Below are 1,101,891 nucleotides of genomic sequence, written 5' to 3'. Positions count from 1 at the left end.
TTCTGGCTTCCTGTCAGGCATATAACAAGCTTGAAATTTGTCACTGGTTTCTAACGCTAAGTAAAAAGCTGAACAAACTCAAAAGTCAACAACTTGTTAAAATCCCTCAGAGATGGCTGGGCACTCCATCTCTGAGTGGACTCTTGACCCCATCCTCACTCATGACGCCATCCTCAACCTGCTATGGAGCTCACATTCTCCGGTCACTTTCTAGAGAGTTCTAGCTTCCTGACAGGCGTATAACAAGCTTGAAATTTGTCACTCGGTTCTAACACTAAGTAAAAAGCTGAACAAACTCAAAAGGCAACAACTCATTAAACTCCCTCAGAGACGGCTGCGCACAGTGGCTCACGCCTATAATCCCAGCACTTTGGGAGGCCGAGGCGGGCACAAGGTCAAGAGATAGAGACCATCCTGGCTAACATGGTGAAACCCCGTCTCTACTAAAAATGCAAAAAATTAGCCAGGCATGGTGGCGGGCCCCTGTAGTCCCAGCTACTTGGGAGGCCAAGGCAGGAGAATGGTGTGAACCCAGGAGGCAGAGCTTGCAGTGAGCTGAGATCATGCCACTGCACTGCAGCCGGGGTGACAGAGCGAGACTCTGTCTCAGAAAAAAAAAACCCTGTTAGAGAAATGAAGAATGCTTTTGATGCTTACTGGTAGACTGCACACAGCTGTGGAAAGAATACCTAGCTTGAGGATGTGTCAACAGAAACTTCCAAAACTGAAACAGGAAAGTTCAAAAAGAGTGGGGAAAAAAAGTGGAACAACATATTCAACTTCATATTTAATATTTTGTTTTGACAATAGCAATTTTTAAATTTTGTAGCTGTGGGACAACTACAAAGACTGTAATGTACACGTAATGGGAATACCGGTGGTTTTGGGGACTAGTTGGAGTTGACCAGGTGGGTGTTATCTGATGGTTTTACTGCCTGTGCCACCTATAACTGTTTCCTCATGATGATGTCATTTTCATAAGTTGGAGATCTTCGTGTGGGGAGACACAAGAGCCATTGCCATCTCACTTAGACTCTTCCTAATTCACACAAACTTAAACTCTAGTGGTGTTTCCTGAGCTTAAGAGAAAATGAAGAAAGCATTTCACATACCTGTTTTGAGGTCCTCCCCATTTTTCCTAACTCTGCACAGAATTTAGAAGCAGGGAGTTCTTTCTATATTTACTAACATAACACACATCACTTCTTTTAATTTGACATCCTTTCTCCCTTTATGTAATTGATGCACTGACCAGTTCGGTCCTTTCAATGGGACTCTCTCTACTTAAGGAGCTGCTAATTTCAAATCACCTTTGGCATCTTTCTTTGAGCATAACGTGATCCTGCTGGAATTCACGGCACACCTAAACCTTATTTTGGTCTCAAGAGAAATACTACTACCAGCAATTGATCTTAGATGTTTGGACCATCAGTAAAAATTTCCACTTATGAAAACATTTTAATGTTTCCTCCAAATTTTTTTTGTTACTAGAGTCAGAATATAACATGAGGTCTAAACTCCTGACAAATTTTTACGGAAAAATTACACTGTTACAAATTGAGCATCGGAAATCCAGAAATCCACAATCTGAAATGCTCAAAACTCAACACTTCTGACCACTGATGTGATGCTAAAAAGAAGTGCTCACTGGCGCATTGTGGATTTTAAATTTTTCAGATTTGGGATGCTAAACCAGTACATGTACTGCAAATATTCCAAAATAAAAAAATAATTAGACATCCAAAACACTTAGTTTCAAGCTTTCTGCATAAGGAGCACTTTATCTGTATGAAGTATAGGCATGAGGCTGTACAGGAGATCTCTAGAACCTCCTCTTCCTGCATAACTGAAACTGCACACCCACGGAACAACACCCTATTCCCCTGATCCCAGCTCCTGCAAACTACTATTCTACTCTCTGATTCACTCTGGAATCCACTGATATCAGGTACATAGAGTAGTCAAACTCAGAATCAGAGAGTAGAATGTCTAATGAGAGAAAGTATCTGCAAGACTTCTTCCCAAATATTGGTCTAATATTCACCAAACACATATGGTCCATGAGGGCCAGACTTCCGTCATCAGTTCATGATCGCCCTTTCCACCAGTCAGTTCTGCATTTGCAAAGATCCACATGTATTTCTAGAAAGATCCACATGGTCCTCAACTGCCCTCTACAGGGGGAAGGGAGCATCATGGACCCAGAAGAGAGAACATGGTCTTGGTCCAAAGCTATCAGCTCTTGCCTATCCCCTTCACTCTTTGTAGGTCATTCCTTGGACTCTGCTCTATCTTTAGAGTCACTAGCTCAACTCAGTCACTATGAGACACCTGGGAAAACTGCCCCACCTCGTGGCTCCACTGCCTGATGACTGAACTGACCTCCAGGCTTGACTCTGGTCTCCCCTGTTTTATGCTAGAATACCCAGTCCCAGGCCAGGCTTTCCAGTACCCAAAGGTTTTAAGGACAATGGGAAGTTCCATCATCCATCTCTAGGATGTCCTTGGCAAGGGAAGCTGCAGAGAAAACATACCTCAGTGGGCAAAGTGAGACTGAAACTAACAAGATTCCAGCACTGCATGCTCCAAGTGAGGACCACAAGGTGGGCCAGGCAGGCAGTTGGAGACGGAGGGACACACAGAGGCACCAGGGGCTGTGACTGCTGGTCCTGTGTCTTTCCATGACCCAATGCTGCTGCTCAATTCACACTTGAGAAAGTCTGTGCTTCTCCCACATGAAGCAGGCAGCCTCACAATCTCTGAGCCCTCAGATTGCCATGCATCTGTCTTGTATCACACACACCTGCCATGGGCTTTTAAGGACTTGGGTGGGCTGAGAGGTGGGAAATGCCAATTCTGATTGAAAAATGCCTTTGGAGGAATCAAAGGCGCCACACACGGCAATCTTCACCCTGTTTTCTGCACAGTGGAGACTCCTAAGCCCTCCATCTCCAGCAGCAACTTAAATCCCAGGGAGACCATGGAGGCTGTGAGCTTAACCTGTGACCCTGAGACTCCAGACGCAAGCTACCTGTGGTGGATGAATGGTCAGAGCCTCCCTATGACTCACAGCTTGAAGCTGTCCGAAACCAACAGGACCCTCTTTCTATTGGGTGTCACAAAGTATACTGCAGGACCCTATGAATGTGAAATACGGAACCCAGTGAGTGCCAGCCGCAGTGACCCAGTCACCCTGAATCTCCTCCGTGAGTATCTTCTGTTCCTCTGTGAGCCAGGCTGCCATCCCAAATACACGTGGCCAGAGGCCAGGCCTCTCTGTCCCTCTCAGGTCCAATACAGAGACCTTTACCCCTGGACATCAAACCTGGCCATGACTTTGTGCCCCAGGCAAACCAGAGTAGACCTAGGCTTCATCAACAATAGGAGAAAAGAGGCTGCTCCTGTCATGGGAGACTCAGGGTCCACAGCTTGTGATGGGAGAAACAGGTGAAGGTCTCAGGCTCCAGATCTGTGAACACAGTGGGGATTTGGCTGGGACTTCAATGTTGTGACTTGGCTCACAGGGTCACTGTGATTGTGGCCCTTCCACAGACCAGGATTTTCCCTTCCCTCTGACAATAGTGCCTGTGACATTATTCTCTTTACTCCACATGGCCTGGATGCCCCCACCATTTCTTCCTCATACACCTATTACCATACAGGGGAAGTCCCCAAGCTCTCCTGCCTCACAGACTCCATCCACTGGCAGAGCATTCTTGGCTGATTGCTGGGAAGTTCCAGCAATCAACACAAGTGTTCTTTATACCCCAAATCACTAAAACATATACAGGGATCTAGGTCTGTTTCATCCATAACTCAGCCACTGGTGGAACAAATCTCATAATCAAGAGGATCATAGTCCCTGGTAAGTGGATCCCTGGAGCATTGGCAATATGTTTTCCAGTGAAGTCTATCTAGCTATCAGGGAAGAGCCACCTGCCCTCTGCAAAGGGAGAGGGAAAATCAAAAACCCAGGACAGGGAATATGTTTCTACTCCAAAACCACCAGCTTTTGCCTGTCCCCTTCACTCTTTCTAGATCATTCTTTAGACTATACACTAACAATGAACAATCTGAAAGGAAATTAAGGAAATAATTTCAATTCACATTAACATCAAAAGGAATAAAATATTTTGGAGTAAGTTTAACCAAAAAAGTCAAATGATTATACCCTGAAAACTACAAACCATTGCTGAAAGAAATTAAAGACGATATCAATATATGGAAAGACATTTCATTTTCATGGATTGGAAGAATCAATATTGTTAGAAAGACAACATTACCCAAAATGAGTTGCAGATTCAATGCATCCCCTACCAGAATCACAGTAACATTTTTTGCAGAATTAGAAAACACTGTCCTAAATCTCACATGACAGGCTCTTATTAATGACTGACACAACACAAACACTGAGAAAAAGAGGTAACCATGAAAAGGTGGAAAGTTCTGATGACATAGAAAATAGCAATCAGCCTTTCTCACATCCCAAGGCCTTCAAAAATATACGAGTGCAGCATGGCCACTGTGGAATTCACCGAAAACTGATCACCAAGCTAGAAACGTGGTGAGAGAAAAAAAAGGGCAAGAATATCTTTGGCTTATCACCTCCCACTTTTGCCTACTAATCTGATGCTGAAAAGAAATGCTCACTGGAGCATTTTAGATTTTGAATCTTTCAGATTTGGGATGCTAAACCAGTAAGTATATGACAAATATTTCAGAATCAAAAAATGTCAGAAATCCAAAACACTTTTTGTCCTAAGTCTTATGCATAAGAAATACTCAATCTGTGTGAACTATAGGCATCAAGCTCTACAGCAGTTCTCTAGAACCTCCCCACCTTGCATAACTGAAACTGCACACCCATGAACAACTTCTGATTCTACCCACTCCCAGCTCCTGACAACCAGCAGTCTCTTCTCATATTCACTCTGGAATCCACTTACATGAGGTCCCTAGAGTAGTTGAACCCATGGAATCAGAGAGTAGAATGTCCAATGAAATAAAATATTTGCAAAACCTCTCTCCAAATTTGTCTCATATCCATCAAACACACATGGTTCATGAGGACCAGATTTCCAGCAGTTCATTCCCACCCTTTCTACCAGTCAGTTCTGAATTTGCAAATGTCCACATGTATTTCTGGAAAGATCCACATGGTCCTCACCTGCCCTCTGCAGAAGGAGAGGAAACTTAAAGAACCCAAGACAGGGAACATGCTTCTGCTCCAAAGCCACCAGCTCTTGCCTGTCCCCTTCACTCTTTCTAGATCATTCCTTGCACTCTGCTCTATCTTTAGAGGTCACTGGTTCAAGTAAGTCATCATGAAACACCTGCAAAAAACTGCCCCACCTTGAGCCTCCACTGCCTGATGACTGAACTGACCTCCAGCCTTGATTCTGGTCTCCCCTGTGTTATTTCTGCTGAAACATCCAGTCCCAGGCCAGGCTGCTCAGTATCTTCAGGGTTGCAGGACAAAGGGAAGTCCCATTATTACTCATCTCTAGAATGTCCTTTGAAATGGAAGCTGCAGAGAAATCACATCTAGGGGGACAAAGTAGGATGGAATTTGGAAGGGGCCCAGCAGTTGCATATTCCAGGTAAGGAACCCAAGGTGAGCCAGCCAGTCAACTGATTAGGGAGGGCCTGGGAAGGGTACCAGGGGCTGTGACTCCCACTGACGTGTCTGTCCATGACCCAACACTGCTGCTCAATTGACACTTCAGAAAGTCTGTGCTTCCCTAAGACAGAGAAGGCGGCCTCACAGTCTTTGAGCCCTTAGATCATCATGCATCTATCTTGTGACAAAAGCACCAGCTATTGGCTTTCAAGGACTCGGGTGGAATGAGAGGTGGGAGATGCCAACTCTGATTGAAGGATACCTGTGGAGGAATCAAAGGTGCCACACAGGACAATCTTCTCTCTGTTATCCACACAGCGAAGCTGCCCAAGCCCTACATCACCATCAACAACTTAAACCCCAGGGAGAATAAGGATGTCTTAAACTTCACCTGTGAACCTAAGAGTGAGAACTACACCTACATTTGGTGGCTAAATGGTCAGAGCCTCCCGGTCAGTCCCAGGGTAAAGCGACCCATTGAAAACAGGATCCTCATTCTACCCAGTGTCACGAGAAATGAAACAGGACCCTATCAATGTGAAATACGGGACCGATATGGTGGCATCCGCAGTGACCCAGTCACCCTGAATGTCCTCTGTGAGTATCTTTTGTTCCTCTGTGGGCCAGGACACCAGCTTAAATCCAAACCACCAGATGCCAGGCCTCTCAGTCTCTCTCCGGTCCAAGTATAGACACCTTTACTTCTGGACATCGGAGCTGGCCATGACTCCCTGCCCTGGGAAATCCTGGGTAGGCACAGCCTTAACCAAGAATATAAGGGGAGGGGATGCTCTTATCATGGGAGACTTGGGGCCCACAGCTTGTGATGGGAGAAACAGGGGAATACCTCAGGATTCGGCTCAGTGAACATAGAGGGGGTTGGGCTGGGACTTGAGGGTGTGTCTTGGCTCAGAGGGTCACTGTGTCCCTTTAAGAGACCAGGAACATCCCCTTCCCTCAGATGACATCACCTGTGGCTTTATTCTCTTTGCTCCAGATGGTCCAGACCTCCCCAGAATTTACCCTTCATTCACCTATTACCGTTCAGGAGAAGTCCTCTACTTGTCCTGTTCTGCGGACTCTAACCCACCGGCACAGTATTCTTGGACAATTAATGAAAAGTTTCAGCTACCAGGACAAAAGCTCTTTATCCGCCATATTACTACAAAGCATAGCGGGCTCTATGTTTGCTCTGTTCGTAACTCAGCCACTGGCAAGGAAAGCTCCAAATCCATGACAGTCGAAGTCTCTGGTAAGTGGATCCCAGCATCGTTGGCAATAGGGTTTTAGGTGGAGTCTATCTGGCATTCAGAGAAGAGTCAGGAAAACAATTGTATTCCCAGCCTGTGTCCCATGGGCACAAGCAAATCCCAAATTCTCCTCCTGAACCCTCCAAATTTGTCTAAGAACTTCGAAAACTTTAACAAACAGGCTGATATCTTCATAATATTCCCAGCCTAGACCAAGCAGGAAGAACATTGATTTCATTGAAATAATTGATAATAATGAAGATAATGTTTTTATGATTTTTATTTGAAAATTTGCTGATTCTTTAAATGGTTTGTTTTCTACATTGATGGAATTTTTCTCTTTTAATCTATCTACAGCTTATAGCAGTTCAATAAACTATACTTCTGGGAACCGTAATTGAAACATTTACTTTTGCTTTCTACCTGACTGCCCCAGAATTGGGCAACTATTCATGAGAATTGATATGTTTATGGTAATACACATATTTGCACAAGTACAGTAACAATCTGCTTTCTTTGTAACATGACACATTTGAAATCATTGGTTATATTACCAATGCTTTGATTCGGATGTTATATTAAAAACATAGATAGAATGAACCAATATGAACTGCAGGCAAAGTCTGAAGTCAGCCTTGGTTTGGCTTCCTATTCTCAAGAGGTTTGTGAAGATTTAATCTCAGATTCCTTATAAAAACTTAGAGAAAAGAAAATTTTAGAAGACAGCCTACATGGTCCATTGCTACTCTTGCTGCACTTATGTAAACAATCAGACCACATTTGAAGAAACTCCACCTATTTTGCAAACAAACTTATTCTACTGAAATTATCATTGGTAAAAGTAGAGATGCCCATAGAGGGAAAAATTATGTGGAAAATAAAAACTGTAGTATACCTGTTATGAGACTGCAGCTCTGTTCATTGTTTCTGTGTTTTTATTATCCACCTGTAGACTGGACAGTTCCCTGAATTCTACTAGTACCTCCAATTCCATTTTCTCCCATGGAATCACTAAGAGCAAGACCCACTCTGTTCCAGAAGCCCTATAAGCTGGAGGTGGACAACTCAATGTAAATTTCATGGGAAAACCCTTGTACGTGAAGCATGAGCCACTCAGAACTCACCAAAATATTCGACACCATAACAACAGATGCTCAAACTGTAAACCAGGACAACAAGTGGATGACTTCACACTGTGGACAGTTTTTCCCAAGATGTCAGAACAAGACTCCCCATCATGATGAGGCTCTCCCCCCTCTTAACTGTCCTTGCTCATGCCTGCCTCTTTCACTTGGCAGGATAATGCAGTCATTAGAATTTCACATGTAGTAGCTTCTGAGAGTAACAACAGAGTGTCAGATATGTCATCTCAACCTCAAACTTTTACATAACATCTCAGGGGGAAATGTGGCTCTCTCCACCTTGCATACAGGGCTCCCAATAGAAATGAACACAGAGATATTGCCTGTGTGTTTGCAGAGAAGATGGTTTGTATGAAGACGTAGGAAAGCTGAAATTATAATAGAGTCCCCTTTAAATCCACATTGTGTGGATGGCTCTTGCCGTTTCCTAAGAGATACATTGTAAAACGTGACAGTAAGACATTCTAGCAGAATAAAACATGTACCACCTTTGCTAATACTGTTCTCTTAAAATAATTTTAAAAGAATGGGGTGGGCCCTCCCATGTGTCCAGGCCAGTCTCTGAACAGAATCCTCCATCTGTGGTAACAATGCCTAAGAAGATGACATGGACTTGGTCCTGATATGCAGCCATTCCTCTATACCCTTCCCCTGCTGCAGGGCCGTACAAGCCCATGGCCCAAATCTTCAGCTGCAGAGCTGAGACAGAACATGGGATACCTGGCATCCCTTACCTTCTTCCAGTCCACTGCAATGTCTACTGGCATGGCCCATTTACCCCTGAGGACACCCATCTGCTGACCCATAGTTTCTAAGAGTCAGACTTTCCTGGTTTCTCTGAGCCCCAGCTACTTTCACTCTGCTGAACCCTTCTTCTCACCACAGGTGGCAATGCCTTAGCAGACACCTCTTTCAGCTGCAGCTAACAGGTAAGCCAAGACCCAGACCCCAGAGGATAAACAAGGATTTCAAAACCTACTGTGTCCAACGGAGATGCCCACTTGTGGGTGGCAAGCCACCCAGGTGCCAAGGCAAGAGACCGAGGGCACAAGCTCTTCCGGTATAATAAAATATAAAAGAAGAATAGTTATACCAGATATAGATCTTAGATATGATTATATATGAATATCATTAATCATTACTTGGTAGCAATTACTCTTTATTCCAATATTATAATAATCCTCATTTCTATAATCATAACCTAGGAAAAGCCAGGCCATACAGAGACATGAGCTCAGGAGACATAGTGAGAAGTGACCAGAAGACAAGAGTGTGAGCCTTCTGTTATGCCCAGACAGGGCAACTAGAGGGCTCCTTGGTCTAGCGGTAATGACAGCGTCTGGGAAGATGCCCATTGCCAAGCGGACCCTGGTCTAGCAGTAGCCTCAGTGTCAAGGAAAAACACCTGCTACTTAGCAGACCAGGAAAGCTACTTAGAGTCTCCCTTTCCCTGGGGAAATTTAGAGAAGACTCTACTCCTCCACCTCTTGTAGAGGGCCTGACATTAGTCAGGTCCACCTGCAGTTATTTGGAGGCCTGACTGTCTCCCTATGATGCTGTGCTTCAGTGGTCACAATCCTAGTCCACCTTCATGTTCCAACCTGTTCACCTGGCTCTGCCATTTAGTTAGCAGAAGCAAATTAGTGAAAGTACTAAAAGTCTCTAATAAGCAGAAATAATGCTGTAAGCTCTCTCTCTCTTTCTCTTCTCTCACTCTGCCTTGGTTGCCAGGCAGGGAAGGGCCCCCTGTCCAGTGGACATGTGACCCCTGTGGCCTTACCTATCATTGGAGATGGCTCACACTCCTTATCCTGCCCCTTTGTCTTGTATCCAATAAATGTCAGTGCAGCCTGGCATTCGGTGCCACTACCGGTCTCTGTGTCTTGGTGGTAGTGGTCCCACAGGCCCAGCTGTCTTTTCTTTTATCTCTGTCTTCTGTCTTTATTTCTACAATCTCTCATCTCCACACACAGGGAGAAAAACCCACTGACCTTGTGTGGCTGGTCCCTACACCAACTATACAGAGACATAAAGAAGTAGAGATGTATACCACTCCCCCAACAACATTGTATCCCAAAACAACATCCTCTCTGCCCCTCATTGTGGAATTCACTGTCTCTTACCATGTGGGCTAGTGCTTCCAGGGTCTCATAATTCTTCCACAAGAGGCAATGCACACTTTAACGTAGCACTTCAGCAAATAAAGTGGTAACAGTTTACCTACTTAGATAAAGTTTCTTAAAATGTTCTCCCAAATTTCCCCCTGAAGAAGACAGAAACGGCTTTCCCAGTTGTGAAATATTGGCCTCCCCACCTTTCAAAAAAGGACCCCTGAATAGCCAAAACAATCTTGCCAAAATAAATTGTAGGACTTGAACTTTCTTATTTGAAATCTCACAAAGGAGTACAATTATTAAAACAGAAGCTACTGGCAAAGAATAGACATAAGCTGCTGGCAAAAGAATGGACATAAAGACAAATGGGATAGAACTGAGAGCCTAGAAATAAACCCTCACACTTATGGTCAATTACTCTTTGAAGAGTGTGTCAAGACAATTTAATGGAGGAACAATTCTCCTTTCTAATGATAATGCAGAAACAACTAGATAACCACATGCAAAACAGTGAATTTAGATAACTCTACCTCCCACCATATCAAACAATTCTCTAAAAAATTGATCAGTGAGTTAAATATAAGACCTATAACCATAAAAACATCTTAAAATAGACATAGAGGTAAATATTGATGACCTCAAATGTGCAATGGATTCTTAGCTATGATACAAAAGCATGAGAAAAAAAAGATAAATTGGGCTTTATCAAGATGTGAGCCTTTTGTGCATCAAAGGAAATCATCAAGAAAATAATTAATAGACACAGAATGAGAGAAAATATTTGCAAACCACATATAGGCAGTTTTCATGTCCAGATAATATCAAGAACTAGCTACAACTCAATAACAAAGGGAGAAACCATCCAATTTATAAATGGACAAAAGACTCAAATAGATGTTTCTTCAAAGAAGATATACAAATAGTCAAGAAGGACATGAAAAGATACTCAACATCATTAGTCATTAGGAAAATACAAAGTCAAAGCTGCAATGAGATACCACACCACACCTACAAAACTGGCTACAATTCTTTTAAAATGTTAAATAACAAGTGGCAGCATTATGTAGAATTTGGAATCCTCATACATTGCTGGTGAGAATATAAAAAAGTACAGCCACTAGGAGAAACAGTTTTGCTCTTCCTCAAAAAGCTAATCATAGGGTCCTGGAGCCAAGATGGCCGAATAGGAACAGCTCTGGTCTACAGCTCCCAGCGTGAGCGATGCAGAAGACGGGTGATTTCTGCATTTCCATCTGAGGTACCAGGTTCATCTCACTAGCGACTGCTGGACAGTGGGCACAGGACAGTGGGTGCAGTGCACTGTGCATGAGCCAAAGCAGGGCAAGGCATTGCCTCACTCGGGAAGCACAAGAGGTCAGGGAGTTCCCTTTTCTAGTCAAAGAAAGGGGTGACAGATGGCACCTGGAAAATCGGGTCACTCCCATCCTAATACTGTGCTTTTGAAATAGGCATAAAAAAAGGCGCACCAGGAGATTATATCCCGAACATGGCTCAGAGGGTCCTATGCCCACAGAGTCTCGCTGATTCCTAGCACAGCAGTCTGAGATCAAACTGCAAGGTGGCAGTGAGGCTCGGGGAGGGGCTCCCGCCATTGCCAACGCTTGCTTAGGTAAACAAAGCAGCCAGGAAGCTCAAACTGGGTGGAGCCCACCACAGCTCAAAGAGGCCTGCCTGCCTCTGTAGGCTCCACCTCTGTGGGCCAGGCACAGACAAACAAAAAGACAGCAGTAACCTCTGCAGACTTAAATGTCCCTGTCTGACAGCTTTGAACAGAGCAGTGGTTCTCCCAGCATGCAGCTGGAGATCTGAAAATGGGCAGACTGCCTCCTCAAGTGGGTTCATGATGCCTGACCCCCGAGCAGCCTAACTGGGAGGCACCCCCCACTAGGGGAAGACTGACACCTCACATGGCCGGGTACTCCTCTGAGACAAAACTTCCAGAGGAACGATCAGACAGCAGCATTCGCAGTTCACAAAAATCCGCTGTTCTGCAGCCACCGCTGCTGGTACCCACACAAACAGGGTCTGGAGTGGACCTCTAGTAAACTCCAACAGACCTTCAGCTGAAGGTCCTGTCTCTTAGAAGGAAAACTAACAAACAGAGAGGACATCCACACCAAAAACCCATCTGTACATCACCATCATCAAAGACGAAAAGTAGATAAAACCACAAAGATGGGGAAAAAACAGAGCAGTAAAACGAAACTATAAAAAGCAGAGCGCCTCTCCTCCTCAAAAGGAACGCAGTTCCTCACCAGCAATGGAACAAAGCTGGATGGAGAATGACTTTCATAAGTTGAGAGAAGAAGGCTTCAGATGTTCAAACTACTCTGAGCTCCAGGAGGAAATTCAAACCAAAGGCAAAGAAGTTAAAAACTTTGAAAAAAATTTAGATGAAGGTATAACTAGAATAACCAATACAGAGAAGTGCTTGAAGGAGCTGATGGAGCTGAAAGCCAAGACTCGAGAACTACGTGAAGAATGCAGAAGCCTCAGGAGCCGATGCGATCAACTGGAAGAAGGGTATCAGTGATGGAAGATGAAATGAATGAAATGAAGCGAGAAGGGAAGTTTAGAGAAAAAAGAATAAAAAGAAATGAACAAAGCCTCCAAGAAATATGGGACTATGTGAAAAGACCAAATCTACGTCTGATTGGTGTACCTGAAAGTGACGGGGAGAATGGAACCAAGTTGGAAAACACTCTGCAGGATATTATCCAGGAGAACTTCCCCAATCTAGCAAGGCAGGCCAACATTCAGATTCAGGAAATACAGAGAACGCCACAAAGATACTCCTCAAGAAGAGCAAATCCAAGACACATAATTGTCAGATTCACCAAAGTTGAAATGAAGGAAAAAATGTTAAGGGAAGCAGAGAGAAAGGTCGACTTACCCACAAAGGGAACCCCATCAGACTAACAGCGGATCTCTCAGCAGAAACCCTACAAGCCAGAGGAGAGTGGGGGCCAATATTCAACATTCTTAAAGAAAAGAATTTTCAACCCAGAATTTCATATCCAGCCAAATTAAGCTTCATAAGTGAAGGAGAAATAAAATACTTTACAGACAAGCAAATGCTGAGAGATTTTGTCACCACCAGGCCTGCCCAAAAAGAGCTCCTGAAGGAAGCGATAAACATGGAAAGGAACAACTGGTACCAGCCACTGCAAAATCATGCCAAATTGTAAAGACCATCAAGGCTAGGAAGAAACTGCATCAACCAATGAGCAAAATAACCAGCTAACATCATAATGACAGGATAAAGTTCACACATAACAATATTAACTTTAAATTTAAATGGACTAAATGCTCCAATTAAAAGACACAGACTGGCAAATTGGATAAAGAGTCAAGACCCATCAGTGTGCTGTATTCAGGAAACCCATCCCATGTGCAGAGACACACATAGGCTCAAAATAAAAGGATGGAGGAAGATCTACCAAGCAAATGGAAAAAAGAAAAGGCAGGGGTTGCAATCCTAGTCTCTAATAAAACAGACTTTAAACCAACAAAGATCAAAAGAGACAAAGAAGGCCATTACATAATGGTAAAGGGATCAATTCAACAAGAAGAGCTAACTATCCTAAACATATATGCACCCAATACAGGAGCACCCAGATTCATAAAGCAAGTCCTGAGTGACCTACAAAGAGACTTAGACTCCCACACAATAATAATGGGAGACTTTAACACCCCATTGTCAACATTAGACAGATCAACGAGACAGAAAGTTAAGAAGGATACCCAGGAATTGAACTCAGCTCTGCACCAAGTGGACCTAATAGACATCTACAGAACTCTCCAACCCAAATCAACAGAATCTACATTTTTTTCAGCACCACACCACACCTATTACAAAATTGACCACATACTTGGAAGTAAAGCTCTCCTCAGCAAATGTAAAAGAACAGAAATTATAACAAACTGTCTCTCAGACCACAGTGCAATCAAACTAGAACTCAGGATTAAGAATCTCACTTAAAACAGGTCAACTACATGGAAACTGAACAACCTGCTCCTGAATGACTACTGGGTAGATAACAAAATGAAGGCAGAAATAAAGATGTTCTTTGAAACCAATGAGAACAAAGACACAACATACCAGAATCTCTGGGATGCATTCAAAGCAGTGTGCAGAGGGAAATTTATAGCACGAAATGCCCACAAGAGAAAGCAGGAAAGATCCAAAATTGACACCCTAACTTCACAATTAAAAGAACTAGAAAAGCAAGAGCAAACACATTCAAAAGCTAGCAGAAGGCAAGAAATAACTAAAATCAGAGCAGAACTGAAGGAAATAGAGACACAAAAAACCCTTCAAAAAATTAATGAATCCAGGAGCTGGTTTTTTGAAAGGATCAACAAAATTGATAGACCACTAGCAAGACTAATAAAGAAGAAAAGAGAGAAGAATCAAATAGACACAATAAAAAATGATAAAGGGGATATCACCACCGATCCCACAGAAATACAAACTGCCATCAGAGAATACTAAAAGCACTTCTATGCAAATAAACTAGAAAATGTAGAAGAAATGGATAAATTCCTTGACACATACACCCTCCCAAGACTAAACCAGGAAGAAGTTGAATCTCTGAATAGACCAATAACAGGATCTGAAATTGTGGCAATAATCAATAGCTTACCAACCAAAAAGAGTCCAGGACCAGATGGATTCACAGCCGAATTCTACCAGAGGTACAAGGAGGAGCTGGTACCATTCCTTCTGAAACTATTCCAATCAATAGAAAAAGAGGGAATCCTCCCTAACTCATTTTATGAGGCCAGCATCATCCTGATACCAAAGCCGGGCAGAGACACAACCAAAAAAGAGAATTTTAGACCAATATCCTTTATCAACATTGACGCAAAAATCCTCAATAAAATACTGGCAAACAGAATCCAGCAGCACATCAAAAAGCTTATCCACCATGATCAAGTGGGCTTCAACCCTGGGATGCAAGGCTGGTTCAACATACGCAAATCAATAAATGTAATCCAGCATAAGAACCAAAGACAAAAACCACATGATTATCTCAATAGATGCAGAAGAGGCCTTTGACAAAATTCAACAATGCTTCATGCTAAAAACTCTCAATAAATTAGGTATTGATGGGACATATCTCAAAATAATAAGAGCTATCTATGACAAACCCACAGCCAATATCATACTTCACAATAGCAAAGACTTGGAACCAACCCAAATGTCCAACAATGATAGACTGGATTAAGAAAATGTGGCACATATACACCATGGAATACTATGCAGCCATAAAAAATGATGAGTTCATGTCCTTTGTAGGGACATGGATGAAATTGGAAATCATCATTCTCAGTAAACTATTGCAAGAACAAAAAAACCAAACACCGCATATTCTCACTCACAGGTGGGAACTGAACAATGAGAACACACGAACACAGGAAGGGGAACATCACACTCTGGGGACTGTTGTGGGGTGAGGGGAGGGGGGACGGATAACTTTAGGAGATATACCTAATGCTAAATGATGAGTCAGTGGGTGCAGCACACCAGCATGGCACATGTATACATATATAACAAACCTGCACATTGTGCACATGTACCCTAAAACTTAAAGTATAATAATAACAAAAACAAAAGCTAATCATAGTATTCTCATTTGAAACAACATCCATTCCTAGGTATATACCCAAAGTACGGACTCAAACAGGTACTTGCATGGGAATGTTCATTGCAGCATTATTCAGAAAAGATAAAATATGAAAACAATCCAAGTGTTCATCAACACATGAATAAACAAATATGGTGACACATACAACAGAATGATAATCTGCCATAAAGAGGAAGGAAGCTCTGACACCCGCTGGAACATGCATGGACTTTGGAAACATTATGCTAAGTGAAATATGTCAGAAATGAAATAACATAATTGTATAATTCCATTTATATGAAACATCAAGAATAGGCAAATTCATAGAGACAGAGTAGAGATGATCAAGGTCTAGGGTGGAACATACAGGGAGTTATTGTTTAAAAGATACAAACTTTCAGTTTAAAATGATAAAAATTTTCTAGGGAAAATAGTGGTGATGGTAATTTAACACTGTGTGTGTGGTTAATTTCACTTGATTGTGGATTTTAAAGTGGTTAGAATAGCACATTATTCACAGAACTGTGAAAAATAGATTTCTATTATTTAATTCACCCAGGCTAAGGTGTTTGTTATGGCAGCTGAAGCCCATGAATACATCATCTGACCCAGTGTTTTCAATGAAAGGCATCAGTTTTTCAATCAAGTTAGCTGGAAGCTCCTGTCCCCAGCAGAACCAGAGACCATAAAACAACAGCTCCAGCAGGGGCTCAGCCAGCACAGGTCCCACAAGGCAGCGTCAATGTCAGGCCCTGGATGGCATGTGAGGCCACAGCAATACAACCACAACGTGAAAGTGTAAGTATTTTTACTACTTACAGACACTGGGGAGCACTTGGCACACCTGGAGACCACAGACACAGAGGTCAGTGAGCCCAGGCAGGGAGGAGAGAAGAGACCGGTAAGCCAATGCCTTTATTAAGTCCAGGGTGTTATCTGACAGATTTCCAGCAGGGAGCTTTAATGGATGTGTTCAAAGCAAGCAGCAAACACTGGGACCAGGAGCTCATGCTGTGACTGAGAGGTGGTCACTTTAAATGTGAGGGTGAATGTCAGAATTATCAGTTTAAAGAAAGCAGCTGGAGAGAGGAGAGCCCAGCACACCAAGCAGGAGAGATGCCTCTAAGATTTGATCTCTGGACACCAACTGGAGCCACTTGAACCAGATACAGTATTGAAAACTGCCATGGTGACCAAGCCCTGCCTCTGATTTGAGGCAAATAAACTTACACCTTAAAAAATGAATGCCAAGGCAACATGACACTATGAGCATCATGACATCCAGGGACACCAGCAAGGTGTGGTACTGTGCCCTGGAGTCAGAATCCTGGGTTCTGGTCCCTGGGAGTGAGAAAATGAAAGTGACTTGTCCCTGTCCCTCTGACATTGATATTCCCACTCTGCTGCTCCCTCTTCTCCTCCCAAGCCCACGTGCACTGCTCAGCCCTAGACATCACTGCCCCCAGGGTATATACAGTGCCGCCTACTGCATACAAACACGAACTCACAGAAAGTGACAAAAATCTGCGTTTGGGACATCTGATTGTGAAAGGGAGAACAGTGAACATAGAGCCACAGAGACTGGGACTCACGGGGCTGGAAGGGTGATGGAGCTGTAACATAACATATGTGTGACCTAGTGTGAAGTGTGCAGATCCATGTGGAATAAAACATGCAGCCTGGCCTGGGATTGCTGCCGTTCACACTTCCCTCCCTGTCCACCAGAGGGCGACAGAGTCCCTCCCACCCTGGAGCCTTCCTAGGGGATGCCAACCTCCCTCAGCGGAACCCACAGCCCAGCAGGATCCACCCTCATCAGGGTCACTTCGGCCTAAGTCCTCAGCTCTCTCCATGCTCCCCACACGGACTCTGTCAGCTCCTCCCTGACCTGGTGGCCACCAACCTAACACCACTCCCCCTACAGGTAGCTCCTCCCCACACACCTGCTCCTTCCCTGGGCCCAGCTAAAGGCATCTCCCAGGGCAGCACTGGTGCACGCGACGCTACACGGGGTGCTTTCCCCTCGTGGCCTCCCTCCATCCTCATCAACTCTTTCTGTCACTGCTCTCTAAATACCCGCCCCTGCTCCATCTGTCCTCTTCTCTGGGGCATCCCAGGCCAAGCCTAGCGCCGACACAGAACAGCGGCTGCCTGAGGACCCACAGCCTCCCCGGGAATCAGTCAGGCACCCTGTGACCTGCCTGCCCGCTGCACCCCGGGGTGCTCAGAGTGCGTGTGATGGTCACACACAGGCACCATCCGGGATGTGGCCACCTACCCCCAGCTGTCCCTTGGGAAGACAGACCTCTCCTGTGTGCTTGCTGGGAGAAGGGGGGTGTTATTGCTCTTTGATCCCAGAACACAACTCACCCCCACACACCCTCTCAGGTGTGAGCAAGGTCCCTCCAGACAGGCTCTCTGGCCACTGCCTCTTCCTCCTCTACAGAGAGCAGCTTGACCAGGTCAAAACCCTCAGGATAGACCCCTGGGTATGTCAGCACATGGAGGGCTGAGCCCATCATGGCCACGGAGTAAGTTGGGATGAATCTCTCCACCTCTAACCCCTGCCCTGTCCCAGGCTCCCCCTCCTGCGTCTCAATGAGCCATGTCCCACGGGGTTCCTGGGTGACTCCCCACTTCCTCCTGCACCACCAGGGGGAAGGTGTGGTGACCACAGGACAATCAGCTGGGCAGAGAAGAGAGGACATCAAAGATGGTCAGGAAGAACATGAGAAATCCTGAGCTTCAGCTCAGCCGCCAGACCCGAGGGAGCCATAGACTGACCAAGAACTGTCCCTTTGACTATGGGAATCACAGCCCCCAAAGAGCAACCAGCACAGGCCTCTCCTCCCAAGAGGCATGAGAGATTCACCCTGCACACCTCCAGGTAGGACACTTTCCTCTGTGACACCCAGGTCCTCAATGTCCATCCTTGGAAGCTGCAGCCAAGCTAGACACGATTAGAGAAAGGAAGGGTCCTTCTCACCAGGCAACACACAGCTCACACACAGCACAATGGGGCATCACTGTGACAGGGACCTGGTGCAGCTCCAGCCTCCTGCACTGCAAGGGAGAGCCAGATGGGGATGAAAGAGGGCAAAGGGCATGAATGTGCACCGCAACCAAGACCCATGGGGACACCTGGAGGCTGAGGCCCAGGACTCTGCTTGCCCAACCTGCAGGGTATGTGTGTGACTGTGGGTCTGTGTGTGTCTCTTCTGTGTGTGTGTGGGGGGGGGGGTGTGTGTCTGTGTGTGTTTGTGTCTGCACAAAGTGTGTGTTGAGGTTTGGTGAAAGAATCACTGCTGAAAAAGGCAGAGGCCTCCACAATTCCCAGGGACCTGAAACACAGACAAAAGGAAAAACAGAAGGAGGGACAAGGAGGCAGGATGTAGAGAGGAGGGGACAGAGAGGTGTCCTGGGCCTAACCCCACCCATGAGCCTGAGAAGTGCTCCTGCCCCAGGAAGAGGCTCAGCGCAGAAGGAGGAAGGACAGCACAGCCTACAGCCGTGCTCAGGAAGTTTCTGGAACCTAGGCTCATCTCCACAGAGGAGAACACACAAGCAGCAGAGACCATGGGGCCCCTCTCAGCCCCTCCCTGCACACAGCACATCAAATGGAAGGGGGTCCTGCTCACAGGTGAGGAGAGAACTTCCTGGGAGAGGACAGGAGGAGGAAGCAGAGTGACTGGATGGGGTCTCCTGGAGAGGATGGGGTTCTAAAAAATGAAAGAAGCCAGCACTTTGGGAGGCTGAGGCGAGTGGATCAGGAGATCAGGAGTTCACGATCAGTCTGGCCAACACAGTGAAGCCCTGTCTCTGCTAAAAATACAAAAATTTAACCAGGTATGGTGGTGTGCTCCTGTAATCCTAGCCACTCGGGAGGCTGAGGCAGGAGAATCACCTGAACCCGGGAGGCAGAAGTTGCAGCTAGCCGAGATAGTGCCACTGAATGCCAGCCCGGGCGACAGTACGAGAATCCGTCACAAAAAAAAAAAAAAAGAAAAAAAGAAAAAAAAAAGGAAAGAACGCTCTGTTGATGCCTGGATAGGGGAAAATACACCAGAGAGGGACAGGGGTCAAAATAGGAAAGTCACATTGAACCGGAATTGGTAAGAGGTAGGAAAATCTTAAGTGTTCTGTTTTCCTGATTAATCATCAGAGGCCAGCACATTTTGAAAAATGATAATAATAACTATATCAGATGACACTTCAAATAAAAATATAAGCAGGACATGAAATGCTGTCCTCAGCAAAAAACCTCAACAATTGGGAGAAAAAAAACACCCAGGGCATGGAGGGCCCTGAGAACTCTCACATCTACAGGAGTCTGCAGCCTGTTCCAGGCACTGGGGTGCAACCAAGATCACAAAAGTCCCTGTCCTCACGGAGCTCACGCTGTCATGGGGGGGAAGACAGACATGCAAAGAGATCTAGAATGTGAGGTCAGGTGTTGACAAGAACCCTGGAGGGAGCAGAGCAGGGAAAGGTCAGAAAGGGAAGACCCAGGGTCTCTGAAGCAGGCATCAGGAAAGAAGTCTAACGATGCCCTGATGTAAGCAGGACCTGAGGGCAGTGTGGAGGGGGCCATGCGGACCCCTGGGGAAGAGGATTCCAAACAGAAAAATGCCAAGGTCAGAAGTGTTGAAGGAATGGGCGTCATGCTGCTGACCTTGACCTAGTAGGACAGTAGGACACACACACATACACACACACAATCACACATGCCGCTTTTGTGTGTGTGTGTGTGTGTTTGTATGTGTGTGTGTGTCTGTGTTGTCAAGGCTGAGGACTGAAGAGACCTTCTCAGGACCCAGGGCCCCATGTTTTCACACCAATACACAGGTCTCAATATTGACTGATGCTCTCTCCACCTCCTAGCATCACTTTTAAACTTCTGGAACCCACCTACCATTGCCCAAGTCACGACTGAAGCCCAGCCACCCAAAGTTTCCGAGGGGAAGGATGTTCTTCTACTTGTCCACAATTTGCCCCAGAATCTTACTGGTTACATGTGGTAGAAAGGGCAAATAAGGGACCTCTACCATTACATTACATCATATGTAGTAGACGGTCAAAGAATTACATATGGGCCTGCATACAGTGGACGAGAAACAGTATATTCCAATGCATCCCTGCTGATCCAGAATGTCACCCGGGAGGACGGAGTATCCTACACCTTACACATCATACAGCGAGGTGATGGGACTAGAGGAGTAACTGGAAATTTCACCTTCACCTTATACCGTAAGTGATTCCACATGATCCCTGGGTGTTGGGGGACAGGGGTCACTTCTACTTCACACACACAGGATTGTCAGGCCTGGACTGTGCCTGTGTCCCCCTCTGCATTATGTCCCATGCTGGAGTTTGGGCATTTAGTGCAGGACACACACAGAGGAGACAAATTTCAACAGATCAGAATTCCTTTCCCACATCCAGACCCTGCAGACACTCGCTGCAGAGGAAGGACAGTCTGATGGGGGGACTCAGCAGGAGGAGATCAGTCTCAGCCAGGCACCTCATGCCCTCTTCATAAATTTGACCCTGAGAAAGACCCTGGATAACTGAGTAGGGCTTGGCCTGAGAGGCCACCTGAGATACTCTCAGAGAAGCTCAGCCCTAGAAGCCTCAACCCCAGACCCTTGTCCCTAAATCCTTGCTGCAGATAAATCTAAGGAGCCTGTACTGGGGCTGGGTTGTGGCTTCTTGGGCAGGGCTTACTGGGACCAAGGGTTTTCCAGCTGTCTGAGGACTGTGTCTCCTGCAGCTGTTCACCAGCTAGGGCTCAGCCCTCAGAGCCTCATCTGGGCAAGGACAGAGCTTTCTTCACCTGACATTCAGAGTGGAGAGGACAGAAAGACAAGCTTTGTAGGCCATCAGCCAACTGCCTTGGGAGGCTCAGGACAGTCCATAGAAAGTCTAATGTTCCCGGAAGCAGAAACAGAAGAGAGAAGGTGTAACTGGTAGCAGCTTGTCCACAGGGATCTGACATAAATGTGCTTTCTCATGGAAGCAAATTAATAATAAATGCTGTTTGTGTGAACACCTCCACTGTGCCAAGCATTAAGTCAGGTGACTGTGAATACTTTAACATTTATTCACAGATAGCATGAAAAGCCACAGTCCATTTGCCAGTTAACTTATTTGATTGAGAGAAAACAGAGGCACAGGAAGGCACAGTCTTTGAACCAGAGTCACACAAACCCAAAGGGGAGATCAGGGTCACATGAGGTCTGTCTGCAGCCACAGGCCCATCCTCTCCTCCACCAGAAGTGAGGGCTTACTGGGTTTCAAGCACCCCATAGTCATTTATTGGCTCAAATCCTCTCTTCTTAGGCATCCAAACCTCAGAGGAGTGAGAGCAAATGGTCAGCTGATTAGTCTGTACTCCAGAACTAAATCACCTGCCTCAACCATCAGAGTCAGTGCAAAAAAAATGTCCAGGCCTCCCCCTCAGATCTTAACCCCCATCACTGAACCTGAAATCCTGTGTTTCCCAAAGTGTCCATGTTACTGTCATGAGAGGATCAAGGAGAGGACCTTGTTTTCTTTCCCCACTCACACCCTGCACCAGCACAGGCCCAGCCAGAGACACATACTCAGGAGCTCTCACATAACAAATGAAGGAATCAAATGAAGAAATGAATGATCCAAAACCTCTTTAGAGACTGGATCTTGGATGCAGAATCCTAGGAGGTCCTAGCCACACCTGTCCCTTGTCCTTCAGAGGCTGACACCCATGTTTCATCCCCCTACTACCTCTTGCCCCTAAAGCCACCCCACCTCATGCAACTCTGAAGCTCTTTGGCCACCGGAGGGTTCTCAGGGCTCCTTGGTCCTGGACTGAGGAAATGGGGGCACCTGGTACCTGGGGTCTCTGAAGTCAGTGTCTCCCTCACTGCTCACTGCCATGGTGTCTCTGCCTCTCTCTGCTTCTCTGTGTCCCTCATCTTCCTCCCACTTCATTCTGACTGGCAAGCCCTGTCCTGCACAGCTTCTTCCTCCACACCTAGGCCTTCCCCAGACACTCCCTCTAATTAGTCTGGCAGTTCTGTTCCCTTCCTGCTAACACTGTGGCCTGGCCCACCTCCCAGGAAATAGGAAAGGTGTAGAAATCACCTGGAGTTGCCACTCCTGCCGGGCTTTATCTCCAGCCAATGTCCCCAGGTCACTAAGAGAATGAGCTTCCAATGTATTCCCATCTAGGGCTCTTTCCCTTTGTGAGGCTGACCTGTGGACAAGACCATGGGACAGGGATAGGCAGTTCTCCATCCACTGTTATCATTGCCAGACAAGTTCTTCTGGCCTTCTGCACACACAGACACAAACACACACACAAAAAAAAAATTATTGAAATGGTGGTTTGTAGTAAAGAAAGATTTTAATGACTCCAAGTCTGCCAAACAGGAGGACAGAGGTTTATTATTACTCAAATCAGCCTCCCCAGTGGATCAGGTGTTAGACATTTCCAAGGATGATTTCAGGGACACAGGACTAAAAAATGAGTACTGCTGATTGTTTGGTGATGGAATCATGCGGGCGGAGGGAAATGAACTGTTTGTGCTTGAATCCACTTCTAGGTAGGGACCACATGGCTGGCTGAGCCATTAGTCATGGGTATGGATGAGGTCAGCCAGTTGCCAGAATGCAAAAGAATGAAAAACATCTCAAAAGACTAATCTCACGTTCTGCAATAGTGATGTTATCTATGGGAGCAATTAGTTACAAATTTTGTAAACTCTGGCCAAATGACATTTGATCAGTCAGGGATTATAGAAACTGTGCCTACATTGTAGCAGAATTCGGTTCCCTCCTATAATCTCAATCTCATGGTCTTTCACTAGTTTTAGAAAGGCAGCCCCTGGGCAAAGTAAGGGTGTTAGTTTTATGGAGGTACTATTATCTTTCTTGTTTCAAAGTTAAACCATAAACTAAATTCCTCCCAATGTTAGCCTGGCCTATGCCCAGGAATGAGTGAGGACAGCCAGCCTGAGACTAGATGCCAGATGGAGTCAGCCACGCTAGTTTCCTGTCACTGTTGTAATCTTTGCTCTGACTCACCAGGGTGTCAGAGGCTGGACAGGCCTGCAGTCCCCAAAGCCCATGGGCTCATTTCACTCGTGACTCCATCCTCAACCTGCTGTGGAGCTCACATTCTCCAGTCACTTCCTAGAGACTTCTGGCTTCCTGTCAGGCATATAACAAGCTTGAAATTTGTCACTCGGTTCTAACGCTAAGTAAAAACTGAACAAACTCAAAAGTCAACAACTCGTTAAAATCCTTCAGAGATGGCTGGGCACAGTGGCTCATGCCTATAATCCCAGCACTTTGGGAGGCCAAGGCGGGCACAAGTTCACGAGATAGAGACCATCCTGGCTAACATGGTGAAACCCCGTCTCTACTAAAAATACAAAAAATTAGCTGGGCTTGGTGGTGGGCACCTGTAGTGCCAGCTACTTGGGAGGTTGAGGCAGGAGAATGGCATGAACCCGCGAGGCGGAACTTGCAGTGAGCTGAGATCATGCCACTGCACTCCAGCCGGGGTGACAGAGTGAGACTCTGTCTCAGAAAATAAAAAATGCTGTTAGAGAAATGAAGAATGCTTTTGATGCTTACTGGTAGACTGCACAGAGCTGAGGAAAGAATCCCTAGCTTGAGGATGTGTCAATAGAAACTTCCAAAACTGAAACAAGAAAGGTCAAAAAGAGTGGGGAAAAAAAGTGGAACAACATATTCGCCTTCATATTTAATATTTTGTTTTGACAATAGCAATTTTTAAATTTCTTTGTTGTGGGACAACTACAAAGGCTGTAACCTACATGTAATGGGAATACTGGTGGTTTTGGGGACCAGCTGGAGGTGGCCAGGTGGGTGCTATCTGATGGTATTACTGCCTGTGCCACATACAACTGTTTCCTCATGATGATGCTGCTTTCATAAGTTCGAGTTCTTCCTGTGGGGAGACACACGAGCCATTGGCATCTCACTTAGACTCTTCCTAATTCACACAAACTTAAACTCTAGTGTTATTTCCTGAACTTAAGAGAGAACGAAGAAAGTATTTCACATACCTGCTTTGTGCTCCTCCCGATTTTTCCTAACTCGGCACAGAAAGCAGAAGCAGGGAGTTCTTTCTATATTTACTAACATAACACACATCACTTCTTTTAATTTGGCATCATTCCTCCCTTTATGTAATTGACACACTACCCAGTTTTGTCCTTTTAACGGGACTCTCTCTACTTAAGGAGTTGCTAATTTCAAATCACCTTTGGCATCTTTCTTTGAGCATAATGTGATCCTGCTGGAATTCATGGCACACCTAAACCTTATGTTGGCCTCAAGAGAAATACTACTACCAGCAATTGATCTCAGATGTTTGGACCATCAGTAAAAATTCCCACTTATGAAAACATTTCAATGTTTCCTCCAAATTTTTTTTTGTTACTAGAGTCAGAACATAACATGAGGTCTAAAGTCCTGAAAACTTTTTATGGGAAAATTACAGTATTACAAATTGAGCATCTGAAATCCAGAAATCCACAATCTGAAATGCTCAAAACTCAACACTTCTGACCACTGATGTGATGCTAAAAAGAAGTGCTCACTGGCGCATTGTGGATTTTAAATTTTTCAGATTTGGGATGCTAAACCAGTACATGTACTGCAAATATTCCAAAATAAAAAAATAATTAGACATCCAAAACACTTTGTTTTAAGCTTTCTGCATAAGGAGCACTGTATCTGCATGAAGTATAGGCACGAGGCTGCACAGGAGATCTCTAGAACCTCCTCATCCTGCATAACTGAAACCGCACACCCACGGAACAACGCCCTATTCCCCTGATCCCAGCTCCTGCAAACTACTATTCTACTCTCTGATTCACTCTGGAATCCACTGATATCAGGTACATAGAGTAGTCAAACTCAGAATCAGAGAGTAGAATGTCTAATGAGAGAAAGTATCTGCAAGACTTCTTCCCAAATATTGGTCTAATATCCACCAAACACATATGGTCCATGAGGGCCAGACTTCCATCATCAGTTCATGTTTGCCCTTTCCACCAGTCAGTTCTGCATTTGCAAACATCCACATGTATTTCCAGAAAGATCCACATGGTCCTCACCTGCCCTCTACAGGGGGAAGGGAGCATCATGGACCCAGAACAGGGAACGTGGTCTTCGTCCAAAGCTATCAGCTCTTGCCTGTCCCCTTCACTCTTTGTAGGTCATTCCTTGGACTCTGCTCTATCTTTAGAGGTCACTGGCTCAAGTCAGTCACTATGAGACATCTGGGAAAACTGCCCCACCTTGTGGCTCCACTGCCTGATGACTGAACTGACCTCCAGGCTTGACTCTGGTCTCCCCTGTGTTATTTCTGCTGAAGTACCCAGTCCCAGGCCAGGCTTTCCAGTACCCAAAGGGTTTAAGGACAATGGGAAGTTCCATCATCCATCTCTAGGATGTCCTTGGAAAGGGAAGCTGCAGAGAAAACATGCCTCGGGGGCAAAGTAAGACTGAAGCTAAGAAGATTCCAGCACTGCATGCTCCAAGTGAGGACCAAAAGGTGGGCCAGGCAGGCAGTTGGAGATGGAGGGACTCAGAGAGGCACCAGGGGCTGTGACTGCTGGTCCTGTGTCTTTCCATGACCCAATGCTGCTGCTCAATTCACACTTGAGAAAGTCTGTGCTTCTCCCACATGAAGCAGGCAGCCTCACAATCTCTGAGCCCTCAGATTGCCATGCATCTGTCTTGTAACACACACACCTGCCATGGGCTTTTAAGGACTCGGGTGGGCTGAGAGGTTGGAAATGCCAACTCTGATTGAAAAATGCCTTTGGAGGAATCAAAGGTGCCACACAGGGCAATCTTCTCCCTGTTTTCTGCACAGTGGAGACTCCCAAGCCCTCCATCTCCAGCAGCAAATTAAACCCCAGGGAGATCATGGAGGCTGTGATCTTAATCTGTGATCCTGCAACTCCGAACGCAAGCTACCTGTGGTGGATGAATGGTCAGAACCTCCCTACCACTCAAAGGTTGCAGCTGTCCAAAACCAACAGGACCCTCTTTATATTTGGTGCCACAAAGTATACTGCAGGACCCTATGAATGTGAAATACGGAACCCAGTGAGTGCCAGCCGCAGTGACCCATTCACCCTGAATCTCCTCCGTGACTATCTTCTGTTCCTCTGTGAGCCACGCTGCCATCCCAAATACACATGGCCAGAGGCCAGGCCTCTCAGTCCCTCTCAGGTCCAAGTACAGAGACCTTTATCCCTGGACATCAAAACTGGCCATGACTTTCTGCCCCAGGAAAACAAGAGTAGGCCTAGGCTTGATCCACAATAGGAGAAAAGAGGCTGCTCCTGTCATGGGAGACTCATGGTCCAGAGCTTGTGATGGGAGAAACAGGTGAATGTCTCACTCTCCAGATCAGTGAACACAGCAGGGATTTTCTTGGGACTTCAGTGTTGCGACTTGGCTCACGGGGCAACTGTGGCCCTTCCACAGACCAGGATTTTCCCTTCCCTCTGACAATATCACCTGTGACCTTATTCTCTTTGCTCCAGATGGCCTGGATGCCCCCACCATTTCTTCCTCATACACCTATTACCATACAAGGGAAGTCCCCAAGCTCTCCTGCCTCACAGACTCTCACCCACTAGCAGAGCATTCTTGGCTGATTGATGGGAAGTTCCAGCAATCAGCACAAGTGTTATTTATACCCCAAATCACCAAAACATATAGAGGGGTCTATGTCTGTTTCATCCATAACTCAGCCATTGGTGGAACAAATCTCATAATCAAGAGGATCATAGTCCCTGGTGAGTGGATCCCTGGAGGACTGGCAATATGTTTTCCAGTGAAGTCTATCTAGCTATCAGGGAAGAGCCACCTGCCCTCTGCAAAGGGAGAGGGAAAATCAAAAACCCAGGACAGGGAATATGTTTCTGCTCCAAAACCACCAGCTTTTCCTGTCCCTTTCACTCTTTCTAGATCATTCTTTACACTATACACTAACAATGAACTATCTGAAGGGAAATTAAGAAAAGAATTTCAATTCACATTAACATCAAAAGGAATAAACTATTTTGGAATAAGTTTAACCAAAAAGGTCAAATGATTATACACTGAAGACTACAAAACATTGCTGAAAGAAATTAAATGCAATATCAATATATGGAAAGACATTTCATTTTCATGGATTGGAAGAGTCAATATTGTTAGAAAGACAATACTACCCAAAGTGAGTTGCAGATTCAATGCAACCCCTAGCAGAATCGCAGTAAAATTTTTTGCAGAATCAGAAAACTCTGTCCTAAATCTGACCTGACAGGCTGTTATTAATCACTGCCACAACACAAACACTGAGAAAAAGATGATGCAGCCATGAAAAGGTGGAAAGTTCTGATGACACAGAAAATAGCAATCAGGCTTTCTCACATCCCAAAACCTTCAAAAACATACGAGTGCAGCATGGCCAGTATGGAATTGACCAAAAACTAATCACCAAGCTAGAAATGTGGTGAGAGAAAAAAAAAGGGCAAGAATATCTTTGGCTTATCACCTCCCACTTTTGCCTACTAATCTGATGCTGAAAAGAAATGCTCACTGGAGCATTTTAGATTTTGAATCTTTCAGATTTGGGATGCTAAACCAGTAAGTATATGACAAATATTTCAGAATCAAAAAATGTCAGAAATCCAAAACACTTTTTGTCCTAAGTCTTATGCATAAGAAATACTCAATCTGTGTGAACTATAGGTATCAAGCTCGACAGCCAATCTCTATAACCTCCCCACCTTGCATAACTGAAACTGCACACCCATGAACAATTTCTGATTCTCCCCACTCCCAGCTCCTGGAAACCAGCAGTCTCTTCTCATATTCACTCTGGAATCCACTTACATGAGGTCCCTAGAGTAGTCGAACCCATGGAATCAGAGAGTAGAATGTCCAATGAAATAAAATATTTGCAAAACTTCTCTCTAAATTTGTATCATATCCATCAAACACACATGGTCCATGAGGACCAGATTTCCAGCAGTTCATTCCCACCCTTTCCACCAATCAGTTCTGCATATGCAAATGTCCACATGTATTTCTGGAAAGATCCACATGGTCCTCACCTGCCCTCTGCAGAAGGAGAGGAAACTTGAACGCAGGACAGGCAACATGGTTCTGCTCCAAAGCCTCCAGCTCTTGCCTGTCCCCTTCACTCTTTCTAGATCATTCCTTGCACTCTGCTCTATCTTTAGAGGTCACTGGTTCAAGTAAGTCATCATGAAACACCTGCAAAAAACTGCCCCACCTTTTGCCTCCACTGCCTGTAGACTGAACTGACCTCCAGGCTTGACTATGGTCTCTGCTGTCTTATTTTTGCTGAAACATCCAGTCCCAGGCCAGGCTGCTCAGTATATTCAGGGTTTCAGGACAATGGGAAGTCCCATTATTACTCATCTCTAGAATGTCCTTGGAAATGGAAGCTGCAGAGAAATCACGTCTAGGGGGACAAAGTAGGATGGAATTTGGAAGGGGCCCAGCAGTTGCATATTCCAGGTAAGGAACCCAAGGTGAGCCAGCCAGTCAACTGATTAGGGAGGGACTGGGAGGGGTACCAGGGGCTGTGACTCCTACTGATGTGTCTGTCCATGACCCAACACTGCTGCTCAATTGACACTTGAGAAAGTCTATGCTTCCCTAAGACAGAGCAGGCGGCCTCACAGTCTTTGAGCCCTTAGATCATCATACATCTGTCTTGTGACACATGCACCAGCTATTGGCTTTCAAGGACTCGCGTGGGATGACAGGTGGGAGATGCCAACTCTGATTGAGGGATGCCTGTGGAGGAATCAAAGGTGTCACACAGGACAATCTTCTCTCTGTTATCCACACAGCGAAGCTGCCCAAGCCCTACATCACCATCAACAACTCAAAACCCAGGGAGAATAAGGATGTCTTACCCTTCACCTGTGACCCTAAAAGTGAGAACTACACCTACACGTGGTGGCTAAATGGTCAGAGCCTCCCAGTCAGTCCCAGGGTAAAGTGACCCATTGAAAACAGGATCCTCATTCTACCCAGTGTCACGAGAAATGAAACAGGACCCTATCAATGTGAAATACGGGACCGATATGGTGGCATCCGCAGTAACCCAGTCACCCTGAATGTCCTCTGTGAGTATCTTTTGTTCCTCTGTGGGCCAGGACACCAGCTTAACTCTAAATGACCACAAGCCAGTCCTCTCAGTCTTTCTCCGGTCCAAGTATAGACACCTTTACTTCTGGACATCCGAGCTGGCCATGACTCCCTGCCCTGGGAAATCCTGGGTAGGCACAGCCTTAACCAAGAATATAAGGGGAGGGGACGCTCTTGTCATGGGAGACTTGGTGCCCATAGCTTGTGATTGGGGAGAAACAGGTGAATACCTCAGGCTTCAGCTCAGTGAACATAGAGGGGGTTCGGCTGGGACTTGAAGGTGTGTCTTGGCTCAGAGGGTCACTGTGTCCCTTTAAGAGACCAGGAGCATCCCCTTCCCTCGGATGACATCACCTGTGGCTTTATTCTCTTTGCTCCAGATGGTCCAGACCTCCCCAGAATTTACCCTTCATTCACCTATTACCGTTCAGGACAAAACCTTTACTTGTCCTGCTTCGCGGAATGTAACCCACCGGCATAGTACTCTTGGACAATTAATGGGAAGTTTCAGCAATCAGAACAAAAGCTCTTTATCCCCCAAATTACTACAAAGCATAGAGGGCTCTATGCTTGCTCTGTTCGTAACTCAGCCACTGGCAAGGAAAGCTCCAAATCCATGACAGTCGAAGTCTCTGGTAAGTGGATCCCAGCATCCTTGGCAATAGGGTTTTAGGTGGAGTCTATCTGGCTTTCAGAGAAGAGTTAGGAAAACATTTTTATTCCCAGCCTGTGTCCCATGGGCACAAGCAAATCCCAAATTCTCCTCCTGAACCCTCCCAATTTGTCTCTACAGACTCTCTTCTTGTTTTTGTTTTCTCATGGCTGACCTTGTGTCTGGCCTAAGAAAGTTAGGGAGGGGGCTTTATCAGCCCTGAGCCCTATGTGGTAGAAGAGACTTCAGAGACGGATGAGAAGGAGAGTCCTCAAGATCAAGTTGCTTCTCGATGTCACCAACACATCCCCTTCTGCCACGTCTTTGTTTTCTTGTACCTCTTCCATGAGCTACAAGGAACATCTGAGGCTTTGAAACAAGCTCACACTGTTCCCCCAAATGAGACGGGGAAGCCCCTTGGGTGAGGGAGGAGCAGCTCAGACTCTGCTTCCTGCTCTGCTCCAGGCTCCTCTGGTGACTGGCCCTGCCTGACTCCACCTGGGGTGGGACCAGCATGTGTGGAGAAAGAGCCCTGGTGGCCTGTCCTGAATTTGGCTAAATCGAGCTGCCAGTTGAAGCCAAGCCTCCCCCGGGCCAGGCTGCAGGGAAATAAGAAGAGAGGGAGCCTCAGGGCAGACTCCTGAGCTGCGTCCTGGCTCTGAAGTCACCGGCTGTATGAGGCTGTGGGCACAGCATGTGGGACACAGCACGGAGGATAGTGACTGATGCAGAGCTGGAGAAATAGGGAGATTCACCCCTGGGGCTCTGCATCGCAGGAAAGGGGCAGTGCCAAAAAGTGTGTAATTATAGAGAGGGTAAGACTACCAAACACTTTATATATATCTAATATAAGACTTACCATTAACTATTTCTAAGTGTGCAATTTAGTGTTGTGTAACCATCACACTATCCATTTCCAGAACTTTTTCCTCTTACCATATTAAACCTCTGTACCCAATGAACAGTAACTCACTCCTTCTCCCCATAACCCTTAGCACACAACATTCTACATTCTGTCTCTATGTAACTGGCTATTCTAACTATCTTTTATAAATGGAATTATATGATAATTATCCTTTTGTGTCTGGCTTATTTCAGTTAGCATAATATCTTTAAGGTTCATCCATTTTGCACGATGTATTGGAATTTTATTCCTTGTTAAGGTTGAATAACATTTTAATTGTAGATACACCTCATTTGCCTACCCACTTATCTTTCAATGGACTTTTTGGTTGTTTCCATTTTTTGGCTAGTGTGAGTAATGCTTCTCTGAACATCAGAGTACAAATATTTCTTCAAATTTCTTTCAATTCTATGTGGAGTATGTCCAGAAGTGGAATTGCTGGATCAAATGGTAATTTATTGTTTAATTTTTTGAGAAACAGCCACACCACTTTTTACAGTGGCTATAACATTTCCCATTCCCATCAAGTGTGTGAGGTGGTGTAACATTGTGGTTTTGATTTGCATATCTCTAACTATTCATGATGCTGAGGAACTTTGCATGGGCTTATTGGATATTTGTATATCTTCCTTGGAGAAAACTCCATTTTAATCCTTTGTTCATTTTTTAATTGGGTTTTTGGATGTCTGCTGTTGTTGACTTGTAGCTTTTCATGTATTCTGGAAATTAATTTCTTATCACACATATAATTTGCAAATATTTTTATCATTTCATGGGTTGCCTTTTTACCTTCCTGATAATGTTCTTCGATATACAAAAGGTTTTGATTTTTGTGAAGTCCAATTTATCAATTTTATTTGTTGCCTATGCTTTTGTTGTTACAACCAAGAAATCATTGTGAAATCCAGTATCATGGACCTTTTCTTCTAAGAGTTGTATAGTTTTTGCTCTTACATTTAGATCTTTCATGTATTGTGGGTTAATTTTTGCACATGGTGTTAGGTAAAGGTTCCACTCTTCTTGCCCTTGGATATCCAGCTTTTCCAATATCATTTGGTGAGAACACTGTCCCTTCCCCATTGAACGATCTTGGCACACTCGATGAAAATCATTTGGCCATATATGCAAGCATTTCTTTCTAGGTTATTATATTTCATTAATTTCTATGTCCTCCTTTATGCCAGTACCACACTGTATTGATTACTGGGGCTTTGTAGTAAATGCTGAAATCAGGAAGTGTGAGTCCTCCAGCTTCATTCTTCCTCTTCAAAGCTGTGTGTCTATTTAGAGTCATGAGATGCAATATAAATTTTAGGACAGATTTTTCTTTTTCTGCAAAAATGTCACTGAGATTCTGATAAGAATTGTATTGAATCTGCAGCTCACTTTGGGTAGCACTGTCCTCCTAACCAAATTGAGTCTTCCAATTCATGAAAACAAAATGTCTTTCAATTTATTGATGTCTTCTTTCATTTCTTTCAGCAATATTTTGTAGATTTCGGGTATAATCATTTCACCTCTTTGGTTAAACTTATTCCTAAATATTTTATTCTTTTTGATGTTAATAGAAATTGAATTTTTTTTTCTTAATTTCCCTTCAGATTGTTCATGGTTAGTGTATTGAAATACAACTGATGTTTGAATGTTGATTTTGTATTGTGCAACATTACTGAATTTATTTATTAGTCCTAATAGATTTGTTCCATCTTTAGGATTTTCTACATATAAGTTCAAGTTATCTGTAAACAGAAATAATTTTACTCCTTCCTTCCAATTTGAATGTCTTTTTTAAAATTCTTGCCTAATTTTTCTGACTAGACCTTTCAATATTATATTGAATAAAAGTGTCAAAAGCAGGCATCCTTGTCTTCTTCCTGCTCATACAGGGAAAGCTTTCAGTCTTTCTCTATTGAGTATGATGTTAGCATTGGGTTTTTCACATATTGCCTTTATGTTGAGGTGGTTTCCTTCCATTCTTAGAATGTTTTTATTATGAAAAAATACTGAATTTCATCAATTACTTTTATTGATTCAATCTTATTACTGATTATAGTTCTATTCATATATTTGTGTGTTTCTAAGAGTTTGTCTACTTCATATAGGTTATCCAATTTATTAGCATACAATTATTTATACTACTTTCATAATCATTATTTTATTAGAATTGGTAGTAATCGCTTCATTTTTCTTTTTTTTTTTTTTTTTTTTTTTTTGAAGAGAGAGGGACAGGCTCTCACTCTGTAGGCCACCCTAGGATGGAATACAGTGGTGTGTCTATGGCTCACTGCAGCCTCAACCTCCTGGGCTCAAGCAATTCTCCTTCTTCAGCCTCCCAAGATGCTAGGACTACAGGTGCATGTCACCATGCCCAGCTAATTGGTTTTTTATTTTTTGTAGAGACAGCATCTCCCAGGGTTAACTATGCTGGCCCAAACACTTGGTCTCAAGAAATCCTTCCGCTGTGACCTCCCAAAGTGCTAGGATTAAAACACGACCCACCATGCTCAGAGTCCATTTTCATTTCTGATTTTAGTAATTTTAAACTTTTCTCTTTTTTTCTTAGTCAATCTAGTTAATGGTTGTCAATTTTGTTGATTTTATTTTGAAGAATCAACTTTTGGTTTCAGTAATTTCCTCTATTATTTTTCCATTCTCCATTTTATTTATATCCACTCTAATCCTTATTATTTCCCTCATTCACTGTGCTTGGGTTTAGTTTGTTCTTCTTTCATATCCTGAAGTATTAAAGTAGGTTGTTGACCTGAGCTCTTTCTTCTTTTTTAATGTAAGAGTTTACAGTTATAAATTTCTTGCACAAGACTCAACTTCTCTGAACCTCTGATTCCTCACCTGAAAACTGCAATGAGGCTACTTTCTTCATACAATTCTTTTAAAGGTTTAATACAGTCAATGAAACAAGATGCCACACACAGAGGAACCAATGTCAGCTACCATATTACTACCATTATCATTAGCCTTGAGGTCAAATAGTCCTAGAATCAAATCTCAGATCCACCTGTCACTAGCCATATGACACCAGGAAAGATTTTACACCACGCTAAGCTTCTGTCTTTTCATTGCCAAAATGGAAATAATGTCTACCTGACAGGGTTATTGTGTGGCTTAAATGAGATACAGGTAAAGTATTGAGCACAGGGCCTGGCACATAGGAAGTGCACCTCAACAGTACCTTCCTTTTTCCATACATATGGAAAAAGAGGTAACACATAGAACACTAGAACATGGCTACTGACTACTTGTGGGAGAGAAAGAAAAAAAGCTAAGTGCAAAGAATCAAGCCTGGTATGTTAGTTTTTACCAATTGAGATGCATCCAAGATGGGATTAGACATACAAGATAATTTATCAGGGAAGACACCTCTGAGGGAATGTGGGGCAGGCATGAAGGTAGTATGGGAGAACCCACAGACCACTATCCAGGGCTGATTCCTGTGAAAAGGAAAGAGAAATAAGTTTTAGGTACCAATGCAATTCTAAGAGTTTTTGCAAGGCTGATGGGGAATCCTCCAACCAGTCACCCATTGGAGTTAAAGAGATCCTCAGAGAACTAGGCTTGCTTTCACACCCTTCCTGGGAGCCTGTAGGAAAGAAGCTTTCTGTGCAAAGGAGGTGGTGAATTTGAAATGTACTGATCTGGGCCTTCTGTAAATCAGGTGCCTGCCATGGAGACCTGGCAGGGTCTCATTCGTGACTGCCATAACAGAGACACTGAGAAAAAGATGCAACCATGGAAAGGTGCAAAGGTGGCAAGTTCTAATGACATAGAAAATAGCAATCAGCCTTTCTCACATCTGAAAGCCTTCCAAAATATCTGAGTGCAGTAGAGAATTGACAGAGGACTGATCACCAACCTAGAAGTATGGTAAGAGGGAAAAAAAACTGCAAGAATATAATCATCTCCCATCAATTTTCCAACAGAAATAATGTAGTCCTTGAAGAAACAATTATAGAGTACCTCATGCTACATGCCTGTTCCTCAAGCTCCCCCATGTAAAATAACATCATCTTCATTCCTTCTTTTCTTTTCTTTCCATGACAGCTCCTCCAGGAATAGGACGTCTTCCTTTCTTTACTCCAATAGAGCAGCGGTGATGTCATTTCTGTATTTCAGGAAGACTGGCAGGTATGATGGCCTTTTCTCTTATCCTGGTTCCTGCAGGGCTGACTGCCATGCTTGGGAGAGGGAAAAGACTTATTTGCTTGTATCTGGGACTGCATCTCCTCCTTCCTCCACTAAACTCCTGCTTCTCAGCACTAATTCCTACAGTTCCCTTTCTCCCTGGCCTTTATGCTCCCTGTACCCCACTGTCTTTTAGACATAATTATCTCCAGCCTCTGCTCATTTGTTTCTCAGATTCAAATGAGAAACACAATTTCACATGATGAAACCCTCTTCGTTACTTTTAACATCTCTCAATACTGTAATTCTCTCAATTCCCATAAAGCTCAACCACTTCTCAAAGTATTGCTTGACTTCTTGTCTCCAGACTTTGAAATCTTCCTTGCATATGACTGCCTCATTACCTTTCTAAAATCTAGTTAATTCACTTAATCAAGAATCTCCAGTGGTCTACTCTAGCCACTTTGATAAGTTCACATTTCTTCTATTTACTAAGCCTTCTCACTTCCTTTACCTCTACTTCCTAGTATAATTCCTTCATCCTAATTAGAACTGTCTTCCTACACATCCCTGCCCCTTCACCCATATAGACATAAAATTCTTAGTTCCAATGCTATGTCTAAAAACAGTGAAATCCCTTCCACCATCTGCACTGCAGACTTAACCACACCCTTCATCACAAGCAACATCTGACCTCGTGGAGAACAAAGACTTTAGGATTAACATGTGAACCTGAGACTCAGGACACAACCTATGTGTGGTTGAGACCTTTTCCTGATGACCAGTTCATGTGTTTAAAAAAGATACAGAAATGAAGAAGGCAAGGTCCCTACGCCAGGAGACATAAAGCCTAAGACAGGAAATGAGACCTGAAAATAATCATGATACCAAAATAGAAAAAATTGAATGCCACAAGAAATCAGAGAAATCTGATGGGAAATAGAGCTACACATTGGAATCACTGGAAAACATTTTTAAAAGTGGATGCTCAAGCCCCACCCATTAGTTCCAGTTTAAAGGTCTGGAGACGGACCCAGGCATTGGTAATTTTTAAGTCTTCCCTGACACTACTAACATGTAACAAGGATGGAGAACTCTTATTGTAATAGGTAGAACTTAAAACTAAATCAATGATTTTCTGCTGGAAGTACTGGAATTACCTAAGGACCTTTTTCAACATACATAAGACTATACTTTTTTGGTCCTATTTATGAATGGGCTACACCAACAACTCAGTAATCCTCTTGAGAAACAGAAGCTGAACGGAAAATCCACCTTATTTTATATATTAAATTTATAGAAAGCATTTTCAAATAAGGGATAATTGATGCTAAACCTTCTCTAAATAATATTTATGGGAATGTTAATAATATGAGTATTCTAGGCTGGGCGTGATGTCTCACGCCTGTAATCCCAGCAATTTCAGAGGCCGAGGTGGGCAGATCACGAGGTCAGGAGATCGAGACCATCCTGGCTAACACGGTGAAACCCCATCTCTACTAAAAATGCAAAAACAAAATTAGCCAGGTGTGGTGGCAGGCACCTGTAGCCCCAGCTACTCAGGAGGCTGAGGCAGGAGAATGGCATGGACCCAGGAGGCGGAGCTTGCAGTGAACTGAGATCGCACCACTGCACTCCAGCCTGGGTGAGAGAGTGACACTCCATCTCAAAAAAAATTTTTTTAATGAGTATTATAAAAATTATATGAAATTTCTGGAAATCAAATATGTTATCATAGTGTCTTATGCCACAGAAGTAACTAGATTTCTATGTGAGCTGTGTCTTTACCATAATAAATTCTCATTAGATTTTTAACCATAGTCATTTTAAATCTTTGTCATTCCCAGACAGTTGCTTTGATTCTTCCTCAAAGTATTTACCATCAGCTACAGTCCAAAATTGCTTTTTCTTCAAGGAGATTTATGGAAAAGACTCTGACAAGGACTCTGGAATACAAGCTCCTGATAACTTCAAGATCATACCACTGGACTAAGAACTTTCAAAATTTTAATGAACAGGCTGATACCTTCATGAAATTCAAGACAAAGAAGAAAAAAAACTCAATTTTATTGGAATAAATAATCAAAAGGATAATGTTTTCATAATTTTCTATTTGAAAATGTGCTGAGTCTTTGAATGTTTTATTCTCCAGATTTATGAACTTTTTTCCTTGAACAATTGGTAAAGTATACTTTTGTAAACAAAAATTGAAACATTTGCTTTTGCTGAGTGCCCCAGAATTGGGAAACTATTCATGAGTATTCATATGTTTATGGTAATAAAGTTATTTGCACAACTTCAGTAAGGATCTGCTCTCTTTATAACAGGACACATTTGAAAACATCGGTTATATTACCAAGGCTTTGACTGGGATGTTATATTTGAGAATATACATAGAATAAACCCATAGGGAATGCAGGCAAAGTCTGAAGTTGCCCTTGGTTTGGCTTCCTAGTCTCAAGAGGTTTTTGGAAGTTTAATCTGAGATTCTTATTAAAAACTTCTAGCAAAGCGAAGTTTAAAAAGAGCCTCTATGGTCCATTGCTACTCTTGCCGCACTTAGGTAAAAAGTCTGGGCAAGTTCGGTGAGACTCAACCTATTTTGCAAACAAATTCATCCTACTGGAATTATCTTTGGTAAAAATAGAGACTCCTATAGACAGAAAAACTATGTTGAAAAGCAGAACTGTAGTACACCTGTTACCAGATTGAACCACTGTTCATTATCTTTGAGTATTTATAATCCACTGGTAGACTGGACTGGACCCTGAATTCTTTTAGTTCTTCCAATTCAATTTTCTCCAATGAAATAATTAAGAACAAGAGTGGCTCTGTTCCTGAAGCCATATAAGCTGGAGATGGACAACTCAATGTAAATTTCATGAGAAAACTCTCATGTCTGAGGTGTGGGCCGCTAAGAACTCACCAAATGTTCAACACCATAACTTAGAGACACTCAAACTGCAAACCAAGACAACAAGTTGATGACTTTACACTGTGGACAGTTTTCTCAAGATGTCAGAACAAGACTATCAATCATGATGGGAATCTTACCTCTCTTAATTTGTCCTTGCTTATGCCTGTCGCCTTTGCTTCCCAGAATAATGCTGTACTTAGGATTTCACAAGAAGTAGCTTCTGAGAGTAAGTTAACAGTGTCAGATATATCATGTCAACCACACTTTTATTTTATAAGATGGAGTTTCGCTCTTGTTGCCCATGCTGGAGTGCAATGGCACATTCTTGGGTCACTGCAACCTCCACCTCCTGGGTTCAAGTGATTCTCCTGCTTCAGCCTCCTGAGTAGCTGGGATTACAGGCATGCATGACCACACCCAGCTAATTTTGTATTTTCAGTAGAGACGGGGTTTCTCCATGTTGGTCAGGCTGGTCTTGAACTCCCGACCTCAGGGGACCCACATGCCTCAGCCTCCCAAAATGCTGGGATTACAGGCGTGAGCCACCGCACCTGGCCCACACATTTTTACATACCAAGAGATCCTTTAGTCCACCCAAAGGCTGACATTAGCTGCATCTGTAACACAATGTTTTCCTCAAATGTATGGAGTTTTTTTTAGGCTTCCACTTCTATACTTGCCTATTCTCGCTCCCTGTTTTAATTTAACATAGACATGCAATGCTAGATAATAGAATTGCTCTCTATCAGCTGAACAGAGGGGAGCCTGTGCAGTTTCTGACGCTTCTTGTTGCACATGGATAAATACATTGGGTATTACAGACTCAGTTGTAAAAATCATTAAATGTGCTGCCTAGTTAAAATGACTAGACTCTTCTGGCTTCTTCTTTGATCTATCCTATTGTAGTTGGTTTGCATCTTGCCTAAGGTGCATATTCCAAACTCTTGATATTTTCCTCCTGATAGTCATACTGGTAGTCTCCCTCGTGTGGTGCAATCTACAGATGTTTTCACTGGTGTGCAGCCATTCTTCAAATATCAAATGGTTTCTCTTGTGCTGGAATTACAAAAACTCAAAGAAATGTGTTAATTATTGGCGAGGCACAGTGGCTCACATCTGTAATCCCAGAACTTTGGGAGGCCAAGGCAGGCAGATCACAAGGTCAGGAGTTCGAGATCAGCCTGGTCAATATGGTGAAACCCTGTCTCTACTAAAAATACAAAAATTAGCCGGGCATGGTGGCGCGCACCTGTAGTCCTGTAGGGAGAAGCCCTGAAACTATTGCTACAGAACAAATGATGAAATGCTCCTGATTATTGTAAATATAAAAGAGCATGCAGGATTGTGTAAATACAATGCCAGGTTGGGCTGCCAGAATGAGCCTACAGCACATGATGTGCTTCTGTTACATGGATGGGAGATAGAATTATGAGTTTAGAACATAGATTACAAATGCAACCTGATTGGAATACTTCTGATTTTTGTATAACTCCATTCCAACATAATGAGTCTGTTCACAACTGGGAATCAGTAAAATGCCATTTACAAGGAAGTGAAGATAATTTAAGTTTAGACTTAAGCAAGCTAAAAGAACAGATTTTTGAAGCTTCTCAAGCACACTTAACTGCTTTACCCAGTGCTGAAGTTTTAGACAGTATCTCTGAGGGGTTATCTAATCTCAACCCCATTCAATAGGTAAAATCTTTGGGAGGATCCACTATCGTTAATTTTGTTCTGTGTATAATTTGTGCTATTGGTTTATTGTTCATGTGTAAAATTGGAAAAAAATATTCTTCAATCCAATCGTGATCAGTGCCAAGCTATGATTGCTATGGTTCATTTAAATTGGAGAAAAGGGGGAGATGTAGGGAGACCCCCTGAAACTATTGCTATGGAATAAAAGATGAAATGCTCCTGATTATTGTAAATACGAAATTGCATGCAGGATTGTGTAAAGACAAATGCCAGGTTGGACTGCCAGAATGAGCCAACAGCACGTGATGTGCTTCCCCCTGCAGAGAGCCTATGAACGGACATGCAGTCAGGGAGGTTTCACATTACCAAGATTCCTATCCCAGAAAAGCAGATGTCCATAGCTCTGGGAATGGAATGCGACCCTTGTGGAGAGCCTATAAATGGCCCTAAATCTCTCACTAACCTACCCCCACTCTCACTAAACTTAATAATAAATGCTGGTATATCCAGTGCATTGGCAGCATCGCAGGACCAGAAGGCGGTGACCCCTCTGGACCCAGCTTTCACTATCTTGTGTGTGTCTTTTATTTCTCAACCTGCCGATCTGCCTGAGAACAAAGAAAGAGCCCCATTGCATTGCAGGCTGCAGGCCAGATCCCGCAATATAGTCCCAGCTACTTGGGATGCTGAGGCATCTGTAGAGGGAGAGCTGCCCCAAATCATAAATCACAAATAAAAGCCAATTACATCTATAACTAAATTAGTTATAATTTTGTCTTATCACACATGTTCACAGGAAGCAATGGCCAGTGGAGTCTCTCAGACTGCATCATTCTCACCCTGAGCCTCCTGCCTTGCTCTTTCACTTACAAGGACCCTTATGATGAAACTGGGAGCCACCCAGATAAGCCAGAATAAGCTTTCCTTCTCAAGATACTCAACTTCATCACCTTTGAACAGTGTTTTTGCCAAGAAAAGTAAATGCATGTGTTCCAAGAGTTAGGATGTAGATTTTTTTTTTTTTTTTTTTTTTTGAGACAGAGTTTCACTCATGTTGCCCTGGCTGGAGTGCAGTGGGACAATCTAGGCTCACTGCAATCTCCGCCTCCCAGGTTCAAATGATTCTCCTGCCTCAGCCTCCCAAGTAGCTGGCATTACAGGCATGCGCCCCCACGCCCAGCTAATTTTTGCATTTTTAGTAGAAACGGGGTTTCACCATGTCGGCCAGGCTGGTCTCGAACTCCTGACCTCGTGATCCACCCGTATCAGCCTCCCAAAGTGCTGGGATGACAGGCGTGAGCCCCTGCATCCAGCCCGGATGTGGACATGTTTAAGAGGCCATTATTCTGCCTCATAAGGGTCACTTTCATAAACATCACCCACAACAAAAATGTTTTGCCTTCCTTCCATGTCTCACTTTTCTGTCGGCACAAACCACAGTGAAACACACTAGCTCTGCTATGAAGTGGCTGGATGACCCTGTGCCACTCATTTGACCTCCCTCAGCCTCTTTCCTCATCTGCAGTGTAAGGCTGACTCTTACTGCATCAGAAAATGACAGTGGAAGAGTAAATTAACATGTGTAAGACATTAGTCACAGAGCCTGGTACCTGATGAGCCCTTGGTAAACATTCCTTTCAGTCCTTTCCTTTCACCTTCCCATTTTTCTTGCCCGCACCCATCTTCTCCTTCAACTCCTTTCTCTTCAGTAACTTACTCAGTCTAACCTGCCAATTAAAGAAGCCACACTAACCATTCTCTCATGACTCTGCTGGAATGTTCTTGTGATGCGGTCTGCTATCCACTCGAGGCAATAGGTATTATTTATATGGAGAGGTCTGTTTGCAACAAGAAATCCTTTTTCTGTTCACACAAAATTTATACACAATTTCTCTTAACTTACACGTACCAGTCTCAATTCTACCCTGTTATTTCATACACGTACTTTATTATTTTATTCTTCAGTCTTTCTCCTTATACCTTAAAAATTAGGATAGTACTAAAACAAAAATAATGGCCTGGGCCAGAAAAGGGGATTCCTTTAGCAAGATGAATGCTTTCCTTTTTCAAGATGAATGAATGCTATGTGCCAGGCAGCCCTGAAGCCCATTTCTGGGTTTGGCTTACATCAAAGCCATTTGACTCTAGGACACATTTTTAGATTCCCAGGAGATAATGATTGTCACGGAAGACACACCCACTCTGAGTATTCCTACTGTTGGGTAAAGGAATGTTTACAGAATGTTGTGCATTCTGTTTACTCCTCCTAAATTCTTCCACTCCTGGAAGTTAAGCGTCCCCACTAATCAGCTTCATCTCCAGCTGGCCTGCCTGGACTCTGACCAGAAAATATCTCCCCACTCTGGATGGCCAGGGTGGCACCTTTGTCTATTCCCATAATTATAATAGCTCACACTGATGCAGCATTCACTATGTACCAGGCACTATCCTGAGAGCTTTCCAGTTAACTACGGTCCTCACCAAAAAATCCCAAGTACCACAATCCCCATTTTTACAGATTAAAAAAAAAAAAAAAACTGAGGCAGAGAAGTATGTACCCACTGTCACCTAACTCCATAATTCAACCTCATCCTCCACTTCATCTGATAAGAGGACACTCTAAGATTTACAAGGTCTCCTGAATGACATCCTTCTTCAAAAATGATTTTTGTCCCATTCACTTTCAGGATTTGACAAACAGCCAGCATTTTGTTTTCTATCTCACCCTTCACTTATGCACCTGTTCCATAAAACTACACTCACAACTGCACAGCCCTGCATAAAAGCTAGCTTTTAGAAACCTCAATCTCTTTTGGAAAAAACAAAGGCCAGCTACCAAGTCTCACAAAACGTCATTGTTTATTCTATTGTCAACTATTTGCATGGCCATTCTCTGGACATAAACAAGTGCACTAGAAACAGAAAATGTAATGAGAAGAAAGTAGGAGGAGGGTGAGTTTCTAGATAGACACACAGGGAAAAGATTTTGAATCCAGAAAAATTCATACAATGCACCCAGTGTGTGTGGCTTTGAGCAATGACAGCTCTACCTGCCACTTTCCACTGCTGTTGGCCTCTTACTTCCTTCTCAACCTGCCCCTCCTGGTCTTGCTTTCTTAGACCTATACAAACAACCTGGGAACTGGGGTCAGATCAGAGCACACAGCACTGAGTGGTAGGGTTGGGAAAGACAGAAAAGGAAGACAAGTGTTTGGCTCATGAAGATATGACTCATCTAGGTACACATCACCTAGGCAGGCAATAGATTACTGAAGGGCTTTGCAGGACTCCTGGTGGTTATCCAGAATGACTGACTGAGGCAAGAGTCTTGACCAGTTGAGTTTTATTGAGCCAGAGCCTGATAGTGCACCCTGGGAATACATGAGTTGCAAAAAACCTCTGTGGTTTGTGTTTTCTCTGAAGAGGTTTCAGGAGGCTTAGTATTTATACATTTGATTAAAGGGGAGAAGGCAGGTTGGAAGAGATGGAGTGGGCAGAGAAACAATTGATCTAATCTTGTCTTTCTTCTTTGCCTCAGAAAATAAATATTATCAGAATGAGAGTTAAAATACTTCGGTTTTAGGAGCTGGATTTGGATTGCTCACTTAAAGTTACAATTGGCATGTCCTTCTTTTACAAAGAAATATACATCTTGAAAGGTTTTGAAGCCAAGAAAAAACAATTTGTTCAGGGAATCATCTGGAGATGCCCGAGATCTTTGGCTTTCCTGTTTACCCCGTTCCTTTCCTTTCCTTTTTTTTTTTTTTTTTCTTCTTTTAGAGACACAACCTTGCTCTGTCACCAAGACTGGAGTGTACTCACTGCAGCCTTGAACTCCTGGGCTGAAGCAGTCCTCCCACCTTAGCCTCCCAAGTATCTGAGACTATAGGCATGCACCACTGCACCTGGCTAATTTGATTTGTTTTATGTTTTGTAGAGACGTGGTCTCCCTTTGTAGCTCAGGCTGGTCTTAAACTCCTGGTTTCAAGTGATCCTCCTGCCTTAGAGTCTCAAACTGCTGGGATTACAGGCCTCTGCCAGCACACCTGGCCCCCCAATTCTTCAAAAGCTTTCAGATAAAGCATCATAGAAGACATGACTTTGTGACTGTATGTTTCATCTCATCCTACATCACTAGGAAGGCTCATTCTTAAGAAGTCATGCCCCATGGAAAAGGGGATGAAGACAAATCAGAAAAGGGCAAAGGGAAGTCACAGCAAAAAAGGGACAGTATAATCCTGGAACCTTATTAAAGTCACACAACAGCTGCTTCAATTAGAGCAATTCGTTTGGCAAACATCACTCTAACCCTATAGACTAGGTTTTCTAGAGTTTCTGAAGCATCTTCCAATTGCAATGGCAATGTGACACATTTTTCTGAATTGCAGTCTGAATACAGTGTTCATGTGTACCTTTTGTGTAGTCCACACATCAGCAGGCACAAAGGTTGTTTATATATAAGTTGCTATGATTTATCCAGAAGTTTACATAAGTCGTCGAGTTTCAGCTTGCAAGTTTTAATCTATCCATCTGACAAAAGGCTAATATCCAGAATCTACAAGAAACTTAAACAAATATACAAGAAAAAAAACAAATAAGCCAATCAAAAATGGGTGAAGCAGATGAACAGATACTTCTCAAAATAAGACATTTATGTGAGCAACAAACATAGGAAAAAAAGCTCATCATCATTGGTCATTAGAGAAATGCAAATCAAAACCACAGTGAGATACCATCTCATGCCAGTTAGAATGGTGATCATTATAAGGTCAGGAAACAACAGATGCTAGAGAGGATGTGGAGAAATAGGAATGCTTTTACACCGTTCGTGGGAGTGTAAATTAGTTCAACCATTGTGAAAGACAGTGTGGCGATTCCTCAAGGATCTAGAACAAGAAATATCATTTGACCCAGTAATCCCATTACTGGGTATATACCCAAAGGATTATAGATCATTCTACCATAAAGACACATGCACACATATGTTTATTGTGGCACTATTCACAATAGCAAAGACTTGGAACCAACCCAAATGCCTATCAATGATAGACTGGATAAAGAAAATGTGGTACATATACACCATGGAATTCAATACAGGCATAAAAAGGGATGAGTTCATATCTTTGCAGGGACATGGATGAAGCTGGAAACCACCATTCTCAGCAAACTAACACAGGAACAGAAAACCAAACACCGCATGTTCTCACTCAAAAGTGGGAGTTGAACAATGAGAACACATGGACACAGGGAGGGGAATATCACACACTGGGGCCTGTTGAGGGGTGGGGGACTAGGGGAGGGATAGCATTAGGAGAAATACCTAAGGTAGATGATGGGTTAATGGGTGCAGCAAAACACCATGACACATGTATACCTATGTAACAAACCTGCAGGTTCTGCACATGTATCCCAGAACTTAAAAGTGTAATTAAAAAAAGATAAAAATTTAAAAAGCACAGTTTTAATTTATAATATACCAAAATGGAAGAAAAATGGAAGAAAATTCTGAAACCATTAGTTTTGAAATTTGTAGCCAGGAAAAAATTTAGGATTCAGTCCAAATTGTAGGTAAATAACAAAATTTAAAAAAAATGAACAGATCTAAAATGTAATAACCATTTTTCTGTTGTTTCCTTCTGAAAAATAATTTTCCCCCTCCTGTCTCCCATTTTTATGAAATAGAAATCATATGGGACCAATATATTTCCAAAATAAGTTTTAGTCTTATACCTGGATTGTTTACATAAAGTGCAGCAAGAATGTAGATTCAAGGCCTCTATGAATACATAAATTTTATATATATATATATATATAAATATAAGAATATATATATTCTATCATGTAGAATGGCACTAAACTATATTAATGGCAGCAAATCTGTACAAGTCTGTAGCAGCCTCAATTCTTGCTTCTTCAGAAGAAAGAATTCAACTAAGTGTCATAAGGCAGAAGAAGAGACTTAGGCAAATTTTAGAGCAGGAGTGAAAGTTTATTTAAAAGCTTTAGAGCAGAAATTAAAGAAAGTAAAGCACACTTAAAACAGGGCCAAACAGGTGATGAGATTTCAAGTGTGTGGTTTGACCTTTGACTTAGGCTTTTGTATGTTGGCATAATTCTGGGGTCTGCATCTCTTCTCCCCTGATTCTTCCCTTAAAGTGGGCTGTCTGCATGTGCAGTGGCCCACCAGCACTTAAGAAGGGAGCCTGTGTAGTGTGTTTCCTGGAGTAAAGTTGGAAAACAGAGACCAAAATAAAAGCTATGTATGGAAATAAAATTGGTCTCCTTATAAAATCCTGTTATAAATTTCTATCATTTTTGTGTTACCTTGGCATCTACTTTTAATCTTCCTTGAACACACCCAAACTCCTTCTCTCTGTGTGTGTGTGTGTGTGTGTGTGTGTGTTTGTGTGTGCTTTGAGATGTAAATTTACTACCTACTTTCTCTAAAACTCAGCAAGGGCTTCCTCAGATAAATGTTAACTTTTTCTATTTACAAAAGCACAACTTAAATCCAGCTATTTTTTTTAACAGTGAGTTTTATGTGTTCATGCATAAAGTTTTAAAATCAAAAATCTGAAGTATTTCTGTCTCCCTCTATCTTTATGTGCACAAGTATATGTTCTATGCTGTATCACATATCACATATGTATATGTCCATACCTATGTTTATATATTGTTTATACATGGTATCAAATTAATGTAAAAATAAATGGGTACTCATCAATTAAGTAAATAATACCAAATGCTTTTCAACACATGTGATTTTAGTAATCTTCAATAAGGGAAGAACACCTCAAATGAGCATGCATACCCACCTGCAGCCTCCTTAAAAAAAAATTATCAGGCCAGGCACGGTGGCTCACACTTGTAGTCCCAGCACTTTGGGAGGCCAAGACGGGTGGATCACAAGGTCAGGAGATCAAGACCATCCTGGCTAACATGGTGAAACCCTGTCTCTACTAAAAATACAAAAAAAATTAGCCGGGCCTGGTGGCAGGCGCCTGTAGTCCCAGCTACTCGGGAGGCTGAGGCAGGAGAATGGCGTGAATCCAGGAGGCGAAGGTTGCAATGAGCCCAGATCGCACCACTGCACTCCAGCCTGGGTGACGGAACAAGACTCCATCTCAGAAAAAAAAAAAAAAAATTATCAGCCAAGAATTTTGTATCCAGCAAAACTAAAGTTCATAAATAAAGGAAAGATAACAGTCTTTTTCAGACAAACAAATGCTCAGAGAATTTGCCACTACCAAGCCAGCACTACAATAACTGCTAAAAGGAGCTCCAAATCTTGAAGCAAGTCCTGGATACACATCAAAACAGAACCTCTTTGAGCATGAATCTCACAGGACGTATAAAACACAAATACAATAAATAAATGAATAAAACCAAGGTATTCAGGCAACAAATAGCAGGATGAATGGAACAGTACCTCACATCTCAATACTAACATTGAATGTAAGTGGCCTAAATGCTCCACTTAAAAGACACAGAATTGCAGAATTGATAATAGTTCACCAAGCAAGTATCTGCTGCCCTCAAGAGACTCCCCTAACCATAAAGTGTCACATGAACTTAAGGTAAAAGGGTAGAAAAAGACACCCCATGCAAATGGCCACAAAAGTGAGCAGGAGTAACTATTCTTATATCAAAAAAACTAACTTTAAAGCAACAGCAGTTAAAAAAGACAAAGAGGGACATTACATAATAATGGAACAGGGAGTGGCATTTGATGCTTGGTGTCATCCTAACCCCCACAGTCCCTGTAGTAGTTTGCTAGGGCTGCCATGACAAAATACTGCAGAGGAGTAGATAAGCAACAGGAGTTTATTGTATCACAGTTCTAGAAGCTAGAAGTCCATGAACTTTCCTCCTCTGTAAGAGGTTACAGTGCTTCCCATGAGCTCATATATATGGCAGAGGGAGATACAGAAGGAGCAGGTGCCACGGGAGTCTGATTCACCCATTGGGTCACTGGTGCCCTGGGACCTGCTTGAGCCTGACCCCATACACAGCTCTCCCTGGGATGCTGGAGGCTGCTGTGCACGCCCCAGGTAACTCAGATGTCACCAGGACACGATGTGCCACTCAGGTCCTAAAGCCCTTGGTGTCCTATGGTCAGGTATTCCAATTCCACTAAGCCCAGGGATAAGCCAAGAGCTGCTTCCTGAATGAAGAGTTACCTGCAGGAGGAGGCGTGGTCTTTCTCTAGAACGTCCAGTTCTGCACGGTGAATCTTTTGGAGCTTGTGAAAGCCTGCATAAAATAATACACTGCATTTGGAACATAGATGCTCTTACATTCATTAATTTCTTTTTTTTTTTTTTTTTGGTTGAGATGGAGTTTCACTCTGTCATCCAGGATGGAGTGCAGTGGTGCCATCTTGGCTCACTGCAACCTCCACCTCCTGGGTTCAAGCGATTCTCCTGCCTCAGCCTCCCAAGTAGCTGGGATTACAGGTGCCTGCCACGATGCCTGGGTAATTTTTGTATTTTTAGTAGAGACGGGGTTTCACCATATTGGCCAGGCTGGTCTCAAACTCCTAACCTCAAGCGATCTGCCCGTCTAGGCCTCCCAAAGTGCTGGAATTAGAGGTGTGAGCCACTGCTCCCAGCCTCATTAATTTATGAGTAGGCTCTTCCAGGAGTTATTGAGAAGAATATTTTACAATTCTAAGTGGAATATTTTAGCAGGAAGGACCGTGGTTTATTTCTACGATAATTCTGTTGTGGCTTAAACAGTTTGTTCTTTTATAATTTGGGGTATTCCCTCTACCACCTATTGTTTACTTTTGACCTTTGATATTTACCCTATGCAAATTCATCAACCCCTGATTTTACTTCTTCAAAGCCAGCATGAGGCTAGTCAAGCCTGGTTTCCTCTCACAGGAAGTAAGGCTTTTGCCCCATGGTATTTGTGTAGCCAGGTTACAGGAATTAAAAATCTATTGCAAGTGACAGTAATTAAAAAAAAAATCAAGTGCGGGCTACTCTGGAAGAAGAAACATTGGAATGTAGATTTTATTTGTTTATTTGCAGAGAGATGAACCAGCTTATACTCATTTGATTTCCACATTATTCATGGAGAGTCTAAAATCAATTTCTGGGAACAAAAAACCAACTTGAAAAGCTGTTTAAATTCTGTTAGTGGGACTTCCAAAGGTACAAGGGTTAAGAAAAAGAGAGGAGAAAAGAGAAAAGACGGGCAGGGAGAAATGAAAAAGTGACACCAATGTGAGCCAGACAATGGAGATGGAGAAAAAGCAGTCGAGAGGGACAGAGGGCACGGTGGAGGTCTGCAGGATCTGAAGATCCGCCTGTCTTCTCCGGACGCTCACCTCTTACCTGATCCCAGAAACAGACTGAGCTTTAACTCTGACCACACACTCCTCAGGGTGACGGAGAGTGGGGCCACCTGCACCCTGCCAGCCTTCCACAGCCCCTCTGCAAGGGCTCTGCTCCACACTCTACACGTGCTCTGAGGCCCCTTATTGCAACATATGACTTCCTCGGGCTTCCATTCCCTCCACCGCCTCTTTCTTCTCGCTCAAGCATCTTCAATGGTCTGGATACGTTTCTTTGCTTCCATTTGTCACCTTCCACTCACTCGTCCTTGTCCACTTCCATCTTCCCCTTTCTCTAACATTGCTTGTACTGAGATCAGCAACATCCTCCTTTATTGCTAAACCTGCCAGGAACTCAGAGGTTAGTTTTGCATCCTTTGACACTGAGGGCCACTTCTTTTCCTGGAATAATCTCTGTGAGGCAAATATACATTTTTAAAAACTTTGTTTAGCCTGTTGCAAAAAGATAAAGAGACTCTCCTCTTTTCACTCAGAGCATTTTCTATTCATTCATTTATTCATTCATTCATTCATTGACAGAGTCTCACTCTGTCACCCAGGCTGGAGTGCAGTGCTGCCATCTAAGCTTACTGCAGCCTTAACATCCTGGGCTCAGGTGATCCTCCCTCCTTAGCCTCCTGAGTAGCTGGGACTACACGCACACCCCACCATGTCCAGCAAATTTATTATTATTGTTGTGTGTGTGGAGATAGGATCTTGCTGTGTTGCCTAGGCTGGACTTTGAGATCATTTTTTTTAGAAGAGGTGTAATTGAAAACTCTTTCTCTATCCCTTGAAGATGTATGCAAAGCTTTCTAAAGCATACATAAGTATCTTGCCTGCCTCACAACCCAGAATTCTCCTCCTCAAGGCCATAGGAGACCTCTCTTTGAAAGGCAGGCATCCGGGCAGAAAGCACCCCTGTCTCCCAGTTTCTGTGAGAAGGAAGGAACCTCAGTTCTGGGGGCATCTCACTCCCAGTTGCAAAACTACCTCCTGTCATAGATGAGAGGTTTCTTTTTCCTGTGGATAAAGCCAATTAACCACACAGAGAATCAACACAGTTACTGGGTGAATTTAGGATGAACTACGTGTGACAAATGGTGCCGTTGAGTCCTCTCAACTGGGAACTAGTCACCATCTATCTGGAGACCATGTGTGTAACGGGTTGCACCTGCTTGGCTGGATACAAAGGTGGGATTTCTTTCTGTCTTTGTCATCTCTTAGCAGATTGCATCACATTTTGGCTTAATGCTTACTCAATCATAAGACAAGTTTCTTTTACTTCTATGGATGTGAGGGGGGTTTCTGGGCTGAGCAGAAATTTGTTTCTTAATTATATTTTTCCAGCAACCCCCACCCAACCTACCCCACCTTCTCTGAAGCTACTTCCCCCAGGCTTTAAAGGAGGCTGCTCCCCGGGGTTCCTCCCGGGCCCTGCCTCTCCTGGTTCATCTGATCTCCCACCCTCGAGGCATCGTAGATTCCCTCCCTTCCATGTGCTGATGCCTCTCGGATCTCTAACTCTAGGCAGAAACCGGCTTCTCAGTTCCTCAGCTCAAATACCCACCTTGGGACGGGCTTCTGCACCGGGACATCCCGCCAGGAACTCTCCCGGTGGAACACAGTCCATGTTCTCTGGCTGCCCTGCAGTTTTTAAATGCCACCAGTACACATGGGGAATGTTCTGCCTTCGCAAGGAGGAAGCTGGAAAGTTCATTTTCCCAGCACTCCTTGCAGGAGGGACACCGACACGGGTCCAGGCTTTCCCCATCAGGTGCTCCCGTGAAAGACTCAGGGTCCCGAACAGCACCAGGAAGCAGAGGGTGCATGACACCGATTTGTTATTGTTTTTGTTTTAATTTTTTGAGCAGGGATGGGGGACCGAAGCTTCTGGTGTAGAAGCTTCTGGACTCCAGCGCCAGCCTCAGCAGTGCAGGGTGCAGGGTGTGGTTTCTGCCTCCTGCAGTAGCCAGAAGATCTTGACCGGAGCTGTCCTGTGCCTGTGGTTTGTCCTTGCCCTGGGCCCTGTGGCCTCCAAGCCGGATTCATGAGGGCCCTTGGAGCTTGGTGACCTTCCTACCCTCTCCTTTAACCGGTCCTTTTCTGATTCTTGCTGGAGTGAGCTGGGCGGTTTTCTCTGAATCTGCTCCTGGGGTTCTCCCTTAGGGAAGGGCACCCTAGGCACCCAACCCCTCAGCCGGATGCCCAGCAGATGTTATCATGCTTCCACTTTCCTTGCCCCTTTATGTCCTGTGGTCACTCCTTTCTGTCCCTTCCATGTCCTACATCTCTCTCTGCTGTGTCCTGTCTTCTGCACCCTGTGGCCTCCACCCAAGTTTGCATCACCACCCATTCCTCCTTGAATGAATACAGTTGTCTCCCCGGGTCTCCCTGTCTCCATAGGGGCCAGCAGCATCCGAGCCAGCTTCTTCTCTGTGGCAGAGATGATCTTTTTCAGGCCTCCTCCGGCCATGGCCCTTTCCTGCTCCTCTTTCCAGAGCTCCCAAGTCCCCGGGATGCACTCCAGCTGCTAAGAGAGGCCTCGAAGGTTAGGCGATGTGGCCTCCACAGTCCTCCTGAGCAGCCACCCCACCTACCCTCATCCTTCAGCCCCATTACATTTCCTTTTTCTGTTTGATTTTTTGAATAGGTGTTGTATTTAGATGGCTCAGTAATTTCCATCTGTGTGTATCTGTATATGTGTGCAGGCATGAAGAGCCTGTGTCTCATCCCTGTTCCCTATGCACCCAGGTCCTAGCCCCACGCCAGCCCCAGTGGCCAGCTGTGCTGTTCATGACCTGCAAAGCTTTCTACAGCTGTTTTATGCAAAACAATAGGAATTATTGTAAATTATTGTGAAATATATATAACATAGAATTCACCATTTTAACCATTTTTTTCCTTTCTTTTTTTTCTGTCTTTTTTTTTTTTTTTTTTGAGAAGGGTTCCTCTTCTGTCACCCAGGCTGGAATGCAATGGCATGATCTCAGCTCACTGCAAACTTCACCTCCCGGGTTCAACCACTTCTCCTGCTTCAGCCTCCTGAGTAGCTGGGACTACAGGTGCATGCCACCATGCCCAGCTAATTTTTTGTATTTTTAGTAGAGCGGAGATTTCATCATGTTAGCCAGGATGGTCTCAATCTCCTGACCTCATGATCTGCCCACCTCGACCTCCCAAAGTGCTGGGATTAGACGCAAGCCACCTCGCTCGGCCCATTTTAACCACTTTTAAGTGTACATCCAGTGGCAGGAAGTACATTTAGGTTGTTGTTCAACCACCACCACTGTCCATCCCCACCCAGAACTTTTTCATATTCCCCAACTGGAATTCTGTACCCATTAAACACCAACTCCTCTTTCCCCCTCCCTCCAGCCGCTGACAACCACCTTTTCATTTTCTGCCTATGCATTTCATGACGTTACGCACCTCTGTTAAGTGGAATCATGTAGTAGTTGTCTTTTTGAGTCTGATTATTTCACTTAGCAGAAAGAACTCAAGGCTTAATCATGTTGAAGCACACATCAGAATCACCCTTCTTGTTACAGCTGAATCCCATTTGTTTGTACGCATAGACCACTTTTTGTTTATTCATTCATGGATGGATGGACACTGGGCTTGTTTCCAACTTTTAGCTATTGTGAATAATGCTGCTATGAACAAAGACATGCAAATATCTGCTGGGGCCCCTGCTTTCCGTTCTTTTTGGAATACACCAGAAGCCGAATTGCTGCATCTTGTGGTAAGTCTATGATTAATTTTTTGAGAAATGACCACAGTTGTTGTGCCATATTACAAACCCACAAACACTACACAAGCATTCCAATTCCTCCTCGCCAACACTTTTCTTTTCTGTTTTCCTTTTTTTTTTTTTATTGGGAACAACCATCGTAAAGGATGTAAGGTGGTATCCCACTGTAGTTGTGATTTTTATTTTCCTAATGATTAGTGATGTTGAGCATCTTTTCATGTGTTTATTGGCCATTTGTAAATTAATTTTACATTTCCTCCTTTGTAATGCAAGAGGTAGCACACCGTGCATTGTTCTGCTTCTTGTTTTTCTCACTGTGCAGTGTATCTTGGAAACCTTTCCCGGTGCACAGACAGAAGGATACCTCATTCATTGCCACAGCTGCACAGTATCCATGATGTGGATCATGGCTCATGACCCAGTTCCCTACGGATAAACGTCAAGGTCGTTCCTGGTCTGTGGCCATCACCAACACTGCCGCGACTAGTCTAGAATGGGTGCCATTTCATGCATTTGCAATTCCCAGAAGTACACTGGTTAGTCAGCAGGTGAGTGCATTGGTGAGAGGATGTGACTCCAATCTCAGGAAATATGGAAACCTTCTTCCCTTTCTAGCTGCAGCACCCCTAGTCTGGACAGCATATGGAAAGCACCCATGATCATTTGAAAATCACAAAATAACTCTAAATTTCTGCACAAGTAGGTCATCTACCACTTGTCATTCTAATCCCACACTAGGCACTTTAAGAACATGCACCCCTGGGCTTTTGCTACACTCTTTTCTTATGCTGGTACCCACCTTGTGGTGACTGAGGGTTCTCTTAATATCCCCAAGTCTGAGGAAACTGAGGCACAATTCGATTATCCACTTATGAAGTGGTGAATCTGTGGATTAAACTTATAAGACATATCCACTTCACACTCCAGAAAACTTCATCATTCCCAACATTATTGTCTTCCACCATTGGGAAAGAAATATTTTCCTTGGTAATTAGAGGAGAAAAGGTGTTTGGTGTTTCATTGTCACTTTCCTGGTGTGGAAAGTATCTACTTGCGGGTCTTTCCTAGGGCCAGCGAGTCCTAACATGTTTGAACATCTACCCATGCTATTTAAGGCAGCACACCAAACACATTCCTGCTTCGACTGCAGTATCTGTTTCATCAAGAAGAGTATTTTCCTTAAATAAGTTTGAGGTGCCTACTACTTGGGGAAATACTAAGCCTTTGGTATGCTTCTGCTCATCTAGGCATGAGACGGCTCCATCATTACTTTGGTCTTCAGTTTTCTGAATCTGCTTCTGGAAAACACTGCAAAATGTCATTTTTGAGAACTGCTGCTTTGCAAATACTTTTCATGCCTATGTGATGTGCTGTTATTCTCTCTCATTTCCTTGCTAACGTACAGTCATGCATATGAAGCAAGTTATGAGCCAGTTAAGACTGGATCTGAGTCAACTAGATTTGCATGCATTTTCAGCCACAGTACAGGTTCCTAAAAGTCATCACATGTCTAGTCTCAAAGTACTTATAGAATAGCATCTGATTATTATTAAGTAGATTTTTTAAGGCCTCTCAAGGATAAAGATTTGAGGTGTTATATCCATTGCTTTCCTCCCTCACACTGTTTTTGACTTTTAATTCTTCCCTTTCTCCACTTTAATTTCTAGTCTCCCACTGCTAATTCTCCATATGACCCATCCCCACCACCACCATCCTCAACAGCCACCAGTGAGAATTCTTACTACCTGAACTTCACTGTGACAAAAATCAGCCTTGGACCTGTGGGCTAAATTGTTCCAAAAGTCCTGATGAAGTTCTCAGATTCAGGCAAAGCTAGGTCTCCTGATACCCTGTCTCAGTCAGTTTTGCATTGCTATAAAGGAATACCTGAGTGAGGCTGGATAATTTATAAAGAAAAGAGGTTTATTTGGCTCACAGTTCTGCAGGCTATACAAGAAGCATTGCACCAGCATATGCTTCTGGTGAGGCCTCAGGGAGCTTCCACTCATGGTGGAATGGGAAGTGGAGCTGCTGTGTGCACAGATGACATGGTGAGAGAAGAAGCAAGAGAAAGAGGAGAGGAAGGTGCCAGGCTCTTTCTAACAATCAGCTCTTGCAGGACTGAAAAGAGAACGCACTCATTACCATGAGGGCAGCACCAAGCCATTCGTGAGGGATCCGCCCCCATGACCCAAACACCCCCCTGTAAATCCTCATCTCCAACATTGGGGATCAAATTTCAACGTGGGGTTTGCATTTTCCTGCAAACTCATGTGCTGTGCACTCCCTCATGTCATCTATGAATGATCACCTGCCCCAGGACTTCCTTGAAGGAATAGCTCAAATTATTTTCTAAGAGTTCTGGGGGTAAAAAAGCAAAAAAACTAACTCTACTGACACCCTTCTTTGTCTCCCAGTGTTTATGGAGCGTAACCAGTGTTCATAGCCCTCTGCCAGGCATCGCAGATACAGAGGTCAAGGAGATAGACATAGCCCTGCCCCTGTGGAACTTGTAATATAGTTGGGGAGACATATGAAACCATTGCTCATGTAAAGGTCTGATTGCCAATTATTACACAGGCTAGCAAGGGAAAGAACAGAGTCGATGACAGAACGGCTCTGGGCACCTAACTTAATTCAGGTCTTATAAGGCCAAGGAGTGGGCCTCACTACAGAAATGGTGTGGAAGGTGAAATCAGGAAGCAGTTGAAGTCCAGCTTCTGAAATGTTAGAACACAGACTCATCATACAACACAGCAATTCTATTCTTTGATGTCTACCCCCCCCAATAAAAATGAAAACATATGTCCACCCAGAAACTTGTACATGCATGTTCACAGCAGCTCTATTGATAATAAAAGGAGGAAATGACAAGAAACTACCAAAAGAGAACAATGTGAAGGACTGGGTGGAAGCTGGTTCTTCAGTGAAATCTCACAAATTCCAGTGTTTCTAGTACTTCTTACCAACACTTACATGTATTCACCCTAATTAGCTCATGTGAAAAGGATCCTCCTGTATTTCTTTTTTTTTTTTTTTTTTTTTTTTTGAGACGGAGTCTCGCTCTGTCGCCCAGGCTGGAGTGCAGTGGCGGGATCTCGGCTCACTGCAAGCTCCGCCTCCCGGGTTCACGCCATTCTCCTGCCTCAGCCTCCCAAGTAGCTGGGACTACAGGCGCCCGCCACTACGCCCGGCTAATTTTTTGTATTTTTAGTAGAGACGGGGTTTCACCGTTTTAGCCGGGATGGTCTCGATCTCCTGACCTCGTGATCCGCCCGCCTCGGCCTCCCAAAGTGCTGGGATTACAGGCGTGAGCCACCGCGCCCGGCCCCTCCTGTATTTCTAACAAGTGTAATTTGGAGAGTAGATAGATCTCAGGTGAGGACTTTGGAGCGTGCCAAATGAATTAATGGACTCAGTCCATTCTCTAACTTAATATCACTCGCTTATTTAACAATACATGATGTTGGTAAGAAGAACCAGCGGAGGACACAGGAAGCAGAAGATGAGCTCACATCTGTCCATGATTTATATTGCATTTCAGTTTATGTTGTCATTGGAGACTCAGTTTGTGAAGGTACGCCAATCCTTGCTTTGAAGAAAATATACATCTTTAGGGGATGATGGGTCTTACTAGATGAAAAGATAATAAATGAAAAGAGGGAGAAGGCAATGCACTGTGGCCCCAAGAAGCCAGAGAAGACAATTACATGAACATGGACATCAACTACCAAATGTTGTATAGGTCAAAAAAGAAAAGCAAAGGACTGGAGACCAAGCAGAAGGGCTCACACCCCTACCAGCTACTCAGGAAGATGAGGCCGGAGGATCTTTAGAGCTCAACAGTTTGAGATCAACCTGGGCAACAGAGTGACACCCCTGTCTCAGAAAAAAAAAAAGAGAGAGAGAGGAATGGGAAGTAGAAGCTGAGATGATATGAGGGTCACCTGTGGCTTGGACAGGATTAATGCAGGGACCATTGGACATCAGGGACAAACTGGAGAAGGTTGCACTGAAGAAGCAGAGATCATGAATGTAGAAAGCTTGAGAAGTTTTTCCAATCAGGAAAGTCAAGACATGGGGCTGTCACTACAGGGCAAAATGGAGCCTGCAGGGAGTCATGCAAAATTATTTGTCTCTTTTGAAGTTTGGTGTGACATGAGGGATTCAAAGAGAGTTGACAGAGGAGGGGAAGCTTTTAAACTCCAGATGATGAAAGAGCTCAGAAAGGAATCTTAACTTTCTTCCAAAGGGGATGAGATGGACGGAGTTTAAATTTCTCTTTAAAAAATGATGCCTTCAAGGGAACAATAAGAGGAGAGCAGGCTAAGAGGTCAGCCAAGTGGACAAAAAGCATGCTTTTTACACTTAAATGTGTGTAGTCCTGCAAGTGTAACACAGCCAGATAATTCCAGAGCTCCTGGGTCACCATTGCCTCTATCTTCTCAGACTTCACTCAGCAGAAGAGATGTTTGTTTATGGCTCCACCCAGGAAGCAACTGCAACCTCCTATGACTTCAGCATCTGAAAAGCACTTCAGATCCAAACTCTCACTTCCTGCCCTGAATGGAGCTCATCCCCAATCCCCTGTCACTCTGCATAAGATTCCAGGGTGGCATTTTCAGATGTGGTCATTAATCTCCTTTTAAAAATGCAAATCCCCTCAGAATGTGACTCTGCTCATCACCTGTTTAATCAGATCGCTTCCTTCTCATTTGTAGCTGAGAAGTGCTTTGAAGAGGGAAGCAGGGAAGAGGGCAAGGAAAGAAGGTGAGGATGAGAAGCAAAGCACTTTTGAAGAAGCAGCACAGCAGGGGAGGAAATAGGTTTGAGTGGGTACTTGTTAGGATGCTGGAGAGGTTGAGTGTAACAGGCCAGAAAGAAAGAGGGAGCTAAGAAGAGGGTTGTCAAGAGATTTGGAGAGGGGGTCTCAGGAAGGGGATGACAGTAGACAGCATGACGTCCTGAGCACTCATGTCTGTTATTCAGTTCTTGGGTGGAGGAGGTAAATGTGCATATGGGAAGACAGGATTAGAAAACTACCATCTGAGCTGTTGGGGGCCTTTCTTGAATATCAGAGGAGCCTGGTACCATTCTTAAAAGTAGAACACTGCATGCATGCTACAAAATTCAAGCACTTATTTTCCTTGCACAATTCAGGGCCTGCTGTCTTCTTTGAAAACTCAGTGGCACCACTACTGTGGGCAGCACAAATGTAGCAAGATCAGGTTTGGAGAGCAGCATGCCCTGTACTCTCCAGGGAAGAGTGTCCAGTGTCTGGAGGCAAATCACTGCGACCTTTTTTTGTCCCCCTGCCCTTTCCTGGGACACTTCCACAGGGCAGCTTTTCCATGTGTGAAGAGCCCTGTAGTAGCAGGCACTTGGCTGGCTCTTTTCTATGGTGGGCACAGATTGGATGGGAGTATCCTGTCCTGAACCAGCTCCTAGAGCAGACCCCCAGCTCTGGGTATTCACAGGTGCCCACACATGAGGGTCTGCATATGAGGGTGATGTTGTGTGGGTCCAGCTTTCCAGGGAAAGCAGAATTGGGGCCCAAGTTCATAAAGAATCCCACCCCCACACCAGTGCCCAGGGTGGGGATGCAGGTCAAGGGGATGACCACGGGTGCTGGGAGAGTTTCTCCATGCTGAATTTTCAGCCTTTGTTTGGATAGAGAGTTATATGAAAATGGCAGATGTCTGTGTGATGGTCCCTTACCTGTGAAGGTCAGAGGTGGTGAACTCACAGAAAGAAACCCAAAATTCTGTGTTTTAGGATGGGAATGGTTAATATTCCTCCTCCTAACCCAACCATGTTATGGCCTGGAGGGCATATTTAAACATTATTCTGTGCCATTTTCTGCACTGATTGGAGTCTGCATTTCTCCCGAAGAATGTCAATATTATCCCCCAAATTAGACACTCACTCATAGCAGCACCCATAAAGATAAAGTTTTGAACTCAACACTGGATAGTCATTTCCAAACCAACATTGTTATACATTATTTAAAGAAAGTCTTTGCACTCCCATTAGGCTGCTCAGGCAGCCATAACAAAGTCCCACATATGGGAATGCTTAAACAGCAACAATTGTTCTTACAGTTCTAGAAGCTAGAGGTCTGAGATCAAGGTGTCAGCAGGGATGGTGCCTCCTGAGGCCTCTCTCCTGGGCTTGTAGATGGTGTCTTCTCCCTGTATCCTCACAGGGTCATCTCTCTGCGTGTATCTGTGTCCTCATCTCCTCTTCTTATAAGGACACCAGTCCTATTGGATTAGGGCCCACCCATGTGACCTCATTTTACTTTAATTTACTCCTTAATGACCCATCTCCAAATACAATCACATTCCAGGTACTGGGTGTTAGGATTTCAACATAAGAGTTTTGGGGTAGGTGTGGCACAATTCAGTCTGTAACATTTCTGTTATATAATGCACTTGTAAATATCAGATTAATTTTCAAGTAAACCTTGTTGATGGTTGCTCAAATCTGCCTTTCTTTTAAAAATATCTGTTGTGAGATATTCAAAGGAAAACCTTCCTTCATTAGAAATGAAGGGACACACCTGTAATCCCAGCACTTTGGGAGGCCAGGGCAGAAGATCGCTGAGCTGAAAAGTTAAAGGCCAGCATGGGAAACATAGGGAAACCCAATCAATACAAAAAAAAACTTAAAAATTAGCGGGGCATGGTGGCAAACACCTGCAGTCCCAGCTACTCAGGAGGCTGATGCAGGAGCATCACTTAAGCCCAGGAGTTCAAGGCTGCAGTGAGCTATGATTGTGCCACTATACTCCAGCCTGGGCAACAGAGCAATACTCCATCAATCAATCAATAAATAAATAAATACAGAAATAGATCCCATCTCTAAATAAATAAATACATACATAAGTGAATGAATGAAATGAAGGCACAATCCGAGGAAAGAACAATATTCATCCCAATGGGATCTTGAGCTCTGAGTAAACCTAGGATTTTCTTCCATCCTTTAAATGTATGACTTTTTTTCGTATAATTTCCTTTTTGTTGTGTTAATATAAGTATATGGTAACATGATGTGACTAAGTAATATGTATTCATTTCTTCCCAATCACAATGGTATGAGTTTTGAGAATAATATTGGTCTATTTATCAATTTTGAACTTTTTTTCCCTACCCATTGCCCTATACCACTGGGAAGAATCCCTGTTCTTTTTAAACCTTTTAGTTTGTTTATGTCGGTCAAATGCTACAAGCAAGAGGTATCAAAACTAATGCCTTTCTGTAATCTCTCAGAAATCTACACACTTCACCTAATTTTAATTATTTTTAAAGATTATATTAAACATCATGAAAATGAAAAGAACCCCCTATGTGTTCACTGTTGGGGGCTCTAAGGGTGATTTATACAACAAATTGGAATCCTCTGTCGTGTATCGCCAGCCTAAGTCACATGGCCCAGATGGATGCTCCCTAATATTTCATGTAAATATCTGCTAGGCTCACCTGGGCCAAATGTCTGCTGCACTCATCTGGGCCAACATTTTGGGAACTCCCAAGAGAAGGCTTTCTGCACAACAGCATGTTGAGCTCAAGTGGGAAAAATGTACTCTATAGCACTGATAAAATGGGAGGGAAAGAATAAAATGGAAGCTAAGGTAAAAGTATATATATATATCTGCATCTTCTGGTGCATTTCAATCAAATACCTTAGAATTGAATGTGGCTGTGTATATAAGCAATCTAATTGTTTTGGATTAAAGAAAAAAATGATGGCTATATACATCCCTCTAATAGAATTACAGTTCCTCATCAGGTTTGTTCCTGTAGCTCCTCATCCTCATTAATAGCATTTTTGTATAGTCTGTCCTTATATAGCATTAAAACTGCCATCATTAGACTGGTAAAATTTTCTGTGCCTTATACCTGTGACTTTTTGGACTTGAGTAGATTGGACATTCCCTTCAGTGCTCCCCTCACCCCATGAGATTCACTGGAAAGAAAGAAAAAGGAATGAATTTGAAAGAAGGAATTTATCTTTTCTTTTCAAATGGTAGTATAAATATATTTTTGTCTCATTTCCTTTATGAAACCAATCCAAAGCAAACAAGAGAAGAAGAAACAAACAAATGTTATCTTGAATGAAGCTACAGATCCCCTATAACACTGGATAACAGTAGATGCAGGAAGATAACCAAGTGTATGAGAAGTGGATGGAGGTATTTGGGAACTCCAAGAGAAGGTGTCTTTCTATGTGTGACTCAGGCAGAGTGGACCCAGCTCATAGTTATCCAAAGTGGATGGGTGGCACACATTGAAAGGAAATGTGTCTATCCCATGCTTAGAAAGTTAAGATCAAGGTTCATGGCCTGGTTTTGGAAGCCTACATCATGTTTCAATCATGGTATAGGATAGAAGGAAGAGTCAATAAGATATAAGCTACCTGGCCGTCTTTGCCCAAAGCTGTCTGGTGAAGATAAGTCAAGGTGAAATAATCACATTAAAATGTTCTGTAAAATGCACAGCCTCCTTGTGAGCCCGGAAGATATCCTGCTATGCTGGACCAGATAACCCACAGGCCAAGTCCAGCTGAGAAACATCCTAGAGATAACAGACTGAAACCCAATCTTCCCGTTTGTTTGGCACTTTCTTCTTCCCCTTTCCCCAGAGCTTTGCCCAAAATTCTAGTCCAAAAAGATGAGGAACAATGCTACTTAAAAAGGGTGGAGCCAGTGGGGGGCCTTTAAAATGATGCTGAAATAAAAAAGAACAGAACATGATTTACAAAGATGAGAAATGGAAAGATTATATACCACAACGCAGCCAAAAACCATGAACAAAGTTATTTCTAAGGAATCAATTAAAGACACTATTGTTTCTCTGAAATGAGAATTTAAAGAAGCAATATAAGGCTTTAAGGAAGAACTGATAATACATTAGGTTAGACGGGAATGAAAAGTGAGTGGGTAAAGCCTCAGAAATAAATTAGTAATAAATGAGAATGAAAAGGGAGTAGACAGAGTCTTGGAAACAAATTAGAAACAAATGAGAATAAAAACGGAATAGGCAGAGCCTCAGAATCTCAGAGAGAGAGAGACAAAAAGAGACCAAAATCAAAGGTCATGATAGAAGCAGCAAAAGGGAGATGAGACACCACTGAAGGAATTCGAAGGATGGTTTTGAGAAGAAAAAATGAGCATGTGAGATGGAAAAGAACGAAAAGTAAAAGACGGAAGACAGAGATAGAGAAAAAGAGGGGGATGGGAGGGAGTGGTAGGGAAGAGATCAAATATCTATAACACTAAATGCCTTGCATGGGTTAAAAAATGAATGGAACATGAAAACAAATTTTCAAAGATACAATTCAAGGTGAAATTCCTGAAATACAGTGAAATTTGAATCTGCAGACAGAAATAGCCCAAGAATTACAAGGCTGTGTTTATATTGAATAATTAACAAATACCCCAATAAATTCCTGGTATTTGAAGTTATGGAAAGAATTCTGTGGATATTCAGAAAAAAAAAAAACCTAGGAGACTAAGATTTCTTTATGGGACACATGAAATGCTAGAAGACAGTGGGGCAAGATATAAAAAGTCCTGTCCCTTTTGTGTTGCTATAAAGAATACCTGAGGCTGGATAATTTATAAAGGAAAAGGGATGATTTGGCTTATGATTCTGGTGTCTGGAAAGTTCAAAATTGGGCATCTTCATCTGGTGATGGCCACAGTCTGCTCCCATTCATGGCAGTAGAGGAGGGGAAGCCAGCATGTGCAGAGATTACATGAGAGAGGAAGCAAGAGAGAAACCGGGGAGGTGGCCCGCTCTTTTAACAACCAGGTCTTGCAGGAACTAATAGAGGAAGAATTCATTCACCATCAGGAGAGGACATTAATCTATTCAATGGGAGGGATCTGTCCCCATGACCCAAACACCTTGTATTAGGCCCAGCCTCCAATATTGGGGACTAAATTTCAACATGAGCTTTGGAAGGGTCAAATATCCTAACCTTAACAGTCATCAGGGAAAGAAAATATACCCCAAGAATGCAACCAAAAAAACTTCCATAAACTTCAAAGGCTACAAATAGCTATGTACAAACATACAACACAGGAAATATATATTCATGAAGAAAACACATAAGTAAAGGTTCGATCCTCAGCAACTGAGAGGAGCTGTGTCTAAAAGATTTCTTGTAATCTTTAAGGATGCATTATGGTTAAATCTGTGCAAACTATGGTCACAGAGAAGAAAACAAATACCATCAACTGTGACAATGTACAGATAATGTAAGTAACCAATTAAAAATAAAATAGCAAGTGCAGTTGAAACTGAAACTGACATCAAGGGGACACTGATTTTCTCATTTTTAGTTCCAAGATTCCAATATACGTTGTTTTAAAACTTATATCAGGCAAAACTGCATGTACAGCATGTGTATTCATTTCAGAAAAATAATTGCATAAGTGGTTAATGACACCAGGAAACCTAATTTTTGCAGACTATATATATATATTACCTCAAAATAAGAATATTATAGCATTATATTCATTTTAAGAATATTTAGTAGTAAACCCATATGTATCTTATAAAAAGTTATAGTCCTTGTTGACTTTCTGTCTCGTTGATCTGTCTAATGTTGACAGTGGGGTGTTAAAGTCTCCCATTATTAATGTGTGGGAGTCTAAGTCTCTTTGTAGGTCACTCAGGACTTGCTTTATGAATCTGGGTGCTCCTGTACTGGGTGCATATATATTTAGGATAGTTAGCTCTTCTTGTTGAATTGATCCCTTTACCATTATGTAATGGCCTTCTTTGTCTCTTTTGATCTTTGTTGGTTTAAAGTCTGTTTTATCAGAGACTAGGATTGCAACCCCTGCCTTTTTTTGTTTTCCATTTCCTTGGTAGATCTTCCTCCATCCTTTTATTTTGAGCCTATGTGTGTCTCTGCACGTGAGATGGGTTTCCTGAATACAGCACACTGATGGGTCTTGACTCTTTATCCAATTTGCCAGTCTGTGTCTTTTAATTGGAGAATTTAGTCTATTTACATTTAAAGTTAATATTGTTATATGTGAATTTGATCCTGTCATTATGATGTTAGCTGGTTAGCTCGTTAGTTGATGCAGTTTCTTCCTAGTCTCGATGGTCTTTACATTTTGGCATGATTTTGCAGTGGCTGGTACCAGTTGTTCCTTTCCATGTTTAGCGCTTCCTTCAGGAGGTCTTTTAGGGCAGGCCTGGTGGTGACAAAATCTCTCAGTATTTGCTTGTCTCTTAAGTATTTTATTTCTCCTTCACTTATGAAGCTTAGTTGGGCTGGATATGAAATTCTGGGTTGAAAATTCTTTTCTTTAAGAATGTTGAATATTGGCCCCCACTCTCTTCTGGCTTGTAGGGTTTCTGCCAAGAGATCCGCTGTTAGTCTGATGGGCTTCCCTTTGAGGGTAACCCGACCTTTCTCTCTGGCTGCCCTTAACATTTTTTCCTTCATTTCAACTTTGGTGAATCTGACAATTATGTGTCTTGGAGTTGCTCTTCTCGAGGAGTATCTTTGTGGCGTTCTCTGTATTTCCTGAATCTGAACTTTGGCCTGCCTTGCTAGATTGGGGGAGTTCTCCTGGATAATATCCTGCAGAGTGTTTTCCAACTTGGTTCCATTCTCCCCGTCACTTTCAGGTACACCAATCAGACGTAGATTTGGTCTTTTCACATAGTCCCATATTTCTTGGAGGCTTTGCTCATTTCTTTTTATTCTTTTTTCTCTAAACTTCCCTTCTCACTTCATTTCATTCATTTCATCTTCCATTGCTGATACCCTTTCTTCCAGTTGATCGCATTGGCTCCTGAGGCTTCTGCATTCTTCATGTAGTTCTCGAGCCTTGGTTTTCAGCTCCATCAGCTCCTTTAAGCACTTCTCTGTATTGGTTATTCTAGTTATACATTCTTCTAAATTTTTTTCAAAGTTTTCAACTTCTTTGCCTTTGGTTTGAACGTCCTCCCGTAGCTCAGAGTAATTTGATCGTCTGAAGCCTTCTTCTCTCAGCTCGTCAAAGTCATTCTCCATCCAGCTTTGTTCCGTTGCTGGTGAGGAACTGCGTTCCTTTGGAGGAGGAGAGGCGCTCTGTGTTTTAGAGTTTCCAGTTTTTCTGTTTTGTTTTTTCCCCATCTTTGTGGTTTTATCTACTTTTGATCTTTGATGATACTGATGTACAGATGGGTTTTCAGTGTGGATGTCCTTTCTGTTTGTTAGTTTTCCTTCTAACAGACAGGACCCTCAGCTGCAGGTCTGTTGGAATACCCTGCCGTGTGAGGTGTCAGTGTGCCCCTGCTGTGGGGCACCTCCCAGTTAGGCGGCTCGGGGGTCAGGGGTCAGGGACCCACTTGAGGAGGCAGTCTGCCGGTTCTCAGATCACCAGCTGCGTGCTGGGAGAACCAATGCTCTCTTCAAAGCTGTCAGACAGGGACATTTAAGTCTGCAGAGGTTACTGCTGTCTTTTTGTTTGTCTGTGCCCTGCCCCCAGAAGTGGAGCCTACAGAGGCAGGCAGGCCTCCTTGAGCTGTGGTGGGCTCCACCCAGTTCGAGCTTCCTGGCTGCTTTATTTACCTAATCAAGCCAGGAATTGAACTCAGCTCTGCACCAAGTGGACCTAATAGACATCTACAGAACTCTCCACCCCAAATCAACAGAATATACATTTTTTTCAGCACCACACCACACCTATTACAAAATTGACCACATACTTGGAAGTAAAGCTCTCCTCAGCAAATGTAAAAGAACAGAAATTATAACAAACTATCTCTCAGACCACAGTGCAATCAAACTAGAACTCAGGATTAAGAATCTCACTCAAAACCGCTCAACTACATGGAAACTGAACAACCTGCTCCTGAATGACTACTGGGTACATAACGAAATGAAGGCAGAAATAAAGATGTTCTTTGAAACCAATGAGAATGAAGACACAACATACCAGAATCTCTGGGATGCATTCAAAGCAGTGTGTGGAGGGAAATTTATAGCACTAAATGCCCACAAGAGAAAGCAAGAAAGATCCAAAATTGACACCCTAACATCACAATTAAAAGAACTAGAAAGGCAAGAGCAAACACATTCAAAAGCTAGCAGAAGGCAAGAAATAACTAAAATCAGAGCAGAACTGAAGGAAATAGAGACACAAAAAACCCTTCAAAAAATCAATGAATCCAGGAGCTGGTTTTTTGAAAGGATCAACAAAATTGATAGACTCCTAGCAAGACTAATAAAGAAAAAAGAGAGAAGAATCAAATAGACACAATAAAAAATGATAAAGGGGATATCACCACCGATCCCACAGAAATACAAACTACCATCAGACAATACTACAAACACCTCTACGCAAATAAACTAGAAAATCTAGAAGAAATGGATAAATTCCTTGACACATACACTCTCCCAAGACTAAACCAGGAAGAAGTTGAATCTCTGAATAGACCAATAACAGGAGCTGAAATTGTGGCAATAATCAATAGTTTACCAACCAAAAAGAGTCCAGGACCAGATGGATTCACAGCTGAATTCTACCAGAGGTACAAGGAGGAACTGGTACCATTCCTTCTGAAACTATTCCAATCAATAGAAAAAGAGAGACTCCTCCCTAACTCATTTTATAAGGCCAGCATCATTCTGATACCAAAGCCGGGCAGAGACACAACCAAAAAAGAGAATTTTAGACCAATATCCTTGATCAACATTGATGCAAAAATCCTCAATAAAATACTGGCAAACCAAATCCAGCAGCACATCAAAAAGCTTATCCACCATGATCAAGTGGGCTTCATCCCTGGGATACAAGGCTGGTTCAATATATGCAAATCAATAAATGTAATCCAGCATATAAACAGAACCAAAGACAAGAACCACATGATTATCTCAATAGATGCAGAAAAAGCCTTTGACAAAATTCAACAGCCCTTCATGCTAAAAAATCTCCATAAATTAGGTATTGATGGGACATATCTCAAAATAATAAGAGCTATCTATGAGAAACCCACAGCCAATATCATACTGAATGGGCAAAAACTGGAAGCATTCCCTTTGAAAACTGGCACAAGACAGGGATGCCCTCTCTCACCACTCCTATTCAACATAGTGTTGGAAGTTCTGGCCAGGGCAATTAGGCAGGAGAAGGAAATAAAGGGTATTCAATTAGGAAAAGAGGAATTCAAATTGTCCCTGTTTGCAGACGACATGATTGTATCTCTAGAAAACCCCATTGTCTCAGCCCAAAATCTCCTTAAGCTGATAAGCAACTTCAGCAAAGTCTCAGGATTCAAAATCAATGTACAAAAATCACAAGCATTCTTATACACCAACAACAGACAAACAGAGAGCCAAATCATGAGTGAAATCCCATTCACAATTGCTTCAAAGAGAATAAAATACCTAGGAATCCAACTTACAAGGGATGTGAAGGACCTCTTCAAGGAGAACTACAAACCACTGCTTGGGGAAATAAAAGAGGATACAAACAAATGGAAGAATATTCCACGCTCATGGGTAGGAAGAATCAATATCGTGAAAATGGCCATACTGCCCAAGGTAATTTATAGATTCAATGCCATTCCAATCAAGCTACCAATGACTTTCTTCACAGAATTGGAAAAAACTACTTTAAAGTTCATATGGAACCAAAAAAGAGCCCACATCGCCAAGTCAATCCTAAGCCAAAAGAACAAAGCTGGAGGCATCACACTACCTGACTTCAAACTATACTACAAGGCTACAGTAACCAAAACAGCATGGTACTGGTACCAAAACAGAGATATAGATCAATGGAACAGAACAGAGCCCTCAGAAATAACGCTGCTTATCTACAACTATCTGATCTTTGACAAACCTGAGAAAAACAAGCAATGGGGAAAGGATTCCCTATTTAATAAATGGTGCTGGGAAAACTGGCTAGCCATATGTAGAAAGCTGAAACTGGATCCCTTCCTTACACTTTATACAAAAATCAATTCAAGATGGATTAAAGACTTACATGTTAGACCTAAAACTATAAAAACCCTAGAAGAAAACCTAGGCATTACCATTCAGGACATAGGCATGGGCAAGGACTTCATGTATAAAACACCAAAAGCAATGGCAGCAAAAGACAAAATTGACAAATGGGATCTAATTAAACTAAAGAGCTTCTGCACAGCAAAAGAAACTACCATCAGAGTGAACAGGCAACCTACAAAGTGGGAGAAAATTTTCACAACCTACTCATCTGACAAAGGGCTGATATCCAGAATCTACAATGAACTCAAACAAATTTACAAGAAAAAAACAAACAACCCCATCAAAAAGTGGGCGAAGGACATGAACAGACACTTCTCAAAAGCAGACATTTATGCAGCCAAAAAACACATGAAAAAATGCTCATCATCACTGGCCATCAGAGAAATGCAAATCAAAACCACAATAAGATACCATCTTACACCAGTTAGAATGGCAATCATTAAAAAGTCAGGAAACAACAGGTGCAGGAGAGGATGTGGAGAAATAGGAAGACTTTTACACTGTTGGTGGGACTGTAAACTAGTTCAACCATTGTGAAAGTCAGTGTGGCGATTCCTCAGGGATCTAGAAGTAGAAATACCATTTGACCCAGCCATCCCATTACTGGGTATATACCCAAAGGACTATAAATCATGCTGCTATAAAGACACATGCACAGGTATGTTTATTGCGGCACTATTCACAATAGCAAAGACTTGGAACCAACCCAAATGTCCAACAATGATAGACTGGATTAAGAAAATGTGGCACATATACACCATGGAATACTATGCAGCCATAAAAAATGATGAGTTCATGTCCTTTGTAGGGACATGGATGAAATTGGAAATCATCATTCTCAGTAAACTATCACAAGAACAAAAAACCAAACACCACATACTCTCACTCATAGGTGGGAATTGAACAAAGAGATCACATGGACACAGGAAGGGGAATATCACACTCTGGGGACTGTTGTGGGGTAGGGGGAGGGGGGAGGGATAGCATTAGGAGATATACCTAATGCTAGATGACGAGTTAGTGGGTGCAGCGCACCAGCATGGCACATGTATACATATGTAACTAACCTGCACAATGTGCACATGTACCCTAAAACTTAAAGTATAATAAAATAAATAAATAAAAAAATAAATCCAAAAAAAAAAAGAAAAACAATTTTTTTTTGGTTTAGCATCCTTTGAAACTTCATCATCCATAATAAAGCCCTTGTGTACCTATTAGACTTTGGAATTTGTATAGTTTTCTTGGGGTTTCAAAGAATAAGATAATCGGTAATGAATGATGAAAATCCCCACAATCCTTTTACATTAGGCAGCAGCATGATGACCTTCATTTAATAGAGGACAGAGATTAAAGGACTAATCCTGAAGTCTGTCTGTGTCATCAGTCGTGGAGCTGGCAGCAGGATTTGGACTTCTGTGCATGTTTTGGTGCCAAATGATTTGCCTGCACAGGAAATACGAGGAATGATTTAAGCTAAGTCCCCACTTGCAGTGCTCATATGGCTGGATCTGGTGAAATTATCAGGGGAGAAGTAGCAAAGTGGCATCTTCAGAGATGCCTCATCACTCAATATAACTGAGTAGACAAAGGGAGTTCACTGAGCTATATTGTCCCAACACACCACTTGTGTCATGCACTCTGTGTGTGTGTCAGAAACTGCTGGTGTTTTACTTATATTGCATCATTTAACCCTAACTGTGATGACTTGGGGGAAACCAGCTCAAGTTCCACATAGAACTGATATTTACAGGGTTTTTGAATAAACATAGAAATTGACCCATCTGGTCTTAAAACTTGAAACTTAACATTTGTCAGTCATCTGAGTTAGGAAACAGACCTTCAGGCAAGAGACTGAAATTCACCAAATCACCATCAGACAATGAGACACCAGACCCCTCATTTATCATGATTGCTTCCTTACCCCTCCTTAATTGCTGTTTTCCCTGCAGGTAGCTACCTCCCTTCCCAGCTATATAAACCCTCCAATTTGAGTCGGCTGGAGAGATGAATTTAAGACTGATCTCCCACCTCCTTGGCTGCAGCACCCAAATAAAGCCTTCTTCCCTGGCAATGCTCATTGTCTCAGTGGTTGGCTTTCTGTGCAGTGAGCAAAGGGACCTAGACCCAACCCCTGGTGTTTCAGTAGCATGGGAAAACCAAGGCATGTTTTTATCTCACAGAGCTAGGATTTGAACCTCAGATTCTGGACCTAGTGTCTTCTTGCCTGGCCACTGTGCCATTGTCTATTTTTCTGCTTACTTGCTCCTTGAAGGTGATTCTGCATGTTAGAATCACCTTCTTCCAGTGGAAAGTCTCCCTCTCCACCTATTCTTGTGTCAGTCTCATGTGTAGCCTGCTCACTGTCATCAGGCTGAAATTCTTTAGCAGAGAGCAGTCACACCATGTTCTTGCTCCTGGACCCTTTGTGGCTTCTGGTGAAATTCACACTGAATTTTGGAAAAGGCATTCAACCCCAGCCATGATTGAAACCAAACACACATTCTAGTACCTCATACAACTTCTTGTGAAATCAATGGCCCAGTATTAGTGAAACATCACTGGTATTCAAAGATTGCCTTCTCTACCTAAACAACAGCAAAAAAAAATTCAACCCAATTTAAAAAAATAGGCAGATGACCTGAATAAACATTTCTCCAAAGAAGATGTACAAATGGCCAGCAAGCATAGAAAATATTGATCAGTATCACTAATCATTAAGGAAATGAAAATGTAAACCACAATGAAATTATACCTTATGCCAATTTAAATGGCTACTCTCAAGTACAAAGCAAAAGCCCCAGAAAATAGTAAGTGTTAAGGAGACTGTGGAAAAATTGGAACCCCTGTGCACTATTCATAAGAATTAAGATGGTGCAGCCACTGTGAAAAACATTATGGTGGTTCCTCAGAAAACTAAAACTACAGGTACTGTATGACTTGGCCATTCCACTCCTGGGTATAAACCCAAAATAATTGAAAGCAGAGACCCAAACAGATATTGGTACCTCCATGTTTATAGCAGCATTATTTACAATAGCCAAAATGTGAAGGCAAACCAAGTGTCCATGGATAGATGAATGGATAAACAAAATTTGGTCCATCCGTACAACGAAATATTATTCAGCCTTCAAAAGGAAAAAATTCTCACATATGTTACAACATGGATGAACCTTGAGGACATTATGCTAAGTGAAATAAGCCAGTCACAAAAAGATACACAGTGTATGATCTCATTTATATAAGTCCCTAGAGCAGTCAAAATCATAGAGACACTGGAATAGTGGTTACCTGGGGTGGGGAGGAGGAAGAATGAGGAGTTAATGTTTCATGGATATGAATTTTCCCTGTTACACGATGAAAAATACTCTCTGAAGATGGTTGCCGCGGATGGTTGCACAGTGCAAATGTACTTCTCAACTGTGCACTTAAAAATTTTTAAGATGGGGTCAGGTGCAGTGGCTCATACCTGTAGTCCCAGCACTTTGGGGCTAAGGCAGGAGGATCATTTGAGTCCAGCAGTTCGAGACCAGCCTGGGCAACATAGGAAGACCTTGTCACTCCCAAAAATATAAAAATTAGCTGGGCATGGTGGTATATGTTTGTGGTCCCAGCTACTCAGGAGGATGATGTACAAGGATTGCTTGAGCCCAGGAGGTGGAGGATACAGAAAGCCATGATTGAGCTACTGCACTCCAGCCTGGGCAACAGAGCCAGACACTGTCTCCAAAATAATAATAATAATATGGCAAATATTGATGTGTATTTTATACCACCATTAAAAAATTAAAACTGCTCACCCTTGCCTCACTTCTGTACCTCTGCTCACTTTCACTCTTCCTGCTTCCATATCCTTGCTTTTAAATTCTACCAACTTTTTAAGGTCTAGTCCAACATGACCTCCTCCATAAAACAGTCCTTCTTGCAAACTGTGGAATGGAACTCTACCTTCTCTGAACAGCAATCAGTTTACTTAGGTTTTGATAGCCCTTGACTCACAAGTCCATACTTAGCGCTGCTCCAGGCAGGTCACACCACCACCCCTAGTGGCCCCCACAAGACTGTGAGTTCCCTAGGGGTAGAAGTCATATTTCCAGCCTCTCTTCATCTGCCGATTGACTTATACATACATAATAAGCATTCGAGTTGAAGAATTTGATAGTTATTTTCCTTTTTGTCAGAACTTTAGGGAAGATACTGGAATTGTCTCCTGTGCTTCTAAGGCTTTGCATTCTTTCATCATTGGACTATATATGGTTTCTCAGATAGCAATTTACATTTTGCAGAAAGACCTCAAACTCGCCTAAAGCTCTTTGAATGAATCCAGATAAGCTGTTTCCTAAAGAAAGAACCTCCTGACTTCCTAATACTCCTTGCATACCCTAATCTTTAAACAATGTTTCTAGCAATAATTCCATTTTCCACATATGTAGCAGAAGATCTGAGTATCATCTAAAGATAAAATCACTATTTTTCAAATTTTATTAGGTTTCTGCTTAATGGAGAATTATTGCTGTCAGTACATCAGATCTAAACATATGGTCATTTAAAGGAATAAAAGGGAAACCTTTCATTATGATCTCTATGTTGTGGTAAGTTGCATATGTTTGTATAGAAAATTTTGGAAAATGAGCAAACTGTTTGGGTTGGATCAACTATTTCATATCAGTCTTTGTTTGTAAGCCACGTTATTGTTAAGGAGTCAGTCAGAACCACCCATTTTGGTAATTTTACCTGGCTCATACTTGGCAGACCTGGCTGTGAGCAGGGTTTAAAATTGGCTTACTATATGGAATTATTTTTAGGACACCTTCAATGCACTCTACACTGAGCTAAAACAAAAAAAATATGAGGCTTAGCTCCTGACTCTGGACAATCTAAATCTACATTTGTTACATCCAAAGCAAATAATTTCATTTATTTATTTATTATTACATAAGGAGTTCATTCTTATTATAAAAAGCATGAAACCGGCAGGAGAGGTGGCTCACACCTGTAATCCCTGCACTTTGGGAAGCCAAGGCAGTGAATAACTTAAGTCTAGGAGTTCAAAACAAGCCTCAACAACATGGTAAAAGCCCATCTCTACAAAAAATACAAACATTAAGCATGCATGGTGGTGTGTGCCTGTAGTCCCAGCTACTCAGGAGAGTGAGGTGGGAGGACTGCTTGAGCCTGGGAGGCACAGGTTGCAGTGAGCTGAGATTGTGCCACTGCACACCAGCCTAGGCAACAGAGTGAGACCCTATCTCAAAAAATAATTGGCTAAAACCCTTGCTGTCTTTATTATTTATTCCTTCTCCTCTTTTTTTTTCCATGACAGCTGCTTCAGGATAAGAAAGTTCTTTTGGTCTCTCAGTTGGGGCCACTGTCAGCATCATGACTAGAGTACTGGCTGGAGTTACTCCCTTTCTTATACCAAACTCTTATCAGAGTTTTAGCAATAGTCATTTTACATGTTGGTCATTCACAGATAGTTGTTTTGATTCTTCCTGAAACATTTGCAATCAGCTACAGTCCAAAATTGCTTCTATTTCAAAAGATTTATGGAAAAGATACTGACAAGTACTCTTGCATACAAGTTTCTGAGCAGTTCAAGATTATATCACTGGACCATCTATAGACTTTCAAAACTTTAACAAACAGGATGATGCCTTCATGAAATGTGCCAACCTAGACCAAGCAGAACAAAAATACTTTCATTGAAATAAATGATAATGTGGATAATGTTTTTATAATTTTTATTTGAAAATTTGATGATTCTTTAAATGATTTTTTCCAGATTTATGGAATTTTTCTTCTTTTAAGCTAGTTATATCTAAAGAAATTTGGTAAAGTATACTTTTGGAAACAATAATTGAAGCTCATTGATTTTTGCTCTTTACCTAACTGTCCCAGGACTGGGAAACTATTCATGAGTATTCATATGATTATGATGATACAGCTATTTGCACAAGTTTAGTAAGAATCTTCTCTTTACAAAAGGACACATTTCAAAACATTGGTTATATTACCAAGGCTTTGACTAAGATGTTATATTTGAGAATATACATAGAATGGACACATATGTACTGCAGGCAAAGTCTGAAGATGGCTTTCATTCGGCTTCCTCATCTCAAGAGGTTCGTAAAAGTTTAATCTGAGACTACTTATAAAAACTAGCGAACCAAACTTTAGGAAGAGCCTCTGTGGTCCACTGCTACTCTTGATGCGCTTATGTAAAGAATCCTGGCAAAGTTTGATAAGACTAAACCTACTTTGTAAACAAATTTGTCCTACTGGGATTTTCTTTGGTAAAAATAGATATGCCTATAGAGAGAAAAATAATGTTGAAAATAAAAAGTGTAGTATACCTGCTATGAAATTGCAGCTCTGTTCATTGTTTTCGAGTTTTTATTATTCACCGGTAGACTGGACTAGACCCTGAATTCTTCTAGTTCCTCCCATCCAGTTTTTTCTTATTGAATCAGTAAGAACAAAATCTGCTCTGTTACTGAAGTCCTATAAGTTGGAGGTGGAAAGCTCAATGTAAATTTCACAGGAAAACCCTCGTGCCTGAAGAATGAGTCACTCGGAGCTCACCAATATGTTTGACACCATAACTACAGACACTCAAACTGAAAACCAGGGTAAGAAGTTGACAACTTCATACTGTCAAAAGCTTTTCCCAAGTTGTCAGAACAAGTCTTCACATCAAAATCAGGCTCTTACCCCTCTTAATTTGTCCATGCTTATGCCTGCCTCTTTCATTTGGCAGGATGATGGTATCATTAGAATCTCATGTGAAGTAGCTTCTGAGAGTAGCATAACAGAGTGACAGATATATCATGTCACCCTCAAATTTTTACATAAGATATCATTTAGTCCACCCAATGGCTGACATTAGCACCATCTTTAACACAATTGTTTCTTCAAATGTACAGTGGCCCCTTTTAAAGTTACATTTTCAGACTCACTTGTTCTCACTCCCTGTTTTAATTTAATGAGCCGTCGAATGCTACATAATAAAATTGTTCCCTACCAGCTGAACAGGGAGGAGCCTGTGCAGTTTCTGACACTGATTGTTGCACATAAACAAATACATCGAGTATCATAATGACTCAATCACAGAAGTTACCAAACATACTACTTGGTTAAAATTGCTAGACTCTTCTGGCTCATTCTTTGATCTATTCTATTTTACTTGGTTTGCATCTTGCCTAAAGTGCATACTCCAAACTTTTGGTATTATCCTCCTAATAGTCATACTAGTAGCCTCTCTGGTGTGATAAATTCTACAGGTTTTTAAATTCTACATTTTGGTGTGGTGAATTCTACAAGAGTTTTTAAAAAGTTTTGTGTGCAGCCATCAACAAATACCAAAGGGTCTCTCTTTGGCTGAAATGACAAAAACTCAAAGAAATGTGTGATCAGGAAGACATCATAAACTCATAAATGATGGAAGCCCAAAATGATGGTTACTGAGATGAATGCCAATGCTTTAAATTTTGGTCACACTCTCACCTAAGTGAGAGCCTAGAGACTCCAAAATAGAACGACTCATGCTAAATGCTACAGTCTACAACTGAAGTTTTAATGAAGCAAAGAGATACCAGAACAGACCTTTGTTTTTTGTTGAAAACAGGAGATTCCACTCTACCTGAGACAGCATAATAAAAGTTTCCTCTGCTTTAACTTTTACAGAAAAGAGACCTGAAGTACCCTAATGTTAACCAATTTATTTATTTATATGGCTTTGTTTACTGGTTCCCACTTGACAAAACCCACTGTTTTGTTATTGTATAGCCCAGGGAGGGCTGTCACTATATTTGTAGAGTGAGAGCTGCCTCAAATAATAAATGAAAAATAAAATCTATAACTACATTAGTTGTAATTTTGTCTTTTGATGCATGCTCACACCCAGCATTGGCCAGTGGAGTTTCACAGGCTCATCATTCTCACACTGATGCCCCTGCTTTTCTTTGTCACTTACAAGGACACTTCTGATTACAATGGGCCCACCCAGATAATCTAGAATAACATCTACATCTTAAGATTTTAATTTTATCACCCCTGCACTGTGTTTTTACCAAGAAAAGTAAATGCACAGGTTCTGGAGCTAGGGTGCAAACATTTTAGGAGTCCATTATTCTGCAAACACAGGTAACTTTCATAAATGTCACCCACAGCAAAAACTTGCTTTGCCTTCCATGTCTCACTTTTCTGTCTGTGCGCAAATGTCAAGGTGAAACACACAAACTCTATGAAGTAGCTGGATGACTCTAGACCACTCATTTGAGCTCCCTCAGCCTCTTTTCTCATCTTCAGCAGAAGGGTGACCCTTTGAGCATCAGAAAATGAAAGTGGAAGAGTAAATCAAAAGTGTAAGATATTAGTCACAGAGCAAGGTACCAGATGAGCCCTTGGGTGAACTTTTTTTTTTTTTTTTTTGAGATGGAGTCTCACTCTGTCACCCAGGCTGGAGTGCAATGCTGCATTCTCAGGTCACTGCAACCTCCGCATCCCAAGTTCAAGTGATTCTCCTGCCTTCAGCCTCCTGAGTAGCTGGGATTACAGGTGCATGCCACCACGCCCGGCTAATTTTTGTATTTTTAGTAGAGATGGGGTTTCACCATGTTACTCAGGCTGGTCTCAAACTCCTGACCTCGTGATCTGCCCGCCTCGGCCTCCCAAAGTGCTGGGATTACAGGTGTGAGCCACCATGCCCAGCCGGTAAACATTTTTATCAGACCTTTCCTTTCACCATTCCATTTCTGTCACCCTCACCCATCTTCTCCTCTGACTTTTTTCTCTTCAGTGACTTACTTGGTCTAATACGCTGTTTAGCATCAAAAGCCACACTACAAATTCTTTTGTGACTCTCTTAGAATGTTCCTGTGATGCCCAGAACCTTGGAAGCCTAAGCCTTACATCAGTGTGCCCTGAATATGAGATATGGGGTCAATGGAGATTATTTTGGAGCTTTAAGTTTTAAAGACTGTGCTGCAAGGTTTCAGACTTTCATGGGGCATGTATCCTATTTCTTTCAGCCTATTTCTTCCCTTTGGAATGGGAGTATTTACCCAATGCCTAGATCTCCCTTGTGTCTTGAAAGTAACTAACTTGTTTTTGAATTCACAGACTCATAGGTGAAAGGAACTTGCCTTGTCTCAGATGAAACTTGCTATTTTGGGCTTTTGAGTTAATGCTGGAATGAGTTAAGACTCTAGAGATGGTTGGGAAGCCATTCTTATATTATTAAATATGAGAAAGGCATGAGATTTGGGAGGGAAGATGGAGAGAATAATAATTTTTTGGACCTTTACCCCCACCCAAATCTCATGTCAAATTGTAATCTCCAAAGTTGGAGGTGGAGCCTGGTTGGATGTGATTGGATCATGGAGGTGGTTTCTCATATGTTAACACCATTCTCCTTGGTGCTGTTGTAGCAACAGTGAGTTTTTATCTGGTTGTTTACCAGTGTGCAACCCTTGCTCTCTTCCTCCAGCTCCCATTATATAAGATGTCTTCCTCCACCATTGGCTTTCTCCGTGATTGTAAGTTTTCTGAGGCCTCCTCAAAAGCTGAGCAGATGCCAGAATCATGCTTACTCTACAACCTGCTGAATCATGAGACCATTCAAACTTTTTTCTTTATAAATTATTCAGGTTCATTTATTTGTCTGTAGCAATGTAAAAACAGACTTATACAGCCTTATTTTCAGTAGAAAAAAACTAGGGAGTAAATCATTCTAACTATGTACCAGATGCAAAGCCCAAGACAAAGAACAGAGCTATGAAGAAAATGCCTGGATAATCTCACCTCTCCCAGCATGGCCAAAAGGCACAGCCAGAGGCTGGGATGGGTTTTGTCCCCAGTTCTTACTATGGTCACTCATCTAGAACTCAGAATTTAAAGCTTCAAATATAAAGACATAAGCTCACAGACAAATTAAGAAAATGTATATATATGGAAGCAACTGTTTGATGACCTTAAAACATCTAGTAAAGACAATATAAACCTGCCTGCCAACAGACCTAGGCAAAAACGTATAAATTAAATTATGAAGACGTTTATACTTTATTTTCCAACAATTTTAAAACTATCTATATTCACCAAAGGTTATTAAAATCACATGTATAGAAAAGCATTTTGGCTTATTCACTTAATTTGTGAGTACTCATTTATTTTTACATTAATTTGAAACTATGTGTCAACAGTATATAAATGTGTGACATATACATATATGTGATAAAACATATAACATATACATGTTCACATAAAGATAGAGAGAGACAAAAGGATTTTAGAATTTTGATTTTAGGACTTTAGGCATGAGATCAGTAAAACCCACCAGTTTAAAGGATAGTTGGATTCAAATTGCTTTCTTGTAAATGGTAAAGGTTAACGTTTATCTGAGGAAGGCTTTACCGAGTTTTAGAGAAAATAAATAGCACATTTACATCTCAAAGCAAAGAGAGAGAGAGAGAGAACTTAAGCTTTTTCAAGAAAAAATTTGGTGTGTTCAAGGAAGATTAAAAAGAGATGCCAAGGTAACACAAAAATAATAGAAATTTACCACGGGGTTTTATTTATTTATTTTTTAGTATACTTTAAGTTTTAGGGTACATGTGCACAACGGGCAGGTTAGTTACATATGTATACATGTGCCATGTTGGTGTGCTGCACCCATTAACTCGTCATTTAACATTAGGTATATCTCCTAATGCTATCCCTCCCCTCTCTTCCCACCCCACAACAGGCCCTGGTGTGTGATGTTCCCCTTCCTGTGTCCATGTGGTCTCACTGTTCAATTCCCACCTATGAGTGAGAACATGCGGTGTTTGATTTTTTGTCCTTGCGATGGTTTGCTGAGAATGATGGTTTCCAGCTTCATCCATGTCCCTACAAAGGACAGGAAGTCATCATTTTTATGGCTGCATAGTGTTCCATGGTGTATATGTGCCACATTTTCTTAATCCAGTCTACCATTGTTGGACATTTGAGTTGGCTCCAAGTCTTTGCTATTGTGAATAGTGCCGCAATAAACATATGTGTGCATGTGTCTTTATAGCAGCATGATTTATAATCCTTTGGGTATATACCCAGTAATGGGATGGCTGGGTCAAATGGTATTTCTACTTCTAGATCCCTGAGGAATCGCCACACTGACTTCCACAATGGTTGAATTAGTTTACACTCCCACCAACACTGTAAAAGTGTTCCTATTTCTCCATATCCTCTCCAGCACCTGTTGTTTATTTAGAGATGTAGCTTTTAATTTGGTCTCTTTTCTTCAACTGAATCACTGTGCTCAAGGTAGAGCCCATTAAGGAAGAGGGCCAACAAAGTCTTTGCAATTTTTAGATTCTAATCATTTAAATATGTAAAAAAGGGCACCAGTTGGAAGGGACAACATTTAGACATTAAAAATCAAGGATTTCACTGAATCCCAGGTCCCCAAGAAGAGGACAATGCAGTGGGGACCATACTGTGCAACACTTCCACAGAGTACTTTGCTACAAAGGCATTTCCCTAATTGTTTAAACTGTGTCTTTTGCATCTAAACATGCAAGGAAATGAGTAGCCCTCTGAAGCCAGAATAATTTATTATAATCACTGTTAGTCACTTTCAAAACCATAGCTCTTACCACTGACCCAGCAACCATTACACACACAAGGTCAAATATTTTTACAGTTCAAAGTAATGTAAAAGGCAAAGAGGTCAGGTAACACAATGGAGAAAAGAGCAGAGTTTTAGACCTGAGAGAAATCCGTTCACTTGCAACTCTTGGGGCTCCATGACAAAAAAACTATGGTTACTTTCCTACAGGAGAGTCTGTGTCTTCTTTTCTGTTTTCCTAAAGGGGTCCTAATACAGGAGTTATTGAGAAATTATTTTTAGGCAGCTAGAAAGGGTAAAAGAATTCTTGGTGGAATTTTCCTTTAATAAAACGCAGCCCCCAAACCATTTCTAACAGAAAACAGACTGAATGATCAGGCTGCAAGCATAGATAAGCATATACAGATGCAGGCAACTAAGAGCCAGGTACTCCCAATATGGCAGTTCCTGCACTTTTTTCCTTGTCACCATATGTGCAGGTGTCATGATGACCACCAGGTAGAAGCCACAATGGCATAATAAAAGATTAAGGTGGGAGGGCCAGTCTTTTCTCGGGCTACGTAAACAGCACACCTGGTCAAAACAATACCCTGGACCCTATGTAAATCAATCACTGCCTCCTCAAGTCTCTGTACAAAATCAATTGCATTCCACCACAAATTGGAGACCCTCTCTCGGGTGACTGCTTTCTCAGTATGAGAAAGCTTTTTCTCTCTCTCTTCTTTATTGTCTGTTAAATTTTTCACTCCTAAACCCACTCCTCACGTGTTTCCATGTCCCGAATTCTTTCTCAGTGTGTGACAAAGAACCATGAATAGATTCCCAAACAGAGCCATTTTATTTGGGAGTTCTCATCTGGGATTGTGATCAGAACAGAAGATAGAAACATCAGAATGGTGAGTATGGAGCAAACCTCAAATCTGTCCTTTAATTTCAAGGTTCTCTTCAAACTAGTTTCCTTTCATGGAGAACCTCACCATCACATGACGCTGGGGGATGTCATGGAGCAGCTGAGAATTTCTGGCCAGGAAACACCCTGATGTTATTCAAAGGCTTCTGGACTGAACACAGCTTCCGGCAGCTCATCCAGATGTTGGTAATGGGTCTCCTAATTTGCTATCCTGTTGCAAATTTGTTCTTCCTTTCTATCCATGGTCTCTATGTCTCCTGTTCTTTTTGTGTTTGCAATATGTGGAAATTTTTACGGTTCAGGGAAACAGTTCTGTTAGGAAAGATCGGTACATGGTATAATAACTAACCCAATAGGTCCCTCCCTCTCTCTTTCTCTCTCTCTCTCCTTCCTTTGGTAAGCACTTGGTATTTCTAAGCCAACAGTGTCACCTAGTGGAAACATAAATCCTCCTTATGAGGCACATTGTTGGTCCTTTGCCATAACACTGCACTTTTCCAATTCTCTCTTTTTGCACTGATAGAAAAGCCCTTTCTGTGAATGGGAAAGCTCTGCTTTCAACAGTTAGGAGTAAAATGTCTTCCATAGCCAAATTTTAGTTCCGATACTGTCCCATCAGCAGGAAAAACTGCCATTAGGTCCCTACGTTCATTTAAGGTACTTATTCTATCTCCAATTAGAACAGTATTTAATTAGTAAGGACATTTTAAGAACAGAGTCAACCAGGACCACTTTTCTGAGGGTAAGTGTTTTAGCATGGGCCATAACTGGCAACTGGCACATTCCCTCTCTTAAAGAAAGCTTGCTCAAAGGCAACTATTACAATTTCACCAGAGATCCATTTTTCAGGAGGCCAGGCAGATCACAGGCAGATAAGCTAAGGCTGCATGGGTAAAGTGTGGCTAATGTCATCACTTCATTTATCCAGTTCCATGGCTTAGAGGGCCACACCTACAACCATGGGTGGCAAATTTAACACAGTGCCAGGACTCAGGAACCAAGGAGAGAAAACAGTTGGGGGGATGCTCCCACTGTCTTCCACATGACTCTGGGTAACAATGAAAGAAGGGGGACTATAAGGACACTTTTATTCTCACTTCTTTTTCTCGATGGCTAACAGAGCATCTTCAGTTTGCACCCCTCTGGAGTGCACTCTGAGGCACTAGAACTCTTTTAACCTCAGGACTTTGAAGAGAAAAGCAACTCATTCTATTTTGCACAATGACAGGGCATTTTTACTAAAACTTTAGAAGCATTGTAACAGCAACCCAGATTTTTTTAACAGCCATATCAGGAAGGCCTATAAAGAATAATCCCCTAGAATTAGAAAAGCAACTTCCCAGGGAACCATCTGAGAAGAATCCCCATAATTTGGGGTCCCTCCAAGTTCCCTTCTCATTACAGGACCTTAGGCAAATAAAGTAAGACTTAGGCTGATTTTCAGACAATCCTGATAGGTATATAGAAGCTTTCCAGAATTTAAGTCAGGTGTTTCACCTCACATGGAAGGATGTTATGCTGCTCCTAAACCAAACCCTAACTGTAACTGAAAAACAGCCAGCTCTACAAGCACCAGAGAATTTTGAAGATGAGCAACATATCTCCTATAATACACCAAAAGGGAAGGAAGGAGATACAGAAAGTGAAGAAATAGCAGAAACACCATTCCAAATAAGAAGTGAAGCAGTACCTCTTGGCAACCCTGATTGAAGCCCCAATAGCTCAGCAGATGAATGGAAAAGAAAAACTAAGGCCAGACCTCTTAATTCCTCTAAACTGTCTATGATAGACTCAAAGCCAGAGGAGAATCCTGCAGCCTTTATGGATAGGTTAAGAGGGGCACTATTAGCACACACCTTTTTATCTCCTGATTCACTCAAGTGACAGCCCATTCAAAAAGATAAGTTTATTATACAGAATGCTCCCAATATTAGAAGGAACCTACAAAAGGCAAGCTATAGTAGCACATAGCACCTTGGAAAACCTTCTGAGGGTAGCCACTTCAGTCTTTTATAATAGGGACCAGGAGAAGGCCCAGAAGAAAGAGAGAAAGCTCAAGAGAAGGACAAAGCCTCTAATAGCTACTTTGCAGAGTTGCAAAGTCCAGGATCCCAGAGGTGTATCCACTAGTTGCTCTCGGTGTGGCAAGCCAGGGCATTTTTAGGAAGGAGTGTCCAAACAGCAAGAGGAAGCCACCTTGACAATGACCAGCCTGTGGTGGAGACCACTGGAGATGCAACTGCTCCCAGAGTTGGAGGTCACTGGGTTCAGTACCAGTCTCACAGTGGTCCAGCAAGACTGATGGGTCCTGGGGCTCAAACCCCTGGCTCCAGCAGCTCAAACTGCCATTACAGCACAGGAGACACAGGTCATTCTGGAAATTATAGGGAGGAAAGTAGACCTCCTTCTAAACACTAGATCTAGTCTCTCTCTTTTCTCCTTTCTTATCCAGGCCTCCCCTCTTCCCATAGCACAACCATAAGGGGTGTCTCAGGAAAAATTCTAATCCAATATTTTTCTCAACCTCTTATTTGCCATTAGGAGGACCTATTGTTTACATCTGCTTCCAAACCACTGTCACAATAGCTCTACTAGTCAGAAAAGCCTCCAAATTAACCCTAGGAAAGAACGGTTTACATCCCCACTTAATGTGGCAAAATTACTTTCCTCTAGAGGGAGCTCTTAGCTAACAAACAGCTGGTAAAGCAAGAAATATATATGGCAGGATAAGCAGTAGTCACTCTAAATAACATCTCCCTTCAGGTGCAGGTGCTCAATCAGCTAAACAAATGGTTCTTACAAGAGCACTTAAATTAAGCAAGGGAAAGGTAGCTAACATTTACACTGATTCCAAGTATGCTTTTTGAGTTCTTCATGCTCATGCTGCCATTTAAAATAAAAGGCATTTTCTTACCACTAATGGATTTCCTGTAAAATATCACCAAAAAATTAACAGGTTATTATCCTCAGTTTTCTTCCATGAGAAATAGCAGTGATACATTATAGGGAACATCAAAAGGGGAACAGATGATGTAGCCAAAGGAAATAGGTTCACTGATCAGGCAGCTAAGTCACTGGCAAGGCATCAACACACCTCAAAGCCTTCTAATCTAGGAAGACTCCATAAGATAAATTAAACCTCAGTACCTTCCTGCAGAAATAAAATAGGCCCCTTCTCAGGGTATTCTTTCCAGTCCTCAGAATGGCTGCAGTCAGAGGATAGCAAACTCCATTTGCCAGCCTTCAGCCAATGGGAAGTCCTTAAAATCTTTCACCAAGCTTTTCACCTAGAAAAGGATAAAACTTATCAGTGTGCTCACAGATTATTTTCATATAGAAAATCTCTACATTGGTTAAGCATGTAACCTCTCTACCTCACTTCCAACAGGAACTGACACATCTAGCAAAAGCCCAACCCCAGGAAATAGGACCACCCTTATTTAACCCAGATTTGGTATTAGCAGAAACTCTCTTCTCTCTCTCTCTCCCCTTAAGTGGTTAAAATGGCACATTTTATATATACACACACACACACACACACACATATATATACCCATATACATATATATACATATACATATATACATATACATATATACACATATACATATATGTGTATATTTATAGAAATGTATCTGTATATTAAATTTATATAAATAGTCAAATCTAATGAATATAAGTATGTATGTGTTTCTATATACACACTCAACCACAATTTGGTGAAAAAAAAAAACCCACTATGTAAAACACACCCATCCTAATCAGAGAGCCCTCATATACTTCCATGCAGACCTCTCATGACATTATCTGCAGACAGGTTCAAGAAGTTAGGGACATGAAACAGTCCAGGAAACAGCACATGCACAACATAAATGTATTTGCAGAGACTGAGAACTAACCTGGAGGCAGGAACCTCAGTACTGCCAGGACACATACCCTCCCTCCATGGATTCTGACTTTATCTGACCAAGCCCACTATCCAGATCTTGTTGTGGGGCTGGGGTAGAGAAAGTCACAAAGCCTGTTCCCTGGACACTCTGTGTGACACTCAAGACCACCCCCACCCCATCATTAGGTCTCCCCACACAGGTCTGACCATCAGGCATCGTGAGGAGGACTCTAGCATGGGCTCAGAAATCACACAAAAGAATTAGCCACAGAGAGAAACACTGAGCTAGAGGAGCTGGTTGCTGACATGGAACAGAGTCCCTGCAGTTCACGAGTCCAACCTGGTCTGAATTCCCCTCAATTCATAAGCCAGGCACCCCTGAGAAACAGCTTTTTCCCATGGTCTCCTCTGTGGTAACACACTAGGGTCCCTCGCTTTCAAGATTCCAGAGATGGAAGAAACCTGGACAGCACACATCCCAGCTTCACCCTTCCTCTCTCTCTTCCTCCCTCCCAGGAATCAGGGCTCGGGGCTCTGGGCTCAGAAGGAAAGGCAGAGCCCAGTGAGGCCAGAGTTGGTGAGACATCTGAAAGGTGTTCAGTGAAAAAAGTGCATCCCCCTTTCATTCTACCTGATGAGCCCTGTCCTGCACAGCTTCCTCCACCCTGAGGACTTACCCAGACACCCTCTCTAACAAGATTGACGGTTCCATTTCCTTCCTGCTCACACTGAGGCCTGTCCTGCCTTCTGGGAAATGAAAAATGCACCAAAATCAGCCAGAGTAGCCACCCCTGCCAGGATCCATAATGAGGCAATGTCCCCGGGTCACCAGGAGAATGAGCTTCCACTGTGTCCCAGTCCAGGGCTCTTTCCCTCTGAGAGGCTGACTCATGAAACAGGCCACCTGAAAGAGATCAGTGACTCCTCCATCCATTCTTACAATCACCTGACAGGTTCTTGCCCTCTGCACAGGCAAAGCCAATTTATTGTGAAGGTGATGTGTAGTAAAGAATGGTTTTGCTTAGCCCAAGGCTGCCAAAAAGGAGGACAGAAATTTATTATGACTCAAATCACCTTCCCCAATGGCTCTGAGGTTAGAGTTTTTCAAAAACTTTGAAGGGGCAAAGGTCTAAGGAATAAGTACTGTTGACCGGCTGGAGATGAAATGATGCACGTAGGCAAAATGGTATGTATTTGTTGAATCTGCCTCTGAGTGGGGGCCACATGACTGGTTTAGCCATTGGTCATGAGTCTAGATGAGGTCAGCTGGTTGCCAGAATGCAAAAGTCTGAAACATCTCAAAAGATAAATCTCAGATTCTACAGTAGTCTTGCTATCTATAGGAGCAACTAGGAAAGTCACAAATCTTGTGACCTCTGGATACATGACTCCTGAGAAGTAAGGGATTATAGAAACTATGCCTGCATTTTAGCAGAATTTGGGCCCCTCCCATAATTCGTGGTCTTTTCTTAGATTTACCAAGGTAGCCCCCGACAAGGAGGAGCTAATTTTAGGGAGGGACTATTATCATCCTTGCTTCAAAGTTAAACTATAAATTCCTCCCATGCTTACCCTGGCCTATGTCCAGGAATCAGAGAAGAGGGCCAGTTTGAGACTAGAGGTGAGATGCGGTCAGCCAAGCTAGCTTCCTCTCACCATCTTATGCTTCGCAAAGGTGGTTTCACTTTCTTCATGGACTCACCAGGGGGTCAGAGGCAGAAGGACAGATCTGCAGTTTCCAAAGCCCATGGGCTCATTTCACCCATTTCACTCATGACTCCATCCTCAACCTGCTGTGGGGCTCATATCCTCCAGTCATGCCCTAGACACTTCGAATTTCCGTCAGGCATGTAAGTAGCTTAAAAATTTTCACTCAGTTCTAACAACAAGTAAAAAGCTGAACAAACTGAAAAATCAACAACTCATTTAGATTTCTCTGGAAGCAAGGTCTCAGTGCTAACTGGCCCACATATTGGAGAGACCCACAGGCAAATACAGAGCAGCGCACCGTACCTGAGCAGAAACACAGGCACAGAAACCTCAGCGGGAACAAGTGCTGGGGTCAGAAAACCTGAACTCTAATTGAGGAAATTCTGGAGGCTCAGTGTGGACACAGTGCAGAGATAAACACACCAGTGGATGGATTAGTCTTGGGAGTAGGGGGACAGATTTATGACTCTTAGCTCCTGGAGCTCTACCAGTTTCTCACAGTCAATATCCAAAAAGAATCCACATCCTTCTTCTAGGAAGAAGGGAAAAAAACACTTGGAAAGTTGTCAGTGAATTATATTCTTCTTGGTAAGACCTAAATTTAAGAGAAACTATTTTACTGCAGCCTAATTAGCTGGGGTTTGATGGGAGCTTAACTGGCCAGGGGGAGGGGAAGTATCCAACTCCAGCCTCCTCAAGTCATCATATCCCACCTAATGGAAAGAAAAACCTGAGAGGCACTTGTGACATTCACAGCCCAGGACACAGATCTCATCCAGAACCACAGAACCCTTCCCTCCCAACACTCACCACCGTGTCACTGAATGCCCACCCACTCAAGTCCCTTTTACCCAGTACATCATGTGTGGTTTTCAAAAAAATACAAGACAGACTATGGCAAAAAAAAAAAAAAAATGCAGTTTGAAAGACAGAGCAAGGATTGGAACCAGACACAGATGTGGTAGGGATGTTGAAATTATCAGACTGGAAATTTAAAACAACTCTGGTTAAGGATTATGATGGAAAAAGGAGACACCTTTCAGGAATAGATGGGTGATTTAAACAGAGATGGCTATTCTAAGAAAGAAGCAAAAGAAATGCTAGAGATTAAAAATACTTTAAGAGAAATAAAGAATGCCCTCCATGGGCTTACTGGTAGGCTGCACACAGCTGAGGAAAGAATCTCTAGCTTAAGTGTGTGTCAATAGAAACTTCCAAAACTGAATCAGCAAAGCTTAACAAGAGTGAGAAAAAGTGGAACAACATATTCAGCTTCATATTCAATATTTTGTATTGACAATAGCATATTTTATATTCTGTGATTGTATTTTATATTTTGTAGCCTAAAAAGCTGTAACATACACATAATGGGAATAATGGTGGTTCCTAGGACCAGGTGGAGCTGGCCAGGTGGGTGCTGTCTGATTTACTGCCTGTTTCATTCACACCTGTGTATTCATAATAACCACATTGTCATAAGGTGGGGTGCTTCGGTTGGGGAGATGCATGAGCCACTGCTGCCTCACTTGGGCTCTGCTCAATTTAAACAAAGTTAATCAAACTCTAATTGTTTGACCCTGCTCAATTCACACTTCACCAATATTGCTGCTCAATCCACACTTCAGAAGTCTGTGCATCTCCCACACAGAGCAGGTGGCCCCATGGCCTCTGAGCCCTCAGATCATCATGCATCCATCTGTCTTTTGACACACAGACCTGCTGTGGGCTTTTAAGGACTTAGATTTGCTGAGAGGTGGGAGATGTCAACTCTGATTGGAAAATGCTCATGGAGAAATCAGTGGTGCCACACAGGGGAATCTTCTCTGTTATCTGCACAGCGAATGTTCCCAAGCCCTATGTCACCAGCAACCCCACAGAGGATGAGGAGGCTGTGGTCTTAACCTGTGAACCTGACATTCATGGCACAATCTACATGTGGTGGGTAAATGGTCATAGACTCACACTCAGTCCCAGGCTAAAGATGTCCAATGACAACAGGATCCTTGCTCTACTCAGTATCACAAGGAGTGACACAGGACTCTATGAATGTCAAAGGAAGAATGTAGTGAGTACCAGCCAAATTGACCCAGTCACCTGGATGTTCTCTGTGAGTATCCTCTTTTCCTTCATGGACAAGGCTGCCGGCCCAAATCCACATAACATGAGGCCAGGCCTCTCAGTCCCTCTCAGGTTCAAGTATGAAGACACTTACCCCTGGACCCCCAAGCTGGCCATGACTTCCTGCCCCAGAAAAACCTGGGTAGGCCCAGGAGGGGAGGGGCTTCTCTGGTCTTAGGAGACTCTGGTTCCACAGCTTGTGATGGGAGAACACGTGAATTTCTTAGACTACTCCAGTTCAGTGAACACAGAGGAAGTTTGGCTGGGACTTCGGGGTTGTGACTTGGCAAAAAGGAACACTGTGCCCCTTTCACAGACCAGGAGCTTCCCATTCCCTCTGATAACATTACCTGTGGCATTATTCTCTTTGCTCCAGATGGCCCAGATGAACCCACAACTTATTCTTCAGACACCTATTACTATCCAGGGTCAAACCTCAACCTCTCCTGCCTCATGGGCTCTAACCCATCAGCAGAGTATTCTTGGCTGCTGAATGGGAATAACCAGCAAATAGGACAAGAGCTCTTTATCCCCCAAGTCACTACTGAGAATAGTGGGGACTATCTGTGTTATGTCCATAACCCAGTCACTAATGGCAAAAACTTCGCAACCAAGAAAATCAGAGTCCCTGGTAAGTGGATCGCTGGAGCATTGGCAATATGCTTTCAGGTGAAGCCTATCTGGCTTTCCAAGAAAGAGCCAGGAAAACATTTTTATTCTCAGCCTGTGTCCCATGCACAAAAGTAAATCCCAAATTTTTCTCCTGAACACTCCCAATTCATATCTACAGATTCTCTTCCCTTTGTTTGCCAGATTTCTGGTGGATGACCTTGGGTCCAGCCTGAGAAATGTAGGGAAATGGCTTTATCAGCCCCAAGCACTATGCAGTGTAAGGGCCTTCACAGAGGGAGAAAGAGGAGGGTCCTCATGGTCAAGCTGTTTCTGTCACCAAAACATCCCTTCTGTCTCCTTTGTGTGTGTGTCTGTGTGTGTGTGTACTCCATGAGCTGCGATGAACATCAGAGGCTTCAAAACAAGCCCACACTTTTCTCCAATGAGAGGAGGAAGCCCCTTGGTGAGGGAGAAGCAGCTCAGACTCTGCTCCCTGCATTGCTGTGGGCTCGCCCAGTGACTGACCCTGCCCTGACTCCACCTGGGCTGGGGCCAGGGCATGTGGATAAGGTGCCTGGGTGGCCGGTTCTGAATCTGGCTAAATCGAGCTGCCAGTAGAAGCCAAGCCTCCCATGGGTAAGGCTTTAAAAAATGGGAATAGGGCTGTGTCCTGGCTCTGAAGTCACTGCCTGTCTGAGTCTGTGGACAGAGCTCCTGGAACACAACACAGAGGACAGTGAGTGATGGACACTTGGAGAAATAGGGAGATTAACTCACAGAAGCTCTCTATGGCAGGGGAGGAACAGCGACAAAAAGTGTGCATTTACAGAGAGGGTAAGAGTACCAGACACTATACATCTAAGACTTACTATTAACTGTTTCTAAGCGTGCAATTTAGTGTTGTGTTACTATCAACACTATCTATTTCCAGAGCTTTTTTTATCCTACTATACTAAACCTCTGAACCCAATAAATGATAACTCTCATTCCTTCTCCCCTTAACCCCTGGTAATCACCATTCTAATTTCTGTCTCTAAGTAACTGACTATTCTAACTATCTTACATAAATGGAAGTATATAATAATTATCCTTTTGTGTCTGGCTTATTTCACTTCGCATAATGTCTTCAAGGTTCATCCATTTTGCACCATGTGTCAAAATTTTATCCCTTGCTAAGATTGAAGAACATTCCAAAGTATGGATATACCTTTTTGTTCATCCACTTATCTTTCAATAGACTTTTCAGTTGTTTCCACCCATTGGCTATTGTGAGTGATGCTGCTGTAAACATCAGTGTACAAATATCTGTTCAAATATTTTTCAATACTTTTGGCTGTATGTCCAGAAGTAGAATTGCTGGTTCAAGTGGTAATGCTTTAATTTTTTTTAAGAAACTGACATACCATTTTCTTTTCTGTTGTTGATGTTGAGACAGGGTCTTGCTCTGTCACCCAGACTGGAGTGCAATGGTGCAATCTTGGCTCACTGCAACCTCCACCTCCAAGGTTCAAGTGATTCTCATGCCTCAGCGTCCTGAGTAGCTGGGATTACAGGCGCATGCCACCATACCCAGCTAATTTTTGTATTTTTAGTAGAGATGGGGTTTCACCACACTTGCCGGGCTGTTCTCAAACTCCTGACCTCAAGAGATCCACCCATCTCGGCTCCTAAAGTGCTGGGATTACAGGCATGAGCCGGCCGTGCCATGCCATTTTTTCCACAGTGGCTATAACACTTCCCATTCCCATCGGCAACACACAAAGAGCTTCAATTTTTCCACGTACTTGAAAACACTTGTTTTGTGATGTTGTTGTTCATGTTGTTTTTATCAAAGCCATCCTAATGTGTGCGAGGTCATGTATCACCGTGGTTTTGCTTTGCAAATCTCTAAATATTAGTTATATTGAGAATCCTTGCATGTCCTCATTGGCCATTTGTATATCTTCTTTAATAAAATCCCTCTTTCAGTCTTTTGTCCATTTTTTAATTGGGCTTTTCTGTTTTTGCTGTTTTTGATTTGTAGTGTTCTTCATGTATTCTGGAAATTAATCCCTTATTAGATATATGATTTGCAGATATTTTCCCTATGTCATAGCTTGCCTTTTTACATTCTTGATAATGGCCTTTGATATATAAAAGTTTTTAATTTTCATGAAGTCCAATTTATCCCTTTTTTGTTGCCTATGCTTTTGTAGTTATAACAAATAAATCATTCTGAAATTCAATATCATGAAGCTTTTTCCTTATGTTTTCTTCTAAGAGTCTGGTAGTCTTCACTCTTCCATTTAGGTCTTTGATCCATTGTGGGTTCATTTTTTTGTATATGGTGTGAGGTAAAGGTTCAACTCATACTTGTCCATGGATAGCCAGCTTTCCCAGTATCACTTGTTAAAAAGACTGTCCTTTCCCCAAGGAATGGGCTTGACACTCTTGACACAAATCATTTGGCCATATATGCAAGCTTTCTTTCTGGGTTCTCTATTCTATGTCATTCATTTCTATGTCCTCCTTTATGCCAGTACCACACTGTATTGATTACTGTAGCTTTGCAGTAGATGCTGAAATCTGAAAGTGTGAATCCTCCAGCTTCCTTTTTCCTTTTCAAGATTGAAGTTTTTAATTCCATCTTGGACATGCTGCACTCAGATATTTTTGAAGGTTTTGGGATGTGAGAAAGGCTGATTGCTATTTTCTATGACTTTAGAACTTTTCACCTTTTCATAGTTGCATCTTTCTCCCAGTGTCTCAGTTGTGGCAGCCATGAATGGCCTCCATGGCAGGGACTTGACTGACAGAGGGCCCAGGTCAGGGCATTCCAAATTCACCTTATATATGATAAGTCTATATGGATATACTTATTTATATATGATAAAATTGGCATTTATATTACATATGTGAATTTTATATATAAATGGCCTAGTGTTTATGTGTTACCTTTTTTCATAGATATGGAAATATGCATATATTTTAAATTGTTATATATTCTATATTTTTAGATAATTATATATTGTATATAAATATATACAGAGAAATATGTATATGCTTTTTCCACATATATATAGAAAAAGAGAACACATAAAACACTAGGAGGCTGTGGACACAGCACATGGGACACAACACAGAGGACAGTGAGTGACACAAACTTGGAGAAGTAGGGAGATTTGGCCATAGGAGCTCTGCATGGGAAGGAAGGAAGGGGCAGTGACAAAAAGTGTGTATTTATAAAGAGGGTAAGACTACCAGACACTACATACATATATAACATATGTCAATTTTATTATATGTAAATGTCCTGGTGTTTTATGTGTTACCTCTTTTTCCATATACATATATGGAAAATATGTATATGTTTTACATTATTATACATTTTATATTACACATTTTATTATATATATTACATATAAATAAGTATATGGAAATATATATTTTTTTCCTATACACATGAAAAAAGGGTAACACATGAAACACTAGGACATGGTTACTGGCTACATGTGGGAGAGACAGAAAAAAGCTAAGTGCAAAAAAATCAAGCCTGGTATGTTAGTTTATGCCCACTGAGATGCATCCGAGATGAGATTAGACATGCAGGATAATGTATTAGGAAAAATGCCTGGGAGGGAAAGTGGGGCAGGCATGAAAAAAGTCTGGGGAACTTTGGGACCACTATGCAAATCTCATTCCTGTGAAGGAGAAAGACAAAGATTTAGCTACAGTTCAAAGAGAGCATGGGAAGACTGATAGGGGGTCTTCCCACAAGTCACCCAGGAGAATAAAACAGAGTCTCATAGAACTGGGCTTGCTTTCATATCCCTGCTGAGAGCTTCAGGAAAGTGAGGACTCTATGCAAAGTAGGTTGTCAGTTTGGAATGCACTGATCTGGGCCTTCTGTCAATCAAGTCAGTTGATTATTAATTAATCAATTATTAGCTGAGAGTGCTAGAATTACCTAGGGAAATTTTTCAACATACATAAGCCTATACTTTCTCGGCCCTATTCATTAATGGGCTCCACCAAGGACTCAGTAATCCTCTTGAGAAACACAAGCTGCCATGGAGACCTGACAGAGTCTTATTCATGCCTACCACAACTGACACACTGAGAAAAAGATGCAACCATGAAAGGGTACAAAGTTCTAGTGACAGAAAATAGCAGTCAGCCTTTCTCACATCATAAAGCTTTCGAAAATATCTGAGTGCAGCATGGTCAGGATGAAATTGACAGAAGACTGATCACTAACCTAGAAACACGTTGAGAGAGAAAAAAACTGCAAGAATATAGTTGGCTAATCATCTACCAGCAACCGTCCCACAAAATTAATGTAATCCCCGAAGGAAAAAGTAGAAACTACTAAATACTTAGTGATGGTTCCTAAGGTACCACGCTGTAAAATAACATCACCTTTATTCCTTCTCTTCTTTTCTTTCCATGACAGATACTTCAGTGAAAGGAAGTTCTCCTGGCCTTTCAGGTAGAGCCACTGGCAGCATCATGATTGAAGTACTGGCCAGTGTGGCGCTGATCTAGCAGCCCTGTTGTAGTTTATTTCAGGAAGACTGGCAGGTATGATGGCTTTTCCTTTTGTCCTGTTTCCTGCAGGGCTGACTGCCTTGCTTGGGAGAGGGAAAGGACTTCTTTGCCGGTATTTGGGACTGGATCTCCTCCTCCTCCCACTAAACTCCTGCTTCTCAGCATTTATTCCTGCAGGTCTCTTCTCCCCTGTTCTTCATGCTCCCTGTACCCCACTGTCTCCTACAAGTGATTATCCTCAGTCTCTGCTCATTTGTTTCCCAGATTCAATACCTTATAAAACCCTCTTGATCCTTTTTTATAACATTTCTCACTTTTGTCATTCTCTCCATTCCCACAACCTCAACAACTGCTAGAGGTACTGCTTGACTTATCTCCAGTCTTTGAAATCTTCCTTGTGTATGACTGTCTTATTAGCTTCCTAAATTCTAGTTAACTCACCTATTCAAAAATCTTCAGGGATCTACTCTTGCCTATTTGATAAGTTCACATTTCTTCTCTTTACTAATTTTTGTTGCTTTAAATACTTCTATTCCCTAGTATAATTCCTCCATTCTAATTAAATCTGTCTTTCTACACATCCCTTCCCCTCCACCTGATATACACATAGAATGCTTAGTTCCAATGCTATGGCTGAAAACAGGGTGATCTCCCATCTACCATCTGCAGTATGGGCTTACCCATACCCTTCATCACAAGCAACCTCTCACCTCCCAGAGAACAATGACTCAAGCATTAATGTGTAAACCTGAGACTCAGAACACAACCTACTTGTGATTGAGAACATTTTCCTGATGACCAACTCATATGTTCGTGAAAGATACAAAAATGAAGAAGGCAAGGTTTCTACCCCAAGGAACATAAAGCCTAAGATAGATGATAAGACCCAAAAAATAATTATAATACCAAAATAGAAAAAAGTGAATGCCAAAAGAAATCAGAGAAATCTGAGGGGAAATACAGCTACACATTGGAATCACCAGAAAACATTTTTTTAAATGGATGCCCAAGCCCCACCCATAGGATCCAATTTAATGGTCTAAAGTGAGACTCAGGCATTGGTAATTTTTAAGTCTTCCCAGATGCTACTAATGTGTAACCAGGATAAATAACAGCTGTTCTAATAGGTAAAATTTAGACCTAAATTCATGATTATTAGCTGGGAGTATTGGAATTATCTAGGGAAATTTTTCAGCATACATAAGCCTATACTTTCTTGGCCCAATTCATTAACAGCCTCCACCAAGAACTCAGTAATCCTGTTGAGAAACACAAGCTACATGGAAAAGCCACTTTATTTGATATGTAAAATTATATGAAAAGCATTTTCAAATCATAAATGGTAAAGGATGCTAAACCTTCTCTATGTTATATTTATGGATATGTTACTGATATGATTGTTCCAGAAATTGTATGAGATTCCTAGAAATTAAGTATGTTATCAGCCACAATGTCATATACTACAGAAGTAACTAACTTTTTATGTGAGCTGTGTTATCAATGAATTCTCATCAGAGTTTTAACCATAGTCATTTAAAATCTTTCCCACTAACAGACATTGTTTTTATTCTTCTTCAAAGCATTTCCAATCAGCTACAGTCCAAAATTGCTTCCTTTTCAAGGAGATTTGTAGAAAAGATGCTGACAAGTACTCTTTAATACAAGTTTCCGATAACTTTCACATTATCCCACAGGACTGTCTAAGAACTTCCAAAAACTTTAACTAACAGGCTGATATCTTCATAAAACTCTCAGCCTACCAAGCAGGAAAAACATTGACTTCATTGAAATATTGATAATAATGAGGATAATGTTTTTATGATTTTTATTTGAAAATTTGCTGATTCTTTAAATGGTTTGTATTCTACATTTATGGAATTTTTTTCTTTTAATCTATCTATAGCTTATAGCAGTTCAATAAACTATACTTCTGGGAACAATTATTGAAATATTTACTTTTGCTCTCTACCTGACTGCCCCAGAATTGGGCAACTATTCATGAGAATTGATATGTTTATGGTAATACACATATTTGCACAAGTACAGTAACAATCTGCTCTCTTTGTAACAGGACACATTTCAAATCATTGGTTATATTACCAAGGCTTTGACTGGGATGTTATATTTAAGAATATACATAGAATGAACCAATATGAACTGCAGGCAAAGTCTGAAGTCAGCCTTGGTTTGGCTTCCTATTCTCAAGAGGTTTGTAAAAGTTTAATCTCAGATTCCTTATAAAAACTTAGAGGAAAGAAAATTTTAAAAGAGACCCTACATGGTCCATTGCTACTCTTGCTGCACTTATGTAAAGAATCAGACCACGTTTGAAGAAACTCAACCTATTTTGCAAACAAACTTATTCTACTGAAATTATCATTGGTAAAACTAGAGATGCCCGTAGAGACAAAAATTACGTGGAAAATAAAAACTGTAGTACACCGGTTATGAGATTGCAGCTCTGTTCATTGTTTCTGTGTTTTTATTATCCACCTGTAAACTGAACATTACCCTGAATTCTACTAGTTCCTCCAATTCCATTTTCTCCCATGGAATCACTAAGAGCAAGACCCATTCTGTTCCAGAAGCCCTATAAGCTGGAGGTGGACAACTCAATGTAAATTTCATGGGAAAACCCTTGTACCTGAAGCGTGAGCCACTCAGAACTCACTAAAATGTTTGACACCATAACAACAGCCACTCAAATTGTAAACCAGGACAAGAAGTTGATGACTTCACACTGTGGACAGTTTTTCCCAAGATGTCAGAACAAGACTCCCCATCATGATGAGGCTCTCACCCCTCTTTACTGTCCTTGCTCATGCCTGCCTTTTATTTGGCAGGATAATGCAGTCATTAGAATTTCACATGTAGTAGCTTCTGAGTGTAACAACAGAGTGTCAGATATGTCATCTCCACCTCAAACTTTTACATAACATCTCAGAGGGAAATGTGGCACTCTCCACCTTGCATACAGGGCTCCCAATAGAAATGAACACAGAGATATTGCCTGTGTGTTTGCAGAGAAGATGGTTTCTATAAAGAGTAGGAAAGCTGAAATTATACTAGAGTCCCCTTTAAATCCACATAGTGTGGATGGCTCTCACCATTTCCTAAAAGATACTTTGTAAAACGTGACAATAAGACTGATTCTAGCAGAATAAGACATGTACCACATTTGCTAATACTGTTCTCTTAAAATAATTTTAAAAGAATGGGGTGGGCCCTCCCATGTGTCCAGGCCAGGTCTCTGAACAGAATCCTCCATCTGCAGTAACAATGCCTAAGAAGATGACATGGACTTCGTCCCGATATGCAGCCATTCCTGTGTACCCTTCCCCTGCTGCAGGGCCGTACCAGCCCAAGGCCCAAATCTTCAGCTGCAGAGCTGAGAGAGAACATGGGATACCCAGCATCACTTACCTTCTTCCAGTCCACTGCAGTGGCTACCGGCATCGCCCATGTACCCGTGAGGACACCCATCTGCTGACCCACGGTTTCTAAGAGTCAGACTTTCCTGGCCTCTCTGAGCCTCAGCTACTTTCACTCTGCTGAACCTTTCTTCTCCCCACAGGTGTCATTGCCTTAGCAGACACCTCTTTCAGCTGCAGCTAACAGGCAAGCCAAGACCTAGACCCCAGAGGATAAACAAGGATTTCAAAACCTACTGTGTCCAATGGAGATGCCCACTTGTGGGCGGCAAGCCACCCAGGTGCTGAGGCAAAAGACTGAGGGCACGAGCCATTCCAGTATAATAAAATATAAAAGAAGAATAGTTATACCAGATATAGATCTTAGATATGATTATATGTGAATATCATTAATCATTAGTTGGTAGCAATTACTCTTTATTCCAATATTATAAAAATCCTTGGTCTATAATCATACCCTAGGAAAAGCCAGACGATACAGAGATAGGAGCTGGGGAGACATAGTCAGAAGTGACCAGAAGACAAGAGTGCAAGCCTTCTGTTATGCCCAGACAGGGCCACTAGAGGGCTCCTTCGTCTAGCGGTAATGCCAGCGTCTGGGAAGATGCCCATTGCCAAGCGGACCGTGGTCTAGTGGTAGCCTCGGTGTCAAGGAAAAACACCCACTACTTAGCAGACCAGGAAAGGGAGTCGCCCTTTCCCCGGGGGAGTTTAGAGAAGACTCTACTCCTCCACTTCTTGTGGAGGGCCTGACATTAGTCAGGTCCACCCACAGTTATCCAAAGGCCTGACTGCCTCCCTGTGATGTTGTGCTTCAGTGGACACGCTCCTACTCCCCCTTCATGTTCCATCCAGTACACCAGGCTCTGCCCTTTACTTAGCAATAGCAAATTAGTGAAAGTACTAAAAGTCTCTAATAAGCAGAAATAATGCTGTAAGCTCTCTCTCTTTCTCCTCTCTCTCTCTGCCTTGCCTGCCAGGCAGGGAAGGGTCCCCTGTCCAGTGGACATGTGACACATGTGGCCTTACCTATCATTGGAGATGGCTCACACTCCTTATCCTGACACTTTGTCTTGTATCCAATAAATATCAGTGCAGCCTAGCATTCGGGGCCACTACCGGTCTCCGCATCTTGGTGGTAGTGGTCCCCCAGGCCCATTTGTCTTTTCTTTTGTCTCTTTGTCTTGTGTCTTTATTTCTACAATCTCTCATCTCTGCACACGGGGAGAAAAACCCACCGACCCTGTGTGGCTGGTCCCTACACCCACTGTACAGAGACATAAAGAAGTTGAGATGTATACAACTCCCCCAACAACATTGTATCCCAAAACACTGTCCTCTCTGCCCCTCATCATGGAATTCACTATCTCTCACCATGTGAGCAAGAGCTTCCAGGGTCTCACAATTCTTCCACAAGAGGCAATGCACACTTTAACATAGCACTTCAGCAAATAAAATGGTGACAGTTTACCTGCTTAGATTAAGTTTCTTAAAAGATTCTCCCAAACTTCCCCATGAAGAAGACAGAAAAGGCTTTCCCAATTGTGAAACATTGGCCTCCCCACCTTTCACAAAAGGACCCCTGAATAGCCAAAACAATCTTGCCAAAATAAATTGTAGGACTTGAACTTTCTTATTTGAAATCTCACAAAGGAGTACACTTATTAAAACAGAAGCTGCTGCCAAAGAATAGACGTAAGCTGCTGGCAAAAGAATAGACATAAAGACAAATGGGATAGAATTGAGAGTCTAGAAATAAACCCTCACACTTATGGTGAATTACTCTTTGAAGAGGGTGTCAAGACAATTTAATGGAGGAACAATTCTCCTTTCCAATGATAGTGCAGAAACAACTAGATAACCACATGCAAAACAGTGAATTTAGATAACTCTACCTCCCACCATATCAAACCATTCTCTAAAAAATTCATCAGTGAGTTAAATATAAGACCTATAACAATAAAAACATCTCAAAATAGACATAGAGGTAAATATTGATGACCTCAAATGTGCAATGGATTCTTAGATATGATACAAAAGCATGAGAAACAAGAAAAACAAGATAAATAGGGCTTTATCAAGATGTGAGCATTTTGTGCATCAAAGGAAATTATTAAGACAATAATTAATAGACATAGAATGAGAGAAAATATTTGCAAACCACATATACGCAGTTTTCATGTCCAAATAATATCAAGAACTAGCTACAACTCAATAACAAAAGGACAAACCATCCAGTTTATAAATGGGCAAAAGACTCAAATAGACATTTCTTCAAAGAAGGTATAGAAATAGTCAAGAAGGACATGAAAAGATACTCAACATCATTAGTCATTAGGAAAATACAAAGTCAAAGCTGCAATGGGACACCACACCACACCTACAAAACTGGCTACAATTCTTTTAAAATGTTAAATAACAAGTAGCAGCATTATGTAGAATTTGGAATCCTCATACATTGCTGGTGAGAATATAAAAAGGTACAGCCACTAGGAGAAACAGTTTTGCTGTTCCTCAAAAAGCTAATCACAGAATTCTCATTTGAAACAACATCCATTCCTGGGTATAGGCCCAAAGAATTTAATCCAGGGACTCAAACAGGTACTTACATGGAAATGTTGATTGCAGCATTATTCACAAAAGATAAAATACGAAAATAAGGAGTAGGAGCCAAGATGGCCGAACAGGAACAGCTCCAGTCTACAGCTCCCAGCGTGAGTGATGCAGAAGACGGGTGATTTCTGCATTTCCATCTGAGGAACCGGGTTCATCTCACTAGGGAGTGCCAGACAGTGGGCGCAGGTCAGTGGGTGGGCGCAACGTGCGCAAACCGAAGCAGGGCGAGGCATTGCCTCACTCGGGAAGTGCAAGGGGTCAGGGAGTTCCCTTTCCTAGTCAAAGAAAGGGGTGACAGATGGCACGTGGAAAATCAGGTCACTCCCACCTGAACACTGCGCTTTTCCAATGGGCTTAAAAAACGACACACCAGATTATATCCCGCACCTCTCTCAGAGGGTCCTACGCCCACGGAGTCTGGCTGATTGCCAGCACAGCAGTCTGAGATCAAACTGCAAGGCACCAGCACAGCTGGGGGAGGGGCGCCCGCCATTGCCCAGGCTTACTTAGGTAAACAAAGCAGCTGGGAAGCTCGAACTGGGTGGAGCCCACCACAGCACAAGGAGGCCTGCCTGCCTCTGTAGGCTCCACCTCTGGGGGTAGGGCACAGACAAACAAAAAGACAGCAGTAACCTCTGCAGACTTAAATGTCTCTGTCTGACAGCTTTGAAGAGAGCAGTGGTTCTCCCAGCACACAGCTGGAGATCTGAGAACTGCCAGACTGCCTCCTCAAGTGGGTCCCTGACCCCTGACCCCCGAGCAGCCTAATTGGGAGGCACACCCCAGCAGGGGAAGACTGACACTTCACACGGCCGGGTACTCCAACAGACCTGCAGCTGAGGGTCCTGTCTGTTAGAAGGAAAACTAACAAACAGAAAGGACATCCAAACCAAAAACCCATCTGTACATCACCATCATCAAAGACCAAAAGTAGATAAAACCACAAAGATGGGGAAAAAACACAGCAGAAAAAATGCAAACTCTAAAAAGCAGAGTGCCTCTCCTCCTCCAAAGGAACGCAGTTCCTCACCAGAAACGGAACAAAGCTGGACGGAGAACGACTTTGACGAGCTGAGAGAAGAAGGCTTCAGACAATCAAATTACTCCAAGCTATGGGAGGACATTCAAACCAAAGGCAAAGAAGTTGAAAACTTTGAAAAAAATTTAGAAGAATGTATAATTAGAATAACCAATACAGAGAAGTGCTTAAAGGAGCTAATGGAACTGAAAACCAAGGCTCGAGAACTACGTGAAGAATGCAGAAGCCTCAGGAGCCGATGCGATCAACTGGAAGAAAGAGTATCAGTGATGGAAGATGAAATGAATGAAATGAAGCGAGAATGGAAGTTTAGAGAAAAAAGAATAAAAAGAAATGAACAAAGCCTCCAAGAAATATGAGACTATGTGAAAAGACCAAATCTACATCTGATTGGTGTACATGAAAGTGACGGGGAGAATGGAACCAAGTTGGAAAACACTCTGCAGGATATTATCCAGGAGAACTTCCCCAATCTAGCAAGGCAGGCCAAAGTTCAGATTCAGGAAATACAGAGAACGCCACAAAGATACTCCTCGAGAAGAGCAACTCCAAGACACATAATTGTCAGATTCACCAAAGTTGAAATGAAGGAAAAAATGTTAAGGGCAGCCAGAGAGAAAGGTCGGGTTACCCTCAAAGGGAAGCCCATCAGACTAACAGCTGATCTCTTGGCAGAAACTCTACAAGCCAGAAGAGAGTGGGGGCCAATATTCAACATTCTTAAAGAAAAGAATTTTCAACCCAGAATTTCATATCCAGCCAAACTAAGCTTCATAAGTGAAGGAGAAATAAAATACTTCACAGACAAGCAAATGCTGAGAGATTTTGTCACCACCAGGCCTGCCCTAAAAGACCTCCTGAAGGAAGCACTAAACATGGAAAGGAACAACTGGTACCAGACACTGCAAAATCATGCCAAAATGTAAGGACCATCGAGACTAGGAAGAAACTGCATCAACTAACAAGCAAAAGAACCAGCTAACATCATAATGACAGGATCAAATTCACACATAACAATATTAACTTTAAATGTAAATGGACTAAATGCTCCAATTAAAAGACACAGACTGGCAAATTGGATAAAGAGTCAAGACCCATCAGTGTGCTGTATTCAGGAAACCCATCTCACATGCAGAGACACACATAGGTTCAAAATAAAGGGATGGAGGAAGATCTACCAAGCAAATGGAAAACAAAAAAAGGCAGGGGTTGCAATCCTAGTCTCTGAGGAAACAGACTTTAAACCAACAAAGATCAAAAGAGACAAAGAAGGCCATTACATAATGGTAAAGGGATCAATTCACAAGAAGACCTAACTATCCTAAATATATATGGACCAAATACAGGAGCACCCAGATTCATAAAGCAAGTCCTGTGTGACTTACAAAGAGACTTAGACTCCCACACATTAATAATGGGAGACTTTACACCCCACTGTCAACATTAGACAGATCAACAAGACAGAAAGTCAACAAGGATACCCAGGAATTGAACTCAGCTCTGCACCAAGTGGACCTAATAGACATCTACAGAACTCTCTACCCCAAATCAACAGGATATACATTTTTTTCAGCACCACACCACACCTATTCCAAAATTGACCACATACTTGGAAGTAAAGCTCTCCTCAGCAAATGTAAAAGAAGAGAAATTGTAACAAACTATCTCTCAGACCACAGTGCAATCAAACTAGAACTCAGGATTAAGAATCTCACTCAAAACCGCTCAACTACATGGAAACTGAACAACCTGCTCCTGAATGACTACTGGGTACATAACGAAATGAAGGCAGAAATAAAGATGTTCTTTGAAACCAACGAGAACAAAAACACACCATACCAGAATCTCTGGGATGCATTCAAAGCAGTGTGTACAGGGAAATTTATAGCACGAAATCCCCACAAGAGAAAGCAGGAAAGATCCAAAATTGACACCCTAACTTCACAATTAAAAGAACTAGAAAAGCAAGAGCAAACACATTCAAAAGCTAGCAGAAGGCAAGAAATAACTAAAATCAGAGCAGAACTGAAGGAAATAGAGACACAAAAAACCCTTCAAAAAATTAATGAATCCAGGAGCTGGTTTTTTGAAAGGATCAACAAAATTGATAGACTGCTAGCAAGACTAATAAAGAAGAAAAGAGAGAAGAATCAAATAGACGCAATAAAAAATGATAAAGGGGTTATCACCAGCGATTCCATAGAAATAAAGACTACCATCAGAGAATACTACAAGCACATCTATGCAAATAAACTAGAAAATCTAGAAGAAATGGATAAATTCCTCGACACATACACCCTCCGAAGACTGAACCAGGAAGAAGTTGAATCTCTGAATAGACCAATAACAGGATCTGAAATTGTGGCAATAATCAATTGCTTACCAAACAAAAAGAGTCCAGGACCAGATGGATTCACAGCCGAATTTTACCACACGTACAAGCAGGAACTGGTACCATTCTTTCTGAAACTATTCCAATCAATAGAAAAAGAGGGAATCCTCCCTAACTCATTTCATGAGGCCAGCATCATCCTGATACCAAAGCCAGGCAGAGACACAACCAAAAAAGAGAATTTCAGACCAATATCCTTGATCAACTTTGGTGCAAAAATCCTCAATAAAATACTGGCAAACCAAATCCAGCAGCACATCAAAAAGCTTATCCACCATGATCAAGTGGGCTTCATCCCTGGGATGCAAGGCTGGTTCAATACACGCAAATCAATAAATGCAATCCAGCATATAAACAGAACCAAAGACAAGAACCACATGATTATCTCAATAGATGCAGAAAAGGCCTTTGACAAAATTCAACAATGCTTCATGCTAAAAACTCTCCATAAATTAGGTATTGATGGGACATATCTCAAAATAATAAGAGCTATCTATGACAAACCCACAGCCAATATCATACTGAATGGGCAAAAACTGGAAGCATTCCCTTTGAAAACTGGCACAAGACAGGGATGCCCTCTCTCACCACTCCTATTCAACATAGTGTTGGAAGTTCTGGCCAGGGCAATTAGGCAGGAGAAGGAAATAAAGGGTATCCAATTAGGAAAAGAGGAAGTCAAATTGTCCCTGTTTGCAGACGATGGGATTGTATATCTAGAAAACCCCATTGTCTCAGCCCAAAATCTCCTTAAGCTGATAAGCAACTTCAGCAGTCTCAGGATACAAAATCAATCTACAAAAACCACAAGCATTCTTATACACCAACAACAGACAAACAGAGAGCCAAATCATCAGTGAACTCCCATTCACAATTGCTTCAAACAGAATAAAATACCTAGGAATCCATCTTACAAGGGATGTGAAGGACCTCTTCAAGGAGAACTGCAAACCACTGCTCGATGAAATAAAAGAGGATACAAACAAATGGAAGAATATTCCATGCTCACGGGTAGGAAGAATCAATATCGTGAAAATGGCCATACTGCCCAAGGTAATTTACAGATTCAATGCCATACCCATCAAGCTACCAATGACTTTCTTCACAGAATTGGAAAGAACTACTTTAAAGTTCATATGGAACCAAAAAAGAGCCTGCATCGCCAAGTCAATCCTAAGCCAAAAGAACAAAGCTGGAGGCATCACACTACCTGACTTCAAACTATACTACAAGGCTACAGTAACCAAAACAGCATGGTACTGGTACCAAAACAGAGATATAGATCAATGGAATAGAACAGACCCCTCAGAAATAACACCTCATATCTACAACTATCTGATCTTTGACAAACCTGAGAAAAACAAGCAATGGGGAAAGGATTCCCTATTTAATAAATGGTGCTGGGAAAACTGGCTAGCCATATGTAGAAAGCTGAAACTGGATCCCTTCCTTACACCTTATACAAAAATCAATTCAAGATGGATTAAAGACTTAAATGTTAGACCTAAAACCATAAAAACCCTAGAAGAAAACCTAGGCATTACCATTCAGGACATAGGCATGGGCAAGGACTTCATGTCTAAAACACCAAAAGCAATGGCAACAAAAGCCAAAATTGACAAATGGGATCTAATTAAACTAAAGAGCTTCTGCACAGCAAAAGAAACTACCATCAGAGTGAACAGGCAACCTACAAAATGGGAGAAAATTTTCACAACCTACTCATCTGACAAAGGGCTAATATCCAGAATCTACAATGAACTCAAACAAATTTACAAGAAAAAAACAAACAACCCCATCAAAAAGTGGGTGAAGGACATGAACAGACACTTCTCAACAGAAGACATTTATGCAGCCAAAAAACACATGAAAAAATGCTCACCATCACTGGCCATCAGAGAAATGCAAATCAAAACCATAATGAGATATCATCTCATGCCACTTAGAATGGCAATCATTAAAAAGTCAGGAAACAACAGGTGCTGGAGAGGATGTGGAGAAATAGGAAGACTTTTACACTGTTGGTGGGACTGTAAACTAGTTCAACCATTGTGGAAGTCAACGTGGCGATTCTGCAACTAGAAATACCATTTGACCCAGCCATCCCATTACTGGGTATATACCCAAAGGACTATAAATCACGCTGCTATAAAGACACATACACACGTATGTATACTGCAGCACTATTCACAATAGCAAAGACTTGGAACCAACCCAAATGTCCAACAATGATAGAATGGATTAAGAAAATGTGGCACATACACCATGGAATACTATGAAGCCATAAAAAATGATGAGTTCATGTCCTTTGTAGGGACATGGATGAAATTGGAAATCATCATTCTCAGTAAACTATCGCAAGAACAAAAAACCAAACACCGCATATTCTCACTCACAAGTGGGAATTGAACAATGAGAACACATGGACACAGGAAGGGGAACATCACACTCTGGGGACAGTTGTGGGGTGGGGGCAGGGGGGAGGGGTAGCATTGAGAGATATACCTAATGCTAGATGATGAGTTAGTGGGTGCAGCGCACCAGCATGGCACATGTATACATATGTAACTAACCTGCACATTGTGCACATGTACTCTAAAACTTAAAGTATAAGAATAATAATGATAAAAAAAACACTATTAAACAGAAAAAGAAAAAAGAAAAAAATGAAAATAATTCAAGTGCTCATCAACACATAAATAAATAAATATGGTGACACATACAACAGAATGTTAATCTGCCATACAGAGGAATGAAGCTCTGACACCCGCTGGAACATGCATGGACTTTGGAAACATTATGCTAAGTGAAATATGTCAGAAACAAAATAACATAATTGTATAATTCCATTTATATGAAACATCAAGAACAGGCAAATTCATAGAGACAGAGTAGAGAAGATCAAGGTCTAGGGTGGAACATACAGGGAGTTATTGTTTAAAAGATACAAAGTTTCAGTTTAAAATGATAAAAATTTTCTAGGAAAAATAGTGGTGATGGTAATTTAACACTGTGTATGTGGTTAATTTCATTTGATTCAGCATTTTAAAGTGGTTACAATAGCACATTATTCACAGAACTGTGAAAAATAGATTTCTATTATTTAATTCACCCAGGCTAAGGTGTTTGTTATGGCAGCCGAAGCCCATGAATACATCATCTGACCCAGTGTTTCAATGAAAGGCATCAGATTTTCAATCAAGTTAGCTGGAAGCTCCTGTCCCCAGGAGAACCAGACGCCCCAAAACAAGAGCTCCAGCAGGGGCTCAACCAGCACAGGTCCCATAAGGCAGCCTCAATGTCAGGCCCTGGATGGCATGTGAGGCTACAATAATACAACCACAACGTGAAAATGTAAGTATTTTTACTACTTACAGACACTAGGAAGCACTCGGCAAACCTGGAGACCACAGACACAGAGGTCAGTGAGCCCAGACAGGGAGGAGAGAAGAGACCGGTGAGCCAATGGCTTTATTAAGTCCAGGGTGTTATCTGACAGGTTTCCAGCAGGGAGCTTTAATGGATGTGTTCAAAGCAAGCAGCAAACACTGGGACCAGGAGCTCACGCTGTGACTGAGAGGTGGTCACTTTAAATGTGAGGGCAAATGTCAGAATTATCAGTTTAAAGAAAGCAGCTGGAGAGAGGGAAACCCAGCACACCAAGCAGCAGAGATGCCTCTAAGATTTTATCTCTGGACACCAACTGGAGCCACTTGAACCAGACACAGTATTGAAAACTGCCATGGTGACCAAGCCCTGCCTCTGATTTGAGGCAAATAAACTTACACCTTATAAAAATGAATGCCAAGACAACATGACACTATGAGCATCATGACATCCAGGGACACCAGCAGGGTGTGGTACTGTGCCCTGGAGTCAGAATCCAGGGTTCTGGTCCCTGGGAGTAAGAAAATGAAAATGACTTGTCCCTGCCCCCTGACATTGATCTTCCCACCCTGCTGCTCCCTCTTCTGCTTCCAAGCCCAATTGCAGTGCTCAGCCCCAGACATCACTGCCCCCAGGGTATACACAGTGCCGCCTACTGCACACAAACACAAACTCACAGAAGGTGACAAAAATCTGCGTTTGGGACATCTGATTGTGAAAGAGGGAGAACAGTGAACATAGAGCCACACAGACTGGGACTCACGGGGCTGGAAGGTGAAGGAGCTGTAACATAACATATGTGTGACCTCGTGTGAAGTGTGCAGATCCATGTGGAATAAAACATGCAGCCTGGCCTGGGATTGCTGCCGTTCACACTTCCCTCCCTGTCCACCAGAGGGGGACAGAGTCCCTCCCAGCCTGGAGCCTTCCCAGGGGATGCCAACCTCACTCAGCGGAACCCACAGCCCAGCAGGGTCCACCCTCACCAGGGTCACTTCGGCCCAAGTCCTCAGCGCCCTCCATGCTCCCCACACGGACTCTGCCAGCTCCACCCTGACCTGGTGGCCGCCAACCTAACACCACTCCCTCTGCAGGGAGCTCCTCCCCACACACCTGCTCCTTCCCTGGGCCCAGCTAAAGGCATCTCCCAGGGCAGCGCTGGTGCACGCGACGCCACACTAGGCGCTTTCCCCTCGTGGCCTCCCTCCATCCTCATCAACTCTTTCTGTCACTGCTCCCTAAATGCCCGCCCCTGCCCCATCTATCCTGTTCTCTGGGGCATCCCAGGCCAAGCCTAGCACTGACACAGAACAGCAGCTGCCTAAGGGCCCACAGCCTCCCCGGGAATCAGCCAGGCACCCTATGACCTGCCTGCCCGCTGCACCACGGGGTGCTCAGAGTGCGTGTGATGGTCACACACAGGCACCATCCGGGATGTGGCCACCTGCCCCAGCTGTCCCTTGGGAAGGCAGACCTCTCCTGTGCGCTTGCAGGGAGAAGCGGGATGTTATTGCTCTTTGCTCCCAGAACACAACTCACCCCCACACGCCCCCTCAGGTGTGAGCAAGGTCCCTCCAGACAGGCTCTCTGGCCACTGCCTGTTCCTCCTCTACACACAGCAGCTTGGCCAGGTCAAAACCCTCAGGACAGACCCCTGGGTATGTCGGCACATGGAGGGCTGAGCCCATCATGGCCACGGAGTAAGTCAAGATGAATCTCTCCAGCTCTGAACCCCTGCTCTGTCCCAGGCACACCCTCTTGCGTCTCAACGAGCCATCTCCCTTGGGGTTCCTGGGTGACTCCCCACTTCCTCCTGCACCACCACGGGGAAGGTGTGGTGACCACAGGACAATCAGCTGGGCAGAGAAGAGAGGACATCAAAGATGGTCAGGAAGAACATGAGAAACCCTGAGCTCCAGCTCAGTGGCCAGACCCCACGGAGTCACAGAGTGACCGAGAACTGTCCCTTTGACTATGGGACTCACAGCCCCCACTGAGCAACCAGCACAGGCCTCTCCTCCCAAGAGACATGAGAGATTCACCCTGCACACCTCCAGGAAGGACAGTTTCCTCTGGGACACCCAGGTCCTGAGTGTCCATCCTTGGAAGCTGCAGCCAAGCTAGACACGATTAGAGAAAGGAAGGGTCCCTCTCACCAGGCAACACACAGCTCACCCACAGCACAATGGGGTGTCACTGTGACAGGGACCTGGTGCAGCTCCAGCCTCCTGCACTGAAGGGGAGAGCCAGATGGGGATGAAAGAGGCCAAAGGGCATGAATGTGCACCCCGACCCAGAGCCATGGGGACAGCAGGAGGCTGAGGCCCAGGACTCTGCTTGCCCAACCTGCAGGGTATGTTTCTGACTGTGTAGGTCTGTGTGTGTCCTTCTGTGTGTGTGTGTGTGTGTGTGTGTGTGTGTGTGTGTGTGTGTGTGTGTGTGTGTGTCTGCACAAAGTGTGTGTTGAGGTTTGGTGAAAGAATCACTGCTGAAAAAGGCAGAGGCCTCCACAATTCCCAGGGACCTGAAACACAGACAAAAGGAAAAACAGGAGGGACAAGGAGGCAGGACTGAGAGAGGAGGGGACAGAGAGGTGTCCTGGGCCTGACCCCGCCCATGAACCTGAGAGGTGCTCCTGCCCCGGGAAGAAGCTCAGCGCAGAAGGAGGCAGGACAGCACTGCTGAGAGCTGTGCTCAGGAAGCTTCTGGATCCTAGGCTCATCTCCACAGAGGAGAACACACAGACAGCAGAGACCATGGGGCTCCTCTCAGCCCCTCCCTGCACACAGCGCATCACCTGGAAGGGGCTCCTGCTCACAGGTGAGGAGAGAACCTCCTGGGAGAGGACAGGAGGAGGAAGCAGAGTGACTGGATGGGGTCTCCTTGAGAGTATGGGGTACTAAAAAATGAAAGAAGCCAGCACTTTGGGAGGCTGAGGCAGGTGGATCATGAGATCAGGAGTTCAAGATCAGTCTGGCCAACACAGTGAAGCCCTGTCTCTACTAAAAATACAAAAATTTAACCAGATATTGTGGTGTGCTCCTCTAATCCTAGCTACTCGGGAGGCTGAGGCAGAAGAATCACGTGAACCCAGGAGGCAGAAGTTGCAGCTAGCTGAGATAGTGCCATCGCACGCCAGCCTGGGAGACAGTATGAGACTCCATCTCAAAAAAAAAAAAAGAGAAAAAAGAGAAAAAGGAAAGAAGGCTCTATTGGAGCCTGGATAGGGGGAAATACACCAGAGAGGGACAGGGGTCAAAACAGGAAAGTCACAGGAACCAGAATTGGTAAGAGGTAGGAAAATCTTGTGTTCTGTTTTCCTGATTAATCATCAGGGGCCACCACATTTTGAAATATGATAATAATAACTGTATCAGATGACACTTCACATAAAAATATACACAGGGCATGAAACACTGTCCTCAGCAAGAAACCTCAACAATTGGGGGGAAAAAAAAACACCAAGGGCGTGGAGGGCCCTGAGAACTCTCACATCTACAGGAGTCTGCAGCCTGTTCTGGGCACTGGGGTGCAACCAAGATCACAAAAATCCCTGTCCTCATGGAGCTCACGCTGTCATGGAGGGGAAGACAGACATGCAAAGAGATCTAGAATGTAAGGTCAGGTGTTGAGAAGAACCCTGGAGGGAGCAGAGCAGGGAAAGGTCAGAAAGGGAAGACCCAGGGTATCTGAAGGAGGTGTCAGGAAAGAAATCTAAGGATGCCCTGATGTGAGCAGGACCTGAGGGCAGTGTGGAGGGGGCCATGCGGACCCCTGGGGAAGAGGATTGCAAACAGAAAAATGCCAAGGTCAGAAGTGTTGAAGGAATGGGGGTCATGGGGCTGACCTTGACCTAGTAGGATAGTAGGACACACACACATACACACACACAGACACACATGCCGCTTTTGTGTGTGTGTGTGCGTGTGTTTGTATGTGTGTGTGTCTGTGTCTTCAAGGCTGAGGACTGAAGAGAACTTCTCAGGACCCAGGGCCCCATGTTTTCACACCAATACATAGCTCTCAATATTGACTGATGCTCTCTCCACCTCCTAGCATCACTTTTAAACTTCTGGAACCCACCCACGACTGCCCAAGTCACGATTGAAGCCCAGCCAACCAAAGTTTCTGAGGGGAAGGATGTTCTTCTACTTGTCCACAATTTGCCCCAGAATCTTACTGGCTACATCTGGTACAAAGGGCAAATCAGGGACCTCTACCATTACATTACATCATATGTAGTAGACGGTCAAATAATTATATATGGGCCTGCATACAGTGGACGAGAAACAATATATTCCAATGCATCCCTGCTGATCCAGAATGTCACCCAGGAAGACGCAGGATCCTACACCTTACACATCATAATGGGAGGTGATGAGAATAGAGGAGTAACTGGACATTTCACCTTCACCTTATATCGTGAGTGATTCCACATGATCCCTGGGTGTTGGGGGACAGGGGTCACTTCTACTTCACACACACAGGATTGTCAGGCCTGGACATTGCCTGTGTCCCTCTCTGCATTATGTCCCATGCTGGGGTTTGGGCATTTAGTGCAGGACACACACAGAGGAGACAAATTTCAACAGATCAGAATTCCTTTCCCGCATCCAGACCCTGCAGACACTCGCTGCAGAGGAAGGACAGTCTGATGGGGGGACTCAGCAGGAGGAGATCAGTCTCAGACAAGCACCTCATGCCCTCTTCATAAATTTGACCCTGAGAAAGACCCTGGAGAACTGAGTAGGGCTTGGCCTGAGGAGCCCCTGAGATACTCTCAGAGAAGCTCAGCCCTAGAAGCCTCACCCCCAGAACAGTGTCCCTAAATCCTTGCTCCAGATAAATCTGAGGAGCCTGTGCTGGGGCTGGGTTGTGGCTTCTTGGGCAGGGCTTACTGGGACCGAGGATTTACCAGCTGTCAGAGGACTGTGTCTCCTGGAGCTGTTCACCAGCCAGGGCTCAGCCCTCAGAGCCTCATCTGGGCAAGGACAGAGTTTTCTTCACCTGACACTCAGAGTGGAGAGGACAGAAAGACAAGCTTTGTAGGCCATCAGACAACTGCCTTAGGAGGCTTAGGCCAGTCCATAGAAAGTCTAATGTCCCCAGAAGCAGAAACACAAGAGAGAAGATGTACCTGGTAGCAGCTTGCCCACAGGGATCTGACGCAAAGGGGCTTTCTCATGGAAGCAAATTAATAATAAATGCTATTTGTGTGAAACCTCCACTGTGCCAAGCATTAGGTCAGGTGACTGTGAATCATTTAACATTTATTCACAGATAGCATGAAAAGCCACTGTCCATTTGCCATTTAGCTTATCTGATTGACAGAAAACTGAGGTACAGGAAGACACAGTCCCTGAGCCAGAGTCACACAATCACAAAGGGGAGATCAGGGTCACATGAGGTGTGTCCGCAGCCACAGGCTCATCCTCTCCTCCACCAGAAGTGAGGGCTCACTGGCTTCCAAGCACCCCATAGTCATTTATTGGCTCAAAACCTCTCTTCTTAGGCATCCAAACCTCAGAGGAGTGAGAGAAAATGGTCAACTGATTAGTCTGTACTCCAGAACTAAATCACCTGCCTCAACCATCAGAGTCAGTGGAAAAAACATGTCCAGGCCTCCCCCTCAGATCTTAGCCCCCATCACTGAACCTGAAATCCTGTGTTTCCCAAAGTGTCCATGTCACTGTCATGAGAGGATCAAGGAGAGGACCTTTTCTTTCCCCACTCACACCCTACACCAGCACAGGCCCAGCGAGACAGACACACACTCAGGAGCTCTCACATAACAAATGAAGGAATGGAATGAAATGAATGATCCAAAACCTCTTTAGAGACTGAATTTGCATGCAGAATCCTAGGAGTTTCTAGCCACACCTGTCCCTTGTCCTTCAGAGGCTGACACCCATGTTTCATCCCCCCACTACCTCTTGCCCCTAAAGCCACCCCAGCTCATGTAATTCTGAAGCTCTTTGGCCACTGGAGGGTTCTCAGGGCTCTTTGGTCCTGGACTGTGGAGCTGGGGGCACCTGGTCCCTGGGGTTTTTGAAGTCAGTGTCTCCCTCACTGCTCACTGCCATGGTGTCTCTGCCTCTCTCTGCTTCTCTGTGTCCCTCATCTTCCTCCCACTTCATTCTGACTGGCAAGCCCTGTCCTGCACAGCTTCTTCCCCCACCCCTAGGCCTTCCCCAGACACTCCCTCTGACTAGGCTGGCTGTTCTGTTCCCTTCCCACTAACACTGTGGCCTGGCCCACCTCCCAGGAAATAGGAAAGGTGCAGAAATCACCTGGAGTTGCCACTCCTGCCAGGCTTCATCTCGAGCCAATGTCCCCAGGTCACTAAGAGAATGAGCTTCCACTGTATTCCCATCCAGGGCTCTTTCCCTTTGTGAGGCTGACCTGTGGACAAGACAATGGGACAGGGATAGGCAGTTCCTCCATCCACTCATAATTGCCAGGCAAGTTCTTCTGGCCTCCTGCACAAAAAAAAAAAAAAAAAAAAAAAAAAAAAAAATTATTGAAATGTTGGTTTCTAGTCAAGAAAGATTTTAACGACTCCAAGTCTGCCAAACAGGAGGACAGAGGTTTATTATTACTCAAATCAGCCTCCCCAGTGGATCAGGGGTTAGAGATATTCAAGGGTAGTTTCAGGAGCACAGGACTAAAAAATAAGTACTGCTGATTGTTTGGTGATGGAATCATGTGGGCGGAGGGAAATGATCTGTTTGCCCTTAAATCTGACTCTAGGTAGGGACCACATGACTGGCTGAGCCATTAGTCATAGGTATGGATGAGGTCAGCCGGTTGCCAGAATGCAAAAGAATGAGAAACATCTCAAAAGACCAATCTCACGTTCTACAATAGTGATGTTATCTATAGGAGCAATTAGTTACAACTTTTGTAAACTCTTGCCAAATGACATCGGAGCAGTCAGGGATTATAGAAACTGTGCCAACATTTTAGCAGAATTCAGTTCCCTCCTATAACCTTAATCTCATGGTCTTTCACTAGTTTTACAAAGGCAGTCCCTGGGCAAAGTAAGGGTGTTAGTTTTATGGAGGAACTATTATCATTCTTGCTTCAAATTTAAACCATAAACTAAATTCCTCCCAAGGTTAGCCTGGCCTATGCCCAGCAATGAGTGAGGACAGCCAGCCTGAGACTAGATGCCAGATGGAGTCAGGCATGCTAGTTTCCTGTCACTGTTGTAATCTTTGCACGGACTCACCAGGGTGTCAGAGGCTGGACAGGCCTGCAGTCCCCAAAGCCCATGGGCTCATTTCGCCCATGACTCCATCCTCAACCTGCTATGGAGCTCACATTCTCTGGTCACTTCCTAGAGACTTCTGGCTTCCTGTCAGGCATATAACAAGCTTGAAATTTGTCATTCGGTTCTAACACTAAGTAAAAAGCTGAACAAACTCAAAAGTCAACAACTCGTTAAACTCCCTCAGAGATGGCTGGGCACAGTGGCTCACACCTACAATACCAGCACTTTCGGAGGCCGAGGCGGGCACAAGGTCAGGAGATAGAGACCATCCTGGCTAACATGGTGAAACCTCGTCTCTACTAAAAATACAAAAAATTAGCCAGCCATGGTGGCGGGCCCCTGTAGTCCCAGCTACTTGGGAGGCTGAGGCAGGAGAATGGCGTGAACCTAGGAGGCAGAGCTTGCAGTGAGATGAGATCATGCCACTGCACTCCAGCCAGGGTGACAGAGTGAGACTCTGTCTCAGAAAAAAAAAATGCTGTTAGAGAAATGAAGAATGCTTTTGATGCTTACTGGTAGACTGCACACAGCTGAGGAAAGAATCCCTAGCTTGAGGATACGTCAATAGAAACTTCCAAAACTGAAACAGGAAAGTTCAAAAAGAGTGGGGTAAAAAAGTGGAACAACATTTCAACTTCATATTTAATATTTTGTTTTGACAATAGCAATTTTTAAATTTTGTAGCTGTGGGACAACTACAAAGGCTGTAACATACATGTAATGGGAATACTGGTGGTTTTGGGGACCAGTTGGAGGTGGCCAGGTGGGTGCTATCTGATGGTTTTACTGCCTTTGCCACATACAACTGTTTCCTCATGTTGATGCCATTTTCATAAGTTGGAGTTCTGCGTGTGGGGAGACACATGAGCCATTGCCATCTCACTTAGACTCTTCCTAATTCACACAAACTTAAACTCTAGTGGTGTTTCCTGAGCTTAAGAGAAAATGAAGAAAGCATTTCACATACCTGTTTTGGGGTCCTCCCCATTTTTCCTAACTCTGCACAGAATTTAGAAGCAGGGAGTTCTTTCTATATTTACTAACATAACACACATCACTTCTTTTAATTTGGCATCATTCCTCCCTTTATGTAATTGACACACTACCCAGTTCGGTCCTTTTAACGGGACTCTCTCTACTTAAGGAGTTGCTAATTTCAAATCACCATTGGCATCTTTCTTTGAGCATAATGTGATCCTGCTGGAATTCATGGCACACCTAAACCTTATGTTGGTCTCAAGAGAAATACTACTACCAGCAATTGATCTTAGATGTTTGGACCATCAGTAAAAATTTCCACTCATGAAAACATTTTAATGTTTCCTCCAAATATTTTTTGTTACTAGAGTCAGAACATAACATGAGGTCTAAACTCCTGACAACTTTTTATGGGAAAATTACAGTATTACAAATTGAGCATCCCAAATCCAGAAATCCACAATCTGAAATGCTCCAAAACTCAACACTTCTGACCACTGATGTGATGCTAAAAAGAAGTGCTCACTGGCGCATTGTGCATTTTAAATTTTTCAGATTTGGGATGCTAAACCAGTACATGTACTGCAAATATTCCAAAACAAAAAAAAATTAGAAATCCAAAACACTTTGTTTTAAGCCTTCTGCATAAGGAGCACTTTATCTGTATGAACTATAGACATGAGGCTGTACAGGAGATCTCTAGAACCTCCTCATCCTGCATAACTGAAACTGCACAACCATGGAACAACGCCCTATTGCCCTGATCCCAGCTCGTAGAAACTCCTATTCTACTCTCTGATTCACTCTGGAATCCACTGATATCAGGTACATAGAGTAGTCAAATTCAGAATCAGAGAGTAGAATGTCTAATGAGAGAAAGTATCTGCAAGGCTTCTTCCCAAATATTGGTCTAATATCCACCAAACACATATGGTCCATGAGGGCCAGACTTCCATCATCTGTTCATGTTCGCCCTTTCCACCAGTCGGTTCTGCATTTGCAAACATCCACATGTATTTCCAAAAAGATCCACATGGTCCTCACCTGCCCTCTACAGGGGGAAGGGAGCATCATGGATCCAGAACAGGGAACGTGGTCTTGGTCCAAAGCTATCAGTTCTTGCCTGTCCCCTTCACTCTCTGTAGGTCATTCCTTGGACTCTGCTCTATCTTTAGAGGTCACTGGCTCAAGTCAGCCACTATGAGACACCTGGGAAAACTGCGCCACCTTGTGGCTCCACTGCCTGATGACTGAACTGACCTCCGGACTTGACTCTGTTCTCCCCTGTGTTATTTCTGCTGAAGTACCCAGTCCCAGGCCAGGCTTTCCAGTACCCAAAGGGTTTAAAGACAATTGGAAGTTCCATCACCCATCTCTAGGATGTCCTTGGCAAGGGAAGCTGCAGAGAAAACATACCTTGGGCGGCAAAGTAAGACTGAAACTAAGAAGATTCCAGCACTGCATGCTCCAAGTGAGGACCACAAGGTGGGCCAGGCAGGCAGTTGGAGACGGAGGGACTCAGAGAGGCAACAGGGGCTGTGACTGCTGGTCCTGTGTCTTTCCATGACCCAATGCTGCTGCTCAATTCACACTTGAGAAAGTCTGTGTTTCTACATGAAGCAGGCAGCCTCACAACCTCTGAGCCCTCAGATTGCCCTGCATCTGTCTTGCAACACACACACCTGCCATGGGCTTTTAAGGACTTGGGTGGGCTGAGAGGTGGGAAATGCCAACTCTGATTGAAAAATGCCTTTGGAGGAATCAAAGGTGCCACACAGGGCAATCTTCTCTCTGTTTTCTGCACAGTGGAGACTCCCAAGCCCTCCATCTCCAGCAGCAAATTAAACCCCAGGGAGGCCATGGAGGCTGTGAGCTTAACCTGTGATCCTGAGACTCCGGACGCAAGCTACCTGTGGTGGATGAATGGTCAGAGCCTCCCTATGTCTCACAGGTTGCAGTTGTCTGAAACCAACAGGACCCTCTTTCTATTGGGTGTCACAAAGTACACTGCAGGACCCTATGAATGTGAAATACGGAACCCAGTGAGTGCCAGCCGCAGTGACCCATTCACCCTGAATCTCCTCCGTGAGTATTTTCTGTTCCTCTGTGAGCCAGGCTGCCATCCCAAATACACGTGGCCAGAGACCAGGCCTCTCAGTCCCTCTCAGGTCCAAGTACAGAGACCTTTACCCCTGGACATCAAACCTGGCCATGACTTTCTGCCCCAGGCAAACCAGAGTAGGCCTAGGCTTGATCAACAATAGGAGAAAAGAGGCTGCTCCTGTCATGGGAGACTCAGCGTCCACAGCTTGTGATGGGAGAAACAGGTGAATGTCTCAGGCTCCAGATCAGTGAACACAGCTGGGATTTGGCTGGGACTTCAATGTTGTGACTTGGCTCACAGGGTCACTGTGATTGTGGTGCTTCCACAGACGAGATTTTCCCTTCCCTCTGAAAATATCGCCTGTGACATTATTCTCTTTGCTCCACATGGCCTGGATGCCCCCACCATTTCCTCCTCATACACCTATTACCATACAGGGGAAGTCCCCAAGCTCTCCTGCCTCACAGACTCTCACCCACTGGCAGAGCATTCTTGGCTGATTGATGGGAAGTTCCAGCAATCAGCACAAGTGTTCTTTATCCCCCAAATCACTAAAACATATAGAGGGGTCTATGTCTGTTTCATCCATAACTCAGCCACTGCTGGAACAAATCTCATAATCAAGAGGATCATAGTCCCTGGTAAGTGGATCCCTGGAGCATTGGCACTATGTTTTCCAGTGAAGTCTATCTAGTTATCAGGGAAGAGCCACCTGCCCTCTGCAAAGGGAGAGGGAAAATCAAAAACCCAGGACAGGGAATATGTTTCTGCTCCAAAACCACCAGCTTTTGCCTGTCCCCTTCACTCTTTCTAGATCATTCTTTAGACTATACACTAACAATGAACAATCCGAAAGGAAATTAAGGAAAGAATTTCAGTTCACATTAACATCAAAAGGAATAAAATATTTTGGAATAAGTTTAACCAAAAAGTCAAATGATTATACCCTGAAAACTACAAAAGATTGCTGAAACAAGTTAAAGACGATATCAATATATGGAAACACATTTCATTTTCATGGATTGGAGGAATCAATATTGTTAGAAAGATAATATTCCCAAAGTGAGTTGCGGATTCAATGTAACACCTAACAGAATCCCAGTAACATTTTTTGCAGAATTAGAAAACACTGTCCTAAATCTCACCTGACAGGCTCTTATTAATGACTGCCACAACAGATACACTGAGAAAAAGAGGCAACCATGAAAAGGTGGAAAGTTCTGATGACATAGAAAATAGCAATCAGCCTTCAAAGGCTTCACATCCCAAAGCCTTCAAAAATATACGAGTGAGGCATGGCCAGTATGGAATTCACCGAAAACTAATCACCAAGCTAGAAAAGTGGTGAGAGAAAAAAAAAGGGCAAGAATATCTTTGGCTTATCACCTCCCACTTTTGCCTACTAATCTGATGCTGAAAAGAAATGCTCACTGGAGCATTTTAGATTTTGAATCTTTCAGATTTGGGATGCTAAACCAGTAAGTATATGACAAATATTTCAGAATCAAAAAATGTCAGAAATCCAAAACACTTTTTGTCCTAAGTCTTATGCATAAGAAATACTCAATTTGTGTGAACTATAGGCATCAAGCTCTACAGCAGATCTCTAGAACCTCCCCACCTTGCATAAATGAAACTGCACACCCATGAACAACTTCTGATTCTCCCCACTCCCAGCTCCTGGCAACCAGCAGTCTCTTCTCATATTCACTCTGGAATCCACTTACATGAGGTCCCTAGAGTAGTCGAATCCAGGGAATCAGAGAGTAGAATGTCCAGTGAAAGAAAATATTCCCAAAACTTCTCTTCAAATTTGTCTCATATCCATCAAACACACATGGTCCATGAGGACCAGATTTCCAGCAGATCCTTCCCACCCTTTCTACCAGTCAGTGCTGCATTTGCAAATGTCCACATATATTTCTGGAAAGATCCACATGGTCCTCACCTGCCCTCTGCAGAAGGAGAGGAAACTTGAACGCAGGACAGGCAACATAGTTCTGCTCCAAAGCCACCAGCTCTTGCCTGTCGCCTTCACTCTTTCTAGATCATTCCTTGCACTCTGCTCTATCTTTAGAGGTCACTGGTTCAAGTAAGTCATCATGAAACACCTGCAAAAAACTGCCCCACCTTGAGCCTCCACTGCCTGATGACTGAACTGACCTCCAGGCTTGATTCTGGTCTCCCCTGTGTTATTTCTGCTGAAACATCCAGTCCCAGGCCAGGCTGCTCAGTATCTTCAGGGTTTCAGGACCATGGGTAGTCCCATCATTACTCATCTCTAGAATGTCCTTGGAAATGGAAGCTGCAGAGAAATCACATCTAGGGGGACAATGTAGGATGGAATTTGGAAGGGGCCCACCAGTTGCACATTCCAGGTAAGGAACCCAGGGTGAGCCAGCCAGTCAACTGATTAGGGAGGGACTGGGAGGGATACCAGGGGCTGTGACTTCCACTGACGTGTCTGTCCATGACCCAACACTGCTGCTCAATTGACACTTGAGAAAGTCTGTGCTTCCCTAAGACAGAGCAGCTGGCCTCATAGTCTTTGAGCCCTTAGATCATCATGCATCTGTCTTGTGACACACGCACCAGCTATTGGCTTTCAAGGACTCGGGTGGGCTGAGAAGTGGGAGATGCCAACTCTGATTGAAGGATGCCTGTGGAGGAATCAAAGGTGCCACACAGGACAATCTTCTCTCTGTTATCCACACAGCGAAGCTGCCCAAGCCCTACATCACCATCAACAACTTAAAACCCAGGGAGAATAAGGATGTCTTAAACTTCACCTGTGAACCTAAGAGTGAGAACTACACCTACATTTGGTGGCTAAATGGTCAGAGCCTCCCGGTCAGTCCCAGGGTAAAGCGACCCATTGAAAACAGGATCCTCATTCTACCCAGTGTCACGAGAAATGAAACAGGACCCTATCAATGTGAAATAAGGGACCAATATGGTGGCATCCGCAGTTACCCAGTCACCCTGAATGTCCTCTGTGAGTATCTTTTGTTCCTCTGTGGGCCAGGACACCAGCTTAAATCAAAACGACCAGAGGCCAGGCCTCTCACTCTCTCTCTGGTCCAAGTATAGACACCTTCACTTCTGGACATCCGAGCTGGCCATGACTCCCTGCCCTGGGAAAACCTGGGTAGGCACAGCCTTAACCAAGAGTATAAGGGGAGTGGACGCTCTTGTCATGGGAGACTTGGGGCCCACAGCTTGTGATGGGAGAAACAGGTGAATACCTGAGGATTCGGCTCAGTGAACATAGAGGGGGTTGGGCTGGGACTTGAGGGTGTGTCTTGGCTCAGAGGGTCACTGTGTCCCTTTAAGAGACCAGGAACATCCCCTTCCCTCAGATGACATCACCTGTGGCTTTATTCTCTTTGCTCCAGATGGTCCAGACCTCCCCAGAATTTACCCTTCATTCACCTATTACCGTTCAGGAGAAGTCCTCTACTTGTCCTGTTCTGCGGACTCTAACCCACCGGCACAGTATTCTTGGACAATTAATGGGAAGTTTCAGCTATCAGGACAAAAGCTCTTTATCCCCCAAATTACTACAAAGCATAGCGGGCTCTATGCTTGCTCTGTTCGTAACTCAGCCACTGGCAAGGAAAGCTCCAAATCCATGACAGTAAAAGTCTCTGGTAAGCGGATCCCAGTATCCTTGGCAATAGGGATTTAGGTGGAGTCTATCTGGCCTTCAGGGAAGAGTCAGGAAAACATTTTTATTCCCAGCCTGCGTCCCATGGGCACAAGCAAATCCCAAATTCTCCTCCTAAACCCTCCAAATTTGTCTAAGAACTTTGAAAACTTTAACAAACAGGCTGATATCTTCATAAAATTCCCAGCCTAGACCAAGCAGGAAAAACATTGATTTCAATGAAATAATTGATAATAATGAGGATAATGTTTTTATGATTTTCATTTGAAAATTTGCTGATTCTTTAAATGGTTTGTTTTCTACATTGACGGAATTTTTCTCTTTTAACCTATCTGTAGCTTATAGCAGTTCAATAAACTATACCGCAGTTTATTGAACTGTAATTGAAATATTTACTTTTGCTTTCTACCTGACTGCCCCAGAATTGGGCAACTATTCATGAGAATTGATATGTTTATGGTAATACACATATTTGCACAAGTACAGCAACAATCTGCTCTCTTTGTAACAGGACACATTTCAAATCATTGGTTATATTACCAAGGCTTTGACTGGGATGTTATATTTAAGGATATAGATAGAATGAACCAGTATGAACTGCAGGCAAAGTCTGAAGTCAGCCTTGGTTTGGCTTCCTATTCTCAAGAGTTTTGTAAAAGTTTAATCTCAGATTCCTTATAAAAACTTAGAGAAAAGAAAATTTTAAAAGAGAGCCTACACGGTCCATTGCTACTCTTGCTGCACTTATGTAAACAATCAGACCACGTTTGAAGAAACTCAACCTATTTTGCAAACAAACTTATTCTACTGAAATTATCATTGGTAAAACTAGAGATGCCCATAGAGAGAAAAATTATGTGGAAAATAAAAACTGTAGTACACCTGTTATGAGATTGCATCTCTGTTCATTGTTTCTGTGTTTTTATTATCCACCTGTAGACTGGACATTACCCTGAATTCTACTAGTTCCTCCAATTCCATTTTCTTCCATGGAATCGCTAAGAAAAAGACCCACTCTGTTCCAGAAGCCCTATAAGCTGGAGGTGGACAACTCAATGTAAATTTCATGGGAAAACCCTTGTACCTGAAGGGTGAGCCACTCAGAACTCACTAAAATGTTCGACACCATAACAACAGATGCTCAAACTGTAAACCAGGACAACAAGTGGATGACTTCACACTGTGGACAGTTTTTCCCAAGATGTCAGAACAAGACTCCCCATCATGATGAGGCTCTCACCCCTCTTAACTGTCCTTGCTCATGCCTGCCTCTTTCACTTGGCAGGATAATGCAGTCATTAGAATTTCACATGTAGTAGCTTCTGAGGGTAACAATAGAGTGTCAGATATGTCATCTCAACCCAAACTTTTACATAACATCTCAGGGGGAAATGTGGCTCTCTCCACCTTGCATACAGGACTCCCAATAGAAATGAACACAGAGATATTGCCCGTGTGTTTGCAGATAAGATGGTTTCTATGAAGAGGTAGGAAAGCTGAAATTATAATAGAGTCCCCTTTAAATGCACATTCTGTGGATGGCTCTCGCCATTTCCTAAGAGATACATTGTAAAATGTGACAGTAATACTGATTCTAGCAGAATAAAACATGTACCACATTTGCTAATACTGTTCTCTTAAAATAATTTCAAAAGAATGGGGTGGGCCCTCCCATGTGTCCAGGCCAGGTCTCTGAAAAGAATCCTCCATCTGCAGTAACAATGCCTAAGAAGATGACATGGACTTGGTCCTGATATGCAGCTATTCCTGTATACCCTTCCCCTGCTGCAGGGCCTTACCAACCCAGGGCCCAAATCTTCAGCTGCAGAGCTGAGAGAGAACATGCGATAACTGGCATCCCTTACCTTCTTCCAGTCCACTGCAGTGGCTACTGGCATGGTCCATTTACCCCTGAGGACACCCATCTGCTGACCCACAGTTTCTAAGAGTCAGACTTTCCTGGTTTCTCTGAGCCCCAGCTGCTTTCACTCTGCTGAACCCTTCTTCTCACCACAGGTGGCATTGCCTTAGCAGACACCTCTTTCAGCTGCAGCTAACAGGTAAGCCAAGACCCAGACCCCAGAGGATAAACAAGGATTTCAAAACCTACTGTGTCCAATGGAGATGCCCACTTGTGGGCAGCAAGTCACCCAGGTGCCGAGGCAAGAGACCGAGGGCATGAGCTGTTCCAGTATAATAAGATATAAAAGAAGAATAGTTATACCAGATATAGATCTTAGATACGATTATATATGAATATTATTAATCACTACTTGGTAGCAATTACTCTTTATTCCAGTATTAAAATAATCCTCATTTCTATAATCATAACCTAGGAAAAGCCAGGCCATACAGAGATAGGAGCTGAGGAGACATAGTGAGAAGTGACCAGAAGACAAGAGGGCGAGCCTTCTGTTATGCCCAGACAGGGCAACTAGAGGGCTTCTTGGTCTAGCGGTAACGACAGCGTCTGGGAAGATGCCCATTGCCAAGCGGGCCCTGGTCTAGCAGTAGCCTCAGTGTCAAGGAAAAACACCAGCTACTTAGCAGACTGGGAAAGCTACTTAGAGTCTCCCTTTCCCCGTGGGAGTTTAGAGAGGACTCTACTCCTCCACCTCTTGTGGAGGGCCTGACATTAGTCAGGTCCACCCGCAGTTATCTGGAGGCCTGACCGTCTCCCTATGATGCTGTGCTTCAGTGGTCACACTCCTAGTCTGCCTTCATGTTCCATACTGTTCACCTGGCTCTGCTGTTTAGTTAGCAGTAGCAAATTAGTGAAAGTACTAAAAGTCTCTAATAAGCAGAAATAATGCTGTAAGCTCTCTCTCTCTTTCTCCTCTCTCTCTCTGCCTCAGCTGACAGGCAGGGAAGGGCCCCCTGTCCAGTGGACATGTGACCCCTGTGGCCTTACCTATCATTGGAGATGGCTCACACTCCTTATCCTGACACTTTATCTTGTATCCAATAAAAATCAGTGCAGCCTGGCATTCGGTGCCACTACTGGTCTCTGCGTCTTGGTGGTAGTAGTCCCCCGGGCCCAGCTGTCTTTTCTTTTATCCCTTCGTCTTGTGTCTTTATTTCTACAATCTCTCATCTCTGCATATGGAGAGAAAAACCCACCGACCCTGTGTGGCTGGTCCCTACACCCACTGTACAGAGACATAAAGAAGTAGAGATGTATACAACTCCCCCAACAACATTGTATCCCAAAACAACATCATCTCTGCCCCTCATCATGGAATTCACTGTCTCTCACCATGTGGGCAAGTGCTTCCAGAGTCACAATTCTTCCACAAGAGTCAATGCACACTTTAACACAGCACTTCAGCAAATAAAGTGGTGACAGTTTACCTACTTAGATTAAGTTTCTTAAAAGATTCTCCCAAATTTCCCCATGAAGAAGACAGAAATGGCTTTCCCAATTGTGAAACATTGGCCTCCCCACCTTTCAAAAAAGGACCCCTGAATAGCCAAAACAATCTTGCCAAAATAAATTGTAGGACTTGAATTTTCTTATTTGAAATCTCACAAAGCAGTACAATTATTAAAACAGAAGTTGCTGCCAAAGAATAGACATAAGCTGCTGGCAAAAGAATGGACATAAAGACAAATGGGATAGAATTGAGAGCCTAGAAATAAACCCTCACACTTATGGTCAATTACTCTTTGAAGAGGGTGTCAAGACAATTTAATGGAGGAACAATTCTCCTTTCTAATGATAGTGCAGAAACAACTAGATAACCACATGCAAAACAGTGAATTTAGATAACTCTACCTCCCACCATATCAAACAATTCTCTAAAAAATTGATCAGTGAGTTAAATATAAGACCTATAACCATAAAAACATCTTAAAATAGACATAGAGGTAAATATTAATGACCTCAAATGTGCAATGGATTCTTAGATATGACACAAAAGCATAAGAAACAAAAAAAAGATAAATTGGGCTTTATAAAGATGTGAGCATTTTGTGCATCAAAGGAAAATATCAAGAAAATAATTAATAGACAAGGAATGAGAGAAAATATTTGCAAACCACATATAGGCAGTTTTCATGTCCAGATAATATCAAGAACTAGCTACAACTCAATAACAAAGTGAGAAACCATCCAATTTATAAATGGACAAAAGACTCAAATAGACATTTCTTCAAAGAAGATATACAAATAGTCAAGAAGGACATGAAAAGATACTCAACATCATTAGTCATTAGGAAAATACAAAGTCAAAGCTGCAATGAGACACCACATCACACCTACAAAACTGGCTACCATTCTTTTAAATTGTAAAATAACAAGTGGCAGCATTATGTAGAATTTGGAATCCTCATACATTGCTGGTGAGAATATAAAAAGGTACAGCCACTAGGAGAAACAGTTTTGCTGTTCCTCAAAAAGCTAATTATAGGGTCCTGGAGCCAAGATGGCCGAATAGGAACAGCTCCAGTCTACAGCTCCCAGCGTGACAGACAGCACCTGGAAAATTGGGTCATTCCCACTCTAATACTGCGCTTTTCCGATGGGCTGGAAAAATAGCACACCAGGAGATTATATCCCGCACATGGCTCAGAGGGCCTTATGCCCATGGAGTCTCACTGATTGCCAGCACAGCAGTCTGAGATCAAACTGCAAGGCAGCAGCGCAGCTGGGGGAGGAGCGCCCACCATTGCCCAGGCTTGCTTAGGTAAACAAAGCAGCCGGGAATCTCGAACTGGGTGGAACCCACCACAGCTCAAGGAGGCCTGCCTGCCTCTGTAGGCTCCACCTCTGGGGGCAGGGCACAGACAAACAAAAAGACAGCAGTAACCTCTGCAGACTTAAATGTCCCTGTCTGACAGCTTTGAAGAGAGCAGTGGTTCTCCCAGCATGCAGCTGGAGATCTGAAAACGGTCAGACTGCCTCCTCAAGTGTGTCCCTGACCCCTGACTCCCGAGCAGCCTAACTGGGAGGCACCCCCCACTAGGGGCAGACTGACACCTCACACGGCCGGGTACTCCTCTGAGACAAAACTTCCAGAGGAACGATCAAACAGCAGCACTTGTGGTTCACGAAAATCCGCTGTTCTGCAGACACAGCTGCTGGTACCCAGACAAACACGGTCTGGAGTGGACCTCTAGCAAACTCCAACAGACCTGCAGCTGAGGGTCCTGTCTCTTAGAAGGAGAACTAACAAATAGAAAGCACATCCACACCAAAAACCCATCTGTACATCACCATCACCAATTACCAAAACTAGATAAAACCTCAAAGATGGGGAAAAAACAGAACAGAAAAATGGAACTCTAAAAAGCAGAGTGCCTCTCCTCCTCCAAAGGAACGCAGTTCCTCACCAGCAATGGAACAAAGCTGGATGGAGAATTACTTTGATGAGTTGAGAGAAGAAGGCTTCAGACGTTCAAACTACTCCAAGCTACAGGAGGAAATTCAAACCAAAGGCAAAGAAGTTGAAAACTTTGAAAAAAATTTAGACGAAGATATAACTAGAATAACCAATACAGAGAAGTGCTTAAAGGAGCTGATGGAGCTGAAAACCAAGGCTCAAGAACTATGTGAAGAATGCAGAAGCCTCAGGAGCCGATGCGATCAACTGGAAGAAAGGGTATCAGTGATGGAAGATGAAATGAATGAAATGAAGTGAGAAGGGAAGTTTAGAGAAAAAAGAATAAAAAGAAATGAGCAAAGCCTCCAAGAAATATGGGACTATGTGAAAAGACCAAATCTACGTCTGATTGGTGTACCTGAAAGTGACGGGGAGAATGGAACCAAGTTGGAAAACACTCTGCAGGATATTATCCAGGAGAACTTCCCCAATCTAGCAAGGCAGGCCAACATTCAGATTCAGGAAATACAGAGAACGCCACAAAGATACTCCTCGAGAAGAGCAACTCCAAGACACATAATTGTCAGATTCACCAAAGTTGAAATGAAGGAAAAAATCTTAAGGGCAGCCAGAGAGAAAGCTTGGGTTACCCACAAAGGGAAGCCCATCAGACTAACAGCGGATCTCTCGGCAGAAACTCTACAAGCCAGAAGAGAGTGGGGGCCAATATTCAACTTTCTTAAAGAGAAGAATTTTCAACCCAGAATTTCATATCCAGCCCAACTAAGCTTCATAAGTGAAGGAGAAATAAAATACTTTACAGACAAGCAAATGCTGAGAGATTTTGTCACCACCAGGCCTGCCCTAAAAGACCTCCTGAAGGAAGCACTAAACATGGAAAGGAATAACCTGTACCAGCCACTGCAACATCATGCCAAATTGTAAAGACCATCGAGACTAGGAAGAAACTGCATCAACTAACCAGCAAAAGAACCAGCTAACATCATAATGACAGGATCAAATTCACACATAACAATATTAACTTTAAATGTAAATAGACTAAATGCTCCAATTAAAAGACACGGACTGGCAAATTGGATAAAGAGTCAAGACCCATCACTGTGATATATTCAGGAAACCCATCTCACGTGCAGAGACACACATAGGCTCAAAATAAAAGGATAGCGGAAGATCTACCAAGCAAATGGAAAACAAAAAAGGCAGGGGTTGCAATCCTAGTCTCTGATAAAACAGACTTTAAACCAACAAAGATGAAAACAGACAAAGACAGCCATTACATAATGGTAAAGGGATCAATTCAACAGGAAGGGCTAACTATCCTAAACATATATGCACCGAATACAGGAGCGCCCAGATTCATAAAGCAAGTCCTGAGTGACCTACAAGGAGACTTGGACTCCCACACAATAATAATGGGAGGTTTTAACACCCCACTGTCAACATTAGACAGATCAATGAGGCAGAAAGTTAAAAAGGATACCCAGGAATTGAACTCAGCTCCGCACCAAGCGGACCTAATAGACATCTACAGAACTCTCTACCTCAAATCAACAGAATATACATTTTTTTCAGCACCACACCACACCTATTCCAAAATTGGCCACATACTTGGAAGTAAAGCTCTCCTCAGCAAATGTAAAAGAACAGAAATTATAACAAACTATCTCTCAGACCACAGTGCAATCAAACTAGAACTCAGGATTAAGAAACTCACTTTAAACTGCTCAACTACATGGAAACTGAACAACCTGCTCCTGAATGACTACTGGGTACATAATGAAATGAAGGCAGAAATAAAGATGTTCCTTGAAACCAGCGAGAACAAAGACACAATATACCGGAATCTCTGGGACACATTCAAAGCAGTGTGTAGAGGGAAATTTATAGCACGAAATGCCCACAAGAGAAAGCAGGAAAGATCCAAAATTGACACCCTAACTTCACAATTAAAAGAACTAGAAAAGCAAGAGCAAACACATTCAAAAGCTAGCAGAAGGCAAGAAATAACTAAAATCAGAGCAGAACTGAAGGAAATAGAGACACAAAAAACCCTTCAAAAAATTAATGAATCCAGGAGCTGGTTTTTTGAAAGGATCAACAAAATTGATAGACTCCTAGCAAGACTAATAAAGAAGAAAAGAGAGAAGAATCAAATAGATGTAATAAAAAAATGATAAAGGGGTTATCACCAGCGATTCCATAGAAATAAAGACTACCATCAGAGAATACTACAAGCACATCTACGCAAATAAACTAGAAAATCTAGAAGAAATGGATAAATTCCTCGACACATACACCCTCCGAAGACTGAACCAGGAAGAAGTTGAATCTCTGAATAGACCAATAACAGGATCTGAAATTGTGGCAATAATCAATCGCTTACCAAACAAAAAGAGTCCAGGACCAGATGGATTCACAGCCGAATTTTACCACACGTACAAGCAGGAACTGGTACCATTCCTTCTGAACTATTCCAATCAATAGAAAAAGAGGGAATCCTCCCTAACTCATTTCATGAGGCCAGCATCATCCTGATACCAAAGCCGGGCAGAGACACAACCAAAAAAGAGAATTTTAGACCAATATCCTTGATCAACATTGATGCAAAAATCCTCAATAAAATACTGGCAAACCAAATCCAGCAGCACATCAAAAAGCTTATCCACCATGATCAAGTGTGCTTCATCCCTGGGATACAAGGCTGGTTCAATATATGCAAATCAATAAATGTAATCCAGCATATAAACAGAACCAAAGACAAGAACCACATGATTATCTCAATAGATGCAGAAAAGGCCTTTGACAAAATTCAACAATGCTTCATGCTAAAAACTCTCCATAAATTAGGTATTGATGGGACATATCTCAAAATAATAAGAGCTATCTATGACAAACCCACAGCCAATATCATACTGAATGGGCAAAAACTGGAAGCATTCCCTTTGAAAACTAGCACAAGACAGGGATGCCCTCTCTCACCACTCCTATTCAACATAGTGTTGGAAGTTCTGGCCATGGCAATTAGGCCGGAGAAGAAAATAAAGGGTATTCAATTAGGAAAAGAGGAAGTCAAATTGTCCCTGTTTGCAGATGACATGATTGTATATCTAGAAAACCAAATTGTCTCAGCCCAAAATCTCCTTAAGCTGATAAGCAACTTCAGCAAAGTCTCAGCATACAAAATCAATCTACAAAAACCACAAGCATTCTTATACACCAACAACAGACAAACAGAGAGCCAAATCATCAGTGAACTCCCATTCACAATTGCTTCAAACAGAATAAAATACCTAGGAATCCAACTTACTAGGGATGTGAAGGACCTCTTCAAGAACTACAAACCACTGCTCAATGAAATAAAAGAGGATACAAAGAAATGGAAGAACATTCCATGCTCATGGGTAGGAAGAATCAATATTGTGAAAATGGCCATACTACCCAAGGTAATTTACAGATTCAATGCCATACCCATCAAGCTACCAATGACTTTCTTCACAAAATTGGAAAAATCTACTTTAAAGTTCATATAGAACCAAGAAAGAGCCCACATCGCCAAGTCAATCTTAAGCCAAAAGAACAAAGCTGCAGGCATCACGCTACCTGACTTCAAACTATACTACAAGGCTACAGTAACCAAAACAGCATGGTACAGGTACCAAAACAGAAATATAGATCAATGGAACAGAACGGAGCCCTCAGAAATACTGCTGCATATCTACAACTATCTGATCTTTGACAAACTTGAGAAAACAAGCAATGGGGAAAGGACTCCCTATTTAATAAATGGTGCTGGGAAAACTGGCTAGCCATATGTAGAAAGCTGAAACTGGATCCCTTCCTTACACCTTCTAAAAAATTAATTCAAGATGGATTAAAGCCTTAAACGTTAGACCTAAAACCATAAAAACCCTAGAAGAAAACCTAGGCATTACCATTCAGGACATAGGCATGCGCAAGGACTTCATGTCTAAAACACCAAAAGCAATGGCAACAAAAGCCAAAATTGACAAATGGGATCTAATTAAACTAAAGAGCTTCTGCACAGCAAAAGAAACTACCATCAGAGTGAACAGGCAACCTACAAAATGGGAGAAATCTTTGAAATCTACTCATCTGACAAAGGGTTAATATCCAAAATCTACAATGAACTCAAACAAATTTACAAGAAAAAAACAAACAACCCCATCAAAAAGTGGGTGAAGGACATGAACAGAAACTTCTCAACAGAAGACATTTATGCAGCCAAAAAACACATGAAAAAATGCTCACCATCACTGGCCATCAGAGAAATGCAAATCAAAACCACAATGAGATACCATCTCACACCACTTAGAATGGCAATCATTAAAAAGGCAGGAAACAACAGGTGCTGGAGAGGATGTGGAGAAATAGGAAGACTTTTACACTGCTGGTGGGACTGTAAACTAGTTCAACCATTGTGGAAGTCAATGTGGCGATTCTGGAACTAGAAATACCATTTGACCCAGCCATCCTATTACTGGGTATATACCCAAAGGACTATAAATCACGCTGCTATAAAGACACATACACACGTATGTATATTGCAGCACTATTCACAATAGCAAAGACTTGGAACCAACCAAAATGTCAAACAATGATAGACTGGATTAAGAAAATGTGGCACATATACACCATGGAATACTATGCAGCCATAAAAAATGATGAGTTCATGTCCTTTGTAGGGACATGGATGAAATTGGAAATCATCATTCTCATAAACTATCGCAAGAACAAAAAACCAAACACCGCATATTCTCACTCACAAGTGGGAATTGAACAATGAGAACACATGGACACAGGAAGGGGAACATCACACTCTGGGGACTGTTGTGTGGTGGGGGGAGGGGGGAGGGATAGCTTTAGGAGATATACCTAATGCTAAATGACGAGTTAATGGGTGCAGCACAACAGCATGGCACATGCATACATATGTAACAAACCTGCACATTGTGCACATGTACCCTAAAACTTAAAGTATAATAATAAAAAAAAGCTAATCATAGAATTCTCATTTGAAACAACATCTATTCCTAGGTATATACCCAAAGAATTAAATCCAGGGACTCAAACAGGTACTTGCATGGGAATGTTCATTGCAGCATTATTCACAAAAGATAAAATATGAAAACAATCCAAGTGTTCATCAACACATGAATAAACAAATATGGTGACACATACAACAGAATGATAATCTGCCATAAAGAGGAAGGAAGCTCTGACACCCGCTGGAACATGCATGGACTTTGGAAACATTATGCTAAGTGAAATATGTCAGAAACAAAATAACATAATTGTATAATTCCATTTATATGAAGCATCAAGAATAGGCAAATTCATAGAGACAGAGTAGAGAAGATCAAGGTCTAAGGTGGAACATACAGGGAGTTATTGTTTAAAAGATACAAAGTTTCAGTTTAAAATGATAAAAATTTTCTAGGAAAAATACTGGTGATGGTAATTTAACACTGTGTAAGTGGTTAATTTCACTTGATTATGCATTTTAAAGTGGTTAAAATAGCACATTATTCACAGAACTGTGAAAAATAGATTTCTATTATTTAATTCACCCAGGCTAAGGTGTCTGTTATGGCAGCTGAAGCCCATGAATACATCATCTGACCCAGTGTTTCAATGAAAGGCATCAGATTTTCAATCAAGTTAGCTGGAAGCTCCTGTCCCCAGCAGAACCAGACGCCCCAAAACAAGAGCTCCAGCAGGGGCTCAACCAGCACAGGTCCCATAAGGCAGCCTCAATATCAGACCCTGGATGGCATGTGAGGCCACAGTGATACAACCACAACGTGAAAGTGTAAGTATTTTTACTACTTACAGACACTGGGGAGCACTTGGCACACCTGGAGACCACAGACACAGAGGTCAGTGAGCCCATGGAGAGAGGAGAGAAGAGACCGGTAAGCCAATGGCTTTATTAAGTCCAGGGTGTTATCTGACAGGTTTCCAGCAGGGAGCTTTAATGGATGTGTTCAAAGCAAGCAGCAAACACTGGGACCAGGGGCTCACGCTGTGACTGAGAGGTGGTCACTTTAAATGTGAGGGCAAATGTCAGAATTATCAGTTTAAAGAAAGCAGCTGGAGAGAGGGAAACCCAGCACACCAAGCAGGAGAGATGCCTCTAAGATTTTATCTCTGCACACCAACTGGAGCCACCTGAACCAGATACAGTATTGAAACTGCATTGGTGACCAAGCCCTGCCTCTGATTTGAGGCAAATAAACTTACACCATAAAAGATGAATGACAAGGCAACATGACACTATGAGCATCATGACATCCAGGGACACCAGCAGGGTGTGGTACTGTGCCCTGGAGTCAGAATCCTGGGTTCTGGTCCCTGGGAGTGAGAAAATGAAAATGACTTGTCCTTGCCCCCCTGACATTGATCTTCCCACCCTGCTGCTCCCTCTTCTTCTCCCAAGCCCATGTGCACTGCTCAGCCCCAGACATCACTGCCCCCAGGGTATACACAGTGCTGCCTACTGCACACAAACACAAACTCACAGAAGGTGACAAAAATCTGCATTTGGGACATCTGATTGTGAAAGAGGGAGAACAGTGAACATAGAGCCACACAGACTGGGACTCACGGGGCTGGAAGGTGAAGGAGCTATAACATAACATATGTGTGACCTCGTGTGAAGTGTGCAGATCCATGTGGAATAAAACATGCAGCCTGGCCTGGGATTGCTGCCGTTCACATTTCCCTCCCTGTCCACCAGAGGGGGACAGAGTCCCTCCCAGCCTGGAGCCTTCCCAGGGGATGCCAACCGCCCTCAACGGAACCCACAGCCCAGCAGGGTCCACCCTCACCAGGGTCACTTCGGCCCAAGTCCTCAGCGCCCTCCATGCTCCCCACACGGACTCTGTCAGCTCCTCCCTGACCTGGGGGCCGCCAACCTAACACCACTCCCCCTGCAGGGAGCTCCTCCCCACACACCTGCTCCTTCCCTGGGCCCAGCTAAAGGCATCTCCCAGGGCAGTGCTGGTGCACGCGACACTACACTGGGTGCTTTCCCCTCGTGGCCTCCCTCCATCCTCATCAACTCGTTCTGTCACTGCTCCCTAAATGCCTGCCCCTGCTCCATCTGTCCTGTTCTCTGGGGCATCCCAGGCCAAGCCTAGCACTGACACAGAACAGTGGCTGCCTGAGGGCCCACAGCCTCCCCGGGAATCAGCCAGGCACCCTGTGTCCTGCCTGCTCCCTGCACCCCGGGGGGCTCAGAGCACGTGTGATGCTCACACACAGGCACCATCCGGGATGTGGCCACCTACCCCCAGCTGTCCCTTGGGAAGACAGACCTCTCCTGTGTGCTTGCTGGGAGAAGGGGGATGTTATTGCTCTTTGCTCCCAGAACACAACTCACCCCCACACGCCCACTCAGGTGTGAGCAACGTCCCTCCAGACAGGCTCTCTGGCCACTACCTGTTCCTCCTCTACACACAGCAGCTTGGCCAGGTCAAAAACCTCAGGACAGACCCCTGGGTATGTCGGCACATGGATGGCTGAGCCCATCATGGCCACAGAGTAAGTTGGGATGAATCTCTCCAGCTCTGAACCCCTGCTCTGTCCCAGGCTCCCCCTCCTGCATCTCAATGAGCCATGTCCCCCGGGGTTCCTGGGTAACTCCCCACTTCCTCCTGCACCACCACGGGGAAGGTGTGGTGACCACAGGACAATAAGCTGGGCAGAGAAGAGAGGACATCAAAGATGGTCAGGAAGAACATGAGAAACCATGAGCTCCAGCTCAGCCGCCAGACCCCAGGGAGCCATAGAGTGACCGAGAACTGTCCCTTTGACTATGGGACTCACAGCCCCCCACTGAGCAACCAGCACAGGCCTCTCCTCACAAGAGGCATGAGAGATTCATCCTGCACACCTCCAGGAAGGACAGTTTCCTCTGGGACACCCAGGTCCTGAATGTCCATCCTTGGAAGCTGCAGCCAAGCTAGACACGATTAGAAAAAGGAAGGTTCCCTCTCATCAGGCAACACACAGCTCACCCACAGCACAATGGGGTGTCACTGTGACAGGGACCTGGTTCAGCTCCAGCCTCCTGCACTGAAGGGGAGAGCCAGATGGGGATGAAAGAGGCCAAAGGGCATGAATGTGCACCCCGACCCAGAGCCATGGGGACAGCAGGAGGCTGAGGCCCAGGACTCTGCTTGCCCAACCTGCAGGGTATGTTTCTGACTGTGTGGGTCTGTGTGTGTCTCTTCTGTGTGTGTCTGTGTGTGTGTGTGTCTGCACAAAGTGTGTGATGAGGCTTGGTGAAAGAATCACTGCTGAAAAAGGCAGAGGCCTCCACAATTCCCAGGGACCTGAAACACAGACAAAAGGAAAAACAGGAGGGACAAGGAGGCAGGACTGAGAGAGGAGGGGACAGAGAGGTGTCCTGGGCCTGACCCCGCCCATGAACCTGAGAAGTGCTCCTGCCCCGGGAAGAGGCTCAGCGCAGAAGGAGGAAGGACAGCACAGCTGAGAGCCATGCTCAGGAAGTTTCTGGATCCTAGGCTCAGCTCCACAGAGGAGAACACGCAGGCAGCAGAGACCATGGGGCCCCTCTCAGCCCCTCCCTGCACACAGCGCATCACCTGGAAGGGGCTCCTGCTCACAGGTGAGGAGAGAACTTCCTGGGAGAGGACAGGAGGAGGAAGCAGAGTGACTGGATGGGGTCTCCTGGAGAGACTCCTGGGGTTCTAAAAAATAAAAGAAGCCAGCACTTAGGGAGGCTGAGGAGGGTGGATCACGAGATCAGGAGTTCAAGATCAGTCTGGCCAACACAGTGAAGCCCTGTCTCTACTAAAAATACAAAAATTTAACCAGATATTGTGGTGTGCTCCAGTAATCCTAGCTACCCGGGAGGCTGAGGCAGGAGAATCACGTGAACCCGGGAGGAAGAAATTGCAGTGAGCCGAGATAGTGCCACTGCACGCCAGCCTGGGCGACAGTACAAGACTCCGTCTCAAAAAAAAAAAAGAATGGAAAGAAAAAAGAAAAAAAGGAAAGAAGTCTCTGTTGGAGCCTGGATAGGGGAAAATACACCCAAGAGGGACAGGGGTCAAAACAGGAAAGTCACAGGAACCAGAATTGGTAAGAGGTAGGAAAATCTTAAGTGTTCTGTTTTCCTGATTAATCATCAGGGGCCACCACATTTTGAAAAATGATAATAATAACTATATCAGATGACACTTCAAATAAAAATATAAGCAGGGCATGAAACACTGTCCTCAGCAAAAAAACCTCAACAACTGGGGGAAGAAAAAACACCCAGGGCATGGAGGGCCCTGAGAACTCTCACATCTACAGGAGTCTGCAGCCTGTTCCAGGCACTGGGGTGCAAAGAAGATCACAAAAGTCCCTGTCCTCACGGAGCTCACGCTGTCATGGGGGGGAAGACAGACATGCAAAGAGTTCTAGAATGTGAGGTCAGGTGTTGAGAAGAACCCTGGAGGGAGCAGAGCAGGGAAAGGTCAGAAAGGGAAGACCCAGGGTCTCTGAAGGAGGCGTCAGGAAAGAAGTCTAAGGATGCCCTGATGTGAGCAGGACCTGAGGGCAGTGTGGAGGGGGCCGTGCGGACCCCTGGGGAAGAGGATTCCAAACAGAAAAATGCCAAGGTCAGAAGTGTTGAAGGAATGGGGGTCATGTTGCTGACCTTCACCTAGTAGGAGAGTAGGACACAAACACATATACACATGCCCCTTTTGTGTGTGTGTGTGTGTTTGTATGTGTGTGTGTGTGTCTCTTCAAAGCTGAGGATTGAAGAGACCTTCTCAGGACCCAGGGCCACATCTTTTCACCCCAATGCATAGGTCTCAATATTGACTGATGCTCTCTCCACCTCCTAGCATTACTTTTAAACTTCTGGAACTTGCCTACCACTGCCCAAGTCACGATTGAAGCCGAGCCAACCAAAGTTTCCAAGGGGAAGGACGTTCTTCTACTTGTCCACAATTTGCCCCAGAATCTTGCTGGCTACATCTGGTACAAAGGGCAAATGAAGGACCTCTACCATTACATTACATCATACGTAGTAGATGGTCAAATAATTATATATGGGCCTGCATACAGTGGACGAGAAACAGTATATTCCAATGCATCCCTGCTGATCCAGAATGTCACCCGGGAGGACGCAGGATCCTACACCTTACACATCGTAAAGCGAGGTGATGGGACTAGAGGAGAAACTGGACATTTCACCTTCACCTTATACCGTGAGTGACTCCACGTGATCACTGGGTGTTGGGGGATGGGGTCTTTACTTCACACACAAAGGATTGTCAGGCCTGGATTGTGCCTGTGTCCCTCTCTGCATTATGTCCCATGCTGGGGTTTGGGCATTTAGTGCAGGACACACACAGAAGAGACAAATTTCAACAGATCAGAATTCCTTTCCCGCATCCAGACCCTGCAGACACTCGCTGCAGAGGAAGGACAGTCTGATGGGGGGACTCAGCAGGAGGAGATCAGTCTCAGCCAAGCACCTCATGCTCTCTTCATAAATTTGACCCTGAGAAAGACCCTGGCAAACTGAGTAGGGCTTGGCCTCAGGGGCCCCATGAAATACTCTCAGAGAAGCTCAGCCCTAGAAGCCTCACCCCCAGAACCATGTCCCTAAATCCTTGCTCCAGATAAATCTGAGGAGCCTGTACTGGGGCTGGGTTGTCGCTTCTTGGGCAGGGCTTACTGGGACCAAGGATTTACCAGCTGTCAGAGGACTGTGTCTCCTGGAGCTGTTCACCAGCCAGGGCTCAGCCCTCAGAGCCTCATCTGGGCAAGGACAGAGCTTTCTTCACCTGACACTCAGAGTGGAGAGGACAGAAAGACAAGCTTTGTAGGCCATCAGACAACTGCCTTAGGAGGCTTAGGCCAGTCCATAGAAAGTCTAATGTCCCCAGAAGCAGAAACAGAGGAGAGAAGATATACCAGGTAGCAGCTTGTCCACAGGCATCTGACATAAAGGTGCTTTCTCATGGAAGCAAATTAATAATAAATGCTGTTTGTGTGAAACCTCCACTGTGCCAAGAATTAGGTCACGTGACTGTGAATCATTTAACATTTATTCACAGATAGCATGAAAAGCCACAGTCCATTTGCCATTTAGCTTATTTGTTTGAGAGAAAACTGAGGCACAGGAAGCCACAGTCACTGAACCAGAGTCACACAAACACAAAGGGGAGATCAGGGTCACATGAGGTGTGTCTGGAGCCAAAGGCCCACCCTCTCCTCCACCAGAAGTGAGGGCTTACTGGGTTCCAATCACCCTATAGTCATTTATTGGCTCAAATCCTCTCTTCTTAGGCATCCAAACCTCAGAGGAGTGAGAGCAAACGGTCAACTGATTAGTCTGTATTCCAGAACTAAATCACCTACCTCAACCGTCAGAGTCAGTGGAAAAAACATGTCCAGGCCTCCCCCTCAGATCTTAACCACCATCACTGAACCTGAAATCCTGTGTTTCCCAAAGTGTCCATGTCACTGTCACAAGAGGATCAAGGAGAGGACCTTGTTTTCTTTCCCCACTCACACCCTACACCACCATAGGCCCAGCGAGACAGACACACTCAGGAGCTCTTACATAACAAATGAAGAAATGGAATGAAGAAATGAATGATCCAAAACCTCTTTAGAGACTGAATTTGCATGCAGAATCCTAGGAGGTTCTAGCCACACCTGTCCCTTGTCCTTCAGAGGCTGACACCCACGTTTCATCCCCCCACTACCTCTTGACCCTAAAGCAACCCCACCTCATGTAACTCTGAAGCTCTTTGGCCACCGGAGGGTTCTCAGGGCTCCTTGGTCCTGGACTGTGGAACTGGGGGCACCTGGTCCCTGGGGTCTCTGAAGTCAGTGTAGCCCTCACTGCTCACTGCCATGGTGTCTCTGCCTCTCTCTGCTTCTCTGTGTCCCTCATCTTCCTCCCACTTCATTCTGACTGGCAAGCCCTGTCCTGCACAGCTTCTTCCCCCACCCCTAGGTCTTCCCCAGACACTCCCTCTAACTAGGCTGACTGTTCAGTTCCCTTCCCGCTAACACTGTGGCCTGGCCCACCTCCCAGGAAATAGGAAAGGTGCAGAAATCACCTGGAGTTGCCACTCCTGCCAGGCTTCCTCTAGAGCCAATGTCCCCAGGTCACTAAGAGAATGAGTTTCCACTGTATTCCCATCCAGGGCTCTTTCCCTTTGTGAGGCTGACCTGTGGACAAGACCATGGGACAGGGATAGGCAGTTTCTCCATCCACTCTTATAATTGCCAGACAAGTTCTTCTGGCCTCCTGCACACACACACACACACACACACACACACACACACACACACACACACAAATGTATTGAAATGGTGGTTTGTAGTAAAGAAAGATTTTAATGACTCCAAGTCTGCCAAACAGGAGGATGGAGGTTTATTATTACTCAAATCAGCCTCCCCAGTGGATCAGGGCTTAGAGATTTTCAAGGATAGTTTCAGGGGCACAGGACTAAAAAATGAGTACTGCTGATTGGTGATGGAATCATGCGGGCGGAGGGAAATGATCTGTTTGTGCTTGAATCCACCTCTAGGTAGGGACCACATGACGGGCTGAGCCATTAGTCATAGGTATGGATGAGGTCAGCCGGTTGCCAGAATGCAAAAGAATGAGAAACATCTCAAAAGACCAATCTCACGTTCTACAATAGTGATGTTATCTATAGGAGCAATTAGTTACAAATTTTGTAAACTCTGGCCCAACGACATTTGAGCAGTCAAGGATTATAAAAACTCTGCCAACATTTTAGCAGAATTCAGTTCCCTCCTATAATCTTAATCTCATGGTCTTTCACTAGTTTTACAAAGGCAGTCCCTGGGCAAAGTAAGGGTGTTACTTTTACAGAGGAACAATTATCATTCTTGCTTCAAAGTTAAACAATAAACTAAATTCCTCCCAAGGTTAGCCTGGCCTATGCCCAGGAATGAGTGAGGACAGCCAGCCTGAGACTAGATACCAGATGGACTCAGCCATGCTAGTTTGCTGTCACTGTTGTAATCTTAGCACTGACTCACCAGAGTGTCAGAGGCTGGACAGGCCTGCAGTCCCCAAACCCCATGGGCTCATTTCACCCATTTCACTTGTGACTCCATCCTCAACCTGCTATAAAGCTCACATTCTCCGGTCACTTCCTAGAGACTTCTGGCTTCCTGTCAGGCATATAACAAGCTTGAAATTTGTTCCTCGGTTCTAACACTAAGTAAAAAGCTGAACAAACTCAAAAGTCAACAACTCATTAAAATCCCTCAGAGATGGCTGGGCACAGTGGCTCATGCCTATAATCCCAGGACTTTGGGAGGCCGAGGCAGGCACAAGGTCAGGAGATGGAGACCATCCTGGCTAACATGGTGAAACCCCGTCTCTACTAAAAATACAAAAAATTAGCTGGACGTGGTGGCAGGCGCTTGTAGTCCCAGCTATTTGGGAGGCCAAGCCAGGAGAATGGCATGAACCCAGGAGGTGGAGCTTGCAGTGAGATGAGATCATGCCACTGCACTCCAGCCTAGGTGACAGAGCGAGACTCTGTCTCAGAAAAAAAAAAATGTTTTTAGAGACATGAAGAATGCTTTTGATACTTACTGGTAGACTGAACATAGCTGAGGAAAGAATCCCTAGCTTGAGGATATGTCAATAGAAACTTCCAAAACTGAAACAGGAAAGTTCAACAAGAGTGGGGAAAAAAAGTGGAACAACATTTCAACTTCATATTTAATATTTTGATTTGACAATAGCAATTTTTAAATTTTGTAGCTGTGGGACAACTACAAAGGCTATAAGATACACGTAATGGGAATACTGGTGGTTTTGGGGACCAGGTGGAGGTGGCCAGGTGGGTGCTATCTGATGGCTTTACTGCCTGTGCCACATACAACTGTTTCCTCATGATGATGCCGTTTTCATAAGTTGGAGTTCTGCGTGTGGGGAGACACACAAACCATTGGCATCTCACTTAGACTCTTTCTAATTCACACAAACTTAAACACTAGTGGTGTTTCCTGAGCTTAAGAGAAAATGAAGAAAGCATTTCACATACCTGTTTTGGGGTCCTCCCCATTTTTCCTAACTCTGCACAGAAATTAGAAGCAGGTTCTTTCTATATTTACTAACATAACACACATCACTTCTTTTAGTTTGGCATCCTTCCTCCCTTTATGCAATTGACACACTAACCAGTTCTGTCCTTTTAACGGGACTCTCTCTACTTAAGGAGTTGCTAATTTCAAATCACCTTTGGCATCTTTCTTTGAGCATAATGTGATCCTGCTGGAATTCACGGCACACCTAAACCTTATTTTGGTCTCAAGAGAAATACTACTACCAGCAATTGATCTTAGATGTTTGGATCATCAGTAAAAATTTCCACTTATGAAAACATTTCAATGTTTCCTCCAAATTTTTTGCTGTTGTTGTTACTAGAGTCAGAACATAAGGTCTAAACTCCTGACAAATTTTTATGGGAAAATTACAGTATTACAAATTGAGCATCGGAAATCCAGAAATCCACAATCTGAAATGCTCCAAAACTCAACCCTTCTGACCACTGATGTGATGCTAAAAAGAAGTGCTCACTGGCGCATTGTGGATTTTAAATTTTTCAGATTTGGGATGCTAAACCAGTACATGTACTGTAAATATTCCAAAATAAAAAAAATTAGAAATCCAAAACACTTGGTTTTAAGCTTTCTGAATAAGGAGCACTTTATCTGTATGAACTATAGGCATGAAGCTGTACAGGAGATCTCTAGAACCTCCTCATCCTGCATAACTGAAACCGCACACCCACAGAACAACGCCCTATTCCCCTGATCCCAGCTCCTGGAAACTACTATTCTACACTCTGATTCACTCTGGAATCCACTGATATCAGGTACATAGAGTAGTCAAATTCAGAATCAGAGAGTAGAATGTCTAATGAGAGAAAGTATCTGCAAGGCTTCTTCCCAAATATTGGTCTAATATCCACCAAACACATATGGTCCATGAGGGCCAGACTTCCATCATCTGTTCATGTTCGCCCTTTCCACCAGTCGGTTCTGCATTTGCAAACATCCACATGTATTTCCAAAAAGATCCACATGGTCCTCACCTGCCCTCTACAGGGGGAAGGGAGCATCATGGACCCAGAACAGGGAACGTGGTCTTGGTCCAAAGCTATCAGCTCTTGCCTGTCCCCTTCACTCTTTGTAGGTCATTCCTTGGACTCTGCTCTATCTTTAGAGGTCACTGGCTCAAGTCAGCCACTATGAGACACCTGGGAAAACTGCCCCACCTTGTGGCTCCACTGCCTGATGACTGAACTGAACTCCGGACTTGACTCTGTTCTCCCCTGTGTTATTTCTGCTGAAGTACCCAGTCCCAGGTCAGGCTTTCCAGTATCCAAAGGGTTTAAAGACAATTGGAAGTTCCATCACCCATCTCTAGGATGTCCTTGGCAAGGGAAGCTGCAGAGAAAACATACCTCGGGCGGCAAAGTAAGACTGAAACTAAGAAGATTCCAGCACTGCATGCTCCAAGTGAGGACCACAAGGTGGGCCAGGCAGGCACTTCGAGATGGAGGGACTCAGAGAGGCACCAGGGGCTGTGACTGCTGGTCCTGTGTCTTTCCGTGACCCAATGCTGCTGCTCAATTCACAGTTAAGAAAGTCTGTGCTTCTCCCACACGAAGCAGGCAGCCTCACAATCTCTGAGCCCTCAGATTGCCATGCATCTGTCTTGTAACACACACACCTGCCATGGGCTTTTAAGGACTTGGGTGGGCTGAGAGGTGGGAAATGCCAACTCTGATTGAAAAATGCCTTTGGAGGAATCAAAGGTGCCACACAGGGCAATCTTCTCTCTGTTTTCTGCACAGTGGAGACTCCCAAGCCCTCCATCTCCAGCAGCAACTTATACCCCAGGGAGGACATGGAGGCTGTGAGCTTAACCTGTGATCCTGAGACTCCGGACGCAAGCTACCTGTGGTGGATGAATGGTCAGAGCCTCCCTATGACTCACAGCTTGCAGTTGTCCAAAAACAAAAGGACCCTCTTTCTATTTGGTGTCACAAAGTACACTGCAGGACCCTATGAATGTGAAATACGGAACCCAGTGAGTGCCAGCCGCAGTGACCCAGTCACCCTGAATCTCCTCCGTGAGTATCTCCTGTTCCTCTGTGAGCCAGTCTGCCATCCCAAATACACGTGGCCAGAGGCCAGGCCTCTCAGTCCCTCTCAGGTCCAAGTACAGAGACCTTTACCCCTGGACATCAAACCTGGCCATGACTTTCTGCCCCAGGCAAACCAGAGTAGGCCTAGGCTTGATCAACAATAGGAGAAAAGAGGCTGCTCCTGTCATGGGAGACTCAGCGTCCACAGCTTGTGATGGGCAAAACAGGTGACTGTCTCAGGCTCCAGATCAGTGAACACAGCAGGGATTTGGCTGGGACTTCAGTGTTGCAACTTGGCTCACAGGGTCACTGTGGCCCTTCCACAGACCAGGATTTTCCCTTCCCTCTGACAATACCACCTATGACATTATTCTCTTTGCTCCACATGGCCTGGATGCCCCCACCATTTCCTCCTCATACACCTATTACCATACAGGGGAAGCCCCCAAGCTCTCCTGCCTCACAGACTCTCACCCACTGGCAGAGCATTCTTGGCTGATTGATGGGAAGTTCCAGCAATCAGCACAAGTGTTCTTTATCCCCCAAATCACTAAAACATATAGAGGGGTCTATGTCTGTTTCATCCATAACTCAGCCACTGCTGGAACAAATCTCATAATCAAGAGGATCATAGTCCCTGGTAAGTGGATCCCTGGAGCATTGGCACTATGTTTTCCAGTGAAGTCTATCTAGCTATCAGGGAAGAGCCACCTGCCCTCTGCAAAGGGAGAGGGAAAATCAAAAACCCAGGACAGGGAATATGTTTCTGCTCCAAAACCACCAGCTTTTGCCTGTCCCCTTCACTCTTTCTAGATCATTCTTTAGACTATACACTAACAATGAACAATCTGAAAGGAAATTAAGGAAAGAATTTCAGTTCACATTAACATCAAAAGGAATAAAATATTTTGAAATAAGTTTAACCAAAAAGTCAAATGATTATACCCTGAAAACTACAAAAGATTGCTGAAACAAGTTAAAGACGATATCAATATATGGAAACACATTTCATTTTCATGGATTGGAGGAATCAATATTGTTAGAAAGATAATATTCCCAAAGTGAGTTGCGGATTCAATGTAACACCTAACAGAATCCCAGTAACATTTTTTGCAGAATTAGAAAACACTGTCCTAAATCTCACCTGACAGGCTCTTATTAATGACTGCCACAACAGATACACTGAGAAAAAGAGGCAACCATGAAAAGGTGGAAAGTTCTGATGACATAGAAAATAGCAATCAGCCTTTCTCACATCCCAAGGCCTTCAAAAATATACAAGTGCAGCATGGCCAGTATGGAATTCACCGAAAACTAATCACCAAGCTAGAAAAGTGGTGAGAGAAAAAAAAAGGGCAAGAATATCTTTGGCTTATCACCTCCCACTTTTGCCTACTAATCTGATGCTGAAAAGAAATGCTCACTGAAGCATTTTAGATTTTGAGTCTTTCAGATTTGGGATGCTAAACCAGTAAGTATATGACAAATATTTCAGAATCAAAAAATGTCAGAAATCCAAAACACTTTTTGTCCTAAGTCTTATGCATAAGAAATACTCAATCTGTGTGAACTATAGGCATCAAGCTCTACAGCAGATCTCTAGAACCTCCCCACCTTGAATAACTGAAACTGCCCACCCATGAACAACTTCTGATTCTCCCCACTCCCAGCTCCTGGCAACCAGCAGTCTCTTCTCATATTCACTCTGGAATCCACTTACATGAGGTCCCTAGAGTAGTCGAACCCATGGAATCATTGAGTAGAATGTCCAATGAAAGAAAATATTTGCAAAACTTCTCTCCAAATTTGTCTCATATCCATCAAACACATATGGTCCATGAGGACCAGATTTCCAGCAGTTCATTCCCACCCTTTCCACCAGTCAGTGCTGCATTTGCAAATGTCCACATGTATTTCTGGAAAGATCCACATGGTCCTCACCTGCCCTCTGCAGAAGGAGAGGAAACTTAAAGAACCCAAGACAGGGAACATGCTTCTGCTCCAAAGCCACCAGCTCTTGCCTGTCACCTTCACTCTTTCTAGATCATTCCTTGCACTCTGCTCTATCTTTAGAGGTCACTGGTTCAAGTAAGTCATCATGAAACACCTGCAAAAAACTGCCCCACCTTGAGCCTCCACTGCCTGATGACTGAACTGACCTCCAGGCTTGATTCTGGTCTCCCCTGTGTTATTTCTGCTGAAACATCCAGTCCCAGGCCAGGCTGCTCAGTATCTTCAGGGTTTCAGGGCCATGGGAAGTCCCATTATTACTCATCTCTAGAATGTCCTTGGAAATGGAAGTTGCAGAGAAATCACATCTATGGGGGCAAAGTAGGATGGAATTTGGAAGGGGCCCACCAGTTGCACATTCCAGGTAAGGAACCCAGGGTGAGCCAGCCAGTCAACTGATTATGGAGGGACTGGGAGGGGTACCAGGGGCTGTGACTCCCATTGACGTGTCTGTCCATGACCCAACACTGCTGCTCAATTGACACTTGAGAAAGTCTGTGCTTCCCTAAGACAGAGCAGCTGGCCTCACAGTCTTTGAGCCCTTAGATCATCATGCATCTGTCTTGTGACACACGCACCAGCTATTGGCTTTCAAGGACTCGGGTGGGCTGAGAGGTGGGAGATGCCAACTCTGATTGAAGGATGCCAGTGGAGGAATCAAAGGTGCCACACAGGACAATCTTCTCTCTGTTATCCACACAGCGAAGCTGCCCAAGCCCTACATCACCATCAACAACTTAAACCCCAGGGAGAATAAGGATGTCTTAGCCTTCACCTGTGAACCTAAGAGTGAGAACTACACCTACATTTGGTGGCTAAATGGTCAGAGCCTCCCGGTCAGTCCCAGGGTAAAGCGACCCATTGAAAACAGGATCCTCATTCTACCCAGTGTCACGAGAAATGAAACAGGACCCTATCAATGTGAAATACAGGACCGATATGGTGGCATCCGCAGTTACCCAGTCACCCTGAATGTCCTCTGTGAGTATCTTTTGTTCCTCTGTGGGCCAGGACACCAGCTTAAATCAAAACGACCAGAGGCCAGGCCTCTCACTCTCTCTCTGGTCCAAGTATAGATACCATTACTTCTGGACATCCGAGCTGGCCATAACTTCCTGCCCTGGGAAGATCTGGGTAGGCACAGCCTTAACCAAGAATATAAGGGGAGGGGACGCTCTTGTCATGGGAGACTTGGGGCCCACAGCTTGTGATGGGAGAAACAGGGGAATACCTCAGGCTTCAGCTCAGTGAACATAGAGGGGGTTTGGCTGGCACTTGAGGGTGTGTCTTGGCTCAGAGGGTCACTGTGTCCCTTTAAGAGACCAGGAGCATCCCCTTCCCTCGGATGACATCACCTGTGGCTTTATTCTCTTTGCTCCAGATGGTCCAGACCTCCCCAGAATTTACCCTTCATTCACCTATTACCATTCAGGAGAAAACCTCTACTTGTCCTGCTTCGCGGACTCTAACCCACCAGCAGAATATTCTTGGACAATTAATGGGAAGTTTCAGCTATCAGGACAAAAGCTCTTTATCCCCCAGATTACTACAAAGCATAGCGGGCTCTATGCTTGCTCTGTTCGTAACTCAGCCACTGGCATGGAAAGCTCCAAATCCATGACAGTCAAAGTCTCTGGTAAGTGGATCCCAGCATGCTTGGCAATAGAGTTTTAGGTGGAGTCTCTCTGGCTTTCAGAGAAGAGTCAGGAAAACATTTTTATTCCCAGCCTGTGTCCCATGGGCACAAGCAAATCCCAAATTCTCCTCCTGAACCCTCCCAATTTGTCTCTACAGACTCTCTTCTCCTTGTTTTTCTGTTTTCTCATGGCTGACCTTGTGTCTGGCCTGAGAAAGGTACGGAGCGGGCTTTATCAGCCCTGAGCCCTATGTGGTAGAAGAGGATTCAGAGAGGGACAAGAAGGAGAGTCCTCAAGATCAAGTTGCTTCTTGCTGTCACCAACACATCCCCTTCTGCCACGTCTTTGTTTTCTTGTACCTATTCTATGAGCTACAAGGAACATCCGAGGCTTTGAAACAAGCTGACACTTTTCCCCCAGATGAGAGGAGGAAGCCCCTTGGGTGAGGGAGGAGCAGCTCAGACTCTGCTTCCTGCTCTGCTCCAGGCTCCTCTGGTGACTGGCCCTGCCTGACTCCACCTGGGTGGGACCAGCATCTGTGGAGAAAGAGCCCTGGTGGCCTGTCCTGAATTTGGCTAAATCGAGTTGCCAGTTGAAGCCAAGCCTCCCCCGGGCCAGGCTGCAGGGAAACAAAAAGAGAGGGAGCCTCAGGGCAGACTCCTGAGCTGTGTCCTGGCTCTGAAGTCACCGGCTGTATGAGGCTGTGGGCACAGCACCTGGGACACAGCACGGAGGACAGTGACTGATGCAGAGCTGGAGAAATAGGGAGATTCACCCCTAGGGCTCTGCATGGCAGGAAAGGGGCAGTGCCAAAAAGTGTGTAATTATAGAGAGGGTAAGACTACTGGACACTTTATATATATCTAATATAAGACTTACCATTAACTATTTCTAAGTGTGCAATTTAGTGTTGTGTAACCATCACACTATCCATTTCCAGAACTTTTTCCTCTTACCATATTAAACCTCTGTAGCCAATAAACAGTAACTCTCACTCCTTCTCCCCCTAAACCTTAGCACCCACCATTCTACTTTCTGTCTCTATGTAACTGGCTATTCTAACTATCTTTTATAAATGGAATTATATAATAATTATCCTTTTGTGTCTGGCTTATTTCAGTTAGCATAATATCTTCAAGGTTCATCCACTTTGCACTATGTATTGGAATTTTATTCCTTGTTAAGGTTGAACAACATTTCAATGTATAGATACACCTCATTTGCCTACCCACTTATCTTTCAATGGACTTTTCAGTTGTTTCCATTTTTTGGCTAGTGTGAGTAATGCTTCTCTGAACATCAGTTTACAAATATTTGTTCAAATTTCTTTCAATTCTATGGGGATTATGTCCAGAAGTGGAATTGCTGGATCAAATGGTAATTTATTGTTTAATTTTTTGAGAGAGAGCCACACCACTTCTTACAGTGGCTATAACATTTCCCATTCCCATCAGCAATGCACTAGAGCTCCAATTTTTCCATCTACTTGAAAACACCTGTTGTTTTGTGTTGCTGTCATTGTTGTTGTTTATCAAAACCATCCTAAAGTGTGTGAGGTGGTGTAACAATGTGGTTTTGATTTGCATATCTCCAAGTATTCCTGATGCTGAGGAACTTTGCATGGGCTTATTTGATATTTGTATATCTTCCTTGGAGAAAACTCCATTTTAATCCTTTGTTCATTTTTTAATTGGGTTTTTGGATGTTTGCTGTTGTTGACTTGTAGCTTTTCATGTATTCTGGAAATTAATTTCTTATCACACATATAATTTGCAAATATTTTTATCATTTCGTGGGTTGCTTTTTACTTTCTTGATAGTGTTCTTTGATATATAAAAGGTTTTGATTTTTATGAAGTCCGATTTATCCATTTTATTTGTTGCCTATGCTTTTGTTGTTACAACCAGGAAATCATTGTGAAATCCAGTATCATGAAGCTTTTCTTCTAAGAGTTGAATAGTTTTTGCCCTTACATTTAGATCTTTGATCTATTGTGGGTTACTTTTTGTACATGGTGTTAGGTAAAGGTTCCACTGTTCTTGCCCTTGGATATCCACCTTTCCCAATATCATTTGGTGAGAAAACGGTCCCTTCCCCATTGAACGATCTTGGCACACTCGATGAAAATCATTTGGCCATATATGCAAGCATTTCTTTCTGGGTTATTATATTTCATTAATTTCTATGTCCTCCTTTATGCCAGTACCACAGTGTATTGATTACTGGGGCTTTGTAGTAAATGCTGAAATCAGGAAGTGTGAGTCCTCCAGCTTCATTCTTCCTCTTCAAAGCTGTGTGTCTATTTAGAGTCATGAGATGCAATATAAATTTTAGGACAGATTTTTTTTTACTGCAAAAATGTCACTGAGATTCTGATAGGAATTTTATTGAATCTGCAGCTCACGTCAGGTAGCACTGTCCTCCTAACAATATTGAGTCTTCCAATTCATGAAAACAAAATGTCTTTCAATTTATTGATGTCATCTTTCATTTCTTTCAGCCATATTTTGTAGATTTCAGGTATAATCATTTTACCTCTTTGGTTAAACTCATTCCTAAATATTTTATTCTTTTTGATGTTAATATAAATTGAAATTTTTTTTCTTAATTTCCCTTCAGATTGTTCATGGTTAGTGTATTGAAATACAACTGATGTTTGAATGTTGATTTTGTATTGTGCAACATTACTGAATTTATTTATTAATTCTAATAGGTTTGTTCCATCTTTAGGATTTTCTACATATAAGTTCAAGTTATCTGTAAACAGAAATAATTTTACTCCTTCCTTCCAATTTTAACGTCTTTTTTTAAATTCTTGCCTAATTTTTCTGACTAGACCTTTCAATACTATGTTGAATAAAAGTGTCAAAAGCAGGCACCCTTGTCTTGTTCCTGCTCATACAGGGAAAGCTTTCAGTCTTTCTCCGTTGAGTATGATGTTAGCATTGGGTTTTTCACATATTGCCTTTACGTTGAGGTGGTTTCCTTCCCTTCTTAGAAAGTTTTTATTATGAAAAAATATTGAATTTCATCAAATGTTTTATTGATTCAATCTTATTACTGATTATAGTTCCATTCATATTTTTGTGTGTTTCTAGGGGTTTGTCTACTTCATCTAGGTTATCCAATTTATTGGCATACAATTATTTATAGTACTTTCATAATCATTAGTTTATTAGAATTGGTAGTAATCGCTTCATTTTTCTTTTTTCTTTTTTTTTTTTTTTTTTTGGTTGTTGTTGTTGAAGAGAGAGAGACAGGCTCTCACTCTGTAGGCCAGCCCAGGATGGAATACAGTGGTGTGATTATGGCTCACTGCAGCCTCAACCTCCTGGGCTCAAGTAATTCTCCTTCTTCAGCCTCCCAAGATGCTAGGACTACAGGTGCATGTCACCATGCGCAGCTAATTGGCTTTTTTATTTTTTTGTAGAGACAGGGTCTCCCCAGGTTACCTATGCTGGTCCAAACACCTGGTCTCAAGAAATCCTTCTGCTGTGACTTCCCAAAGTGCTAGGATTAAAACATGACCCACCATGCTCAGAGTCCATTTTCATTTCTGATTTTAGGAATTTTAAACTTTTCTCTTTTTTTCTTAGTCAATCTAGTTAATGGTTGTCAATTTTGTTGATTTTATTTTGAAGAATCAACTTTTGGTTTCATTAATTTCCTCTATTCTTTTTCCATTCTCCATTTTATTTATATCCACTCTAATCCTTATTTTTCCCTCATTCACTGTGCTTGGGTTTAGTTTGTTCTTCTTTCATATCCTGAAGTATTAAAGTAGGTTGTTGACCTGAGATCTTTCTTCTTTTTTAATGTAAGAGTTTACAGTTATAAATTTCTTGCACAAGACTCAATTTCTCTGAACCTCTGATACCTCACCTGAAAACTGCAATAAGAGTGCTTTCTTCATACCTTTCTTTTAAAGGTTTAATGCAGTCAATAAAACGAGATGCCACACACAGTGGAACCAATGTCAGCTGCTATATGACTACCATCATCATTAGCCTAGAGGTCAAATAGTCCTAGAATCAAATCTCAGATCCACCTGTCACTAGCCATATGACACCAGGAAAGTTTTACACCACTCTAAGCTTCTGTCTTTTCATCGGCAAAATGGAAATAATGTCTACCTCACAGGGTTATTGTGTGGATTAAATGAGATACAGGGAAAGTATTTAGCACAGGGCCTGGCACATAGGAAGTGCCCCTCAACAGTACCTTCCTTTTTCCATATATATATATATGGAAAAAGAGGTAACACATAAAACACTAGGACATGGTTACTGACTACTTGTGGGAGAGAAAGAAAAAAAGCTAAGTGCAAAGAATCAAGCCTGGTATGTTAGTTTTTACTGACTGAGATGCATCCAAGATGGGATTAGACATACAAGATAACTTATCAGGGAAGACACCTGTGAGGGAATGTGGGGCAGGCATGAAGGTAGTACGGGAGAACCCACAGACCACTATGCAGAGCTGATTCCTGTGAAAAAGAAAGAGAAAGAAGTTTTAGGTACCAATTCAATTATAAGAGTTTTTGCAAGGCTGATGGGGAATCCTCCAACCAGTCACCCATTAGAGTTAAAGAGAGCCTCAGAGAACTAGACTTGCTTTCACGCCCTTGCTGGGAGCCTGTAGGAAAGAAGCTTTCTGTGCAAAGGAGGTGGTGAATTTGAAATGCACTGACCTGGGCCTTCTGTCAATCAAGTCTCTGCCATGGAGACCTGGCAGGGTCTCATTCATGACTGCCACAACAGAGACACTGAGAAAAAGATGCAACCATGAAAAGGTGCAAAGGTGGCAAGTTCTAATGACATAGAAAATAGCAATCAGCCTTTCTCACATCTGAAAGCCTTCCAAATATCTGAGCACAGTAGAGAATTGACAGAGGACTGATCACCAACTGAGAAACAGGGTGAGAGGGAAAAAAAAACTGCAAGAATATAATCATCTCCTATCAATTTTCCAACAGAAATAACGTAGTCCTTGAAGAAACAATTATAGAGTACCTCATGTTACATGCTTGTTCCTGAGGCTCCCCCATGTAAAATAACATCATCTTCATTCCTTCTTTTCTTTTTTTTCCATGACAGCTCCTTCAGGAACAGGACATCTTCCTGGCCTTAATCCATTATAGCAGCCGTGATGTCATTTCTGTATTTCAGGAAGACTGGCAGGTATGATGACCTTTCCTCTTATCCTGGTTCCTGCAGGGCTAACTGCCATGCTTGGGAGAGGGAAAAGACTTATTTGCCTGTATCTGGGACTGGATCTCCTCCTTCCTCCACTAACTCCTGCTTCTCAGCACTAATTCCTGCAGTTCCCTTTCTCCCTGGCCTTTATGCTCCCTGTACCCCACTGTCTTTTAGACATAATTATCTCCAGCCTCTCTCTCTGCTCATTTGTTTCTCAGATTCAAATGAAAAACACAATTTCACATGGTGAAACCCTCTTCATTATTTTTAACATCTCTCAATAGTGTAATTCTCTCCATTCCCATAAAGCTCAACCACTTCTCAAAGTATTGCTTGACTTCTTGTCTCCAGACTTTGAAATCTTCCTTGCATATGACTGCCTCATTACCTTTCTAAAATCTAGTTAATTCACTTAATCAAGAATCTCCAGGGGTCTACTCTAGCCACTTTGATAAGTTCACATTTCTTCTATTTACTAAGCCTTCTCACTTCCTTTACCGCTACTTCCTAGTATAATTCCTCCATCCTAATTAGAACTGTCTTCCTACACACCCCTGTCCCTTCACCCATATAGATATAAAATTCTTAGTTCCAATGCTATGTCTGAAAACAGAGTGAAATCCCCTCTACCATCTGCACTGCAGACTTAACCACACCCTTCATCACAAGCAACATCTGACCTCGTGGAGAACTAAGACTTTAGGATTAACATGTGAACCTGAGACTCAGAACACAACCTATGTGTGGTTGAGATCTTTTCCTGATGACCAGTTCATGTGTTTAAAAAAGATACAGAAATGATGAAGGCAAGGTCCCTACGCCAGGAGACATAAAGCCTAAGACAGGAAATGAGACCTGAAAATAATCATGATACCAAAATAGAAAAAATTGAATGCCACAAGAAATCAGAGAAATCTGATGGGAAATAGAGCTACACATTGGAATCACTGGAAAACATTTTTAAAAGTGGATGCTCAAGCCCCACCCATTAGTTCCAGTTTAAAGGTCTGGAGAGGGACCCAGGCATTGGTAATTTTTAAGTCTTCCCTGACACTACTAACATGTAACAAGGATGGAGAACTCTTGTTGTAATAGGTAGAACTTAAAACTAAATCAATGATGTTCAGCTGGAAGTACTGGAATTACCTAAGGACCTTTTTCAACATACATAAGACTATACTTTTTTGGCCCTATTTATGAATGGGCTACACCAAGAACTCAGTAATCCAGTTAACAAACAGAAGCTGAATGGAAAAGCCACTTTATTTGATAAGTTAAATTATATAGAAAGCATTTTCAAATAAGTGATAAGTGATGCTAAACCTCCTCTAAATAATATTTATGGGAATGTTAATAATATGAGTATTCTAGGCTGGGTGCGATGGCTCACGCCTGTCATCCCAGCACTTTGGGAGGCCGAGGTGGGCGGATCACAAGGTCAGGAGATCGAGACCATCCTGGCTAACACGGTGAAACCCCATCTCTACTAAAAATGCAAAAACAAAATTAGCCGGGCTTGGTGGCAGGCACCTGTAGTCCCAGCTACTCAGGAGGCTGAGGCAGGAGAATGGCAGGAACCCGGGAGGCGGAGCTTGCAGTGAACTGGGATCGCACCACTGCACTCCAGCCTGGGTGACAGAGTGAGACTCCGTCTCAAAAAAAAAATTTTTTTAATGAGTATTCTAAAAATTATATGAAATTTCTGGAAATCAAATATGTTATCATAGTGTCATATGCCACAGAAGTAACTAGATTTTGTGAGCTGTGTCTTTACCATAATAAATTCTCATTAGATTTTTAACCATAGTCATTTTAAATCTTTGTCATTCCCAGACAGTTGCTTTCATTCTTCCTCAAAGTATTTACCATCAGCTACAGTCCAAAATTGCTTTTTGTTCAAGGAGATTTATGAAAAGACTCTGACAAGGACTCTTGAATACAAGTTCCTGATAACTTCAAGATCATACCACTGGACTAAGAACTTTCAAAATTTTAATGAACAGGCTGATACTTCATGAAATTCAAGACAAAGAAAAAAACCCAATTTTATTGGACTAAATAGTCAAAACAATGTTTTCATAATTTTCTATTTGAAAATGTGCTGATTCTTTGAATGTTTTATTCTCCAGATTTATGCACTTTTTTTCTTCAGCAATTGGTAAAGTATACTTTTGTAAACAAAAATTGAAACATTTGCTTTTGCTCCCTAAGTGCCCCAGAATTGGGAAACTATTCAGGAGTATTCATATGTTTATGGTAATAAAGTTATCTGCACAAGTTCAGTAAGGATCTGCTCTCTTTATAACAGGACACATTTGAAAACATTGGTTATATTACCAAGGCTTTGACTGGGATGTTATATTTGAGAATATACATAGAATAAACCCATAGGGAATGCAGGCAAAGTCTGAAGTTGGCCTTGGTTTGGCTTCTTAGTCTCAAGAGGTTTTTGGAAGTTTAATCTGAGATTCTTACTAAAAACTTCCAGCAAAGGGGAGTTTAAAAAGAGCCTCTATGGTCCATCGCTACTCTTGCCGCACTTAGGTAAAAAATCTGGGCAAGTTCGGTGAGACTCAACCTATTTTGCAAAAGAGTTCATCCTACTGGAATTATCTTTGGTAAAAATAGAGACTCCTATAAAGAGAAAAACTATGTTGAAAAGAAAAACTGTAGTACACCTGTTACCAGATTGAACCACTGTTCATTATCTTTGAGTACTTATAATCCACTGGTAGACTGGACTGGACCCTGAATTCTTTTAGTTCTTCCAATTTAATTTTCTCCAGTGAAATCATTAAGAACAAGAGCAGCTCTGTTCCTGAAGCCATATAAGATGGAGATGGACAACTCAATGTAAATTTCATGGAGAAACCCTCGTGTCTGAAGTGTGGGCCACTAAGAGCTCACCAAATGTTCAACACCATAACTTAGAGACACTCAAACTGCAAACCACGACAAGTTGATGACTTTACACTGTGGACAGCTTTTCTCAAGATGTTAGAACAAGACTATCAGTCATGATGAGACTGTTACCTCTCTTAATTTGTCCTTGCTTCTGCCTGTCTCCTTTGCTTCCCAGAATAATGCTGTACTTAGGATTTCACAAGAAGTAGCTTCTGAGAGTAAGTTAACAGTGTCCGATATATCATGTCAACCACACTTTTTTTTTTTATAAGATGGAGTTTCGCTCTTGTTGCCCGTGCCAGACTGCAATGGCACAATCTTGGCTCACTGCAACCTCCGCGTCCTGGGTTCAATTGATTCTCCTGCTTCAGCCTCCGGAGTAGCTGGGATTACAGGCATGCGCCACCACGCCCACCTAATTTTGTATTTTCAGTAGAGACAGGGTTTCTCCATGTTGGTCAGGCTGGTCTCGAACTCCCGACCTCAGGTGATCTGCACGCCTCAGCCTCCCAAAGTGCTGGGATTACAGGCGTGAGCCACCGCACCCAGCCCACGCATTTTTACATAAAAAGAGATCCTTTAGTCCACCCAAAGGCTGATGTTAGCTGCCTCTGTAACACAACTTTTTCCTCAAATGTATGGAGTTTTTTTTAGGCTTCCACTTCTATACTTACCTATTCTCACTCCCTGTTTTAATTTATTTTTTAATTTAATTATTATTATTATACTTTAAGTTTTAGGGTACATGCGCACAGTGTGCAGGTTAGTTACATATGTATACATGTGCCATGCTGGTGCGCTGCACCCACCAACTCATCATCTAGCATTAGGTATATCTCCCAATGCTATCCCTCCCACCTCCCCCCACCCCACAACAGACCCCAAAGTGTGATGTTCCCTTTCCTGTGTCCATGTGTTCCCATTGTTCAATTCCCACCTATGAGTGAGAATATGCGGTGTTTGATTTTTTGTTCTTGTGATAGTTTACTCAGAATGATGATTTCCAATTTCATCCATGTCCCTACAAAGGACATGAACTCATCATTTTTTATGGCTGCATAGTATTCCGTGGTGTATATGTACCACATTTTCTTAATCCATTCTATCATTGTTGGACATTTGGGTTGGTTCCAAGTCTTTGCTATTGTGAATAATGCCGCAATAAACATACATGTGCATGTGTCTTAATAGCAGCATGATTTATAGTCCTTTTGGTATATACCCAGTAATGGGATGGCTGGGTCAAATGGTATTTCCAGTTCTAGATCCCTGAGGCATCACCACACTGACTTCCACAATGGTTGAACCAGTTTACAGTCCCACCAAGTGTAAAAGTCTTCCTATTTCTCCACATCCTCTCCAGCACCTGTTGTTTCCTGCCTTTTTAATGATTGCCATTCTAAGTGGTGTGAGATGGTATCTCATTGTGGTTTTGATTTGCATTTCTCTGATGGCCAGTGATGGTGAGCATTTTTTCATGTGTTTTTTGGCTGCATAAATGTCTTCTTTTGAGAAGTGTCTGTTCATGTCCTTCGCCCACTTTTTGATGCAGTTGTTTTTTCCTTGTAAATTTGTTTGAGTTCATTGTAGATTCTGGATATCAGCCCTTTGTCAGATAAGTAGGTTGTGAAAATTTTCTCCCATTTTGTAGGTTGCCTGTTCACTCTGATGGTAGTTTCTTTTGCTGTGCAGAAGCTCTTTAGTTTAATTAGATCCCATTTGTCAATTTTGGCTTTGGTTGCCATTGCTTTTGGTGTTTTAGACATGAAGTCCTTGCCCATGCCTATGTCCTGAATGGTAATGCCTAGGTTTTCTCCTAGGGTTTTTGTGGTTTTAGGTCTAACATTTAAGTCTCTAATCTATCTTGAATTGATTTTTGTATAAGGTGTAAGGAAGGGATCCAGTTTCAGCTTTCTACATATGGCTAGCCAGTTTTCCAAGCACCATTTATTAAATAGGGAATCCTTTCCCCATTGCTTGTTTTTCTCAAGTTTGTCAAAGATCAGATAGTTGTAGATACGCAGCGTTATTTCTGAGGGCTCTGGTCTGTTCCATTGATCTATATCTCCGTTTTGGTACCTGTACCATGCTGTTTTGGTTACTGTAGCCTTGTAGTATAGTTTGAAGTCAGGTAGTGTGATGCCTCCAGCTTTGTTCTTTTGGCTGAGGATTGACTTGGTGATGCAGGCTGTTTTTTGGTTCCATATGAACTTTAAAGTAGTTTTTTCCAATTCTGTGAAGAAAGTCATTGGTAGCTTGATGGGGATGGCATTGAATCTGTAAATTACCTTGGGCAGTATGGCCATTTTCACGATATTGATTCTTCCTACCCGTGAGCATGGAATGTTCTTCCATTTGATTGTATCCTCTTTTATTTCATCGAGCAGTGGTTTGTAGTTCTCCTTGAAGAGGTCCTTCACATCCCTTGTAAGATGGATTCCTAGGTATTTTATTCTCTTTGAAGCAATTGTGAATGGGAATTCACTCATGATTTGGCTCTGTTTGTCTGTTGTTGCTGTATAAGAATGATTGTCATTTTTTGTACATTGACTTTGAATCCTGAGACTTTGCTGAAGTTGCTTATCAGCTTAAGGAGATTTTGGGCTGAGACAATGCGGTTTTCTAGATATACAATCGTGTCGTCTGCAAACAGGGGCAATTTGACTTCCTCTTTTCCTAATTGAATACCCTTTATTTTCTTCTCCGGCCTAATTGCCATGGCCAGAACTTCCAACACTATGTTGAATAGGAGTGGTGAGAGAGGGCAACCCTGTCTTGTGCCAGTTTTCAAAGGGAATGCTTCCAGTTTTTGCCCATTCAGTATGATATTGGCTGTGGGTTTGTCATAGATAGCTCTTATTATTTTGAGATATGTCCCATCAATACCTAATTTATTGAGTTTTTAGCATGAAGCGTTGATGAATTCTGTCAAAGGCCTTTTCTGCATCTATTGAGATAATCATGTGGTTTTTGTCTTTGGTTCTCTTTATATGCTGGATTACATTTATTGATTTGTGTATATTGAACCAGCCATTCATCCCAGCGATGAAGCACACTTGATCATGGTGGATAAGCTTTTTGATGTGCTGCTGGATTTGGTTTGCCAGTATTTTATTGAGGATTTTTGCATCAATGTTGATCAAGGATATTGGTCTAAAATTCTCTTTTTTGGTTGTGTTTCTGCCCGGCTTTGGTATCAGGATGATGCTGGCCTCATAAAATGAGTTAGGGAGGATTCCCTCTTTTTCTATTGATTGGAATAGTTTCAGAAGGAATGGTACCAGCTCCTCCTTGTACCTCTGGTAGAATTCGGCTGTGAATCCATCTGGTCCTGGACTCTTTTTGGTTGGTAAGCTATTGATTATTGCCACAATTTCAGATCCTGTTATTGGTCTATTCACAGATTCAACTTGTTCCTGGTTTAGTCTTGGGAGAGTGTGTGTGTCGAGGAATTTATCCATTTCTTCTAGATTTTCTAGCTTATTTGTGTAGAGGTGTTTGTAGTATTCTCTGATGGTAGTTTGTATTTCTGTGGGATCGGTGGTGATATCCTCTTTGCCATTTTTTATTGCGTCTATTTGATTCTTCTCTCTTTTCTTCTTTATTAGTCTTGCTAGCGGTCTATCAATTTTGTTGATCCTTTCAAAAAACCAGCTCCTGGATTCATTAATTTTTTGAAGGGTTTTTTGTGTCTGTATTTCCTTCAGTTCTGCTCTGATTTTAGTTATTTCTTGCCTTCTGCTAGCTTTTGAATGTGTTTGCTCTTGCTTTTCTAGTTCTTTTAATTGTGTTTTTAGGGTGTCAATTTTGGATCTTTCCTGCTTTCTCTTGTGGGCATTTAGTGCTATAAATTTCCCTCTACACACTGCTTTGAATGCATCCCAGAGATTCTAGTATGTTGTATCTTTGTTCTCGTTGGTTTCAAAGAACATATTTATTTCTGCCTTCATTTGTTGTGTACCCAGTAGTCATTCAGGAGCAGGTTGTTCAGTTTCCATGTAGTTGACCTGTTTTAAGTGAGATTCTTAATCCTGAGTTCTAGTTTGATTGCACTGTGGTCTGAGAGATAGTTTGTTATAATTTCTTTTCTTTTACATTTGCTGAGGAGTGCTTTACTTCCAAGTATGTGGTCAATTTTGGAATAGGTGTGGTGTGGTGCTGAAAAAAATGTATATTCTGTTGATTTTGGTTGGAGAGTTCTGTAGATGTCTATTAGGTCTGCTTGGTGCAGAGCTGAGTTCAATTCCTAGGTATCCTTGTTGACTTTCTGTCTTGTTGATCTGTCTAATGTTGACAGTGGGGTGTTAAAGTCTCCCATTATTAATGTGTGGGAGTCTAAGTCTCTTTGTAGGTCACACAGGGCTTGCTTTATGAATCTGGGTGCTCCTGTATTCGGTGCATATATATTTAGGATAGTTAGCTCTTCTTGTGAATTGATCCCTTTACCATTATGTAATGGCCTTCTTTGTCTCTTTTGATCTTTGTTGGTTTAAAGTCTGTTTCCTCGGAGACTAGGATTGCAACCCCTGCCTTTTTTTGTTTTCCATTTGCTTGGTAGATCTTCCTCCATCCTTTTATTTTGAGCCTATGTGTGTCTCTGCACGTGAGATGCGTTTCTTGAATACAGCACACTGATGGGTCTTGACTCTTTATCCAATTTGCCAGTCTGTGTCTTTTAATTGGAGTATTTAGTCCATTTACATTTAAAGTTAATATTGTTATGTGTGAATTTGATCCTGTCATTATGATGTTAGCTGGTTATTTTGCTCCTTAGTTCATGCAGTTGCTTCCTAGTCTCGATGGTCTTTACATTTTGGCATGATTTTGCAGTGGCTGGTACCAGTTGTTCCTTTCCATGTTTAGTGCTTCCTTCAGGAGGTCTTTTAGGGCAGGTCTGGTGGTGACAAAATCTCTCAGCATTTGCTTGTCTGTGAAGTATTTTATTTCTCCTTCACTTATGAAGCTTAGTTTGGCTGGATATGAAATTCTGGGTTGAAAATTCTTTTCTTTAAGAATGTTGAATATTGGCCCCCACTCTCTTCTGGCTTGTACAGTTTCTGCCGAGAGATCCGCTGTTAGTCTGATGGGCTTCCCTTTGTGGGTAGCCCAAACTTTCTCTCTGGCTGCCCTTAACATTTTTTCCTTCATTTCAACTTTGGTGAATCTGACAATTATGTGTCTTGGAGTTGCTCTTCTCGAGGAGTATCTTTGTGGCGTTCTCTGTATTTCCTGAATCTGAATGTTGGCCTGCCTTGTTAGATTGGGGAAGTTCTCCTGGATAATATCCTGCAGAGTGTTTTCCAACTTGGTTCCATTCTCCTCGTCACTTTCAGGTACACCAATCAGACGTAGATTTGGTCTTTTCACATAGTCCCATATTTCTTGGAGGCTTTGCTCATTTCTTTTTATTCTTTTTTCTCTAAACTTCCCTTCTTGTTTCATTTCATTCATTTCATCTTCCATCGCTGATACTCTTTCTTCCAGTTGATCACATCGGCTCCTGAGGCTTCTGCATTCTTCACATAGTTCACGAGCCTTGGTTTTCAGCTCCATCATCTCCTTTAAGCACTTCTCTGTATTGGTTATTCTAGTTATACATTCTTCTAAACTTTTTTCAAAGTTTTCAACTTCTTTGCCTTTGGTTTGAATTTCCTCCTGTAGCTCGGAGTTATTTGATTGTCTGAAGCCTTCTTCTCTCAGCTCGTCAAAGTCACTCTCCATCCAGTTTTGTTCTGTTGCTGGTGAGGAACTGCGTTCCTTTGGAGGAGGAGAGGCGCTCTGCTTTTTAGAGTTTCCAGTTTTTCTGCTCTGTTTTTTCCCCATCTTTGTGGTTTTATCTACTTTTGGTCTTTGATGATGGTGATGTACAGATGGGTTTTTGGTGTGGATGTCCTTTCTGTTTGTTAGTTTTCCTTCTAACAGACAGGACCCTCAGCTGCAGGTCTGTTGGAGTACCCTGCCGTGTGAGGTGTCAGTCTGCCCCTGCTGGGGTGTGCCTCCCAGTTAGGCTGCTCGGGGATCAGGGGTCAGGGACCCACTTGAGGAGGCAGTCTGCCTGTTCTCAGATCTCCAGCTGCGTGCTGGGAGAACCACTGCTCTCTTCAATGCTGTCAGACAGGGACATTTAAGTCTGCAGAGGTTACTGCTGTCTTTTTGTTTGTCTGTGCCCTGCCCCCAGACGTGGAGCCTACAGAGGCAGGCAGGCCTCCTTGAGCTGTGGTGGGTTCCTGCCGCCTTGCAGTTTGATCTCAGACTGCTGTGCTAGCAATCTGCAAGACTCCGTGGGCATAGGACCCTCCAAGCCTGGTGACGGATATAATCTCCTGGTGCACCGTTTTTTAAGCCCGTCGGAAAAGGGCAGTATTCGGGTGGGAGTGACCCGATTTTCCAGGTGTCATCTGTCACCCCTTTCTTTGACTAGGAAAGGGAACTCCTTGACCCCTTGGGCTTCCCGAGTGAGGCAATGCCTCGCCCTGCTTCGGCTCGTGCAAGGTGTGCGCACCCACTGACCTGCGCCCACTGTCTGGCACTCCCTAGCAAGATGAACCCGGTACCTCAGATGGAAATGCAGAAATCACCCGTCTTCTGCGTCACTCACGCTGGGAGCTGTAGACCGGAGCTGTTCCTATTTGGCCATCTTGGCACCTCCCCTTTTTTAATTTAACATAGACATGCAATAATAGATAATAGAATTGCTCTCTACCAGCTGAACAGTGGGGAGCCTGTGCAGTTTCTGACACTTCTTGTTGCACATGGATAAATACATTGGGTATTATAAAGACTTGGTTGTAAAAATCAATAAATTTGCTGACTGGTTAAAATGACTAGACTCTTCTGGCTTCTTCTTTGATCTATCCTATTGTAGTTGGTTTGCATCTTTCCTAAGGTGCATATTCCAAACTCTTGATATTTTCCTCCTGATAGTCATACTGGTAGTCTCCCTCGTGTGGTGCAATCTACAGATGTTTTTATTTGTGTGAAAATATTTGTGTGCAGCCATTCTTGAAATATCAAATGGTTTCTCTTGGGCTGGAATTACAAAAACTCAAAGAAATGTGTGATTTATGGGCTGGGCGCAGTGGCTCACATCTGTAATCCCAGCACTTTGGGAGGCCAAGGCAGGCAGATCACCAGGTCAGGAGTTCGAGATCAGCCCGTTCAATATGGTGAAACCCTGTCTCTACTAAAAATACAAAAATTAGCCAGGCATGGTGGTGCACACCTGTAGTCCTGTAGGGAGAACCCCTGAAACTATTGTTACAGAATAAAAGATGAAATGCTCCTGATTATTGTCAATACAAAGTTGAATGCAGGATTGTGTAAAGACAATGCCAGATTGGCTGCCAGAATGAGCCTACAGCGCTTGATGTGCTTCTGTTATATGGATGGGAGATAGAATTATGAGTTTAGAACATAGATTACAAATTTAGTGTGATAGGAATACTTCTGATTTTTGTATAACTCAGTTCCAATATAATGAGTCTGTTCATAATTGGGAATCAGTAAAATCCCATTTACAAGGAAGTGAAGATAATTTAAGTTTAGACATAAGCAAGCTAAAAGAACAGATTTTTGAAGCCTCTCAAGCACACTTAACTGCTTTACCCAGTGCTGAAGTTTTAGACAGTATCTCTGAGGGGTTATCTAATCTCAACCCCATTCAATAGGTAATATCTTTGGGAGGATCCACTATCGTTAATTTTGTTCTGTGTATAATTTGTGCTATTGGTTTATTGTTCATATGTAAAATTGGAAAAAAATATTCTTCAATCCAATCGTGATCAGTGCCAAGCTATGATTGCTATGGTTCATTTAAATCAGAGAAAAGGGGGAGATGTAGGGAGACCCCCTGAAACTATTGCTATGGAATAAAAGATGAAATGCTCCTGATTATTGTAAATACAAAATTGCATGCAGGATTGTGTAAAGACAAATGCCAGGTTGGACTGCCAGAATGAGCCAACAGCACGTGATGTGCTTCCCCCGGCAGAGAGCCTATGAACAGACGTGCAGTCAGGGAGGTTTCACATTACCAAGATTCCTATCCCAGAAAAGCAGATGTCCATAGCTCTGGGAATGGAATGCAACGCTTGTGGAGAGCCTATAAATGACCCTAAATCCCTCACTAACCTAACCCCGCTCTCACTAAACTTAATAATAAATGCTGGTATATCCAGTGCATTGGCAGCATTGCAGGACAAGAAGGCGGTGACCCCTCTGGACCCAGCTTTCACTATCTTGTGTGTGTCTTTTATTTCTCAACCTGCTGATCTGCCTGGGAACAAAGAAAGAGCCCCGTTGCATTGCAGGCTGCTGGCCAGATCCCGCAATATAGTCCCAGCTACTTGGGATGCTGAGGCATCTGTAGAGGGAGAGCTGCCCCAAATCATAAATCACAAATAAAAGCCAATTACATCTGTAACTAAATTAGTTGTAATTTTGTCTTATCACACATGTTCACAGGAAGCAATGGCCAGTGGAGTCTCTCAGGCTGCATCTTTCTCACCCTGACCCTCCTGCCTTTCTCTTTCACTTACAAGGACACTTATGATGAAACTGGGAGCCACCCAGATAAGCCAGAATAAGCTTTCCATCTCAAGATACTCAACTTCATTAACTTTGAACAGTGTTTTTGCCAAGAAAAGTAAATGCATGTGTTCCAAGAGTTAGGATGTGGATTTTTTTTTTTTTTTTTTGAGACAGAGTTTCACTCATGTTGCCCTGGCTGGAGTGCAGTGGCACAATCTCAGCTCACTGCAATCTCCGCCTCCCAGGTTCAAATGATTCTCCTGCCTCGGCCTCCCAAGTAGCTGGCATTACAGGCGCCCGCCACCACGCCCAGCTAATTTTTGCATTTTTAGTAGAAACGGGGTTTCACCATGTTGGCCAAGCTGGTCTCGAACTCCTGACCTCGTGATCCACCGTCTCAGCCTCCCAAAGTGCTGGGATTACAGGTGTGAGCCCCTGCGCCCGGCCCGGATGTGGACATTTTTAAGAGGCCATTATTCTGCCTCATACGGGTCACTTTCATAAACATCACCCACAACAAAAATGTTTTGCCTTCCTTCTATGTCTCACTTTTCTGTCTGCACAAACCACAGTGAAACACACTAGCTCTGCTATGAAGTGGCTGGATGACCCTGGGCCACTCATTTGACCTCCCTCAGCCTCTTTCCTCACCTGTAGTGTAAGACTGACTCTTACTGCATCAGAAAATGACAGTGGAAGAGTAAATTAACATGTGTAAGACATTAGTCACAGAGCCTGGTACCTGATGAGCCCTTGGTAAACATTCCTTTCAGTCCTTTCCTTTCACCTTCCCATTTTTCTTGCCCTCACCCATCTTCTCCTTCAACTCCTTTCTCTTCAGTAACTTACTCAGTCTAACCTGCCAATTAAAGAAGCCACACTACCCATTCTCTCATGACTCTGCTGGAATGTTCTTGTGATGCGGTCTGCCATCCATTCAAGGCAATGGGTATTATTTATATAGAGAGGTCAGTTTGCAACAAGAAATCCTTTTTCTGTTCACAAAAATTTATACACAATTTCTCTTAACTTACACGTACCAGTCTCAATTCTACCCTGTTATTTCATACAGGTACTTCATTATTTTATTCTTTGGTCTTTCTCCTTACACCTTAAAAATTAGGATAGTACAAAAGCAAAAATAATGGCCTGGACCAGAAGAGGGGATTCCTTTAGCAAGATGAATGCTTTCCTTTTTCAAGATGAATGAATGCTATGTGCAAGGCAGCCCTGAAGCCCATTTCCAGGTTTGGCTTACATCAAAGCCACTTGACTCTAGGACACATTCTTAGATTCCCAGGAGATAATGATTGCCATGGAAGCCACACCCACTCTGAGTATTCCTACTGTTGGGTAAAGGCATGTTTACAGAATGTTGTGCATTCTGTTTACTCCTCCTAAATTCTTCCGCTCCTGGAAGTTAAGCTTCCCCACTAATCAGCTTCATCTCCAGCTGGCCTGCCTGGACCCTGACCAGAAAATACCTCTCCACTCTGGATGGCCAGGGTGGCACCTTTGCCTATTCCCATAATTATAATAGCTCACACTGATGCAGCACTCACTATGCACCGGGCACTATCCTAAGGGCTTTCCAGGTAACTACAGTCCTCACCAAAAAATCCTGAGTGTTATCATCCCCATTTTTACAGATTTAAAAAAAAAACTGAGGCAGAGAAGTATGTGCCCACTGTCACCTAACTCCCTAATTCAACCTCATCCTCCACTTCATCTGGTAAGAGGACACTCTAAGATGTACAAGGTCTCCTGAATGACATCCTCCTTCAAAAATGATTTCAGCCCCCCTACTTTCAGGATTTGACAAACAGCCAGCATTTTGTTTTCTGTCTCACCCTTCACTTATGCACCTGTTCCCTAAAACTACACTCACAACTACACAGCCCTGCATAAAAGCTAGTTTTTATGGAAACCTCAATCTCTTTTGGAAAAAAGAAAGGCCAGCTTCCAAGTCTCATAAAAAGTCATTTTTTATTCTATTGTCAACTATTTGCATGGCCATTCTCTGGACATAAATGAGTGCACTAGAAACAGAAAGTGTACTGAGAAGAAAGTAGGAAGAAGGTGAGTTTCTAGACAGACACACAGGAAAAAGATTCCGAATCCAGAAAAATTCACAAAATGCACCCAGGGTGTGTGGCTTTGAGCAATGACAGCCCCACCTGCCACTTTCCATGGCTGTTGGCCTCTTACTTCCTTCTCAACCTGCCCCTCCTGGTCTTGCTTTCTTAGACCAATACAAACAACCTGGGAGCTGGGGTCAGATCAGAGCACACAGCACTGAGTGGTAGGGTTGGGAAAGACAGAAAAGGAAGACGAGTGTTTGACTCATGAAGACCTGACTCACCTGGGTACACATCACCTAGGCAGGCAATAGATTACTGAAGGGCTTTGCAGGACTCATGGTGGTTATCCAGAATGACTGACTGAGGCAAGGGTCTTGACCAATTGAGTTTTATCGAGCCAGAGCTTGATGGTGCACCCTGGGAAAACATGAGTTGCAAAAAACCTCTGTGGCTTGTGTTTTCTCTGAAGAGGTTTCAGGAGGCTTAGTGTTTATACATTTGATTAAAGGGGAGAAGGCAGGTTGGAAGAGATGGAGTGGGCATAAAAACAATTGACCTAATCTTGTCTTTCTTCTGTGCCTCAGAAAATAAATTATCAGAATGAGAGTTAAAATACTTCAGTTTTAGGAGCTAGATTTTGATTGCTCACTTAAAGTTACAATTGGCATGTCTTTCTTTTACAAAGTAATATACATCTTGAAAGGTTTGGAAGCCAAGAAAAAACAATTTGTTCAGGCAATCATCTGGAGATGCTCGAGATCTTTGGCTTTCCTGTTTACCCCTTTCTTTTTCTTTTCTTTTTTTTTTTTTTTTTTTTTTTTTTTCTTTTAGAGACACAACCTTGCTCTGTCACCCAGACTGGAGTGCACTCACTACAGCCTTGAACTCCTGGGCTGAAGCGGTCCTCCCACCTTAGCCTCCCAAGTATCTGAGACTATAGGCATGCACCACTGCACCTGGCTAATTTGATTTATTTTATGTTTTGTAGAGACGTGGTCTCCCTTTGTTGCTCAGGCTGGTCTTAAACTCCTGGTTTCAAGTGATCCTCCTGCCTTAGACCCTCAAAGTGCTGGGATTACAGGCCTGTGCCAGCACACCTGGCCCCCCGATTCTTCAAAAGCTTTCAGAGAAAGCATTGTAGAAGACATGACTTTGTGACTGTATGTTTCATCTCATCCTACATCACTAGGAAGGCTCATTCTTAAGAAGTCATGCCCCATGGAAAAGGGGATGAAGACAAATCAGAAAAGGGCAAAGGGAAGTCACAGCAAAAAAGGGACAGTATAATCCTGGAACCTTATTAAAGTCACACAACTGCTGCTTCAATTAGAGCAATTCGTTTGGCAAACACCGCTTGAACCCTTTCAGTTGTATGTTGGCTCACCTGTAATGTCTGGAGCAGTCTATAGACTAGGTTTTCTAGAGTTTCTGAAGCATCTTCCAATTACAACGGCAATCTGACACATTTCTGAATTGCAGTCTGAATCCAGTGTTCATGTGAACCTTTTGTGTAGTCCACATCAGCAGGCACAAAAGTTGTTTATATATAAGTTGCTATGATTTCTCCAGAAGTTTACATAAGTCGTCTAGTTTCAGCTTGCAAGGTTTAATCTATCCATCTTACAAAAGACTAATATCCAGAATCTACAAGAAACTTAAACAAATTTACAAGAAAAAAACAAACAACTCCATCAAAAAGTGTGCAAAGCACAGGAACAGACACTTCTCAAAATAAGACATTTATGTGACCAACAAACATATGAAAAAAAGCCCATCATCACTGGTCATTAGAGAAATGCAAATCAAAACCACAATGAGATATCATCTCATGCCAGTTAGAATGGTGATCATTAAAAGGTCAGGAAACAACAGATGCTGGAGAGGATGTGGAGAAATAGGAATGCTTTTACACTGTTGGTGGGAGTGTAAATTAGTTCAACCATTGTGGAAGACAGTGTGGCGATTCCTCAAGGATCTAGAACAAGAAATATCATTTGACCCAGTAATCCCATTACTGGGTATATACCCAAAGGATTATAGATCATTCTACTATAAAGACACATGCACACATATGTTTATTGCAGCACTATTCACAATAGCAAAGACTTGGAATCAACTCAAATGCCTATCAATGATAGACTGGATAAAGATAATGTGGTACATGTACACCACAGAATTCGATGCAGCCATAAAAAACGATGAGTTCATATCCTTTGCAGGGACATGGATGAAGCTGGAAACCACCATTCTCAGCAATCTAACACAGGAACGGAAAACCAAACACCACATGTTCTCACTCATAAGTGGGAGTTGAACAATGAGAACACATGGACACAGGGAGGGGAACATCACACACTGGGGCCTGTTGAGGGGTGGGGGACTAGGGGAGGGATAGCAGTAGGAGAAATACCTAAGGTAGATGATGGGTTAATGGGTGCAGCAAAACACCATGGCACGTGTATACCTATGTAACAGACCTGCAGGTTCTGCACATGTATCCCAGAACTTAAAAGTGTAATAAAAAAAGATAAAAATTTAAAAATCACAGTTTTAATTTACAATATACCAAAATGGAAGAAAAATGGAAGAAAATTCTGAAACCATTAGTTTTGAAATTTGTAGCCAGGAAAAAATTTAGGATTCAGTCCAAATTGTAGGTAAATAACAAAGTTCAAGAAAAAAAGAACAGATCTAAAATTCAATAACCATTGTTCTGTTGTTTTCTTCTGAAAAATAATTTTCCCCCTCCTGTCTCCCATTTTTATGAAATAGAAATCATATGGGACCAATGTATTTCCAAAATAAGTTTTAGTCTTATACCTGGATTGTTTACATAAAGTGGAGCAAGAATGTAGATTCAAGGCCTCTATGAATACATATATTATATATCTATGTATAAATATAAGAATATATATATATTCTATCATGTAGAATGGCACTAAAGTATATTAGTGGCAGCAAATCTGTAGAAGTCTGCAGCAGCCTCAATTCTTGCTTCTTCAGAAGAAAGAATTCAACCAAGAGTCATAAAGCAGAAGAAAAGACTGAGACAAGTTTTAGAGCAAGAGTGAAAGTTTATTTAAAAGCTTTAGAGCAGAAATTAAAGAAAGTAAAGTACACTTAAAACAGGGCCAAACAGGCGATGAGATTTCAAGTGTGTGGTTTGACCTTTGACTTAGGCTTTCGTATGTTGGCATAATTCTGGGGTCTGCATCTCTTCTCCCCCGATTCTTCCCTTAAAGTGGGCTGTCTGCATGTGCAGTGGCCCACCAGCACTTAAGGGAGCCTGTGTAGTGTGTTCCCTGGAGTACAGTTGGAAAATAGAGACCAAAATAAAAGCTATGTATGGAAATAAAATTGGTCTCCTTATAAAATCCTGTTATAAATTTCTATCATTTTTGTGTTACCTTGCCATCTATTTTTAATCTTCCTTGAACACACCCAAATTCCTTCTCTCTCTCTCTCTCTCTGTGCTTTGAGATGTAAATTTACTACCTACTTTCTCTAAAACTCAGCAAGGGCTTCCTCAGATAAATGTTAACTTTTTCTATTTACAAAAGCACAATTTAAATCCAACTTTTTTTTAATAGTGAGTTTTATGGGTTCTATGCATAGTTTTAAAATCAAAAATCTAAAGTATTTCTGTCTCCTTCTATCTTTATGTGCACATGTATATGTTCTATGTTGTATCACATATATGTATATGTCCATACCTATGTTTATATATTGTTTATACATGGTATCAAATTAATGCAAAAATAAATGAGTACTCATCAATTAAGTAAATAATCCCAAATGCTTTTCAACACATGTGATTTTAGCAATCTTTAATAAGGGAAGAACACCTCAAATGAGCATGCATACCTATCTGCAGCCTCCTTAAAAAAAATTATCAGCCAAGAATTTTGTATCCAGCAAAACTAAAGTTCATAAATAAAGGAAAGATAACAGTCTTTTTCAGACAAACAAATGCTCAGAGAATTTGCCACTACCAAGCCTGCACTACAATAACTGCTAAAAGGAGCTCCAAATCTTGAAACAAATCCTGGAAACACATCAGAACAGAACCTCTTTAAGCATGAATCTCACAGGACCTATAAAACAAAAATACAATAAATAAATATATAAAACCAAGGTATTCAGGCAACAAATAGCAGGATGAATGGAACAGTACTTCATGTCTCAATACTAACATTGAATGTAAGTGGTCTAAATGCTTCACTTAAAAGATACAGAATTGCAGAATTGATAATAATTCACCAAGCAAGTATCTGCAGCCCTCAAGAGACTCCCCTAACCACAAAGTGTCATGTAAACTTAAGGTAAAAGGGTAGAAAAAGACACCCCATGCAAATGGCCACAAAGTGAGCAGGAGTAACCATTCCTATATCAAAAAAACTAACTTTAAAGCAACAGCAGTTAAAAAAGACAAAGAGGGACATTATACAATAATAACAGGACTTGTCCAACAGGAAAATATCACAATCCTAAACATATATACACCTAACACCAGAGCTCCCAAATTTATATAGCTATTACTACTAGACCTAAGAAATGAGATAGACAGTAACACAATAATAGTGAGGGACTTCATTAGTCCACTGACAGCACTAGACAGGTCATCAAGACAGAAAGTCAAGAAAGAAACAATAGATTTAAACTATGCCCTCGAGCAAATAGACTTAAGAGATATTTACAGAATATTCTACCCAACAACCACAGAATATACATTCTATTCATCAGCACATGGAACTTTCTTTAAGATAGGCCATACTATAGGCCACAAAACAAGTCTCAATAAATTTAAGAAAATTGAAATTATATGAAGTACTCTCTCAGACAACAGTAGAATAAAACTGGAAATCAACTCCAAAAGGAACCTTCAAAACCAACCACATGGAAATTAAATAACTTGCTCCTGAATGATCATTGGGTCAAATATGAAATCAAAATGAAAATTTAAAAATTCTTTGAACTGAACAATAGTGATGCATCCTATCAAAACATCTAGAATACAGCAAAGACCATGCTAAAAGTTCATAGCCTTTAATGCCTACATCAAAAAGACTGAAAGAGCACAAATAGACAATCTAAGGTTACATTTCTAGAAACTCAAGAAACAAGAACACACCAAACCCAAACCCAGTAGAAGAAAGAAAATAACCAAGATCAGAGCAGAACTAAATGAAACTGAAACAAAATAATACAAAATATAAATAAAATGTAAAGCTGGTTTCTTGGAAAAATAAATAAAATTGATAGACCATTGGCAAGATTAACCAAGAAAAGAAGAGAGAAGAGCCAAATAAGCTCAATCAGAAATGAAATGGGAGCTATTACAACGAATGCCACAGAAATACAAAAGATCATTCAAAGGTACTATGAACACGTTTATGTGCATAAACTAGAAAACCTAGAGGGGATGAATAAGTTCCTGGAAATGTAAAACTCTCCTAGATTAAATCAGAAAGAATTAGAAACCCTGAGCAGACCAACAAAAAGCAGCAAGATTGAAAAGATAATTAAAAAATTAACAACAAAACAAATTCCAGGACCAGACAGATTCACAGCTGAATTCTACCAGACATTCAAAGAAGAGGTGGTACCAATTTAATTGACACTATTCCACAAGCTAGAAAGAGAGAGAATTCTCTCTAAATCATACTATGAATCCAGTATCACCCTAATACCAAAACCAGGAAAGGACATAACAAAGAAAACTTCAGACCAATATCCCTGGTGCACACAGATGCAGAAATTCTTAACAAAATACTAGCTAACTGAATCCAATAGTACATCAAAAACATAATCCACCATGATCAAGTAGGTTTCATACTAGGGATGCAGGAATGGTTCCACATACACAAGTCAATAATGTGGTACACCACATAAACATAATTTAAAAATCACATGATCCTCTCAATAGACACTGAAAACGCACTTGACAACATCCAGCATCATTTTATGATTAAAACTCTCAGCAAAATTGGCACACAAACCCACAGCCAACACGATACTGAATGAGAAAAAGTTGAAAGCATTCACTCTGAGCAGGGGAACAAGAAAAGGATGCCTGCTCTCACCACTTTTATTCAACAGAGTACTGAAAGCCCTAGCCAAATCAATCAAACAAGGGAAATAAATAAAGGGCATCCAAATCGGTAAAGACGAAGTAAAACTGTCTCTGTTTGCTGACGATATAATCGTATACCTAGAATACCCTAAAGACTCCTCCAAAAAGCTCCTAGAACTGACAAATGAATTCAGCAAAGTTTCTGTATACAAAATTAATGCGCACAAATCAGTAGCTCTGCTACACACCAACAGCAACCAAGCAGAGAATCAAATCAAGAACTGAACCCCTTTTATGACAGCAGTTATAAAAAAATAATAACTAGGAATGTATCTAAACAAGGAGGTGAAAGACCTCTACAAGAAAAACTACAAAACACTGCTGAAAGAAATCACAGATGACGCAAAAAATGAAAATGCACCCCATGCTCATAGATGAATAGAATCATTATTGTGAAAATGACCATGCTGACAAAAGCAATCTACAAATTCAATGCAAGTCCTATTAAAATGCCACCACCATTCTTCACAGAACTAGAAAAAACAATTCTAAAATTCATATGGAACCAAACAAGAGCCCACATAGCCAAAGCAAGACTAAGCAAAAAGAACAAATGCGGTGGTGTCATATCACCTGACTTCAAACAATACTCTAAGTCCATAGTCACCAAAACAGCATGGTGCTGGTATAAAAATAGACACATAGACCAACGGAACAGAATACAGATCCCAGAAATAAACCTAAATACTTACAGCCAACTTATCTTTGACAAAGCACACAAAAACATAAAATGGGTAAGGGACACCCTATTCAACAAATGGTGCTGAAATAATTGGCAAGCCGAATGTAGGAGAATAAAACTGGATCCCCATCTCTCACCTTATACAAAAATCAACTCAAAATGAATCTAGGACTTAAATCTAAGACCTGAAACTATAAAAATTCTAGAAGATAACATTGGAAAAACCCTTCTAGACATTGGCTTAGGCGAAAAGTTCATGACCAAGAACCCAAAAGCAAATGCAACAAAAGCAAAAATAAATAGGTGAGACTTAAACTAAAGAGCTTCTGCACAGCAAAGCAACAGTCAGCAGACTAAACATATAACCCACAGAATGAAAGAAAATCTTTGCAATCTATATATCTGAAAGATAACCAATATCCAGAATCTACAAGAAACTCAGATTAGCAAACAAACAAACAATCCCATCAAAAAGTGAGCTAAGAATGTGAATAAACAATTCTCAAAAGAAGACATAGAAATGGCTAACAAACATAAGAAAAAATGCTCAATATCACTAATGATCAGGGAAATGCAAATCAAAACCACAATGTGATACCACCTTACTCCTGCAAGAATGTTCATAATCAAAAAATGAAAAAATAATAGTTGTTGGCCAGGCGCGGTAGCTCACACCTGTAATCCCAACACTTTGGGAGGCCGAGGTGGGTGGATCACCTAAGGTCAGGGGTTTGACACCAGTGTGTACAACATGGTAAAACCCTGTCTCTACTAAAAATACAAAAAAATTACCCGGGTGAGGTGGCACATGCCTGTAATCCCAGCTACTCCAGAGGCTGAGGCAGAAGAATGGCTTGAACCTGGGAGGCAGAAGTTACAGCGAGCCAAGATCATGCCACTGCACTCCAGCCTGGGCGACAGAGCAAGACTCCATCCATCTCAAAAATAAATAAATAAAAATAATAGATGTTGGTGTGGAAGCAGTGAAAAGGGAACACATCTACACTGCTGGTGCGAATGTAAACTATAAATGAGTGGATAAAGAAATTGTAGTATATATATATGATTGAATACTACTCAGCCATAAAAGGAATTAATTAATGGCATTCGCAGCAACCTGGAAGAAACTGGAGACTATTATTCTAAGTAACTCAGGAATGGAAAACCAAACACTATGTTCTCACTCGTAAGTGGGAGCTAAGCTCTGTATCATCTAAGAATGATACGATGGACTTGGGGAAAATGGTGGGAAGGGGGTGAGGGATAAAAGACTACAAATTGAATTCAGTGTATACTGCTCAGGTGATGGGTGCACCAAAATCTCACAAATCACCCCTAGAGAACTTATGTAATTAAATACCAAATCCCTAAAAACCTATGGAAATAAAAGATTTACAGATTTAAAAATAAAATAAAATAATAAAAAATTTAAAAACATAGTTCCTAAAAAATGATGCTTCTAAAATGTAAAAAAAAAAAAAAAAAAGTCCCTAGAAGGTCATATACCAGAAACTCTATTATGTTGCCTCTTAATGTGTATATTTGAGCCCACTTGCTCAACTTCTGAGAACTTATTGGGAAGCTGCTGATCACCTGTTTCAGGTGTTTTCTATCTATTGTGAGACTATATCTCCCTGGCACTACCTGCAACCAATTATTACTTTAGAGACAGTTAACAACCACCTGACTTGACCATCACCTGGTGATGATCACTTGACATTTCTAGTGTGTGGGGGTGGAAAGCTCTCTCCTGCCCTGCTCATGTCTAACCAGCTACCTACTGTGACACTTTCAGATTTTCTTTTTTTTTTTTTTTTTTTTTTTTGAGATGGAGTCTCGCTCTGTCACCCAGGCTGGAGTGCAGTGGCACGATCTCGGCTCACTGCAACCTCTGCCTCCTGGGTTTATGCCATTCTCCTGCCTCAGCCTCCTGAGCCGTTGGGATTACAGGTGCCCGCCACCATGCCAGGCTAATTTTTTGTATTTTTAGTAGAGACGGGATTTCACCGTGTTAGACAGGATGGTCTCGATCTCCTAACCTCCTGATCCGCCTGTCTCAGCCTCCTAAAGTGCTGGGATTACAGGTGTGAGCCACCGTGCCCAGCCTCAGACTTCTTCATATCAGATTTTAGGTAGGACAAACAGCTGATATTTCTGGCTTTTGATTTTTTTTTTTAACCAAAAGTATCCTCCCAAATGAAACTAATAAGCCTTAACCAAGATTATGGCTTAGCCAAGGATGTATGAGGCATCTCCAAAGAGGTCAAGGAGCACCTCAAAAACTCAAAAATCACACAAATATCAGAACAAGTAAGGCTGGTTCCCTGACCCAAAATTAAATCCAGGCTGCAGCAGTAAAAGCATAAGATTTTAACTATTCAATGACAAGGTAAAGTGGCTTCTATTCTTATTTTCTCAGATGATCTAAGTCAAGCAGTTTGAGCTTACAAAAAAATAACTTTGTTTTAGGTGAGATTTTTTGCTCTGTAATTTAGTCAAAAGAAATTTTAAGGCTAGCCATAACACTATCAGGTGTCTTTCTTTGAAATTCAATCCTCTGATCAACTGTTTGGAATAAGAGATCTCTAAAATATTTTTTAACTTAGATGTCCCAATTTAAAGAATCCATCTTCTGGCCATGGACAATTAGAATTTCCAGTGGTGTATTGATTCTAAGTGACTCAATCCAACAGCCTCTTCAGTGAAAAGCCAATCCCAATGATCTTTTCCCCCACCACAAAATAAAATATGTACTCTCAGGAATAGGCTTAGGAAAGCAAAAGACTCTTGTTGCCACAGCCCTATCCAAGCAACAAGACTTGGGAATGACAAAAGTCCCTGATGGATGGGACTTTTTTATTTTTTTTTTTTTTATTTTATTTTTTTTTTGAGAGGGAGTCTCACTCTGTCGCCCAGGCTGTAGTGCAGTGATGCAATCTCGGCTCACTGTAAGCTCCGCCTCTCAGGTCCACGCCATTCTCCTGCCTCAGCCTCCCGAGTAGCTGGGACTACAGGCACCCTCTACCATGCCCGGCTAATTTTTTTGTATTTTTAGTAGAGACGGGGTTTCACCGTGTTAGCCAGGATGGTCTCAATCTCCTGACCTCGTGATCCGCCCACCTCGGCCTCCCAAAGTGCTGGGATTACAGGTGTGAGCCACCGCACCCAGCCTGGATGGGACTTCTTATGACAAGCCCTCCTGGGAGCTTAACACATTTGGAAAACAAAACAAATAAAAAACCTCAGGGTCTCAGCCATGTTACAGCTGGTCACCTAATGTGACTCAAAAATGACTCCTCCCCCTGATGGTGGAGACCAAGAGTGAGTGCTCTGACTTGGTCACAAATCAAGCCCTCAAGGACATATCACAAGATGAGAGAAAACTTTATCCAGTACCTCCCTTTATGAGCAACACAGAATGAAAGAGATAAAGGAAAAGACTACTTCTGGGAGGAAATGGATTAAACAATCAAAATACTCATACCCCAACATTACTAAAAAGTACACCAGAATTACTACACCAAGACTAGTCCAACACAAATCTCCCATTAATCAAAATTTGGTGGAGGAAACAGTGATTTTTACCATCCAATTGGAAAGAATGCACAGAGGGAAGCCAGGAAACTTGAGACTAATACATTTTTACCCTTTAGCTGGCTGATTACTTTTCTGCATTTCTGCATGTCCAAAACGAGGTTATGGAGGTAAATCAGGTTTTAGTGGTAATACAGGTAATGGGAGAAAGAAAGGAAGTTCAGTTAGCAAAGCTGGTCTTGTGTCAGTAAAACCTTGCAGGTAGCAGCCCTCAGAGAAAAATCAATGCTAAACTTGTTTATCTTTAAGGTATCAGATTCAGTCCATTTTTCCCAGATCCAGATAAGGGAAGACATGCCTGCATTAATAATGATTCTCTATGATGTAGATTTTTTCCACAAAAGGCAACTGTGCAGGGCCACTTCTATTTGCTGGCCCTCTGACAGACATGTCAAAATTTGTCAAAGAAATATATTGCGGGTTAAAATATTGTTATTTTCTTCAACAAACAGGTGTTTCTAGAGGTGGAGTTGGATGTTCTGCCATTACAGAATTTTAGCCAGTTTAAAGGCCTGCTTCACCATAATTTAGAGCTCCTGTTAGATTTGGATTTGACCAAGTGAAAGGTGTTCTGGACATTAGACAAGGTGAAGAGTTGGTCAAATCCAAAGGAAGAATGATAAAAACCAAAAACACAAATAGCGACTGCACTATTTACATACTGTTGAACACTCTAAGCATAAGGAGAGGTTAGAATGAAGTAGTAATAAGCCTTATCCTGCAGCTACCAAATTCTAAAAACCCCAAACCAGCTCCTTAGTTGAGCAGGGACCAAGCTGTAGTCGGCTCTCCATTGTCACAGGAGCAGGAAACTCATGTTCCTTTTAGGAAGTGAGCAAAGCTCCATGAGGAGAGGAGTTCCATGAAGAAACAAAACTCAGATCTCAAACAAAAAAATCGGAGAGAGCAGGGACCTCAAGAGAAAGTAGGATCCAATTCTCAGAAAGTCACATGACTGGTCACAACTAAAGCTCTATAGTTGGTACTGAGCATGAACAAAAGAAGCACTGCAGGTCAAAGGTTCTAAACTCCATTAAGAGGACCCCCTTCATGGTTGGCAAAATGTTAACCAAATTGAGTGCCTGATTCAAGTGTCTGAATCAGTTGAGGTTTGTGTCTGAATCAATTGAGGTTTATTGGACCAGAGCTTGAGGGCATACCCTGGAAAAACACAAGTTGTAGAAACCCTCTATGGCTTGTTGTGTCCTTGAGGTGGTTTTCAGGAGGCCTGGCACTTACACATCTTCTTAAAGGAGGGAAAGCAGGTAGGAAGAGACAAGTAGGGGGAAGAATATTTGGTCTCATCTTGTCTTTATTCTGCACATAAAAAGAAAAAGCATTATCAGTGTAAAATCTGACAGACTTTAATAGCTGGTAATGTAGACGCAAATTTTTCTCTGTTCTGCGAGAGGAATAGTATAAAAACAGTCTTTTAAGTCAATAACAATTATAGACCAATCTTGAGGAATCGCCGCGGGGGAAGGGGTCCCATAGGCTGTAGATTAGCATTAATAACACGTAAGTCATGCAAAAGTTTCCATTTGCCAGACTTTTGGGAATGACGAAATGGGCGAATTCCAAGGGCTGTTAGATGGTTCTATATGGCCGGCTTTTAATCGTTCCTCAACTAATTTATGGGCTCTTTGTAATTTTTCTCCCTTCAGAGGTCACTCTTACCCAATTAAGATTTTGAGAGAGCCATATCAGGGGTAGCAGAGGAAAAACAGTGGCCATAATTATAATTTAAATTTAACTTAAATTTTAACAGAGAATTATAATTTGGGATGTTCCTTGTATACAAAGAACACATGCGATTTTACCATGGGCCCCATGTGGAGCCGGAGGGCAGCCGGGCGGGTCCTGGGCGGCCGCCGCACTGTGCTTGTTTAGGCGCCACTTTTTGTCTGTGCGGCTTTTTGTCTGCACCGCTCCCTCCTCCCACCGCGGTGCGGATGCTGCTGGCCTGGCCGAACCCTGTCAGCTTGGGCGCTGCGAGCTTTTTTGCAGCTGAGGCTTTCCTTTCGCCCTCCGCCCGCTTGGCTGCGCAGCTTCGGCTTCTAATGCCTTTTCTCCCTTTTTCATTATACTTTAAGTTATAGGGTACATGTGCACAACGTACAGGTTTGTTACATATATATACATGTGCCATGTTGGTGTGCTGCACCCCATTAATGCCTTTCCTTATCTCTTTATAAACATACACCTGATTACCTTAGTGATTTTGCATCACCGGGCAGGCTAAAAGCTCCCCTTCTAATGCCGCTTGCTTAAGACAGGGTCCCATAGCTGTAGTGTATCCCTTGTCTTTTTTCTTATTTATTGGAGGAGGGGTCTCAGGCAAAACCTTCGTTTCCTCTTTGTTATTTTGGCCCGGTGATAGTGGGGCTGAGGGACTCAGGGGTGGTAAAATAGGTGACGGTTCTTTCTCCTTCCCCTTTTTAGGATCTTCTGTGTATAATGGGACCAGAGTCGCCCTCACTAAAGCCCACAGCGTTAAAGATTATACTGGGACCCATTGCTCTTGCGCACGAGGTCAGGAGATCGAGACCATCCTGGCTAACACGGTGAAAACCTGTCTCTACTAAAAATACAAAAAAATTAGTCGGGCGTGGTAGCCGGCACCTGTAGTCCCAGCTACTCAGGGGGCTGAGGCAGGAGAATGGCGTGAACCCAGGAGGCAGAGCTTGCAGTGAGCCGAGATCGCGCTGCTGCACTCCAGCCTGGGCGACAGAGGGAGACTCTGTCTCCAAAAAAAAAAAAAAAATTCGGCCGGGCGCGGTGGCTCACGCCTGTAATCCCAGCACTCTGGGAGGCCGAGGCGGGCGGATCACAAGGTCAGGAGATCAAGACCATCCTGGCTAACACAGTGAAACCCCGTCTCTACTAAAAATACAAAAATTAGCCAGGCGTGGTGGCTGGCGCCTGTAGTCCCTGCTACTCAGGAGGCTGAGGCAGGAGAATGGCATGAACCCAGGAGGCGGAGCTTGCAGTGAGCCGAGATCGCGCCACTGCACTCCAGCCTGGGCGAAGAAGGGAGACTCGGTCTCAAAAAAAAAAAAAAATTTCTTCCCACTTGTTCCCAAAGCTCTATGTCTAGTGTACCTTCTTCTGGGAACCATGGGTTAAGTGATACAATTTGCATTAGGTCCCTTAATTGAGCCTGCAAAACCGAGGCTCCAGTGGCTTTAAGCAGCTGTTTGAATACTTTTATATACTGCTTCTGTTGTGCAGATAACTGTTGTCCCATGATCAAACCCTAGCCGCAACAATTCCCTCGAACTTGGAGATCCCAAGCGGGCACCAATGACCTACTGACTTACTGACTTACTGGCTTACCAAGGGCACAGTCTTCTTCGTTTTCGAGGGTTCCCGATTCTTTGCAGCTATACCTCAGACCTGGGCACCAACATGCCAGGTCCTCACACAGGGCACTAACTGTCTGGGTCCAACCAGCAGACCCTGACCCAGCAACGGATGAACAAATACACTCAGACACAAATATCTGGCGAAAGAGCAGGCTAGGCGGCCGAGTCACTACTCACCGATACCAAGAAGGGGCCAGACCCTTCGGGTAAAGAGTTAGCAGCTGCAGCCCTGATCAGCCAGCGAGGTTCACATTTATTTAGTACAGATTAAATGACAAAGGTCTTGAGTAAACACCACTAGAAGGTAATTGACATTGCCGACCTCCCGAGTAGTTCCCCGAGCATAGGATTAAATGTTGGTTTTAGGTCCGCCTGAGTAAACAAGCTATTTAGATAAACTCCTCTACATTCCTATGTATCTACACCCTAAGCTTTTAAGATAATTCAGCTGCCTTCAGCCAAACCTTTTACTAAAGCTATGCAAACCACCCGGCCTTCCAAGAAGGTTTGTGACTATTTCCTATAACTATCTTTATAATTTTTCTTCTAAAATCTTTCCCACCACCTTGACTGAACTCCCACAGTTGAGAAGTCAGGGAAGGGCATTACATAAGCAAGAAAAAATTCGAACAGTTTTGGACATAAGAAAGTAAAATGTTGGTCAGGTCTTTCAACACAGATCAGAAAAAAGGGAGATCAGGGCTATGCTATGAGGGCACTGAATGGCAGCCTACATAATGGGAACTTCATCCTACAGATAAGAGAAGTCACTGGAAAGCTTTGAGGTCACAAACATGACAAACAGCATTTCCAGGAAGATTACTCTGACAGTATTAGGCAAGATAAGCTGGGAAATGGTCTTCAACTTTGGCAACTTAATAGAAATATCTAAAAGATCTATATTTCTTTTCTTTTTATGTTTAATTTTGAAATAATTTCAGACTTTCAAAAATGTTCCAAAAATAGGCAAAGTCCTCATATGCTTTTCATTCAACTTCCCCAAATATTAACATTATAGATATGCACGTAATCATCAAAATCAATAAATGATTATTAACACTGTAAAATGAATGCCTGTACAGACCTTATTCAAATCCCCTCTATCTTCTAACTAATGTCCTTTTTCTGGGCCAGGATCCAATCTGGTATCACATATTGCATTTCATTGTACTGTTCTCTCAGTCTCCTTTAATCTGGGAAAGTTAATCAGGATTTCTTTTACCTTTAAGACCTTCACATTTCTTAAGAGTGTTGGTGACTTATTTTGTAGAATGACCCTCAGTTTGGACTTTTCTAATATTTTCTTATGATTAAACTCAGGTTATATGCTTTGTACAAGAATACCACAGGGGTGATGCTGCACCTTCTCCATCCATCATATTTAGAATGCCCTAAGATGTCGTTATCTCTGATTACTGGGGATGTTAACTTTGATCACTGGGCTAAAGTTCCTCCACTGCAAAATGACCCTTTTCCTTGAAAGCATTTTTAAACAACCAATCCCTGGGCCACACCACACATCAGCGAAATCAGATACACTTGAGGGATGGTACAGGCATTGGTAGGCTTTAAATGCCCTGCAAGTGACTCTAATCAGTATCCAGAGTTGGAAACCTATGGCTTAGACAGTGAAGATTAGAATCCTGAAAATCAGCTAGGAGACCATTTCTAAGGCTTCTCTTTAACAACAACAAAAAAAATTAATTCTAGACAAAAGCAAATACATCTGGATTTTGGCATGGACATATGGTAGAGAAATAGAGGAAAATTAGAAATCACCTGATGGGAAAAGTGATGAGTGAGTAGACTGCAGTCCAATTAAAAAAAAAAAAGGCAGAATCAGGTGTGATGACACTTGCTTGTAATTCCAGCATTTTGGGAGTGAAAGTGGGCAGATCACTTGAGCCCAGAAGTTTGAGACCAGCCTGGGTTTTCACCAGCCTGGGTGAAACCCCATCTCTACAGAAACAAACACAAAAAATTAGCTAGGCATAGTGGCAAGTGCCTGTGATTCCAGCTATTCAAGAGGCTGAGGCAGGAGGATCACTTGAGCTCACAAGGTTGAGGCTGCAGTCAATTATGATCTTGCCACTGCACTTCAGCCTCGGTATGAGAGTGAGACCCTCTCTCTTAAAAAAAACAAAACAAAAAAACAGTAAAAATAATGTTCTAAGGTCAGATCTAGTACAAAAACTTCATCTTATTCTGTGATGTTTAGATGCTATAATTAAAACAGAACATGGAGGTGTTTCCATATGCATAGCTGAAAGATTCCATACTTTTTATGCAGCTGCATCATATTCTGTTGTATAGATATAAGGTAACCTGTTTAATTAGCATTGTGCTGGTGAAAGTCTAGGTTGTTCCCAATATTTTGCTGTTAAACAATACAGTGAATAACTCTGATTAGGTGTCATTTTTTATGACTGTGACCGTGATAAATTTTTCCCAGTAAAGTTTGGGAGGCAAAAATATATATATTTTAAATTTTCACATGCATTAAGAAATTTTACTCTACAAGGTTTGCACAAATTTTTATGTTCCAAGAAAAGTAGGGGAGGGTAATATCACCTCAGTTGCTCTCACACGAAGGTCGTGAGTGACAGGACCTTTAGGGACACAGGCACACGGCCGTATCCCTGGTGCCCACACAGGGCAGGTGCATCTGGATCCTGGGAAGCTACAGGAAAGGTGAGGGTGCCCTCTAGAGGACACCCTGCTAAGGATCAGAAAGGGGCCAGGGGAGTTGAGAAATTACAGCAGGTCTTAAACTAAGGGCAAGTTCAAGTGGAAGGCATTAAGCTTCAAGGAGCAAGCTGAGGTGAGAAAGTGGTAGAGACTGATGGAAGGAGAAGGTAAAAAGCTCCAGAGAAGCTAGGGGAGGCATATCAGGGCTCTCCACTCCTCCTCAGCATTGAACATTGTAGTGGTCATGCTGGTGGGGCTCTGTGAGCTCTAGAATGTTCAGCACTATCTGGGGACTCTACCCACTCAAGGCCAGCAGGACTCCCTCCCCCAGCTCTGACAACCAGCAGTGTCTCCAGACTTTGCCAAATGCTTTTCCGAATGAAAAAATTGCCCGTGGCAGAAGCATTAATCTACACTAATCTATAAAAGCAAATCACCACTAAAATCCATCACCTCTTGGTAGAAGAATTACAAGTGTGAGAGTGGTAAAATTGAGGTCTTCAATATCGATTGAAATGGCTTTTACTTAATCAGCAATTTGATGTCCCAGAAGGCATGTTTAGAGATGATGCCACATGGCTGCCTGTACCTCACAGCAGAAATGGTATGGGTTTTCCAAGGGTCTGTAACCATGAACCGGAAAGGTCTGTAACTGCGAATGGGAATGACACCCACTGGGTTACATTACAAAGTGGGATGTAGGGAATTCTGTAGATATTGGGAGAAAAAAATATACAATGTAAACCCAAACCCCATTCTGCTTCTCTCACCATCTTAGGGCCATCTTAGCTATCTATGAATGGTAGCATAGGGATTTTTGTATATTTTCAAAATTGTATACTGTTGGATCATCTTTAAAATATTAATAAATCCCAAAATGGACCAAGTAACTGGACACTGCTGGAGTCTCACTTTTGGCCAGGAGAGCTGACAACATCCTGCTCCCCCTGTCCTGGACACTGTCTGACTCAGGGGCCTAAATGCTCCCTTATTATGGAGAAAGAAGATGTTTTGAACATTCTCACCATTCACCCATCCACCTCTCACACCCGTCGACCTCTCAAACCTCTTGCCCACTCTTGGATTTCATTCTTAATTTACTGAGCTCTATTTCTGTCCCTCATCCATTCCAACATGTGTTGGGTCCAGGTGGTGGCTTCTGCCCATGATTTTGTAAAAAAAAAAAAAAAAAAGACTCTCAAAATTACTTTCCCTGACACCCACCTCCAGCCTGACCTCCACCTGCAGCCCCATGATCATTATCAGCAGCATTTGGACACTTTCTGGTAGTCAGATGCTTTCCATCTCTCATTAGGAAATGTGACTCTCTCCACCCTGCATAAATATTTCCCAGTAGAAATGAACACAGAGATACTGCCTGTGTGTTCCCAAAGAAAATGGTTTCTATAAGAACATATGAAAGCTGCAATTATAGAAAAGACCACTTAAAACATACATTATGTAGATGATTCTCACCATTCCTTTAAGAGATACATTGTAAAACATGACATTAATAATTATTCTAGAAGAATAAAGCATGCATACTGTTTTCTTAAATTAATTTTAACAAGGTGGCTCCTCCCATGTGCCCAGGCTGGGCCTCTGTACAAAATTCTCCATCTTCAGTGGCAATGCCTGAGAGGATGACATGGACATAGGCCTGATATGCAGCCATTCCTGTCTACCCTGCCCCTGCTGCAGGACAGTACCAGCCCAGGGCCCAAATCTCCTGCTGAAGAGCTGAGAGAGAAAATGAGATACCCAAAGCCTCTTACCTTTTTCAAGTCCACTGCAATGGGTACCAGTGCAGTCCATTTGCCCCTGAGGACACCCACCTGCTGGTCTTTGACTTCTAAGAGTCAGACCTCCCTGGCTTCTCTGGGTCCCAGCTGCCTTCACTCTGCTGAGCCCTGCTTTTTCCCATGGGGGTCACTCCCCTGCCAGGCATGTCCTCCAGCTCCAGCTGACAGGTCAGCCAACCCAGAACCAAGAGAATGAACAAAGATTTCAATATCTAGTATGTCCAGCAGAGATGCAAGTTGTACAAAAAAATAAACAAGTAGAGATGCACACAGCTACCCTGACAACATTGTGTCCCAAAGCAATGTCTTCTGTGCCCCTAATTATGGAGCTCACTGTCCTTCACCACATGGGCAAGTGCTTCCAGGGTCTCTCAATTCTTCAACGGGAGGCAACACACATTTTAACACAGTACCTCAGCAAAGGAAGTGGTGATAATTCACCTACTTTGATAAAGTTCTTGAAAAGATCCCTAGACAGCAAAATTTGCCTCCAAAACAAGACAGAAAAGGCTTTCCCAATTGCAAAACATTGGCCTCCTTGCTTTTCAAAAAAGTACCCTTGAAATAGCCAAAACAATTTTGCCAAAATAAATTGCAGAACTTGAACTTTCTTATTTGAAATCTCACAAAACATTACAACTATTAAAAACAGAAGCTGCTGGCATAAGAATACAAATAGAGACCAAAGGGATAGAATTGACAGTCCAGAAATAAACCCTCACCCTTAAAGTCAATTGCTTTTGCACAAGGGTGTCAAGATAATTTAATGGAGGAACAATCATCCTTTCAAGTAATGGTGCAGAAACAACTAGATAACCACATGCAAAACAATAAACTTAGAGAACTGTACTCCAACCGTATCAAACAATTATCTAAAAATGGATCAGTGAGTTAATTATAAGATCTATAACCATAAAAACATCTTAGAAAAAGACATAGGGGTAAAACTTAATGACCTCAAATGTGCAATGGATTCTCAGGTATGACCCAAAAGCATGAGAAACAAAAAGGAAAAATAGATAAATTGGGCTAAAGATGCAAGCCTTTTGTGCATCAAAGGATATTATCAAGAAAATAAAAAGACCAAACACAGAATGAGATAATATTTGCAAATCACATAGACAATGGTTTCATGCCCAGAATATATAAAGAACTGCTACAAATCAATAACAAAAATACAAACCACCCAATTTATATAAATGGGAAAAGGACTCAAATAGACATTTCTTCAAAGAAGATATGCATATCATCAAGAGGGACATGAAAAGAAACTCAACATCATTAGTCATTAGGAAAATACAAAGTCAAAGCCACAATGAGATACCACATTACACCTACAAATATGGCTACCATTCTTTTAAAATGTTAAATAACAAGTGAAAGCCTTATGTAGAATTTAGAATCCTCATACATTGCTGGTGAGATTATAAAAAGGTACAGCCACTAGGAGAAACAGTTGTGCTGTCCCTTAAGAAGCTAATCATAGAATTCTCATACAAAACAGCATCCATTCCTAGGTATATACCCAAAGAATTGAATCCAGGGACTCAAAGAGGTACTCACATGGGAATGTTGATTGTAGCATTATTCACAAAAGATAAAATATGAAAACAATCTAAGTGTTCATCAACACATGGATAAACAAATGTGGTGACACATACAACAGAATGTTAATCTGCCATAAAGAGGAACAAAACTCTGACACACACTGGAACATTCATAGACCTTGAAAACATTATGGTAAGTGAAAAATGCGAGAAGCAAAATGACATATATGTATGATTCCATTTATATGAAACATCAAAAATAGGCAAATTCATAAAGACAGAGAGTAGACTAGAGATTATCAAGGTCTAGGGTGGAAAAAATAGGGAGTTATTGTTTAAAAGATACAGATCTTTAGCTTAAAATGATAAAAATTTTCTAGGAAAAATAGTGGTGATGGTAATGTAACGCTGTGTGTGTGGTTAATTTTATTTGATTGCACATTTTAAAGTGGTTAAAATGGCACATTATATATAAATTTAATATATATTTATATTTCTATAAATATACATATATTTATAGAAATATATATTAACATCTAACACATATAAATATGCATGTGTGTCTATACATACATTCTACTACAGCTTTTTGAAACGTCTTTGGTGAAAAATAACTCCACTATGTAAAACACACCCACCCTGATCAGATAGCTTTTATATACTTATATGCAGACTATTACCTTATCCACAGGGTGATACAAGAATTTAGAGACATGAGACTGACCAGCCAACAACACATGCAAAACATAAATGTATTTGCAAAGAGACTGAGGGTTCATCTGGGGCATAGACCTCAGCACTGCCAGGACACACACCCATGCTGGGGATTCTGACTTTATCTGACCCGGCCCACTATCCAGATCTTGTTGTGGGGTTGAGGCAGGGGAGGTCATGAAGCCTGTCCCCTGGACACTCTGTGTGAGCACAGAAGACCCTTCATTAGGTCTCCACACACAGCCCTGACCATCAGGTATTGTGAGGAGGACTCTAGAACAGGCTCAGGAATCAGGCCAAGAGAATCGGCTACAAAGAGGAACACGAAGTTGAAGGAGCTGGTTGCTGACATGAAGCAGAATTCCTGTAATTCACAGGTCCAGCCAAGTCAAAAGTGCCGCCAACTTGTGATCCAGGCCACCCTGAGAAACAGCTTTTTCCCACAGCCTCCTCTGTAGTGACACATCAGTGTTCCTCATTATCAAGCTTCAGGAGAGGGCAGCAACCTGGACAGCGCCCATTCCATCAGACTCCCCCTGGAGATGGAGGTCACTGAGATCAGAATAAGTTTCACAGATGGTCCAATGGGACGGATGGGTCCCAGGATTCAAACCCCTGGCTCCAGCAGCTTAAGCTGCCATTACTGCACAGGAACCCCAGGTGATACTGGAAATTAAAAGAAGCGTGGACCTCCTTCTGAGCACTGGAGGCAGCCTCTCTCTTCTCTCTAATCCAGGCCTCCCCTCTTCCTGTAGCATGACTGTGATAGACATCTCAGGAAAGGTTCTAACCCAGTATTTTTCTCAACCCCTTAGTTGTAGAGTGGGAGACCTATTATTTATACATGCCTTCTTAAGTATGTCTGAAAGTCTCACTCCTTTATTAGGTAGAAATATTTTTAATCACACGGGGGCCAACATCCTTACAGCCCCAGGATAAACACTTTGTCTCCCCCAGTGGAAGCGAATATTAATCCAGAAGCGTGGGCCGTTCAAGGAAGAATAGGTTGAGTCCTCCTCAAACCCTGTAACAGCCCCTGCAACACCCCAATATTAGGAGTGCAAAAACTCAGTGGGGCATGGACGCTAGTTCAGGACCTCTGCCTCATTAATAAGGCCACAGTCGCAATTCATCCTGTGGTCCCTAATCCCTATATCTTGCTAACTCAAATACCTGAGGGAACTAAATTGTTCACAATCCTAGATATAAAGGATGGCTTTTTCTGTATACCATTACATCCTCACTCTCAATACTTGTTTGCCTTTGAAGATCCCTCTGGCCAGACCACCCAGTTAACATGGATGGTGCTGCCTCAGGGATTTTGAGACAGTCCTCACTTCTTTTGACAGGCGTTGTCAAAGGACCTCTCTGAGTTTTCCCATCCTCAGGCCAGGCTCTTGCAATATATGAGTGACATGCTGCTCTGTGCTGCAACTGAGGAAGCTTCTCAGGAAGGCACTGAAAACTCTTCTTAATTTCTTAGCAGACAGAGGTTTCAGAATCCAAGGCCCAGCTCTGCCAAACCTCAGTGAAGTACCTAAGCTTAATAGTGTCTGAAGGGACCAGATCATTAGAAGAAGAAAGGATTAAGTCCATTTCCTTTTTCCCACTCCCTAAAACCCTCAAGCAACTAAAGATTTTTGGGCATCACAGGATTTTGCAGACTATGGATACCTGGGTACAGTGAGATAGAACATCCCTTATATCACCTCATAAAAGAAACTCAAGTGGCTAAAACTCATTTTCTAACCTGGGAACCTGAAGCTCGAAAGGCCTTCAACCAGCTAAAACAAGCCTTACTTAAGGCACCATCTCTCAGCTTTCCCATAGGTAGGGCCTCCAATCTTTATGTATCAGAAATGCAGGGAACAGCCCTGGGAGTTTTAACTCAAGCCCGAGGACCAACTCAACAGCCAGCGGACTACAGCGGAGCAAAGAACTTGATTGATTTGATGGCTAAAGGATGGCCAGCATGCCTCTGAGCAGTTGCCACAATGGCCCTACTGGTATTGAAGGTCACCAAATTGACCCTTTGAAATGGCCTAACTCTTTATACCCCACATAATGTAGCAAGATTGCTGTCTTCTAGGGGAAGCCTTCAGCTAACAGACAGCTGGCTCCTTAAATATTACGTTCTGCTGTTAGAAGGGTCTACAATCCAATTGAAAACTTGTTCTCACCTAAACCTAACCACTTTCCACGCTGAGGAACCTGAACATGACTATGAAGAAGATGTGGTAAAGACCTGCATAGCCAGGGAGGATCTCAGGGAACCTCCTCTAGAAAATCCAAACTGCAGCCTCTTCATGGATGGAAATTTCTTTGGAAAGCAGAGTCCATAAGGCAGGATATGTCATAGTCACTCTGAATGATGTTACTGAAAGTGGGCCCCTCTCTCCAGGCACAAATGCTCAACTAGCTAACTGATAGCTCTTACAAGAACACTTGAATTAAGCAAGGGAAAGGTAGCTAACATTTACACTGACTCCAAGTATGCTTTCTTAGTTCTCCATGCTTGTTGCAGGAAGTCAGGGACCCCAAACAGAGGGACCAGCTGGAGCCATGGCAGAGGAAAATAAATTGTGAAGATTTCATGGACATTTATCACTTCCCAAATAATACTTTCATAATTTCTTACACCTGTCTTACTTTAATCTCTTAATCCTGTTATCTTCATAAGCTGAGGATGTACCTCACCTCAGGACCCTGTGATAACTGTATCTAACTGTATAAATTGATTGTAAAACATGTGTGTTTGAACAATATGAAATCAGTGCACCCTGAAAAAGAACAGAATAACAGCGATTTTAGGGAACAAGGGAAGACAACCATAAGGTCTGACTGCCTGCGGGGTCAGGCAAAAAGAGCCATATTTTTCTTCTTGCAGAGAGCCTATAAATGGACGTGCAAGTAGGGAAGATATCACTAAATTCTTTTCCTAGAAAGGAATATTAATATTAATACTCTGGGAAAATAATTGCATTCCTGGGGGGAGGTCTATAAACGGCCGCTCTGGGAGTGTCTGTCTTACATGGTTGAGATAAGGACTGAAATATGCCCTAGTCTCCTGCAGTACCCTCAGACTTATTAGGGTGGGAAAAAAAACCCGCCCTGGTAAATTTGAGGTCAGACCAGTTCTCTGCTCTCAAACCCTGTTTTCTGTTGTTTAAGATGTTTATCAAGACAATACGTGCACAGCTGAACATAGACCCTTATCGGTAGTTCTGTTTTGCCTTTTGTCCTGTTTCCTCAGAAGCATGTGATCTTTGTTCTCCTTTTTGCCCTTTGAAGCATGTGATCTTGTGACCTACTCCCTGTTCTTGCACTCCCTCCCCTTTTGAAATCCTTAATAAAAACTTGCTGGTTTTGTGGCTCAGGTGGGCATCACGGTCCTACCGATATGTAATATCACCCCCAGAGGCCCAGCTGTAAAATTCCTCTCTTTGTACTCTTTATTTCTCAGCCAGCTGAAACTTATGAAAAATAGAAAGAACCTACATTGAAATATTGAGGGCAGGTTCCCCTGATACATGTTCATGCTGCAATTTGGAAGGAAAGAGTCTTACCACTAATGGATCTCCTATAAAATACCATCCGGAAATTAACAGGTTATTATCCTCAGTTTTCCTTCCACAAGAGGTAGCAGTAATGCATTGTAAGGGACATGAGAAGGGAAGAGATGAATTAGCCAAAGGAAACAAGTTAGCTGATCAGGCAGCCAAGTCAATGGCAAGAAAGCCTCAGGATCTTAACACACTAAAAGGCTATCTAATCTGGGAAGGCTCCATAAGAAAAATTAAGCCTCATTACTCCCCTGCAGAGATAGATTGAGCCATCTCTCAAGGGTACACTTTTCAGCCCTCAGGATGGCAATAGTCAGAGGATGGCAAACTCCACTTGCTAGCCTCCAGCCAGTGGAACACCCTTAATATCCTTCACCAAGATTTTCACTTGAGAAATGATAAAACTTATCAGTGTGCCCAGAGATTGTTTTCAGGAGATAACTTATTAAAAACAGTTGAGCATGTTGTTAATGCTTGTGAAGTCTGTCTTAAAAATAATTCCAACAGGCGGCTTCTTCCTCCTCAAACTTAAAGGATGAGAAACTATCCAGGGGAGTACTGGCAGACAGACTTCACCCACATGCCAAAGACGAAGGGCATCCAATACCTCCTGGTATAGGTAGATATTTTCACTAACTGGGTAGAAGCATTTCTATGCCTTACAGAAAAGGCCTCTGAGGTAATAAAAGTGTTAGCTAATAAAATAACTCCCTGCTTTGGTCTACCTAAGTACCTCAAAATTGACAGTGGCCCCTCATTTAAGGCAGCCATCACACAGGGGGTCTCAAAGGCATTAGGCATACAGTGTCATCTCCATTGTGCTTGGAGACCCCCATTCTCAGGAAAGGTAGAAAAGACAAATGATATTATCAAAAGACACCTCAGAAAATTGTTCCAAGAAACCCACTTTCCTTGGGTCACTCTTCTTCCCATGGCTTTACTGTGGGTAAGAAATACCTTTTCAAAGTTAGGCCTAAGCCCTTTCAAAATGCTGTATGGATGACCTTTCCTTACCAATGATTTTCTTTTTTTTCTTCTTTTTTTTTTTTGAGATGGAGTTTTGCTCTTGTCACCCAGACTGGCATGCAGTGGCACAATCTCCACTCACTGCAACCTCTGCCTCCCAGGTTCAAGCCATTCTCCTGCCTCAGCCTCCCAAGTAGCTGGGATTACAGGTGCCTGCCACCATGCCTGGCTAATTTTTTTTTAATTTTTAGTAGAGATGGGGTTTCACCATGTTGGCCAGGCTGGTCTCGAACTCCTGACCTCAGGCAATCCGCCCGACTCGGCCTCCCAAAATGCTGGGATTACAAGCATGAGACACCATGCCCGGCCTTACCAATAATTTTCTATTAAACCTCTGAATTGGTTAAACATGTAACTTCTCTGGCTCACTTTCCACAGAAATTAACACAACTAGCAGAAGTCCAACTACAGAAAATAAGACCACCTTTATTTAACCCAGGAGATTTGGTATTAGGAAAGCTCTCCTTTCTCTCTCTCCTTCCCTAAGCTCAAGCTGGGAAGAAATTTACACTGTTCTTTCAACACCCTCAGTGGTAAAAGTTACAGTTATTGACTCTTGGATACGTGACGCTCGAGCCAAAGTCTGGAAAGCTGAGGGAGCAACTCCTGACAGCCTAGAGGAATGTCCCAGATATCAATGTGAAGAGAGAGGAGAACTTAAGCTAAAAATCATAAGAGATAAGTAAATGAGTGAGGTCTACTCATCCTCCTCAGTCCCACCCCTACCTCACCAGATACTTTGTCATTTCTACCTTTCCTCTCAAGATTCACCACCACATACTAGAACTTCTTTTTGACACATACTTGCAGGGAGATTTTGATTATCCATGGGATTACATTTGTAATTTCATAGACCCCCAAAGGGAAATTCTATATCTTGGGGAGTAAAATTTTACATGAAAATTATTTACTACACCACCCTTGTGGGAATTGTTATACTCACTCTACTATTTGCAGCATGACTATACACTGTGGCACTCACAATGTGAAACTCTGGATGGAAAATTCTAATTGCTGTAATATTCTGCTTAATTATCATCTTTATAGCAGGACTAATCATTACAGAAAAGATTTAGCCAAAGTTAACACTAAAGTTACTCCCAACACCCAATCCAATGCCACTTATCCAAAAAAAAAAGTTTCTATATTAACACTTCTGGTGAGGTGCAGTGACATCTGGTGGAGGAAATCAGTATTACAACCCATCGGAACAGCTAACAGGTATCAAACTCTACTGTCATGGTTGTGGCCTGTAGTACCCCAACTAATAATGATAATCTTAATACTCATATTCAAATTCTATACTCTAAACCATCTTGTAACATTTATCTCTTCTCATCTAGAAGCTATTAAACTCCAAATGGTGCGGCACACAATGGAACCACACATGGACGTGCATCTCTTCTGAGGACACTTAGATTGACCTCAGGAGGAGACTTAACTGTTGTTTCCCACACTACACCCCTTTTCAGCAGGAAATAGCCAGAAAGAGTCATTGTCCAACACCCCTTAACAGCAGTTAGGGTTACTACTCCTAAGGGGGGAAATATGATACAGGAGATAGAAAGAAGATATTTAGGCAGATAGTAAAAGCAACAGAGTCCTTGGTGAAATTTCCCTTTCAATAAAAAAGCAGCCCCCAAATCATTTCTTTTCTAACAAAGAGCAGCCTGAAAAATCGAACTGCAGAAATAGATAAGCAAGCTGGAATCTTGCACAGGTGAATGCCAGCAGCTGTGCCAATAGAAAGGAGCTACCGGTGGGTGGGGGGCAGACATGTTCTACATGGAGGTTCCATCTTTCCTTTTTTCACCACATGTACGGTAAAGAAACTGGCAACATGGTGCCAGTCAGGTAGAAAACCCATCTGCATAATAAAAGATTAGGGTGGGGGCGGCCAGATTTTCACACCCTATGCAAATGGCACACCTAGCCCTAACCAGCTTTTTGCACCTTATGCAAATGGAACACCTGGTCTGACTAATATCTCATGCCCTTCGTAAATCAGACACCACCTCCTCAAGCTCATCTATAAAACCTGCTGCTTTTCACCACAGAAGCAGCAACCCATTTCTCCAGGACCACTCTCTGCTGCAGAGAGTTCTTCTCTTTCTTTCACCTATTAAACTTCCACTCTAAACCTAGTTTTCTGTGGCCATGAGACAATATATCTTGGGAATTTACCCCAGACAATGATGCTGCTTCACTTTTCTGCTTTTCTTATTTGTTTCTTGAATTTTTTTTTTCAGGTGACTGGAATCATTTTAAATCATGTGCTTAGTCTCTCTGTTCCTTTCTTAACAATTGTTCTTTTATTCATTCCTCTCTTTATCTCCCTCTTGCTACCATTGATGCCACACGAAGGGACCTAAAGAATTCTGAACAGCCTGGGACCACTTAGGAAAAACAGGAAAGATGCCACAGACTTTTCTGTTTGGGAAGATTCTGTGTTTTTCCACATGGAACCCCAAGAGTTGCGAGTGAATGGATTCCTTTCTGGTCTAAAACCCTGCTCTGTTTTCTGTTGTGTTACCTGACCTCTGGCTTTTAGGGTCATCAGCGATTACTTTGTACTGTACAAATACTTCATCTTGTGTGTGTGCTGGCTGCTGGGTCAGTGGTAAATCTATGGTTTTGGAGGTGACTAACAGTGGTTATAATAAATGAATACTACTTCAGAAGACTACTTATATCTTTGCATGTTTAGATAAGAAAGACACAGTTCAAACAATGAAAAAAATGCCTTTGTAGCAAAGTAAACTGTGGAAGTGTTGCACATTATGGTTCCCATGGCATTTTACTCTTCTTGGGGACCTGGGATTCAGTGAAATCCTTGATTTTTAAAGGTCTAGGTCCTCTCCCTTCCAATTGTGTCTTCTTTTCACATATTTAAATTATTAGGATCTAAAAATTGCAAAGACTTTGTCATCCCTCTTCTTTAATGGGCTCTGTCCTGAGCTCAGTGGTCCAGTTGGTAAACAGAGACCAAATTAAAGCTACCTATTAAAATAAAATTAGTTTCCTTATAAAATCTTATGGTAAATTTCTATCTTTTTTGTGTTACCTTAGCATCTATTTTTAACCTTTCTTGAACACATCCAAAGTCCTTCTTGTAAAAGCTTAAATTCTATCCCTTTCTGTGTTTTGAGAGGTAAATTTGCTACCCATTTTTTCTAAAACTCAGTAAGGGCTTCTTCAGATAAATGTTACCTTTTTCATTTACAAAGGCACAATTTGAATCCAACTGTCCTTTTAAAATAGTGAGTTTTACCCATCCCATGATTAAAGTCCTAAAATTAAAACCCTACAGTCTTTTTGTCACCCTTTATCTTTATGGGTAGATGTATATGCAATATGTTACATTACATATATGTATATGTCTATCCATATGTTTGTATATAGTTTACACATGGTATCAATTTAATGTAAAGATAAATGAGTACACATAAATAAAGTAAATAAGCACAAATGCTTTTCAGTTCATGCAATTTTAGTAATCTTTAAATAAAGATAGTTTTTAAATTATTGGTAAAATAAAGTAGAAATGTCTTCAGAATTTAATTTAGATATTTGTGCCTGGGTCTGTTGGCAGACAGGTTTATAATGTCTACTAGATGTCTTAAGGTCTTCAAACAGCTGCTCTGCATATATACATTTCCTTAATTTGTCTGTAGGCTTATGTCTTTAGATTTGAGCTCTTAGATTCTGAGTTCAAGTGATGTAACCACAGCAAAGCCAGTCCATGTCCCAGCTATGCCTCTTGGCCGTGCTGGGAGAGATTCCAGGCATTATCTTCATAGCTCTGTTTTTTGTCCTGAGCTTCACATCAGGTACATAGTTAGAACTGCTTACTTTCTAGTTTGTTCTACTGAATATAAGGGTGTATTAGTCTGTTCCCATGTTGCTACCAAGAAATATGTGAGACTGGGTAATTTATAAAGAAAAGAGGTTGAGGCCAGGCATGGTGGCTCACGCCTGTAATCCCAGCACTTTGGGAGACTGAGGCGGGCGGATCACAAGGTCAAGAGATCGAGACCATCCTGGCTAACACGGTGAAACCCCGTCTCTACTAAAAATACAAAAAATTAGCCGGGCATGGTGGTGGGCACCTATAGTCCCAACTACTCGGGAGGCTGAGGCAGGAGAATGGAGTGAACCCACGAGGCAGAGCTTGCAGTGAGCTGACGTCATGCCACTGCACTCCAGCCTGGGTGACAGAGTGAGACTCCGTGTCAAAAAAAAAAAAAAAAAAGAAAAAGAAAGAAAAAAGAAAAAGAAAAGAGGTTGAATTCACCCATGGTTTGGCAGGCTGTATAGGAAGCATAATTCTGGCACCTGCTCTGCTTCTGAGGAGGCCTCAGAAAACTTACAATGCAGGAAGGCAAAGAGGGAGCAAGGCATCTCACATGATGGAGGCAGGAAGAAGAGAGCAAGGGGGAGGTGCTACACATGGTTAAACAATCAGATCTCACAAGAATTCTCAATCATTATGGCAGCACCAAGGGCAATGATGTTATATCATGAGAGACCTCCCCCATATTTCAATCACCTCTCACCAGGCCCCACCTCCAGCATTGGAGATTACAATTTGATATGAGATTTGGGCAAAGACACAGATCCAAACCATATCAAAGGGTTACTAGGAGCTTATTATGTAATCACACTATGTGATTAAAACAGATATAGACAAAACAACCCTATATGCAAAGTATATTATAAAAAGTAAAATATGTTTTTAGTTTAAAAAGGTACTAGAAGAAATGGATAAATTCCTGGACACATACACCCTCCCAAGTCTAAACCAGGAAGAAGTCGAATCCCTGAAGAGACCAATAACAAGTTCTGAAATTGAGGCAGTAGTTAATAGCCTACTAAGCAAAAAAAGCCCAGGACCAGATGGATTCACAGCCAAATTCTGCCAGAGGTACAAAGAGGAGCTGATACCATTCCTTCTGAAACTATTCCAAGCAATAGAAAAACAGGGACTCCTCCCTAACTCATTTTATGAGGCCAGCATCATCCTGATACCAAAACCTGGCAGAGACACAACCAAAAAAGAAAATTTCAGGCCAATATCCCTGATGAACATCGATGCAAAAATCCTCAATAAAATATTGCCAAACCGAATCCAGCAGCACATCAAAAAGCTTATCCACCACGATCAAGTCGGCTTCATCCCTGGGATACAAGGCTCATTCAACATATGCAAATCAATACACATAATCCATTACATAAACAAAACCCATGACAAGAACCACAGATTATCTCAATAGATGCAGAAAAGGCTTTCGATAAAATTCAACACCCCTTGATGCTAAAAACTCTCAATAAACTAGGTGTTGATGGAATATGTCTCAAAATAATAAGAGCTATTTATGACAAACCCACAGCCAATATCATACTGAATGGGCAAAAGCTGGAAGCATTCCCTTTGAAAACCAGCACAAGACAAGGACGCCCTCTCTCACCACTCTTATTCAACATAGTATTGGAAGTTCTGGCCAGGGCAATCAGGCAAGAGAAAGAAATAAAGGGTATTCATACAGGAAAAGAGGAAGTCAAATTGTCTCTGTTTGTAAATGGCATGATAGTATATTTAGAAAACCCCATCATCTCAGCCCAAAATCTCCTTAAGCTGATAACCAACCTCAGCAAAGTCTCAGGATACAAAATCAATATGCAAAAATCACAAGCATTCCCACACACCAATAACAGGCAAACAGAGAGCCAAATCATGAGTGAACTCCCATTCACAATTGCTACAAAGTGAATAAAATACCTAGGAATACAACTTACAAGGGATGTGAAGGACCTCTTCAAAGAAAACTACAAACCACTGCTCAAGGAAATAAGAGAAGACACAAACAAATGGAGAAACATTCCATGCTCGTGGATAGGAAGAATCAATATCGTGAAAATGGCCATACTGCCCAAAGTAATGTATAGATTCAATGCTATCCCCATCAAGCTACCATTGACTTTCTTCTCAGAAAAAACTACTTTAAATTTCATATGGAACCAAAAAAGAGCCCGTATAGCCAAGACGATTGTAAGCAAAAAGAACAAAGCTGGAGGCATCATGCTACCTGACTTCAAACTTACTACAAGGCTACAGTAACCAAAAAAAAATTGTACTGGTACCAAAACAGATATATAGACCAATGGAACAGAACAGAGGCCTCAGAAGTAACACCACACATCTACAACCATGACAAACCTGACAAAAACAAGCAATGGGGAAAGGATTCCCTATTTAATAAATGGCATTGGGAAAACTGGCTAGCCATATGCAGAAAACTGACACTGGACCCCTTCCTTACACGTTATACAGAAATTAACTCAAGATGGATTAAAGAGTTAAACATAGGCCTAAAACCATCAAAACCCTAGAAGAAAACCTAGGCAATACCATTCAGGACGTAGGCATGGGCAAAGACTTCATGACTAAAACACCAAAAGCAATGGCAACAAAAGCCAGAAATGACCAATGGGATCTAATTAAACCAAAAAGCTTCTGCACAGCAAAAGAAACTACCATCAGAGTGAACAGGCAACCTACAGAATAGGAGAAAATTTTTACAATCAATCCATCCGACAAAGGACTAATATCCAGAATCTACAAGGAACTTAAACAAATTTACAAGAAAAAACAAACATCCCCATCAAAAAGTGGGAGAAGGATATGAACAGGCACTTCTCAAAAGAAGACATTTATTGACCAACAAACATATGGAAAAAAGCTCATCATCACTGGTCATTAGAGAAATGCAAATCAAAATCACAATGAGATACCATCTCATGCCAGTTAGGATGGCAATCATTAAAAAGTCAGGAAACAGATGCTGGAGAGGATGTGGAGAAATAGGAACATGTTTACACTGTTGGTAGGAGTGTAAATTAGTTCAACCATTATGGAAGACAATGTGGCAATTCCTCAAGGATCTAGAACAAGAAATACCACTTGACTCAGTAATTCCATTACTGGGTATATACTCAAAGGATTATAAATTATTCTACCATAAAGACACATGGACACATATGTTTATTGCAGCACTATTTACAATAGCAAAGACTTGGAACCAACCCAAATGCCCATCAATGATAGACTGGATAAAGAAAATGTGGCACATATATACCATGGAATACAACACAGCCATAAAAAAGGATGAGTTCATGTCTTTGAAGGGACATGGATGAAGCTTGAAGCCATTATTCTTGGCAAACTAACACAGGAACAGAAAACCAAACACCACATGTTCTAACTCGTAAGTGGGGGTTGAACAATGAGAACACATGGACACAGGGAGGGGAACATCACACACCGGGGCCTGTTGGGGGATGGCGGACTAAGAGAGGGATAGCATTAAGAGAAATACCTAATGTAGGTGATCGATTGATGGGTGCAGCAAACCACCATGGCACATGTATACCTACGTAACAAACCTGCATGTTCTGCACATGTATCCCAGAACTTAAAGTATAATTTTAAAAAAAGAAAAGAAAAAGTAAAAAAAAAAAAAAAAGAGTCACCTTCTACTGCAGATGAGAAGAAGCTGAGGGAATTTAAGTAGCAAACCTGCACGTTCTGCACATGTATCCCAGAACTTAAAGTATAATAATAAAAAAAAGAAAATAAAAAAAGTAAAAAAAAAAAAAAAAAGAGTCACATTCTACCGCAGAGGAGAAGAAGCTGAGGGAATTTAAGTCAGTGGTCCATGGTCATCCAGCCAGTTCATAGCAGAACTACTGTGTTTCATCTTAAAGTTTATGCACAGTCAGAAAAGTGAGACACAGAAGGAAGGTAAAGCTAATTTTTGTTGTAGTTGATGTTCATGAAGGGTACGTGTGTTACACAGAATCATGGCCTCCTAAAAATGTCCACATCCTGACCCCTGGAACCAGTGCATGTTACTATATTTGGCAAAAAGACTTTGAAGATGTGATGAGGTTAAGAATCTTGAGATGGGAAGGTTATTCTGGATTATCTCAGTGGGCCCAGTGTATCATAAGGGTACTTGTAAGTGAAAGAGGGAGGCAGGAGGGTCAGGGTGAGAATGATGCAGCGTGAGAGACACCATTGGCCATCGCTGGCTGTGAACGTGCATCGAAAGACAAAATTACTATAGATCTATAATTAATTTAGTTACAAATCTAATTGGCGCTTTTTTTTTCCTGAGACAGAGTCTCGCTTTGTCGCCCAGGCTGGAGTGCAGTGGCACGATCTCAGCTCACTGCAAGCTCCGCCTCCCAGGTTCACACCATTCTCCTGCCTCAGCCTCCTGAGTAGCTGGGAGGCACCTACCACCATGCCCGGCTAATTTTTTTTTTTTTTTTTTTTTGTATTTTTAGTAGAGACAGGGTTTCACCATGTTAGCCAGGATGGTCTCGATCTCCTGACCTTGTGGTCCACCTGCCTCAGCCTCCCAAAGTGCTGGGTTTACAGGCGTGAGCCACCGCACCCGGCCAGATCAAATTGGCTTTTAATTGTGATTCATGATTTGGGGCAGAACTCATTCTATAAATACAGTGATAGCTCCCCCTGGGCAATACAATAACAGAACAGTGGATTTTGTCAAATGAGAACCAGTAAACAGAGCCATAGAAATGGATTGGTTAGCCGCCCCGTCCGGGAGGGAGGCGGGGGGTCAGCCCCCTGCCTGGCCAGCCGCCCCGTCCGGGAGGTGAGGGGCGCCTCTGCCCAGCCGCCCCTACTGGGAAGAGAGGAGCCCCTCTGCCTGGCCAGCCGCCCCGTCCGGGAGGGAGGTGGGGGGGTCAGGCCCCCGCCCGGCCAGCCACCCTATCCGGGAGGGAGGCGGGGAGGTCAGCCCCCAACCCTGCCAGCCGCCCCATCCGGGAGGGAGGCGGGGGGGTGAGCCCCCCGCCCGGCCAGCCGCCCTGTCCGGGAGGTGAGGGGCGCCTCTGCCCGGCCGCCCCTACTGGGAAGTGAGGAGCCCCTCTGCCCGGCCACCACCCCGTCTGGGAGGTGTACTCAACAGCTCATTGAGAACGGGCCATGATGACAATGGTGGTTTTGTGGAATAGAAAGGGGGGAAAGGTGGGGAGAAGATTGAGAAATCGGATGGTTGCTGTGTCTGTGTAGAAAGAGGTAGACATGGGAGACTTTTCATTTTGTTCTGTACTAAGAAAAATTCTTCTGCCTTGGGATCCTCTTGATCTGTGACCTTACCCCCAACCCTGTGCTCTCTGAAACATGTGCTGTGTCCACTCAGGGTTGAATGGATTAAGGGCGGTGCAAGATGTGCTTTGTTAAACAGATGCTTGAAGGCAGCATGCTCGTTAAGAGTCATCACCACTCCCTAATCTCAAGTACCCAGGGACACAAACACTGTGGAAGGCCGCAGGGTCCTCTGCCTAGGAAAGCCAGAGACCTTTGTTCACTTGTTTATCTGCTGACCTTCCCTTCACTATTGTCCTATGACCCTGCCAAATCCCCCTCTGCGAGAAACACCCAAGAATGATCAATAAAAAAAAAAAAAAGAAAAAAGAAAATTGGAAAGGCTTCAGGATTGTCAGTTAAATATAATTGTTTTTTCCTGGGTCTACTGACACACAGGTTTACATTGTCTCCATTACTTTTTTTTTTTTTTTTTAATTTGTTTTTTGTTTTTGAGCTGGAGTTTTGCTCTCATTGCCCAGGCTGGAGTGCAGTGGTGAGATCTCAGCTCACCACAACTTCTGTCTCCCAGGTTCAAGTGATTCTCCTGCCTCAGCCTTCCGAATAGCTAAACTACAGGTGTATGCCACCATACTTGGCTAATTTTTGTATTTGTAGTAGAAACAGGATTTCACCATGTTGGCCAGGCTGGTCTCGAACTCCTGACCTCAAGTGATCTGCCCACCTTGGCCTCCCAAAGTGCTGGGATTACAGGCGTGGGCCACCGTGCCCAGCCTATTACATGTTTTAAGATCATAAAACTGCTACTTCTGGAATATTTCTTAAACTTGCTTGATTTGTCTAAATTGAGCTAAAGCTGTAAGGTCTGGCTGCTGGGCTCCCTGAAACCTTGCACATATCTTACTGTATGACTGTATTTCGTTTTGAGTCTCTGGATTCTGGGGTTTGGACAGATGACCATAGTGAGGCCCGCAGAAATATGCATGTCCTCAGTGTTTGGACTGCCAGCTGCAAGGCAGAGCCAAACCCAATATGGCCCCATCATCCCTGGCTCAGCTGTGCTACCTGGCCATGCTGGAAGGGGTTTGATCTTCCAGGAATTTGCTTCACAGCTCTTTCCTGTCCCAAGCTCTATGCCTGATGTGTAAATTCAGGACCCAAAAGGGCACAAAAAAGCAATAACTACTAAATATAAGGAAAACAACTCTGTATACAGCATGTATAAAGAAAAGCAAGATATATTTGGGGAGATAAAAGTTGTAAAGGCATTAAGATGTGTGTTTGTTGAGAAAAAATAAATTTGTGCATTTAAGAAGTTAAAAAAAAAAAGAAATGGATTGGTTAACATCAATGTACTTCAGGTCACTTTTTTTGTAAAAGTTAAAGCAGAGGTGACTTCCTTATTATGCTGACTCAGGTAGACTGGAATCTCCTGTTCTCAGAAAAAAAAATGGTCTGTTTTGGAATCTGTCTGCTTCCTTAAAATTTCAGTCGGAGTATGTAGCATTTAGCATGAGTGGCTCTGTTTTGGAGTCTCTAGGACCTCACTAAGGGACCAGAACTTAAGACATTAGCAATCCTTTCTATCACCATCATTTTGGGCTTCCATCATTCATAGGTTATAATGTCCTCCTGATCACACATTTCTTTGAGTTTTTGTAACTCCAGCCAAAGAGACACTATTTGATATTCAATGGATGGCTGCATGCAAACATTTAAAAACTTTTGGAGAATACAACAGAATACAACACACCAGGAGACTACTAATATGACTATCAGGAAGATAATACCAAGAGTTTGGAATATGCACCTTAGGCAAGATGCAAACCAACTAAAATAGAACACATCAAAGAGTGAGCCAGAAGAGCCTAGCCATTTTAACCAAGCAGCACATTTGTTAATTTTTGCAACTAAGTCTCTATAATATCCGACGTATTTATCCATGTGCAACAAGAAGTGTCAGAAACTGCACAGACTCCTTCCTGTTCAGCTAGTAGTGGCCAATTTATTAACTAGCATCCCATGGCTGGGTTAAATTAAACAGGGAGTGAGAACAGGTGAGTCTGAAGGTCTAAAGTCTAAAAGGGACCACTGTACATCTGAAAAAACAGCTGTGTTAAAGATGCTGCTAATGAGCCTGAGGCTCTCACCAGAGGCAGATGCCCAATTTTGAACTTTACAGCCACCAGAATCATAAGCCATATAAACCTGTTTTCTTTATAAGCTACCCAGTCTCAGGTATTTTGCTATAGCAACATAAAATGGACTAAGACAAGTATACAGCTGTTAAAAGACTAAGAGATTTTTTATATCCTGATGTGGAATGACCTGCAAGATGTATTGTTAAATGAAGAAGCCAGATGCAAACAGTGTGCCTCAAATGTTTACCATTTACTTTTGAAAAAAAGAAGAAAGACTAGACCAATGTGCTTATAAGATGTGTTGGTGGTATAGTGGGGAGCATAGCTGCCTTCCAATGTGCTTGTAAATATTAGGTTGGTGCAAAAGTAATTGTGGTTTTTGCCATTAAAAGTACGGGCAAAACCGCAATTGCTTTTGCACCAACCTAACACATAGAATATGTCTGGATAAGACATAAGAAACAGATATTCCTGGTTGCCTCTGCAGAGGGAAACCAGGTGATAGGATGGAGGAGGGATAGGTGTTATGAGGGACACTTTCAGTATACGCTTTTCTACCTGTTGAAATTTGTACTGTTAATGCATTACCTGTTCAAACAAGTAAAATTTATGATTATAAAAATATACACTAAATCATTAAAAGTGGTTATTGCTGAAGGAAAAAAAAGATGCTGCTAATGTCAGCCATTGGGTAGACTAAAGGATCTCTTATGTTATGTGGAAATAAGGGAATGAATTCATCCCAGATTCAACACTCTGTTAAGCTACCCTCAGAAGATACTTCTTGTGAAATTCTAATGACAGCATTATCTCACCAAGAAAAAGAGGCAGACATGAGCAAGGACAAATTAAGAGGGGCAAGAGCCTCATCAGGAAGGGGAGTCTTGTTTTGACATCTTGGGAAAAGCTGTCCACAGTGTGAGGTCATCAACTTCTTGTCCTGGTTTGCAGTTAAGTGCCTCTAGTTATGGTGTCAAATATTTTGGTGAGCTCTGAGTGGCCCATACCTCAGACATGAAGGTTTTCCCATGAAATTTACATTGAGTTGTCCCCCTCCAGCTTATAGGGCTTCAGGAACACAGCAGATCTTGTTCTTACTGATTCCATAGGAGAAATTGGGTTGGAGAAACTAGAAGAATTCAGGGTCCAGTCCAGTCTACAGGTGGATTATAAAAACTCAAAAACAATGAACAGAGCTGAAATCTCATAAAAGTTGTGCTACAGTTTTTCTTCTCAACATAATTTTTCTCTCTATGGGCATCTCTATTTCTACCAAAGATAATACCACTAAGGCAAATTTGTTTGCAAAATAGATTGAGTCTCATCAAACTTGGCCTTTACATTAAGTGCAGAAAGAGTTGTAATGGATCACATAGGCTCTTCTTAAACTTTGCTTTGCTGGATATTTTTTATAAGGAATCTCAGATTAAACTTTCAAAAACCTCTTGAGACCAGGAAGCCAAACCAAGGCTTACTTTACACTTGCCTGCAGTATCTGTGGTTTCATTCTATTTATATTTTCAAATGTAATATCCCAGTCAAAGCCTTGGTAATATAACCAATGTTTTCAAATGTATCCTGTTATAAAGAGAGCAGATATTTATTGAACTTAAGCAAATATCTGTATTACCATAAACATATGAATACTCATGAATAGTTGCCCAATTCTAAGGCAGTCAGGTAGGGAGCAAAAGTAAATGCTTCAATTTTTGTTCACAAAAGTATACTTTGTCAAATTACTGTGTGCTATAGATTGGTTAAAAGAAAAAATTCCATAAATCTGGAAAACAAACCACTTAAAGAATCAGCAAAACTCCAAACAAAAAATCATAAAAACATTCTCATCATTATTATTATTTAGTCCAATGAAATTGAGTTTTTTCCTGCTTGGTCTTGGCTGGCAATTTCATGAAGGTATCAGAAGAACTTGGAAGTTCTTAGACAGTCCAGTGGTATCTTAAATTCATCAAAAACTTGTATTAAAGAATCCTTGTCAGAGCCTTTTCTGTAAATCTCCTTGAAGCAAGAAGCAATTTTGGACTGTAGCTGATTGGAAATACTTTGAGGAAGAATCAAAACAACTGTCTATGAATGACAGATTTAAAATAACTATGGTTAAAAATCTGATGAGCGTTCATTAAGATAAAGACATGGCTCATATAGAAATCTAGTTGCTTCTGTGGCATATGACATTATGACTGATATTAGATTTCTATGAATCTCATATAATTTTTGGAAGACTCATATCAGTAACATACCCATAAATTAACATTGAGAATACACGCCAAGTTTGATGAGACTCAATCTATTTTGCAAACAAATTTGCCTTAGTGGTATTATCTTTGGTAGAAATAGAGATGCCCATAGAGAGAAAAATTATGTTGAGAAGAAAAACTGTAGCACAACTTTTATGAGATTTCAGCTCTGTTCATTGTTTTTGAGTTTTTATAATCCACCTGTAGACTGGACTGGACCCTGAATTCTTCTAGTTTCTCCAACCCAATTTCTCCTATGGAATCAGTAAGAACAAGATCTGCTGTGTTCCTGAAGCCCTATAAGCTGGAGGGGGACAACTCAATGTAAATTTCATGGGAAAACCTTCATGTCTGAGGTATGGGCCACTCAGAGCTCACCAAAATATTTGACACCATAACTAGAGGCACTTAACTGCAAACCAGGACAAGAAGTTGATGACCTCACAAACTTATCATTTGACAATGCTTCCCATATAATTTAACATATCAAATAAAGTGGCTTTTCCATTTAGCTTGTGTTTCTTAACTGGATTACTGAGTTCTCGGTGTAGCCCATTAACAAATATGGCCAACAAAGTATAGGCTTATGTATGTTGAAAAACCTCCCTAGGTCATCTAGCTAAAAACCATTAATTTAGCCCTACGTCCTACCTATTTAAACAGGAGAGTTCACCATCCTGGTTACACATTAGTAGCATCTGGGGAAGCTTAAAAATTATCAATGCCTGGGTCCCACGCCAGACCACTAAATCAGAAGGTATGGGGAGTGAGGGCTTCAGCATCCATTTTTAAAAAATGTTTCCCTGTGATTCCAATGTGTGGCTGTATTTCCCATCAGATTTATCTGAATTCTTGTGGCATTCATTTTGTTCTATTTTGGTATTATAATTACTTTTTTTTTCTTTTTGGCTGTAGGTTTATTCAATGCAAAATAATCCTCTCCAATTTTTCTGAGGTGGTTGACCACGTCCACATCCAAATCCGCCTCTAAACTGGAATTTGGTTGCTGACCCGGCCCCAGCCTCGGTTTTCTTGTCGGCACCAGGGGGCACAGCACTCCGTCTGTAGGTATCTCTGTCGGTTTCCTCTCTTTTGAGTCTTGCAGGTGGCTCACCCTCCAGACCTTTAGGCGGAGGCCTGCCAGTCTCTGGACGGTTGTGGCGTAGGGTGGCAGGCACAATCTCCAGGGGCAGATGAAGATAATCACGGAGATACTGGATGCCTTCATTGGTAAGGTACCAGTAGAAATGTCTCCAGGCAAACTGTTCCTTCACGTAGTCTCAGGACTTGAGAGACTGCATGGCCTTCATGACATGAAGGTTGGGCACATTCTTGTCTGCCAGCTCCGGGTGCTTAGGCATGTGGACATCCTTCTTAGCCACCGTGACTCCTTCCTTAAAAAGGAGTTCATGGCTGGGCGCCGTGGCTCACACCTGTAATCCCAGTACTTTGGGAGGCCAAGGCAGGTGGATCTCGAGGTCAGGAGATCGAGATCATCCTGGCTAACACAGTGAAACCCCGTCTCTACTAAAAATACAAAAACAAAATTAGCCGAGCGTGGTGGCGGGCGCCTGTAGTCCCAGCTACTCGGGAGGCTGAGGAGGGAGAATGGCGTGAACCTGGGAGGCGGAGCTTGCCGTGAGCCCAGATCACTCCACTGCACTCCAGCCTGGGCGACAGAGTCAGACTCTGTCTCAAAAAAAAAAAAAAAAAAAAAAAGTTCATAAATGGCAATCCGACTCTTCTTAGGCATTAACATCTTGGTGGCTGTAGGGTCCAGGGCCGGAGTTTATAATTACTTTTAAGGTCCTATCTTGTGTCTTAGGCTTTATGATCCCTGGGGTAGGGACCTTGCCTTCTTCATTTCTGTATTTTTCATGAACACATAAATTGGTTATCAGGGAAAGCTTCCCAACCACATGTATATTGTGTCCTAAGTCTTAGATTCACACATTAATGCTAGAGTCATTGTTCTCCATGAGGTCAGAGGTTGCTTGTGATGAAGGCTGTGGGTAACTTTGCAGTGCAGATGATGGAGGGCGGTCACCCTGTTTTAGGCATACAATTTGAACTAATAATCCCTTGTGTATATGGCATGGGTGGGCAGGCATATGTAGGGAGACAGATGTAATTAGGATAGAGGAATTATATAAGGGAGTGGTGGTAAAGGAAGTAAGAAGGATTAGTAAAGAGAAGAAATGTAAACTTATCTAATAGGCCAGAGTCGGCCCCTGTAGATTCTTGAGTAGGTGAGTGAACTAGATTTTAGGAAGGTAATGAGGAAGTCATATGCAAGGAAGATTTCAAATACTGGAGACAAGGAGTCAAGCAGGAATTCAAGCAGTTGTTGAGGTCTATGGGAATGGAGAGAATGACACAAGTGAGAGATGTTAAGAAAGGATCAAAAGACTTTCATAGTGTATTGAATCTGGGAAACAAATGAGCAGAGGCTGGGGATAATCACATCTAAGAGACAGTGGGGTACAGGCAGCATGCAGACCAGGGAAGAAGAGACCTGCAGGAATTAGTGCTGAGAAGCAGGAGTTTATTGGGAGGAGGAGGAGATCCAGTCCTGGGATATAGGTCCCTCTCCCAAGCATGGCAGTCAGCCCTGCAGGAAACAGGACAAGAGGAAAGGCCATCATACCCGCCAGTCTTCCTGAAATGCAGAAACTACACCAAAGCTGCTATATCAGAGCCACCCTGGCCAGTACTCCAATCATGATGCTGACAGTGGCCTTAGTTGGGAGGACAGGAGAACTTCCCTGTGCTGAAACATCTGTAATGGAAGGAAAATAAAAGAAGGAATAAAAGTGATGTTGTTTTACACTGGGGTGCCCCAAGAACCAGCTCTCGGCATGGAGTACTGTACTTGTTCCTTCAAGGAATAAATTATTTGTATAAGAAGGCTGATGAGAGATGATTAGCCAACCACATTTTTGCCATTTTTTCCTTCTCTCACCATGTTTCTAGGTTGGTGATAGTCTTCTGTCATTCCTTCCTGGTCTTTCTGCACTCAGATATTTTTGAAGGCTTTGGGATGTGAGAAAGGCTGATGGCTATTTGCTATGTCATTAGAACCTTCCACCTTTTCATGGTTGCATCTTTTTCTCAGTGTCTCAGTTTTGGCAGCCATGAATTAGACCCTGTCAGTCTCTATGGCAGGGAGGTGCTTGACAGAAGGGCCAGGTCAGTGCGTTTCAAATTCACTACCTCCCTTGCAGAGACCTCACTTCCCAGGGCCTCCCAGCAGGGGTATGAAAGCAAGCCCAGTTCTGTGAGACTCTGTGTAACTCTAATGGGTGACTGGTGAAGGCACTCCCCTTCAGCCCTGCAGAAACTCTTTTTGAACTGCATTGCTATCCAAAATTTCTTTCTCTTTATCTTTCACAGAAATCAGATCTGCGTTGTGGTCTGAGAGCTCTCTCAGGCTTCTCTCACACTTGCCTTCCTTTCCCTCACAGGCATTTACCCTAATAAATTCTCTTCCATGTCTAATCCACTATTGGCTGCATCTGAATGGGTTAAAAACTAACATTCCAGGCTTGATTCTTTGCACTTAGTTTTTTCTCTCTCTCCCACATGTAGTCAGTAACAGTGTCCTAGTATTTTCTGTGTTACCTCTTTTTCCATATTTCCATATGTGTGTGTGTGTTGGGAAAAGGGATTGTGGGGTGCCTGTATAAACTGGCCACAAAAATATGGGACAATAAGCTGTGGAAAGCCACAAGAGGCCTCTGAGGAGGAAAGCCTCCTAATTGCCATCATATTCCCATGTTCAGAGTGAGACCTGCTTTCTTATCTATAAACACTGTGTTCAAGGAGAAAGACACTCCTTTGAAACACTGGAATGTGGACAGACATGCAGGTTCCCAGTTAAGCCCACTCCCACTAGCTACTCTCCGATAAGTTAAAGATATGCTGTTTGAGCGCAAAGGAGATTCATTTAAACTGCTATTGCTATAGATTACACCTATGACATACTGCCTCCCTTTCACTGTTTTGCCCTGAACATCTGCTTCTTAGATCTAAGTAATTGTACTCAATAAATAGTATGGAGACCAGAGCTTGGCACCTTTTGCAGCCTCCATTTTGCAACTGGCCCCCTGGCTCCCACCTTTATGAACTCTTAACCTGTCTCTGCTCATTCCTTTGTCGCCACCAGACTTCAGGTACCCTACGGGTGGTGTTGAGGCTGGTCTCCAACAGTGTGTTTGTATTTACATAAAATACCTTTTACACACACACACACACACACACACACACACACACACATTTTTGGCGTATGTTTCTTTATTTTTGTTGCAACCATTTACTTTTAGCCCTTACCAGTCAACTCAGGCTGATGAATAATGCTATGTTAGCTATGACTGAGGGGCAATTCCTATGTGCCGGATTCTGTGCTAAGTACTTTGCCTGTATCTTACTTGATTCATACAATAAACCTGCCTGGTAGACATTACTTCCATTTTACAGATGAAAAGACAGAGGCTTGGAGTAGTGAAAAAACTTTTCAGATGTCATATGGCTAGTGAGAAGTGAATCTAAGATTTGATTCTAGGATTACCTGACTTCAAAGCTAATGATAATAGTAGTAATATAGCAGCTAACATTAACCATTTGCTGCGTGCATGGCATTTTTCTGAAGGTTAAATTGATGATTACATTAAACCTTTAAAACAATAGTATAAAGAAAGCGCTGTTACTGCAATTTTCAATTGAGGAGTCAGAAGCTCAGATAACTTAAGAATTTTGTGCAAGAAATTTATAACTGTTAACTCTCATATTAAAAAAGAAGAAGGATCTCAAGTCAACAATCTACTTTACAACTTCAGGATATAGGAGAAGAACAAACTAAACCCAAACACAGTGAATGAAGGAAATAATAAGGTTTAGAGTCGATATAAATAAAATGGACAATAGAAAAACAATAGAGGAAATCAATGAAACCAAAAGTTGGCTCTTCAGAATAAGATCAACAAAATTGACAACCATTAACTAGATTGACTAAGAGAAGAGAGAGAATATTGAAATTATTTAAAATCAGAAATGAAAATAAAGTCTTGGCATGGCTCATGTTTTAATCCTATCACTTTGGGAGGCCATAGTGGGAGGATCACTTGAGGTAAGGAGTTTGAGACCAGTCTGGGCAACAAAGGGAGACGGTGTCTCTACAAAAAAAAGTTTTTAAATTAGCGGAGCATGGTAACATGCACCTGTAGTCCAAGCTACTTGGGAGGCTGAGGTGAGAGCATCACTTGAGCTCAGGAGGTTGAGTCTGCAGTGAGCCCTGATCATGCCACTGCACTCCAGCATGGTGTGAAACTATAGAGTACAAGCCTGTCTCTCTCTCTATGCAAAAAGAAAAGAAAGGAAAATTTAGATATTACTATCAATTATACATAAATAATGATTAGAAAAATACTAGGAATAATTGTATACCAATAAACTGGATAAACTAGATGAAATGGACAAATTCCTGGAGACATACAAAATATCTGAATAGACCTATAATTAGTAAGAAGATTGAACAACTAAAAGCATTTGACAAAATTTAATAATTTTTCATAATAACATTCTCCATATGAATGAAAAAAAAACACCTCAACATAATAAAGGTAATATGTGAAAAGCCCAAGGCAAACATCATATTCAAAGGAGAAAAACTGAAAGCTTTTTCTCTATGATCAGGAACAAGACAAGGATGCCTGCTTTCACCACTTCTATTCAACATGGTATTAGATGTCCTAGCCAAAGAAATTAGGCAAGAAAAAAAAGATTCAAATTGGAAAAAGTAGTTATATTATCTATCTGTTCACAGGTAACTTTACCTTGTATGTAGAAAAACCTAAAGATGAAAAAAACCTGTAAGAATTAATAAATAAATTCAGTAATGTTGCCGGATACTAAATTAACATGCAACATCAGTTGTATTTCTATAAACTAATAATGAACACTCTGAAAGGAAATTAAGAAAAAATTTTCATTTCAAATTAACCTCAAAAGGAATAAAATATTTAGGAATAAGTTTAACCAAGGAGGTAACAGAATTGTATGCCGTAAACTACAAAACATTGCTGAAAGAAATTAAAGACAACACCAATAAATGGAAAAACACTTCATTTTATATGGATTGGAAGACTCAATATTGTTAGGAGGACAATATGCAAAGTGAGCTGCAGATTCAATGCAATTTCCACCAGAATTTTAGTGACATTTTTGGCAGAAATAGAAAAATCTATCCTAAAATTTATATGGAATCTCAGGACCCTAAATAACCAAGCAACCTTAAAAAGAAAGAACAAAGCTGGAAGTCTCACACTTCCTTATTTCAGCAAAGCCACAGTAATCAATACAGTGTGCTACTGGCATAAAGGAGGACATAGAAACCAATGGCATAGAATAGAGAGCTCAGAAAGAAATGCTTGCATATATAGCCAAATGATTATCAACAAGTGTGCCAGGACCATTCAATGGGGAAAGGACAGTCTTTTCAAAAAATAATATTGGGAAAGCTGGATATCCATGGACAAAAATGAATTGAACCTTTACCTAACACTGTATACAAAAATTAATCCACAATGGATCAAGGACCTAAATGGAAGACTGAAAACTACCAAACTCTTAGAAGAAAACAAAGAAAAGAAGCTTCATGACATTGGATTTCACAATGATATATTGGTTATAACAACAGAAACATAGGCAACAAAAGAAAATGCATAAATTGTACTTCATAAAAGCTAAAATCTTTCAAATTTCTTTTTTTTTTTTCCGAGACAGAGTCTCGCTCTGTCGCCAGGTTGGAGTGCAATGGTGCGATCTCCGCTCACTGCAAGCTCCGCCTCCTGGGTTCATGCCATTCTCCTGCCTCAGCCTCCCAAGTAGCTGGGACTACAGGCGCCCTCCACCAAAGCCCGGCTAATTTTTTTTGTATTTTTAGTAGAGACGGGGTTTCACCGTGTTAGCCAGGATGGTCTTGATCTCCTGACCTCGTGATCCACCCACCTCGGCCTCCCAAAGTGCTGGGATTACAGGCGTGAGCCACCGCACCCGGCCAAAACTTTCGAATTTCAAAAAACATTATTGAGAAAAGTGAAAAGGCAACCTATGAAATGGGAAAAATATTTGCAAATTATATATCTGATAAGGGATTAATTTCCAGAATATATGAAGAACTATTACAAATCAACAACAGCACAAATCCAAAAAAAAAATTAAAAAATGAATAAAGGACTAAAATAGAGATTTCTCCAAGGAAGATATACAAATAACCAATAAGCACATGTAGAGATGCTCGACATCACTAATACTTAGAGATATGCAAATCAAAACCACAAGTATACTCCACCTCACACACTTTAGGATAGCTTTGATAAAAACAACAACAGCACAAAGCAAAAAGTATCTTCAAGTAAGTGGAAAAATTGGAGCTGTAGTGCATTGCTGATGGAAATGGGAAATGCTATAGCTGCTGTGGAAAATGGTATGGCTATTTCCCAAAAAATTAAACAAAGAATTACCATTTGATCCAGCAATCCCACTTCTGGACATACACCCAAAACAATGGAAAGAAATCTGATTAGATATTTATGCACTGCCATTCACAACAGCATTACTCACAATAGCCAAAATGGTGGAAACAACTGAAAAGTTTATTGAAAGATAAGTGGATAGAAAAATGAGGTGTATCCACACATTGCAATGTTATTCAATCTTAACAAGGAATAAAATTCCAATACAAGGTGCAAAATGAATGAACCTTGAAGACATGATGCTAAGTGAAAAAAGCCAGACACCAAAGGACAACTATTATATAATCCCATTTATGTAAGATAGTTAGAATAGTCAATCACTCAGACACAGAAAGTAGAATGGTGAGTAGTAAGGGTTGTGGGGGAAGGAGTGAGAGTTATCATGTATTGAGTACAGAGGTTTAGTATGGTAAGATGAAAAAGTTCTGGAAATGGATAGTGATAACGGTTACACAACACTAAATTGCACGCTTAGAAATAGTTAACGGTAAGACTTATTTTATATATATATATATATATATATATATATATATATATATATATATATATATATATATATATATATATATATATATATATATATATATATATATATATATATATATATATATATATATATATATATATATATATATATATATATATATATATATATATATATATATATATATATATATATATATATATATATATATATATATATATATATATATATATATATATATATATATATATATATATATATATATATATATATATATATATATATATATATATATATATATATATATATATATATATATATATATATATATATATATATATATATATATATATATATATATATATATATATATATATATATATATATATATATATATATATATATATATATATATATATATATATATATATATATATATATATATATATATATATATATATATATATATATATATATATATATATATATATATATATATATATATATATATATGGTGCCTGGTAGCCTTACCCTCTCTACAAATACACACTTTTTGACACTGCCCCTTCCCTGCCCCCAAGGGTTAATCTCCAAATGTTTCCATTGCATATCACTCACTGTCCTCTGTGCTGTGTCCCATGTGCTGTGCCCACAGCCTCATACAGCCAGTGACTTCAGAGCCAGGACACAGCTCAGGAGTCTGCCCTGAGGCTCCCTCTCTTCCCATTTCCCTGCAGCCTAACCTGGGGGAGGCTTTGCTTCTGCTGGCAGCTAGATTTAGCCAGATTCGGGACAGGCCACCCAGGCACCTTTTCCACCACCCTGTTCTCACACCAGGTGGAGTCAGGGCAGGGCCAGTCACCAAGTGAGCCTGAAGCAGAGCAGAGAGCAGAGTCTGAGCTGCTTCTTCCTCATCCAAGGGGCGTCCTCCTCTCATTTGGGAAAAAGTGTGAGCTTGTTTCAAAGCTTCAGATGTTCCTTGTAGCTCAAGGAGTAGGTAAAAGAAAACAAAGAGGTAACAGAAAAAAAAATGTGTTGGTAATAGAGAGAAGCAACGTGGCCTTGAGAATCCTCCTCCTTCCCCCTCAGTGAAGTGCTCTGGGGCTGACAAAGCCCCCTCGACATATTTCTCAGGCTGGACCCAAGGGCAGCCATGAGAAAGAAAAACAAGGGGCAGGGAGTCATATAGATGCATCGGGAGGGTCCAAGAGAAAAATTTGGGATTTCCTTTTGTCCATTGGACATTGACTGAGAATAAAATATTTTTCCTCACTGATCTCTAAAAGCCAGATAGACTCCACCCAAAAACATATTGCCAATGATGCAGAGATCCACTTATCAGAGACTGTGATCCTCTTGACTGTGAACTTACTGAGGTCAGTGGCTGAGTTACGGACAAAACAAGCATAGACCCCGCTATTCTTTGCAGTGATTTTGGGGATAAAGAGCTCTTGTGTGTATTGCTGGAGCTTTTCATTGATAAGCCAAGAATACTCCTGGTCTGTAGAAAGGCCACAGTGTCCCTCTGAGCCAAAGAAGAAGAATCCTTAAGTCCCAACCAAACTCCTGCTGTGTCCACTGAGCTGGAGTCTGAGACATCCACCTGTTTCCCCATCACAAACTGGGGACCTCAAGTCTCCTGTGACAGGAGCATCCCATTCCTCTCTTATTCTTGGTTAAGGCTGGGCCTACCAAAATTTGCCTGGGGCAGGCAGTCATGGACAGCTTTGATATCCAGGGCTGAGAGTCTCTGTTCTTGGACCTGAGAAGGACTGAGAGGCCTGGATTCTGGCCATGTCAATTTGGGTTGGCAGCCTGGGCTACAGAGGACATCCAGGGTGACAGGGTAACTGTGACTGACACTCACTCGATTCCAGATTTCACACTTATAGGGTCCTGTGTAATTCCTTGTGACATTGAGTACAGTGAGGGTCCTGTTGTTATTGGACAGCTGCAGCCTGGAACTGGCCGGGAGGCTCTGACCATTTACCCACCACAGGTAGGTTGTGCCCTGGGTCTCAGGTTCACAAGTTAAGGCCACAGCATCCTTGTCCTCCATGGGGTTGGAGTTGTTGCTGGTGACGGAGGGCTTGGACAGCTCTGCTGTGCAGATAACAGAAGATTGCCCTGCGTGGCACCTTTGATTCCCCCATGGGCATCTTTCAATCAGAGTTGGCATCTCCCACCTCTCAGCCCACCCAACTCTTTAAAAACCCATGGCAGGTGTGTGTGTCACAAGACAGATGCATGATGATCTGAGGGCTCAGAGACCATGAGTCTGCCTGCTCTGTCTTAGAGAAGCACAGGCTTTCTCAAGTATAAATTGAGCAGCAGCACTGGGTCATGGATAAACACAAAAGCAGAAGTCACCGCTCCTGGTGCCTCTCCTGGTCCCTCCCTGACTTGCTGCCTGCCTGGCCCACCTTGGTATCCACACCTGGAATGTGCAGGTGCTGTGCTCCTTCCAGCTTCACAGTCCTACTTTGCCCCCCACCCCCACCCACCACCACCCAGTTGTTTTCTCTGTGGCTTCCCTTTCCAAGAGCATCTTAGAGATGGGTGACAATGGGACTTTTCACTGTCCTTAGCCTGGGACTGGATGTTTTAGTAGAATTAACACAGAAGAGACCAGGGGCAAGCCTGGAGGCCAATTCAGTCATCAGGCAGTGGAGCCACTAGGTGGAACAATTTTCACCAAATATTTCATGGTGAATGACTTGAACCAGTGACCTCTGAAGATAGAGCAGAGTCTAAAGAATGATCTAGAAAGAGTGAAGAGGACAAGCAAAAGCTGGTGGCTTTGGAGCAGAAACATATTCCCCCTCCTGGGTTTTTGATGTTCCCTCTCCCTTTGCAGAGGGCAGGTGAGGACCATGTGGATCTTTCTAGAAATACATGTGGATGTTTGCAAATGCAGAACTGACTGGTGGAGACAGGGAACATGAACTGTTGGAAATCTGGTCCTCATGGACCATGTGTGTTTGATGGAATATGAGACAGAAATTTGGGAGGAAGTTTTGCAAATATTTTCTCCTGTTGGACATTCTACACTCAGATTTCATGAGTTTGACTACTCTAGGGACCTCATATAAGTGGATTCCAGAGTGAATCAGAGAGTAGAATGGTGGGTGCCAGGAGCTGGGACTGAAGTGAATAGGGAGTTTTTCAATGGATATGCAGTTTTAGTTATGCAAGATGAGGAGGTTCTAGAGATCTGCTGTACAGCTTGGTTCCTACAGTTCATTAAGACTGAGTAGTTCTTATGCATAAGGCTTAAGACCAAATGTGTTTCGGGTTTCTAACTTTTTTAGATTTGTGAATATTTGTAGTATGCTTACTGGTTTAGCATCCTGAATCTGAACATTTTAAAATTCAAAGTGTTCCAGTGAGAATTTCTTTGGAGCATTACATCAGCAGCTGATAAATGTTGAATTTTGGAGTATTGCAGATTTTGGATTTTTGAATTTGGGGAGCTCCATGTGTAATACTGTAATCTGCCCTTAAAATTTTGTCCGGAGTTTAGAACTCATGTTATGTTCTGACTATAGTAACAAAAAAAAATTGGAGGAAACATTAAATTTTTTCCATAAGTAGAAATTGTTATTAATAGTGCAAATATCTAAGTTCGATTGATGGAAGTAGTATTTCTCTAGATACCAAAATAAGGTTAAGGTGTGCTGTGAATTCCAGCAGGATGGCATTATGCTCAAAGGAAGATGCTGAAGGTGGTTTGAAATTAGCAACTCCCTGAATAGAGAGAGGCTCATGGTTCCTGTTAGGAGGACAGTACCAGTCAAAGAAGAAGTCTTATGTGTGTCAATTACAATACATAAAGGGAGGAAAGATGCCGAATTAGGAGAAGCAATGTGTGTTATATTAGCAAATTTAGAAAGACCTCCCTATCCCTAATTCCTGTGCAGACTTAGGAAAAATGGGGAAGAGCCTGAAACAGGCATGTGAAATGCTTTCCTCATTTTCCCTAGACCTCAGGAAACACAACTAGAGTTTAAGTTCGTTTAAACTGGGCAGAGTCTAAGTAAGATGCCAGTGGCTTGTGCATCTCCCCACCTGAAAGACCCCACCTTATGGCAATGGCATCACGATGAGGACACAGATGTGTGTGAAACAGGCAGTAAGCCCATCAGATAGCACCCACCTGGCCACCTCTGCCTGGTCCCAGTATTCCCATTATGTGTATGTTACAGCCTTTGTAGTTGTCCCACAACTACAAAACATAAAATATGCTATTGTCAATACAAAATATTCAGTATGAACTTGAATATGTTCTTCCACTTTTTTGTCACTCTTTTTAAACTTTACTGTTTCAGTTTTTGAAGTTTCTATTAACACACCATAAAGCTAAAGATCTTTTCCTCAGCTGTGTTAAGCCTACCAGTATACACACTTTCAAAAGCTTATCAAGGGCATTTTTCATTTCTCTTACAGTGTTTTTTATCTCTAGCACTTCTCTTGGTTCTTTCTTAGAATATCCATCTCTCTACTTATGTCACCCATCTGTTTCTGCATAGTGTCTAATGTTGCCTCTTAGTCTGCCTTGTATGGTTTTTTTGCAAATCAGACATGATGTACTGGGTAAAAGAAACTTGGGTGAGCAGGCATTCAGTGATGCTGTGGTGAGTGAGGCATTCAGTGATGCCATGGAGGGAAGGGTTCTGTGGTATTGCATTAGAGCTGTGTCCTGGGCTGTGAATGCTGTAAGTGCCTCTCAGTTTTTTCTTTCCCTTAGGTGGGACATGATGGCTACAGGGGGCTAGAGTTGGCTATTTCCCCTTCCCCAGGGCATTTAAGGCTCCTATCAAACCCCAGCTGATTAGACTCTGGTAAAATAGTTTCTCTTAAAGGCAGGTCTTGCCCAGAATAGAATTCACTGGCATCTTTCAAAGTGGTTTCTTTTCCCCTTCCCCTGCAGGAAGGATGAGCTGATTTTTACTGGGTATTACTATAGGAACCTGGTAGTGCTCCAGAAGCTAAGAGTCACAAACATGTCCCCCTACCCCCAGAAGTAATCCATTCCCCTGAGTGTTTAACTCTGGATCTTGTTCACACTGACCCTCCAGCAATTCATTAGTGACAGTTCAGGTTTTTCTGACCCCAGTACTGGTTCCCACTGAGGTTTCTGTGCCAGGGGTTTCTGCTCAGGTAAAGTGTGTTGTCTGTCTTTGCCTGTTGGTCTCTTCAATATATGGGTCAGTTAGCATTGAGACCTCACTTCTCTGTGGGATCTAAAAGAGTTGTTGATTTTTGAGTTTGTTCAGCTTTTTACTTGTTGTTAGAACTGAGTGACAAATTTCAAGCTTGCTATAGGCCTGACAGGAAACCAGAAGTCTCTAGGAAATGACTGGAGGATGTGAGCCTCACAGCTAGCAGGATGAGGATGGAGTCATAAGTGAAATGGATGAAAGGAGCCCGTGGGCTTTGGGGACTGCAGACCTGTACCCCTGCCTCTGACCCCCCTGCTGAGTCAATGTAGAGAGTGAAATCACCTTTGCAAAGATTAGGACAGTGGGAGCAAGCTAGCATGGCTGACTCCATCTGGCCTCTATCCTGACTGGATGTGTTTGCTCATTCCTGGAAATAAGCCAGGCTAACACTGGAAGGAATTTAGTTTATAGGTTAACATTGAAGCAAGGATGATAATAGTCCCTTTCTAAAACTAACTCCCTCCTTGCTCAGGGACTGGCTTTCTAAAACTAATGAAAGACCATGAGATTAGGATTACAGGAGCAGCCCAAATTCTGCTAAACTGTAGGCAGTTTCTGCAATCCCTTACTGCTCAGGACTCATGTGTACAGAGGTCACAAGATTTGTGACTCCCCTAATTGCTCCTATAGAAAACATCACTATCGTAGAAACTGAGATTTATCTTTTGAGATGTTTCTCAGACTTTTGCATCCTGGAAACCAGCTGACCTCATCCAGACCCATGACTAATGGCTCAACCAGTCATGTGGCCTCCACTCAGAGGTGGATTCAGAAAATACAGGCCATTTTCCCCATCCTCATGATTTCATACCTGAGCAATCAGCAGTACCCATTCCTTAGACCTCTGCCACTGAAACTATGCTTGAAAAACTATAACCTCTGAGCAACTGGGGAGGCTGATTTGAGTCATAATAACCTCTGTCCTCCTGCTTGGCAAACAGAGTAATTAAAATCTTCCTTTTCTACAAATCACCATCTCAATAAATTGGTTTTGTCTGTGCAGTCGGGCAAGAAGAACTTGTCAGGTGATTATAAGAGTCGATAGAGGAGCTGTTCATCCCTGTCTAGTGGCCTGTTCCACATGTTGGCCTCATAAACGGAAAGAGCCCTGGATGGGGACTCAATGGAAGCTCATTCTCCTGGTGACCTGGGGACACTGGTTCATGATGGAGCCTAGCAGGGCCTGCAGATCCAGCTGAATTTATGTGCCTTTCCTATTTCCTGGGAGCTGAGCCAGGCCACGGTGTAAGCAGGAAGGGAAACAGAACAATCAGCCTTTTTAGAGGGAATGTCGGGGGGAGTCCCAAGGGTAGAGGAGGCTGTGCAGGACAGGGCATGGCAGCTAAAATTAAGGAGAAAGAAGATGAGAGACACAGAGGAGCAGAGAGAGCCAGAAACACCCATGTCAGTGAGCAGTGGGGGTTACAATGACCTTAGTGACTCCAGGGACCAGGTGCACCTAGTGCTCCAGACCAGGACCAGGGAGCCCTGAAAACCCTCCCATGGCCAAGGAACTCCAGAGTCACAGGAGGTGGGATGGCTTTAGGGGCAGGGGTTCAGAGGGATGGAACATGGGTCTCAGCCCCTGAGAAACAGGGAATGGGTACGGCCAGCAATTTCTATTATATTAGGATTCTGCATCCAGGATCCAGTCTCTAAAGAGGTTATGGATACTTCATTCAATCCCTCTATCCTTCATACAAGAACTAGAGTGTGTGTCTCACGTTGGGCCTGTGCTGGCACAGGGTGTGAATGGGGAGAGAAAGCAAAGTCTTCTCCTTTAGCCTCCCATGAGAGTGACACTGACACTCTGAAAAACACAGGATTTCAGGTGCAGTAAGGGAGATTAGGATCTGAGGAGGAAGTCTGGACATTCCTCGCACTGACTCTGATAGCTGAAGCAGGTGATTTAGTTCTGGAGTACAGACTAATCGGTTGTCCATTTACTCTCACTCCTCTGAGGTTTGGATGCCAAAGAAGAAAGGATGTGAGCCAATGGATGACGGTGGGGGTTCCTGGAAACCAATAAGCCCCCACTTCTGCTGGAGGAGAGGGTCATGTGACTCTGATCTGCCCCTCATGTTTGTGTGACTCTGGTTCGGTGACTGTGTCTCCCTGTGGCTTAGTTTTCTCTCAGTCAAATAAGCTAAATGGCAAGTGGTGTATGGCTTGCTATGTTGTTGGTGAATGAACTTTAAATCATTCACAGTCATCTGACCTAATGCTTGGCACAGAAGAAGTGTTCATACAAACAGCATTTGTTATTATTTGCCTCCATGAGAGGCTACCCATAGGCCTGATCCCTGTGAACAAGGGATGCTAGGAACATCTTCTCTCTTCTGTTTCTGTCCCTGGGGACACTGAACTTTCTATGGAGTCTACTAAGCTTCCCAGGGCAGCTGGCTGATGGACTAAGAAGCTTGTCCCTCTGTCCTCTGTACTCTGAGTCTCAGGTGGAGAAGGCTCTGTCCTTGCCCAGATGAGGCTCTGGAGCTAAACCATAGCTGGTAAGCAGCTCTAGGAGCCACAGCCTGTGGACAGCTGGTAAATATTTGCTTCCAGTAAGCCTTGCCCAGGAAGCTACAACCCAGGCCTGGCACAGGCTCCCCAGGGTCACGTGGAGTCAGGATCCTGAGACACAAGTCTGGAGCTGGGGCCTTCAGGGCTGAGCTTCTCTAAGAGAATCCCAGGGTGTCCCTCAGGCCAGGCCTTGGCCCAGCTCCAGGGTCTTTCTCAGAGTCAGGTCCATGGGGGAGGCATGAGGTGCTTGGCTGAGACTGATCTCCGGCTGAGTCCCCACATCAGACTGTCCTTTCTGTACAGTGAATGTCTCCAGGATCTGGATGCAGGAAAGGAATTCTGATCTGCTGAAGTCTGTCTCCCCTCTGTGTGTCCTGCACTAATGTCCAAACCCTAAAATGAGACATAATGCAGAGGGAAATAAGGCACAGCTCAGGCCTGACAATCCTGTGTGTGTGAGGTAGAACTGAACCCCAACACCCAGAGGACATAAGGAATCACTCACGGCGTAAGCTGAATTGTATGGTTATTTCTTCATTCATAAGATTTAGCTTTATAACTTCAAGGGTGTAGAATCCTGTGTCATTTTGGGTCACGTTATGGATCAGCAGGCATGCATAGAAGTTTATCGTCTCCTGATCACTGTATGCAGGCCCTGGGGTAGTTACTTAAGTGTCGATTACATATCCTATAATTTGGTGGTTGGCAGCCACTTGGTCCCCTTTGTACCAGTTGTAGCCAAGACAATCCTGGGGCAGATGATAAACAAGTAGAACAACTTCCTGCCCCTCTGCAGCATCAGACAGCAGGGCTTCAACAGTGACATGGGCAGTGGTAGGCAGGTTTCAGAAAATTCAAAGTAAGGCTAGGAAGGGGAGAGAGCATCAGACAATTTGGGGACCTATCTATTGGTATCAAAAGATGGGACCCTGGGTGTTGAGAAGGTCTCTTCAACCCTCCACCTTAGAGTGTGTGTGTATCCTACTGGGTCAAGGTCAGAAGCATGACCCTGATTTTTTCAACACCTCTGACCTTGGCATTTCCCTGTGTGGAATCCTCTTCCCCAGGAGTCTGCATGGCTCCCTCCCCACTGCCCTCAGGTCCTGCTCACATCAGGATGTCCTTGGGAGACTTCTTCCCTGAAGCCTCTTCTAGAGACCCTGGGTCTTCCCTTTCTGACCTTTCCCTGCTCTGCTCCCTCCAGAGCTCTTGTCAACACCTAACCTCACATTCTAGATCTCTTTGTATGTCTGTCTTCCTCCCCAGGAGAGTGTGAGCTCTGTGAGGACAGGGGCTTGTGTGATCTTGGTTGCATCCCAGTGCCTGGGACAGTCTGTAGACTCCTGTGGATGAGTTCATGAGCGTTCCCAGTGCTATACACATCCCGGGGTTTACGCTCCAATTTCTGGGGTTGGTGGCTGAGGACAATGTTTCATGCCCTGGTTATGTTTTTATGTGAAGTGTCATCTGACATAGTTATTAATATCATTTTTCAAAATATAGTGGCCAGTGAAGATTAACCAGGAAAATAAAACACTTGAGATTTTCCTGCTTCTTACCTATTCCAGATCAATGTGATTTTTTTTGTTTTGACCCCTGTCCCTCTTCTGTATCTTCTTACCTATTCAGACTCCAACAGAAGCCCTCTGTCCCCTCTCAGAGCCCCATCCTTCCAGGAGACCCCAGCCAGTCACTGTGCTTCCTCCTCCCGTCCTCTCCCAGGAAGGCCTTCCTTCACCTACCTGTGAGCAGGAGCCTCTGCCAGGAAACATGCCATCTGCAGGGAGGAGCTGAGGAAATCACCATGGTCTCTGCTGCCTGCTTGTCCTCCTTTGTGGAGATGAGCATGGGATCCAGAAACTTTCTGAACACAGCTGTCAGCTGTGCTGTTTTCCTTCTTCTGCACTGAGCCTCTTCCCAGGGCAGGAGCATTTCTCAGGCTCATGGGCGGGGTCTGTGCCCAGGACACCTCCCTGTCCCCTCCCCTCTCAGTCCTGCCCCCTTTTTCCTCCCTCCCCTTCCCCTTCTGTCTGTGTTTCAAGCCTCTCAGAATTGCTGAGTCCTCTGCCTCTTTCACCAGTGATTCTCTCACCCAACCTCTACACACATTATGTGCAGACACACACACACACACAAAGACACACACACACACACACAGAGACACAGACACTCACAGTCACACACACTTTGTAGGCTGGGTGAGCCCAGCCCTGGACCCTCAGCATTCAGCCATTTTCATGGCTCCAAGTTGGGGTGCACAGTCACTCCCCCTGCCCTCTCCCATCCCCATCTGTCTCTTCCCTTCAGAGCAGGAGGACAGGCTGCACCAGGACCCTGTCACGAGGACACCCCTACTGTGCTTTGGGTGAGCTGAGTGCTGGCTAGCGAGAAGGACCCTCCCTTTCTCTAATTGTGTCAAGCTTCCTGCAGCTTCCAAGGATAAACTTTCAGGACCCTAGTGTTCCAGAGGGAACTGTCCTTCCTGGAGGTGTACAGGGTTAATCTCTTATGTCTCCTGGGAGGAGAGGCCTGTGCTGGTTATTCACTGGGGGCTGTGAACCTCGTGGTCACCAGGGACAAGTCTCAGCCACTCTCTTGCTCCCTGGAGTCTGGTGGCTGAGCTGGGGTTCAGGCTCCTCCATGTCCTCCCTGACCATCTTGGGTGTCCTCTGTCCTCTGCATGGCTGATTGTCCTGTGGTCACCCCACCTTCCCCATGGCTGGCAGAGCAAGGAGTGGGGAGCTGCCCAGGGACCCTGTAGGACACAGCTCTCTGAGACCTAGGAGAGGTAGCTTGGGACATAGCAGGGGCTCTGAGCTGGAGACACTAGTCCCGACTTACTCTGAAGCCAGGATGTGCTCAGCCCTTTTCATGTTGACATCTCCTGGGGTCTGTCCTGAGGATTTGGACCTGGTCAAGCCCCTTTGTGTAGAGGAAGCACAGGTAGTGGTCAGATAGCCCATCTGGGAGGACGGTGCTCACACCTAAGAGGGCGGGTGAAGGTGGGTTGTGTTCTAACCCAGGGAGCTCATGCTTACTCCCCACCCCATACACACCGGAGAGCTCTGTCCTCCCTCCTGACTTCATGAGGGACAGCAGGGGACAGGTGGACAAATCCCAGATGGTGCCTGTGTGTGACCGTCACATGTGCTCTGAGCCTCCTAGGGTGCAGAGGGCAGGTTACAGGGTGTCTGGTTGATTCCCATTGGTACTGTGGGCACTCAGGCAGATGCTGTTCTGGAAGCCTGGAATGCCCCAGAGAACAGGAAAGATGGAGCAGGGGCAGGCATTTAGGGAGCAGTCACAGAAGGAGTTGATGAGGATGGAAGGAGGTCACGATGGGAAAGTGCCCAGTGTGGCATCACATGCACCAGCACTGCCCCAGGAAAAATGGGGTGTGGGGGCAGGAGCTGCCTGCAGAGAGAGTGGCCTCAGGTGGGTGGCCGCTGGGCTGCAGGGAAAAGCTGACAGACTTGGGTGGGGAGCTTGGAGGAGCAAGGAGGACATGGGCCAAGTGACCCTGGTGAGGGCGGACCCTGCTGGCCTGTGGGCCCTGCCAAGGGAGGTCAGCAGTCTCTAGGGAGGTTCCAGGCTGGGAGGGACCCTGCTGACTTCTGTTGGAAGATGAGGGAAATGTGGACGGCAGCAGCCACAGGCTAGGCTGTGTTTTATTCCACATGGATCTGCACATTTCACACAAAGTCACACGTCTGTTATGTCAGAGCTCCATCACGTTCCAGCCCCGTTCCATCACGTTCCAGTTTCAGTCTCTGTGGCTGCAAGTACGCTGTCCTCCCTCTTTCACAATCAGACGTCCCAAACACAAATTGTCATCACCTTCTGTGAGTTTGTAGTTTGTGTGCAATGGGCTGCACTGTGCATGCCCTGCAGGCAGTGATGTCTGCGACTGAGCACTGGGTGGGGGTTTGGGAGCAGAAGAGGGAGGTACAGGGTGGGAAGATCAGTGTCAGGGGAGGAGAGAGGGAGCAGGGAAAAGTTATCTTTATTTCTCACTTCCCTGGGTAAGAACCCAGGACCCTGACTCTGGGGCACAGCACCATACCCTGTTGGTGTCCCTGGGTCTTGTTTATGTTGTCTTGGCATCCATTTTTTAAGGTGTAAATTTAACTGCGTCACATCAGAGTGATTCCCATGTTTGTCACCATCACAGAGTTTCCACTGCTGTACCCGGTCCAAATGGCTCCAGTCGGTGGCCACAGATAAAATCTTAGAGGCATCTCTCTTGCATAGTGTGCTGGGCTCCCCTCTCGCCAGCTGCTTCCTTTAAACTGAAACAGTTGTGACATTCGCCCTCCAATTTAAAGTGACCACCTCTCAGTCACAGTGTGATCTTCTTGCCCCAGTGTTTGCCTGCTTTAAACACACCCATTAAAGCTCCCTTCTGGAAACCTGTCAATAACACCCTAGACCCAATAAAGCCATTGGCCTACAGTTCCCTTCTCTCCTCCCTGCCTGGGCTCTCTGACCCCAGTGTCTGTGGTCTCCAGGTGTGCCCTGTGCTTTCCAGTATCTATAAGTAGTTAAAAACTCTTACACTTTCACATTGTGGTTGTGTCACTGGAGCCTCACCTGCCATCCAGGCTCTGACACTGAGGCTGCCGCATGGGACCCATGCAGGCTGAGCCCCTGCTGGAGCTCTTTTCATGGGGCCTCTGATGCTGCTGGGGACAGGAGCTGCCAGCTAAGTTGATGGAGAAACTGAAGAGTTTGATTCAAAATAGTGAGTCAGATGATGTATTCCTGGGCTTGGGCTGCTATTAAAAACACCGTAGCCTTGGTGACTTAAACAATAAAAATCTATACCTCACAGTTCGGGAAGCTGGGTAGTCCAAGGTTGAGGTGTCAGCTGATTTGGTCCTGGTGAGGGCTTTCTTGCAGATGCTGCTTTCTTGCTGTATCTGCACATGGTGGAGGGTTGGGAGGGGGTGGAGGGACAGAAAAAAGGAGAGAGAGAGATCATTTTCCTGTGTCTTCCACTTTTTATAGGGGCATTAATTCCATCATGAAGCTCCTACCTTTATGACTGACTCTTATTCTAATTATCTCCCAAAGGCCCCACCTCCAAATTTTTTTTTTTTTTTTGAGATGGAATCTCACTGTGTCACCCAGGCTGGAGCGTAGTAGCGTAATCTCGGCTCACTGCAACATCAGCCTCCCAGGTTCAAGCATTTCTCCTGCCTCAGCCTCCCAAGTAGCTGGAATTACAGGCACCCGCCACCACACTCAGCTAATTTTTGTATTTTTAGTAGAGATGGGGTTTTGCCATGTTGGCCAGGCTGGTCTTGAACTCCTGACCTCAGGTGATCTGCCTGCCTCGACCTCCCAAAGTGCTGGGATTACAGGCGTGAGCCACCATGCCTGGCACCACCTCCACCACCTTCACATTAAAAATGAAACCTTCAAAATTTGGGAGTGTACACATTCAGTTCCTAGCAGGGGAGGTGGGAGTTGCTTCTCCTCCTGTTCACACCACCTGGCCTTCCCTGCTGAGATAGCCTCACAAAGGCTCACACTGGGCTATAGCCCCACAGAGCCTGTCTCCTCCTCTCCTCTCCTCTCCTGCCCATTCCTTCCTGTGCCACCTTCTCCTGTGGCCCCACCTGCTCCTGTTCCAGGCAGCTGTCCCTAGGTCCCTACCCCATTCACCATGTCTCCTCTCACTGCCCTCTGCCATTTCTGCTGAGCCCTGAGCCCCAGGGCGCAGATGTTATGGGCACTATCCAAGTTGCTTTTCTTTCTGGACAGCTTGACAGTGAGAAACCTTGATGTGTTACCAAGGAGGAGGTCCTTGGAAAAAGCTGCTTTTCAGAGGTTCCTGGATCATGGCAGGAGTGGGAGTGGGGCTGGGAACTTAAGACTAGGCTAGACCTGTGAACAACAGGGACCCTGCTCTGCGTTAGCAACCAGCTCCTCCAACTCTATGTTTCTCTCTGTAGATGATTCTCATGCATGATTCCTAATCCCTTGCTAGAGTCCCCCTAAAAATGCCTGATGACCAGAGCTGTGTGTGGAGATGTAATGGGTGTTGCCCGTGTACTCACACAGAGTGTCCAGGTGACAGGCTTCATGACCTCCCCTCCCCAAACCTAGCCATTCCAAGTGCCAGGTTACCTCCATTCTGATCTCTAGCACTACAGATAGGTTTTGCCTCTTGGGAACTTTATAGAGGTGGAATCAGTCTTCATTTTCCCCTCTGCACTGGCTCTTCTCTTGCAACTCTTTGTGTGAGATCATCCATGATTTATGCAGCAGGAATCCATTTATTTTTCATGTTGTAAATATCCGTTAGTTTGAATGCACCACAGTTTTATCCCCTGTAGTGTTACACATTCAAACTGCAACACTATTTGTGTCTTCTGAATCATGTTAATGTGGACATATCTACACATGTATTTTGGTGGTCTCATTTATTTCCTTGGGTGTAGAGACCATTGTATATGCTGGGACATCTTCTAAGATAGCTACAAATTATAGATTCTCTTGTTAGAGAGCTGAACACATCTAAATTCCCACCAGCAACATCTCTCTGTAGAGTTGTTCCAACTCTTGGGATTGTCAGCCCATTGAATTTTAGCCTTTCTTCTGTGGTTGGGATGAGATTTCAAAATGGTTTTAATATGCTTTTCCTAAGTAAACAATAGTGCAAATGCATCTTTTCATGTACTCACAGGCCATTACACATGTTCTACCATCTGGTGCCTCTTAAGAGTTTTCCGCCATTTAAAAACATTGTGTTATCAATCTTCCTCTTACTGTTTCTGTTGGATTTTCATATGTACCTTGGCTATGGCTTCTTTGTTGTATAGTAGATACACAGATCTGTCTCTGTATGTCTTGTGTATGTAGAAGAAACGAAGAAAATTAGGAGCCTTTTGAAGAATATTCTCAATAATTTTATTGTGAAAAGATTATCGGCTGGGCACGGCGGCTCATGCCTGTAATCCCAGCACTTTGGGAGGCCGAGGCGGGTGAATCACGAGGTCAGGAGATCGAGACCATCCTGGCTAATACAGTGAAACCCTGTCTCTGCTAAAAATACAAAAAACAGTAGCTGGGCATGGTAGCGGGCACCTGTAGTCCCAGCTACTCAGGAGGCTGAGGCAGGAGAATGGTGTGAACCTGGGAGGCAGAGCTTGCAGTGAGCCGAGATCACACCACTGCACTCCAGACTGGGTGACAGAGCAAGACTCCATCTCAAAAAAAAAAAAGATTAGCATGTGGTGTGAATTACAGATGTAGATTTATTTTTTTCCACTGTAGAAATATTCATCATCATCCCAAAGTCATCTGCTTTTTCTGAGTATCCACATGTATGTATGTGTGTTTGTGTATGTTTGTGAATATTTAAAATATTAAGTAAAATTTCAAGATTGGGGCCGGGTATGGTGGCTCACACCTGTAATCTCAGGACTTTCAAAGGCCAAGGAAGAACTTGAGCCTAAGAGGTCCAGACAAGCCTGGGCAGTATGATGAATCCCTGTCTCTACTAAAAATAGAAAAAAATAGCCAGCCATGGTGGCATGCACCTGTGGTCCCAGCTCCTTATGAGGCTGAGGTGGTAGGATCACTTGAGCCTGGGAGGTTGAGGTTGCAGTGATCCATGATTGCACCACTACACTCCAACTGGAGAAACAGGAATGAGGCCCTGTCACACACACAAAAGAAATTTTTTTAAACATAGTTATAGGACAGGTCAGAATTTCCATTTATTCCTGTGCTACTTTTTATTATACCTAATTTTCTAGGAACTTGTCAATTTTGTTTAAATTATCAATTAACTTAGTGTTGTGAAATTTTGAAAAGAAACTTTCAACTTCTGCCGCAGATGAGATTACATCCACTCTCTCTCACTGCTAAATCTGTTTCTTTTTTCTTTCTTTATTGTTTTGTTAATGAATTAGTCCAGAAGTTTAAATAACTTATCTTTTTCAACAACATTATTTTTGGGTCTATTCATGTTCTTGTTTTTTTTTAATTTGTCTTCTAGCTTATTGTTTTCTACTTTTAGGTTTCTTATAAGTTTTATTCTCCTTGCTTTGTTTTTCTCTCCCTTCTTAAGGTGAGGATTAACTCATCTTTAATCAATCTTTTCTAGTATAAGCCTTTTGGGTCATGAATTCCCTGGGGCTCCACTGTGGCTGCATCTTACGAGTTTTGGCAAATGAACTGTCAGTCAAGTACCAAGTATTTGAATGTTCATCACTGTGTCTTGATTGACATGTGCTTTTAAAATCTCCAAATGCCTAATATTTAAAATTCATGTTTTAGAGAATAGTACCCACATTGCACAGTATACTAAATAGGTGATTGGGTAAAAATGATTCAATGCTATTAATATTTATATTAATATTAATATTTGCTAATATATGACTTAGTTCAGTCTTCATAAATGTTCCATGTGGACTTGAAGAGAACATCTATGGTGCAGGGCATATGGACGTAGTGTGCTATTCTTGCTGCCTGTTGATTGTGTGGTTCAAATGCATATTCTTGTAGAGATTATGAATTTTTGCTAGAGTACTGACAAAGTCTTTTAAGTGACTTATTGTGAACAACATGGACATTCACAGTGTTAGATGGATAACTGGTAACCATCTTGAACAGGACAACATATTACTGGACATGTTCCAAATGGATAAAAATTGAAGCCAAATCAAAGCCACTAAACCACCCCAAGGTGAAGAAAGACTTTCTCATTGTGTAGCCAAGAAAGAAATATTGATATACCTGAACCTTTCAAAAAGAGTGTTCATGTGGAAAAATTCTCTGTAAGAAAAGCAAATAATATCTTGCAATTATAATAAACAGATAATAAGCTCATATATAAAGAACACATAAAATTAATATAACCAAAATGTAGCAGAAAAGAGGGTAAATATATAATAGTTCACAGAAAAAAATGTTCATTCTCATTTTTTTCAGTGATAACTTTTATTTAACACTGTATTGGAGTTCCTACCCAAAAGCAGTAAGAAATAAATGACAAATAAGAGGTACAAAGGTCGGAAAAGTAGAAATAAAACTGTCATTATTTTCAGAGAATAGCATTGTTTATATAGAAAAATCCTAAAGACTAATAAAAAAGTAGAAATAAGAGAGTTTAGGGAGCTGAGTACTATAAGAATAGACTAAAATATATTAATTTCTGTATAGAAAAAACAGGCAGCTAGATAGTGTAAAGGGAATACAATAGTGTCAGAAAATATAAAATATTTAGGACTCAATCCAACCAAAGACCAAAATCACTGCAATCTCTTCAGACAAAATTATAACAATCAACAGACATTAAAGAAGGCCTAAATAGAGAAATATACCATACTCATGGATCCGAAAAAATAAGTATTCTAAAGATATCAATTCCATCCAAGTAGATCTTTTGAATAAATATAAGTAGTTTCACAGCATTGATTACAAAGTTCTTGAGACTGTAAACTTGTAAAACTTTTCTCTTTATTCTTCAACTTTTATTTTAGATTCAGAGGTTACATGTGCACACCTATCCCCTGGGTATACTGCATAATGCTGAGGTTAGGGGTATGAATAATCCTCTCACCCAGATATTGCGCATAGCACTCAACACTTAGTTTTTCATTTCTTACTCCCTTCCTTGCTTCTCCCCTCTAGTAGTTCCTAGCTTCTCTTTTTGCCATTTTTATGTCCCTCAATATCCAATATTTGTTCTCACTTACTAGGTTATGGTTTATGGTTTTCTCTTCCTTTGTTATTTGCTTAGGATAATGGCCTCCAGCTGCAAACATAGTACTGGGAAGGAAATGATTTTTTTTCTTTTTTTATGGCTGCCTAGTATTCCATGGAGCATAGGTATGGATTTCATCATCTAATCCACTGTTGATGGACAGCTGGGTTGATTTAATAGCTCTGAGACTTGTGAACAAAACACCCTCCTATACAGAAGAGAAACGGAAGTTGATGTCCTGGGACAGCAAATGTTAAAGTAAAATTCTGTGGCCTCAAATGTCCCCATATCCACATTTTTGATAACACAAAACATGGGAGCAAAACTCCACTCAGAGTATCCCTTAATGGTCACCAGAATGTTAACCATAATGAGTGACTGAGGCAAGTGTCTGAATCAATTGAGGTTTCTTAAGCCAGAGCTTGAGGGCACACCCTGGAAAAACACAAATCATAGAAACCCTCCATGTCTTAAGTTCTCTCTGAAAAAGGTTTTTAGGAGGCCTGGTATTTATACATCTCCTTAAAGGGGGCAAGGCAGGTAGGAAGGGACAAGTATAGTAAAGAATAATTGGTCTCATCTTGTCTTTCTTCTGTACTTAGAAAGATAAGCATTATCAGTGTGAAATCTAACAGGCTTTCATTTTAGAAGCTGGACTTAGATTGCACACCTAAAGTTACAATTGATGTGTCTTTGTTTTATGGATGGATATACATCTTGAAAGGCTTCAAGGTCACCAAAGGACAATTTGAGGACAGTCATCCAGAGATGCCTGAGGTCTTCTTGTAGGGGTCTGGCTATTGAACACTGCTTTCACACAAGATTGTAAATTAACAGTTGTTCACTGGGTAAAAAGATGGTAGCATTGCATGACTCAGTCTCCAGGCTGAACTATCCCTTTGGTGTAATGAGTTTGAAAGTCCTGAGATTTTTGTCTTCTCTTACATAATTTTAAAAGTTGTACTTCCTTAACGCTGTCTGACTGAGAGCAAAGGAATGGGTGCAGAAAGCATCACAGCTATCTCTCATTTAGAATCCCATTGACCTTCCCTTTTTCCTCCATTGGGTTACATTCCTGTCCATAGATCACTTATTTAGTTTGTTGTGTTCTTGGAAAAACAAATCTCAATTGAACTCCTTAAAGCCCTAAGCACTCAGTTCAGTTCAAGGTCATCTTAGTGATGGCCAGGTACAAATATTTTTTAAAAGCTCTACAAAAAAAATTTGATAAGAGTCTTCACAGCACCCACAACACATTTGGGGACCACTGGGCTACAAAAATGATGAGGAAGGAAGCTACTATGTGCTGGGAACCTTTATGTTTGCACCTCATCCAATGTTCACAATGACCCTTTCAGTAGGCACTATTATCCTTCTATCCAAAGACATCAATAAATTGTCCCTTATATCAGACCTGATAAAAATTGGAAACAAAACTCAGACTCACTTATTTCTGAATCTAAAACTTCTGCTTTTAGCAAAAGAAACTATCAACAGAATAAACAATGTACAGAATGGGAGAAACTATTTGCAAACTGCATCTGATAAAGGTCTAATATCTATCAGCTATGAGGAACTTACACAAATTAAAAAGAATAAAACAACCAGTAGAAAGTAGACAAAAGATATGAACAGACACTTCTCAAAAAAGACACACATGTGGCCAACAGCATATGAAAAAAAGCCCAATATCACTGATCAGTAGAGAAATGCACATCAAAACCACAATGAGATACAATCTCACACCAGTCAGAATGTCTATTATAAAAAATGCAAAAGATAACATGCTGTCAAGGTTGTGGAGAAAAGGGAACGTTTATACACTGTTGGTGGGAATTTCAACTAGTTCAACCACTGTGGGAAGCAGTGTGGCAATTCTTCAAATAGTTAAAAACAGAACTACCATTTGACCCAGCAATCTCATTACTTGGTATATACCCAGAGGAATATAAATTATTCTACCATAAAGACACATGCACACAAATGTTCACTGCAACACTATTCACAATAGAAAAGGTATGGAATCAACCTAAATGCCCAACAATGAAAGACTGTACTTTTATATGTGGTACATATACACCATGGAATACTATGCAGCCATAAAAAAGAATAAGATCATGTCCTTTGCAGGAACATGGATAGAGCTACAGGATATTAACCTTAGCAAACTAATGTGGGAAAAGAAGCCGAATAGTACATGCTCACTTATATGTCTGAGCTAAATGATGAGAATACATGAACACAAAGGGAAACAACAGACACTGGAGGCTACCAGAGGGTGGAGGGTGAAAGGAGGGAGAGGAGCAGAAAAAAATTACTATTGGTTACTAGGCTTAGTACCTGAGTGATGAAATAATCTGTATATCAAATCCCTGTGACATGGGTTTACCTACATAACAAACCTGCACATGTAACCCTGAACCTAAAATAAAAATTTTTTTAATCCCTATGAAATTCAAACATCAATTTAATCTCTAATCCTTCTCCAATTAAAATTTAAAAATTTTTTTTACAAAGGAAACCTTTTTTCCTTTTTTTTTTTTTGTGAGATGGAGTCTCACCCACTGTGTCACCCAGGCTGAAGTGTAGTGGCACGATCTTGGCTCCCTACAACCTCTGTCTTCCGGGTTCAAGCAATTCTCCTACCTCAGCCTCCAGAGTAGCTAGGATTACAGGTGTGGACCACCATGCCCAGCTAATTTTTATACTTTTTTGTGGAGGCAGGGTACCACCATGTGGGCTAGGCTTGTCTCAAACACCTGACCTCAAGTCATCCACCCACCTCGGCCTCCCAAAGTGCTGGGATTACAGGCGTGAGCCATCATGCCTGCCCTAAAAAAGGAAAACTTTTAATAAGCATACTAAATTGGCTTTTTTTCTAAAATATAATAATAATAAAATAAAACTCACGTTTCACTCCACACCATTATATCTACCAGAATTCAAAGTGTGGAAAGTTAGCTGCTTCTAATAGAAATGACCATACAGGATTCAATGAAGAGACAGAGTCTGAAGTGGGCCTTGGGACAAAGAACAACTCAAGAGACTGAGAAGACAGGCAAGGGTGCTATATTAACAAGGAAAAGAATTGGAAAATGTTTAGACATGATAAAGTAAAATGTGGTCCTTCAATGCAGATCAAAGAAGTAGATTGATCAAGGGGCCATTCTATGAGGGCTTTGAATGGCAGGATAAGGAATGGGAACTTCATCCTGTAGATAAGAGAAGTCACTGGAAATCTTTGAAAAGGACACAAATATGATAAACAACATTCCCAGGAAGATTATTCTGACAATTAGGCAAGATAACTTGGGAAATGGTCTTAAACTCTGGCAACTTGATGAAAATATCTGGAAGATTTCTTCTCCTTTTTTTCCTTTTTCTATTTTGAAATACATTCAAACTTTCAAAAATATCCCAAAAATAGTCAGAGTCCTCAAATGCTTTTCATTCAACTTCCCCAAATATTAACATTATAGATATCTACCCAATCATCAAAATAATAAATGATCTCTGACACTGCACAATTAATGAATCTATAGACCTTATTCAAATCTTCCCTATCTTCCCACTGATGTCCTTTTTCTGGACCATGATCCAATTTAGGATCACAAATTGCATCTCTTTGTTCTGTCCTCTCAGTCTCCTTTAATCTGGGATAGTGCCGAAAATTTCTTTAGAGTTCATGACCTTAACATTTTTGAAGAGTATTGGCGAGTTATTTTGTAGAATAACCCTCAGTTTAGGCTTTTCTAATTTTTTCTCATAATTAAACTCAGGTTATGCACTTTGGGCAAGAATACCACAGAGGTGATGCTGCGCGTTATTCATCCATCATATTAGGATGCCCTAAGATGTCCATGTCACTGATTACTGGGGATGTTAATTTTGAGCACTGGGCTAAGATTGCTCCACTGCAAAATTACCATTTTTCTTGGAAGCATTTTTTAAAAACCAGTGCCCAGGACATACCACACACCAATCAAATCAGACATTCTTAGGGGAAGTCACATGCATGGGTAGGTTTTAGATGCCTTATGGTGACTCTAACCAGTATCCATGTTTGGAAACCTACAGCTTAGACCATGAAGATTAGAATCCTGGAAATCAGCTAGGAGGCCATTCCTTCGACCGCTCTTTTTACAAGAACATCCAATTCTAGACAAATAAATACATCTGGACATTGGCATGGACCCACAGTAGAGAAATGGAAAGGTTAAAAATCCCCTGATGAGGCTGGGCACAGTGGCTCACACCTGTAATCCCAGCACTTTGGGAGGCTGAGACAGGCGGATCACGAGGTCAGGAGATCGAGACCATCCTGGCTAACGCCGTGAAACCCCGTCTCTACTAAAAATACAAAAAATTAGCTGGGCATGGCGGTGTGCACCTGTAGTCCCAGCTGCTGGGGAGGCTGAGGCAGGAGAATGGTGTGAACCTGGGAGGCAGAGTTTGCAGTGAGCCGAGATTGCGCCACTACACACCAGCCTGGGCGACAGAGCAAAACTCCGTCTCAACAAAAAAAAAAAAAAAAAAAAAAAAAAATTCCCCTGATAGGGAAAGTAATGAGTGAGTAGACTGCTGTCCCATAAAAAAAAGAATGCAGGGCCAGATGTAGTGGCTCAAGCTTGTAATTCCAGCATTTTGGGAGGCCAACGCTGGTGGATCACTTGAGCCCAGGAGTTCAAGACGAGCCTGGGCAATATGGTGAAACCCTATCTCTACAAAAACAAACAAAACACAAAATTATATGGGCATAATAGCACATACTGTGGTCCCAGCTACTCAGAAGGGGGAGTTGGGAGGATCACTTCAGCCTAGGAAATCAAAGCCACAGTAAGCTATAATCACACCACTGCAAATTCAGCCTGGGTGGGAGAGCAAGACCCTGTCTGAAAAAATAAATAAAGATAACATTTTAAGATAAGATCTAGTTCAAAAAATGCATCACATTTTAGGTTGTTTATATGCTACAATCAGAACAGAACATGGAGGTGTTTCCATATGAATAGCCAAAAGATTTTCTACTTTTTATACAGCCGTATCATATTCCATTGTGTAGATATAAAATAACCTGTTTAATTAGCATTATACTGGTGTAAAATCTAGGTTCTTCTCAATATTTTGCTGTGAAACCATCACTACAGTGAATAACTATGATTAGGTGTCATTTTTCATTACTGCAAATGTAATAAATTCTTCCCAGTGAAGTTTGGGAGGCAAAGAGAAATATATTTTAAATTTTGACATGCATTTAGAAATTTTACTCCACAAGGTGTGTACCAATGTTTATGTTTCCAAGAAAAGTAGGGGATGGTGCTATCACCTCAGTTGCTCCCACACATTATGTGATCAAACATGTGTATTTGGGGACATTTGAGGCTGAGGTTGTATTTTAACATTTGCTGTCCCTGGACCTCAAATTTCATTTCTCCTGTGTATAGGAGGCTGAGTTGTGTTCATATGTCTAAGAGTCATTAAATCAATCTAGGTGTCCATCAAGAGTAGATTAGATAAGGAATCCCTACCTACACACCATGGAATACTAGGCACCCATTAAAAAAGAAAAAAAAATCATTCCTTTGCAGCAATATGTTCACAGCTGGAGACCATTATCCTAAGCAAATTAACACCGGAAGAAAAATCTAAAAACCATAACCTGATAAGAGGGAGCTAAACATAGGGTATTCAATGACATAAAAAATGGCAACACCCCCTCTGCCTCTCCACCTCCCCACGGTCTCCCTCTCCCTCTCTTTCCACGGTCTCCCTCTGATGCCCAGCCGAAGCTGGACTGTACTGCTGCCATCTCGGCTCACTGCAACCTCCCTGCCTGATTCTCCTGCCTCAGCCTGCCAAGTGCCTGCGATTGCAGGCGCGCGCCACCACGCCTGACTGGTTTTCGTATTTTTTTGGTGGAGACGGGGTTTCTCTGTGTTGGCCGGGCTGGTCTCCAGCTCCTAGCCGCGAGTGATCCGCCAGCCTCGGCCTCCCGAGGTGCCAGGATTGCAGACGGAGTCTCGTTCACTCAGTGCTCAATGGTGATCTCGGCTTGCTACAACCTCCACCTCCCAGCCGCCTGCCTTGGCCTCCCAAAGTGCCGAGATTGCAGCCTCTGCCCGGCCGCCACCCCGTCTGGGAAGTGAGGAGCGTCTCTGCCTGGCCGCCCATCGTCTAGGATGTGAGGAGCCCCTCTGCCTGGCTGCCCAGTCTGGGAAGTGAGGAGCGCCTCTTCCTGGCCGCCATCCCATCTAGGAAGTGAGAAGCATCTCTGCCCTGCCGCCCATCGTCTGAGATGTGGGGAGCGCCTCTGCCCCGCCGCCCCATCTGGGATGTGAGGAGTGCCTCTGCCCGGCTGCGACCCCGTCTGGGAGGTGAGGAGCGTCTCTGCCCGGCCACCCTGTCTGAGAAGTGAGGAGCCCCTCCGCCCGGCAGCCGCCCCGTCTGAGAAGTAAGGAGCCCCTCCGCCTGGCAGCCGCCCCGTCTGAGAAGTGAGGAGCCCCTCCGCCCAGCAGCCGCCCCATCTGAGAAGTGAGGAGACCCTCTGCCTGGCAGCCGCCCCGTCTGAGAAGTGAGGAGCCCCTCCACCCGGCAGCCGCCCCGTCTGGGAAGTGAGGAGCGTCTCCGCCCGGCAGCCACCCCGTCCGGGAGGGAGGTGGGGGGCAGCCCCCGCCCGGCCAGCCGCCCCGTCCGCAAGGGAGGTGGGGGGTCAGCCCCCGCCCGGCCAGCTGCCCCGTCCGGGAGGGAGGTGGGGGAGTCAGCCCCCCGCGCGGCCAGCCGCCCCATCCGGGAGGGAGGTGGGGGGTCAGCCCCTGCCCGGCCAGCCGCCCCGTCCGGGAGGGAGGTGGGGGGTCAGCCCCCGCCCGGCCAGCCGCCCCGTCCGGGAGGTGGGGGGCGCCTCTGCCTGGCCGCCCCTTCTGGGAAGTGAGGAGCCCCTCTGCCCGGCCACCACCCCGTCTGGGAGGTGTACCCAACAGCTCATTGAGAACAGGCCATGATGACGATGGCGGTTTTGTGGAGTAGAAAAGGGGGAAAGGTGGGGAAAAGATAGAGAAATCAGGTTGTTGCTGTGTCTGTGTAGAAAGAAGTAGACATGGGAGACTTCATTTTATTCTGTACTAAGAAAAGTTCTTCTGCCTTGGGATGCTGTTGATCTATGACCTTACCCCCAACCCTGTGCTCTCTGAAACATGTGCTGTGTCCACTCAGGATTGAATGGATTAAGGGCGGTGCAAGATGTGCTTTGTTAAACAGATGCTTGAAGTCAGCATGCTCTTTAAGAGTCATCACCACTCCCTAATCTCAAGTACCCAGGGACACAAACACTGCGGAAGGCCGCAGGGTCCTCTGCCTAAGAAAACCAGAGACCTTTGTTCACTTATTTATCTGCTGACCTTCCCTCCACTGTTGTCCTATGGCCCTGCCAAATCCCCCTCTGCGAGAAACACCCAAGAATGATCAATAAATAAATAAATAAATAAATAATTTTTTTTTAAAAATGGCAACAGGAGAAGCTAGGAACTACTAAAGGGGGAGGGAAGAAAGCAGGCAAGAAATGAAAAACGAAATGTTCAGTGCTATGCACAATACCTGGATGAGAGCACCATTTGTACCCCAAACCTCAGCATCACACAATATACCCAGGGAACAAACCTGCACATGCACCCTCTGAATCTAAAATAAATGTTGAGACAAAAGGAAAGTTTTACAACTTTTTGGCCTCAGAGATTTGTAATCAATGTGGTGAACCTATTTATATGTAATCAATACATCAATTCAAACAGAATTGATATCTTTAGAAAATTTATTTTTCTGATGCATAAATATGGTATAGTTCTCCATTTAGTAAGGCCTGCTTTAGTGTTTCTTGATTGCTATAATTTTGTCTGAAGAGATTGTGTGCATTTTGGTTTTGGTTGAATTGATTCCTAAATATTTTATATTCTCTGGCACTATTATGTTCTCTTTAATTACACTATCTAGTTGTTTGTTGTTAAATTAACATATTTTAGTCTATTCTTATACTACTCAGCTCCCTAAACTCTCTTATTATTTCTAATTATTTCCATTAGACTATTTTGAATCTTTCTATATAAACAATGTTATTCTTTGAAATTAATGATGGTTTTATTTCTAGTTTTTTAATCCTCATACCACTGATTTATCTTTCATTTCTTATTGCTTCAGGCTAGGAACTCTAATATGTTAAATAAACATCATGATCTTGAAAACAGTGAGCATTAACATTTCTTCTGTGAACTGATTTTCATATATTTGCCTTCTGCTATTCTTTAGTCTTGTTAATTTTGAGTATCCTTTATATAATAGCACATTACCTGTTTATTATAATGGCAAATAGTTTAAGATAGTATTTGTTTTCCTTAAAGAGAATTTTTTGACGTGAAGACTCTTTTCGAAATTTTCATGGGTATCAATCTTTTCTTCCTTGGCTATACAATAACAAAGTCCTTCCCCACTTTGAGGTGCTTTGGTGGCTTTGATTTGACATTTAAGTTTTATTCATTTGGAACATGTCCAGGAATATGTTGTTCTGTTCAAGACAGTTGCTAGTTATCCACCTAACACTGTGAATGTCCATGTTGTCCACAATAAGTCACTTTAAAGACTTTGTCAGTACTCAAGGAACATGCCTAATCTCTACAAATGATACACATTTCAACCACACAATCAACAGGCAATGACGATGGCACACTACAGCCAAATACCCTGCACCATAGACGTTCTCTTCAAGTCCACAAGGAACATTTATGAAGACTGGGCTTACTCATATATTAGCAGATATTATTGAATAATTTTTACTCAAGCACATATTTTGTATACAGTTCGATCTAGATGTAATCGCTATAACATAAATTTTAGAAATTAGAAAAATTAGACATCTGGGGATTTTCAAAGCACGGGTCAATCAAGACACAGTGATGAACATATTAAGTACCTGGTACTTGACTAACAGCTACATCTACCAAAAGTCGTAAGATGCAGCCACAGTGATGCCCCAGGGAATTCACAACCCAAAATGCTTCCACTGAAAACATTGATTAAAAATGAGTTAATCATCCAAATAAGAAGTGAGTGAAAAACAAAGCAAGTAGAATAAAAGTGTAAGAAACTTAAAGGTAGAAAATAATAAACTAGAAGACAAATTTAAAAACCCAAAGCATTCAAAAGGTTATTTAAACTTCTGGACTAATTCATCAACAAAGCAATAGAAGAAGAAGAAATAAACTGCGTTAGCAGTGAGAAAGAATGGGTATAAACGCAGCTGTGGCAGGGTTGAAAGCTCCTATTTAATAAATGGTATTGGGAAAACTGGCTGGCCATATGCAGAAAACTGAAACTGGACCCCTCCCTTACATCTTATACAAAAATTAACTCAAGCTGGATTAAAGACTTAAACGTAAGACCTAAAACCGTAAAAACCCAAGAAGAAAACCTAGGCAATACCATTCAGGACATAGGCATGGGCAAAGACTTCATGACTAAATCACCAAAAGCAATGGCAACAAAAGCCAAAATTGACCAATTGGATCTAATTAAACTAAAGAGCTTCTGCACAGCAAAAGAAACTATCATCAGAGTGAAGAGGCAACCTACAGAATAGGAGAAAAGTTTTGCAATCTATCCATCTGACAAAGGGCTAATATCCAGAATCTACACAGAACTTAAACAAATTACAAGAAAAAAATCAAACAACCCCATCAAAAAGTGGGCAAAGGATACGAACAGACACTTCTAAAAAGAAGACATTTATGCAGCCAGCAAACATATGAAAAAAATCCCATCATCACTGGTCATTAAAGGAATGTAAATCAAAACCACAATGAGATACCATTTCACACCAGTTAGAATGGTAATCATTAAAAAGTCAGGAAACAAGAGATGCTGGAGAGGATGTGGAGAAATAGGAATGCTTTTACACTGTTGGTGGGAGTGTAAATTAGCTCAACCATTGTGGAAGATGGTGTGGCGATTCCTCAAGGATCTAGAACCAGAAATACCATTTGACCCAGCAGTCCCATTACTGGGTATATACCCAAAGGATTATAAATCATTCTACTATAAAGACACATGCACACATATGTTTATTGCTGCACTACTCTCAATAGCAAAGACTTGAAACCAACCCAAATGCCCAAATGCCCATCAATGATAGACTGGATAAAGAAAATGTGGCACATATACACCATGAAATACTACGCATCCATAAAAAAAGATGAGTTCATGTCCTTTGAAGAGACATGGATGAAGCTGGAAACCATCATTCTCAGCAAACTAACACAGGAACAGAAAACGAATCACCGCATGTTCTCACTCATAAGTGGGAGTTGAACAATGAGAACACATGGACACAGGGAGGTGAATATCATGCAATGAAAAAGTAAAACTGCATGCCCTACTTGGGAACAGAGAGGGAAAATCCACAAATGAAATATGACCCCAAAAAAGTCAGGATTTACCACATTGAGTTTGTTCCCCAAAAATGAAAGGTGAGTTTAACACCCAAAAGTCAACAATTGCCTTTACTTCAAAAGATTAACTAGAAAAAAAATTATTAGCAGAACAGAAGCAAAATGACCTTGCATGAAATTCCACATCATTCCATCCTGATGCAGACAGTGCAGACATGAGTGGCAAATGATGAAAAGAGGTCCCTTTTTTCAGGCCCTGAGAGGAGCCTGCACCTGGTGGCTGCCACATTCCTTCTGATTCTTCCAGGCAACGGCCCTCCTTGAAATCCCTGGGAGGACTCGTGCTCCACTGGGAAAGGCCCCATGTGGAAAGCTCCACAGCAGCTCTGTCAAAGCCCTCAGGCACAGATCCTGAGTGACAGGACCTTTAGGGACACAGACAAATGGACATGTCCCCAGTGCCCACACTAGGCAGGGGCATCTGGACCAAGTGTGAAGCTCCCTCACCTGGACCCAGCCTCTCCCCAGTGACTTGGGCCTTGGGGTGGCTTCAGGTCTCCAGTCCATGCCACCAAAATCTCCAGAGTGACAGTCCTCCCTGGGGTCCATGATGCCTGTCCAGGTGCTGCTGCCTGAGTAAAGCTAAAGAATGCGGAGGGCTGGAGTTGTGACAGTAAAAGCAGCCATATTTGTCTCAAAATTGAAAGGGAGGGCATGAGCTCCAGGAATGGTGAGGGTGCCCTCTAGTGGTTCCCTCCTGCTAAGGAGCAAAAAGGGGCCAAGAGAGTTGAGAGATCAGGGCTGGCCTTGGACTAAGTGTGAGTTCAGATGGAGGGAACTAAGGTGCAAGGAGGGAGCTGAGATGGGAAAGCAGTCCAGAAAGATGAAAGGATCAGGTCTGGGGAAGACCCAGGGAAGCTAAAGAAGGGCACAGCAGGGTTCTGCACTCCTCAGCATTGACACAGGGGTGGTCATGCTAATGGGGCTCTGTGAGCAGCAGGGTGTTCAGCACCCTCTGGGAACTCTACCCACTCAATGCCACAGGACTCCCTCCCCCAGTTCTGTCAACCAACAATTTCTCCAGACTTTGCCAAATGCCCACTCAGAGGGCAAAAGTGGCCCTGACAGAATCAGATCTACACTAACCTCTCAAAGCAACTCACCAGTAAAATCCTTCATCTCTTGGTGAAAGAATTGTGAGTATGTGAGGGGTACAACTGACATCTTCAGTATCTGTTGAAATGACTTTTACTTAATCAGCAATTTGATGTCACGGGAGAAAGCATGTTTAGAGCTGATGCCACATTGCTGCCTGTACCTCGCAGCAGAGAGGGTACGGGTTTTCCAATGGTCTGTAACCACAAACCAGAATGACACCCACTGAGTTACATTACAAAACGGAATATGGAGAATTCTGTAGATATGGGGTGGGAGAAATAAAGCATGAAACCACACCACAAGACACCAAACAGTCCACTCTGATGTTCTCACCATTTTAGGCCATATTAGCTATCTATGAATGAAAAGTCAATTATCTTATTAAGAAAAAATACCTTATGCAGAATAAACTTATAGCATAGGAATTTCTGTACATTTTCAAAATTGTCTACTGTTGGATCATTCCTTAAATATGAATCCATCCCAAAATTCCACCCCATCTGCCCTCTCAGGTGTGAGCAGTGACCCCCACATGGGGTCTGCTGCCACTGCCTGTTCTTCCTCTACACTGAGGGCCTTGACAAGGTCAAAACCCTCAGGACAGACCCCAGGGAATGTCAGCACAGGGAGGGCTGAGCCCATCCTGGCCACAGAGTAAGTCAGATTGAATGTCTTCAGCTCTGAGCCCCTGCTCTGTCCCAGGTTCTCTGTCCTGGGTCTCAGAGAGCCATGTCCTGTGAAGTCCCTGGGCAGCCCCCTACTCCCTGCTGCATCAGCCTTGGGGAAGGTGGAGTGACCACAGGACAGTCAGCTGGGCAGATGACGGGACACCAAAGATAGTCAGAGAAAACATGAATGGGCCTCAGCCCCAGCTCAGCAACCAGAACCCAGGGTGCAAGAGAGTGGCTGAGACCAGTTCCTGGGACCACAGCCCCCACTGACCAACCAGCAGAGGCCTCTCTTCCCAGAAGGCATGAGAGATTCATCCTGCACACCTCCAGGAAGGACAGTCTCTTCTGGGACACCCGGGTCATTGAATGTCCATCCTTGGAAACTGTAGCCAATATTGACACAATGAGAAAAAGGGTCCCTCTCACCAGCCAGCACTCAGCTCACCCAAAGCACAGTGAGGGTAGATCCCTGTGACAGGGCCCTGGTGCAGTCCAAGCCTCCTGCTCTGAACGGAAGAGCCAGGTGGGGATGGAAGAGGGCAGAAGGGGTAACTGTGCAGGCTGACCTGGAGCCATAAACATGGCTGGATGCTGAGGACCCAGAACTGGGCTCACCCAAACTACAGGGTTTCTGTGTGACTATGTGTATCTGTGTGTCTCTTTGTGTGTGTGTCTGTGTGTCTGCACATAGCATGTGTAGAGGTTGGGTGAGAGAATCACTGCTGAAGGAGGCAGAGGCCTCAGCAATTCCCAGGGGCCTGAAACACAGACAGAAGAGAAAGGTAGAAAAGAGACAGGGAGGCAGGACTGAGAGGGGAGGGGACAGAGAGGTGTCCTGGGCACAGACCCCAACCATGAGCCTGAGAGGCGCTCCTGCCCTGGGAAGAGGCTCAGCGCAGAAGGAGGAAGCACAGCACAGCTGACAACCATGCTCAGAAAGTTTCCGGATCCCAGGCTCACCTCCACAGAAGAGAACACACAGGCAGCACAAGCCATGAGGCCCCTCTCAGCCCCTCCCTGCACACAGCGCATCCCCTGACAGGGGCTCCTGCTCACAGGTGAAGAGAGAACTTTCTGGGAGTGAACACAAGGAGGAAGCAGAGTGACTGGCTGGGGTCTCCTGGGGAGGACAGAGCTCTGAGCGGGGACTGAGGGCTTCTGTTGGAGCCTGGATACGGGAGAGGACACCAGAGAGGAACAGGGGTCACAACAGGAAAATCATATAAAACTGGAACTGGTAAGAGGTAGGAAAATCTTAAGTATTCTGTTTTCCTGGTTAATCATCACTGGCCACTAAATTTTGAAAAATGATAATAATAACTATATCAGATGACACTTCAAATAAAAACATAACCAGGGCATGAAACATTATCCTCAGCCTCCAACCTCAGAAATTGGTCCAGGACATGGAAGACCTTGGGAACGCTCATGAGCTCATCCACAGGAGTCTGCAGCCTGTCCCAGGAACTGAGGTGCAACCAAGATCACACAAGACCCTGCTCTCACAGAGCTCATGCTTTCATGGGAAGGAAGACAGACATGCAAAGAGATCTAGAATGTGAGGTCAGGTGTTGACAGGAGTTGTGGAGTAAACAGAACAGGGAAAGGTCAGCAAGGGAAGACCCAGGGTCTCTAGAGGAGGTGTCAGGGGAAGAGTCTCCCAAGGATGCCTGATGTGAGCAGGACCTGAGGGCAGTGGGGAGGGGGCCGAGCAGACCCCTGGGGAAGAGGATTCCAAACAGGAAAATGCCAAGGTCAGAGATGTTGAAGGAATGGGGATCATGCTGCTAACCTTGACTCAGTAGGACACACACACACATACATACTCAAAGGCTGAGGGGTGAAGAGACCTTCTCAGGACACAGGGCCCCATCTTTCCCCCCCAATACATAGGTCCCAATGTTGACTGATGCTCTCTCTCTCTCTCCTAGCCTCACTTTTCACCTTCTGGAACCCACCCACCACTGCCCAAGTTACAGTTGAAGTTCTGCCATCTAATGCGGTAGAGGAGAAGGAGGTTGTTCTACTTGTCTACAATCTGCCCCAGGATATACTTGGCCACAACTGGTACAAAGGGGAAACAATAGATGCCGACGACTGAATTGCAAGATATGTAATACACAATGAAGTAACTATCCCAGGGCCTGCATACAGTGGCCAAGAGACAGTATACCCCAAAGCACGCCTGGAGATCTGGAACATCGCCCTGAATGACTCAGGATCCTACACCGTGCAAATTTTAAAGGCAGATCTTATGACTGAAAAAGTAACTGCACAGATCAGCGTACACCGTGAGTGATTCCTCATGACTTCTGGGTGTCGGGGGTCAGTTCTACTTCAAACACACAGGACTGTTAGACCTGGACTGTGCCTGTGTAGCCCTCTGCATTATGTCCCATTTTAGGGTTTGAGCATTTAGTGCAGGACACACACAGGGGAGACAAACATCTGCAGATCAAAATTGTTTCCCCAAATCCAGACCCTGCAGACATTCACTGCAGAGGAAGGACAGTCTGATGGGAGGGACACAGCAGGTGGAGAACAGTCTCAGCCAAGCACTCCGTGCCTTCCCCATGGACATGACCCTGAGAAATTCCTTGGAGAACTGGGTCAGGGCCTGGCCTGGGGGGCCCTCGGGGATTCTCTTAGAGAAGTTCAACCCTGGAAGCCTCAGCCCCAGAACCCGGTCCCAGAATCCTGACTTCATGTGACCCTCGGGAATGTGTGCCAGGGTTAGGTTGTGGCCTCCTGGGCAGGGCTGACTGGGAGCAAAGGTTTACCAGCTGTACAAGGGCCATGGTTCCTGGAGCTGTTTAACAGCCAGGGCTCAGCACCCAGAGCCTCATCTGGGCATGGACAGAGCCTAGTCCTTCACCTGAGACTCAGAGTGCAGAGGACAGATGGACAAGCTTCTTAGGCCATCAGCCAACTGCCCTGGGAGACTTAAGAGACTCCGTAGATAATTCAATGTCTTCAGGGGCAGAAACAGAAGAGAGAAGATGTTCCTGGTAGCATCTTGTTCATCATGGATCAGGCCTAGATATGCTCTTTCATGCAGGCAAATAATAATAAACATTGTTTGTGTGAACACGTCCTCTGTGCCAAGCATTAGGTCAGGTGACTGTGAATAATTTAAACTTCATTCACAGACAACATGACAAGCCACAGACCATTTGCCATTTAGCTTATCTGACTGGGAGAAAACTGAGACACAGGGAGGCATAGTCACTGAACCAGGGTCACACAAACACAAGTGGCAGATCAGAGTCACTAGAGGTCTGGCTGCAGCCACAGCCCCATCCTCTCCTCCACCAGAAGTGGGGATTTGGGGGTCCTGGGGACCCCACAGTCATCCATTGGCTCAAATCCTTTCTTCATGCTTATCTAGACCTCAGAGGAGTGAGAGCAAATGGACAACTGATAAGTTTTTACTCCAGAACTAAATTGCCTGCCTCAATGATCAAAGTCAGTGCAAGGAATATCCAGTCCTCCCCCTCAGATCCTAATGCCCCTCACTGGACCTGAAATCTTGTATCCCAATGTGTTGGTGTCACTCCCATGGGAGGATAAAAGAGAGGTCATAGCTTTCTCTCCCCACTGGCACCCTGCAGCAGCACAGGCCCAATGTAACATACACACTCAGAAGCTTTCTCGTGAAGGAGGGAGGGAATGAATGAAGGAATGAATAATCTATAACCTCTTTAGATACCTGATTCTGGATACAGAATCCTAGGAGTTTCTGTCCACACTGGTTTTCTGTCCTTCAGGGCCTGAGACCCATGTTCTATCCCTATGAACCCCTACTCCTAAAGCCACCCCATCTCATGTGACACTGAGGCTCCCTGGGCATAGAAGGGTTTCCAGGGCTCCCTGGTCCTGGACTAAGGAAGTGGGGGCCCCTGGACCTTGAGGTCTTTTAGGTCACTGTAGCCCCCACTGCTCACTGCCATGGGTGTCTCTGCTCCTCCATGTCCCTCATTTTCCTCCCCCTTCATTCCAGCTACGATACTGCACCCTGCACAGCTTCCCCCACACGTAGGCCTTCCCCAGACACTCCCTCTAACAAGGCTGACTGTTCTGTTCCCTTCCTATTCACACTGTAGCCTGGCCCACCTCCTGGACAATAGGAAAGGCACAGAAATCAGCCAGAGCAGTCACCCCTGCCAGGCTCCATCATGAGCCAATATCCCCAGATCACCAGGAGAACAAGCTTCCACTGTGTCCCCATCCAGGGTTCTCTTCCTCCGTGAGCCAAAACATGAAACAAGCCACTGGAAAGAAATGAGCAACTCCTCAGTCCACTCTTATAATCACCTGATGGGTTCCTCTTGCACCCTGCACAGACAAAACCAATTTACTGAGATGGTGACTTGCAGTTACAAAAGATTTTAGTTAGGCAAAGACTGTCAAACAGGAGGACAGAAGTTTATTATTGTACAAATTAGCCTCTCTAGTGGCTCAGAAATTAGAGGTTTTCAAGGATAGTTTCAGCTGCAGAGGTCTAAGGAATGAGTACTGCTGACTGGTTGGGGATGAAATCATGCAGGTGGGGAAAATGATCTGTTTGTGTTAAATCTGCCTCTGGATGGAAGCCACATGAATGGATGAATCATTAATCATGGGTCTGGATGAGTTATGCTGGTTGCCAAAATGCAAAAGTCTGAGGAACATCTTAAAAGACCAATCTCAGGTTCTACAATAGTGATGTTATCTATAGAAGCAATTAAGGAAGTCATAAATCTTGTGACCTCTGTACACATGAGTCCTGAGCAGTAAGGAATTGCAGAAACTATGCCTACATTTTAGCAAAATTTGGGACCCTCCAATAATCTTAATCTCATGGTCTTTCATTAGTTTTACAAAGGCAGTCCCTGAGCAAGGAGGGGGTAAATTTTAAGGGGGACTATTATCATCATTGCTTCAAAGTTAAACTACAAATTCTTCCCATGGTTAGCCTGGCCTATGCCTGGGAATTAATGAGGATGGCCAGCCTGAAGCTAGAGGCTAGATGGAGTCAGCCATGCTAGCTTGCTCTCACTGTCATAATCTTTACAAAGGTGGTTTCAGTTTCTACACTGACTCACCACGGAGTTAGAGTCAGAAGCACAGGTCTGCAGTCCCCAAAGCTCATGGGCTCAATTTGTAACCACCCAGTGGGTTCACCTTGCCCACTGCCTAGACAGAGACAATTTATCAAGACAATGGATTGGCAGTAGAGAAAGAGTAATTCATATAGAACTGGCTGTGCAGGAGACCAGAGTTTTATTAGTACTCAAATAAGTCTCTGAGCATTCGGGCATCAGAGATTTTAAAGATAATTTGGTGAGTGGGAGAAGGCAAGTGAGTCAAGAGTGCTGATTGGTTGGGTCAGAGGTGAAATCATGGAAAGTTGAAGCTGTCCTCTTGTGCTGAGTCAGTTCCTGCATGGGGGCCACAAGGTCAGATGAGCCAGTTTATTGATCTGGTTGGTGCCAGCTGATCCACCAAGGGCAGGGTCTGCAAAATACCTCAAGCACTGACATGAGGGTCAAAATCTTGTAGCCTCCAGCTGTGTGACTCCTAAACCATAATTTCTAATCTTGTGGTTGTTAGTCCTACAAAGGCATTCTAGTCCCTAGGCAAGAGGGAGGTTTGTTTGGGGAAAGAGCTGTTATCATCTTGTTTTAAACTATAAACCAAGTTCCTCCCAAAGTGGTTCTGCCTATACCCAGGAAGGAACACGAACAGCTTAAAGGTCAGAAGCAAGATGGGGTTGATTCAGTTAGATCTCTTTCACTGTTTCAGTCATAACTTTGCAAAGGCATCTTCAATCCCTTCCTCTGAGTTTTAAGACACTTTAAGATTAAGGTGTAGGCTATGAAGATAGAAAAAGGTCATCAATTGCTCTGGCTTCCTGCTGACAGGGGACATAGTGGGAATGGGAGTTGATCCCAAGGTGAGAGGAGTGAAACCACTTTGCAGCTGTCTAAGCATACTCATGTGAGCCACGCTAAAGCTCCAAGGCTTGCATGACCAAGGCATTAGTACTCTCATTTACAGTTTCAGTATTTAAGTTAACAGCATAGTATAAGGTAAATAATGACTACTAGGATGAAGAGTACAATTCCCAATTTTAAAGGTAAAGTTTTGAAAGCTTTAGTTTGGGAACCTGAAGCCCACTAAGAATCTATGATTTGGTCCAAACTGCAGAATAAAACTCAAGAACAACCAACAACAGATGTACTATAGAATTTCTTTTAAAGCATAATTTTTCTCTCTCCAGACCCCATTTATTAAAAACAAATCATAATAGAAGTGTACTCTGGAATCCACTTATATGAGGTCCCTAGGGTAGTCAAACTCATGGAATCAGAGAGTAGAATGTCCAATCAGAGAAAACATTTGCAAAACTTCTTCCCAAATTTCTGTCTCATATCCACCAAATAAACATGATCTATGAGGGCCAGATTTCCAGCATTTTATGCTCCCCTTTTCCTCCAGTCAATTCTGCATTTGCGAATGTCTACATATATTTCTAGAAAGATCCACATGGTCCTCACCTGCAGGGGGAGAGAAAGCATCAAGGACCCAGGACAGGGAACGTGATTCTGATCCAAAGCTACCAGCTCTTTTCTGTTCTCTTCACTTTTTCTAGATCATTCCTTAGACTCTCCTCTATCTTTAGGGGTCACTGGCTCAAGTCAGTCACTATGAAACATCTCAGGAAAACTGCCCTGACTTGTGGCTCCACTGCCTGAAGACCAAACTGATCTTCAGGCTTGCCCCTGGTCTCCCCTGTGTTATTTCTGCTGAAAACATCTAGTTCCAGGCCAGGCTACCCAGTATCCACAGGGTTTAAGGACAATGGAAAGTCTATCAACACCCATCTCTAGGATGTTCTTGAAAGAGAAGTCACAGAGAAAACACACCTAGGAGGGCAAAGTAGAACTGAAGCTGGAAGGGGCCCAGCAGCTGCACGTTCCAGGTGAGGACCCTAAGTTGGGCCAGCCAGTCAGCTGGACAGGGAGAAACCAGGAGAGACACCAGGGGCTGTGACTGTTGGTCATGTGTCAGTCCATGACCCAACACTGCTGCTCAATTTACACTTCAGAAAGTCTATGCTTCTCTAAGACAGAACAGGTGGCCTCATGGTCTCTGAGCCCTCAGATTGCCATGCATCTGTTTTCTGACATACACACCTGCCATGGGCTTTCAAGGACTCAATTGGGCTGAGAGACAGGAAATTCCAACTCTGATCAAAAAGTGTCCATGGAGCGATAAAAGTTGCCACACAGGGCAATCTTCTGTTTTCTGCACAGCGAAACTATCCAAGCCCTTCGTCACCATCAGCAACTCCAACCCCGTGGAGAATGAGGATACTGCGGCCTTAACCTGTGAAACTGAGATTCAGAACACAACTTACCTGTGGTGGGTAAATGGTCAGAGCCTCCCGGTCAGTCCCAGGCTGAAGCTGTCCAATGACAACAGGACCCTCACTCTACCCAGAGTCACAAGGAAGGACGCAGGAACATATGAATGTGAAATCCGGAATCTAGTGAGTGCCAACCACAGTGACCCAGTCACCCTGAATGTCCTCTGTAGTATCTTCTGTTCCTCTGTAGCCCAGGCTGCCAGCCCAAATCCACATGGCCAGAGGCCAGGCCTCTCAGTCCCTCTCAGGTCCAAGTACAGAGACCTTTACTCCTGGGCACCCAGGCTGGCCATGACTTCCTGCCCCAGGCAAACCTGGGTAGGTCCAGCCTTGACCATGAATCCAAGGGGAGGGGCTGCTCCTGTCATGGGAGACCTCAGGGTCCACAGCTTGTAATGGGAGAAACAGGTGAATTCTCAGACTCTGGCTCAGTGACCACAGCGGGGGTTTGGCTGGGACTTCAGGGTTGTGACTTGGCTCAGAGGGACACTGTGGCTCTTCCACAGACCAGGAGCTTTTCCTTCCCTCTGATGACATGACTTTTGGCTCTATTTTCTTTGCTCCAGATGGCCCAGACGACCCCAACATTTCCCCCTCTTACTCCTATTACCATCCAGGGGAAAACCTCAACCTCTCCTGCAACACAGCCTCTAACCCACCCCCACAGTATTCTTGGCAGATTAATGGGAAGTTCCAAAAATCAGCACAAGAGCTCTTTATCTCCAAAATCACTAAAAAGAATAGTGGAATCTACATCTGTTTCGTTCGCAACTCAGCCACTGACAGCAGGTGTTTCACGATCAAGAAGATCACAGTCACTGGTAAGGGGAGCACTGGCAACAGGTTTTCAGGTGAAGTCTATTTGGCTTTCTGAGAAGAACCAGGAAAACATTTTTATTCCCAGCCTGTGTCCCATGGGCACAAGCAAATCCCAAATTTTTCTCCTGACCCCTCCCAATTCATCTCTACAGACTCTTCCTTTTGTTTTACTGATTTCTCACGGATGAACTCAGGTCCAGCCTGAGAAACGTAGGAAGGAGGCTTCATCAGCCCCAAGCCCAATGTAGTGGAAGGAGCTTTACAGAGAGGGAAGAAGGAGGGTCCTCAAGGTCAAGTTTCTTCTCTATTTTACCAACACATCCTTTTCTGTGCACCCCTTCGTTTACTTTTACCCACACTTGAGCTGCAGGGAACATCCAAGGCTTGAAACAAGCTCACATTTTTCCCTCAAATGAGAGAAGAAAGCCCCTCAGATGAGGAAGGAGTAGCTGAGACTCTGCTCCCAGCTGTGACTGGCCTTGCCCTGACTCTACCTGGGGTGGGGCTGGGGTGTGTCAAGAAGGTGCCCAGGTGGCCTGTCTGGAATCTGGCTAAACTGAGCTGCCAGTGGAAGCAAAGTTTTCCCCTAGGTGAGGATGTAGAAAAATGGGAAGAAAAGGAGCCTTGGGGCAGACTCCTGAGCTGTGTCCTGGTTCTGAAGTCACTGGCTGTATGAGGCTGTGAGCACAGCACATGGGACAAAGCACAGAGGACAGTGAGTGATGCACACTTGGAGACACACAGAGATGCATGGGAGGGAAAGGGCAGTACCAAAAAGTGTGTATTTATAGAGGGTAAGACTACCAGCCACTGTATACCCGATGTAAGACTTACCATTAACTATTTCTAAGTGTGCAATTTAGTGTTGTGTAACCATCACACTATCCATTTCCAGAACTTTTTCATCTCACCATACTAAACCTCTGTACCCAATAAACAGAAACTCTCACTCCTTCTCCCCCTAACCCTTGGTAACCATCATTCTACTTTCTGTCTCAATGTAATTGGCTATTCTATCTTTTTCTTTTCTTTTCTTTTGAAGACAGACCCTTAAGAGTAAGGGTCTGTCGCCCAGGCTTGAGTGCAGTGGCATAATCTTGGCTCACCACAACCTCTGCTTCCCAGGTTCAAGCGATTCTCGTGCTTAAGCCTCCTGAGTAGCTGGGATTATAGGCACACACCACCATGCCTGGCTAATTTTTGTATTTTTAGTAGAGACTGGGTTTCAACATGCGGGCCAGGCTGTTCTTGAACTCCTAACCTCAAGTGATCCGCCTGCCTTAGCCTCCCAAAGTGTTGGGATTACAGGCGTCAGCCACCTACAAATGAAATTATCTAATAATTGTCCTTTTGTGTCTGGCTTATTTCACTTAGCATAAATGTCTTCAAGGTTCCTTCATTTTGCACAACGTATCTGAATTGTATTCCTTGTTAAGATTGAATAACATTCCAGTGTATGGATATACCTCAGTTTTCTATGCACTTATCTTTCAATTAACTTTTCAGTTCAGTTCATCACAACAACCTGTTGGCTGTTGTCAGTGATGCTGCTGTGAACATCAGTGTACAAATATCTGTTCAAATTCCTTTCAGTTCTTTGGGTATATGTCCAGAAGCAGAACTGCTGGATCAAATGGTAATTCTTTAATTTTTTGAGAAACAGCCATACCATTTTCCACAGCAGTATAACATTTTACATTGCCATCAGCAATGCAATAGAGCTTCAATTTTTGCACCTACTTGAAAACACTTGTTTTGTGGTGGTGGTGTTGTTGCTGTTGTTTTATCAAAGCTATCCTAATGTGTGTGAGGTGGTGCATCCTTGTGGTTTTAATTTGCATATCCCTAAGTATTAGTGATGTTGAGCATCTTCGCATGTGCTTATTGGCCATTTGTATATCTTCCTTGGAGAAATCTCTATTTTAGTCCTTTGTCCATTTTTTAATCGGGTTTTTGGATTTTTGCTGTTGTTCATTTGTAGTAGTTCTTCATATATTCTGGAAATTAATTCCTTATCAGATATATGATTTACAAATATTTTTCCCACTTCATGGGTTGCCTTTTCATTTCACTTTCTTGATAATGTTCTTTGATATATAAAAGTTTTTAATTTTCATGAAGTCCAATTTACCCATTTTTTTAGTTGCCTATGCTTTTGTTGTTATAACCAAAAAATCATTGTGAAATCCAATGTCATGTAGCTTTTCCCCTATGTTTTCTTCTAAGAGTTTTATTTTTGCTATGACATTTAGGTCTTTGATCCACTGTGGGTTAATTTTTGTACATGGTGTTAGATAAAGGTTCCACTCATTCTTGCCCATTGCTATCCAGCTTGTCCAATATCATTTGTTGAAAAGACTGTCCTTTTTCCATTGAATGGTCTTGGCAGCCTTGTTGATAATCATTTGGCCATATATGCAAGCATTTCTTTCTGGGATCTCTATTCTATGCCATTGGTTTCTATGTCCTCCTTTATGCCAGCAGCACACTGTATTGATTACTGTGGCTTTGTAGTAAATGCTGAAATCAGAAAGTATGAGTACTTTGCCTTTGCTCTTCATTTTCAGAATTGTTTGGCTATTTAGAGCCCTGAGACTCCATATGAATTTTAGGATAGATTTTTCTGTTTCTACAAATAATGTTACTGGGATTCTGATATAAATTTCTTTGAATCTGACGTTTTTGGATAGTATTGTCCTCCTAACAATGTTGAGTCTTCTAGTCCATGAAAACAAAGTGTCTTTCCATTTACTGATGTCATTTTTAATTTCTTTCAGCAATATTTTGTAGTTTTCAGGGTAGAATTCTTTCACCTCCTTGCTTAAACTTATAAATATTTTATTCTTTTTGATGTTAATGTGAATTGAAATTTTTTTTAATTTCCTTTCAGATGGTTTATTGTTAGTTTATAGAAATATAACTAATGTTTTCACGTTGATTTTGAATCCCGCAATATTGTTGAATTGATTTATTAATTCTAATGGTTTTTTCTATCTTCAGAGTTTTCTAGATGTACATTCAAGTTATCTGCAAACAGAGATAATTCTACTCCTTTCCAATGTGAATGTCTTTTTTCTTCCTTGTCTAATTTTTCTGACTAGGACTTTCAATACTATGTTTAATGAAAGTAGATAAAGCAGGAATCATTGCCTTGTTTCTGATAATACAGAAAAAACTTACACTCTTTCTCCCTTAAGTATGATGTTAGCATTGGGCTTTTCACATATTACCTTTACTATGTTGAGGTGGTTTCCTTCCATTTATAGTTAGAATGTTTTTATTATGAAAGAATATTGAATTTTGTCAAATGCTTTTATTGGTTCAATCTTATTACTAATTGTATGTCTACTCGGGTTTTCTTGTGTGTTTCCAGAAATTTGTCCATTTCATCTAGGTTATATAATTTATTGGCATACATTATTCACAGTACTTTTGTAATCATTATTTCTTTAGAATTGGTAGTAATGTCTCCTAAGAGAGACAGGGTCTCACTCTATAGGCCAGCCCAGGCTGGAATGCAGAGGCACAATCATGGGTCACTACAGCCTCAACCTCTTGGGCTCATGCAATCTTTTTTCTTCAGCCTCCCAAGTAGCTGGGACTAGAGGTGCATGCCACTATGCCCTGCAAATTATGTTTTGAATTTTTTATACAGACTGGATATTCATGTGTTTCCCAGCCTGGTCATGAACTCCTGGCCTTAAGTGATCCTCCCACACACCTCTGAAAGTGCTAGAATTAAAATATGAGCCACCATGCCCAGACTCCATTTTCATTTCCGATTTTAGTAATTTAAATCTTCTCTCTTTTTTCTCAGTCAATCAAGTTAATGGTTGTCAGTTTTGTTGATCTTATTTTGAAGAACCAATTTTGGTTTCATTAATCTCTTCCATTTTTTTATTCTCCATTTTATTTATATTCACTCTAATCCTTATTATTTTTTTCATTCACTATGGCTGGGTTTAGTTTGTTCTTCTCCTATATCCTGAAGTTGTAAATTATGTTGTTGATTTGAGATCTTTCTTCTTTTCTAATGTAAGAGTTTACAGTTATAAATTTCTTGTACAAGATTTTTAACTTCTCTGAGCCTCTGATTCCTCAACTGAAATTTGCAATGAAAGTGCTTGCTTCATAGTATTGTTCTAAAGGTTTAATGTAATTATCAATGAAACCTTCCATAAAATGCAGAGGAAATGTCTTATAAATGTTACCTGCTTTATTACTACTATTAATATTAGCCTTGAAGTGAGGCCTAGAGTCAAATCTCAGATTCGCCTTTCACTAGCCATATGACATCAGGAAAGTTTCTTCACCACTCTAAGCCTCCAGCTTTTCGTCTGTAAAATGGAAACAATGTCTACCTGACAGGTTTATTGTACAAATCAAATAATATACAGGTAAAGTATTTACCACAGGGCCTGGCATATAGGAGGTGCCCCTCAACCGTAACTAACATAGCATTAATCACCAGCCTGAGTTGACTAGTGAGGGCTAAAAGTAAATGCTTGCAACAGAAATAAAGAAACAGATGCAAAAGGTATTGCGTGTGTGTATGTGTTTGTGTGTGTGTGTGTGTAGACAAGGTATTTTATGTAAATACACACACACACACACACACACATATATATACGTATATGGAAGCACAGGTAACACAGAAAACACTAGAACATGGTTACTGACTACATGTGGGAGAGAAAGAACAAAAGCTAAGTGCAAACAATCAAGCCTGGTATGTTCATTTTTACCCACTGAGATGCAGCCAAGATGGGATTAGATATGCAAGATAATTTATTAGGAAAAATGCAGGTGAGGGAAAGTGGGGCAGGCATGGAAGGAGCCTGGGAAAGCCCTCAGACCATGATGCAGACCTGATTCCTGTGAAGGAGAAAGACAAAGAAGTTTTAGGTATCAAGGCAGTTCTAAGAGAGTTTCAGCAAGGCTGATGGGGAGTCCTCCAACCAGTCACACATGAGAATAAAACAAAGTCTCACAGAACTGGGCTTGCTTTCATACCCCTGCTGGGAGTCCCTGAGAAGCAAGGTCTCTGTGCAAAGGAGTGGGTGAATTTGGAATGCGCTGACCTGAACCTTCTGTCAATCAAGTCCCTGCCATAGAGATCTGACAGGGTCTAATTCATGCCTGCCCAAACTGAGACACTGAGAAAAAAAGATGCAATCATGAAAAGGTGGAAAGTTCTAATGATGTAGAAAATAGCAATCAGCTTTTCTCATATCCCAAAGCCTTCAAAAATATCTGAGTGCAGAAAGGCCAGGACAGAATTGACAGAAGACTGATGGCCAACATAGAAACAGTGAGAAGAAGACAAATTTCAAGGATATAGTTGGCTAACCACCTCCCAGCAACTTTCCCACAAAAATAATGTATTCCTTGAAGAAACAAGTAGAAATTACTTCATCCTGAGAGTTGGCTCCTGGGGCACTCCACTGTAAAATAACATCACCTTCATTTATTCTCTTCTTTTCTTTCCATGACAGCTGCTTCAGGATAAGGAAGTTCTCCTGGCCTCTCAGCTGGGATCACTGTCGGCATCATGACTGGAGTACTGGCTGGGGTGGCTCTAATATAGCAACCCAGGTGTAGTTTCTGCATTTCACTAAGACTGGCAAGTATGATGGCCTTTCCTCTTGTCCTGTTTACTCCAAGGATGACTGCCATGCTTGGGAGAGGGAGAGAACTTCTTTGCCTGTATCTGGGAGTGGATCTACTCCTCCTTCCACCAATCTTGTTTCTCAGCACTAATTCCTGTAGGTCTTCTCCCTGGTCTTTATGCTCCCTGTACCCCCACTGTCTTTTAAATGTAATTATCCCCAGCCTCCACTCATTCATTTCTCAGATTCAGTACATTGCCAAAGACTCTTGATCCTTTTTTAACATCTCTCACTTGTGTCATTCTCTCCATTCCCATAAACCTCAACAACTGCTCGAAGTCCTGCTTGACTTCTTGTCTCCAGACTTTGAAATCTTCCTTGCATATGACTGTCTCATTACCTTCCTAAAATCTAGTTAATTCACCTAATCAAGAATCTACAGGGGTCTACTCTGGCCAATTTGATAAGTTCTCATTTCTTCTCTTTACTAATACTTCTTACTTCCTTTACTTCATCTATTCCCTAGTATAATTCCCTAGTATAATTCCTCCATCCTAATTAGAACTGTCTTCCTACACATCCCTGACTCTCCACCCCATATATAAATAATATTCTTAGTTCCAATGCTATATACAAAAACAGGGTATCTCTCCTCCACCATCTGCACTGCAGACTTACCCACAACCTTCATCACAAGCAACCTCTGATCTCATGGAGAACAATGACGCTAGCACTAATGTGTAAAGCTGAGACTCAGAACACAACCAACATGTGGTTGAGAACCTTTTCCTGATGACCAATTCATGTGTTCATGAAAGATACAGAAATGAAGAAGGCAAGGTCCCTACCCCAGGGAACATAAAACCCAAGAGAGGAGATAAGACCTGAAAAATAATTATAATACCAAAAAAGAAAGGAGCGAATGCCACAAAAATTCAGATAAATCTGATGGGAAATATAGCTACACATTGGAATCACTCAGAAACATTTTTCAAAATGAACGCTCGAGCCCCACCTATGAAGTCAAGTTTGATTACTTAAAGGAATCTACCATTCCAGTCAAAGCCTTGGTAAAAATAACCAGTTTTTCCAATTGTGTCCTGTTACAAAAGAAGACAGATTCTTATTGCACTTATGCAAATAACTATATTGCCATAACTTAAGAATACTCAGAGATAGTTTCCAAATTATTGAGAAAATCAGGTAGAGAGAAACAAATATGCTCCAAATTTTATTCATGGGAGTATGCTAAATTGTTAAAAACTGTCAATAGCTTAAAAGAGAAGTTTCTTTGACTCTGAACAGCAAAACAAAGGATTAGCAATGTTTTCAGCAAAACATTAAAAAGATCACTCCAGTCTGCTATTATTTCAGTTCACGCAGTTAATTCCTGTCCTGCTTGATATTAATGAACATTTTAGCTCTTCAAGAGTTCTGAACGTTTTTCCTCTATTCTGATGTCACCATCTTATCTCCAAACTTATCAGAAACCTGCATTCAAGAGCACCTGTTAGACCTTTATAGCTGATTATAAAATCACCTTTTAAAGAGGACCAAAACAAGACAACTGTTTGTGGATGACAAAAAGTTTTAGGGTAGCCATAGTTAAAGACACAACTGACAAGGAAATCTGTTAACTCTGTGTCACACAATAATTTAACATAACAATAATAATTATTACTTATAATGTACACTAAGATATATCAGAATTATAGGAGTCTTCCATAACTTTAGAACACATACCAATAACATATTTATACAAATATAGCCCAAAGAAAGCAAAACACCATTTCATATGTGACAATGCTTCCTGTGTGATTTTATGAAATATTATGATATTCATAATACTTGATTAATAAGATTTTATGAAATATTCATTATGTTATTATGAAATAGAATTCCAGATTACTATGTTATTTATTTTGCCAAAAATGATGACTCATAAATTTTAAAGAAGCAAAAGCCTTTTATAACCCTTTAGAAATTTTGCCAAAGAACAGATTAGCACCTCAGGAAAACCTTGTTAAGCTTTTATTTCAAGAATAAGTATTTCTTTTTCTTTTTTTCTTTTTTTTTTTTTGTTTTTTGAGATGGAGTCTCGCTCTGTCACCCAGGCTGGAGTGCAGTGGCGCGATCTCGACTCACTGCAACCTCCGCCTCCTGGGTTCAAGCGATTCACCTGCCTCAGCCTCCTGAGCAGCTGGGACTACAGGCGCATGCCACTATGCCCAGCTAATTTTTTGTATTTTTAGTAGAGACAGTGTTTCACCGTGTTAGCCAGGATGGTCTTGATCTCCTGACCTCATGATCCACACGCCTTGGCCTCCCAAAGTGCTGGGATTACAGGCGTGAGCCACTGTACCTGGCCAAGAATAATTATTTCTACATAGGCCTTTTGGATTGATTTTGATGGAACTCTGTTCCCCAAGGAATCTCAGATGAGACTTTTTTTTTTTTTTTTTTTTGAGACAGAGTTGTGCTCTGTCGCCCAGGCTGGAGTGCAGTGGCGCGATCTCGGCTCACTGCAAGCTCCGCCTCCCGGGTTCATGCCATTCTCCTGCCTCAGCCTCCTGCAGATAAGACCTTTTAAAGCTAAGCCCAGCCATAGGTTTGCATCCTTAAATAACCCCGAGTTGGGTGATCCTCTCCTCTTAAAGTCACATAATAAACTTGGAACTCCTGGACCTGTTAGAAAGTGACATTCTTTACTGACCATAAGTCATGAACCCTGTACAGGGACCGTGTAAACAAGGGTATGAGGCCAGTCTCCTCCTGGGGCTTTTATTGGTTCTCCAAGTGAAGACTGACTCCTTCAAGGGAAGCATAGCCTTCCAGTCAAAGCCTTGGTAAAATAATCACTTTCTCCAATTGTGTCCTGTTGCAAAAGAAAAATGAATTCTTATTGCACTGATTCAAACAACTGTATTGCCATAGGAATACTCACAGATAGTTTCCAAATTTTAGAGGAACCAGGCAGAGAGAAACAAACAGGCTCCAAATCTTGATCACAGAAGTGTATACCTTACTTAATTGTTAAAAGCTGTAAATAATTCCAAATAAGTTTTCTTGACTCTGAAAAGCAAAACAAGAATCAGCAAAATATTCCAAACAAATGTTGCTTCAGCTTTCTGAGTTCAGTTCATTTAGTTAACTCTTGTTTTGCTTGATATTCTTGAACATTTAAGCTCTTTATGAGTCCTGTACATTTTCCTTTATTCCAATGTTATGATCTCCAAAGTTATCAGAAGCTTGTATTTGAGAGTGCCTGTTAAAGTTCTATAGCTCATTATAAACCATCTTTGAAAAGGATTAAAACAAGATAACAATTGTCTGTGAATAGCAAAATGTCCAGGGTAGTTACAGTTAGAAACACAATCACGCAGTGGCTCATGAATGTAATCCCAGCACTTTGGGAGGCAGAGGTGAGTGGATCATGAGGTCAGGAGATCAACATCCTGGCTAACACAGTGAAACCCCGTCTCTATTAAAAATACAAAAAATTAGCCGGGCGTGGTGGTACGTGCCTGTAGTTCCAGCTACTCAGGAGGTAGAGGCAGGAGAATTACTTAAACCAGGAGGCAGAGGTTGCAGTGAGCCAAGATCATGCCACTGCACTCCAGCCTGGGCAACAGAGCAAGACTCCGTCTAAAAAGAAAAAAAAAAAACCTTAATTATTATTGATAGCATATACTCAGACATTAGAATTTTAGAAATCCCATACAATGTTGGAACATATATTAGCATTATTCACCAAGATATAATCTAAAAAAGATTGAGCATCATTTTGGCAATCCCATGTACCTAAACATCTCAAATAATCCTATTTACCTCTCTTTCCTGGACACTTCAGGGGCCATCTGAAATATTTGAAAAGCCAGGTGCCATGGAAGACAATTTTGAAACTGAAGTTTGATTTTGGGAAGGTTGTTAAATGTTCAAGGTGTTTTAAGACATTTCTACTTCATTCTACCAATAATTTTAAAACTATATTTATAAAAGATTACTATAATTACATGTATTGAAAAAAGCATTTGAGCTTATTTACTTAATTTATGAGTACTCATTTATCTTTACATTAATTTGATACCATGTGTAAATAATAAACATATGTATAGACATATACACATATGTGATACAACATATATACATGTCCACATAAACATAGAGGGAGACAGATGTTAGTGTTTTGATTTTAGGAGTTTAAACATGGGACCAGTAAAACTCACTATTTTTAAAAAGACAGTTGAATTCAAATTGTGCCTTTGTAAATGGAAAAGGTTAACATTTATCTGAGGAAGGCTTTACTGAGTTTTAGAAAATGGGTAGCAAATGTATACCTCAAAGCACAGAGAGATTGAGAATTTAAGGTTTTACAAGAAGGAATTTGGGTGTGTTCAAGGAAGATTAAAAATAGATGCCAAGGTAACACCAAAATGATAAAAATTTACCATAGGATTTTATAAGGAGATAAATTTTATTTAGATATGTAGATTTTAATTTGGTCTCCGTTTTCCAACTGGTCCAGGGAGCTTGGAGAGGAGCGCATTAAAGAAGAGGGCCAACGAAGTATTTGTAATTTTTAGATCTTAATAATTTCAATGTGTAAAGGGAGACCCAGTTGTAAGGGACAGCATCTAGACTTTTAAAACTCAAGGATTTCACTGAATCCCGCGTCCCTAAGAAGAGGAATATGCCATGGGGATCATACTGTGAAACACTTCCATAGTGTACTTTGCCAAAATGGACTTTTTCTAGTTGTTTAAACCATGTCTTTCTTATCTAAACATGCAAAGAGATGAGTAGCCCTCTGAAGTAATAATCACTGACTAACCACTGTTAGTTACCTCAAAAACCATAGCTCTTACCACTGACCCAGCAGCCATTACACAAGGAAGGTCGAGTCTTTTTACAGTACAAAGTAAACTCTGAGCCGGGCACAGTGGCTCAAGTCTGTAATCCCAGCACTTTGGGAGGCTGAGTTGGGCGGATCATGAGGTCAGAAGTTTGAGACCAGCCTGACCAACATGGTGAAACCCTGTCTCTACTAAAAATACACTAAAAACACAAAAATTAGCCGGGTGTGGTGGCATGTGCCTGTAGTCCCAGCTACTTGGGAGGCTGAGGCAGGAGAATCGCTTGAACCTGAGAGGCAGAGGTCTCAGTGAGCTGAGATCGTGCCATTGCACTCCAGCCTGGGCGACAGAGAGAGACTCCATCTCATTAAAAAAAAAAAAAAAGGAAAACAAAAAGTAAACTCTGATCCCCCAGAAGCCAAAAAGGTCAGTCAACACAGTTGAAAAGAGAGCAGAGTTTTAGACCTGAGAGGAATCCATTCACTTACAACTCTTGGGATTCCATGAGGAAAAACTGTGGTTCTTTCCAAACAGGGGAGTCTGTGGCATCTTTTCTGTTTTCTTTAAGGGGTACCAGGCTGTTAGAAATTCTTTAGGTCCCCTCATGTAGCATCAAGGGTAGCAAAAGAAAGGAGGAACAGAAAGGAACTGAAAAAGAATCCTTGAGAAAGAAACAGAGAGACTAAGTATATGATTTTGAAAGATTTCAGTCAACTGGAAAAAAACTTTTAAAGATACAAAAAAGAAAAGCAGAAAGGCCTTGAGGCCTTCAAGCCCTTTCTGAATGTATATACAATATGAATATATATATCCTATATATTCTATAGGAATATCTATATCCTATACATACATTCTATAGGAATATCTATATATCCTATACATACATTCTATAGGAATATCTACATATCCTATATATATTCTATAGGAATATATATTCTATATGAAGATATATATTTAATATAAAATAAATATATGGCTTGAAAATCAGCTTTTAATTAAGCTGACTTTTAACAATAGAGCTCTTTTTAAAAATTCTTTGCTTAGCAGCCAAATGTAGCTGAGTCATGGCACCAAAGAATATTAGCAGCAGCAAATCTGTACAAGCCTATAGCAACCTCAATTCTTGCCTCTTCAGAAGAAAGAATTTGACTAAGGGGCATAAGGCAGAAGCAGAGACTGAGGCAACTTTTATAGCAGGAGTGAAGTTTTATTAAAAAGGTTTAGAGCAGAAATTAAAGGAAGTAAAGTACGCTTAAAAGAGGGCTAAGCAGGTGACAAGAGATCAAGTATGAGGTTTGACATTTGACTTAGGCTTTTGTATGTTGGACTAATTCTGGGGTCTGCATCTCTCCTCCCCTGATTCTTTCCTTGGAGTGGGCTGTCGGCACGCACAGTGGCCTGCCAGCACTTCGGAGAGGAGCATGTGCAGTGTGTTTACTGGAGCTGTGCGCATGATCACTTGAGGCTTTCTTCCCTTACCAGTCAAAGGTCCCTGGAAGGTCATATACCAATTAAACTCTGCAATTTTGCCTCTTAATGCACATGCTTGAGCCCACTCACCCAACTTCTGAGAACTTATCGGGAAGCTGCTAATCACCAGTTTCAGGTGTTTCCTATGTATTGGGAGACTGCCTTTTTCTGGCACTGGCTGTGGCCAATTATTATTTTAGAAAGACAGTTAACAACTGCCTGACCATCACCTAATAGTCACCTGATAGTCCTGATGCGGGGGACGGGAGGCTCTCTCCTGCCCTGCTCATGTCTGACTAAATACATGTAACACTTTCAGATTTCTTACTATCAGATTTTAGCTAGGACAAACAGGTGAAACTTCTGGTTTTTGAAACTTTTTTACCAAAAGTATCCTCCCATCTGAAACTAATAAGCCTTAATCAAGATTACGACTTAGCCAAGACTTAGCCAAGGATGTATGAGGCATCTCCAAAGAGGTAAATGAGTACCTTAAAAAGTCAAAAATCACATAAATATCAAAACAAAAGAGGCTGGTTCCTTGACTTGAAACAAAATCCAGGTCAGGAGTGAAAGCATGGAATTTTAACTATTCCATGAAATGGAATATTGGAGTGGCTTTTATTCTTACTCCCTCAGGGGATCTAAAGCAAGCAGTTTGAGCTTACAAAAAAATTTAACTTTGTTTTAGGTCAGATTTTTGCTCTGAAATTTAGTCAAGAGAATTTTTAAGGCTAGCCAGAACACGATTACGTGTCTTTCTTTGAAATTTGATCCTCCTACCAACTGTTTAGAATAAGAGATCTCTAAAATACTTTTAACATAGGAGTCTGATTTCAGGAATCCATCTTCTGGCCATAGACAATTAGAATTTCCAGTGGTATATTGATTCTAAATAGCCCTCAAGTCAATAGCCCTCTTCAATGAAGAAGCAATTGTAGAGGTCTTTCCCCCAACCCCAACAAAATAAAATATTCACTCCCAGCAATAGGCTAGGATAGCAAAAGACTCTTGTTGCCACAGCCCTATCCAGACAACAGAAGTTGGAATGACAAAAGCCCCTTATGGATGGGACTTCTTATGACAAGCCCTCCTGGGAGCTTGACACATTTGGAACAAACAAAACAAAACAAAAAATCTCGGGTTCCCAACCATTTTAAGGCTGGTCACCTAATGTGACTCAAAAATCACACACTGCTGATAATGGAGACCAAGAATGAGTGCTCCCACTTGGTCACAAATCAAGCCCTCAAGGGCATATGACAAGATGAGACAAGGAATATGACAAGGAAACTTTATCCAGTACCCCACTTCATGAACAACACAGAAGAAAAGAGATGAAGGAAAAGACTGTCGACGAAAAGAGCCAAACTCTGTAAAGTATTTGAGGAGATTTAGTCTGAGCCAAATATGAGTGACCATGGCCCGTGACCCAGCCCTCAGTAGGTCCTGAGAACCTGTGCCCAAGGTGGTCGGGGTGCGGCTTGGTTCTATACATTTTAGGGAGGCATGAGACATCAATCAAATACATTTAAGAAATATATTGGTTTGGTTCAGAAAGGTGGGACAATTCAAAGTGGGGACTTCCAGGCTACAAGTAAATTTAAACATTTTCTGATGGACAGTTGGTTGAGTTTGTCTAAATACCTTGGATCAATAGAAAGGAAATGTTCAGGTTGAGATAAAAAATTGTGGAGACCAAGGTTCTTTTGAAGTCTTATAGTGGCTGCCCTTAGAGACAGCAGATGACAAATGTTTCCTATTCAGACCTTCAAAAAGGTGGTAGGCTCTTACCGAATTTCTTCAGGATTGGGAGGGCCTGGAAGAAGAAGACCTAGCTATGTTAACAGAGATTCTTTACAGATGCACATTTTCCTCCACAAAGGACAGCTTTGCAGGACCATTTCAAAACATGGCAAAGAAACATGTTTTGGGGTAAAATATTTTGATCTTCTTTGTCACATAATGTTATGCCAGAGTCAGACTGGAAAGTAAGTCATGATATTTAGGGTTAAATGAAACCCATCTGCTGAGAATTTATGGTTTGTAGGGTATGACTTCCCAGACCACTTAGATAGGAATTTGGGCAAGATAAAAAGATCAGAGCTTAGTTAGCAAGACTACCTCTGGGAAAAAAGGGATTAAACAATATGAATATTCACACCCAAAAATTACTAAAAAGTATACCAGAGTCACTACATGAAGACTAGTCATAAACAAATCTTCCATTCCCATTAATCAAAATGTAGTGGAAGAAACGCTGATTTTTACCATCTGATTAAAAAGATTGCACGGACAGAAGCCAGCAGCCTTGAGTGTAATAAATTCTTACTGTTTTGCTGGCTGATTATTTTCTTGCATTCCTGCATGGCCAAAAACAGGTTATGATGGTAAATCAGGTTTCAGTGGCAAGACAAGTTATAGATGAAAGAAAAACTGTTTTTTTCTAGCAAAGCTGGTCTTGTTATGTAAATGAAACCTTGTAGGTGGCAGCCCTCCTAGAGAATGGATGGTAAATATTTCTTTTTGATATATAAGTTAGAAGATTCAGTTGGCCTCTCCCTCTCCCTCTCCCTCTCCCCATGGTCTCCCTCTCCCTCTCTTTCCACGGTCTCCCTCTGATGCCCAGCCGAAGCTGGACTGTACTGCTGCCATCTCGGCTCACTGCAACCTCCCTGCCTGATTCTCCTGCCTCAGCCTGCCGAGTGCCTGCGATTACAGGCACGCACCGCCAGGCCTGACTGGTTTTCGTACTTTTTTGGTGGAGACGGGGTTTCGCTGTGTTGGCCGGGCTGGTCTCCAGCTCCTAACCGCGAGTGATCCGCCAGCCTCGGCCTCCCGAGGTGCCGGGATTGCAGAAGGAGTCTGGTTCACTCAGTGCTCAATGGTGCCCAGGCTGGAGTGCAGTGGCGTGATCGCGGCTCGCTACAACCTCCACCTCCCAGCCGCCTGCCTTGGCCTCCCAAAGTGCCGAGAATGCAGCCTCTGCCCGGCCGCCACCCCGTCTGGGAAGTGAAGAGCGTCTCTGCCCAGCCGCCCATCGTCTGGGACGTGAGGAGCCCCTCTGCCTGGCTGCCCAGTCTGGAAAGTGAGGAGCGTCTCTGCCCGGCCGCCATCCCATCTAGGAAGTGAGGAGCGCCTCTGCCTGGCCGCCCATCATCTGAGATGTGGGGAGCACCTCTGCCCCGCCACCCCGTCTGGGATGTGAGGAGCGCCTCTGCCCCACCGCGACCCCGTCTGGGACGTGAGGAGCATCTCTGCCCGGCCACCCCGTCTGAGAAGTGAGGAGCCCCTCCGCCCAGCAGCCGCCCCGTCTGGGAAGTGAGGAGCATCTCCGCCCGGCAGCCACCCCATCCGGGAGGGAGGTGGGGGTCAGCCCCCGCCAGGCCAGCCACCCCATCTGGGAGGGAGGTGGGGGGGTCAGCCCCCCGCCCGGCCAGCCGCCCCGTCCAGGAGGGAGGTGGGGGGGTCAGCCCCCCGCCCGGCCAGCCACCCCGTCCGGGAGGGAGGTGGGGGGTCAGCCCCCCGCCCGGCCAGCCGCCCCGTCCGGGAGGGAGGTGAGGGGGGTCAGCCCCCCGCCCGGCCAGCCGCCCCATCCGGGAGGTGAGGGGCGCCTCTGCCCGGCCGCCCCTACTGGGAAGTGAGGGGCCCCTCTGCCCGGCCAGCCACCCCGTCTGGGAGGTGTACCCAACAGCTCATTGAGAACGGGCCGGGATGACAATGGCGGTTTTGTGGAATAGAAAGGGGGGAAAGGTGGGGAAAAGATTGAGAAATCGGATGGTTGCCGTGTCTGTGTAGAAAGAAGTAGACATGGGAGACTTTTCATTTTGTTCTGTACTAAGAAAAATTCTTCTGCCTTGGGATCCTGTTGATCGGTAACCTTACCCCCAACCCTGTGCTCTCTGAAACATGTGCTGTGTCCACTCAGGGTTAAATGGATTAAGGGCGGTGCAAGATGTGCTTTGTTAAACAGATGCTTGAAGGCGGCTTGCTCGTTAAGAATCATCACCACTCCCTAATCTCAAGTACCCAGGGACACAAACACTGCGGAAGGCTGCAGGGTCCTCTGCCTAGGAAAACCAGAGACCTTTGTTCACTTGTTTATCTGCTGACCTTCCCTCCACTATTGTCCTATGACCCTGCCAAATCCCCCTCTGCGAGAAACACCCAAGAATGATCAATAAAAAAAAAAAAAAAAGAATTTTCCCAGATCCAGATAAAGGAAGACCTGCCTGCATTAATAAAGATTCTCTACAGATGTAAATTTTCCCATGAGAGACAGCTCTGCAGGGCCACTTCTGTTTGCTGACCCTCTATCAGCCACCTCAAAATTTGTCAAGGAACTATACTACTATACTTTGGGTTAAAATATTTTTATTTCCTTCAACCAGCAGGTGTTTCTAGAGCTAAAATTTGATGTTATGCAGTTGGGGTTTTTCCATTTTAGAGGCCTGGTTCATCATAATGTGGAGCTCCTGTTGGATTTGACCAACTTGGAAGGTGTTTTAAACTCTAGACACGGTGAAGGGTTGGTTAAATCCAAAAGAAGAATGATAAAAACCAAAATCACAAAAAGCAATTGCACAAATTACATACTGTTGAACACTCTAGGCATAAGGAGAGGTTAGAGCCAAGTATCAAGAAACCTTAACCCTTAACCTACAACTACCAAATTCTAAAACAAAACCCCAAACCAGCTCCTTAGCTGAGAGGAAACCAAGCTGAAGGCTGTTCTCCATTGTCACAGGAACAGGAAACTCATCTTCCTTATAAGAAGTGAGCAAAGCTGGGTGGGACTACAGGGGCATGCCATCATGCCTGGCTAATTTTTTATATTTTTAATAGAGACAGGGATTCATCATGTTGCCCAGGCTGGTCTGCACCACCTAGGCTCAAATCCTGCCTCAGCCTCCCAAAGTGCTGGGATTACAGGGATGAGCCACAATGCCCAGCCACCCATCTTAAAATCTTACTTAATAATTACAATATTTGCACACATGCAAACATATGCACACGTGTGCATACTCACAAAAAGCAGATGATTTGAGATGACCATGAATATCTCTACAGAGAAAAAAAGATAAATCTACATCTCTAATTCACATGACATGACAATCTTTTAACAACAGATAAAATTCATTGACATTGAGAATGTCTGTTCTTCAAAAGGCTCCCAATTTTCCCTCTCTCCTACATACACAAGACGTATACAGACATGTGTATCTATCTAAATGACAAAGAAGCCACACCCAAGGTACATAACAAAATAACAATAAGAGAAAGACTGACAACACAATGTTTTTAAATGGCAGAAAACTCTAAGAGGCACCAGATGGTAGAACATGTGTAATGGCCCATGACGACATGAAAAGATGCATTTACACTGTTGTTTATTTAGGAAAGGCATATTAAAACCATTATGAAATCTCATCCCAACAACATAAGAAAGGCTAAAATTCAATCGACTGCCAATAACAAGAGTTGGAACAACTGGACACGGAGATGTTGCTGGTGGGAATTTAGATGTGATCAACTCTCTAACAGGAAAATCTACAATCTTAGAAGTTCCAGCATATGCAATGGTCTCTACACCCAAGGAAATGAGTAAGGCCACCAAAATATGTGTGTAGAAACGTCCACATCAGCATGATTCAGAAGACCCAAATAGTGTCGCAGTCCAAATGTGCAACAATACAGGGGATAAAACTGTGGTGTATTCAAACTAATGGATAATTTACAACATGAAAATAAATGGATTCCTGCTACATAAAACATGCATGATCTCACACAACTAGTTGCAAGAAAGGAGCCAATGCAGAAGGGAAAATGAAGCCTGATTCTACAGCTATAAAGTTCCCAAGAGGCAAAACTCATCTCTGGTGATAGAGATCAGAATGACAGTGACCTGGTGCTTGCAGTGGCTGGGAGGGGCGCAGGAGTGTCGCTTGGTGCAGACAATGTGCTCTGTCTTGATCTGGACAGGGCTGTCATTGGCACACACAAACATGCAGACATTATGCTATGTCCATGTTACTTCACCAAACAAGAAGTATAAAATCTCTTCAGTTTAAATTTTTAAAATCTACAAAACAATCAAAGACCAGCTCCTATCAACCTTACACAACACTTCCAGAGAAAAAGAAAATAAACAATACTCATTAACTCATTTTTGTGGAAGTAGAACCTTCTTATCAAAGGCCAACCAGGAAACAATGAAAAAGTAAAATTGCAGGCCCTACTCAGAAACAAAGACGGAAAATCCACAAATGAAGTACGACCAAAATGAGTCAGAATTTACCACCTTGAGTTGCTTCCCCAGAAATGCAAGGTTTAACATAGTGTTTTAACATCATGTTAAAATGCCACACTTTAACATAGCAACGTTAACAATTGTTTTTACTACATCAACAGATTAGCTAGAAACAAAATTATTATTAGCAGAACAGAAGCAAAATGGCATCATTCCATCATGATGGAGACAGTACAAATACTCTGGGCAAATGATGAAGAGAGGTGCCTCTTTTCAGGCCCTGGAGGGAAACTACACCCTGGTGGCTGTCACATTCCTCCTGATTCTTCCTGGTGAAGGCCCTCCTTGAAATCTCTGGGAGGACTCGTGCCCCACTGGGAAAGGCTCCATCTGGAAGTTTACACAGCAGCCCAGCCAAGGTCCTCAGGCACAAATCCTGAGTGACAGAGGCTTTAGGGACACAGGCGCATGGCCATGTCCCCAGCACCCACACAGGGCAGGAGTGTCTGGACCCTGAGTGTGCGGCCCCGTGCACGGACCCAGCCCCTCCCCAGTGACTTGGGCCCTGGGGTGGCTCCGGGTCCCCAGTCCATGCACAAAAATCTCCAGAGTCAGGCTCCTCCCTGGGGTTCCTGATGCCTGTCCAAGAGCTGCCCCGTGAGCAAACCTAAAGACTGTTGAGGGCTGGGATTGTGCCAGCCACGCTTGTCTTAGAAAGGAAAGGTAGAGCCTGAGTGCCGGGAAGGGCGAGTGCGCCCTCTAGTGGGCACCTCCTGCTAAGGAGCAAAAGGAAGCCAGGAGAGTTGAGAGATCAGGGCTGGCCTTGGACTAAGAGCAAGTTCAGGTGGAGAGGACTGTTGGGCAACGATGGAACTGAGGTGAAGGAGTGGTCGGGAGAGATGGGAGAAGCAGGTGAGAGGAAGCCCCAGGGAAGCTGAGGAAGGGCACCGCAGGGCTCTCCACTCCTCAGCAATGACATTTGGGGTGGTCATGCTGGTGGGGCTGTCTGTGAGCTCTAGGATGTTCAGCACCATTTGTGGGCTCTCCCCCAGCTCTGACAACCAACAATGTCTCCGGACATTGCCAGATGCCCCCTGGAGGGCAAAATTTCCCGTCCAAATCACTGATCTATCTTAATATCTACAAACAAGTCACCAGTAAAATCTTTCATCTCTTGGTAGAAGAATTGTGAGTGTGAGAGTAAAACTGACATCTTCAATATCTGTTGAAATGATTTTGACTTAATCAGAAACTTGATGTCTCAGGAGAAGACACGTTTAGAGGTGATGCCACATGACTACCTGTACCTCACAGCAGGAAGCGTGAGGCTTTTCCAAGGGTCTGTAACCACAAATCGAAAGGGTCTACAGTCCACCTCACTCATGCCTGTAATCCCAGCACTTTGAGAGGCCAAGGCAGGCGGATCACGAGGTCAGAAGTTCGAGATCAGCCTGATCACCATGGTGAAACCCTGTCTTTACTAAAAATACAAAAATTAGCCTGGCTTGGTGGTGTATGCCTATAATCCCAGCTACTCAGGAGGCTGAGGCAGGAGAATCGCTTGAACTCAGGAGGTGGAGGTTACAATGAGTCGAGATCATGCCACTGTACTCCAGCCTGGGTGACAGATTGCGACTCCATCTCAAAAAAAAATCAATTCTCTCATTAAGAAGAAATATCTTATGAAGAAGAAATTCATAGCAAAGGAATTTCTATATATTTTCAAAATTGTATACTGTTAGATTATTCCTTAAATATGAATCCATCCCAAAATAGACGTAGTAGCTAGACTGTGCTAAAGTCTCATGCCAGCCCTGTGAGCTCACAGCATTCTGCTGCCCCTGCTCTGGACACTGTCTCAACCTCAGGGGCTCAATATGGGGTAGGAAGGTGTTTTGAACATCTTCACCATTCATCCGTCCACCTCTCACACCCATTCCAATCTCAAACCTGTTGCCCACTCTTGAATTTGATCTTTAAATTACTGACCTCTATTTCTGTCCCTCATTCATCCCAACATGAGGTGGGCCAAGGTTGTTCCTTCTGCACATTATTTTGAGAAAAAGTACTCAACATTAGTTTCCCTCACCTCTCTTGAACTGACCTCCACCTGCAGCCCTATAATCATTACCAGCAGCTTTTAGACACTTTTTCTGGTAGTCAAATGCTTTCCATCTTTTATGGGGAAATGTAACTCGCTCCACCCTGAATACAGAGTTCCAAGTAGAAATGAACACAGGGATATTACCTTTGTGTTCACAGAGAAAATAGTTTCTATAAGAATGTATAAAAGTTGAAATTATAGGAGAGTCCACTTAAAACACACATTGTGTTCACGGTTCTCACCATTTCCCTAAGAGACATGTTGTAAAACATGACATTAATAATGATTCTAGAAAAATAAACATTGATCACATTTGCTGATATTGTTTTCTTAAAATAATTTTAAAAGAATAAGGTGGTCCCTTACATGTGCCCAGGCCAGGCATCTGAACAGAATTCTCCATCTGCAGTGACAATGCCTGACAAGATGACATAGACTGTGGCCTGATATGCAGCCATCCCTGTCTACCCGCTGCCTGCTACAGGACACAACCAGCCCAGGCCCCAAATCTTCAGTTAGGGAGCTAAGAGAGGACATAGGATACCCAGTGTCTCTTACCTTCTTCCAGTCCACTGCAATGGGTACCACTGTGATCCATTTGCCCCTGAGGACACCCACTTCCTGGCCCCTAGTTTCTAAGAGTCAGACCTTTCTGGCTTCTCTGGGTCCCAGCTGCTTTCACCCTGCTGAGCCCTGCTCCTCCCCTGCCTTGCCAGGTATCACTTCTAGCTCCTGCTGACAGGTCAGCCAAGATCCGTGCACCAGAGGATAAACAATGATTTTAATATCTACTGTGTCTGGTGGAGATGTGGGTTGTACAGAGAAATAAAGAAGTAGAGATGCATACAGCTCCTCCAACAACACTGTGTTCCAAACGATGTCGTCTCTGCCCATCATCATGGAACTTGCTGTCCCTCACCACATGGCCAAGTGCTTCCAGGATCTCTCAATTTTTCCACAGGAGGCAATGCACACTTTAACACAACACCTCAGCAAGGGAAGTGGGGATAATTTATCTATTTAGATTAGGTTCCTAAAAAGGTCTCTAGACAGCCAAATTCCCTCCAGGAGGAAAGAGAAAAGCCTTCCCCAATTGTGAACCATTGACCTAGTTGTTTTTCAAAAAAAAAAAAAAAAGTACCCCTAAATAGCCAAAACAATCTTGCCAAAATAAATTGGAGGACTTGTACTTTCTTATTTGAAATCTCATGAACAGTACAATTATTAAAAGGGTGTGCTACTGGCATAAGGATACACACAGAGACCAATGGGATAGAACTCAGAGTCCGGAAATAAACCCTCATACTTATGGTCAATTGCTCCTTAACAAGAGTGTCAAGATAATTTAATGGGGTATGAATAGTCTTCTCAAATAATGGTTTAGGGACAACTGGATAACCACATGAAAAACAACTTATGGAACTCTTCATCCCACCATATCATACAATTACCTCAAAATTGATCAGTGACTTAAATATAAAAGCTAAAACCATAAAAATGTCTTAGAAAAGATGTAGGGGTGAATCGTGATGACCTCAAATGTGACAATAAATTCTTAGATATGACATGAATGCAGGAGACACAAAAATGAAAAATAGATAAATTGGGCTTTATCAAGATGCAAGTATTTTTTATATCAATGGACATTATCCAGAAAGTGAAAAGACCAGACACAGAATGGGAGAAAAAAATTGCAAATCTTATAGACAAGGGTTTCATGTCCAGAATATATAAATAACTGCTACAACTCAATAACAAAAAGACAAACCTCCCAATTTATAAATGGGAAAAGGACTCAAATAGACATTTATTCAAAGAAGATATACAAATAGTTGAGGACATGAAAAGACCCTCAACTTCATTAGTCATTAGGGGAATAGTTACCATTCTTTTAAAATGTTAAATAACAAGTGGGAGACTTATGTAGAATTTAGAATCCTTATACATTGCTGGTGAGAATACAAAAAGGTACAGCCACTATGAGAAACAGTTGTGCTCTTCCTCAAAGAGCTAATCATAGACTTCCCATATAAAACAACATCCTTTCCTAGGTATATACCCAAAAAATTGAATCCAGAGACTCAAAGAAGTACTTGAATGGGAATGTTGATTGCAGCACTATTCACAATAGATAAAATATAGAAACAACCCAAGTGTCCATCAACACATGAATAGATAAACAAATATGGCGATACATACAACAGCAAGTTAATCAGCTATAAAGAAGAACAAAACTCTGACGCACACTGGAACATGGATGGACCTCGGAAACATTATGCTATTGAAATATGCCAGAAACAAAATGACATATGTGTATGACACCACTTATATGAAACATCAAGAATAGGCAAATTCATAGAGACAGAAAGCAGACTAGAGATTACCGAGGTCTAGGGTGGACAAAATCGGAAGTTATTGTTTAAAAGATACACGGTTGGCCGGGCGCGGTGGCTCAAGCCTGTAATCCCAGAACTTTGGGAGGCCGAAGCAGGCAGACTACAAGGTCAGGAGTTTGAGACCAGCCTGGCCAAAACAGTTCAAACCCCATCTCTACTAAAAATACAAAAAAATTAGCTGGGCGTGGTGGCACACGCCTGTAATCCCAGCTACTCTGGAGGCTGAGGCAGGAGAATCGCTTGAACCCAGGAGGCAGAGGTAGTAGTGAGCCGAGATCGCGCCACTGCACTCCAGCCTGGGCAATAGAGAGAGACTTTGTTTCAAAACAAAACAAAAAAAAAAAGATAAAGCGTTTCAGTTTGGAATGATGAGAAATTTCTAGGAAAGATAGTGGTGATGGTGGTTAATTCCATTTGATTGCACATTTTAAAGTGGTTAAAATGGCATAATACATAATAAATGTATTATGCATATTTGTAAATATGTATCATATATGTATATGTAAAACCCACCCTGATCAGATAGCCCTCATATACTTATATGCAAACCCTTCATGACTTTATCCAGAGGGAGATCCAAGAATTTGGAGACATGAGGCTGCCCAGCCAACTGCAGATGCACAACTTAAATGTATTTGCAAAGAGACTGAGAATTAAGCTGGGGGCACAGACCTCAGCACTGCCAGGACAACACCCTCCCCATGGATTCTGACTTTATCTGACCTGGCCCACTATCCAGACCTTGATGTGGGGGTGGGGCAGGGGAGGTCATGAAGCCTGTTCTCTGGACACTCTGTGTAAGCACACAAGACCCCCCATTAGGTCTCCAAACACAGCTCTGACTCTCTGGACATTGTGGGAAGGAATCTATCTTGGGCTCAGGGAGCACACAAGGCAGTCAGTTACAGAGAATAACATGGAGCTTGAGGAGCTGGTCGCTGACACAGAACAGGTTCCCTGCAGTCCATGGTCCAGCCCACTCTAATGTACCCACCCCACTACAATCCAGGCACCCCTGAGAAACAGCTTTTGGGCCTCCTCTGGGGTGACACATCAGGTTCCCTCACTGTCAAACTGTCCACAGAGAGCAGCACCTTGGACAGCACCCATTCCAGCTTCACACTTCCTCCCTGCCAGGGATCAGTGTTCAGGGCTCAGAAGAAATGGCAGAGGCCAGTGAGCCCAAAGATGGTGAGAGGGGCAGCAACCCAGGGGCAGCTCCCTGGAACGAGAGCAGGTGGGGCCACACGGAGAACGTGGTGCAGGAAGGAATACCCAGGAATGGGCAGGAGAGGAGTCGAGGACACAGGCTCTGTGGGTCTGCAGCCTAGGGTGAGATTATGAGTGTGAAGCCATCTCAGCAGAAAAGGCCAGGTCCCATGAACAGGAGGGAAAGCAGCTCTCACCTCCCCTGCTAGAAACTGAATAAGTCAGCCTGTAATCCCAGCACTTTGGGAGACCAAGGCAAGTGGCTCATTTGAGGTCAGAAGTTTGAGACCAACCTGGCCAACATGGGGAGACCCCATCTCTACTAAAAATACAAAAATTAGCCAAGGCGTGGTAGTGCATGCCTGTAATCCTAGCTACTGGGGATGCTGAGGGAGGAGAATCACTTGAACCTGGGAGACAGAGGTGGCAGTGAGCCAAGATCATGCCGCTGTACTTTAGCCTGGATGACAGAGTGAGGCTCCATCTCAAAAAAAAGAAAAAAGAAACTTAATGTGTCCCCCACAAAATTGTTGAAACTCTCATCCTTAATGAAATGGAATTTGGAGGTGGGGTCTTTAGGAGGTAATTAGAGAATGACTAGGTCATAAAGCTGGGGGCTTCATGATGGAATTAATCCCCTTATAATAAAAGGAAAATACAAGAGAATGGCATCTCTCCTTCTCCCTCGCTCTGTCTCTCCACCCCTTCAAAAACCCGCACCATGTGCAGATACACAAAGAAAGTAGGCATCTGCAAGGAAGCCCTCACCAGGGCTGAGTCACCTGTCTCCTTGACCTTGGATTTCCCAGCCTCCATAACGATGAGAAATAGATCTCTATTGTTTAAGTCACCCAGGCTATGGTGTTTGTTATAGCAGCCCAAGCCCAGAAATACATCATCTAGCCCAGGGTTTTGAGTGAAACTCTTCAGGTTCTCTATCAAATTAGCTGGCAGCTCCTGTCCCCAGCAGCACCAAGGCCTCAAGAAAAGCACTCCAGCAGGGGCTCAACCTGCATGGGTCCCTTGGGTCAGCCTCGATGTCAGGCCCCAGATGGCAGGTGAGGCTTCAGTGAGTGACACAACCACAATGTAAAAGTGTAAGAGTTCTGGACAGGTGTACTGGCTCATGTCTGTAATCCCAACACTTTAAGAGGCAGGTGGATTACCTGAGGTCAGTAGTTTGAAACCCGCCTGGCCACCACAATGAAACTCCATCTCCACTAAAAATACAAAAAATTAGCCAGACATGGTGGCACAAGCCTGTAATCCCAGCTACTCGCGAGGCTGAGGCAAAAATGAACCCAGGAGGCAGAGGTTGCCATGAGCAGAGATTGTACCGCTGCATTCCAGCCTGGGTGACAGAAAGAGACTCTGTCTCAAAAAATTAGAAATAATAATAATAAAATAAAGTGTAAGAGTTTTACTACTTACAGACATGGGGGAGCACACAGCACACCTGGAGACCACAGACACAGAGGTCAGGGAGCCCAGGGAGGGAGGAGAGAAGAGTCCTGTAAGCCAGTGGCTTTACTGGGTCCACAGAGTTATCCGACAGGTTTACAACAGGGAGCTTTAATGGACAGGTTTAAAACAAGTGAACACTGGGTCAAGGAGATCATACTGTGACTGAGAGGTGGTCACTTTAAATTTGAGGACAAATGTCAGAATGATCAGTTTAAAGGAAGCAGCTGGAGGGAGGGGAGCCCAGGAGAGATGCCTCTAAGATTTTATCTCTGGCCACCAACTGGAGCCTTTTTGACCGGGTACAGTATTGGAAACTGTCATGGTGACCAAGTCCTGCCTCTGATATGAGGCAGTTAAGCTTACACCTTAAGAAATGGATGCCAAGGACACATGAAATTATGAGCACTCACAACACCCAGGAACACAAACAGTGGGTTGCTGTGCCCCAGAACCAGGTGCTGTGCCCCAGAATTTGTCCCTGACAACAAGAAATGAAGATGATTTGTCCCTGCTCCCCCTGCTCCCCTAACATTGATATTCCCGCCCTGCACCTCCCTCTTCTGCTCCCAAACCCCTGCCCAGTGCTCAGCTCAAGGCATCATTGCACCCCGGGCATACACAGTACAACCTACTGCACACAAACACAAACTCACAGAAGGTGACACAAAATCTGCATTTGGAACATCTGACTGTGAAAGAGGCAGGGCAGTGAACTTGCAATCACAGAGACGGACTCATGGGTCTGGAATGTGATGGAGTTCTCCTATACACCAACAGTGACCAGGCTGAGAATCAAATCAAGAACTCAACTCCTTTTACAATACTGGAAAAAAATACTTAGCAATATACCTAACCAAGGTGGTAAAAGATCTCTACAAGGAAAACTACAAAACACTCCTGAAATAAATCAGAGATGACACAAACAAATGGAAATACATCCCATGCTCATGGATGGGTAGAATCAATATTGTGAAAATGACCATACTGCCAAAAGCAATCTACAAATCCAATGCAATTCCCATCAAAATACCACCATTATTCTTCACAGAACTAGAAAAAAAAATTCTAAAATTCACATAGAACCAAAAAGAGCCCACACAGCCAAAGCAAGACTAAGCAAAAAGAACAAATCTGGAGGCATCACATTACCTGATTCCAAACTATACTATAAAGCCATAGTCACCAAAACAGCATGGTACTAGTATAAAAATAGGCAGATGAAACAATAGAACAGAACAGAGAACCCAGAAACAAACCCAAATACTTACAGTCAACTGATCTTTGACAAAGCAAACAAAAACATAGTGTGGAAAAATGACACCCTATTCAACAAATGGTGCTGGAATAATTGACAAGCCACATGTAGAAGAATGAAAGTGGATCCTCATCTCTCACCTTATACAAAAATCAACTCAAGATTGATAAGGACTTAAATCTAAGACCTGAAACTATAAAAATTATAGAAGATAACATCAGAAAAACCCTTCTAGACATTGGCTTAGGAAAGAGTTCATGACAACCCAAAAGCAAATGCAATAAAAACAAAGATAAATAGCTGGGACTTAATTAAACTAAAGAGCATTTGCACGACAAAAGGAACAGTCAGCAGAGTAAACAGACACCCCACAGAGTGGGAGAAAATCTTCACAATCTATACATCTGACAAAGGACTAATATCTAGAATCTATAATGAACTCAATCAAATTAGCAAGGAAAAAACAAACAAACAATCCCATCAAAAAGTGGGCAAAGGACATGCATAGACAATTCTTGAAGAAAGATATATAAATGGCCAATAAACATATAAAAATACTCAACATCACTAATAATCAGGGAATGCAAATCAAAACCACAATGCAATACCACCTTTCTCCTGCAACGATGGCCATAATAAAAAATAATAGATGTTGGTATGAATGTTGTGAAAAGGGAACACTTCTACACTGCTGGTGGGAATGTAAACTAGTGCAACCATTATGGAAACCAGTGTGGAGATTCCTTAAAGAACTAAAAGTAGAACTACCATTTGATCCAGCAATCCCACTTTTGGTATCTACCCAGAAGAAAAGAAGTCATTATACAAAAAGATACTTGCACATGCATGTTTATAGCAGCACAATTTGCAATTGCAAAAATGTGGAACCAACAAAAATGTCCATCAATCAATGAGTGGATAAAGAAACTTGGTATGTATATATATGTGTGTGTGTGTGTGTGTGTGTGTGTGTGTGTGTGTGTGTGTATGATGGAATACTACTCAGCCATAAAAAGGAATGAATTAATGGCATCCTCAGCAACCTGGATGGGATTGAAGACTATTATTCTAAGTGAAGTGACTCAGGAATGGAAAACCAAACATCGTATGTTCTCATTCATAAGTGGGAGCTAAGTGATGAGGATGTAAAGGCATAAGAATTACAAAATGGATTTTGGGGACTCAGGTAAAAAGGGTGGGAAGGGAGTGAGGGAAAAAATACTACAAATTGGGTTCAGTGTATACTGCTTGGGTGATGGGTGCACCAAAATCTCAAAAATCACCACTAAAGAACTTACTCATGTAACCAAATACCAATCGGTTCCCCAAAAAACCTATGTAAATAAAATATATATTTTTTAAAAAAAGAAAAAGAGGGGTAGATCTTGATGACTTCGAATGTGGTAATGGATTGTTAGATATGACACAAAAGCATGAGCAACAACAAGGAAAAAGAGATAAATTAAGCCTTATGAAGATGCAAGCCTTTTGTGCATCAAAGGACATTATGAAGAAAGTGAAAAGACCAGGCACAGAATGGGAGAAAAAATTTGCAAATTACATATAGAAGAGCTTCCTGTCCAGAATATATAAAGAACTGCTACAACTCAATAACAAAAAGACAAACCACCCCGTTTATAAATGGGCAAAAACTCAAATAGACATTTCTTCAAAGAAGATATACAGGCCGGGTGCAGTGGCTCATGCCTGTAATCCCAGCACTTTGGGAGGCTGAGGCAGGTAGATCACAAGTTCAGGAGTTTGAGACCAGCCTGGCCAGCATGGTGAAACCCCACCTCTACTAAAAATACAAAAATTAGCCCGGCATGGTGGTGCACGCTTGTAGTCCCAGCTACTTGGGAGGCTGAGGCAGGAGAATCGCTTGAACTCAGGAAGTGGAGGTGATATATGAATGTACATATATACACTCTACCACAATTTTTTGAAAAGTCTTTGGTGAAGAAAACCTACTACGTAAAACATACCCACCCTAATCAGATAGCCCTCATACACTTACATGCAGTCCCTACATGACCTTATCCACAGAGAGATTCAAGGATTCAGAGACATGAAACTGCCCAGCCAACTGCAGATGCACAACATAAATGTATTTGCAAAGAGACTGAGAGTTAAGCTGGAGACACAGACCTCAGCACTGCCAGGACTCTCACCCTCCCCCATGGATTCTGACTTTATCTTACTTGGCGCATTATTCAGATCTTGTTGTGGAGTTGGGGCAGGGTAGGTCATAAAGCCTGACCCCAGGACACTCTGTGTGAGCACATGAGCCACACACACCCCATTAGATCTCCACACACAGCTGTGACCATTGTGAGGAGGACTAACACAGGCTCAGAGATCACACCAGAGAATCAGCCACAGAGAAAAACACGGATGTGGAATGTGATGGAGCTCGACATAACATGTGGGTGACCTCGTGTGAAATGTGCAGATCCATGTGGAATAAAACACGCAGCCGGACCTGGGACTGCGGCCACCCACACTTCCCTTCCAGTCCACCAGAGGGCGACAGAGTCCCTCCAGCCTGGAGCCTTCCCAGGGGCTGCTGACCTCCCTCAGCGGAACCCACAGCCCAGCAGGGTCCACCCTCACCAGGGCACCTCGGCCCACGTCCTCCTTACCCTCCAAGCTCCCCATACGGACTCTGTCAGCTCCTCCCTGCAGCCAGGCAGCCGGCAACATGAGGCCGCCCCCTCTGCAGGCAGCTCCTGCCCCACACACCCAATCCTTCCCTGGGCCTAGTTAAGGCATCTCCCAGGGCAGCGCTGGTGCACGGGATGCCACACTGGGCGCTTTCCCCTCGTGACCTCCCTCCATCCTCATCAACTCTTTCTGTGACTGCTCCCTAAATACCCGCCCCTGCTCCGTGTGTCCTGTTCTCTACGGCATGGCAGGCTGAGCCCAGCGCTGACAGAACCACAGCTGCCTGAGGGCCCACAGTGCCTCTGGGGAATCAGCCAGGCACCCTATGACCTTCCCTCTGCACCCCAGGAGGCTCGGAGAGTATGTGATGGTCACGCCCAGGCACTGTCTGGGATGTAGCCACCTGCCCCCTGCTGTCCTTCGTGAAGCCAGGAGGGAGGACAGCGCTCTCTCATGTACACAAGCTGGGGGGCAAGGAATGAGCTCCCTTTGTTCCCAGAACATGGCCCACCCCTACCTGCCCTCTCAGGTGTGAGCAACGTCCCCCCAGACGGGCTCCCCGGCCGCTGCCCATCCTTTCTCTACACAGAGGGGCCTGACCAGGTCCAAACCCTTAGGACAGACCCCAGGGGATATCAGCATGGGGAGGGCTGAGCCCATCCTGGCTGCAGAGTAAGTTGGGATGAGTCTCTCCAGCTCTGAGCCCCTGCTCTGTCCCAGGCTCCCTCTCCTGGATCTCAGAGAGCACTGTCTTGTGGGGCCCCTGGGCAACTCCCCACTTCCTGCTGCACCAACCATAGGGAAGGTGGGGTGACCACAGGACAGTCAGCCGGGCGAAAACAGAGGACACCCAAGATGGTCAGAGAGAACATGGAAGGCCCGAGCCCCAGCTCAGCTGCCAGAACCCAAAGAGCAAGAGAATGGCTGATACCTGTCCCTGATGACCACTAGGCCCACAGCCCCCACTGACCAACCAGAACAGCCCTCTCTCTCAGGAGGCATAAGAGATTATTTGCCCTGCACACCACCAGTAAGGACAGTCCCCTCTGGGATATCCAGGGCATTGAATGTCCATCCTTGGAAGCTGCAACCAAGCTTGACACAATGAGAGAGGGGGAGGATCCCTCTCACCAGTGAGCACACACCTCCCCAAAGCTCAGTGGTGGTGTCCCTGTGACAGGGTCCTTGCGGAGCGCTGACCTCCTGATCTGAAGGGAAGAGCCAGATGGGGATGGGAGAGGGCAGGGGGAGCGACTGTGCACCCCGACCTGGAGACATAGGCTGCAGGATGCTGAGGGCACAGGGCTGTGCTCACCCAGTCTCCAGGGTGTATGTGTGACTGTGTGTGTCTCTTTGTGTATGTGTGTGTCTCTGTGTGTGTGTGTCTGCATAGTGTGTGCAGAGGTTGGGTGAGAGAATCACTGCTGAAGGAGTCAGAGACCTCAGCAATTCCCAGGGGCCTGAAACACAGACAGAAAATAAAGGGAAAGGAGGGACAGGGAGGCAGGACTGAGAGGGGAGGGGACAGAGAGGTGTCCTGGGCACAGACCCCGCCCATGAGCCTGAGAAGTGCTCCTGCCCCGGGAAGAGGCTCAGCACAAAAGGAGGAAGGACAGCACAGCTGACAGCCGTGCTCAGAAAGTTTCTGGATCCCAGGCTCATCTCCACAGAGGAGAACACGCAGGCAGCAGAGACCATGGGGCCCATCTCAGCCCCTTCCTGCAGATGGCGCATCCCCTGGCAGGGGCTCCTGCTCACAGGTGAGGAGAGGACTTCCTGGGAAAGGACAGGAGGAGGAAACACAGTGACTGGCTGGGGTCTCCTGGGGAGGACGGGGCTCTGAGAGGGGACAGAGGACTTCTGTTGGAGCCTTAATAGAGGAGAGGACACAAGAGAGGGGAAGGGGTCACAACAGGAAAATCACATTGAACTGGAATTGGTAAGAGGCAGGAACATCTCAAGTGTTCCATATTCCTGGTTAATCATCACTGGCCACTACATTTTGAAAAATGATAATAATAACCATACCAGATGACACTTCAAATAAAGCATAACCAGGGTATGAAACATTGTCCTCAGCCAACAATGTCAGACATTGGCAAATAAGCCTCAGGAAGCAGAGGGCCCAGGGAATGCTCAGGAACTCATCCACAGGAGTCTGAAGCCTGTCCCAGGCACTGGGGTGCAGCCAACACCACACAAGTCCCTGCCCTCACAGAGCTCACACTCTCCTGGGGAGGAAGACAGACAAAGAGATCTAGAATGTGAGGTCAGGCGCTGACAGGAGCCCTGGAAGGAACACAGCAGGGAAAGGTCAGAAAGGGAAGACCCAGTGTCTCTAGAGGAGGTGTCAGAGAAAGGGTCTCCCAAGGATGCCCTGATGTGAGCAGGATCTGAGGGCAGTGTGGAGGGAGCCGTGCAGAACCCTGAAGAAGAGGATTCCACCAGGGAAATGCCAAGGTCAGAGGTGTTGAAGAAATGGGGGCTGTGCTGCTGACATTGACTCAGTAGGACACACACACATACACACACATAAAAACACACAAACTCCAAAGCTGATGTCCCCATTTTTCTACTCCAATACATATGTTGCAATATTGCTTGATGCTCTCTCCCCCTCCTAGCCTCACTTTTCACCTTCTGGAACCCGCCCACCACTGCTCAGCTCACTATTGAAGCTGTGCCATCCAATGCTGCAGAGGGGAAGGAGGTTCTTCTACTTGTCCACAATCTGCCCCAGGACCCTCGTGGCTACAACTGGTACAAAGGGGAAACAGTGGATGCCAACCGTCGAATTATAGGATATGTAATATCAAATCAACAGATTACCCCAGGGCCTGCATACAGCAATCGAGAGACAATATACCCCAATGCATCCCTGCTGATGCGGAACGTCACCAGAAATGACACAGGATCCTACACCCTACAAGTCATAAAGCTAAATCTTATGAGTGAAGAAGTAACTGGCCAGTTCAGCGTACATCGTGAGTGATTCCCCATGACCTCTGGGTGTTGGGGGTCAGTTCTACTTCCCACACACAGGATTGTTAGGCCTGGGCTGTGCCCATGTCCCTCTCTGCATTACATCCCACTTTAGGGTTTGGACATTTAGTGCAGGACACACTCAGGGGAGACAGACTTCCACAGACCAGAATTCCTTTCCTGCATCCAGACCCTGCAGACACTCACGGCAGAGGAATGACAGTCTGATGGGGGGACTCAGCAGAAGGAGATCAGACTCAGCCAGGCACCCCGTGCCCTCCCCATGGACCTGACCCTGAGAAAAACTCTAAAGAACTGGGTCAGGGCCTGACCTGAGGGGCTCCCTGGGATCCTGGGATCCTCACAGAGAAGTTCATCCCTGGAAGCCCCTGCTCCAGACCCCTGTCCCAGGATCCTGACTCCAGGTAACCCTGGGAAACCTGTGCCAGCACTGGGTTGTAGCCTCCTGGGCAGGGCCAACTAGGAGCAAAGATTTACCAGCCATCCAAGGGCTGTGGCTCCTGGAGCTGCTCACCAGCCAGGGCTTAGACCCCAGAGCCTCATCTGGGCAAGGACAGAGTCTTGTCCTTCACCTGAGACTCAGAGTGGAGAGGACAGATGGACAAGCTTCTTAGGCCATCAGCCAACTGGCCTGGGAGGCTTAGGAGACTCCATAGAAAGTTCAGTGTCCCCAGGGACAGAAATAGAAGAAAGATGTTCCTAACAGCAACTTGTCCAGCAGGGATCATGCCAAGGGGACCCTCTCATGGAGGCAAATAATAACCCGTGCTGTTTGTGTGAGCGCCTCCTCTGTGCAAGCTTCAGGTCAGGTGACTATGGATAATTTAATGCTAATTCATAGAAAACCTGGCAGAAAATATCATTTTCCTATTGAGAAAGAAATAATAATTCTTTTTATTTCTTTTTTTTTTTTTTTTTTTTTTTGAGACGGAGTCTCTGTGGCCAGGCTGGAGTGCAGTGGTGCGATCTCAGCTCACTGCAACCTCTGCCTCCCGGGTTCAAGCGATTCTCCTGCCTCAGCCTCCCGAGTAGCTGGGACTACAGGTGCATGCCACCACCCCTAGCTAATTTTGGTATTTTTATTAGAGACAGAGTTTTACCATGTTGGCCAGGATGGTCTCGATTTCTTGACCTCATGATCCGCCTGCCTCGGCCTCCCAAAATGCTGGGATTACAGGCATGAGCCACTGCGCTCAGCCTATTATTTCTTTTAATAGAAGCTTATTATTGAGAAGAAACGGAGGCACAGGAAGACACAGTCACTGAACCAGGGTCACACAAACACGAGGGATAGATCAGGGTCACATGAGGTCTCTCTCCAGCCACAGCCCCGTCCTCTCTTCCACAAGAAGGCAGGGCTTATTGCGTTCCACGGACCCCATGGTCATCCATTGGCTCAAATCCTTTCTTCCTGAGCATCCAAAGCTCAGAGAAGTGAGAGCAAATAAGCAACTGATTCATTCGTACTCCAGAACTAAATCACCTGCCCCAACTGTCAGAGCCAGTGCGAGGAATGTCCAGGCTCCCTCTAAGATCCTAACCCCCCTCACTGAACCTGAAATCCTGTTTCCTGATGTGTTGCTGTCACTCCCATGGGAGGACAAAAGAGAGGACTTTGCTTTCTCTCCCCACTCACACCCTGCACCAGGACAGGCCCAACATGTGACACACACTCGATCGTTCTCTCATGGAGAGGGAATGAATGAGAGAATGAATGATGCAAAACCTCTTTAGAGACTAGATCCTGGATGGCCAGGCAGGTGCTGTCTGATGGGCTTACTGCCTGTTCCACACACATCTGTGTCCTCATGATGGCACCATTGTGATAAGATGGGGTCCTTCAGGTGGGGAGACGCATGAGCCACTGGCGTCTCACTTAGACTCTGTCCAATTCGCAAAAACCTAATCCAATTCTACTTGTGTCTCCCGAGGTCAAGAGAAAATGAAGAAAGCATTGCGCATACCTGTTTTGGGCTCCTCCCAATTTTGCCTAACTCTGCATAGGAATTAGGGGCAGGAAGCTTTCTAAATTTACTAACATAACACACATCGCTTCTCCTAATTTGGCATTGTTCCTCCCTTTATGGAATTGACACACCTAAGACTTCCTCTCTGACCGGTTCTGTCCTCTTAACAGGACTCACGTGCCTCCCTCTACCTGGGAGTTGCTAATTTCAAGCGAACTTCAGGATCTTCCTTTGAGCATAATGTGATCCTGCTGGAATTCACAGGACGCCTAAACCTTATTTTGTTATCAAGAGAAATACTCCTTCCACCAATTGATTTTAGATCTGTGGACAATTAATAGCAATTTCTACTTATGGAAAAAAATTCATGTTTCCTCCAATTTTGTTTTTGACTATAGTCAAAACATAATATCTAAACTCCTGACAAATTTTAAAATGCAAATTAGAGTTACACATTGACCATCAAAAATCCCAAATCTGAAATGCTCCAAAATTCCACATTTTTTGGCCACTAACGTGATTCTCAAAAGAAATGCTCACTGGAGCATTTTGGATTTGGGATTTTCAGATTTGAGATGCTAAACCAGTAAGTATACTGCAAATGTTCAAAAATTTATAAAAGTTAGAAATTCAAAACACTTTTGGCCCTAAGCCTTATGCATAAGAAATACTCACTGTATATGAGCTATAGGCACAAAGCTGTACAGCAGATCTCTAGAACCTCCTCATCCTGTGTAACTGAAACTGCAGACCCATGAACAACTCTCCATTCCCCCCACTCCCAGCCCATAGCAACCACCATTCTACTACGTGATTCCATGAGTGTGACTACCCTAGGAACCTCATGTAAGTGGAATCCTACAGTATCTGTCCTGTCAGTGGCTTATTTCACTCTGTATAATGTCCAGTAGGAGAAAATATTTGCAAAACTTCTTCCCAAATTTCTCTCTCATAACTGTCAAACACCCACGGTCCATGAGGGCCAAATTTCCAGCACTTCAGGCTCCCCCTCCCCACCCGTCAGTTTGCATTTGCAAATGTCCACATGTATTTATGGGAGGATCCACAGCTCCTCATCTGCCCCCCGCAGGGAAAGAAGGGACATTAAAAACCAAGGAAAGGAAACAAGGTTCTGCTCCAAAGCCACCTGTTCTTGCCTGTCCCCTTCACTCCTTCTAGATCATTCCTTGGACTCTGCTCTATCTTTAGAGGTCACTGACTCAAGTAAGTCACGATGAAACACCTGGGAAAAACTGCCCCACCTTGTGGCTCCACTGCCTGACGACGGAACCGACCTCCAGGCTTGCCCCGGCCTCCCCTGTGTTATTTCTGTTGAAACACCCAGTCAGGAATTAAGGATAGTGGCATGTCCCATCATCTCCCATCTCTAGAATGTTCTTGGAAACAGAACCCTCAAAAACACACCTCGAAGGGCAAAGTAGGACTGTGAAGCTGGAAGGGACCCAGCACCTACATGTTCCAGGTGAGGACCCCTAGGTAGGCCAGGCAGGCAGCCGGTCAGGGAGGGACCAGAAGAGGCACCAGGATCTGTAACTCCCAGTCCTGGGTCTGTCCACAACCCAGCGCTGCTGCCCAATTCACATTTGAGAAAGTCTGTGTTTCTCCCACACAGAGAAGGCGGCCTCATGGTCTCTGAGCCCCGATCATTGTGCATCTGTCTTGTGACACACACACCCACCGTGGGCTTTTAAGGACTCGAGTAGGCTGAGAGGTGGGAGATGCCAACTCTAATTGAAATTTGCCTGTGGAGGAATCAAAGGTGCCACACAGGGCAATCTTCTCTCTGTTTTCTGCACAGCGGAGACTCCCAAGCCCTCCATCTCCAGCAACAACTCCAACCCCGTGGAGGACAAGGATGCTGTGGCCTTCACCTGTGAACCTGAGACTCAGAACACAACCTACCTGTGGTGGGTAAATGGTCAGAGTCTCCCGGTCAGTCCCAGGCTGCAGCTGTCCAATGGCAACAGGACCCTCACTCTACTCAGTGTCACAAGGAATGACGTAGGACCCTATGAATGTGAAATACAGAACCCAGCGAGTGCAAACTTCAGTGACCCAGTCACCCTGAATGTCCTCTGTGAGTATCTTCTGTTCCTCTGTGGCCCAGGCCACCAGCCCAAATCCACGCAGCCAGAGGCCAGGCCTCTCAGTCCCTCTCAGCTCCAAAAATGCAGATTCCCCACCCACCCCTAGAAACCCAGCTCGTCATGACTTTCTGCCCCAGGCAAACATGGGTAGGCCTAGCCTTGACCAAGAATAAGAGGGGAGGGGGTGCTCCTGTCATGGGAGACTTGGAGTCCACATCTTCTGATGGGAGAAACAGGTAAATGTCTCGGACTCTGTCTCAGTAGAAACAGCGGGGGTTTGGTTGGGGTTGGTTGGGACTTGGCTCAGGTTTGTGACTTGGCTCAGAGGGACACTGTGGCTCTTCCACAGACCAGGAGCTTCCCCTTCCCTCTGATGACATCACCTGTGACTTTATTCTTTTGCTCTAGATGGCCCAGATGCCCCCACCATTTCCCCTTCAGACACCTATTACCATGCAGGGGTAAATCTCAACCTCTCCTGCCATGCGGCCTCTAATCCACCCTCACAGTATTCTTGGTCTGTCAATGGCACATTCCAGCAATACACACAAAAGCTCTTTATCCCCAACATCACTACAAAGAACAGCGGATCCTATGCCTGCCACACCACTAACTCAGCCACTGGCCGCAACAGGACCACAGTCAGGATGATCACAGTCTCTGGTAAGTGGATCCCTGGAGCACTGGCAGTATGTTTTCTGGTAGAGTCTATCTGGCTTTCAGAGATGAGCCAGAAAAAAAGTTTTATTCCCAGCCTGTGTCCAACAGCACAAGCAAATCCCCAACTTTTCTCCTAAACCCTCCCAGTTTATCTCTATAGACTCTCTTCTGCCTGTTTTTCTGATTTCTCTTGGCTGACCTCGGGGCTGACCTGAGAAACGTGGAGAGGGGCCTTCGTCAGCCCCAGAGCCCTATGTCATGGAAAGGACTTCACCAAGGGGGAAGAAGGAGGGTCCTCAAGGTCAAGTTGCTTTTCTTTGTCACCAACACATGGCACCCCTGTTTCTGTTACCCCTTTGTTTTCTTTTACCTATGCCATTAGCTGCAAGAAACATCCAAGGCTTTGAAACAAGCCCACAACGTTCCCCAAATGGGAGGAGGAGCCCCTTGGATGACGGAGGAGCAGCTCAGACTGCTCCCATCTCTGCTCCCAGCTCCCTGGTGACAGGCCCTGCCCTGACTCCACCTGGGGTGGGACCCAGGTGTATGGAAAAGGTGCTCAGGTGGCCTATCCCAAATCTGGCTAAATCAAGTTGCCAGTTGAAGCCAAGCCTCCCCCCAGTCAGGCTGCACAAAAATGGGAAGACAGGGAGCCTCCGGGAAGACTCCTGAGCAGTGTCCTAGCTCTGAAGTCACGGGCTGCATGAGGCTGTGGATACAACACAGAGGACAGTGAGTGATGCACACTTGGAGACACAGGGAGATTCAGCCACAGGGTCTCTGCATGAGAGGGAAGGGGTAGTGCCAGTTGCCCAGGCTGGAGTGCAATGGCACTATCTCGGCTCACCCTCCGCCTCCTGGGTTCAAGCAATTCTCCTGCCTCAGCCTCCCAAGTAGCTGGATTACAGGCATGTGCCAACACGCCCAGCTAATTTTGTATTTTTAGTAGAGATGGGGTTTCTCCATGTTGATCAGGCTGGTCTCGAACTCCCGAACTCAGGTGATCCACCCGCCTTGGCTTCTCAAAGTGCTGGGATTACAGGCATGAGCCACCACTCCCAGCCACCATTAACTATTTCTATGCGTGCAATTTAGTGTTATGTAACCATCACCACCATCCATTTCCAGAACTTTTTCATCTTACCATATTAAATAAACTTCTCTGCCCAATAAAGAGTAACTCTCACTCCTTCTCCCTCTAACCCCTGGCAACCTCCATTCTACTTTCTGTCTCTATGTAATTGATTATTCTAACAACCTTATATAAATGGAATTATATAATAGGTGGCCTTTTGTGTCTGGCTTGTTTCACTTAACATAATGTTTTTAAGGTTCATCCATTTTGCACCATGTATCAGAATTTTCTTCCTTGTTAAGATTGAAGAACATTCCATTGTATGGATACACCTCACTTTTCTATCCACTTATCTTTCAATGGACTTTGCAGTTGTTTCCACCTTTTGGCTATTGTGTGACTAATGCTGCTGTGAACATCAGTGTACAAATATCTGTTCAAATCCCTTCCAATTCTCTTGCATATATGTCCAGAAGTGGAATTGCTGGATCCAATGGTAATTCTTTGTTTAATTGTTTGAGAAACAGCCATACTGTTTTCCACAGTGGCTATAACATTTCACACTTCCATCAGCAATGCACTAGAGCTCCAATTTTTCCACTTCCTTAAAAACACTTGTTGTTTGTGTGTGTGTGGTTTTTTTTTAATCAAAGCCATCCTAATGTGTTTGAGGTATTCTATCATTGGGGTTCTGATTTGCATATCTCTAAGTATCAGTGATGTTGAGCATCTTTGCATGTGCTCATTGGCCATTTGTATATCTTCCTTGGAGAAATCTCTATTTCAGTCTTTTGTCCTTTTTTAGTTGGGTTTTTGGATTTTTGCTGTTGTGGATTTGTAGTAGTTCTTCATATACTCTGAAAATTGATCCCTTATCATACATGATTTACAAATATTTTTCCCACTTCAAGGTTGCCTTTTCACTTCCTCGACAATGTTCTTTGATATATAAAAGTTATTGATTTTCATGAAGTCCAACTTACCCATTTTTTCTTTTGTTGCCTATGCTTTTGTTGTTATAACCAAGAAACCACTGTGAAATCCAATGTCATGGAGTTTTTTTCCCTGTGTTTTCTTCTGAGAGTTTTATAGTTTTTACTCTTACATTTGGTCTTTGATCTACTGTGGGTTAGTTTTTTGTATATGGTGTCAGGTAAAGGTTCAGCTCATCTTTCTGCATGGATTTCCAGCTTTCCCAAAATCATTTGCTGAAAAGACTGCACTTTCCCCATTGAGTGGTATTGGCATCCTTATCAAATATCATTTGGCCATATATGCAAGCATTCCTTTCTGGGCTTTCTGTTCTATTCCGCTGGTTTCTGTCTTCCTTTACGCAAGTACTGCATTGTATTGATTACTGTGGCTTTGTAGTAAATGCTGAAATCAGGATTCAGCATTTTTTTTTCAAGGTTCCTTTTTTCATGATTGGTTGGCTATTTTGAGTCCTGAAATTCCATATGAACTTTAGGATAGATTTTTCTATTTCTGCAAAAAAATGTCATTGGAATTCTGATAGAAATTGTGTTGAATCCATAGCTCACTTTGGGTGGTATTATCCTCCTAACAATACCGTGTCTTCCAATCCATGAAAACAAAATGTCTTCCCATTTTTTGAGGTCGTATTTAATTTCCTTCAGCAATGTTTTCTAGTTTTCAGAATACAATCCTTTCACCTCCTTGGTTAAACTTATGCCTAAGTATTTTATTCTTTTTGATGTTAATGTGAATTAAAATTTTTTTCTTAATTTCCTTTTTAGATTGTTCATTGTTAGTGTATAGAAATGCAACTGATGTTTGCATGCTGATTTTGTATCCTGCAACATTACTGAATTTATTAATAAATTCTAACAGGTTTTTTTCATCCTTAGAGTTTTCTACAAAGAAGTTCAAGTTGTCTGTGAACAGACAGATAATTTTACTTCTTCTTTCCAATCTGAAAGTCTTCTTTTTTTCTTGCCTAATTTCTCTGGCTAGGACTTGTAATACTATGTTAAATAGACGTGGCAAAAGCAGGCATCCTTGTCTTGTTCCTGATCATAGGGGGAAAGCTTTCAGTCTTTCTCTATTGAGTATGATGTTAGCCTTGGGCTTTTCACATACTGCCTTTATTATATTGAGATAGTTTCCTTCCATTCATACTTAGCATGTTTTTATTAAGAAAGAATGTTGAATTTTGTCAAATGAAATTTTTATTCAATCTTCCTACTAATTATAGGTCTATTCAGATTTTTTGTGTGTGTTTCTTGGAATTTGTCCATTTCATCTAGGCTATCCAATTTATTGGCATACAATTATTCATAGTACTTTTGTAAACAATATTTCTCTAGAATTGATATATAATATCTCCATTTTCTTTTCTTTCTTTCGTTTTTTTTTTGTTTGTTTTTTTTTTTTTTTTGAGAGAGAGAGAAAGACGAGTCTCACTCCTTAGGTCAGCCCAGGCTGGAGTGCAGAGGTGCGATCAAAACTCACTGCAGCCTCAACCTCCTGGGCTCAAGCAATCCTCCCAACTCAGCTTCCCAGGTAGCTGAAACTACAGGTGCATACCATCATGCCCAGCTGAATTTTTGTTTTAATTTTGTAGAGACAGGGTCTCCCTATGTTGCCCCAGCTGGTTTCAAACTCCAGGCCTCAAGCAATCCTCCCAATTTGCCTTCCCAAAGTGCTGGGATTGAAGGTGTAAGCCACCATGCTGGGAGTCCATTTTCATTTCTGATTTTAGTAATTTCCATCTTGTCTCTTTTTTTCTTAGTCAGTCTAGTTAATGGTTGGCAATTTTGTTGATCTTATTTTGAAGAACCAACTTTTGGTTTCATTGATTTCCTCTATTGTTTGTCCATTCTCCATTTCATTTATATCCACTCTAATCCTTATTACTTCCTTCATTCAATATATTTGGGTTTAGTTTGTTTTTCTCCTGTACCATGAAGTTGCAAATTAGGTTGTTGATTTGAGATGTTTCTTCTTTTTTAATGTAAGACTTAACAGTTATAAATTTCTTGCACAAGATTCTTAACTTCTCTGAGCCTCTGATTCCTCAACTGAAAATTGCAGTAACAGTGTTTGCTTCATAGCATTGTTTTAAGAGTTTTATGTAATCATCAATGAAACCTTCAGCAAAATGCCCCACACAGAGGAAATGTTTCATAAATTTTAGCTGATATATTACTACTGTTATCATTAGCTTGAAGCTGAGTAGTCCTAGAATCAAATCTCAAGTCTACTTCTCACCAGCCATATGACATCAGGAAAGTTTTTTCACCACTCTAAGCCTCTGTCGTTTCATCTGTAAAATGGAAATAATGTTCTACCCAAGAGAGTTATTGTATAAATCAAATGAGGTAAAGTATTTAGCACAGGGCCTGGCCCATAGGAGCTGCCCCTCAACAGTAGCTAACATAGCATTAATCATCAGCCTGAGTTGACTGGTGAGGGCCAAAAGTAAATGGTTCCAATAGAAATAAAGAAACAGATGCAAAAGGTTGTGTGTGTGTGTGTGTGTGTGTGTAAAAGGTATCTTAGGTAAATACACACACATATAAAAAAAAGGCAACACAGGAAACACGAGGACATGGTTACTGGTTACACGTGAAAGAGAGAAAAAAAGCTAAGTGCAAAGAATCAAACCTGGTATGTTAGTTTTTAACCCACTGAGATGCAACCAAGATGAGATTAGACACGCAAGATAATTTACTAGGAAAAACACCTGTGAGGGAAAATGGGGCAGGTGTGAGAGGAGCCTGGGAGAGCCCTCAGACCACGATGCAGATTTGATTCCTGTGAAGGAGAAAGAAAAAGAAGTTTTAGATAGCAGTGCAGTTCTAAGTGAGTTTAGGCAAGGCTGATGGGGCGTCCTCCAACTAGTCACCCATCAGAGTTAAACAGAGTCTCACAAAACTGGGCTTGCTTCCATACCCCTGCTGGGAGCCCCTGGGAAGAGAGGTCTCTGTGCAAAGGAGGTGGTCAATTTGGAATGCACTGACCTGGGCCTTCTGTCAATCAGCTCCCTGCCATAGAGACCTGCCACAACTAAGACACTGAGAAAAAGATGCAACCATGAAAAGGTGGAAAGTTCTAATGACACATAAAATAGCAATCAGCTTTTTCACATCACAAAGCCTTCAAAATATCTGAGTAAAGAAATGCCAGGATGAAATTGACCGAAGACTGATCGTCAACCTAGAAACATGGTGAGAGGAAAAAATCCTGCAAGAATATAGTTGGCTAATCACGTCCCAGCAACCTTCCCACAAAAATAATGTATTCCTTGAAAAAACAAGTAGAGACTACTTCATGCTAGGAGCTGGTTCCTGGGGTACCCCACTGTAAAATGGCATCAACTTCATTCCTTCTCTTCTTTTCTTTCCATGACAGATGCTTTAGTACAAGGAAGTTCTCCTGGCCTCTCAGCTAGAGCCACTGTCAGCATCATGATTGGAGTACTGGCCAGGGTGGCTCTGATATAGTAGCTCTGGTGTAGTTTCTGCATTTCAAGAAGACTGGCAGGTATGATGGCCTTTCCTCTTGTCCTGTTTCCTGCAGGGCTGACCGCCATGCTTGGGAGAGAGACCTGTATCCCGGGAATGGATCTCCTCCTCCTCCCAATAAACTCCTGCTTCTCAGCACTAATTCCTGCAGGTCTCTTCTTCCCTGGTCTGCATGCTCCCTGTACCCCACTGTCTCTTAGATGTGATTATTCCCAGCCTCTGCTCATTTGTTTCCCAGATTCAATACACTATGAAAGTCTTTTGATCCTTTCTTAACATCTCTCACTTGTGTCATTTTATCCATTCCCATAGACCTCAACAACTGCTCGAAGTCCTGCTTGACTTCTTGTCTCTAGTATTTGAAATCTTCCTTGCATATGATTGTCTCATTACCTTCCTAAAATCTAGTTCACTCACTTACTCAAGAATCTTCAGAGGCCTACTCTGGCCTATTTGATAAGTTCACATTTCTTCTCTTTACTAATTCTTCTCACTTCCATTCCCTCTACTCCCTAGTATAATTCCTCCATCCTAATTAGAACTGTCTTCCTACACTTCCCTGCGCATCTACCCCATATACACATAGAATTCTTAGTTCCAATGCTATGCCTAGAAACAGGGTAATCTCCCATCCACTATCTGAACTGTGGAGTTGCCCACATACCCTTCAAAGCAAGCAACCTCTGACCTCATGGAGAACAACGACTCTAGCATTAATGTGTGAACCTGAGATTCAGGACACAGCCTACGTGTGGTTGAGAACCTTTTCCTGATGACCAATTCATGTGTTCATGAAAGATACAGAAATGAAAAAGGCAAGATCCCTACCCCAGAGAACATACAGCCTAAGACAGGAGATAAGATATGAAAAATAATCATAATACCAAAATAGAAAAAAGTGAATGCCACAAGAAATCAGAGAAATCTGATGGGAAATATAGCCACACATTGGAATCACTGAGAAATGTTTTTTTAAATGATGCTCAAGCCCCATCCATAAATTCTTACCTACTATCTGGAGTGGGACCCAGGCATTGGTAATTTTTAAGCCTTCCCAGATGCTACTAACATGTAACCAGGATGGAGAACTCCTGTTCTAATAGGTAGCACATGAGGCTAAAACAATGGTTCTTTAGCTGGGAGTATTAGAATTTCCTAGAAAACTTTTTCAACATATACAAGCCTATATTTTGCTGGCCCTGTTCATTAATGGGCTCCACCAAGAACTCAGTAATCCAGTTGAGAAACAGAAGCTAAGTGGAAAAGCCACCTTATTTTATATATATATATATATATATATATATTTTTTTTTTTTTTTTTTTTTTTTTTTTTTTTTGAGACGGAGTCTCGCTCCGTCGCCAGGCTGGAGTGCAGTGGCACAATCTCGGCTCACTGCAACCTCTGCTTCCCAGGTTCAAGCAATTCTCCTGCCTCAGCCTCCCGAGTAGCTGGGATTACAGGCACCTGCCACCACGCCCAGCTAATTTTTCTATTTTTAGTAGAGACGGGGTTTCACCATGTTGGTCAGGCTGGTCTCGATCTCATGACCTTGTGATCCACCCGCCTCGGCCTCCCAAAGTGCTGGGATTACAGGCATAAGCCACCACGCCCAGCCTTACTTGATATGTTAAATTACATGGAAAGCATTGTCAATTGATAAGTGGTGCTAAACCTTCTCTAAGTTATATTTACGGTTATGTTACCGATATGAGTGTTCCAAAAATTATGAGTTTCCTAGAAATCGAATATGTTATCAGTCATAATGTCATATGCCACAGAAGTAACTAAATTTCTATGTGGCTGTGTCTTTATCATAATGAGCTCTCCTCAGAGTTTTAACCATAGTCATTTTCAATCTTTGTCATTCACAGACAGTTGTTTTTATTCTTCCTCAAAGCATTTGCAATCAGCTACCATTCAAAATTGCTTCTTCTTCAAGATTTATGGAAAATACTCTGACGAGTACTCTTGAACACAAGTTCCTGATAACTTTAAGATCACGCCACTGGACTGTCTATGAACTTGCAAACAGGCTGATACCTTTGTGAAGTTGCCCACCAAAACACAGAAGGAAAAAAACATGAATTTCATTGAACTAAATAATAATGAGGATAATGTTTTTAAGATTTTTTTTTTTTTTTTTTTGAGATGGAATCTCGCTCTGTCGCCCAGGCTGGAGTGCAGTGGCACGATCTCAACTCACTGCAAGCTCCGCCTCCTGGGTTCACACCATTCTCCTGCCTCAGCCTCCTGAGTAGCTGGGACTACAGGCGCCTGCCACAACGCCCGGCTAATTTTTTGTATTTTTAGTAGAGACGGGGTTTCACTGTGGTCTCAATCTCCTGACTTCATGGTCCGCCTGCCTCAGCCTCCCAAAGTTCTGGGATTACAGGTGTGAGCCACCGCGCCCAGCCCGTTTTTAAGATTTTTTATTTGAAAAATTGCCAATTCTTTAAGTGTTTTCTTTTTCAGATTTATGAATTTCTTTATCTTTTAAGCTATCTATACCTTACTGCAATTTGGTAAAGCAGACTTTTGTGAACAAAAATTATAACATTTACTTTTGCTCCCTACCTGACTGCCACAGAACTGGGCAACTATTCATGAGTATTCATATGTTTATGGTAATTCAGTTATTTGCACAAGTTCAGTGAGAATCTGCTGTCTTTATAATGGGATATAGTTTAAAACATTGGTTATATTACCAAGGCTTTGATTGGGATGTTATATTTGAGAAAATACAGAGAATGATAGATTAACGGAGTGTCTAATCTATCGTGTCAACCCCAAATTTTTACGTATGAGATCCTTTAGTCCACCCAATGGCTGACAGTAACAGCATCTTTAACACAACTCTTTGTTCAAATGTACTATGGTCTCTTTTAGAGTCAGACTCCTAGACTCACTTGTTCTCACTGTCTGTTTTAATTTAACCCAGGCATGCAATGCTAGATAATAAAATTGCTCCCTATTGGCTGATCAGAGAGGAGTCTGTGTAGTTTATGATGCTTCTTGTTGCACATGGATAAATATATCGGGTATTATAGAGTCTCAGTTGCAAAAATTAACAAACATGCTACTTGGTTAAAATGGCTACACTCATCTGGTTCATTCTTTTATCTATTCTATTTCAGTTGGTTTGCATCTTACCAAAGGTGCATACTCCAAACTCTTAACATTATCTTCCTCATAGTCATACTACTGGTCTCCCTGGTGTGCTGTAATCTCTAAAAGTTTTAAGTGTTTGCGTGCTGCCATCCATCAAATATCAAATGGTCTCTATTTGGCTGGAACTACATAAACTCAAAGAAATGTGTGATCAGGAGGATATCATAACCTATAAACAATGGAAGCCAAAAATGATGATAACTGAGAGTAATGCTAATGCTTTAAGCTTTGGTCACACTCTCACTTAAGTGAGAGTCTAAAGACTCCAAATTAGAGCCACTCACACTAAATGCTGCATACTCCAACTGGAATTTTAAGGAAGCAGATCTCAAAACAGACCAATGTTTTCTGAAAACAGAAGATTCCAGTCTCCCTGAGTCAACATCATAAGGAAGTCCCCTCTGCTTTAACATTTACCCCAAAAAGAGTAACCTGAAGTACCCTGATGTTAACCAATCCATTTATTTCTATGGCTCTGTCTACTGGTTCCAATTTGACAAAACCCATTGCTCTGTTATTATGTTGCCCAGGGGGAGCTATCACTGTATGTGTAGAGTGAGAGCTGCCCCAAACCCTGAATCACAATTAAAAGCCAATCAGATCTATAACTACATTAGTTGAAATTTTGTCTTCTGATGCATGTTCACAGCCAGCAATGGTTAGTGGAGTCTCAGACTGCAGCATTTTCACCCTGACCTTCCTGCCTCACTCTTTCACTTACAAGGACCCTTCTGATTACACTGGGCCACCCTAGATTATCCAGAATAACCTCCCCATCTCAAGAGTGAAGTCTTTTTGCCAAATAAAGTAACATGCACAGGTTCCATGGATAAGGATGTGGACATTTTGGGGAGGCCATTATTCTGCCTAACACTGGTAACTTCCATAAACATCACCCACAACAAAAATTTCATTTGCCTTCTTTCTATATCTCATTGTTTTGTGTGAATCACAGGCAAGAGCACAAACTTTGAGGTGAAACACACCAGCTCTGCTATGAACTGGCTGGATGATCCTGGACCACTCACTTCACCTCCTACAGCGTTTTCTCATCTGCAGCACAAAGATGACTCTTACTGTTATCAGAAAATGACAGTCAAAGAGTAAATTAAGATGTGTAAGGTATTAGACACAGAGGCTGGTACCTGATGAGCACTTGGTAAACATTCCTTTCAGTCTGTTCTTTTCTCTATCCCATTTCTCTCATCCTCACCCATCTTCTCCTTCATCTCCTCTCTCTTCATCGACTTACATACTCTTAACTTGCCATTTAGAAAGAAGTCATGCTCCCCATTCTCTCGTGACTCTGCTAGAATGTTCTTGTGATAGAGTCTGCCATCCACTCAAGACAGCCCACATTTTTTATACAAAGAGGTCTGCTTAAAACAAGAAGTCCTCTTTATGTTCACATAAATTTATATGCACTTTCTCTTAACTTACGCATACCAGTCCCAATTCTGCCCTGTTAATTCATACATGCACTTCCGTATTTCACACTTCTTCAGTCTTTCTCTTTACAAACTATAAACAAGAATAGTACTGAGACAAAAATAATAACCAGGGCTACAAGTGGGGATTCCTTTAGCAAAATGAATGTTTTCCTTTAACAAGATGAATGTTTTCCTTTGACAAGATGAATGCTATGTGCAAGGCAGCCCTGAAGCCCTTTTCTGTACTTGGCTTACATCAACGCCATTTGAGTCTACGACACATTTTTAGACAATAATTGTGACAGAAGCCACACCCATTCTGGGTATTTCTGCTGTTAGGTAAAGGCATTTTCACAGAATCTTGTGCATGAGCTACTGCTCCCCAATCCTTCCACTCCTGAAGTTAAGCTGCTTCTGCTTAACCATCTTCATCTCCGGTTGGCCTGCTAGGACCCTGGCTAGAAAATACCCCCTCATCCTACACGTCCAGGGTGGCACCTTTTCCTATTCCCATAATCATAATAGTTTGCACTGACTTAAAACTCAGTATGTGCCAGGAACTATCCTAAGATCTTTCCATGTAGTTAACATCTTCACAAAAATTCCTGGATGTTATCCCCATTTTTACAGATTAAAAAAATGAGGCAGGCTGGGCACGGTGGCTCACAACTGTAATCCCAGAACTCTGGGAGGCTGAGGCAGGTGGATCACAAGGTCAGAAGTTCAAGACTATCCTGGCCAACATCGTAAAACCCCATCTCTACTAAAAATACAAAAAAAATAGCCGGGCGTGGTGGCAGGCACCTATAGTCCCAGCTATTCGGGAGGCTGAGGCAGGAGAATGGCGTGAACCCTGGAGGCAGAGCTTGCAGTGAGCCAAGATCGTGCCACTGCACTCCAGCCTGGGCAACAGAGTGAGACTCCATCAAAAAAAACAAAAAAACAACAAAAAAAAAACGAGGCAGAGAAGTAATGTACCCAGTATCACACACCCAACTCCATAATTTAACCTCATCCTCCACTTCATCTGGGAAGAGGATACCCTGAGATTTCCAAGGTCTCCTGAATGACATACACCTTCCAGAATGATTTTTGCCCCCTCTACTTTCAGGATTTGACAAAGAGCCAGCATTTTGTTTTCTGTCTCACCCTTCACTTATGTACCTGTTCCCTAATGCTACACTCACAACTGCACAGCCCTGCATAAAAGCTAGCTTTGAGGAATCTCAGTCTCTTTTGGAAAAAAACAGAGCCAGGTTCCCAGTCATTATAAAGTCAGTTTTACTCAATTGTCAACTATTTTTACAGCCTTTCTCTGGTCATAAAAGGAGTTCCCTATGAATAGAAAGTGTAATGGGAAGGAAGTAGGAGAAGGGTGAGTTCCCATTATGGCCACAAAGAGGAAAAGATTCCAAATCCAGTAGCAGTCATAAAACACACCCAGAGTGGGTGGCTCTGAGAAATGACAGTCCCATCTGCCTCTTTTCATGCCTGTTGGCCTCTGATTTCCTTCTCAGCCTGTTCATCCTGGCCTTGCCTTCTTAGGCTAATACTAATGGCCTGGAGCTGGGGCCAGACCAGGGCACACGGCACTGAATGAGGAGAGGGAGGTAGAGGAGGCAGAAAGGGAGAAGAGTGTTTGACTCGTGGGGACCTGATTCACCTAGGTACACATCACCTGGGCAGCAAAGGGATCAGTGAAGGCCTGTGCAAGACTCATGGTGGTCATCCAGAATGATTGACTGAGGCAAGGGTCTTGACCAGTTAAGGTTTATTGAGCCAGAGCTTGAGGGTGCACCCTGGGAAAACATGAATCACAGAAAACCTCTGTGGGTGTGTTCTCTCTGAAGAGGTTGCAGAAGGCTTAGTATTTATATATTTCCTTACAGGGGGGAAGACAGGTAGAAAGAGATGGGATAGGTGGAAGAATAATTGATCTCATTTTGCCTTTGTTCTGTGCCTGGGAAGATAAATATTATCAGAATAAAACTTAACAGGCTTTAGTTTTAGGAGCTAGATTTTGATTGCACACCTGAAGTTATAATTGACATGCCTTGTTTTATGAAACGCTATACATCTTGAAAGATTTTGAGGCCAGCAAAGAACTATTTAGAGGGCAGTCATCTGGAGATCCCTGAGGCTTTTTGCCTTCCTGTTGCCCCAACCCCGCCTCCCACTTTTTTTTTAAGAAGCAAGGTCTTGCTCTGTCACCCAGGCTAGGGTATAGTGACATGATTGTAGCTCACTGCAGCCTGGAACTCCTGGGCTCAGGAGGTCCTCCCACATCAGCCTCCTGAATAGCTGAGACTACAGGCATGCACCACTGCACCCAGCTAATTTATTTTAGTTTATTTTTTGTAGAGATGTGGTCTCATTTTGTTGCTCAGGCTAGTCTTGAACTCCTGGCTTCAAGCGATCCTTCCACCTTGGCCTTTCAAAATGTGAAATTACAGGCCTGTGCCACCACACCTGCCCACCTCCAACATTCTTCTATATCTTTCAGAGAAATTACTGTTAAATACATGACTTTGTGGCTATGTTTCATCTGATCTTACATCACTATGAAGGCTCATTCCTAGGAAGTCATCTCCCATGGAAAAGGGGGTGAAGTCAAATCAGAAAAGGACCAAGGACTAATTACAGCAACAACAACAACAACAAAGTATAATCCTGGAATCCAACTGAGGATACACAACTGCCTCCTCAATTAGAGCAATTCTTTGGGCCATGATCACTAACACTTTCAGTTGCATGTTGGCTCACCTCTAATGTCTACAGCAGTCTATAGACTCATTTTTCTTTTTCTTTTTTTTTTTTTTTTTTTTTTTTTTGAGACAGAGTCTGGCTCTGTTGCCCAGGCTGGAGTGCAGTGGCGCGATCTCAGCTCACTGCAAGTTCCGCCTCCCAGGTTCACGCCATTCTCCTGCCTCAACCTCCCGAGTAGCTGGGACTACAGGCTCCCGCCACCACACCCAGCTAATTTTTTGTATTTTTTAATAGAGACGGGGTTTCACCGTGTTAGCCAGGATGGTCTCGATCTCCTGACCTCGTGATCCACCCACTTCAGCCTCCCAAAGTGCTGGGATTACAGGCGTGAGCCACCACGCCCAGCCTATAGACTCATTTTTCTAGAGTCTCTGAATCATCTAACTGCAGTGACAATCTCACAGATTTCTCTGAATTTCAGTACAAATCCAGTATTCGTGTGACCCTTTCGTGTAGTCCATGCATCAACGGGCACAAAAGTTGTTTATATATAAGTTGCTGTGACTTCTCCAAAAGTTCACTTAACTTGTCTAGTTTCAGTTTGCAGGGCTTGAAGAAAAGCACAGTTTTAATTTCTAACATTCCAAAATGGAAGAAAATCTTGAAATCATTACTTTTGATATTTATAGCCAGGAAAGAATTTAGGATTCAGTCCAAATTATAGGCAAATAATAAAACTCAAAAATAATGAACAAGCCTAGAATTTAATAACAGTTGTATTGAAGTTTTCTTTTGAAACACAAATTTTTCTCTCTCCAGGCTCCCATTTTTATGAAAGACAAATCATAGCAGGACAAATGTATTTGCTAAATAAGTTTTAGTCTTATACCTGGCCTGATTATTTGCATAAAGTATGGCAAGAATAGTGGTTGGCCATAGAGAGTCTTTTTAAATTGGCTTTGCTGAGACTTTTTTTCATAAGGAATCTCAGATTAGACTTCCAAAAGCATCTCAAGGCTATGCAAGCCAGTAATTTATCTGTGCCTGTAGATACCTGCATGAATTTGGTGAATTCCTCTTTTCTTGAGGTCTCAAAATAACTTGGGGGTTCCTGGGCCTATCAGAAAGTGACATTCTTTACTTACCACAGATCATTAACTTTTTATAGAAACTGCATAGACAAGGTAACCAGGTCAGTCTGTCCAAGAGGCTTTTTGTCAGTTCTATAAAGTCAATCTCAATTCCTCAAAGCATTCTGGTCATATCTGAAAATATACCATTTCACTCAAAGCCTCTATAAAATAACCAATGTCTCCAATTGTGTCCTGTTATAAAAGAAAACAAATTCTTATGGAATTTATGCAAATATCTATATTGCCATAAATTAAGAATATGCACAAATAGTTTATTTTTGTAGAAATTGGGTAGAGAGAAAGATAAATCTTTCAAATTTAGCTCACAAAATTATACTTTACCCAATTTGTTGTAAGCTAAAAAGCTCAAAAGAAAAAAAAAAAAAGCTTTTTTGACTCTGGAGAACAAAACATAAAAAAAGTCAGCAATGTTTTTTTTTAAAAAAAAGGTCATGAAAAAATCATTTTAGTCCTGTATCAATTTATCCTCATGTAATTAACTCTTGTTCTGCTTGATGTTGGGTTAGCAATCATCATGAATGCATTTTTTTTAACTAAAGTCCTGGGTTTTTTTTCCTAGTCCAGTGACATGAGCTCCACAGTTATGAGAAGCCAACATTTAAGAGTACTTGTAAGAGTCTGTTCCACAAATATACTTCAAATGTGGTTCGAGGACAGCAAAAAAACAATTTGTGAGGGAGGTCATCCAGATATGCCTAGGGCCTTTTCATCTTCTCCTGGGGCTCTGGCTAATGTACAATGCTTTGACACAAGGTTGTAAAGTAACAGTTGTTCATTTGGGGAAAAAATGGTGGTCTTGCATGACTCAATCTCCAGGCTGAAGTATCCCTTTGGTGTAATGAGTTTGGCAGTCCTGAGGTGTTTATTTTCCTTTACATAATTTTAGAAGTTGTACTTCCTTGATATTGTCTGACTGAGAACAAAGGGATGGGTGTGGAAGGCATCACAGCTTTCTCCCATTTACAATCCCATTGTCATTCCCTTCTTCCTCTGTTGGGTTACATTCCTCTATTGATAGATAACTTATTTACTGAGTTGTTTTCACAAAAATCCAAACGTCAGTTGAACTTCTTAAAGTCCTAAGCATTCAGTTCAGTTCAAGGCTATCTTAGTTGAAGGATCTATAGAAAATTTTGATAAGAAAGTTCACACCACCCGCAATACCTTTGGAACCACTGAGCTACAGGAATGAAGAGGAAGTAATCTGCTACCTGCTGGGGACCTTTATGTTTGTACCTCATCCAATGCTCACAATGACCCTTTAAATAGGCACTATTATCCCTCTATTCCAAGACATCAATTAACTTGTCCCTTATCTCACCTGATAAAAGGTGGAACTAGGACTCAGACTCATATTTCTGAATCCAAAACTCATGCTTCCAGCAAAAGACACTATCAACAGAGTAAACAGACAACTTACAGAGTGGGAAAACATATTTGCAAACTATGCATCTGACTAAAATGTAATATCCAGCATCTACAGGGAACTTAAACAAATTTACAAGAAAAAAAAATTCCCACTAAAAAGTGGGCAAAGGACATGAACACATTTTTTTTTTTTTAGTGCAGTGGTGCAATCTCGGCTCACTGCAACCTCCGCCTCCCGAGTTCAAGAAATTCTCCTGCTTCAGCCTCCCAAGTAGCTGGGATTACAGGTGCCCACCACCACACCCAACTAATTTTTTTGTATTTTTAGTAGAGAAAGAGTTTCACCATATTGACCAGGCTGGTTTTGAACTCCTGACCTCAAGTGATCCACCCACGTCAGCCTCCCAAAGTGCTAGGATTACAGGTGTGAGCCACTCTGCCTGGCGAACAGACACTTTTCAAAAGAAGACATACATGTGGCCAACAGCATAGGAAAGAAAGCTCACTATCACTGATCATTAGAGAAATGCAAATCAAAACTACAGTGAGATACCATCTCATACCCGTCAGAATGGCTATTATCAAAAATGTCAAAAAAAAGTAACATGCTGGCAAGGTTGTGGAGAAAAGGGGGTGCTTATACACTGTTGGTGGGAGTGTCAATTATTAGTTCAATCATTGTGGAAAGCAGTATGGCAATTCCTCAAAGAGCTAAAAACAGAACTACCATTTGACCCAGCAATCTCATTACTGGGTATATACCCAGAGGAATATAAATCATTCTATCATAAAGACACATGCACATGAATGTTCACTGCAGCACTGTTCACAATAGAGAAGACATAGAATCAACCGAAATGCCTCTCAATGGAAAACTGCATTTTTAAAATGTGGTACATATACACCACAGAATACTATGCAGCCATAAAAAATAATGTGATCATCTCTTTTGCAGGAACATTGGTGGAGCTAGAGGACATTATGCTCAGCAAACTAACGCAGAAACAGAAAAACAAATACTGCATGTTCTCACTTATAAGTGGGGCTAAGGCCGGGCGCAGTGGCTCACGCCTGTAATCCCAACACTTTGGGAGGCTGAGGTGGGTGGATCATGAGGTCAAGAGATTGAGACCATCCTGGCTAACACAGTGAAACCCCGTCTCTACTAAAAATACAAAAAAATTAGCTGGGCATGGTGGCAGGCACCTGTAGTCCCAGCTATTCAGGAGGCTGAGGCAGGAGAACGGCGTGAACCTGGGAGGCAGAGCTTGCAGTGAGCGGAGATCGCACCACTGCACTCCAGCCTGGGTGACAGAGAGAGACTCCGTCTCAAAAAAAAAAAAAATTAAATTAAATTAAAATTAAAAAATAAGTGGGAGCTAAATGATGAGAACACATGGACATAAAAAGGGGAACAACAGACATTGGGGCCTACAAGAGGGTGGAGAGTGGGAGGAAGAAGAGGAGCAGGAAACATAACTACTGAGTATTAGGCCTAGTAGCTGGGTGATGAAATAATTTGTACATCAAACCCCTGTGACACAGGTTCACCTACATAACAAAGTTGCACATGTACCCTGAACCTAAAATAAAAGTTTTTTTAAACCACAACGAAATTCAAACATCAACAATTTAATCTCTAATCCTTCTCCAATGAAAATTTTAAGATTTTTTTAAAAGAAAAACTTTTAATGAGCAGAATAAATTGATTTTTTTCTAAAATATAATATAATGAAATAAAACTCATGTTTCACTCCACACCATTGTACCTGCAAGAATTCAAAGAAAGGAAAGATGACTGCTTCTAACAGAAATAAATATACAGGCTTCAATGAAGAGACAGGGTCTGAAATGGGCCTTTAGGACAAAGAACAACTCAGGAGGCTGAGAAGACAGGCAAGGGTGTGATATGAAGAGGGAAAAGACTTAGAAAATGTTTGGAAATGAGAAAGTAAAATGTGGGTCAGGTCCTTCAATGTAAATCAAGGGAGTAGATTGGGGCCGGGCTATGAGGGCTCTGAGTGGCATCCTAAGGAATGGGAACTTCATCCTACAGATAAGAGAAGTCACTGGAAAGCTCTGAGAAGCTCACAAACGTGACAAACAGCATTTCCAGGAAGATTACTCTACAATATTAGGCAAGATAACTTGGGAAATGGTCTTCAAGTCTGGCAACTTAATAGAAATATCTAGATTTCTTCTCCTTTTTTTTTTCAAACTTTTCATTTTGAAATAATTTCAGACTTTCAAAAATGTTCCAAAAATACAGTCCCCATATACTTTTCACTCAACTTCCCCAAACATTGTTTTAGATAACCACAGTGCAAACATTAAAATCAATAAATTATCGCTGACATCATACAGTGAATGAATCTGCAGACTTTATTCAAATCCTCTTTATCTTCCCTCTAATGTCCTTTTTCTGGAACAGGGTCCAATGTACAATTACACATTGCATCTCATTGTTTTGTCCTCTCAGTCTCCTTTAATCTGGGACAGTTCCTCAGAATTTCTTTTGCCTTCATGACCTTAACATTTTTGAAAAGTATTGGCGTTGTTATTTTGTAGTTACCCTCAGTTTAAATTTTTCTAATTTTTTCTCATGATTAAACTGAGGTTATACACTTCGGTCAAGAAAACCAAAGAGGCGATTTTGTGCCTTCTCCATCCATTATATTAGGATGCCCTAAGATGTCGATATCTCTAATTAATGGGATGTTAACTTTGAGCCCTGGGCTAAAATTCCTCCACAATAAAATGACCGTTTTCCTTGGAAGCATTCTTAAACAACCAATGCCTGGGCACACAATGCACCAATCCAGTCAGACATACTTGGGGAAAGCACAGACATTGGTACATTTTAAATGCCCTACAAGTTACTCTAACCAGTATCCAGGAATGGAAACCCAAAGTTTAGACAATGAAGATTAGAATCCTGGATATCAGCTAAGAAGCCATTCCTTGGGCTGCTCTTTTCAAAAAGAACATCCAATTCTAGACACAATTAAACACATATGGACTTTGGCATGGACCCCTGGTAGGAAAATGAGAAGGTTAAAAATCCCCTCACTGGGAACATGATGAGTGAGTAGACTGCTGTCTAATAAAAAGAGAAGGCAGGGCCGGGAATGGTGGCTCACACTTGTAATCCCAGCATTTGGAAGAGGCCAAAATGGCTAGATCACTGGAGCCCAGAAGTTCGAGACCAACCTGAGCAATATGGTGAAAACCCATCTCTACAAAAACAGACAAACAAATAAACAAAACAAAAAATTAGCTGGGCATGATGGCATGTGCTTGTGGTCCCAGCTAACAAGGAGGCTGATATGGGAGGATCACTTGAGCCCAGGAGGTGGAGGTTGAAGTGAGCTATAGTCCACTACACTCCAGCCTGGGTGTCAGAGTGAGACTCTGTCTCAAAAGAGAAAGAGAGAGAGAGAGAGAGAAAGGCAGGGCACTAAGTAAAGTGACCAGCCCTCCTGGCCTATTTTCTCTCCAGATATCAGAAACCCTGGCTTCAGTAATAGTGCACACCCATATATTTTATCCTCATAAGCCTAACATGAACTCCTAATTGCCACTGACAGGGACAGAATTATGAATCATGTGATCCAAATATACGACCACACATGCAAAGATGCACACTTCCACACAGAGTTGAATGAACAATTGATAGACTCCAGATTGAAAGTACATGACCTCCCTTAAACAAACCTGTCCTCCCCATTTGGTCCTTTGTCCTTAATCTCTTCTGAATCTGTTGTAAATTTTATGAAATAGGAAAGTGTACACATCTCCTGCCACCAAGCTGTTTAAGTTAGAAAATACTGTGCTCAACTTCCTTAGAGTTATTACCTTAGGCTTTCCATAAAGGGATATCATCAATAACCTCCTCAGAGGGGCCACCTGATAAGATGCAAAAGAAAACGCCAGTTTCACCAAAACCCAGAGGCAGGAGTGACCCTGACAGGAACAAACCCTAAGGTATTCACTTGCCTGCCCAGGGTCTGGTGCAGCTGGCGCAGGAGGAACTGCTGCTGGCAATAGCTGAAAAAAAAAAGAGATGGTAGCTCTAACACTCAGGGGGTAGTAAGAAAGGAGCTCACTCAATTCACCTTCAGTTTTCACACAGCCAACACCCTTCCAGCCTCCCTATGGGGTCTCACTGGGACATAATTAAATGCCAATACATGGGTGAAACAATTTATAGAAGGGTGGGATCAATTGGGTCAGAAATGCTCATAAGGCCGGGTGTGGTGGTTCATGCCTGTAGTCCTAACACTTTGGGAGGCTGAGGCGGGCAGATCACTTGAGGTCAGGAGTTCGAGACCATCCTGACCAACATGGTGAAACCCCATCTCTACTAAAATACAAAAAAAAAAAATTAGCTGTGCATGGTGGCATGCACCTGTAATCCCAGCTACTCAGGAGGCTGAGGCAGGAGAATAGCTTGAACCCAGGAGGCGGAGGTTACAGTGGGCTGAGACTGCGCCACTGCACTCCAGCCTGGGGGACAGAGTGAGACTCCGTCTCAAAACAAAACAAAAAAGAAAAAAGAAAGAAAGAAACAAATGCTCACAAAAGAGACAGGGTTCAGGTTAGGCCTTGAATGGTTCAGCCTTAGGAAAGCAGAGACATGGAGAAACATAAGCCAGGGAACCAGGTGTCAGGCACCACTGTAGATGCTAGTTTTTTTTGGTTTTGGTTTTTTTTTTTTTAATTATACTTTAAGTTCCAGGGTCCATGTGCACAATGTGCAGGTTTGTTACATATGTATACATGTGCCATGTTGGTGTGCTGCACCCCATTTACTCGTCATTTACATTAGGTATCTCTCCTAGTGCTATCCCTCCCCCTTCCCTCCACCCCACGACAGGCCCCGGTGTGTGATGTTCCCCACCCTGTGTAGATGCTAGTTTTAAAGAGGGTCCGAGGAATGACAGTGGGCTTGCAGATGTTATTTTATTTACTCTCTCAATCAATACATGAAATTATTTCAGAGGAGGATGCTCATCCTCAGAAAGGGGAAGTAACTTGCCAAGGTCGGTGGTGGGTATGGGATTAGAAACTCGGTGAGTCTAACACCAGAGACCATGTAACCACCACTACCATTGAGGGACCTGAACGAAGTATGTGTAGGGAACAGGAAGGAGCAGGGAGAGCTAGAGCAGAAAGAGTCAGTTAAAAAAACAGGGAAGTTATGTAAGCTTGCTAAAGGGGGAATCACATGTTGTAGAGGCATGAACAGTAGACACCGAGGTTCAAACTTGATCTTGTGATTATAGAAGAGCCCCTCAAGGTTTTGAGGAAGGGCAGACCCAGTCAAAGTGAAACCTTGAGCCAAGATCAGTGGGTGGTGGAAATGGAGTTCTGGGTTCCTAAGGTAAAGAGATGCCACCAACAACAGTGTAGGGGCCACGTGATGCATGAAACGAGAATTGGACGGAGAAGCTGAAGCCCTGGGTTTAAATGCAAAAAGTCATGCAGTGAGGGCATAGTTATGGAAGGCAAGTTATATTCTCTCTCTGTAGTTTGGTCTCTCTTCAGCCATAAATCACATGGAATGAGAATTAATCTCTAAATGACCCTCAAGCCTTGCTACTCAAAGTGTGGTCCACCAACCAGCAGCAATGACATCATCCAAAAGCGCCTTAGAAATTGAGAATCTCAGGCCCCACCAAAAGAATCCGAATCTGTATTTAATCAAGATCTTCAGGTGATCCATGAACACATTAAGATTTGTGAAGCACTTCTCTCCAGTGTCTTCCAGTTCTAAAATGCAACTATTTCACACTCAACTATGTCACCTCACAAGAGAAAAATAATAATGAAGTTTACCTTTCACCTCATTCATGACCTTTTCTTAATCCTAAAAGCCTCTTAGGCTTGCCCACATTCAGGTAGAGGTTTTAGAAAACACCAGAGAGGGCCGGGTGCGGTGGCTCACATCTGTAATCCTAGCACTTTGAGAGGCCGAGGCGGGCGGATCGCAAAGTCAGAAGATCAAGATCATCCTGGCTAACACGGTGAAACCCTGTCTTTACTAAAAATATAAAAAATTAGCTGGGTGTGGTGGCACGCACCTGTAATCCCAGCTACGTGGCTACTCGGGAGACTGAGGCAGGAGAATCGCTTGAACCCGGGAGGCAGAGGTTGCAGTGAGCCGAGATCGCACTACTGCACTCCAGCCTGGGCAACAGAGTGAGACTCCGTCTCAGAAAAAGAAAAAAGAAAAAAAAAAGCAGCAGCAGCAGCACTGCCACCTTGTGGCCATCATTAGTTAATGCACTTAACTCCTGGGGTAAAAGAGGGGATAGGGCTGGCAGGGGCAGCCTGCCAGAGGTAGTTGGTGAAGTCCAAGTCACGGACTGGATAAGAGAATCACAGCTGCCCACATGACTGAAAGTAACTGTCATAGAGAGCTCAGCCTGCATCATTGAGCAATGTCCCATTGCAAAGGACATTTTTTTAATATGTGATATCAGTGGAAAACCACATTCCTAGCCAAGCTCTGCCCTTGTTAGCTTAAAAATCATTCTGAGAGGTATTTTCAGACACCCAGCCCTGGCTTGAATTCTGCCAGTAAACTTGTAATTTTCCAAGGAAACTTCCTTTACTGTAACAGTTCTTTTTTGTCTTGAGTCAAAAGGTGTCTGATTCACACTCACCAATCCTCATCTTACTCTCCATAGGCTGAAATAAGTTTAACATCTTTTCATACAACTGACCTTCAAATACGGGTAAACCATCCCATGCACCACCCACCCAATCTTCCCTCGGCCATTTCCCATATAGGGTCACCTGAAGCCCCACACCCTCTGGTCACTTTCCCATGGTCAAGTGAAGTGCAGCAACCACAGCAGACACTCCAAATCCTAGGGGTGTTCCCCAGAGCAGCAGAGCCCCAGGACCCCCGTCCCTGTCCTGGCACCTCACCCCTATCTAGAAGCCAAATGCCACATCAGCTGATCTGGGGACGCTGACTTTTCCTGCTTCTGCTGCTGCTCAGTCATCCCACACCTGTGCAGATGTCTACTTTTTATTCTGTTTTATTTTGTAAGAAATATTTATCGGAGGGCGGGGCGTGGTGGCTCACGCCTGTAATCCCAGCAATTTGGGAGGCCGAGGCGGGCGGATCACGAGGTCAGGAGATCGAGACCATCCTGGCTAACACGGTGAAACCCCTTCTCTACTAAAAACATTAAAAAAAAAACATTAGCCAGGCATGGTGGCAGGCGCCTGTAATCCCAGCTACTCGGGAGGCTGAGGCAGGAGAATGGCGTGAACCCTGGAGGCAGAGCTTGCAGTGAGCCGAGATCATACCACTACACTCCAGCCTGGGCATCAGAGTGAGACTCTGTCTCAAAAAAAAAAAAAAAAAAAATACTTATCGGAGTCTGCTGTGTACTGTCACTGGAGAGACAAAGGTGAATCACACCTGGTCCCTGCCTCACAGAGCTCCAGGCTACAGATGGAACCCACTCAAAGTCAGACCATTACTATTCAGTGACAAACATGATGACAGACATCAACACAGGATTTTCTGACCCATCTCACCAATGCCCTGTGAAATACCTTCCACGCTTGGTTTTCTGGGATCAGTTTTCTTCATTTCAAGCTCAAAGTGAAAAAGAGAATTCAAATGTTCCCGATGGTCCTCTGTGCAGTCATAGCTGGACCCGGCATGTCCTCCTGGTTAATCCAGGGTGCTCAGGGCTCCCACTTCACTCTGAGCGTCCTCGCTCCTATCGGAGCTCACCATGTCTGCACCTGCAGCAGCCAGGTGGCTGCACACTAACAGAAAATCCAGCAAGTCAGAAAACTTGATTTACTCCTATAACTTTGAGGCTAGTGACCTTGTGACATTGAACTAGTCCTATGACTTGCCTGCACTTTAATTTCCATGTCTGTAAAGTGGGGCAGGTGCATTCGGTCACCCTAGGTGCAGCTATATAGTGAAAGCTCCTCAGAGACAGCAGCACATCTGATCTTCTCAGCATCCACCATCTAGCAAATACCAGGCACACACTAGGCGCTCAAAGCCTCACTGAATGTGTGTGTGAATAAATGACTATATGAGAGCCATGTGGATCATGGACAGAGTCAACAAATATTTTTGAACGTCTACCAAATACACTGCAGAATAGGGAAATAAGCAACCCAGACAGGACACTGTTTTCTCCTAACTTCCCCTGACCTCCTTCCTGGGGGAGGGAGGGCCTCTGTACATCAGAGAGACTCTTGACACAAATAATGTTCTTGAAATGCATTATAAGAAGTTGTCATGTTAACAAGAGGAAAGTCCATTTGTTTTAGAGGTGTTTTAATCAATGGATCTGAGGGACCCAAAGCCCCCTGTGATGAGACACAGGATGTGATACCCACCCCAAGTGCATGGAGGGGAAACCAGATGGAGTGAACTGACAGGGAGCAGGACCTGGGAGAACAGGGGGGTAAAGAGATTGAGGGACCCAGAGGAAGGTCTGAGGAGGAGCTCCCGGCCCCTGTGGTGGCCTCGGTGTGGACTGATGCAGAACTCAGCAGCATAAGTAAAGCGGCCGCACCAGGCTCCATGTGTACGTGGGATCGCTTTTCAGTAAGATTTTCTTTCTGCTCATAGGCTGTACTTTCACACATTTTCTAATACACAGGCTGCACTTTTACATATTTTCTAACACATCAGGCCCAGTTAACAGGTTACGAAACGATCATTCCATTCAACAGTCAATTATAGAATACTCCCAAAGTGCCAGGCTCTATGAGTTCAGGGAATACAAAAATGAACACAAACAGCCCCTACCCTCAATGATCTCCATACAAAGAGCTCCAAAGAGTGCCTCTCCTACAACACACCCCTGCTCCACACAGCCGTTCTCTCTGCCCTCCACCAACCCAAATCCTACCCTGCCCTGTGAGGCCAGCTCAAGTTCCACCCAACTCGGAGTCCCCCATGCACTTCTGCCACTTTGAGAGATTACTGCACTCATATCTCTAGGCTTTATAAAGTGGATGTCATCTCCCTCATTAGACTTGAGGCTCCTGAAGGCAGAGATTATTTTTAGAATTTTCAAGAAAGAAGTCACATCAGTGGTTTGCATCAGACCACGCTTAGGCCCTGCCTGACCCTTCAATTCACACACAGGCTCCACTGCCTAGCACAGTCCCTGGCCCCTGCACGTGCTTTATAACCCCTGCAGTAGCAAAGCCCACAACCAACTCTGTGACAAGGCAACAGGCTGGGATAATTTGAAAACACAGAGAGAAGAACTGTCAAACAAAAATCAAAGGGCTTTGACTCATGGCTTGCCTCTTCCCTCCTCTCAGGGAAACAAAATCACGCCACCTGTTCTCACTCCTGCCTCATTCCAGGCCTCTTCATATTCCATGATGATCCTTGCCTATAAATAACAATTCCTGTGTTGTGAGCCAAATAGTGATTTTCCATTTCCACCACTCCTTCTACATTTATTAACTGGAATTCTGCTACAAGAAAAAGCTATTTCTGCTTCCTCATTTATTTAATTTATTCAATTATTTATTTATATCAGCATGGATTCATGGGTATTTATGAACTGGAATCCATTACTATCATTATTTATTATGTTGTTCATATTGTCCCAAAATTGACCATTGAGAGTTCCTTGGAAATCTGTGACCTTTTGACACATCCCCACCATTTTTCGTGCAGTTCCTTATTTTCTGGCCCCACAAGGAGCTCCAGGTTCCTCTATGCTTTCCTGACCCAGCCCTGGAATCAGCTATTTCTCCAGGGAGCCCTGGTTCCTTTCATGGGAGAACGATGTTTGCAGGCCATCGGCACTGATAGGCCCACGGTTAGAAGGTGCTGGTGCTTCTGTGCTCTCTAGTGGTCAGATCTGGGAAATACACACTCACACTAGTTTACTGTTACCCACATTTTAGAAATTAGGTAAATGAGGCACAGAAAAGTTACACAACTTGACCAAAATCGCAGAGCAAATAGATAGTAAAACTGTGACATGAAAATAATGACAGATGCACCACAAGTCCTAACAAGCGAAAAAGTAACTTATCACACATGTACATTACCAGAAAGCCACAAGCCCAATATTCCAGCATAGACACTCTCTCTGGAAAATAACCAGAATCCCACAGCAATAACCACAATGATAACCATCATGTACTCAACAACTGCCTGGGCACGGGGCTCCCACAGCAGCTCACTTATTCCCAACAACTCTGCAAGGTGGATTTTACCATCCTCCTTTTACAAATCAGGGAATCAAGGATCACAGAAGCCAAGTGACGTGTCCAAGTTGACATAGTTAAGTGATGGAGCCAGTAATTGACCCCAGGTCTATCTGGATATAAAGTGCATGCTTATGCCACTGTATCAGCGTTTCCCAAAACTGATTTTAGGTGAAAGTTAAATAAGCTGTTTTTTAATTTTAATACTCATGTGTTTATTTTAATGCATGTTAGAAAAACATTTAAGCACACATCAAATCTGTAATTTCATGGACAATACTGCATAAGACAAGGATGTTTTGTCTCCAACTCCTGGCCTCAAGCAATCCTTCCACCTCAGCCACTCGAGTAGCTGGGATCACAGGTGTGAGCCACTGTGCCCTGATAAACAAAGATGTTTTGTAAACTAAATTTATTTAGAAAAAAATAGTATGGGCTGGCCACGGTGGCTCATGTCTGTAATCCCAGCACTCTGGGAGGCCAAGGTGGGCAGATCACTTGAAGTCAGGAGTTCAAGACCAGCCTGGCCAACATAGTGAAACCCCGTCTCTACTAAAAATACAAAAAATTAGCTGGGTATGGTGTCGCATGCCTGTAATCCCAGCTACTCGGGAGGCTGAGGCAGGAGAATCGCTTGAACCTGGGAGGCAGAGGTTGCGCATTGAGCTCAGATCGCACCATTGCACTCCAGCCTGGGCAACAAGAGCAAAATCCCATCTCAAAAAAAGAAAAATAGTATGAAGTAAATAATAAATGTGGAACAAGCTGTAGAGAAAATCATAAAGGTGATCTAGAAATGTCTGAGGTCTGGATGACATAATACTACAGCAACGTGCAGCTTCATTCTCAGTTACTCCCAGGAAATTAGGGCCACATAGCGCTGCAGAAAGAACAAGTAAGACTCTTAGACCTGGGCTTTAGCCCCAGATGTGTCCATTCCTAGGACCCCAGACATCTTTGTGACCTCCTTGCTGGGAGGAAATCCAACCTTCCCAGACATTTAAGAACACTAAGAAGACCCTGAATACACCGAGGGATTTCTTTGTCATAGAGACAACAAACCAGGTTCGGGGACCCCAGGGACTCTCTGTGTGGTGTTGACAGACCCAAGGCCAAGACACAGCAGAGATCAGTGCTGGGGAGGGTGATTTGTCCTGTTAAGGGACAGGGGTCCAAATAAACCTTGCTTCTCAAAGCATAGTCTGGGGAATGTAAATGAAGACAGAACGGAAAAAAGAAGAATGGACAAGAAGGCAGGACTGAGAGGGGAGGGGGCAGAGAGGCTTCCTGGGCAGAGCCCACCCCCACCCATGACCCTGGGAAGTGCTCCTGCCCTGGGAGGAGGCTCAGCACACAGGGAGGAAGGACAGCAGAGCTGACAGTCACAGCAGCCCTGACAAGAGCGTTCCTGGAGCTCAAGCTCTTCCCTCAGCCCTCCCTGCAGAGGGCGCATCCCCTGGCAGGGGTTCCTTCTCACAGGTGAGGGGAGGACTCCTTGGGAGTGGGTGGGAGGAGGGAGCACAGAGACTGACTGGGATCTCCTGGGGAGGATGGGACTCTGAGGGGGGACAGAGGGCTTCTGTTGGAGCCTCAGAGGAGAGGACACCAGAGAGGGACAGGGGTCACACCAGGAAAATCTCAATGATCTGAAGCTGTTAATGGAGAAACAATCTCCACTGTTAATATACTGCAAGTGAATCATCACTGATCAATAAATTCTGAAAACTGATGACAATAAAATGTTATGTCAGGGTAACACTCCAGAAAAAAACAGAACCAGGGCCACTAAACACTGTCCTTACCCACAAACCTCAGGCCATGGAGGGCCCTGGGAACACTCATGAACTCATCCACAGGAGTCTGCAGCCTGTCCCAGACACTGGGGTGCAACCAAGATCACAAAAGTCCCCACCCTCACGGAGCTCACGCTCTCATGGGAGGAAGACAGACACCCAAAGAGATCTAGAATGTGAGGTCAGGTGCTGACAAGAGCCCTGGAGGGAACAGAGCTGGGAAAGGTCAGAAAGAGAAGAGAAGAGCAAGGGTCTCTAGAGGAGGTGTCAGGGGAAGGGTCTCCCAAGGATGTCCTGATGTGAGCAGGATCTGAGGGCGATAAGGGGTGGGGGTTTGTGCAGACTCCTGGGGAAGAGGATTCCAAACTTGGAAGTGCCAAGGTCAGAGGTGCTGAGGGAATGGGGGTCATGCTGCTGACTTTGACTCAGCAGGACCCATGCATGCACGTGCACGTGCACGTGCTCTCTCTCTCTCTCTCTCTCCAGGGCTAGGGGGTGAAGAGACCTCCTCAGAACTCAGGGCCCCATCTTTCCATCCAAATACATAGGTCCCAATATTGACTGATGTTCTCTCCCCCACCTTAGCCTCAGTTTTAACTTTCTGGAACCCACCCACTACTGCCATGCTCACTGTTGAAGCCATGCTGTCCAATGCCACAAAGGGGAAGGAGGTTCTTCTACTCACTCACAATCTGCCCCATGATCTTATTGGCTATAACTGGTACAAAGGGGAAAGGGTGGAGGCCAACCACCATATTACAGGATATGTAATAGGAACTCTAATAACTACCCCCAGGGCCTGCCCACAGCATTCAAGGGACAATATACCCCAATGCATCCCTGCTGATTCAGAATGTCACCCAGGACACAGGATTCTACACCCTACACGCCATAAAGATAAACCCTGAGAAAGAAGAAGTATCTGGCCAGTTCCATGTATACTGAGTGATTCTCCCACAGCCTCTGACTGTTGGGGGTCAGTTCTACTTCACATACATGGGATTGTCAGGCCTGGGCTGTGCCTGTGTCCCCTTCTGTATTACGTCCCATGTTGGGGTTTGAACATTTACTGCAGGACACATACAGGGTAGACAAACTTCAACAGATCAGAATTCCTTTCCCGTATCCAGACCCTGCAGGCATTCACTGCTGAGGAAAGACAGTCTGATGGGGGGGACTCAGCAGGGGGAGGTCAGTCTCAGCCAAGCACCCCATGCCCTCCCTATGGACATGACCTTGAGAAGACCCTGGAGAACTAAGTCAGGGTCTGGACTGAGGGGTCTGTGGAATCCTGTGGAGCCCTGAGGAGCCTATGCCAGAGCTGGATTGTTGCCTCCTGGGCTGACCGGGAGCCACAATTTACCAGCTGTCCAAGGGCAGTGGCTCCTGGAGCTGGTCACTAGCCAGGGCTCAGCCCCCAGGCCCTCATCTGGGCAAAGACAGAGCCTCAACATTCACCTGAGACTCAGCATGTAGAGCACAGATGGACAAGATTACTAGGGCATGAGCCCATTGCCCTGGGGGACTTAGGTGACTCCCTTGTAAGTTCAGGGTCCCTAGGGGGAGGAACAAATAGAGGATGCTCCCAGCAGCTCCTTCTCCACCTGAAATCAGGCCCAGGGCCCTTTCTCTTACAGGCAAATAAGCATATGTAAAAAGTAAAGTAGAGGTTCCTCTTCAAAGACTTTCCTCCCTGTCTAATTAGGAATAAATAGCAACCTCTCTTAGAAGCAAAATTTACTCAAAGACGTGTGCTAACATTCTTAAATATCTGCTAGCTGTAATAAAAAAAAAAAAAAAAAAATGTATTTTATGTTCTTAGCTCCCACAATTTAGCCTAAATATTTGCCCTGGCATGCTTATACTGGTCCAAGCAAGCATTAGGTCATAGCCTGCTCCTCTTCTTTATTTGAAGATGGTTTTTACCTTTCTCAGCATTCCACAAGTTACTTCCTCCTTCCTTTGTTCTCCTCTGCCTTTGCCTCTTTTAAAAAGTTCTAAGTTGCTAGCCAATCGGGACAAATACAAAATGTGACATCCTGTTCCAGCCAGTGGAAACCGGACACAGCAGTAAGGTAGACACGTCAGATTATAAATGACCCTGTCTCCTTTGTTCGGTGTACTCTTGTCACAAAATTGCTGGCGAGTATACCCTTTCTACAGAAAATATAAAAATGGCCTTGCTGAGAAAATTAAATTTATGTTCAAGTGCTATTTCTTTACAGCACTGGGGAACAAGCATTTCAAATACATACATGCTGTTCATCTGGGCAGCTGCTCTGTGCAGAGCTGAGATCAAGTAATTGTAAACATTTTGAGGTTAATTCATAAACAACCTTGTAGCCAAATAGCATTTATCTTATTTATTGAAAGGAAAATGAGGCACAGGGAGACAGTCACTGACTAGGGTCACACTGATATGGCTCTGATGACTGGAGCAATACCAGGATCCTCGGTCTTGTGCCAATTTAGATAAAACAACACAGACACATGTGGAGCAAAGAGTTTAATAGGCAAAAAAGAAGGAAAAAGCTCCCCCATACAGGGACAGACGGAGGGGGGTTCCAAGCAAAGAGAGGAAACCCTAAGTGCAGCAGAAAACAGCCAGTTATATGAGGAGGCCGGAGGACGTGGTGTCTGATTTGCACAGGGCTCAGGGGATTGGTTTGACCAGCCATGTCATTCACGTAGCCCAAGAAGAAACTGGCCCTCCACCCTGGCCTTTTAATATGCAAATGCAGGGAGCCTTGATGGTTCTACACACGTGGGGATATGTGAGGGCAACCGTGTTGCCAGGCACATATGGGAGCAAGGGCAAGAAGAGGGCAGGAATCCCCATGTTTGGGTGGACCCAGTTTCTAATGGCCTTCATTTGTATATCAAAGCTTGCCAGCCAGGCTCTAAGAGCTGGGGCTTTTCTGCTAGACAAGCAACATTTCTGGAACTGCTTTAAAAGAAACAAAAACTGGCCAAGCAGTGGCTCATGCCTGTAATCCCAGCACTTTGGGAGGCTGAGGTGGGTGGATCACCTGAGGTCAGGAGTTGGAGGCCAGCCTGGGCAACATGGTGAAACTCCATCTCTACTAAACACACAAAAATTAGCCGGGCATGGTGGTGCGTGCCTGTAATCCCAGCTACTGGGGAGGCTGAGGCAGGAGAATCACTTGAACCTGGGAGGCGGAGGTTGCAGTGAGCCGAGACCATGCCACTGCACTCCAGCCTGGGCAACAGAGCAAGACTCCGTCTCAAAAAAAGAAAAAGAAAAACTTCCCAAGGACCCCCTTTCCTCTCTATCTCCCTAAAATAATTTCCTAATAACTCCTATAACAACACAGTCCATAGGTGGCAGATTAGAGTCATGCGAGGTCTGTCTGCAGCCACAGCCCCCTCCTCTCCTCCACTGGGGTTGTGTGAGGCTGCTTGTTATTAGGCATCTGCAGACCTGAGACCAGTCATGGGTTCATCTCCCTTCATCTTGGGCATCCACAGTGCAGAGGGGGAGATTCTGATCTGAGGAGTGAGGAACAATAGGAGAATTCACCAGTTTTTATCTGGAACTAAATCCCTTGTGTCAACTATCAGGGTCAGTGTTACGCACGTCCGTGTGAAGAGACCACCAAACAGGCTTTGTGTGAGCAACGAGGCTGTTTATTCACTTGGGTGCAAGTGGGCTGAATCTGAAAAAGGAGTCAGCAAAGGGAGATGGGGGTGGGACAGTTTTACAGGATTTGGGTAGGTAGTGGAAAATTACAGTTAAAGGTAGTTATCTCTTGTGGGCAGGGGGCGGGTCACAAGGTGCACGGTGGAGAGATCATGAGATTCATTGTCCGGGGGGGAATGTCACAAGGTCAATTGATTAGTTAGGGTGCGGCAGGAACAAATCACAACGGTGGACTGTCATCAGTTAAGGCAGGAATTGGCTGTTTCACTTCTTTTGTGGTTCTTCAGTTGCTCCAGGCCATCTGGATGTATACGTGCAGGTCACAGGTTATGATGGCTTAGCGTGGGCTCAGAGGCCTGACAGTCAGTGCCGGGAATATACCAGGTGTTTGACCTTGGGCAAGACACTCAACCTCCTAGGCCTCAGTTTCCTCATCTGTAGAATTTTAACAAACACTTGGATCTCAGGATGGTTGTGAGGATGTTTATTTGAAGATTAATGTAATTAAAGCCCTTAACAGGGTAGTGCACAGAGCCAGGGCTCAATCAGTGCTATCAACTAGTATTATTATTTTTATGAGCTTTGTTATTAGCTAAGTCAAGGAGACCTTGGTTAAAATTTGGTTGTATCATGTACAAGTTCTGTGACCTTCCTTGACTTACTGAGGCACTGTAAGTCTCAGATTCTAACTCTGCAGATGGGAGTGAAGCCCCCCTCCCTCAAGGTGATAGGAGGATGAGATGAGCTGTAGGTAGGTTGGTGCCCACTGTGCCTGGCACATGGAAGACCCCCGAAAACAGTCAAAGAGCATCATCCCCGCTCATCAGCATTGAGTTGACAGCGAGGGCTAGCTCTGTATGACAATCATGGAATGGAAAAGAAGAAACAGAGGGAAGACTGGGTGCTGTGGCTCACGCCTGTAATCCCAGCACTTTGGGAGGCTGAGGCAGATGGATCACCTGAGGTCAGGAGTTTGAGACCAGCCTGGCCAACATGGTGAAACTCCGTCTCTACTAAAAATACAAAAATTAGCCTGGCATGATGGCACATTCCTGTAATCCCAGTTACGAGGGAGGCTGAGACAGGAGAACCATCTGAACTCGGGAGATGGAGGTTGCAGTGAGCTGAGATCGTGCCACTCTACTCCAGCCTGGACGAGACTCCATCTAAAAAAACAAAAGAAGAAAAGGCCAGGTGCGGTGGCTCACACCTGTAATCTTAGCACTTTAGGAGGCCGAGGTGGGTGGATCAAGAGGTCAAGAGATCGAGACCATCCTGGCCAACATGGTGAAACCCCGTCTCTGCTTAAAATACAAAAAATTAGCTGGGGGTGGTGGTGAACGCCTGTGATCCCAGTTACTCAGAAGGCTGAGGCAGAAGAATCGCTTTAACCTGGGAAGTGGAGGTTGCAGTGAGCCGAGATCACACAACTGCACTCCAGTCTGGCGATAGAGCGAGACTCCGTTTCAAAAAACAAAAAATAGAAAAGAAAAAAGCGGTAAGAGGCATGAAGTGAGAGGAAGAAGGGATTTAAAGGCACAGGAGCAGGGCGAGGTGCAGGCTCCTGGGGGAGAACGTAGGAGTCGGCGCATCCCAGTGTTTCAAGCCTGAGACACAGAAAATGGTGCAGCCACAGAGAGCGAGGGAGTCAGCTATGAGGACAGCACAACAGACCACACTCAAACTCCGTGGCATTTCCTTCCTCCCTGAACAAGCCCCTGCCCTGCAAGGCCCCTCATGGTTCCCCCTGGAACAGACTTGGGCTTCATCCCCTTTGCCTTCCCCTTTCTGCAGAAAAAAATGCCCCAGGCCTTCCTGTGGGGGCCTTCACTGGCATCGTGACCAGGGTTCTGGTCGGGGTGGCACCGGTGGCCACCCTGGCATGTTTCCTGCTCCTCGTCAGGACTGGAAGGTACTACAGCTTTTTCCTGGCCTCCCTCCCACCCCCAGGCTGACCCCAGGCCAGGAGGAAGAAGACCCCCCCCAGTATTCAGGGCCAGGCTCTTTGAGCCCTCCCCAAGAGATCCTTCCCTCTCATTCTACAGCTCCTCCCTCACCAGCTGCTGACCCTGGGCTGCCTCCTCAACAGCTTCCTCCTCTGTGAATTCGGCCTGGTTAAGGTCTCACCCCTGAGTGTGGTCCTAGTTCCCTCACACAGCAAAGCCACAGCTGCCTGGAGGAAGGGAGCGGGGGAGGGAGTGCTCAGTAACCCCGGTACCTCCTGCTGTTTATTGAATCCATCCACCAAGTGAGGGGGGATTTGCAGGCTCAGGATCTGAGAGGGAGTCCTGGGCATGGTCACACGGTGAAGGATGTAACAGCTTGGACAGGCTGGGTAGGGTCAGTGCCCCCATGGCTAATGCAGTTCCCGCAGCCCCTGAGCTGTGAGACAAGAGAACCTGGGTGCCAGGATGGCATGTCCTGGAATGTCCTTTATGTCTCTTGCCAAGGGGTAGAGAGAGAAGACAAGGCTGTTGTCCCATTTCAGCATCACTGGCCCTGAGAGCAGGGTCTGGCCACAGCAGGGACACTGAGTTCTGGGAGAATCCAAGACACCTTTGGTCCCCTCAGTGTCCTGCACATGTGCCTGGCCCTGCTTTCCCTCTGGGGACTTAACCCTTCCTCTCAGGCAAACCCCCATGATCTGGTTCCTTCCCTGGGCCCTCAGTTCCTTTCCTGCATCCCTGGGTCAATGTTCTCCTGGCCCAGCATCTGGCTGAGGGTCCTTCCCCTCTGGCCAGGACAGATGTGCCTTTGTAAAGTCTTTGATCCCCTCACCTGGCTCAGCTCCTGATACAGAACCAATGGAGAAAGGAGATCTCCATGCCCCTCTTTGGAAATAGGGTCCCCTCTTCATCCCCTGTTCTAACTCCAGAGTTTGGCTTTTAATCTTGTACTCCTCACAAATAAGCCTGACCTCTCCTAGGGCCAGTGGCCAGCATGACTTTAGAGAGCAGCTCCCCAGTGTCCCTTCAGCCTGGGTGTGGCTGGCAACCCCTAGGCCTGGCCCACAGTGTCCACTCCTGCCAGTCACCCCTGAGGTCCTCTGATCCTTTCCATGGGGCTTCAAGGAGGAGTCTCATAAAACGTCATTGCAGGGGACCCCAACTGGCCAGGTCAGCCCTGACCTGTGGGCTCTTGGTCATGGGTCACCTCTGCAAACTCACTTGCTCACTTGGCCCCTAAAATGGCTAGAGGGGTCTCTCCTGGTAAGATGCCCTGTCTCCCTGACTCTCTGGGAGTTCAGGACCCCAATGCCCTCCTCCATGAGAGGCCCAGGCTCTCCTCCCACCCAGCTGCTGACTCCTGTCTGTGTCCCCCAGGCCATGGTCCCTCAAACAACTCCACCTACCCTGTAAGCCCATCCCCTCCCCAGCCCCTTTCTACTGGGGTCCCAGCAGTACAGGTTCAGGGCAGGGGGACCATCAACCCCACAGCATAGCACAAACCCACCTTTCCCCAGAACAGTCAGGTCAAAGTGAGTGCCTCCGGCCAGGATCCAGGCCTCCCTACATGGCCAGGACCACCCATGCCCTGTGCTGACCCCACCCCGGGGCCCTCCGTCACCTGAGGAGACCCCTGGAGTGCAGCAGGTGCAGAGTGGACACTGGAAGAATCAGTCAGGGGCCCACATTAACAAGGGTGCAGGGTGGGCCCAGCCAGGACAGGGGTCGGGGTGCTGTGTCCACACTGGGAGGCTGAGCTCAAGGGCAGAGCTGGTCACTCCTGAGGGGAAATGACCATAAGTAGACCCAGGGAAGTAAGTTCTGGCCGATCAGAGACAGGAACCTTCCATGTCTCTCCCTCTCTGTCCCCTGACATCCCCTCTCTCCCCTGCCCAGGCCCCGCTACCCGACCCCAGGACAGCCGCTCCCATCTATGAGGTGAGTGTGGGTCACAGGTGTTCTGGTCCCGCAGGCTCCAGGGGGACCCAGGATCTGCCCCCACCCACACCTGGCTGAGCTCTGAGATTCAGGAAACTGCAAACACAACAGGGGGTGGTGAGCAGATGAGGAAGGGGCCTGGGAACAGGAACCCCCTGAGCACAGCCAGGTTCAGCATCAGAGCAGCCCTGGATGGGCCCAGAGCCTGGGAGACACCAGACTCTGTTCTCAGAAAGCCACAGGGGTCAAGGCCTCTTCTCTTTTTTTTTTTTTTTTTTTTTTTTTGCAGGAATTGCTAAACCATGACACAAACATTTACTGCTGGGTCAACCACAAAGCAGATGTGGTTTCTTAGGTTCCTCTGGGAGCTGCTCCTGTGGGTTGTTGGAGCGTCCCCGAAGCTCCCAGCCCTGGGGATGGGGAAGGACATGGAGCCTGAGCCAGAGAACCAGCTCTGAGTCCTGAGGAGACACTGGCCTGGGGACAGGGAGGGATGGGAGTCCCTGCTGAATATATGGAGACCTCAACAGACTGCCCTGGGCTCTGGGTGGGTCAGGACAAAGGCTTCCCATCACCACAGGAAGTGGGGGCTTGCAGGGAAAGTGAATGGGCCTGTGGCCCACCCGGGGTCACCTGGAAAGGATCTGAATAAAGGGGAACCTTCCTCTCATTGGCTCTTTTTCTGCTCGTGAGAACTTAGCAGAAACTCACCTGAAACTCCACGTCCATTCTCTCCCAGCTCACACAGGGAAAATATCTCCACCTTTTCTCAACCCCAGTCTCTCTTTCCTGGGAGACAGGAGTAGGGGGTTGGGAGTCAGGCTGGGGTGGACCCTACACAGGAAAGGGCAGGATTCACAGGAGCCCTGCCCAGCCAGCCAAGCACTCAGCTGTCTTCCCACTACCCCAGGGACCAAGGCCATGCACTGCCCCAGCCTGGGTTCCTCTGTGAATGCATGTGGGGTCTCAGGAGCGTGGAAGATGGGGCCATCTGATGTCCACACAAAGGTGAGCAATGCAGGAGCATACATGGGTGGTATAGATCGTGGCTGTGACCCCCACACAGCCTCCAGTGTCCTGAGCCCTCCTGCCCTCTTCACCCAGGCCCTGGCGGCCCTGTCTATCACTGTCCTCCACAAGTGAGTTTGCCTGTCCCCAAATCCAGGATCCTGGATGCTTAGCCCTGGCCACCAGGTTCTCCTCTGTCCCAGTGGCCACTGCTCAGGACATTTTTACCCCTGGTGGGACACAGAGAGGGGCTGTCAGAGTAATCAAGGTGGGGACAGACCAAAAATTCAGTCCTCGAGCAAGGTCCTCCAAGGCATTACCCAGGACTCTAGCCCCTCATTTCCCATCAGTTCCCAATTTACCCCCTGGCGTGGATCTCATTGAGCAAGCCTCCTTTCCACACAGGAGCATCCAGGTCAGAGGAGCAGGGCTCCCCAACCTAAAGCTCATGCAGGCTCCCATGGTGACAGGACAACCTGTCTGCTCCTCTACCTGGCCCCTCCAGCCCTGCCTCACCTGCAGCTCCTCCACACACCTGGGCCAGCGGTTCTCAGCCCTTCCCTGAGGGCCCCTGGAAGGGTGACAATCTCATGTAGGTTCACTTGGACCGGGCAGCACCTTCCGACAAACAAGCCAGTCCCTGCACTAAAGCACAGAGCCATGGTTCCCAAGGGTGTTCTGCCACTGCCACAGGCTGTTCATCATGAGATGAGAGGTAAGAAAACAACTGGTAATGGGTTGATTTACCTCAGGATTTGCATCAGGATTTAACTCTAAATGACCCCTTATCCCACCTGCACACACCGTCAGATGAGGAAAGGTGACACCTTTTTAGTTTCTTGTTGATGCTATGACAAATTACCACAAGCTGAGTGACATAAAAACATGAACCAAGGCGCCCTCATGGCTGTGTGCTTTCTGGAAGCTCCAGGTCAGAGTCCGCTTCTTCTCCTTTTCCACCTCCTAGAGGGTGCCTACATCTTTGGTTGTGTCCTTTTTCTCCATCTTCAGAGACAGCAGTGCAGCATCTTGAAACCACTCTGTCCTCTGCTTCTGTCTCCACATCTCCACCCACACCTGCCTCCCTCTCTTACTTATAAGAAAGGGGCCTTGTGGTTATTTTGGACACATCTTGGATAAACCACAATAATCTCCCTGTATTAGTCCATTTTCATGCTGCTGCTAAAGACACACCTGAGACTGGGCAATTTACAAAAGAAATAGGTTTAATGGACTTACAGTTCCACATGGCTGGGGAGGCCTCACAATCATGGCAGAAGGTGGAGGACCAAGTCATGTCTTACATGGATGGCAGCAGGCAAAAAGAGAGAGCTTGTTCAGGGAAGCTCCCCCTTATAAAACCATCAGATCTCATAAGACCCACTCACCATCACAAGAACAGCATGGGAAAGACCTGCCCCCATGATTCAATTACCTCCCACAACATGTGGTAATTCAAAATGAGATTTGGGTGGGGACAGAGCCAAACCATATTATTCCACCCTGGCCCCTCCCAAATCTCATGTCCTCACATTTCAAAACCAATCATGCCTTCCAAACAGTCCCCCAAAGTCTTAACTCATTTCAGCATTAACTCAAAAGTCCACAGCCCAAAGTCTCATCCGAGACAAGGCAAGTCCCTTCTGCCTATGAACCTGCAAAATCAAAAGCAAGTTAGTTACTTCCTAGATACAAGGGGGGCACACACATTAGGTAAATACAGCCATTCCAAATGGGAGAAATTGGCCAAAACGAATGGGCCATAGGCTCCATGCTAGTCTGAAATCCAGTGGGGCAGTCAAATCTTAAAGCTCCAAAATGATCTCCTTTGATTCCATGTCTCACATCCAGGTCATGCTGATGCAAGAGGGGGGTTCCTATGGTCTTGGGCAGCTCCGCCCCTGTGGCTTTGCAAGATACAGCCTCCCTCCTGGCTACTTTCATGGGCTGGCATTGAGTGTCTGCAGCTTTTCCAGGCACATGGTACAAGCTGTCAGTGGATATACCATTCTGGGATCTGGAGGACGGTGGCCCTCTTCTCGCAGTGCCACTAGGTGGTGCCCCAGTAGGGACTCTGTGTGGGGGCTCCAACCCCACATTTCTCTTCTGCACTGCCCTAGAAGAGGTTCTCCATGAGGGCCCTGCCCCTGCAGCAAACTCCTGTCTGAGCATCCAGGCGTTTCCATACCTCTTCTGAAATCTAGGCGGAGGTTCTGAAACCCCAATTCTTGACTTCTGTGCACCCATAGGCTCAACACCACATGCAAGCTGCCAAGGCTTGGGGCGTGCGCCCTCTGAAGTCATGGCCCAAGCTCTATGTTGGCCCCTTTCAGCCACAGCTAGAGCAGATGGGATGCAGGGCACCAAGTCTCTACACTGCACACAACACAGAGACCTTGGGCCCAACCCATGAAACTTTTTCCTCCTAAGCCTCTGGGCCTGTGATGGGAGGGGCTGCTGTGAAGAACTCTGACGTGCCCTGAAGATATTTTCCCCATTGTCTTGGGGATTAACATTTGGCTCCTCATTACTTATGCAAATTTCTGCAGCCAGCTTGAATTTCTCCTCAGAAAATGGGATTTTCTTTTCTACTGCATTGTCAGGCTGCAAATTTTCCAAATGTTTATGCTCCACTTCCCTTATAAAACTGAATGCCTTTAACAGCACCCAAGTCATTTCTTGAATGCTTCACTGCTTAGAAATTTCTTCCACCAGAAGGCTGGGTGTGGTGGCTCATGCCTGTAATCCCAACACTTTGGGTGGCCGAGGTGGCCAGATCACCTAAGGTTAGGAGTTCAAGACCAGCCTGACCAACATGGAGAAACCCCATCTCTACTAAAAATACAAAATTAGCCAGGTGTGGTGGTGCATGCCTGTAATCCCAGCTACTCGGGAGGCTGAGGCAGGAGAATCACTTGAACCCAGGAGGCGGAGGTTGCAGTGAGCCAAGATCGTACCATTGCATGCCAGCCTAGGCAATAAGAGTGAAACTCTGTCTCAAAAAAAAAAAAAAAAAAAGAAAAAGAAATTTCTTCCCCCAGATACCCTAAATCATCTCTTACAAGCTCAAAGTTCCACAAATCTCTAGGGCTGGGGCAAAATGCCACCAGTCTCTTTGCTAAAACAAAACAAGAGTCACCTTTGCTCCAGTTCCTAACAAGTTCCTCACTTCCATCTGAGACCACCTCAGTCTGGACTTTATTGTCCATATTGCTATCGGCATTTTGGGCAAAGCTATTCAACAAGTCTCTAGGAGGTTCCAAACTTTCCCATATTTTCCTGTCTTTTTCTGACCCCTCCAAACTGTTCCAACCCCTGCCTGTTACCCAGTTCCAAAGTTGCTTCCACATTTTGGGGTATCTTTTCAGCAGCACCCCACTCTATTGGTACCAATTTACTATATTAGTCTGTTTTCATGCTGCTGATAAAGACATACCTGAGACTGGGCAATTTACAAAAGAAAGAGGTTTAATGGACTTACAGTTCCACATGGCTGGGGAGGCCTCAAAATCATGGCAGAAGGGAAGGAGGAGCAAGTCATGTCTTACATGGATGGCAGCAGGCAAAAAGAGAGTTTGTACAGGGAAACTCCCCCTTATAAACCTATCAGATCTTCTGAGACCCACTCACTATCACAAGAACAGCATGGGAAAGACTTGCCCCCATGATTCAATTACCTCCCGCCAGGCCCCTCCCACAATACATAGGAATTCAAGATGAGATTTGGGTGGGGACACAGCCAAGCCTTATCACTCCCCATCTCATGATCTTTCCTTTAATCTGTAAAGTGTCTTTTACCATGAGACTTATTCACAGATATGGGGATGAGGATGAGCACATCTTTGAGAGGTTCTTGTTCTGCCCATCACTCCTCTCAAGGCCATTTTCTCATCATCATTCACTACAAACTATACATGGGTACCTGGATGAGGTCATCCTGACTGTAGTGATGTCCCCAGCACCCTCCAGGTCCTGAGAGAGAGAGACAGAGGGCTCTCCATGCCCCTAGTACCTCTCTATCTTTTCCTTGGTGACATGCTCAGTTGTTAAGAATAAATGAAAGCAGAAGTAACTGGGAGATCACAACTCATTAGCTCTTCAACAGTTCATGGACATCAGCACCCTGGACAGTGACTCAGTGCCCGCCCCCCCCCCCCCCCCATTCCCAGGCATCACAGCAGGCAGCACATGGATGGAAAGAGACTGCGGGAAAAGCTGCCTGTATTAGTCCGTTCCGAAGCTGCTATAAAGAACTGCTGGAGACTGGGTAATCTAAAAAGGAAATAGGTTTAATTGACTCACCTTCAGCATGGCTGGGAAGGCCTCAGGAAACTTACAGTCATGGCAGAAGGGGAAGCAAACATGTCCTTCAAATGGCAGCATCAATGAGAAGAATGAGAGCCAACCAAAGGGGGAGGCTCTTTATAAAACCATCAGATCTCATGAGAACTTACTATCATTAGACTAGCATGGGGGAACGACTCCCATGATTCAATTACCTCTCACCAGGTCCCTCCCACAACATGTAGGGATTACGGGAATTACAATTCAAGATGAGATTTGGGTGGGGACACAGCCAAACCATATCACTGCCCATTCTATTCCACATGAGAAAGATGCAATGAGGGAGAAACATTTGTTGCAGGTGCCTGGACGTTAGGGTTGTAGGCACATCTGTTGCCACTCCCTGCAGGGCTGAGTGCTGCACCCAGGGTGTGGTCTCTGGGAGGCTGAGTGCCTGCTCCTGCCTCATGATGCATCTTTCTGCCCCTGACACTCAGGCCACTGTCTCTGCCTACAAAAGGTGGGAATTTTTCATGATTAATTTTTTACCCTCTTGCCTGACCCTGGAACCACACACATCACCCTGCCTGGAGCACACCCTGAGCACAGCATCCTGCTCCTCCAGCCCCAGCTGAGCCCCTGGGAAGCGGAGCTGACCCAAGCCCCTGGGCTCCTCTACCAGCTCCTCCAAGCCAAGCCTTATCACCCCCATCTTGCTCATTCCTGCTTACATCACACCCACAGAGAAGACTCTGGCCCTACAGACCATCCCTGCCCTTCAGGGACTCAGGTCCAGCCAATCCAGTGTCCCTTCTGGGCACACACAGCACTCAGAATCCCCAGTGTAAGGGTCACCTGTGGGCTCAGGGGTTGGGGGATCCTGTAACTTGCATGAGTCAGAGCCCTCCTCACATCCCACATCTGAGCAGTCACCAGGGTCCTCTCTGCCCTGTCCTCATATCCAATGTCTCGATGACTCACTCAATGTCCTGGGTCACCCTTGTCATCTCTCCTGGACACAGCCACAGCTCCTGACAGGAAGAGTTGAGGTTCAGTCTCTCCAGGAATCCCTCCCACTCTGACCACTTGAACCTGCTCATTCTCATCTGACCCTCCCCTCACCAGGGGTCTTGTGCTCTCGATCCCTGGATACCTGGGTCCTTGTCAGGCAAACATCATAACAATAACAACCACCTGAACCCTGAAACTGTCACCCAAGGCACATGTCTGATGACAGTCACCAGGTGAGACACCTGTGGCTTCACATACCTGAGGCTTCACTGTAAAGAGGCTTCCTCATCCCTTTCCTTTCATCCCTAGGGTCAGTAAGCACCACAGGCTGCCTCGGACCACCAGCCCCTTCCCCCAGACACAGCATCAGATCTATACTGACCCTCTATATGGAGAGGCTTTGGGGAACAGCAGACACTAGGAAATCCCACTGACCCAGGTGTCACCCACAGCCCCACCCCTCCTCATATCAATGGCAGGGACAGACACGTAACACACCTCTGCTCACCGCCCAGCCCCCAAGATCAATCACAGTCTGCTTCTCCCTTCACCCACTACTCCCCACATCTTCCCTCCCCAGCTGCAGCCTGGATGGCCTCCCTGCTGTTCTTGGTCCATGAAGGCAGGTTCCAACCTCTGTATCATTCCCTTCTCTTCCCTCCCCTTCCCTCTCCTCCCCTCCCCTCCCCTCCCCTCTCCATCCCTTCCCAGGAGCCCACATCAGCCTGTCCACCTGCCTTACAGCCAAAGCCATCAGCCACTTGCTCCCTTCCACCCTCCCCAACCCTGTACATGGAGGTGACGGCCCCTCCTGGAACACCCACCACTCACTGTCAGCCTTCAGTGGTAATCACAGGTTCTACAGGGGTCACCTGTGGAACCAGAACTCTTGGAAGGACGAGCAGAGGGAGCTGCTCAGGACATCTTGGGGCTCCTGGCATCTGGTCCACCACATGGACATAATCAATAGCACTTAGTGAAAGGGTAAGTGGTGGATGACTAAGTGTAAGTGAAGACGGTGTGTGGGCAGAGGTAGGCACAAGAACACGGGCACTTTCTACTTCAATCATTATTCCAAGAAAGGTGGGGATACTGGAGATGGACATTTTCATATATTCCTGATGGGACTGCAGTACTTACAACAACAACTTTGGCCCATGATTTTTTAGGTCTTGTGGAGGTTTTTGAGATGGAGTCTCGCTCTGTTGCCTAGGCAGGAGTACAGTGGCATGATCATAGCTCACTGCAGCCTTCAACTCCTAGCTTCAAGCAACCTCCTGCCTTGGCCTCCCAAAGCTCTGGAATTGCAGGTTTGAACTCAGCCATCACACCCAGCCCTGGCCTCATTGTGTTCAGTGTGCATACGCTTTGACCACTATCCCACTTCTGAGAGTCCCACTGAGCGGTGAGCTCTGAGAAGGCAGGACTGTGCCTGCCCTGTCTCTGTTAAAGCCCTTGACCTGCCCACAGCCTGGCCAGGGTACTTTATAAGAGCTGAATGAATGAGTTCCTGGATTAATACTCCACGTGGGGAAAAGATATGTGTATGAGGATAGTCACTGCAGAATGTCTTGTCAACATGAAGAGTGGGACACAGCGTCAAATCCAATAGGCGAGTGGATAAAGCATCACAGTGTAGCCATGCAATAAAATAAATAAGGGGAAAGCAATGAAAAGGCAAAGAACATCAACAGATGCTTTTCAAAAGCTTGAACATATGGACCAACATGCATATGAAAAAATGCTCAACATCACTAATTATTAGAGAAATGCAAATCAAAACCACAGTAAGATACCGTTTCACACCAGAGTGGCTATTATTAAAAAGTCAAAAAATAACAGATGCTGCTGAAGTTGCAGAGAAAAAGGAATGTGCTGGGCACGGTGGCTTACACCTGTAATCCCAGCAATTTGGGAAGCCAAGGAGGGAGGACCACTTGAGGCCAGGAGTTCAAGAGCAGCCTGCCCAACAGGATGAAACCTCGACTCTACTAAGAATACAAAAATTAGCCAGGCGTGGTGGTGCACGCCTGTAGTCCCAGCTACTTAGGAGGCTGAGGCACAAGAATCACTTGAACCCAGGAGGTGGAGTTTGCAGAGAGCTGAGGCTGTGCCACTACACTCCAGCCTGGGCAACAAAGCAAGACTGTCTAAAAAAGAAAAAAGAGAGAGAGAAAATGGAACGTTTATACACTGTTGGTGAGAATGTAAATTAGTTTAGCGATTGTGAAAAGCAGTATGGCAATTCCTCAAAGAGCTAAAAACAAAAGTACCATTTGACCCTGCAACCCCATTACTGGGTATACACCCAGAGGAATATAAATCATTCTACCATAAGGACACATGCACACGAATGTTCATTGCAGCACCATTCACAATAGCAAAGACATGGAATCAACATAAATGTCCATCAATGGTAGACTGGATAAAGAAAATGTGGTACGTACACACCATGGAATACTACACAGCTACAAAAAAGAATGAGGTCATTTCCTTTGCAGAAACATGGATGGAGCTGGAGGCCATTATCCTTAGCAAACTAACAGAGGAACAGAAAACCAAATATCACATGTTCTCATTTTTGCATTTTTAGTAGAGACGGGGTTTCACCATACTGGGCAGGCTGGTCTCGAACTCCTGACCTCGTGATCCACCCCCCGCCCCCCCCCCAGCCTCCCAAAGTGCTGGGATTACAGGCGTAAGCCACCATGCCCAGCCGCATGTTCTCACTTTTAAGTGGGACCTAAATGATTGGAACCCATGGACACAAAGAGAAGAACAAACACTGGGGCCTACTTGAGGGTGGAGGGTGGGAGGAGGGAGAGGATCAGACAAAACACCTGTTGGGTACTAGGCTTAATACCTGGGTAACAAAATCATCTGTACACCAAACCCCTGTGACATGCAGTTTATGTATATAATAAACCTGTACATGTACCCCTGAACCTAAAATAAAACCTCTAAAACAGAAAAAGAAACACAATTGGAGCAAATCCACATGTGTTGAGAAAGGAAGTGTCCACCATACATGCTTCACTATAAAACAACATTACCAATTAATAATATAATTCATTAATGTTTGGCTGTATAAACAATGAGTGGGACAAATGAGAAAGTATTATTGAAAGATTCATACCAACTGCAAACAGTGGTTACATCCTGGAAATGGAATTGGAGTGGGGTGGGGTCAGGGATCTGACACATCATTTTACAAGCGCTTATATTGCTGGAATTTACAATAAGTGTGCTTTCTTATGTGACCGTTTTTTTTTTGTTTGTTTTTTGTTTTTTTTTGAGATGGAGTCTCCCTCTGTTGCCCAGGCTGGAGTGCAGTGGTGTGATCTCAGCTCACTGCAAGCTCCACCTCCGGAGTTCACGCCATTCTCCTGCCTCAGCCTCCTGAGTAGCTGGGACTACAGGCGCCTGCCACCATACCTGGCTAATTTTTTGTAATTTTAATAGAGATGGGGTTTCACCATGTTAACCAGGATGGTCTCAATCTCCTGACCTCATGATCCACCCGCCTCGGCCTCCCAAAGTGCTGGGATTACAGGCGTGAGCCACTATGCCCAGCCACCTATATGATTTTCAAAATAACAGATGAAACCATTTCAAAAGACTCAAGAGGTGTGTGACATCCTCGGGCCCCAGAGCCCAGGCCTCCTCCAGCCCCAACACTGTTGAGTCCCCTCTGAGATGGCCCTTTGAGGTCTCCTCATCCCACCACTCAGGTACAGAGACACCGAGACTCCCAGGAGGGGATCCTTGCTGCAGATCCCACAGCAGACAGGGATAAAGTGAGGTTCTGTCCAGCCTGACACACATACTGAGTGAGCACACACACTATAGGCTTGTCCTGGATAGTGGGACAGTCCCTGCTATACAAGCACCATTCAGTGGACACTGGGAGTGAACAGATGAGACCAAACCGCCCTGCAGGTCCTAAGACAAGGGCAGCACAGAGCCCTAGGGGACATGGGTCCCATCCAGCCCTGAGCCTCCCCCTCATCTCATGGCCTCTCCCTCTCCCTGCTCCTGACCCAGGAAGAGCCACATAATGTGGGGGATTCAGTGCAACCTGAAAATGCAGTATCCTTCTTCAAGACAGGATTAAGAGGGTTTCAACACAGCCACAGAAGGGCACTATATTAAGTGCAGGACCCTTCTAAGCACAGGCCCCCATGTGATAACACAGGTCACATGCCAAGAAGCTGGCCCCGTCCTACCCTCCTGCCTCAGGTCTAGATGCCCACATTTGGGAGTGACCTCAGGGACTAAGAAGACAAAAGTTAACACAGCTCAAGAAGAGACACGGCTCTACTGCTTCCTATGCCCCTTACTCTGTTCAACTCTTCTGCAGACCCTCAGGGCAGACAGCCCCTTAGATGATGTGACAGGGATGGGCCTGGCCTCCTCCCTGGCCAGGAGAACACTGCAGGCAAAGGCCTGTGGAGTGCTGAGGTGACCCAGCCCTGCACTGACTGTCCTGCAGGGGGAGGCTGTTGTCCATCTCTGCCCAGGGCTCTGCAGGTGGAGCACTAATTTGAACCCTGGTCAATGCCTGGTTCTGGACGCAACAGGTGAGTCTAAGCCCTGAGACCATCAAGATGCGGTTATTGTGCCTCTGTCCTGATGAAACCATCTGTGGCTCCCACCATCTGTGGGACACAACCCCCACCCCCCTGCAGGTGTCCCTTGATACTGCCTCATGCCATCCTACCTTGGGTGATAACTATTCCCTGAGTCCCCAGTATTCCCACTGGGCATATCCCAGAGGTCTGCATTCACAGACTTGATGCATGCCCATGACAATGGTCAGATTTTAAAAGGAATTATAAGAAACGTGCACTGAGGCCGGGCGCAGTGGCTCACGCCTATAATCCCAGAACTTTGGGAGGTGGAGACAGGTGGATCACCTGAGTTCGAGACCACCCTGGCTAACATGGTGAAACCCCATCTCTACTAAAAATACAAAAATTAGCTGGGTGTGGTGGCACCCACCTGTAATCCCAGCTACTCAGGAGGCTGAGGCAGGAAAATCGCTGGAACCCAGGAGGCGGAGGTTGCAGGAGCCGAGATAGAACCACTGCACTCCAGCCTGGGCGACAGAGCGAGACTCCGTCTCGAAAAAGAAACATGCACTGAAGTAAGAAAGTGGCAGGGCATCAGACTTTGAACATCTGAGTTTAGTGTAAGCTTGTTTTAAAACACCAGAGAGGCTGGGCGCGGTGGCTCACGCCTGTAATCCCAGCACTTTGGGTGGCCGAGGCGGGCGGATCACGAGGTCAGGAGATCGAGACCATGCTGGCTAACACGGTGAAACCCCGTCTCTACTAAAAATACAAAAAATTAGCCGGGTGAGGTGGCGGGCGCCTGTAGTCCCAGCTACTACTCGGGAGGCTGAGGCAGGAGAATGGCGTGAACCCCGGGGGGCGGAGCCTGCAGTGAGCCGAGATCGCGCCACTACACTGCAACCTGGGCGACAGCGAGACTCCGTCTCAAAAAAAAAAAAAACACACACACACACACCAGAGAAGAGCTAGAATCAAAGAACACTGCGAAAGAAAATATATGGAACATGACAGTGTTGAAATTTTGTCTAGACACATTAAAAACAAACGATGATTTTTTTTAAACAAACCAGTTTGGCATGACCTTTTCGTCTACAATTTCCTCACTGTCCACCAGAGGGCCCCAGCCTAGGGCCTTTCCAGGGGGCTGCTGACCTCCCCTCTGCGGGGCCCACAGGTCCCAGCGGAACTGTCTCTTTGAAAGTACATTTATTTCATGCATCTGCAGTTGTCTGGTCAGTCTCATGTCTAAATCATTGGATCTCTGCACAGAATGTCATGAGGGGTCCGCACATGAGTTTGAGGACTATTTGCCCAGGGTGGGTATTTTATATGGTGGGGTTTTTTTCACCAAATACTTATTTAAAACTGTAATAAAATATACATATCAAAAAATGTATCTTTTAACCATTTTAAACTGTACAATTAAATGGAATTTACTACAGAGCCCTGATGGAGGGCTCCTGTAGCCCCAGCTACTCAGGAGGCTGAGGAGGGAGGATTGCTTGAGGCCAGGAGTTGGAGTCTAGTCTGGGCAACATGGTGAGACCCTGTCTCTAAATACACAAGTGGAATTAACTATATTCACAATGTTAAACCACCATCATCACTAATTTTTCCAGAAAATTTTCATCACCCCAAACAGCCAGACAGTAGAATAGACGCCTACACCATTTGTCCCCTCACCCCCACACCACTGGAACACTACATTTTAATCTGCACAGAGAAAAGCACTGTCACAAGAACCAAAACCAGGGGAGCAATCACAGTACCTGGTTTTAACTTCATATCGCTGAAAGAGGCATTGGGCCAGGTGCAGTGGCTCATGCCTGTAATCCCAGCACTGTGGGAGGCCAAGGCAGGTGGATCACTTGAGGTCAGGAGCATGAGACCAGCCTGGGCTACATAGACCCCATCTCTACTAAAAATACAAAAATTAGGCCGGGCGCAGTGGCTCACACCTGTAATCCCAGCACTTTGGAAGGCTGAGGCGGGTGGATCACAAGGTCAGGAATTTGAGACCACCCTGGGCAACATGGTGAAACCCCATCTCTATTAAAAATACAAAAATTAGCCGGGCATGGTGGCACGTGGCTGTAGTCCCAGCTACTCGGGAGGCTGAGGCAGAAGAATCGCTTGAACCCAGGAGGCGGAGGTTGTAGTGAGCCGAGATTGCACCACTGCACTCCAGCCTGGGCAACAGAGTGAGACTCCGCCTCAAAAAAAAAAAAAAAAAAAAAATACAAAAATTAGCCAGGTGTGGTGGCGCACTTTCATAATCCCAGCTACTCGAGAGGCTGAGGCATCAGAATCACTTGAACCCAGGAGGCAGAGGCTGCAGTAAGCTGAGATTGCACCACTACACTCCAGCCTGGGCGACAGAGCAAGGCTCTGTCTTACAAAAAGAAAGAAAAAAGGCACTGAAGAGGGCCGGAGAGAGGCCACACCACCCCTCACCCATCCCCCACCAACCCGCAGCAGCCCTGCAACATGGAGAGAGAATCTGCACTTTGGGAAGGGTGAGTGCGGCCACTGGAGGACCTTACATTGAATTCAGTGCTGCCCCATCACAGCAAAGAATAAAGGCATGCTGGGCTCAGCCAGTGCCCACACAGAGAGGCAGTACTTGGACCAGCCCTAGCCAGACAGGTATCACCCATCCCAGCAGTCGGAACTTCAGTTTTTCAGCAAGCCTCCCCACGGTGGGCTGATGTGCTCTGGAGTCCTAGGTAAACTTAAAAGGCAACTCCTAGTTAGGCTGGGCTTAAAGCCAGTGGACTAGAGTGGCGTGTAACCAAGGGAGACACCAGCTGGCATGGCTAAGGGAATGCTTTCACCACCCCTCCCCCAACCTCAGGCAACGCAGCTAGAGGCAACGAAAGTGACTCCCTCCTTCTGCTTAAGGAGAGAAGAGAGAAGAGTAAAGAGGATTTTGTCTTGCATCTTGGATACCAGCTCAGCCACAGCAGGACAGGGAACTGGGCAGAGTCATGAGGCCCTTATTCTAGGCCCTAGCTCCCAGATGACATCTCTAGACACACCGTGAGCCAAAAGGGAGCCCACTGCCTTGAAGGAAAGGACCCAATCCTGGCAGAACTCATCACCTGCTGACTAAAGAGCCCCTGGGCCCTGAATAACCAGTAGTGATACCCAGGTAATATGCAGTGGGCCTTGGGCTCTGAGACATGCTGGCTTCAGGGGTGACCCAGTGCATTCCCAGCTGTGGTAGCCATGGGGAGAGACTCCTTCTACTTGAGAAAAATAGAGGAAAAAGTAAAGGGGACTTTGTCTTGTGCCTCAGGTACCAGCTCAGCCACAGTGGGATAGAGTAACCAGCAGTCTCTTGGGGTCCCCGAGTCCAGGCCTATGTTCCTGGAGAACATTTCTGGACCTTCCCTGGGCCAGAGGGGAGCCCACTGCCCTGAAGAGTGAGTCCCAGGCCTGGCAGCATTCACCACAAGCTGATGGAAGAACCCCTGGGCTTTAAGTGAACATCAGCAGAGGACGGGTGGAATCCCCTGTGGAACAGTGGTGGTGCTGGAGAAAGGGGAAGGAAGAGCAGGAAGGACTTTGCATTGTTTGAGTGCCAGATTAGCCACAGTTTGTTTATTCATTTGTTTGTTGCAATGGAGTCTCATTCTTGTCGCCTAGGCTGGAGTGCAATGGCATGATCTCTGATCACTGCAACCTCTGCCTCCCAGGTTCAAGCGATTCTCCTGCCTCAGCTTCCTGAGTAGCTGGGATTACAGGCACCCACAACCATGCCTGGCTAATCAGCCACAGTTTTTGACTCCAATCCCTGCCTCCCAGACAGCATTTCTAGACACATCTGAGGCTTGGGAGACCTCACCACCCTCAAGGGAAGGGCCTTGGGCAAGACCCAGTGCGGTGCTTAGGTCTGACCCAGCACAATCCCAGTGGTGGTGGCCACAGAGTGCTTGCATCACCACACTCCCAGTTCCAGGTGGCTCTGCACAAACGGAGAGATTCCATTTGTTTGAAACAAATTAAGGGAAAAGAACAAGAGTCTCTACCTGGTAATCCAGATAATTCTTCCAGATCTTATCCAAGATCGCCAAGGCAGTACCTATGTAAGTCTGCAAAAACCACAGCATTCTTGGGCTTGGGACCCAAGTGCCTTCAAATACCTGGAAAGCCTTCCCAAGAAAGACAGGCATAAACAAGCCCAGACTATGACATGAAGACTACAATAAATACCTAACTTTTCAGTGACCAGACACCAACAAACACCTATAAGCATCAACACCATCCATGAAAACACGACCTCACTAAACAAGCTAAATAAGACACCAGGAACCAATCCTGGAGAAAGAGAAATATGTGACCTTTCAGACAGAGAATTCAAAATAATTGTTTTGAGGAAACTCAAATTCAAGACGACACAGAGAAGGAATTCAGAATCCTATCAGATAAATTTAACAAAGAGGCTGGGCACAGTGGCTCGTGTCTGTAATCCTAACACTTTGGGAGACAGAGGCCAGAGGATCACTTCAACTCAGGAGTTTGAGACCAGCCTGGGCAACAGAATGAGACCTTGTCTCTATAAAATAAATAAAATTAAAATGTTAACAAAGAGATTAAAATAATTAAAAAGATTCAAGCAGAAATTCTAGAGTTGAAAAATGCAATTGACATGTTGAAGAATGCAACAGAGTCTCTTAATAGCAGAATTGATCAAGCAGAAGAATTTGTGAGCTTGAAGACAGGCTATTTGAAAACACAGAGGAGACAAAAAAAAAAAAAAAAGAAGCATATCTATAAGATCTAGAAAATAGGCTCAAAATGGCAAATCTAAGAGTTATTGGCCTTAGGCCAGGCACGGTGGCTCACGCCTGTAATCCCAGCACTTTGGGAGGCCTAGGCGGGTGGATCACGAGGTCAGGAGATGGAGACCATCCTGGCTAATACGGTGAAACCCCGTCTCTATTAAAAAATACAAAAAAATTAGCCAGGCGTGGTGGCAGGTGCCTGTAGTCCCAGCTACTCAGGAGGCTGAGGCAGGAGAATGGCGTGAACCTGGGAGGCGGAGCTTGCAGTGAGCTGAGACTGTGCCACTGCACTCCAGCCTGGTGACAGAGCAAGACTCCATCTCCAGGAAAAAAAAAAAAAAAGTTATTGGCCTTAAAGAGGAGGTAGAGAAAAAGATAGGCACATAAGGTTTATTCAAAGGAATAATATAAGAGAACTTCCCAACCCTAGAGAAAGATATCAACATTCAAATACAAGAAGGTTATAGAACACCAAGCAGATTTAACACAAAGAAGACTACCTCAAGGCGTTTAACAATCAAACTCCCTAAGATCAAAGATCAAAGGATCCTAAAAGCAGCAAGAGAAAAGAAACAACATACAATGGAGCTCCAATACATCTGGCAGCAGACTTTTCAGTGGAAACCTTACAGGCCAGGAGAGAGTGTATGGCATATTTAAAGTGCTGAAGGAAAACAACTTTTACCCTAGAATAGTATATCAGGCAAAAATATCCTTCAAACACGAAGGAGAAATAAAGACCTTCCCAAGCAAAAGCTGAGGGATTTCATCAACACCAGACCTGTCCTATGAGAAATGCTAAATTTAATCCTTTAACCTGAAAGGAAAGGATGTTAATGATGAAGAAGAAATCACGTAAAGGTACAAAACTCACTGGTAATAGTTAAGCACACAGAATAGTATAACACTGTAATTGTGGTGTATAAACTTCTCTTATGTAGAAAGACTAAATGATGAACCAATCAAAAATCACGACTACATTAACTTTTCAGGACACAGACAGTACAATACGACATAAACAGAAACAACAAAACATTAAAAAGTGGGGTGACGAAGTTGAAGTGTAGAGCTTTTATTAGTTTTCTTTTTGCATGTTTGTTTGTTTATGTAATCAGTGTTAAGTTGTCATCAGTTTAAAATAATGGTTTTAAGATAGTATTTGCAAGCCTCATAGTAACCACAAATCAAAAACCATACAACAGACGCACAAAAAATAAAAAGCTAGAAATTAAAGTATACCACCAGAGGAAATCACCTTCACTAAAAGGAAGACAGGAAGGAAGGAAAGAAGAAAGAGAAGACTGCAATAAATAAAAACAGAAAAACAAATAACAAAATGACAGGAGTAAGTCCCTACTTATCAGTAATAACATTGAATGTAAATGGACTAAATTCTCCAAAAAAAGATACAGTATGGCTGAACGGCTGAAAAATAAGACCCAATTATCTGTTGCCTGCAAGAAACACATTTCAACCATAAAGATACACATAGACTGAAATTAAAGGGATGGAAAAAGATATTCCATGCCAACGGAAACCAATAAGAGAGTAGGAGTAGCTATACTTATATCAGACAAAATAGACTGAAAGACAAAAACTGTTAGAAGGGACAAAGGAGGTCATTATACAATGATAAAAGGGTCAATTCAGCAAGAGGATATAACAATTGTAAACATATATGCACCCAAAACTGGAGCACCCAAATATATAAATCAAATATTAGAGAAATAGACCCCAATACCATAATAGCTGGAGACTTCAACGCCTCACTTTCAGCATTAGACAGATCTCCCAGACAGAAAATCAACAAAGAAACATCAGACTTAATCTGAACTATAGAACAAATGGAACTATAGAACATTTCATTCAATGGCTGCAAAATACACATTCTTCTCCTCAGTACATGGATCATTCTCAAAAATAGGCTATATATTAGGTCACAAAACAAGTCTTAAAACATTCAAAAAAATTGAAGTAATATCAAGTATCTTCCCTGACTACAATGGAATAAAACTAGAAATCAAAAACAAGAGGTATTTTGGAAACTATACAAACACATGGAAATTAAACGATATACTCCTAAACGGCCAGTGGGTCAACAAAGAAATTAAGAAGGAAATTGGAAAATTTCTCAAAACAAATGATAATGAAAACACAACATACCAAAACCTGTGGGATACAATGAAAGCAGTACCAAGATGGAAATTTATAGCCCTAAGTGCCTACATCAAAAAAGAAAGAGAAGAACTTCAAATAAATAACCTAAAACCTAACGATGCATCTTAAAGAACGAGAAATGCTAATAATGAGAATATATAAGGAGCTCAAACAACTCTATGGAAAAAAATCTAATAATCCAATTAAAAGAAGGGCAAAATATCTGAACAGACTTTCTCAAAAGAAAACATACGAATAACACACAGGCATATGAAAAGGTGCTGAACATCATTGATCATCAGAGAAATGCAAATCAAAACTACAATGAGATATTATCTTGCCCCAGTTAAAATAGCTTTTATTCAAAAGACAGGCAATTAAAAATGCTAGCAAGGATATGGAGTAAAGGGAACCCTTGTACACTGTTGGTGGGAATGTAAATTAGTACAACCACAATGAAGAACTGTTTGGAGATTCTTCATAAAACTAAAAATAGAACTACCATACAATCCAGCAATCCTACTGCTGGGTATATACCCAAAAGAAAGAAAATCAGTATATCAAAGAGATATCTGTACTCCCATGTTTGTTGCAGAGCTGTTCACAACAGCCAAGATTTGGACGTAACCTAAGTGTCCATCAACAGATGAATGAATGAAGAAAAGGTGGCACTTATACACAATAGAGTATTATTCAGCCATTAAAAAATGAGATTCTATCATTTGCAACGATATGGATGGAGCTAAGGGTCATCATATTAAGTGAAACCAGGAACAGGAAGAAAAACATCACATGTTCTCACTTATTTGTGGGATCTAAAAATCAAAACAATTGAACTCATGGAGATAAAGAAGAGAAGGATGGTTCCCAGAAACTAGGAAGGGTAGTGGCGGGACAGGGGAGAGGTGGGTATATAGTTAATGGATATAAAAAAATAGAAAGAATGAATAAGACCTACTATTCAATAGCACAAGGGGATTATAGTCAACAATAATTTAATTATACATTTTAAAGTAACTAAAAGAATGCAATTGGATTGTTTGTAACACAAAGGATAAATGCTTGAGGGGATGGATACCCAATTTTCCATGATATTATTATTATACAGTGCATGCCTGTACTAAAATGTCTCATGTACCTCATATATATATATATACACCTACTATGTAACCACAAAAATTAAAGATTAAAAAAAAATAATTCCCCATTGCTCCCTACCCCCAGATCTTGATAATCTCTAATCTACTTTCTGTCTCTGAATTTACTTATTCTTGATTTTTCATATAAATGGCATCATACACATATGTCACTTTGTTTCTGGCTTATTTCACTTAGCATAATGTTTCCAAGGTCCATCTATGTTGCAGCATATGTCAGAGCTTCACTCCATTTTAAGGCTGATTGACATTCTGTTGTATGTATCACCATATTTGTTTATCCATTCATGTGTTGATGGACACTTGGGTTGTTTCTACACTTTACCTATTGTGAATAATGCTGCAGTGAACATTCCCATGCAAATATCTGTTTGAGTCCCTGTTTTCAATTCTTTGGACATATACCTAACAATGAAATTGCTATTTCATATGATAATTCTGTGATCAGCTTTTTAAGGAAAAGCCAAACCGTTTCCCACAGTGACTGTGCCATTTTATATTCCCACCAGCAATGTATGAGGATTCCAACTTCTCCACATATTGCCAACATTTCTTATTTAACATTTTAAATGAATTGTAGCAATTGTTATAGGTGTGATGTGGTGTCTTACTGTGGTTTTGATTTGCATTTCACTAGTGACTATTGATGCTAAGTGTCTTTTCATGTGCTTATTGACTATTTGTATATCATTTAGACAAATATCCATCTGAGTCCTTTGCCCATTTTTGTTGTTGTTGTTGAGATCGAGTCTCACTCTGTTGCCCAGGCTGGAGTGCAGTGGCACAATCTTGGCTCACTGCAAGCTCCGCCTCCTGGGTTCACCCCATTCTCTTGCCTCAGCCTCCCAAATAGCTGGGACTACAGGCGCCTGCCACCACGCCCGGCTAATTTTTTGTATTTTTAGTAGAGACAGGGTTTCACCGTGTAAGCCAGGATGGTCTTGAACTCCTGACCTCGTGATCTGCCCGCCTCAGCCTCCCAAAGTGCTGGGATTACAGGCGTGAGCCACCGCATCCAGCCCCTTTGCCCATTTTTAATCAGGTTTTTGGGTTTTTGTTATTATTGAGTTGTAGCAGTTCTTTATATTTTCTGGACATAAAACCTTATTCATATAATGGTCTGCAAATTTTTTCTCCCATTCGGTGGGTGATCTTTTCACTTTCTTGATAATGTCCTTTGATGCACAAAAGGCTTTCATCTTGATAAAGTCCAGTTTATTTTTCCTTTTGTTGTTCATGTTTTTGTGTCATATCTAAAAAGTCCATTGCCACATCTGAGGTGATAAAGACTTATCCTTATGTTTTCTTCTGAGAGTTTCTTATGATTTTAGCTCTTATACTTAACTCATTGATCTGTTTTAATTTTTGAATATGGTGAGAAATAGAGTTCCAAAATTTCATTTCTTTGCAGGTGGTTATCCAGTTGTCCCAGCATCATTATTTGAAAAGATTATTCTTCCTCCATTCAATTAACTTGGCACCTGTACTAGTCGGGGTCCTCAGAGAGACAGAGAAAACGGGATAAAGATATAGTTGTAGATATAGAAATAGATCTAAATATATGAGGGGATTTGTTAGAGGAATTGGCTTGTGTGAATACGGAGGCTGAGAAGTCCCATGATTAGCCAGTTACATGCTGGAAAACCAGGGAAGCTGGCAGCATGGCTCAGTTCTGACCAAAGAAGCCATGGTGTACCCTCAGTCCATGGCCAAAGGCCAAACAACCTGGAGTTCTAATGTCCAAAGACAAAAGGAAAAGGGTGTCCCAGCTCCAGGAGAGAGAAAGAGAGAATTCACCATCCCTCTGCCTTTGTGCTCTATCCAGGCCCTCAGCCAAGTGGATGGTGCCCACCCACAGTGAGTGAGGGCAGGTCTTCCTTACTGAGTTCACTGACTCCAATGCCAGTCTCTTCGGGAAACACCCTGACAGTCATACCCAGATACAAGGCTTTACCAGCTATGAGGGTGTCTCTTAATCCAGGCAAATTGACACCTAAAAAACCACAGCACCCTTGTCAAAGATCAACTGACTGTAAATGTGAGGGTTTACTTCCAGACTGTCAAATCTAATCCACTGGTGTAAGTGTATCTTTATGCCAGTTCCACACTCTTCAGATTACAGTAACTTTGTAGTAAATTTTCTTTTTTAAAAAATGTGCATAATCATAGGGTACAAGTCCAATTTTGCTATTCTGATATATTGCATTGTGGTAAAGTCAAGGCCTTCAGTGCATTCGTCACTGGAGCAAGGCACACTGTACCCACCATATAGTAAGTTTTCGGATAAGGAAATGTGAGTCCTGGCCAGGCGCGGTGGCTCACGCCTGTAATCCCAGAACTTTGGGAGGCTGAGGCAGGCAGATCACCTGAGGTCGGGAGTTCGAGATCAGCCTGACTAACATGAAGAAACCCCGTCTCTACTAAAAATACAAAAAATTAGCCGGGCATGTTGGTGCATGTCTGTAATTCCAGCTACTCGGGAGCTGAGGCAGGAGAACCGCTTGAACCCGGGAGGCGGAGGTTGCGGTGAGCTGAGATCGTGCCATTGCACTCCAGCCTGGGCAACAAGAGTGAAACTCCATCTCAAAAAAAAAAAGAAGAAAGAAAGAAATGTGAGTCCTCCAGTTTTCTTTTTCAAGACTGTTTCAGCTATTCTATCTGTCTTTATTTTTTGTTAATGTATTTCAATAGTTCTTAATGGGGACCATTCCCTGACCTGCTTCCAGGGAAATCTGGCAATCTGGAGACCTTTTTAGGAACTTGAACTAAGTAGAAAAAATATTTTTTTTTCTTTTTTTTAAGACAGAGTTTCGCTCTAGTCACCCAGGCTGGAATGCAATGGCGCAGTCTTGGTTCACTGCAACCTCCGCCTCCTGGGTTCAAGCGATTCTCCTGCCTCAGCCTCCAGAGTAGATGGGATTACAGGTGTCCACCACCACGCCCAGCTAATCTTTGTATTTTTAGTAGAGACGGGGTTTCACCATGTTGGCCAGGCTGGTCTTGAACTCCTGACCTCAGGTGATCCACCCACCTCAGCCTCCCAAAGTGCTGGGATTACAGGCATGAGCCACCGCGCCCAGTCAATATCCTCATTTTATTTGCTGAGTTGCTATGTTAAAGTGTGAGTTGCCTGCCATGAATGAATGAAGAGACACTTAAAGCACTTGCCTGCATGACGATGTGCACCACCTTCTCTCTCCCCCTGTCCTGTGCCCTCAGGCCCTCTTCACCCAGGCCCAGGTGGCCCCATCCAGTGGCCTCTACAAATGGATTCCTCCTCAAGCTGGCCCACAGACCTTCCTTCCAGCAAGTGACTCACCTGCAACCTCCTCCACACACCTGAGCCAGCGGTTCTCAGTTCTTCTCTGAGGTCCCCCAGGAAGGGTGATGATCTCATGTAGGTTCACTCGCATTAGGTGACACATTCTCACAAACAAACTGGTCTGTGCAGTAAAGCACACAGCCACAACTCCTGAGGATGTTTTGCCATTGCCAAGTGTTGTCATGAGATGAGAGGTAAGAAAACAACATTTCACATCATGATTTAGCTCTAAATGACTTTTTTAATTGTATTTTTTAATTGACACCTAATAATTGTACATATTTATGGGTCCATAGCGATGTGATACATATAAGGTACAGTGATAAGGTCAGGGTGATTAGCATATCCATCATCTCAAACATTTAGCATTTCTTTGTGTTAGGAACATTCAATATCCCCTTTCTAGCTACTTGGAACTATATATTATTGTTAACTATAGTCAGGCCGGTTGCAGTGGGTCACACCTATAATCTTAGCACTTTGGAAGGCCGAGACGGGAGGATTGCTTGAGCCCAGGAGCTCGAGACCAGCCTGACCAACATAATAAGATCAGTCTCTACAAAAAAATCAAAACACTTGGCTGGGCATGGTGGCTGTAATCCTAGAACTTTGGGAGGCCTAGGCGGAGGATCACTTGAGCTTAGGAGTTCAAGGCCAGCCTGGGCAACATAGTGATACCCTGTCTCTTTATTTAAAAAAAAATTGAAAAATAAAACAAAAAATTAGCCAGGCGTGGTGGCGTGCACCTATAGTTCCAGCTACATGGGAGACTGAGGCAGGAAGATCACCTGATCGCAGGAGGTTGAGGCTGCAGTGTACTCCAGACCCTGTCTCAAAAAAAAAAAAAAATCTGTAGTCATCCTACAGTGGTATAGAACATTAGAACTTATTCCTCCTCCTATCTAGCTGTATTTTTTTTTTTTTTTTTTTTTGAGACGGAGTCTCGCTCTGTCGCCCAGGCCGGACTGCGGACTGCAGTGGCGCAATCTCGGCTCACTGCAAGCTCCGCTTCCCAGGTTCACGCCATTCTCCTGCCTCAGCCTCCCGAGTAGCTGGGACTACAGGCGCCCGCCACCGCGCCCGGCTAATTTTTTGTATTTTTAGTAGAGACGGGGTTTCACCTTGTTAGCCAGGATGGTCTCGATCTCCTGACCTCATGATCCACCCGCCTCGGCCTCCCAAAGTGCTGGGATTACAGGCGTGAGCCACCGCGCCTGGCCTTATTTTTTTTTAAGATGGAGTCTCACTCTGTCGCCACACTGAAGTGCAATGGTGCAATCTTGGCTCATTGCAACCTCTGCCTCCCGGGTTCCAGTGATTCTCCTGCCTCAGCCTCCAAGTAGCTGGGACTACAGGTGCCCACGACCACACCTGGCTAATTTTTTGTATTTTTAGTAGAGACGGGGTTTCACCATGTTGGCCAGGATGGTCTCAATCTCTTGACCTCATGATCCACCCGCCTCGGCCTCCCAAAGTGCTGGGATTACAGGCATGAGCCACTGTGCCCGGCCTATCTAGCTGTAATTTTATATCCTTTAACACATCTTTCCCTGTCCCTCCCTTCCTCTACCCTTCCCAGCCTCTGGTATGCTCTGTTCTACTTTTTCCTTCCATGAGATCAACTGTTTTTAGGTTCCACATATTAGTAAGAACATGTGATGTTTAACTTTCTGTTCCTAGCCCACTTCCATTCATGTTGCCACATGTGACAGGATTTCATTCTCAAGCCCCCAAAGGCACCTCACTGGGCCTTTGTTTTTTTGTTTTGTTTTGTTTTTGCTTTTGTTTTTCAAACCTCTGGGACAGATGGCTCCTTCTAAGGCAGCCCATCCCCCTGGTGGACAGTTCTCTCCAATCTTGACAGAAGTCCTCTGGACAACTCACGTCCTCTCCCTGGGCTCATCCTGCACCGCATGGAGCTGGGCAGCCTGGGGACCCGCAGTGAACAGGACCTGGGGTGACTTGACCTTGAAGCCTGGAGGTCAGAGCCCACATCTGCCCAGGGGTCAGGGCCAGCTCACATCATGTAGACCCTGGTCAGCATCCCTGGGGCAGCCCTTGACAAGGCTGCAGGCCTTGTCTTGCCCTCCAGGGGGAGACATTGCACACAGACAACACTCAGGAAACATTCCCCTGGTCATGAACCTGGCTTTGCTAAGGAGGTGAAGGTAGAGCCCACTTTCCATCCCTTGCTCCAAAACACCCTTCCAGGCCCTCCCATGTACCTGCTCTGTCCCTTCCTGGGTCCTCTGAGGACCCTGTTCTGTGAGGGGTCCCTGTGCAGCTCCCCATTCCCTCCTGGCACCACCTGTGGGGAAGGTGCGGTGACCACAGGACAATCAGCCTCGCAGAGGACAGAGACCACCCAGGATGGTCAGGGAGAACATGGACAGGCCTTGAGCCTCAGCTCAAGGGAGGGAGGGTCCCCCTGAAGTCTTCCCCAAGGACAGTAGAGCCCAGAGCCACCCACCTCCCTCTATCACAGTCCTCTCTTCCCAGGACACACAGGACACCTCCCCCTCCATATCCGGGAGCTGCAGCTCCACCTGAGACCCCTGGACTTGGGTCTCTGTCCCTGGGTTAGAGGCCAGGCTGGTGACACTAGAGACAGAGGGCTGGTCCCTCCCCAGTCATCCCCCAGTGAGCCCCTTTCCATCCCCCAGAGCCACCTCTGTCACCTTCCTGCTGGGTGTCTTCCTACCTTCCCAGCACACTGAAGAGCATGGGGAGACCTGGCAGCTCACTGTGTTGCAAAGAAAATAATTACCACATTTGGATATGCCAGGGTTCTCTGTGTGCTGCTGACAGACCCATAGCCAGGACACAATAGAGGTCAGTGCTGGAGAGGGGGGATCCTCCTCCCCTGATGGGGACAGAGGTCTCATCAGCCTTGATTCTCAAAGTGTGGTCTGGGAAACCAAAATGTAGACAGAAAGGAAAGAGAAAGTAAGGACAAAGGTAGGAATGAGAGGAGAGGAAACAGAGCTTCCTGGACAAACCCCGCCCCAGCACACATGATCAGACAAAGCTCTGGGCCCCAGGGAGGAGGCTCAGCACAGAGAGTGGAAAACAGCAGAGGTGACAGAGCAGCCGTGCTCGAAGCGTTCCTGGAGCCCAAGCTCTCCTCCACAGGTGAAGACAGGGCCAGCAGGAGACACCATGGGGCACCTCTCAGCCCCACTTCACAGAGTGCGTGTACCCTGGCAGGGGCTTCTGCTCACAGGTGAGGGGAGGACACCCTGGGAAGGGGCGGAAAGAGGGCGCACAGAGAATGGCTAGGGTCCTCTGGGGAGGATGGAGCTCTAAGAGGGGACAGAGGGCTTCTCTTGGAGCCAAATAGGAGAGAGGACATGAAAGGGATAGAGATCATAAAAGGAAAGTCTCAGTGATCTGAAACTGTTAGTGAATAAACAATCTCCCATTTTTTACCTTTTCCAACTGAATCATCAATGAGCAATAAATTTCAAAAACTGCTGACAATAATCACAATTTAAGTCAGCGTGACAATTAAGGAAAACATTTTAAAAGGGGCATTAAACAGAGCCCTGAGCCACCAACCTCAGATATTGGCAAATAAACCCCAGGACATGAAGAGCCCTGGGAATGCTCACTAACTCATCCACAGGAGTCTGCAGCCTATCCCAGGCACTGGGGTGCAACCAACATCACACAAATCCCTGCCCTCACGGAGCTCACGCTCTCATGGGTGGGGAAGACAGACAAGCAAAGAGATCTAGAATGTGAGGTCAGGTGTTGACAAGAGCCCTGGAGGGAACAGAGCAGAAAAAGGTCAGAAAGGGAATACCCAGGGTCTCTAGGGGAGGTGTCAGGGAAAGGATCTCCCAAGAGCACCCTGATGTGATCAAGATCTGAGGGCAGTGGGGAGGGAGCCATGCGGATCCCTGGGGAAGGGCATTCCAGAGAAATGACAAGGTCAGAGGCACTAAGGGAATGGGAGTCACACTGCTGACCTTGACCCAGTAGGACACACACACACACACACACACACACACACACACACACACACACTCCAAGGTGGAGGGGTGAAGACACCTGCTCAGGACCCAAGGCCCCATTTTTCTACCCTAATGCATAGGTCCCAATATTGACTGATGCTCTCTCCTCTCTCCTAGCCTCACTTCTAACCTTCTGGAACCCGCCCACCACTGCCCAGCTCACTACTGAATCCATGCCATTCAATGTTGCAGAGGGGAAGGAGGTTCTTCTCCTTGTCCACAATCTGCCCCAGCAACTTTTTGGCTACAGCTGGTACAAAGGGGAAAGAGTGGATGGCAACCGTCAAATTGTAGGATATGCAATAGGAACTCAACAAGCTACCCCAGGGCCCGCAAACAGCGGTCGAGAGACAATATACCCCAATGCATCCCTGCTGATCCAGAACGTCACCCAGAATGACACAGGATTCTACACCCTACAAGTCATAAAGTCAGATCTTGTGAATGAAGAAGCAACTGGACAGTTCCATGTATACCGTGAGTATTTCCCCATGACCTCTGGGTGTTGGGGGGTTAGTTCTACTTCCCACACATGGGATTGTCAGGCCTGGGCTGTGCCTGTGTCCTCCTCTGCATTATACCCCATGTTAAGGTTTGAGCATCTAGTGCAGGACACACTATGGGACAGACATCAAAATACCGAATGTCTTACTCTGGAGTCCTGATCCTGCAGACATTTGCTTCAGAGGAAGGACAATCTGATGTGGGTAACTTATCGAGGGGAGACCAGTCTCAATCTAGCCCCCCGGGACCCTCCTGGTGAACATGTCCCTAAGAAAGACCCAGTAGGACTCAGTCAGGGTCTGGCCTGAAGGGCCTTCTGGGATCCTCACAGACAAGCTCAGCCCTGGGAATCCCCTGCTCCAAAACACTATCCCAAGGTTCTCAACTCCTGGTGACCCTGAGGAGCCTGGGCCAGGGCTAGATTGTGGCCTCCTGGGCAGGGCTGACTAGGAACAAGAATTTGAGCTATCCGAGGGCTGTGGCTCCTGGAGCTGGTAACCAGCCAGGGTTCAGGCACTAGAGCCTCATTTGGGCAAGGATGGAGCCTCATCCTTCACCTTAGTCTCAGCCTGGAGAGGACAGATGGACAAGCTCCCCAGGCCATCAGCCAACTGCCCTGGGGGCTTAGGAGATGCCATAGGAAGTTTACCATCCCCAGGAGGAGGAACAGAGGAGACAGGATGCTCCTGAAAGCTCCTTGTCCACCAGGGATCAGGCTGAGAGGCACTCTCAGGGAATCCAACAACAATAGATGCTGCGGCCGGGAGCGGTGGCTCACGCCTGTAATCCCAGTACTTTGGGAGGCCGAGGTGGATGGACTATGAGGTCAGGAGTTCAAGACCAGCCTGACCAACATGGTGAAATGCCGTCTCTACTAAAAATACAAAAAAATTAGCCGGGCATGGTGGTGCGTGCCTGTAATCCCAGCTACTCAGGAGGCTGAGGCAGGAGAATTGCTTGAACCTGGGAGGCAGAGGTTGCAGTGAGCCAAGATCACACCACTGCACCCTAGCCTGGGTGACAGAGCGAGACTCCATCTCAAAAAAATAAAATAAAATAAGATTGTTTATTTGGGCAGCTCCCCTATGCAGAGCTGAGGTCAAATAATTATAAATATTTTAAGGTTAATTCACAGACCACAAGATAAGCCAAAACCATTAACCATTTATACTATTTCACTGAGGGGAAACTGAGCCACATGGCAATAAATACAGTCACTATATCAAGGTCACACAGACCGTAACTGGAAGATCAGTTACAGGAGATTTGTCTTCAGCCACAGTCTTAACCTCTCCTCTACTCCAGGGGCCTTATTTGGCATCTGTGGACCCCAATACCAGAGTTGGTTCAGTTCCTTTCTTCTTAGGCATCTGCAGCCCAGAGGGGAGATCCTGGTCTGGGGAGTGAGATCAAATGGAGAATTAACCAAGTTTTATTCTGGAACTTATTCAACAATTAGAGTCAGTGTCAGAAATGTTCAGGCCTGGGTCAGGTGTGGTGGCTCACACCTGTAATCCCAGCACTTTGGGATGCCAAGGTGGGCGGATCACTTGAGGTCAGGAGTTCAAGACCAGCCTGGCCAACATGGTGAAACCCCATCTCTACTAAAAATACAAAAAAAATTAGTCGGGCATGGTGGTGCGTGCCTCTAATCCCAGCTACTTGGGATGCTGAGGTGGTAGAATCGCTTGAACCCAGGAGGCAGAGGTTGCAGTGAGCCAAGATCATGTCACTGTGCTCCAGCCTGGGAGACAGAGTGAGACTCTATCTCAAAAAAAAAAAAAAAAAATGTTCAGGCCTATCCCCTCAGACCCACACCTCTGCTCCCTGGACTTGAAATCCTGTGTTTCCTGATGTGTTGGTGTCACTCCCACAGGAGGATAAAGGAAAGGACTTTGCTTTCTCTCCTCACTCACACCCTGCACCAGCCAGGGCCCAATATGAAACACACACTCAGTAGTTCTCTCACGAATGAATGAATGATTGAATGATCCATAACCTCTTTAGAGACTGGATCTGGTTGCAGAATCCTGGGAGGTTCTTGCCATACCTGCTCCCCATCCCTCCAGAGACTGAGACCCATGTTCCATCCCCTGACCATCTACCCCTAAAGCCACCCCAAGTACCATATTTCATGTGACTCTGGGGCTGCTCGGCTGTGGGAAGGTTTTCAGGGCTCCCTGGTCTTGGTTCTGGGACACCAGAGGCTCCTGGTTGCTGGGGTCTCTAAGGTCACTTAGCCCCCACTGCTCACTGTCATGGGCATCTCTGACTCTCTCTGCTCCTCCATGTCCTCATTTTCCTCTCCTTTTATCCCAGCTGAACTGCACAGTTTCCTCCACCCTTAGGCCTTTCCCAGACACTCCGTCTAACAAGGTTGACTGTCCTGTTCCCTTCCCGCTCACACTGTGGCCAGGCCCACCTCCCAGGCAATAGGAAAGGCACAGAAATGAGCCCAGAGCAGCCACCCCTGCCAGGTCCATCATAAGCCACTGTCCCCACGTCCCTCAGTGAGGCTGACATGTGGAACAGGCCAGGGGACAGGGACGAGCGACTCCTCCATACACTCTCTATACTGACTCACCAGGGGATCAGAGGCAGAAGGACAGGTCTGCAGTCCCCAAAGCCCATGGGCTCATTTCACCCATTTGACTCCTAACTCCATCCCTGTTCTGCTGTGGGCTCACATCCTCTAGTGGTTCCTGGGACCTTCCCCAGGTAGAGCTAGCCAGGCAGGTGCTGTCTGATGGGTTTGCTGCCCATTCCACCTACACCTGTGTCCTCATGATGACACCATTGTCATAAGGTGGGATCTCTCAGACAGGGAGATGCATTAGCCACTGGTGTCTCACTTAGACTCTGCCCAATTTGGATGAATTTGGTCAAACTCTAGTTGTGTTTCCTGAGGTTGAGAGAAAAGGAAGAAAGCATTTCACATGACTGTTTTGGGTTCCTCTTTTTACCTGAATTTCCACAGGAATTTGTAACATAGAACTCTTTCTAAATTTACTAACATAACATACATCACTTCTCCTCATATGGCATCGTTTCTCTCTTAATGCAATTGAGAACTCTCAGATATCCTTTCTGACAAGTTCTGTCTTCCTAACAGGACCCATGAGTCCCTTCTACCCAGGGAGTCACTGATTTCAAACTGACTTCAGCATCTTTCTTTGATCATAACATGATCCTACTGGACTTCAGAGCTTGGTTTAAGAGTTTATCACGCTCTCTAGAGAATATTCCTCTTATTAATTGGTGTTAGATCCAGAGTATTAATAACAATTTTCACAAATGGAATAATTTAACTTCTCAAATTTATATCCCAGATCTACCAAACACACACGGTCCATGAGGGTCAGGCTTTCAGCAAGTTCATGCTCCTTCCGTTCCACTAGCTGGTTATTCTGCATTTGCAAAAAACCCACATATTTCAGAAAAGATCCACAGTGTCATCATCTGCTCTTTTCAGGGGGAAAAGGGACATTAAAGACCAAAGACAAGGAACGTAGATATGCTGTTAAATCCAGGCAGCCCCTGCCTGTCACCCTCACTCTTTTCTAGATCATTCCTTGGACTCTGCTCTATCTTTAGGGGGTCACTGGCTCAAGTCAGTCATCATCAAACACCTGGGAAAAACTGCCCCACCTTGTGGTTCTGCTGCCTGACGACTGAGCTACCTTCAGGCTTGCCCCTGGTGTCCCCTGTTATTTCTGCTGAAACATACAGTCCCAGGCCAGGCTGCTCAGTATCCTCAGGGTTTAAGGACAATAGGAAGTCCCATCATCACCCATCTCTAGGATGTCCTCAGACAGGGAAGCTGCAGAGAAAACACACCTAGTGGGGCAAAGTAGGACTGTGAAGCTGGAAGGGACCCAGCACCTGTATGTTCCAGGTGAGGACCCACAGGTGGGTCAGGCAGGCATCAGCCAGTCAGGGAAGGACCAGAAGTGCCTGGGGCTGTGACTCCCAGTCCTCGGTCTGTCCACGACCCAACACTGCTGCTCAGTTCACACTTGAGAAAGTCTGTGCTTCTCTCACACAGAGCAGGCGGCCTCACGGTCTCTGAGCCCTCAGATCATTGCACATCTGTCTTGTGAAACACACACTTGCCATGGGCTTTTAGGGACTTGGGTTGGCTGAGAGGTGGGGAGATGCCAACTCTGATTGAAAAATGCCCGGACGGAATCCCAGCACTTTGGGAGGCCGAGGCGGGCAGATCACGAGGTCAGGAGGTCGAGACCATCCTGGCTAACAGTGACCATCCTGGCTAAAATACAAAAAACTAGCCGGGCATGGTGGCATGCACCTGTAGTCCCAGCTACTCAGGAGGCTGAGGCAGGAGAATCGCTTGAACCCGGGAGGAAGAGGTTGCAGTGAGCCAAGATCGTGCCACTGCACCCCAGCCTCAGCAACAAAGCGAGACTCTGTCTCAAAAAAAAAAAGAAAGAAAGAAAAATGCCCAGCCAGGCACGGTGGCTCAGGCCTGTAATCCCAGCACTTTGAGAGGCCGAATCGGGCGGATTGCCAGAGCTCAGGAGTTTGAGACCAGCCTGGGCAACACGGTGAAACCCCGTCAGGCATGGTGGCATGTGCCTGTAATCCCAGCTACTCAGGAAGCTGAGGCAGGAGAATTGCTTGAATCCAGGAGGTGGAGGTTGCAGTGAGCCGAGATCGTGCCATTGCACTCCAGCCTGGGTGACAGAGCGAGGCTCCATCTCCAAAAAAAATAAATAAATAAGAAAAGAAAAATGCCTGTGGAGGAATCAAAGGTGCCACACAGGGCAATCTTCTCTCTGTTTTCTGCATAGCGGAGCTGCCCAAGCCCTCCATCTCCAGCAACAACTCCAACCCTGTGGAGGACAAGGATGCTGTGGCCTTCACCTGTGAACCTGAGACTCAGGACACAACCTACCTGTGGTGGATAAACAATCAGAGCCTCCCGGTCAGTCCCAGGCTGCAGCTGTCCAATGGCAACAGGACCCTCACTCTACTCAGTGTCACAAGGAATGACACAGGACCCTATGAGTGTGAAATACAGAACCCAGTGAGTGCGAACCGCAGTGACCCAGTCACCTTGAATGTCACCTGTGAGTATCTTCTGTTCCTCTGTGGCCCAGGCTGCCAGCCCAAATCCACGCAGCCAGAGGCCAGGCCTCTCAGTCCCTCTCAGGTCTAAGGACGCAGACCCTTAACCCTGGACACCCAGGCTGGCCATGACTTCCTTTCCCCAGGCAAACCTGGGCAGCCCCAGCCTGAACCAAGAATAGGAGGGGAGAGGCTGCTCCTGTCCTGGGAGGCTCAGGGTCCACAGCCTGTGATGGGAGAAACAGGTGAATGTCTCAGACCCAGACTCAGTGGACACAATGGAGGTTTGGTTAGGACTTCAGGGTTGTGACTTAGTAGAGAGGAACACTGTGGCCCTTCTCCAGACCAGCAGCTTCCCCTTCCCTCTGATGACATCACCTGTGGCTTTATTCTCTTTGCTCCAGATGGCCCGGACACCCCCACCATTTCCCCTTCAGACACCTATTACCGTCCAGGGGCAAACCTCAGCCTCTCCTGCTATGCAGCCTCTAACCCACCTGCACAGTACTCCTGGCTTATCAATGGAACATTCCAGCAAAGCACACAAGAGCTCTTTATCCCTAACATCACTGTGAATAATAGTGGATCCTATACCTGCCACGCCAATAACTCAGTCACTGGCTGCAACAGGACCACAGTCAAGACGATCATAGTCACTGGTAAGTAATTCCTGGAGCATCAACACTAAGATCTGGGGTACAAGCTTTCTGGTTTTCAAATAGGAGCAGAGAAGAAATTTTCTTTTGCAGCCTGTATCCAACAGGCACAAACAAGTCCAAATTCTCCCCTGAACCCTCTCAATTCATCTGTGCAGACTCTCTTCCCTTTGTTTTTCTGATTTCTCACAGCTGACCTTAGGTCCAGCCTGGAATGTGGGGAGGGGGTTCTCTCAGCCCCAGAAAGCCCCGTGTAGCAGGAGGGGCTTCACAGAGGGGGAAGCAGAAAGGGTCCTCAAGGTCAATTTGCTTCTGTCACTAACATGTCCCTTTCTGTAACTTCTTGGCCTTCTTTTACCTATTCCATGAGATATAAGGAATATGTGAGGTTTTAAAACAGACTCACAATAGTTTTCCCTAAATGAGAGAAGGAAATGCCCTTCATCAGGGATGAGCAGCTCAGACTCTGCTCCCTGCTCTACTCCCGGCTTGCCCGGTGATTGGCTCTGCCCTGACCCCATGTGGGGTAGGACGCAGGTGTGTGCAGAAGGTGTCCAGGTGGCCTGTCATGAATCCAGCTAAATCAAGATGGCAGTCAATGGCTGGGCGCTGTGGTTCATGCCTGTGATCCCAGTACTTTGGAAGGCCGAGGTGAGAGGATCACCTGAGGTCAGGAGTTCGAGACCAGCCTGACCAACATGGCAAAACTCCATCTCTACTAAAAATACAAAAAAAAAAATTTAGCCAGGCATGGTTGCACATGCCACTAGGCATGCCACTAGGGAGGCTGAGGCACAAGAATCACTTGAACCTGGGAGGCAGAGGTTGCAATGAGCCGAGATGGCACCACTGCACTCCAGCCTGGACAACACAGAGAGACTCTGTCTCAAAAACTAAATAAATAAATAAATAAAGGCAGTCAACACCTGAGCCTCCCCTGGGTCAGGCTGCCTCCCTGAGCTTGTCCTGGCTCTGAAGTCACCAGCTGTATGAGGCTGTGGGCACAGCACATGGGATAGCACAGAGCACAGCGAGTGACCCACACTTGGAGAAATCGGGAGATTCAGCCACAGGGGCTCTGCATTGGAGAGAATGGGCAATGCCAAACAGCGTGTATTTGTAGAGAAGGTAAGAATATCAGCCTTTTGTTAACACTGTGCCTACTCTAGGAATCTCCTTCACCGTGATATTCTATCCACAGACCAGGAAGTAAAACTCCTCTTTACAGTGGGAAATCCTTCGGATTGGAACTCCAGATAGTAAGGTCATGAAGACTGGATGGGGCATCATCATTCCCTAAAAAATTATTTAATGAAAAAAAACACTACCTTCCCTTTTGTATGTAAAGTGACAGTCACAGGAAGGATGCCTGATCACAGCTCCAGGAAAGGGTCAGTGGGAGGCCAGGCACAGTGGCTCACGCCTGTAATCCCAGCACTTTGGGAGGCTGAGGCGGGTGGATCATGAGGTCAGGAGATCAAGACCATCCTGGCTAACATGGTGAAACCCCGTCTCTACTAAAAATACAAAAAATTAGCTGGGCATGGTGGCACATGCCTTTAGTCCCAGCTACTCGGGAGGCTGAGGCAGGAGAATGGCTTGAACCCGGGAGGCAGAGCTTGCAGTGAGCTGAGATCATGCCACTGCATTCCGGCCTGGGTGACAGAGCGAGACTCCGTCTGAAAAAAAAAAAAAAAAAGTCAGTGGGAAAAACATTCTACCTGATGATGAGGTTGCTCGGTCTGTGCGCTGAGAAGAAGATTCCAAGTGGAGATATAGAGATATCCAGAGGGTCACTCTGAGACGATCTGGGGTCAGGAGGGAGGTGCAGCCCTCTCCTTACAATTCATCACCTGAACAAAGACACTCGACCTTCTGCAGAGGGTCAGGGCTATCCCCTGGTTGGTGACCTTTGCACAGCTCACTGTGGGACCTGAGAGCTGGCTAAAATCTCAGGGAAAGGAGCATAGCCCTAGGCCCCAGGCCCCAACCCTATTCTCAGTAGGTTATCTCAGATACTCTGCTTGTCCACAGAGCTAAGTCCAGTAGTAGCAAAGCCCCAAATCAAAGCCAGCAAGACCACAGTCACAGGAGATAAGGACTCTGTGAACCTGACCTGCTCCACAAATGACACTGGAATCTCCATCCGTTGGTTCTTCAAAAACCAGAGTCTCCCGTCCTCGGAGAGGATGAAGCTGTCCCAGGGCAACACCACCCTCAGCATAAACCCTGTCAAGAGGGAGGATGCTGGGACGTATTGGTGTGAGGTCTTCAACCCAATCAGTAAGAACCAAAGCGACCCCATCATGCTGAACGTAAACTGTAAGTGACTCCTCACCCCTTCCTATATGTCCCTCTAGGATTACTCTGTCAATGGTGTGCAAAATGGATAAAACTCACAGGAGGCAGAATATCAATGAAGAGACCATTATAGCAAACAGAATTGCAAAGTGGTTAAGAGCTCAGCTCAGGCCGGGCACAGTGGCTCACGCCTGTAATCCCAGCAGTTTGGGAGGCCAAGGCGGGCGGATCACGAGGGCAGGAGATCGAGACCATCCTGGCTAATATGGTGAAACCCCGTGTCTACTAAAAATACAAAAAAAAATTAGCCGGGCATGGTGGCGGGCGCCTGTAGTCCCAGCTACTCGGGAGGCTGAGGCGGGAGAATGGCGTGAACCTGGGAGGCGGAGCTTTCAGTGAGCCGAGATGGTGCCACTGCACTCCAGTCTAGGCAACAGAGCAAGACTCTGTCTCAAAAAAAAAAAAAAAAAAAGAGCTCAGGCTCTGAATCAAATATACATATACTTAGTTGGTTTTTTTTGGTTGGTTGGGTTTTTTTGTTTGTTTTGTTGTTTTGAGACAGGGTCTCACTCTGTCACCCAGGCTGGAGTGCTGTGGTGTGATCAAAGCTCACTCCCGCCTCAATCCCCTGGGTTCAAGCAATCCTGCCACCTCAGCCTCCAGAGTAGCTGGGACTACAGGTTGCACCACCATGCCTGGCTAAGTTTTTAAGTTTTTTTGTAGAGTTGGGGTTTCACTGTGTTGCCCAGGCTGGTCTCAATCTCCTGGTCTCAGCCTCGGCCTCCCAAAGTGCTGGGATTACAGGAATGAGCCACTCTGCCCACCCCGTATTTAACTATTCTAAGTACCTCTCATACAGATGGAAGCATGCAATATTTGTCCTTTTGTGTCTGGCTTACTTCATTTAGCACAATGTCTTCAAGCTCCATCTATGTTGTAGAATGTATCAGAATTTCATTCCTTTTGGAGACTGAATAATATTATGCTGTGTAGATAGATACATCACATTTTGCTTATCCACTCATCCATCTATGGACAGTTAGGTTGCTTCCACCTTTTGGCTATTATGAATAATGCTATTACAAACATGGGTATACAAATATCTGTTCAAATCCCTGCTTTCAGTTCTTTTAAATAGATACTCAGAAGTGGAATTGCTGGATCAAATGGTAATCCTGTTTAATTTTGAAGAACCATCATACCATTTTCCACAGTGGCTATACCATTTCACATTCCCACCAGCAATGCACTAGAGTTCCAATTTCTCTACATCTTCAAAAACATTTGTTGCTTTCTGGTTTTGTTTTGTTTTTTATAATGGCCATCCTAATGGTTATAAGGTGGTATATCATTGGAGTTTTGATTTGCACTTCCCTAATGATTAGCAATATTTAGCATCTTTTCATGTGCTTATTTGCCATTTATCTTCTTTGGAGAAATGTTTATTCAAGTCCTTTGCCCATGTTTTAATTAGGTTGTTTGGGGATTTTTGGTTGAGTTGCAGTAGTTCTTTATATATTTTGGATATTAATCCCTTATCAGATATATGATTCTCAAATATTTTCTCCCATTCTATAAGAAGTCTTTTCACTTTTGTGATAATGTGCTTTGATACACAAAAGCTTTTAATTTTCATTAAGTCCAATTTCTCTACTTCTTCTTTCGTTGCCTATGCTTTTAGTGTCATAGCCAAGAAATCATTGCCAAATTCAATGTTCCAAAGTTTTCACTCTATCTTCCAAGAGCTTTATAGTTTTAGCTCTTACATTTAGGTCTTTTATGCATTTTGAATTAATTTTTATATATGGTGTTACATAAAGGTTCAATTTCATTCTTTTGCATGGATATCCAGTTTCTTCAATGCCATTTGTTGAAAAGACTATCCTTTCCCCACTGAATGATCTTGGCACCCTTGTCAAAAAACATTTGGCTATGTATGCAAACATTTCTTTCTGGGCTCTATATTTTATTCCACTGGTTTCTATTTCTTTTTGCCAGTACCATACTGTTTTGATTACTGTAGCTTTTGGATTTTGTTTGTTTGTTTTATTGTTGTTGTTTGGGTTTTTTTGTTTTGTTTTGTTTTTTTGCTTTTCTTTGTAGAGATGGCGTTTCACCATGTTGCCAAGGCTGGTCTCAAACTCCTGAGCTCAAGCAATCCACCCGCCTCCACCTCCCAAAGTGCTAAGATTACAGGTGTGATGATTACCATAGCTTTGTAAAAAATTTTGAAACCAGGAAGTGTGAGCCCTTCAACTTTGTTCTTTTTCAAGATTGCTTTGGCTATCCATGGTCCCTTCAGAGTCTATATAAATTTTAGAATGAATTTTTCTATTTCTGCAAAAAATATTACTGGAATTTTGATAGAGATTGCACTGAATCTGTAGATCACTTTGGGTAGTACTGTCATCTTAACAATATTAAGTCTTCTAATCCATGAAAATGGGGTGTCTTTTCAATTTATGTCTTATTTAATTTCTTTTGGCAATGTTTTGTATTTTCAGGGTACAAATCTTTCACCTCTTTGGTTAAGTTTATTTCTAAGTATTTTTAAAGCTCTTATAAATAGAATTTTTTTCTTAATTTTCCTTTGAATTGTTATTAGTATACAAAAATACAACTGATTTTTGCATGTGGATTTTGTATCCTGCCACTTTGCTAAATTTATTATTCTAACAGTTTTTTTGTGGAATCTCTAGGGTTTTCTATATATAAGTTAGTGTATTCTGCAAACAGGTATAATTTTACTTCTTTCCAATCTAGATGCTTTTTTTTTCTTGCCTAATTGTTCTGTCTAGGTCTTCCAATACTACATTGAATAGAAATGGCAAAAGCAGGCATCCTTGTCTTGTTCTTGATCTTAAAGGAAAAGTTTTCAATCTTTCACCATTGACTATGATGGTAGCTGGGGGTTTTCACATGTAGCATTTATTATGTTGAGAATTTCCTTCTATTCCTAGTTTCAGTGTTTTTTAGCATGAAAGAATGTTGAATTTTGTCAAATGCTTTTATCGACTCATTTTCATTACTGGTTATAGGTCTATTCAGATTTTCTATTTATTCATGATTCTATCATGGCAGGTTTTGTGTTTCTAGGAATTTGTTCATTTCATCCAGGTTATCCAATTTGTTGGCATTCAATTACTCATAGTACTCTTATAATCCTTATTATTTCTGCAGAATTAGTAGTAATGTTTTACTTTCATTTCTGACTTTAGTAATTTGAATCTTCTTTCTTTCTTAGTCAATCTAATTAACAGTTGTCAATTATAGTGATCTTTTTTGAAGAACAACTTTTTTTTTTCGGTTTGAGACAGGTTCTCACTCTGTCACCGAGGCTGATCATGGCTCACCACAGCCTCAACTTCCCGGGTTCAAGCAATCCTCCTGCTTCAGCCTCCTGGGTAGCTGAAACTACAGACAAGCACTACCACCTCCGGCTAATTTTTGTAATTTTTTGTAGAGACAGGGTTTCACCATCTTGCCCAGCTGGTCTCAAATTCCTGAGCTCAAGTGATACACCTGCCTCAGCCTCCCAAATTGCTGGGATTACAGTCATACACCACTGTACCTGGCCTACAGTTATAAATTTCTTTCTTGCACAAGATTCTTAACTACTCTGAGCCTCGGATTCCTCAACCGAAAATTGCACTGTGAATGCCTGCTCCATAGTATTGCACGGGTTTGGGGTTTTTGTTTTGTTTTTGAGACAGGGTGTCACTCTGTCACCCAGACTGGAGTGCAGTGGTGCAAACACAGCTCACTGCAGCCTCAACCTCCTGGGCTCAAGCAATTCCCTCACCTTAGCCTCCTAAGTAGTACATACTACCACATCTGGCTAATTTATTTTTATTTTTGTTTTCAGAGAGACAGAATCTCACCATGTTACCCAGGCTGGACTCGAACTCCTGGGCTCAAGCAATCCTCCCATCTGTTTCCCAAAGTGCTGAGATTACAGGTGTGAGCCACCACGCCTGGCCCCATAGTGTTATTTTAAAGATTTAATGTAATAATAAACCTTCAGCAAAACACCACACACAGAGGAAATGTTTCATAAATGTTAGCTGCTATTACTACTACTATTATCATTAGCCTTGAAATCAGGTAGTCCTAGGGTCAAATCTCAGATCCACCTCTCACTAGCCATCTGACTTTAGGTAAGCCTTTTACCACTCTAAGCTTCCATTTTTTCATGTTTAAAATGGAAATAATGTCTACCTGACAGCACTATTTTATGGATCAAATAAGATACATGTAAAGCATTTAGCAGCACAGGGCCTGGCACACAGGAAGTACTCCACAAAAGTAGCTAACATAGCATTAGTCACCAGCCTGAGTTGACTGGTGAGGGTTAAGCCCCAAATAGTTGCAACAGATATAAACAAGAAATAGGCTAGACACAGTGGCTCACACCTGTAATCCCAACATTTGGGAGGCCGAGGCTGGAGGATCTCTTGAGCCCAGGAATCCAAGACCAGCCTAGGCAATATAGTGGAACCCTATCTCTACAAAAATTATTTTTTTTTAATTAGCCAGGTGGGTGGGCGTGGTGGCTCACGCCTGTAATCCCAACACTTTGGGAGGTTGAGGCAGGCGGGTCACCTGAGGTCGGGAGTTCAAGACCAGCCTGACCAGGATGGAGAAACCCCGTCTCTACTAAAAATACAAAATTAGCCAGGCGTGGTGGCGCATGCCTGTAATCCCAGCAATTCAGGAGGCTGAGGTAGGAGAATCGCTTGAACCTGGGAGGCAGAGGTTGCAGTGAGCCGAGATCACGCCATTGCACTCTAGCCTAGGCAACAAGAGCAAAACTCGGTCTCAAAAAAAAAAAAAAGAAAGAAAAAAATTAGCCAGGTGTGGTGGCATGTGCTTATAGTCTCAGCTACTGAGGAGACTGAGGTGGGAGGATCACTTGATCCCAAGAGGCTACAATGAGCCATGATTGTGCCACTGCACTCCAGCCTGGGTGATAGAGTGAGAACCTGCCTCAAAAAAAAAAAAAAAAAAAAAGAAGAAGAAGAAATAGATGCAAAAGGTATTATTTATATATTATATATATATATATATATATATATGGAGGGAGAAGCATTATACAAGAAACCCACTGGGACATGGCTATGATCAAATATGGGAAAGGGGGAAAAAAGGAGGTAAAGCAAAGTCTCAAGCCTGGTATGTTAGTTTCCATCTACTGAGATACAGTGAAGATGGGATTAAACATACGAGATAATTTATTGGGGAAAATGCCTGTGAGGGAAAGTAAGGCGAGAGTGAGAGGAACCTCAGACCATGATGCAGATCTGATTCCTGTGGAAGAGAAAGAGAGGAAGGAAGTTTTAGATTGAAGTGCAGTTTTTGTTTGTTTGTTTTTTGAGACAGAGTCTCACTCTGTTGCCCAGGCTTGAGTGCAGTAGTGTGATCTCGGCTCACTGAAACCTCTGCCCCCCGGGTTCAAGCGATTCTCCTGCCTCAGCCTCTCAAGTAGCTGGGATTATAGGCACCTGCCACCGCACCCAGCTAAATTTTGTATTTTTAGTAGAGATAGGGTTTCACCATCTTGGCCAGGCTGGTCTTGAACTCCTGACCTCGTGATCCACCCGCCTCAGCCTCCCAAAGTTCTGGGATTACAGGCGTCAGCCACCGCGCCCGGCCTGCAGTGCAGTTCTAAGAGCATTTCTGCAAGGCTGACAGGGAGTCCTCCAGCCATTCACACTTCAGAATAAAACAGTCACACAAAACTGGGCTAGCTTTCATACCCCTGCTGGGAGCCTGTGGGAAGCCAGTTCTCTATGCAAAAGAGGTGGTGAATTCAGAATGCACCAACTGCCACAACTGAGACACTGAGAAAAAGATGCAACCACGAAAAAGGTGGAAAGTTCTAATCACATACAAAATAGCAATCAGCCTTTCTCATATTTCAAAGCCTTAAAAATGGCTGAGCGCAGAAAAGCCAGGGTGGAATTGGCAGAAGAGAGATCATCAACCTAGAAACATGGTGACTGGGGTTGGGCGCAGTGGCTCACGCCTATAATCCAAGCACTTTGGGAGGCCGAGGCAGGCGGATCATGAGGTCAGGAGTTCAAGACCAGTCTGACCAATATGGTGAAACCCCGTCTCTACTAAAAAAATACAGAAATTAGCCAGGTGTGGTGGCACGTGCCTGTAGTCCAGCCTGAGGCAGGAGAATCGCTTGAACCTGGGAGGCGGAGGTTGCAGTGAGCCAAGATCATGCTACTGCACTCCAGCCTGAGAGACAGAGCAAGACTCTGTCTCAAAAAAAAAAAAGAAAAGAAAAAAAGAAACATGGTGATTGAAAAAAAAAAATTGCAAGGATATAGTTAGCTAATCACCTTCCAGCAACCTTCCCACAACGAAACTGTATTCCTTGAAGGAACAATTAGAAACTACTTCATTCTGAGAGTTGTTTCCCAGCCCCCATTGTAAAATAATTTCACTTTCATTTCTTCTCCTCTTTTCTCTCCATGACAGATAATGCTCTACCACAAGAAAATGGCCTCTCACCTGGGGCCATTGCTGGCATTGTGATTGGAGTAGTGGCCCTGGTTGCTCTGATAGCAGTAGCCCTGGCATGTTTTCTGCATTTCGGGAAGACCGGCAGGTATGATGGCCTTTCCTCTTGTTCTGTTTCCTCCAAGGCTGACTGCCATGCTTGGGAGAGGGAAAGAATTCTTTGCCTGTCTCTGGGCCTGGATCTCATACTCCTCCCACTAAACTCCTGCTTCTCGGCACTAATTCCCACAGGTTTCCTCTTCCCTGGTCTTCGTGCTCCCTGTCTCCCATTATCTCTTGGACATGGGTATTCCAATCCCCATCTAATCTAGAGGAAGAGACTCAAGTATGTTCCTCTGTCCCCTAGTCAGGGAAAGCAAGGTCTAAGAAGGAAAACAAATGAAAAAATGAAAGAAGCAGCAGGAGAAAGCAAGTCATGTGCTCTGTTGACCACATTGGAAGAGGAGGGAGAAATAGCATAGGAAGAGAACCTAAGAGAAAGCAAAAACAACCAAAGTCCTCTTGAACAATAAATAGAGAAAAAAAAAAAAGTATCTACCCCGGAAAACAAAATGGGAAAGGTTTTAAGGATAGAAGTAGGCACAGAAGCAGCTGATAAAGAATGAAATGAAATGTGAACATCCAGCAAACAGGAAAAGAGTAAACACTAGAAGGGATTGTAGTTAGACTGAAGAACGAGGCCCTCAGAAGAAAGGCAGTATGAACATCAAGGACTCTAAGGAATTACCTGCTCACAGTGTCCTTCCTAACTTACGGAACAAAGATCCTGTGCTTGGGAATAGCAGTCACAGTTTCTGATATTTATTTAGGGCAAGCGACCAGCGTGATCTCACAGAGCACAAACCCTCAGTCTCCAACCACAGTAAGTAAAGCCACTTACCCCAGTGAGAACTGGTATGTTCCACCACGTGCCCTCCCCTGGCAGGGAATCCTGGATTCCCAAACCACTCCCTCCCTTCTGAATTTTCACAGAAAGGATCTCTATTTCCCAACCCTAAGGTGGCATAGGTCTTCCCACCCTTCCTAGCCACAGGAGTCCCCTGAGACACATCTGAGGAGAGAGGCTCACTCTGCCTAGGCCAGGCAGGCCTGAGGAAGATCCCATGTTTCCAGGAGCCATTTCCTCAGCCTTACTCCTTCCGCCTCCTGCCTCTATTACGGATGTGGGCACTCTCCCTTGGTGAGACTTTCCTTATCTTGTGGGTGCTGTGGGTGCTACAAGTCTCAATGCCCCTCCTTGCCACTGGAGCATGTTGCTGAGAAACACATCTGGGCAAAAATCAAGGCCTTGTGAACTGGTAGAACTCTTCACAAGTGGATTGTGGCCTCCTGTGGTTCTGCCCCTGCCCCCTCTCTGGTACTAACATGCTGGGTCTGGACCATACACTCTGAGGGAAGTAAATTCCTTAACTGATCCTTAAACTCCCCACCCTCCAACTGCCACCTCCTTCAGCTAGAATCACCTGAAGTCAGCTTTGCATTTCCATGGATCGCTAACTCTTCTTTTGCTTCTCCAGCTCAGGACCACTCCAATGACCCACCTAACAAGGTAAGCATAGCCGGTTTTCATGGGCTTATTTTCTCATGGAAATGATTCTGTGTAGAATTGATTATTCATGAAGACACAATGTAACATCAAGTTTGGGTTAATGTTCCTCAGTGCAACAACAAAGACGTATTTGTAATCACTCCCATGAGTCTACTTTGCAGCAAGAACATGCATTTTGGAATTATTCCCATCCTGTGTCTGAATACTGGATGTGACTCTTAGTAGCTCTGTGACCCTTGTCAAGTAACTTAACCTCTTTGATCATCAGCTTTGTCATCTGTAAAATGGGCATTCTGCCTACTTCAAAGAGAAGTTGAAGGGATTAAACGAGATAACCTACAAAGAGCACCCAGCACAATGGCCTAAAAAAGGAAGGCACTGAATCATTCTCACTCCCCTACCTTCAGTCTGATCCTGCTCTTATTGTCAAAAGGATAATTTCAATTTTAATAGATCTGAGATCCTGTTTTTTAATAATAATTTTATAGAATTTTTCATTTTATGGCCAGGCACAGTGGCTCATGCCTGTAATCCCAGCACTTTGGGAGGCCAAGGCAGGTGAAACACAAGGTCAGGAGATCGAGACCATTCTGGCTAACATGGTGAAACCCCAGCTCTACTAAAAATACAAAAAAATTAGCCAGCTGTGGTGGCGGGCGCCTGTAGTCCCAGCTACTTGGGAGGCTGAGGCAGGAGAATGGCGTGAACCCAGGAGGTGGAGTTTGCAGTGAGCCAAGATTGCGCCATTGCGCTCCAGCCTGGGCGACAGAGGGAAACTCTGTCTCAAAAAAAAAAGAAGTTTTCATTTTACCTTTTCAATAGAGCAAACATACATACTGAAAAGTGCTAAATCATAATTATACTTTCACAATGTATGAACTTTCACAAGTTGAACACACCCAGGTAAGCAGCACCCAAATCATGAAATACTACATGACCTCCCCTTAAAAAGAGACCCTTCCAGCCAGGTGCAGTGGCTCACACCTGTAATCCCAGCACTCTGGGAGGCCAAGGCAGGTGGATCACTAGAAGTCAGGAGTTCTAAACCAGCCTGGCCAACATAGTGAAACCTTGTTCTACTAAAAATACAAAAAATTAGCCGGGCGTGGTAGTGGATGCCTGTAATCCCAGCTACTTGGGAGGCTGAGACAGGAGCATCGCTTGAACCCGGGAGGCAGAGCTTGCAGTGAGCCGAGATCGTGCCATTGCACTCCAGCCTGGGCGACAGAGCGAGACTCCGTCGCAAAAAAAAAAAACTCTACCAGTCACTTCCCTCCAAAGAGGAGTAACCACTATCCTGACTTCTAATGCTCCAGATTAGTATTGCTTGGTTTTGTTCCTATCTAAAGGAGAAATAAAACATATCCTTATATGTGGCTTCTTCAACATTGCTTTGTGAGACTCATCCATATTGTATGTATTTGTGGTTTGCTGGTTCTCATTGCTGCATTATCCTATCCCATTGCATATATACCATAATTTCTCTCTTCTAATGATCATTCATCAGGAGGTCAGCAAGCAGAGAATGGGTAACAACAAAAGCCCTTCTCCAGAGCTAAAATTTCAAAATGGTAACAGCTTGTGGTGCTGAATCACACCAGGCAAGGTGAGGCCCTGCCCTGTGTCACTGACTTAACTGATCATTATTTGTGCTTTTCAGATGAATGAAGTTACTTATTCTACCCTGAACTTTGAAGCCCAGCAACCCACACAACCAACTTCAGCCTCCCCATCCCTAACAGCCACAGAAATAATTTATTCAGAAGTAAAAAAGCAGTAATGAAACCTGTCCTGCTCACTGCAGTGCTGATGTATTTCAAGTCTCTCACCCTCATCACTAGGAGATTCCTTTCCCCTGTAGGGGTAGAGGGGTGGGGACAGAAACAACTTTCTCCTACTCTTCCTTCCTAATAGGCATCTCCAGGCTGCCTGGTCACTGCCCCTCTCTCAGTGTCAATAGATGAAAGTACATTGGGAGTCTGTAGGAAACCCAACCTTCTTGTCATTGAAATTTGGCAAAGCTGACTTTGGGAAAGAGGGACCAGAACTTCCCCTCCCTTCCCCTTTTCCCAACCTGGACTTGTTTTAAACTTGCCTGTTCAGAGCACTCATTCCTTCCCACCCCCAGTCCTGTCCTATCACTCTAATTCGGATTTGCCATAGCCTTGAGGTTATGTCCTTTTCCATTAAGTACATGTGCCAGGAAACAAGAGAGAGAGAAAGTAAAGGCAGTAATGCCTTCTCCTATTTCTCCAAAGCCTTGTGTGAACTCACCAAACACAAGAAAATCAAATATATAACCAATAGTGAAATGCCACACCTTTGTCCACTGTCAGGGTTGTCTACCTGTAGGATCAGGGTCTAAGCACCTTGGTGCTTAGCTAGAATACCACCTAATCCTTCTGGCAAGCCTGTCTTCAGAGAACCCACTAGAAGCAACTAGGAAAATCACTTGCCAAAATCCAAGGCAATTCCTGATGGAAAATGCAAAAGCACATATATGTTTTAATATCTTTATGGGCTCTGTTCAAGGCAGTGCTGAGAGGGAGGGGTTATAGCTTCAGGAGGGAACCAGCTTCTGATAAACACAATCTGCTAGGAACTTGGGAAAGGAATCAGAGAGCTGCCCTTCAGCGATTATTTAAATTATTGTTAAAGAATACACAATTTGGGGTATTGGGATTTTTCTCCTTTTCTCTGAGACATTCCACCATTTTAATTTTTGTAACTGCTTATTTATGTGAAAAGGGTTATTTTTACTTAGCTTAGCTATGTCAGCCAATCCGATTGCCTTAGGTGAAAGAAACCACCGAAATCCCTCAGGTCCCTTGGTCAGGAGCCTCTCAAGATTTTTTTTGTCAGAGGCTCCAAATAGAAAATAAGAAAAGGTTTTCTTCATTCATGGCTAGAGCTAGATTTAACTCAGTTTCTAGGCACCTCAGACCAATCATCAACTACCATTCTATTCCATGTTTGCACCTGTGCATTTTCTGTTTGCCCCCATTCACTTTGTCAGGAAACCTTGGCCTCTGCTAAGGTGTATTTGGTCCTTGAGAAGTGGGAGCACCCTACAGGGACACTATCACTCATGCTGGTGGCATTGTTTACAGCTAGAAAGCTGCACTGGTGCTAATGCCCCTTGGGGAAATGGGGCTGTGAGGAGGAGGATTATAACTTAGGCCTAGCCTCTTTTAACAGCCTCTGAAATTTATCTTTTCTTCTATGGGGTCTATAAATGTATCTTATAATAAAAAGGAAGGACAGGAGGAAGACAGGCAAATGTACTTCTCACCCAGTCTTCTACACAGATGGAATCTCTTTGGGGCTAAGAGAAAGGTTTTATTCTATATTGCTTACCTGATCTCATGTTAGGCCTAAGAGGCTTTCTCCAGGAGGATTAGCTTGGAGTTCTCTATACTCAGGTACCTCTTTCAGGGTTTTCTAACCCTGACACGGACTGTGCATACTTTCCCTCATCCATGCTGTGCTGTGTTATTTAATTTTTCCTGGCTAAGATCATGTCTGAATTATGTATGAAAATTATTCTATGTTTTTATAATAAAAATAATATATCAGACATCGACATGCTGCCTCATGGTTGATACTACCTTGGACAATGTTTTTCTCTACAGGCAGAATAAACAAATTGTTCAATGGGGAGTCAGAGTAAAACTCTTTTTTTTTTTTTTTTGAGACAGAGTCTCACTGTGTCGCCCAGGCTGGAGTGCAGTGGCGCAATCTCCGCTCACTGCAACCTCCACTTCCCTGGTTCAAGCAATTCCCCTGCCCCAGCCTCCCCAAGTAGCTGGGATTACAGGTGCATGCCACCATGCCCAGCTAATTTTTTTGTATTTTTAGTAGAGACGGGGTTTCATTATATTGGCCAGACTGGTCTCAAACTCCTGACCTCAGGCAGTCCGCCCGCCTTGGCCTCCCAAAGTGCTGGAATTACAGGCGTGAGCCACTGCGCCCGGCCGTGAAACTATTTTTAAGCCTACAGATATTTGATCTAGTGATCAGAGAATTAGCTAAATTCATTTGCATACCTGCTAACAAAGTGAGTATATCTGGGAGCAACAGACCACAGCTCCAACTTGCCTGGGAGGAAGTGCCTATCTTCCTCTGGGAGGGAAGATGATCTCATGAGTAAAAGACCTCCCAGCCTCTTCATTAGGGGCCAACAACACTTCCCACACCAGCGGCTCCAGTGAATCAGATGTAGCTATACAAGGGTCTCCACAGGTTCATTCACATAGAAATCCCTCTAGACCTTCTAACTCTTCCTGGTTCCCAATTCCTTTATTCTGCCCTCTAGGAGGGTCGGATCTCTTCTAACCCGAATAGCCTTCATTTATTAATTCTGCTAAGTACTAAGCTATAACCTCATTTCCTTCACTTCCAAGCAATTGAAACACATGTGTTGTCTTTGCCTTTCCTCATCACCTAATTTTTCCTGGCCCTCTGCAGTGCCTCCCTACCCAAGATCGCTGGGAACAGCACAAAATCAGTATCCATGTCTTGGCCAAATCCAAAGGCATTTTTAGGGACCTCACACTTTTTCCTTTTACAATATCTAAGATGACAGACAACTTTTCCCTTCTGGAAAGCTCTCCTCCCTCCATTTCCCACTTACGACTGCTCCCCCACACCAGATTTAGTACTCAGACCCTTCTTGTCTCCCTCCATCTACCCTCTTTCATCAGCTTAGTGACCTCTCTGGAGATGGCTCTTAATTTATATCTCTAGCCCCAACTACTTCCAGAACTCATGACACCCACATCCAAATACTGTCTGAAGTTACCCATTTAAACAAGCTCTCCCACACAGCTCACTCATTTCTCCCAGTGACACCCCCTAAGTTTCCACAGCCCCTGCTCATTTGTTTCCAGATTCAATACATTGTGAAAGCCTCTTGATCCTTTTTTAACAACTGTCAGTTATGCTGTTCTCACCATTCCCATAAACCTAACTGACCCAGACCCTCAACAACACTCAAAGTCTTGCTTGACTTCTTGTCTCCAGTCTCTCCGAAATCTTTCTTGCATATGACTGCCTCATTACCCTCCTAGTACACTCCCCTATTCAAAAATCTACAGTGGCCTACTCTGGCCTATTAGATAAGTTCAAACTTCTTCTAAAGAGAAGATGTTTCTGACCGAGTGCGGTGGCTCATGCCTGTAATCCCAGCACTTTGGGAGGCCAACGTGGGTGTATCACTTGAGGTCAGGAGTTCGAGACCAGCCTGGCCAACATGGTGAAATTCTGTCTCTACTAAAAATACAAAAATTCACTGGGTGTGGTGGTGGGCGCCTGTAATCCCAGCTACTCTGGAGGCTGAGGCAGGAGAATCACTTGAACCTGGGAGGCACAGGTTGCAGTGAGCCGAGATCATGCTATTGCACTCTACCCTGGATGACAGAGCCAGACTCCATCTCAAAAAAAAGAAAAAAAAGAAGTTTCTTCCTTCCTTTATCACTACTTCCTTGTATAATTCCTCCATCCTAATTAGATCTCTCTCCCTACATATCCCTGCCCCTCCACCCCACACACAGAATTCTTAGTTCCAAGGCTACACCTAAAAACATACCAAACAGGGTGACCTCCATCTACCAGCTGCACTGTGGAGTTACCCACATCCTTCATCGCAAGCAACCTCTGACCTTGTGGAGAACAAAGACTGTAGCATTAACATGTGAACCTGAGACCCAGGACACAACCTATGTGTGGCTGAGAATCTCTTCCTGATGACCAATTCATGTGTTCATGAAAGATACAGAAATGAAAAAGGCAAGGTCCCTACCCCAAGGAATATAAAGCCCAAGACAGGAGATAAGACCTGAAAAATAATCATAATACCGAAAAAGAAAGGCGTAAATGCCACAAGAAGTCAAGAGAAATCTAATGGGAAATGTGGCTGCACGCTGGAATAACTGGGGAATTTTTTAAAAGAACAACTGATGCTCAGACTCCACCCACAAATTCCAACATAATTGGTCTGGAGAGGGATCCAGGCTTTGTAAACTTTTTTTTTTTTTTTTTTTTTTTTTTTGAGACAAGTCTCACTCTGTTGCCCAGACTGGAGTGCAGCGGCATGATCTCAGCTCACTGCAGGCTCTGCCTCCCAGGTTCAAACAATTCTCCTGCCTCAGCCTCCTGAGTAGCTGGGACTACAGGCGCCTGCCACCACACCCAGCTAATTTTTTGTATTTTTAGTAGAGACAGGGTTTCACTGTGTTAGCCAGGATGGTCTCAATCTCCTGACCTTGTTATCCACCCGGCTCAGCCTCCCAAAGTGCTGGAATTACAGGCATGAGCCACAGCGCCCGGCCCAGGCTTTGTAATTTTTAAGCCTTCCCAGACACTACTAACATATAGCCAGGATGGAGCTAATAGGTAAGACCTGGGGCTAAATCAATGGTTTTTAGCTAGGGGTATGCATCAGAATTACCTAGGGAACGTTTTCAACATACGTAAGTATATATACCATCCCTGGAAAAGCTGATACAATATGCCTGTAGTGAGACCTGGGCTTGTGTATTCTGAAACACTCCCAAGTGATTCTCACATTTATTCCGTGTTAGGAAACAGTGTCCTGAAGCACAGGTAGGAATTAAATTATAAAAAGAGTTGGAAGGACATACTATATGATGGGCATGAGATGAATAATCTATTCTGCAAAGCACAGAGAGGTACTCAAGAAGAAATTGTTGGCAACTGGCTGAACTTTAAAAGATTTGACCATACCAAGTGAGGATGGGGAATGATTGGTATTCTTATGTATTGCTAGGGGAAATATAAAATGGCACACCCACTCTAGAAAACAGTTGACACTTTCTTATAAAGTTCAATATACACTTTTACAATCCAGCAATCCTACTCATAGATATTTACCCAAGAGAAATGAAAATACATATCCACACAAACAGTTGTACATGAATGCTCATAGCAGTATTATTCATAATAGCCAAAAACTGGAAACCCAAATGTCTATCAGCAGATGAATGGATAAACAAATTACGGAATATCCATACCATAGTATACTAATCAGCAATCAAAGGGTACAATCTACAGACAAAACAAAATGGATGGGCTGGCAGCATGGCTCATACCTTCAATCTCAGCACTTTAGGAGGCCAAGGTGGAAGGATCTGCTTGAGACCAGGAGTTCAAAGCTGCAGTGAGCTATGATCATACTATGGCACTCCGGCCTGCACAACAGAATGAGACCCTCCCTGTAAGGACGCGTGGTGGCTCACGCCTGTAATCCCAGCACTTTGGGAGGCCGAGGCAGGTGGATCATGAGGTCAAGAGATCGAGACCATCCTGGCCAACATGGTGAAACCCTGTCTGTACAAAAAATACAAAAATTAGCTGGGCATGGTGGTGCGCGCCTGTAGTCCCAGCTTCTTGGGAGGCTGAAGCAGGAGAATCGCTTGAACCCGGGAGGCAGAGGTTGCAGTGAGCCGAGATCACACCACTGCACTCCAACCTGGTGACAGAGCAAGACTGCATCTCAAAAAAAAAAAAGATAAATCTTGAAAACATTATACCATGCAAAAGAAGCCAGACACAAAGGAGTGCATGCTATATAATGTCATTGTTCTTTTTCAGAGGGGGTCTCACTCTGTCACCCAGGCCGAGTGTAGTGGCACGATCACGGCTTACTGCAGCCTTGACCTCCCAGGCTCAAGTAATCCTCCCACTTCAACCTCCTCAGTAGCTGGGACTACAGATGCATGCCACCACCACACCCGGCTAATTTTTTATTTTTTATAGAGAGGAGGTCTCGCTATGTTGCCCAGACTGGTCTTGAACTCCTGGAGGCAAGTGATCTTCCCGCCTCGGCCCTCCCAAAGTGCTGGAATTACAAGCATGAGCCATTATGCCCAGCCTATATGATGCCATTTAAATGAAGCTCCAGAATAGGCAATTCCAATTAAAGATGTTAAGAATTCGCCCTAGGCCAGGCGCGATGGCTCACACCTGTAATCCCAGCACTTTGGGAGGCCGAGGCAGGCGGATCACAAAGTCAGGAGATCTAGACCATCCTGCTAACACGGTGAAACCCCGTCTCTACTAAAAAATACAAAAAATTAGCCGGGCGTGTTGACAACTGCCTGTAGTCCCAGCTAATCGTGAGGCTGAGGCAGGAGAATGAGATGAACCCAGGAGGCAGAGCTTGCAGTGAGCCGAGATCGAGCCATTGCACTCCAGCCTGGGTGACAGAGGAGCGAGACTCTCTCTCAAAAAAAAAAAAACAGAATTCGCCCTAGAGGGTGGGATTAATGACAAAGATGCTCAAGGGAGCTCTGGGGCTGATGGAAATGTTCTACATCTCAATTCAGGTAGTGATTGCATGGGTATACACATTTACCAAAAATCAACTTGTATACTTGAGATCTATAGACATTTCAATGTATTTTAATTTTACTTCAAGTTTTAAATATAAACTAAGGAAAGGAGCCACTAATTCAATCTATCAGGTACAAAGCACCTGTATTCATGTTCTATTGCTATACAATAAACCGCCACTAATTTAGTGGCTTAAAACAACACTTACTCATTAGTTTGCAGAATTCAGTTCCTTGAAGTCAGTTTGAGTTCCCCACTGTCCTGTTGTCGGCCAGGGACTATTATTAGCTCCTAGAAGACCTTTTCAGGTCCTAGCACTGTGACCTCCTCCATCTTAGCCATGGAGAACCTCTCTCAAGTCAAATCCCTCTCACACTTCTACTATCTCTGATTTTCCCTTCTGAGACCAGCCTGAGAAAAAGCTCTGATTTTGCTTTTAAAAAGCTCATGTGATTACATTAGGTCCACTCAGATCATTTCCCTTCTGATTAATTCAAAATCAACTAAGTTGTAACCTTAATTATGTCTTCAAAATCCTGTTTGCCACACAAGGTAACATAATCGTGGGTGTGGTTTCTCATCATATTCATAGTTCTAGGTATTAGGGGCCATCTTAGAATTCTGTGTACCAAGCACACATAAAGCCACTGGTGCTTTCTGGAAACTCCTTTACAATCCTGTTCTGAGGAAGTGGCAAAGAAGCCAAAAATGATCAATCCAACTTTTTGTTTTGTTTTTTTTTGAGACAGTCTCACTCTGTCACCCAAGCTGGAGTATAGTGGCACAATCTCAGCCCAATGCAACCTCGGTATCCTGGGCTCAAGTGATTCTCGTGCCTCAGCCTCCTGAGTAGCTGGGATTACAGGTGCATGCTACCACACCAGGCTAATTTTTGTATTCTTTTTAGTAGAGATGGGGTTTTGCCATGTTGGTCAGGCTGGTCTCAAACTCCTGGCCTCAAGTGATCCACCTACCTTGGCCTCCCAGAGTGCTGGGATTATAGGTGTCAGCCACTGTGCCTGGCCCCCAACTTTTATTTTTTGAGACAGGATCTCACTATGTTGCCCAGGCTGGAGTGTAGTGGCACAATCATGGCTAATTGCAGTCTTGACCTCCCAGACTCAGGCGATTCCCAGGCTCAGCCTCCTGAATAGGTGGGACCACAAGCGCATACCACCACATGGGGCTAATATTTTTATTTGTTGTAGAGACAGGGTCTCACTGTGTTGCCCAGGCTGTTCTTGAACTTCTGAACAGAAGCAATCTTCCTGCCTCGGCCTAAACAAGTGCTGGGATTACAGGAGTGAGCGACAATTTAACGTGCAGTAAGATACTGTTATTAGTCTGCTATAACACTATATGGCTGCCATATGACTATATGGCTGAGTACCAGAAAGCCTGAATTGCTTAAACAACAGAAATTAATTTCTCATAGTTTTGGAGGTGCCTTCTTGCTGTCTCCTCACATGGTCTCTTCTCTGTACCTACACATCTGTGGTGTCTCTCATTGTGTCCCAATTTCCTCTTCAAGGACAGCAGTCAGAATCAATTAGGGCCCACCCTACAGGCATTATCTTAATCACCTTTAAAGCCCCTATTTCCAAATAAAGTCACATTCTGAGACACCAGGGGTTAGGGTTTCAACAGAAGAATTTTAAGGGAACACAATTCAGCCCATGACAGAGACCAAGGACAAAAAACAGAAACAAGAAAGCAAGGACCAGGCCAGGCGCAGTGGCTCACACCTGTAATCCCAACACTTTGGGAGGCCGAGGCAGGCGGATCACCTGAGGCCAGGAGTTCAAGACCAGCCTTGGCAACATGGTGAAACCCCGTCTCTACTAAAAATACAAAAAATTAGCTGGGTATGGTGGTGCGTGCCTGTAATCCCAGCTACTTGGGAGGCTGGGGCGCAAGAATCACTTGAACTTGGAAGGTAGAGGTTGCAGTGAGCCAAGGTCATGCCACTGCACTGCAACCTGGGTGACAGCATGAGACTCTGTCTCAAAGCAAAAAAAAAAAAAAAAAAAAAAAAGGACCCCCATTTCCTCCTAGCCTAGAAATGTCTGAGTCAAGGATATACCCATTGCCCTCAAACCTCTGGCAATGTTCATACACTGACAATAGCTAGCACCAAAGTTAACCCCTGAAAAACTAAGGTTATCAGAAATTGAAAGGCATTCCAAGAAACCAACCAAATATCAAACAGGACCTTTTCTAGGTTTCTGATTATTTGTTTAACAAACATTTATTGAGGACTTACTATATGTCAAATACTAAGCTAGGTATTAAAGAGAATATGAACATTAAAAAATAAAGTCCTTCTGATTTGGATTCTGGTTCAAACAATCTTACTATTTAAAAAAGAAGAGGAGGGAGGGAAAGAACAAAGGAAGGAATCAAAGAACAAATAAATGAAAAACGGAAAGGAAGAACAATTATAAGGTAATTGCAGAAATTTGATCATTGGCTGGATATTTTATGATATTAAGGAGGAAATAATCTTTTTTTTTTTTTTTTTTTTTTTTTGAGATGGAGTCTCGCTCTGTCACCCAGGCTGGAGTGCAGTGGCGTGATCTCCGCTCACTGCAAGCTCCACCTCCCAGGTTCACACCATTCTCCTGCCTCAGCCTCCCACCACCACACCCGGCTAATTTTTTTGTATTTTTAGTAGAGACGGGGTTTCACTGTGCTAGCCAGGATGGTCTCGATCTCCTGACCTTGTGATTCACCTGCCTTGGCCTCCCAAAGTGCTGGGATTACAGGTGTGAGCCACCGCGCCCAGCCAAGGAGGAAATAATCTTTTACTGTGATAATGTTTTCTGATATGCTTGTGATACTGTTTCTTAAAATGCCCTTGTATTTTAGGAGTAAGTTGAAATATCTACAGATGAAATGATTTGATGTCTATGATTTTCTACAAAATAATTCATGGTTGGAAGGGGGAATATAGATGAGCTAAGATTGAACTGAAATGTTCATCACTGAAGCTGGATGATAAGTACATGTAAACTCATTATATTATTGGCTCTACTTTTATAACTGTTTTCCGAGAATAAAAATTCCTTGCTCTCCAGAAGCTTATAATAAAAGGAGTCAGACATTCCAACAAATAGAATACAATGACAAAGTGTTGGGTAAGCTCCAAGGGCAGCAATGGCTCTGGGATAGGCAGAAGGAGTCAGAGAAGATATCAAAGAAGAGTCCCTCGTTGACCAGAGGCTTTAAGGAAGAGTATCTCAGGCCAAGGAAAGACAAGCGGGTACAAAGGCATGTAGACATGAAGTGGCAGAGCTTCCCCACATGACTTATTAGCAGCTATGTTAGTGTGAGCGTAGGTTCTAGAACCAGACTACCTGTGCTGGAGTTCTGCTTCTGAGTGCCTGCTGTGAGACCTCAGGCAGGCTATGTGTAATGCCTCTGTGCCTCAGATTCTTTACCTATAAAACAAGGATTATAGCAATAGTAATATATACTTCAAGGGGCCGATGTCAGGAGTTGATGAGTTATTTAATGCATAAAATGCTTAGAAGACGGTGGGTAAAAAATAAATGCCAGCTATTAGCAATGGTAGCAGACTCCTAGCCCACAATACCACACATTCTGAAAAATCTCCTCCAATTTGTTAATTTATCTCCTTTTTGTTAGACTGTAAACTTGTAAAATAAGGACTGTGTCTTATTTATCTCTTTATCCCTAAAACCTAGCCTAAGACTATGCCCATAGTAGGCCTTGATCAGGAGTTCTTTCAGGTGTCAGGGTAGGGACCACCAACAGCCTCTGTCTAACTCGCTCTTTATTTCTCCATGTGATACCCTCAATTCCTGAAATTCTCTGGCTTCCTTTAGCTTCCTTCCTGTGTCTAACTCATCCCCTATTCTGCTCCAGGGTTGTTCATTTATAATTATGCCCTCTGGTCCCTCCCCTGGCAAGTGTTCCAGTGCTTCCTCTCCCTCTCCCCACAGATAAGATACTCTCTGAACAGCCTCTGCATTGCTTATTCTGCAATTAGTGAAGGGTGAGGGAGGCTGAACTCCTAGATCATACCTATTTGTGAAAAGTAGAATACTCTGGAAAAGAGAAAAGCAGGTCAGATGGCCAAAGTATAAAGCCTTCTAATGTAGCCCCAGCTTGAGGAAATCCTGTAGACATGTTTGTACCATCAGCTAAAATCTCACTGTAATGTTCTGAGGGTTTAGAAACTGCTAGGGAGGAAGGAGGCATGATGAGCAGGGAGCCCAGCTTTCTATCAATTTTTGCAAACTTCAGTATTTCTTTTTCCTCTGCTAGTAAACGTCCTCATTTTCCCTCAGAGCAGAGTCAGAGAGAAAGAAAATTGAAAGATCCATTTTCATATCCGGAGCCTGAAAACTGAGAACATGCAAGACTACAGATGGCTACTGACTCTACAGATGAAGTAGGAAAGTCAGATGCAGCTCCCTCTGTGTACAAAGTGCCCTCTGCCCTAAGCTGTGATGTGCGGCTGGAACATGATCCCAGTCTCCCCAAGAGTGGGGACTGCTGGTAGATCATTAACTAACTACCCACGAGCAGAAGGAAAAAGAGACCTCTGAAGTACCTCGCTCTACCCATTCTCCCAGTTTCCTCTGAGAGGACAATTCAAGGCCATGTCCCCAGCCTCAGGTTTAAGGGTTCTTTAATACAAAAAGAGTGGGGGAGGGGATCACAAAGCAGAAACAGGACACTGGAGAAAACAGACTGACCATGCTTTGTTTAAAGGTCAAAGTCTTGTGAAGCATGCCAATCTTTCTTCATTGCTTAGGCTCTGTATGATGTGAGCCTTGTCCTGTACTTGGAGCACTATGTGAACCCAGAGCTTTCCTTGCTTGGGGCTAGAGAAATAAAAAGGGGTAACTATTTAAAAAAGGCCAATAAACATAAACAGACTAGCAAGTATCTGAAATCCTAAGTGTGATTATAAGGAAGTGAAACTGATTTTCTTGTAGGCCTCAGACTGGTTTTGAAAGTAACTCTACATGGCAAGTTGACCAAAATATTTTGAGTAATGATGACAGAATTTTTTGAATAGATGTGTATTTATTCCCAGGACAACTACTTTTAAGGTGCCCATATTTATCTGGATATGATATACTTGTTAACAGAATCCTATACCTATAACTCACATGAGTTTCATAACTTTTTTGTCTTAACTTACATAGGACTGAGGAACAGTTTAATACTAGCAGGAGTTTAAATGAGCCAATTTCCCCATTTGAAGCCTTCCTGGTTAATTCCATCAGCCAGCCCTGTTTCGTCCAGAGGAGAAGGAGCAGGAATGGAAATGGACAGAAACAGACATGACATTCTCCCACTTCCATTTAACTCAAGAAGGGCTTTATTATCTTTATTGGAGAATTAGGCTTTGCTTATTCACTGGCTACTTCACATCAGACAGAGAAACTTAATTAATATAAATTATTCAAAGAACCAGCTGTAAAATTTATCACTAAAGTAACAAAGTACAGGGCAAGAGTTATTAGTGCTTCATGCATGTTTCAGCTTATTCTCTAAAGCTCAGCAACTTCTCTCTTCTTAAGAATTGTAAACCCTCCATACTGTCAGAGGTGTTCGAACCAGAGCAACTCCATATTGAACTGGGGCTGGGTAAAATGAGGCTGAGATCTGCTGGGCTGCATTCCCAGGAGGTTAGGCATTCTTAGCTGCAGGATGAGCTAGAAGGTCAACACAAGATACAGGTCACAAATCCCCTGCTGATAAAACAGGATGCAGTAAAGAAGGTGGTCAAAACCCACCAAAACCAACATAGCGATGAAACTGACCTCTGGTTGCTCTCACTGCTCATTATACACTAATTATAATGTATTAGCATGCTAGAAGACACTCCCCCCAGCACCATGGCAGTTTGCAAATGCCATGGCAATGTCTGGAAGTTACCCTATATGGTCTAAAAAAAAAGAGGAGCCCTCAGTTCTGAGAAATCCCTGCCCCTTCCTTGGAAAACTCATGAATAATTCACCCTATATTTAGCACATGATCAAAAAATAACCATAAAAATAGCCAACTAGCAGCACTCAGGGCTGCTCTACCTATGGAGTAGCCATTCTTTTGTTTCTTTACTTCTCTAATAACCTTGCTTTCACTTTATGGACTTGCCCTGAATTCTTTCTTGTGCAAGATCCAAGAACCCTCTCTTGGGGTCTGGATTGGGGCCCATTTCCCATAACATCTTCCAGAGAACCATGAAGGGACAATACTGGAGAGACCCCCGACTCCAAAGGAAAATTATCCATGCAGCACCAATTGGCTGACTCTGGGTAAGTGCTGGGGTACATTTTATCCTGGGTAAAGGACAAAGTTGGGTTAGAGGCCCAACCTGAAAGGGTTAGAATACCTTCTAAGACATAGCGGGTTGTGCTCGCTTCAGCAACACATATACTAAAATTGGACTGATACACAGAAGATTAGCTAAAAATTTTTATATATTAAAAGAGAAAAGGAAGGAAGGAAGGGAGGGAGGGAGGAAGGAAGATGGGAGGGAGGGAGGGAGGGAGGGAGGAAGGAAGATGGAAAGGAAGGAGGGAAAGGGGGAGAGAGGGAGAGAGGGAGGGAGGGAGGGAGGAAGGAAGGAAGGAAGGAAGGAAGGCAGGCAGGCAGGCAGGCAGGCAGGCAGGCAGACAGGCAGGCATAAGGGGTTAAAAGGCCCATCACAGTAAAGGGCAAAGACGCTTGTCTGAACTTGGGTTAAAGGCTCAACTTAGGAAGGTCAGAGTCCCTCCTAAGACATAGGGAGTTAGAGGTCTCCCTTGGTAACACTGTTCTTGGTTAAAAATGGATTTGGTACTACGGGATGTTAACCACTATTCTCTTTGGATTAATCTGCCTTGCGCTCTTTGCTGAAGGCTATGAGTGATAGGATTAGGCATGTACAGGATCGTGGGACACAGGGAGCTTTTTTCTCCCTAAAGGGGGAAACTTGAGAGCCAATGAGACTACCAGAAAAGATCCCTTCAAGACTGACGATCAGCTGCCTGAACATTTGATCCAGTGTCGCTGCAATGGGTGGGTCTTTCCCTGGCCCCCCGAGCTCCTTGCCTCCCCTGCCCTGCTGCAGGCAATGCTTTTCTCCCTCTCCCTTCCCTTTCCTCTCTCTCTCTGTGCGCAAACCAGTTGAATGCATGGTAAAAATCACTTTTTATCTCCTCTGCAAAGTTTTCATTACTGGGAAAAAGGATTTATGAAGCTAATCTTAGGCTGTAACAAATCCAGTGTAATTTGTGCTATGAATTTGTCTTTCTGTGTCGTTCTGTCATAAAAAGAGATACCACAGGATAGAATGCAGGCCAAGGACCCCTGTAAGCCCTCTGTTCAAGCCACCCCAGAAAGCTGTTCAGTTACAAATTGCTGCTGGTTAATGAAACCAAAAAACAAAACAAACAAACAAACCAAAAACCTGGATGAGGTTTCTCCTTCATCTTGTTTTATGTCCTTGGGAGTCTGACATTGTAACCATGGTACTTTCTCTTGGTCTCTGCCATCTGGAGGGCAGGAATTTGGGGGCTCATGTCACAGCCCTAAAAATTATCTTGAGCAGTTAAAAGCCTTAGCAAGTTCAAAATTGGCTGCTCTAGGCTCCTTCTGGGAAGAATAACAGAAACTGCCCAATGTTGTAGCTCAGTAGCTAAGATTTCATCTTTTCACAATGGTGGCCTGGGTTCAATTTCCAGCCTGGGGAATAAGTCCTTTCTGGTTTATTTGTGTGACCTTTACCATTTATTAATTCCTTTCCTCTCCATGAACAACTTCTTTTTTATTTTTTATTTTTATTACTTTTTGTTTGTTTGTTTTTGCCCATGACATAACCCTCAGGAGATCCTGAGAACATGTGCCCCCATCCATGAACAACTTCTGGCTTCCCTTCTCAAATTTTCCTTTCTCTGTGCTACCTTTAGAGATTCTATATCTTGTAAAAACTGCTTACCAACTCTTTGGAAATACCCGGTACACCCACAGTTAAGTCATAACCTTAGTTAAAACTTATTGGTTTCATCTGGGAAGTTACCTTTGGTAAAGTCCAAAAGCCAGAAATATTGGCTGTTTGTCTTAACTAGAATCTAGTAATAAGAGATTTGGTTAAAAGCTGGCTTAATTTAAAGCAGATGTCCAAGCGATGCATACGTTTTAAAGGCCTTTATGGTTTTTTTCTTGGATCTTACTTTTCTGGAAAAAACAAAAACTTTTTCTTCTCAGACGACTGAATTCTCTTTCTCCAGTTTTTATTCTTGCCACCTTCATGCCCACATAAGAGGACCTAAGATAATTTCTGACAGCTGGGACTCCTTGGGAAAAACAGGGGTGACACAGACCCCATTTTGGGGAAACTTCTCTTTTCTTCATGGAACCCCAGCAATTAAAAGTGGATAGGCCGGGCACGGTGGCTCACACCTGTAATCCCAGCACTTTGGGAGGCTGAGGCAGGTCGATCACGAGGTCAGGAGTTCAAGACCAGCCAAGATACTGAAACCTCATCTCTACTAAAAATACAAAAATTAGCTGAGCATGGTGGCGGGCGCCTGTAATCCCAGCTACTTAGGAGGCTGAGGCAGAGAATTGCTTTAACTCATGAGGCGGAGTTTGCAGTGAGCTGAGATTACACCACTGCACTCCAGCCTGGGTGACAGAGCAAGACTCTGTCTCAAAAAATACAAAATAAAAGAGGATAGATGCCTCTCAAAATCTAAGGCTCTGTTCTGTTTTGCACTGCATTACCTGACATTTTGATTTTTGGGGGGTATCAGAAATTACTTTGCATTGGCCGGGTGCAGTGGCTCACGCCTGTAATCCCCACACTTTGGGAGGCCGAGGCAGGTGGATCACCTGAGGTCAGGAGTTTGAGACCAGCCTCAACATGGAGAAACCCCGTCTCTACTAAAAATACAAAATTAGCGGGGCATGGTGGTGCATGCCTATAATCCCAGCTACTCGGGAGGCTGAGGCAGGAGAATTGCTTGAACCTGGGAGGCGGAGGTTGCAGTGAGCCAAGATTGCGCCATTGCACTCCAGCCTGGGCAACAAGAGAGAAACTCTGTCTCAAAAAAGAAAAAAAAGAAATTACTTTGCATTATGAGAGAGCTTTTAGCCTCCATGTGTAATAACTAGGTAGGAAATATATTTAAGGGACGGCTAATGGCAGTTATGGGGGGATACTCAGCTCTTTGCATGTTTGGATCAGAGAAACATGCTCTCAGCCACCTAAAAGGTATGGAAACATCCACAACTCCCACTGAGAGATAAGTCTCCCATGGGAGATGGGCTGATTACCTCTTTTTTGGGATCCAGGATCCAGTACAAAAATGGGTCCCTTGGCAGGGCCCAGTGGCTCATGCCTGTAATCCCAGCACTTTGGGAGGCCGAGGCGGGCAGATCACGAGGTCAGGAGATTAGAGACCATCCTGGCTAGCACAGTGAAACCCCGTCTCTACTAAAAATACAAAAAATTAGCCGGGTGTGGTGGCGGGAGCCTGTGGTCCCAGCTACTCGGGAGGCTGAGGCAGGAGAATGGTGTGAACCCAGGAAGGGGAGCTTGCAGTGAGCTGAGACCGCGCCACTGCACTCCAGCCTGGACGACAGAGCGAGACTCCATCTCAAAAAAAAAAAAAATGGGTCCGTTAATTCTTGGGGAATCTGTTTTGCCTTCCAGCTGTGTCTGCTTATTAGGTTCTAGAAACCGCATGCTTCCCTGGCATTGTTCTTTAAAAGGCTCCACCCGAAAGCCAGTCAGTAATTAACTTAACTTACATCCTTAGAGAAATCTCCATGTGTAAGAGTGTATGTTTTTCCTAGCTGTCTTTTTTTTTTTTTTTTTTTTTTTTTGAGACAGAGTTTTGCTCTTGTTTCCAAGGCTGGAGTGCAATGGTGCAATCTCGGCTCACTGCAACCTCCACCTCCCAGGTTCAAGTGTTTCTCCTGCCTCAGCCTCCCGAGTAGCTGGGATTACAGGCACCCGCCATCATGTCCAGCTAATTTTGTATTTTTTTATTAGAGACTGGGTTTCACCATGTTGGCCAGGCTGATCACAAACTCCTGACCTCAGGTAATCCACCCAACTTGGCCTCCCAAAGTGCTGGGATTACAGGCATAAGCCACCACGCCTGGCCCTGGCTGTCTTAACTGAACTGTTATTCACACCACTTTTCCTTGGTTTGAATAAAACATGAATTCTCTATTTTGTTTCATCTAAGAGTTGGCCCTTTGGAAATGTAATTTAGTATTGCTTAGCTGACAATTAGGACAGGGGACAGAAGAAAATAGAAAAAAGGTAGAAAGAGAAAAAAACAGTAGGGGAGAGAGGTGTGAAGAAAGTTATGGATATGAAGATGTATTTTTGGTAAGGAAAGTTATAAAGAAAAGAAATATTATGTGAGAAAAGATCTTGTATGGTAAATCCTTGTCCTAAAGTAGAATGACTGATTATTTAGGAAAAAGGGAAATGTAAGACAAGTTAGAAAGTCTAGATGGTCTGTGTAAGTCATGATAGGGTTCATAAAATGGGAAAGAAAAACTTAAAAACTGGCAAATGAAAAATCTTACAACTATTGGTTCTGCTTCTGTCTGTGTATCTAAGTTTTGTTTTTTGTTCTTGTTTTTGTTTTTCTTGTCTGTGTATTTATATGTGTTGTGTGTGTGGTATTTATATAAAAAGCTCCAATTAATTGGCTTTAAGAAAAGTGCTGAAATCAAATATTTTGTCAGAAAAATAAAAACTTTAATGCCTTTTAGTTCACATGACTTTAGTAATCTTTATGAAATAAAGACACTTTTCAAGATTATTGGTAAAATAAAAACATCTTCAAAACTTAAGACATTTAGTCTAAATTAGGTAGGTCAAATACTATCTTTGCTAGACGGTTTAAGGTTATAAACTACTTCTTTGACTTTTGATACTTGTACAACTTACCTGCTTTGTAGCTAGATTCTAGGTAAGGCCTGGGGACATATGGAGTTATCCATGCCCCCAACTATGTTGGAAATAGTCAGACCTTATCTGCATTTCTGTCTGGTGTCCTAGGCTACACACCTGGCACATAAATAAAATTGCTTACTTACCAGGTCTTTCACCAAAAATAAAAGTTGCTAAGAGTTAACATTGTAACATATGTAATTGAGACTACTAGAGAAACAGTTTTACATGCAAGGTATATAAGGAAAGTAGAATGTGTTTTTGGTAAAAGATTATAAGAAAGTATGGGGATGTGTTTTTTTCCCTAATTTAGAGAGTTAAAGGATAGGATAAAGCTGATGTTTGAGTAAGTTGTGAAAGGTTTATGAAAGATTAGTGTTGTAAAAGAAATTCTGTATGAGAATATACTGGCTAAAATTAAAGGGGTATTATTCAATTTATCTGTAAATTGAACATTGGAATAAAAGCATAACATGGCTTTCTTAGAGCATGGTTCTATTCTTTAACCAAAAAAAAACTGTAAAGAGTTATAAAAGGTTTATAAGAATCTAACCTTATGATAAAACGATTAAGATTAGGCAGATTTGTGTATAAGATTTTTTTTTTTGGCCAGGCACGGTGGCTCACGCCTGTAATCCCAGCACTGTGGGAGGCCAAGGCGGGTGGATCATAAGGTCAGGAGATCAAGACCATCCTGGCCAACATGGTGAAATCCTGTCTCTACTAAAAATACAAAAATTAGCTGGGTGTGGCGATGCACACCTGTAATCCCAGCTACTCGGGAGGCTGAGGCAGGGGAATGGCATGAACCTGGGAGGTGGAAATTGCAGTGAGCCAAGATCACACCACTGCACTCCAGCCTGGTGACAGAGTAAGACTCCATCTCAAAAAAAAAAAAAAAAAAAAAAGATTTTTTTTTTTTTTTTAAGAGACAGGGTCTCACTGTGTTGCCCAGGCTGGTCTTGAACTCCTGGGCTCAAGTGATTCTCCTGCCTCAGCCTCCCAAAGTGTTAGGATTACAGGCATGAGCCATTGCACCTGAACAGATTTGTCTATTAGGTTTTATTAAGAACTGGATTTAACATCAATATAGTACACTAACATAAAGGTGAGACTTGGCTTTCACTCTTGAACAAGATTTTTGTGTAATTTTTTTTAATGAAAGATTTTTGTTTGCCTTTTGAATAAACTACAGGAAAAAGAATGAAAGAAAAGAGAAAATTATTTGGAAAGCTAAGTCTTCCCTCTATCAATGAGTAAAGGTTTTCCCCCCCTTTTTTTTTTTTTTTTTTTTTTTCAGGTAGAGTCTCACTCTGTCACCCAGGCTGGAGTGCAGTGGAACAATCTTGGCTCACTGAAACCTCCGCCTCCCGGGTTCAAGCAATTCTCCTGCCTCAGCCTCCCGAGTAGCTGGGATTACAGGCGTGCACCACCACGCCTGGCTAATTTTTTGTATTTTTAGTGAGACGGGGTTTCACCATATTGGCCAGGCTGGTCTCAAACTCCTGACCTTATGATCCGCCCACCTCAGCCTCCCAAAGTGCTGGGATTACAGGCGTGAGCCACCATGCCCGGCCAGGTTTTTCCCTTTTTAAAATCTTTATCATTTTGGCTCAATGACTTACAGTGTGCTGGGATTCTATTTTATATCAAGTATTTTAAAACTTTAATATTTGAAAACTTTCCAAAATCAAATTATAAGTTGCCTTTTTCTGACCTGATTAATCCTTTAGATATCAGGTACCCTAAAGTCCAAAAGAGACATATTTGGCTTATTTGGTATATTAAAATCATACAGGAAGCACTGTCAAATATGAAACAGTGTTTGGCTTTCTTTGGGTGTATTTGTATAAATGTGTTATTGGTATGTTTTCCAAAATTATGCTATACTCCTATAATACTGATATGACTTAGTGTATATTATCAGTAATAATTATAATTGTTTTGTAAAATTGTTGTATGCCACAGAAGTAACCATGACTGCCATAATAATTTTTGTCATCCACAGACAATTGTTGTCTTATTTTGATCCTCTTTAAAGAGCAGTTTATAATCAGCTATAGGACTCTGATGAGTACTCTTAAATGCAGGCCTTTGATAACTTTGGAAAGTGTGCCATTAAAATAGAGAAGAAAGAACTTCAAAGACTCTCTTGGAAAACTAATGTGTACATAAATGTTGAGTGAAACAGGAACTAATTGCATAGACTGAACTAACAAAAGATGAAAATAATCTTTTTATGACTTTTTGCCTAAAACATTGCTGATCCTTTCTGTCTTTTCAGAGTCAAGAATACTTTTCTTTTGAGCTATTTACAGCTTTTAACAAGTAAAATATATTCCTATAAAGAAAATTTGGAGCATATTTCTTTCTCCAAAATTTGGAAACTGTAAGTATTCTTGACTATGGCAATATTTGCACAAGTACAATAACAATCTGTTTTCTTTCGTAACAGGACACCATTGGAGACAATGGTTCTTTTATGAAGGCTTTGACTGGAATGGCATGCCAGGTACAAAAAGACTACTTTTAAGGAATCAAAGTTGACTTACAGAGTCAGAAAAAGCCCCCTGGGAAAACTGGCCTCGTGCCTTGTCTATGCAGTCCTTGTACAGCGATCCTGACCTGTGGTAAGTAAAGAATGTCACTTTCTAAAGAATGTCACTTTTTTTTTTTTTTTTTTTTTGAGAGAGTGTTTCACTCTGTCACCCAGGCTGGAGTGCAGTGATATGATCTTGGCTTACTGCAACCTCCGCCTCCCACGTTCAAGTGATTCTCCTAACTCAGCCTCCGAGCAGCTGGGATTATAGGCATGTGCCACTATGCCAGGCTAAATTTTTTTTGTATTATTAGTAGAGACAGGCTTTTCACCATGTTAGCCAGGCTGGTCTCAAACTCCTGACGTCAAGTAATCAACCCACCTCAGCCTCCAAAAGTGCTGGGGTTACAGGTGTGACGACCACACCTGGCCAAAAATGTCACTTTCTGGCCCAGGAGTCCCAATTATCCTGGGAAATTGAGAGGAAAGAAATGTACCCAATTCATACGAGTATTTGAAGGTACAAACCCGTGGCTAGGATCAGTGCTTTAAAAGCTCTAATCTGAGATTCCTTATGGAACAAAGTTCCATCAAATCCAATTTAAAAAGAGCCTATATGGCAAATAATTACTCTTGCTGCACTTTATACAAATAATCAGACCTAGTATAATAAGACTAAAACTTAGTTTGCAAATAAATGAGTCCTACCATGATTTGTTTTTAATAAAAATGGGAATGAGAGAAAAATTATTTTTCAAAAACCGTGATACACCTGTTATTAGATTCTAGTCTCATCTGTTGAGTTTTTTCTGCAATTTAGACTGACTCTGCTTCTTCCTGTGAACCAACCAGTGATCTCTGGCTGCTGCTCAGAAGAAACAAAAGGGGAAGGTAATGTAAAAATCTGGATCAATATTTTAATTCTGGGCATGTATTGGAATCAGCTAGTGACTGTATCAGCTTGGTTCCAACAACTGCCCCGTTCATGAAAAGCTTTCTTATTTAGTTCACTTGGAATAATTTTACTTATTTCGCTTTACTTTTGTGGAATATATTGCTGTCATATTCTTTGTGTAAAAATGCAAGAAAAGCTTATTCAATGTTTTCTTAAATTGAGCACTTATTAGTCTTTCAGATATCACCTTTTGTCAGAACTCAGAGTTATGACGGGCCCTCACCATACTGAGGCTTTCTGACTGAGCTCCTCTCTACCCTGGATACAAGAGACCCTAATAGGCAGGAATATCATTGCCCCTAGTCAGCCTAAAGAAGTTACAGTGGATGGATCTTTGCCCCTCTGCAACCCTTAGGATTAAAGATCCCCTTGTAAAAAGGAGGGGGGAAATATGTCAGAAGTGTTTGAACCAGAGCAACTGCATCTTGAACAGGGTCTGGGTAAAATAAAGCTGAGACCTGCTGGGCTGCATTCCCAGATTAGGCATTCTTAGTTGCAGGATGAGATAGGAGGTCAGCACAAGATACAGGTCACAAAGACCCTGCTGATAAAACAGGATGCAGTAAAGAAGCTGGCCAAAACACGCCCAAACCAAGATACAGATGGAACTGACTTCTGGTTGTCCTCATTGCTCTTTATACACTAATTATAATGTGTAACCATGCTAGAAGACACTCCCACCAGTGCCACGACAGTTTACAAATACCATGGCAATGTCTAGAAGTTACCCTAAATGGTCAAAAAGGAAAAGGAACCCTCAGTTCCAAGAAATCGCCACCCCTTTCCTGGAAAACTCATGAATAATCCACCCCATATGTAGCATATAATCAAGAAATAACCACAAAAATATCCAACCAGCAGCCCTCAGGGCTGCTCTGCCTATGGACCAGCCATTCTTTTGTTTCTTCTCTAATAAACTTGCTTTCACTTTACTCTATAGACTTACCCTGACTTCTTTCCTGTGTAAGATCCAAGAACCCTCTCTTGGGGACTTGATCAGGACCCCATTCTGGTAATAATATGACCCAACAATTGCACTCCTAGGTATATACCCAAGAGAAATAAAAACATGTCTATACAAAAACTCATACACAGATGTCCACGGCTGGGCTTGATGGCTCACCCCTGTAATCCCAGCACTTTGGGAGGCTGAGGTGGGCAGATCACTTGAGCTCAGGAGTTCAAGACCAGCCTGGCCAACATGGTGAAACTGCGTCTCTACTAAAAATACCAATATTAGCTGGGTGTAGTTGTGTGCACCTGTAATCCCAGCTACTCAGAAGGCTGGGCCAGGAGAATCATTTGAACTGGAAAGACGGAGGTTTCAGTGATCCGAGCAACACTCCATCTCTTAGAAAGAAAGAAAATGTTCATAAGCAGCATTGTTTGTAATAGCCAAAAGCAGAAACAACTCAAATGTCCACCAACTGATGAATGGATTTACAAAACGTGGTATATACATATAATGGAAGATTATTTGGCAATAAAAAGAAACGGGGCTGGGCACAGTGGCTCACACCTATAATCCCAACAATTTGAAAGGCCAAGGTGGGAGGATCGCTTGAGCCCAGTTGTTTGAGACCAGCCTGGGTAATACAGTGAGACTTCATCTGTATAGGAAAAAAATTTTAAGTAAAAAATAAAAAGAAATAAAGTATTGATACATGATACAACATGGATAAAGTTTGAAAACATTATGCTAAGTGAAAGAAGCCAGTCACAAGAACACATATTATTCCATTCATATGAAATATTGAGAATAGGCAAGTTCACAGAAACAAAGAAGTAGATTAGGGTTCCCAGGGGCTGGAGAGAGGAGGCTGAAGGGTGGGGTGAAAAAAGGAGCAATTACTAATGGGTATGGGGTTTCTTGCTGGGGTGATGAATATGTTCTGAAGATTGATTATGGTGACAGTTACACAATTCTGTGACTATACTAAAAATCAGGCACTTGTTCTTCAAGTCACGCACTTGGGTGTCTTCCAAGCATACTTTCTCTTTTTTTATTTTCTAAAGACTTTTAAAAATAAACTTCCAGCCAGGCGCGGTGGCTTACACCTGTAATCCCAAGCACTTTGGGAAGCCGAGGTGGGTGGATCACCTGAGGTCAGGAGTTGGAGACCAGCCTGGCCAACATGGTGAAACCTCATCTCTATTAAAAATACAAAAAAAAAAAATTAGCTGGGCATGGTGGCAGGCGCCTGTAATCCCAGCTGCTCAGGAGGTTGCGGCAGGAGAATCGTTTGAACCCAGGAGGCAGAGGTTGCCGTGAGCCGAAATCACACCATTGCACTCCACCCTGGACGACAAGAGCAAGACTCCATCTTAAAAATAAAATAAAATCCCTTTGGCCATGGGGATGGTTGGAACTCAGACCTGGCAGAAAAATATGGCTCAGGAGACTAACCAGACCCCGGGGCCCATGCTGTGTAGCACAGGATGTGGCTTTTATGGAAATCCTAGGACAAATGGAATGTGTTCAGTTTGCTACAAAGAACATCTTCAGAGGCAGCAGAATAGTGGCAGAATGAGCCCAATGGGGACAGCTAGTGGTTCCAACAGTCCTACCTCAGATTCTGCATCTGTACAGAGAGCAGACACTAGCTTAAACAACTGTGAAGGTGCTGCTGGCAGCACATCTGAAAAATCAAGAAATGTGCCTGCGGCTGCCTTGCCTGTAACTCAGCAAATGACAGAAATGAGCATTTCAACAGAGGACAAAATAACTACCCCGAAAACAGAGGTGTGAGAGCCAGTTGTCACTCAGCCCAGCCCATCAGTTTTTCAGCCCAGTACTTCTCAGAGTAAAGAAAAAGCTCCTGAATTGCCCAAACCAAAGAAAAACAGATGTTTCATGTGCAGAAAGAAAGTTGGTCTTACAGGTTTGACTGCCGATGTGGAAATTTGTTTTGTGGACTTCACCGTTAACTCTGACAAGCACAACTGTCCGTATGATTACAAAGCAGAAGCTGCAGCAAAAATCAGAAAAGAGAATCCAGTTGTTGTGGCTGAAAAAATTCAGAGAATATAAATTACTTCTTGTGAAGAGACTGAAACTTTGTTTTTATTTTAATACATCATAGGAAAACATTAAAGAGCAGATGCATGGCCATTTTTAAAAAAAAATAAATAAATAAAAATAAAATAAAATAAAATAAACTTCCACTCTTGCTCTGGGAAAAAATCATTGAGGAATATACTTTAAATGGGTGAGTGGTATGGCATATAAATTATATCTCAATAAAGCTTTTTTTTTTTTAAGAAAAAAAAGAACACTGAAGCCTGGATAAAGACTGTACCAGCTGGACAGAGTTTAGATTCAGTTGTAATATCCCATAAGCCCATTAAGACCCATAGCCAACCTGTAAAACTGCAATAATCTGAACTTTGACTTTACTTTTAAAAAAAAAAACCTAACATTGAAGCCTAGGACCCCATTTTTGGTCATTCCCTACCAGCTTTGTACCACTTGTTTAATTGATTTAATGGCAAACATAGCCAAAGTAACGATGTGTATTTACTGAGCATCTATTATGTGATAGCTACTTTTCTAGGACCCAGGATTCAATAGTGAGACATGTAGTCCCTGCATACAAAATGCTTACAATACATTCACCAGGTAATCTTGAGAGGGCATGGTAAGCGCTACACAGGGGTAAGTACTGGGTACTTCAGAAGCATGACCTGGGGTTGGGGTGTTAGCATAGCATAGCACAGAAGAAGGGATGTCTAAACCAAAGATAACTAAAGTTGATAAGAAAGAGGCGTAACAGGAGCATTCTAGGCAGACAGAATAACTGCAAAGGCCCAGATACAATAGAGAACAGGGGTATTTAAGGAATTAAAGTATGTGTTGTGTACCTGGAGTACAAGAATGGGGGAAAGGTGGGGGCAGGATTAGCACAGATGAAGCTGGAGAAGACTGAGTTCTTTTAAATTTGTAATATAACAACAACAAAAAAAGCTTGGGGGCCCTATTGAAGAGATCAAAGTGCATCCTGAGGGCAACAGAGAACCATTTAAAGGGCTTTAATATTAGGGAAAATGTGATTAGAATTTTGTTTCATACATCCACTTCACCCACACTGCAGAAAATGAATTAGAGTGGCATGGAATTAGACTGAAGACAAAAAAGTGGAATCAGAGAGAAGGCTGCTGCAGTGATCTAGAAAAGGAAATGGCTGAATCAGTAGTGTGAGTAAGGTTGGAAAAAGAAGTGGACAGCTTGAGAGATATTTAGCAGGTAGTATTGTCAAGACTGAGTGATCGACTAGATGTGGGGGTGATAAAAGAGTAATCAAAGATGGTGGCCAGATTTCCGGTGTGGATCTTTGTGGGGTACCATCCACTGAAATTTTTTTTTTTAATTTTTTGAGACAGGGTCTCACTCTGTCACCTAGGCTACAGTGCAGTCATGTGATCACAGTTCACTGCAGACTCAACCTCCGGGGCTCAAGCAATCCCGACCTCCTGAGTACCTGGTACTATAGGCACATGCCACCACGCCGAGCTAATTTTTTTTTTTTAAGACATGAAGTCTCATTATGTTGCCCAGGTCACAGGCATGAGCCATCGCGCCCAGCCATCTCTGTCTCTCTTTAAATGGAGATGGGGTCTTACTCTTTGCTTGGTCACAAACTCCTGGACTCAAGCAATCCTCCCGCCTCAGCCTCCCAAAAGTGCTGGGATTACAGGTGTGAGCTGCTGCACCTGGCTAAAATTTTGTTTTAAACAATCAAGTTTAGAGGCAAGATAAGTTCAGTTTTTTTGGACATGTTGCATATTCAAAAGCAGATGTCCAATAAACTGTTGAGATATACAATTCCAGAGAGATGGAGGGCTGGGTGCAGTGGCTCACACCTGTAATTCCAGCACTTTGGGAGGCCAAGGCAGGCGGATCACTTGAGGTCAGTAGTTTGAGACCAGCCTGGCCAACAAGGCGAAACGCTGTCTCTACTAAAAATACAAAAACTAGCCAGGTGTGGTGGTGGGCACCTGTAATCTCAGCTACCTGGGAGGCTGAGGCAGGAGAATCGCTTGAACCCGGGAGGGAGAGGTTTCAGTGAGCAGAGATCATGTCACTGCACTCCAGCCTGGGCGACAGAGGGAGACTCTGTCTCAAAAAAAAAAAAAAAAAAAAAAAAAAAAAGAGAGAGAGAGAGAACGAGAGAGATGGAGGACAGGCACAGTCGCTCACACCTGTAACCCCAGCCCTTTGAAAGGCTTAGGTAGCTGAATAGCTCGAAGCCAGAGGAGTTCAAGATCAGCCTGTTCAACATAGCAAGACCCTGTCTCTACCAAAAAAAAAAAAAAAAAGTTTTTAATTAGCTGGGCACAGTTGGCCAGGCACGGTGGCTCACACCTGTAATCCCAGCACTTTGGGAGGCCGAGGTGGGCGGATCACGAGGTCAGGAGATGGAGACCATCCTGGCTAACACGGTGAAACCCCATCTCTACTAAAAATACAAAAAAATTAGCTGGGCGTGGTGGCGGGCACCTGTAGTCCCAGCTACTCGGGAGGCTGAGGCAGGAGAATGGAGTGAACCCGGAAGGCAGAGCTTGCAGTGAGCTGAGATTGCGCCACTGCATTCCAGCCTGGGCAACAGAGCGAGACTCTGTCTCAAAAAAAAAAAAAAAAAATTAGCTGGTTACAGTGGCTCACACCTGTATCCCAGCACTTTGGGATGCTAAAGTGGAAGGATTGCTTGAGTCCAGGAGTTAAAAGTTATAGTGAGCTATGATCGCACCACTGCATTCTATCCTGGGCGAAAGAGTAAGACCCCATCTCTGTTTAAAGAGAGAGAGAGATGGCCGGCGTGATGGCTCACGCCTGTAATCCCAGCACTTTGGGAGGGCGAGGCGGGCAGATCACAAGGTCAGGAGATTGAGACCATCCTGGCTAACACAGTGAAACCCCGTCTCTACTAAAAATACAAAAAATTAGCCAGGCGTGGTGGTGGGCACCTGTAGTCCCAGCTACTCGGGAGGCTGAGGCAGGAGAATGGCATGAACCCAGGAGGCAGAGGTTGCAGTGAGCCGAGATCACACCACTGCATTCCAGCCGGGGCAACAGAGCAAGACACCATCTCAAAAAAAAAAAAAAAGAGAGAGAGAGAGAGATGGGCCATTCATCAGGTATCAATTATAACTGAAGTCACAGAGGGAACATGAGTATATAGAAAGAGAAGAGGACATTAGGACAGAACCCTACAGACCAATGACATTTAAGGAATGGAATGGACACATCAGAGAAGGTGGTAAGGAAAACTCAAAAGGAACGGGCGAAGAGGTAGAAGAGAACCCAACAGTGTGAGGGCCAGAGCAGCAGTTCCAAAGCAAAGCACTGGCGGACTGTGGTAAGTGGGCTGCAACGCCAAGTAAAACAAGGGTGAAAGGGTCATTCTATTTTGCAACTGTGTCATCATTGGCGACACTGGTAAGAGTAGTTTTGGTTGCACAACGGGAATAAATCTACTCTAGGATGCTCAGGAGTAGATGGGAGATAAGTAAATGGAGATAGTAACTATAAACTCTTTTTAAGTATTAGTTTAGGCCAGGCACGGTGGCTCAAGCCTGTAATCCCAGCAATCTGGGAGGCCGAGGAGAGCAGATCACCTGAGGTCAGGAGTTTAAGACCAGCGTGGCCAATATGGTGAAACCCCGTCTCTACTAAAAATACAAAAATTAGCCGGGCGTGGTGGTACATGCCTGTAGTCCCAGGTACTTGAGAGGCTGAGGCAGGAGAATTGCTTGAACTCGGTAGGAGGTTGCGGTAAACCGAGATTGCAACACTGCACTCCAGCCTGGGCAACAGAGCGAGATACTGTCTCAAAAAAAAATAATAAGCATAAATAAATAAATGTTTGCTTCTAAAAAAAGAAGAGAGTGATACGGTAGAAGCCAGTAAGAGAAGTAGAGTTCAAAAAGGGGATTTTTTAATATAAGACAGGCTTAAATATATTTAAATATTGAAATATTGAAATAGATGCACAGTTTTTAGTTTCCTATTACGATCATGCTCTTTCTTCTAACTACTTCCTTCCTTCTCACAGGAAATTATTACTGAAATACCAAGCATTCAGCCTAGTCCTGCGGTTTGCTGCACAGAATGCCAGTCACTGAGTCAACAAGTATTTCCAGGAAGGAGGGCTTGAATCTGGTGCTGCAGTGAAGGTCAACAGGAGATAAAGTCTCAGATCAATCTCTGACAGACTGAAACTGGGGAGTTTATATAGCAGGGAAGGTGGGAAAACAGAAATTAGGGAGGGGTAGGGAAGCAGTCACGATGGATGAGGAGTCTGGTATCTCGTTGTCTGGGTGTGAGGATCTGATGGGTTTCAGTTCCTTGCCTGAGGGTAGGTTTCCTAAGGAAGGAACTCAGATGAGACAGATACAAGTTTAGAGTTCTAAGACTAGGGAAGGTCAATTTCTATGTTTATTAAAAAAACCTGTAAACATTAGTCCTGTGGGACAATTGCGCTGGTTTCAAAATCTGGAAGGGAAGAGCTAGCTGAAGATAAGACAGATCCTAAGTATTTTAAGCCAGACCAGCTTCACGACAGATTTGATTTATCAACATTTCAAACATAATGCCTCCATACCGCATTAAAATCTGCTCTCCTATAACCAGGTCTTTTCTCTGCTTATGACCACATATAATATAAAACTACTGATTTGCTCATCATCTTTTAAACAAATCATATTCTTCTAAAATAGGACTTTCAAAACTATAAATAGTTGCTAACTTAGAAAAATCCAGTGGAGACTGCTAATGGTTTCCTTCTTTCTCTCTTCCTATGCTAGCAGTAGAATCTCCATTGCTACTTCTGTGGGAGTGCTTGTTTGTTAATGTTTTGGGAGAAACTGTGGTTTCTTTTTTTTTCTTTTTTTTTTTTTTTTTTTGAGACAAGAGTCTCTTGTTGCCCAGGCTGGAGTGCAATGGTGCGATCTCCACTCACCGCAACCTCTGCCTCCCGGGTTCAAGTGATTCTCCTGCCTCAGCCTCCTGAGTAGCTGGGATTGCAGGTATGTACCACCACGCCCAGCTAATTTCATATTTTTAGTAGAGACGAGGTTTCTCCATATTGGTCAGGCTGGTCTCGAATTCCCTACCACAGGTGATCCGCCCTCCTCAGCCTCCCAAAGTGCTAGGATTACAGGCGTGAGCCACCGCCCCTGGTGAAACTGGTTTCAAAGATGGAAAAGGGAAGAATCTGTCAAAGCAGTAAGCGCACAGGAATGCTAACCCTAGGACTGACTCCAGGTAGGGTTGAGTAACTCCCATTGGGCAGTTACTCGAAGATTTTACCCCCACTCTGCCTAAAATTTTCATCCCACTTTATTAAACTACATGGTATTTCATCCAATTCATTTAGCAAATGACTCTGAGAAGATTACAGAGCTTTCAGCTATACATGAATCACTTGTACAAACTGCTTTTCCCTTACCACCCAGCTTCCATCTAACACACTGAGTTGGGAGCTTTAATGGGAATGGGGTAGGATTGGGAAAATGACTCAAAAGCAAAGGAAATTTGGGCCAAAAGGAAATTTGGGCCATAAATGAGGAAGAAGATAGGCCTGGATCAGATATTAAAGTAGAGGGATAAGGGTAGCATCAAAGTCCTATATACCTTAAATCTTAGAAGAGGGAGAAGAGTTCAAAAAAAGGGTGCAAGAGATGAAAAGATATCAAAGGTAAGCATCATTTTTAAAGTGTGCCTCATGTTAATCCTGTGCCAGGAATGGTAGATAGGACTCTTTTCCCTTCCCTGGGATACTTCTAACATTTAGAACCCAAGTGTAGTAGGGTTCTCCAGAGAAGCAGAACCAACAAGATATGTGTGTGTGTGTGTGTGTGTAAAAAGAGCTTTATTATAAAGAATTGTCTCACACAATTATGGAGGCTGACAAGTCCCAAGAGCTTCAGGGTGAGCTGGAAAGCTAGAGACCCAAGAGAGCCAGTTGTATAGTTTCAGTCCAAAGGCCAGCAAGGCTCAAGAGGTGATGATTCAGTTTGAGTCTGGAGACAGGAAGAAGCCAATATCCCAGTTTGAAAGTGGTCAGGCAGGAGGAATTCCTTTCCTCAAGGGAGGATAAATCTTTTTATTCTATTCAGGCCTTCAACTGATTGGATGAGGCCCACCCATATTAGGGAGAGCAATCTACTTTATTCAATCTATCAATTTAAATCTTAATCTCATGCAAAAATATCTTCACAGAAATACCCAGAATAGGCCGGGAGCAGTGGCTCAGGCCTGTAATCCAGCACTTTGGGAGGACAAGGTAGGCGGATCATGAGGTCAGGAGTTCAAGACCAGCCTGGCCAACATGTAGAAACCCCGTCTCTACTAAAAATACAAAAATTAGCCAGGTGTGGTGGCATGAGCCTGTAATCCCAGCTACTCAGGAGACTGAGGCAGGAGAATTGCTTGAACTTGGGAGGTGGAGGTTGCAGTGAGCCGAGATCACGCCGTTGCACTCCAGCCTGGGCGACAGAGCAAGGTTCCATCTTGGGGGAAAAAAAAAAAAAACACCCAGAATAATGTCTGACCAAATCCCTGGGCACGTCATGGTCCAGCTAGGTTGACAAGTAAAAGTAAGCATAACACTAAGTTAGTAATACAGCTCAGCCACATTGTCCATTCAACATTTACAAAGACCTGTGCTAGACACTCTGGAATACTCATAGCTAAATTACATATGATTCCTTCCTTCTAGTGTAAGAATGATAACCCATATATAATTCTAGGTAGAGAGCATTAAGTACCACAAGGGGGTCTAAAAATTGAGATGACTTCGGTAGGGAGAGATTATTTTTTCCATAAGGTTTCATGAAAAGCATTTCAGCAGGGCACTGAAGAATGATGACAATGGCATAAAGGAAAAAACATTCCTAACGAAGAAAGGAAACATAAAAAGACAAAGAATCAGGAAACCATGGCAAGTCATGTAGTTTAACTGTTATTTATTTATTTATTTATTTATTTATTTATTTATTTATTTTTATTTAGATGGGGTCTCACTCTGTTGCCCAGGCTGGAGTGCAGTGATACCATCTTGGCTCACTGAGGCCTTGACCTCCTGGGCTCACAAGTGATCTTCTCACCTCAGCCTCTCAAGTAGCTGGAACTATAGGTGTGCACCACCATGCCCAGCTAATTTTGTTTATTTTTTGTAAAGACAAGGTCTCAGCCAGGCGTGGTGGCTCACGCCTGTAATCCTAACACTTTGGGAGACCGAGGCAGGCAGATCACGAGGTCAAGAGATCGAGACCATCCTGGCCAACATGGTGAAACCCTGTCTCTACTAAAAATACAAAAATTAGCTGGGTGTGGTGGTGCATGCCTGTAGTTCCAGCTACTGGGGAGGCTGAGGCAAAAGAATCGCTTGAACCCGGGAGGCGGAGGTTGCAGTGAGCCGAGATCGCACAACTGCACTCCAGCCTAGTGACAGAATGAGACTCTGTCTCAAAAGAAAAAAAAAAAAAAAAAAGACAAGGTCTCTCTACATTGCTCAGGTTGCTCTAGAACTCCTGGGCTCAAGTGATCCTCCCACTTTAGCCTCCCAACATGCTGGGATTATAGGTGTGGGCCACCGCACCCTGCCAATTTTATTCTTTTTTTTTTTTTTTCCAGAAACAAGGTCTCACTCTGTCACCCAGGCTGGAGTGCCCTGGTATAATCATGGCTCACTCAGCCTTGACCTGCTGGGCTCAAGTGATCCTCTCACCTCAGCCTCCCAAGTAGCTGGGACAACAGGTGCATGCCACCACACCTGGCTAATTTTTTAATGGAGATCTTGCTGTGTTGCCCAGGCTGCTCTTGGACTCCTGGCCTCAAGCAATCTTCCTACCTTGGCCTTCCAAAGTGTTGGGATTACAGGCATCAGCCACTGTGCCAGCCAAATGTATTTTAAAGTATATGAGGAAGAACAAAAGCGATTTGTATAACAGTAGGTAGCAAAAGGAATTCAGAACTTCCCAATCTCCCCAGTAGGTCTTTCTAAAAACCTTTGGCCCAGAATCTTTCTGGAACTGTCTCAGTTCAACTGCTAAATACTTCTGGGAAGTAACTTACTTCCATTCTGCTAATTCCTGCCATTTCCTAGAGTTTCCCTCCTTCTCAGGCCTTAGATATGCCCAGTACCCCATTAGGCTCTAGATTTAAAAGGCTTTTGAGGGGGAATCCGAGCACCTAATCAACATTTACAGCATATTTCATGAAACATATTTCAAATACAAAACATGAATTTCAAATTCATGAAACAAATATCTATCATTGCCTAGTATGTATCACGTATTGTGATAAGTCCAGGGACTACAAAAATGAATAAAAATATGTTTCCTGCCCTAAAGGAACCCACTGTCAACTTTGGAACAAAGACTCTTCACAAAATGGAAAATGCCTATGGAGACATCTTGAGAAGAGCCAAACATATCTTCTGGCTGGGCACGATGGCTCACGCCTGTAATCTCAGCACTTTGGGAGGCTGAGGTAGGGGGATCATTTGAGGTCAGGAGTTCAAGACCAGCCTGACCAACATGGTGAAACCTCATCTCAAATGAAAATACAAAAATTAGCTGGGCGTGGTGGCGCACGCCTGTAATCCCAGCTACTCAGGAGGCTAAGGCAGAAGACTTGCTTGAACCCAGGAGGCGGAGACTGCAGTGAGCCAAGATCATGCCACTGCACTCCAACCTGGGCGATTGAGTGACTGCCTCAAAAAATATATGTGTGTGTTTGTATGTGTGTGTGTATTTGTGTGTGTGTGTGTGTGTGTGTGTGTGTGTGTATCTTCCACGTCAGTTCTAACCAAGAAAGCAATTTTGCCTGATTTGTGACCACAGGAAAAAGGGTGCTCACTTTACTTTCAAATCAGTGCCCCAGTCACTGTTAGCACAAGCCACAGCAGTGGAGTAACCAACACATGATGTAAAATGCCTTCTATTTGCCTGGTGCTATGGCAAGTACTACAGGCAAGATCTGTAAAGATGGAAAGGGGCATCCCAGAGAAGAAAGCAGCAATCACAGCTAACGCAACTTATCCTGCTTCTGGGCTTCATCTTCCCCTAACTCATAGATTCAATCTGTCCTCCACTTTGACAGTCAAAGAGATCACCCTAAAACACAAGTCTGCTAATGTCAATGATACTGCCTTTGGAAAAATTATAACAGTGAAAAAAATATGGCAGTAAGAGATCTTATCTAACCCATGCTCCCCCATCTTGCCTTTCCCTTAATCATTCCTATGCTTAGGCTAAACTAACTTTGGGAGACATTTGGTTTATAGTTTAAATGATAAGAAACCTTCCCCAAAACTCAACCACCTTTGTAAAGCTAATGAAAGGCCATCAGGATAGAGGGAGGAGAGGAACCTGAATTCTGCTAAGCTGTAGACTGGTCACCAGATATGTCCTGCACATAACATCACTGTTGTAGATTGGCCTTTTGAGATATCTTTTCAGGTTTTTTGCATGTCTGACACCCAGAGCTCCACCTGGACCTGCCAACTCCACTCCTGTGGCCCTAGCCAGAAGCAACTCGCTAAAGAGAGCAGCTTCAAGATCCTATGATTTCATCTCCACCCAAACCAATCAGCCGCAAGCACTCCAACCCCTTCCCCCAAACTGCCTTTGAAAAACCTCTAACCTGGGGGGAGGGGGGAGGGATAGCATTTGGAGATATACCTAATGCTAAATGACGAGTTAATGGGTGCAGCACACCAACATGGCACACGTATACATACGTAACAAACCTGCACATTGTGCACATGTACCCTAAAACTTAAAGTATAATAATAATAAAATAAAATAAAATAGGAAAAAAATAAAAACCTCTAACCTATGAGCTGAAGATGAGGTTGATTTGAATAACAACTCCATCTCCCATGTGGTGTGGCCAGCCTTGTGTCAATTAAACTCTTTCGTCCCACCGCATAAACTCTTTCTTTACTGCAATGCTGTGGTCATTATTTGTACAGCAGGCAGGAAGAACCCATTGGGTGGTTACATCAATACCCTGCCTAAAATCTAGGTATAGTTCTCCATCACCTTGAGGATAAAATCTAAACTTCTTCACCAAGCATACCAGGCTCTTCGTAATCTGGTCCCTGATTACTTCTAATCACTGTGCCTGTGTACTCTCTGTGACAACAGGCTCAGCTACTTGCAGTTCCCGGAACACATCACTGACTTTGCACTCCCTCACATCACAGACTTTGCGTGTATTGTTCCTTCTCCCTAGACGGCCCTCCTCTCAATTTCTACTCCTCTTTCAGAACTTAGCTCTTAAAAATAGAAAGAAAAGAGAAGAAAAGAAAAGGTTTCTCTGTTCTCAGCATTCTCATCCCAGGATGAGTTAGTAAGCCCTCCCCTATGCTCCTGTAACACTTGATTTGTCCTTTAATCATAACGCTTGTTATTCTTTTTTTTTTTTTTTTTTTTTTTTGCGACAGAGTCTCGCTCTTGTCGCCCAGGCTGGAGTACAATGGCACGATCTCAGCTCACTGCAACTTCCGCCTCCCGAGTTCAAGCAATTCTCCTGCCTCAGCCTCCCAAGTAGCTGGGACTACAGGCACCCATCATCATGCCTGGCTAATTTTTGTATTTTTAGTAGAGATGGGGTTTCTCCATGTTGGCCAAGCTAGTCTCAAACTCCTGACCTCAGGTGATCCAACTGCCTCAGCCTCCCAAAGTGCTGGGATTACAGGCATGAGCCACCGTGCCTGACCCATGCTTGTCATTCTGTTCTGTAACTGTTTGACTTGTCTCCTTTAAAAGACTATGAGCTCCTTAAGGGCCACCATGTTTTTATTTCCATTAATATACTTAGTACCTAATATAGTGCTTAGTATCTAGCAGGCATTCAGGAAACTACATGCTTATTAAGGAATTCAATGAGTGAATAAACAGCACCAAACATTTACTGGATTCCATGTGTGAGGCACATGGTGAAGTCTTAAACTTAATCAATGTATTGAGTTTGTGAAAGGAAAATAAAATCTTGGGATCCCAAATTCACTATGCCAAAGGGAAAAGTTAAGCTTGGGAACTGAGTCATGCAGAAACTGCCTTCTTTTTGTTCCTAAACAGATAGCTGTAATTTCACAGTCTTACATTATCTTATGTAAAATGTAGATCTATTGAGCACTAGATAAATGCATAATTGACTTCCCCTCCATTCCTTTCTTTTCACATGTAAAATGCGAATTCACTGAGTGCTAATCAAAGCCTCCCAAGAATGTAACTGTTTGCCTCACTGCCTACCCTCCCCTTTCTTTTTCTTTCCTCCTCCTCCTCCTGCCTGTTCTTTCTCCTTTAAATATTGAAGTCCTCGGCTGGGCACGGTGGCTTACGCCTGTAATCCCAGCACTTTAGGAGGCTGAGGGGGGCGGATCACGAGGTCAGGAGATTGAGACCATCCTGGCTAACACGGTGAAACCCTGTCTCTACTAAAAATACAAAAAAAAAAAATTAGCCAGGCATGGTGGCGGGCACCTGTAGTCCCAGCTACTCAGGAGGCTGAGGCAGGAGAATGGCGTGAACAAGGGAGGCGGAGCTTGCAGTGAGCCCCGAGATCGTGCCACTGCACTCCAGCCTGGGCAACAGAGCAAGACGCCATCTCAAAAATAAATAAATAAATAAAGACAAAAATAAAATAGTCTTCCTGTATCATAGAATCATAAACTCTCTAGCTAGAGAAACTCCTCTACAATCACATGATCCAAACTTCTTACTGTATAGATAAGGGATCTAAGGTCCAGAGAAATTAAAAGAATACATGGCCAAATCAAGGTCACAATATGAACATCATTCCCCTCCTCAAAAACCTTCAGATAAATTCCAAACTCCTTAGCACGGCATTCAAAGCTCTTTACAACCTGACCTCAACCCACCTATTCAATCTCATTTCCCTCTCATGTCTCCTACAAGCCCTTGGTTCCAATCTGTTTTCTTCCTATCCTCTGAACTTATGCTACTTGGCCTCATTCTGTTCTTTTTCTGGAGTGTCCCTCCACCTTCCTCTCCAACCTTTGCAGGTTTGCAACACTCACTTGTTCAGAAAGCCTTCCCTGGCTTAGCCCATGGGGCAGCTCTCATAGCTCTGAACTCCCAAAGCCTTCATGGTCCATGACACTTGTTGGCTGATGTTATTGCGAAAGTTTCCCATTCACAATAATTGCACCTCGGATAAACCTCATTGGCTACAATAATACCACTGCGCACAACCAGCCAGTATTATTTTACATGCATTCCCAACATTGTGATTTACATGATCTTCTATCTTATTACCTCTCACCCCATCTAGACTGCAACCTCCTTAAAGGCAAGAGATTGTACTTTATATTTCTCCACAGCTCCCAACTGCACCTAACCTGTGACTATGAGCATTTACTGAGCACCTATAATGTGTAAGTTGCTGTTCTAAGGCCTTTGTGTACATGATGTCATTTGATCCTCATAATTCAGCCAGGCACGGTGGCTCACGCCTATAATTCCAGAACTTTAGGTGGCTGAGGTGGGAGGACTGCTTGAGCCCAGCAGTTTCAGACGAGCCTGGGCAATATAGAGAGACTTCATCTCCACAAGAAATTTAAAAATTAGCCAGGCATGGTGGCACACATCTGTAGTCCCAGCTACTTGGGAGGCTGAGATGGGAAAATTGCTTGAGCCCAGGAAGACGAGGCTACAGTGAGCTGTGATCAAGCCACTGCACTCCAGCCTGGTAACAGAATGAGACTCTGTCTCAAAAAAGATCTTCATAATTTTCTCAAATGAGAAAAGTGAGGCTCACAAAAGAGTAAACTGTCAAGATCACACAACTTAACTAAAAAGTGGCAGAGCTATAGTGAAATGCAGGTTCCTCAGCTTCCATAAAAACATTTAGCCAAAAACCATGCTGCCTCTAACCCAGTTGGTGTCTTGAATGGGACAGGTGCACCCGAACTGCTCAGTGACTAACCAAGACATTCACAAGCCCAGGCAGAGGGCCAAAGTATACATGACAAAGAATCAGAGCAGGCTTGATGCTCCCTTCCCCTGAAGCCCAGATTTGGGTTTCCCCAGGTCCCTGCAGGGTCTCCTTTGTTTCTTGGCATTGACTCTTCACCTTGTGCCAATTTAGGCAGAGGCCCCACTCTGTTCCCCAGGTAGCTTATCCAGGAGCCCTGACCAAATGGGTAAGACAGCAGGATACAAAAAGCCAGATTCCTCTGAAGCAGTGAGAAAAGTGATTCTTGAGCAACTGGCTCACTGGAAGGGAGCCCTTTCCTATGGCCACCCTGCTCCTGTGTTTTCCTTTCGGGGCCTGTTAGGCAACTTTGGGATTAGAGAAACAAGACTTTGCCAACAAACTGTGTCTAACAGAGTCGGAGTGGAAGAAGCCCTGACACCTTGCAAACCCTGGACAGCGGGAAGACCCGTCTCTCTCCTGCCTTGCCCTGACTGAGGGCCACATCCTCCGTGTGCCCATGGGGAAACACAGCTTGGAAAACAGGCTTTTCTACCCTGGCGGCAACAGCTGCCATTTACTGCCATCAGTTATGTAATTTAATAACTTATTGCCAAGCTCTATACCTGGTACTTTAAATGCTTTGTGTTTTTGGGGGGCTTTTTTGTTTTTTTCCCCCCACCTCAATCCTTGTTAACATTCTGTGGACTATAGTCCACTGCAGTAGTTAAGGACACAGGCTCTGAGGTTGGGCTTCCATGTTCAGAATCCCAGCTCCACAACTTAAGAATTGTGTTACTGTTGGCATGCTGCTTAACCTCTCTATGCCTCAGTTTTCTTATCTGAGAAATGACAACTACAATAGTACCTAATTCCTAGAGATATATGGGGATTAACTGTATTAATAAATATAAAGTGCTCAATACAGTAGCTATTATAACTATTACATGGTATCATCTTCATTTTACAAATGTCGCAATTGAGCCCTAGAGAGCTTAAGTCAGTTGTCCAAGATCACGCAGATAATAGAGAACAAAGTGGATTTAAATCCAGGTCCAGTCTGTCTGACTCCCAAGGCACCAAACACCCAGTGCTTGAAGTTTCTCTCTCTGTGTCTCTTTCTCTCAAGCTGAACTATACTTACAGAGCTGTTGGGGTGGTTAAAGAGCTACAATAGGACCCAAGTTAGAATTAAGTTCCCAGGGTCACCCTGAAGAAGTGAAATTATGTAGGGCCCAGAGCTGCCATTAAGAATGTGGGGTTTGGGGCCAGGCGTGGTGGCTCAGACCTATAATCCCAGCATTTTGAGAGGCCCAAGTGGGTGGATCAGCTGAGGTCAGGAGTTCGAGACCATCCTGGCCAATATGGTGAAACCCTGTCTCTACTAAAAATACAAACAAAAATTAGCTGGGTGCGGTGGTGGGCACCTGTAATCCTGGCTACTAGGGAGGCTGAGGCAGGAGAATCACTTGAACCCAAGAGGCAGAGATTGCAGTGAGCCAAGATCACACCATCGCACTGCAGCCTAGGCGACAGAGAATCCGTCTCAAAAAAAAAAAAAAAAACATGGGGTTTGGGCCAGACGCAGTGGCTCATGCCTATAATCCCAGCACTATGGGAGGCTGAGGCAGGAGGATCACTTGAGCCCAGGAGCTAGAGACTAACCTGAACAATATAGCAAGACCCCGTCCCTACAAAAATAAGTTAAAAAGTTAGCCACATGTGGTGGCACACACCTCACACCTGTGGTCTCAGCTACCCAGGAGGCTGAGGTGGGAGGATCGCTTGAGCCCAGGAGGTTGAGACTGCAGTGAGGTATGTTCACACCACTGCACTTCAGCCTGGGTGATACAGCAAGACCCTGTCTCAAAAAATAAAAAACAAAAATAAAAAAAGAATGTGGGGTTTGGGCTGAGTACAGCAGCTCAAGCTGATATATAATCCTAGCACTTTGGGAGGCTGATGCAGGAGGATCACATGAGCCCAGGAGTTTGAGACCAGTGTAGGCAACAAAGTGAGACCCTGTCTCTACAAAAAATTAGCCAAGTGTGGTCGCATGCGCCAGCTGCTCCGGAAGCTGAGGCAGGAAAATCACTTAAGCCCAAAAGGTCATGGCTGCAGTGAGTCGTGATTGTGACATGGTACTCCAGCCTGTGCAACAGAGTGAGACTCTGTCCCAAAAAAAAAAAGAATGTGTGGTTTGGAAAATTTTCACCCAGCCTACCCCCAGTGATTTTGCACAAGTGACATCAGGCTGAAATGATATCAAAAGCAGTATTAAAGGGGGAAAGAAGTCACAAAAGGGCATCATGAAGAATTAGAAGAATGGGAGAAAACAGGGAAGGAAGTCCCAGCTGCCACTGCCTTTGTGCCTCTGTGTGGTGGAGGGGACAGCAGCTTAATGTATGAGCCTCCGACAAAAATGTGGCACCAGTTGGTCTGAGTATGTCTTTTTTATTTTTTTATTTTGAGACAGACTCTGCCCTCTGTCACTCAGGCTGGAGTGCTGTGGGGCAATCATGACTCACTGCAGCCTCGACCACCAAGGCTCTAGTGATCATCTTGCCTCAGCCTCTCAAGTAGCTGGGACTACAGGCATGTGTCACCATACTCAGCTAAATTTTTAAATTTTTTTTTTTTTTTTTTTTTAGAGATAAGGTCTCGCTATGTTGCCCAGACTGGTCTTGAATTCCTGGGCTCAAGGAGTCCTCCCACCTCGGCCTCCCAAAGGATTGGGATTACAGGCATGTGCCACCATGCCTGGCCTGAGCATTTCTTGTGCATCTTTCTCCACAAATGCCCCTCCCTCCCTTTTTTTGAGATGGAGTCTCACTCTATTACCCAGGCTGGAGTGCAGTGGTATGATCTCAGCTCACTGCAACCTCCACCTGCTGGGTTCAAGTGATTCTCATGCCTCAGCCTCCCGAGTAGCTAGGATTACAAGTGTGCACCACCATGCCCAGCTAATTTTTATATATAGATAGATACCTATATATATAGATATCTATGTCTATCTATCTGTGCATGTGTGCGTGTGTGTGTGTGTATAAATATATATATATATACATATATATTTTTTTTTAGACAAAGTCTCACTCTGTCACCCAGGCTGGAGTACACTGGCAAGATTTTAGCTCCCTGCAACCTCCTCCTCCCGGGTTCAAGCAATTCTCCTGCCTCAGCCTCCTGAGTAGCTGGGATTATAGGCGTGTGCCACCTCGCCCAGCAAATTTTTGTATTTTTGGTAGAGATGGGGGTTTCACCATGTTGGCCAGGCTGGTCTCAAACTCCTGACCTCAGGTGATCCACCCACCTCGGCCTCCCAAAGTACAGGGATTACAGGCATGAGCCACCATGCCCAGCCTTAATTTTTATATTTTTAGTAGAGACAAGGTTTCACCAAGTTGGCCAGGCTAGTCTCAAACTCTTGGCCTCAAGCAATCCTCCCACTTCAGCCTCCCAAATTGCTGGGATTAAAGCCATGAGCCACCGTGCCTGGCCCTGCCCCATTTAACTACTGCCTAGCATCCTGGTCTGAATGGAGAGAAGTAATTATAGTTCCCTACGGATGACTCATGACTCCGCAAGGCTCAAATTGCCCTGCCATCTCACTACTACAGTTTGTAAGAACAACTAACAAATCCATTTCTGGTCCCCCAGGGAACATACACTCATTCTCCACTTCTGGGTGTGCTTGAGGCCATGCTGTTGTATCTGGAGAGATGAGGGGCAAGCTGAGGGATAATTGCAGTTGCCACCTCCACCACATTCCCCCCACAGCCTTTCTTAAGGAGCCCAGTGTCTTGCCTTCCCATGGCCACTGTGTCCTAAAAGGGAGAGTCAGAAAGTGGCAAGGGGCTGGACTCACACCCCACTCTCCTGTGTCAGCTGCTGCATGACTGAGCTAGCCTGTCTGGTTCTGAGAGCTCCCAAAGGCTTGCAAGACAGACAGTTGGGTACTGTGAGAATTAGCCCCAGAAGTCCATGTTCAAAAAAAGACAAACCGTTTGTTCCTGAGGAAAGAGATCCTATTTTATTTATCTTTTTTTTTTTTTTTTTTTTTGAGATGGAGTCTCACTCTGTCGCCCAGGCTGGAGTGCAGTGGCGCGATCTCGGCTCACTGCAACCTCCGCCTCCTGGGTTCAAGCGATTCTCCTGCCTCAGCCTCCCAAGTAGCTGGGATTACAGGTGCCCGCCACCACCCCGGCTAATTTTTGTATTTTTAGTAGAAGTGGGGTTTCACCATCTTGGCCAGGCTTGTCTTGAACTCCTGACCTAGTGATCCACCTGCCTCGGCCTCCCAAAGTGCTGGGATTACAGGCGTGAGCCACCACGCCCGGCTTATTTTATTTATCTTTGAGAATTCAGCAACTGGCCCTTGTTAGATACATGAAAAACATCAGTGAAATTTAATTGTTTTTAAAGGGCAGAACGCCTACATGTTGGTTAGAAACAAGCCATAAATCTGACCAATTTCCTGCATGTCAACGTGTCGCCAGTTTTCTGGGAACAGGATGATACCTCTGTCACAGAAGCGATCAAATCCTCTAGGTCCAACTCATAAATCTAAGGGTGTGATGGCTAAACAACCAACATCTGATTTCTGAGAACTGACCTTGGACTATTCAGAAGGTATGGGAATTTCATCCTCCACCTCCCAACCCCTCACATGATTCATACCCAGGAATAAAACAAGGCAGATTTCAGACTGGATTAAGAAAATTTCTAACATCTTATCCAGCCTCTGACAAGTTACCAGGACATTGCACAAAAAGCAGAAACATAAAGAGAGCAAGCCCAGCTCCTAAATCACTTCCTCTCAGCATCAGCACATCAGCAGCCACTGATCCACATTCTGACCCACACGCATGCACCAGACACATGTAATACACTCACAAAGCTTCACCTTAAACTCTTAAGTAGCAGTGACATACAAGACATTATCACAGAACACAGAATCTCACATGTGTTACAGGAGCTCCCCGGACAATACTAACCAAACCGTAAGAATCTAACTCCACCTACCCTTCACCATATCTGTATGAATACTGGGAGCTGGAACATGCACATGTGTCTCTCTGTGCCCTGGATCTGTCAGGTTCTATGGAAAAGGGGAAATATGAAACAGAGACCCTGATGGCTATGAAAAGAATTTCCTGCTATTTGCTTCAAAGACACATAGGCAGGAAACAGTTGGGAAATCTATCAAAACAATCATAGCCTACTCTAGAAACTGAATATTAGAGAGGCAGGCAGAACAGGGAGGGAAGTCATGTTATTACTGGAACATAAGAAGTCTGTGCAATGGCAGGGAAGCTACCAACTGGGCCTCCTTCCCCAGAGCCAAAGGAAGCTCCTGCCTCCAGACTCTCCTCACCACACCCACAGTGGGCCTCTTCAGCCCTTAGAAACACAGAGCTATTCAAGAAGAGATGCAAATAAAACTCACTACTTGTTCCTTTTGGGGGAGGGAGGCACATGTGACAGAAAAAGCAGCATTCGGGGCTCTGCCACACCTGCCTCAACCTACCACTGTTAATCACAGAATCAGAACTTGAGAACACAAAAGATGATCTCACTCAAATCCAACAGCTTACAGATAAGAAAACTCCCGTCCAGAGTGAGCGAGTGACTTTCTCATGGTAACAAAGAACGTCGGTAGCTTAGCTGACACAGAACAAGGCCTCCTCACTCCCAGCCCAGAGCCTTTCCCTCACTTCTGGATCTTCCTGAGGCCAGAGTGTGTGAACATCCCCAAAACTGAGCTGCATAAAACTCTCTGATGTCCTCACCCGAGGCAGTGGGTATAACTGGACTGGCCTTCCAAACTTGCTAGTGGATGAGATGGAAGCAGAAAGATTAATACTTCCTCCTGTTTGTCTGTCTTGCTCAGCTCAGGGCCCTAGGGGAGTCACAAAAGATGAGGACACGTGAAGACTACAGCTGCAGGTAACAGGATCCCCGTTTCACATCCCAGGCTGCAATTCCACTGTCCCCCATTCACTGCTCTCAGCAGTCCCCACTCTTGAGCAGACTGAGGTGAAGCAGCTAAACTTCATGTCACTCCACCTCCATGGCAGAGCATGGCAGGCCCGAGAGAAGTCACTACAACTGCTCCCCTCCCAATGCTCATCGCCCAACCGAGCACCAAACCACATGGAGGTCCTCAGCTGGGAAGTTCCCCAACAGGACAGAGAGAGAAGTGAAACCCATCTGGGGGAGAAAAATAAATGAAAGGTAAATGTAAGAGATGCTGCCTCACAGTGCCTCCTCTGGTATAAAGGCAAGTGCAATTTTATCCACTCTTGGTCCTCCCACCCCACCCCTCCAAGAGCCCAAAGAAAGAAAGAGAGCACGGACCACATTATTGTTTTGGGTTTTGTTTGTTTGTTTGTTTGTTTGAAATGGAGTCTCGCTCTGTCGCTCAGGCTGGAGTGCAGTGGCGTGATCTTGGCTCACTGCTACCTCTACCCACTAGGTTCAAGCAATTCTCCTGCCTCAGCCTCCCTAGTAGCCGGGATTACAGGCATGCGCTACCAAAGCCTGGCTAATTTTTGTATTTTTAGTAGAGACGGGGTTCCACCATGTTGGCCAGGCTGGTCTCAAACTCCTGACCTCAGGTGATCCACCCGCCTCAGACTCCCAAAGTGCTGGGATTACAGGCGTGAACCACCGTGCCGGCCTACATTGTTAATTTTACAGAGGAACAAGACCCAAACTGTGGTGACTGAAGAAGCCAAGATTCCATTTCCTTCCAGAACCAGACATTCAGCCTTAAATCAGTAGGTCTCAAACATCAATGTTTGAGAAATTCTTCTTTCAGTTGGCCCAAGTGATAACTATAGATCTCAGGGTATTTTTTGTTTTGTTTGTTGTTGTTTTTGTTTTGAGACCGTCTCACTCTGTTGCCCAGGCTGGAGTGCAGTGGCGCGATCTCGGCTCACTGCAACCTCTGCCTCCTGGGTTCAAGCAATTCTCCCACCTCATCTTCCTGAGTAGCTGAGAGTACAGGTGCACACCCCCATGCTCAGCTAATTTTTATATTTTTAGTAGAGACAGGGTTTCACCATGTTGGCCAGGCTCGTCTTGAACTCCTGACCTCAAGAGATCCCCCGCCTCGGCCTCCCAAAGTGCTGGGATTACAGACACGAGCCATCGCGCCTGGCCTAGATCTCGGTTGTTTGTTTTTGAGATGGAGTCTCGCTCTGTTGCCCAGGCTGGAGTGCAGTGGTGCAATCTCGGCTCACTGCAGGCTCCGCCTCCTGGGTTCACGCCATTCTCCTGCCTCAGCCACCCCATCAGCCAGGACTACAGGCGCCTGCCGCCATGCCCGGCTGATTTTTGTATTTTTAGTAAAGACGGGTTTTCACCGTGTTAGCCAGGATGGTCTCAATCTCCTGACCTTGTGATCTGCCCACCTCGGCCTCCCAAAGTGCTGGGATTACAGGTGTGAGCCACCACGCCCAGCCTAGATCTCAGTTTTTAATAAACATCCTCGAAGATCCCAATACAGATGATCCAAGGACCACTCTATGAGAAGTCCTACCCTGTTGCTTTCCTCAGCATTCCTGCTCTCAATCTGGGAATCAACCTGAAAGTTGACACTTTCTGTACCTGAGCTGCATTTTATCTATGTCTTCGTCAGAGGTAAAAGGAAACAAAAGAAAACAAACAAACAAAAAAAAACACAGAAAAGGTCAGGCACGGTGGCTCACGTCTGTAATCCCAGCACTTTGGGAGGCTGAGGTGGGCAGACCACGAGGTCAGGAGTTCAAGACCACCCTGGCCAACACAGTGAAACCCTGTCTCTACTAAAAATACAAAAATTAGCCGGGCGTGGTGGTGCGTGCCTGTAGTCCCAGCTACTCGGGAGGCTGAGGCAGGAGAATCACTTGAACCTGGGAGGCAGAGGCTGCAGTGAGCCGAGATTGCACCACTGCACTCCAGCCTGGGTGACAGAGCAAGACTCCATCTCAAAAAAAACAAAAACAAAAAAACAGAAAAGTACAGAATGTACTGAACTACCCTGAACTGCTGAGTGATTAAGACCACATGCTATATAGTCCCCCAGGCGGCCTGGCTTCATATTCTGGCTCCAGCATACAAGCTGCAAGGCCCTGGGCAAATGACTATACCTCACTCCCCTCATCTGTAAAATGGGGCCAATAAAAGTACCCGCCGCATGTGCTGTTGTGAGGATCAACTGAGGTAATCTAGTTAAAGTGTTTAGCACACTGCCTGGTATATACTGAGCACACAATATTTGTTGGCCACTCATCGTACTATTAGTACACAATATTAGTTACACTAGCTGTGTTAGATGTACTAATTGTAAGCATACAATATTTGTTGGCTATTAGCATTTAATATCGTCATATAAACATATAAGACCCATTACTCATTACACCCAGGCCAGGCACAGTGGCTCATGCCTATAATCCCAGCACTTTGGGAGGCCAAGGCGGGCGGATCACCTGAGGTCGGGAGTTCAAGACCAGCCTGGCCAACATGGCAAAACCCCCTCTCTACTAAAAATACAAAATTAGCCGGGTGTGGTGGCGCATGCCTGTAATCCCGTCTATTCCAGAGGCTGAGGCAGAAGAATCACTTGAACCCCATAGGTGGAGGTTGCAGTGAGTCAAGATTGTGCCATTGCACTCCAGCCTGGGCAACAAGAGCAAAACTCTGTCTCCAAAAAAAAAAAAAAAAAAAAAAAAAACTCATTACACCAAAGAGATTGGATAGGCCAAGTAATTTTTAAGCAGTAGAGAGCCTTCCAAGGAGACTTCTAGATCTAGTAGCCTGGCTTTTGGCTTCATCCTTCTAAGCTACTTCTTCCCCTTTACCCTCCTAGTCTCACCTCTCCCCCTTCCAACCCATGGTCACAGTGTTCTCAGCAGAACTGTACATTTGCATTGTGCTTTTTATAGTTTATAATGAATGCTAACACATTTTATAGCATGTGTTTCACCTGCCTCCTCTTCCCTATTATCTTTCTCCAAAAGTCCTTCCTTCACTCTCCTCTTTTCACCTCTCCATTCATTGATTCACAGTCCCCATTTTCCAAAAGACCTATTGGTAGTAAATATGTGACCCCTGGGCTAATAATATCTATCCAGCCAAAACCCTGAAAAATTGCTCTGATCAGAGAACAGAGAGGGAAAGAGTAGAACACAGCCATGAGCTCGACGCAGGAGAGCAGGTGTGAAGTTACTACAGAGGCAGAGACCCCCCCAGCTCACTCCCTCTTTCCTCTTCACCCTCTACCACTCCCTGGCTCCAGCGCCAGCTGTATTCTTCCCACTCCCCACACAGTAGTTCCACCTGGATGGCCGATAGGCATCTTATCTAACATTCAAAACTAGGTTTAGCATTTCAGCCCCTAATCAACCTAGCCCCACCCTTATCTTGGGGCTAATGACATCTGGTCCACCCAAAATCCCAAACTAGACACAGCTCGGAGCCATCTTCAGGCCCCTCCTTCCCATCTCCTCCCCTCTGGTCACTCACAAAGACCTCCAACTCTTCCTCAAATGGCTCACGCCTATGCCCCTGTTCTTCATGCCCTCTGATTTCTCACTTCAGATCTGAGTCTCTCATGTGGACTCTGCACAGCCACACTTCTCCTAGAGTATGTGTCCTGAGACACAGGTCACTTCCCACTTTAAGCCTCTGGTAGTTCCACACTCACAAGAGTCCAGACTCCTTAAGCTGGTGGTCAAGACTTTCACAGTCTGTCAGGACTCTGCCCTTCCTGCTATCAAAGAGCACCAAAAGAAGACCAGAACAAAAATATCCACCCTCACCACTCTTGCATAAAAGGCCAAAGAGCACATAAAGCCTGAGGGTTGGTCCCCTCTCATAAGGACATTAGCCAAATTGATTTCTTCTGAGCATGGGTCCTTGGGCCCTGAAGGAATGATATAGATTTCAATGAGGAAGAGAAAAGAAAATGCATGGCTAGAGCAGTCAAGCTGTAAGGGCTTGAGTTCATCTCAAATCTCATTTTGCAGCAGGCACAGCTAAGGCCTAGATAGGCAAATCTACTCATTCAAAGTCAGAGCTCAGTCACCAACACCAGGACCCAGGTCCTGGCCCACAATTCTGCTTCTTCTGCCAACAGGCCTAGAAGACTCTCTCAAGAACAACTGTCTTGGATTCCCACAGCTTTCCCCTTTCTGTGGTCACCACTCAGGACTCCCTACCCTGCCCCACAAGCCTGCAGATTCTGAGATGACCTGGAAGGAACGGAACAGGAAGGCGTGAGCTTTGGCACCAGTTTAACGTAGAACTGTACGGGCCAAACACAGGGCCTTTGATTATAGAAAAAAATAGGCCCATTGTCTTGGTGGGTGGAACCAAAGCATAGCAGCATCTAAGAAACCAGTTTCTTTGTGTCCAGTGATGAGGGCTTAGCCCTAAAATATTAGGGTGGGGAGGGAGGAGGGGTGAAAGGGAAACATACTTTAATAAAATAGATTAGCAAACTAATACAGGAACAGAAAACCAAATACTGTGTCTTCTCACTTATAAGTGGAAGCTAAATGAGAACACATGGACAGAAAGAGGGGAACAACAGACACTGGGGCCTACTTGAGGGTGGAGGGTGGGAGGAGGGAGAGGATCAGAAAAAAAAAAAAAAAAACTGTTGGGTACTAAGTACCCGAGTGACAAAATAGTCTGTATACGAAACCCCTGAGTCACAAGTTTACCTGTATAACAAACCTGCAGGCCAGGCACGGTAACTCACGCCTGTAATTCCAGCATTTTGGGAGGCTGCGGATTGCCTGAGGTCAGGAGTTCCAGACCAGCCTGGCCAACGTGGTGAAACCCCGTCTCTAATAAAAATATAAAAATTAGCTGGAAGTGGTGGCTGGCGCCTGTAATCCCAGCTACTCAGGAGGCTGAGGCAGGAGAACTGCTTGAACTCAGGAGATGGAGGTTGCAGTGAGCAGAGATCGCGCCACTACACTCCAGCCTGGGCGACAGAGCGAGACTCTGTCTCAAAAAACAAAAACAAAAAACCTGTACATGGAGCCCTGAACCTAAAATAAAAGTTTAAAATATTTTAAAAGAAAGAAAAAAAAAAGAGGCAATTACAAGAGTTCTTACCCCTAGGTTTTCTTGTTTCCTCACATAGTGCTTACACAAGGTCCTCTGATTCCCCCAGGATCTAGGAGGACTGGGTAAAGGTGTGGCTCCCTGGAGGTTAGAGGAATCAGTAAGAGATTTAGATGGCTCCATTATGAGGCTGTTAGTAGAGAAAGCAGCCACTCTATGTTTCCCTAATTGCTAGTAAAGAAAAACAAAAAAAAAACAAACTCAGGGCTATATATCCACCCCTTTCAACAAAGGAAACAAACCTTCCTATTAAGTACAGGTGACCTGTTCCGGGACTGGGGCCCTGCCCACCTCAGCATTGTTAAGAAATAATAGGAAGAAAAAAGCAGAAAAGGCTGAGCCCTAAACAACAGATTTTAGGAGCACATTCTCCCCTGCCACCAAGTCTGAAACTACTTCACATTGATTCCAGGCTCCTGGAATGTCTCAGTTTACCCCATAAGATGTCACTGAACACATTCCTTGATGACTAGTCATTCCTTTGAGTTTGATCCATGGAAATGATGGACCATTTAGGTTGAAGGATAAGGCCCTCTCTTCCTGCCTTTAAAAAACTGTGCCTATAACGTCACTCCTGTCCTTGGCAAATTCATCCTTACACTCAAAGATATGCCTTCTCAGTGATCGTCCAGAGGATTTAACAGGTACATTGAAATACTTCTATTTATAACATCGCAATGTAATTGTTACTCGCGTCCATGTGAAGACAGTCTACTATACAGGCACTTGGGTGCAAGTGGGCTGAGTCTGAAAAGAGAGTCAGCAAAGGGAGAATTGGGGGGACAGTTTTACAGGATTTGGGTAGGTAGTGGAAAATTACAGTTAAAGGTGGTTTTCTCTTGTGGGCAGTGGTGGAGGTCACAAAGTGCACGGTGGAGAGATCATGAGACTCACTGTCCAAGAAAAAGAATGTCACAAGGTCAATTGATCAGTTAGAGTGGGGCAGAAACAAATCACAATGGTAGAATGCCATCAGTTAAGGCAGGAACTGGCTCTTTTTACTTTTGTGGTTCTTCAGTTGCTTCGGGCCAGCTGGATGTATACATGCAGATCACTGGAGATATGATGACTTAGCTTGGGCTCAGAGGCCTGACAGTAATTACCTTTAATTTCTTACCTTTGAAAATTAAGACATAAAGTATGAAAGAAAAAATAGCTATCACTTGTATTCTATTTTCCACCCATAATCTAGACCTAATCGTTGTTTAATATTTTGGCCTATTTTTTCCAGTCCCTTTTCACTATGTAGCAGACTGTAACCTCCTGGAATGTAAAAACTACATACATTTTTCCCAGTTCTTATAGTTCTGGAGGTCAAAAGTCCAAAATAGATTTCTCTGGGCTAAAATCAAGGCATTGGCGGTGTTCCTTCTGGAGGTTTCCTTCTGGAGGTTTAAGGAATGGATCCTCTTCTTTGCCCGACCCAGCTTCTCGATGCCACCTATATTCCTTTGCTTATGGCCCCCTTCCATCTTCAAAGCCAGCAGTGGCCAGTGGAGTCTTCCTCATGCTACATCATTTTCACCCTGACTCTCCTGCCTCCCTCTTTCACCTATAAGGATCCTTCTGATTATAATGTGCCCACTCAGATAATCCAGGATAATTCCCCCATCTCAAGATTCTTAACTTCATCTTATCTGCAAAGTCTTTCTGCCAAATAAAGTAAAATGCACAGGTCCCAGGGATTAGGATGTGGATATTTTCAGGAGGCCATTATTCTGCCTAATACAGGTACCTTTTATAAACTTCACCCACAACAAAAATTTGCCTTGCCTTCCTGCTGTGTCTCACTTTTCTGTCTGAATCATAGGCAAGAGCACAAACTTTGAGGTGAAACACACTAGCTCTGCTATGAACTGGCTGGATGATGCTGACCACTCACCTCGCCTCCCTCAGCTTCTTCTCATTTGCAGCACAAAGGTGACTCTTACTCCATCAGAGGATGACAATAAAAGAGTAAATTAAGATGTGTAAGGCATTGTTCAGGCGCAGTGGTTCACGCCTGTAATCCCAGCACTTTGGGAGTCCAAGGCAGGTGGATCACGAGCTCAGGAGTTCGAGATCAGCCTGACCAACATGGTGAAACCCCGTCTCTACTAAAAACACAAAAATTAGTTGGGTGTGGTGGTGCACGCCTGTAATCCCAGCTACTCAGGAGGCTGAGGCAGGAGAATCCCTTGAATCAGGGAGGTGGAGGTTGCAGTGAGCCAAGATCACGTCACTGCACTCCAGCCTGGGCAACAGAGCAAGACTCCATCTTAAAAAAAAAAAAAAAAAAAAAAACATGTGTAAGGCATTAGACACACAGCTTGGTACCTGGTGAGCCCTCGGTAAACATTTATTTCAGTCTTTTCCTTTCACCATCCCATCTCTCTCACCCTCACCCATCTTCTTGGTCTCCTTTCTTTTCAGTGATTTGCTCACTCTAAACTACCATTTAGAAAGCGGCCACACTATCCATTCTCTTGTGATTCTGCTGGAATGTTCTTGTGATGGAGTCTGCTATCTACTCAAGACAGTCCACATTATTTATATGGAGAGGTCTGTTTAAAACAAGAAGTCCTTTTTATGTTCACATACAATTTTTACATGCTTCCTCTTAACGTACACATACCAGTCCCAATTCTGCCCTGCTAATGCATATATATCCTTATTTCACTCTTCTTCAGTCTCTTTTTTGAGACAGAGTTTCGTTCTTGTCACCCAGGCTGCAGTGCAATGGCACGATCTCGGCTCACTGCAACCTCCGCCTCCTGGGTTCAAGTGATTTTCCTGCCTCAGCCTCCTGAGTAGCTGGAATTACAGGCACACACCACCACACCCAGCTAATTTTTGTATTTTTTAGTAGAGATGGAGTTTCGCCATATTGGCCAGGCTGGTCTCGAACTCCTGACCTCAGGCAATCCGCCCCCGCTTGGCCTCCCAAACTGCTGGGATTACAGGCGTGATCCACTGAGCCCAGCCCAGTCTTTCTCTTTACATCTTGTAAATAAGGATAGTACAGGCCGGGCGCGGTGGCTCATGCCTGTAATCCCAGCACTTTGGGAGGCCGAGGTGGGCAGATCACGAGGTCAGGAGATCGAGACCATCCTGGCTAACACAGTGAAACCCCGTCTCTACTAAAAGTACAAAAAAAATTAGCCAGGCATGGTGGCGGGCGCCTGTAGTCCCAGCTACTTGGGAGGCTGAGGCAGGAGAATGGTGTCAACCCGGGAGGTGGAACTTGCAGTGAGCTGAGATCCACCACTGCACTCCAGCCTGGGCAAAAGAGCAAGACTCCTTCTCAAAAAAAAAAAAAAAAAAAAAAAAAAAAGGATAGTACCAAGACAAAAATAATGACCTGGGCCACAAGAAGGGATTCTTTTAGCACGTAAATGCTTTCTTTTAACAAGATGAACATTTTCCTTTGGCAAGATGAATGCTAATTTGCAAGGCACCCCTGAAGCCTGTTTCTAGGCTTGGGTTTCACATTCCTAGACCCCAGGGACAATAATTGTGACAGAAGCCACACCCACTGTGCGTATTCCTGCTGTTGGGTAAAGGTATTTTCACAGAATGTTATGCATGAGTTACTCCTTCCCAATCCTTCCACTCCTGGAGGTTAAGCCTCCCCCTTCACCAGCTTCATCTCCAGCTGGCCTCCCAGGACTCTGACTGGAAAATACCTCCTCACTCTGGATGCCCCGGGTGACACCTTTGTCTATTCCCATAATTATAATAGCTCACACTGATGCAGCACTCACTATCCGCCAGGCACTATCCCAAGGGGTTTCCATGTAGCTCCAGTCCTCTCAAAGAATCCTGAGTGTCACCATCCCCATTTTTACAGATTAAAAAAACAGAGGCAGGGGCCAGGCATGGTGGCTCACGCCTGTAATCCCAGCACTTTGGGAGGCCGAGGCAGGCGGATCACGAGGTAAGGAGATCAAAACCATGCTGGCCAACACGGTGAAACCCCATCTCTACTAAAAATACAAAAAAAAATTAGCCGGGAGTGGTGGCGGGCGCCTGTAGTCCCAGCTACTCCGGAGGCTGAGGCAGGAGAATGGCATGAACCTGGGAGGCGGAGCGCGCAGTGAGCCAAGATCATGCCACTGCACTCCAGCCTGGGCGACACAGTGAGACTCCGTCTCAAAAAAAAAAAAAAAAAAAAAAAAACTGAAGCAGAGAAGTTTAGTAATGTACCAAGTGTCACTCAACTCCATAATTTAACCTCATCCTCCTCCCCATCTGGGCGAGGACACCCTAAGATTTCCAAGGTGTCCTGAATGACATCCACCTTTCAGAATGATTTTTGTCCCCTCTACTCTCAGGATTTGACAAACAGCCAGCATTTTGTTTTCTGTCTTACCCTTCACTTATGTACCTGTTCCCTAACACCACACTCACAACTGCACAGCCCGGAATAAAAGCTGGCTTTTATGGACCTCAATCTCTTTTGGCAAAAAGGAAGGCCAGGTTCCCAGTTCTCCCAAAAAGTAATTTTTTTTTTTTTTTGAGATGGAGTCTCGCTCTGTCGCCCAAGCTGGAGTGCAGTGGCACAGTCTTGGCTCACTGCAACCTCCGCCTCCCAGGTTCAAGCAATTCTCCTGCCTCAGCCTCCTGAGTAGCTGGGCTTACAGGTGCGTGCCACCACACCCAGCTAATTTTTGTATTTTTAGTAGAGATGGGGTTTCACCATGTTGGTCAGGCTGGTCTTCAACTCCTGACCTCGTGATCCGCCCTCCTCATCCTCCCAAGTGATGGAATTACAGGTGTGAGCCACCGTGCTCAGCTGTAACTTTTACTGAATTGTTAACTATTTGTACAGCCATTCTCTGGCCGTAAAAGGGATGCACTAGGAACAGATAGTGTGATGAGAAGGAAGCAGGAGGAGGGTGAGTCTCTGGAATGATCACAAAGGGGAAAAGATTTCAAATCCAGGAACAGTCATAAAACACACCCAGAGTGTGTGGCCTTTGAGCAATGACAGCCCCACCTGCCTCTTTCCATGCCTAGTGGCCTCTGACTTCCTTCTCAGTTGCCCCTCCCAGTCTTGCTTTCTTAGGCCAATACTAATGGCCTGGGAAGTGGGGCCAGACCATAGCACATAGCACTGAGTGGTGAGGATGGAGGAGCTGAAGACGGAGAAGAATGATTGACTCATGGGGATCTGACTCATCCAGGTACACATCATCTGGACAGGGAATGGATTAGTGAAGGGCTGTTCAGGACTCATGGTTTAAGGAGTTGTACTAGGGAGTGGTACTTCCTCACTGCTGTCTCACTGACAGCAACAGAGTGGGTGTGGAAGGCATCACAGCTTTTTCCTACTTAAAAACCCAGTTCCTCCTTCTCCCTCTTTTGGGTTACATTCCTCTGCCCTTAGGTCACTTATTTACTCAGTTGTGTTCCAAGGGGGAAAAAAAAAAATCTCAGTTGCATTTCTTAAAGTCCCAAGCATTCAGTTCCATTAAAGAGCATCTGTCATCTTAGTGATGACCAGGTGCAAATATTTTTAAAAGGCTCTTTAGGAAATTTTGATAAGAGCCTTCACACCACCCACAAACTTTCTGGGAACCACTGAGCTATTAAAGTGCTGAGGAAAGAATCTGCTATATGCTGTGCTGAGGACCTTTATGTTTGCATCTGATCTAATGGTCACAATGACCCTTTGATGCAGGTACTCTATTACCCCTCTATTCCAAGATGTTGATAAACTTGTCCCTTATCTCAGAACTGGTTAAAGGTGGAACTGTCAAAGGATTCAAACTCACATATTTCTGAATCTAAAGCTCGTGGTTCACTCCACATCACGGTACCTACCAGAATTCAAAGAAAGGAAGGATGATTGCTTCTAACAGGAATAACTATACAGGCTTCAATGAAGAGACAGGGTCTGAAATGGGCCATAGCACAAAGAACAGCTCAGGAGGCTGAACAGGAAGGCAAGGGTATTATATAGGAAGGAGTAAAAGAATTAGAATAAGCTCAGGCATGAGAAAGTAAAATGTAGGTTAAGTCCTTCCACGTAGATCAACGGAGTAGATTGAGGCCATGCTATGGGGGCTTTAAATGGTAGCCTAAGGAGCAGGAACTTCATCCTAGATGACAGCAATCACTGGAAAGCTTTGAAAAGGTCACAAACATAACAATATGGTATTTCCAGGAAGATTACTCTTGACAGTATTATTAAGCAAGATAACTTAGAGAAGTGGTTTTCAGCTTTGGCAACTCAGTAGAATTACCTGGAAGCTTTCTTTTCCTTTCTTTAGTTTCATCTGAAATAATTTCAGACTTTCAAAAAACTTCTACAAATAGTCAGGGTCTTCATATACTTTTCACTCAGCCTCCCCAAATATTAACATTTTAGATAACCACAGTATAATCATCAAAATCAATAAATGATCACTGATACTGTACAATGAATGAATCTGTAGACCTTATTCAAATCCCCTTTATCTTCCCACTAATGTTCTTTTTCTGGACCAGGATCCAATCTAGGATCAGACATTGCATCTCATTGCTCTGTCCTCCCAGTTTCCTTTAATCTGGGACAGTTCCTCAGAATTTCTCTTGCCTTCATGACCTTAACATTTTCGAAGAGTATTGGTGAGTTATTTTGTATAATGACCCTCGGTTTGGGCTTTCCTAGTTGTTTCTCATGATGAAACTAAAGTTATATACATTGGGCAAGAATACTACAGAGGTGATGCTGCGCCTTCTCCATCCATCATATTAGGATGCCCTAAGATGTCAGTATCTCTGATTACTGGAGATGTTAACTTTGAGCACTGGGCTACAGTTCCCCCACTGTAAAATGACCATTTTCCTTGGAAGCATTCATAAACAACCAGTGCGTGGGCCACATCATGCATCAATCAAATCACACTCTCTTGGGGGAAGGCACAAGCATTGGTAGGTTTTAAATGCCCTACAAGCGACTCTAATCAGTATTCAAGGTTGGAAACCCACAGTTTAGACAGTGAAGATTAGAATCCTGGAAATCTGCTAGGAAGCCATCCCTGGGATTCACTTTTTAAAAGAACATCCAGTTCCAGGCACAATAAATATATCTGAACATTGGCATGGATCCTTTATAGGAAAATGGGAAGGTTAAAAAGCCCCTGATTGGCCGGGCGCGGTGGTTCATGCCTGTAATCCCAGCACTTTGGGAGGCTGAGGTGGGTGGATCATGAGCTCAGGAGATCAAGACCATCCTGGCTAACACCGTGAAACCCCGTCTCTACTAAAAATACAAAAAATTAGCCAGGCATGGTGGCGGGCGCCTGTAGTCCCAACTACTCAGGAGGCTGAGGCAGAAGAATGGCATGAACCCGGGAGGTGGAGCTTGCAGTGAGCCGAGATCGTGCCATTGCACTCCAGCCTGGGCGACAGAGCGAGACTCCATCTCAAAAAAAAAAAAAAAAAAGCCCCTGATTGGGAAAGTGATGGCTGAGTAGGCTGCTGTCCAATAAAAAGAGAAGGCAGGACCCCAAGTAAAGGGTCCAGCCCTACTGGTCCATTTTCTCTCCAGACTTCAGAGAAACCTTTGCTCCAGTGAAAGCACATACTACATAATTTTAATATCCTAAGCCTGACTGACATGATCTCCTAATTGCCACTGACAGGCAGGGAATTATGAGTGATGTGATATAAATATATGACCACACATACAAAGATGTACACTTCCAGACATGATTGAAAGAACAATTCAGAGAATCCAGGTTAGAGGTACATTAACTCCCCTAAACCACCCTGTCCTCCCCACTTGTTTTTTTTTTTTTTTCTTGGTCTATCACCCAGGCCAGAGTGCAACAGCGTGATCATAGTTCACTGCAGCTTTGAGCTCCTGGGTTCAAACGATCCTCACACCTCAACCTCCAAAGTAGCTGGGACTACAGGCACACACCACCACACCCAGCTAATTTTTTTTTTGTAGAGATGGGGTCTCCCTATGTTGCCCACACTCCCACTTGGTCTTTTGTCCCCAGTCTCTTCTGAAGTAAGAGAGTAAAGACTGTTGTAATTTTAACGAAACAAGAAAGTGTGTACACATCTCCTGTAACCAGGCTGTTTAAGCAATAAGATATTGAGTTCAACTTCCTCAGTTATTATCTTGGCATTTCCATAAAGAGATATCATCAATCTCTCCCTTAGAGGGACCACTGATATCGTGCAAAAGGAAACACCAATTTAACCAAAACCCAGAGGCAGGAAGGACCCTGACAAGAGCAATCCCTAAGGTATTCACATGCCTGCCAGGGTCTGGTGCAGCTGGTGCAGGAGGAACTGCCGCTGGGACTAGCTGAAAAAAAGAGACGGCAGCTCTAACACTCAGTGGGTAGTAAGAAAAGTATTCATTCAATTAACCTTCAATTCGCACACATCCAATACCCTTCCAGCCTCCCTATGGGGTCTCACTGAGAGGGCTGGCATGTAATTAAATGCCCATACATAGGTAAAATAATTTATAGAAGCGAGGGATCAACTGGGTCAGGAATGGCTGGGAAAGGTTTCATGGAACAGACGGGATTCAGGTGAGGTCCTGAAGGGTTCAACCTTAGGAAAGCAGAGACAAGGAGAAACACACGCCAAGGAAACCAGGTGGCAGGCACTGCTGTAGATGCTAGCTTTGAAGAGGGTCTCAGGAATGAGAGCGGGTTTGCAGATGTCGTTTTACTTTTTTTTTAATTTTTACATTTGGGGGTACATAGTAGGTATATATATTTATGAGGTACAGATGATTTTTTATTTACTCCTCTCAACCACCATGTGGGGTTATTTCACAGGAGGATGCTGATCCTCAAAAAGGTGAAGTAACTTGCCAAGGTTGTTGGTGGATGTTGGATTAGAAACTCAGTGAGTCTAACACCAGAGCCCATACCACCACCACTACCACTGAGAGAGACCAGAACAGAGTATGTGTAGGGAACAGGAAGGAACAGGGAGAGCTAGAGCAGAAAGAGATGGTTTAAAAACAGGGAAGTGGCCAGGCGCGGTGGGCTCACGCCTGTAATCCCAGCACTTTTGAGGCTGAGGCAGACAGATCATGAGATCAGGAGATCGAGACCATCACCACCCTCGCTAACACGGTGAAACCCCGTCTCTACTAAAAATACAAAAAATTAGCCAGGCATGGTGGCAGGCACCTGTAGTCCCAGCTACTAGGGAGGCTGAGGCAGGAGAATGGCGTGAATCCGAGAGGCGGAGCTTGCAGTGAGCCGAGATGGTGCCACTGCACTCCAGCCTGGGCAACAGAGCAAGACTCTGTCTCAAAAACAAAAACAAAAACAAAAACCAGGGAAGTTAGGTAAGCTTGCTAAAGGGGGATCATACATATGTTATAGAGGCATGAACACTGGACACAGACATTCGAACTTGATCTTGTGAATTACAGAAGAGTCAGTGAAGGTTTTGAGTAAGGGGAAAACCAGTCAAAGTGACATGTTGAGCCAAGCCCAGAGTGGGTGATAAAAATGGGGTTCTGAGTTCCTAAGCTAAAGAGATGCCACCAACAACAGTGAAGGGGCCATGTGATGCATGAGGCAAGGACTGGACAAAGAGGCTGAAGCCCTGGGTTTAAACGCAAAAAGTCATGCGGTGAGGGCATGGCTATGGAGGGCAAGCTCTATTCCATCTCCACACCTCAGTCTCTCCCCATCCATAAATCAGATGCAGTGAGAATTAATCTCTAAATGATACTCAAGCCTTGCTACTCAAAGTGTGCTCCACCAACCAGCAGCAATGACATCGTCCAAATGCTCCTTAGAAATGCAGAATCTTGTGAAAATGCCAATCATAAAAAAAAGAAATGCAGACTCTCAGGCCCCACCAGAAGAATCAGAATCTGCATTTAAACAAGATCTTTGGGTGATCTGTGAGCACATTAAAGTTTGTGAAGCATTTCTACCAGACTTTTTAATTTTGTATTCATTTTTGGAGTTTTTTGAGACAGAGTCTCATTCTGTCACCCAGGCTGGATGGAACGCAGTGACAGGATCATAGCTTAATGCAGCCTGGACCTCCTGGGTTCAAGGGAATCCTCCTGCCTCAGGCTCTCAAGTAGCTGGGACCACAGGCATGTGTCACCGTGCCCGGCTAATTTTTTTATTTTTTGTAGAGATGAGGTCTCACCATGTTGCCCAGGCTGGTCTGGAACTCCTGGGCTCAAACCATCCTCCTGCTTCAGCCTCCCAAAGTGTTGGGATTACAGGCATGAGCCACCACACATGGCACTTCCAGTTCTCAAATGCAATTACTTCACACTCACCTCAAATTCTGTTACTTCACAGGATAAAAAAAGGAAAATAAAGTTTACCTTTAGCCTCATTCATGCCCTTAATCCTAACAGCACCTTAGACTGGCCCACGTCCAAGCAGAGGTCTTAGGAAACACCAGTGAGGCAGTGCTGCCACCTTGTGACCATCATCAGTAAATGCACTTAAACCTTGTCACCAGTAAAGGAAGTGGGAGGGCTGGCAAGAGCAAAGGGTAGGAGGTAAAGTCCAGGTCACAAAGGAGATAAAATCACAATCGCCCACAAAGACAGGAAGTAACTGTCAGAGAGCTCAGCCTGCATCATAGGGCCGTGTCTCATTGCAAAAGACAGTTTGTATAATACCTAATATGTGGTATCAGTGGGAAACCTAGTTTCAAGCCAAGCTCTGCCCTTGTAACCTTAGAAATCACTCTAACAGGTATTTTCAGACACCCAGCTCAGGCCTGAACTCCACCAGTAAACTTGTAATTTCCCAAGGAAACTTACTTTACTGTGACAGTTCTTTTCCATCCTGAGCCAAAATGTGTCTGATACACACTCACCAATTCTCATCCTACTCTCTGTAGGCTGAAATAAGTCAAACTTCATACCCCTTACCGCCCTCAATCTTCAGGAAAGGTAGAACGGACTAATGGTCTTTTAAAGACATACCTCACCAAGCTCAGTCTCCAACTTAAAAAGGACTGGACAGTACTTTTACCTCTTGCCCTTCTCAGAATTAGAGCCTGTCCTCGAGATGCTACAGGGTACAGTCCATTTGAACTTTTACATGGACACACTTTCTTGCTCGGCCCCAACCTTGTCCCAGACACCGGCCCTCTAGGCAACTATCTTCCAGGCCTCCAGCAGGCTAGACAGGAAATTCCCCAGGCTGCTAATCTTCTCTTGCCTACTCCAGATTCCCAGCCATATGAAGACACCCTAGCTGGACAACCCGTTCTTGTTAAGAATCTGACCCCTCAAACTCTACAACCTCAATGGACTGGACCCTACTTAGTCATCTCTAGCACCCCAACTGCTGTCCGCCTGCAGGATCCTCCCCATTGGGTTCACCATTCCAGAATAAAGCTGTGTCCATCAAACAGCCAGCCTAATCTCTCCTCTTCCTCCTGGAAGTCGCAAGTACTCTCCCCTACTTCCCTTAAACTCACTTGTATTTCTGAAGAACAGTAATAACCCTCATGAGCCTAATACGTCCCTTCATTCTACTAGGTCTGTTCATCCTTACCCTACTTTTTGCAACAGGGCTTTATGCAGTCACCCCCACTACTTGGACTGCACCCCAAAAAACTTGTCATCCCTACTATCTTCTGTCTAGTCATACTCTTATTCACCGTTCTCAACTACTCATAAATGCCCTGCTCTTGTTTACACTGCCAGTTTACACTGTTCCTCCAAACCATCACAGTGGATATCTCCTGGTGCTATCCCCAAACTGCCACTCTTAACTCCCTCTTAGAGTGGATAGATGATCTTTGCTGGCAGGGCACCCTCCAATACTTCCACCCTGATGAAGTTCTATTCTTTACTTTTATACTCACTCTTATTCTCATTCCCATTCTTATGCCACCCTCTACCTCTCCCCAGCTATCTCCACCACACTATCAGTCTCATTCACTCTCTCCTAGCCGTCTCTGATCCCTCCTTAGAGAACAATTGCTGGCTTTGCATTTCCCTTTCTTCCTGTGCCTACACAGCTGTCCCCGCCTTACATACAGACTAAGCAACATCTCCTGTCTCCCTACACCTCCGAACTTCCTTTAACAGCCCTCACCTTAACCCTCCTAAAGAAATTCTTTACTTTCTAGACAGGTCCAGCAAGACCTCCCCAGACATTTCACATCAGCAAGCTGCCGCCCTTCTCCGCACTTACTTAAAAAATCTTTCTCCTTATATTAATTCTACTCCCCCCATATTTGGACCCCTCACAACACAAACTACTATTCCTGTGGCCACTCCTTTATGTATCTCTTGGCAAAGACCCACTGGAATTCCCCTAGGTAACCTTTCACCTTCTCCGTGTTCCTTCACTCTTCATCTCCAAAGCCCAACTACACATATCACTGAAACAATTGGGGCCTCCCAGCTCCATATTACAGAAAAGCCCTCTATCAATACTGGCAAACTTAAAAACATTAGCAGTTATTATTTCCTAGGAAGACACTTACCCTGTATTTCACTCCATCCTTGACTACCTTCCCCTTGCTCGTCAGACTCTCCTCCCAGGCCCTCTTTTTGTTTGCTTATACCCAGCCCTGTAAATAACAGTGAAAGGTTGCTCGTAGACACTCAACGTTTTCTCATACACCATGAAAATCGAACCTCCCCCTCTATGCAGTTACCCCATCAGTCCCCATTACAACCTCTGATGGCTGCCGCCCTAGCTGGATCCCTAGGAGTCTGAGTGCAAGACACCTCTTTTAGTATTCCTTCTCATCTTTTTACTTTGCATTTCCAGTTTTGCCTTGCACAAGGTCTCTTCTTCCTCTGTGGATCCTCTGCCTACATGTGTCTACCTGCTAATTGGACAGGCACATGCACACTAGTTTACCTTACTCCCAAAATTCAATTTGCGAATGGGACTGAAAAGCTTCCTGTTCCTCTCATGACACCGACATGACAAAAAAAAAGGTTATTCCACTAATTCCCTTACTTGTCGGTTTAGGACTTTCTGCCTCCGCTATTGCGCTCAGAACTGGAATAGCAGGCATTTCAGCCTCTGTCACGACCTTCCAGAGCCTCTCTAATGACTTCTCTGCTAGCATCACAGACATATCACAAACTCTATGAGTCCTTCAGGCCAAGGTTGACTCTTTAGCTGCAGTTGTCCTCTAAAACCGCCGAGGCCTTGACTTACTCACTGCTGAAAAAGGAGGACTCTCTATATTTTTAAATGAAGAGTGTTGCTTTTACCTAAATCAATCTGGCCTAGTATATGACAATATAAAAAAAAACTCAAGGATATAGCCCAAAAACTCGCCAACAAGCAAGTAATTATGCTGAACCCCCTTGGGCACTCTCTAATTGGACATCCTGGGTCCTCCCAATTCTTAGTCCTCTGGTACCTCTTTTTCTCCTCTTATTCGGGCCTTGTGTCTTCCGTTTGGTTTCTCAATTCACACAAAACCACATTCAGACCATCACTAATCATTCTATATGACAAATGCTACTTTTAACAACCCCATAGTACCATCCTCTGCCCCAAGATCTCCCCACAGCCTAAACTCCTATTCCATGTAACCTATTATAAAATTTTCTTTAAGGTCCACACAGCCCTTAATCCTGCTCGAAGCAGCCCTGAGAAACATGGCCCATTATCTCTCCATACCACCCCAAAAACAATTTTTTCGCCACCCCAACACTTCAACACTATTTTGTTTTATTTTTCTTATTAATATAAGAAGACAGGAATGTCAGGCCTCTGAACCCAAGCCTGCATGTATACATCCAGATGGCCTGAGGCAACCGACAAGTACAAAAGAAGGGAAACAGCCAACTCCTATCTTAACCGATTGACCAACCTTATGACATTCTGTCATGACTTGATCCTGCCCTGTCCCAATTGATCTACTGATCAACCTCGTGACATTCTTCTTCTGGACAATGAGTCTTATGATCTCCCCACCATGCCCGCAAGAGAAAAACCCCCTTTAACTGTAACTTTCCACTGCTTACCCTAGTCCTATAAAACTGCCCCATCCCTAACTCCCTTCACTGACTCTCTTTTTGGACTCAGCCTGCCTGCACCAGGTGATTAAAAGCTTTATTGCTCACACAAAGCCTGTTTGGTGGTCTCTTCACATGGATGCATGTGACACTAACATTTTTTCTTTTCCTTTTTTTTTTTTTTTTTTTTGAGATGGAGTCTGGCTCTGTCACCCAGGATGGAGTGCAGTGGCACAATCTTGGCTCACTGCAACCTCCCCCTCCTGGGTTCAAGCAATTTTCCTGCCTCAGCCTCCTGAATAGCTGCGATTACAGGTGCCCGCCACTGCGCCCGGCTAATTTTTGTATTTTTAGTAGAGACAGGGTTTTGCCATGTTGGCCAGGTTGGTCTCAAACTCCCGACCTCAGGTGATCTGCCTGCCTCAGCCTCCCAAAGTGTTGAGATTACAGGCATGAGCCAATGCACCCAGCCAAGTCTAACACTTTTTTATACAACCGACCTTCAAATATTGGTAAACATCCTTGGCCGGGCACAGTGGCTCATGCCTGTAATCCCAGCACTTTGGGAGGCCAAGGTGGGTGGATCACCTGAGGTCAGGAGATCGAGATCAGCCTGACCAACATGGAGAAATCCTGTCTCTACTAAAAATACAAAAAAAAATAGCCAGGCATGGTGGCGCATGCCTGTAATCATAGCTACTTGGGAGGCTGAGGCAAGGAGAATTGCTTGAACCTGGGAAGCAGAGGTTGCGGTGAGCCAAGATTGTACCATTGCACTCCAGCCTGGGCAATAAGAACAAAACTTCGTCTCAAAAATAAAAATAAAAAAATAAAAAAACAACCTCTATGTGCCACCTACCCCATCTTCCCTCGGCCGTTTCCCACGTAGGGTCACCTGAAGCCCCACACCCACTGCTCACTTTCCCACGGGCAAGTGAAGTGCAGCAACCACAGCCTACACTCTGAATCCTAGGGGTGTTCCCCAGAGCAGCAGAGCCACAGGAACCCCATCCCCGTCCTGGCACCTCACCCCTATCTAGAAGCTGAACGCTGTATCAGCTGATCTGGGGGGACTGATTTTTCCTGCTCCTGCTGCTGCTTAGTCATCCCACACCTGTGCAGATGTCTACTTTTTATTCAGTTTTATTTTGTAAGAAATATTTATCGGATCCTGCTGTGTACTGTCACTGGAGAGACAAAGGTGAATCACACCTGGTCCCTGCCTCACAGAGCTCCAGGCTATGGATGAAACCCACTCAAAGTCAGACCATTACCATTCAGTGAGAAACACCGTGACAGACATCAGAAAAGGGTTTTCTTTTTAAAACAAGAAACAAAAAAGCTTTTTATAGAGACAGGGTCTCACCATGTTGCCCACACTGGTCTCAAACTCCTGGACCCAAGCCATCCTCCCACCTCAGCTTCCCAAAGTGCTGGGATTACAGGCACCCATCCAACACAGGCTTTTTGACGCATCTCACTAATCCCCTGTGAAAAATCTTCCACTCTTGGTTTCCTGGGGTCAGTTTTCTTCATTTCAAGCTCAAAGTGAAAAAGAGAATACAAATATCCCTGATGGTCCTTTGTGCGGTCACAGCTGGACCCGGTATGTCCTCCCGGTTAATCCAGGGTGCTCAGGGCTCCCATTTCACTCTGAACGTCCTCTCTCCTATCGGAGCTCACCACGTCTACACCTGCAGCAGCCAGGTAGCTGCACACTAATAGAAAATCCAGCAAGTCAGAAAACTTGATTTACTCCTGTAACTTTGAGGCTACTGACTGTGTTGTTGAACTAATCCTATAACTTCCCTGCACTTTAATTTCCATGTCTGTAAAGTGGGGCAGGTGGATTCGGTCACCCTAGGTGCCACTGTATAGTGAGAGCTCCTCAGAGACAGCAGCACACCTGATCTCAGCATCCACCATCTAGTAAATACCAGGCACACACTAGGCGCTCAAAGTCTCACTGAATGTATGTGTGAATAAATGACTATATGAGAGCCATGTGGATCATGGACAAAGTCAACAAATATTTTTGAATGTCTACCAAGTACACTGTAGAATAGGGAAATAAGTAACCCAGGCAGGGCGGTGTTTTCTCCCAAATTCCCCTTACCTCCTCCTGAGGAATGGAGGGCCTCTGTACATCAGAGAGACTCTTGACACAAATAATGTTCTTGAGATGCATCATAAGAAGTTGTGATGTTAACAAGAAAAAAGTCCATTTGTCTTGGGGGTGTTTTATATTAATAGACCTAACAGACCGGAAGCCCCCTCCAATGGGACACAGGATGCAACACCCACCCCAAGTGCATGGAGGGGAAACCAGAGGGAGCAGGACCTGGAAGAACAGAGGGGTAAAGAGACTGAGGCACGGGAGGTAGGTCTGAGGAGGAGCTCCCGGCCCCTGCGGTGGCCTGGGTGTGGACTGATGCAGAACTCAGCAGCATAAGTAAAGTGGCCGCACCAGGCTCCATTTGTACATGGGATGGTTTTTCAGTAAGATTTTCTTTCTGCTAATGGGCTACATTTTCGCACACTTTCTAATACATCAGGCCCAGTTAATGGGCTACAAAACAATCATTCCATTCAACAGTCATTTATAGAATACTCCCAAAGTGCCAGACCCTGTGTAAGTTCAAGCAATACAAAAATGAACACGAACAGCTCCTGTCCTCTAAAATCCCCATCCAATGAGCTCCAGGAGGCACCTCTCCTACAACACGCCCCTGCTCTGCACGGCCCTCCTCTCTGCCCTCCACCAACCCAAATCCTCCCCCAACTCCAGCTCAAGTTCCACCCAACCAAGTCCCTCTCAGTCCCCCTGCACTCCTGCCACTTTGAGAGATGACTGCACCCATATCTCTAGGCTTTATGAAATGGATGTCATCTCCCTGGTTTTAGAATTTTCCAGAAAGAAGCCACATCAGTGATTTGCATCAGAACAAGCTTAGGCCCACCCTGAGCCTTCAACTTGGACACAGGCTCAGTCATAGCAGTCCCTGGCCCCTGCAGTGCTTTATAAACACTGCAGTAGCAAAGTCCACAATCAACTCTGTGACAAGTCAACAGGCCGAGATAATTTGAAAACGTGGAGAAAAAAGAATGGTCAAACAAAACCAAAGGGCTTTGACTCATGCCTTTCCTCTTTCCTTCTCTCAGGGAAATAAAGTCACACCCCCTGCTCTCACTCCTGCCTGGAGGCTTCCAAAAAAAGGGCTCCCTTGTTAGCCTTCCCTTCAGCCCCCATGAATATCACCCAGCATTCAAGCCCAGCCTCTCCTCTCCCTTTGAGCACATTTCCTAAAGTCTCAAATAAATGTCAAGTTTAGTGAGTGCTGATATTCTATGCCCCTAATGTTTACTTCAAGTATTATTACCTTTCTTCTTTTGCCCGGGGCCATTTCCAAACAAGGGCTGGAGCCAGGCGCCCCAGCAGCTGGGCAAACACACTTCAGGGCTCCTTCCCTCCTGTGGCTCCTGTTTCTCAAACCCTCTGAGACCTAAAGCTCTGGGGGTCTCTTCCCCCAACCCAGTTCCCTCCCCTTTAGACCAGAACAACTAAGCCATGGCCACCTTCCCGATGGACACACAAGGAGGCCTGGTGTCACCCACTGCTCCAGGGGCGGTGTTCTCGGCAGGGGAGCTGCCTCTTGTCCCGGATCCTGCTCTGCTGCCATCTTATGTGGCTGCAGAATTGGAGGGAATTGTGAACAGAGAGAGGACAGGGCAACTTCCCAGGCAACAACACTACTATTGCCGATATTTTGCCAAGGATGGGAGCAGGAGCACAGAGGGGAAACAGACCTTGTCAAAGTCTCTTCTACCAACACTTAGTATCCACTTTCCTGCCAAATATTCAGATAGAGAGGGTCATTGAAAGGTATAAGGAAATCCAAGCAAGAAAAAAAGATTTGAGGAAGAAATCATGAGGCATTGGGGTGTGAGGAGGCGGGAAAGAGTACAGGAGAGAACTGGCACAGCTGCCAAGTTATCAGTCACCTTCTTATGTTCTTAAGAATGCTGAATTTCTTTTGTTTGACCAGTTTCACCTCCCAGATTCCCATAAAGCACATGGTCTAATCTGTTACGTAACAGCAAGACAGCGTCACCTCACCTGTTCTCGCCCTCAAATGGGAACGCTGGCCTGGGACTAAAGCATAGACCACCAGGCTGAGTATCCTGACCTGAGTCATCCCCAGGGATCAGGAGCCTCCAGCAGGGAACCTTCCATTATATTCTTCAAGCAACTTACAGCTGCACCGACAGTTGCGATGAAAGTTCTAATCTCTTCCCTCCTCCTGTTGCTGCCACTAATGCTGATGTCCATGGTCTCTAGCAGCCTGAATCCAGGTAAACAAGACTGTCTATGAAGGGGAAAACGGGGGGAGAAATGTGGCAAAACAGGCCACAGACACATCAAAATGCAGCTTCTCTTAGCTATGGGGGATGGGGCAAGTGAGCCTTTCTCAATGCCAGTTTCCTCCTTTACAAAAAAACAGCAAACTGTACTTACACCCAAACAATGTTGAGAGAGTTAAACGAGATATTGTATGTGAAAATATCTGCAACTGGCCGGGCGCGGTGGCTCACTCCTGTAATCCCAGCACTTTGGGAGGCCAAGGCAGGGCGGATTACAAGGTCAGGAGATCGAGACCATCCTGGCTAACACGGTGAAACTCCATCTCTACTAAAAATACAAAAAATTAGCCAGACCTGGTGGCACGCACCTGTAGTCCCAGCTACTCAGGAGGCTGAGGCCAGAGAATTGCTGGAACCCAGGAGGTGGAGGCTGCAGTGAGCCGAGACGGCACCACTGTACTCCAGCCTGGGTGACAGAGTGAGACTCCATCTCAAAAAAAAAAAAAAAAAAAAAAGGAAAGAAAAGAAAAGAAGATATCTGCAATTGTAGCTGATCCCCCTCACACACACGTACGTATGTATGTATATACTAGCTCAACAAAGATTTGCTCCCATGCCTTCTCCCCCAACACTTTTCCAAAAGAGTAACATAATTCTCATGGCTAAACTTAATGATGATGGTGGGAGAGTGTTGAAGGCAATGGTACCTTTATAGAAGATCAGGAAGTCCTTGCTTCTATTCTTTACAGTGCACTGGAATGCCACCAACATGTCTTAATGCTATTTACTGGTAACGTAATAAACTAGAAAAAGCCTGTCACCAGGTAGTGTCCATATTTGAAGCTTTATCCATAGCAAGCCCTGCTGTAACAGCTCACATTTTGGGAAGCCGACTTTAGCTTAGGGGTTCCAAATCTGCTCCAGCTTTCACTATAAAGTGGCCCAGCCCTGCACAGAGCAACCACGCAGAAAAGACCTGATCCCCATGTATATTTCCGCTTGTGAGCACCATCTCCCCAAAGGCCACTTTGAGGTGAAATGGCTATGTTACATACTCAGCATCAACTTGGTCCTAAAATCAGGAGGCATTCTCCCTTCTCCACCCCAATTTCCAACATCCCCTCCTTTGTAGAGAGAGTGCTCTGGAAGCTGTTAAGCCCCATAGCCCTAGGGCCTAGACCACTGTTCTGAAAGGGAAGACTTTTCCATCACTATGACAGACACCCAGGCTAGAGTCCTCTGCCTGGATTCAAAGCTGTAGCCCCAACCTGCCTTTCTAGTGTACCTCCCTCTACTCACTAAAAATACTATTTCTCCAACCAAACTAACCTGTTTGCCCTTCCCTGAACAGGTATTGTGTTTTTCCACCAGTTCAACTTTGCTCACACACCCAGCTCAAAACCACCTTCCCACAGCTTCCTTCAGTTCCTCCCACAGCCAGACATGTGGTCTCCCTCCTGAGCGCTGGCTTAGCCCTGCTGGACACTCTCTTCTTGCACTTATCATCTGCTGCCTTATATTGAGGGCCTTCATGTGCCTTTCCTGCCCCCACCCCCTGTCCTTCTAGGCTGCAAACTACTTGGTGACACAGACTGGTGCACTGTTTCCATATCCCTCACGCTATCCAGCTCAGTACTCAGCAAACATTAGCTAACTGCAAGAATGCATCCTCAGGTTGCTAAATCAAACCAGGGCTTCATAGCAGCTCTACTGACATTTGGGCTGAACAGTTCCTTGCGGTGGGGGCTGTTCTGTGTATTGTGAGATGTTCAGCAGCATCCGCGTGGCCTCTCTCCCCTACATGCCAATAGCAGCCTCCCCTCTCCCTCATCCAAACCCCTGTTATGGCAGCCAAAAATATCTCTAGACATCGCCAAATGACCCCGGAGGGGGAACCACCCTTGGTCAACAACCACTGCTCTACACCAATACTTCTCTGCATGGCCACACTTTTAGACTCACCTAGACCTTTACACTCAGCTTGGAAGTCAGGGGGACCTAGATCCTGGCTCTGCCACACACTTTGCAACCCTAGACAAGTCGCCTCACTTTTTTGAGTTTCAGTTTTATCATCTTAAAATGAAGAAAATACCACTTGTCACACACACTTGTGAAGATTAAATGATCCGCAGCGTGTCCTAGAAAGGGTTTAATAAATGGACTGAGTAGTTTCTAAGTCGCTCCTAAAGCACGAGGGTGAGGAACTGGGGAAAGCTCCCTGCGCCACCAGGGGGCGCCATCACAAACCACGTCGAGTGGGTGGCGGCCGGGCTCAAATCTTGTTTCCCAGCCAAGCAAAGTTTTGCAGTGCAGGCCTGAGTCTGAGCTACTTAGTGGCTAAAGGAAATAATAGCTCCTCCATCCCCAAAATAAATCTCAGAATAAAGTCTAATCTTATTTTATCTCTTAATCACATACATGCTCAATATGCTTTTCACAGGGTTAAGGGAAATAGAAATAAGTGAGAATATATGAGGTCATTAGGAAATAAATTACTTAAAATAACAGATTATTCATTAATTATAATATTATTTAATTATAAAATTACTTATAATATCAGACACATTAAGAACTCCTATATCACAAGCATTGTTCTAATCACTTCACACTTACTATCTCATTTGTCCTCACAAATCTAATGCATTTCTTACTTTTTCTTACTTTTCATTTTTCAGACTTTGAAAAATATTGTAAAAATAGAGTTCCAGTACAGCCTTCATCCAATTGTTTTCAAACAATATCTTATGTAACCATAATACAATTATCAAAACCAGGAGATTAGCACTGATACCATAATATTAACTAATCTACAAATGTTCAAATCTTGCTAATCATCCCACTCATGTCCTTTTTCTGCTCCAGACTCCAATCTGGGATCCCACTGAATAAAATGTCAGATCTCCTAGGTCTCCTCCAACCTGGGATAGTTTCTCAGTCTTTCCCTCTCTTTCAGGACCTTGACACTTTTGAAGAGTTCTAGCCAGTTGTTTTGTAGAATGCCCCCTGAATATGGGTTTGTCTGATATTTCCGGCTACACATTTTGGGCAAGAATACTTCAGAAGTGATGTATCCTTCTCTGGACATCCCAGCAAGAGCCCCAGGATGTCGATATCTCTCATTACTGATGAGGTTCACTTTAAGCACTTGGTTCAGGTGGTGTCTGCCAGGTTTCTCTACTGTAAAGTTACTATTCATCTTATTGTAATTAATAAGTATCTTGTGGAGAGACACTTTGGAAATATGTAAATAGCCTGTTTCTTCTCATCATACTTTTTTTTTTCTTGTTATTCACCAGTTATGGCATCATCATACTTTTAATATTAACTTTTAGAATCTATGGATGATTGTTTCCTATAAAGAATTATTACTGTGGTGTTGGCCAAATAGTGATTTTCTACTTCCATTGTTCCTTCTACATTTATTTAATCGGAATTCTGCCATAAGAAAGAGTTATTCCTTTTTCTTTTTCTTTTTTTTTTTTTTTTTTTTTGAGATAGAGTCTTGCTCTGTTGCCTAGGCTGGAGTGCAGTGGTGTGATCTTGGCTCACTGCCGCCTCCACCTTCTGGGCTCAAGCGATCCTCCCACCTCAGCCTCCTGAGTAGCTGGGACTACAGGCAGACACCACCACACCCAGCTAATTTTTGTATTTTTAGTAGAGACGGGGTTTTGTCATGTTAGCCAGGCTGGTCTCTAATTCCTGGCCTCAAGTGATCCCCCCACTTTGGCCTCCCAAAGTGCTGGGATTACAGGCGTGAGCCACCATGCCTAGCCTCTTCCTTATTTATTTATTTGTTCAGTTATTTATTTATATCAGCATGGACTCATGAGTATTTATGGGTTGGAATCCACTACTATCATTATTTATTATGTTGCTCATATTGTCCCAAAATTGGCCATTGGGAGCTCCTTCTAGTTGGCTTCTGTGACCTTTAGACACATCTCCACCATTTTTTGAGCAGCTCCTTACTTTCTGACACCACAAGAAGCTTTGGGCTCCTCTTGTGTTTTTCTGCCCCAGCCCTGGATCAGCTATTTTTCCTGGAAGCCCTAGTTCCTTTCATGGGAGAATGATATTTACAGACTATGGGCACTGACTGATAGGTCCATTGCTAGTAGGTGCTGGTGCTTCTAGGCCCTCTAGTGGTCAGAGCTGGGAAATAACACACACGCACACTCATGTACAGTAGTCCCCACTTAATCGCAGTTTCAGTTACCCGCCAACAGTGGTCCAAAAATATTGTTATCTTGAGAAAGAGACAAAGAGAGAGAGAGACCACATTCACGTCATTTTCATTACAGTATATATGTGTGTGTGTGTGTGTGTGTGTGTGTATTTTATATATATATATATATATATATATTTTTTTTTTTTTTTTTTTTTTTTTTTTGAGACAGAGTCTCTTGTCGCCCAGGCTGGAGTGCAGTGGTGCAATCTCGGCTCACTGCAAGCTCTGCCTCCTGGGTTCACACCATTCTCCTGCCTCAGCCTCCCGAGTAGCTGGGACTAAAGGCGTGCGCCACCACACCTGGCTAATTTTTTGTATTTTTAGTAGAGATGGGGTTTCACCGTGTTAGCCAGGATGGTCTCAATCTCCTGACCTCGTGATCCGCCTGCCTCGGCCTCCCAAAGTGCTGGGATTACAGGTGTGAGCCCCCACCTGGCCTATTACAGTATATTTTTAAAATTGTTCTATCTTATTGTTAATCTCTTACTGTGCCTAATTCATAAATTAGACTTTATCGTAAGTGTATATGTGTAGAAAAAATATATATATAGGGTTTGGTACTATCTGAGACTTGAAGTATCTTGGGGGTCTTGGAATGCATCCCCTGTGGATAAGGGAGGAATATTATTAACCACATCTTACAAATTAGGAAAATGAGGCACAGAAAAGTTACACAACTTTGTCCAAAATCACAAAGCAAATATGTAGTGGATCTGGGAAGTGAAAATAATGACAGATGCACCACAAATCCTAACAAGTGGAAGTAACTTCTTTACACATCCACATCAGCAGAAAGCCACAAGCCCAATATTCCAGCATAGACACTCACTTTGGAAAATAACCAGAATTCCACAGCAATAAACACAATGATAACCATCATGTACTCAACACCCGCCTGGACACTGGGCTCCCACAGCAGCTCACTTATTCCCAACAACTCTGCAAGGAGGATTTTACCACCCTCCTTTCACAAATCAGGGAATCAAGGATCATAGAAGCCAAGTGACTTGTCCAAGTCGACAGTTAAGTGACAGAGCCAGTAGCTGACCCCAGGCCTATGTGGATATAAAGTGCATGCTTATGCCACTGTATCAGTGGTTCCCAAAACTGATTTTAGGTGGAAAGTAAATAAGCTTCTTTTTACTTTAATATTTATGTGTTTATTCCAATGCATGTTAGGAAAAAACTAAGCATACATCAAACCTGTAATTTCACAGATAATATTGCATAGGATGAGGATGTTTTGCAAAATAAATTTGTTTAGAGAAAAAGTATAAAGTGGCCAGGCATAGCATCTCATGCCTATAATCCCAACGCTTTGGGAGGCCGAGGGGAGCGGATCACTTGAGGTTAAGAGTTCAAGACCAGCCTGACCAACATGGTAAAACCTGCCTCTACTAAAAATACAAAAATTAGCCAGGCATGGTGGTGGGTGCCTGTAATCCCAGCTACTTGGGAGGCTGAGGAAGGAGAATTGCTTGAACCCGAGAGGCAGAGGTTGCAGTGAGCCGAGATCACAACACTGCACTCCAGCCTGGGCGACAGAGTGAGACTCCGTCTCAAAAAAAATAAATAAATAATTAAATGAAAAAAAATTTAAACATTAGTATAGCTCTTCTGAAAGCAATTCTTAACTTTTGACCCAGTAATTCCACTTTGGGAACTCTCTCTCAAGAAAATAATCTAAAATTTGGAAAACAGTTACAAGAACAAAGAAATTTACCAACATCTAAAAAATAAAACTTTCTAAATATTCAGCAATGGGAAAGCAGTTAAATAATTTGGAACACATAATTATTGAGAGTATTATGCATTCATTAAAAATGTGTTATGAAGATGACACAGCAACATGCCTATGAATGGAAAAAGAGAATGTGTTTACATGCTATGGTTATCACTATATTAATAAAAAGCATATGTAGGTAACAAATATGCCAAAATACCAACAGTTGGTAAGAATAATAATTTCTCTGTTTGTACTTTCAAAATTTTCTCCAACAGTTAAATTACATTTAGACTGAAAAAAAAAAAAACTTCAGAATTAAGGAATTCAATTAAATAATCTCTGGGATTTCCTTCAAGGTCTAATATTCTGTGGTTTTTCTCTGGAACTAGGAGTAGAGGTCAGGCAAGAGTAAAAATGTTAGAAAAGTTTAAATGGCAGGACCTATGCCTGCTTAAATTACTTTGATAACACTCAAAACAGCACATGAGAACATTGGAAAAGCAGCCCTTGGGGAAATGACGCAACCCCCTCCATCTGTGTGGCAGAAGTCTGGGAAGTAGGAGGCCTGAATTGAACCATATGATCTCTAAGGGTCCTCTCCAAACAACTTATCCATCCACGTGTTGAACAAACATTTGCCAAATGCCTACCATGTGTTAGGAACCACGTACCTGAATGACTACTGAACCAATGGTTCAGAGTCTAGTGAAGGAGAAATATTTTATTTTAGTTTGCTAGGAATGCCATAACACAATACCACAGACTGGGTGGCATAAACAAGAGAAATTTATTCCTCACAGTTCTGCAGGCTGGATATATGAAATCAGGGTGCCAGCACAGCTGGGTTCTGGCAAGGGTCCTCTTCCAGGTTGCAGACAGTGGACTTCTCCTCTTATCTTCAAGAGGTGGAAAGAGAATGAAAGAGCTCTCTAGGATCCCCCCTACTTTTTTTTTTTTTTTTTAGACAAAGTCTTGCTTTGTTGCCCATGCTGGAGTGCAATGGTATGATCTCAGCTCACTGCAACCTTTGCCTCCCGGGTTCAAGCAATTCTCCTGCCTCAGCCTTCCAAGTAGCTGGGACTACAGGCACGCGCCACCATGCCCTGCTCATTTTTGTATTTTTAGTAAAGACAGGGTTTCACTATGTTGGCCAGGCTGGTCTCAAACTCCTGACCTGTGATTCACCCACCTCGGCCTCCCAAATTGCTGAGATTATAGGCATGAGCCACCGCGCCCAGCCCAAATCTCCTTTTCTTATAAGGACACCAGGCAGACTGGTGTAGGGCCCACCATAACAGCCTGATTTTAATCACCTCTTTAAAGGTCCTATCTCCATATACAGTCATTCTGAGGTACTGGGGGTTATGGATTCAACATGTGAATTTCGGGAGACACAATTCAGTCCATAAAAGATTTCAAACAACAACATTACAGTGCAATAACAGAACTGCATTCAACAACAATGGGAACCATATGAAGGTATAATTCATGTTGACAGGAAATATCAGAAACTACCATAAAGGAAGTGTCATCTGAGCCAAGCTCTTACTTGAGAATCTCAAGTCTATAAACCATCATTCTTGATTGTCTTAGGAATTTTTTTTTTTTTTTTGAGACCGTGTCTCGCTCTGTCGCCCAGGATGGAGTACAATGGTACGATCTCAGCTCACTGCAACTTCCGCCTCCTGGGGTCAAGAGATTCTCCTGCCTCAGCCTCCCGAGTAGCTGGGACTACAGGCGCCCGCCACCACGCCCGCCTAATTTTTTGTATTTTTAGTAGAGACGGGGTTTCACCATGTTAGCCAGGATGGTCTTGACCTCCTGACCTCATGATCCGCCTGCCTCAGCCTCCCAAAGTGCTGGGATTCCAGGCATGAGCCACCGTGCCCAGCCTGTCATAGGAATATTTTAAGTATCAAAAAATGGAGATAAGATAGAATCGGAAAATAAAACAGGCTCGGATAAAGGCCAAAAGAAGAATGTATTTGTTCCAGAGGAACAAAGGTAAATACCATCGTTTAATAGTTGAACTGGGACTCTGGATTCAAATACAGCTACTTGGGGTGGGTGTGGTGGCTCATGCCTATAATCACAGCACTTTGGGAGGCCAAGACAGGCGGATCGCTTACGCCCATGAGCTCCAGACCAACCTGGGCAACTTGGCAAAACCCTATCTTTACAAAAAATACAAAAAACTAGCCAGGAGTGGTGGTGCATGCCTGAAGCCTCAGCTACCCAGGAGGCTGAGATGGGAGGACCAACCAAACCCAGGAGGTCAAGGCTGCAGTGAGCCGTGATTGCACCACTACACTCCAGCCTGGATGACAGAGTGAGACTCTGTCTCAAAAAACAAACAAACAAACAAAAAACCCAGCAACTTGGAGGTCAAGGGAAAATCTTGATTTAAGGAATAATCTCCTCCTCGCTCTCACTCTTTTAAGTCATGAGGATTTTAATGTGAGGTATGAGGAGAGGGCAGGAGGTTTCGACAAACCCCTGCCTTTTATCATCTCTTCCATCTAGAAGCCATTCTTTCTCCACCTACCTTCAGCTAAGCTTTTCTCTAGGCCAGATTTTTTTAATCATTAAATTTTTGAATATGCTTATGTATAGGCCAGATTTTAAACCTCAATCCCTTATCGATTAAAATACCCCTCAGCTGGGCACAGTGGCTCACGCCTATAATCCTAGCACTTTGGGAGGCCAAGGCAGGAGGACCACTGGAGCCCAAGAGTTCAAGACCAGCCTAGGCAACACAGCAAGACCCCATCTCAAAAATATAAATAAAAATAAAATATTCATCTCTTGAAGTAACCTAGATTCTTGAAGTAAAAATGGAAAAATGGAACTGTGCTGACCTAGGTAGAACAATGCTGGGAGGATCATTTCTGTGCCCTTTCCAGTGTCTGGATGTGACCTGTTTCCTTCCGACAGGGGTCGCCAGAGGCCACAGGGACCGAGGCCAGGCTTCTAGGAGATGGCTCCAGGAAGGCGGCCAAGAATGTGAGTGCAAAGGTCAGTAATTCAGCAACAACAACAGCGATGGCATCACCATGACCCCAGCTCTCTCCCTTGGGCCCCTCTGAGACCAATGCAGATGTTATCTCAGCTGACCTCACCCATTCCCCTCTCCACAGCCTGCCACATGCAGCACCTGTGCCCACTTTCTTCCTGACTCTCAGGCAAGAACTGGACTTCTCCAAGGTCTAGGGGAAAGCCAGCCAAATGTCAGGCTGCGCCCTGCCCCTTATCCTTTTCCTGAAGAACCCAGAGCTACCGTCCAAAAGCCTTTTTATTTTTTCCTGGCCTTCCAAAAGCTTCCTGAATCCTATTCTCAGCCTTATTTTACTCACAGGCAAGACTGAAAGCAGAGAGGCAAAATGGCTTCCCCAAGGGAAAGTAGCCACTGAAAAGCAGACACCCAAGCCTTACTCCTCATTCTTTGGAGTAATGATATTCTGATGCACCCTCCAAACCTGCCACCAAACCCTTGCCCAAACCCTTGCCCAAACCTTGCCCAAAGTTGTCAGGAAAAACAACTCAGAAATACTGGCATTCAAATAGCTGGATGGACACTGTTCTCTGTTGACCCCTTTTCCCACCCCATTGCAGTGGAAATGCAAGGCACAGAAGATGGCGATTAAAGCTCTGTCCTACTCCCTCCTATCAAATGTATTAACTCTCCCATCTAAGCAGCAATGCTGTTGTTCCAGATTGGTTCCTGAGAGCCCCGAGAAGAAAATTCATGACAGTGTCTGGGCTGCCAAAGAAGCAGTGCCCCTGTGATCATTTCAAGGGCAATGTGAAGAAAACAAGTAAGTTTCCAAAGGATGATTTTCCTTATACCAGAGTCACTCCGTGAAATCACTAGGGAAGAAGCACGTTGAGAATAGAAAAAAGAGGTGAAATTAAGACCAGGATAAGCACACAACTCAGCCCTTTCTACTCAATGTCACCTTGTCGGGAAATAGGAAGAGAGGAAAAGCAGGATACAATTTTCCTGATACTGGAAAGGTTTAACCAAATTCTTAGATTTTAAAACCTCACTGTTTACCAAAGTGGGGGTAGATGGGGCTGTTGGAGATCTGGTCATTAATCTCTGAAGATTACACCAGTGTCAGCATCAAACAGAATTTGACTCCTCCCTAGTCTAGCAGTTTTGTGTTTGTTATTTTGTTCTGTTTTTTGAGTAGGGGGTCTTGCCATGTTGCCCAGGTTGGTCTCAAACTCCTGGGCTCAAGTGATCCTTCCACCACAGCCTCCCAAGGATCTGGGGTTAGAGGTACACACCACCACACCCAGTTTAGTCTACCAGTTTTTAAGTGTCATATAAAAAGTAAATTGGCAGCCGGGCACAGTGGCTCATGCCTGTAATCCCAGTACTTTGGGAGGCCGAGGCAGGCGGATTGCTTGAGGCCAGGAGTTCAAGACCAGCCTGGCCAACATGGTGAAACCCCGTCTCTACTAAAAATACAAAAATTAGCGGGGCATAGTGGTGCATGCCTGTAATCCCAGCTACTCGGGAGGTTGAGGCACGCGAATTGCTTTAATCCGGGAGGTGGAGGTTGCAGAGAGTTGAGATCATGCCACTGCACTCCAGCCTGGGCGACAGAGTGAGACTCTGCCTCAAAAAAAAAAAAAAAAAAAAACTAAATTGGCAAATGTTAAACTGATTGATATTATGATATTATCAAGAATGGGATATATCAGGATCCTTATACACTATTGACGGAAGTAAAATAAATTTGGCTGTATCAAAATTGTAAATGAGTATAATAACTTTAGTAATCTTACTTTAGGAAATCTCAACAATGGAATACTAGCATGGATGCTCAAAATATAGGTACAAGAATATTAATTATAGCAGTATTTGTATTGACAAATAAATGGGGGAAATTTTCTTCAAAGGCAAATTGGGAAAAACTAATTACTGTCAAAAATAATTAAGTAAACCAGGGGCAGTGGCTCAGGCCTATAATCCTAGCTACTCAGGAGGCTGAGGCAGGAGGATCCAGTAAGCCAAGGAGCTCAAGACCAGCCTGGGCAACATAGCAAGATCCTGTCTCTAAAATAAATATAATAATAACAATAATAATAAAAATAATAATAATAATAATGAGATAAATCATTATGTGTTGGCTGGAGAGATATCCACAATATATTAATGAAAAAAAAATGATGTAGAGACCCCCTATTTCACATCCTTCATTAACGTAAGTTTCAGGTGGATTACAGATCTAAATTTGAAAGACAAATTTACAAGGAAATACAGGAGAATATATTCACAACCTTGAGGTATGAAAGCCTTTCTTAAACAAAATACAAAATGCACAAACCATAAAGTAAAAGAGTAAATAAATCTGACTTCACTGAGATTATGAAATTTTGATCATCAAAAGAATAAAATGACAAGCTGCCAAATAGGAGACGATATCTGTAACATACACAACCTTCAAAGGATTAGTATTCAGAATACATATATAAGGAATTGCTACAGACCAGTGAGAGGAGGGCAGGAAATACAACAGACAAACGGGCAAAAATACTTGAATAGCCACTTCACAGATGATGAAACCCAAACAGCTAATAAACAGATGCAATGGCACTCAACCTTATTATTACAAGGAAAATGTGAATTAAAACTAAAGTGAGGCCAGGTGCAGTGGTTCATGCCTGTAATCCCAGCACTTTGGGAGGCCAAGGCAGGGGGATCACCTGAGGTCAGGAGTTCGAGACCAGCCTGGCCAACATGGTGAAACCCCGTCTCTACTTAAAATACAAAAAAATTAGCCGGGCGTGATGGTGCACATCTGTAATCCCAGCTACTTAGGAGGCTGAGACAGGAGAATTATTTGAACCCGGGAGGCAGAGGTTGCAGTGAGCCAAGATCACGCCACTGCACTCCAGCCTGGACAACAGAGTGAGACTCCATCTCAAAAACAAAAACAAAAAAAATGGGGAGAGACATAAACATTCAGACCATAATATATACATAAAGTTTAAAAATGAGAAAAAATAAACTAAATTATTTAGGAATCTATACACATAGGTGGTAAATAATAAAGAAAAGAAAGTAAATAATTACTATAAAAGTCAAGATTATCACTGTGAGGGGGAGAGAAAGCAGTGATCAGAAAAGGAGGGGTGCTGTTGGCAATATTCTATTTCTTTCTTTCTTTCTTTTTTTTTTTTTTTTGAGATGGAGTTCTGCTCTTGTTGCCCAGGCTGGAGTGCAATAGCGCAATCTCGGCTCACTGCAACCTCCGCCTCCCGGGTTGAAGCAATTCTCCTGCCTCAGCCTCCTGAGGAGCTGGGATTACAGGGATGCGCCACCACACCCAGCTAATTTTGTATTTTTAGTAGAGATGGATTTCTCCATGTTGGTCAGGCTGGTCTCGAACCCCTGACCTCAGGTGATCTGCCTGCCTCGGGCTCCCAAAGTGCAGGGATTACAGGCATGAGCCACCGTGCCCGGACACAATATTCTATTTCTAAGCCTAGGTAGTAGTTTCATGAATATCTGCTTTATAACTATTTATTGAATTGCATGTATAGGTTTCTATGAACTTCTATAGATATATAATACTTTGCAATAATAGATTCAGTTGTTTTTTTTGCAGAGGGAGGGGCGCAGTTGAGACAAGGTCTTGCTCTGTCACCCAGGCTGGAGTGCAGTGGCATGATCACGGCTCACCTCCTGGGCTGAAACATTCCTCCTGCCTCAGCCTCCCCAGCAACTGGAACCACAGGTACACGCCACCATGCCTGGCTAATTTTTGTATTTTTGTAGAGATAGGATTTCGCCATGTTGCTCAGGCTGGTCTTTAACTCCTGGGCTCAGGCAATCTGCCCACCTCGGCCTCCCAAAGTGCTGAGATTATAGGCACAAGCCACTATGCCCGGCCAGATTTCTTAAAGGTGCCGACTAAGGCAATACGTATAGTATAATCTCATTTTTGTTTTTAAAATAAACCATTGTATTTATATACCAGAAGGTATGGAAAAATACGTAGCAAACTATTAACAGTGGTTAGCCCTGGAAAATGTGTTGTAGAGGCTGGGGTGGGAGGAGTCCTTTTACTTTTTACTGGATTTTAAAATTTTTTTCCACTGGATGAGTCTTATTTTTATAATTTTTAAAACTCTCATAAAAATTAAATGTTGGCTGGGCACAGTGGCTCACACCTGTAATCCTAGCATTTTGGGAGGCAAAAGCGGGTGGATCACCTGAGGTCAGGAGTTCAAGACCAGCCTGGCCAACATGGTGAAACCCCATCTCTACTAAAATACAAAAATTAGCCAGGCATGATGGTGGGTGCCTGTAATCCCAGCTACTCGAGAGGCTGAGACAGGAGAATCGCTTGAATCTGGGAGACAGTGGTTGCAGTGAGCCAAGATTGCACCACTGCACTCCAGCCTGGGCAACTGAACGAGACTCCATCTCAAAAAAAAATTAAATGTGAAGGCCAGGCATGGTGGCTCATGCCTGTAATCCTAGCACTTTGGGAGGCCGAGGTGGGTGGATCACATGACGTCAGGAGTTCCAGACCAGCCTGGCCAAAATGGTGAAACCCTGTCTCTACTAAAATACAAAAATTAGCCAGCCATGGTGGCAGGCACCTGTAATCCCAGCTACTTGGGAGGCTGAGGCAGGAGAATCACTTGAACCCGGGAGGCAGAGGTTGCAGTGAGTTGAGATCCTGCCACTGCACTCCAGCCTGGGCAATAGAGCAAGACTCCGTCTCCAAAAAAAAAAGAAATGTTAAAAATGGTTTTAACACTAGCCTCTCCCCTTTATTTGCACCCTAGGACACCAAAGGCACCACAGAAAGCCAAACAAGCATTCCAGAGCCTGCCAGCAATTTCTCAAACAATGTCAGCTAAGAAGCTTTGCTCTGCCTTTGTAGGAGCTCTGAGCGCCCACTCTTCCAATTAAACATTCTCAGCCAAGAAGACAGTGAGCACACCTACCAGACACTCTTCTTCTCCCACCTCACTCTCCCACTGTACCCACCCCTAAATCATTCCAGTGCTCTCAAAAAGCATGTTTTTCAAGATCATTTTGTTTGTTGCTCTCTCTAGTGTCTTCTTCTCTCGTCAGTCTTAGCCTGTGCCCTCCCCTTACCCAGGCTTAGGCTTAATTACCTGAAAGATTCCAGGAAACTGTAGCTTCCTAGCTAGTGTCATTTAACCTTAAATGCAATCAGGAAAGTAGCAAACAGAAGTCAATAAATATTTTTAAATGTCACAGATCAAAATTGTTTCCTTCAAATGGGGTCTGCCAATTCACAACCAGATGACCCATTTTACCCTATTCACTGCAGACTGAATCCAGATTCTACACATACTTATCCCCACCAAGACCCTCACTCTGTCTCCATTGGCCTACTTGTTCATCTTTCACTCATTCGACAAATCTTTCTGAGGTAAGAGCGAGGTGGGACAAAAAAAAAAAAGCATACCAATGAACCAGACACGGTCTTATTAAAGATAATATAGGTTTAAAAAAAAAACTTGGCACAGTTTCTTAGCACTTAGGCAGCCTTTGGTATTTATGACTACTATCATCACCATTACCACCATCATTATCAGTCATTGTCATCAGTGGTCACTGTCTTCTGTGAGTTTCCAATCTAGTACAGGATCATAGTTCAGGGCTAGAGAGATGGCATGGAGTATCTCAAATGCCATTCAGAAGGGCCTCAAGCTATAAAAGTGGGAAGGCATGACATTAGTTTTTAACATGAGAGTTAAATGATCAGAATGACAATATAAGGAAATTAAACTAGCAACCTGGCTGGGCGTGGTGGCTCACACCTGTAAACCCAGCACTTTGGGAGGCCCGGGGGCGGGGGGTGGGGGTGGATCACTTAAGGTCAGGAGTTTGAGACCAGCCTGGCCAACATGGCAAAACCCCATCTCTACTAAAAATATAAAAATTAGCCGGGCGTGGCAGTGCACGCCTGTAGTCCCAGCTACTTGGGAGGCTGAGGCAGGAGAGTCGCTTGAACCCAGGAGGTGGAGGCTTCAGTGAGCCAAAATGGTACCACTGCACTCCAGCCTGGGCAACAGAGAAAGACTTGTCTCAATAAGTAAATAAATAAATAATCTGGCAACCATTTGTAGGAATGAACAAAGAGGGAAATAATTATTACAACAACTACAGAGACTGCCCCCTGAATGACGCTTTCCTCAGACATTAGAAGGAAAGAGAAAAAAGGAACACTCATCCAGCATCTGGCTTCTGTCATCCCAGATGACACGGAGGCCTAAATTGGGATGCTTGCCTTATGAGAAGAAACATTTTAACGGAGTGGTGGGTGGGGTGGGGCCCTATTTATGACACAAGAGAGCAAGCCCCTCCCTTCTTGTAAGAGAGTGCTAGGCACATAGCCTCCTCCTATTCCTAATCCTCCCACCAAAGAAAGAGGCACAGAGTTCATTACTTAGTGGGGGCCAGCTGTGATCGGCCAACTGCCAGCTGCCTTAAAAAGGAAGACCAGTGATGCTAGGATGGAGTGAAACCCAAGAGGAAGTGCCATCATGAGGAATCAATGAGAGATCTGTGAAGAGAGAGGGCTGGGTGGGAGCCCAGAAGGATAGAACCTGGAAGATCAATATCTCCCGTGAGGGAAATAACAATGGAGCCAGGTTCTAAGTCAGTGTCTAGGTCAGACTGGCAACCTGAACCACACCAGAGGCCTATAACCCCGCTAGAGCCTGGGCCAGAAAAGACACCCATAGCCCAGCCAGAATCGAAGACTCTGCAGGGATCCAATACCCAACAGAAGCCTGCTTCAAACCAAAGACCCCTCACCCAGCAGGAGACCCCTGCACAACATGATGCTGAATCCCAGAAGGAACCTAGAGCCCAACAAAAATCTGCTTCACAAGAGGAATTTCTTGCCCCACAGAAGCCCGCACCACAGCAATCACCTTACATCCAAAGGGTGCTGCTCACTCAACAGGAAGCTGCCTCCCAGCAGGGACCTGGGCTAGGAAAAGAATCTATAACTCAACAGGAGCCAGCATTGAGACAAAGACATGTAGCCCAGCCAGGGCCTGGGCCAGGAGAGCCACCTCCAGCTCAACAAGAAGCTGAATCAACACCTGCGGCCCAGGCTAAACCTGGAGCCAAAAGGGAGCCATCTGCCCCGACTGAATCTACGTCCCAAGAGACACCTGAACAGTCAGACAAGCAAACAACGCCAGTCCAGGGAGCCAAATCCAAGCAGGGATCTTTGACAGAGCTGGGATTTCTAACAAAACTTCAGGAACTATCCATACAGCGATCAGCCCTAGAGTGGAAGGCACTTTCTGAGTGGGTCACAGATTCTGAGTCAGAATCAGATGTGGGATCATCTTCAGACACAGATTCTCCAGCCACGATGGGTGGAATGGTGGCCCAGGGAGTGAAGCTAGGCTTCAAAGGAAAATCTGGTTATAAAGTGATGTCAGGATACAGTGGGACGTCGCCACATGAGAAAACCAGTGCTCGGAATCACAGACACTACCAGGATACAGGTGAGTGTGAATCTGGAGGAATTGAAGCCTCTCAGGGACAGTCATTCATTTACTTAAAAAATACTAAAAACTTACGGTGTATCAGGTTAGCTCTGGTCATCCTTCAACAATCCTGAGATAAAGATCAACATCCCCATTATTAAAAAAAAAAAAAAAAAAAAAAAAGGCTGGGCGCAGTGGCTCACACCTGTAATCCCAGCACTTTGGGAGGCCGAGGCAGATGGATTGCTTGAGGCCAGGAGTTCAAGACCAGCCTAGCCAAGATGGTGAAACACCGTCTCTACTAAAAATACAAAAATTAGCCAGGCGTGGTGGCAGGTGCCTGTAATCCCAGCTACTCGGGAGGCTGAGGCAGAGAAACACTTGAACCCGGGAGGCAAAGGTTGCAATGAGCTGAGATCGTGCCACTGCACTCCAGCCTGGGTGACAGAGTAAGACTCCATCTCAAAAAAAGAAAAAAACAAAGTCTCACTCTGTCGCCCAGGCTGGGGTGCACTGGTATGATCATGGCTCACTGCAGCCTCAAACTCCTGGGCTCAAGCGATCCTCATACCTCAGCCTCCGGAGTAGGTGGGACTACAAGTGCACCACCATGCCCCGCTAATTTTTACATTTTCCGTAGAGACGTGGCCTCGCTATGTTGCCCAGGCTGGTCTCGAACTCCTGGCCCCAAGCAAGCCTCCCACCTCAGCTTCCCAAAGTGCTGAGATTACAGGCATGAGCCACCGAGCACCTGGCCAACATCCTCATTTTAGAAATGAGGACATCAGGTAGAAAATAAAGAAGTAAGGGTTCTTGCACAGGGCCATGCAGTTAGGAAGTGGCAAAGTCAGGATTTGAAGCCGGGGTCTTTCTCCCCTGGACCAGGCTGCCTCCCTATAGAGGATTTGGGGAAAATCAAATCCCAGAGTGGGAAGGCACTCTGAGCTAGGGACCAGGAGACCAGGAAAGCGGCCCTCTTGCCAGTGTTCATTCATCCATCCACAGAAACTGACTGAGCACCAGCTCTGGGGTAGACACGGGCGTAAGTCCCAGCAATACAATACAAAGACGGTACCTTACCCTTCTGGAGTTTCCAGGCAGGCTAGGCAGAACATTGGGGCATCAACAGTCTCTCAGTTTACCAGGTCTGTCCTCTTCTGCCAGGAAGATACCTGCTCCCTGCCAGGCTGCCTCCATAGGGGACTCAGTCCAGCCAGGCGGAAGGGCCTTGCGGGTTGTGTTCTCAGCAAGGAGGAGCCGGGAGAGAGGTGCGGGAGCCGCCAAGGTCTCAGGCAAGGTCAGGGACTGACGGCAGGAAAGTTGGGGGAGCAGCATCAGAGGATAACGGGCCCAAGGCTCTGGGCTCACCGCAGGCACTCCCTCGCCTTCTCCGCCTCTTCCCGGGGCCCAGTGCTGCCCCCTGCCTGCTTCACAGGAGCCCCAGGAAGCTCCGATCTTCCTTCTCTAGGCTCAAAACCCCTGCCATGGAGAAGGGGGGAATACAAGTTTTATCTATGGAACTGGAGGTTACTTGTTGAAGTCCCCTGATGTGGGGGGAAAAACCAACGCAGCCCTAATCCTGAAGCTGAGGGTATCTGTGAGGCCCTGGTCCAGAGGGCAGGCAATGGCGGCCCCTCCGCCCAGAGGCCAGTCTGTCTTGTCTCTCCCACAGCTGATAAGAGAGTAACGCGTTTCTCAGCGCCGGGGCTGCTGGGTATGCTTTGAGAGGGAAGGAAGAGGGGCGGCAGGCAAAGGCAGGGATTGAGGCCTGCTCTCCCCAGTGCTGAGGATAGAAAGCTGTTTCTCCAGGCCTCCAGAGCACAGTCTCAAGGGATGCCCGCCCCACACCACCGCGGCGGGCGAGGTTGCCTTTCAGGCGGTCCAGAAGCAGTTGGCTGTGTGCGTGTGAGCAAGGCGGTCCAGAAGCAGTTGGCTGTGTGCGTGTGAGCAAGCCTCGAGCCTCCTCTGTTTCCCGCCATTTCTCAAGCATGCGTCGTTCCCTCTACCTCCGCTCTTGGGCCGGCCCGCGGCCTGAAGCTAGTGCGCAGGCGCCGAGCGTTCTCCTACCACCATCCCCCACCCTCATTATCGGGAGCATGGATTAGGGGGCGGAGACAGAGGGAGAAAGATCCCCCAGGAAAAGCGCAATAGGAGAACTAGGAGACAGGAGAGGGAAAGCGGGGCTCCCTCCTCCAACGGCTCTCAGGCACAGCCACGCCTCCAGCGCTGGCGCCCCGCCTCGTCTTTGAGTTGGCAGAGGACCTGGCCCGCCCCCACCCCAGGCAGAGGCTCAGAGGCGCCCCACTTTCCCCCTTCAAAAGGCGGGCCGGGCCGCGTGCTAGGGCATCCCTCCCTGGGAAGGTGAGTGGGATGGCGAGACTGAGCCAGCACATGGGAGGCTTCCCAGCACGTGGGAAGATCGGGACTTCCCTGCTGGGGTGCTCCCCGCGGGGCTCCGCACTAGTCCTGCCCGAAGGACGCTTTTCGCCACCCCCGGGGTTGCCTTTTTGTTGGCCGCGAGCCCTTTAATGCGCGGTAGGGGGCGGAGCCAGATCTTAAATTCTGGCGGTTGGGGGCGGAGCACGGCAGCGGAGGGAGACCAGAATTGGTTAGGGAGCTGGACCCAGAGAAGAGCAAGCTCGGGATTGGGTAATAGGGGGGCCCGACAGTAGTGTGTAGCGAGGATTGGCCCTCCGGGCAGGGCCTCGCGGCTGGAATTGGCCCCCGCGGGAGGACCGCGGGGAATTGATGGAGTTGGCCGGGGGAACGGAGCCCGCCGAGGCCGCTATGGCCCCGGCCTCGAAGAATGCCAAAGAGGGCTCAAGGAGCCACGGTCGCCGGCGGTGGCGAAAAGACAAGGCCAAAGGTGAGCGCGCGGAGACCGGCAGCAGCCCGGAAGGAACCTCGTACATCCTACGGGGCAGTGGGGACAGCGTGGACTGGCCCACTGCCACAGGGAGTTGGGGGGGTCCGCGGACTGGCCCATTGCCGCTTGCGGGGACAACGGGATGATCCATTGTGAGAAGGGGGTGATGTGACAGCCGAGAGGCCCACCCTGGCACAGGGACTAGCTGACGCCCGGATCGGCTTGGGAGCAGAGTCCGGAATGCGAGCTTCGTGGACCAGGGTTCCCGCTCGGATTCCGTATTCGCTGTGTGACCAAGGGCAACGGATGCCCTCAGTGTTTCCCACCTGGGGAATGCTTCAAGCGCCGATGTTCAGGGCTCCAGCGCTCTTGAGAGGATAAGGGGGAAGGAGGTTAGCAGGTGTTACTCAAAGAGGAAGTCTAGCGGTGAGTCAAGGAGAGGTAGGAGGAAGGGGTGCCCATAGTGGAGAGTGCAGCGGGGCCAGTAAAGTTCATCGCAGTCCCGGCCTCCCACCCGGCAAGTCAGTCCATCCATCCATCCATTCATTGTCAGTCAACCCGCTTCAGCCGGCTCCACTGGGGCCTAGCCCTGACCCCTACCCTTTCCAGGACAACGGGCCCTGGCTTGGCTTCAGACCTCCACACCTGCCTCAGCAAAAGGGAAGGCCTCATTTCTCTAGGGTGTCACATTATTTTCAGGTCTCAAAAGGCGGAACAAAGGCTGACAGACCAACAGAAATGCTGCAAGCCTCAGGCAGGGGCAGGTCCTCAGTTACAAGCATTTATCAATCAGCATGGGGACCCGTGGGAGGTTCCCATGCAGGAAGGAAACTAACACCACCCCTCAGCCCCAGGGACCCCAAACTCATTGCTTCCCCTGCCGTAGAACACATCATTAGCCCAGAATAGACCTGGAGTTGGCTTCAGACACACGCAGGCTCAGACAGGCTCAGAGGGCAGACGGACTGGAGCCCAAGGGCACTCGCTGTCACAGCAAGACACTGAGCCTCACACCAGTATAGCATACCCAGAGGCAGTACAGACTGTAGTTAAGAAACGTGGGCGTCGGAGATCCGGTTCCTCAGGCTGGGAGCTGTGATGTTCTGGGCAGGAGACTCCCTCTTTCCCTGCCTCAGCTTTCTGAGCTCTAAAATGGGTATGATGATAGGAGTACCTCCTTTTGTGAGGTTAGAATGAATGTAGAGCGTTTGGCACAGGCACGCAGCAAACCCTCAGGAGAAGTGAAGGTTATTGTTACTGTTAGTCCCCACCGGACGGTGAACATCCTAAAAGCAGGGCTGTATCTGCCTTGTTTACCCTGTATTTCTAGAGCCTGGTATGCCAGGCAAATAGGCACTCAAATATTTATTGGATTAATAAGTGAAGGAATGTGTGAACTGTAACAGAGATCATAATAATCACGCTTCCCTTAGGGTTGTCATGAGGAGTCAGAATCCAGTTGGGCAGGGCTCCCTGCAAAACGAGCCATTCACAAAGGCTCATTCCTGCAAACTCCAAGATTTGCCTGTCATTTCCTGAAGCCCCGCCCTCGTGCCAGGCTTTAGATAAATTAATCAGACCTCACTCCTGCCTCAAGGGCATCTGGGCTGGCTGGAGCAATCCTCGTCATCAGTTTCATCTTGCCAGTAACTGGATGAGGCTAGTGTCCTTAGGATCACCCCATTTCCCAGATGACGACACTGGGGCTCTGAGGGACCAAGGCCGCCTGGGCTTCCTTACTTGGCCAGTGAGGGCAAAGAGATGGCTGCCTCAGCCTCCTCGGGGCAGGGAGTTTGTGGACGCACAACTGCTGTGGGCCCAAACTTGATTCTGGGCCCAAGAGGTTCCAGTCACACAGATTCATTCAGCAGACATTCACTGAACACTGAGCTGTGCCAGGCCTGGGCTGACAGATTCACAGTTGAGCTGGGGACACAGATATTACTCAGATAAGACTATGATTGTAAACTGTGATAAATACAACAGAGAAAAACACCCTGGGAAGATAGAATTGAGAGGCTTCCCAAGGAGGCAATATTGGACCCAAGATGGACAGGCGTTAAGTGCTGTGCAGGGGGCAGGCAGGGGAACAGAGAGGACAGTATGGAGAAAGACCCGAGGCTTGAGGAAACACTGAGTTACAGTGCAGAGGGAGCTCAGCCAGGGCCAGGAGGAAGAGGAAGAGGAAACAGGGCAGGCAGTTTAAGAGAGGAGGATGGTAGCTGGGTACAGCGGCTCACACCTGTAATCCTGGCACTTTGGGAGGCCAAGGTGGGAGGACCCCTTGAGTCCAGGAGTTTGAGGCCAGCGTGGGCAACATAGCGAGACCCCGTCTCTACCAAAAACACAAACATTAGCCGGGCATGGTGGGGTGTACCTGTAGTCCCAGCTACTTGGGAGGCTGAGGTGGGAGGATCAATTGAGCCCAGGAGGTTGAGGCTGCAGTGAGCTGTGATCGCACCACTCTACTCCAGCCTGGGCAACAATGAGACTTTGTCTCAAAAAGAGAGAGAGAGAGGAGGATGGTACCTGGCTTGGGAGGCCATGTGCAGGATTGGGGGCTTTATCCTGAAAGCAAGGGAGGGGGTGTTGAAGGGTTGGAAGTGTGTGAACAGATTTGTGTGCTAAAAAGATCCTGTGGCTGCTATGTGGACAACAAATCAAAGAGAACAAAATCAGAAATATATAAAGATCTGTCATAGTCACCCAGGTAATGATGCTACCGCCTGGACCAGGGAGGAGGCAGTGGAGGTGGGGAGAAGGGCCAGGTTCCAGAGGCCTTTAGTAGGCATAGTGGGCAGGACTAGGGGATGGATTGCATGGGAGTTGGGGGGTGGGGAGGTGGCCAGGATGACATCCTGGGTTCCAGCTTGAGCAAATGGGGAGAGGTTTGTTCTCAACACACACACAGAGACCAAGACACGCACAAGCATGTATATCCATTCATACATAAACAAACACGCCCACACAAGCTCACAGGCCAAGAGAAACAGAGACACAGATACATTCACAGGCATACAAACATTCATACCTTCAAATGTACCAGTGCCGACGGACACAGGCCAGGACACACGCCAGCCATGACACATACCTGCAGAGGTACATATGTACACGTGAACCCCAGACACACTCACACCCGACCAGAAAGCATATACTTTGAAGCACAGACAGAGGGAGCAGCACACAGAAACACAGCAGAGATCAGCAGCTCTGCCCTGGAGCTGCCCCCTGCTGGCCGTGTGACCCCGGGGGTTATGTCACCTTTCTGTGCCTCAATTTTGTCATCTGCCAAAAGGGATGATAATGGTCTCTCCCTCATAGGTTGTGGGGCAGGCGACATGAGTCACTTCACATAAAACACATAAAGAAATCTCATCACCTCCTTTGAGAATGAAAAAAAAAAAAAAAAGAAAAGAAATCCCAGCACTTTGGGAGACCAAGGCAGGAGGATTGCTTGAGCACAGGAGTTCGAGACCAGTCTAGGCAACACAGCTAGACTCGATCCCTATTTTTAAATTAAACACACACACGCACAGAGAAAGAGACCAGGCACGCAGAGGCTGTTGGTGCAACGTTTGCTCTTTTATGCACACACTCTCGGGGATCCAGCCACTCATTGTCCCCACCTGCATCTGATTCCAGGCTTCCTGGCTTCAGAAGCCTTTGCTTCCTCCCAGGCCCCACACCTGGCCCTTCCTCCATCCCCCATCCACCCCCACCCCACTTCCTTCCCCACCGCCCTCCTTACCCCTGCTCAGTCCCCAGGAGTCGGATTCAGCTGTCCAGAAACTCTTCAGGGCAAAGAAAGGTCCAGTGCCCAGTCAGTGGGACACCACCCAAAGCCAAATCCCCTCTGCCCTACCTCTCCCCTAGTCCTTACCCACGGCCCCAGTGGGCCTACCCCTGCCCCAGTGCCCTCTGCCAGGGATTCCTGGCGAGTTGCTGGCAACCTCAGCATCCCTTCCTGCCAGCTCCACCCAGCCCAGTCCTCGGGGAGCCGCCTGGAACAGGACAAAGGGCAGAGCTCTGGAGTCCCTAGGGCCTGGGTCCAGCCCCTTCCCCACTCCTTTGTGCAGTCACTTGTTTTGTTGGAAATGTCCCCTCTCCTCATCTTTTTATTTATTTTATTTTAATTTTTTTGAGACAGAGTTTCTGTCTTGTTGCCGAGGCTGGAGTGCAATGGTGTGATCTTGGCTCACCGCAACCTCTGCCTCCCAGGTTCAAGCGATTCTCCTGCCTCAGCCTCCCGAGTAGCTGGGACTACAGGCACGCGCCACCATGCCCGGCTAATTTTGTATTTTTAGTAGAGACAGGGTTTCTCCATGTTGGCCAGGCTGGTCTCGAACTCCCGATCTCAGGTGATCCACCGGCCTCAGCCTCCCAAAGTGGTGGGATTACAGGTGTGAGCCACGGCGCCCGGCCCCCACTCCTCATCTTAAAAGATCCCTACCGGCATGGATGCTACCACTTTACCAAGGGGCGGCAGTGCACCAGGCACTGTCCAAAGGCTGAATAAAAAAGGCAAAAGTCCCTGCCCTCAGGGAGTTTACAATCTAGTGAGGGAATCAGAGAGCAAACAATATAAATTCAGGCATGTCTCAGAGATATTTGGGGTTCAATTCCAGACCACTTGATAAAGTGAGTCACACAAATTTGTTGGTTTCCCAGTGCATAGAAAAGTTATGTTTACACTATCCTGTAGTCTATTAAAGTGTACAACAGCATATGTCTAAAAATACCATGTACATATTTTAATTTTTTTTTTTCTGTAGAGACGGAATCTCACTATGTTGCCCAGGCTAGTCTCGAACTCCTAGCCTCAAGTGAGCCTCCTGCTTTGACCTCCCAAAGTGCCAGGATTACAAGCATGAGCTACCACGCCTGGCCCCATACTATGCTAATGATCATCTGAGCCTTCAGCAAATCCTCATCTTTTTGCTGGTGGAGGGTCTTGCCCCAGTGGTGGTGGCTGCTGACTCACGAGGGTGGTGGTTGTAGAAAGTGGCTGTGGCAGTTTCTTAAAATAAGGTAACAATGAACTTTTCTGCTTCGATTCACTCACAAAACTGTTCTCTGTAACATGTGATGCTGTTTGATAGCATTTGGTCCACAGTAGAACTTTCAAAATTGGGGTCAGGCCAGGCACGGTGGCTCACACCTATAATCCCAGCACTTTGGGAGGCCGAGGTGGGCAAATCACCCAAGGTCAGGAGTTTGAGGCCAGCCTGGCCAACATGGTAAAACCCCGTCTCTACTAAAAATACTAAAATTAACCAGGCGCGGTGGCAGGCACCTGTAGTCCCAGCTACTCAGGAGGCTGAGGTAGGAGAATCACTTGAACCTGGGAGGCGGAGGTTGCGGTGAGCTGAGATCGCACCATTGCACTCCAGCCTGGGCAACAAGAGCGAAACTTGTCTCAAAAAAAAAAAAAAATGGGGGTCAGTCCTGTCAAAGCCTGCTGGTGCTCTATCAGCCAAGTCTATGTCATAGTCTAAATCCTTTGTTGCCATTGTTCCTGCTATCAAATGTATTTCTGTTTTTTTATTTTTTTATTTATTTTTTGTAGAGGGGGAGGGTCTCACTATGTTACCCAGGTTGATCTCAAACTGGCCTCAAGCTATCTTCCTGCCTTGGCCTCCCAAAGTGCTGCGATTATAAGTATGAGCCACTGCACCCAGCCTACAAAATGTATTTCTAAATGTATTTCTATTTTTTATTATTTAATAAGACTTAGAGCTGGGCATGGTGGCACATGCCTGTAATCCCAGCTATTCAAGAGGCTGAGGCAGGATGATCACTTGAGGTCCAGTGTTCAAGACCAGGCTAGGCAACACAGCCCTGTCTCTTAAAAAACACAAAAAATTAGCCAGATGCAGTGACTCTCCCAGCTACTCAAGAGGCCAAGGCAGGAGGATCTCTTGAGGCCTGGAATTCAAAACCAGCCTAGGCAATATAGCAAGACTCTGTCTCTAAAAACCTGGAAAAAAAAAAATGAACCAGGCATAGTGGTGCCCATCTGTAGTCCCCACTACTCAGGAGGCTGAAGTAGGAGGATCACTTGAGCCCAGAAGTTCAAGGCTGCAGTGAGGTATGATCGTGCCACTACACTCCAGCCCAGGTGACACAGCAAGAATCCATCTCTAAAACTAAAAATTTTAAAAATAAGAATAACAAATAATAAGACTTAAAAGTTGAAATTGGCCGGGCGCAGTGGCTCACGCCTGTAATCCCAGCATTTTGGGAGGCCGAGGCAGGCGAATCACGAGGTCAGGAGATCGAGACCATCCTAGCTAACATGGTGAAACCCCGTCTCTACTAAAAATACAAAAAATTAGCCAGGTGTGGTGGCGGGCGCCTGTCGTCCCAGCTACTCAGGAGGCTGAGGCAGGAGAATGGCGTGAACCCGGGAGGCGGAGCTTGCAGTGAGCTGAGATTGCGCCACTGCACTCCAACCTGGGCGACAGAGCGAGACTCCGTCTCAAAAAAATATAATAATAATAACAAATAACAAGACTTAAAAGTCGAAATTACTCCTTGGCTGGTGGGCTGCAGAACAGATCATGTGTTAGCGGGCATGAAAACACATTAATCTACTCCACCAGGGCCCTTTGGTAACCACATGCATTGTCATTGAGAAATATTTTGTTGTTTTCTGTGCAGTCCGTCTCAACAGTGGGCTTGAAATATTCAGTAAACCATGCTGTAAACAGACGTGCTGTCATCCAGGCTTTGTTCCATTTAAGAGCATAGGCAGAGTACATTTGGCGTAATCCTGAGGGCCCTAGAATTTCTGGAATGATAAATGAACACCGGCTTCAACTGAGTCACCAGCTGCATTAGCCCCTAACAAGGGGGTCAGCCTGGCCTTGAAGCTTTGGCGCCCAGGCACTGACCTCCCCTCCAGCTAGGAAAGTCCTGGATGGCATCTTCTTCCAATACCTGGTGGTTTTATCTACACTGAAAATATGTTGCTTAATGTAGCCGTCTTCATCAATGATCTTAGCTAGATCTTCTGCATAACTTGCTGCGGCTCCTCCAGCAGCACTTGCTACATCACCTTGCACTTTTTTTTTTGAGACAAAGTTTCACTCTTGTTGCTCAGGCTGGAGTGCAATGGCACGATCTCGGCTCACTGCAACCACCGCCTCCCAGGTTCAAGTGATTCTCCTGCCTCAGCCTCCCAAGTAGCTGGGATTACAGGCATGCGCCACCACGCCCGGCTTCTTTTTTGTATTTTAAGTTGAGATGGGGTTTCTCCATGTTGGTCAGGCTGGTTTCAAACTCCCGACCTCAGGTGATCCACCTGCCTCAGCCTCCCAAAGTGCTGGGATTACAATCGTGAGCCACGATGCCCGGCCGTCACCCTGCACTTTTATGTTACAGAGATGCCTTCTTTCCTTAAATCTCATGAATCCACCTCTGCTAGCTTCCAACCTTTTTTCTGCAGCTTCCTCACCTCTCTCACCCTTCAAAGAATTGAAGAGGGATAGGGCTTCGCTTGGGATTAGGCTTTGGCTTAAGGAAATGTGGCTGGTTTGACCTTCTATCCAGACCGTTCAGACTTTCTCCATATCCACAATAAGCCTAGTTCACTTTTTTTTTTTTTTTCCAGACGGAGTCTCACTCTGTCACCCAGGCTGGAGTGCAGTGGCGCGATCTCGGCTCACTACAAGCTCCGCTTCCCAGGTTCACGCCATTCTCCTGCCTCAGCCTCCCTAGTAGCTGGGACTACAGGCACCCACCACCACGCCCGGCTGATTTTTTGTATTTTTAGTAGAGCTGGGGTTTCACCGTGTTAGCCAGGATGGTCCCGATCTCCTGACTTCGTGATCCGCCCGCCTCGGCCTCCCAAAGTGCTGGGATTACAGGCATGAGCCACCATGCCCAGCTAAGACTGGTTCACTTTCTTATCATTCATGTGTTCACTGGAGTAGCACTTTTAATTACTTTCATGAATTTTTCCTTTGCATTCACAACTTAGCTAACTGGCAGAAGAGGCCTAGTTTTTAGCCCGTTTCAGCACTGGACATGCCTTCCTCACTAAGCTTAATCACTTCTGGCTTTTGATTTAAAATGAGAGACATAAGACTCTTCTTTCACTTGAACACTTTGAGGTCATTGTAGGGTTGTTAATTGGCCTGATTTCTATTTTATTTTATTCTATTTTTCATCTCATTTCATTTATTTGAGACAGACTCTCGCTCTATTTTCCAGGCTGGAGTACAATGGTGTGATCTTGGCTCACTACAACCTCCACCTCCCGGGTTCAAGCGATTCTCCTGCCTCAGCCTCCCGAGTAGCTGGGATTACAGGCACACACCACCATGCCCAGCTAATTTTTGTATTTTTAGTAGAGATGGGGTTTCAGCATGTTGGCCAGGCTGGTCTCAACCTCCTGACCTCAAGTGATCCACCTGCCTCAGCCTCCCAAAGTGCTGGGATTACAGGCATTAGCCACCGTGCCCGGCCTCAATATTGTATGTCTTAGGGAATATGGAGGCTCGAGAAGAGAGATGGGGGAAATGGCTGGTCAGTGGAGCAGTCAGAACACACACAGCATTAATCGGTAAAGTTCGCCCTCTTACGTGGACATGGTTGGTGGTGCCCCCACTCACAATAGTAACACCAGAGATCATTGATCACAGATCATCATAACAAATATAATAATAATGAAAAAGTGTGAAACACTGTGAAAATTACCAGAATGTGACACAGAGACACAAAGTGAGCAACTGCTGTCAGAAAAATGGTGCCAACAGACTGGTTTGACGCAGGGTTGCCACAAACCTTCAATTTGTAAAAAATGCAGTATGTGCGAGGCACAGTGAAGCAAGGTATTCCTGTAGTAAACTGTATAGTATGCTAGATGGTGACAAGTGCCGCAGAGAAAAATCACCCAATACACCATCTCAGGAAGGCCAAGTGAGCCCACAAAGCAAACCACATGCAGAACATGCCGGCCATGGCCCCACTTATAAATTATGTCTCCCACCCTGAGCCAGCAGAACAGCCAAGTGCAGTTTCCAGATGAGGAAAACAGACTCATCCAGGGTCGCCAGCAAGGGCTTGGGCCATCTTTCTTTCCTTTTCTTTTCTTCTTTCCTTTCTTTCTTTCCTTCCTTTCCTTTCTTTCTTTCCTTTCTTTTCTGACAGAGTCTCGCTTTATCGCCAGGCTGGAGTACAGTGGCGTGATCTCAGCTCACTGCAACCTCTGCCTCCTGGGTTCAAGTGATTCTCCTGTCTCAGCCTCCCAATAGTGGGGACTACAGGCATCCACCACCATACCGCTAATTTTTGTATTTTTAGTAGAGACGGGGTTTCAGCATGTTGGCCAGGATGGTCTCGATCTCCTGACCTCGTGGCCCACCCACGTCGGCCTCCCAACGTGCTGGCATTATAGGCATGAGCCACTGTGCCTAGCCCACATCGTCCCATTTTCACAGCTGCAAGCCTAACACTGCCTCCTGAGGCCTCTGTCTATCCATCTGTCTGCCAGCCCTGGGGAGGGGCCGTCCTCTCCTGAGCTAACTAGCCCCTCTGCCCTCGCTCTGCTTCTTCATGCCTTCCTTCCTGCTTCATATATCCACTGAGCACCTGCTATGTGCCAGGTCCCATGATAGGCCCCAGGGCCACCTGGGGGATGACAGTCCGGGACAGAAGATTCACTTCCAGCCAAGCAAATGACCCTGAGGCCTCAGAGCCCCTCAGTCACACAGGCCCCTTTCAAGGCCCTAATCTTTTTTGTTTTGTTTTAAGACAGAGTCTCGCTCTGTCACCCAGGCTGGAGTGCAGTGGCACGATCTTGGCTCAGTGCAAGCTCCGCGTCCCAGGTTCACACCATTCTCCTGCCTCCGCCTCCCGAGTAGCTGGGACTACAGGTGCCCACCACCATGCCCGGCTAATTTTTTTGTATTTTTAGTAGAGACGGGGTTTCACCGTGTTAGCCAGGATGGTCTTGATCTGCTGACCTCATGATCCGCCCGCCTCGGCCTCCCAAAATGCTGGGATTACAGGCGTGAGCCACCACGCCTGGCCCAAGGCCCTAATCTTGTATTTGTAATTCTGTATTTCTTCTTCCTAAAGGGCCACACCCCGGTACCTTATAAGTTTCATGGCTCCATAAAACCTAGTCCTGTCCTGGGGGAGATGAACAAACACGTAAACAAATTATAAAGTGTCAAATGGCAGGATGGAACAGAACTAAATATCATGGCAGAAAATAACGGGGGCGTGCATATCTTAGCTGGGGAGAAGCAACTGGGGAGTACCTCTTGGAAGTGACAAGCTGAGGCCAGACAAGGAATCTGTGGAATGACACGGGTGAATGACATGGGTGAGGAATCTCTCTCTCTGAGCCTCTGTTTCCCTGTGTGAGGTGGGGATGCCAGTCACAGCAGGGTGGGCTGAGAGGGGTAAGTGGCAGGTCCAGGTTACCCAGTGTGGTCACACCACCCAGTAGGACCGACAGGCAGCTCAGGCCCCTAGCTGAGCCTGGCACTGCCCTTAATCGGCTTTTGTCCTTCCAGGAGGGACAGGCAGGGCTGGCTACCTCCTCTCTCCCCCCAACAGCTGGGGCTGGCTGTGCCAGGGCCAGACTAGGAGGCGGGAGCTGAGATCACTGGGCCTTTGGCTCCCTGAGTCCTCTCTGGGGACAGAGAGGGCAGCCTGGCTGGGTGAGAGGGGACGGTTTGTTCAGGACTGGGGCTAGGACTCCTGGGTCCTAAAGGATGAAGGGGCTGGGGGCCTGGACTCCTGGGTCTGAGGGAGGAGGGGCTGTGGGTGTGGACTCCTGGGTTCTAAGGCAGAGGAGCCTGTAACAGGACTACCAGTTGAGCTGAGTCTGGGAGCAGGTGGGGGGCAGAGCAGGGAGCTGAGCCCTCTACTCTGTTTACAGCACGTGGTCCTCACTGATCTTTCTGGGTGGGAGGTGGCTTGTGCGGCTACACCCTGGGCAGGCCAGCCCCGCCCCCGGGTTTATTGCCCCAGGCTGCTACTGGCACAAGCCACAGACCAGCAGTCCCAGCCCAGGGAAGCTCGGAAGATGCCTAGGAGGGGTGAGTGTCCAGCCAGCTGAGAGACGGGAATGGCCGCTGCCAGGCCCCAGGACCTAGAAGGGAAAGGAAATACCTTCTTCTAGGGGAACAGGCAAGGTGCTGGGCTTTGGGAGGGAAGTCACTGGAGCAGATGGTAGCATTCCACCAAGGGCAGCTTGTTCAGGACCTGGGTGACAGGGCATCCAAGAAACAGGGCAGCCTGAATGGCTGGGAAAGGATATCAGAGGAAAGATCACTGGGGACTGGAAAGTGTGGAGATCAGACGTAGTCCAGGGCAAGTTTTGAGATGTGGCTTCCAGAGTCCTAGCGGGGAGCCCCACATAAGTGTGGCTGTGGACCCAGAGAGCTGGGTTTACAAAAGCTCTGCCACTTGCAGTGCAACTTTAACCTCCTCACTTAAAACCTGAGCCTCAGTTTCCTCTCCTGTAAAATGGGGATGCTGGCAATAATAGAGATTTGAACCTAGGTGGTGTGGGTCCCAGAGGGTTAGCACGCTAAAGCAGCAAACACACAGAAAGCTCTCAGCACGGGACCTGCACGGATATGCTCAAGGTCGACACCAGTGATGAGTATCGCTGTTCCAGGCAGGGGAGCAGGGCCGGCCATGCAACCCAGGACCAGTGGACAAGCCTGAAGGCCAGGGGACCCCACTGGGGGAGAAGCAAGACTGAGTTTTGGGGATCTCACAGAGAAACAGGGAGGGAACTGGGATTTGGAGGGGGTTCCACAGCCAGACTTGAAGGATGAGGAATGACTCTTCAGTGAAGTCTAGAATTGTGAACTCCTGAGTTCAGGGAGAGCTGCGCTTGGGGACCAGGGTCCCGAGAGATGGGAATGGGAGGGCTGGGGCTGAACTCTCCCAAATGTTGTTGGAGGGGAAGGGCCTATGGGTAGCACTTGGGGCCTAAGAAGGAAAGATGGGATGGGGGACCCGGACTCCTGGGTCCTGAGAATGGGGACCAACTGGAGGTTTAGACTTCTTGGAATCTAGGAGAAGGAGTCTTGGGCCCCAGGAGAATTCATGGAGACAGGTGACTAGACTCTTGGGTTCCTGGAAGGAAGAAAGAAGGACCGGCAGCCTCCTGGATCACAGGAGAGGTGAATGAGTTAGGGAAGCAGAGTCGTGTGGGCTCAGGGAATGTCCGGATTCAGGAGGCCAGGGCAGCAAGTTTCTGAGTCCCAAAGAGGTGATAGCAGGGGCTCCTGGGTCCTGAAGAGGAAGGGCTTGGGGCTTGGACTCCTGGGTCTGAGGGAGGAGGGAGCTGAGGGCCCAAACTCCTGGCTCCCGAGGAGGGACAAAGGCACTGGGAACTGGGGCCCCAAACTTCTGATTCCCAGAGACAAGAGGGTGACCTCTTATGTCTAAGGGAGGAGGAACCTGGGGTCCTGGGCCCCTGGAACTGAAAGAAGACAGCACTGAGGTTTGAAGGAGGAGTGGGTAAGCTATGGCCCAGACTCCTGGGCCCCAGCTAAGCAAGGCTTGATCCAGCCCCACCTAACAGGCCTCCCCACCTGCCCACAGCCTCAAGGCTCATCCACAACATGGACCTGCGCACAATGACACAGTCGCTGGTGACTCTGGCGGAGGACAACATAGCCTTCTTCTCGAGCCAGGGTCCTGGGGAAACGGCCCAGCGGCTGTCAGGCGTTTTTGCCGGTGTACGGGAGCAGGCGCTGGGGCTGGAGCCGGCCCTGGGCCGCCTGCTGGGTGTGGCGCACCTCTTTGACCTGGACCCAGAGACACCGGCCAACGGGTACCGCAGCCTAGTGCACACAGCCCGCTGCTGCCTGGCGCACCTCCTGCACAAATCCCGCTATGTGGCCTCCAACCGCCGCAGCATCTTCTTCCGCACCAGCCACAACCTGGCCGAGCTGGAGGCCTACCTGGCTGCCCTCACCCAGCTCCGCGCTCTGGTCTACTACGCCCAGCGCCTGCTGGTTACCAATCGGCCGGGGGTACTCTTCTTTGAGGGCGACGAGGGGCTCACCGCCGACTTCCTCCGGGAGTATGTCACGCTGCATAAGGGATGCTTCTATGGCCGCTGCCTGGGCTTCCAGGTGAGCCCCCTGCCCCGTGCCCCTCTGGGCCCACAATGAAGGCACCTGGTGGCCCCTGGCCTGGCCTATAGTATGGTAAAGTAACCAGTGGTCAGCATTATCGGACTCAGCAAACAGCAGGTACAGAAAGGAGAAGTTGGCTGGAGCTCAGACAGAGCTGCACCAGGGGTCTCAAACTCATGGTCCCTAGGTCATATCTGCTAGGTGGTAAGAAATGCAACTTGCAGAGCTTTTTTCACCAGGATATCCACTACTCTCTATTGTCCTACATGCAAGAGATGTATTCACTCTTTGTTACCTGTCTGGCCCCTGAAGTCACTTGAGTTTGAGACCCCTCAGGGAGGGATCTGGAGCCATGTGACCCTATAGTCATTCTGGCCCTCTCTGGGCCTCCCCGCACCTCAGCCTCCCCCTCCCACCCCACATCTCCAGGCTTCCCTTCAGGCTAGCCTATCCTCAGCAACCCAGCCCAGGCATTCCTGGAAACCTCCCCTCACCAGGGCTGAACCCACAAGTATTGATCAGCCCAGCTGGGCCAGCCAGCTCCTCCCTGTGTCCCAGCCGTGACCCTAGAGTCATGAGAAAGAGATCCCGGGGCTGCCCAAACCAGCATCCCAGCCACAATAGCCAGGCATCAGGTGCCCTCTGGCCTACTGGGCGCACAGCCAGGGGCAGGGCCCAGCTCTGCCTTGGTGCAGGGCAGTCTCCCCTTTAAAATGTCCGTCCCCGGGAGGGCAGAGGCCTCCCCTGTCTTGGTCACTGCTCCAGCCCAGTGTCTAGCATGCAGTAGGAACTTGGCCAGTACAGAGTGAACAGAAGAACCCGCCAATCCCTTGCCTTGGCCTCCTATGGCTCCATTTCCTCTAATCCTGTGTCCCCATTGTATTTTTTTTTTTTTTTTTTTTTGTATTTTGTTTAGTAGAGATGGGGTTTCACCATGTTGGCCAGGCTGGTCTCAAACTCCTGACCTCAAGTGATCCACCCACCTTGGCCTCCCAAAGTACTGGGTTTACAGGCATGAGCCACTGCACCTGGACCCCACTGTCTTTCCTTAACTGCCTGTCTGCTCTGTCAGACGCTGTCTCTCCCTGCCCCCGTGGTGGCTGGCTGGTCCTATGTCTAGGCCTCAGTCTCCCTCTCTGACTGTCTTTCTGCCTCAGGTCCCTGTGCCTGGGGGGCTGTCTCTGGCCATCTCCCTGTTCCTGTCTTCCAGCTGCCTCCTCTCCCCATCCATCCTCTCTCTGACTTTCAGGAAGTCCCTGCACCATCCTACTCCCCACCTCACAGCCTACCAGTGGCACCACCCCGCACTGGGAATGAAATCCAAATTCCTCTGCCCAGGCCCTATATGAGCCCCCTTTGCCTCTCCAATGTCACCACCTGCCCCTCTCCCCACTGCTCACTCTGCTCCAGCCACACTGGCCCCCTGACTGTCGCTACCCAGGTCAAGCACCAAGCATGAGCTCACCTTTTTTTTTTTTTAGAGACAGAGTCTCGCTCTGTCGCCCAGGCTGGAGTGCAGTGGTGTGATCTCCACTCACTGCAACCTCTGCCTCCTGGGTTCAAGCGATTCTCCTGCCTCAGCCTCCTATGAGCTCACCTTTAAGCCTTCATGCTCTCTGTTCCCTGTGCAGGGAACACCCTCCCCTCGCTTCAGTCAGATCTCTCCTCCGAGACCCGCTAAGTAGCCTGACCCCTAGTCATCACTGGTGCCCTCTCCACCTACTGCCTTTTTTTTTTTCCAAACCATTCGTCATTCCTTGTCATGATACTGCGCGTGGCTTTGCTTATCTGCTGATCATTTGTTTTCCCTTTGAGAACATCAGGTCCGTGAACCAGCCGAGAGCTATGCCCAGCACACAGTAGGAGCTCATGAAACGTTTACTGAATGAATGTGTCTTCCCCGCACATCCCTGTGCCTCGCTCCTGCCCTGTCCCCATCCCTCTCTTGAGCGGTGGGTGACGCAGCCGCGTCTCTCCACAGTTCACGCCTGCCATCCGGCCATTCCTGCAGACCATCTCCATTGGGCTGGTGTCCTTCGGGGAGCACTACAAACGCAACGAGACAGGCCTCAGTGAGTCCCAGCCAGGTTCTACTCGCAGCCTACTCTCTTGGCCCTCCTCCCCACTCCTGCCCAAGCAGCCTGACCCACTGGGGCTCCCTGACACCCCTTCTGACCCCTAGGTGTGGCCGCCAGCTCTCTCTTCACCAGCGGCCGCTTTGCCATCGACCCCGAGCTGCGTGGGGCTGAGTTTGAGCGGATCACACAGAACCTGGACGTGCACTTCTGGAAAGCCTTCTGGAACATCACCGAGATGGAAGTGCTATCGGTGAGGGCCTGTTGCAGATGGGGACACTGAGGCCCAGAGACTCATCTGAGGCCACAGTAGGTCTCTGTGGGGCTCCAGGCCCAGGGATGGCACACAAGGGGAAAGACTGGGGATCAGAGGGAGAGGTGAAGGGCACCCCTGCAGGCAGACCTTCCCTAGCACCCCTTCTGTCCCCTCCCTCCAGTCTCTGGCCAACATGGCATCGGCCACCGTGAGGGTAAGCCGCCTGCTCAGCCTGCCACCCGAAGCCTTTGAGATGCCACTGACTGCCGACCCCACGCTCACGGTCACCATCTCACCCCCACTGGCCCACACAGGCCCTGGGCCCGTCCTCGTCAGGCTCATCTCCTATGACCTGCGTGAAGGACAGGTAGGGTTCCAGCCTCAGCCAGGGACAGGGACAGAGCCGAGGAGCGTGGGCAGCCCCCACCTTGGCATCCCCATGGAGGGGTGCAGCCCTGGCCAGCTCTCCCCAACCTCACACACCGTCTCCCTCCTCACCCCCAGGACAGTGAGGAGCTCAGCAGCCTGATAAAGTCCAACGGCCAACGGAGCCTGGAGCTGTGGCCGCGCCCCCAGCAGGCACCCCGCTCGCGGTCCCTGATAGTGCACTTCCACGGCGGTGGCTTTGTGGCCCAGACCTCCAGATCCCACGAGCCCTACCTCAAGAGCTGGGCCCAGGAGCTGGGCGCCCCCATCATCTCCATCGACTACTCCCTGGCCCCTGAGGCCCCCTTCCCCCGTGCGCTGGAGGAGTGCTTCTTCGCCTACTGCTGGGCCATCAAGCACTGCGCCCTCCTTGGTGAGCCTCAGGCCCCCACAGCCACCTGCGCCTGCTCCCATCCCACCCAGCTTGCTTTAAGCTCCTCCAGCCTCAGCCTCACACCCTCTACCTTTCTCTCCCCCCACACCTCCCAGCTCCTGCTCACCCAGGTCCTGCCCAATCTTCCACCTCAGCCACTTTATCCTCTGTCCCCAACTGTGGCACCCAGACTCTCCATCTCCTCCACCTCCACTTCCCACCCACCGTCCTGTCTCCCTGGGCCTCTGTCGTCCCCCTCTGATAGCTCCAGGCCCTGCTCTCCTGTCCTACCAGCCTCCTGGCCCACAGTCCAGCTTCTCTGACCTCCCTCTTCGAAGATCAACATCTTGGGAGGACACTGAGGCACAGAGCAGAGTGTGGCCATGCCCCAGGGCACAGAGCTTGCAGCCCAGCCCCTCTGTACTGACCCTGAACCCTGACCTTCCATTCCCGCCCTCTGAGGCCCCCCTCCTGCAACAGGCCTGAGCTCAGCTCCCCTTTCCCACCACCTGCCCTCCCTGCTCCCAACCTCCAGCCCCGACAGACTTTCCCAGTGCTTCCCTGGGCCTCTCCAGGTCCTGAGTCATCCTGACCCTCTGTCTACCACATGAGCCCAAATCTGTGCCTCAGTCTGCCAGTCTCTAAAACTGCAGTCTGCTAGGCCTTGGAGTGCCCCACACCCCACCTTGGAGAGCCCAGTTCTCCCAGCTTGAGTTCCTCCCTGCCCTCCTCCCCAGGCCTCTGCCCCTGCCAGGTTGTCACCAACCACCCCTCTCCCAAACCAGGCTCAACAGGGGAACGAATCTGCCTTGCGGGGGACAGTGCAGGCGGGAACCTCTGCTTCACCGTGGCTCTTCGGGCAGCAGCCTACGGGGTGCGGGTGCCAGATGGCATCATGGCAGCCTACCCGGCCACAATGCTGCAGCCTGCCGCCTCTCCCTCCCGCCTGCTGAGCCTCATGGACCCCTTGCTGCCCCTCAGTGTGCTCTCCAAGTGTGTCAGCGCCTATGCTGGTGAGGCCCACACCCTCAGCAGGGAAACAGGACTGCATGGATGTCTGACTCCTGCAGGGACGGGCTGGGGACCAGGACTCCTGTGACTGAGGAAGGAGAGGCCAGGCAGAGGAATCTAAGACTCCTTGTCCCTTTTTTTTCGTGTGTGTGTGTGTGTGTGTGTGTGTGTGTGTGTGTGTGTGTGAGAGAGAGAGAGAGACAGACAGACACAAGGTGTCATGTCGCTCAGGCTGAGTGCAGTGGCTCAAACACACCTCACTGCAGCCTTGACCTCCCAGGCTGAAGCAATCATCCTGCCTCAGCTTCCCAAGTAGCTGGAACTACAGGCGTGCACCACCACTACCACGCCCAGCTAATTTTTGTGTTTTTCGCTATGTTGCCCAGGCTGGTCTTGAACTCCTGGGCTCAAGCCATCCTCTCGCCTTGGCCTCCCAAAGTACTGGGACTACAGGCGTGAGCCACTGCGCCCAGCCTCCTTATCCCTTTTGAAGCGATTGGATATTCTCGGGTCCCTGGGACCACAGATGCCTGAAGTTCTGGGCGTTAAAACTGGGCCCAGAAAGGGGAAAACAACTCAGCTACCCACATATATTCTGCAGGTGCAAAGACGGAGGACCACTCCAACTCAGACCAGAAAGCCCTCGGCATGATGGGGCTGGTGCGGCGGGACACAGCCCTGCTCCTCCGAGACTTCCGCCTGGGTGCCTCCTCATGGCTCAACTCCTTCCTGGAGTTAAGTGGGCGCAAGTCCCAGAAGATGTCGGAGCCCATAGCAGGTGAGTGATTCACTCCCGTCACATGCCCAGCCAGGGTGGGCAGGAGGGACAGCCTAGCACAGCAAAAGTCCCAGGGAAGATGCTGGGCATGGTGGTTCAGACCTGCAATCCCAGCACTTTGGGAGGCTGAGGTGGGCAGATCACTTGAGGTCAGGGGTTCAAGATCAGCCTGGTCAACATGACGAAACCCTGTCTCTAGTAAAAGTACAAAAATATTAGCCAGGTGTGGTGGTGCACACCTGTAATCCCAGCACTTTGGGAGGCCAAGGTGGGCAGATCACTTGAGGTCAGGAGTTCGAGACCAGCCTGGCCAATATGGCAAAACCCCTTCTCTACAAAAAAATAAATTAGCAGGGTATGGTGGAGTACACCTGTAGTCCCAGCTACCAGAGAGGCTGAAGCATGAGAACCGCTTGAACCTGGGTAGCAGAGGTTGCAGTGAGCCAAGACTGAGCCTCTGTACTCCAGCCTGGGTGACACAGCGATACCTTGTCTCAAAAAAAAAAATTTAAAAAAAGAGTACGCTTACTGGGCTGTGGTGAGGTCTGCCTCCAACCATTTGGCCAGTACAATATATGGCACCCAGTAGGTGCTATTAGAAGATGCCAGCACCCCTGGTGTGTCCATTCTGTTCCAGTGACCCTCTGGGCCACAAAGTACTTAAGTAGTTATTCTCACATTGTTTTGCACCTCACCTTCGTAGATTTATAAAGACAAGTAAGGCTGGGTGTGGTGGCTTACGCCCATAATCCCAACACTTTGGGAAGCCAAGGCAGGCGGATCACTTGAGGTCAGGAGTTCAAGACCAGCTTGGCCAACATAGTGAAACCCCATCTCTATTAAAAATACAAAAATGGGCCAGGCGCAATGGCTCATACCTGTAATCCCAGCACTTTGGGAGGCCGAGGCGGGCAGATCACGAGGTCAGGAGTTTGAGACCAGCCTGACCAACATGGTGAAACCCCATCCCTACTAAAAATACAAAAATTAGCCGGGCATGGTGGCATGCATCTGTAATCCCAGCTACTCAGGAGGCTGAGGCAGGAGAATCACTTGAACCCAAGAGACGAGGTTGCAGTGAGCCGAGATCACGCCACTGCACTCAAGCCTGGGTAACAGAGTGAGACTGTCTCAAAAAAAAAAAAAATACAAAAAGTAGCTGGACATGGTGGCATGCCTGTAATCCCAGCTACTCAGGAGGCTGTGGCGGGAGAATTGCTTGAACCCGGGAGGCAGAGGTTACAGTGAGCCGAGATCGCACCACTGCACTCCAGCCTGGGCAACAGAGCAAGACTCCATCTCAAAAAAAAAAAAAAAAAGTAAAAAACTAAAACTGTAGCATCTTGGCCCTCATGGTAGGCAGTGTGGGTCTGATAAAATGAACAGAGCTGAGGCCAAGCTGGGCACGCCAGGTGGGCTGGAAGTGTATCTTTAGCATCGTTTGGGCACTTGCTTGCCTGGTCACGTGAACGGATAAAACTGAAGAACACAAAGGAAATGTGGGGAAGCAGATCCATGTGGCTACAGGTGCCAGACCCCTAGAAATGTGATACACCCTGGAGACTTGTTAGCTCCCTGTGAACAGAGCCTCCCTTCAAGCCACTGGGCCTGCTTACTATTCAAATCATTTTGATCCATTTACACCTTGTGGTAAGTGTAATCCCAGCACTATGGGAGGCCGAGGCGAGCGGATCACTTGAGGCCAGGAATTCGAGAACAGCCTGGCCAACATGGCGAAACCCCATCTCTGCTAAAAAAAAAACACAAAAATTAGCCGGGCATGGTGGCACATGCCTATAGTCCCAGCTACTCAGGAAGCTGAGGCACGAGAATCACTTGAACCTGGGAGGTGGAGGTTGCAGTGAGCCATGTTCTTGCCACTGCACTCCAGCCTGGGTGACAGAGCGAGACTTTGTCTCAAAAAAAAAAAAACAAAAAACGATATATTATGATCCCCAGTGGGTAGCGGTACCTAATCCCACATCTTATCCCACTGAGTCCTGCCACCTATGAACCAAGGACTATTTTCATTTCCTTGATCTAGAAGAAAAAATAGGTTCCTAGAGGTAAACTGCACCTAATCTTCCCAGTCACACACACACACACACACACACACACACACACACACACACACACACACACATCCTTCACTAGAACACACTGCCCCACTGCCAAGACCCCCACCATGACCACCTGGGGCATCTGGAACTCCACCCATCCCCTAGGCAAGAGTCTGGGGAAACACAGCCTTTCACAGCGCTCCACAGGCGACTGCCCTTCCCATGGCATTCCCTGCCAGCCACACACACAACCAAACTAACGGAGCCAGGCCTATCTGCTCTCCCTCTCTCAGAGCCGATGCGCCGCAGTGTGTCTGAAGCAGCACTGGCCCAGCCCCAGGGCCCACTGGGCACGGATTCCCTCAAGAACCTGACCCTGAGGGACTTGAGCCTGAGGGGAAACTCCGAGACGTCGTCGGACACCCCCGAGATGTCGCTGTCAGCTGAGACACTTAGCCCCTCCACACCCTCCGATGTCAACTTCTTATTACCACCTGAGGATGCAGGGGAAGAGGCTGAGGCCAAAAATGAGCTGAGCCCCATGGACAGAGGCCTGGGCGTCCGTGCCGCCTTCCCCGAGGGTTTCCACCCCCGACGCTCCAGCCAGGGTGCCACACAGATGCCCCTCTACTCCTCACCCATAGTCAAGAACCCCTTCATGTCGCCGCTGCTGGCACCCGACAGCATGCTCAAGAGCCTGCCACCTGTGCACATCGTGGTGAGCGACAGAGGGGGCCGGTACAGGTGCATTTAGAGAAGAGCAGGGCACCCGGGGAGGAGGGGGACCGGGCACGGGTACACCTGGGAAAAAGAGCTCCGGAGTGGGGAGAAAGGGACAGGCGTGTCCCCAGGGGAGAACAATGCCCCGAACGAACGGGAGGAGGACAAGAGTCAGGGCTGCCTCCGTTTTACTTTGCAATTTTGAGTACCAAGAGACAGGATCAGTGGGGCAGCCCCTTGGGCTTGGAGAATCAAGAGAAAAAAAAGGTGGGTTTGGCGGGGTGGGGAGGGAGAGGCTGGAGAGAGGCCGGGGATCGCAGTTAAAGTCATTCTCCCATCCTTCCCACAACTCCCCCCATTCCCTCCATTCTCTCCCCAACTCCTCACCCACCATGTCTCCTGCCTCCGTCCACTCCGTCTGTATCCGTATTTCCCGCTCCCTTTGTTCATCAAACCCCTCCTCGCTCTACCCGACCCCGGTCTGTCTGTCCCCCACCCTCTCTCCACGTCCCTCCCCGCTGTCCCGTAGGCGTGCGCGCTGGACCCCATGCTGGACGACTCGGTCATGCTCGCGCGGCGACTGCGCAACCTGGGCCAGCCGGTGACGCTGCGCGTGGTGGAGGACCTGCCGCACGGCTTCCTGACCCTAGCGGCGCTGTGCCGCGAGACGCGCCAGGCCGCAGAGCTGTGCGTGGAGCGCATCCGCCTCGTCCTCACTCCTCCCGCCGGAGCCGGGCCGAGCGGGGAGACGGGGGCTGCGGGGGTAGACGGGGGCTGCGGGGGGCGACACTAAAAGCCTGTTGTTCCCATCTGCGCCGGCCTCCGTCATGAATGCCTTCCGGGCCGGGCGGAAGGGGACGCGGGCTGTGCCTTACTTAAGTCGGGGGTGGCAAGGGGGCGGGGCGGGGGCCCGAAAGCTGAGACCCTCGCCACGGGGAGGGGGACGCGCACACACACCGGTCACCGAGACGGCTGGACCTGCACGCCACCGCTGCCTTTTGCTGCTGCTGCTGCGGCGACCGCCGCAGGGACGGGGACTGGCCCTCCCTTGCAGGTCGGTTTGGTTTGTTGTAAATAAAAGTATTTAATTAGTTTGGCCTCTCTCAAATACGGTGGGGTGTTTGCCCACCAGGGGGCAGCATCGGACTCAAGCGGCTGGGAACCAAGAAACCTGGAATGAGGGGTATGGGGGACTGGATTTTTGGGACCAGAAGGGAGTGGACTCCTTGGTAACCCGGACCCACCTCCCCTCGGACTTCATCCAGGTACACTGCCAGGAGATGCTGGGTCCTCAGCTCCTCCCCTTGAAGACCTTCGGTTAGCTGGACTCACCCTGGTCCCAGGGAGACCAGGCTCAGCATCCATCAGGGGGATATAAAAGTTAAAAATAATCTCTCGGGTCTCAAAGGCTCCAGTGACCCAAACACCCTACAGAACTGGAGCAAAGTTAGCAGGAAATCAGAAACAAACTGGCGCTCAAAATACTGTAAATGCAGCCGGGCACGGAGGTTCACGCCTGTAATCCCAGCACTTTGGGAGGCAAGACAGGAGGATAGCTTGAGTCCAGGGGTTTGAGACCAGCCTGGGCAACATAGACCAGTCTCTACAAAAACATTTAAAAATTAGCCGGGCGTGGTGGCACACTCCTGCAGTCCTACCTACTCAGGAGGGTGAGGCAGGAGGATCACTTAAGCCCAGGAGTTCGAGGTTGCAGTGAGCTATGATCGCACCACTGCACTCCAACTTGGGCAAGAGTGGGACCCTGTTTCCAAAAAAACAAAAACTGGAAATGCAAGCTCTGTCCAGCTGTGACAATCAACTCTTGGACCAACTCTCTGGCCCCTTGTAAGCCCTGAGTTTGGAGTTGAGATGATTTATACCCAAGACATGCCTTCAAAGGGCTTCTGATCCTGGATTCAGAGAGGGTGGAAGAACAGACACAGGCTGTCACAGTCCCCAGGGGTTCCACCTGTGGTAGTCAGGGAGGGCTTCACAGAGGTGGTGATCTGAGCTTGACACTACAGGATGAACAAAAGTCTGCTAGGAAGAAAAAACATGCCAGGTTGTGAGAGCCAGCTGGCAGTGATCAAAGCTGCCACCTGGCTAGAAAAAGCTTCCACCTGACCAGAAGGTCAGGTGCAAAGTGGGGAGGGGCGTGAGGGGCCTGGAGTGGTCAGCAGGAGCAGGGCCTGAAGAGCCTGGAGTACGATTTGGACTAAACTGGAGGGCAGTGGGGAGCCACAGGAGCACTTTGAGCAGGAAAGGGCCAGGGTCAGCTCAGGGCACTGAAAGATCCTGCTGGGACACTGGGGGATGGACAGAAAAGGGCAAAACTGGAGTCCTACAGGCCAAGGAGGATGCCTGAGCTGGGGCAGGAGCCGTAAGGGTAGGGAGTGTAGGTGTAGCATCCCAGAGCCATAAAAGGTGGGAAGGACAGCACCTACTGATGAGGTTACAGGACAGCAAGGGGACAGAGATGACACCCAGGTCTGGCCATGGAAGCAGGTGGACAGTGAAGCTGTCTCTTCAATGGGAGGAGGCTCAGGTGTGTGTGTGACAGGTGGGACCTGTGGAGGGCCATTCTGGACATGGTGAGCTGGAAGGTCTCAGGAAGACAATCCAGGAGACAACAAGGGTCAGAAGTGCAGTCTGGGGCTGGGTGTGGTGGCTCACACCTGTAATCCCAGCACTTTGGGAGGCTGAGGCGGGTGGATCACCTGAGGTCAGGAGTTCAAGACTAGCCCAGCCAACATGGTGAAACACTGTCTCTACTAAAAATACAAAAATTAGCCAGGTGTGGTGGTGCACGCCTGTAATCCCAACTAACTGAGAGGCTGAGGCAAGAGAATCGCTTGAACCTGGAAGGCAGAAGTTGCAGTCGGCCGAGACTGCACCACTGCACTCCAGTCTGGGCAATAGAATGAGACTCTGCCTCAAAAAAAAAAAAAAATGCAGTCTAGGTGGAACCAAGGGACTAGAACCTTTCCAGGAAGCCTGGGCAGGTGGGACAAGCAACAAGAGGGCCAGGACAGAGACAGCCCTGAGGATCACACCCCTAGTAAAGGGGTGGGCGGGGGTGGGCAGTGGAAGGCAAGGCTGGCGGGTTCTAAGGAGCAGCCAGAGAGGGAGGAAGCTGCCCAGGAAGGAGGATGTAGGGTGAAGGGAGTTTCAGGGAGTGGACCAGGTCAGATGAGGATTGAAATGTTACCCTCAGGTGTCAGCAATGAGCAGGTGACCTCAGTGACCTTGTCCAGAGCCACTGCAGGGTCATGGCCGTTAGGCAGCCAGACATAGTGGGTTGAAGAGGGAGTGGAAGGTAAGGGATTGAGCCAGTGGGCGCCACAAGAGAGCCTGATACAGGGCACATGTGTTTAGAGATGATGGACATGTTTGAATGCTGGAGGAGTGGGAGAGACTGAAGATGCAGAAACAAGAAAGCCGTTTCCTCACGGGGTGCGAAGCAAGGGATCCTCAGCTCAGAGGTCCTCGTTCACCCAGCAAGTGACTTCTGAGTCAGGGCCTGTGCTGGGGCAGGGAGCTGTAGCCCAGAACTCTTCCTGAAGGTCCAGATCCACTGGCCTGAGTCACCACTCTCCTTGTCCAACTCATAGAACCCCTTGGTCACCTCTGTCAAAACAGTCACTACCCATCAACCTGCTCCTCTTTTCCTGTCCCCACCTCAGAGATGGCTCCACTGTCCTCCAGACTAGAGCTCTGGGTCTCATGCTGGACAACCCCTTGTCCCATAGCCCATCAATCCCCACTTTCTGTTCTCTCTGCCTCCTGAATCTCCTTATTTATTTTTCTTTCTTTCTTTTTTTTTTTTTTTTTTTTTGAGATAAGGTCTCACTCTTGTGCAGGTTGGAGTGCAGTGGCACCATCTTGGCTCACTGCAGCCTCGACTTCCCGGGCTCAAGTGATCCTCCTGCTTCAGCCTCCTCAGTAGCTTGGACCATAGGCATGCACCACCACACCTGGCTAATTTTTCTTTTTTTTTTTTTTATTTTGAGTCTCACTCTGTGGCCCAGGCTGGGGTGCAGTGGCGCGATCTCAGCTCACTGCAACCTCCCCGTCCTGGGTTCAAGCAATTTTCTGCCTTAGCCTCCCGAGTAGCTGGGATTACAGGTGCCCACCACCAAGCCTGTCTAATTTTTTGCATTTTTAGTAAAGACAGGGTTTCACCATCTTGGCCAGGCTGGTCTTGAACTCCTGACCTCGTGATCCACCCGCCTCGGCCTCCCAAAGTGCTGGGACTACAGGAGTGAGTCACCGCGCCTGGCCACACCTGGCTAATTTTTTGTAGAGATGAGGCTGTCACTATGTTGCCCAGGCTGGTCTTGAACTCCTTGGCTCAAGTGATCTTCCCGCCTCAACTTTCCAAAGTGCTGGGATTACAGACACGAGCCACAGCACCAAGCCTTGCCTCCTGAATCTCTATCTTATCCCCTCGGCCTCTTCCCTGATCCAGGCTCCACTCTCTCCTACCTGAATCCCTGCCAGAGCCACCTCCTGGGCTACTGGCTTCCAGTCTCATTCCTCCAGTTCTGGACCAACTATGACCTTGTCCTCCACTACTCTCAACCCTTCCATGGCTCTCCACTACCCCCTCACCCTCAGGACAAAGTCCAAGCTCCTCAGCCTGGCCTCTGCTCATCTCTTCGGCCTCCTCCAGCCTTACAGTTCCCCTGCTGGCCATACAGACTTGACTGGCCTTCCGCTTAGGCACCTGCACGCAGTACTGCTCCTGCATGCCTCCCTGTCTTTGGTCACGCTGAAACACCCTCCCCACACCCATTTTGCCTGGCATCTCCACTTTGCCTGGCACCTTCTGCTCCTCCAAGATCCAGCTCCAATGGCCCCTCCCCTGGAAACCCTTTCCCGACCACGCCAAACTCAAAAAAGTCTCTCCTGGGCTCCCACCGTCTCCGCACACCCATGCCCATCAACGTCCATCCTCCCATCTGACCCGGGCTCCTTGAGGGCACGGCCCAGGCCTGACTCATCTTGGTCACCAGCATCGCCCAGCACGAGGCTTGGCACACCAGAAGCCTCAGGAAATGTTTGTCTAACTAATAGGTGGGAGAGTGTGTGAGTGAGTGGCTAGACGAGGGAATCCGTGAGTGAGAGAATTGAGGGCAGGAAGGGCAGAACGGATGAAGGAACAGGAAGGCAGGAGCAGACGAGAATCAGGCTTAGGGTGGGAGGAACGGATGGATGAATAACAGATCCAGTATCCCGGTCTCAGTTTCTCCAAGAAAGCAAGATGGGTTCGCCGGGACTGAGCTCCTCCCCCCTCCGCCTCAAGCCTCACTAAGCCTCACGGTTTTCCACCCGAGCTATGTGCAGAATCCTAATACTAGGCGTGCTGGAAAGGGCTTACCCGGCCAGACTCGGAGAACCCGTTCCCTCGCGAGCCCGCTCGGGCCTCTGCGGAGTGGACCAGGATTCCGATCCCTCAGGTTCCGGGTCTATTGGCCGACTGACTGGGCCTGGCAGAGACTGGCGTCTCCGAAAGCCTATCGCTGCCCGAGTTGGGCTGTGGGCCCCGCCTACCAGGCAAAGGGTCCTGAGTGGCCCAGGGAGGTAGAAGGCCGAGTGTCCATTGGCTGGAAGATAGTGACTGACGTCATGGATAGCTTTCGCCGCCAGACTCCAAAGAAGCGCCTCGCGTGTCGGACCCGCCTCCGGAGGGACTGAGTCGGGGTGGGAGCCCTGGGCGTAGACGGTCGCAGAATGGTCGTGAATGGAGTTTCTGGCCCCACATACCTAGGCTGTTTGCTGACCCGATCCTTGGGTCTTGAGGAAGGTTGGGGATTTGAGAGTTCAGACTCCTTGGTTCTGAAGGAGGAGAAGTCTGGGACCCGAGGAAGGAGGGACTAGGGGCCCGGACTCCTGGGTCAGAGGGAGGAGGGGGCTGGAAACCTGAAGGTTTGGTGTCTAGGAGCGGGAACTCCGGGATCTTGAGTCACTCGCCCGCCCAGGGATGACAGGTTTGGGGTTCAGGATTTTATGAGGCTATTTATGGGAAGGGAGCCAGGCCTTACCCCCAGGCAAGTGTTCTGGGTAATGAGGCGGAGCTTGTAATGGAGAGGGAGAAGGAAGAGGCTCAGGGGAAGCTCTGGCCTGGATATGCCCTTTCCTCATCCCGAAAAGGGAAGTCAGAGGCAGGTGCTGTCTGCAAAAGGAACCCAGAGCTAGAGGAGACTGGAGACTCACGTGAGACTAAGAGAAAAATAGAGATACCAAAGGGGAGATGGCAAAAATAAAACAGTAATAATAACAGAGCTCTCTTGTACTGAGTTTACTGTGGCCTGGTTCTGTGCTGAGCATTTTACATAATTATCTCATGTCTTCCTCGCCACAGCTCTGAGAGATTGGATTATTATTAGTAGTATTATCCCCAGTTTACAAGTGAGAAAATTGAGGCCTAGTGAGGGAGAATCCAGATACAGATGTAAAGATACAAGAGAGACACAAAACATAGATGGAGATAAACAAAGAGTTACAGGCCCAGAGAGAAAAAAGAAAACGCAGGCAACAAACAAAAGGAGAGGGGCTGAGAGCTGGGACTCCTGGGGCTGGGGAACTGGAGAGCTGGGGACCCGGACTCCTGGGTCCTGGGGAAAGCAGGTCCAAGGATGGGGTCTCCCAGATATTTTCTCCCGTGAATCCACGATACTAAGCTTGTCCAACCCTTCTGACTGTGGGCGTGAGCCTGGTTGGGGTCGAAAATAGTGATTAGGAGGTGCACTTGCATCATGAGCCTATTAGGAGGTGATAAGAACATGATTCATGGCGGTCTCCTTCGCCTGGAAGGGACCTTTCCCCCATGGCCTCTGTTCTTTGATCTGGACAGATCTGGCCTTCTCTGTCCCTCCCCATCACTGCATCTCGGTCACTCAGAACTGTCACTGAGGCCCATTGTGGAGGCAGTGGGCCACCTTGGGGCAGCAACAGCTTTCCTGGTGGGGGTCATCTCTCTGGGTCTCTCTGCTTTCCCCCAGACCCTGAACCGACCAGAGGTCCTGGCACATTGCAGGGGCTCAGGAAATGCTCATGGAATGAATGGACAGAGATCCCCGTCTCTGGGCAGCTCTTCCTCTGTCCCAATCCAGCCATCGTTTTTCTGTGTCACCATCACGTCTCTTACCCTCTCCCTGGCCTCACTGGTCCCCTCCCACCTTCCCTTTCAATCTCCTGTTTCTCCTTGAGCCACTGGGCCCACTATCCCCATTAGGGAGAAACCAAGGCTCATCTTGGAAGGATCTCTCCCAGGGGTCACCTATGGGATGTTATGTAAGGGAGTGGCCTCACAGCTGAGAGAAGGGTTCTCAAGATTCCAATTATAGACACACTCCCAGCACCTCAGAATCAGAAATGCAAGATCACACCAAACACGTGCCATCACAATTTGTGTTAGATTTGATCTTGCATTTGCACCCACACAAAGAATCACACACATGCAGCAATATAATCACCTACAAGCACAAACACAAATATAGGCACACAACCACAGAATCGCCCGTGATCACAGCACACAAGAAATATCCTATTCCACATGCAAAACAGACACCCCAGCGATGCAGTTACATGGCCAGTCACTGAGAGGCCACTCATCCAGCTCCTACCAGGAGGACCATGAGCAAAGACCTGGGTTAATTCCCTACTGTATCCCCGGCAACCAGAAGAACACATCATCGTCATCAGCAGCAGCAACAAAAAATGTTTCCTATGTGACAGGCACAATTCCAAGCACTTTTTTTTTTTTTTGAGGCGGGGTCTCACTCTGTTACCCAAGCTGGAGTGCAGTGGTGCGATCTCAGCTCACTGCAACCTCTGCCTCCCGGGTTCAAGCGATTATCCTGCCCCAGCCTCCCAAGTGGCTGGGACTACAGGCACCCACCACCATGCCCGGCTAGTTTTTGTATTTTTAGTAGAGATGGGGTTTCACCATGTTGGCCAGGCTGGTCATGAACTCCTGACCTCAGGTGATCCGCCCACTTCAGCCTCCCAAGGTGCTGGGATTATAGGCGTGAGCCACTGTGCCTGGCCGCACTTTTTATTTAATGCTCTCTACAACCTTATTTGCAACAACCCATCTTATAGGTGGGAAAATTGATATCTGAAGAAGTTTAGTGACTTGCCCAAGGTTTCACAGCCACTGACAGGTGGTCAGAATTTGGTGGGTTTTGTTTTTTTTTTTTTTTGAGATGGAGTCTCGCTCTGTCACCCAGGCTAGAGTGCAGTGGCACAATCTTGGCTCACTACAGCCTCCGCCTCCTGGGTTCAAGCAATTCTCCTGCCTCAACTTCCCAAATAGCTGGGACTACAGGCACATGCCACCACACCTGGGTTTTTGTGTGCGTTTTTAGTGGAGACGGGTTTTCACCATATTGACCAGGCTGGTCTTGAACTCCTGAACTCAAGTGACCTGCCTGCCTCAGCCTCCCAAAGTGCTGGGATTACAGGTGTGAGCCACCGTGCCCAGCCAGCAGTCAGAAATTGAACCCAGGCTGGGCATAGTGGCTCATGCCTTTAATCCTGACACTTTAGGAGGCCGAAGCAGAAGGATTGCTTGGGCCCAGGAGTTTGAGACCAGCCTGAGCAACATAGCAAGACTCCGTCACTACAAAAAAATTTTAGAAATTAGCTGGCATGGTGGTGCACACCTGTGGCCCCAGCTACTCAGGAGGCTCAAGTGGGAGGATCACTTGAGTCGGGGAGGTCAAGGCTGCAGTGAGTCCTCCCACTCATTGCACTCCAGCCTAGGGAACAGAGTGAGACTTTGTCTCAATAAAAAAAGAATTTGAGGGTGGGCACGGTGGCTCACGCCTATAATCCCAGCACTCTGGGAGGCCGAGGTGGGAGGATCACCTGAGGTTGGGAGTTCGAGACCAGTCTGCCAAAATGGAGAAACTCCATCTCTACTAAAAATACAAAAAATTAGCCGGGCATGGTGGTGCATGCCTGTAATCCCAGCTACTCGGGAGGCTGAGGCAGGTGAATTGCTTGAACCTGGGAGGTGGAGGTTGCGGTGAGCTGAGATCACACCATTGCACTCCAGCCTGGGCAACAGGAGTGAAACTCCATCTCAAAAAAAAAAAAAAACACGAATTTGAACCCAGGCTTTCTGGCTCCAGAGTCCATCACATAAGGCTGCCATTCAATAAATAATTGCTGCCTTAATCCAACCGGAATTACAGAATCACAGTAACTGCAAACACACCCAAACAGCAGTGCACAGTGTGTAGACTCACAGGAGGGCAATACAGACACACAAATAGAAGAGACCCTCTCATATCACACCGCAGACCACAGAAAAAGCACAGAGACACATCATGACAGTTGGGGGTTGTCATGACAATTGGTCACAACCACACACAGAGACACAATACACCCAAACACAGGGGCACACCCAGAGCTCCCCAAGTCCCTCCTGTTCTGCTCCCAGCCCCGCTGGGCTGGCCTTCAAGGAAACAGCAGGTTGAGGAAGGGAAGGGGGACCACGCCACTTGTCCGCTCTGCCGGACCGGTTCCACCAGGGCCACAGATGGCACAACCCACCTTGTGAAACCCAAAGTGATGACTGACCCACATTGGGCAACTGGACTGAGACCTGGTCTGGATGCCTGGGTTCTGGGGAGAAAGGGGCTGGGAGCCTGGACTCCTGTATTTCCAAAGGAGGAGGGGGTTGGGTGCCCCATTCCTTCTAAGGGGGAGGAGGAGGATTAGGACCTGGACTCGCAGATCCTAAGGAGGGAAGGCTGGGGCCTGGACTCCTAGGTTCTGGGAAAAGAGGGGGCTGGAGTCCTGAACTCCTCTGTCTTTGATGGTAGGGTTCCAGATTTAGCAAATAAAACTATAGGAAGCCCAATTTAATTTGAATTTTAGATAAATAACAAATACTTTTTTAGTATAAATATGTCCCAAATACTGCATGAAACATGCTAAAAAACCTGTTTGTTGCTTATCTGAATTTCAGATTTTACAGGACAGCCTGTATTTTATGTGGCAACCCTGTTTGAGGAGGATGTAGGCCAATGCCTGGTGACTGGGCCACCATCACTCCTCAGCCCCCCAGGAGCTCCTCCTCCTGCTCACGGCCCTCCTCACCCCCAAGCAGGCCACCTCACAGCTTCCCCAGTCTCTATTTCCTCACCTGCATGAATTGCTAGATCTAATTGGGGCCCCCAGGCTGTGTCAGGAGTGAGAGAGGAAACTTGAGGACAACTCAGAGTGTCATGCTGGGAGCCCTGGGGTCCTCGGAGATGACTGACCTTGAGTCACCTGCACCCTTAGTCTGGACAGCAGGGGGGATGGGGCCCTGTAGCTGCCTCCACAGGGCAGGTCTGGAGATGAACAGAGATGGGAAGCGAGATTCAGAAGAGATTTTGACATAGGAGACAGAGACCCCGGGATAAGGGCACAGAGACACAGAGCCTGGAAGGAGAGGGACCCAGAGATGGAGAGACAGAGATTTGGAAAGAGATTTGCAGAGATGAGGAAAGAAAGACAGATTCACAGCTGGAAAGGTGAAGATGCAGGGTGAGAGACGAAGATTCAGAGATGAGGAGACAGGGATGTTAGGACACAAGTGAGGAGATGTCCCCCAGACATCCAGGCTCTAGGACCAATGACGGACGTGCACCGGCAAGACAGTGAGCGCTGCCGGGAGTTCTGGGGACAGGAAGACCCAACCATCTGGGTGGTGCTGGGAGACCAAGGCTTGGGTCCTAATGTGTTGGAGGGAGGGAGGGAGGGAGGGGACACCTGGGATCCCAGCTAGCAGGGTGATCCACCTGCCATCACCCCATACCCGGCGGGGTGATGACACCACCTTCTCTGCAGGTGACACCCCAGTTTTCTAGTGCCTCCTACATTTTTGGGGTGACACCCGTGCTGAGAACCCCACCCAGCTCTAATGCTGCTTCCCTCACTGAGTCACCTCCCAACCCCGTCAGGCCTGTTGGGGGGAAACTTTGGCGATTCAGGCACCCAGACCCCCAGCTCCTTCCCTGCTCAGGAGCCCAGCAGTGTGGAATCCCAGGACCCCTACCCTACTGAGGGATGTGCAGCCTGGCCTCATGAGACGCAGGAGTCCAGGGCCCCAGCCCCTCCTCCCTCAGACCCAGGGGTCCAAGCCCCCACTCCTTTGCTCCATTAGGACCCAGGAGTCCCAGGTGACGTCCACGTCCTTCAGGAACTGCGGCTTTTCAGTTCCCAGCCTCCTCCCTTCCCAATTTGGAGCTGGGGTGAGGTGTGTTTATTTACTTTGGTTCCAACATGAGTCATTCCCCAAAACACACTGCCCCCCATGTGTCTCCTGGCTTGAATGGGGAGGACACTGTCCCCCTCTCCCAGGAAAGTGGGGATATCACTGAGAGAGATGAGCGAGACCCTGAAAGGGGAGTCCCACACAGCACTCTCTCCCACTCCACCCGGCCTTTTTCTCTCCCCACCCATCACCTCTCCCCATTTCCCTGCCCTCTAAGCCTGTTCAGTGATCCCCCCACCTGCCTCTCCACTTTTCCATCTCCGTCTCTCTTCTGTCTCCCATCTCCCCTTTTCTTTCCTTTTTTTTTTTTAAGACAGGGTCTTGCTCTGTCACTGAGGCCGGAGTGTAGTGGCGGGAACACGGCTCACTGCAGCCTCAAACTTCTGGACTCAAGCGATCCTCCTGCCTCAGCCTCTCAAGTAGCTGGGACTACAGGCACATGCCACCATGCCCGGCTAATTCTATTTGTATTTTTTGTAGAGATGGGGTATCCCTATGTTGCCCAGGCTGGTCTTCAACTCCTGGGCTCAAGCGATCCTCTCACCTCAGGCGATTACAGGGTTGGGATTACAGGCGAGAGCCACCATGCCTGGCCCATCTCCCCTCTTCTTGTTATTTCTTTTCACATTTTTGTGCCCCTCTGTTTCTTGGCACCTCTCCATCTCTCTACATCTTCCTGCGTCTCTCCATCTCTCTGAATCTCCTCTCTCTCCTTTCTGTCTAGAGGGACTTCCCTGCCTGCCTTTCTGACACTGTGTTTCTGTCTCTCCCTCTCTTTTGGTCTCTGCGCATTGACCCGGCTGTGGCCCCCCGCCCCCGCCAAACCTCCCACCCCCCGCCACCTTCTTTTCCCTGGGTCCTGGGAGCTGAGGCAGGAGGAGAAGTGGGGGGATGGGAGTGGAGAGGGAGGGCGGGAAATCCCAGTGTGGGGAGAGGGTCGATCAGACCGGCTTGGCTCCCTGGGCACCTCTGTCAGAGCCCCGCCCAGGGCTGCGTGGCCGCCCATATAAGTGGCTCTGGGCTGAGACGGAGAAGTCAGTGCCCGTGTCTCCACACGTCTGCCTCCATCACTGCCATCGCGATCCTGCAGGTAGGAACATCCCCTCCGCAGCCCTCTTCTTTGAGGTTGGGCGCCTCTGCTCTGTTCTCCCTCCTCCTCATCCCACTCATATCACTCTGTCTCCTTTCATATCGCTGATTGTCGGTCTCTCGGGACATCTCTGTCCTTCCCAATGCCCCCAAATCTGTCCTTCTTAACTGGGGTGTGCTGAGCTGAATTTAGAAGTCTTGGGGCCCAGCATCACCTCTATGAACCCCCTTGGCCTGGGCCGTCAGACGTGGGGCGTTCCTCCTCATGTCTCTGAGCCTCAGTGCTCATCTGTGAGATGGGCTTGCAGAGGAGTCAAAGTGCTGGGCACATGTGGGCATTACTGGTGACATCTCTACGGGCACCTGGCTCTGATCTTTCTCCCCTTGTCTCTGACTCTGTCCATCTCCATTTCTTGTTCTCCCTCAAGCTCTATCTCGGGTATGGGGAGGGTCCTCTGCAATCTGTCGGGCAGTTGGAAAGACATGGGCGAGTTTCTCGCCCCCGCCCTATCCATTCCCTATTCCATGTCTCTCCTGGTTGACAGGCTGACTTGGCCTCTTTCTCCCCAGCTCCCCTCCCCCTGAGAGCCCAGCCCCCAGTGCCCCAGTCCCTTGCCCCCACCTCCCCAGTATCCAGCGTCCCTTGGACAGACTCTGCCACTGTTGCCACAGCCACTTCTGCCGTCCCCAACGCCACCTCCTCAGGGCCAGCAAGATGCAGTTTGAGATGCACGACAACGTGAAAGGCAAAGGTGGGACCGCTGGGTGGACCAGCAACCCTCTCAGTACTGGAACCTGGCCGCCTCCCTCCCCTGGGCACCCTTGCTTCGAAGACAGACGGCGCCTGCTTCCACCCCAGAGGCCCCAGAAATGCTGCAACCCAGAACCCAGGCCCAGACGTGGAGGAGGAGGCGGCACCGCCAGGCCCCACCCAGATGTGGTCCCCACCCTTCCTCAGATGTGCAGGAGACCCCCACCCCCAGCCTAACCAGACGTGCAGGAGCCAGCAGCAACAGGGACAGACTGGGGTTGCCGGTGCCCAGATGTAGCAGAAGGGAAGGGGGAGGCACAGTGGTGTCCCTTCAGTGGGCGGCCTGGCGGCCCCGCCCAGACTGCCCGGCACAGGGAAGGGTGGCCGAAGTGCGGGGCCCAGGAGATGCTGCGAGGCTGCCAGCTGACCCCTACCCTCCCACCTCTGCAGCTATGTCCTACCCTGTGACCAGTCAGCCCCAGTGCGCCACCACCAGCTGCTACCAGACCCAGCTCAGTGACTGGCACACAGGTCTCACGGACTGCTGCAACGACATGCCTGTCTGTGAGTGCCTGCCTGCTCCCTCTCCAGGCCTGGTGGAAGATGGGTTTGGGGGGAATCAGGAGAGGGAAGCTCACCTCCAACCTCCTCCCACCGCTTGCTAACCCCACTCCCACCTCCCTTCCCTGGACTTGGAATTCCCACTCTAACAGTCACCCTTTCCTCAGACCCCCAACACTCCTTAGGATACTACCTCATGCCTTCCCACACTCAACTTATCAGGCCCTCAACCTCCCCTTTGCATGCTCAGCTTTCCTCACTGTGACCCCCAACTCCCTCTTCAAACCCTAGCTCCTGGCCCAGTGCAGTGGCTCATGCCTGTAATCCCAACACTTTGGGAGGCCAAGGCATGACAATCCCTTGAGGCCAGGAATTCAAGATCAGCCTGGGCAACATAATGAGATCCCCATCTCTACAAAAATAAAAATAAAAAATAGGTCGGGCGCAGTGGCTCACGCCTGTAATCCCAGGACTTTGGGAGGCCATGGCAGGTGGACCACAAGGTCAGGAGTTCAAGACCAGTCTGGCCAAGATGGTGAAACCCCGTCTCTACTAAAAATACAAAAAAAAAAACCGGGCGTGGTGGCGGGCGCCTGTAAACTCAGCTACTCGGGAGGCTGAGAAAGAGAATTGATTGAACCCGGGAGACAGAGGTTGCAGTGAGCCGAGATCACGCCACTGCACTCCAGTCTGGGCAACAGAGCGAGATTCCGTCTCAAAAATAAAAATAAAAAATAAAATTAGCCCGAGGTGGTGGCACACACCAGTAGTCCCAGCTACTCGGGAGGCCGAGGCGGGAGGATTGCTTGAGCCCAGGAGGTCGAGGCTACAGTGAGACATGTGATCACACCACTGCACTCCAGCCTGGATGACAGACCGAGACTTTAATTTCTTTTTCTTTTTTTTTCTTTCTTTCGTTTTTTTTTTTGTTTTGTTTTTTGTTTTTTTTGAGACGGAGTATTGCTCTGTCGCCCAGGCTGGAATGCAATGGCACAGTCTATGCTCACTGCAACCTCCGCTTCCCGGGTTCAAGCGATTCTCCTGCCTCAGCCTCCCTAGTAGCTGAGATTACAGGCACACACCACCACGCCCGGCTAATTTTTGTATTTTTAGTAGAGACGGGGTTTCACTATGTTGGGTAGGCTGGTCTCAAACCCCTGACCTCGTGATCCTCCCGCCTAGGCCTCCCAAAGTGCTGGGATTACAGGCGTAAGCCACTGCACCCAGCCTCCAATTTCTAAAAAAAAAAAAAAAGAAGAAAAAAAAAAAAAGAAAAACCCTGCCTTCCAATCGCTAAGCCATCCTCTCCTCGGACCTCTAATTCCCTCTGGGACCTCTCCTTGGCTGGGACCCTCAATGCCCCTCCGCGGCGAATCAACCGCGCCCCCCCCGGGGCGGAGCCGTCGGGAGGCCCCGGCTGGCCCCGCCCCTGAGCGCCTGCGCCCCGCCCAGGTCTGTGCGGCACTTTTGCTCCTCTGTGCCTTGCCTGCCGCATCTCCGACGACTTTGGCGAGTGCTGCTGCGCGCCCTACCTGCCCGGAGGCCTGCACTCCATCCGCACCGGCATGCGGGAGCGCTACCACATCCAGGTGCGCGCCGGGCTGGGGACCCGCGGGAGCAGGGAGCTGGGGACTGGCCTCCTGGGACCCACCGCGGGGCTCCTGACCGCTCTCTCCTACCCTCTAGGGCTCCGTCGGGCACGACTGGGCGGCCCTCACCTTTTGTCTGCCCTGCGCCCTCTGCCAGATGGCGCGGGAACTGAAGATCCGAGAGTAAGGAAGTTCCCTGTCTTCCCCGTCCTTTTCCACCAGTCTCGCCTCTGGCCTTCTCTGGCCACTCCTGGGAGGGACTGCCTCACCACCCCTGTCCCGCTGCCAGAAATACACCCACAATAAAAACCTGAAAACCAACTCCGCCTACATCCATTTTGTCCCAGGGTAGGAATCTGGGTGGAGAGAGAGGATTGGTGAGAGAGGTGGGGACAAGACAGATGCCTACGTGTGACCCCGCCAGGCAGTGTGTGACTTTGTCAAGTTATCCCTCCCAAACCCCAGTTGCCCTCACCCTAACAAAGTAAAACCACTAACTCTTTAGCTGCAGACTCCCTGCCTGAAGCTGCCTGCATTCTGAAAATAAGCAAAACCAGAAAGTCAGTCTTGGGAGGACGGAGGCACTGAAGTTCAAAGAAAAAACAGGAGAGCGCCCTTGCTTGCTCCATATCTATGGACTGTTGGCCTGCACACAATTCGAACAGGCGTGGGGGACTTTTGTCTCCAAAGCAGAGAACTTATAAGCTTAAGGCTCTCTGGAGCTAAAAACGAATTTTTTTTCTTTTTTTTTTGAGACGGAGTCTCACTCTGTTGCCCAGGCTGGAGTGCAGTGGCGCGATCTTGGCTCACTGTAAGCTCCGGGTTCACGCCATTCTCCTGCCTCAGCCTCCCGAGTAGCTGGGACTAAAGGTGCCCGCCACCACGCCCAACTAATTTTTTTTTTTTTTTTTTAGCAGAGACAGGGTTTCACCGTGTTAGCCAGGATGGTCTCAATCTCATGACCTCATGATCCGCCTGCCTTGGCCTCCCAAAATGCTGGGATTACAGGAGTGAGCCACCGCACCCGGACCTTTTTTTTTTTTTTTTTTTTGAGACGTAGTTTCGCTCTTGTTGCCCAGGCTGGAGTGCAATGTTGTGATCTCAGCTCACTGCAACCTCCACCTCCCGGGTTCAAGCGATTCTCCTGCCTCAGCCTCCCGAGTAGTTGGGATTACAGGCATGCGCCACCATCCCCAGCTAATTTTGCATTTTTAGTAGAGACGGGGTTTCTCCATGTTGGTCAGGCTGATCTCGAACTCCCGACCTCAGGTGATCCTCCCGCCTTGGCCTCCCAAAGTGCTGGGATTACAGGCATGAGCCACCGCGCCTGGCCTAAAAAGGAATTTTTAGGGACTGTCTACTTCAATCAACCCTCTTTCCTGCAAAAGCAACCAACAGCAGATCAAAAAATGTTCAGGTCTCAAAATTGGACAGACCTGGGATCTAATCTTGACTCCTCACCATTTAGCTGTGTTATCTTAGTGAATTCATAAACCTTTCTGAACCTGATTCCCCCTATAGGACTAACAGTCCCTAGCATGTCATATGGCTATTGTGAGAACAAGAGATGGTACACAGGGAAAGGCCAAAGTGTGAACTCAAATCACTGTGGGCTGGATGTGTTGGCTCCTGCCTCTAATCTCAATGCTTTCGGAGGGCTGAGGCAGGAGGATCACTTCAGGACAGGATTTGGAGACTAGCATGGGCGACACAGCGAGACATCTCTACGAAAAAAAAAATTTTTTTTTTTTTTTTGAGATGGAGTCTCGCTCTGTCGCCCAGGCTGGAGTGCAGTGGCGCAATCTTGGCTCACTGCAAGCTCTGCCTCCCAGGTTCACGCCATTCTCCTGTCTCAGCCTCCCGAGTAGCTGGGACTACAGGCACCCGCCACCATGCCCGGCTAATTTTTTGTATTTTTTAGTAGAGACAGGGTTTCACCGTGTTAGCCAGGATGGTCTCAATCTCCTGACCTCGTGATCCACCCACCTTGGCCTCCCAAAGTGCTGGGATTACAGGCATGAGTCACTGCGCCCGGCCTCTACAAAAAATTTTTGAGCCAGGAGCAGTCACGCCTATAATCCCAGCACTTTGGGAGGCTGAGGCAGGAGGATCGCTTGAGCCCAGGAATTTGAGACCAGCCTGGGCAACATGGCAAAACTGTGTCTACAAAAAATACACAAAAATTAACCAGGCATGAGGCGGGGCGTGGTGGCTCATGCCTGTAATCCCAGCACTTTGGGAGGCGGAGGCAGGTGGATCACCTGAGGTCAGGAGTGCAAGACCAGCCTGGCCAACATGGTGAAACCCCTTCTCTACTAAAAATACAAAAATTAATCAGGCATGGTGGTGGGTGCCTGTAATCCCCGCACTTGGGAGGCTGAGGCAGGAGAATCACTTGAACCCGGGAGGCAGAGGTTGCAGTGAGCCGAGATTGCACCACTACACTCCAGCCTGGATGACAGAGCAAGACTCCTTCTCAAAAAAAAGAAAAAAATTAGCTGGGCATGGTGACGTGAACCTGAAGTCCCAGCTAACTGAGAGGCTAAGGTAGGATGATCACTTGAGCCCAGAAGGTGAAGCCTGCAATGAGCTCACAAGATGAGACCCTGTCTAAGAAAAAGAAAAAGAAAAACATTCTTAAAAATTAGCTGGGCAAGGGCACGGTGGCTCACGCCTGTAATCCCAGCACTTTGGGAGGCTGAGGTGGGCGGATCACGAGGTCAGGAGATCAAGACCATCCTGGCTAACACAGTGAAACCCCGTCTCTAATAAAAATACAAAAAATTAGCTGGGCATGGTGGCGGGCACCTGTAGTCCCAGCTACTCGGGAGGCTGAGGCAGGAGAATGGCATGAACCCGGGAGGCGGAGCTTGCAGTGAGCCAAGATTGCACCACTGCACTCCAGCCTGGGTGACAGAGCGAGACTCCATCTCAAAAAAAAAAAAAAAAAAATTAGCTGTGCATGTGGCTCACACCTATAGTTCCAACTATTCTGGAGGCTATGGCAGGAGGATTGCTTGAGTCCAGAAAGTCAAGGCTGCAGTGAGCTGTGATCACGCCACTGCACTCCAGCCTAGGTGACAGAGAGAGACCCTGTCTTAAAACAAAACAAAATCATTGTTTTTTGTTTTCTTAAGACAATCTCGCTCTGTCACCCAAACTGGAATGCAGTGGCATGATCTCAGCTCACTGCAACCTCCACCTCCGGGGCTCAAGCAATTCTCGTGCCTCAGCCCTACAAGTAGCTGGGATTGCAAGCGTGTGCCACCACGCCTGGCTAATTTTTCTATTTTTAGTAGAGACAGGGTTTCGCCATGTTGGCCAGGCTGGTCTCAAACTCCTGACCTCAAACAATCTGCCTATCTTGGCCTACCAAAGTGCTGGGATTACAGGGGTGAGCCGCCACACCTGGCCAAAATCATTGTTAATATTACTATAATATGTATAATATAGTAACTATCTTTTTTTTTTTTTGAGACAGAGTCTCACTCTGTCGCCCAGGCTGGAGTGCAGTGGCATGATCTTGGCTCACTGCAAGCTCCGCCTCCCGGGTTCAAGCGATTCTCCTGCCTCAGCGTCCTGAGTAGCTGGGACTATAGGCGCCCGCCATCACGCACGGCTAATGTTTTTGTATTTTTAGTAGAGATGGGGTTTCACTGTGGTAGCCAGGATGGTCTCGATCTCCTGACCTCGTGATCCACCCGCCTTGGCCTCCCAAAGTGCTGGGATTACAGGTGTGAGCCACCACGCCCGGCCTATTCTAATATTAATATATTACTATTATTTGCTGTTATCTCTCCCTCTCTCTTTCTGGAGCTGTATCCACTCATTGAGTGACATCTTCCCTCGGGGTATCTAACAGCCACCTCAAATTTAACATATATAAAACCTAACTGCTGATGTACCCCAACCCCCAAACTGACTCTGCCTAGTCTTTGCCATGCCAGGAAAGAGCAAACTCTACCCGTTCCGTTGCTCAGTCACTTTCTCTCTCACCCAGCGTCCAATCTGTCAACAAATTCTGCTGGTTCTGCTCTCAGAATATATCCAGAATCTCACCACTTCTCTCCACTCTGCTATCCCGACCTTGTTCCAGCCACTCTCCTCTTCAACACGGACACAGGGGCTTCCTCCATGGGCTTCCCACCCTCTCCTACCCCATTAGCCTCTTCCTCCCAGGGGAATCCTGTGAACACCTACGTCAGAGCTCATTCTTCCCAAGCTCAGAATCCTCCCATGGTGCCATCTCTGACAGAGTGGAAGCTTGAGTCCTCACCGTGGTGCAGGGACCTACAGGACATAGCTCTTGTTCCCTCTGTGACCTTGTCTCCCTATCTCCCCTTATTCCTTCTTTGCTCCAACCACATGAGTCTTGTTTCTCTGAAATGTCAGGCACACTCCAACTCAGGGCCTTTGCACTGGCTGTTCCCTTGGCCTGGAATTGCTCCTCCCTCAAATGTCCCTCTGGCTCACTCCCTAATTTCTGCTCATGTATCGTCTTACAAGAGAGGCCTTCCCATCCCACCTATGTTAAATAGCAAGTCTCAGGCCGGGTGCAGTGGCTCATGCCTGTAATCCCAGCACTTTGGGAGGCCATGGTGGGTGCATCACCTGAGATCAGGAGTTCACAACCAGCCTGGCTAACATAGTGAAACCCTGTCTCTACTAAAAATACAACAATTAGCCAGGTGTGGTGACAGGCACCTGTAATACCAGCTACTTGGGAGGCTGAGGCAAGAGAATCGTTTGAACCCGGGAGGCAGAGATTGCAGGGAGCTGAGACCACGCCATTGCACTCCAGCCTGGACAACAAGAACGAAACTCCATCTCAAAAAAAAAAAAAAGCAAAATAGCAAGTGCCAAACGCCTGCTCTCTCACTGCCTTTTCTGATCACTTTCCAGCATGCAGCATCATTTACTTATTATTGGGCACCACACTGGCTTATCAGCTCCATGAGGGCAGAGACCTTATTCACTACTCTGTCCCCAGCCCCCAGCACAATGCGGGGCCCATTCTAGGCAATCAGAAGACATTGGCTTAGAAAAGGAAAGCAACTTTGGAGGTAACGTGTGGGGCAACAGAGACAGGCTTGTGTCACAATCTGGCTCGTCTCTTAATTAGCCCTGAGTTCTTAGTCAACAGAGCTTTCGAATGGGCAAAATGGAAAACCAAGCTGGCACCTCCCAGTGATGTTGGCAAGATAAGATTCACACCAAGCACCCAGCACAGTGCCTGGAGGGCTGTAGGCCCTCAGTAAAATATTCCCTCTATCCCTGAAATCCCCAGGGGGTTTGGAGCTGCACATAGCCTAGAACCAGGCATCCAGCCTTCCATGCCCAGACTCTCTCCCACCTCAGCATACGCCACTTGCACTCAGGTATGTGCAGGGAGAAGTGACGGCAGAGGGCTGACGTGGAGGGAGGAACACGTACCATAGAGCACTTGTGAGAGTCGGAGGGAGTGTGGCTATGCATCCCAGAGAAAAGGCCCAGTCGTGGTGCAAATCATCTGCTTAGGAGGGCAAAGTCACAGGATGACTGCTAGGAAGACACTTCACCTGAGAGGTCCACGCATAACACAGAGGAGTCCTAAAGAATCTTAGCTCCTTTCTGCTCATGCAGGTGGAACTCCAAGCCCTCAGGACTCCCTCTCTCAGGGCAGCAAATCTCACACTCCTTAGCTTTCTAGTTGGTATATTCTGCATTATCCCTAGCAGAAATTGGCTATTGTTTTTGTTTTTTGAGACGGAGTTTCGCTCTTGTTGCCCAGGCTGGGGTACAGTGGTGCAATCTCGGCTCACTGCAACCTCCACCTCCCGGGTTCAAGCGATTCTCCTGCCTCAGCCTCCTAAGTAGCTGGGATTATAGGCATTCGCCACCACGCCCAGCCAATTTTTGTACTTTTATTTATTTATTTTTATTTTTATTTATTTATTTTTTGAGACAGAGTCTTGCTCTGTCGCCTAGGCTGGAGTACAGTGGCATAATCTTGGCTCACTGCAAACTCTGCCTCCAGGTTCAAGCAATTCTCCTGCCTCAGCCTCCCGAGTAGCTGAGATTACAGGCGCCCACCACCATGCCCAACTAATTTTTGTATTTTTAGTAGACACAGGGTTTCACCATGTGGATCAGGCTGATCTCGAACTCCTGACCTCGTGATCCGCCTGCCTTGGCCTCTCAAAGTGCTGGGATTACAGGCATGAGTGAGGTGGACTGTTGACCCTTTTGATTTGTGGTTACAGATGCTTGGAAAAGCCTCACCCTTCCTGCTGTGAGGTACAGGTAGTCATGTGGCATCACCTCTAAACGTGTGCTGGGACAGCTTTCAGCTATGTCGACCTAATTTAAGGGGTCCTTCCTTGGGAGGTGGAAGAGCCTGGTGGTCAGGCACATAGGTCTGAGAGTCAATTGACAGCTCTCATGCAACAGCTAAACCATGTCTATGACCTTTTGTTTTCTCATCTGCAAATGGGGATTACGGGTTACTGACCTCATATGATTGCTGGAGAGACCAAATGAAACCACAGCAGTATGCTATGCAAACTGTCCAGCATGTGCTGCTCAGTTCATATAAATGCAAGTCCACGATCATATCCTGGAGGGTAGGTGCTACTAATAGCTCATAAAGGCAAAACTCACGTGAGGTCAAGGTAACCCCTGGAAATCCCTTAAATTGCCCACAAAGTATGAAGATACCATGTTAAACCTGGGCAATACAGCGAAAACCTGTCTCTACAAAAATACCAAAAAAAAATAGCCGGGCCTGGTGGCGTGCATCTGTAGTCCCAGCTACTTAGGAGGCTGAGGTGGGAGGATCACTTGACCCCAGGAGGTTGAAGCTACAGTGCGCCAAGATCACATCACTGCACTCCAGCCTGAGTGACGAAGCAAGAGCATCTCCGAAAAAAAAGAAAAAGAAAATACAGTGTTATTCCTGGCCCATAATGGAGACTCACACACCCTCTGGGTCCCACACATCGTCCTCCGCTGAGCACCTGATGAAGAAACCAGCTTGCACTTTGGAGCCGGGATGTGCAGAAAAGATACATTGTTTAACACACCCAGCAAGATGCCTATGCTGCTGAGGCTGATGGAGAGGACAGAGATCTCCAGCTCCCACCTGGGAGGAATCAGGGATTTTGTTTGCCTAGGTGCATGCCAGGTAAAGCAGCTCTCATGATGCTTTCGGTTTTGACTGTGACTCTAATGGATTAGAGAAAGCTCACTGGGCTGGGCGCGGTGGCTCACGCCTGTAATCCCAGCACTTTGGGAGGCGGGCGGATCACGAGGTCAGGAGATCAAGACTATCCTGGCTACCACGGTGAAACCCCGTCTCTACTAAAAATACAAAAAATTAGCCAGGCGAGGTGGTGGGCACCTGTAGTCCCAGCTACTCGGGAGGCTGAGGCGAGAGAATGGCGTGAACCCGGTGGGCAGAGCCTGCAGTGAGCCGAGATTGCACCACTGCACTCCAGCCTGGGCAACAGAGCGAGATTCCGTCTCAGAGAAAAAAAAAAAAAAAAAAAGAAAGCTCATTGTGCTAGGGTCTCATTTCATTCTCAGCCCTGTCTGGTTTGAACCCTTCTATTGGGGCCCAGAATAAAATCTGTGCCTGGGCTAGGCATGGTGGCTCACACCTATAATCCCAACACTTTGGGAGGCCAAGGTGGGAGGATCACTTGAGCTCCAGAATTCAAGACCAGCCTGGGCAACATGGTGAAACCTCATCTCTACCAAAATTACAAAAATTAGCTGGGTGAGGTGGTACACGTCTGTAGTTCCAGCTACTCGGGAGGCTGAAGTGGGGGGATCGCCTGAGCCCAGGAAGTTGGGGCTTCAGTGAGCAATGATTCCATCACTTCACTCCAGCCTGTGTCACAGAAAAAGAGACACCCTGTCTCAAAAAAAAAAAGAAAAAGGCCAAGTGCAGTGGCTCATGACTGTAATCCCAGCACTTTGGGAGTCAAGGTGGGCGGACCACTTGAGGTCAGGAGTTTGAAACCAGCCTGGCCAACATGGTGAAACCTTGTCTCCTCCAAAGATAGAAAAAAATTAGCCAGGCATGGTGGCGCGTGCCTGTAATCCCAGCTACTTGGGAGGCTGAGACATGCAAATCACTTGAACCCGGGATATAGAGGTTGCAGTGAGCCAAGATCACACCACTGCACACTAGCCTGGGCAACAGTGAGACTCTGTCCCCTCAAAAAGCAAAACAAAACAACAACAAAAAGCCGTAGCTGGGACCAAGGCAGCCTGTTTTCCCTCCTGAGCCAAACTGGGGTTTCCCTGAGGAAGATCTAGGGAAGGGTCAAATTCCACTGCCCACGTCTGCCCTCAGCGCGTCCCTTCTGGGAAACAAGAGCTGTTTATTGGTATTTATTATGCTTCTGTTGGGGCATACCCTTCCCCCTTCCCCCTTCCCCCTTTAAGAGGGGCAGCCAGGAACAAAGCCACCCCAGCTTGGAAGTGGCACCATCATAAGGGCAATTATCCAAGTTATCCAGCATGCGGGGCTGGGTCAGAGTTGAGACCTAGCCCTGCTGGGACATGTGCAGACGCGCTCAGACACCTGGGTTTTCCCCATACTTTTTATTTGTTAATTTCATCACCCCCCTCTTCTTCTGATGTGGTCCCCACCACCTCTGACATGCACGCATTGGCTAGGGCCTCTCACACTGAGGCTCCACGCGAAGGGAAGATGCAAAGTCCAGTCCCTCCAGGAGCTAGTGATGGAAGTCTTGGGAAAGGAGAGTCCCAAGTTCAAGAAGACAGCTAGGGTAGAAGGGAGGGAGGTCCTCAAGGGGTAGAGGACAGGAGTCCAAGGAGGTGGCTCAGGTGCGGGGTGGCGCCTCAGGAGAGCCCAGAAATCTTCCAGGCAGCACTGTCTGGAACAGGGCTGTGCACTGACGGTACCGGCATTTTCATCCCCAACCTCAGTGGCCCCCATGCCCACCTGGGGTGGGATCTCAGGCAGAGGTTTTGTCCCCTCTGAGGCTCCCCCACAACACGCCTCTGTTGTTCCAGCTTTGCTGTGTGACCCTGGTCCCCGGTGAGGTAACACCACCACTGAGCTTTATCCCTGCAGCCTGGGGGTCCTATTCACCTCTGGGCTGTCTCAGGGTGCCATCTGTCTCTTTCCAGCTGCTTCCCTCGCCAGCGCTATCAATCCCCCCATTCAATTTCTGCTGTTGAAATATTCAGTGTTTCTGTATCCCTAGTTGGACCTGAGTGAAGAGATGTCTGAAGGGCATCTCATGTCAAGAACCAGACTCTGATCTTCCTCACAAGCCTCAGTCTGCCCCATTCAATTAACGATCCCCTCAGCCACCCACAGTTCAGGCCACAAAGCTAGGGGTCATCGTGGTTTTGTCTCCTCCCTCACCCTGACATCCACACCATCATTTATATTCTTCCATACACATCCCACATCTGAGCCAGACTCCCTCATTGCCAGCACCCTACTCCAGCCCACCATCCCTGCTGCCCCTCTTGTCCCTCCGGTCCATTCTCCACAGCACAACTGAGTGACCTCTTAAATTTTTTTTTTTTTTTTGAGGTGGAGTCTCGCTCTGTCACCCAGGTTGGAGTGCAGTGACGCAATCTGAGCTCACTGCAACCTCCGCCTCCTGGGTTCAAGCGATTCTTCTGCCTCAGCCTCCCGAGTAGCTCGGACTACAAGTGTGTGCCACCATGCCCAGCTAATTTTTGTATTTTTAGTAGACATGGGGTTTCACCATATTGGCCAGGCTGGTCACGAACTCTTGACCTTGTGATCAGCCCACCTTGGCCTCTCAAAGTGCTAGGATTATAGGCATGAGCCACCGCACCCGACCCTCTTAAATTCTTAAATAGGTACATCGGATCCTGTCACTCCCCTTCATCAAACCATCCAACAGCTTCCCATTGCCCTGAGAATAAAACCCAAAACCCTATGTGGGGCCCACAAGGCCCTGGGTGATCCAGCCCCTGACTATCCCCAGCCTCATCTCCTCACACTTGATCTGGGTCACACTTACCAGTTTTCTGGTCCTTCCAATAAAACAAGCCTGCTCCCACCCCAGGGCCTCTGCCTTTGCTTCCCAAAGCTCTTCCCGTAGCTGGTTCTTCTCAGGCGTTCTCAGTCTAGCTTCTTTGAATGCCCAGCTGACTTCACCCCATCGTCCCTCACTGCCACATCCTCTGGAGGCCTCACAGTGCTTCTCCCTCTCTGAAGCCATCTTACTTGTGTGTGCACATGTGCATGTGTTCATGTGTGTATGCGTGTGGGGTGTGTGCATGTGCACTGATTGTCTCCCTTCACCAGAACCTAAGTCCCATGAGATCAGGGAACCTCGTCTCTTGGTTCCTGCTTTGCCCCACGCCTATGACAGTGCCTGACAGAGTAGGTACTCGATAAATAGCTGCTGAATGCAGAACAAAGGAGGCCCCATCTGGGCAACCCTGGGGGAAGGGGGCCAGTGGTCTCCAAGTAGACAGTGTCCAGGGGCCCCCAGGTGGAGGGACCCCAAGTCCAGGGCGGCCCTATCAGGTGACCCAGCTGCTGTGGATGAGAACCCTGGGCATGTCAGAGGGACATGCTGGTGAGGTTGTCCTGGCTCAACAGTCCCTTCCGGCCCGCACCAGTCCCATGCCCACTGCCCCCAGCACCCCCACCACCCCCACAGTACTCGTGCAGCCTGTGCCGCAGTGTGACGAGGGCTGACCCCAGGCAGGCGCCGTTGGGTGCATGGGGCCCGCCAGGCAGCTGGAGCAGCAGTGTGGCCACGCCAGCCATGCCATCTTCTGTGGGCTCGAGAGTGATGGGCCCAGCTCGCAGCCCAGCAGTGGTGGCGGGGATGGCTGGTGGGCAGCAGCCCCCTCCCATGGGTCCCCAGGGCCCACCGGCCCCTGTCAGCAGCAGGGGTGCCAGGAAGGGCTCAGAGCGGCGGAAGGCGGGAGGTGGGAGCCCAGCCGGCTTCCAGGCGGAGGCCGGGGCAGTAGGGTCAGGTGGGAAGCAGACGGTGACCTTGGCGAAGGGGCGGCTGGCCATCTTGGTCATCTCCTGCAAGTGCCGGCGCTGCTCCTGCCGCTGGTCCAGAGCCTGCTTGGCCTTCCAGAGGAGCACACAGAGTGAGAGGAAGAGGAAGAAGCAGGAGAAGAAGACGGAGAAGAAGACAAACAGGTCAATGTGGGCCTGGTCCTGCCGGAAGAAGAGCAGGCCCTGCGAGTCGGCTGAGCCGTTGGCGCCGGGCCCACTTGGGTCTCCCACGCCCAGCAGCAGCAGGTAGAAGCGGCTCGACTTGAGGGCATGGTGCTCGTGTGGGTAGGTGATGACCAGCCGGTCCCGCACGCCGCGGACCACCAGCACTGCCGACGGCTCCGTCACCGTCACGTAGGTAATCAGGCCCCGCGGCCATACCTCCCGTACCCGTGGCTCTGCTGGGGCGCCCGGCCCACTGCTGGCCCCTGCTCCTCCTGGATCCCCAGCCCCCCGGGGCCCACCATCTGCAGGGGGTGGTGGAGGTGGTGGGGCTGGGGGTGGCTGGATGTGTACAGTATGGACGCCAGTGTCAGGGGCCACACGGACCACGAAGGTGTCATAGGAGGTGGAGACATAGAGGTCCACGGCCCCGAAGGTCACGTCCAGCGTCAGGCGGATGTCCACGTTGGTGAATTTGGGCTGCACGCCAAAGAGGACAGTGCGGCCGGGGCCTAGCGCCCGGCGTTTGGGCTCATGGAAGCAGTTGGTCTGGGACGTGGGGTCCAGGCAGCACTCCTGCTCCACCGAGATGAGGCGGTAGCACTGCTGGCCGCCCAGCGGACTCCCGTGAAATGATTCCCGGCACTTGGCGCACTGCGGGCAGGGTTAGAGGCGGTGACCATCAGGGCTGAGTGCGGTGCCAGCCTGTCCCCCAAGCAGCAGTGACGAATACTCTATACCCACTGCTAAGTAGCCATTGCCCTGGGCCTCACCCCCACTGCCCCAGTCACTTCCCTGTGACCCCCCGGACCTTCTCTGCCACAGTGTAGACCTTGCCAGGACCTGGCACTCCAGCACTGCTGCCCCTGGTGCCACCCTAGTGACCTGAGCACCCTGATACTGAGGCCTCTGGCACTCTGAGGCACAGCAGTGAAGAACGCGGCTGCATTCTGGCTCTACCTCCTTGTTAGCTGTGTGGCCTTGGACTAGTGACTTAACCTCACTGAGCCTGAGCACACAGACTTAACCCATGAGCTCTGCACACAGGGAGTAACCACGGCTCGCTCACAGGACCACTGAGATCATGTGCATGGCACTCGGCGCAGGGTCAGCCAGCCTCGCCTGCCTGCCTGGATGCTTCTTCTATACTGTGCCAGGCGCCCTCCCACCCTGGGGCCTTTGCACTGGCGGACCCTCTGCCTGCATGGTTCTCCTGTCACTTGTCAGCTTGTCAAGCCCCCTTGCCTCCTTCAGATCTTTGCTCAAGAGCCTCCTTCTCACCTAGGCCTTCCCTGGCCACTGTGTCCTGCGTCTACCATTCCCACTCCCCAACAGCCCTAGCCCCCGCTTCCTACTTAACTTTCCTTAGCGCTCCTCGCTGTCTAACACACGAGCATCTGACTTGTTTGTTCATTTCTGATGCCTCCATGAGAATGCAAACTCCTAAAGACAGAACATTTGCCTGCTTTGTTCCCTACTGTGTCCCCAGCAACCTGCACGGTGCTTGCCATATACTAGGTGCTCAATGACTGTGTGCTGAATGAATGTGTGGCTGGATAGATAACGGCTATGATTCCTGTGGCTTAGTGGAAACCACTCAAGTTCTGAGATCAGACCAGGGTCACTCCAGGCACCAAGCCTAACTGACCACCTGATCTGGGGTGAGACTTTTTTTTTTTTTTTTTTTTTTGAGACAGAGTCTCGCTCTGTTGCCCAGGCTGGAGTGCAGTGGTGTGATATCGGCTCACTGCAACCTCTGCCTCCCGGGTTCAAGCGATTCTCCTGCCTCAGCCTCCCGAGTAGTTGGGATTACAGGTGTCCGCCACCACACCCAACTAATTTTTGTATTTTTAGTAGAGAAGGGGTTTCACCATGTTGGCCAGGCTGGTCTCGAACTCCTGACCTTAAGTGATCTGCCCGCCTCAGCCTCTCAAAGTGCTGGCATGAGCCACTGTGCCCAGCTAGGACATTTAATGTCTCTGAATCTGTCTTCCTCTTAAGTCTGTACCCCACTGAGGCCCCAGCACAGTCTTGCAAAGCCTTTCATATCTATGCTGTCACCACTGTCTACACAGCACAGCATCCAGCTCTGTGGCAGGCGCTCCTGGCATTCTAGTTATTACTGCAATCACTATTAGAACCAAGAGAAAACAGACGCAGTGACTCATGCCTGTAATCCCAGTGCTTCAGGAGGCTGAGGCAGGAGTGCCGCTTGAGCCCAGGAGTTCGAGACCAGTCTGGGCAACATAGTAAGACCCCCGTCTTTAAAATTTTTTTAAAATTAGCCAGGCATGGTGGTGTGTGCCTATAGTTACAGTTACTCAGGAGGCTGAGGCAGGAGGATCACTTGAGCTCAGGAGTTCAAGGCTGCAGTGAACTATGATTGCGCCATTATACTCTAGCCTGGGTGACAGAGTAAGCCCTGTATCAAAAAAAAAAAAAAAAAAAAAAAAACCCAAAAGCCCAACCAGGCACGGTGGCTCACGCCTAGAATCCCAACACTTTGAGAAGCCAAGGTGAGTGGATTGCTTGAGCTCAGGAGTTCAAGACTAGCCTGGGCAACATGGTTAAAACCCCATCTCTAAAAAAAAAATTAGCCAGGTATGATAGCACATGCTTGTAGTCTCAGCTACTCAGGAGGCTGAGGTGGGAGGATGATGGAAACCAGGGAGGCAGAGGTTGCAATGAGCTGAGATTGCACCACTGCACTCTAGCCTGGGTGAAAGAGCCAGACCCTGTCTTAAAAATAAATACATTAAAAAAAAGAACCGGCCGGGGGTGGTGGCTCACGCCTGTGATCCCAGCACTCTGGAAGGCCAAGGTGGGCAGATCACAAGGTTAAGAGATCAAGACCATCCTGGCCAACATGGTGAAACCCTGTCTCTACTAAAAATACAAAAATTAGCGGGGGGTGGTGGTACGTGCCTGTAGTCCCAGCTACTCGGGGGGCTGAGGCAGGAGAATCGCTTGAACCTGGGAGGCGGAGGTTGCAGTGAGCCAAGATCACGCCACTGCACTCCAGCTTGGCGACAGAGTGAGACTCCGTCTCAAAAAAAAAAAGGAACCAAGAAAAACTGCTACTTCTAAGCAGCCAACAGACCTGGTAGAGGAGGAGGTCTGATTTAATCTCTGAGACTCCCTGGTAAAAGCCAATAGGCCTTTCCCTTATCAAGAAAGCAGAAACTCTGGGCTGGGTGTGGTGGCTCACGCCTGTAATCCCAGCACTTTGGGGGGCCAAGGCAGGTGGATTGCCTGAGCTCAGAAGTTTGAGACTAGCCTGGGCAACATGGTGAAACCCCATCTCTACTAAAATACAGAAAATTAGCCAGGCATGGTGGCACACGCCTGTAGTCCCAGCTACTCAGGAAGCTGAGGCAGGATAATCACTTGAACCCAGGAGGTGGAGGCTGCCTCGAGCAAAGATCCCACCACTGCACTCCAGCCTGGGCAACAGAGCAATACTCTGTGTCCAAAAAAAATTAAATTAAATTAAAAATTAAAAAAAAAATAAAAAAGCAGAAATTCTGGCCCAGGATAGAAATGTTAAGGGTCAGTAAGGCTTGTAAAACTGTTGCCATTTGGGGTGGCAGCTATTATGTTTGCAGCTATTATGTTTCTGTAGATGGGTAAGGAAGACTGAGAGCAAGGGACTTTCTCTTCCCTCTGGGACTGGAGAGAGAAGGTGGCGGGGAGGTGGCGGGAGTTGTCCTCTGAGGAAGGAGCCTGGGACATCATGGAGGCAAGTCTGGAACACAGCAGCCAGCCAGGTGGCCAGTGCAGGCACTCCAGGAGCCTCTGTGCAGAAGAAAAAGGGAAATGCACTCGAGGGGAATTTGAATCTGGGTATTAAATGATATGAGATCTCTGCTAGCCTCAGTTCATCAGAGGGGGTCTGCCAACTGGGAAGAATCTGCCTGAAAATGAAGCCAATGCAGAGGAAAGCAGAGTCAAGATGCAGAGAGACTTCTGATGGCATTGTGTGAGCACCCGGATATAGCCAGTCCTGAAGGCAGACCCCAGACCCTCAGTTCTAAGAGTCAATACATTTTCTTTTCTTCTGTTGTGTGTGTGTGTGTGTGTGTGTGTTTGTTGTTGTTGTTGTTGTTGTTGTTGTTGTTGTTTTGAGACAGAGTCCTGCAGCCTCGACCTCCTGGGCTCAAGCAATCCTCCCACTTCCACCTCCCAAGTAGCTGGGACCACAGATGTGCACCACCATGCCAGGCTAATTTTTAAATTTTTTTTCAGAGATGGGGTTGCACTATATGGCCCAGGCTGGTCTTGAACCCCCGGGCTCAAGTGATCCTCCCGCCTCAGCCTCCCAAAGTTCTGGGATTACAGACATGAGCAACCATGCCCAGCCCATTTTCTTTTTTCGGTTGAGCTACCATGGGATAGATTTTCTGGCATGTGCCACCTTTAGCTGTGACTACCTGTAATGGAGACTGTCTCCCCACCAGTCTGAGAGTCCCCCAGAGGCTCATATCTTGGTCCCCAGCATCACTGCCTAGGGCCTGTAACTGAATGGGGCTCAGGAACAGTCTGTCAAGCTGCACTTGATCCCAAAACCACTGATTTGGAACCATGTTGTCAGTCCTGCCCGAGCCTGGCTACCTCATCCCAGCCCTGACCTCCACAAGGTGTAGGGCCCTCGGCCCACCACTAGCTTCTGCAGCCGCACCTGGTACTTGTAGCAGTCTCGACGGTCACTGGGGGAGCTGCCCTGGCATGTGCCCGTCTCTGTGTTATTCTGACATGGACAGCCCGTCCCATCCTGCTCGTTACATGTGTCCGCGTGGCCATTACACTGGCATCTGGGGAAGAAGTTGAGGGTTACGGAGCCCCCATGGCCTGCAGTGGTCCAGGATGGACACCCCATATGTGAGCTCAACTCTGTGCAACAGGCCAGAAGAGGAAACTGAGGTTCACAGAGGTCAAGCTGTTTGCCCAAGGCCACAAAGCAGTTAAATTACCATTGGGATTAGAACCCGAGTTGCACAGACTCCAGCACTCACTGAACACTCAGAAAGAAGGAGATGGAAAGGGGAGGTTGTTCCAAGGCCTCTGCCCTCAGCCGCCCCATCTTGTTCTCGATGGGGCCGCTCTGTGGACTGCACTTCAGCACTAGCCTTGGAGGTAGGGAGTGGCATCACATTCCAGCTCCTTCCCTACCCTGACCCCAGCCTGGGCGCTCCCTGGGGATGTCATCCTCTCCTGACTGGGGGTGGAGGACTAAAGAGGGGGCCTGGCTCCAGAGCTACTCCCAGTGAGAAGGGTGGGATCCCCGGCCTCCCCCCCCCCCCCCCCCCCCCCCCCCCCCGGTTCCTCTTACTTGGTGCACTTCCCGTCCAGGAGGAAGTAGCCCTGCAGGCAGCTCTCGCATTTCTCCCCATAGCTGTTATTCTGGCAGTTCACGCACACGGCCTCGTCTTCACTAGGACCCTCTGTCACCCAGTTTTCAATCTGGCCAAGGAAGGACAGTGTGATCATAGAAAGGCCTGGACCAACCCCCTCCTCCCTCAGACCCAGGAGTCCAGGCTCCTACCCACTCCTCCCTCAGACCCAGGAGGCCAGGCTCCCACCCCCTCCTCCCTCAGATCCAGGAGTCCAGGCCCCAGCTCCTCTTCCCTCAGACCCAGGAGTTCAAGACCCCCACCTCTACTCTCTCAGACCCAGGAATCCAGGCCTCCAGCCCCTCCTCCCTCAACCCAAGGGTCCAGGTCTCCAGCCCCCTCCTCCCTCAGACCCAGGAGCTCCCCAGCCCCTCCTCCCTCAGACCCAGGCATCTGACCCCTCTCTTTCACCTCCTCTGGGTCCAGTGAGTACTTCTTTGGCTCTCCCTTGGACATTTGTAACTCCTTCCTGGAGATGCAGATGTGGCTATTTCCACGACAAAAGGCGTGGCAGGGCCGGCAGGTCCCGCCTCCGACAGCTGAACCCACAAACAGCGGGAGGCACTGCTCACAGTGGCTGCCCTGAGAACCCAGGACAGGGTAGTTAGAGAGGCTGGAGAGTCATCAGGGGTAGGAGGGCGTTGGGGGCACAGGGGCAGGTTCTGAGAGCCCACGGGAGGGCAGCAGAGGCTCGGGTACCTGGTTTGGACAATCCCAGCGGGATTTAGCCCCCGCCTTCCCTTGCACACCTGCAGCCCAAAGTGCTGAGTTCAAAAGCCCTTCCCTCCATTATCTCAAATCCTCCTCCACGTGCCTGTCCTCCTGGCGCAGCACCCACTCCGTCCACTATTCCAGGGCAGACCCTCTGGGATCCAAACCCAGGCAGCGTCCCCCAAGTCTCCACACATCTCCCTGGGACAGGGCTCTGGCTTATCTGTCCCTGGCTTATCAGGGCTCAGGATGAGATGCGAGCCGCCTGAGCGTGGGATGAAGGCAAGTGAGGGCCTGGGTCCCAGGGTCGGGGGTCTGAGGCTCCGGGCGGCCCACCTTGGTGTGGTTGCGGCAGAGCAAGCAGTGGTCACGCGCCCCAACACCAGCGCATTCACTGTGGCGGTTGCAGCGGCATTCCGTGGAGCAGTTGCGGCCCACAAAGCCAAAGTGGCAGCGGCAGTGGTCGGGCTCCACACATGAGCCGTTCACGCAGCCCTGGGCGCACACAGGGCGGCACAGCCCTGTCATGCTGCAGGGGCAAAGTGGGGGTCAGGGCAGGTGGCCACCCTCCTCGTGGCTTCATGGCCTAGCACCCAACCAACTACCCCACCCTCTTCTCAACTGGTTGCTCATCCCTGCTCTGTCCCGTTGCTATCTTCTCTTCAGGATCTAGCCCACCACCCCCTCCAGGTGTAGCCCACAACCCTCTCTCCTCTTTTGAGGGTACCCTATTTTCTTTTTTATTTTTTTGTAGAGATGGGGTCTCCCTGTGGACTGGTCTCGAACTCCTGGCCTTAAGTGATCCACCTGCCTCGGCCTCCCAAAGTGCTGGGATTACAGGCATCAGCCACTGTGCCCGGCCATTGGGGTACCCTATGAAACTCACTCTTCCCTGCTCAGCCTCACCACTCTTGACCTTCAGGAATCAATCCCACTGCCTTCATGCCTCGAGCTTTCTTTTCTTCTGTCCTGCTTGGCTCTAGGCCTCATCCATTACTGCTCCCCACAGACTCTCCCACCCTAGCCTGCCTGGCCCCAGCGCCGCCTGCGGCCTCACTTGTCCATGGTATAGCCGGTCTTGCAGCTGCACTCATAGCCGTGGGGCTGGTCGTGGCAATTCTGCGTCTCGTTGCAGTCGTGGTGCCCGTTTGCACACTCGTCCTCAGGGGGGCAGGACAGGAAGGCCCAGGAGGCCCCCGGACGCCCACATGTCAGCCCTAGCACCGGGGATATAGCATTTTACCTGGACCTCTGTACCACCTGCCCCAGTTGCCTAGGCCCTCCCTCCTGCCTCCTCTGAGCCCCACCTCTGGGTCTGGCCCAGTATCCCTATGTTCACTGTATCAGACCCCAACCAAGGGCCAGCCCCTCTCCCCCAGTGCCCAAAGCCCTCTCACCATCACGGGGGCCGCTGAGTCCACCCTCCATGCAGCGGCCACCCCCATCCTGGCCCCCCCAGGCACACCAGCCGCAATGGGGGCGCCGCAGGCACAAGGCGCACTGAGTTGCCTGAGCACAGCCCAGGGAGCAGCTCTCAGGTCCCCGGAGCAGCCGCCCACAGCCTCCGGCCATACATCGCAGGGGCAGGTAGGAAGGGCTCAGACACTGTATGGGGGGGAGGGGATGGGGATGCAGGGAAGAGAGAGATGGGGAAATAAGCTTAAACAAACACATTCTGGGTATCTTCCCAGACCACACCCTCTTTGAGGTCTCACCCCTCCCTGGCCACAGGTAGAGCAAAGTGGACACTAGCTGGGGTCATCATGTTTTCCCTCTCAAGCGTTTGTAACTACACACCAAGGCGGGAAGTCAGGCTGGGGAGGATCTTGAAACTGGAAGGTTGCCTGGCCGCAGTGGCTCACACCTGTAATCCCAATACTTTGGGAGGCTACAGTGGGAGGATCACTTGAGCCCAAGAGTTCCAGACCAGCCTGGGCAGCACAGTGAGACACCATCTCTACAAAATATAAAAAATTAGCTGTGTGTGGTGGCACACATCTGTAGACCCAGCTACCTGGGGGGCTGAGGTAGGATTTTTTGAGCCCGGGAGTTTGAGGCTGCAATGAGTCATGACTGCACCACTGCACTCCAGCCTGGACAACAGAGTAAGACTCTGTCTCAAAAAAAGAAAATAAACTGGAAGATCGCGTAGACTTGGGTTGAAGGGATTGTTTAGATAAGCAAATGATGATTAAATAAAGAGGACGCAGACAGGCAGGAAAAGAGCAGGCTGCAGAAAGAGACAGAGATGAGAACCACGTGCCCTAAAGACAGATAGAAAGGCAGCTTTCCAGTCTGTCTCCAGTTCCTTGTGAGGCCCTGCTGTACTTTCTATCCTGGGTTCCAACAGGTACTACTGCATTGGTGGAGGGAGTTCCCCTCCTCACTAAGGGCACTTCTGTTTCTTCCAGGTAAAGGAACAATGGCAATGTTCCCAGAAGGAGACAGAAAAGAGTATCAGGAGTGGGGTTGCAAACCACAGTTTCTTAGAAAAATGTAATCCCAGCACTTTGGGAGGCCGAGGCGGGCGGATCACGAGGTCAGGAGACCAACACCATCCTGGCTAACATGGTGAAACCCTGTCTCTACTAAAAATAGAAAAAATTAGCCAGGCGTGGTGGCGGGCGCCTGTAGTCCCAGCTACGCAGGAGGCTGAGGCAGGAGAATGGCGTGAACCCGGGAGGTGGAGCTTGCAGTGAGCAGAGATCGCGCCACTGCACTCCAGCCTGGATGACAGAGCGAGACTCCGTCTCAAAAAAAAAAAAAAAAGAAAGAAAGAAAAGACAAGAAAAAGAACAAATGTGGCTGCTGAGGCAAAAAGGCTTCTCTTACCCCACACTGAGAACCTGAAGAGTCCTTGGTTAGGGGCTGGGTAGCAACTCACAAGCCATATTTGTATGTCAGGACCCCAAAAACGTGCACAATGAGATTCAGGCTCTTGGGAACTTACCTCAGTGTATAAGGCACTTTATTTATTGCTTGGGCCATAAGTGAAGAATAAGAGGAAAGAGGTTAATTTGGGCCGGCTGCCTGAAAGCACTTAGGAAAAGGCAAAGCAACCATGGAATCCTGAAATAGAAAACCCTGACTGCTGTGGCTGGAGCTCTGAGCCCACTGAGGGGCCTGCAAATCACTGAGACTTGCTGAACTGCCAGAGGCAAATTCTCTGCTGGGCTGGGCTTCCAGATCTAAATTTAGGGCACTTGTTGGCAGATGGTGGGACAATCTGGGAGGGGTAGAGAACCCTGAATCCTCAGTCCTGGACAGCACTTTCTGCTGTAATCTCCCTAGTGACCAAATGCAAAGATGCCCAACACCATACACTGCATTTCCTGAGTTCATGGAAAAGGTGTATGAACATAAGTTCTGAGAGCAGGACTCTAGCTCATCTGCTGACATTCCCCACTGCCTAGCAAAGCACCCAGCAGAAAGAAGGTGCTCAATGATAAATTCGCTGAAGAGAGGGAGGGAGGATGAGAGGAAGGAGGCAGACCAGAGAAGGAGTGTCTCCGCTGCCTGCCCCAGACTCACAGGCCAAAGCCATTAAAAAGAACAATGCTGGGCCAGGCGTGGTGGCTCATGCCTGTAATCCCAGCACTTTGGGAGGCCGAGGCAGGTGGATCACAAAGTCAGGAGTTCGAGACCAGCCTGGCCAATATGGTGACACCCAGTCTCTACTAAAAATACAAAAATTAGCCAGGTGTGGTGGCGTGCATCTATAGTCCCAGATGCTTGGGAGGCTGAAGCAGGATAATCACTTGAACCTGGAAGGTGGAGACTGCAGTGAGCCGAGATCATGCCACTGCACTACAGCCTGGGCGACAGAGCGAGACTCTGTTTCAAAAAAAGAAAAAAAGAACAATGCGGGATGGTTAGAATCAGGCAGCCCTTGAGCCAAATCATAACAGGTATCACCTGCACGCCTATTATGTTTGATTTGTGCGGTGGAATCTAAGCCAACACTTCTTTTTTTTTCTTTAGACGGAGTCTCACTCTGTCACCCAGGCTGGAGTACAGTGGTGCGATCTCAGTTCACTGCAACCTCTGCCACCCAGGTTCAAGCGACTCTCCTGCCTCAGCCTCCCGAGTAGCTGGGATTACAGGCACCTGCCACCATGCCTGGTTAATTTTTGTATTTTTAGTAGAGACAGGGTTTCACCATATTGGTCAAGCTGGTCTTGAACTCCTGACCTCACGATCCACCCACCTCAGCCTCCCAAAGTGCTGGGATTACAGGTGTGAGCCACTGCACCTGGCCTAATTTTTTTTTTTTTTTTTTTTTTTTTTAGAGACGGGGTCTCGCTCTGTCACCCAGGCTGGAGTGCAGTGCTGTAATAATGGCTCACTGCAGTCTCAACCTCCCAGACACAAGTGATCCTCCCACCTCAGCCTCCCAAGTAGCTGGGACTACAGACACACACCACTATGCCTGGCTAATTTTTTTTTTTTTTTTTTTGTAGAGATGAGGGTCTTGCTATGTTGCCCAGGCAGGTCTCGAACTCCTGGCCTCAAGTAATCAATCTGTCTCAGCTTCTTGAAGTGTTGGGATTACAGGCCTGAGCCACCCCACCCAGCTAAGCCATCACTTTAAAGCTAGGAGGTTTCATAGAAAGTCTGGTAAAAGTCCCCTCTCACATTCACATACACCATCAACAATGCTCATCTGGCCCCTGGGGACAGGCTGTGCTCTCCAATTCACTGGCCCCACCTCTTCCCCTTGCCACCCTCCTGGCCACTCCCCCATCTCCTTAGCTGCCCCAGCTCTTCAGGCGTGTGAGAACTTGGCAAGCACCGAGAGGCTGGGGGAACAGCGCATGCCCGCAGGACTGTGGGTATGCCTTCTGCTCCCTGGAGCTCCCACAAAGATAAATGATGGAAATTTCAATAATATCTGGGGAGAACCCATACTACCATTAGGATCCCAGGCTTGGAGACGAGAGGCCTCTGCTTACCACAGACCAAAATCACAGGGGCTTCTGCCCTTCTGGCCACATTGACAGCCCCCATGGGGAACTCCCGCAGCCACCCTCTTGGTGTGTCCCATACAGTGGAGACTGGGAATCCTCCCAGTGGCAGGACTTGGGTCAGCCAGATTGGCCCTCTCACCACTGCTCATTACAGTAACAATGATCATGATCATTAGCCATTTTTTAGTGCTTCCTGAATGGCAGGCATTGCTCTATGCTCTAAGTAAATTCTCCCCCATTTAACTGGTACAACCTCCCTAGGGGACAGGATCTAGTGAAATGATTCCCATTTTAGCAAACTCTCCCTGAGGTCTTGGAGAGGGGAAGTCACTCATCCAAAGTCAAACAGCCAGGAAGTGGCCAAGTTGGAGTCAAACCCAGATCCCACTGACTTCACAGCCTGAGCTTTTGATCGCAAGGCAAACTACCTCCGGGTGAGAGCTAATGTACCACTCCCAGGCAGGGCTCCTGGCACTGGATGCCAAGGTCTGTGGGATTCTTGGTCCTCCACACCCTGCCCTCCTGGTCTCGAATTTCCACGAAGTGCTGTTGGTTTCTTTAGTCCACCTCTCAAAATGGCAAGTGTCCCACATCCCTGCACTGTTGTCTACTAGTGTCTGGGTGGTGGCTGGACTGATCACTTAGTTCATGGGTTGTCGGATGGTGAGCAGTTTTGCCTCAATTGGGTCTTGCATAATCGAGGTATGAATGAGGAGTGGGCTCTGGCTGAGTGACATTGCTTCCACATGTGACAGTGGGAGGTGAATGTGTCTTATCTCCCACGGGGGGGCAGTGGGGTGGGGTGCGAATGCCTTTGTCTGCCACCACGACAGTTTAATCATGTCAGGTGGAAGCGTCTTTGGAATGGAGTTTCTGGAAACAAGAGAGCATGTGCCAGGCACTCCAAGGGGTGGACTGTCACGGGTACACACATGCCTGCCTAGGCCACACCCACCTTCAGGAATCATCTCTCCACCCCACAGCCTAGAAGAGGCCTAGATCTGACGTGCCACGTTTGAACCACGTGCTCCTAGCCCTCCCTGGCCACATCCCACTACACCAAGGCTGGACATGTAGCTCGTGCACTAAGTCAGAGTTTCTCCTCGAGAATGTGAGCTAACCGACAAACACAGAGATGAACGTGGTCTCTGGAATTAGAAGGCATCTAGACTGGGAGTCAAGGCTGCAATCTGAGGCCATGTGTGTTGACTATCAGACCGACAGAAACCCGACAATGGAGAAGTGTGGAGAACAGCTGAGATTACGGGTCATGTGGCCTGAGAGCAACAGAGCAGAAACACTTCCTGCTCTCAGAGTCCATCAAATACCCACACTTCCTTATAACAAAACCAGCTCGAGGGAGTGTCTGTTTCTTATAACCAAAAGTTCCATAAGTAGAGAGAGAAAGAGAGAGAGGAGGGAAGCAGAAAAGGTTTGGGAGGTTGAAGGAAGAAGCATTAAGAGTCGTGGATGTGAACCTATGAATTATATCGACAAAATTAAAAACAAAAAATTAAATTAAAATTTTTTTAAAGTCATGGAAAGGATGAGGAGACCATGATACCATGGACAAGAGTTGGAGAGGCAGAGGCCAGGGGTTGGGAAAGTGGCACACACAGAAGCATGGCTGGAGGACACAACAGGGACCCTCATGAGGCAACGAGGGAGGAAAGAGATGGTGGCACGAGAAGGAAGCACGACTGCAGCTAGAGCCAGGGAGATGGAAGGAGGAGGGTGGAGGAGATGGTGGAAGAAAGGTCCCTGCCAGCGCAGAGAGGAGGGAGACCTGCCCGGGCCCTTGCCTGGCACGGTCCTGGCCAGGTGCAGTACCTGCTGCAGGCTGCTGCTCCAAACACAGTGCTGCCAGCCCCCATCTGCTCCCTTAGAGTCCAGGCAGGAGGTACAGTTGGGTAGGAGGTGACAAGGGGTGGGGCAGGGCAGTGGGGGTGATGATTCCACCGGCATGGGGGACACATTCAGCAGAGAGTGGCTGAAGCACGTCCAGTCATAGGTGGGCTGCACGGAGAGGATGCGGCGGGTCTCCCCTGGGGGTGGGGCACGGGGATTAGAACCTCAGACCCAGGAGATCGCAAGCCCAGCCCCTCCTCCCTCAGACCCAGGAGCTCAGGCCCAGCCCCTCCTCCCTTAACCCAGGAATCCAGCCCCAGCCCCTCCTCCCTCAGACCCAAGAGATCAGGTGCCCAGCCCCTCCTCCCTCAGACCCAGGAGTCCAGGCCCCCAGCCCCTCCTCCCTCAGACCCAGGAGTCCAGGCCCCAGCCTCTCCTCCCTCAGACCCAGGAGTCCAGGCCCCAGTCCCTCCTCCCTCAGACCCAGGAGATCAGGGGCCCAGCCCCTTCTCCCTCAGACCCAGGAGTCCAGGCCCCCAGCCCCTCCTCCCTCAGACCCAGGAGACCAGGCCCCCAGCCCCTCCTCCCTCAGACCCAGGAGTCCAGGCCCCAAGACTCCCCTCTCAGGAACTAGGCCCACTGCTCACCTGTCCTCTTGAACTGCCGCGTCCACATGCACTTGCCCTCCCGCGTGCACTGCTCGCAGTCAGCAGCCCCGCACGCAGCCTCGGAGCAGTTCCCTGCCCAGAAGACCTCTCGCTGGTTGATCCGACAGTCATTCTCAGAGGTGCAGGACCCATTGCGTCCAATGCAAGCACCTTCGGGGCAGTTGGTACACCACTTACAGCGGGGGGTGGACGCCTGGTGAGGGAAGACAGGCTAGATGGGACCCTCAGCACCCCTCCTGAGCCAGCTGAGAACTCGGTGGTTCCTGAGACCCTGGGGTGGGTGGGACAGCTGACCAGAGTGGAGACCAGGACCTCCCTGCCCTACACCTGCTGCTTCTCATCCCTGCCTTCCCCACCACTCACCTCTCCATCTCCAGGTTGCAGGGTCCGAGGATGGCGGGCCAGGCACTCACTGCAGGTCCGGAGACGTCGACATTCCTCCGGGGAGCGAGGCATTGGGGAGCAGGGGGAGCCCCCGCAGCCCAGCCTAAAGGACATGAGGCCTGGCTCACTCACACCCATCCAGACCCCCTCCTTCTGCCTCCCAGACACTGTCCTGCAGGCCCCCAACCCTGCATCCCAAGCTGGACATAGCACAGGCCTCCTGAGCCTGGCTGTCCCCACCACCATTTGGTAATAGATGGTCCCACATCCACCTGTCACCCAGGCTGGAGACGCTGGACCACACCCCAGGTCCTCCTGCCCATGCAGCCACCGAAGCCTTCTGCCTCCTGGATTTCTCCCTGACCGTCCCCTCCTCCCCACCCCTGCAGCCCCTTGCCCAACCTGGTCCCCACCTGCAGGCTCTCGTCACTCTACCCCTCACAACAGCGCCAGGGATCTCACTGCCCAGGCCCGTCCCTGCCCTGTCCTGCTCAGGCCTTCCATGGCTCCCTGTCCTGCACAGGGGGGGTCCACAATCCCTTACCCCAAATCCCAAGAGGTACACACGTTTCAGACTGTTCTGGATTTTAGAAAAGCAGTGGGTGTACCCACTGTTACACAATACCTCCAGTGGGGTCTGGGGTAAGGAGCACTCCGAAATCAAACCATTAACATTCCTGTAGTAACTGACAACACACCCTTCGGGCAAATAAGGCCAACTAATAGCCTCATATCAGTGAGGGTGACTGGGCAGCGAAGTGAGTCTGTGCTAAGCCTAAGAAAACACTTTCAGTGTCCAGGATGTCTGCATTCCTGGAACCGCAGCTGAAGGATCTGTGGAGCTGGACAGAGCCAGTGCCTCTGCCAGGCATGGGAAGCCCTTTCTGAGCTGACCCCCTCCAGCTTCCGGTCTCAGCCTCACTTCTGAATCACTGATGGTCTCAACTCTACCGTTCTTTTAAGGCCCAGTTCAGACCCAGCTCCTCCAGCAAGCATTCTTGCATGAGACCCCAGTCCCAGGCAGGGATCCCCACTCAGAGCTCCCCCGGCCACCCTGCCTGCGGTGATTCACCCCTTTCCTGAACCAGACGGTATACTCCTGAGGCCTCCATCCTGGTGTGGCCTAGCACAGGACCCCCATTAGAGGGCTCCACTCCCCACTGCCTGTCATGGTCGCCATGGTTACCTGTGGGCCTGATCCCCGGACAAGCAGGCCCCATGGCACCAGGTGCAGGCCCCAGACTGGTTACAAGCTTCAGGTGAGGACAGCAGGCGGCAGGGGTCAGGGGGCAGGGTCAGTGCCAGCAGGCGGCCCAGGGCCACTCCCCCGAAACCCCCAGAGATATACAGGCGGCTCCCGACTGCTGCCACAGCATGGGCCACAGACTCCTCCATTGGGGGCCCCACAGAGGCCGAGCCTGAGGAAAGATGGTGTATTCAGACAGATAGAGAGCAGGAGACTCCAGGAAGAGACCCACACCATGATGCCAGTCAGAGAAGGATGCAGGGAAAGAGGAGAAACACAGGGTCAAAGGACAGCAGAAACAAGGCCAAGGGCGGTGGCTCACACCTGTGATCCCAACACTTTGGGAGGCTGAGGCAGGAAGACTGCTTGAGCCCAGGAGTTTAAGACCAGCCTGGGCAACGTAGAAAGACCCCGTCTCTACAAACAATAAAAAATTAGCTGGGCATGGTGGTGCGCACCTGTGGCCCCAGCTACTTGGGAAGCTAAATTAGGAGGATCACTTGAGCCCAGGAGGTTGAGGTTGCAGTGAGCTGAGATTGCACCACTGCACTCCAGCCTGGGCAACAGAACAAGACCATGTCTCCAAAAAAAAAAAAAAAAACAGCAGAAGCAGAGAGGAAACACATGAGGATAGACAGCAAGCAAAAAAAAAGAGAGGGAGAGAGACACAAGCAGACAACAAAGGAACACAAAGAGGGAAATAAGAAGAGAGACAAATGTTTTCGAACCAGATAGATGTGGCGGCTGGACAACTCTCTGAAGGCACTAAATGCCAATGCTTTTTTTTTTTTTTTTTGAGAAAGAGTCTTGCTCTGTCACCCAGGCTGCAGCCAATGTATTTTTAAGATGGTTAATTTTATGTTATGTGACTTTCACCTCAATTTTTTTAAATCCTCAAAAAATAACTGAGAGACACAGACATGAAGTAGTCTCTGTCTACTGAATCTGAAAAGACAGATTAAGAGAAAAAGGGAATTAAATCCCAGCACTTTGGGAGGCTGAGGCAGGTGGACTGCTTGGGCCCAGGAGTTCAAGACCAGCGTGGGCAACATAGCAAAACCCTGTCTCTACAAAAAAAAAAAAAAAAAAAAAATTATCCAGGCGTGGTGGCATGCCTGTAGTCCCAGCTTCTTGGGAGGCTGAGGAGGGAGGATTGCTTGCTTGAGCCTTGGAGGCAGAGGCTACAGTGAGCCAAGATAGCATCACTGCACTCCAGCCTAGGCAACACAGTGAGACCCTGTTGCTAATAAAAATAGAAAAAGAGACAAAGGGTCAGAGAGAGAAGCAAAAAGAAAAGGAGACAGTCCCAGAAACACACTCACAACAGTCACTCACAACATTGAAATAAAAAGGCAAGTGACAGGCATGCTTCTACCTATGAACAGCAAAGACTGGTAGGAAACACCCCCATGTCTAATAGTGGTTGTCTCTAGAGAGAGGGATTATGGGTGTTTTTTTTTCTTTCCTATTTTACAAATTATATATAGTGAACATTGTTACTTTTACAGAGTAAAAAATAAACTTCTCTAAGAAAAAAAAAAGGAAGGAGGGCATGTCCTGGTGTTCAGATAATCCAGAAGAGCGGGAGCTCTGCCAGTGGGTCTGCAGGGGCCCAGTGACTCCTAAGGAGTGGGAGTCCCAGGATGGGGATGGGGCTCCTCCTGGATGTCCCTCAGCCTCCTGGGAGCCACAATGGGGACTTACGGGTGAGGTCGGGCAGAAGCCAGGCATTGCAGTTGACCTGGTAGAGCAGAACGTCGCTGCTGAACTCGTCAGGGTCCGAGCGCCCCCCAAGAACCACCATGGTGTCCCCTAACAGGGCTGAGGCGTGGAAAAGCCGGGGGCGGGGCTGTTGGGGAGACGGGGGGTGGGGGGACAGGACAGCCTGTCAGAGCTGTCCTCTGCTCCCTCTTAGCCCTCCAGCCACCCCTGTACTTCCCTACCTATCCCCCCCTACCAGCCCACCCAATCCTAACCCTCTTCAAATCTCACCTCCTTCAGGTGAGGTGAGATTTCCTCCAGGAAACCTCCTGTACCAGCAAGAGCAGCCCACAGAGCCATCTTCTTCCTGACTTCCCGGAACCCCCATGACCCAGGCTGCTCCCCAGGAACTTGGCCCAGACCCCGAGATGAGCCACGCACATTCCTCATACGATCTCGCTAGTGACAGTGGGGGCGTCCTGGGGTTGAGGCTCCTCGAGTCTCTTGCTTCTAGCCCCCTGCCTCCAAGACGGGCTTGGAAACGTGTGGACTGAAACCACCAGCCTCTCTAACCAGTGCAGACAGGGCTCCCTGCCCTCCCACACACATTCTCCTTGGCCTTGAAGGCAGAAAGAGCGGGGAGCCTCAGTCCTGGTTTATACGAGTGGAAAAACCCAGGACGGGGAAGGGGCCTGCCAGGGCCGCACCAAGACTCAGGGGAGAGCTGGGCAGAACTCATGCCTCTGACCTCCTGGCCTCGGGTTCTCTCCTCCAAATCAGGGATGGAAGCGGGGGAGATGTGGGGGTGTCGCTTAGTTAGGGAACATAGAAAGGAGGGGAAGCAGGAATCTGGGATGGAGCCAGTCCCTGGGGCACTGGGAAAGAGGACCCCTCCCTCCTGCCCCATACATCCTTGGGTCTGAGCCTCTTTTCCTGACCTTTGCCCCCTGAGAAGGGGCCAGCAGACTCCAGGTGCGGTCAGGACAGTGCAGGGAGTAGAGCTCGGGGGATGGGGCCGCCAGCTCCACATGGAATCGGAACCCCCCAAACACGTAGAGGGAGTCGGTGGCCTCGTGGTAGACAGCAGAGTGACCATAGAGACCTGGTGAGGGGCAGGGTGACAGGCTGGGGGAGGGGCTGACAACAGCACTGACCCCGCCGACCTCCCGGTCCCCTGTTCGGTGACCACTCCCTTCCCCGGCCCTGAGACTGGAGGCCTGGGAGCCCCTCTCCACCCGTCCCTCTCAGTTGGGTTCAAATGGACAATCATTAGAGACTCTGGGAAAGAGAAGGGAGTCCTCAACTGGCAGTAAGTTCTGCCAGGCTCTCGGGAGGGAGACAGGGCGTCCAGAATGTCTAGGGGACAGTGATCAAAGAAAGGAGGTGTGATCGAGGAAGAACCCTTGAGAAGCAGGGAGCTCAGACCCTGGGGGCAGGGGACGGTGGCCACATGTGGCCGGGAGTGGGCAGTTAGTTGTGGAGTCTGGGAAGGACAGTCAGAAAATCTGAACATTCAAGAGGGTGCCCTGAGAATCTGCATGGGGATGGGAAAGAGAGGGAGACAGGTGGCCACAGAGCACAGCAGTGGATGGAGAGCCCACAGGAAGCCCAGATGCCCGGGAGGTCCACGGGGGCTGTCCCCTCCCGGTCCCCAGCCCCACCTGTGGGGGGTGTCCCACTCTGGGCTCCTGACACCCAGGTGCCGGTTGCCAGCTGGTACTCCAGCAGCTGCTGGTTGAAGCCATTTTCCGGGGAGTAACCGCCCACCAGGAGCAGAGACAGGCCTCGGCGGGCAGTAAGGGTGTGACCAGCAACGGCTGGCAGCTCCACGGTCTGGGGGGCCTGAGGGATGGAGGGGCAAGGTCACCGATGGGGCTAGAGGTCAGGGGTCACCTTGTGGGTAGAAGCGAGCCTCAGCCCCCCACAGTCCTCCCTGAAGTACTAAGGAGGGAATGACCCCCCCAGGGCCAGTCGGACCAGCCTGGGTCCTGGCAGAGGCACAGTGGGCCCCTTGGCATTTCCACCTGCTCAAGCCTGGTGTGGCTTTGGGAAGCCCTTGCTCCCCTGGCCTCTCTCTGCTGCTGAGTGAAGCTGTGTCCCAGCCCAGGACTGGCTCAGGACAACAGTGTGACCCAGGATGGCCGAGGAAATTCAAGTTTGGGGCTTCTGTTTCCTCTGGGGATGGAGCTGGCAGGAGCTACCACAGCTGTCTCTGTCAGGGCCCAGTGTGAGGGCTGGGGAGTGGGCTGGGGAGAGATGCTCACCTTCTCCTGCCGCCATTGCAGGGTGGTGAGGTTGAGGACCCAGAAATCACGGGTGACGCCTCCAGCGGTAAGTCCCCCCAGCAGATACATGGCACCACGGCCAGCGGGCACATATGCGGCTGCATGGAAGGAGCGGGGCGATGGGCCTGGGCCCCCGTCCTCGGCTCCCGCCAGCATCTGTGTCCACCGCCGCTCACTCACTGAGTACCTGGGGCCAGGGTGCAAAAAAGCAGCCTCATTACAGTCATCCCAGCATCCTTCAAGGTGACCCTGCCTGACAGATGTCCCCGCATCCCCTGGGGTGACCTTCCTATGACAGTCCTCTTGCCATTCCCTGGAGTAGCACCACCCAAATAAGTACCCTGGTCCCCAAGTGTCCCCGGGTGAGCTTCCTGTGACAAGTGTCCCAGCATCCTTTGGGCTGTCCTTTACCTTAGAGGCTTTTCTGCACTCCTCTGAGGTGACTCTTAGCATCCCGAGGTGACCTTCTCTTATTTGCGAATCCCACCTGCCCAGGGCAGTCCTCACCTGTACAGGTTTCCCAGCAGCCCCTGGGGCAGGCCCAGGCCCCCAAACATCCACAAGGTGGCATCGGGTCCATCCACCATGGTGTGGCCCAGGCGGTGCAGGAAGCGGCTGGCAGTGTCCTAGGGGTGGGTGCGGACATTGGGGATCAGGCTAGGGTCAGGACAAAGTGCCAGGCCTGGGTGTAGGGGTGGTCCCAGGAATGGAGGTGGGAGAACGACCTGGGAGCAACCATCCCTAGACAGCGGGTACCCACAACTCACGGCTGAGAGGCGGCTGTCCATGAGGGTCTCCCAGACCAGCTGCCCGCCATCCAGCTTGGTGGCGCAGTCGGGGCCCCCGAAGCCCTCGGCACAGATGCACACACCCAGGCTCTGGGGGATGACAAGGGACTCAGGGGAGCCCTGATCACCAGCCCTGTCCCACCAGACTTGCCCTCTCCCACCTGTACCTGGTTACAAGTTCCTGCCCCAGTGTGGGCATTGCAGTTCTCAGGACACAGAGCCATGCGGCAGTGTGGGCCAGCCCAGCCCTGAGGACATCGGCAGAGCCCCGCACCTGCAGCACCGTCCTGGGGCACGCATTCCTGGGGGACGGGACAGCTCCCGGGGCCCCCTGACCCACAGCGGGCAGAGCCCACCGAAGCATTGAAGCCCCAGGATGAGGAGCCATTGGCCTCCCAGTGCAGCACGAGCAGCCCTGTGAAGAGAGAGGCCAGAGGCTGGTAGCAAAGTCACGTTCCTGGCCCCTTCCACCCCCAGATGCTAAGAAAACCCAGTGTGACTGGGCAGGGAAGGAAGGCACCATATTATTCATAATCATCGCCAGGATGAACCATTCTGCACCCCCTCCCTCAGCCAACCCATCAAGATTGATCTTCAAGCCTAAATCTCTCACCGACTGCTAGCTACCTCCTGAGCTGCTATCCAAGCCCAAGTCCTGTCCCACCTGGACACCGGCACCCATCCCCTACTGGTCATCCTGGCTGCCTACACTCCCCACTCATGGTGGCCCAGCGATCCTCAAAACGTGAATTGGGCCCTGTAATCAGCAAGCTCCAAACCTTCCACAACTCCTACTGCCCTTACATGAGACTGGATCTCTTTAGAAAAGATACTGATTTGGGGGTAGGTGTGACAGGAATTACTTGATATGTTAGTATATATAAAATATGCCTCAATAAAGTTATATATATATATATGCCGGGCGCAGCAGCTTATGTCTGTAATCCCAGCATTTTGGGAGGCCAAGGTGGGCGAATCACTTGAGGTCAGGAGTTCAAGACCAGACTGGCCAACATGGTGAAACCCTGTCTCTACTAAAAATACAAAAATTAGCCAGGCATGGTGGCATGCGCCTGTAATCCCAGCTACTCGGGAGGCTGAGGCAGGAGAATCGCTGGAGCCCAGGAGGCAGAAGTTGCAGTGAGCTGAGATTGCGCTACTACACTCCTGCCTAGCTGGAAAGAGTGAGTGGTGTGGGATCCTCACACCAACCACATTCTATATGCCCCAGAGACATGTCTCATTCAGCCCTTCTCTCTGCAGACGTAGCTCAGCCGGCGCAATCCTATTTTCCTCTCAACTAAGGACACTGAGGTCCAGAGATGGTGAGGGACTACATCACCCCATAAGCAGCGGCAGAGCTGGGTCCTGAGCCCACTTCAGGTGGTGAGTTCAGGGGCAAGGGATACATAGCCCAGGACTAAGAGGTCCCACTTCCCCTAGCCCCCGTACCAGACAGGGCCTGAACAGTGAGGGGCCTGTCCCGTCGCTGGCCGCAGAAGGCAGCTATGAGGCTGCGGTCCGACTGGACAACACCAGTGTCCAGGAAGCGTGGGAATCCATCAAACGCCAGGACGTAGCTCAGCTAGAGGGGTGCAGAATCGAGGATTAGGAGACAATGAGGATGAGAACGACACCTGGGGTCTGGGAGGAGGAGGGGTTCAAGAGGGGAGGGCAATCTGAGACTGGGAAATGGGCTGTTTGAACATCCAGGGGAGACTGTCAAACTATGGCATAAGGCCACCACTCCCCTTCCTGTGTCCAAAGTAGACACGGCTCATCTATCAGGCACTCTTGCATTGAGCCCCTTTCTCAACATGCAGCTCCTGGCAGTCAGTACCAATCAATCAGAGTTGGTGTACAAGGTGTAACAATTTACCATTCCTGCTCTAGGAATGGGGAGATTGAGAATCTGGAGAATTGGAGATGGGAGCTGAGGAAATAGGAAGCTATCTGGGAAATGGGGGGGTCTGTCTGTGGGCCTAGGAACAAAGTGCTGGGGATCTGAGGAGGAGTTTGGGTTTTGAAGGATTAAAAAAACAAAAAAAAAAAAACAGCAATACTAGGGTCAGGGTCTGAGGATGCAGGCTGGGTCAGGGGACACGGTTCTGGCTCATGCGCCTGAACCCTCGTTTCCTCAGTGCTCACCGTGCAGGGGGTGCTGCTGTCGGGGGAGAAGGTGAGGGTGAGTGGGGGACAGAGGGTCCCGGGAGCACAGGGCTGTAGCTCCTCAGTGGCCGAGACAACCCACACACAGTAGGACAGGCCAGGCCCGGCTCTTGCAGCCCCGCCACCTGGAGGCAGCAGCCCCCCGACCCGGCGTGAGCCCAGTGCCACTGAGGACACGTTGGTGAGGAGGGCGCGACCCCCACACTCCCGAAAGCAGGAACCACCGGCCCTGGGGAGATGGAGAAGAGCCAGTGTCAGACCAGTCCTGACCCTCCCCACTGTGTCCCCAAGCACACCCTACCCAGCCCTGGCTGGCCCGTTGGCTCACCGGGGATCCCCATAATAGCCTGGGGAGCAGAGCTGGCAGTGGGCACCCTCGGTGTGGTCCTGGCAGAAGCAGAGCCCACTGAGGTTGTCGCAGTGGCCACGGCGTGGGTCCCCGTGCCCGTTGCACTGGCAGGGCCGGCAGCCCCTAGAGCCTGTGGCGTTGCCGAAGCTGCCGGGCCGGCATCGTTCGCAGTGCTCCCCCCATGTCCAGTCTGTGGAGGCCCCAGCAGGTGGGACAGAGTCAAGTCAAGGGTGGAAACAGGCCCAGGCCTACTGGCTCAGCTAAACCCTGACCCCACCCAGCCGCTTCAAAGGTGAGAAACCAAGGCCCAGATCAGGGGAAACAGCAAGTCCCAAGAGGGGGAACTGAAGCCCAACCAGAGTGACGGGTGGCACTGAAACCTGTTTGAGTCAGGAACAGGAATGGGGCAGGGGACCTAGAGCTGCATGAGAGGACACTGAGGCCCCCTCCAAGAAGAGCAAACTGGAGCCCCAAGAAGGGAGGAGGCTCCCTGGGTCCAGGCTGGGCCCAGGACAAGGGCTGCTTACCCTGGCACTCGTCGCAGAAGCCAGGGCCCCGCTTGCGGCAGTGGCTGTGGAAGCTGCAGCCACAGTCCCGGGAGCAGCGGGGGGCTGGCGGACCCGGGGCGGGTGTGGGAGGGGGCAGGTCTGATGTCCAGCCTAGGTCACACACGCAGGTAAAGTCCGGGGGGCCACTGCACACACCATGGCCACAGTCCTCCAAGCACCTGAGGGGCCGTGTTGGGGGTGGGGAAAGCGCCAGGCAGGCCCAGAGCCCCTAAAGCACCCCATCATCTCCACCCACCATGACACCATCAAAGCCACTGGCTGTTTCCATGGTTTTGGGCTATGTGGGTGACCCTGTCTCCAAGGTAACTCCATGCATCACCAAGCCTGTCTCTATAGCAACCACATAGCACCACTGTGAAAACCTCTTTCAACTAGGTCCTCCTCCGCCTCCATGGCAACGCTGAAGACTATGGCCCACAGCCTATGGGTGCCCCATTTCCATGGTAACCAGGGTTACACTGGGGACCCTGTCACTCTAATAAGGACCTAGTGTGCAAGGTAAAAACCCCTGGCTAACTGGGGATGCTGGTTCCACAGGAGGGGACCCAGCGCCATGATGGCTTCCTCCCTCCACCTCCATGTGCCCCAGCCTGGGGCAACATCTCCATAGCAACCCCCGCCTCACTCACGTGCGGTTGCAGTGTGAGATGCCATCACCCTGGTAGCCCCGCTGGCAGTGACACTCGTAGCTGAGGGGCGTGTTCAGGCAGGTCGCCCGCGGGTGGCACCGGGCCAGGCCCAGGCGACACTCATCCACGTCAGGACAGCGGGCGTATGCCCAGCGGGCAGGGAGGGCCACGGGAAGCCCCAGGCCCTCCCCCACCCACAGGGAGCAGTTACCCCCACCGAGGGGCCCTGAGAAGTCCCCCTGTAGGCACCTGCAGGGTGGGAGAGTGAAGAAGCGGGGGACAACATAGAAACAGGAGCCATACATAGAAACAATGACAGGGAGAGAGGAGGCCAATTGGAAGGAGAGGGATGCAAATACAAATTTGGAAAGAGAGACAGAGAAACCAGGAGAAGTCGCAGACAAAAACAATTTTGGAAGACAGAAGAGAGACATAGACAGAGATGCAGTGAAAGGGAGAGCGGAGAGACAGAAACAGACAAGGAGAAAGAAAACGAATCGCAGAGAGCCGGAAAAGGAGGAAAAATGGAGAAAAAAGAGCGGGAGGGTAAAATAAACAACAGAAAAACAGTACGGAAAAGGGAAGGTGGCCATGGGATGGGCAAGAGGGCAGAGAAGCAAAGAGGCCATTAGAATGACCGGTCATGGAGGAAGGACACAGCCGGGCACCCTGCCCACCCACCTGCCCGGGCTCACCGTCCCAGTGTGGGGTTGTCCTCATTGCCACACCAGCCACACTCGTGGCTCTGCAGACACTCATGGCAGGTCAGGAAGCCATCGCAGCTCCGGCACCGTGGCTCCGAGTGTACACTGCAGGATGGCAGGGGTGGGGGTCAGAGCCCCAGCCCCTTGCCGGTGGGGAATCTTCCTCTGTTAGCCCTGCCCCAGGGACCATACCTGTCGTCCCAGCCTCGACAGCCCCCGTGTGGGTACCGGGCCAAGTAGGCAGCAAACAGGAAGCAGGTGTGGGTGGACTGGCACCAGGCGCACTGGCTAGAGTTGGCCAGGCAGTCCTCACAGGTCAGTCGCCTGGGGTGGGGAGCAGGGGGCCAGGTCACTCCACAGCCAGCACACATCCCCAGGCACATCCACCCACCCACTCCCTGCACCCAGCCTGACTCACTGGCTGCAGAGCGGGGGACACTCCTCTGGACTCTTCAGGGCACCCCGACCCCGGCCCCGCCGGCTGCATGCCGCGTCCCCTTTGCGGCTGGTGCTCTGATGCCACTCACAGAAGGGGTCCTGGGGGTCAGTTGGGCAGAGGAGTCAGAACCCCACTCAGCCCTTTCCTTTGGACTCCCAGTGCCCATCCCACCCCCTGCCCCACCCTGCAGACTGTCCCTGTAAGGCCATCTCCCTCCCCAGCTGCCTGCGTCTCTGGACCCCTCCCTTCGACCACAGACACCCATGGGTCGGCCCGCCCAGCACCCACTGTCTCCTTTAGGCAATAGCACCCCTTCTGTGTGGTCCGGGTGGGGCTTATTCAATCCTCAGGATCCAGAGGTGGGCAAGGGGCCACATTCCCTCCCCACAACTCCAGTCATTGGCCCAGGAGCCTGTACAAGGCCCAACCAGAGCCACAGAAGTGCAATTCTGGGACTTCTGTTGAGCTCCTGGATGGTGGTGGGGTGGGGGGAGAGAAATAGGAAGCCTCACTCTGTTTGAGACAGAGCAGGGACTTAGAGCCTGGACCCTTAACGGCTCCCTTGCCACTCACAAGGAAACAAACCCTCCCAGGGAACAAGAGGAAGCAGGGTGTCGAGGGCTGCCTGACATCACTTGGAGGTGGCAGGCCTGAAGGCCTACTCCTGGGCTCCAGTGCCTATGCTGAGAAACTCCCCGCTAGTGGAAAAGGATGGAGTTGCATTCTCTGGCCCCTACAACAGGGAGAGTCCTGACTCCCCAGGTGCCTCTCTCTACAGCTCCATCTCACCCTCCCCACCAGGCTCTGCAGATCAAGGCCAAAAGCCCTTGCTGTTTCCCCCACACCCCCCACCAGGGGTTCCCTTGACTGCCCATTGCCTGCTGTGGCTCCCTCCACCTTGTGACCTCCCCTGGTGGCCCCACAGGCACCTGGGTGCAGGCGTGGCAGTCCCGATGCTCCTCGCAGAGTGGGCAGAGGGTAGGCACCAGCACCAGCAGGGACCCACCAGCCCCGTCATCCCCGCAATGGGCTCCGCCCTGGCGCAGGTGGCAGGTGGCACTGGTCAGGCACCAGCCACAGCCCTGGTCTGCCAAGCAGCCCAGGCAGGAAGAATAGGAGGTGCAGGACGACGAGCGGTAGGGCTCCAGGAAGAAGAAGGAGATCTCCTGGGGAAGGGGTCACAGGAAGGCAGCAGTCAAGGTCTGGGGCAGGGGTCAGAGTCTGGCGCTAACTGAAAGTAAGGGTTTGGAGCCCAGGTTGAGAACTCAGGCACATAGGAAGTCAGGATTTAGGAAATCAGTAAAGAGGTCCAAGGTCTGGAGGAATCTGGAGATTATTATAGGTCAAAGTATGGAGGGCAGAGGTCAGGGTCAGCAGGGTCAAGGGTGAGGAGTCAGAAGATGGGGGTCAAAATATGGGATCAGGTTAGGGTCTATAGGCAGAGGTCAGGGGCCACAGGGTTCAAGAGGAGGTCCAGAGTTCAGAGGCCAAGAGTTAAGGAGTCCGAGGCCAGAATCTAGGGATTTCAGAGTTTGTGGCCTGGGGTTCAGAAAGCCCAGGTGATCTGAGGCTGGGGCCTGCGGCTAGGGTTGGAGGTAGGTCCTGGGTACTCACGCTGCCTCCTGGCACACCAGTCCGATCCCACAGCAGAGTTAGCTCGCTGTGCCCAGGGCCTGCCGAGCCATTGAGCTGGCCCTGGATCTCTACTGCATACTTGTGGTCCCGCCCAGGCAGAGGGAAGAGGCGAGCAGACCCAGGGCGCTGCAGCCGCCGCGTCTCCTTCTCCTGATGAGCCACCCAGCGCCCCACCTCCTCCTGGGGTAGGTGTGAGTGATAGGCAGGGGCCTCAGAACCCTTCCCATTCCTTCCTCAGACCCCTGATACCTCCAAACCCACCCTGTACCCCACCCCCTCCTAAGAAGAGGGCCTCAGAGCTCCTTAGATCCTGAGAACCTCAGAGGTGAGACCCCCAGGGACCCTCCTCCTCAGGGGCTTTTTTTTTTTTTTTTTTCTTGAGACAGGGTCTCATTCCATCACTCAGGCTGAAGTGCAGTGATGCGATCATGGCTCACTGCAGCCTCAACTTCCCAGGTTCAAGTGATCCTCCCACCTCAGCCTCCCAAATAGCTGGGACTACAGGTGCATGCTACCATGGCCAGCTAATTTTTGTATTTTTTGGAGAGATGATGTCTCGCCATGTTTCCCAGGCTAGTCCCAAACTTCTGGGTTCAGGCAATCCACCTGCCCCTACCTCCCAAAGGGCTGGGATTACAGGTGTACACCTCCATGCCCAGCCTTCAGGGGCCTTTCAAGTCTGACTCAGACCTTCCTCACCTGCTTCAAAGTTTCCCTCAAATTCTGCTCACAATTGAAAACCTCAGCACCCTCCCTCCTCTACGAAAGATCCATTCCCAGCCAGGCGCAGTGGCTTACGCCTGTAATCCCAGCACTTTGGGAGGCCAAGGTGGCGGATCATCTGAGGTCAGGAGTTCCAAACCAGCCTGGCCAACATGGTGAAAACCCATCTTTACTTAAAATGCAAAAAAATTAGCCAGGAGTGCTGATGCACATCTGTAATCCCAGCTACGTGGGAGGCTGAGGCAGAAGAATTGCTTGAACCTGGGAGGTGAAGGTAGCAGTGAGCCGAGATCGCGCCACTGCACTCCAGCCTGGACAACAGAGTGAGACTCTGTCTTACACACACACAAAAAATCCATCTCCTGCCTCTAATTTCTCCCCAGCCCTTCCCCAGAACCTTCAAATCACCACAGATGCTCTATACCACACCCCTAACTCCCTATTTACCATAAACAACCCCCTGAATGTCCCAGGCGGCCTCACCATGTTCTCCGTGTCAGGGCCACGGGCCATCCGGGCCAGGACGTGTAGGCGCTGGGCCCGCGTCCACACGGCCACGTCCTCAGCCCCTGGTCCACCTGGCCCTCCAGGCAGCATTGGGTAGATGAAGCCACGGTAGACCAGGGACACATCTGTCTCTGCGCTGGGTGTTAGGGTGATGGTCGTGCTGCGGACAATTGAGACCTGTGCCACCAGGGATGGGTGTATGTGTGAGTCCCTTTCTGGACTCACAGGCCACATCAGAGCCAGAAAAGACTGGTCAACCCAACCTTCTTCCCCATTTTACCAAATGAGAGACTGAGGCAGAGGGACAGGGGTTAGGTGGCTTGTCAAAGGTCACTCTGGGAAAAGAGGCAAGACCTAAATTCAGACAATAGACGACAGGGTCCCAGAGCCCACCTTTACCCCTGGCCTCTAGCCATTTCCATCTCACATTAAAACTCCAGGACTGGACACTTCAGTGTCTTCTTATCCAACTCCTCACCTTTCCAGCTAAGCACTTCAAAGCCCAGATCTAATATTCAAAGTGGCAGACAAAGTGCAAGATTTATTTTCCTGGTGTGTGATTTTGTAATAGCAGAAGAGTGGAACAGTCCAAGTGTTCACCAGTGGGAGGCTATTTAAATAAACTACAAATGTAAATGGAATATTATACAACTTAAAAAAAAAAAGAAGAATGAAGGCTGGGCACGGCGGGCACTTTGGGAGGCCGAGGTGGGCAGATCACTTGAGGTCAGGAGTTCAAGACCAGCCTGACCAACATGGTGAAACCCCATCTCTACTAAATACAAAAAATTAGCCGGGAGTGGTAGCGTGCACTTGTAATCCCAGCTACTTGGGAGCCTGAGGCAGGAGAATCGTTCAAACCCGGGAGGCAGAGGTTGCACTGAGCCGAGATTGCGCCATTGCACTCCAGCCTGTGCAACAAGAGCAAAACTCCGTCTCAAAACAAACAAAAAAAATACAAAAAACAGCCAGGCATGGTGGTGCATGTTTGTAATCCCAGCTACTTGGGAGGCTAAGGTGGGAAGATCACTTAAGCCCGGGAGGCAGGGTTGCAGTGAGCTGAAATCGCTTGCCACTGCACTCCAGCCTGGGCGATAGAGAGAGACTCCATCTCAAAAAAAAAAAAAAAAAAAGAATGAGAGTGTTTCTTAAGTTCTGTTATGGGAAGCTTGCCAGGAAGAAAAAAAGGAAGCAGTCGTATAATGTTCATAGTATATTAGTTTAGTGAGAAAGAAAAATGATATGATGTCATGCTTACTTGCATCTGAATAGGTAAATTCTGGAATAAGATCAAAGAAACCCAAATGGATCTTCCAGGGAGGTATGGTGGCCTTAAGTTGCAGCCATGCTGGAGCTAGATAATTTTGGACCACTTAAGGGGTAGGGAGTGGGGTAAATGAGAGAGACTGTCCATTTAGTGACTTTTTTTTCTTTTTCTTTTTCTTTTTTTTTTTTTTTTTTTTTGAGACAGAGTCTCTCTCTGTCACCCAGGCTGGAGTGCAGTGACATGATCTCAGCTGACTGCAAGCTCCACCTCTCGGGTTCACGCCATTCTCCTGCTTCAGACTCCTGAGTAGCTGGGACTACAGGTGCTCACCACCACACCCAGCTAATTTTTTTGTATTTTTATTAGAGACAGGGCTTCACTGTGTTAGCCAGGACGGTCTCGCTCTCCTGACCTTGTAATCCGCCTGCCTTGGCCTCACAAAGTGCTGGGATTACCGGCGTGAGCCACCGTGCCCAGCCTTTTATTTATTTATTTATTTTTAATTAAAATGGAGTCTCACTCTGTTGCCCAGGCTGCAATGCAGTGGCGTGATCTTGGGTCACTGTAACCTCTGCCTCCCAGGCTCAAGAGATACTCCTCCCTCAGCCTCCCAGGTAGCTGGGACTACAGGCACGCATCACCATGAGCAGCTAATTTTTGTATTTTTAGTAGAGATGGGATTTCGTAATGTTGGCCAGGCTGATCTCAAACTCCTGACCTCAAGTGATCCTCCCACCTTAGCCTCCCAAAGTGCTGGGATTACAGGCACCCGACATCACGCCCGGCTAATTTTTGTAGTTTTAGTAGAGACAGGGTTTCACCATGTTGGCCAGGCTGGTCTCAAACTCCTGACCTCAAGAGATCCGCCCACCTCGGCCGGAATTACAGGCGTGAGCCACCGTGCCCAGCCCCAATGACTTTTGATGTCACTGTGATTTTTGAACCATGTGAATATATGAGCTATTTTTAAAATCAATAAAGAGGCCGGGCATGGTGGCTCATGCCTGTAATCCCAGCACTTTGGGAGGCTGAGGCAGGCAGATCATGAGGTCAGGAGATCGAGACCATGCTGGCTAACACAGTGAAACCCCATCTCTACTAAAAATACAAAAAATTAGCCGAGTGTGGTGGCAAGTGCCTGTAGTTCCAGCTACTCAGCAGGCTGAGGCAGGAGAATCACTTGAACCCGGGAGCTGCAGGTTGCAGTGAGCCAAGATCGTGCCACTGCACTCCAGCCTGGGCGACAGAGAGAGAGACTCTGTCTCAACAACAACAACAAAAAATCAATAAAGAGGTACTGTGGAAAACAGTTTGGACATTCCTCAATAAGATGAATATGGAATTAACATATAACCCAGCAATTCTGCTCCTAGGTATACAGCCACAAGAATTGAAAACAGATGTTCAAACAAAAACGTGTACACAAGTGCTCATACCAGCATTATTCACAATAGTCAAAAGATGGAAACAGCCCAAACGTCCATCAGCTGATGAATGGATAAACAAAATGTGGTCCATCTATACAATGGAATATTACTCAACCATAAAAAGGAATAGAGTTCCTTTCCAAATGAAGTTATAAAATGAATGAGCCTTGAAAACATTACGCTGAGTGAAAGAAGCCAGACACAAAAGGCCACATAGTACAGGCCTCCATGTACATGAAATGTCCAGAACTGGCAAATCCAGAGATGGAAAACAGATTAGTAGCTGCCAGGGACCGGGGGGAAGAGTGGAATAGAGAGTGACTACTTAGTGAGTCCAGGGTTGTCCTCTGGGGTGATGAAAATGTTCTGTAACAAGATAGTGGTGATGATTGCACAATATTGTAAATGTGCTAAATGTCACTGATGAAAAATTTTATGTGTATTTTACCACAATGTAAAAATTCTTTTTAAAATCTATAAGGAGGCCAGGCACAGCGGCTCATGCCTGTAATCCCAGAGTTTTGGGAGGCCAAGGCAGGCGGATCATTTAAAGTCAAGAGCTCAAGACCAGCCTGACCAACATGGTGAAACTTCGTCTTCTACTAAAATACAAAAATTAGCTGGGCGCAGTGGCGGGCATCTGTAATCTCGGCTACTCAGGAGGCTGAGGCAGGAGAATCACTTGAACCCAGGAGGCAGAGGTTGCAGTGAGCTGAGACTGCGCCACTGCACTTCAGCCTGGGTGACAGAGCAAGACTCCCTCTCAAAAAAAATAAAAAATAAAGTCCATAAGGAAAATAAGACCCTTGAATGTAAAGAGTTTTGGAGTAAACATAAGAGTGATAAAGATGCATTTGAGAAAAAACAAACCCTAGGATCAGGATCATCAACACCCCACCCAGGGCCACGCCTCCTACCCACCTTGTCAGGCTGGGAGGTATTGGGCGGCTGCTGAAAGGTGAGCAAGTGCAGGCCAGGCAGGAAGCTCTGGGTGACGCAGGCCTCCAGGGACGTGACGAAGACAGGCGCAGGCCCCCACCAGCCCACAGTGCCTGAGATCTGCTCCCCTCGGCAGCGGGCCTGCTCTGAGAAGACAGGGGGTGGGGGCCGGTGGGTCAGTGTGGAGTGCTCTGGCCCCCTCCTGCCGGCCCACTGCTGCGGACACTCACCAGGCCTAGGGAGGCAGCTCTCATTGTGCACGCACCAGCCCAGGGTGCCAGGTCCCCGTGGAGGGGCTGTGGGGCTGCTGAAGGCCAGGCAGGCCTGGCAGTCACCCAGGAGGCGGCCCAGGCCCAGGCAGCTGGCGGCTGGACACTGCGAGGAGGAGAGGGGAAAGGGCTCACTGTCAACTGGAGCTCAAGAGATCTGGGAAGGAAGGGCTGTGGATACAGGGTCCTGCGATGGAAAGGGCGAAAAAACTGAAGAACGGGGAGTTGACTTGGAATGTGGGAGATCCAGAGGACGGGGGATGCGGGGATGGGGTCACGGGCTCAAAAGGGTCGGGCTGGGTGGGATAGGCAAAGGTTCAGGGCTCCGCAGTCAGGAATCAGGAAGGAGGATCTCCGGCATGAAAACAAGTCTCCCAGTTGAGGGAAAGTTCTTGTCCATCTGGTTAGGCAGAGGGAGACACTGAGGGCAGGTCTCTATGCTAGGGAACAGAGGGTCTAGGGCTGTCACTCACAGCCCCCAAGGGGGTCCCAGGAGGGGGTGCAGCTTGGCAGGCTCCTTGGCACCAACTGCATTCCGGGTCCCGGGAGCAGACGCTGTGGTCTGTGTACATGGAGCAGTAGTCCAAGTGGTACTGCAGGGAGGCAAGGGGACAGAGGGGGAGGCAAGGGGACGGAGGAGGAGGCCTCTCAGACCTGGGCCGGCCTCCCAAGTCCCCGCTTGCTTTAGCTATCCCAGAGGACCCTGAGTGCTCAGCATGCCCATCCATTCCTCCCCCAGGCCCAGGGACCTCTAGCTCCTCTTTCCTCTGCCCCAGGGACCTCCTTCCCTTCTCTCATGGTCCTAGGGATCCCCACTCCTTCTCCCAGGGATCCCCTCCTGCCTTTCCCCTCACCTGTGGAAACCCTGCTACCTCCTCCCCCCAGCCACCCTTTCCCTGTCACCCCAGTGCTCACGTCAGGGGCAGGTGCCTGGAACACAAAGGGGGGCACCTTGTACGCCATCAAGTCCCCACGGGGCCGGCCGCTGTACCCCCCAGCCACCAACAGGACGCTGCCACCAAGCACCGCAGCTACATGTGAGTACCGACCACTGGGAGGCGCTGCTCGGCCTAGGGGAATAGAGACCCCAATGACATTATTAGACCCCCAGCCCCTCCACCACCTCCATGGCTCCTGATTCTCCTGGGCCACAGCCCAGCCTTCTATTCCGGTGGCTGCTTCAACCTCACCTGCCCAAGGACACTCTCCCAGCCCACCTGGCCCTGAACAAGCTGAGCTCCCTCGCCCCTACCCAAATCATCTTTCTGATCTTTAGGGTCAGAAAGACTTGGGTTCAAATCCTGCATCTACCACTTACTTGGGTTCAAATCGTGGATCAACTACTGACTAGCTGTGTGACCCTGGACAGGAGACTGAACTTCTCTGAGTCTTGGTTTCCTCCTCTATAAAAAGAACCATCATCTCGTCCTCAGGGAGCTGGGAGGACTGAAGAATCTGCTGAGCCCCCAGTAGGCTGCCTCAGTCTCCCATTTTTGTCTGTCTAGCACCAGCCTCTCTTCTGGTGATAGCGCCTGATTTTCCTCTGGAAAACCAACCTTTCCCTTTCCCAATCTGTGAGACTTAGGTGGAGTTGTCCCTGGTTCTGGCAGAAGTGAGGCCTTAGCCCAGGCCCATCAGTCTCAGTGACTGGCTCAGGGAGGGGTACAGGGCCTGATTCTCAATTCTTGGGGCAAAGACACTCCCTTCTTTCTGGGCATTTTATGGCAGAAGATAATCCACGAGCTGCCTGTGACCATCTACACAAGGCAAGAGACTGAAGTGAACCCAGCTGAAAAATTGAGTGAGAAATGGCTGATGCCATTTTGTGAGCACCTAGATCCAGCCCAGCCTGAAGACAGCCCCTACAGTTTTCACTCAAGTGAGCCAGGAAATTCCTTTTTTTTTTTTTTGAGACAGAGTCTCGCTTTGTCACCCAGGCTGCAGTGCCGTGCCACGATCTCAGCTCACTGCAAGCTCTGTCTCCCGGGTTCACACCATTCTCCTGCCTCAGCCTCCCAAGTAGCTGAGACTACAGGCGCCCGCCACCAAGCCCGGCTAATTTTTTGTGTTTTAGTAAAAACGGGGTTTTACTGTGTTAGCCAGGACAGTCTCGATCTCCTGACCTCGTGATCCACTCGCCTCGGCCTCCCAAAGTGCTGGGATTACAGGCATGAGCCACCGTGCCCAGCCAGAAATTCTCCTTTTTGCTTAAGCCAGCTGGGTTGGGTTTCTGTCAGTTACAGCCAAGAATCCTGACTGACAGGTAAGTGGTCAGTGAATGGTGACTTCCCTACCCTCTTACTGACCTGCGTGCACTGTAAACGTGTGGGACTTGGCCCAGGTAATCACAAACTGCGAAGCAGGAAGAGGCCTCCAGAAACATCACACTCCTGACTCCTGCCCAGTGAAGGGGACCAAGGGATAGGCAGACGAGACCTAGAATGAGGGCCTCAGACACCAGGCCTGGACTTTATTCCTGATGGTCACACAGGGTTCCTCTGGGGCCTTTCCTCCTTCCCATCCCTTAAGTGCTAAGGTTCCTTCCTTACGCTTGTCCTCTCCTCTCTCTCCTTTTCAGGGAGGAGGAGTGAACAGATGCGACTCTGGGAAGCCCACACGTCCCCGAAGTGATACGCCCAACTTGCAGGTATAAGCATCTTCTGAAGAGAGGGCCTGTGGCTTTCATCCGATTTCAAAGCAGTGTCTGATTTAATGAGAGTGAAAGGTTTCTCCATATCTCCTCCCTGGTGACCCCTCTGGCCCTGAGACAGGACCCTAACTGCTATAAGAAAGACAATATGTCTGGGCGTGGTAGTTCACGTCTATAATCACAGCACGTTGGGAGGCTGGATCTCACAAGGCTCGCTTGAGGCCAGGAGTTCAACACTAGCCTGGACAACACAGCAAGACCCTATCTCTAAAAAACAAAAATATTTTATTTAATTAGCCAGGCGTGGTATTGTGTGCCTATGGTCACAGCTATTTGGGAGGCTGAGATGGAAGGATGACTTGAGCCTAGGAGCTCAAGACCACTCTGGGCAACATAGGGAGGCCTCATCTCTACAAAAAATTTTAAAAAATCTGTTTTTATGTGTGTTTTTTTTTTTTTTTTTTTTTGGAGATGGAGTATCCCTCTGTTACCCAGGCTGGAGTGCAGTGGCACGATCTTGGCTCACTGCAACCTCCGCCTCCTGGGTTCAAGCGATTCTCCTGCCTCAGCCTCCTGAGTAGCTGTGACCACAGGCATCTACCACCACGCCAGCTAATTTTTGTATTTTTAGTAGAGACAGGGTTTCACCATATTAACCAGGCTGGTCTCGAACTCCTGACCTCACGATTTTCCCGCCTTGGCCTCCCAAAGTGCTGGCATTACAGGAATGAGCCACAGTGCCTGGCCAAAAATTCTGTTTTTAATTAGCTGGGAAGGGTAGCATGGGCCTGTGGTCCCAACCACTTGGGAGGCAGAGGTGGGAGGACTGCTTGAGCCCGGGAGGTCAAGGCTGCAGTGGGCTATGACTGCACCACTGCACTCCAGGTTGGGCAACAGAACAAGACTCTGCCTCTAAAATAGTAACAATAGGCCGGGCGTGGTGGCTCATGCCTGTAATCCCAGAACTTTGGGAGGCCCAGGCAGGCAGATTACTTAAGGTCAGGACTTCAAGACCAGCCTGGCAAACATGGCAAAACTTCAACTCTACCAAAAATACAAAAATTAGCCAGGAGTGGTGGTGCACATCTATAATCCCAGCTACTCAGGAGGCTGAGGCAGGAGAATAGCTTGAACACGGGAGGTGGAGGTTGCAGTGAGTGGAGACTATGCTACCGCACTCCAGCCTGGGTGACAGAGCAAGACTCCATCTCAAGTAAAATAAAACAAAATAGTAACAACAATAATAATAATGCCTGGCCGGGCACGGTGGCTCATGCTTATAATCCTAGCACTTTGGGAGGCCCAGGCGGGCAGATCACAAGGTCAACACAGTGAAACCCCATCTCTACTAAAAAAATACAAAAATTAGGCCAGGCACGGTGGCTCACGCCTGTAATCCCAGCACTTTGGGAGGCCGAGGCAGATGGATCACTTGAGGCCAGGAGTTCGAGACCCACCTGGTCAACATGGCAAACCCCATCTCTACTAAAAATACAAAAATTAGCCGGGTGTGGTGGCACACGCTTCTAGTCCCAGCTACTCAGAAGGCTGAAGCATGAGAATTGCTTGAACCTCGGAGGCAGAGATTGGAGTGAGCCAAGATCACACCACTGCACTTCAGTCTGGGCAACAGAGCAAGACTCTGTCTCAAAAATAAATAATAAAAATTTTAAAAAAGAAAGGAAATGTGTGGAGCACTTCACTGGGCATCATTCTTGAAGGATCATCTCAATTTACTCTTACAGCTATCCAATGGCATTACGTGTTATAATTTTCATTTCACAGATGAGCAAACTGAGGCACAGAGATTAAGTAATAGTTTTTGTTTTTGTTTTTTTGGGGACGGAATCTCACTCTGTTGCCCAGGTGGGAGTGCAGTGGTGCGAACTCAGCTCACTGCAAGCTCTGCCTCCCAGGTTCAAGCAATTCTCCTGCCTCAGTCTCCTGAGTAGCTGGGACTACAGGCGCATGCCACCATGACTAGCTAATTTTTTGTATTTTTAGTAGAGATGGGGTTTTACCATGTTAACCAGGATGGTCTCAAACCCCTGACCTCATGATCTGCCCGCCATGGCGTCCTAAAGTGCTGGGATTACAGGTGTGAGCCACTGCACCCGGCCTTAAGTGATAGTTTTATACAGATTGTTGTTTGGGGATAGCCATGCTGGCTCTGTCACTTATCTACTGTGATCTTGAAAAAGTTACTGCTAAAGATACTATCAACAGAGTAAACAATGTACAGAATGTGAGAAAATATTTGCAAACTATGCATCCAACAAAGATCTAACATCCAGAACCTATAAGGAACTTAAATAAACTAACAAGCAAAAAACAACCCCATTAAAAAGTAGACAAAGGACATGAACAGACATTTTTCAAAAGAAGACATACACGTGGCCAATAAGCATATGAAAAAATGCTCAATATCACTAATCATGAGAGAAATGCAAATCAAAACCACAATGAGATACCATCTCACACCAGTCAGAATGGCTATTATCAAAAAGTCAAAAAATAACACATGCGAGTGAGGTTGCAGATGGGAATGTAAATTAGTTCAGGCATTGTGGAAAGCAGTTTGAAGATTTCTCAAATAACTTAAAACAGAATTACCATTTGACCCAGCAATCCCATTATCGGGTATATACCCCAAGGAATATAAATTGTTCTAACGTGTATGTTCAAAGCAGCACTGTTCACAATAGCAAAGACATGGAATCAACCTAAATGCCCATCAATGATAGACTGGATAAAGAAAATGGAGGCCAGGCGCATTGGCTCACGCCTGTAATCCCAGCAATTTGGGAGGCCGAGGCAGGTGGATCACCTGAGGTCAGGAGTTTGAGACCAGCCTAGCCAACATGGTGAAACCCCGTCTCTACTAAAAATACAAAAATTAGCCGGCTGTGGTGGTAGGCGCCTGTAATCCATCTACTCGGGAGGCTGAGGCAGGAGAATCGCTTGAACCTGGGAGGTGGAGGTTGCAGTGAGCCGAGATCCCGCCACTGCACTCCAGCCTGGGCGACAGAGCGAAACTCCGTCTCAAAAAAAAAAAAAAAAAAAAAAAAAAATACATAGAAAGAAAAAAAAAAAAAGAAAATGTGGTACGTATACATCATAGAATACTATGTGGCTATAAAAAAGAATGAGATCATGTTCTTTGCATCAGCATGGATGGAGCTAGAGGCCCTTATCCTCAGCAGACTAATACAGGAACAGAAAACCAAATACTGCATGTTCTCACAAGTGGGAACAAAACATCGAGTGTACAGGGACACAAAGAAGGGAACAACAGACACTTGAGGGGCCTACCTGAGGGTTGGAGGAGGGAGAGGATCAAAAAACTACCTACTGGGGCTGGGCACAGTGGCTCACGCCTGTAATCGCAGCACTTTGGGAGGCCGAGGTGGGCGGATCACCTGAGGTCAGGAGTTCCAGACCAGCCTTGCCAACATGGCAAAACCTCGTCTCTACTAAAAATACAAAAAGATTAGCCGGGTGTGGTGGCATGCGCCTATACTCCCAGCTACTTAGGAGGCTGAGGCGGGAGGATCACTTGAACCCAGGAGGTGGAAGTTGCAGTGAGCCAAGATTGCACCACTGCATTCCAGCCTGGGCAACACAGTAAGACTCCATCCCCAAAAAAAAAACAAAAAAAAAACCTACCTGTTGGGTACTAGGCTTAATACCTGGGTGATGAAATAATCAGTACACCAAATCCCCATGACACACAATTTACCTATATAATAAACCTGTACTTGTACCACTGAACCTAAATTGAAAGTTAAAAAGGCCAAGCATGGTGGCTCACACATGTGATCCCAGTACTTTGGGAGGCTGACGTGGGAGGATCACTTGAGGTCAGGAGTTTGAGACTGGCCTGGCCAACATGATGAAACACTGTCTCTACTAAAAACACAAAAAAATTAGCCAGGCATGGAGATGCATGCCTATAATCCCAGCTACTCAGGAGACTGAGACAGGAGAATCGCTTGAACCCGGGAGGTGGAGGTCGCAGTGAGCTGAGATCACGCTACTGCACTCTAGCCCGGGCGACGGAGCGAGACTCCCTCTCAAAAAAAAAGAAAAGAGGCCGGGCATGGTGGCTCACGCCTGTAATCCCAGCACTTTGGGAGGCCGAGGCGGGCAGATCATGAGGTCAGGAAATCGAGACCACCCTGGCTAACACGGTGAAACCCCGTCTCTACTAAAAATACAAAAAATTAGCCAGGTGAGGTGGCAGGCGCCTGTAGTCCCAGCGATGCAGGAGGCTGAGGCAGGAGAATGGCGTGAAACCCGGGGGGTGGAGCCTGCAGTGAGCTGAGATCACATCACTGCACTCCAGCCTGGGCAACAGCGAGACTCCGTCTCAAAAAAAAAAAAAAAAAAAGAAAAGAAAAGAAAGTTAAAAAGAAGGAAAAGTTGCTGCCTCTTAGGCATTTCCCTGGGGCAGCTGGAAACTGGCAAAACCTGGATTGGAACCCACATTGGATACTGCGGTAAGGGCCTCCCATCTCCATGGTGACGATGCCCTAGTCCCATCTCCATCCCAGGCTTGCCTCCTAAGGCTGGCACCAACTGGCCTGGATGTCAGGCTCACCCTTACGGACTGAGGTGGCTTGAGCCCAGAATCACTATGGAGAGAGGTGGGACCCTCAGGAGCCCCTAGGGAAGAACAGGGACCACTCACCCTCAGGGGTTCCTGGCGGGGCAAGCTCAGCTCCTGACACCCATTGATGGCAGCCAAGGTGGTAGAAGAAGATGCCATCTTCGTAGCACTTTTCCTCCTGGTAATGGGTGTGCACATTGCCCCCTGGGAATGGAGGAAAGGGGCATAGCTGGCAAGCCTAGGGGAGGTGGGGGGACTCCCCTGCAGGGAGCCTCAGCTCAGGGTTGGCTCAGGCCCTCAGCAGGCAGGCAGGCAGGATTGGGGAGCCTCCTCACCATAGACCACCATGTAATTGCCCAGAACACTGGCTGTGTGGAAGGCTCGCTCCCTTGGGCCCTGAAGCCCATCCCGCCCCTTCAGCGTCGTCCACACATGCCGATCCACGTGGAAAAGCTCAGTGGAGTTCACTCGCACAGAGAACCTACCGAAGGAGAAGCAGGGCAGGGGCTCAGGGCAGGAAGCGTCTCTCTCCCTCCTCCAGGCTCTTAGGAGCCATGTGATCACCCAGGGATGAGACTGGCCATGACTGACTCTATGTCCCCTCCAAACTAGAAGTTCCCTGTGGGCAGGACCCTGAGTCATCTCTGAGTTACCTGCATAAGCTAGCAAGGGCTGGACACCAAGCAGGGCTCTGTTGAATAGATACATGGGTGGGAGTGTGTGGAAGGCAATTCACCAAGAGATTGAATAAAACATCAGAGAATGTGTGAGTGGGTGAATGAATGAATGAGTGAACGAAGGAATAAGTAAATACATGAAGGAAGGAGTGACTGAGAGACCACAGGAGTCCGACAGTGGGCAAAGACCTCTAAAGACTAAAGGCCTATGGTGTTGAGCTGGGCCTGGCCTGTGGAGCATGGGTTATGGGACAGGTCACTTACCGGGCAGTGGAGGGCCGGTGTCCACCATGGACCAGCAGGGCACGGGAGGGGGCATGGAACACCATGGAGTGGCCAGTGGCAGCAGGGGGCCGTCCGCCTGCCGGAATCACCTGCTCCCAATAGCCCCCGCTGGTGCTGTCAAGGCGGAAACGGAAGAGGCCAGAGGAGAAGAGGTCGTGCGGGGTGCGGCCTCCAGACACATATAGCCAGACATCATCCACCAGGGCAGCCGCGTGACCTGCCAGGCCTGGGGGCCCCGAGGAGCTGGAGGCAGGTGGTGCCAGGAGCTCCCAGTGGCCCCTGCCCAGTGGACTGAAGGCCCACACGTCGTTGGTGAGCGAGCCGTCAGCCAGCTCACCACCCATCAGTACCAGGGAGCCGGCCCAGGCCACGGCCACATGGGAGTGACGGGCAGCCTGTGAGGAAGAGAAAAGAGACAGAGGTAGAGACACAGCAAGAGAGCCAGAGCCAGGCTTAGACAGAGAGATGCAGAGCCAGAGAAACATGGAGAGAAGGCGAGATAAAGACAGAGACAAAGAGAAAGGCAGAGACCGGCAGAGAGAGAAAAGAAGAGACAGACTCATAGAAACAGAGAAATACAATAAGAGAGAGAAAAGGCAAGGAGACAGAGTTAAAGGGACAAATGGCAGAGAGAAACAGATCCAGAGAGATGGAGACACAGAAACAGAGAACACAGAAGCCCAAAAGTCAGACAGACGAAAACAGAGACAGATTGAGCAACAGGAGACACATGGAAAAATAAGATGCACAAAGGCAGATAAAGGAAGAGGAAGAAGAAAAAAGAAAACCGGAGAGAAAAGGCAGAAACAGGGAGAAGTAGGTTCCTATATCAAGCTGCAGGAACTGTGGGAGCACTAGGTGATAGGGGATCATTCCGGGGGTCCCCGGCTGGGTCTGATTGAGTGGAAAGGCTCCTCCAGGGCAGAGGAGGGGTCCATACCGGGGCAGGACTCAGGTCCCAAGACTCCCAGGTGTTGGCGGAGAAGTTGTATAGGACGAGGTCACCCAGGGCATTGTTGAGGTCCTGGCCTGTGGAGGGGTGGATAGTCTCATGCCCTGGCCATAGGCTGCCGGGCCTCCAGATCCCAGATACTCGCCCCATCTGCTCACCTCCGAAAACTGCCAGCAGCCCTGGTGGGGACAGGAAGGCGCCAGCTGCCCCAATACGGGCAGAGAAGGCAGGGTCCCTGGCACTCACGTTGTGCCACCACCCAGCCCCCTGGTTCTCCCACAGGTGCAGGTCACAGGCACGTCCCAAGAAGCCAGGCTCACAGCGGCATGGTCCCAGGGGCTGCGGGAAAGGAGACATAAAGGCAGAGATAAGAGAGGGAGAGACAAGGACAGAGAGACAAAGGAGACACAGAGAGGAAAAGAGGCAGAATGAGACAGACAGGGCACAAAGGGAGAGAGAAAGAGACAGACAGGAAGGGAGAGGATGGAAAAGGAAAGAGAGAGAGAGAAAGGGAGACAGAGAGAGACAGGAAGAGGGGAAAGGCAAACTGTCAGACAGAAACAAGAGACAAAGAGAAACAATCAGAAGGAAGCAGACAGACGGAAAAAAGAAGACCAACAGAAAAAGGAAAAGATGCACAGAGAAAAAGGAGAAAAGACAGAAAGACGGCAGGCTGGGAGAATACAGACAGCGTAGTTGACATTCAGCCTGGACTGAAAGAGCTCAGATCTGGGGAGGTCAAGGCGGGGAGGGCTCAAAGCGCAATCCAGATTGAAAGCTGGATGTACACAGCTTCGGCGTAAGGTCAGTGGTGCGAGGCTGGAAGTCATGGCAGGGGTCCAAGGCCACACAGAGTGGCTGGATGGGAGGACAGATTTGGGCCTGGCTGGAGGAAGGAGGGTGGTGTTCACAGATGAGAGTGGGGTATAGATGAGAGTGGGATATCCTCAGCAGGGGAGGCCCTGCAGGTGAAGGTGGGGTGGGGTTGGAGTAACAGGTGAGGGGCAAGCTCTGGAAGGAGAGGGAAGTGGGTGTCACGGAGGAGGGTGGGGTGGTGGGGGGAGTTTCATGCAGGAGCAAGGTCAGACCTAGGAGATGGGCGTGGAGGCTGCGCTCACAGATCAGGGCCCCAGGGGAAACAGGGCTGGGGACCGGCTCACCGAGGCGCAGGTGCCGTGGCTGCCACAGTAGGCTGAGCACTCCTGCAGGCCACAGTCAGGACCCCCCCAGCCCGGCTCGCAGGCACACACACCCGGTGGCTGGCACTGCCCGTGGCTCTGGCAGCCACCCGGGCACAGGGAGAAGCGGAATGAGGCGTTAAAGCCCAGCAGGTTGTAGTTGGCATCACTGAAGAGGTGCAGCAGCATCTGCGGGCACAAGGTGTGCTGGGTAAGGTGGGCAGGGCCTGGGGATTGTCCTGGGAGGGTGGCCCACTCCTGCCCCCTTCCACCCTGGGGGACCCAGAGCCTCATCTCCTTCCTTTGCCTCTCTCCACCTTCCCTTGTCCCTGTGCTCTGCTCTTGGATGCCCTCTTACTGACTCTCTGTCCCTCCTTTCTTCTTCCATTTCCCTCGGTGTATCTGCCACGGCCCCATCCCCACTAACCTTGCCTGAGGAAGCTTCGATGGGCGGAGGTCGGGTGCTCCCACTTAGACTGGCAAGCAGCGGCCCTCGCGGGGAGTCACCGTCATACACGAACAGGTAGTCATACGTGCACTCTGTGTCCAGGAAAAGGAAGTCCAGCAGGATCCGGTGCTGGGGGCTTGGGGCTGGGAGGTGAGCACAGAGGGACCAAGCTCTAAAGCGGACCTTCTCCCCACACCTCCCTGCAGCCTCCCACAATTGTACACCAAACCCTGATCCAGGTGATGCTGGGGGCTCAAGAATGAGTCAGACCTGGGCCCCGCCTTGAAGGGGCCCCCAGTCTCATAACCTAGGGCAGTCAAGGGCTGTGACAGCCAGAGGGACAGGAGCCCAGAGAAAGAATCATAATATTCCAGACCTCTAGAAAGGTCACCTGAGATCAGAATGAACACTCCCACCATTCAGATGGGAAAATTAAGTACAGAGAAAACCCCATCCCAGTGGCCACACAGAGCAGAATCCAGTGTTCCTGATGCCTCTCTCTTCCTGTCCATGCCTGAGTTTCAGACATGTCCAGGCTGGAGGGTCAAGGTCATAATCCCAGTGAGAAGAGCACCTCCGTGACACCACCCCTGGCCCACGCTGAATAGAGCTGCAAGAGAAGAGTCCAGCTTCTTCCCCCAGAACAGAGGCCTAACCTTGGAGCGGCATAGTTCCCCTCTGTCCCCATCCAGAGTCTCACCTCTGCTTATTGTGATGGTTACAAGCACAAACTCTGGAACCAGACTGCCTGAGCTTATGTCTTGGCTCTGCCACCAAATAGCTACCAGCTGTGTGATCTTGGCCAAGTAACCCACCCCCTCTGGATCGGTCTCCTCATCTCTAAAGTGGGATATAGTGGTACTGTGGTGGAATCAAACTTATAGGCCACTCCTGCCATTGAAAGTTAATTCCCTGCCTCTCGTATCTGGGAAGAGCCTTAGTGACTTGCTTGACCAATAAAAAAACAGCAGAAATTCTGAAACTTCCAAGGCTAGATCATAAGAAGACTTGTACTTTTCACCTGGGCCTCGTAGAATGCTCCTTCTCAGAACACAGCTGTCATGATAGGAAAAGCCAAAGCCGGCTGGGCACGGTGGCTCACACCTGTAATCCCAGCACTTTGAGAGGCCAAGGCAGGCGGATCACGAGGACAGGAGTTTGAGACCAGCCTAGCCAACATGGCGAAACCCCGTCTCTACTAAAAATACAAAAATTAGCTGGGCATGGTGGCGGGTGCCTGTAATCCCAGCTACTTGGGAGGCTGAGGCAGGAGAATTGCTTGAACCTGGGAGGCAGAGGTTGCAGTGAGCCGAGATTGTGCCATTGCACTCTAGCCTGGGGGACAAGAGCGAGACTTCGTCTCAAAAAAAAAAACAAAGAAAAGCCAAAGCCACAAGAAAAGGCCACACACAGGCATTCCGGCTGACAGTCCCAACTGAGCTTCCAGCTGACAGCCAGCATCAACTGCCAGCCCTGGGAGGGACCTTCCTGGATGTCCAGCCAAGGTGAACATTCAGCTGACTGCAGCCCCAGCTGACATCTGACTGCAACCTCATGAGGAGCAATAATGCACACGAAATGGTGACAACAGAGTGGGGTGGGTGGCTCACGCCTGTAATCCCAGCACTTTTGAGAGGCCAGGGCAGGTGGATCACCTGAGGTCAGGAGTTCCAGAACAGCCTGGCCAACATGGTGAAACCCTGTCTCTTACTAAAAAAAAATACAAAAATTAGCCAGGCATGGTGGTGCAAGTCCCAGCTACTCAGGAGGCTGAGGCAGGAGAATTGCTTGAACCCGGGAGGCAGAGGTTGCAGTGAGCCAAGATTGCACCACTGCACTCCAGCCTGGGCGACAGAGGGGACTCAAAAAAAAAAAAGAGGCTGGGTGCCGTGGGTCACGCCTATAATCCCAGCACTTTGGGAGGCCAAGGTGGGTGGATCGCTTGAGGTCAAGAGTTCGAGACCAGCCTGGCCAACATGGTGAAACCCCGTCTCTACTAAAAATACAAAAAATTAGCTGGATATGGTGGCACATGCTTGTAATCCCAGCTATTTGGGAGGCTGAGGCAGGAGAATTCTTGAACCCGGGAGGCAGAGGTTACAGTGAGCTGAGATCATGCCATTGCACTCCAGCCTGGGCGACAAGAGTGAAACTCTGTTTCAAAAAAAAAAAAAAGAAATGTTGACAATGGGGCCCACATATCGTGGAGAGTGCCACTACCCCTAACACTGTCACTGTCTTATTCTCTGCCAGTCCTAGTTCAGGTAGCCTCTCTCATTCCACATCCCACATGAGAAGCCTTCTGAACAGGCAGCTCAGGGGAGTCCTCTGGGTGAGGGAAATTAGGAGGCCTAGGCTCTGGCTCTGGCTCTGGCTCTGCCCATGACCAGCTGGAGGACCCTGGGCCAGCCCTTTCCCCCATGACCCTCAGTGTGCCTATCTGGATCCTGGAGACACTCAGCCACCACTGCCAATGGCTGGGTGATCCTGGGCCAGTTCCATGGGCTCTCTGAGCCTTAGTTTCCATGACTGTAAAATGGGGATAATTCCCCCCACCCACAAAGGCTGGGGTGAACATTCAACGAGGTGATGACTCCAGCCTGCCAGCTTAGAGCCAGAGTGTGCCCTGGCTGCCCGGCCTCATCCTGTCTCACCAGAACCACTGATCCAACCTCCTTCTTCCCCTGACATGAGTCTCTGATCTTCCCAACTCAACATCTGGCCCCGTCCCTCCCCTGCCCCAAAGCCCTGCATGGCTCCCTACCACCCTAGGAGAAAGTCCAGGTCCCTAACCTGCTGTTCAGACCCTCGCTTTGTCTCAAATCACCCCACTGCTTACAGCTCTAATGGGAGCTGGGCCTTTGTACAAGCTTCTCCCTCTGTCTGCAACATATTATCCCTTCCCACCACCAGGCCTCTTCCTGATGCCCCCTAGCTGGGTTAGATGCCCCCTCTCCAGGGTTCTCACATCCCATTATAACCTTCATTCCTCTGGGCCAGGAACATCTATGTCCAGGTCTGTCTCCCTGCAGCCTACAAGGCCCATAGAGCAGGGCCTGGATGTGGACCTAATTCCCTCTGCAGCATTGCCCAGACCCGGGCTTGGCAAAGGCTCAGGAAATGCTGGATGATGAAATGAAGAAATACATAAAAGACAGAATACTAAAGCTGGAAGCTCTCCCTCAGGCTCTAACCAGAGCCCCCAAGACATCAGACACAGACCCCACCCATGCTTTGGGGAATGCAGAAGAACCATTCAGCACGGCCACACAACCAGACCTCCCAGAATCTTACCAGCCTCAACCAAACTATAAAGCTCTGTTTCTGGAATCACAAGTACATCTTTGTTAAGTGCCTGCTGGAGGCCAGCTCACCATCTGCCTCCCCAAGTTCTTCCCTAAGTTGAAGGTCTTCTGTTTCCACCCAACCCCCATACCACTCCAGACAGAAATCTGATCCCAAACTCCCTCCTGCTCAAAAGCAGGATGCCTCTTATCCATGAGGATGTTATAAGGACTAGGACTGGGCTGGGCGTGGTGGCTCACGTCTGTAATCCCAGGGCAGATCATTTGAGGCCAGGAGTTTGAGACCAGCCTGGCCAACATAGAGAAACACCATCTCTACTAAAAATACAAAAATTAGCCCGGCATGGTGGCACATGCCTGTAATCCCAGCTACTCAGGAAACCAAGGAACAAGAATCACTTGAACCTGGGAAGCAGAAGCTGCAGTGAGCCGAGATCAAGCCACTGCACTCCAGCCTGGGCAACAGAGCAAGATTCTCTCTCGGAAAAAAAAAGTCTAGGACTAGATAAAGTATGAACATAATACAAAAGTTAGTAGGTTGGTTGTTTATCTTTTTTTTTTTTTTTTCCCTGAGACAGGGTCTCGCTCTGCTGCCCAGGCTGGAGTATAGCAGCGCAATCTCGGCTCACTGAGACCTCAGCCTCCTAGGCTCAAGGGATCTGCCCACCTCAGCCTCGCCGGTAGCTGGAGCTATAGGCACATGCCACCACCCACCAAGCCCAGCTAATCTTTTGTAATTTTTTTGTAGAGACAGTGTCTTACCATGTTGTTCAGGCTAGTCTCTAACTCCTGGGCTCGAGTAATCCTTGCATCTCAGATTCCCAAAGTGCTGGGATTACAGGCATGTGCCACTGCCCCTGGCTGGTTGTTTATTTTATAATAGATAGAGGAAGATGTTGGTTCTTATAGGTAAGAAGTGACAGGCATTGGTAAGAACAGAAGATCATCAAGGGGGATCTGGAGGTCTCCCAGCCTCCTCCCTCACCCCAACATCTACCCAGTTGGTCCCCAAGTCTTATAGGTGAAACTCCACAAACATCGATTGCACTGTCTACACCTCTCCACCCCTCTAAGCCCCTGCCCTAGTTAGGAACTCATCCTCTCTTGCCAGATCAGCTCATCAAGTCTCCAGTCTGCCCCACACCCAACCTGAGGGCAATGCCCTACTCCTGCTCAAAACCTCCTGTGGCTGCCCATCAACCCCAAGGGGAAGGCCAGGCTGCTCAGTGTGACATTCAAGGCCCCTCTTCCCCTGCTTCTGGCTCTCATTACCTCCCAGTCAAAAGTGCCATAAGACCAGGCAAACCTAGATGGGGATCCTGAGACACTCCAGCCACCCTCACGTCTTCATAGAGGCTGTTTGCTCCCTTTTCCCACTCAATAAACTCCTATGCATGCTTCAGAACCCTATTTTAGTGGCTCCTGCTCTGTTATCTGCAGCACAGTCCTCTTTCCTCCCTAGGTACATCCACCCCACCCCTCCACTTTCCTTCTTAGCCCTGAGCACTGTCTCAGTGAACACACTGGGGGCTGAATATCTGTGTCCAGCCCCACCATTCCCAACCAGTCTGAGACGTTTTTTCTTTTTTTTTGAGGTAGAGTCTCGCTCTGTCACCCAGGCTGGAACCACAGATGTGCGCCACCACGCAGGGCTAATTTTTGTAGTTTTAGTAGAGAGGGGGTTTCTTCATGTCGGCCAGGCTGGTCTCTAAAGCCTGACGTCAGGTGATCCGCCCCACTTGGTCTCCCAAAGTGCTGGGATTACAGGCGTGAGCCACCGCACCTGGCCTAACCAGTCTGGGACTCTTTAAGGCCAGAGAGTGATTTATATCCAGCACACAGACCCCTTCGCCACACACACACACACACACACACTTCCTATTCTGTTCTCATCCCACTAGCTTGACAGGAATGGCCCCCAAGCTGGGAACAGGTAGACATGCTATCACTGAGAAACAGGCCTTCATCCATACCCCACACAGCAGCCAGAGAGATCTTCTAAAACATAAATCAGATCATGTCCTCTCCCTGCTCAAAACCCTTCCATAGCTCCCCAGAGCCCCCAGACAAAGACAAAGCTCCACAGCCTCCCAAGGGAGGCCCTGCATGATCCAGGCTCTGTCACACCTCTGGCCTTTGCCCAGGACCTCCCCTGTCTGGAGGCCAGCTTTTACATCCACTACTCTGTGAGGCCTTCCTGGGCTTCTGCAGGTACTGCCTTTCAACTTCTCTTTCACCCCTGTATTGCCCTCAGGATACAGCTCAAAATCACAGAGCCCTACACCTGCTGGCTCCTCCCACCCTGCAGCCTCTGGCTCATTCGTTGTCTTGTATTCTATGTTTTTGTTTTTGTTTCAGATGGAGTCTCGCTCTGCCGCCCAGACTGGAGCGTAGTGGCACAATATTGGCTCACTGCAACCTCCAGGTTCAAGTGATTCTTGTGCCTCAGCCTCCTGAGAAGCTGGGACTACAGGCGCGCGCCATCACACCCAGCTAATTTTTGTATTTTTAGTAGAGATGGGGTTTCACCATACTGCCCAGGCTGGTCTCAAACTCCTGACTTCAGGCGATCTGCCGGCCTCGGCCTCCCAAAGTGCTGGGATTACAGGCATGAGCCACCATACCCTGCCAGTATTCTATGTTTTAACACACTGGATTTCTAGTTCTTCAAAAGCATCACTCTCCCGCTTCCCCGCCTTTGCACAGCTATTCTTGCCTGGAATGCCCTTCTGCTCCCTCGTACAGATGCCTCTGATCTCAGCTATACCCCAGGTTAAGCCACATGTCTTCACAGAGAAAGAGCCACTGGGGCAGGGTTCTGAGGCATGCATAGGAGTTTATTGGGTGGAAAAGGAAAACAAACAGCCTCGGAGTGGGTTTGTCTCTCCCACTGACTGGGAGCCCAGAAGGGTAGGGCTGGGGCCTTTCCTCCCACTCCTGACAGATTCCTATTGGTCCTTTAAGTCTCAGCTTAGACATTTCCTCCTCCAGGAAGCCTCTCTGTTCTCCCCGGCCCCAGATCAGGCACTTTCTCTGGGCTCTCCCAGGCCTCTGGGGTTCCTCCATCAAAGACCACTCTTGTCTCTCACTATTAATGTGTTTGTCTCCCCAACTAGACTCCAAGACCTAAGTCACCAGGGATTGCTGGAGCTGTCTCAGTCTGGGCTATGTCCAATGGGAAACATAATGTCTGGCACATGAATGACTGAAGAAAAATGCTTTTATTGAAGTACTTCACAAATAACAACAACAATAATCCTAATGCCATTTATTGAACAGTTACTATATGCCACACATCAGGCATGTTAAATACCTGTTTTCATTTCATTCCAACAACTCTATGAGGTGAGTACTGTTGTTATCCCATTTGTGGGGGAAGGAAACAGAACCTCAGAGAAAGAAAACCACCTGCTCAAAGTCACAAAGCTAATAATAAGAAGCCAGGCACAGTGGCTCACACCTACAATCCCAACACTTTGGGAGGCTGAGGTGCGAGGATCGTTTGAGCCCAAGAGTTCAGGACTAGCCTGGGCGACATGGTGAGACTCTGTCTCTACACACTCAGTTACTTGGGAGGCTGAGGTGGGAGGATCACTTGAGCCCAGGAGGTCGAGGCTGCAGTAAGTAAATTGTGTTGGTACCATTGCACTCCAGCCTGGGTGACAGAGTGAGGCCCCCATCTCAAAAAAAAAAAAAAAAAAAAGTAGTAGTAGTAGAACCAAATTCAAAGCCAAATGATTGGACCCAGACCCTGAGTTCTTAACAGTTACTCAGAAGGCCCGGCACTGATGCTCCTGTCTTGTAATTGTAAATCTGGGTGTAGGTGCATCTCCCCCACCAGACTTGGAGGCCTTCCAGGGCAGGGCCCAGGTTGGCTGCAACCCTGGGTGTCAGGCATTTTAGAGCAAAAGGCCTGGACCAGAACCGAGCTCTGGGAATGTGGTGAGTGGATGAATGCACACATGAATGAACTACCAGCGAATTAGTGAGTGACCCACGCGGCCCCACTCACCCTCGATGAGCCACTCGCAGTTGCCATTGACGCTGTAGTTGCCCGCACCATCCGTCACGAAGCCTGGCGCCTCCCGCAGCACCTGCCGCTGCCCCTTGCAGTCCCCCGCCCGGGCCCCAGGGGACAGCGACCCCAGCACGGCCAAGGCCAAAACCAGTGCCATGGCCAGAACCTTGCCCAGGGCCATCGCCGCCTCCTGCACTGACCCTTAGAGCGGGGACAGGCCGTAAAAACCTGGAGAGGACCCTCTACCCGGGGTGAGGCCCTGCAAATGCGACCTCTATAGGCATAACATGACCTTGTAGATCGAAGAGGTCCCGGAGACCCGGCAGTCCCGGCGAAGGGTACGGCCACTGCTGACAGGCTCTGGAAGCCGAGGGCTGAGCCCTATAGAGCGATGGAAGGCCCTGTATATGGAGTCATTATGGACGGGGCCGAACCCTAGGGACCGTAGGAGTCCCCTATAGACACAGGGCTCCATAGGGGGCCGATCCCATGAACAGTGCCCAGCATTACGGACTCAGGCTGCTGCAGGCCAAACGGACCTTATAGACGGGTGGGTCCCCAGGGGGCGAAGGGCTCTACGGCCCGGCAGGAGCCTCCATAGAGGCTGCGGGCCGGGACAGGCTAGGTTCGGATGGTCCAGGAGAGACTCCTCCAGCCGGGGGCGGGGCGCGAGCGGGTGCCGGGGGCGGAGCCCGTCTTCAGGGGTTCGGGCCTGGACCCCACAGACCCAATCCCTTTGCTCACCCACCCTCGCCTCCCTCCGAAGCCGGATGGGCCAGATCAGAGAGACGAGGGGACGCTTGGGCCAGAGCGGCCGCGGGAAGACCCGCTGTGGGAGGGCGAGGGGGCGGGAGCCGAGCAGCCGCTGTGGGAGGGACGGCGAAGAGGAGGCGAGAAGTTACAGAGCGGCCGGTCAGAGCGGCCCTGGGAGGACTGCGGAGCGCCCAACCCCAACCCTCCATAAAGGGAGACTTCCGGGGAAATCCCCGCCCATTTGTTCCCAACCGCATGCGCAGCAGCGTCCTCCTGGAGGGAGAGAAATACACATATGCGCAGTGCTAAGATCGTAACCCAAACTCTGGGTGCCTGTGGTTCAGCAAAGCATGGGCCACTGGAGGGCGCCTCTACCTCTGAGTGAGGAAAGGAAGGCAAAAATAAAGGAGCGGTGCAAGACCCTGCTAGATGTTTGATCATCTTCAATGTTCCCACATTCTGGGGCAACATAAAGATCAGGTTATACAGGCCCCTGCCTCCGGTTCCAAATTCCCATTTCACAGATGGACACACTGAGGTCCCGAGCCTGACATAGTTCTGGCTCAGCCCCGCCGCTGAACACCATCAAGATGCAAAAGAAGCCATGTTATAGATAAAAACGAATCCTTTTTTATTTTGGCAAGAAGGGGTAAAATGTCTTTCTGCCAGGGACCCGAGGGAAGGCCCCCGGAATGGAGATGCGGCAGATGGAGTACGGGTCCGAGGTCACAGATCCGAGGGAGGGTTTCAGGGTCGAGACCAGCATCGCAATATCCATCCCGGGGTCGCAGAGTCCTGGAGAGTCACAGGCAGGGTCCCGGCGGTCACCACGGGTGTTCCGGAGTCCAGCGGGGTCAGAGGTCTCGAAGGGGGCCAGGGGGCCGGAGGTCACGGAACAGCGGGAGCCCAGAATCCGGCGCCGCTCGGGGCAGGGGCTGAGGGAGGGGACGGGGAGAGCGGCTCCCGCGGGACCGTTTGGCACAGAGGGGAGGGGGGCGGGACGCAGCGTACCCAACCTGGGCGCGCGGGGTGGGAAGGGTCGGGAAGGCCGGGGATGGGCGAGCTCTCGGGCCGGGATAAAGCAGGGGTCCGGAGCCCGGCCGGGGCCCGGTCATGGCCCATGGGGCAGGGGCGGGCAGGGGTGCTCAGACCGGGGGTGCAGTGCCCCCGGCCGTGTGCATGCTGAAGTATTCGGTGAAGCCGGTGTGCGGCGCTGCCGTCTGGGGCACGAGCGGCTGGTAGGGCGGCGTCGGGCCGTCCCAGCCCGAGTCGGCCGCCTTGGGGAACCGAGCGGGAAGTGGGGGGGAGGCTGCGCCCGGCTCGGCCATGGTCACCACGCGGCCCCTCGGGGCCACCGCCGCCGCCACCGCTGTCTCCTCCACCTGCTTCCCGGCCTGGGAGGGGGGTCAGGGTCAGAGGCCGTCCGGGACCCTCGGGGGGCAGATGCGGCCCCGAAGGCCCGTCCCCCTCCCCCGGAGAACCCTTCCACCCCAGGTGTGGACGCACGTTGTCAGTCAGGGAAGGACTGGGTGGCGGGGCGCCTGGGCAGCGGGGCCAGGTACTCAAAGGGCGGCGTCGGGGCGCGCGGGGCGAACTCCGGCGGCGGCCGGGGAGCTGGGGGAGAGCCGCGGAAGGCGGGCGGTGGGGGCACGGCGCAGGGAGTCTGCGGGGGTGTGCGCAACAGCGCCAGAACCCAGTCAGGCAGGGTGGGCGCGGGCGCCAGGGGACGGTCGCGGCGCGGTGTTGGGGCGCGGGGAGTGCGAAAGGCAGGAGGAGGGCTCAGGGGTCCGGGCGCTGGGGGCGGCGGCGGGGCCGGGAGCGGGGTCAGGTACTCCAGGGGCGGCGCCAGCAGCTCCTCGGGCGCTGGGGCCGCGGGGCTTACGGAGGTGGCGGGCGGGGGGATGGAGAAGAGCTCCGTGAAGTTGGGCACCGAGTCGCTGATAAACGTCACGTTCCCATAGACGTGCTGCGGGAAGGCCTTGTCAGCGGATTGGCTCCCTCCGGGTCCAGGGACTCCGGCTGAAGCGATCTGCGACGTGCGCACGTGGTACGGGAAGTTCTTGTTGGCCGCTGATGGGCGGGTCATGATCTGAGGCCAGGGCCAGGAGCAGGTGTGAGAGGCACTGTCAGGCCGGAGGCTGTCCCCATAAACTTGGGGTCCGAAGGATTCCCTTTCAGTTGACATCCACCACACTTCCCTGAAGCCATTCACACTGGATTAGGCGTCCCCTCTGGGCTCTCCAAATGCCCTGGACCCTCACCTTTTCCCTTCAACAAAACTCGGCCTGTGCTTCCTCCATCAGAGGCCTGATCACTGAGCTGTCACTGATTGCTTAGGGTCAGCGTCCTGCACTGTATGATAGCCACTGGCTGCATGTAGCTTAAATTTAATCAAAATAAAATTTAAATTTTGGTCACACTCCTCACTACACACTCACTATGCACTACCCACATTCAAGTGCTCAACAGCCACATGTGGTTAGTAGCTCCCATATTGGAAAGTGCAGGTAATAGGATATTTTCATAAATACAGAAAGTTCAATTGGACAGCAACTAATAGACTCTAAAATGTCTCGATGAGGCAGGAACCAGACTCTTCTGTTCCCTACTGAGTCCCTAGTACCTTCTAGAACCATGCCTGGCGCATATAAGCCTTCAGTAAATATTGGTGGGCAAGGCGCCATGGCTCACGCCTGTAATCCCAGCACTTGGGGAGGCCGAGGCGGGCGGATCACCTGAGGTCAGGAGTTTGAGACCAGCATGGCCAACATGGTGAAACTCCATCTCTACTAAAAATACAAAAATTAGCCAGGTGTGGTGGTGCGCCTGTAATCCCAGCTACTTGGGAGGCTAAGGCAGGAGAATTGCTTGAACCCAGGAGGCAGAGGTTGCAGTGAGCCGAGATCATGCCACTGCACTCCAACCTGGACGACAGAGGAAGATTCCATCTCAAAAAAAAAAAATTTAAAATAAATAAATAAATAAATAAATATTGGTGGAATGTAGGGATGTCTGGTACCAGTTAGTCTGATAGGCTGTGAAGGCAGGGACTGGGTGTGACTCCACCGCCATATCCCGGAAACCTAACACAGCTCTTCTAAGGTTGTGCTGAAAAAAATGAACAAGGAGCTGAAAGCAATGAGCGTTGAGATACCCAGGTGGAGCTGTGCTGAGCTAACGTGAGCATCCTTAGGAAGGAAGCTGGCTGAGATACAGCAGGAAGGGCGCTGTGCTTGCCGTTCTGAGCCTGCATCCCGCCTCTGGGATCTGTAGCTCACTGAGTATGGGATCTGGGGCATGTTGATTAAACTCCCTGAGCCTCGCTGTGGGGAAAAGGGACTGTAGCGCCTACTTGGAAAGATGAGAGGGTGGAAATGAAAACCACTGGTGCAGAGCCCAGCACATGATGGGTTCTCAGCATTTCTCCTCTTTCTGTCCCTTTCTGACTTCCTGCAGAGCTTCAGGATAGACCAGCCTGGGAAGGTGAGCGAGTCTGTACCTATGTCAGCCTCTGAGGCAAAGGATGGGGACCTGTCCCCTCCCTCGGTGGCTGGGCCCACTCCCTACACGGGGTACGTTGTAGATCCCTGGAGTCAGAAGCTGGGACACTGGGTCATGCCTGTTGCCCTTTCTGGTTCCCCTTCATTTCAGACCTTGTGGTCTGCTGGAGAAGGATAGGGTTCAAAGTATTTGCCTGCCGCCAAAGGCCACGGAGCCCTGGCACGTCACTTCTCCTCTCTGGGCCTTAGCTTCCCCGCTCTGTGTAGTGGGAACAATGTCAATTATCCACCCTCTCCTGGAGCTGCTCTGACAATTAAACAAGAGGGCAGGAGTAAATGCATATGGATGTTCCTAGAATGAAACAGACTGGTTCAAGACAGGTGCCCAGTGAACAATTGATGAATAAATTAATGAATATTAGAACTGTCACCAAGAATGTCAGATAGGATGTGAACCAGGGCAAAGAATAGACGTGGTGGGGGCCAGGCGCAGTGGCTCACTCCTGTAATCCCAGCACTTTGGGAGGCCGAGGCGGGCGGATCATGAGGTCAGGAGATCGAGACCATCCTGGCCAACATAGTGAAACCCCGTCTCTACTAAAAATACAAAAAAAATTTGCTAGGCGTGGTGGTGGGCGCCTGTAGTCCCAGCTACTAGGGAGGCTGAGGCAGGGGAATGGCATGAACTTGGGAGGCAGAAGTTGCAGTGAGCCGAGATCGCACCTCTGCACTCCAGCCTGGGCAACAGAGCAAGACTCCGTCTCAAAAAAAAAAAAAAAAAAAAACCACTTAACCGGGCATGGTGGCGTGCTCCTGTAGTCCCAGCTACTCCGGAGGCTGAGGCAGGAGAACCTGGGAGGTGGAGGTTGCAGTGAGCCAAGATCGCGCCACTGCACTCCAGCCTAGTGACAGAGTGAGACTCCGTCTCAAAAAAAAAAAAAAAAGATGTGGTGCTGTACCCTCCTGTTGCCGACCCAGGAGCCCAAAAGCTTCACCCTGTGCCACCCCAGATGCTTCTTCCTGAACAGTGGCCTGTGATGGCAGAATTTGGGCAGGGGCAGGGGGAGAGTGGAGAGATCAAGGAGGGTGGGGAAGGCAGTGGGGATACAAAAGAGAAATGGAAGAATCTGGGGACACAGGGTCAGGAATGGAAATGGGAAGGGAGGGCAAAGAGAGAGGATGGGGGTTGAGGAAAGAAGCCAGGACACAAAGTTGGAGAGGGGAACAGAAGAAAATGGGCATGGGCCCGGCGAGGTGGCCCATGCCTGTAATCCCAGCACTTTGGGAGGCTGAGACGGGTGGATCACCTGAGGTCAGGAGTTTGAGACTAGCCTGACCAACATGGTGAAACCCTGCCTTTACTAAAAATACAAAAAATTAGCTGCATGTGGTGGTGGGCACCTGTAATCCCAGCTACTCGGGAGGCTGAGGCAGAAGAATCACTTGAACCCGGGAGGCGGAGTTTGCAGGGAGCCGAGATCAAGCCATTGCACTCCAGCCTGGGAGACAGAGTGAGACTCTGTCTCGAAAAAAAAAAAGAGAAGAAAATGGACTCTGAGGAGCACAATAGAGGAGACTGCAGGAACCAAGCAGGCTCTCAATAAAGGGAGAATGACTAAAAGGAAAATGGATCAAGACCTCAGAACAGGAGGTCCAGCAGATCAGGTGTAGGAGCCTCACACATCTTCTGCCCTCGGGTCCTCCCCTCCACCCCCCACAGATGCCCATCCTCACCAGAAACACGCCATGGGCGTACAAGTGGATCCCCAGCTGGATGCCATTGACAATCTTCTCCCGGGCCCACTTGGGGATGCCGAAATTGGCAATCAGGGCCATGACAGGAACCGCAAAGAACCTGAAGGGGAAGTATTGGGTCAGTAGAGACACTGCTCCTGTCCTCCACCCCACCCTATAGCCCCACCTCGCCTGCCATGTACACACGCAGACCCCAGGCAGGTCCCAAACTGGAGGGAAGCCAGTGTGACCTTCAGAAGCCAGAGACTGAAATGGGGCAGGACTGGACTGGGAAATTCTGAGGGGCAAGAAGGAGGTTCAATTTAACTCAGTTCCACACCACCCCAAATCCTGGCATCTGATAAGAAATCAATAGACAGCCCGGGCACGGTGGCTCACGCCTATAATCCCAGCACTTTGGGAGGCCAAGGCAGGCAGATCACCTGAGGTTGGGAGTTCGAGACCAGCCTGACCAACATGGTGACACCCCGTCTCTATTAAAAATACAAAATTAGCTGGGTGTGGTGGCATGCACCTGTAATCCCAGCTATTTGGAAGGCTGAAGCAGGGGAATCACGTGAACCTGGGAGGCGGAGGCTGCAGTGAGCGGAGATTGTACCACTGCACTCCAGCCTGGGCAACAAGAGCGAAACTCCATCTCAAAAAAAAAAAAAAAAAAAGAAGAAATCAGGCCGGGCACAGTGGCTTATGCCTGTAATCCCAGTACTTTGGGAGGCCAAGGCAGGTGGATCACCTGAGGTCAGGAGTTCCAGACCAGCCTGGCCAATATGGTGGAAACCACATCTCTACTAAAAATACATAAATTAGCAGGGTGTGGTGGCATGCGCCTGTAGTCCCAGCTACTCGGGAGGCTGAGGCAGAAGAATCACTTGAATTTAGGAGGCGGAGGTTGCAGTGAGCTGAGATCGTGCCACTGCACTCCAGCCTGGGCGACAGAGCAAGACTCCGTCTCAAAAACAAAAAACAAACAAACAAAAAAAAATAGATATTTGACGAATGAATGAACAAATGATAATAAGAAGTAAGGACTTATTGCATGCCAGGCCTGTTTCTAAGCATTTGATGTATATAAACTCATTTAACTCTCACAGTGACTCTATGAAGCAGATAAAATTTCCATCCCCATTAAAAGGTGAGGAAACTGAGGCAGAGAGAAGTTAATGGGCTCGTCTGAGGTCACATCATCTATAAGCTTTAGAGCTGAGATCTGAACCCGGACAGTCTGGCTCAGAATCTGCCAACCTTATTGCTATGTTATGGTGAACGATAATAATTACAATAGTTTTGGGTGTTTTTTTGTTTTGTTTGTTGTTGTTGTTTTTTGTTTGTTTTTGAGATGGAGTCTCACTCTGTTGCCCAGGCTAGAGTACAGGGGCACGATCTCAACTCACTGCAACCTCAGTCTCCCAGGTTCAAGCTATTCTCCTGCTTCAGCTTCCCGAGTAACTGGCAGTACAGGCGTGCACCACCATGCCTGGCTAATTTTTTTGTATTTTTAGTAAAGACGGGGTTTTACCATGTTGGCCAGGCTGGTCTTGAACTCCTGATCTCAAATGATCCACCCACCTTGGCCTCCCAAAGTGCTGGGGGTACAGGCATGAGCCAGCGCACCCAGTCTACAATAGTTTTTTACTGAACATTTACTATGTGCCAGACACTCGGCCCTCATATAGTGGCCTATGCTTGCTCAAGATATCCCTTTGAGGAGATCCTGTTTTTTTTTTTTTTTGAAGATGAAGTCTTGCTCTGTTGCCCAGGTTGGAATGCAATGATGTGATCTCGGCTCACTGCAACCTCTGCCTCCCGGGTTCAAGCAATTCTCCTGCCTCAGCCTCCTGAGTAGCTGGGATTACAGGTGCCCACCAGCATGCCCGGCTAATTTTTTTATTTTTTGGTAGAGATGGGGTTTCACCATGTTGATCAGGCTGGTCTCGAACTCCTGACCTCAGGTGATCCACCCGCCTTGGCCTCCCAAAGTGATGGGATTACAGGTGTGAGCCACCACGCCCGGCCTGAGGAGATCCTGTTTGGTTTTTTTTTTTTTTTTTTGAGATGGAGTCTTGCTCTGTGGCCCAGGCTGGAGTGCAGTGGTGCGATCTTGGTTCACTGCAAGCTCCGCCTCCTGGGTTCACGCCATTTTCCTGCCTCAGCCTCCCCAGCAGCTGGGACTACAGGTGCATGCTGCCATGGCTGGCTAATTTTTTTGTATTTTTAGTAGAGACGGGGTTTCACCATGTTAGCCAGGATGGTCTCAATCTCCTGACCTTGTGATACGCCCACCTCGGCCTCCCAAAGGGCTGGGATTACAGGCGTGAGCCACCACGCCTGGCGAGATCCTGTTGTTTTATGGGTAAACCTGATGCACTTCTTGTGAAAGTAATTTTTCACAAAGTGAGTAAGTGGCAGATTCTGGGCAACAGCTGCCTGAGTGAAAAGTCCATCTCCCTCACTATGGAGGGTCTGAGATGGGGGGCAACCACTTCTGGGGAGCCCCGAGAGGGAGGCAGGGACAGGCTGGGGCCCACCAATTCTCACCAGAGGGTATAGGCAGCAAAGAAGGGCACATAAAAAGGCTGCTTCTCAGGAAAGTGTCGCAGTGAGACAAGCACAGCATAGCAGAACCACACGTAGGCCGCCACCTGCAGTCCAATGAGCCCGTAGCCGGCCGGCGACTCATACGTGTACAGTACCTGGCCTGGGTCAAAGAACTAGACCCGCAGGAGAGGGTCCATCACAGCCTGGCCTCCTCCCCTCTATTAGGGTCCCCGGACCCCACCCCTGGGCACTTGGGAACAGAGGTACTCGGTCAGAACACAAGCAACAGGAGAGCCAGGCACGGAGACAGAAGCATATTGAGGTAGAGAGAGAGGGTGAAAAAGACAGGAAGAGAATAAATCAGTTACTGTTTGCTCAACACAGGGCTAAACCCCTCTCATGTGTGAGTTTTTCCATCAGCATCTACTCAACGAGGTAGGTCTTATTACTGCTCCATCTCACAGAAGAGGAAACTAAGGCTAAGAGGGAAGCCCTTTGGCCAAAGCCATACAGACGATAGAAAGCCTTAGAGGGGCTCCATGGGGTAGGTAAGATCCTCCCAATTTTCCAAGAAGAAAATGGGCCCAGAGACAGGGGTCGTCACCCAAGGTCAGGCAGCTAGGAAGTGGGAGAGCTGGTGTGGAATCCAGGTCTGTGTGACTCCTGAACTCTTAGTCACGATATTGAGCACAAATGTGACAGACAGTGAGAGACAGAGGGAGGAGAAAGAAAGCTGCTGCGGGATGGTGAAGAGAGGAGGAATCACTTAGACAGATGGGAAAGCAGAAAATCGAAGAGTGGGAGAGAGAGCGAGCCAGCAGGAGCAGGATGTGGGCAAGGGCGAGCAGACAGGTCAAGGGGGAGGCGGCGCCAAAAGCAGGGGAAGGCAGGGCCCGGCCAGGGGCCAGTCGGACTCACTTCCGCCTCGTAGATGAGCAGCACCACATGGGTGAGCGTGTACAGGGTCATGTAGACAGACAACTTCACGGAGCCCGCGTGGCTGATGCGGCCCCTGGCAGCAGGCCATGAGGGGAGACAGCAGGGTGGGGGCCGTCAGGGAGGAGGATGCACCCAGCCCCCCAACCCTGCCCCTGCCCTGCTCCCCCACCAGCCGCCCCACGAGCACGCCCTGCCCGGGCACCGTGTCACCGTGAATCCCTTCCCCAGGAGGATAAGCATCAGCAGGAAGATGAGGAAGCTGGAGGAGAAGAGCAGCTTGGCTGGGAGAAGGGAGGAGGGGGCGGCTCAGAGCCAGGCTCAGACCTGATGCCCAACCTGAGCCCTGGGCTCCACCCTCTCCCCACCCAGCTTCATTCTCACCCAAGATCTTCACACTCTCGTTGCCAATGCCATCGGTGGCATATTGACCCCAGTAGATGCAGAAAAATAGGAGGCTCAGGACTGAGGGGAGGATGGGCAGATAAGAAAGGATAGAAAGCAGCTCTGGGGCATCACTGTTCTCTAGCACTACCATCCAGGCAGTCTGAATCCCGCCTCCTCCCTTAGGACTCCAGACCTTCTACCCCGACTCACCTGCTAGGAGAATCTGGAGTCCAGCCCCCAACCCTGCTCCCCAAGGACCCAGGGGCCCAGGCCCCCACCCCCTACCCCCTCAGACCCAGGGGTCCAGGCCCTCACCCCCTCCCCCCTCAGACCCAGGGGTCCAGGCCCCCACCCCCTCCTCCTTCAGACCCAGGGGCTCAGGCCCCCAGACCCTCCTCCTCCAGGACCCAGGGGTCCAGACCCCCAGCTCCTCCTCCCTCAGACCCAGGAGTCCAGGCTCCCAGCCCCTCCTCCCCCAGACTCAGGAGTTCAGGCCTTTATTGTTTTGTTTTGTTTTGTTTTGTTTTTTGAGACAGAGTCTCTCTCTGTCACCCAGGTTGGAATGCAGTGGCGTGATCTCGGCTCACTGCAATCTCCACCTCCCGGGTTCAAGCAATTCTCCTGCCTCAGCCTCCTGAGTAGCTGGGATTACACGCACACGCCACCATGTCCAGCTAATTTTTGTATTTTTAGTGGAGACAGGGTTTCACCATGTTGGTCAGGTTGGTCTTGAACTCCTGGCCTCGTGATCCGCCCACCTTGGCCTCCCCAAGTGCTAGGATTACAGGTGTGAGCCACCGTGTCCAGCCTAGTTCCGGCCTTTATACTCCCTCAAGGACCCAGGGGTGTCAGGTCCCACCCCCTCCTCCCCCAGGAACCAGGGGTCCAGGTCCCCAGCCCATCCTCCCCCAGGAACTAGGGCTCCAGCCCCTTCTCCCCCAGGACCCAGGAGTCGAAGCCCCCAGGCCCTTCTCCCTTGGACCCAGGAGTCCAGGCCCCCAGCCCCTCCTCCCCCAGGACCCAGGAGTCCAGGCCCCCAGGCATTCCTCTTAGGCCCAGGTGTCTGGCCCCAAGTGCCTTCTCTTTCAGAACCCAAAAGTTGGGACACGGAACCTCACCCTCTACTCCTGCTGCGGCCATGAACATTTTATAAGTTGTGTGGAGCAACTGACGACCTTTCAGCAAATCTAGGAAGCAAGGTAGGGAAAGGCTGTCCACAGGCAGAAAGGGAGAGCAGCTCACCTCCCCCAACCCTGCTCCCTCCTATCTCTTCCCCCACACCCCATGTGCCAGACTCACATCCAAAGTAACAAGAGAGGAAGAAGATGAGGATGAAGATGAGGAGGAAGGTCACATCTGTCTCCAGGATCCCTGCCGATTTGGTAGGAGGAGTAAGGTTCATTCAGGTGGATGTCCCCTCAGTGGGCACCCAGCTCTGGTGTCCCACAGAGAGCCTGGTTTCTAGGTCCCCACGTGCTCACCAAACTCATCAGCGGAGAAGTGTCGTGTCCAGAAGGACTTGCCATTGGTGAGGACCATCTCATACTCCAGCTGCAATCCATCACCCTGTGGGGGGTAGGGAGGCCTAAGGGGGGCCCTGGGCAAGTTGGGGGTTGGCAGGAAGGCAAAGAGAAGGTGGTCCAGGTGGCCACCCCAGCCCCTTACCCCACACTTGCTGAGCGCAATATACCACCACCGTTCACGCACTGAGCGGAAGCTGCGGCCACTGGAGCAGCTCAGGTAGCGGGTTCCCTCCTCTGATACCACCTGGGGACAAACGAGAAGGCTGAAGCCTGTCCTTGATGCCCCGAAGGCTTCATCCTTCAGCACCTGCCCACTCCCCCAGGCTGAGCCTGCACCTGACAGCCGGACCAGGCATACTGGGTGGTGAGGTTGATGACCTGGTTGTTCTCCGGCCGGATCACTGACTCCTTGGCCAGGCAGTCCTGGGGAAGGCAGGGACAGGGTCACTCCCCCGGCCAGCAACGACCTTCTCCCCTCTCCCCCTATGCCCTCTTCACAGCCCTCACCTTGTCCCCTGCCTTGTACACGGCTGGCCACTGGGATGGGTCATCAAAATAGAGGAGGATGTTCTGACAGCACTTGGCCTGCAGACCAGAGATGTTGGGGACCGGGAGCTGGGGCAGCCTGTGCCTTTGGAGGCCAAGGGAAGTACCCAGCCTCAGCATGGCGAGTGTTGGGGGAGACTCACCTCAGGGTAGCGGAAACGGAAGTCCAGTCGGCCGTAATCCGAGAGGAAACAAAATCTTGTCAGGAACACCCAGTCCTGAAAAAGGGGCCCAGTCTGACCCTCCGCTGAGTCCTTCAAGAACTCTTTACTCCATAGACCCCCAACTTTTCTTCCCTACCCCCCAGGTACCTGGCTTCCCAAGTACTAGAAGGAGACCAGGTCACCTCCAAACTCCTTCCCTGATCCCGTCACTGTGGGTCCAGGATTCCTGCCGCCCTGATTTTCTCCCTCCATTGCCCCCCCAAGTTTCCTCCCCTCCATTCAAACACTCCTCCCTGCATTTCCCGGGATCTTTCTGGGGAGAAAGACCTTAGGGGCCAGATGCTCATCCTGGCCACCTCATGTCCTGGCCAATATCTAACCCCGTTCCCCCAATATCCACACTCCCCTGCACCCCACCCCGTGCTCCCAAAGACCATCCCGCGCGGGGGAATCTTCCAAACGGCCCCCTCCCGGTCCTGAGCGGGAGTGTGGCGGCGAGCTCGGGGCTCTCTGCTGAGTGAAAAGTGCTGTCCCTTCAGCACCACCTCTGCACCACCCTTCCCAAACTCTGACTCTCCCAACCCGCTCCCCCTCCCCGCTCAGCTCTGACCTCAACGTCCCTCCTACAACCCCCAGGTCTGGCCGCGACCCTACGGCTCCCCTTAGCCTCGACTCTGGCCCAGTCCCCCATCGCCCTCGGCCCCACTCCCCCGAGGCTCCCGGAGTCCGCCAGGAGGGGCGGCAGGGGGCGAGGCGGTACCCGCTCCCCTCGCCTCCCTTGCGTCCCCCGGGGGCCGGCGGGCCGCAGAGGAGGGCTCGGCATGCTCACCTCCTTGGAACTGAGGTTGCCCCGCACGTACTTGGCCCGGGCGCGGGGGGGCAGTGACAGCAGCAGGAGCAGCAGCGGCGGCAGCAGGCGGCGCAGCGCGGGCGCGCGCAGGGGCTCCATTCCGCCCGCTCCGGCCCCGGCTCCGCTCCGGCTCCCGCACTGGCCCGGCAATGGAGGCGAGAGCGCGCGGGCTGGCCAGCGCGCGCCCCCGATTAAAGGGGCCGCCGGGCGCCGCGCTCCCTGCCCCCTCCTCCAAGAGGGCCCAACCTGACTCCTATCTTCTCCGCGTGGGAGGGGGACGTTCATCCTCTGTCACCCCGCCCCAGCCCTCCCCTCCTGGAGTCCCGTAGATACCTATGGTTTCCTGTGTCCTAAACTGAACTCACGTCTTCCAAAGCCATGCCTCCTCCAGACTGCCTTCTCCGGATCCCCAGACCCATGCTCTGTCCTGGCCTCCCCTCAATGTAGTCCCCAAACTAATTATTTTTTGAGACGAGTCTTGCTTTGTCACCCAGGCTGGAGTGCAGTGGCGCGACCTCGGCTCACTGCAACCTCCACCTCCCAGGTTCAAGCGATTCTCCTGCCTCAGCCTCCTGAGTAGCAGGGATTACAGGCACCCACCACCACGCCCGGATGATTTTTTCGTATTTTTAGTAGAGACAGGGTTTCACCATGTTGGCCAGGCTGGTTTCAAACTTCTAACCTAAAGTGATCTGCTCACCTCGGCCTCCCAGAGTGCTAGGATTACAGGCGTGAGCCACCGCGCCTGGCCAACAAGTCTTTGATTGCCCATCACCACCTCTATTGCAGCCATCCCCAGCTGTGTCCATCCTGGAGTTGCCAGCGTTCTAGATCTGATGCACCCTGCAAAGTGCCCATGGAGGCACAGAGAGGGGAAGCCACTTGTTACACCACATGGTGGTGGTGGAGGCTTCAGTATAACCACCGTACCCCTCTGCCTGACCATGACCTGTCACTGCTTACCATGCTGTGAAGCTGGGTTGCTGTGAGAGACAGAGGTGGTAGTGTGAGATAGCCAAAAGCATGTTTCAGATCCAAGTTAAAATAACTTGCTTGGGTTCATTCAAATCCCAGCCTGACCCCTACTTTTTCACTTGTCCACCATAAGACCTGGGCCAAGTCATTCAGCCCTATGATCTCCTAGCCCAGTCCCCTCTATGCAGATATCAACCCTATGGTTTCCCAGTGGACAACAGCAAGCCCTAGAAAGGCTTTTCCAGAGTAGAAGCCATGCCCTTCACCTTGATTTTCCTGATCAGACTCCAACAAACATTTCTAGCTTCATCCTTCTCCACTGCAGAAAACGGGGGCTGCTCAAAATACCATTTTTTACAAATTTTCTAAGCCAAGGGGCCAAGCTGGAAATATAAGTGAAACATTTTTAATGGAGAGCATGGATCCCACAAAGAGGGGGCCTCTGCTACTTGGCCAGTTGTTGCCAGGAAGGATTGTAGTGCTGCTGCCAGATCCTTTTTTATTTTTTCTTTCCTTCTGAAAGAAGCCAGAAATGCAATTTAAAAAAAAAAAGCAAACTGCCTGGTTTGTAACAGTAGGCAATTGATTCCAACATTTAAAACATATCGTGGGTGAAACTAAAAAAAGCCTGTGGGCCAGATTCAGCCCTGATCTGTCACTCCTGCCCTGAGCCTGCACATACACTGTTCCCTGTGTTCACAGACCAGGAGGCGCTCAAGGGCAGGCCCAGATGTGGCTTACTCTAGGTCCCAGCATGGCCTAGGGATTTGCTGAGTGAAAATGGCCCTGTATCTGCTATGCAGCCTCCTCCAGGACTTGCATATGCTGTTCCCCTTGCCTGAAATGTTCTTTTCCTCAAGTACCAAGTTTCCACCACCCTTGAAAAATAGAGGGTTCGCAGGGCACGGTGGCTCATGCCTGTAATTGCAGCTCTTTGGGAGGCCAAGGTAGGAGGATCACTTGAGACCAGGAGTTCGAGACCAGCCTGGCCAACATGGCGAAACCCCATCTCTGCTTAAAATACAAAAATTAGCCATGTATGGTGGCGCACACCTGTAATCTCAGCTCCTCGGGAGGCTGAGGCAGGAGAATCGCTTGAACCTGGGTGGCGGAGGTTGCAGTGAGCCAAGATTGTGCCATTGCACTCTAGCCTGGGCAAGAAAACAAGACTCTGTCTCCAAAAAAGAAAGAAAGAAAGAAAGAAGGAAAGAAAGGAAGGAAGGAAGGAAGGAAGGAAGGAAAAAGAAAGAAAGAAAAGAAAGAAAGAAAGAGAGAAAGAAAGAAAGAAAAACACAGCTCTTCTACGAAGAATTCCCTCCTCACTAGGGCAGCCATCACTCCCTCCTTGGACTGCCCCAGCCCCTGCACCTCTCTTGCTCTCCTAGACACAATCACTGGAGCTGGGGTTGTGTGTGCCGACCACCAAACTGGGAGCCTCATGAGGACAAGGCCTTTGTCTCACTCACTCTGGAGCCCCAGCATCACCAGAGCTCAGGGTCAGGTACACAGTTAGCCACAGTGGGCATATGTGTTGGACTAATTGAAGTCCCAATTTTCCCCACCATGCTGGCTCCTCAGGCCCTATGAAGGTAACAAGCAACAGTACCTTCCCCTCCATCTTGGACCTAGAACTCAGAGCTAAGAAAAGCTGCTCTTCTGAGTCAGCAACTCACTGAAAATCAAGAGGACCATGAAAAGTACTTTATTGAGGTCACTGGGAGTACAAGATATCTGTCCCCAGCCCTAGCCTCAGCCTCTCCTCAGTACAGTCTCATGGGTGGAAAAGACCAGGCTTCCGGACTGCTCTGGGCTACTACCCAGGAGAGGCTGGGCAGTGGGGAAGGGGGGCTGGGGCTCCAGTCCAGGACAGAGGTTCGGGGCAACAGGGGTGATGAAGGCTGAGGCAGGGGCTGAGGGAGGCCAACCCCCCAGGGCCGAGGAGGGGGTGGCGTGGCTACCAGCCAGATGCTTTTTAACAAGTCAAACGCTGTTGGGGGACCCCAGGCTGTTCCAGATGGCGAAGACAGTGAGGGAAAGTATGGTGGCCAGGGACCTCTTGGCGGTGCCAGACTCCCCCTGTGCGCAGTGGGCATGCTGGAGGTGTAGGGCATGGGGAAGGTGAACTCCTTTGTCCCTTGTTGCTTCCTTTGCCTCTCCTGCTCTGGGACTTGATCAGGGCTATTAATCCAGAAGGGTGTCATCTTTCTCTCAGAGACCCCAGGCTTGGCCCCTGGCACAGAGGAAAGAAGCATAGAGGCTAGCTGAGCTAGAGCCGACAAAGGAAAGGGGAGTACAGGGGCAGGAGGGACGCTCACCTGGCAAGGGTGGCTGGCAGCCCCGAAGCACCAGGGCAAGGTCAGGCACACAACCATGACAGGCCTGCAAGGTGTGCACGATGGCATCCCTGGCATCCTGAATCAGGTTCCTCCGGGGGAAGGCCTGTGGCAAACTCAGCTGACACTGCAGCTCTGCCAGCAGCTGCCCCACGCCAGACAACTCTGGGGAACTGGGTGGGCCTGGGCCCGAACCTCCAGGCACCTGGTTCTCTTTGTCCCTGGACCGTGGGGCTGGTTCCTGGGCCCTGCCTGGGCTTGGGGAGGGCTTGGCGGGGAGTGTGGGGCTGCCTGGCACCAGGGTCCCACTGCTAAGCAGCCTTGCAACATCTAGGGATTTCACCTCGTGGTTGAAGAGACCCCGGTGCTCCCGGCTCAGCCGGCCCTGGGTTATGACCACGAGCTTGGAGGCAGTAGGGACCACAGGTGGATCCCGAATGGCCACAGGAGGATCGTGGTGGGCTAATGGCCGGCGGCTGCCCACCAGGGCCTTGTTACGTTCCCGCCTAGTCTTCCGACGACGGACACGACCAGGTTTCTCAGGCTGCTGAAAAGGCTGGGAGACTGGTCCCTGGGTATCCATGGTGTCCTGGAATATAAAGATAGGGTGGCCATCAGCATGCAGATAAGTCAAGGGGAGTAGCAAAGTGAATAGGGAGGGCTGGGCGCGGTGGCTTATGCCTGTAATACCAACACTGGGGTAGGCCAAGGCAGGCCGATCACTTAGGCCAGGTCACTTTAGACCAGCCTAGCCAACATGGCAAAATGCTGTCTTTACTGAAAATACAAAAATTGGCCAGCCGCAGTGGCCCATACCTATAATCCTAGTACTTTGGGAGGCCAAGGCAGGCAGATTACCTGAGGTCAGGAGTTCGAGACCAGCCTGGCCAACATAGTGAAACCCCATCTCTACTAAAAATACAAAAATTAGCCAGACGTGGTGGCATGCACCTGTAATTCCAGCTACTCAAGAGGCTGAGGCAGGAGAATCACTTGAACCCAGGAGGTGGAGGTTGCGGTGAGCTGAGATCATGCCATTGCACTCCAGCCTGGGCAACAGAGCAAGACTCCATCTCAAAAAAAAAAAAAATTAGCTGGGCATGGTGGTGCACGCCTGTAATCCCAGCTACTCAGGAGGCTGAGGCAGGAGAATTGCTTGAACCCAGAAGGCAGAAGTTGCAGTGAGTCACGATTGTGCCACTGCACTTCAGTCTGGGCAATAGAGTGAGACTCCATCTCAAAAACAAAACAAAACAAAACAAGTGAATAGGGAGATGTTTTGGGGTGTGGTGGGAATACTATTTAGAATGACCAGATGAGGCCAGGCATGGTGGCTCAAATCTGTAATCCTAGCACTTTGGGAGGCTGAGGCGGGAGTATCGCTTGAGGCTAGGAATTCAAGACCAACCTGAGCAGCAAAGTGAGACCCTCATCTCTACAAAAAATAAAAATAAAAATTAGCTGGATGATGCCAGGTGTGGTGACTCATGCCTGTAATCCCAGCACTTTGGGAGGCCAAGGCGAGCAGATCACTTGAGGCCAGGAGTTCGAGACCAGCCTGGCCAACATGCCGAAATCCTGTCTCTACTAAAAATACAAAAATTAGCTGTATGTGATGGTGCGCGCCTGTAATCCCAGCTACTCTGGAGGCTGAGGCAGGAGAATCGCTTGAACCCAGGAGACGGAGGTTGCAGTAAGCCGAGATTGCGCCACTGCGCTTCAACCTGAGTGACAGAGTGAGACTCTATCTCAAAAAAAAAAAAAAAAAAAAAAAAAAGCTGGATTCGGTGGCCCACACCTGTAGTCCCAGCTGCTAGGGAAGCTGAGGTAGGAGGATCACTTGAGCCCAGGAGTTGGAGGTTACTCTGAGCTATGATTGCATCACTGTGCCCCAGCCTGGGCAAGAGAGTGAGACCTTGTCTCTTAAAAGAGAGAGAGAAGATGAGAGAAAATAAGTGAGCAGAGAGAGATTGGAAAAGGTTTGGTCAGATAAGGAATCACAGGGGTAAGATGAAGTCGAAGGAGTCACAGCTAATGGGAAGATAAGCCAGGAAACAGAGAGAGGCTATTAGGAACAGGGACATGGGGAAACAGTTAAAAGATGGAGGGTGAGCCGGGCGCGGTGACTCACACCTGTAATCCCAGCACTTTGGGAGGCCGAGGCGGGCGGATCACCAGGTCAGGAGATGGAGACCATCCTGGCTAACACGGTGAAACCCCATCTCTACTAAAAATACCAAAAATTAGCCGGGCGCGGTGGCGGGCGCCTGTAGTCCCAGCTACTCGGGAGGCTGAGGCAGGAGAATGGCGTGAACCCAGGAGGCGGAGCTTGCAGTGGGCCGAGATCGCGCCACTGCACTCCAGCCTGGATGACCGAGCGAGACTCCATCTCAAAAAAAAAAAAAAAAAAAAAAAAAAAAGATGGAGGGTGGGGGCCAGGCGCAGTGGCTCACGCCTGTAGTCCCAGCACTTTGGGAGGCCGAGGTGGGTAGATCATTTGAGGTCAGGAGTTCGAGACCAGCCTGGGCAACATGTGAAACCTCGCCTCTACTAAAAATACAAAAATTAGCCGGCGTGGTGGTGAATGACTGTAATCTCACCTACTCAAAGAGGCTGAGGCAGGAGAATCGCTTGAAATCGGGAGGCGGAGGTTGCAGTGAGCCGAGATCGCGCCACTGCACTCCAGCCTGGGGGACACAACGAGACTCTGTCTCAACAACAACAACAACAACAACAACAACAAAAGATGGAGGGTGGTGAAGGGGTCATGAGATTGGAGGGATTTGGGGGACCAGAAAGTGATTCTGGACGGAGAAATCCAGGGGTAGACGAGGTACAGGGGAATGCAGAAAGTGGAAAGAGATAGTAGAGAAAGAGAAGCAGGAGAGGGAGAGCAGCAAGAGAAGTCTGGAAAGCCTGAGAAAACCTCAAGAGAACAGGAAGGGAGACAGAGGCGCGATCAGGGACAGGGCCTGATCACAAAGGAAGGGCCTAGGGTAGGAGAGGAAGCATGGTGGCCAGCCGCGGTAGGGCAGGGTGGGCAGAGTGAAGGGAGTGGGGTACGGTTGGCAGGAGCAGGGTGTGGGAAGGGCACCTCTCTCGCCCCAACGAACCCCGGCCCTTCCCACTTCACGTAGCTGTGGGGCGCAATGGCTTCTTTTCCGCGGTGACCCCAGCTCTCGAAGTCACCTGGCGCTGTTCCGGGCCTCGGGCTCCCCCACACGCATGCGCGTGCCCTTTCCATGCCCTTTGGCTTCGTGGCTCTGAGAGGACGGAAACCTAGCGGCGCGTGCCAGGGAAGCGCCGGTTATAGCCCCTCCCCTCCCAGCCTCAATTTCAGAAATCTCCCTTTCTTGGTCTCAGCACCTCCCAGCCCTCAATTGGCTGTGAGGTTCACTAGGTCCGCCCCCTTCCTGAATGCTGATTGGTTCAGATAGCTATCAGCGGTCTTTCGAGGGCTAGTTGAGACCAGGCGTGCCAAAGGGAAGAAGGGTCATGGTAGCCCCCATGCACAGCTGTCCCCCAAGCAGCCACAGACATAATCCCTAGAAAACTTATACAGTTGGCCGGGCGTGGTGGCTCACGTCTGTAATCCCAGCACTTTGGGAGGCAGAGGCAGGAGGCTGGCTTGAGCCCAAGAGTTCAAGACCACCCTGGACAACATAGGGAGACCCTGACTACAAAAAATAAATTAGCTTTGGGCGTGGTGGCTCACGCCTGTAATCCCAGCACTTTGGGAGGCCGAGGTGGGCGGATCACGAGGTCAGGAGATCAAGACCATCCTGGCTAACACGGTGAAACCCCGTCTCTACTAAAAATACAAAAAATTAGCCGGGCGTGGTGGCGGGCGCCTGTAGTCCTAACTACTCGGGAGGCTGAGGCAGGAGAATGGCGTGAACCCGGGAGGCGGAGCTTGCAGTGAGCCGAGATGCATTTCAGCCTGGGCGACAGAGCGAGACTCCGTCTCTAAATAAATAAATAAGCTGGGCGCAGTGGCTCTTGCCTGTGGGCCCAGCTACTTGGGAGGCTGATGCAGGAGGATCACTTAAGCCTAGGAGGTGGAGGCAGCAGTGAGCCATGATCACGCCCGCCTGAGGGAGACGGCAAGACCCTGTAAAAGAACAAAAATTAGGCCACATGCATTGGCTCACGACTGTATATTCAGCGACTCAGCAGGCTGGGGCAGGAGAATTGCTTGAACCTGGGAAGTGGAGGATGCAGTGAGCCGAGATCACACCACTGCATTCCAGCCTGGGTGACAGAGAAAGACTCCATCTCAAAAAAAAGTTAGTGTAGTGTTGTGATTCATAGCTAGGCTTGGTTTAAATGCCCAAAATGGCACAACTGGGCTGTGTGACCTTGGAAATGTTTGTAACTGGTCAGACTTAGTTTTCTGACCTGTAAAATTGGGTTGGTAATAAAACTACCTTCCTCATTTGGTTGCTAGAAGGATAAACTAGACCAATATGTCTAACTTGAAATGGGCCTGGTGAATGAAGAATGCCTGGAAGCTTTGTTTCTCACTAAGCTTTGCTTCAGGAACTGCTCCAACTTATCCTCTAAGACTTTATTTTTAAAAATTTTTTTCTCGGTTGGGTATGGTGGCTCACGCCTGTAATCCCAGCACTTTGGGAGGCCAAGGCAGGTAGATCACGAGGTCAGGAGATCGAGACCATCCTGGCTAACACAGTGAAACCTCTTCTCTATTAAAAATACAAAAAATTAGCCGGGCGTGGTGGCACACGCCTGTAGTCCCAGCTACTCAGGAGGCTGAGGCAGGAGAATCGCTTGAACCTGGGAGGCAGAGGTTGCAGTGAGCCGAGATCGCGCCATTGCAGTCCAGCCTAGGCGACAGAGCGAGACTCTATCAAAAAAAAAAAAAATTCTCTCTTATATCACTGACTTGAAGGCATAATTAAGACTTTTTTCTTTTCTTTTCTTTTCTTTCCTTTTCTTTTTGAGATGGAATTTAAATCTGTCACTGAGGCTGGAGTGCAGTGGCACAGTCTGAACTCACTGCAACCTCCACCTCCCGGGTTCAAGCGATTCTCCTGCCTCAGCCTCCCAGGTAGCTGGGACTACAGGCGCAGACCACCTTGCCCAGCTAATCTTTGTATTTTTTAATAGAGATGGGGTTTTGCTATGTTGGTCAGACTGGTCTTGAACTCCTGACGCCAAGTGATCTGCCCACCTCAGCCTCCCAAAGTGCTGGGATTATAGGAGTGAGCCACCGTGCCTAGCTGATTATGACTTCTTTTTTGGAGACAGGGACTCACTCTGTCACCCAACCTGGAGTGCAGTGACACCATCATGGGCCACTGCCACCTCATCTCCCAGGCTCAAGCTATCCTCCTGCCTCAGCCTCCCAACTAACTGGGACTACAGGCACTTGCCCTTTTTTTTTTTTTTTTTTTTTTTGAGACGGCGTCTCGCTCTGTCTCCCAGGCTGAAGTGCACTGGTGCCATCTCGGCTCACTGCAAGCTCTGCCTCCCAGGTTCACGCTATTCTCCTGCCTCAGCCTCCCAAGTAGCTGGGACAACAGGCGCCTGCCACCACGCCCCGCTAATTTTTTGTATTTTTAGTAGAGACGGGGTTTCACCGTGTTAGCCAGGATGGTCTCGATCCTGACCTCGTGATCTGCCCACCTCGGCCTCCCAAAGTGCTGGGATTACAGGCGTGAGCCACCGCGCCCAGCCTTTTTTTTTTTTTTTTTTTAGACAGGGTCTCACTGTGTTACCCAGGCTGGTCTCAAACTTCTGGGTTCAAGCGATCCTCGCACCTCAGCCTCCCCAGTAGCTGGGACTACAGGCATGCATCACTGCACCTGGCTCCCTCAGACTTTATTTGTTTGTTTATTTTTGTAATTAAGACAGAGTCTCGCTGTGTCACCCAAGCTGGGCCACTGTTGCCCAGGCTGGGCTGCAGTGGCGCGATCTCAGCTCACTGCAACCTCTGCCTCCCAGACTCAAGCAATTGTCCTGCCTCAGCCTTCCCAAGTAGCTGGGACTACGGGCGTGTGCTGCCATGCCTAGCTAATTTTTTTTTTTTTTTTGTATATTTAGTAGACACGTGGTTTCGCCATGTTGGCCAGGCTGGTTGACCTCAAGTGATCCGACCATGTCAGCCTCCCAAAGTGCTGGGATTACAGGCATGAGCCTCCATGCTGGCCTCCCTCAGACTTTAAAATCAAGCTATTCCACGATATTCCCCAAACCTAATAAGAAAGTGATTACCTGTGTCTTTTCTTTCTGCTTGCCCATTCTTCATTATCTTTCAGACCCAGCTGAGATACTACTCCTAGGAAACCCATAGTCCTCAGAGTCCTTCTCCTCTTCCTCCCCAGAGGTCCCTGTCTCTCCCTCAAACACAACTTTGACACCCCTACACCTCTGTGTCTGGATCTGTCTCCCTAAACACATTGGGACAAGGTCAGGAGCTGACCCACTCATTTACTACTCATTCAGCAAGCACTTGTGGAATAACCACTGTGTGCCCGGCCCAGTTCCAGGAAAGTGGATTGAAAACATAAACACAATGAATAACACTCATCTCTGTCTCAGTATCAATCCACCTCGAAGGAATGAATACATGGGAAGGTCCCACCTGGAGTGAGGCTACAAGAACATGACCAGGACGTTTAGCAGGGAGTGAGCCCCCCACCTGGTCCCAGAGAAGAGGGAGATCTGAGAAGACACTGAGGTCTGAGATTAATTTGGGGCAGCGTTGGGGGAGAGGCGCGACCCTAGGTGGCCTTGGCTATGGATGTAGGTTTCAGAGCTCAGACATACCCAGTTGGCCTGTGGGTTTAGAGAGAGTGTAGAGGCTGCAGATCTGCAAGATGATCTGCCGGAGGGACGCCAGACTGGACCTGAGCCCTGGAGGCGTCTCTAATTTCCTTTCTCTTTCTGCACCTTCTTCTACCCTCCAAGCAGGTCCTATGGTGTCTTGAATGCAAAGATATGTAGTTTATATGTTATGCCACGCGCGCGCACACACACACGGTGTTTTGAGTAGGGGTCCTGTGATGTCTTGAATGCAAAGATATGTACTTTAGATTTCAACACACACACACACACACACACACACACACACACACACACACCCACGGTGTTTTGAGTAGGGGAAGCCCACGAGTAGATAGGCTCACTAAAGCCCTGGCGCGGCCTTAGAGTGGCTCCTTAGAAGGGAGCCTCGAATTTTCACATTTTGTCATCTTCCTTTTCTGTCCCCCACATCAGTAGAAAATAGGAGCGTCCCCCCCAGCCAGGTGCATTCGAGCCACCCCTTCAAGGGAATATAAGAATGGACTCGTCCACTCGCTCCCCTCCCCCCACCACGTGAATGGGTCACCCCCCCCCCCGCAACAGTAGGTGGTCCCTTCCGCACATTTCACTCTGTACAGCAAATGGTTTCTTCCCATTTGCTAGACAGAGGGCTAGATTTTCCCCGCCCACTCTCGACTCTTCAGGTAGTTCGCCCCTCCCCGTGACCGGTGGGTGGTTTCTCCCTCCTCCCCGCCTCGGGAGCTGGATGGTCTCGCCTCTCCCTCCCCCCACCCCGTGCCGGGTGCGCGGCCTGGGAGTCAGCGGCCCGAGCGGGAAGCGCCGGGCGAGCCCACTGTGCGGCCGTCGTGGGGGAAGCGAAGGTTCCTGATTCCACCTACCTCCTAAGTGAAGGCTTCCGTCCCTGGAGAGGAGGCGGCGCCCTGTATCGGCCTTCGTCCTCCGCGGGTGTGCTAGCGTTGGGACGGTCCTTTGTTGCCGCGAGGGGTAGGAGTGGGCGTGGCGGAGCCAGCTCCGTTCGGAACACTCCCGGGCCGACCCGACTCGCTCATCCTGCAGGAGCTGCGGCGCCAAGATGAGTGGAGAGGAGAACCCAGCCAGCAAGCCCACGCCGGTGCAGGACGTACAGGGCGACGGGCGCTGGATGTCCCTGGTGAGCGTTCCCACCTGGGATATTGAGGAGTCCGGGGGCGCGGGGGGTGGCTCAGGAGAACGGCTGGTTCGTGCCACTCTCACTACCTGATTGGGAAACTGAGGGCAGTTGAGGAGGCGCTGCCTAAGGGAGCAGGGCGGGGCGGGCCCTGGAGCGTGCATGCCATTGACTCCCTCTCGCGCGCTCCCGCAGCACCATCGGTTCGTGGCTGACAGCAAAGATAAGGAACCCGAAGTCGTCTTCATCGGGGACTCCTTGGTCCAGCTCATGCACCAGTGCGAGGTGAGGGCAGTCCCTCTCCCCCTGCCCCATCCAGCCCTGTGTCCATGCTGACACATCTGGACCAGAACCCAGGCCAGGTGAGGTATTATGAGAGTACCCAGATTGGCCTCAGGCAGCCCGAGGCTCTGAGAATCTTGGTGTAAGGTGCAACATTCTATTGAGAAAGAAATGTATGCCTTGGTTTTATCAGATTGGATTTGTGTATAATGTACTAAGACCTAAAATGAGGCTTTCCTGCCATAGGCTTGCCTAAAGTGAGGCTCTTTCTTGTTTGCTTTAAGTAGTGCGCAGCCCTGTTGGGTTTACACAAAGCTATAGTCACTTTACAGGAAGCGAAGGGCAACTCTAATGGCACTCCACAAAGAGGACTCAATCATAATAATATCTTTCCACAAAGCATGTCCAACTGTAATGGGTTTCATCAAAATAAGTTTCAACTGTAATGCCATTGATTCAATGCATGGCTCAAGCAGACTGGATTTTCATGAAGTGAGTCTTGCTTCTATGGGGCTTGGTTTGTTTTGTTGGTTGGTTGGTTGGTTGGTTGGTTTTTGAGACAGGGTCTTGCTCTGTCACCCAGGCTGGCGTGCAGTGGTATGATCTCTGTTCACTGCAACCTCTGCCTCCTGGGCTCAAGTGATCCTCCCACCTTAGTCTCCGAGTAGCTGGGACTACAGGTGCACATCACCATGCACCTGGCTAATTTTTGTAATTTTTGTAGAGATGGGGTTTTGCCCTGTTGCGCAGGTTGGTCTTGAACTCCTGGGCTCAAGCAGTCCGCCCACCTCAGCATGAGCAACAGAGCCTGGGGCTTGGTTTAAAGTGAGAGACTCTAGGCAGGGTGTGGTGGCTTACGCCTGTAATCCCAGCACTTTGGGAGGCCAAGGCAGGCGGATGACCTGAGGCCAGGAGTTCGAGACCACCCTGGCCAACATGGCGAAATCCTGTCTCTACTAAAAATACAAAAATTAGCTGGGCATGGTGGCACATGCCTATAGTCCCAGCTACTTGGCAGGCTGAGGCAGGAGAATCGCCAGAACCTGGGAAGCAGAGATTGCAATGAGCCGAGATCGCACTACTGCACTCCAGCCTGGGCAACAAGAGCAAAACTCCGTCTCAAAAAATAAATAGGCTGGGCACCATGGGCTCACGCCTGTAATCCCACCACTTTGGGAGGCCGAGGCAGGTGGATCACCTGAGGTCAGGAGTTCGAGACCAGTCTGGCCCACATGGTGAAACCCCATCTCTACTAAAAATACAAAAAATTAGCTGGACGTGGTGGCGTACACCTGTAGTCCCAGCTACTCAGGAGGCTGAGACATGAGAATCACTTGAACTAGGGAGGCGGAGGTTGCAGTGAGCCGAGATAGTGCCAGTGCACTCCAGCCTGGGTGACAGAGTGAGACTCTGTCTCAAAAATAAAATAACTCTGTCTCAAAAATATAAAATAAAATAAAATAAGTGAGAGACTCTAATAGATTTCTATAAAGTGAGGTTCAGCCATGCTGGAGTTTGCTCCAGGTAAAATTTTAAGACTGCTTCCATGAAGTAAGGTTCTTCCATAATGGCATTTGGTTAACACCTGGACAGAGGGGGATGGTCCATGCGGACAGTGCCCTTGTGCCCCTACCACTTCTTGCCCACACCACTTCTTGCCCACAGATCTGGCGCGAGCTCTTCTCTCCTCTGCATGCACTTAACTTTGGCATTGGTGGTGACGGCACACAGCATGTACTGTGGCGGCTGGAGAATGGGGAGCTGGAACACATCCGGCCCAAGGTGAGCGGGGCTTGGGTGGGGCTCTAAAACATCTTTTGGCTGCCCCCTCACCGCTGCTTCATGTCTCTTTTTCCACAGATTGTGGTGGTCTGGGTGGGCACCAACAACCACGGACACACAGCAGAGCAGGTGACTGGTGGCATCAAGGCCATTGTGCAACTGGTGAATGAGCGACAGCCCCAGGCCCGGGTTGTGGTGCTGGTGAGAGGCTGGGAGAGTGGGAAAGGAAGAATGGCAGTGGTCTGGGACCCCCTCAGATATAGCCACAGTTGGCACAGTTCTAGGCAGCTTGACATAGAGCAGTGGCTTTTAGGCAGAATCTCACGTTGGAGCTTGCTATACCCTTCAGAGTGGCTGTGGTTGAGAATATGCTCCGAGACCAATTAGCCTTTTTTGCCCAGGGATGGCTTAAGACTTTGGGGGTATTGAAAAACTAAAAAACGGGCCAGGCACGGTGGCTCACGCCTGTAATCCCAGCACTTTGGGAGACCGAGGCAGGTGGATCACGAGGTCAGGAGATCAAGACCATCCTGGCTAACACGGTGAAACCCCATTTCTACTAAAAATACAAAAAAAAATTAGCCGGGCGTGGTGGCGGGCACCTGTAGTCCCAGCTAACTTGGCAGGCTGAGGCAGGAGAATGGCATGAACCTGGGAGGCGGAGCTTGCAGTAAGCTGATACTGTGCCACTGCACTCCAGCCTGGGCGACAGAGCGAGACTCCGTCTCAAAAAAAAAAAAATTAGTTGGGCATGGGCTGGGCGCAGTGGCTCATGCCTGTAATCCCAGCACTTTGGGAGGCCGAGGCAAGCAGATCACCTGAGGTCGGGAGTTCAAGACCAGCCTGACCACACGTGGAGAAACTCCATCTCTACTAAAAATACAAAATTAGCTGGGCGTGGTGGCACATGCCTATAATCCCAGCTACTTGGGAGGCTAAGGCAGGAGAATCGCTTGAACCCAGGAGGTGGAGGTTGGGGTGAGCCAAGATTGCACCATTGCACTCCAGCCTGGGCAACAGGAGCGAAACTCTGTCTCAAAAAAAAAAAAAAGCCGGGTGCGGTGGCTCACGCCTGTAAACTTGTAATCCCAGCACTTTGGGAGGCTGAAGAGGGTGGATCACAAAGTCAGGAGATCGAGACCATCCTGGCTAACAAGGTGAAACCCCGTTTCTACTAAAAATACAAAAAATTAGCCGGGCGTGGTGGCAGGCGTCTGTAGTCCCAGCTACTTGGGAGGCTGAGGCAGGAGAATGGCATGAACCCGGGGGGCGGAGCTTGCAGTGAGCCGAGATTGTGCCACTGCACTCCAGCCTGGGCAACAGAGCAAGACTCCATCTCAAAAAAAAAAAGAATTAGCTGGGTATGATGGTGCGCAAAACCTGTAACCCCAGCTACTTGGGAGGCTAAAGGAGAAGGATCACTTGAGCCCAGGAATTCAAGGTAACAGTGAGCTGTGATCATGCTACTGCACTCTCGCCCGGGTGACAGAGACCCTGTCTCACCAGAAAACAAAAGAAAAACCCTCAAAAAACCTTGAATAGGCCAAAAGTTGTCAGGCATTCCTGGGGTAAATCTAGGCTCCATCACTTGTAGGTAGCTAGGATATTTCCTCTTCTGAAAACGGATTGATCCCTTGGCATGAGCCATGATGTTGATATCTTTTATTTATTTATTTATTTTGGGACAGAGTCTTGCTCTGTTGCCAGGCCAGAGTGCAGTGACGCAATCTGGCCTCACTGCAACCTCCTCCTCCTGGGTTCAAGTGATTCTCCTGCCTCAGCCTTCACAGTAGCTGAGACTGCAGGCGCGTGCCACCACACCTGGCTAATTTTTGTATTTTTAGTAGAGATGGCATTTCACCATGTTGGCCGGGCTGGCCTCAAACTCCTGACCTCAAGTGATCCACCCGTCTCAGCCTCCCAAAGTGCTGGGATTACAGGCGTGAGCAACCTCCCTTGGCCTATTTATTTTTTGAGACAGGATCTGGCTCTGTTGCCCAGGCTGGAGTGCGGTGGCATGATCTCAGCTCACTGCAACTTCTGCTTCCAGGGCTCAAGTGATTCTCCCACGTCAGCCTCCCGAGTAGCTGGGACTACAGGCACACGCCATCATGTCCCACTAATTTTTGTGTATTTTTGTTAGAGATGGGGTTTCACCATGTTGCCCAGGTTGGTCTCGAACTCCTGGGCTCAAGCGACCTATCCAGCTCTGCCTCCCATCATGCTGGGATTACAGGCGTGAGCCACTGAACCTAGCCAATGTCAACATTTTTCTAAGTGATACTTGGAAAGAGGCTAGGCCGCGCATGGTGGCTCACGCCTGTAATCCCAGCACTTTGGGAGGCCGAGGCGGGCGGATCATGAAGTCAGGAGATCGAGACCATCCTGGCTAACACGGTGAAACCCCGTCTCTAATAAAAATACAAAAAATTAGCCGGGCATGATGGTGGGTGCCCGTAGTCCCAGCTACTTGGGAGGCTGAGGCAGGAGAATGGCGTGAACCTGGGAGGCGGAGCTTGCAGTGAGTCGAGATCGCGCCACTGCACTCCAGTCTGGGCGACAGAGCAAGACTCTGTCTCAAAAAAAAAAAAAAAAGAAAACGAAAGAGGGTAAAACCCAGAAGTCTCTTGCTAAATGAGGGCTAGGATGTGATATTTAGGAACTACCCTCCCACCCTCCCCACTTGCCCATCCCTAGTGTTTTCTGCAGCTGGAAACTTCATGGTGGTGGGTGGAGGACAGGTTGGCACAGAGAACAAGATACTCAAATGCTTGTTTCCTTACTACGCCTCGTGTTCCTGCTCAGGGCCTGCTTCCGCGAGGCCAACATCCCAACCCACTTCGGGAGAAGAACCGACAGGTGAACGAGCTGGTACGGGCGGCACTGGCTGGCCACCCTCGGGCCCACTTCCTAGATGCCGACCCTGGCTTTGTGCACTCAGATGGCACCATCAGCCATCATGACATGTATGATTACCTGCATCTGAGCCGCCTGGGCTACACACCTGTTTGCCGGGCTCTGCACTCCCTGCTTCTGCGTCTGCTGGCCCAAGACCAGGGCCAAGGTGCTCCCCTGCTGGAGCCCGCACCCTAAGCATCCTGCTGCCTTCCCACAACATTAAACTCTCCTTCCTCAGTGTGCTGTTTCCTGCTTTATGGTCGAACCTGTCTGGGTATCTGGGTACCACCATTAGTCCTTATCCTGATCTGTGACCCTGCAGTTCTGCAAGGTGTTTTTTGTGTGAGACAGGGTCTCTCTCCGTCACCCAGGCTAGAGTACAGTGGTGAGACCACAGCCCACTGCAACTTCAACCTCCCAGGCTCAAGTGATCCACCCACCTCAGCCTCCTGAATAGCTGCTACTATAAGCATGTGCCACTAGGTCCAGCTTATTGTATTTTTTGTAGAGAAGTGGTTTTGCCATGTTGCCCAGGCTGATCTGACTCCTGAGCTCAAGCAATCCACCTGCCTCGGCCTCCCAGGGTGCTGGCATTACAGACATGAGCCACCATGCCTGGCTGTGGTTCTATTTCTGCCCAGGGCAGGTATCACTGATCCATTAAGGCACTGTGATTCTTGTGGTTAGGTTAATTTCCACTATCACAATAGTGTGCTTCAGGCAGGCGTTACCAATCAGTAAACACTAGTTAAGACCAGCTTTCCAGCACTATCCTACAGGACCAAGCTCAGGCAAGAATTCTGGGAACATAGTGACCCAGTGCATATGCGGTTGCCCTGGCTGGAACTTCCTGGTGCTCCATCTCTAGCTTAGATGCCACTTCTGTGGAGGTGTCCTGACCCTCCCACTCCTAGTTGTCATCCCTCCACACAGGGTGTAGGTATCTTGTCACCTCAGGTGGGCACTGTGTCCACATGCTGAGCAGGAGGGGTGTCACCCAGGGGAGGTTCCTTCAAGCCCAGTTGCAGTGCAGGCCCAGGCCACATGGGGGCAGCAGGGGTCACACTGAGGACCAAGGGTATTCCAGGTAGACTAGGCTCCCTCCCACCCACTGCCACCTCTGGGCTAGGACCTCTTGGGACCTGTTTCCTGAGTACGAATGACCCCAGAGCCAGTGAGGGTAAACCATCCAGTGGCATCTTGCCTCAGGCCTTCCCCAAACTCACGCAGTCCAATGGCTGAGAACAGGGCCAGCAGGCATTGAGGCTCCCGGAGCGCACAGGCTCCTAAACTGGAGAGGGGCCATCTGGTCCACAGCAAGTCAGGGACCTGGCCTATGGGGTTCCTCTGAAGTTGGGGGCAGTGGTACTGGAATTGTTGCCCCCACCTCATGGAAAGCCTACCGCTCCATGACAACTCAGGACAGGACTGGTACAACCAACAGCCCTCCCTGTTAAGAGCCTACAGCCACACAGGTGTGTTAAACAGCTTTAATCTCGCTCATTGCGGCTTCTCGGCACAGTAAGAAATATTGCACATGATCAACATGTTTTGTTCTGGGGAAGGGGGCAAGGGCAGGGGGAATCACCTTCTTAGAAAGTACAACCCAAGTTGGGAGGGCAGAGGGGGTGAGGAGAAAACCCTCCCCGTGCCTGTGGCAAAGTGCAGGAGCCCCCACCCCCAAACTAACCTGAGTCCAGCCCCTCTGGGGAAAAAAGGGGTGCATGAACTCCCCCTATTCCACAGGCGCCTCCCTGTGGCCCAAGGCCTGCACCACCCTCCAGCTTGCAGCCCTCACAGGAGCCATTTTGCATAAAGTGAAAAGCTCTGAAGGTCACACGCTCCAGGTTATGTACAGGGGCTTGGAGGAGGGAGACTGCCCCTGCAGCCCCTCAGCTGCCCCCCAGCACCGGGAGGGAGCTTCGAGGGAAGGGGGTATTTACAAGAGGAGCAGGCCTCATTCCGCCCCAAACTGGAGAGGACGAAATGGCTTTACCCGGGAGGAGATAACCTTCCTGCCCCCACATACTGTCCATGTCCTGAGGGGGTACTATAAGTCCTGGCATCTTCTCAGGGGTCCCTCACCTGCCTGTGGCAGCTGTGGAGGGACCTGGGGGTGGGGGGGAGGGCTGGGGAGCCCCCTCCCAGCCAGGCTGTCCAGGCCCCGACTCTGGGGGTGGAGGCAGTGGCGGGGCAGCCTGGGCCGTGCCAGAGTCCGAGCTGGGTGAGGTGGGGTCAGGGCCCCCTGCGGGGCTGGGAGTGGGGGCAGGGGCAGCAGCGGTGCCAGTGGGGGGCGGTACAGGGAGAGGAGCCTCAGCTCCAGGGGGCTGCTCCGTGGGAGTGGCAGCCTGCATGATCTTCTGGCGCACCTCACGGATCTTCAACTGCAGACAAACCTTGGAGGGAAAGATGTCTGCATAGCGGGCCTGGAAGGCGGCTGTGGCCTGGGCTGGAGATAGAAAAACGGTGGGGAGCACAGGATGAGATGTACAGATAAGTCCCACCCGAGTGACCCCAAGACTCCGAGACAGGCTCACCTGACGGGAAGAAGCCATGGTCCTGAAAGAGCTGCATGACCAGGGCCCGGCGCTGGTCCAGGGTGCGCCGCAGGGAGGAGTATGGCACCTTGTCATACTCTAGCTCCCCAAGCACGTCCTCGGCTTCTGTACCTGTGCAGGGCACAGGCAGCATGGCAAGGCTGCAGCAGCGGCAGGGCCTTCCTGCCACCGTCTGAGTGCCCACCCAAGCCCTCACTGCATTCTATTTCACAGGGGAGTCAGAGAGGGGTCCTGCCCACAGTCACAGGGCAACCTAGGGGCCTGCCAGACTCCAGAACCCACCACTGACAGGCTGTGCTTCCTCCCAGCCTGGATGGACCCACCCTACCTCTCTCACTCTCTAACCGCCTTCCAGAGACCCACTCCTCTTGCAGGTCCCCAGGCCCCCAAAGTTCTGCCCACCACGGCACCTGTACGGTCAAAGGTGAAGATGTCCCCCTCGCACTTGGCACTCTTGGGGGTGTTGGGCTCCGAGCTGCAGCTGGAGCGTCTTCTCATCTTGCGCTTGGGCGAGGTGGGGTCCTCGGGTGCTGAATCCAGGTCTGGCCAAACAGAAGCAGACTCAGTGCAGGTGGCCCCAGTCTGCCCTCCACCTAAGGACCCTGGGTGCCCAATGCTCGCCTACCCGTGGAGTTCTTCCTCTTCTTGCGGTAAGAGCCCAGGATGGCCCGGGGTGAGGTGGCCAGAGACTGCAGGGTGGGGGAGGGCAGCACCTCCTCAGGCCGAAACTCAGGCAACTCAGCAAAGCGCTCTTCGAAGTCCACTTCTGACAGGACCCTGCTGGAGGGCCGGCAGGGTCACCTCCCCCGCCTCAGCCTGCAGCTGCTCCCACTCCCGCCACCCTAACACGCTCCACCAAGGCCCCAGCCCATGCTCACTTGTCCACAGAGTCAAAGGTCTTCTTCAGGGGCGGGGGCCGCACCTTCACCTTCTTGCCAGTACCAGCCGCCTCCTTGCGCTCCGGGGTGTCCCCGGCTGCCCGCCCACTGCTGCTCTCGCTGCTGCCACCAGGGGCTACAGCTGGAGCTGGGGCCGGGCTGGGAGGAGTGGGAGGCTCCCCACGATTCTCCAGGCCCTGCCCAGGGACGCGCCAGTCTGAAGATGAGCTGGGGAATTTGCTGGCCTGGGGTGGAGATGGGCAGGGAGATGGCGAACACTGAGCTCAGACTCTGGGGCAAAGGCCAGAAACAAAGAGTTGGATCTGAGCCCGCCCAGCAGACCCCTTGAGAAGGCTGTCACACGGCCTCAGGAAGGCCAAGACAGGGGCCTCAGATGGGAGAGGAGACAACACAGGCAGGCAGAAGGGACAGAGGGGACCCTTTAACCTGAGAGACACACAGGCATGGAAAGAAGAGTAGGACAGAAAAGCAAAGACGTCAATGGAGAGGCACAGCCAAGTGGCAGTGGGAGCCCCACGGCCTGCAGGCGCTCACCATGGTCTCAGGGCCCTTGGCGCTGGTCCGCTCCTCAGCAGGTGGGGGCAGTGGGGGGCTGCTCCGGGCCGTGGGAGTCCAGGTCTCTGGCAGGGGTGGAGGGGCTGGTGGTGTGGGCTGCCCCTCAAGCTCAGACTCTGGGGCAGTTGGCTCTCGGACTGGGCCAGGCTCCAGAGGCTGCCGGGGTGCAGGGCCAGGCCGCCCAGAGGCACCTGCCTCAAAGGACCCCACGGGAATGCTGGCGATGGCTGCCTTCACTTTCTGGGGGGCCTTCGGGCTGGGCCGCTGGGCCTTGGGGGCCACTAAGCTGTAGGTCATGGAACCTGCTAGTGGGGAGAAAATTGTTTGCTGAGCCAGGCCTGACTGGAGCCCATCCCCTGGGTCCCCCAACTCACTCTGCTCTGGGTTGATCTGACACCTACCTGTGGCGCTGGGGAAAGGGCTAGTCGGGGCTGGGGTGGCAGTGGCAGGGGCTGGCGGGCCCTTGGGCAGAATGGTGGCTGCAGGTGGGGTTGTGCTGGTGGCCACAGTGTAGACCAGGCTTGGGGGGGCCTGGGATGGCTGGGCCAGGGGTGCTGAGGAGGTGGGTGCAGGGCTGCCAGAGTAAAATGCTGTTATGACAGGACCTCCGGGGGCTGCACAGGCAGGCGGCAGCTGGGGACTGGGCACAGGTGACACGCCCACCTGACCGGGAGCCAGCAGTGGGGCTTGGCCTGCTGAAAGACAGAGAAGAAGAAGCAGGAGACCAAGTTAGGGCCCGGACTGCCTCAGCCCCACCCTGGGTCCCCAGCACTGCCTGCCAGGCCGCCCCTCACCTGAGAGCAGGGGCTGCACGAAGGCGGGGCCGCTGGGCCCCAGCGAGGTGAAGCCTAGAGCTACAGAGCTCGTGGGCCCGTACGAGGTGACTGTTCCAGCCTGGCTGGACGCAGGGCTGGTACCCAGGGGCAGCGCGTGCCCGCCCGCTGACTGCACATAGGTGATTCTGCCGCAGGAGAGGAAATGGGGAGGAGTGAGGTAAGCCGGCCCCGCCCCACCCCTTCCCTGGCCTCTGAGTATGGGCTCAGCTGCAATTACCTGGTGGAGGAGGGCAACAGGACCTTCTGAGGCTGAGAGGTGGGTCCAGGGAGTGTGGCTGGGCTCAGGGGCGGCACCAGGCCGCTGGGTGTGCTCACAGGCACCGGGGTCAGCTGGATGATCTGTGGAGAAGGGCACCCATAGGCCAGGGTGAGCTGTGGCCCCAGACTGGGGCAGGGGAAGACCAAGACCTCAAGTGGGACTCTAAGCAAAAGCAAGGAACACAGAACTTGGGGTGAGAACAGGATGGGCAAGATGACAGTGAGAGGTGGGGACACAGAGAAGGAGGAGGGTACAGACACTGAGGACTTGAGAGAGTCAGGATGCACAGAGACATCACGGAAGATGGCAAGACAGAGAACCAGATACATGGAGAAGGAGAAAAGACTGAAAAAAAAGACAAAGAAATGATGGGGTACAGGGGCCAACATCCAGCAGGTAGAGAGAAAGGCAGGCCCTCACCTTGCTGGGGGGCTGGGCACCATTCTGCACAGGTACTGAGAAGGGCGGGCTCACCAGTGGCAGTGGCTGGCCGGCCCCTCCACCCCGCACTGACATGCTAGGGGCGGCCAGAGGCACTAGGACCTTCCCAGGCAGCAGCTGGGCTGAGCCACCCGGGGGCGGGGCCTGCACGGGAGAAACTGACTGGGCTGGAAGTTAAGAGGCAAGAAAGGAAAAGGTTACAAGGGAGCCAAACAGGACTATGGCCCCTCCCCTAGTGCTGCCCGGCCCAGGTCTCACCTTTGGGGGGTGGGGCGGAGGGTACAGACTGCAGGATGGGGATGCCAGGAGTGGGTGCAGTGGCAGCCAGGACTTTGCCGTTGGTGGAAGTGCCCGGTGGGAGGGTGAAACGGATGCTGGTGGTGGGTGCAGGGCCGCTGGGAGCCGCTGCCTTGGTCCCAGGGGCTGGTGCTGGGGCAGGTGCCACCTGAAGCTGCTGGGGCAGCGTGGGCAGGATGTACTGTACCTGGGTGATTCCCCCAGCCTTGCCCAGGGCACCTGGTTGCAGGATGCCCAGGGGTACTGGCCCATTGGGGCCACTCCCAGCACCTGCTCCTGAGCCCGCAGTGGTCCCACCACCAGGGGCCCCCTGGGCAATGAACTGGACAGCAGGGGGCGCAGGGGCCCCATACCCCGGGGTGCCCACCAGTAGGTTAGTGACAGTGGCAGGCGCCTTCCCCACAGTGCCCAGCAGGGGTCCAGCCACCAAGTGTGGGGCTGGTGAGGTGGCTGCTGCCGACTTCTTGTCCGAATACACTAAGCTGACACCCAGCGGGGAGCCCCCAGGCACCCGAGACCCAGTGCCCATTTCAGTCCTGGCACCTGCTGTGTCATTTGGAGACGCCTCAGCCCGGCCAGAGGTGGGGAAGGGCTTAGAGGCGATGGGCACAGGAGTGCTGCTGACAGGCCGCACCACATTGGTGACCATGGTGGCGGCAGGACGGGACAGGGGAGCTGCTGGGGCCCCATAGGCCAGTGATGGGGCGGGGGCGGAGGGCACTCTGGCTCCGCCGCCCTCTTGCTCCTCCTTGTTTGGGGGCAGCACCAGTGTCTGCAGGATGTTTCCTCCTCCGCTGGGAGGGGCCGCGATGACTGAGGGGCCTGGTGGCTCCAGGCCACCCACACTTTCGGGTCTCTTGCGCCGGAAGGTGGCAGGATCCATTGGGAGGAACCGGGTTGCCTTGGAAGGTGTCGCTGGACCCCCAGCCCCAGGGGGTGGGGGCCGTAGGGGGCCCGCTGTGCTGCCCTGACCAGACTCCTGGGCCTTGAAGGTTCCTGAGCCCAGTGAGAAGGAGGTGGCTGCCGAGGCTGAGGAGGAAGCAGGCGAGGACGCAGAGGAGGATGGGGCGGAACCATAGCCTTTGCCAAAGGCTACAGGAGGATCCGGGGGCCCTGGGGGCTCAGGGTCCAGTGGGGGGCGGCAGTGGGTAAAGGAGGAACGGATCACAGGTGAAAACACCTTCCGACCAAAGCCCTGCATGAAAGGAAGGGAGACACCCCAGGTCAGGACACTCCGACACCTCGATAGCAGCCCCCTAGCCATGCCCATCCAGCCTGTCAGCCAGGCCAGCCTAGGGCTGCACCCCTGCCAGCTGAAGGCCTCAATTCATCCTGACTATGACCCAACTCCCCACGGGGCAAGCAGCTTGCCCTCTCTGGACCTTAATCTCCCCCTCTCTCAAGCCCGGGAGAAACAGACATTCCCATGGCTTAGGAGGGAGTGTGATGGGACAGCACCGTGACCCAAGCCCTCACCTTGTTGCCCTCTGGGTCCTCCCCAGAGCTGTCCCCACTCTCGCTGTCGGTCACCCGCTCCTTGCACTTGAGATCAATGTCAGTGGTGCCGAAGCCATCGTCAGCTGAGGGAGTGGAGGGAACAGTATGGGGAGGGGGCTAGATGCAGGGGGACCCAGGAGAAACAGTCTGGAGCCTGGATCTCAGCTCTGCTCCAAACCGGCAGGGAGTGCTGTCCAGGAAGGCTACTCCTCAGCCCAGGGCTGTGCCCACATGCCCAGTGCCCACTGCCCAGTGCAGGAGCCTATGAGCCTGCAGGACAGAGCCCCTAACACTGCACCTGAAGATCTGGTCATGCCCCCTGTCCTCCAGATTTCCTGCAGGGCTGGGGGCTTCCTGAGGGCAGGGCTGGATTTACTCGGCAGGGCCTGAACTGGCCACATGCAACCATAAACCAAGTGGAAAAGAAAACAAAGGGGCCTAGGGGCCTGGATCCAAGTTCTGCCCACCCTCTGAGCCTTGGCCTGCTGGGTCCTGGGCAAGATTCTGGGCCCTGCAATGCTCACCAATGACATCATCATCCCCTTCCTCCTCACAGATGACCATGCGCTCCTCATCACTCGTCATGTCCTCACTGGCCGCACGCTGAGAACGAGAAGCTCGGGTGGGCAGCAGCGGGGGCCGCCCAGTGGCCGCCAAGGCACCTCCCTCACCAGGGGCTGCAAAGGGTCCTGGAGCTCCATACTGGGTAGAAGGCTTTGGGCCAGAGTACGATGCAGGGCCAGACACCATCTGCAGGATAGGTGGCAGAGAGGGTTCAGCGGGGCTGCTGCCCTGGACAGGTTCCCTGCCCACCCCCACTAGGGGGCCTGCACCCTAGACCTGCGTCAGTTCCTGTAGCGCCTGACTGTCTACTTCTCCGCCGTCCAGGCTGTGTACCCCGCTGTGGGAGAAAGCTCGGGGCCGGGCTGAGCCAGGTCCCCCAACTGTGTGTAGCCGTTCTGCCCCACAGGAGCTGCTCCCCGGAGCCTTGGTGTCTGAGCTCAGGAGTGTCTGGGCTGCAACGGACAGGAGCTCAGAGGACACTGTAAAGTAGAGAGTGGCGCTATGACAGTCAGTAAGCCTGTCACCAGCACCTAGACTGGCCCAACAACCCATAGATATTTCTAGGTACTAGGCAGAAGCAGGCTGGAATTTCTGGGCCACTTGGTGAAAAAAAAAAACCACCACCCACCACCAGTCCAGCATCTCATTCCTGCTGATTCCTGCCCTCTGGGGTTGCAGCAGGCCCATTCCCTGGGGGGCAGCCCTCCTGAAAGTAAGGAGGCCTGGAGAGAGGTTCATGTGGTGCTGGCTAGCCAACCGCTGGCCTGAGCCTCGGTTCCCTCATCTCAAAGAGGAAGTAACTAGTGTCCCCACTCTCATAGAAGTGCATATCCATAGCAACTATCCATCTAACCTCACAGAACTGCCATACCCATAGGCTCACTCCAAAAATGTGCCCCAGAACACCGCCAGGCACACCAGACAACCTCAATAAGTGGAAGCAGCCCATCAGGGGTGTTTGCGAGCTGCAGTGGCCCCAACTATGGTGCTGGGGGCCCGCCGAACTGGGGTTTACATTCTGGCTCTGTCATTTGCTTGTTTATGACTTTAAGCAAGTGATTTTGCCTCTCTGAACCTCAGTTTCTTCTTCTAGAAATAGAATGGGGTTTTGCAGACTACAGCTTATATTCCCTGTAGTGCCAGGCACATAGTAAACACTCGTTAAACAACAGTTGATAACGAGATTGCTGTTTGGGAATCTTAGTATCTGTGTGGATCTCCCTGGCTCCGTCACATGAATCAACTGCCGGTTCCTTTACGGATAAGGGTCGCCAAATTAAAGCGATAGAGCAGAGAGGAGCTGCTGGGGCAGGGGAGGAGCAAGCAAGGGGGTAGCTGGTGGCTCTCGGGGAGGGAGGTGGCAGGGTGGGAGAGCCAAGGGGCTGACTAACCCCCAGGGGCAGCAGCAGTGCCCGTCTCCGACATGCTCCGCTCCCGCGTCTCCTTGTGCCCTCCTGCCAGCCCCAGGCTCGTGGGCTTGGCCTCTGAGCTGGACTTCTTTCGGTCCTTGTTGCACCACTTCCAATCTGGGTGGGCCTTGAAGTGGGCCTCCTTCACCTGGCAGGAGAGGGCAGGGCAACCCTTCACTCACCCACCCCACCAGAAGAAGCTGGGAGGAGCCAAGAGGCAACAGCGTTACCTGGAAGGCCAGGTCGTGGTACTTCTGCTTCTCCTTGGGCCCCAGGGCATACCACCACTCGCCCAGGATCTTGCTGACGGTCCGGTTGTCCTGGTTGGGATGACGCTGGTGGACCAGGGCCCGGTGCCGCTTGCTGAAGATCATGAAGGCATTCATGGGCCGCCGGATGTGGTCCTTCTCCCGCTGCATTAAACACAGCCCAGAGCGGGACAGTTAGGACCTGGCAGACAGGTGTGGGTGGCCACGGGGTGAGCACAGGACAGGCAGGGATAAAGTACCTTGTTGGGGCTGCGTCCATCCTTCTCAGAAGATGAGTCCCGTTCCTTGGGTAGGGCACTGAGGGACTGGGTCCGACGTTTTCCGGGCGGTAGAGGCAACTGGATCTCAGGAGACATGATGGAGAGGAAGCTGCGGCGGGGCAGCAGGGACAGTGAGGGCCATGTCTCTGGCCATCCCACCCCCAAGTCCCAGGCCTCAGGGAACTCACGCATCATCATGGTCACTCTCTGTCTCACTGTCCAGCCGGGGCTCTCCTGGGGGGCCGGAGGCCTCCTCCTCCGTGGTGGGAGGCGGACCCTTACCAGATTCCACCACCCCCAAAGGGTGTGGGGGTCCGGGTCCTGGGCTCTCAGGGCATGTGGCTCCAGGGGGCCGCTCAGGGTCAGCACTCCCTGTCCCACCTGGTGGCCGTTCATGAGCAACAGCTGCCGACTCAGCAGGTTCTGGGGACACAGAGGTAGATCAGAGGGCTCCTAGGCCACCTGGACCCCACACCCTTGCCTCCCCCCAGTCCCCACCAGCCCTCACCTTTGCTCTGGTTGGAGGCCACTGGGTGGCTGGCAGGTTGCTGGGCCTCGCTCGGCTGCACGGAGGGGTCAGGCTGGCTGGGTGCCAGGAAGGGGACTAAGGAGTGCCAAGGGAACACAGCCACAGAGCGAGGTTCCACATTCGTCCACACTGTGGAAAGGAGCCAGGTGAGCTGTGCAGCAGGAGAGCCTGGCCCCAACCCCAACTCAAGCTCTTCCCCACCCTAGATGAGGTAGCCCCACCCCTTTTGTCTACCCCCCACCCCCAACACCAGAGCCTCTTGGACTCGTCCATGCAACGTCACTCAGGAAAAACTCCTCCCTGAAAGGTTTCTAGATTTATAAAAAAGAAAACAGAAGCAGGGAAGGGAAATAGTACTCACGCCCCACTCCTCCCCCCACCAATCTCCACCAGCCCTGCCACCAGGGACCAGGCCAGAGGAACGATTTGCTCCTGCCACAAACCAGGTCATGCTTGGCTGCCATCCCACACTCCCAAGGCCCCAGACCTCTACGGGCTGGGACCCCCACCCCCGTCATGCCACATTCCCAGCAGCCCAGTCGCCGCCCAACACAGCGTCTCACCTTGGCCTCATGCTCTCTTTCCCTTTCCTGAGGCATACGGCCCCACGTCCCCTCCCCTCCAACTCTCCGTTCACTATGCACAGGCTGTGGGGTCTCTTACAACTGTGGTGTGGGAGAGGTCCTGCTCCTTGCCTTCCTCCCCCACCACAAACACAGAGTGCCAGACCTGCCCTTCCTGGCTGGGCACAGGTGGCTCCAGCAGCTCTCTCCTTTGCCCCCACAAAGACAATGCACCATCCAGAAATCGGCCTCCCAGCCTCCCTTCCCCATCAGCCCCTCGGCTTATCTGTAGTCCAGGGTCCAGCCCCCTTGCCCAAAACAGGGGAGGGTGTGGTAAACTCCTTGGAAGAAAAACCACGGACAATGGGCCAGAAGAGAGAATTGTAACAAGTCTCTACCCAGAGAGGGCACAAGTGCCAGGTGTTTCCTTGAGGATATGCACAGGAAGATGCTTCCTCACCAAGAGGCTGGTCCCAGGGGTCCAACCTTCAGCCCCAAGAGGTGGGTGGTGGAAGAGCAAGCCCTAGGCTGGGACCTACCCCTGGCTGGACTTTTGGGGCGGGCCTAGGATACCAGTGGGCTTCCCCTCACACTGCCTGGCTCCCTGGGGGAAGTGGAACCAGCAGAGGAGAGAGGCCCCTGCTCGGGGAAGATGAAGAAGGGAGGAGGGAACCGCCCTAGCCCTGCTCTCCATCATTCCAGGCCTTCCCTTGATCCGGATCAACCTGACCTGAGGTGACCTCCCCATGCCTTCAGAAGCCTGGACAGGGGGGAGCTCTGTGCGAGGCACTGGCCTCGAGACCTGATTCTGAGAGGGGCTGACAAAGGAAAAAGTAGACCTCAGGAAACAAGGGACTGGGATCACGAAGACAGCACTGAAGAGCACTCAAGACTACGATGACCCTGTCCCTTACCCCTGAAAACCCGCTGGGCCCTCCAACCCCATATAAAAGCCTCCAGGGACTTAGACCTGTGCCTCTCTTTGCAAAGATCTTTCCCATCAAGGCCTCCTCTTTTCTGGGGGGTGGGGAAAAGGGACCCAGCAGACAATGGAGGGCAGTCCTTTGGTCCTGCTCCCTCCTGAACCCCTCCCCAGTGCACAACCCTCCAGGTTCTTAGGTGTCGCGCTCTCTGCAAACTACACCACACACTGCAGCCTGTCACTCTGATCTCAGCTAACAGTGCCTCACTCGCTTCCTGAGCCCTGTCCTTAGCCCCACTACCCAATCCAAGCCTCCTCCCCTAGGACCAGCAGGTCTCGTGCTGTTCCTATTCTACCCCATGCTCCAGAGCCAGTTACTCTGCACCCCTCACCTTTCTATTACAGCGGACCTGTGCCATCCCATCACTTTAACATCACAGCTGTCCCCAGATACGCCCCACTCCGCTACACTCCCACCTGCCATCACTAACCACTCGGCCCGGCCGAGCTCCGTAACTTTCCCCGTCATCCCTTTACTCTGCCTCTACTGTTCTCTCCCCTACTATACCCCCACCACCGTTACTCCGCACTTAGCACCCCGACACCTTGACCCCTGCAGTCCCAGGGCCCAGGCGCTACTGACCGAACATGCCGAGGCCACGGGAGGCCGCGCTGGACGCGGGCATCAGGGGCCTGTGGGCCGAATACATGGTCCGGCGCAGGGGGGACCCGGCAGGGGCTCGCACCTCCTCAGCGGCCGACGCCGCTCCGCCCGCAGCCCGCTCCTCGGCCGTCGCCGCTTGGGCCCGGGGGGAGCGGGAGGCCGTCGCCGCATGCCCCCCCCCCCGCCGCCCCCCTCCGGCCGCCCCACGCGGGGGTCTCTGCCGGGCGCGCCTGCGCACAGCGCCGCCTGCCTCCCGCCGCCCGGGGGGCGGGGGAGGTCAGCGCGCACCGGCCCCGCCCCGCCCCCCGGCGCGCGCGGGGGCCGTCACGGGGCGCGCGGCACGGGGGCCATCGGCACCGCCCCCTCCCTCTCCCTCCTCCCTCGCGGAGTCCGGCGGGCGGGGCAGGCGGGGCAGGCGGGGCGGGGCGCGACGCGCGTGCGCGGGGGCGGCCCCCTCCCTTCCCCGCTCGCTGGCTCGCTCGTTCCCTCCCTCCCTCGCAGCTCCGGCGGGTAACGGCTCTGGCCCCGCGCGTCCCGGCTGCCGGCGCCGCCGCCCCGCCTTTCCGGGCCCCGGGCCCGAGGCTCAGCGCCGGGTCGACCTCCGGCCCCGGGCGGGCAGACGGACCAGCGTGCGTGCGTCCGTGCGCTCCGAGCGAGCCCCGCGCCGAACCACCACCGCCTCCCCGCCCCGCCACTACTACGCGCTCCCCTCCCCCCGCCGCGCCTCCCCCCGCCCCTTCCCCGCTTCCCCCGCGGCCTTCCGCGCAAGCCCGGCCCCCCGCGCGTGAGCCCATTGGCTGCCGCCGCCGCGCGCGGGTCAGGCCCCGCCGCGCCCGCCCCCATTGGCCGCCCCGGGGGAACGTCAGTCATATGCAAATAAGGGCAGGGCGGGGCGGGCTCCGGTTGGCCCCGAGCCGGCCGGGGGCGGGGCCGCGGTAGGAGGGTGGCAGGGAGGGCGCACTGCAGTAAAGGCACCGAGCCAGGGGGGCGGTTCGGGGCGCCGCGCTGCGGAGGTCTCTGGGTTGTGCGTGGTGCTGTTGTGTGTCCAGTCCGCGCGAGGAACACGCTCACGCGCGGCTCGGCCCGCCTCCCGCACACCCGCCTGGGCGCGCCTGGCCCCGCTGGGCAGACAAACTGCGCGTAGGGCTGGGCGAGGCATCCTGAGCCCTCACCTACTCACACTCACACTCCTCACAGACATACAGACACACTTTCGTGCCACACCCATTATCTCCTACACACCCCACGGGCACATATGCCCTCTGTCTTACACCCACGCTGTCACACCTCACATACCTGCTCACACAGATGTACAACCTCACACGCTCACGGTCCATCGCTCCCCACCCACCATCGTGCATTCACCCATCCTGTTCACATCACCCATCTCATCCATGCCCTGTCACACATGCTTCGCCAACCCGCATCCTCATCACACCCCCACCAGCCCACATGAATCATGCAAACAGACAACATGTCAAACAGGAGGAACTCAGCATAGCCCTGCTTGTCCACTACACACACTCCACACCCCTCCCACACAACCACACACTCCTCCGTCACACACACAGCCTTCCTAGCACTCACAAAGCGCCTCCTATCCCCAGTGCACACTCAGCTCTCACAGACACCATCATACCGACCCCACCCTCTATATAATCCTACCCTAATGGGTGCTACCTGCTTCAGTACCCAGGCCCATCAGGTATACAGAGCTCAGTGGCCACCGCCATCATTCAGCCACCCACCCTGACACTCATTGGCCACTCTGGACCCTCTGTCTAGCAGTATAAGGCAGGGAACCACAGAGCACACCATGGCTGGCCCCACCACACTGCTCTGCCAGCCACCCACTAACCCCGCCCCCCCTCCCAGAAAAAAAGGGCCAGGAAGAAAGGAAACTAACACTTACTGGGGCTGCTGTGTGCTGGGAGCTTGTATGTATTATCTGGTTCATTGAATCCTCACAGCCACCTAGGGAGGTATGCTTTATTACACCCATTGTTCAGGTGAAAAAATGAGCCTCAGAGATTGAATAAACTGTGGCAAGATCATGCAGTCAAGATGTACCAGCCCAGAGCTCTAACTCAAGTGCTGTTTCCATTACTCAAGGCTTAACCTCAGGGTGGACCCAGGGAGGGAACTCCAAACAGAGGCTGGGGAATATAGTTAGACAATGATACAGAGCCACGTGGACCACAGAAAGGCGAGGGGGGCTCACACAAAGACACAGGCAAGGATGTGGAGCCCATCTGGCAGAGACCCAGAGGCCCTGGATCACCCAAGAGGGGCCCTGGAGCCATACCCAGTAAAGGCACAGGACTGGGGTCACACACTTGGGCACGTAAAGGTTGCACAGGCTCAGATGGACCAAGACTGGGCTCTTACACAGGTTGGATGGTCAACAGGAGCAGACGAGCCCTTTCCCCAACCTGCCTCATCCACTGACAGAGCTGAAGGAATGGAGAGGGGGCAAAAACTGGGTAACCTGAGCCCAAAAGGGAAGGGAAGGTCTGTAGCCCTCTGACCTCCAGAGACTGCAGGGCCAGACACTTGGCTGTGAGCCTGGAGGGGCAACCAGAGGGACTATTAGGTGACTGCCCCCTCCTTCCTATGCAGCCCCAGACTCAGACCCTCCATTACTTCACTGCCCCAGGGACTGCAATGTGAGGCACGAATTGAGGCTGAAATCAATGTGGCCTGCTATCTCCCCACCACTGCCCCTACCACTGCCCCCTCCTCTCCCCACCGGTGAGTGAGTCACCTACTGGCAAGTTAACCCCTTCTCTACTGCAATGCAGTCCAAGGACAGAGCTCAGAGGAGCTCTGCCCCCCAGATCCCCGACTTCTGTTGGTTGAGAAAAAGAGCCAGGCATGGCACAGGAGGGAAAGAGGGCCCCACACATCTGGGAGGGGTGCACATCTGGTAGAATACACAGTGCCCACGGAGGAGAGATGGGAAGAGGCCCCGTCCGGGGCAGGGTACAACCAAGTGGGGGCCTAGCCTGGCAGGGAGGGGCGGGAATCCGGGCGGGAAGGGCCCCCCTGCCCTGGGCGCTGGGCCAGCCCTATACTTAGCTTCTATTGTTCAGGGTGGAGGAACCCTGGGTGGGGGTGGATTAGGAGCAGAGGGGAGGGAGCAGGTCCTATCCCTAGACAGCTCCCACTCTCTTGCCATCCCCAACCCTAATTGGGGCCTCCCTAGTTGGAAAAAGGTACTGAGCAGGACTGTGATGGCAGCCACCCCCTGCACCAACCCCTAACCAACTCCACAGAAGGACTGCCCCTAAACAGCCCCCACTGTGCCACCACACCCAGGCCTGGGGACAGGGAACCCAGACGAAGACATCAACAGCCACCCGGGCGGGCGGTACAGGCTGAGGCCTGCCCAGAGGCCTGGGGCGAGCAGCCAGGGATGCTGACAGACCGAGGGACAGGCAGACGCGCACTCTAAACTCATGGGGCCCATTTATTGAGCCCGCGAGGCACCGCACCCCTGCCGGCCGCCTGCGGCTCCCCACCCTGCTCTCCAGGCCCGGGTCCCCGCCTCAGCTCACCACCCCGGTGTCCCCAGCTCCCCTCACCCGCTTTCCACATACACACCCACCCACCCACCCCGGGCGGCGTCGGCGACGGCCAGGGTTGCCTGGGGAACGAGCCCAGGATTGGGCTGGCGCGGCTCGGCAAGGATGGGGGGCTAAAAATAGCGCCGGGGTGAGTCAGTGTGAGTGGGGCTGGGGTAGGCAGGGGGACCAGGAGGAAAAGAGAGACTGGGGAGAGTGTGTGGGGGATGGTCCCCAGGGATTGGGAGATGGGTGGGATGCGGGGGTGGGGGGGTTGAGAGACGTGGGTTTGGGGAAGGGAAGGTGCGGGGGCGGGAAAGGGGTGTACAGGCGCTTGGGCTGGGAGGGTTGGTCGGCGCGGGCTGAGGGAGGCGCCAAGGCCCGAGCAGAGGAGGGGGCGCCGCCCTGCGTTCCCCTCCCCTCCCCGCGCTCACGAGATTTTCCACTCGCCGCCTGGCCCCCAGCCAACCCCCGGCAGGCTCCACAAAGCCGCTTTGTGCAGGGAGGGCGGACGGGTGCCCGGCCGGCCTGACACCCACGCGGGCCGCGGCGGGGCGCCGGCCAGCTGGCACCCGAGCTGTCTGCGGTGGGAGGGAGGGTACCCCACCCAGCCCGAGGACGCGGCAGCGCAGGGGTTAATCGCTCAGGGGCGGAGAAGCAGGTCTCGGCCAATCAGCGGTCAGCGGGCGAGACGGCAGCCAATGAGAAGGACGGAGGCCCGACACAGGAGGTCTGCACCCAGGGGCGCGCGGGAACCCACACCCCTAGGTGCCAGCGGGGGCTGGGCGCGGCCCTCGCTGGGTGCCAGTCCGCTTCTACACAGCCCCCGGAGCACCCGGTTTCCCCGACTACTTCGCAAGAAACAGGCTCAGAGGGGGGATAGCATCTTGCAGCCGCGAGGTGGCACGGCCGGGATTTGAACCCAAATCTATCTGGCTTCACAATCAGCTTTTCCGCTGAAATAGGGGGACGGGAGTTCCCTGCCCGGGCCCTCGTGGGGAGCGGGAACAGGGGATAGGGTGGGGGTGGAGGAGGCGGCGCGGCGGGCTAGGGTCCAGCCGCCTGCGGTGCAGCCGCTGCCGCCGGTGGTAATGGGAGCCAGACGCCGTCGCCGCCGCTAATGCGCCTCCCTCCCGGCCACTAATGGAGCCATTAATACCCGGGCACCGGGGGCTCCGGGACGTACCCCCCAACCCCCTCTGCCGCGCATGCGCGCGCCTGCTGTCCCGCCGCCGCCTGCCGCCAGGAGGCAGCCTGACGCCTCGCAGCTCCTGGTGCTGGGGGCTGCTAAGCTGGGGGAGCTGGGGTCTCTTCTACAGTTACCAAGACTCACTCCTGCACCTTCACAAGCTCTTCCTCCTCTCCTCCTCTTCCCCAAGCCATCTTCTTCCCAACTCCTGCCTTTCCAGGGCGGTCTCCAGGGGTCTCTGACACCTAGATCCAACATTTTCCCTCCCCTGCTCTAAATGCCTTCTTGACTCTTTACTGGCCCGCGTAGAGCCCCAGCTTCTCAGCCTGGCATTCAAGCTGGGCCTGTCGTCCACGGCACCCTTCTGCTAAGCCTGGACTCTGGTGTCAGCTCCAGCCTCAACTAGCCACTCGGAGTTCATGCACTTTCACTCTTCCTGGTCTTTGCTCATGCAGCTGTTTCAGGTGGAATTGCCTTTTCCTTTCTTTGACTATTCTGAAATCTACTCATTCCTCATACTTCAGCTCAAATGTCACCTCCAGTGAGAAACCTACCTGATCCTCCCTTATCAGCCCCCATGAACCACTGAGTTGTCCCTGCCCCTTGGCTTCCCCAGACTCAGTACCTCCCTGGGCTCATCCTTGCCTGTGCCTGCATCCACATCTGCCTTCCTCACCCACCTGCCCCAGGACTGCTCAGCCCTGGGCCTGGCAGAGGGATGAGGAGGGAGCTGGCTTCTGCTGGTGGAGATAGGGTTCACTGTTTGAAACAAAATGGAAATTATGGTGGGCAGTATCTGGATCTGGGGAGTCAGGAGACCCAGGCTTAACCCCTTTGGCCCCTCTTTTTCCCCACCTGCCCAAGCATAGTTGGTGGGTACTGCCTCGTCTCTGAGGCCCTACCCATTGGGGTGCACTATATCTGGGACTCCTTTCAATGAAGCTGGCATCAAATGAAAGGCAAGGGGTAAAGGGGGAGGTAGGATGACCTGGGTCATGCCCTCTGGCAGGTGGGTGGGCACTGAAGCTTCTTTCCTGCCGCCCCCTACAGCCGGATCTCCTAGCTTGGTCCATACAGCCCCCGCTTTCCTGCCTGTCTTGGGAACAGGTGCTTGGATGGTGGATGGGTCTGCAGGATGGATCTCAGCACTTCTCAGCAGATTTCAGGGACAGTAGTAGGCAGTTAATTTGTCAAAGAGCATGAGGGGGCTCCCTGGCCTGGACAACCTCCCAACACTCCCCAAGAAGGAAGTAGGAGACCTGGTGCTTGGCAACTGCCCACTGTCTTAAAAGAACAGAACACCTGATATGCACAGGGTGGGGCTGGGAGGCTGGCATGGGGGCAGCAAGTCCATCTAAAGAGTGGGAGTAGGAGGGCCAAAGAGAGGCCAAGGCTGGCTCAGAGACACAGGATGCCAGCTGGCAGCCAAAACAGAAAGAGGGTGGGCTGAAAGCTCAGACGAGGACTGAAGTCCAGAGAGGGACAAACCCAGGAAGGCACAGGGAGCCCCCAGACTCAAAGAAGAGTCAGACAGACAGAGGTCCAAAGAGAGACACACGTATAGACCTAGAAATAGGAGACCAGAGAGATATAGGAAGCCAAGGATAAGACAGACAGAGCCAGACCGCCAGACAGAGGCCCAGGAGAAGGAGCAACGCCTGTCAACAAGGGGAAGCCAGGCAGGAAGCTGGGAGCTGGGAGGGAGGCCATACCAGGAATGGGGCTGAGACATCTGGCCTCCTGGACTGGGGCTGCAGGCCCTGGGGCGGGATCCTCTCCTGGGGAGCAGGCGGGAAGATTCAGAGGGAGGTGGCAACGGCAGCTGGCTGGCCATGCCATGCACAGAATGTGGAGAATGCCAGCCGCCTGCCCCAGCAAGTCCCCCAGCGGAAGCAAATGCCTGGCTGGGGGCAGGAGCAGGCAGGCTGCCCTGGGCCGCCCCCTCACACCTGCTGCCCTCTGATGGAGGGTCAGGCCCTGGCATGGGCCAGCAGAAGGGACCAGGCCTGCAACCTCACTATACCACTGAACACGGTCTGCCCTATCTGGGCCCCATGGGGAGAAGGCTCCAAGCTGCCTACCTCCCAAGGGCTTAGGGAGGCCTCTGGGAGAAGAATGAAAGGGCAGGCTGTTCAGGAACCTGAAGGCAGCCTGGATACCTCAGCATGGGTGTTGTTAGGGAGGCGCTCCTCAGAACTGCCAGGATAGGCACTGGACAAGTTATGACAACCAGGTGGCCCCCAGCAAGGGGCCTCCCTTCTCTGATCCTCAGTCTACCCCTGGACAACAGGCCTGGCAATCTACTTCACAGCATCAGGCGGAGCTGATGAAACGGCCCCAAGCCCGGGGTTAGGCACACAGTCTTCGCTCAGTAGAGTAGGTATTATTGTTATCATTGTTATTATTGAAAGTGCTTAAGGGCCTGGGATCTGGAGCCGCACAGTCTGAGTTCAAATCCTGGCTCTTGACAGCTCGGTGTGGTGACCCAAGCCTGTAATCCCAGCACTTTGGGAGGCCAAGGTAGGAGGACCACCTGAGGTCAGGAGTTGAAGACCAGCCTGGCCAACATGGTGAAACCTCGGCTCTACTAAAAATACAAAAATTAGCCGGGCGTGGTGGCACACTCCTGTAATCCCAGCTATTCGGGAGGCTGAGGCGGGAGAATCGCTTGAACCCAGGAGGCAGAGGTTGCAATGAACCAAGATTGCGCTACTGCACTGCAGCCTGGGTGACAGAGCCAGACTCTGTCTCAAAATCCTGGCTCTCTCTCTTCCTAGCTGGAGGACCCGGGCAAGTCACTTAGCCTTTCAGGCTACGGTTTCCTCCTCTGTCCAATGGAACTAATAATCATGGTACTAGCCTGGGGCATTGTGAGGATTCAGGGAGTAAAGGCTCAGCAGGACTCATTGAAGTGTGCCAGGCACGTGCATCACCAGTGCTGCTCGGTGAGTTATTATTACTGCCACTTTTGGTAGTGAGAGTCCCACAGTCTAGAGGTTGGGAGATGACTCAAAGCTCTCATCCTGCCCCTCACTGGCTGGCTGGCCTCAATCAAGACTCTCCATTTGTCAGGGCCTCACTTTTCCTCATCTGGAAAATGGTAACAAGAGCCCTGCTGGGCCTACTCTGGTAAGCCTCAGCATCCCCTGCACCAGAGCCATTCCTCCCCACACAGCAGGAGTGGCCACATGAGACAATGCTGTAGGGGCCATGTTGGGGGTTGTGGGCATATGGGGGGGTGAAGGGTAGGGGAGTGGTTAGAGACCCTCTGATTTAGTTTCTTCATTACCTAAGGACAGAAATCCCTGCTGTGAAATTTTGCTTGTACCACCTATAACAACAAATGTAAAAAATGTTGGTGTCAGGGTGAAACACACAGCTCACAGCCTCAGTTCTGTATATGAACATCAGGGGCAGGCATAACCCGTGTCCCTGTGCCCTGTCCCTCGGGACTGGCCTGGGCTGGAGCCCCAAAAGGGAAGGGCCAGGCCAGTGCTCCTTCCTGAAAGGGCTCTTGCCCCAAGCCCAAGCCACAGCGGCTCCTACCCACATCCACACCCAGCCTCCTTCCTCCCTGGTCTCCCTGCTTCTGGCCTCAGAGACTCAAACACACCCTCTATGGTGCAGCAGTGGTTGAATCTGCTCAAAACCTTCCATGACTCCCTAGTACCCTCAGGATACAGTTCATAATGATCTTACTTAAGGGTCCTCTCTGATCTGACCCTTGCTCACCAATCCAGCCACACATCCCCAACACTCACCTGCCATTTAGAGTCTTTGACTTTCCAGATTCAACATCTTACAAATATCTGCTTTTGCCTTAAGGCCTTTGCACAAACTCTTTCCTCTGCCTGAAGATCCTTCCTGCCTACCCTGCCGGGCTCACATCTGCACACCCTTCAGGTTTCAGTTCATAGGCATCTGGCCCTTCTTCCAAGAAGCCTTCTCTGACTTCTCAGGCTGGACAGGCATCTTCTCTGGGCTCCCACGGCCTCCTGGCTTCCTCCACCCCATCCCTGACCACCCCAGACTGTTACTGTCTAGGGAGGGGTCTGTCTTTTCCAGAGGCTGTGAGCCCTGTGTAAGTAGGGCTGTGTCCTCAGCACCATCCAGCACAGGGCCAGGCACAGCACAGGGCCAGGCCCTGAATCAACAGTAGATTAATAAATAAATAAAAATAAATAAGGCCAGGTGCAGTGGCTCACACCTGTAATCCCAGCATTTTGGGAGGCCAAGACAGGAAGACTGCTTGAGCCCAGGAATTCGAGACCAGCCTGGGCAATACAGCAAGACCCCATCTCTATAAAAATAAAAAAATATATACATAAATAAACAAATAAGAAAGAAATGCTAGGAAGGAGCTTCCGACAGGTCTGTCACCCTCTCTGTGTTGCTCCTACAAGGCCCAGCCTAGCCTGGGTCCGTGGCTGTTCAGCACCATCTCAGAAATGCCACTCTTCCACCCCCAGCCTCAGCTCTCCAGCCACCCTGGCCTTCCCTCTTCCCCTCCTAGGCTGTGCTCCTTCTGGCCTTGGGGCTGTCCCATCGCCCTCCTCCCAGGAGGCTCTTCCACCCCACGGTTGCAGGTTCCCACTCATCCTTCAACTCCTGGCTTACACGCCCTGTCCTCAGTGTAGCCAGGCTAGATTCACACCTGGAGAAGTGCCCAGCACACCCCCGCTGCCTTCCATGGCCGTGCCTGTGATGTTTACTGGACACAGTGGTAAAGATGAGGGCTCCAGTCCTGGTCCTGCCACCTCCTGGGAAGGACCTGTTAGAGCCTCCATCTGCCCATCTGTAATCCAGCACTATGACCACGTGGTCACGGGCCAGCCTGCCTGGGTTTGAGGGCTGCTCCAGGATTGACTAGCCATGTAACCCTGGACAAATTATGACCCTGGCCTTAGTTTCCTCTAAAGAAGCATAATCATAGCACTTTCCTGTTAGGGTGGTTGTGAAGATAAAATGAGCTAATATTTGAAAAGGGTCTTTAGAACAGGTGGTAAGTGCTCTATGAGGTGGATGTGAAAATTTGGCAAGCTCACCTACACGCAGTGCTTACCATGGCAATGCCCTCGCCCAGTCCCCCAAGATGTGGAAGCTGTTGCCACAATTATCATTCTCTTATCCCATCAGCTCCATGGAGACCTGACTCAGTCTGCACTCAAGAAAGGTTTGCTGACTGATAGACCTCTTGAGACCACGTTCTCTGACAGGAGGCCTCTGGAAACGGTGCCTTGAGCCTTAAAAGTCCAATCCCTTTCCTGACATGTGAATTCCAACAGCAACATCTGTGCAGAGAGGAGGCCGGCCTCCCCTTGAAGCCCTCCCAAGGTGAGGAGCTCACCTCTCAAGAGTTCAGCTTGCAAGAGGCCCTCTACGAGGTGAGCCTGGCGCAGCCCATCCACTTCCACCTCTTACCTGTTCCAGGCCGGCCCATGATGACTTCCTTCTTGGGGGCAGGGTGGCTGGTATAGCTGCTGGGCACCAAAACGGGCAACAGGGCAGCAGGTGAGGGGTGGAAGGCCACAGGCTGAAAGGGTGAAGAAGCCAGGCCAAAGGCGGGCATCGGCTGGGCCACGGCAGTTGGTGCAGCTGGAGGCACGGTGATGGGCACGGGGGCTGGCAGAGGTGGGGGCAGGCCAGGCTTCCCACTGGCCACCCCAGGGGGCACTGGGGTTTCACGGCAGCCCCGCCCAGGTCCCCCAGCCCGCACCTCACCAGCAGTGCCCACCTCCCCAGGGAATTTGGAGGGCAGTGGCACATCAGGGTTGCGGACAATAACAGGTGAGTCCCGCTGCACAGCAGGCACCCTGCGCACAGAGGGCCCTGGATCCGAGGTCAGGCCGGCAGGGGGTGGCAACAGCAGCAATGGTGAGGGCTGGCGGGAGCGAGAGAAGGGCACAGCAGGGGACACGGCCCGGAAGCCAGCCGGCGTGGAGGGTGTAGGTGTGTGGGACACTGAGTCCACACCAGAGTCTAAGCTGTCACTCTTGGGAAAGTCTGGGGCGGCTCCTCCACCCCCTGCGCCAGGGGCCCCCAAGGCCCCTGGATGCGGCAACAGCTCTGTCTTCCGTCGCCCAGGGCTGATGGGCACGGTGAAGGTCAGGTTGGTCTGGAAGGTGGGTAGGATTCCAGAGGAGTGGCGCTCTCGGGGGGCAGGTGGCGGTGGGTGGGGGCCCAGGTCTGGTGGCGTCAGCACGCCTGCCTTAGGGGTGCTGGCGCTCAGGTGGCGACTGCGGACTGCAGTGCGCTGGATGACTGGTGAGGCATTGATGGGGCTAAAGTTGGCAGGGCGGAAGCCGAAGAGTGGTGAGGGTGAGGGTGATGGGGCTGGCGAGAAGGGCGATTGAGTGGAGACGGGTGAGAAGGAGGGCGTGCCTGAGCGCGAGCTGCCCAGCGACACCAGCATCACGGCCGCCTCACACTCGTCGAACTCAAAGCGTGACAAGTCAGCAGGGGCCACCAGGCGTGGCCGTGAGTCTCCACGAGCCGCCACACTGCTGGCCTCACTGTCCCTCGACGTCTCATCACCCCAGTCAAACTCCGTGCTGCCCTCACGGGCTGCCACGGCCGCGGGCCGGCCCGCCCCGCCAGGCCCACTGTCTGCCAGGCCTTCCATCTCTTTGGTTCGCATGGACAGGTGGCGTGAGCAGTAGCCTCGCCGCTGTGACTCCTTCATGCAGCCATCTCGTGAGCACAGCCGGCGCCACTGCTTGCCGTTGAACTTCTTTCGTATTCCGCTGGGTGTGCAGACCACATCGCCCTTCTTGTACTTCTGCTGGGCGGCTGTCAGTGGCGTGCGGGCCCGGGCTGCCGGTGCTGTCCCCTTTTCCAGGGAGGCCACGCTGCTGCTGCGGCTGCCGCCCTGGCTCCCCTCCTGGCAGGGCGAGGGCTGCTCGCCAGGGCGGCCGGGGCCCACAAAGGCTGGAGACTTGGGTGGTGGTGACAGGAGCTGGGGTGGGGGCAGTGGGAGCAGGGCTGGGGTACCCAGGGCTGGAGGGTGCTTCTCCTCGCCCTCCTCACAGTGAGTACCCAGGTTGCCACCAAAGCTGATCTTAGAGACCTCAGCATCCTCGGGCTGTTTGGGGTCCAGGGCAGCAGGGCAGGGTGGCAGGGTGGCCCCAGGCTCTGCCTGCTCTTCCTCAGGGCCTGTAGGGGGCTTCCTCAGCATGGTCTCAGGTTCCCAGGGGGGGCGCAGCAGGCGTAGGCTGGAGCGGGCCACCCACACAGCCTCCTCTGGCTCACGGTGCAGTGGCTGTGGGGGCTGCGGGAGGCTGCCTGGTAGGCCTGGCTGGGAGCTGGGGCCAGGGCTGAGACGGACCTTGTAGGCAGCTGGCTTGGTGGCCACCTCCACCACCACACCTTCCCGGTAGGCAGCCACGCCGGGCTCCACACAGGTACAGACAGCTGTGCCCACCACCAGGGCACCTGGTGGGGGTGTGGCATCCAAAACTACATCCACACCAGCGCCTGGCACCCCCTCATAGAAAGTCAGGGCTCGGTCACCAGGGAACTGCACGCCCAGGTCCTGGCTTCGGCGCACCTGGCGCACCACAGCCGGCAGGAAAAGGCCATCACCACGCCGAGCCAGCACCCGCTGGGACCGCAGCTGCCGCAGGTCATAGCTGCCACTGGTGCTGCCAGGGGGCCAAGGGCCTGGACCACAAGCCTCAGCCGGCTCATCCTCCAGGTCCGCCGAGTGCTCGCTGGCTGTGTCAGTGGAGGAGGAACGAGTGGAGGTGGGTGGCCGTGGAGGCACCCCCAGGCCACTGGCCTCCTCAGGGGTCCGCACCCGCTCTTCAGGGGCCCCAGCCACCCCACTGCTGCCAGCTCCGTGCTCCTCCACATACTTCTTCTTGGGCGCTCGAGACTTGAACGTGGCTGTCTTGCGGCTGAGTGAGGGCTCCCAGCGGCCTGCCTCCCCATCCCCTTTGGGGTCCTCTGCTGGGCCTGGAGCCGGGTCGCCAGGGTGCAGCTCCAGTGGAGGACCTTCAGCCCCAGGGCCCCGCTCAGCCTCCTCCTCCTCCCCTTCCTCAGCCTCTTCGGGCCCGGACTGTGGTTGCGGCTGCTGTGCCTCGTCATCCTCCTCCTCTGGCTTGTCACCCTCCCCAGCCCCTCGCCGCCTCAGAGCCTTGGCCCTGGTGGCTGGGGGGGACTTGCTGCCACTGCCAGGACCTGAAAGGCCAGTGCATGCCTTCTTCATTGGCTTCATTTTTGTCCACCTGCAGGGTGGGAGAGCGGAGGATTACGCGGAGCAACTCAGGAACCTCTCCAGAGCCAGTGTACCCTAAGATTTCCCACTTGCTGAGTCTACTGTCTCCATCCCACCATCCCCAAGGCCTCCTCTCTGGCTGCTGTCAACTCATGTGATACCTCAGTCAGCACCAGGCACAGGTGAGCACCTGAGTCCCCTGAGTATACACACTCTGGCTCCTTGGGGAACAGACACCTGCTGGCTCTGCAAAGGACACAGAGCACATGCTCTGAATGCCCCAAGGGGACATCAAAAGCACTAACAGTTCACACCTATGGAGCACTCCCTGTGTCCTGAACTCCATGCTAAGCTTGCCTTTATTAACCTGTTTCATCCTCACAACAGCCCTAAAAGCAGGTGCTACTATCGGCCTCATTTCACACCTGAGGAAACTGAGCCACAAAAAGATGAGACAACTTGTCCAAGATCATCCAGGTGGGAAACAGCAGTGCTAGGGTCTGAACCCAGGCTCTCTGGCTCCAGAGTCCGTGCTCCTGACCATTTCAGTGTGCTGCCTGTCACATGATCCAGAGGGCACATTTACTCGCACTGTCACCATGCAGAGAGTACATGCACTCAGACACACACACACATGCACAAGTACCAAGTCACAAAAAGGGTGGTGACTGGGCTGTGATATGAGCCTTTCTCCACCCCCCCACCCTCCCTCTGCCCCTCTGGGCAGCCTGGCATGGCCAGGCACTGTGGGAAGAAGTGGGCAGCTGAGAGTCCCGAGGGACGGCTGCCCACTCTGCTCTGCACCCTAGGGCTGCCAGGTACAGCCATCTCCCCAGATCCTGGCAGGGAGCAGGCAGGGGCATGTCTGGGGCAAGAGCTCATACCCAGCACTGCCACGGGGCCGTGCATGAGCACACGCACGCGCACAAACACACACACACGCACAGAAGCACGCACACGTCATCACACAGTGGGACACAGAGCTACACCCCAGGGTTTCTCTGTCCCACTGGATGGGAGCCTGCTCCTCCCCCCACAGCACCCAGCGTGATACCCGCAAGCCCAGCCCCCCTCTTCTTGCCTGCATGCATCCCCGCCCTGGCTGGGCTGGCTCTGGCAGGGTGGCTGAGTCGGCTAGCCCCCCGCAGGCCCCCAAATATGCCCTCCAACTCCAAGTGGGGATAGGTGGGATAAGGTCAAAGAAAGCAGGACAAGCCCAACAGGCCAACCTCACCCACTTCCTGAACAGTCATTACTGCCCGCCCCCTTTCGAGCTGCCCTGAGAAAAGAAAAGGGGAAAAAACTTTACTCTGAAGTGACTAAGAGAACCTGAGAGGCCAAAACAGAGGCCTCTAGGAGGGTTGGGGGACCCAGAACCATAAGCCAAACACAATGAGAGGCAACCCCGACTCAGTCTTCCAGCTACTGGGGGACCCTTGACCTCATGCTCTCTCACTAGGGGCCTGCTCCTCCTGTGGACCCTGGAGTCCCAGGCCTGCCCTTTCTTGGGCCAATCCTGGGGTCCTCACAGGCAGAGCCTGGAGGGCGTCCCGGGGCTGGCACCCAAATGCCCAGAAGTTGGGCAGCCATCACCACCTAATACCCGCTGACCCACTAGACTACCATGTTGGGGACTGAGATCTGGCTCCAGTTTTTTCCAAGCACAAACCTTTGCATACCCCACCCAGGGCCTACAACTATGCCGCCTGGACCCCTAGACCTTGCTGCCTGGCCCAGCCTCTCTTCGCCCCAGAGCTGCTTTCTTTCCCCTAGGGCCTACTCTCTTCCTGTCCACCCTGTCTGAATAACTCCCACCCAAGCCCCGGGGGCCCTCACCTTCCTCAGATCTGAGTAGTAACTCCCGGAGCCCAGGCCAGCCCAGGCCCTGGCTCTTTGGGGTCTCATACCCTCTGTTCCCATTAGCCCTCCTGGCACCAGCTTCTCTGACACTCTCTCTCTCATCCTGTCACTACCTCTATCTCTACCTCTCGGTTAAAATGCCCTAGGCCCCCTCCTGTCACCCCCTCCTTGTCACCCCCATTTATCTCTGTCACCTATTCCTCCCAGTCACTGTCCTGTCAGCCATCTCCGGACCTGTCACCTTCTCTCCCCATCACCTCTCCTTGTCACACTCTCCAACTCTGTCCCCTCCCTCTCCCTGTCACCCTGATCTAGTCCTGTCACCCCTCCATTCCTGTTACCCTTCTTTGCCCACCACCCCCTCCCCCAGTTACCCTTTTTCTGTCAAACCCCCACCACTTCCTCCACTCCCTCCTCCCTTCCCACCATTCCGCCCACCCCTTTCCCCCTGTACCCCCTCCCCGTCCCTGCCACCTGTCCCCTCTCGGCCCCCAGCCCCCCGGACCCCCCTTTCCTGTGTCAGCCCTGGCCCCGCCCCTCACCTTGGGCTCGGCGGGGTTTCGGGGCGGGGGGCCGTGGCCCCGGCTCGGTCCGGTCCGGTCCCTCCCCGCCCCCCCTCCGGCTCTCCCTCTCGATTCTCCCTTTTTTTTTTACTCCAACACACAAAATGGTGAATGGACCTGCAACAGCTGGAGCAGCCAGCCAATCAGCGATCACAACCCCACTGACCGGCGCCAGCCTAGACCAATAGATATCCGCAGACTGGTCGGCTCCGCCTCTCGACGACGAGCGACGCTCGCGGCGACCAATTGGGCCCATCGGGCAGCGCTAGGGGGCGGGGCCAAAGTCCAAGACCGGCCTCCCTCCGGGACCGACACCAACCTGAGCCTACGACTGCCTGATCTGCCTAGGGCCCTACCCTACAACAAGTGAAGGACACCAGTCGTGTCCAATTGCAGGCCGTCTTAGTTCCAAATGACAAATACAGTACCCAGTCGCCATGCAGCCTAGGCCGGAACCCAGCCTCTGTGAGGGACAGTAGCCAATGAAATGAAAGGAGGAGGGGCTAAGGGACGGGTTGTCCAATGAACGGAGGTAGAAGGCGTGGCCCGAACGTTTGTTGACCGGCTAGTCGCAGTTCCTGCTGGGAACCGTAGTCTTCTCACGTCTTCGGCCCATAGCCGACAGTACAAGGCAGACTACAACTCCCATGTGACAGAGTGCTTGGAGCACCAAAGAAACCCGGCGAGGAGAAAAAGTCGAAAAGGGCAGTTCGTCGTGAGTCTCACTGGACGCCAGGAGTATCTTAGACCCAGGGCCCCGACTCACCCGTATTCCTGGCTCTGGCGTCGCCGGTGGCTCCTCTCAGTGGCAGCGGTAGCGGCACGAGGGGGAGGTGCAAGGAGCAGCCAACCGCCACCCGCGAGCCCCGCAGCCAATCAGCAGCGGCCGGGGCGGTGCAATGACCTCACCGGTTCTACTCTCTTACCCCTCCCCCACGTGGTTGTTGCTGCCGGTAGACGGAGTAGGGAAGTTTGGATTGGGGGAGGGGAGGAGAACCAGTGATGTCACCTTTCCCCTTGTTGATTGGCTGCCGGGTGGCCGGGACTACGACCAATTGACGGTCTCGAAAAGTCTGGCGCGGCCCCGCGGAAAGCCCTGTTGCCACCGGGAGGGGAGAGAACGCGCGCTTGTGGGGTGTCGCGCGCTGCAGTATAGGCAACGCGCGCGGCCTGGGGCCCGGGGGACAGGTCACCTCCTCCAAGAGTTTGACATTTAGGACAGCGCAGTTTGACAGCCCACTAGGCATTGGGGCAGGGGGCCGAGATGACGAAATGCAGCGCTTCTTGGGGCTTCGCACTGCATTACGTGGAGAGCTACACTTTGTGGGTGTACGCCCCTGACAGAGGCAGATTTTTAAAGATCCCAGGGGTAGGAGGGTATCACACTGGAGTGGAGGAGGACAGGGAGATGCCCTGTTTGTAGTAGATGCCTGCTGCCCAGATACGGGTTTACAACCAGATGGTGAACCTGTCTGCAATGCATCTATGCCCTCCACTTTGTATTCGCCCTGGTCCGAGGCTAATGGGAAGCAATATGGGTACGCTGGCCGCAGGGAGGCTTTCTTTTGCCTGTGACAGGTTCAGATTCCACACTGGAATTCACACCACTTGTGAGGAAACTGCATCCAGTCTATTGCAAGTCATACTGTCCATGAAACACTCAAACTACGTGTGAAAGAATGTGCTAGGGCATAGAGCTAGTTCATAGCATAGAAGAAATATTAGTTGTCCAATGGGGTTCATGGAATATGAAGGATATTCACATCTATGAGAAAGTCCCACTGTTCACAAATTATTTGTGTTGAGATTGGGGGAAATTCACTGTCCACGAGGAGTTCACACTCGGAAGGAATCTTATAACCTACACTGTTGTTATTATTATTATTATTTTTTTCCCCGAAACAGAGTCTTGCTCTGTCGCCCAGACTGGAGTGCAATGTCGCAACCTCGGCTCACTGCAACCTCCGCCTCCTGGGTTCAAGTGTTTCTCCTGTCTAAGCCTCCTGAGTAGCTGGGATTACAGGCACACACCACCACACCCGGCTAATTTTTGTATTTTTAGTACACACGGGGTTTCACCATGTTGGTCAGGATGGTCTTGAACTCCTGACCTCATGATCCACCCACTTCGGCCTCCCAAAGTACTGGGATTACAGGCGTGAGCCACTGCGCCCGGCCCTGTTACATTATTTATATAATCTTAAACTATCATACTACTAGTACTACTGCAATATAATTGTATTTATTTATTTATTTATTTATTTGAGATGGAGTCTCGCTCTGTTGCCCAGGCCGGAATGCAGTGGCATGATCTCGGCTCACTGCACACTCCGCCTCCCGGGTTCACGCCTCAGGCTCCCGAGTAGCTGGGACTACAGGCGCCCGCCACTGCGCCCGGCTAATTTTTTGTATTTTTAGTAGAGACGAGGTTTCACTGTGTTAGCCAGGATGGTCTCGATCCCCTGACCTCGTGATCTGCACGCCTCGGCCTCCCAGAGTGCTGGGATTACAGGTGTGAGCCACTGCACCCGGCCTATTTATTTATTTTTAATTAAATTTGTTTTTTTTTGAGACGGAGTCTTGCTCTGTCACCCAGGCTGGAGTGCAGTGGCGCGATCTCGGCTCACTGCAACCTGTGCCTCCTGGGTTCAAGCGATTCTCCTGCCTTAGCTTCCTAAGTAGCTGGGATTACAGGCGCATGCCACCATGCCTGGTTAATTTTTGTATTTTTAGTAGACACGGGGATTCACCATTTTGGTCAGGCTGGTCTCGAACTCCTGACCTCATGACCTGCCCACCTCGGCCTCTCAAAGTGCTGGGATTACAGGCATGAGCCACTGCTCCCGGCCTAATTTTATTTATTTTTATTTTATTATTATTTTTTTCAGACAGGGTCTCACTCTGTCGCCCAGGCTGGAGTGCAGTAGCAGCATCATAGCTCACTGCAACCTTGAGTGCCTGGGCTCAAGCAATCTTCCTGCCTCAGCCTCCTGAGTAGCTGGGACCACAGGCATGCACCACCATGCCCTGCTAATTTTTTTTTTTTTTTTGTAGAGATGGAGTCTCACTATGTTGTCCAGGCTGGTCTCCAATTTCTAGCCTCAAGCCATCCTTCCATCTTGGCCTCTCAAAGTGCTGGGATCATAAGCATAAGCCGCTGCATCTAGCCGTTAATGTAATCCTAAAAGACAATTCATCCTTCCATATTGGGTGGACCCGGAGTTGAGGGAGGTTTGACAAAGCAGTTTATATTGTGCACATTGGGTAGATGCTGAATCTGGGGGAAATTTACACTCAAGAGAGTGCACACTGCCTTTGTAGGTAGCCCCATGGGGAGTGCTTCATGCTATCACAAAAGGGGTTCACAGCAGCCACAGAGAGTTCTCCATGCATGGAGATGTGCCCTGTCTGTGTTAACTTTGTCATCGATATGAAAGAGATTACAATGTCTGTGGGGAGGCTCATAAGGGACAGAGGTTCACATTGCCCATGGGAGCTTACATTATGTTTGGGGGAGATTTTTATTGATCAGGGTAGGGTTTTGTGTTCCACAGTCCGTTTGCATCAGGAGTGAGGGAGAATTAGACTTTTAGCAGAGAGGTGTGTACTCTGCATGAGGGAATTCACTTGGCCTAGGGAGCCTGCTGCAGTGAAAGGAGGTCTCGACTGTCAGTTTAGGATGTTCTCTGGCTGTGGTGAATTTGTAATGTCCATGTAGGGATTCCCCCTGCTTACAAGAGTTATACCATGTTGGGATGCCAAGAAGGCAGATCACTTGAGGTCAGGAGTTCAAGACCAGCCTGGCCAACATGGTGAAACTCCATCTCTACTAAAAATACAAAAATTCGGCTGGGTGTGATGGCTCACGCCTGTACTCCCAGCACTTTGGGAGGCTGAGGTGGGTGGATCACCTGAGATCAGGAGTTTGAGACCAGCCTGGCCAATATGGTAAAACCCTGTCTCTACTAAAAATACCACAAAAATTAGCAAGGCATGGTGACGGGTGCCTGTAATCCCAACTACTCGGGAGGCAGAGGCAAGAGAATTGCTTGAGCCCAGGAGACAGAGGTGGCAGTGAGCTGAGATTGCGCCATTGCACTCCAGCCTGAGCAACGGAACAAGACTGTGTCTCCAAAAAATAAAAATACAGGCCAGGCGCGGTGGCTCATGCCTGTACTCCCAGCGTTTTGGGAGGCTAAGGCGGGCGGATCACGAGGTCAGGAGATCAAGACCATCCTGGCTAACACAGTGAAACCCCGTCTCTATTAAAAATACAAAAAATTAGCTGGGTGTGGTAGCACACGCCTGTAGTGGGCAACAGAGTGAGACTCCGTCTCAAAAAAAAGAAGAAATGGCCGGGTGCGGTGGCTCACACCTGTAATCCTAGCACTTTGGGAGGCCGAGGCGGGCGAATCACCTGAGGTCAGGAGTTTGAGACCAGCCTGGCCAACATGGAGAAACCTCATCTCTACAAAAATACAAAAATTAGCCGGGCGTGGCGGCAAGCGCCTATAATCCCAGCTACTTGGGAGGCTGAGGTGGGAGAATCACTTGAACCTGGAAGGTGGTGGTTGCAGTGAGCCAAGATCGTGCGACAGAGCGAGACTCTGCCTCATGATCTCAAAAAAAAAAAAAGAAATTATACTGCCTCGATAACACTCACAAGTAGATTGTGTGGGGCACAAATTGGTTTTTTGTTTGTTTGTTTGTTTGTTTGTTTTGAGACAGTCTTGCTCTGTTGGCCAGAGCTAGAGTGCAGTGGTAATACCTCACCTTACTGCAGCCTCCGCCTCCCGGGTTTAAGCGATTCTCATGCCTCAGCTTCCCAAGTAGTTGAGATTACAGGTGCACGTCACCACACCTGGCTAATTTTTTTGTATTTTTAGTAGAGACAGGGTTTCACCATGTTGGTGAGGCTGGTCTCGAACTCCTGACCTTAAGTGATCCAGTCACCTCAGCCTCCCAAAGTGCTGGGATTACAGGCATGAGCCACTGCGCGTGACCCACAAATTATTTATATGCTATCTTGCCATCTATATGAGAGACTCACAATGCATTTGAGGGTCTCACTTTCTACACTGGGGCTCACACTGTATGTGGGGGTTTATTAGTTATGGACATTGCACCATTTGTATGGGTTCATATTTTTTGTGGGTTGGACCAGGTGAATGTGCACTCAGTTCACTTACTTCAGCAAATACATATTATCAGCCTATTCTCTCTCTTTTTTTTTTTTTTTTTTTTTTTTGAGACAGAGTCTCGCTCTGTTGCCCAGACTGGAGTGCAGTGGCGTGATCTCAGTCCGCTGCAACATCTGTCTCCTGGGATCAATCAATTCTCCTGCCTTAGCCTCCCGAGTAGCTGGGACTACAGGTGCATACCACCATGCCCGGCTAATTTTTTGTATTTTTAGTAGAGATGGAGTTTCACTGTGTTAGCCAGGATGGTCTCCATCTTGGGACCTCATGATCCGCCTGCCTCGGCCTCCCAAAGTGCTGAGATTATAGACATGAGCCATCGTGCCCAGCCAATATTACAAACCTATTCTATGACACTCACTGGTCTAGGCGCTGGTGACAAGGCAGTGAAAAATATAGACTGAATCCAGTTCGGTTCAGTGGCTCAGGCCTGTAATTCCAACACTTTGGGAGGCCAAGGCAGGTGGATCATTTGAGGTCAGGAGTTTGAGACCACCCTGACCTGTAATCCCAGCTACTCAGGAGGCTGAGGCAGGAGAATTGCTTGAACCCGGGAGGCAGAGGTTGCAGTGAACCGAGATTGTGCCATTGCACTCCAGCCTGGGCAACACACAAGAACGAAACTCTGTCTCAGAAAAATATAAATAAATAAATAAATAAATAAAATAAGCTGGATACAATGCCTCCCGCTTGTAATCCCAGCACTTTGGGAGGCTGAGACAGGAGGATCACTTGAGTCCAGGAGTTTGAGACCAGCCTGAGCAACATAGTGAAACCCCATCTCAACAAAAAAATACACAAAAAAATTAGCCAGGAGTGGTTGGGCATGGTGACTCACGCCTGTAATCCCAGCACTTTGGGAGGCCGAGGTGGGCAGATCACAAGGTCAGGAGTTTGAGACCAGCCTGGCCAATATGGTGGAACCCCGTCTCTACTAAAATTACAAAAATTAGTCGGGCGTGGGGGCAGGCGCCTGTAGTCCCAGCTACTCAGGAGGCTGAGGCAGGAGAATCCCTTGAACCCGGGAGGCGGAGGTTGCAGGGAGCTGAGATCACGCCATTGCACTCCAGCCTGGCAACAGAGCGAGACTCCATCTCAAAAAAAAAAAAAAAAAAAAAAATTAGCCAGGAGTGGTGGCATATGACTTGGTCCCACTTACTTGGGAGGCTGAGGTAGGAGGATGGCTTGAGCCTGGCAGGCGGAGGTTGCAGTGAGCCGAGATGGTGTCACTGCACTCCACCCTGGGCAACAGAGCCAAACCCTATCTCGAAAAAAGGAAGAAAAAAGTAGCTGATTCTAGAATAGTCAAAGGTAGAGCTGGTGGAAATTCCCTTCAGATTGGATATCGGATGAGAGAAAGGGGGCAAGGATGACTCCAAGGTATTCAGCCTGAACAGCCAGCAAAATGGAATTGCAATTTCCTGAGATGGGGAAGCTTGTGGGGGCAGCAGTTTGGGGGAGTTCAGGAAGACCATTTTTGATTTGGCAAGCTTGAGAAATCCAGATAGACACACTGGTGAGGTAGTTGGATGTGCCAGATTGGAGTTCAGGGGAGAGTCGAGATTGAGATAGAATTGTGGGCGGAGGCTGGGCGCGGTGGTTCACAGCTGTAATCCCAACACTATTGGGAGGCTGAGGTGGGAGCATCACTTGAGCCCAGGAGTTCAAGACCAGTCTGGCCAACATAGTAAGATCCCCATCTCTCCAAAAAGATACAAAAATTAGCCAGGTGTGGTGGTGCACAGCTGTAGTCTCAGCTGCTCAGGAGGCTGAGGTGGGAGGATCACCTGAGCCTAAGGGTGTCAAGGCTGCTGTGAGCTGTGATCGCACCACTGCACTCCAGCCAGACAACAGAGTGAGACCCTGTCAAGAAGGAAAAAGAGGAAAGAAAGAAAGAGAGAGAGAGAGAGATCAGAGACGAGAGAGAGAGAGAGAGAGAGAGGGAGGGAGGGAGACAGAAGGAGAGGAGAGAGATAAATAAACCAATAAATAAATAAATAACTGTGGGTGTAATCAGCATAGAGATGGCATATCCACTGTGGGACTGGTGGAGGTTATCAAGGGAATGAGTCTAGACAGGAGAAAAGAGGGATCTGAGCCCTGGTGCCTTCAGCATCTTCAGTCAGGGAGATGAGAAAGAGTGATACTCTAAGGGGGTGACATTCTGTTTAGAGGTGGTCACACTGTGTATGGTGGCTATACCATATGAGATGAGTCATACTATTCATTTTTTAAATTTTTGTTTTGTTTTGATAGAGAACACTGCAACAGGGTTTTGCAGAGGGGGAGAGATTGGACTCAATCCCCCGCATCACACTATCTTTTTTTCTTAAGAAACAGGGTTAGGCCGGGTGCAGTGGCTCACGCCTGTAATCCCAGCACTTTTGGAGGCTGAGGCAGGCGGATCACGAGGTCAGGAGATCGAGACCATCCTAGCTAACATGGTGAAAGCCCATCTCTACAAAAAATACAAAAAATTAGCTGGGCGTGGTGGCGGGCCTCTGTAGTCCCAGCTACTTGGGAGGCTGAGGCAGGAGAATGGCGTGAACCCGGGAGGCTGAGTTGCAGTGAGCTGAGATTGCGCCACTGCACTCCAGCCTGGGCGACATGGTGAGACTCCGTCTCAAAAAAAAAAAAAGAAAGAAAGAAACAGGGCTCGGTGGCTCACGCCTGTAATCCCAGCACTTTGGGAGGCTGAGGCAGATCACGAGGTCAGGAGTTCAAGACCAGCCTGTCCAACATGTTGAAACCCCATCTCTACTAAAAATACAAAAATTAGCCGGGCATGGTGGTGGGCACCTGTAATCCCAGCTACTTGGGAGGCTGAGGCAGAAGAATAGGTTGAACCCGGGAGGCGGTGGTTGCAGTGAGCCAAGATTGTGCCACTGCACTCCAGCCTGGGTAATAGAGAAAGACTCTGTCTCGGGGGGGAAGAAAACAGGGTTTTCAGCCAGGCGTGGTGGCGGGTACTTGTAATCGCAGCTACTTGGGAGGCTGAGGCAGAATTGCTTGAACCCAAGAGGTGGAGGTGACAGTGAGCCGAGATCGTGCCAACGCACTCCAGCCTGGGTGACGAAGCGAAATTCCACCTCAAAAAAAAAATAATAAATAAAAAATAAAAAAGCTGGGTGTGGTGGCTCAGGCCTGTAATCTCAGCACTTCAGGAGGCCAAAGAGGGTGGTTACCTGAGGTCAGGAGTTTGAGACCAGCGTGGCAACATGGTGAAACCCTGCCTCTACTAAAAATACAAAAACAAATTAGCTGGGCATGGTGGCGTGCGCCTGTAATCCTAGCTACTCGGGAGTCTGAGGCAGGAGAATCACTTGAACCCAATCTCAGCTCACTGCAACATCTGTCTCCTGGGTTCAATCGATTCTCCTGCCTCAGCCTTCTGAGTAGCTGGGGTTACAGGCACCCGACACCATGTCCAGCTAATTTTTGTAGTTTTAGTAGAGACAGGGTTTCACCATGTTGGCCAGGCTGGACTTGAACTCCTGACCTCAGGTGATCCACCTGCCCACCTCAGCCTCCCAAAGTGCTGGGATTACGGGCATGAGCCACCGCACCTGGCCAATATTTCACCATCTCTACCATCTCTGGGGGTGGGTATCAGTGTTGATAAAGCAATTGGAGTCACATAGGCCACTGAAAGATTACAATATCCATGGACACGTTTGCACAAACCACCAAACTTAAGAGGCCCAGACGACATTTTCACGAGGGACTTTCACTCTCCGCGGATCGTTCAGATTCTCCCACGAGGCATGCCGATCATCCGTGATTGTGTTTCATAGAAACACTGAGTTTGAGCCAACCATCTGGGTCAGAGTGGGATTATGACATTAATACACAATTTCACACTGTCAGTGCAGTGTGCTTTATTTTTTTAAATTTTATTTTTAAGAAAAAATGTCCCTTAACACCTAGGTGATGGGTTGATAGGTGCAGTAAACCACCATGACACACGTTTACCTATGTAACAAACCTGTACGTCCTGCACATGTATCCCAGAACTTAAAATAAAAATTAAAAAAAAAAAAAAGAAGAAAAAGAAAACATAAGCCTGGGCTGCCCTTTGGACACCACGGACACAGATCTGCCAGTAAGAACCATCCTCCCGGCCAGGCTTGGTGGCTCACGCCTGTAATCCCAGCTCTTTGGGAGGCCGAGGTGGGCGGATCACCTGAGGTCAGGAGTTCGAGACCAGCCTGGCCAACATGGAGAAACCCCATCTCTACTAAAAACACAAAATTAGCCGGGCGTGGTGGCGCAAGCCTGTAATCTAGGCTACTCGGGAGGCTGAGGCAGGAGAATTGCTTGAACCTGGGAGGAAGAGGTTGCAGTGAGCTGAGATCCTGCCACTGCACTGCATCCTGGGTGACACAGGGAGACTCCATCTCAAATAAATAAAAAAAAAAATAAATAAATTTTTTGTAGAGAGAGTCTCACTCTGTTGCCCAGGCTGGTCTTGAACTCCTGGCCTCTTGAAATTCTCCTGCTTCGGCCTCCCAAAGTGCTGGGATTACATGTGTCAGACACAAACTGCAGCCAGCCTGTTTATTGCTGTTTACTCTAACTGTTGTTACAGTTGGAGTCTGTAGGGTAGAGTGCTCTTGTTATCCATGGGGCATAGAGTTCACTCTGCTAATAATTATTAACAGTATTTATTGCATACTTACTTTGCATCTCTGATTTTTCTTTTTTTCTTTTTTTTTTTTTTTTAAGACGGAGTATCGCCCTGTCACTCAGGCTGGAGTGCAATGGCATGATCTCGGCTCACTGCAACCTCCGCCTCCCGGGTTCAAATGATTCTCCTGCCTTAGCCTCCTGAGTAGCTAGGATTACAGGCGCCAGCCACCACGCCCAGCTAATTTTTGTATTTTTAATAGAGACGGGTTTTCACCATGTTGGCCAGGATGGTCTGGAACTCCTGACCTCAGGTGATCCACCTGCCTCGGCCTCACAAAGTGCTGGGATTACAGGTGTGAGCCACCTCGCCTGGCCACATCTCTGATTTTTCACAATAACTTGATCATGTAGGATCTATTAACACCTCCATTTTACAAATGAGGAAAATTGAGGCTCAAAGAGGTGAACTTGGCCAGGCGCAGTGGCTCACGCCTGTAATCCCAGCACTTTGGGAGGCCAAGGAGGGCGGATCACGAGGTCAGGAGATCGAGACCATTCTGGCTAACACGGTGAAATCCCGTCTCTACTAAAAATACACAAAATTAGCTGGGCGTGATGGCGGGTGCCTGTAGTCCCAGCTACTCGGGAGGCTGAGGCAGGAGAATGGCGTGAACCCGGGAGGCGGAGCTTACAGTGAGCCGAGATAGCGCCACTGCAGTCTGGCCTGGGCGAAAGAGCGAGACTCCATCTCAAAAAAAAAAAAAAAAAAAAAGAGGTGAACTTCGCTAGGCAGGGTGACTCACACCTGTAATTCCAGCACTCTGGGAGGCCAAGGTGGGCGGATCGTTTGAGCCCAGGAGTTGGAGACTATCCTGGTCAACACAGAGAGACCCCAACTCCACTAAAAATAAAAAAAAATTAGCTGGGTTGGCTGGGCATGGTGGCTCACGCCTGTAATCCCAGCACTTTGGGATGCTGAGGCGGGTGGATCATCTGAGGTCAGGAGTTCAAAACCAGCCTGACCAACATGGAAAAACCCCGTCTCTACTAAAAATACAAATTAGCTGGGCGTGGTGGCGCATGCCTGTAATCCTAGCTACTCGGGAGGCTGAGGCAGGAGAATTGCTTGAACCCAGGAGACGGAGGTTGCGATGTGCCAAGATGGTGTCACTGCACTCCAGCCTGGGCAAGGAGAGCAAAACTGCGTCTCAAAAAAAAAAAAAAAAAAAAAAAGCTGGGCATGGTGGTGGGCGCTTGTAATTCCAGCTACTCAGGAGGCTGAGACAGGAAAATTGCTTGAACCAGGGAGGCAGAGGTTGCAGTGGGCCAAGATCGTGCCATTGCACTTACAGCCTGGGTGACAAGAGCAAAATTCCATCTCAAAAAAAAAAAAAAGTAACTGGGCATGGTGGCATGTGTCTGTAGTCCCAGCTACTCAGGAGGCTGAAGTGGGAGAATTGCTTGAGGCAGGGAAGTCGAGGCTGTAGTGAGCCATTATTGTGCCACTGCAATCCAGCCTGGGCAACACAGTGAGACCCCCATCTCAAAAAAAAAAAAAAAAAAAAAAAGAGGTGAACTGAGTTCACTTGCCTTGTCAGAGACAAGAAGTAGCAAAGGTTGGGTGTAACAGCCAGGTGTGGTGGCTCACACATGTAATCCCAGCACTTTGGGAGGCTGAGGCTGGCGGATCACGAGGTCAGAAGATTGAGACCATCCTGGCTAACACGGTGAAACCCTGTCTCTACTAAAAATACAAAAGATTAGCCGGGCGTGGTGGGGGGCGCCTGTAGTCCCAGCTACTCAGTAGGCTGAGGCAGGAGAATGGCGTGAACCCGGGAGGCGGAGCTTGCAGTGAGCCGAGATGGGGCCACTGCACTCCACCCTGGACGACAGAGTGAGACTCCGTCTCAAAAAAAAAAAAAAAAGGTTGGGTGTAACTCATCTCTGTCTTGCTGGTGGGAGGGTAGGGGTCACTGGGTTTGTTACTGATGTGTTATCTTTTTGTTTGTTTGTTTGTTTTGAAACTGAGTTTCGCTCTTGTTGCCCAGGCTGGAGTGCAATGGCGCGATCTCAGCTCACCGCAACCAACCCCCTCCCGGGTTCAAGCGATTCTACCTTAGCCTCCCGAGCAGCTGGGATTACAGACATGCACCACCAAGCCCGGCTAATTTTTTGTATTTTTAGTAGGGACGGGGTTTCTCCATGTTGGTCAGGCTGGTCTCGAACTACAGACCTCAGGTGATCCACCTGCCTCGGCCTCCCAAAGTGCTGGGATTACAGGCGTGAGCTACCGCGCCCAGCCTTTTTATTTATTTATTTTTAGACGGAGTTTTGCTGTTACCCAGGGTGGAGTGCAGCGGAGCGATCTCGGCTCACTACAGCCTCCGCCTCCTGGATTCAAGCGATCCTCCTGGGTTCAAGCGATTCTCCTGCCTCAGCCTCCTGAGTAGCCGGGATTACAGGTGCGCCACCACGCCTGGCAAATTTCTGTACTTTTAGTAGAGATGGGGTTTCACCATGTTGGCCAGGCTGGTCTGGAACTTCTGACCTGAAGTGATCTCCCGCCTCGGCTCCCAAAGTGCTAGGTTTACAGGCGTGCGCCACTGCGCCGGGCCCTGATGTAGTATCTTTGAAAATCTGCATTTTTTTTTTTTTGGAGGGGGTAGTAAAAGAGGTAATAAAGCATAATGGTAAAGGGTAAATGTGGTGGTTTGGAATTGGTTAGATCTGGGTTCGAATCTTAGTTCCAATACTTCCTGGCTGTAAGATTTAGTGGACTGATTTTCCCTCAGAGAGCATCACTTTCTTTATCTGTAAATGGGGATAACAGCAGTAATTCCCCTCGTTGGGATTTTGTGAGGATTAAATGAGAAGATGCCCCTGACAATGCTTGGCCCGGTGCCTGGCACATCATGAACACTCGGAATTCGGGAGCTGTTATTCGAACAATGAAGATGATTATTATTGCTGGACCACACCGCTCCCAGAGGGTTACAATATCCGTGGGGGAGCTGTACTGTCCGTAGGCAAGGTTACATAATTCCCGGGGGTTGTGGGGGAAAGCTTCCCTGGAGCCCTTGGTCTCCCCAAGGAGGAGGCCTGAGACTTTTTTTTTTAGGCACTGGTGAGGAGCCTGTCTAAGGTGGACTAGGTACCCCGCAAGCGAGGAGGCTGGGATTGAAGCCCTGGGTACCGGGAGCCTGAGCTCCGCAGGCCTTCCCTATCTGTGACTTTTCTGTCTCCCCGCCCATCTTCTGGATTCGTCCCCCACCCAGCCCCCCCAACTCCCGCCCGCCACCCATACGCCCCTCCTTCGGAACCTCAGAGTCTTTTTTGAGACTCTGTTTCCAGGCTATGCCTGTGAATATTGCTTCTATTTGGCCTCTACCCTGCTGCCGGCTCCTGGGCTCCATCAGATCTGCGCTGTGATTTCCTGTTTCCCAGAGCCTCAGGCTTCATCCTTCCCTCCCGGCTGAGGCAGAGAACGGAGACTTAACACTTCTCTACGCTCTGGCTTTCGATCTTAAGCCCTGTCTTCCTCTCTCCTGGCGACCCTCAGTGCCCCTTGGGAGCACATTTGTTCAGACTTTGGTCGCCCCCTCGTATCCCGGCCCCGCCTCCGGAACCCCCGGTCCTAGTAGTGGACGTGGGGGGACCTCCGGCGCCAGCCCTATCCCCGGGACAGCTGCAGCCTGGGGACGGTGGTGGTGGGGGCTTCCAAATGCATTCTCTCTGGTCACTTCCTCCCCAGCTGGACGGGGGTTATCAGGGAAGCCAAGACCCCATCCCCACAGGAGCGGAGGGCACAGCCGCCTCCCCATTTCCGATGCTGGGAAATGCATCCCACCCATTCCACCCCACCCCTGGACAGCTGCCCCCATTCAGGCTCAGGGTTGGGGGGTTGGGTAAAACCAAGCTGGGAAATGCTGTGGTCTTCATCATCTTCTAAGGTCCTGACCCCGCCCCTCTGCAGAGAAGATTCTGCCCCCTCCCCACAAAAGTTTCTGACCCCCGCTTCCTCGGAAGGGCCCCCCGTTTTCCCATACAGGCTCCCAAAAGAAACTCTGGAGCCCGCAGTGGGCAGGAGAGGAGGAGGGGCAGCAGGTAGCGAGTGCCGAAGACTTAAGTTAGCTGCAGACTCGGAGCCTCTGACTAGGGTCATGACCCGCGGGACCCCATCCCACCCCCACCCCCTCCTTCCTCCCTCCCCCGCCGCGCGGCCCCTTTAAGCCCAGAGCCGGCCGGTCCTCAGTGGCTGCGCGCCGACGAGCGTGTGTGTGAGTGCGCGGGGAGGGGGCGGGCGCAGTGTCTCCATGGCGACGCGGCGGTGACGTCGCCGGCCGGGGGGCGTGGGCGTCCCGGCCCCGGAGTGCGATATTAACCCGGGAGGCGGCGGCGGGGAGGGGAGAGGCTCTGAGAGGCGAGGCCGGGTGAGGCGGCGAGGGCGGCCCGACGGGCGCGGGACGGGACGGGGCAGCGAGGGCGCCGGGAGCCGCGGCCCGGAATCGGGGCGCTTCGCCCCGGGCCCCCCAGCATGAAGACCCCGGCGGACACAGGTGGGGGCGGGGGCAGCACGTGTGGGGGAGACTTGTTGCCCCGGGAAACCGAACGGAGAAACTTTGGGGGGGCTGAAGGGGTCCGGGGGAGCCCGAGTGATCCCCAGTTCTGGGGGACCCCTCAAGCACTGGAGACCTGTTGCTTCTCGTGGCGCGAGCGGGGTTGCTGCCTGGGACCCCCGATTCCTGGCTCCGGGCGGAGTGGTGTGGGTGCTGCGGGTCTTGGTCCTGTATCCCTACCGGGACCCCGCAGGCCGGGCTCTCCCCCACTCCCGGGATCACGGGGGTGGCGGGGTCCTTCCCCTCCGCTCTTGTCACGTTGCACTCTGGGGGCCGGGACGTGTGCGGGGCGGGGGGGCTCGTCCACCGGGCCCGCTATCCCTGGTTCTGCGCTGCGCGGTCCTGCTGGTGACCTTCACGGCGGCGCGTGCCCTGCACCAGGTTAGCGGGGGATACGGGATGGCCTCTAGGAGGAGGGCGTGAGTGGGGAGCCCGGGACTCGGGGTCCTGGCTGCGCCGCCCCTCCCCCGCCCGCCTCTGTCGGCTCCTCGCTCCCCCGCCCTCGCCGAGTCGCAAAGTTCCAAAGCGCAGCCCGAACGTTCGAAAAAGGAACTTTTTGTTTCCGACCTTAGAACGCGCGGCTTTAAGGTGGCTCCGGGGAGACCTGGGTACCCTCCTCCCGCGCCACCGGTGGCCCGGGGTTGAGGAGGGTGGGGAAGGTGGGGGGAGACGCAGAGGCTCCCCCCTCGCCCCCCCTCCCGGATCCACCTCTTCTCTTTCAGCGGGCCGTCTCTTCCCTCCGCCCCTCTCTTCCCCGCCAACTTGCTCCTCCTTAAGGGGCCAAGGTTCCCCTCCCCCTCGGTCGGCGGGCGGGGGGCAGCGGGATTAACTCCCCCTCCCACTCGGACTTTTCCCCCTCCCCTCCCCCGCCGCCCCCGGGCTCGCGCGGGCTGGACTTTGCGCCCGAGCGCGCAGGGGGAGGGGTCCCAGCCGCCCCCTGCCCGTCTACCCCGTCGGAATCCGGCCCGGGGCGGGGACGGGGGAGGGGGAAGGGGGCCGGGCGCCGCTGTTCAAACTTGTTTCCTTCCCCCGGCGGCGGCGGCGGCGGCGGCGGCGGCTCGGGCTCCTGTGTGCGGGTGTGTGCCCCGACCGGCCCACCCACCCCACCCCATCCCCACCCCATTCCCACCCCATTCCCATCCCCATCCCCCTGCTCGGCGGGTGGGGGCGGCTTAATCTTAAAGGGCTCCGAGCTGGGATCCGGCGCCAGGGGATTGGGACCCGGACCGAGGAGGGGCCCTGGGGGTGGGGCCGGGGTGCGGAGTGCGGTAGGGTCAGTCACGTGCGTCCTACACACTCCCCCGGCTTCCACTCGCTCCCGGGTGGCTGGGCCCTGGGGGCAGCAGGAGCCTACCCTCGCCCAAGGAGGAGGCCGAGGCACCCAGACAACCTCGCTTCATCTTCTCTCCCTGCTACCGGCCTTGGCCTGATAGGATCCGCGGGTCGCTTCCCCAACCCTGTCGGGGGGCGGGACAGTGTGTGGGTTTTCCGGCTGGGGGAGGGGAGGGGAAGGAGGCCTGGAATGGCCTCCGATCGGTGCATCTTTCCCGTCTGCCTCCTGGCCTGCCGCTCCGCACCCCTCCATCCAGTTCTCCATCCCGGTCCCTCTCTCTGCCGTGGCTGTTTCCCACTTCCTGTTTTCTTCCCGGCTCTGGCGCCATAGAGGGCCGCCTGGAGTGGGGGAGGTGGTGGGGCCCCCCAGGAGGCCGGCGTGTTCTTCCTCTGCCACCACTCCTCCCTTCCGACCCTCATAGTCCCTTAAAAAAAGTTTGGGCCGTCACGTGAGGTTGGGGGGTGCCCAGGAGTTTTGTCCCCCCAGGCTTGCATAGTCTGTCTGGGAGAATCCCTACCCCGCCTCTGTGGGACCCAGGTGTGCTTCTGGGACCTCGCCATCCCAGCCCTTGCTGTCTGACTGCTGCCACTTCTGCACTCTGTCTCGCAGTCTCCTGAACCCCTCTCTCCATGTGCCTGCTCTCTCCCTGCCTCACTGGCCCCCATGTTCCCGAGGTCCCGCACCCCCAAGCTTCCTCCGTGCAGGTCTGGTGTTTCCCTGTTTTAAGCACGTGGACGCATACACAGCACACTCACACATGCTCCCCTTGCCCGTGCCTGGCTCCTGGCTCCAAGGCCTGGGGAACAGAGCCCCATTGAGACACCCTGACGTCACCCCCTCTTCATTCTCCCCCCCCCAAAGCCGGGAACAGGCCTTCATGTATGCTGTGTCCGATGAGGAAAGCCGCCGTTGTGGTGGGCTTGGGAGTGGGGAAGGGTCCCTGCCAGAAGTGGGAGCCAGGGTCCAGGCCCTGGAGGAGGGGTTGCTCAGGGAAGGGGTTTAACAAGGGGGCCTGGGACAGCTCCCAGAATGCGGCTTGAGGCCTTTCCAGAGCCCCCCCACCTCCTTTCCGAGTTCCCTTTGTGTTGCATGTAGTCTCTCTCACTCCCTCTCTTCTGCAAAGTTTATTTTTAGCCTCCTGCTCCCCCGCTCCCAGGACTGTCGCTGCACACACGTTGCCTGGTTACCGGGACACGGAGGCTGGGGCGGGTGGGCTGGGAAGGGTGGCTTTAATTTTGGGGGGAGGGTGGAAGTCAGTACATCCCCCACCCCCAGATTGATGTCTCAGGGGCTTTGGCCCCCCTTCTAGGTCTAGAGCCAGATTGGGGCTGAGGTGGAAGTAACATGGAGCTTGGTTCCCTGAGAGGGGCTGGGAGCTTTTTGGAGGGGATATGAGGGTCCATGAAGCTGGTGGCTGGGTCACCTGGGTTCCAAAGGACCCTGGGCCTTGCAGGAGACCTTGTGATCTGGATTCTCTAGAAGGGTGAGGATAATGGGTTGAACACCTAGATTCCCAAGAGAGCGATGGTGCTCTGGGGTCTCTGGAAGGGGTTGTCAAAGGCTGTCACTTTTAAATGGAACAGGGGCTGTTGGTGCTGGTCTGTGAACAGCTGGAGGTCATATCCCTGGCACCCTGAGGGGCTGGTGGAAGGCTGGGATATATCTGAATGGGGCAGGGACTCCGGGGGCTATGTGGTACTGCAGCCCAGTCTGGGCAGGAGTTGGGGGCCTACAGTGAGCTCTGGATTTGGAGGGGGTGGTCCCTGTGGGAGCAGGAACTACTGATTCCCTGGATTCCCAAGGGGAAGGATCCCTTGTTGGATTCCAGACTTGGGTGGAGTCTTTGAGGGTGGATGTGTTGCCTGGAGGCCTTGTTGGTACCTGTTTGAGCTGGGGCCAAGGGAGGCGGATTGACCCCTGCAGCCTGACTGGATTTGGGAGCCGCCCATCTTTAGCTGGCCACCTTGGCCTTCTCTCTCTAGTGGCACCAGGGACCCTGCTCTGCCTCCCCACTCCTTCCCTTCCTCCCCTTTCCCTCCTCCCACCCCTCCATTACCGGCTGCCTGGTGCTGAATTATTGATGGCCCCTGTTGTTGGGAAATGACAACAACCGCAGTCCCCCCACCCCCCACCCCCCACCCCAGGCTGCCCACCCCCTCCAGAGACCAGCCAGCCCACCGCCAACCTCTACCCAAGGTTAATGCTGGGGGTGGGCAGGCAGGTGGGCAGGGAAGGAGCTGAAGATGAGAAGGCAGAAGTGGGAAGAGGGTGACAGCTCCAGGGTGCCTGCTCAAGCTCCAGGCCTGGGCTGGGCCCTCCAGCCAGGTGGGGCCTGGATGCCTGGGTCTGGGGAGGGCAGTGTAGCTCAGAGGGTCCAGGGCTTGGGGGGCCTCTCAGACAGTCTGGGTTTCACTCTCCAGGGAAGACAGAAGCCTCTGTGTGTGCAAGCGCTGACCTCATCGGCAACCGAGTCACCCCACCCCTCCTGGTCCTTTTAAGAAAAAAAAAAAAAATCTTCCTCTCAGGTCTTGGGGTTGGGAGTAGGGGCTCTGTTGGGTCTTCGGAGGAGACAGTGCATGTTTCTAAGGAGGACATCCGAGGAGCTGGGGTGGTGCAACTGGCTCTGAATGGGAGTGGGGGTAAGCTGGGGGGCTGTACCCCAACCCGGCTGGCCACGTGTGCCCCTTCCTGCCCCTCCCCCACTGGCAGCCCTGCCCGCCAGCCTGGCTTGGTGCCTGGCCCCCTGGCACTGGCCCCGGGACCCACCGCCGACGGTTTCCTGTTTCTCCCGGTGTCGCTGGAGCGGGCTCCAGCTTCCCCTCCCCCCCAGCTCCTGTCTAGCCCCTCACATGCAGACAGACAGACACGCACTGTCTTCTCTTAAATCAGATCTTGACTTGGCTGAGGTGAGACAGATTTCCCCATGTTGAAGGCAGGGCAGAGGTGGACCCTGGGATGGGACCCAGAGCCCTGGACTTGGCAGCCTGACCCCAGGCCACTCCCTGCCTCCCGTCCCCAGGGTTTGCCTTCCCGGATTGGGCCTACAAGCCAGAGTCGTCCCCTGGCTCAAGGCAGATCCAGCTGTGGCACTTTATCCTGGAGCTGCTGCGGAAGGAGGAGTACCAGGGCGTCATTGCCTGGCAGGGGGACTACGGGGAATTCGTCATCAAAGACCCTGATGAGGTGGCCCGGCTGTGGGGCGTTCGCAAGTGCAAGCCCCAGATGAATTACGACAAGCTGAGCCGGGCCCTGCGGTGAGGACGGGCTGGGGACCCCTGAGCACATGTGGAGTGCCCCCCCGGGGTTGCACAGCCCCTTGCCTGTGGGAACAAGCATTGGGTCTGACCCCTGGCTTTGCCAAATCCTAGCTGTGTGACCTTGGGCCACTCCCAGCCCTTCCCTGAGCCCCTTGGTAACACAGACGTATCCTGAGGAGAGATTACAGTCACCAGTGGATCCTCTAGTCCTGCCTTAGATGTGAGGAGAGAGCTGGTACCCACCCTCTGGGCACTTGATTTGTCTTTTGTGGCCTACGTTCCTCAGTTGGCCTTTGGGAACCACACCTAAGTGCGTGTTAAGGTGTGGAGTCTAGACCTGGGTCCCACGTACCTGACCTTCCCAATGGCATTTCTGTACCCACAGCTATTACTATAACAAGCGCATTCTGCACAAGACCAAGGGGAAACGGTTCACCTACAAGTTCAATTTCAACAAACTGGTGCTGGTCAATTACCCATTCATTGATGTGGGGTTGGCTGGTGAGTACCAGGGATGGTTGGTGTGGAGAGGGTCTACATGCCCCTTCAGGCTAGGCCAGGGGCCTTGACACTGTCTCCCTTCTGCCAGGGGGTGCAGTGCCCCAGAGTGCCCCGCCAGTGCCGTCGGGTGGTAGCCACTTCCGCTTCCCTCCCTCAACGCCCTCCGAGGTGCTGTCCCCCACCGAGGACCCCCGCTCACCACCAGCCTGCTCTTCATCTTCATCTTCCCTCTTCTCGGCTGTGGTGGCCCGCCGCCTGGGCCGAGGCTCAGTCAGTGACTGTAGTGATGGCACGTCAGAGCTGGAGGAACCGCTGGGAGAGGATCCCCGCGCCCGACCACCCGGCCCTCCGGATCTGGGTGCCTTCCGAGGGCCCCCGCTGGCCCGCCTGCCCCATGACCCTGGTGTCTTCCGAGTCTATCCCCGGCCTCGGGGTGGCCCTGAACCCCTCAGCCCCTTCCCTGTGTCGCCTCTGGCCGGTCCTGGATCCCTGCTGCCCCCTCAGCTCTCCCCGGCTCTGCCCATGACGCCCACCCACCTGGCCTACACTCCCTCGCCCACGCTGAGCCCGATGTACCCCAGTGGTGGCGGGGGGCCCAGCGGCTCAGGGGGAGGCTCCCACTTCTCCTTCAGCCCTGAGGACATGAAACGGTACCTGCAGGCCCACACCCAAAGCGTCTACAACTACCACCTCAGCCCCCGCGCCTTCCTGCACTACCCTGGGCTGGTGGTGCCCCAGCCCCAGCGCCCTGACAAGTGCCCGCTGCCGCCCATGGCACCCGAGACCCCACCGGTCCCCTCCTCGGCCTCGTCATCCTCTTCTTCTTCTTCCTCCCCATTCAAGTTTAAGCTCCAGCCGCCCCCACTCGGACGCCGGCAGCGGGCAGCTGGGGAGAAGGCCGTAGCCGGTGCTGACAAGAGCGGTGGCAGTGCAGGCGGGCTGGCTGAGGGGGCAGGGGCGCTAGCCCCACCGCCCCCGCCACCACAGATCAAGGTGGAGCCCATCTCGGAAGGCGAGTCGGAGGAGGTAGAGGTGACTGACATCAGTGATGAGGATGAGGAAGACGGGGAGGTGTTCAAGACGCCCCGTGCCCCACCTGCACCCCCTAAGCCTGAGCCCGGCGAGGCACCCGGGGCATCCCAGTGCATGCCCCTCAAGCTACGCTTTAAGCGGCGCTGGAGTGAAGACTGTCGCCTCGAAGGGGGTGGGGGCCCCGCTGGGGGCTTTGAGGATGAGGGTGAGGACAAGAAGGTGCGTGGGGAGGGGCCTGGGGAGGCTGGGGGGCCCCTCACCCCAAGGCGGGTGAGCTCTGACCTCCAGCATGCCACGGCCCAGCTCTCCCTGGAGCACCGAGACTCCTGAGGGCTGTGGGCAGGGGACCTGTGTGCCCCGCACCCCCCATGCTTCTTTTGCTGCCTTAAGCCCCCTATGCCCTGGAGGTGAGGGCAGCTCTCTTGTCTCTTCCCTGCCTCCTCCCTTTTCCCTCCCCACATTTTGTATAAAACTTTAATTTCTTTTTTTTAAAAATGGTGGGGGTGGGTGGGTGCCCAGGGCTAGGGGCTATTCCCTGTCTCTGTGGGTTTCTAAGCTCTGGGCAAAGTGGTGGTAGGGGGAGGGAGGGGGAAGTTAAGGGGGTCACCTCCATTCTGGGGAATTTATATTTGAATTGAGGCTTTGGCCTTAACACCCAGGAACTTTTCTATTACAATCGCTTAGGAAGTAAAGCCTTGTCTCCCTCCCTGTTCTCTGCCTCTTGTACCCCTCTGACCCACCCGCTCTGCCCCACTCCCAGCCCTCCTCAGCCCCAGCCCTGCCTGCCCTGCCCCTCCAGGGGGCCATGAGTGCCTAGGTTTCTCATACCCCACAAGGTCACAGCAGGGGAGGGAGGGACAATTTTATAATGAACCAAAAATTCCATGTGTTGGGGGGTGGGGGGCGGAGGAGGGTGAGGGGTGCCGCCCATGGGCCACAAATCTCTACAAGTGCCTGCTATCCCTCTCCCACTCCCCACCCCAGCACCGGTCCAACCCCTTCATCCCCAGCTGCTCCTAGGACTGGCCCATGGGCAGGCGGGTGGGGGGATGGGAAGGGGGTGCCCTGAAACCAAACTGGAAGCCCCCTCTGCCTCCCAGCTGGGGCCTCTGGGGTGGGGTGGGGGGCTGTGGTCAAGCCTTATTCTGTATTGGGGACTGAGGGTGGGGGGAGTAGAGGGGCCGCTGGAGAATGTATTCAAAACAATAAAACTTTGGACCTTTGGATGCAGTGATCAATGTCCTAGGTGCTCGGTGCAGCCCCCTGAGGGCCACAGCTTTTGCTTGATTCTGAAGGAGGGGCCCCACCCTGGCTGCTAGTGGGTCTGTGGCCAGATCAGTATAGAGGGCCTAACCCTAATCAGAATGGGCCAAATCCAGGCCTGGGAAACCGTCTCCTGACCTCAGAGGCACATGAGCCCCAGAGCTTGATGATAGTGGTCTCAGGCATGCGCCGGCTTCATCAGACTGCTCCTCTGTTCCATGGGGACCTTGTCCTTGAAAGCTCTTCCCACTGTTTTTCACCACAACCCCACTGCCCTTGCTCTTCTGATTGCCTGGATGCCTTCCCACTTGTGGCTAGGAATTCTTCCCACACCCCAGGTCCCCAGTGAAGACCAGGAGCTCCCTTTTGCACTGCCCCTCGCACCCTGCCCACACCCCTCTCTTGTTGCTCTGAGTTCAGCTGGGAGTCCTTTGGAGAACAGCCTGTGGTGTCTCTTGAAATGTAGACCTTGCAAGGTAACTTGGTGATCTTCAGGTCCAGGTATGGGAACACCCCCAGCCAGCACACAGCCAAGGGACTGGCTCACTAGTCATCGATGCTGTTGACCTACTGTGTGTCCAATACTTAAGAGCTGCAGTGTTGTAGCTCCTTCAGTATCCAGTAAGGTAGGGGCAACCAGTGCTGCTAAGTGACTTGCCCAGGGCCCTGTGGCTGAGCCAGGACTTCAAAGCCCACGTTCTTTCAACAACTCCTGACTTTTCCTTCCTAACACCAAGATAGTTGGATCCAGATCAGGCTTTCAGGATCAGAGGATTTGAGATGAGCTCATAGAGCTAGAAGCTGAGATTGGAGAGCTTGAATCAGGGATGAAAGAATTAGGAGGAATAATCCAGGCTGGAAGTACCCTTAGAGACAAGTTCTGTCTCCACCATGCAGGTGAGGTGCCTGAGGCCCAGAAAGGGGAAGGGGTTTCCCCAAGGCCACACAGCTGCTAAGAGATGGAGTGGCAATTGAGGGCTTGTTGGACTGGCTTCGCCATGAAACTCCACCCTGTGCAACCCTGAGGGGGAAGAAACGTTGACTGGCAACTGCTACCCACTCGCATCTCATTTCATGCCAGCCAGGGTGGGTGGTCCCAGATGATGTCGGTTGGCAGGGAAGAGAGGATCCAGGGCTAGGATACTGGCAGGAAACCGAGGCTCCCGAGGCGGCCTGCGGGAAACTGCTCCCTCTCCTGGGTGATGTAAGTCATTCCCTGGGGTGGGGGCCACTGGGCTATTTCTGGAAGCTGGGATGAGACATGTCTCCTGGCAACATAGTTGCAGCTGAGTTGGTGGTGGTGGTGGGGTGATGGAGAAGGGGATGTTGTCACTCGGGAGGAGAGGACCCTAACTACTGGCCTCAGCCCCTGAACCCAGTGCCTTCAAAGCACCTCTAACCACATCTAATATGGAATCATAAGTGCTCAGCTCAGCTCCCTAACTGCTGTCCAGGTCAGACCACAGCCCTACCAGACAAGTTGCCCCAGATTCTGGCTGTGTAGGATGTCACAGGTGGCATTTGGCCTTGAAAACTCCAGCGGCTACTCTAACCTTTAATCGCCCACCTAAATCTATTAGCTAGCTGGCTTGAAATGTTCCTGCAAGAAGACACCCTTGGTCCCATCCATATCCTCTGAGATCCTTGCTTCCAAGTAGAAAGCCCTTTACAGATGCTCTCAAGGCACTTCACATATTAATTAATCTCATCAGAGACCTCCCTGCTTTGTACGTGTAGCCCCAGTACCTCCACAGACTCTCAAAGCCCCTTCCCAATGCTTCTCAACCATCCCTCACCCCTTCAGGTCGCTCAGAGATCCCCTTGGTCACCAGTAATTTCTGTCTCCCATAGACCTTTTTTTTTTTTCTTTTTTTTCAAAACAGAGTCTCACTCTGTTGCCCAGGGTGGAGTGCAGTGGTGCAATCTCAGCCCACTGCAACCTCAGCCTCCCAGGTTCAAGAGATTCTTGTGCCTCAGCTTCCCGAGTAGCTGGGATTACAGGCGTGGGCCACCACGCCCGGCTAATTTTTTTGTGTGTTTTTAGTAGAGATGGGGTTTCCTCCATGTTGGCCAGGCGGGTCTCGAACTTCTGACTGACCTCAAGTGATCCACGGCCTTGACCTCACAAAGTGCTGGGATTGCAAGTGTAAGCCATCGCGTCCACCCACCCATAGAACTTTTAGCAGACAGCCTAAGTCCCCTCAGGCTTCTCCACTGGTCCCCAGTAATTATCCTGTCAACTAAGCTCATCAAAGACCCCTTCACCACTCCACGGACTCCTCTTAGCCCTTCTAGACACCCATAGGCCTCTCTCAGACGTTTACAACCCTTCCTAGCATCCCTCTATGAACATTCTCATCCTCTACAAACATCCTGATAGATTGCAGACCGTCACCTTCAAACTCCCACGGACCCCAATCCCCTCGTGGCGGTTGCCCACACGCAGCGGCGCATGCCCCACGGGTTCTGGCGGTTAAATAACCCTCGCTATCCTGCCCCATGTCGCCGCCCTTTTGAGCCGTCTTGGTCCCGCGTTGGAATCCCTAGGCCAAGGGGCTCGACTGAAATTTTTACTTTTTGACTCAGAGCTGCCATCAGAGGGCAGCAGGTACCATTTGGCTGGGAAACTGCAACTCCCAGAAACGCCCGCGCCTAGCCGCGCGTGGTGCGGCCACCTGCTTTGTGAAGGGAGCGGAAGTGTTCCGCACTTTGCCTTCTGGGTAATGTAGTCTCAACAGGCTTTGGCGCTACCGACCCCCGCAGTTGTGTCCGCGGGGAATTGCAGTCAGGAACAAACTGAGTGGACAGGACTTTCTTCTGGTTTCAGAAAGGACAGGACAGTTAGTATAAGCACAAGCTCGGATTAACGTGAAGTCCAGAGACTCCATTTCCCACCATTCCAGGATGCGGGAGGGGCTGAGAACGCTTTCATTCTACTTCTAAGTATTTCCGGGGGAGGAAGAGACACATACAGACACAGGAACTCTGTTTCCCAGCGCCTTTTGGGGGCTACTCTCCTTCGGGTATTAATCGATAAATAGGACGACTCACTGAGTACACAAAACCTGAGGCAGCTGGCTTCCTTATTTTTGGCTTTCCGGGATCTTGTAATTTAGGAAGCGGAGGATGCAAAACACAAGAGTGGGAGGCCCGGTGCCGTGGCTCAAGCCTGAAATACCAGCACGTTGGAGGCTGAGGTAGAATCGCTTGAGCCCAGGAATTGGAGACCAGCCTGGGCAACATGGCGAAGCCCACCCCGCTACCCCCCACCACCCCAAAAAACAAACCAAACCAAATTAGCTGGGCGTGATGGTGCACGCCTGTAGTCCCACCTACATGGGAGGCTTAGGTGGGGGGATTGCTTGAGCCTGGGAGTTAGAGGCTGCAGTGACCTGTGATTGCGCCACTGCCCGCCAGCCTGGGCGGCAGAGCGAGACCCTGTCTCAAAACAAACCAAAAACTGAAAACTGAATGGTGGTTCAAGACAGGATTTTTTTTTTTTTGAGACGGAGTCTCACTCTTTTCGCCCAGACTGGAGTGCAGTGGCGCGATCTCGGCTCACTGCAACCTATGCCTCCCGGGTTCAAGCGATTCTCCTGCTTCAGCCTCCTGAGTAGCTGGTATTACAGGCGCCCGCCACCACACCCGGCTAATTTTTGTACTTTTAGTAGAGACGGGGGTTTCGCTATGTTGGCCAGGCTGGTCTCGAACTCCTGACCTCGGATGATCCGCCAGCCTCGGCCTCCCAAAGTGCTAGGATTACAGGCGTGAGCTACTGGCGCCCAGCCTGAGCCACAGCGCCAGGCCCAGAAATGACATTTCCGTCTTTTTAATGCTCCATTCAGCTTCCTGGTGCGAACCACATTGCTAGGAAAAGCTAGACTGTATCCGAAGACTAGTTAGTGTTCTGAGAAACCGCCGGGAACTTTGTTTCCCGAATCTTTGCAGAGTTGCGGTTAGAGAGGGGACATTTTTTCTTTCCTGATCTATGGTCACCTGGAACTTAAAGGTGCTTGGATCCATTTTCCAGCAGTCCTTGATCGACCTCGGCTCTTTCTTAAAGAAGGACCTGGGGGCGAGGAAGGAGGCGCTGAAACACTTTTAAGTCTCTCCAGGGAACTGCCGCAGTCTCTAACCTTTCGTTCACACGCCCCTGATGGTGGCCATTGGACTTCGCTTCCCGGCAAGCCTCCGCAGACTGGCCTCACAGAGGGTCAGGTCTGGACTATTCCCCAGCATGCTTGGAGCTCATGGGCGATCCCGCCCCCTCAGTCAATGGGGAGGATACGTCGAACTCCATTTCCCAGAACACACCAGGGCTCGCTGTGGCAACTGCACTGAGGCCTTGGTGCTGACTACACTTCCCGGCAGGGACTGCGGCCCAGCGTACCTGGAAAGAGGAGCGCGTAAACCTACTCCATTTCCTCGCCCATCTCCGGAACTGCAGTATCCACCTGGGGCTTAAAAACCACCTGAGACTCCATTTCCCGGCGTGCTTTAAAAATCGCTTTACACCTGCAATGCGGTGAGGGCGTGGCGACGACTCCATTTCCCGGCTTGCCTCACGGCCCGAGACCCGCAGGTTCACGCGGGCCGACTCAATTTCCCAGAGCGCACCGAGCTCTGGGAGGCATACACAGCTAATAGACTGAGTGAGTGGACTCCGTTTCCCAGCGTGCATCAGGCTCTCTGCTTCCTAAAGTGCTTCAGGGCTCCCCGTCGTACAGTCGGCTGACAGATTACCCTGGACTCCATTTCCCGACGTACAGCGTGACCCGTCATTCCCGCCCATCATTCCCGCGGTCTACTCTGAGGCTTTTGTGGACTTCATTTCCCGGCGTGCCACGCGGCTCTCTGTGCGGGCCGAGGGCGGTGACGGCGGCGCGGACGACAGCCGGACTGCATCTCCCGGCGTGCCCCGCGGCGGGCGCTGGGCCGGAGCCGGAGCCCAAGCCAGAGCGGCGCGGCCTGGAAGAGGCCAGGGCCCGGGGGAGGCGGCGGCAGCGGCGGCGGCTGGGGCAGCCCGGGCAGCCCGAGCCCCGCAGCCTGGGCCTGTGCTCGGCGCCATGAGCGGCGGCGGGCCTTCGGGAGGCGGCCCTGGGGGCTCGGGCAGGGCGCGGACTAGCTCGTTCGCGGAGCCCGGCGGCGGAGGCGGAGGAGGCGGCGGCGGCCCCGGAGGCTCGGCCTCCGGCCCAGGCGGCACCGGCGGCGGAAAGGCATCTGTCGGGGCCATGGGTGGGGGCGTCGGGGCCTCGAGCTCCGGGGGTGGACCCGGCGGCAGCGGCGGAGGAGGCAGCGGAGGCCCCGGCGCAGGCACTAGCTTCCCGCCGCCCGGGGTGAAGCTGGGCCGTGAGTACTAGTGGCGCCCGTGTAGGGTGGTGATTAGGGTTCCCAAAGCTCCTCAGACATCCATCAGATTCTTTCATGTGCTTAGATAGGAGCTCGAGGTCACTGTGCCTCCCCATACCGGGGATCCGAGCCCTCTTCCTCCCAGGAAAAGGAGTCTTGGGGTTACCATCTCTTGGAGATCAGAATTACTCGTGGATCAGAATTACTAACACTTAAAGAAACGGGTTACAAGTCTCTGTTCTTCCATTATTGAGGTCTTGGGTCCTTGAGCCTTAAGAACAGGTATCTGATGTTGCTATTCATTATAATATTGGATCAGAGGTCACAGTCGCTTGCAAATGGGGATCTAGGGTTATTGTCTCCTAAGAGAACAAGAATAAGACCAACCCCGAAAAAGAGGGATCTGCATTCCCTGTCCTTCAGAAGATGGGGATTTGGAGCGAATATCACTTAGAAGCAGGGCTTTGAGGTTACTGTGTTTTGTCCCCAAAGAATAGGGCCAGGCTTTCCAAACCTGGTACTCAGATCATCTTCCCTATTAAAACCAAGACCTGGCATCATTACCCACCCTAAATCTTGTTGAGCTGTACTGCCAATGGTGAGAATTAATAGTTACTGCCTTTTAGATATAAAGACATTGGGAGTCAGCATATCCTTCAAACCAAGTCCATAGTCCATGTTTTAAAATACATGGCTTGGTGTGTCTCCTTTAACAAAAATGGAATGGAGCAGGGTAGGTCACAGTTTCCTACAGAATATGGATCTAAGGTTATACTTTTTTAATAATTGTTCTAAGGTATGGTGTCATTGGCTCTGAAAAAAAAAAGTGATGTAGGGTTATCTCCCTCTGAAAGAACTTGTCACTGGCCCCTCAAAATGGATTTGGTGGCCGGGCGCGGTGGCTCACGCCTGTAATCCCAGCACTTTGGGAGGCTGAGGTGGGCGGATCACCTGCGGTCAGGAGTTCGAGACCAGCCTGGCCAACTGGTGGAACCCTGTCTCTACTAAAAATATAAAAAATTAGCTGGGCGTGGTGGCGGGCGCCTGTAATCCCAGCTTCTCGGGAGGCTGAGGCAGGAGAATCGCTTGAACCCAGCAGGCGGAGGTTGCAGTGAGTCGAGATCGTGCCACTGCACTCCAGCTGGGCAACGAGAGCGAAACTGTGTCTCAAAAAAAAAAACAAAAAAATGGATTTGGTTCATCAGTTACTCAAAGGGGTCACTATCCTCTAAGAATGGCACCAAGGTTTGCCACCATTTGAATAATGGGAATTGGGAATTATAGCTTTCCTTCAAAGGACTGAGGCTGGAATAGCTCCTTGATAATAAAGGTCAGGTTCATCATTATCATAATTTGGTGCTTGTCCATTAGGGACCACCCACATATAGTGAGGGGTCTGGGTCTCTGGACCACTCAGATGAAGAGGTCAGGTCAGTGTTTTTTTCTAACCTCAAAGTACCAAAAAGTGAGGGTCAGGGCACTGGCACTTATAGCAGGAGAGGACATTCATTTCTGTCACCAAGAACCAGTAAAGTTACCAGCTCTACAGGGGAGGACTTAGAGGTCAGTATCCTCTAGGCTGTGAGAGAGGTTAGTGCTTTCCTAAAGTAGGAGTACCTCAGGGTTACTGCTCCCTGAAGTGGAAGAGGCTCGGTCAAGCTTTCTCCAAATAGGAGGGGCCAGAGGGCAGTAGATCCAGAGTAGATGGAGTCAACATCTGATGTCTCCCAGTACCAAGATGGACCAGTGATCTGTTGCTTCCTAGAAGTAGAAATTTGGGGTTGCCAACCCTTGAAGCAGAGAGATTTAGGTATCAATATCCTCCTATGTGGAGGGGAGCAGGACTTAAGATTCCCAGAAAGGAAGAGGGGAAAAGTCACTGGGAAGGTCCCAGCATCCACCTTTCCTCAAAGAGGAGGAGGGGACAAAGAGGTCCCCAACGAGCTTCCTGCAGAGATTTCCCTTCCTCCCACAGCCCCAGGATAGGGTGATGCGCAGGCAGGATGGGTCAGTGGATCGTGTATCCCCTTTGTTCCCCAGGTGACAGCGGGAAGGTGACCACAGTCGTAGCCACTCTAGGCCAAGGCCCAGAGCGCTCCCAAGAAGTGGCTTACACGGACATCAAAGTGATTGGCAATGGCTCATTTGGGGTCGTGTACCAGGCACGGCTGGCAGAGACCAGGGAACTAGTCGCCATCAAGAAGGTTCTCCAGGACAAGAGGTTCAAGGTAGCTTGGGCGGGATGGGGACAGGGAGGTTTGGGGACTGGGTGTGACTGGTGGGAGAACCTGAGCCAGAGAGCTGGAGGCTTGGGTTTCAGAGCCATGGGCCAGAAGAGAAGGGGGAAAAGAGGAAATGAGACCTGTGAAAGATGGGAAATGTGGATCCCAGGAGAGCCCAGAGCTTTTACTGGGCATTTGCTCAATGTAAGTGCTTAATAAGCAAATTCTTGTTTAATTTACATAAAGATTCTCTGAGGGTAGGTACTGTGGTTATACCCATTCTAAGTGTAAGCTAAGTTTAAAAGCAGGGAAACAAACTCAGGTAAGAGGATTGCCTGAGGTCATAGAGCAAGTGCCCCAGTCAAGGCTGGAATCTGATTCCCAAACCCTCTACCTTAACCATTTGGTTACACTTCTTCCCAGGAGAGAAAGGGACCTGGCAGGGCTAGCGCGGGTGGTTCTGAAGGTCGCGCTCTTCCCAGGTGTTTGGCCAGCGCAGAATGGAATGGAGGTGCCCTGTGAGCTAGGAGAGGCTCAGGGAACTAGAAGGAGATGGAGGAAGTGGAAGTTGAGGAATAATTGGTGTTTAAGGGCCTGGCATTTGGAGCTTAGACTAGTCTGGATGTAGGAGAACTGAGCCTAGACTGGAAAGGAACCAGACCAGGGCCTCGGTCTTGGCAGGGAGGGCCCTTGGGCAGGAGGAGCTCCAGGGTGTCAGAATTTGATTGGAGTTGAGTTCCAGAAGTAAGAGGGATGTAGGGGCAGGGAGTTCCTAGGCCTCACTGAGGAATAGAGAATGGGGAAGAATGCTGAGACCGCATTCTGGGAAAAGTCCAATGCCTGGAGTCTGGGACTCAGGATCCTAGATAGAGTTCGAGGACCCAGATGCTTCCACGGGACCAGAGTGAGCTGGATGGCCACTACCTGTCTGTTGTTGCTTGTGCCAGGTAGGGGGGCAAGCCTCATGTGCCCATGCCTGATTTTTTTTTTTTGAGATGGAGTCTTACTCTGTCACCCAGGCTGGAGTGCAGTGGCACGATCTTGGCCCGCTACAACCTCTGCCTCCCAGGTTCAAGCGATTCTTGTGCCTCAACCACCTGAGTAGCTGGGATTGCAGGCATGGGCCACTATGCCTGGCTAATTTTTTTTTTTTGTATTTTTAGTAGAGACAGGGTTTTGCCATGTTGGCCAGGCTGGTCTCGAACTCCTGACCTCAAGTAATCCGCCCCCACCTCGACCTCCCAAAGTGCTGGTATTACAGGCATGAGCCAGCATACCTAGCCCTGATTTTTCAAGACAAACTGAAAACTGGATTTAGATGTGAAATCTTTTTTTTTTTTTTTTTTTTTTTTTTGAGACGGAGTCTCATGCTGTCACCCAGGCTGGAGTGTGGTGGCGTGATCTCGGGTCACTGCAACCTCCGCCTGCCGGGTTCAAGCGATTCTTCTGCCTCAGCCTCCCTAGTAGCTGGGACTACAGGCGTGTGCCACCACTCTCGGCTAATTTTTTGTATTTCTAGTAGGGACGGGGTTTCACCGAGTTAGCCAGGATGGTCTCTATTTTTTTTTTTTTTTTTTTAAGACAGAATCTCGTTCTGTCACTAAGGCTGGAGTGCAGTGGTGTGATGTCGGCTCACTGCAACCTCTGCCTCCTGGGTTCAAGCGCTGCAACCTCTGCCTCCTGGGTTCAAGCAATTCTTGTACCTCATCCACCTGAGTAGTTGGAATCACAGGCGTGCGCCACCATGCCCAGCTAATTTTTTTGTATTTTTAGTAGAGATGGGGTTTTGCCACGTTGGCCAGGCTGGTCTCGAACTCCTGGCCTCAAGTGATTTCCCTGCCTTGGCCTCCCAAAGTGCTGGGATTACAGGGGTGAGCCACCATGCCCAGCTGTTTTTTATTTTATTTTTATTTTAAGGCTGGGTATGGTAGCTCATGCCTGTAATCCTTGAACTTGGAGAGCCCGAGGCAGGAGGATTGCCTGAGACTAGGAGTTCAAAACCAACCTGGCCAACATAGCCAGGTTCTTTTAAAAATAATAATAATAATAAATTTTATCTTATTTATTTATTTATTATTATTATTTTTTGAGACAGAGTCTGTCGCCCAGGCTGGAGTGCAGTGGCGCGATCTCAGCTCACTGCAAGCTCCGCCTCCTGGGTTCACGCCATTCTCCTGCCTCAGCCTCCCGAGTAGCTGGGACTACAGGTGCCTGCCACCATGCTTGGCTAATTTTTTTTGTATTTTTAGTAGAGACAGGGTTTCACCGTGTTAACCAGGATGGTCTCAATCTCCTGACTTCGTGATCCACCCACCTCAGCCTCCCAAAGTGCTGGGATTACAGGCGTGAGCCACCACGCCTGGCCCTGGCCTATCCTTTTTAAAACTTTATTTTGGAGAAAAAAATCAGAAGGTGCCATTTGGCTTTTACATGTCAGCAATAAGTTGAAAAAAAATTTTTTTTTAAGTGGGGTGGCTGGGCGCGGTGCCTCACGCCTGTAATCCCAGCACTTTGGGAGGCTGAGGCCTGTGGATCATGAGGTCAGGGAGGCTGAGGCAGGTGGATCACAAGGTCAGGAGATCGAGACCATCCTGGCTAACGTGGTGAAACCCCATCTCTACTAAAAATACAAAAATTAGCTGGGCGTGGTGGTGCATGCCTGTAATCCCAGCTACTTGGAAGGCTGAGGCAGGAGAATTGCTTGACCCAGGGAGGCAGAGGTTGCAGTGAGCCGATATTGAGCCACTGCATGCCAGCCTGGCAACAGAGCAAGACTCTGTCTCAAAAAAAAAAAAAAATGGGGTGAAGAAAACACATCTGTGGCCTGGGTTTAACCTGTGGGCTTCCAGCTCCTGTGGGAGGGGAATAGTCTGGAGACAAGGAATTGGGGGATACTCCAGGGGACCTTGGAGCTGGGACACAGGGAGTAGCTGCCTGGCTGTTGTTGGGAGTGAGTGTGAGTAGGGAGGAGCAGCCGAGAGAGTTGGTTGTATTCTGAGACTCTCCCTTTGCCCTCAAGAACCGAGAGCTGCAGATCATGCGTAAGCTGGACCACTGCAATATTGTGAGGCTGAGATACTTTTTCTACTCCAGTGGCGAGAAGGTGAGATCTCGAGGTGGTGGTGGTGGGTTGCTCCAGCCATTTTCCTGCCTGCCTGCCTTTCCCCCACTGCTCCCTGCATACCTTCCTTCCCCCTCCTCACTCTTCTCACAGTGCCTCACACCTCTCCTTTGCTCCCTGCAGAAAGACGAGCTTTACCTAAATCTGGTGCTGGAATATGTGCCCGAGACAGTGTACCGGGTGGCCCGCCACTTCACCAAGGCCAAGTTGACCATCCCTATCCTCTATGTCAAGGTAGGCCAGCAGGTGGGCTGCTGGGACCCAGGCCCACAAAGCCAGGGGCTCTGGAGCCTCCTGCCTTTTATGGGATCCCTCATCCGCCAAGTTTATGTTGGTTTTTGGAGGCCCCATGTCCCCTGCTGTTGTTCCCATAACCCCCCGAGATGGAGCTCGCCTAACACAGGGGAGGGCCAAGGCAGGCAAGGCCTGACTGAATCAGGAAGGCAGCCTGACACCTGGGGTTGCAGAAGCTGCCAGGTAGTTGCTCAGGTCCATACAGGGAGTCCAGTGGCACCAGAGATGTTGGAGTTAGCTCAGGATAAGGGGGTGGTGGGGACCAGGACTGCACAGAGACAGCTGCTGAGGCCAGAGTTCGGGCCTTTAGAGCCTTGGCTGGGGGTAGGTGGGAAGGAGTTAGGGCTGGAGGAAGGTTAGCATCCACAGAGCCAGGAATGCATCTCCGTCCATCATCTGTGCAGGCTCATTCCCCAGTGCCTGGCATCGTGCCCTGGGTGTTACAGACCTTCAGGAGGTGTTTGAATGAATGAATGAATGATTGCAGCCCAGGGATGATGTGGCGAACAGGCTGGAGCAGCCTACTGCATTGGAAGGAGGTGGGTGGGTTTGTTTGCTGAAGGTCACTTGGGGCCCAGCTGCTGCTCCTGCTGGCTTTACGTACCAAGCACGGGTGAGCCGACGTGGGCTCTACCAGTGGTTGTGGCTGTTGGACCTCACTTCCCAGGAGGGGAGCTCTCTGGTTTGGCGAATCTGTCCTGTGGCTGCCTGCATACGGGTCCCAGGGCTGAGGAATTCCAGAGGCACCACTGACTGCGACCCAGGCCTTGGCCTTGAAGAGCTCTCAGTTTGGTAGGGTAGAAAGGCGTCATCACAGAAAACTATTAAATGAACTAGCTGCTGCCATACCAGAAGGAGCACAGGGAATTCTGGAAATGGAGGAAGCACCCAGCCTGGTTTGTGGGTGAGAAGGATCAAGGAAGGCTTCCTGGAGGAGACCAAGCACAGGGCAAGGAAGTGGCATCTTTGGCCGAGGGGAACTGGAATAAAAGGAAGGGGGCCTAGGAAGCAGCCATGTCAGGACCTGGTCTGTCTAGGCCCTGGGGGATGCAGCAGTAACTGAAACTCAAAATCCTGCTCTCACGGTACTTCTGTTCTAGTCAGTGGGAGGGAGAGTGGCAGGAAAATGGAGCTGGAGAGGGGGCAGGCTCAGGGGTGGTTTTGATTGTCGGATTAAGGAGCCAGTGGTTTTGGTGAGGGGGAAGCTGAGTGCCTGGCTCCCTAGCCTGTTTTATGACAACCTCCCGATGTACCTTACTCATCAGGCTTCTGCCAAGGGTTGTGATTAAAGCAGTGGTTCTCAGAGTGTGGTCCGGGGACCAGCATCAGTGCTGGAGAGCTTGTTGCAAATGCCTCATTCAGAACTCACTGATCAGAAACTCTAAGAGTGGGGCCCAGCAGTCCCTTTTTTTTTGTTTTTTTTGAGACAGGGTCTCTGTCACCCACGCTGGAGTGCAGTGGTGCGATCTCGGCTCACTGCAACCTCCGCCTCCTGAGTTCAAGTGATTCTTCTGCCTCAGCCTCCCGAGTAGCTGGGATTACAGGTGTGCACCACCACGCCCGGCTAATTTTTGTATTTTTAGTAGAGACGGGATCTCAACATGTTGGCGAGGCTGGTCTTGGCCTCCCAAAATACCGGGATTACAGGCGTGACCCGCCACGCCCAGCCAGTAGTCCCTGTTTTAACAAGTCCTTCAAGTGATTGTGGTGCACATTAAGAGAACCAAGGTTTCAAATGGGTTTCCCCAAAGCTGTGGGGGCAGCAGGGAGAGTGGGCCTGGAAGGGCTCTTCAGGCCAAGCTGGTGGGGTAGTGGTGCTGTATGGGGAAAGCTGGGCTAAAGTTCTGCTATCCTGTGCCCGCCGCAGGTGTACATGTACCAGCTCTTCCGCAGCTTGGCCTACATCCACTCCCAGGGCGTGTGTCACCGCGACATCAAGCCCCAGAACCTGCTGGTGGACCCTGACACTGCTGTCCTCAAGCTCTGCGATTTTGGCAGGTGGGCCTGGGGCATGTTGGGTGGCTGAAGAGGCAGGGGGGACCCCAACCCTTGCCTCACGTGTACCCCTGCCCATCTCTTCCCACAGTGCAAAGCAGTTGGTCCGAGGGGAGCCCAATGTCTCCTACATCTGTTCTCGCTACTACCGGGCCCCAGAGCTCATCTTTGGAGCCACTGATTACACCTCATCCATCGGTCAGAGTTATGGGAGGGTGGCGGGGGGAGTGGCAATCTGGGAAGTTTTGGAGTTTTCTGTGTGCTGTATGCCAAGCTTGGTGATGAAAGCTTAACTTCTGTTCTTGTATCCAGTCCTCACAAACTTAGGAGGCTGATGCTGTTGAATGCTAATTTTACAGATGAGCTTAGAGCTGTGAGGCCGCCTGCCCGCACTGGCACCACTAGGACTGGGCAGGACTGGGATTTGAAAGCTGACCTGACTCCAGAGTCCATACCAGCTCTGGAACCTCCCTGTCAGCCCTCTGTTCTCAGCTAGGGGGAAGGGCTGCTGGAGACCTTGGGGGAACCGGGAAGCAAGGCTTTGCCACCATGAAGGTGCAACTTGCTCCCAGGGCCTCTGTGTCCTTCCCTGTTTGTGGGGACAACTGCCATTTTCCAGGCATGAGGGGAAGTCTGAATTGAGGGAATGGGCATGAGAGTTTGAAAGGGCACCTTCCACAGCAGCATGACGAACTGTGGAGTCCTTAGGTATGAACTCGTGCTGTGGGGGTCAAGGTACAAAGCAGGGAGGGGTGAGACTGCCACGCTGCAGCTCTTCTCATGGGCAGGAGAGAGGCTGGAACAAGAGGAAGGCAGTCCAGGATTTAAGGCTGTACCTTCCTGTGGCCCAAAGAACATGGGTGCCTGTTGGCAGGTTTGGGCCTAATTTGGTCTGTCGTCCAAGGCTAGCGGGAGAGAAGGAGCTCATTGGGGTCCTTAGCAGAGAGAGGAACTGAGGGCTGGAAACACACCTAGACTAGAGAGTACAGCAAAGGCAGGGTCAAGGTCGGGCCCATGTTTCTAAGCTGCATGTGACCTTGGGCCAGGTGCTTTGTCTTTGAGAAAACGGGGCTCCTGACACTCTTAGGATGGCCATGAGGAATAAAAGCATTGGGAGGTTGGTGGCCCTACTCGCCTAGCCCTGACGCTCCCTCCATTTCCCCTCAGATGTTTGGTCAGCTGGCTGTGTACTGGCAGAGCTCCTCTTGGGCCAGCCCATCTTCCCTGGGGACAGTGGGGTGGACCAGCTGGTGGAGATCATCAAGGTGAGGGGCGGGGCTGGGCTGGGCAGGGGGTGGGGCTGAGGGATGGGGCCCTTGTCTCAGACCCCTCCCTCTCTTTACAGGTGCTGGGAACACCAACCCGGGAACAAATCCGAGAGATGAACCCCAACTACACGGAGTTCAAGTTCCCTCAGATTAAAGCTCACCCCTGGACAAAGGTGGGGCAGGGCTAGGGGCTCAGGGCAGTATGGCTGAGAGCTGGTCCCCCTTGGAGGTCAACTGTTCTGTGGACCTAGCCTCAGAATCACGGCTTGGGAGGATTTGAAGAGTTATCCAGGGATCAATAACATCCATCCGCTTTCAAAGTTTATGGCATTTTAAAAGTTGAGAACCCACAAGTAAATTCAAGATTCCAATTTTTATGGAGGGTCAGCAGGGCTCATATAGTCCCAGACCTGGGCTGCCTGCTTACCCGATACAAACTGACCTCTCCTTAGTGGTTGGGCCTTAGTTTCTTCATTTGGAAGGTGGGGGTGTGGGAAGCAACCAGTCATAACTTGCCGCAGGCACTGTGGCAGTGAGATAACAGGAGTATGCCAGTGTCCAGGGCATCTCACCCTCATGAGCCCTGCACCCATCCCTCAGGTGTTCAAATCTCGAACGCCGCCAGAGGCCATCGCGCTCTGCTCTAGCCTGCTGGAGTACACCCCATCCTCAAGGCTCTCCCCACTAGAGGCCTGTGCGCACAGCTTCTTTGATGAACTGCGATGTCTGGGAACCCAGCTGCCTAACAACCGCCCACTTCCCCCTCTCTTCAACTTCAGTGCTGGTGGTGAGGGCATAGCCTGGGATCTGGGGAGTGGGGCGGGGTAGGGGGGCAGCCAAAGATTGTGAGGAGCTTGGTGTTGAAGCAGGAGTGGGGAGCTAAGGGCAGGGTACAAGGCAGGCCTGGGGCTCAGGAAAGATGACTCCCAGATTCAGGGGGAATCGAACCTGCTTCAGTTGTGCTTTACTGTGATCTGCCTTGTGCTAAGCTTTTTCTGGTTTTTCATTGAGAGAGGTCTGTGGCTGAAGGTGTCCACAAACAACTGGCCTTCCCAATAGCTGGGTTCCCATTTGGTGCCCATCATAACCCTGCTGTAGTCTACCCTGACTAGCATGTCAATTCCTGTTTCTAGAACTCTCCATCCAACCGTCTCTCAACGCCATTCTCATCCCTCCTCACTTGAGGTCCCCAGCGGGCACTACCACCCTCACCCCGTCCTCACAAGGTAAGTGGGGACCATCTGCTGGGGGTTAAAGTATCTCTCAGCCTGGAGAGGGTGGGGCTGTTCGCTCAGTGACTGGGTTTCCTGAATGTATTTTTAAATCATCGACATTTTGATGGCATAGGAAACACATCTTACAACATGTGAATGACCACCTTTAGAGGGTATTCTTGCGTACAAATGTTTAAATGTGTTTAATGCCAATGGGAAAGCCAGAGAAATAACGTCTGGCCTGAACACAAACAAAAAGTTGAATTCGTTGCCCAAGTTTGTTTTTTTTTTTTTTGTGCAATAGAGTTTCACTCGCCACCCAGGCTGCAGTGCAGTGGCTCGATCTCGGCTCACTGCAATCTCCGCCTCCTGGGCTCAGGCAATTCTCCTGCCTCAGCCTCCGAGTAGCTGGGATTACAGACACACACCACTACGCCTGGCTAATTTTTGTATTTTTACTAGAGATGAGGTTTCACCATGTTGGCCAGACTGGTCTTGAACTTCAGGTGATTTTCCCGCTTGGCCTCCTAAAGTGTTGGGATTACAGGCGTGAACCGCTGTGCCTGGCCATGGTGTCCACGTTTAAAAATGGGGCTATTTTATGTAAAAATTCAGATTTCCTGTTTCTCTTGGGGAAGAAAATCAGATTGGGCAGCAATGGGCCCGCCCATCCTACTGACAGTAGACAGTGGGCGCCCTTTATATTTTTTAGACGGAGTCTTTTTCTGTCACCCAGGCTGGAGTGCAGTGGCACAATCCCGGCTCACTCCAACTTCTGCCTCCTGGGTTCAAGTGATTCTCCTGCCTCAGCCTCCTAAGTACCTGGGATTACACGCTCATACCACCATGCCTGGCTTATTTTTGTATTTTGAGTAGACATGGAGTTTCACCATGTTGGCCAGGCTGGTCTCGAACTGCTGACCTTGTGATCTGCCCACCTCAGCCTCCCAAAGTGCTGGGATTACAGGCGTGAGCCACTGTGCCCAGCCCAGCCACCGCCTTATATGGAGCCTGGCACTCTGGTGTGTCACTCAGTTACTATCGTGGCCCTTTAGCACTTGAGTTTGCAACCCTTCACCTAAAGTAACAGCTTGTAACTTTTAATGTAGCATCTATGACAAGAGAATTCCTACTTTTGGGTTGGGCGAAGGGGTGTCTGAAAGGCAAAGGCTAACTCTGCTCCTTCCCTGCCTCCCTCCAGCTTTAACTGAGACTCCGACCAGCTCAGACTGGCAGTCGACCGATGCCACACCTACCCTCACTAACTCCTCCTGAGGGCCCCACCAAGCACCCTTCCACTTCCATCTGGGAGCCCCAAGAGGGGCTGGGAAGGGGGGCCATAGCCCATCAAGCTCCTGCCCTGGCTGGGCCCCTAGACTAGAGGGCAGAGGTAAATGAGTCCCTGTCCCCACCTCCAGTCCCTCCCTCACCAGCCTCACCCCTGTGGTGGGCTTTTTAAGAGGATTTTAACTGGTTGTGGGGAGGGAAGAGAAGGACAGGGTGTTGGGGGGATGAGGACCTCCTACCCCCTTGGCCCCCTCCCCTCCCCCAGACCTCCACCTCCTCCAGACCCCCTCCCCTCCTGTGTCCCTTGTAAATAGAACCAGCCCAGCCCGTCTCCTCTTCCCTTCCCTGGCCCCCGGGTGTAAATAGATTGTTATAATTTTTTTCTTAAAGAAAACGTCGATTCGCACCGTCCAACCTGGCCCCGCCCCTCCTACAGCTGTAACTCCCCTCCTGTCCTCTGCCCCCAAGGTCTACTCCCTCCTCACCCCACCCTGGAGGGCCAGGGGAGTGGAGAGAGCTCCTGATGTCTTAGTTTCCACAGTAAGGTTTGCCTGTGTACAGACCTCCGTTCAATAAATTATTGGCATGAAAACCTGCTTTCTGTCCGGCTGCCTGTTTCCGCTGAGGTGGTGGGGGCTTCCGGTGGGGGGACTGTTCTGGGACGGGAGTGAGCTGCATCTCAGGCAGAGGGCTGTCCGAAGGCCCTGGCTCAGGTGCCCAACCTTCTCACACCGTGGCTTTCTCTGCACGTGTGGTGATGAGCTCCATCTGGGTTATCTGCTGTAGAGGCCTAGGAGGAGCCTGCTCCATGACCCAGCATAAATCATCTGCTTCTGCTTAGGGAGGGAGGGATTAACCTCCCAGTAACTGGTGAGCCAACTGGGGATCAGAGAGGGGAAGGCCATGGAGCTTAAGTGACAGAAGAGTCAGGACTTGAACAATGGGCCGTCTGTCTTAGCCCAAGCTGCCTGCTGCTCTAGGGTCTGGGGGGACATGAGATGATGAGGAGTCACTCAGGCCAAAACTTAGCCTGCTTGTAGACTCTTTGTTGGGTGGCCATGGCTGGAGATGGAACCCTAGAAGATTCCAAGCCTTCATTTCCAAGTCTTAAACAGGACACCTACCTGGTCCACCTCTTAGGGATGTTGGGAAGTGACAACCCTGTGAAGGTGGGGACAGAGAACTTGACTTTTATCCTCACTTAAAACATGCTGGGGCCAGATAGTGGGGCATGGGCGGAAGGAAATGTTATCTCCTCCACATGGCACCGAGCAGTGAGTGTGGCCAGGACACCCCAGAGGTGGAAGGGGGCCTGGGGAGGAGCAATGGGTATGCCCCCTACTGGATTCCACCGGTGAACAAAAAGGGAGGAGTTTCAAATGTCCCAGATGGAGTGAAGGGACTGTTCCTGTGGGGTCTGGGCTCTCCAGTTTGCTCAACCCACTCCAGGGGCATCTTTACACTGCCTGGGATAGGACAGACCCTGCCCCTTCCTTGCTCAACACCACCCAGATTTCGCCTGGTTTGTAGTATCAATGAATGAACATACAGAGCAAGCTGATGGATAAGGGGGAGGATGGCTGTTCTGGGCGAGGGGCAGACCTTGGGATCCTGGGGACGCCTTCCTCCCTGCTACTCACACGTGGTCAGCCGTGAAGTCAGTGAGGTGTCCCTCACCCTTCTACCACCCCATGACCCCTTCCCAGGTCCAGCCCTGTCTTCTGCTGGACCATCTTTAGCTTCCCACTCACCCCACTTTGAGCCCAGATCTAACACCAGTTACGACCCTCCCCCAACCTGGAACTACTCAGCCAGCTTTCAAGGCCTTCCAAAGTCTAGGCCTCCCTCCTGGACAATTCCATCCCCAACTGCATTCTGCCTGCCCTGCCTGAGCACCCTGGGCTGCAGGGGCCTGGGAGGAGCCTATCAGGAATCACCTGCATGTGCTTAGGGAGATAAAGACTATTATGGCCAGGCTCAGTGGCACACACGTGTAATCCTAGCACTTAGGGAGGCCAAGGCGGGCAGATCACCTGAGGTCAGGAGATTGAGACCAGCCTGGTCAACGTGGCAAAACCCTGTCTCTACTAAAATACAAAAATTAGCTGGGTGCAGTGGTGGGGGCCTGTAATCCCAGCTATTAGGGAGACTGAGGCAGGAGAATCGCTTGAGCCTGGAAGGTGGAGGTTGCAGTGAGCTGAGACTGCACCACTGTGCTCCAGCCTGGGCAACAGAGCAAGACTCCATCTCAATCAATCAATCAATCAATGGAGAGAAAGACTATTATCCTAGGTAACCTCTGAAAAAGGTGGGAATCTTCCTGCTCTCAAGACCTTTGATGTTTCGAAGCCCCTTCAAATCCCAATAGCTCTGACACTGGTTTACTTTTCCTCTAGTTAGAATGAATCTTCCTCTGATCCCCTACCCCTGCACAAGTTTCAGGTCTTAATCACTCAGAATAGTATGGGTTACAAATGTGGGCCGCAGGGGCCTCCCGTACTCAAATCTCACATCTCTGCCTAGCTGTGAAACCTTGGGCAAATCTCTGTCCTTAGTTTTTTTTTCCTTTTTTTTTTTTTTAAGTGACAGGGTCTTGCACTGTTGCCCAGACTGGAGTGCAGTGGTGTGAACACAGCTCACTGCAGCCTCAATCTCCCTCATATCAAGCAATCCTGCCTCCGCCTCAGCCTCCAGAGTAGCTGGGAATACTGGTGTGCACCACCATGCTCGGCCAATCATTTTTATTTTTAATAGAGACAAAGTCTCTCTCTCTTGCCCAGGTCTTGAATTCTTGAGCTCGAGTGATCCTCCTGCCTCAGCCTCCCAAAGCACTCGGATTACAGGCATGTGCCACCAGGCCTGGCTAACTTTTAAGTTTTGTAGAGATGAGGTCTTGCTGTTGCCCAGGCTGGTCTCGAACTCCTGGCCTTAAGTGATCCTCCTGCCTCAGTCTCCCAAAGCACTGGGATTGCAAGCGTGAGCCACCGCACCTGGCCAGTTTATTTTTATTTTTATTTTCTTTTGAGAGGGAGTCTCACTCTGTCGCCCAGGCTGGAGTGCAGTGGCGCGATCTCGGCTCACTGCAAGCTCCGCCTCCCGGGTTCACGCCATTCTCCTGCCTCAGCCTCCTGAGTAGCTGGCCACCACAGGCGCCCGCCACCACTCCTGGCTAATTTTTTGTATTTTTAGTAGAGACGGGGTTTCACCGTGTTAGCCAGGATGGTCTCGATCTCCTGACCTCGTGATCTGCCCGCCTCGGCCTCCCAAAGTGCTGGGATTACAGGCGTGAGCCACCACGCCCAGCCACCAGTTTTAAAAATCTATACAACAGGGATAATATGAAATCTATGTCACAAGCCTGTTGGGATCATAGTACACATACAGTGGTAAGTGTGGTGCTTGCCTCAGGTAGGCAGTCAGATGAATAACTGGATGGTCTCCAAATACACCAAGAGCTCACCCTCTTGCAGTGCTGTCTGCCTGGAATGTTCTTTTCCTCTTTCACTGCCAGATTCCTACTTTTCCTTCAGGGACTACCTTCTCTAGGAAGTCCTTAACTCCTGATCTCCCACCATGGAGGTCTGTTTCCTGGGATCCCACTGTCCCTGCACATCCCCATCACAGCCCAGAGAAGCCTTAGGCCTGACTCATCTCTGCCCCCAGCATCACCCAGTATGGGAGAAGGGAGGCTTTAGGACACACAGGCTGAATGAATCAATGAGACACACTCAGAGAGCAAGCTATCTGTACTTGTGCGTTTCTCCTACCAGATTGTGCATGCCTCCTGTGGGCAGAGCCTGTGCTGACTTGCTCCTGGGTCTCCAGCATCACCCAGTCTGGAGCTGAGGACCTGGGTACCTACAGATTTCCTTCCACACTGTCAGAATTGAGATGAAGGAAGCCCAGAGAAATCAAGTACCCTCCACCAGGCAGAGCAAAGTCCTGGGTGCCCAAAATCCAGGGAAGGCAAGGGCTGGGGGTACAAGCAGAGGATCTGAAGAGGTATATGAGAGTGGCCAGCACAGACCTGGCATAAGCTTGGTGCTCAGTGAAGGTTACCTGATGTTGCTGGGCACCAGGGTGATGCAGTGCAAAGGGCCTTGGCCAACCCACTTTGCAGCATAGCTGGGTGACCTGGTACAGATCACATCGCATTTCAGAGCTTCAGTTTCCCCTCAGGCAGAGAAAGATGACAAGAGAAGCCTGGAAGGGTTGTTCTGGGGAGTCAGTGGGTAAAAAGAGGCCAGGGTGGATCCTGGCACATGGTGGGTACCAGACCAGTTTGTCAGAGGAGGTCCTCTCTCCCCAGAGGTACCCACACTGGCTGTTGCAACCAAACCCTTTTGTTGTTGCTTTTCAGCTGCGTCACACGAAGGCCGTGTCCAACTGCAAGAGCCCGCCTGCTTCACTGGCCCCCAGTGCAGCCTGGCACAGCTGCAGGGTGTCCTCAAGCGCCAGTGGCTGGGATGTCTCAATGATGGCGATGGTCTCCCCCAGCTCTGTGCACATGATAGTCTGTTGAGGCTCTGGAGGTGGGGGTGGGGCAGGAGATGGTGATCTGGGAGGCTGTAGCGTCAAAGTCCGAGCTCGGGCATGGACCCGCTGATGCAGTCGCAAGCCCGCCATGGCGCGGAACCAGCGGCCACAAGTCCCGCAGTAGTAGGGACTCTTGTTGTAGAGACCAGTGATGGGGAGGCGGGGGGCGCGGGCAAAGGCGACTGGCCGCAAGTGCAACCGCCGGTGCTGCTGCAGGTTGGAGCTCTGTGTGAAGCGCTTGCCACAGTCCAGGCATTGGTAGGGACGTGCACCCGTATGGGTCAGCTGGTGGCGGCTGAGGTTGGCCAAAGAAGCAAAGGTCTTGCCACATGAGTGGCACTGGAAGGGCCTCTCACCCGTGTGTGTCCGCAGGTGGTTGCGCACGTGGATCAGCTTCTTGAAGCCCTTGCCACAAACCCCACAGCGGTGACGCCGTTCAGGGGGCCCGTGTACTGCACGCCGGTGCCGGGACAGCCGGGAAGCTGAGGCAAAGGACTTGGAGCACTGTGGGCAGGGCAGCTGGGCAGGTGGGGCAGGGGGTGGTGGTGGAGGGGTGGGCTCCGCTGGAGCTGGGGGAGCTGTTGCTCCTGTGGGAGGTGCCCCGCTTTTGCCGGCGTGAGTGCGCCGGTGGTAGAGGAACTTGGTCATGTTGCTGAACGTCTTGCCGCAACGACAGCGATGCAATGGGTTGGCAGTGTGGGCCCGCCGGTGAGCCACCAACGTGAGTTCTGTGCCAAAGCCGCGGCCACAGTCTACACAGAGGTAGCGGGCTTCCCCGCGATGCAGCCGCAAGTGCTGCTCAAGCGATGCTGCTTTCTTGAAGACCTTGGAGCAGGTTGTACACTCATGTGTGCCACCAACATGGGCCCGCCCATGAGCCTGCAGCCGGTTGGCGGAGCTGAAACTGCGCTGACACTGGCTGCAGTGGAAGGGGTGGGTGGCAGATGCCGGGCTGTGAGCCGTCCGCCGGTGTTGCCGGCGAGCCCCTGCTGAGGGCTGGTGCTGGGGACAGTCCCCGCAGCCCTGAGCCCAGCCAGCTGTGGACTCGTCACCTCCCACAGCATCATCACCGACCTCTGCCATGGCCTCCTCATCCTCCATCTCTTCATCATCTTCTTCATCCTCCTCATCGTCCTCTTCCTCCTCCTCCAACCCATTGCGCTCCTCTTTCTCTAGGGAGTCAAAGTGGGTGCCCTGATGCTCCAAGAACTCCTCAGGGGTGGCGCAGAGGGTAGAGCACTCAGGACACTCATAGGGCTCCATCTTGACTTCGGATGGGGGAGAAGGTGGAGGCAGTGGTGTTGGGGGAGGCAAAGGAGGTGGCACTGGTGGCTCAGCTACCGTAGCAGAAAGGTGCTGGGCCTTTCGATGAGCCACCCACAGCTCGGGCGAGGGGAACAGCTCCTGGCAGTCCCAGCACTGGTATTGGATCTGGTTTGCAGACTCTCGGAGGTGGGCATCCTGGTGGGCCAGGAGCTCCCCAGGGGAGAGGATGAGCTGGCTGCATTCACCACACTGGAAGGGCCCCTCAGCACCCGGCACCAGCTCCGGCTCCAGGCCAACATTCTGTGTGGTCAGTGCCTCCTCCTCTGAGACAGCAAGCATGTGCTGCTCCTGGTGTGAGAGGACTTCCTCCAGTGTGTTATAGAGGCTGCCACACTCAGAGCACATGAACTGGTGATGCTGGAAGAAGAGGGATGAGGCAAGGGCCTCCCCAGGTGTCATCTCAGTCACTTCTGTTGACATCTCCATCATCTCTGCCGACATAGGTGTTGACATCTCCACTGCCCCTGGTGACATCTGTGTTGGCATCTCGGCCACCTCAGCCACCACCTCTGCCATTGTGGGGAAGGCAGTGCCTGGAGAAAGAGGGGCAGGAGCCAGTGAGACAGCAGGAAACCAAGGGGAGGTGGAATTCTCTTGCACATCCCACTACTCACCAGCTATCGCTCAGGAAGTCTTAATCCACTGTTTCTGCTTCAGTCTTCCGTGATCCCATGTCTCTGAAGCCTACACACACCCCACGGCAGCCTGCAGGAGAGAAACACCACTCAGCCCAGCCTCTTTTTTTTTTTTTTTTTTCTTCTGAGACAGAGACTTGGTCTGTCACCCAAGCTGGAGTGCAGTGGCACAATCTTGGCTCACTGCAACCTCTCGCTCCTGGGTTCAAGCTATTCTCGTGCCTCAGCCTCCTGAGTGGCCGGGACTACAGGGGTGTGCCACCATGCCTGGCTAATTTTTGTATATATATATATATATATATATATATATTTTAGTAGAGACAAGGTTTCACCATGTTGGCCAGGCTGGTCTTGAACTCCTGACCTCAGGTGATCCACCCGCCTTGGCCTCCCAAAGTGCTGGGATTACAGATGTGAGCCACCACCCCGGCCAACAGCCCGGCCTCTTTTTTTTTTTTTTTTTTTTTTTGAGATGGACTCTTGCTCTGTTGCCAGGCTAGAGTACAGTGGCGCAATCTCGGCTCACTACAACCTCCACCTCCTAGGTTCAAGTGATTCTCCTGTCTCAGCCTCCCGAGTAGCTGGGACTACAAGTGTGCGCCACCATGCCCAGCTAATTTTTGTATTTTTTTGTTGTTATTGTTGAGATGGAGGCTCGCTCTGTCGCCCAGGCTGGAGTGCAGTGGTGCAATCTCTGCTCACTGCAAGCTCTGCCTCCCAGGTTCAGGCCATTCTCCTGGCTCAGCCTCCCGAGTAGCTGGGACTACAGGCGCCTGCAACCACGCCCGGCTAATTTTTTGTATTTTTAGTAGAGACAGGGTTTCACCGTGTTAGCCAGGACAATCTCAATCTCCTGACCTCGTGATCTGCCCGCCTGGGCGTCCCAAAGTGCTGGGATTACAGGCATGAGCCACCACGCCCGGCCAATTTTTGTATTTTTAGTAGAGATGGGGTTTCACCATGTTGGCCAAGATGGTCTCGATCTCTTGCCCTCGTGATCCGCCTGCCTCGGCCTCCCAAAGTGCTGGGATTACAGGTGTGAGCCACCACACCCGGCCCAGCCAGCCTGGCCTCTTTACCGAGAGGGCCAGGCACACCTTTTCTGAGAATACCATAGCCTTTGCCTGCGTGCAGCTTTCTCTTTGTGCAATGCTTTTCCTCTGCCTCTTACATATACACACACAGATACACCCAAGTGTTTAAAAACACAGGCCCTGGAACCAGACTGCCCTTGGCTTGAATCTGAGCTCTACCACTTACTTCCTCTGAGGTTGTCTTCTTACCTGTAAAATGGGGCTAAAAGTAGTACTGACACAAAGTCCCTGGTACTTGTAAAGGTCAGCTGTAACCCTGTGTAGTTCTCCAGAAAGATTGTTTTTAGACCCTAAGTCTTTGATGTTGCTATTCCCTTTGCCAAGAAACTTCTCTCCTCTTTTTGTCTGACAAACTCCTACCCAGCACCTTTTGTGAAGCCTTCTCTGACATCTCTACATCCTCAGGGTTCCTATGGTATCCTGTGCCACCTCTATCATGGCAAATATCATGAGTTTGGGGTGGCATCTCACTGTTCCTCACTGGACTGAGAGTTTGTGGGTCTGATTCATTGTGGAGGCTCCAGTCAGCAACAAAACCTCTGAGCAGGGACAGGAATTTTAACTTTCAAACTTCCCTCTATATGCCCCATCTTCCCTTCTACGTATGTGGGCTCAACCCCACCCAGGCCCCTTCACACAGCAGGGACTCAGAGTACACTCAACAAATGACTGCCTCCCTCCCAGGCCTAGCAGCTAATTTTATGAATTCAAACCCACCTTCTTTACCTCTTTTTCACCTAATCTATTAGTGCCAGAGGGCAGGTGGAGTCTGGTTTACAGCCTTGCATATAGAAGTTGCTCATATTGCCGGGCGCAGTGGCTCACGCCTGTAATCCCAGCACTCTAGGGGCCAAGGCAGGCGATCACAAGGTCAAGAGATCGAGACCATGCTGGCCAACATGATGAAACCCCGTCTCTACTAAAAAAAATACAAAAATTAGCTGGGCGTGGTGGTGCACGCCTGTAATCCCAGCTACTTGGGAGGCTGAGGCAGGAGAATGGCTTGAAACCGGGAGGCGGAGGTTGCAGTGAGCTGAGATTGCGCCACTGCACTCCAGCCTGGAGACAGAGTGAGACTCTGTCTCAAGGAGGAAAAAAAAAAAAAAAAGTTGCTCATATTAAGCACCTAGACGGTAGCAGTTTAGCCTGCACATCACTGAAGCACGTCCAGTGCCAAGAACAATGTCTAGCACACAGTACATATTTAGTGACTGAGAAATGCTCCCAGGCCAGGTGTGGTGGCTCACATCTGCAATCCTAGCACTTTGGGAGGCTAAGGTGGTTTGATCACTTGAGCCCAGGAGGTGGAGGCTGCAGTGAGCCTCCCTTGGGAAGTGAGACCTTGAGAGGTTTTTTTTTTTTTTTCCTCCTTTTGAGACAGGGTCTCACTCTGTTGCCCAGGCTGCAGTGCAGTGGTGCGATCTTGGCTCACTGAGGCCTCCACCTCCTGGACTCAGGTGATCCTCCTGCCTCAGCCTCTTGAGTAGCTGGGACCACAGGTATCTGCCATCATGCCTGGCAAATTTTTATTTTTATTTATTTTATTTTACTTTTTTTGAGACAGAGTTTCTCTCTTTTTGCCCAGGCTGGAGTGCAGTGGCACGATCTCGGCTCACTGCAACCTCCGCCTCTTGGGTCCAAGCGATTCTCCCGCCTCGGTCACCTGAGTAGCTGGAACTACAGGCATTCACCACCACGCCTGGATAATTTTTGTATTTTTAGTAGAGATGGGGTTTCATCATGTTGCCCAGGCTGGTCTTCAACTCCTGACCTCAAGAAATCCACCCACCATGGTCTCCCAAAGTGCTGGGATTACAGGTGTGAGCCACCACACCTAGCCCCTGGCTAATTTTTAAATTATTTGTAGAGAGGTCTCCCTATGTTGCCCAGGCTGGTCTCGAACTACTGAGCTCAAGCAATCCTCCCACCCAGGCCTCCCAAAGCGCTGGAATTAGAGGTGTAAGCCACTGCCTGGCCGACCCTGAGTTTAACTGTCCCTATGCACAGTCCATTTCTACCAGACCAACTTCCCCATTAGACTGTGAATTCCCAAAACACACAGCCCAGTACAGGGCCCTGCTTTCAGTTAATGCCCAATACATACTCCTTGAGTAAATTATTCACTAAAGGAGCTGGAGCTAAACTTTCCTTATCTACTATTCCAATCCCCTTCCTAATTTTTGAGTTGCCAGGCCCCTGCACACAACAGCCATTCCACAAAGGACCTTCCTGGAAGTAGGCAACCAGGGGCCCGAGAGTTCCATTTTTCCTTGATTACAGCCCCATTTCCAACAGAGAACTCCCCTAGGGCGAGGCCCAGTGCCTGCTGCAAAGCTTGCACAAAGCAGGTACCCAATAAATGTCTACGAGGTGGCCCGGGAGACTTGAAATTTGCCCTTTCCTCGTCTACGATTCTTTCTCCCACTCTTGAATTGTGAACTACTTAGGGAAAGAATGGGGGTTTTTCACACAGTATATCAGTAAGTCTTTCCAGGAAGGAACCCACTAGGGCCCTGGAAATTCAACTTTCCCGCTTTACAACGCTTGTCTCCTACCAGACTGAGCTCCTCGGCAGGGTGAGAGCTCGCAGCAGTGGGTGGTGGGCGAGTTCCAGCGTAGGCTCCCGCACACTAAAGGAGCCCCAGGGCACACAGGAAGGAGTGCTCTCCTTCCAGCCCGCGCCGCTCCCGCCCTAGCGCAGGCCCCAAGGCTCTTCGATCCCTGCAGACCCCTTAGTTTTCCTTCCGCCCCCTCCGTCCGCCCAGCGTTCTCTTCCCAGTCCAGCCCCGCGCGGCGCCCTCACCCGTTTCTCTTATCTCCTGCAGCCCCTGCCGCTCTTGACACAGACCCTCGGCTCCAGGCGTGTGGGACCCCTCACTATCCACACCTCCCATTGGGCGGTGCCCTTACCCGTGGCGACCAATCAGAGCCTGCAGCGCAGGGCACGCGACCTTGCGCCTGCGTGTTGCCACACAGGCGGGGCTCTGGGAGTTATCCACGCACACATCTTCGCCCTGTGGGCGGGGCTCAGGGCGAGGAGATGCGCCTGCGCATTTCTCTGGGTCGCTCCCGGGCTAAGCGTCGGCAAGTTCTGTAGAGAAACTCGGGCAACCTTTGGTGAGCGTTGGGCCCATGGAGTGAACTGGGCGGCGGGAGACCTTGACAGAGATGTCATTTCAAAGCTGAAGAGACGGAGCATTTCTGAGAGTACAGCTTTAGAGCCCGACACACTTGGAGTTATTCTCCTCTCCGGGCCTCTGTTTTACTGGTGTGAAGTGAGCTTGAGTCACAGCCACCTCAAAGATTGTTTAGGGGATTGGATGATATCACACATGCACAGCGCTCATACACTGTAGGCGCCCACTACAACCCACTTAGCAAGACAGAATCCTTCACAGTTTGTTAAATTGCTTTCCTATTCTCCCTACTCTTCGTTTGATTTAATGATAGTCACTTACCAGGCCCCCTTGTGAGTTTAGCCCAGGACTATGCTTCCGTAGCTTACCATTGCCATCCATTTGTTTCACAAGTAGGGAAACTGAGGCCCAGAGAGGGGAAGGGATTTCTTGGAGGGTTTGTTTGTTTGTTTGAGACGGAGTCTCACTCTGTCGCCCAGACTGGAGTGCAGTGGCACGATCTTGGCTCACTGCAACCTCCGCCTCCCGGGTTCAACCGATTCTCCTGCCTTAGCCTCCCGAGTAGTTGGGATTACAGGTGTCCACCACCACGCCCGGCTAATGTTTGTATTTTTTAGTAGAGACGGGGTTTTGCCATATTGGTCAGGCTGCTCTCGAACTCCTGATCTCAGGTGATCCACCCGTCTCGGCCTCCCAAAGTGCTGGGATTACAGGCGTGAACCACCGCGTCCGGTCTTGTTTGTTTGTTTGAGACAGAGTTTTGCTATTGTTGCCCGGACTGGAGTGCAATGGCGCAATCTCGGCTCACGGCAACCTCCGCCTCCAGGGTTCAAGCGATTCTCCTGCGTCAGCCTCCCGAGTAGCTGGGATTACAGGCATGCGTCAGCACGCCCGGCTAATTTTGTATTTTTAGTAGAGATGGGGTTTCTCCATGTTGGTCAGACTGGTCTCGAACTCCCGACCTCAGGTGATCCGCCCGCCTCGGCCTCCCAAAGTGCTGGGAATGCAGGCGTGAGCCACCGCACCTGGCGTTTGTTTGTTTCTTGAGACAAAGTCTCGCCCTGTGGCCCAGGCTGGAGTGCAGTGGCACTATCTCTGCTTACTGCTCCCTGGTTCAAGAGATTCTCTTGTCTCAGCCTCCCAAGTAGTTGGGATTTCAGGCGCGTGCCACCACATCCGGCTAAGAACAGACAGGGTTTCATCATGTTGGCCAGGCTGGTCTCGAACTCCTGGCCTCGTGTGATCCGCCCACCTCGGCTTCTCAAAGTGCTGGGATTACAGACGTGAGCTACCGCGCGCAGCCGATTCTTTTGAATTCACTGCTACAGCTCAGGCAGAGCCAGTACTGGGCCAGTGCTAGGCAGGACCCAGATCTCCCGACTCCCAAGAGGAGTTAATTGCGGGGGTGGGAAGAGGTCCAGGGAGGGGACTTGTCTCAAGTACATGCAGGTCCTGACCTTGAGTCACCTAAGTGGGGGGCGTGGCGACCGTCACACCCAAGGCCCCGCGGTAAGGGGACACGCATACACCACAGCCTAGACTCCCTGACAGACCCTCTCTAGTTGTTGCAAGTTAGGGAGCGGGTATCTGGGCGACCCTGGAGGGCAGAGATTGGAAGGGGTTACGGAGGGGCCGTTTTGGCTCTGGGTGGAGACATCTGACTGTGATGGGGGTCGTGATGGACGCCATCGAGATGTACACAGTCGGAATGGAGGGTTCTGTTGCCGCTTGGAAGGAGGTATCCGTCCTGAACGTGAGATGAGGGAATTCTGGTTTTGATCAGGGGAAGGAACTTATAGACTGCGGGGGTGGTGGTGGGGGGGCGGGATTTCCATTTGGGATCACGAGAGAGCACAGTTGAGATGTAGATCCCTGGTTGTCACTAGAAGTGAGGGACAATCTAATGGAGGAGTGCCCAGGACCAGATCATATAAGGCCTGGGAGTTTACTGGGAGACGGGAAAGTAGTGATTGTGTTACTTTGCCACGGGCAACTAGGGGCAGTGGTGATGTGGGCGTCTAGCTCGTGATCAGGAGGGGGCTGTAGTTTATGAGATGAGTAGTTACAACTACTCGTGACGTGGCGCTACATGGCCCCGGTGGCTTGAGTCACGGGCAGGAAGTAGGGACCTGGAACCGGGTACCAGATACAGCCCAAGAGGCGGCGTGCTCTCGCTCTGCGCAAGCGCAGCACTCGCGAACCAAGATGCTTCGGTTGGGGGCAGGTCAAGCGGCCCAGGAAGGGCGGGGCTTGGAGGCCTCGTTCTGCGCATGCGCCGAAGGGGCGTGGCGGTCGCACCTGCGCGAGTTGGGGGAAGGAGGAGGGGCGAGGTGACGCAGGCGTAATAATAGAGAAGGTGCCAGAAAGATCCAAAACAAGTGGCTGCGGCCGTCGCCCAGGAGTCATCGGACGCCAGAATCTGGTGAGGATCCAGAGAGGCCTAATGGTGACTGGTGGCGGGTAGACAGGACCACCTGGGCTCTGGGGAGCGGGCGGGGCCGCCCTTGCAGGGCGAGGGGGTCGGGTTCGGACGGTACCACCTGTGTGGAGCAAAGGGGCTGCCTGGGTCGCTCCTCTGTGTAGGGGGCAGAGGGTCACTTTCGGGAGGTACCACTTGCGTAGAGCCGGGGGACTCATCAGACGGTACCGCTGGACGGAGAAAAGGGGCTCGTCTGGGCAGTCCTACCCAGAGTCAGGGGCAGTCAGCAGGGAGCCCCGGGGTGGGCCCCGAGGCTTGTTTGGGCCGCATCGTTTGGTCAGGTCCGGAGGCGAGCTCCGAACGTAGCACGGTGGTGGGGGCAGAAGCCGAGCGGGCTCCGGCGTCCCGACCTGTTCTTAGGGGACCTCGGGCGGGACCATTCCCTCCCGGGGGAGGGGGAGGCCGAGGCGGTTGGGGGTGCGGGAGCGGCCCTGCCCGGCGCGATTGGGCGGGGGAGACGCGCTGGCGGTGTGGGGTTCGGGCCTCCGCGTCGCTGACCACTGCCCCCTCCCCGCTGTGTGGGTTCTAGGCCGGGTTCTGAGCTTGTTCCGCCTCCCTCCCCCGGGAATGGCGCTATCCGGGTCGACCCCGGCCCCGTGCTGGGAGGAGGATGAGTGCCTGGACTACTACGGGATGCTGTCGCTTCACCGTATGTTCGAGGTGGTGGGCGGGCAACTGACCGAGTGCGAGCTGGAGCTCCTGGCCTTTCTGCTGGATGAGGCTCCTGGCGCCGCCGGAGGCTTAGCCCGGGCCCGCAGCGGCCTAGAGCTCCTGCTGGAGCTGGAGCGCCGCGGGCAGTGCGACGAGAGCAACCTGCGGCTGCTGGGGCAACTCCTGCGCGTGCTGGCCCGCCACGACCTGCTGCCGCACCTGGCGCGCAAGCGGCGCCGGCCAGGTACGGTTGAATGGGAGGGTGTCACACTTCCTGGGAGGAAAGGGCCTGGCTCCCGCTGGGCCTCCCTGGTGCCCTGATACGGACAGTGCCATATCAGGCAGCTTATGTCCCATTCTGCTACTCTCTCTTCCCACAATATCAATGAGCAACATAAGAGGAAGAAAGCATGGCTTTGGGAATTTGGCCACATCAGTGATGATGATTTTGGCCACTGTTTACGGAGGGCTTGTTTCATGCCAGGCACAGCTGTCAGCCCTTCATATGAACTAGTGCCTTATAGTCTCCCAGTAATCTCACAAGGAAGTCCTGTTACTGTCTTCACTGTAACCAAGAAAATAACAAGTTCAGAGAAGTTAAGCAGTTTGCACGTATAATAACAATCCTGTTTGCTGGGCCTAGGAGGGATACAGGATGATGGAGCTGACAAGGTGTTTGTTCCATGAAGTTTAAGTTTAGTGGGGGCAATCAGATAATAAGAGAACTTATTTTTAGACGCTGTTGTAGGAAGACTAAAAGTAATGGAATAGAGAGAGTCAGGAGAGCAGCAAGGTGAAGGGAGGCTTTGCCCTGAGGCTGCACTGCCAGCCATGCATAGACCCCAGGGGAGAAAATCCCAGGGAGCATCCAAGGCCTGAGGTGGGAATGAGTTTGGCATCATCAGAGGCCAGTGTGGCAGGAGCAGAGGGGACCCAAGCTAGGGAAGAGAGGGAGGTAAGAAGTTATGTCATGAAGGGGCTTGCAGAGAACGTAGCTGGGAAGTGTGGGAGCCAGGATTCAAACCTAGCCAACTTGTCCCCAGAGTTGATGCCCTTAATCCTTGTGAAGGAAGTGCTCCTGGAGGATAGCAGCCTTCACATGAGAAGCTGGGAGGGGTTCAGGCTGCCGGTAGCCGTGTGCATGAATAGACCAAGCCTTTGTCTGGGTTACTAAAGGGGCAGTGGCTAGTTTGGGGAGGGGGGATTATGGCCTTCCCTGACCCAGAGTAAGCCCACAGGATTTAGATAAGCAGGAGAAGGACAGCTCTAGGGAAGAGCTGACAGCATTTTTGGATATCTATGTCTGAAGATCACGCTCTAGAAGAGAAGATTTGGGGAGCCTGCACAGAGGCCTGCTTACTCCTTGGGGAGAGCTGGGGGCAGTTGATGCCAGGGCAAAGGGCCATTACAGGGACCCTTACCATGACTATCAACAGAATAACCTTGACAGTTTGAGCTGCCGTAGACGTGGGTTAGATTGCCCCAAGTCGTGATAAGTTCTCTCTCTTAGGAGGCATCTGAGCAACCTCTGCAGGAGGTGTTTGAGAATGAGTGGGTATTTGGGCTCTGACTACTGGGGAACTTAGGCACCTCGTGGTGCAGGCATTCTTCCAGGGGTGGGAATTAGGGCCAGGAGGCTGAATGCTTCTTCCTGTTCTTCTCTTCCTCCAGTGTCTCCAGAACGCTATAGCTATGGCACCTCCAGCTCTTCAAAGAGGACAGAGGGTAGCTGCCGTCGCCGTCGGCAGTCAAGCAGTTCTGCAAATTCTCAGCAGGGTCAGTGGGAGACAGGTGAGCCCAGCTGGGTGGGTGTAATGGCAGCATCCCTCTTTTCCTTATGAATTGTGCCCATCAAGGAAGGGGCCTGAGGGGTTATTCTGTCTCATTTTCACTGTGTGTGTGTGTGTGTGTGTGTGTGTGTGTTTATTGCTACAGATACTCTGTTCTGAAGCAACATACAGAATTGTTGCACATAGTTTCGTGTTTCGTTTAAATGGCATTACATTGTGGGTATTACTCTGCACCTGGCTGTCTTTGCTAGATGTGTCTGAGATTTATTCATGCTGAGTATCTCTAATTGTATTATTTTAATTGCCATGCCCCAATTAACTTATTTATTCTCACCACCCCCAGTTTTTGTTTTTTTCTGTTTGGCTTTTTCAAGATAGGGGCTTGGTCTGTCACCCAGGCTGGAGTGCAGTGATGAAATCATAGCTCTCTGCGGCCTTGAACTCCTGGGCTCAAGCTGTCCTTCCACCTCAGCCTCTCAAGTAACTAGAACTACAGGGGTATGCCACCATGCCTGGCTAATTTTTTCATCCTTTATAGAGGTGTGGTCTCCCCCTTGTTGTCCAGGCTGGTCTTGAACTCCTAGCCTCAAGCAGTCCTCCCACCTCAGCCTCCCAAAGTGCTGGATTACAGGCATGAGCCATCATGCCAGCCACCTCTAGTTGTTGTTGTTGTTTTGAGGCAGAATCTCATTCTGTCACTCAGGCTTCGGTGCAGTGGTGCAATCTCGGCTCACTGCAACCTCTGCCACCCAGATTCAAGCAATTCTCCTGCCTCAGCCTCCCAAGTAGCTGGAACTACAGGCGCATGACACCATGCCTGGCTAATTTTTTTGTATTTTTAGTAGAGATGAGGTTTCACCATGTTGCCCAAGCTGGTCTCGAACTCCTGGCCTCAAGAGATCTGCCCACCTGGGCCTCCGAAAGTGTTGGGATTACAGGCTTGAGCCACTGCGCCCTGGCCACCCCTCTTTTTATTATGTGAAATTTCAAACATACAAGTTGAAAGATTAGTACAGTTAACATCTTCCACTTAGGTTCAATAATTGTTAAGATTTTGCTACTTTTGCTTTATGTGTATACGTAATTCTGGATTTTTTTGTTGAACCCTTTGAAAGTAAATTACAGACATCAGGATGCTTTACCCCTAAATTAGGCATCCGTGGAGAATAAGGATATTCTCCTGTACCACTTTAAGACTATTATACCTAAGAAAATAAACACGAATTCTCTGACATTCTAATGGTCCATTTTCAAAAATCCCCAGACTGTGGGACCGTTCAGAATCTATTCATAGTTGAGTTGGTATGCATTCAGTTGTTATGTCTCCTGCTATAGCACAGAAACTGCCCCTACACCCCATACCTTTTTCTTTTTCCTGTAACATTGATTTTTTCACCCTAGCAGGCCGGTTGTTTTGTAGAATGTCCTGATTGTTTCTTTATCTGTCTGTTTTTTTCCTGATGGAGTTATGTAACTCGTCCCTCTTTCCCTTACATTTTTTGTTAAATGGGAATTGTGTCTGAGGCTTGGTTAGATTCAGTTTATACATCTTTAGCAGGAATAATCCTTGGTTGCTGCCATCTAGTTCATATTGGAGTACATCTCCAGGCATGTACGGCCTGGCTTTTCCGATGTGGGAAAGTTTGGTCACTTGGTTAAGGGGATATCTGCCATGTTTGTCCATTGTGAAGGGACATTTAGTTCTCATGGTTAGTAAACAGTCTATGGGGTGATACTTTGGCATATCCTGTTCCCTAATAGCCATTTACTCAGTGGGTTTCACATCTATGAGCTTTGCCTGAACCAGTTATCACATTGGTGTTTGCAAAATGGTGATTTTTCTAATTCTTTTTCTTTTTTCTTTCTCTTTCAAGAGGTATTCCCCCAATGCCCCTTTGAGTTTGAGTGTCACTATAGACCCATACACTATTTACTGACTTGTTACAGTCAGTCAGTCTTCCTGCAGTTCCAACTGGCTAGCCTCTTGTGTCTTCTTCATGTGTTTGTATCATTCTTTGTGTGCTTCCTGCTTTGTGGCACTGCAAGATGTCCTGGGCTGACTTTGAACTTTCCCTTCCGCACCCTAGAATCAGCTGTTTTTCAAGGAAGCTGTGGTATTTAGAGACCAAAACCTGGGTGTTGAGTGTGTATATTGTTCTAGGTTCTTTCAGTGAACAGTGTTAGAGACTTGACTTTTCAAAAAGTTTCTGTTAGTATTTTAAAGATTAATGTTATAGCCATGTTTGGTGGCTCATGCCTGTAATCTTAGTGCTTTGTGTGGCTGAGGCAGGAGGATTGCCTGAGGCCAGGAGTTCGAGATCAGCCTGGGCAATATAGTAAGACCCTGTGTCTAAAAAGATAAAAAACCTAGCCGGGTGCAGTGGCTCACACCTGTAGCCCCAGCAGTTTGGGAGGCTAAGGCGGGTGGACTGCTTCAGCCCAGGCATTTGAGACCAGCCTGGGCAACATGGCAAAACCCTGTCTCTATAAAAAATATAAAAATTAGCCTGGCATGGTGATGTGCACGTGTAGTCCCAGCTATTCAGGAGGCTGAGGTAGGAGGATTGCTTGAGTTGGGAAGGTGGAGGTTGCAGTGAGCTGAGATCATGCCACTGCACTCCAGTCTGGGTGACAGAGCAAGACCCTGTCTCAGAGAAAAAAAAAAAACGAGCCGGGTGTGGTGGCATGCCACTGGACTCCAGCCCGGGCAACAGAACGAGATCCCCACTCTAAACAAAGAAACAAAAACATCACAAATACTTTTTTTTGAGATGGAGTCTCACTCTGTCACCCAGGCTGGAGTACAGTGGCGCCATCTCAGCTCACTGCAACCTCTGCCTCCCAGGTTTAAGTGATCCTCCTGCCTCAGCCTCCTGAGTAGCGGGGACTACAGGTACACACCACCATATCCAGCTGATTTTTGTATTTTTAGTAGGGACGCAGTTTCACCATGTTGGCCAGGCTAGTCTCGAACTCCTGACCTCAGGTGACCTGCTTGCCTTGGCCTCCCAAAGTGCTGGGATTATAGGTGTGAGCCACTGCTCCCAGCCAGACTTTTTAATTAATTAATTTATTATTATTATTATTATTATTATTGAGAAAGAGTTTCACTCTTGTTGCCCAGGCTGGAGTGCAATGGCACAATCTCGGCTCACCGCAACCTCCGCCTCCCGGGTTCAAGCGATTCTCCTGCCTCAGCCTCCTGAGTAGCTGGGATTACAGGCATGTGCCACCACGCCCGACTAATTTTGTATTTTTAGTGGAGACAGGGTTTCTCCATGTTGGTCAGGCTGGTCTCGAACTCCCGACTTGAGGTGATCCGCCCGCCTCGGCCTCCCAGAATGCTGGGATTATAGGTGTTAGCCACTGCACCCAGCCCCAGCCAGACTTTTTTATACTAAAAGTCTTTCCTCTTAATAACATTAAGATGTGGGTTTGTTTGATTTATTTTACAACAGTAATTAAATAGCATCAAAATAACAAAGTCAGTACAACTGCTGACTGTATCTAGTGAATGAAACATAGATTTTATTTGTGTTTCTTGTTCTCTGAGCATATCCCATTGAGATTTTACAGTCAGAATGTTCTTCAAGTTACTTGAATAATTGTTTCATCTGAGTATTCCTGTTACCAATTATGTATACAATCCCCTCCCTCCCTTCCTCCCTCCCTCTCTTCCTCCTTCCCTCCCTCCCTCCCTCCCTCCGTCCCTCTCTCCCTTCCTTCCTTCCTTTTCTTCTCCCTTCTCCCTTTGAGGGTCTAGCTCTGTTTCCCAGGCTGGAGTCCAGTGGCGCAAACACTGCTTACTGCAGCCTAGATCTCCTGGGCTCAAGCAGCCCTCCCACCTCAGCCTCCCAAGTAGCTGGGACTACAGGCACGTGCTACCACACCCGGCTAATTTTTTTACATTTTATTTTAATAGAGACGGGTTTTTCCATGTTGCCCGGGTTCCAGGTTGGTCTTGAACTCCTAGGGCGTAGGCTGGGATTACAGACATGAACCACAACATCCGACCAGGTTCATTTTCTTCTGTTTGTGTTTAATTTTTTTTTTTTTTTTTTTTTGAGACAGGGTCTCACACTGTCACCCTGGCTGGAGTGCAGTGGCACAATCTCGGCTCACTGCAGCCTCCAGCTCCTGGGTTCAAGCAATTCTCCTGCCTCAGCTTCCCCAGTAGCTGGGATTACAGGTAGGCGCCACCACGCCCAGCTGATTTTTGTATTTTTAGTAGAGACAGGGTTTCAACCATGTTGGTCAAACTGGTCTCGAACTCCTGATCTCAAGTGATCCACCCACCTCGGCCTTCCAAAAGTGCTGGGATTGTAGGCGGGAGCCACACCGTGTGCGGCCTATTTGTGTTAATTTTATGGTTTATTTCATTTTAACTTTTTAAGTGTGTAAATCAGTTATATGAGTCAAAAGTCAAAACTAAAGTGTGGGGCTGGGCTTGGTGACTCAATGCCCATAATCCCAGCACTTTGGGAGGCCGAGGCGGGTGGATCACTTGAGGTCAGGAGTTTGAGACCAGCCTGGCCAACATGGTGAAACCCATCTCTACTTAAAATACAAAAAATTAGCCGGTTGTCGTGGCAGACACCTGTAATCCCGGTTACTTGGGAACCTGAGGCAGGAGAATTGCTTGAACCCGGGAGGCGGAGATTGCAGTGAGCCAAGATTGTGCCATTGCACTCCAGCCTGAGCAACAAGAGCGAAACTCGGTCTCAAAAAAAAAAGTATGAAAAGTATTTTTAGACATGTCATTTCTACTGCTGGGTGCCCCTCACCCCCAATTCATTCATTTCTAGTCTGTGCTTCTAGTGTTTCATTTTGCAGATATATATAATCTTAATTTCCCTCCTTATGCAAAGTACAGCACACTGTAGACACTTATTTTGTATCTTGCTTTATTTCCTTAAACAGTCTATCCTGGACATCTCCCTATATTCCTGTTTCTTCTTGCCAGATATGTTGTTCTCAGGTTTTCATCATGATAAACAATGCCCTGGTGGCGGTTGTCGTGTGTGTCTCCTGGTGTAAGTGTGCAGGGATTTCTCTAGGGTCACATCACACCTGGAGTGAGCCTGCTGCAGCGTGCTGGGGTGTACTCATTTGCCCTTCTAGATGATGCTAGATGGTACTCTTCATCTTTTAGACAGGGCCACTGAAGAAGGGAGGCAGACTGGCTCACTCAGGGTCTCAGCACCGAGAACACCTTGAGTTCTTTTCCAGGCATACACCTGGGCACTCTAGCTGTCATCCTGGTCCTCAACTTGCCCCATTTTTTTCCCCTCAGGCTCCCCCCCAACCAAGCGGCAGCGGCGGAGTCGGGGCCGGCCCAGTGGTGGTGCCAGACGGCGGCGGAGAGGGGCCCCAGCCGCACCCCAGCAGCAGTCAGAGCCCGCCAGACCTTCCTCTGAAGGCAAAGTGACCTGTGGTAGGTGTCTGTAGGCTTTGGCAATGCATGTAGAGTGCCCCGGGTGGGTTCAGAGGGTGGGAGAAATGAGCATTTTTCTGGGGGATGTGACACACTTGGCAGATGGGTGTCAGCTCTCGTTCACCACAGTGGAATTCTTGTCCTTTCTCTCGCCATCTTGCCTGTCTACATCCTGTCCATTGTTGAAGGATCAGATCTTGTGCCACCTCCTTCAGGAAGCCTTTCCTGACAACCCCCTGCCCTAGTTTCATTTGTGTATTCAGCAAACATCTGCCGGGGTTTACTTATTCAGACATTTCTTGTGCAGTGGCAGCATATCACGGGGTAAAAAAACAACGATCCTGGATCAGGCTGCCTGATTTACATCCTGGTCTTGGCACTTAAATAAGTTGTCTGACCTCAGGCCAGTAATTGAACCTCTCTGCCTCAGTTTCGTTTCTTTTCTTTTCTTTTTTTTTTGAGACGCCATCTCCCTCTGTCTCTCAGGCTGGAGTGCAGTGGTGTGATCTTGGCTTACTGCAACCTCCGCCTCCTGGGTTCAAGCAGTTCTCCTGCCTCAGCCTCCCAAGTAGCTGGGATTACTGGCACCCACTGCCACGCCCAGCTAATTTTTGTATTTTTAGTTAGTAGAGATGGGTTTCACTATGTTGGCCAGGCTGGTCTTGAACTCCTGACCTCAAGTGATCCACCCGCCTCAGCCTTCCAAAGTTCTGGGATTACAGGCGTGAGCCACCGCACCCAGCCATCCACCTCAGTTTCCACATCTGTAAAGTGAGGCTGATAATCACCTCCCTGTTTGGATTGTTGTGAGAAAACAAATTTACCCACAGTATGCCTGGAGCAGTGCCCAACCCGGCACACGCTGTACGAGGGTTTGTTCTCACTGTTGCTGTGCAGTGTGCCTGGGGCAGGAGTGCTGCAGCAAGGTTCCCGGCTCTTGTGGAGCTGACCTAGTCAGGTGACCAGTGAAACTGAAGATCATTTTAGACAATGATAAGTGCCACCAAGAGAGGGTGGGAGCAGGTGGAGGAGCCAGGCTGGGGCCGGAGCAGCTTGGCCTCGCGGGCCACGGCAGGGATGACAGTTTGGATTTTATTCCATGCGCCAGGCACTGGCAGTGGGTTTTGAGCAGGAGGGTGACGTGATGTGATTCCTCTTCAGGGAACTCTAACTCCATCTGGAAAATCAGTTAATAAGCAAGTTAGGGTTTTCAAAGTGTTTAGGATGCACTGGGCTTCTAGTAGGTGCTCTGCTAGGCATGTGTTACGTAGATTAAATTAATCGCTTGAAGAGGCTGTGAGGTCTGTGGAGAAGGACTAGGCAGAGGTCTGGCCTGGGGGTCGTGTTGGAGAGGGTGAGGAGAAGTGACCTAGGAAATAAGGAAGGGCACTGGCCATAGGGCTGACTGTAGACACGATGGGTTGGGTGGGTTGGGGACTCTGCTGTGAGACTACTTTGACCTTGCTCTTGAGAAATTCCACTTGGTCATGTGGGGAGGACACAGCAATGAGCACCGCCTCAACTGTAGTACTCCTTTCTCTAGTTGGGCAAGCTTGGGAAACACAGAAGGGATCAGATATGGTCTTCGAGCTCTCAGGCTGCAGGGAAGACAGATGAGGGAAGTGGCAGCCAGGCTGATGTGACAGGTGGCACGGGTATTGTGAGTGCAGGGGCTCTGGGGTGTGCAGGGAGTCTCCTGGCCAGCCCCAGTTTCCTTGTGGAGGTGCCATGTCTAGAACAAGCTCAAGGAAGCTGGAAGAGGAGCTGGGAAGGGTGATTCTGGCAGAGTGACTCATGCGTACAACGTCCCCAGCCGGATGTGGTCAGGGCTGAGTCTGTCTGGAGCAGAGGCTTTGTGGGTGGGAGCAGGGGGAGATGAGGCAGGTGGGGGGCCTTGGTTTGGATTTTATTCTAGGGGGTGGTGGGTGAGGGAGCCATGGAAGGGTTTGTTAATTCCTTCATCCAGTTTTTATTAGGATCATCTTTATGCCAAGCACTGTTCCAGGCACGGAGGGCTCAGAATTGGACCAGGTGAAGAAAGTCCTCAGCCTCCAGGAGTTTACGTTATAGTGGGCAAGACAGATAACTCGAAAATAAGCCAGCGTAGCAGACGGCATCAGCTAGTGACAAGTGCCCTAATGAAACATGAGGCCAGGGGTGGTGCCGAGCCCCTGCAAAGGGCTGAGGCTGCTGAGGGAGGGGAGGAGGCCCCTGGGGGGAGTGGAAGGGTTCAGGGGAGGAGGCCATTGTGGAAGCTGGAGGTCAGAAGACCAAGTTGGAGCTGGTGAGATGCTGGCATGTCCTGTCTTCTAGGAGACCTTGGCCTGGGGGTGCTTCCTTCTACCATCTGCAGAGCTTTCTCCAGCCCACAAAGCACGCGCACCTGCCCCCTCCTAGTGCCCATAATGGCCCTCCAGGGAGTGGGCATCATGCCTGCTTTGTAGATGAGGCAGCAGATAACCTGTGCTGGGTGCTGTCAGAAGGAACAGACCTAGAGAGCCAGCCCTGGGTCCTCAGGCAGCTATGTGGGCTTGCGCGGCAGGGTTTGAGGGGGTGGTTGCCTGGTGGTGACTCCCCCTCGAATCAGCCAGTAATTCCCAGAGCCACCAGGCTGGCTGGGCAGGTGAGGGAGTCATTGCCTCAAGGAAGATAGGAACAGGCCAAGGGAGGCTTCAGGTCTCTTTCCCGAGGCGAGGAGGTCGTTAACCAGGGCTTGGCTAGGTCTTGATGGGAGATGGGTGAGCAGGTCTGACTGCTGACTCACCAGGCAGGGTGGGGCTGGAGTGAGGCTCTCCCCATCTGGGCTCCTGTTTTTCCCTCTGAAAAATGGAATGGCTTACTTTTTAGAGAGGCCGAATGCCAGAGGTGGAAGGAGGCCTGACTGAAGAAGAGGCCTGCTATTCTTGACTCTTCCTCACCTGTGATACCTGTGACCCCCAGCCAGCTGCCCTCCATTGAGGGATAGAACTAGACAAACTCTCGACTGCCTGAGACAGTGAGGAAGGACACCTTGGTGGTCCTAGGGTTGGACACAGGACATCTGAGCGACCATGTGCCTCTCAGGGTCTGTGGTGGGCACTACTCGGCCCTGAATTCTCAAGACAGCCATTGAGGTGGGATGACATCTTGCAAAGGAAGAGGCACGATCAGGGAAAGGCGGTCACTAGTCTGAGTGGCAGGGGGCAGAGCTTGGCTGAAACTTGGGTTTGTTTATTTGTTTATTCCATATGTATTTATAGGGTATTTACTATATGCTAGGTCAGCCGGGGTGGGAGACCTTGCCCTCATTGAGCTTGTGCTGTGGTGGGAGAAAGCCAAGAGAGAGATTTCAGATGTCAGGGGAAGGGTGTTCCCGATGGAGAGGACAGCGGGAGCACAGGCCCAAGTGGGATGTGCCAGTGCTCAAGGGCAGCGTGGAGGATGGCAAGGAAACTGACAGGAATGGAGGAGTAGGGTGGAGACCCCTAGGAGGTGAGGGCGGGAGAGGGAACCAGGGCAGATCCTGCAGGGCCTGGGCTTTGCATTTTTTTTTTTTTTATTATGGAAAGCAGTTGGAGGATTTGAATGACAGGATCAGCTTTGCTTCTCCCCTGCAATTTTTTTTTTTTTTTTTAAATTATGAGACAGGGTCTCCGTCGCCCAGGCTGGAGCACAGTGGCGCAGTCTCAGCTCACTGCAGCCTCCGCTTCCCAGGTCAAGTGATTCTCCAACCTCAGCCTCCTGAGTAGCTGGAACTACAAGCGTGATCCAGCATGCCTGGCTAATTTCTGTGTGTTTTTTTAGAGGCAGGATCTTGCCCTGTTGCCCAGGCTGGTCTCGAACTCCTGAGCTCAAAGCGATTCACCTGCCTTGGCCTCCCAAAGTGCTGGGATTACAGGCATGAGCCACCGCCTGGCCCCTGCAATTTTTTCTATGGAAAATACACCAAAGTAGATAGACTAGCTTTAGCCATTGTCAACTCATGGCTGATCTCATCTTAGGATAATTAGGAATTTTGGAGTCAATTCTGGTTGCCCTATGATCTCATCTGTAGATGTTTCACTGTGTATCTTGAAAAGAGATTTTTTTTTTTGAGATGGAGTTTTGCTGTTGTTGCCCAGGCTGGAGTGCAATGACGTGATCTCAGCCTACCGCAACCTCTGCCTCCCGGGTTGAAGCGATTCTCCTGCCTCAGCCTCCCGAGTAGCTAGGATTACAGGCATGTGCTACCACACCCGGCTAATTTTGTATTTTTAATAGACAGGGTTTCTCCATGTTGGTCAGGCTGGTCTCGAACTCCCGACCTCAGGTGATCCACCCGCCTGGGCCTCCCAAAGTGTTGGGATTACAGGTGTGAGCCACTGTGGCTGGCCAAAGATAAAAATAGGGTTTCACGCCAAAAAAGATTAGTAACTCCTTACTATCAAATATCTGATCGGTGCTCAGATTTTCAGTTGTTTTATAAATGTAGGTTCTCTGAAGTCTCTCCTTTCCCCTACCATCTCTCTTTCTCCGCCTTGCGTTGTATTTTTCTAAAGCAGTTGTCCTGTGGCATTTCCCGAAGACTGGATTTTGCTGACTGTATCCTGCAGTAGGGTTGATTCAGTGTGTTCTACCCTGTCTTTTGTATTTCCTGAAGATGGGTAGTGGGGTCTGGAGAGGCTTGATCAGATTCTGGTTTGATGTTTTGTTTTCCTCAATCCCGCTTCTGAGGGTGTGTTGTGCGCCTCCATCAGGAAGCAGGTGATGGCTGCTTATCCCTCTCTGGAGTTGGAGGCAGCTTCTCCTCATTGCCTCAATTCAGTAGGAGTTGAACTCAGTAGGAGTTGAAAAACTTTCCATTTGACATGATGATGCTGGCTTTGTTGTGGAGAAGAGACGAGGGAGGCAAGCCAAGATGCTGGGAGGGTTCCCACCATTGTCCAGAGGGGGCTGGTGCTGGTCCTGGTGTGGGGGCGGGGCGGGGGTGGGGTCTCTCCACTGAAGCACCTTGGCTGCCTCTCTCCAGCAAGGCCGGAAGCATCTCCCAGTGTTGTGGGAGCACAGGTCCTCTTCTTCCCCAGCCCATCTTTGTTAGTTCATTTTTGTGTTGCTATAAAGAAATACCTGAGACTGTGTAATTTGTAAAGAAAAGAGATTTACTTGGCTCACGGTTCTGCAGGCTGTACAAGAAGCAGGGTGCCAGCATCTGCTTCTGTTGAGGACCTCCGGAAGCTTCCATTCATGGTGGAAGGCCAAGGGGAGCAGGCTTGTCACATGGTGAGAGTTGGGGGGTGGGGGAGCTGCCACACTCTTAACCAGCTCTCACGGGAAATACCAGAGCAAGAACTCACTCATCACCAAGGGATTCATGAGGGACCCAGCCCCATGATCCAACACCTTCCATGAGGTTCCACCTACAATGTTGGAGTCACATTTCCACATGAGATTTGGAGAGAACATACATCCAAACCTTATCACCACCCAACTAGGAACTCTTAGAGAGACGACTTGAGTGAGGTTCATCTCTGGGCTCCCAGACACACCCAGCCCAGGGCCTGCTCCCTTGAACTTCACCCTGGTCCCCCACTGAGAAGCCCATTTCACTTGATGTCCCATTTGCCCCAGAAGAGAGACTGGTGAGGTGGGGGTGGGGGACAAGAGGGTGCTGGGCCCACCTGAGTGCAGGAAGCAGGAGCAGCTCTCCTCTCTAGGAAGGCATGGCACCTGCCCCCCACCCTCCCAGGGACAGGGAACTTTTCCCCACAGCTGCCAAAATGGAAAAGATGCAGCCAGCCCACGGTCCAGCGCACATGGTGCTGGGTGCTCTTCCTGCCTGCCACCTCAGGGCCACACTGGACAGTTCCTCCACTTCTCTCCATGTCTACTGCTCCCATCCTGGACAGCCATTTGTGACCCTTCCCCTGCCTGCTGCCCTGGCCCTGTTTCTACCCACCTGCCACTTCACAGCACAGCTGGAGTTGCCCCTAAGTTGGCAGGTCCTGCCTCCTGTCCTCTCTGCATGCCTGGCCTTCCTGGCCTCCCCTCTTTCCTTGCATTGAGCCTTGAATTCTCACAGTAACCCCACATGGGCGGATGTTAGGGGGAGCCTTGTTTTACACAGGAGGCCACCGAGGTACAGAGAGGTGTGGTCACTTCCAGAGGCCCTAGAATCTTGAGTCTGCTGGCGATTGGGATTGAGATCAGCCTCCCTGACCTGGCTGCCCGTTCTCCCTTAGCGCCCTTCTCCCCTCCACGTTCCTGCCACGCCGGCCCCTCAGCCTGTGCAGGCCTGAAGTTCATTTTCTCTCTGGACTTCCATAAATGCTCATCTCTCCTGAGAATGCCATTCTTTTTTTCTCTCCTGTTTTTCTTTCTAAACCTACTTGTCCTCCTTCACATTTTACTTCAGATGTCATTTCCTAGAGAGATCCTCTCTGATCCTTTCAATCTGAACTATAACTCGCCCTGTCTAATTTTCTCTGCTGGCTCTCAGGATGTCTTTTAGTTGTGTATTTGATGTGTATGGTTCTGTGTGAGGTAGCCAACAGGATAGGGGTAGTTAAGAGCTCGGGCACTGGAGCCATACACGTGAGGTAAAATTCCAGCTCTGCCATTTCCTATCTGGTGGCCTTAGGCAGGTGACTCAACCTGTGTGCCTCAATTTCCCCATCTGCAGAAAGGGAATAATAACAGCATCACCTGATTGTTGTGGGGACAATCAAAGGGGTCAGCAGATGTGAAGTATGTAGTACCGTGCCAGCCTGTAGTAAAAGCTATAGGCAGGTGTCACCTGTTGTGATTATTTTGGGGAGGGGTAAAGCACGTGATTGGGTGCTAAGGGTGGAGCAGAGGCTCAGAGAAGCCTCGCCTGCTCCTATTGCCTGGTGGCACCTCCCTGTCTTTTCCCTGTGCACCATGATCATGTTTTCCAGCTCAGAGGTGGGAGTGTGTGGTCTGCTGAAGGATTTGCTCATCTGTAAATGGGGCTGGTGAAAGTACTCTGAGGATTAGGTGGGCTGAGAGAGGAAAGCCCTTGAGTAGAGCCTGGCTTGTGGGGAGTGCTTCCTAACTGTGGGTTACATGTCTCCCCGTCCCACTTGTGGCAAGGTTCTTGTGTCACCCTAGCATGCCTGGCATTCATAAAATATCTGTTGAATAAGAGATTGAATGGGGGCATGGAGATTGCTCTGGCCTTGTCCCTGTGACCTGTCCACTCTGACATGGTGGGGGCTCTGGGTGGATTGAGAACTTATACCAGAGGTCCATGCTGGGGAGAAGGACGAGCTGAGAGAGGATTCAACTGGGCAGGATGTGGGGCTCCCACGAGCTGAGCCTTGGCAAATGTTCTGGATGGAGGAGGTGGACAGGTCATTTTGTAAGTAAGGCTCTTGTTGGGAACATTTTCTTGTGACTGGAGTGCAGGGTATGGGGGGACACGGCAGGGACTGGAGGAGTCCAAGGAGGAGGTTGGCTTAGGGACCCGTGAGAGAGAGATGAAGGCCTGGGTGAGGGCCATGGGTGTAGGGAGTTGGGTGTCGAAATTACAGTTCCTGTTTCTGGGAGCCTTCTTTGTCGTAGGGCTGTAAGCAAGCATTTTATGAGTTGCCTCATTTAATCCTTGTGACTTCAATGTGCAGCAGGGACCTCTTGTTTGTTTGTGTTTCAGATGGGGAAACAGGCTCAGAGAGGTAAGGTCACATGCCCAAGGCCCCACAGCTTAGAGAGTGGCAGAGCTGGGACTCACCTCAAGGTCTGTTGGACTCCGCCACCTGGCCCTGCCTCTGTGGCCAACCACTCCTGGGTGGCCTGGAAGAGGTGCTGCTCCTCCCAGCCCCCTGCTCTCCCACCCACATTGATTGAGGTCATGGCCAGTTGCTTACTGGAGTCAAGGATGCAGTCAAGGATCTGGTCGTCTGGGTAGAGACAGCTGGGTCTGAATGCCATGGGAGGGCCTGGGGGCTGAGGCTGGGCAGGCTTCCCTGGGCGTTGGGTGGAGAGGATGGGGTTCCCCTAGAGCCAGAAAGAGGAAGGGTTTGGGGTGGAAGGAGGAAGTGGGCAGGGCTGTGAAGTTGTCTTGGGGAGCAGGGGCCCTGCATTCTCCTTTCTGCTCTGTGGCTGACATGGTCTGTGAAAGTTGAAGGGAGCCACAGCATGAGACATTCCCTCCCAGAGCCTTGTTTCCTCATCTGTCAAGTGGGCTGAAGGTGGCCTCTGCCCCACAGGGCTGATTCTACTGCATCCCCAAGGGTCAGGCAATTGGCCTATCAGAGGGGTTGGTGGCTGCCATTCTGGGAGCACCCCTTGGACACTGTGTGCAGTGCTAGCTTGTTCCTTTCTATCCATTGCTCTCTTTTTAATCCTCTTAACAGCTCCTCACAGTAGGAATTGTCCCCTTGTTTAGGCAGGAACCCATGCTCAGAGAGGTTGTGACTTGTCACAGGTCACACTGCTGAAGGCTCCTGTGTGGGAATCCACTTCATTGATTGAGGAGCCTTCTCTCAGGGACATAGGAGGTTAAATGACCTCTGTCAGGCACTGCCATTGTCTGGCCGTGTGACCTTGGGCAAGTCACTTCACTTCTCTTGGCCTCCATTTTTTCATCTGTAAGTTGGGGGTGATAATAGGACCTGTCCCACAGGGTCATTTATAGGTTAAATGAGTTTCTGTGATTCAAGCACTTGGCGCCTGGCAGATAGTCGGCACTCTGTAAGTGTTGGCTGCTGCTGTTTCTGGCTCACAGCTGATCCTCAGGACAGCCTCGTTGGGTGTGTAGAGAGAGGGGGTACTGTCACTAGCCTAAGTGATGGGTGGGAATTCAGAAATTCTGGAAGAGAGGTGGTATGTGAAGTTCATGATTACAGGATAGCCTTAGAAGTCCAGTGTCCTGTCCCCTGTACACAGCTGCCACCTCTTTTGCGCAGATGTGGGGAGAGTTGTGACAGAAACCGACTCAAACTGGCTTCAGCAAAAAGGGGAGTTGAGTGTAGCTGAAAATCCAGCTACGATCGTGGGCTCATGTGATGACCTCAGGAATCTTTTTATCTCTGGGGCTGGCCCTGCGTAGGCTTCCTTCTCTCCTCTTGGCACAGTGGCTCCCAGCAGCTCTGGGCTTCCAACCCATCATCTTAGCAGCTCTGTGGCAAGAGAGTACCTGACTCCCAGTAGAGCCAGCACAGGTCCAGCCGCAAGCCTCCCGGGCCTGGTCAGGACCCTGCGCATCCGCAGTGCTGGCTCAGGTGGATGGGAGGGATGGGGATGTGGTTGGCACCATGTGAATCTCATTGTTTGGGGGCAGGGTGTGAGGCTGGTTGCCTTAAGGCAAGTCCATTAGTTCATGCATTAGTTCTTCACAAATACATATTGAACACCTACTATGTGCCACAGTTACACAAGTGAACAAAACAGACAAAAACCCCTTCCTTGCTGTCATCTGTCTCTCCATGCTGAGTGTAGAGACAGATAATGAGCAGATAGTAACTGACAGAGGAGGTTGGAAGGTGATAAGTGCCTTGGACAAAAATGGAGCAGGGTGTGGGACCTGGCATGCTGCAGAGAGGGCTGGGTGGGTGGTTACAGCTGTAAATAGGTTGGCCTAGGTGGGCCTTGTTGGCAAGGTGGCTTTTGAGCAAAGACCTGCAGGAAGAGAGGGAGCAAGTGTTGTGCAGATCCAGGGAAAGAGCACCCCTGGCGGTGGGGAGGCTTGTTGGAGCAGTGAGGAGGTGGTGGGCTGGAGAAGAGGAGGACGTACTTGGTCAGGGAACCCCACAGAGCCGGGGAGGCTGTGTCAGGACTAGGGTGTGGCTACCGGAAGGGGGTGGAGGGAGAAGGCTGGAGGGAGGAAGGGTGGCGTTCCCCATAAGTGTGTCTAGTGTTGGCCCCCTCCCTGACAAATCCCTCCTTCCCCTGCAGACATCCGGCTCCGGGTTCGAGCAGAGTACTGCGAGCATGGGCCAGCCTTGGAGCAGGGCGTGGCATCCCGGCGGCCCCAGGCGCTGGCGCGGCAGCTGGACGTGTTTGGGCAGGCCACCGCAGTGCTGCGCTCAAGGGACCTGGGCTCTGTGGTTTGTGACATCAAGTTCTCAGAGCTCTCCTATCTGGACGCCTTCTGGGGCGACTACCTGAGTGGCGCCCTGCTGCAGGCCCTGCGGGGCGTGTTCCTGACTGAGGCCCTGCGAGAGGCTGTGGGCCGGGAGGCTGTTCGCCTGCTGGTCAGTGTGGATGAGGCTGACTATGAGGCTGGCCGGCGCCGCCTGTTGCTGATGGAGGAGGAAGGGGGGCGGCGCCCGACAGAGGCCTCCTGATCCAGGACTGGCAGGATTGATCCCACCTCCAAGTCTCCGGGCCACCTTCTCCTGGGAGGACGACCATCTCTACCCCTAGAGGACTGTCACTCTAGCATCTTTGAGGACTGCGACAGGACCGGGACAGCAGGCCCCTTGACAGCCCCTCCCACAGGATGTGGGCTCTGAGGCCTAAACCATTTCCAGCTGAGTTTCCTTCCCAGACTCCTCCTACCCCCAGGTGTGCCCCCTTAGCCTCCGGAGGCGGGGGCTGGGCCTGTATCTCAGAAGGGAGGGGCACAGCTACACACTCACCAAAGGCCCCCCTGCACATTGTATCTCTGATCTTGGGCTGTCTGCACTGTCACAGGTGCACACACTCGCTCATGCTCACACTGCCCCTGCTGAGATCTTCCCTGGGCCTCTGCCCTGGCCTGCTTCCCAGCACACACTTCTTTGGCCTAAGGGCTTCTCTCTCAGGACCTCTAATTTGACCACAACCAACCTGGGCTTCAGCCACATCAGTGGGCACTGGAGCTGGGGTGCACATGGGGCCTGCTCACCTTGCCCACACATCTCCAGCCAGCCAGGGCCCTGCCCAGCTTCAATTTACAGACCTGACTCTCCTCACCTTCCCCCCTGCTGTCCAGAGCTGAACATAGACTTGCACTTGGATGTCACCTGGAGTGTCACATGGGAGTGTTATGGCAGCATCATACCAAGGCCTACTGTTGCACATGGGGCCAAAACCAGTAAACAGCCACCTTCTTGGAAAGGGAATGCAAAGGCTTTGGGGGTGATGGAAAAGACCTTTTACAAATGATACCAATTAAACTGCCCTGGAAAGGGCATAGGTGGGCATCGGCCTCTCTAGGACTCTTTATTTATTATTTAATTTAAATTTTTTTTTTAGAGTTGAGGGTCTTGATATGTTGCCCAGGCCAGCCTCAAATTCCTGGGCTCAAGCGATCCTCCTGCCTCAGCCTCCCAAGTAGCTGGGACTACAGGTGCCCGTCACCATGCCCAGCTTTTGGACCTCAGTGGGCTGGGAGGAGGAGTGTTCCTGGCCCAGCGTTAGGGACTGGAGTGTGGGCAGGATGCTGGACCATATGCCAGCTGATAACCACACGCTTGTCCTCCCCTCTGGGTGTCAGTCTTGTCCTCTGTCAAAGGAAGAAATAGAATACTGCCTCGGAGTCAGAAACCCTTCCAACCATGTTCACACATGCTTTGCTCCTGTATGTCCTTGGGGGCTCCCAGGAATTTTTTTTTTTTTTTTTTTTTGAGACGGAGTCTTGCTCTGTTGCCCAGGCTGGAGTGCAGTGGCATGATCTCAGCTCACTGCAAGCTCCGCCTCCCAGGTTCACGCCATTCTCCTGCCTCAGCCTCCCGAGTAGCTGGGACTACAGGTGCCCGCCACCACGCCCGGGTAATTTTTTGTATTTTTAGTAGAGACGGGGTTTCACCATGTTAGCCAGGATGGTCTCGATCTCCCGACCTTGTGATCCGCCCGCCTCAGCCTCCCAAAGCGCTGGGATTACAGGCGTGAGCTGCTGCACCCGGCCACTCCCAGGATTTTTAATTTGTTCAGTGAGGTGGGCCAGCTACACCCAAGGCTGATGAAGCGCCTAAGCTTTGGAAAATGAAAAGATAGGCAGCCAGAGGTTCTCTGCCTGGAATTTGTCTCCACGTGGCTCCCCACTGGTCACACCTGGACATTAACCTTCTCTTCACCTGGATCTCTGTTCTTTCTGAGGCCAAACACTTCCTCCTGCTGTTCTGTGGCTCCAGCTGAGGTTGTGGCCTCCTGCCCTTCCCCCACCCCTCATGTAAGGGCTCAGGAACTCGTTTCTCTTACTCAATATTCAGGGTTTTCCTTCCTCAGGGGTGGGGAGTGGGGGTAGGGTGGCAGGGATTTCCAAGGCTGCCTTTCTTGCAGGGATGGGTGCCCCTGCCCACACCTTGGAGCCTGTTCTGGAATTTCGACCCGTCTTGATGTGCAGGAGGGGAGTGGCAAAGTCTAGTCGTGAGTCCTATCCAGCAGCCAAGGCCTGGTGGAGCCAGCTGCTGTGTGATCCCAGGTTCTGCCTTGACCCTCTCTGGGAGGAAGCTGAGTTCCACTGGACACCTACTCAAGATCTATTTAGCCCCCAGCCACACTGTGGGATTTTAAACCCATGTTTGATGTGAAATGGACTGAGAGAGGGCAGGTGATTTACCTGAGTGGTGGGAGCATTGAGATGGAGAGTACCTTAGTGACAGCAGTTAGGTGGGGAATGAGGTGGGGAATTCCACTCCCTTGCCCTGACCCTTCCATTTTCATGACCTAAGGCTGAGGCTCTCCTCTAGGTGGGGTTACCTGTGTTTGGGCTCCCAATTACTGGGCTAAATTCTAGGACCTGCCATTCCCTTGAGCCCCTAGCCCCTGGCTTGTCTCCTGGCCTCATTTGAATACGGGTCCCACCTCAAGGCTGGACACATTTCAGGCTCTGCCCCTGCTTCCGTTCCATGTCATTGGCCCCACCCCATTCTCTGGGTCACCTCCCCCTTAACCCTGTTCAGCCCCAGACGTGCCTCTGGCCAGCACGTGCTTGCCAGAAGTCAGGAGGGCCAACCTTGAGGCTGAAGGGATCTGCGCTGGCGCAGTGCACTTGGCGGGAACCATGAGGCAGAGGCTCGCGCCTCCAGAGCCTCCCTGAGCGCATGCGCCGTGGAGCTCCCTTGAGCTAGTCAAGAGTGCGGGCGAGGCGCGGGGGGTGAGGGACTGACCCTCGGGGCCCGGAGGTGGGTCAGATCTGAGCCCGGAGGACAACCCTGGGAGCATCGGGTAGAGAAACAGGATCGTGTGGGGACAGGGCGTGGGGCCACAGGAGATCGGAGCCCATGGGAGATGTGGGAGGCCGGCGTGGCCCCACGGAGGAGCGGAACCTTGGGTTGGCCTGTGCGGGCTGAGGAGGAGTTCAACAGAGTGACGGGGTATTCTGGGCAGGGGACAGCCTTTGCTGGAATTTTTCAGCCCTTGCGAAGGCCTCGGGACGTGCCTGAATGGGATGTAGTAAGACGGACAGAGTCAGAGGTAAGTGAGAACGTGCCGCCACCACCCATTCGAGGGTCAGCAGCCATTGTCCCCATGTTTTTCCGCGTGGGGAGCAGGCACAGGTGGGGACACAGGCCTGGAACCCGACAGTTACACACAAGGAGATCATGTGAGACAGGCCCAGCAAATGGCCCACAGGTCCTTGAGGGGACTGTGGCCTGGGTGCTGGCTCTGGAGGGCACCTGTGATGATGTGGACACAGCGGGTCGGAGCCCAGGGGACGCTGGGGGCACCGGGAAGCTCCCTGTGCTTTCTGCTACGAATCACCACCGCCACCGCCCAGATACGTTTAGTTGTGAAATAACATTCTGAAAAGTGCAGGACAGAAACGAACTGTTCATATTACCTGAGGTCAGGAGTTCGAGACCAGCCTGGCCAACATGGTGAAACCCCGTCTCTACTAAAAATATAAAAATTAGCCGAGTATGGTGGCACATGCCTGTAATCCCAACTGCCAGGGAGGCTGAAGCAGAAGGATCTCTTGAACCTGGGAGGTGGAGGTTGCAGTGAGCCGAAATCACGCCACTGAAGTCCAGCCTGGGCAACAGAATGAGACTCTGTCTCAGAAAAAAAAAAAAGACAGGAAGGGGAGGGAGGGAGGAAGAAAGGCAGAAAGGGAGGAAGGGAGGGAGGGAGGGAAGGTGGTGGAAGGAAGGAAAAAAGGAACGAAGGAAGGAAGAAAGGGAGGGAGGGAAAGAGGAAGGGAGGGAGGGAAGAAAGGGAGGGAGGGGGCCAGGCGCGGTGGCTCATGCCTGTAATCCTAGCACTTTGAGAGGCTGAGGCAGGTGGATCACGAAGTCAGGAGATCAAGACCATCCTAGGTAATACTGGGAAACCCCTTCTCTACTAAAAATACAAAAAATTAGCCTGGTGTGGTGGCGGGCGCCTGTAGTTCCAGGTACTGGGGAGGCTGAGGCAGGAGAATGGCGTGAACCCGGGAGGCGGAGCTTGCCGTGAGCCGAGATTGCGCCACTGCACTCCAGCCTGGGCGACAGAATGAGACTCCGTCTCAAAAAAAAAAAAAAAAAAAAGAAAAAGAGGGAGGGAAGGAAGGGAAGGAAATGAAGGAGGAAACCTCCCTCCTTTCCTGTGTTACTCTTGCCAAGAAATAACGTTAACAGCAGGGACGCTGGGGGATATCAGGGAGCCACCTGCCCACCTTTCTGTCATGCTCTCATCCCTCCCTCCATTCCCCCTCCCTTCTTTCCCTCCCTCCCTCCCTTCGTTCCTCCCTCTCTTCGTTCCTCCCTCCCTCCCTCCCTTCCTTCCTCCCTTCCTCCCTCCCTTCCTTCCTCCCTCCCTCCCTCCCTTCCTTCCTCCCTCCCTCCCTTCGTTCCTCCCTCCCTCCCTCTCTCCCTCCCTTCCTCCCTCCCTCTCTTTCTCCCTCCCTCCCCCCTCCTTCATTTCCTTCCCTTCCTTCCCTCACTTTCTTTCCTCCTTCCCTTCCTTCCTCCTTCCCTCCCTCCCTTTCTTCCTTCCTTCCTTTTTTCCTTCTTTCCACCTTCCCTCCCTCCCTTCCTCCCTTTCTCCCTTTCTGCCTTTCTTCCTTCTTCCTCCCTCCCTCCCCTTCCTGTCTTTTTTTTTTTTTTTTTTTTTTTTTTTTGAGACAGAGTCTCACTCTGTTGCCCAGGCTGGACTTCAGTGGCGTGATTTCGGCTCACTGTAACCTCCACCTCCCAGGTTCAAGAGATCCTTCTGCTTCAGCCTCCCTGGCAGTTGGGATTACAGGCATGTGCCACCATACTCGGCTAATTTTTATATTTTTAGTAGAGGTGGGGTTTCACCATGTTGGCCAGGCTGGTCTCGAACTCCTGATCTCAGGTGATCCGCCAGCCTCGGCCTCCCAAAGTGCTGGGATTACAGGCATGAGCCACGGCACCCGATCTCTTCCTTTCTTTCTTCCTCCCTTCCTTCCTTCCTCTCTCCCTCACTTTCTTCCTTCATTTCTTTCTTCCTCTTTCTCTTTTTCTTTTGCTTCTTTCAACAGGGTCTTGCTCTGTTACCCAGAATGGAGTGCAGTGGCACGATCACAACTCATTGTAACCTCAAACTCCTGGGCTCAAGCAATCCACCTCAGCCTCTTGAGTAGCTGGGACTACAGGCATGCACCACCACACCTGGCTTATTATTATTATTTTTTTTGTAGAGACGGGGTCTCACTATGTTGCCCAGGCTGGTCTTGAACTCCTGGGCTCAAGCGATCCGCCTCAGCCTCCTAAAGTGCTGGGATTACAGGCATGAGCCACCGCCTTGCTTTTCTTCAATTTTCTAGTTTTTCATCACTCAGTGATAGAGTTAATTTTATCTCTTCTTGAACATAATATAAATGGAATCATACCATATGTTTGCTGTTGTGTCTGGTTTCCTTTACCCAGCGTTGTGTTTGTGAGATTCTTCTATATTCTGCTTATCTGTAGTTGACTCATTTTTATTGGCGTATCATGGTACTCCATTGTATGAATATACACAATGAGTTCATGCACTGACCTTTTGATGGACATTTGGGTTGTTTCCAGTTGGAGGCTATTATGAATAATGCTGCTATGAACATTCTTGTGCATGGTTTTTGGTGAACAAATGCTTATGTTTCTATAGGGATATACCTGGAAATAGAATTGCTGGACATAGGTATGCGTATGCATGGGTTTGGCTGTCTATACTGTTTCTTGTAACTGCTATAACAAATTACCATAAACGTGCTGGCTTAACACAATATAAATGTATTTTCTCACAGTTCAGGAAGCCAGAAATCTAAAACCAGTTCCACTAGACTGAAATTAAGGTGCCAGCAGGACTGCACTCCCTCCTGAGGCTTAGGGGAGAATGTGTTCCTTGCCTATCTCAGCTTCTGGTAGCCACCACCATCCCTTGGCTTGTGGCAGCATCACTCCAATCTCTGCTTCTGTGGTGCCTTCTCCTCTTCTGTCTGTGTCAAATCTTCCTCTGCCTCCCTCTTAGAAGGGTATATGTGATTGCTTTAAGGGCCCACCCAAATAATCCAGGATAATCTCTTCATTTCACAATCTTTAATTACATCTGCAAAGTCCTTTTTGCCATTTAAGGTAACATTCACAGGTTCCAGAGCTTCAGTCTGGACATCTTTCGCAGGAAATTTTTCTTTCCTCTTTTTTTTTTTTTTTTTTTGAGACGGAGTCTCGTTCTGTCGCCCAGGTTGCAGTGCAGTGGCCCGATCTTGGCTCACTGCAAGCTCCGCCTCCCGCCATTCTCCCGCCTCAGCCTCCCTAGTAGCTGGGACTACAGTCGCCCACCACCACGCCCGGCTATTTTTTTTTTTTTGTATTTTTAGTAGAGACGGGATTTCACCGTGTTAGCCAGGATAGTCTTGATCTCCTGACTTCGTGATCCGCCCGCCTCAGCCTCCCAAAGTGCTGGGATTACAGGCGTGAGCCACCGCGCCTGGCTTTTGCAGGAAATTTTTCTGCACACTACACTCTCCAACTATTTTTCTGAAGTGTCAGTACCAGTTTACTCTCCCACCAGCACTGAATGAGAGCTCTCTTTGCTTCACATTGTCACCAATACTATGTGTTGTCAGATGCTTTAATTTTGCTGATCTGATGGATGTGTAGCAGTTTATCATTGTGGTTTACTTTTCTTCTTCCTAATAATTAAATTCTGCTCTTTCTTGAATGAGGAGTAGGAGGTCTTTGAGTGTATAGAGTGGGTGAGGGTATTCCAGGTAGATGGAATAGCATGTATGAAGGTCTCAGGAAATATTTGTTTAAATTGAATAAGAGGTTTAAAAGAAGCATTAGGTTACTTAAAATAAGAAGAATTATTATTACCAAGGGTAAATACGATGCAGAGGTAGACTTTTCTGTTTCCCTCAAACACCAAGTCATTCAACAAGCATTTACCAGCTTAAACACCTGTCCTAGGTACTACAAGATGAGTTAGATCCAACCCCACCCTTGATAAACTCTGGCTTAGTAGGGAACATGATCACTGGGGACATCTCAAAGGGATGTAAGAGGGACTGAGGACCCAGATTTCCTTGAGGCTTATGTCCTCAGGTTCCACCACCCTCTATCCCACTTCCCTGTTGACATCCGTTGACTCCCTGGTCACTTCACCTCGTTCCTGAAGACTAGCACCTGCTCATAGACTTCCTCTCCACCCCAACCCATGCTCTCCTGCTGGGATATTTAACTGTCCCTGATAATCCATCCTCGTAATGATCTAGCCTCACAGTCTCTTTCCACTTCATCTCTGGTGACCTTCATCCCACTTTAGTCATCCACTCCCATGACCACACCTTGGGTTTAGTCATTACCAGGAAGTGTAACATACATAGTGAACATTTACAGAGCACTTATACCACATGCCAGGCACTTTGCCAAATGCTTTACATGTGTTTACGCCTGACACAAACCTGGAAGGCTGGTGTTAGTATCCTCATTTTACAGATGAGGATATACACTCAGGAAGGTAAAGTCACTTGCCTGGGTGACACATTTAGTAAAATGGCAGAGTCGGAATTCTAACACATGACTTTCTGAGTTCCAAATAAAAAATCCCTGATTTTAACCACAACCCAGTTCAAAATCCAGCATCCTGCTCTCTGATCCCAGCACCTGCCTTTCAGATCTGACAGCCCCTCACTGCCATCACACCTGTGGCGTCAACTCAAAGAGAGCTCTACTCCCTTGATCCCTCTGTTTTCTGCCAGTCTGCCAGACCCCTCCTGGCTTCTCTCCCTTCCTTGCCCAGCCAGAGTCTCATATTGGACCATCTGAGCTCTTTCACTAGCTCTCTAATAGTCAAGGTCCCAGCAGGAAACAGAAGGCACCACAGCTGGGATTTTGAAGATAATTTAATGAAGGGACTCTTTGCAGAGGTGTGGGCAGGGTTGAGGTAACCAACAAGGGAGGTGAAGGCAGCAGGAAGCTGTGACCACCCTTAGGTCTGAAGGAGTGAGGAAAGGATTGGTATTACTGGAGTGCTGTGAGAGTCATGGAACATGCCTGAGAGGAGCTGGAGTTGTGGAGGGGCACAGCCACTGTCAGAACCAAGGTGCTGACACAGAGCTGGGAGTTGGAGAAGAAGTATCCAGAATGCTTTCTTTTTCTGTTCTCTGATGCCCTGCTGGTGCTTCTTTTAGGGAGGAACCTAATTTGAAGTCAGAGAGCAAGGGGGGGTCCGATGATGCCACCCATATGGGTAGAGAAGAATGGAGGGTGGACCTGGAGGGCAAATGGAAAATGACCAGCATATGCTCTCAATTCCCTTACAATCCTACAACCCTAGCCTTTTTTTTTTTTTTTTTTGAAACTGAGTCTCGCTCTGTCACCCAGGTTGGAGTGTGGAGTGCAATGGCGCGATCTCAGCTCACCACAACCTCCACCTCTTGGGTTCACGTGATTCTTGTGCCTCAGCCTCCCAAGTAGCTGGGATCACAGGTGTCCACTGATTCCCCATTTTTTCAGGTTACACACTTAACCAGACCTATGCTAAAATCCACTTTACCGTTACATCTATAGGTGTTAATTTAACCTTTATCCCACAGAACTTCCTTGGCCTACCAGGTATGCCTCGACGTTACTCCGACTATCCTGATACATATACCGCATGAAATATTATCTCATCCATAGGCTCATTTATCTCAGTAACAGCATTCATACTAATAATCTTTATAATTTTTGTATTTTTAATAGAGACAGGCTTTCACCATCTTGGCCAGGCTGGTCTCGAATTCCTGACCTCAAGTGATCAGCCTGCCTCGGCCTCACAGAGTGCTGGGATTACAGGTGTGAGCCATCGTGCCCAGCCCCTTATACCCCCAGCCTTCTGCCTCATTTGCCAGCATATCCCTAACTGTGGTCCAGGTGGTAGAACTTGGCTCAGGGAAAAATGGTGGCAGAGTAGCACATATAGGTGTCACTCAAACTTCTTAGCCAGCCCCCTCTCTCACTTACCCTTCTCCCTTGAGCATCCCTACAACCCTACCCTTTCAGTCTCAACAAATAAAATTGAGGCAAATGGACCATGATTTCCTTCAACTTGTTATCAAACATATATATATATATAGGTTTTTATACATATATATACACACATATATATATAAAGATTTTTTTAAACAAATGAAACAACCCTTCATGTAGCCACACCCATATTTATTTCACTTCTTCAAGCTCTGTTCTTGTCCTCCTCTCCACCTGTGTATTGCTCATCCCAGCATGACTCCCAGCATGACTCTTACTCCATCTTTCTTCCCTTCCCTGTTTCCACACCTTCCCTCTTCTCTGTCTTCCTTCTTAACCTATAGATACATCCATGTTTCTACCACCTTAGAAACTAACTAAAAGAAAAAAACTCACCAGGTGCAGCGGCTTACGCCTGTAATCCCAGCACTTTGGGAGGCTGAGGCGGGAGGATTGCTTGAACCAAGAGTTCAAGACCAGAATGGGCAACATAGTGAGACCCTGTCTCTGCTAAAAATAAAAAAAAATTAGCCAAGTATGGTGGTGTGCACTTGTTGTGGTCCCAGCTACTCAGGGGGCTGAGGGAGGAGGATTGCTGGAGCCTGGGAGATTGAGGCTACCATGATCCCACCACTGCACTCCAGCCTAGGTGACAGAGTATCTCAAAAACAAAGAAACAAAACAAACTCCCCCCGCCGCACTCAAAAAAACCTCTACCTTCCTCCAGGCTATGCTCCCCTCGTGCTTGTCCTTCATTGTCCTCCTCATCTCATCCCAAATTCTTGAAAGGACAAGTATGAGTTAGGGTTCTTTGGCTGCAGCAACAGAGACCGACTCTTGCTAACTTAAGCAAGAAAGATATTTATTAGAAGGAGATTAAGATGGCACTCACAACAGAGGGAGAGACTGAAGAAGCAGCCTTCAGAAAAGACTAGAACCAGGGCAGTAGCAGGGATTGAAGTAGCAGGAAGGAATGGCAGCTTCCTCAGGGCCCTGGGTACAACATAAATCAGCTGCAATCAGATTTGGGCCTCCTGTCACATAAGCTCATGATTCAAATTCCAGGGAGAGCTTCTGACTGGTGCAGCTTGAGTCTTGTGGCCTCCCATGACTCCCCTTGGCCTGTGGACAGCTGAGTGCCCTAACAGTCTCATGGAAGCATATCCAGTAGGACGTGGGTAATGGTTACTCAGTGAAAAGTCAGGGAGCCATTACAGAGGATGGCGAAATGGATGCTGGGTGGGCAGAAACATTGGTATCCATTCCTGCTTACCAGCCCCGGCCTTCACCTTGCATTTGAGTCACAACTCACTGAAACCACTCACATTGAGCTTGTTAAGGACTTTCTCTTGCCAAATCCAAGTACATTTTTCATCTTTATCTAAAGCTTTAACTCCATCGACCAGTACCTCTCTTTTAGAAATCTTTCCTTCCTTGGCTTCTGTATATTAAATCAACCCAAAACTCCCTTCCTTCCTTCCTTCCTTCCTTCCTTCCTTCCTTCCTTCCTTCCTCTCTTCTCTTCCTCCCTTCCTTCCTCTCTCCCTTTCTTTCTTTCTTTCTCTCTCTTTCCCTTTCTTTCTTTTTTCTTCCTCTCTCTTTTTCTTTCTTTCTCTTTCTTTCCCTCTCCCTTTCCTTCCCTCCCTCCCTCCCTTCCTTCCTTCCTCCTTCCCTCCCTTCTTTCCTTCTTCCCTTCCTCCCTCCCTCTCTCTGTCTTTCTTTCACTTTCTTTCTTTTTTTTTTTTTTTTTGAGATGAACTCTCTCTCGTCCCCCAGGCTGGAGTGCAATGGCGCAATCTCGGCTCACTGCAACCTCCGCCTCCTGGGTTCAAGCAATTCTCCTGCCTCAGCCTCCCGAGTAGCTGGGATTACAGGCATCTGCCACCACGCCCGGCTAATTTTTGTATTTTTAGTAGAGATGGGATTTCACCATGTTGGCCATACTGGTCTCAAACTCCTGACCTCAGGTGATCCACCCACCTCGGCCTCCCAAAGTGTTGGGATTACAGGCGTGAGCCTCTGCACCCGGCCCTTTTTTTCTTTTTTTTTTTTTGGAGACAAGGTCTCACTCTGTCACCCAGGTTGCAGTGCAGTGGCACCGTTTCAGCTCACTGCAACCTCTGCCTCCCAGACTTAGGTGATCCTCCCACCTCAGCCTCCTGAGTATCTGGGACCACAGGCACGCACCACCACGCCTGGCTAATTTTTTGTATTTTTGGTAGAGACGGGGTTTCACTATGTTGCCCAGGCTGGTCTCGAACTCCTGAGCTCAAGCGATCTGCCTGCCTTGGTCTCCGAAAGTGCCGGGATTATAGGCATGAGCCACTGCACCAGGCCATAGTCTTTTATAACCTAATCTCAGAAGTAATATCCCATCACTTTTGCCACATTCTATTCATGAGAAGTGAGTCACTTTTGAAATGAAATATAGAATGATTTAAAAAAGTCAAAAGGTTCAGCCCACGTTCAAGCAGAGGGCACCACACGAGGACATGAGTATCAGGAGGCAGGGGTCACTGGGACCTCTTAGGGGTGGCCTACCACAGCCTCCATAATGAAGCAGGCTCATGGTTCTCTTCTCTTCTCCCTGACAGCTTCTTCTGTGGTCCATTTAGGGACTTCATTTCTCTGCCCACCTGTTTTTTTTTTTTTTTTTTTGTGATGGAGTCTCGCTCTGTCGGTCAGACCGGAATGCAGTGGCATGATCTCGGCTCACTGCAACCTCCACCTCTGGGTTCAAGCTATTCTCCCTACCTCAGCCTCCCAAGTAGCTTGGATTACAGGCGCCCACCACCATGCCCAGCTAATTTTTGTAGTTTTAGTAGAGATGGGGTTTCACCATGTTTGCCAGGCTGATCTCAAACTCCTGATCTCAGGTGATCTGCCTGCCTTGGCCTCCCGAAGTGCTAGGATTACAAGCTTGAGCCACCTCACCTGGCCTGTTTTTTTTTTTTTTTTTTTTTGAGACAGAGTCTCACCTAGGCTGGAGTGCACAATCTCAGCTCACTGTAGCCTCCACCTCCTGGGTTCAAGTGATTCTCCTGTTTCGGCTTCAGCCTCCTGAGTAACTGGGATTACAGGCACCCTCCACCACGCCCGACTAATTTTTTGTATTTTTAGTAGAGACGGGGTTTCGCCATGTTGGCCAGGCTGGTGTTGAACTCCTGACCTCAGGTGATCCGCCCGCCTCGGCCTCCCAAAATGCTGGGATTACAGGCGTGAACCACTGCACCTGACCTCTGCCCACCTTTGAAATGTGGCACTTCTCCTGGGCTCTTTTCTGGGCTTAGAGCTCTTCACATTCGGCGTATTCTTCTTGAGGGACATCATCGACTCGTGATTTCAGCTATCAACTCTATGCTAATGATGTCCAGATCTTCAGCCCAGAGACCTCTCTCTATGACACTGCACACAACTGTATCCCAATATAGACTGAAGAACTAATATAACTCTTTGCTGGATCCAGGACATGTCTCATAGGCACCTCAGATATAAGAGGTTCAAGAAAGAACTTTGTCGAATAAGTTCTGTGCCTCCTCCTATTTTCTCCTGTCTCAATGAATGTCACCTCCATCCATCCGGGCATCCAAGTGAGAAACGTGGGCATCATCCTTGGCACCACCCTCTCCCTGACGCTCATATCCAAACATAAAGCCCTGCTGACTTGAGTTACCTCCGGGTTTTTTAAACCTGTTGCCTCCTTCATGTCCCTGATACCAATGTCAATACTGGCCATTAGCATCTCTTGCCTAGGCTATTGCAATAGCTTCCTGGTTTTTCCTGCTTTCATTCTTGTCCTCTCAGATTCATATTCTCAAAAATGCAAAGCTGCTCTTGATGAAAACCCATCAGCGGCTCCCCATGGCCTCCTAGATCAAAAGATACTTAATGATTGGGCCCCATCTAGCCTCTCCAGCAGCATTTTTCTCTTATGGTTTATGCTTTAGCAATCCCAACTGCCTCCCTGCACACAACCTACTCTTCCTCACCTGTGTGCTCTTGTTCATGCTTCCCTCCAATTTTAATGACTCCTTCAGAAGGACTATTTCCCCTTTAAAATTCTTTTTTTGTTTTTGTTTTTGTTTGAGATGGAGTCTCGCTCTGTCCAGCCAGGGTAGCCTGGCTGGAGTGCCGTGGCGCAATCTCGGCTCACTGCAAGCTCTGCCTCCCGGGTTCACACCATTCTCCTGCTTCAGCCTCCCAAGTAGCTGGGACTACAGACGCCCGCCACCACACCCGGCTAATTTTTTTTTTTGTATTTTCAGTAGAGATGGGGTTTCACTGTGTTAGCCAGGATGGTCTCAATCTCCTGACCTCATGATCCACCCGCCTCGGCGTCCCAGTCCCCTTTAAAATTCAAGAAAATGCCGGGTGTAGTTGTGCGCACCTATAGTCCCAGCTACTGGGGCGGCCGAGGCAGGAGGATAACATGAGCCCAGGAGTTCGAGTGTGCAGTGAGCCATAATAGTGCCACTGCACTCCAACCTGGGCAACAGAGTGAAACGGCATCTCAAAAATAAGTAAAATTCAATTTTCCCAGTCTAGTTTTGTGTCCTAGCACACTATAGTGTTGTGATTTATATATGCATTTGTGTCTCTTACTGGACCGTGAGCTTTCTTGATGGCAGGAATTGTGTCCTATTCCCCTTTGTGTCCCCGGTACCTTCTATGGAGGTCATACAAGTATAGATACTCAAGCTGTGTGTATTGGATGGATGAATGGATGAACTGGAGGTTTACATTAACATATGATTTTAAGTTGGTTCTTGGAGTCAAATAGAAGTTAGCCAGGGGGACAAGAGTGAGAAGGGCATTCCAGTTATAGGGAACTGCAAGTACAAAGGCCAAGAGGTTAAGGGCAGATTCAAGGAAGTGGTGGTGGTTTGGTGTGGTTGCAGTACAGGATGCATAGTGGTGCTCCCTGTAGAGGGAGGGGAGCCAGTTACTGTGAAGGGTCTGAAAAGCTGACTAAGGAGTTTGGCTTTTGTCCTGTGTGCAACAGGAAGTAAGAGTTTGAAGCAGGGGAGTGATTTGATCAGAGCCATATTGTAGAAACATTACCCCAGTAGCCAGTGTGGAGGATAGACTAGAAAGGGGGCAAGAGGGGAGACTGGGAGGCCAGGTAGTAAGGAGATTCATGGGCCAAGCAGGAGATGTGGAGGCCTGAACTAGGACACTGGGAGCAGGGAAGAGAGGAGGAGATGGATTTGAGAAATACTCGGTTGAACTCTATGAAATTCCCATTTTGTAAGAAAAAGCTGGGTGATATTGTCAATTTCATATGGTTTAAAATTTTAATATTAATGAAGTAAATGAACTGGATGGGATTTCAATCCTGATTGGATGTGAATATGAGGAAGAGGAAGGTGTCAAGGACAGGGACAATTTTTCTGACTTGAATGCTAGATTGGATGGAGTATCACCATGGGGAGTGGGAACCAAGGTCTAGGGGCATGGTAGAGAAGATGACATGATTAGATTAGACATGTTGATTTTGAGGTATTTTTGGAACCTCTAGGAGGTGGCTGGGTATCCTGATGTGAAGCTTAGGAGAGAGGGCTAAACTGGAGACAAATTTAGGGATTACCAGCATAGAGAAAGCAGTTGTGGGAGGGGATGATTCACCCTGGGAGAGCAGCCCAGACAGAGCTGGAGAACCAAGAGAGTGAGGTTTCTTAGATGCCAAGAGGATTTTGAAAAGATATTTGTGGCTGCATGCTGCAGAGGAGAGTCAGATAGGACTGAAAAGTGCTTGTAGGATTTAGCAAGGAGGAGACTGTCAGGGACAAGGGTGTGTCTTGGGGGGCAGTAGTGGGAGTGCCTTGGACTGGCCTCTGGAAGGGCATGCTGGGCCTGGACTTGGAGGTGTCCCTTCGTCCTTAGTCATGCATCACTTCAGCCACCAGGGGGCAGTGGCCACATGGAATCCAGGTTGGAGGGATTCACTGGGGCCCACAAACTCTTGGAGATGTGGGCAGGGTTGGGGGATAGGTCCAGAGCAGAGGCTGCTTCCTAATGGAGAGAGACATCCCCATGTGAAAAGAGCAGGGAGGAAGTTCTGGGAAGGGCGGCAGGAAGGAGACCTTTCTGTGGGGCAGACAGGAGGCCAATTAGAAATCCCCAGTCTTGGCCCAGAGCGGTGGCTCATGCCTGTAATCTTGGCACTTTGGGAGATCAAGGCCAGTAGATCGCTTAAGCCGAGGAGTTCAAGACCAGGCTGTGCAACATGGCAAAAACCTGTCTCTACCACAAAATACAAAAATTAGCAGGTTGTGGTGGTGCACGCCTGTCGTCCCAGCTACTCAGGAGGTTGAGGCAGGAGAAGGTCGAGGTGGCAGTGAGTTGTGATTGTGCCACTGCACTCCAGCCTGGATGACAGAGGGAGGAGAGAGACCCTGTCTCAAAAAAAAAAAAAAAAAAAAAATCCCCAGTCGTGTCTCATAGTTTCCTTCTCTCTGGGCCTTTTCAGGTGCAGGTGGGTTTTATTCAACATGGTACTTCGAATAGCAATGGATTTGTATTTTGAACCCTGATTTTCTTTGCACTCACTTCTTGATAGTCTTACTCTCCATTCTGTGTTCAAAACATAGTGAACTTTTTTCAGTTCTCACCTGCTTCCATGTGAAAGCTCTTCTTCCATGGGAACGCTTTCTCCATCCTGCCTCCTGTTTATCCTTCAGGTCTTATCTCAGGCATCACCTCTTCTCAGAAGCCTTCCGTCACTGCCCCATCCACCTCCTCTTGGCTCCCATAGAGCCCTATCTTGAGTCTTGAATATTCTGGCTGGTAATTATTTATTTATTTATTTGCAATCAGCTTTATTGTGATATAATTTGCATGCAATAAAATTCACCAGTTGTAAATGTACAGTTTAATGAGTTTACACACACACACAGTTGTGTAACCACCACCACAATCATGTTACAAAACATTTCCATTACCCTAAAAAGTTCCCTCCGGCGCCTTTGCTGTCAGTCCCCTCCTTCCACTGCAGCCCTTTTCAACCACTCATTTGCTTTTCCGTCACAGTAGTTTTGCTGTCTAGAATTTCATGTAAATGGAATCCTACAGTGTGTGGTCTTCTGCATCTCTCACTTTGGTTTTGAGGTACTTCTGTGTTGCTGTGTGTATCAGTAACTGTGTATTTATTGTTCATTCCCTCCCCCACCAACAACTTCAGATGAGGGTCTCTATGAGGGCAGAGTTGTGTCTCATTTGCATTTGTTTCTTCAGCTTACAGCATAGTGCTAATTCGTGATAGTATTCAGTATGCATGTCTTAAATGGAACCAAACTGAATGCTTGGGGAGAGTCAGCCTGGGAGAGCTTCTGAACCCGGGTGTGCATAAGGCAGGACCCATCTGCAAGATGCCTCATGGCCTTTTCATCCCACTCCAGCTGCTCCTCCATTTACTTTGGCTGGTTCTGCTCAGCAGGCCCTCACTTCTCTGCCCTTCTCTAACCTGCTTCCCTTTACCTGGTCTTCGATTCCCCGCTTGTGGTCTCAGGGCCCTGCTCCATTGCCTGCTCCAGCCTCCTCCTGGTCTTTGGAAGTCTCCACACCACTGAGCCCTGGCCTCCCTGAGCCTGCAAGTCTCTCCACTCCTCCTCCTGCCTGTCCCAGGACCCTACCCACTTCAGATGACTCCACATCTCAGTCCAGCTCTGCATACCTCTCTGTCTGTGCCTCCGGGTCCCTGTCTCTGGGCCCCTTCTAGGATGATGGAGACAGCTGGCTGCCCCATCCTAGGGAGCTAGGTTGTGATTCCTCTTCCTTTCTCTCTTTTGCTTCACCTTCATCCTCCGACTCGAACACCTTCCCATAGGAGGCCACTGGGGCAACCTCTAAATTTCATTCAGACCAGAAAAGCCTCTGTCTGTTTCTTATTTCTTTCCCTTCGGTCTTTATCTCCTTCTCCCATCTCCTTTCTCCTCTCCCCAGTCCCCTTCACTCTTCCTGATACCCTCACTCTGCTCTGCTCACCATTCACCTCCCTTCCTCCTCCTAGCTTCCTCTTTTCTCTCACACCCATTCTCCTCCTGTCCTTGTTCTCTTCCTTGCTCCCGCACCACATCTCCCTCTGCCTGTGTCCTCAGGGCCTCCTCCCTTCCTTCCATACATCCAGTTCCAGTTCCAGGTCTCTCTCTCTCTCTCTCTCTCTCTCTCTCTCTCTCTCTTTTGAGACAGAGTCTTGCTCTATCGCCCAGGGCAGTGCAGTGGAACAATCTTGGCTTACTGCAACCTCTGCCTCCTGAGTTCAAGTGATTCTTGTGCCTCAGCCTCCTGAATAACAGGTCTCTTCTTTTTGCTCCTTGTCCTTGCACCACTTTTTTCCTTCTCCCCAGTTTCTTCCCTTCCTGCTTTGTGTGCCTTCGTTTCCCTTATCTTACACCCTTTATCCTCAGAGATTATAAGGGAGCCCCAAGACTTGTAACCAAGACACCAAGATGTACACACACGCACACACATGGCCACAGATGCGCGAACAAATGTTTCATTAATGAACAAATGCATCTATCTAAAGGTATGTTCAAGGCCGGGAGTGTTGGCTCACGCCTGTAATCCCAGCACTTTGGGAGGCCGAGGTGGGTGGACCACCAGGTCAGGAGTTTGAGTCCAGCTTGACCAACATGGTGAAACCCCGTCTCTACTAAAAAATACAAAAATTAGCTGGGCATGGTGGCATGCGCCTGTAATCCCAGCTACTCGGGAGGCTGAGGCAGGAGAATAGCTTGAACCCGGGAGGCAGAGGTTGCAGAGAGCCGAGATTGTGCCACTGCAGTCCAGCCTGAGTGACAAAGCAAGGCTCTGTCTCTAAATAAATAAATAAATAAATAAATAAATAAATGTATGTTCAGACGCACACACTCAATTAAGGTCATCCATAGCTTGCAATGTTTTGTACTTAGTATACATCAGGTACTATTATTTGTATACATGTTTCTGAAAGATGAACAGGCAGAATGAGGAGGGAATAAGAGCTGAGCTCATTCGTACAGGAAGAGCCATGTACATGCACACCTGTACCCAGAGATGGCCCTCACTCAGACATGCACACACACACATTCCTCAGAGGAATCTGGTACTTCTGGAATTATGCTATTTCAGAAGCAGAGAGAGCACACATGTTTTTGCTGTGTTGTGTACAGTGTATGGTGTACGTCTTTGCATGTGCCTGGTGTGTATACATGTGCTGCATCAGCCTTCGTGGAATCATGACTCGGGGCTGGGCGGAGCCCTAGAAATCAGTTAGGACAACCTGCATGTGCGGATTGCTTAAGTCTCCTATTGGATCTGACTTTTGTAAGTCCATGAGGGATGTCAGCTTCTGCTTAATATGGATATTCTGGATAATTAAGATACCAATCATGCATAGGTTGTGGACCACAGACTCTTAACATACTGGCAAGTAAGCATATGATATGGACTTAGCACATATCAAACCAAGTTTTTTGGATCCTTAAAATTGGTGCTTTAGCCTGGGGAACATATGGAGACCTCATCTCTGCTTAAAAAAAAAAAAAATAGATGGGTGTGGTGGTGCATGCCTGTAGTCCCAGCTACTTGGGAGGCTGAGGCAAGAGGGGATTGCTTGAGCCCAGGAGTTTGAGGCTACAGTGAGCCATGATCACGCTGCGGCACTCCAGCCTGGGTGACAGAGGGAGACCCTGTCTCAAAACAAACAAACAAACAAACAGACAAACATTGGTGCTGTGTGCTTAGTGTATACTCACTGTATACACAATTATTATGTACTTGGTCATTCTTAGGAAGGATGACCGCCCCCCACCCCACCCATGTACTGGTCCTTGTAGGTGCCAGGGCCAAGGCAGGGAACAGGACATCCTTGGTCTCTGCCCTGTCCCTGCTTCCCTTCTAGTAGGTACTCAGGCTGTCCATAGCTCCTCCTAGGTCTATTGTACACGTACAGATGGAGGGACCTGGGAGTCTGCTGGGTAGATTCATTGCAGGGTCCAGTATTCCTTGTTGCTCCTTCCAGAATGGATAGTGTGTGGGTTGTCATTATATACACCCTTTTTTGAGTTCTCTCCTCACTATTGGGACCCCATGTGCCTTTGTATGCAAGCGGAGTGGGTGTTTCTTATGTTCAGTTTTGTTATGTGCCTTTGTGGATCACCAGAACCTGCTCATGGGTGTCTCTTATGTTCACACTAGCTAAGTCTATTAGGTTGGTGTGCCAGCTTTGTAGGCATGGGGGATAGGGTACTTCCTGCATTCATTTATGTTGTGCCCACACAGTATGGGTCCCAGGGAGGCTGGTTGGTAGGTGGCTATGGGGTGGTTCCGTGTCCACTATGTTCATGCCCTGTAGGCCCATGTGCCTAGTTTGTGTGCAGTTGGAGTGGGCGTTTCCTGTATTTATTTGTGTTGTGAACACACTGTGTGGATCCCAGGAGTCTGCTCTGTATGGGGGTATTAAGTGGTCCCATGTCCATTATGCATCTGCTGCATAAGACCCAAATACCTACTTTGTATGGACAGAGGGTAGTATTCCTTGCATTTATTTGTGTTGCGCACACAGTGCGGGTCCCAGGAGGCTGCTCCGTACAGGGAGTAGTAGGTAGTTCTGTGTCTATTATGCACACGCTGCACAGGTCCTGGGTACTTACTTTGTACGCCCACGGGGTAGGTGTTTCCTATATTTATTTATGTTACGCACTTCCAGTGTAGGTCTTGGGAGCGTTCTCCATACACGTGGGCAGTTGGTGATTCTCGTGTTTCTCACACACACATGAGGGTCCCGCGTGTCCACTCAGTATGCATGGGGTAGCCTTGCTGGTAACAAAGCGAAGGGCGGTTGCAGCTGCTAAGCCAAGACCGCGCAGCGCGTGCCTGCGTCCTCCTCCTCCTCCTCCCTTTCCCTCCCTGCCTTCCCCCTCCTGTTCCCTCCCTCTCACACCCCCTCCCAGGTCTGGGTACCACTTGCAACCCTATCCTCCTCTTTGCACCACTGCACCCCCGCCTGCAGGGGGCGGGAGCCATGCACCCTCCCAAGACCCTGTGCCCACCTTCCCCTGGTCGGAGCCCCTTCACCCTTGGCCTTCCTTTCCTTCCTCCCTGTCTCCAAGCCATAATGTGCCTGGCACAGGGGAGGTGCTTGGTGACTGGGCACTGCCCTCCTCTCTTTCTTCCCCTCCTCTCCCTTCCCCACTCCTCTCCTTTCTGCTGTTCTTCCCTCCCCTCCTGTCTGCCCTTTCCCCCTTGGTGCTTCCCTGGACCCTCTTGTCACCTTCCTACTTTCTGCTTTCACCCCAGCCTGTCCCTTCCTCCTTTACCTGGGCTCTGTCTCTGCCCCCCATCCCCAGCCTTGTCTACCAGACCTCATTCTCTATTTCTGACTCTCCATTTGTCTCTTCTTGTCTCTGTCTCGCATCTCTCTGTGGATCTCTGTCCAACTGAAAGCCTCTTCCAGTGCCTTTCTCCATCTCACTGTGTCTCTCTGTGTGTCTCCTGAGGTTTCTCTGTTCCTGTCACTTTCTTGCAGTCTCTGTCCATGTCTCTGCATTTCTCTGCCTCACTTTGACTCTCTGGGTCTCTGTCTTTGCTTTCTTTCTCTCACCATCTCTGTATTTCTTTTCATCTCTTTTTATGTCTTGATCTCTGTTTCTCTCTTTGCACATTTCTTTCTGTCTCTGTTTCTTAGGTTCTCTCTCAGAATCCCTATGTATATTTCTCTGTGTTTCTGTCTACACCTTCTTGTTTGACTCTGTCTCCTTGTTTGACTCTCTCTGTGCCTTTTTCTCTGTCTCAGTCTCAGTCTCTGTATCTTTTGGTCTCTGTCAATGTCTGTCTTTCTGGCTTTGCATCTCTCCATCTCTGTTTCTCTGTCTCTTTCAACGGCTCTTTCAACGGCTCTTTCTTAATCTCTGTCTGTTTCCGCAGGTCTATATCTCTTACCTCTGTGTGTGTCTGCCTCTGTCTCTATGTCTTCCTATCTCTGTATCTCTGCAACACTGCCTTACATCTTCATTTGTCTCTCTTTGCGTGTAGCTTTCTCCTATCTCTGATTTGTGCATATCTATCTCTCTTATTTCTGTGTCTCTGTCTTTGTGAATTAGTCTCTTTCTCTCCCCATATATATTTTTTCACTATCTCTCTGTCTCTGTGTGTCTACTTCTCTGTGGCTATCTTTCTGACTCTGCATCTCTGTCTCTGCATGGACCTCTTCTCCTTATCTCTTTGTCTCTGAGTGTCTCTGTGGTTCTTGGTGCCCCTTTATGTCCCCATCTGCTCCCTCCTCCCTCCTCTCCCCCCACTCTGTTCCTGTGTCTCTATATTTCTGTGTGTCTCTGGACATCTCTCTGCCTCCATGTCCCCTATACTTCCTGCCCTCTCCCTTCTCCTTTTCCTCTTTGTCTCTGGGTGTCTCTTTGAGTCTCTGGCTTTTAGGGCCTCTCCCTGCCTTTGAGTCCCCTGTGCTCCCCACCCTTCTCTGTCTCTTTTCTGTGTGTCCCCGTGTCTATTTGTTTCTGTGTGTCTCTGTGTCTCTGAGCATCTCTCTGCCTCTAGGAGTCTTTCTCTGCCTCTGCATCTTCTGTGCTCCCTGTCCTGTCCCCTCTCTCTTTTTTCTCTGTCTCTATCTCTGGGTGTCTCTGTGTCTCTGAGTATCTCTGTTAGTCTCTGGACCTCAGTGTCTCTCCATACCTTTGAATCCCTCTCTGCTCCCTGCCCCTCGCCCTTACCCCTCTGTCTCTTACTGTGTGTCCGTGTGTCTCTGTGTCTCTGTGTGTCCGTGTGTCTCTGTGTCTCTCAGTATCTCTGTGGGCCTCTGTCGGTCTCAAGGATTGTCCTTGTCTCCGTGTCCCCTTCTATTCCTACCCCTCTCCTCTATCTCTGTGTCTCTGTTTCTGCATATGTCTGCATCTCTCCGTCTCTGTGTCTCTCTGTGTCTCTGTGGGTCTCGGGCCTCTCCCTGCCTCCGTGTCCCCTGCGCTCCCCGCCCTCTCCCTCTCCCTCTCTCCCCCCTCGCTCTCTCGCTCGCGCTCTCTCTCTGAGCATCCTTGGGCCCGGGGTTGCCATGGGGACAAGGTGGGAGCCGGGGATGGCGCGCGCCTGGGCTCGCGCCGGCAGCTCAGGCGAGGAGCAGCGGCCAGAGCAGCGCCAGCAGCAGGCAGCGAGCGGGCGCGGGAGCGGGAGCGGGAGCGGGGGTAGCGTTGGCGGCGGCGGCTCCTCCTCGGCCATCCCCTCGGAGCCGTGCAGCTGACGCGCATGGCGAAGACAGCGGCGCCTACCGATGGGAGCAGCGGTAAGGCAAGGCGGCGCGGCGCAGCCGGGCGGGCGGGCGGCGGGCAGCCTCCTCCTCTCCCCAGCTCGCCTGCGCGCCCGCCCGCCTGCCCTCCCTTCCTCCCTCTCCCCTCGCAGCCCCTGCCCGCCCGCCCGCCCGCGCCGCGCTTGCCCTTCCATTTAAAAATCTTTAAAACTTTGCATATTAATATCTGCGCTTTGCATAATCTGACCCGCGCTTTATTGATTGCAAGAAGCTTAATGCAGCCGGCTCGGCCTATTGCAGAGAGCTCTCCGGGCGGGAGCCGGGCGGGAGCCGGGCGGGCGCCGCTCACTCCGCACCGCGCTCCGGCTGTCAGCCGCCGCCGCGGCCCCGGCCCTCTCGCCTCCCTCTCGGCGCCCGGCGCCGGGGCTTTGCCCCCTGGCTGGGTATTTTTATTATTTGGGGATGGGGGGGGTCAGCTTGCTCTCGATGGCAGTGAGGGAACCAAAGGAGAGGTGTACGTGGGGGCGGGGGGCAGGGATGGAAAGAAATGGGGACGGAGAGGAGGTGAAGAGGGAGAGGAAAAAGGGAGAAGGGGCAAGAAGGATGAGGAAAGGAGAGGCGTGGAGGGGGAAGCAGTAGAGAGAGGAGAGGGCAGTCGGCTGAGGACGGAGCTGAAAGGACGGAGGAGCGGAGGAGCGGAGGAGCGAGAGCCGAGGCAGAAGAGAAAGGAGGGAGTCAAGAGCGCAGACTAGAGAAAGAGCCTGACGGCCGCAGAGCTGAGGAAAGAGGCAGGCAGTGGGCGCTTCGCCGCTGCTGCCCCCGGGCCAAAAAATAAAGAAAAGAAAAAGAGAAAAAAAACAATACCAATAAAAAGACGATGAAAATAAAACACATCGCAACCAGGGCCACTGAACACAAAAAGGAGCGAGGACAGAGAAGAGAGGCGAGGTGGCATCTGCTCCCGGCTGGCTGCGGCGCTTCGGAGAGGCTCCCCGGGCTGGGCGGGACCCCCATTTTGACCCTGCATTTGAGGAAGGGGCGACTGTGGAGAAAATGAGGCGAGAGGGGGTCAGGGCTGGTGGCGGTTCCGCCTGTTTTTTTTTTTTTCTCTCTCTCTCTCTTTTCCTGGAGGTGTGGGGGCCGGTTTAGTACGATGATGGTGAGGATATTGGTCGGTGATGCTGTCTGAAGCTCCGAAGCAAGCAGGGTGCAATGGGGGGGGAGAGGTAAGAGGGCACAGGGAACGAGAAAGGGCTGGGTGGTGGGAATGAGGGGTGAGAGAAAGGAACGGGGTGCCTTGGAGAGCAGAAACGGTGAGAAATAGGAAAAAGCAGCCGGGATGGGGCACTCAGAGGCGGTGGCATCTCAGGCAGGAGGAGAGGTGGAAAACGGAGCTCCAGGGCCCCAGAGTGAGGTTGGGGAGCCGCGGTGCACCCCTCAGCTCTCTGGACAAAGTCTGTAACTTGGGGAACCCCTTCGACTGCCTGCTGCCTCTTTGGTCTCTTTTCTTTCCCTTTTCATGTCCTTTCTCAGCTCCTTTATTTCCATCTCCTTTACTGTTTTTTCTTTCTCACTGTTTTTCAGTTTCTATCTCTTCCTTTTCTCAATAAAAGCTCTTTCTCCTCCTCCCCACCCCTTAGTTTTTCTTTTTCTACCTCCCTTATCTCCACCTCCTTCCCTTCTTTTTTCTCCGTTTTTCCCTTCCCCCTTTCCCCCTTTCTTTTATTCTTCCCTTCCTGCCACTCATTTCCCCTGTTGCCAGCTCTTTCTACCCCCTCCCTCAGTTTCATTTATTCATCACTCTTGCTGCTCTGGCCTTCAACAGGGTGCCAGGGAAAGGGGCTCCATGCAAAGGCAGGAATCCCCAACTTCCTACCAGAGCCTAACCCCTGTTCTGAAACCCCATGTATTTCTACCCTCTTTTTTACCCTGAGTGGGGGTTTGGGTCTGTCCCCTGGGTTCTAGTGCCACCCCCTACTTCCTTGTGGCCTCCTGGAGAAGTCCTGCTGGATGCTCACTGGGGCTCTGGGAGGGGGAGGGGAAGATCTTAAGTGAGGGCTCATGGCTGTCGACTCAGCCCCACTGAGAAGGGTGTGGACAGAGAAGAAAATGACATGGATGCCTAGCGGGAAGTGAAAACGGGAGGAAATTGGGGCGGAAGTCCATCTGAGAGAGTCCTTAGAGCTTTTGAGTCCAGGTAAAAGATCCTGAGAGAAAGCCTTTGGCCTGATGACCACTCCCCACTTTCTGCCTCCTTCCTGGGGCCTGTGGAGTTGGGGAGTAGGTCCTGGATTTAGAGAAAGACCCAATCAGCCGCTTCGCTCAGTAGCTTTTAGTCTCTTGCCATCTTGTCAGGTGGATTTGTCCTTCCACCCCCCAGGATATAAGGGGAAGGTACAGAGTCAGTGTGCAGTGGGGGGCTGGTGGGTACAGAGTCAGTGTGCAGTGGGGGGCTGGTGGGTACAGAGTCAGACCATGACGGCAGCATGCATGTGTATAAGGCCTGCATGTGTGGTGAGATGTGTTCAGGAAGGACTAACTGTGTGTGCTGGGCCTCGAAGCCTTGGCAGAGTGAGGAGCCAAAGGTGTAGAATCGTGACATGTGTTTTCAGTGGGGGGTTGGGTACTGGGGGTCCCCATCATGGGTGACATATGTGCAGAAGGGAGTCAGTGCATATTTGTACTGATCTCTCCCTCGTCCTGATGTTTATGTATCACTCGCTATGTGTGCATTCAGGAGGCCCTCTTTGGCTCTGTGCGTGGAAGCCGTCCACGCGTGTGCAGGCCCATGTGCCGAGTCTGGCTTCAGCAGTGGACACGTGACACTTTGTATGTGCAGCGTGTTTGGAGTGAAGGCTCTGTGTATGGGTACTAGGTCTGAACATAGTGTGTGCACACAAGGGTGCACATCAAAAAAAGTCACATATGTGAAAGTACCATTTCTGCATGGAGATATTATTATTGTTATTGCTCGGGGTCTCTGCGTGTCCTGGGTAAGAGGGAGGGTGGGTTTGTGAAGCAGGGTCTGGGTAGAGTGATGAGAGATGTGTGAGTGCACAGAGGTCGCGGGCGTATGGCTGAGTTTGACGGCATGCTTGCACAGCAGCCTTGAAGCTGGGTTCAAGAAAACAAAACAAGAAAAGATCCCCTCTCCCCACAGTCTATCAGCCCATGAAAAGCTTCCCTGGACCTTCTGTAGTAACAAAGCGTCCCATGTCAGGGGGTGACAGGCAGGCCAGGAGTAAAGCCGATCAGGGCCATAGGCAGCATCTCCAGTTGCTGATAATGCGATTCCACATCTACTTCCTGATTTATGGGTAATGCTGGACAGAGGCCCATCCTTGCCGTTGGAGAGGTCCAGACCCCCATTTCCCTGAGGCTGTGCTGGCATGTGCTGGTGAACTCTGTGGCAGGTTGCAGTGTCATCTTTGGGGGTCTTGGTTGCGCTCACTTCCCTCTGCTAGTCTTTGCAGGGAAAATGGAAGGTGTCTGTGTCAGGGCTGTAGTAGGGAAAGAACTCAGCCACAGTGTGTGTGTATGCACACACCTATACCCATGCTGTGTGTGTAGAGGTTGTTAGCCTATACGTCCTAGACAGCATGCTGGCCAGGTGTTTTTTTTTTTTTTTTCTAGCAAGTCCGTCAGTGGCCACTCCAGGCCACCTCCATTCTGGTTCATATACACTCCCTTCTTGTATGCAGGGCCTATAAGCCAGAACTTCTTCCTCCACCAATGTGACAGCAAAGCAAGGGCCCCAACCTTAGCACCCCACTGGGTAGAGCTTTTCATAGCCCTGGTGCATAATCATAATGTGTAGAGGCATGACTTGCAACGAGGGGAGCAGGGACAGATGGCCACACCAGGGGCTACTTGGACATCGATGATGGCAAGGGAGAAGTTTCCATCTCTGGCATGTGCTGGTTAATTTCCAAGATATTTCAGGATGGAGATGGTTGAGAAACCCAAGTGTGAAGAGTTGTTAGAAGACAGAGTGGGTGTAAGGCCTCCTCAGATGGATGTCTATTCCTCCTTCTAAATATATTTCACTCATCATTTTTCCCTTGGGCTCAACACCTCTTGATCTAATAATAATAATGACCATGATGTCCCTTACACCCACCTCGCTCTCACAGCAGCCCCAGTGGTGTCCCTCTCACAGATGAGAATTCTGAGGCCCACATCATTTGCTCAGCCTGTCAGCAACCATGCTGGCGCTAGAACCAAGGTCCTCCTCATACCGAGCCTTGTCTGTCCTTATAGGTCTGTCCTATCCCATTAGCTGTCCCAGCGCCATTTCCTTTCACTGGCTCTGTCTCTTCCCCCACTTCCTCCCTGCCCCCTGAGATGTCCATCCACAGACCTGTCTCCCAGGACCTGTCGGGTGGATGGATGCCTTATGTGGTTCAGTGAGGGCTCTAAGGATGTGGGTCTCGCTTTATATCCTGAAGGGAGAGCCAGCAAATGAGCATGGTTGAGCTCGTTCCATCAGTGATGGTTTGGGGCTGGGCCTGTTCAAACACAGGGGTTTGCATGAGCTTATGGTCCCCCCTACCCCTTTTGGTGAGCCCTGTGTCACCTTTTCAGATCCACATGGTGGCCTTGGGAGGCAGGTGCATTTTCCCTCACTCGATCACCACCCCAACTTCATTAGATCCTCGGGACAGGCAGCTTTCCCAGCTCTGACGCATTCGGAAGGAGGCTGAAGGTGGTGGCTCCACATGCAAGGTCCCTGCATTCAATAGGTATTTATTGAGTGGTGTGAATCACTGAACAAATAAAGTCCAGTGAGTTCCCTGAGGTAATCGGGCAATGGTGGTATGATCACTCCTTAACCTGAAAATGATCGCTAGGCACTGACCATGGGCCAACAAAGGCCTAGACTCTGAAGCAGAACCAATCCCAGCCTTAGACAGGATTCTGGGCGCCTGGACTGTGAGCACAAAGGGAGTTTCCAGGTCATTAGGAATCTGGGGAATGAAGATGGTGTGGGTTTAGACAGGGAGGTGAGTCTTTAAGGATGCTCAGATACTGAGAAAAGCAGACTGGTGGCAGGGCATAAAGATGGCAGAGGAAAGTGAGGAGAAAGCAGCCCAGGTTGGAGGTGTAGTCTAAGAGTAGAGGTTGGCACAATGTTGCAAGGCCCTGTCTGTGGAGGCTCAGCTGCTGCTCTGAGAAGTTGGAACTTGATCTGGCTGGCAGCGGGGAGCTATTATGCCTGCAATCACACACACATACACATATACACATGCATCTCGTGACAACGTACTTTGGACAATACGGACTTGTCTATGAGCATGAGTGTGCTTGTGCACACACACACAGGGACCTTTATTCTGGCATCCATTCAGGGTCTCCCTCACAGAAACCAACAAGGTTGGGGGTTACTTTAGTCCACACTCTCAGGATCCTATAAAGTATAGGGCTGTGGCCCACACACGCAAGTATAAGAGCAGACTGGGGACCCTCCCCCACCCGGGGTGCAGACTCATGTGGCATTCACAGACTTAATCCGCCGCAGTGAGGCCAGGGAGGCAGCATCTGTCACTTTCACAAACACAAGCAACGGAGTCTGAGAGAGGCACATTCCACTTGCTCACAACTGCTTGAGAAACAGATGCCTGTACCGCACTGCCCCCCATGCCCAAAACAGACACGGCCCCTCATGGCCCCCCACGCCAAGCCCAGGCCAATACACCAAGTCACTCCTGCATTAAAGTGCACACACACACACACACACACACACACACACACACACACGAAGCGCAGCCCCTGACATTCCATCTCCCCATATATACAACCATATACTCAGGCACTCTGACTTTAAGCACAGCTGCTGACTTCCTATCCCCTTATTCACACACAGACACAGACACACACGCATACACACACACACTCATTTTGACTTAAAGCACAGCTATAGCCATCCCACCACCCATACACATATACCTACAAGCGGACTTCCACACATACTCAAACACACAGCCTCACAATCCACCAGAACTACTGTGGCCAGCGGTCATTGAAGAATGACAGCCTGAGCAGTGTGCTGAGGGGAGGGTCGCCCTGAGGCATGGGCCGAGGGTCATACAACAGGGTACATCGGAATCCCTTGAGGAAAAGGTCAGGCCGACTCCAAAAGGGTTCCATTGGTCCGGACGGTTCTGCCAGGTAAGGGAGATTCAACAAATGCAGGCCAGAGGCAGGAGCCGACTAATGGCCGAGGCCGCTGATGGCCGAGATGGCTGGTCAGCGAGGAGGGGAGGCTCGACAACTGATGTGACTCAGAGCTGGACAAATGATGGCGCATTTGGCTGAAGCTGGCTGGGGGCCCATGACCAGAGACCAGGCAGCCATTCTCGCCTCAGCGGGGAAAGGGCCAGATCCGGCTCTGTTGCAGCAGGGTGGGTTTCCCAGCCTGGATCCACCATGCATCCTGCCTGCCGTGTGTGTCTTGGGGTCTTTGTATGTGTGCATGTTTGTGTGCATGTGTGTTCATACATTTATCTGCAGTTGTCAGCATGTGCCTACCTTCGTAGAACTTTGTATCTTTGGGACTCCTGGTGTGCATCTATGTATGTGCCTTTGTGTATGTGTTTGCTTGTGCGTCTATGTGTACATGCCCACCCACAAAGTGTTCAGGGACCTTTCTTGTTGGACTCTGCATTTTTGGGTCCGTGTGTGTGTTTGCGTCTATTGAATGTGTAGAAAGCTTTCTTACTGTGAGACACTATGCACTCTTGAGCATTTTTTTTTTTTTTTTGGCGTTGGGTTGAAGGTTGGGGTGGGGAAGAAGCGATGGGTCTGGCTCTGCACTCTGAGCCTTCCATGTATCTGGTGGCCCATGAGGCCGTCTTTGTGCATCTGTTTGAGCCTCTGTCTAGGTGTCGGCGGGTGTGGGCTTGTGTGATTGCCTGTTTCAGAGTTTGAATATCTGTGTGTCCACAGCAGCATCTCCCTCGGAGCATGGATGTGGGTGGAGTGGGCCAGACCAGGATGAGGGGGGCATCTCCCTGAATCTCATCAGACCTCTGGAGGGGGGTCACACAACCCATGCTGAGCCTGGCTGGGACCCAGCAGCACAGCACAGTGCAGACCACCCCTCCTCCTCCTTTTCCCCCCATGACCTTTGAGCACAGCAGCCCCAAATACATATTTATCAGAGGGGCTGTGGGGACCAGCCCCTCCCCCACCACTCCCCTCAGGGCCCAGCCTGCCTGGCTGTGGAGAAATTAACCTTGTGACACAGGAGCTCGCTGACACCCCGGCCCCCTCCCCATCTGCAAGGCACATATGAGCAAGGGTGTGTGTGTGAGAGAGAGAGAGACAGAGAAAAGGTACTCATCCAGACTGGGAAGGCGCAGCAGCGAGGGGAAGAAAGACACACAGGTACACACGCACATGTGTTTATATCACCCCGACACACACACACACGCACACACACACGTGTGCGCGCACTCATTCGCCAAACTAGAGAGGCCACGTAAGTCTTGAACGGATGCACAAGGCAAATACTGAAATACATAAGCATGCAGACACATGCAATGATCCTGCAAGAGACATACACAGATTCTGAAACACATGGTAGCCATGTGCACCCTTGGGTCCTGGGAGCCAGATACCCATACTTTTGGTCAGAGATTCCCTAAGAAAATTCATAGATGCTAAACCCTGCAGATGCACATAGACGTTTGTATATTTGTCCACAGAGATGCCAAAATGGACACACCAGGTTTGGAAACAGGGGTAAACACATACTCAGACACAGGTATGAAAACCCAGATGTCTGTGCAGGCACATAGGTGCTGAGACCTCTCAGGGCAAGACAGACACCAAAACACCAGGGTGCTCCTCGTGTGGAGATTTGTTTTTCAATAGAAAATGTACGAATAGAAATACTAAAACATGGCAGCATCCCAGCCTATATGCCTGTGGGTGCACACAGGCCACATTCAGAAATCCCACAGGGAGGCCACACGTGGTGACCGAAAGGGCCATGCCCTGAGTTATAGCACACAAACACCCCCCAGGCTAGCCTCATCCCCCTAAAGCAAAACAAAATAGGTAGATGTTCAAGTGTGAAAATGTGTATAGAATTAATTAACTCATCACATAGGTACTGAGCCTCTATAGGAGTCAGGCCCTGTCTTAGAAGCTGAGGAAACAGTGGTTTACGAGACAGACCTGGGCCTTGCTCTCTAAGAGCTCCAAGCCAACAGGACTGGCACTGATCAGACCTCAGTGTATAGTTAGTTATAAATACACCTGGTAAGGAGAGGAAAAAGGGGCTACAGGAGGGCATCACGGAAGAACCTGGTTTAGATTGGTAGGCTAGGTGTAACATCTCTGAGGAAGTGACATTTAAGCTTGACATCAGGCACAACACACAGATTCTAAATGTGTACACATATCCCTCCTGAAACTCACAGAGCCCACACAGGCATAAATAATGCAGCACTCAGATGCCCCTACCCTTACCCCACTATGCCGCACTTTTCCCTCTAGAAAACTCCTCTGGCATGTCCCTAGGTGGGAAATGGGATCCTTTCACCTGGGGCCCAGATTCTGGGCTCTGGATGAGGTGCACAAAGCATTCTGGGGCAGTGCTGAGTGGGGAGCCCAGGAAGATTCACCAAGGAGGAGACATGGAGAGGGTGATAAGGTGCAGAGAAGAAGGCAGAAGACTGTCTAAATGGAGATGCTTGCCTGGGCAAGGGCATGGACATGTGAACAAGCCTAGACTGTTCCCAGCAATCATGTGAGGCCCAGGGTCACGGGACCTTCAGGAGGACTGAGAGGAGACTTTACATGACTGGGAAGCACTGTGAGGCTTGGGATTTATTCAGGGCGCACCACATAACCACAAAACAGTTTTGAGAGGGACTAGACAGAGCATGTGAGCCAGGTACCAAGTCTGATCTCTCTGAGCCTCGTGTGGGGACAGGACAGGATGGGTAGCCCCTGGAGGAAGGGATCCAGTGAGCAGGCCACCAGTCACAAGGACTTCTGCTCTACCTGTCCAGTCTGGGAACCCTGGCCAAGGTCTGGTGAGGGAGGTGGTACAGAACTACCTTCCCCTTGCTCCCAGCCCCATATCTTGGCCACTGCTACGACTTGCCCCCAAATGGAGATTTGCTAGGGAATGGAGGTCAGGAGCTATAGTCACCCTTACTTTCTACTGACGTTCTATTGATTTCTGAGCCTCCTGTGGCCAGGCCTGAGCTGCATGCCCAGTCACCCAGATGAGGCAGATCTTTCCATGTTCTAGAGTAGTCCTCAGTCTGGGGAGGTTGACCCTGACAAAGCCCTGTCAAGGGACTCCGAGGGCTTACTGAGGGCTTCTTGGGCTTGTTCTTGGAGAATGAATGGGTCAGAAGGCCCCATAGGCAATATGGGCAATGGGTGAGGCTGGAGCCTGGTTTTGTGAGGGTGAGACCAACCCTCACCTGCCACAGAGAGAGCCTGTCATTTCTCCCATCACACTTAGAACATCTTTCTTGGCTTGCAAACCCTGTATGAGCTAGCGCCTGTCTGTCTATTCAACTTTTACTCCCTCCCTCCTGGCTCTGGAAGCTCAAGCCATTCTGGCCTTCTTGCTGTTCCTTAAACCTTGTTCCTGACCCAGGGCCTTTGCACTTGCTGTTTCCTTTGCCAGGAAAGCTGTCAAAATCTACCTTCTCTGATAGGCTTTTCCTTTATGTTTAAAATAGCAGCTTTTTTTTTTTTTTGGAGTTTGGGGGGACAGAGTGTTGCTCTGTTGCCCAGGCTGGAGTGCAGTGGTGCAATCTCAGCCCACTGCAACCTCTGCCTCTGAGGTTCAAGCGATTCTTGTGCCTCAGCCTCTTGAGTAGCTGGGACTACAGGCGCACGCCACCATGCCTACCTAATTTTTGTATTTTTGTAGAGACGGGGTTTCATGATGTTGGCCAGGCTGGTCTCGAACTCCTGACTTCAGGTGATCTGCCCGCCACGGCCTCCCAAAGTGCTGGGATTACAGGCATGAGCCACTGTGCCTGGCCAATAGCAGCATCTTGTAAGCCACTTTCTCCCTGCTTTATTTTCCTTCTTAGGTCTTAAATATATTTTCTTGTGTATCATATCTCTTCCTCCACTAGAAGGTGGATTCCACGATGGCAGGGACTTTGTGTTGTTCATAGTTGTATCCCTAGTGTGTAGCACAGTGCCCAGAACACGATAAGTGCTCATTGAATGTTTTGTCAAATGAACTGAAGCCGGATCCCCTGTCACCTACTTGCCCAATATATCACCTACTTGCCCAATATATCACCTGCTTGCCCAATATAATGGTGGAGGTAGACGTCTGCTGTGTCAGACAAGGGTGGCAGAGCTCACCTTCAGGGTGAGCACTTACCAGTGCTGGAGGGGTACATTGGCAAGTGAGTCCACCTCCTACCTGAGCCTCAGAGCAGCCAGACTCCAAAACCATCATCATCCTGGGCCTGTATGCTCCCATCCTGCACCCTCATCTCCCTCACGACCCTCCCCTCACTCCAATCAACTCCTCCTTACTCCCATTGTCAGATCTGCTCACCCCCTGACGCACACTGCTGCCCTTCCCCTCCTTCACCTCCAGCATACACTCTGATGGCCCCTGCCCCCAGACACAAAGGAGGGGAGACCACAGACTGTGGAGTCAGACACACCCGGCTTTGAGTCACATCACTCCTTTTAAGCCTCGAGTTTCCTTGTTGGCAAAATAAGGTTTTTGTTGGGATGAAGAGCAGTGGCACGTGTGATGATGACGCTAATAATAGCTGCTATTTATTGAGTACCTGCCAGGTGTTAGGCATTGTGCAAGGTGCTTTGAACTTTTTTTTGTTGTTCATTTTAAAAAACGGAGGAAAAAAAAAAACTCTGAGCATAGAGTGTCCCCAGAGCATGAGACCTGGTGCCCAGTGCTGTGAATGACAAAAGTGAACATAGTCCATCTGCACAGAGCTTACTATTCCAGTGTGTGCACACACATACCCAAAGTGTCACACCAGTCAGGTGATGGGGAGCTTGTGCTCCTGTGCTCGATCCTTTTCTGCAGAAGGCCCAAGAGATAGTTTGGGGGCCATTGCGGCAGCAACTGTCAGAGATAAGGGGCCATCCCCAGCCATCCTTAATTCCCCTTTACCAACCTAATGGGAGCTCTCATTGTTCATATCTGGATTGCAGGGCCCAGCATGGGATCTGGCCTAGAATTGGCCTCAGGAAATGCTTACTGAATGAATGAATGAATGAACAAAGGAATATATTTAGCTGAGTGTCTTCATTGCATTTGTTCATTTGCTCAGGTTACCAAGACAAACCTTCTCCCTTACCTACCCACCACCTTCACTTACTACTCACAGCATTTATGGCTGCTGATGGTAATAGTATTAATTTCTCCCACTCATTGCCCCTTTTTTGTGTGTAAGGCCTTTTGCTAAGTTCCCTATAAGCACGGTCTTGTTGGCTTCTCACACCAGCAAAATGAGGCAGCTGTTATTATTATCTTCATGCTATGTTTGAGCAAACTGAGGCTCAGAGAGGTGAAGTGACTTGCCCAGGGCCACACAGTGAGGAAGTGGCCGACCCCATGTTTACCCACTGTGCTCTTCTGCCCCACAGAAGTGCACATTATCTCAGGAGTCTGCATGCACACTTGTTCTTGCAGTTGTCCCCCTCCCAGTAGTTGGATGGCACTACTCTGATCCAGGAGCCCAGATCCCCAGCTTCTGGTCCCAGCTGTGTCATGACCAGTTGAGTAGCTCTGGGAAAATCCCTTCCCTCCCTCTGGGTCTTCGTTTTCCCTCCAGCAGTTCCTCCTGTCTGTAAGCCCTCAGCCAGTTTCCTGAAGAGGGGACAGGGGACTGTATTTGGCTTGGTACTACCCCGCCCACTCTATTGAGAGCAGAAGCCAGAGGAGTGAGCTCTTCTCCATTCAGCAGACTTCAAATTCATTCACATTCTTGAGGGCACTGAACTCTGCTGGGTTTGGACATAAGGGAAGACATAAGACAAGCCTGGCTGGGAAAGGGAGAGGGAAGCAGAGAAACAGCACTAGAGGTGCCTCCACTAAGTACCTAGCCACAGTCTGTCAATTACAGACAAATGGTGTGACACATGTTCATTGTAGAAATAACAGAAAACAGAAATTCAATGAGATGAGAAGAAAATGACCATGATAATCTAGTTAAACGAACAACAAAAAGGACATTACCTTTTGCTATCTGTCTTTTTTTTTTTTTTTGAGATAGCCTGTCACCCAGGCTGGAGTGCAGTGGAGAGATCTCAGCTCACTGCAGCCTCTACCTCTGAGGCTTAAGTGATCCTCCCATCTCAGCCTCCCGAGTAGCTGAGACTGTAGGTATGCGCCACCACACCCAGCTAATTTTTGTATTTTTTGTAGAGACAGAGTCTTGCTATGTTGCCCAGGCTGGTCTTGTACTCCTGGGCTCAAGGGATCCGCCCACCTCGGCCTCCCAAAGTGCTGGGATTACAGGTGTGAGCCATTGCACCCTGACTGTCTTAGCTTTTTTTTTTTCTCCAAAGGAGATTATGGCTATGAGTTTACCCAAATAATTTATTAAAATTTAGATACCTGGGACCCAAACTCAGATTTTTTTTTTTTTTGAGACAGAGTCTCGCACTGTCACCTGAGCTGAAGTGCAATGGCATGATCTCGGCTTACTGCAACCTCTGCCTCCCAGGTTCAAGCGATTCTCCTGCCTCAGCCTCCCAAGTAGCTGGGATTACAGGTGTCTGCTGCCACGCCTAGCTAACTATTTTTGTATTTTTAGTAGAGATGGGGTTTCAAACTCCTGACCTCAGGTGATCCGCCTGCCTTGGCCTCCCAAAGTGTTGGGATTACAGGCATGAGCCACTATGCCTGGCCTTTTTTTTTTTTTTTTTGAGACAGAATGTCAGTGTGTCGTCCAGGCTGGAGTGCAGTGGCGCAATCTCAGCTCACTGCAACCTCCACCTCCTGGGTTCAAGAGATTCTCCTGCCTCAGCCTCCTGAGTAGCTGGGATTACAGGCGCACCACCACACCCGGCTAATATTTGTATTTTTAGTAGAGATGGAGTTTCACCATGTTGGCCAGACTGGTCCAAACTCAGAATTCTGATTTCTGTTCCAAATTTATTTATTTTTGGTGGGGGAACCATCTGGATGTGTATTTTGTAAAAACGGGATGATATGCTACATACTTGTTTATAACTTGCCTTTTCTTCTTCCTAACAACAGATTATGAACATGGTTTCGTTGTCAATGATTTTATTTCATGGTATGAGCTGAGAGAAGTGTAAAAAAAAATTTATTTCAAACATGTTTTCAACAACTCTACAGTCCTTCTTTGTATGGCCACTATACTATCATTTATTGTACCAGTCCCCACTCATATGATATCTAGGTTGGTTTTTGATTTCCCCTATTATAATTATCCCCAGTTTACAAATGAAGACATTGAGGCTTGGATGTGAAGCCTCTCACATGTGTGAAAAGCTAAGGCACAGTCAGAGGGGAGCCGGGGACCACTTGGGTGCCAGCAACAGTCCCTGGCCTCCCTCAGGGAGGGACTGAGGGATCCCGAGAGGAGAGAAAAGCCTGGGTAGAGGAAGCCACCAAGACATAAGACATGTGCCGTGTCAGCAGGGGCCCTTGAGGAGGAGACCACCCTCTTCCAGGCCCCAGAGCCAGGCGTGATGCCGGCCTATGTCCTGCCCACTCAGGCTTCCCTCATCCCTTCCGCTGCCCCCCTCCCTGAGCCCACTCACCGCCTGCTCCATCCTTGCCAGCTTATCAATAGGTTAAGTGGTCAGGTCAGTGATATTGACCATTTGATTAGGACCTTGTCAGATCAATCCCTGGCTCATCTCGTGGGCCTCCTCCTCTGCCCACACACTCCCTCCTGTTCTTCTGCTCCAGGGAGCAGGTGGCCACAGAAGCCTCTCTCTCCCAACACAGCACCCCAGAACCGGGAGCCCCATGGCCCTTTGTGGGCCATTCCTGGTTCTCTGTTTAGGTGCCCAGTTCCTGTACCTTCTCCTTGCATCCACCTCTCTTGCTCATAGTCGTTAGATCTTGTTTGCTGTATGTCCCATGCCCCTCGGAGTCCAATCAGATAGAGGTGCCCCCACTTGGCTGTGTGACCTTGAGCAAGTGACTTTACCTGTCTGAGCCTCCATTTTCCACAGCAGTGTCATGGGATGACACTCGCCGAACAAATGTGAGATGCTGAGAGATCACACCTGCAGAGCAATGACCCACCCCTGGTGCATGACCAGCACTCAGGAAATGCCAGTACTGATGTGTCTGTGGGTGCCAGTGTTTCCATCTGTCTATCGGTGGGGTTGTATGTGGGCATTCTGTGTCTGTGGGGGCAAGTGGCGTCATCATTCTTAGGCCTGTCCCAAGCCCTGGCTTGGGGTCATTCCCTGTGCTGGGCAATGCTTCGGACCCCCAAAGGAGCCAGGCCCTGCCTTGCCCTCAAGGAGCTCACAGTCTGCCATGTACATGGCAAACTGACCCCAGGACACAGCAAACCATTATATACACTGGCTGTGAGGAGACTTGAGGGGCCAGGACCAAACCCTGAGCTTGCTTTCCCTCTGTGAACACTGGAATCTACCCTTTATGTGCACAGCTGCAGGAAATGTAGGCTTTGGAGTCAGACACATCAGGTTCAAATTCTGGCTCCCACTCTTCCTGTGCCTGGTAACTGTGGGCCAGCTGCTGCCCCTCTCTGTTCCTCAGGGTCCCCATCTGTACAATGGGGGAAGACATCTTCTAAATAGCTCCCAGTCTTAAGGCACTGCTGGGAATACAGCTCCTAGATCCCATGGACTGTCTCTCTACTTGGAGGTGTTGTCTGCTTGGGAGAGGGATCCTCTCCCCTCTGTCGGAGGGCATATTGGGGTTTGGGAACCCGGGAGATGGGATGAGAGTTGGAAGCAGATATGCCAGGGATGGTGCTGCCTATGGGCACCACAGCCCCAGGTAGCAGAGGGCAGGGAGACTCAAGTGTGGGCCCTGCTGGAGGGAAGCCCAAGGTGGGGGCACTGCCTGGGGGAAGACCCCAGCCCTAAGGCGCTGTCTGACTCTGGCCCCCCCGAGGCCTGGGGATTCCCTCGCCCACCCCATCACTTACACCAATATTGACGGTTAATGCCGTGTCGCCACCGTGTTCAACACTCAGCGCGGCTAATTGTTTTGACTGGGAATCGGCAAGGCGATTAAACGCCATCGATTTTGCCCTGCGCGCTGCATCGATTTTTAAATTTCCTATTGATCCCGGCCCTAAATCTCCTTAACCAAGACCTCACTGTGGAGATGACAGCCGCTGATTAGCTCCAGGGCGGGGGCTGGGGGGAAGCAGCCCCTGAGCGGGGAGCAACCCCAGCTCCTCCCTCCCCTCAGGGACCAGGGGTTCTGGTCCCCTTCTGCCCCTGAAGATGAAGGCCCAGGGAGAGACAGGACAGATGGAGGAGGAAGTGGGGAGACCCTTGGCCCTTTTTACCCCCCTTTTGCTTCTTGTTTGGGCTTTTCCCTGGTCTCTTTGCCCCCGCTCCCTTCATTCCTCTCTGTCTATTTCTCCCCATCTCTTCTCTTTCTCTCTCCCCCTCCTTCTCAGTCCATCTTTTTCTTTCTCCTCCTCCTCCTTTTGAACTCTGGTGCCTCCCTTAATTCCTCACTCCTCCTTCCTACAGGGCTGTGGAGAGGCTCAGCAAACCCTCTTTGGGGATGGGCCTCCTGACCTCTTGCCTACTTCTCTGTTCTCTCCATCTTGTACACAGGAGGTAGAAGGACCTTTCCAAAGGCAAACTGGATTGTATCCCTCTCCCTCTCTGACGAAGCCCTGGCTGCTTGGACCAGGCACTTGACGCCCTGCAGGGAGCAGCCCCTGCAATCTGGAAGCCTCGTCTTTCCCCATTTTTCTTACTGAACCCTGGACAGGCAAAGTCCTGGCATTCTCTCGTTCCTTGCACCTGGTTCTTTCTCTGATTAAAATTTGTCTTCCAGGTTTGGCTTGGGTGTTGTTTCCTCCCTAAGTCTTCTGTGATCTCACCCAGGATGCCCGCAGCACCCTCTGCTTACCCCAGCATGTTGGCATTGGCTCTTCCTTCTGTCTCCTCAACTTGCCTGTGAGCCCCGTAATAGAGCAGAGACCTTGTCTAATTCATCTCTGTCCCCTGCCACACTTGATTCAGAGCCAGAGAAATCTCAATATTTGTTGATGAACTAAATGCACAAATGAATGGACAAATGTACAAGTCAGAAATATCATTATGACTTTTATTTTTAATCTCCCCAGAGCACATAGGAACTTAATAATGAGTAACCTTTTCAAATTTCTTTCTCATTTGTTCCTCGTAGCAGTCCTTTGAGATACACCATTTAATCAGTTAATTCCTCCATCCACCCATCCATTCACTCCGTCGTCCGTTATGCACTAATTGAGCATCTCAAATTTGCCAGGCCCTCTGCCAAACACAAAAGCTTCAAGACACAGTTACAGTCCCTGCACTTTAAGAAGCTTCCAGTCTGATGGGAAAAACAGATGTTCCACAGTGGCAGGCACTAGTATGCCCATTTATGAGTTGGGGACACAGAGGCTCAGAGGCCAGAAGTGACTACTGAAGGCAACAAGTGGCTGACTGGACCTGAGTTCCAGGCACCTGACTCCACAGTTAGCCAACTGCAGCTCCTGATGATGTGACAGGAGGAGGGTTCCTCCACTGGAGGAGTGCATCATCCTGCATGAGGATGGGGAATTCTCCGGGATGTTGACTGCATTCTCCTCTCTCTCCAGGTTCTCGACTGGACCGGGTTGGTGGCCTGAATGTATTAGCTTCGCTGCGTCTGCCCAAGAGGTAAGGACCACGGCCTTAGAGTTTTGCTTATTGATGCACCTTCTGGTTTCTCACAGAAGTCTCTGCTTTCCCATCCTCGTCTCTGGCCTCACCCTGGGTGTGTTGCTGCCCTTCTCCACTCTGCCCACCCAGAGGTTAGAATCTGACTGCTTTGTTCTCACCCTCCATGCATCCTGTGGCTTTCGGGCCAAACCAGTGGTTCTTGGTGTTGATGACTGTGGGTGTTTCTGCTGATCAGTGTTACGGCTCAGTAGGAGAGAGATGGGGGTAACTCGGTGGCTCAGATCACAGCTTTGGGTTCAAGCACACCTATGTTCGAATCTCTTTTCCTGACTTCGAGGGACTTGGGAAAGTTTGAGCTTCCATTTCCTTGTCTGTAAATGGGAATACTAATAGAACCCACCTTAAGTGCCATCCTGAGAGCAAAAGGAGATAGAGGAAGAAGAGCCAGGTGGCTGAGTGATCCTGGGCATGGCTCAGTTTCCCCATCTGTCAAAGGAGGGTAATTAATAGCATTTACCACATGGAGGTGGCGTGAAGATGAAAGTACTTATTCCTTGAAATCGTGTGGCTGCAGGAAGTGGGAGCTCAAAATATGGCTGGAAGCGTTCCCCTGAACAAAGAAGGTTTTATGAAGCCCCTCCCTGAAGCCCACTGAGACTCCCAGGTAGAAGCCATAGTTCTCCTGCTGCTCACCTCTGTGGGAAGCAGGGGCTCTGGCCATTTGCCCTGGTGTTTGCTCCAGCTTGCTTGGTGAGGCCCTGGCAATGAGCATCTAGGGAGGAGGGTGGACAGGGCTTCTGGGGTGGGACAGCCCTCTACTGCCACCCCTATTCCCACCAGAGAAGCTTAACCCACAGGTCTCAGGACCCCAGGGAGGCCTTTGGGTGCCCTTGTAGGACTCCTGGGTAGGAGTCCTTTGCTGTACCAGGAATCACAGTCTCATTTTAAGAAGCAGATGGAAGCTGTAGCCCAGGGTTTGCAACCCAGCATTGTAGGGACTATGATGGACTGAAAAATGCATGGGGTGGGGGACTGCTTTTTAGCTCCACTGACTGTTCTCATGCACAGATGCAACCCTGACTTGCCAGGGTTTCTGATTTTTCAAGAGAAGCCAGGAACCCAGACTTGTGTGTGAAGTCTTCCAATCTTTAAATGTTGGCAACTAATGCAAAACTTGCAAAATCTCCTCGTGGTCCAAACAACATATTTCAGGCAACCTTTGGCCCATAGATACCTAGTTTCACAACAGTATAGAGCTTCTCCCAGGAAAACACATACCTACATTTGCCCAGTTGTGCTACACTTTGGGATGATCACAGACCCCCTGAAGCTCATTCATGGACCCCTGTTATCGCTGAGAGTGTTTGTTCCAGGATGTGTCATTTCTCTAGAGTGCTTTCTCCAGGGAACCGAAGTTGCAGTTTTTCCAGGAATCCTCACATCCTCGAAAAGAGAGTCAAGGAATTTCCAGGTTGCAGAATTAGTTTGGGAGCTAGAGACTGGCTTTGAGGAACGTCTGAAAGTTGGGCTGAAGTAACAGAGGGGTTTAATTATGTTTCCAGTTGGTAGAGGTCACTGTTAGGTCTATGATTTCAATTATTTGTCTTCAAATAGATGTTCATTAAATATCCATGATTTCATGGACATGTGGGTGACTGACTTGGTAACACGTAACAGGGCTGGTACATTCCAGTGAGGAAACTGATATTTATTAGGGGCCACCTTTGTGCAAGGGCCTGTTCTGGGCACTTTGCTTTTAATCCTCACAGCAACCCTGTGAAGTGGGTGTTGGCACCTGTTACAAGACAAAGAAACTGAGGCACAGAGCGTGAAGGCAACTTGCCTAAGGCCACCCAACATGTAAGCAGTAGAGTTAGAATTTGAACCTGGGTTTGCCTGACCTTAAAGCTCTCATTCTTTTACCTCACCAAAACCCACCATTGTTTTTGGTATCTCCACAGTGTGGCAAATTTTTGCACTTTGGGAGTGAATTTGATTTCGGAGACCACCTGAAGTCTGATTTAGCAGCAGCTCTGATGAATTTAGCAATGATAATACTGGGGCCACTTGTTGGTTTTTCAATAGAAACTAGAGATGATTATACACTAGAGAGATGCTTTGCTGATGGAGTTTGTAAACTGGCCTTGAAGGCTGTTGCCAAAATATCAGGTGGTTCAAGAAAAAGTTCGGCCTCCTGAGGAGACATCTTTGAAGGAAGCCATACTCTTTTAGGTGTATAGTTTTGTTACGAAACAACAACTACAATAAACATCGCCCTCACCTGCTCTGTCTTTCCTTTATAGCCACACTTGGAAGGTGAGTGATGCCCCAAACATGTCTGGAGGCCTCCTCAATGCTCTATGTGGGAGCTGGAGCCCCAGGATGAGTGAGAGACCCCCTCCCAGCCCTGGGGTTGTGGTGGCCTCTGCTGCCTATGCTCCCGTGTGACTCCCCCTCCTCCTCTCCCTTCTGGCCCTTCCTCCAAATCTCCTCCCACCCACAGCAGGGCCTTCTCTCCACTCTGGGTTGGCTTCACTTCTCTACCTCCTCAGCTCCCCATCTAAGGCTCCTCAACTCTGAGGGCCTTTCTTGACCCATGGGCTGGATGATGCCTCCTTTTCCCTCCTGAGCACTATCACCGTATCTGATTATATTCTATATGGTTAATGTCTGCTCTCAGAAGCCTCTGGGTGAGGGGACCTCTCTGTTTGTCTAACACATCTGTCTATACTCAGTCCCTGGCACAGTGTAAGTGCTCAGCAAGCATGAGCTGAATGAATAAATAAGTGAGCAAACAGACACATAAACCTAGATCCATCCATTTATTCCTTCAGCCAACATTTTCTGGGATTCCTTGTGTGCTAGGCCTCGTGCCACCATCTGGAGATGCAGAGAGGCGGGAGACCCATGTGGCCTTTGAGGGGCTTTCAGGCTCGTGGGGGTTCAGGCACAGACACCACCAATCTGAACCAGGGGACTGCAGGATGCTGGGTTAGGGGAGAGAGGGATAGGCTGGCTGGCCTAGGGGGTCCTCAGGAAGTCTTTGGGGGTAAGGAGAGAACTCCTGAAAGGTAAGGAGAAGCCGAGGGCTAAGTTACATTTCGAGTGGATGGGAAGGGGTGTGGACTGACTGGGCTCCTACTCACTATTGGGGACTGTGTATGCTGGCCTGGCCTTAGAGTCCTCACAGCCAGCTACAGTCCCCTGGGTATCTGGTGCCCTCCAAGTGCCAGGGCAAGAACAGGGCTGTGGTACCACTTTGTCTCTCCTTCCCTTCTGTCCTTCCATCCTTCCACAAAAAGACACAACGGCCTTCAATGTGGAGCGGTCCCAGGGTCACAGAGGTAACCCAGACATAAGCAACAGGCATGTGCCCCAGGGTGCTCACACACCCTGAGGGGAGTCCTGAATGCCTCGGAAGCAGAAGCTTTGCTCTAGGTGAGCGGCTTTCATCCTGGGTCTGGTGAGGTGACGTGGAAGGAACAGAATTCAAGGCTGCATGAGGAGGATGTTTAGCCGCACATGAGGACATTCTCCCATGGCCAAGAGTGTAGGTATGGCGGGGGGGCTGCCCTGGGATGGGAGGCGCAGGCCTTAAGGGCAGTTCAGGTTCTTCAGACAAGCCGGAGAAGCCAGGGCGTGGTGTCAGGGACTTGTCCACATGCCCCAGGCCCAGTCTGCCTCCTTCTGAATTACACCCCTGGGGGCTTTGGCTAGTGGAATAGGGTGTGTGCTATTCCAGATGTGGCTTGAAGGATGGCTGGGCTGGGACAGAGCTTTAGTGTAGAGGCAGCTCTGGGATGCTGGTGGGCTATGGCCGTGTGGTGGGACCTATAGGGTGGTCTGTAACTGGCAGCTGTGTGATCTGGGTGGTGGGCAGGGGCACTCCTCGCTGGATGTGGAGTCCAGATGTGAGGGTCTGTTTAGCATTCTGGGGTGCTGGGAGGTGGCAAGAGATTGCTTGATCCTTTTGGCTGCCTGTGCTCTGTCACTGGGTGGGTGGAGACAGCTGTGGACTGGGAATATTTGTCAGCCATGGGGTGGGGATTATAGATGTGTAGGAGGTAAAAATGGCTTGCATCTCTGAGCCAGTTCGGGGACCAGTGGGTCCCTGGAATCCCTGACAGTCCCACAGCAAATGAAGGTCAAGTACCCACCATCCTGGTAAGCATGGAGCCCCAGGTGCCGAGAGCAGGCACTCGGCTCTGACTTCAAATAGAGAGACGTTCCTCAGGGCTCTTCGAAGCACTGGTGAGGGCTGGTAGGCAGAGAGAAGGCCTCAGAGAACGGCCCTGGGTGTTTTCAGCTGCGCTTGTTAGAAATCTTGATGCGCGCCCCACCCCCACCCCGTGGTTGTTGGGCTCACGCTGCCCTGCCAGGTCTCTGCCCCTGGCTTTCCTTCCTTTCCTCTTCCTCTCCCTTTGGCTCCAGCCCCAGCATCATCTTTCTTCCTTTTCTTAGTCTTCATTATGTGTCTTGGCCTCTCCATTCCTCCCTGGTCAGCTCCTTTTTTTCTGAGCTGGATCTCTGTGTTGAGTGTTGCCTGTGGGTTGAGTCTTAGCTTTTGTCTCCAGAGAGAGCCACACTGAGATCTGGAGGCTGGGGAGATCCAGAGATCCGGCCTGGGGTGGGTGTGAGGTGGGGTAGGAAAGAGAGGAGGATAAAAGGTGATTGAGGGAAAAACAAGAAAGGAAGTATTCACCCACTCCTAGCACTCCAGGACAGCTTCTGAGGTCCTTTACACAGTGATCCACCCTTGCTTTTCTCAAACTTTCAAGCAATCCTCCTGCCTCAGTCTCCTATGTAGCTGGGACTACAGGCTAGGACCACTGTGCCCAACCTTGCTTTTCTTGGGGACGAGGTGGATAGGAGGGCCAGAGGGATTGTCTAAGAAAGGGGAATCCAGAATACACCAGATGGGAGTGGAGGGAGAGGGAGACCCAGGGAGCATGCACCTCATGACAGAAACACAGAGAGGGGAACAGAGCAACGGAGAGGAGCAAAGAGGAAGAGGAAACAGCAGAAAAGTCAGAGGCAGGAAAGCAGAGTGAGGGACTCAGAGACAGAAAGGAACAGAGAGAAAGAGAGGGCGCGTGCATGCGAGCTGAGCGCATGAGAGTGCATCAGAGAAAGATGAAGGCAGCCGGGCTGAAGGCAGGGGACAATGAGAAAGAAAAAACAGTGCGGGGCAGCTGCAGCTGAGGCAGGTGGGCAGGACTGTGGGGCAGGAAGGAAGGACCTCACACCTGGCCCCCCACCCCCCAGGCTGGCCATGCCTGGCAGAGTACGAGGAAATTGGCCAAGGCCCTGGTGTGTGTGGACTGTGTGTGGAGGGTGAGGTGGCGGTGTGTGGTAAGGAGGGATGTACTGCTCTCCCTACCCATGTGATCAGGTCCCAGTCGGCTCTGGCTGGTCCCTGAAGCTACCTGAGATCATCCCTGTCCATTCACCCTGTCCCCTCCCCACCGTGGCTCACAGGGGCCCAGAGGAACGTGGAAAAAGGCTTGAGCATCCCTGACTTCTGGCCTGGGGAATGGGGAGAAAGGTGTGTGTGTGTGTGTGTGTGAGAGACATCACTTTGGACGTGATCCCCTTTCAGTTTCTCTCTAGCTTTGCCATCTCAGAGTCTCTAGTGGGTTACCAACTCCCCTCCACCACTATCTGCCGTCTGCCTTTTATCTCTCTGGTCTCCTTTCTCTCTCACTCTCACTCAGCCTTTCTGTTCCTCTCTGTGCATTGCCCCCTTTCTAGTTCTCCCTGCCTCTGGCCCCCGTTCTCTCTTTATCTGCGTCTTCTCTCTGTGTGGCTCCATCACTGGGTTTTCTGCTCTGTTGTGTGCTCTTTCTCTGTTTCTCTCTCCGTCTCTCCAGTCACTGTCTCTGCGTCTCTCTCTGTCGTGCTCTCTGCATTTGCCCTTCCTCTGCTCTTTTTCTCTGCCTTTGCCTCCTGGTTTTGGTGTCTGTGTCCCTTCCAGTCTCTTTCATCTTCTGTCTCTGCTTCTCTGTGCATCTCTCTGCGTGTGCCTCTGTCTCTCACTCTGCCGTTCTCTTTCTCTTGTCGTCTCTCGGGGTCTCTGGCTGTCCATCCCTGCCTCTGTTTGTGTCTCTCTCGCTCCCCCTCCCTGTCCCCCCCTTTTTTTCCTGTTTCTAACACCCACACTCACATCCTACCTCTGGAGTAATTGCTTTTGTCTGGGTTGGACTGGACTTGTGGTGGGGGGAGGGCGGGGGGAGCGGGTGGCGCTGGGGGGGTTGGGAGGGACGGAGGTCGCTTGGTGGAGTTGAGGTGGCATCCACCAAAGCAGGGGTGTTGAGGAGCAGAGGTACAGCCTGCCCAAGGTGCCGGGGGAGGGACGGGGGCCTGGGCCCATCCTGGCAGGGGTCTGGGGTCTCTGGCAGGGAAGGGAAAGAAGGCAGGCAGGCCCTGACATTGGGATTTGGAGATGATGTAGTGATAAAACCGGCTAGCCAGTGTCTCCGTGGCAGCCCCTGCTGCCTCGCCACCCTCCCCCACTCAGAGACTCAGGGTTGTAGCCTCTACACACATACACCGTGCCGTCTACACCAAGTCACCATGACACACACAGGGACACACCCAGAGCCTCCAGCCCACTTGTGGAAACACACTCGACCATCGGCACACAGGGACACACAGCATCACATAGACACACAGAGAAACCGCATGGACTCTCCGACACTCATGAGGAGAACCTGCTTCCAGTACACATAGAGACCACCGCGCAGATCCCTGAAGCACACGCAGCTGCCCACAGGCACAGGCACAGATCCACACGGGACCCATGGAGGCTCACGCACAGCAGCATCCGTGCTCAGACACACTCTGTCAGGGGCATGCGCACGCCAACACACACAGGCTTCCCAGAGCACATGGGAACACATAGCTACCCCATTAACTGGGGACAGAGGAGATCCCTGAGGTGTTCCTGGGATACATCCCCAAGGGACAGACAGAGACTTAGCGTCAGGGAAACACTCATGGAAGTGCATACACAGCCACCCAGTGCTCCTGGGACACATCCATGAACTCATGTTCACACACAGACATGACTCGGGCCAAGACGCTCGGGTATGTGCAGTCCTAGAATCCCCCAGCAGAGCCTGAGGACACATGCACACCCTGCGTCCATGGCAGCTCGCACACCACAGACCTCTCGCTGGAACCTCCTGTCCGAAGCCGCACAAGCTTCCCACCCCAACCACACATGTGCAGGCCAGACCCTGGGGTGAGGCCAAGGCAACTTCTACCCGCAGGGACCCAAAGGCGGGGCAGCCAGCAGCTCTGGGGGTGGGCGCAGGCCGGCCTGAGGGTTCGCCCCACTGTTCTTTGTGTCCATTCACCGTAGCCTACTCCAGCACCCACCCCAGACCTTCCCCTGCCTCATGGGCTCAGGACAGTGTCTCTCTGAACCCACAGGTGCCCCCTGCCCACCTCCCAGAGCTCTGTCCGTCACACACCTTCAAAGGGCCCCATCTTTCTGAGCTGCTCCCAATTGAGGGGATGCCTGCTTTCTCCCAGAAATTGTCCCTCAATTTCTCCCAGCCCCCTTACCTGAAACTATGGCCCCCATCCCCATCTGCTTCCTTGCCCACTCCCATACTCACCCCCTCTCCCGGCTGTCCAAGCTCTCAGCCTCCCTAAGCTCTCCTGCTGTAGGGGAGTGGTGGGGGGTGCCTGGCCCCTCAGAGGCCTGGGTAAGGGGTACATGATGGTGGGGGACCTGGGTGCGGCTCCGGGAAAAGGAAGCAAGGCAAGCAAGGGAGAGAGAGAGAGGCAGAGGCAGGCAGCCAGCCAGCCGGCTTTATATCCCTGCCGTATTGATCCACCATGTCACAGCCCCGGTCGATAGCCAGCCGAGAAAGAGAGAGGGAGAGAAGGGAGGGGAGGTTTGGGGGAGGGCAGCCGGGACCCCTATAGTCCTCGGCCCATCTGGGGCCTTCTTGGCAGGCTGTGGGGGCATGTGTGAGCCCATCCCACCCCCTCCAAAAGAGGCCCGCCTTATTCTCCCCCTCTTCTTCTTCGCTGCGGCCCTCTCCCCGAGAGTCACCTCAGCCTTCATAGGAGAATTTAAGCACAGAAGATCTGCCTGTTTCCTTCTGTCTCTTTGGAGGCTCCATATCCCTGTGGGCATGGGGGCTCACAGCTGTTCATTGCCTCAGCTACCCGTTGCGCCCCACAGTCAGGCTGGGTGGATGGGAGGCCCTGACGCAGTGTCATGGGTGGATTGTGACCAACCAGAGTGTGAATCCTCCTCCTTCACTGTAGCCATGGGCAAAAGGGGAAAACTGTCTGAAGGCCTCTTCCCCAGCCACCGCTAGCCAGGTACTCAGGAGCACCCTGTCTATGTTGGTTTCCTGCCCTTTCTGACGGACGTTAAGTTTCTTCCCACAGCTGTGCCAGGCCAGTGCTCAAGGTCACATTTAGACTTTTTCTCTTCTGGCTTCCTCCCCTGCCCACTGGCTTAAGAGAGGAGAACGCTTAGCCTCACTTTTTCCTCAGCCTCCTCTTCCCTCTCCATAGAACCTTCTACCATCTGCCCCCACCAAACCTCCCCTGACCTGGGTGGGGGAGGGCAGGAGAGGAAGATGTCTTCCCTTAGTAGGAAGAGAAGTGAGGGGAGAGACTCTGGGACAGCGCTGAGAACCCTGGGCCTGGGCCGTCTCCCCTCTCTGGGCCTCAGTTTCCCCCCACCCCCATCCGACCTTGCCCAAGCTGGAAGGTCTGTATGGCTCTGGGATCCGTAGGGATTGGTACAGATGGGAGGCAGGGCCATCCAGAGGGTGAGAGCAGGGCCAGAGGGGTGCCTGTTGCCCCTCCCTCAGCCAGGACTGCCCTGGTCCCAGGTGCGTCCCCCCAGCCCCCAACTCCCCAGGGCTCCAGTTCTTTGTCTGTCCAGATCCTCCTCTCCTCCCAGCCCAGCCTCCGAGAGGTTGAGGAATCACCTTAGCCTTGACCCGAGGGGGAGGGCAGAGGAGGGGCAGGCGGCCCCCACCCCCGCCTTCTGCCCATGGCCATCCCCACAGCCCCTCTCCTCCCCGCTTCCCTGAGTACCAGGCCATCCCGCCAGTGTCAGGCCGATGCTCCCTTTGTTAGGAAGGGGGAGGGGAAAGAGACAAGCTGAGGGGACGTGGCCTGACCCCCGACCTCTCCCCCTCCCTCCTCCCATCTGGGTCCCCAGGGGCTCAGAGCCACCTTGACAGACAGTTCTGACCATCAGCCAAATGGCTCCGGGAGTGAGCAGGGGGCCAGGTAGGGGGGAGGGGAGGAAGGCCTGGCCAGGGCCCTCAGCCCACCATGGATATGTGTGTGTGGGTACTCTGAGGTTGGAAGGAGGCCCCTTGGAGGGGTGGCAGGGGGAGATGGGCATCCACAGAGGACAGGCTCTAGGAGGAGCCTGGTTGGATTGGGGGATACAGAAGCAAAGTGGGGCTCATCCCAGAGCCAGCAGTTCTGGGCACCCTGTGGATAGGGGCCTGGCCCAGGCAGATGCCCCCACCCCACCCCCACCCGGCCTGCGGCATTGGGAGTGCAGCGAGTTTTAAAAAAAATTAAAAGAATAAAAAAACAGGAGCAGGAGAAGCTGGGGGAAAAATATATAAGAAAAAATATAATAAGAACTAAGCGGTGGCTGCAGGAGAGAGAAAGGGCAGGAGGCAGGGAGGGGGGTGCAGGGGGGAGGGCGGCTCGGGCCCTGGTCGCTGCGAAGGCCGGCCGCCGGCCTCTGCGCTGAGCCCTCCGCGTCCCCCCTGCCGGCCCCCTCCAGCCCCGATCGATCCAGTTTCTTGGCAATAAAGCATTTTTATTGTCAGCTGCCCTGAATGCCAAATGTGAGCCTGGTCCTGCTCCCCTCCGAACCTGCTTCCTCACCACCCCTCCCCCAGCCCTCTCCACCCCCTCCCCTGCCATTCCCCCCACCGCAGGATCAGCATCGTCCATCACCAAGACCCCCTCCTCTTCCTCCTCATCCATGTCAGCCGCAGTGCCCGCACATCTTCAATAATCCACCAAGCCTTCCACCCCCCATCTAGGCCTCTGTGCTCCCTTCCCTAACCCCAAACCTGCAGAGGAGCAGAAAGGTGGCCATGGGATGGGTGGTCTTGGGGGGCACAGGGATGGGTAGGAGGAGGTACAGGAGGGTGTTGGGGTCACCAGGCAGGGAGACGATGGCCACAGGTTGAGGGAGGCATTGGCCAAAGTCAGGATAGCCAAAGCCTGTCCCTCAGCAGCCAGCAGGGGACAAGAACAGGTAGGGTGTCTGTGGGGACCAGGCACTGAAGAGGGGAGACAGACTGCAGCCTCTCTGCCCCTGGTTACAGCACTTCAGCTCTCAGTCCCCCAGGGCCTGTCTCTGCCCCTTCCACACTGAACTTGGCCCTTTTCTTTGGGAGGCAGCTGGGTGCAGGAAAAGAGAGAGGGCCGGGAGCTGGACACCTTCCCATGTGTCAGTCTCAGCTCTGCCCGGAGCAGCCCCTTCAGGGATGGGGACGACACCACACACCCTGCTGGACTGCTGGTGTGAGGGGCAGGGGAGAGGGTGTTGGGAAGCAATTTACAGGAGGCCCTTGTGGCCCCACCTCTGCTTGCTCTTCCCCCTCCCTCCCTCTTTCTTTTCTCTCCTGTTTTCTTTGTCTCTCTTTCTGCTGTTCTCTCTCTCTACCTCTTTATCTGCATCTTCCTGTCTCTGTCTCTCTATTTGACTCTGACTCTCTTTCCTTTATTGCTGCCTCTCCCTCCAGGGATTTAAAAACCCCCATACACTTCTCTGTTCTACCTTGATAGTCCCCAGTTACTCTTTCCTTACACCCCTCTTTTCTCTGCCCTGCTGTATGCTTTTCACTCTGTCTTTTTCTACCCTGCCTGCGCCCCACATCCCTTGTCTAGCCCCATCTCTCTTGGTTCATCTCCCCTCCCACAGCCATAGAAAGAAGTGGAGGCTCAGGTCCTTGGAACATCAGCAGAACACGCAGAAAAAGGGTCTTAAGCCCCTCTTCTTTCTCTTGGCAGTGTCAGTGTCTAGGGAAGTTCAAACAAGTCTACACTCGCAGAGATGGAGCTGGGAACTGAGGGGTGGGGCCCATCTGTCTGCCACAGACGCGCTGTGTGGCTTTGCTCAAGTCATGCTGGCCCTGAGCCTTGGTTTCCCCTGAAAAGCGAGCTACTCCAAGGGTGTTTACGGCCTCCCCTGTGGATTATGTTGCCTTGAAAGCCCAGGGTCCTCTGTCTCCTAGGGAGGGAGTTGAGGGCAGGATCTTCAGGCTGGGGAACATGGTCGCCCCTCCTCTCTCCTTCTCATGGTGGCTTGGGAAGGTGAAGCTGCAGACGTGGGCAGGTCTAGGGTGCCAAGATTTTTCCTCTCGGTCTGGGTGGGAGCGAGGCCCAACCAGGGTCATGCTTTAAGGAACATGGGGCGTGGATTCAAGACGCCTGGGTCCATGTCCATTGTCAGCTCCCCAGAGCAGGGGCCGTGACATCACTGGTGTCTGGTTCATTGCTTGCCACACAGACAGGATTCAAGGGACATTTGTGGAGCAAGTGAGGAAGAACCCGTGCAACAGTAGAGGCTGGGGTGGGGTGGGGTGGGGAGGAGCAAGTCCTGAGTGGGAGGCACAGCCGGAGGAGCAGAGGGATTCAGACATCTTTGGGTTGAATTGAGGGGAAGTTGACAGATGGGGGCATTTGGAGGATGAGGAGGATCTCAGGATGACCCTGGGTGTCCTTTCCAAGCCTCTCTCCTTCACCTAGGACCAGTCACCTCCACCCAACACCAACAAGGTCTACATTAGTGCAGCTTTCACAGTTCCCCACCTCTGGCCTCACAGCTACCTGGTTTGCGGAGGGGAGTGAGGATCTCTGTGTTAGAGAGATCCCTCTGATGTGGGAAGACGGCATTTGTGTTTCAAAGGCGTGTACAGACCCACGTATTTACCCACATGCTATATGCTTGCTTATGCCTGAAACAGTGCTTACTTTTCACTAGTTATGAATTTTTTGGCATTACCGTCAAACAAAAGTTTTCCAATTAGTACAAGGCCTTCCTAATAGAAGACAGAAAGGTCCCTCTGGGCCATGTGGGAAAGGCCAGGATGTGAGCACAAGAACCAGGTGTCAGCTGGGGCAGGGCTGGGTGGGTCTTGGGGTGGAGATGAGGTTGGCAGGATCAGCTGAGGAGTATGAGATTCAGGCCAAGACCAGGAAACCTGGAAAGAGGTGAGGGCTTTGGGGGCGAAGGATGAAGAGGGGGGCAAGAGATCAGGGGATGCTTCTCCTGCAATGACCATTTTGCCTGCCTCAGTGTGAGGGGTACAAATCCCGGCTCTTCCATGGACTCACCATGACACCCTGGGAAGGGGGCTTCTCCTGTCTGAGCCTTATTTCCTCCTCTGGGTCATAACTACTACCTCATAGGGGTCAGGGAAAGGGGAAATACAAAACACAATGTCACCTGATAAATGGCCATGCCCTTTCCTGTTGCTCTTCTCTCTGACTCCTGCCCATCCTCTAGGTTCCAGGTCTTTAAGCTTTTGTATTTGCAGAGGATTTTTTCCCAACGCACTGTCAATATTCATTGACTATTTGGATCCTCACCACTATCTTGTAAAGGAGGAATTATTATCTTGATTTTACAGAAGTGGAAACTGAGGCTTCGAAGACTTAAGTACTCTGCCTCAGGTGCTTGTCCCTATGCAGGATCCATTTAAGTCATTCATTCCACCTGTCTGTTGAGCACCCACTATGTGCCCAGCGTTTGTTGGGCACTAAAGATGTAGCAGGCAGCAGAACCAGCATGGTGTATTTTCATGGAGTTGACAACTAGAGAAGATGCAGATCTTTAAGTGTAAACATCAATCAAATACAAAATCAGGAACTGATAAGTCTATCCCAAAGAATAAACTAGAATAGGGAGCCAGGAGAGAGGGCAAGTTATTTAAGCCAAACCTTAAAAGACGAGTAGGATTTAATGGGGCAAAGAGCACAGGAACAGTGTTCCAGGCAGAGGGAATGGCACATGCGAAGGGCCTGGGGTTGCAAAGAGCATGGTTTAAAGAACAGAGAGGAGACAGCATGGCTTGGAGCAGGGTAGGCAAAGAGGTGAGTGATGGGGGAAGAGATGAGAGGTGTCAGCAGGGGTGAGATGACATAGGACTTTATAGGTTGGGTTAAGGTGATTGAGTTTTATTCCCAAATGCATGGGAAGCTCCTGGAGAATCTTAAGCAAGGGAGTGACACCACCTGGTTACGTTTTAGAAAGACCCCCTTTGGGGGCCAAGGGGAGACGAGACTATCTGAGACAGGCATGGAAGAAGGGACACCTTCGGGGAGGAGACCACTGAAGTCACTCAGGCCAGAGGTGGTGGTGGCCTGGACTGCAGTGGGAGGAGTGGAGGAATCAGACAGCGCTTTTGGAATTGGTGACAATATCAAGGCTCAAAGAAGTGGAGAGCAGAGAGTGAGAGTCTGACCCTTCCAAACCTGAGCTTTTCCTCTTACCAGGTCAGGTGCTACTTTTTCCCTAGGAGGCTGCAGGAAGCCTCCATGAGGCAGATGCCTGGGTTGCTTATATTTAATGTTCTCCATGTGAACCCTAAAGTGCCTGGTTGGCACTGAGAAGTTTCTTGCCAGACCGGGATCTTGCACAGATGTGAATGGGGGGGCCTTCCCTTAGGAGACTCCACAGAGGAGGTGAGCTCTGAGTAAGGTGGTGTAGGGAGCGAGTAGATTTGAAGGTGTTGGCTCCCCTCACAGCTGGTCTTTCTGTATGAGCTCGGAGAATCTGCTAGGGCCCCACAAAGTGGAGCTGGGGAGCATTGTGCAATCTGCATCCCAGAATTGTTGTGAATCAAGGTGGGCAGGTGATGTGAAGGCACTCAGTGAATGGTTCATATTGGCAGAAGGCCATAACTGGGGACGGGGATGGGAGATACATGGATGTCTCAGACAGCAAAGCCCAGGTCCAAGGCCAGTGTTTCTGCTGAGCCAATGGGACAGGGTGGGCAAGGGTTTGAGGGAGAGGAAGAGAACAGTGGATGGCAATGTGGACTTTGGAGTCCGGTTTCCTGGGTGCCAATCCTGGTTCCATCTGTGTCTCCAGCCAAGTGATTTAACTTTGCTGGGCATCAGTGTTTTCCTCTGTAAAATGGGGATGTTAACAATGCTTTTTTGTAGAGTATTGAGAAGATTCAGTGAGAAAATGCTTCTAAATATTAATAGTAGGTGGAGGGCTTCTCTTTAACTTGTCTAAAGCAGAACTCTTTTTTTTCTTTTTTTTTTTTTTTTTTTTGAGACGGAGTCTCGCTCTGTCACCCAGGCTGGAGTGCAGTGGCGCGATCTCGGCTCATTGCAAGCTCCACCTCCTGGGAAGCAGAACTCTTTTTTTTTTGAGACAGAGTCTCGCTTTGTCACCCAGGCTGGAGTGCAGTGGCGCAATCTCAGCTCACTGCAACCTCCGCCTCCCGGGTTTAAGTGATTCTTCTGCCTCAGCCTCCCGAGTAGCTGGGATTACAGGTGTGTGCCACCATGCCCAGCTAATTTTGGTATTTTTAGTAGAGACGGATTTCACTGTGTTGGTCAGGCTGGTCTCGAACTCCTGACCTCAAGCAATCCACCTGCCTTGGCCTCCCAGAGTGCTGGGATTACAGGCATGAGCCACTGCACCCAGCCTAAAGCAGAACTCTTGATTCCCTCTCCCAAGCTTTTCCAAGAGCTTGTGTCCATCTCAGTAAATGGTTGTCACAACAACAACCTAGACTTCTTCCTTGATCCCTCACTTTCCTTCAAATGTCCAGAGCTCAGAGTTTGCTTCAACGATGACAGGCACTGTGTCTCATGCGATCTGGGCTAATACAGTTCCGTTAAGTTAAACTCCTCTGAATCAATGTAGAGCACCTTCTGTAGGCAGGGCCCTCTGTGGATGCTGCTCAGGGTCCGCACAGTTCTGAGAGAGGCACAGAGAGGCTGAGTGGTTTGCTCAAAGTTGCACAGCTAGGACTCAGCAGTCTTTGCAGAGGCTGAGAGAGGCCAAGGCAGCTTCTAATTCTTGAGCCTCCTAGTGTACTAAGAACGAAGGAATACTGAAATGGATTTACAGACCTGTGCTTTTAGCAATGACAACAATAAAATGCCACGTTAACTGATATTTATAAGGTCATTTCAGGATTTATTAAAACAAAATGCATACTATCTTACTGGTGGTGTGGTCTGGCAGTGTCATTCAACTATAAAGTAAAAAATACACATTTTGTTTTAATTTCATCCCCTCAGGAATGTGACACATGGGCCAAGTGACACATAGGCCACACCTAGCCCCACAGCTGGGACTTAACTACCTATTTATGTGACTCTAAAGTTGACACCTTTTCAGCCATCCTCAGTTGCTTTTGCAGAGATGCAAGAGGCCCAGGACTTCACAGACTTTGGAGGAAGAGAAATGTGCATGGGATCAGTGTAACAGCAAGGCCTGGGGCAAGGAGAGCTGGGCTCTGGAATTGGCTTGCCCATGACTGAGTCTGGGCAAGTCCTTGCCCTCTCTGACCCGCCTTGGGGTGCTCCTCTGAAAAGGGGGTGGATAATAACAGCCCCTGCTTTAGTGAATTGTTGGGAAGATGCCAAAAGATGATGCAAAGAATACACATAACATATGCCTGCACAGAGCAGGTGCCATGTAGCTGCTCTTGTTACTTAGTAGAATAGTGGGATGGTCTAGGGGCCTGGAGCATCGAGGCTTGAGAGCTCCTCAGGAGCATGGCCAAGCTGAGCCACCCTGTGTCCCTAGCTCCTGGCACAAGGTCTGGCACAGTGGGCCCTCCCTGAAGATGTGGAACTGAATCGTGTGGAAGAGGCGCTTGCCCAGGCTGAGCAGGAGTGGAGCACCAGGGGAGGACAGGGGAACTGAGTGGAGGGCCTGGCCTTTGCCTTCTTCTCCCGCCTTGTGAGGCCAGGTGGGCACTCCCATTAGCTCCCTTTTGCAGGGTGTGGAGGTCATTGCCCCTTTGTCAGCTTCTTCAATAAATCAATACCAAGCACCTCCTGGGTTGCAGGTGCTGGAGACACAGCAGTGAAGAGGACAGACACAGGCTAGTATGATTATTATCATGGTTCTAATCTGAATGGTGAATGTGGGTTCACATTAACTCATTATTAAAAATAAGTAAAACAATAAGTGAATGGATAGAGAAAGAGGGCTCCATCCAGCCCAGTGATGGGAGTACGCTGTGAACCAAGGATTATGATTAATCCAATTTTGTGCACCTGGGATCCTTCTAAAAGACAGGATGAGACATAATGGGACACACATGCTCCCTGTGCTGGCATAAACATTCAGTTTGGGGGAAAAGAGGTAATAAACAAGCACGTGACACGAGGCTTGAAGGTGAGACAGCAAAAAGTGCTAGAAGAAAGTGCAACCTGGTAGAGGACGTAGTGATGAGAAGTGCCATGTGAGACAGGATGTCAAAAGGCCTCTCTGTGGAGGGGGTGTTTAAGTGTAATTCTGGAGTAAGTAAGGGGACGAGCCTTAGGAACACCTGGGGAAGGACTGCACTGGGCAGGAGGAAGGGCAAGAGCAAAAGTCCTGAGGCAAGAAGAAGCGCGGGCGTGGATTGCAGGAACAGAAAGGCAGACAGCTTGGAGGAAGTGAGTGAAGGGGGTGGGGAGAGAGGAGTTGAGGTGGGCAGGGGCCCTTCAGAATGAGGCATCTTGAAGCTGGCTCGCTTTGCTGGCCTTCTCTGTGGCCTCCCAGGCTTGGGTCGTTAGTACCCTGGACAGCGGCCTTGGCCCTCCTGAGCGCTTGCCGTGATGGGCACTCCCTACTGAGCACACAACTTATATTAAGTCTGTTTCTGGGCAGTGAAATGGGGATGGGGAAACAGATGATATTGCAATGATTGGCCCCTGCCCACAGGAAGCACACAGTCATTGGACAAGACGTTAATGTACAGTTTAATGAATTTTTTCTTTTTTTTTGAGGCAGAGTCTTGCTCTTTTGCCCAGGGTGGAGTGCAGCAGCTTGATCTCGGCTCACTGCAACCTCAGCCCCCAGGTTCAAGCCTTAGCCTCCTGAGTAGCTGGGATTACAAGCATGCACTACCACACCCAGCTAATTTTTTGTATTTTTAGCAGAGACAGGATTTCACCATGTTGGCCAGGCTGGTCTCAAACTCCTGGCCTCAAGTGACCCAGCCTCAGTCTCCCAAAGTGCTGAGATTACAGGTGTGAACCACCACCCCTGGCCAGTTTAATGAATCTTGATCGAGTGAACATCTGTGCATTCACCACTTGGGTGGAGATGTCAAAGGCACCCAGAAGCCCCACCCCGTGTGTCCCTTTCCAAACATACTCCTTCCTCTCTGCTGGAGGTAACTACAATTCTCACTTTTGGGATAATCATTTATTTGATTTTCTGCATGTGTATCATTTAATATGTTCTAATTTTAATTAAAAAAATGAGTACAGGCCAGGCACAGTGGCTCATGACTATAACCCCAGCATGTAGGGAGACTGAGGAGGGAGGATCGCTTGAGCCCGGGAGTTCAAGACCAGCCCATGCAACATGTTGAAATCCTGTCTCTACCAAAAAGTACAAAACTTAGCTGGGTGTGGTAGCATGTGCCTTTGGTCCCAGCTACTCAGGAGGCTGAGGTAGGAGGATTGCTTGCTGGGGGGTGGCAGTTGCAGTGAGCTGAGATTGCACCACTGTACTCCAGCCTGGTTGACAGAGTGAGACGACCCTGTCTCAAAAACAAAAACAAAAACAAATAAAAAACCCCCCAAACCCCAAACCCCCACCAAAAAACAAGTACAATCTCATTATTAAAACTAAAGTGCTGGCCGGGCACAGTGGCTCATGCCTGTAATCCCAGCACTTTGGGAGGCCCAGGCAGGAGGATCACAAGGTCAGGAGATTAAGACTATCTTGGCTAACACGGTGAAACCCCATCTCTACTGAAAATACAAAAAATTAGCCTGGTGTGGTGGCACGTGCCTGTAATCCCAGCTACTCGGGAGGCTGAGGCAGGAGAATCCCTTGAACCCGGGAGGCAGAGGTTGCAGTGAGCCAAGATCACACCACTGCACTCCAGCCTGGGTGACAGAGTGAGACTCTATCTCAAAACAAACAAACAAACCAAAACTGAAGTTACTACAAAAGAGGTTATAATTAGTTACCTTCCAGACCATTTTTTCTGCATTTGCTTAATACTTGTACGCCCATAGAAAAGATACAGTTTTTAAAAATAGATGTATGTGTTTTACATCAATGATATCAAGTTGTATAAATTGTTCTGCAACTTGCTTTTTCACTTAACAGTGTCTTGGAGAACTTTTCATGTCCGCAATCCATAGATCAGTCTCATTCTCTTTCATAACTGCATAGTATTCCTGAGTATGAATGTATTATAATTTACTTAGCCACTGTCCTATCGGTGGCATCTAGACTGTTTCTTATTTTTCTCAACCTCAAATCTTGATGTAGTTAGTGAACATGTTTGTTCTTAGGGCATGGTAGCAAATATTAAATTTAAGATTAATTAAGTTCCTGGCCAGGCGTGGTGGCTCTTGCCTGTAATCCCAGCACTTTGGGAGGCCAAGGCAGGTGGATCACTTGAGGTTGGGAGTTCGAGACCAGCCTGACCAACATGGAGAAACCCCGTCTCTACTAAAATACAAAATTAGCCAGGTGTGGTGGTGCATGCCTGTAATCCCAGCTACTCGGGAGGCTGAGGCAGGAGAATCGCTTGAACACAGGAGGCAGAGGTTGTAGTGAGCCAAGATTGTGCCATTGCACTCCAGCCTGGGCAACGAGAGCAAGACTCCTTCTCAAAAAAAAAAAAAAAAAAAAAAAAAGATTAATTAAGTTCCTGTCAGCCAATTTTACTGCCCCCATTTCACAGATGAGGAGCTTGAGGCTTAGAGAGAGAAGTCACCTGCCCAGGGTCACACAGCAAATGAATGGAGGAACCAGATTCCAAACCCTCATCTGATTGACTACCAAACTAGTCATTATGTTCACCTGTATAGATGGTTAACCATCTGCAGGGCAGTTGTCCTTACCCAACAAACATTCCTGGAGCCTCAGCTAAATGCAGGCCCAGTGCTGGGTGCTGAGTCTACAAGAACATGTCAAACTGAGCCCTCTTCTCAAGGAGCTCACAGTCTGTAGGTACAGCCTCATTGGGAAGTGATTCAGTGCAGTACAATTAGTGCTAAAGCCCGGGGATACTACCTGGAGCTGTGGCAAGACTGAGGTCAGGGAAGGCTTCCAGAGAGAGGATATTTGAGCAGAGGCTGGTGTGTACAGAATTTGTGGCAGACAAAGCAGGCATGAGGGATGGGACACATAGGGGAGCCCAAGTTATTGAACAGAGGAGAAAGGTGAGCTCTGAGGGTGAGATAGCTGAGGAGGTTGAGAGGCACCATATCCACTTGGGTTTGGAGAGCCAGCCTTGGATTTTATTCTGTGGACCATGGGTGCCTGGAAGGATTTATTCATTCAACAAGTAAGGTTCAAGCATCAACTATATGCCAGGCACTGTTAAAGCACCAAGAATACCACAGTGAACAAGACAGAAAAGGACACCTGTCTTCAGAAAGCTTACATTTTAGAGGGTGAAAGAGACAGTAAAGCAAATAGGCGGCAATTGAATTTCAGAGTGCTCTGAAGGAAATAAAACTGGGAATGGAGTGGAGCATGACTAGGGAGGGTTTCTCTGAGGAGTGGCCTTTGAGTGGAGTCTTGAAGGATGAGAGGAAGGGGAGGAGGTGGGGAACAGCATTCAAGGGGGCTGGCAAGGTTGAAGGCCCCATGTTGGGGACAAAATTAGCTTCCTCCAGTGTGGCTGAGGTGTGGTACTCCTGTGGCCAGCGGGGAGGTCCTGTAGGGCCCTGGAGGCCACAGTAAGGGGACTGGGTTTGTCCTGGGGGCAGCAGGACTGGAGGGCTCTGGACCAAGGCCATGGGCTCTTGCTTTTCAGCCTTTGGACAGCTCCCTGCGCTGGGATGACAGCGGCGGCCTCTGAGCCTGCAGAGTTGGTGCTGCGCCCAGTGGGAGCTAGAGAACAGGAAGTGCGCATGTGGGCTGTGGAAAGCCTGGGGGCAGCAGCAAGGGGGCTAGGGACTCCTGGGCCAAGGGCAGAGCCTCATTGAGGAAGACCCAGGGCCAGGCGCCTGCTCCCACAGGTCATTCAGAGACCCTGGTGAGCACATGGCAGTGGATGCCAAGGGACCCTGTTCCTGGGGGATCTGCAGTCTGAATGAGACTCACACAAGCCAGGTTGAGGAGCAGTGAGCTCAACAAAACAGCTGAAGCACAAGCTTTGGGGTCAACAAGCCTCTGGGTTCACTCCAGCCTCATTGTGTGACTGTGGGCCTCAGCTTCCTCATCTTTAAAGTGAGGATGATAATGGTCTCTCCCTCATAAGATGACAGTGAGGAGTAAGTGGGTTGCCGAGTATACCCAGCCAGGGCCTCTTTAGAGTAGGTTGGCCATGCTTTACCTCCCTATTTGTCAATGGCCAGTTGAGCCGTCAGTCCATCTCACCCGTTCTTGTTTCTTTCAAGCTACAGAATGTTAGAGCTGGGGCCGGGCCACAGTGGCTCATGCCTGTAATTCCAGCACTTTGGGAGGCTGAGGTGGGTGGATCACTTGAGGGCAGGAGTTTGAGATCAGCCTGGCCAACATGGTGAAACCCTATTTCTACTAAAAATACAAAAATTAGCTGGGCATGGTGGCGCATGGTTGTAGCCCCAGCTACTCAGGAGACTGAGGCAAGAGAATCACTTGAACCCAGGAGGTGGAGGTTGCAGTGAGCCAAATAAAGTAAAATAAAATAAAAGAATGTTCAAGCTGGAAGAAGTCTTAGAGTGCTTCTCCAGCCCATCTCAGACATATATCTGGGGAAACTGAGGTCCAGGGAGTTCAGGGGGCTGGCCCTAGGTCACTAGAGGGCGAATTTCAGAACAGGGACTGGTTGGTCTTCTTTTATTTGTTGGTTTGTTTTTCAGAGACAGTCTCGCTCTGTCACCCAGGCTGAAGTAGAGTGGTGTGATCTCAGCTCACTGCAACCTCCGCCTCCTGGGTTCAAGCGATTTTCCTGCCTCAGTTTCTCAAGTAGCTGGGACTACAGGCGTGCGCCACCATGCCCAGCTAATTTTTGTATTTTTCAGTAGAGATGGGGTTTTATTGTATGTTGGCCAGGCTGGTCTTGAACTCCTGACCTCAGGTGATCCGCCCTCGTCGACCTTGCAAAGTGCTGGGATTACAGGTGTGAGCCACCACACCCGGCCAGTTAGTCTTCTTTTATCTTCTTTGAGCCACATCACAGTGCTTCTTTTCTTACATGAGGCGAACTGGGAATTCTGGTGGATGTGGAAAATTGGCTGTGGTGGGGAGATATGATGAGGAATGTTTGTATCCATGTGAATTTGTTAAGCATCTGCTGACTTCTGGTCCACAGACCTTGCTTCTTGGAAGATGCTGCTTCCTGACTTTCCCCCTGGAACTGACCCAAGTGTCTTCCCCCTGCTTCCCTTCTCACTGTGTCTTTCAGTGATGGCCTCGCATCCACCCAGCCACCCCAGCCCAGCACCCACTTCTCATATCCTGTTCCTGTAGACTCCAGCTTGAATATGTATCCTCATCCTAATCCTCATGGCTCCTTTCTCCCCTGCCGCCTTGGACCACTGTCCCAGCCTCCCCATTGGTCATCCTGTCTCCAGATTCCATGCTACCAGCCGGTCCCCACATTTGTCCCCAGTAGAACTTCCTTACACAGAATGCTTCTGCGCAGAAGCCTTCCACCTGCAACTTCAAATCCAACCTCAAAGGAACTTGAGGACAAACTTGGGAAAGCCAAGTTTGTCTCCACCTTGGGGTCTTCAACCTTGGCAACCCCCTTGAATGCTGTTTCCCACCTCCTGCCCTTCCTTTCATCCTTCAGGACCTCAGGTCCTACCCTGATCTTTCTTACCTGAGCTTAAGCTCTTCCACCTGCCCCAATCTTCTGTGCCAGGAAAGATACTTTAACATACCTGGACCTCATTCTTGACTTCTCCGTGACTCCCATGCCCCACATTCAGCCAATCACCAATTATTGCTTCCTGTCATCATCACCTGATGGTGATGTGGAATTCATCAGCTTCCTCACGCTGACCCCCACACTCCATCCTCTGGTTCTTCACTGCGGCCTCCAAAGCAGCCAGGATTGTCACAAAAGTGTTCATAGAACCATGCCACTCCCCTGCTTGAAACCTTCTCAGGTGTCCCACTGTTCTTGAAGTCCCAAATTCTTACCTTGGCCTGCAAGGCCCTGTGCGATCTGGCCCTGGCCGCCTCTCCACCTCACACCTCGTCTCCTATCTTCTCTTCTTTGTTCACTCTGCTCCAGCTCTATAGGCCTCCTTTCTGATCCTGGAATTGCCACACTGTTTGTTTCCATGGGGCCATCGCCTCCTCTGTTCCCATTGCCTGGAGTGTCTTCCTTCACATTCTTTGCCTCGAGAATACTGTGTCTAATTGCTATGTAAATGTCACTTCCTTGGGACAGTTTTCTGCAACATGCCATCCTTTGTTTACATCAGGTATCCTCCTTCTACTTTTTTTAAGAGTCAGGGTCTCTCTCTGTCACCCAGGCTGGAGTGCAGTGGCATGATCGTAGCTCACTGCAGCCTCGACCTCAAGCAATCTTCCCGCCTCAGCCTCTCGAGTAGCTGGGACTACAGACGCACACCACCACACCCAGCTAAGTTAAAACAATTTTTTTTGTAGAGATGGGGTCTCGATATGTTGTCCAGACAGGTCTCAAACTCCTGGTGTCAAGCAACTCTCCCACCTCAGCCTCTCAAAGCGCCAGGATTACAGGTGTGAGCCACCATGCCCAGCCCCTCCTCTACCTATTCTTGAAATCACTTTTCCTAACTTAGAATTACATATTTATTTGATGGCTTTTTATTTTTTATTTTATTTATTTATTTATTTATTTTAGAGATTGAGTCTTGCTCTGTCACTCAGGCTGGAGAGCAGTGGTGCCATCATAGCTCATTGCAGCCTTGAACTCCTGGGCTCAAGTGATCCTCCTGCTTTACCCTCCAGAGGAGCCAGGACTACAGGGGTATGCCACCATGCCCTGCTAGTTGATAACTTTTAAAAATTATTTCTCCCCCAAAGACTATAAGCTCTATGGGTTGCTTTTAACCACTGTATTCTCTGAGCTTAGCAATGGCTTGGCACATAATAGCATTTATTGGATATTTATTAAGTGATAAATTACCAAGGTATTTTTATCCACTCCAGTCTTCCTCTCAGACTGTTAGCTCCTTGAGGTCAGATTTTAGATCTAGCTCACCTCTGGGTCCTCAGCTCCCAGCACAGGGCTTGGCACTGAGGGACATGAGGAAATGTTTGAATTGAAGGAAATGGGGAAGGGTTGGCCCACCTTCAGCCAGGAGCTGATGGGATCAGGAGTCCAGTGCATTGCCGAATATCAAGAAACTGACTCGAAGGCTGTGGGCGTTGGACTGTGAGCTGCAGAGGTATTCCAGCATTGCTGACTGGACAAGGAGTGGCTGGCTGTTGCTGTTGTCTCCTGAAGGATGGGGAGCATTTCACGCCTCCAAGAAGGAGCTCCATGGCTCAGTACAGAGAGATCAAGCTGTCAGGGGGACAGACCTGGGCTTAAATCCTGACTCCACCACTCATGCTGTGTGACTTGGGGCAGGAGACTTCACCTTTCTGAGGCTCAATTTGTTAGTAAAATGAGGATGATAGCAGACCTTTACCTCCTCAGACTGTCATGAGGACTTAGAAATAATATATTGGTTCAAATAGCACAGAGTAGTCCAGGCACAGTGGCTCACGACTGTAATCTCAGCACTTTGGGAGGCTGAGGCGGGTGGATGGCTTTGAGCCTAGGAGTTCTGAGACCAGCCTGGGCAACATGGCAAAACCCATGTCTCTACTAAAAATACAAAACTAGCTGGATGTGGTGGTGCACGCCTGTGGTCCCAGCTATCTGGGAGGCTGAGGTGGGAGGATGGCATGAGCCTGGGAGGCAGAGTTTGCAGTGAGCCAAGATCATGCCACTGCACTCCAGCCTGAGTGACAGAGCCAGACAGTCTCAAAAAAAAAAAAAAAAAAGGAAAGCATAGACCACAATGCTGTGGGGGCTGCTGCTGCTAATGAAGACAAAGAGGAAGATATATTTTAAGTCCCTGAATGCTGGATACTCCTAAGCAGAACTTGACTTTGACTTAGGGCTGCTGGAGAAGCAAAGGGGCACTTCGGGTCTAGAGGGCAAAGCAGGTGTGTAAACAGGAAATAGGCTTGAGGTCATGTCTGTAATCCCAGCACTTTGGGAGGCTGAGGTGTGTGGATCACATGATCTCAGGAGTTCGAGACCAGTTTGGCCAATGTGGTGAAACCCTGTCTCTCCTAAAAACACAAAAATTAGCCTGGCCTGGTGGTGTGCACCTGTAATCCCGGCTACTCGGGAGGCTGAGGAGGCGTGAGATGCGCTTGAACCCAGGAGGCGGAGGTTGCAGTGAGCCGGGATTGTGCCATTGCACTCCAGCCTGAGCGACAGAGTGAGACTCTGTCTCAAAGGAAAAAAAAAAAAAAAGAGCCTGGACTTTAAAAATAAAGCTAAAGCTTAATTTAATTTTTTTTAAAAGGGGAAATAGGCTTGAGCCTAGAAGCCAGGAAAGTGGGCAAGAGTGGCAAGCAGTGTCTCGGGTGGGCCAGAGCTGAGGCTGGGCATGGTTTGAGGGTCTCTGAGGCCCACTGGGGGACCACATGGCCCTGCAGCAGGAGCAGACACACATCTCTTTGTGTATGTGTTTGTCTGCCACCCCTATCATCCTGTTTTCCTGCCACCCCTATCATCCTGTTTTCCTGCTTGTTTGGGTCCCTAGGTTAGCTTTCCCTAACCCCCCAGAGGCTGCCCCTGGCCTGGGCGCTGCTGAAGCCCCGTGTGCTTAGATGCAGCAAGGGGACTGGGCAGAGGGAGGTGGGTATCATTGAGTCTTGGGCCCAAGTTCATCTCCTGGCCCAGCCATGGACTCAGAGTATGGCCTGAGGCTTGGTCTCCCTGTCTCCTGCCAAGCTAGGGGTCTGAGGAGCCTCTCTGAGCTCCCACATGCCACAGCCCTACAGATGAGGGCAGTGCCTATGGGGAAAGAACCCTTGGGTTCCCTCACAGAGCAAGGATGATGCTGGGGGCTGAGTAGAGAGATCACCAAAGCAGCAGACATTCAGAGAGAGGCTGGGGAACTGAGCCACAGAGAGGGTCCCCAGGGGTGGCCAAGAGGAAGAGGCCATGGCTGGGGGGCCCTGAGGGGTGAAGAATCTCGCTCTGCTGTCCCCGGTGGGCTGGCTGCTCCCCCCCACCACTCCCCGCCGGGCCCCCGGGGGACCTCGCTCTAATAATGTATTTGATCGACTCGCCGGCCGCGTACAAGCGATTATTGTCTTGTCGGGAGTCAAACGTATCGATCCGGCGAGAAATATGAGCGGAGCAATGGGGCCCGCGTGTCAGTTACCAGCCCCGCTGGCCCTGGGGAGCCCCCTACGTCTCCTTTAATTACCGCTCAGCCCTGAGCCCAGCCTGGCCTCCCCTGTACCGCCTCCCTCCCAGCTCCCTGCACCTCAAGTGGCCCCCACTGCTCCCTAGCTCCCATGCCCTACCTGCCTCCCTCAGCATGGCTCGAGGCCTCTTCTGTGGCAACGAGGCCACCATCTCCCCCTGCCTTGAGCCTCCCTGTTCCAGCTGCCAGTGTGTTCCAAACTCTGCCCCTCTATCCTCTCTCAGGCAGGCCCATCCTCCTTCAAGATCCCCTCACCAGGCCCAGCTCTGGTCTGAGGCACTGAGAATGGAGCCAGCATGGGAGGCGAGAGGTGTGGGGTTGTTTCATCTCTCAGGGAGCGTATACAGCCTTCCCCGGCTCCAGGACTGAACTGCAGACCTGGCCGCACTGGAAGTGGGTGGTCCTTCTCTGCTGGCTCTAGGGGGCTGGAATGGGGTCACATCCAAAAGCGTGTTCCTGACGTGGATGATGTTGAGTCTGTCCAGGGTGGAGCATAAGGGTGGCTGGTGAGGTTTTGCCCCCCCCCATAATGTCCTATAGCCCCATTTCCAAGCCCCCCAAAACAAATCCTAACTGAAAACAAAGCTTACTGCGTAAATGTCGCTTTGAGACAAGGCTCCAGTGTCCACTGCTACCAGGCTGCTGTCGGGAAGACCCTCATGTATAGAAATCCTGTGGCCAGTTGCTGTGTGGTCTGTGGATCTCCTCTGTGAAATGGCCTTTACGATACGGGATGTTGTGGAGTGTAGATGCCGGGAAACGGTCACCTCTCGTGTGCATATATGAGAACTGCCAGTCCTTCCTGTTGTGCCCACCTGCTTGCCTGGGTGTGTCTGGGTGCACAGGGCACGTGTGCAGTCAGGGGAGGGCACTCCTGTAGTTGTGCCTGTAGTATACCCTTTCTGAGTGTGCCTGTGTGTGAGTGGGTGCGAGTGGCCAGGAAGTATGCTTGGGCACATATGTGTAGAAGTGCCCTTGTGCCCATGGGTCCATGTGAGGGAGTAGAGGAGGTATCAGTATATGGGAGTGACCATCGTCAGCAGGGAGGGCTGGTGTTGGGGCCTGTGCACATAGATGTGTTCATGCACGTGTGTGTGCACACGTGTGTGTGTGTGAAGTGCTGGGGTTCATCTGTAGAAATACTTGTGTGTGTGAGGGTGAGTCCAGGCGTCTGTGCATGCACCTGTGGTTTAGGGGGCCCCCCAGCCACGGGGCGCAGGATGTCCTGCGGGGCCCAGGCGGGCATGTGGGGTGTCTGGAGACGCCAGGCAGCCCCACAGCCTCAGACCTCGGGCACCAAGAGGAAGAGGGCAGCGGACTCGGGCGCGCCTTTGTCTGAGCTGCGGTGCGCCGGGAGTCCTGCGCCTTTGTGTGACCCTCGCAGGTGTGCGAGCGGAGGTGTTGGGAGGGTGTTGGGGAGGGGAGCGGAGGGAGGGGCTCCCTTCTCCGCAGCCGGCCCCGCCCTCCGGCCCATTGGCTGGGCGCTGCCGCCCTCTGGCGGGCACGGAGGGAAGCGCTGAAATGGGAGCGCCGCAGCGCGAAGAGCCAGCCGGCAGCCCGGGGACCTGGTGCTCCCCTCCACTGGAGCCGCCTCGGGCGCCCGCATTTGGCCGGCGACTTATTGTAGCCCCAGGCCAAGTCCCCGACCCACCGTCCCCACTACCACTGCCCACGGGCACCACTTCCTCCCAATGGTGGCACCCAACAGCTCACCTGCAGATAGGCGCAGGGCTTGCTTGATCTTCCCTGCCGCGGCGTGCTTTTAAGCTTCAACGCTTCTTGGCTCTGGGCCTTTGGGAAAGCTACTGCTCACCTCTCTGATCCTCAGTCTTTTCATCTGTAAAATGGGGCAAATAAGAGTGACCACCACATTGGAGATGGCACCTGTCAAGAGTGAGGCACAGGGTCAGGCATCGGCAAAGCCCTCTCTCCAATAAGCTGCTGGCTAGTGTTTTATTGTTGTTACTGCTGTGGACCCACCTTCTCTCCCAGACCCCCATTCCCTGTTCCAGACTTGTTTGCCTCCATGGGGGCGACAGAAGTCGGGGGGCAACTGTTGCAGGCACCTCTTGGATCGCAGCCGTAGGAGTCGGCTCTTCCAGCCTGCTTATCCTCTGCCCCACTAGCCCCCACCCCCCAGCACACACACATGATTTGGGGTGGGCCGGGCTGCCGGGGCGGGTCTGTGGGCCAGGGTATTTTCCCTTCTGAAGGGGGCGGACCGGCCCTGTGGTTTCCTCCCTGAGTGACTTCCGGCAGGGAGGGCTCGGCCCCCAGAGAGGGTGGGGAGATGACACAGTTGTTCCCCCAGCCCTGGCGGGGCGGGCAGCATGGTTCACTCCAGCATGGGGGCTCCAGGTAAGGGGGCTGGTGCCTGTGCCACTGCTCAGAGGACAGGCAGCACATTTAGGTTTGCTCTGCGGGCCCTGCCTGCCCCTCCTCCTCAGCTGTCTCCATTGTCCTTCTCCTCTGTACTCTAGCAACTCCCTCTCTCCCATGCCGGGTCCCCGCTAACCCCCACAGCTCCTCTTTGCCCTCTCTTTCCACATCAGGCACCGGAACTTCCAACATCTTCTCTTCTCTGTTGCCCTGTTCCGAAGGGTCTGGGGACGGGAGGGAGGGAGCTGGGTGTTGGTAGCGGGCCCTCATGTGGAGAACCAGTGGGGTGGGTGACATGGGCAATCCTTGGATAAGGGCTGCAAAGGGATTGGAATGCCAAGTTGCTGGACTTGGGGGATGTCATTCCCTTTTGAGTGTGTGTGTGCACATCTGGTACAGGTGTGCGTGTGCATGTGTGTGTGCAGTAGTTCTGAGTGCTCTGAGTGGGACTGCTGTGTGCTTGTGAGTGTAGGGGGCTGTTGTGTGTGGCATTGTGGGGTGATGATTGCCTGGCTCCCTTCTTCACTTCATTCACCTCAGATGTCACCTCCTCAGGGCAGCCTTCCCTGACCTCCCCATCTAAACTGGCACTGATCCTGTCACTCTCAGTCCCCTCACCCTGCTTTATCTTTTCTTCACGGCACGTATCACTGCTGGGAATTTCATTATGTGTTTGTTTGTGTGCTTATTAAATGCCTTCTCCACCAAATGTCAGTTGGCTGAGTGAACATTGTGCACCAGGCACTGTACAAGGTGATTTATAGCTGTTGGCTCATTTAGTAGAATGTGTATATGTCTGTATGGTGATGGCTATCACTCAGCAGTGTTGATGGGAGTCTTAAATGAGGTAATACATGTAGCATGCTTAGCACAGTGCCTGGAACATGGCAAGCACTCAGCCCTTCATGCCTGTTTCATTTGTGGCTGTGTAGGCATGACCATGGGCATGAGTCTTGGTTTGGTGGTGTGTGCTGTCCTATATGCGCCATTGTGTGCGGGCACCCGTGTGTCCTCCACCAACATGTATCTATTGAGTAGTTCTGTGTTGGGTGTTGGAAGTACAGTGGAAAGGGTAGCTCAGGTCTGTCCTCCTGGAGCTCCCAGTTTATTGGAGAAGACAGACCTGTCACCAATGACAGTACAGACAGGTCAGGGCTGGGATGGGGGAGGTCCAGGCAGAGGGATCAGGGCTGGGATGGGGGAGGCCCAGGCAGAGGGGTCAGGGCTGGGATGGGGGAGGCCCAGGCAGAAGGGTCAGGGCTGGGGTGGTGGGCACAGGCAGAGGTGTCGGGGTGGGATGGGGGGACAAAGGTAGAGGGGTTGGGGCTGGGATGAGGGAGGCCCCAAGCAGAGGGGTCAGGGCTGGGGTTGGGGAGGCTCAGGCAGAGGGGTCAGGGCTGGGATGGGGGGACATAGGTAGAGGGGTTGGGGCTGGGATGGGGGAGGCCCAGGCAGAGGGGTCAGGGCTGGGATAGGGGGACATAGGTAGAGGGGTTGGGCCAGGACGGGGAGGTATTAGGGGATCGTAGGAGCCCTGAAAACATGTGATTTAGTTGGTAGAGTGTCAAGGAGGGCTTCCTGGAGGAAGGGGGTGTCTGAGCAGGGATATGAAGAATGAGTGGGTATGAGCAAGCAAAGGCGGTGAGGAGAGGGGTGGGATGAAAGGAAGACTATTTGCAGGGTGACATGTTTATTTGTTGAGGTGACTGTGTATGCAACTGTGTATATGTGTGTGTGTCCATACAGTGTAGACACAGAGATCCAGGGTGTCTGCTCCCACTGACTCGTTCCTCTCTGGGGTTAAATGGGGACCTCAGAGGTGCTGGGCAGTAGGCTAAACCCTTTACTTGGGATTTCTCACAGAACAGCCCAGTGTGGGAAGACTGGGGTGAATTTTCCCTGCCTGGACATGAATTAATACACTGTGTGGCTGTGGGCAGATCACTCACCCTGCCTGGTCTCAGACTCCACACCTGTGAACTGGGTTCAGAGGTCAGCCCTGGCCATCTTCCAGGATAAGGTGACTCTGGGTGTATGTGTGTGCACTTGTGTTTGTGTGTGTGACTCTGTGTGAGCATGTGCATGTCTGGGTGTGTATCTCTGGCTGGACTGATGTGACTTGGTGTGAGAACATGTGTAAGTACATGTGTGCGTACACATGTCTGAGTCTGTGAGTGACTGGGTGTAGTATGTAGGGGGAGGGTGTATGTCTGTGTTCGACTCCGGGTGTGTGAGTTTGTATACTTTTTACGTGTGTCTGGCTGGCTGTGTGTCACTCAGTGTGAGAGTGTGTGTGAGTGCATGTGTGTACGCACGTTTGGGTGTGTGTTTTGCATATATGCCCGTGGCATCATGTCTGGGCATGTGTCGTATCTGCAAACCTGTTCACATTCCTGTCTGGAATCTGTGCACATCTGTTTCTTGTATTGTGTTGGCCGGGGCCTTGCCTGGCTGTGGCCATGGGGTGTGTACTGTTGGCAGCTCTTGCCTGCTGTCAGCGCAGCTGTGGGGCCACCTCTCTTGTTGTGTCTGCTGCCTGTATCTCCATCCCTCCCTCCTGACAACTCAGAAATGTTCACTCCCTTGAGGCCACCCAGGGACAGCTGTGGGGTGGGGAGGGGTGAGGTGCTGCTTCTGGGGAGGACGGGGGCTCGGCCAGCTGGGCCCACAGAGGTTCCCGGCAGCACCAACCTGCCCACAGGGGCTCCCAGGCCATACCCCTAATTGAAGCAGGCTGCGGAGGCAGGGGACCCAGGGGACAGGACAAGTGGGGCCAGGAGGGGTGAGGGGCAGTCCTTGGGCCCTCTATATTTAGCCCCGTTTTCGGTAAGTGCTAACGAGAAGCTGGCCTAAGTCTGCTAAAACTGGCGGGGGGAAATGCAGAGGAGAAGTGAAAGTCCGGGGAGGGAGGAGTGGGAGGGTGGAGAGGACCAAGAGTCCCAGGCCTGGGGCAGTCGGGCAAGTGAGTGTGAGCTCAGGGCTGGGCAGCCCTGGTTGAGGGGTGTCTGACCTGAGGAAGGTGGGATTCAAGGGGCAACATGGCTCCAAGGGGCCTGGTAGGGCTATGCATTGCTTTTTCTCTTTCAGTTCCCCTAAAATATTACACATTACCTATGATGAGGGGTGGGAATAGCCATACATAACCAACCAATCTTTTGTGTGTGAATGAGGCTTTGAGAGGGGCTTCTGAAGGTGCCAGGGGATGGAGCACATTAGAATCACCAGGAGGGGGCTGGGTGCGGTGGCTCATGCCTGTAATCCCAGCACTTTGGAATGCTGAGGTGGGCGGATCACTTGAGGTCAGGAGTTCGAGACCAGCCTGCCCAACATGGTGAAACCCCGTCTCTAATAAAAATACAAAAATTAGCCGGGCATGGTGATGCATGCCTGTAATTGCAGCTACTCGGGAGGCTGAGGCAGGAGAATCGCTTGAACCCAGGAGGCAAAGGTTGCAGTGAGCTGAGATCATACCATTGCACTCCAGCCTGGGCGACAGAGTGAGACTCTGTCTAAAAAAAAAAAAAGAGAATCACCTGGAGGGGCTTTTAAATATCTGGATGCCCAAGTCACACCCTGTACCACTGAAATCAGAGTCTAGGGTGGGAACAGGCATCAATATTTTTCTAGAGTTGAGTGATAGGCGATGGGCATCTCTGCCTGGGCTCAGGCTGAGGCTGAGGCCGAGCCATTTGATGGACCCTCCAAGTCTATGATTGCTAGTGCCCTGGAGTCCCTGTTAAGGCGTCATTTGGCTTTTAGTCCACGGTGGAAATGGAGCTCCCTGTTCATTCCTGGTGGAAATGATCTGACCCTTCTCTCAGATTGAGCTCTGACAGGGGAGGTGGAAAGAGAAAAGACAAAGGGCAGCAGTTGGCCATTTTGTTGTGACCCAGCCAAGTGTGGGGCAGGGAGTATGCAGGGATATGTAGGAGTGGTTGGGATAATTTAGGGAGAATAAGGGTAACAGAATGGTGAAAAATTTCCCTCAAACCACTCTTGTCTTTCCAGCCACAGTCTCTGCAGAGGAAATCATACCTTAAAGATTTAAGTTAGGGTTTCTTGGGGATGTTGGGTGACAGTAGAGATAGGGGTTTGTTTTAGACAGGATTGGGCCCTGGTCAGTTAGGGGATTCTTTAATGCATTCATTCATTCCAAAGACGTACTCCTAGGCCTGTGCAGCAATGACTCCAGCCTGGGCTCCTGAGGAGCCCACAGTTGGGGTGGAGGTCTCTGCCCAGGATGATCAGGATGTGGTGGAGCACAGTACAGGGTCAGTGAAGCCCAGAAGAGAGAGACACTGACCATCTGGGGAATCAGAGAGTACTTCACAGAGGAGGTGACATTTGAGCTGGACCTTAAAGAGGAGCAAGAGTTTGCCAGTAGAGAAGGAAAGGGTCACCCAAGTGGGAGACGAGCAGAGGCAAAGGCCTGGGGGAGGGAGATCAGGACCTTGGGGCCACTGATCCACATGTCTTCTGCTGGGGAGTGTTTAGGAACCTGAGATCAGATCTGCCCTTGAAAAATTCCTAGTCTGATAGGGGAGACATAGTGGGGCCCGGCTAGCTACAGTCAGCCTCTAAGACAGTGACAAGGGAAGGTGCTAGGGTATGGGGAGCTGGAGAGAGACCTGGCTGGGAGCTGGGGGCATCAAGGTGGTGGTTTCATAGAAAACAGAGCTTATGGCCGGGCGTGGTGGCTCACGCCTGTAATCCCAGCATTTTGGGAGGCTGAGGTGGGCAGATCATGAGGTCAGGAGATTGAGACCATCCTGGCTAACACAGTGAAACCCCTTCTCTACTAAATATACAAAAATTAGCCAGTCGTAGTGGCGCGCACATGTAATCCCAGCTATTTGGGAGCCTGAGGCAGGGAATTGCTTCAACCCAGGAGACCTCTGGAGCTTGCAGTGAGCCGAGATCCCACCACTGCACTCCAGCCTGGACAACACAGCAAGACTCCATCTCAAAAAAAAAGAAAAGAAAACAGAGCTTATGCTGGGTTCTGAAGGATGAGTCCGGGGGTCGCCAGGTGGACAGATTGGGGAACAGTGTTCCAGACAGAGGGAACAGCCCATGCCAAGGCCTCAGGAAATGTTTTAAATGGCAAAGTGCAGGCATGGTGGCTCATGGCTGTAATCCCAGAACTTTGGGAGGCCAAGGCATGAGGATCATTTGAGCCCACGAGTCTGAGACCAGCCTGGACAACATAAGGAGACCCGTCTCTACAAAAAAAAAAAATTTTTTTTTTAATTAGCTGGATGTGGTGGTGCACAGCTGTAGTCCCTGGATGTGGTGGTGCACACCTGTAGTCCCAGCTACTCAGGAGGCTGGGATGGGAGGATAGCTTGACCCCAGGAGGTCGAGGCTGCAGTGAGCCGTGATTGTGCCACTGCATTCCAGCCTGGCCGACAGAGCAAGACTCTTGTCTCAAAATATAAATTAAATAAAATAAATAGCAGGGAGACAGTAAGACAAGGGTGAGAAGTAGTAGGAAACAGAGACTGCTAAAGAGAGGGACATTCAGCAGTTACAACCCGTTCTGGGCTTGTGATGCTGGGGACCCAGTGATGAGTCAGACCAGGCCTGTCGCATTGGTCTTGTGGGGAAGGAACCTGGACACAGACAGCCACAACTGGGGGCTCAGGGATGGGACAGCAGGAGGGCAGGGGCTGTGAGAGGCTTAGTTTGCTAGGGCTTCCACATCAAAGTACCACAGACTAGGTGGCTGAAATAAGAGAAATTCATTTTCACAATTACGGAGGCTGTAAGTTAAAGACGAGGATGTCAGCAGGGTTGGTCTCTTCCAAGGCCTCTCTCCTTGGCTTGTGGTCCACTGGTCTTCTCCTGGGTCTTCATATGGTCTTCCCTCTGTTCCCATCTGTGACCTAATTCCCTCTTTTTCTTCTTTTTTTTTTTTTTTGAGATGGAGTCTTGCTCTGTCACTCAGGCTGTAGTGCAGTGGCACGATCTCGGCTGCCTGCAACCTCTGCCTCCTGGGTTCAGGTGATTCTCCTACCTCAGCCTCCTGAGTAGCTGGGATTACAGGCACACACTACCATGCCCGGCTAATTTTTGTATTTTTAGTAGGGGTAGGATTTCACATTGTTGGTTAGGCTGGCCTCAAACTCCTGAACTGGTGATCTGCCCACCTCGGCCTCCCAAAGTGCTGGGATTACAGGCATGAGCCACCGCGCCCGCCCCCTCTTCTTATAAGGATGCCAGTCAGATTGTAGTAAGGTCCACCCTAATGACCTTATTTTACCTTAATTACGTCTTTAAAGACCCTATCTCCAAATACAATTACATTTTGAGGTATCAGGAATTAGGACTTCCGTGTATGAATTTTGGTAGATGCAACTTAGCCCATAGCAGAGGTTAAGGATGAGTGTGGACTTTCTGGGCTGGCAGTGGGGTCCGAGGCTGCCCTGTTCTGTGGACGGGAGAGGGATGCCCAGCTAGGTGGGAGTGTAGAACCTGCACAGCCTGCTGTCAAGCAGACCCCCAAGCAGGGGGAGATGCTCGACATGGGTGAAGAGCACTGTGCATGAGCTGCAAGAGAAGAGCAGTACAGGGTGGTGGGCCAGCCCCTGGAGGCCAGGTTGTTTATTTCTCCAGGAGATAGGGAGGAGCCAGGAAAGGATTGCCCTGAGGCAATGTGGAGCTCCGCTGGAGGGACGGAGGCCAGAGGAGGCTGGGGCTGCAGTTTTAGGGATGCTAGGAGGGGTGGGATTTAGGACCGGGTTAGAGTTAGTGGCTGCCTGAAGTAGGGCTAAGGTCTGGGTGAACTAGAGCTAGGATCAGGCAGGATTCCCGCCTTTACTGCTCCAAAGTCAGGACACACTTGCTGCCCAGCTCCCTTCTTGTCCTTCTTATATCTTGTATCAGTAGCCATTTAATGCCCTGTCCCCAGGGCCAGGAAACAGGACCTGAACTCTGGTAGCGTCCTGGGCACCCACTCCCCACCCCCACCCTCAACAGTCTACATCTTTTTTTTTTTTTTTGAGACAGAGTCTTGCTCTATTATCCAAGCTGGAGTGCAGTGGTACAATCACGGCTCACTGTAGCCTCAATCTCCTGGGCTCGAGCGACCTTCCCATCTCAGCCTACTGAGTAGCTGGGACTGTAGGTGCCCACCACCATCATGTCCGGTTAACTTTTTTATTTTTTGGAGAGACGGGGATTTCACTATGTTGCCCAGGCTGGTCTCAAACTCCTAGCCTCAAGTGATCTACCTGCCTTGGTGCAGTGTGCATCTTAATGGGACTGTGTGCTGGCGTTTTGCTTTTTAGCTTTTAAATGTTTTCTTGCTTGTTAAAACATAACGTATATAGAGTAAAGTGCTCAAATTTTAAGTGTATAGCTTGATGAATTTTTGCTTATGTAAGGACCCTGTAACCACCAAACAAGATCCTTTCTTACCTGGTGCAGGCTTCCTCATGCCCTTTCCCAGTCAGTACCCCCAAGGTGCTCACTCATCTGACTGTGATCATCTGCTATCAGCTTGCCCGTTTTTGAATTTCCTGTAATTGGAATCATAAATTATGTCTGCCTTTGTGTTTGGCATCTTTCATTCAGCCTCATGTCTCCAAGCTTCGGCCATGTGTATGAAGCAGGAGTTTGTTCTTTTTCATTACTGTGGCATATTTCATTGTATGGACATACCACATTTTATTTATCCATTCACCTGTTGACGGCCCCTTAGGCTGTTTCCAGTTTGGGGCCATTATGAAAGACTGCAGAAGAATTCTGCCCATGTCCTTTGATGGGCAGGACACGTGTTTCTTTTGGGCAGATGCCCAGGAGTGGACGTGCTGCATCTTAGGGAGAGGGCATCTTTTCAGCTTTTCTGAGTGGTGCTTGTATCAATTTACACTCCCACCAGCAATGCATGACCTGTTTTTTTAATTAGGAATTTAAAACTCAAGCAGCATTTCACATTGAATAATACTCAATTGCAAGATTTCTAGACTTTTTTTTTTTTTTACAGTTACTGAGTTCTTCCTATTTCTTATCCCTTACTTTAGCTCCATTCTTTTTTTTTTTCTTTTTTTTTTTTTTTGAGACAGGGTCTCACTCTGTCACCCAGGCTGGAGCGCAGTGGTGCAGTCACAGCTCACTGTAGCCTTGACCTCCTGGATTCAAGCGATTCTCCTGCCTCAGCCTCCCCAATAGCTGGGACTACAGGTGCGTGCCATCATGCCCAGCTAATTTTTGTGTCTTTAGTAGAGATGGGGTTTCTCCATGTTGCCTAGGCTGGTCTTGAACTCCTGGGTTCAAGAGATCTGGCTGCCTCAGTCTCCCAAAGTGCTGGGATTGCAGGCGTGAACCACTGTGCCTGGCTTAGCTGTCTTCTTTAAGTATCTTGGTGCAGAGAACACTAGAGTTGGACAGCTCCTTTAGTAGGAGTGGGGTCATGGTTTAGGCAGGGATTTTGGAGTGAGTTGTGGGAAGAGTTTGGATCAGGGACAGGATCTCAGGACAGTTGGGAGTCAAGGTCAGATGAAGGACTTGAGCCATCTGGGCACAACTTGGGATTCAAGGTGAGTAAGTGGACTAAGGATGGGTCAGGCTGAAGCCCAGATTTGTCCTGGGGTCTAGGACCAGGAAGGGTTGGATTCAGTTTCAGGATGAGCTTGGGCGAGGGAACTGTTGGAGATGAGATGGCTGGAAGTCAGGACTAGGGGACATTAGACTAGAGTGGATCCGATTAGAAGTAGGAGCCCAGCAGTCATGAAGACCAGGGGTCCAATCAGGGCACATCTGCTGTCTTGCTGTGCTTTTGGGGAGGTGACATCCCTTCGTGGAGCCTCAGTTTCCTCCTCTGTAAAACGGGGTAATATTAGCACTAACCGCTAATGTGAGCTGTGAGTCATATCTAGCTCTATGCTTGGCACTGGTGAGCACTCGCCTTTCTGTGAAAAGTATCAGAGCGCTTTGAGGACAGGCATTTGTCTCCGTGGGTTTATGTGCTTGCTGCCTGCCACCCTCCCTTGGCCACCTCCTTTCATTTCCTGGGCCTAGGGAGCTATAGAATGGGGTTGTATTACAGGGGTGGACTTGAGACTGCAGCTGGGGCTCAAGCGTGAAGTCCCAGATCAGGTTTAGATTGGAGGACAAGCTCAGGGGTAGAGCCAGATGGAGCTGAGGTTACAGAGGATGAGGTTGGGTCTGCTAGGCCGGTGTGCTAAACATAGGAAGAAAGTCCAGGTGGGAGTAAGATGTGGATGGGGAAAGTGGTGGGGTGGGAAGAGGGCCAGAGGGCGGCTGAATCACACATGCTGAGATCTGACAACTGCCTCCTTTGGGGACGCTGCAGCCCCATCACATCTCTGAGGCCCCACTCAGAGTGGAAAACATGTCTCACCCGAAACCTGGTAGGGCAGGACGGGAGCCTGGGCGGCCCGCCCCAGGAGGAGGCCCAAGGCTGCTCTCCCTCCTTTGGGACGTCACCAGCCTCCTCCTGGGCAGCTGATACCTTCTCACGACCACCTTCCATCTCCTGCCCTGCCCTTTGCTGCACTGTGGGTAACACCCCTGTGTTACTTTCTGGAGAGGTGAAAGGATAAGGCAAGATCCCCCAAGGCCTAAGTGCTGTGTCTCATCTTGCCAGAGGAGGGCAGAGGCCCAGAACGGAGGACATGTCTCTTGGGAAGAGACACTTCCAAGGTGGCTGGGGGTAAGGGGGGAATTTGGGGGAAAGGCTTGGGGAGTGTGGTGGAATGGGGGCCCGAGAGCCCTCCTGGATTCCCCTCCTTCACCCCACTTCCATTCCTCCTCTGTCCCCAGAAATAAGAATGTCTAAGCCCCTGGAGGCCGAGAAGCAAGGTCTGGACTCCCCATCAGAGCACACAGGTGGGTGGGCAGGGAGCAGGGGGGCAGGGGTCACCGTGGGCAGGGGAAGTGGGACAGATGGGAAGAGAGCTGGGAGGGGACAGGTGTGGTGGGGGTGGCTGATGACAACACATCCTTTCCCTCTCTTTGCAGACACCGAAAGAAATGGACCAGACACTAATCATCAGGTTAGGAGGGAGTGGATAAGCGGGAGGGGGTGGGAAGGAATGGGGAGAGGGGTTCAGAGGGGGCTCTGTGCCGCCTATGGTAGGAGGGCAGGGAGCGGGGGTGGTCAGAAGCTGCTTCACTGCACTATTCCCATCCCCTTGCTCCTACTTTCTCTTTGCAGAACCCCCAAAATAAGACCTCCCCATTCTCCGTGTCCCCAACTGGCCCCAGTACAAAGGTAAGCACCTGTCAGAACAGCCAGGGAAGTGGGCAGCGCTTGGAAGAGGGTCCTCAGGAGGCCTGCCTCAGTCCAAGGGCTGAGAGAGCACTGAGCCTTGGTACCTTGGTAACGAGGTTCCTCCCGCCCCTTCTCACTCTTGGGCTCCCACCCCAGGCCTGTGACTCACGCAGGCTCCTTCCCCTTCCCTAGGGGGTGGGGGTGGCTAGGGAAATCCCCCCCAGAGCCCCAGGGCGATGAACAACAGGAAGCCAAAGGCCCGCCCCCATCCCAACTTCCCTGACCCAACAGAGGCCTGCACCACCGCCTGTCCCCCAATATACACATTTAGCGGCCAGCTGAGGTGGGGGTGGGGGGGCTGGTACCAGTTGAGGATAGCTGTAGGAATGCAGGAGAGAATGACAGGGAGGCCGGAAGCAGCCAGGCAGTGCAAATTCCACATCCAGATGGGGCCCTGTGCCTGGCATTCTGGGCTTCTTGGGGTTGCCTGGGCTCCAGTCTCCACCCTCCAGCCTGGTCCAGGGGTAGCAGGCAGGTCCAGAGGCTTGAAGGTAGCACTGGAGGTGGGGGCAGAGAAGGTGTGAGCAGGACTCCAGACCCTGACCAGTGGTGGCTGAGGGATGGGGTGGGAGGCTGGGAACTGCTCCCCACCCTGCTACAGCTTTGCTCTGTGACCATGGGAAAGTCACTTCCCCTCTCTGGGCCTCTCAGTTTCCTCTTCAGTATCATTGGTCAGGGGGGAGGGGGCAGTCGGATGGGATGGCCTCTGTGGTTGCCTCCATGTCTGGTGTACCCCCATGCTACCATGAGAGGAGAGGATAAAAGTGCTTTGTGAGCAGATGTCCTGCTTCTGTGCTGAGCGCTTTGAACGGGGTCTAGGGGAGACAGGCTCTCGATCTTGACCTCCTTGACCCTCTGATGGCAGGTTTGGCTATTGCCTTAGCCCTCAGAGCACAGCGTGTATCCATTGCCCCCACCCTGTCCTCAGTTGAATCAGATCTTTGCAGTCTGTTCTCAAACTGGCAGCAGGCTTCCTTCTTTTGGGGATGCCAGTGGGACCAAGGGAATGAAGGTTTCTCCCTCCCCTTCCTGGCCTCGGGCTCTGTCCACAACTCGCCCTGTACGCCCTGTTTCTCTGGGCTTTGCCTCTCAACTTCTCTCCATCTCTTCTGTGTCAGTCTTTCCCTAACTGAAGTGATTCATGTGCTTCTGTCACAGTCTCAGGCATAAGACCACTGTGCGCAACTATTTACATAATAATTTTGTTAATTGGCTCAATTTTTTAAAAAAGCACCTTATTATGGAAAATGTGAAGTGGATACAGAAATAGAGAGAAGGTTATAATGAAAATAAAGCCCCTAGATACCCATCAATCAGCTTCAACAATTACCAACTCATGAACTGGCTTGCTTTTCGACAGCTTTTTAAATAAATGTTTTTTAAATGGAAATTTCACAAATGGAAAACCAGAATCACTTGCCATGGAAATAAATATGATGATTATTAAAATTTACCCAGAGTCTCTTGTGTGCCGAAGGGTCTAAACCTCAGAGGCCTGTTAAAAAAGAGGCTTATTAAAAAGAGGCTTATTAAAAAAGGAGATTAGGGCTGGGCGCGGTGGCTCATGCCTGTATTCCCAACAGTTTGGGAGACAAAGCGGGCAGATCACCTGAGGTCAGGAGCTTGAGACCAGCCTGGCCAACACGGTGAAACTTCGACTCTACTAAAAATACAAAAATTAGCCGGGCATGGTGGTGAGTGCCTGTAATCCCAGCTACTTGGGAGGCTGAGGCATTGTGGAGAATTGCTTGTGCCCAGGAGGTAGAGGTTGCAGTGAGCCGAGATTGCACCACTGCACTCCAGCCTGGGCAACAGAGAAAGACTCCAGCTCAAAAAAAAAAAAAAAAGGAGATTAGGCCAGATGCAGTGGCTCAAGCCTGTAGTTCTAACACTTTGGGAGGCCAAGGTGGGTAGATCGCTTGAGCCCGGGAGTTCAAGACCAGCCTGGGCAACATAGTGAGACCCTGTCTCTACAGAAAATACAAAAATTAGCTGGGTGTGCATGCCTGTAGTCTCAGCTACTTGAGACAGAGGCAGGAGGATCGCTTGAGTCTGGGAAGTTGAGGCTGCAGTGAGTCCTGATGGTGCCACTGCACTCCAGCTTGGGTGACAGAGCAAGACCCTGTCTCAAAAAAAAAATTAAAATAAAAGTGGAGATTAGCTAGTATTGGAGAGATGGTAAAGACATTCAAGCACCAATCAGAGACTTTAAGATAACCAGAAACAATGAAAAAAGCACTGAAAAGGGAATAGTGTGCTCACCATGGCATTCAACATTATTTTTTTAAAACTTTTTTTTTTTGAGACGGAGTCTCGCACTGTCACCCGGGCTGGAGTGCAATGGCATGATCTCGGCTCATTGCAACCTCCACCTCCTGGGTTCAAGCGATTTTTGAGGCGGAGTCTCGCTCTGTCGCCCAGGCTGGAGTGCGATGGCACCATCTTGGCTCACTGCACCTCCACCTCCCGGCTTCAGGTGATTCTCTTGCCTTAGCCTCCCAATTAGCTGGGATTACAGGTGTGTGCCACCATGCCTGGCTAATTTTTGTATTTTTAGTAGAGATGGGGTTTCACCATGTTGGCCAGGCTGGTCTCGAACTCCAGACCTCAAGTGATCCTCCCACCTTGGCTCCCAAAGTGCTGGGATTAAGGGGCGAGCCACCGCGCTCAGCCTATTTTTAAAAAAACTTTGTATTAAAATATGATACACATTAAAAACACACATAGATCTTCAATGTATGACTCTGTGAACTTTCAGAAACTTAGCACACCCATGTCACTAGCACCAGATCAAGAAGCAGAGCACGACCAGCCTTCCAGAGGCCCTTAATGCCCCTGCCAGGGATAGCTGCTACCCTGACTTCTCATACTCAGTGTCATTTCATGCTGCATCTCTGCAGCACTTTTTTTTTTTTAACCTCTCTCTCTCTCTTTTTTTTTTAAGAGACGGTGTCTTGCTCTGTTGCCCAGGCTAGTCTCAAACTCCTGGCCTCAAGCAATCCTCCTGCCTCAGCCTCCCAAAATGCTGCGATTACAGGCATGAACCACCACACTTGGCCTCTGTAGCTCTTAAACTTTCTAATACTTATATTCCATAATTTGGGACATGCCATTCACTGTCTATTATTTGGCCTTTCCTTGGCCTCTGTTTGTCTCTGTCCACATTCCAAATATCACCCCCCTGCCAACACACTGTGTCATTTTGCCCAAGTTGCTTTCTGTCTCTGGACTTCCTTTTACAAAATGGTGTTGGGCTATCAGGCTGAAGGATAAACTCACTGTCCACTTTAGGCCTGAGGGTGTGTGATCCATCAGGCCATGCCTTCTCCCACCACTGTGTGTGCTTCAGCCAACAGGCCTTTCAGCCAACAACTGCTGTTGTCTGGCTTTTTACCTAGGAATGGAGGAGGCCAGGGTGGCTCTATGCTGGTCTGTTCTGTGTGTATGGTGCAAGGTGTGTCCATATCATATTCAGAAAGACATGGAGAGGCTTGGCAGACCTCAGGAGCGGAGGCTGAAGCCTGGTATTTCCTGGGCCACATCTGGCTTGTCCACAGTGCAGGACAAATGCTGTGCTTTGCTTATTATGCCAGTATTTTTGTTCTAGATTTTGAAAAGAGTGGCCAGCAGGAGCTGAGTAGGAGCCAGATAAGATTTCCACTTAGGCAGGCGCTCTCTCCAGCCCACCTCCATCCACCCCTACTCCTGTCATTCATTTGTGCCCATTTCTGTAAGCATCTGACTTTGTAGCCCAGGTTCCAAGGTGGTGGTTTTTCTTAGTACCTGAAAACCTTTTCTTCCAACAAAGTCTTACTTCATTGGACAAATAAGGGATGTACCTGGCTAGGTGCAGTGGCTTATGCCTCTAATTCCAGCATTTTGGGAGGCCAAGGCAGGAGGATCGCTTGAGCCTAGGAGTTCAAGACCAGCCTGGGCAACATAGTGATACCCTGTCTCTACAGAAAAATTTAAAAATTAGCCAGGTGTGTGGTGGGCACCTGTAGTCTCAGCTGCTTGGAAAGCTGAGGTGGGAGGATTGCTTGAGCCTGGGAGGTAGAAGCTGCAGTAAGCTGTGATCATGCCACTGCACTTCAGCTTGGGCAACAGAGTGAGACCTTGTCTCAAAAACAAAAAGAAAAAAAAAGCAAGAGAGATGTACCTCTGTGTGATACAGATGAAGGGTGTGGGACCCAGAAGCCACTTATTTGACCTCCCAGGTGCCCAGTGGGAGTATTTTCCTTTTTTTTTTTCAGAAATGGGGTTTCACCATGTTGGCCAGGCTGGTTTCAAACTCCTGACCCCAAGTGATCCGCCTGCCTCGACCTCCCAAAGTGCTAGGGTTACAGGTATGAGCCACCGTGCCCAGCCACTCTTTTCCATTTTACAGACAGGAAAACTGACTCTCAGGAGGGGAAAAGTGCTCTGCAAAGGCGACTTCTGTAGGGAGTTTGGGTGCAGGTGTTGTGTTAGCCCTATCTGATTGATGAGGAAACTGAGGCCAGAGGAGTGGTTTGAAGCTCCCAGCGGTCAGTGCAGGACCACAGACTGCACCCTCATGTCCACACCCCAGTCTGCTCCTCCTGTGCCAGCCTGATTGCCATTGCCACACACGTGCCCTCTCTTTGGTTCACAGGTGGGCATTCTCTCTGGCCTCCACTTAACATTCTGGGGTCCCGGACCCTGCCTCTCTCCCCCCCAGATCAAGGCTGAAGACCCCAGTGGCGATTCAGCCCCAGCAGCACCCCTGCCCCCTCAGCCGGCCCAGCCTCATCTGCCCCAGGCCCAACTCATGTTGACGGGCAGCCAGCTAGCTGGGGTAAGTACTTGGGGAAGGATGGGGACGAGGGGACAAACCAGCCACCCCTCATCTGTTACAGGGCTAGTGGATGAACTGTTCCACCAAGGCCATGGCCACTCTCTCACACCTGCCTCTTGCCCTCTTCTGTCCTCTAGGAGGTCTTGTCCCCTTACTTGCTTGGCTTAGGCACTAACCCCTCTCTGCCTTCTCTGCTCCTCTTCAACCCCTTGCTCCAATTCCTGCTGTCCCCGACACCCCGCAGCTCACGGCACTGATGCCAGCTCAGCAGCAGCTCCTCCTGCAGCAAGCCCAGGCCCAGCTCCTGGCCGCCGCCGTGCAGCAGTCCAGTGCCGCCGCTGCCGCTAACGCCGCTGCCGCCGCCGCCGCCGCCTCCGCCTCCTCCTCTACTTCCTCCTCCTCCTCCTCCTCTGCCTCCTCCTCGACCTCACAGCCCCCAGCCTCCTCTGGGGGGGGTGACCTGCCACCACCACAGCCTGCCAGCCAGCCCCCTGGGACCCCACAGCTCACCTTGTCCCAACCCATCCAGCTCACAGCACAGGTAAGGGCAGCCACTGGGGACCAGGCTCCCTGCAGTGAAGGACATGCAGAAACAGTGAGTGTGTGGGAAGGGGCTGACTGGTCCACATGGACTGTTCTGACCACCAGCCACATGCCAGGCAGTTCCTAGCAACCCTAGGAAGCTTTGGAAGATGTTGCTGTCCCATCTTACAGAGGGGTAAAGTGAGGCTCACAGGGAGGAATATCCCACATCATAATCCTCCCTCTGGTGGTGTGTTGGGGGCAGTGCTTCCTGTGCATCTCGCTGGGAGTTCACAGCCTCCTGGGAGGTTGAGATTGTTGTCCTCAACATACAGGTAAGGAAACCAGGAGTCACTCTCGTGAATGGTACCATGTGGGTACAAAACAAAAGGTTAAGAATAAGAATGAGTGCCCTACCCTCATCGTGTCCCCTGGCTTATCCAACAAGATGCTCTTTCAAAAAAGGGGCCCGTGATCTATGAATTAGGAGGTTCTCCATCACCTCCCTGACTCTGGAGCTTTTGCTGGTCCATAGTTAATCATGAATTAGTGGCTGTCTCAGTTTCCTAGGGCTGCCGTAACATAATACCATAAACTGGGTGGCTTAAGGCAACAGAAACATATTGTCTCCAACCACAAGTCCAAACTCAAGGTATCGGCAGGGCCGTGCTCTCTCTGAAGCCTCCCAGGGAGAATCTGTCATTGCCTCTTCTGGCTTCCGATGGTGCTGTCAATCCTTGGTGTTCCATAGCTTAGTAGATGGCTCACTCCAATCTCTGCCTCCTCTGTCGTCACATGGCCATCTTCTCTCTGTGCACCTGTCTCTGTATTCAAATTTTTCTTTCTTGTAGGGACACTAGTCATTAGTTTAGGGCCCACCCCATTGACCTCATTTTAACTTGATTACATCTGCAACCCTATTTCCAAATAAGGTCACATTTACAGGTACCAGGAGTGAGGGCTTCCACATATCTTTTTGGGGACACAATTTAACCCCTAACAGTGGCCAACAGAGTTCCCATAAGGACAGCCGGGGGAGCAGAGTGGGAGCTGAGTAGGCTTCCTCTTCCGAAGGGCAGCTGTCTCCAGCCCACTCCTGTCCACCCCTTCCCATGTCACCCATTCATGTTGTCTGTCTGGTTTTCACCCATTCATGTTGTCTGTCTGGTTTTCATAAGCCTTAGAGCTGTGGCCAAGTTTCAGGGCAGTGAAGGTCGTGGGAAGCCCTACAGCAAAGCCACCTGTTTAACTTCCCTTAGCCTGGCGTTTCCCTCAGTGACTGCTCCACAAAAGGCTTTTCTCTCACTCCGTCCAACCACTTCCACAGAACCCTAGATATAGATGCTGTCCATGCAGGGAGCTGTCCAGCCCTGGTAAGGCTGTTCCCTTGTTACAGTTCACCCCAATAATGGCCCGTTCCATTATTGGCCAATGCTCCCATTTGGGACTTTCCTTAACACTGAGCTGATAACCTGCCTCCTTAGAACTTCCTTCCACTGGGCCTGGTTCTGTGGAGACACTCTGTAAACTGGGCGCATGGCTCCGTGATGGCTCTTGTAGATGTAGCCTTTTTTTTTTGAGATGAGGTCTTGCTTTGCTGCCCAGGCTGGAGTGCAGTGGCGGATTATGGCTCACTGCAGCCTCGACCTCTTTGGGCTCAAGTAATCCTCCCACCTCAGCCTCCTGAGTAGTTGGGACTACAAGTGCATGCCACCACACCCAGCTAATTTTTTTATATATACATATTTTTTGTAGAGACAGGTTTTTGCCATGTTGCCCAGGCTGGTCTTGAACTCCTGAGCTCAAGCGATCTGCCCACCTTGGCTTCTCAAAGTGCGGGATTATAGGCATGAGCCACGGTGCTCAGCCCAGATGTAGCCTTTCAATACCTGGCTCTTGAAGTAACAGTAACTAGTCTGTTGGGTGCCACCTTTCTTCCAGGCACCATGCCAGTGATGGCCTCTTTGCTCCCATGAATCCTCCCCACAGCTGAGGCTCCAAGGGGTAAAGTGACCTGCCCCAGATTATTCTGTAAGCATGAGTGTTAGAGCCGGCCTGGAAGTCCAGGGCTCTAACCACATGATCCGCGGCTGCTGCTTTTAGCTGTCCTTCACGGAACATGGTTTCTAGCCCCTCCCACCCCGGCCACCAGAGACTCCAGCAGCAGGTGTTCCATTTGCCTTGTAGCATAGACAGCCCTTTACTGAGCAACGCCAAGGGCTTGGGGCTCTTCACTGGGGCTGAGCTCTTTTGCATCTCAGTGGCCCTGCTCTTGTTCTCTCTTTTCCCGGGAAGTCTGCTCCCTTCCTTTACCTGGACAGTTCCTCTTCATCTGAGCCCCAGCCCAGGAGTCCACACCTCTAGGAAGTCATGATGACTTCCCTCCCCCCAGCCGTGCCTGAATCTGCTCGAGGAAATATCAGTTGAAGGAACAAAGACTAGAGGATAGAAGGCAGAACAGGGCAGCCTAGCGCAGACCCAGCCAGGCCACCATCTCTGTGAGCAGCAGACATTCTTGCCTATGCACTCCTAGAGCCACCTCCCCCAGCTCCCCAGGGACCCAGCAGCAGCAAGCTGAGCCTCCACCACCTGCCGTATAGCCCAGGCCCTGATTGTCAAGGGCTCCTTAAACCCCTCCTCCTTTCCTCTCACTCCTCCTTCCCCAGCTTCCCTCAGCTCTGATCTTTCCCTTTCTGTCTTCAACAAGTGCAAAGCTGGGCCAAGTTTGTTTTCTGGGAATTCTCTCTCACAAACTGAGTTGCCCTTTGACGTCATTTCTACAACAGCACCTCCTATGGGCACTGTGCTGGGCCCAGGCTGCAGAGGGACCAGCTCTTCCTGACTTACCTACCCACTGCTCCAGCCTTCCCCGGCTCCTAGGCTCGGATGTCTCTCCCGGGCCGCATCTCATGACCTCCACCCCCCAGTCCACTTCTCATGCCTGCTAAGCTCTGATCCTGCAGTCATTCCACAAACATTTCCTGGCCTCCTGTGTGTCAGGCCATGGCAGGAAGCTGAAGACTTAGGAGTGAGTCACAGCCATCCTTGCCCCTGAGGGGCTCCCCGTCCTGCAGTGGAGCAAGCACATCAGTGAGCCACTAAGAAATGTTTCACTTGAAAGATACTAAGAAGCCCAGGAAAGAGAGTAAAAAACACTCATAAATGCTATCCCTTTGAAATTATATAAAGTACCAAGGAAAAGCCCCCCTTCCAGCCCTCTGATGTCAGCTTCCAAAGTAAATGCTGGTTAAACAGTTTGGCAGGATCCTTCCCTGCAATCTCCTAGCTTGTACAGACGAAGGGGCAATTATAATACAGTTCTATAATTTGTCTGTCCATTGCTCAGTGTGCTGCCTTCTGCCGAGGGGGCTGTGTGGATATTTACCGAATCAATGAGGGATGTTTTGCGGCAGATTTTCAATCAAGGATAGGAGAGATATCTCTCCAGGGAAGTATTTCAGAATGTCTGGGGTAGGGGCAGGCATTGATTGAAAACTTACGTTAACAGTTAAAACATCATTTTATATTGGAGAGTAGGGGGGAAAATTTCCTATTTTCCTAATAGGACCATGGCAAATAAAGCTTGACAAAATCTTTTAGGCTGCTACGACCTAGCGAGTGAAAGTTTCCCAAAGAAACCAACTGAGTGTGATGGGAATGTGGGAAGAGAAATGTGATGTGTGTCTGAGGGAATCAGGACCCACATCTGTCCAGGCTTTCAGGAGGAGGTGGGATCTGAACTCAGGGGAATGGGAAGGAGTTTGCTGGGAAGGGGCTTCCAGGCTGTGGGAATGGCAAGTGCAAAGTGAGAAAACAGGGCAGGCTGTAGCCGCACAAATAGGGATGGATGAGCTGGGAGGGAGGAGCCAAAGCCCAAGTCCAGGTGGCTGAAGAAGACTCAGGAATATTTGGCTCAGATCACTGAAAAGGCCTGGTCTGGAATATCAGGCCCAGCTCCAGGGGTCTGTCTCCCTGTTTCATTGTAGGGCAGGTAAAATGGGTGTCAGCATTTCCAGACTTGTAGCTATCCTGCCCAGGGAGATAAAATACGTCCCCTGGGCCGGGCAGGGTGGCTCAGGCCTGTAATTCCAGCACTCTGGGAGGCCGAGGTGGGCGGATCGCTTGAGGTCAGGAGTTCAAGACCAGTCTGGCCAACATGGTAAAACCCCGTCTCTACTAAAAGTACAAAAATTAGCCGGCCGTGGTGGCATGCGCCTGTAATCCTAGCTACTCGGGTGGCTGAGGCAAGAGAATTGCTTGAACCCAGGAGGTGGAGGCTGCAGTGAGCCAAGATCGTGCCACTGCACTCCAGCCTGGGCAACAGAGTGAGACTCTGTCTCAATAAAATAAACAAACAAAAACACGTCCCCTGGCTAGATTTGAGCCCTTGCCCTCGACCCCAGAGAAGGCAAGGTCAGCCCTACCTGGACCTCGTGACTTGAGGATGGGAAAGTGTAACCCCTGAAAGAGATGGGTTCTGTTGCTTGAATAAGTTGAAGAAGGGGCAGTGGGTACCAGGCCAATCAAAACTGCCCACCTGGAGGTGTGTGGTCAGTTCATCCACAGGGCCTTGGAGTCCAGGAGCCTGGCCCAGGCATGCCAGTTGCTCCCACTGGTTCCTGGGTTGGGATCTGCTGTTGCCTGTCTGTCCTGGAATTTTAGCATAAGGTAGCATGTGATGTAATATGCAGTCCATATGTAGGTATTTTTTTCTCCCTGTTGAATCATTCTCCATTTGTGGTATTCTGCCCTGATCGCCACAACTTCCTGGGTTCCATGTCACAGGGCCAACCACTGGGGGTCCAGAGAAGAACCCACACTGGAGAACGGCCACTCCTCTGCCCCTACTCCCATCTTTAGAGCTTGCCCTAGTGGAGTGACTGTACTAATCGACTGCAGGGGATAGGAGAATGGACTGCAGGGGATAAGAGTAGAAAAGAGAGCCCAGTAGGAAGTCCTTGAAGGCATACAGATGGGACATGAGGGTGGCTTGAGCCAGGAGGGTGAGGATGGGGATCCTGGTTGCTATTTTGTATTGATTGGATAGGTCAAGGATGACTCCTAGGATTTTGGCTTCAGCAGCTGGGTGGTAATGACGTGGTTTCCTGAGTTGGGGAAGATGGGAGGAATGGGATGTTTTGGAAGGCTGGGGTAGAGAGCCAGCAGTTTCATTTTGGACATGTTAGGGTTTGATGAGTCTATTAATCATCCACATGGGAACATCAACTAAGCAGATGCATATTTGAGGCTGAAGCTCAGCAGAGTATCTGGGCAGGAGCTGGAAGTTGTTAGTTGTCAGGAAGAGAATGAATTTGGCCAGGCACAGTGGCTTATGCCTATAATCCCAACACTTTAGGAGGCCAAAGCAGGAGGACGGCTTGAGGCGAGTTCGAGACTAGCCTGGGCAACATAGAGAGACCCTGTATCTTAAAAAAAAAAAATTAACCAGGTGTGGTGATGCATGCCCATAGCCCCCAAGCTACTTGAGAGGCTGAGGCAGGAGGATCGCTTGAGCATGGGAGGTCAAGATGGCAGTGAGCTATGATTGCACCATGACACTCCAGCCCAGAAGATAGAGTAAGACCCTGTCTCCAAAGAAAGAGAGAAAGAAAGAAAAGGAAAGAAGGATAGATGGACAGATGGAAGGAAGGAAGGACTCAGCCAGATTGGGTTCCCACCCTCAAGAGCTCACATTCAAGTGTGGTGACATGAGGTGGGCAATGGTAGCAAATGCTCATTTTGAGGGATATGTTGTAATTTCCAAAATGCTTTCTAGATAATATTACTCAGGCCTCAGAACAACCCAGTGAAAAAGTAGACATTATTATCCCCATTTTACAGATAAGAAAACTGAGGCCCTGGGAGAGAAATGACTCAGTCATAATGACTGCCATTTATGAAGGACCAATTAAGTGAAGAGGAATCAGGCTAAACATTCTACACATATTGTCTCATTTAATTCCTTTAACAGCTCCATGAAGTAAGACTTATTGTGGTGTCACCTGAGGAAACTGAGGCTTAAAGAGGGTAAGGAACGGCCTGAGGTGTGTGAGGGGCAGTCAGGATTCTGGGCTCCAAGGCCCAGGTCTCTCCATAACAACTTGCATCGTGATCCTGTACAGTTAAGGAGGCTGGGGCCCAGAGGGAAAGTGGCTTCCCCCAGGCACACAGCAAGAAGCAGGTGAGAGGGCTAAGGCTCAAACCCCCGAGTTTCCAAGCTGGAAGGGACCCTTGCACCCCACTAGTCTAACCTTCCCCTAGGTTAGGCGTTTCCTTGTTGGTGTTGTTGCCAGGTGGGGATTTTCACCCAGGTGGCTTCCATGGCAGGCACCCACTCCCTTCCCAGGCAGTGCGTCCCACCACCAGACAGACTGAGATTACTCAGAGTGTCAGAAAGCCTGACCTCATTTTAATTTTAAGTTTTATTTTATTTATGTAGTTATTCATTTTTTTAGAGACGAGGTCTTGCTCTATCACCATCATAACTCACTGCAGTGAGGTGCAGTGGCGCCATCATAACTCACTGCAACCTCAACCTCCTGGCTGAAGCAATCCTCCCACCTCAGCCTCCCAAGTAGCTGAGACTACAGGCATGTACCATCATATCTGGATAAGTAAAAAAAAAAAAAAAAATTGTGGAGATGGGGTTTCACTATGTTGCCCAACTGGTCTTGAACTTCTGGCCTCAAGTGATCCTCCCACCTCAGCCTCCCAAAGTGCAGGGATTATAAGCGTGAGTCACTGCATCCAGCTGAGTTTTATTTTATTTTTAAGTAGCAAATAATCATTGTATATATTTATGGAGTAAAATATGATGTTTTGATACAGGTATACATTGTGGAATGATCAAATCAGGCTAATTAGCATACTTATCACCTCAAATATTTATCATTTCTTCGTGGTGAAAACATTTAAAGTACTCTTCTTGCCAGACACAGTGGCGCAGTGTAATCCCAGCTACTTGGGAGTCTGAAGCGGGAGGATGGCCTGAGCCCAGGAGTTCAAGGCTGCAGTGAGCTATAATCACGCACTGCACTCCAGCTTGGGTAACAGAGCAAGACCCTGTCTCTTAAAAAACAAAAACTAAAACTAAAACTCTGTCTTTGATATTTTGAAATATGCAGTACATTATTAGCAGTAGTCACCGTGCAATAGAACACCAGAATGTATTCCTGTTATCTCACTGAAACTGTGTCCGTTGTCCGCCTTCCCTTTCCCCATCCATCCTCCCTTCCTCATTTTGAACACAATCTATCACGATATAGTTTACATAGTTCCCAGACCCCACTCCTTCCTGTTCTCCCCTACTCTGGACTTAACTTGTCTTAGAGAGGGAAGATCCAGAGCTGGTCACAATTTGCCATATCAGGGATGGCAAAGGAATGTCAACTCATGCGCCAACACCATTCCAGTCATGGTGGCTGCCAGAGATTGTGTGGAGGCCTCTAATGGGGGCGCGAGAGGCCATGGGGGATGGGCCGTCTGGCCTGTGCACTGGAGTGAGGTGCAGCACCTGGGCCGTTGCAGCCGGCCGGCTCTGGGGCTCCTCCTCAGTGAACTCCTCAAGTTCACTGTCATGGCTTTCTCTTCTCCCCCAGGTGGAACTGAGCCCTGGTAGGAAAGTGGGCAATTCACCCATGTATCCTGCAATCCACATATCAACCTTTCTGCCCCCAGTCATAGCCAAAGTCCCAGCTATGGCAAAGTACTGCCAGTCTGTCCTGAGGTTTCACCTCATTCATTCATTGAAAATGTATTGATCACCTATGAGGCTCCTGCACTGGGAGGGTGATCAAAATACAGCAATGAGCAAGAATCGGTACCGTCCCTTCTCAGCTTTCACAGGCATGCTAGCTCTTGTGCTAGGTTTCCTTAAAGCTTAGGGACAGAGCAGCTGATCTACAAAATATGCCAGCCAGGGTCTTTTCTCTGGCCTGTCTCCACTTACTATACCTTCTCCACCCTCTGACTGGTGTGCTCTGACTCGGACGTAACACGCCCTCAAGTGGCTTCAGAGGGCCATGCTGCCGCTGGATTGTGGAGAAATGGCGCCTCCTACCGGCTTACCCTAGTCCTGAGCCAACTTACTGTTCCTGTTCACCCAGAATCTTGTCTTCTCTCCTTTCTTTCTTTTTTTTTCTTTGTTTTATTTTGAGACAGGGTCTCTCTGTGTCACCCAAGCTGGAGTGCAGTGGCGTGACCATGGCTCACTGCAGCCTTGACCTCCCAGGGTCAGGCCATCCTCCCACCTCAGTCTCCCGAGTAGCTGGGACTACAGGCACGTGCCACCATGCCTGGATTTTTTGTAGAGACCCCGTCATGTTGCCCAGGCTGGTCTGGAACTCCTGGGCTCAAGCAATCCACCTGTCTCAGCCTCCCAAAGTGCTGGAACTATAGGTGCGAGCCACCATGCCCCATCATCTTTCTCCCCTTCTTTCATTCCTTTAGTTGGCAAATATTTAGTGAATATCACCATGCCCAAGTGCCTTTCTGGGTGAGGATATAGCGGGGAATGAGGTAGATAAGTCTGTGCCCTCTTGGAGCTGACACCCGCTGTAGTTGGGGAGATAGGCAGGAAGCAGATAATTGCTATGAAGGAAAGAAAAGAGTGTAATAGAGAGTGTTGGAGGAAAAAGAAGACTTCATAAGAGTGTGTGGCCAGAGAAGGCCTCTCTAGGGAGGGGGCGTTTGATGGAGACTTAAATGATGAGGAGGGACCACCTCTGTGTAGATCTAGAAAGGGTATAGCAAAGGTATGAGGTGGGGACTTCTTTGTGGTTCAGTAACAGGAAGGAGATCAGTGGGGCTGGATCAGAGTTAGGGAGTTAGAGTTGTGTGAGGCAAGGAAGGAGAGGTAAGCGGGGGTGGTGGGCAGGCCATGCAGGACCATAGCCTGGATCTGGATTATACCACAAATGTGATGAAAATCAGTAGAGGCCTTATGGCTTAATTTATATTTTAAAACAGGGACTTGGACTCCATAGACCACCCCTAGAAGAGTCTGTGCATAGAATTCAGAGTCCATGAACTTGGATGGGAAAAAAATTACATCTCAATTTTTACTATCTTCTGACCAAACCATAGCATGTCCCTCTATCATGAATATAGACAACAGACAACAGTAGTATTAGCGGTACTGAGACTTTGTCACCAAGAGAATGTACGCAGATTTTCAAATTCTCTTATAGTTGTTGCAGATCTCTCAAAACACTGTTTTCACTCATGATTGCTTTGAAATTACAGTAGTCATCAGATCTATTGCTGGATCTTGTTACTTAGTGTGCTAATAAAGAAACCCATAAATGATTTTATGACCACTCAAAATATGTTTGATGCCTATATTTTTTTAAATTTTAATTAATTAATTTTTTTTGAGACGGAGTCTCACTCTGTTGCTCGAGCTGGAGTGCAGTGGTGTGATCTCAGCTCACTGCAACCTCTGCCTCCTGGGTTCAAGTGATTCTCCTTCCTCAGCCTCCCATGTAGCTGCAACTACAGGCGCCCGCCACCACACCTGGCTAATTTTTTTTCTGTATTTTTTTGGTAGAGATGGGGTTCCACCATGTTGGCCAGGCTGGTCTCAAACTCCTGAACTCAAGTGATTCGCCCGCCTTGGCCTTCCAAAATGCTGGGATTACAGGCATGAGCCACCGCACCCAGCCAAATTTTAATTAATTTATTTTATTTTATTTTGTTTTTTGGAGACGGGTGTCTCCCTTTGTTGCCTAGGCTGCAGTGCCATGGTGTGATCATAGCTTACTGCCACCTCAAACTCCTGGGTTCAAGGGATCCTCCCACCTCAGCATCCTGAGTAGCTGGGACCACAGGCATGCACCACCATGCCTGGCTAATTTTCCTTCTCCTCCTTCTCCTTCTCCTTCTCCTCCTGCTCCTCCTCCTCCTCCTTCTCCTCCTCCTCCTCTTCCTCCTCCTCCTCCTCTTCCTCCTTCTCCTCTTCCTCCTTCTTGTTTTTTTCTTTTTGTAGAGACAGGGTCTTGCCATCTTGCCCAGGCTGGTCTCAAACTCCTGGGCTCAAAAGATTCTCACATCTAGCCTCCCAAAGTGCTGGGATTATAGGCATGAGCCACTGTGCCCAGCCAGTTTTTATTTTAGATTCAGGGATACATGTGTAGGTATGTTACAAGGGTTATATTGCATGGATGCTGAGGTTTGGGGTATAATTGTTCCTGTCACCCAGTAGTGAACACAGTACCCAGTAGGAAGTTTTTCAGCCTTTGCCCTTCTCCCTCCCTTTGGAGTCCCTAGTGATGATGACTATAATTATGTGATTGATTTCATTTGAAATTCTATATATCTGGCTGGACATGGTGGCTCACACCTGTGACCCCAGCACTTTGAGAGGACGAGGTGGGTGGATCATCTGAGGTCGGGAGTTTGAGACCAGCCTAGCCAACATGGTGAAACCCCTTCTCTACTAAAAATACAAAAATTAGCTGGGCATGGGCATGGTGGGTGCACCTGTAGCCTCAGCTACTTGGAAGTCTGAGGCAGGATAATTGCTTGAACCCGGGAGGCAGAGGTTGCAGTGAGCCAAGCAAGACTGAGCCACTGTACTCCAGCCAGGGTGACAGAGGGAGACTCCATCTCATCTCAAAAAAGAAAGAAAGAGAGAGAGAGAAGGGAAAGAAAGAAAAGAAAGAAAAAGAAAGAAAGAAGAAAGAAAGAAAGAAAGAAAGAAAGAAAGAAAGAAAGAAAGAAAGAAAGAAAAAAGAAAGATCCTATATATCATATGTTATGTGTTTTTAATTCTGAGAAGAGGGCAATAGGTTTTTTTTTTTTTCAGATGCTGAAGAATTCAGGGCACAAAAACATTTAGACCTCTATTGTTTTAGACCCCTCTCTGCCTGCCTGGGGGCGAATGGATGGTCTGGGGTAGAAGGATGGTGGTTTGGACCAGGACAGTCACTGTGGACAGGAAGAGATGTAGAGGGAACTGGGAAGACTTGCATTGCAGATGGATTGGATGGATGGGGAGAGGAAGGGAAGGTGGGATTAAGGCTGACCCCTAAGTCTCTGGTCTGAGAAACTAGACAGGGATGTGATTAAATGTTTCCCATCTGAACTTCTCACCATGAGACCTTCTGCAAACTGGGATGCACTTTCCCCATTCTTTCCTCTCGCTGGTGATTCAGAACGAAACCCACAGACACCTCTCTAGGCTTCTGGAGGAAAGGGGAATTTTCATTGAGAGTCATGCTAGGGAGGAACAGGAGTTAACAAATACTTTAATCAACAAGCTAAGGGTTATAGGAAATCAGAAAAATGCTGGTAATAAGACTTGATTTCTAGTCTTATTCATTAGATTCAATTCAGTGGGCATTTAATGGGGGCTTACCAGGTTCCGATATGAGTTAGGGATATACGAAGAATAAGATATGCCTCTGGTCTGCTAGAGTCAGTCTGGCAGAGGAAAAGTACACATAAGCAAATGCATTGACTTGGGAGACGTGTAGCACAGGGCAGGTGGGTCTCGTTTTGTGGGGCCAAAAGATTATGCAACTTGGAGTCCCTTTGAAAGAAAAAGACAATGTTTGAAACAAAAATTAGGTATGGGGCCTTGAAAGGGTTCACTGTAAATGGGGGGCCCTGAAGCATAAGTGTTGCCCGCTTCACAGTTGATCCACATCTGGAGGGAGGTGACCATGGAGGTGTTACTGGGCTGGGGGTAGCTGGGAAAGGGAAGGCAGGGTGGACATTGTTTCACAGGATAGAGTGCTAGGACTTCAGAACCCTTAAGCTGGATTCTGAGATGATTAGCAGCAAGAGTTAGAGAGGTCAGGAGCACAGGAGTACCCAGTCCACTGCCATACACGGAATAAGCAGAGGCACCCCCAGGGGGTCAGGGAATAGTGTTCAGCTGTCGAAAAGCAGGGATGTTGATCAGCAGTGACTGTTTGGGTGGGTGGGGGTGAGACACTGGGATATTTATTTACTCAGACCAGGTACATGTTTCAAATCCCAGAGGTATGAATGGATTTACAGCGTGGCCTTCTGGTATGGTTTTCCAGACATCAACTATGCATACCCAAGCAAATATCCAGATATACTCTTTTTTTGTGTGTGACACAAACAGTACCACCTCATACCCTCTGTTCTGCCTCTTGAGCTTTCCACTCAACAGGACATCCTGCAGATTGTTCCATGTCAGGACACAAAGAGACTCCTCATTCTTGCTGGTGACTGCATAGTATTCCACTGTAGAGCTCTGCCCTCATTCATCCAACCCATCCTGTCTTGCTGCATGCTCAGCTACCTTCTACTCTTTTGCCAGAATGCCACTTGCTGCTGGGAATAGCCTTCTAGAGAGGTCATTTTGCACCTCTCTAGAAGGCCATTCCCAGCCTTCTAGAGTGAGAATAGATAAATTTTTAGCAGTAGAATGGCTGAGTTGAAGGCTGTGTGCAGTTGTAATTTTGATAGACATTGCCAAATCACCCTCTCACCAGCATGTACAAGAATGTGTGTTTCCCCACACTCCCCAATGTGGTATTACACACTATTTTTATATTTGGTGATCTGAGAGGTAAAAATGATATCTCAGTGCAATTGCAGTCGTGTTTATCTTATTGCGAGTGAATCTGAGTGTATTTCCATCCAGAGCTGTTCACATTAATTTCACTGGGCACTCTCCAGACCTGTCTGTCAGCCACATTACTACTGGGTTGTCAGTTTTTTACTTATGGATTTGTAATCACTACTTTTTTCTTCTTCTTTAATTATATAGAGTTATTTGCAAAATCTCTCTTTGTATATTAAAGAAATGAGCCCCTTCTGGCCTGGGCAGGGTGGCTCATGCCTGTAATCCCAGCTCTTTGGGAGGCCGAGGCAGGCGGATCACGAGGTCAGGAGATCGAGACCATCCTGGCTAACACGGTGAAACCTCGTCTCTAATAAAAATACAAAAAAATTAGCCAGGCGTGGTGGCGGGCGCCTGTAGTCCCAGCTACTTGGGAGGCTGAGGCAGGAGAATGGCGTGAACCTGGGAGGCGGAGCTTGCAGTGAGCCGAGATGGTGCCACTGCACTCCAGCCTGGGCAACAGAGTGAGACTCCATCTCAAAAAAAAAAAAAAAAAAAAAAAGAAACGAGCCCCTTCTGTTGAATTGCTTATATATTTTCCCAGTTTGTTCACTTCCTGGCACATCAAATTGGTCTTTAGGAATAATAGCATTGGGAAGAATTGAGGGGCATGTGCCAACCCCCACAATTTCCCAGAAGGAAAAAATTGTAAGTAACATGTTATAGCTTTCAACTTTACATAAAATTTGCCAAGTAAATGATGAAGCATCAGTCTTGGTTCATTAACATATCTATGTGGAACACCTACTGGGTGCCAGGTGCTGTTCTAGGCACTGAGGATACAGCAGTGACTGAAACAGTCAAGATCATGCTCTCATGGAGCTGACGTTCCAGTGAGAGGGGCATGTCATGAATGAGTAAACAGGAGGAGCGATGCCTGGAGATGGTGTTAAGCCTTGTGAGGGAGATGAAATGGGGTGATAAGGGGAGGCCAGGCCAGGGGCTGGTATAGACTGGGTGGTCAAAGAGGGCATCTCTGAGAGGGTGACTTTGTGTTAGGATCCAGGCATTAGTGTCAGAAGTAGAACTGCCCAGGAGAGGGAACGGCATGTATAAAGGCCCTGAGGCAGGAACAAGCTTGGTGCATTTGAAAAAAAAAAACAGAAAAGGGCTAAATGGCTGGAGCACAGCCAAGGAGGGATAGGGCAGTGGGAGATGAGCAGGGAGATGAACACAGGCCTCAGTATAAAGGGACTTGTAGGCAGGTGAGGGGTTTTGTTTGCATTGTTGAGGGCTATGAGAAGCCATTGGATTGTGTGTGTAAAGCGGTTTTGCTTTTTCTTTCAGAAATGTTTAAACGTAAAAGTAGAGAGAATTATGTCATGAACCCCACATACTCTTCACCAAGCTCAATAGATATCAACATTTTGCCCTTCCTATTGGCAAATAGGATTTCATCTAAACCCCTCACTTTTTTTGGTGGGTGGAGGATTGGATTTTTTTTCCCCTCCCTCTTTCCCTACCTCATCCCCCCTTTTTTCCCTTTATTTTACTTTATTTTTTACTCACCACTATACAAACAAGATTTTTTTTTTTTTGAGATGGGGGTCTCACTATGTTGCCCAGGCTGGTCTTGAACTCCTGGCCTCAAGCAGTCCTCCTGCCTCAACCACCCAAGGTGCTGGGATTACAGGCACATACCACTGTGCCTGGCCCTGTCTTAAAAAATACTTTTATTAAAATATAATGCATATATAAAGGTGCACAAATCATAGGTATACAGCTGTGAGCACACCCATGGAACTGGTACCCAGATCTAGAAATAATGTGGCCAGCTCCCAGAAGCCCCCTGGTGTCCCTTTTCAGTCTTTACTCCCCAAACTTCAACCATTAGAATCGTACAGGATGTTCTCTGTCATGACTAGCTCTCTCACTGATTATGTTTGGGAAGTCTACGTTGTGGCATGTAACCATGACTTGTGGACTGCTCATTCTCATTGCTGTAGCTTCCACTGAAACAGTTTCTTTACCCATTCTACTGTTGTGCGCGCTTGGGCTATCTTCAAGTCCTGCCTATTTCAAATGGTCCACGTGAACATTGTAGTACATGTCTTGTGGTAAACACATACACATGTATGGTGGGTTACATGCAGGAGTGGAGTTGCTGGGTCCTAAGGGTGGTGTATGTTCAGCTTTCTTTTTTTTTTTTTTTTGAGATGGAGTCTCATACTGTTGCCCGAGCTGGAGTGCAGTGGCGCAATCTGAACTCACTGCAACCTCCGCCTCCCGGCTTCAAGCGATTCTCCTGCCTCAGCCTCCCAAGCAGCTGGGATTACAGGCACCCACCACCATGCCCAGCTAATTTTTTGTGTTTTTAGTAGAGACGGGGTTCCACTATGTTGGCCAGGCTGGTCTCAAACTCCTGACCTCGTGATCCTCCCGCCTCAGCCTCCCAAAGTGCTGGGATTACAGGCATGAGCCACCAAGCCCAGCCAGTTTTCTTAGATAGCGCCTATATTAGTTTGCTAGGGCTGCCAAAACAAAGAACCACAAACTGGGTGACTTGAGGTAAATATATTGCCTCACAGTTCTGAGGCTGGAAGTCAGAAATCAAGCTGTCAGCAGGGTTGTGAGGGAAGGATCTGTCCCTTCTGAGGGCTGTGATGGAGAGATCTGTTCCAGGCCTCTCTCCTTGGCTTGCACGTGGCTGTCTTTTCCCTGTGTCTCTTCACATCATCTTCCCGTTATCCATGTCTATGTCCAAATTTGCCCTTTTTATAAGGACACAAGTCATATAGGATTAGAGCCCACCCTAATGACCTCATTTTAACTTGATCATCTGCCAAAGACCCTATCTCCAAATAGGGTTAATCTCTGAGGTTCTGGGGGTTAGGATTCCAACTTACCTTTTTGGGGGGTGGCAGGGAGTGGGGGGAGACACTGCAACCTATAACAGTGCTAAAGAGCTTCCCGGAGTGGTTGTACTAATTTACACTATTTGCTGGAGTATTTTAAAGCTAATTCCAGACATGAAATCATTTGCCTTGGGAGTGTTTTTTGTTTGTTTGTTTTGTTGTGTTTTTTGAGACAGAGTCTTGCTCTGTCACCCAGGCTGCAGTGCAGAGACACAGTGGCATGATCTCAGCTCATTGCAATCTCCGCCTCCGGGTTCAAGCGATTCTCCTGCCTCAGCCTCCTGAGTAGCTGGGACTACAAGTGTGTGCCACCATGCCTGGCTAATTGTTTGTATTTTTAGTAGAGACAGGGTTTCACTGTGTTAGCCAGGATGGTCTCGATCTCCTGACCTCGTGATCCGCCTGGCTCGGCCTCCCAAATTGCTGGGATTACAGGTGTGAGCCACCGTGCCCAGCCAGGAGTGTTTTTAAAGGAGGAAAGACCTGGTCTGGTTTACAATTTTATTATTTATTTATTTATTTTTGAGACAGAGTCTTGCTCTGTCACCCAGGTTGGAGTGAAGGGGCGTGATCTCGGCTCACTGCAACCTATGCCTCCTAGGTTCAAGCAATTCTCCTGCATCAGCCTCCGGAGTAGCTGGGACTACAGGCGTGTACCACCACACCTGGCTAATTTTGTATTTTTAGTAGAGACGAGATTTTGCCATGTTGGCCAGGCTGGTGTTAAACGCCTGGCCTCAGGTGTGTCCGCCTGCCTCAGCCTCCCAAATTGCTGGGATTACAGGCATGAGTCACCACACCCGGCCTGGCTTACATTTTTAAATGATTCTATTTGTTCTGCGGAAATGTTAAAACAAGGAAAATATTTCATCAAGAAAGAAAGGGTAGCCGGGTTCGGTGACTCACGCCTGTAATCCCAGCACTTTGGGAGGCCAAGGCGGACAGATCACAAGGTCAGGAGATTGAGACCATCCTGGCTATCATGGTGAAACTGTCTCTACTAAAAATACAAAAAATTAGCTGGGAGTGGTGGCGGGCACCTGTAGTCCCAGCTACTTGGGAGGCTGAGGTAGGAGAATGGCGTGAACCCAGGAGGCGGAGATTTCAGTGAGCCGAGATCACACCACTGCACTCCAGCCTGGGCGACAGAGCGAGACTCAAAAAAAAAAAAAAAAAAAAAAAAAAAAAAGAAAGAAAGGGTAAATAAAGAGTGAGCCCTCCCAGGACTGCCCAGTTGGGACTCTCTGGTACCCCATGGTAGAGAGAAGCCTCTGGGTGCCCTTAGCTCAGGGATGCCATTCAGAGACCGAGTGGACGATCCCTCACTGCCCAGTGCCAGATCGCCATGTGGAGCAGCTTCCTGGTTTCAGCCCCTCAAGGTTCAGGTGATGCAGAGAGGATGAAACCCAGCCAGGACTCAGGCTATCTTTCTGTCCACCCCACTCCCTGCCAGGACATACAGCAGCTCCTCCAGCTCCAGCAGCTGGTGCTTGTGCCAGGCCACCACCTCCAGCCACCTGCTCAGTTCCTGCTACCGCAGGCCCAGCAGAGCCAGCCAGGTAAGGCCCCCACCCCAGATGGCCTCCCTGACGCCTCCACAGAACTTCCTCACCTTCCCCTCCCCCTCACCCTGTGTATTTCCCCTTGTCTTTCCAGGCCTGCTACCGACACCAAATCTATTCCAGCTACCTCAGCAAACCCAGGGAGCTCTTCTGACCTCCCAGCCCCGGGCCGGGCTTCCCACACAGGTGAGACTGTCCATTGAGTGCACCAGGCCAGGCCAGCAGCAAGGCCTGCTGAAAGCTGGGTAAACGGGGGTGGGGGATGAGTGAGAGTCTCCTTTCCATTTGACCCAGCCACACTCTGCCAGTGATTTGCTGTGAGACCTCAGGCAAGCCCATCTCCCTGTCTGGGTCAGCCTCTTCCTCTATAGAATGAGGGGAGCTGGCCCAGACAAGTGGTTCTTAACCCTTTCTAGTACATGAGCTCCTTTGAGAATATGATGAAAGATTTAGATCTGATCCCCATTCCCCCAAAATGCTCATGTGTAAAAACACACAAAATTGCAAGGGGCTGCAAGCCTTTAGGCTGCAAATGCCTCGGGCCTCTTCCAGCACTGCAACGGAGGATTCTCTGAACAAGGCATTCGTTAGGTGATTATTTCACATCCACTTCCCAGACTGGAGACTGAAAACAAGGCCCACAGGTGTCTTTTATTTGGTCATTGTCAACTAAATTCCCAGAAAGCACCACATTTCCAGCTCCTCTTGATAAACCAGAAAATCTGGCAGGGCTGTACCTGTGTCTACGTGGTGGCTTGGCGCAGTGAGCAGTTGGCCTGGCCACTGGCAGGAGCAGAGGCCCCTTAGAGAGGGTGCCAGCTCTCCAGGCCACCTTGGCACCTGGACCCCGAGGCCTTTCTTTCAGTTTGCTGCCTGAGTTCTAGACTTTAATGATAATTTTCACTACCTTTTATGAATTTCAAAGTTTTTTTCTACCCATTTTTTATAGCCCTTTAAAAAAATATATGTGAACTATTTCAGAAGGACTGACTGAAGAGTTAGAGACTAATACAGGTCTTAACTGCAGTTCTGAAATCCCAAATGCTCAGAAAGTCAAGTTGTTCTTCCACCATTGGCATGAGAACTCATTTGACTGCAAAACCTGCCCTGCCATGATATAAGCCAGTGTATGACTTTTCTTTGTCCCTCTTGGTATGGCATTTTTGCTGCTGCAAAACTGTTACTGTATCTGATTAAGGAGTAATATTCTTGACCCTAGTGGGGGTGGGGGCCGGGCCACATTATCTATGATATACATCCTATGTAGGCTTTCTTTCTTTTTGTTTTTTTTTTTTTTTTTGAGATGGAGTCTCGCTCTGTTGCCCAGGCTGGAGTGCATTGGCTCAATATCAGTTCACTGCACCCTCTGCCTCCCAGGTTCAAGCGATTCTCCTACCTCAGCCTCCCAAGTAGCTGGGATTACAAGCATGCGCCACCACACCCAGCTAATTTTTGTATTTTTAATAGAGATGGGGTTTCACCATGTTGGCCAGGCTGGTCTCGAACTCCTGACTTCAGGTGATCCACCTGCCTCGGCCTCCTAAAGTGCTCGGATTACAGGCATGAGCCACTGTGCCTGGCTGCCTATGTAGGTTTTCTGAAAACTGAAACAGGCACGGTGGTGCATGCCTATAGTCTCAGCTACTTGTGAGCCTGAGGCAAGAGGATCACTTGAGCCCAGGAGTTTGAGGCCAGCCTGGGCAACATAGCAAGACTGGTCTCTAAAACAACAACAACAACAAAACCTGAGAGGGGTGAGAGTGGGTGGATGATGAGAAATTACTTAATGGGTACAATGTACACTGTTTGGGTGATGGATACACTAAAAGCCTACGCTTCATCACTACACAATACATTTGTGTAACAAAATTGCACTTGTATCTTTTAACATTTTGTTTTTTGTTTGAGACAGGGTCTTACTCTGTCACCCAGGCTGGAGTGCAGTGGTGTGATCACAGCTTACTGCAGCCTCAGCCTCCTGGGCTCAAGTGAAGCAGTCCCCAGCCCTCCTGAGTTGCTGGTACTACAGTCACGCCCCACATGCTTGGTTAATTTTTAAAATTTTTGTAGAGATAGGGTTTCGCCATGTTGCCCAGGCTAGTCTCAAATTCCTGTGCTCAAGCGATCCTCCCACTTTGGCTTCCTAAAGTATTGGGATTACAGGTGTGAGCCATTGCACTCGGCTGTCCTTAAATTTATACCAAAAAAAAAAAAAAAGGCAGGGCGCAGTGGTCACCCCTGTAATCCCAGCACTTTGGGAGGCCAAAGCGGGTGGATCACCTGAGGTCGGGAGTTCGAGACCAGCCTGACCAACATGAAGAAACCCCATCTCTACTAAAAATACAAAATTAGCCGGGTGTGGTGGCGTATGCCTATAATCCCAGCTACTCGGGAGGCTGAGGCAGGAGTATCACTTGAACCCAGGAGGCAGAGGTTATGGTGAGCCAAGATCGCACCATTGCATTCCAGCCTAGGCAACAAGGGTGAAACTCCATCTCAAAAAAAAAAAAAAAAAAAAAACTGAAAAATTCCTAAACATCTGCCCCAGCATTTTGGAGAATAATGGATAAAGGACCTGAGCGACAAACATCCCTGTACCCACCACCTGCTTCATATCCTTTATTGTTAGGGCAATGAAGAATCCCAGATAGAGCTGTTGCTTTTTTGTAAATCTCTCTAATTGCCCTCCCAGTCCTTTTTTTTTTTTCTTAACTTTTACTTTATTTGCAATCTACTCATTGCTTAGGACTTAATTTCTTAAGAGCTGTTTTAGATTCACAGCAAAACTGAGTGGAAGATATAGAGATATCCCATCTATCTCTGCCCCTACACATGCACAGCTTCCTGCATCATCTACATCCCCAACCAGAGTGGTACAAGCGTAACAGGTGATGAACCTACATTGACACATCACTATTACCCAAAGTTCATAGCTGACATTAGGGTTCACTCTTGGCATTGTACAGTCCATGGGTCTGCACGACCTACTCATTTTTAACCCGATTCTCTCAACAGCCCCACTGGGTAGACAGAACAGCAGTGATTGTTCCCATCCTGCAGAGGGGGAAAGTGAGGCCTGGGCTAAGCAGTGATTTGGTGGCAGGGCCAGTCCCTGATTCCCAGGTTGAGATGAGGATGAACCACTGCCTCCAGCTCCAGGGAAAGAGCCCTGGCACAAAAAGCTGGCTGCTCCTTCTGGGAGTTCGCAGGCGTGAAGGGACAGTGCAGAGAGTCCCAGGCAATGAGGAAACCCATGTAGGGCAGCAGAGTCGGACCTTTAAAGGGATTAACAGTGCATGTGGAGGGACCTTTAAAGGGATTGACGGTGCTTGTGGAGGAAGGCGGGGGGAGTCTGCAGGCGGCGGATGGAACGCAGGGGCGAAGAGGGCGGGAGGGGGACTGTGCACCCATCGCTGAGCCCCATCCTGGTCCTCCGCCCTGCATCCCACCCACCTGCCCACCCCACCAGGCCGTGACCCGCCCTACGCTGCCCGACCCGCACCTCTCGCACCCGCAGCCCCCCAAATGCTTGGAGCCACCATCCCACCCCGAGGAGCCCAGTGATCTGGAGGAGCTGGAGCAATTCGCCCGCACCTTCAAGCAACGCCGCATCAAGCTGGGCTTCACGCAGGTCTGGAGGCACCTTGCAGGCTGGGCGGTGGGCGTGGGGGCGTGGCCAGTTGATAGATGCCGCGAGGGGCGTGGCCAGTGGGCGGGCGGAGCGGGCCCAGTGCCGGAAGGCCCCACCCTGACTTCGGGCCCTTCCCCGCCCCACTGGCCCAGGGTGATGTGGGCCTGGCCATGGGCAAGCTCTACGGCAACGACTTCAGCCAGACGACCATTTCCCGCTTCGAGGCCCTCAACCTGAGCTTCAAGAACATGTGCAAACTCAAGCCCCTCCTGGAGAAGTGGCTCAACGATGCAGGTGGGACCAGGCTGGGGTTCCCGCGTAGGGGGCGGGCAGTGGCCGCTGGCCGCGGGAGGCCCCTTCTCATGCTCACGTCTCCCCCGGCGCACAGAGACTATGTCTGTGGACTCAAGCCTGCCCAGCCCCAACCAGCTGAGCAGCCCCAGCCTGGGTTTCGACGGCCTGCCCGGCCGGAGACGCAAGAAGAGGACCAGCATCGAGACAAACGTCCGCTTCGCCTTAGAGAAGAGTTTTCTAGCGGTGAGGCCCCCCTCTCCTGGGTGGCCCTCACCTGAGGGGTGGCGGGCGGTGGGCCTCGGGCTAACGAGCCCTCTGCCTGCAGAACCAGAAGCCTACCTCAGAGGAGATCCTGCTGATCGCCGAGCAGCTGCACATGGAGAAGGAAGTGATCCGCGTCTGGTTCTGCAACCGGCGCCAGAAGGAGAAACGCATCAACCCCTGCAGTGCGGCCCCCATGCTGCCCAGCCCAGGGAAGCCGGCCAGCTACAGCCCCCATATGGTACCAAGAGCCCGCCTGGGGGGTGGGGAGACCACAGAGCTCCGCAGGCACCTGTGTGAAGCCCACCCTACCTGGTTGTCCACAGAGCCTAGAACAGAGACAAGAAGAGTCACTCTTGGAGACAGGCCATCACGTAGATGGGCACAGTTACACAGGGACGGTTTCCAGGGAACTGTGGTCTTACATGGGGGATACAAGCACCCCTAGATACACACCGACATAGCCAGACACAGAGTTATCACAGTGCCATAGCCACACAGGAAGGGATATATGTCCAGGGACGTGGTCCAGGTTAGAACACACAGGCTCACAACCACACAGAGGCAGGGAGAGGCACTTATTTGCCGTTCGGGGAAATTGTCACACCCATGGGTGTACTCTCAGGTCCACAGCTATACACAGGCCCACTTGATATCAGACACAGCTGGGACATCCTTTATCCCATCCTTTTATTTCCATTTCTGGGAAGAGCTGTGATGCTCCAGAGAGGAGCCCCTGCCCCCATCGGTGTGAAGGAGGCACTGTCTGAACTGAGTTCTAAAGGACAAGGGAGAGTTAGCCAGCCACAAGAAGGCAAAGAGCCTTCCTGGACCAGTGTGTACTAAGGCCTAGAAGCCAGGGTGTGCCCAGCCCAATTTGAGAAACTCCAGTGCAATTTAGTGTGGTTGGTGCTGCAGTTTATATGAATGAGGTTGGGGAAGGAGTGGGGGCATGTACCCCAAGTTTTACAGTGAAGAGCTGGAACTTGAACCATGGGCAGTGAGGAGGTAAGGAGTGGTTTTGAGCTGGGGAAGGAGAGAGTCACATTTAGTGAGGTTTCTGGGGCTGATGCAAAGGTGAGACTGGAGGTGGGGTGGCCAAGAAGGAAGCTGATGGTCCCAGAAAATCAAGTAATATGACATCTCAACACCCCGATGCAAAGATATGCATCCATTTAGCCTCGCACTTTAGATCTGCTCTTTCCCTGCCTGGGTCACTTTGAACAGTCTCTCCTGCATTGCTTGCCAACCCCACTGGTAAAAGGGTGGTGTTTGCTTGTCCAGGGAAAAGAGTTTTAGTTTTGCAGAACCAACAATATCAGGAGCATGTGGAGCAGCCACTCTTCCGGTGCAGTCACTTCAGACAGGACACAACCCTGCAAAGACTAGCCAGATGGGGCGGTGTCAGAAGAGAGGTGGGGAGTGTTCTCAATGGAGAATTAGCCCTTCCTGCTTGTGGCTCAGGATCAGCTAGGGCAAGTGTGAAGAAAGCATGTGGAATAATACAAATGCAGCATTGTGCCAAAGCCCCCTGCCCCCATCCTGGGACGGAGGAGTGGGGTCCTACAGGGAGCATCACGGGGGCTGCTGGCAGACAGTGGCTAACCACACCTCCTTTCTTCTCTCCTCAGGTCACACCCCAAGGGGGCGCGGGGACCTTACCGTTGTCCCAAGCTTCCAGCAGTCTGAGCACAACAGGTCAGGGAGGGCAGAAAATGGTGAGGGGGGACTGGGAGGATGTGGCACAGGCTGGAGCCTGAGGTTCCCAAGTGGCTCTGGGTGTCCATGGGCCTCAAGACTGGGCCTGGGGAGTGTGGGTGGGGGAATGGGAGAGACAGTGGGAAGAGGGTAGGACTCACCCCTCCTCTGCAGGAGCAACTCAGCTTTAATCTGCTTCACGATTTCATATGAGAAAAGCATGGGCCTGGTAAAAGGTGAGGCACTTGAGTTTTGTGCCTGGCCTCTGTCATTTTTAAGCTGTGTGAATTCAAGCACTTATTTTATCCTTCTAAGCCTCAGTTTTTATTAAATTATTATGAATGTGTAAAACATAAAAAGATATAAATACATGTATGTAAGAGTGTATGTGTATGTACATATACACACATACATGCATACATACATAGTCTTGTATCCAGAGTTCCCCTCCCTCTTCCTGGGACACGGTAGGTTTATATGTATGGTTATACACCATATATATAATAATAATATAAAATTCGCTGGGTGTGGTGGCTTATGCCTATAATCCCTGCTCTTTGGGAGGCCAAGGCATGTGGATCACCTGAGGTCAGGAGTTCGAGACCAGCCTGGCCAACATGGTAAGCCCTGTCTCTACTAAAAATACAAAAATTAGCTGGGCGTGGTGGCGTGTGTCTGTAATCCCAGCTACTCGGGAGGCTGAGGCAGGAGAATCACTTGAATCCGGGAGGAGGAGGTTGCAGTGAACTGAGATCACACCACTGCACTCTAGCCTGGTGACAGAGTGAGATTCCATCTCAAAAAAAAAAAAAAAAAAAATATATATATATATATATATATACACACACACATAATATATATATGCATAATATATATACACATAATATATATACACATAAAACAACACGTTGCCCCTCCCCAGGCTAGAAAATAGTAAGTGGAGATTTATAAAGTAGTAAGTGCTTGCCTGGCACTGTACTAAACTCTTTCTAAACTGCATTGACTGACTTAATTCTCAAACTCATTTTATGAGATAGGGTCTATTATTATCCCCATTTTCCAGACAAGGGATCTGAAGGTCAGAGAGGTTAAGGCACTCACCCAAGGGCACCACTGGGATGAGACAGAGCCAGGAGTTTCTACCCCAGCAGTCTGGCTGAGTCTGGGCCCTCAGCCCCTGCCAGGTTGCCCATCCCTCAGATGTGGCAGTGTGCCTGGCACCCTTCGCCCCTCCCCAGCCCCTAGAGGGAGCCATAGGGCTTTGTCTCCTGGGCACCCCCGTTTCTAGTCGGTAAAAAAGTGGTTCAGGGCAGGGAGTGTAGAGTGCCAGGGCTCAGCAGGAAGCACCTGCTCTGACTTCCATTGTTATGACAGGGGTCACCATGGCAGAGGCACAGGGAAATGACTCTGGGAAGAGAGGGCAGGGAGGTCTAAGGCTGTTCTGACTGAGGAGATGCTGCGTGAGCTGGGCGGGAGGACAAGTAGGAGCTGACCCCAGGTTCCTCAGTGGGGGACGAGTGGAAGCTGAAGACCCCATCTTTCTGTCTCTCTCTGGCAGTTACTACCTTATCCTCAGCTGTGGGGACGCTCCACCCCAGCCGGACAGCTGGAGGGGGTGGGGGCGGGGGCGGGGCTGCGCCCCCCCTCAATTCCATCCCCTCTGTCACTCCCCCACCCCCGGCCACCACCAACAGCACAAACCCCAGCCCTCAAGGCAGCCACTCGGCTATCGGCTTGTCAGGCCTGAACCCCAGCACGGGGTAAGTGGGTGCACGTGGGAAGCTGTGGGGAGAAGCAGGGTCGCTGCTGCTTCTAGGGTGGGGAGCGGCACCCCAGTTATGTTGGCAGGTCCCTGCCCCTGCTAATGCCTCTGCTTTGCCTCTTGCAGAAGCACAATGGTGGGGTTGAGCTCCGGGCTGAGTCCAGCCCTCATGAGCAACAACCCTTTGGCCACTATCCAAGGTGCGTGCTGCCTCATGTCACACCCATCGTCACCAGCCCTATCCTCTGGGGCCTCGAGCCCTGCCATTGCTGCTCCAGCCATGCCATCCTGCCCCTGCTCACTGCATTGCTTGCCTCTTCATACCCATCTCACCTTTGGGGAAGGTGTGAGGGGTGCTGATGGGGGTCAGTGGGACCGATGGGGAGATGGGGGGCACTCTGGGCAGGATGCTGGAAGGCAAAGGTCTCCCCTGGCCCGGCATGCCCTTAGCCCAGCCTCTCTCTCTCCCCGCCAGCCCTGGCCTCTGGTGGAACCCTGCCCCTTACCAGCCTTGATGGCAGCGGGAATCTGGTGCTGGGGGCAGCCGGTGCAGCCCCGGGGAGCCCTGGCCTGGTGACCTCGCCGCTCTTCTTGAATCATGCTGGGCTGCCCCTGCTCAGCACCCCGCCTGGTGTGGGCCTGGTCTCAGCAGCGGCTGCGGCTGTGGCAGCCTCCATCTCCAGCAAGTCTCCTGGCCTCTCCTCCTCATCCTCTTCATCCTCATCCTCCTCCTCCTCCACTTGCAGCGAGACGGCAGCACAGACCCCTGGAGGTCCAGGGGGGCCCGAGGCAGGGTCCAAACCTGAGTGAGGGCCAGCCATGCCTCCCCTCCCATTCCTCTGGTCCCTGCCTTGGTCCCTTGCCTGGGAAGAGGGCGAGGAGGCCAGTGGTGGGGACGCAGAGGGTCCTCAGAGCAGGAGTGACAAGGGAGGAAAGACCAAAAAAACAACCAACCAAAAAAAAAAAAAAAAAGGAAAGAAACTAACCAACAAAAGAGAAAACCAAAAATAATCACAACAGAAACCAGCTGCCCCAAAGGAACCAGAGGTGAAAAACAAACAAAAAAAAACCAAAAACAAACCAAAAAAAAAAAAAACCCACAAAATCAAACAAACCAAAAAACCAGTCGCGAGCCAGACCTCAGCGTGCTCACCCTCACTGCTACGACGCCAAATAAAAACCCCAGCCAGGGGCGGAGAAGCCTCCAGCAGGTCAGACCTCATGCCACCGAGCCCTGGCTGTGGGACCAACCCCCAACCCTGCCTCCCCCGTGGGGGCTACAGAAGGAAAAAGAGAAGATGCCAGCTTCCTAATCCCAGCCCCCAGCCCTGGGCCAGCGAAGACAGGGCACAGCCTGGGCAGATGGGCTGGGGCTTAGCACCACCCACCAAATGTTCTTTTCCAGAAGGTGAAAGAGAAAGGGCCTGAACAACCTTACACCAAATATTCAGTAGCTTCATCCAAAGGATGTACAGAATTTTTAGCATTGTGCTCAACAGAATGTGTCCCTACCATGTGTCCCCTTCTCCCCTGGCCCCCAGCTCTCCCCACCTGGGCAGGGGGTCTTGCTTTAACCTCCTCCCTCCCCCCAGCAGGGGAGAGTTCAAGGGAAGGCCTGCGGACAACTTTTCATCCCCTGTTCCTCCCTCTTTTCCCCTTTGAAGGGTGGGCTAGGCCATTTTGCCAAGTTCTAGCTCTCACAAGTCCCTCCTCAACCCTGTCACCCTCCTCTGCTCTGGAACTGACTCCCTCCCCAGCCTATGGGAAGGTGGAAATTTCAGGCAAGAGGGGATGAAGACATTCAGTTGAGGGCATTCAGTTGTCTTTTTCCATCCTGTCTGTTTCCCTGAAAAAAAAAAAAATTCATATTCCAGTGCCTATCCGTGGGATCCTTCACGTTCTTTGACATTAACCAGAAACCAAAAAGAGAACTCACCTCGCTTTTCCCACCCTGTGCCCCTCTGGTACTGGCGAATGCCTCTCCCTCCCCCCACATGCACGCACGCACACACCCCAGTGGTGGGGTTCCTCGAGATGGCATCCCCATCAGGGTCCATGTGGTGGGGACAGTGCCACAGCCTGTGGTCCCCATCTGAGAGGGCGCGGTGGTGGCCACCACTCCCACAAGACCTCCACAACTCTTGGCTGGACCCTGTGTTTGACCAGCCCCGGACACGTCTCCACTGACGACGGACAGAGGAGAGACACCACTGGGAGCCACCCTGCCCTCCTGCTATTGTGGAGGCCAACAAAGTTTTGAACCGAAAACCAAAAAAACAGAAACAAACAAACAATAAATTTAAACTAGAAAAAAAATTTATATATATATATAAACATATATATATATATATATATAAAAGGGAAAGAAGATGAGGACTCTTCAAGAATAAGATGGAACCGCGAGGCGGAGCCAAGCCCCTGCACCGGTGGTCCAGGCCCTTGTTCCCCAAGGCGGATGGAAGGACGGATGCTTCTTTCTCTTCACAAATACCTCATGGACGTTGTCTTTGGGAAAGCCGGAGGGGGCGGCTGGGGCAGGGCCTGTCCCTCGGCCAGGGCAGATGGAAGCGGGTGGGCGGGGCTGAGAGAGGGTATCAGGGACAGGGGTGAAGAGCCCCAAACTCCCCTCCCAAATCAACTGAAAAAGCTTTAAAAAAAGACAGGAAAAAAAGGAGTAAGAAAGCAAAAAGAACAGATGAAGGAAAACTTAACAACTTTTGGGTGGTTTGATTCCTCCTTTGATTTCTTTTTCGGTTCTCTTTTGTCTGACCTCTCTCCTCCCCTCCTTCCTCTCTCCTCCCCTCCTTCCTCTCTCCTCTCCTCCTTCCTGTCTCCTCTCTCTCCCTTTGCTCTCCTCTCTTCTCTCTCAATCTTGTTCTTTCTGTGTCTCTCCTCAAACCAAAGTGTTGCAGTGAAGGACACGAGCCATTGAAATCAGGGTGGGGCCTGACAGCCGTAGTGTGGCCCCTGCCCCTTGTTGGGCAGGAGCAGAGAGAGAGGAGAGCCCTGAGACCGCAGGGCTTTGGCCTGGGCAGCTTCCACTTTCTGCCGGACACTCTGAGGAGAGGCAGATGGAGCTCCAGGCCTCAGCGTTCTCTTTTTTCCTTGTCTCCCTTCTCCCACCCGGGAAATGAAACTGTTGGGCTGGGCGACGGAGGCAGCAGAGACTCGGCCATTGCAGGGGCCTCTGGGTGCCTTGTCCGGGCAGTGGTGAAGTAGCCGCCCCTCCCACCCCGGCACGATGGGGCCTGGCACCTCGTCTACCCAACCTCACCGGAATGTAAGCATCTCCGCTGAACGACTCCCTGCCCTTACCCTACCTCTGAGTTTGTCCATGTTTATTTCCTGAAGAGAGAAGGGACTGGCAAGAGGGCTTGGGCCCCAGCCCAAGGGTGGAGAGGGGGCCAAGGGCTCCTGACCAAATAGGAAGGACATTTGAGCAGAGCAAAATGAAAGGAATTACAACCAAAAACCCCCTCCGAGAAGACAGGCAGCATGGAAGGCATGGTGGAGATGACTCAAACAAAAACTATGATTCTAGACCAAAAAGGAAAAAAAAAAAAAAAAAAGGAAAGAAAATCCAGGACTCACCACCACCCACTTCATCCTGCTTCCTCCCCATCAAGTCCCACCACCTGGGACCTCTCCCCACCCCAGTATGTGGGAGTGGGGTAAAGAGGAGAGGAGGAGCAGGGGGCAGGGATGGGGCAGATGCCCTGATGTTGGTGGAGGGACCCCTGTGCAGCCGGGGGTGCTGGGGACCCTCCCCATCCAACCCTCACACCTAGGAAAAGAAAAACAAGAAAAAAAAATTCCTGGGAGGGGGAAAAATAACCAAATCCCAAGCTTTAACTACAGCTGTGAAACCAAATATTGGGAAGGGGGTAGGAGGGAGGGAGGGGCAGGTGAGCCCCAGGTCTCCCCCTGGGCCCCCCTCCCCTGAGGACTCGAGATAAGGCACCAAATACCTCATAGAACTTTAATGTTAAAAAAAGGAAACCAAATATCGTTGGCTGGGGGCCAGCCAGGGCAAGGGGCTGGGGGGCTGGAGGGAGCCAGGGTTGGGAAGGTGATGGGGGAATTCATGCCCCCCACCCCCATCTGCCCCTTACACTCTGGTCCCCCGTCTCGACTCCGGGAAACAAAACTATCTCATCGTTTTTATTTTGTGGTCTGTACAGAGCCTGTGTCCGTGTGTCTGTGTATGAGCGAGAGAGTTGGAGGGCTGGGGAGCTTTATGTGGGGGATGGGGAGGGCAACCCCAGGCTAGGCTATGGGCTAGGTTAGATGTCCGAGGTTGGGGGCCAAGGGCCTGGGCTAGAAAGAGAGGAGAGATGAGTGGGTTGGAGCAGTGGGGAGCCCTCTGAATTTCTCTTCTCCCCAACCCTGACCTCCTACTTAAGGGAGGGACAGAGACTGGGTCTACCCTAATGGTGGGCCTTTTCATTGTGCCAAAAAAAAAAAAAAAAAAATTGATGCCAGTAACTAAACCACCTCTCTCTGTTCTCTTCTGGGGGGTGGGGTGGGTGTGTGTGTGGGGGTGGGTAGGGATGGGGAACCCAAGCCCCAGTAGGAGTTGGGGCTGAGATCAGGAGGAGGGGAAGGATATGAGTTTTCCATCCATCTCCCTGGAGAAGGCCATGACGGGCTCTCCAAGCCCTGGGGAGATCTGGCGAGGGACTAGCCAAGTCAGGGTGACCTCTTGACCTGACTAGTTTTTCTAACCCACATGAACACCAGGGTGCCTCTCTCTTCCTCTAGCCCAGGGTAGGGGGACCTGAGTGAGAGAGAGAGTGAGACAGACAGCAAGATTGAGACACGCGGGCCCCCACTGGTCTCTGAGTGGGAAAGGCAAGTGCGAGAGATAAAGGCCTCCAAGAGAAAAAAGAAACAAACCAAAGATTTAACCATTTAAAAAAAAAAAAAAACCCACAGACAACTCCGCTACCTTTTTATATGTTGGAAAAAAAGTGAAAAAAAATTAAAAATAAAAATAAAAAAAAATACACAAAAACTCCAAGCCGCAAGTCCTTCATGCGGTTTAAACTTTGACCTCAGCAGTCTCCAAAGCAAGACGACGATGACAAAGGCGGAAACAAAGAAAAAATAATGTATATTTTTAAGTATTTGTCCTTGAATTGTTAGCTCCTTGTTAAACAAACAAAAGGAGAGAAAAATCCAGAGAGAAGTGTTGCTGGGATGGAGACAACTATTTACTATGTCTGTGACCCCTCCCTTCTGCCTCCCTCCCCTTCCTCTCTTTCCTGTCCTCTATCCTTGCTGCCCCTCCCCCAATATGTCCCCCAAACCCAGGGGCTCAGTATTTATTTATTTATATAATTGCAGGGTGACTGGGGGCCTCTCTCGGCAACTCGTAGAGAGCCTTTGGATAATGGCAGGGTGGGGAATGGGCGAGGAGTCTTTGGGAAGAGCAGGGGCCTGAACTTTCAACTCCTTTCTGGCCTCTTGTCCCACTGCTTCCACCATCACCTTCCAAATCCAGGGCTGCACTAGGGCAAGGTGACCACCCTACTTGGTAAAGACCTGATTGGCGCAGCCCATTCTGGTGTGGGTGTCTTTCACCACCCAGAATGACCAGGTTGGAATGGGGGTGGGTGAAGTTGGAGGGGGTGGCAAGTACAAGGCAAGGGTGCCCAGGAACCGGCATCCAGAAATCAGCCCTGGAGTAGACCTGCCTTTCCTCCATCCTTACCAAGTTAGCCTCCCTTTCAGTTCCGTCTGACCCCTGTGTTGGTAGCCCCTTCCTTCCCTTCCTGTACCCCCTCCGTCTCTTCTCGTGGTAGCGGGTTAGTGTTTCAGTGTTCTTAACTCCAATCTGCTTGTTCATTGTACAATGTGCTTCTTTTAAGGCCCCATTTTTGTAACTTGAGTGTGTCATTCATCTGAACAACAAACATCAAAAAATAAAAAATTAAAAACTGTACAGAGAGAAATGATGCCTACTCTCCCTTGGTCTCCTCTCTGTCCTGGGAAGAGTGGTGAAGAAATCAGGGTGTGGGGTTGGAGATCTGTATGCTGGGGAGGGGAGGGTTTTACTTCTGTTCCAATAGTGAATGTTCACAGTCTGGGCAACATAGAACTCTTCTCTAAAAAAGCCCCAAAAACTCAACTCGGCATGGTGGCATGTGCCTGTTGTCTAGTCCTAGCTACTTGGGAGACTGAGGTGGAAGGATTGCTTGAGCCCGGGATGTCAAGGCCGCAGTGAACCGTAATCGTGCCACTGCACTCCAGTCTGGGTAACAGAGAGAGACCTTGTCTAAAAAACAAAAAAAACAAAAACAAAAAAAATTAAATTTTAAAAAATAGTGAATGTTTGGAAGTAAAACCTGCACAAATGTTCTTGCCAAAGAACCAAGTCTTTGAATTTAGGATGAATTCATACTTCTGAATTCAAATCTCAGTTCTGCCATTTTATAAATATATGACCTTCAATATGTGAGCTTCTGTGTCCTCATCTGTAAATAAGGGACAATACCTACCTCACAAGGTTGTAGGATGATGGTCTAAGTAAAGTGCTTAGGACTGAGCTCCAGCACACTGTCTTCAATATATGAGAACTATGAGAAAGCCAGGAAACCAGCAAATACCTCTCCATTTCCATCCCTGGATGCTTCCCCAGAGGACTAAAGAGACTCTTTAAAACCAGAGTTTCAATTAACACATTAAAAAGTTTCAACCTCACAAATAGTCAAATAAATTAACAGAAGAGTTATATGTCATTTTTTCACATCACCAAAAAAATGCAAAAAAAAAAAAAAAAAACACCCAAAAACAAACAAAAATGCCGGGAGCGGTGGCTCATGCCTGTAATCCCAACACTTTGGGAGGCCGAGGCGGGCGGATCACCTGAGGTCAGGAGTTCAAGATCAACCTGGCCAACATGACGAAACCCCGTCTCTACTAAAAATACAAAAATTAGCCGGACGTGGTGGCGCACGCCTGTAACCCAGCTACTCGGGAGGCTGAGGCTGGAGAATAGCTTGAATCCGGGAGGTGGAAGCTGTAGTGAGCTGAGGTCGTGTCACTGCACTCCAGACCAGGCGACAGAGCGAGACTCCATCTCAAAAAAAAAAAAAAAAAAGTCCGGGTGCAGTGGCTCAGGCCTGTAATCCCAGCACTTTGGGAGGCCGAGGCGGGTGGATTACGAGGTCAGGAGATCAAGACCATCCTGGCTAACACGGTGAAACCCCGTCTCTACCAAAAATACAAAAAATTAGCTGGGCATGGTGGCAGGCGCCTGTGGTCCCAGCTACTCAGGAGGCTGAGGCAGGAGAATGGCATGAACCCAGAGTCAGAGCTTGCAGTGAGCTGAGAATGTGCCACTGCACTCCAGCCTGGGCGACAGAGCGAGACTCCGTCTCAAAAACAAACAAACAAAAAAAACAGGCTATGTGTGGTGGCTCATGCCTGTAACCCTAGAATTTAGGAGGCCAAGGCAGGAAGAACCCTTGAGCCCAGGAGCTCGACACCAGCCTGGGCAACACAGTGAGACCCCATCTCTACAAAAATTGAACAAAATTGGGCCAGGTATGGTGGCTCACGCCTGGAATCCCAGCACTTTGGGAGGCCAAGGCAGGTGGATCATTATAATGGTCAGGACTTCGAGACCAGCCTGGCCAGTATGGTGAAACCGTCTGTACTAAAAATACAAAAATTAGCTGGGCGTGGTGGTGTACGCCTGTAGTCCCAGCTACTTGGGAGGCTGCGGCAGAAGAATCACTTGAACCTGGGAGGTGGAGGTTGCAGTGAGCCAAGATTGTGCCACTGCACTCCAGCCTGGGTGACAGAGCAAGACTCCATCTCAGGAAAAAAAAAAGCTGTTGCGTTTCCTCAGCACTGTTCCATCCTCTAATGTATGCTTGGCACACAGGTGCTGGGATCCTGCAAAGTCGATAGTGAGGGTTGGGGGAACTGAGGCACAGGAAAAAGGAATAGAGTGAAAGACAGGTTTCATATTTAGTAAGACAAAAAGTGTCAGCATTGCAGTGTTTTGGCAAGACAAAGAAAGCAAAGCCCCTCAACTCTCAAAACAAATCAACAGGGATGGGACATAAAAATAGTACATGGAGGAAGATCATTTGGTTCAGGCCCATCTTCAAGGTGGCACAGTCAGAACCAAACAGAACCCAAGACGCCATCTCTACAAAATAAAGTAGCCAGACGTGGTGGTGCTCGCCTGTCGTTCCAGCTACTTGGGAGGCTGAGGCAGGAGGATCACAGGATCACTTGAGCCTAGGAGGTTGAGGCTGCAGTGAGCTGTGATTGTGCAACTGCATTCCAGCCTGGGTGACAGAGCGAGACTCTGAAAAATAGAAAAAAACAGGCCAGGTGTGGTGCCTCATGCCTCTCATCCCAGCACTTTGGGAGGCCAAAATGGGATGATCCCTAGAGGCCAGGAGTTTGAGACCAGCCTGGCCAACACAGCAAGACCCCATTTTTAATAAAAAGATAAAAATAAAACCTAACACAGGAACAGAAAACCAAACACCACATGTTCTCACTCTTAAGTGGAAGCCGAACAATGAGAACATGTGGACACAGGGAGGGGAGCATCACACACCAGGACCTGTCAGAGGGTGAGGGGCTAGGGAGGGATAGCATTAGGAGAAATACCTAATGCAGATGACAGGTTGATGGGTACAGCAAACTACCATGGCATGTGTATACCTATGTAACAAACCTGCATGTTCTGCACATGTGCCCTAGAACTTAATTAAAAAGAATACTCCAAATCCTAGGATTTGGAACTATATATATGTATATAAACATTAAAATGTATGTTTGTATGTCTATAGAGTAAAACAAACTATAAAAAAATCTTTATATACATATATATTATTTACTGTATCTATTGTGTAATTTATATACATATAACAGGTAGGATACACACATACACACACACGCACATAACCTGATTTTTTTTTTGTATAAACAGAACCCTAATACATTAACTTTTCAAATGTTATGTCATTTATTTTACAAGAACAATTATTAGAATTTGTTTTAGGCCAGACGCGGTGGCTCATGCCTGTAATCCCAGCACTTTGGGAGGCTGAGGCAGGTAGATCACCTGAGGTCAGGAGTTCAAGACCAGCCCGACCAACATGGTGAAACCCTGTCTCTACTAAAAATACAAAAAACTAGCCTGGCATGGTGGTGCGCAGCTCTAATCCCAGCTACCTGGGAGGGTGAGGCAGAATTGCTTGAACCCAGGAGGCGGAGGTTGCAGTGAGCCGAGATCGTGCCATTGCACTCCAGCCTGGGTGATACAGTGAGACCCTGTCTTAAAAAAGGAGTTCTTTCAGGCCGGGCACAGTGGCTCATGCCTATAATTCCAGCACTTTGGGAGGCTGAGGTGGGCAGATCACCTGAGGTCAGGAGTTTGAGACCAGCCTGGCCAACATGGTGAAACCCCGTCTCTACTGAAAATACAAAAACGTAGCCGGGTGTGGTGGCACGCGCCTATAATCCCAGCTACTCGGGAGGCTGAGGCAGGAGAAACGCTTGAACCTGGGAGGTGGAGGCTGCAGTGAGCCGAGATCACACCACTGCACTCCAGCCTGGGCGGCAAAGACTCCAACTCAAAAATAAAAAGGAAAAAGAGTTCAACAGAAAGATCTGGAATAATCTTTGGGGGGGGGGGTCTCAGAAGCAAGGCTAGCACAGCAGCCTAGCATCCCACCAGTCACATACTCCCATCTTGTCTCTACCACCCTCCCCAAAGTATGCAGAAGGCAACAGAGTAGAGAGAAAAGCATATCGGTGATTAAACCAAATGAAATGAAATCAGGCTTAAATTCAAGCTCTGCCCTGCCTGGATTGAATGTGACCTTGGGCAAGTCATCTCAATGCTTTTGACTGGAGATTCCTTCCCTGCAAAATGTTCTCACGTAATCAGTGTGAATATTATTCAGTTATATAGTACTTGAGACTGACTAGATGTTCAAACATTAGCCAGCCATCCCAACAATCCATCACTCACAATAAAAATCTGTTGGCTGAGCCAAAGTCCAACTCCAGGGGAATTCAAGTCACCACCTCTCATGAATCTTCCTACATCCAGACACATATTATTCAGAATCTCCTTTAATTCCACAGCTCTAGAGATCATGCCTACCTGCATTTGCTCTTGGGGATCAATGAGAAAATCAGATGGCCTTGGGAGACAAGGTCCACATCAGGCCAGGAGTCAGGGACAGGAGTGTAAAAATCTGATTTCTCTGAAAGTTCCTGCCACCAGTACAAACACTCTTGAGCTTTTCCACAGAGCCATGGGACCTCTAGTGGCAAGAGAGCCATGCTACCTCCATCTAGCAGTGAAGTGAAGGCCCTGCTATGAGAGCCATGCCCATGAACACCAGGTCATTCTCTTCAGCCCAGCAAATGTTTACTGAGCTCCTACTACCCCTAATACCTGCCAGGCCCACTTCTGGGTGTTGGTGATGCAGCCACGAGAGGTAAGACCCATGACTCCCAAATTCCACTCTACACACTGCTGGCAACTCAGTCTTTATTGATGGTTTCATTTTTGGGGTCACCAGTGCTAAGAGGTGGAAGGTGGGGGGGCACCTTTATGTGTGTCAAGGACCCCAGAGCACCCCCCTCACGAGAGAATAAATCCAATTTAGAACTTACAAGGTGGTGGGGATGGGAAGAGGAAGGGACACAGTATGTACAGATGCTTAAGGGGATGCTGGAGGGCCTTCAGCAACAGGGAATGGAGGTGCCAAAGAGGAAGTCGGGCAGAGTCAGCCACTGATCTGGACCCCCTCAGCCTCGGCCAGAGGGTAGATCTCAATGGCTTCCACCAGGGGTAGCGCCTCCACAGCAGTCTCCATGACGGCCAGGCCAACGGCAGCCTCCGCCTCTGCCAGCTGCTGCCGCACAGCTGCCTGATGCTGCTGCTGATGGGTCTTGCGGTGCTTCCAGAGGTTGGAGAAGGAGCGGTAGCTCTTGCCACAGTCAGGGCAGGAGTAGGGTCGTTCGCCTGTGTGGATGCGGCGATGTTCTGCCAGGCGCATGGAGATGGCAAAGGCCTTGCCACACACTTCACAGGCAAAGGGCCGCTCACCTGTGTGCAGGCGCCGGTGGTCTTTCAGGTGGGTACTCTGACGGAACGCTTTGCCACAGTCTGGACATGGGTATGGCCGCTCACCTGTGTGGATGCGCCGGTGCACCTGCAGTGACGTCTCTGTGCTGAACAGCTTCTTGCACTCGCTGCACTCTAGACCCCGGCGGCGGGCAGGGGCCGCAGGGGATGCTGTAGCAGTGCTTCCAAGGGCTGCTGGAGAGGCAACTGGTGCACGAGTGGCCCGTGGGGCTCGAGGGGCAGGGGGCTCCTTAGCCAGGACCTCTCCAGGCCCAGCAGCTGCATGGGCCGCCTCGTGTGCCTGCAGTCGAGCAGCTGAGCCCACTTTCTTGCCACAGGTGCCACACTCAAAGCGCCGTGGGGCCTGGGCAGCAGCGGCTGCACAGCGGTGCTCCCGGAGCCGCAGTGAGGAGGGGAAGGCAGCCCCACAGGATGGGCAGCGGTGGGGCTGGCGCCCGGCATGGACCACGAGCTGGTGCACCTCCAGCAGCCGACGCAGCAAGAAGGAGCGGGGGCACTCGCGACACTTGTAGGGGTATTCACCTGTGTGATGGTAGCGGTGCATGAGCAGGCGGTAAGGACGGTGAAAACGCACCCCACATTCCTGGCAGCGGTAGGGGAAGTGCTGGGCATGCACCAAGCGGTGCTGCCTCAGTGTGGAGCTTTGCGTGAAAGCCTTGCCACAGTCCCCACACCGGTAGGGCCGCTCTCCTGTGTGTGTGAGCCGGTGGCGGGCCAGGTTGGCAGGTGAGTTGAAGGGCTTGGAGCAGTCAGGGCAGGGGAAGGGCCGCTCCCCTGTGTGTGTGCGCAGGTGGTTACGCACGTGAGACTTCTTCTTGAACATCTTGCCACAAATGCTGCATTTATGGCGCCGCTCCAGCCGATGCACAAAACGTTGGTGCCGGGTCAGCTGCAAGGCCTTTCCAAATTCACGGCTGCACAGGAGGCAGCGGTAGGTGCCTGGGGCAGCGGGCCCTGCTGAGGTCTCCTCAGACACAGGGGGCTCAGGGGCCTCTGGCTCTCCAGTCTCTGCTGGGGCTGGCTCAGGGAAACCAATGACAGGTTCCTCTGGTGGGACTGGTGTTGTGGGCAGAGGGACACCCCCTACCCCATGAGTACGCCGGTGATAAAGGAACTTGGTAAGGTTGACAAAGGTCTTCCCACATGGACATGAATGCAGAGGATTCGGGGTGTGGGCTCGCCGGTGGGCCAGGAGGAGGGCCTCTGTGCCGAAGGCCAGGCCACAGTCTACACACAGGAAGTGTGACTCGCTGCTATGGTCTCCAAGGTGCTGGTCCAGACTGGAAGGGCTAGGGAAGACACGACTGCACAGGGGGCACTTAAAGACGCCCTCCCGGTGACTCCGCAGGTGCTGCTGTAGCTGGTGGGGTGAGAGAAAGAGCTGGTCACAGGCTGAGCAGAAGAGCTCCTGTGTGGCTGCCCCGCCTGCTTCTCCACTGTTGTTCCTCCGGGCCCTGCGCCCCCGGCGATCCCGCCCAATGGCTTCACCATTGCGCAGCTCGTAACTGTGGTCAGAAGCTGGCAAGGGGTCAGGCTGAGACACAGGCACCTCTGCAGGTGACGAGGCCTGCACCTCCTGCTGTAAGGCAGGCTCCTGAGACTCGGGTACAGGAGCAGGGAAGTGAGTGGCCTGGTGCTCCAGGAAATCCGCCGGCAGCTGGAAGAGCTGGGAGCACTCAGAGCACTTGTAGAGGAGCAGCTCCACCTCAGTCACTACCTCAGTGGTGGTGGCAGCGGCAGATGGGACAGTCGCCCCTTCCCCACCCTCTTCTGCCTTTCGGTATGAGTGCTCCACAGCCACTCGGGCCTGGCCCACAGGAGGCCCTAGAACAACTGGGGACCCCAGGACAACAGGGGCAGGAGCCTTGGTGGGTGTGGCCCGGAGGTGCGTCTGCCGGTGGTTCAGCCAGAGCTCCTGGCTGGCAAAGAGAGCCTTGCAATCCACACACTCGTAGTGGATGGTGCTGGAGCTCAGGGGTGGTGCCTTAGGTGATGGCTCAGCTGGCACTGCCTCCTGGGGTGCCATCATCTTCAGGTGCAGCTCCTGGTGCTCCAGGAGCTGGCTGGGTGACATCAGCAGTTGACCACACTCCAGGCACTGGTACTGGCTCTCCTGCACAAGGGTCTGATAGAGGCCCGTGCCTGAAGCTGTGTCTGTGGCCACAGTGACTCCGGGATCAGCCACGCCCACCAGCTCAAAGTGCTGCTGGGGCACGTGGGAGTTTTGGTGCATAAGCACCTCTTCCAGTGATCCATACAGCTGGTTGCACTCAGAGCAGACATAGCGGTGCTCAATGTACAGGACTGTCTCCTCTGATTCCTCAGTCATGGCGGCAGCAAGGCCCTGGGCTGGAAGAGGAGACAGTGGGGACAAACCAGTTAGGTCACCGATTCCTCAGCTCTTCCCTTCATCACTCTCCACTCCTAATACCTTAGATCTACACCCCCTTAAGTTCTTCCTTCGATTTTTAAAATTCTGCCTCCCTCCCAATAATCCTTCCTCCCCTCAGCATAACAAACACCAAACACAAATCTCCCAGGCAGTCCCTTCCCCAGGAATTTACCCACAGTCTCACCTCTGTATCAACTTGCATCAAACTCCACCCACCAGATCCTTGTAACCTGTCCAGTCCCCTCATCTCCCACACCTCACAGTGGGCCCCACAGTTCCGCCCAGCACATGGGAACCTCCACTCAGACCTCCTTCCACTGACTCCTTTTCTTACCAACTCACCTCACCCCATTCCTCTCCAAGGTACCCAACTGAAACCCCATATAGGCCTTCCCCACCTGTTTCTCCCAGCCACACCCCTCCCATGGCCTCTGCTCCTTCTCCCAGGTTCTCAGACTTCTTTTTACACTCAGACCACTCAAACTGCCCAATGCCCCACCACTCCACTTTCAGCACTGTACAAGGTGCCACCCCTCCCCTTTACACGCAACCCCTGCTACCCACCAACTCTTCCTCAGGTGCCCAGATTCCTCACGTCAAACTATATCCCTTCCCCCCAGTCAAATTTTCTCACACTGGCCTAACCCATCTCCACACCCAGACTTTGCCCACCTTAACCACTTCATGATACGCAGCCCTGTTTAATTACTTAACCTCCTCTACAAATCAAGGCCCTCTCCTACAACCCTAACCCCCTATCCAGAATACCCAGACCCATTTTCACAAAAGCCTACTCCTCCCCGCTTCGGACCTAGGCCCTTCCACCACCCTAGCTCCTGTCTCCAGGGTATCTATCCACTCTTTACATTCATCACCTCTTCTTTGTACCAAGACCAAATCGACAATTCTAATCCCCTCTGAGATACCCAGATCCCCTCTTCCCATTGATTTAAACCCTTCCTGTTCATACACAGCCACTCATTCAGGGATGCCCATACCCTCATTTTATATCAACCTATGCCTCTCTTGCAAACAGAGCCCCCCCTCAAATCCATCTCAGGAATATCCAGATCCTCCTCCACATTATTAACCTAATCTTTTTTAATTTGCTAGAAGACCCAACCCACCCTAACCCATTCTAGGGATGCTCAGACCCTCCTCTTCGTAGCAACATAACTCCTCTTCTTTGTGTAAAGATCCACACACCCATCTTTCACAATGGCTTAAGCTCCTTTTACACACACCCCTCGTGCTGCCCAAACCCCCTTTAGGGATACCCGGACCTCCTATTCTCATACAGAACCTCCATCACCACCTTAATCCAGCACAGACCCCTCTTCCTCACACTCAAGCCCCTCTCACCAGCCTCCTATTCTGGGGGTACTCAGACCCCCCAGCGTCTTAGCAACCTCTCAGTCTCATTCCAGGAATTCCCAGGCACCCCTCACTTTAGCACACAGATCTCTCCCACCCTACTTCCTCCCCTTCCAATAACCAAATCCCATCTTCACCTTGGCCTAATTACCTGTACTTAAAAAAGACTACCTTCCCCAGCTCATTCTAGGGACACCCAGACACCCTTTTAAAATACACTTAATCCTTCTTTGTACAAAGACTCCTTTCCACGCATTCCAAGGGTACCCAACCTCCTGACACATTGGTTTAAGGCCTCTTCACATTAATTTAACCCCATCCATTACAACTGGACCCCTCCTTAGCTCTAAACCGTTCCCTTGGGGATATCGATTTCCTAATGTCTTCACACCAAAACCCCTCTCACCGCCCCAATTCTTTCCAGGAAGAACTAGATATTTTTCCCCTGCATTAACTTAATTATCTTTCTCACGCCCTAAGCCCCTAACTGGGCACCCACGTGCCGTCTAACCGGCCCAGCCCCTTCGTCCTGGACTTGCCACACCACCAAGTCCTTTACCCCAAACCCTGGGGAGCCGCGGAGCCCTCTTGGGACAGCTCTGAGGCCTCCCCTTCCCGCCCAGGTGCCCCACCAAAGCCTCAGCCCGAGCCCCGCCCCTCCTCACTCAGCCCCGCACGCGACTCCAGGCCCCTTCCCCACCCGCCGCTCCAGCCCGGCCCCCGCCCGGCTGCCCGCGCGCCGGGTCGGCCGTTGGTGCCGCTCCGCCCTAACTGCCCGGCGCGCACCCCCTCAGGCCCTCAGTGCGCAGGCGACCTGGCAAGAGGAGGCCGCGGCGGCAGGGAGCGCAGCCCGGCCGGCCTCTGCGCGCCCGCTCGCGCTCACCTGCTTCCGCCGTCTCGCACGCCCCGGGCCCGGGCCACGGCTCCCCTTGCACGGCCACCCTAACGCTGCGCCCGCTCTAGCTCTCGCCGTCGCCTCTCGCCTGCTCCGTAGCCTCGCTCTCGCCCCCAGCTACCCTCAGCAACGCCCCTCCCACCTTCCTCCTCGGCCGCCGCACGGACGGCCGGACGCAACCAATCATTGCCCGCTCGGGCCCTGCCGTTCGGCCAATCGACGTTCATGTCTCTGAGGCTTGGGCCAATAGTGAGGAGCGTCGAGATTCCCCGCAGCGCCCAACCAATCCTTTAGCGTCGTTCCCTCACCGGTCAGCCCTCGGGTGGATAGTGCCCGCCCCTTTAATCCTCCTTAGAGGATGCTCCTCCTCCTCCTCGACTCCGCCTCCGACGGCTCCAGAGGGGAACTCTGAGCGGAGGGCGGCGCGATGACGTTAGGCGGCGGAGCGCGGCCGCGGGCGCCATTTTGGGGACGCCGTGAGGGAGTCAGCGTTGGGGACAGGGAGAGGGAGGAAAAGAGCCTGGGAAATTGAGGCACGCGGCACCTTGAGGGCTGGAGCGGGGGAATGGAGGCACGGGAACCTTTGTGGTTTCCCCGAGGGTCAGAGGGAGAAAGTGAAACCACTTAGCGCGATGGGGAGAGGGCAAACTGCATGCAGCACCAGTCACATGGAGAGAGAAAAGGGAAACCAAGGTTCCAGACTCACTTTATTAAAAGGAGGGGAATGAAGGCAACAGGAAGAAACAGAGAAAAGACCGAGGGGACTTTTGGGAGGTGGAGAGAGGAGAAATGTCATAGGGGAAGCAAGGAGAGCGAGGATATGGAGAAAAAGAAGCAGGGACAATTTCATTGGAAGAAATAGGGAGTGTGGTGGGTAGAGGACCTGAAGGACAATCGGGGTGAGAGCCTGAAGGAAGTGAGCCGGTAACGGGCGGACTCCACTCCACCTCCTTCCGGGGTGACTCTGACCCTTACACCTCGAGATTGGGGCCCCATGTGTCCAAGGGGCTCTGGCCATTCCTACTCACCTCGTTCCTGCGCCCCTCAGGGCCTTGGGAGGGAGTTGCCCCAGTACTGTTAGAAACGTTTCCAGGCTGGGCGTGGTGGCTCACGCCTGCAATCCCAACATTTTGGGACGCTGAGGCGGGTTCACTTGAAGTCAGGCATTCGAGACCCACCTGGCCAACCTGGTGAAACTACCATCTTTACTAAAAATACAAAACATTAGCTGGGCGTGGTGGCTCGTGCCTGTAACCCCAGCAACTCGGGAGGCTGAGGCTCGAGATTTGATTGCACCCAGGAGGCCGAGGTTGCAGTGAGCCGAGATCACGCCACTGCACTCCCGCCTGGGCGACAGAGCGAGACTCCATCTGAAAGAAGAAAAGAAACATTTCCAGACCTACTCCTTGAACCCAAACACAGAGGAATTTCAACTTATCGGATGAGGAAACTGACTCTCAGAATTGTGTTATTTATTTACTTACCTGAAGCCACTATGGGATGCGTCTCACAGTGAGACCCGGGGCCAATTCTATGGCCATTTGGTCACTAGATGTCCTAACCTTCTCATGGATTAAATTCCCTAACACCAGGCATGTATAGTTAAAACAGATTCCCGGATTGGAATCCTGGTTCTAGGGCAAGTCAACTGTCCTGAGCCTAAGTTTCTAATCTGTGAAATGGGGCTAATAACAGCCCCATTTCATGTGAGCCCCATTTCATCTCATGTGAGGCAGAGAGTAAAAGACATCTAGGAGTTACTCATTTTATTTTTATTTTATTTTATTTTATTTTATTTTATTTTATTTTATTTTATTTATGAGACAGAGTCTTTCTCTGCCGCCCAGGCTGGAGTGCAGTGGCGCGATCTCGGCTCACTGCAACCTCCGCCTCCCAGGTTCAAGCGATTCTCCTGCCTCAGCCTCCTGAGTACCTGTGACTACAGGCGCTCGCCACCACGCCTGGCTAATTTTTGTATATTTAGTAGAGACGGGGTTTCACCGTGTTGGCCAGGATGGTCTCAATCTCCTGACCTCGTGATCCACCTGCCTTGGCTTCCCAAAGTGCTGGGATTACAGGCGTGAGCCACTGCACCTGGCCTATTTTTAAAATTTAATTTAATTTTTTTTTTTTTTGAGATGGAGTCTCACTCTGTCGCCCACCGCCCAGGCTGGAGTACAGTGGCACGATCTCAGCTCACTGCAACCTCCGCCTCCTGGGTTCAAGTGATTCTCCTGCCTAAGCCTCCTGAGTAGCTGGGACTACAGGCAGACACCACCACTCTCGGCTAATTTTTGTATTTTTAGTAGAGACAGGTTTTTGCAATGTTGGCCAGGCTGGTCTCGAACTCTTGACCTCAGGTGATCCACCCCCCCACCCAGCCTCTCAAAGTGTTGGGATTACAGGCGTGAGCCACTGCGCCCAGTCCCTAATTTTTTTTTTTTTTTTTTTTTTTTTTTTGAGACAGTCTAGCTCTGTCACCCAGGCTGGAGTGCAGTGGTGTGATCTCAGCTAACTGCAACCTCTGCCTCCCAGGCTCAAGCAATTTTCAGCCTCCTGAGTAGCTGGGATTACAGGCATACACCGCCATGCCCTGCTAATTTTTCCTAGTTTTTGGTAGAGATGGGTTTTTGCCACATTGGCTGGGCTGGTCTCGAACTCCTGGCCTCAAGTTGATCCATCTACCTTGACCTCCCAAAGTGCTGGGATTACAGGCATGAGCCACCATGCCCGGGTTTTTTTTTTTTTTTTATAGAGATAGGGTCTCACTATGTTGCCCAGGCTGGTCTCAGAACTCCTGGGCTCAAGCTATCCTCCTGTCTTGGCCTCCCAAAATGGTGGGATTACATGTGTGAGCCACTGTGTCTGGCCAGTTGTTATTTTTATTAGTATCTCCGGGAGCCTAATAATAATAACTAACATCTCTTGAGTGTATTATGACGTGCTAGGTATTATGCTCAATGCTTACATGCATTACTCAGTTTAATCCTCTCAACAACCCTATGAGAGAGAAACTGTCATGCTGACTCTACAAAACATCGAGGCCCCAGAGAAGTAACTAGTCGTAGTTCCCATAGTTAGGAAGAGTCAGGATTCCAACCCAGGAGTTGACCTTACAGTCTACATTCTTGGCCCCCAGGCTCACCTGCCTGCCAGGCAGGAAGTTCAAGTGGTTGCATGTTGAAGGGTTGAATGCAAGAAGTGGAGGAAAGAGTTGGTGGAAATTAGTGAGCTAAAGCTAGGCTCGGCCTGCTCTGAAGCAGTCTGGGTTTGCCCTTAGGGCAAAATCACCTGGGGTAGGTGACAGAGAAGTGGAAGCCATGCTCAGTTTTTGACAGGCTGTGTGACCTTGGGCAGATTCTTGCTTCTGCTGAAACCTCCTTTTCCCCACTTGAAAATCTGAGGATCAGGCTGGGTGCGGTGGGTCACACCTGTAATCACAACACTTTGGGAGACCGAGACAGGCCGATCACCCGATGTCAGGAGTTCAAGACCAGCCTGACCAACATGGAGAAACTCCGTCTCTACTAAAAATACAAAATTAGTCAGGCATGGTGGTGCATGCCTGTAATCCCAGCTACGCGGGAGGCTGAGGCAGGAGAATCACTTGAACCCCGGAGGCGGAGGTTGCAGTGAGCCAAGATGGCGCCATTGCACTCCAACCTAGGCAACAAGAGCGAAACTCCATCTAAAGAAAAAAAAAAAAGAAAGAAAGAAAAAATAAAAGAAAAGAAAACCTGGCCGGGTGCAGTGGCTTGCGCCTGTAATCCCAGCACTTTGGGAGGCCGAGGCAGGCAGATCACGAAGTCAGGAGATCGAGACCATCCTGGCTAACATGGTGAAACCCCGTCTCTACTAAAAATACAAAAAAAGTTAGCCGGGTGTGGTGGTGGGCGCCTGTAGTACCAGCTACTCAGGAGGCTGAGGCAGGAGAATGGTGTGAACCCAGGAGGCAGAGCTTGCAGTGAGCCGAGATCATGCCACTGCACTCCAGTCTGGACAACAGAGCGAGACTCCATCTCAAAAAAAAAAAAAAAAGAAAAGGAAAAAAAAAGAAAATTTGAGGATCCAGGTAACTTCTCAGGCCTTTTGCTTGGACTTCTCAACTTGATTTGGGTGGTGCAGGTCTCTTTTCTCCAGATCATATAGGAATAAGCTGAGGATAAGCTGAGGTCTTTCTGGAGGTGGTAGTGCAGGACTGGCTGGGATTTCCGGGACAGGTTGAATTTAGAGGGGATGGTGGTTGGTTTTTGTTTTTTGTTTTTTTTTTGGAGATGGAGTCTCGCTTTGTCTCCCATGCTGGAGTGCAGTGGCATGATCATGGCTCACAGCAACCTCTGCCTCCTAGGTTCAAGCAATTCTTGTGCCTCAGCCTCCCAAGTAGCTGGGACTAAAGGAGTGTGCCACCGGGCCTGGCTAATTTTTGTATTTTTAGTAGTGACGGGGTTTTGCCATGTTGGCCAGGCTGGTCTTGAACTCCCAACCTCAGGTGGTCCACCTGCCCCGGCCTTCCAAAGTGCTGGGGTTACAGGAATGAGCCACCGCCCTGGTCGAAAGGATGGTGTTCTGTGTTGAGGTCCTTCATAAGCAAAGTCCCAGAGGCAGGTGTGAATCTGGGCTTTTAGGCCTGACTGGAGTTAAGTGTGGATGTTTGAGGGGGCGGTGTAGATGTTGACCAAGTGGGGTAAGGAGGTGTGTGCAAAGTTGGTGGTCCTTCAGCGTCAGATATATGTGTCAGATGTGTGTCCAGGATGCCCCACATGCCAGCTTGCAGAGGGCTTCCTGTGCTGGGCTGGCATGTGGTCCAGGAGTTGCCATGTGCCAGCTGTGTGTTCGAGGCATGCGGTCACATATGCTGTGGGCCGCACGTGAGTGTGTCAGTGTCTCCTCCCCATCACGAGCATCGGGGGTGGTGGTGAGTCACGGGCTCAGCCTTCGGCGCCAACTGTCATGTTTCTTCCCCCCAAATTTCACCCCCCACCCAGCCATGCACCACCCACCCCCACTCCAAGATCTGTGTCGCTTCTCTCTTCCATCCCCCTGTCCTGCTCAGCTCCTTCTGAGAGGCTGCAGGGTGTTCCCTGGGAAGGAGTCTCCCACTTCTGGCTCTGCCCTCCAGCTTCCTCTCCTTGTCCCATCCACCTTTCCCACTGCCTCTCTGCTCCTGTGACTAGAGAATGAGGGCCCCTTCTCTCCACCCACTCATCTCTGTGGGTCCCAAGGATTTCTCTGTGCACTATAGGGAATTCTCATACTCACCACCCATCCCCTCACCTCTATAGGAGCTATTTATATTGGGGGAGGCTTGCCCCGCATCTCCAGGCTGGCAGCTCCTGCCTCAGTGGCTCTCTTGTGTCTATGAGCCACATCCTTGTCTTTTTGGTACCCTGGTGTCTGTAGGCCTCCCTTGTTTCTGTGACCTTCTTCGGCTCTCCTTGGCTCTCTCCCTGCCCTGTGGACCGCTCCCCATATCTGAGGAGTGCTTTCTGTTTCCAGGGGCCTCTCTCTTGTGTCTCTGGCTTCTCCCGTTTTCCTTCGCGGGAGGTCTCTATGTCCACATTACTGCCCCTTGTCTCCGAGGTCCTTTTGCTTGTCTCTGTAGGCTGCTCCCTTGTCTCCATGGGCCTTTCTTTCTTATCCCTGGGCTTTTCCTGTCCTTGTCCTTGTGGGGTTTGTGGGCCTCAGCCCACTTCTCTGGACAGTCTTGACGGCTGTCTCTCTTCTCTTCATTTCTCTTCATCTCTGTAGCCCTCTCCCCTCATCTCAGTGGCCTTCTCCCTGGGTCTTCTTGCCTCTCATCTCTGTGGGCTCCTGTGCCCAGGGCTGCCTGGGCAGGGCGGTGGCATGGTGTGGTAGAGGGGGTGGCTCGGGGGTGGGCCTTCCATCCAATGCAGCTCCTTCTTCTCATCAGCATTCTCCTCGCGGGGGGCCCCCAGCCCCAACCAATACAGGCTCCCCCTCCCCCGACTCACCTCCCTACTCTCTCTTTGCCTGCCTCCCTCCCTTCCTCCTGCCCGCCCTCCTCCCTGCCTCCCTCCCTCCCTCTTCTCTCTCTCCTGAACCACCCCACTGCGCTCCAGGACCCAGCGCAGGCGGCAGGCGGGCAGGCAGGCGGCGGCCTCGGAGGGGAGACTGAGCGGTGGCGGCAGCCAGCGGCAGGGAGGCAGGCCCAGCCGGGGACTGGAGCCGGGGACTGGAGCCGGCTCCTCACAGGGGACCAGGAGTGTGTCGCCAGGCCCTCCCACTGAGGCCCAGCACCGGGAGCCCCTGGGACACCCCACCCTCCTCCGCCTTTCTCTTCCACCTGCTCCTCTCCATCCTCCTCTCCCTCCTCCCTATCTCTCCACCTCATTTGCCCCCTTCTTGGCCTCTCCGGGTCTCCCAGCTCTCCATCCTCCCCAGCTCTCCACTCCCGGGCTCTCCCCGCCCCCAGCATGCTTTTCCCGTGGGGGCTGAGGGCTTGAGGACTCCGGGCCCTTGCCTCAACCAGGGCAGGGCCCAGGCTCCAGGGGGGAGGGGGAAAGGGGGCGGCCCCCTCCCCCAGCAGGCCCTCCCCTCCCCCACTTCTCCTGATGGCCGGCTTCCTTTTCTCCACCCAGTCCTCGCCCCCTGTGGCCCCCCCAGGCCGGCCCGGCTAGGGGAGGGGGCGGGGGCCCTTTCCTGGGCCAGCTTCCCCCTCCCCCGGCTTTGCCTGTGCCCCCCCCTTCCGTTTTCACCTTCCTCTCCTCCTTTCCTCCCTCCTTCCCCTCCATTTGCTCCTTCCCCCTCTCCTCTCTCCCCTTCTCTCCTCCATTTTCTCCTTTCCCCTTCCTCCCCTCCCCGGCCCGCCCTCTCCTCTTCCACCTGTCCTTCCTCCCTGCTCCTGTGGAGCCACCGTTTTGGATTAGTTGGGAGCCACCACCGGCGGCGGGGGAGGGGGCCCTGTGGACTGCCCTCTCCCCCCGCCCAGCCCCACCACCACCCAGCGCCAGAGCACCTCCCGCTGTCGGTCTTCGGGCCTCGAGGGAGCCCAGCCCTCCGTCCCACCAGGATCCGTGAGTGTCTGCAGGGCAGGGATTGGGCTGGGTTCTGGGTCCTGGAAGGCTGGGCTCTGGTGCCGCCTGGCAGGGGGGCACCACATTCTCCCCGTTCTCCGGACTGGCAAGTACCCTCCCCCACTAGGGGCCTGCTCTGCGCCCTCCATCTCCTCAGCGTCCATTCACCTCGACCTCTTCTCACCTCTTCTTCTGGGTACATAGCTCACTGCCGCCCCTGGCCCTCTAGCTTTCTGGGGTCCTACGGGGCTGATTGCTCTTACTTGGGCTCTCACTTACCCCGGGCCCCTGGCATGTCCGTGCCCCTGCTGTCTCCAAGCCTCCGTCCTGGTCCCAGACTGGCTCTTTCTGTTCCTCTGAGCCTCATCCTCTGCCTGCGGTGGGCCTTGGCCCTGTCCCCACCCCGTCCAGTCTCTATCTCCTGGATATGTCTTTCCGCTTTTGAGCCCCCATTTCCTGTGTCTCTTGGGCCCCTCTCTGACTCTGCCCAACTTCTCTCTTTGCTGTTAGCCCAGGTTGCTCTCGGCATGTCTCTGTTTAGATCCCTCTCTCTGTCAGAACTCCTCCACCCTGGCTTCCCTCTTTCCAAGTCTCCCTCGGCAGGTCTCTTTCCATTTCTCTTTCTATTCTGTGCCTCCGCTCACCTGTCCTCCTCCCTCTCTCTGCCTCTGAGCTTGGAGGCTGTCTTCCCTCTGTCACTTTTCCACCTCTTTCCCCCAGATCCACTCTGGGTGCCCGGCTCCTCAGTCCCTCCCTCCTCAGCTGCTGCCCCACCTCTCCGTGGTCCATGCTGACTTTTCCTGGCTGGTCTGGCTCTTTCCACTCCCATTCTCTCTCCCGACTTCTGTGTTACCTCGCGTGGCCTTTCTGCTCCCATTCCTCTCCATGTCTGGGGGCTTTCAGGCCCCAGGATCTCCTGCTCCCCCACACGGCATTCCTGAGTGTCTTGGGGTGGCTATGCCTCTGTGTGGGTCTGGCCTCTCCTGCAGGTGCTTGCCCTGTCCCTGCCTGTGCCCCTCTAGTGCACTCACTCCATCTCCCCACCTCAGTTTCCCTCCCTGACTCCCCCTTTCTCTCTCCCAGGTGCTTTTCCCCCTTGCCCCTTCCTCTTCTATGGGCCTGTCGTGCAGCTCCGACATACTGTCTCTCTTTCCGACTGGCCCTCTCTCTTTGTAGAGTTTGGCCATTTCTTTCCTTCTCCCAAGTCTTGTACCTGCTGCTGTTTCTTTATCTCCCTTTGCCTTCTCCCTCACCCTGTGTGCCTTCGCTGGCCCTCCTTGCCTCTCACCTTTGCTGATGTCTCTCCTATGCCCACTGTTGCTCAGCTCTCTGCTGGGTTTTGACTTTTATCTGGCTTTGCCCAGTCTCTGGGGCTGAGTCCTGGACCTGCCTGACACCCTACCTGCCCTGTCTCTGTCTCCTTTGCTGTCTCACTTCTAGGCTGTGTCTGTCTCTTGCTCTCTCACTTAGCCTCAGTTCCTACGTCTTGGGCTGTCTTTCTGTGTGTATCTCTGTGTCCACCTGCTGCCCCTCAACCCTGTCTTTCTCTGTCTGCTCCCACCTTTGGCTGCCACCTGTGGGTCCCTGTCCTTCTGTCCCATCTCTCCCTCGGTCTTTCTGTCCTTTGTCCTCTGCTCCCTGATTTGCCCCAGGAGTCCCTGGTGTCTCAGGATGACCCACTCCACTCCTGCCTCTCTCCTAGCTCCGCCCTTCACACTCCTCCCACTCTGAGCGCTCCTCCGGGTCTCCCAGCATCCCTTGTGCCTCCATCCTTGACAAGCCTTCACCTTAATCCACATTATAGTTTGCAGTCCCCAGCCTGTCCAGCATACCCTCCCACCTAGCACTCTCTTCTTCTCAGAGGCCTAGAAGGCAGTGACTTGCTCAAGATCACGCAGTGAGTCAGGGGCAGAGCTGGGACTGATCCCCAGCCTAGGTTTTGCAGGCCACTTGAGATGGTGAGAAGGACTTGTGCCTCTATCCTTCCCTCGAAGTTCTCATTCCACAGTTTCACCAGCTCAAGCTGTCCTTCCATGGGGACTGAGTGGGGTCCGGTGTCCAGGCCCACTTCACAGCATTCTGTGCCCCCCACAGTAACCCTACTCCATGGAAACCCAAGCATCCCTTCCCGTGGGGCACAGCCCTCAGCCAGGGGAAGTGGAGCTGTGCATCTGGCCAAACTCCTTGCCCAGTGGTTGCCCTGCAGAAAGCTGGGGTGCCTAGAGGAATCCCTGACTCCTTAGGGGTGGAGAGTTGTGAAGAGCAAAGATGCACCATCTCCCCCTTTACTTCTTCTCCCCAGTAGGGTGGGGGGCAGTGGTATGGCACCCACTTCTGGCAGGCAGCTCCACTCCCTGCCTTACTCACTCCTCCCTTCCAGCTCTTCCTGCTTGTATCCGAGTCGGTTCCTATCTTTTCTCCATCCTCTGTCTCCCTCTTCCTGTGTCTCGCCTGTGCCTTGGTTTCCCCACCTCCAGCCTGCCCCTCTTTCCTCCGCTCCCTGCTCTGTCCTTTCTTTATCTTGCCTCCTCATCCTCCTGTCTCTTCCCTCTTTCTCCCTCCTAGTCCTCTCCCTGCCTCCCTGTAACTCTCCTCTTTTCTCTCCATTTCTACCCCCATTTTCCTATTGTCTTGTCTTTCTCTTCCCTTGTATTTCTATCTATTTTGACCTTTCTCTCTTTCTGAGTCTCTCTGTCTTTCCCTTCTCTAAGCCTCTCTTTCACTTTCTCTGTTTCCTCCCTTCTCTCTCTTTGCTTTTTTTTTTTTTCCCCCTTTTACTGCTCTGGGTCCATTCATCTATGGGGTTCTGTGTGTGCCTCTCTCTCTTTTTCTCCATCTCTCCATCTCTCCCGAAGTTTCCTAACTCCCAGATACTCTCTCCTCCAGACCTCGGATGTCCAGGCCTCTCTCCCCATGGGATTGTGGGAACTGGGGATGTTAGGAAAGTGGCAAGTGAGGCCTGGGATGGGGTTGCCTAGCAACCACCGCATCCTCTCCAGCCGGTTTCTGTTGCCTAGTAACGGCTGCCTGCCCAGAGACAGGGGCGGGACTGGGTGGGGGGTGGCACTTCCTGGTTTCCTATTTGGGTGGGGCTGGTCCCAGGAATTCACTCCTACCTGAGAACCTCGCACGCCTCCCTCCTGTTTTGGTAGCTGTGCCCATCCTCTCTCTTGCAGCCTGTCCTACTCAGCGCCTGAGCACTGTGACCTCCACCCTGGTAGTGCCCCTCTGAGCTGAGCTTCCCTTCTTGCAATGCCCTCAGTATTGCCAGCTTCTAAACAGAGCAGGGCTCTGCAGAGCTGTGAACTGCTTGCCAACAATGTCCCCAAGGCTTCTGTGACCACCCCATCCAGCAGGCCTCCAAGGGGTTCCATCCCACCACATAGTAATCTCCCCTTGGTCTGGGGGGTCTCCCTGCAGGTGGCGAGTGGGGGCCGCGGCAGCTGCGTCCCCATGAGGAGGGGAGGAAGATGCCGGCTGAGCTGCTGCTGCTGCTGATTGTTGCCTTCGCCAGCCCCAGCTGCCAGGTGCTCTCATCACTGCGCATGGGTGAGGCCCTCCCGCACCCTGCCCCTGCATCCTCAGGCCCTGGGGCTCCTCTGGGGACCCAGGCATGCCAGTCCGTCAGGGTCCAGGTCTCAGCTCTCTTCAGCAGCAAGGAATCCCAGCCTCCAGTTCCTCCTTCCCCCAGGACCCAGGAGTCCAGACCCCTAGCTCCCACCAACCTCAGATCCAGGTGTCTAGACCCCTGGTCCGTATACCCACCTCACCCTAGAGCCCTGGAGTCTAAGACCACAGCCCCCTCCTTCCTCAGGACTCAGGAGTCTGGTCCCCAACCCATGTGTCCCCTCAGCTGCAATCCTGGATGATCAGACAGTGTGTGGCCGCGGTGAGCGTCTGGCCTTGGCCTTGGCCCGGGAGCAGATCAACGGGATCATCGAGGTCCCAGCCAAGGCCCGAGTGGAAGTAGACATCTTTGAGCTGCAGCGGGACAGCCAGTACGAGACCACGGACACCAGTGAGCGGGGCCATGGGGGCGTGGGGTGAGGCAGGGCAGGTCGGTGGCCCTCAGTCCATCCCTCTGCCCCTGGCCTCTGGCCTGGCCTTGTCCTCTTCTAGCTCCATCCTCCCCCTTCTTTGTGTTTGTCTCTGCCTTCTTCCCAGACATGGCTGCTGCTGGGCCTGGGGGTTGGAGAGGAGGGAGAGCATAAGCCCCAGTTCTGCTCTGGAGGAGCACGGGGCGGCGTTGAAAAGATAAGCCCTATCATCCCAGCTGGCTGGGGATGCTTGTTAGCCCCCAGAGCTTAATAACAAGCCCCAGGCATGGAGGGCAGGAGGCTTGGGCGAGGGTCAGCAAAGGCATTCTGGAGAAGGCTAGTCTGAAACTGAGCTCTGAAAGGTGAACAGGATGTAGAAAGAGTGGCGTGGCTCCAAGCACGGCCGGCCACATCACAGGGGTGTGGAAGTGTCTATGGAATACTGATGGGCTGAATGTTCGAAGGTGTCACTTGAACAGATGTGCTGGAGTTAGACCTTTGGGAGATGCTGCCTTAAAACATGTTTTAGACAGGTTTCTTTCCTGCAGGCCTTATCAGAGGCTTTATGGTGTTCGTGTATGTTTCAGATCAGTAAGAGGAAGAATGGGGTATGGCATTTCACAGGCTTTTTTGGCTGATGTGGCACAGAGTACAACTTGGGAGAAGCTGGGATGGAGGGTGAGGAGGCAGATGGCATTCCAGTCATGTGCCTAGAGTCTGGAGATGAGGTGGGGATCGGGGTGGGAGCAGAGGGAAGTATTTGGAGCCAAGAAATGGGGGGGTATGGGGTTGAGCCCATCCTGAATCCACCTGGATTCAGGACATATTTGGAGAGATTGTGAGATACTTCAGAGCTAAGTGTGACAGGGTAGTAGGAAGCGAGGCTGTGCAGATTGTCACGCTGGCTCAAGGAGGCTACAGTGCCAGGGTGAAAGATGCCACCTTCACCCACAGGCACTGGGAAGCCATTGATAGGTCTATACCAGGGAGTGAGGCTTCTGGAAAGAGAATCTGGAGACTGGATTTGGGTGATGAGTGTGTACTCTGATATATGTCTGAGTTGAGAGTCCTAAACTAGGTCAGGGGCCAAGGGGTTGAAGAGAAGGGGATACATGTGAGAAATTTGAGGACAAAGAAGAGACAGGACATGGTGACTAACTGGCTGTCAGGAGAGAGATTGAAGGCAAGGACCATTTCCAGGCATCTGGTCTGTGTGAATGGTGGGGCCCTTACCAGTGTGGAAGGTCCAGAAGGAGCCAGTTTGGAGGAAATGAGGTGTTGAGTTATGATGCCTTTAGTTAGAGGTGGCAGAAACCAAACTCAGCCTGGTTTAAGGAAAAAAGAGAACTTATTAGCTCATGTCACTAAAAGACCTAAGGACAAATTTCAGGCATGGCTGAATCCAGGTGTTCAAACGATGGCCTAGGATTGTTTCAGGCATGGCTGGATTCAGGCATTCAGATGACATCCTGGGAATCTCTGTGTCTTTACCTCTGAGGCCTGCTTTCCTCTGAGTTGGCTTCATTTTCAGAAATGCTCTCTCAACTGGTGGTGAGATGGCCCCAGCAGCACCAAGCTTACATCTCACCAGTTTAGCAAACCCAGTGATAATTGTAGCAAAAGACCTGGGGAAGGTGCTCCATGGTCTGATTTGCACCCATATGTATTTCTGAACCAGTTGCCATGGCTAGAAGAATGGAGTTCTGTGACTCCCCAAGGCCTGCATCAGGTGCCAGTCAATCCTGGGAACCCTGGACTGAAGGGTGAGGATAGTTCCCCCAGGAGAAGTTAGGGTTCTGCCATGAGAACAGGCACTGGACAAGCAAAAACAACAGCTTTCCACCTCCCAGTCTTGAGACACACATGTGTATAAGGAGGAAGAGAGCAGAAGAAAGAGGAGGAAGTAAGTGCAGTGGGAGAGTGGTGTTTGGAGTATGGGAAGGCTCCAGGGGACCTGGGCTGTGGGGTCAGGGGAGGAGGTGGTGAGTGCACCGTGGGTTGTGGCATGGCTGAAAAGGTTGAGAACAACAGTGGCTGAGGGACTAGGCACAGGCTTTGTAGGCAGAGGAGGCCCCTGGTGTCTCTTTCTCTTCATCCCTTCCTTTGATCTCCCTTGGCCTGACCTGTCCCTCTGTTGCTGTGTCCTCATCTCTCTCCATCTCATGCCCCCTCATGTTCACTTGTTGGGTGGGGTCAGAGACTGGCCTTCTGGGTCCCGGATGGCAGAAGAGGATCAGGCAGTTGCCAGTGTCTGATCCTCTCCTGGGCCATGGCGGCTCCCTGAGGGATGGGGAAGGAGAGGAGGCAGGGGGTCCCTGACTCTGCGGTCTCTTCCCCTTCCCACGCAGTGTGTCAGATCTTACCCAAAGGGGTTGTGTCTGTCCTTGGGCCCTCCTCTAGCCCAGCATCTGCCTCCACCGTGAGCCATATCTGTGGAGAGAAGGAGGTGAGATGGGGAGTGTGGGCCGGCGCTTTGTGGGGAGCGGGTCCCTGGGAGGCGAGGGCTGGGCGGAGAAGCAGGATGGAGGCCAAAGTTTCCTCTCTGTCCAGATCCCCCACATCAAGGTGGGTCCCGAGGAGACACCCCGCCTTCAGTACCTTCGCTTCGCGTCTGTCAGCCTGTACCCCAGTAACGAGGACGTCAGCTTGGCGGTCTCCCGAATCCTCAAGTCCTTCAACTACCCCTCGGCCAGCCTCATCTGCGCCAAGGCTGAGTGTGAGGGAGAACTGAATGTTTTGTTTTCTGTTCCCCCAGACACCCCTTCCCAAGAGATCTGGTGTCCCACACAGTGGTTCACTGCCCCCTAGTTAGAACCCTGGGGCACCCAGGCACCAGGCTCTTCTCCCATCTTCAGAAACCGAGGCCTCTGGTTCTACAGACCCCTTCTCTCCCCAAAGAGATCCATTTAGTCCCCAGATGGTGACTAAGCACCTGCCATGTCAAGGCCCTCTGCTAGGCCCTGGGCGTGGTCCCTGGGTGCTTGGAACTCCGGTTCTAGTGGAGGTCATTGGTCATTGAGCTGTTGTGATACAGAGTGGTATGTGTGCTGCCAGGAGGCACGTGGAGCCTCTGGTATCACATAGGAGGGATCCTAATCCATCTGGGAGGTTCAGAGCCTGTGTCTATGAGAAAGAGACATCCAAGCTGAACCTGAAGGGTGTGGGAAGAAAGAGGGAACAGGTTCTAAGTAGAAAGTGTGACGGGCAGAGGTAGAGGGCCCAGGGAGCACAGCCCTTCAAGAGGCTTGCAGATACTCCCAGTGGCTGAAATGTGAGAACAACGAAGCAAGAGATGATGGGAGCCATGGGAAGTCCCCACGCCGGGCAGGGCGAGGGGACAGGGTCAGATTCGTGTTCTAGGAAGAGCCCTTTGGCTGCAGTGTAGAGAACAGGCTGGAGAGTGACAAGAGGGGTGGCAAGGAGACAAGTGAAAGGCAGGGGAGAGGCGACACTGGTCTGGGCCCAGGTGGTGGCAGTTGGAATGAGGGGGCCAGGGTGATGTGAGAGGCGTGAGGGAAAGAAGAGGGTGGGGCTAGGGATGGTGCAAGGCCTTTGCCAAGGAGGAACACGATTCATCGGGGCACACGTCGGGCATGGTGTGTCTTTGAGACATTCATGTGAGATGTCTGGTAGGCTGGTGGATTTGTGGGTATGGAGCTTGAGGCAAGGAGGAACTGTGCTCCATAGCCTCTAGAAGGAATTCCTCCTTCAAGAAGTATTTATTGGGCCAGGTGTGGTGGCTCATGCCTGTAATCCCAGCACTTTGGGAGGCCAAGGTGGGAGGATGGCTTGAGGCCAGGAGTTCAAGACCAGCCTGGGCAACATGGCGAGATCCCATCTCTTAAAAAAAAGGTATTTATGGCCGGGCGCGATGGCTCACGCCTGTAATCCCAGCACTTTGGGAGGCCGAGGCGGGCGAATCATGAGGTCAGGAGATCGAGACCATCCTGTGAATGGTGAAACCCCGTCTCTACTAAAAATACAAAAAGTTAGCCGGGTGTGGTGGCGGGCACCTGTAGTGCCAGCTACTCAGGAGGCTGAGGCAGGAGAATGGCGTGAACCCGGGAGGTGGAGCTTGCAGTGAGCTGAGATCACGCCACTGCACTCCAGCCTGGGCGACAGAGCGAGACTCCGTCTCAAAAAAATAAATAAATAAATAAATAAAGGTATTTATTAAGCACCTGCTCTGTGCCAGGCTCTGATCTTGGTATTGGGGTCAGCCGTGGGTGAAGTAGTCCAAGTACATTCTGAGGAGAGGACTTGGGCAAAAAACACCACAAATAAGTGCATTACATGGTTAGAAGTAGTGAGTTCTATGGAAAAGTAGAAATGACTTATGAAGAATGGTATGGGCGTGGGGTGCAACTTTAAATGAAATGGTGGGCGAGGGCCTCATTGAGAAGGTGATGTTGGAATAGAGACCTGGAGGAGGGGAAGGAGGGAGCTGTGTAAGGATGTGAGAGGAGAGGGTTCTAGGCCAAGGGAACAGCCAGCGTGAAGGCCGCAGGACAATAGCAAGACTATGGTGTGTGCAGAACAGCAAGGAGGTGGTGTGGCTCAAGCCCAGAGAGTGAGTGATGGGGAGAGGAGGAGCTGTGGGCTGGATGGTTAAAAAAAAAAAAAAGGTATTTATTGAGCAGCTGCTATGTGCCAGGCCTGGCTCTTGATATTAGGCTATTAGGGATCAGTCTCTACTCTAGTGTCTCAATGAGGCCCCCGCCCACCATTTCATTTAAAGTTGCACCCCACACCCACACTAGACTCCCAGTCTTCATAACTCATTTCTGCTTTAACATAGAACTCATTATTTCTAACCATGTAATGCATTTATTTGCGGTGTTTGTTGCCCAACTCATCTCCTCATCCTGTACCTGGTCTGCTTCACTCACAGCTGACCCCCAATACCAAGAGCAGAGCCTGGCACAGAGCACATGCTCAACAAGTACCTTTTTTTTTTTTTTAAAGAGATGGCTTCTCACTATATTGGCCAGGCTGGTCTTGAATTCCCGCAGTCTGGGCAGTAACAAGGGGTTGAGTTGGGCAGATTGTGTGGCTTTGGAGGCTGTGAGGACTTTGGCCTCTAGGACTCTGACTGAGCTGGGAAGGCATTTGAGGGTTTGGGGCAGAGGAGGAGCACATCTGACCCGTATCATTCTGGCTGCTGTGTAGGGAACAGACTCAGGGGCAGGCTTGGGGATTGCAGCAGGCAGGAGTTGGTGGTGGCTCAGGACAGGGTGGTGACAGTGGCACGGCGTGAGGGGATCTGATGTGTTTGGAAGGGAGGGCCTTGATGGATTGGGTGTGAAAGAGAGGAAGCCAGAGTTTTGGCCTGAGCGACTGGCACACTAGAGATGCTGTTCACCAACATGGGGAAGCCGTGGTGGTTGAGCAAGGAGATTAAGCATGAGATACCTGTCAAGACACCCAATGAGGGGTCAGGAAGGTGGCAGAGACAGGAATCTGGAGTTCTAGGAAGAGGTCTAGGTTGGGATTTTAATTGGGGAGGGCCCAGGCTTTGGGTCCCCAAGCCCATTACCCCATGGGACCCAGCTGCCCCATGTCCTTGCACACCCTCCAGTCCTCTGCCCAGCTGCCCCATGTTGAGGAGGAGAGAGTGTCTACGCCATGCCTGGGTACCCAGAAGGGCTCCAACCCAAGGCCCCACCCCTCCCTCAGGCCTGCTGCGATTGGAGGAACTGGTGCGTGGCTTCCTCATCTCCAAGGAGACGCTGTCAGTGAGGATGTTGGACGACAGCCGGGACCCCACACCACTGCTCAAGGAGATCCGTGATGACAAGGTGTCCACCATCATCATCGACGCCAACGCCTCCATCTCCCACCTCATCCTCCGTAAGGTGAGGCCCCTACCTCTGATTTCCCAAAGGACTGGGGCCAGAAACTTGGGGTGACCGAGCAAGTCACCCAATGCCCATGGGCCTCAGGAGTCAAAAGGGGGCTTCAAGACCTTCTTCTTCCGTGAAGATGATAATTGTAAAGTTTGTCTCTCAGCCTGCCTGCTTCCTGGTTGTGTGGTCCTGAGCAGTCACCGCATCTCCCTGTGAATAGTCCCTGCTCGGTGGGTTGTGAGGGTTAATGAGTGAGGCTAAGGGAACAGCCAGCGTTCAGGCTGCAGGACAGGAGCAAGACTGTGGTGTGTACAGAACAGCAAGGAGGCAGTGTGGCTCAAGCCCAGAGAGCGAGTGATGGGGAGAGAAGGGGCTGTGGGCAGGGGCAGGTAAAGTATGCAGGGCAGTGCCTGGCCCCGAGTCAGATCTGGCTACATCGTAGCTCTGAAGGATTTTTAAACATTTTTTATTGAGCTCTGTGTTAAGGTGTTTTTGCATGTATTTTTTTTCTTTTTTCTTTTTTTTTTTTTTTGAGACGGAGTCTTGCTCTGTCGCCCAGGCTGGAGAGCAGTGGTACAATCTCAGCTCACTGCAACCTCAGTCTCCTAGGTTCAAGTGATTCTCCTGTGTCAGCCTCCCAAGTAGCTGGGACTATAGGTACCTGCCACCACACTCGGCTAATTTTTGTATTTTTAGTAGAGACGGGGTTTCACCATATTGGCCAGGATGGTCTTGAACTCCTAACCTCGTGATCTGCCTGCCTCAGCCTCCCAAAGTGCTGGAATTACAGGCGTGAGCCACCACACCCGGCCAATAACCAAATTTGTATTATTTATTTTTCTCTACTTTTTTTTTTTTTTAATTAAAACCATATGTCAGCCAAGTGCAGTGGCTCATGCCTGTAATCCCAGCACTTTGGGAGGCTGAGGCGGGCGGATCACGAGGTCAGGAGATTGAGACCATCCTGGGTAACACGGTGAAACCCCATTTCTACTAAAAATACAAAAGAATTAGCCGGGCGTGGTGGCGGGCGCCTGTAGTCCCAGCTACTCGGGAGGCTGAGGCAGGAGAATCACTTGAACCCGGGAGGTGGAGCTTGCAGTGAGCTGAGATTGCACCACTGGACTCCAGTCTGGGTGACAGAGCAAGACTCCATCTCAAAAAACAAAAAACAAACAAACAAACCCATATATCACTGCTGACTGTAGCCCGCAGGAAGTGTGAACAGAATCCACTGGGTTCTTGAGACAGGATGGCTTAAGGAGGAGGTTTCAGGTTTGGGAGCCAGGCAGGCCTGGGCTGGGATCCCGGCCCCTCCCGTGCCAGCCGTGTGAACAGTTGTCTCTTCCCTCTCCAAGCCTGCCCTTCCCTGACACCCACGTGATGAGAGCCCAACTCCTGCCACCCAGGAAATGCAAGCTGGTGCCCTTTAATGTTATAATTCTCGTGGGGGGACAGACTTGGGTGCTTCTGGCAGGAAGAATTTTTCCAGCTTTGTTTTCCTCGAGGATTATGAGAAAAGGGTCTCAAGAATGAATCTTGACGTTCAAACTGGCTGCTATTATTGCAAAGCACTTTTAAAGATTGCAGGGAATCGATTTTCTGACCTTATGCCTAGGCTGAGTCCTACACATTTGCAGCCCAACCTTGGCTTTTGGAGAGTGTAGGGCTTAAAATTAAGGCTCTCCTCTCTGCTGGGCCTGGTGGCTCACACCTATAATCCCAGCACCATGGGAGGCCAAGGCAGGAGGATTGCTTGAGGCCAGGAGCTTGGGACCATAGCAAGACCCCATCTCTACAAAAAAACAATTTTTAAAAAATTAGCTGGGCATTGTGGTACATGCCTATGATTCCAGGTACTCAGGAGCTGAGGTGGGAGGATCACTTGAGCCTGAGAGGTCAAGGCTTCAGTGAGCTATGATCCCACCACTGCACTCCAGCCTGAGTGACAGAGCAAGATCTTGTCTTTAAAAAAAAAAAAAGATAATTCCCCTTCCTGCCCTATTTCTGAGGCTTCTTCTTGCCTATCTCCAGAAGGAAATCTTCTAAGTGCCTTCATGAGAGACAGGGGACATTTGGGAGTCCTATTCTCTCCTCTAGCAAAATCTCCTCTAGCAAAATCTCTCCTCTAGCAAAATGTCCCACCTGGGACAGCAGTCAGCATGGCGGGACACCAGGGACTAAGGCCTCCCTATGCCCCCACTTGTCTCCTCCTCCCTGTCTGTCTATCTCTGAGCATTTATTACTTTACTGTGTTTCCCATGGAGTGTCTTCTCACCAGGGCTGTCTCTAAATCTCTCTTCTTCTCTTGAGTCCTCCCCATCTCTGCCTGTGGGTCTCTGTCTCTCACTCTGCCTCTTTGCCTCCTGTGTTTTCCAGGCCTCGGAACTGGGAATGACCTCAGCGTTTTACAAGTACATCCTCACCACCATGGTGTGTATGCCCTCTGGCCCATCTCTGCCCCCACTTCCTTCCCATCACAGCTGTCCCATTAGGGCTTAGCCCCAGGCCTCACCACCTCTTCCTGGTCCCAGGACTTCCCCATCCTGCATCTGGACGGTATTGTGGAGGACTCCTCCAACATCCTGGGCTTCTCCATGTTCAACACGTCCCACCCCTTCTACCCTGAGTTTGTCCGCAGCCTCAACATGTCCTGGAGGGAGAACTGTGAAGCCAGCACCTACCTGGGCCCTGCGGTGAGCACACAGATACCCAGTCACACCCAGAAACACTCTGCACAGATACTTCTGGGGCCCCCTTTCAGACCTCACTCAGATCATGCTCAGAACCCTCTCGCCCTCCCTGAGGCCTCGTGGTGTGGCCTTGTGATGCATTGGACCCATGTCCTCCTCTCTCTCTACCTCCCACACCACTCTGGCCACACCAGCTCCTCGAGGTGCCTCTGATGCCCCAAGCAGGTGCACCTCAGGGCCTCTGCACACCCTCTTCCCCCTGCTTCCTGTGCACTTTCCGAGAGAAGCAGTGGCTTGCTCCCCATCACTAGGACATTGCTCCAGTGTCCCCTCAGGTATAAGATTTTTCCTTCCTCCTCCTGTTTAAAAAATGGTAAACTTGGCCCGGCGCGGTGGCTCACACCTGTAATCCCAGCACTTTGGGAGGCCGAGGCAGGTGAATCACCTGAGGTCAGCAGTTCAAGACCAGCCTGGCCAACATGGAGAAACCCCATCTCTACAAAAGTACAAAAATTAGCTGGGCATGATGGCAGGTGCCTGTAATCCAGCTACTTGGGAGGCTGAGGTGGAAGAATCACTTGAACCTGGGAGGCGGAGGTTGCAGTGAGCTGAGATCGTGCCATTGCACTCCAGCCTGGGCGAGAGAGCGAGACTCCGTCTCAAAAAAAAAAAAAAGTAAATTGGCCAGGCATGGTGGCTTATACTTGTAATCCCAGCACTTTGGGAGGCTGAGGCAGGAGGATCACTTTAGTCCAGGAGTTCGAGATCAGCCTGGCCAACATGGCAAAATCCTGTTTCTACTAAAAATACAAACATTAGCTGGGTGTGGTGGCGTATGCCTGTAATCCCAGCTACTTGGGTGGCTGAGGCACAAGAGTCGCTTGAACCTGGGAGGTAGAAGAGGTTGCAGTGAGCCAAGATTGTGCCACTGCACTCCAGCCTGGGTGACAGAGCAAGACTCTGTCTCAAAAGAAAAAAAAAAGGTAAACTACCTATTTTTTCACCCCTCCCTGCCTTGTCTTTTTCCATAGCACTTATATTTGCTTATTTCATCACGATGTGGCTTACTGTATATTAGACTTACATAGAGATATGGATTTGAGGACTGTAAGTTCCATGAGGGCAGGGGGTTCTGTTTATTTTGTTCACCATTGTATCCCCAGCACTTAAAACAGCCTAGCTCATAACAGGTGTCTGATAATAGATGTTGAATAAATACCAGCATACAAAAGATGCATATTTATGTGTATTTGTTCACAGACATCTACTCAGATACCAAGACACCAAGACACTTCTACGCGCAGAGCACACATGGACACCAAGCTGTCCAGTCAGATGTGTCCACACAGGGACATCACACACCCCAACACAGAGGCACATTTGTGTGTACCCCTGTGCACATCTACACAACACAGATACTCAGACCTTCACACTAACACAGCTGGGGCACACCCTAACAAGCACACACAGACACCGTGGTTGTGTCACAGATTGGGGGCTAGAGTGTATGGGACGCTAACTGTGTGCCAGGCACTGTTCTGAGTGCTTTACAGGCGTTATGTCACCGGAGCCCCGTAACAGCACATGAAGGTAGAGATTACTATTATCCTCATTTTACAGAGAAGGAAACTGAGGTTCAGGGAGGAATGAGGACTTAGCCCTATCAAAGAATGAGAAAATAGCAGAGCCAGGCCTCTAGCTCTGAGCCACCTGCCTCCCAGGCCCGCGACCAATCATTATATGCTCCTGCCTCTCTGACACCACACCCAAGCTGTGTATAGATGAATGGGCATGGTCGTCCAGCCCCACTCATGTAAACGTGCCCCAGACACACTCAGACGGGGACTATGGCCATCTTCCCTGGCCTGCATCACCCAGATTCACAGACATACCTGCCCATGCAGGTGACACAGCTAGCTATCCAGGCACCCTCTGAGAGATACATGGCCACATACATTCTGGGAGACCTACTCCCACCAAGACATGGGAAGCACACACACCTTCCCCGCTGTCAATTCCACTTCCCAAGAAAGACACCAGAGCCACTTCCTCACTCCTGACCCACCCAGTTTCCCATTCCTGGGGAGAGGGAAGTTATTTGAGGGTTTGAGGGTGGCAGCTCAGGGGCCTTTGGGGCTCCTCTGCCTAGGCAGCCTCTTATCCATCCCACCCCCGCCTCTGTCCCACCGCAGCTGTCAGCCGCCCTGATGTTTGACGCCGTGCACGTGGTGGTGAGCGCTGTCCGAGAGCTGAACCGCAGCCAGGAGATCGGTGTGAAGCCTCTGGCCTGTACATCGGCCAACATTTGGCCCCACGGGACCAGCCTCATGAACTACCTGCGCATGGTGAGCCCGAGCGGGGATGGGTGGAGGAGGCAGGACACGGCCACCTCAGGTGGGAGCGCTCACTGTGACCACCCTGTGGCCCTCTGCCCTCCCTGCTCTTCCCACCGTACCCACTGCCTCCCCTGTCCACTCCTGGCTGTTGCTGCCTATCTGGGTTACTCTCTCTCTCTCTTTCTGAGTCTTGCCCTCTTCATGCCTTTTGTCCCATCTCCTCTTGCTTCCTTGCATGTTATCTTGCTCTTTTGACTGTGATCTTCCTCTTCTCTCTCTTGTCCCCTCCACCCCGGTCTGTCTGTGCCTTTCTCTGTGGATGTCTCACCACGTTGGGCCTTCCCTGCCCATCTCTGGGCCCCTGCACTCTCCCTCTGCCCCACCTCCCCACCCTGCCAGGTAGAGTATGATGGGCTGACCGGGCGGGTCGAGTTCAACAGCAAAGGGCAGAGAACCAACTACACCCTGCGCATCCTAGAAAAGTCCCGGCAGGGCCACCGTGAGGTGAGCAGACCCAGGGTGACGCCAGAGCCCTGCTGGGGTGAGGGTGGGGGCGGGCCCAGAGGCTGCCATGACCTCAGGCAGGGCCTGAGCTGACAGCACCCTCTCTGCCCCCTAGATTGGGGTGTGGTACTCTAACCGCACCCTGGCCATGAATGCCACCACCCTGGACATCAACCTGTCGCAGACACTGGCCAACAAGACCCTGGTGGTCACAACCATCCTGGTGAGTGGCCCTAGATGGGGGCCTGGGAGTGGCGCTGCCCTGAGCCCAGTCCTAGCTCCCACCGTGAGGTGGAGGGATGCATTGGCTGGCACAGCGCATAGGCCAGTGGGGGCTGGGATTCCTGCACGCAGCAACTCCAGGTTGTGAACAAGGTGCTACCATCCTAAATGCTGCCAGAGCAGGGAGGGAGCAGACTGCCCTCAGGGCCAGATTTAACCCAGCTCTTTGCACAGTATCTGGCTCTGGTCAATCCTGATGAATCATGATTGCCAGAACAGTTGTTTTGCCACCCTTGCCAACAACATGTATCAACAATGCCAACTCAGTGTCCATCTTGAAGTTGTGGAAACTGAGGCTCAGAGAGGGGAGGCGACTTGCCCAGGGTCACACAGCAAGCACCCGGCACAGCCAGGACTGGAAGCTATGTCTCTAATCCTTCAGAGCCTGAGTCTTGACCTCTGTGTTCTGAAGCTCCAGACCTCTCAGTACCCAAGCACCAGACAGGGACGTTGTCCTGTAGCCCTGGGGGTGCCACTCCTGCATTTCACCAAATCAGAGGCAGAGGGGCCTTTGTATGTCAAGTATTTATTGATTGCCTGTTCTGCACCGGGCACTGTGCTAGGCCCTTTCCAAGCGTCATTCTTTAGACCTCACGGCTACCCTTGTGAGCTTTGTCTTATTTCCCCCTTTTGAGGGTAAGGAAGCAGGTCACACAGTGAGTCCCCGGCAGAGCTAGTGTCAGGCTCGGAGCTGGTGCCCTCTCTGCTGCACCATGCTGACTCCTGCCAGGCACAATGGGCTTCCAGTGCCTTAGGAGGTCAGGGAGGGGGTGATCCACAGGGCCTGGCGAGCAGGAGGCTTCCCCAAGCGGCTGGCCTGGAGGCTGGACATGCCAGGCAGCCATGCTCTTCACAGTGGCCAAGTCCGTGGCCTGTCAGCACTCATTGTTAGTGAGGGAGCCGCTCAGTAACTCTGAGCTGTGTCAGCTATTCGCTGTGGATGCTGACATTCAGAGAGGGTTACAAGAGGGTTTTGCAGGATGTTAGAGGGCCACCTAAAGCAGTGAGTCGCAGAGCAGTTCCCTCAGTCCCTAGGGAACTCCTGATCTAAAATGGACCTCGAGTCCCTCTGGAGCAGGGCCAGTGATCCTGTTGTGGAGGGACAGATGGCCTGCAGACGGGAAACCAGACACCTCCTAACAGCCTCCCCAGGGAGCCCTGGGGGCTTGGCTAGGAGCAGTCAGACCCTCTGTGCTGTGGTGTGCGGTCAATCCCTGAAGCCTCCTGGAGGCAGAAGAGTTGGGGGCCTTGGTGGGGAACAGGGTGCAAAGGTCAGGGAGGGGAGGTCAGGAGAGCTGAGCTGTGACCCTGGGAGCTTCAAGTGTCTTCACTCTCCTCCCTGCTTCTCCTCAAGGCCTGGGAGCTTGTATTTTTCTTCCCTTCCTGATGTTCACCTATCTCTTGATGGGTTGATTCACTTATTCATTCCATAAATATTTACCAAAGCTGTATGGTGCTGGCCCTTACATTCTAGAAGCACAGATATGAGTCAGGTGCTCTCAGGTGGCACTGGGAGGCGGTCCCAGTCTGATGGAGGAGATAGACCTGGACACAGTCATTCCCACAATGAGGGACTACCAAAGAAAGGAGGGACTGAGTCAGCTTTAGGAGGCTGGAGGAAGGCTTCCTGGCAGAGGTGGCATTAGATGGGGTTGCATAGGAGTTGGGTGCCCAGAAAATATCCCAGGCAGCAGGAGCGGCAGGAGGGGCAGGAGCTGGGGTTTTGGGAGGTGTTTGTCAGGTTGAACAGGGAGGCAACAGCCTCTGTGTACACAGCCAGACAAGCCCTGTTCATTCGCTGGTATTGCCTGACATGGGTTTCTGGGCAAGACCTGTGTCAGGCACTTGGAGATTCAGATGTGACTCAAACTGGGTGCCTAGGGCAAGATGTGGGTTAGAACTTGTCTCATTCGCTGCTCTATCCCAGGGCCTAGAGCTGTGACTAATACCTAGCAAGTACAGAGGGTTGTGGTGAGTGTTGGGACAGAGGCAGCCTAGGGGCTGCGGGGCAGCAGGTGGGGAAGGGGCTCTGAAGGACTCAGTTGTCCTGTGCTTTACCTTGGGGAGAGAGTGTTGAGCAGGAAGGGGCGGGGCCAGATCTGGAGTCAGGAAGGCTCCTTGTTGGCCCATGAGGGATGCTGCTAGGGATTAGAGGTGGTCCGGGTGTGGGAGCGAGGGCCTCTGGTGATGGGGTGCAGGCTGGCGCTGCCCCTGGGGCAGGCTCAGGGATCTTGTGCTGAGACAGGATGGGCTGGCGCTGAGATAGAGAGAGGCCCCATGGGGAAGCTGGGGGTGCAGAAGTCCCACGGAGTTGAGGCTGTGCATAGGCCCGCCCTCCTCAGCCGCTGGTCTCGCCCCAGTCTTGGAGAATTTGTCAGGGTACCCAGGTGGTCCTGAGGATTCCCTTCATTGAGCTGAGATGCCTCACTCTGCCCTTTGGTGACTAGTGTGGCAGTTAAGAGTAGTCTCTCTGCTGCGGACAGAGGGACCTCAGTCCCATTCCTCCGCTCTTATTAGTTCAAGTCACTTAACTACAGTATCCATTGCTTTATCTATACAACGGGTCTGCGTCTCGCCTTGAGGGGCAGTGGGAGGATCACATGAGCTAAGAAGGCCCTTGCAGTGCCCAAGGTACGTGTGAGAGCACCTCCCTCCCTCCCTCCCTCTCCTGAGCTTGTGGTTCATGGCTTTGAGTGTTGTGCCAAGCCCTGTGCTCATGTGACACAATCTTCACAGAAGCCCTGATTTTCGGATGAAGAAACTCAGGCATAGGAGGGTTAAATGACGTGCCCAAGGTCGCCCAGCTAGAAGGCAGCAGAGCCCACATGCCTGTCTTTTGCACCACGTTGCCTCTATTATTTTTTAATTTTTTTTTTTTTTTTTTTGAGACAGAGTCTTGCTCTGTCACCCAGGCTGGAGTGCAGTGGCGCGATCTCGGCTCACTGCAAGCTCCGCCTCCTGGGTTCACACCATTCTTCTGCCTCAGTGTCCCGAGTAGCTGGGACTACAGGCGCCCGTCACCACACCCGGCTTTTTTTTGTATTTTTAGTAGAGACGGGGTTTCACCGTGTTAGCCAGGATGGTCTTGATCTCCTGACCTCGTGATCTGCCCGTCTCGGCCTCCCAAAGTGCTGGGATTACAGGCGTGAGCCACCGTGCCAGGCCACATTGCCTCCATTATTTCTACTACTTTCTGAGCCCTCAGGGCTGTGTCCTGAGCCTGGCACTGCCATCCACACACTGTTTGCCCCTAGCAGGTCTCTCTATACTCAGTTTCCTCCTTTAAAGTGAGGGGATTAAAGTATTCCTAGCAGTCTGGGCATGGTGGTTCACACCTGTAACCCCAGCACTTTGGGAGACTGAGGCGGGAGGATCACTTGGGCCCATGAGTTTGAGACAAGCCTGAGCAACATGGCAAAACCCCATCTCTACTAAAAATACAAAAATTAGCTGGGCGTGGTGGTGTGCACCTTTAATCCCAGCTACTTGGGAGGCTGAGGCAGGAGGATTACTTGAACTCAGGAGGTTGAGGCTGCAGTGAGCCCAGATCATACCACTGCCAGGGCGACAGAGTGAGACCCTGTCTAAAAATAATAATAATAAATAAATACGTAAATAAAATATTCATAGCAGAGTGAGGAGGTTGGACTAGATCAGTGTTGACACTGCAGGAAATCCTGGACAAGGATTTGGATCCCAGGTTCATGAAAGGGTCCAAGCAATCAGCTTGTAAGGAATGTTCTAGAACCTACCCTACTTTAATTTTTTGTTTTTACTTTTGATTTTCACTGAAGTGTAACACACATACAGAAATGTGCACAAATCGTGTTACTTCTCACTGAAGTTTCAAAAACTGAACACACCTGTGTAACCAACCAGCTGTCCCCAACCCAAAGCCTCCCCATGCCCTTCCAATCACTAACCCTCCAAGGCTAACCCCCATCTCAGCTTCCGTCACCACAGATCAGCTTTGCCCGCCCTTGAACCTCATATAAATGGCATCGTACTGTGTGTTCTTTCTTGAGACTGGCTTCTTCTGGCAACATTATGAGTTTCATCTGTGTCATTGCAAGTAGTGTAGTCTCATTGTTGTATGTTGAATGTACTGCAATTTCCTGATTCATCCAATCTAGATGGACGTTTGTTTCTGGCTTTTTGCTGTTAGGAATAGTACTACTAGGAAGGTTCTCTTCCATGTCTTTTGGTGAACATGTACTGGTGTTTCTGTTGGGTGTGTTCTAGTTGCTGGGTCCCAGGGTGTTTGTCCTAGCTTTATCACGTATTGTAAAAGTGTCTTCCAAAGTGGTTGAACCACTTTCACTTTCATTCCCAGCGGCAGCGAATGAATGAAAATTCCACTTGCTACTCGGTTTGTCAGTGGTGAGTGTATAAAGGTACCAACCATATATGGTGGTTTTCATTTGCATTTCCCTAATGATCAGGAAGGGAGAACACCTTTTTGTGTTTATTGGCTATTTGATTTTTCTTTGTTTTTGTTTTTTGAGAGAGGGTCTTGCTCTGTTACCCAGGCTGGAGTGCAGTGGCCCAATCGTAGCTCACTGCAGCTTCGACCTCCAGGCTCCAGCACTTCTCCTATCTCAGCCTCCTGAGTAGCTGGGACCACAGTCGTGCACCACCACACCCAGCTAATTAAAAACAATTTTTTTTAATTGACAGGGTTTTACCATGTTGCCCAGCCTGGTCTTGGACTCCTGGGCTCAAGGGATCCACCCACCTTGACCTCCTAAAGTGCTGGGATTACAGGCATGAGCCACCACACTTGGCCCTTTATTGGCTATTTGGAAATCCTCATTTGCAAGGTTCCTATTCATGTCTTTTTCTATTTTAAAAAAATTGGGATATGTGACTTTTTATTGATTTGTGAGTTATTTTTTATTTTTTATTTGTTTATTTTTTTATTTTGAGACAGAATCTTGCTCTGTCACCCAGGCTGGAGTGCAGTGGCACAATCTCGGCTCACTGCAAGCTCTGCCTCCTCGGTTCACGCCATTCTCCTGCCTCAGCCTCCCAAGTAGCTGGGACTACAGGCGCCTGCCACCACGCCCGGCTAATTTTTTGTATTTTTAGTAGAGACGGGGTTTCACCGATTAGCCAGGATGGTCTCGATCTCCTGACCTCGTGATCTGCCCACCTCGGCCTCCCAAAGTGCCGGGATTACAGGCGTGAGCCACTGCGCCCAGCCTGATTGTGAGTTATTTATACATTCTTGGGTACAAGTCATTTGTCTGATGTATGTATTGCAAATGTCCTGTCCCCCTTTGTGGCTTACCTTTTCATTCTCAGTAGTATATTTTGGATAAAAGGATTTGATTTTTAATTTTACCAAAGTTCTCTTCATCAGCTTTTTTCCTTTATGGTTAATGATTTTAGAATTTAAGAATTCCGTGTATACCCCTATATCATGAAGATATTCTACTATTTGTGTTCTAAAAACTTAATAATTTTGCCTTTTACATTTGGGTCTGCCATCCTCCTGAAATTGATTTTTATGTAGCATGTGAGGTAGGGGAGTCAAAATACATTTTTTTCTTTTTTTTTTTTTTTTTTTTGAGACAGAGTCTCACTCTGTTGCCCAGGCTGGAATGTAGTAGCATGCGATCTTGGCTAACTGCAACCTCCACCTCCTGGGTTCAAGTGATTCTCCTGTCTCAGCCTCCCCAGTAGCTGGGATTACAGGCGCCCACCACCACGCCTGGCTGATTTTTGTATTTTTAGTAGAGATAGGGGTTTCACCATATTGGCCAGGCTGGTCTTGAACTCCTGACCTCAAGTAATCCACCTGCCTCAGCCTCCCAAAGTGCTAGGATTACAGGCATGATCCACCGCACTTGGCCAGAATACATTTTTTTCCATATGGGTATTTAATTCAGCAGCACCATTTATTATAACAATAATTCTTCCCCCTTCAGGACAGTTTTACCTTTGTCACAAATCAATATCCATTTATATGTGGGTTTCCAAACACTCCATTCTATTGTCTGTTTGTCTGTCTTTGTTCTAGTACTGCAGTGTCTTAAATACCATAGCTTTAAATTAAGTGTTAACATTTGGCAGGGTAAACCCCCAGTTTTGCTTTTCTTCTTTAGGATTACTTTGGTTCTTCTTGACTCTTTGCATTTCTTTTTATTTTTTATAAGTTATTTTTATTGAGACGGGGTCTTCCTATGTTGCCCAGGCTGGTCTTGAACTCCTGGGCTCAAGTGATCCTCCCTCCTTGGCCTCTTAAAGTGCTGAGACTACAGGCGTGAACCACCAAGCCCAGCCAACCATGCATGTTCATACACACTTAAATATCATACTTCAATTTTAAAAAAATTGTTACACTGGGGAAGGGGGCTGAGCATGGTGGCTCATGCCTGTAATCCCAGCAGTTTGGGAGGCCGGGGTGGGCAGATCACTTGAGCTCAGGAGTTCGAGACCAGCCTGGGCAACATGATGAAACCCTGTCTCTACAAAAAATACAAAAATTAGCCAGGCTTAGTGGCTCGCACCTGTGGTCCCAGCTACTCCGGAGGCTGAGGTGGGAGAATCACTTGAGCCCAGGAGGCAGAGGTTCTAGTGAGCCGAGATTGCACCACTACACTCCAGCCTGGGTGACAGAGCAAGACTCTGTCTCAAAAATAAATAAATAAAATTGGGGAAGGGACAGAAGTTAATACAAACCTACGTAAAATAGAATTCAAAGAGTACAAGGCAGGTGAGGAGTGAAAAATCAGTTTCCTTCCTTCCCTGGGTCTCTCATTTTCTTTTTTCAGAGGCCACCATCCTCCCAGAAATGTCTATGCATATACAAGCACATCGTTGCTCTTTCTTTAACAAAGAGTAGCATATTGTACACGTTGTTCTGTAGCTTGTTTTTTTCCTCCTAATATATCTTGTAGACCTTGCTATTTTAGTGGTTGCCTGGGATTCTTTTATGACATCGATAATCTTTTTAACTTGGCCCAAATTAGGTTGTTTCAGTCTTTGTTCTCACTACAAGCAATGCTGCACTGACTTTCTTGGACCTGCGTTTTTGATGCACAGCCATTTGTAGGGTAAATTCTTAGAACTGGACTTAGCAGTATCTCATTGTCTGGCTGCAGTGTTGGGCTTCTGCATAAGATTCTTTTTGAAGTCTGAAGACCCTGGATTTGAGGCTCCTTGAGGACCCTTCTGTTCTGATAGTCTGTGACTCTAAGTTGAGTCCTAGATTACGGTTATCTAATTTCTATTCACAGGCCCCAGTCTCTTTTTGTCTCCCTAAGCTCAGACCCCAGTCCTGAGACCCTGAACCTAAGTTCCTCAGTCTTGAATTTAGAGATCAGCTTGGCATAGTGGAAGGAACAGGGTTCAGAGTGCACAGTGACTGGGTTGTGAAGCCCAGCTCTGCCCCGTCTCCCTTCCCACTGCCCTGCTTCAGCTGGGTGGCCTTGGGCTAGATGCTTTACCTCTCTGAGCCTTGGTTCTATCCTCTATATGTCAAGGGGGCTGTATGGGAGCCAGGCCCTTGTCTCTAGGATTCTCAGTTTCTGATTCTCCAGCTTTGATACCCAACCTGGGTCCCTCGTCTCTCTCTGGCTTCTCCCATATCCACTGTCTGATTCTGTCCACTTGAGCTCAGTCTAGCACAGGGCTTAAGAGCGGAGCTTTGGAATCAGACCAACTTGTCCTTCTCAGCCACTTACTACTTCACTTCTCTGGACCTCAGCATCCTCATCTCTAAAAGAGACGTAATAATACTGCCATCCCACGCTGACGGAATTGCTGTCACACAGCAAGCCCACAAGAAATGCTGGCTGCTGCCGCTATTATTAGTATTATCTCACATTCTTGTTCCCCGTTCCACAATTTTGGTTCTGGAAAGGCAGCTTAATAGAGAATCACTGACTGCCCTCCATTCCATCACCCTGTAGCTGTAGGGCTCTGTGGGGTCCTGGAGTCCAGAGCCTATGACCTGGCCACATAGTAGGAGATTCTATTACTGTGTGACAAACCACCCAGAACCCAGAAACTGAAACAATAGCAGTTGATTATTTTGCATGATTCCGTGGGTCAACTTAGTGGTTCTTTGGCTGGTCTCACTTGGGCACACTGCGGCAGCATTCAGCTGGTGTCCAGACTGGACTGGAAAGTGCAGAATGGCTGTGGATGCTGGCTGTTGGCTGGCATGCCTTGGTTCACTCACCCTCCAGCAGGCCAGCCTGGGCTTCCTTAAATGGGGGCTGCTCTGAAGGCTGAGACTCTGGAATTCACACGGCATCACTTCTGCCACATCCAGTTGGCCAAAACAAGTCATAAGGCCAGCTCAGACCAAGAAGTCTGAACCCAGGGAGAAATGGACCCCATCTGTTGCTAGAAGAAGCAGCACAATATTGTGGCCACATCTACCATGGAGCTCAGTAATTGTGTGTTGAATGAATGAGAGGTGACAGAGGTCACCTAACCACTTTGAGCCTCCGTGTCCACATGTGTAAAAGGAATCTACTTATGCCCATTTCAGTGTAAGGTCACCATAAGGAATTAAAATAATGTCATCGAGAGAATGCACAGCACAGTTTCTCAATACACAATAACCAGTGTGGATATTTTATTTATTTTATTTTTGAGAGAGTCTCGCTCCATCTCCCAGGCTGGCCTGCAGTGGTGAAATCTCGGCTCACCGCAACCTGAGCCTCTGGGACTCTACCTCAGCCTCCCGAGTAGCTGAGACTACAGGTGCACACCAGCACGCCTGGCTAATTTTTGTATTTTTTATAGAGACGGGGTTTTGCCATGTTGCCTAGGCTGGTCTTGAGCTCCTGGGCTCAAGCCATCCACCTGTCTTGGCCTCCCAAAGTGTTAGAGTTACAGGCTTGAGGTACTACACCTGGCTCATTGTGTATATTTTAACCAAAGCTCTTTCCTGGCTCTTCCCTAAGTCCTAAGTCCTTTTGTTCATTATTCCAAAGTGACATTGTACAAACAACCATTTAGACAATAACTGTGTCCAGATAAGTTTCCCATTTGTTACCATCATCACATGCCTTGTTTTCCTAGCACTTGGACCATTCTTTCTGCTTTTGTGTTTCTTTGGCACAACGGGATCAGTAAAGTTTGCTCAAACCCCTCAGAAATAAGCGTCAATGTGGCAAACTGACTGTAGGTCAGAGATTGCAAACTAGAAACTGTGTTTGTTTTGGCCTGCAGAACATTTAATAATAATTGGTATTAGAATTTGAATTGGTTGCTGTATTAGTTCATTTTCATACTGCTGTAAAGAACTGCCCGAGACTCGGTAATTTATGAAGGAAAGAGGTTTAATTGACTCACAGGTTCAGCATGGCTGGGGAGGCCTTGGGAAATTTACAATCATAGCAGAAGGCGAAGGGGAAGCAAGGCACCTTCTTCACAAGGCAGCAGGAGAGAGATGTGCCGAGTGAAGGGGGAAGAGCCCATTATAAAACCATCAGATCTCGTGAGAACTCACTATCACTAGAAGAGCATGGGGGAAACCGCCCCCCTGATTCAGTTACCTCCACCTGGTCTCTCCCTTGACACATAGGGATTATGGGGATTACAATTCAAGGTGAGATTTGGGTGGGGACACAAAGCCTAACCGTATCAGTTGCTAACATTTATGTTATTTTATTTTAGAGACAGAGTTGCTCAGTTGCCCAGGCTGAAGTGCAGTGGTACAGTCATAGCTCACTGCAGCCTCAAACTCGGGCTCAAGCAATCCTCCCACCTCAGCCTTCCAAAGCAGTGAGATTTCAGGCATGAGAGTTGCTAACATTTATAACCAGGAGACTTTATAAAACAATCTTAAGTTTCCAAATTCTCTTAAAATTGCACCATCTGGGCCAGGTGCGATGGCTCACACCTGCACTTTGGGAGGCCGAGGTGGGCGGATCACTTGAGGTCAGGAGTTTAAGACCAGCCTGGCCAACATGGTGAAACCCCGTCTCTACTAAAAATACAAAAACAAAATTGGGCGGGCGTGGTGGCAGGCACCTGTAATCCAAGCTACTTGGCGGGGGTGAGGCAGGAGAATCGCTTAAACCCAGGAGGTGGAGGTTGCAGTGAGTTGAGATCGCGCCACTGCACTCCAGCCTGGGTGACAGAGCAAGACTCTGTCTCAAAAAAAAAAAAAAAAAAAAAAAATTGCACCATCTGTCATCTTCAGCCTGCCTCCCTCATGGGGAATTGGACTGGAGCTAAACCCTGGTGAGGGAATACCATCTTTAACCCATTAGTGGCTCATGAAGTTGGTTTGGTGAGTCATTACCAGCCATGTGGAAAGATGAAGTATAGCAGAATAGAAAATATCAGTGTATTGCCCATAGTTACTAGGGCAAGGACTGTTCTGTGGAATTAAGTCTAGTTACGTGTGTTCATGTGTGGGTGAATTAGGTTGCAGGGTAAAATGTATCTTTTACTGTGAATTGTAATAAGAAATCTGAAAGCCCCTGATCCACTTTGGCACAAGATCTATCCAGTCTGACTCTAAAGTTACCTCCTCCCTCATACGCATTTGAGCTTGGCACCAATGAGCATCAGGTTGGCTGCTGAAGATTAAAATGGCTCCCTGCAATCTGCTAGGAACTGGCAGTACCCATGTGTTTTTCCCTGGCTTTCAGGTCTATTCCCCACTCTGAGCATTTGTAAGTGAGAAATGTGTACTATGAATAAATCAACCGTGCTCAGCAAGCAGATTCCTGCTCTACCTGCCTGGTCCGGGCTCCAGGATCCGCAACCCAGCCACTAGACACCCAGCCTCTGACCCCTGCTTTCTTCTGCCCACCCAGGAGAACCCATACGTCATGCGCCGGCCCAACTTCCAGGCCCTGTCGGGGAACGAACGCTTCGAGGGCTTCTGCGTGGACATGCTGCGGGAGCTGGCCGAGCTGCTGCGCTTCCGCTACCGCCTGCGGTTGGTGGAGGATGGGCTGTACGGGGCGCCCGAGCCCAACGGCTCCTGGACGGGCATGGTTGGCGAGCTCATCAACCGGGTATGGCTGGACTGGGGCCGGGAAAGATGCATGGACCCGGCGAGTGAGGGAGGGCGGGCAGCTGGGCAGCCAGTCGAACCTCAGAAGCAGCCTGGCTGGTGGCAGAAGAGGAAGGAGCCATGAAGGGCCCCTGACACCACCTCACTGATGTTGCGCTGTATGCCTGTGCCTGGCGGGTGCTGTGGGATGGGACAGAGGAGGAGAGGTGGTACATGCATCACCACCTGTGTCCTGCTTTGCCAAATGCCCCTTTCATGCCACCTTGGATTAGTCGGTGTGCAAAGATTTGTTAAGTGAATGAAAGAGACATGGAGTGGGGAGCAGGAAAAGGTCTGAGGAGGTCAAAGGCTTCCTGCAGGAGGCAGGGCTGAGAGCAGGGAGCACACCTCACCTGTGTGCTATGCCCAGCACCTGCTAGGGAGGGCCTGGCACATCATGGACCTGGAGGGCTGCATGTAGAACTCATACATTCACCCATTCAGTGGCTGTTTATTGAGTACCTACTATGTGCCTTGCCTCTTGCTGGGCATGGGATCCCACTGTGAGCACAGTGGATCTGGACCCTGCCCCCAAGAGCTTAGAGTCTCTTTGGGGCGCAAGACAGTGAATGACCACAGCACAGAGCTGTCTGGGCTGTGATTGGGGAGCTCAGAGGACGGTCCCAGAGGAGGTTCCTGACCCAGTCAGATATCCCAGTAGGGCTTCCCAGAAGAGACGATACCCAAACTGATTCCCAAAGGTCATGAAGGAGTTAGCAAGGTGAAGGGGGTGTGGGAGAAGGGGAGTGTATTTGGAGCAGGGGAAATAGCATCTACAAAGATGGGGCGATACTAGGGAGTGGGATGCACTGGAGGAACCAGCGGGGCCTGAGCGTGGGCAGAATTTGGTTGCAGCTGAGGAGGGATGGAAGGCAGGGCCATGGGAGGTGGCAGGCAAGGGTGCAGTGGAAAGGATCTTTGGGTGTCAGACACTCCTAGATTTGAATCCTTAAGTGTCATTTCTCTCCTCTGAACCTCAGTTTTCCCCTCCCTAAGATGGGGATAATAATACCTTGCAGGTCTATAGTGAGGGTTACGGGACGTGGGGACAAGTACCTCACACATCGCTTGGCAGATACTGGGGGACTGAAATGTAGTTCCTCTTTTTATTCCAGGTGGGAGAAACTATGGGCACAACTGCCCAGAGGCAGGACTGTGCCCTGGGAGATAAGTAGGCCCCTGATTAGGACACTCCCAGAGCTGGTGTGCAGACCAAGGGGCTGTGGCCAGAGATGGCCAGGGCAGCCTTGACGTTAGACTTGACAGAGCTCATCAGAGATTCTCACCCTCCTCTCTCTCATGCCAGAATTTACAGCATCCAACCCCCTGAACATCACGAGGGAAGACATGAGAGGGCCACTTTGCTTGACAAGGACGTTTATCCCTTAGGGCACTGACTTTCAAAAGTTATTTTGACAGAACTTTTTTTCCAATTGCAAACTCCCTCAGAACCCTGGGCAAGAGCAGAGCTGCTCTGGTGAAGGCAGAGATGGGGGTGCCTCCCACCCCACCCCACAGGCAGGTCCCAAGGCGCTGCCCCATAAAGCTGCCAGCTGGTTTGAAAACTTCTGCCCCAGGGTGAGTTTTAAGGTCAGGGTGAATTTTATTATTATTATTATTTTATTTATTTATTTATTTATTTTGGAGACAGAGTCTCCTCTGTTGCCCAGGCTGGAGTGCAATGGCACGATCTCTGCTCACAGCAACCTCTGCCTCCCTGCAACCTCCACCTCCCGGGTTCAAGCGATTCTCCTGCCTCGGCCTTCCGAGTAGCTGGGATTACAGGTGCGCCACCGTGCCTGGCTGATTTTTGTATTTTTTGGAGCAACAGGTTTCATCATGTTGGCCAGGCTGGTCTTGAACTCCTGGCCTCAAGTGATCCGCCCACCTCACCTCCCAAAGTGCTAGGATTACAAGTATGAGACACCACACCCAGCCCAGGGTGAATTTTAAAGCCTGAAGCCCAAAGAGGCCCCGGGTGAGACAGGAGATGAGAAGCCCCAGAGCTGACAGCTCTATGCCCACCTGAGGGCACAGGCTTCCTCGTGACCTGTTTCCACAGCCTGGTCTTTAGTCACGTAGGCTCAGAAATATTCTTTCATCTGGTATCCCAGAAATAAGCAGGCTCCAAGGGAGTAGCCCTGCACCTGAAGTCACTCTAAACTGGATGCCCTTTTTTCACCAACAGAGAAGTCTGGAACAGTTCTTATTTACAGCTGTCTGACCTTTGTGTCTCAGGGCCTACTCAGTAGGGTAGGGTGAGAGGATTTGGGGCCTGGGGCCAGCAAAGTGTGGCAGCTGAGAGTGTCTGTGGTTGGCTGTTTAAAGCTTAGCTCTGCTGTGCACTGGTTGTGTGGCTTTGGGCAAGTGCTTAACATTTCTTTAGGTTGTAGTTTGTTCAACTGTAAAATTGGGGAATAACAGCCCTTTAGCACATAGGGTTGTTTTGAAGAACAACATGCAGTGAAGAACTTAGAACAGGGCCTGGTGCATAGTGGGTGCTGTATGCGTGTGTCCTTTTTTTTTTTTCCTTTGAGACTGGGTCTCTCTCTGTTGCCCAGGCTGGAGCGCAGTAGTGCAATCACAGCTCACTGCAGCCTCCACCTCCTGGGCTCAAGCGATCCTCCCACCTCAGCCTCCCGAGTTGCTGGGACTATAGGCATATGCCATAATGCCTAGGTAATTTTTGTGTTTTTTGTAGAGATGGGGTCTGGCCCTGTTGCCTAGGCTGGTCTTGAACTCCTGGGCTTAAGCAATCCTCCCACCTCAGCCTTCCAAAGTGCTGGGATTATACTATTTTTATTATTGTTATTATTCATACCAGCATGGCCAGCACATACATAGATTTGTGTGTTCATCCATTTTCCATTCAGCCAATGTTTGTTGAGTGCCTACTGTATACCAAGCCCTGTGCTATACCCTGGGGATACCATGGTGAACAAGCCCGATGTGCTCTTACTGAGTGGGCTAAAGGGTTTGGGCCTCAGCAGAAAGCCCATGGGATGCCCTTGAAGAGTTTTGTTTTTGTTTTTGTTTTGAGACGGACTCTGGCTCTGCTGCCCAGGCAGGCTGGAGTGCCATGGGGTGATCTTGGCTCACTGCAACCTCTGCCTCGTGGGTTCAAATGATTCTCCTGCCTCAGCCTCCTGAGTAGCTGGGACTACAGGCGCATGCCACCACACCTGGCTAATTTTTGTATTTTTAGTAGAGATGGGTTTCGCCATGTTGGCCAGGCTGGTCTCAAACTCCTGAACTCAGGTGATCCACCTGCCTCAGCCTCCCAGAGTGCTGGGATTACAGGCATGAGCCACCATGCCCGGCCACCCTTGAAGGGTTTTGATCTGGCTCAAGTGAATTGGCCCTGGGGTTGGGGGAAGCAGTGGTAACAGGAAGACCAGTGAGGAGATAAGGAATGAGCTGGTGGGCCTCAGGCGGGAGAACGTCAGAGCTAGAGACTAGGGGAAGGGCTAAAGAGCACCAGGGCTTGGTGACTGCCTAGGGTGGGGGATGCAGGAGAGGACAGGAGGGAGAGCATTCCTCCTGTGTCTGGCTTGGGCATCTGGGTGATGGCAATGACATTTACAGGGAGAACACTGGAGGAGGAGCTGGAGCGTGAAGGATAGGCGGAGTTTGGCCTTGCCCTGCTGTGGGATAGCCGAGTGTGCCGAGCTGCACAGGAATAGTCACCACCGTCATCACAACAGCAGCAGCTGTCATTTGTTGATTTCACACCATGTGCGAGGAACTTTTCAAGTGTTACTTAACATAATTTTCATAGCAGTCCTTCATGGCCTGAGGATCACTGCCCAGTGTGAGATCTGGAGTCCCCAGTGCACAGGGCTGCAGCCAGGTGTGTCTGACTTAAGGCCCGTGCCCTTTCCAGCCCTCCAGCTGGGAACTTGGGAAGCTCGGAGTACACTGATGGAGTGGCACGCTGTGCCAGGCCCTTGTCTGAGCTTTCTGACTTGTCTCCATCCTTGACTCCTCATGGCCACCCAGTGAGAGAGGGACTGGTATTAGCCCCGTTTTCTCAAATGTACAGTGAGGCATCAAGGTTTCATGTCCAGGCCCATGGCTAGTGACCAGGAGAGCCAAGGTGGGCACCCCATCAGGGTGGCCCAGAGCTGGTGAGTGACTTCCAGATGGAAGACAGCCTGGGGCACCACCATCCTGCCAGTCACCCCTGGGCCAGGCACAGGTCTCCTTGGCCTGTCTTGAATTATGACCCATTTTTTCCACCCAGTGGCCATGGCTGACATTGGCCTTCTCCCTGCCATCACTGCCATGGTGTGAATTCAGGTCCCACCCCTCTCATCAGCCTCCTTACTGGCCTCCTGGCTTCTAGTCTCTCCACTCCCCAGCTTGTCCTCCAATAGAACCTTTCTACAGTGTGAGTCTGATCTGTCACTTGTATGCTTTAACTGAAGCCCCTGAGGCCCTCAGGATAAAGCTTAGCCTTCAAGGGCAAAGAAGATCTTAGGTCAGGGTCCCAGGAAGCTGACTCTGAGATGGAGATGTAGAGGCAGGAGGTGTGATGGCGTGCCCCTGGAAACCTGCCCTGTGCAGGAGGGAAGGAAGCAGGCTTGGGCAGAGGAGTTGAGCTGCGCTGCAGTCACAACTGGGCCTTAGCTGTCCCACAGGCAGCTCTGGAGCTGAGCTGGCCGTCAAGGACCTCCCCCTGTGGTAAGGGTGCCAGGCCTTTAAGCACCCACTGATATGTCACTGGACGTGGGCTGCTCTTGGGGAGAGTCAGGACTTTGGGTGAGGGGACGCTCTTCTACTGACAGAGCTGAGAGCCATCAGCCACCTACACCCTGGGCAGCTGAGGCAATGAGTGCCCCACTCCTGAAACAGAGTCTGGGTAGCCACCATGGAGTCCACTATAGCAGTGCACTGGTTAGGAGCCAGAAGGAGCCAGCTTCAGGTCCCCAGTGCTCCCACATGATCCCTGCAAAGCCACTTATCTCTGAAGGTCAGTCACTCCTCTTGAAAAGGGGCTAATGTTACCTCCCTCACAGAGGGTTTTTTTGTTTGTTTGTTTTTGTTTTTCTTTTTGAGGCAGAGTCTCACTCTGTCGCCCAGGCTGGAGTGCAGTGGCGTGATCTCGGCTCACTGCAACCTCTGCCTCCAGGGTTCAAGCGATTTTCCTGCCTCAGCCTCCTAAGTAGCTGGGATTATAGGAATGCACCACAATGCCCGGCTATTTTTGTATTTTTAGTGGAGACGGGGTTTCGCCATGTTGGCCAGGCTGGTCTCGAACTCCTGACCTCAAGTGAGCTGTCCGCCTTGGCCTCCCAAAGTGCTAGGATTACAGGCATGAGCCACTGCACCCAGCCAGTGAGTTTTAAGGCAATTAAATGAGAGCGCATTTGCACAGAGCCTGGCACATGCCTGGCTCACATGTGGTCACTACTGCTAGATACCTTTCTTGAGGCGGTCTGTATGTGAGTGTAGTTAGAAGAATGGGTTTTGGAGTCGGCTAACCCTGGGTTCAAATCTGGACTTACTCCTTACTGGCTTTGTGACCTGCAGGCAGGTGGCTGCCCCCTCTGAGCCTTAGTGTCTCCTCAAATGGGGAGTGGTGACCCCCTAACTTGGAGGGGTATCACAGGGGACAGATGAGATCAGCACAGGTCATAGATGCTGGCATGACCAAGACAATACCCACCCACCTCACCTGTGGCCTCCACACCCTGGGGATGGGAGCCTTGTCTACTTAGCTATGTCCCCAGCTCAGGGCCTGACACATGGCAGGTTTCTAGTAAATTAGTGTTGAATGGGCAATTGACTGATTCTATCAAGGAGTCTTTAGAAATGTTGTCCCCAGTTCTCTTCATCTGATAGAAGACGCACACACACGCCAGGCATGGTGGCTTACGCCTGTAATCCCAGTACTTTGGGAGGCCGAAGTGGGAGGATCACTTGAGCCCAGGAGTTCAAGACCAACCTTGGCAACATGGTGAAACCCTATCTCTACAAAAATTGAAAAAATTTAGCCAAGTGTGGTGGCATGTGCCTGTAGTCCCAGCCACTCAGGAGGCTGGGAGGTGGGAGGATCACCTGAGTCTGGGAGGTTGAGGCTGCAGTGAGCCATGATTGCACCACTGCACTCCAGCCTGGGCGACAGAGTGAGACCCTGTTTTAAAAAAATAGGCTGGGCACAGTGGCTCACATCTGTAATCCCAGCACTTTGGGAGGCCAAGGCGAGCAGATCACCTGAGGTCAGGAGTTCGAGACCAGCCCCGCCAACATGGTGAAACCCCATCTCTACTAAAAGTACAAAAAAATTAGCCAGGCGTAGTGGTGTGCACCTGTAATCCCAGCTACTCAGGAGGCTGAGGCAGGAGAATCGCTTGAACCTGGGAGGCGAAGGTTACAGTGAGCCGAGATTGCGCCACTGCATTCCAGCCTGGGCGACAAGAGTGAGACTCTGTCTCAAAAATAAAAATAAATAAATAAATAAATAAAGTCCATTTCATTAAAAAATTTTACATTATACTGTGTTTCCGGTTATAAAACATATTTGTATTAAGTATAATCCTATTTTGCACAACAATAGCAAGTATATATGCATTAAAAAGCATTTTTGCATACCATCAGAAATTTTCATAAGCAATTATTTGAGAAGGAACTCCTTTATTTTCTGTTTATATATGTAATACTAAATGATAAAATACCAAATGGTACAAATAGCAGAAACACTGGATATACATGATGTTCTTACACCTCAGAGACCATATTCCTCCAACTCATTTTCTACAAATTCATTAATACAGGTACATCTTTAAATTTCTTAATTTTTTTGAGACAGAGTCTGGCTCTGTTCCCCAGGCTGGCGTGCAGTGGCACGATCTTGGCTCACTGCAACCTCCACCTCCCAGGTTCAAGCAATTCTTCTGCCTCAGCCTCCCAAGTAGCTGGGATTACAGGCGCCCACCACCATGCCAGGCTAATTTTTTTGTATTGTTTAGTAGAGATGGGGATTTCACCATGTAGGCCAGGCTGGTCTCGACTCCTGACCTCAGGTGATCTGCTCACCTCGGCCTCCCAAGGTGCTGGGATTAAAGGCGTAAGCCACCATGCCCAGCCTAAATTTCTTAAATTTTTATTTTTGCAAAAATGATATCTTACTATACTTACTGCTGTGTAGTTTGCTTTTTTTACTTGTAACTTGGCCATCTTCCCACGTTAGTACACATAGATCTGCCTCATCTTTAAAAACAGCTACGTTTAGGCCAGGCGCAGTGACTCACGCCTATAATCCCAGCACTTTGGGAGGCCGAGGTGGGCGGATCACCTGAGGTTGGGAATTCGAGACCAGCCTGACCAACATGGAGAAACCCCATCTCTACTGAAAATACAAAAAAATTAGCTGGATGTGGTGGCGCATGCCTGTAATCCCAGCTACTCAGGGGGCTGAGGCAGGAGAATTGCTTGAACCTGGGAGGCAGAGGTTGTGGTGAGCCGAGATGGTGCCATTGCACTCCAGCCTGGGCAACAAGAGCGAAACGAAAACAAAAACAAACCAGCTACATTTAGTCATTCACTTACTGAATAACTACTGAGCAACTATTCTGCACCCACTGCATCCTGGCCACTAGGGGGCAGCAATGTAATGAGCAGAGGTGCTCCTTGTCCCCTCCTTCCCGCCCCCCGCCCCAACTGCTGATGTTCTAGTGGGGGAAACTGACAGCGTATGATATATTAATATCGTGTTAGGTGAAGCAAGGTAAGGAGATAAAAGTGTCTGGTGCGTGGATGCTGTTTTAGACAAGGTGGTTGGATAACGTTTGAGAAGAGACCTAAAAGGGGTGGGGAATACAGTCCTGAGAAGAGCCACCAGGGAGGGTTTTATGAGGGCAGAAGTTTGACTATTTTCCTTACTTCTGCATCCCCAGCGCCTAGAACCATCTGACACCCAGCTGGTGCGCAGCAAATAATTGCCAAGTGAAAGGATGGATCTGGGGAAGAGTGTTTTCCAAGTAGAGAGCCCATATGTATAAAGACTTGAGGGGAAAAGTGTGGTTGAGGGGAAAAAGTGAGGGGCAGAGAGATCCGAGAGCAGGGCCCACATCCCAGGGCCTCACAGTCACTGCTAAGGAGTGTGGCTGTTATTTTTTATTATTATTTTTTAGTTTTTGAAACAGGGTCTTGCTCTGTCACCGAGGCTGGAGTGCAGTGGTGCAATGCAGTGGTGCCATCTTGGCTCACTGCAACCTCAACCTCCCAGGCTCAAGCAATCCTCCCACCTCAGCTTTCCCAGTAGCTGGGATTACAGGCACGCTCCATCACGCCTGGCTGGTTTTTGTATTTTTGTAGAGGCAGAGTTTTGCCATGTTGGCCAGGCTGGTCTTGAACTCCTCGGCTCAAGCAATCTACCTGCCTCGACCTCCTGAAGTGCTGAGATTACAGGTGTAAGCCACCATGCCTGGCCTTGGCTGTTATTTTTATCGTGCTGCAGAGCCACTGGAAGGTTTTAAGCAAGGAATGTGCCATGATATTTTATTTTATTTTGAGACAGAGTCTCACTGTGTAGCCCAGGCTGGAGTGCAGTGGCACGACCACGGCTCACTGCGACCTCCACCTCCTGGGTTCAAACAATTCCTGTGCCTCAGCCACCCAAATAGCTGGAATTACAGGCGCACACCACCATGCCTGGCTAATTTTTATATTTTTAATAGAGACGGCGTTTTGCCTTGTTTCCATGCTGGTCTTGAACTCCTTGCCTCAAATGATCCATCTCCCTTGGCCCCCCAAAAGTGCTGGGATTACAAGCATTAGCCACCGTGCCCAGCCTGATCAATTTTTTTTCTCTTTTTTACTGAGGTGAAATTTATGTCACATAAAAATAACCACTTTAAGGAGTGCAATTCAGTGGCATTTAGTACATTCACAGTGTTGTGTAATCACTATTGCTATCTAGCTCCAAAACGTTTTCATAACCTCCCATAAAACTCATACCCATTAAGCAGTCGCTCCCCACTCCCTCCCCGCTACCCCAACCCCTGGCAACCACCCATCTTTCTGTCTCCATGGGTTTACCTATTGCAAATATTTCACATAAATGGAATCATCCAATATGCGGTCTTTGTGTATGGCTTCTTTCACTTTGCATGATGTTTCCAACTTTTCAAAGTTCATCCACATCATGGCATATACCAGTACTGCATTCCGTTTTTTTTTTTTTTTTTTTTTTGAGACGGAGTCTTGCTTTCTCGCCCAGGCTGGAGTGCAGTGGCATGATCTCGGTTCACTGCAGCCTCCACCTCATGAGTTCAAGCAGTTCTCCTGCCTCAGCCTCCTGAGTAACTGGGACTACGGGCACACGCCACCACACCCGGCTAATTTTTGTATTTTTAGTAGAGACAGGCTTTCACCATGTTGGCCAGGATGGTCTTGATCTCCTGACCACGTGATCCACCCGCTTCAGCCTCCCAGAGTGCTGGGATTACAGGCGTGAGCCACTGCGCCTGGCCTGCATTCCTTTTTATGGCTGAATAATATTCCATTGTATGCATAGGCCAGCAGGATCTAATTTTTAAATCATTTAAAAATGATTGCACTGGCTGCTGTCTTGAGGAACACCTTAGTGGGACAAGAGTAGAAACTGAATGGTCCATTTAGGAGGCTGTTGGAGGGTGTGGATGAGAGAAGATGTTGCCTTGGTTTGAGTGGCAGCTGTGTCAGGTGTGCAGCCAGCTTGGATGTGCATAAGAGGAAGAGAGGAATCGGGGTGACTATGGGGTTTGGCCAGGGCAGCTGGCGAATGGCGAGGCCAGTTTCCACTATAAGGAGGACATGGGAGGAGCAGTTTGCTGGGGCCGGGAAACAAGAGTTTTCTCTGGTCACGGATCATTTGAGATGCCTGCTTAAAATTCAAGTGAGGATATAAGGATTCCATTGTGTGGCTCAGCATGAATTATTTACCATATCCCCTATTGATGGCTATTTGGATGGCTTCCAGCTTTGCTAGCATAGCCAGTGTCATGATAAACTTGGCCTGTGGATTTGTGGGAGTGTTCCTGAGGGATACATTCCAAGAAGTGAAAGTGCTGGGTCAAAGGGTATAAATTTTTTCTAAGTGTATACTGCCAAATGGCTGTTCAAAAAGGCTTCGCCAATTTATATTCCTACCAAAGTGCATGAGAATGTGAAATTTCCCATACTCTTGCCAACAGTCAGTGTTACCAATCTCTAAAATAAAATCTTTGCCCATCTCAAAGGCCAAATATAATATCATTGTTTTAACCTAAACAGAATGTTACTTGGCTGCATAGTAGTAATTCCATGTGGATGTACCATAATTTATTTAGCCATTTTTCATAACTAGTTGTTTCCAGGTGTTTTTATTGTTTGTGCTCTTATAAATAATCATTAACAAACATCTTTTTTTTATTTTTGAGATTGGCGTCTCACTTAGTTGCCTAGGTTGGAGTGCTGTGGTGCCATCACAGCTCACTGCAGCCTCAACCTCCCCAGGCTCAGGTGCTCCTTCCACCTCAGCCTCCTGAGTAGCTGGGACTACAGGTGTGCACCACCATGCCTGGCTAATTGTTTTGTATTTTGTTGCCCAGGCTGGTCTTGAGTCCCTGGGCTCAAGTGGTTCACCCATTTTGGCCTCCCAAAGTGTTACGATTACAGGCATGGGTTGTTGCACCTGGCCAACAAGCATCTTTATGCACAAAAGCTTTGCCTGCATTGCAGCCTATTTTCTTAGGATTGGTTCTCTGAACAGAATAACTGGGTGGAAGAAGAATACCCTTTTTGTGGCTTTCGTGATATTTTGTTGAATTATTTTCCAGAAAGACTACAACAGTTTCTATATAGGCTCCTTCTCAGCATTGAGTGTTTTTATCGGCTTTTAGCTACTTAGACAACTCCCTGTCATTTTCATGGATGGCATATCATTTTGATTTTTCCTGCTTTGACTGGTAGACCACACAGTGGGACTTATGTGGTCAAGTGATTGGTGGAATCTGAGCCCAGGTTAACTCAGAAGGGGCCTGATGGGGCCATGGTCCCACCCTGTGTTTTCCCAGTTCTTGGTTGTATAACTGGAATAGACACACATGGTAGCTGGCAGAATCCCACGTTGGCGCACTGACCCATGGAGTCAGGGCCATTATGGTAGAAAGAGCCACGTGGAAGCTCCTAGAACTCCCTGTCTTTCCCAGAATAGTAATTCAAAAGCAATTCTCTATCCTTTGTGCAAATTGTGGAAATTAGTGTCACCATTAACGGCTTGGAAGAAGCAGGGGTAGTGATCCCATCTACATTCAGCTGGCCTGTTTGGCCTGTACAGAAGGCAGATGGATTTTGGAAGAATGACTTTGGATTATTGTCAACGTGATCAGGGGTGACTCCAATTGCAGTTGCTGTCCCAAATGAAGTTTCTCTATTGGAGCAAGTCAGCACAGCCCTTGGCAGCTGGTGTGAGCTACTAACCTGGCAGATGCTTTTTTCTCCATACCAATTTCCAAGGGCTACCAGAAGGCAAGGTTCACATCTTCACAGTCTTGCTCAGTGTGACATCAACTTTCCCACTTTCTGTCCTGATTTAGGCTGCAAAGAACTTGAACTCTACAGTCCACATAGCCTCACACTGGTCCCCTACATTGACAACAGTATGCTGATCAGATCTGATGAGCAGGAAGTAGTTGAGTCAGTGCAGTTGGCATTAAACCTGGCAGATGGCAGTCTGGCAGGGTCCAGTCTGGCAGGGTCCAGTCTGGATACAAAACAGCGCCGGTTGCCAGATGCAGTGGCTAATGCCTGTAATCCCAGCACTTTGGAAGGCTAAGGCAGGAGGATTGCTTGAGCTCAGGAGTTCAAGACCAGCCTCAGCAACATAGCAGGACCTTGTCTCTACTAAACATTAAAAAAAAAAAAAATTAGCTGGGCATGGCACATGCCTATAGTCACAGTTACTCGGAAGGCTGAGGTGGGAGGATCACTTGAGCCTGGGAGTTCGAGACTACAGTGAGCTATGATCACGCTGCTGGACTCCAGCCTGGGTGACAGGGCAAGACCCTGTCTGAAAAACAAAAACAAAACCCTGGCTGGGCACGGTGGCTCGCGCCTCTAATACCAGCACTTTGGGAGGCTGAGGTGGGTGGATCACCTGGCCAACACAGTGAAACCCCATCTCTACTAAAAATACAAAAATTAGCCAGACTCAGCGGCACGCACCTTTAATCCCAGCTACTCAGGAAGCTGAGGCACAAGAATCGCTTGAACCCAGGAGGCAGAGGTTGCAGTGAGCCAAGATCGTGCCACTGCACTCCAGCCTGGGCGACAGCGAGACTCTGTCACAAAAACAAAAACAAAAATAAAAACAAAACAAAACCCAGCTCCATTTACTTGAATAGAATCATATCAGTTATTTGAATAGAGAGTATTTAGTATAAAGAATTGTTAACTAAATGTAAAGTTGTTAACCAGCTAACTTAAGGGGTAAAAAGAAAACTAAGAGGTCATGGCAGTAGCAACGGCAGAAAGCAGCTACCACACTTAGTCCTTAAGGGACAAGTAGAAGAGTTTGAAAGATGAAAACTTAGAAGCTTAGAGGAGGGCCCCACAGAGCTGAGACAGACTGCTGAGGAGGGGGTGCTGTTTGGTTGATGATGTGACATTTGGTGGACTTTTTGGATTTTGGTGGCAACTCATACCACATTGGGATGTGCTACTTCAATCCATTTACTTTCCCTACAGCCCGTAAGGCTTTTTTCATCTGGAGTGAGGTCCAGAGCATCAAAGACTCTGCAGCCAGTCCAGGCTGCATGCGAGCTGATCTGCCACCTGGGCCAGATGTAACCAGCAGATCGGGAGATTCATTCGCAAAGTATTGATGGCAAATAGGAATGCTGTATGGAGCCTTGAGCAAGCACCAGTGGCTAGCTCATGGTGCAGACCTCTAGGGTTTTTTTGTTTGTTTTGAGACGAAGTCTCACTCTTGTCCCCCAGGCTGGAGTGCAGTGGCGCGATCTCGGCTCACTGCAACCTCAGCCTCCCAAGTAGCTGGGATTACACAGGCGCCTGCCACCAAGCCTGGCTAATTTTTGTATTTTTAGTAGAGACGGGGTTTCACCATGTTGGCTAGGCTGGTCTCAAACACCTATGCTCAGTTAATTCTTAAAAGTTTTTGTAGCAGCCAGGCTCGGTGGCTCACGCCTGTAATCCCAGCACTGTGGGAGGCTGAGGAGGGCGGATCACGAGGTCAAGAGATCGAGACCATCCTGGCCAACATGGTGAAACGCCGTCTCTACTAAAAATACAAAAATTAGCTGGGCATGGTGGCACACGCCTGTAGTTCCAGCTACTTGGAAGGGTGAGGCAGGAGAATTGCTTGAACCCAGGAGGCGGAGGTTGCAGTGAGCTGAGATTGCGCCACTGCACTCTAGCCCAGCTACAGAGCAAGACTCTGTCTCAAAAAAAAAATTTTTTTTTGTAGAGATGGGGTCTCACTGTGTTGCCCAGGCTAGTCTTGAATTCCTGGGCTCAAGCAATCCTCCTTCTTTGGCTTCTCAAAGTGCTGAGATTATAGACATGGGCCACTGCACTGACCTAGCCAGCTTTTTCTGGCCAAGAGTGTAAGTATTTTCAGCTTTAAGGCCTTACTGTCATAACTCCTTAGCTCTTCTGTTGTATGGAAAGTAGTCATGGACAATATAGTGGGCATCACTGTGTTCCAATAAAACTTTATGTACAAAGGCAGGCAGATGGGCTGGACTTGGCCCAAGGGCCATAGCTTTCCCACCCCTCACTCTCAGGTGTCATGGAGGTATCATGGCAGGAAGTGGCCACATCCCTAGTTCTGAAGGAAGAAAGGGAAGAGCTGAAACTCTTGGAAACTTAGAGGAAGGGCTCTGTGGAGCTGAAAGTCAGACCCTGGGGAGAGGTGCTTACAGCTGGTGCTGGGTTCTGGAGAGAGGCTGGATGAGATGGGTTTGTAGATATTGGGAAGCTGCACACCGGATTCATCTGCTGCCAGGAGAAGAAACGATGCTGCCAGGAGGGGCAGAAGGTGGCTGGGGTGGGAGAGGAGACAGGAAGGAGCAATCCCTCTTCCCTCCTCAGTCTGGCAACCTCCCGCTAGCGCCCCCTATTGGCAGAGCCTGGCAGGGCGCAGCAGGCAAAGCAGGAATATGGTTTACACAGAACAGGGTATACAGGATGGGTTGGGAGCTGAGGGACTATCACAAGTGCTTTGATTGGCTTTGGGCATTTAGATGACACCCCCCCCCCATCATTACAGGTGACTTGTCATTCAAATTCTTCCTGATTTCATTTCAGAGATTAAATAACTGTGAGGGGGCCCGTCAGGGTAGGGGCTAGAGGGTATATGTCAGGGTGGGGAAGTCATCTCTAAGGAATAGGTCTTTTACCATGCATGGTGGCTTACGCCTGTAATCCTAGCACTTTGGGAAGCCAAGGTGGGAGGATTGCTTGAGCCAAGGAGTTCAAGACCAGCCTGGGCAACATAGTAAGACCCCCGTCTCTACAAAAAATGAAAAAATTAGCCAGGCGAGGTGGCACACACCTATAGTCCCAGCTACTCAGGAGGTTGAGGTATAGGAGAATCGCTTGAGCCCAAGAGTTTGAGGCTGCAGTGAGCCATTTTCACACCACTAAACTCCAGCCTGGGTGACAGAGCAAAACCCTGTCTCAAAAACAAAAACAAATAAATAAGCCTTTCTTTTAGAAATGAAAAGTGAGTAGGAGGAGGGAAGGGGGCTCCAAAGGCTCTGGGAGGAGCCTAGGAAGAACTTGCAGCATTTAGGATCCTTCCATCACACCTTCAGATGAGACCCAAATCTCACTGTCTCTCTCCACCACCAGTGCTGCCACTCAGTCCTGCCCCCAGCACTGTGATGGGCATCTGCAGTTGGCTCCCTGGTTCCCACATCCACTCTTGTGCCTGTGGTCTGATAATGTCACCCTCTGTTCACACCTTCCTATATGACATCCTCATGCAATGTCCTCCATTGCCCAAGGTGCAGAATCCAGTTACCTTACTGTGGCCCGCAAGGCCCTGCCAGGCTCTTGGCCCCACTCTGCTGCCTTCCCAGGCCCTCCTATTCTGCTCCAGCCTTGCTGGATGCTGCAAGTCTCTTCCCACCTTAGGGACTGAACCCGCTGATCACTCAGCCTGGAACCTTCCCCCTAGGTCTTCTCCTGCCTTTTCTGTACTTCCTTCATGTTGCTATTCAAATAAGACCCCCCTTGCAACAGTGGGGAGCAGATCCAAAACAGCATCTCCCTCGAGTCTCTCTCTTGCTGCCTGCTTGATTTTTCATCACAGCACTTGTCACTACCTGACGTTGTATGTTTCTATTCACCGCCGTATCCCCAAAGCTAGAATTGTGCTGGGCTAGTGGAGGGCGCTATACAAATATTTGTCAGGCAGGTAAATAAATGAAAGAATGAACAAATGGAAAGGGCAGTGTGGCTGCAATGTGGGACACAGGGCAAGATGGTAGGGGATGAGGCTGTGGGGGTTGGATGGTGCGGGACGTTTTGGGGCCAGGTGTAAGACAGAGTCTCATAAGGGGAACAGGCATGGCACATAGTCTTATTGAGGTGATAGGTGTAGTTAGGGCCTCATTGGGTCGGGTGAGGCATTTGGATGACAGTTTAAGAACAAGGTGGCTGGGTGCAGTGGCTCATGTCTGTAATCCCAGCACTTTGGGAGGCTGAGGCAGGTGGATCACCTGAGGTCAGGAGTTCAAGACCAGCCTGGGCAACATGGCGAAACCCCTTCTCTACTAAAATACAAAAATTAGCTGGGCATGGTGGCATTCACCTGTAATCCCAGCTACTCGGGAGGCTGAGGCAGGATAATTGCTTGAGCCCGGGAGGTGGAGGTTGCACTGAGCCATGATTGCACCACTGCACTCCAGCCTGGGTGACAAGTGAGACTCCGTCTCCAAAAATAATGATAATAATAATAATAATAAATAGGGCCGGGTGCGGTGGCTCATGCCTGTAATCCCAGCACTTTGGGAGGCTGAGGCAGGCGGATTACCTGAGGTCAGGAGTTCGAGATTAACCTGGCCAACGTGGTGAAACCCCATCTCTACTAAAAAAATATTAGACAGGTGTGGTGGCATCTGCCTGTAGTCCCAGCTACTCGGGAGACTGAGGCAGGAGAATTGCTGAAACCCAGGAGGCAGAGGTTGAGCTACAGAGCAAGACTTGGTCTAAAAAATAATAATAATAATAAAAAGAACAAGGCGCTGTGTCTCATGCCTGTAATCCAAGCACTTTGGGAGGCTGAGGCAGGAGGATCACTTGAGCCCAGCAGTTCGAGACCAGCCTGGGGAACATAGCCAGACCCTGGTCTTTCTAAGAAATAAACAAAATTAGTCAGGCGTAGTGGCTCGCACCTGTGGTCCCAGCTACTCAGGAGGCTGAGGTGGGAGGATCACTTGAGGAGTTCAAGGCTGCAGTGACTTATGATTGCACCACTGTGTTCCAGCCTAGTTAACAAAGCAAGACACTGTCTCTAAAAAGAAAAATACAAACAAGCAGAGTCATTGCAGAATTTATTTATTTATTTTTAGTTTTAGTAGAGATGGGGTCTTGCTACATTACCCTGGCTGATCTTGAACTTTTGGCTCAAGCAATCCTCCTGACGGCCTCTCAAAGTGCTGGGTTAACAGGCATAAGCCACTGTGCCCAGCCCGTTGCAGAATCTAAGCAGGAAAATACTGTGACCAGACTGTCATATGTTGGTATCTCTGGGGCTGCAGGCTGTGTGTCCTGGGAGGCAGAGACCAGCTATTCAGTCAGAGATGGTGGCCTGGGCGGGTGTGGGCAGTGGAGGCAGAGGGCAGTGACTCCGTTCCGGAGGTGTTTAGGGGTCAAAATCAGGAGGCTTGAGGATGGATGCAGTGAGGGGTGAGGGAGAGGCTGTGTACAGGACAACCCCCATGTTTCTGTCTGGGATGGTGCTGGCTGGAAGACTGGATGTGGAGCAGTGTCAGGGAGAGGTGGAGGCTGCTGCCGCCGCCATATTGGCCAGAGGTTCAAGGACTCACTGACTCCTCCCATCAGTCAGCCCTCATTTCTTGAACTCCCTGGGATCCAGGGAGGAGTCACTCACCTGGGCCAGACCTCAGACACCCCCAGCCATGGAGCGACCAGGGCAGCAGGCAGATAAAGCCCCTAGGAGGGGAGTGGTTCCGAATCCAAGGGTCAACTGTGGCAAGAGGCTTAGTCTCTGTGCCTCAGTTTCCTCATGCGTAGAATGGTAGAAATGGAGGTCCCTCTGCATTGGGTTGCTCTGGGGACCAGTCTACTCTGGGGAAAACCCTGGGACAGTGGCTGCATGGGGTAAGTGCTGTGTGCATGCAAGCGTCTGACTGCGTGAGGTTTCATTGTGGCACCAGGGAAGAAGAGGTCTCTGCATCTGGGAGGGCCCCAGAGGAAGCAGCAACATTCCTGGGTTTCAGCGGAGGAGGATGGGACATGAGACACAGCAGATCCTGCTCTAAGCTGGCCCCTGAGCAGTGCCAGAAACACATGACATGTCCAGCTGGCCTTGCTTCTGAAACGCCTGTGGTTTAGCAGCAGAGGCAGAGAAGAGACAGATATTTTCCAAATTGAGCAAGTTGTTGAGATCAAGTGGTGTCCAGGGAGTGGGGGTCCATGAATGGCTTCCCAGAGGAGTGAAGGTGTGAGGAGCCCTGGAGGGATGGATGGGATCCAGCTCTACAGAGTGGACAGGCGCCTCAGGCGTAGCCAGAAAGAAGCTGGCACGAGAGAGAGGGGTGGCGAGTGGCCCAGGAATGCGGTGGGGGAGCCGTCGGCTGCCTGGAATGCCAGTCAGAGAGGCTGTACTCGGTCAAACCCGAGCAGGATCTGTTGGGAACCTGCTCTCTGCGGGCTCTGGGCTGCCTCACTGAGCCAGACAGGCAAGGAACCTGTATGGAGTGAAGACAGCCTATTACCAAGCACCTGAGTAAGGCCATCTCCAGTCGTGCTAAGAACAGGACAATGAGGCCAGGCGCGGTGGCTCACGCCTGTAATCCCAACACTTTGGGAGGCTGAGGTGGGCAGGTCACCTGAGGTCAGGAGTTCAAGACCAGCCTAACCAATATGGTGAAACCCCGTCTCTACAAAAAATACAAAAATCAGCCGGGCATGGTGGCATGCCCCTGTAATCCCAGCTACTCGGGAGGCTGAGGCAGGAGAATTGCTTGAACCCAGGAGGCAGAAGTTGCAGTGACCTGAGATTGCACCAGTGCACTCCAGCCTGGGTGACAGAGTGAGACTCCATCTCAAAAAAAAAAAAAAAAGGGCCAATGGGGAATGTGAGAGAGACCCTAGAGTGGGAGTGAGGTGGGGTCTGGAGGCTGCTTTGGGGAGGGCTGAAGGGGTGGGTGTGATGGGAGCCTGGAACGGGGAAGAAGAGCTTGGGGGAGAGCATGTGCAAAGGCTCTGAGGCGGGCATGAGCCTGCTGCATTGAGGAAAGAACGGGCCATCATGGCTGGAGCACAGCTGGCAAGACAGAAGATATGAGGGGAGGCTGGCAGGGCAGCTGAGCCCTAGGTCGCCAGGGCCTCTTGGCCATGAGAAGGTTTTGTCTTAAGTGCTGGGGGAAGCCATGGCAGGTTTTAAACAGGAGACTGTCCTCTTGGCTTATATGTGAGGAATGGACTGGGAGGTTATGAGTGGCGGCAGGGGGCGCCGATGAGGCGGCCAGTGCTGTAGTCAGGAGTGAGATACCAGTGGCCCAGGCCCGGGTGGTGGAGTTGTAGAGAAATGGACAGATCTGAGGAGTGTTTCGGGAGCAGAGCCCCTGTCCTTGCCCAGCCCAGCAAGAGGCAGGTGTCTGGCCCGAGGCATGGCCCCAGGAATGAGTGAGGAGAAGGCCAGTGTGGGAACAAAGGATGGGGGCCCTTAGGCTTTCAGGAGGAAGTGGGGTCTTGAGCTCCTGGCCCCAGGACTGGAGCCCACCTGAAAGGCCATTGCTTCCTCCTCTCTGAAATGAGGATGTGGCCACCATGCAGGGCCTTGCTAGGACAGACCCCCAGTGGGTGCTTAAAATAATTGGAGTCCTATATTAGCTGTGATGATTTCCACGACAATTCACGTATTAGTCATAAAAGTGGCAAGTGTACAACAAAGGGGATGGAAGCTCCCTATGCTCAACACCCAGGAATTCCCAGAGAGATTCTCCGAATCCACATTCTGGGCCCCTGCCACACTGCCGCCTCTGGATGATGCTTCAGGGCTGTGCTGTCTCACTCTGCTCCTCGGTTTTATCGAGGCTGGTGCCATCTCTCCCGTACCCGGCTTTAGCTGTTTAGCCTGCGCCATCTCCCTCTCTGCTTGGGGTCATCTTTGGGGTCTGTGTCCTTTCTCCCCGACCCTGGATTTCACAGTGGGCCTGTCTGCTCTCTCTTTGACCGTGGATTTTGTTTTCAGCCTGTGCCACCTCTCTCTACCTGGTGGTTATCATTTGTGCCTGTGCCATCTCTCACCAACCTTGGGTTTGTATCTGGGTCCTGTGCCATCTATTTCTGATTCCAGCTGAAGTTTTGGGCCTGGGCCATCCCTCCTTCATCCAGGGTTGTGCTTTGGTACCAGTGTCGTCTCCTGACCAGGATGCTGTTTGGGGCTTGTGCCCTATCTCCCTGACTATACACTGGGCCGGGGCCTGGGTTATGTCTCCACTGGCTGTGGGCACATGCTGACCTGCACCCTTCCTCCCCACCCGGGGTCATTTCTGGGCCCTGCCTCCTCTCTCCCTGCTCTGTGTTCTGTCCGGGCCTGTATTATCTCGAGTGCTGTCAGTCTCAGCCCCTTCAGGACCTTGGCTCTTTTATGGCCCTAGGGAGAAGTTGCTGCTTGAATTGGAGTTTGGGGAACCCCTCCATCCCCAGCCCTTGATGCTGGGACACAGTTGAGGCCTAGGGGACGGAGTCAGTGTGTCTGGAGACGTGAGATGATGAGGATGGACATGCGATGAGGGTCCGATTTCAGGCCCAAGGTGGGCTCCTGGAGTCAGTCCATGCTCCTGGCCCCTCCCCCTCCCTACCTCTCTCTCTCTCGCCTCCCTCAGTTGCTCACTCTCCGTGCATTTCTCTCTAACTGTCCACTTCTGTCTTCCCCTCTGTCCCCCTCCACCCCTGCCCGGCTTCCCCTCCAGCAGAAGGCAGACCTGGCTGTGGCCGCCTTCACCATCACAGCTGAGCGGGAGAAGGTCATCGACTTTTCCAAGCCCTTTATGACCCTGGGGATCAGCATCCTCTACCGAGTGCACATGGTATGGTTCCCCTGGAGACCATGGGCTGCTTGCCTGGCATGGAGGCTCAGGGCCTGCGAGTGGGAGCCAGACAGCCCCAGGACCTCAGATGGGCCGGTCAGGCTCCCAGGTCCCTGGTAGGGCAGGGGCTGGGTGTGAGGCTCAGGCCAGGGGTGTCTCCGGGTCTCACTCCCTCTCCCCACAGGGCCGCAAGCCTGGCTACTTCTCCTTCCTGGACCCCTTCTCCCCTGCTGTGTGGCTCTTCATGCTTCTTGCCTACCTGGCTGTCAGCTGCGTCCTGTTTCTGGCTGCCAGGTGAGTCCACTGCCTACTGGGAAGGAAGGGGCTGGAGGAGGCACGAGCCGAGGCCTCTGGGACCGACCTGCCTCTTCTCTCTCGGAACTGTCCTTGGCCTCCCCTTTGGGGCCTCGGATTCCCTGTGCCCTCCTTTCTCAGTTTTGTGCCCTGTGTCTGAGTCTCATTCTTCCCCTTGTGGCTCTGACTGTGCTCTGTGGTTCTCTGTTCAGGTCTCTCCCCTTCCCGCCTCTCCCTTTTTTGCCTCCTCCCTTCTCTATTTCTCTCTGAGTATCTCTGTGTCTCTCTCTGCCTCTTCTGTCTCCATCTCTGTGCATCTCTCTCTGCCTTTTCTCTGTGTGCTTCTGTCCATCTTGCTCCTTTTTCCATCTCTCCCCCTTTCTTCTGATCACTGTGACTTTCCTTTGCTTCTTTCCTTTTCCTCCCCACCTGGGCTCTGGGCCCCATCCACACGCTGCACGTCTCTCCACAGGCTGAGCCCCTATGAGTGGTATAACCCACACCCATGCCTGCGGGCACGCCCCCACATCCTGGAGAACCAGTACACGCTGGGCAACAGCCTGTGGTTTCCCGTGGGGGGCTTCATGCAGCAGGGCTCGGAGATCATGCCCCGGGCGCTGTCCACGCGCTGTGTCAGCGGAGTCTGGTGAGAAGCTTTCTATCTGCCTCTGCCCGGGGCGAGGGAGGGACCCATCTGAGGCCTGGATGGGGTTGGGGCTGTGGCATCTCCTGGAAGATTTGATTCCCCGTTTTCCCTTGCAGAGCTGTGTGACGAGGAATGGGGTGGGGAGAGCTGAGCTCCAGCTCTGCCGCTTACTGGCTATGTGAGCTTGGCCAGACCGCAACCCTCCCTTTGCCTCAGTGACCTCCCTGAAAGATGGGGAGAAAGATGCCCATGTCTCAGGGTTGTGAGGATTCAGTGAGGCTGCTAAGGAATAAAAGAATGGCTACTCCAATTGCTTGAACTCAGGAGGCGGAGGTTGTAGTGAGCTGAGAACTCCCCACTGCACTCCAGCCTGGGCAACAGAGCAAGACTCTGTCTCAATAAATAAATAAATAAAAGAATGACTACTCCAAAGACAGAGCAGCCCTGAGGGCTGCTGGTTGCCCATTTTTATGGTTATTTCTTGATGACATGCTAAACAAGGGGTGGATTATTCATGCCTCCCCCTTTTAGACCATATAGGTTAACTTCCTGACGTTGCCATGGCATTTGTAAACTGTCATGGCGCTGGTGGGAGTGTAGCAGTGAGGATGACTGGAGGTCACTCTTGTGGCCGTCTTAGTTTTGGTGGGTTTTAGCTGGCTTCTTTACTGCAACCCCTTTTATCAGCAAGGTCTTTATGACCTGTATCTTGTGCCAACCTCCTATCTCATCCTGTGACTTAGAATGCCTTAAACGTCTGGGAATGCAGCCCAGTAGGTTTCAGCCTCATTTTACCCAGCTCCTATTCAAGATGGAGTTGCTCTGGTTCACACGCCTCTAACAATTTCACAGATGCCTGTTGAGCCTGTCCATGTGCCAGGCACTCAGGTGAGGAATCAGCCCCATTCCTGTCCTGGAGAGGCAGAGGAGCTGAGAATAAACAAGTAAACAGATAAATCAACACTGGACATCCTATTTTATTCAAAGAATAGGTCCCAAAGATATTATTTAATTTGTGCCTTTTTCAAGTCAAGACTAACCTTAATAGGTGGCAGGTTTTTCCCTTCTCCTAACTAAGTAGAACTAACTGTGGTATGGCAGGCATTAGCAATTCACTTGGTCCACTGGCTTGGACACTTGCGAGTCTTGATGGCTTTTTTAAATGGTTTTGGATGGGTATCATTTCAAATTATAACCCTGTAGAGGATTGTTTGAGCCTGGGATGTTGAGGCTACAGTGAGCTGTGATCGTGCCACGGCACTCCAGCCTGGATGACAGAGTGAGACTGTCTCAAATGAAAAAAAAAAAAAAAACCCCCAAAAAAACCCAATGAAAGCTCTGTTTGTTTCCTATTGCTACTGCAAAAAGTTACCACAAATTTGGTAGCTTAAAACAATACACATTATCCTATAGTTCTGGAGGTCAGAAGTCTGAAATAGATCTCAATGGCGTAAAATCAAGTTCCTGGCAGGGCTAGTTCCTTCTGGAGGCTCCAGGGGGAGAATCTGTTTCCTTACCTTTTCCAGCATTTAGAAGCCACTTGCATTCCTTGGTTTGTGGCCCCTTCCTCCATCTTCAGAACCAGCAGCATAGGATCCACAAATCTCTCTCTCTAACTTCCTTCTTCCACTCCTAAGGACCCTTGTGATTCCTTTGGGCCTTCCTGGATAATCCAGAGTAATCCCCCCATATCCAGATCCTTAACTTAATCACAGCTGCAAAGTCTCTTTTGCTGAGTAAGGTCACATCTTCATGTGTTCTGGGGATTAGGATAGAGACTTCTTTGGTGCTGGTGGGCGGGGCCTATTCTGCCGGCCACACAGTCCAAGTGAAATGTACTAATATTTTCCATATAATGATGTTGCAGATGCACATAAAATGTGCTATTGAGGAACCAAACAGGATACAGTAAGAGAACAGTAGAGCATGGGGGCAGTCAGAGAAGGGTCCCCTGAGGAGGTGAACTGGGTTGAGTCCTAAAGGCAGAAACAGAGTCGTCCATGCCAAGGAGAGGGAGGAGCATTTTAGACAGAGGGAGAGGGCCAGGTGTGTGAGGTGCTGGGAGGGCGCCTAGGAGACCTGCCATGACAAATCTAGTGGCGTCCTCACAGGAGGGTTGGGGGAGACCAGTGCCCTCATCTCTGCTGGCCACTGTTTCTGCCGCCCAGCCAGGGGCCCTCTTCCTGAGAGTCACACTCTCTAGCCAGCTGTTTTCTGCCCCTTCCCATCGCTGTCACCCAGACAGCCCCCACTCATGTTCCCTCCCTCATCGGAGCCTTTGGCCCTGGGGCCCACTCTCTTCTGCACCCAAAGTCCTCCCACACATTCACTCATTCAGCAGATGTTTGAGAATCTTCAGATGTGACTTAGCACCATGATTCAGCAGGCCAGTCCCCGCCCTCGTGGGACTCAGGGTCCAGTGTAGGGGGTGAGATTTGGTGCCATCACCCTCGAGGACTTGCCTGGTAGCTGATCTGCAGCAGCCTGGCCACAGCCCACTACCTGGGCCCCTCCTCTCCAGGGCCCCCTCAGCCCACAGCCTCCTGCAGCCACACCTGAGGGCTTGTCACTATTCAGGACAGCTCTGCCTCAGGAGTTAACGTTTCTTTTCCTCCCCCCCCCCCCCCCCCCCGCTTTTTTTTGAGACAGAGTCTTGCTTTGTTGCTCAGGCTGGAGTGCTGTGGCACGATCTCAGCTCACTGCAATCTCCACCTCCCGGGATCAAGTGATTCTCCTGCCACAGCCTCCCAAGTAGCTGGGATTACAGGCGTGCACCACCTTGCTTCACTAATTTTTGTATTTTTAGTAAAGATGGGGTGTTGCCGTGTTGGCCAGGATGATCTCTAACTCCTGACCTTAAGTGATCCACTCACCTGGGTCGGCCTCCCAAAGTGCTGGGATTACAGGTGTGAGCCACGGCACCTGGCTGAGAAGCAACATTTCTTTATTTCTTTTCTTTTCTTTTCTTTTTTTTTTTGAGACAGAGTCTCGCTCTGTCGCCCAGCGTGGAGTGTGGTGGTGCGATCCCGGCTCACTGCAAGCTCCACCTCCCGGGTCCACACCATTCTCCTGCCTCAGCTTCCCGAGTAGCTGGGACTACAGGCGCCCAACACCATGCCTGGCTGATTTTTTTTTTTTTTTTTTTTTTTTTAGTAGAGATGGGGTTTCACCATGTTAGCCAGGGTGGTCTCGATCTCCTGACTTCGTGATCCACCCGCCTTGGCCTCCCAAAGTGCAGGGATTACAGGCGTGAGCCACCACGCCCAGCCGGGAGTCAGTATTTCTAAGGTTTCACTCTGACCATGGCCCCCATCCCTCCCAACTCTCCCTTGGTCACTTGGTGCGATGAGTCCTCTGACCTCCCTGTTTCCATTCTCTGAGCCCTTCCTGCTTTCACTCGTCCATCTCCAGGTGGCTCCTAGGCTGTCTCTGCAGCCATTGTCCTCAACTTTTCCCTAGGTCCTCCTTTCCTCACGCCCTCCTGGCCAGAAAACCACAAAACCTCAGATCTAGCCAGTAGCTTGGCTTTGCCTGCCTTCCCCCAACCCCAGCTGCACCAGGCGCACATGCGACCCCTTATCCATGCCTCCAGCCTCTGTCTTACCTCCAGGCAGCATTCGCCCGGTTAGCCACCCTTCTAGAAACTCTCTTCTTGCTTCTAGGCTCTGTGTCCTCCTGGTTTCCTCCAACCTCTCTGGTCCTGTTTCATTTGCTGTGGGTTCCTTTTGCCTTTGCCACCCCTCAAATGGGGCTTCTCACTCACACTAGTGAGTTTTCAGTGCTTGCAGACCCAACACCCTCTTTTTATAACAAATATTTTTTAATACGTCCTTTTCCACACTGAGCTGAAATTCAAGGGTAATATATCTTCCTACACACATAATTTGTAAAAAATCAATTTAACGCCATAATTGCAATATGAAGGGGAAAAAGCAGGGAAGTGACTTCCAATAAAATAATATTATGGCAATACACAAATGCCTGGGTGTGGCTATGCCAGAAGACAGAATGCGACAGTCGGCGCCTGCTTAGAATGAGTAAGTGGCATGATGAGAAGTAAGATCATTTAACAGAATTATGTTGCCACTTGATATCTGACACATCGAAATAGTTGACAAATGAGTATGTTTGTGCAAATACAAGTCACTGTGAACGTGATGATTTGCTAATGCAGCTGGTGCAAGGGTCTTGACTTGGGTCTTGAGTTCGAGTGGAGTTGCTGTCAGAGACAGATGATTTCCCCCAACGGTGAGCAGCTCTCAGCAAAGTTCCAAACAAAACAACATCCAGTCATCCCTCGATTAAAACAAGAGGTGCATTTCTGGAGATTTTGGTTTATATTATAATCATGCAAAAAAAAAAAACTTGGGTTTTTAATGTACCAAGGAGTTAGGCTCAGATAATCACAGAACAGGTATTCCCCATTGTTCAGACCAGGCCTCGAATTATCCGGCTGTCCTACGCTGAGCACCAGTGGCCCACACTTTACCAAACACCTCCCAGGGTGCCCTCCCTGCCAGAGACCACTGTTCCATACACCTTGTCAGGGGCCATCTCACCTGCTGCTGGACTTCCCATGCTATGCGCATACTAACACTTCCGAAGTCATCTCTAGACCCCTCCATGTGTCCAGCCCCCTGGGATTGCTCCTCTTGGGAGCTCAACAGGCATCTCCAAACTCACCTTGTGCAAAACAGAGCTCATGTCTTTACTCCCAAATCTGACTCCCAGTCTGTGTTCCCTCTGCTGCCTTAGTGAGTGGCCCCATCACCACCACCAGTCATCCACACTGTGTCCTCAGGGGCCAGAGGGTGCATGGTGTGTACCAGGCACTGAGTAATTTTTGTTGTTGTTGTTTTGTTTTTATTTTTTTATTTTTGAGATGGAGTTTTGCTCTTGTTGCCCAGGCTAGAGTGCAGTGGCACGATCTCGGCTCACTGCAACCTCCACCTTCCGGGTTCAAGCGATTCTCCTGGCTCAGCCTCCCGAGTAGCTGGGATTACAGGTGCCAGCCACCACGTCTGGCTAATTTTTTGTATTTTTAGTAGAGACGGGGTTTCATCATGTTGGCCAGGCTGGTCTTGAACTCCTGACCTCAGATGATCCACCCACCTCGGCCTTCCAAAGTGCTGGGATACAGGCGTGAGCCACTGTGCCTGGCCAAATAATTTTGTTTTGCATGAATGGCAGCATTGACCTGTAAGATGGGTTTGGAGAGACTTGGTTTCTGGAGAGGTTGAGTCAGTCCCTGGGTCTTTGTGTCTTGGGGTTTTGGTTTTATTTTTCAGGAGGCTGTTTAATTCATGTCTCTCTATCAAGCCCTCACTCCATCCCCATCCCAGTGCCTAGCATAGCTTTGCACATGTGTTCTGTGGAGGACATTGCTGTTTTCATTATTACGTGCTGGGAATGTGAGGGTGGGAGGTCTGGGAGGCCCTTTTCAGCATCTCCTCTGCCTTCAGGCCCCTCAGATCTATATGGTCTACAGGGACCCTGGCCATTCTTACTTGCCAGGAGGGAGGACAGAGGGGGCCACGGTAAGACAAGTGGTTGCTCTGGGGTCCTGCAGCCAGGCTGGTGGGAGCCTATTCTCCCGGGTCGGTCCTGTGTCACCAAGACAATGAGAGAAAACACTTGCATAGCACTTGCTGTGTGCCGGATGAACTCAGTCACTCTTCACAAAACCCAGTGAGGAAGGGCCTACAATTGTACTAACTTCACAGGTGAGGAAACTGCAGCACACTTCCAAGGTCACGCAGCAAGGCATTGATGGAGAAGACAGGATTTGGGGATTTTCCAGAGATCTTTCTATGATTGATTTCTAATTTAGCTCCATCGTGGTCAGAGAACATTCTCTAGAGGACTTTAATCCTTTTAAATTTATTGAGACTTGCTTTAGAGCTCAGCATATGGTCTGTCCTGGTAACTGTTCTATGTGGAGTTGCACTGAATGTGTTTCTGCTGTTGGTGGTGCAGTGTTCTATAAGGGTCCATTGGGGCCAGTAGGTTGATCATGTTATTCAAGTCTTCTCTATCCTTACTGATTTTCTACTTGTTCCATCAATTATTGAGAGGAGTTTTGAAATCTCACCCTGTAATTGCAGGAAATTTATCCGTTTCTCTTCAATTCTATCCATTTTTGCCTCATGCATGTTGAAGCTTTGTAATTAGGCGCACAAATGTTTAGGACTCTTATGTCCTCTAGGTGAATTGACCCATGTCATTATATAATGTCTCTCCTTATTCCTGGTAACATTCTGTGTTCTGAAGTTAACATTTTTTGATACTAATATAGGCACTCTGGCTTTCTGAGGCTTAATGTTTGCATAGCATATCTTTTCCCCATTCTTTTAGTCTCGGCCCATCTAGATTATTATATTTAAAGAGCATTCCTTTTCTTTTCTTTTAAATAGAGATAGGGTCTCACTTTGTTGCCCAGGCAGGTTTCCAACTCCTGGGCTCAAGTGATTCTCCCATCTTGGCCTCCCAAAGTGCTGGGATTACAGCTATGAGCCACCACACCTGACCAAGTGTGTGGTGAGTATTGGGGAGTGCAATGGTGTGATCTCAGCTCACTGCAACCTCCACCTCCTGGGTTCAGGTGGTTCTCCTGCCTCAGCCTCCCAAGCAGCTGGGACTACAGGTTCATGCCACCACACCCAGCTAATTTTTATATTTTTAGTAGAGGCAGGGTTTCACCATGTTGGCAAGGCTGGTCTCAAACTCCTGACCTCAAGTGATCCACCTGCCTCTGCCTCCCAAAGTGCTGGGATTACAGGCATGAGCCACCATGCCCAGCCCCAAGTGTGTTTCTTATAAACAGTGTATACTTAGGCCTTGGAGCAAGGTTTGGCCAATTTTTTCTGCATTGGGCCAGATAGTAAAATTTTTTTTTTTTTGAGATGGAGTTTTGACCTGTTGCCTAGGCTGGAGTGCAGTGGTGCAACAGCACGATCTCAGCTCACTGCAACCTCTGCCTCCCAGGTTCAAGCAATTCTCCTGCCTCAGCCTCCCAAGTAGCTGGGACTACAAGCGCACGCCAGCACGCCTGGCTAATTTTTTGTATTTTAGTAGAGATGGGGTTTCACCATGTTGCCCAGGCTGGTCTTGAACTCTGGAGCTCAGGCAATCCACCCGCCTCAGACTCCCAAAGTGCTGGGATTACAGGTGTGAGCCACCGTGTCTGGCCAGTAATTTTTCTTTTAAATTTTATTTATATGTAATAGTTGTACATATTTTTGGGAGTACAGGTGATTTTTTTTTTTTTTTTTTGAGATGGAGTCTTGTTCTGTCACTCAGACTGGAGTGCAGTAGTGTGATCACAGGTCACTGCAGCCTCAACCTCCCAGGCTCAAGTGATCCTCCCACTTTAGCCTCCTGTGTATCTGGGATCACAGGTGTGCGACGCCACACCCGGCTAAATTTTTTTATTTTTGGTAGAGACGAAGTCTCACTGTGTTGCCCAGGCTGGTCTCAAACTCTTGGGCTCAAGCAGTCCTCCCACCTCAGCATCCTGAAATGCTGGGATCAGGGTAATTGGGAAATCCATCACCTCAAACATTTATGTTTTCTCTAAGTAAAGATGCTTTTAGGCCGGGCGCGGTGGCTCACGCCTGTAAGCCCAGCACTTTGGGAGGCCGAGGTGGGCGGATCACGAGGTCAGAGGATCGAGACCGTCCTGGCTAACATGGTGAAACCCTGTCTCTACTAAAAGATACAAAAAATTAGCCGGGTGCGGTGGCGGGTGCCTGTAGTCCCAGCTACTCCGGAGGCTGAGGCAGGAGAATGGCGCGAACCTGGGAGGCGGAGCTTGCAGTGAGCCGAGATCGCCCCACTGCATTCCAGCCTGGGCGACAGAGCAAGACTCCATCTCAAAAAAAAAAAAAAAAAAAGAAAAGAAAAAAAGAAAAAAAAAGATGTTTTTAAATATTTATCTTTATTTTTATTTTTTTAAAGACAGGATCTTGCTCTGTCTCTAGGCTGGAGTGCTGTGTGTTTATAGCTCCCTACAGCCTCAAACTCCTGGGCTCAAGGGATCTTCCTGCCTCCGCCTACTGAGTAGCTAGGACTACGTGCCTGGCTAATTTTTTATTATTTTCATTTTTTTTTTTTTGTAGAGAGTTCTTACTTTGTTGCCCAGGCTGGTCTTGAACTCCTGGCCTCAAGCGATCTTCCTGCCTCAGCCTCCCAAAGTGCCGCGATTACAGGCATGAGCCACTGCTCTGGCCCTAAGTAAATATTTTGTACTTTGTTGATCATATGGTCTTTGTTCCAGCTACTCAATCTTCCATTGTAGTATAGAAGCTGTTGTAGATGATACATTAAATGAATGAGTGTGGCTGTGTTCCAATAAAACTTTATTTATGGATACTGACACTGAAATTTGAATTTTATATAAGTCATGTGTCATAAAATATTCCTTTTTTTTTTTTTTGAGGCAATATCTCACTCTGTTGCCCAGGCTGGAGTACAGTGGTACAATCTTGGCTCACTGCAGCCTCAACCTCCCAGGCTTAAGGAATCCTCCCACCTCAGCCTCTTGAGTAGCTGGAACCACAGGCACGTGCCACCCAGTCTGGCTAACTTTTTGTAGAGATAGGGTTTCGCCATGTTGCCCAGGCTAGTCTCAATTCCTGGGCTCAAGCGATCCACCCACCTTGGCCTCCCAAAGTGCTCGGATTATAGGTGTGAACCACTGCGCCCAGCCTGTTCTTCTGATTTCATTTTAACCATTTAAAAATGTGAAAACTGGCCGGGCGTGGTGGCTCATGCCTGTAATCCTAGCACTTTGGGAGGCCGATGCGGGCGGATTGCCTGAGCTCAGGGGTTCTAGACCTACCTGGGCAACAAGGTGAAACCCCATCTCTACTAAAATACAAAAAATTAGCCAGGCGTGGCAGTGTGCGCCTGTAGTTCCAGCTACTCGGGAGGCTGAGGCAGGAGAATTGCTTGAACCTGGGAGGCAGAGGTTGCAGTAAGCTGAGATCGTGCCACTGCACTCCAACCTGGGCAACAGAGAGAGACTCTGTCTCCAAATAAATAAATACATACATACATACATACATACATACATACACATACATGTATATATACATATACATATATGTATATGTAAAAGCCATTCTTAGCTTATGGGGCTGTACAAAAATAGACAGCAGGTCAGATTTGGCCTGTGGGCCATAGTTAGCCAGCCGCTGGTTCAAACCAATTACCCTTAATGTAATTACTGATATGGTTAGGTTTAAATCTACCAACCTGCTATTTGTCCCATCTGTTCTTTGTTCCCCTTTTCCTCTTTTTCTACCTTTAGGGGGTTACTGGGACTTTTCTTTTCTTTTCTTTTTGAGACAGGGTCTCACTCTGTCACCCACGCTGGAGTGCAGTGGCACGAACACGACTCCTGGGCTCAAGCCATCCTCCTGCCTCAGCCTCCTGTGTAGCTAGGACCATAGGTGCGCTCTACCATGCCCAGCTAATTTTTTAAATTTTTTGTAGAGACCGGATCTCACTTCATTGCCCAGGCTGGTCTCAAACTCCTGAGCTCAAGCAATTTGCCCACCTTGGCCTCCCAAAGTGATGGAATTACAGCGTGAGCCACTGTGCCTGGCCTGTTGGGATTTTCAAGATTCTGCTTATCTCTACTCTTGACTTGTTAACTGTACTTCTTTGTTTTATTTTTCTTAGTGGTTTTCTGGGTTTGCAATATGGATCTTTAATTTATTACAAAATACTTTTTTTTTTTTTTTTTGAGACGGAGTCTCGCTCTGTCCCCCAGGCTGGAGTGCAGTGGCGCGATCTCGGCTCACTGCAAGCTCCGCCTCCCGGGTTCATGCCATTCTTCTGCCTCAGCCTCCCGAGTAGCTGGGACCACAGGCGCCCGCTACCACGCCTGGCTAATTTTTTTGTATTTTTAGTAGAGACGGGGTTTCACCATGTTAGCCAGGATGGTCTCGATCTCCTGACCTCGTGATCCTCCTGCCTCGGCCTCCCAAAGTGCTGGGATTACAGGCGTAAACCACCGCACCCAGCCACAAAATACTTTCAAGTAACATTATACCATTTCACGTAAGATATAAGACCTTGACAACATGATATGTTCCTCTCACCCTCCCGTCCTTTGAGCTCTGCATATCTTATGAACCCCACAATACATTAGGGGTGTGTGTGTGTGTGTGTGTGTGTGTTAGATAGTAAATGCTGGGTGTGGTGCTCACGCCTGTAATCCCAACACTTTGGGAGGCCGAGGCTGGAGGATTCCTTGAACCCAGGCGTCCAACACCAGCCTGGCCAACATAGCGAGACCTCATCTCTACAAAAACTAAGAAACATTAGCCAGGCATGGTGATGCATGCCTGTGGTCCCAGCTCCGTGGGAGGCTGAGGTGGGAGAATTGCTTGGGTCCAGGAGGTTGAGGCTGCAGTGAGCTGTGTTCACGCCTCTCCACCCTAGAGCAGGACCCTGTCTCAAAAACAAAACCAAACCACTAAATGCTTCGTAAGGAAATTTGAAAGTGAGGAATATATCTTTTCTATTTACCCACAAATCTACCATTTGAAGAGGGTGCCCTTCACCCCTTCTGGTACATCCACGTTTCTATCTGGTGTTGTGTTTCTTTTACCTGCAGAACTTCCTTTAATATTTCTTGCTGTGCGGGTCTGCTGGCAATTAATTCTCCCAGCTTTGGTTTTGTATGAAAAATGTGTTAGTGTGTCTTCTTTGAGGGATATTTTTGCCTGCTGTGGAATTCTAGGTTGACAGTTTGTTTTGATTTTTCTTTCAGCATGTTGCATCATCTTTGGGCTTGCACACTCTCTGACAAGAAGTCGACTGGCACTGTTATCTTTGATTCTCTGAATGTAATATGTTTCCCCCCTTCTAGCTGCTTTTAAGATGTTTCTCTTTATTGCTGGTTTTCAGCAATTGATTATAATGTGTCTTGGTGCGTTTTATAAATATGTGTGTTTAGCCTACCTGGGGTTTATGGAGCTTACATCTGCAAGTTTATGGTTTTCATCAAATTTGAAAAGTTGTAGGCCATTACTTCATCAGACTTTTTTTTGGTTATCCCTTTCTCTCCTCTCTTTCTGGAACTCCAGTCACATAGGTAAAGCCACTTATTTCTCAGGCCATTGAGGCTCTGTGCTCATTTTCATCACTTTTTCCTTTCTGTGCTTTATTTTGGATAGATTCTATTGCAGTTCTTCAAATTCTCTAATCTTTTTTTTTTTTTTTTTGAGATGGAGTTCCACTCTTGTTGCCCAGGCTGGAGTGCAGTGGCGTGATCTCAGCTCACAGCAACCTCCACCTCCTGGGATCAAGCAGTTGTCCTGTCTCAGCCTCCCAAGTAGCTGGGATTACAGGCGTGCACCACCATGCTCGGCTAATTTTGTATTTTTAGTAGAGATGGGGTTTCTCCATGTTGGTCAGGCTGGTCTAGAACCCCTGAGCTCAGGCAATCCGCCCCCATCGGCCTCCGAAAGTGCTAGAATTACAGGCCTGAGCCACTGTGCCTGGCTTTTTTTTTTTTTTTTTTGAGACAAAGTCTTACTCTGTTGCCCAGGCTGGAGTGCGGTGGCACAATCTGAGCTCACTGCAACCTCTACCTCCCAGGTTCAGGCAATTCTCCTGCCTCAGCCTCCTGAGTAACTGGGATTACAGGCATGCACCACCACACTTGGCTAATTTTTGTATTTCTAGTAGAGAAGGGTTTTCGCCATGTTAGTCAGGCTGGTCGCAAACTCCTGAACTCAGGTTATCCTCCCTCCTTGGCCTCCCAAAGTGCTGGGATTACAGGCGTGAGCCACCGCGCCCAGCCTTTTTTTTTTTTTTTAAAGATAAGGTCTCAGCCTGGCCAACGTGGCAAAACCCCATCTCTACAAAAAATACAAAAATTATCTGGGCATGGTGGCGGGTGCCTGTAATCCCAGCTATTCAGGAGGCTGAGGCAGGAGAATCGCTTGAACCCGGGAAGCGGAGGTTGCAGTGAGTCGAGATCGCGCCATTGCACTCCAGCTTCAGCTTGGGACAGAGCGAGACTCTATCTCAAAAATAAATAAATAAATAAAATAAAAAAATAACGATAAGGTCTCACTTAGTCATTCAGACTAGAGTGCAGTGACGACCAGGCTCAGTGTAGACTTAAACTTCTGGCCTCAAGTGATCCTCCCACCTCAGCCTCTCAAGTTGCTGGGACTGTAGGCAGGCACCACCACACCCATCTAATTTTTTTATTTTTCTGTAGAGACAGGGTCTGGCTATGTTGACCAGGCTTATCTCAAAGTCCCAGCCTCAAGTGATCCTCCTGCCTCGGCCTCCCAGTGTGCTAGGATTACAGGCATGAGCTACTGTGCCTGGCCCAAATTCCCTCATCTTTTCTGCTGCCGGTGTCTAATCTGTGTAATCCCTTTCAGTAAAATTTTTCTTTCAGATATGTGTATATCATTCTCTAAAAGTTCTGTTCACTTCTTTTTATATCTTCTGTTCCTTTCATTACGTTCATGTTTTTCTTTATACTCTTGAGCATTCTGAATGTATTTATAATAGCTGTTTTCATGTCCTTGTCTGCTAATTCCGTCATCATCTATGTCAATTCTGGGTCTGTTTCAATTGAGTGATTTTTCTCTTGGTTATAGGTCACATTTTCCTGCACCTTTGTTTACCTGGTCCTTTTTTTTTGAGGCAAGAGTCTTGCTTTGTTGCCCAGGCCAGAGTGCAGTGGTGATCTCGGTTCACTGCGACCTCCACCTCCTGGATTCCAACGATTCTCGTGCCTCAGCCTCCCAAGTAGCTGGGATCACAGGCGTGTGCTATCACACCCAGCTAATTTTTGTATTTTTAGTAGAGACGGGGTATTGCCATGTTGGCCAGGTTGTCCTTGAACTCCTGGCCTCAAGCAATCCGCCCACCTCAGCCTCCTAAAATGCTGGGATTACAGGTGTGAGCCACCGTGCCCAACCTGGTATTTTTTTAAAAAATTATGTAATAGGCCGGGCACAGTGGCTCATGCCTGTAATCCCAGCACCTTGGGTGGGCGAGGTGGGCAGGTCACCTGAGGTCAGGAGTTCAAGGCCAACCTGCCAACGTGGTGAAACCTCATCTCTACTAAAAATACAAACATTAGTCAGGCGTGCTGGCAGGTGCCTGTAATCCCAACTACTCAGGAAGCTGAGGCGGGAGAATCACTTGAACCCGGGAGTGGCCAAGATCACACCACTGCACTCCAGCCTGGGTGACAGAGTGAGACTCTGTCTCAAGAAAAAAAAAAAAATTACATAACAGACATTGTTTACATTGCTGAATATATTTTTTTACAGAGTATTTATAAACTTTTTCTGGAATCTAGTTAGGTTACTTGTGAATTACTTTGATACTTCTAGGCCTGTTTTTAAGCTTTTTTAGTGCAGCTTTAGCATTGCCTTTATTCTAGGGCTAACTTAATCCTATTTCTAGTATGTTACACTTTTGGGTCTCTACTGAATGTCTCATGTATTCAATGAAATCTTTCTACTCTGGCTGCAGGGAGCTCAAAAGACTCTCAGCCCTGTGTCAACTCTAAGAATTGTTTTCTCCTTGAAAGTTGCTCTTGTCCAGCCCCACAGAGTTTCACCCCATGCATGCACAGATTGATATTCAGCCAAAGACTCAAGGGGACCACCGGTTTCTGAATCCTCCCTCTCTTTGCAGCTCCCTCCTCTCAGGCACTCTATCCCCCAAATTCCAGCCATGTTGGCCTGCCTGATCACCAGTCTCCGTCTCTGCAACTCAGCAGGATTGCTGGGCTGTTTGGGCTTCCCTTCCTATAAATTAAATCCAGCCAAGCAGCCTGGACAATAAGACTCATTTTGTTTCTCTTCTCAGGGATCACAGTTCTATGATGTCTCTTGTCCTATGTTTTAAATAGTTTCCTGGCCGGGCGTGGTCGCTCACTCCTGTAATCCCAGCACTTTGGGAGGCTGAGGCAGGTGGATCACCTGAGGTCAGGAGTTCGAGACCAGCCTGGCCAACATGGTGAAACCCCGTCTCTGCTAAAAATACAAAAATTAGCCGGGCGTGATGGTGGGCACCTGTAATCTCAGCTACTTGGGAGGCTGAGGCAGGAGAATCACTTGAACCCCAAAGGTAGAGGTTGCAGTGAGCTGAGATCGTGCCACTGCACTCCATCCTGGCTGACAAAGCAAGATCTGTCTCAAAAAAAAAAAAAAAAGAAAAAAGTTTCCTGTATTCTATCCAGCTCTTTAGCTGTTTATGGTGGGAGGGTATTTCCAGACCATCTTACTCTTTTATATCTGGAAGTAGAAGTCTCCGGATGCAATATTTACAACCAGGAAGTCTGGCTTCAGAATCCACACTCCCCGCTTCTGCACCCAGCAGTCACTGAGTCTTCCAGATGCTGGGGTCACTTGGGAGGGGCACCACCAATGGGGGGCATGGCCACGGGGGCAGGTCAGCAGGGGTGACTCCAGCCCGTGACTCACCCCTCCCACCCTTCAGGTGGGCCTTCACCTTGATCATCATCTCCTCCTACACGGCCAACCTGGCCGCCTTCCTCACCGTGCAGCGCATGGAGGTGCCTGTGGAGTCGGCCGATGACCTGGCAGATCAGACCAACATCGAGTATGGCACCATCCACGCCGGCTCCACCATGACCTTCTTCCAGGTGGGGCCACCAGAACCTCTCAGGCGTGGTGTTGGGATCCCTGCCATGCAAAGCAGCTCAGGATGGGTCTGGGCAGGGTCTCCTGGGTCAGAGGGACTGATTGTCAGTGACAGCCTGGAGGCTGGGGAGCAGAAAACACACATGTGCTGTCATGGGGCTCGCAGCTGGCTGGCTAGGGAACTGGGGAATGAGGGCAGGGAGGCATATGTGGTATCAAATGTCAATGTCATATGGGCCAAATGGGATCAAGGAGGCTGCTGGAAGGGTCGGGACCAGGAATATGGGCTGACAGAGAGAAGGGAAGGCCCTTCAAGGTGAAAAGTGCTTGATCTTTTGTATTTTGGGGTGGTGGGAAGGAAAGAAGAGGAAAGCAAGCTTGGCAGGGAGGTCCTAGTGGTCTAAAGGAGGCCTGAGTTGGGCAGCGGCCACCGGCTGGAGGGTTAAGGGGAAGGAGGTGGAGGTGCACTCACCGGGCCCCCCAGGTGGGTGGTGGGCACAGTGGCTGTGGGGATGACTTGGACCTGGCCTGGACAGTTTGTCCATCTCCTCTCTCTCCTCTACCTTTGGCTCTGTCTTCCTTTGATCACCTTGCATTCTCCTGGGTTGAGGGAGACTTCCTGGAGGATGGGAAGGGCTCGGGGAAAGGAAGCGGCTGGAAAGACCCTCCCATCTTCCCCTTGTGATCCTCCTGCCCAGAATTCACGGTACCAAACGTACCAGCGCATGTGGAACTACATGCAGTCGAAGCAGCCCAGCGTGTTCGTCAAGAGCACAGAAGAGGGCATTGCCCGCGTCCTCAACTCCCGCTACGCCTTCCTGCTCGAGTCCACCATGAACGAATACCACCGGCGCCTCAACTGCAACCTCACCCAGATCGGGGGACTCCTCGACACCAAGGGCTACGGCATTGGCATGCCGCTGGGTACGGCACAGCACGGTGTGGAACACAGCAGGGCCGTGGGCATCCAAAACCACCTGTGAGCAGGCCCAGGACCGGGCCAGGCACCCCCGAGGCAGGCTGGGTGTGTTGCATGTGGCCTCCTGGCTGTATGGTCTTGGGCAGGCGACATCACCGTCCTGAGCCTCTGTACCCCCAACCTGCAAAACCAGGCCTAGCAGCAATCCAGCCCTCCCAGAGCTGTTGGGAGAATTCAGTGAGACTGTGTATACAATTCAGTATATGTGGGTGGTGGGGCTTGCTGTCTTCCCCCAAGGGCCCTGTGGGGGTGAGGACCTGGTCTTGTTTCCTATTTCTTGGAAAAATCCTATAGCCTGGCTCAGAGCAGGTGCTTGAAAAATGCTTGTAAGATGGATGGGAAGGATGGAATGATCTGGTAGGGAGACTTGTATGTGCCTATTTATATTTCAGGACAAGTTTGGTGTTTTGTTTTTTTTTTTTTTTTTTTTGAGACGGAGTCTTGCTCTGTCGCCCGCCTTGGCCTCCCAAAGTGTTGGGATTACAGGTATGAGCCACCTCGCATGGCCCAGGACATGTTTTTCCAGGACTCAGTGGTGGAACTCACGACCAAATTGTCACCAAATTTTGGCATTTTGGCTTTTAAAATCATTTATGTACTGATGACACCTGTATTAGTTATCTATTACTGCATAGCAAATTGCCCCAGATCTTAGCAGCTTTGTAGGTGAGTCGGTGCCAGGGAGGCAGTGTAGCTTGGTGCTTGGAGGACAGGCTCAGGAGTCACACCGACCTGGATTCAAATCCCAGTTCCGGCTGGCCACTGTGGTTTATGCCTATGATTCCAGTGCTTTGGGAGGCCAAGCCGGAAGGATCACTTGAACCTAAGAGTTTTGAGACCAGCTTGGGCAATATAGCAAGACCCTGTCTTTACAAAAAATTAAAAAATTAGCCAGGTGTGGTATGCACCTGTAGTCTCAGCTACAGGCTGAAGTAGGAGGATCGCTTGAGCCCAGGAAGTGGAGGTGGCAGTGAACAATGATCATGCCACTGTATGCCAGCCTGGGTAACCAAGTGAGATTCTGTCAAAAGAAAGGAAGAAATCTCAGTTTCCTCCCTGACTCAGTGCACAGTCTTAAGCAAGTGTATCACTTTCGTCATTCAGAAACACTTGCCTCAGGTGGGATACCTGTCCCACAGGATCATCATAAGACCTGAATAAACCCAGGGTCTGGCACACAGTTGGTGCCTGGTAGATATTAATCACTTTCATCTGCCCGTGTCTCTGGTTCTGTGGTAGTTGGTCGGGAAGTATCTTAGTCAATGAAGAAATAAGTATAGAATAGGGTGTGTGGGGTGTTGAAGCCCAAGGATGGCTTAAGGGCAGGATGTGAGGTTGGGGAGGAGAGGTGGTCCAGGGAGAGGTGTGGATGGGGATTCGTCTGGTGTCCAACTGCATGCCAAGTCCCGCACTGGATGCAGACGAAAGATGATAAACACATAGCCATATAATACAGTGTTAGGTGGTGACAGCTGCTCCAAAGTAAATTAAAGGGAAGACACTGACAGGGAGTGGGGCGCTTGGTGCCATTTTAAATAAAGTCATCAGAATAGACTCCCTGGGGAGCCAGCATGTGGGCAGAGACCTGGATGAAGTGCGGAGAGGGACATTCCAGGCAGAGGCAAAGGTCCTAAGACAGGACTGTGTGTGATGAATTTGGGGAGCAGCCAGGAGGCTGATGAGGCTGGAGCTGAGAGCCGTGGGGGTGAGGGTGTCTGAGAGTGGCCGAGGGGAGGAGCTTGCAACAGGAAGCCATGGAGAGTCCTGAGCACAGGAAAGGTATGGCCTCTGACTCTTCCTAACACTGTCTCTCTGGCTGCTGTGTTGAGAGGAGACTGGGCTGGGGGTGAGGAGAGGCTGCAGGGAAGACCCTGGGCACGTGGTAGAGGCGGGGGAAGGCCGTGGTGAGGGCACAGTTTGGGGTTTGGGGCGGTCAGGGCTGCAGGGCCCGATGGCTGGTCCAGCCCCTCGTGTGCCTGCCCAGGCTCCCCGTTCCGGGATGAGATCACACTGGCCATCCTGCAGCTTCAGGAGAACAACCGGCTGGAGATCCTGAAGCGCAAGTGGTGGGAGGGGGGCCGGTGCCCCAAGGAGGAGGACCATCGAGCTAAAGGTCAGTTCCCGCGTATGGTGTCCCCTTCCCATAGCCCCCTCCCAGCCCCCTTCCCACACAGCCCCAACTCCCTTTGCCCCCCAACTCCCTTCGCCCTCCAGGTTTGGGCATGGAGAACATTGGTGGCATTTTTATCGTGCTCATCTGTGGCCTCATCATTGCTGTCTTCGTGGCGGTCATGGAATTCATATGGTCCACACGGAGGTCAGCTGAGTCCGAGGAGGTGAGGAGGCTGGGGGTGGGGGTGGGCAGGAACAGGGACCCCCAGGGGCTGAGGTGCGTGAAGATTGTGGCATTGGGAGCCATACCTGGAGGGTGGTGGGGATCGCGAGAAGGGGGCAGAGGAATGCAGGAGGTGGGGAAGTAAGAGAGCTGATGGGGCCAGAGAATCAGCGCGTGAGGAAGAACAGGAGGGAAAGTAGGCACAGGGAGCAATGAGGATGCAGGGAGAGGAGGTGAGGGACAGGATGTGGGGAGCCACAGAGGCAGAAAAGCAAGAAGAAATAAGAAGAGAAACAGGGCCAAGTGCAGTGGCTCACACCTGTAATCCCAGCACTTTGGGAGGCCGAGGCTGGCGGATCACCTGAGGTCAGGAGTTCAAGATCAGCCTGGCCAACATGGTGAAACCCCATCTCTACTAAAAATACAAAAATTAGCCGGGCATGGTGGTGCACACCTGTAATCCCAGCTACTCGGGAGGCTGAGATGGGAGGATCGCTTGAACCCGGGAGGTGGAGATTGCAGTAAGCTGAGATTGCACCACTGCACTCCAGCCTGGGTGACAGAGGGAACCAGAAGAGGACACAGCCCTGGACTGGTCCCACACTGTGTTCAGGAGGGCTGCTTCCATGTCCCTGGGGGCCGCCCAGCCACACCCCTGCATTTCCAGACCCATTCGTGCTCTTGCACCCCTGGACTGCTGGTTCCCTGCTTCCCCTCTCTCTGTCAGCCTCCAGCCCTTCCTCCCCCTCCTCACATCCAGCGGCTGACCTTACATCTACTCCCCAGACCCCAGCTCTGCATCCAGCTGCCTGCCAGTGTTCTGCACTTGGCCCAAGGACTCCTCTGAAGGAGCCGTCCATGCTGCTAGTAAAGGTGCCCTCCACCCGTGTCCAGGTTGCCTTCTCAAGGACATCCCTCCGGCAAGTCTGTCCTTTCCTCCTGCAGCATCAGTTGTCCTCTCTTTATTGGATTCAGGCCACCAACGTACAAATATGCTGTCATTTCTCCAGTCTTAAACCCTCTCCTGACCTCACTTTCCCTCCCAGCCACCGCCCACTTTCTTCCCTTCTCTTTACAGCCTTGGCAGCAGTGGGGGGTCTCCCTGATGCTTCCAGTTTCTTCTTTCCTCCCATTTCCTCTTGCCCCCCACTCCAGTCTGGCATCGGTCCCTGCCACTCCACTGAAGCCACTCTTGTCACCAGCAACTTCCATGTCTGAAATTCCCGGTCTCAGGCCTCATGTATATGAGGTAGCAGTGGGCTTCGGCACAGCCAGTCACTCTCAATCCTCAAAGCCCCTTCTTCCCCTTCTCCCACTTCTCCGGTCACTCCTTCCCAGGCTCCCTCGTTGGGTTTCTCTTTCTCCCCAGGCTCTGTTTGTTGTGGGGCTCCAGGGCTCAGTCCTTAGACTGCTTCTCTTCTCGGTCTTTCTCCACTACTTGAATGATCCCACCAGCCAAATGGCTCTTAAGACCCACTATGTGCTGGTGATTCTTGTGTTAGTTATCTATTGCTATCATAACAAATGACCTTAACAGCTTTTAAAAAGCCAGCTTCCATTGGTTCACAGTTTCTGTGGGTCCAGAGCCTCGGAGCAGCTTAGCTGGATGTTTCTGGCTGCCATGGGTCTCTGATGAGGTCATAGTCATGTTTTTTGGCCAGACTGCTGTGGTCTGAAGGCTCAACAAAGGGTGGAGGGTTCCGTTCTAAGATGGCTCACTGTCCCAAATGTCCCCATGGGATTTTAGTTTCTGGAGGTGGCCAAGTGACAACATGGAGACCAATTTCATTGAAAGATGATTTTTGCCCAGGTGTGGTGGCTCACGCCTGTAATCCAAGCACTTTGGGAGGCTGAGGAGGGCAGATCACATGAGGCCAGGAGTTCAAGACCAGCATGGCCAACATGGTGAAACCCTGTCTCTACTGAAAACACAAAAATTAGCCAGATATGGTGGTGGACACCTGTAGTCCCAACTACTCAGGAGGCTGAGACAGGAGAATTACTTGAATCTGGGAGGTGGAGGTTGCAGTGAGCCGAGATTGCACCACTGCCCTCCAGCCTGGGTGACAGAGTGAGACTGTCTCAAAAAGAAACAGAAAGAAAAATGATTTTTATTCTTTAACATTTCCCAGGAGAAGGGGAAACAGCTTACGATTCACCAGTTTGGATAATGTCAGTGGACTCTGGGCTATAGGGGCTGTCCCTACTTATCTGGTACCTGGCCCCGGGTTGATTTAGGTCAGGAAGAATATTGGCTTGGTATGTGAGAGTTAGGTAAAGGGGGAGGTTGGGGGTATAGATTGGTTGGTTTGCACATGAAAGGCAGCTGAGCCCTCTGCTATCTCTAAGGCTTGGCTAGTTCTGGGAGGGGTAGTCTCTCCCCAGCCTGCAAGATGTTTAAAGTGTCAAAACATCCTAAGACACAGAAAATAAAAAACATGATGAATACACTCACATGGCAGTTGGCAGGAGGCCTCAGTTCCTCAGACAAGGACCTCTCCAAGGACTGCTTGAGTGTCCTCACACCATGGCAGCTGAGATCCCCCAGGGCGAGTGATCAGAGAGAGCAAGGCGGAAGCAGAATGTGCAATGGCTGAAACTTATTCTGTTGGTCACACAGACCAGCTCTGACACAGTGTCAGAGGGGATTACACAGGGGCGTGGACGCGGGAGGTGGGATCTTGAAGGCTGCCTGCCTTAACCCACAAATATGTGTCTCCCCTGAAGCCAAGGTCTGCAACTTCAGCTCCACACTTGGTATCTCCACTTGGATATCTGATAGGTGTGCACGTGATGCGATGTGTCCAACATTGGGCTTCTGCCCACCTGTGAGGCAATTTGGTCCTTCCAGTTGCTCGGGCCAAAATATTGGAGCTTTCTTTCACTATTCTCTCTCTTCCATGCCCCGTATCTGATCTCTTAGCAGATCCTATTGGCTCCACCTTCAGAATATATCCAGAATCCAGACCTTTCTCAGGTCGCTCTGGTCCAGCCATCCCTATCTCCTGCCCGGGTTATTGTCATAGCTTCCTCCATGAGCTCCCTGCTCTTGCCTTGGCCTCCCTACAATCTGTTCTCAACACAGAGTGATCCTATGAAAACACAGCACTCCTCTACCTAAAGCTCCCCAGTGATTCCCGTCTGACTCTCATTCTGATTTTCAGAATGAAAGCCAAAAATCCTTCCAGTGGTTTATGGGCCTTACCAGAGCTGGCCGCCACTGCTCCTTTGACCTCATTTTTCTGTCTTCCCTGTGCACGCCCCCCTCCAGCCATGCTGACCTGCTTGCAGTGCCTCAGACGTGCCAAGTCACTCCCACCTGGGCATTTCGGCCCTGCCCGGTTATCTGTCCAGCAGGCTGGCTTCCCAGGTCTCCAGTGGCTCACCCTGTCTTTATTTAAGGATCCTTCTCTCAGTGAGGTCTTCCTTGACTGTCCTGTCTCAGAATTCATCGTCACTCCCTACCCATACACCTTAGGCCTCTTCCCGATTTTCTTTCTTTCCAAAGCACTCACCACGCCTAACACACTACATACATGTCTGTTATCTTCTGTCTCTGCACACTTGAGCATAACCTCCACGAGGGCTGGGACTTCTGTCTGTTTCCTTCTCTGCCATATCCCCAGTGCTCAGAACAGTGCCGGGCACACAGCAGGCCACAGGTAAATATGCCTTGCAATAATGAACGCATGGATGAGGGGCAGAAGATGGGAAATCAGGAAGGAAGAACTGGAGAAAATTTAGAGACAGTGAAAAGACCAGAGGAAAGAGAGGAGCTTAGGTGGAAGGTGAAGGGCAGATTCAGGAACAAACGCAGAGTAGAATGGAGACATTGAAGATAAGTGGGGAGAGGTGGAGAGGGGAGGCAGAAAACACGGGGGAGATAAAGGGAAGAGAAGTGGGAAGGGAAGCGAGGGCAGAAGGAAGAAAGACCCGGGCGAGGAAAGGAGGAGGAGGAGTGGGATGTGGAGAGGGGCTGGGGGAGGCGGGAGGCGGACTGCGCCGGGACGGTGACCGCCCGCGCCACCCCCAGGTGTCGGTGTGCCAGGAGATGCTGCAGGAGCTGCGCCACGCCGTTTCTTGCCGCAAGACGTCGCGTTCCCGCCGGCGCCGACGCCCGGGCGGCCCGAGCCGGGCCCTGCTGTCACTGCGCGCGGTCCGCGAGATGCGCCTCAGCAACGGCAAGCTCTACTCGGCCGGCGCGGGCGGGGATGCGGGCAGCGCGCACGGGGGCCCGCAGCGCCTCCTGGACGACCCGGGGCCCCCCAGCGGAGCCCGACCCGCCGCCCCCACCCCCTGCACCCACGTGCGCGTCTGCCAGGAGTGCCGGCGCATCCAGGCGCTGCGGGCCTCGGGGGCCGGCGCGCCTCCGCGTGGCCTGGGCGTCCCCGCCGAAGCCACCAGCCCGCCCCGGCCGCGGCCTGGCCCCGCCGGCCCCCGGGAGCTGGCGGAGCACGAGTGACCACGGGCGGGGCTGTGCGGGCGCCCGGACTGACCGAAGGGACGGGGCCCGCCCCAGGCCCCAGCAGTCTCCGCTCCCGCAGCGGGCGCGGGACAGGACTTGTGCGCCGGCGCCCCGGACGCCGCGATTTTGCCTTTGGTTCCCCGCGAAGTCCGAGGCCTGGCTCTGGAGCCCGCCTGCGCCCCCCAGTGGACTCGCGAGAGGGTGCCGCGGGCGAGAAGGGCGCAGGAACCGAGGACTCCAGGGGCTGGGGACTTCGGGGGCGGCTCTGGGAAGCGGAAAGCAGTCAGCGGAGAGGACCCCATTCTGGGACTGCTCAGGCTCCCCAAGACTTGACGCAGCCCCCCACGCTTCTGGAGGTGGGGAGGGCCTCTGGACAGATGGGTGTCCCCTGGTGCCCCTCCACTCTTCTCTTCCTCTCTTTTTTGGGGGGAGAAACCTCGGAATTTCTATGAGACCTCCCCCAGGGAGGGGGTCAGTTGGGCCCCCATCCCTCCCCTTGCCACATCGCAGCCCCTGTTGGAATAAAAAAAAGAACAAAACCCCAGAACTGGGGATACCGTCTCTCATTTCCTGGGGGTGTGAGGGCTTTGGAGGCTTGGGTCCCCGGGGCACCTGCTGAGAATCAGAGTGAGCCTCGATGGTTACTTCCATGCTCTCTCCACCCTCAGCCCTGCCTACAGGCTGCAGGCCAGCCCGGGTCCCAGCAGCTGGCCCCTCTCCACTGACCTTCTCTCAGGACAGAGGGAGGCTGCGACAGAGACCCTGAGACAGATGGAGAGATGCAGGGATCTGGAGACGCGGAGACACCGGAAGCGGAGACACAGAAAGACAGAAAACAGATGGGGCTGGGGGAGGGGAGGGCCAGTGAGCTGTTGAGTGTGGCCGTGCCTGGGGTGGCGAGTGTGTGCCTGGGCCGGGGTGATTCAGTGACGTTGTGATCGTGTGTGCACGCATCTGCGAGGCCATCTTCAACTGTCTGTGGCTGTGATCCCGTGTTTCTGTTGAAAATGTACCTCCCCAACCCCCAAGAGAGGAAGTGAGGAATCCCAGTAGACTGGGGGGTGGGTGGGCGGGCAGGGGTGGGAGAGGCTGAAGGGCTGATGGCGCAGGAGAAAGGTGGGTCCGCCTTCTGTCCCCGCCCTCCCTGCCCCGCCGGAGGTTTCTGTGGAAACTGCAGCTGAGGAAGGACGAGTGAAGGTCACACAGCAAGAGCCAAAACGAGGCCGAGCAGAAAGGGAGAGATGGAGGGATGGCGAGAGACAGAGATGGGGAGAGACAACGAAGGGGGCAGAGTGGGCGGGAGGGGGATGGGGAGAGAGAGCTAGAGGACACAGAGCCGGCGAGACAGGGAGAGAGGCTGGGTGAGGTGAGAGAAGACTGGAGAAAGAATAGAGGGCTGAGACCAGAGGTGAAGCGGGAGGGTAAGATACACCCGGAGTTGGGGTGAGAGACAGGAAGCCATAAAAAACTAAATGGAACCTGGAGGGGACTGGAACGGAAAGGAAAGCCTGACTGGAAAGGTCCCAGAGAGAGCGAGGCTGCGCCCGTTCCTGGGCGGCGGCCCGGGGCTTGGGAGCTGTCCGTTCAGCACCCAGTTGGCCAGCCTGAGCCCAGAGCGCCCGACTTCCCTCCAGGGCCCGCCTGCCCAGCGCAGTCCTGGCAGGCCGGCCACACCCTGGGAGACCCCTCCCCGCACACAGCGCCCCCCGTCGCCACCCGTCCCCTTCTGCGTCTCAGACCCTGGTTGCGTGCCCCTCGGACAGGTGTGGGGGCAGGCACCAGCCTCTCTCTGTTGTCTCGCATCTCTATCTCCACGTCTCTTACACACTCCAATCAATGTCTCTGCCCTTGGGTCGGACTCTTTGTCGAGGTGACTAGAACATGATTACAGACATTTCTGGTTTCTCCCCCTTCTCTGTCCCAATGCCTCGAGGCCAATTCCCTCTGGGGTCTCCCCCATTTCTGAGTCCCCGGTCCCCTACCAGGTTTCTGCTCAGTCTCCCCCTGGCCTTTATCTCTGAGTCTCCCTGGTTTACCAAGCCTGTCTCTGCCTGGCTGTCTACGTCTCTCTGTCTCTGTCACCTTCACTGAACTCTTCCGTTGCTCTGTCTCCGTGTTCTCATCTCTGCATCTGCCAATCTCTGTCTGTCTTTTTCAATCTGTTTGTATCCGCCTCTCTCTGGTTCTGGGCTGCCTGTTTCTCCCTCTGTGTCTCTCCTTCCGCCTCTCACATCTAGCTCCCCTATTCCCCTTTATCCCTGTGACCTTCCCAGGTCTTTCCTTCTCACCGCCCCCCCTACTTCTGCAGAGCCTCACCAGGAGCACGATGCACAGTCATCAGTCTCATCAGGCTCGTGCCTGAGGAGAGAGTGCATGAGGGGGGACGTGAGCTTGTGTCTGAGGTGGGATGGGAAGGGCTCAAGGCCTCCCCCGGCCCAGCTGGAGAGCAAGAGCAGACAGAGCCTAGAATCTCCTGGAATCCAGGCCTCCCCCACCTCCCCAGGCTTCCCCATCTCCCCAGTCCCATTCTCCATGGTCCAGGCCCATGCCTCTAGGCCAAGGTGTCAAGAGAAGGAAAGGAGGATATGTTGATAGGCTCTCCCTCCCCTAGGAAGAGGGCAGAGTTGGGGAGGGGGCGTCTGGGGGTGAGGCATCTGGGTTAAAAGATGTGGCTCCTCCCCCTTTCCCAGTCTCCATGGCAACAGCCCAGTCTGCAGGCCCAACCTCCTTTGCTGCAGAAGCAGCTCCCTGTTACCATGGCAACAAAGGACAGCGAGAAAGATGGGGACGGGTCAGAGGACAGGATTGGGATGGGGCTCTGGGCACTGGGGAAAGCCTCCATTCACTCTCTGGCCTTGTCTCTGTCCATATGCTGTGGCTCTGAATCTCTGTGTTTCTGTGCCTCTCTCTGGCCTTCAGCCTTTCACACATTTCCCTGCACCAGGTCCTCGACCTTCACCCACCCACCCTCATACACCAAGCTCACTCCCTGTCCCTTGCCTGCGTCCCCCACATCTCCTATCCCATAGGTGGAGAGGATACCCACATTCTGAGAAAACTACAAGGTCAAATGCTCTCTGTCTCTCTCTCTCTCTCTTCCCCTTCTACCATCCCCAGGGAGAGTCTGGGGTGTTCCTCATAGAACAAAGTGGTGTTGGAGTGAGTGGGGAGGCCTCAACTTCTTGGGCTCCAGTGGGGTGGCTGATGGGGTGTTGTGTGTCGGCAGCAGGCCTGGGGTGTGGGTGCCGGCTGTGCATCTGTGTGTGTACATATACTGTGACGAGCTCTGTGTGTCATGTGGGTGAGGGCGTTGGGGTGTGTTTGGAGGTGCAACAAAGATGTCTGCGATAGTGCTGCAATAACGTGATGTGTGTATGTGTGGGAGGTGTGTGGGTGTCGCGTGACTTGTGTTTGAATTATTGTGCTATGTGTAAGTGTGTGCACCTTTTTGTCTGTCATTCACAGTTAGCATTGGCAACTTTGCACTGTGGGCCGTTGCTCATGCCCAAACACACTGGGGAGCAGTGTGTGTGAGGATGTGTGCGACATCGTGGGATCATGCAACGATGTCCACAAAGGCTGATGTAGTGTGTCTGGAGGCAGTGTGAGGCCTGTGCGTGTGTGATGGTGCTGAGTGCAGGTGTGTGTTGGTTTATGGGTTGCACGATGTGGGTTTCTATGTGAGATGGTGGGAGGTCAGGTGTGGTAGAGTGTGTGATGTGTGAGTCTGCGATTTTCTGAGTGTCGGTGTTAGTCCGCACAGCACTTTGTGGCTGTGATTATGAGTCTCTTGTGGTGTGATGGGTGTGTAAGGTGTGTGCCCTATGTGTGTTTCACTCTATGTTTGAGACTCTGTGTGTGGTGGGGTGGTGTTGTGTGTGTGAGGGTACATGCTGGCCTATGGTGGAATATGAGTGCAACCCTGTGGTGTGTGCGTGTCCCCAGCATCTGGGCTATCAGTGTGATGGTCCTGTGTAACTGTGACGCTGGGCATTTTCTGGGCCTCCTGGGGCCATCCTCCACCGTGTTGTGTCTCCCGTGTACCCTGTGTGGTTGTGGCTCATTGGATAGCTCAGGCGTAGTGGGGGGGCACCCACAGTGAGGGAATCTCAGGGCTCCTCCCGCCAGCACCCCTCCTCAATTGCAAGGCCTTTCTTGCTCTCTTGTGTTCCCTTCCAACTTCCCCTCCTGCAGGGCCCTCTCCCTGAACAGCACTACCCCCCGCCGTCTCCAGGGTCCCTGGTGCCACACTGCAGTGATTCACCGGGCTTCCCTCCCACCCCGTGTCACTACCCGCCCCCCCTCCCCCAGCGTACCCTTCTCGGTGATGGCACACCCCCACAATGAGAGGATTTCCGGGGTTTTCTTTCCCTGAGCGCCCCTTCTTGGAGGCCCTACTCCATATTGAGGGGGTCTCCAAGTCCCCTATTGCGGAGGTCTCTGGGAATCCCCCCACCCCCGCAGCGCTCCCCCTTCGCGGCCGCGCCGCCACTTTGCGGAGCCCAAGGGGAGGACAGCTGCAGTACCAGGGGCGGGGCCGCGGGCCGTCCGTCAGCACGGCGGCGCCCCTGATTGGCCAGCGCCGCCCCCCTCCCGCGGACGCGGGCATATGAGGAGGCGGAGGCGGCGGCCGCCGCAGCCTCTGTGCGGTGGGACCAACGGACGGACGGACGGACGCGCGCACCTACCGAGGCGCGGGCGCTGCAGAGGCTCCCAGCCCAAGCCTGAGCCTGAGCCCGCCCCGAGGTCCCCGCCCCGCCCGCCTGGCTCTCTCGCCGCGGAGCCGCCAAGATGGGGGTAGGTGCTGAGCCGGCTGGGCGCCGCTTCCGTGTGACATTGTGGGGCCGGTGACATTGGGTGTGCGCGGGGGGCGGGGGCACCGGGACCCCTGCGCTCCGGGGCCAGGCCTGCGAGACCCGGGGAGCCGGCTGACCCAGCCAATCCATGTGGTCGTGGGGCCGCAGGGGGCGGCGGGGGGTCTGTGGCGCACGTTGGCATGGCTTTGTGTGCGGAGATCCGCGAGGTTGTGGGCCAGCCCTCAGCATCTCCGCCTGACCTTGTGCGGTTGCATGTGCACAGTTGCATGTGCGTATGAGAGCTGCTGGCTCTGTCAGGCCCTGGCAGCGAGTGTGTGGGCCCCGTGGTGTCTGAAAGTCTGCGATCGCGTCTGGGTGTGTCTGTGAGAGCTCGTGTTAGTGCGTCTGGGGTTATTGAGGCCCCCCTGCTTCCCTGGCAGGGTGCGGATAGGTCCACGTTGTGGGATGGACACCAGATGACCTCTCTTTCTCCTTCCAGGCCTGGATGGGGGGACTCCGCAGTGTGTGTGTGTGTGTGTGTGTGTGTGTGTGTGTGTGTGTGTGTGTGTGCAGGCTCCGCAGTGTCGCAGCCTGGGGCTGCAGTGTGTGTGTGTGCAGCCCCTCATGTAGGGGAGCAGGCATGGGAGGCTGGGAGGAGGAGAGGAACAGGAGAGCCACGGTGGGGAGACTGAGTGCACAGCTGAGGGTGTGCGTGTGCAACTGTGTAGTGGGGAGCGTGCATGCCTGGCTGTGTCCTTGCCTCTGTGTCCGTGTGTCCTTGTCTGTCTGTGAGTCTCTCCAGCAGATGCCGCCTCCCTCCCTGGCTGACCACCTGACCCTTGCTGCAGCCCTGGATTCCTCCCTGTGTGTCTGGGGCGGGGCTGAAGGGAGGGGGAATCAGGAGAGGAGGGGGTGGGTGGGGGTAGGTGGGATGAAGAGGGCGGGAGAGGCCAGTGGAGGGAGAATAGGAGGGCTGGGGAGAAAGATGGCGGATAAAGGCTGATGGGCCCAGGGATGGAGGTGGGGGATGGGGCTGCAGATCTGTGGGGTGGGGCAGGGTGGGCCGGGGGGCTGGGAAGGAGGATTGGGTTGGGGCAGGACTAGGGGAGAGAAGGGAGAAAGGGGTAGTCAGTGATGGCTGTCAGGTAAGTGGGATGGAGGGAGGGAAGCTGTGGATGGATTGGGAGAAGACTGATGCTAAAAGCCCTAGAGAAGGAAGTTAGAGGGAGGTGGTCTTAGGAAACGGAGTGGGGACGAGAGGAGAAATGAAGGCAGCTTAGACATGGGAAGGAAAGACAGAGACACATGGAAAGACAGAGATGCTCTGAAAGAGACAGAGAAAGAGACATGGACATAGAGACAAAGAGACAGAGACAAGCAGAGAGACATGGCTGAGACACATGGAGAGACATTGAGAGAGAAAATGAGAAACTGAGGCTCAGAGGAAGAGACACAAGGACAGATATTTCCTATCTAGCGGCAACCACAGTCAGCCTGAGGGACAGGAAGAGGAGGCAGAGGGCAAAGGGGGAGGTCAAGGGAGGGATGGTCAGAGATGTGGGCCAGGTCCCCTGCGAGGGGGAAGGGAGGCCGGCCCAGGCGCAGAGGCTGCGGGAGCTGGCACCAGATCAGGGAGAGGCGGACAGCATGGAAAATGGCAAGGAGCTGCAGAGGCGGCCACAGCGAGACAGGCATGGTCCCCACCCTTGGAGGTGCTCCCACCCCGCAGCGCGCCCATCTGGGCCTCCTGCCTTGACTGGGAAAGCCTCAGCTGTGCACTCCAACAGATGGGAGCCTGCTCCCCAAGGGGGTCTGGCTGTGTCAAGGGCAAGCAGGAGCCAAGGCCAGGGCCAGGGTGAGCCAGGAGTCCCAGGGTCCCGGTCCCTCCTCCCTCAGACCAGGAGTCCAGGCCCCAGCCCCTCCTCCCTCAGATCCAGGAGTCCAGGCCCCAGCCCCTCTTCCCTCAGACCAGGAGTCCAGGCCCCAGCCCCTCCTCCCTCAGACCAGGAGTCCAGGCCCCAGCCCCTCCTCCCTCAGATCCAGGAGTCCAGGCCCCAGCCCCTCCTCCCTCAGATCCAGGAGTCCAGGCCCCAGCCCCTCTTCCCTCAGACCAGGAATCCAGGCCCCAGCCCCTCCTCCCTCAGACCCAGGGGTCCAGGCCCAGCCCCTCCTCCCTCAGACCCAAGGGTCCAGCCCCAGCCCCTCCTCCCTCAGACCCAGGAGTCCAGGCCCTGGCCCCTCCTCCCTCAGACCCAGGATTCCAGGCTCCCAGTCCTTCCTCCCTCAGACCCAGGGGTCCAGACCCCTGCCCCTCCTCCCTCAGACCCAGGGATCCAGGACCCCAGCCTCTCTCAGTATCTGAGAGTCCGGCCCAGCCCTTAGCATTTATGGGGCCCCGAGCATCAGCTCCCAGCCTTCAACTAAGGTTTCTGGGTGGGCAGCTGATTTTCTCCCTCTCTCTCTCCTGACCCCCATCTCACCCCTCTCCTGGCCTCCTGCACAGGACTTGACCCCAGGCCTTTGTAGCTCCACATCTCTCCATCTCTCCATGTCTCTCCATCCTGGGTCTACCCCATCGGGCAAAGCTGAGACCACCCCGGCACTGTAGGGCAGTAGGAAAGATGGTCTCCCCGTCCCCCAAGCCTCTGTGCCTCCGCATCTGAGACGCAGTGCTGCTGCAGGGCTGGCGTGGGGCCAAGCCTCCCTCCCACCCCCTGCACCCCTTCTTGAGGCTCCCAGATCTCCAGGCTGCTGCCCCTCCCTGCACACCCCCACCCTCCGACTCAGCCTCTGGGTCTGGGGGCAGACAGCAGGCAGCTCAGGCCCTCTACAAGGTCACGAGGAGATTAGCGCTGAGCCGCGCTGAGCCTCCGATCCCAGCTTGGCCCTGGGCCTGCGGGACCTGTCAGCGGCCCCTGCAGCACCCAGCCTCGCCCCACCCCTCCCACCAGCCTCGGACACTGCCCTCCCCATCCGCCCAGGCTCCCAAACTGGAACTTCAGGGACTCACACCATGCGCAGTTCAAGCCAGGACTAGGGCTTCTGCCTCTAACTCTCCTGCTCTGTCCTCCAGGAACCTGGCCATGCCCAGCCTCTGTTAAGGACGCTCCATGGGCCCAACACATGGAAGATCCCAGAGAGAGGCAGAGACAGAGATAGAGGAAGGTACCAGAGGGAGACAGTGAGAGAGACAGAGACAGAGAGACATAGACAGAGATAGAGAGGCAGATTCCAGAGACAGAGAGAGGAGATCTCAGAGAGACAGAAATAGAGAATAAGATCCCAGAGAGAAAGTGAGAGAAAGAGACAGAGAGAGAGAGGAAGATCCCAGAGACAGACAGCGAAAGAGAGAGGAAGATCCTACAAAAAGAGACAGATATATATATATATATATATGGACAGAGAGAGAGAGAAAGAGAGAGAGAGATTGAGGAGAGCCCAGAGAGAGACAGTGGGAGAAAGAGAGACAGAGAGGAAAATTCCAGGATGAGGTAGTAAGAGAGAGAAAGAGAATGAGAGATATATGGGGAAGGAGGGGGACGGAAGATTTGAGAGAGACAGAGAGAGGGAGAGAGAGAAAGAGAATGAGAGATATATGGGGAAGGAGGGGGACGGAAGATTTGAGAGAGACAGAGAGAGGGAGAGAGAGAAAGAGAATGAGAGATATATGGGGAAGGAGGGGGACGGAAGATTTGAGAGAGACAGAGAGAGGGAGAGAGAGAGAGAGAAAGAGAAAGAGAGGAGATCTTAGTGATAGTGAGAGAGAAAGAGAGATTCAGAGATAGAGAGGAGATCCCAGAGAGAGAGAGTGGGAGAGAGACAGAGATAGGCAGATCCCAGAGAGAGATATTAGAGAGACAGAGAGAGAGACAGAGAGAGGTTGAAACAGGAAAAGAGACAGGTAGGGAGAGATGTGAGCATCCCAGAGGAGACAGCTTGAGAGATGAAGATAGAGACACAATGACAGAGAGAGACAGACCGAAAGACGGAAAAAGACAGAGACAGAAAGTACTGATCCTTGAGACGCCAACTCAGAGGGAAATAAGAACCCAGAGAGACAGAAACTCAGCCAGACCTGGGGAGACACAGCCAAGAGATGGAGACAGACATCATGCAAGGCAGAGAGACAAAGAACCAGAGATCAGAGAGAGACAAAATCATAGAAAGACACATGCAGAGAGACCCAGAGACTGGGATCAGGATAGAGAATGACAGAGACAACATAAAGAGATCAGAGCGATAGAGAGAGAGAGAGAGCTATCAAGAGAGAGAAACAGCCTTGCAAAGACAGAGATACAGAGATGGAGAGATAAAGAGACAGGAGACAGAGAGATGATGAAACAAAGCAATAAGACCAAGAGCCAAAAACAGACCTGGAGATACACATCAAGGGAGACAGACAGAGGAGAAAGAGATGGAGATACACGTGGAGACATAGAAAAGACAGATACGAGGCCGGGCACGGTGGCTCACGCCTGTAATCCCAGCACTTTGGGAGGCCGAGACGGGCGGATCACGAGGTCAGGAGATTGCGACCATCCTGGCTAACACAGTGAAACCCTGTCTCTACTAAAAATACAAAAAAATGAGCCGGGCGTAGTGGCGGGCGCCTGTAGTCCCAGCTACTCGGGAGGCTGAGGCAGGAGAATGGCGTGAACCTGGGAGGCGGAGCTTGCAGTGAGCTGAGATCATGCCACTGCACTCCAGCCTAGGCGACTAAGCGAGACTCCGTCTCAAAAAAAAAAAAAAAAAAAAGACAGATATGTAGGAAGGTTGGACAGGGCCAGGGAGAGGGAAGAAGAGACAGAAGCAGAGTTAAAATGTCACATAGAGGTGGGGCACGGTGGCTTATTCCTATAATCCCAACAGTTTGGGAGGCTAAAGCAGGAGGATCGCTTGAGTCCAGGAGTTAGAGACCAGCCTGGGCAGTGTAGTGAGACCCCATTTCTAGAAAAAAATTAAAAATTAGCCGGGCGTGGTGGCACACACCTGTAGTCCCAGCTACACAGGAGGCGGAGGCGGGAGGATCACCTGAGCCTCAGAAGTCGAGGCTGCAGTGAGCTGTGATTGCTGCACTCCAGCCTGGGCATCAGAGTGAGACATTGTTTCAAAAAACGAAAACAAAGTCACATAGACACAGAACACAAAAGGGGAGAGCCCCGCAAAGATGGGCACAGAAACAGAGAGAGACTGAAACACAGGCAGAAGCCAGACAGGGACCTTCGGGGACAGAGACTCAGAGACACACAGAACCAGAGACAGGGAAGCTGATTGCAGCAGATGAGACTCACGAGGCCTGAGAGTCACCAGAGGCAGAAGGGAGGTGAAGTCACCCAGAGGCTCCGGGAGACACAGGGAGACCCCGAGAGGCAGACAGAGACCCCCCACCCAGAGATGCAGGGGCACCGGCCAGGAGGATAGCTGGGGCATGGAGGGCCGGTGTCCTCCTGGAACCCCTTCTCGCCCGCAGTCTGGTGGCTCTGACAGCTATCGTATCGCCACCTCGCAGGACAAGAAAGATGACAAGGACTCACCCAAGAAGAACAAGGGCAAGGAGCGCCGGGACCTGGATGACCTCAAGAAGGAGGTGGCTATGGTAAGCCTCGCCCTCTGCCCGCACACCCTCCCAGAGAACCTCGCCAGTTCTTGGCTGGCCTAGGCACTCACCGTCTCCCCCAAACTCCTGTTCCTCAGACAGAGCACAAGATGTCAGTGGAAGAGGTCTGCCGGAAATACAACACAGACTGTGTGCAGGTGTGGCCAGGCTGTGGGCTGGGACCCTGGGAACTAGGGAGGAGGAGCTGGGGGCTAGGACCCCTGGGTCTGAGGGAGGAGGGGCTGTGGCTGGTGTCTTAAGTTCTGGGGGTCTGGTGAAGGCCTGGGGTGCCAGGGTTGCCCAGGGAGGGTTCTGTGTGAGTCCTCTGTCCCTCAGGGTTTGACCCACAGCAAAGCCCAGGAGATCCTGGCCCGGGATGGGCCTAACGCACTCACGCCACCGCCTACCACCCCAGAGTGGGTCAAGTTTTGCCGGCAGCTCTTCGGGGGCTTCTCCATCCTGCTGTGGATCGGGGCTATCCTCTGCTTCCTGGCCTACGGTATCCAGGCGGGCACCGAGGACGACCCCTCTGGTGACAACGTGAGTGCCTGGACCCTGCCCTGTGCAAGGCTCTGCACATTTATTTACGGACACCGCACCCCAACTTCTTCCCATCCCTCTAAGCTTTTCACAGCCCACTCTCCCCCTTTTTCCCATCTAACTCACAATCACCCAGCAAGAGAACCAGATCAAATACAAGGCAAACTGAGGCTCAGAAAAGCCAGGCTACTTGTCCAAGGCCCCACAGCAGGATGTGTGAGCCGGGGCTCTGTCCCAAGGCTGTGTGACCTCAGCGGCCTTGAGAACAGACACCAGCAGGTGGTCATGGCTTGACAGATACCCAGAGTGAGTGTCACATAGAGACCCAGGCACACCCCGCTGCTGATACATCAGGGCCCATCCCCATAACACAGGGACACATTCGAGATGCAGCCTCAGATCCCATGCGCATAACACAGACCACACACCAGCCACACAGAGCTGCTCACCTGGGTAGGCGTGTGTGCACACACACGCATGTGCACGGAGGGTCAACGCAGATGCCACACCAGGATGTGGTTTCAAACATGGCCACCTAATTCAGAAACACAGACACAGACTCAGATATACACTGACAGAGAAACTCACACACACACTGACACGCACACACACACACAGCAATGCAGGCATAACCTGGTGACAGAGAGACATGAGAGTCAGGCACAGAGAGTGTCCTCAGATGTTCAAATCTAAACAGTCTTAGACATAAGCTCTCACAGAGAGGCAGAGCTGGAGACACAGAGACAGAGATCCACACACAGAGAACCAAAGAAGCTGCCTTGTAGAATGTAAAGTCAGGCATGCAGCCAGTCAGACAGACACATGGACAGACAGCCGCATCCCAGACTCAACATGTGCAGGAGGACAGACACACACACAAAACAGATGGACAAGTCGGGCATGGTGGCTCACGCCTGTCATCCCAGCACCTTGGGAGGCCAAGGCAGGAGGGTAACTTGAGACCAGGAGTTCCAGTAGCCTGAGTAACATACCCAGACAGACCCAGCCTCTAAAAAAACACAAAACATAGCCGGGCCTGGTGGCGCACACCTGTAGTCCTAGCTACTCCGGAGGCTGAGGAGGGAGGATTGCTTGAATCTGGGAGGTTGAGGCTACAGTGAACTGAGATTGTGCCACTGTACTCCATCCTAGGCAGCAGAGCGAGACCCTGTCTCAAAAAAAAAAAAAAAAAAAAATGCCAGGAAAGATGGCTCACACCTGTAATCCCAGCACTTTGGGAGGCCAAGGTGATAGATCACAAGGTCAGGAGATCAAGACCATCCTAGCCAACATGGTGAAGCCCCATCTCTACTAAAAATACACAAAATTAGCCAGGTGTGGTGGCATGCACCTGTAGTCCCAGCTACTCAGGAGGCTGAGGCAGGAGGATCGCTTGAACCAGGAGGCGGAGATTGCAGTGAGCCAAGATCATGCCATTGCACTCCAGCCTGGGCGACAGAGTGAGACTCTGTCTCAAAAAAAAAATCGACAGACCCTTAGATTCAAACACAACCATTACAGAAAGAGGGACTCAAGCACAAACAGGGGAGACTCAGACACACCAACCCTCATAACCAACCTAGGGTCAGACACACAAATACAGACCCCCACTGACACAAAGCTCCCTTCCCAGACTCCAGGCGAGCAGGGACTGGTGGAGAGTGGCTTGGGCGGCCCCTGATCAACATCCCCACATCTCCCCACAGCTGTACCTGGGCATCGTGCTGGCGGCCGTGGTGATCATCACTGGCTGCTTCTCCTACTACCAGGAGGCCAAGAGCTCCAAGATCATGGAGTCCTTCAAGAACATGGTGCCCCAGGTGAAGGGTGCCCAGCAAGGGGCCAGACGGGGGTGTTAGTGTATGGGCTGGGGGCCGGGCCCAGTGACCCCCAGGCAGAGGGAGTCTGGGAGGTGACATTACTCCATCCCACCTCAGCAAGCCCTGGTGATCCGGGAAGGTGAGAAGATGCAGGTGAACGCTGAGGAGGTGGTGGTCGGGGACCTGGTGGAGATCAAGGGTGGAGACCGAGTGCCAGCTGACCTGCGGATCATCTCAGCCCACGGCTGCAAGGTGGGCCTGGGCCTAGGGCCCGGCTTTACCCTCCCTCGGGCTGCCCAGGAGCTCAGGCCCAGCCCCTCCTCCCTCACACTCAGGAGTCCAGGTCCCAACCCCTCCTCCCTCAGACCCAGGAGTCCAGGCCCCCAGGCCCTCCTCCCTCAGACCCAGGAGTTTAGGCCCTGGGCCACCTCCTCACCCAACAGTCAGGAGTCCAGGCCCAGCCCTCACCTTTCGGAGATCCTTAGGGACCCTAGACCTTGGCCAGCAGCACTGTGCCTTCCCCACCTTCAAGATCCCAGCCTCTGGCCTCCCACACACCACTCACCCACTGGGCACCCAGGCTTCTAGCTGTGATCTCCAGGCACACAGGCTTCAGCCCCAAGCCCTGTACACAAATACCCTCCTGTCCCAGGCCCTGGACTGAACCCTCTCTCTGCTGCACCTACCCCCAGGTGGACAACTCCTCCCTGACTGGCGAATCCGAGCCCCAGACTCGCTCTCCCGACTGCACTCACGACAACCCCTTGGAGACTCGGAACATCACCTTCTTTTCCACCAACTGTGTGGAAGGTGAGGCGGGTGCAGAGAAGACACACAGCTGGGGCAGACACAGGGATGTGTCCCAGGGGGTCAGGCCTCCAGAACCTCCCTGAGCCACCCCACCTCAGCCTAACCCCTCTGGCCTGCAGGCACGGCTCGGGGCGTGGTGGTGGCCACGGGCGACCGCACTGTCATGGGCCGTATCGCCACCCTGGCATCAGGGCTGGAGGTGGGCAAGACGCCCATCGCCATCGAGATTGAGCACTTCATCCAGCTCATCACCGGCGTGGCTGTCTTCCTGGGTGTCTCCTTCTTCATCCTCTCCCTCATTCTCGGATACACCTGGCTTGAGGCTGTCATCTTCCTCATCGGCATCATCGTGGCCAATGTCCCAGAGGGTCTGCTGGCCACTGTCACTGTAAGGCCAGGCTCCTGGGTCTGGGTGGGGAGGGCCTGGGGGTCTGGGCTCCTGGGTCTGAGGGAGGAGGGGCTGGGATCCTGGACCCCTGAGTCTGAGGGAGGAGGGGCTAGAGGCCTGGACCCGTGTGTCTGGGGGAGGAGGGGCTGGGATCTGGACCCCTGGGTCCGGAGAAGGGGCTGGGGGCCTGGATCACAGTATTCTTGTGAAAGACAACTTGGGCCTGACTCAGAGGGCCTCATTAACAAAGCAAACAATCAAAGAAAGAAACAAACAAAAATCTTGAGAAACACTGGCAAGCCGTAAAGAGCCAACAATCCTATTGCAAAATTAAGAAGTGCACGCTCATGATGAAAAGTTGAAGAGTACATCAAGTTAAAAAATAAAATAATGAGGCTGGGTGCACTGGCTCACGCTGTAATCCCAGCACTTTGGGGGGCCAAGGCGGGCAGATCAGCTGAGGTCAGGAGTTCAAGACTAGCCTGGCCAACATGGTGAAACCCTGTCTCTACTGAAAATACAAAATTAGTGGGGCGTGGTGGCACATGCCTGTAATCCCAGCTACTCAGGAGGCTGAGGCAGGAGAATCGCTTGAACCTGGGAGGCGGAGGTTGCAGTGAGCCAAGATCACGCCATTGCACTCCAGCCTGGGTGACAAGAGTGAAACTCCATCTCAAAAATAAATAAATAAATAAATAAAATAAAATAATAAGCCTGGCGCAGTGGCTCACGCCTTTAATCCCAACAGTTTGGGAGGCTGAGGCAGGAGGACTGCTTGAGGTCAGGAGTTTGAGACAAGCCTGGACAACATAGTAAGAACCCATCTCTACCAAAAAATGTGAAGGCTGGGCGCAGTGGCTCATGCCTGTAGTCCCAAGACTTTGGGAGGCCGAGGCGGGTGGATCACCTGAGGTCAGGAGTTCGAGACCAGACTGGCCAACATGGCAAAACCCCATCTCTACTAAAAGTATAAAAATTAGCCAGGCGTGGTGATGGGTGCCTGGAATCCCAGCTACTCAGGAGGCTGAGACAGGAGAATAGCTTGAGCCTAGGAGGCAGAGCTTGCAGTGAGCCGAGATCGTGCCACCTCACTCCAGCCTGGGCGACAAAAGCGAGATTCTGTCTCAAAAAAAAAAAAAAAAAAAAAAAAATTTTTTTAAATTAGCCAGGCGTGGTGGTACATGTCTGTAGTTCCAGCTATTTGGGAGGCTGACCCGGGAGGTTGAGGCTGTAGTGGGCCATGATTGAACCACTGCACTCTAGCCTGTGTGACAGAGGGAGACTCCATCTCAAGAAAATAATAATAATAATAATTATTATAATAATAATAATTATTATTATTATTTTTAAAAATTTTTTCTCTGGCTGCTTTGCTGCCAGCTTCACCCCAGAAGTCCATTCTCTGTGAGGTTCCGCCTGACAGCTGTGAGCATATTGACTAAATGCTGTCTTCAAGGTGCATGGCAGGGACTATCTTAGAAATACCATTCTCCTCTTTCATTCTTTGACTTAATGTTTTATGTGAAGTTTTCCATATTAGGGCCGGGCAGGGTGGCTCACGCCTGTAATCCCAGCACTTTGGGAATCCGAGGTGGGTGGATCACTTGAGGTCAGGAGTTCAAGACCAGCCTGGCCAACATGGCAAAACCCCATCTCTACTAAAAATACAAAAATTAGCCAGGCGTGATGGTGGGCGCCTGTAATCCCAGCTACTTGGGAGGCTGAGGCACAAGAATTGCTTGAACCTGGGAGGTGGAGGTTGCAGTGAGCTGAGATCGAGCCACTGCACTCCAGCCTGGACGACAGAGCAAGACTGTGTCTCAAAAAAAAAAAAAGTTTACTGTTTTCCATATTAGCAATGTTGAATGCTACCCTATGTCAAATGGATTTTTATACGCAAAGGATTAAGCATATTGTGAGCACATAGTCTGATGATTTGGGGCAAACTGAACAGAATCACGTCAGCTGCAACGAGACTGCGTCTCCCTGAAGCCCCCTCAAGACCTTATTTAGCCCCTGCCCCCCAACCCAAGGGTAACCCCTGATCTGGCTGCTAACAGCATAGATTAACTTTGCCTGTGTTCAAACTTCCTATTAACGGAATAATTCAGTATGAACTCATTTCTGGCTCTTTTTGGCTGAACATGTTTTTGACGTTCACCCATGCAGGTGCAGGCAGCAGTAATGTATTTGTTTTTATCAATGTTAGTATTCCATTGTCCACAATTTATCTTTTCTGCTGTTAGTGGACATTTGAGTAGTTTGCAGTTTTGGACAATTTTTTTTTTTTTTGAGTTGGAGTCTCACTCTGTTGCCCAGGCTGGAGTGCAGTGTCACGATTTCGGATCACTGCAACCTCCACCTCCTGGGTTCAAGGGGTTCTCGTGCCTCAGCTTCCCAAGTAGCTGGGATGACAGGAGTGTACCATCATGCCCTGCTAATTTCTGTATTTTTAGTAGGGATGGGGTTTCACCATGTTAGCCAGGCTGGTCTCGAACTCCTGATCTCAAGTGATGCGCCTACCTCGGCCTCCCAAAGTGCTGGGATTACAGGCGTGAGCCACTGCACCTGGCTGTTTTGCACTATTATGCATGTGGCTGCTATGAGCATTCTAGTCCCTGTCTTTGGGTGTCTCTGCCCTGTTTCTATTGGTCTGAATTGGGGGTGGCATTGCTGGGTGCTGCCTCATTCTTTTCCAGGCCCTCAGGATTCTCTGGGGGCTGGGCAGCTGGGCTGTGGCCCTCGTGTCGCTCATCCAACCCTGCTGCCGGGCTTGTCCCTGTAACTTGCCTGCCCTTGCTCGTCCTCCAGGTGTGTCTGACGCTGACCGCCAAGCGCATGGCCCGGAAGAACTGCCTGGTGAAGAACCTGGAGGCTGTAGAAACCCTGGGCTCCACGTCCACCATCTGCTCAGATAAGACAGGGACCCTCACTCAGAACCGCATGACAGTCGCCCACATGTGGTTTGACAACCAGATCCACGAGGCTGACACCACTGAGGACCAGTCAGGTGAGCGCAGGCCCCGGGTGAGGACCATGGGGGCCTGGCTCCAGGAGTCCCTGGCCCTCACACATGCCTCCCCCAGGGACCTCATTTGACAAGAGTTCGCACACCTGGGTGGCCCTGTCTCACATCGCTGGGCTCTGCAATCGCGCTGTCTTCAAGGGTGGTCAGGACAACATCCCTGTGCTCAAGGTGGGTTCAGCTACTGGCCTCACCTCGGCCCTGCCTGTGTCCTCCCCTCAGCTGTCCCTGTTCTGACAACCCTTTCTCCTTGCAGAGGGATGTGGCTGGGGATGCGTCTGAGTCTGCCCTGCTCAAGTGCATCGAGCTGTCCTCTGGCTCCGTGAAGCTGATGCGTGAACGCAACAAGAAAGTGGCTGAGATTCCCTTCAATTCCACCAACAAATACCAGGTACTCTGGGCTTTCCGGGAGAGCCAGCCTGGACCTCAGGTTCCTTATGACGCCTGTAAAGAGGTGTCATAGAGCCTTGATTTTCCCGTCTGTAAAATGGGAATGATAATACCCGCCTGGTGGGGAGAGGAACAGGGAGAGCTTGAGAGTGGGAGCCGGATCTCTGTTGGAGTGAGACGCTGAGGAGTAAAGATCTTCCTGCAGGCCAGGCGCGGTGGCTCACACCTTTAACACCAGAACTTTGGGAGGCTGAGGTGGGGGGATCACTTGAGGCCAGGAGTTCGAGACGAGCCTGGGCAAGATGGCAAAACCCCATCTGTACGAAATTTTTTTTTTAATTAGCCAGGTGTGGTGGTATGTGCCTGTGGTCTCAGCGATTTGGGAGTCTGAGGCAGGAGGATTGCCTGAGCCGGGGAGGTTGGGGCTGCAGAGAGCCTACATCACGCACTGTACTCCAGCCTGGGTGACAGAGCAAGACCCTGACTCAAAAAAAAAAAAAAAGTTTTCCTACAGCAGAGAGTGGGAACAAGCAGGAGACCTCTTGGGGCAGAGCAGCAACTTTAAATTATTCAGCAAACTTTTTTTTTTTTTGAGACAGAGTTTCGCTCTGTCACCCAGGCTGGAGTGCAGTGGCGCGATCTCAGCTCACTGCAAGCTCCACCTCCCGGGTTCACACCATTCTCCTGCCTCAGCCTCCAGAATAGCTGGGACTACAGGCGCCCGCCACCATGCCCAGCTAATTTTTTGTATTTTTAGTAGAGACGGGGTTTCACCGTGTTAGCCAGGATGGTCTCGATCTCCTGACCTCGTGATCTGCCCGCCTCAGCCTCCCAAAGTGCTGGGATTACAGGCATGAGCCACCGCGCCCGGCCTCAGTAAACTTTTTTTTGAGATGGAGTCTTGCTCTGTCGCCCAGGCTAAAAGGCAGTGGTGTGATCTTGGCTCACTGCAACCTCTGTCTCTGGGTTCAAGTGATTCTCATATCTCAGCCTCCCGAGTAGCTGGAATTAGAGGCGTGCACCACCACACCCAGCTAGTTTTTGTATTTTTAGTATTGATGGGGTTTCATCATGTTGGCCAGGCTGGTCTTGAACTCCTGACCTCAAGTGATCCACCCACCTCGGCCTCCCAAAGTGCTGGGATTACAGGCATAAGCCATCATGCCCGGCCCATTCAGTATACATTTTTTGACCAGCCACCACATGTTAGGCCCTGTTTTGGGTGCTGGGTGTACACACAGTAGTGAGTGACATGGTGAAGTCACCCCTCTCTGAGACTTACGCTCTGGTTCTAGAAGACAGACAATAACAAAGGCATGAGGAGGTAATCGTAGTGGTTGTGGTGCTGAGGGAGGGAACCCTGCAGGTGTCTGGGGGAAGAGCGCTCCGGTAGCAGGCACAGCCTGTGCAAAGGCCCAGAGGCGGGAGTGTGCTGACGCATCTGAACACCAGCCAGCCAGCCAGTGCAGAGGGGCTGGGAGCCAGGGAGCGTGGTGGGGGTGGTGGGTGCTGGCCAGATCCTGTCAGGCCCCACGGGCATGGAGAGGACTTGGCTGTGACTCTGAGGAGCACACAAGCCTCCAGGGGGCTCTCAGCCAAAGAGAGACAGGAGTTGACTCAGAGCTTTTAAAATAACTTTATTAAGATATAATTAACATACCATAGCTCGTCCCTCTAAGTGTATAATTTAATAGTTTTAGTATATTCGCAGATATAGGCAGCCATCCACATAGTCAATTTTAGAGCATTTTCATCACCTCCAAAAAGAAACCCCACATCTCTCAGCTGTCACCCGCCCCCTCCTCCCCGACACTCCCAGCCCTAAGCAACCACTAACCTACTTTCTGTCCGTATGGTTTTGCCTATTCTGGACATTTCATAAAAATGGAAGCATACAGCTGGGTGTGGTGGCTCACGCCTGTAATCCCAGCACTTTGGGAGACCGAGGCAGGAGGATCGCTTGAACTCAGGAGATGGAGACCAGCGTGGGCAACATAGGGAGAGCATGTCTCTATAAAAAATTAGCCAGGCATGGTGGTGTGGACCTGTGGTCCCAGCTACGTGGGAGACCGAAGCGGGAGGATCGCATGAGCCTGGGAGATCAAGGCTGCAGTGAGCTGTGATCTCGCCACTGTTCTCCAGCCTGGGTGACAGAGTGAGACCCTGTCTTAAAAAAAAAAAACAGGGTGGGAGGAGGGGAGCACAGACGTGGTGGCTTATGCCTGTTATCCCAGCACTTTGAGAGGCCGATGAGGGCAGATCACTTGAGGCCAGGAGTTCAAGACCAGCCTGGCCAACATGGCAAAATCCCGTCTCTACTAAAAATACAAAAGTTAGCTGGGTGTGGTGGTGGTGCCTGTAATCCCAAGCTACTCCGGAGGCTGAGGCAGGAGAATTGCTTGAACCCAGGAGGTGGAGGTTGCAGTGAGCTGAGATCGTGCCACTGCACTCCAGCCTGGGCAACAGAGCGAGACTCTGTCTCAAAAAAAAAAGAAAAAAGAAAAAAAGAAAAAGAAAAAGAAATATATATCCATGACATAGACAGAGCGGACAGGAATGAGCAGAGGTCTCTGTGAGAGAGTGTGGGGGAGCCCTGGTGTGGGCCTATCCTGGCACCCGTGGCTCTGGACAGGGGACAGGATGGGGCAGGGAGCTTCCTGGTGTCTGCGTGGCTCAGGCACGCCACCCTCTGATCGGTCCCCAGCTCTCCATCCATGAGACCGAGGACCCCAACGACAACCGATACCTGCTGGTGATGAAGGGTGCCCCCGAGCGCATCCTGGACCGCTGCTCCACCATCCTGCTACAGGGCAAGGAGCAGCCTCTGGACGAGGAAATGAAGGAGGCCTTCCAGAATGCCTACCTTGAGCTCGGTGGCCTGGGCGAGCGCGTGCTTGGTGCGAGGCTGCCGGGCGGGCTCTGGGGTCCCTGGAGGGCAAGGAGGGTTGTGATGCTGCCCAAAGCCTGTCTCAGCCCAGGGCCTCCCAGAATATACTGTAAATGAATGAATGAATGAATGAATGGATGGATGAGAGGGGAAGGTATCCTAGGAAATGAATGCTGACTGGCCGTCTTGCTGATGGGGAGATGGAATGCGGGCGATGCAGACATCTAGGGGCATGGGGCGGAGGTTCCGAGGCTGGGACCCTCACACCCCAACCCTTCCCTGCCACTAGGTTTCTGCCATTATTACCTGCCCGAGGAGCAGTTCCCCAAGGGCTTTGCCTTCGACTGTGATGACGTGAACTTCACCACGGACAACCTCTGCTTTGTGGGCCTCATGTCCATGATCGACCCACCCCGGGCAGCCGTCCCTGACGCGGTGGGCAAGTGTCGCAGCGCAGGCATCAAGGTGTGGCTTGGGGTGGCTGGGGGAGGCAAAGCCAGGCGTGGGGCGGGAGAGGCCATCCCTAAAAAACAATGCCTGCAGGTCATCATGGTCACCGGCGATCACCCCATCACGGCCAAGGCCATTGCCAAGGGTGTGGGCATCATCTCTGAGGGCAACGAGACTGTGGAGGACATCGCCGCCCGGCTCAACATTCCCGTCAGCCAGGTTAACCCCCGGTGAGCCACCCATCCCAGCCAGGGCCCTGGACATCCCTCTAGGGTGTTGACACAGGGGGACCGCTTCCCCCCAACCTCCCTCTGCACTGCCTGTCCCATTCTTTCTGGGACTCCTCCATGGACCAGGCCCTGGGTCTGGCCCTCCCTCCGGTGTGGGGACATTGCAGCCACAGAGGTAGCCAGGCATAGGTTTGCATCCCAGCCTTTATTTTATTTTATTTATTTATTTATGTTTTTGAGATGGAGTCTTGCTCTGTCGCCCAGGCTGGAGTGCAGTGGGGCAACCTCAGCTCACTGCAGCCTCCGCCTCCCGGGTTCAAGCAATTATCTGCCTCAGCCTCTTGAGTAGCTGGGATTACAGGGGCCCTCCACCATGCCCCGCTAATTTTTTTTTTTTTTTTTTGTATTTTTAGTAGAGACGGGGGTTTCACTATGTTGGCCAGGCTGGTCTCGAACTCCTGACCTCAGGTGGTCCACCTGCCTTGGCCTCCCAAAGTGCTGGGATTACAGGCGTGAGCCACTGCGCCCGGCCTGCATTCCAGCTTATACCGCTCACAAGCTGTGTGACATTGGGCAAGTCCTTTAGCATCCATGAACTTCAGTTTGCCCATCTCTAAAATGGGCTACTAATAATTCCTATCTCAGAGGATTCAGTAGAATCCAGTACTTCTGTGTCTGTCTCTCTTTTTTCCTGTCTGTCTGTCATTGTCTCTCTTTTCTGTTCTGTTTTTCTGACTTCTTCAACTTTCCCATCCTCATACCTATCTCTGACTCTGCCTTCCTTCAGCTTGTCCATTTATCTCCGTTCCTCTGAATCCACTGTGTCTTGGCTGGGCGCAGTGGCTCACGCCTGTAATCCCAGCATTTTGGGAGGCCGAGGTGGGTGGATCACTTGAGGTCAGGAGTTCGAGAGCAGCCTGGCCAACATGGCAAAACCCCATCTGCACTAAAAATTAAAAAAAAATTAGCCAGGCGTGGTGGTGGGCACCTGTAATCCTATCTACTAGGGAGGCTGAGACAGGAAAATCACTTGAACCCAAGAAGCAAAGGTTGCAGTGAGCCGAGATTGCGCCACTGCACTCCAGCTTGGGTGACAGAGCGAGACTCCATCTCAAAAATAAATAAATAAATAATAAATAAATAAATAAATAAATCCACTGCCCCAAAGTCCTTCCTCAGGTCTGCCCGCACGCCCTGCTGCAGTAGCCCCCTTCTCCCCTGCTTCTCCCAGAGGCCTCTTCCCCCAGCCCCTGGTCCTCTGGCTCTCCTGGTTGTGGGGCTGGCCCCTCTGTTTCTCTGTCTTTCAGGGATCACTTTGCCACTCCTCACACACCCTGACCTCAGCCATCGCTCTCTCTGCTCTTCCCAGGGATGCCAAGGCCTGCGTGATCCACGGCACCGACCTCAAGGACTTCACCTCCGAGCAAATCGACGAGATCCTGCAGAATCACACCGAGATCGTCTTCGCCCGCACATCCCCCCAGCAGAAGCTCATCATTGTGGAGGGCTGTCAGAGACAGGTGGGCTGCGCTCCCGCAGAGGAGGGGACGGGGCCTTGACTCCTGGGTCCTCACTGAGGCCGGGGCCTGGTTTCCTGGGTCTGAGGGAGGAGGGGCTGGGGGTCTGGACCCCTGGGTCTGAGAGAGGAGGGTCTGGGGGCCTGGACTCCTGGGTCTGAGGGAGGAGGGGGCTGGGGACCTGGACCCTTGGGTCTGAGGGAGGGGGCCTGGACTTCTGGGTATGAGGGAAGAGGGGATAGGGGCCTGAACTCCTGGGTCTGAGGGAGGAGGGGGTGGGGGCCTGGACCCTTGGGTCTGAGGGAGGAGGGGCTGGGGGCCTGGACCCCTGGGTCTGAGGGAGGAGGGTCTGGGGGCCTGGACTGCTGAGTCTGAGGGAGAAGGAGGCTGGGGGCCTGGACCTCTGGGTCTGAGGGAGGAGGGTCTGGGGGTCTGGACCCCTGGGTCTGAGGGAGGAAGGTCTGGAGGCCTGAACTCCTAGGTCTGAGGGGAAGAGGAGGTTGGGGACCTGAACTTCTAGGTCTGAAGGAGGAGGGGGCTGGGGTCCTGGGCTTCTGGATCTGAGGGAGGGGACTCTGGGGACTGGCCTCTGGGTGTCATCCTTACCCTCTCTCCCTCCAGGGTGCAATTGTGGCTGTGACCGGGGATGGTGTGAACGACTCCCCCGCTCTGAAGAAGGCCGACATTGGGGTGGCCATGGGCATCGCTGGCTCTGACGTCTCCAAGCAGGCAGCTGACATGATCCTGCTGGACGACAACTTTGCCTCCATCGTCACAGGGGTGGAGGAGGGTGAGTTGGCCAGGGGTGGCCCTGGAGACCAGGGTCACTACCGGAGGCCTGAGACCAGCAAGGGGAACTGGCCAGGGCTGCAGGGGGATGTGTGGCAGAGACCACAGGCCCCCTGGCCCTGGAGGAGCCTGAGCCTGTCCTTTTCTGTCTTCCTCCCCTGTGGGGTCGGGAGCTCCCCTGGGCAGGACTGAGCTGACACACTTCAGGGTCCCTGCGTCATCCAGCCCAGGCCCCATCTGGTGGGTGAAGCTGACTTGGAGGCTTTTTAAAGATATTCTCAGCCAGGGGCGGCAGCCACGCCTGTAATCCCAGCACTTTGGAAGGCTGAAGCAGGCAGATCATGAGGTCAGAAGATCGAGACCATCCTGGCTAACATGGTGAAACCCCGTCTCTACTAAAAATACAAAAAATTAGCCGGGCATTGTGGCGGTTGCCTGTAGTCCCAGCTACTCGGGAGGCTGAGGCAGGAGAATTGCTTGAACCCAGGAGGTGGAGGTTGCAGTGAGCTGAGATTGCGCCACAGCACTCCAGCCTGGGGGACAGAGCGAGACTCCGTCTCAAAAAAAAAAAAAAATTCTCAAGCCCAACCAGGGGGAAGCCAGGGACCCTGGGGGATACCCCCTCTGCCAGCCTGGGCTGGGGGTCAAGGGAGCTTCCCAGAGTGGACAGGGATGGCTGAGCCAAGTCAGGGGCCATGCTGTGACGTCCACATAGACTAGTGCCAGGGAGTCGCAGGCAGAGGAACCGGTACACAGGCAAGGCGGTGTGAGGGGCTGGGTCTGAGGCTGGTGCTGCTGAGCCGACAGGCACCACCTCCTGACAGGCCCAGACAAGGCCACAGAAGGGTTGGTTCACATTCAGATTTATTTTGATCATCAAATTAATTCATGATAATCATAGACAAATGCAGAAAAGCATTCAGGAAAAAAGTAGAATCACCCGTAACCTCGCCATCCAGAAATAATCACGGTTCATGCCTTGGTGGATTTTCTTCCAATTTCTCTCTCCTATTTGAAATGTCTCTGGTGTAAAAAGTAGTTCATGGTAAAAGAGAATTCAAACGGCAAAGCCGAGCCCAGAGTAACAGATTAAATGTCCTCAGCCCTTGTCTCCTATATCCCAGAGGAAACCATGGTTAACACCTTCTTATCTCCCAAGAGACATCTTTTTTTGGGGGCTGGGGGCGGGGATAGAGTCTCAATCTGTCACCCAGGATGGAGTGCAGTGGCACAATCACGGCTAACTGCAGCCTCCACCTCCGGGACTTAATCGATCCTCCTGCCTCAGGCCCCTAAGTAGCTGAGACTACAGGTATGCACCATCACACCTGGCTGATTTTTAAGATTTTGTAGAGATGGGGTTTCGCCATGTTGCCCAGACTAGTCTTTCTTTTTTTTTGAGACAGAGTCTTGCTCTGTCACCCAGGCTGGAGTACAGGCATGCAATCTCGGCTTACTGTAGCCTCCACCTCCTGGGTTCAAGCAATTCTCCTGCTTCAGCCTCCCGAGTAGCTAGAATTACAGGTGCATGCCACCACACCAGGCTAATTTTTGTATTTTTAGTAGAGATGGGGTTTCACCATGTTAGCCAGGCTGGTCTTGATCTCCTGACCTGAAGTGATCCCCGCACCTTGGCCTCCCAAAGTGCTGGGATTGCAGGGGTGAGCCACCTCGCCCAGCGAGGTCTTCAACTCCTGGGCTCAAGCAATCCTCCCACCTTGGCCTCCCAATTTGCTGGGATTACAGGCATGAGCCACCACGCCTGGCCTCCCCAAGACATCTATGCATACACAGTACACACACTGTCTCAGATACAGCCGTCTGCTCCTTCCGAATCTTGTGCATCATGCTGGAAGCCTGGGAGGCAGCTGTGAGCAGAGCAGACACCATCCCTGTTCTCACAGGGCTGGAGAGACAGCCTTAAACAAGTTAACAGATATGTAATTACAAATTGTGATATATGCCCCGAAGAAAGCAGGCCGCTGTGATAGATAATAGTGAGGGTCCTGCCCAGATGGGGTGGACAGGGAAGGCCTCTCTGAAGTGAGGGAAGAAATACCTAACTTCCGTCAGGGGCCAGGCACGGGGGCTCACGCCTGTAATCCCAGCACTTTGGGAGACCAAGGCGGGAGGATCGCTTGAGCCCAGGAGTTCAAGACCTGCCTGTACAACAAATTAAGACCTCAAAGATCAAAAAATTTTAAAAATTAGCAGGGCGTGGTGTTGCACACCTGTAGTCTCAGAGACTTGGGGGGCTGAGGCAGGAGGATCACTTGAGCCTGGGTGGTCGAGGCTGCCATGAACCATGATGGTGCCACTGCACTCCAGCCTGGGATAGAGCGAGATCCGAGACCCTGTCTCAAACAAACAAACAAAATAACTTCCAACGGGGGCATTCCAGATATACCCAAAAGTAAAGCAAAGGCACAGTGGGCCCCTGCGCCTCCATCCCACCTGCAGCGGCAGTCAGCGCACGGCACACCTTGTTTCTTCCCCACCACCTGGAACACACACTGGATTATGCTGATGCACATTTGTCACCATTTCATCCATAAATAGTTTAGGATGAGAAACCCCTAGTTTGTGGAGAAGAGCACAATGCAGGGAACGAGAATATCAGGTGGGAGCGGCCCAGGCCCTTATTGCTATGCAAGAGACATCAAAGCAATCAAAGAAGCCACACCACAGGCAGCCTGCTTCACCTTCCCTTCCCTCCCTCCCTCCCTTCCTCCCTCCCTCCGTCCCTGCCTGCCTGCCTTCCTTCCTTCTTTCCTTCCTTCCTTCCTTCCTTCCTTCCTTCCTTCCTTCCTTCCTTCCTTCCTTCCCCTTCCTTCCTTCCTTCCCCCTCCCCTCCCCTCCCCTTTTTTTGATGGAGTCTTGCTCTGTTGCCAGGCTGGAGTGCAGTGGCGTGATGTTGGCTCACTGCAACCTCCACCTCCCAGCTTCAAGCGATTCTTCTGCCTCAGCTTCCCACATAGCTGGAACTACAGGCACACACCACCACTCCCAGCTAATTTTTTGTGTTTTAGTAGAGATGGGGTTTCACCATGTTGGCCAGGATAGTCTCGATCTCCTGACCTCGTGATCCACCCGCCTCAGCCTCCCAAAGTGCTGGGATTACAGGTGTTTGCCACCGTGCCCGCCTGTTCTTTCTTAATGATTGACCTCATTGTTCATGGGCTAATCTTTTTACTTATTTATTTATTTAGAGACAAGGTCTCACTCTGTTGCCCAGGCTGGAGCGCAGTGCTGCAATCATCAGTCACTGCAACCTCGACCTCCTCAAGTGATCCTCCCACCTCAGCCTCCCAAGTAGCTGCGACCACAGGCTCGAGCCACCGTGCCTGACTAATGTTTATTTTATTTTATTTTATTTTTTTGAGATGGAGTCTTGCTCTGTTGCCCAGGCTGGAGTGCAATGGCACAATTGCGGCTCACTGCAACGTCTGCCTCTGAGGTTCAAATGATTCTCCTGCCTCAGCCTCCCAAGTAGCTGGGGTTACAGGTGCCCACCACCACGCCCAGCTAATTTTTGTATTTTTAGTAGAGATGGGGTTTCATCATGTTGGCCAGGCTGGTCTTGAACTCTTGATCTCAGGCAATCCTCCTGCTTCGGTCTCCCAAAGTGTTGGGATTACAGGTGTGAGCCCCAGCGCCTGGCCTGGATTAATCTTTATTTTGTTTACTTTAGACAACCTGTACTGGTTGAATATTTATTGAGATATGGCATGCATACAGTGAGTTGGGCATATTATATCTCATTAAAATATTCAACCAGACAGGGTGTATAAATTTTTACACATGTACACAGCCATGCAACCACCAGACCCCAGTCAAGATAGAAAACCATTCCAGCCCCCCATTTAGGTTTTGTCTGCTCTCTTCCAGTCTATATCCCTCCTCCTAGACATAACCATTATCCTGACTTTTAGCCCAGAGACGGGTGCTGAGCCTGCTCCAGTTGGAGTTGGATGCTAAGAATGCTTTTGTGTCTGGCTCGTGTCACTCAGCACGGGATCCAAGGTCCAGCTGTGGAGTTGTGTCCGTAGCTCGCCCCTTCTTGCTGTGTAGTATTTGACTGCATGGATGTACCGTGGTTTATTCATCCCTCACCTGTTGATGGACATGGGGTTGACTCTGGCTTTTGGCTCTGATGAGTGGTGCTATGGTGAACATTCTCGTACTTGCTTTTCGCTGGGCATAAACAGTCCTCCTCTCTTTTGGGTATAAAACCTAGGAGTCGGATTACTCGGTCGGTGGGGTGGGGGATGTTTGATAGCAACTCCGAAACCATCTTCCAAAGTGGTTATTTCAAGAATGTTTCCACAAAGGCGATGTGGTTGGATGTTTATGTGGAAAGGTAGGTGGGTGAGGGGCCAGGTGTGGAGACTTATGCCTGTAATCCCAGCACTTCGGGAGGCTGAGATGGAATCACAGCCCAGAAATTAGACAAGCCTAGGAAAAGTGGTGAGACTCTGTCTCTACTAAAAATACAAAAATTAGCTGGACGTGGTGGCGCGTGACTGTAGTCTCAGCTACATGGGAGGCTGAGGCAGGAGGATCACTTGAGCCTGGGAGTCGAGGTTGCAGTGAGCCGTGATCATGCCACTGCACTGCAGCCTGGGCAACAGAGTGAGACCCTGTCCCAAAAAGAAAATAATGGTGGGTGGGCTGGGGGGTAGAAAAGGACGCTGGACAGGCCGGGCGCGGTGGCTCACGCCTGTAATCCCAGCACTTCAGGAGGCCGAGGAGGGCAGATCACGAGGTCAGGAGATTGAGACCATGCAGGCTAACACAGTGAAACCCCGTCTCTAATAAAAATACAAAAAAATTAGCCGGGCGTGGTGGCAGGTGCCTGTAGTGCCAGCTACTCGGGAGGCTGAGGCAGGAGAATGGCGTGAACCCGGGAGGCGGAGCCTGCAGTGAGCCGAGATCGCACCACTGCACTCCAGCCTGGGCAACACAGCGAGACTCTGTCTCAAAAAAAAAAAAAAAAAAAAAAAGGACGTTGGATGAGGGCAGAGGAGGGGCAGAGGGAGTGGGGCTCCCTGGCATGGGCGCCTGCTCTGAGCCTGCCTGTGCCACAGGCCGCCTGATCTTCGACAACCTAAAGAAGTCCATTGCCTACACCCTGACCAGCAATATCCCGGAGATCACGCCCTTCCTGCTGTTCATCATGGCCAACATCCCGCTGCCCCTGGGCACCATCACCATCCTCTGCATCGATCTGGGCACTGACATGGTGAGCCCTGGCAGCCACCCTTGGGGCCCAGGAGGGTGGAGTCCTCCCCTCTCCGGCTCACCCGGCCTCCTCCGCCTAGGTCCCTGCCATCTCACTGGCGTACGAGGCTGCCGAAAGCGACATCATGAAGAGACAGCCCAGGAACCCGCGGACGGACAAATTGGTCAATGAGAGACTCATCAGCATGGCCTACGGGCAGATTGGTGAGGCACCGGGGACTCCATCTCCTTACCACCCAGTGCCGGGCCTAGAGCAGTGCCTGGCCCACCGTGGGTGCTTGGGACCCTGGCATTGACTCAGGGGAGCAGACGTGGGCAGGACCAACCAGTGAGCTATCTGTGGGGGGGGTCTGCACCCCATCCTTCTCCACCTCCTCCTCTCTGCTGTTGATGTGTGCGGATCCCCAGAGGAGTGGAGCAGCCACCCTTGGGGGCTGTCCCAGCAAGCAGAGACTTCATGGCAGTGGTTCCAGGCCCAGGGAGGTCATTCCTGCGTAGGGAGCTCAAGCTGGGGATCCCCCAAGAATTCATGATGTTTAGGTGGCCTAGGTCAGGTGAGAGAGGGGCTCCAGGTTATCCCTCTGGGAGAGCCCTCTCTCCAAAGCCCCTGTCCCAGGTGGCCCACCCATCTCAGGGCCTCACCACCAAGTGAGACCTCAGGTCACCCTCTGGGAACCAATGTCCAGATAACAGGGCCAGGAGGGCATACTCCCCTCTCCAAGGAGGCCTCCGGGCCCTCTGAGGTGCCCTGGGTTGGCTGCTGGCCCCAATCTGAGCCTCTCCTCGGCTTCCTCTCTCCTCCTTCCAGGAATGATCCAGGCTCTCGGTGGCTTCTTCTCTTACTTTGTGATCCTGGCAGAAAATGGCTTCTTGCCCGGCAACCTGGTGGGCATCCGGCTGAACTGGGATGACCGCACCGTCAATGACCTGGAAGACAGTTACGGGCAGCAGTGGGTGAGTAGGGCAGGGTGCTGTGTCTCTGCCCACCGTAAGATCCCCGGGGTGAGCTGTTCCAGCCATGCATGGCCACTTCCTACGATGGCCCCCTCAGTCTCCCATGGCAGCATCAAGGCCTTTGCTGGGCACCTGGGGCTTCCTGGATGCCCTTGGCCCAGCCCATCTGGAGCCTTGTGTCCCACTGCTGGAGCTCTCTGCCCTGCCAGGCCTTCTTCCCCACCTCTGTCTGTCCCTTCAAAGCCCAGTTGCTGTCTGTCCTCCTTGGGAGGCCCACAGGGTCCTTATCCTCCTCCCTGGCCCCTGGTGGATGGTGAGATCACCATTAACCTTTCTTCTTCCTTGTACGTCTCCTGACTCCTCCCTCGGGACTATGAGCCCGCAGAAGGAAGACACACCTGAGGCCCTGAGGACCCCATGCAGGATGGGGCGGGGCAAAGAGCACCGGAACGTCGGGGTGGCGGCTAGGGCTGCAGTGCCACTAACTGACGTCCCGTGCCCTGGTCACCGCTCCTGCAGACATACGAGCAGAGGAAGGTGGTGGAGTTCACCTGCCACACGGCCTTCTTTGTGAGCATCGTTGTCGTCCAGTGGGCCGATCTGATCATCTGCAAGACCCGGAGGAACTCGGTCTTCCAGCAGGGCATGAAGTGAGGGCCGGGGGCACATGGTGACTGGACAGCCATCTGTCCTGTCCGAGTGTCTGTCTGTCTGTGTACTTCCTCTTGTGTCCTTGCTTTGGTTTTTTGTTGTTTTGTTGAGGCAGGGTCTCACTCTGTCACCCAGACTGGAGTTCAGTGGTGTAATCATAGCTCACTGCAGCCTCGACCTCCTGGGCTCAAGTGACCCACCCACCTCAGCCTCCTGAGTAGCTGAGACTACAGGTGTGCACCATCATATATGGCTAATTTTTATTTATTTATTTAGAGACAGAGTCTTGCTCTGTTGCCCAGGCTGGAGTGCAGTGGCACAATCTTGGCTCACTGCAACCTCCGCCTCCCGGGTTCAAGCGATTCTCATGCCTCAGCCTCCCAAGTAGCTGGGATTACAGGTACGCACCACCAGGCTCGGCTAATTTTTCGTATTTTTAGTAGAGTTTCACCATGTTGCCCAGGCTGGTCTCAAACTCCTGAGCTCAGGCAATCTTCCTGCCTCAGCCTCCCAGAGTGCTAGGATTACAGGTGTGAGCCACCATGCCCAGCCCATTTTGGGTTTTGCCACTGCACTGATTTTCTCTCAAGGGGTCCTGTGTGTCCTAGATTCTCTCTCAGCCTCTGTGTGTGTGGTGGAGGTGCCCCTGGCCTTTTCTTTTTATACCAGTGCCTCTCTGTGTCTGTCCCTGTCTCTGTGTCTGTTTCTGTCCCTGTCTCTGTGTCTGTCCCTGTGTCTGTCTCTCTGTCTGTCCCTGTCTGTCTCTGTGTCTGTCCCTGTCTCTGTGTCTGTCCCTGTCTTTTGTCTCTTTCTGTGTCACCATCGCTCTGCCTCTATCTTTGTCTCTCTCTGTCGGGGCATGTCTCCCCATCTCTGTCTCTCCCTATGTCTCTGCCTCTCTGTCTCTGTGTCTGTGCTGCTGTCTCTGGGTGTCTGCACTGTGCCTCCCCCTGTCTCTGCGGGGTGGCAGGTGCAGGGTGGGTGCTCTCTGGGCCCAGCCCTGCCCTTCTGTGCCTCCAGGAACAAGATCCTGATCTTCGGGCTGTTTGAGGAGACGGCCCTGGCTGCCTTCCTGTCCTACTGCCCCGGCATGGACGTGGCCCTGCGCATGTACCCTCTCAAGTGAGTGCCCCGCTGCCCCCAGCCCTGCCCACACCAGCGCCTGCCATGGAGCCTTCCCTTAGACTCAGCCTGAACCTCAGGCCCCACCTCCCCTGGTGTCCCCACTGCAGTCCCCATTCTGATGCCCCCGAGCCTCCCCCATAGGCTGCTCCCACCACGGATTACTCCGAAGACCCCAGGCCCCAGCCCCGCCCAGGGCACCCTCCACCTGTGAGCACGAAGGATCCTGGGAGACTGCCCCTCTGCGTCCCCTCCAGTCCCCTGAAACTCTGCCTCTCGTTAGGGCCCCGCACTCAAGCCCTCCTGCTCTCCCCTCTGCAGGCCCAGCTGGTGGTTCTGTGCCTTCCCCTACAGTTTCCTCATCTTCGTCTACGACGAAATCCGCAAACTCATCCTGCGCAGGAACCCAGGGGGTGAGGGAGCTCGGCAAGGCAGCCGAGGGGGGCGGGGGGCAGCAGGGTCTCAGGCAGCTGGTCCCAGGCTCCCCTCGCCCTGCTGGATGGCTCTGCCACCTGGTTCCCACTCTTCTCTCTCTTCCCATCTCTCCGGGCACCCACTCTGTCTTCTCACGGGTCTCTGTCTGTGTGGTTTCCTTGTCTCTCTCCCTCTCTGTCCCTCTCTCTGCTGGGCGGCTCGCCTTGCCTGTCTCTCTCCATCTCTTACTCTGTCTCTTTCTTTCCTTCTTTGTCTCTCCAGGTTGGGTGGAGAAGGAAACCTACTACTGACCTCAGCCCCACCACATCGCCCATCTCTTCCCCGTCCCCCAGGCCCAGGACCGCCCCTGTCAGTCCCCCCAATTTTGTATTCTGGGGGGAGGAGCCCTCTCTTCCTGTGGCCCCACCTTGGCCCCCACCCCCTCCACTATCTCCTGCCGCCCCCACTCTGGCTGGCTTCTCTCCCCTGCCCCAAACCTCTCTCCTCTCTCTTTTCTGTGTCAGTTTCTCTCCCTCTCCTCACCCCTCTATCCATTCCTCCCGCCCCAGCCACCTCCCTGGGCTCTTTTTTACTCCCCTTCAGCCCCCCGGCTGATGCCATCTCTGGTTCTGGACAATTATCAAATATATCAGTGGGGAGAGAGAAGCGGTGTGTGTGTTGTGCCTGCTTTCCAGACGGGGACTGCGGCTGGGACAGCATCCCCTCTGTTGGGGCGCGCTGCCAGGCGACTCTCGAAACTGCAGGAACTTAGCCTGGCACTGGCTTGGAAGTCACGGAATCTCAGAGCCATCTAATCACGGAGTTTTCAACTCCACGAAAGTCAGAGCAGCTTGAATTCACCAGGCGATGGCATTGTGGAATCAGAACAGGGGAGAGGGAGGGAAGCAGACGTGGGATGGTGACTGGGAGCCTCTCCTATAGGAGTAGGACCCAGGGGACACAATGACGATGATGATGGTGATGACAGTGATTCACTGAGTGCCTGCTATGTGCTCTGCCCACTTCTAAGTGTGCATTAAATGTGCACAGAGAGAAGAAGTGATTTGCACACAGCTAAGAAGAGACAAATCTGGGATTTGAACCAAGGCTGTCCAAAGTTCTAGGTCACTACGCTATTCTCTCTTTTTATTGAGATAAACTTTCATACAGTGAAGTGCACGCATCTTAAGGGTATAGCTCAATGATTTTAAAAATTGCATCTGCAGGCCAAGCGCGGTGGCTCCCGCCTGTAATCCCAGCACTTTGGGAGGCCCAGGCGGGCGGGTCACTTGAGGTCAGGAGTACGAGACCAGCCTGGCCAACATGGCGAAACCCCATCTCTACGAAAAATACAAAAAAAAAAAAAAAAAAAAACTGGGCGCAGTGGCTCACACCTGTAATCCCAGCACTTTGGAAGGCCGAGGCGGGCAGATCACAAGGCCAGGAGATCGAGACTATCCTGGCTAACATGGTGAAACCCCGTCTCCACTAAAAATTAAAAAAAAATTAGCCTGGCGTGGCGGCACTCATCTGTAATCCCAGCTACTTGGGAGGCTGAGGCAGGAGAATGGCATGAACCTGGGAGGCGGAGCTTGCAGTGAGCCAAGATCCCACTACTGCACTCCAGCCTGGGTGACAAAGCGAGACTCCGTCTCAAAAACAAAAAAACAAAAAAACAAAAAACTTAGCTGGGCATGGTGGTGCATGCCTGTAATCCCAGCTACTCAGGAGGCTGAAGCAGGAGAATTGCTTGAACCCGGGAGGCAGAGGTTGCAGTAATCCGAGATCATGCCACTGCACTCCAGCCTGGGCAACAGCGAGAACCCGTCTCAAAAAAAAAAAAAAAGTTGCATCTGCAAAGCTACCACCCACATCAAGGCATAGAACCTTTCCCTCCACCCAGAAAGTTCACTGGAGCCCCTCCAGTCGCCTCCCCTCCAGAGGCAAGAGCTGATCTGGTTTCTGTTACCACACATCAGTTGTGCCTGTTCTTGAGCTTCATACAAATGAAATCTTACAGCATGTGATCTCTGTGTCTGGCTCCTTGTTCTCAGCATTATGTCTATAGGAGTCATCCATATTGTCACCTGCATCTGTGGCCCCTTCCTTTTCATCCCATTGTGGGACTATAACACAATTTGTCTATTCTCCTGTTGGGGGACTTAGGGGTTTCCAGTTTGGGGCTATTACAATTGGTGCTGCTAGGGACAGGAACATCCTAGTCATGTCTTTTTTTTTTTTTTTTTTTGAAATGGAGTCTTGCTTTGTCACCCAGGTTAGAGTGCAGTGGCACCATCTCAGCTCACTGCAACCTTCACCTCCTGGGTTCAAGCGATTCTCCTGCCTCAGCCTCCCAAGTAGCTGGGATTACAGGCACCTGCCAACATGCCCGGCTAGTTTTTGTATTTTTATTAGAGACTGGGTTTTGCCATGTTGGCCAGGCTGGTCTCAAACTCCTGACCTCAAGTGATCCGCCCACCAACATGGTGAAACGCCGTCTCTACTAAAAATACAAAAACTAGCTGGGCGTGGTGGCATGTGCTTGTAATCCCAGCTACTCACAGGGCTGAGGCAGGAGAATCACTGGAACCTGGGAGGTGGAGGTTGCAGTGAGCCGAGGTCACGCCACTGCACTTCAGCTTGGGTGACAGAGTGAGACCCCATCTAAAAAGAAAAACAAAAAACAGGCACGGTGGCTCACGCCTATAATCCCAGCACTTTGGGAGGCTGAGGCAGGCAGATCACCTGAGGTCGGGAGTTCGAGACCAGCCTGACCAACATGGAGAAACCCCCATCTCTACTAAAAATACAAAATTATCCGGGCATGGTGGCACACTCCTCTAATCCCAGCTACTTGGGAGGCTGGGGCAGGAGAATTGCTTGAACCCGGGAGGCGGAGGTTCCAGTGAGCTGAGATCGAGCCGTTGCACTCCAGCCTGGGCAACAAGAGTGAAACTCCATCTCAACAACAACAAAAAAAAAGTGATCCACCCACCTCAGCCTCCTAAAGTGCTGAGATTACAGGCACGAGCCACTGCACCCAGCCCTCTAGTTATGTCTTTTTTTTTTTTTTTTTTTTTGAGACGGAGTCTCGCTCTGTCGCCCAGGCTAGAATGCAGTGGTGCGATCTCGGCTCACTGCAAGCTCCGCCTCCCGGGTTGACACCATTCTCCTGCCTCAGCCTCCCGAGTAGCTGGGACTACAGGCGCCCGCCGCTACGCCCGGCTAATTTTTTGTATGTTTAGTAGAGACGAGGTTTCACCGTGTTAGCCAGGATGGTCTCAATCTCCTGACCTCGTGATCCACCCGCCTCGGCCTCCCAAAGTGCTGGGATTACAGGCGTGAGCCACCGCGCCCGGCCTTTCTTTTTTTTTTTTTTTTTTAAGACGGAGTCTCGCTCTGTCACCAGGCTGGAGTGCACTGGCACGATCTTGGCTCACTGCAATCTCCACCTCCCGGGTTCAAGTGATTCCTCTGCCTCAGCCTCCCGAGTAGCTGGGACTACAGGCGTGCACCACCACGCCCAGCTAATTTTTGTGTTTTTAGTACAGACGGGGTTTCACCATGTTGGTCAGGTTGGTCTCGAACTCCTGACCTTGTGATCTGCCCACCTCGGCCTCCCAAAGTGCTGGGATTACAGGCCTGAGCCACCGCGCCCAGCCCTCTAGTTGTGTCTTTTAATGACAGATGTGCACTCTGTTGGGTACACGCGTGCCTGGGAGTGGAATTGCTGGTTCATGGGATAGACCATGTTTAGCTTTCATGGACGTTGCCAGACCCTTTCCAAAGTTCGAGTGCCATTCTGCATCCAACAGTGTAAGGAAGCAGCAGCTGCTCCACATCCTTCCTCCACTGGGAGTTGTCAGTCCTTTTCATTTTTGCCACCTTGGTGGGGCAGTGAATCCATTTCCCTCGAGGCAGCCTTCCTAACACAGCTCAGGGAGGCAAGTCAGAGGAGGGGCTGGGGCCAGGCCTGGGCCTGCCTGCCTCCCAATGCCAGTGTCTGTGGCCAGGATGCTGAGAGTGAGTGTGAGTGGGTGAGTGTGCAAGTGCATGTACACACCCACTGCACAAGACAATGGATGAGGGAGAAACTCCCGAATCTGAGGGGGAAAGGCAGTTGGAGGGCAGGGGCCATGTGCGCTGGGCACCCCTGGTGACCCCAGAGTACAGCCTGGTCCTGGTAGGGGCTACATGAGCCCAGACCTCTCCTAGGAAACCCACACATACTGTTTAATTTTTCTGGTGCAGGGGAAGAGACGCTCCCATAGACAGGTGGGGAGACTGAGGCCCAGAGACGGGAGGGCTTTCCTTGAGGTCACACAGCAGGGACAGTGACCCACATTTCTGGCTGAATGTGCTAAGGTCTTCCTGCTTTCCCAGCACCGCTTCCTTGGGGATCCCAGGAGGGAGGGAGGAGTCCTCAGGCTGGAGGCACCCATCTTTTTCTTTTTTTTTTTTTTTTTTTTGAGATAGGGTCTCGTACAGTGGCACAGTCTCAGCTCACTGCAACCTCTGCCTCCTGGGTTCAAGCGATTCTCTTGACTCAGCCTCCTGAGTAGCTGGGATTACAGGCGTGCACCATCACGCCGAGCTAATTTTTTTTTGTATGTTTAGTAAAGATGGGGTTTCACCATGTTGGGCAGGCTGGTCTCGAACTCCTGGCCTTAAGTGATCCGCCCATCTTGGCCTCCCAAAGTGCTGAGATTACAGGCGTGAGCCACACCTGGCCTGGGACTCACAATCTTCTCAGGTGCCCCCTCATCTCCCAGCACACCAACCCCCTACCCCCCTAATTCAGGGCCCATCTGCCAAAGGCCCCTTCCCTCAGGGACCCCATTTCTCACCATCTCATGATGTCTCTGCCTCAGGCCCTCCTCTCCCACATTACCCCTGTGTCCAGGTCCCATCTCCTGAAATTCCCTTATTCAAAGTCCCCCCCCACCCTCCCACTCCTAGGACCCCTCCTGCAATGTCCTTGCCCCTCAGACTCCACTGTCCCCCTCCCCGTCTCTTGCCATGGCCTGCGCTGTTCGACACCTCCAGGCCTCTGCCTCTATGTTCTCTGCTCAGAACAAAGACCAGTGGGTTTTGGAATGAAATTGCTTTCATTCAGTTCCTATAAGGAAACCCAACAGCTCTCATAACAAAAGTCCATCCTGAATCTCCTACGGCCTGCCACCAAAGAGGCAGCTGGAGCTCTGTCCCAATTCTATTCCCCAAGCTCTGTCTTTCGGTGGAGGTTCTTCCAAGGGCTACCTCTGCTGCTTTGGCCCTTTGAATTCAGATGCTGCTCCCCTATTCCTGCTCGGGGCTAATTGTGCTATTGCACTCCTCCTTTGGTGTTTTCTGTTTTGTTTTGTTTTGTTTTTTTCTGAGACAGGGTCTCATTCTGTCGCCCAGGCTGGAGTGCGATAGCACACTCTTGGCTCACTGCAACCTCCGCCTCCTGGGTTCAAGTGATTCTCCTGCCTCAGCCTCCCGAGTAGCTGGGATTACAGGCATGTGTATTTTTTTTTTTAGTAGAGATGGGCTTTTGCCATGTTGGCCAGGCTGGTGTTGAACTCCTGACCTCAAGTGATCCACCCTCCTGAGCCTCCCATAAGTGCTGGGATTACAGGACCACGCCCAGCCCCGCAGTCCTCCTTTGATTTTCAAGTTTGAATCCTATTTAGAAAACCTGATTCCAGGCCAGGTGTGATGGGTCACGCCTGTAATCCCAGCACTTTGGGAGGCTGAGGTGGGCAGATCACGAGGTCAGAGTTTGAGACCAGCCTGACCAACATGGTGAAACCCCGTCTCTATTAAAAATACACAAATTAGCTGGGCATGGTGGTGCACACCTGTAATCCCAGCTACTCAGGAGGCTGAGGCAGGAGAATCGCTTGAACCCGAGAGGCGGAGGTTGCAGTGAGTAGACATTGTGCCACTGTACTCCAGCCTGAGCAACAGAGTGAAACTCCATCTCAAAAAAAAAAAAAAAAAAAAAGGAAACCTGATTCCACTAAAAGCCTGGGGGTGACAAAGAGGAAATAAACAGTAACTAGCCAATCTGATCTTCAAAGTGTAACTCTTCCATCTTCAGTGTGGGGCCCTTGCAAAGGGCTTCCCTGCCTATTGCGCCACCAGCCCCTCAGACAGGGCCATCTTCCTCCCACCTCCTGGGAACACCTTCCAGCAGGCCTCAAAGCACAAACCCTAAACTGCTGTAGATCTTGGAAGACAAGAGCTGGGCCTAAAAGAGTCACTTGGGGCCAGGCGCAGTGGCTCACACCTGTAATCCCAGCACTTTGGGAGGCCGAGGCGGGCAAATCACAAAGTCAGGAGTTCGAGACCAGCCTGGCCAACATGGTGAAACCCCATCTTTACTAAAAATACAAAAAATTAGCTGGGCATAGTGGCGGGCGCCTGTAATCCCAGCTACTCGGGAGGCTGAGGCAGGAGAATCGCTTGAACCCAGGAGGAGGTGGAGGTTGCAGTGAGCCAAGATTGTGCCACTGCACTCCAGCCCTGGCGACAGAGTGAGACTCCGTCTCAAAAAAAAAAAAAAGTCACTTGAACCTGGGCATGGTGGCTCACACCTGTAATCCCAATACTTGGGAAGGCCAGGCAGAAGGATCGCTTGAGTCCAGGAGTTTGAGACCTACTGGGCCAACACAGCAAAATCCCTTATCTACTTAAAAAAATTTTCAAAAAAAAAAAGGTCACCTGGTTATCCCATATAGATATTTTCCTTCCAGCCCCACCCAGCTGCTTTGGAAAATTAGGATCCCAGTCTGCTTAAGGGAGCCCAGGCTTCCCTATACTTCCACACACATTTCTTGAGGCCCTGTTCTGGTTCACCCCATTAGAATTCAATTAGAATTCCAGCCCTGTGGGCCAGGCACAATGGCTCACGCCTGTAATCCCAGCACTTTGAGAGGCTGAGACAGGAAGATCACGAGGTCAGGAGTACGAGACCAGCCTGGCCAACATGGTGAAACCCCGTCTCTACTAAAAAAATACAAAAATTAGCTGGGCGTGGTGGCGGGCGCCTGTAATCCCAGCTACTCTGGAGGCTGAGGCAGGAGAATCGCTTGAACCCAGGAGGCAGAGGTTGCAGTGAGCCGAGATTGCGCCATTGCACTCCAGCCTGGGCAACAAGAGCGAGACTCCATTTCAAAAAAGCCCACAAAACTTCTCAACCTTTTGTCTTTCCCAACTTCACTCCCTTCTCTCCAAAGGTGTGTGTGGCGGGGTCGGAGGTGTCCCTAGCCCCAACTCATTCATCTTTGGGACTCCACAAGGTGGGGCAGGGGGCAACCTCAGATACCCCTCCAGCAACCATGGCCCCCTCACTAGCCTCAATCTCTTGAGGAAGGAATCAATTCCCACAAATTATCTAAATCTTTCTACTCAAAATGTAGTCCATGGACCAGGGGCATCAGCATCACCTGGGAACTCAGAAATGGAAATTATGGGCTCCACCCCAGACTTGCTGAATGAAAACATCTGGGCTAGGGCCCAGGAATCTGTTTTAGCAAGCCCTCCAGGTGTTTTTTTATGCCCTCTAGAGTCAGAAGGACAGCTCTGCACGGTCCCCATTGTGCCTTCCCTGGGAGAGTACACAACGCCCGCTTCTGCCGTTAGAGTTCCCATAACGCCCTCGCTCCTGACAGCCCACATGCACCCTCCTGAAACTACAACTCCTATAATACCCAGAGGCGCGCGCCGTCACTTTCTGGGATTATATCTCCCAAGGTGTTTTGCGAGTCAGACCGCCATCATAGCGCCCATCCTCTTAGTCACCGTCAGGACTACAACTCCCACAATACTCGGCGGCAGAACTACAGTCCCCAGCTGCTCCGGGGCTGCGCCACGTCGACTCCGCTGGGTGGGGCCGGCGTCGGGCGGGGCCGGCGGGGTCTTCAGGGTACCGGGCTGGTTACAGCAGCTCTACCCCTCACGACGCAGACATGGCAGCGCAGAAGGACCAGCAGAAAGATGCCGAGGCGGAAGGGCTGAGCGGCACGTGAGCGAGCTGGCTCTAGGCCCTCGGACCAGAGACCCGGGAGTCCGGGCCCCCGGCCCCCTCCTCCCTCCTCCCTCGAGAGCCTGGAGTCCCAGCCCCGAGCCGCAGAAGTGTTGGCCCCGGTCTCCTCTAATGGGACCCTGGAGTCTGGGCCCCTAGTCCCCTCCCTGCCTGCTGTACAGGAATCTGGGGTCCCGGGAGGGAGTCCAGGCACCCTTAGTCCCCTTCTTTTGCGGGGGTCTGGGGCTCCATCCCGGTCCACCACTGACCCGGCCCCACCCCCCGCAGGACCCTGCTGCCGAAGCTGATTCCCTCCGGTGCAGGCCGGGAGTGGCTGGAGCGGCGCCGCGCGACCATCCGGCCCTGGAGCACCTTCGTGGACCAGCAGCGCTTCTCACGGCCCCGCAACCTGGGAGAGCTGTGCCAGCGCCTCGTACGCAACGTGGAGTACTACCAGAGCAACTATGTGTTCGTGTTCCTGGGCCTCATCCTGTACTGTGTGTGAGTGCCTCCCGGGCCCCGCACCCGCACTAGCCCCGACCGGCTGGACCCCTCCTCTCGCCGCTCAGGCCCCGCCCTTCACCGCCCGGTCCCTCCTCTCACCGCCCAGGGCCCTCTTCTCACCGCCCAGGCCCCGCCCCCAAGGATTGGCTCTGCTAGACTACCTTGTCACCAAAGGGCCAGGTCCCCTACCCCACCATCACCCTGGCCAGGATGCAGTGTGACTAAATGTCACCTGGCCCTCCCTGGTCTCCAGGATGTAGCTTGCCGCCCGCCGGTGGAGAAGGCCAGGGCCGTCGGGCTGGCCCAGCCCCAGCTGTCTAACCGCTGCCTCCCTGCACTCCTCCTCCAGGGTGACGTCCCCTATGTTGCTGGTGGCTCTGGCTGTCTTTTTCGGCGCCTGTTACATTCTCTATCTGCGCACCTTGGAGTCCAAGCTTGTGCTCTTTGGTGAGAAACCCCCTGCCCAGATGAATCCTTGGTCCCTCAAATCTTGGTCTTTTGGAATGCAGACAGACCTCAGACCCCAAATCCAAGTCCTTCAAAACCCAAGTCCGCCCAAGCCTAGATGTACACTAGATCCCCCAAACCTGATCCCTTAAAATCTCAGACACAACCGATCCTTCCATCGAGTCTCAGCCCCCTCAAATTGCTATTCCTCAAACCCAGGATCCACCTGGCTGCTGTGCCTTAAACCTACTCCTTTTCAAACCACATGACTCCTCCCCTCTCTCTCCTCCCCTTGCCGCTCTCTGCGGCCAACATCAGCTGCAGGTGCCCACACTGGACACCAGGTGGCCACCTTACACTGGCCTAGATCTGTTCCCGTTTCTTTTCCTGCTTTCTGGGGTGTGACCAGAAAGAACTTGGAACTTAGAGAGGGAAGCCGAGGAGTATGTTTCATGTGGTTCCCAGACTAGTAGTACCAAGGACCACTGGGAAAACAAAATGCCAGGGGAAATTCCCCCCAGGGGAAAATCAAGGTTTGGAGTGGGGTCAGGGAGTTGGGATTGGACAGTTAGGTAGACCTGAAGGCCAGGCTCTTCAGGGGCCTGCAAGTTATGTGCTTGATGGGCTGGGGTGGAGGGAGTGCCTGAAGCACAGGCACGACTTGGCTTCAGCTGATCACCGTCACCAGAGCATGTAGACCCCATCCCTGAGACTTCTATGAGAAGCCTGAAGTTGGTATTTTTATGTGAAATCGTTCACTTTGCCAGCCACAAATCACATCCTTGCAAAACAGCTCAAAAAACACATCCACAGGTCAGATTTGGCCCTTGGGCCACCAGTTTGAGACCCTGGTCTGCGCGAGGGTTGCAGCAGGAGAGCCCTAGTCTAGGGAGCAGGAAGCCGGGATCCCAGGAACTTCCTGGAGGATGTGGGGCAGAGGGCAGAGGGTGGGGCTGAGGCAGGCGAGGACGGTGTGCTGTGTTCTGGAGGGCAGTGGGGACAGCAGGGGAACAGGGTGACCCCAGGACCTGGAGGGCCTTGGCATGAGGAGTTTGGATTCGATCCCGAGAACCTGGAGCTTGTACGGATTGTTGGGGGGCAGCAGGGGTTACTCTGGGAGAGGGCATGGAGAGTCGGAACAGCACCCCAATGCCATCTGCCCCCAGGCCGAGAGGTGAGCCCAGCGCATCAGTATGCTCTGGCTGGAGGCATCTCCTTCCCCTTCTTCTGGCTGGCTGGTGCGGGCTCGGCCGTCTTCTGGGTGCTGGGTGAGTACAGGGTCTGAGCAGCTGGGGTGGATGGTGGGAGCCAGGTGCAGGAGTGTGGCCCTGAGCTGCCGGCTTTCCTGCAGGAGCCACCCTGGTGGTCATCGGCTCCCACGCTGCCTTCCACCAGATTGAGGCTGTGGACGGGGAGGAGCTGCAGATGGAACCCGTGTGAGGTGTCTTCTGGGACCTGCCGGCCTCCCGGGCCAGCTGCCCCACCCCTGCCCATGCCTGTCCTGCACGGCTCTGCTGCTCGGGCCCACAGCGCCGTCCCATCACAAGCCCGGGGAGGGATCCCGCCTTTGAAAATAAAGCTGTTATGGGTGTCATTCAGGAAATATTCCCCCAGCATCTTCTGTGGGTCTCTATGGGTGGAGCTGGGAATACTGCACAGAGCAGGGTTGGGGTGGAACCTGGGGTGTGGGCAAGACGATGACAAGGTAAACAGGTAAAATATTATGGGATGCCCAATGGTGGTGAGTGTTCAGGAGGAGAAAAGAGTTGAGAAGGACAGTGTGCCGGGGGTCCCCGAGACCACCCCCAGGTTTGATGGTTCTTTAGGACTCAGGAATCAGAGAGCACCCCAGGTTTGATGGTTCTCTGGGACTGGGGACTCAGTATGCAATTGCACTCACAGCTCTGATTTACTCTCATCAAAGGGTATGGAGCCAAGTCAGCCAAAAGGAAAGGTGCATGGAGTGAACTCGGGAAACCAGGCATGCACTTCCAGAGGCCACACCTAATTCCTCCAGCAGTGGATCATGGTGACGTGTGAAATGTCAGCCAGGGACACTCTGATCCTAGCCTCAGCGCCCTTGGTTTCATGGGGGCGGCCACAAGAGCACCTTCTCTCCAACATATACCAAAATGCCAGGCTCCCAGAAAGAAGGCCTGTGCCTGCACGAACAGCCTAGATAGATGCAGCAAGCCACTCTAGGCCTGCACGAACAGCCTAGATAGATGCAGCGAGCCACTCTATCAGGAAGTGATAAGACCCCCCCCCCAACACCCAAGTTCCCAGCCAAGGACCAACTGTGCACCCAGGCCTGTCTAAGGACAGCAGTCTGTTGTGGAGCCTGCCAGGTTAACTCTTTTCTGCACAGAGAAAGTTCGGGAATGAGTTGTGGGTTAAAGAGGGTGACCAGAAAAGGCCTCCCTGACGTGACATTCACCAAAGACCTAAATTGAGAGAGGGAGCAGCCCAGATCCTTTGGAGGAAGAATAATTGGGGCAGAGGAAGCCACAGGGGCATAGCCTGGGAGATGGCAGCAGCCAGGAGGCTCGAGGGCAGCCAGGAGGTGGGCGTGGCTGGGGCAGATAAGCGAGGGGGACAGTGTGGGAGGCCAGGGAGCCTTGTGGGCCACGGTGAGGGCTTTGGGTTTTACTCTGCTTGAGATGAAAGACACAGTTTGCTTTTGTGAGATGGATTTTGCTTTGTTTCCCAGGCTGGTCTCAAATTCCTGGGCTCAAGCGATTCTCCCCCTGCAGCCTCCCATAGTGCTGGGACTACTGGTGTGAGCCACTGTGTCCAGCCCAGTTTGCTTCTTGCCTTTTGTTTTTTTGAGACAGGGTCTCACTTTATGGCCCAGGCTGGAGTGCAGTGGTGTGACCACTGCTCACTGCAGCATCTACCTCTTGGGCTCAAGTGAGCCTCCCACCTCAGCCTCCTGAGCAGCTGGGACCACAGGTGCACGCCACCACACCCAGCTAATTTTTTTTAACTTTTCATTAGACAGGGTCTCACTATGTTGCCTGGCCTGGTTTCAAACTCCTGGGCTGAAGCAATCCTCCTGCCTCAGCCTCTCAAAGTTCTGGGATTACAGGCATGAGCCACCGTGCCGGGTCCAGTTTGCCTTTCATCATGAGGTGGAGACTGCCACGTGGTAGCAGTAACAAAAGAGAAACACACTTGGGAGGGAAAGTGCCAGGCAGATGAAGACAAGGGAGGTGGCCGAGAGGGCCTAAGAAGTGACTTGATTTTTTTATTTTTATTTATTTGTTTATTTTTTTGAGATGGAGTCTCTCTCTGTCGCCCACGCTGGAGAGCAATGGTGTGATTTCGGCTCACTGTAACCTCCACTTCCAAGATTCAAGCTATTCTCCTGCCTCAGCCTCCCAGGTAGCTGGGATTATAGGTGCCCACCAACACGCCTGACTAATTTTTGTATTTTTAGTTTTATTTTTTAATTTTTTTGAGATGGAGTTTCGCTCTTGTTGCCCATGCTGGAGTGCAATGGCGCGATCTCGACTCACTGCAACCTCCACCTCCCGGTTTCAAGTGATTCTCCTGCCTCAGCCTCCCGAGTAGCTGGGATTACAGGCGCCTGCCACCACGCCCGGCTGATTTTTTTGTATTTTTGGTAGAGACAGGGTTTCACTGTGTTGCCCAGGCTGGTCTCGAACTCCTGACCTCAGGTGATCCACCTGTCTTGGCCTCCCAAAGTGCTAGGATTACATGTGTGAGCCACCGTGCCCCGCCAATTACTTTAGATAGGGGTGGTCTGGGAGGGCTCTCTGAGGAGACACAAGAAGTGGGTGGAGTTTCCCAAGGAGAGGGACAGCGAGTGCCAAGGCCTCAGGGATGCAGCCTCTCCAACCTCGTGTCTCCTCAGCAGAACTCACCCACTCATCCTTGATGCAGCAGGTGCTCACCCAGAGCCCACTGATGCCCACTGTTCTGGAATTCTCCTGTCAGATATGGTGGCCAGCCATATGCGGCTGCCTCAAACATGGCTGGTCCAAACTGAGACATGCTATGAGTGTGAAATGCACACCAGACTTCGAAGATTTAGTATGAAAATGGAGTAAAATATCTCAATAATTTTTATAGGCTGGGCATGGTGGCTCACACCTGTAATCCCAGCACTATTGGGAGGCTGAGGCAGGCAGATCACTTGAGGCCAGGAGTTTTAGACCAGCCTGGCCAATATGGTGAAACCCTGTGTCTACTAAAAGTACAAAAATTGGCCTGGCGCGGTGGCTTACGCCTGTAATCCCAGCACTTTGGGAGGCCGAGGCAGGTGGATCACGAGGTCAGGAGTTCAAGACCAGCCTGGCCAAGATGGTGAGACCCCGTCTCTACTAAAAATACAAAAAAATTGGCCGGGCATGGTGGCGGTGCACTGTAATCCCAGCTACTTGGGAGGCTGAGGCAGAGAATTGCTTGAACCCAGGGGGCGGAGGTTGCAGTGAGCCAAGATCGCACCACTGCACCCCAGCCTAGGCAACAGAGCAGGACTCCATCTCAAAAAAAAAAAAAAAAAAATTGGCATGGTGGCACATGCCTATAATCCCAGCTACTTGGGAGGTTAAGGCAGGAGAATTGTTTGAACCTGGGACACAGAGGTTGCAGTGAGCCAAGATTGTGCCACTGCACTCCAGCCTGGGTAACAGAGAAAGACTCTGTCTCAAAAATAATAATAATTTTTATGTTGATTATGTGTGTTGGAAGGATAATTTATTGATATAGTGGATTAAATTATTATTCATTTCACCTTTTGTTTTTTACTTTTAAAAACACGATTAAGAGGCCGGGCGCAGTGGCTCACGCCTGTAATCCCAGCGCTTTGGGAGGCTGAGGTGGGCGGATCACGAGGTCAGGAGATCGAGACCACCCTGGCTAACATGGTGAAACCCCGTCTCTACTAAAAATACAAAAAAATTAGCCAGGCGTGGTGGCAGGCGCCTGTAGTCCCAGCTACTCAGCGGGAGGATGGCGTGAACCTGGGAGGCGGAGCTTGCAGTGAGCCAATATCGCGCCACTGCACTCCAGCCTGGGTGACAGAGCGAGACTCGATCTCAAAAAAAAAAAAAAAGAAAAAAAACATGATTAAGGCTGGGCACCATGGCTCATGCCTGTATAATCCTAACACCTTGGGAAACCAAGGTGGGAGGATTGCATGAGCCCAAGAGTTTGAGACCAGCCTGGATAACACAACAAGACCCCCATCTCTGCAAAAAAGTTAAACAGTTATTTGGGCATGGTAGTGTGGGCCTGTAGTCCCAGCTACTTGGGAGGCTGAGGTGGGAGGATAACTTGAGTCCAGGAGTTCAATGCTACAGTGAGCCATGACTGCCACTGCACTCAGCCTGGGCAACACAGAGATACCCCATCTCTTTAAAAACAAACAAACAAGAGTTGCTGGGTGTGGTGGCTCATGCCTATAATCCCAGCACTTTGGGAAGCCAAGGTGGGTGGACTGCATGAGCTCAGAACTTCGAGACCAGCCTGGGCAACATGGCAACACCCTGTCTCTACAAAAAATACAAAAATTAGCCAGGTGTGGTGGCGCATGCCTGTGGTCCCAGCTACTTGGGAGGCAGAGGTGGGAGGATTGCTTGAGCCCAGTAGGTCAAGGCTGCAGTGGGCCGAGATTGCATCACCGCTGCACTCCAGCCTGGGTGACAGAGTGAGACCCTGTCTCAAAAAGAAGGCGGGGGCGGGGGGTGTGCGGATTAAATAGAAAATTGCAAGTTAGCCCGGGCATGATGGCTCATGCCTGTAATCCTAGCACTTTGGGAGGCTGAGGTGAGTGGATCACCTGAGGTCAGGAGTTCGAGATCAGCCTAGTCAACATGGCGAAACCCTGTCTCTACTAAAAATACAAAAATTAGCCCAGCATGGTGGTGCATACCTGTAATCCCAGCTACTCGGGAGGCTGAGGCAGGAGAATCGCTTGAACCTGGGGGGCGGAGGTTGCAGTGATCCAAGGTCGCGCCACTGCACTGCAATCTGGGCAACAGAGGGAGGCTCCCTCTAAAAAAAAAAAAAAGAAAGAGGAAAGGAAAGGAGAGGAAGGGGAAAAGGGAAGGGAAAAATAAAAGGAAAAGAGGGGAGGAGAGGGGAAGGGGAGGGGAGGGGAAGGGGAGGGGAGGGGAACGGGGACAGGGGAGGGGCGGGGCGGGGCAGAGAGGGTTATCCCTCTGAGGTTGTGTGGCGGATGGGCTGGAGGGAGTGAGACGAGGGACGATGATCCTAGCTGGGGAAGATGGGGCAGGGAAGTGGGGTGGAGAGGCGAGACAGGGAAGAGAGATTCAGGAGGTTGAAGGACAGGTCTTGGTGGCTGACTTGCGTGGGAGGTGAGTGGAAGGAAGCAGGAAGACCCCCAGGCTTCAGGCTTCCCAAAAGATGGGAAGACCAGGGGGAGCCTGGGTGTCTTGACGCCACACAGGAGTGCACTTCCAGAATCTGCCACCAGAGGGCAGACAAGTGCTTCCGCCAGGGAGGCAGTTAGAGATGGACTCATCCTGGGGCACCAGGCAGGGTGGGGACCCGGGGTGCCCCCGGCCAAGTCAGGTCACCTGGGCCTACTCAGAGGCCAGGGTTCCAATCCCAATTTTGGAGTAGCAGAGGGTGTTTGTTGACCTCAATGCCAGTATTCCCCAGGGGAGACTGAGTGTCCGTGCCCATGTTGGTGAGTGGACGCTAGGTCCAGTCTACATCGCTGGGTTTGCAGTGAATATGATCGAGGTGCTTTGCTTGGAGGCTACTGATGCCAAAGACCCAAGCACTCAGTTCTGAGATCACTGAGGCAGCAGGCTAGAGCTGCGGGTCAGGGGGAGGTTGGTACTCAGGCCAAAGGCCTATTCTGAAGGCAACTGGCTACAGGTCTCAAATTCTGGTGTTGAGTTATTGAGATGCTGAGACCAGAAGCTTCCATCTGGGGTGATCAAGACTAGGGTCCCAGGGCCGGAGGTGGTGGTTCATGCCTGTAATTCCAGCACTTTGGAAGGCCAAGACGCTTGAGCCCAGGAGTTCAAGATCAGCCTGGGCAACATAGTAAGACTCCATCAAAAATATGAAAACCTGCCAGATGCGGTGGCTCATGCCTGTAATCCCAGCAAGTTGGGAGGTTGAGGCAGGCGGATCACGAGGTTAGGAGTTTGAGACCAGCCTGGCCAACATGGTGAAACCCATCTCTACTTAAAAAAAAAAAAAAAAAATATTATCCAGGTGTGGTGGTGCACGCTTGTAATCCCAGCTACTTGGGAGGCTGAGGCAGGAGAATGGCTTGAACCCAGGAGGTGGAGGTTGCAGTGATCCGAGTTCGCGCCATTGCACTCCAGCCTGGGCGAAAGAGCAAGACTCTGTCTCGAGAAAAAATAAATAAATAAATAAAAATAAAAACAAAACTACAGTACCATTTCTCTGTCTCTCCTGAACAACCTTGAGATTCGAGGTTTGGTTTGGGGTAGGAGAAATTGGAGGGCTTGCTGTCTCATCAAGGGGACAGAGACCAAAGGTCTTGTCTATTTTGGTGACAGTCTGGGATCCAGCTGGCTGGTTGGAAGTGACAGATTGGGAATCTGGTGGTCTTGTTTGGTGATATAGCCTGGGATCCAGTTTCTGATTTGGGGTAATGGTAATTGGAGATCTGTTTGGGAGGCCAGGAGTTTGAAAGCAGCTTGGGTCAAAAAATGAGGTCCCGTCTCTACAAAAAAAAAAAGAAAAAAGAAAAAATTAGCTGGGTATGGTGGTGCATGCCTGTGGTTCCAGCTGCTTGGGAGGCTGAGACAGGAGGATCACTTGAATCCAAGAGTTTGATGCTGCAGTGAGCTAGGATCATACGCTGCGCTCCAGCCTGGGAGACCCTGTCTTTAAAAAAGAAAATGGGTTCAGTTCTCAATTTTTTTTTTTTTTTTTTTGAAACAGAGTCTCACTCTGTCGCCCAGGCTGGAGTGCAGTAGCGCGATCTCCGCTCACTGCAACCTCCACCTCCTGGTTTCATGCTGTTCTCCTGCCTCAGCCCCCCGAGTAGCTGGGACTACAGGCGCCCACCACCACGCCCGGCTAATTTTTTTTATTTTTAGTAGAGACGGGGTTTCACCGTGTTAGCCAGGATGGTCTCGATCTCCTGACCTCATGATCTGCCCGCCTCGGCCTCCCAAAGTGCTGGGATTACAGGTGTGAGCCACCACGCCCAGCCCAGTTCTCTTTAAGTGACAGATTAGGGACTTGCATCTGGTTGGTGTGACAGGAACCAGTTGTTGGAGGTGGCAGAGACTAATGTTCTTGTCTAGGTTGGGGTGATGGGGGCTGAGATTCTAAGGTCTGTTTTGGGGTGATAGACTGGGTTCTGATTGTCTAGTTTCTCGTGGCGAAGACTGGGACTTCTGGCACCTCCTTAGGGGTATTGGATGTAGAGTCTTGGCTCTTTTGAGGTGACACTGGGTTGAGACTGAAATTTAAGGTTTGGGGTACCAGACTGAGGGTTTGATGACCAGTTTAGAGCAACAGTAACTGGGGATCTGGTGAACTCCACTGTGGTATCTGATACTGGAGGTCTGGTTATCTCACTTTGGTGCCAGAGGCTACCAGTCCAATTATCTGGGTGGGGTTACAGAGGCCACAAGACTGGCCAACTAATTTTGGCTAAAGACCAAAGCCCTGGGGGTCAGGGCCTTGGCTTGGGGTGGAAGACCTGGGGTGACCAGTTGGGGGGATCAGCGCCTTGGCTTGGGGTGGAAGACCTGGGGTGACCAGTTGGGGGGATCAGGGCCTTGGCTTGGGGTGGAAGACCTGGGGTGACCAGTTGGCTAGTTTGAGGCTGCAGCCATTATAGGTCTGGTTGCCTAGTTGGGGTAACAGACTGGGATCTGGTTGGATAGTATGGGATGCTGGAGATCGGGGTTCCAGATGTCCAGTTTGGGACAACAGAAGTGGGGGTTAGCCTGGGAAACAGCAAGACCCTGTCTCAATAAAAAATAAAAATAAATCAACCAGGCCTGGTGGCGCGTGCCTGTAGTCCCGGCTACTTGGGGAAACTGAGGTGGGAGGATTACATGAGCACAGGAGGTCCAGGCTGCAGTGAGTTATGATCGCACCACTGCACTCCAGCCTGGGTGAAAGAATGAGACTCTTGTCTTGAAAAAAAAAAAAAAAAAAGAAACAGAAGTGGGGGTTTCTTTGCCTAGATTGGGGTGGCAGAATCAGGGGGTTCTGGTTTCTAATTTTGTGGGATAAAGACTGGGATCCCAGGACCTAGCCTGGGGCACAGAGACTGGGAAGTTGAATTTGGGGTGACAGGGGCTAGGAGGTTAGCTGCCTAGTTTGTAATGACAGATATTAGGGATCAGTTGTCCAGGGTGAGATGAAATGATAGGGGTTCCAGGGTCTAGTTTAGGGTGACATAGAATGGAAGTTAGCTTGTCTCATTTGGCATGAGTGGGACCAGGGGTCTGGCCGTCTAGTTTAGGAGACACACTGGATGGAGTCTGGTCGAGCAGATGAAGATGAATGGGACTGTGGGCCCAGGTCTCTAGTCTGAGGTCACATTTTATGCAACGTGTTGCTCAACGTGGTGTGACAGACCCTAGAAGCCTAGAAGTACAATTGTCCCGTTTGGGGTGGCAGTGTCTGGGGGTTGGTTGTCTAGGGCTGTGAGACAGAGACTGGGTCCCAGGGTGATGTATTCAGGGTAACAGAGATGGAGCATTTGGTTTTATAGTTTTGTGGGGAGAAAACAGAGACCAGGGAACATGTGACCTCATAGACTCTGGAGGTCCAGTTGCCTAGTTTTGTGGGACAGAGGTTAGGATCCCTGGGTATATTTGGGGTGACAGAGACTGGGGTCTGGTTGTCTAGTGTTGAGTGACAGAAACTGGGGGTGCCAAGCAGTATTTGGGGCAAAGAAACTAGGGCTAGGTTGTCTAGTTTTACAGGACAGAGATGGGTCCCAGAGTATATATGGGTGACAGAGACTGGGTATCTGGTTGTCTGCTTTTGGGAAACGGACTGGGGCCCCTGCATGTATTTTGGGTAACAGAAATGGGGTCTGGTTGTGTAGGTTGTTATACAGAGATCATTGTCCCAGTACATTTGTGAGGTGACAGACTAGCTTGCTAATTTAATTTAATTTAATTTTTATTTATTTATTTTTTTGAGATGGAGTCTCGTTCTGTCACCAGGCTGGAGTGCAGTGGCACGATCTCGGCTCACTGCAACCTCTGCCTCCTGGGTTCAAGCAATTCTCCTGCCTCAGCTTCCTGAGTAGCTGGGACTACAGGCATGCGCCACCATGCCTGGCTAATTTTTTGTATTTTTAGTAGAGATGGGGTTTCACCATGTTGGCCAGGATGGAGTCAATCTTCTGACCTCATGATCCGCCTGCCTTGGCCTCCCAAAGTGCTGGGATTACAGGTGTGAGCCACCGTGCCTGGCCTTATTTTATTTTTTTAGACAGAGTCTCATTCTATCGCCCAGGCTGGAGTGCAGTGGTGCGATCCTGGGTCACTGCAACCTCCACCTCCTGGGTTCAAGCGATTCTCCTGCCTCAGCTTCTCAAGTAGCTGGAATTACAGGCACCTGCCACAACGCCCGGCTAATTTTGTACTTTTAGCAGAGATGAGGTTTCACCATGTTGATCTGGCTGGTCTAAAACTTCTGACCTCAAGTGACCTGCCCCCCTCGGCCTCCCAAAGTGCTGAGATTACAGGCTTAAGCCACCACACCCGGCCTATTTTATTTCATTTTATTTTTGAGACAGGGTCTTACTCTGTTGCCCAAGCAGGAGTGAGGTAGCGCAATCATGGCTCACTGTGGCCTTGACCTCCCCGGGCTCAAGTCCCACCTAGGCCTCCTGGGACGTGCCACCATGCCCAGCTAATTTATTTTGTTTTGTGTTGTTTTGATAGAGACAGGGTCCCACTATGTTGCCTAGGCTGATCTCGAACTCCTGGGCTCATCCACTTGCCAATTTCTGGTGACAGTTTAGGTCTTGTTGTCTATCTTGATGTGCCAGACATTACTCATCCATGTCATGTTTGGGGTGACAGAGACTACTGGTCTTGCTTTCTAGTTTGGGGTGACAGTGACTGGGGTCCTTTTGTCCAGTTTGAGCTGACAGTGATTGGGGTTCAGTTGTCCATTTGGGGGAGGCAGAGACTGGGATCAGTGGTCTAGTTTGGGGTGATGAGACCAGAAGTCAAGGCCCGGCCTTGGGGTAACAGAGATGGAGATACAGTTTCCCAGTTCTGGGTGGCAGAGACTTCCTAGTTTGGGGGACAGAGACTTGGGGCATAGTTGTGCAGCTGGAGGGATGAGGCTGAGGGGTGCCTGTTTTGACTTGGGGCGGCAGGAGCTGTCATTTCAGTCCTCTAGTCTGGGGCGCAGAGTCTAGGGTGCTGGTCCCTTCTAAACATGGCTGAGCCTGAGAGTGCTGATGCCTGAATGTTCCTGGGACAACTGAGTCAAGGGTTTCCTGTACTCAGGTGTGGGGTCTCTGAGTGAGTGTGGCCAGCGGTGTGGAGCTTTGTGTGAAGGTCACTGAAGCTAGGAGTCTGGGTATTTGGAATGGAGGTGTCAAGAGGTCAGGGCCCCAGGACTCAGGACCCACTTGAGGAGTGCTTCATGTCTATGACATGGAGGGCCAGTGTTTTCAAAGCACCTCCACACCTGTGGGTGGCAGTGATAGAGACCCCTGGGGGAAGATGGAGACTGAGGCTCTAATGCCTGGCCTAGGGGTCGCTGTGGCTGGGGCACAGGTAACCTTGGGATTTCTGGCCCTGGAGACCCAGCTGCCCTTTACTGGACACAAGAGGATCCTGTGGGTCTAAAGCCTAGTCTGGACCGGGTGCAGTGGCTCACGCTTGTAATCCCAGCACTTTGGGAGGCTGAGGCAGGTAGATCGCCTGAGGTCAAGAGTTTAAGACCAGCCTGGCCAACATGGTGAAACCCCATCTCTACTAAAGATACAAAAATTAGCTGGGGTGTGGTGTGCGCCTATAATCCCAGCTACTTGGGAGGCTGAGGCAGGAGATTCGCTTGAACCTGGGAGGTGGAGGTTGCAGTGAACCAACATTGCGCCACTTGCTCTGGGCAACAGAGCGAGACTCCATCTCCAAAAAAAATAAAATAAAATAAATAAAAATAAACTAGCTGGGCTGTAGTCCCAGCTAGTCCCGCCAAGGTGGGAGGATCCCTTGAGGGCAGGAGTTCAAGAGTAGCCTGGGCAACATAGTGAGACCCCATCTCTACAACAAAAAACAAAAAAATTAGCTGGGCACAGTGGCAACTGCCTGCAGTCCCAGCTATTCAGGAGGCTGAGGGAGGACCTCTTGAGCCCAGGAGTTTGAGGCTGCAGCGAGCCATGATTGCACCATGATTGCACTCCAGCCTGGGTGACAGAGCAAGACCCTATCTCAAAAAAAAAAAACCCTAGTTTGGGGGCAAATGGTTGGTTGTGGTAGTCAAGATGCATTGTTTATGGGTGACTAACACTGAGGACTCAGATTCTCACTTTGAGAAGATGGATGCTGGGGCTCAAGATCCTGAATTTGGGGTGCCTGGAGTTCCTCCTGCCCAGTTCTGGGCACGTGTGAGCCCTTGTTCCTGTTTTGGGACACCCAACACCCAGCTCTAGATGTCTGCAGTTGTGTGGCTTCGTCACTGAGGCCGGGGATGGGGGCTACTGACACCCACATTAGTGACGACAGTGGGGGCCTACTGTCTAGATTAGAAGTGACTTCCTGTGGCATTTCACCTGTCATGTTTGGGGTGAGTCAGTTCGGAGACTCAGGTGTCAAGTCTAGGGTGACTGGTTTTGAGGTTTAGCGGTGACCGAGGTTGGCAGCCCACATGTTGATTTGGGGGTCCTACTGATTACCTTAGGGCTGACTGAAGTTTGGAGCTCACTTGCTTAGTCTGGGGGTCACTGAGCCTGGGTGCCCCAGGCCCTAGTTTTGGGGACATCTGAGACTGGGAGGCTATATGCAAAGTGTGTGGGTGGGTGGCTGTGGAGCTCAGATGCCTATTTTGAGAGTGACTTGCTGTGGTTTTGCTGACCTTGAGGCCCTGAAGGTTAATTTAGGGGTGAGTGAAACTGTGGGCCTGTATTCTTTTTTTTTTGTGGAAATGGAGTCTCGCTCTGTCACCCAGGCTGGAGTGCAGTGGCGTGATCTTGGCTCACTGCAACCTCTGCCTCCCAAGTAGCTGGGACTTGGGTTCAAACAATTCTCCTGCCTCAGCCTCCCAAGTAGCTGGGACTACAGGCGCACGCTGCTATGCCCAGCTAATTTTTTTGTATTTTAGTAGAGACAGGGTTTCACTGTGTTGCCCAGGCTGGTCTCAAACTCTTGAGCTTGGGCATTCCACCTGCCTTGGCCTCCCAAAGTGCTAGGATTACAGGCGTGAGCCACTGCGCCCAGCCTGTGGGCCTATATTCTAATCTGGGAACAAATTAAGGCTGGGACCCTAAATCCAAAATAGAAGTGACTTACCATGATGTTCAGTTAGGGAGTTCTGAGGCTGGGGGCGTGGTTCAGAGCCCAAGTTTGGGGCTCAAATCCAAAATGCCTTAGATTGTGGGTAGTTGTGGCAAAACATTCAGATGTCTAGTTTAGGAGTGTGTAATCCCAGCTGCCCAGATGTTGAGGTTGGGATGACCATCTGAGAGCCCGAACATCAATCTGGGGTGACAGCTGGGGCCCAGATGTCCCTCAGCAGATCCAGTGCCAAGCTGGGGTTGTGTCATCAGATGCCTCCTGGGGGTGTCACTCTCGTGTATGAGAAGCCCATCTTTGGGAGATTAAGAGAAGGCAACCAGATGTCTGGTTTGAGGGCTACTAGTTATGAGTTCCTAACATTTATATACAATTTGGGGCTCACTGAGTCTCAAGACCTAGTTGCCAGGGTTTGTGGTTATTTGTACCTAGTTTGGGGTGATGGAGTTTGGGGTGTTGTTCCTTTTTTTTTTTTTTTTTTGAGACAGAGTCTTGCTCTGTCACCCAGGGTGGAGTGCAGTGGTGTGATCTCGGCTCACTGCAACCTCCGCCTCCTGGTTCAAACCATTCTCATGCCTCAGCCTCCTGAGTAGCTGGGATTACAGGCGCCCACCATAATGCCCAACTAATTTTTGTATTTTTAGTAGAGACAGGGTTTCACCATGTTGGCCAGGCTGGTCTTGAACTCCTGACCTCAGGTGATCCGCCCACCTGGCCTCCCAAAGTGCCGGGATTACAGGCGTGAGCCACCGTGCCCGGCCCGGGGTGTTGTTCCTTAGTGTGGGAATGTCTGAGGCTAATCACCCAGATACCTAGTTAGGGGTGACTGACACAGAGACTCAGATCCTCTGGGAGGCTCAATGCCTGAATTAGGAGTGGCTTCAATCGGATTTTTTTTTTTTAGACAGTCTTGCTTGCTCTGTCGCCCAGGCTGGAGTGCAGTGGCGCGATCTCAGCTCACAGCAAGCTCCGCCTCCCGGGTTCACACCATTCTCCTGCCTCAACCTTCCAAGTAGCTGGGACTACAGGCGCCTGCCACCACGCCCGGCTAATTTTTTTTTTCTTGTATTTTTAGTAGAGACAGGGTTTCACCCTGTTAACCAGGATGGTCTCGATCTCCTGACCTTGTGATCCGCATGCCTCGGCCTCCCAAAGTGCTGGGATTACAGGTGTGAGCCACTGTGCCCGGCCCCCCCACCTTTTTTTTTTTTTGTGAAGAGGTCTCACTGTCACCCAGACTGGAGTGCAGTGGTATCATCACAGCTCACTGCAGCCTTGATCTCCCAAACTCAAGCGATCCTCCCGCTTCAGCCTCCCGAGTAGCTGGGACTAAGCCGTGCACCACCATGCCTAGCTAATTTTATTTTTGTAGAGGTGAGGTCTCGGTATGCTACTCAGGCTGGCCTCCAACTCCTGGGCTCAAGGGATCCTCCTGCCTCGGCCTCCCAAAGTGCTGGGATTACAGGTGTAAACCACCGCGTCCGGCCTCTTCTTGTCTGTTACCAGGTCCCTTAACATGGATTGAGGGCCCACCCCAGCAACTCAGGATAATCCCATCTCAAGATCCTTCATTTAATTGCATCTGAATAGACTCTTCCTGTAAGGTCACATTAGCAGGTTCTGGGGTTAGGATGTGGACATACCTTTTTGGGGGGCCACCATCCAACCTGCTATGAGGGTGTTTGAGGCAGGTACTCTAAATCCCAAGTTCAGGTCTCTCTGATTATGAGCTTCTTGGTGTTTGGATTAGGAAGACTGACCTTGAGGGTCAGCTGCACATACCTGATTTGGGGGTTCTTGACTTGCCTACTTCTGGGGGTAACAGCCTATGGGGTGCTTAGTGTAGGGTGACTGAAGTTTGGGGACAAAAGGGGTAGTTTGGAGATCTGAGCTTCAGTGCCACAGAGTCCTCCTAACTTTGGGGGTGTCTGAGGTTGGGAGGCTAGATGCTGAGTTCGTGGGGTAACTTAGAGGGGTCTCTAACTCTTATGAGTGGGGGTGAAAGCTCAGATGTGTATTGTAAGGGCAGGTGATGCTGGAATTCCAGGTGCCAAGTTGGGGGGCTTCTAAAGCTGCTGGTCGACCAGGAGTGGTGGCTCATACCTGTTGTCCCAGTTACTTGGGAGGCTGAGGCAGGAGGATCACTTGAGCCTGGGAGGTCGAGGCTATAGTAAGCCGAGATCATGCCACTCCAGCTCCAGCCTGGGCAAGAGAGCAAGACCCTGTCTTTAAAAAAAAAAAAAAAAAAAAAAAAAGGCCAGGTGCGGTGGCTCATGCCTGTAATCCCAGCACTTTGGGAGGCCGAGGCGGGTGGATCACGAGGTCAGGAGATGGAGACCATCCTGGCTAACACGGTGAAACCCCGTCTCTACTAAAAATACAAAAAAATTAGCCAGGTGTGGTGGTGGGCGCCTGTAGTCCCAGCTATTCGGGAGGCTGAGGCAGGAGAATGGCATGAACCCGGGAGGCGGAGCTTGCAGTGAGCCGAGATCACACCACTGCACTCCAGCCTGGGTGACAGAGCAAGACTCTGTCTCAAAAATAAATATATAAATAAATAAATAGCCAGGCGTGGTGGTGGGCACCTGTAGTCCCAGCTGCTCAGGAGGCTGAGGCAGGACAATGGCGTGAACCCAGGAGGTGGAGCTTGCAGTGAGCTGAGATCGCACCACTGCACTCCAGCCTGGGCGACAGGGAGACTCCGTCTCAAAAAAAAAAAAAAAAAAGTTGGTTGTCCACATGCATAGGTTAGGGTGACCAATGATTGGGTCTGGATGCAAGGTTTAGGGGTGATGCTACGTAGAGACCTACATGACTAGTGTTAAGGTGACTTGCTGGGGCATTTCGGAGGTTCCTTGGTTTAGTGGAAACTGAGTCTGGAGAGCCAGATGTCTAGTTTGGGGGAGCCTTAGGGTGGGTGAGGCCCAGATCCTCATTTTGACTTGAGTCTGAGGATCCAGTTGTCACATTTGGGGTTGCCCAGTTTAAGGGTGTTTGAATTTCAGTCCCATTTTCTAGTTTGTATGTGTTGAGAATGGGGTCACATGCTGAGTGGGTGATAGCAGCTGGGGCCTACTTTTGTAGATCGTGGGTGGTGTATCTTGGGGTCCTGATGAGGTTTAATGAGGAAAGTCTAGTTTAGGTGTGCCAAATTTGGGGCCCCAACGTCTAATTTGGGGGTGACAGTATGGGGAATACATGCCTAGTTTGGGGGGGGCTTGTGGTTACTGATGCTTATTTTGGGGTGACTGAGCTAAGGTCCATTTCCCTTATTCTCTGAGTGTCTTGGGCTGGAGGACTTGTTTGGGGGTGAATGGAGCTGGGCCCCAGAATCCTCATTTTGGGCTGTCTGGAGCTAGGCTGGGTTATCACCTTCTGTTTGTGAGTCGGGGTAGCCATTCGCTCCGCCTGGGGTGATCCAGGCCCATGTCTAGGTCTGATCCCAGGGGTCTTCAGTCCATGTGAGGGCTTCAGAGGGAGGGTAGGGGTTCGAAGGCCTGGTTTGTGGGTATCTAGATGCCTCCTTTGGGGGAATCTCAGTCTAGGGTCCTGAGGTCCTAGGGATCTAGTCCCAGGGGCTGGGGGAGCCAACCCCAGTGCTACCCCCCAAGGCGGGGCCTCTCCTGGGGGTGTTCGGGGAGGCAGTCCATTTGTGGGTGACCGACTTGGGGAAATAGGTGGTCCTGGTGGGGACTGATCGGGGCCAGGCGTGGTGGGGGTGGGGGCGCTGCTGCGCGGAGCCGGCTGAGCCCCCGGGGCTGGCTGCAGCGGGGGTTCCCGCGGGAAGCGGAGCGCGGCGGGGCAGCCGGCGGCGGGAGGGCGAGCGCCGGAGTGACAGGAGAGGAAGAAAAATGGGCCGAGAAATCAGAGTGGACGCGCGGGGGGCGCGAGTCCGGGAGCGGGCGGCGGCGGCGGCGACAGGCGGGGTCCGCGCTTTCTGCCTCGGGGGACGCCGCCCCCTCGCCTTCCCGGATCCCCGCCCTTGGAGGCTGGGGCCGGCGATCCGACCCCCTCCCCTAATTCCAATCCTGCACCCACTCCCGCCTTGTTCCAGTCCCCGCCACTCCCATCTTCCAAGTCCCCTCTCGCGTCCCCGACGGCCCCCTCCCGCTTTCTCTTTTCCTTCGGGGACTTCTATTCACGTTCTCCGCGTTCCAAGCCCTCCCCGCCACGTTCTCCTGCCCACTCCGCCTGCGTTCTAGCTGAGCCACCCACGTTCTAAACTGGCTCTGCGACCGAACCCCCTTCCCCTCCATGCCCTGAGCCCCCTCCCCTTTCCTGAATCTGTCCCTGCCTTCCAGTCGCCTCTTTTTCAGCAGCCCCCGGGATCCCCCCCACGTCCCCTCCAAAGGTTTGAAGCGGAAATGGGGCGCGCGGCGGCGGGGGAGGGGCGGGGCGGGGGCAGCGGCCAATGGAGCGGGAAGCAGGACAAATGAGGCCCGGCCCGCGCGGCCGACAGGCCCCTCCATCTTCCCATTAGCGCCTAATGGCCCCCCCGCCGCCGCCTGATGAAGATTTATCGGCCCCGGAACCCCCGCCCCTCCGCCCCCGGGCTCCCCGCGCCCGCCAGGCCTCGCCCTGCCCCCGCCCGCGCGGACACCTGATGAAGCCGTCACCGCGGGGGAAGGGGACGCCCGAGACGTCTCTCGGCCGAGACCCGATGAGACAGGCGCGCAGAGACGCCGAGGGGCGGCGAGAAGACAGTTCCGGGGCCGCGGAGTCAGGGTCCTCGAGAGGGAGTGGAGGGGAGGGTCTGACCCGCAGCCGAGGGAGCTCCCAACTGTGAATCCGACCCTAGTGCTGTGTCCAAGAGGCCGGCGCGGGTGGGAGAGGGGGGCGGCTGCCCGGAGGACCAGGCAGGGTTTTCAGGCATCCGAGGGAGGTTAGAGGTGGGGGCCCGGAAGCCGGGTCCTGCGACAGAAGTGGACTCCCGACCAAGCTGGGACCAGGAGAGGCAGGGACCTGGACTCATGGGTCTGAAGGAGGAAACTGGGGTGGCCTGGACTCCTGGGTCTGAGGGAGGAGGGGCTGGGGGCCTGGACTCCTGGGTCTGAGGAAGGAGGGCCTGGGGGCCTGGACTCCTGGGTCTGAGGGAGGAGGGGCTGGGGGCCTGGACTCGGGTCTGAGGGAGGAGGGGCTGGGGGCCTGGACTCCTGGGTCTGAGGGAGGAGGGGCTGGGGGCCTGGACTCCTGGGTCTGAGGGAGGAGGGGCTGGGGGCCTGGACTCCTGGGTCTGAGGGAGGAGAGGCTGGGGCCTGGACTAGTGGGTCTGAGGGAGGAGGGGCTGGGGGCCTGGACTCCTGGGTCTGAGGGAGGAGGGCTTGGGGCCTGGACTCCTGGGTCTGAGGGAGGAGAGGCTGGGGCCTGGACTCATGAGACTGAGGGAGGAGGCTACTGGGGGCCTGGACTCCTGAGTCTGAGGGAGGAGAGGCTGGGGCCTGGACTCATGAGACTGAGGGAGGAGGCTGCTGGGGGCCTGGACTCCTGGGTCTGAGGGAGGAGGCTGCTGGGGGCCTGGACTCCTGGGTCTGAGGGAGGAGGCTGCAGGGGTGCCTGGACTCCTGGGTCTGGGAGAGGAAGGTCTGGGGGGCCTGGACTCCTGGGTCTGAGGAAGGAAGGGCTGGGGGCCTGGACTCCTGGGTCTGAGGGAGGAGGGGCTGGGGGCCTGGACTCCTGGGTCTGAGGGAGGAGGGGCTGGGGGCCTGGACTCCTGGGTCTGAGGGAGGAGGGGCTGGGGGCCTGGACTCCTGGGTCTGAGGGAGGAGACGCGGGGGGCCTGGACTCCTGGGTCTGAGGGAGGAGGGGCTGGGGGCCTGGACTCCTGGGTCTGAGGGAGGAGAGGCTGGGGCCTGGACTCCTGGGTCTGAGGGAGGAGGGGCTGGGGGCCTGGACTCCTGGGTCTGAGGGAGGAGGGCTTGGGGCCTGGACTCCTGGGTCTGAGGGAGGAGAGGCTGGGGCCTGGACTCATGAGACTGAGGGAGGAGGCTGCTGGGGGCCTGGACTCCTGGGTCTGAGGGAGGAGAGGCTGGGGCCTGGACTCATGAGACTGAGGGAGGAGGCTGCTGGGGGCCTGGACTCCTGGGTCTGAGGGAGGAGGCTGCTGGGGGCCTGGACTCCTGGGTCTGGGAGAGGAAGGTCTGGGGGGCCTGGACTCCTGGGTCTGAGGAAGGAAGGGCTGGGGGGCCTGGACTCCTGGGTCTGAGGGAGGAGGGGCTGGGGGCCTGGACTCCTGGGTCTGAGGGAGGAGGGGCTGGGGGCCTGGACTCCTGGGTCTGAGGGAGGAGGGGCTGGGGGCCTGGACTCCTGGGTCTGAGGGAGGAGAGGCTGGGGGCATGGACTCCTGGGTCTGAGGGAGGAGAGGCTGGGGCCTGGGCTCATGAGACTGAGGGAGGAGGCTGCTGGGGGCCTGGACTCCTGGGTCTGAGGGAGGAGGCTGCAGGGGTGCCTGGACTCCTGGGTCTGAGGGAAGAGACTGCTGGGGGCTTGGATTCGTGAGCCTAATGGAGGAGGGGCTGGGAGCCTGGACTCGTAGGTCTTGGGGGAAGAGGAAGCTGGGGTTTTAGACTCCTGGGTCTGAGGGAGGAGGGGCTGGGGCCTGAAATCTGGGGCCTGGGGGAAGGAGGAGGCTGGGAGCCTCCACTCCTGGGCTCTAGGCTGGGAGCTTGGCTCTGGGGGGGCTGGGTTGGGAGGCCCCTGATTGATTTCTGTTTACCGGCTGTCCCCGCAGGCGGAAGAGCGAATCGCGCCCCATCCATCAACAGGCTCGCAGCCTCCCTAATAAAAACATTTTACTCCTAAATGATCTCGAACTAATTAACTCAAAGTGTTAATTAAAGTTTGCGCAGACAGCATTGTCATCAGGGAGGGCGGTGGATCCATCTTCCTGAGAAAGAGACAGGGTTTGGGGGGGCTCCCATCCCCCTCACTGCTGAGCCCTGTCCACTGCTCTGCCCTGTGGCCTCCAACCTCCCCTCGGGGGCTCTCCGCGTCTGTCCCCACTCTCAAGCTCTTCTCTGAGCTCTTCACTGGTCCGTCTCTCTCATCTCTCACTGTTAGCCCGTCTGAGTTTCTGTGTCTCCGTCTCTTGCCTCTCTTGCCAGAATGCTGTGTCCCCAGGGTTCCCACCTCCGGTTCATGTGGTGCTTTTATGTGTCTATGCGTTGGGGTTATGTGTGTGGACCACGTATGTGTGTCAGAGTTTGTATGTGGACACACATGTATGTCAGAGGAGATGCATGGTGGCTTGTGTGTGCACATGTGTGTTTGAACCCGGGGTGTATGTGTTAGAGTTTGCATGGGCACAGGCATATATGAGCCCAGAGCTATGTGTGTGTCTGAACATGAGGTCCATGCAGACAGGCAGGCTGTGGGACCCGACCAGGTGTTTGAGGACCTCTAGGGGCCCCTTGCTTGGCAGGCCAGGCAGGAGCAGGGGCCATAGGTGCACTGGGTGGGCAAGGGACCAAGCTCAAGTTCACTGGGCCCCTCTCCCCTTCCCCCCTCTCCTATAGTCCACCGCCGGCAGGGCCAGGGAGCCCAGGACAGGCCACCAGGCCATGGGCACTGGTGGGGTGGCTGGCTGGGCGGCCCCAGTGTGAGCTCATACATCAGGGCTGACAGGCTCCAAAAGCCCCGGAATTAAAACCTAAATCGAATATTGATCACCCACTCCGGCCGTGGCGCCCACAACGGCCCCCCCAGCTCCCTCGCGCTTGCTCCCTGCTCCCTGGTTCTCAGGCGTCACCGCTGTCCTGTCTCTCCGTCTTTCTTGCCTCCTCTCTCCCCAGCTTCTCCGCACCCAGGCCTTCCTCTAGTGGCCCCAGCAGGTGCCCCCTCAGGCAGAGACAGAGACAGAGGCTGAAAGAGACACAGGGACATGCGGATGCAGAAAAGAGACCCAGACACAGAAATAGTTCAACACAGACCTGCAGACAGACCCAGAGCAGGCAACACACAGACAGACAGACAGACACGGCACACAGTCATCCACAGACTTACACACAGGGAGTCACACACAGCCACACCCCAAAAGTCACACTGATACAGACACACACCACACAAAAATGCTGCCCACAGGACGCACATACAGAAAGTGCCAGACAGGCAGACAGACATACCCACAAGCCCACAGAGTTACCGTCACACGCAGGGTCACCGAGACCTGAGTGTAGTGACACAGGGACAATCGCAAAGCAAGTTACACCAACATGGGCAGAGCGAGACAGAAGATACACAGTCATATATGCAGGCAGACACAGAGACACACTGAGCTCCCAAGTGGCAGGGAACACACTCCCTGTCTGCCCATTTGCACTGATCCTGACACAGCGGCCACCTCCCTCTGACTCAGCCCCCAGACACCACCCCCACTCTTGGATCAAGAACCCAGAAAGCCCCACTGCACGGGGAGGAGGCTCCCAGACCTCATCCCCCAACTCTGAGCAGCCCCTTCCATGTCCCAAAGGTCCAGGCTGGTCCAGGAAGGTAACTGGAGAGATGGACCCCAGAGAGGGCAAGGATTCCCCAGCCAGAGAGGGACAGGGACAGGGCTAAGGTCATGCTGTCCAGGGAAGGCCGAGGGATCCAGGGTTCTAGTCTCTGAGACCACCTGTAGGATTGAGGCGAGACAGTGGGAAGAACTTCCCCAGACCACTAGGGCTGGGGCTCCCCAGAGTGAGCAGGGGTGCTGCCCCACCCCCACCCCCACCCTGAGGCTTCCCGGCTGGGGCGGGCAGCCTTGGAGGCGGGCGGTGGCGGCTGCCTGGGAGAAGATGAATCTTTCATGAGTGATTTGCGGCCGCCTCTTCTCGTCCCGTGTTGTTTAATGTTTCAATTTGGGCGAAAGCAAAACATTCAATCAGGCGGATTAAGTGCGTAATGCGTCTCATCGCTCAATCTGTCGCCTCCGCCGGGCAGCCCGCCGGGTGGGGGGGGAGCCTGGGAGGGGGTGGCGGGCAGAGACCCCGGCCAGGGGAGACTGTTCCCCAGCAACTCTCCTAGGCTTTGCCACAGGGAGCCCCTCAGCCTGGAATCCCCGCCGGGCTCCGGGCTCCCCCCACATACCGCTCTCTGCTTCATCTCCGGGTGTCCACTTGGCTTGGGGAGCCCTGATTTCTCCGCATCCGTCTGTCTCTCTGTGTGTGACCACCTGTCTCTCTTTCTCTCTCTCTGTCCACCTCTTTCTTCTGGGTGTGTCTGCGGTTCCCTCCGATGTCCGTCTGTCTCTCCATGAGTGCCTGCCCTTGTCCCTGTCCACCTGTCCTCTTCGCTGCCTGTTCTCTGGGTTTTCTCCCTCCTTTAGACCTAGCTCCCATCCCTCTGTCACTGTCCATCTGTCCATATGGCTCCTGTCCTGTCTCTTGTACTGTCTGTACCCAGGTCTCACCAGCCCAGCCTCTGTCTGTCCAAGAGTCTCTCTGTCACCCTCACCCTCTGCCTGCCGTCTGCTGCAGACCCCCTGTGTCCTCCATCTTTCCCTGTCCATCTCCAGTTCTAGCCCTGAACTCACTCCCCGGTCTCTCTTTCTTCTCCACCAAGGTCGAGTCCTCAATCCTGTCGGCCTGACCCCAGCCCACTTCTCTATTCATCTTTGTCCCTGTCTGTGTCCGCCTGTCTGTCCACCCATCTCCTCCTTCTCTCTTCCCTCCTCTCTCTCTCCCTCTCCCCTGTCTCTGCTCCCACTTGGGTCAGCGCCTCTGGCTTCCCTCCTTGACCTGTCAGTTCCCTGTCCCTGGTCTGGCCTAATCTCCATGTCCACTAGGGGGCAGCAGGCACAGGCTTTTCTGGAGGGGAGGCTGGTGATGGCTCGGGGGCTTCCCAGCCAGCCCTGTTACTTACTTGTCTGCTGACTATCCTGTCCATGGGGTGTCCCAGCCCCACTCCCTCCTCCCTCAGACCCAGGAATCCAGGCTCCCAGCCCCTCCTCTCTCAGACCCAGCAGTCCAGGCCCCCAGTCCCTCCTCCCTCAGACCCAGGAGTCTAGGCCCCCAGCCCCTCCTCCCTCACACCCAGGAGTCCCGGCCCCCAGCAGCCTCCTTCCTCAGACCCAGGAGTCCAGGTCCCCAGGCCCTCCTCCCTCAGACCCAGGAGTCCAGGCCCCCAGGCCCTCCTGTCTCAGACCCAGGAGTCAGGCTCCCAGCTCCTCCTCCCTCAGACCCAGTGGGTCCAATCCCCAGCCCCTCCTCCCTCAGACCCAGGAGCCCAGGATCTGAGACCATCCTCCCTCAGACCCAGGAGTACAGGTCCTGGGTCATCTCTCTCAGAACCCAGGGGTCCTATCCTCTACCCGCCTCCTCTCTCTTCCTCCCAGGCAGCCTGTGACCTGCTCAGGGATAAATGGAGATTTCAGCTGGGGACTGACAGGCACTAACCAGAAATGTTGTCACCATTGCCTGCAGCTGAGACCCAAGGGACTGGGAGACCAGGGACCCACAGCATGTGCAGGCACACGGACAGGGACACAAACAGATTGTGTGTGTGTCCAGGAAACACAAACGTCTAATGGGATATGGGATTCAGTCAACATGCAAGGACACACAGACACCAGCCAACACACATGCACACCAGATCTCAGGGACACACACACACACACACACACACACACACACGCTGAGCTTCTGCCCATTCAGGGCAACTGACTTTGGGGACAGCGTAGATAGGACAGGAGGATCTCCCCAAACTCTCATCTCCAGATTGGCCCTCAGCCCCAAACCCTCAGCCTCTGCCCTTCTCCTGGCACCCTTGCCCCTTCCTCCCCACTTCCTGGCAGGTTCTCAGCCTCTTGGCCCCTCTCCTACCCTCTGCCCCCCACCCCTCCACTCTGCCTCTCTGGCCTCTCCTCTGCCAGGCTCGCTTTTCTCTGTTGCTCATGCTCCGCACACCCTTCAGCCCCTCTCCCCAGTTCCCTAAGTTCCTGTTTCTCAGCCTCTCACTTCTGTGTGTCTGTCTGTCTGTCTGTGTCATCAGTTTCTGCTGCCCAGTCCTCCATCTGTCTTTTTCTCTGAATTGTCTTTGTCCATTTCTTTGCTTCTCTGTAGCCAGTTAGTAACATCTGGGATTTTCTCTCTGAGCCACTCTCAATTTGTCTCTCTGTCGCCCTTTCTTAGGGTGTCTCTGCTCTCTGAGTCTCTCTGAATGTCCCTGTGTCTCTCTATAACTCTAGGCTTTGCAGTCTCCAAGTTTCTCTTCATGTCTCTGCATCTCTGCATCTCTCTTCTCTCTCTCGTCTCTCTCACTGTCTGTTCCTGTCTCCCTGTCTCTGTCTCTCTGTCCATCCATCTCTCTCTCCCAGCCCCTCCCTCCCTCCCCCTCTTTCCCTCTCTGTCTCACTCTTCGCCTCTCTCTTTTCTCTCTCAAGTGTTTTCAATTTTATTCTGAGTGGAATTAACTACCCCTGATGTCAAATTGCCGCCGAAATCGATAATAATATCTTTACAAAAGAGGATATTCTTCTCTCGGAGAACGGCCTCTGAAAAATGGAAAATTTAGTCGAAATTGATTCATTACTTGACACTTTATAGAACGGCTGCGTATTGATCGCACCTGTCATGTCCCATCTCCCCTAATCGAAGCTGAAGGCCGGCTCCGATGCCTGCTATTTTTCATAATTCCACCGCAGCCGACAGCTCCACAAACACCACCGCTCGCTCAGCCTCCGCCTCCCCGGGCCGGCTGCCACCTCGCGCCCTCGGCCTGGCCCTGGCCCCGCCGGCTGCACTGCACGGCCCGTCCCTCCGTCCATCTGCCCACCAATTCTGCAGACGCCCTGTGTCCATCCTCCCCTCCTTCCTGGCCACTCTCCCCTTCTGTCTGTCTGTCCCTCCTGCCCCAGCCCCAAGCCCTAAGTTTGTCTGTCCTTTTCCTGGACCAGCCCCCACATCTGTCTCCAGTCTTCCAACACCCTCGCCCATCCTTTCCCTCACCCTTGTCTGTCTGTCTGAATTCCCGCCCCCAGGCACACACCCTGGCTGGCTGCCTCCCCGTGCTCTCCTGGCTCCCATCTGTCCTGTGTCTGTCTGCCCTCCTTGCATCTTGTTCGTCCCGGGCCTTCATCCTTCACCTTCCAGGCCCATCTCGGTCCATCTTCTCCCACCCGGGATAGGGGTGGGGTGAGGGAGGGGTGGCCATGCTGTTTGTTTGCACCCCTCTCCCAGCTGACTGGACTCCCCCATTCCCTCTGCTCTCCCCAACATCCACAGCAGTGTGGCTTGGCCCAGCTCCAGGCCCGGCTCCCCGGGGACTCCCCGTCCTTCTCCCCAGCCCCTCTCTGCCTGCTTTCTCCTCACCTCCCTCCCTGCTCTCTTTAACGTCCTCTCCCTGCCTCCCTCCTCCCCTCTCCCTCCCTCCCTGCCTCCTCCCCAGGCCCTGTGGGCTAGGCTTTGCCCTCAGCAGGGACCCAGAGATGAATCAGGCACAGGCCCTGCCCACAGGGAGCCTCAAGCCCCGAGGGATCGGGGATGGTGGGCGGTCATACTGAGCCAGAGGACACAGTGGTAGGGTGGGCCCTGCTCTGGGAGGACGCAGAGCCGTGCAGGCAGGGCGCTTGTCTGCGCAAGCTCCTAGTCTAATATGGGGGCAGCGGGGAGGGCAGGGTGGCCTGGTGGTTAAGAACACAGACCCCTCGGCCAGGCTGCTTGGCTCCAGGTCCCCTTCCAATACTAACTAGCTGTGTGACAGCCGGCAAGTGATTCTGTGCCTCAGTTTCCTCATCAGTAAAAGTGGGGGTGACGCTTATAACAGCATCTACCTCTTAGAGTTGTGCCGTGAGACTTGCTTGAGTTAATCTGTGTATAGAGTTTAGGCCACTGCCAGGCACATCCCATTAAATGGTCCTTGTCATGACTATTGACATGCTGGGATTTGGGCCCCATTCAACCTCCCCTACCCACACCACCCCCACCTTCCCTTTTGTTCCTGTGGTTCCAGGAGGGCTGCAGTGGTGGGGAGAGAGTTAAGGAGATGGAATCTTGGGGTGGGGGGCTCCTGGTTTCACCCTCTGTCACCTTTAGTGGTTTCAGCTGCACCAGGAGGCATCTTTGTTAAAAGCAATCTCGAGAGAGCCGATAGCCCTCACGGAGGGGTCCTCTTGCTCTTGGGGGTTTCAAGAGTCTAGAGGATATTACAGACCCCAGAGGTATGCTCTCTCCTTCACGGGTAATAAATTCAGTCCACTGGGTGTTAGAGGCTGGTGAGGGTATTCTCCTGCTCCCTCTCTCTGTCTCCCTCTCTCCTAGGGGGCATTAAACACCCTGAGGGCGTCCTCTCTCAGTGGGGTATTAACTACAGTCTTCTGCTGCTGCAGCCTCCCTGGGGATGTTAAGTACAGCTTAACGATCCCCCTCCTGTGAGACGCTTCCTTCAGCCAAGTAGGCAGAGTTGGCAACACTGCTAACGAGGGAACGTGTGCCCCTGCCGGCCGCGGGCGTGCTGTGCAGTGAGGGGTCTCTTTCACTGAGCACCTACTATGTGCCTTACACAGCGCTGCACGCTCTGGTCTCCTTTTCACAAATCCTCCCGAACCCTAGGACTCAGAGAGGGAGCATAAATTACTCCAAAATGCACAGCCCCCAGAGGTGTTCCAGAAATCAAGACGGTGTCTTCTGGGGGTGGGGGGTGCTGAGGGTGTTCTAAACAGTCAGACGGGTGCTGTTCCCATTCCTACCGGTGTGTGGGATGCACAAGGCAATGGGTCCTGGCCCCCCCAACCCCAGCCCCAAGAGCATCAGAGCTCTCCTTGGGGGGTCCTCCCCACCCTCTGATTGGGCATTGCAAGACCCTCAAAGGTGTTAACATTACAGTCCAGGTGTTTCTGACACCTGGGGACGTTTTCCTGTCTCCCAGAGGGGCGTGGTTTAGAGATAAAGTCTTAAAGCCCTATTGACTGATGGTCTTTGCTATCTTAAGGGTGTCTGTCCCTCACATTCCAAAGATGTTCTATTTTCCAGTAGGGTGTCGTGTATGGTGTGATAAACTGTATCTCTCCAGAGGATGTCCTATCTTACTGAAGGGTGTTATCTACAGTCAATTGAGCTCTTTCTGCTTAGAAGGTGTTCTGTCCCTCTTCACAGGGGTTTAATGGTCATGAAATGCATTCCAGTTGGTGTACTTGAAGCCTTAATGGTGTCCCAGCTCTCTTGAAGGGTGTAGCCAAGGAGTCATATCTACCCAGAGGGTGTCACCTTTCTCCCAAAGGGTGTCCTGTGTGGGAGGAGTCCTGCCTTCCAGAGGGTGTTCCGGAACCTCCTCCTTGGCTTTCAGAGCCAAGAGGGGGCTCTGTAGTGTGCTGGGTGTAGAGGGGGAATGCTCTCTGTAGTGTGCTGGGTGTTACAGATAAACTCAGAGATAGACACAGATACACATACACAGACCTGCCATCTACACACGCAGCACACACGTGCATACCGTAATACAGGAAGTGGGAACACACGACCCGTACATGGAGACATTCAGGCACACGCACAGAAACATATGCACAAACACTGTAGCTGGTGACCTGTGTTCAAGTAGGCTGTGGACAGTCCCGGGGCTGTTATGGACACCCAGAGAACCATGGCTCTGGGGGAAAGGGTCGTAAATGGAGCCCAGTGAAGCCTGTTGGCTCCTTGAAAGAATGTTCCCTTTCAGACAAGTGAAGGTACAGACAAGTGAAGGAATTCTTGTTATCTGGCAAAATTCTTAATATTTTTAATGAGATTATTCGGAAGCAGCAAGCTCACAGCAAATGCGTGTTTACTTGGTACTTGGTGCAGTACCAGCTGTGCTCCATGCGCCCTGCGGTTTAACCTTCCCAACCACTCTAGGAGGGAGGTCATTATTGTCCCATTTTGCAGATGAGGAAACTTGAGGCTCGGGGATGTTTAGCGACTTGCCTGAGTGAGTGGTGAGCGGGAGTGAGGCTGAACCTTCTCTGTCAGGCAGGGCTGAAGTTCTCTTCTAGCCTCTCAGCACCTCGGTCTCAGCACCTGGGCGCTGGTGGGGTTGGTGAGATCCGACAGAGCTGTCCTGGCCCCTGAATATCCACCTGGGGACTGCTGTCTTGCCGTGAGACCTATTTTCCCCTCTAGGGGTAGAAGCCTCCAGGGGCTGCCCAGGTGAGAGCTGCCTTTCCCCAGAGAAGGTGGTGTGGGACTTGGCGGGGCGGAGCCTGACCTGGGAATGGGAGAGAAAAGTCGGGGGTGGTGGGTTGGGGAGTGGAAGCGGGAGAGAGGGCAGGGTGAGGGGCAAGGGGCGAGGGGCAAGGGGCAAGGGAGGGAATAGGAGGGTAGACAGTGAGGGTGAGGGTCAGGTTGGGCCAGGAGGTCCGGCCGGCCGGGAGCTGAACTGTGGGTCTGACCCGCCCTGAGGCTGGTCGATATTGACTTGTTATTTCAATGGGAGCAGATCTGGCTGGGCAGGGCCCTTTCCTGTCACTGTAGGTGTGCGTGTGTGTGCCTGTGACCTTGTGGGAGTGTGAAGGGGAGTGTCAGTGTGCCAGCCCTGGGTTCTGCCTATGTGTTAGTGAGGGCTTGTGTGTCCAGGCTGTGTGTTGGGAGTGGAGTGTGGCTGTGTGTGCATCTGGTTGTCTTTGTGTCCAGTTTGTGGGTCAGTGGATCAGGGAGTGGCTGTGGGTTGGGGAAGGTGTGGTGTGCAGGCTGTGTTTGTGCATATGTTTCTCTGTGTGTGCCTGAATGTCTCCGTGTACCGGTTGTGTTTCCACTTCCTGTATTACGGTCCGCATGTGTGTGCTGCGTGTATAGATGGCAGGTCTGTGTGTGTGTGTCTGTGTCTGTCTCTCTGTAGGGTTGTGTGTCCCTGAGTGTGTGTTTGCACTGTCTTACTGTATCCATATGTCCCTCTGTCCGTGTATCTCCTATCCAGGCTGCGTGTGTGCGGGTCCGTGTTCCAGTCCCGGTCCAGGCTTGCGTGTCCAGCAGGGGTCCTGGACGCATCGTCGCCACCTCCACCTCGCGCCTGTCCGTTTGTCCGCGCGTCCACTTAGGGAGGAGCGGGGCGGAGGAGAAGGGAAGGGGAGAGGAGGGGGGTCTCTCCACCTCTCCACCCACCCCCGCCCCACCCCCACTCCCTCAGTCCCGGGATCGAACCTTATTTAGAGTCGCGATTCGACATCTGTTTTCAAATTTGATCAGCTCTGAACTTTATTTTCCGAGTTTGAGGAAAATTATATTCCATCGATCGCGCCCCCGCCCCCTCCCCCGCGCCGCCGCCGCCGCCTCCATATATCTGCGAGCCGAGCCCGGCCGGGCGGCCGCGAGGGCGGGAGGCGCGCGGCGCGCAGAGGAGTGGAGGGAGGAGGAGGAGAACGAGGAGGAGGAGGAGCAGGAGGAAGAGGAGGAAGAGGAGAAGGCGCAGGAGGCAGGGCCGCCCCGCGCCCCCAGCCGGCCAGGCTGTCCCCGGCGCGCGCCCGCCCGCGCTCGCTGTGCTGAGCTCCAGCCCGGAGCTCCGTCCTCAGCTCTCCCCGTCTCTGCTCTCTTTGCGCGTCTATCTCGCTGTCTCTCTCCCTCTCTGCATCTCCCCGTCTCTGCTCGTCTCCCCGTCTCTGTCTCCTTGGCTGTCTCTCCGTCTCTGAGTCTCTCCTGTCCCGGCGTCTCAGAGACTCCCTCTCCTCGTCCTCTGGGTCTCTGCCTCCCCGGGGCTCCGGGCATCTCCCCCCACCCCGCCCCTCGCCCCGGTGCCCCCTCCCCAGGACGCCGCGGGGGCCATGGCTGCGGGATCCGAACTTTAAACACTTCTCCCCGGACCGGAGCGGATGCGAAAAGCCCAGAAAGTGAGTGAGCGCCGCGGCCGGCGCAGGGGCGGGGAGGGGGCGGGGATTCCCGCCCCAGGAGGGGGCGGGCGCGGGGGTGGTCCCGGGAGGCCTGAGAAGCTGGGCCTCCGAGCCGGTGGAGGGGTAGGCGGATGGGGTCATCCGCCCCGGCTGTAAGGGGCAGGTGGGGCAGCGCCCAACTCTGGGAAGGTGGGAGGCGGGTAGCGCTAGAGGTGCGGCCTCGGGACAGGGGTGCGAGATTTGGGGGCGGGGAGGGAGAGCGAGTGAGAGCCACGGAGATGGGGTCTGCAAGAGACTGGACTGAAAATCTGGGAACGGGGGTTGGTGGCCGACCTGAAGGTGGATTTGGATGTTTGGGGCTGAGGAGTCTGGATATTTGGGGCTAGATTCTGAGTGGGGTTTAGAGGTCAGGGCTGAGGGCTTGCATATTTGGGACCTAGGGGCTCAAAGCCAAGAGACTGGACACTTGGGGCGGAAGATCTAGATATCTGAGGTTGGGAGCTGACTGGGGCTGGGAGTCAGGACTGGGGGTGTGGATATCTGGGACTGGGGATCAGCATAGGAGTTTGGACTTGAGGGGGCCAGAAGTCTGGATTTGGAGTTGGAGTTCAAAGCTAAGGGTCTGCGAATTTGGATCTGGATATCTGGGGTCTGGATATTTGGTATGAGGGGTCACAGGGTCTGTGGGAAGGACATTTGGGCCAATTCTGGGGTCTGCACACTTCGGGGCAAGGAGTACAGGCCTGGCCCTGACCTTCGTGGGGCCGGGGCCCTCTGGGACACCCTTTCTATCATTCCACCACTGTCGCAGGGCCCTGCTGGGCCACTTCTGTTATCTCTCCCCTGGCTGGGTCTCTCCTCACTGTCTCTCTGTCTCTGTCTCTCACAGCATCTCTGTGTCCACCTCTAACTCTCCCAGGATCTGTCTCTCTATCTCTGTCTCTCACAGCATCTCTCTCTTCCTTTTTGGGTCCAACTCTTAAGACTATCTCTCTCTAAATCTCTGTGCTTATCTCTCCCTGTGTCTCTTCCTTTCTCGGCATCTATCTCTCTCTCTTCCTTTCTCGGCATCTCTTTCTATCTCTCTCTCTCTGCCTCTTTCTGTCTCTTACTGTCTCTCTGTCTCTGTCTCTCCCAGCATCTCTGTCTCTGTCTCCCCCTCGCTGGTTTCCGCTCAGATTAAGCCGGGGACCTAATTCCAGGCCCAGGATCGAATTTTCTGGCAACAAAGGGAAATAGCGAATCGATCGGTCGCTCTGGAGATTAAGAGACAAGCGGCGCGCGGATCTATCACGGCTAAACGGCCCCCCCGCCCGCTCCCCCCTCCCGGCCGGCCGCCGCGGCCCAGACGCGCTCCGCATCGCCAAGCAGCCTCAGGGGCCCTGGCTGCCCGGCAGGCCAGCAGGCCAGGCCTCGCCTAGCCCAGAGCTAACTCTGTGCCCCACCCAGGGCCAGAGCCACGGGAGGGACCCGAGAGCCAGAACTGGCTCCCCAGGGAGGGGAGGACAGGGGAGCGAGAGAAATCGAGGTGGCAGACCATCTGGCAGAGTCACACTGCACCCACCTGTGGCCTCAGGTAACTAACCTTTCACACCTGTCTATCAATGCACCTGTCACATCCATGTTCCCCCTTCAACTCCCCAAATCTGGACTTCCAGGTAACATCTATCTCCTCATACCTGCCTGCACGCAACACCTGTCCTCCATACCTGTTCCCTTCATCTGCCCTGGAGGTAACACCTATTTCCTCTCACCTGCCCCTCCAGGTAACACTTGTCCCCCTCACACCTGCCCTTAAGATGTCTGGTCTCTCGGGGAGCATACGTCCCCTCTTACCTGCCCCTCCAGGTAATACCTGTTCTCTAAAATCTGCCCCTTCCACTGGAATCCCTGCATTTTATCTCATTTCATGTCACACTGGCCCCTTCCTACCTGTACGTGAGCCATCCCACCTGTCCCCTAAAGCTGCAAACTCACCTGTTCCTCACACATTCGTATTTCTTCACCTCTTCCTCCTCTCAAGCAGTACCGAGTCACCACACATGCACACACTCACACACACATTCCTTCTGTTGCACACAAGCACTCACACATGCAACCTGCTAACCTGTCCCCTCAGGTAAGGCCTGCCCCCACCAGTCCCCAGCCTCCTGGCCCTCACCCATCCTCCTCCGTGACAGTGTTGCACCTCCTTAACCACCCCAACACCTGCCCTTCCAGAAGAGCTGGCCACACACAGGTCACCTAAGAGCACACCTGTCGCTCACATCCCTCTCTACCTGTACCTGACTTCCAAGGTACACTGACTTCCAAGGATTCCCCCGTACCTGTCTTTCCTACTTGTCATTTCGGGTTACTCATCACAGACAACAGAAGCACCTTCCCCACCTGTGTCCTAACCCCAAGCACCACCTGATCACCAATCCACACACTAGTACCCTCCTCATGGCTTTCCCTGCCATTATGCCTTCCTCCAAGCTCTTGTCCCCTCAGAGTTTCCCGGTCCCTTGTACACTTGCTCACCTGTGTCTCACTCCTTCTTGCACTGTCTTTGCCTCTCCTGGTCTCTCACTGTCTCTCACTATACACAACATTACTTTACACACACACGTTTGGGGCAGGAGTCTGTCCTTGGCCACAGGTATCTGCGTCACCTGTATACCTGTTTTCCCACACCTGTCCCTCAGGTACTCTCTATCCACTTCTCTTCTTTCCCACATACCTAATTTCCCATGTTTCTCTCTCTCTCTTGCTGCACAAGGTCACACCAGTAACCCCCTGCACCTGCCATTCCTCACCTGTTTATCCCAGGGAATCCTCTGCCCTGGTAACACATTCAAATCATTTAATCAGCAAACAGATACCGAGGCTTCGACACCCACTATGCATACCCCCACTTAATCTCTCTTTGCTTCACATCTCTTCAGCTGGGTCTAGGGGTCACCTCCTGAAAACAGCCCTGTCCCACAGACATGCACCTGGTTCCCCACACTCCAGCCACCTCTCTCCTTTTCCTCCCCCCAAACATCCATGTGACCGGAGTCCCTTTGCACCTTTTGCAAGCATTGGGAACCCACTGCACACCTCTGCCCCATTCTCTGCTATGTTCACTTTTGATACCTGTCCCTGCAGCTTGTCACCACCACACCTTTAGGAAGAAACCTTCAGATCTCTCACACCTGTCTCCAACCTGCTTCTCTCCAGAAACACCGGTCCCCTTTCCTAGCACGTGTCTCTGACCAGCTCTCTCCTCGAGGAGCGCCTTCCTCCACGTGCATAACACCTGTAGCATGTGTTAGACACATGTGTCGCCTGTTCCCAGCCACCCCCACACCTGCTCCCCGCACTGCACAGCATCTTAAGTCCGAGGTTATCTGACTTCAATGTGCATCAGAAACACCTGGTCCAGGTATCATTCTCTGAGTAGCAGGTGCTTGTAATGTGTGCCCCACCTGTTCCACCACATAACACCTACCCTCCCCATATATACTGATGGCGACAACGAGAATGAGGATAAAGGTGAGGGTGATGGTGATGACAGCTCCCGATTACTAAGACCACCATCCATCTCTGTGACAGACACCAAGTTCTTCACACCCATTGTCTCATTTGTCCTCACAGGACCCTCATGAGGCACGTACTTGCCTCTTGTCCCCATTTTACAGAGAAGGAAACTGAGTCCAGAGAGTTTCTTTGAGGTCCCAGAAACAGGTAGATGTTAGAGATTTGAGTCAAGTCAAGGCTGTCTGACTTCAGAGACTGCCCTCCTAGCCATCCAGGTGTCCTTACCTCCCTCATCTGCCCCTCAGGTGACCTCCTCCCTCCACAGACACACCTATCCACCTAGGGACTTTGGTGACACTTGCTTCTCCATTACCTCCCAACCCCATCTCCCCTACTCTCCAGGCTCACTTTCTCACCCTTCATTGACTCCTGGGGCTAAGGCTGTCATTCCACATGCTCACCCCCACCTCCCCCACAAGCTGTTTGGGGCCAGCACAGCCCCCTCCCAGAGCACCCCCACCTCCCCAGACACACCCCCAGCACAGCCCCCTCCCAGCGCACCCCTACCTCCCCCCAGCACAGCCCCCTCCCAGCATACCCCTACCTCCCCACACACACCCCCAGCACAGCCCCTCCCAGCGCACCCCTACCACCCCCCAGCACAGCCCCCTCCCAGCACACCCCTGCCTCCCCAGACACCCCCCCAGCACAGCTCCCTCCCAACACACCCCCGCCTCCCCAGATCCACCCCCACCTCCCCAGACACACCCCCAGCACAGCCCCGTCCCAGCACACCTCCGCCTCCCCAGACACCCCCCCAGCACAGCCCCCTCCCAGCACACCCCTGCCTCCCCAGACACACTCCTGCCTCCCACACCGCCCCTCCCTGCATGCTGGCCTTTCCTTTCCACCCACCCTCACTTTCATTTCCTTTCTCCATTTCCACCTTTGCCACCACCTGCCCCTGTCTCCTTGTCCCTGTCCATGTCTGCCTGTCTTAATTCTGAGTCTCTCTGTCTCTCTTGGTTTCTGGCCTCTCGACTCCTCTGTCTCACCCTGTCTTTTTGTCTCTGTCTGTCTGTCTCCCAGTCTCTCTTTGTTCTCTGTATTTCTCTGGTTGTCTTTGTCTGTGTCTGTTTTTCTCCATACAGGGTCTTTACAGCTCTCTGACTCTCTCTCAGTTTCTCCATATCCTGGACTCTGTGTCTGTCTCCTTGTCTTGTCTCTTTCCTCCTTTTCTGTCTCTGGCCCTTGCTCTGTCCTCTGACAGTACAAATATCGGGGGCCTAGAGTCATACTGACCTGCATTCAAGTCCAGGCTCACCTCATCCCTGTGGGACTTTGGCCAAGTTACTTTTCCTGTCAGAACCTCAGTTTCCACATCTGTGAAATGGGCATCCATCATGGCAGTTCCTACCTCACAGGTGGTGGTGAGGATGGGGTGCTGAGGGAAGCAAAAGGCCTGGGTCAGAGGGGGCGCTGAACTTCCCTCTGTGGGTTCCCCCAGCCCCCTCCCGCCTCTTCCCTAGGCTGCCCCTCACATTCCCTTCACCTGGCTGTCAGTGGGAGTGAGTGTGTGCAGGGTGGAGAATGGAGGGAGAGGTGGGCAGAGGCATCCCCTCCAGCCCAGGCCTGGGCATGGGACCCGGTGTGGGGCTGGGGACAGGGATCGATCCGCCTCGGCGGCAGTGCGCGGGCCAGGATTGCATCTTGTCACAATAATTTATTGCTCTCATCCCATCTGATCGATGGCGCTGAATTAGCACCGCGCCTGATGCCCCTGGAGCCCTGAGTCCCCCCCAGCCCGGCTGGACCCCGGCCCTTGTGGGATCCCTGGTGGCCCGGCACCCAGCTCCAGCCTCAGCCCACCCAGGCCCCGCCCCTTGCCCTAGCCCTCAGGCCTGCCCCACTGCCTCTGGTCCCTCGTCCCTCGGAGTCTCTCTCCGGTTCCCAGTTCTCTGCCCCTCATGTTTGCCCTCCTGGGTCTTTGACCCCATTTCTCTGTTCCTCCTTTTCTCTAACCCTGGATCACCCACTTCTCCCCATTTTTGGCCTCAATTCCTTGTCATCCGATTCCCTGTCCCTGTGTGCTCCCGCATCTCAGTCCCATCCATCTGCCCCTCTAGCTCTCGGCTCCATCCCTATTTCCCCAGCCCTCTGACCCTGTCTCTTTGCCCTCCTCATTTCTGTCCCTTGATCTCCTGCTTTCTGTCCCTTTGATCTGCTATCTCTGTCTCCCTGATTCCCTGCTGAGCACAGTTTAATCTGGATTCCACCTCAACATAATTTCCTCAGTACACTCTTGGTGCCAAGCCCCGGGCTCTGTCGGGATGCCTGAGCCCTGGCCCTTGGTGGTTGCCGTCTAGAAGGACTCTGGGTCTCTGGGCTCCCTGAGTAGCTGGTTCTGGTGTACACCACACCCCGCTTCAGCTCTCTGCCCCCGCCCCTCCAGCATCACCAAATAACAGTCATTTCCCTGCCTTCTGTCACTCTGATAGAGGGGTGGGGCCCGATGTGGAGTGAGGCTGGGGGTGGAGGTAGAATGAAGGCAAGGGTGGGGAAGGGGTGGGAGTTGGGGATGAGGACCAGGAGGAGAGGTAGAGGATGGAGCTGGGGTCTGGGTGGGGTGGGGCCTGGTGGAGATGAGGAGGAGGAGGGGTAGGGTGGGCTTTGAAGCTGGGATGGGTCGGACTCCCAGGGGACACCAACCTCCTAGGACTGAAGAAGGGCGAGGTGGGGCGGAGGACGAGGAATCCACACCTTAGGTCTGCCCGCCACCCGGCCTACACCTGAGCCTTCCACTCCACCTCCAGGGCCGGGCTCGCCTGCATCCCTCTCCTGCCTCTGCCCTAATCCCTCAATTTTCCGCATCTCTGCCCTCTTCTCTCCTTCCTCCCAACCCAGGGTCTCCGGTGCGGCCCTCGCTCTCCCGTGACCTCCAGCTTTCTAATCTACTTTTGTCTCAGCCTCTCTGGTTCGCTCCTTCTGCCGTGTTTCCCCACCTCGGATCTCCCCCTGCCTGTCTCTCTGTCTCTGTCTCTCTCTTCTCTCTGCGTGTGCATGTGGCTCCCAGTCTGCTTCCTGTTTCTGTGGGACCTGTCCTTGTCCTCTGTGTCTCTTTCCTTCTCTGTGCCTTCCCCTGGTGGGGTTCCCCATGTCCCGCCTATCCCCCTCCATCTCCCTCCGTGTCTCACTCCTGCTTCCTCTCAGTTCTCCATGTATCACGCTCCACCCCCTCGGTCTCTCTTCCTCCCTGCATGTCTCCCCTTCTCTGTGCCCCCCACCCCAACCTCCAGTTCCTCCATCTCTCTGGGTCTCTGAGGGGAGGCGGGGTCCACGAGTGAGGTTGGGGAGCAGCCAGACCTCCCTCCGCCTCGCCTCACGGTGGCGCCTCCACCCTCCCTCTCCCCTCCCCCAGAGCTGTTTGGTAGGCGGGGTGCGTGGCACTGCGGCTCCCACCTCCCCGGGGACGCTCCCTCGCCACCCCTCAACTGACACCATTCGGAGCGCTGCTGTCCGCAGCCCCAGGGACATCGTGCGGAGACTGAGACTCAGGGAGAGAGACAGAGATGCAGAGACACACACACAGGGCCGGAGGCAGAGACAGAGACAGAGAGGGAGAGACAGAGGGAGGGGGGTGTGGGTCTCCACCCCTGCCCCACCCACAGGCCTCTCTGTCTCTGGCCTGGAGCCTCCCCACCTCTCAAGCGAGGGTAGCAGACACACCTTCCCCAGCCTGGGAATCCACTGCCCTGTCTGCCATTCTGTCCCTCTGTGTGTCCTGCACAGTGCAGTCGAGGCAGAAGACCGAGTGTGTGTGTGCGCATGTGCACATGACTGTGTGACTTGTGTCACAGTGTCTGTGAATGTGATCTGTGTAGACATGCGTGCTCCTGGGCACAGGTGACTAAGTATGGGTGCTGAGTGGAGCCACACATGTCCTGTCTGTGAGTGCATCACGTCTGTGAGTGCGTAACATCTGGGCGTGTCCTGTCTGTGAGTGCATCATGTCTGTGAGCGTGTCATGTCTGAGTGCGTCATGTCTGTGTGTCACGTCTGTGAGTTCATCATGTCTGGGCGTGTCATGTCTGTGAGCGTGTCATGTCTGTGAGTGTGTCATGTCTGTGAGTGTGTCACATCTGGGCATGTCATGTCTGTGAACATGTCATGTCTGTGCGTCACGTCTGAGTGCATCACGTCTGAGTGTGTCACGTCTGGGCATGTCATGTCTGTGAGCGCATGTCTGTGAGCGTTATCATGTCTGTGAGCATGTCATGTCTGTGCCTCACGTCTGAGCACGTCACGTCTGAGTGTCACGTCTGGGCATGTCATGTCTGTGAGCGCATGTCTGTGAGCGTGTCATGTCTGAGTGCATCATGTCTGGGCGTGTCATGTCTGTGAGCGCATGTGTGAGCGTGTCATGTCTGTGAGTGTATGTCTGTGAGCGTGTCATGTCTGTGAGTGTGTCACATCTGGGTGTGTCATGTCTGTGAGCGTATCATGTCTGTGAGCGCGTCATGTCTGTGAGTTCGTCATGTCTGGGTGTGTCACGTCTGTGGGCGTGTCATGTCTGTGAGTTCGTCACGTCTGGGCGTATCATGTCTGTGAGCGTGTCATGTCTGTGTGACGTGTGTGGTGCTCAGCTGCGTCTGGTGTGACCGTCCAAAGCTCTGGAGTTGTGCCATGTCTGGTGTTTTCACATGGTGTGGCTGTGCAGGGTAGGCCTCAGGGACCTGGGGCAGTTATCTCTGAGGGCAAGATGAGGAGGCTCAGTCCCAGAGAAACAGGGTGGAAGGACCAAGTGAGTGCGACCCTGAGAGGACCCCGGCAGCTGGGCTGGTGAGTGTGGGTGTGAAGGACGCAGCTGAGGAAGAGCCCCCAAAATCTTGTGTGTCACAGACCAGCTGTGTGTTTGTGTGGCGCTGTGTTGGTGTTCGGGGGTTGCTGTTGTGTCTCTGAGCTTGTGGGCTTGTGTCTGAGTCTGGGTTCAGATGTGGACGTGTGTGTGTGTGTGTGTGTGTGTACGCGTGCACGTGCACACGTGGGTGGTAATTTGTAGGAGCTGAATGTACCAGCTTGAGTGTTGGTTCATAACAATTGAGTGATACTGTGTGTCCAGCCCTAAAGAGCACTGATGACTGTTTGTGTATGTTTGATTGTGTATGTTTGTGTGGTTGCATGTTTATGTGTGGCTGTTGGATGGCGCATGTGTCTGCAACTTCTGTGAACTTGTGCCGAAGTCTGTGTGTGAAGCTGTTTCTGGTGTCACCCTGTGTGCTTCTGTGTGTTTTCTGTGGGTCTGTGTGTTAAGGATGACTGGTTTTGTGTGTGTCCATGTGGGGATTACAAGGTGTGGTATTGAGAGTAGTAAGCTGCGAGTGGTGTGTGAGTGTGGTGTGTGGTATGTGGGTGATGTGTGTGGTATGTGTGTTATGTGTGGCATGTGGTGTGGTGTAATGTGTGTGGGTGTGTGTATGCAGTGTTGTGTATGTGGTGTGATGTATAGTGTCTGTGGCATGGTGTGTATGTGATGTGTGTGGTGTATATGCGGTGTGTGTGTGTGTGGTGTGTGGTGTGCATGTGTGTATGGTGAGTAGTGTATGTGGTGTGCATGTGTGTGTGGTGTATGTGTGTAATGGGTAGTGTATGTGGTGTGTGTGGATATGTGGTGTGTGGTGTGTCTGATGGGTAGTGTAGCATGTGTGGCGTATGTGAGAGTGATGTGGTGTGTGTGTATGGTGTGTATGCAGTGTGTGGTATGTGTGTGGTAGATGTATATGTGGTGTGTGTATGTGTGGGGTGGTGTGTGGTGTGTACGTGGTGTGTGTGGTGTGTGGCGGATATGTGGTGTGTGTGGTGTGTCTGTGATGGGTAGTGTATGTACTGTGTGTGGTGTATGTGAGGGTTAGTGATGTGGTGTGTGTGGTTTGTCTGTGATGGGTAGTGTATGTACTGTGTGTGGTGTATGTGAGGGTTAGTGATGTGTGTGTGTATGGTGAGTGTATGGTGTGTGTGTGATGTGTGTGGTGTGTGTGTGATGTGTGTGTGGTGTGCGTGGTGCGTGTGTGGTGTGTAGGTGGTGCATGTGTGGTGTATTTATGTGTGTGTGTGATATGTGTGTGGTGTGTGTGATATGGTATGTGTATGTGGTGTATGTGTGGTGTGTGTGGTATGGTGTGTGTATGGTGTATGTGGTGTGTACCGTGTGTGTGTATGTGGTGTGTGGGGCTAGGTGTGTCTGTGGTGTATGTGGTGGGTATGTGTGTGGTGGGGGTGTGTATGTATGGTGTGTTTGTGGTGTGTATATGTGGTATGTGTGGTGTATATGTGGCGTATACATGTGGGGTATGTGTACACCCCAGGCACAAAGGCACCCCCAACCAGGGTCAGGCCAGAGCATTTGATGTGGGCAGTGTGGGAATGGGGGTGGCGTCCGGGATGGGGGGGCATGCCCATGCAGGAAACCCCACATCACCCCTGAACCCCCTCCTCTCCAAGACAGGCACAGGGTCTCCTGGTGCCTGTCGAGGGCCGGCCCCTGAGCCTGCTCTGTGTACACATGGACGTGGCTATAGTCTGGACGGACAGGTGTGTGAGCACACACACACACAGTGTGTGACCGCGGGGAGCTGGCTTCGTGCACCCAGATGGGACAGGGTGTTGGGGGCTCGTTTGTGTGGCAACAGATGGGTGGGGCTGGCAGCCGTCCCATGGCTGGGGCTGTGCATGGTGTGTGTGTGCCTACTAGTGGGTGTCACTGTGGGTCTCTACTGTGTGCACAGATGTGTCCTACATGGGCGTGTGGCGTAAGGAGAGATATGTCCCCAGATTGTGCCTGAACGTGTGGCCATGGGTGGGTGCAGTCAGGGTGTGTGTGTGCGTGCGTGCGTGTGCTTTGGGGCATGGTGTGTGCATGCGGGGGCGGCGGTGGCAGAAGGGTCTTAGGCCGCGTCTCTCTCCTCTTTAGACAGAGCCCCGGAGAAGATATGAAATTTAAAAAAAAAATCAATTTTCATTCCGATTGTGCAGATTGTGTTAAGGGGAGGTGGGGATGGGGGGGCCTGGGTGAGGGATGAAGGGGCTGGTGGTGGGGGTGCGAGGCCCGAGGCGGCTCCCGAGGCGGCCGGCGCAGCTTAGAGAAATCAAAACAACTGGTTAAACCCCAGCCCAGGGGGGCGTGGTGATGGGGCGTTAGGAGACAGAGGCAGAGAGAGATGACAGAGAGCTCAGAGACAGAGAGGGACAGAGACAGAGAGAGACAGAGAGATGCACCCAGAGAGAGAGATGGGGGAAACAGAGACACTCAGAGATGGAGATATTTAGAAAGACAGGCAGGCCAAGATGAGCAGAAAAGACCCTCTCTGACAGAGACAGACAGAGACCCTCAGTGACAGAGACAGACAGAAAGATGCGCCGACACCCGAAGGGGCTGAGAGAGACCGAGAGACCTGTGTCTCGAGAGGCAGTCACAGAAGCAGGTCTGAGACAAGGGCACGTGTCACATATGTGCACACACACACACACACCCATGCAGAGACATGCTTGGGAAGTTCACAGATGGAGGGACAGGCAGACAGATGGGGATGGTGGGAGCAGGAGTGGCAGGGGCCTTGGGTTGGGGTCATCTCTGAGTGCCCACCCCTACCCAGTGTGTCTGGGTGTGTCTGTGTGTACCTCTGCAGGGGCCGCTGTCGGTCGTATGTTTGGGTCCGTGATCTTGGTGTGTGTGTGTGATTGTGACTGTGTCTGTGAATGGGTGTGTGTGTGGCCGTGTGCGTTGGCTGTCTGGGTTGGTGCTGGTGTGTGTATCTCTACGGCTCCATGCGTGACCAAGTGCATATGTATGCGCTCGAGGGTCGGTGGTGCTTGGTTGTGTGACTGTGTGTCTGTTTCTGTGTGCTGTTGTCTCAGTGTGCGATTGTGTGCTTGGGAATCTGGGTTTCTGTATTTGATTGTGAGCCTCAGTGTGTGATTATGTGTTTACACAGTGTGTCTAGGATTTGTGATTTTGTGTCTTTGTTTCTGTGTGAGATTGAATTGATGTGTCATGTGTGTATTTGTGTAAAACTGTGTGTCTGTTTCTGTGCATCTGTGACTATGCTGATGTGTGTGTGTGTGACTGTGACAGTGTTGGTGTGTGACTTTACTGACACATGCATCTGTGTGATGTGGGTTGTGTGTGGCAGCAGTGGTATGCGTTGCTTTGTTGGTGTGTGTGATGTGTTGTGTGGGACGTGGTGCTGTGTGTGACTTTGTTGACATGTGGGCTCATGCAGTGTGTGGTATGTGATGGTGTGTGTGTGGCTGTGCTGGTGTGTGCATCTGTGCGATGTGTGCTGTGTGGGACGTGGTGGTGTGCGTGCCTGGGTTGGTGTGTGGGTCTGTGTGGTTGTGCTTGGCAGGGAGAGAAGGGAGGAGGGCCCTCGCCTGCCCAGCGCCTCTGCACACCGCTTCGCTCACATGCGCACACACATTCGGTGCCATGGCTGCGGGCGGTAGAGATGGGGGGCGAAGGGGGGGTGGAGGAAGCAAAATAAAATTAAAAATTAAAGCTTGCCTGGAGTACCCATCCGCACCACGCCGGCCGGCGGGGGGGAGGGGGGTGGGGGATTGTGGCTGCTCCCCATCCACAGCCACTGGGGCTGGGGCCGTTTGTCCATCTGTCCGGCCGTCCTGCCAGGCCCTGTTTGGCCCTGCAGCCCCAGGCCCCGCAGGCCGCGCTCCCTCCATCAGTCGATCAGCGATCAATGGGGCCAGGGGGGCGCCAGGGGCAGGGTGAGATCAAAGGGACCCCAAGAGACGGACACCGGGACAGAAACAGAGACAGAGACATAGAGACATGGAGATGGAGACATGGAGACAGAGACACAGAGACAGGGAGATGGGGCATGGAGACAGAGACAGATGAGACAGAGATGGGGGACATGGGGACAGGACAGGGACTTGAGGAGGAGGAGATATGGAGATGTGGAGACGGAGACAGGGGTGTGGAGACCCTAGACATTAAAACAGAGCCATGTGGAGACCCAGAGACATGGGGACACAGAGACGTGGGGACACAGAAGTGGAGACGACGTGGGAACCAAGAGACAGGGAGGCATGGAGACCCAGAGATGGGAGGGACGGACAGACGGACGGGGACAGGGCGGCAGAGGCGATGGGCAAGGGCGAGGGGTCCAGGTCCCTGTGGGGCCTGACACAGGACGAAGGCTGGGCACAGAGACTGCGAGATGGCAGAGACGCGTGTGAGACACGGCGGGGGGAGCGTGGGAGCAGGGCCCGGAGCGCCGATCCCACGGCTCCTCGTTATAACGTGTCCGGAGGAGGCGGCGGGGAGTTGAAAGCGTCGGGAAGAGAAATCAAAACCAACACGGAAATGAGAGGGGCCAATAGGGGGTGGGGGCGGGGGGAGGAAGGAGGGGGACCCTGAGAGGCAAAGAGAGCGGGAGGTGGGAGAGCGATGGGTGGGGGAGAGGTGTGGGGGAGCGGGGCTGCTGGAGAGACGCGGGACAGGGACACGGTGGGGGCAGAGACAGGAGAGACAGAGATGCTGGAGGGGGAGGGAGGGAGAGACAGAGATAGTGGAAGAGGAGGGAGAGACAGAGACGGAGATGGTGGAGGGGGAGGGAGAGACAGAGACAGAGATGATGGAGGGGAGGGAGAGACAGAGATGGTGGAGGGGGGGAGAGACAGAGACGGTGGAAAGGGGGGGAGACACGGTGGAGGGGGAGGGAGAGACAGAGACGGTGGAAGGGGAGGGAGAGACAGAGACGGTGGAAGGGGAGGGAGAGACAGAGATGGTGGAAGGGGAGGGAGAGACAGAGATGGTGGAAGGGGAGGGAGAGACAGAGATGGTGGAAGGGGAGGGAGAGACAGAGATGGTGGAAAGGGAGGGAGAGACAGAGACAGAGATGGTGGAAGGGGAGGGAGAGACAGAGATGGTGGAAAGGGAGGGAGAGACGGAGACAGAGATGGTGGAAGGGGAGGGAAAGACGGATAGCAGAGATGGGGAGAAAGTCATAGGGAGACAGAGATGGACACACTGGGAAGATGGAGAGACAGATGGAGAAGAAGCAGGGGTGAGAGATGGAGAAACAGGGAAGAGACTGAGGGGTGGAGGAGGAGATGGAGACGAGAGGGAGAGGGCAGTGAGGTGGGGAGAGAGACCCCCTTGGTGGAGGAGAGAGACAGAAATGGAAGGGAGATGGTGGGGGGAGACGGAAGGGAGAAGAGACCAAGTGACCGGAGAGACAGAGATGGAGAGGGAGAGATACCGAGACGGGGCAGATGGAGAAAGACGGGGAGACAGGTGTGGGAACAGAGGGGGCCTGGGACAGGGGAGGCTCCAGGAGGCAGATGGGAGGTGGGGGCATCTGAGGTTGGGGCCTCTGTGGGGAGACCGGGCGAGTCTGAGGGGACATGGGGTGTCTGAAAAGTTTTGTCCAGTGTCCAGGGGTAGGCGGGGCTCACGGGGGAACACAGTGTGGGCTGCCAGGGTCTGAGGGGTTTCTGGCTGGGGGGCGCATGGGAGCAGTGGGGAGTATCAGGGTGTCTAAGAGGAGTGGGTTTTTGAGAGCGTCTGGGGGGTCTCCAGGAAGAAGGTGCTCCAGAGGTGGGGTGTGAGGGTGGCAGTGAGGGGCTGAAGTGCCTGAGGGGAGGGGTCTCGGGAGCGCGAGGGCAGCGTGTGTCTGCGGAGGGGTGTGAGAGGGAGTGGATTGCAAGGGTGTGTGTGTGGAGGGGAGGCGCCATAAGAGGGGGAAAGGTGCGGGGAGACTGGAGTGAGGAGGGGATGGAGTATCTTAGGGGCGTAAGATATCTAGGGAGAGGGAGTGTCTGAGGGAGGGGGTCTGACAGGGGAGGCAGATGTGAGGGGAAGGGGTGTCTGAGGAGGGAGGCAGATCCAAGTGACAGGGGTCTTCAGGGTGAGCAGCAGGTCTAGGGTCTGTGGAGGCCTCCTGCAGGGCGCTGGGGGCTGCCCTGTGGGGTAGAGGACTGGAGGAGGGGGTGCTGGGCCTGCCCCCCTGCAGCCCGTCCTGGGCGGCTGCGGGTCAGGGCTGCGCCTGGGCTGGAAGAGCCCGCCTGGGGGTCGTCCGGGTGGGGCGGGTGTGGGGGCAAGTTATAGAACAAGATAAATCTGGGGCAGCCAGAGAGAGAGACAGAGGGAGACCCAGAGACGCAGGGACCGACCGACCCGGGAGGTCAGGCGGGAGAGCGGGGACGGGAGACGGCAGCAGAGACGGTGCGGGGCGCGAGCGGCGGGCGGGCGGGCGGGCGTGAGAGCCAGCGAGTGTGAGAGCGTGAGCGAGTGGCGGGGAGCGGGGAGGGAGGCTGGGAGCGGCGTAGTTAGTGATGGAGGCACCGAGTGAGGAGGAGGCTGCGGGAGGAGAGGCTGGGAGGGAAGGAACGGGGTCTCGGGGCCGGGAACGGCTGGGGACAGAGCGGTGCCTGCGGGAGGGAGTGGGCAGGAGGGATTGCGGGGAGAGGGTGTCAGGCTGGGGTGGGGACCTGGGAGAGGGGAAGGCCCCGGGCAGCGCCCCGCTGGCTGACCTGTGTCTGTCTCTCCTGCCCACCCCGTCCCCGTGTGTCCCTCCCGGCCTCTGCAGGGCCGGCTCCGCCATGGACTGTAGCTGCGTCTCCGACCTTCTCTTCGCCCCGCCCGCCCTGCCGGCTCTCTGGACCCCCGGTAACTGGCCCGGACCTCCCCCACCCCTTCCCCCACCCCTCAGGCTTCCCCAGTGAGCCGCATCCCCCTTCTCTCCGTGTCTCCACGTGTCTCACTCTAGTCCGTGGGTCCTTCTCTCTCAGTCTTGGTCAGTCCCCCAAATCAAACCCCTTCTGAGAAACTTGGCTAAAAACTTCGCAGCCAGATTCCCCTGCCCCCTGCGTGCTGGGGGGATAGGTGGGTCTTCTGGGAGGGTACGGAAGTGAGTGAGGGGTGAGGACGGAGGGGCCCGAGGCCCGGGCATCCCTGCCACGCACGTCTCAGCCTGCTCCCACGCAGGACCTGCGGGGAAAAGAGAGCAGGGACTGGGCTGGAGGGGGCACTAGGCCAGGCACGGATGGACAGGTAGACAGACGGCACTGCCCAGTCAGGGGTACGTGCAGGCACGACCCGGCCAGACCGAGACCCAGGAAAGAGGACAGCTTGCAACCGGGGTTGGTGGACGGTGAAGCTGGTCAGACACCATGCTGATGTGCAGCGGGAGGGGTGTGTGTGTGTGTGAGAGACAGACAGAGACTCTGTCCTTGGTTATTTGGGGTCTCATTTCAGTGTGTCCCTGTGTCACACTTCAGTGTTTCTAGAAGGGGTCACACTGGGAGAATGTGTCTGCACAGCCTGTCTTTGTGTGAGCTTGTGTATTTGCTTGTACGTGCACATCTGAGGCTACTTGAGTGTCTCTGGGCTGGGCGTGTCCGCATTTTGGGATGGGGGCGTCTGCCAGCTCTCCGACTGTGCCTCTGCCTGAGTGGGGTGAGGAGCCTTTGCCTGTTTCTTGCGGTCTGTCTCGGGTTGTGTGGCGTTCCGCATGGCTGTCTTGGTGCATTTGGGGCTGTGGGGGGGATGCATCCCTGGGCCTCTGTGTTGGGGGCTGTGTCTGGTTTTCAGCGTAGGGTCCATGTGCACATGAGTGAATTCTGGGGGTTTGTCTGTCACATGTGTGTGTCTGCCTACTGAGTTTGGGGGTCCTCTCTCTAGCTGTGCCTGTGCCTCATAGGTACAACATATTTGAGGGTGTGCATTTGAGGACAGATGGAGTATCGGGTTGGGTGTCCTCTTGTCACCTTGGGGTCCTGTGGGTGTGTCTGTGATACAGTTGCCTCCCCAGTAGGATGTGTTCTGGGTGTGGAATGGGTCAGAGCTGGAGTCTGGATCCAGCCCTGTCATGGGAGGTGAGAAAGACCCAAAAATGAATGGAGATAAAAATTCTCCCTCAAGGAGACTGCCTGGAGCTCCCCGGCCTTCAGGCCGGGAGGCACAAGCACCCACTTTTCTACACCAGGCAGCCTGGGTGGGACCCTGCGCCCCCTTGCCTTCCACCTGTGCAGTTCTAAACCAGAGAGGGTAAGGACCTGCCCGTAATCACACAGCAAGTGGACACGGCGATGCTGGTCTCCCCTGCCCTGGCGCACAGCAGTCTCCTCTCTCCTGCACTGCTGCCAGCTTTTTATGGACTCACTCTGCCTTCTATTTTCATGCCTGGGTCTGGGGTCTCTGAGGAGGGGGAAGGGGACAGAGGATGTGGCATAAGAGTGAACACAGAAGTTGGACCCAGGGCTTGGGGCCTTCTGCATGGGAGATGAGATTTCGGGGTGCCCAGCTCCTGGGGGTATGTGGACAGTGGAGTACTCCCCTCTGCATGTGAGACGTGATGCTGAGTGAGCCGGGGGTGTCAGTGCTGACATGTGGGTGCCTCTGTGTGCAGGTTTGGGAAGTTGCTCTACTGACATGCTGTCACCCTGTGTGTCTGGGGACATGGATATCTTGGTGCTGTGTTCACCGTCTCCATCGTACAGTGTGTTCTTTGGGCATTTGGGGTCCTGTGTGTGTCTTGTCAGGCATTTGTGTTGTTAGTAAGTCCCAGTCTTGAGATGTGTAATTCTGTGTTGTGATGGGTGTGCACTGTGGGGTTGTTGAGATGACGTGACCTTGAGTCTTGCGCAGCCTGTGTCTGCCATGTCAGCCTTGGTGGCCCCCAGCATGAGTGTGGCACTCCGGTGTGCCTGTGTCCCAGTGTGGCTGTGTGTCTCAGGCAAGTGAACTGATGTCTGTGTGACATGTCTTCCGTGGGCATGTGTGTGTCCACGCACACACACACATCGTTCTGGACTGCTCTTGGACGGACATGGGCATGGATATGGGGTGGAGGGGACACAGGGACGGGAAAGGTACAAATACACAGGCAGGTACAGACATGCACAGAGCTGCAGCCTGGATATGCCAGGATGGGTCAGTGGGGGGCTCTGGGGAATGTCGAAAGGTGGAGCAGGGGACAGGGAATGGGGAACAGAGACAGTAAGAGCTGAGGGCACCGCAGGGTACAAGAGACTAGAGACCTCCTAGGGCTGGCTGGGGGCAGTGAGAGGACTAACGCTGTTGGAGGCGGGTGCCCCTCCCCATTCCTCCTCACTGTCATGGGTGCAGGAAGCCAGTCCCTCCCAACTCCACCTCTGGATGCTGAGCCTGGGGGAGCTATGCCAAGGTAGGGGATCAGACTGGTACCAACCCAGGGTCCCTGGATGACTGGGTTCTTGCCCTTATTTGGGTAATTTGGGGACCAGACACAAAGGGAGGAGGTTTGGAGTGTGGAAACCAGGTCCCTAAAGATGCCTGAGACTGGAGGAGAACTACATGCCTCCCAGGTTACTGAGTCCAGCAGGACCCAGAGCCCTGGACTTGGCATCCTGACCCCAGGCCACTCCCTGCCTCCCGTCCCCAGGGTTTGCCTTCCCGGATTGGGCCTACAAGCCAGAGTCATCCCCTGGCTCGAGGCAGATCCAGCTGTGGCACTTTATCCTGGAGCTGCTGCAGAAGGAGGAGTACCAGGGCGTCATAGCCTGGCAGGGGGACTACGGGGAATTCGTCATCAAAGACCCCGATGAGGTGGCCCGGCTGTGGGGTATTCGCAAATGCAAGCCCCACATGAATTACGACAAGCTGAGCCGGGCCCTGCGGTGAGGAAGGGCTTGGGGCTGGATCCCACCTTGTCCTTTTCCCCCAACTGTCCCTCTGGTGCCCCCTCTGCATCCTGGGGCAGGTTCCTGCTGGATCCCACAAGGCACAGGGCTGTGCGTGAGTAGCCACCATCGCTACTTGTGAGTGGAAGGGAGGCGAGGAGGAGGGACCCCTAAACCTGGGCTTTGGAGTCTTGCAGGGCAGGGTCCCCGCTCCTGCCTCATCCCTTCCTTGCCCTGTGATCCCTATTAAGGGACTTCTGTGAGCCTCAGTTTCCCCAAGTTCTAGTGCTCTGTGCACCATGCCTGGGACAGCACACGCATTAAGAAACCCCAGATCCCGCCCCAGGGCTCCCCCTGCACCTCCCCAACACCACCACTCTCCCCACAGTTACTACTACAACAAGCGGATTCTCCACAAGACCAAAGGGAAGAGGTTCACCTACAAGTTCAACTTCAGCAAAGTCGTGCTTGTCAATTACCCGCTGCTGGACATGGCGGCAGCTGCCACTGGCTCCCCACTCTTGCTGACCCCCAGTCCCTTTGGGGGGGCCCCAGGGCCAGATGCTCCTCCCCTCACCCCTGAGGTGAGTCTGGGTACTGGGGTCCTGGAACCGAGGCACTTGGTGCCCACTCTGGGGAGGGGACAGTCTGAGAAGGGCGGCTTCTCCCACTCCCTCTCTAGACCCTGCAAACCCTGTTCTCTGCCCCACGCCTGGGAGAGCCAGGGGCCCGGACACCCCTGTTCACCTCCGAGACAGATAAATTGCGTCTGGACAGCCCTTTCCCATTCCTGGGCTCTGGTAAGAGCCTGGAGGTTCTGGGGTGCTGGGGGCACAGTGGGAGAAGCTGCAGGCTTGAGGGAAGAGGATGAGAAAAGACAAGAGAAGAGATGGGGAAGGGGGCCCAGGGCCAGGTTGTAGGGTGTGTGTGTGTAAAACCCAGAAAAGGATGTGATGTGAGGGAGGGGAAATGAGGGAGACAGGGGCTTTCAGGGGTGCCTAAGGAATGGGAAGACAAGTGGGGGAGTGGGAGGAGATGGAGTTGGGGGAAGCTGTATGAGGGGGTAAGATGCCATGTAGGAGGGATGCGGGGAGATGGGGTGGGATATGGCAGGGAGGCAGCCCCCTTTACTGGTCCCCAGGCAGGCAGGTGCCCCAGCCTGACCTACCCCTGTGCCCCCCAGGTGCCACCAGCTATTCCAAGCCCCCTGGCCTGCTGGGTCCTTATGGCCGCGCCTTCCCTGAGTACCCCTGGAACTTTAACCCGTACCTCACGGGCCCCTTCCCCAAGCTGCCTCCCTCTCTCTACCCCCCGCATTTCTACCCCAACCCTCTGGCCAGTTCCCTGGGCCACCTGCCCTCGTCAGGGGCAGGGGGAGGCCCCACAGCCACGCCCCTGCTGGCCTCGACAGGGGAGGGCCTGGGCCCCGAGCGCCCCTCGGGCCTGGCAGCGGCCCCTCGCCTGGCGCTGCCAGGGGCTGGGGGTCCAGAGGCTGCCCTTGGTGGGAAGGAGGACAGCGACTCGGAGCTGGAGATCACCGACGTCAGCGGCTGCAGCTCTGACAGCGAGGGCGATGAGGGTCTCCCGGCACCCCCCAAGGCAAAGGCGGGCAAAGGGGGGACCGGCAGCTGAGCCGGCAGGGGGCAATGGATTCTGCTGAGGCAGGGACCAGGGTGGCTGCCCGTCTGCCCTTGATGCCTGGCCCAAGGCCCAGGACCAGCCCTCAGCACCTCCCAGGTCTGGGCACATTGCTGCCCCAGTCTCCTTCCCCAGCCCCAGAGTGGGGGGGGTCTCACTTCCCCCTCCACAGAGGACAGAGGGAATGTGATGGCCTCCGGCCTCCTCCCCAGGCTCCAGTTTGAGGGGGGTCCCCGCCTGGCCCCACTCCCAAAGTGCAATATGGCGCCCAGCCTGCCCCGCCCGCCCACCCCTGTGCTATGCCCCAAGTGTTTGTGTGGCCGTGTCTCCAAACCCCCTGTGCTGGCCCCAGTCCTGACACCCCCCCCATATAGGCCCCCCTGGGGACAGGGAGCTCAGAGCAATAACCCCGCCCCCAGCCCCCACCCAGGAGGGGCCCCCCTCCCCACCAGCTCCCCATGATCCCAACAGTCACCTCCAGAGAGTTTACTACAGAAATAAAAGAACAGAGAGTGAGACTCGGGGTGCCCAGTGCTGAGCATGGGGGATCGGGGGTGGGAGCTGGAGGGCGGTGTCAGGGAGACGCCTCATACCCAGTGTGTGTACGGAGTGCCTGGGGAGTAACGGTTCAAACAAAGAAATGAATGAATGAATGAATGAACAACTGGAGGGAGGCGCAGAGGCACAGACCCAGGATGTCAACGCCAGACAGTCACAGAGAGTTCCAGACGCCATGCCAGGCCCCACCCCGCCATCACACACACAGATCTCTTCTTAGATAATATATATTAAAAAATAAACCTCCAATTCAGGGTATAAAAACAGAGCGAAGGCACTTGGGGGTGGGGGTGGAGGGGTGGCCCCCACAGGCAATACTGAGATGGCCCGGGTCACCGTGGTGCCCTCCAGAATGGAGCCCTGAGTCCCCCAAGCAGAGGGCAGGAGGGAGAGATGGCCGAGGCTCATGCGGGGCCAGTAACCCCAGCTGGGCCCCTCCCAGGCGTGGCCCACAGCTCCCTCTCCTCAGGCCCTCGGGGTGTGAGATGCTGCGGCAGCTGTGTGGGTGGGGGTGGTCCCTCACGTCCTCTCCCCCATTCCTCTCCTTCTTGCAAAAGGCCTGGGGGATGTAGGAGAAGAGGGGAGACGGGGAGAGATGGAGAGAGAGACAGGGAGAGACAGACACAGAGACAAGACAGGGAGAGCAGAGAGAGAAGGGGAGGTGGGGAGAGGCAGGCGGGCACAGAGACAGAGAAACAGATTATCAGAAACAGAGACACAGAGATGAGAAACACGAGGTGGAGTGGGGAGATTCAGAAAAGACAAAGAGGGAGATGGACAGAAGGGGCTGTAGGGATGCGAGCTCTGGAGGGGGACCCTCCTTTCAGGACAGCGCCCTGGCCCCCAGGTGCCCCACTCACCTTCCTGGGCGGGAACCTCAAGTGCAGCCAGGCTGGGGGACAGAGTTCCCCCCAAGCTGAGACAGGAGGGGTCTCAGGCGGCAAAATTCCTCCTCCAACTCCTGGTGGGGTGGGGGTCATGGATGAGGGGGGCCCCTTCCTTCCCCAGCCCACTCAGGGCACCCCTGGCCCGTCCCGCCCCACCTCCAGCTGCTTCATGGTCTCCTCCAAGCTGAGCAGGTTCTCCTGGATTTCCTGGGTCCGTGCTGGGCTCAGGGGGCCGCCCCCTGGGACCCCATCCCCATCTCGAGGAGGCCCCGCCCCATTGTCTTCCTCCGCCGGAAACAGAAGCTGCTTCAGGGACAGCACTGGCCAGGGGCAAGGAGGGGTGGAGTCAGGAGACCAGGGGGCTGGGCTGGGATCTGGGATGGGGGATTCCAAAGGGGATGTGTAGGGGCTGGAGGTGAAGGTGGGTGCCAGGCAAGGCTGAGCAGATGGGGTTCGGGGATCCAAAGGGAGGTGAAGAAGTGAGGCTGGGTTTAGGGTTGGGACAGGGCAGGAAGGTACTGAAGACAGAGATGTGTTCAGGAAGAGGCTAAATATAGAATCAAGCAAGGGATGGTGGCTGCAGAAGAGGGACGTGGGCACCCAGGACAGTGGTGCAGGCTGGGTGGGTTTGGAGCATTTGTTTTCTGGCAGCTGGGCGTAAGGAAATTTTTGACGTGGAGAGCCTTGTTCTAGTTGGAACAGAGGCACTGTTTGGGCTGGTGGCCACCCTGGAGGGGCAGAGCTGGGCTACCTTTCCGAAGGGCCGTGGCAGCGAGCTGGCCCTCGGGGCCTGGTCTGCAGAAGGGCAGGAGGTCACTGAGGATTCTCTCGGTCCGGGCTGGATTGGGGAACAGAGAGGGAGCTCAGATCCTGCCGGGCCTCCTGTGGATGCCTCTCTTCACCCGGCAGCCCCAACCTGGCCCCTCACCCAGCATCCCTCTGGTCTCACCATCAGCTGGAGACGTCTCTCGGCCACCATTGCCGTTCTCAGAGCTGCTGAGGAGGGGTTCTCGGGTGCTGAGGGGAGGAAGTGCTGGGTGACCCCACACCCCTGGCCCTGGGGGGCCGCAGGGGCAGGGAGACAGAGAGCTGGAGGTGGGGAGGCAGGGAGGTCCGGAGACAGAGACAGAGGTCGAGGCCGGGAGACAGGGAGACAGAGAGGCCCAGACAATGGAAGACACAGAGGCCTGGAGACAGGAGACAGACGGGGCAGTGGTGGGGTCGGCACATGCGCACACACACACACATGCATGCACATGCTGTCACACGCATGCACACATATGCATACACACACACCATACACGCACACACATGCACACGCACACATGCATGCATACACACACTATATATGCACGCACAGTCACATACTTGCGTACAGACACACATGTATGCACACACATGCATTCACACATGTGCATGCTCACACAGAGACGGTTCTGGAGTTGTGGAGGGAAGCCTGCCCCGCCTTCCGGCCCCACTCCCTGAACCTCCAGCTCTCTCCATGGCCCCCCTCACCTGCTCGGGCTGGGCCGGGGCTTAGGGCGAGAGGCAGGGGCAGGGACTTTCAGGGATCCGGCAGTCTCAGTGATGAGAGCACACCAGCTGGGGAGAAAGGCCAAATCCCTGGGCAGTCAGAGCCCCCAGACCCTATGCCAGGGCCTCCCCACAGCCCTCCTGTCCCTGGGAACCCAGAAACCTGGGCGTCCTCCACCCACACTCAGAACTCAGACCCCCCCTCACTTTTTCCGCTCCGACACAGTCTGTGCCACCAGCTCGTATATCTGGGCCTCCTGGTCCCAGGTAAAAAGGACGTAGAAGGCTTTGTGATCTGCAGGGAGAGGGGGAGATGGGGCTCAGAGCCCAGGTCCCCCCAGTGCCTGCCCCTCCCTAAGCACAAGCTGGAGAAGTCACCCACAGTGGTGGCGCTCTCAGGGCTCCCATGGCTCAACTCACCACTCACTGTCTGCTAATATCCAGGGCCCGATGTGTCCTCCTGAGCCCCACCTCTCACACCTCCTTATGGAATCGGGCATGTACCCTGGCTTACCTAACGAAACCCCTCCAGCCACTCCCACCCTCCAGCCGCTTCCAGTGTTTGTGGCCCTGGTGCAACTTCCTAGTAGTATGTTTACAAATCCCTCCTCACTGGACTCCTGGCCTTTCTTCTCCTTGTTTACACAAGACACGCCTCTGTGCAAACACCTGCAGCAGTTCCTACCTCACTTATAAACCCTCTAGGCCTGGCCCCGCCCTGCCCACCTCCACCTACTTCTCAACCTCTTTGCTAGAATGCTGGCTCCCTGGCTCTCTAGAGGGTTCTGCTCCCCACTCCACAGGCAGCTCTGCCCAAAAAAGACACCCTCTGCCCTGGGCCATGCAGTGGCTGCACTCACCGGTGGCCACCTCGCGGGTCATGGCGGAGGTGAGCCGCAGCACGGGCCGCAGCATGGTCTTGCCATCGGGCGTGGGCGTCAGTGTCCGGCTATGGGACTTGAGCAGCAGCCGCTCGTCCTGGCGCTGGAGCAGCAGCAGCAGGTCGTCCAGCAGCAGCACATGCACCTCTACGGGGCGAGCAGTGCTCACACGGCGTGCCCCCGCGCGACCCCCTCCCCGCCCTTGGCTCACTGCCCCAACACCCTGCACTAGGCAGCTGCTCTGGCACTCACCCACTGCCTTGTCCTTAGTCACCCGCCACGTCAGTGGGCCCTCGTGGACCAATTTCTTCTTGGTGATGTCCAGGTTCTGGGGCAGGAGGGGGTGATGGTTTGTGCAGGTTGGCAGGGGGTGATTGGGGTTGGTGGGGAGGGGAAGGGCAGGGCAGTGGCCGGGGATGACCACAGGCTGGGGATCATGGGATTGGCATGAGGTGGGGGACAGAGCTCTCGCTTCCTGGGTGTATTATGGGATGGGCAGGACAGGCTGGGGGCTGTATCACAGAATCCCCTGGGCCAAGGAGTAGGGGGGCGGGGGAGGCAGGAGGGTATGGTCACACCTTGAACTCGCTCAGCATAGGGTCGCTGCTCTGCCGAAGGTGGGACAAGTCCAGGCGCCGCTGATAGTCCTTGAGCCTCTGGGGCAGAGACGGGAGCATTATGGGGACAAGCTAAGTGCTGGGGCTGACCTGCAGTGACCCACATTGGTAAGATGAGAGCCAAGACCAACTTCTGATGCGGGCAAGCTGAGGGTTGGGCCTGACCTCCAATGACCCTGAGAGGGAGATGCTGAGGGCCAAGCCAACCCCTGGACACAGTGACCCTTGAGGGAGACAAGCCAAGGGGTGGGGTGTGACTTCTGGACAGGCTGAGGTAGGGTCCACCCCCTGCTCTCACACCATCCACTGTCCCGGGTGTGGGGCCAGCCCAGGCTCACCAGCAGGTCCTCCATGTCACGCACGGCTTGGTTGACGTGGTGTAGAATTTCCCGGCAGCACTCGGCTGCCAGCTCCACTTTCTCCCGTTCTGTGGGCTCTTCTGCAGGCAAGGGAGAGAGCAGCTCTGGTGAACCCCTGCCCTGGAGGCTCCAGATTGGGCAGCCAAGGTTAGACAAAGGACAGCTGGCCGGGCATGGTGGCTCACGCCTGTAATCCAAGCACTTTGGGAGGCTGAGGCGGGAGGATAGCTTGAGACCAGGAGTTCAAAGCCAGCCTGGGCAACATGGCGAGACCCCGTCTCTAAAAAAAAAAACTAAAAAAATTAGCTGGGCATGGTGGTGTGCCCTTGGGGTCCCAGCTACTTGGGGAGCTGAGGTGGGAGGATGGTAGATCCTGGGAGGTTGAGGCTGCAGTGAGCTGTGATGGTATCACTGATGAAAATGAGTGAGAAAAAAAATGTAAAAAAAAAAGAGGAGAGCCGAGGCCCAGAGATCCAGGCCCGCGGTACCTGTGTTCTGCCCGATGCTCTGCAGGAGCAGGGGGTACTTGGTCAGCCGCTGCATCTCCGTGGGGATCATGTCCTTCAGCTGCAGGCGGCGGCACCGCGGGCGGCTCTCAGCTTCCTGCGGGAAACATGCTGGTGTTGCGATGGCCCAGGCTTTGGGCTCACCCCAGGGCGCAGGCACCTAGGAGTCTGGGTCTCCAGGCCCCTCCTCCCTGGGAAGCTGGAGTCCAGACCCCACCTCACCTGCACGAAGGCACAGAACCGAGGGTCCTTGCGTTGCTTGGCTTTGAGCTGCTCTAAGGCAAATGACTGGCGGCTGCAGAAGCGGGAGGAGATTTTCTGGAACCAGGAGCCCTCAGCACCATCAAACTACAGCGAGATTCAGGCCAGGCAGGTGTCTCAGTGGGGATGGGCAAGAACAGGGACTAAAGTACGACAGGCTGGAAGCCCAGACCCTGGGACTGGAGTAGGGTGGGCTCAGGACCCGTCCCGGGCCTGAATTCCATGTGTCTAGCTGGGAGGAGCGGGAGGGCTGGGCATCTCACCCGGGCCAGCAGCACGTCTCCGATCTCCTCGATGAGGTAGCCACTCTCCTGCCTCCGCTTCATCAGGCGATCGAGGAACAGGGCTGTGGGGGCAGGAGGAAAGGGATGCTCCACCAGGGTCTGGAAGATGCTGTGCGGGGCCTGCTGCGGTGTGGTGGGGGTAGGGCTGCAGGTGTGTCTGTGTCTGATCCTCGGGACCGGATGGCGTATCTGCCCCCACCCCATGTGAACCCTGGGGTTCCCGAGCAGGTTGAACCCAGGGCTAGAGCAGAGCTGCCCGTGGGGCAGTGGGGTACACAGAGGGACCCTGGCTCTGCACTCACAATGCACCTCGATGAGCTCGTCCAGGCTGGGGAAGATGTTCTGCAGCTCCTCCAAGGGGAAGAACAGGCATTCTGCCATGGGCTGGAAGAAGAGGTCGTGCAGCACCCGCAGCATGCGCACGTGGGCCGCCTCTGTCACCAGCAGCTCTGCAGGGCCACCAAAGCAGGAAGCATGTTGGGGAGGGTGCAGACTAGGGGGCATGACCTCATGGGCAGGCTAGAGGAATGAGGCAGAGCAGGGAGGAAAGCTTCCTAGAAGTTGGTGGGAAAAAACTCTCTCTGGCTAGCCATGGTGGTTCACACTTGTAATCCCAGCACTTTGGGAGGCCAAGGCAAGAGGATTGCTTGAACCCAGGAGTCCAAGATCAGCCTGGGCAACATGGTGAAACCCTGTTTCTACCAAAAATTTAAAAAAGAAAAAAAATTAGCCCAGGCATGTTGGTGTGTGCCTGTAGTCCCAGCTACTTGGGAGGCTCAAGTGGGAGGATCCCTTGAGCCCAGGAGGTTGAGGCTGCAGTGAGCTATGATGGCATTACTGCACCCCAGCTCAAGCAACAGAGCGAGACCTTGTCTCAAAACAAAATGGCTGGGCACAGTGGCTCATGCCTATAATCCCAGCATTTTGGGAGGCTGAGGCAGGTGGATCACAAGGTCAGGAGTTCAAGACCAGCCTGGCCAACATGGTGAAACCCCATCTCTACTAAAAAAATACAAAAATTAGCCAGGTGTGGGGGCGGACTCTTGTAGTCCCAGCTACTCGGGAGGCTGAGGCAGGAGAATCTCTTGAACCCGGGAGACAGAGGTTGCAGTGAGCTGAGATCACACCACTGCACTCCAGCCTGGTGACAGAACGAGACTCCGTCTCAAAAAAACAAAACAAAACAAACAAATAAAAAAAAAAACTCTCCGGGTGGAGTCATTTGCCCTCTTAAATAGCCACTGAGGGGCCGGGTGCAGTGGCTCATGCCTGTAATCCCAGCAATTTGGGAGGCTTAGGCGGGCAGATCACGAGGTCAAGAGATCAAGACCATCCTGGCCAACATGGTGAAACCCCATCTCTACTAAAAATACAAAAATTAGCCAGGAGTGGTGGTGGGCACCTGTAGTTCCAGCTACTTGGGAGGCTGAGGCAGGACAATCGCTTGAACCTGGGAGGTGGAGGTTGCAGTGAGCGGAGATCACGCCACTGCACTCTAGCCTAGGCGACAGAGCGAGATCGTCTCAAAAAAAAAAAAAAAAAAAAAAAACCAGTGAGGATTCCTCAACCCACTGCCTTTCCCTTTTCGCTGTGGCAGCTGGCCAGAGTGACCAATGGTCCTCATTTGCCTGCCTGGGCTTTCAGTGATAAAACTGTGAATATCCTGAGCAAATGGGGACAAGCTAGTCATCCCACCTGCCAGCAAGCTTGCAGCTGTGTTTAGTGTCTAACCATCAAGCCACATTATACAGTGGTTGACAGCCTCAGATCCAGGGACCCCCACATCCCCGGAGGGCATATGTGTGAGTTTCAGGGGCCCTAGAAGTCCCCTGAGACTAAAAGCACGATTTTGTACATTATGCATATTCTTTCTGGGGAAAGAAATTGCTATCCTGTCCAACGTGATAGTCACCAGCCGTGTACAACTCTTTACATTTTCGTTAATTGCAATGAAATTTTAAGTCAGTGCTCAGTTGTATTTAGTGCTTTTTTTTTGAGACACAGTCTTGCTCTGTCACCTAGATTGAAGTGTGGTGGAGTGATCTGGGTTCATTGCAACCTCCATCTCCTGCTTCCTGGGTTCAAGCAATTCTCCTGGCTTACTCTCTCGAGTATCTGGGATTACAGGCATGCGCCACTATGCTTGGCTAATTTTTGTATGTTTAGTAGAGATGGGGTTTCACCATGTTGGCCAGGCTAGTCTCGAACTCCTGACCTCAAGTGATCTGCCCACCTCGGCTTCCCAAAGTGCTGGGATCACAGGCATGAGCCACTGTGCCTGGCCTAGTGCATTTCAAGTGCTCACCAGCCATAGGTGGCCGATGGTCCCCATGGTGAGCAGTACAAATAAAGCACATTTCCATCTTCCAGAAAGTCCTAATGGGTAGCACATGGCTCATGTTTTTTTTTTTTTTTATCATGTCCTTAGAAGGATCTGTGACCCAAAAAGTACTCAACTACTCCCCTAAAATTTTTGAATAAGTATCTTTTTCACTATGAAGTAATCTGTAAATAAGCTTTCAGTCAAGTCCCAAACCTTTCTCTTGGGCTAGGCACAGTGGCTCACGCCTGTAATCCCAGCACTTTGGGAGGCTGAGGCGGGCGTTCGAGACCAGCCTGACCAACATGGAGAAACCCCGTCTCTACTAAAAATACAAAATTAGCCGGGCGTGGTGGCACATGCCTGTAATCCCAGCTACTCAGGAGGCTGAGGCAGGAGAATCACTTGAACCTGGGAGGCGTAGGTTGTGGTGAGCCGAGATTGTGCCATTGCACTCCAGCCTGGGCAACAAGAGCAAAACTCTGTCTTAAAAAAAAAAAAAAAAAAAAAGCTTTCTCTTTTTGCCACCAGCCTCCCTAGCCACCACACAATTAGCAAAGGAAAAAAGGAAAAAGACAAAAATGATACACTCATCATCTCTCCACGCAGAAGCAAGCACTGCTAATATACTGATCATTCTCCCAAACTTTCCCCTGTGGGGATCTTTTCTCCCCTAAGCAATTAAGATCAAACTAGTAACAACAATCTCATTAAAATGCTCTTCCTTGACTGGGCCTGGTGGCTCACACTTGTAATCCCAAGACTTTGGGAGGCTGAGGTAGGAGGATCACTTGAGCCCAAGGGTTCGAGACCAGCCTGGCCAACATGGCGAAACCCCATCTCTACAAAGAATACAAAAATTAGCCAGGCATGGTGGTACATGCCTGTTCAGCTACTCGGGAGGCTGAGGTGGGAGGATCAGTTGAGCCTGGGAGGGTAAGGCTGCAGTGAGCCGTGATTGTGCCACTGCACTCCAGCCTGAGAGACCAACTGAGACTCTGCCTCAAATAAAAATTTAAAAAAATAAATAAAATAAAATGCTCTTCCTCTGTGCCCAGCACTATGCTAAACATTTCACACAAATCATCTCATCTTCATGACAATATCTGAGGTAGGAACTATTAATGCCCACATTTCACAAGCAAGGAAATAAAAGCTTGCACCAGAAATGCAGTGTTCTCAACATCAGCACTGTATTGCACTACTAGAAATGTTTGGAAATGTCCCTTCCACAGTGGCATTCACATTCCATCAAAATGCTCTGTGTTGAAACAATCTGAACTTGGAACAAGAGGGAATTTGAAGCTGCCTTCAAGTTCTCCCGATGGTAAATGACACCAAGATGAACATCTCTCTGCGCCTGTCTTTGCCTTTGCCAGAGCTGGACTGTGTCCTTGGCCACAGTGGGGTGATGGGGGCAGTACTCACCGCTGATGACCTCCTGCCGCTTCACCTGGCTCTTGGGCAGGCTGTGCAGGGTGTCTGGGGGGACGAGTTCCCGCCAGCCGGGAGGCTCTTCTGGTTCAAGCTCCAGTCCCGACCGCCCCGGCTCCCCCTCATCTCCAGGCTCGGGGCTGTGGACAGAGGCCTTGTTAGGGCCCCAGCTTGGGCCATCCCAAGAAGCAGCCTTCAGCCTCTTAGAGCGTTCAACCCCGGTCAGTGGCCTTGGCATTCGATGCCCGCAGGGTGGCCCGTGCAGCAGACCAGGTCTCTAGATCGGACCACACTAGAGTTCCCAGATCTCTAGAAGCATTCTACCCCCTCCTCCTCCAAGGTCTGTGACCACAGTTGGCCTCAATGACCTCGGTCTCCAACGCCCATTCCTCTGTGACTCTGACAACAATCCCTCCCTGATTCTCCAGGCTGCCTTAGTGGATGGGGGAAGGGAGAGGGTTGACATACGTGGCTCGTCGGGCAGGGCCAAGCACTGCCGTGGCGGAACTGGGGTCCATGTCCACGTCGCTCCGGGAGCGGCCCCCACCCCGGCCCTTAGCCCCGAGGCTGCCCCGGGAAGGCCGGCGGCGGTCACTCACCCGCAGGCTCTCTGAGCGCCCCAGACGCCCTGATAGCCTGGACCCCGAGGCCAAGGACAGAGTCAGGCAGATGCCGGGGACAGAGACAAGGAGAGACCAAGACAAGAACAGAGACGAAGAGAAACCAGGACAGGGACAGAGACGGGGAGAGACCAGGGCAGGGACAGAGGTGGGGAGAGGCCAGGGCAGGGACAGAAATTGGGGAGAGACGAGGACAGGGACAGAGACGGGGAGAGACCAGGACAGGGACAGAGACAGGGAGAGACCAGGACCGGGGCAAGGGTGACCAGGACAGGGATCAAACATGCAACAGAAGAGAGGAGAGAGTCAGAGGAGTGGTGGGATTTTAGGGGCACTGGGGTAGTGGGGGGTCTTGGGGGAGGGGGGATACTGAAATTTGATGGGGGAAGGGATGGGGAACCCAGGATGGAGCATAGGACTGACCCCCTCCCTTCCCTGAGGCAGGGGGATGGCAACAGAGGGGGTGTTATGGGGTGGGGAGGATTTCCATACTTAGCTCTTCAACTGGGAGGGTGATGTCCCCACCCACCCCTCACAGGGAGTGAAGGGGAGGGAGTGGCCATGGGGAGAGGGGAGGGGCTGGGAGAAATGGGGGAGGGGCTAGCCCTTCCCCCACCCAGGGCCCAGGCACCCACCTCTTCCACCTTCTGGGGAGAGAGGGGCACAGGGTCAGAGGTGGGCCCAGATGGAACCTGACCCACCTCCCCGCACCCACCAAAGGGTCCCCAAAGCAGCGGCACAAGGACGGGCAGGAGGCAGAGCCTGCCCCCCAGCTGTAAGGGGGACAGGGCCCCCAGGGCACAGAGCAGAGGGGTGGGGGGTTGAGGGACGGGCACCAGGAGGCAGGAGCGAGGCGGGGGGTGGGGGGCAGGGGGCAGGGGGGCTTGAAAGAGAAGGGGAGGAAGGGCTGAAAAAATGAAAAGTGGCAGGGAGATCGGAGGGGGATGGAAGGTGGGGAAAGAAAACCCAGGTGAGAGAGGAGTGGGGAGGAAAGAGAGGAGGGGGAAGGTGAGAGAGGAGGGGGGAGGTGAGAGAGGAAGAGGGAGGTGAGAGAAGAGAGGGGAGGTGAGAGAGGAGCGGGGAGGTGAGAGGAGGGGGTAGGTGAGAGAGGAGGGGGGAGGTGAGAGAGGATGGGGGAGGTGAGAGAGGAGAGGGGAGGTGAGAGAGGAGGGGGAAATAAAGGAGATGGAAGGAGTGGTGGAGAGGAAGGGAGGAGGAGAAGGATTAGTGAAAAAAGGAAGGAGAGGAAGGAGCAGAGGAAAAAGGAAGGATAAAAGGAAAGGGGGGCAATGAGGAAGCAGGAGGGAGATGAGAAAAGGAAAGAAGAAGGGAGAGGAATGGCCAGACCCAGAGAGCAGCAGAGGAGCATGGGGAGCAAGAGCCTGGGACAGGCAGGCACAGATGGCAGCGGTGACCCTGCACCCACCCACCAGCGCCCAGTAAGCCACACCTCCCGCCCCTGCACCCCAGCCTGGGCACCTCTCGGTTTCGGCCCCCTCGTCGGTACTCTCTGGGGGCGCCAAGGACTCCAGGCTCATTGGGCCCTGCGGGGATGAGTCCCCCAGCTCCAGGGGGGCGTCAGCACCTGTGGGGTGGAGGGAGCAGGGCTGGCTGGAAGGCCTCTGCGGCCACGAGACCCACACTCTGGGGGCCTGGAATTGCGGGGGCTAAAGCTACCCAGTGCCTGGCAGACACCACATGGCTGCTCTGTACTTCAGCACGGGACGGACAGATGTTAAGACCTCTCAGAACATGGCCACTAGGGGCAGGAGCATGAAGATGCAACAGAAGTGGGTGCCCCTGTGTGTCCTGGGTGGATGGGGACCCCAGGCCTAGCAAATAGGTCACAAACATCTCTCCCACCCAACCAGACTGCAGCCCCCTGAGGTCGGGAGGGCCCTGGATTCTGTGCTGCCTCCACGTCCATTCATCCTCCCCACCCTCTCATACTCCTTTAGAGAAAAGCAAACGGAGGCTAAGAAAGGGGAGTCATATCCAAGATACTAAATAAACACAAGCAGTCAGCAGAGCTGGTGTGTGAGCCCTGGCCTGGCCATGCAGAGATCCAAGGGCCTGAGGCCACAGCAGTGTAAGGATGGTGAGGGATGAAGCTCATGGGGCTGGCGGGCTCCCCACCTAGGGGGCCAGCAATGCAGCTCAGAGGGTGGACTGGTCATGTACTCAGGGAAGGTTCTGGAAAAGGAAGGGTTGATGGAAAACGTAGTCCAAGGGGGTGGGAGACGCAGCACCAGCAGAGAGGTCAGAGCCTGGGAGCAAAGCTGTGGAAAGGGCAAACTGAGGGAAGGGGAAAGTTATGAATGACAGTGGTGACCAGGAGCAGGGAGAAGTGGATGCTGAGAGCAAAGGGGAGGTGTTGCTGGGGAATGGCTTCTATCTGGGGGTGCCAAGGGGGCAGGCAGCACCCCCACCCTGGATCGCCGGGCCTCATGGAGCCCTGGCCCAGGAAACTCTCACCTGGTTCCCGGTCTGGGCTGTCCAGGGACAGAGGGTGCAGAGAGACTCCAGGGGTGTCCTGCCCAGGAGCCCCGATATTCCGGTCCCGAGAGGGCATCCCCACGCCTCCCTTCCGGTCTGTAGCACCTGGCTTCTCGGCTGGGGAGACAGTGAGGGAGAAAGAGGGAGATAAGAGAACAGTAACTCAAATCCACAACCGCCAGGGGATGCAAGAGGCTGTGCTCAGGCCCTTCCCCACCATGACAAGGAGCCCCTTCCTCCCTCAGACCCAGGAGCCCTCAACCCCTCCTCCCTCAGACACAGGAGTCCAGGCCCCCAGCCCCTCCTCCCTCAGACCCAGAGGTCCAGGCCCCAGGCCTTCCTCCCTCAGACCCAGGAACTCCCCCAGCCCCTCCTCCCTCAGACCCAGGGGTCTAGGCCCAGCCCTTCCTCCTCAGACCTAAGAGTCCGAGTCTGAGCCGCTCCTCCCTCAGACCCAGGGGTCCAGGCCCAATCCCTCCTACCTCGGACCCAGGGGTCCAGGCCCCAGGCCTCCCTCCCTCAGACCCAGGAGCTCCCCCAGCCCCTCCTCCCTCAGAGCCAGGGGTCCAGGCCCAGTCCCTCCTCCCTCAGACCCAGGGGTCCAGGCCCAGCCCTTCCTCCCTCAGACCCAGGAGCTCCCCCAGCCCCTCCTCCCTCAGACCCAGGTGTCCAGGCCCCCATCCCCTCCTCCCTCAGAACCAGGCGTCCAGGTCCCAGCCCCTCCTCCCTCAGACCCAGGCGTCCAGGTCCTAGCCTCTCCCACACAGGCCCCCAGTATGGATGCTATGGCTACAGGTACATTACCATCAACCTCTGCTTTGAGGTGTCGAAAATCTGGAACTGAAACGAGAGAGAATGAGACAGTGAGTGGGAGCAGCTGGGGAAGACAGGGGAGGGCAGAGGCCAGAGCCGCCTTACCCTGGGGCTCTCCCCGGTTCCAGCGGGCGGCATCCAGGATGCTGCTCAGCCCCTTCTTGGTCTTGGCAGGCTCGTCCGACCGCCGGTTCCCCATCACCTGTGAGAGGGCGGGGAGGAAGACCAGGCTAAGCATCTCTGAGACAACAACAAAGCAGAATTTGACGCTAGGTATCCAGAGTCATGAGGCTCCCAGGGCGTCTCTGGAGAGGAAAGGGTCAGGACGGGGCACTGAGGGAAGCACCTTTTTCCGGAAGAAGTTCCTCCCCGACTTCTTGTCTCCACTCTTGGTCCGCACCCCAAGGTGGCGCATGTACAGGCCAATGGCGTTGACCACGGCAGCACTGTAGGGAAGGGACAGTGAGGGCTCAACACACACAAAGACACACACACACACACACACACACACACACACTCACACACACACTCTCTCTCTCTCCCCCTAGAGGCAGAGGCCCGGCCTTCCCATCCTGACCCCACAACTACTTCCTGTGAGACTCTGAGGAGAGATGAGAGGGTTCAAAAGGACAGGGGCAAGGGCTGTTACCCAATGCCCAGGACCCAAGTGTCCAGGCCCCAGGCTCCTCCTCCCTCAGACCCAGGAGTCCAGGCCCCCAGCCCCCTCCTCCCTCAGACCCAGGAGTCCAGGCCCCCAGCCCCCTCCTCCCTCAGACCCAGGAGTCCAGGCCCCCAGCCCCTTCCTCCCTCAGACCCAGGAGTCCAGGCCCCCAGCCCCCTCCTCCCTCAGACCCAGGAGTCCAGACCCCCCAGCCCCCTCCTCCCTCAGACCCAGGCGTCCAGGCCCCCCAGCCCCCTCCTCCCTCAGACCCAGACGTCCAGGCCCCCCAGCCCCTTCCTCCCTCAGACCCAGGAGTCCAGGCCCCCAGCCTCCTCCTCCCTCAGACCCAGGAGTCCAGGCCCCCAGCCCCCTCCTCCCTCAGACCCAGGCGTCCAGGCCCCCAGCCCCCTCCTCCCTCAGACCCAGGCGTCCAGGACCCCAGCCCCCTCCTCCCTCAGACCCAGGCGTCCAGGCCCCCCAGCCCCCTCCTCCCTCAGACCCAGGCGTCCAGGCCCCCCAGCCCCCTCCTCCCTCAGACCCAGGCGTCTAGGCCCCCCAGCCCCCTCCTCCCTCAGACCCAGGCGTCCAGGCCCCCCAGCCTCCTCCTCCCTCAGACCCAGGAGTCCAGGCCCTCAGCCCCCTCCTCCCTCAAACCCAGGAGGCCGCACGCCTCCCCTGCCCCCCTCACCTCTTTTCTTCGTCGGTAGAGATGGTATGTCTGTAGGAGGAAGAGAGATGTTTGTGACATATTTGCTAGGCCTGGGGTCCCCATCCACCCAGGATACATCTCAGGGTTGCTGTCCTGGGATAGGCAGGGGGAAGAGAGACAGAGAGGGGACACTGTGGAAGGGATTGGGAAGGACTGTCATAAGAGGGAGGGAGGTCTCTCATCCAGGAGGATGGGATCCAAGTGCCAGATCATGGACAAGACCCAGAAATGACAAGGGAACCCCAAAGCTGGAAAGGGAAGACTCGGATTCAAGGTGAGTTAAAACACCAGGGTAGAGGAAGACCCCCAGTGCCAAGAAATGAACTCTGACCCTGAAGAGGGAACCTGCAAACGGGATGGAACATGCCAGAGGTAGCACGGGTGCCCTTGTGCTGGGGAGGGGCGACGCTCCCACCAGGGCTGGCCTACTCACTGCATCTCCTCCAGGTGCATGAGCAGCCGCTCCGCCACGTGCCGCTCCCGGGCCTCGTAGCTGGCTCGGTCCCGCCCAACCCAAGCCTCCAGCTGGGCCAGCTCCTGCTCCCAGGGCGTCATGCCCATGAGCCGCTTGGAACGGAAGTCCTCCAGCTGCCGGCCCACGGCTACCTGCTGGCTTTGCACCACCTCCTGCACGAACCGCCGCTGGACATCCTCGGAGATGAGGTCAGCCCTAGTGCGGTCTGCAGGGACACACATGGGGGCTAGGGTCCAGCTCCCTGGTGGCTTGGACCACGGTCCCCACCCACCCTTGGACTCCAACAGCCACACGTCCTGAGGCCGCTGCCAAGAAGGAATGAATGAATCTCGGCTGTCCGAGCAGAGCATGGGAGTGCGGCCTCCCTCCCCTTGGCCTCCTGGGAGGTGTGGTCCCCGCTAGACACCTCTCCCTCATCCCATCCTTCTCCTTACCAAGTTCAAAGGCGACGTTGGGAGGGACCGGCACCCGGAGAACCTGCTCAAGAGAGAGAATGGGGTGAAGAGGAGGACTTGGTGTGCTGAGATGCAGGCCGGGAGGACTGCCAGGAACCCTGGTCTAAGCGAGGGTGCTGGGGAAGGCCTGGGTCAGCAGCTGCCCTCAGGGCAGAGGCTGGGGACCGCATGGTGACTCTGCAGGCCCAAACAGGGATTGCAGGGTTGGGGCAGCTTGAAGGTCTCTCACCGCTGTCTTCTCCAGGAAGCTGTGGTAGAAGTCCAGGAAGGCCTTCTTGGCCTCCTTGGGGCCCAGTGAGCCCAGCATGTCGGCATGCAGACAGCAAAGCTGGGGGAGACACACAGCATGACTCTCCGCTCCCTCACCCTGCCTCAAACCACACTCTCCCTTTGAAAAGGGCCTTCCTCACCTCCTGGCCATCCTATGGCTGTGGGACTCAACTGCCACTTCCTCTGGGAAGCACTCCCTGACCTCCACCCCTAAAGCCAGGCCCTGGGTTCCCCTGCAGGCTCCCTGGGGCTGCCATGAGCATTTTCTAATTTTCCATCCTGTGCTATGGTCCTTTGTGGTTCTTCATCATGGTCTCCTCCCGGCAATAATGACAACAACTACTACTACTGTCTATACTGACGGCTTAGTGTATACCAGACACGGCTCTACACCCTCTACATGCATTAACGTGTTCAATCATAGGGACCGTCATTATCCCCATTTTACAGATGAGAAAACGGAGCTCAAGAAGTTTAGTCAAGCTTAGTCGCACAACTAGGCTAGGCACAGTGGCTCACACCTGTAATCCCAGCACTTTGGGAGGCCAAGGCAGGTGGATCACATGAGGTCAGGAATTTGTGACCGGCCAGGCCAACATGGCGAAACCCTGTCTCTACTAAAAATAAAAAAATTAGTCGGGTGTGGTGGTGGGCACCTGTGATCCCAGCTACTCGGGAGGCTGAGGCAGGGAGAACTGCTTGAACCCAGGAGATGGAGGTTGCAGTGAGTGGAGATTGTGCCACTGCACTCCAGCCTGGGTGACACAGAGCGAGACTGTTTCATAAATAAATAAATAAATAAAACCCAAAATCACATAGCTACTAAGTGGCAAAGTTAGGATTCGAATCCAGGCAGCCTGTCTCTACTACACTCCACTGCCTGGAAAGACTGTGAGCAGCTTAAGGGTTTGTGTGTGTTGAGGGGTGTTGTAGGTTGATCCATCTGTGTCCCAGATGGTGGTGCCTTGTGCATACTGAGGGCTTGGAAAGAACAGGTGGACAAGTGGGGCTCACTCTGTCATTCGTCAAGCATTTCCTGAGTGCCCGCCCCTGTTCTGGGTGACAGTGGGGACTCCAACCTGTCCTGGCTCCTGGGGGCTCTCATCTGGGAAATGAACTCACTCCAATGGGAGTGGGACTTTTTCTCCTTTTTCTTTTTTGAGATGGAGTCTCGCTCTGTCACCCAGGCTGGAGTGCAGTGGCGTGATCTCGGCTCACTGCAACCTCCTCCTGGGTTCAAGCGATTCTCCTGCCTCAGCCTCTGGAGTAGCTTGGATTACAGGTGCCTACCACCAGGCCTGGCTAATTTTTTTTTTTTTTTTCCGCCTAGGCTGGAGTGCAATGGTGCAATCTCGGCTCATTGCAACCACCACCTCCCAGGTTCAAGTGAGTCTCCTGCCTCAGCCTCCCGAGTAGCTGGAATTACAGGTGTGTACCACTGTGCCTGGCTAATTTTTCTATTTTAGTAGAGATGGGATTTCACCATGTTGGCCAGGCTGGTCTTGAACTCCTGACGTCGGGTGATCCACCTGCCTCAGCCTCCCAAAGTGCTGGGATTATATGCGTGAGTCACTGCGCCTGGCCAATTTTCATATTTTTAGTAGAGACGGGGTTTTACCATGTTGGCCACGCTGGTCTCGAACTCTTGATCTCAAGTGATCTACCCACCTCAGCCTCCAAAGTTCTGGGATTATAGGTGTGAGCCACCATGCCCGGCCCCACTTTTTTTTTTTTTTCAAGACAGGGTTTCACTCTTGTCGCCCAGGCTGGAGTGCAGTGGTGCAATCACTGCAGCCTCAACCTCCCAGGCTCAAGCTATCCTCCTGCCTCAGCCTCCCAAAGCGTTGGGACTACAGTCATGAACCACCAGGCCCGGTCCTCCTTCTCCACTTTAAACAGTTTTAACACATCTATATCCACTCTTCACACCCCCCAAATATAGCAAAATTCTAAGACAGGCCAACAGGAAGCTGCCCAGGGGACCACAGCTATCTCTGATCGGCTCCCCACAAGCTGATGAGGTGAGGGAGCTATGCGAGAATAAACCTCAAAATGCCCAGAGGCCGCCGGGGTCACCTCAGGCAAGTCCCTGACCCTCTCTAGGCCTCGGTTTCCACATCTGTAAAAGAACATGGTAGTCAGCACGATCCCTGGGCTGATGTCCACAATCTGGTGTTCTAGAAACCCCAAGGCTTGAATAGGGGACTCCCTTGCTCAGAGGGCCAGAGTCTCCGTGCATGTGGTTGTCGGGGGAACCACTCTTCTGGAAAGAGAATGTAGACAGGGGAAAGACTGCAATTTCCTAATTTTCTGCATATCTGATGGTTTGGCGTCCGGATGACCAGCCTCTGGTCTTGCAGCTGACATGTTCTTCTTTCTGCATGCCTCGGGCACTTCTCCCCACTCTATCGGTTTCCTTGTTTTCTGGAGGGGTCCACTATGCATGTCCACATGGTGCAGTGCCCTGGCTGTCCCCAGGCTGTCCTCCTATCCTGTGCTGGGCTGGACGGGGTCTTCTTGGGATGAGACCCTTGTCTACAGATCCCCTGCCAGCCAGCACTGTGGCCTCTCCCTTTCTAAATCACCTGCTGGGTTTTCTAGACTCTGCGGGTGTTTCTGGATGGCACGGTTGTCCATCCACATCTCCCAGGTATCTTCTGCCTCATCCGGAGGCTTCTGGATCCACAATTGTGTGGTCTGCCTTGTGAGCTGTGTGTGGTGGTTTTCTTGTTTCCAGATCAGGGCCTGCTGTGCTCCCTAGACCTGGGATGGCTAACAGCTTCTTTTTCCCAACCATCAACCGTGAATGACTGCGTGCTGGCATCTGCCAAAAAGGCTTTGGAGAGAAGAATTTGGTCCCCTAGAGTTCACGGAAAGGTGCTGCCACAGGCTGATGGGGGCGCTGCCACAGGCACAGAGTGGGATGGGATGTGGTTTCTGCCAGGCTGCTGGACTCTCTGTGGCTCCGCGGGGTCCTGACGTGTGTACCCTGCCCGCTGCGCACTGAGATCTACCCTGGGCACTTGTAAGCCTGTTGAGGTCACGTGGCATGCTTTCTGGCTCTTGTCTAAAGCATTCTCTCTTTCTAGATCTGGCTCTCTGTGTTCTAGATCTGCTTTTCCAGACCCTCCAGGCACTAGCTCGCTGGTTTAATTCGCTAAAAGCTGTGCCTGTCCCAGCCCCACCCCTCCCTGTGCCCACCCAGCCCTGCCCTCACCAGGGGTCCTGGCTCAAACTGCAGGGCCACGTGCTGCAGGAGGGCCATGAGGTGGGCTGGGCGCCGCTTCACCTGCTCCAGGCTCTGGAACTGGCTGTTTTGCTCTTCTGAGTTCTGGGGGTGCAGGAAGGGGTGAGTACAATGGGGAGAAGAGGAGGGGCCTTAGGGTTGACCCTACCCATTCCTGGCACTTCACAAGGGATCCAAGCCAGGGTTAGCTCCTGGGAAGTGGGGAGTGGTGACAGTGTCCAAAAAATGATGGTGACAGCAAGGGCAGGTGTTCAGGGAGAATGGATGAGACTTAATATTATAATGGTGGATGATGAGGACAGAAATTAGGAGAGAAGAAATTGGGGTCCATGCTGGGGGAGGAGAGAGCAACGATAAGAAATGGGGTTAAGAGTAAGAAGGGTGGGCGTCTATGCTGCTGTGTGGGGTCGGCGAGGTGAGGAAGGAGGTACCAGGGAGATGAGAGGATGAGACAGACCGTGGGAAAAGGCCAAGAAGACAGCATCTGCAGGTGGGAGGGGACCTGGGGCGGGACACTGAGCCTGGGACAGAGCTTTTCCACCCTATCTCCCACTCACTGTCTCCAGCTCGTTCTCAAAATCCTCATCCTCAGCCCCGATGATGCTGACGGGAACCAGGCCAGGCCGGGAGGGGCCTGGGGAGGCCTGTGGAAAGGGAGGGCAGCTTCAGTCCACAGGACTCTCCACCCACAGCCCCAGAGTCGCCTCACCCCTTGCTCTGTCCACTCACCGCCCCTCGGGCGAAGTCTTCCATCTCCCTGGGCTCTGCAGGGCTGGAGGAAGAGGAGGGGCTGTGGTTAGGAGGGTGGGAGGAGGCGGCCCAGGGTGGTTACTCACAGATTCCTGGCCCAGGTGTGAAGGTGAGTAAACAGCCTCCCCCATCCCAGCCTCCGCAGCTCAATGGGGCCTCTGTGTGGCCACAAAGAGCCCTTCAGAGACCCGCCAGGGGGCGGGAGCCCAGGGACGGGAGCCTTGCGGGGGCAGGCGTTGGAGGCTCAGGAGCCTGGGTCCATGGGAAGGCTGAGTCTGACAGCCTGCAATCTGGGGTCCCTAATGCCCTAATGGAAGAGGGGGCTGGGGGCCTGGACTCCCAGGTTGGAGGGACCAGGGGCCTGGGGGCTAATTCCTGAGGGCACAGCCCAGAGGCAAGAGGGGATGGGAGGGTTAGAGGAGAGGCGGGAGAGAAGTGGGGTGCAGGGGTCTCCTCTGGTCTGTGACAGGCCTGGGACAGGATGTTGCCTTGGAACCCACCAGCCCCACTTCCTGTGACAGGAAGTCACAATGGCAAACCCCCAACCCCCAACTCTCCACATAAGAAAACAAAACTCAGAACCCTCCTCCCTCAGGGACTGGGAGTCCCCAAACCCAGAAGTTCTTCTTTCCCCCAGGGACCTCATCTCTTCCCAGGCTTCCAGTCCCAGAAACCAAGTGATGGGGCCTCAGACAGCCCATCTCCAAGGTGCGTCTGTCCCCTCCACCCTACGTGCGCCTTGGTCTGTCCGCAGCCAGCTCTCCTTGGCTGTCTGTCCCTTGAATCTGTCTCATGTCTTGGTCTCTTTTCACCCTGTTTCCTGATTTTTCTCTTTCCCTTCCTCCAGAACTGTCTCATTTTCCCCACCATCCCTGCCTCTCCTCCCTCCATCTCTCCCTCTCAGCGGTGACACCCCCTTCCTGCTTCTGTAGCTCCGTCTGTCCTGTCCCTGTCTCTGTGCCTCTGTCCTCCCACATCTGGTTTCTGCAGCCACCATCCTCACACCTCTCTGAGTCACAGTCTCATGTGCTGTCTCTCATCTCTCCATCCCTTTTTCTCCCCCATCTCTTGCTGTCTCTCCCATCTTTGTCTCTCCTTGAGTCTCCACTTCTCTCTGAGTCTTTCCACCGACATCTTCTGTGTCCTTAATTAGTCTGACTAATGCCACGGAGCCCGTGTCAGGTGGGAAGGAGCTGTGGAAAGAGGGGTGGGGTGGACCAGCGGCGGGGCTCCCCACAGCCCAAAGCTATTTATAACCCAAGCCAGCAGAGACCCGCCCTTCTCCTGCTTTATGGGCCTCCTCCCTAGCTCCCCAGTAAATGGTAACCAGGATTTTGATGATTAAACAATGATGCTTTCTGGAGTGTCCAAATGCCACCCTGTGGGTCCACCTGGGGAAGGCATCATTTTTATTATTTCCCACAAAGTGTATTGTCCAATATCTAAGCTTGGGCAATTCAAGATTCAAGTACTGTTAAACATTCACTTTAATAAATTTGCAAACTGGCCAGGTGAGGTGGTTCATGCCTGTAACCCCAGCACTTTGGGAGGCCAAGGTGGGAAGATCGCTTGAGCTCAGGAGTTTGAGACCAGCCTGGGGAACACAGTGAGACCCTGTCTCACTATGAAACATGACCACGGACGTGGAGGGTGCATGCTCATCCCACTCAGAGGTAGAAACGCTCAACTGAGGCAGGGAAATTTTAAAAAGGCAAAGGAGGGGATACTCATTATCTTTGCAAGTGCTTGGTGCCAGGTCTGGAACTGTGCACTTGCCAAGTTCTTATCTCCTTATTCCTTATCACAATAATAATGAAATGACAGCTGACACAAAAGAGACACTTAGTATGTGCCAGGCATGGCATCGCTGGTTGACAGGTAATAACTCATTTAATCCTCTCGGTGACTCCAAGAGATCATTATTATTCTCACCTCCATTTAACAAAGAAGGAAACTGAGGCACAGCTCATAAGAGGCAGAACCAGGACTCAGACCTGGGCAGTTGGGCTACAGAGTTTACGCATTTAAAATAAACTGCATTTGGTGGACACAGTGGCTCACACCTGTAATCCCAGCACTTTGGGAGACCAAGGCAGGTGGATCACTTGAGCTCAGGAGTTCGAGACCAGCCTGGCTAACATGGTGAAACCCCCATCTCTACAAAAGATAGCCAGGTGTGGTGGTTCATGCCTGTAGTCATAGCTACTTGGGAGGCTAAGATGAGAGGATCGCCTGAGCCCAGGAGGCAGAGGTTGCAGTGAGCCAAAATTGTGCCACTGCCCTCCAGCCTGGGCGACAGAGTGAGACCTTGTCTTAAAATAAAATAGGCTAGGCACGGTGGCTCTCGCCTGTAATCCCAGCACTTTGGGAGACCAAGGCGGGCGGATCACGAAGTCAAGAGATCGACACCATCCTGGCCAACATAGTGAAACCCTGTCTCTACTAAAAATACCAAAATTAGCTGGGCGTGGTGGCACGAGCCTGTAGTCCCAGCTACTCGGGAGGCTGAGGCAGGAGAATCGCTTGAATCCGGGAGGCGGAGGTTGCAGTGAGCTGAGATCGCGCCACTGCACTCCAGCCTGGTAACAGAAGTGAGACTTCGTCTCAAAAATAAATAAATAAATAAATAAAACAAAATAAAACAGAGAGCATTGCTTCAGAGCATGGGGAGCCCCCACCCTACCCTTCAGAAACTAAAATCTGAACCAAAGCTCTGAGACACATCATGTCTTCTTATGGATGCCTGGAAAAGTCACGGGTATGTGGTCACTATGGCCTAGGCAGGAGTGCAAGTTGGATACGGCTGCTCCACAGAGGCTTGGGGGTTGGAGATGATGGAGGCGAGGAGTGTCGCCTGTTTAGGAGGAGGGGTTTGGGGGAGTCCCACAAAGGCTGGAGAATTATAGGTGAAGCTGTCAGAGAATAGATGGATCTATAGGCAACTGACAAGGCCTGGGGGGTCCAGCAGAGGGAACACTGCGTGCATGGGGCGCTGGGGGGTTAGGGCTGGTTTAGAAGGTCCATGGGTTGGGGGGCCACATGGGTGTTGAGTTCTATGGAGGTCTCAGGGTCTATAATGTGTTGAGCAGGTGACTCAGGGTCTCCAAGAACTTCTGGAGCCTTAAAGAACCTAAAAGAGTCGTTGGAATGTGTAACTCCCCAGATTCTATTTGACACACAGTGGGTCTAAAGGATCCAGGGATCATACAGGATCATGATTCTATAGGGACAGCTGCCAGTCTGTGGAACCTCTGGAGACTTAAAAGGGACTCAGAATTCCATAGGGGTGCGTGGTGGGTCCCGAGACCCATGGTCTATAGAGCCCCGGATTCTAGGGGATGCCACTGGTCTATGAGGACCCCACGTCTATAAGAAGCCAGTTCTCCATGGGGGGCTGGCAGGAACCTGGAGGGTCTGTAAGACTTTATACGGAATGAGGCGGGTCTACACGAGACCCAAATCTTACATGGACGTGGCGGGTCTTACGCGGGCCCTAAATCCTACGGGGGACGTGGCAGTGTGCACGGCCAGGGATGCCGGGGAGGACGTGCAGAGTCAGGGTCTGACACCCGCTGGGGACCGCGTCCCTCACCTGCTCCAGGTGGAAAGAGAAGCCATCGCCGCCACCGGAACCGAAGCCTCCGCGCTCGGGCTCCGCACTCTCCCCACCCCTGCCGCCGCGTCGCTCTAGCCGCCCTGAGTCCACCTTTGCGCCCAGCTCCACTCCTCCTGCCAGCCGCTCTAGCCCGGCTCCTGCCGGGCTCCGGCCCCGACGACTCTACTCCTCCCGCCGGCCGCTCTAGCGCTGTACTGCGCCACGCAGGCCAGATAGGGCCGCTCTGGCCTGTCTTGGAGGGCCAGCGTTTCCGTATCTCGACTGCCCCCGTCACTCCCCGGGCCCCGCCCCGCGCCCGGAGGTGCAGATGGGTCCAACTCCTCCCGAGTTCGATCGGAGATCTCCTAGTCACCCCAGCGCTGAGCACTCGGACGGCGGACTGGGGCTCCCCGTCCTATTAGTCTCCCCACTTAGGGGACCCGCTGAATTTCCAATCCTCGTACATCAATCCCCTCCGTCTCCCACCCCCAGCCCCTTCCTTTGGAACCGGAAAAGCAATAGTCTTGAGTTCCAGCACAACTTTCCCTCTGACATGCAGTGTAATCTGCAAAAAGTAATGACTTCTCTGTAGACCTCAGTCTTCCCATCCGTACAATGGGAGAAGGCCTCCAGCTCTCTCCCTACACCTGTCTCTCACGGTATAATTAATGACCTAGAAAAGAGCTTTCCGAAAACTCTTTCAAATGCACTCTGCAACTTTCAGCTTCACAGCGACCCTCGTCGTTGTTGTTATTGTTGTTTTTCATTTTTAGGTGGCCCTAAAGCATGCGGGGGTTGGAGGATGGCGCTTTGCGGAAAGCACGTGCGAGTTCAAATCCCAACTCCACACTTTCTCACGATGTGCGTTCCCTGGGACGAGTCGGTTTGGCTCCCCGGGCCTCGGTTTCCCCACCCGTACAATGGTAGTGATCGTCCGTTCTCCACTGAGCAGGTGGGAGGCCTTGGCCCCGGCCTCGCACCGTTCGTCCCCACCTATGGGGCACTCGTCAAGTGTGAGTTCTCCCCTCTTTGCTCCCTTTGACAGATGGGAAAACTGAGGCCCAAGGAGGGGCGGCCGCTGGTTCCGTGGGGTCCGAAGGGGGCCCCTCCGCTGCCGGCAGCGCCCCAGCCCCTCCCTCCTCCTCCCCACTTCCCCCAACAGCCGAGGGGAGGAGGCCGGGCGGGGCCGGGGACCGAGTACCTGGTGTCCGCGCGGAGGTGACCGGCGGGGCGCCCGAGGTCGGGCTCGGCGATCCCGGGCCCTGGGTCCCGGCTCCCGCTTCCTGGCTCTGGCGGGGCAGGAAGTCGGGGCGTTTTTCCGGAGGCCCCCGCCCCGCCGCCCCTCCCCGCTTCCTGCCCGCGCCCCGCGCCCGCCCGGCACCTCCGCTTCCTTCCCCTTCTCGCCGCTTGCCCGCCCCTCCTTTCCCCGCTGCGCCCGGGTCCCTGCGGGCACCGGCCCCCGCCCCGGCCGCGCCCGAGCTCTCCCCGGCTTTGTCCATCGGTCCGTCCGCCGGGCGCGGGCTCCGCGGGACTCGCATCTCCCGGCTGGGGTCACCTCCCCGGAGGTGCTGGGGGGCAAGCCCTGCTCCCCGTGCGCCCTAGACCGAGCCACGACCTCCCCGGCTTTCCGCGTCTGTGGTTCTCATGGTCTTGCGCCCTTCCTTCGCCTCTGTGGGTGTGCTCCCGCCTGCGTCTGCATCCCCTTCTCTGTCCCTCTGTCTTTCTCTACTGGGGTCTTTCCCTCCTTGGCCTCCACCTCTCCTCTCTGTCCCTCCATCACTTTCTCCCCGAAAGCCCTTCTCTACCCTCTCCAGCTCTCTCTGTATCTTTCTGCATCTCCGTCTCAGTCTCTGTCATTTCCCCAGCTGTTGCTGTGCCTGGGCCTCTTCGTGCCCATTTTCGGTTGCCCCTTCTCCCTTCTGTCTCTTCCTTTCCTTCTCGCTCTCTCTCTGTCCCTTTCTCTCCACGTCCCTGTCTCTCTCCCGGATTCCCAGGGTCTCATCATCTCTTCCTTCCCTTGCTCGTCCCCTTCATGATCCCTGGGTCTCAGCCTCTCTCCTCTCCCTTTCTCAGGAAATCCGTGTCTCTGTGCCTCTCTGTCATTGCCCCGGGATCTCCCTGCTATCCCCAGGTTAGGACCACAGACCCTCCAAAATGCCCCTTCTGTAAGTCAACGCATCGGGAAAAGGCTGCAGTCTGAATTCTGTACTAGCCCCAATCCACAAGATAGTCCCTGTGTTTCCAAGGCTTAAATACGCATAAAGTGGCTCATGCCTGTAATCCCAGCACTTTGGGAGGCCGAAGCATGGTGGATCACTTGAGGTCAGGAGTTCGAGACCAGCCCGGCCAACATGGCGAAACCCTGTCTCTACTAAAACAAAAATTAGCTGGGTGTGGTAGCACATGCCTGTCATCCCAGCTACTCGGGAGCCTGAGGTACAAGAATCGCTTGAGGTGGAGGTTGAAGTGGGCTGAGATTGCGCCACTGCACTCCAGCCTGGGCGACAGAGTCAGACTCTGCCTCAAAAAAAAAAAAAAAAAAAAAAAAAGCGGCCGGGCGTGGTGGCAGGCGCCTGTAATCCCAGCACTTTGGGAGGCCAAGGTAGGTGGATCACCTGAGGTCAGAGGTTCAAGACCAGTCTGGCCAACATGGTGAAACCCCGCCTCTACTAAAAATACAAAAATTAGCTGGGCATGGTGGCAGGCGCCTGTAATCCCAGCTACTTGGGAGGCTGAGGCAGGAGAATCGCTTGAACCCAGGAGGCAGAGGTTGCAGTGAGCACTCCAACCTGGGCAACAGAGTGAGACTCTGTCTCAAAAAAAAAAAAAAAAAAAAAAGTGTAAGTAATTTGGTAGCCACAGCCATCTTGATCTTGTCCCCTTCTTGCTTAAGGATATGACCCTAGGGTGAGGCCCTGCAAAGAGGGCCAAACCAGTCCTTCAGTTGGTCTGGGGACCTTCCCAAGAGACATCTTGTTCTCCCAGGAGGGCAGCCCAGACTGGCTACCTGGTCCCAGGTGTGGGGAGTGGGCAGGGAGTGGCTTGGGCTGGGACTCCTGGGTCTGAGGGACATGTGGGAGAGGCGGTTCCCGTAAGATCCACGACTCCTGCCAAGGTCTGCAGTTGGGAAGAATTTATTATCACTAAGTGGCCCTGACAGATCAGGGAGGAGGGGGTGACACTAACGAGGCTGCTACAATCAGCTCCCCTAGAGGCAGCGATTAAGGGCTCATTACCCGCTGGGGTGAGGGGAGCCTGGGAAAGGCAGCGGGGCGGGGGGATTAGGTTAGGAGGTGGGGCAGTTTAGAGGGAAGAAGAGTGGGACACCCCCAGGGGAGTCCAAGGAGGCCTGGCCTGGAGAAGAGTGAGGTTACCCTCCCACCCCCCACTGGGGGAATATGACTAAGGAAGCCCCCAGAAGGGCTGAAAGGAGAATGTCCCAGGGAAGTGAGCTGAGACACTGGAGCTGGGTGCACAGCAGGCGGGGGCAGCCTGGCAGGAGTAGGGGTGTCACGGCTTCTCCAGCTGGACATCTCCTATGTTGAGGCTGCCCACATCCTGGTAGGTGCCCTGGAGGCCCCGGGAGATGTCCTCATACATGGAGCAGTCGTCCAGGTTCAGGCCCTGGGATGGAAATGAGGCAGCGAACATCAGCACCCTGACACCTGGGGTCCCTGCCCCCAGCCACCCCCAGAGGGAACACCCCCACCCCTAACACAACTGCCCCTACCCCATCCCCACCCTTCACTCACTTCATAAAGGTTTTCATCTTCATATTCATCCCCGGCATCCAACCCGAGCTTCTCGTTCTGCCATCGTTTCTGTAGGGGTGGGTGGGGTGGGTGCCTCAGTGAGCAGGGGGAGGTGAATATCTTTCAGACCCTCCTGGATGCCAGGAAGTACTTTTCCAGAAAGGGTAAGAGATGTCCCCAAGGCCACATACTGGTTATGTAACAGTTCTCTCTGAGTCTACAACCAGTGTTCTCCTTCCTTCCTTCCTTCCTTCCTTCCTTCCTTCCTTCCTTCCTTCCTTCCTTCCCTTCCCTTCCTTCCCTCCCTCCCTCTCGCCCTCTCTCTCTCTCTCTCTCTCTCTCTCTCTTTCTCTCTCTCTCTCTTTCTTCTCCCTCAGTTGCCCAGGCTGAAGTGCTGTGGCAACATCATATTTCACTGCAGCCTTGAACTCCTGGGCTCAAGCAATCCTCCCACCTCAGCCTCCTGAGTAGCTGGGACTATAGGTGTGTGCCACCATGCCTGGCTAATTTTTTTTTAAGACTTTGTGTGTGTAGAGATAGGGTCTTGCTGTGTTGCCCAGGCTGGTCTCAAACTTGTGGCCTCAAGTGATCCTCTTGCCTCGGCCTCCCAAGCTAGCGTCTTCTTGAGTCTCCACTCCCTTACTATTCTCCATGAATAATAACAATAACAGTCACACTTTCTGTAGTGCCTAAGGAGAGGCTGGTACAGATCAGAGATTCTGGGAGGACCAGGCCCCACCTTCCCTGGTCTTGGCTACACCTGGAGGGTAACCACACTCCTGGGTGAGGGCAGGAGGGGAGTGAGGACACTCTTAGGGAGAAGAATGAGACTCTTCTTGGGGGGAGGTGGACGTGAGGACAGCCCAGAAGGGGAAACTAAATTGAAGACACCCCCTGGGCTCAGCGCCAGTTCAAGTCCCTTCTTTATATTCATTCATTTAACTCCCACAGCCCCTATATGGTGGGTGCTTTCATTCTCCCAAGTTTTGGATGGGGAACCTCAGGCTCTAGAGGGCTACCTGGGTATTGGGGGTCCCTCGGCCCAGGCCCTCGCCCGGCTGACTCAGAGGTCCGAGGGGGCTCACCCTGAACAGCAGCAGCGTCCCAGGCACCACCGCGCAGAACAGGAGGATGATCCCCTCGGCTGTGATGATTCGGTTCTTGGTGCCCTCCCCCATGTCCAGGAAGGGCCTGGGGGGCGGCTCTGCAAGGAGGTAGTATGGCTCAGAGCCCTGGCCCCTCTTGCCCTCCCTAGCCTCCTGGCCCCGCCCACCTCCTGCAAGGCCCCAGACCCCCCAGAGACCCCACTCTGCAGAGGAGAATGTCCGTCCCTCTGTCCAAGCCGGTTTGAAACCCACATTGAAGGTACTGGCTCTATCCCCACTTCAAAGATAAACCGAGTGTCCCCAGCGGGACAGTGGGAGTAGGGGCCAGGGCTGGGCCACTCACGGCGCACGCGGAGGTAGGTGCCGCAGGACTGCTGGTATGACTCGTTGCCCTCCTGGACCCGGCACACGTATATGCCCCCATGGCTCTTGTTCACATTCTGGATGATCAGCGTACCATTGGGGTCCTCGCCCGGGCCCAAGAACTCAGGGGGCCACGTGTAGTTGCCATGGAGGACGCGCCACCAGGTGACGTTGGCGTTGTTGCTGCTATTGTGCGGGCATTGGAAGTGGGCGTCTTCCCCCAGGCTCACCATCAATGATGCTGGGACCTTGTGCATCCACAGGGCCTGGCACCCAGGGCCTGTGGAGAGACAGGGTGGGTGGGTCAGGGACTGGGGATGGTGACACATTTCCCCAGCCCTGGCCCCTGCAGTTCCAGCACTCCTGGGAAGAGGGTGAGGACTCTCCTGGGTGGGGAGGGAGAGAGAGAGCCCCTGACAGGGGCTGATACATCCTGGGGAGAGGGGGGATGCGGGAAAGTGAAGAAGCCCCTGGGAAGGAGAGAGGACATACCTGGTTGGGGTGGGTGAGGATATCCTGGGAGAGGAGAATGAGACTCCCTGGGATGGTAAGACCCCTGGGAGGCCCTTCTCACCTCTGCAGCGCCATCTCTTGCCCCCCTCCCGCATACCCACTTTGTACTCTGGCCCTGTGAACTCTCTGGATTTTGGATGTTTGTTCCAGGCACTGGAGGACCGCTGTCCAGACAGCTCCTTCCAGAAGCAGTGCAGGCGTCCCCTCCTCCCGCAGCCTTCCCGGTCCATTTTTGCACCCCAGCCTCAGCCAGGCCCAGCACCTGGCGCTTTTTCTTGTGTAATCATTCACAGAACCCTAGAAGTAGGTTCTCTCCTTAGCCCCATTTTACAGGAGGGATGGCTGAGGCTCTGGGAGGGCAGGCGGGTTGCCAGCATCACCAGGCAGTCAGGAGTGGCACTGGGTTCAAACTCTTGGCTCCCTGGCCTCTCCCTGCCTGGGCTGAGGAGCCAGTCTGTGGCCTGCCCTGGCCTGTGACCCTGTGCCTGGCCCTCATTCTCTGTAAGTTGTATGTGTCAACCTAGGGGTCAGGGGTGAGTTCAGTCCTTGGGCTGGGCTGCTGGTGATTGAAGGGGCTCAGAGCGGGGTGGAGACTGGGGGTGTCTCTGAGTGAGACGAGGCGGCTCAGGCTGGCTGCAGTGTCCAATCCGGGCTCCTCTGGGAAGCCCCAGCTCTCAGCCAGGCCTCCCACATGGCCAGTCCCCTCTTCTGGAGGTAGGTGGAGGAGGGAGGTGAGGAAGAGAGAAGGAGGAAGAGATGGGGAGAGGGGCCGAGCACCCTCATCGTCACGGGCTTAAGACTCAGACGTGAACTCCAATCCTTGCTCCCAGTGTCCCCTTGGGTGGGGAACCTTTTTCTCTGAACTCCTGGGTTAGCGTGGCCACAGCCCCTGCCAGCTGTCCTTGAGCAGGTGAGGGGGAGTCCATGAGACACCCATTCCCCCAGTGCTGAGAAGGGACTCCCAACAGAGAGAGGCACCTGAGGTTTAAGGCAGAGAAAGCTTTTTCTCCCCTTGACAGACGCTGAATGCTGCTACCCCTAAGTCCCCTTCCTGCCCCCAGCCCTGGTGCTCAGTCAAGAGCAACTTTAGTTCCTTATTTTGGCCTGTGGGGAACAGGAGGTGGGGGAGGTGACTCTTGCTCCTGCCTCCCTGTGTGAGACTGTGGACGCCCCTTCTCCTTCGCTGGGCTCCCTCCAGCCCCACCTTGGCCCATCTTGGCACAGATACGATTTCTATAGGCATCTTCCCTGGGTCCCCTATCCTCTGCCTCCTCTTCCCCTTTCCCTGAGCCCCCTTCCCTCTGCCTGTGCCCTCTCTGCAGCCTCCACAGCTTCCCCCACCTCCCGCCAGTTCCTGCCCTTTGGCCACATACCCAGGTAGACAGCAGACAGCAGGAAGAGGAGGAAGATGGTGGCAGGCAGAGCTTGGAGGACTCCTGGACCCCCAGGCATCTTCTCCCAGTGGGTTGGTTAGTTTGAGTTGCAGCAGTCCCAGGGTACCAGATCCCTACCCCAAACCCCACCCTACTTCCTGCCCAGCCCCCCGGAGATGGGCTCCAGTGGCCCTCGCTACTGGGCCCTTTGCTTGTTGGGCCTGGGGACAGCCCCTGCCGGGTATGCTTCAGGCTGTGAGTGGAGAGAAACTGCTCCCTGCACCTGTGGTGGCCACAATTCCCCTGAGAGGTGGCTGCTTGGGTGGGGGAAGAGGCTGGTTCAAGGGCTGGCTCGTCACTGCTGAGCCTTTGGAAGGAAGCCTAGGGAACCTGAGTCCTGGGCATGTGTCATGGGCAGGTGATGGTTCTGAGCTTGACCTCTCCCCCTGCCTGGACTTGGGCAAACCTTGTCCCTTCCCTGACCCCATTTCCTTGCTTCTTGGGATTAGAAACAAGGACTTAAAGGGGTTGTCACATGCACAGAAATGGCCCACAGTAGGCGCCCAGTAAATGTTAGTCACTATAAATACTCATGAAGAATAAATAAGGCAGGCTGACCTGTGGCTGACTACCCGTGTGACTAGGTGGGCACTTTGATCCTTCGAAGCTTGACATTTTTCATCTGTGAGATGAGGACCAGAATGTCTCCCTGTCTCATTATGTGATACGAGATGGTGTTCCTGGTATTCAAGGAGTGAGAACCATGATCAGCTCTTTACTGGAATTCTTTTTTTAAAAAAACAGGCCAGCTATGGTGGCTTATGCCTGTAATCCCAGCCCTTTGGGAGGCTGAGACAGGAGAATCACCTGAGGTCGAGTTTGAGACCAGCCTGGCCAACATGGCGAAACCCCATCTCTACTAAAAATACAAAATTAGCCAGATGTTGTGGCACATGCCTATTATTCCAGCTACTCAGGAGGCTGAGGCAGGAGAATCAGTTGAACCCAGGAGGTGGAGGTTGCAGTGAGCTGAGATCACACCATTGCACTCCAGCCTGGGTGACAAAAGCGAAACTCTGTCTCTAATAATAACAATAATAACAACAACAACATATATTTTTCTTCTTTTTTTTTTTTAAGAGGGATGGGATCTTGCTATATTGCCCAGGCTGGTCTTGAACTCCTGGCCTCAAGCAATCCTCCTGCCTCAGCTTCCCAAAGTGCTGGGATTACAGGCATGTGCCACTGTGCACAGCCAGAAGTTGTTTTATATTGACCTGCCATGACTGGCAAGGTAGGCCATCCCCCATTTTACAGAGGGGGAAACCGAGGCCAGAGAGGGGAGGTTGTCACTTGCGGGTGTCATACAGTCTAGGGGTGGTGGACAGAGATTCAAAGTCATCTTTGTGTTGCTCCCAGTTTCCTTTGAGCATGTCTGGTAGGAGGGAAATGAGGTCTGAGTGGGGAGGGCGGAGTTGCTGAGATATTTGTGAGCAGTTAGGGGACCCTCACACACATACAAGGGGATATATAAAATAAATTTATTGCAGGGAGATTTTTGGTAGCAAACATTGAGAAGCAAATGAAAAGTCCATTTGTGGGAGAATGGGTGCATACACTGTGGCAAAGTGAGCCAACAGAATGCTACAGAATAGGGGAAGGTGTCATAAGGCTGTCTCAGAAACAGCACAAACATCAGAAAAAATATCGTAGCATGATACAGTTGACTTGTTTTCAAAAGGCGTCCGCTGCTTAGGGACACACGTTTGTAGCAGAGGTGTAGACCCGTGCAGGGGAGTGGCAAACGCCCAGTTCCTGGGAGGGGTTACCTCTGGGGGACGCCAGGGTTGGGTCTGGGGAGGGACACACAGAGACACAGAGAGCTCATCTTGTCTTGGTTTTATTTCCTGTGTTACTTTTTTTTTTTTTTTTTTTGAGACGGAGTCTCGCTTTGTCACCCAGGCTGAAGTGCAGTGGCGTGATCTTGGCTCACTGCAACCTCTGCCTCCCAGGTTCAAGTGATTCTCCTGCCTCAGCCTCCTCAGTAGCTGGGATTACAGGCGGCCACCACCATGCCTGGCTATATTTTTGTATTTTTAGTAGAGACCAGGTTTCACCATGTTGGGCAGGCTGGTCTCACACTCCTGACCTCAGGTAATCCACCCACCTCAGCCTCCCAAAGTGCTGGGATTACAGGCGGGAGCCACCGTGGCTGGCCACTTTTTTTTTTTTCTTTTTTAGAGATAGGGCCTCTCTCTGTCACCAAGGCTGGTGTCCAGTGGCATAATCATAACGTCAAACTCCTGGGCTCAAGTGATTCTCTTGCCTCAGCTTCCCAAGTAGCTGGGATTACAGGTGCACACACCATGCCTGGCTATTTTTAATTTTTTTTTTCTTTTGAGACAGAGTCTCGCTGTGTAGCCCAGGCTGGAGTGCGATGGTGTGATCTTGGCTCACTGCAACCTCCGCCTCCCGGGTTCAAGTGATTCTCCTGCCTCAGCCTCCTGAGTAGCTGGGACTACAAGCAGATGCCACCATGACCGGCTAATTTTTTGTATTTTTTTAGTAGAGATGGGGTTTCACCGTGTTAGCCAGGATGGTCTCAATCTCCTGACCTGATGATCCACTCGCCTCGGCCTCCCAAAGTGCTGGGATTACAGGCATGATCCACCGCACTGGGCCTATTTTTTAAATTTTTTGTAAAGACAGGGTCTCACTGTGTTGCCCAGGCTGGCCTGGAAGTCCTGACCTCAAGTGATTCTCCCAGCTTGGCCTCCCGAAGTGCTGGGATTATAGGCACTGCACCCTGCCCTGCCTGTGTTACTTAAACTGGGTTGTGCTTCATAGGTTTTTCTTACATTATGAATACTGAATGCTAAATACTTGCATGCCTGAAGTATTTCAGATTTTTTTTTTTGAGATGGAGTCTTGCTCTGTTGCCCAGGCTGAAGTGCAGTGGCGGCACAATCTTGGCTCACTGCAGCCTCCGCCTCCTGGGTTCAAGCTGTTCTCCTGTCTCAGCCTCCCAAGTAGCTGGAATTACAGGTGTGCACCACCATGCCCAGCCAATTTTTTTTTTCATAGACACAGGGTTTCACCATGTTGGCCAGGCTGGTCTCAAACTCTTTTTTTTTTTTTTTTTTGAGACGGTGTTTCACTCTTGTCGCCCAGACTGGAGTACAATGGTGCAATCTTGGCTCACTGTGACCTCCACTTCCTGCATTCAAGCGATTCTCCTGCCTCCACGTCCAGCTAATTTTTGTATTTTTTAGTAGAGACAGGGTTCCATCATGTTGGCCAGGCTGGTCTCGAACTTCTGACCTCAGGTGATCCACCTGCCTCGGCCTCTCCAAGTGTTGGGATTACAGGTGTGAGCCACCACTCCAGGCCAAGGTCTCAAACTCTTGACCTCAAGTGATCTGCCCACCTCTGCCTCCTAGAGTGCAGAATTTTAAAAAAGTGCAATTGCCAGCTGGGCGCGGTGGCTCACGCCTGTAATCCCAACACTTTGGGAGGCTGAGGCGGGCGGATCAGAAGGTCAGGAGATCAAAACCATCCTGGCTAACACAGTGAAACCCCGTCTCTACTAAAAATACAAAAATTAGCCGGGCATGGCGGCGTGTGCCTGTAGTCCCAGCTGCTGGGGAGGCTGAGGCAGAATGGCGTGAACCCAGGAGATGGGAAAAGGGCAATTCCCATCCACGCAGAAGAGCCTGGGCCTCAAGAGTCCAGGATTCTTTTACAACTCAGCTCTGCCAACTGACTGGTCATCTGAAACTCAGTTTTTTCTCCTATAACATGGGTACAAACCCCCCACTTGATAAGACTGCAAGAATATTCTGCAGTGCATTTGGCACAGTATCTAGGACAGTTCTGTAGCCCTGGGAACCAGGACCCCAGGTGTTCTGCTGGGGTCACTAGCCCCTCTGCACTTCAATTCCCCGTTACAACCCCCTCCCAGGAATAAGCCTGGCTCCAGACCTGGAAGCCCTAGGAATTCACCTTCAAGAGCCTTCGGTGGCTGAGCTTCTTTCTAGGCCCTCTACTGCTCCCCAGTGGCTGGAGCGGCGCGGCTGCGGGATTGCAGGCCTGCTCGGGACACCTAGACCTTGCTTCCTACCTGGGAAGCGCAATGCCTGCTGCTGTGCAAACCGGACGCTTGGCATTGAGTTCTCATGTCAGCTCTGGGAAATGTTTTCATTAATGGCCAAAAGAGGAAACTAGAGCCCAGAATGGGGAGTGACTGGCCTGCAGCTAGAGTGCAACCCTTTGGGCCTCTTTTCTGAGGCACAGAGCCCTTGGAGTGGCTAGGTCCAGGCTGCAGCTGGGTTGCTTGGGTTCATATGATGGCTCCAGCTGTGGGATATCTGGCAAGTTACCCAGCCTATGGCTTACTTTACCTACCTCCAAAGCACTTTTCGGCACTTACTTCACAGAGTTGCTGAGTGTAAACAACGGTGCTTTTAACATTTTTATTGATTCTTTTTTTGAAATGGAGTCTCGCTCTGTTGCCCAGGCTGGATTGCAATTGCTCGATCTCAACCCACTGCAACCTCCGCCTCCGGGGTTCGAGCGATTCTTCTGCCTCAGCCTCCTGAGTAGCTGGGATTACAGGTGCGCGCCACCATGCCCAACTAATTTTGGTATTTTTAGAGACAGGGTTTCTCCATGTTGGTCAGGCTGTTCTCAAGCTCCCAACCTCAGGTGATCAGCCCGTCTCGGCCTCCCAAAGTGTTGAGATTACAGGTGTGAGCCACTGTGCCTGGCCGATACTTCTTAAACTCTTACGCCTTACGTTTGGGGACTGCCAACTGAACTGTCCAGCAGCAGAGCTACTCAGAGCCAAGGCTCTCCACGGCATCTTGTCCAGTCTCTCAGGAGTTAGCAGGCTTACACACGAGGAGACGAAGGCTCAGAGGATAAGGTGCACAGGGTTACGTGGGATTAGGGGCAGAGTTGTGATTTAAACTCTAGTTTGAACTTCAAAACCCAGGCTCGCCCCTTTCCAGGAAATGGGTCAGATCCCAGGAATAATTTGGACAGGGGAATCCTGGGAGATATTGGCCAAACCAGTTTAGTCTTCCCAACTGGGAGGGACATCTGGTCACAGCGGGCCCTAAGTTTCTTTCCTGGCTTGCCCCTCCAGGGGTCGGACAGCTGCCCACTGGGTGCTATTTGGATCTCCCAGCCTGACCAGGTGCCCAATCATGGGCGGAGGCCACATCCCACTTGCCGTGCACGACTGCAAAGGTTGTGCAGCCCGTGTGTGGCCGCCCTGGTAATTCAACTTCTGCACAGGGATCTGCTTCCACCGACTTCCTGCCACTGCCACTCAGCGGGCCCAAGACCGCTCAGATGCAGAGTGAAGGCTCAAGGACCATTCAGCCTGTGCAGGCCCCAGGCCCAGGAAAGTTAGTGTGTAGGCAGCACAGGTCAGTTTGCGGTGGAGGCTCCCTGGTGGTCTGTCCTTTTCTACCTTCCAGGGAAGAGCATGAACCCTGGGCCCTCTTGCTTTACTCCAGCGGAAGCCACCTCTGCAGCCCAGGCCCAGCTGAGGTCACAGCTCACAGCCATCCTTTCGTTTCTCACTTTCTGACAATTGCAAAGACAGGATGTGGGGGAGTGAGCCACAAGGGCCCCTGGGTCCTTCCTCCAAACCCAGATGGGAACTGTTTGACCTGGGAAGGCCCGACTGGCTGCCGGGTAAACAGCCACCCAATCACCCTGGGCCCCCTCACCCAAGGGAAGGGAGGAAGCGCCTCTTCCTCATGCCCCTGAAGAACAATCAAGAGACCCAAACCAGACCAGGCACAGTGGCTCACACTTGTAATCCCAGCACTTTGGGAGGCTGAGGCAGGAGAATCATTTGAACCCAGAAGGCGGAGATTGCAGTGAGCTGAGATGGCGCCACTGCACTCCAGCCTGGGCGACAGAGCAAGAGACTCAAAAAAGAGACCCAGACCAGGATTACGAATGAGGCAATTTATTAACCCAGCATGGTTTGTTCTAATGCTTCTTGTTGGCAGCTGCCACCTGTGGGAAAAGATGGAAGAATAAAAGTTAGTCAAGGGGGTCTCTGCTGGGGCACTTTGTAACAGCTACCTAACTACCCACCACAGGTGGGCACCCCGATTTGTGGTTTCAAATGCATCTATCTCATCTAATTCTCACTGTGGGTATTCCCCCATTTCACAGACGTGGAAACTGAGTCTCAAGGGAGTGGCCAGGCACAGTGGCTCACACCTTTAATCCCAGCACTCTGGAAGGCCGAGGCAGGTGGATCACCTGAGGTCAAGAGTTCGAGACCAGCCTGACCAATATGGTGAAACCCTGTCTCTACTAAAAATATAAAAACTAGCCAGGTGTGGTGGTGTGTGCCTGTAGTCCCAGCTACTCGGGAAGCTGAGATAGGAGAATTGCTTGAACCCAGGTGGCAGAGGTTGCAGTGAGCTGACATTGCACCACTGCACTCCAGCCTGGGCGACAGAGCAAGACTCTGTCTCAAAAAAAAAAAAAAAAAAAAAAAAAAAAAAAGGAAGGGAGTGGCGGAGTGGAGTCCAAATTCCGCCCACTGCCATGTGAGAAGGCCAACATCCAACCACCAGCAATGATGTGTGCGCCAAGCCCCACTCTGCCTGGAAGAGCTTTCTCCTTCCAGACCACCCCCAACTCCTAGAGGGCTGACACTTTCCATTCTTTTGTGACACTTGACTGACTAAATGCTCCAAGGCTCCTAGGAGGCCTGAGTCAGTGATACAGAATTGAGCTCATGCCAGGCCCTGGGTGCTCCTGCTGTACTATAGCTCACTGACTCCTCACTACCATGCTTGAGGTGGCCAAGGGTAGATTTTGGCCACAGGGAGGCCAAGACAGGAGACTGTGGCACCAGGGGTGTGGCCACTCTGCCCCAGGGTGTTGGCCAGCCAGGATCTGAATGGAGACCTGGGTTCTGAACCAGCCCCCCTCCCTTATCTCCACCTCTCCCAAGCAGCCCATGTGATGCTCAGTACGCATGAGGACTAAGGGGAAACATCGCAGGCTGACCTGGGGAGGGGGAGTCATCTACGGGTACAGCTATGTGCTCTGTGGATAGATGCCCAGTGGCACCTGGGCTGGAGTTCCCTCCAATTTTTTTTTTTTTGAGATGGAGTTTCACTCTTGTTGCCCAGGCTGGGGTGCAATGGCATGATCTTGGCTCACCGCAGCCTCCACCTCCCGGGTTCAAGTGATTTTTGTGCCTCAGCCTCCCCAGTAGCTGAGATTACAGGAATGTGCCACCACACCCGGCTAATTTTGTATTTTTAGTAGAGACAGGGTTTCTCCATGTTGGTCAGAATGGTCTTGAACTCCTGACCTCAGATAATTCGCCTGCCTCGGCATCCCAAAGTGCTGGGATTACAGGGGTGAGACACCACAGCCAGCCTGCCTCCAAATTTCTAAGCAGCACCAACAGGAAAAGTCAGACAGGACTGTCCTTTCTCCTGTCTCTGGGCAGCCCTCCTCTGACCCCACCAGCACCCTGGGCTGTGCCCTCCAGAGAAGGAAATAAGTCTACCTGACAAAGTATGGGCTTTGGAAATGCTTGGGCAGCGACTAAGGGACCCAGCCCCACCCCAAACGCAGGCCTTACCTGTCCGGCGATTCTGTCCAGATCTCTTTGTCCCTGAGGTGTCAGTTTGCGGCCGCTGTGGGGAGGGAAGGGTCATGCAGGCCCCAGTGAGCACAGGTCCTGTTCTCAGCCCCTTCCCTCCTGGCTGTGAGCCAGGCTTCTCAAAAAGCCACCTGCCGCCAGCCAAGTCCCACTGAGGGCCCTAGTCAGGTGCATTCTAACGAGCTGGGGGCAGTAGTGGGAGCCCCCCTGGGAGCTGACGGGGTGTTGTTTGTGCAAGCATTTAGATCAAAAGCCCCGAAAAATCAATTGGGAAAAGTTAACGAGCAGGCTAATGAAAGCAGATAGTCGCTAAATTACCCTCCTGGAGCCTGGGCTAGTCAGCCAGAGAGGTCGGGGTGAGGCCCCGTGCTGTTTGCTTTTCTGCAGAATCCCCTCCTGCCTGCCTCTGATAGGAGGGGCCTGAGGGGCTGGGCAGACTATGCAGGACCATTCGTTGGGGAATTGATGACCGGGCCTCAAGGCTACTCCATCAATGCAGCCCCCTCTACCCTGCTTACCCATCTTGGTCCTTTTCCACCATTTTCAGCCCCTCCAGGGCTTGGAGGACCCGGCGGGCCACACTCTTGGAGCCTCGGCTGAAGTGGCTGGGCATGACGCCGTTTCTCTGACGTCCCCCATAGATCTTGGTCATGGAGCCAACCCCAGCGCCACCCCGGAGGTACAGGTGCCGCGCTGTGGAAGCTGGGGGTAGTGTGAGAGGGAGATTTAAGGGTCTTGATCAAGGTCTCAGGTAAACAATTCCTTGTGTGTAAACAGCTAATTCTCACTGTTTTATAAGAAGGGAAACTGAAAACACACACTAACACCCAGAAACTGACAGCCCCCTCTCCTCACCCACCCCCCCGGCTAGCTCTTCCTTGACAAACAGCCCTGCACCCTGGGTGGGCACTCCCACCATCTCCAGGGCCAACTTCTTTAGTGGTTACTATCCCAGCAGCACTGCTGTTGAATTGAACCTGAGGTTATGTAGGGGTGGAGCCTAGCTGTGACCATCTCCATGGGCCCCAGAGAAGCAGGAGTGAAGGGACCTATTGCCACTCTCCGGGCCACCTCAGTCTGGAGAGCTCAGGATAACAAGGGCAGGGCAGACACTCTGTGCAGTGGGTGCCCCCTGCTTGGAATGTGTACCAGCCCCTCTGCAGACACAGGGAAGGCTGGCTTGGGCAAGTCCCTGGTCCACCCCAGCCAGCCTCCTTGCCTGCAAAAAAAGCTCCGTAAAATCCAGTCGACACACCAGCCTCCCCAGAAACGCTTGCACGCTTCTATTAACTGGAGCACACATCTGCCAGGCCCTGTGCCAAATGCTTTTCGATCTCTCCACCCTTCTTCACCTGAGGGCCGGGTTACTCTGAGGACTCAACAGGTGTGTCAAGTGCTACTCTCCTTTAAAGAGTGAAACTGAGGTGCCAGAGGGTACTCACTGGCTCCGTGTCACACAGCTCTGGAGGAACTGCCCTGTCCTGCCACTGTGATGGCACCGGGGCCCACATGCAGGAAGCACCCAGATTTCAGCCATCACATGGTCCTGCCTAGCTCTGGAGCTCAGAGCAGAGTCTGGTTTGTTCCTGGGACCCAGAGATCAGCAAGTTGGTCTGAGTCTGCTCTAGTGATTTCTTTCCTCTAGTTCTAAAGATCAAGTGGGGGAATTGGGGGTTCTTCCATAACTGCCAAGTGCCAGGCAGTAGTCTGTGTGGGGTGGGCTGCTTCTGCCCAGAAACAGTTCTTACACACCGCTTGTTCCCAGCCCACTCCTGCCCTGAGATCAGGTCCAGATACAGCCAGCCCTTCATATCCACAGACTCAACCAAGGGTGGATCAAAAATATTTAGGGGAAAAAAACTACAATTCAAAACAGTGTAACAATTATTTACACCGTATTAGTGCTTTTTCTTTTTTCTTAAAACACAAAAAAAGGGCCTCATTCTGTCACCCAGGCTGGGGTGCTGTGGTGTGATCATAGCTCACTGCAGCCTCGAACTCCTGGGCTTAAGCAATCCTCTTGCCTCAGCCTCCTAAGTAGCTGGGACTATAAGTATGTGCCATGTCTGGCCTGTATTAATCTATAAGTAATCTACAGATGATTTAAAATATATGGGATCAGGCCGGGCGCAGTGGCTCACGCCTGTAATCCCACCACTTTGGGAGGCTGAGGCGGGAGAATCACCTGAGGTCAGGAGTTTGAGACCAGCCTGGCCAACATGGTGAAACCCCATCTCTACTGAAATTACAAGAAAATTAGCCAGGTGTGGTGGCACACCCGCTGTAACCCCAGCTACCTGGGAGGCTGAGGCAGGGCAGGAGAATCACTTGAACCTGGGAGGCAGAGGTTGCAGTTAGCCAAGATCATGCCACTGCACTCCAGACTGGGTGACAGAGTGAGACTCTGTCTCAAAAGTAAAACATCTACATAGGATATATGCAAATATTATACTTTTTTTTTTTTTTGGAGACAGGGCATCATTCTGTCACCCAGGCTGGAGTGCAGTGGTAACAGCTCACTGCAGCTTTGACCTCCTGAATAGTTGGGACTACAGGTGCAAGCCACCACGCCCAGATAATTTCTGAAGAGACCCGGTTTTGCCATGTTGCTCTGGCTGAACTCCTGGAGTGAAGTGAACCACCCATCTTGGCCTCCCAAAGTGCTGGGATTACAGGTGTGTGCCACTGTGCTGGCCCCGATATTTTTTTTTTCTGAGATGGAGTCTCTCGCTCTGTCGCCCAGGCTGGAGTGCAGTGGCGCAATCTCGGTTCACTGCAAGCTCTGCCTTCCGGGTTCACTCCATTCTCCTGCCTCAGCCTCCAGAGTAGCTGGGACTACAGGGGCCCGCCACCACGCCTGGCTAATTTTTTTGTATTTTTAGTAGAGACGGGGTTTCACCGTGTTAGCGAGGATGGTCTCAATCTCCTGACCTCGTAATCCACCTGCCTTGGCCTCCCAAAGTGCTGGGATTACAGGGTTGAGCCACCGCACCCGGCCCCTGGCCCCGATATTACACCATTTTATAGTAAGGGTGAGCATCTGTGGACTTGGGTATTGGGGTTCATCCTGGAACCAATCCTCAGCTGATACTATACAACCATGCTCTGCTGGGGGCCAAGAGCACAGCCCTGCTGTTGGCTCACTACCTCTGGCATCTGCTCACTTTAAAATCCCCACCTCACTCCAGGCCCTACCCCCTACGCCACTGCCTGGTAATAAGTGCCCATAACCAGGACCAATAGACAGACTCACCTGGCGTAAGCCACCCCCCACAATCCTGCCAGAGAGTGACATCACTGGAAACCTCCACCCTTTCAGACCAGCTCAAATACCCAGCAGCTGCTGCCATCCCTCTGGGCCCTGTAGCTGGTTGTGCCCTGGGGCTCTGGGTGGAGACCTGCTCTCCCATTTGAACTACAGTACCCAGGACTGGGGAACGCAGAATAGCTTTTCCTGTTATCCTGCTTTATTTTTTTTTTGAGACGGAGTCTTTCTCTGTTGCCTAGGTTGGAGTGCAGTGGTGCCATCTGGGCTCACTGCTAGCTCCGCCTCCCAGGTTCAAGCAATTCTCCTGTCTCAGCCTCCCGAGTAGCTGGGACTACAGGCACACGCCACCACACCTGGCTAATGTTTTGTATTTTTAGTAGAGATGGGGTTTCACCATGCTGGCCAGGCTGGTCTCAAACTCCTGACCTCCTGATCCGCCCGCCTCGGCCTCCCAAAGTGCTGGGATTACAGGCATGAGCCACCGCGCCCGGCCTTTTTTTTTTTTTTTTTTTTTTAAAGACGGAGTCTCACTCTGTCGCCCAGGCTGGAGTGCAGTGGCGTGATCTCAGCTCACTGCAAGCTCCGCCTCCCGGGTTCATGCTATTCTCCTGCCTCAGCCTCTACAGTAACTGGGACTACAGGCGCCCGCCACCACGCCCGGCTAATTTTTTCGTATTTTTAGTAGACATGGGGTTTCACCATGTTAGCCAGGATGGTCTCGATCTCTTGACCTCATGATCCGCCCGCCTCGGCCTCCGAAAGTGCTGGGATTACAGGTGTGAGCCACCGCGCCGGGCCTCTGTTATCTTGCTTTTTAAGAATAAGGCACACACTCCTAAGCGCAGAGATGCCCAAAGCGGCTGTACACCAGAAATGGGACACTCAACCTCAGTCTTGTTGGGTTGGGACTAGCGCCCAGAGCAGTCAGACAGGAGCTTGAATCCTGACACCGTTCCTCCTCAGGAGGGACACAGGACCCACCTATCCTCCAGGTGGTTTGTGCTGCGGTACTAAAGGAGACACTTTACTTAAACCTTGAGCACAGTGACTGGTAGAGAACAAGCTCCCATAAGGCCTATTAGGTGCTTTTTTTTTTTTTTTGAGACAGTCTCACTCTGTTGCCCAGGCTGGAGTGCAGTGGCGTGATCTCAGACTCACTGCAACCTCTGCCTCCGGGGTTCAAGCAATTCTTCTGTCTCAGCCTCCCCAGTAGCTGGGACTACAGGCGCCTGCTACCACGCCTGGCTAATTTTTATTTTTAGTAGAGACGGGGTTTCACCACATTGGTCAGGATGGTCTCAAACTCTTGACCTCAGGTGATCCGCCTGCCTTGGCCTCCCAAAGGCCTATTAGGTTCTTCAATGGAGGCTTAAATTTTTCTTAAGGCTGTATAAAAACCTTTTGGCATGGAGAACCTTGGTCAGATATTACAAGCTCCTCCCTTGCTATCCCAGTTCATGCTAATTATTTTTTTCTGACCCACTAGAAGGGAGAGGAAGGGTTATTAACTTCACAAATTGGAAAATGCTAAGAGTTGAAATACCGCGTTCTATTAAAACACTGACCTTTTTCCTCACCCCCTGGAGACCAAGGTTCCAGCCCCAGCTTTTGATGTGGAGCTGCACAAATGCAGACCGCCGTAGCTGGTACTCATGAGGGCCAATTGCGAGCAAGTTGCTGTCACAAATGGGTTCTCCTCCAGTTCCTCCATGCTAGAGGCCTTCTGCTCCTCTGCTGTGTGCATTCTTGGGATGGCAACCCACTCCTCTCAGGAACCCCTGTCCAGGAATCACCCCCTACCTGGAACTGTAAAGGAGGCCACCCCTCTCCACTCTACTGTGAGTTCATGGTCAAGGGAGGGCAGCTGTGTTCCTGCTAGACCGAGAGGGAGGGTCCCTCTGGATCTGAGCACGGGGCAGACCAACCAAGCACGGCTCCTTAGGAGTCATCACAGCTCAGCAAAGTCCAGACCGGTGGTCCCATCCTGACCTACTGAGTCAAAGGCAGGGAAGAACTTCCCCAGCACACTCTAGCTGACCCTTCTCTGCCGAACTTGTAAGAAACCACTCTCCTGACCTTGATTCATCCCTTAACTCACTTCTGTGATGCCTCCCAGATCTCATTCTTTCTACTATCATAGCACAAGTGGGTGCCCAGCCCCATGCAGGAGCCAGAGATGGAGCAGCCTCCAACCTACAAGAAGTGTTTCCAGACATCCCAATTCAGCAGCTGCTCTCAGACGCACACCAGGACACCAAACTGGACTCCCACATCTCCATCTTCAGCAGGTCCTTTAAAGAATTAAGACAGCAAGAGGCTTGTCCAGCTGGGTGCGGGAGCTCATGCCTGTAATCCCAGCACTTTGGGAGGCCGAGGCGGGCGGATCACGAGGTCAAGAGATCGAGAGCATCCCAGCCAACATGGTGAAAACCCGTCTCTACTAAAAATAGAAAAATTAGCTGGGCGTGGTGGCGGGCACCTGTAGTCCCAGGTACTTGGGAGGCTGAGGTAGGAGAATTGCTTGAACCCGGCAGGCAGAGGTTGCAGTTAGCCGAGACGGCACCAGTGTACTCCAGCCTGGTGACAGTGCAACTCTGTTTAAAAAAAAAAAAAAAAAAAAAAGCCTGTCCGGGGCTACACTGCACCACCCCCTTCATAAAGACCCATGGCGGCCATCCCTTGAACGTCCAGTGAGAGCAAGTCTTTGCGGGTTCTTCCTCTACCTTGCCCTGCCTCCTACACCACTGCCTTGGGACTGCTTACTCCTACAGCTCTGCTCCATTTCCAGACCACCCTCAAGAGGGCCCCATCTTCTACCATGGGCCTCTTTACCCCCAAACCCCAGGATTAAGACCTGTCTACCTCACACTCATTCCTATAGGTCTCCACAATTTGGCCCTGCTCAGCAAGGGCGCTGCTTTAGCACACTTTAGCCTCAAATCTGAGGAGGCAAAATAGGCCAGACTCTTATGAGTAGAAAAAAGGGAATATAGCAGGGAACCTAGTTTTGGACAGAGCCACCCTGCCAAGCCCTCCCAGGGTAACTTGCAGCAAGTCCCTTCGCCCGTCTGCACCACAGCTTCCTCTTTGGTAAAACAAGATCACTCCCATGATCAGTATAAGCTGACTGCCAAACTGGGTGGAACATGTTAAACTCTAGAATAGAGGCTGGTCAACTTTGCCTGTAATCCCAGTGCTTTGGAAGGCTGAGGCGGGAGGACCGCTTGAGCTTGGGAGTTCAACATAGTGAGACTCCATCTCTACAAATAAAAAAAATTAGCTAGGCATGGTGACTGATAGGCACCTGTAGTCCCAGCTACTTAGGAGGGTGGGGCAGGAGGATCACTTGAGCCCAAGAAGCTGCAGTGAGCTATAATTGTGCCACTGCACTCCAACCTGGGTGACAGGCCTAGACCCTGTCCCTGAAAATAAATAATAAAGGGTCAGGTAGGAAATATTTCAGGCTTTGTAGGCTACAGCTTCTGCCACAACTACAACTCTGCCCTTGTGCATGTAGATACACAGGGGTGGCTATAACCCAACAAAAATATACACAACAGGCCTCTGGTCTACCACACAACCATCCTATGCCGCTAGGACAGCTGGGCAAGTGAGGTGAAAAAGAGGCCTTTGGGGTACTCCAAGTGATGGAGATCAGTAGGCAGGCAGAAGATGCACATCCTGCTTGAGGTTTCCAGGCAGGGCCACTGTGGGCTGCAAGGGACCACAGCAGCTCTACCATGACCAGCAGATGCAACTAGGTTTATTATCCAAGGTCTTAATGCCATCTCTTGTTAATCCCTCCCCATGTTAAAAAAAAAAAAAAAAATGTACAAGACACATACAGTCCTACTTTGGAGGTATTTGGTATGTGCAGAACGTGTCTTCACCCCAGCAAATGAGAAAGGCTAATCCCAGATCCAAAGCTGCTCTGACCAACTGACCCTTGAGGCACTGCCAAAGCAAGATGGGGGGACAGGTGGAGGAGATATGTAACTTCCAGGGCTTGTCACTGCTGTGCGCCCAGGGAAGTCAGCTTCTCTTCATCCGCCCCATTTTCTGTCTAAAACAAACGGTGGGTAGGTGGTATGCCAGCAACCCGACCCACCTCAGCAAGTTCATCTTTCAGTCCTCAGAGGCCGCGGCTGAGTTATGCTGGTCCTCTGTGCTCACTCCATGGCCTGAAAGAGTGGGCCCCAATAGACATTTGAGGCACAAGTGTACCACAAATCTACAAAATGCTTCATATTCTGAAGGGCCAAGCAACCTGTACCAAGGCCAACTCTTTTCCGGGTCATGGAGGAGTTTTGCCGATTTCCAAACCCTGCTTCCCACCTACTTCTTATCTGGAGACAAGTTGTGGTCAGGATGGAGTCCCCACTTCACAGAGAGAGAAGGTTTAAGATTGGAGAGGCCGAGGCCCCTTAGTGAAGGTCGGTGCTAAGGCTGTCACCTTGACATAACACGGCACTGCCACCGCCCACCCTGTTACATCTTCCTGAAAGTGAAGATTTAGTGAGTACTGAAATATTAAGACACGTGAGAACTAACACTAGTCAGGGACTGTACATAAATTATTATTGGAAGATTGAAAAGAGACGGGGCTGGCACGAGGTTGCAGGGTGTCCATAAGATCAGAAGTCAAGATTTAAAGCAGGGACTGACCTGGCCAGATCTCCAACCATTTAGTTAGAAACAGCCTGTTAGAGATATGGAGAAGGCTAACTTGATGATCTGAGCAATAGTAAAGACAACTGGCTTTTTCCTGAATAACTACTGTGCAACAGACACGTTCTAAACACTCTGCTTTAAATTCATTCAATCCTTGCAATACTCTAGTACTGGTACAATAATTAGTCCCATTTTGGGGATGAGAGAGTGCACAGGCAGGTTAACCAACTTGCCAGAGGACACACAGCCAGATGTAAAAGATGGATCCAAACCCAGGGAGTCTGCCTCCGTGTATATAGAAAGGATTAAACCACCTGTAAGCAAAATATGAACATTCATCTGTCTCTGGTTTCCCCTGAGGCTCAAAGCCACAGGTCCTCCTCTCACAAAGCTCTTAGAATGTCATAAAAACTTGGAGTACCAAGTTATCGAATGTCACATCACACAAAGCAAGTGGTGACACAACCAAGGGTTTCTCTCCCTCTTGGGGCGGGAAAGAGCTCAGAGGAGACAGGGAAGTATGGTTTGTGCCAGGGGTCACCCAGCTCCCCACTCTCCAGCCAAAGACCTAAGTTCCTCACCAGCTCGCGTGTAGAACCAGTTCTCATCGTAGGGAGCAAGCTCTTTGTGCTTGGCCAGCTTGACGGTATCCACCCATTCGGGGACTTTCAGCTTCCCGGACCTAAGACCAAAACAGTGGGAAAAGCACGATTCAGTCATCTCCACAAACTACCCCATATCCCAAATGCCCTCCCCTCAACACAACTATGCTGTGCCCAGAGTACAAAGAGAGGCTGGAACCGGAACACAAGCCAGGCCTCACGCTGAAAGGAGCCACGGAGGCCCCAAACAAGCCTCGCCTGCCAGGGACCGGCAAACACTGGGGCTCAGATGGGCAGGCCAAGGCGACAGCCTCCACCCGTTTTGAACCTCAGTCCCCAAACTCACTTTTTGAGGAAGGCTGCCAGAGCTCTGACGAACTCCTGCTGGTTCACGTCTTTTACAGTAACTCCAGGCATCTGAGGGAGAAAGTCAAGCATGTGAACACAGGCCTGGCAGAGACGACTGCCAAGAGCACGGACCCCACCCCAATCCTTTCGCTCCAGCGCATCCTAAACCGTGGTACCCCCCGTTACTTCCCACGGCCCCTTCAACGCCGGGCTCCGGCTCCTGCGGGTCTGAAGGAGCTCACCGACGCCCACGGCCTCTCTGGATCGCACTAACAGAGCCCGGCCCCTGCGTGTGAGGATCCTGCGCGACCCCACTCCCCAGCCCCGGGACTCCGGACGCCCCACGCACCCCGCCGCTGCCCCCCGGGGCCCACGCTCGGTTCCCGGACGGCGCTGACCGGGCATGTCCGGGCCTGCCGCTCGCACGTGGCCGCGGCTCTAGGGGGCGGGACGGGCCCGCGCCGGGCGCCTCGGGGCCCTCAGGCACGCGCTCTGAGGCTTCGGCGTCCGGCCCTGCCGCCTCGCGCCCGGTCCAGCTCGGAGCCCCCGCTTACCGTGCGGCCTCCGCGCTGCCAGCCAGGGGAAAGGGAACGACGGGGTTTCCCGGGCGCACAAGTCGGGCGTAGGGTCTCGCGAGAGTTCCGAAAGCTCGCGAGAGCGAGGGTAGACGCTGAGGCTCCGCCTCTCTCAGGGCGAAAGTTCGTCCCCGCCTAGAGGGGAGGGTGTCTAGTGAGGGGTGGAGAGGTAAAGGGGAGGGCCAAGGGGTCGCGCGTGGAGGCCTGGGTTTCCTCCCGCGTTTCCTTCTCCCGGAGTGTAATAGAGAGAGGATAGAGAGCTCCTGTTCGGAGCTGGGGGAACTTGGCTTCGTTTGCGTCGTTCGTGGCTGGAAGGAACAGTGGTGGAGAATACTATGATGGCGAAAGTACGGGGCAGGATGGGTGGGCCACAGCTGGCGCCCCACGGCGGAACAACCCCTTTTCCGGGTGGAAGTGGCTGTTCCCTGGCCGGAAGTGGGAGTAGTAAGGGCGGAACTGTGACAGGGAACCTAGGGGAAGGGCGAGGAAGAAATGTGGCTATCATCTTCCGTCCTTCACCGCCAGGAGTCGCGAGAGCGGGAGACGGAAGCCCCACCCTTCTCAGGGCGGAAGTTGCTTCAGCACGGCCGGGGCGAGCGAAAAGGGAATGAGGCGCTGGAGGAGGGGAGAAGATAAGGGCGGGACAAAGCGGCAGAGGCGGGACCTTAGCAGAAGTTAGTTCAGCTCTGCCTTCTAGTGTCGGAGTCTGTTCGCTCAGCCCTTACTTTGCCAATTTAGATTTACCTGCCCCGCTGACCTGTGTAGCTTTAGGCAGTCCATTTGCCTTCTCAGGGCTTGTCTCACCATTAAAAAAAAAAAAAAAAAATGAGATCCCCGTTTGTCCATTTAAAGTGGCTCCTCTGGTTCATGGCGCGTCACATGCTCTAAAAAATATTTTTTGAGTGCCTGCTCTGTGCCAGGCACAGGTAAATATTATTTGGACATTTATCATGTGGCTGTTACTGTAGTGTTACATGCATGATCTCATTTAATCCTTACAAGGCCCAACAACTAAATAACGTGGTCCAATAAAATTATGTTAACTTGTTGCAAAAAGGAAACACTGAAATGTGTGTAGCTATTTTCTTATGTTGGAAAGACTGAGAATTTAAAACATAAGAGCAAATATTAGAATTTTACCCCACACTGATACTGTGGCTGCAAAATGTGTTAATTATTAATAAGCCAAGACTCGTATCTGTTAGAAAAATTAAAACCAACCATGCTTCTAGCATAAGATCATATATTTAAATCAAGGTTTTACATTCATGTAGAATGTTGTTGAAACCTATCTCATACTGTTTCTAAAACTTGAGAAAATATTTTCATTATCTCAATTGTTTTTCCAGAACCAACACATACATATTTCCATATGTATTCAAAGTGGGTAATATATGCATGTCTAACTGGAAATCTCCAGGTACTTGGGTAATTTATATTCACTTTTTATAATTTAAGTAATTATTATTTAATTTTTTTTGAGTTGGAGTCTCGCTTTGTCGCCCAGGCGGGAGTGCAATGATGTGATCTTGGTTCACTGCAACCTCCACCTCCCGGGTTCAAGCGATTCTCCGGCCTCAGGCTCCCAGGTAGCTGGGATTACAGGTGCCTGCCACCACACCTGGCTAATTTTTGTATTTTTATAGAGACGGGTTTTCACCACGTTGGCCAGGCTGGTCTCGAACTCCTGACCTCAGGTGATCCACCTGCGTTGGCCTCCCAAAATGCTGGGATTACAGGTGTGAGCCACCGTGCCTGGCCCCCACTTTTAATAATTTCTAATACCAGTTCTGAATCATTTACACTTAATTCATTTAAGTCATTTCATTGAATTTAATTTTTTTTTTTAAAGCTCTCCAGAGGAACTCTGGAGTGCCTGACCAAAGGAAGAGACAGGGTGAATATAGGATTTTGGGAAGAGTGAAGCTTAGGTAAAATTTATATAAAGCAGAGTTTTGATGGACATAAGGCAAAGCAGGCATGTATTTATGCAACGGAGCTAACATCATGCCTGGGCGAGGAGCAGACCCAGGATTCTGCTTCCTTGGACATTAGAAAGTTTAGATAAATGTACAATGTTGTCTCTAAAAACCGCTTCTCTGAGATCATGACTGCTTCTCTGTGTCAAAGTGACTTAGACTTTCCAGGTAAGAATGAGATGTCCCATTTTCACTATTGTTATGATTTTAAAGATTTTTAAAAATTCTGGCAGTCTGTGATTTTAGAGAACACAGTTTCTCAGCACTGTGTCCCTGGTGTTAATTTTTGTACATGTTAGTTTTTACAGGTTCATAATTGACAACTCTGTGAGGTGGTTATAGACCAGTCAACTGAGCCTTAGAGTCAAGTCATTTGTCCAGGGTCACATAAGGTTAAAGCCTGAGCCCGGATTTGAAGCCACAACTGAAGATACTCAAGCTTTTGCAATAAACTTTTTTTTTTTTTGAGACGGAGTCTCGCTCTGTCGCCCAGGCTGGAGTGCAGTGGTGTGATCTCTGCTCATGCAAGCTCCACCTCCCGGGTTCACACCATTCTCCTACCTCAGCCTGTCGAGTAGCTGGTACTACAGTTTCCCGCCACCACGCCTGGGTAATTTTTTGTATTTTTAGTAGAGACGGGGTTTCATCGTGTTAGCCAGGATGGTCTTGATCTCCTGACCTTGTGATCCACCCGCCTTGGTCTCCCAGAGTGCTGGGATTACAGGCTCATGCCTGTAAATTTAGTGTATAAGTACAGAATTCCCATAGTCCCCATGCTGACACACAGGGATGGCCTCCCTTTCTATCAACATTCCACACCAGAGTGGTACCTTTGCTACAATCAAGGAACACAATATTATCACCCAAAGTCCGCAGTTTACATCAGTGTTCACTCTTGTTGTATGTTCTGCAAGTTTTGGCAAATGTGTAATGACACGTATCCACCATTACAGTTTCATAGAGAATAGCTTCATTGCCCTAAACAACACCCATTTATCCCTCCATCCCTCCAAGCCGACAACCAATTATCATTTTATCATTTTATTGTCATCACAATTTTGCCTTTTTCCAGAATGTCATATAGTTGGAATCATACATTTGGATTGGCTTCTTTCAGTTAGTAAGGCATTTAAGGTTCCCCCGTATCTTTCTTTTGGCGGGGTGGAGGGGAGGGGGAGGCAGACAGGGTCCTGCTCTGGAGTGCAGTGGCACTGGAGTGCTGGGATTACAGGCGTGAGCCACCGCACCCGGCCTCAATAAACTCTTTAAACACAGTTTTAAAAATGGGTTGAGGCTGTAGTACCTACAAACAGTGGGATATTATTCAGCCCTAAAAAGAAATGAGCTGGCCGGGAGCGGTGGCTCATGCCTGTAATCCCAGCACTTTGGGAGGCTGAGATGGGCAGATTGCCTGAGTTTAGAAGTTCTTGACCAGCCTGGGCAACACGGTGAAACCCCCTCTCTACTAAAATACAAAAAATTAGGCCGGGCGCGGTGGCTCACGCCTGTAATCCCAGCACTTTGGGAGGCCGAGGCGGGCGGATCACGAGGTCAGGAGATGGAGACCATCCTGGCTAACATGGTGAAACCCCGTCTCTACTAAAAATACAAAACATTAGCTGGGGGAGGTGGTGGGCGCCTGTAGTCCCAGCTACTCGGGAGGCTGAGGCAGGAGAATGGCCTGAACCCGGGAGGCGGAGTTTGCAGTGAGCCGAGATTGCGCCACTGCACTCTAGCCTGGGAGACAGAGCGAGACTCCGTCTCAAAACAAAAACAAAACAAAAAAACGAAATCCCGTCTCTACTAAAAAAATACAAAAATTAGCTAGGTGTGGTGGTGCACGCCTGTAATCCCAGCTACTCAGGAAGATGAGGCATGAGAATCGCTTGAACCTGGGAGGCGGAGGTTGCAGTGAGCCAAGTGCACTGCGTTCCAGCACCACTGCACTCCGCAGCAGGACCCTGTCTGCCTCCCCCTCCCCTCCACCCCGCCAAAAGAAAGATATGGTGGAACCTTAAATGCCTTACTAACTGAAAGAAGCCAATCCAAATGTATGATTCCAACTATATGACATTCTGGAAAAAGGCAAAATTGTGATGACAATAAAATGATAAAATGATAATTGGTTGTCGGCTTGGAGGGATGGAGGGATGAATGGGTGTTGTTTAGGGCAATGAAACTATTCTCTATGAAACTGTAATGGTGGATACGTGTCATTACACATTTGCCAAAACTTGCAGAACATACAACAAGAGTGAACACTGATGTAAACTGCAGACTTTGGGTGATAATACGGTGTTCCTTGATTGTAGCAAAGGTACCACTCTGGTGTGGAATGTTGATACAAAAGGGAGGCCATCCCTGTGTGTTGGCAAGGGGACTATGGGAATTCTGTACTTTCCACTAAATTTTGCTATGAACATATATAATATATATATATATACATACATATGTATATGTATATGTGTGTATATATGTGTGTTGCATGTATATACACACACACATATATATGAGACAGTCTTGCTCTGTCACCCAGGCTGGAGTGCAGTGGTGTAATCATGGCTCACTGCAGCCTTGACCTCCTGGGCTCAAGCTATTCTCCCACCTCAGCCTCCTGAGTAGCTGGGACTACAGGTGCACGCCACCATGCCTGGCTAAATTTTGTATTTTTTGCAGAAAGGGGGTTTTGCCATGTTGCCCAGGCTGGTCCCGAACTCCTGAGCTCAAGCAATCCTCCCACCTTGGCCTCCCAAAGTTCCGAGATCAGAGGTGTGAGCCACTGTATCTGGCCCCTGAAGGTTTTTTTGCTGGGTACGGTGGCTCACAACTCTAATCCCAAAATAATAAGAAACAAAAATACACACATACAAACAAAACAACTCTAATCCCAGCACTTTGGGAGGCTGAGACAGGAGGATCGGTTGAGCTCAGACATTCAAGACCAGCCTGGGCAACATAGTGAGACACTGTCTCTACAAAAAATAAAAATTAGTCTCACATGGAGGTGTATGCCTGTAGTCCCAGCTACTCAGGAGGCTGAGGCTGGAGGGTCACTTGAGCCTGGGAGGTTGAGGCTGCCGTGAGCCATGACTGTGCCACTGTACTCCAGCTTGGGTGACAGAGGCTGTCTTAGAAAAAATGGTTTGAGGTCAGAAAGTTCACATTTTGATGAGGAGAGGGGCAGCATTGGAGTGTGTTAACTCAGTAGGAAAAAACAATTCCTAAGGAATCAGACAGAACGTATTTTACTCAGTCATTTATTCTGAGCTCCCAAGGAGGAGCTGCAGGCAAGTCCTGTGCTCTGAGAGTGCTTATTCTCTGAGGGGGAGACATAGATGGACATAGATAGGCACAGCTCAGGGTGATCAGGACTATGAAGTAGAGACCAGTGGCCCCTTGGGAACATAGGGAACTCTGCCTGAGAGGCTTAACATATTATTTTGAGTTGGATGAAAAGGATGAACTTTGGTTTTGTGAAGAGTTCAGGATCTTGTGAAGGCCCATGCAGGGTAGGGGTTATAGGACTGTATTTATGCAAACGTGTCAGGGCTGCAAAGCCAGCTACACAATGGAACAGGGGTGCAGAATGAGGCCTATGTGGACGAAGCAATGAGGGTCTGCGTATAGGCTGGATGGGATAAGTGTATGATGTCAGTTCTACGTTGGACGAGAATTGAGGTCAGGAGTGGAGCAAGTTAATGTAGGGCTGAAGCGAAAGGAGCATGGATTCCCAAAGGGCAGAATGTGAAATAAGCTCCTGAAATAAAACCTGGGTGACTGTGGGGAGGAGTCTTGTGAGGAGAGAGAGGAACAGGGACGGTGCTTCATAGTTGGGACCTCATTGGTTAAGTCTGCAGAGTGCCAAGAGGGTACACAAAGAAGGTTTAGAAGGGAGATGATTTACTCAGTACTTTATTGGACCATGGCAATACCTTTCCCTACCTGGCACTGGGAAGTGGGAAAGGGGGCAGTATAGGAAACAGTGCTCACAGTCTATTATCTGTAATCTCTCAGAGCCAAGAAGAGGCCAGGAGCCTACTGGCTCCCTACAACCACAGGTGAAGAGTGCTGCACCTGAACAGGCAACAACTTAGGAGCATGAGCAACTCTTAAATCTGCTCTTTTCCCTAAGACTGACATCTGCAGAAGCTCTGGCCCTTTCCCTCAGGCACTAATGGGGGGCCCTAACGATTTGAAAGACAAAGTTGGCCTGGCCAACTGGTGTGAAAAGCCTTGCCCAGGCTGGGTACTGAAGGCCGGGTACTGGAGGAGAGGTGAAGGAGAGGTGGCCTCTAGTCTACTCCTTCCCCCAATCTCCATCACTTCCTCTTTTCCTCCCCTTTTCATGCCATCCTTTAACCCCAAATTATACTTTCTCTTTTACCCTTCTCAGCTCTGTGACCTTGGTGTACAGAGGACCCTTGGTCAGTGCTGAGTAGCAGAATCTCAGCCATGTTGCATGTTGCAGTGCTTCCTTTCTCTGTGACTTTGTGGCCCTGGTCATCTGTCACTAGGAAAGCATGGCACACCAAGTCTTAGGCAGGTCTATTAAGGAGCAATCATATATCTAAGTTATAGCTAAGGGGAGGGAAGAAGGGTGTGAAGCCGACTTTGGTCTCCTGATATCTCAGTATCTCCTGAGAAGTGCTGCAGGTTTGTTACTCTGTACTCTGCTAGGGAGGAGAAGAAACCCACCCTCTCAAAATCCCAAATAAGAAATAACAAGTTGTAATTGGATGTCATCACCATCAATCATCTTGAGTAAAACAAGGGGTGTAGGTAACATCAGGAAAAAGAATCAGTGATCAAGCACATCCCTTGAGCCCCTTCTAAGGGTGGGAATGGGAAGGGGGTCTCCAGGCTTCATGTCTTTGGAATAGCTCAACAGGTTTTCCTATGTACGGAATGGTTCAAGGAGAAGGACTTGACACCAGAGGACTGAGAAACAAATGCAGGTAAGATCTTATTCTTAATGATATCTTGAGGAGAAAAATAAAAGACTTTTTTGAAAAACTCTTGACTTGTATGTATCTTCTGGAGTCCTGATTGGGGAAAGGAGTGGTGCATCTTTCATTCTATGCTTTTATTTATTTGTTTTTATAGAGACAGGGTCTCCCCGTGTTACTCAGGCTGGTCTCAAACTCCTGGGCTCAAGCGATCCTCCTGCCTTGGCCTCCCAAAGTGCTGGGATTACAGGTGTGAGCTATCACACCCGGCCCAATGCTTTATAAACATTATTAACTAATTTGGAGCCTGGCAAAGAGAAGGAACCCTCCTCTGATCTCTGCCTAGAAATTTCCCCTAAAACACTTGGGCAAGTTACTTTACCTCTTTAAGCTTGTTTCTTCACTTGTAAAATGGGAACCATCCTGCATAACTTCCAGGGTTGCTGTGAAGATATGTGAATCAAATGGAGTGGGCACTCAATAAATGGTAATAAATGTTTCTTAACCTTTTATGGATCCTTCGAAACTCAGACACGTGAACCTCCCTAGTTGAGGAAAAACTTGTGATAAAGACTAACTCGATTCTTTCTATTCTGGTTAGCCTCAATTTCCCCATCTGGAAAATGTATCAAATTGGTATTCCACTGGCCAAAGCTAGCCTGAAAATATGTTTTATTTGGCACGTATAGAATTTAAAGAAGAAAACTGAGCCAACATTTGAAAATTAAGATGTTTTACATGGAAATCTAGTTTTCCAGTTTCTCTTAAAAAATCAGAAGATGGAGCAACACTGAGTCCACATTCCCGCCTGGCAGTAATCTGCTAGGGCCAAAAGGAGGCTGCTCCTTAGGCAAGGCATCCATTCTCAGTTTGCCAGGGTCCATCTGGCCTTCTTTACTCATTTATTTGATCTGCTCAGCCCTGTAGGCATTTCGATTTGTAGCCCCTCTAGACAGCTGGAAACTGTCTATGCCTGGCACAGAGCGGGCAATTAATCAGTGAATCCCCCATTATTTCTTTACATCATTTTTTTTTATTTGGACAAAGAAAAAAATCCAAGTTTGTTTTCATCTATGGTAGCTATTGGATAACAGATTTTTCACTTTGAGAAGCGAAATGAACAAGTCCTTTCTGTCAGTCAGGATAGACTAGGTTAGGCTGTGGTAACACTCTCCAAATCTCAGTGGCTTACAACAACAAAGGTTTATTTCTTGCTTACTCACACAAACCTAGACACAAAATGAAAACACTCTCCTGTTTTCACATGCATGGAGACAGACATGAATGCATAGGCATTTACAGAATCATGGAATCCTGGGATGTAAACTCATGCAAACACGTTTATAGATACTGGTCAGCTTAAATAGCACAACTCTCTCTTTATTGGGGATTTCAAGAGATCCCAGGACCCAAGAAGGGTACAAGAATATCCACTGTCAGCCAAGGAAATGCCCACACTACCAAAGGAACTGAAAGCTAATGAAGCACCTGAAAGCTTAAACAAACAAACAAACAAACAAACAAAAAAGCCCGAAGCTTGTACTACATTAAATTCCATGCATAAATCCTTAAGTAAGACACTAAATATACAGTGCCAGCAGGCTGTCACCTCCCTGCCATAGCAAGACAGCCTCCATCTCTGGGTTTCTAGCTCAGGAGGGAGATGGACCCCAGACGGCCAATATGCAGAGCAACAGAGGGGGCTGGGCTGGGTCGAAGACAGGGGCCAACAGGCTGGAATCCTCTTCCTCCAGCAGGAGCTACAGGCAAGAAGGAAGGGGCAGGATCAGGTCACACCTGTTTTTCCTTCTAGCAACCCCCTCTTTTTACCGAATCCAATCCAGGCCTCATCATTGTTCTCCTGGATTATTTCACAGACCTCCTTGCTAATTTTCCCACCTCCAGTCTTGCCTCCTCCAAACCGTCCATCAAAGCCACCCACTTGTCTTTCTAAAGCTCAGGGTCTCTGAATTTGTCCTTGCTTAGTTCAGAAACGTTCCCTGGCTCCCCTTCACATACAGTTGCTGTTCTAGACACCTAAGCCTGGCATGCCAGATCTCCACCATCAGAAGCCTCTCCAGCCTCCTTTCCCTCTGTTCTAGCATTTCCTCCAGGCCAGTCTGCCCAATCCACTATTTGGACAAGAGAATTCGCAGCTTTCCCTGTCTGTCCCCCTAGGTGTTTCTCACTCTTCAAGGTTCCTCCAATCTTCTTCAGGTTTGTCACTGAGCCTTGTGAAGGCATCCAATTTCCCTAACTAGAACGTAAGCTCCTTGAAGGCACTTATCAGACCTCCTCCCAGGCCAGACCCCACTTCAGACTTCAGCAGGCAGCCTGGGTCCAGAGACAGAGCATTGGGTTCCCTGCCACTGTCTCACTATATGCCCTTGGGCAAGTCCCTGCCTTTCTCAGTGCCCCACTTTCCTTGATATCAAGAAATTTGCTGTCGAGTGCCAAACTGATAAAAAGGATTCACTGAATAACTCTCAACTGCAATCCCAGGGGCCAGGCTGAGGAGCTTGGGGTCCTGGGCCTGAAGACGTTCAACCTGTCGACCCCCTCATCTCCTTGGTTAGTCCCTGTGTACTTCAGTGATCTCCATTTCCCAGCCATCCCTATCCATCCTCTCCTTTCATGGCCCACCTGGTGGGCCACAGGGGTGAAGCAGGGAGATCCAGGCAGGGTTGGGGGGCACAGAAGGGGTCACACGAGGAGCCTGGGATGAATCTTTCAGCCCCACGAGGGCTTCAGCTGCCTCTTGCTGCAGCTGCCACTCTGAGGGGCCAGATGTCCGGGCCAGGCACGAGGCTCCAGAGGCCTGCAAGGGAAAGGGAGACAAGCAGACTGGGAACCCCCGCTTCTGCCCACCCTCTAAGTGTTCCTCAGCCCCTGCTTCCTTCAGTTTCCTGCTTTTTCCTTCCCCAGGCTCAACCTCCTCCCAGGGCCCTAGATCCCACTTCTTTCCCAGGACCTGTGGCTGTAGCTGAAGAGGGTCTGGGGTGCCACAGGGCTGGAGTATCAGAGTTGAGTGTCTAGAAACAAGGAGAGAAGATGCCAGGGTGGTTAAACAGATGAACAGACATGCACACATTGAAAGAGGGGCAGGATTTTGCCATGTTTTGATCTGGGAATCTGAGAGCCTGCTGGGCCATTAAGCTGTGTCTTGACTTATTTTGTTTTCAGTAAAGTAAAAATCCTTGCCAGTTTTTCCTCCCAGGGCTACTGTGAGGATTATGGGAAATCACTAGTGTCTTTTTTTTTTTTGAGACAGGCTCTTGCTCTGTCACCTAGGCTGGAGTGCAGTGGCGGTGTGATCATGGCTCACCATAAGCTTGAACTCCTGGGCCTACACCATCTTCCCACCTCAGCCTCCTAAGTAGCCAGGAAAACAGGTGTGCACCACCATTCCTGGCTGTTTTAATTTTTTTGTAGAGACGAAGTCTCGCTCAGTTACTCAGGTGGTCTCAAACTCTTGGCCTCAAGTAATCCTCCCACCTCAGCCTCCCAAAGTGTTGGGATTACAGGTGTGAGCCACCAGGCCCCACCTGATGCCGGTTTTTAAAAAAACACCTAGAAGACTGAGATTACTGTCCCTGACCTATCAGAGTCTGGGTCCCATTCCCCCAGTTCCCCAGTCACCATAGAACTTGAAGGAGAGCTTGGCTCACCTTTGGGAAGCTTTTCCTAATGGCCTCTGGCCCCTCTCCTGGGTCTCTGAGGCTCTCATCATCTCTGCCCCCCATATCAGCAGGCAATCTTACCCCATCAAATCTGTCTAAGCAGATATAACAGCTACCATTAAAGAGTCTGTGCTAGGTCTATTCCATACATTATTGCTAATTCTTACAACAATCAGAGAGGTAAGTAATAGTGTCTCCAATTTACTGATAGAAAAACAGGCTCAGAGAGGTAAAGATAATTGTCCAAAGCATCACAGCTAGGAAATGGCAGTACTAGGAGAGCTCTGCCTTGCCTATTAGTCAGAGACCTTTTCATCTTCATTATCCACTGTGGTTGGACACCAGCACTGTGGTTGGACACAGCACAGGCTTAGGCTTATGATACACATCCTTCTCTCCCTACTCACGTGCGGGGCTGGCTAGGGGGCCCTTGGGGCTCTCCAGAAAGAGGAGCTGTCAGTACTGGGTGAGATCCTGGGCAGGTGGTGAAGGGCCCATGAGTGGGCAGCTGGAGGGAGGTGCCAGGGTCAAAGCCTAATAAGAATAAAAGAATGCAGAGTGTATAGGGGCCAAGGTCATAGTTTCTTTCCTCCCTCTCCCCACCTATGCTTTCTTCCTCTTCCCTCTCCAATATGTGGCAGATTGGCACTCAAATATATGTTGAATGAATGTTGAATTATCATCTTACCAGGGAAGGGAGGCAGAGAGACAGCAGGTTCTTGGTACAGCAGGCGGCACACCACTGGTGGTGGCATGGAGAAGCCTGGAGGCAGCCAGTGTCCAGGGACCCAAGGGCCAGGAGGCACCGGAGTCCAGGACAAGGGCGAGGCTTCCGGGGGATGGCTGAGCAGCAGAGGCCCACAGGAGTTCTGCAGGGGCAGAGGGCACAGGCTGGAGTTGGGTACAAGGCTGGAAAAGGATTGAGTGTATTCTGGGATACGGGCAGAACCCCAAAACTTTGGGGCTGGGAGGCCCTCGTTTTCCCCTCATTTTGCCTAGAGAAGAGCAGTGATTTGACTAGATTACATAGCAAACCAGGGCTGGGGCTAGAACCCAGGTGTTGAGGGCACAGAAGAAAGGGTCTGGGTAGGAACTAGGGTGGGGGACACTTTCTCAGGCCCCAGCCTCTCCTTACCTTCCCGGGGGGTGTCGGTGCCAGCAGGACTGCCCCATGGGGGGTCTGAGGCTGGGGTGCTATGTTCTCCTTTCCAGCTGTGAAGGACCAGGGAGAGCTCTAATGAGCCCTTTCTCCTGACCCCTATCCTACCCCAACCCCAGACAGTTCTCATCTCCCCCATCTAGCTCATTTTTTTTTTTTGAGATGGAGTCTTGCTGTGTCGCCCAGGCTGGAGTGCAGTGGCGTGATCTTGGCTCACTACAACCTCCGCCTCCTGGGTTCAAGTGATTCTCCTGCCTCAGCTTCCCGAGTAGCTGGGACTACAGGCATGCGCCACCAAGCCCAGCTAATTTTTGTATTTTTAGTAGAGACGGGGTTTCACCATGTTGGCCAGGATGGTCTCGATCTCTTGACCTCGTGGTCTGCCTGCCTCAGCCTCCCAAAGTGCTCGGATTACAGGCGTGAGCCACTGTGCCCGGCCTCTAGCCCATTTTTGACCCACAGAACTCGCTGCATTCTCTCAACGCTGGGACAGCTGAGGCCGAGGGAGTAGAAACCCTTAGTTCAAGGTCGTACACCAATTCAGCAGCAGGACTGGGCCTCTTTTTCCCATACCTGCCTCCTGTACCCAAACTCCTGCCCCATCGCTGGTCAGAGACACTCACAGGGGACCTGTGGCTGAGTGGTTCCCTTTCTGAAGTGGTTGGGAGCTTTGGGAGAGGCTTCCCCTCTCCTCATCAGGTGCTTCTTTAGCTGCGCCTCCTGCTGCCTACGCAAGGCCACCTGGGCAGCCATGACCCTGCGGCGCTCCCTAAAAGTGGGGAGTTGCAAGTCAAAGGTCAGCCACCCTTTGGAGGAGGCTCATCCTCCTCCCCTCCCAGACCTCATACTCACAGGATGAGGACACATTTGTGACACTCGCAAGCCTGGAAGAGGCAGAGGCGCTTGTGGCCCTTGAGATGGGCGGTGACACCATGGTTGCGGCAGCGGGCGCAGGTTGGAGAGCGGCTGATGGCTCTCCTGGGGATCAGCTCTGTGCTCTGGGGGTCTCTGGTCTCATCCCAGGGGGCAGAGTCTAAGGGGCAGTGGTAGCCAGCAGGCATGTCACTGGGTTCCATGGATCTAGGGGCAGGAGTGGAAGGTAAGCATAGCCAGGTGGGCCTGCCCCTAACAACCCTCCTGCCCTGGAGACCACACCTGCAGGTCTCCATCCTGCCCCTCTTTAGACCCCGCCCTGATTCTGGCTTCTTTCCCAGCTTTCTCCCCTCTTTACCCCATGACATTTCTCAGGTATCTTCCTTCTTCAGAAACCCCTCTCCTCTTCCTCTTCTGTGTTCTTTCTTTTTTTTTTTTTTTTTTTTTGAGATGGAGTCTCACTCTGTCTCCCAGGCTGGAGTGCAGTGGCACGATCTTGGCTTGCTGCAACCTCCACCTCCCGGGTTCAAGCGATTCTCCTGCCTCAGCCTCCTGAGTAGCTGGGATTACAGGCAAGAGCCACCATGCCCGGCTATTTTTTTTTATTTTTGTATGTTTAGTAGAGATGGTGTTTCACCATGTTGGCCAGGCTGGTCTCGAACTCCTGGCCTCAAGTGATCTGCCTGTCTCGGCCTCCCAAAGTGCTGGAATTACAGCCATGAGCCACTGCACCCGTCCCCCCTTTTTTTAATTTAAAAATTTTTAGGCCGGGTGCGGTGGCTCAAGCCTATAATCCCAGCACTTTGGGAGGCCAAGGCGGGTGGATCACAAGGTCAGGAGATCGAGACCATCCTGGCTAACACAGTGAAACCCTGTCTCTACTAAAAATACAAAAAATTAGCTGGGCGTGGTGGCGGGTGCCTGTAGTCCCAGCTACTCCAGAGGCTGAGGCAGGAGAATGGCGTGAACCCGGGAGGCAGAGCTGGCAGTGAGCCATGATCGCGCCACTGCACTTTAGCCTGGGTGACGGAGCAAGACTCTGTCTCAAAAAAAAAATTTTTTTTTAATTGTTTTTTATTTTTATAGAGACAAGGTCTCATTATGTTTCCCAGGCTGGTCTGGTCTCGAACTCCTGGGCTCAAGCGATCCTCCTGCCTTGGCCTCCCACAGTGCTAGGATCAGAGGCATGAGCTGCTGCGCCCGACATTCTGTATTCTTTCAATTCAAACATTCTTTTCTTTCAATCCAAACACTTTCCCACCCACACACACATCCTAGGTTCCAACCTACTCATGTCCTCACATACCCCTTCAGCGAGTCCTACATCCCCTTTTCACAAGCACCCTGTTCCGTCCCAACAGTGTTTCCTGGCATCCTCTTCAACAATGCTCACCCCACTCTCATGCATTCATCCAATGCCTACCAGTAGTTTTATGCCCCTTTCAATTCTTAGTTCAATTTCAATTCTTAGTCTCATCTATGCCCTGCAAAGCAACTGCCTCCTTGCATTCCTTTAGTCTTATTTTGTTCTTGTACCCCTTTAAATCAGAACCCTCTCTTGCACCCCCAATAATTACCTTATTCTCATGGATTCCCTGCTCCACTTTCTTTTTTTTTTTATTGACAGGGTCTCGCTCTGTTGCCCAGGCTGGAGCGCAGTGGCGTGATCATGGCTCACTGCAGCCTCCACCTCCTGAGCTCAAGCAATCCTCCTGCCGCAGCCTCCCCAGTAGCTGGGACTACAGGCTGGAGCCACTATGCTTGGCTCCCCTGTCCCACTTTCTTTCTTTCTTTTTTTTTGTTTTGAGATGGAGTCTCACTCTGTAGCCCAGGCTGTAGTGCAGTAGTGCAATCCCGGCTCACTGCAACCTCCGCCTCCTGGGTTCAAGCAATTCTCCTGCCTCAGCCTCCCGAGTACCTGGGATTACAGGCCTGTGCCACCACGCCCGTCTAATTTTTGTATTTTTAGTAGAGATGGGGTTTCACCATGTTGGCCAGGCTGGTCTTGAACTCCTGACCTGCCTCAAGCGACCTGCCTGCTTCGGCCTCCCAAAGTGTTGGGATTACAGGCATGAGCCACCGCACCCGCCACCTGCCCCACTTTCAAGTTATTTTCCTTCACTCCTTCATTCATTCCACAAATGGTTACTGAGCCCCTGTCATGTGCTAGGCCCTGATCTGGGCCAAAAACCTTCTCCTTGGGGCACTAATGTCTCTCTTGCGCTCACACCTTATTCAGGTTTTTGTGTAAACATGTGAAGTCACTGTGTCCAGCGCTTCCTGCTCCTGTGGCCACTACCAACAATTAATTTCATGCATGTCCCCCTCCCCCCTTCCCGTGCCCCAGGGAGCGAGTGGGGAACCGGGAACGCGCCAAGGGGCCCGCGAGGCAGGGAAGGGGAGAGGGGGCGCGAGGGCGGGAGGGGCGCGAGGGGGAGGAGAGGGGATGCCTGGGTTAGGGAGTCCGGCTAAGAGGGAGGAGGACGGAAAGGCAGGAGGGACCGTGTTCGTGCAGCTAGTTCACGGTTACCACAGCCTCCAATGGAGTCAGATTCAGTCAAGAAGACGCCCAAAGACACTGTGAGAAAGTGGCCAGAGGAACCGCCAAGCTCGCGCTGCTTTTCTTACCCTGTCTCACAAAGACCAATGAACTTCAAGCATCGCCTCTCTCAGCCGAGGCAGACGACCAATGCGGTTTGAGATCCTGAACTGATGTCCCGCCCCTTCCCTTCTGCCAGCTTCTTGGCGCACAAGACTATCAGTCCCACCAATAGCGCTTCGAGTTGAGCCTCGCGCCACCGCTGCCTCTCCCTCCGCACGTCCTGCCCGCCCAGACTGTCTTCCCCCTTTCGAGGCAGGTGGCCAATGGGGCGTCGAGTACCCCTTATTGGACCGAGGCTGGCCCCGCCCCCCAGGAACGGCCCGCCTGGCCCCGCCCCTGGGGCGTTGACCAAGCCCGGTCTGTGCACGGGTTGCCTCGTTTCTGGCCTTCCCTTGCCTTGTACCTCGACTTCGCGCGTGGCTTGTTTTTGCTGAGTGGAGGCCTGCGTTTTCTGTTATGTCTCTTCCGGTGCCCCACAACTCCTGAGCTACCCTTCTTTTATGCGTTCTCTCCCAGCGCTGTGATTACCGGGTTGCTTACCGGGCCCTCCTTCCTCAGATTGCACCCCTTTCCTTGTGTCTCTTCTTGTCTTTGTGTCGGTTGTGATTTTCCTAATCTCTGATTTTCCTTTTCTCTCGGACGCTCTCCCTCTTCGGACCCATTTTCTCCCGTGCTTCATGCCCTGATAGCCTGGCCCCTTCCCGGCTTCCTTCGCTACCGGGGACGCCTCTAGTTTTTCTGAATTTCTGGCTGGCTCCACCCTCCGCGTTCATCTTCCTCAAGAGTTCGCCCCTCTGGGGGCTCCTCTGTGTAATCGTCGCCTTCTCTGGGTATTTCTGTGAACTCCGTCTCACACCATCCCGCCATCTTCTCTGCCTTGGCCCCTTTTCTCTGTACAGCCAGCTCTGTGTCCTTTTCTTCTCCCCCTCTAAAATCGACTCCTCTTCTCCCTGAGAGCCCCACCTTTGTGCCCCACTCCTCATTTTCCTACGCCTCCCTCTCTCTGCTGGTCCTCTCTCTCCCTGCAAGGTTCCATTCCATCAATTTGTTTGTCTTTTGTAGGGGTGGCATCCCCTCTGACTACTGCTCCATCCTTTTTTTTTTTTTTTTTTTTTTTTTTTTTGCTTGAGGATTTCACTTCAATCTTTTCTGGTTGCGTCTCCACTTGTACTCAGCTTGTTAGGTCCAGGTCCAGTTGTTCTGCATCTGAGGCTGGCGTGTGCTGTCTTCTCTGATTGGCCTAATCTCCCTCACCCCCGTGAGATCTGTTGTCAGCCTTCGTTTCTCTTTCCTGTGTCCCAGCTTTTCTGCGGGTCTTGGCACCTTTCTTGGCCACAGATTTCTGGGTTACAGAGCATGTGTGTCTGAGGCATTGCAGGCAGAAAAGGGTGGCCGACGTGACCTCTAGCTGGACTGCTGGGCAGGGGAGCTGTCCTAGATAAAATTGGAAAGGTTGGGTGGCGCTTATCTGGGGTGGGGTGGGGTGTGGTCGGGGGAGGCTTAAAGGCCAGCTAAAGAGGTTGAACTTGATCCTTTAGGTAGTGGAGAGAGAGTGAGAGGAAGTGTGTGTGGGAGGGAGGGATAGTGGTAGAGGAACAGGGTAACCAACGATTATAAAGAGCTTAGCATTTGCCTAATACTTATGGTAATAATTTTATTGATCTTCACAATGACCCTATGAGATGTATTATACTTCATTTTATAAAGAAGGTAGTAGGCTCTGAGTTCAACAAATTGGACAGCTAGTAAATGAAGGGGTAAAGATTCCAACCTGGGTCTCTGAGGCCAAGGTCAGTGATCTTTGTACCCCCTCCTACACTGTTATTTTCCACCAATTCCCCACTTTCATTCCCTAACCTTCTTATAGGCAATTCTCATTCTAAGGTGGTTAATATGTATCTTTTGGTTTGTGTGTGTGTTCTCCCAGGATGTGTGTAGTGTTGTTGTTGGGGTTTTTTTTTTTTTTTTTTTTTTTTTTTTTTTTTTTTTTTTTTTTTAGCGATGGGGTTTTGCCATATTAACCAGGCTGGTCCAGAACTCCTGGCCTGAAGTGATCTGTCTGCCTTGGCCTCCCAAAGTGCTGGGATCACAGGCATGAACGACCACACCCGACCTCTGTTTGAGTTTTTAATTTATGCAAGTGATATTATGTTATATACTATTTGTAATAATCAGCACTGTGATTTTACAATCTATCCATGTACACATTCTGTCATTCTGTCATGATGTGTACTTTTTTTTTTTTTTTTTTTTTTTTTTTTTTTTGTTTAGACGGAGTTTCACTCTTATTGCCCAGGCTGGAGTGCAATGGTGTGATCTTGGCTTACTGCACCCTCCACCTCCTGGGTTCAAGCAATTCTTCTGCTGCCACAGCCTCTTGAGTAGCTGGGATTACAGGCTCCCACCACCACACTCGACTAATTTTTGTATTTTTAGTAGAGTCAGGATTTTGCCATGTTGACCAGCTTGGTCTTGAACTCCTGACCTCAGGTGATCCGCCCACCTCAGCCTCCCGAAGTGCTGGGATTACAGGCGTGAGCCACTGTACCCTGCCTCACATCCTGTGTACATCTAATCAACTTCTTCCAACTCCTGCGTGATATTCCATAGCGTACATCCCCAGCATGTTTTGCATTCACTTGGTCTCAGAGAGGGAAGCTCCCATTGTCTCAACCTACCATCACCACAATAATGCTGCATTCTCTGGGCATGGGAGCTCATGCCTGTAATCCCAGCACTTTGGGAGGCCGAGGTGGGTGGATTGCTTGAGCCCAGGAGTTTGATAACAGCTGGGGCAACATGGAAAAACTCCATCTCTACAAAGCTGGGTGTGTTGGCGCACACCTGTAGTCCCAGCTATTTGGGTGGCCGAGGTGAGAGGATTGCATGAGCCTGGCAGGTGGGGGCTGCAGTGAGCACAGCTGTCCTCCAGCCTGGGCAACAGAGCGAGACCCAGTCTCAGAAAAAAAAAATGCTGCATTATTGTGCATGTTCCTTTGTAGATGAAGGTGGACATTTTTGTAATACCTATGTAGGGTATACTGGAAATGGGTATTTATAAACCCAATTTGACCATGTAGTGTCAGACCCCTGCAATGCTGCTTTGGGCCTGAGATCCTGGTCAGAACTCTCAACTCCTTTGTTTCTCAGAGTCCAGAAATAGTGTTTTATTCCCCAGCCCTCCAAATAATGCCATGAGCATCAGGGGCCAAGGGTTCCTTTATCCCCACATACCTGCCAACACTTGTCTTTTCCCAGCTTTCTGATCCTTACCAGTCTGATAGATGTACAATTTGACAGATTGCATTTCCTTGGTTATTGCTGGGTTTGTGCATTTCTTCACTTTTTTTTTTTTTTTTTTTTTGAGACAGGGTCTTGTTCTATTGCCCAGGCTGGAGTGCAGTGGCATGATCTCGGCTCACTGCAACCTCTGGCTTCCGGGTTCAAGTGATCCTCCCTCCTCAGCCTCCCTAGTAGCTGGGACTGCAGGCACGTACCACCACACCGGGCTAATTTTTGTATTTGTAGTAGAGACAGTGTTTCACCTTGTTGGCCAGGCTGGTCGCGAACTCCTGACCTTGTGATTTGAGGCTAAAGCAATCCTTCAACATTAGCCTCCTGAGTAGCTGGGACTACAGGCACTCCCATGCTTGGCTAATTTTTAAACTTTTTTTTTTTTTTGGTATAGACAAGGTGTTGCCCAGGCTGGTCTCAAATTGCTGACCTCGAGCAGTCCTGGCTCAGCCTCCCAAAGCACTGGAATTACCGGCATAAGCCACTGTGTTGCCCAGGCTGGTCTTGAACTCCTGACCTCAAGGGATCCTCCTGGCTCAGCCTCCCAAAGCACTGGGATTAGAGGCATGAGCCACTGTGCCGGCCTGCATCTTCTCCCTTGATCAGATTTGCCAGCGAACTAACTAAATCTTTTCATAGAATGGATCTTTTTTGTAATAATGTTTGTTGTTGTTTACTATTTCATTGATTTCTGCTATCATCCTTATTTCCATTCTTTTTTGGGTAGGAGAGAATTGCTTTGTTGCTCCTTATACAATTTCTTGAACTAGTTCATGAATATATTTATTTTTTAATGCTTCACATTTCCTGATACATGTATTTAAAAGTATAAATTTACTTCTAAATACTGCTTTAGCTGTGTCTCAAATTTTGATGTATATATTTTATTTTATTTTTTTTTTTTTTGAGACGGAGTTTCGCTCTGTCGTCCAGGCTGGAGTGCAGCGTCGCAATCTTGGCTCACTGCAAGCTCCGCCTCCCGGGTTCACACCATTCTCCTGCCTCAGCCTCCCAAGTAGTTGGGACTACAGGCGTCCACGACCATGCCTGGCTAATTTTTTTGTGTTTTTAGAGATGGGGTTTCACCGTGTTAGCCAGGATGGTCTTGATCTCCTGACCTCGTGATCTGCCTGCCTCGGCCTCCCAAAGTGCTGGGATTACAGGCGGGAGATACTGTGCCCGGCTGTATATATTTTAAAAACCCTTTAATTTTGAAATGATTGTTGGCTCACAGGAAGTTGCAAAAGTGGTACATAGAGTCCCTTGGATCCTTCCTCCAGTTTCCCTGTAGGGGCATCTTATATAACCATAGTATATGAGCAGGAAATTGACATTTGTACAATACTGTTTGTACAGTCATAGCTCACTGCAACCTCCATCCCCGGGGCTCAAGTGGTCCTCCCACCTCAGCCTCCCAAGTAGCTGGGACCACAGGTGCATGCCACCATGCCTGGCCAATTTTTGTATTTTTTGTAGAGATGGCATTTTGTCGTGATGCCTGGGCTGGTGTACAGTACTCTTACCTAGACTTCAGACCTTATTCAGTTTACAGCAGATTTTACATGCACTTATGTGTGTGTGTGTGTGTGTATGTGTGTGTCTGTCTGTGTCTATGTCTGTGTGTGAATGTGTGTGTTATGTAATATGTTTATTATTATTCAGTTCTAAATACTTTTTTTTTTTTTGAAATGGAGTCTCTGTCTCTGTTGCCCAGCCTGGAGTGCAGTGGCGCGATCTCGGTTCACTGCAACCTCCGCCTCCTGGGTTCAAGCGATTCTCATGCTTCAGCCTCCTGAGTAGCTGGGACTATAGGCTCGTGCCACCACCCCTGGCTAATTTATATTTTTTAGTAGAGATGGGGTTTTACCATTTTGGCAGGCTGGTCTTGGACTCCTGACCTCTGGTGATCCACCTGCCTTAGCCTCCCAAAGTGATGGGATTACAGGCGTGAGCCACTGCTCCTGACCTCAGTTCTAAATACTTTTAAATTTCCATGTTGAACCAAGGGTTATTTAGTGATATGTTAACTTACACACACACACACACACACACACAACACACACGAGTTTGAAACATCTATTTGTTTCTCTGATCTCATTGCCTCTGGCTGGAGAACAGCCTGCATATCAGTAAGCCAGGATTCTCTGCTCAGCACCTTGTCCAATGGGAGGACCTAAGTGGGAGAGTGAGAGTCCTGCTTTGAGAAGCTAAGATGGTGGATGGTGCAGGTTAGACTGGAGGGCAGACAGTGGAGATGGGAAGACCTGTGACCCAGAAGGTCTGAGGGAGCCTATGTCCTAGAAGCTGATGCAATCAACTTTCTGCTCCAGAAACAGTGACCCAGAGACAGGTGGACAAAGAATTCGGGGACTGATGGGAACTGAGCTTGGGATCCAGACTGAAACTGATTCCAGACTGACCTCTAGCACCCAGGACCCAGACACAGGGCCATGGGACCCCAGCATTTGAGACTTGTGCAGCTGTTCTGCCTTCTAGGGGCCATCTCCACTCTGCCTCGTATGTCCTGTGGGGCTGGATGCTATAAGACCCAGAAAGGTGGGAGGCTGGATTCATGTCACTGGTGGAACGAGGGCTGGGTATCTAGGTTTCGCTGGGGACAGGACCTGTGGGGGCTGAACTCTTGGTTGGCAGTTAACGGGCTCAGAAGATGATATGAGGGGCCAATGACTGGGAGAGCATTCTCTTTTTAGGGGCTGGAGCTCTTTTGTGCTATGAAGCAACAGCCTCAAGATTCAGAGCTGTTGCTTTCCATAACTGGAAGTGGCTTCTGATGAGGAACATGGTGTGTAAGCTGCAAGAGGGCTGCGAGGAGACGCTAGTGTTCATTGAGACAGGTGAAGCAGTCTAAGTTTGATCAATTTCGTTTTGCTTGCTCTTCTGACCCCCAGCTCCACTCCCAGCACCGAGGGACTGTAGATTAGAATTCCACATAGTTACTATACATATATATATATATGTATATATATTTTTTTTAATTTTTTTTGAGATGGGGAGTTCTTACTATGTTGCCCAGGCTGGTCTCAAACTCCTGAGCTCAAGCGATCTGCCCACCTTGGCCTCCCAAAGTGTCCGGATTACAGGCATAAGCCACTGTGCCTGGCCATCATTTATATCTGGATAATGTCAGGACACTGGCAGGAGAGGGGCAGGGCCCCACTGGTTGTGTTGTGGGCTGGGTAAGTGGGTAGAATGGAGGTGGACAGATCCCTGGAGGAGGGCACAAGGGAGAGAGGAGTGGGGGCTGGGGGAGGTCCTGCAGTGGAAGAATGAGGAGATCCAGATGGAGACCCCAGCATCTGAGCCCTGTGCAGCTGCACTGAGTGGACACAGGGGTTGGGGAGGGAGGCACAGATTGTGACAGGCAGGGTGGGTGCAGAAAGAGCTGGGGGGAGGGAGGACTCTGGGTGAGGCCAGTGACACTGATCTGAGCTCTCTCAATCCTCTGCTCCTCAGGGACTGCAAGGGGAGTCGTGGGCTTTAAAGGCTGCAGCTCGTCTTCGTCTTACCCTGCGCAAATCTCCTACCTTGTTTCCCCACCCGGAGTGTCCATTGCCTCCTACAGTCGCGTCTGCCGGTCTTATCTCTGCAACAACCTCACCAATTTGGAGCCTTTTGTGAAACTCAAGGCCAGCACTCCTAAGTCTATCACATCTGCGTCCTGTAGCTGCCCGACCTGTGTGGGCGAGCACATGAAGGATTGCCTCCCAAATTTTGTCACCACTAATTCTTGCCCCTTGGCTGCTTCTACGTGTTACAGTTCCACCTTAAAATTTCAGGCAGGTGAGAGGAGAGGAATATTGTTTATCAAATGCCTACTCTCTGCCAGGCATTGTCCAGCACCTTCACATCTCAGAGAGGCTGGTGGGATCCAGAGATGGGATTGGGGTTGCAAGGGACAGGGCACATGAATTCCAAGGAGGAAGGGGAAGGCGCCTGGTGCCTAAGTCTCTCATGGGAGAGCAGGTGTTCTGGTTTGTGAGGGGCCTCTGGGGAGAAGGCAGGGGCCTTTTTTTTTTTTTTGAAATGGGAGTCTTGCTCTGTTGCCCAGGCTGGAGTGCAGTGGTCCGATCTCGGCTCACTGCAACCTCTGCCTCCCAGGTTCAAGTGATTCTCATACCCTAGCCTCCTAAGTAGCTGGGATTATAGGCATGTGCCACCATACCTGGCTAATTTTTGTATTTTTAAGGGAGATGGGTTTTTGCCATGTTGGCCAGGCTAGTCTCAAACTCCTGGCCTTAAGTCCTCAAGTGATCCACCTGCCTCGGCCTCCCAAAGTGCTGGGATTACAGGTGTGAGCCACTGCACCTGGCTGAAGGCAGGGCTCTTGAGTCTTGAAAGTGTTCCTGACTTCTCCCTCTCTTCCTTACAGGGTTTCTCAATACCACCTTCCTCCTCATGGGGTGTGCTCGTGAACATAACCAGCTTTTAGCAGATTTTCATCATATTGGGAGCATCAAAGTGACTGAGGTCCTCAACATCTTAGAGAAGTCTCAGATTGTTGGTGCAGCATCCTCCAGGCAAGATCCTGCTTGGGGTGTCGTCTTAGGCCTCCTGTTTGCCTTCAGGGACTGACCATCTAGCTGCACCCGACAAGCACCCAGACTCTTTCACATAACAAATAAAATAGCAGAGTTCCCTTTCTGCATTGTCCTGTGGTCCATGAGAGAGCAGGGGTGAGGAAGGTGTGAGGAAGGCCAAGCATGTCCAGGGAGGTGGGGACCCAGGAAGAGGAGCCTGGCAAAGTGACAGTGTCCTGCCCAGCAACTGGGGGAGCTGAAATATTCCTTTTCTCCTTCCCCTTCCTCTGGAGGCTTGAGCTCCAGCCTGGGTTCAGCTACTAATCAGGGTCTGATTTCCGAGACCCTGGCCAAATCTCTCCCTTTTTATGGGCCTCAGTTTCCTCCTCTTTAAAAGGAAGGGTCTTATGAGTTAGAGAAGAGCCTCCTCAGGCCAATTCTTTTTTTTTTTTTTCCTTTTTTTGACATGGGGGTCTGTCTCACTATGTTGCCCGGTCTGGTCTCGAATCTTTGGCCTCAAGTGATCCTCCTGCCTCAGCTTCCCCAGTAGCTGGGATTTTACATGGGAGCGACTGTGTTTGACCACCAGGGTGATTATTATCTGGGATTACTTACTGAGTATCTACTATGTGTGCCAGACACTGTGCTAGTATCTGTGCTAGTGTTTTACATACAGGATATCATTTAATCCTCACAAGACCTCAGTGAGGCAGCTTTTGTCTCTATTTTGCAAAGAAGAAACTAGCTCTAGGAGGTGAAACCTGCTCAAAGTAGCATCTCCCTTACCTCCCCTGCAGATTTCTGTCCCTGCTGAGGCAATTTCATTGAGAGATTTGGAGACTTGAGATTATTTTATCTGCTCAGTAGTTGTTTTTTTTTTTTTTTTTTTTTTTTTTTTTTTTTTTTTTTTGGTAAGTTGGCAAATAGGGGAGAGAGGAAAGAGCAGGGCTGGGGTGGTTGTTTTTCACCCGGAGTTTTGGTTCTGGGTTCCTAGGAAAGGAGAACAGTGTGATTCTTTTCTCTGGCCATAAGGGGGCAGCAGATACACTCACCCTGCAACTTCATGCCTTTTTAAGTTGAGTGAATGAGTGTGTGTGTGTGTGTGTGAGACAGAGTTTGTGTGTTTAGGGGTGGGAAGTAGGGAATGGAGAGTCGCTGTGTCAGGCCATTTATGTGTGGGAGCTCAGTTTAATTCTCTCCCACTATCTTGTGAGGTTTAGAGGCAGTGACGTAGGGTACCTTTACTGTGGGTTAGGCATTTTCTGTGCATTACCTCGTTCATCCTTACTACAACCTTATTAAATAGATGTCATCACTTCTGTATTTGCATTTTACAGGCGAGGACACAGGCTTAACTCCTCAAGGCCACGGAGCTGACCTTTGTTAGTAGCTTGAGCAAGTGGGGTCTGAAGCACACGTGCCTGCACCTGGCCTCAGAAGTGGGACTGACACGAGGTTTCGGTTACCATGGACCTCTGTGACCTCCATGACCAATCTAGGTTCTGGAAGGGGTGGTTGGGAAGCCAGAATAGTCACAGCAAGTGGAACAGGGCTAGGTGGAGACCAGCGAGCCTACGACAAGAGGCTTTAGGTCATAGAGGGAGGTTTTAGTAGATGAGTTTTATCAGTGGGCTTCGCCCACCTCTTCCTAACATCTGACCAGCTGGGCTATTAGTTTTAGAAGGCTGAGCTGAGGCCTGGGTGGGCCAAGACATACTTCCACAGATTGTCTTCATCCCACTAGCCAAGGTGGTTGAGGACATCAATGACCTTCAAAGGGAATTAACAAGTCAAAGGAAATGGTGTCCTAGGTGTCACAAATGGATGGCTTAATCCTGATACCAGGGACAGGACATATTTGCTACATACAAAGGATTATATGTAACAAAAATATTGGATGTGGAGTGTGATTTAACAAACCCCATGGACTCATCACTTAGCCCAAGAAATGGAGCATCAGGAGTAACTTGCTTTTTACCTGTGTTCTTTTCCCCATCCACTCCTTTGCCTCCTCCCATGAGGAAGCAATATTTTATTTAGTTTGGCTTGGATTGGATTTTTATATACTTTGTCATGTATGTATTATACCTTTAAACAATAAATATTGTTTAGATTTGCCTGGTTTTGAGCTCTGTAAAAATGGTATCATATGTAGTTTTCTGGAACTTGCTTTTTATATTATTATTGTTATTTTTAGAGACAGGGTCTTGCTGTATCACCCAGGCTGGAACTTAGTGACAGGATCATGGCTCACTGCAGCCTTGACCTCCCAGGCTCAAGTGATCCTCTCGTTTCAGCCTCCCGAGTAGCTGGGACTACATGCATGTGCCACAACACTCCACTAATTTTTTAAATTTTTAGTAGAGACAAGGTCTTGCTATGTTGCCCAGGCTTGGAACTTGCTTTTAAACAACTCGTCATTATGTTTCTAACATTCACCCACGTTCCCGTGTGGGACTTTGTTCTTCCATTTTCACTGTTGTATGACATCCTACTGTGCTATTGTACAGTAGGATCTGTACAATTGATCTATTCTCTGTCAATTATGTGTGGATTTCTTCCCCAGTTTTTGGATACTCTGGCTACTGCCGCTATGAATATTCTTATGCATGTCCTCTTGTACATGTCTTGTACATATGTGTAAGAGTTTCTCATAGGTATACACCCAGGAGTACAATTGCTGGCTGTAGGGTTTGTTCAGCTTTGGGAGTAAATGCTAAATTGTTTTCCAAAATGGTTGTAGCAGTTATACATTACTGGTGAGAGGGTAAAGAATTTTTGTTGAAATACATGCCCTTCAACTGTTCACACTTAAAAATTTTTGCCACTCTGTTGGGTATGAAATGATATCTCATTAGGGTCTGAATTTGTATTTTCCTGGTTACTAAGTAGGTTGAGCTTCTTTTCATATGTGCATTGACTGTGCTGCTTTTGTAAAATGACCATTTTGGTGGGGGCTGTATTGTTCTATAGGGTTAACTTTTTCTTCTTGATATGTAAGCTTTCTTTTATATTTTATATATTATATACTAACCCTTTGTTAGATTATTTGTCTTCATTCCTTATGGTTTTTTTTTTTTTTTTTTTTTGAGACAGAGTTTCGCTCTTGTTGCCCAGGCTGGAGTGCAATGGTGCGGTCTCGGCTCACTGCAACCTGCGCCTCCCGGGTTCATGTGATTCTCCTACCTCAGCCTCCCGAGTAGTTGGGATTACAGGCATGCGCCACCACACCCAGCAATTTTGTATTTTTAGTAGACACAGGGTTTCTCCATGTTGGTCAGGCTGGTCTCAAACTCCCGACCTCAGGTGATCCGCCCACCTCGGCCTCCCAAAGTGCTGGGATTACAGGCATGAGCCACCGCGCCTGGCCTCTCAATTTTTTAAGGTCGTTAATATTTTTCAATAAAGTTAAAAAGTTTTCTGTATTAGGATTTGGTACATCTTTTGTTATATTTAGTCTAAAATAATCTGTAGTATTTATTGTTATTATAAATGGTGTCTCTTAAAAGTTATATTTTCTGTTTGTTTCTAACGTATAGACGCGAAATTGATTTTTTTTTTTTAGACAGAGTCTCACTCTGTCACCTAGGCTGGAGTGCAGTGGTGTGATCTCGGCTTACTGCAACCTCTGCTTACCGGGTTCAAACGATTCTTGTGCCTCAGCCTTCCGAGTAGCTGGGACTACAGGCACGAGCCACCATGTCTGGCTAATTTTTTGTATTTTAGTAGAGATGGGGTTTCACCATGTTGGCCAGGCTGGTCTCAAACTCCTGAGCTCAGGTAATCCACCCACTTCGGCTTCCCAGAATGCTAGAATTACAGGCGTGAGCCACCATGCCTGGTCGCAATTGATTTTTGTATAGTATATTGATCTTAAAGCCAGGCTTCTTTCTAGACTCTTTTATAACTTCTAATAATTTGTTTGTAGGCTTTTTTTGGGGTTTTCTGGGCAGATAATAATAACCTGTTAATAACAACAGCTGGCCCGGGGTGGTGGCTTACACCTGTAAAAAAATAAAAATTAACTCAGTGTGGTGGCGTGTGCCTGTACTTCCAGCTATTTGGGAGGCTGAGGTGAGAGAATCACATGAGCCTAGGAGTTCAAGGCTACAGTGAGCTATGATCATGCCAGTGCATTCCAGCATGGGTGACAGAGCAAGGCCCTGTTTCTAAAAATAATAATAAAAAAAATACTGGCCAGGCGCGGTGGCTCACGCCTGTAATCCCAGCACTTTGGGAGGCCAAGGCGGGTGGATCACAAGGTCAGGAGATTGAGACCATCCTGGCTAACACGGTGAAACCCCATCTCTACTAAAAATACAAAAAAATTAGCTGGGCGTGGTGGCGGACGCCTGTAGTCCCAGCTACTCCAGAGCCTGAGGCAGGAGAATGGCGTGAACCCGGGAGGTGGAGCTTACAATGAGCAGAGATCGCGCCACTGCACTTTAGCCTGGGCAACGGAGCGAGCCTCCATCTCAAAAAAAAAAAAAAAAATACTGACAGCTGATCTGTGTTGGCTAGGCCATCCCAGTACAATATTGACAATGCTGGGCATCCTTGGATTATTCTTTTTTAAAAAATATATTTTGTACAGCTGGTATCTTGTTATGTTGCCCAGGCTGGTCTTGAACTCTTGTCCTCAAGTGATTCTCCTGCCTTGGCCTCCCAAAGTACTGAGATTACAGGTGCCTGCCCTGCCCCTTGGATTCTTCTTTTTTTTTTTTTTTTGAGACAATCTCTCTGTTGCCCAGGCTGGAGTGCAATGGTGTGATCTCAGCTCGCTGCAACCTCTGCCTTCTGGGTTCAAGCAATTCCCATGCCCCAGCCTCCTGAGTACCTGGGACTACAGGCACCTGCCACCACACCTGGCTAATTTCTGTTTATTTGTTTATTTTTTTTTTTATTTGAGATGGAGTCTCACTCAGTCACCCAGGCTGGAGCACAGTGGCACATTCTTGGCTCACTGCAGCCTCTGCCTTCTGGGTTCTAGCAATTCTTGTGTCTCAGCCTCCCGAGTAGCTGGGATTACAGGTGTGTGCCACTATGCCTGGCTGATTTTTGTGTTTTTAGTAGAGATGGGGTTTCACCATGTTGGCCAGGCCGATCTTGAACTCCTGACCTCAAGTGATCCGCCCACCTTGGCCTCCCAAAGTGCTGGGATTACAGGCGTGAGCCATCACACCCAGCCTTAACTTTTGTATTTTTAGTAGAGATGAGGTTTCGCCATGTTGGCCAGGCATGTCTTGAACTTCTGACCTTAAGTGATCTGCTCACCTCAGCCTCCCAAAGTGTTGGGATTACAGGCATGAACCATTGTGCTTGGCCCTCTTGGATTATCCTTGATTTTCAGTGGAATGCTCCTATTTTCCTATTAACAATGATTTTTTTTTGGTTGCTGTTTTTTTTGCTTTCTTTTTTGGGGGTTGGGGGGATAGATGTGCTTTAGCAGAGTAAGGAAGTTCTCTTCTATCCTAGTGTAATATTTTTAAGAAATGGATGGCAAATGTTATTAGTTTTTTTTGGATTTTTTTTTATAGAGACAGGGTCTTGCTATGTTGCCCAGGCTGGTTTCAAACTTTTGGCCTCAAGCAATCTTGCTGCCTCAGCCTCCCCAAATACTGGAATTACAGGCATTAGCCCCCACACCCAGCTCAGGAAATATTATTACATGATTTTTCTGCATCTATTGAGATAGTCATGAGTTTTCCCTTTATTCTCTTAATATGGCAAGTAATATATACTTTAAAATACTTAAAAAATTGATACATTACTTATATATAGAAAAGTGCATAGATTATAAATGTATTATTTGATGCCTTTTCAAAAATTGAACACACCCATGTAAATAGTAGCTAGATAAGGAAACAAAACCTTCCTAGCACCCTAGAAGCTCCCTCATGCCCCCTTCCACTTATATATTTCTTTTTTTTAAAAAAGACATTTATTCAGCATCACGATCAGACTATTACATTTAGCGATCAACAGCATCGATGCAAAAAAAAATCTACATTAAAACTCTTTGTTGGAATGCTTTACATTTTCCACAGAACAGAGACTAAAATAACCTGTTATACAATTAGTTGCAAATACAGTCCTCGAGTTTTTTGCCCATACACGTGAGTATTTGTCTAAAACATGTCTTCTTTTTAGCAGCTAGGCCCTGCCACCACTGTGCGTGGCTGAGTTCACAAATCTGTTGTAACCTGTAGCTTCCCTGTCACTTCTCTGGCTCTCCTCTCCTGCTAAGCTTTGTTTTCTAATTAAAATCTTCTGCCACTGCCATAGCTACTGCTGCTACTGGAACCGCCATAGCCACCTTGGTTTCGTGGTTTGGCAAATATTGGCCTCCACCACTATAGGGGCCAGAGCTTCTGCCTCCAAAGTTTCCTCTCTTCATGGGTCCAAAATTTGAAGACTGATTGTTGTAATTGCCAAAATCATTGTAGCTTCCACTACGTCCAAAGTTGCTTCCATCATTACCAAATCCATTATAGCCATCCCCACTGCCACCATATCCACCAACAACATGGCTGCCACCAAAGCCACCATGACCACTGAAGTTTCCTCCATGACCAAAGTTGTCATTCCCACCAAAACCACCTCCATGACCACCACCAAAATTTCCAGAACTGCTTTGATCTCTTTGGCTGGATGAAGCACTAGGTATCTCTTGCTTTGATAGGGCTTCCCTAATTTCACAGTTGTGGCCATTCACAGTATGGTATTTCTGAATGATAATCTTACCCACGGAGTCACGGTCATCAAAGGTTAGAAAGGCAAAGCCCCTTTTCTTGCCACTGCCTCGGTCAGTCATGATTTCAGTCACTTCAATTTTTCCATACTGTTCAAAATAATCTCTTAGGTGATGTTCTTCAGTGTCTTCTTTTTTTTTTTTTTTTTTAGACAGAGTCTCAGTCTGTCGTCCAGGCTGGAGTGCAATGGCGCAACCTTGGCTCACCACAACCTCCGGCTCCTGGGATCAAGTGATTTTCCTGCCTCAGCCTCCCGAGTAATTGGGATTACAGGCATGCACCACCATGCCCAGCTAATTTTGTATTTTTAGTAGAGACGGGGTTTCTCAAGTTGGTCAGGCTGGTCTTGAACTCCCGACCTCAGGTGATCTGCCCTCCTCGGCCTCCCAAAGTGCTGGGATTATAGGCATGAGTCACCACACCTGGCCTTCAGTGTCTTCTTTAATGCCACCAACAAATATCTTTTTCACAGTTAACTGGGCACCTGGTCTTTGAGAATCTTCTCTTGAGACAGCTCTCTTTGGTTCCACAACTCTTCTATCCACCTTGTGCGGCCTAGCATTCATGGCGCATCTGCCTCCTTCACAGTGGCATATGTGACAAGCCCAAAGCTCCTGGAGCGCTTGGTGTTTGGATCTCTCATTACCACACAGTCCGTGAGCATTCTCCATTGCTCAAAATGGCTTCTCAGGCTCTTATCAGTTGTTTCAAAGCTCAATCCTCCAATGAAGAGCTTCCTCAGCTGTTCAGGCTCTTCGGGACACTCTGACTTAGACATGACGGCAGGGAGAACTGAGACTCTAACGATGCTTCTTTGGCGGCGTCCATGGGCAGAAAAGCCCACTTATAGATTTATAATGTTAAATCACCTTTTTGCTTTTCCTGGAACAAACAAAACCTAGTCATAGTGTTTCATTTTTAAATATGCTGTTGATTTGATTTCCTAATGCCTTGTTTAGGTTTTTATGCATCTCTGTTCATGAATGTGATTGGCCTGATAATTTCCTCTTTTGTACTCTTTTTTTGGTTCTGGTTTCAATATCAAGTTTATACTAACCTAATAGAATGAGTTGGGGAAATACTCCTTCCTTTTCTTCCCTATGGAAGAGTTTGTATAAGATTGAGATGATCCATCATGAAAATTCTGTAGAAATCACTGATAAAACTTCTGGGCTGCACGAAGTCAAGGCTATAGTGAGACGTGATCGTACCACTGCACTCCAGCCTGGACAACAGAGTGAGACCCTGTCTCAAAAACACAAAACCGAAACTAGAACCAAAAACTTTTGGGCTATTTTTTTTCTCTCTTCTGGGCTAGATATTTTTTTCCTCTCTTTTAAAAAACTTTTCATATAGAAAATTTCAAATCATATACAAGGAGAGTTTGTACACAAACATATACACACAAACTCTAGTTTATTTTTTATTTTATTTTGTTTTTATTTTGAGATGGAGTCTCGCTCTGTCGCCCAGGCTGCAGTGCAGTGGTGCGATCTCGGCTCACTGCAAGCTCCGCCTCCCAGGTTCATGCCGTTCTCCTGCCTCAGCCTCCCAAGTGGCTGGGACTACAGGCGCCCGCCACCACGCCTGGCTAATTTTTTTTGTATTTTTAGTAGAGGCGGGGTTTCACCATGTTAGCCAAGATGGTCTCCATCTCCTCACCTTGTGATCCACCCGCCTCGGCCTCCTAAAGTGCTGGGATTACAGGCGTGAGCCACTCCGCCTGTCCCACAAACTCTAGTTTATTATACTGAAGAGAAAGGTATAGTGAACGCCCATGTACCCATCAACAGTTTCAAAAATATCAACTCATGGGCTGGGTGTGATGGCTCACACCTGTAATTTTAGTACTTTGGGAGGCCCAGGCAGGCAGATCCCTTGAGGTCAGAAGTTCAAGACCAGCCTGGCCAATATGGTGAAACCCTATCTCTACTAAAAATACAATAAAAATTAGCCAGGCTTGGTGGCATGTACTTGTAGTCCCAGCTACTTAGGAGGCTGAGGCAGAAGAATCGCTTGAACCCAGAAGGTGGAGGTTGCAGTGAGCTGAGATTGTACCACTGCACTGCAGCCTGGGCAACAAGCGAGATTCCATCTCGAAAATATATATATATATACACTCATGACAAATTTTATTGTATCTATACTCATCTACTCTTTCACCCCCTGGGTTAAATATCAGAAATCATATAATTTTGTTTGTAAACACGTAAGACTCACCCTTGCAATTTAAAAAAAAATCCATATCCATGATGCCCTTCCCCCGAGTCTGCCAGGCTCCAAGTGTACAGAAAATTTCCCTAGACTCATGGTTTTTATACTGAAAAAAGTGAGATGGAGACGGACAAATAGCCTCCCCATTATCTTGGGTTTCCTGACAGGAAACCTGACCCTTTCTCAATCCACAGAAAGCACAGAGAGTGCTTGGAGGGAGAAATATCCCTGAGGATAGGCAGAGACAAGGGTGGGGGAGTCTGCACTACCATCTTCAGTTCTGGAAACTCTGCGCTGCAATTTGGCTAAATGAGACACCAAATATGAGTGGCTTTTCAGCAGCACTATGCTATAGCAGGTTCCTTCCACAGCTGTCCTGAGCACAAACTGCTTATCCAGCCTTCCCACACTACCAGGACCCTTTGGGACTTCTCTCATTTGGGATGGACAACGCTTTGATTTTTTTTTTTTTTTTTTGAGATGGAGTTTTGTTCTTGTTGCCCAGGCTGGAGTGCAATGGCACGATCTCAGATCACCACAATCTCCACCTCCCAGGTTCAAACGATTCTCCTGCCTCAGCTTCCCGAGTAGCTGGGATTACAGGCATGCACCACCATGCCTGGCTAATTTTGTATTTTTAGTAGAGACGGGGTTTCTCCATGTTGGTCAGGCTGGTCACTAACTCCCGACCTCAGGTGATCCGCCTGCCTTGGCCTCCCAAAGTGCTGGGATTACAGGTGTGAGCCACCGTGCCTGGCGTTTTGTTTTGTTTTGTTTTGTTTTTGTTTTGAGACAGAGTCTTGTTATGTTCCCCAGGCTGGTCTTGAACTTTTGGGCTTAAGTGATCCTCCCACCTCAGCCTCCTGAGTAGCTGGGATTACAGGTGTGAGCCACCATGCCTGGCTCTGATTGTTTACTAGAACCAAGGCAAACCAGGGGTTAAGGCATCATTTACTGCCAAAAAAGAGGCAGCAACCTAGTAGGAAAAAAAATCAACAGACAAATTACAAAGAATCTCTAAGCAAATACATCTAATGAAAACCAAAACAAGCCATCCAGACAGGACTGGAATACATAATTATTTAATGCAAAGACATAGATGTAAATCCACAAGAAACAACAGCAAACAGGGAATCATGACTTCCCCAATTGGACAAAGTAGGGAATCAGTGACTGACCCTAAGGAGACTACAGTATGTGAGCTCTCTGACCAAGAATTCAAAAGAGCAGTTTTAAGGAAACTCAGTGATTTAACAAACATATTGAAATAAAACAAACAAACAAAAATCTCAGAACTGGCTGTGCATGGTGGCTTACACTGTAATCTCTGCACTTTTGGAGGCCAAGGCAGGTGGATTGCTTGAGCTCAGGATTTCGAGACCAGCCTGGGCAACATGGCAAAACCCTGTCTCTACAAAAAACCAAAAAATTAACCAGGCATGGTGGTGTGTGCTTGTGGTCCCAGCTACTTGGGAGGCTCAGGCGGGAGGATCACTTGAGCCCAGGATGTCGAGGCTGCAGTGAGCCATGATCATGCCACTGTACTACAACCTAGGGAACAGAGTGAGACATTGTCTCAAAAACAAACAAACAAACAAACAAAAAAACAAAAAAGAGATCTTGGAACTGAGAAATACATTTGCTGAACTGAAAAATTTATTAAAGTCTCTCAACAGCAGAATGGATCAAGCAGAGAAAAGAATCAGTGAGCTCAAACACAGGCTTTTTGAAAATACACAGAGGAGAAAAAAAAGAATGAACAAGAATGATGATCACCTACAAGATATAGAAAATTACCTCAAAAGACCAAATCTGGCCGGGTGTGGTGGCTCCTGCCTGTAATCCCAACTTTGGGAGGCTGAGGTGGGTGGATCACTTGAGGTCAGGAGCTTGAGATTAGCCTGGCCAACATGGTGAAACCCTGTCTCTACTAAAAATACAAAAAAATTTGTTGCAGTGAGCAGAGATCATGCTACTGCACTGCAGCCTGGTGACAGAGTGAGATTCTGTCTAAAAAAAAAAAAAAAGAAAAAAAAAAGAAAAAAAATGCTCCAAACCAAATCTAAAAATTATTAATGTTTAAGAGGGAGTTGGGGAAGAGCAAGAGGTAGAAAGCTTATTCAAAGAAATAAAACAGAAAACTTTCAAAACTAGAAAAAGATAAGTATTTAGGTACAACAAGGTCAGAGAACACCAAACAGATTTGACCCAAATATGACTATCCTACGGCATATAATAAACTTGCAAAGGTCAAGGACGAAGAGAGAATCCTAAAAGCAGCAGGAGAAAATAAGCAAATAATATTCAAAGGAGTTCCAATTTGGCAACAGATTTTTTTTTTTTTTGACAGAATCTCACTCTGTCACTCAGGCTGGAGTCCAGTGGTACAATCTCGGCTCACTGCAACCTCCGCCTCCTGGGTTCAAACGATTCTCCTGTCTCAGCCTCCCGAGTAGCTGGGATTACAGGTGTGCACAACCACGCCCAGCTAATTTTTGTATTTTTGGTAGAGACAGGGTTTTTCCATGTTGGCCAGGCTAGTCTCGAACTCCTGACGTCAGGTGATCCACCCGCCTCGGCCTCCCAAAGTGCTGGGATTACAGGCATGGAGCCAACACACTCGGCCAAGCAACAGACTTCTTAGTGGAAATCATACAGGCCAGGTAGGGGTGGGATGGCATATTCAAAGTGCTGAAGGTAGAAACCCCTGCTCTCCAAGAACACTGTATCCAGCAAAGCCACCCTACAAATACGAAGGAGAGAGAAAGTTTCTTCCAGACAAACAACAGCTGAGAAAATTCACCACCAGCAGACTCATCTTACAAGAAATGCTAAAGCGGTTCTTCAATTGGAAAGAAAAAACACTAACATGTAAAAAGAAAACACTTAAAGGTGTAAAAATCACTGATAAAATTAAGTACATGAATATGTACTCTAAACTATCACTGTGGTGTAAAATCCACTAATAACTCTAGTATGAAGCCCAAAAGACAAAAATATCAAGAACATAATAGCTACAGCAAACTGTTAAGAGATAGGCGATATAAAAATATGTAAATTGAGACAACATAAAGTCAAAATGTAGGGGGTGGGGGAAGGGAGTTAAAGTCTAGAGTATTTTTTCCTGCTTTCTTCATTTCTGTTCTTTATGATCTAAGATAAGTTGTCATCTCCTTAAGTTAATTTGTTATAATCCATAAGATGTTTTTTGTAAAGCTCAAGGTAATCATAATGCCAAAACCTATAATATATTCACTTAAAGATAAATGACTTAAAACATACTACCAGAGAAAATCACTTAACTACAAAGGAAGACAATAGGAAAGAAAGAAAAAGAAGAGGGAGTTGCAAAACAACCAGAAAACAAGCAACAAAACTGCAGTACTGATTAATAATCATGTGAATGTTAATGGATGCAATTCTCCATTTAAAAGACACAGAATGGGCTGGGAGCGGTGTCTCACGCCTGTAATCCCAGCACTTTGGGAGGCCGAGGCGGGCAGATCACGAGGTCAGGAGATCGAGACCATCCTGGCTAATACGGTGAGACCCCGTCTCTACTAAAAATACAAAAAATTAGCCGGCAAGGTGGCGGGCGCCTGTAGTCCCAGCTACTTGGGAAGCTAAGGCAGGAGAATGGCGTGAACCCAGGAGGCAGAGCTTGCAGGGAGCTAAGATCGCGCCACTATACTCCAGCCTGGGCAACAAAGCGAGACTCTGTCTCAAAAAAAAAAAAAAAAAGGGTGGCTAAAGGGATAAAGAAACAAGACCCAACTACATACTGCCTACAACAAGCCCACTTCACCTATAAAGACACACGTAGACTGAAAGTGAAGGGATGGAAAAAAAATTCCACGCAAGTGGAAACCAAAAAAGTGTAGGAGTAGCAATACTTATTTTTATTTTTTAAACATTGTATTTTATTTTTAATTGACAAATAACAATTGTACATAGTCATGGGGTACATAGTGATGCTTTGATACACACAATTTATAGTGATTGGATCAGGGCAATCAGCATACCTATCATCTCAAGCATTTATCATTTCTTTGTGTTGGGAATGTTCAACATCCTCCTAGCCACTTGAAACTATATAATATATTATTGTTAAATATAGTCATCCTACGGTGGTATAGAGCACTAGAACTTATTCCTCTTATCCAGCTATAATTCTGTATCCTTTAACAAATTGCTTTCCATTCCTCCCTTCCCATCCTCTAGTATTCTCTGTTCTACTTTTTACTTCTATGAGATCAACTTTTTTTAAAGCTTCTACGTATGAATGAGAACATGTGGGGTTTTACCTTCTGTTCATGGCTTATTTTACTTAATGTCCTCCAGTTCCACCATGTTGCTCCAAAAGACAGGATTTTATTCTTTTTTTTTAAGGCTGAATGTATTCCATGGTTTATGTATATACCACATTTTCTTTATCCATTTATCTGTTGTTGGAAACCTAGGTTGATTTTTTATCTTAGCTATTGTGAATAGTGCTGCAATAAACATGAAGGTGTAGATGTCTCTTCAGTATAATTTCCTTTCCTTTGGATAAATGCCCAGTAGTGGGATTGCTAGATCATAAGAAACTGTACTTATATCAGATAAAATAGACTACAAGCCAAAGACTATCAAAAGAGAGAAAGAAGGTCACTATATAACGCTAAAGGGGTCAATGTAGTGAGAAGATATAAAAATTATAAATATTTATGTACTCAACACTGGAGCACCAAAGTGTATAAAACAAACATTAATAGATCTAAAGGGAGAGATAGACTGCAATACAATAATAGCTGGGGACTTCGACACCCCACTGTCAATAATGGACAGATCACCCAGACAGAAAATCAACAAAGAAACATTGGAGTTAAACTACATTTTAGACCAAACAGGCCTGATATTTACAGAACATTTCACCCAACTGCTGCAGAATAGATATTCTTTCCATCAGCACATGGAACATTCTCCAGAGTAGACTATATCTTAGGCCACAAACCAAGTCTCAATAAATTCAAAAAAGTAGGAATCTTATTAAGTATCTTTTCTTTTTTTAAAAGAGATAGGGTCTTACTCTGTTGCCCAGGCTGGAGTGCAGTGGTGAGATCATAGTTCACTGCAGCCTCCAACTCCTGGGCTCAAATGATCCTCCTCGCTCAGCCCCCCAGATAGCTGGGGTTACAGGAGTGCCCCACAATGCCCAGCTAATTTTTTTTTTTACTTTTGTGGAGATGGAATCTCACTATGTTGTTCAGGCTGGTCTTGAACTCCTGGCCTCAAGTGATCTTCCCATCTTGGCTTCCCAAAGTGTTGAGATTATAGGCGTGAGCCACCAGGCAGGGCGTAAGTATATTTTTCTTACCACAGGGGTATAAAACTAGAAATTAATAATGAGAGGAATCCCAGAAAACACACCAGCACATGGAAATTAAACAACATACTACTGAGCCACCAATGGGTAAATGAAGAAATTAATAAGGAAATAAAAAATTTCTCCAGCCTCAGCCTCCTAGGTAGCTGGGATTATAGGTGCACACCACCACACCCAGCACATTTTTGTGTTTTTAGTAGAAATGGGGTTTCACCATGTTGGCCAGGCTGGTCTCGAACTCCTGACATCAGGTAATCCACCTGCTTCGGCCTCCCAGAGTATTGGGAGCATTTTTCTTTTTTCTTTTTTTTGAGACAGAGTCTTGCTGTGTTGCCCAGGGTGGAGTACAGTGGCGCCATCTTGGCTCACTACAAACTCGGCCTCCCATGTTCAAGCAATTCTCTTGCCTCACCCTCTTGAGTAGCTGGGGTTACAGGCATGCACCACCGTGCCTGGCTAATTTTTGTATTTTAGTACAGATGGGATTGGCCAGGTTGGTCAGTGTAGTTTAACTCCTGGCCTCAAGTGATCCACCCACTGTGGCCTCCCAAAGTGCTGAAATTACAGGCGCGAGCCACTGCGAATGGCCTATATTTCTACTTCTGTGAAGAATGCCATTGAAATATTGCTAGAGACTGAGTTGAATTTGTAGTTCATCATGGTTAGTATGGACATTTTAACAATATTAATTCTTCCAGTCCATGAACACAGTACATTTTTTATTTTTTCAGAGACGGGGGTCTCACTATATTGAGCAGGTTGGTCTCAAACTCCTGGACTCAAGTGATCCTCTCACTTCATTCTCCTGAATAACTGAGACTATAGTCATGCAGCACTATGCCCGACACATTTTTTTTTTTTTTTTTGAGACGGAGTCTTGCTTTGTCGCCCAGGCTGGAGTGCAATGGCCCGATCTCGGCTCACTGCAAGCTCCGCCTCCCGGGTTCACGCCATTCTCCTGCCTCAGCCTCCCGAGTAGCTGGGACTACAGGCTCCCGCCACCACGCCCGGCTAATTTTTTGTATTTTTAGTAGAGACGGGGTTTCACCGTGTTATCCAGGATGGTCTCGATCTCCTGACCCCGTGATCCGTCCGCCTCGGCCTCCCAGAGTGCTGGGATTACAGGCATGAGCCACCGCGCCCGGCACATTTTTCATTTCATATTGTACTTCTCAGCTTCAAGGTTTCTGTTTGTTTCTTATTATTTTACTTTCGCTGTTACATTTCTCTGACAAACGTCTGAATTGTTTCTCTATGTTTTCTTTAAGTTCTCTGAGTTTTCTTAAAACAGCCGTTTTGAATTCTTTGCCTGCCAGACCATTCATTTGCATGTTTTTAGGATAATTCATTGGCATTTTGTTCTGTCTATTTGACGAGGCACGTTCCTAGGCTATTCTTATTCCTAGATCTGCGTCTCTATCTATGCATTGGTGAATTAGGTGTTTATTACGGTCTTTACAGCCTGAGTTTGTTTGTGACCATTCTATTTCAGTGGGCTTATTTAGAAATTGTGAGTGGACTGACTGTTGTCTTCCATTTCAACACTAGGGGGTACCCTAAGCCCAGGTTAGAGGCGAGTCTGGCACTAGCTTCACTGCTGATGAAATGTCGGACCTGGATGGGGCAGGTGGGAGAGCCACAGAGGGCACCTGGGCCCTGTGGAGAACCAGCCAGGCCCTCAAGGCCAGAGGATCTGTGGACCATGCTTCCTGCAGCATGGTTTCTGTAAACAGTGTCTTTGGTGCAGCATCTCCTCTGGCAGGGATGGAGAGCCACTGCCAAATTCCTTGCAGTGGCTGCCCAACCCCACCCCTTCTTTTTGTCTTTAACTGGCCTTAGGTACTTGCAGTGTTCTCTATGGGCCAATACAGGAGTGAGTCTTTTGTGGAGGGGCCCGGAATGATGGGGAATCTGTATGTCCACCCCTAGCTCAGTTTTTCCAGTGTAAAAATCATGGGTCCATGGGGAGTTTCCACGTGTGGTGCCATAATGGCTTGAGGGGAGGCATGTTGCAAGCACAGAGAACTGATCCCTTTACCTTCCAACCGTGGTTTTGCTTGTCTTTGTGGTCCAAGGGCGCTTCCCAGCTTCACTCGTGTGTTCGAGTTTTTTTTTTTTTTTTGGCTCTTGTGAAAGTAATTTTGTGTGTGGATAGTTGCTCAAATGGATGTTTCTGCTGGGAGATAATGGCTGGAGAGACTTACTCTGCTGTCTTTCTCATCTTCTGTCATTTAACATCATTCCTTAAAAATTTTTTTGTTTTTGAGATAGGGGTTGCTCTGTCACCCAGGCTGGAATGCAGTGGCACCATCTCCACTTACTGCAACCTCCTCCTTTCAGGTTCAGGTGATTCTCCTGCCTCAGCCTCCTGAGTAGCTGGGACTACAGGTGCAGGCCAGCACACTCGACTATTTTTTTTTTTTTTTTTGTATTTTTGGTAGAGATGGTGTTTCACCATGTTGGCCAGGCTGGTCTCGAACTCCTCACCTCAAGTTATCTGCCCAACTTGGCCGCTCAAAGTGCTGGGATTACAGGTGTGAGCCACCATGCCTGGTTGCACTTTCAATGGTGTAAGACTGAATGTTTTCCCTCTAATACTAAGAAAAGGGCAAGGGTGCCCACTCTCATCATCCTTATTCAATATACTACTGGAAGTTTCAGCACTGGAATAAGGCAAGAAAAGGAAATAAATACATATGGACTAGAAAGTAAGAAATAGGGCCAGGTGCGGTGGCTCACAGCTGTAATCCCAGCACTTTGGGAGGCTGAAGCGGGCAGATCACCTGAGGTCAGGAGTTCAAGACCAGCCTGGCCAACAAGGCGAAACCCTGTCTCTACTAAAAATACAAAAATTAGCCAGGCATGGTGGTGGGCGCCTGTAATCCCAGCTACTTGGGAGGCTGAGGCAGGAGAATTGCTTGAACCTGGGAGGTGGAGGTTGCAGTGAGCCAAGATCGTGCCATTGAACTTTAGCCTGGGTGACAAGAGCAAGACTGTGTCTCAAAAAAAAAAAAAAAAGAAAGAAAGTAAGAAATAGGCTGGGTGCAGTGGTGCATGCCTGGGTGCGGTCCCAGATGTTTGGAGAGCCGAGGTGAGTGGATTGCTTGGGCTCAGGAGTCTGAAACCAGCCTGGGCAACATAATGAGATCCCATCTCTACAAAAAAAAGCCAGGCGGCCTGGCATGGTGGCTCACGCCTGTACTCCCAGCACTTTGGGAGGCCGAGGAGGGTGGATCATGAGGTCAGGAGATCGAGACCATCCTGGCTGATACGGTGAAACCCCATCTCTACTAAAAATACAAAAAATTAGCCGGATGTGGTGGCAGACGCCTGTAGTCCCAGCTACTCGGGAAGCTGAGGCAGGAGAATGGCGTGAATCCGGGAAGCGGAGCTTGTAGTGAGCCTAAATCACGCCATTGCACTCCAGCCAGGGTGACAGAGTGAGACGCCGTCTTAAAAAAAAAAAGAAAACAAAAATAAAAACAAAAAAAAGCCAGGCACTGTGGCATGTGCCTGTAGTTTCAGCTACTCAGGAAGCTGAGGTAGGAGGATTGCTTCAGCCTGGGAGGTTGAGACTGCAGTGAGCAGAGATTGTGCCACTGCACTCCAGCCTGGGCTACAGAGTGAGATCCTGTCTCGAAAAGTAAAAAAGAAGAAGAAAATAATAAATAAAACTGTCTCTATTTGAAGATGACTTGATTATCTATGTAAAAGATCTCCAGGAATTTACAAAAACGTATCTTTTAGAACTAATAAGTGAGTTCAATAAAGTCACAAGATACAAGATCAACATGCAAAATTCAATTGCATTTTTGTATACAGACAATGAACTAGTGGAAACCAAAATAAAAACCTAGTACCACTTACAATTGCTCCAGAGAAAATGAAATACTCGGACATAACTCTACCAAAACATGTACAGGAACTATATGATAAAAATTACAAAATGCCGATGAACGAAATCAAAGGAGAACTAAATACTTGGAGAGACATGTGTTCATGAATTGGACGACTCAAGACAGTAAAGATGTTCATTGTCCCTAAATTGATCTACATTAATGCAATTCCTAGCTAAATGTCAGCAATTTTTTTTCATAGACCTAGATAAGCTTACTCTAAAATTTATATGGAAAAGGAAAGGCCCTAAAATAGCCAAAATCATTTGGAAAAGGAATAATAAGATGGGAAAAATCACTCTTCCTCATAAGGCTTGCTATATAGTTATAGTAATCAAGACAACATGGGACTGATTGAGGGATAGACACATATATCAATGGGAGAGAATAGGGGACTTAGAAATAGGTGTGCACAGGTATGTGCGTTAATTTTCGACAAAGTGAAAGAAGAGAGTTCTTAGACTTGACACCCAAAATGCGATCCATAAAAGAAATACTGATGAATTTTTAAATCAAAGTTAAAATCTTCTGCTCTGTGAAAGACCTTGTTAAGAGAAAAAGAAGACAAATACAGATTGGGAGAAAATATTTGCAAATCAGATATCCAGCCAAGGAGTTGTGTCTAGAATACATAAAGAATGCTCAAAACTCAACATTAAAAAATCCAGTTAGAGGCTGGGCGTGGAGGCTCATGCCTGTAATCCCAGCACTTTGGGAGGCCGAGGTGGGTGGATCACAAGGTACCTCCCAAGCACTTTGGGAGGCAGAGGCGGGCAGATCACAGGAAGATCGAGACCATCCTGGCTAACACGGTGAAACCCTGTTTCTACTAAAAATACAAAAAATTAGCCAGGTGTGATGGTGGGCGCCTGTAGTCCCAGCTACTCGGGAGGCTGAGGCAGGAGAATGGCCTGAACCCAGGAGGCGGAGCTTGCAGTGAGCCGAGATCACACCACTGCACTCCAGCCTGGGTGACAGAGTGAGACTCCGTCTCAAGAAAAAAAAAAAAAAAAAATCCAATTAGAAAATGTGAAAAGAGGCTGGGCATGGTGGCTCACGCCTGTAATCCCAGCACTTTGGGAGGATGAGGTGGATGGATCACTTGAAGTTAGGAGTTCGAGACCAGCCTGGCCAACACGGTGAAACCCCTTCTCTACTAAAAATACTAAAATTAGCTAGGCGTGGTGGCACGCACCTGTAATCCCAGCCACGAGGGAGGCTGAGGCAGGAGAATGGCTTGAATCCGGGAGGTGGAGGTTGCAGTGAGCCAAGATCATGCCACTGCATTCCAGCCTGGGCAGGAGTAAGACTCCTCAAAAAAAAAAAAAAAAAAAAAAAAAAAAAAAGGAAAAGACCCGCATAGATATTTCAGCAAAAAGAATATGCAGATAAACACATGAAAAGATGCTCAACATTATTAGCCATTAAAAATGCAAGTTGGGAGGCCGAGGAGGGCGGATAACCTGAGGTTGGGAGTTTGAGACCGGCCTGGCTAACATGGTGAAACCCCGTCTCTACTAAAACTACAAAATTAGCTGCGCGTAGTGGTACACACCTGTAATCCCAGCTACTTGGGAGGCTGAGGCAGGAGAATTGCTTGAATCCAGGAGGTGGAGGTTGCAGTGGGCCAGCATCACTGCACTCCAGCCTGGGTGACAGAATGAGACTATGTCTCCAGTAAAAAAAAAAAAAAGAAAATAAAAGCAAGTTAAAACCACAATGAAATATCATTATACACCTAATAGAAGGGGTACCATAAATAATAATAACACCAAATGCTGGAGAGGATGCAGATAAGCTGAATCACTCATACACTGCTGGTGCACTCATGCATGCTGGCTCCAGTCATTCTGGAAAATACTTTGGCAATTTTTTTTAAAACTTAAAATGGGCTTGTCACCTGACTTAACTATTGTACTCTTGGGCATTCTTCCCAGAGAAAGGAAAAAAGTATTTTCACATGGAAACTTGTACGTGAATGTTCATAGTGTCTTTATTTGCAATAGCCAAGGACTAAAAAGGAATTCAATGTCCTTCAATGGGTGAATGATTAAATTGCAGTACTATGAAATACCACCCCTGAGCAATAAAAAGGAGTAACTCTTGATACTTGCAACAACTTGGATGAAGCTCAAGGAAAGTTTGCTGATAGAACAAAGCCAATATCAAAAGCATACATACTGGCCTGGTGCGGTGGCTCATGCCTGTAATCCCAGTACTTTGAGAGGTCGAGGCAGGTGGATCACCTGAGGTCAGGAGTTCGAGACCAGCCTGGCCAACATGGTGAAACCCCGTCTCTACTAAAAAAGTACAAAAATTAGCCGGGCGTTGTGGCGCATGCCCGTAATCCCAGCTACTTGGGAGGCTGAGGCAGGAGAATCACTTGAACCTGGGAGGTGGAGGTTGCAGTGAGCCAAGATTGCACCACTGCACTCCAGCCTGGGCAACAAGAGCAAAAACAAAAAACAAAAAGCAAAAAAACCAAAAGCATACCTACTGCATGATGGCTGGGCGTGGTAGCTCAACCCTGTAATCCCAGCACTTTGGGAGACCAAGGCAGGTGGATCCCCTGAGGTCAGGAGTTCGAGACCAGTTCACCAAAGTGGTGAAATACCGTCTCTACTTAAAAAAGAAAAAAACAAGGCTGTGCAAGGTGGCTCACACCTGTAATCCCAGCACTTTGGGAGGCCAAGGCGGGCAGATCACCTAAGGTCGGGGGTTCAAGACCAGCCTGACCAACATGGAGAAACCCCGTCTGTACTAAAAATACAAAAATTAGCCGGGCGTGGTGGCGCATGCCTGTAATCCCAGCTACTCAGGAGGCTGAGGCAGGAGAATCGCTTGAACCCGGGAGGCAGAGGTTGTGATGAGTAGAGATTGCGCCTTTGCACTCCAGCCCGGGCAATAAGAGCGGAACTCTGTCTCCAAACAAACAAACAAACAAACCAACCAGCCAACCACAAAAATTACCTGGGTGTGGTGGCGCACGTCTGTAATCCCTGTAATCCCAGCTACTTGGGAGGCTGAGGCAAGATAATTGCTTAAAACCGGGAGGCAGAGGTTGCAGTGAGCCAAGATCATGCCACTGCACTCCAGCCTGGGCGACAGAGCAAGACTCTATCTCCAAAAAACAAACAAACAAACAAAAAAAAACAAAAAAAAAACATACATACTGTACAATTCCATTTATGTAACATTCTTGAAATAACATAACCATAGAGATGTAGACTAGATTAGTGCTTGCCAGAAGTAGTTATGGGACAGGGAGGGTATTGTGGTTATGAAGGGGTGGCAACATATGATGTTGTGACTGTGGTAGCCGCATAGCATAGAGACACACACGTGCACATCCACACCCACACACAAATGCACACATGTATGCACGCACACATGCATGTATAACTGGTGAAATATGAAAAAAGCTCTGCAGATTGTACCAATGTCGCTTTCCTGGTTTTGACATTGAATTATAGTTATGCAAAATGTGAACATTGGTGGAGGCTGGGTGAAGGGTGATGGGCCTCCAAGTACATTTTTTTTCAAGTTTCTGTGAATCTACAATTATTTAAAAATTCAAAGTTAAAACAAATGTAGTTAGTTTGCAGACCTCTGACACTGGTCCTGTGAATGTTCACTGAAGTGCTGTTTGAATTTGTATCTTTGCATGTATGGTTGTACATTGATATTTCATGACTGCTCATAGCAAGGAAATTAGTGGTAACACAATTTTTGGTTTGTACTTTTTCCACATCAGAGTCCAAGACCACAAACTGTATTTTTTGATGTCTGGAAACAAAGTGGGTTAGGGGAACTGTACCCTACCTTGGTCTTTTTCTTTCTCAGTTAGGCTATGGCCCCACCCACTTTAGTGGTTTGAAGGGAATGTATTGGTTTTGTCTTTTTCTCTGCACCACGTAAAGTCCAGAAGTATCTTTAGAGGCCTGGAACTTGCTGCTCTTTCAAAAAACAGCTTTCTCGCTGGTCTCCAGCATTTCTGCCTTTCTCTCCTGTACATTAGGAGTTTCCGTCTGGTCACATAAGTCAGGGAAGTGAGCAGGGTGTAAGAGGATCTCATTTATTCCACATGTATTTATGAAGCATCCTTGTGCCAGACTGGGTGCTTGTCACTGGACTTAGCAGAGACCAGGACAGGTGTACTCCTGCCTCCTTAGAACTCACGATTCAGGGGAGGCTCTTCTTAATGTGACTAATTAATGATCAAAGGGTGTGCACATTAAAATTATGAGGTAAACATACAAATTCTATGTGTTGTACATGCTAATTTCACATAACAGGCAAGACCTGAGAAGCCCTCAGAATCACGGTCCTATGCCTTAACCCTATCTGTCAGGAGCCTTAACCCCACTTGTTAGGAGCTGTGGCCGTGCTCAGAAAAGATGACGAGGATGACCAAGACAGACACTGTAGGTGCGAGGACAGTGCAGAGAAGACCTTGTTGACTGCCCAGATGTGGGATGTGAAGAGGATTCTGACCCATCCAAAGCACGGGAGACTCTCGGTGGGGACCTGAGTGACCCTTCCACTGAGCACTCTGAGTGGTGTGTGTGTGTGACCTGCAGGGACACTGATTGACTGGACCTGAGCTCTTGGGAAGGGCAGGGGTGGGTCTGTAGGACCAGAGTTGCCTCTGTGGGTGGGAAGTGGTGGGAATGAGGAGGGTGAGGGTGACTGGGAGGACTCTGGTCTGTTTTTGTCTCCTGGAGAAGTTGGGCCCTACCCTGGGAGACAGATGTTCAGGCCTCCACTTGTCCCTCAGGAGGATTGTGTGGGAAGGACTGGCAGATGGCAAAGGCCTCTGACATGGGGCACGAGGCCTGGCCTGGAGTCACTGAGAGGATTGTTCAGGGGCTCGGTTCAGCTCAGCTTCCCAGGGGCTTAGCTGGAGCTCAGGGAACAGGATGCTGTGCTCAGGCAGTGCTCCAGGCTGGGTGATGGTAGTGGTTCCAAGGTCAGGCACGGGGGTCGGAAGTTAATCATGAAAAGTTCCCACTGTGTTGTAGGCAGAGACAATGGCTTGAGTCTCAGAGGTAGGGACATTCACTGGGAAACCAGAGCAGACTCAGCCTCTCCAAGGTCATACTTTGGGTACAGAAATCAGCCCTGCCAGGGGCGTCAACAACCTTTGCCAACAACCCTAACATTTAGTCATGTGCACAGGGCTCACAACAAATAAATTAGAGAAGAATCAGGTTCTCCCTCATTGTGTCTTTCTCAGGCAGAATAGACTGGGCAGCTTTTCCCGGCAGTTTCTTTCCATCTGTGCGCTCCCTGCTGCAGTGCCTGGGGATGACCCTTCCGTGGTCACTATCCATGGTGCTGATGTCCATGAACGATTGAAGGGCTGGTGAGTTGTGATCTTCCAGTCACATCTCTTTTATTCTTTGTTTTTCTTTTCTTTTCTTTTCTTTTTTTTTTTTTTTTTTTTTTTTTGAGATGGAGTCTCACTCTGTCACCCAGGCTGGAGTGCAGTGGCATTATTTTGGCTCACAGCAACCTCCACCTCCCAGGTTCAAGTGATTCTCCTGCCTCAGCCTCCAGAGTAGCTGGGATTATGGGCGTGCGCCAGCACGTGCAGCTAATTTTTGTAATTTTAGTAGAGCCAGGGTTTCGCCATGTTGGTCAGGCTGGTCTCGAACTCCTGACCTCAGGTGATCTGCCTGCCTCGGCCTCCCAAAGTGCTGGGATTACAGGTGTGAGCCACCACGCCCAGACACATCTCTTTTATTCTTAACAACTAAGCTTGTCACCGAGGAGAAGGTGGAGAGGTACTAGGGGCATGGAGAGCCCTCCGTCTCCCTCTCTCAGGACCTGGAGGGTGCTGGGACGTCACTGCAAAAACTGATGCCACAGTCAGGATAACCCTATCCAGGTGCCCATGTGTACTTTGTAGTGAACAATCATGATAAAATGGCCTTGAGAGGAGAGATGGATAGAACAAGCCCCTCTCAAAGATGCACACATCCTCATCCCAAGATCTGTGAATATGGCACATGGTCAAAGACACTTAGCAGATAAATGAAGGATGATGAGATGGGGAGATTATTGTGGTTTATCCAGGTGGGTCCAAAATAACCATACAAGTGAGACAGGGAGGCGGGGAAGTCAGTGAGGATGGAAGCAGAGCACAGAGAGGTTTCAAGATGCTGTACTGCTCGCTTTGAAGATGGAGGAAGGGGCCAAAGTTAAGGATGCAGGCGGCCTCTAGTAATTGGAAAAGGTGAGGGAACAGACTTTTCCCTGGAGCTGCCAGGAAGAACACAGCCAAGTGGACACGTTGTTGTTTTATGCCACTAAGTTAACAATGGAGTTGTCATCTCTGTTGCCTAGGCCAGCGTGCAGTGGTGTGATCAGAGCTCACTGCAGCCTCAACCTCCTGGGCTCAAGCGATCCTCCTGCCTCAGCCTCTTGAGTAAGTGGGACCAAGACACAAACCAACATGCCTGGCCTGTGGGAATTTGTCACAGCATCAACAGGAAACTGACACAAGAGACATCACCTTGTCTCATCTGACGATGTGTACAAGTGAGGTAAGGAGTCATTTAGAGCTAAATCCTGATGTAAATTTGCAGGTTGTTTTTCCTACTTCCCATCTCATGGCAAACAACCCTGGGCAGTGGCAGAATACCCTCAGGAACCGTGGCTCTGTGCTTTAGTGCAGGGACCAGCCTGATTGTGGGAAGGGGACACCTGGTCTGAGTGAACCTACATGAGATCATTACACTCCCCAGGGCCCTCAGGAGGGACAGAGAACTGCCGGCCCAGGTATGTGGTGGAGCTGCTGGTGAGGCCTGAGTGGAGGGCCCTGCAGGCCAGGGAGAAGAGGAGAGAGGTTGTCCCATTGCCATGGTAGACTGCGTGAGCTTTAGGTGAGAGAGCCCTGTGTCTCTGACCTGGAATCTCCTGTGTGGAGTGGAGGATTGTTCAGTGAGATCCACTCCAGGGGGTAAAGTGGGAACTGATGGGAAATGATGGGCTAGAGTCCCAGGTAGTGTCTGGGAGGATTTTACTCCAGGACTAAATTCTGGGTCTGTCCTCACCTTGATTACTCTGACAGGCCCTCTGTGTGTCCCCTGATATGGGTAAAGATGTCCTGAGCACTGGCCTTTTGGACAGAGAAGAAACCCAGTGGCCAGGGCTAGGCACCGTGGGTCCCTGGGGCAGTATGAGCACAGCCAAGCGCTCAGCTGGCTGGGCAGGTCTCCTGTGAATCCTGCCCTTTCCTGTGTAGGGTCCACCCCAGCCTGACTCCCAACCCCCTATTTCTGCCTCCCAGGGAAGAGAGACTGGGGTTGAAATAAGTTGGAGATGACATTTTCCTTGTGTGACCCAGGAGAGAATGGATATGGAGTTTCAGGCGAATTTTTGCTAAGTTCCCACTAGCAGAAAAACAGCTAATGAGAGGAAGGGTCCCCTTTATTCAGATCCTTTCCAAGTGACCCCAGGTGGGCCACAGGCCCATTCACTTTCCCTGCAAGCCCCCGCTTTCTGCGGTGATGAGAGGCCTTTGTCCTGACCCACCCAGGGCCTAGGGCAGGCTGTCGAGGTCTCCAGATATTCATCAGGGACCCCCATCCCTCCCTGCCCCCAGACACCAGTGTCTTCTCAGGACTTATAGCTGGTTCTCTGGCTCAGGCTTCATGTCCTTCCCCATCCCCAGGGCTGGGGGCCTTGGGGACTCTCCATCAACACACAGGAGCAGCTCCTGGAGGAAGCTAAGAAGCCACTTCTGCTTTGTGGTCCATCCGGCAGTAAATGTTTGTGTCATGTTTTAGCAATTCCTGTTAAAACAGAGAAGAGGCCTGGACCCCTCTAGTCTCCTCAGAACAGGGTGTGGCGTCTCCCAGGCTCTGGGCCCATCCAGGGCTGCTCTGGGGCTGAACCTGGCTGTGCTCAGGGGGTTCCTGCTCCCAAGCCCCTCCCTCCTCTGCTCGCCACCCCCGTTCTTATTTTCACAGCAGTTTCCTGAATCTCAGAGCTCAGCCGATGCCAGTAGGGGAAGATCCTGGGTCCCCTGGGGCCTGTGGGACCAGAACATCCGTGGCCCACACTCACCTCATAGATGGAAGCTGCTGTCCTGGGGTTGGGTAGGGGGGCCTGGGCAGTGGAGAGAGGGGACATCTGTGGACAGGGAGGGAGGGTCATGGAGGCCCAGCCTGGAAGTTTCCTGTCTCTGATTGGCCAGGATTTACTTCTCTGTGTTTACTTCTGGTCATTTCCCCTCAGGAGTGACCAGCTCTGCCCCTGAGCTCAGCCTCCCAGTGTGGACACAGCACCCTGACCCTTTTCCTGGCTGGGCCCACCCTGCACCCTTGTTAATGTGGGCCCCTGACTGATGGTCCCAGTGTCCACTCTGCACCTGCTGCACTCCAGGGGTCTCCTCAGGTGATGGAGGGTCCCGGGGAGGGGTCAGCACAGGGCGTGGGTGGTCCTGACCCTGTAGGGAGGCCCAGCTCCTGGCCAGGGCAGGGCTAGCCTTGTCCTGTGTGTTTTGGGGGAAGGTGGGTCTGTTCTGTGCTGGGGGGCTGATGGTCCCTCTGCCCAGAGCCTGCACAGCTGGGACCCCAGTAGAAAGGGGCTGGAAGGGGACAGGCTTACCGAGAAGGCAGAGCTGTGGGAGGGACCACGGCCTGGAAACAGAGACAGGAGTGAGCAGCAGGGTGGGAGGAGAGCCTTATCCCCTCTCCAGGAAGGCGTAGGGGGTCCTCAGCTCTAAGATACCTGAGCAGCTGAGGTTGGGGAGGTGACCCATGACCCAGAGCCCACAGGTGAGGGCTGACCCAAGCAATTGGGGTCCCCTGTGTGATGTTTTATGAGATCCTCCTTGCAGCCCCCGGGAAAGGATCAGAGTCTGCCTGGCAGTGACTGGCAGGAGCGGACACTGTGGGGCTGTCCTAGGGGTTCCCAGCCACACCTGGGCTGAGAGGACACTCACCAGGGGCAAGGGCTTGGGGCTGCTGCTCCTTGAGGTCACGCTGGATGCTGGTTCTAGGAAAGGTCAGGGTCATTTGGGAGGGTGCCAGGTTAAAAGCCACAACTTTGGAGTTCGAACAGGGGACAAGAAGGGAAACCCATTTTCAAGGATGGGCATGGAGACCTCCTGTCTCCCTCAGGTTTGTGTTAGGGGGAGCCCAGCAGAGGGGAGTTGAGGAAAGGCTTTAGGAACCCACATCTGTCCTGAGCAGAGGGGAAGGACCCTCAGGCAGATGCCGGGCCAGGAGAACATTGACCCAGGGACCCAGGAAAGGGACTGAGGACCCAAGGAAGGAAACAGACCACGAGGGTTTGCCTGAGAGGAAGGGTCAAGTCCCCAGAGGCAAAGCAGGGCCACGTGTGCAGGACACGGAGGGGACCGCAAGTGTCTTGGATTCTCCTGGAACTCAGTGTCCCTGCTGTGGCCAGACCCTGCACTCAGGGCTGGTGATGCTGAAATGGGACAGTGTCCTTGTCCTCTCTCTCAACCCCTTGGCAAGAGACACAAAGGACGCTCCAGGACATGCTGTTCTGAGGCCCAGGTTCTCCCATCTCACACCTCAGGGCCTATGGTTACCACATCAGCCATGGGGGGCACTGACCCCACCCAGCCTGTCCAGGCTGGTCCACTCCCCATTGTGTGACGGTGCCCAGGATCCGGAGCCTGCAAATCCCCCTCACTGTGTGGATGGATTCAATGAACAATGGGAGGTACCAAGTACAGAGCACGCCCTCCCTCCCTCCCTCCCTACTTCCCTCCCTCCTTCTCTCCCTCCCTCCAGGCAGCTGTGGCTTTGCTGTGTGAGGGAACTAGGGCCACACTCAGGGGTGGGGCCTTAATTGGGCCAAATTCACAGAGGAGGAAGCTGTTGAGGCAGCAACCCAGGGTCAGGAGCTGACGAGGGAGGAGCCGTGGAATAAGAGGGAAGGATCCCTGGGGACTTGGGAGGCCGTGGAGAGCCTGGCCCTGAATACAGGACAAGGTCTCCTTTCTTTTGGCCTGGAGTCAGCCTAGGGGGTGGGAGAAGGATGGGAAAAAGCTGTGGTACCTTCCAGTTTTGGCAAGGAGCAGGAAACACACCAGCGCGGCCACCAGCGCCACTCCGACCAGGACCCCGGTCACGATGCCGGCGACGGCCCCCACAGGAAGGCCTGGGGCATTTTCTTCTGCAGAAAGAAGAAGGCAAAGGGGATAGAGGCCCAAGTCTATCCCAGAGGAAACCACAGGGGCCTTGCAGGGAAGGTGTGCAGTCAGGGAAGAAGGAGATGCCATGGGGCCTGAGTGTAGTCTCTTGTGTTGTCCTCATCACAGATTCCCTTGCTTTCCATGGTGGCACCATTTTCTGCAGGCTTGACACACTGGGCGGCACCAACTCATACATTGTCCCAGAGGTGCCTGCACCTCACCCTGCTCCTGTGCCTTTTAGTCCCTCCTTCCTCTCGCATCATGCCTCTTCCCTCTGTTTCTCCTTTTCCATCCCATGACACTCACAAAGGGCAGGCCCTTGGCATCAACTCAATGCTGATAAGCAGGGATGATGTTCATTGACTGTTTTCAGGGGCCTTCCATGTGCCAGTTCCAGTGGGCACCAACCTACCTACAACTCATCTCATCCTTACATCACCTTGAGGGAGAGGGGGCATCACCCCCAGCTGCAGAGTTAGAATCTGAGACTTAAAGCACCTCAGTAAGTCAAGGAAGGTCACAGAACTCGTAAGTGATAAAACAAAATTTGTACAACATTCCAGGCTGGCCCCAAGGTCAGCTGTGAGAAATCAGAACAACAAGGGGAGGAGGGGTCCTGCAGAGGTGGAGTGAGAGGGCTCAGGGTAGAGTTTGGGATTTGCTTGTGTCCAAGACATGGGCTGGGAAATAAACTTCTAGGCTCTTTCAGAAAACTGAGTGGCTTTACCCAGGGCTCAGGGCCTATGCTCCAGGGATCCACTTAGCAGAGACTGTGATTGTCTTGACTGTGATTGTACTGAGGCCAGTGGCTGAGTTATGGGCGAGGCAAGCATAGGATCCACTCTTATCCACTGCGATGTTGGGGATAAAGAGCTTTTGTGTGTGTTGCTGGAGCATTCCACTGACAAACCAGGAGTACTGTGCAGGTGGGTTAGAGGCCATGTGGCAGGAGAGGTTGAGATTTGCCCCTGGATGGTAATAGGAGTCTGGGGGGGAAATGGTGGGAATGCCCGGTCCATCTGGAGTAGCGAGAATAAAGTCATAGATGATATCATCAAAGGGAAGGGGAAGCTCCTGGTCTGTGGAAGAGCCACAGTGTCCCTGTGAGCCAAGTCACAACCTTGAAGTCCTAACGAAACCCAATCTGTCCACTGAGTCTGGGTCTGAGATATTCACCTGTTTCTCCCATCACAGGCTGTGGACCCTGAGCCTCCCAGGACAGGAGCAGCCTCTCCCCTCCTATTCTTGGTCAAGGCTGGGTCTGCCCAGGTTTGCTTGGGACAGGAAGTGATGGCCAGCCTGGGTGAGAGTCTGAGTCCCTGGACTTGAGAGGGACTGAGAGGCCTGGCCTCTGGCTGTGTGGATTTGGGCTGGAAGCCTGGGCCACAGAGGAACAGAAGATACAGAGGACATTCAGCGTGACTGGGTCACTGTAGCTGGCACCCACTGGGTTCGGTATTTCACACTCATAGGGTCCTGTGTCATTCCTTGTGACACTGAGTAGAGTGAGGGTCCTCTTGTCATTGGACAGCTGCAGCCTGGAACTGACCGGGAGGCTCTGACCATTTACCCACTACAGGCAGGTTGTGCTGTGAATCTCAGGTTCACAGGTGAAGGCCACAGCATCCTTGTCCTCCTTGGGGTTGGAGTTGTTGCTGGAGATGGAGGGCTTGGGCAGCTCCGCTGTGCAGAAAACAGAGAGAAGATTGCCCTGTGTGGCACCTGTGATTCCTCCACAGGCATATTTTAATCAGAATCAACATCTCCTATTCTTTGGCCAACTCCACTCCTTAAAAGACCAAGACAAGGCCGGGTGCGGTGGCTCACGCCTGTAATCCCAGCACTTTGGGAGGCCGAGGCGGGCGTATCACGAGGTCACGAGATCGAGACCATCCTGGCTAACACGGTGAAACCCCGTCTCTACTAAAAAATACAAAAAATTAGCCAGGCATGGTGGCAGGCGCCTGTAGTCCCAGCTACTTGGGAGGCTGAGGCAGGAGAATGGTGTGAACCCGGGAGGCAGAGCTTGCAGTGAGCCGAGATCGCACCACTGCACTCCAGCCTGGGCGACAGAGTGAGACTCTGTCTCTCAAAACAAACAAGCAAACAAACAAACAAACACACAAACAAAAAAAGACGAAGACAGATGTGTGTGTCACAGACAGATGCATGACCGTCTGAGGGCTCAGAGACTGTGAGGCTGCCTGCCTGTGAAAGAAGAAGAGACTTTCTCAACTGTGAATTAAGCAGCAGCATTGGGTGTTGGACAGACACAGGACCAGGAGTCACATCCCCTGGCACCTCTCCTGTTCCTTCCCTGATGGCTGACTGCCTGGCTGACCTTGGGGTCCTCACCTGGAACATGCTGGTGCTGAGGTCTCAGAATTACAAGGTGAGGTTATTCTTTCCAGGTATATCATGGTGACTGACATGAGACAGTGAGTCAGTAAAAGGTATAGTAGAAGGCCGGGTGCGGTGGCTCACACCTGTAATCCCAGCACTTGGGGAGGCCGAGGTGGGCAGATCACCTGAGGTCAGGAGTTCGAGACCAGCCTGACCAACATGGCGAAAAACCCAGTCTCTACTAAAAATACAAAAATTAGCTGGGTGTGGTGGAGCATGCCTGTAATTCCAGCTACTCGGGAGGCTGAGGAAGGAGAATCACTTGAACCTGGGAGGCAGAGGTTGTAGTGAGCCGAGATTACACGACTGCACTCCAGCCTGAGTGACAGAGCAAGACTCCGTAACAACAACAAACAACAAACAACAACAACAACAACAACAACAAACAACAACAACAGGAAGAGTAGAATCCCAACTTAGAAAGAGGGCGGGGACATGCAGGAGCTGGTGGCTTTGGAGCAGAACCATGTTCTCTGTCCTCAGTCCTTAATGTGTTTTCTCCTCCTGCAGAGGGCAGGTGAGGACTCCGTGGAACTTAATAAGAAATACATATGAACGTTTGCAAATGCAGAACTGACTGGTGGAAAGAGGGAGCATGAAGCTGCTGGCAATCTGGTCCTCATGGACTCTGTGTTTGATGGATATGAGAGAGACATTTGGGAAGAATCTTTGCAAATATTTTCTCCCATTGGAGATTATGTTAAGTGAAAGAAGTCAGTCGTACAAGGACAACTACTGTACGGTTCCACGAATACGAGGTCCCTAGAGTAGTCAAACTCATGGAATCAGAGAGTAGAATGCAGACCGGGTGCGGTGGCTCATGCCTGTAATCCCAGCCTTTTGGGATGCTGAGGCGGGCGGATCACCTGAGGTCGGGAGTTCCAGACCAGCCTGGCCAACATGGTGAAACCCCGTCTCTACTAAAAATACAAAAATTAGCCAGGTGTGGTGGCACATGCCTGTAATCCCAGCTACTTAAGAAGGCTAGGGAGAATTGCTTGAACCTGGGAGGCGGAGGTTGCAGTGAGCCAAGATCACACCATTGCACTCCAGCCTGGGTGACAAGAGTAAAACTCTATCTAAAAAAAAAAAAAAAAAAAAAAAAGAAGAAAAAAGAATAAAAGAGCAGAGTGGTGATTTCCAAGGGCTGGCAGGGAGTTGTTCCTTGGGTGTGCAGTTTCAATTATGCAAAATATGGAGGTTCTAGAGATCTGCTGTACAGCTTGGTGTCTATAATTAATAGAGTTTGAGTATCTCTTATGCATAAGAGCAAAAGTGTTTTGGATTTCTAATTATTTTTTATTTTGGAATATTTGTATTACAAGTATCGGTTTAGCATCCCAAATCTGAAAATCTAAAATTTCAAAATGCTCCAGTGAGCATTTCCTTTGAACATCATGCCAGTGGTCAAAAAATTTTGGATATTGGCACATTTTGTATTTTGGATTTTTGGATTTGGGATTCTCCATCTGTAATAGTCCATTTTGCCCTTAAAAATTTGTCAGGAGTTTAGACAAAGGAGTTATGATCTCACTATAGTGAAAAAAAAAAAAGAAATTTGGGGGAAATTAATTTTTTTTCTATCAGTGGAAATTATTATTAATGGTCGAAAGGTCTGAGGTCAATTGGTTGCTGTAGCATTTCTCTTGATAACATAATAAGGTTTAGGTCTGCTAAATGCTGAAGACCAGCATAATCATGTTAAGCTCAAAGAAAGATGCTGACTTTGGTTTGAAATCAGTGACTCTCTGGGTAGAGAGAGAATTGTGAGTCCTGTTAGGAAGACAGAACTGGTCAGAGGGAAAGTCTGAGATGTCTCAATAATACACAGAAAAGAAAAATACCAAATTAGGAGATGTGATGTGTGTATGTCAGTAAATGTCAAAAGAGCCCTCACCTCAATTTCCTGTGCAGAGTTAGGCAAAATAGGAAGGGGCCTAAACAGGCATATGAAACACCTTCCTCCTTTTCTTTACGCCTCAGGAAACACAACTAGAATTTGATTAAATTAGCCCGAATTGGGCAGAGTCTAAGTGAGATGCCGGTGGCTGGTGCATCTCCCCACCCGAAGACCCCATCTTATGATAATGGCATCATCATGAGGGACACATGTGTGTGGAACAAGCAGTGGGCCCATCAGACAGCACAGGGCTGGCCAGCTCCACCTGGTCCCAGGAACCACCAGTATTCCCATTACATGTATGTTACAGCTTTTAGAAAATATAAAATATGCCATTGTCAATACAAAATCTTGAATGTGAAGTTGAATCTGCTTTTCCACTTTTTTTACCCACTCTTTTTTTTTTTTTGAGGCAGAGTTTTGCTCTTGTTGCCCAGGCTGGAGTGAAATCGCGCTATCTTGGCTCACTACAATCTCTACCTCCCAGGTTCAAGCAATTCTCTTGCCTCAGCCTCCTGAGTAGCTGGGATTATAGGCATCTGTCATCATGCCTGGCTAATTTTTTGTATTTTTAGTAGAGACAGGGTATCATCATGTTGGCCAGGCTGGTCTCGAACTCCTGACCTCAGGTGATCCACCCGCCTCAGCCTCCCAAAGTGCAGGGATTACAAGCATGAACAACCACGCCCGGCCTTTTCCCACTCTTTTAAAGCTTTGCTGTTTCAGGCCGGGCATGGTGGCTCATGCCTGTAATCCCAGCACTTTTGGAGGCCAAGGCGGGCAGATCATGAGGTTGGGAGGTCGAGACCATCCTGGATAACACGGTGAAACTCCGTCTCTACTAAAAATACAAAAAATTAGCCGGGCATGGTGGCGGGCGCCTGTGGTCCCAGCTATTTGGGAGGCTGAGGCAGGAGAATGGCGTGAACCCAGGAGGCAGAGCTTGCAGTGAGCTGAGATAGCATCACTTCACTCCAGCCTGGGGTACAGAGCGAGACTCTGTCTCAAAAAAAAAAAAAACAAACAAAACAACACACACACACACACACACACACACACACACATACACACACAAAACTTTGCTGTTCAGTTTTGGAAGTTTCTACTGACACACCCTCAAGCTAGAGATTCTTTCCTCAGCTGTGTCCAGGCTACCAGTAAGCCCATTGAGGGCATTCTTCATTTACCTTACAGGAGGGTTTCTTTTTTTATCTCTAGCATTTCTTTTGGTTCTGTCTTAGAATATCGATCTCTCTGCTTACATCACCCATCTGTTCCTGCATGGGGTCTACTTTTTCCATCATAACCTTTACTGTATTAACCAGAGTTGTTTTAAATTCCCGTTCTGCTAATTTCAACATCCCTGCCACATCTGAGTCTGGTTCTGATTGTTGTTCTGAGTTTCAAATTGCATTTTTTTTTGTTTTTGCCTTAGTCTGTCTTGTGCAGTTTTGTTGAAAGCCAGACATGATATTCTGGGTAAAAGGAACTTGGGTGAGCAGGTGTTCAGTGACGCTGTGGTGAGTGTTGGGAGGGAAGGGTTCTGTGGTCCTGGATGAGGTCTGCAGCCTGGGCTGTGAACTTCATAAGTGACTCTCTGTATTTTTGCCCCCTTAGGTGGGACATGATGGCTACAGGGGGCTGGAGTTGGACATTTACCCACTGCCAGGCCAGTTAGGCTCCCATAAAACCCCAGCAGGTCAGGCTCTGGTAAAAGTTTCTCTTAAAGGCAGCTGTTGCTAAGAAGAATAGAATTCACGGAGATCTTTCCAAATAATTCCTTTCCCCCTCCCGCTTCAGGAAGGAGGAGGGGATCTTTGTTGCCTATTCACTATGAGAATCTGGTAGCTCTAGGAGTTAAGACTCACAAAAGAGTCCCTCCTTGTCCCAGCCCCAAGATTGATCCCTCCCCTGGAGTGTTTAGTTTAACTCTGGGGCATGTCCATGCTGAGCCTCCAGCAATTTGTCAGTTACAGTTCAGATTTCTGACCCCAGCGCTGGTTCTGCAGGGTTTCTGTCCCTGGGCTTCTGCCCAGGTGAGGTGTGCTGCTCCATCTTTGCCTGTCGGTCTCTCCAATATGCGGGGCAATTAACACCGAGGCCTAGCTTCTCTGAGGGATCTAAAAGAGTTGTTGATTTTTCAGTTTGTTCAGTTTTATACTTGTTATAACTGAGTGACAGATTTCAAGCTTCTTACATGCCAAATTGGACACCAGAAGTCTCTAGGGAATGACTGGAGGATGGGAGCCCCATAGCTGAATGAGGGTGGAGTCGGGAGGGAAATGGGTGAAATGAGCCATGAGCTTTGGGGACTGCAGACCTCTCCTCTTGCCTCTGACCCCTGGTGAGTCATTGTAGAGAGTGAAACCACTTTTGCAAGGATTAAGATGGCGAGAGTAAGCTAGCATGGCTGACTTCATCTGGCTTCTAGCCTCAAGGTGGCTGTCCTTGCTCATTCCTGGGCACAAGCCAGGCTAACCATGGGAAAAATTCAGTGTATAGTTTAACTTTGAAGCAAGGATGATTATAGTCCCTCCCTAAAACTAACTTCCTCTTTGTCAGGGATTGCCTTTGTAAACTAATGAAACATTACGAGATCAGCATTATGGGAGGGTCACAAGATTTGTGACTTCCCTAATTGCTCCCATAGATAATATCACTATTGTAGAACCTGAGATTGGTCTTTTGAGATGTTTCTCAGACTTCTGCATTCTGGCAACTGACTGACTCCACCTGGACTGTGACCCATGATTCAGTGGTCTTGTGGCCCCCACTCAGAGGCAGTTTCAGCACACCAGGATCAGTTGCCACATCCCTATGATTTTATCCCCAACCAATCAGCTTTCCCCATTCCCTAGTCCCCTGCCATCAAACTATCCATGAAAAACTCTAATCTCAAGCCTCCAGGGAGGCTGATTTAAGTAATAATAAACTCTTGTCTTACTGTTTGGCTTACTTAGCATTAATTAAACTCTTTCTTGACTGCAATATCGTGGTCTCAGTGAATTGGTTTTGTCTGTGCAGTGGCAGGAAAAACCTGCTGGGAAATTACAAGAGTAGGTGGAGGAGTCGCTCGTCCCTGTCCTGTGGCCTTTTCCACATGTTGGCCTCAAGAAGGGAAAGAGCCCTGGGTGGGGACACAGTGGAAGCTCGTTCTCCTGGTGGCCTGGGGACACTGGCTCATGATGAAGCCTGGCAGGGGCTCTGATCCAGCTGATTTCTGTGCCTTTTTTTATTGCCCCGGAGGTGGGCCAGGCCACAGTGTGAGTGGGAAGGGAACAGAACAGCCAGTCTTGTTAGAGGGAGTTCCTGGGGAAGACCTAAGGGTGGAGGAAGCTGTGCAGGGCAGGGGCATCCTCACTGGTGTGAAAGGGGAGGAAGATAAGGGACAAGGGGTAGCAGAGATAGCCAGAGATTACATCACAGTGAGCTGTGGGGACTACAGTGACCTCAGAGACCCTAGGGACCAGGAGACCCCTGGTTATTCTAGAACCAGTGTAGGGACCAGCCCCACAGGGTCGGTGGGTCTCTCCCCATGTGCGGAGACGAGAGAGTGTAGAAATGAAGACACAAGATAAAGAGATAAAAGAACAGACAGCTGGGCCCCGGGGGGATCACTACCACCAATGCGCGGAGACTGGTAGTGGCCCCGAATGTCTGACTGCGCTGTTATTTATTGGATACAAAGCAAAAGGGGGAGGGTAAAGAGTGTGAGTCATCTCCAATGATAGGTAAGGTCACGTGGGTCATGTGTCCACTGGACAGGGGGCCCTTCCCTGCCTGGCAGATGAGGCAGAGAGAGAGAGGAGACAAAGAGAAAGACAGCTTATGCCATTATTTCTGCATATCAGAGACTTTTAGTACTTTCACTAATTTACTACTGCTATCTAGAAGGCAGAGCCAGGCGTACAGGATGGAACGTGAAGGCGGACTAGGAGCGTGACCACTGAAGCACAGCATCATAGGGAGACGGTTAGGCCTCCGGATAACTGCGAGTGGACCTGACTGGTGTCTGGCCCTCCACAAGAGGTGGAGGAGCAAAGTCTTCTCTAAACTCTCCCGGGGAAAGGGAGACTCCCTTTCCCGGTCTGCCAAGTAGCGGGTGTTTTCCCTTGACACTTACGCTACCGCTAGACCTCGGTCTGCCTGGCAACGGGCGTCTTCCCAGGCGCTAGTGTCACCGCTAGACCAAGGAGCCCTTCTGGTGGCCCTGTCTGGGCATAACAGAAGGCTCGCACTCTTGTCTTCTGGTCACTTCTCACTATGTCTCCCCAGCTCCTATCTCTGTATGGCCTGGCTTTTCCTAGGTTGTGATTATAGAGCGAGGATTATTATAATACTGGAATAAAGAGTAATTGCTACCAACTAATGATTAATGATATTCACATATAATCATATCTAAGATCTATATCTGGTATAACTTTTCTTGTTTTATATTTTATTATACTGGAACAGCTCGTGTCCTTGGTCTCTTGCCTCGGCGCCTGGGTGACCTGCCGCCCACAAACCAGGACCAGGGAGACCTGAAAACCTTCCCACAGGTGAGCTGTGCCAGAGTCCCATGAGATGCGGTTCTTGGGGTAGCTTTAGGGGCAGGGGTTAGAGGAATGCAACAAGGATCCCGGCCCCTGGAGGGACAGGAAACAGGTGTGGCCAGAACCTTATAGGATTCTGCATCCAAGATCCGGTCTCTGAAGAGTTTAAGAATTATTCATCATTCATTCCTTCCCTCCTTCGTCAGAGAACTACTGAGTGTGTGTCTCTCACTGGGCCCTGCGCTGGTGCAGGGTGTGAGTGGGGAGTGTTTTATCCTCCTGTGGGAGTGTCACTGACACATCAGGAAACACAGGATTTCAGGTCGAGTGAGGGCAGTGGTGCGCATCTGAGAGGGAGGCCCGGACATTCCTGGCACTGACTCTGTTGACACAAGGGATTTAGTTCTAGGTTAGGCTAATGTGTTAGGCTATTTTTTGTTACTATAAGGAAATGTCTGAGGCTGGGTAATTTATAAAGAAAAGAGATTTAATTGATGCAGGGATCTGCAGGCTATACAGGCATGGCACCAGCGTCTGCTCGGCTTCTGGTGAGACCCAGCAAGCTTACAATCATGGTGGAAGGAGAAGGGGGAGCAGGTGGTGTCATGTGGCAAAAGCAGGAGCAAGAGAGAGTGTGGAGGCGCCACACACTTTTAAAGAACCAGATCTCCTGTGCACTCAAAGTGAGAACTGACTTGTCACCAAGGGGATGGTGCTGAGCCACTCATGAGAAACAGCCCCCCATGATCCAATCGCCTCCCACCAGGCCTCACCTCCAATGTTGGGGATCACATTTCAACATGAGATTTGGAGAGGATAAACATCCAAACTATATCAGGAAAAATTGATTAATTTTCCATTTGCCCCTTACTCTCCAGACCAAAATCTCCCCCTCTGAGATGTGGATGCCCAAGAAAAAGGAAAGAGAACTTAGGACTGGTCTCAGGCCTGCAGATGTCTAATAATAACGCCAGCCGTCCCCTGGTGGAGAAGAGGCAGCTGTGGCTGCAGAGAGACCTCGTGTGACTCTAATCTGACACCTTTGACTTGTGTGACCCTAGTCGGTGACTGTCTCCCTGTTCCTCAATTTTTTTTTTCAATAAGTAGGATAAGTGCTATTTGGCTGTGACGTTGTTTGTGAATTAATCTCAAAATATTTACAATTACTTGACCTCAGCTGTGTATAGAGGAGCTGCCCAAAGGAACAGCATCTATGCTTATTTGCCTCCAAAAGAGAGGTCCCTGAGTCTGATCCCTTGTGGAAAAGGAGCTGCTGGGAGCATCTTCTCTCTTCTTTTTCCTCCCCCTGGGGATACTGAACTTCCCATGGAGTCATCTAAGTTCCCCTGGGCAGTGGGCTCATGCCCTAGTAATCTTGTCCATCTGTTCACTCCATGCTGAGTCTCAGGTAAAGGATGAGGCCCTGTCCTTGCCCAGGAGAGGTTCTTGGGGCTGGACCCTGGCTGGTGACCAACTCCAGGAGCCACGACCCTCAGACAGCTGGTAAATTCTTGCTCCCAGTCAGCCCTGCCCAGGAGGCCTCACTCAGCCCTGGCACAGGATCCCTAGGGTCCCCAGGGTCACCTGGAGTCAGGAATCTGGGACAGGGATTTGCACAGGGGCTCAGTTCTGGGAAGAGTTGAGCTTCTCTCTGAGAATCCTAGGGGGACCCCTCAGGCCAGGCCCTGATCCAGTTCTCCAGGGTCTTTCTTAGGGTCAGGTCCATGGGGAGACCATGGGGTTCTTTTCTGACACTGACCTTGCCCTGCTGAGTCCCCCCATCAGACTGTCCTTCCTCTGCAGCGAGTGTCTGCAGGGTCTGGATGCAGGAAAGGAATTCTGATCTGTGGAAGTTTGTCTCCCCCGTGTGTGTCCTGCACTAAATGTCCAAACCCTGATACAGAATGTAATGCAGAGAGGGCCACAGGCACAGCCCAGGCCTGACAATCCCATATGTGGGAAGTAGAACTGACCCCCAACACCCAGAGGTCATGTGGAAATACTCACGGTATACATGGAACTGTCCAGTTGCTTCTTCATTCACAAGATCTGACTTTATGACTTGTAGGGTGTAGAATCCTATGTCATTCTGGGTGACATTCTGGATCAGCAGGGATGCATTGGTGTATATTGTCTCTCGACCGCTGTATGCGGCCCCTGGGGTAGCTTGTTGAGTTCCTATTACATATCCTACAATTAGACTGTTGCCATCCACTCTTTCCCCTTTGTACCAGCTGTAGCCAAAAAGATGCTGGGGCAGATTGTGGACAAGTAGAAGCACCTCCTTCCCCTCTGCGACACTGAGCGGCATGGATTCAATAGTGAGCTTGGCAGTGGTGGGCGGGTTCCAGAAGTTTAGAAGTGAGGCTAGGAGGGAGAAAGCATCAGTCAATATTGGGACCCATGTATTGGGATGGAAAGATGGGGCCCTGGGTCCTGAGAGAGTCTCTTCACCCTTCAGCCTTGGAGAGTGTATGTGTGTCCCACTTGGTCAAGGTCAGTAACGTGACCTTTCTTTCTTCAGCACCTCTAACCTTGGCATTTTCCTGTGTGGAATCCCCTTCCCCAGGGGTCTGCATGGCTCCCTCCCCACTGCCCTCAGATCCTGCTCACATCAGGGCATCCTTGGGAGATCCCTCCCCTGACACCTCCTCTAGAGACCCTGGGTCTTCCCTTTCTGACCTTTTTCTGCTCTGTTCCCTCCAGGGCTCTTGTCAACACCTGAACTCACATTCTAGATCTCTTTGGGTGTCTATCTTCATCTCTGCAAGAGTGTAAGCTCTTTGAACACAGAGACTTGTCTGATATTTGTTGTACGCCAGTGCCTAAAATTTGATTGCAAATACTGGTGGATGAGTTAAGGAGTGGTGGTTATTTTGCAACTTGTGGTTGGTGGTCAAAGACAGGTTTTAGTGCCCTGGTTATATTTTTATTTAAAGTATCACCCTGATGTAATTCTTATTCTTATCATTTTCTAATTGTAGTGGCCAGTAATGATTAACTTGGAAAACATGATCAATGGATTTTCCTCCCTCTTATCAATCCCAGTTCAATGTGATTGTCTTGTTGTGACCCGTGTCCCTCTCTGATGTTCTCTCCCCTGAGGCTTCAGCAGAAGCCTTCTGTCCCCTATCAGAGCCCCATCCTCCCCAGGAGACCCCAGCCATTCTCTGTGATCCCTCCTCTTGCCCACTCCCAGGAATCCTCCACTCACCTGTGAGCAGAAGCCCCTGCCAGGGGATGCATTCTCTGTGGGGAGAGGCTGAGGGGGGCCCCATGGTCTCTGCTGCCTGCTCTTTCCTCCTCTGTGGAAAAGAGCCTGGGCTCCAGGAATGCTGTAGTCAGGGCTACTGTGACTTAGGCTCTGCTGTCCTTCCTCTTTCCATGCTGAGCCTCCTCCCAGGGCAGGAGCACTTTCCAGGGTCATGGGTGAAGCTCTGCCCAGGTCACCTCTCTGTCCCCTCCCCTCTCAGTTTTGCCTCATTTTCTCTTCTTCCTTTCTCCCTTCTGTCTACATTTGAGTTCCCCAGACCAGGCTCTGAGAAGCAAGGCTTACTTGGATCCCTGTTTCATAACAGGATGACCCTCCCTCCCCAGCGTGGACCTCTGCTCTGCCTTGGCCTTGGGTCTGTCAGCACCATGCAGAGTCCCTGGGGTCCCTGAACCTGGTGTTATTTTCTCTGTGACGGAGAAACTCCTTTGTGTGTGCAGGGTCTTCTTACTGTTCTCACATGTCTGGGAAGGTTGGATTTACTCCCAGCAAGGAGGTCACAGAGATGTCTGGGGTCCTACAAATGGATATATCTAGGGCTAAAGCCCGGATCTAAGATTCTGAGCTGTTCTTTCTGCAGCATTATGTGACTCTAATTTCCTGGGAGTAACTGAGAATGAGGCTTCACAGTGCTGTAGCTTTATGTCATCCAGACACCAGACATTTCTAGGCTGACTTTATGATTTTCTCTCTAGCTTGTACCACCTTTATTATTATATATTTCATCCTTTTTTCTAAATAAATTTAGTTTACAAAACATCCTGTCCTAGCAGGGATCGGTGGCTCAGATCTGTGATCCCAGCTACTCGAGAGGCTATGGTGGGAGGATGGCTTGAGGCCAGGAGTTGGAGACAAAACATCCTTGTCTTATGCAATATTGTCCATGAAATTACAGATTTGATGTGTGCTTAAATGTTTTCTCAATGTATATTAAAATAAACGCATAAGTATTAAAGTTTTTAAAAAGCTTACTTACGTTTCGCCTAAAATCAGTTTTTGGAAATGCTGACACAGTGGCATAAACATGAACTTTATGTCCAGATGTACCTGGGGACAGCTAATGGTTCTGTCACTTAACTATGTTGACTTGGACAAGTCACGTGGCTTCTATGATCCTTGATTCCCTGATTTGTAAAAGGAGGATGGTAAAATCCTCCTTGCAGAGTTGTTGGGAATAAGTGAGCTGCTGTGGGAGCCCCGTGCCCAGGCGGGTGTTGAGTACATGGTGGTTGTCATCGTGGTTATTGCTGTGGAATTCTGGTTTTCAAAGAGTGTCTACGCCGGAATATTGGGCTTGTGGCTTTCTGCTGATGTGGATGTGTGAAAAAGCTACTTTTGCTTGTTAGAACTTGTGGTGCATCTGTCATTATTTTCATTTCCCAGTTCCACTACCTATTTTCTCTGTGATGTTGGTCAAGTTGCCTAACTTTTCTGTGCCTCATTTACCTAATTTGTGAAATGTGGGTAACAGTACACTAGTGTGGGTGTGTTATTTCCCAGCTCTGACCACTAGAGGGCATAGAAGCACCGGCACCTACTAGCAATGGGCATATGGGCGCCCATGGTCTGTAAACATCATTCTCCCATGAAAGGAACCAGGGTTCCCTGGAGAAATGGCTGATTCCAGGGCTGGGGCAGGAAACCACAAGAGGAGACTGGAGCATCTTGCGGGGCCTGAGAGTAAGGCACAACTTGAAAAATGATGGGGATGTGTGGAAAGTATCACAAATGCCAACTAGAAGAAGCTCCCAATGGCCAATTTGGGGACAATATAGCAACATAATCAATAATAATAGTAATGTAGTCCAACCGATAAATACTTGAGAGTCCATGCTGATATATATATAAATAAGTGAATACATAAATAAATGAGAAAGAAGAACTAGCTCTTTCTTACAGCAGCGTTCCAGTTAATCAGTGTAGAAGCAATGATGGAAGCAGAAAATCACTGGCTAACACCACAGTAAGAATTGTTTATCGGCTACAATTATCTCTGGATTCTAGAAATTAATTGGTAAAAGTATGCTAAGAACAAACTGGCTATTTGCATATTTCCAAAGTACCTGTCCACAAGATACTTATTAATTACAATGAGATGAATAGTAACTTCACAGTAGAGAAACCTGGCAGACACCACCTGAACCAAGCGCTTAAAGTGAACCTCATCGGTAATGAGAGATATAGACATCCTGGGGCTCCGGCTGGGATGTCCTGAGAAAGACACATCGCTTCTGTGCTAATCTTGCCCAAAATGCATAACCTGAAACATCCCAAGGAAACATGAGACAAACCCAAATTGAGGGGCATTCTACAAAACAACTGACCAGACCTCCTCAAAAGCATCAAGGTCCTGAGAGAGGGAAAGAGTGGGAAACTCCCCCAGGTTGGAGGAGGCCTAGGAAATGTGACAGTGTTATTCAGTGTGGGATCCTGGGTTGGACTCTGGAGCAGAAAAAAGACATGACTGGGATGATTAGCAAAATTTTAATATTTCTTTTTTTTTTTTTTGGAGACAGAGTCTCACTCTGTCGCCAAGGCTGGAGTGCAGTGGCTCGATCTGGGCTCACTGCAACCCCCACCTCCTGAGTTCAAGAGATTCTCCTGCTTCAGCCTCCCGAGTAGCTGGGATTACAGGTACCTGCCACCACGCCTGGCTAATTTTTGTATTTTTAGTAGAGACGGGGTTTCATCGTGTTAGCCAGGATGGTCTCGATCTCCTCACCTCGTGATCTACCCTCCTTGGCCTCCCAAAGTACTGGGATTAAAGGCGTGAGCCACCGTGCCCGGCCCCATATTTCTATATTTTAAAATTTTTTGTATCAATGCTAGGTGACTGATTTTGATAATTGCTTTAGAGTTAAGGTTATTTGAAAAAGCTGGATGAAGGATATACTGGAACTCTGACTATTTTTACAATATTTTTGAAAGTCTGAAAAATGAAAAGTAAAAAAATGTAAAATGCATAAGATTTCTGTGAGGATAAAATGAGATAAATGTGAAGTGCTTAGAACAATGCCTGAGACACAGGAGTTCTTAAAACATGTCAGCTATTATTATAAGTAATTTTATGATTAACAAGTAATATTATAAGTAATGAGTCATCTATTATAAATCATATAAAATATGATTTCTTTCATAATATCCTCATATATTCTCATCCATTTCTTTTTTCCCTCTCCCCTGTGAAAAGCATATTGAGCATGTATGTCATGAAAAGATAAAATAAGATTCGATTTTATTTTGAGAATTATTTTGGGGGATGAGGAGGAGTGTCATTTCCTCCAGCTACGAAGTAGCTCAGACTCAGGCCCACATTGCAAAGTTTGCTTGGCTGGGAAACAAAGCTGGAGCCTGGCGGCCACCCACCGACGTGGTTTATGATGGCGCCTCCTGGCGGCGCAGAGAACTTTCCGCAGTTCCTCACCCTCGTGCTTTAGGAGCGACTTAGAAATTCTACACAGTCCATTTATTAAACCCTTTCTAGGTCACGCTGCGGATCATTTAATCTTCACAACAAGATTGTGAGAAGGGATATTTATTCATCTTAAGACGATAAAACAGGGTAAAAAAAAGTGAAGCGACTTGTCAGGGTTGCAAAGGGAGTGACAGAGCTAGGATTTGGATCTAGGTCCCCCTGACTTCCAGGCTGAGTGTAAATGTTCAGGTGAGTCTGAATGTGTGGCCAGGTGGAGAACTATTGGTATAGAGTAGTGGTTGTGGACTGAGGGTGGTTTCCGCCCAGGGGACATTTGGCAATGTTTGGAGACATTTTTGGTTTTCATACCGGGGTGGGGACGGGAGAGAGGGAAGGCTGCTATTGGCATCTAGTGGAAAGAGGCCACGTGGATGCTGCTGAGCGTCTCACAATGCACAGAACAGCCCCCACCGCAAGGAACTGTTCATCCCCAATGTCAATAGAACTGCTATGAAGCCCTTGTCTGACTTAAAAACCTGAGGATGCATTCTTGTGGTGAGCTAATGTTTGCCAAGTGCTGAGCTGGATAGCGTGAGGGATATGGAAACAGTGCACCAGTCTGTGCGGCCAAGGAGTTTGAAATTTAGAAGGGCAGGGGGTGGAGGCAGGAGAGGCATATGAAGGCCTTCAATATAAGGCAGCAGATGATAAGTGCAACAAGACAGTGTCCAGTAGGGCTAAGCAGGCTCTCAGGAGGCAGAGCACTCATCTACGTGTGGGAAGAACTGAGCACTTGTCTGGCCTGTGGAAATGTGGTTTTGAGCTGGGCATGTGAGCAAAGTTGAGCTGATGGGAAAACACAAGCCCCGTTCAGGGAAGGGCAAACAGGCTAGTTTGAGTGGAGAGAAATTTTTAGTGAGTAGAAGGGTTTGCACTGGAAAAAGAGGTTGGGGTTAGAGCTTTGAGTGCAGGCAGAGGACTCCAGCCTGGGTGTCTGTCATAGTAATGGAAAAGTCTTCCCTTTTGGAATAGTGGTCTAGGCCCTAGGGCTATGGGGCTCAGTGGCTTCCAGAGTGCTCTCTCTACAAAGGAGGGGATGTTGGAAATTGGGGTGGAGAAGGGTGAATGTCTCCTGATTTTAGGACCAAATTGATGCTGAGTATGTAAAAAAGCCATTTCACCTCAAAGTGGCCCTTGGAAAGATGATGCTCCCAAGTGGAAATATACATGGGGTGAGCTCTCTCTCTTTCTCTCTCTCTCTGAGATGGAGTCTTGCTCTGTTGCCCAGGCTGAAGTGCAGTGGCGCGCGATCTTGGCTCACTGCAACCTCTGCCTCATGGGTTCAAGCTGTTCTCCTGACTCAGCCTCCCATGTAGCTGGGACTACAGGCATATGCCACCATGCTCGGCTAATTTTTTTGTATTTTTAGTAGAGACGTGGTTTCACCATGTTAATCAGCTAGTCCTGAGTTGCTGACCTCAAATCATCTGCCCGCCTTGGCCTCCCAAAGTGCTGGGATTACAGGTGTGAGCCACTGCACCTGGTGGGGTGAGCTCTCTTCTAGGTGGTTTCTTTGCAAAGGTCTGGGCCACTTTGCTTGTAGTGAAAACTGGAGTAAACTCAAAACCTTTAACCAAAGGTCTGCTTCCCAAAGGGTGCGTTGTTGCAGCAGGGCTTGGTGTGACTAAAGCTTCAAAGTTGGACACTATCTGGTGATAGGATTTTCTTCAGTTTATTACATTACCATTAAATAGCATTAAAATGTGTGCATACTTGGTACACTCTAAAGAATACAAGTGGGCCAGGTGCGGTGGCTCACGCCTGTAATCCCAGCTGGGAGGCCGAGGCAGGTGGATCACAAAGTCAGGAGTTCGAGACCAGCCTGACCAACATGGCGAAACCCCGTCTCTACTAAAAATACAAAAATTAGCTGGGCATGGTGGTGTGCACCTGTAATCCCAGCTACTCAGGAGGCTGAGGCAGGAGAATCGCTTGAACCCGGGAGGCGGAGGTTGTAGTGAGCCAAGATTGCACCACTGTACTCCAGCCTGGGAGACAGAGTGAGACTCCGTCTCAAAAAAAAAAAAAAAAAAAGAATACAAGCAAAGTTTGAGATCTGCCTGAGCAACACAGTGAGACCCCGTCTCTACAGAAAAAAAAAATTAGCCAGGCATGTGGGGTACACTTCTATTTATATATATTTGCGAGACCAAGGCAGGAAGACTGCTTGAGCTCAGGAGTTTGAGGCTGCAGTGAGCTATGATGGCACCACTGTACCCCTGCGTGGGTGATAGACTGAGATCCTGTCTTTACAAAAAGGGAATGAAAGCAAAAATTTCCTTAACTTTAATGAACGTGCAGTTGCCTTTAACATCCTCCCACAACTGCCACCAAGTTTGGCCCTGGGGAAGTGCATTACTTTTCTGGGAAAATCTTGGGGGAGAAGGCAAGGAAGCAAATCTTTCTTGAACCAGTGTGTATATATATATATATTTGCCGGCTGTAGTTGCAGACACTGTCACATACAATATCTCATTTAACCCTCGCGACCATGGAAGTAAGTACAGTTTGCTTCTTTTAGTAAATGAGGAAACTGGCACTGAGAAAGGCTCACTTGCTCCCAATTTCTGTGGCTGAAAGGGCTACATTTTGATGCACGTGTGGCCTGTTTTGCCACATTTTCTCCCCCCAGTTTTCCCTTCACAGACAGTCTTATTTACCTGGATTCAGGCTGCTAGAGACCATGGACATCAGCGTTAGTGGCAGCAACAGAAGGAGGGAAGAGATTAGAATTTATTTATCTATTTTTATTTTATTTTATTTTTTTGAGATGGAGACTCACTCTGTCACCCAGGCTGGAGCGCAGTGGCGTGATCTCGGCTCACTGCAACCTCCGCCTCCTGGGTTCAAGTGATTCTCCTGCCTCAGCCTCCTGAGTAGCTGGGATTACAGGTGCACGCCACCACGCCCGGCTAATGTTTGTATTTTTAGTAGAGATGGGATTTCACCACTTTGGTCAGGCTGGTGTCGAACTCCTGACCTCATAATCTGCCCACCTCAGCCTCCCAAAGTGCTGGGATTACAGGCGTGAACCACCACACCTGGCTGAGATTAGAACTTTAATTGTGACTGTTGGTGCAGCTGTACGTCGCTTGGAGATTGTATGGAAGGTTCCCAGTCGGAGGCTCCTGATCTCTGGGGATGGCTGAGGCCAGTGTACATGACCTGCCAGTCTGTGCTTTAGTCCCACAACACTGTTTTCATGTGAGGGCAAAAGCAGTGAACTGATGCTGTCTTGCTGTTAGGTAACGGATTAGACTTATACCTTTCTTTCTTTCTTTCTTTCTTTCTTTCTTTCTTTCTTTCTTTCTTTCTTTCTTTCTTTTCTTTCTTTCTTTCTTTCTTTCTTTCTTTCTTCTTTCTTTCTTTTTCTTTTCCTTCCTTCCTTCCTTCCTTCCTTCCTTTCTTCCTTCCTTCCTTCTTTCTTTCTCTCTCTCTCTTTCTTTCTTTCTCTTTTTTTTTTCAAGACAGAGTCTTGCTCTGTTGCCTAAGCTGGAGTGCCATGGTGCCATCTCAGCTCACTGCAACCTCCGCCTCCTGGGTTCAAGCAATTCTCCTGCCTCAGCCTCCCGAGTAGCTGAGATTACAGGCACACGCCCCCACACCTGGCTAATTTTTGTATTTTTAGTAGACACGGAGTTTCACCACATTGGCCAGGCTGCTCTTGAACTCCTGACCTCGTGATCCGCCCACCTCGGCCTCCCAAAGTGCTGGGTACAGGCATGAGCCACTGCGCCCAGTCCCACCTTATACCTTTCAATGACCCTTTCTAGCTGAGTATTTGGCAGGAAAGTGGATGCTATGTATTGGTAGAAGAGATGTTGAAAAGGTCTGCTTCCCCTCTGTGCTCCTGCTCCCATCCTTGGCAAAATATTGGCAATAGTAGCGTTGTTGCCTGGAAAGTTGCCTTGTTCCGGCTCTGTTCGCAATTCCTTTCCATTGTCTGGCTTAGTTGTTCTGGTCTAAAGGGGAGGGAACTGGGTTGGGGGAAGAGACCCCCCAGAGCTGCAGGTCCCAGAGGGTTTGAGAAACAGGAGCCACAGGAGGGAAGGAGCCCTGAAGTGTGTTTGCCCAGCTGCTGGGGCGCCTGGCTCCAGCCCTTGTTTGGAAATGGCCCCGGGCAAAAGAAGAAAGGTAATAATACTTGAAGTAAACATTAGGGGCATAGAATATCAGCACTCACTAAACTTGACATTTATTTGAGACTTTAGGCAATGTGCTCAAAGGGAGAGGAGAGGCTGGGCTTGAATGCTGGGTGATATTCATGGGGGCTGAAGGGAAGGCCAACAAGGGAGCCCTCCCTGGAAGCCTCCAGGCAGGAGTGAGAGCAGGGGGTGTGACTTTGTTTCCCTGAGAAAAGGGAAGAGGCAAGGCATGAGTCAAAGCCCTTTGATTTTTGTTTGACTGTTCTTCTCTGTCTGCATTTTCAACTTATCCCAGCCTGTTGACTGACACACGAGTTGATTGTGGACTTTGCTACTGCAGGGTTTATAAAGCACTGCAGGGACCAGGGACTGTGCTAGGCAGTGGAGTCTCTGTCTAAGTTGAAGGCTTGAGCAGAGTCTAAGCTTGTTCTGATGCAAATTACTGATGTGGCTTTTTTTCTGGAAAATTCTAAAAATGGTCTCTGCCTTCAGGAAGCTCAAGTCTAACCAGGGAGATGACATCCACTTCATAAAACCTAGAGATATGAGTGCAGTCATCTCTCAAAGTGGCAGGAGTGGAGGGGGACTGAGAGGGACTTGGTTGGGTGGAACTTGAGCTGGAGGTGGAGGAGGATTTGGGTTGGTGGAGGGCAGAGAGGAGGGCCGTGCAGAGCAGGGGCGTGTTGTAGGAGAGGTGCTCCCTGGAGCTCATTGGATGGGGATCTTAGAGGACAGGAGCTTTTATGTTCATTTTTGTATTGCCTGAACTCACACAGGGCCTGGCACTTTGGGAGTATTCTATAAATGACTGCTGAATGGAATGATGGTTTGTAACCTATTAACTTGTCCTGATGTGTTAGAAAGTGGGCAAAAGTGAAGCCCATTAGCAGAAAGAAAATCTTACTGAAAAATGGTCCCATGTATGCATAGAGCCTGGTGCGGCCACTTTACTTACTTATGCTGCTGAGTTCTGCATCAGTCCACACCGAGGCCACCGCAGGGGCCGGGAGCTCCTCCTCAGACCTTCCTCCAGGTGCCTCAGTCTCTTTATCCCTCTGTTCTCCCAGGTCCCGCTACCTGTCAGTTCACTCCATCTGGTTTCCCCTCCATGCACTTGGGGTGGGTGTCGCATCCTGTGTCTCATCGGGGGGTCTTCAGGTCCCTCAGGTCCATTGATTAAAACACCCCCAAGACAAATGGACTTTCCTCTTGTTAACATGATAACTTCTTACAATGCATCTCGAGAACATTATCTGTGTCAAGAGTCTGTCTGATGCACAGAGGCCCTCCCTCCCCCAGGAAGGAGGTCAGGGGAAGTTAGGAGAAAACACCACCCTGCCTGGGTTACTTATTTCCCTATTCTACAGTGTATTTGGTAGACGTTCAAAAATATTTGTTGACTTTGTCCATGATCCACATGGCTCTCATATAGTCATTTATTCACACATACATTCAGTGAGACTTTGAGCCCCTAGTGTGTGCCTGGTATTCGCTAGATGGTGGATGCTGAGATCAGGTGTGCTGCTGTCTCTGAGAAGTTCTCACTATACAGTGGCACCTAGGGTGACCGAATCCACCTGCCCCACTTTACAGACATGGAAATTAAAGTGCAGGGAAGTTATAAGATTAGTTCAATGTCACAAAGTCACTAGCCTCAAAGTTACGGGAATAAATCAAGTTTCCTGACTTTGTGGATTTTCTGTTAGTGTGCAGCCACCTGGCTGCTGCAGGTGCAGACATGTGAGCTCCGATAGGAGAGAGGACGCTCAGAGTGAAATGGGAGCCCTGAGCACCCTGGATTAGCCAGGAGGACATGTCGGGTTCAGCTGTGACCACACAAAGGACCATCGGGGACATTTGCATTCTCTTTTTCACTTTGAGCTTGAAATGACGAAATCTCAGCTCAGAAATGATCCCATGTATGCGTGGAACCTGGTGAGAAAACCAAGAGTGGGAGATTTTTCACAAGGCATTGGTGAGATGGGTCAAAGAAACCTGTGCTGATGTCTGTCACGGTGTTTCTCACTGAATGGTAATGGTCTGGCTTTGAGTGGGTTCCTTCCATAACCTGGAGCTCTGTGAGGCAGGGACCGGGTGTGATTCACCTTTGTCTCTCCAGTGACAGTACACAGCAGGCTCCGACAAATATTTCTTACAAAATAAAACTGAATAAAAAGTAGACACCTGCACAGGTGTAGGATGACTGAGCAGCAGCAGAAGCAGGAAAAGTCAGCGTCCCCAGATCAGCTGATACGGGGTTCAGCTTCTACATAGGGGTGAGGTGCCAGGACGGTGACGGGGGTCCTGTGGCTCTGCTGCTCTGGGGAACACCCCTAGGATTTGGAGCATCTGCTATGGTTGCTGCACTTCACTCGTCCGTGGGAAAGGGACCGGAAGGTGTGGGACTTCACGTGACCCAACGTGGGAAACCACCAAGGGAATTTGGGATGGGTGGCACATGTTTTTTTTTTTATTTTACCCAATATTTGAAGGTGGGTTGTACAAAGAAGTATTAGACTTATTTCAGCCTATGGAGGACACAGGACAAGGATTGGTGAGTGCGAATCACACACATTTTGGCTCAGGATGTGAAAGAACTGTCACAGTAAAGTAAGTTTCCTTGGGGAATTACCAGTTTACTGGCGGAATTCAGGCTGAGGCTGATGTTGAAAATACCCATTACAGTGGCCTGGCGCGGTGGCTCACGCCTGTAATCCCAGCATTTTGGAAGGCTGAGGCCGGCGGATCACTTGAGGTCAGGAGTTCAAGACCAGCCTGGCCAACATGGTGAAACCCTGTCTCTACTAAAATTACAAAAATTAGCCGTGCATGGTGGAATGCGCCTGTAATCCAAGCTACTTGGGTGGCTGAGGCAGGAGAATCGCTTAAACCCAGGAGGCGGAAGTTGCAGTGAGTGGAGATCGCGCCAAGATCGCGCCACCGCACTCCAGCCTGGGCGACAGAACGAGACTCCGTCTCCAGAAAAAAAAAAAAAAAAGAAAAGAAAAGAAAGGAAATACCCATTACAATGATTTTTAAGGTTACAAGGGCAGAACTTGGCTTGGAACTGTTTCTCACTGATCACATATTGTTATAAAAACTGTTTTTTGCAATGGGTCGTTGCTCTGTGATGCAGGCTGAGCTCTCTCTGACAGTTACTTCCAGTCTTTGTGGGCGGTTATGGTTCTCTTACCTCATCTGTGACTTGGACTTCACTTCCTACACCCTGCCCGCTCCAGCCCCATCCCCTCCACGACTGGCGAGACCGCTAAGAGTTAAGTGCATTTACTGATGATGGTCACAAGGTGGCAGCACTGCCTTTCGGGTGTTTTCTAAATCCTCTACCTGGATGTGGGCGAGTCTAAGACGCTGTTTTAAGAAAAGGTCACAAATGAGACGAAGGTAAATGTTATTTTCCTTCTTTCTCCTGTAAGGTGACGGAGTTCAGATGACTGTGAAATCATTGCATTTTAGAACTGGAAGACACTTCAGAAAACTGCTTCACAATCTTTAATGTGCTCACAGATCCCCCAAAGATCTTGTTTAAATACAGATTCTGATCCTTCTGATGGGGTCTGAGATTCTGCATTTCTAAGGAGCTTTTGGACATGTCGTTGCTTTTGGTTGGTGGGCCACACTTTGAGTAGCAAGGGTTGAGGGTCATTTAGACATTAATTCTCATTGCACCTGATTATAGATGAAGAGAGACTGAACTGCAGAGAAAGAATATAACTTGCTTCACCCTGCCATGCCCTTACTGCATGACTTTTTGTATTTAAACCCACAGCTTTAGCCTCTCCGACTAGTTCTTGCTCCATGCATCACGTAGTCCTGTCACTGTTGTTGGCGGCTTCTCTCTAGCTTAGGAATCCAGACTCCCCTTTTCACCACCTTCTTTGGTCTTGGCTCAAGGTTTCACTTTGGCTGGTTCTGCCCTCTCAAAACCTTCAGTGGCTTTTCTGTAATCAGATCAAATTTGAACGTCTGTCTAGTGTTCATTTCCCTGCAACATATTATCCCTGTTTAGCAAGCTTACCTAACTTCCCTGTTTTAAAATGGTTTCTTTCTGCTTCAGCTCTCCCTGCTCCTTCCTGTTCCCTACACATACCCTGTTCAGGTCTCTCGGTGGTAGTGGTGGTGGCATGGGTTCCGGTGTTAGACTCACTGAGGTTCTAATCCCACATCCACCAACAACCTTGGCAAGTTACTTCCCCTTTCTGAGGATCAGTATCCTCCTTGTGAAATATCCCCATATCGTGTGTGAGAAGAGTAAATAAAATAACATCTGCAAACCCACTCTTACTCCTGGGACCTTCTTCAAAACTAGCATCTCCGGTGGGGCCTGTGTGTGTCTTTGTGCATCCAGAGTGGTGCAAAGTGTGCATCTTTGCGTGCGTTGTGTATTTCTATCACATGATTCATAATTTCCTTCCCATCAGTGGCAATTAGGAGCTCATCTCAGGCTTAGGATAGTAAAATTATATGGCATGTGTTTTCACTACAATAAAGGTCCCTCTGAGGTCTGAGGAGGAAATTGGCCAGGAGGGCTGGATGCTTTACTTAGGTTCCCTTGGCTTCTGTTTCTCTTTGTGTCTGCTTTCCTAAGCCTGAGTCTTTCAGGGTCTAACCCAAATCCTTCCTGTTTTGTGAAATGTTCAACCGTTTTTGACCCAGTTGATGCCACCCTTCTGTAACTTATTTCATCCATGTATTGGCATTTAATTATGTGCCAGCCCTCCCAGTGAGACCCCCATAGAGAGGCTGGAAGGGTGTTGGCTGTGTGAGAATTGAGAATTGAAGGTTGAGTGAGTTCTTTTCTTACTACTCCCTGAGTGTTGGAGCTGCCTTCTATCTTTTTTTTTTTTTTTTTTTTGAGACAGGATCTCACTCTATTGCCCAGGCTGGAATGCAGTGGCATGATCTTGGCTCACTGCAAACTCCGCCTCCCAGGTTCAAGTGATTCTCCTGCCTCAGCCTCCCAAGTAGCTGGGATTACAGGCACCTGCCAACACGCCTGGCTAATTTTTGTATTTTTAGTAGAGATGGGGTTTCACCATGTTGACCAGGCTGGTCTTGAACTCCTGACCTCAGATGTTCTGCCGGCCTCAGCCTCCCAAAGTGCTGGGATTATAGGCGTGAGCCACTGCACTTGACCCTGCCTTCTCTTTTTTTCGAGCTATTGCCAGCAGCAGTTCCTCCTGTACCAGCAGCACCAGACCATGGCAGGCATGTGAATACCTTAGGGATTGCTCTTCTCAGGGTCCTTCCTGCCTCTGGGTTTTGGTTACAGTGGCATTTTTTTGCATGTTATCAGATGGCCCCTCTAAGGAGGGGACTGATGATATCTCTTTATAAAAACCTCAAGATAATAACTCTAACGAAGTTGAGCACAGTGTCCTCTTGCTTAAACAGCCGGGTGACAGGAGATGTGTACACTTTCCTATTTTGTGAAATTTATAACAGTCTTTATTCTCTTACTTCAAAAGAAATTAAGGACAAAAGACCAAGTGGGGAGAACAGGGTTGTTTAGGGGAGGTCATGTATCTCTGATGTGGATTTTGTGAATTTTTCATTCAGTTATACCCGGAAGTGTGCATCTTGGCATATGTGGTCATATATTTCCATGACATAATTCATAATTCCCTTCCCGTCAGTGGCAATCAGGAGCTCACGTCAGGCTTGTGATAGTAAAATTATATGGTGTGGGCCAGGCGCCATGGCTCACGCCTGTAATCCCAGCACTTAGGGAGGCCGAGGCACGCGGATCACGAGGTCGGGAGATCGAGACCACCCTGGCTAACACGGTGAAACCCCGTCTCTACTAAAAATACAAAAAATTGGCCAGGCGTGGTGGTGGGAGCCTGTAGTCCCAGCTACTCAGGAGGCTGAGGCAGGAGAATGGTGTGAACCCGGTAGGCAGAGCTTGCAGTGAGCCAAGATCGCACCACTGCACTCCAGCCTGGGCGACACGGCGAGACTCCGTCTTAAAAAAAAAAAAAAATTATATGGTGTGTGCTTTCACTACAATACAGGTTTCTCTGAGATCTGGAGAGAAAATAGTCCAGAAGGGCTGGACACTTTACTTGGTGTCCTGCGTCTCTCTCTCTTTTTTCTTTTTTTTTTTTTTGAGACAGGGTCTTTCTCTGTCACCCAGGCTGGAGCACAGTGGTGCAGTCTTGGCTCACTGCAGCCTCAACCTCCTGGGTTTGAGTGATCCTCCCACCCCAACCTCCCAAGTAAGTAACTGGGACTACAGCCATGTACTACCATGCTTGGCCAATTTTTTTTTTTTTTTGGGTAAAGATGGGGTTTCACCATGTTGCCCAGGCTGGTCTTGAACGTCTGAGCTCAAGTTATTTGCCTGCCTTGACCTCCCAAAGTGCTGGGATTACAGGCATGAGCCACCGCACCTGGTCCTGCCTTCTCTTTTTATTGGGTAGCATTCTACTCACCCATCATTTCTCAGTTAGGAGATTTTTTTGCCTTCCCATTTCCCTATCATGGGTCCATGCCAAATATTGTGTCTGGAACTGGATGTTAGGTCCAAGGAATGGCCTCCTAGCTGATTTCCAGGATTCTAATCTTCATGGTGTAAGCTGTAGATGCTGGTTAGAGTCACCTATATGGCATTTAAAACTTACCAGGGCCTGTGTCTTCCCCTAAGAGAGTCTGAGATGATTGGTTCATCATGTGGCCCAAGTATTGGTCACTTACAAATGCTTCCAAAGAAAATAGCCATTTTACAGTGGAGGAACTTTTAGCCCAGTGCTCAAAGTTAACGTCTCCAGTGATCAGAGATATCGACATCTTAGGACATCCTAATATGATGGATGGAGAAGGTGCAGCATCACCTCTGTGGTGTTCTTGTCTAACGTGTACAACCTAAGTTTAATCATGAGTAAAAAATAGAAGCCCAAACTGAGGGTCATTCTACAAAATAACTCCAATACTCTTCAAAAATGTTAAGGTCATGAAGGCAAAAGAAATTCTGAGGAACTGTACCAGTTTAAAGGAGACTGAGAGGACAAAAAATGAGATGCAGTGTGTGATCTTGGATTGGATCCTGGTCTAGAAAGAGGACATTAGTGGGGAGATAGAGGAGATTTCAATAAGGTCTGCAGATTCATTCATTGTACAATGTCAGTGATTAATGTATTTATTTTATTTTTTAAATTTAAATTAAATTAAATTTATTTTTTGAGACAAGAGTTTTGCTCTTGTTGCCCAGGCTGGAGTGTAATGGCATGATCTCGGCTCATTGCAACCTCTGCCCTCTGGGTTCAAGTGATTCTTCTGCCTCAACCTCCCAAGTAGCTGGGATTACAGGCATGCACCGCCACACCCGGCTAATTTTGTATTTTTAGTAAACGTGGTTTCTCCATGTTGGTCAGGCTGGTCTCGAACTCGCGACCTCAGGTGATCTTCCCACTTCGGCCTCCCAAAATGCCGGGATTACAGACGTGAGCCACTGCGCCCGGCCTATGTATTGATTTTAATGATTGCACTGTGGTTATCTAAAACAATATTTGGGAAAATTGAGTGAAAAGTATATGGGGACTCTATTTTTGGAACATTTTTGAAAGTGTGAAATTGTTTCAAAATGAAAAGTTTAGAAAAAGAGAAAAGCTTCTAGGTAATTCTATTAAGTTGTCAGAGTTCAGAACCACATCTCTAAGTTATCTTGCCTAACACTATTGTAACCAAGTACCCCTATTTTTCTAGAGGTAGCTTAATTTTTTTAATTGTTTTAACAGAAATAATTATTTCATTTCTCCTAACCCCACATTGTTGCTGACCAATGGTTAGCATCCTGATTTGGGTCAGAACCATCGTAGGAGCAAAAGCTGCTTATAACATTGGCCCTGCTTGCAGGGATAGGCATATCCCTCTGGTGTGGAGCTTCCTGATATTACAACCTGTTTATAAAAATACAAGGCACGCTTTCCCAGAGACCTTCTAGACCTCAGACCACAATGCTCCAACCAATATAATCTATAAGTCCGGGTACTCATAAATATTTCCAACTCCAGGTAGATCAGTTTCATTCTAATGCTCACTGACTATGCGCCCTTTCAGCAAAAAGTACTCAGAACAAATATGGCACCCAGATCCCATAAAGATAAAAATAAAGCTTGGCAGTGGAAAATGGTAACTGAGTACCCCCATTTTTCTAGAGGTGGTTTAATTATTTTTTCCTCCCTCTGTCTCCTGTCTCATTTCCCTGGCTACCCGTTTCCTACCCTTAGCCCTTCAGAAATGCATATATAACCTTCCACCTCCCCCATCACCAGACATTCCCTACAGGGCAAGTTCCTCTAGCTGTGTGCTCCGTGATGAATCTCTCAAGAGTTGACAGTTCATTAGCGGACCAAAGAATACCTGCCATGGAACTTTCACCTCCAGAGGGTTGCCTCAGAGCTTCCATCCTGGGTCACCTCAGAACTTACACCCACTAGGGGAACATGTCAGAAGCATGCCCACGTGGCCATTTTTACAACTTACTTCTGTCCAGGAAGGCACCATCTCAACTGCCCGGTAGATAATTGCCCAGTAGCAGGGGGACGCTTGTTCTTGCTCATTTTCTCTTTTACCTTCTAAAAAAATGCCTGCTTTCTGCTCCAAAGGTGGAGCAGCACATTTAAAGGCAGAATGCTTTGTGCCCCTTCCTCCAAGCTAGCTTTAGAATAAATTCACTTTTTTTTTTGTATCGGACCTCACTCATGTTGATGGGACTCTACATGCAGCATGCGACTAACCTGGTTTTCGTTACACTGGTTTTTGGTTACACTGTCAGAGTAATCTTCCTGGAAATGCTGTTTGTCATGTTACTGAGCTTCTCAAAGCTTTCCAGTGACTCCTATCATCCATAGAATGAAGTTTCAATTCCTTAGGCTGCCATTCAAAGGCCCCATAACACAGCCCCAGTCTACTCCCTTGGTTTGTGTAGAAAGACTTGATCCCCATTTTATGTTTTCATGTCTGAACTTATTCTAATTCTTTCACTCCTTTCCACAATACCTTTGACTGTCTTCTCAGCCTCCTGAGCTGTTCTTTGTCCTAAGGCTCATTTCAGACCCTGACTCTTCATTGAAGACTGTATGGTTATTTCTGTTAGAAGCAGTCATCCTGTCTTTCTTTGAGTTCGTGTAGGCTCAATCGCTCTGCAGTGAAACATGACCTTTAGATTCAGAAATATGTGAGTCGGAATCCTGGTTCCACCTTTGACCAATTCTGAGATAAAGGACAAGTTAATTGATGTCTTGGGATAGGGGGATAATAGTGCCTACTTAAAGCGTCATTTGGGGCATTAGATAAGGTGGACATATAAAGGTCCCCAGCACATAGCAGGTTCCTTCCCCATCACTTTTGTAGCTCAGTGCTCCCCAAAGCTACTGTGGGTTGTGCAGAGGCTCTTATCAAAATTTTCTGGAGAGCCTTTAAAAAATATTTATGCCTGGTCATCATTAAAATGAGAGACACTCTTGAACTGAATTGAATGCTTGGGGCTTTAAGGAGTTCAACTGAGATTTTTTTTTCCCCTGGAAAACAACTCAGTAAATATGTGATCTATGGACAGAGGAATGTAACCCAATAGGGGGAGAAGGAAGGGTCAATGGGTTTCTAAATAGGAAAAAGCTGTGATGCCTTCCACACCCATCCCTTTGACCTCAGTGGAACAGCATCGAGGAAGTATGGCTCTTTTTTTTTTTTTTTTTTTTTTTTTTGAGATGGAGTCTTGCTTTGTCGCCCAGACTGGAGTGCAGTGGCGTGATCTCGGCTCATGCTAGCTCCGCCTCCGGGGTTCACGCCATTCTCCTGCCTCAGCCTGTCGAGTATCTGGGACTACAGGTGCCCGCCACCACGCCTGGCTAATTTTTCGTATTTTTAGTAGAGACGGGGTTTCTTCGTGTTAGCCAGGATGGTCTCGATCTCCTGACCTCGTGATCCACCCGCCTTGGCCTCTCAAAGTGCCTGGATTACAGGCATGAGCCACCGCACCCAGCCCCTTGACTCTTAAAATTATGTAAAGGAAAGTAAAAATCTCAGGACTGTCAAACTCATTACACCAAAGTGATAGTTCAGTCTGGAGGCTGAGTCATGTGACTCCACCATCTTTTCCCCAGATGAACAACTGTTATTATACAACCTGTGTCAAAGCATTGTACATTAGCCAGACCCCCACAGGAAGGCAAAAAGACCTCGGACATCTCTGGGTGACTGTCCTCACAAATTATTCTTTACTGGCCTTGGAACTTTTCAAGATGTATATCCTCCCATAAAACAAGGACAAAGCGGCCGGGCGTGGTGGCTCACACCTGTAATCCTAGCACTTTGGGAGGCCGAGACGGGCGGATCACGAGGTCAGAAGATCGAGACCATCCTGGCTAACATGGTGAAACCCCGTCTCTACTAAAAAAATTAGCCGGGTGTAGTCGCGGGCGTCTGTAGTCCCAGCTACTTGGGAGGCTGAGGCAGGAGAATGGCGTGAACCTGGGAGACGGAGCTTGCAGTGAGCCGAGATCGTGCCACTGCACTCCAGCCTGGGCGACTGAGCGAGACTCTGTCTCAAAAAAAAACAAGGACAAAGCAATTGTAACAATAGGTGTATAAGCTAAATCTAGCTTCTAAAACTAAAGCCTGTTAGATGTCACAATGATAATGCTTGTATTTCCAAGTACAGAAGAAAGACTAGATGAGACCAATTATTCTTCCCTCTACTTGTCTCTTCCTATCTCCCTTCTCCACTTTAAGCAGATGTATAAGTATCAGGCCTCCTGAAAACCTCTTCAAAGATGAGAAACGCTATGGAGCATTTCTATGACTTATGTTTTTCCAGGGCGTGCCCTCAAGCTTTGGTTTAATAAACCTCAATGGACTCAGTCACTTGCCCCAGTCACTCATTTTGGTTAACATTTTGGTGACCATGAAGGAACCCTCTGAGTGGAGCTTAGCTCTTTAGGCCTGCAGCGATTCTCCTGTTTACGCTTGGTACCAACTATCAAGCTTTAGCTTTGACTGATTTTGTGACTTTCTGAGGATCAGATGCTATTCCTTCTTGAGGTCACTGCTCTCCCCAGTTGATTGTTTGAGATCTGAGTTTTGTTTTGCCATAAAATTCCTTTACTCTTGGAGTTTTGCTCACTTCCTATAAGGAAGGTGAGTTTTCTTCTCCTGTGCCAATGGAGAGCAGCCTTCAGCTTGGTCCCCTCCCAGGTAAGGAGCTGGGTTGGGATTTTGTTTTAGAATTTGATAGCTGCAGATTAAGGTTTATTGCTAGTTGGCTCTAACCTCTCTATTTTTTTTTTTTTTTTTTGAGATGGAGTCTCACTCTGTGGCCCAGGTTGGAGTGCAGTGGCGCGATCTCGGCTCACTGCAACCTCTGCCTCCCGGGCTCACGCCATTCTCCTGCCTCAGCCTCCCGGGTAGCTGGGACTACAGGCTCCCACCACCACGCCTGGCTAATTTTTTGTGTTTTTAGTAGAGGCGGAGTTTCACCGTGTTAGCCAGAATGGTCTCGATCTCCTGACCTCGTGATCCGCCAGCCTCGGCCTCCCAAAGTGCTGGGATTACAGGTGTGAGCCACTGCGCCCGGCCGGCTCTAACCTCTCTTTATGCTTAGAGTGTTCAACAGTACGTAATTTGTGCAATCACTTGTTGTGTTTTTGATTTTTGTCATTCTTCCTTTGGATTTGACCAACTCTTGACCCCGCGTAGTGTCCAAAACACCTTCCAACTTGGTCAAATCCAGCAGGAGCTCTACATTATGGTGAACCGTCCTCAAAATTGGCGAAAACACCCGCAACTGCAGGACACCAAGTTAAACCTCTAGAAACATGTGTCAGTTGAAGGAAATAAGATGTTTAACCCAAAATGTATTTTCTGACCTATTTTGAGATGTCTGTTGGAGGGCCAGCAAGCAGAAGTGGCCCTGCAAAGCTGTCTTTCATGAGAAAATTGGCATCTGTAGAGAATCCCTATTAATACAGGCAGACTTTCTCTTGTCTGGATCCAGGAAAAATGAACTGAGCTTGATACCTTAAAGATCTGAAATAAATATTTACCATCTACTCTCTCTGGGAGCTGCTACCTGTGAAGTTTCATCTACATAACAAGACCATCTTTGTTAGCCGAGCCTCCTCCTTTCTCCCTCCCATAACCTGTCTTGCTACTAAAACCTGATGTACAACCATAACCTGTTTTTGGCCATGACGGAATCCAGGAAGATGATCAGCTAGCAAAAGGGTAAGAATTTATTTCCAGTGAGGCTCCTGGCTTCTCTTTCTCTGTGCAATCTGGTCAAGCAGACAATAAAAATCACCATTTCCTCTGGAAAATTTTGGTTAATGACAGAAGATTTGTGTAGGACTAGTCTTGATGTAGTGACTCTGCTGTACTTTTTGGTACATTTTTGTATATCAAAGCTAACATTTTCAAATTTTTCTTCCGTTTTTCTGACTTGGAATCATTAGAAATTAAAACAGTGCTTTTTCCTAAAGCCCTGCAACCTGAAGCTAGACAATTTAAGTAAACTTCAGGAGAAAAACACAGCATTATAGATCAACAGCCTTCATGCCTGCTGATGTATGGACTACTGAAAAGGCTCAGTTGTACACCTGATTCAGACTACAATCCAGAGGAACCTGCCACTGGAATTTGAAGATGCTTCAGAGACTCTAAAAAAAAAAACAAAACAAAAAAAACACAAAAACTAGCCTATAGTCTGCTCCACATATTACCACATATTACAAGTGAGCCAACATATAACTGAAAGGGTTAGAGTGATGATTGCCTAAAGAATTGCTTTAGTTGAAGAGGCAGCTGTGTAGCTTGAATAGGGTTCCAGGATTACTTTCCCTTTGTTCCCGTAACTTGACTTTGGTCTTTTTCTAATGAACTTCATGCCCTTCTCCATGGAACACAATGTCCTAAGAATGAACCTTCCTAGTGATGTAGGATCAGACGAAACATACAGCCAAAAACTCATGTTTTCTACAACGCTTTCTGTGAAAGATTTTGAAGAATAGGTGCTGGTCAGGTGCAGTGGCTCATGCCTGTAATCCTCGAACTTTGGGATGCCAAGGCGGGTTGACTACTTGAGCTCAGGAGTTCAAGACCAGCTTGGGCAACAGGGTGAAGCCTTGTCTCCAGAAAAAATACAAAAAAAAAAAATGTAGCCAGGTGTGTTGGCATGTGCCTGTAGTCCCAGCTACTTGGGAGGCTGAGGTGGGAGGATTGCTTGAGCCTTGGAAGTGGAGTTTGCAGTGAGCTGAGATTGTGCCACTGCACTCCAGCTCAGCTGCCTGGGTGACAGAGCAAGACTGTCTCAAAAAAAAAAAAAAAAAAAAAAAAAGGGGGTAAATGTAAAGGGAAAAAAAAATCTCAGAACTCCCAAACTCTTTATGCCAAAGGGAAGTTCAACCTGGAGACTGAGTCATGTAACACCATAATCATTTCCTAAAATGAATAGCTATTACTACACGACCTTGTGTCAAGGCATTGTACATTAGTCAGACCTCCATGGGAAGGTGAAAAGGCCTCAGGCATCTCTGGATAACTGCCCTCACAAATTGTTCTTTGCTGCTCTCAAACCCTTTTTATTTTTTATACACCTTTTAAGATGTATATTCTCCCATAAAACAAGAACATGTCGATTGTAACTTTAGGTCTGCAATCTAAATCTAGTTCTTAAGAATAAAGCCTGTTATATTTCAGACTGATAATGCTTATCTTTCCAGGTACAGAACAAAGGCAAGATTAATCATTCTTCTGCCTACCCCACCTCTTCCTATCTGCCTTCCCCGCTTTAAGGAAACGTATAAACACTTGGCCTCGGCTGGGTGCAGTGGCTCATGCTTGTAATCCCAGCACTTTGGGAGGCCAAGGTGGATGGATCACTTGAGATGAGGAGTTCGAGACCAGCCTGAGCAACATGGTGAAACCCTGTCTCTACTAAAAATACAAAAATTAGCCAGGTGTTGTGGCACATGCCTTTAATCCCAGCTAGTTGGGAGGCTGAGGCAGGAGAATTGCTTGAACCTGGGAGTTGGAGCTTGCAGTGAGCCGAGATCATGCCACTGCACTCCAGCCTAAGAGACAGAGTGAGACTCCATCTCAAAAAAAAAAAAAAAAAAAGACAGAAAACCTGGTCTCTTGAAAACCACTTCAGAGAGAATGCAAGCCACAGAGGTTTTCTAGGCCTCATGTTTTCCCAGGGCGTGCCCTCAAGCTCTGGCTTAATAAATCTCGATTGATTCAGACACTTGCCTCAGTCACTCATTTTGATGAATTACCATAAGTCTCGCACAGGTCATCATGAATCCACTTTCTGCCCAGGTGATGTGTACCTAGGTGAGTCAGACGCCCATAAGTTAAACACTCTTCTCTCTTTTCAGCTCCTCCACCCTGACGACTCAGTGCTATGTGCTCTGGTCTGGCCCCAGCTCCCAGGTGGTTAGTATTGATCTAAGAAAGCAAGGGCAGGAAGGGCAGGCTGAGAAGGAAGATAGAGGCCACGAGGCATGGAAAGAGACAGGTGGGGCTGTCATTATTCAAAGGCCATACTCTGGGTGTGTTTTATGACTGCTTCTGGATTTGAAATCTTCTCCTCTTTGGGACCATTCCAGGAAGTCACCCTCCTCCTACTTCCTTCTCATTACACTTTCTGTCCCTAGCATACCTCAATTGTGGCCAGGGAATGGCTGTGCAAGTAGTTGACAATTGAGTAAAAATGACTTTGTATATGACTGGGAACCTGGCCCTGTTTTTTTTCCAAAGAGATTGAGGTCCATAAAAGCCAGCTTTTATTCCAGGCTGTGCAGTTGTGAGTGTGGTGTTAGGGAACAGGTGCATAAGTGAAGAGTGAGACAGAAAACAAAATGCTGGCTGTTTGTCAAATCCTGAGAGTAGAGGGGGCAAAAATCATTCTGGAAGGTGGATGTCATTCAAGAGACCTTGGAAATCTTAGGGTGTCCTCTGCCCAGAGGGGGAGGGGAATGAGGTTAAATTATGGGTTGGGTGACAATGGTTACACTACTTCACTTCTCTGCCTCAGTTTTAAAAATCTGTAAAAATGGGGATGGTGGCACTCAGGATGTTTTGTGAGGACTGTAGCTAGCTGGAAAGCTCTTAGGATAGTGCCTGGTGCATAGTGAGTGCTGCATTAGTGTGAGCTATTATAATTATGGGAATAGGCAAAGGTGCCACCCTGGCCATCCAGCGTGGGCGGTATTTTCCAGCCAGAGTCCTGGCAGTCCACCTGGAGATGAAGATGGTTAAGAAGGAAGTTTAACTTCCAGGAGTGGAAGGACTGGGGAGGAGTAACTCATGCTCAACATTCTGTGAAAATACATTTATCCAACAGCAGGAATACGTGGAGTGAATGTGGCTTCTGTGGTAATTATCGTCTCCTGTTTGGGGAGCGTCTAAGAGTGTGTTGTAGGCTCAAATGGTTTTTCCAAAAGCCAAGCCTAAAAACAGGCTTCAGGGGTGCCTTGCAAATTAGCATTCCTTTTGCCAAAAAAAAAGCATTGATTTTTTTTAATGGAAAGCATTCGTCTTGCTAAAAAAAAAATCCCCTCTTGTGGCCTGGGTCATTAGTTTTGTCTCTGTGCTATCCTAGATTATAAGGTATAAAGAGAAAGACTAAAGAAGAATGAATAAGGAAGTGCACATATAAATTAACAGGGCAGAATTGGGATGGGTATGTGTAAGTTAAGGGGACATAGGTATAAATTTTTTTTTTTTTTTGAGACAGAATTTCACTCTTTGTTGCCCAGGCTTGAGTGCAGTGGCGTGATCTTGGCTCACTGCAACCTCTGCCTCCTGGGCTCAAGCAATTCTCCTGTCTCAGCCTCCCGAGTAGCTGGGATTACAGGCACCCACCACTACGCCCAGCTAATTTTTGTATTTTTAGTGGAGACGGGGTTTTACTATGTTGACCAGGCTGTTCTCGACCTCCTGACCTCAGGTGATCTGCCCGCCTC

The 1,101,891-nt window shown here is 49.4% G+C and overlaps 29 protein-coding genes, 6 long non-coding RNA genes, 3 other non-coding genes and 10 pseudogenes across 253 annotated transcripts in view, besides 161 other annotated features; 24 read left to right on the top strand and 24 right to left on the bottom strand.

The window, feature by feature from the left end:
- Positions 1 to 8,509, top strand: part of PSG1 (pregnancy specific beta-1-glycoprotein 1) — a 13,250-nt gene extending 4,741 nt beyond the window's left edge. The window contains exons 3-6 of one of the 7 annotated variants that reach the window (NM_001184826.2): positions 2,928 to 3,206; positions 5,939 to 6,217; positions 6,618 to 6,872; positions 7,909 to 8,509. In NM_001184826.2, coding sequence (NP_001171755.1) covers positions 2,928 to 3,206; positions 5,939 to 6,217; positions 6,618 to 6,872; positions 7,909 to 7,919 — 824 coding nt within the window. In that variant the 3' untranslated portion in view covers positions 7,920 to 8,509. Of the gene's footprint in view, positions 1 to 2,927; positions 3,207 to 5,938; positions 6,218 to 6,617; positions 7,770 to 7,822 lie in introns of those variants that run through there. The other 6 variants (NM_001184825.2, NM_001297773.2, NM_001330524.2 and 3 more) reach the window with 6 other exon arrangements.
- Positions 8,510 to 19,254: 10,745 nt separating this feature from the next.
- PSG10P (pregnancy specific beta-1-glycoprotein 10, pseudogene) lies at positions 19,255 to 37,976 on the top strand (annotated as a pseudogene). The gene is made up of 7 exons (NR_026824.1): positions 19,255 to 19,417; positions 20,659 to 21,024; positions 29,679 to 29,957; positions 30,360 to 30,614; positions 35,209 to 35,417; positions 35,595 to 35,678; positions 37,591 to 37,976. The product of NR_026824.1 is annotated as a pregnancy specific beta-1-glycoprotein 10, pseudogene (transcript).
- A 10,118-nt stretch (positions 37,977 to 48,094) lies between these two features.
- PSG8-AS1 (PSG8 antisense RNA 1) lies at positions 48,095 to 53,110 on the bottom strand. The gene is made up of 4 exons (NR_036584.1): positions 53,060 to 53,110; positions 51,198 to 52,160; positions 49,629 to 50,041; positions 48,095 to 48,540 (listed from the first exon to the last, which is right to left on the bottom strand). It is a non-coding gene; the product is annotated as a PSG8 antisense RNA 1 (long non-coding RNA).
- Positions 88,352 to 89,262, top strand: CEACAMP6 (CEA cell adhesion molecule pseudogene 6; annotated as a pseudogene).
- Positions 99,866 to 100,366: an enhancer, noted in NCBI's record as "H3K4me1 hESC enhancer chr19:43278759-43279259 (GRCh37/hg19 assembly coordinates)". NCBI's record gives its function as "activates a minimal SCP1, AML or CMV promoter by ChIP-STARR-seq in primed H9 embryonic stem cells {active_cell/tissue: H9 hESC(primed)}" and the evidence as "EXISTENCE:reporter gene assay evidence [ECO:0000049][PMID:30033119]".
- Positions 100,367 to 100,867: an enhancer, noted in NCBI's record as "H3K4me1 hESC enhancer chr19:43278258-43278758 (GRCh37/hg19 assembly coordinates)". NCBI's record gives its function as "activates a minimal SCP1, AML or CMV promoter by ChIP-STARR-seq in primed H9 embryonic stem cells {active_cell/tissue: H9 hESC(primed)}" and the evidence as "EXISTENCE:reporter gene assay evidence [ECO:0000049][PMID:30033119]".
- PSG8 (pregnancy specific beta-1-glycoprotein 8) lies at positions 109,295 to 122,287 on the top strand. Of its 7 annotated transcripts, none has more exons than XM_047438848.1 (6): positions 109,295 to 109,455; positions 116,032 to 116,357; positions 116,693 to 116,971; positions 119,707 to 119,985; positions 120,386 to 120,640; positions 121,597 to 122,287. In XM_047438848.1, the coding sequence occupies exons 2-6, from the start codon at positions 116,267 to 116,269 to the stop codon at positions 121,611 to 121,613; spliced, it is 921 nt and encodes a 306-aa protein (XP_047294804.1). In that variant the 5' UTR covers positions 109,295 to 109,455; positions 116,032 to 116,266; the 3' UTR covers positions 121,614 to 122,287. The 7 variants fall into 7 exon arrangements, with proteins under 7 accessions (XP_047294804.1, NP_001123639.1, NP_001123640.1 ...); NM_001130167.2 differs by lacking the exon at positions 116,032 to 116,357 and adding an exon at positions 110,692 to 111,057; NM_001130168.2 differs by lacking the exon at positions 116,032 to 116,357.
- Positions 132,916 to 133,131: a silencer, noted in NCBI's record as "fragment chr19:43245994-43246209 (GRCh37/hg19 assembly coordinates)". NCBI's record gives its function as "represses an EF-1alpha promoter that drives an FKBP-Casp9 reporter gene in an ReSE screen in HepG2 liver carcinoma cells {active_cell/tissue: HepG2}" and the evidence as "EXISTENCE:reporter gene assay evidence [ECO:0000049][PMID:32094911]".
- On the top strand, positions 134,492 to 153,331 carry PSG3 (pregnancy specific beta-1-glycoprotein 3). 3 transcript variants are annotated; one of them, NM_021016.4, is made up of 7 exons: positions 134,492 to 134,652; positions 135,884 to 136,249; positions 141,911 to 142,189; positions 144,917 to 145,195; positions 145,596 to 145,850; positions 150,948 to 151,031; positions 152,883 to 153,331. In NM_021016.4, the coding sequence occupies exons 1-6, from the start codon at positions 134,589 to 134,591 to the stop codon at positions 150,989 to 150,991; spliced, it is 1,287 nt and encodes a 428-aa protein (NP_066296.2). In that variant the 5' UTR covers positions 134,492 to 134,588; the 3' UTR covers positions 150,992 to 151,031; positions 152,883 to 153,331. The 3 variants fall into 3 exon arrangements, with proteins under 3 accessions (NP_066296.2, XP_011525428.1, XP_011525429.1); XM_011527126.3 differs by lacking the exon at positions 144,917 to 145,195; XM_011527127.3 differs by lacking the exons at positions 144,917 to 145,195; positions 145,596 to 145,850.
- Positions 198,589 to 199,182: an enhancer, noted in NCBI's record as "NANOG-H3K27ac hESC enhancer chr19:43179943-43180536 (GRCh37/hg19 assembly coordinates)". NCBI's record gives its function as "activates a minimal SCP1, AML or CMV promoter by ChIP-STARR-seq in primed H9 embryonic stem cells {active_cell/tissue: H9 hESC(primed)}" and the evidence as "EXISTENCE:reporter gene assay evidence [ECO:0000049][PMID:30033119]".
- On the bottom strand, positions 204,112 to 204,995 carry RPS10P28 (ribosomal protein S10 pseudogene 28; annotated as a pseudogene).
- Positions 211,956 to 220,821, bottom strand: CEACAMP5 (CEA cell adhesion molecule pseudogene 5; annotated as a pseudogene).
- On the bottom strand, positions 222,618 to 477,825 carry LIPE-AS1 (LIPE antisense RNA 1). Of its 2 annotated transcripts, NR_073180.1 has the most exons (3): positions 477,749 to 477,825; positions 389,750 to 389,877; positions 222,618 to 223,886 (listed from the first exon to the last, which is right to left on the bottom strand). It is a non-coding gene; the product is annotated as an LIPE antisense RNA 1 (long non-coding RNA). The 2 variants fall into 2 exon arrangements; NR_073179.1 differs by lacking the exons at positions 389,750 to 389,877; positions 477,749 to 477,825 and adding an exon at positions 449,769 to 451,218.
- CEACAMP1 (CEA cell adhesion molecule pseudogene 1) lies at positions 241,837 to 254,800 on the top strand (annotated as a pseudogene).
- Positions 245,738 to 246,937: an enhancer, noted in NCBI's record as "CDK7 strongly-dependent group 2 enhancer chr19:43132188-43133387 (GRCh37/hg19 assembly coordinates)". NCBI's record gives its function as "activates an origin of replication core promoter dependent on BRD2, BRD4, P300/CBP, MED14 and CDK7 cofactors, with strong dependence on CDK7, by STARR-seq in HCT116 cells {active_cell/tissue: HCT116}" and the evidence as "EXISTENCE:reporter gene assay evidence [ECO:0000049][PMID:35650434]".
- Positions 246,057 to 246,126: an enhancer, noted in NCBI's record as "active region_14722". NCBI's record gives its function as "activates an Ori minimal core promoter by ATAC-STARR-seq in GM12878 lymphoblastoid cells {active_cell/tissue: GM12878}" and the evidence as "EXISTENCE:reporter gene assay evidence [ECO:0000049][PMID:35858748]".
- Positions 278,216 to 278,716: an enhancer, noted in NCBI's record as "H3K4me1 hESC enhancer chr19:43100409-43100909 (GRCh37/hg19 assembly coordinates)". NCBI's record gives its function as "activates a minimal SCP1, AML or CMV promoter by ChIP-STARR-seq in primed H9 embryonic stem cells {active_cell/tissue: H9 hESC(primed)}" and the evidence as "EXISTENCE:reporter gene assay evidence [ECO:0000049][PMID:30033119]".
- Positions 280,049 to 294,730, top strand: CEACAM8 (CEA cell adhesion molecule 8). Of its 9 annotated transcripts, none has more exons than XR_007066548.1 (6): positions 280,049 to 280,208; positions 281,073 to 281,432; positions 285,238 to 285,516; positions 286,113 to 286,189; positions 291,265 to 291,451; positions 291,636 to 291,723. XR_007066548.1 is itself a non-coding variant. In NM_001816.4 (6 exons), the coding sequence occupies exons 1-5, from the start codon at positions 280,145 to 280,147 to the stop codon at positions 291,725 to 291,727; spliced, it is 1,050 nt and encodes a 349-aa protein (NP_001807.2). In that variant the 5' UTR covers positions 280,049 to 280,144; the 3' UTR covers positions 291,728 to 291,767; positions 293,620 to 294,730. The 9 variants fall into 9 exon arrangements, 7 of the variants coding, with proteins under 7 accessions (NP_001807.2, XP_016881684.1, XP_047294047.1 ...); XR_007066546.1 differs by having other exon boundaries at positions 285,935 to 286,189; NM_001816.4 differs by lacking the exon at positions 291,265 to 291,451 and adding an exon at positions 293,620 to 294,730 and having other exon boundaries at positions 285,935 to 286,189; positions 291,636 to 291,767.
- On the top strand, positions 314,178 to 314,536 carry CEACAMP2 (CEA cell adhesion molecule pseudogene 2; annotated as a pseudogene).
- Positions 314,494 to 314,994: an enhancer, noted in NCBI's record as "H3K4me1 hESC enhancer chr19:43064131-43064631 (GRCh37/hg19 assembly coordinates)". NCBI's record gives its function as "activates a minimal SCP1, AML or CMV promoter by ChIP-STARR-seq in primed H9 embryonic stem cells {active_cell/tissue: H9 hESC(primed)}" and the evidence as "EXISTENCE:reporter gene assay evidence [ECO:0000049][PMID:30033119]".
- Positions 321,329 to 321,529: a silencer, noted in NCBI's record as "peak3493 fragment used in MPRA reporter construct". NCBI's record gives its function as "represses an SCP1 promoter by STARR-seq MPRAs in K562 erythroleukemia cells {active_cell/tissue: K562}" and the evidence as "EXISTENCE:reporter gene assay evidence [ECO:0000049][PMID:32103011]".
- Positions 326,169 to 326,369: a silencer, noted in NCBI's record as "peak3492 fragment used in MPRA reporter construct". NCBI's record gives its function as "represses an SCP1 promoter by STARR-seq MPRAs in K562 erythroleukemia cells {active_cell/tissue: K562}" and the evidence as "EXISTENCE:reporter gene assay evidence [ECO:0000049][PMID:32103011]".
- Positions 345,330 to 346,192: an enhancer, noted in NCBI's record as "H3K27ac-H3K4me1 hESC enhancer chr19:43032933-43033795 (GRCh37/hg19 assembly coordinates)". NCBI's record gives its function as "activates a minimal SCP1, AML or CMV promoter by ChIP-STARR-seq in naive H9 embryonic stem cells {active_cell/tissue: H9 hESC(naive)}" and the evidence as "EXISTENCE:reporter gene assay evidence [ECO:0000049][PMID:30033119]".
- Positions 346,415 to 346,484: an enhancer, noted in NCBI's record as "active region_14721". NCBI's record gives its function as "activates an Ori minimal core promoter by ATAC-STARR-seq in GM12878 lymphoblastoid cells {active_cell/tissue: GM12878}" and the evidence as "EXISTENCE:reporter gene assay evidence [ECO:0000049][PMID:35858748]".
- Positions 346,492 to 367,667, top strand: CEACAM1 (CEA cell adhesion molecule 1). Of its 7 annotated transcripts, none has more exons than NM_001184815.2 (9): positions 346,492 to 346,662; positions 347,573 to 347,932; positions 352,771 to 353,049; positions 353,452 to 353,706; positions 359,870 to 359,962; positions 362,494 to 362,623; positions 363,345 to 363,397; positions 364,053 to 364,084; positions 365,745 to 367,667. In NM_001184815.2, the coding sequence occupies exons 1-9, from the start codon at positions 346,599 to 346,601 to the stop codon at positions 365,862 to 365,864; spliced, it is 1,386 nt and encodes a 461-aa protein (NP_001171744.1). In that variant the 5' UTR covers positions 346,492 to 346,598; the 3' UTR covers positions 365,865 to 367,667. The 7 variants fall into 7 exon arrangements, with proteins under 7 accessions (NP_001171744.1, NP_001703.2, NP_001171742.1 ...); NM_001712.5 differs by lacking the exon at positions 359,870 to 359,962 and adding an exon at positions 355,738 to 356,025; NM_001184813.2 differs by lacking the exon at positions 359,870 to 359,962.
- Positions 349,104 to 352,215, bottom strand: LOC105372407 (uncharacterized). The gene is made up of 2 exons (XR_935974.3): positions 351,608 to 352,215; positions 349,104 to 349,355 (listed from the first exon to the last, which is right to left on the bottom strand). It is a non-coding gene; the product is annotated as an uncharacterized LOC105372407 (long non-coding RNA).
- Positions 362,387 to 362,576: an enhancer, noted in NCBI's record as "active region_14720". NCBI's record gives its function as "activates an Ori minimal core promoter by ATAC-STARR-seq in GM12878 lymphoblastoid cells {active_cell/tissue: GM12878}" and the evidence as "EXISTENCE:reporter gene assay evidence [ECO:0000049][PMID:35858748]".
- Positions 389,208 to 389,919, top strand: LOC732229 (AN1-type zinc finger protein 5-like; annotated as a pseudogene).
- Positions 393,870 to 394,070: a silencer, noted in NCBI's record as "peak3491 fragment used in MPRA reporter construct". NCBI's record gives its function as "represses an SCP1 promoter by STARR-seq MPRAs in K562 erythroleukemia cells {active_cell/tissue: K562}" and the evidence as "EXISTENCE:reporter gene assay evidence [ECO:0000049][PMID:32103011]".
- Positions 400,720 to 401,700: an enhancer, noted in NCBI's record as "OCT4-NANOG-H3K27ac hESC enhancer chr19:42977425-42978405 (GRCh37/hg19 assembly coordinates)". NCBI's record gives its function as "activates a minimal SCP1, AML or CMV promoter by ChIP-STARR-seq in naive H9 embryonic stem cells {active_cell/tissue: H9 hESC(naive)}" and the evidence as "EXISTENCE:reporter gene assay evidence [ECO:0000049][PMID:30033119]".
- On the bottom strand, positions 401,964 to 402,098 carry RNU4-60P (RNA, U4 small nuclear 60, pseudogene; annotated as a pseudogene).
- Positions 402,681 to 403,661: an enhancer, noted in NCBI's record as "OCT4-NANOG-H3K27ac hESC enhancer chr19:42975464-42976444 (GRCh37/hg19 assembly coordinates)". NCBI's record gives its function as "activates a minimal SCP1, AML or CMV promoter by ChIP-STARR-seq in primed H9 embryonic stem cells {active_cell/tissue: H9 hESC(primed)}" and the evidence as "EXISTENCE:reporter gene assay evidence [ECO:0000049][PMID:30033119]".
- Positions 408,836 to 409,336: an enhancer, noted in NCBI's record as "H3K4me1 hESC enhancer chr19:42969789-42970289 (GRCh37/hg19 assembly coordinates)". NCBI's record gives its function as "activates a minimal SCP1, AML or CMV promoter by ChIP-STARR-seq in primed H9 embryonic stem cells {active_cell/tissue: H9 hESC(primed)}" and the evidence as "EXISTENCE:reporter gene assay evidence [ECO:0000049][PMID:30033119]".
- Positions 408,882 to 409,091: an enhancer, noted in NCBI's record as "active region_14719". NCBI's record gives its function as "activates an Ori minimal core promoter by ATAC-STARR-seq in GM12878 lymphoblastoid cells {active_cell/tissue: GM12878}" and the evidence as "EXISTENCE:reporter gene assay evidence [ECO:0000049][PMID:35858748]".
- CXCL17 (C-X-C motif chemokine ligand 17) lies at positions 432,027 to 446,695 on the top strand. Of its 2 annotated transcripts, none has more exons than NR_133910.2 (4): positions 432,027 to 432,219; positions 441,117 to 441,197; positions 441,879 to 441,997; positions 445,992 to 446,695. NR_133910.2 is itself a non-coding variant. In NM_198477.3 (4 exons), exons 1-4 carry the CDS (start codon positions 432,141 to 432,143, stop codon positions 446,087 to 446,089), a joined length of 360 nt encoding a protein of 119 aa, NP_940879.1. In that variant the 5' UTR covers positions 432,027 to 432,140; the 3' UTR covers positions 446,090 to 446,695. The 2 variants fall into 2 exon arrangements, 1 of the variants encoding a protein (NP_940879.1); NM_198477.3 differs by having other exon boundaries at positions 441,896 to 441,997.
- Positions 434,509 to 434,598: a silencer, noted in NCBI's record as "silent region_10716". NCBI's record gives its function as "represses an Ori minimal core promoter by ATAC-STARR-seq in GM12878 lymphoblastoid cells {active_cell/tissue: GM12878}" and the evidence as "EXISTENCE:reporter gene assay evidence [ECO:0000049][PMID:35858748]".
- Positions 436,277 to 436,456: a silencer, noted in NCBI's record as "silent region_10715". NCBI's record gives its function as "represses an Ori minimal core promoter by ATAC-STARR-seq in GM12878 lymphoblastoid cells {active_cell/tissue: GM12878}" and the evidence as "EXISTENCE:reporter gene assay evidence [ECO:0000049][PMID:35858748]".
- On the top strand, positions 447,585 to 473,459 carry LIPE (lipase E, hormone sensitive type). 15 transcript variants are annotated; one of them, XM_005258939.4, is made up of 11 exons: positions 461,864 to 461,887; positions 462,449 to 462,608; positions 464,131 to 464,666; positions 466,651 to 466,741; positions 466,852 to 466,997; positions 467,182 to 467,367; positions 467,505 to 467,799; positions 468,585 to 468,812; positions 469,412 to 469,588; positions 471,942 to 472,366; positions 472,898 to 473,459. In XM_005258939.4, exons 1-11 carry the CDS (start codon positions 461,879 to 461,881, stop codon positions 473,159 to 473,161), a joined length of 2,517 nt encoding a protein of 838 aa, XP_005258996.2. In that variant the 5' UTR covers positions 461,864 to 461,878; the 3' UTR covers positions 473,162 to 473,459. The 15 variants fall into 15 exon arrangements, with proteins under 15 accessions (NP_005348.2, XP_005258994.1, NP_001403030.1 ...); NM_005357.4 differs by lacking the exons at positions 461,864 to 461,887; positions 462,449 to 462,608 and adding an exon at positions 447,585 to 448,706; NM_001416101.1 differs by lacking the exons at positions 461,864 to 461,887; positions 462,449 to 462,608 and adding an exon at positions 451,388 to 451,554.
- Positions 451,394 to 451,463: an enhancer, noted in NCBI's record as "active region_14718". NCBI's record gives its function as "activates an Ori minimal core promoter by ATAC-STARR-seq in GM12878 lymphoblastoid cells {active_cell/tissue: GM12878}" and the evidence as "EXISTENCE:reporter gene assay evidence [ECO:0000049][PMID:35858748]".
- Positions 451,654 to 451,733: an enhancer, noted in NCBI's record as "active region_14717". NCBI's record gives its function as "activates an Ori minimal core promoter by ATAC-STARR-seq in GM12878 lymphoblastoid cells {active_cell/tissue: GM12878}" and the evidence as "EXISTENCE:reporter gene assay evidence [ECO:0000049][PMID:35858748]".
- Positions 466,521 to 477,845, bottom strand: LOC101930071 (uncharacterized). Its single transcript, NR_126041.1, has 2 exons — positions 477,749 to 477,845; positions 466,521 to 466,715 (listed from the first exon to the last, which is right to left on the bottom strand). It is a non-coding gene; the product is annotated as an uncharacterized LOC101930071 (long non-coding RNA).
- Positions 467,567 to 468,373: an enhancer, noted in NCBI's record as "H3K4me1 hESC enhancer chr19:42910752-42911558 (GRCh37/hg19 assembly coordinates)". NCBI's record gives its function as "activates a minimal SCP1, AML or CMV promoter by ChIP-STARR-seq in naive and primed H9 embryonic stem cells {active_cell/tissue: H9 hESC(naive and primed)}" and the evidence as "EXISTENCE:reporter gene assay evidence [ECO:0000049][PMID:30033119]".
- Positions 473,215 to 473,324: a silencer, noted in NCBI's record as "silent region_10714". NCBI's record gives its function as "represses an Ori minimal core promoter by ATAC-STARR-seq in GM12878 lymphoblastoid cells {active_cell/tissue: GM12878}" and the evidence as "EXISTENCE:reporter gene assay evidence [ECO:0000049][PMID:35858748]".
- Positions 476,757 to 477,440: an enhancer, noted in NCBI's record as "H3K27ac-H3K4me1 hESC enhancer chr19:42901685-42902368 (GRCh37/hg19 assembly coordinates)". NCBI's record gives its function as "activates a minimal SCP1, AML or CMV promoter by ChIP-STARR-seq in naive H9 embryonic stem cells {active_cell/tissue: H9 hESC(naive)}" and the evidence as "EXISTENCE:reporter gene assay evidence [ECO:0000049][PMID:30033119]".
- Positions 477,441 to 478,124: an enhancer, noted in NCBI's record as "H3K27ac-H3K4me1 hESC enhancer chr19:42901001-42901684 (GRCh37/hg19 assembly coordinates)". NCBI's record gives its function as "activates a minimal SCP1, AML or CMV promoter by ChIP-STARR-seq in naive H9 embryonic stem cells {active_cell/tissue: H9 hESC(naive)}" and the evidence as "EXISTENCE:reporter gene assay evidence [ECO:0000049][PMID:30033119]".
- Positions 477,441 to 478,138: a biological region, named in NCBI's record as "H3K27ac-H3K4me1 hESC enhancer GRCh37_chr19:42901001-42901684".
- Positions 477,979 to 478,138: an enhancer, noted in NCBI's record as "active region_14716". NCBI's record gives its function as "activates an Ori minimal core promoter by ATAC-STARR-seq in GM12878 lymphoblastoid cells {active_cell/tissue: GM12878}" and the evidence as "EXISTENCE:reporter gene assay evidence [ECO:0000049][PMID:35858748]".
- Positions 478,159 to 478,298: an enhancer, noted in NCBI's record as "active region_14715". NCBI's record gives its function as "activates an Ori minimal core promoter by ATAC-STARR-seq in GM12878 lymphoblastoid cells {active_cell/tissue: GM12878}" and the evidence as "EXISTENCE:reporter gene assay evidence [ECO:0000049][PMID:35858748]".
- CNFN (cornifelin) lies at positions 484,676 to 487,954 on the top strand. 4 transcript variants are annotated; one of them, XM_011527397.3, is made up of 5 exons: positions 484,676 to 484,733; positions 485,438 to 485,484; positions 485,934 to 486,047; positions 487,497 to 487,633; positions 487,731 to 487,954. In XM_011527397.3, the coding sequence occupies exons 2-5, from the start codon at positions 485,448 to 485,450 to the stop codon at positions 487,818 to 487,820; spliced, it is 378 nt and encodes a 125-aa protein (XP_011525699.1). In that variant the 5' UTR covers positions 484,676 to 484,733; positions 485,438 to 485,447; the 3' UTR covers positions 487,821 to 487,954. The 4 variants fall into 4 exon arrangements, with proteins under 4 accessions (XP_011525699.1, XP_005259389.1, XP_011525698.1 ...); XM_005259332.4 differs by having other exon boundaries at positions 485,405 to 485,484; XM_011527396.3 differs by having other exon boundaries at positions 485,363 to 485,484.
- Positions 487,389 to 487,568: a silencer, noted in NCBI's record as "silent region_10713". NCBI's record gives its function as "represses an Ori minimal core promoter by ATAC-STARR-seq in GM12878 lymphoblastoid cells {active_cell/tissue: GM12878}" and the evidence as "EXISTENCE:reporter gene assay evidence [ECO:0000049][PMID:35858748]".
- Positions 487,589 to 487,768: a silencer, noted in NCBI's record as "silent region_10712". NCBI's record gives its function as "represses an Ori minimal core promoter by ATAC-STARR-seq in GM12878 lymphoblastoid cells {active_cell/tissue: GM12878}" and the evidence as "EXISTENCE:reporter gene assay evidence [ECO:0000049][PMID:35858748]".
- On the bottom strand, positions 496,208 to 549,338 carry MEGF8 (multiple EGF like domains 8). Of its 2 annotated transcripts, NM_001271938.2 has the most exons (42): positions 548,543 to 549,338; positions 541,205 to 541,368; positions 540,760 to 540,966; positions 539,758 to 539,938; positions 539,588 to 539,676; positions 538,627 to 539,042; positions 538,021 to 538,166; positions 537,767 to 537,889; positions 531,342 to 531,496; positions 530,900 to 531,019; positions 530,388 to 530,532; positions 530,140 to 530,303; positions 526,501 to 526,701; positions 525,274 to 525,474; positions 524,589 to 524,825; positions 523,639 to 523,757; positions 523,413 to 523,544; positions 523,212 to 523,325; positions 522,517 to 522,765; positions 521,846 to 522,045; positions 521,298 to 521,508; positions 520,949 to 521,198; positions 520,253 to 520,385; positions 518,968 to 519,215; positions 518,780 to 518,890; positions 518,520 to 518,638; positions 517,992 to 518,199; positions 517,389 to 517,569; positions 516,666 to 516,829; positions 516,019 to 516,186; positions 515,731 to 515,875; positions 513,967 to 514,198; positions 512,760 to 512,883; positions 512,376 to 512,589; positions 511,711 to 511,925; positions 506,311 to 506,518; positions 505,971 to 506,130; positions 505,250 to 505,442; positions 504,614 to 504,784; positions 504,142 to 504,272; positions 503,491 to 503,623; positions 496,208 to 499,466 (listed from the first exon to the last, which is right to left on the bottom strand). In NM_001271938.2, exons 1-42 carry the CDS (start codon positions 548,727 to 548,729, stop codon positions 498,198 to 498,200), a joined length of 8,538 nt encoding a protein of 2,845 aa, NP_001258867.1. In that variant the 5' UTR covers positions 548,730 to 549,338; the 3' UTR covers positions 496,208 to 498,197. The 2 variants fall into 2 exon arrangements, with proteins under 2 accessions (NP_001258867.1, NP_001401.2); NM_001410.3 differs by lacking the exon at positions 526,501 to 526,701.
- Positions 504,993 to 505,946: an enhancer, noted in NCBI's record as "H3K27ac-H3K4me1 hESC enhancer chr19:42873179-42874132 (GRCh37/hg19 assembly coordinates)". NCBI's record gives its function as "activates a minimal SCP1, AML or CMV promoter by ChIP-STARR-seq in naive H9 embryonic stem cells {active_cell/tissue: H9 hESC(naive)}" and the evidence as "EXISTENCE:reporter gene assay evidence [ECO:0000049][PMID:30033119]".
- Positions 512,111 to 512,610: an enhancer, noted in NCBI's record as "H3K4me1 hESC enhancer chr19:42866515-42867014 (GRCh37/hg19 assembly coordinates)". NCBI's record gives its function as "activates a minimal SCP1, AML or CMV promoter by ChIP-STARR-seq in naive H9 embryonic stem cells {active_cell/tissue: H9 hESC(naive)}" and the evidence as "EXISTENCE:reporter gene assay evidence [ECO:0000049][PMID:30033119]".
- Positions 523,768 to 523,842, bottom strand: MIR8077 (microRNA 8077). The gene has a single exon (NR_107044.1). It is a non-coding gene; the product is annotated as a microRNA 8077 (primary transcript).
- Positions 524,669 to 525,170: an enhancer, noted in NCBI's record as "H3K4me1 hESC enhancer chr19:42853955-42854456 (GRCh37/hg19 assembly coordinates)". NCBI's record gives its function as "activates a minimal SCP1, AML or CMV promoter by ChIP-STARR-seq in primed H9 embryonic stem cells {active_cell/tissue: H9 hESC(primed)}" and the evidence as "EXISTENCE:reporter gene assay evidence [ECO:0000049][PMID:30033119]".
- Positions 548,673 to 548,742: a silencer, noted in NCBI's record as "silent region_10711". NCBI's record gives its function as "represses an Ori minimal core promoter by ATAC-STARR-seq in GM12878 lymphoblastoid cells {active_cell/tissue: GM12878}" and the evidence as "EXISTENCE:reporter gene assay evidence [ECO:0000049][PMID:35858748]".
- Positions 548,753 to 548,822: a silencer, noted in NCBI's record as "silent region_10710". NCBI's record gives its function as "represses an Ori minimal core promoter by ATAC-STARR-seq in GM12878 lymphoblastoid cells {active_cell/tissue: GM12878}" and the evidence as "EXISTENCE:reporter gene assay evidence [ECO:0000049][PMID:35858748]".
- Positions 549,043 to 549,182: a silencer, noted in NCBI's record as "silent region_10709". NCBI's record gives its function as "represses an Ori minimal core promoter by ATAC-STARR-seq in GM12878 lymphoblastoid cells {active_cell/tissue: GM12878}" and the evidence as "EXISTENCE:reporter gene assay evidence [ECO:0000049][PMID:35858748]".
- Positions 549,223 to 549,412: a silencer, noted in NCBI's record as "silent region_10708". NCBI's record gives its function as "represses an Ori minimal core promoter by ATAC-STARR-seq in GM12878 lymphoblastoid cells {active_cell/tissue: GM12878}" and the evidence as "EXISTENCE:reporter gene assay evidence [ECO:0000049][PMID:35858748]".
- On the bottom strand, positions 549,909 to 561,664 carry TMEM145 (transmembrane protein 145). Of its 5 annotated transcripts, none has more exons than NM_001366910.1 (15): positions 561,477 to 561,664; positions 560,627 to 560,701; positions 560,445 to 560,522; positions 560,274 to 560,360; positions 560,080 to 560,181; positions 559,896 to 559,980; positions 559,714 to 559,785; positions 559,533 to 559,601; positions 558,412 to 558,492; positions 558,233 to 558,311; positions 558,010 to 558,103; positions 557,092 to 557,264; positions 554,536 to 554,656; positions 551,184 to 551,390; positions 549,909 to 550,695 (listed from the first exon to the last, which is right to left on the bottom strand). In NM_001366910.1, exons 1-15 carry the CDS (start codon positions 561,594 to 561,596, stop codon positions 550,447 to 550,449), a joined length of 1,692 nt encoding a protein of 563 aa, NP_001353839.1. In that variant the 5' UTR covers positions 561,597 to 561,664; the 3' UTR covers positions 549,909 to 550,446. The 5 variants fall into 5 exon arrangements, with proteins under 5 accessions (NP_001353839.1, XP_011525093.1, NP_775904.2 ...); XM_011526791.4 differs by having other exon boundaries at positions 560,122 to 560,181; NM_173633.3 differs by having other exon boundaries at positions 549,909 to 550,236; positions 560,122 to 560,181.
- Positions 559,824 to 560,324: an enhancer, noted in NCBI's record as "H3K4me1 hESC enhancer chr19:42818801-42819301 (GRCh37/hg19 assembly coordinates)". NCBI's record gives its function as "activates a minimal SCP1, AML or CMV promoter by ChIP-STARR-seq in primed H9 embryonic stem cells {active_cell/tissue: H9 hESC(primed)}" and the evidence as "EXISTENCE:reporter gene assay evidence [ECO:0000049][PMID:30033119]".
- Positions 561,426 to 561,675: a silencer, noted in NCBI's record as "silent region_10707". NCBI's record gives its function as "represses an Ori minimal core promoter by ATAC-STARR-seq in GM12878 lymphoblastoid cells {active_cell/tissue: GM12878}" and the evidence as "EXISTENCE:reporter gene assay evidence [ECO:0000049][PMID:35858748]".
- Positions 564,159 to 572,841, bottom strand: PRR19 (proline rich 19). Of its 7 annotated transcripts, XM_011526789.3 has the most exons (4): positions 567,900 to 567,948; positions 566,214 to 566,240; positions 564,788 to 565,394; positions 564,159 to 564,702 (listed from the first exon to the last, which is right to left on the bottom strand). In XM_011526789.3, exons 3-4 carry the CDS (start codon positions 565,386 to 565,388, stop codon positions 564,233 to 564,235), a joined length of 1,071 nt encoding a protein of 356 aa, XP_011525091.1. In that variant the 5' UTR covers positions 565,389 to 565,394; positions 566,214 to 566,240; positions 567,900 to 567,948; the 3' UTR covers positions 564,159 to 564,232. The 7 variants fall into 7 exon arrangements, with proteins under 7 accessions (XP_011525091.1, NP_954979.2, XP_006723217.1 ...); NM_199285.3 differs by lacking the exons at positions 566,214 to 566,240; positions 567,900 to 567,948 and adding an exon at positions 572,470 to 572,841; XM_006723154.4 differs by lacking the exons at positions 566,214 to 566,240; positions 567,900 to 567,948 and adding an exon at positions 571,595 to 571,849.
- Positions 572,008 to 572,662: an enhancer, noted in NCBI's record as "H3K27ac-H3K4me1 hESC enhancer chr19:42806463-42807117 (GRCh37/hg19 assembly coordinates)". NCBI's record gives its function as "activates a minimal SCP1, AML or CMV promoter by ChIP-STARR-seq in naive H9 embryonic stem cells {active_cell/tissue: H9 hESC(naive)}" and the evidence as "EXISTENCE:reporter gene assay evidence [ECO:0000049][PMID:30033119]".
- Positions 572,008 to 572,744: a biological region, named in NCBI's record as "H3K27ac-H3K4me1 hESC enhancer GRCh37_chr19:42806463-42807117".
- PAFAH1B3 (platelet activating factor acetylhydrolase 1b catalytic subunit 3) lies at positions 572,173 to 577,940 on the top strand. Of its 6 annotated transcripts, none has more exons than XM_017026848.1 (6): positions 572,173 to 572,274; positions 572,648 to 572,741; positions 572,934 to 573,023; positions 574,686 to 574,802; positions 574,881 to 574,964; positions 577,608 to 577,940. In XM_017026848.1, exons 2-6 carry the CDS (start codon positions 572,664 to 572,666, stop codon positions 577,893 to 577,895), a joined length of 657 nt encoding a protein of 218 aa, XP_016882337.1. In that variant the 5' UTR covers positions 572,173 to 572,274; positions 572,648 to 572,663; the 3' UTR covers positions 577,896 to 577,940. The 6 variants fall into 6 exon arrangements, with proteins under 6 accessions (XP_016882337.1, NP_001139412.1, XP_016882336.1 ...); NM_001145940.1 differs by having other exon boundaries at positions 574,881 to 575,003; XM_017026847.2 differs by lacking the exon at positions 572,173 to 572,274 and adding an exon at positions 572,349 to 572,536.
- Positions 572,235 to 572,454: a silencer, noted in NCBI's record as "silent region_10706". NCBI's record gives its function as "represses an Ori minimal core promoter by ATAC-STARR-seq in GM12878 lymphoblastoid cells {active_cell/tissue: GM12878}" and the evidence as "EXISTENCE:reporter gene assay evidence [ECO:0000049][PMID:35858748]".
- Positions 572,615 to 572,744: an enhancer, noted in NCBI's record as "active region_14714". NCBI's record gives its function as "activates an Ori minimal core promoter by ATAC-STARR-seq in GM12878 lymphoblastoid cells {active_cell/tissue: GM12878}" and the evidence as "EXISTENCE:reporter gene assay evidence [ECO:0000049][PMID:35858748]".
- Positions 572,825 to 572,874: an enhancer, noted in NCBI's record as "active region_14713". NCBI's record gives its function as "activates an Ori minimal core promoter by ATAC-STARR-seq in GM12878 lymphoblastoid cells {active_cell/tissue: GM12878}" and the evidence as "EXISTENCE:reporter gene assay evidence [ECO:0000049][PMID:35858748]".
- Positions 579,155 to 579,224: an enhancer, noted in NCBI's record as "active region_14712". NCBI's record gives its function as "activates an Ori minimal core promoter by ATAC-STARR-seq in GM12878 lymphoblastoid cells {active_cell/tissue: GM12878}" and the evidence as "EXISTENCE:reporter gene assay evidence [ECO:0000049][PMID:35858748]".
- Positions 579,177 to 606,443, bottom strand: CIC (capicua transcriptional repressor). Of its 38 annotated transcripts, none has more exons than NM_001304815.2 (21): positions 606,379 to 606,443; positions 600,396 to 603,199; positions 588,053 to 588,202; positions 587,733 to 587,967; positions 587,524 to 587,653; positions 587,246 to 587,428; positions 586,998 to 587,163; positions 585,883 to 586,085; positions 585,567 to 585,792; positions 585,022 to 585,125; positions 583,507 to 584,740; positions 583,228 to 583,415; positions 582,766 to 582,887; positions 582,507 to 582,673; positions 582,114 to 582,407; positions 581,692 to 582,017; positions 581,137 to 581,381; positions 580,884 to 581,038; positions 580,669 to 580,800; positions 580,238 to 580,369; positions 579,177 to 580,149 (listed from the first exon to the last, which is right to left on the bottom strand). In NM_001304815.2, exons 2-21 carry the CDS (start codon positions 603,187 to 603,189, stop codon positions 579,782 to 579,784), a joined length of 7,554 nt encoding a protein of 2,517 aa, NP_001291744.1. In that variant the 5' UTR covers positions 603,190 to 603,199; positions 606,379 to 606,443; the 3' UTR covers positions 579,177 to 579,781. The 38 variants fall into 38 exon arrangements, with proteins under 38 accessions (NP_001291744.1, NP_001426115.1, NP_001426112.1 ...); NM_001439186.1 differs by having other exon boundaries at positions 580,675 to 580,800; NM_001439183.1 differs by having other exon boundaries at positions 580,884 to 581,035.
- Positions 583,996 to 584,045: a silencer, noted in NCBI's record as "silent region_10705". NCBI's record gives its function as "represses an Ori minimal core promoter by ATAC-STARR-seq in GM12878 lymphoblastoid cells {active_cell/tissue: GM12878}" and the evidence as "EXISTENCE:reporter gene assay evidence [ECO:0000049][PMID:35858748]".
- Positions 584,059 to 584,959: an enhancer, noted in NCBI's record as "H3K27ac-H3K4me1 hESC enhancer chr19:42794166-42795066 (GRCh37/hg19 assembly coordinates)". NCBI's record gives its function as "activates a minimal SCP1, AML or CMV promoter by ChIP-STARR-seq in primed H9 embryonic stem cells {active_cell/tissue: H9 hESC(primed)}" and the evidence as "EXISTENCE:reporter gene assay evidence [ECO:0000049][PMID:30033119]".
- Positions 590,482 to 591,391: a silencer, noted in NCBI's record as "silent region_10704". NCBI's record gives its function as "represses an Ori minimal core promoter by ATAC-STARR-seq in GM12878 lymphoblastoid cells {active_cell/tissue: GM12878}" and the evidence as "EXISTENCE:reporter gene assay evidence [ECO:0000049][PMID:35858748]".
- Positions 591,009 to 591,183: a silencer, noted in NCBI's record as "fragment chr19:42787942-42788116 (GRCh37/hg19 assembly coordinates)". NCBI's record gives its function as "represses an EF-1alpha promoter that drives an FKBP-Casp9 reporter gene in an ReSE screen in K562 erythroleukemia cells {active_cell/tissue: K562}" and the evidence as "EXISTENCE:reporter gene assay evidence [ECO:0000049][PMID:32094911]".
- Positions 592,764 to 593,268: an enhancer, noted in NCBI's record as "H3K4me1 hESC enhancer chr19:42785857-42786361 (GRCh37/hg19 assembly coordinates)". NCBI's record gives its function as "activates a minimal SCP1, AML or CMV promoter by ChIP-STARR-seq in naive H9 embryonic stem cells {active_cell/tissue: H9 hESC(naive)}" and the evidence as "EXISTENCE:reporter gene assay evidence [ECO:0000049][PMID:30033119]".
- Positions 593,652 to 593,851: a silencer, noted in NCBI's record as "silent region_10703". NCBI's record gives its function as "represses an Ori minimal core promoter by ATAC-STARR-seq in GM12878 lymphoblastoid cells {active_cell/tissue: GM12878}" and the evidence as "EXISTENCE:reporter gene assay evidence [ECO:0000049][PMID:35858748]".
- Positions 594,112 to 594,431: a silencer, noted in NCBI's record as "silent region_10702". NCBI's record gives its function as "represses an Ori minimal core promoter by ATAC-STARR-seq in GM12878 lymphoblastoid cells {active_cell/tissue: GM12878}" and the evidence as "EXISTENCE:reporter gene assay evidence [ECO:0000049][PMID:35858748]".
- Positions 594,112 to 594,831: a biological region, named in NCBI's record as "H3K27ac hESC enhancer GRCh37_chr19:42784339-42784844".
- Positions 594,281 to 594,786: an enhancer, noted in NCBI's record as "H3K27ac hESC enhancer chr19:42784339-42784844 (GRCh37/hg19 assembly coordinates)". NCBI's record gives its function as "activates a minimal SCP1, AML or CMV promoter by ChIP-STARR-seq in primed H9 embryonic stem cells {active_cell/tissue: H9 hESC(primed)}" and the evidence as "EXISTENCE:reporter gene assay evidence [ECO:0000049][PMID:30033119]".
- Positions 594,712 to 594,831: a silencer, noted in NCBI's record as "silent region_10701". NCBI's record gives its function as "represses an Ori minimal core promoter by ATAC-STARR-seq in GM12878 lymphoblastoid cells {active_cell/tissue: GM12878}" and the evidence as "EXISTENCE:reporter gene assay evidence [ECO:0000049][PMID:35858748]".
- Positions 594,912 to 595,251: a silencer, noted in NCBI's record as "silent region_10700". NCBI's record gives its function as "represses an Ori minimal core promoter by ATAC-STARR-seq in GM12878 lymphoblastoid cells {active_cell/tissue: GM12878}" and the evidence as "EXISTENCE:reporter gene assay evidence [ECO:0000049][PMID:35858748]".
- Positions 594,926 to 595,070: an enhancer, noted in NCBI's record as "145 bp enhancer 284/285 fragment used in the MPRA reporter construct; PK_construct_4801". NCBI's record gives its function as "activates an SV40 promoter by MPRA in K562 cells {active_cell/tissue: K562}" and the evidence as "EXISTENCE:reporter gene assay evidence [ECO:0000049][PMID:23512712]".
- Positions 594,990 to 595,005: a transcriptional cis regulatory region, noted in NCBI's record as "ZFP161 motif; enhancer activity is reduced when this motif is scrambled". NCBI's record gives its function as "necessary for full MPRA enhancer 284/285 activity {active_cell/tissue: K562}" and the evidence as "EXISTENCE:site-directed mutagenesis evidence [ECO:0005528][PMID:23512712]".
- Positions 604,013 to 604,062: an enhancer, noted in NCBI's record as "active region_14711". NCBI's record gives its function as "activates an Ori minimal core promoter by ATAC-STARR-seq in GM12878 lymphoblastoid cells {active_cell/tissue: GM12878}" and the evidence as "EXISTENCE:reporter gene assay evidence [ECO:0000049][PMID:35858748]".
- Positions 606,222 to 606,731: an enhancer, noted in NCBI's record as "active region_14710". NCBI's record gives its function as "activates an Ori minimal core promoter by ATAC-STARR-seq in GM12878 lymphoblastoid cells {active_cell/tissue: GM12878}" and the evidence as "EXISTENCE:reporter gene assay evidence [ECO:0000049][PMID:35858748]".
- Positions 616,160 to 616,360: a silencer, noted in NCBI's record as "peak3489 fragment used in MPRA reporter construct". NCBI's record gives its function as "represses an SCP1 promoter by STARR-seq MPRAs in K562 erythroleukemia cells {active_cell/tissue: K562}" and the evidence as "EXISTENCE:reporter gene assay evidence [ECO:0000049][PMID:32103011]".
- Positions 616,160 to 616,999: a biological region, named in NCBI's record as "H3K27ac-H3K4me1 hESC enhancer GRCh37_chr19:42762126-42762946".
- Positions 616,179 to 616,999: an enhancer, noted in NCBI's record as "H3K27ac-H3K4me1 hESC enhancer chr19:42762126-42762946 (GRCh37/hg19 assembly coordinates)". NCBI's record gives its function as "activates a minimal SCP1, AML or CMV promoter by ChIP-STARR-seq in naive H9 embryonic stem cells {active_cell/tissue: H9 hESC(naive)}" and the evidence as "EXISTENCE:reporter gene assay evidence [ECO:0000049][PMID:30033119]".
- Positions 617,000 to 617,821: an enhancer, noted in NCBI's record as "H3K27ac-H3K4me1 hESC enhancer chr19:42761304-42762125 (GRCh37/hg19 assembly coordinates)". NCBI's record gives its function as "activates a minimal SCP1, AML or CMV promoter by ChIP-STARR-seq in naive H9 embryonic stem cells {active_cell/tissue: H9 hESC(naive)}" and the evidence as "EXISTENCE:reporter gene assay evidence [ECO:0000049][PMID:30033119]".
- Positions 618,617 to 619,148: an enhancer, noted in NCBI's record as "H3K4me1 hESC enhancer chr19:42759977-42760508 (GRCh37/hg19 assembly coordinates)". NCBI's record gives its function as "activates a minimal SCP1, AML or CMV promoter by ChIP-STARR-seq in primed H9 embryonic stem cells {active_cell/tissue: H9 hESC(primed)}" and the evidence as "EXISTENCE:reporter gene assay evidence [ECO:0000049][PMID:30033119]".
- Positions 619,644 to 620,043: a silencer, noted in NCBI's record as "silent region_10699". NCBI's record gives its function as "represses an Ori minimal core promoter by ATAC-STARR-seq in GM12878 lymphoblastoid cells {active_cell/tissue: GM12878}" and the evidence as "EXISTENCE:reporter gene assay evidence [ECO:0000049][PMID:35858748]".
- Positions 619,644 to 620,743: a biological region, named in NCBI's record as "H3K27ac hESC enhancer GRCh37_chr19:42758837-42759336".
- Positions 619,789 to 620,288: an enhancer, noted in NCBI's record as "H3K27ac hESC enhancer chr19:42758837-42759336 (GRCh37/hg19 assembly coordinates)". NCBI's record gives its function as "activates a minimal SCP1, AML or CMV promoter by ChIP-STARR-seq in primed H9 embryonic stem cells {active_cell/tissue: H9 hESC(primed)}" and the evidence as "EXISTENCE:reporter gene assay evidence [ECO:0000049][PMID:30033119]".
- ERF (ETS2 repressor factor) lies at positions 619,845 to 627,404 on the top strand. Of its 7 annotated transcripts, XM_047438394.1 has the most exons (6): positions 621,074 to 621,131; positions 623,533 to 623,584; positions 623,809 to 624,027; positions 624,408 to 624,642; positions 625,031 to 625,146; positions 625,235 to 627,404. In XM_047438394.1, exons 4-6 carry the CDS (start codon positions 624,611 to 624,613, stop codon positions 626,506 to 626,508), a joined length of 1,422 nt encoding a protein of 473 aa, XP_047294350.1. In that variant the 5' UTR covers positions 621,074 to 621,131; positions 623,533 to 623,584; positions 623,809 to 624,027; positions 624,408 to 624,610; the 3' UTR covers positions 626,509 to 627,404. The 7 variants fall into 7 exon arrangements, with proteins under 7 accessions (NP_001299585.1, NP_006485.2, NP_001427350.1 ...); NM_001440420.1 differs by lacking the exon at positions 623,533 to 623,584; NM_001312656.2 differs by lacking the exons at positions 621,074 to 621,131; positions 623,533 to 623,584; positions 623,809 to 624,027 and adding an exon at positions 619,845 to 619,869.
- Positions 620,054 to 620,743: a silencer, noted in NCBI's record as "silent region_10698". NCBI's record gives its function as "represses an Ori minimal core promoter by ATAC-STARR-seq in GM12878 lymphoblastoid cells {active_cell/tissue: GM12878}" and the evidence as "EXISTENCE:reporter gene assay evidence [ECO:0000049][PMID:35858748]".
- Positions 620,824 to 620,893: a silencer, noted in NCBI's record as "silent region_10697". NCBI's record gives its function as "represses an Ori minimal core promoter by ATAC-STARR-seq in GM12878 lymphoblastoid cells {active_cell/tissue: GM12878}" and the evidence as "EXISTENCE:reporter gene assay evidence [ECO:0000049][PMID:35858748]".
- Positions 620,984 to 621,103: a silencer, noted in NCBI's record as "silent region_10696". NCBI's record gives its function as "represses an Ori minimal core promoter by ATAC-STARR-seq in GM12878 lymphoblastoid cells {active_cell/tissue: GM12878}" and the evidence as "EXISTENCE:reporter gene assay evidence [ECO:0000049][PMID:35858748]".
- Positions 621,124 to 621,173: a silencer, noted in NCBI's record as "silent region_10695". NCBI's record gives its function as "represses an Ori minimal core promoter by ATAC-STARR-seq in GM12878 lymphoblastoid cells {active_cell/tissue: GM12878}" and the evidence as "EXISTENCE:reporter gene assay evidence [ECO:0000049][PMID:35858748]".
- Positions 621,224 to 621,383: a silencer, noted in NCBI's record as "silent region_10694". NCBI's record gives its function as "represses an Ori minimal core promoter by ATAC-STARR-seq in GM12878 lymphoblastoid cells {active_cell/tissue: GM12878}" and the evidence as "EXISTENCE:reporter gene assay evidence [ECO:0000049][PMID:35858748]".
- Positions 627,522 to 627,816: a silencer, noted in NCBI's record as "tiled region #11582; HepG2 Repressive DNase matched - State 14:Gen5'". NCBI's record gives its function as "represses a minimal TATA promoter and a strong SV40 promoter by Sharpr-MPRA in HepG2 cells {active_cell/tissue: HepG2}" and the evidence as "EXISTENCE:reporter gene assay evidence [ECO:0000049][PMID:27701403]".
- Positions 630,292 to 631,085: an enhancer, noted in NCBI's record as "H3K27ac-H3K4me1 hESC enhancer chr19:42748040-42748833 (GRCh37/hg19 assembly coordinates)". NCBI's record gives its function as "activates a minimal SCP1, AML or CMV promoter by ChIP-STARR-seq in primed H9 embryonic stem cells {active_cell/tissue: H9 hESC(primed)}" and the evidence as "EXISTENCE:reporter gene assay evidence [ECO:0000049][PMID:30033119]".
- Positions 630,630 to 630,689: an enhancer, noted in NCBI's record as "active region_14709". NCBI's record gives its function as "activates an Ori minimal core promoter by ATAC-STARR-seq in GM12878 lymphoblastoid cells {active_cell/tissue: GM12878}" and the evidence as "EXISTENCE:reporter gene assay evidence [ECO:0000049][PMID:35858748]".
- Positions 631,086 to 631,880: an enhancer, noted in NCBI's record as "H3K27ac-H3K4me1 hESC enhancer chr19:42747245-42748039 (GRCh37/hg19 assembly coordinates)". NCBI's record gives its function as "activates a minimal SCP1, AML or CMV promoter by ChIP-STARR-seq in naive and primed H9 embryonic stem cells {active_cell/tissue: H9 hESC(naive and primed)}" and the evidence as "EXISTENCE:reporter gene assay evidence [ECO:0000049][PMID:30033119]".
- Positions 631,086 to 632,019: a biological region, named in NCBI's record as "H3K27ac-H3K4me1 hESC enhancer GRCh37_chr19:42747245-42748039".
- Positions 631,700 to 631,749: an enhancer, noted in NCBI's record as "active region_14708". NCBI's record gives its function as "activates an Ori minimal core promoter by ATAC-STARR-seq in GM12878 lymphoblastoid cells {active_cell/tissue: GM12878}" and the evidence as "EXISTENCE:reporter gene assay evidence [ECO:0000049][PMID:35858748]".
- Positions 631,810 to 632,019: an enhancer, noted in NCBI's record as "active region_14707". NCBI's record gives its function as "activates an Ori minimal core promoter by ATAC-STARR-seq in GM12878 lymphoblastoid cells {active_cell/tissue: GM12878}" and the evidence as "EXISTENCE:reporter gene assay evidence [ECO:0000049][PMID:35858748]".
- Positions 632,310 to 632,519: a silencer, noted in NCBI's record as "silent region_10693". NCBI's record gives its function as "represses an Ori minimal core promoter by ATAC-STARR-seq in GM12878 lymphoblastoid cells {active_cell/tissue: GM12878}" and the evidence as "EXISTENCE:reporter gene assay evidence [ECO:0000049][PMID:35858748]".
- On the top strand, positions 632,371 to 644,783 carry GSK3A (glycogen synthase kinase 3 alpha). Of its 2 annotated transcripts, XR_001753673.2 has the most exons (12): positions 632,371 to 632,790; positions 634,831 to 635,018; positions 638,032 to 638,115; positions 638,257 to 638,367; positions 640,295 to 640,425; positions 640,514 to 640,620; positions 641,590 to 641,687; positions 641,768 to 641,863; positions 642,291 to 642,477; positions 642,824 to 642,916; positions 644,106 to 644,294; positions 644,582 to 644,783. XR_001753673.2 is itself a non-coding variant. In NM_019884.3 (11 exons), exons 1-11 carry the CDS (start codon positions 632,508 to 632,510, stop codon positions 644,177 to 644,179), a joined length of 1,452 nt encoding a protein of 483 aa, NP_063937.2. In that variant the 5' UTR covers positions 632,371 to 632,507; the 3' UTR covers positions 644,180 to 644,783. The 2 variants fall into 2 exon arrangements, 1 of the variants encoding a protein (NP_063937.2); NM_019884.3 differs by having other exon boundaries at positions 644,106 to 644,783.
- Positions 632,550 to 632,829: a silencer, noted in NCBI's record as "silent region_10692". NCBI's record gives its function as "represses an Ori minimal core promoter by ATAC-STARR-seq in GM12878 lymphoblastoid cells {active_cell/tissue: GM12878}" and the evidence as "EXISTENCE:reporter gene assay evidence [ECO:0000049][PMID:35858748]".
- Positions 646,772 to 654,661, bottom strand: ZNF526 (zinc finger protein 526). Of its 2 annotated transcripts, none has more exons than NM_001314033.3 (3): positions 654,338 to 654,661; positions 650,668 to 650,758; positions 646,772 to 650,586 (listed from the first exon to the last, which is right to left on the bottom strand). In NM_001314033.3, exon 3 carries the CDS (start codon positions 650,567 to 650,569, stop codon positions 648,557 to 648,559), a length of 2,013 nt encoding a protein of 670 aa, NP_001300962.1. In that variant the 5' UTR covers positions 650,570 to 650,586; positions 650,668 to 650,758; positions 654,338 to 654,661; the 3' UTR covers positions 646,772 to 648,556. The 2 variants fall into 2 exon arrangements, with proteins under 2 accessions (NP_001300962.1, NP_597701.1); NM_133444.3 differs by having other exon boundaries at positions 654,586 to 654,661.
- Positions 654,663 to 654,812: a silencer, noted in NCBI's record as "silent region_10691". NCBI's record gives its function as "represses an Ori minimal core promoter by ATAC-STARR-seq in GM12878 lymphoblastoid cells {active_cell/tissue: GM12878}" and the evidence as "EXISTENCE:reporter gene assay evidence [ECO:0000049][PMID:35858748]".
- On the top strand, positions 654,839 to 676,375 carry DEDD2 (death effector domain containing 2). Of its 16 annotated transcripts, none has more exons than XR_007066647.1 (7): positions 654,839 to 654,899; positions 657,144 to 657,341; positions 657,928 to 658,293; positions 659,721 to 659,840; positions 665,133 to 665,273; positions 672,901 to 672,984; positions 675,144 to 676,375. XR_007066647.1 is itself a non-coding variant. In XM_017026402.2 (7 exons), exons 2-7 carry the CDS (start codon positions 657,966 to 657,968, stop codon positions 675,533 to 675,535), a joined length of 1,101 nt encoding a protein of 366 aa, XP_016881891.1. In that variant the 5' UTR covers positions 654,839 to 654,899; positions 657,928 to 657,965; the 3' UTR covers positions 675,536 to 676,375. The 16 variants fall into 16 exon arrangements, 8 of the variants coding, with proteins under 8 accessions (XP_016881891.1, XP_047294270.1, XP_047294271.1 ...); XM_017026402.2 differs by lacking the exon at positions 657,144 to 657,341 and adding an exon at positions 670,414 to 670,511 and having other exon boundaries at positions 672,901 to 672,922; XM_047438314.1 differs by lacking the exon at positions 672,901 to 672,984 and adding an exon at positions 670,414 to 670,511.
- Positions 655,185 to 656,060: an enhancer, noted in NCBI's record as "H3K27ac-H3K4me1 hESC enhancer chr19:42723065-42723940 (GRCh37/hg19 assembly coordinates)". NCBI's record gives its function as "activates a minimal SCP1, AML or CMV promoter by ChIP-STARR-seq in naive and primed H9 embryonic stem cells {active_cell/tissue: H9 hESC(naive and primed)}" and the evidence as "EXISTENCE:reporter gene assay evidence [ECO:0000049][PMID:30033119]".
- Positions 656,061 to 656,937: an enhancer, noted in NCBI's record as "H3K27ac-H3K4me1 hESC enhancer chr19:42722188-42723064 (GRCh37/hg19 assembly coordinates)". NCBI's record gives its function as "activates a minimal SCP1, AML or CMV promoter by ChIP-STARR-seq in primed H9 embryonic stem cells {active_cell/tissue: H9 hESC(primed)}" and the evidence as "EXISTENCE:reporter gene assay evidence [ECO:0000049][PMID:30033119]".
- Positions 657,709 to 657,808: a silencer, noted in NCBI's record as "silent region_10690". NCBI's record gives its function as "represses an Ori minimal core promoter by ATAC-STARR-seq in GM12878 lymphoblastoid cells {active_cell/tissue: GM12878}" and the evidence as "EXISTENCE:reporter gene assay evidence [ECO:0000049][PMID:35858748]".
- Positions 657,819 to 657,878: a silencer, noted in NCBI's record as "silent region_10689". NCBI's record gives its function as "represses an Ori minimal core promoter by ATAC-STARR-seq in GM12878 lymphoblastoid cells {active_cell/tissue: GM12878}" and the evidence as "EXISTENCE:reporter gene assay evidence [ECO:0000049][PMID:35858748]".
- Positions 657,960 to 658,165: a silencer, noted in NCBI's record as "fragment chr19:42720960-42721165 (GRCh37/hg19 assembly coordinates)". NCBI's record gives its function as "represses an EF-1alpha promoter that drives an FKBP-Casp9 reporter gene in an ReSE screen in K562 erythroleukemia cells {active_cell/tissue: K562}" and the evidence as "EXISTENCE:reporter gene assay evidence [ECO:0000049][PMID:32094911]".
- Positions 672,797 to 672,876: an enhancer, noted in NCBI's record as "active region_14706". NCBI's record gives its function as "activates an Ori minimal core promoter by ATAC-STARR-seq in GM12878 lymphoblastoid cells {active_cell/tissue: GM12878}" and the evidence as "EXISTENCE:reporter gene assay evidence [ECO:0000049][PMID:35858748]".
- Positions 672,997 to 673,206: an enhancer, noted in NCBI's record as "active region_14705". NCBI's record gives its function as "activates an Ori minimal core promoter by ATAC-STARR-seq in GM12878 lymphoblastoid cells {active_cell/tissue: GM12878}" and the evidence as "EXISTENCE:reporter gene assay evidence [ECO:0000049][PMID:35858748]".
- Positions 675,124 to 675,373: an enhancer, noted in NCBI's record as "active region_14704". NCBI's record gives its function as "activates an Ori minimal core promoter by ATAC-STARR-seq in GM12878 lymphoblastoid cells {active_cell/tissue: GM12878}" and the evidence as "EXISTENCE:reporter gene assay evidence [ECO:0000049][PMID:35858748]".
- Positions 675,573 to 676,109: an enhancer, noted in NCBI's record as "H3K27ac-H3K4me1 hESC enhancer chr19:42703016-42703552 (GRCh37/hg19 assembly coordinates)". NCBI's record gives its function as "activates a minimal SCP1, AML or CMV promoter by ChIP-STARR-seq in naive H9 embryonic stem cells {active_cell/tissue: H9 hESC(naive)}" and the evidence as "EXISTENCE:reporter gene assay evidence [ECO:0000049][PMID:30033119]".
- Positions 675,574 to 675,733: an enhancer, noted in NCBI's record as "active region_14703". NCBI's record gives its function as "activates an Ori minimal core promoter by ATAC-STARR-seq in GM12878 lymphoblastoid cells {active_cell/tissue: GM12878}" and the evidence as "EXISTENCE:reporter gene assay evidence [ECO:0000049][PMID:35858748]".
- On the top strand, positions 677,037 to 788,863 carry POU2F2 (POU class 2 homeobox 2). Of its 31 annotated transcripts, none has more exons than XM_047438955.1 (17): positions 677,037 to 677,540; positions 714,581 to 714,641; positions 752,397 to 752,462; positions 752,595 to 752,629; positions 752,791 to 752,847; positions 757,541 to 757,723; positions 757,968 to 758,264; positions 775,152 to 775,257; positions 775,355 to 775,446; positions 778,778 to 778,891; positions 779,044 to 779,185; positions 779,280 to 779,428; positions 779,511 to 779,687; positions 781,078 to 781,144; positions 782,703 to 782,904; positions 783,033 to 783,106; positions 783,382 to 788,863. In XM_047438955.1, the coding sequence occupies exons 3-17, from the start codon at positions 752,405 to 752,407 to the stop codon at positions 783,714 to 783,716; spliced, it is 2,088 nt and encodes a 695-aa protein (XP_047294911.1). In that variant the 5' UTR covers positions 677,037 to 677,540; positions 714,581 to 714,641; positions 752,397 to 752,404; the 3' UTR covers positions 783,717 to 788,863. The 31 variants fall into 31 exon arrangements, with proteins under 31 accessions (XP_047294911.1, XP_047294910.1, NP_001380863.1 ...); XM_047438954.1 differs by having other exon boundaries at positions 677,037 to 678,590; NM_001393934.1 differs by lacking the exon at positions 677,037 to 677,540 and adding an exon at positions 697,667 to 697,820.
- Positions 677,680 to 678,221: an enhancer, noted in NCBI's record as "H3K4me1 hESC enhancer chr19:42700904-42701445 (GRCh37/hg19 assembly coordinates)". NCBI's record gives its function as "activates a minimal SCP1, AML or CMV promoter by ChIP-STARR-seq in primed H9 embryonic stem cells {active_cell/tissue: H9 hESC(primed)}" and the evidence as "EXISTENCE:reporter gene assay evidence [ECO:0000049][PMID:30033119]".
- Positions 697,607 to 697,686: a silencer, noted in NCBI's record as "silent region_10688". NCBI's record gives its function as "represses an Ori minimal core promoter by ATAC-STARR-seq in GM12878 lymphoblastoid cells {active_cell/tissue: GM12878}" and the evidence as "EXISTENCE:reporter gene assay evidence [ECO:0000049][PMID:35858748]".
- Positions 697,787 to 697,936: a silencer, noted in NCBI's record as "silent region_10687". NCBI's record gives its function as "represses an Ori minimal core promoter by ATAC-STARR-seq in GM12878 lymphoblastoid cells {active_cell/tissue: GM12878}" and the evidence as "EXISTENCE:reporter gene assay evidence [ECO:0000049][PMID:35858748]".
- Positions 698,286 to 698,788: an enhancer, noted in NCBI's record as "H3K4me1 hESC enhancer chr19:42680337-42680839 (GRCh37/hg19 assembly coordinates)". NCBI's record gives its function as "activates a minimal SCP1, AML or CMV promoter by ChIP-STARR-seq in primed H9 embryonic stem cells {active_cell/tissue: H9 hESC(primed)}" and the evidence as "EXISTENCE:reporter gene assay evidence [ECO:0000049][PMID:30033119]".
- Positions 709,539 to 709,762: a silencer, noted in NCBI's record as "fragment chr19:42669363-42669586 (GRCh37/hg19 assembly coordinates)". NCBI's record gives its function as "represses an EF-1alpha promoter that drives an FKBP-Casp9 reporter gene in an ReSE screen in K562 erythroleukemia cells {active_cell/tissue: K562}" and the evidence as "EXISTENCE:reporter gene assay evidence [ECO:0000049][PMID:32094911]".
- On the bottom strand, positions 717,452 to 722,437 carry POU2F2-AS2 (POU2F2 antisense RNA 2). Its single transcript, NR_186341.1, has 2 exons — positions 722,267 to 722,437; positions 717,452 to 719,266 (listed from the first exon to the last, which is right to left on the bottom strand). It is a non-coding gene; the product is annotated as a POU2F2 antisense RNA 2 (long non-coding RNA).
- Positions 719,451 to 719,979: an enhancer, noted in NCBI's record as "H3K4me1 hESC enhancer chr19:42659146-42659674 (GRCh37/hg19 assembly coordinates)". NCBI's record gives its function as "activates a minimal SCP1, AML or CMV promoter by ChIP-STARR-seq in primed H9 embryonic stem cells {active_cell/tissue: H9 hESC(primed)}" and the evidence as "EXISTENCE:reporter gene assay evidence [ECO:0000049][PMID:30033119]".
- Positions 724,440 to 724,940: an enhancer, noted in NCBI's record as "H3K4me1 hESC enhancer chr19:42654185-42654685 (GRCh37/hg19 assembly coordinates)". NCBI's record gives its function as "activates a minimal SCP1, AML or CMV promoter by ChIP-STARR-seq in naive H9 embryonic stem cells {active_cell/tissue: H9 hESC(naive)}" and the evidence as "EXISTENCE:reporter gene assay evidence [ECO:0000049][PMID:30033119]".
- Positions 724,941 to 725,441: an enhancer, noted in NCBI's record as "H3K4me1 hESC enhancer chr19:42653684-42654184 (GRCh37/hg19 assembly coordinates)". NCBI's record gives its function as "activates a minimal SCP1, AML or CMV promoter by ChIP-STARR-seq in naive H9 embryonic stem cells {active_cell/tissue: H9 hESC(naive)}" and the evidence as "EXISTENCE:reporter gene assay evidence [ECO:0000049][PMID:30033119]".
- Positions 734,542 to 734,836: a silencer, noted in NCBI's record as "tiled region #1615; HepG2 Repressive DNase unmatched - State 10:DNaseD, and K562 Repressive non-DNase unmatched - State 20:ReprD". NCBI's record gives its function as "represses a minimal TATA promoter and a strong SV40 promoter by Sharpr-MPRA in HepG2 and K562 cells {active_cell/tissue: HepG2 | K562}" and the evidence as "EXISTENCE:reporter gene assay evidence [ECO:0000049][PMID:27701403]".
- Positions 734,542 to 735,236: a biological region, named in NCBI's record as "Sharpr-MPRA regulatory region 1615".
- Positions 734,735 to 735,236: an enhancer, noted in NCBI's record as "H3K4me1 hESC enhancer chr19:42643889-42644390 (GRCh37/hg19 assembly coordinates)". NCBI's record gives its function as "activates a minimal SCP1, AML or CMV promoter by ChIP-STARR-seq in naive H9 embryonic stem cells {active_cell/tissue: H9 hESC(naive)}" and the evidence as "EXISTENCE:reporter gene assay evidence [ECO:0000049][PMID:30033119]".
- Positions 737,874 to 742,344, bottom strand: LNROP (long non-coding regulator of POU2F2). Its single transcript, NR_038332.1, has 3 exons — positions 742,212 to 742,344; positions 741,945 to 742,068; positions 737,874 to 738,301 (listed from the first exon to the last, which is right to left on the bottom strand). It is a non-coding gene; the product is annotated as a long non-coding regulator of POU2F2 (long non-coding RNA).
- Positions 741,256 to 741,305: an enhancer, noted in NCBI's record as "active region_14702". NCBI's record gives its function as "activates an Ori minimal core promoter by ATAC-STARR-seq in GM12878 lymphoblastoid cells {active_cell/tissue: GM12878}" and the evidence as "EXISTENCE:reporter gene assay evidence [ECO:0000049][PMID:35858748]".
- On the top strand, positions 741,460 to 741,528 carry MIR4323 (microRNA 4323). Its single transcript, NR_036208.1, has one exon. It is a non-coding gene; the product is annotated as a microRNA 4323 (primary transcript).
- Positions 741,586 to 741,845: a silencer, noted in NCBI's record as "silent region_10686". NCBI's record gives its function as "represses an Ori minimal core promoter by ATAC-STARR-seq in GM12878 lymphoblastoid cells {active_cell/tissue: GM12878}" and the evidence as "EXISTENCE:reporter gene assay evidence [ECO:0000049][PMID:35858748]".
- Positions 744,976 to 745,085: an enhancer, noted in NCBI's record as "active region_14701". NCBI's record gives its function as "activates an Ori minimal core promoter by ATAC-STARR-seq in GM12878 lymphoblastoid cells {active_cell/tissue: GM12878}" and the evidence as "EXISTENCE:reporter gene assay evidence [ECO:0000049][PMID:35858748]".
- Positions 752,894 to 752,973: a silencer, noted in NCBI's record as "silent region_10685". NCBI's record gives its function as "represses an Ori minimal core promoter by ATAC-STARR-seq in GM12878 lymphoblastoid cells {active_cell/tissue: GM12878}" and the evidence as "EXISTENCE:reporter gene assay evidence [ECO:0000049][PMID:35858748]".
- Positions 760,503 to 760,662: an enhancer, noted in NCBI's record as "active region_14700". NCBI's record gives its function as "activates an Ori minimal core promoter by ATAC-STARR-seq in GM12878 lymphoblastoid cells {active_cell/tissue: GM12878}" and the evidence as "EXISTENCE:reporter gene assay evidence [ECO:0000049][PMID:35858748]".
- ZNF574 (zinc finger protein 574) lies at positions 793,421 to 806,496 on the bottom strand. Of its 6 annotated transcripts, none has more exons than NM_001330519.2 (2): positions 806,012 to 806,496; positions 793,421 to 796,386 (listed from the first exon to the last, which is right to left on the bottom strand). In NM_001330519.2, the coding sequence occupies exons 1-2, from the start codon at positions 806,259 to 806,261 to the stop codon at positions 793,676 to 793,678; spliced, it is 2,961 nt and encodes a 986-aa protein (NP_001317448.1). In that variant the 5' UTR covers positions 806,262 to 806,496; the 3' UTR covers positions 793,421 to 793,675. The 6 variants fall into 6 exon arrangements, with proteins under 6 accessions (NP_001317448.1, XP_011525530.1, NP_073589.4 ...); XM_011527228.4 differs by lacking the exon at positions 806,012 to 806,496 and adding an exon at positions 799,727 to 800,116; NM_022752.6 differs by lacking the exon at positions 806,012 to 806,496 and adding an exon at positions 798,687 to 798,807.
- Positions 798,388 to 798,467: a silencer, noted in NCBI's record as "silent region_10684". NCBI's record gives its function as "represses an Ori minimal core promoter by ATAC-STARR-seq in GM12878 lymphoblastoid cells {active_cell/tissue: GM12878}" and the evidence as "EXISTENCE:reporter gene assay evidence [ECO:0000049][PMID:35858748]".
- Positions 798,478 to 798,737: a silencer, noted in NCBI's record as "silent region_10683". NCBI's record gives its function as "represses an Ori minimal core promoter by ATAC-STARR-seq in GM12878 lymphoblastoid cells {active_cell/tissue: GM12878}" and the evidence as "EXISTENCE:reporter gene assay evidence [ECO:0000049][PMID:35858748]".
- Positions 799,108 to 799,227: an enhancer, noted in NCBI's record as "active region_14699". NCBI's record gives its function as "activates an Ori minimal core promoter by ATAC-STARR-seq in GM12878 lymphoblastoid cells {active_cell/tissue: GM12878}" and the evidence as "EXISTENCE:reporter gene assay evidence [ECO:0000049][PMID:35858748]".
- Positions 799,448 to 799,497: an enhancer, noted in NCBI's record as "active region_14698". NCBI's record gives its function as "activates an Ori minimal core promoter by ATAC-STARR-seq in GM12878 lymphoblastoid cells {active_cell/tissue: GM12878}" and the evidence as "EXISTENCE:reporter gene assay evidence [ECO:0000049][PMID:35858748]".
- Positions 799,578 to 799,647: an enhancer, noted in NCBI's record as "active region_14697". NCBI's record gives its function as "activates an Ori minimal core promoter by ATAC-STARR-seq in GM12878 lymphoblastoid cells {active_cell/tissue: GM12878}" and the evidence as "EXISTENCE:reporter gene assay evidence [ECO:0000049][PMID:35858748]".
- Positions 804,767 to 876,649, top strand: GRIK5 (glutamate ionotropic receptor kainate type subunit 5). 10 transcript variants are annotated; one of them, NM_002088.5, is made up of 20 exons: positions 804,767 to 805,732; positions 809,153 to 809,281; positions 809,586 to 809,750; positions 812,118 to 812,215; positions 812,320 to 812,485; positions 815,446 to 815,624; positions 817,995 to 818,048; positions 818,150 to 818,311; positions 820,501 to 820,653; positions 821,044 to 821,148; positions 821,264 to 821,371; positions 832,218 to 832,421; positions 852,619 to 852,732; positions 852,917 to 853,026; positions 853,499 to 853,672; positions 868,163 to 868,328; positions 869,025 to 869,250; positions 871,290 to 871,418; positions 871,520 to 871,641; positions 875,674 to 876,649. In NM_002088.5, exons 2-20 carry the CDS (start codon positions 809,203 to 809,205, stop codon positions 876,100 to 876,102), a joined length of 2,943 nt encoding a protein of 980 aa, NP_002079.3. In that variant the 5' UTR covers positions 804,767 to 805,732; positions 809,153 to 809,202; the 3' UTR covers positions 876,103 to 876,649. The 10 variants fall into 10 exon arrangements, 9 of the variants coding, with proteins under 9 accessions (NP_002079.3, NP_001287959.1, XP_011525164.1 ...); NM_001301030.2 differs by lacking the exon at positions 875,674 to 876,649 and adding an exon at positions 872,427 to 873,187; XM_011526862.3 differs by having other exon boundaries at positions 804,779 to 805,732; positions 852,616 to 852,732.
- Positions 839,185 to 839,684: an enhancer, noted in NCBI's record as "H3K27ac hESC enhancer chr19:42539441-42539940 (GRCh37/hg19 assembly coordinates)". NCBI's record gives its function as "activates a minimal SCP1, AML or CMV promoter by ChIP-STARR-seq in naive H9 embryonic stem cells {active_cell/tissue: H9 hESC(naive)}" and the evidence as "EXISTENCE:reporter gene assay evidence [ECO:0000049][PMID:30033119]".
- Positions 839,882 to 840,176: an enhancer, noted in NCBI's record as "tiled region #4104; K562 Activating DNase matched - State 4:PromP, and HepG2 Activating non-DNase unmatched - State 12:CtcfO". NCBI's record gives its function as "activates a minimal TATA promoter and a strong SV40 promoter by Sharpr-MPRA in K562 cells, with weaker activation in HepG2 cells {active_cell/tissue: HepG2 | K562}" and the evidence as "EXISTENCE:reporter gene assay evidence [ECO:0000049][PMID:27701403]".
- Positions 839,882 to 840,216: a biological region, named in NCBI's record as "Sharpr-MPRA regulatory regions 411/7488 and 4104".
- Positions 839,902 to 839,951: an enhancer, noted in NCBI's record as "active region_14696". NCBI's record gives its function as "activates an Ori minimal core promoter by ATAC-STARR-seq in GM12878 lymphoblastoid cells {active_cell/tissue: GM12878}" and the evidence as "EXISTENCE:reporter gene assay evidence [ECO:0000049][PMID:35858748]".
- Positions 839,922 to 840,216: an enhancer, noted in NCBI's record as "tiled regions #411 and #7488 (exact overlaps); K562 Activating DNase unmatched - State 4:PromP, and HepG2 Activating non-DNase unmatched - State 12:CtcfO". NCBI's record gives its function as "activates a minimal TATA promoter and a strong SV40 promoter by Sharpr-MPRA in K562 cells, with weaker activation in HepG2 cells {active_cell/tissue: HepG2 | K562}" and the evidence as "EXISTENCE:reporter gene assay evidence [ECO:0000049][PMID:27701403]".
- Positions 842,219 to 842,991: an enhancer, noted in NCBI's record as "OCT4-NANOG-H3K27ac hESC enhancer chr19:42536134-42536906 (GRCh37/hg19 assembly coordinates)". NCBI's record gives its function as "activates a minimal SCP1, AML or CMV promoter by ChIP-STARR-seq in naive H9 embryonic stem cells {active_cell/tissue: H9 hESC(naive)}" and the evidence as "EXISTENCE:reporter gene assay evidence [ECO:0000049][PMID:30033119]".
- Positions 877,663 to 877,722: a silencer, noted in NCBI's record as "silent region_10682". NCBI's record gives its function as "represses an Ori minimal core promoter by ATAC-STARR-seq in GM12878 lymphoblastoid cells {active_cell/tissue: GM12878}" and the evidence as "EXISTENCE:reporter gene assay evidence [ECO:0000049][PMID:35858748]".
- Positions 880,570 to 881,009: a silencer, noted in NCBI's record as "silent region_10681". NCBI's record gives its function as "represses an Ori minimal core promoter by ATAC-STARR-seq in GM12878 lymphoblastoid cells {active_cell/tissue: GM12878}" and the evidence as "EXISTENCE:reporter gene assay evidence [ECO:0000049][PMID:35858748]".
- ATP1A3 (ATPase Na+/K+ transporting subunit alpha 3) lies at positions 880,743 to 908,391 on the top strand. Of its 4 annotated transcripts, none has more exons than NM_152296.5 (23): positions 880,743 to 880,902; positions 886,411 to 886,497; positions 886,596 to 886,655; positions 886,834 to 887,037; positions 888,744 to 888,857; positions 888,975 to 889,109; positions 889,550 to 889,667; positions 889,787 to 890,055; positions 892,867 to 893,065; positions 893,142 to 893,251; positions 893,337 to 893,471; positions 896,175 to 896,367; positions 896,647 to 896,822; positions 896,901 to 897,037; positions 898,407 to 898,557; positions 899,176 to 899,344; positions 904,431 to 904,585; positions 904,665 to 904,788; positions 905,393 to 905,538; positions 906,058 to 906,188; positions 907,210 to 907,311; positions 907,633 to 907,724; positions 908,008 to 908,391. In NM_152296.5, exons 1-23 carry the CDS (start codon positions 880,897 to 880,899, stop codon positions 908,034 to 908,036), a joined length of 3,042 nt encoding a protein of 1,013 aa, NP_689509.1. In that variant the 5' UTR covers positions 880,743 to 880,896; the 3' UTR covers positions 908,037 to 908,391. The 4 variants fall into 4 exon arrangements, with proteins under 4 accessions (NP_689509.1, NP_001243143.1, NP_001243142.1 ...); NM_001256214.2 differs by having other exon boundaries at positions 886,372 to 886,497; NM_001256213.2 differs by lacking the exon at positions 880,743 to 880,902 and adding an exon at positions 881,506 to 881,580.
- Positions 915,275 to 915,564: an enhancer, noted in NCBI's record as "active region_14695". NCBI's record gives its function as "activates an Ori minimal core promoter by ATAC-STARR-seq in GM12878 lymphoblastoid cells {active_cell/tissue: GM12878}" and the evidence as "EXISTENCE:reporter gene assay evidence [ECO:0000049][PMID:35858748]".
- RABAC1 (Rab acceptor 1) lies at positions 915,652 to 918,290 on the top strand. Its single transcript, NM_006423.3, has 5 exons — positions 915,652 to 915,736; positions 916,025 to 916,237; positions 916,590 to 916,687; positions 917,854 to 917,955; positions 918,039 to 918,290. Exons 1-5 carry the CDS (start codon positions 915,681 to 915,683, stop codon positions 918,125 to 918,127), a joined length of 558 nt encoding a protein of 185 aa, NP_006414.2. The 5' UTR covers positions 915,652 to 915,680; the 3' UTR covers positions 918,128 to 918,290.
- Positions 915,675 to 915,924: a silencer, noted in NCBI's record as "silent region_10680". NCBI's record gives its function as "represses an Ori minimal core promoter by ATAC-STARR-seq in GM12878 lymphoblastoid cells {active_cell/tissue: GM12878}" and the evidence as "EXISTENCE:reporter gene assay evidence [ECO:0000049][PMID:35858748]".
- Positions 916,375 to 916,444: a silencer, noted in NCBI's record as "silent region_10679". NCBI's record gives its function as "represses an Ori minimal core promoter by ATAC-STARR-seq in GM12878 lymphoblastoid cells {active_cell/tissue: GM12878}" and the evidence as "EXISTENCE:reporter gene assay evidence [ECO:0000049][PMID:35858748]".
- Positions 929,555 to 929,604: an enhancer, noted in NCBI's record as "active region_14694". NCBI's record gives its function as "activates an Ori minimal core promoter by ATAC-STARR-seq in GM12878 lymphoblastoid cells {active_cell/tissue: GM12878}" and the evidence as "EXISTENCE:reporter gene assay evidence [ECO:0000049][PMID:35858748]".
- Positions 930,055 to 930,164: an enhancer, noted in NCBI's record as "active region_14693". NCBI's record gives its function as "activates an Ori minimal core promoter by ATAC-STARR-seq in GM12878 lymphoblastoid cells {active_cell/tissue: GM12878}" and the evidence as "EXISTENCE:reporter gene assay evidence [ECO:0000049][PMID:35858748]".
- Positions 934,530 to 934,609: a silencer, noted in NCBI's record as "silent region_10678". NCBI's record gives its function as "represses an Ori minimal core promoter by ATAC-STARR-seq in GM12878 lymphoblastoid cells {active_cell/tissue: GM12878}" and the evidence as "EXISTENCE:reporter gene assay evidence [ECO:0000049][PMID:35858748]".
- Positions 934,670 to 934,729: a silencer, noted in NCBI's record as "silent region_10677". NCBI's record gives its function as "represses an Ori minimal core promoter by ATAC-STARR-seq in GM12878 lymphoblastoid cells {active_cell/tissue: GM12878}" and the evidence as "EXISTENCE:reporter gene assay evidence [ECO:0000049][PMID:35858748]".
- Positions 937,207 to 937,276: an enhancer, noted in NCBI's record as "active region_14692". NCBI's record gives its function as "activates an Ori minimal core promoter by ATAC-STARR-seq in GM12878 lymphoblastoid cells {active_cell/tissue: GM12878}" and the evidence as "EXISTENCE:reporter gene assay evidence [ECO:0000049][PMID:35858748]".
- Positions 937,297 to 937,366: an enhancer, noted in NCBI's record as "active region_14691". NCBI's record gives its function as "activates an Ori minimal core promoter by ATAC-STARR-seq in GM12878 lymphoblastoid cells {active_cell/tissue: GM12878}" and the evidence as "EXISTENCE:reporter gene assay evidence [ECO:0000049][PMID:35858748]".
- Positions 939,619 to 940,118: an enhancer, noted in NCBI's record as "H3K4me1 hESC enhancer chr19:42439007-42439506 (GRCh37/hg19 assembly coordinates)". NCBI's record gives its function as "activates a minimal SCP1, AML or CMV promoter by ChIP-STARR-seq in primed H9 embryonic stem cells {active_cell/tissue: H9 hESC(primed)}" and the evidence as "EXISTENCE:reporter gene assay evidence [ECO:0000049][PMID:30033119]".
- Positions 943,231 to 943,762: an enhancer, noted in NCBI's record as "OCT4-NANOG-H3K4me1 hESC enhancer chr19:42435363-42435894 (GRCh37/hg19 assembly coordinates)". NCBI's record gives its function as "activates a minimal SCP1, AML or CMV promoter by ChIP-STARR-seq in naive H9 embryonic stem cells {active_cell/tissue: H9 hESC(naive)}" and the evidence as "EXISTENCE:reporter gene assay evidence [ECO:0000049][PMID:30033119]".
- Positions 944,832 to 991,789, bottom strand: ARHGEF1 (Rho guanine nucleotide exchange factor 1). 18 transcript variants are annotated; one of them, NR_173092.1, is made up of 31 exons: positions 990,480 to 991,789; positions 986,867 to 986,909; positions 986,695 to 986,781; positions 986,108 to 986,221; positions 982,850 to 982,948; positions 982,600 to 982,642; positions 982,124 to 982,370; positions 981,670 to 981,699; positions 980,667 to 980,766; positions 980,426 to 980,522; positions 980,312 to 980,347; positions 979,487 to 979,624; positions 978,491 to 978,596; positions 976,860 to 977,027; positions 976,386 to 976,531; positions 972,940 to 973,086; positions 972,617 to 972,699; positions 972,315 to 972,440; positions 972,075 to 972,189; positions 971,566 to 971,666; positions 971,189 to 971,266; positions 970,863 to 970,938; positions 970,590 to 970,757; positions 969,937 to 970,024; positions 969,712 to 969,798; positions 969,146 to 969,213; positions 968,948 to 969,034; positions 968,353 to 968,516; positions 968,170 to 968,270; positions 951,762 to 951,881; positions 944,832 to 945,318 (listed from the first exon to the last, which is right to left on the bottom strand). NR_173092.1 is itself a non-coding variant. In XM_047439662.1 (30 exons), exons 1-30 carry the CDS (start codon positions 990,503 to 990,505, stop codon positions 967,560 to 967,562), a joined length of 3,126 nt encoding a protein of 1,041 aa, XP_047295618.1. In that variant the 5' UTR covers positions 990,506 to 991,789; the 3' UTR covers positions 967,521 to 967,559. The 18 variants fall into 18 exon arrangements, 13 of the variants coding, with proteins under 13 accessions (NP_001382932.1, NP_001382931.1, XP_047295618.1 ...); XM_047439662.1 differs by lacking the exons at positions 944,832 to 945,318; positions 951,762 to 951,881; positions 968,353 to 968,516 and adding exons at positions 967,521 to 967,868; positions 977,647 to 977,658; NM_001396000.1 differs by lacking the exons at positions 944,832 to 945,318; positions 951,762 to 951,881 and adding an exon at positions 967,521 to 967,868 and having other exon boundaries at positions 991,684 to 991,789.
- Positions 945,627 to 946,127: an enhancer, noted in NCBI's record as "H3K4me1 hESC enhancer chr19:42432998-42433498 (GRCh37/hg19 assembly coordinates)". NCBI's record gives its function as "activates a minimal SCP1, AML or CMV promoter by ChIP-STARR-seq in primed H9 embryonic stem cells {active_cell/tissue: H9 hESC(primed)}" and the evidence as "EXISTENCE:reporter gene assay evidence [ECO:0000049][PMID:30033119]".
- Positions 946,399 to 946,578: a silencer, noted in NCBI's record as "silent region_10676". NCBI's record gives its function as "represses an Ori minimal core promoter by ATAC-STARR-seq in GM12878 lymphoblastoid cells {active_cell/tissue: GM12878}" and the evidence as "EXISTENCE:reporter gene assay evidence [ECO:0000049][PMID:35858748]".
- Positions 946,524 to 967,269, top strand: ERFL (ETS repressor factor like). The gene is made up of 6 exons (NM_001365103.2): positions 946,524 to 946,933; positions 962,041 to 962,120; positions 964,876 to 965,110; positions 965,502 to 965,697; positions 965,796 to 965,913; positions 966,297 to 967,269. The coding sequence occupies exons 2-6, from the start codon at positions 962,054 to 962,056 to the stop codon at positions 966,743 to 966,745; spliced, it is 1,065 nt and encodes a 354-aa protein (NP_001352032.1). The 5' UTR covers positions 946,524 to 946,933; positions 962,041 to 962,053; the 3' UTR covers positions 966,746 to 967,269.
- Positions 952,277 to 952,904: an enhancer, noted in NCBI's record as "NANOG-H3K27ac-H3K4me1 hESC enhancer chr19:42426221-42426848 (GRCh37/hg19 assembly coordinates)". NCBI's record gives its function as "activates a minimal SCP1, AML or CMV promoter by ChIP-STARR-seq in naive H9 embryonic stem cells {active_cell/tissue: H9 hESC(naive)}" and the evidence as "EXISTENCE:reporter gene assay evidence [ECO:0000049][PMID:30033119]".
- Positions 953,848 to 954,529: an enhancer, noted in NCBI's record as "H3K4me1 hESC enhancer chr19:42424596-42425277 (GRCh37/hg19 assembly coordinates)". NCBI's record gives its function as "activates a minimal SCP1, AML or CMV promoter by ChIP-STARR-seq in naive H9 embryonic stem cells {active_cell/tissue: H9 hESC(naive)}" and the evidence as "EXISTENCE:reporter gene assay evidence [ECO:0000049][PMID:30033119]".
- Positions 968,790 to 969,394: an enhancer, noted in NCBI's record as "H3K4me1 hESC enhancer chr19:42409731-42410335 (GRCh37/hg19 assembly coordinates)". NCBI's record gives its function as "activates a minimal SCP1, AML or CMV promoter by ChIP-STARR-seq in naive H9 embryonic stem cells {active_cell/tissue: H9 hESC(naive)}" and the evidence as "EXISTENCE:reporter gene assay evidence [ECO:0000049][PMID:30033119]".
- Positions 970,000 to 970,604: an enhancer, noted in NCBI's record as "H3K27ac-H3K4me1 hESC enhancer chr19:42408521-42409125 (GRCh37/hg19 assembly coordinates)". NCBI's record gives its function as "activates a minimal SCP1, AML or CMV promoter by ChIP-STARR-seq in primed H9 embryonic stem cells {active_cell/tissue: H9 hESC(primed)}" and the evidence as "EXISTENCE:reporter gene assay evidence [ECO:0000049][PMID:30033119]".
- Positions 970,605 to 971,210: an enhancer, noted in NCBI's record as "H3K27ac-H3K4me1 hESC enhancer chr19:42407915-42408520 (GRCh37/hg19 assembly coordinates)". NCBI's record gives its function as "activates a minimal SCP1, AML or CMV promoter by ChIP-STARR-seq in primed H9 embryonic stem cells {active_cell/tissue: H9 hESC(primed)}" and the evidence as "EXISTENCE:reporter gene assay evidence [ECO:0000049][PMID:30033119]".
- Positions 976,467 to 976,967: an enhancer, noted in NCBI's record as "H3K4me1 hESC enhancer chr19:42402155-42402655 (GRCh37/hg19 assembly coordinates)". NCBI's record gives its function as "activates a minimal SCP1, AML or CMV promoter by ChIP-STARR-seq in primed H9 embryonic stem cells {active_cell/tissue: H9 hESC(primed)}" and the evidence as "EXISTENCE:reporter gene assay evidence [ECO:0000049][PMID:30033119]".
- Positions 978,519 to 979,061: an enhancer, noted in NCBI's record as "H3K27ac-H3K4me1 hESC enhancer chr19:42399985-42400527 (GRCh37/hg19 assembly coordinates)". NCBI's record gives its function as "activates a minimal SCP1, AML or CMV promoter by ChIP-STARR-seq in primed H9 embryonic stem cells {active_cell/tissue: H9 hESC(primed)}" and the evidence as "EXISTENCE:reporter gene assay evidence [ECO:0000049][PMID:30033119]".
- Positions 980,021 to 980,521: an enhancer, noted in NCBI's record as "H3K4me1 hESC enhancer chr19:42398525-42399025 (GRCh37/hg19 assembly coordinates)". NCBI's record gives its function as "activates a minimal SCP1, AML or CMV promoter by ChIP-STARR-seq in naive H9 embryonic stem cells {active_cell/tissue: H9 hESC(naive)}" and the evidence as "EXISTENCE:reporter gene assay evidence [ECO:0000049][PMID:30033119]".
- Positions 987,317 to 987,366: an enhancer, noted in NCBI's record as "active region_14690". NCBI's record gives its function as "activates an Ori minimal core promoter by ATAC-STARR-seq in GM12878 lymphoblastoid cells {active_cell/tissue: GM12878}" and the evidence as "EXISTENCE:reporter gene assay evidence [ECO:0000049][PMID:35858748]".
- Positions 987,407 to 987,466: an enhancer, noted in NCBI's record as "active region_14689". NCBI's record gives its function as "activates an Ori minimal core promoter by ATAC-STARR-seq in GM12878 lymphoblastoid cells {active_cell/tissue: GM12878}" and the evidence as "EXISTENCE:reporter gene assay evidence [ECO:0000049][PMID:35858748]".
- Positions 990,505 to 990,714: an enhancer, noted in NCBI's record as "active region_14688". NCBI's record gives its function as "activates an Ori minimal core promoter by ATAC-STARR-seq in GM12878 lymphoblastoid cells {active_cell/tissue: GM12878}" and the evidence as "EXISTENCE:reporter gene assay evidence [ECO:0000049][PMID:35858748]".
- Positions 990,505 to 990,730: a biological region, named in NCBI's record as "ReSE screen-validated silencer GRCh37_chr19:42388310-42388459".
- Positions 990,581 to 990,730: a silencer, noted in NCBI's record as "fragment chr19:42388310-42388459 (GRCh37/hg19 assembly coordinates)". NCBI's record gives its function as "represses an EF-1alpha promoter that drives an FKBP-Casp9 reporter gene in an ReSE screen in K562 erythroleukemia cells {active_cell/tissue: K562}" and the evidence as "EXISTENCE:reporter gene assay evidence [ECO:0000049][PMID:32094911]".
- Positions 991,595 to 992,104: a silencer, noted in NCBI's record as "silent region_10675". NCBI's record gives its function as "represses an Ori minimal core promoter by ATAC-STARR-seq in GM12878 lymphoblastoid cells {active_cell/tissue: GM12878}" and the evidence as "EXISTENCE:reporter gene assay evidence [ECO:0000049][PMID:35858748]".
- On the bottom strand, positions 993,601 to 997,694 carry CD79A (CD79a molecule). 2 transcript variants are annotated; one of them, NM_001783.4, is made up of 5 exons: positions 997,590 to 997,694; positions 995,684 to 995,983; positions 995,320 to 995,438; positions 994,235 to 994,303; positions 993,601 to 994,106 (listed from the first exon to the last, which is right to left on the bottom strand). In NM_001783.4, exons 1-5 carry the CDS (start codon positions 997,666 to 997,668, stop codon positions 993,993 to 993,995), a joined length of 681 nt encoding a protein of 226 aa, NP_001774.1. In that variant the 5' UTR covers positions 997,669 to 997,694; the 3' UTR covers positions 993,601 to 993,992. The 2 variants fall into 2 exon arrangements, with proteins under 2 accessions (NP_001774.1, NP_067612.1); NM_021601.4 differs by having other exon boundaries at positions 995,798 to 995,983.
- Positions 997,493 to 997,552: a silencer, noted in NCBI's record as "silent region_10674". NCBI's record gives its function as "represses an Ori minimal core promoter by ATAC-STARR-seq in GM12878 lymphoblastoid cells {active_cell/tissue: GM12878}" and the evidence as "EXISTENCE:reporter gene assay evidence [ECO:0000049][PMID:35858748]".
- Positions 998,960 to 999,029: an enhancer, noted in NCBI's record as "active region_14687". NCBI's record gives its function as "activates an Ori minimal core promoter by ATAC-STARR-seq in GM12878 lymphoblastoid cells {active_cell/tissue: GM12878}" and the evidence as "EXISTENCE:reporter gene assay evidence [ECO:0000049][PMID:35858748]".
- Positions 1,001,365 to 1,001,614: an enhancer, noted in NCBI's record as "active region_14686". NCBI's record gives its function as "activates an Ori minimal core promoter by ATAC-STARR-seq in GM12878 lymphoblastoid cells {active_cell/tissue: GM12878}" and the evidence as "EXISTENCE:reporter gene assay evidence [ECO:0000049][PMID:35858748]".
- RPS19 (ribosomal protein S19) lies at positions 1,002,048 to 1,014,718 on the bottom strand. 4 transcript variants are annotated; one of them, NM_001321484.2, is made up of 6 exons: positions 1,014,528 to 1,014,718; positions 1,014,128 to 1,014,198; positions 1,013,761 to 1,013,861; positions 1,005,759 to 1,005,942; positions 1,005,220 to 1,005,274; positions 1,002,048 to 1,003,622 (listed from the first exon to the last, which is right to left on the bottom strand). In NM_001321484.2, the coding sequence occupies exons 2-6, from the start codon at positions 1,014,196 to 1,014,198 to the stop codon at positions 1,003,596 to 1,003,598; spliced, it is 438 nt and encodes a 145-aa protein (NP_001308413.1). In that variant the 5' UTR covers positions 1,014,528 to 1,014,718; the 3' UTR covers positions 1,002,048 to 1,003,595. The 4 variants fall into 4 exon arrangements, with proteins under 4 accessions (NP_001308413.1, NP_001308414.1, NP_001013.1 ...); NM_001321485.2 differs by having other exon boundaries at positions 1,013,748 to 1,013,861; positions 1,014,684 to 1,014,718; NM_001022.4 differs by having other exon boundaries at positions 1,014,684 to 1,014,718.
- Positions 1,002,928 to 1,003,187: an enhancer, noted in NCBI's record as "active region_14685". NCBI's record gives its function as "activates an Ori minimal core promoter by ATAC-STARR-seq in GM12878 lymphoblastoid cells {active_cell/tissue: GM12878}" and the evidence as "EXISTENCE:reporter gene assay evidence [ECO:0000049][PMID:35858748]".
- Positions 1,003,428 to 1,003,497: an enhancer, noted in NCBI's record as "active region_14684". NCBI's record gives its function as "activates an Ori minimal core promoter by ATAC-STARR-seq in GM12878 lymphoblastoid cells {active_cell/tissue: GM12878}" and the evidence as "EXISTENCE:reporter gene assay evidence [ECO:0000049][PMID:35858748]".
- Positions 1,004,940 to 1,005,498: an enhancer, noted in NCBI's record as "H3K27ac-H3K4me1 hESC enhancer chr19:42373545-42374103 (GRCh37/hg19 assembly coordinates)". NCBI's record gives its function as "activates a minimal SCP1, AML or CMV promoter by ChIP-STARR-seq in primed H9 embryonic stem cells {active_cell/tissue: H9 hESC(primed)}" and the evidence as "EXISTENCE:reporter gene assay evidence [ECO:0000049][PMID:30033119]".
- On the bottom strand, positions 1,005,275 to 1,005,346 carry MIR6797 (microRNA 6797). Its single transcript, NR_106855.1, has one exon. It is a non-coding gene; the product is annotated as a microRNA 6797 (primary transcript).
- Positions 1,008,471 to 1,008,530: a silencer, noted in NCBI's record as "silent region_10673". NCBI's record gives its function as "represses an Ori minimal core promoter by ATAC-STARR-seq in GM12878 lymphoblastoid cells {active_cell/tissue: GM12878}" and the evidence as "EXISTENCE:reporter gene assay evidence [ECO:0000049][PMID:35858748]".
- Positions 1,014,260 to 1,015,015: an enhancer, noted in NCBI's record as "NANOG-H3K27ac-H3K4me1 hESC enhancer chr19:42364028-42364783 (GRCh37/hg19 assembly coordinates)". NCBI's record gives its function as "activates a minimal SCP1, AML or CMV promoter by ChIP-STARR-seq in naive H9 embryonic stem cells {active_cell/tissue: H9 hESC(naive)}" and the evidence as "EXISTENCE:reporter gene assay evidence [ECO:0000049][PMID:30033119]".
- Positions 1,014,397 to 1,014,516: a silencer, noted in NCBI's record as "silent region_10672". NCBI's record gives its function as "represses an Ori minimal core promoter by ATAC-STARR-seq in GM12878 lymphoblastoid cells {active_cell/tissue: GM12878}" and the evidence as "EXISTENCE:reporter gene assay evidence [ECO:0000049][PMID:35858748]".
- Positions 1,014,577 to 1,014,706: a silencer, noted in NCBI's record as "silent region_10671". NCBI's record gives its function as "represses an Ori minimal core promoter by ATAC-STARR-seq in GM12878 lymphoblastoid cells {active_cell/tissue: GM12878}" and the evidence as "EXISTENCE:reporter gene assay evidence [ECO:0000049][PMID:35858748]".
- On the bottom strand, positions 1,022,640 to 1,030,057 carry DMRTC2 (DMRT like family C2). 9 transcript variants are annotated; one of them, XM_017027127.3, is made up of 9 exons: positions 1,029,872 to 1,029,931; positions 1,029,572 to 1,029,627; positions 1,027,321 to 1,027,548; positions 1,027,092 to 1,027,237; positions 1,026,445 to 1,026,521; positions 1,025,998 to 1,026,178; positions 1,025,717 to 1,025,843; positions 1,024,273 to 1,024,661; positions 1,022,640 to 1,023,389 (listed from the first exon to the last, which is right to left on the bottom strand). In XM_017027127.3, exons 3-9 carry the CDS (start codon positions 1,027,542 to 1,027,544, stop codon positions 1,023,277 to 1,023,279), a joined length of 1,257 nt encoding a protein of 418 aa, XP_016882616.1. In that variant the 5' UTR covers positions 1,027,545 to 1,027,548; positions 1,029,572 to 1,029,627; positions 1,029,872 to 1,029,931; the 3' UTR covers positions 1,022,640 to 1,023,276. The 9 variants fall into 9 exon arrangements, with proteins under 9 accessions (XP_016882616.1, NP_001035373.1, XP_016882618.1 ...); NM_001040283.3 differs by lacking the exon at positions 1,029,572 to 1,029,627 and having other exon boundaries at positions 1,024,273 to 1,024,447; positions 1,024,601 to 1,024,661; XM_017027129.2 differs by lacking the exons at positions 1,029,572 to 1,029,627; positions 1,029,872 to 1,029,931 and adding an exon at positions 1,028,919 to 1,029,009 and having other exon boundaries at positions 1,024,273 to 1,024,447; positions 1,024,601 to 1,024,661.
- Positions 1,030,058 to 1,030,101: 44 nt separating this feature from the next.
- Positions 1,030,102 to 1,039,898, top strand: LYPD4 (LY6/PLAUR domain containing 4). 14 transcript variants are annotated; one of them, XM_024451375.2, is made up of 6 exons: positions 1,030,102 to 1,030,195; positions 1,035,568 to 1,035,754; positions 1,035,949 to 1,036,092; positions 1,036,712 to 1,037,038; positions 1,037,628 to 1,037,775; positions 1,039,113 to 1,039,898. In XM_024451375.2, exons 2-6 carry the CDS (start codon positions 1,035,688 to 1,035,690, stop codon positions 1,039,150 to 1,039,152), a joined length of 726 nt encoding a protein of 241 aa, XP_024307143.1. In that variant the 5' UTR covers positions 1,030,102 to 1,030,195; positions 1,035,568 to 1,035,687; the 3' UTR covers positions 1,039,153 to 1,039,898. The 14 variants fall into 14 exon arrangements, with proteins under 14 accessions (XP_024307143.1, XP_024307146.1, XP_024307141.1 ...); XM_005278385.6 differs by lacking the exon at positions 1,030,102 to 1,030,195 and adding an exon at positions 1,030,290 to 1,031,395 and having other exon boundaries at positions 1,035,568 to 1,035,793; XM_024451378.2 differs by lacking the exon at positions 1,039,113 to 1,039,898 and having other exon boundaries at positions 1,036,712 to 1,037,034; positions 1,037,628 to 1,037,899.
- Positions 1,039,899 to 1,043,838: 3,940 nt separating this feature from the next.
- HNRNPA1P52 (heterogeneous nuclear ribonucleoprotein A1 pseudogene 52) lies at positions 1,043,839 to 1,045,364 on the bottom strand (annotated as a pseudogene).
- On the bottom strand, positions 1,063,419 to 1,078,386 carry CEACAM3 (CEA cell adhesion molecule 3). Of its 3 annotated transcripts, NR_102333.3 has the most exons (8): positions 1,078,232 to 1,078,386; positions 1,077,025 to 1,077,384; positions 1,067,356 to 1,067,862; positions 1,066,043 to 1,066,157; positions 1,064,956 to 1,065,008; positions 1,064,619 to 1,064,650; positions 1,064,076 to 1,064,141; positions 1,063,419 to 1,063,801 (listed from the first exon to the last, which is right to left on the bottom strand). NR_102333.3 is itself a non-coding variant. In NM_001815.5 (7 exons), exons 1-7 carry the CDS (start codon positions 1,078,293 to 1,078,295, stop codon positions 1,063,736 to 1,063,738), a joined length of 759 nt encoding a protein of 252 aa, NP_001806.2. In that variant the 5' UTR covers positions 1,078,296 to 1,078,386; the 3' UTR covers positions 1,063,419 to 1,063,735. The 3 variants fall into 3 exon arrangements, 2 of the variants coding, with proteins under 2 accessions (NP_001806.2, NP_001264092.1); NM_001815.5 differs by lacking the exon at positions 1,067,356 to 1,067,862 and having other exon boundaries at positions 1,066,043 to 1,066,160; NM_001277163.3 differs by lacking the exons at positions 1,064,956 to 1,065,008; positions 1,067,356 to 1,067,862 and having other exon boundaries at positions 1,063,419 to 1,063,749; positions 1,066,043 to 1,066,160.
- On the bottom strand, positions 1,066,940 to 1,067,862 carry LOC100422623 (CEA cell adhesion molecule 1 pseudogene; annotated as a pseudogene).
- Positions 1,095,723 to 1,096,224: an enhancer, noted in NCBI's record as "H3K4me1 hESC enhancer chr19:42282657-42283158 (GRCh37/hg19 assembly coordinates)". NCBI's record gives its function as "activates a minimal SCP1, AML or CMV promoter by ChIP-STARR-seq in primed H9 embryonic stem cells {active_cell/tissue: H9 hESC(primed)}" and the evidence as "EXISTENCE:reporter gene assay evidence [ECO:0000049][PMID:30033119]".

This window comes from Homo sapiens, chromosome 19, assembly GCF_000001405.40.
Source record: "Homo sapiens chromosome 19, GRCh38.p14 Primary Assembly".
NCBI lineage: Eukaryota > Metazoa > Chordata > Mammalia > Primates > Hominidae > Homo > Homo sapiens.
This window is presented reverse-complemented; position numbering and strand designations above follow the sequence as displayed.

What these genes read in the sequence shown, in the direction of transcription:
- LIPE (NM_005357.4), top strand. Translation starts at nt 447,824, where the DNA reads ATGGAGCCAGGTTCTAAGTCAGTGTCTAGGTCAGACTGGCAACCTGAA. An exon ending in CCGAGATGGAAGTGCTATCG is followed by an intron (nt 466,998 to 467,181) that starts GTGAGGGCCTGT and finishes CCCTCCCTCCAG; the next exon opens with TCTCTGGCCAACATGGCATC. An exon ending in TGCCACCTGTGCACATCGTG is followed by an intron (nt 472,367 to 472,897) that starts GTGAGCGACAGA and finishes GCTGTCCCGTAG; the next exon opens with GCGTGCGCGCTGGACCCCAT.
- ZNF526 (NM_001314033.3), bottom strand. Translation starts at nt 650,569, where the DNA reads ATGGCAGAGGTGGTGGCTGAGGTGGCCGAGATGCCAACACAGATGTCA.
- CEACAM1 (NM_001712.5), top strand. Translation starts at nt 346,599, where the DNA reads ATGGGGCACCTCTCAGCCCCACTTCACAGAGTGCGTGTACCCTGGCAG. An exon ending in CATTTCGGGAAGACCGGCAG is followed by an intron (nt 362,624 to 363,344) that starts GTATGATGGCCT and finishes ATATTTATTTAG; the next exon opens with GGCAAGCGACCAGCGTGATC. An exon ending in CCAATGACCCACCTAACAAG is followed by an intron (nt 364,085 to 365,744) that starts GTAAGCATAGCC and finishes TGTGCTTTTCAG; the next exon opens with ATGAATGAAGTTACTTATTC.
- PSG3 (NM_021016.4), top strand. Translation starts at nt 134,589, where the DNA reads ATGGGGCCCCTCTCAGCCCCTCCCTGCACACAGCGCATCACCTGGAAG. An exon ending in GAAGGGGCTCCTGCTCACAG is followed by an intron (nt 134,653 to 135,883) that starts GTGAGGAGAGAA and finishes TCCACCTCCTAG; the next exon opens with CATTACTTTTAAACTTCTGG. An exon ending in AGTCACCCTGAATCTCCTCC is followed by an intron (nt 142,190 to 144,916) that starts GTGAGTATCTCC and finishes TTATCCACACAG; the next exon opens with CGAAGCTGCCCAAGCCCTAC.
- PRR19 (XM_005258779.5), bottom strand. Translation starts at nt 568,049, where the DNA reads ATGGAAAGGGCACGCGCATGCGTGTGGGGGAGCCCGAGGCCCGGAACA. An exon ending in GGTTCGTTGGGGCGAGAGAG is followed by an intron (nt 565,395 to 567,899) that starts GTGCCCTTCCCA and finishes TTTATATTCCAG; the next exon opens with GACACCATGGATACCCAGGG. An exon ending in CTGCCAGCCACCCTTGCCAG is followed by an intron (nt 564,703 to 564,787) that starts GTGAGCGTCCCT and finishes CCTCTGTGCCAG; the next exon opens with GGGCCAAGCCTGGGGTCTCT.
- CXCL17 (NM_198477.3), top strand. Translation starts at nt 432,141, where the DNA reads ATGAAAGTTCTAATCTCTTCCCTCCTCCTGTTGCTGCCACTAATGCTG. An exon ending in CTCTAGCAGCCTGAATCCAG is followed by an intron (nt 432,220 to 441,116) that starts GTAAACAAGACT and finishes TCCTTCCGACAG; the next exon opens with GGGTCGCCAGAGGCCACAGG. An exon ending in GGGCAATGTGAAGAAAACAA is followed by an intron (nt 441,998 to 445,991) that starts GTAAGTTTCCAA and finishes TTTGCACCCTAG; the next exon opens with GACACCAAAGGCACCACAGA.
- PSG8 (NM_182707.3), top strand. Translation starts at nt 109,392, where the DNA reads ATGGGGCTCCTCTCAGCCCCTCCCTGCACACAGCGCATCACCTGGAAG. An exon ending in TTTCACCTTCACCTTATATC is followed by an intron (nt 111,058 to 116,692) that starts GTGAGTGATTCC and finishes TTTTCTGCACAG; the next exon opens with TGGAGACTCCCAAGCCCTCC. An exon ending in AGTCACCCTGAATGTCCTCT is followed by an intron (nt 119,986 to 120,385) that starts GTGAGTATCTTT and finishes TCTTTGCTCCAG; the next exon opens with ATGGTCCAGACCTCCCCAGA.
- CD79A (NM_001783.4), bottom strand. Translation starts at nt 997,668, where the DNA reads ATGCCTGGGGGTCCAGGAGTCCTCCAAGCTCTGCCTGCCACCATCTTC. An exon ending in CACCTACCTCCGCGTGCGCC is followed by an intron (nt 995,439 to 995,683) that starts GTGAGTGGCCCA and finishes ACCTCCTTGCAG; the next exon opens with AGCCGCCCCCCAGGCCCTTC. An exon ending in AAGATGAAAACCTTTATGAA is followed by an intron (nt 994,107 to 994,234) that starts GTGAGTGAAGGG and finishes TTTCCATCCCAG; the next exon opens with GGCCTGAACCTGGACGACTG.
- DEDD2 (XM_017026402.2), top strand. Translation starts at nt 657,966, where the DNA reads ATGGCGCTATCCGGGTCGACCCCGGCCCCGTGCTGGGAGGAGGATGAG. An exon ending in GCGCAAGCGGCGCCGGCCAG is followed by an intron (nt 658,294 to 659,720) that starts GTACGGTTGAAT and finishes CTCTTCCTCCAG; the next exon opens with TGTCTCCAGAACGCTATAGC. An exon ending in GCAGGGTCAGTGGGAGACAG is followed by an intron (nt 659,841 to 665,132) that starts GTGAGCCCAGCT and finishes TTTTCCCCTCAG; the next exon opens with GCTCCCCCCCAACCAAGCGG.
- CIC (NM_001304815.2), bottom strand. Translation starts at nt 603,189, where the DNA reads ATGAAGCCAATGAAGAAGGCATGCACTGGCCTTTCAGGTCCTGGCAGT. An exon ending in CGTGCAGCCCCTGCTCTCAG is followed by an intron (nt 582,408 to 582,506) that starts GTGAGGGGCGGC and finishes TCTGTCTTTCAG; the next exon opens with CAGGCCAAGCCCCACTGCTG. An exon ending in CCCTTTCCCCAGCGCCACAG is followed by an intron (nt 582,018 to 582,113) that starts GTAGGTGTCAGA and finishes TCTCCCCACTAG; the next exon opens with CAGGTTCCATGACCTACAGC.
- ERF (NM_006494.4), top strand. Translation starts at nt 619,974, where the DNA reads ATGAAGACCCCGGCGGACACAG. An exon ending in AAGCTGAGCCGGGCCCTGCG is followed by an intron (nt 624,643 to 625,030) that starts GTGAGGACGGGC and finishes CTGTACCCACAG; the next exon opens with CTATTACTATAACAAGCGCA. An exon ending in CATTGATGTGGGGTTGGCTG is followed by an intron (nt 625,147 to 625,234) that starts GTGAGTACCAGG and finishes CCCTTCTGCCAG; the next exon opens with GGGGTGCAGTGCCCCAGAGT.
- ATP1A3 (NM_001256214.2), top strand. An exon ending in GTCTGCTGGCCACTGTCACT is followed by an intron (nt 890,056 to 892,866) that starts GTAAGGCCAGGC and finishes CTCGTCCTCCAG; the next exon opens with GTGTGTCTGACGCTGACCGC. An exon ending in ATTCCACCAACAAATACCAG is followed by an intron (nt 893,472 to 896,174) that starts GTACTCTGGGCT and finishes ATCGGTCCCCAG; the next exon opens with CTCTCCATCCATGAGACCGA.
- ZNF574 (NM_001330519.2), bottom strand. Translation starts at nt 806,261, where the DNA reads ATGCCGAGAGCAACCTGGGCTAACAGCAAAGAGAGAAGTTGGGCAGAG. An exon ending in GGACATGCCAGGGGCCCGGG is followed by an intron (nt 796,387 to 806,011) that starts GTAAGTGAGAGC and finishes CTCCTCTTCCAG; the next exon opens with CCCAGGGCCTTGCTGCCGCC.
- ARHGEF1 (XM_047439662.1), bottom strand. Translation starts at nt 990,505, where the DNA reads ATGGCTTCTCTTTCCACCTGGAGCAG. An exon ending in TCTACCGACGAAGAAAAGAG is followed by an intron (nt 980,767 to 981,669) that starts GTGAGGGGGGCA and finishes CCTTCCCTACAG; the next exon opens with TGCTGCCGTGGTCAACGCCA. An exon ending in GTGACATGGAGGACCTGCTG is followed by an intron (nt 971,267 to 971,565) that starts GTGAGCCTGGGC and finishes TCTCTGCCCCAG; the next exon opens with AGGCTCAAGGACTATCAGCG.
- TMEM145 (NM_001366910.1), bottom strand. Translation starts at nt 561,596, where the DNA reads ATGGAGCCCCTGCGCGCGCCCGCGCTGCGCCGCCTGCTGCCGCCGCTG. An exon ending in TGTACAAGGCAGGGGACAAG is followed by an intron (nt 560,361 to 560,444) that starts GTGAGGGCTGTG and finishes TGCCTTCCCCAG; the next exon opens with GACTGCCTGGCCAAGGAGTC. An exon ending in AAGGGATTCACGGTGACACG is followed by an intron (nt 558,104 to 558,232) that starts GTGCCCGGGCAG and finishes GCCTGCTGCCAG; the next exon opens with GGGCCGCATCAGCCACGCGG.
- MEGF8 (NM_001271938.2), bottom strand. Translation starts at nt 548,729, where the DNA reads ATGGCCCTGGGCAAGGTTCTGGCCATGGCACTGGTTTTGGCCTTGGCC. An exon ending in CTGCGAGTGGCTCATCGAGG is followed by an intron (nt 541,369 to 548,542) that starts GTGAGTGGGGCC and finishes CTCACCTCCCAG; the next exon opens with CCCCAAGCCCCCAGCACCGG. An exon ending in GCCCTGACACGGAGAACATG is followed by an intron (nt 525,475 to 526,500) that starts GTGAGGCCGCCT and finishes CACCTACCCCAG; the next exon opens with GAGGAGGTGGGGCGCTGGGT.
- RABAC1 (NM_006423.3), top strand. Translation starts at nt 915,681, where the DNA reads ATGGCAGCGCAGAAGGACCAGCAGAAAGATGCCGAGGCGGAAGGGCTG. An exon ending in GCGGAAGGGCTGAGCGGCAC is followed by an intron (nt 915,737 to 916,024) that starts GTGAGCGAGCTG and finishes CACCCCCCGCAG; the next exon opens with GACCCTGCTGCCGAAGCTGA. An exon ending in GGCCGTCTTCTGGGTGCTGG is followed by an intron (nt 917,956 to 918,038) that starts GTGAGTACAGGG and finishes GCTTTCCTGCAG; the next exon opens with GAGCCACCCTGGTGGTCATC.
- GRIK5 (XM_011526865.2), top strand. Translation starts at nt 809,203, where the DNA reads ATGCCGGCTGAGCTGCTGCTGCTGCTGATTGTTGCCTTCGCCAGCCCC. An exon ending in AGTACATCCTCACCACCATG is followed by an intron (nt 818,049 to 818,149) that starts GTGTGTATGCCC and finishes TCCTGGTCCCAG; the next exon opens with GACTTCCCCATCCTGCATCT. An exon ending in GGTCAGCTGAGTCCGAGGAG is followed by an intron (nt 871,642 to 872,426) that starts GTGAGGAGGCTG and finishes TCTACTCCCCAG; the next exon opens with ACCCCAGCTCTGCATCCAGC.
- CNFN (XM_011527397.3), top strand. Translation starts at nt 485,448, where the DNA reads ATGCAGTTTGAGATGCACGACAACGTGAAAGGCAAAG. An exon ending in CGACAACGTGAAAGGCAAAG is followed by an intron (nt 485,485 to 485,933) that starts GTGGGACCGCTG and finishes CCACCTCTGCAG; the next exon opens with CTATGTCCTACCCTGTGACC. An exon ending in GGGAGCGCTACCACATCCAG is followed by an intron (nt 487,634 to 487,730) that starts GTGCGCGCCGGG and finishes CCTACCCTCTAG; the next exon opens with GGCTCCGTCGGGCACGACTG.
- CEACAM3 (NM_001815.5), bottom strand. Translation starts at nt 1,078,295, where the DNA reads ATGGGGCCCCCCTCAGCCTCTCCCCACAGAGAATGCATCCCCTGGCAG. An exon ending in TGGACAGTTCCATGTATACC is followed by an intron (nt 1,066,161 to 1,077,024) that starts GTGAGTATTTCC and finishes TTCTTTCTGCAG; the next exon opens with AAGAAAATGCCCCAGGCCTT. An exon ending in CTCCTTGCCAAAACTGGAAG is followed by an intron (nt 1,065,009 to 1,066,042) that starts GTACCACAGCTT and finishes GACCTTTCCTAG; the next exon opens with AACCAGCATCCAGCGTGACC.
- POU2F2 (XM_047438953.1), top strand. Translation starts at nt 742,562, where the DNA reads ATGGTTCACTCCAGCATGGGGGCTCCAG. An exon ending in TCAAGCTGGGCTTCACGCAG is followed by an intron (nt 778,892 to 779,043) that starts GTCTGGAGGCAC and finishes CCACTGGCCCAG; the next exon opens with GGTGATGTGGGCCTGGCCAT. An exon ending in TAGAGAAGAGTTTTCTAGCG is followed by an intron (nt 779,429 to 779,510) that starts GTGAGGCCCCCC and finishes CTCTGCCTGCAG; the next exon opens with AACCAGAAGCCTACCTCAGA.
- CEACAM8 (XM_011526340.3), top strand. Translation starts at nt 280,145, where the DNA reads ATGGGGCCCATCTCAGCCCCTTCCTGCAGATGGCGCATCCCCTGGCAG. An exon ending in GCAGGGGCTCCTGCTCACAG is followed by an intron (nt 280,209 to 281,072) that starts GTGAGGAGAGGA and finishes TCCCCCTCCTAG; the next exon opens with CCTCACTTTTCACCTTCTGG. An exon ending in AGTCACCCTGAATGTCCTCT is followed by an intron (nt 285,517 to 285,934) that starts GTGAGTATCTTC and finishes CTTTTGCTCTAG; the next exon opens with ATGGCCCAGATGCCCCCACC.
- RPS19 (NM_001321485.2), bottom strand. Translation starts at nt 1,014,198, where the DNA reads ATGCCTGGAGTTACTGTAAAAGACGTGAACCAGCAGGAGTTCGTCAGA. An exon ending in CGAGCTGGTGAGGAACTTAG is followed by an intron (nt 1,005,943 to 1,013,747) that starts GTCTTTGGCTGG and finishes CACTACCCCCAG; the next exon opens with CTTCCACAGCGCGGCACCTG. An exon ending in GTGGAAAAGGACCAAGATGG is followed by an intron (nt 1,005,275 to 1,005,758) that starts GTAAGCAGGGTA and finishes CCCTCCCCACAG; the next exon opens with CGGCCGCAAACTGACACCTC.
- PAFAH1B3 (NM_001145940.1), top strand. Translation starts at nt 572,664, where the DNA reads ATGAGTGGAGAGGAGAACCCAGCCAGCAAGCCCACGCCGGTGCAGGAC. An exon ending in ACGGGCGCTGGATGTCCCTG is followed by an intron (nt 572,742 to 572,933) that starts GTGAGCGTTCCC and finishes GCGCTCCCGCAG; the next exon opens with CACCATCGGTTCGTGGCTGA. An exon ending in AGGCCCGGGTTGTGGTGCTG is followed by an intron (nt 575,004 to 577,607) that starts GTGAGAGGCTGG and finishes GTTCCTGCTCAG; the next exon opens with GGCCTGCTTCCGCGAGGCCA.
- GSK3A (NM_019884.3), top strand. Translation starts at nt 632,508, where the DNA reads ATGAGCGGCGGCGGGCCTTCGGGAGGCGGCCCTGGGGGCTCGGGCAGG. An exon ending in GCCCGGGGTGAAGCTGGGCC is followed by an intron (nt 632,791 to 634,830) that starts GTGAGTACTAGT and finishes TTTGTTCCCCAG; the next exon opens with GTGACAGCGGGAAGGTGACC. An exon ending in AAGCTCTGCGATTTTGGCAG is followed by an intron (nt 640,426 to 640,513) that starts GTGGGCCTGGGG and finishes CTCTTCCCACAG; the next exon opens with TGCAAAGCAGTTGGTCCGAG.
- DMRTC2 (XM_017027123.2), bottom strand. An exon ending in CACCGACACCCCCCGGGAAG is followed by an intron (nt 1,026,179 to 1,026,444) that starts GTAAGGAGAGGC and finishes CTGCCCCTGCAG; the next exon opens with AACTCCTGTGGGCCTCTGCT. An exon ending in TCACCCCTGTGGCCCACCAG is followed by an intron (nt 1,023,390 to 1,024,272) that starts GTGGGCCATGAA and finishes TCTTGCCTGTAG; the next exon opens with CTCCTGCTGGAGGAAGAGGA.
- LYPD4 (XM_005258543.3), top strand. Translation starts at nt 1,035,688, where the DNA reads ATGGGACCCCAGCATTTGAGACTTGTGCAGCTGTTCTGCCTTCTAGGG. An exon ending in ATGCTATAAGACCCAGAAAG is followed by an intron (nt 1,035,794 to 1,035,948) that starts GTGGGAGGCTGG and finishes TTCTCTTTTTAG; the next exon opens with GGGCTGGAGCTCTTTTGTGC. An exon ending in CACCTTAAAATTTCAGGCAG is followed by an intron (nt 1,037,039 to 1,037,627) that starts GTGAGAGGAGAG and finishes TCTTCCTTACAG; the next exon opens with GGTTTCTCAATACCACCTTC.
- ERFL (NM_001365103.2), top strand. Translation starts at nt 962,054, where the DNA reads ATGGACTGTAGCTGCGTCTCCGACCTTCTCTTCGCCCCGCCCGCCCTG. An exon ending in GCCGGCTCTCTGGACCCCCG is followed by an intron (nt 962,121 to 964,875) that starts GTAACTGGCCCG and finishes TCCCGTCCCCAG; the next exon opens with GGTTTGCCTTCCCGGATTGG. An exon ending in AAGCTGAGCCGGGCCCTGCG is followed by an intron (nt 965,111 to 965,501) that starts GTGAGGAAGGGC and finishes CTCTCCCCACAG; the next exon opens with TTACTACTACAACAAGCGGA.